The sequence below is a fragment of the Ambystoma mexicanum genome, chromosome 1p, assembly GCF_040938575.1.
Source record: "Ambystoma mexicanum isolate Mex_15411 chromosome 1p, UKY_AmexF1_1, whole genome shotgun sequence".
NCBI classification, from domain to species: Eukaryota; Metazoa; Chordata; class Amphibia; order Caudata; family Ambystomatidae; genus Ambystoma; species Ambystoma mexicanum.
The window spans coordinates 1,474,448,198-1,475,365,956 of NC_090921.1; the positions used below are offsets into that span (position 1 = coordinate 1,474,448,198).

Below are 917,759 nucleotides of genomic sequence, written 5' to 3' on the forward strand. Positions count from 1 at the left end.
CAGCTGTGCATACATAGTCACGGGTCAGTACTGCTGCGGACATAACCAATGTTGTTGTGAGGATAAGGGTTGTATTTGTGAATGAGTTAGGCATTTTCTTTCAAGGGAAGAAAACTCCCCCCTGCAACTGGCCTCCCTCCTATGCTCCAGTCAGAAGGCATACTTTTTCTGACTGAGCATGGTGCTAATCACGCCAAGTTAGCGAATTTGATCCCAGTATTGGCCACTTTGTCAATTTGGGAAATATTTCTGCAGAAGCATGAGATTGATGCAGAATTCCCACCCACAGCTTTAGATTTACTATGACTAGTTTGCTGTTTTGTTGGAAGCAGCAGTCCATAAATGGTCACAGGTCAGTACTGCTGTGGGAAATGACCAATGAGATGCATTTAACCTTCTTTGTCCCAGTTCTACTTAAATGTGATGCAGGCTACAAGTCAGTTTGAAGATAATTGTCATATTCATGAATTTCCTTCAGATCACATGTAGTTTTTCTTTAGGTTGTTGTAAGGATAAGGGTTTTATGTGTGAATGAGTTAGGCATTTTTTTTCCAAGGGAAAAAGACTCTCAGCTGGCCGGTTAGCTCAGTTGGTTAGAGCGTGTTGCTAATAACGCCAAGGTCACGGGTTCGATCCCCGTATTGGCCACTTTGTCATTTTGGGAAATATTTCTGCAGAAGCATGAGATTGATGCAGAATTGGCACTCACAGCTTTAGAGTTACTAACACAAGATTGCTGTTTTGTTGGTAGCAGCTGCTCGATCTCTCCTCTGCCTTTGACACTGTCAACCATGCCATCCTGCTCAACCGTCTCCGGGAAAACCTGGGTATCACTGGTCAGGCTCTGGCGTGGCTGACCTCTTTCCTTACAAATCGACCCTCCCAGGTCCAACTGGGGTCCTTCCTCTCCGACATCTTTTTCTCCACCTGTGGTGTCCCCCAGGGATCTAATCTATCTCCCTGGCTGTTCAACCAGTATCTGGCACTCCTTGCCCACCGCATCGCCGCTCTCTGCCCTAATTTCCAGTGCTATGCGGACGATACCCAGCTCATTTTCAGGCTACCCTCAGCCTCCCCCTCTCCTTCCCTCATCTCGGACTGTCTGTCTGCTATCCAAGAATGGTGTGCCGCCAATGACCTCTGCCTTAATGCCAGTAAGACTGAGATTCTACTCATCGGTACTCCCACTCCCTCCTTCCCTGCAGCTCTCTGGCCTGCCTCCCTTGGCCCCCTCCCTGCTCCTACCGGCAAGGCAAAAAACCTTGGGGTCATCTTCGACTCCACACTCTCCTTCTCTCCTCATATTTCTGACGTCGCCAAGAGGTCACACTACCAGCTGCACCTCCTCAGAGGTATTCTTCCCTTCCTCTCCTTCCCCCAGAAGCTCACTGTCTCCCGAGCCCTGGTTCTCTCGAAGCTGGACTACTGTAACAGCCTCTATCTTAACCTGCCTGCCTCCACTCTCCGCCCTCTGCAACTCATCCAGAACAGAACTGCGAGACTTGTCCTTGGCCTCAAGCCCAGGGACCGTATCTCTCCAGGACTGAAATCTCTACACTGGCTCCCAGTGGCTGCGAGGATAAAGTTCAAAACCCTCTGCATTGTCCACAAGGCCTTCTGGGGCCTGGGTCCTAAATACCTTCAACTCTCTCTTCCCAAATATCTTCCTTCCCGAGCCCTTCGCTCATCCGCCTCCAATTCCCTCAGGGTTAGCCGCTTCTCGAAGCATCGAGCTGGGGGTAGATCTCTCTCCGCGGCAGGGGCCTCCCTCTGGAACAGCCTTCCTGCCTCCCTGAACTTGAGGAGAACCATCTCTGGTTCCGGAAGCACCTCAAAACCTTCCTCTTTGCTTCTGCTTTCTCTCTCCCTCTCCCCTGCTGAACAGCTAATTAATTGTTCACTGAAACTGCACTGATCCTGCAACCGGACCACTCTAAACAGCCTCGGTCCTGGGCCCAGCCACTCTCCACTTGCACTGATGCCCTGGAACCCCTTTGCACTGCGGGACTGTCTCTGTATCCCTACAGCCCCCCCTTCCCCAGCACTTGCTCTGCACTTACCTCGCACTTGCCACCAGCTGGCCCTATTTATTTATTTATTACTTTACGCCACTTACCTTGTACTGCACTTCCCCCCTCCCCTTCCCCTTGCACTTTTCCCCCTCCCCCACCCCTGCACTTGCGCGATCTGAATGACACCTGGCCTAGTAGGATCGTTGTCTGTCTCCCCTTGTCCCTCCCCTCCCTGCCTCGTCGCGCCTTGAAACACCTGTGTATAGGCGCGTTGCAAATACCATATCATATCATATCATATCATAGCTGTGCATACATGGTCACGGGTCAGTACTGCTGCGGGACATAACCAATGTTGTTGTGAGGATAAGGGTTGTATTTGTGAATGAGTTAGGCATTTTCTTTCAAGGGAAGAAAACTCCCCCCTGCAACTGGCCTCCCTCCTATGCTCCAGTCAGAAGGCATACTTTTTCTGACTGAGCATGGTGCTAATCACGCCAAGTTAGCGAATTTGATCCCAGTATTGGCCACTTTGTCAATTTGGGAAATATTTCTGCAGAAGGATGAGATTGATGCAGAATTGGCACTCACAGCTTTAGAGTTACTAACACAAGATTGCTGTTTTGTTGGAAGCAGCTGTGCATACATAGTCACGGGTCAGTACTACTGCAGACATAACCAATGTTGTTGTGAGGATAAGGGTTGTATTTGTGAATGAGTTAGGCATTTTCTTTCAAGGGAAGAAAACTCCCCCCTGCAACTGGCCTCCCTCCTATGCTCCAGTCAGAAGGCATACTTTTTCTGACTGAGCATGGTGCTAATCACGCCAAGTTAGCGAATTTGATCCCAGTATTGGCCACTTTGTCAATTTGGGAAATATTTCTGCAGAAGCATGAGATTGATGCAGAATTCCCACCCACAGCTTTAGATTTACTATGACTAGTTTCCTGTTTTGTTGGAAGCAGCAGTCCATAAATGGTCACAGGTCAGTACTGCTGTGGGAAATGACCAATGAGATGCATTTAACCTTCTTTGTCCCAGTTCTACTTAAATGTGATGCAGGCTACAAGTCAGTTTGAAGATAATTGTCATATTCGTGAATTTCCTTCAGATCACATGTAGTTTTTCTTTAGGTTGTTGTGAGGATAAGGGTTTTATGTGTGAATGAGTTAGGCATTTTTTTTCCAAGGGAAGAAAAAATCCCCCTGCAACTGGCCTCCCTCTTATGCTCCAGTTAGAAATATGCCTCTCAGCTGGCCGGTTAGCTCAGTTGGTTAGAGCGTGGTGTTAATAATGCCAAGGTCACGAGTTCGATCCCCGTATTGGCCACTTTGTCATTTTGGGAAATATTTCTGCAGAAGGATGAGATTGATGCAGAATTGGCACTCACAGCTTTAGAGTTACTAACACAAGATTGCTGTTTTGTTGGAAGCAGCTGTGCATACATAGTCACGGGTCAGTACTGCTGCGGACATAACCAATGTTGTTGTGAGGATAAGGGTTGTATTTGTGAATGAGTTAGGCATTTTCTTTCAAGGGAAGAAAACTCCCCCCTGCAACTGGCCTCCCTCCTATGCTCCAGTCAGAAGGCTTACTTTTTCTGACTGAGCATGTTGCTAATAACGCCAAGTTAGCGAATTTGATCCCAGTATTGGCCACTTTGTCAATTTGGGAAATATTTCTGCAGAAGGATGAGATTGATGCAGAATTGGCACTCACAGCTTTAGAGTTACTAACACAAGATTGCTGTTTTGTTGGAAGCAGCTGTGCATACATAGTCACGGGTCAGTACTACTGCGGACATAACCAATGTTGTTGTGAGGATAAGGGTTGTATTTGTGAATGAGTTAGGCATTTTCTTTCAAGGGAAGAAAACTCCCCCCTGCAACTTGTCTCCCTCCTATGCTCCAGTCAGAAGGCATACTTTCTCTGACTGAGCATGGTGCTAATCACGCCAAGTTAGCGAATTTGATCCCAGTACTGGCCACTTTGTCAATTTGGGAAATATTTCTGCAGAAGCATGAGATTGATGCAGAATTCCCACCCACAGCTTTAGATTTACTATGACTAGTTTCCTGTTTTGTTGGAAGCAGCAGTCCATAAATGGTCACAGGTCAGTACTGCTGTGGGAAATGACCAATGAGATGCATTTAACCTTCTTTGTCCCAGTTCTACTTAAATGTGATGCAGGCTACAAGTCAGTTTGAAGATAATTGTCATATTCGTGAATTTCCTTCAGATCACATGTAGTTTTTCTTTAGGTTGTTGTGAGGATAAGGGTTTTATGTGTGAATGAGTTAGGCATTTTTTTTCCAAGGGAAGAAAACATCCCAGTGCAACTGGCCTCCCTCTTATGCTCCAGTCAGAAATATGCCTCTCAGCTGGCCGGTTAGCTCAGTTGGTTAGAGCGTGGTGCTAATAACGCCAAGGTCACGGGTTCGATCCCCGTATTGGCCACTTTGTCATTTTGGGAAATATTTCTGCAGAAGGATGAGATTGATGCAGAATTGGCACTCACAGCTTTAGAGTTACTAACACAAGATTGCTGTTTTGTTGGAAGCAGCTGTGCATACATAGTCACGGGTCAGTACTGCTGCGGACATAACCAATGTTGTTGTGAGGATAAGGGTTGTATTTGTGAATGAGTTAGGCATTTTCTTTCAAGGGAAGAAAACTCCCCCCTGCAACTGGCCTCCCTCCTATGCTCCAGTCAGAAGGCTTACTTTTTCTGACTGAGCATGGTGCTAATCACGCCAAGTTAGCGAATTTGATCCCAGTATTGGCCACTTTGTCAATTTGGGAAATATTTCTGCAGAAGGATGAGATTGATGCAGAATTGGCACTCACAGCTTTAGAGTTACTAACACAAGATTGCTGTTTTGTTGGAAGCAGCTGTGCATACATAGTCACGGGTCAGTACTACTGCGGACATAACCAATGTTGTTGTGAGGATAAGGGTTGTATTTGTGAATGAGTTAGGCATTTTCTTTCAAGGGAAGAAAACTCCCCCCTGCAACTGGCCTCCCTCCTATGCTCCAGTCAGAAGGCATACTTTTTCTGACTGAGCATGGTGCTAATCACGCCAAGTTAGCGAATTTGATCCCAGTATTGGCCACTTTGTCAATTTGGGAAATATTTCTGCAGAAGCATGAGATTGATGCAGAATTCCCACCCACAGCTTTAGATTTACTATGACTAGTTTGCTGTTTTGTTGGAAGCAGCAGTCCATAAATGGTCACAGGTCAGTACTGCTGTGGGAAATGACCAATGAGATGCATTTAACCTTCTTTGTCCCAGTTCTACTTAAATGTGATGCAGGCTACAAGTCAGTTTGAAGATAATTGTCATATTCATGAATTTCCTTCAGATCACATGTAGTTTTTCTTTAGGTTGTTGTGAGGATAAGGGTTTTATGTGTGAATGAGTTAGGCATTTTTTTTCCAAGGGAAGAAAAAATCCCCCTGCAACTGGCCTCCCTCCTATGCTCCAGTCAGAAGGCTTACTTTTTCTGACTGAGCATGGTGCTAATCACGCCAAGTTAGCGAATTTGATCCCAGTATTGGCCACTTTGTCACTTTGGGAAATATTTCTGCAGAAGGATGAGATTGATGCAGAATTGGCACTCACAGCTTTAGAGTTACTAACACAAGATTGCTGTTTTGTTGGAAGCAGCTGTGCATACATAGTCACGGGTCAGTACTACTGCGGACATAACCAATGTTGTTGTGAGGATAAGGGTTGTATTTGTGAATGAGTTAGGCATTTTCTTTCAAGGGAAGAAAACTCCCCCCTGCAACTGGCCTCCCTCCTATGCTCCAGTCAGAAGGCATACTTTTTCTGACTGAGCATGGTGCTAATCACGCCAAGTTAGCGAATTTGATCCCAGTATTGGCCACTTTGTCAATTTGGGAAATATTTCTGCAGAAGCATGAGATTGATGCAGAATTCCCACGCACAGCTTTAGATTTACTATGACAAGTTTGCTGTTTTGTTGGAAGCAGCAGTCCATAAATGGTCACAGGTCAGTACTGCTGTGGGAAATGACCAATTAGATGCATTTAACCTTCTTTGTCCCAGTTCTACTTAAATGTGATGCAGGCTACAAGTCAGTTTGAAGATAATTGTCATATTCATGAATTTCCTTCAGATCACATGTAGTTTTTCTTTAGGTTGTTGTGAGGATAAGGGTTTTATGTGTGAATGAGTTAGGCATTTTTTTTCCAAGGGAAGAAAAAACCCCCCTGCAACTGGCCTCCCTCTTATGGTCCAGTCATTAATATGCTTCTCAGCTGGCCGGTTAGCTCAGTTGGTTAGAGTGTGGTGCTAATAACGCCAAGGTCACGGGTTCGATCCCCGTATTGGCCACTTTGTCATTTTGGGAAATATTTCTGCAGAAGGATGAGATTGATGCAGAATTGGCACTCACAGCTTTAGAGTTACTAACACAAGATTGCTGTTTTGTTGGAAGCAGCTGTGCATACATAGTCACGGGTCAGTACTGCTGCGGACATAACCAATGTTGTGGTGAGGATAAGGGTTGTATTTGTGAATGAGTTAGGCATTTTCTTTCAAGGAAAGAAAACTCCCCCCTGCAACTGGCCTCCCTCCTATGCTCCAGTCAGAAGCATACTTTTTGTGACTGAGCATGGTGCTAATCACGCCAAGTTAGTGAATTTGATCCCAGTATTGGCCACTTTGTCAATTTGGGAAAAATGTCTTCAGAAGCATTAGATTGATGCAGAATTCCCACCCACAGCTTTAGATTTACTATGACAAGTTTGCTGTTTTGTTGGAAGCAGCAGTCCATAAATGGTCACAGGTCAGTACTGCTGTGGGAAATGACCAATGAGATGCATTTAACCTTCTTTGTCGCAGTACTACCTAAATGTGATGCAGGCCACAAGTCAGTTTGAAGATAATTGTAATATTCATGAATTTCCTTCAGATCACATGGAGTTTTTCTTTAGGTTGTTGGGAGGATAAGGGTTGTCTGTGTGAATGAGTTAGGCATTTTTTTTCCAAGGGAAGAAAACATCCCCCTACAACTGGCCTCCTGCTTATGCTTGAGTCAGAAACAAAACTCTCAGCTGGCTGTTTAGCTCATTTGGTTAGAGCGTGGTGCTAATAATGGCAAGGTCACGGGTCCCCGTATTGGCCTCCTTGTCATTTTGGGAAATATTTCTGCAGAAGCATGAGATTGATGCAGAATTGGCACTCACAGCTTTAGAGTTACTAACACAAGATTGCTGTTTTGTTGGAAGCAGCTGTGCATACATGGTCACGGGTCAGTACTGCTGCGGGACATAACCAATGTTGTTGTGAGGATAAGGGTTGTATTTGTGAATGAGTTAGGCATTTTCTTTCAAGGGAAGAAAACTCCCCCCTGCAACTGGCCTCCCTCCTATGCTCCAGTCAGAAGGCATACTTTTTCTGACTGAGCATGGTGCTAATCACGCCAAGTTAGCGGATTTGATCCCAGTATTGGCCACTTTGTCAATTTGGAAAATATTTCTGCAGAAGCATGAGATTGATGCAGAATTCCCACCCACAGCTTTAGATTTACTATGACTAGTTTGCTGTTTTGTTGGAAGCAGCAGTCCATAAATGGTCACAGGTCAGTACTGCTGTGGGAAATGACCAATGAGATGCATTTAACCTTCTTTGTCCCAGTTCTACTTAAATGTGATGCAGGCTACAAGTCAGTTTGAAGATAATTGTCATATTCATGAATTTCCTTCAGATCACATGTAGTTTTTCTTTAGGTTGTTGTGAGGATAAGGGTTTTATGTGTGAATGACTTAGGCATTTTTTTTCCAAGGGAAGAAAAAATCGCCCTGCAACTGGCCTCCCTCTTATGCTCCAGTCAAAAACAGGACTCTCAGCTGGACGGTTAGCTCAGTTGGTTAGAGCGTAGTACTTATAACGCCAAGTTCAGGGGTTCGATGCCCGTATTGGCCACTTTGTCATTTTGGGAAATATTTCTGCAGAAGCATGAGATTGATGCAGAATTGGCACTCACAGCTTTAGAGTTACTAACACAAGATTGCTGTTTTGTTGGAAGCAGCTGTGCATACATGATCACGGGTCAGTACTGCTGCGGGACATAACCAATGTTGTTGTGAGGATAAGGGTTGTATTTGTGAATGAGTTAGGCATTTTCTTTCAAGGGAAGAAAACTCCCCCCTGCAACTGGCCTCCCTCCTATGCTCCAGTCAGAAGGCATACTTTTTCTGACTGAGCATGGTGCTAATCACGCCAAGTTAGCGAATTTGATCCCAGTATTGGCCACTTTGTCAATTTGGGAAATATTTCTGCAGAAGCATGAGATTGATGCAGAATTCCCACCCACAGCTTTAGATTTGCTATGACTAGTTTGCTGTTTTGTTGGAAGCAGCAGTCCATAAATGGTCACAGGTCAGTACTGCTGTGGGAAATGACCAATGAGATGCATTTAACCTTCTTTGTCCCAGTTCTACTTAAATGTGATGCAGGCTACAAGTCAGTTTGAAGATAATTGTCATATTCATGAATTTCCTTCAGATCACATGTAGTTTTTCTTTAGGTTGTTGTGAGGATAAGGGTTTTATGTGTGAATGAGTTAGGCATTTTTTTTCCAAGGGAAGAAAAAATCCCCCTGCAACTGGCCTCCCTCCTATGCTCCAGTCAGAAGGCTTACTTTTTCTGACTGAGCATGGTGCTAATCACGCCAAGTTAGCGAATTTGATCCCAGTATTGGCCACTTTGTCAATTTGGGAAATATTTCTGCAGAAGGATGAGATTGATGCAGAATTGGCACTCACAGCTTTAGAGTTACTAACACAAGATTGCTGTTTTGTTGGAAGCAGCTGTGCATACATAGTCACGGGTCAGTACTACTGCGGACATAACCAATGTTGTTGTGAGGATAAGGGTTGTATTTGTGAATGAGTTAGGCATTTTCTTTCAAGGGAAGAAAACTCCCCCCTGCAACTGGCCTCCCTCCTATGCTCCAGTCAGAAGGCATACTTTTTCTGACTGAGCATGGTGCTAATCACGCCAAGTTAGCGAATTTGATCCCAGTATTGGCCACTTTGTCAATTTGGGAAATATTTCTGCAGAAGCATGAGATTGATGCAGAATTCCCACGCACAGCTTTAGATTTACTATGACAAGTTTGCTGTTTTGTTGGAAGCAGCAGTCCATAAATGGTCACAGGTCAGTACTGCTGTGGGAAATGACCAATGAGATGCATTTAACCTTCTTTGTCCCAGTTCTACTTAAATGTGATGCAGGCTACAAGTCAGTTTGAAGATAATTGTCATATTCATGAATTTCCTTCAGATCACATGTAGTTTTTCTTTAGGTTGTTGTGAGGATAAGGGTTTTATGTGTGAATGAGTTAGGCATTTTTTTTCCAAGGGAAGAAAAAACCCCCCTGCAACTGGCCTCCCTCTTATGGTCCAGTCATTAATATGCCTCTCAGCTGGCCGGTTAGCTCAGTTGGTTAGAGTGTGGTGCTAATAACGCCAAGGTCACGGGTTCGATTCCCGTATTGGCCACTTTGTCATTTTGGGAAACATTTCTGCAGAAGGATGAGATTGATGCAGAATTGGCACTCACAGCTTTAGAGTTACTAACACAAGATTGCTGTTTTGTTGGAAGCAGCTGTGCATACATAGTCACGGGTCAGTACTGCTGCGGACATAACCAATGTTGTGGTGAGGATAAGGGTTGTATTTGTGAATGAGTTGGGCATTTTCTTTCAAGGAAAGAAAACTCCCCCCTGCAACTGGCCTCCCTCCTATGCTCCAGTCAGAAGCATACTTTTTCTGACTGAGCATGGTGCTAATCACGCCAAGTTAGTGAATTTGATCCCAGTATTGGCCACTTTGTCAATTTGGGAAAAATGTCTGCAGAAGCATTAGATTGATGCAGAATTCCCACCCACAGCTTTAGATTTACTATGACAAGTTTGCTGTTTTGTTGGAAGCAGCAGTCCATAAATGGTCACAGGTCAGTACTGCTGTGGGAAATGACCAATGAGATGCATTTAACCTTCTTTGTCGCAGTACTACCTAAATGTGATGCAGGCCACAAGTCAGTTTGAAGATAATTGTAATATTCATGAATTTCCTTCAGATCACATGGAGTTTTTCTTTAGGTTGTTGTGAGGATAAGGGTTGTCTGTGTGAATGAGTTAGGCATTTTTTTTCCAAGGGAAGAAAACATCCCCCTACAACTGGCCTCCTGCTTATGCTTGAGTCAGAAACAAAACTCTCAGCTGGTCGGTTAGCTCAGTTGGTTAGAGCGTGGTGCTAATAATGGCAAGGTCACGGGTCCCCGTATTGGCCTCCTTCTCATTTTGGGAAATATTTCTGCAGAAGCATGAGATTGATGCAGAATTGGCACTCACAGCTTTAGAGTTACTAACACAAGATTGCTGTTTTGTTGGAAGCAGCTGTGCATACATGATCACGGGTCAGTACTGCTGCGGGACATAACCAATGTTGTTGTGAGGATAAGGGTTGTATTTGTGAATGAGTTAGGCATTTTCTTTCAAGGGAAGAAAGCTCCCCCCTGCAACTGTCCTCCCTCCTATGCTCCAGTCAGAAGGCATACTTTTTCTGACTGAGCATGGTGCTAATCACGCCAAGTTAGCGAATGTGATCCCAGTATTGGCCACTTTGTCAATTTGGGAAATATTTCTGCAGAAGCATGAGATTGATGCAGAATTCCCACCCACAGCTTTAGATTTACTATGACTAGTTTCCTGTTTTGTTGGAAGCAGCAGTCCATAAATGGTCACAGGTCAGTACTGCTGTGGGAAATGACCAATGAGATGCATTTAACCTTCTTTGTCCCAGTTCTACTTAAATGTGATGCAGGCTACAAGTCAGTTTGAAGATAATTGTCATATTCGTGAATTTCCTTCAGATCACATGTAGTTTTTCTTTAGGTTGTTGTGAGGATAAGGGTTTTATGTGTGAATGAGTTAGGCATTTTTTTTCCAAGGGAAGAAAAAATCCCCCTGCAACTGGCCTCCCTCTTATGCTCCAGTTAGAAATAGCCTCTCAGCTGGACGGTTAGCTCAGTTGGTTAGAGTGTGGTGCTAATAACGCCAAGGTCACGGGTTCGATCCCCGTATTGGCCACTTTGTCTTTTTGGGAAATATTTCTGCAGAAGGATGAGATTGATGCAGAATTGGCACTCACAGCTTTAGAGTTACTAACACAAGATTGCTGTTTTGTTGGAAGCAGCTGTGCATACATAGTCACGGGTCAGTACTGCTGCGGACATAACCAATGTTGTTGTGAGGATAAGGGTTGTATTTGTGAATGAGTTAGGCATTTTCTTTCAAGGGAAGAAAACTCCCCCCTGCAACTGGCCTCCCTCCTATGCTCCAGTCAGAAGGCATACTTTTTCTGACTGAGCATGGTGCTAATCACGCCAAGTTAGCGTATTTGATCCCAGTATTGGCCACTTTGTCAATTTGGGAAATATTTCTGCAGAAGCATGAGATTGATGCAGAATTCCCACCCACAGCTTTAGATTTACTATGACTAGTTTGCTGTTTTGTTGGAAGCAGCAGTCCATAAATGGTCACAGGTCAGTACTGCTGTGGGAAATGACCAATGAGATGCATTTAACCTTCTTTGTCCCAGTTCTACTTAAATGTGATGCAGGCTACAAGTCAGTTTGAAGATAATTGTCATATTCATGAATTTCCTTCAGATCACATGTAGTTTTTCTTTAGGTTGTTGTGAGGATAAGGGTTTTATGTGTGAATGAGTTAGGCATTTTTTTTCCAAGGGAAAAAGACTTTCAGCTGGCCGGTTAGCTCAGTTGGTTAGAGCGTGGTGCTAATAACGCCATGGTCACGGGTTGGATCCCCGTATTGGGCACTTTGTCATTTTGGGAAATATTTCTGCAGAAGCATGAGATTGATGCAGAATTGGCACTCACAGCTTTAGAGTTACTAACACAAGATTGCTGTTTTGTTGGTAGCAGCTGTGCATACATGGTCACGGGTCAGTACTGCTGCGGGACATAACCAATGTTGTTGTGAGGATAAGGGTTGTATTTGTGAATGAGTTAGGCATTTTCTTTCAAGGGAAGAAAACTACCCCCAGCAACTGGCCTCCCTCCTATGCTCCAGTCAGAAGGCATACTTTTTCTGACTGAGCATGGTGCTAATCACGCCAAGTCAGCGAATTTGATCCCAGTATTGGCCACTTTGTCAATTTGGGAAATATTTCTGCAGAAGCATGAGATTGATGCAGAATTCCCACCCACAGCTTTAGATTTACTATGACTAGTTTGCTGTTTTGTTGGAAGCAGCAGTCCATAAATGGTCACAGGTCAGTACTGCTGTGGGAAATGACCAATGAGATGCATTTAACCTTCTTTGTCCCAGTTCTACTTAAATGTGATACAGGCTACAAGTCAGTTTGAAGATAATTGTCATATTCGTGAATTTCCTTCAGATCACATGTAGTTTTTCTTTAGGTTGTTGTGAGGATAAAGGTTTTATGTGTGAATGAGTTAGGCATTTTTTTCCAAGGGAAGAAAAAATCCCCATGCAACTGGCCTCCCTCTTATGCTCCAGTCAGAAATATGCCTCTCAGCTGGCCGGTTAGCGCAGTTGGTTAGAGCGTGGTGCTAATAACGCCAAGGTCACAGGTTTGATCCCCGTATTGGCCACTTTGTCATTTTGGGAAATATTTCTGCAGAAGGATGAGATTGATGCAGAATTGGCACTCACAGCTTTAGAGTTACTAACACAAGATTGCTGTTTTGTTGGAAGCAGCTGTGCATACATAGTCACGGGTCAGTACTGCTGCGGACATAACCAATGTTGTGGTGAGGATAAGGGTTGTATTTGTGAATGAGTTAGGCATTTTCTTTCAAGGAAAGAAAACTCCCCCCTGCAACTGGCCTCCCTCCTATGCTCCAGTCAGAAGCATACTTTTTGTGACTGAGCATGGTGCTAATCACGCCAAGTTAGTGAATTTGATCCCAGTATTGGCCACTTTGTCAATTTGGGAAAAATGTCTTCAGAAGCATTAGATTGATGCAGAATTCCCACCCACAGCTTTAGATTTACTATGACAAGTTTGCTGTTTTGTTGGAAGCAGCAGTCCATAAATGGTCACAGGTCAGTACTGCTGTGGGAAATGACCAATGAGATGCATTTAACCTTCTTTGTCGCAGTACTACCTAAATGTGATGCAGGCCACAAGTCAGTTTGAAGATAATTGTAATATTCATGAATTTCCTTCAGATCACATGGAGTTTTTCTTTAGGTTGTTGTGAGGATAAGGGTTGTCTGTGTGAATGAGTTAGGCATTTTTTTTCCAAGGGAAGAAAACATCCCCCTACAACTGGCCTCCTGCTTATGCTTGAGTCAGAAACAAAAGTCTCAGCTGGCTGTTTAGCTCATTTGGTTAGAGCGTGGTGCTAATAATGGCAAGGTCACGGGTCCCCGTATTGGCCTCCTTGTCATTTTGGGAAATATTTCTGCAGAAGCATGAGATTGATGCAGAATTGGCACTCACAGCTTTAGAGTTACTAACACAAGATTGCTGTTTTGTTGGAAGCAGCTGTGCATACATAGTCACGGGTCAGTACTGCTGCGGACATAACCAATGTTGTTGTGAGGATAAGGGTTGTATTTGTGAATGAGTTAGGCATTTTCTTTCAAGGGAAGAAAACTCCCCCCTGCAACTGGCCTCCCTCCTATGCTCCAGTCAGAAGGCATACTTTTTCTGACTGAGCATGGTGCTAATCACGCCAAGTTAGCGAATTTGATCCCAGTATTGGCCACTTTGTCAATTTGGGAAATATTTCTGCAGAAGCATGAGATTGATGCAGAATTCCCACCCACAGCTTTAGATTTACTATGACTAGTTTGCTGTTTTGTTGGAAGCAGCAGTCCATAAATGGTCACAGGTCAGTACTGCTGTGGGAAATGACCAATGAGATGCATTTAACCTTCTTTGTCCCAGTTCTACTTAAATGTGATGCAGGCTACAAGTCAGTTTGAAGATAATTGTCATATTCGTGAATTTCCTTCAGATCACATGTAGTTTTTCTTTAGGTTGTTGTGAGGATAAGGGTTTTATGTGTGAATGAGTTAGGCATTTTTTTTCCAAGGGAAGAAAAAATCCCCCTGCAACTGGCCTCCCTCTTATGCTCCAGTTAGAAATATGCCTCTCAGCTGGCCGGTTAGCTCAGTTGGTTAGAGCGTGGTGTTAATAATGCCAAGGTCACGAGTTCGATCCCCGTATTGGCCACTTTGTCATTTTGGGAAATATTTCTGCAGAAGGATGAGATTGATGCAGAATTGGCACTCACAGCTTTAGAGTTACTAACACAAGATTGCTGTTTTGTTGGAAGCAGCTGTGCATACATAGTCACGGGTCAGTACTGCTGCGGACATAACCAATGTTGTGGTGAGGATAAGGGTTGTATTTGTGAATGAGTTAGGCATTTTCTTTCAAGGAAAGAAAACTCCCCCCTGCAACTGGCCTCCCTCCTATGCTCCAGTCAGAAGCATACTTTTTGTGACTGAGCATGGTGCTAATCACGCCAAGTTAGTGAATTTGATCCCAGTATTGGCCACTTTGTCAATTTGGGAAAAATGTCTTCAGAAGCATTAGATTGATGCAGAATTCCCACCCACAGCTTTAGATTTACTATGACAAGTTTGCTGTTTTGTTGGAAGCAGCAGTCCATAAATGGTCACAGGTCAGTACTGCTGTGGGAAATGACCAATGAGATGCATTTAACCTTCTTTGTCGCAGTACTACCTAAATGTGATGCAGGCCACAAGTCAGTTTGAAGATAATTGTAATATTCATGAATTTCCTTCAGATCACATGGAGTTTTTCTTTAGGTTGTTGTGAGGATAAGGGTTGTCTGTGTGAATGAGTTAGGCATTTTTTTTCCAAGGGAAGAAAACATCCCCCTACAACTGGCCTCCTGCTTATGCTTGAGTCAGAAACAAAAGTCTCAGCTGGCTGTTTAGCTCATTTGGTTAGAGCGTGGTGCTAATAATGGCAAGGTCACGGGTCCCCGTATTGGCCTCCTTGTCATTTTGGGAAATATTTCTGCAGAAGCATGAGATTGATGCAGAATTGGCACTCACAGCTTTAGAGTTACTAACACAAGATTGCTGTTTTGTTGGAAGCAGCTGTGCATACATGGTCACGGGTCAGTACTGCTGCGGGACATAACCAATGTTGTTGTGAGGATAAGGGTTGTATTTGTGAATGAGTTAGGCATTTTCTTTCAAGGGAAGAAAACTCCCCCCTGCAACTGGCCTCCCTCCTATGCTCCAGTCAGAAGGCATACTTTTTCTGACTGAGCATGGTGCTAATCACGCCAAGTTAGCGGATTTGATCCCAGTATTGGCCACTTTGTCAATTTGGAAAATATTTCTGCAGAAGCATGAGATTGATGCAGAATTCCCACCCACAGCTTTAGATTTACTATGACTAGTTTGCTGTTTTGTTGGAAGCAGCAGTCCATAAATGGTCACAGGTCAGTACTGCTGTGGGAAATGACCAATGAGATGCATTTAACCTTCTTTGTCCCAGTTCTACTTAAATGTGATGCAGGCTACAAGTCAGTTTGAAGATAATTGTCATATTCATGAATTTCCTTCAGATCACATGTAGTTTTTCTTTAGGTTGTTGTGAGGATAAGGGTTTTATGTGTGAATGACTTAGGCATTTTTTTTCCAAGGGAAGAAAAAATCGCCCTGCAACTGGCCTCCCTCTTATGCTCCAGTCAAAAACAGGACTCTCAGCTGGACGGTTAGCTCAGTTGGTTAGAGCGTCGTACTTATAACGCCAAGTTCAGGGGTTCGATGCCCGTATTGGCCACTTTGTCATTTTGGGAAATATTTCTGCAGAAGCATGAGATTGATGCAGAATTGGCACTCACAGCTTTAGAGTTACTAACACAAGATTGCTGTTTTGTTGGAAGCAGCTGTGCATACATGATCACGGGTCAGTACTGCTGCGGGACATAACCAATGTTGTTGTGAGGATAAGGGTTGTATTTGTGAATGAGTTAGGCATTTTCTTTCAAGGGAAGAAAACTCCCCCCTGCAACTGGCCTCCCTCCTATGCTCCAGTCAGAAGGCATACTTTTTCTGACTGAGCATGGTGCTAATCACGCCAAGTTAGCGAATTTGATCCCAGTATTGGCCACTTTGTCAATTTGGGAAATATTTCTGCAGAAGCATGAGATTGATGCAGAATTCCCACCCACAGCTTTAGATTTGCTATGACTAGTTTGCTGTTTTGTTGGAAGCAGCAGTCCATAAATGGTCACAGGTCAGTACTGCTGTGGGAAATGACCAATGAGATGCATTTAACCTTCTTTGTCCCAGTTCTACTTAAATGTGATGCAGGCTACAAGTCAGTTTGAAGATAATTGTCATATTCATGAATTTCCTTCAGATCACATGTAGTTTTTCTTTAGGTTGTTGTGAGGATAAGGGTTTTATGTGTGAATGAGTTAGGCATTTTTTTTCCAAGGGAAGAAAAAATCCCCCTGCAACTGGCCTCCCTCCTATGCTCCAGTCAGAAGGCTTACTTTTTCTGACTGAGCATGGTGCTAATCACGCCAAGTTAGCGAATTTGATCCCAGTATTGGCCACTTTGTCAATTTGGGAAATATTTCTGCAGAAGGATGAGATTGATGCAGAATTGGCACTCACAGCTTTAGAGTTACTAACACAAGATTGCTGTTTTGTTGGAAGCAGCTGTGCATACATAGTCACGGGTCAGTACTACTGCGGACATAACCAATGTTGTTGTGAGGATAAGGGTTGTATTTGTGAATGAGTTAGGCATTTTCTTTCAAGGGAAGAAAACTCCCCCCTGCAACTGGCCTCCCTCCTATGCTCCAGTCAGAAGGCATACTTTTTCTGACTGAGCATGGTGCTAATCACGCCAAGTTAGCGAATTTGATCCCAGTATTGGCCACTTTGTCAATTTGGGAAATATTTCTGCAGAAGCATGAGATTGATGCAGAATTCCCACGCACAGCTTTAGATTTACTATGACAAGTTTGCTGTTTTGTTGGAAGCAGCAGTCCATAAATGGTCACAGGTCAGTACTGCTGTGGGAAATGACCAATGAGATGCATTTCACCTTCTTTGTCCCAGTTCTACTTAAATGTGATGCAGGCTACAAGTCAGTTTGAAGATAATTGTCATATTCATGAATTTCCTTCAGATCACATGTAGTTTTTCTTTAGGTTGTTGTGAGGATAAGGGTTTTATGTGTGAATGAGTTAGGCATTTTTTTTCCAAGGGAAGAAAAAACCCCCCTGCAACTGGCCTCCCTCTTATGGTCCAGTCATTAATATGCTTCTCAGCTGGCCGGTTAGCTCAGTTGGTTAGAGTGTGGTGCTAATAACGCCAAGGTCACGGGTTCGATCCCCGTATTGGCCACTTTGTCATTTTGGGAAACATTTCTGCAGAAGGATGAGATTGATGCAGAATTGGCACTCACAGCTTTAGAGTTACTAACACAAGATTGCTGTTTTGTTGGAAGCAGCTGTGCATACATAGTCACGGGTCAGTACTGCTGCGGACATAACCAATGTTGTGGTGAGGATAAGGGTTGTATTTGTGAATGAGTTGGGCATTTTCTTTCAAGGAAAGAAAACTCCCCCCTGCAACTGGCCTCCCTCCTATGCTCCAGTCAGAAGCATACTTTTTCTGACTGAGCATGGTGCTAATCACGCCAAGTTAGTGAATTTGATCCCAGTATTGGCCACTTTGTCAATTTGGGAAAAATGTCTGCAGAAGCATTAGATTGATGCAGAATTCCCACCCACAGCTTTAGATTTACTATGACAAGTTTGCTGTTTTGTTGGAAGCAGCAGTCCATAAATGGTCACAGGTCAGTACTGCTGTGGGAAATGACCAATGAGATGCATTTAACCTTCTTTGTCGCAGTACTACCTAAATGTGATGCAGGCCACAAGTCAGTTTGAAGATAATTGTAATATTCATGAATTTCCTTCAGATCACATGGAGTTTTTCTTTAGGTTGTTGTGAGGATAAGGGTTGTCTGTGTGAATGAGTTAGGCATTTTTTTTCCAAGGGAAGAAAACATCCCCCTACAACTGGCCTCCTGCTTATGCTTGAGTCAGAAACAAAACTCTCAGCTGGTCGGTTAGCTCAGTTGGTTAGAGCGTGGTGCTAATAATGGCAAGGTCACGGGTCCCCGTATTGGCCTCCTTGTCATTTTGGGAAATATTTCTGCAGAAGCATGAGATTGATGCAGAATTGGCACTCACAGCTTTAGAGTTACTAACACAAGATTGCTGTTTTGTTGGAAGCAGCTGTGCATACATGATCACGGGTCAGTACTGCTGCGGACATAACCAATGTTGTTGTGAGGATAAGGGTTGTATTTGTGAATGAGTTAGGCATTTTCTTTCAAGGGAAGAAAACTCCCCCTTGCAACTGGCCTCCCTCCTATGCTCCAGTCAGAAGGCTTACTTTTTCTGACTGAGCATGTTGCTAATAACGCCAAGTTAGCGAATTTGATCCCAGTATTGGCCACTTTGTCAATTTGGGAAATATTTCTGCAGAAGGATGAGATTGATGCAGAATTGGCACTCACAGCTTTAGAGTTACTAACACAAGATTGCTGTTTTGTTGGAAGCAGCTGTGCATACATAGTCACGGGTCAGTACTGCTGCGGACATAACCAATGTTGTTGTGAGGATAAGGGTTGTATTTGTGAATGAGTTAGGCATTTTCTTTCAAGGGAAGAAAACTCCCCCCTGCAACTGGCCTCCCTCCTATGCTCCAGTCAGAAGGCTTACTTTTTCTGACTGAGCATGTTGCTAATAACGCCAAGTTAGCGAATTTGATCCCAGTATTGGCCACTTTGTCAATTTGGGAAATATTTCTGCAGAAGGATGAGATTGATGCAGAATTGGCACTCACAGCTTTAGAGTTACTAACACAAGATTGCTGTTTTGTTGGAAGCAGCTGTGCATACATAGTCACGGGTCAGTACTACTGCGGACATAACCAATGTTGTTGTGAGGATAAGGGTTGTATTTGTGAATGAGTTAGGCATTTTCTTTCAAGGGAAGAAAACTCCCCCCTGCAACTTGTCTCCCTCCTATGCTCCAGTCAGAAGGCATACTTTCTCTGACTGAGCATGGTGCTAATCACGCCAAGTTAGCGAATTTGATCCCAGTACTGGCCACTTTGTCAATTTGGGAAATATTTCTGCAGAAGCATGAGATTGATGCAGAATTCCCACCCACAGCTTTAGATTTACTATGACTAGTTTCTTGTTTTGTTGGAAGCAGCAGTCCATAAATGGTCACAGGTCAGTACTGCTGTGGGAAATGACCAATGAGATGCATTTAACCTTCTTTGTCCCAGTTCTACTTAAATGTGATGCAGGCTACAAGTCAGTTTGAAGATAATTGTCATATTCGTGAATTTCCTTCAGATCACATGTAGTTTTTCTTTAGGTTGTTGTGAGGATAAGGGTTTTATGTGTGAATGAGTTAGGCATTTTTTTTCCAAGGGAAGAAAACATCCCAGTGCAACTGGCCTCCCTCTTATGCTCCAGTCAGAAATATGCCTCTCAGCTGGCCGGTTAGCTCAGTTGGTTAGAGCGTGGTGCTAATAACGCCAAGGTCACGGGTTCGATCCCCGTATTGGCCACTTTGTCATTTTGGGAAATATTTCTGCAGAAGGATGAGATTGATGCAGAATTGGCACTCAGAGCTTTAGAGTTACTAACACAAGATTGCTGTTTTGTTGGAAGCAGCTGTGCATACATAGTCACGGGTCAGTACTGCTGCGGACATAACCAATGTTGTTGTGAGGATAAGGGTTTTATGTGTGAATGAGTTAGGCATTTTTTTTCCAAGGGAAGAAAAAATCCCCCTGCAACTTGCCTCCCTCCTATGCTCCAGTCAGAAACAGGACTCTCAGCTGGCCGGTTAGAGCGTGGTGCTAATAACGCCAAGGTCACGGGTTCGATCCCCGTATTGGCCACTTTGTCATTTTGGGAAATATTTCTGCAGAAGCATGAGATTGATGCAGAATTGGCACTCACAGCTTTAGAGTTACTAACACAAGATTGCTGTTTTGTTGGAAGCAGCTGTGCATACATAGTCACGGGTCAGTACTGCTGCGGACATAACCAATGTTGTTGTGAGGATAAGGGTTGTATTTGTGAATGAGTTAGGCATTTTCTTTCAAGGGAAGAAAACTCCCCCCTGCAACTGGCCTCCCTCCTATGCTCCAGTCAGAAGGCATACTTTTTCTGACTGAGCATGGTGCTAATCACGCCAAGTTAGCGAATTTGATCCCAGTATTGGCCACTTTGTCAATTTGGGAAATATTTCTGCAGAAGCATGAGATTGATGCAGAATTCCCACCCACAGCTTTAGATTTACTATGACTAGTTTGCTGTTTTGTTGGAAGCAGCAGTCCATAAATGGTCACAGGTCAGTACTGCTGTGGGAAATGACCAATGAGATGCATTTAACCTTCTTTGTCCCAGTTCTACTTAAATGTGATGCAGGCTACAAGTCAGTTTGAAGATAATTGTCATATTCATGAATTTCCTTCAGATCACATGTAGTTTTTCTTTAGGTTGTTGTAAGGATAAGGGTTTTATGTGTGAATGAGTTAGGCATTTTTTTTCCAAGGGAAAAAGACTCTCAGCTGGCCGGTTAGCTCAGTTGGTTAGAGCGTGTTGCTAATAACGCCAAGGTCACGGGTTCGATCCCCGTATTGGCCACTTTGTCATTTTGGGAAATATTTCTGCAGAAGCATGAGATTGATGCAGAATTGGCACTCACAGCTTTAGAGTTACTAACACAAGATTGCTGTTTTGTTGGTAGCAGCTGCTCGATCTCTCCTCTGCCTTTGACACTGTCAACCATGCCATCCTGCTCAACCGTCTCCGGGAAAACCTGGGTATCACTGGTCAGGCTCTGGCGTGGCTGACCTCTTTCCTTACAAATCGACCCTCCCAGGTCCAACTGGGGTCCTTCCTCTCCGACATCTTTTTCTCCACCTGTGGTGTCCCCCAGGGATCTAATCTATCTCCCTGGCTGTTCAACCAGTATCTGGCACTCCTTGCCCACCGCATCGCCGCTCTCTGCCCTAATTTCCAGTGCTATGCGGACGATACCCAGCTCATTTTCAGGCTACCCTCAGCCTCCCCCTCTCCTTCCCTCATCTCGGACTGTCTGTCTGCTATCCAAGAATGGTGTGCCGCCAATGACCTCTGCCTTAATGCCAGTAAGACTGAGATTCTACTCATCGGTACTCCCACTCCCTCCTTCCCTGCAGCTCTCTGGCCTGCCTCCCTTGGCCCCCTCCCTGCTCCTACCGGCAAGGCAAAAAACCTTGGGGTCATCTTCGACTCCACACTCTCCTTCTCTCCTCATATTTCTGACGTCGCCAAGAGGTCACACTACCAGCTGCACCTCCTCAGAGGTATTCTTCCCTTCCTCTCCTTCCCCCAGAAGCTCACTGTCTCCCGAGCCCTGGTTCTCTCGAAGCTGGACTACTGTAACAGCCTCTATCTTAACCTGCCTGCCTCCACTCTCCGCCCTCTGCAACTCATCCAGAACAGAACTGCGAGACTTGTCCTTGGCCTCAAGCCCAGGGACCGTATCTCTCCAGGACTGAAATCTCTACACTGGCTCCCAGTGGCTGCGAGGATAAAGTTCAAAACCCTCTGCATTGTCCACAAGGCCTTCTGGGGCCTGGGTCCTAAATACCTTCAACTCTCTCTTCCCAAATATCTTCCTTCCCGAGCCCTTCGCTCATCCGCCTCCAATTCCCTCAGGGTTAGCCGCTTCTCGAAGCATCGAGCTGGGGGTAGATCTCTCTCCGCGGCAGGGGCCTCCCTCTGGAACAGCCTTCCTGCCTCCCTGAACTTGAGGAGAACCATCTCTGGTTCCGGAAGCACCTCAAAACCTTCCTCTTTGCTTCTGCTTTCTCTCTCCCTCTCCCCTGCTGAACAGCTAATTAATTGTTCACTGAAACTGCACTGATCCTGCAACCGGACCACTCTAAACAGCCTCGGTCCTGGGCCCAGCCACTCTCCACTTGCACTGATGCCCTGGAACCCCTTTGCACTGCGGGACTGTCTCTGTATCCCTACAGCCCCCCCTTCCCCAGCACTTGCTCTGCACTTACCTCGCACTTGCCACCAGCTGGCCCTATTTATTTATTTATTACTTTACGCCACTTACCTTGTACTGCACTTCCCCCCTCCCCTTCCCCTTGCACTTTTCCCCCTCCCCCACCCCTGCACTTGCGCGATCTGAATGACACCTGGCCTAGTAGGATCGTTGTCTGTCTCCCCTTGTCCCTCCCCTCCCTGCCTCGTCGCGCCTTGAAACACCTGTGTATAGGCGCGTTGCAAATACCATATCATATCATATCATATCATAGCTGTGCATACATGGTCACGGGTCAGTACTGCTGCGGGACATAACCAATGTTGTTGTGAGGATAAGGGTTGTATTTGTGAATGAGTTAGGCATTTTCTTTCAAGGGAAGAAAACTCCCCCCTGCAACTGGCCTCCCTCCTATGCTCCAGTCAGAAGGCATACTTTTTCTGACTGAGCATGGTGCTAATCACGCCAAGTTAGCGAATTTGATCCCAGTATTGGCCACTTTGTCAATTTGGGAAATATTTCTGCAGAAGGATGAGATTGATGCAGAATTGGCACTCACAGCTTTAGAGTTACTAACACAAGATTGCTGTTTTGTTGGAAGCAGCTGTGCATACATAGTCACGGGTCAGTACTACTGCAGACATAACCAATGTTGTTGTGAGGATAAGGGTTGTATTTGTGAATGAGTTAGGCATTTTCTTTCAAGGGAAGAAAACTCCCCCCTGCAACTGGCCTCCCTCCTATGCTCCAGTCAGAAGGCATACTTTTTCTGACTGAGCATGGTGCTAATCACGCCAAGTTAGCGAATTTGATCCCAGTATTGGCCACTTTGTCAATTTGGGAAATATTTCTGCAGAAGCATGAGATTGATGCAGAATTCCCACCCACAGCTTTAGATTTACTATGACTAGTTTCCTGTTTTGTTGGAAGCAGCAGTCCATAAATGGTCACAGGTCAGTACTGCTGTGGGAAATGACCAATGAGATGCATTTAACCTTCTTTGTCCCAGTTCTACTTAAATGTGATGCAGGCTACAAGTCAGTTTGAAGATAATTGTCATATTCGTGAATTTCCTTCAGATCACATGTAGTTTTTCTTTAGGTTGTTGTGAGGATAAGGGTTTTATGTGTGAATGAGTTAGGCATTTTTTTTCCAAGGGAAGAAAAAATCCCCCTGCAACTGGCCTCCCTCTTATGCTCCAGTTAGAAATATGCCTCTCAGCTGGCCGGTTAGCTCAGTTGGTTAGAGCGTGGTGTTAATAATGCCAAGGTCACGAGTTCGATCCCCGTATTGGCCACTTTGTCATTTTGGGAAATATTTCTGCAGAAGGATGAGATTGATGCAGAATTGGCACTCACAGCTTTAGAGTTACTAACACAAGATTGCTGTTTTGTTGGAAGCAGCTGTGCATACATAGTCACGGGTCAGTACTGCTGCGGACATAACCAATGTTGTTGTGAGGATAAGGGTTGTATTTGTGAATGAGTTAGGCATTTTCTTTCAAGGGAAGAAAACTCCCCCCTGCAACTGGCCTCCCTCCTATGCTCCAGTCAGAAGGCTTACTTTTTCTGACTGAGCATGTTGCTAATAACGCCAAGTTAGCGAATTTGATCCCAGTATTGGCCACTTTGTCAATTTGGGAAATATTTCTGCAGAAGGATGAGATTGATGCAGAATTGGCACTCACAGCTTTAGAGTTACTAACACAAGATTGCTGTTTTGTTGGAAGCAGCTGTGCATACATAGTCACGGGTCAGTACTACTGCGGACATAACCAATGTTGTTGTGAGGATAAGGGTTGTATTTGTGAATGAGTTAGGCATTTTCTTTCAAGGGAAGAAAACTCCCCCCTGCAACTTGTCTCCCTCCTATGCTCCAGTCAGAAGGCATACTTTCTCTGACTGAGCATGGTGCTAATCACGCCAAGTTAGCGAATTTGATCCCAGTACTGGCCACTTTGTCAATTTGGGAAATATTTCTGCAGAAGCATGAGATTGATGCAGAATTCCCACCCACAGCTTTAGATTTACTATGACTAGTTTCCTGTTTTGTTGGAAGCAGCAGTCCATAAATGGTCACAGGTCAGTACTGCTGTGGGAAATGACCAATGAGATGCATTTAACCTTCTTTGTCCCAGTTCTACTTAAATGTGATGCAGGCTACAAGTCAGTTTGAAGATAATTGTCATATTCGTGAATTTCCTTCAGATCACATGTAGTTTTTCTTTAGGTTGTTGTGAGGATAAGGGTTTTATGTGTGAATGAGTTAGGCATTTTTTTTCCAAGGGAAGAAAACATCCCAGTGCAACTGGCCTCCCTCTTATGCTCCAGTCAGAAATATGCCTCTCAGCTGGCCGGTTAGCTCAGTTGGTTAGAGCGTGGTGCTAATAACGCCAAGGTCACGGGTTCGATCCCCGTATTGGCCACTTTGTCATTTTGGGAAATATTTCTGCAGAAGGATGAGATTGATGCAGAATTGGCACTCACAGCTTTAGAGTTACTAACACAAGATTGCTGTTTTGTTGGAAGCAGCTGTGCATACATAGTCACGGGTCAGTACTGCTGCGGACATAACCAATGTTGTTGTGAGGATAAGGGTTGTATTTGTGAATGAGTTAGGCATTTTCTTTCAAGGGAAGAAAACTCCCCCCTGCAACTGGCCTCCCTCCTATGCTCCAGTCAGAAGGCTTACTTTTTCTGACTGAGCATGGTGCTAATCACGCCAAGTTAGCGAATTTGATCCCAGTATTGGCCACTTTGTCAATTTGGGAAATATTTCTGCAGAAGGATGAGATTGATGCAGAATTGGCACTCACAGCTTTAGAGTTACTAACACAAGATTGCTGTTTTGTTGGAAGCAGCTGTGCATACATAGTCACGGGTCAGTACTACTGCGGACATAACCAATGTTGTTGTGAGGATAAGGGTTGTATTTGTGAATGAGTTAGGCATTTTCTTTCAAGGGAAGAAAACTCCCCCCTGCAACTGGCCTCCCTCCTATGCTCCAGTCAGAAGGCATACTTTTTCTGACTGAGCATGGTGCTAATCACGCCAAGTTAGCGAATTTGATCCCAGTATTGGCCACTTTGTCAATTTGGGAAATATTTCTGCAGAAGCATGAGATTGATGCAGAATTCCCACCCACAGCTTTAGATTTACTATGACTAGTTTGCTGTTTTGTTGGAAGCAGCAGTCCATAAATGGTCACAGGTCAGTACTGCTGTGGGAAATGACCAATGAGATGCATTTAACCTTCTTTGTCCCAGTTCTACTTAAATGTGATGCAGGCTACAAGTCAGTTTGAAGATAATTGTCATATTCATGAATTTCCTTCAGATCACATGTAGTTTTTCTTTAGGTTGTTGTGAGGATAAGGGTTTTATGTGTGAATGAGTTAGGCATTTTTTTCCAAGGGAAGAAAAAATCCCCCTGCAACTGGCCTCCCTCCTATGCTCCAGTCAGAAGGCTTACTTTTTCTGACTGAGCATGGTGCTAATCACGCCAAGTTAGCGAATTTGATCCCAGTATTGGCCACTTTGTCACTTTGGGAAATATTTCTGCAGAAGGATGAGATTGATGCAGAATTGGCACTCACAGCTTTAGAGTTACTAACACAAGATTGCTGTTTTGTTGGAAGCAGCTGTGCATACATAGTCACGGGTCAGTACTACTGCGGACATAACCAATGTTGTTGTGAGGATAAGGGTTGTATTTGTGAATGAGTTAGGCATTTTCTTTCAAGGGAAGAAAACTCCCCCCTGCAACTGGCCTCCCTCCTATGCTCCAGTCAGAAGGCATACTTTTTCTGACTGAGCATGGTGCTAATCACGCCAAGTTAGCGAATTTGATCCCAGTATTGGCCACTTTGTCAATTTGGGAAATATTTCTGCAGAAGCATGAGATTGATGCAGAATTCCCACGCACAGCTTTAGATTTACTATGACAAGTTTGCTGTTTTGTTGGAAGCAGCAGTCCATAAATGGTCACAGGTCAGTACTGCTGTGGGAAATGACCAATTAGATGCATTTAACCTTCTTTGTCCCAGTTCTACTTAAATGTGATGCAGGCTACAAGTCAGTTTGAAGATAATTGTCATATTCATGAATTTCCTTCAGATCACATGTAGTTTTTCTTTAGGTTGTTGTGAGGATAAGGGTTTTATGTGTGAATGAGTTAGGCATTTTTTTTCCAAGGGAAGAAAAAACCCCCCTGCAACTGGCCTCCCTCTTATGGTCCAGTCATTAATATGCTTCTCAGCTGGCCGGTTAGCTCAGTTGGTTAGAGTGTGGTGCTAATAACGCCAAGGTCACGGGTTCGATCCCCGTATTGGCCACTTTGTCATTTTGGGAAATATTTCTGCAGAAGGATGAGATTGATGCAGAATTGGCACTCACAGCTTTAGAGTTACTAACACAAGATTGCTGTTTTGTTGGAAGCAGCTGTGCATACATAGTCACGGGTCAGTACTGCTGCGGACATAACCAATGTTGTGGTGAGGATAAGGGTTGTATTTGTGAATGAGTTAGGCATTTTCTTTCAAGGAAAGAAAACTCCCCCCTGCAACTGGCCTCCCTCCTATGCTCCAGTCAGAAGCATACTTTTTGTGACTGAGCATGGTGCTAATCACGCCAAGTTAGTGAATTTGATCCCAGTATTGGCCACTTTGTCAATTTGGGAAAAATGTCTTCAGAAGCATTAGATTGATGCAGAATTCCCACCCACAGCTTTAGATTTACTATGACAAGTTTGCTGTTTTGTTGGAAGCAGCAGTCCATAAATGGTCACAGGTCAGTACTGCTGTGGGAAATGACCAATGAGATGCATTTAACCTTCTTTGTCGCAGTACTACCTAAATGTGATGCAGGCCACAAGTCAGTTTGAAGATAATTGTAATATTCATGAATTTCCTTCAGATCACATGGAGTTTTTCTTTAGGTTGTTGGGAGGATAAGGGTTGTCTGTGTGAATGAGTTAGGCATTTTTTTTCCAAGGGAAGAAAACATCCCCCTACAACTGGCCTCCTGCTTATGCTTGAGTCAGAAACAAAACTCTCAGCTGGCTGTTTAGCTCATTTGGTTAGAGCGTGGTGCTAATAATGGCAAGGTCACGGGTCCCCGTATTGGCCTCCTTGTCATTTTGGGAAATATTTCTGCAGAAGCATGAGATTGATGCAGAATTGGCACTCACAGCTTTAGAGTTACTAACACAAGATTGCTGTTTTGTTGGAAGCAGCTGTGCATACATGGTCACGGGTCAGTACTGCTGCGGGACATAACCAATGTTGTTGTGAGGATAAGGGTTGTATTTGTGAATGAGTTAGGCATTTTCTTTCAAGGGAAGAAAACTCCCCCCTGCAACTGGCCTCCCTCCTATGCTCCAGTCAGAAGGCATACTTTTTCTGACTGAGCATGGTGCTAATCACGCCAAGTTAGCGGATTTGATCCCAGTATTGGCCACTTTGTCAATTTGGAAAATATTTCTGCAGAAGCATGAGATTGATGCAGAATTCCCACCCACAGCTTTAGATTTACTATGACTAGTTTGCTGTTTTGTTGGAAGCAGCAGTCCATAAATGGTCACAGGTCAGTACTGCTGTGGGAAATGACCAATGAGATGCATTTAACCTTCTTTGTCCCAGTTCTACTTAAATGTGATGCAGGCTACAAGTCAGTTTGAAGATAATTGTCATATTCATGAATTTCCTTCAGATCACATGTAGTTTTTCTTTAGGTTGTTGTGAGGATAAGGGTTTTATGTGTGAATGACTTAGGCATTTTTTTTCCAAGGGAAGAAAAAATCGCCCTGCAACTGGCCTCCCTCTTATGCTCCAGTCAAAAACAGGACTCTCAGCTGGACGGTTAGCTCAGTTGGTTAGAGCGTAGTACTTATAACGCCAAGTTCAGGGGTTCGATGCCCGTATTGGCCACTTTGTCATTTTGGGAAATATTTCTGCAGAAGCATGAGATTGATGCAGAATTGGCACTCACAGCTTTAGAGTTACTAACACAAGATTGCTGTTTTGTTGGAAGCAGCTGTGCATACATGATCACGGGTCAGTACTGCTGCGGGACATAACCAATGTTGTTGTGAGGATAAGGGTTGTATTTGTGAATGAGTTAGGCATTTTCTTTCAAGGGAAGAAAACTCCCCCCTGCAACTGGCCTCCCTCCTATGCTCCAGTCAGAAGGCATACTTTTTCTGACTGAGCATGGTGCTAATCACGCCAAGTTAGCGAATTTGATCCCAGTATTGGCCACTTTGTCAATTTGGGAAATATTTCTGCAGAAGCATGAGATTGATGCAGAATTCCCACCCACAGCTTTAGATTTGCTATGACTAGTTTGCTGTTTTGTTGGAAGCAGCAGTCCATAAATGGTCACAGGTCAGTACTGCTGTGGGAAATGACCAATGAGATGCATTTAACCTTCTTTGTCCCAGTTCTACTTAAATGTGATGCAGGCTACAAGTCAGTTTGAAGATAATTGTCATATTCATGAATTTCCTTCAGATCACATGTAGTTTTTCTTTAGGTTGTTGTGAGGATAAGGGTTTTATGTGTGAATGAGTTAGGCATTTTTTTTCCAAGGGAAGAAAAAATCCCCCTGCAACTGGCCTCCCTCCTATGCTCCAGTCAGAAGGCTTACTTTTTCTGACTGAGCATGGTGCTAATCACGCCAAGTTAGCGAATTTGATCCCAGTATTGGCCACTTTGTCAATTTGGGAAATATTTCTGCAGAAGGATGAGATTGATGCAGAATTGGCACTCACAGCTTTAGAGTTACTAACACAAGATTGCTGTTTTGTTGGAAGCAGCTGTGCATACATAGTCACGGGTCAGTACTACTGCGGACATAACCAATGTTGTTGTGAGGATAAGGGTTGTATTTGTGAATGAGTTAGGCATTTTCTTTCAAGGGAAGAAAACTCCCCCCTGCAACTGGCCTCCCTCCTATGCTCCAGTCAGAAGGCATACTTTTTCTGACTGAGCATGGTGCTAATCACGCCAAGTTAGCGAATTTGATCCCAGTATTGGCCACTTTGTCAATTTGGGAAATATTTCTGCAGAAGCATGAGATTGATGCAGAATTCCCACGCACAGCTTTAGATTTACTATGACAAGTTTGCTGTTTTGTTGGAAGCAGCAGTCCATAAATGGTCACAGGTCAGTACTGCTGTGGGAAATGACCAATGAGATGCATTTAACCTTCTTTGTCCCAGTTCTACTTAAATGTGATGCAGGCTACAAGTCAGTTTGAAGATAATTGTCATATTCATGAATTTCCTTCAGATCACATGTAGTTTTTCTTTAGGTTGTTGTGAGGATAAGGGTTTTATGTGTGAATGAGTTAGGCATTTTTTTTCCAAGGGAAGAAAAAACCCCCCTGCAACTGGCCTCCCTCTTATGGTCCAGTCATTAATATGCCTCTCAGCTGGCCGGTTAGCTCAGTTGGTTAGAGTGTGGTGCTAATAACGCCAAGGTCACGGGTTCGATTCCCGTATTGGCCACTTTGTCATTTTGGGAAACATTTCTGCAGAAGGATGAGATTGATGCAGAATTGGCACTCACAGCTTTAGAGTTACTAACACAAGATTGCTGTTTTGTTGGAAGCAGCTGTGCATACATAGTCACGGGTCAGTACTGCTGCGGACATAACCAATGTTGTGGTGAGGATAAGGGTTGTATTTGTGAATGAGTTGGGCATTTTCTTTCAAGGAAAGAAAACTCCCCCCTGCAACTGGCCTCCCTCCTATGCTCCAGTCAGAAGCATACTTTTTCTGACTGAGCATGGTGCTAATCACGCCAAGTTAGTGAATTTGATCCCAGTATTGGCCACTTTGTCAATTTGGGAAAAATGTCTGCAGAAGCATTAGATTGATGCAGAATTCCCACCCACAGCTTTAGATTTACTATGACAAGTTTGCTGTTTTGTTGGAAGCAGCAGTCCATAAATGGTCACAGGTCAGTACTGCTGTGGGAAATGACCAATGAGATGCATTTAACCTTCTTTGTCGCAGTACTACCTAAATGTGATGCAGGCCACAAGTCAGTTTGAAGATAATTGTAATATTCATGAATTTCCTTCAGATCACATGGAGTTTTTCTTTAGGTTGTTGTGAGGATAAGGGTTGTCTGTGTGAATGAGTTAGGCATTTTTTTTCCAAGGGAAGAAAACATCCCCCTACAACTGGCCTCCTGCTTATGCTTGAGTCAGAAACAAAACTCTCAGCTGGTCGGTTAGCTCAGTTGGTTAGAGCGTGGTGCTAATAATGGCAAGGTCACGGGTCCCCGTATTGGCCTCCTTGTCATTTTGGGAAATATTTCTGCAGAAGCATGAGATTGATGCAGAATTGGCACTCACAGCTTTAGAGTTACTAACACAAGATTGCTGTTTTGTTGGAAGCAGCTGTGCATACATGATCACGGGTCAGTACTGCTGCGGGACATAACCAATGTTGTTGTGAGGATAAGGGTTGTATTTGTGAATGAGTTAGGCATTTTCTTTCAAGGGAAGAAAGCTCCCCCCTGCAACTGTCCTCCCTCCTATGCTCCAGTCAGAAGGCATACTTTTTCTGACTGAGCATGGTGCTAATCACGCCAAGTTAGCGAATGTGATCCCAGTATTGGCCACTTTGTCAATTTGGGAAATATTTCTGCAGAAGCATGAGATTGATGCAGAATTCCCACCCACAGCTTTAGATTTACTATGACTAGTTTCCTGTTTTGTTGGAAGCAGCAGTCCATAAATGGTCACAGGTCAGTACTGCTGTGGGAAATGACCAATGAGATGCATTTAACCTTCTTTGTCCCAGTTCTACTTAAATGTGATGCAGGCTACAAGTCAGTTTGAAGATAATTGTCATATTCGTGAATTTCCTTCAGATCACATGTAGTTTTTCTTTAGGTTGTTGTGAGGATAAGGGTTTTATGTGTGAATGAGTTAGGCATTTTTTTTCCAAGGGAAGAAAAAATCCCCCTGCAACTGGCCTCCCTCTTATGCTCCAGTTAGAAATAGCCTCTCAGCTGGACGGTTAGCTCAGTTGGTTAGAGTGTGGTGCTAATAACGCCAAGGTCACGGGTTCGATCCCCGTATTGGCCACTTTGTCTTTTTGGGAAATATTTCTGCAGAAGGATGAGATTGATGCAGAATTGGCACTCACAGCTTTAGAGTTACTAACACAAGATTGCTGTTTTGTTGGAAGCAGCTGTGCATACATAGTCACGGGTCAGTACTGCTGCGGACATAACCAATGTTGTTGTGAGGATAAGGGTTGTATTTGTGAATGAGTTAGGCATTTTCTTTCAAGGGAAGAAAACTCCCCCCTGCAACTGGCCTCCCTCCTATGCTCCAGTCAGAAGGCATACTTTTTCTGACTGAGCATGGTGCTAATCACGCCAAGTTAGCGTATTTGATCCCAGTATTGGCCACTTTGTCAATTTGGGAAATATTTCTGCAGAAGCATGAGATTGATGCAGAATTCCCACCCACAGCTTTAGATTTACTATGACTAGTTTGCTGTTTTGTTGGAAGCAGCAGTCCATAAATGGTCACAGGTCAGTACTGCTGTGGGAAATGACCAATGAGATGCATTTAACCTTCTTTGTCCCAGTTCTACTTAAATGTGATGCAGGCTACAAGTCAGTTTGAAGATAATTGTCATATTCATGAATTTCCTTCAGATCACATGTAGTTTTTCTTTAGGTTGTTGTGAGGATAAGGGTTTTATGTGTGAATGAGTTAGGCATTTTTTTTCCAAGGGAAAAAGACTTTCAGCTGGCCGGTTAGCTCAGTTGGTTAGAGCGTGGTGCTAATAACGCCATGGTCACGGGTTGGATCCCCGTATTGGGCACTTTGTCATTTTGGGAAATATTTCTGCAGAAGCATGAGATTGATGCAGAATTGGCACTCACAGCTTTAGAGTTACTAACACAAGATTGCTGTTTTGTTGGTAGCAGCTGTGCATACATGGTCACGGGTCAGTACTGCTGCGGGACATAACCAATGTTGTTGTGAGGATAAGGGTTGTATTTGTGAATGAGTTAGGCATTTTCTTTCAAGGGAAGAAAACTACCCCCAGCAACTGGCCTCCCTCCTATGCTCCAGTCAGAAGGCATACTTTTTCTGACTGAGCATGGTGCTAATCACGCCAAGTCAGCGAATTTGATCCCAGTATTGGCCACTTTGTCAATTTGGGAAATATTTCTGCAGAAGCATGAGATTGATGCAGAATTCCCACCCACAGCTTTAGATTTACTATGACTAGTTTGCTGTTTTGTTGGAAGCAGCAGTCCATAAATGGTCACAGGTCAGTACTGCTGTGGGAAATGACCAATGAGATGCATTTAACCTTCTTTGTCCCAGTTCTACTTAAATGTGATACAGGCTACAAGTCAGTTTGAAGATAATTGTCATATTCGTGAATTTCCTTCAGATCACATGTAGTTTTTCTTTAGGTTGTTGTGAGGATAAAGGTTTTATGTGTGAATGAGTTAGGCATTTTTTTCCAAGGGAAGAAAAAATCCCCATGCAACTGGCCTCCCTCTTATGCTCCAGTCAGAAATATGCCTCTCAGCTGGCCGGTTAGCGCAGTTGGTTAGAGCGTGGTGCTAATAACGCCAAGGTCACAGGTTTGATCCCCGTATTGGCCACTTTGTCATTTTGGGAAATATTTCTGCAGAAGGATGAGATTGATGCAGAATTGGCACTCACAGCTTTAGAGTTACTAACACAAGATTGCTGTTTTGTTGGAAGCAGCTGTGCATACATAGTCACGGGTCAGTACTGCTGCGGACATAACCAATGTTGTTGTGAGGATAAGGGTTGTATTTGTGAATGAGTTAGGCATTTTCTTTCAAGGGAAGAAAACTCCCCCCTGCAACTGGCCTCCCTCCTATGCTCCAGTCAGAAGGCTTACTTTTTCTGACTGAGCATGGTGCTAATCACGCCAAGTTAGCGAATTTGATCCCAGTATTGGCCACTTTGTCAATTTGGGAAATATTTCTGCAGAAGCATGAGATTGATGCAGAATTCCCACCCACAGCTTTAGATTTGCTATGACTAGTTTGCTGTTTTGTTGGAAGCAGCAGTCCATAAATGGTCACAGGTCAGTACTGCTGTGGGAAATGACCAATGAGATGCATTTAACCTTCTTTGTCCCAGTTCTACTTAAATGTGATGCAGGCTACAAGTCAGTTTGAAGATAATTGTCATATTCATGAATTTCCTTCAGATCACATGTAGTTTTTCTTTAGGTTGTTGTGAGGATAAGGGTTTTATGTGTGAATGAGTTAGGCATTTTTTTTCCAAGGGAAGAAAAAATCCCCCTGCAACTTGCCTCCCTCCTATGCTCCAGTCAGAAACAGGACTCTCAGCCGGCCGGTTAGAGCGTGGTGCTAATAACGCCAAGGTCACGGGTTCGATCCCCGTATTGGCCACTTTGTCATTTTGGGAAATATTTCTGCAGAAGCATGAGATTGATGCAGAATTGGCACTCACAGCTTTAGAGTTACTAACACAAGATTGCTGTTTTGTTGGAAGCAGCTGTGCATACATAGTCACGGGTCAGTACTGCTGCGGACATAACCAATGTTGTTGTGAGGATAAGGGTTGTATTTGTGAATGAGTTAGGCATTTTCTTTCAAGGGAAGAAAACTCCCCCCTGCAACTGGCCTCCCTCCTATGCTCCAGTCAGAAGGCATACTTTTTCTGACTGAGCATGGTGCTAATCACGCCAAGTTAGCGAATTTGATCCCAGTATTGGCCACTTTGTCAATTTGGGAAATATTTCTGCAGAAGCATGAGATTGATGCAGAATTCCCACCCACAGCTTTAGATTTACTATGACTAGTTTGCTGTTTTGTTGGAAGCAGCAGTCCATAAATGGTCACAGGTCAGTACTGCTGTGGGAAATGACCAATGAGATGCATTTAACCTTCTTTGTCCCAGTTCTACTTAAATGTGATGCAGGCTACAAGTCAGTTTGAAGATAATTGTCATATTCATGAATTTCCTTCAGATCACATGTAGTTTTTCTTTAGGTTGTTGTAAGGATAAGGGTTTTATGTGTGAATGAGTTAGGCATTTTTTTTCCAAGGGAAAAAGACTCTCAGCTGGCCGGTTAGCTCAGTTGGTTAGAGCGTGTTGCTAATAACGCCAAGGTCACGGGTTCGATCCCCGTATTGGCCACTTTGTCATTTTGGGAAATATTTCTGCAGAAGCATGAGATTGATGCAGAATTGGCACTCACAGCTTTAGAGTTACTAACACAAGATTGCTGTTTTGTTGGTAGCAGCTGCTCGATCTCTCCTCTGCCTTTGACACTGTCAACCATGCCATCCTGCTCAACCGTCTCCGGGAAAACCTGGGTATCACTGGTCAGGCTCTGGCGTGGCTGACCTCTTTCCTTACAAATCGACCCTCCCAGGTCCAACTGGGGTCCTTCCTCTCCGACATCTTTTTCTCCACCTGTGGTGTCCCCCAGGGATCTAATCTATCTCCCTGGCTGTTCAACCAGTATCTGGCACTCCTTGCCCACCGCATCGCCGCTCTCTGCCCTAATTTCCAGTGCTATGCGGACGATACCCAGCTCATTTTCAGGCTACCCTCAGCCTCCCCCTCTCCTTCCCTCATCTCGGACTGTCTGTCTGCTATCCAAGAATGGTGTGCCGCCAATGACCTCTGCCTTAATGCCAGTAAGACTGAGATTCTACTCATCGGTACTCCCACTCCCTCCTTCCCTGCAGCTCTCTGGCCTGCCTCCCTTGGCCCCCTCCCTGCTCCTACCGGCAAGGCAAAAAACCTTGGGGTCATCTTCGACTCCACACTCTCCTTCTCTCCTCATATTTCTGACGTCGCCAAGAGGTCACACTACCAGCTGCACCTCCTCAGAGGTATTCTTCCCTTCCTCTCCTTCCCCCAGAAGCTCACTGTCTCCCGAGCCCTGGTTCTCTCGAAGCTGGACTACTGTAACAGCCTCTATCTTAACCTGCCTGCCTCCACTCTCCGCCCTCTGCAACTCATCCAGAACAGAACTGCGAGACTTGTCCTTGGCCTCAAGCCCAGGGACCGTATCTCTCCAGGACTGAAATCTCTACACTGGCTCCCAGTGGCTGCGAGGATAAAGTTCAAAACCCTCTGCATTGTCCACAAGGCCTTCTGGGGCCTGGGTCCTAAATACCTTCAACTCTCTCTTCCCAAATATCTTCCTTCCCGAGCCCTTCGCTCATCCGCCTCCAATTCCCTCAGGGTTAGCCGCTTCTCGAAGCATCGAGCTGGGGGTAGATCTCTCTCCGCGGCAGGGGCCTCCCTCTGGAACAGCCTTCCTGCCTCCCTGAACTTGAGGAGAACCATCTCTGGTTCCGGAAGCACCTCAAAACCTTCCTCTTTGCTTCTGCTTTCTCTCTCCCTCTCCCCTGCTGAACAGCTAATTAATTGTTCACTGAAACTGCACTGATCCTGCAACCGGACCACTCTAAACAGCCTCGGTCCTGGGCCCAGCCACTCTCCACTTGCACTGATGCCCTGGAACCCCTTTGCACTGCGGGACTGTCTCTGTATCCCTACAGCCCCCCCTTCCCCAGCACTTGCTCTGCACTTACCTCGCACTTGCCACCAGCTGGCCCTATTTATTTATTTATTACTTTACGCCACTTACCTTGTACTGCACTTCCCCCCTCCCCTTCCCCTTGCACTTTTCCCCCTCCCCCACCCCTGCACTTGCGCGATCTGAATGACACCTGGCCTAGTAGGATCGTTGTCTGTCTCCCCTTGTCCCTCCCCTCCCTGCCTCGTCGCGCCTTGAAACACCTGTGTATAGGCGCGTTGCAAATACCATATCATATCATATCATATCATAGCTGTGCATACATGGTCACGGGTCAGTACTGCTGCGGGACATAACCAATGTTGTTGTGAGGATAAGGGTTGTATTTGTGAATGAGTTAGGCATTTTCTTTCAAGGGAAGAAAACTCCCCCCTGCAACTGGCCTCCCTCCTATGCTCCAGTCAGAAGGCATACTTTTTCTGACTGAGCATGGTGCTAATCACGCCAAGTTAGCGAATTTGATCCCAGTATTGGCCACTTTGTCAATTTGGGAAATATTTCTGCAGAAGGATGAGATTGATGCAGAATTGGCACTCACAGCTTTAGAGTTACTAACACAAGATTGCTGTTTTGTTGGAAGCAGCTGTGCATACATAGTCACGGGTCAGTACTACTGCAGACATAACCAATGTTGTTGTGAGGATAAGGGTTGTATTTGTGAATGAGTTAGGCATTTTCTTTCAAGGGAAGAAAACTCCCCCCTGCAACTGGCCTCCCTCCTATGCTCCAGTCAGAAGGCATACTTTTTCTGACTGAGCATGGTGCTAATCACGCCAAGTTAGCGAATTTGATCCCAGTATTGGCCACTTTGTCAATTTGGGAAATATTTCTGCAGAAGCATGAGATTGATGCAGAATTCCCACCCACAGCTTTAGATTTACTATGACTAGTTTCCTGTTTTGTTGGAAGCAGCAGTCCATAAATGGTCACAGGTCAGTACTGCTGTGGGAAATGACCAATGAGATGCATTTAACCTTCTTTGTCCCAGTTCTACTTAAATGTGATGCAGGCTACAAGTCAGTTTGAAGATAATTGTCATATTCGTGAATTTCCTTCAGATCACATGTAGTTTTTCTTTAGGTTGTTGTGAGGATAAGGGTTTTATGTGTGAATGAGTTAGGCATTTTTTTTCCAAGGGAAGAAAAAATCCCCCTGCAACTGGCCTCCCTCTTATGCTCCAGTTAGAAATATGCCTCTCAGCTGGCCGGTTAGCTCAGTTGGTTAGAGCGTGGTGTTAATAATGCCAAGGTCACGAGTTCGATCCCCGTATTGGCCACTTTGTCATTTTGGGAAATATTTCTGCAGAAGGATGAGATTGATGCAGAATTGGCACTCACAGCTTTAGAGTTACTAACACAAGATTGCTGTTTTGTTGGAAGCAGCTGTGCATACATAGTCACGGGTCAGTACTGCTGCGGACATAACCAATGTTGTTGTGAGGATAAGGGTTGTATTTGTGAATGAGTTAGGCATTTTCTTTCAAGGGAAGAAAACTCCCCCCTGCAACTGGCCTCCCTCCTATGCTCCAGTCAGAAGGCTTACTTTTTCTGACTGAGCATGTTGCTAATAACGCCAAGTTAGCGAATTTGATCCCAGTATTGGCCACTTTGTCAATTTGGGAAATATTTCTGCAGAAGGATGAGATTGATGCAGAATTGGCACTCACAGCTTTAGAGTTACTAACACAAGATTGCTGTTTTGTTGGAAGCAGCTGTGCATACATAGTCACGGGTCAGTACTACTGCGGACATAACCAATGTTGTTGTGAGGATAAGGGTTGTATTTGTGAATGAGTTAGGCATTTTCTTTCAAGGGAAGAAAACTCCCCCCTGCAACTTGTCTCCCTCCTATGCTCCAGTCAGAAGGCATACTTTCTCTGACTGAGCATGGTGCTAATCACGCCAAGTTAGCGAATTTGATCCCAGTACTGGCCACTTTGTCAATTTGGGAAATATTTCTGCAGAAGCATGAGATTGATGCAGAATTCCCACCCACAGCTTTAGATTTACTATGACTAGTTTCCTGTTTTGTTGGAAGCAGCAGTCCATAAATGGTCACAGGTCAGTACTGCTGTGGGAAATGACCAATGAGATGCATTTAACCTTCTTTGTCCCAGTTCTACTTAAATGTGATGCAGGCTACAAGTCAGTTTGAAGATAATTGTCATATTCGTGAATTTCCTTCAGATCACATGTAGTTTTTCTTTAGGTTGTTGTGAGGATAAGGGTTTTATGTGTGAATGAGTTAGGCATTTTTTTTCCAAGGAAAGAAAACATCCCAGTGCAACTGGCCTCCCTCTTATGCTCCAGTCAGAAATATGCCTCTCAGCTGGCCGGTTAGCTCAGTTGGTTAGAGCGTGGTGCTAATAACGCCAAGGTCACGGGTTCGATCCCCGTATTGGCCACTTTGTCATTTTGGGAAATATTTCTGCAGAAGGATGAGATTGATGCAGAATTGGCACTCACAGCTTTAGAGTTACTAACACAAGATTGCTGTTTTGTTGGAAGCAGCTGTGCATACATAGTCACGGGTCAGTACTGCTGCGGACATAACCAATGTTGTTGTGAGGATAAGGGTTGTATTTGTGAATGAGTTAGGCATTTTCTTTCAAGGGAAGAAAACTCCCCCCTGCAACTGGCCTCCCTCCTATGCTCCAGTCAGAAGGCTTACTTTTTCTGACTGAGCATGGTGCTAATCACGCCAAGTTAGCGAATTTGATCCCAGTATTGGCCACTTTGTCAATTTGGGAAATATTTCTGCAGAAGGATGAGATTGATGCAGAATTGGCACTCACAGCTTTAGAGTTACTAACACAAGATTGCTGTTTTGTTGGAAGCAGCTGTGCATACATAGTCACGGGTCAGTACTACTGCGGACATAACCAATGTTGTTGTGAGGATAAGGGTTGTATTTGTGAATGAGTTAGGCATTTTCTTTCAAGGGAAGAAAACTCCCCCCTGCAACTGGCCTCCCTCCTATGCTCCAGTCAGAAGGCATACTTTTTCTGACTGAGCATGGTGCTAATCACGCCAAGTTAGCGAATTTGATCCCAGTATTGGCCACTTTGTCAATTTGGGAAATATTTCTGCAGAAGCATGAGATTGATGCAGAATTCCCACGCACAGCTTTAGATTTACTATGACAAGTTTGCTGTTTTGTTGGAAGCAGCAGTCCATAAATGGTCACAGGTCAGTACTGCTGTGGGAAATGACCAATTAGATGCATTTAACCTTCTTTGTCCCAGTTCTACTTAAATGTGATGCAGGCTACAAGTCAGTTTGAAGATAATTGTCATATTCATGAATTTCCTTCAGATCACATGTAGTTTTTCTTTAGGTTGTTGTGAGGATAAGGGTTTTATGTGTGAATGAGTTAGGCATTTTTTTTCCAAGGGAAGAAAAAACCCCCCTGCAACTGGCCTCCCTCTTATGGTCCAGTCATTAATATGCTTCTCAGCTGGCCGGTTAGCTCAGTTGGTTAGAGTGTGGTGCTAATAACGCCAAGGTCACGGGTTCGATCCCCGTATTGGCCACTTTGTCATTTTGGGAAATATTTCTGCAGAAGGATGAGATTGATGCAGAATTGGCACTCACAGCTTTAGAGTTACTAACACAAGATTGCTGTTTTGTTGGAAGCAGCTGTGCATACATAGTCACGGGTCAGTACTGCTGCGGACATAACCAATGTTGTGGTGAGGATAAGGGTTGTATTTGTGAATGAGTTAGGCATTTTCTTTCAAGGAAAGAAAACTCCCCCCTGCAACTGGCCTCCCTCCTATGCTCCAGTCAGAAGCATACTTTTTGTGACTGAGCATGGTGCTAATCACGCCAAGTTAGTGAATTTGATCCCAGTATTGGCCACTTTGTCAATTTGGGAAAAATGTCTTCAGAAGCATTAGATTGATGCAGAATTCCCACCCACAGCTTTAGATTTACTATGACAAGTTTGCTGTTTTGTTGGAAGCAGCAGTCCATAAATGGTCACAGGTCAGTACTGCTGTGGGAAATGACCAATGAGATGCATTTAACCTTCTTTGTCGCAGTACTACCTAAATGTGATGCAGGCCACAAGTCAGTTTGAAGATAATTGTAATATTCATGAATTTCCTTCAGATCACATGGAGTTTTTCTTTAGGTTGTTGTGAGGATAAGGGTTGTCTGTGTGAATGAGTTAGGCATTTTTTTTCCAAGGGAAGAAAACATCCCCCTACAACTGGCCTCCTGCTTATGCTTGAGTCAGAAACAAAACTCTCAGCTGGCTGTTTAGCTCATTTGGTTAGAGCGTGGTGCTAATAATGGCAAGGTCACGGGTCCCCGTATTGGCCTCCTTGTCATTTTGGGAAATATTTCTGCAGAAGCATGAGATTGATGCAGAATTGGCACTCACAGCTTTAGAGTTACTAACACAAGATTGCTGTTTTGTTGGAAGCAGCTGTGCATACATGGTCACGGGTCAGTACTGCTGCGGGACATAACCAATGTTGTTGTGAGGATAAGGGTTGTATTTGTGAACGAGTTAGGCATTTTCTTTCAAGGGAAGAAAACTCCCCCCTGCAACTGGCCTCCCTCCTATGCTCCAGTCAGAAGGCATACTTTTTCTGACTGAGCATGGTGCTAATCACGCCAAGTTAGCGGATTTGATCCCAGTATTGGCCACTTTGTCAATTTGGAAAATATTTCTGCAGAAGCATGAGATTGATGCAGAATTCCCACCCACAGCTTTAGATTTACTATGACTAGGTTGCTGTTTTGTTGGAAGCAGCAGTCCATAAATGGTCACAGGTCAGTACTGCTGTGGGAAATGACCAATGAGATGCATTTAACCTTCTTTGTCCCAGTTCTACTTAAATGTGATGCAGGCTACAAGTCAGTTTGAAGATAATTGTCATATTCATGAATTTCCTTCAGATCACATGTAGTTTTTCTTTAGGTTGTTGTGAGGATAAGGGTTTTATGTGTGAATGACTTAGGCATTTTTTTTCCAAGGGAAGAAAAAATCGCCCTGCAACTGGCCTCCCTCTTATGCTCCAGTCAAAAACAGGACTCTCAGCTGGACGGTTAGCTCAGTTGGTTAGAGCATCGTACTTATAACGCCAAGTTCAGGGGTTCGATGCCCGTATTGGCCACTTTGTCATTTTGGGAAATATTTCTGCAGAAGCATGAGATTGATGCAGAATTGGCACTCACAGCTTTAGAGTTACTAACACAAGATTGCTGTTTTGTTGGAAGCAGCTGTGCATACATGATCACGGGTCAGTACTGCTGCGGGACATAACCAATGTTGTTGTGAGGATAAGGGTTGTATTTGTGAATGAGTTAGGCATTTTCTTTCAAGGGAAGAAAACTCCCCCCTGCAACTGGCCTCCCTCCTATGCTCCAGTCAGAAGGCATACTTTTTCTGACTGAGCATGGTGCTAATCACGCCAAGTTAGCGAATTTGATCCCAGTATTGGCCACTTTGTCAATTTGGGAAATATTTCTGCAGAAGCATGAGATTGATGCAGAATTCCCACCCACAGCTTTAGATTTGCTATGACTAGTTTGCTGTTTTGTTGGAAGCAGCAGTCCATAAATGGTCACAGGTCAGTACTGCTGTGGGAAATGACCAATGAGATGCATTTAACCTTCTTTGTCCCAGTTCTACTTAAATGTGATGCAGGCTACAAGTCAGTTTGAAGATAATTGTCATATTCATGAATTTCCTTCAGATCACATGTAGTTTTTCTTTAGGTTGTTGTGAGGATAAGGGTTTTATGTGTGAATGAGTTAGGCATTTTTTTTCCAAGGGAAGAAAAAATCCCCCTGCAACTGGCCTCCCTCCTATGCTCCAGTCAGAAGGCTTACTTTTTCTGACTGAGCATGGTGCTAATCACGCCAAGTTAGCGAATTTGATCCCAGTATTGGCCACTTTGTCAATTTGGGAAATATTTCTGCAGAAGGATGAGATTGATGCAGAATTGGCACTCACAGCTTTAGAGTTACTAACACAAGATTGCTGTTTTGTTGGAAGCAGCTGTGCATACATAGTCACGGGTCAGTACTACTGCGGACATAACCAATGTTGTTGTGAGGATAAGGGTTGTATTTGTGAATGAGTTAGGCATTTTCTTTCAAGGGAAGAAAACTCCCCCCTGCAACTGGCCTCCCTCCTATGCTCCAGTCAGAAGGCATACTTTTTCTGACTGAGCATGGTGCTAATCACGCCAAGTTAGCGAATTTGATCCCAGTATTGGCCACTTTGTCAATTTGGGAAATATTTCTGCAGAAGCATGAGATTGATGCAGAATTCCCACGCACAGCTTTAGATTTACTATGACAAGTTTGCTGTTTTGTTGGAAGCAGCAGTCCATAAATGGTCACAGGTCAGTACTGCTGTGGGAAATGACCAATGAGATGCATTTAACCTTCTTTGTCCCAGTTCTACTTAAATGTGATGCAGGCTACAAGTCAGTTTGAAGATAATTGTCATATTCATGAATTTCCTTCAGATCACATGTAGTTTTTCTTTAGGTTGTTGTGAGGATAAGGGTTTTATGTGTGAATGAGTTAGGCATTTTTTTTCCAAGGGAAGAAAAAACCCCCCTGCAACTGGCCTCCCTCTTATGGTCCAGTCATTAATATGCCTCTCAGCTGGCCGGTTAGCTCAGTTGGTTAGAGTGTGGTGCTAATAACGCCAAGGTCACGGGTTCGATCCCCGTATTGGCCACTTTGTCATTTTGGGAAACATTTCTGCAGAAGGATGAGATTGATGCAGAATTGGCACTCACAGCTTTAGAGTTACTAACACAAGATTGCTGTTTTGTTGGAAGCAGCTGTGCATACATAGTCACGGGTCAGTACTGCTGCGGACATAACCAATGTTGTGGTGAGGATAAGGGTTGTATTTGTGAATGAGTTGGGCATTTTCTTTCAAGGAAAGAAAACTCCCCCCTGCAACTGGCCTCCCTCCTATGCTCCAGTCAGAAGCATACTTTTTCTGACTGAGCATGGTGCTAATCACGCCAAGTTAGTGAATTTGATCCCAGTATTGGCCACTTTGTCAATTTGGGAAAAATGTCTGCAGAAGCATTAGATTGATGCAGAATTCCCACCCACAGCTTTAGATTTACTATGACAAGTTTGCTGTTTTGTTGGAAGCAGCAGTCCATAAATGGTCACAGGTCAGTACTGCTGTGGGAAATGACCAATGAGATGCATTTAACCTTCTTTGTCGCAGTACTACCTAAATGTGATGCAGGCCACAAGTCAGTTTGAAGATAATTGTAATATTCATGAATTTCCTTCAGATCACATGGAGTTTTTCTTTAGGTTGTTGTGAGGATAAGGGTTGTCTGTGTGAATGAGTTAGGCATTTTCTTTCCAAGGGAAGAAAACATCCCCCTACAACTGGCCTCCTGCTTATGCTTGAGTCAGAAACAAAACTCTCAGCTGGTCGGTTAGCTCAGTTGGTTAGAGCGTGGTGCTAATAATGGCAAGGTCACGGGTCCCCGTATTGGCCTCCTTGTCATTTTGGGAAATATTTCTGCAGAAGCATGAGATTGATGCAGAATTGGCACTCACAGCTTTAGAGTTACTAACACAAGATTGCTGTTTTGTTGGAAGCAGCTGTGCATACATGATCACGGGTCAGTACTGCTGCGGGACATAACCAATGTTGTTGTGAGGATAAGGGTTGTATTTGTGAATGAGTTAGGCATTTTCTTTCAAGGGAAGAAAGCTCCCCCCTGCAACTGTCCTCCCTCCTATGCTCCAGTCAGAAGACATACTTTTTCTGACTGAGCATGGTGCTAATCACGCCAAGTTAGCGAATGTGATCCCAGTATTGGCCACTTTGTCAATTTGGGAAATATTTCTGCAGAAGCATGAGATTGATGCAGAATTCCCACCCACAGCTTTAGATTTACTATGACTAGTTTCCTGTTTTGTTGGAAGCAGCAGTCCATAAATGGTCACAGGTCAGTACTGCTGTGGGAAATGACCAATGAGATGCATTTAACCTTCTTTGTCCCAGTTCTACTTAAATGTGATGCAGGCTACAAGTCAGTTTGAAGATAATTGTCATATTCGTGAATTTCCTTCAGATCACATGTAGTTTTTCTTTAGGTTGTTGTGAGGATAAGGGTTTTATGTGTGAATGAGTTAGGCATTTTTTTTCCAAGGGAAGAAAAAATCCCCCTGCAACTGGCCTCCCTCTTATGCTCCAGTTAGAAATAGCCTCTCAGCTGGACGGTTAGCTCAGTTGGTTAGAGTGTGGTGCTAATAACGCCAAGGTCACGGGTTCGATCCCCGTATTGGCCACTTTGTCTTTTTGGGAAATATTTCTGCAGAAGGATGAGATTGATGCAGAATTGGCACTCACAGCTTTAGAGTTACTAACACAAGATTGCTGTTTTGTTGGAAGCAGCTGTGCATACATAGTCACGGGTCAGTACTGCTGCGGACATAACCAATGTTGTTGTGAGGATAAGGGTTGTATTTGTGAATGAGTTAGGCATTTTCTTTCAAGGGAAGAAAACTCCCCCCTGCAACTGGCCTCCCTCCTATGCTCCAGTCAGAAGGCATACTTTTTCTGACTGAGCATGGTGCTAATCACGCCAAGTTAGCGTATTTGATCCCAGTATTGGCCACTTTGTCAATTTGGGAAATATTTCTGCAGAAGCATGAGATTGATGCAGAATTCCCACCCACAGCTTTAGATTTACTATGACTAGTTTGCTGTTTTGTTGGAAGCAGCAGTCCATAAATGGTCACAGGTCAGTACTGCTGTGGGAAATGACCAATGAGATGCATTTAACCTTCTTTGTCCCAGTTCTACTTAAATGTGATGCAGGCTACAAGTCAGTTTGAAGATAATTGTCATATTCATGAATTTCCTTCAGATCACATGTAGTTTTTCTTTAGGTTGTTGTGAGGATAAGGGTTTTATGTGTGAATGAGTTAGGCATTTTTTTTCCAAGGGAAAAAGACTTTCAGCTGGCCGGTTAGCTCAGTTGGTTAGAGCGTGGTGCTAATAACGCCATGGTCACGGGTTGGATCCCCGTATTGGGCACTTTGTCATTTTGGGAAATATTTCTGCAGAAGCATGAGATTGATGCAGAATTGGCACTCACAGCTTTAGAGTTACTAACACAAGATTGCTGTTTTGTTGGTAGCAGCTGTGCATACATGGTCACGGGTCAGTACTGCTGCGGGACATAACCAATGTTGTTGTGAGGATAAGGGTTGTATTTGTGAATGAGTTAGGCATTTTCTTTCAAGGGAAGAAAACTACCCCCAGCAACTGGCCTCCCTCCTATGCTCCAGTCAGAAGGCATACTTTTTCTGACTGAGCATGGTGCTAATCACGCCAAGTCAGCGAATTTGATCCCAGTATTGGCCACTTTGTCAATTTGGGAAATATTTCTGCAGAAGCATGAGATTGATGCAGAATTCCCACCCACAGCTTTAGATTTACTATGACTAGTTTGCTGTTTTGTTGGAAGCAGCAGTCCATAAATGGTCACAGGTCAGTACTGCTGTGGGAAATGACCAATGAGATGCATTTAACCTTCTTTGTCCCAGTTCTACTTAAATGTGATACAGGCTACAAGTCAGTTTGAAGATAATTGTCATATTCGTGAATTTCCTTCAGATCACATGTAGTTTTTCTTTAGGTTGTTGTGAGGATAAAGGTTTTATGTGTGAATGAGTTAGGCATTTTTTTCCAAGGGAAGAAAAAATCCCCATGCAACTGGCCTCCCTCTTATGCTCCAGTCAGAAATATGCCTCTCAGCTGGCCGGTTAGCTCAGTTGGTTAGAGCGTGGTGCTAATAACGCCAAGGTCACAGGTTTGATCCCCGTATTGGTCACTTTGTCATTTTGGGAAATATTTCTGCAGAAGCATGAGATTGATGCAGAATTGGCACTCACAGCTTTAGAGTTACTAACACAAGATTGCTGTTTTGTTGGAAGCAGCTGTGCATACATAGTCAAGGGTTAGTACTGCTGCGGACATAACCAATGTTGTTGTGAGGATAAGGGTTGCATTTGTGAATGAGTTAGGCATTTTCTTTCAAGGGAAGAAAACTCCCCCCTGCAACTGGCCTCCCTCCTATGCTCCAGTCAGAAGGCATACTTTTTCTGACTGAGCATGGTGCTAATCACGCCAAGTTAGCGAATTTGATCCCAGTATTGGCCACTTTGTCAATTTGGGAAATATTTCTGCAGAAGCATGAGATTGATGCAGAATTCCCACCCCCAACTTTAGATTTACTATGACCAGTTTGCTGTTTTGTTGGAAGCAGCAGTCCATAAATGGTCACAGGTCAGTACTGCTGTGGGAAATGACCAATGAGATGCATTTAACCTTCTTTGTCCCAGTTCTACTTAAATGTGATGCAGGCTACAAGTCAGTTTGAAGATAATTGTCATATTCATGAATTTCCTTCAGATCACATGTAGTTTTTCTTTAGGTTGTTGTGAGGATAAGGGTTTTATGTGTGAATGAGTTAGGCATTTTTTTTCCAAGGGAAGAAAAAACCCCCCTGCAACTGGCCTCCCTCTTATGGTCCAGTCATTAATATGCCTCTCAGCTGGCCGGTTAGCTCAGTTGGTTAGAGTGTGGTGCTAATAACGCCAAGGTCACGGGTTCGATCCCCGTATTGGCCACTTTGTCATTTTGGGAAACATTTCTGCAGAAGGATGAGATTGATGCAGAATTGGCACTCACAGCTTTAGAGTTACTAACACAAGATTGCTGTTTTGTTGGAAGCAGCTGTGCATACATAGTCACGGGTCAGTACTGCTGCGGACATAACCAATGTTGTGGTGAGGATAAGGGTTGTATTTGTGAATGAGTTGGGCATTTTCTTTCAAGGAAAGAAAACTCCCCCCTGCAACTGGCCTCCCTCCTATGCTCCAGTCAGAAGCATACTTTTTCTGACTGAGCATGGTGCTAATCACGCCAAGTTAGTGAATTTGATCCCAGTATTGGCCACTTTGTCAATTTGGGAAAAATGTCTGCAGAAGCATTAGATTGATGCAGAATTCCCACCCACAGCTTTAGATTTACTATGACAAGTTTGCTGTTTTGTTGGAAGCAGCAGTCCATAAATGGTCACAGGTCAGTACTGCTGTGGGAAATGACCAATGAGATGCATTTAACCTTCTTTGTCGCAGTACTACCTAAATGTGATGCAGGCCACAAGTCAGTTTGAAGATAATTGTAATATTCATGAATTTCCTTCAGATCACATGGAGTTTTTCTTTAGGTTGTTGTGAGGATAAGGGTTGTCTGTGTGAATGAGTTAGGCATTTTTTTTCCAAGGGAAGAAAACATCCCCCTACAACTGGCCTCCTGCTTATGCTTGAGTCAGAAACAAAACTCTCAGCTGGTCGGTTAGCTCAGTTGGTTAGAGCGTGGTGCTAATAATGGCAAGGTCACGGGTCCCCGTATTGGCCTCCTTGTCATTTTGGGAAATATTTCTGCAGAAGCATGAGATTGATGCAGAATTGGCACTCACAGCTTTAGAGTTACTAACACAAGATTGCTGTTTTGTTGGAAGCAGCTGTGCATACATGATCACGGGTCAGTACTGCTGCGGGACATAACCAATGTTGTTGTGAGGATAAGGGTTGTATTTGTGAATGAGTTAGGCATTTTCTTTCAAGGGAAGAAAGCTCCCCCCTGCAACTGTCCTCCCTCCTATGCTCCAGTCAGAAGGCATACTTTTTCTGACTGAGCATGGTGCTAATCACGCCAAGTTAGCGAATGTGATCCCAGTATTGGCCACTTTGTCAATTTGGGAAATATTTCTGCAGAAGCATGAGATTGATGCAGAATTCCCACCCACAGCTTTAGATTTACTATGACTAGTTTCCTGTTTTGTTGGAAGCAGCAGTCCATAAATGGTCACAGGTCAGTACTGCTGTGGGAAATGACCAATGAGATGCATTTAACCTTCTTTGTCCCAGTTCTACTTAAATGTGATGCAGGCTACAAGTCAGTTTGAAGATAATTGTCATATTCATGAATTTCCTTCAGATCACATGTAGTTTTTCTTTAGGTTGTTGTGAGGATAAGGGTTTTATGTGTGAATGAGTTAGGCATTTTTTTTCCAAGGGAAAAAGACTTTCAGCTGGCCGGTTAGCTCAGTTGGTTAGAGCGTGGTGCTAATAACGCCATGGTCACGGGTTGGATCCCCGTATTGGGCACTTTGTCATTTTGGGAAATATTTCTGCAGAAGCATGAGATTGATGCAGAATTGGCACTCACAGCTTTAGAGTTACTAACACAAGATTGCTGTTTTGTTGGTAGCAGCTGTGCATACATGGTCACGGGTCAGTACTGCTGCGGGACATAACCAATGTTGTTGTGAGGATAAGGGTTGTATTTGTGAATGAGTTAGGCATTTTCTTTCAAGGGAAGAAAACTACCCCCAGCAACTGGCCTCCCTCCTATGCTCCAGTCAGAAGGCATACTTTTTCTGACTGAGCATGGTGCTAATCACGCCAAGTCAGCGAATTTGATCCCAGTATTGGCCACTTTGTCAATTTGGGAAATATTTCTGCAGAAGCATGAGATTGATGCAGAATTCCCACCCACAGCTTTAGATTTACTATGACTAGTTTGCTGTTTTGTTGGAAGCAGCAGTCCATAAATGGTCACAGGTCAGTACTGCTGTGGGAAATGACCAATGAGATGCATTTAACCTTCTTTGTCCCAGTTCTACTTAAATGTGATACAGGCTACAAGTCAGTTTGAAGATAATTGTCATATTCGTGAATTTCCTTCAGATCACATGTAGTTTTTCTTTAGGTTGTTGTGAGGATAAAGGTTTTATGTGTGAATGAGTTAGGCATTTTTTTCCAAGGGAAGAAAAAATCCCCATGCAACTGGCCTCCCTCTTATGCTCCAGTCAGAAATATGCCTCTCAGCTGGCCGGTTAGCTCAGTTGGTTAGAGCGTGGTGCTAATAACGCCAAGGTCACAGGTTTGATCCCCGTATTGGTCACTTTGTCATTTTGGGAAATATTTCTGCAGAAGCATGAGATTGATGCAGAATTGGCACTCACAGCTCTAGAGTTACTAACACAAGATTGCTGTTTTGTTGGAAGCAGCTGTGCATACATAGTCACGGGTTAGTACTGCTGCGGACATAACCAATGTTGTTGTGAGGATAAGGGTTGCATTTGTGAATGAGTTAGGCATTTTCTTTCAAGGGAAGAAAACTCCCCCCTGCAACTGGCCTCCCTCCTATGCTCCAGTCAGAAGGCATACTTTTTCTGACTGAGCATGGTGCTAATCACGCCAAGTTAGCGAATTTGATCCCAGTATTGGCCACTTTGTCAATTTGGGAAATATTTCTGCAGAAGCATGAGATTGATGCAGAATTCCCACCCCCAACTTTAGATTTACTATGACCAGTTTGCTGTTTTGTTGGAAGCAGCAGTCCATAAATGGTCACAGGTCAGTACTGCTGTGGGAAATGACCAATGAGATGCATTTAACCTTCTTTGTCCCAGTTCTACTTAAATGTGATGCAGGCTACAAGTCAGTTTGAAGATAATTGTCATATTCATGAATTTCCTTCAGATCACATGTAGTTTTTCTTTAGGTTGTTGTGAGGATAAGGGTTTTATGTGTGAATGAGTTAGGCATTTTTTTTCCAAGGGAAGAAAAAATCCCTCTGCAACTGGCCTTCCTCTTATGCTCCAGTCAGAAACAGGACTCTCAGCTGGCCCGTTAGAGAGTGGTGCTAATAACGCCAAGGTCACGGGTTCGATCCCCGTATTGGCCACTTTGTCATTTTGGGAAATATTTCTGCAGAAGCATGAGATTGATGCAGAATTGGCACTCACAGCTTTAGAGTTACTAACACAAGAATGCTGTTTTGTTGGAAGCAGCTGTGCATACATAGTCACGGGTCAGTACTGCTGCGGACATAACCAATGTTGTTGTGAGGATAAGGGTTGTATTTGTGAATGAGTTAGGCATTTTCTTTCAAGGGAAGAAAACTCCCCCCTGCAACTGGCCTCCCTCCTATGCTCCAGTCAGAAGGCATACTTTTTCTGACTGAGCATGGTGCTAATCACGCCAAGTTAGCGAATTTGATCCCAGTATTGGCCACTTTGTCAATTTGGGAAATATTTCTGCAGAAGCATGAGATTGATGCAGAATTCCCACCCACAACTTTAGATTTACTATGACTAGTTTGCTGTTTTGTTGGAAGCAGCAGTCCATAAATGGTCACAGGTCAGTACTGCTGTGGGAAATGACCAATGAGATGCATTTAACCTTCTTTGTCCCAGTTCTACTTAAATGTGATGCAGGCTACAAGTCAGTTTGAAGATAATTGTCATATTCATGAATTTCATTCAGATCACATGTAGTTTTTCTTTAGGTTGTTGTGAGGATAAGGGTTTTATGTGTGAATGAGTTAGGCATTTTTTTTCCAAGGGAAGAAAAAATCCCCCTGCAACTGGCCTTCCTCTTATGCTCCAGTCAGAAACAGGACTCTCAGCTGGCCCGTTAGAGCGTGGTGTTAATAACGCCAAGGTCACGGGTTCGATCCCCGTATTGGCCACTTTGTCATTTTGGGAAATATTTCTGCAGAAGCATGAGATTGATGCAGAATTGGCACTCACAGCTTTAGAGTTACTAACACAAGATTGCTGTTTTGTTGGAAGCAGCTGTGCATACATAGTCACGGGTCAGTACTGCTGCGGACATAACCAATGTTGTTGTGAGGATAAGGGTTGTATTTGTGAATGAGTTAGGCATTTTCTTTCAAGGGAAGAAAACTCCCCCCTGCAACTGGCCTCCCTCCTATGCTCCAGTCAGAAGGCATACTTTTTCTGACTGAGCATGGTGCTAATCACGCCAAGTTAGCGAATTTGATCCCAGTATTGGCCACTTGGTCAATTTGGGAAATATTTCTGCAGAAGCATGAGATTGATGCAGAATTCCCACCCACAGCTTTAGATTTACTATGACTAGTTTGCTGTTTTGTTGGAAGCAGCAGTCCATAAATGGTCACAGGTCAGTACTGCTGTGGGAAATGACCAATGAGATGCATTTAACCTTCTTTGTCCCATTTCTACTTAAATGTGATGCAGGCTACAAGTCAGTTTGAAGATAATTGTCATATTCATGAATTTCCTTCAGATCACATGTAGTTTTTCTTTAGGTTGTTGTGAGGATAAGGGTTTTATGTGTGAATGAGTTAGGCATTTTTTTTCCAAGGGAAAAAGACTCTCAGCTGGCCGGTTAGCTCAGTAGGTTAGAGCGTGGTGCTAATAACGCCAAGGTCACGGGTTCGATCCCCGTATTGGCCACTTTGTCATTTTGGGAAATATTTCTGCAGAAGCATCAGACTGATGCAGAATTGGCACTCACAGCTTTAGAGGTACTAACACAAGATTGCTGTTTTGTTGGTAGCAGCTGTGCATACATGGTCACGGGTCAGTACTGCTGCGGGACATAACCAATGTTGTTGTGAGGATAAGGGTTGTATTTGTGAATGAGTTAGGCATTTTCTTTCAAGGGAAGAAAACTACCCCCTGCAACTGGCCTCCCTCCTATGCTCCAGTCAGAAGGCATACTTTTTCTGGCTGAGCATGGTGCTAATCACGCCAAGTCAGCGAATTTGATCCCAGTATTGGCCACTTTGTCAATTTGGGAAATATTTCTGCAGAAGCATGAGATTGATGCAGAATTCCCACCCACAGCTTTATATTTACTATGACTAGTTTGCTGTTTTGTTCGAAGCAGCAGTCCATAAATTGTCACAGGTCAGTACTGCTGTGGGAAATGACCAATGAGATGCATTTAACCTTCTTTGTCCCAGTTCTACTTAAATGTGATGCAGGCTACAAGTCAGTTTGAAGATAATTGTCATATTCGTGAATTTCCTTCAGATCACATGTAGTTTTTCTTTAGGTTGTTGTGAGGATAAGGGTTTTATGTGTGAATGAGTTAGGCATTTTTTTCCAAGGGAAGAAAAAATCCCCCTGCAACTGGCCTCCCTCTTATGCTCCAGTTAGAAATATGCCTCTCAGCTGGCCGGTTAGCTCAGTTGGTTAGAGCGTGGTGCTAATAACGCCAAGGTCACAGGTTCGATCCCCGTATTGGCCACTTTGTCATTTTGGGAAATATTTCTGCAGAAGCATGAGATTGATGCAGAATTGGCACTCACAGCTTTAGAGTTACTAACACAAGATTGCTGTTTTGTTGGAAGCAGTTGTGCATACATAGTCACGGGTCAGTACTGTTGCGGACATAACCAATGTTGTTGTGAGGATAAGGGTTGTATTTGTGAATGAGTTAGGCATTTTCTTTCAAGGGAAGAAAACTCCCCTCTGCAACTGGCCTCCCTCCTATGCTCCAGTCAGAAGGCATACTTTTTCTGACTGAGCATGGTGCTAATCACGCCAAGTTAGCGAATTTGATCCCAGTATTGGCCACTTTGTCAATTTGGGAAATATTTCTGCAGAAGCATGAGATTGATGCAGAATTGCCACCCACAACTTTAGATTTACTATGACTAGTTTACTGTTTTGTTGGAAGCAGCAGTCCATAAATGGTCACAGGTCAGTACTGCTGTGGGAAATGACCAATGAGATGCATTTAACCTTCTTTGTCCCAGTTCTACTTAAATGTGATGCAGGCTACAAGTCAGTTTGAAGATAATTGTCATATTCATGAATTTCCTTCAGATCACATGTAGTTTTTCTTTAGGTTGTTGTGAGGATAAGGGTTTTATGTGTGAATGACTTAGGCATTTTTTTTCCAAGGGAAGAAAAAATCCCCCTGCAACTGGCCTCCCTCTTATGCTCCAGTCAGAAACAGGACTCTCAGCTGGCCGGTTAGAGCGTGGTGCTAATAACGCCAAGGTCACGGGTTAGATCCTCGTATTGGCCACTTTGTCATTTTGGGAAATATTTCTGCAGAAGCATGAGATTGATGCAGAATTGGCACTCACAGCTTTAGAGTTACTAACACAAGATTGCTGTTTTGTTGGAAGCAGCTGTGCATACATAGTCACGGGTCAGTACTGCTGCGGACATAACCAATGTTGTTGTGAGGATAAGGGTTGTATTTGTGAACGAGTTAGGCATTTTCTTTCAAGGGAAGAAAACTCCCCCCTGCAACTGGCCTCCCTCCTATGCTCCAGTCAGAAGGCATACTTTTTCTGACTGAGCATGGTGCTAATCACGCCAAGTTAGCGAATTTGATCCCAGTATTGGCCACTTTGTCAATTTGGGAAATATTTCTGCAGAAGCATGAGATTGATGCAGAATTCCCACCCACAGCTTTAGATTTACTATGACTAGTTTGCTGTTTTGTTGGAAGCAGCAGTCCATAAATGGTCACAGGTCAGTACTGCTGTGGGAAATGACCAATGAGATGCATTTAACCTTCTTTGTCCCAGTTCTACTTAAATGTGATGCAGGCTACAAGTCAGTTTGAAGATAATTGTCATATTCATGAATTTCCTTCAGATCACATGTAGTTTTTCTTTAGGTTGTTGTGAGGATAAGGGTTTTATGTGTGAATGAGTTAGGCATTTTTTTTCCAAGGGAAAAAGACTTTCAGCTGGCCGGTTAGCTCAGTTGGTTAGAGCGTGGTGCTAATAACGCCAAGGTCACGGGTTGGATCCCCGTATTGGCCACTTTGTCATTTTGGGAAATATTTCTGCAGAAGCATGAGATTGATGCAGAATTGGCACTCACAGCTTTAGAGTTACTAACACAAGATTGCTGTTTTGTTGGTAGCAGCTGTGCATACATGGTCACGGGTCAGTACTGCTGCGGGACATAACCAATGTTGTTGTGAGGATAAGGGTTGTATTTGTGAATGAGTTAGGCATTTTCTTTCAAGGGAAGAAAACTACCCCCAGCAACTGGCCTCCCTCCTATGCTCCAGTCAGAAGGCATACTTTTTCTGACTGAGCATGGTGCTAATCACGCCAAGTCAGCAAATTTGATCCCAGTATTGGCCACTTTGTCAATTTGGGAAATATTTCTGCAGAAGCATGAGATTGATGCAGCATTCCCACCCACAGCTTTAGATTTACTATGACTAGTTTGCTGTTTTGTTGGAAGCAGCAGTCCATAAATGGTCACAGGTCAGTACTGCTGTGGGAAATGACCAATGAGATGCATTTAACCTTCTTTGTCCCAGTTCTACTTAAATGTGATGCAGGCTACAAGTCAGTTTGAAGATAATTGTCATATTCGTGAATTTCCTTCAGATCACATGTAGTTTTTCTTTAGGTTGTTGTGAGGATAAGGGTTTTATGTGTTAATGAGTTAGGCATTTTTTTCCAAGGGAAGAAAAAATCCCCCTGCAACTGGCCTCCCTCTTATGCTCCAGTCAGAAATATGCCTCTCAGCTGGCCGGTTAACTCAGTTGGTTAGAGCGTGGTGATAATCACGCCAAGTTCACAGGTTTGATCCCCGTATTGGCCACTTTGTCATTTTGGGAAATATTTCTGCAGAAGCATGAGATTGATGCAGAATTGGCACTCACAGCTTTAGAGTTACTAACACAAGATTGCTGTTTTGTTGGTAGCAGCTGTGCATACATGGTCACGGGTCAGTACTGCTGCGGGACATAACCAATGTTGTTGTGAGGATAAGGGTTGTATTTGTGAATGAGTTAGGCATTTTCTTTCAAGGGAAGAAAACTCCCCCCTGCAACTGGCCTCCCTCCTATGCTCCAGTCAGAAGGCATACTTTTTCTGACTGAGCATGGTGCTAATCACGCCAAGTTAGCGAATTTGATCCCAGTATTGGCCACTTTGTCAATTTGGGAAATATTTCTGCAGAAGCATGAGATTGATGCAGAATTCCCACCCACAACTTTAGATTTACTATGACCAGTTTGCTGTTTTGTTGGAAGCAGCAGTCCATAAATGGTCACAGGTCAGTACTGCTGTGGGAAATGACCAATGAGATGCATTTAACCTTCTTTGTCCCAGTTCTACTTAAATGTGATGCAGGCTACAAGTCAGTTTGAAGATAATTGTCATATTCATGAATTTCCTTCAGATCACATGTAGTTTTTCTTTAGGTTGTTGTGAGGATAAGGGTTTTATGTGTGAATGAGTTAGGCATTTTTTTTCCAAGGGAAGAAAAAATCCCCCTGCAACTGGCCTTCCTCTTATGCTCCAGTCAGAAACAGGACTCTCAGCTGGCCCGTTAGAGCGTGGTGCTAATAACGCCAAGGTCACGGGTTCGATCCCCGTATTGGCCACTTTGTCATTTTGGGAAATATTTCTGCAGAAGCATGAGATTGATGCAGAATTGGCACTCACAGCTTTAGAGTTACTAACACAAGATTGCTGTTTTGTTGGAAGCAGCTGTGCATACATAGTCACAGGTCAGTACTGCTGCGGACATAACCAATGTTGTTGTGAGGATAAGGGTTGTATTTGTGAATGAGTTAGGCATTTTCTTTCAAGGGAAGAAAACTCCCCCCTGCAACTGGCCTCCCTCCTATGCTCCAGTCAGAAGGCATACTTTTTCTGACTGAGCATGGTGCTAATCACGCCAAGTTAGCGAATTTGATCCCAGTATTGGCCACTTTGTCAATTTGGGAAATATTTCTGCAGAAGCATGAGATTGATGCAGAATTCCCACCCACAGCTTTAGATTTACTATGACTAGTTTGCTGTTTTGTTGGAAGCAGCAGTCCATAAATGGTCACAGGTCAGTACTGCTGTGGGAAATGACCAATGAGATGCATTTAACCTTCTTTGTCCCAGTTCTACTTAAATGTGATGCAGGCTACAAGTCAGTTTGAAGATAATTGTCATATTCATGAATTTCCTTCAGATCACATGTAGTTTTTCTTTAGGTTGTTGTGAGGATAAGGGTTTTATGTGTGAATGAGTTAGGCATTTTTTTTCCAAGGGAAAAAGACTCTCAGCTGGCCGGTTAGCTCAGTAGGTTAGAGCGTGGTGCTAATAACGCCAAGGTCACGGGTTCGATCCCCGTATTGGCCACTTTGTCATTTTGGGAAATATTTCTGCAGAAGCATCAGATTGATGCAGAATTGGCACTCACAGCTTTAGAGGTACTAACACAAGATTGCTGTTTTGTTGGTAGCAGCTGTGCATACATGGTCACGGGTCAGTACTGCTGCGGGACATAACCAATGTTGTTGTGAGGATAAGGGTTGTATTTGTGAATGAGTTAGGCATTTTCTTTCAAGGGAAGAAAACTACCCCCTGCAACTGGCCTCCCTCCTATGCTCCAGTCAGAAGGCATACTTTTTCTGACTGAGCATGGTGCTAATCACGCCAAGTCAGCGAATTTGATCCCAGTATTGGCCACTTTGTCAATTTGGGAAATATTTCTGCAGAAGCATGAGATTGATGCAGAATTCCCACCCACAGCTTTAGATTTACTATGACTAGTTTGCTGTTTTGTTGGAAGCAGCAGTCCATAAATGGTCACAGGTCAGTACTGCTGTGGGAAATGACCAATGAGATGCATTTAACCTTCTTTGTCCCAGTTCTACTTAAATGTGATGCAGGCTACAAGTCAGTTTGAAGATAATTGTCATATTCGTGAATTTCCTTCAGATCACATGTAGTTTTTCTTTAGGTTGTTGTGAGGATAAGGGTTTTATGTGTGAATGAGTTAGGCATTTTTTTCCAAGGGAAGAAAAAATCCCCCTGCAACTGGCCTCCCTCTTATGCTCCAGTCAGAAATATGCCTCTCAGCTGGCCGGTTAGCTCAGTTGGTTAGAGCGTGGTGCTAATAACGCCAAGGTCACAGGTTCGATCCCCGTATTGGCCACTTTGTCATTTTGGGAAATATTTCTGCAGAAGCATGAGATTGATGCAGAATTGGCACTCACAGCTTTAGAGTTACTAACACAAGATTGCTGTTTTGTTGGAAGCAGTTGTGCATACATAGTCACGGGTCAGTACTGTTGCGGACATAACCAATGTTGTTGTGAGGATAAGGGTTGTATTTGTGAATGAGTTAGGCATTTTCTTTCAAGGGAAGAAAACTCCCCTCTGCAACTGGCCTCCCTCCTATGCTCCAGTCAGAAGGCATACTTTTTCTGACTGAGCATGGTGCTAATCACGCCAAGTTAGCGAATTTGATCCCAGTATTGGCCACTTTGTCAATTTGGGAAATATTTCTGCAGAAGCATGAGATTGATGCAGAATTGCCACCCACAACTTTAGATTTACTATGACTAGTTTACTGTTTTGTTGGAAGCAGCAGTCCATAAATGGTCACAGGTCAGTACTGCTGTGGGAAATGACCAATGAGATGCATTTAACCTTCTTTGTCCCAGTTCTACTTAAATGTGATGCAGGCTACAAGTCAGTTTGAAGATAATTGTCATATTCATGAATTTCCTTCAGATCACATGTAGTTTTTCTTTAGGTTGTTGTGAGGATAAGGGCTTTATGTGTGAATGACTTAGGCATTTTTTTTCCAAGGGAAGAAAAAATCCCCCTGCAACTGGCCTCCCTCTTATGCTCCAGTCAGAAACAGGACTCTCAGCTGGCCGGTTAGAGCGTGGTGCTAATAACGCCAAGGTCACGGGTTGGATCCCCGTATTGGCCACTTTGTCATTTTGGGAAATATTTCTGCAGAAGCATGAGATTGATGCAGAATTGGCACTCACAGCTTTAGAGTTACTAACACAAGATTGCTGTTTTGTTGGTAGCAGCTGTGCATACATGGTCACGGGTCAGTACTGCTGCGGGACATAACCAATGTTGTTGTGAGGATAAGGGTTGTATTTGTGAATGAGTTAGGCATTTTCTTTCAAGGGAAGAAAACTACCCCCAGCAACTGGCCTCCCTCCTATGCTCCAGTCAGAAGGCATACTTTTTCTGACTGAGCATGGTGCTAATCACGCCAAGTCAGCGAATTTGATCCCAGTATTGGCCACTTTGTCAATTTGGGAAATATTTCTGCAGAAGCATGAGATTGATGCAGCATTCCCACCCACAGCTTTAGATTTACTATGACTAGTTTGCTGTTTTGTTGGAAGCAGCAGTCCATAAATGGTCACAGGTCAGTACTGCTGTGGGAAATGACCAATGAGATGCATTTAACCTTCTTTGTCCCAGTTCTACTTAAATGTGATGCAGGCTACAAGTCAGTTTGAAGATAATTGTCATATTCATGAATTTCCTTCAGATCACATGTAGTTTTTCTTTAGGTTGTTGTGAGGATAAGGGTTTTATGTGTGAATGAGTTAGGCATTTTTTTTCCAAGGGAAAAAGACTCTCAGCTGGCCGGTTAGCTCAGTAGGTTAGAGCGTGGTGCTAATAACGCCAAGGTCACGGGTTCGATCCCCGTATTGGCCACTTTGTCTTTTTGGGAAATATTTCTGCAGAAGGATGAGATTGATGCAGAATTGGCACTCACAGCTTTAGAGTTACTAACACAAGATTGCTGTTTTGTTGGAAGCAGCTGTGCATACATAGTCACGGGTCAGTACTGCTGCGGACATAACCAATGTTGTTGTGAGGATAAGGGTTGTATTTGTGAATGAGTTAGGCATTTTCTTTCAAGGGAAGAAAACTCCCCCCTGCAACTGGCCTCCCTCCTATGCTCCAGTCAGAAGGCATACTTTTTCTGACTGAGCATGGTGCTAATCACGCCAAGTTAGCGAATTTGATCCCAGTATTGGCCACTTTGTCAATTTGGGAAATATTTCTGCAGAAGCATGAGATTGATGCAGAATTCCCACCCACAGCTTTAGATTTACTATGACTAGTTTGCTGTTTTGTTGGAAGCAGCAGTCCATAAATGGTCACAGGTCAGTACTGCTGTGGGAAATGACCAATGAGATGCATTTAACCTTCTTTGTCCCAGTTCTACTTAAATGTGATGCAGGCTACAAGTCAGTTTGAAGATAATTGTCATATTCATGAATTTCCTTCAGATCACATGTAGTTTTTCTTTAGGTTGTTGTGAGGATAAGGGTTTTATGTGTGAATGAGTTAGGCATTTTTTTTCCAAGGGAAAAAGACTTTCAGCTGGCCGGTTAGCTCAGTTGGTTAGAGCGTGGTGCTAATAACGCCAAGGTCACAGGTTCGATCCCCGTATTGGCCACTTTGTCATTTTGGGAAATATTTCTGCAGAAGCATGAGATTGATGCAGAATTGGCACTCACAGCTTTAGAGTTACTAACACAAGATTGCTGTTTTGTTGGAAGCAGTTGTGCATACATAGTCACGGGTCAGTACTGTTGCGGACATAACCAATGTTGTTGTGAGGATAAGGGTTGTATTTGTGAATGAGTTAGGCATTTTCTTTCAAGGGAAGAAAACTCCCCTCTGCAACTGGCCTCCCTCCTATGCTCCAGTCAGAAGGCATACTTTTTCTGACTGAGCATGGTGCTAATCACGCCAAGTTAGCGAATTTGATCCCAGTATTGGCCACTTTGTCAATTTGGGAAATATTTCTGCAGAAGCATGAGATTGATGCAGAATTGCCACCCACAACTTTAGATTTACTATGACTAGTTTACTGTTTTGTTGGAAGCAGCAGTCCATAAATGGTCACAGGTCAGTACTGCTGTGGGAAATGACCAATGAGATGCATTTAACCTTCTTTGTCCCAGTTCTACTTAAATGTGATGCAGGCTACAAGTCAGTTTGAAGATAATTGTCATATTCATGAATTTCCTTCAGATCACATGTAGTTTTTCTTTAGGTTGTTGTGAGGATAAGGGCTTTATGTGTGAATGACTTAGGCATTTTTTTTCCAAGGGAAGAAAAAATCCCCCTGCAACTGGCCTCCCTCTTATGCTCCAGTCAGAAACAGGACTCTCAGCTGGCCGGTTAGAGCGTGGTGCTAATAACGCCAAGGTCACGGGTTGGATCCCCGTATTGGCCACTTTGTCATTTTGGGAAATATTTCTGCAGAAGCATGAGATTGATGCAGAATTGGCACTCACAGCTTTAGAGTTACTAACACAAGATTGCTGTTTTGTTGGTAGCAGCTGTGCATACATGGTCACGGGTCAGTACTGCTGCGGGACATAACCAATGTTGTTGTGAGGATAAGGGTTGTATTTGTGAATGAGTTAGGCATTTTCTTTCAAGGGAAGAAAACTATCCCCAGCAACTGGCCTCCCTCCTATGCTCCAGTCAGAAGGCATACTTTTTCTGACTGAGCATGGTGCTAATCACGCCAAGTCAGCGAATTTGATCCCAGTATTGGCCACTTTGTCAATTTGGGAAATATTTCTGCAGAAGCATGAGATTGATGCAGCATTCCCACCCACAGCTTTAGATTTACTATGACTAGTTTGCTGTTTTGTTGGAAGCAGCAGTCCATAAATGGTCACAGGTCAGTACTGCTGTGGGAAATGACCAATGAGATGCATTTAACCTTCTTTGTCCCAGTTCTACTTAAATGTGATGCAGGCTACAAGTCAGTTTGAAGATAATTGTCATATTCATGAATTTCCTTCAGATCACATGTAGTTTTTCTTTAGGTTGTTGTGAGGATAAGGGTTTTATGTGTGAATGAGTTAGGCATTTTTTTTCCAAGGGAAAAAGACTCTCAGCTGGCCGGTTAGCTCAGTAGGTTAGAGCGTGGTGCTAATAACGCCAAGGTCACGGGTTCGATCCCCGTATTGGCCACTTTGTCTTTTTGGGAAATATTTCTGCAGAAGGATGAGATTGATGCAGAATTGGCACTCACAGCTTTAGAGTTACTAACACAAGATTGCTGTTTTGTTGGAAGCAGCTGTGCATACATAGTCACGGGTCAGTACTGCTGCGGACATAACCAATGTTGTTGTGAGGATAAGGGTTGTATTTGTGAATGAGTTAGGCATTTTCTTTCAAGGGAAGAAAACTCCCCCCTGCAACTGGCCTCCCTCCTATGCTCCAGTCAGAAGGCATACTTTTTCTGACTGAGCATGGTGCTAATCACGCCAAGTTAGCGAATTTGATCCCAGTATTGGCCACTTTGTCAATTTGGGAAATATTTCTGCAGAAGCATGAGATTGATGCAGAATTCCCACCCACAGCTTTAGATTTACTATGACTAGTTTGCTGTTTTGTTGGAAGCAGCAGTCCATAAATGGTCACAGGTCAGTACTGCTGTGGGAAATGACCAATGAGATGCATTTAACCTTCTTTGTCCCAGTTCTACTTAAATGTGATGCAGGCTACAAGTCAGTTTGAAGATAATTGTCATATTCATGAATTTCCTTCAGATCACATGTAGTTTTTCTTTAGGTTGTTGTGAGGATAAGGGTTTTATGTGTGAATGAGTTAGGCATTTTTTTTCCAAGGGAAAAAGACTTTCAGCTGGCTGGTTAGCTCAGTTGGTTAGAGCGTGGTGCTAATAACGCCAAGGTCACAGGTTCGATCCCCGTATTGGCCACTTTGTCATTTTGGGAAATATTTCTGCAGAAGCATGAGATTGATGCAGAATTGGCACTCACAGCTTTAGAGTTACTAACACAAGATTGCTGTTTTGTTGGAAGCAGTTGTGCATACATAGTCACGGGTCAGTACTGTTGCGGACATAACCAATGTTGTTGTGAGGATAAGGGTTGTATTTGTGAATGAGTTAGGCATTTTCTTTCAAGGGAAGAAAACTCCCCTCTGCAACTGGCCTCCCTCCTATGCTCCAGTCAGAAGGCATACTTTTTCTGACTGAGCATGGTGCTAATCACGCCAAGTTAGCGAATTTGATCCCAGTATTGGCCACTTTGTCAATTTGGGAAATATTTCTGCAGAAGCATGAGATTGATGCAGAATTGCCACCCACAACTTAAGATTTACTATGACTAGTTTACTGTTTTGTTGGAAGCAGCAGTCCATAAATGGTCACAGGTCAGTACTGCTGTGGGAAATGACCAATGAGATGCATTTAACCTTCTTTGTCCCAGTTCTACTTAAATGTGATGCAGGCTACAAGTCAGTTTGAAGATAATTGTCATATTCATGAATTTCCTTCAGATCACATGTAGTTTTTCTTTAGGTTGTTGTGAGGATAAGGGTTTTATGTGTGAATGACTTAGGCATTTTTTTTCCAAGGGAAGAAAAAATCCCCCTGCAACTGGCCTCCCTCTTATGCTCCAGTCAGAAACAGGACTCTCAGCTGGCCGGTTAGAGCGTGGTGCTAATAACGCCAAGGTCACGGGTTGGATCCCCGTATTGGCCACTTTGTCATTTTGGGAAATATTTCTGCAGAAGCATGAGATTGATGCAGAATTGGCACTCACAGCTTTAGAGTTACTAACACAAGATTGCTGTTTTGTTGGTAGCAGCTGTGCATACATGGTCACGGGTCAGTACTGCTGCGGGACATAACCAATGTTGTTGTGAGGATAAGGGTTGTATTTGTGAATGAGTTAGGCATTTTCTTTCAAGGGAAGAAAACTACCCCCAGCAACTGGCCTCCCTCCTATGCTCCAGTCAGAAGGCATACCTTTTCTGACTGAGCATGGTGCTAATCACGCCAAGTCAGCGAATTTGATCCCAGTATTGGCCACTTTGTCAATGTGGGAAATATTTCTGCAGAAGCATGAGATTGATGCAGCATTCCCACCCACAGCTTTAGATTTACTATGACTAGTTTGCTGTTTTGTTGGAAGCAGCAGTCCATAAATGGTCACAGGTCAGTACTGCTGTGGGAAATGACCAATGAGATGCATTTAACCTTCTTTGTCCCAGTTCTACTTAAATGTGATGCAGGCTACAAGTCAGTTTGAAGATAATTGTCATATTCATGAATTTCCTTCAGATCACATGTAGTTTTTCTTTAGGTTGTTGTGAGGATAAGGGTTTTATGTGTGAATGAGTTAGGCATTTTTTTTCCAAGGGAAAAAGACTCTCAGCTGGCCGGTTAGCTCAGTTGGTTAGAGTGTGGTGCTAATAACGCCAAGGTCACGGGTTCGATCCCCGTATTGGCCACTTTGTCTTTTTGGGAAATATTTCTGCAGAAGGATGAGATTGATGCAGAATTGGCACTCACAGCTTTAGAGTTACTAACACAAGATTGCTGTTTTGTTGGAAGCAGCTGTGCATACATAGTCACGGGTCAGTACTGCTGCGGACATAACCAATGTTGTTGTGAGGATAAGGGTTGTATTTGTGAATGAGTTAGGCATTTTCTTTCAAGGGAAGAAAACTCCCCCCTGCAACTGGCCTCCCTCCTATGCTCCAGTCAGAAGGCATACTTTTTCTGACTGAGCATGGTGCTAATCACGCCAAGTTAGCGAATTTGATCCCAGTATTGGCCACTTTGTCAATTTGGGAAATATTTCTGCAGAAGCATGAGATTGATGCAGAATTCCCACCCACAGCTTTAGATTTACTATGACTAGTTTGCTGTTTTGTTGGAAGCAGCAGTCCATAAATGGTCACAGGTCAGTACTGCTGTGGGAAATGACCAATGAGATGCATTTAACCTTCTTTGTCCCAGTTCTACTTAAATGTGATGCAGGCTACAAGTCAGTTTGAAGATAATTGTCATATTCATGAATTTCCTTCAGATCACATGTAGTTTTTCTTTAGGTTGTTGTGAGGATAAGGGTTTTATGTGTGAATGAGTTAGGCATTTTTTTTCCAAGGGAAAAAGACTTTCAGCTGGCCGGTTAGCTCAGTTGGTTAGAGCGTGGTGCTAATAACGCCAAGGTCACAGGTTCGATCCCCGTATTGGCCACTTTGTCATTTTGGGAAATATTTCTGCAGAAGCATGAGATTGATGCAGAATTGGCACTCACAGCTTTAGAGTTACTAACACAAGATTGCTGTTTTGTTGGAAGCAGTTGTGCATACATAGTCACGGGTCAGTACTGTTGCGGACATAACCAATGTTGTTGTGAGGATAAGGGTTGTATTTGTGAATGAGTTAGGCATTTTCTTTCAAGGGAAGAAAACTCCCCTCTGCAACTGGCCTCCCTCCTATGCTCCAGTCAGAAGGCATACTTTTTCTGACTGAGCATGGTGCTAATCACGCCAAGTTAGCGAATTTGATCCCAGTATTGGCCACTTTGTCAATTTGGGAAATATTTCTGCAGAAGCATGAGATTGATGCAGAATTGCCACCCACAACTTTAGATTTACTATGACCAGTTTACTGTTTTGTTGGAAGCAGCAGTCCATAAATGGTCACAGGTCAGTACTGCTGTGGGAAATGACCAATGAGATGCATTTAACCTTCTTTGTCCCAGTTCTACTTAAATGTGATGCAGGCTACAAGTCAGTTTGAAGATAATTGTCATATTCATGAATTTCCTTCAGATCACATGTAGTTTTTCTTTAGGTTGTTGTGAGGATAAGGGTTTTATGTGTGAATGAGTTAGGCGTTTTTTTTCCAAGGGAAAAAGACTCTCAGCTGGCCGGTTAGCTCAGTAGGTTAGAGCATGGTGCTAATAACGCCAAGGTCACGGGTTCGATCCCCGTATTGGCCACTTTGTCTTTTTGGGAAATATTTCTGCAGAAGGATGAGATTGATGCAGAATTGGCACTCACAGCTTTAGAGTTACTAACACAAGATTGCTGTTTTGTTGGAAGCAGCTGTGCATACATAGTCACGGGTCAGTACTGCTGCGGACATAACCAATGTTGTTGTGAGGATAAGGGTTGTATTTGTGAATGAGTTAGGCATTTTCTTTCAAGGGAAGAAAACTCCCCCCTGCAACTGGCCTCCCTCCTATGCTCCAGTCAGAAGGCATACTTTTTCTGACTGAGCATGGTGCTAATCACGCCAAGTTAGCGAATTTGATCCCAGTATTGGCCACTTTGTCAATTTGGGAAATATTTCTGCAGAAGCATGAGATTGATGCAGAATTCCCACCCACAGCTTTAGATTTACTATGACTAGTTTGCTGTTTTGTTGGAAGCAGCAGTCCATAAATGGTCACAGGTCAGTACTGCTGTGGGAAATGACCAATGAGATGCATTTAACCTTCTTTGTCCCAGTTCTACTTAAATGTGATGCAGGCTACAAGTCAGTTTGAAGATAATTGTCATATTCATGAATTTCCTTCAGATCACATGTAGTTTTTCTTTAGGTTGTTGTGAGGATAAGGGTTTTATGTGTGAATGAGTTAGGCATTTTTTTTCCAAGGGAAAAAGACTTTCAGCTGGCCGGTTAGCTCAGTTGGTTAGAGCATGGTGCTAATAACGCCAAGGTCACGGGTTGGATCCCCGTATTGGCCACTTTGTCATTTTGGGAAATATTTCTGCAGAAGCATGAGATTGATGCAGAATTGGCACTCACAGCTTTAGAGTTACTAACACAAGATTGCTGTTTTGTTGGTAGCAGCTGTGCATACATGGTCACGGGTCAGTACTGCTGCGGGACATAACCAATGTTGTTGTGAGGATAAGGGTTGTATTTGTGAATGAGTTAGGCATTTTCTTTCAAGGGAAGAAAACTACCCCCAGCAACTGGCCTCCCTCCTATGCTCCAGTCAGAAGGCATACTTTTTCTGACTGAGCATGGTGCTAATCACGCCAAGTCAGCGAATTTGATCCCAGTATTGGCCACTTTGTCAATTTGGGAAATATTTCTGCAGAAGCATGAGATTGATGCAGAATTCCCACCCACAGCTTTAGATTTACTATGACTAGTTTGCTGTTTTGTTGGAAGCAGCAGTCCATAAATGGTCACAGGTCAGTACTGCTGTGGGAAATGACCAATGAGATGCATTTAACCTTCTTTGTCCCAGTTCTACTTAAATGTGATACAGGCTACAAGTCAGTTTGAAGATAATTGTCATATTCGTGAATTTCCTTCAGATCACATGTAGTTTTTCTTTAGGTTGTTGTGAGGATAAAGGTTTTATGTGTGAATGAGTTAGGCATTTTTTTCCAAGGGAAGAAAAAATCCCCATGCAACTGGCCTCCCTCTTATGCTCCAGTCAGAAATATGCCTCTCAGCTGGCCGGTTAACTCAGTTGGTTAGAGCGTGGTGCTAATAACGCCAAGGTCACAGGTTTGATCCCCGTATTGGTCACTTTGTCATTTTGGGAAATATTTCTGCAGAAGCATGAGATTGATGCAGAATTGGCACTCACAGCTTTAGAGTTACTAACACAAGATTGCTGTTTTGTTGGAAGCAGCTGTGCATACATAGTCACGGGTCAGTACTGCTGCGGACATAACCAATGTTGTTGTGAGGATAAGGGTTGTATTTGTGAATGAGTTAGGCATTTTCTTTCAAGGGAAGAAAACTCCCCCCTGCAACTGGCCTCCCTCCTATGCTCCAGTCAGAAGGCATACTTTTTCTGACTGAGCATGGTGCTAATCACGCCAAGTTAGCGAATTTGATCCCAGTATTGGCCACTTTGTCAATTTGGGAAATATTTCTGCAGAAGCATGAGATTGATGCAGAATTCCCACCCACAACTTTAGATTTACTATGACTAGTTTGCTGTTTTGTTGGAAGCAGCAGTCCATAAATGGTCACAGGTCAGTACTGCTGTGGGAAATGACCAATGAGATGCATTTAACCTTCTTTGTCCCAGTTCTACTTAAATGTGATGCAGGCTACAAGTCAGTTTGAAGATAATTGTCATATTCATGAATTTCCTTCAGATCACATGTAGTTTTTCTTTAGGTTGTTGTGAGGATAAGGGTTTTATGTGTGAATGAGTTAGGCATTTTTTTTCCAAGGGAAGAAAAAATCCCTCTGCAACTGGCCTTCCTCTTATGCTCCAGTCAGAAACAGGACTCTCAGCTGGCCCGTTAGAGCGTGGTGCTAATAACGCCAAGGTCACGGGTTCGATCCCCGTATTGGCCACTTTGTCATTTTGGGAAATATTTCTGCAGAAGCATGAGATTGATGCAGAATTGGCACTCACAGCTTTAGAGTTACTAACACAAGATTGCTGTTTTGTTGGAAGCAGCTGTGCATACATAGTCACGGGTCAGTACTGCTGCGGACATAACCAATGTTGTTGTGAGGATAAGGGTTGTATTTGTGAATGAGTTAGGCATTTTCTTTCAAGGGAAGAAAACTCCCCCCTGCAACTGGCCTCCCTCCTATGCTCCAGTCAGAAGGCATACTTTTTCTGACTGAGCATGGTGCTAATCACGCCAAGTTAGCGAATTTGATCCCAGTATTGGCCACTTTGTCAATTTGGGAAATATTTCTGCAGAAGCATGAGATTGATGCAGAATTCCCACCCACAACTTTAGATTTACTATGACTACTTTGCTGTTTTGTTGGAAGCAGCAGTCCATAAATGGTCACAGGTCAGTACTGCTGTGGGAAATGACCAATGAGATGCATTTAACCTTCTTTGTCCCAGTTCTACTTAAATGTGATGCAGGCTACAAGTCAGTTTGAAGATAATTGTCATATTCATGAATTTCCTTCAGATCAAATGTAGTTTTTCTTTAGGTTGTTGTGAGGATAAGGGTTTTATGTGTGAATGGGTTAGGCATTTTTTTTCCAAGGGAAGAAAAAATCCCCCTGCAACTGGCCTTCCTCTTATGCTCCAGTCAGAAACAGGACTCTCAGCTGGCCCGTTAGAGCGTGGTGCTAATAACGCCAAGGTCACGGGTTCGATCCCCGTATTGGCAACTTTGTCATTTTGGGAAATATTTCTGCAGAAGCATGAGATTGATGCAGAATTGGCACTCACAGCTTTAGAGTTACTAACACAAGATTGCTGTTTTGTTGGAAGCAGCTGTGCATACATAGTCACGGGTCAGTACTGCTGCGGACATAACCAATGTTGTTGTGAGGATAAGGGTTGTATTTGTGAATGAGTTAGGCATTTTCTTTCAAGGGAAGAAAACTCCCCCCTGCAACTGGCCTCCCTCCTATGCTCCAGTCAGAAGGCATACTTTTTCTGACTGAGCATGGTGCTAATCACGCCAAGTTAGCGAATTTGTTCCCAGTATTGGCCACTTTGTCAATTTGGGAAATATTTCTGCAGAAGCATGAGATTGATGCAGAATTCCCACCCACAGCTTTAGATTTACTATGACTAGTTTGCTGTTTTGTTGGAAGCAGCAGTCCATAAATGGTCACAGGTCAGTACTGCTGTGGGAAATGACCAATGAGATGCATTTAACCTTCTTTGTCCCAGTTCTACTTAAATGTGATGCAGGCTACAAGTCAGTTTGAAGATAATTGTCATATTCATGAATTTCCTTCAGATCACATGTAGTTTTTCTTTAGGTTGTTGTGAGGATAAGGGTTTTATGTGTGAATGAGTTAGGCATTTTTTTTCCAAGGGAAAAAGACTCTCAGCTGACCGGTTAGCTCAGTAGGTTAGAGCGTGGTGCTAATAACGCCAAGGTCACGGGTTCGATCCCCGTATTGGCCACTTTGTCATTTTGGGAAATATTTCTGCAGAAGCATCAGATTGATGCAGAATTGGCACTCACAGCTTTAGAGGTACTAACACAAGATTGCTGTTTTGTTGGTAGCAGCTGTGCATACATGGTCACGGGTCAGTACTGCTGCGGGACATAACCAATGTTGTTGTGAGGATAAGGGTTGTATTTGTGAATGAGTTAGGCATTTTCTTTCAAGGGAAGAAAACTACCCCCTGCAACTGGCCTCCCTCCTATGCTCCAGTCAGAAGGCATACTTTTTCTGACTGAGCATGGTGCTAATCACGCAAAGTCAGCGAATTTGATCCCAGTATTGGCCACTTTGTCAATTTGGGAAATATTTCTGCAGAAGCATGAGATTGATGCAGAATTCCCACCCACAGCTTTAGATTTACTATGACTAGTTTGCTGTTTTGTTGGAAGCAGCAGTCCATAAATGGTCACAGGTCAGTACTGCTGTGGGAAATGACCAATGAGATGCATTTAACCTTCTTTGTCCCAGTTCTACTTAAATGTGATGCAGGCTACAAGTCAGTTTGAAGATAATTGTCATATTCGTGAATTTCCTTCAGATCACATGTAGTTTTTCTTTAGGTTGTTGTGAGGATAAGGGTTTTATGTGTGAATGAGTTAGGCATTTTTTTCCAAGGGAAGAAAAAATCCCCCTGCAACTGGCCTCCCTCTTATGCTCCAGTCAGAAATATGCCTCTCAGCTGGCCGGTTAGCTCAGTTGGTTAGAGCGTGGTGCTAATACGATCCCCGTATTGGCCACTTTGTCATTTTGGGAAATATTTCTGCAGAAGCATGAGATTGATGCAGAATTGGCACTCACAGCTTTAGAGTTACTAACACAAGATTGCTGTTTTGTTGGAAGCAGTTGTGCATACATAGTCACGGGTCAGTACTGTTGCGGACATAACCAATGTTGTTGTGAGGATAAGGGTTGTATTTGTGAATGAGTTAGGCATTTTCTTTCAAGGGAAGAAAACTCCCCTCTGCAACTGGCCTCCCTCCTATGCTCCAGTCAGAAGGCATACTTTTTCTGACTGAGCATGGTGCTAATCACGCCAAGTTAGCAAATTTGATCCCAGTATTGGCCACTTTGTCAATTTGGGAAATATTTCTGCAGAAGCATGAGATTGATGCAGAATTGCCACCCACAACTTTAGATTTACTATGACTAGTTTACTGTTTTGTTGGAAGCAGCAGTCCATAAAGGGTCACAGGTCAGTACTGCTGTGGGAAATGACCAATGAGATGCATTTAACCTTCTTTGTCCCAGTTCTACTTAAATGTGATCCAGGCTACAAGTCAGTTTGAAGATAATTGTCATATTCATGAATTTCCTTCAGATCACATGTAGTTTTTCTTTAGGTTGTTGTGAGGATAAGGGTTTTATGTGTGAATGACTTAGGCATTTTTTTTCCAAGGGAAGAAAAAATCCCCCTGCAACTGGCCTCCCTCTTATGCTCCAGTCAGAAACAGGGCTCTCAGCTGGCCGGTTAGAGCGTGGTGCTAATAACGCCAAGGTCACGGGTTGGATCCCCGTATTGGCCACTTTGTCATTTTGGGAAATATTTCTGCAGAAGCATGAGATTGATGCAGAATTGGCACTCACAGCTTTAGAGTTACTAACACAAGATTGCTGTTTTGTTGGTAGCAGCTGTGCATACATGGTCACGGGTCAGTACTGCTGCGGGACATAACCAATGTTGTTGTGAGGATAAGGGTTGTATTTGTGAATGAGTTAGGCATTTTCTTTCAAGGGAAGAAAACTACCCCCAGCAACTGGCCTCCCTCCTATGCTCCAGTCAGAAGGCATACTTTTTCTGACTGAGCATGGTGCTAATCACGCCAAGTCAGCGAATTTGATCCCAGTATTGGCCACTTTGTCAATTTGGGAAATATTTCTGCAGAAGCATGAGATTGATGCAGCATTCCCACCCACAGCTTTAGATTTACTATGACTAGTTTGCTGTTTTGTTGGAAGCAGCAGTCCATAAATGGTCACAGGTCAGTACTGCTGTGGGAAATGACCAATGAGATGCATTTAACCTTCTTTGTCCCAGTTCTACTTAAATGTGATGCAGGCTACAAGTCAGTTTGAAGATAATTGTCATATTCGTGAATTTCCTTCAGATCACATGTAGTTTTTCTTTAGGTTGTTGTGAGGATAAGGGTTTTATGTGTGAATGAGTTAGGCATTTTTTTCCAAGGGAAGAAAAAATCCCCCTGCAACTGGCCTCCCTCTTATGCTCCAGTCAGAAATATGCCTTTCAGCTGGCCGGTTAACTCAGTTGGTTAGAGCATGGTGCTAATCACGCCAAGGTCACAGGTTTGATCCCCGTATTGGCCACTTTGTCATTTTGGGAAATATTTCTGCAGAAGCATGAGATTGATGCAGAATTGGCACTCACAGCTTTAGAGTTACTAACACAAGATTGCTGTTTTGTTGGAAGCAGCTGTGCATACATAGTCACGGGTCAGTACTGCTGCGGACATAACCAATGTTGTTGTGAGGATAAGGGTTGTATTTGTGAATGAGTTAGGCATTTTCTTTCAAGGGAAGAAAACTCCCCCCTGCAACTGGCCTCCCTCCTATGCTCCAGTCAGAAGGCATACTTTTTCTGACTGAGCATGGTGCTAATCACGCCAAGTTAGCGAATTTGATCCCAGTATTGGCCACTTTGTCAATTTGGGAAATATTTCTGCAGAAGCATGAGATTGATGCAGAATTCCCACCCACAACTTTAGATTTACTATGACCAGTTTGCTGTTTTGTTGGAAGCAGCAGTCCATAAATGGTCACAGGTCAGTACTGCTGTGGGAAATGACCAATGAGATGCATTTAACCTTCTTTGTCCCAGTTCTACTTAAATGTGATGCAGGCTACAAGTCAGTTTGAAGATAATTGTCATATTCATGAATTTCCTTCAGATCACATGTAGTTTTTCTTTAGGTTGTTGTGAGGATAAGGGTTTTATGTGTGAATGAGTTAGGCATTTTTTTTCCAAGGGAAGAAAAAATCCCCCTGCAACTGGCCTTCCTCTTATGCTCCAGTCAGAAACAGGACTCTCAGCTGGCCCGTTAGAGCGTGGTGCTAATAACGCCAATGTCACGGGTTCGATCCCCGTATTGGCCACTTTGTCATTTTGGGAAATATTTCTGCAGAAGCATGAGATTGATGCAGAATTGGCACTCACAGCTTTAGAGTTACTAACACAAGATTGCTGTTTTGTTGGAAGCAGCTGTGCATACATAGTCACGGGTCAGTACTGCTGCGGACATAACCAATGTTGTTGTGAGGATAAGGGTTGTATTTGTGAATGAGTTAGGCATTTTCTTTCAAGGGAAGAAAACTCCCCCCTGCAACTGGCCTCCCTCCTATGCTCCAGTCAGAAGGCATACTTTTTCTGACTGAGCATGGTGCTAATCACGCCAAGTTAGCGAATTTGATCCCAGTATTGGCCACTTTGTCAATTTGGGAAATATTTCTGCAGAAGCATGAGATTGATGCAGAATTCCCACCCACAGCTTTAGATTTACTATGACTAGTTTGCTGTTTTGTTGGAAGCAGCAGTCCATAAATGGTCACAGGTCAGTACTGCTGTGGGAAATGACCAATGAGATGCATTTAACCTTCTTTGTCCCAGTTCTACTTAAATGTGATGCAGGCTACAAGTCAGTTTGAAGATAATTGTCATATTCATGAATTTCCTTCAGATCACATGTAGTTTTTCTTTAGGTTGTTGTGAGGATAAGGGTTTTATGTGTGAATGAGTTAGGCATTTTTTTTCCAAGGGAAAAAGACTCTCAGCTGGCCGGTTAGCTCAGTAGGTTAGAGCGAGGTGCTAATAACGCCAAGGTCACGGGTTCGATCCTCGTATTGGCCACTTTGTCATTTTGGGAAATATTTCTGCAGAAGCATCAGATTGATGCAGAATTGGCACTCACAGCTTTAGAGGTACTAACACAAGATTGCTGTTTTGTTGGTAGCAGCTGTGCATACATGGTCACGGGTCAGTACTGCTGCGGGACATAACCAATGTTGTTGTGAGGATAAGGGTTGTATTTGTGAATGAGTTAGGCATTTTCTTTCAAGGGAAGAAAACTACCCCCTGCAACTGGCCTCCCTCCTATGCTCCAGTCGGAAGGCATACTTTTTCTGACTGAGCATGGTGCTAATCACGCCAAGTCAGCGAATTTGATCCCAGTATTGGCCACTTTGTCAATTTGGGAAATATTTCTGCAGAAGCATGAGATTGATGCAGAATTCCCACCCACAGCTTTAGATTTACTATGACTAGTTTGCTGTTTTGTTGGAAGCAGCAGTCCATAAATGGTCACAGGTCAGTACTGCTGTGGGAAATGACCAATGAGATGCATTTAACCTTCTTTGTCCCAGTTCTACTTAAATGTGATGCAGGCTACAAGTCAGTTTGAAGATAATTGTCATATTCGTGAATTTCCTTCAGATCACATGTAGTTTTTCTTTAGGTTGTTGTGAGGATAAGGGTTTTATGTGTGAATGAGTTAGGCATTTTTTTCCAAGGGTAGAAAAAATCCCCCTGCAACTGGCCTCCCTCTTATGCTCCAGTCAGAAATATGCCTCTCAGCTGGCCGGTTAGCTCCGTTGGTTAGAGCGTGGTGCTAATAACGCCAAGGTCACAGGTTCGATCCCCGTATTGGCCACTTTGTCATTTTGGGAAATATTTCTGCAGAAGCATGAGATTGATGCAGAATTGGCACTCACAGCTTTAGAGTTACTAACACAAGATTGCTGTTTTGTTGGAAGCAGTTGTGCATACATAGTCACGGGTCAGTACTGTTGCGGACATAACCAATGTTGTTGTGAGGATAAGGGTTGTATTTGTGAATGAGTTAGGCATTTTCTTTCAAGGGAAGAAAACTCCCCTCTGCAACTGGCCTCCCTCCTATGCTCCAGTCAGAAGGCATACTTTTTCTGACTGAGCATGGTGCTAATCACGCCAAGTTAGCGAATTTGATCCCAGTATTGGCCACTTTGTCAATTTGGGAAATATTTCTGCAGAAGCATGAGATTGATGCAGAATTGCCACCCACAACTTTAGATTTACTATGACTAGTTTACTGTTTTGTTGGAAGCAGCAGTCCATAAATGGTCACAGGTCAGTACTGCTGTGGGAAATGACCAATGAGATGCATTTAACCTTCTTTGTCCCAGTTCTACTTAAATGTGATGCAGGCTACAAGTCAGTTTGAAGATAATTGTCATATTCATGAATTTCCTTCAGATCACATGTAGTTTTTCTTTAGGTTGTTGTGAGGATAAGGGTTTTATGTGTGAATGACTTAGGCATTTTTTTTCCAAGGGAAGAAAAAATCCCCCTGCAACTGGCCTCCCTCTTATGCTCCAGTCAGAAACAGGACTCTCAGCTGGCCGGTTAGAGCGTGGTGCTAATAACGCCAAGGTCACGGGTTCGATCCTTGTATTGGCCACTTTGTCATTTTGGGAAATATTTCTGCAGAAGCATGAGATTGATGCAGAATTGGCACTCACAGCTTTAGAGTTACTAACACAAGATTGCTGTTTTGTTGGAAGCAGCTGTGCATACATAGTCACGGGTCAGTACTGCTGCGGACATAACCAATGTTGTTGTGAGGATAAGGGTTGTATTTGTGAATGAGTTAGGCATTTTCTTTCAAGGGAAGAAAACTCCCCCCTACAACTGGCCTCCCTCCTATGCTCCAGTCAGAAGGCATACTTTTTCTGACTGAGCATGGTGCTAATCACGCCAAGTTAGCGAATTTGATCCCAGTATTGGCCACTTTGTCAATTTGGGAAATATTTCTGCAGAAGCATGAGATTGATGCAGAATTCCCACCCACAGCTTTAGATTTACTATGACTAGTTTGCTGTTTTGTTGGAAGCAGCAGTCCATAAATGGTCACAGGTCAGTACTGCTGTGGGAAATGACCAATGAGATGAATTTAACCTTCTTTGTCCCAGTTCTACTTAAATGTGATGCAGGCTACAAGTCAGTTTGAAGATAATTGTCATATTCATGAATTTCCTTCAGATCACATGTAGTTTTTCTTTAGGTTGTTGTGAGGATAAGGGTTTTATGTGTGAATGAGTTAGGCATTTTTTTTCCAAGGGAAAAAGACTTTCAGCTGGCCGGTTAGCTCAGTTGGTTAGAACGTGGTGCTAATAACGCCAAGGTCATGGGTTGGATCCCCGTATTGGCCACTTTGTCATTTTGGGAAATATTTCTGCAGAAGCATGAGATTGATGCAGAATTGGCACTCACAGCTTTAGAGTTACTAACACAAGATTGCTGTTTTGTTGGTAGCAGCTGTGCATACATGGTCACGGGTCAGTACTGCTGCGGGACATAACCAATGTTGTTGTGAGAATAAGGGTTGTATTTGTGAATGAGTTAGGCATTTTCTTTCAAGGGAAGAAAACTACCCCCAGCAAGTGGCCTCCCTCCTATGCTCCAGTCAGAAGGCATACTTTTTCTGACTGAGCATGGTGCTAATCACGCCAAGTCAGCGAATTTGATCCCAGTATTGGCCACTTTGTCAATTTGGGAAATATTTCTGCAGAAGCATGAGATTGATGCAGCATTCCCACCCACAGCTTTAGATTTACTATGACTAGTTTGCTGTTTTGTTGGAAGCAGCAGTCCATAAATGGTCACAGGTCAGTACTGCTGTGGGAAATGACCAATGAGATGCATTTAACCTTCTTTGTCCCAGTTCTACTTAAATGTGATGCAGGCTACAAGTCAGTTTGAAGATAATTGTCATATTCGTGAATTTCCTTCAGATCACATGTAGTTTTTCTTTAGGTTGTTGTGAGGATAAGGGTTTTATGTGTGAATGAGTTAGGCATTTTTTTCCAAGGGAAGAAAAAATCCCCCTGCAACTGGCCTCCCTCTTATGCTCCAGTCAGAAATATGCCTCTCAGCTGGACGGTTAGCTCAGTTGGTTAGAGCGTGGTGCTAATCACGCCAAGGTCACAGGTTTGATCCCCGTATTGGCCACTTTGTCATTTTGGGAAATATTTCTGCAGAAGCATGAGATTGATGCAGAATTGGCACTCACAGCTTTAGAGTTACTAACACAAGATTGCTGTTTTGTTGGAAGCAGCTGTGCATACATAGTCACGGGTCAGTACTGCTGCGGACATAACCAATGTTGTTGTGAGGATAAGGGTTGTATTTGTGAATGAGTTAGGCATTTTCTTTCAAGGGAAGAAAACTCCCCCCTGCAACTGGCCTCCCTCCTATGCTCCAGTCAGAAGGCATACTTTTTCTGACTGAGCATGGTGCTAATCACGCCAAGTTAGCGAATTTGATCCCAGTATTGGCCACTTTGTCAATTTGGGAAATATTTCTGCAGAAGCATGAGATTGATGTAGAATTCCCACCCACAACTTTAGATTTACTATGACCAGTTTGCTGTTTTGTTGGAAGCAGCAGTCCATAAATGGTCACAGGTCAGTACTGCTGTGGGAAATGACCAATGAGATGCATTTAACCTTCTTTGTCCCAGTTCTACTTAAATGTGATGCAGGCTACAAGTCAGTTTGAAGATAATTTTCATATTCATGAATTTCCTTCAGATCACATGTAGTTTTTCTTTAGGTTGTTGTGAGGATAAGGGTTTTATGTGTGAATGAGTTAGGCATTTTTTTTCCAAGGGAAGAAAAAATCCCCCTGCAACTGGCCTCCCTCTTATGCTCCAGTCAGAAAAAGGACTCTCAGCTGGCCGGTTAGAGCGTGGTGCTAATAACGCCAAGGTCACGGGTTCGATCCCCGTATTGGCCACTTTGTCATTTTGGGAAATATTTCTGCAGAAGCATGAGATTGATGCAGAATTGGCACTCACAGCTTTAGAGTTACTAACACAAGATTGCTGTTTTGTTGGAAGCAGCTGTGCATACATGGTCACGGGTCAGTACTGCTGCGGGACATAACCAATGTTGTTGTGAGGATAAGGGTTGTATTTGTGAATGAGTTAGGCATTTTCTTTCAAGGGAAGAAAACTCCCCCCTGCAACTGGCCTCCCTCCTATGCTCCAGTCAGAAGGCATACTTTTTCTGACTGAGCATGGTGCTAATCACGCCAAGTTAGCGAATTTGATCCCAGTATTGGCCATTTTGTCAATTTGGGAAATATTTCTGCAGAAGCATGAGATTGATGCAGAATTCCCACCCACAACTTTAGATTTACTATGACTAGTTTGCTGTTTTGTTGGAAGCAGCAGTCCATAAATGGTCACAGGTCAGTACTGCTGTGGGAAATGACCAATGAGATGCATTTAACCTTCTTTGTCCCAGTTCTACTTAAATGTGATGCAGGCTACAAGTCAGTTTGAAGATAATTGTCATATTCATGAATTTCCTTCAGATCACATGTAGTTTTTCTTTAGGTTGTTGTGAGGATAAGGGTTTTATGTGTGAATGAGTTAGGCATTTTTTTTCCAAGGGAAGAAAAAATCCCCCTGCAACTGGCCTTCCTCTTATGCTCCAGTCAGACACAGGACTCTCAGCTGGCCCGTTAGAGCGTGGTGCTAATAACGCCAATGTCACGGGTTCGATCCCCGTATTGGCCACTTTGTCATTTTGGGAAATATTTCTGCAGAAGCATGAGATTGATGCAGAATTGGCACTCACAGCTTTAGAGTTACTAACACAAGATTGCTGTTTTGTTGGAAGCAGCTGTGCATACATAGTCACGGGTCAGTACTGCTGCGGACATAACCAATGTTGTTGTGAGGATAAGGGTTGTATTTGTGAATGAGTTAGGCATTTTCTTTCAAGGGAAGAAAACTCCCCCCTGCAACTGGCCTCCCTCCTATGCTCCAGTCAGAAGGCATACTTTTTCTGACTGAGCATGGTGCTAATCACGCCAAGTTAGCGAATTTGATCCCAGTATTGGCCACTTTGTCAATTTGGGAAATATTTCTGCAGAAGCATGAGATTGATGCAGAATTCCCACCCACAGCTTTAGATTTACTATGACTAGTTTGCTGTTTTGTTGGAAGCAGCAGTCCATAAATGGTCACAGGTCAGTACTGCTGTGGGAAATGACCAATGAGATGCATTTAACCTTCTTTGTCCCAGTTCTACTTAAATGTGATGCAGGCTACAAGTCAGTTTGAAGATAATTGTCATATTCATGAATTTCCTTCAGATCACATGTAGTTTTTCTTTAGGTTGTTGTGAGGATAAGGGTTTTATGTGTGAATGAGTTAGGCATTTTTTTTCCAAGGGAAAAAGACTCTCAGCTGGCCGGTTAGCTCAGTAGGTTAGAGCGTGGTGCTAATAACGCCAAGGTCACGGGTTCGATCCCCGTATTGGCCACTTTGTCATTTTGGGAAATATTTCTGCAGAAGCATCAGATTGATGCAGAATTGGCACTCACAGCTTTAGAGGTACTAACACAAGATTGCTGTTTTGTTGGTAGCAGCTGTGTATACATGGTCACGGGTCAGTACTGCTGCGGGACATAACCAATGTTGTTGTGAGGATAAGGGTTGTATTTGTGAATGAGTTAGGCATTTTCTTTCAAGGGAAGAAAACTACCCCCTGCAACTGGCCTCCCTCCTATGCTCCAGTCAGAAGGCATACTTTTTCTGACTGAGCATGGTGCTAATCACGCCAAGTCAGCGAATTTGATCCCAGTATTGGCCACTTTGTCAGTTTGGGAAATATTTCTGCAGAAGCATGAGATTGATGCAGAATTCCCACCCACAGCTTTAGATTTACTATGACTAGTTTGCTGTTTTGTTGGAAGCAGCAGTCTATAAATGGTCACAGGTCAGTACTGCTGTGGGAAATGACCAATGAGATGCATTTAACCTTCTTTGTCCCAGTTCTACTTAAATGTGATGCAGGCTACAAGTCAGTTTGAAGATAATTGTCATATTCGTGAATTTCCTTCAGATCACATGTAGTTTTTCTTTAGGTGGTTGTGAGGATAAGGGTTTTATGTGTGAATGAGTTAGGCATGTTTTTCCAAGGGAAGAAAAAATCCCCCTGCAACTGGCCTCCCTCTTATGCTCCAGTCAGAAATATGCCTCTCAGCTGGCCGGTTAGCTCCGTTGGTTAGAGCGTGGTGCTAATAACGCCAAGGTCACAGGTTCGATCCCCGTATTGGCCACTCTGTCATTTTGGGAAATATTTCTGCAGAAGCTTGAGATTGATGCAGAATTGGCACTCACAGCTTTAGAGTTACTAACACAAGATTGCTGTTTTGTTGGAAGCAGTTGTGCATACATAGTCACGGGACAGTACTGCTGCGGACATAACCAATGTTGTTGTGAGGATAAGGGTTGTATTTGTGAATGAGTTAGGCATTTTCTTTCAAGGGAAGAAAACTCCCCCCTGCAACTGGCCTCCCTCCTATGCTCCAGTCAGAAGGCATACTTTTTCTGACTGAGCATGGTGCTAATCACGCCAAGTTAGCGAATTTGATCCCAGTATTGGCCACTTTGTCAATTTGGGAAATATTTCTGCAGAAGCATGAGATTGATGCAGAATTCCCACCCACAACTTTAGATTTACTATGACTAGTTTGCTGTTTTGTTGGAAGCAGCAGTCCATAAATGGTCACAGGTCAGTACTGCTGTGGGAAATGACCAATGAGATGCATTTAACCTTCTTTGTCCCAGTTCTACTTAAATGTGATGCAGGCTACAAGTCAGTTTGAAGATAATTGTCATATTCATGAATTTCCTTCAGATCACATGTAGTTTTTCTTTAGGTTGTTGTGAGGATAAGGGTTTTATGTGTGAATGACTTAGGCATTTTTTTTCCAAGGGAAGAAAAAATCCCCCTGCAACTGGCCTCCCTCTTATGCTCCAGTCAGAAACAGGACTCTCAGCTGGCCGGTTAGAGCGTGGTGTTAATAACGCAAAGGTCACGGGTTCGATCCTCGTATTGGCCACTTTCTCATTTTGGGAAATATTTCTGCAGAAGCATGAGATTGATGCAGAATTGGCACTCACAGCTTTAGAGTTACTAACACAAGATTGCTGTTTTGTTGGAAGCAGCTGTGCATACATAGTCACGGGTCAGTACTGCTGCGGACATAACCAATGTTGTTGTGAGGATAAGGGTTGTATTTGTGAATGAGTTAGGCATTTTCTTTCAAGGGAAGAAAACTCCCCCCTGCAACTGGCCTCCCTCCTATGCTCCAGTCAGAAGGCATACTTTTTCTGACTGAGCATGGTGCTAATCACGCCAAGTTAGCGAATTTGATCCCAGTATTGGCCACTTTGTCAATTTGGGAAATATTTCTGCAGAAGCATGAGATTGATGCAGAATTCCCACCCACAGCTTTAGATTTACTATGACTAGTTTGCTGTTTTGTTGGAAGCAGCAGTCCATAAATGGTCACAGGTCAGTACTGCTGTGGGAAATGACCAATGAGATGCATTTAACCTTCTTTGTCCCAGTTCTACTTAAATGTGATGCAGGCTACAAGTCAGTTTGAAGATAATTGTCATATTCATGAATTTCCTTCAGATCACATGTAGTTTTTCTTTAGGTTGTTGTGAGGATAAGGGTTTTATGTGTGAATGAGTTAGGCATTTTTTTTCCAAGGGAAAAAGACTCTCAGCTGGCCGGTTAGCTCAGTTGGTTAGAGCGTGTTGCTAATAACGCCAAGGTCACCGTTCGATCCCCGTATTGGCCACTTTGTCATTTTGGGAAATATTTCTGCAGAAGCATGAGATTGATGCAGAATTGGCACTCACAGCTTTAGAGTTACTAACACAAGATTGCTGTTTTTTTGGTAGCAGCTGCTCGATCTCTCCTCTGCCTTTGACACTGTCAACCATGCCATCCTGCTCAACCGTCTCCAGGAAAACCTGGGTATCACTGGTCAGGCTCTGGCGTGGCTGACCTCTTTCCTTACAAATCGACCCTCCCAGGTCCAACTGGGGTCCTTCCTCTCCGACATCTTTTTCTCCACCTGTGGTGTCCCCCAGGGATCTAATCTCTCTCCCTGGCTGTTCAACCAGTATCTGGCACTCCTTGCCCACGCATCGCCGCTCTCTGCCCTAATTTCCAGTGCTATGCGGACGACACCCAGCTCATTTTCAGGCTACCCTCAGCCTCCCCCTCTCCTTCCCTCATCTCGGACTGTCTGTCTGCTATCCAAGAATGGTGTGCCGCCAATGACCTCTGCCTTAATGCCAGTAAGACTGAGATTCTACTCATCGGTACTCCCACTCCCTCCTTCCCTGCAGCTCTCTGGCCTGCCTCCCTTGGCCCCCTCCCTGCTCCTACCGGCAAGGCAAAAAACCTTGGGGTCATCTTCGACTCCACACTCTCCTTCTCTCCTCATATTTCTGACGTCGCCAAGAGGTCACACTGCCAGCTGCACCTCCTCAGAGGTATTCTTCCCTTCCTCTCCTTCCCCCAGAAGCTCACTGTCTCCCGAGCCCTGGTTCTCTCGAAGCTGGACTACTGTAACAGCCTCTATCTTAACCTGCCTGCCTCCACTCTCCGCCCTCTGCAACTCATCCAGAACAGAACTGCGAGACTTGTCCTTGGCCTCAAGCCCAGGGACCGTATCTCTCCAGGACTGAAATCTCTACACTGGCTCCCAGTGGCTGCGAGGATAAAGTTCAAAACCCTCTGCATTGTCCACAAGGCCTTCTGGGGCCTGGGTCCTAAATACCTTCAACTCTCTCTTCCCAAATATCTTCCTTCCCGAGCCCTTCGCTCATCCGCCTCCAATTCCCTCAGGGTTAGCCGCTTCTCGAAGCATCGAGCTGGGGGTAGATCTCTCTCCGCGGCAGGGGCCTCCCTCTGGAACAGCCTTCCTGCCTCCCTGAACTTGAGGAGAACCATCTCCGGTTCCGGAAGCACCTCAAAACTTTCCTCTTTGCTTCTGCTTTCTCTCTCCCTCTCCCCTGCTGAACAGCTAATTAATTGTTCACTGAAACTGCACTGATCCTGCAACTGGACCACTCTAAACGGCCTCGGTCCTGGGCCCAGCCACTCTCCACTTGCACTGATGCCCTGGAACCCCTTTGCACTGCGGGACTGTCTCTGTATCCCTACAGCCCCCCCCCTTCCCCAGCACTTGCTCTGCACTTACCTCGCACTTGCCACCAGCTGGCCCTATTTATTTATTTATTACTTTACGCCACTTACCTTGTACTGCACTTCCCCCCCTCCCCTTCCCCTTGCACTTTTCCCCCTCCCCCACCCCTGCACTTGCGCGATCTGAATGACACCTGGCCTAGTAGGATCGTTGTCTGTCTCCCCTTGTCCCTCCCCTCCCTGCCTCGTCGCGCCTTGAAACACCTGTGTATAGGCGCGTTACAAATACCATATCATATCATATCATATCATAGCTGTGCATACATGGTCACGGGTCAGTACTGCTGCGGGACATAACCAATGTTGTTGTGAGGATAAGGGTTGTATTTGTGAATGAGTTAGGCATTTTCTTTCAAGGGAAGAAAACTACCCCCTGCAACTGGCCTCCCTCCTATGCTCCAGTCAGAAGGCATACTTTTTCTGACTGAGCATGGTGCTAATCACGCCAAGTCAGCGAATTTGATCCCAGTATTGGCCACTTTGTCAATTTGGGAAATATTTCTGCAGAAGCATGAGATTGATGCAGAATTCCCACCCACAGCTTTAGATTTACTATGACTAGTTTGCTGTTTTGTTGGAAGCAGCAGTCCATAAATGGTCACAGGTCAGTACTGCTGTGGGAAATGACCAATGAGATGCATTTAACCTTCTTTGTCCCAGTTCTACTTAAATGTGATGCAGGCTACAAGTCAGTTTGAAGATAATTGTCATATTCGTGAATTTTCTTCAGATCACATGTAGTTTTTCTTTAGGTTGTTGTGAGGATAAGGGTTTTATGTGTGAATGAGTTAGGCATTTTTTTCCAAGGGATGAAAAAATCCCCCTGCAACTGGCCTCCCTCTTATGCTCCAGTCAGAAATATGCCTCTCAGCTGGCCAGTTAGCTCAGTTGGTTAGAACGTGGTGCTAATAACGCCAAGGTCATAGGTTCGATCCCCGTATTGGCCACTTTGTCATTTTGGGAAATATTTCTGCAGAAGCATGAGATTGATGCAGAATTGGCACTCACAGCTTTAGAGTTACTAACACAAGATTGCTGTTTTGTTGGAAGCAGTTGTGCATACATAGTCACGGGTCAGTACTGCTGCGGACATAACCAATGTTGTTGTGAGGATAAGGGTTGTATTTGTGAATGAGTTAGGCATTTTCTTTCAAGGGAAGAAAACTCCCCCCTGCAACTGGCCTCCCTCCTATGCCCCAGTCAGAAGGCATACTTTTTCTGACTGAGCATGGTGCTAATCACGCCAAGTTAGCGAATTTGATCCCAGTATTGGCCACTTTGTCAATTTGGGAAATATTTCTGCAGAAGCATGAGATTGATGCAGAATTCCCACCCACAGCTTTAGATTTACTATGACTAGTTTGCTGTCTTGTTGGAAGCAGCAGTCCATAAATGGTCACAGGTCAGTACCGCTGTGGGAAATGACCAATGAGATGCATTTAACCTTCTTTGTCCCAGTTCTACTTAAATGTGATGCAGGCTACAAGTCAGTTTGAAGATAATTGTCATATTCATGAATTTCCTTCAGATCACATGTAGTTTTTCTTTAGGTTGTTGTGAGGATAAGGGTTTTATGTGTGAATGAGTTCGGCATTTTTTTTCCAAGGAAAGAAAAAATCCCCCTGCAACTGGCCTCCCTCTTATGCTCCAGTCAGAAACAGGACTCTCAGCTGGCAGGTTAGAGCGTGGTGCTAATAACGCCAAGGTCACCGGTTCGATCCCTGTATTGGCCACTTTGTCATTTTGGGAAATATTTCTGCAGAAGCATGAGATTGATGCAGAATTGGCACTCTCAGCTTTAGAGTTACTAACACAAGATTGCTGTTTTGTTGGAAGCAGCTGTGCATACATGGTCACGGGTCAGTACTGCTGCGGGACATAACCAATGTTGTTGTGAGGATAAGGGTTGTATTTGTGAATGAGTTAGGCATTTTCTTTCAAGGGAAGAAAACTCCCCCCTGCAACTGGCCTCCCTCCTGTGCTCCAGTCAGAAGGCATACTTTTTCTGACTGAGCATGGTGCTAATCATGCCAAGTTAGCGGATTTGATCCCAGTATTGGCCACTTTGTCAATTTGGGAAATATTTCTGCAGAAGCATGAGATTGATGCAGAATTCCCACCCACAGCTTTAGATTTACTATGACTAGTTTGCTGTTTTGTTGGAAGCAGCAGTCCATAAATGGTCACAGGTCAGTACTGCTGTGGGAAATGACCAATGAGATGCATTTAACCTTCTTTGTCCCAGTTCTACTTAAATGTGATGCAGGCTACAAGTCAGTTTGAAGATAATTGTCATATTCATCAATTTCCTTCAGATCACATGTAGTTTTTCTTTAGGTTGTTGTGAGGATAAGGGTTTTATGTGTGAATGAGTTAGGCATTTTTTTTCCAAGGGAAGAAAAAATCCCCCTGCAACTGGCCTCCCTCTTATGGTCCAGTCAGAAATATGCCTCTCAGCTGGCAGGTTAGCTCAGTTGGTTAGAGCGTGGTGCTAATAACACCAAGGTCACGGGTTCGATCCCCGTATTGGCCACTTTGTCATTTTGGGAAATATTTCTGCAGAAGGATGAGATTGATGCAGAATTGGCACTCACAGCTTTAGAGTTACTAACACAAGATTGCTGTTTTGTTGGAAGCAGTTGTGCATACATAGTCACGGGTCAGTACTGCTGCGGACATAACCAATGTTGTTGTGAGGATAAGGGTTGTATTTGTGAATGAGTTAGGCATTTTCTTTCAAGGGAAGAAAACTCCCCCCTGCAACTGGCCTCCCTCCTATGCCCCAGTCAGAAGGCATACTTTTTCTGACTGAGCATGGTGCTAATCACGCCAAGTCAGCGAATTTGATCCCAGTATTGGCCACTTTGTCAATTTGGGAAATATTTCTGCAGAAGCATGAGATTGATGCAGAATTCCCACCCACAGCTTTAGATTTACTATGACTAGTTTGCTGTTTTGTTGGAAGCAGCAGTCCATAAATGGTCACAGGTCAGTACTGCTGTGGGAAATGACCAATGAGATGCATTTAACCTTCTTTGTCCCAGTTCTACTTAAATGTGATGCAGGCTACAAGTCAGTTTGAAGATAATTGTCATATTCGTGAATTTTCTTCAGATCACATGTAGTTTTTCTTTAGGTTGTTGTGAGGATAAGGGTTTTATGTGTGAATGAGTTAGGCATTTTTTTCCAAGGGATGAAAAAATCCCCCTGCAACTGGCCTCCCTCTTATGCTCCAGTCAGAAATATGCCTCTCAGCTGGCCAGTTAGCTCAGTTGGTTAGAACGTGGTGCTAATAACGCCAAGGTCACAGGTTCGATCCCCGTATTGGCCACTTTGTCATTTTGGGAAATATTTCTGCAGAAGCATGAGATTGATGCAGAATTGGCACTCACAGCTTTAGAGTTACTAACACAAGATTGCTGTTTTGTTGGAAGCAGTTGTGCATACATAGTCACGGGTCAGTACTGCTGCGGACATAACCAATGTTGTTGTGAGGATAAGGGTTGTATTTGTGAATGAGTTAGGCATTTTCTTTCAAGGGAAGAAAACTCCCCCCTGCAACTGGCCTCCCTCCTATGCCCCAGTCAGAAGGCATACTTTTTCTGACTGAGCATGGTGCTAATCACGCCAAGTTAGCGAATTTGATCCCAGTATTGGCCACTTTGTCAATTTGGGAAATATTTCTGCAGAAGCATGAGATTGATGCAGAATTCCCACCCACAGCTTTAGATTTACTATGACTAGTTTGCTGTCTTGTTGGAAGCAGCAGTCCATAAATGGTCACAGGTCAGTACCGCTGTGGGAAATGACCAATGAGATGCATTTAACCTTCTTTGTCCCAGTTCTACTTAAATGTGATGCAGGCTACAAGTCAGTTTGAAGATAATTGTCATATTCATGAATTTCCTTCAGATCACATGTAGTTTTTCTTTAGGTTGTTGTGAGGATAAGGGTTTTATGTGTGAATGAGTTCGGCATTTTTTTTCCAAGGGAAGAAAAAATCCCCCTGCAACTGGCCTCCCTCTTATGCTCCAGTCAGAAACAGGACTCTCAGCTGGCAGGTTAGAGCGTGGTGCTAATAACGCCAAGGTCACCGGTTCGATCCCTGTATTGGCCACTTTGTCATTTTGGGAAATATTTCTGCAGAAGCATGAGATTGATGCAGAATTGGCACTCTCAGCTTTAGAGTTACTAACACAAGATTGCTGTTTTGTTGGAAGCAGCTGTGCATACATGGTCACGGGTCAGTACTGCTGCGGGACATAACCAATGTTGTTGTGAGGATAAGGGTTGTATTTGTGAATGAGTTAGGCATTTTCTTTCAAGGGAAGAAAACTCCCCCCTGCAACTGGCCTCCCTCCTGTGCTCCAGTCAGAAGGCATACTTTTTCTGACTGAGCATGGTGCTAATCATGCCAAGTTAGCGGATTTGATCCCAGTATTGGCCACTTTGTCAATTTGGGAAATATTTCTGCAGAAGCATGAGATTGATGCAGAATTCCCACCCACAGCTTTAGATTTACTATGACTAGTTTGCTGTTTTGTTGGAAGCAGCAGTCCATAAATGGTCACAGGTCAGTACTGCTGTGGGAAATGACCAATGAGATGCATTTAACCTTCTTTGTCCCAGTTCTACTTAAATGTGATGCAGGCTACAAGTCAGTTTGAAGATAATTGTCATATTCATCAATTTCCTTCAGCTCACATGTAGTTTTTCTTTAGGTTGTTGTGAGGATAAGGGTTTTATGTGTGAATGAGTTAGGCATTTTTTTTCCAAGGGAAGAAAAAATCCCCCTGCAACTGGCCTCCCTCTTATGGTCCAGTCAGAAATATGCCTCTCAGCTGGCAGGTTAGCTCAGTTGGTTAGAGCGTGGTGCTAATAACACCAAGGTCACGGGTTCGATCCCCGTATTGGCCACTTTGTCATTTTGGGAAATATTTCTGCAGAAGGATGAGATTGATGCAGAATTGGCACTCACAGCTTTAGAGTTACTAACACAAGATTGCTGTTTTGTTGGAAGCAGCTGTGCATACATAGTCACGGGTCAGTACTGCTGCGGACATAACCAATGTTGTTGTGAGGATAAGGGTTGTATTTGTGAATGAGTTAGGCATTTTCTTTCAAGGAAAGAAAATCCCCCCTGCAACTGGCCTCCCTCCTATGCTCCCATCAGAAGCATACTTTTTCTGACTGAGCATGGTGCTAATCACGCCAAGTTAGAGAATTTGATCCCAGTATTGGCCACTTTGTCAATTTGGGAAAAAATGTCTGCAGAAGCATTAGATTGATGCAGAATTCCCACCCACAGCTTTAGATTTACTATGACAAGTTTGCTGTTTTGTTGGAAGCAGCAGTCCGTAAATGGTCACAGGTCAGTACTGCTGTGGGAAACGACCAATGAGATGCATTTAACCTTCTTTGTCGCAGTACTACCTAAATGTGATGCAGGCCACAAGTCAGTTTGAAGATAATTGTAATATTCATGAATTTCCTTCAGATCACATGGAGTTTTTCTTTAGGTTGTTGTGAGGATAAGGGTTGTCTGTGTGAATGAGTTAGGCATTTTTTTCCAAGGGAAGAAAACATCCCCCTACAACTGGCCTCCTGCTTATGCTCCAGTCAGAAATATACCTCTCAGCTGGCCGGTTAGCTCAGTTGGTTAGAGCGTGGTGCTAATAACGCCAAGGTCACGGGTTCGATGCCCGTATTGGCCACTTTGTCATTTTGGGAAATATTTCTGCAGAAGCATGAGATTGATGCAGAATTGGCACTCACAGCTTTAGAGTTACTAACACAAGATTGCTGTTTTGTTGGAAACAGCTGTGCATACATGGTCACGGGTCAGTACTGCTGCGGGACATAACCAATGTTGTTGTGAGGATAAGGGTTGTATTTGTGAATGAGTTAGGCATTTTCTTTCAAGGGAAGAAAACTCCCCCCTGCAACTGGCCTCCCTCCTGTACTCCAGTCAGAAGGCATACTTTTTTTGACTGAGCATGGTGTTAATCACGCCAAGTTAGCGAATTTGATCCCAGTATTGGCCACTTTGTCAATTTGGGAAATATTTCTGCAGAAGCATGAGATTGATGCAGAATTCCGACCCACAGCTTTAGATTTACTATGACTAGTTTCCTGTTTTGTTGGAAGCAGCAGTCCATAAATGGTCACAGGTCAGTACTGCTGTGGGAAATGACCAATGAGATGCATTTAACCTTCTTTGTCCCAGTTCTACTTAAATGTGATGCAGGCTACAAGTCAGTTTGAAGATAATTGTCATATTCGTGAATTTCCTTCAGATCACATGTAGTTTTTCTTTAGGTTGCTGTGAGGATAAGGGTTTTATGTGTGAATGAGTTAGGCATTTTTTTTCCAAGGGAAGAAAAAATCCCCCTGCAACTGGCCTCCCTCCTATGCTCCAGTCAGAAGGCTTACTTTTTCTGACTGAGCATGGTGCTAATCACGCCAAGTTAGCGAATTTGATCCCAGTATTGGCCACTTTGTCAATTTGGGAAATATTTCTGCAGAAGGATGAGATTGATGCAGAATTGGCACTCACAGCTTTAGAGTTACTAACACAAGATTGCTGTTTTGTTGGAAGCAGCTGTGCATACATAGTCATGGGTCAGTACTACTGCGGACATAACCAATGTTGTTGTGAGGATAAGGGTTGTATTTGTGAATGAGTTAGGCATTTTCTTTCAAGGGAAGAAAACTCCCCCCTGCAACTGGCCTCCCTCCTATGCTCCAGTCAGAAGGCATACTTTTTCTGACTGAGCATGGTGCTAATCACGCCAAGTTAGCGAATTTGATCCCAGTATTGGCCACTTTGTCAATTTGGGAAATATTTCTGCAGAAGCATGAGATTGATGCAGAATTCCCACCCACAGCTTTAGATTTACTATGACAAGTTTGCTGTTTTGTTGGAAGCAGCAGTCCATAAATGGTCACAGGTCAGTACTGCTGTGGGAAATGACCAATGAGATGCATTTAACCTTCTTTGTCCCAGTTCTACTTAAATGTGATGCAGGCTACAAGTCAGTTTGAAGATAATTGTCATATTCGTGAATTTCCTTCAGATCACATGTAGTTTTTCTTTAGGTTGTTGTGAGGATAAGGGTTTTATGTGTGAATGGGTTAGGCATTTTTTTTCCAAGGGAAGAAAAAATCCCCCTGCAACTGGCCTCCCTCTTATGCTCCAGTTAGAAATAGCCTCTCAGCTGGCCGGTTAGCTCAGTTGGTTAGAGCGTGGTGCTAATAACGCCAAGGTCACGGGTTCGATCCCCGTATTGGCCACTTTGTCATTTTGGGAAATATTTCTGCAGAAGGATGAGATTGATGCAGAATTGGCACTCATAGCTTTAGAGTTACTAACACAAGATTGCTGTTTTGTTGGAAGCAGCTGTGCATACATAGTCACGGGTCAGTACTGCTGCGGACATAACCAATGTTGTGAGGATAAGGGTTGTATTTGTGAATGAGTTAGGCATTTTCTTTCAAGGGAAGAAAACTCCCCCCTGCAACTGGCCTCCCTCCTATGCTCCAGTCAGAAGGCATACTTTTTCTGACTGAGCATGGTGCTAATCACGCCAAGTTAGCGAATTTGATCCCAGTATTGGCCACTTTGTCAATTTGGGAAATATTTCTGCAGAAGCATGAGATTGATGCAGAATTCCCACCCACAGCTTTAGATTTACTATGACTAGTTTGCTGTTTTGTTGGAAGCAGCAGTCCATAAATGGTCACAGGTCAGTACTGCTGTGGGAAATGACCAATGAGATGCATTTAACCTTCTTTGTCCCAGTTCTACTTAAATGTGATGCAGGCTACAAGTCAGTTTGAAGATAATTGTCATATTCATGAATTTCCTTCAGATCACATGTAGTTTTTCTTTAGGTTGTTGTGAGGATAAGGGTTTTATGTGTGAATGAGTTAGGCATTTTTTTTCCAAGGGAAAAGACTTTCAGCTGGCCGGTTAGCTCAGTTGGTTAGAGCGTGGTGCTAATAACGCCAAGGTCACAGGTTCGATCCCCGTATTGGCCACTTTCTCATTTTGGGAAATATTTCTGCAGAAGCTTGAGATTGATGCAGAATTGGCACTCACAGCTTTAGAGTTACTAACACAAGATTGCTGTTTTGTTGGAAGCAGTTGTGCATACATAGTCACGGGACAGTACTGCTGCGGACATAACCAATGTTGTTGTGAGGATAAGGGTTGTATTTGTGAATGAGTTAGGCATTTTCTTTCAAGGGAAGAAAACTCCCCCCTGCAACTGGCCTCCCTCCTATGCTCCAGTCAGAAGGCATACTTTTTCTGACTGAGCATGGTGCTAATCACGCCAAGTTAGCGAATTTGATCCCAGTATTGGCCACTTTGTCAATTTGGGAAATATTTCTGCAGAAGCATGAGATTGATGCAGAATTCCCACTCACAACTTTAGATTTACTATGACTAGTTTGCTGTTTTGTTGGAAGCAGCAGTCCATAAATGGTCACAGGTCAGTACTGCTGTGGGAAATGACCAATGAGATGCATTTAACCTTCTTTGTCCCAGTTCTACTTAAATGTGATGCAGGCTACAAGTCAGTTTGAAGATAATTGTCATATTCATGAATTTCCTTCAGATCACATGTAGTTTTTCTTTAGGTTGTTGTGAGGATAAGGGTTTTATGTGTGAATGAGTTAGGCATTTTTTTTCCAAGGGAAAAGACTTTCAGCTGGCCGGTTAGCTCAGTTGGTTAGAGCGTGGTGCTAATAACGCCAAGGTCACAGGTTCGATCCCCGTATTGGCCACTTTCTCATTTTGGGAAATATTTCTGCAGAAGCTTGAGATTGATGCAGAATTGGCACTCACAGCTTTAGAGTTACTAACACAAGATTGCTGTTTTGTTGGAAGCAGTTGTGCATACATAGTCACGGGACAGTACTGCTGCGGACATAACCAATGTTGTTGTGAGGATAAGGGTTGTATTTGTGAATGAGTTAGGCATTTTCTTTCAAGGGAAGAAAACTCCCCCCTGCAACTGGCCTCCCTCCTATGCTCCAGTCAGAAGGCATACTTTTTCTGACTGAGCATGGTGCTAATCACGCCAAGTTAGCGAATTTGATCCCAGTATTGGCCACTTTGTCAATTTGGGAAATATTTCTGCAGAAGCATGAGATTGATGCAGAATTCCCACTCACAACTTTAGATTTACTATGACTAGTTTGCTGTTTTGTTGGAAGCAGCAGTCCATAAATGGTCACAGGTCAGTACTGCTGTGGGAAATGACCAATGAGATGCATTTAACCTTCTTTGTCCCAGTTCTACTTAAATGTGATGCAGGCTACAAGTCAGTTTGAAGATAATTGTCATATTCATGAATTTCCTTCAGATCACATGTAGTTTTTCTTTAGGTTGTTGTGAGGATAAGGGTTTTATGTGTGAATGACTTAGGCATTTTTTTTCCAAGGGAAGAAAAAATCCCCCTGCAACTGGCCTCCCTCTTATGCTCCAGTCAGAAACAGGACTCTCAGCTGGCCGGTTAAAGCATGGTGCTAATAACGCAAAGGTCACGGGTTCGATCCTCGTATTGGCCACTTTCTCATTTTGGGAAATATTTCTGCAGAAGCATGAGATTGATGCAGAATTGGCACTCACAGCTTTAGAGTTACTAACACAAGATTGCTGTTTTGTTGGAAGCAGCTGTGCATACATAGTCACGGGTCAGTACTGCTGCGGACATAACCAATGTTGTTGTGAGGATAAGGGTTGTATTTGTGAATGAGTTAGGCATTTTCTTTCAAGGGAAGAAAACTCCCCCCTGCAACTGGCCTCCCTCCTATGCTCCAGTCAGAAGGCATACTTTTTCTGACTGAGCATGGTGCTAATCACGCCAAGTTAGCGAATTTGATCCCAGTATTGGCCACTTTGTCAATTTGGGAAATATTTCTGCAGAAGCATGAGATTGATGCAGAATTCCCACCCACAGCTTTAGATTTACTATGACTAGTTTGCTGTTTTGTTGGAAGCAGCAGTCCATAAATGGTCACAGGTCAGTACTGCTGTGGGAAATGACCAATGAGATGCATTTAACCTTCTTTGTCCCAGTTCTACTTAAATGTGATGCAGGCTACAAGTCAGTTTGAAGATAATTGTCATATTCATGAATTTCCTTCAGATCACATGTAGTTTTTCTTTAGGTTGTTGTGAGGATAAGGGTTTTATGTGTGAATGAGTTAGGCATTTTTTTTCCAAGGGAAAAAGACTCTCAGCTGGCCGGTTAGCTCAGTTGGTTAGAGCGTGTTGCTAATAACGCCAAGGTCACCGTTCGATCCCCGTATTGGCCACTTTGTCATTTTGGGAAATATTTCTGCAGAAGCATGAGATTGATGCAGAATTGGCACTCACAGCTTTAGAGTTACTAACACAAGATTGCTGTTTTTTTGGTAGCAGCTGCTCGATCTCTCCTCTGCCTTTGACACTGTCAACCATGCCATCCTGCTCAACCGTCTCCGGGAAAACCTGGGTATCACTGGTCAGGCTCTGGCGTGGCTGACCTCTTTCCTTACAAATCGACCCTCCCAGGTCCAACTGGGGTCCTTCCTCTCCGACATCTTTTTCTCCACCTGTGGTGTCCCCCAGGGATCTAATCTCTCTCCCTGGCTGTTCAACCAGTATCTGGCACTCCTTGCCCACGCATCGCCGCTCTCTGCCCTAATTTCCAGTGCTATGCGGACGACACCCAGCTCATTTTCAGGCTACCCTCAGCCTCCCCCTCTCCTTCCCTCATCTCGGACTGTCTGTCTGCTATCCAAGAATGGTGTGCCGCCAATGACCTCTGCCTTAATGCCAGTAAGACTGAGATTCTACTCATCGGTACTCCCACTCCCTCCTTCCCTGCAGCTCTCTGGCCTGCCTCCCTTGGCCCCCTCCCTGCTCCTACCGGCAAGGCAAAAAACCTTGGGGTCATCTTCGACTCCACACTCTCCTTCTCTCCTCATATTTCTGACGTCGCCAAGAGGTCACACTGCCAGCTGCACCTCCTCAGAGGTATTCTTCCCTTCCTCTCCTTCCCCCAGAAGCTCACTGTCTCCCGAGCCCTGGTTCTCTCGAAGCTGGACTACTGTAACAGCCTCTATCTTAACCTGCCTGCCTCCACTCTCCGCCCTCTGCAACTCATCCAGAACAGAACTGCGAGACTTGTCCTTGGCCTCAAGCCCAGGGACCGTATCTCTCCAGGACTGAAATCTCTACACTGGCTCCCAGTGGCTGCGAGGATAAAGTTCAAAACCCTCTGCATTGTCCACAAGGCCTTCTGGGGCCTGGGTCCTAAATACCTTCAACTCTCTCTTCCCAAATATCTTCCTTCCCGAGCCCTTCGCTCATCCGCCTCCAATTCCCTCAGGGTTAGCCGCTTCTCGAAGCATCGAGCTGGGGGTAGATCTCTCTCCGCGGCAGGGGCCTCCCTCTGGAACAGCCTTCCTGCCTCCCTGAACTTGAGGAGAACCATCTCCGGTTCCGGAAGCACCTCAAAACCTTCCTCTTTGCTTCTGCTTTCTCTCTCCCTCTCCCCTGCTGAACAGCTAATTAATTGTTCACTGAAACTGCACTGATCCTGCAACTGGACCACTCTAAACGGCCTCGGTCCTGGGCCCAGCCACTCTCCACTTGCACTGATGCCCTGGAACCCCTTTGCACTGCGGGACTGTCTCTGTATCCCTACAGCCCCCCCCCTTCCCCAGCACTTGCTCTGCACTTACCTCGCACTTGCCACCAGCTGGCCCTATTTATTTATTTATTACTTTACGCCACTTACCTTGTACTGCACTTCCCCCCCTCCCCTTCCCCTTGCACTTTTCCCCCTCCCCCACCCCTGCACTTGCGCGATCTGAATGACACCTGGCCTAGTAGGATCGTTGTCTGTCTCCCCTTGTCCCTCCCCTCCCTGCCTCGTCGCGCCTTGAAACACCTGTGTATAGGCGCGTTACAAATACCATATCATATCATATCATATCATAGCTGTGCATACATGGTCACGGGTCAGTACTGCTGCGGGACATAACCAATGTTGTTGTGAGGATAAGGGTTGTATTTGTGAATGAGTTAGGCATTTTCTTTCAAGGGAAGAAAACTACCCCCTGCAACTGGCCTCCCTCCTATGCTCCAGTCAGAAGGCATACTTTTTCTGACTGAGCATGGTGCTAATCACGCCAAGTCAGCGAATTTGATCCCAGTATTGGCCACTTTGTCAATTTGGGAAATATTTCTGCAGAAGCATGAGATTGATGCAGAATTCCCACCCACAGCTTTAGATTTACTATGACTAGTTTGCTGTTTTGTTGGAAGCAGCAGTCCATAAATGGTCACAGGTCAGTACTGCTGTGGGAAATGACCAATGAGATGCATTTAACCTTCTTTGTCCCAGTTCTACTTAAATGTGATGCAGGCTACAAGTCAGTTTGAAGATAATTGTCATATTCGTGAATTTTCTTCAGATCACATGTAGTTTTTCTTTAGGTTGTTGTGAGGATAAGGGTTTTATGTGTGAATGAGTTAGGCATTTTTTTCCAAGGGATGAAAAAATCCCCCTGCAACTGGCCTCCCTCTTATGCTCCAGTCAGAAATATGCCTCTCAGCTGGCCAGTTAGCTCAGTTGGTTAGAACGTGGTGCTAATAACGCCAAGGTCACAGGTTCGATCCCCGTATTGGCCACTTTGTCATTTTGGGAAATATTTCTGCAGAAGCATGAGATTGATGCAGAATTGGCACTCACAGCTTTAGAGTTACTAACACAAGATTGCTGTTTTGTTGGAAGCAGTTGTGCATACATAGTCACGGGTCAGTACTGCTGCGGACATAACCAATGTTGTTGTGAGGATAAGGGTTGTATTTGTGAATGAGTTAGGCATTTTCTTTCAAGGGAAGAAAACTCCCCCCTGCAACTGGCCTCCCTCCTATGCCCCAGTCAGAAGGCATACTTTTTCTGACTGAGCATGGTGCTAATCACGCCAAGTTAGCGAATTTGATCCCAGTATTGGCCACTTTGTCAATTTGGGAAATATTTCTGCAGAAGCATGAGATTGATGCAGAATTCCCACCCACAGCTTTAGATTTACTATGACTAGTTTGCTGTCTTGTTGGAAGCAGCAGTCCATAAATGGTCACAGGTCAGTACCGCTGTGGGAAATGACCAATGAGATGCATTTAACCTTCTTTGTCCCAGTTCTACTTAAATGTGATGCAGGCTACAAGTCAGTTTGAAGATAATTGTCATATTCATGAATTTCCTTCAGATCACATGTAGTTTTTCTTTAGGTTGTTGTGAGGATAAGGGTTTTATGTGTGAATGAGTTCGGCATTTTTTTTCCAAGGGAAGAAAAAATCCCCCTGCAACTGGCCTCCCTCTTATGCTCCAGTCAGAAACAGGACTCTCAGCTGGCAGGTTAGAGCGTGGTGCTAATAACGCCAAGGTCACTGGTTCGATCCCTGTATTGGCCACTTTGTCATTTTGGGAAATATTTCTGCAGAAGCATGAGATTGATGCAGAATTGGCACTCTCAGCTTTAGAGTTACTAACACAAGATTGCTGTTTTGTTGGAAGCAGCTGTGCATACATGGTCACGGGTCAGTACTGCTGCGGGACATAACCAATGTTGTTGTGAGGATAAGGGTTGTATTTGTGAATGAGTTAGGCATTTTCTTTCAAGGGAAGAAAACTCCCCCCTGCAACTGGCCTCCCTCCTGTGCTCCAGTCAGAAGGCATACTTTTTCTGACTGAGCATGGTGCTAATCATGCCAAGTTAGCGGATTTGATCCCAGTATTGGCCACTTTGTCAATTTGGGAAATATTTCTGCAGAAGCATGAGATTGATGCAGAATTCCCACCCACAGCTTTAGATTTACTATGACTAGTTTGCTGTTTTGTTGGAAGCAGCAGTCCATAAATGGTCACAGGTCAGTACTGCTGTGGGAAATGACCAATGAGATGCATTTAACCTTCTTTGTCCCAGTTCTACTTAAATGTGATGCAGGCTACAAGTCAGTTTGAAGATAATTGTCATATTCATCAATTTCCTTCAGATCACATGTAGTTTTTCTTTAGGTTGTTGTGAGGATAAGGGTTTTATGTGTGAATGAGTTAGGCATTTTTTTTCCAAGGGAAGAAAAAATCCCCCTGCAACTGGCCTCCCTCTTATGGTCCAGTCAGAAATATGCCTCTCAGCTGGCAGGTTAGCTCAGTTGGTTAGAGCGTGGTGCTAATAACACCAAGGTCACGGGTTCCATCCCCGTATTGGCCACTTTGTCATTTTGGGAAATATTTCTGCAGAAGGATGAGATTGATGCAGAATTGGCACTCACAGCTTTAGAGTTACTAACACAAGATTGCTGTTTTGTTGGAAGCAGCTGTGCATACATAGTCACGGGTCAGTACTGCTGCGGACATAACCAATGTTGTTGTGAGGATAAGGGTTGTATTTGTGAATGAGTTAGGCATTTTCTTTCAAGGAAAGAAAATCCCCCCTGCAACTGGCCTCCCTCCTATGCTCCCGTCAGAAGCATACTTTTTCTGACTGAGCATGGTGCTAATCACGCCAAGTTAGAGAATTTGATCCCAGTATTGGCCACTTTGTCAATTTGGGAAAAAATGTCTGCAGAAGCATTAGATTGATGCAGAATTCCCACCCACAGCTTTAGATTTACTATGACAAGTTTGCTGTTTTGTTGGAAGCAGCAGTCCGTAAATGGTCACAGGTCAGTACTGCTGTGGGAAACGACCAATGAGATGCATTTAACCTTCTTTGTCGCAGTACTACCTAAATGTGATGCAGGCCACAAGTCAGTTTGAAGATAATTGTAATATTCATGAATTTCCTTCAGATCACATGGAGTTTTTCTTTAGGTTGTTGTGAGGATAAGGGTTGTCTGTGTGAATGAGTTAGGCATTTTTTTTCCAAGGGAAGAAAACATCCCCCTACAACTGGCCTCCTGCTTATGCTCCAGTCAGAAATATACCTCTCAGCTGGCCGGTTAGCTCAGTTGGTTAGAGCGTGGTGCTAATAACGCCAAGGTCACGGGTTCGATGCCCGTATTGGCCACTTTGTCATTTTGGGAAATATTTCTGCAGAAGCATGAGATTGATGCAGAATTGGCACTCACAGCTTTAGAGTTACTAACACAAGATTGCTGTTTTGTTGGAAACAGCTGTGCATACATGGTCACGGGTCAGTACTGCTGCGGGACATAACCAATGTTGTTGTGAGGATAAGGGTTGTATTTGTGAATGAGTTAGGCATTTTCTTTCAAGGGAAGAAAACTCCCCCCTGCAACTGGCCTCCCTCCTGTACTCCAGTCAGAAGGCATACTTTTTTTGACTGAGCATGGTGTTAATCACGCCAAGTTAGCGAATTTGATCCCAGTATTGGCCACTTTGTCAATTTGGGAAATATTTCTGCAGAAGCATGAGATTGATGCAGAATTCCGACCCACAGCTTTAGATTTACTATGACTAGTTTCCTGTTTTGTTGGAAGCAGCAGTCCATAAATGGTCACAGGTCAGTACTGCTGTGGGAAATGACCAATGAGATGCATTTAACCTTCTTTGTCCCAGTTCTACTTAAATGTGATGCAGGCTACAAGTCAGTTTGAAGATAATTGTCATATTCGTGAATTTCCTTCAGATCACATGTAGTTTTTCTTTAGGTTGCTGTGAGGATAAGGGTTTTATGTGTGAATGAGTTAGGCATTTTTTTTCCAAGGGAAGAAAAAATCCCCCTGCAACTGGCCTCCCTCCTATGCTCCAGTCAGAAGGCTTACTTTTTCTGACTGAGCATGGTGCTAATCACGCCAAGTTAGCGAATTTGATCCCAGTATTGGCCACTTTGTCAATTTGGGAAATATTTCTGCAGAAGGATGAGATTGATGCAGAATTGGCACTCACAGCTTTAGAGTTACTAACACAAGATTGCTGTTTTGTTGGAAGCAGCTGTGCATACATAGTCACGGGTCAGTACTACTGCGGACATAACCAATGTTGTTGTGAGGATAAGGGTTGTATTTGTGAATGAGTTAGGCATTTTCTTTCAAGGGAAGAAAACTCCCCCCTGCAACTGGCCTCCCTCCTATGCTCCAGTCAGAAGGCATACTTTTTCTGACTGAGCATGGTGCTAATCACGCCAAGTTAGCGAATTTGATCCCAGTATTGGCCACTTTGTCAATTTGGGAAATATTTCTGCAGAAGCATGAGATTGATGCAGAATTCCCACCCACAGCTTTAGATTTACTATGACAAGTTTGCTGTTTTGTTGGAAGCAGCAGTCCATAAATGGTCACAGGTCAGTACTGCTGTGGGAAATGACCAATGAGATGCATTTAACCTTCTTTGTCCCAGTTCTACTTAAATGTGATGCAGGCTACAAGTCAGTTTGAAGATAATTGTCATATTCGTGAATTTCCTTCAGATCACATGTAGTTTTTCTTTAGGTTGTTGTGAGGATAAGGGTTTTATGTGTGAATGGGTTAGGCATTTTTTTTCCAAGGGAAGAAAAAATCCCCCTGCAACTGGCCTCCCTCTTATGCTCCAGTTAGAAATAGCCTATCAGCTGGCCGGTTAGCTCAGTTGGTTAGAGCGTGGTGCTAATAACGCCAAGGTCACGGGTTCGATCCCCGTATTGGCCACTTTGTCGTTTTGGGAAATATTTCTGCAGAAGGATGAGATTGATGCAGAATTGGCACTCATAGCTTTAGAGTTACTAACACAAGATTGCTGTTTTGTTGGAAGCAGCTGTGCATACATAGTCACGGGTCAGTACTGCTGCGGACATAACCAATGTTGTGAGGATAAGGGTTGTATTTGTGAATGAGTTAGGCATTTTCTTTCAAGGGAAGAAAACTCCCCCCTGCAACTGGCCTCCCTCCTATGCTCCAGTCAGAAGGCATACTTTTTCTGACTGAGCATGGTGCTAATCACGCCAAGTTAGCGAATTTGATCCCAGTATTGGCCACTTTGTCAATTTGGGAAATATTTCTGCAGAAGCATGAGATTGATGCAGAATTCCCACCCACAGCTTTAGATTTACTATGACTAGTTTGCTGTTTTGTTGGAAGCAGCAGTCCATAAATGGTCACAGGTCAGTACTGCTGTGGGAAATGACCAATGAGATGCATTTAACCTTCTTTGTCCCAGTTCTACTTAAATGTGATGCAGGCTACAAGTCAGTTTGAAGATAATTGTCATATTCATGAATTTCCTTCAGATCACATGTAGTTTTTCTTTAGGTTGTTGTGAGGATAAGGGTTTTATGTGTGAATGAGTTAGGCATTTTTTTTCCAAGGGAAAATACTTTCAGCTGGCCGGTTAGCTCAGTTGGTTAGAGCGTGGTGCTAATAACGCCAAGGTCACAGGTTTGATCCCCGTAATTTTGGGAAATATTTTTGCAGAAGCATGAGATTGATGCAGAATTGGCACTCACAGCTTTAGAGTTACTAACACAAGATTGCTGTTTTGTTGGAAGCAGCTGTGCATACATAGTCACGGGTCAGTACTGCTGCGGACATAACCAATGTTGTTGTGAGGATAAGGGTTGTATTTGTGAATGAGTTAGGCATTTTCTTTCAAGGGAAGAAAACTCCCCCCTGCAACTGGCCTCCCTCCTATGCTCCAGTCAGAAGGCATACTTTTTCTGACTGAGCATGGTGCTAATCACGCCAAGTTAGCGAATTTGATCCCAGTATTGGCCACTTTGTCAATTTGGGAAATATTTCTGCAGAAGCATGAGATTGATGCAGAATTCCCACCCACAACTTTAGATTTACTATGACCAGTTTGCTGTTTTGTTGGAAGCAGCAGTCCATAAATGGTCACAGGTCAGTACTGCTGTGGGAAATGACCAATGAGATGCATTTAACCTTCTTTGTCCCAGTTCTACTTAAATGTGATGCAGGCTACAAGTCAGTTTGAAGATAATTGTCATATTCATGAATTTCCTTCAGATCACATGTAGTTTTTCTTTAGGTTGTTGTGAGGATAAGGGTTTTATGTGTGAATGAGTTAGGCATTTTTTTTCCAAGGGAAGAAAAAATCCCCCTGCAACTGGCCTCCCTCTTATGCTCCAGTCAGAAAAAGGACTCTCAGCTGGCCGGTTAGAGCGTGGTGCTAATAACGCCAAGGTCACGGGTTCGATCCCCATATTGGCCACTTTGTCATTTTGGGAAATATTTCTGCAGAAGCATGAGATTGATGCAGAATTGGCACTCACAGCTTTAGAGTTACTAACACAAGATTGCTGTTTTGTTGGAAGCAGCTGTGCATACATGGTCACGGGTCAGTACTGCTGCGGGACATAACCAATGTTGTTGTGAGGATAAGGGTTGTATTTGTGAATGAGTTAGGCATTTTCTTTCAAGGGAAGAAACCTCCCCCCTGCAACTGGCCTCCCTCCTATGCTCCAGTCAGAAGGCATACTTTTTCTGACTGAGCATGTTGCTAATCACGCCAAGTTAGCAAATTTGATCCCAGTATTGGCCACTTTGTCAATTTGGGAAATATTTCTGCAGAAACATGAGATTGATGCAGAATTCCCACCCACAACTTTAGATTTACTATGACTAGTTTGCTGTTTTGTTGGAAGCAGCAGTCCATAAATGGTCACAGGTCAGTACTGCTGTGGGAAATGACCAATGAGATGTATTTAACCTGCTTTGTCCCAGTTCTACTTAAATGTGATGCAGGCTACAAGTCAGTTTGAAGATAATTGTCATATTCATGAATTTCCTTCAGATCACATGTAGTTTTTCTTTAGGTTGTTGTGAGGATAAGGGTTTTATGTGTGAATGAGTTAGGCATTTTTTTTCCAAGGGAAGAAAAAATCCCCATGCAACTGGCCTTCCTCTTATGCTCCAGTCAGAAACAGGACTCTCAGCTGGCCCGTTAGAGCGTGGTGCTAATAACGCCAAGGTCACGGGTTCGATCCCCGTATTGGCCACTTTGTCATTTTGGGAAATATTTCTGCAGAAGGATGAGATTGATGCAGAATTGGCACTCACAGCTTTAGAGTTACTAAAACAAGATTGCTGTTTTGTTGGAAGCAGCTGTGCATACATAGTCACGGGTCAGTACTGCTGCGGACATAACCAATGTTGTTGTGAGGATAAGGGTTGTATTTGTAAATGAGTTAGGCATTTTCTTTCAAGGGCAGAAAACTCCCCCCTGCAACTGGCCTCCCTCCTATGCTCCAGTCAGAAGGCATACTTTTTCTGACTGAGCATGGTGCTAATCACGCCAAGTTAGCGAATTTGATCCCAGTATTGGCCACTTTGTCAATTTGGGAAATATTTCTGCAGAAGGATGAGATTGATGCAGAATTGGCACTCACAGCTTTAGAGTTACTAACACAAGTTGCTGTTTTGTTGGAAGCAGCTGTGCATACATAGTCACGGGTCAGTACTACTGCGGACATAACCAATGTTGTTGTGAGGATAAGGGTTGTATTTGTGAATGAGTTAGGCATTTTCTTTCAAGGGAAGAAAACTCCCCCCTGCAACTGGCCTCCCTCCTATGCTCCAGTCAGAAGGCATACTTTTTCTGACTGAGCATGGTGCTAATCACGCCAAGTTAGCGAATTTGATCCCAGTATTGGCCACTTTGTCAATTTGGGAAATATTTCTGCAGAAGCATGAGTTTGATGCAGAATTCCCACCCACAGCTTTAGATTTACTATGACAAGTTTGCTGTTTTGTTGGAAGCAGCAGTCCATAAATGGTCACAGGTCAGTACTGCTGTGGGAAATGACCAATGAGATGCATTTAACCTTCTTTGTCCCAGTTCTACTTAAATGTGATGCAGGCTACAAGTCAGTTTGAAGATAATTGTCATATTCATGAATTTCCTTCAGATCACATGTAGTTTTTCTTTAGGTTGTTGTGAGGATAAGGGTTTTATGTGTGAATGAGTTAGGCATTTTTTTCCAAGGGAAAAAGACTCTCAGATGGCTGGTTTGCTCAGTTGGTTAGAGCGTGGTGCTAATAACGCCAAGGTCACGGGTTCGATCCCCGTATTGGCCACTTTGTCATTTTGGGAAATATTTCTGCAGAAGGATGAGATTGATGCAGAATTGGCACTCACAGCTTTAGAGTTACTAAAACAAGATTGCTGTTTTGTTGGAAGCAGCTGTGCATACATAGTCACGGGTCAGTACTGCTGCGGACATAACCAATGTTGTTGTGAGGATAAGGGTTGTATTTGTGAATGAGTTAGGCATTTTCTTTCAAAGGAAGAAAACTCCCCCCTGCAACTGGCCTCCCTCCTATGCTCCAGTCAGAAGGCATACTTTTTCTGACTGAGCATGGTGCTAATAAAGCCAAGTTAGCGAATTTGATCCCAGTATTGGCCACTTTGTCAATTTGGGAAATATTTCTGCAGAAGCATGAGATTGATGCAGAATTCCCACCCACAGCTTTAGATTTACTATGACTAGTTTGCTGTTTTGTTGGAAGCAGCAGTCCATAAATGGTCACAGGTCAGTACTGCTGTGGGAAATGACCAATGAGATGCATTTAACCTTCTTTGTCCCAGTTCTACTTAAATGTGATGCAGGCTACAAGTCAGTTTGAAGATAATTGTCATATTCATGAATTTCCTTCAGATCACATGTAGTTTTTCTTTAGGTTGTTGTGAGGATAAGGGTTTTATGTGTGAATGAGTTAGGCATTTTTTTTCCAAGGGAAGAAAAAATCCCCCTGTACCTGGCCTCCCTCTTATGGTCCAGTCAGAAATATGCTTCTCAGCTGGTCGGTTAGCTCAGTTGGTTAGAGCGTTGTGCTAATAACGCCAAGGTCACGGGTTCGATCCCCGTATTGGCCACTTTGTCATTTTGGGAAATATTTCTGCAGAAGGATGAGATTGATGCAGAATTGGCACTCACAGCTTTAGAGTTACTAACACAAGATTGCTGTTTTGTTGGAAGCAGCTGTGCATACATAGTCACGGGTCATTTCTGCTGCGGACATAACCAATGTTGTTGTGAGGATAAGGGTTGTATTTGTGAATGAGTTAGGCATTTTCTTTCAAGGAAAGAAAACTCCCCCCTGCAACTGACCTCCCTCCTATGCTCCAGTCAGAAGCATACTTTTTCTGACTGAGCATGGTGCTAATCACGCCAAGTTAGCGAATTTGATCCCAGTATTGGCCACTTTGTCAATTTGGGAAAAATGTCTGCAGAAGCATTAGATTGATGCAGAATTCCCACCCACAGCTTTAGATTTACTATGACAAGTTTGCTGTTTTGTTGGAAGCAGCAGTCCATAAATGGTCACAGGTCAGTACTTCTGTGGGAAATGACCAATGAGATGCATATAGCCTTCTTTGTCGCAGTACTACTTAAATGTGATGCAGGCCACAAGTCAGTTTGAAGATAATTGTAATATTCATGAATTTCCTTCAGATCACATGGAGTTTTTCTTTAGGTTGTTGTGAGGATAAGGGTTGTCTGTGTGAATGAGTTAGGCATTTTTTTTCCGAGGGAAGAAAACATCCCCCTACAACTGGCCTCATGCTTATGCTTGAGTCAGAAACGAAACTCTCAGCTGGCTGTTTACCTCATTTGGTTAGAGCGTGGTGCTAATAATGGCAAGGTCACGGGTTCGATCCCCGTATTGGCCCCCTTGTCATTTTGGGAAATATTTCTGCAGAAGCATGAGATTGATGCAGAATTGGCACTCACAGCTTTAGAGTTACTAACACAAGATTGCTGTTTTGTTGGAAGCAGCTGTGCATACATAGTCACGGGTCAGTACTGCTGCGGACATAACCAATGTTGTTGTGACGATAAGGGTTGTATTTGTGAATGAGTTAGGCATTTTCTTTCAAGGGAAGAAAACTCCCCCCTGCAACTGGCCTCCCTCCTATGCTCCAGTCAGAAGGCATACTTTTTCTGACTGAGCATGGTGCTAATCACGCCAAGTTAGCGAATTTGATCCCAGTATTGGCCACTTTGTCAATTTGGGAAATATTTCTGCAGAAGCATGAGATTGATGCAGAATTCCCACCCACAGCTTTAGATTTACTATGACTAGTTTCCTGTTTTGTTGGAAGCAGCAGTCCATAAATGGTCACAGGTCAGTACTGCTGTGGGAAATGACCAATGAGATGCATTTAACCTTCTTTGTCCCAGTTCTACTTAAATGTGATGCAGGCTACAAGTCAGTTTGAAGATAATTGTCATATTCATGAATTTCCTTCAGATCACATGTAGTTTTTCTTTAGGTTGTTGTGAGGATAAGGGTTTTATGTGTGAATGAGTTAGGCATTTTTTTTCCAAGGGAAGAAAAAATCCCCCTGTACCTGGCCTCCCTCTTATGGTCCAGTCAGAAATATGCCTCTCAGCTGGTCGGTTAGCTCAGTTGGTTAGAGCGTTGTGCTAATAACGTATTGGCCACTTTGTCATTTTGGGAAATATTTCTGCAGAAGGATGAGATTGATGCAGAATTGGCACTCACAGCTTTAGAGTTTCTAACACAAGATTGCTGTTTTGTTGGAAGCAGCTGTGCATACATAGTCACGGGTCCGTACTGCTGCGGACATAACCAATGTTGTTGTGAGGATAAGGGTTGTATTTGTGAATGAGTTAGGCATTTTCTTTCAAGGGAAGAAAACTCCCCCCTGCAACTGGCCTCCCTCCTATGCTCCAGTCAGAAGGCATACTTTTTCTGACTGAGCATGGTGCTAATCACGCCAAGTTAGCGAATTTGATCCCAGTATTGGCCACTTTGTCAATTTGGGAAATATTTCTGCAGAAGGATGAGATTGATGCAGAATTGGCACTCACAGCTTTAGAGTTACTAACACAAGATTGCTGTTTTGTTGGAAGCAGCTGTGCATACATAGTCACGGGTCAGTACTACTGCGGACATAACCAATGTTGTTGTGAGGATAAGGGTTGTATTTGTGAATGAGTTAGGCATTTTCTTTCAAGGGAAGAAAACACCCCCCTGCAACTGGCCTCCCTCCTATGCTCCAGTCAGAAGGCATACTTTTTCTGACTGAGCATGGTGCTAATCACGCCAAGTTAGCGAATTTGATCCCAGTATTGGCCACTTTGTCAATTTGGGAAATATTTCTGCAGAAGCATGAGTTTGATGCAGAATTCCCACCCACAGCTTTAGATTTACTATGACAAGTTTGCTGTTTTGTTGGAAGCAGCAGTCCATAAATGGTCACAGGTCAGTACTGCTGTGGGAAATGACCAATGCGATGCATTTAACCTTCTTTGTCCCAGTTCTACTTAAATGTGATGCAGGCTACAAGTCAGTTTGAAGATAATTGTCATATTCATGAATTTCCTTCAGATCACATGTAGTTTTTCTTTAGGTTGTTGTGAGGATAAGGGTTTTATGTGTGAATGAGTTAGGCATTTTTTTCCAAGGGAAAAAGACTCTCAGATGGCTGGTTAGCTCAGTTGGTTAGAGCGTGGTGCTAATAACGCCAAGGTCACGGGTTCGATCCCCATATTGGCCACTTTGTCATTTTGGGAAATATTTCTGCAGAAGGATGGGATTGATGCAGAATTGGCACTCACAGCTTTAGAGTTACTAACACAAGATTGCTGTTTTGTTGGAAGCAGTTGTGCATACATAGTCACGGGACAGTACTGCTGCGGACATAACCAATGTTGTTGTGAGGATAAGGGTTGTATTTGTGAATGAGTTAGGCATTTTCTTTCAAGGGAAGAAAAAATCCCCCTGCAACTGGCCTCCCTCTTATGCTCCAGTCAGAAATATGCCTCTCAGCTGGCCGGTTAGCTCCGTTGGTTAGAGCGTGGTGCTAATGACGCCAAGGTCACAGGTTCGATCCCCGTATTGGCCACTTTCTCATTTTGGGAAATATTTCTGCAGAAGCTTGAGATTGATGCAGAATTGGCACTCACAGCTTTAGAGTTACTAACACAAGATTGCTGTTTTGTTGGAAGCAGTTGTGCATACATAGTCACGTGACAGTACTGCTGCGGACATAACCAATGTTGTTGTGAGGATAAGGGTTGTATTTGTGAATGAGTTAGGCATTTTCTTTCAAGGGAAGAAAACTCCCCCCTGCAACTGGCCTCCCTCCTATGCTCCAGTCAGAAGGCATACTTTTTCTGACTGAGCATGGTGCTAATCACGCCAAGTTAGCGAATTTGATCCCAGTATTGGCCACTTTGTCAATTTGGGAAATATTTCTGCAGAAGCATGAGATTGATGCAGAATTCCCACCCACAACTTTAGATTTACTATGACTAGTTTGCTGTTTTGTTGGAAGCAGCAGTCCATAAATGGTCACAGGTCAGTACTGCTGTGGGAAATGACCAATGAGATGCATTTAACCTTCTTTGTCCCAGTTCTACTTAAATGTGATGCAGGCTACAAGTCAGTTTGAAGATAATTGTCATATTCATGAATTTCCTTCAGTTCACATGTAGTTTTTCTTTAGGTTGTTGTGAGGATAAGGGTTTTATGTGTGAATGACTTAGGCATTTTTTTTCCAAGGGAAGAAAAAATCCCCCTGCAACTGGCCTCCCTCTTATGCTCCAGTCAGAAACAGGACTCTCAGCTGGCCGGTTAGAGCGTGGTGCTAATAACGCAAAGGTCACGGGTTCGATCCTCGTATTGGCCACTTTCTCATTTTGGGAAATATTTCTGCAGAAGCATGAGATTGATGCAGAATTGGCACTCACAGCTTTAGAGTTACTAACACAAGATTGCTGTTTTGTTGGAAGCAGCTGTGCATACATAGTCACGGGTCAGTACTGCTGCGGACATAACCAATGTTGTTGTGAGGATAAGGGTTGTATTTGTGAATGAGTTAGGCATTTTCTTTCAAGGGAAGAAAACTCCCCCCTGCAACTGGCCTCCCTCCTATGCTCCAGTCAGAAGGCATACTTTTTCTGACTGAGCATGGTGCTAATCACGCCAAGTTAGCGAATTTGATCCCAGTATTGGCCACTTTGTCAATTTGGGAAATATTTCTGCAGAAGCATGAGATTGATGCAGAATTCCCACCCACAGCTTTAGATTTACTATGACTAGTTTGCTGTTTTGTTGGAAGCAGCAGTCCATAAATGGTCACAGGTCAGTACTGCTGTGGGAAATGACCAATGAGATGCATTTAACCTTCTTTGTCCCAGTTCTACTTAAATGTGATGCAGGCTACAAGTCAGTTTGAAGATAATTGTCATATTCATGAATTTCCTTCAGATCACATGTAGTTTTTCTTTAGGTTGTTGTGAGGATAAGGGTTTTATGTGTGAATGAGTTAGGCATTTTTTTTCCAAGGGAAAAAGACTCTCAGCTGGCCGGTTAGCTCAGTTGGTTAGAGCGTGTTGCTAATAACGCCAAGGTCACCGTTCGATCCCCGTATTGGCCACTTTGTCATTTTGGGAAATATTTCTGCAGAAGCATGAGATTGATGCAGAATTGGCACTCACAGCTTTAGAGTTACTAACACAAGATTGCTGTTTTTTTGGTAGCAGCTGCTCGATCTCTCCTCTGCCTTTGACACTGTCAACCATGCCATCCTGCTCAACCGTCTCCGGGAAAACCTGGGTATCACTGGTCAGGCTCTGGCGTGGCTGACCTCTTTCCTTACAAATCGACCCTCCCAGGTCCAACTGGGGTCCTTCCTCTCCGACATCTTTTTCTCCACCTGTGGTGTCCCCCAGGGATCTAATCTCTCTCCCTGGCTGATCAACCAGTATCTCGCACTCCTTGCCCACGCATCGCCGCTCTCTGCCCTAATTTCCAGTGCTATGCGGACGACACCCAGCTCATTTTCAGGCTACCCTCAGCCTCCCCCTCTCCTTCCCTCATCTCGGACTGTCTGTCTGCTATCCAAGAATGGTGTGCCGCCAATGACCTCTGCCTTAATGCCAGTAAGACTGAGATTCTACTCATCGGTACTCCCACTCCCTCCTTTCCTGCAGCTCTCTGGCCTGCCTCCCTTGGCCCCCTCCCTGCTCCTACCGGCAAGGCAAAAAACCTTGGGGTCATCTTCGACTCCACACTCTCCTTCTCTCCTCATATTTCTGACGTCGCCAAGAGGTCACACTGCCAGCTGCACCTCCTCAGAGGTATTCTTCCCTTCCTCTCCTTCCCCCAGAAGCTCACTGTCTCCCGAGCCCTGGTTCTCTCGAAGCTGGACTACTGTAACAGCCTCTATCTTAACCTGCCTGCCTCCACTCTCCGCCCTCTGCAACTCATCCAGAACAGAACTGCGAGACTTGTCCTTGGCCTCAAGCCCAGGGACCGTATCTCTCCAGGACTGAAATCTCTACACTGGCTCCCAGTGGCTGCGAGGATAAAGTTCAAAACCCTCTGCATTGTCCACATGGCCTTCTGGGGCCTGGGTCCTAAATACCTTCAACTCTCTCTTCCCAAATATCTTCCTTCCCGAGCCCTTCGCTCATCCGCCTCCAATTCCCTCAGGGTTAGCCGCTTCTCGAAGCATCGAGCTGGGGGTAGATCTCTCTCCGCGGCAGGGGCCTCCCTCTGGAACAGCCTTCCTGCCTCCCTGAACTTGAGGAGAACCATCTCCGGTTCCGGAAGCACCTCAAAACCTTCCTCTTTGCTTCTGCTTTCTCTCTCCCTCTCCCCTGCTGAACAGCTAATTAATTGTTCACTGAAACTGCACTGATCCTGCAACTGGACCACTCTAAACGGCCTCGGTCCTGGGCCCAGCCACTCTCCACTTGCACTGATGCCCTGGAACCCCTTTGCACTGCGGGACTGTCTCTGTATCCCTACAGCCCCCCCCCTTCCCCAGCACTTGCTCTGCACTTACCTCGCACTTGCCACCAGCTGGCCCTATTTATTTATTTATTACTTTATGCCACTTACCTTGTACTGCACTTCCCCCCCTCCCCTTCCCCTTGCACTTTTCCCCCTCCCCCACCCCTGCACTTGCGCGATCTGAATGACACCTGGCCTAGTAGGATCGTTGTCTGTCTCCCCTTGTCCCTCCCCTCCCTGCCTCGTCGCGCCTTGAAACACCTGTGTATAGGCGCGTTACAAATACCATATCATATCATATCATATCATAGCTGTGCATACATGGTCACGGGTCAGTACTGCTGCGGGACATAACCAATGTTGTTGTGAGGATAAGGGTTGTATTTGTGAATGAGTTAGGCATTTTCTTTCAAGGGAAGAAAACTACCCCCTGCAACTGGCCTCCCTCCTATGCTCCAGTCAGAAGGCATACTTTTTCTGACTGAGCATGGTGCTAATCACGCCAAGTCAGCGAATTTGATCCCAGTATTGGCCACTTTGTCAATTTGGGAAATATTTCTGCAGAAGCATGAGATTGATGCAGAATTCCCACCCACAGCTTTAGATTTACTATGACTAGTTTGCTGTCTTGTTGGAAGCAGCAGTCCATAAATGGTCACAGGTCAGTACCGCTGTGGGAAATGACCAATGAGATGCATTTAACCTTCTTTGTCCCAGTTCTACTTAAATGTGATGCAGGCTACAAGTCAGTTTGAAGATAATTGTCATATTCATGAATTTCCTTCAGATCACATGTAGTTTTTCTTTAGGTTGTTGTGAGGATAAGGGTTTTATGTGTGAATGAGTTCGGCATTTTTTTTCCAAGGGAAGAAAAAATCCCCCTGCAACTGGCCTCCCTCTTATGCTCCAGTCAGAAACAGGACTCTCAGCTGGCAGGTTAGAGCGTGGTGCTAATAACGCCAAGGTCACCGGTTCGATCCCTGTATTGGCCACTTTGTCATTTTGGGAAATATTTCTGCAGAAGCATGAGATTGATGCAGAATTGGCACTCTCAGCTTTAGAGTTACTAACACAAGATTGCTGTTTTGTTGGAAACAGCTGTGCATACATGGTCACGGGTCAGTACTGCTGCGGGACATAACCAATGTTGTTGTGAGGATAAGGGTTGTATTTGTGAATGAGTTAGGCATTTTCTTTCAAGGGAAGAAAACTCCCCCCTGCAACTGGCCTCCCTCCTGTACTCCAGTCAGAAGGCATACTTTTTTTGACTGAGCATGGTGTTAATCACGCCAAGTTAGCGAATTTGATCCCAGTATTGGCCACTTTGTCAATTTGGGAAATATTTCTGCAGAAGCATGAGATTGATGCAGAATTCCGACCCACAGCTTTAGATTTACTATGACTAGTTTCCTGTTTTGTTGGAAGCAGCAGTCCATAAATGGTCACAGGTCAGTACTGCTGTGGGAAATGACCAATGAGATGCATTTAACCTTCTTTGTCCCAGTTCTACTTAAATGTGATGCAGGCTACAAGTCAGTTTGAAGATAATTGTCATATTCGTGAATTTCCTTCAGATCACATGTAGTTTTTCTTTAGGTTGCTGTGAGGATAAGGGTTTTATGTGTGAATGAGTTAGGCATTTTTTTTCCAAGGGAAGAAAAAATCCCCCTGCAACTGGCCTCCCTCCTATGCTCCAGTCAGAAGGCTTACTTTTTCTGACTGAGCATGGTGCTAATCACACCAAGTTAGCGAATTTGATCCCAGTATTGGCCACTTTGTCAATTTGGGAAATATTTCTGCAGAAGGATGAGATTGATGCAGAATTGGCACTCACAGCTTTAGAGTTACTAACACAAGATTGCTGTTTTGTTGGAAGCAGCTGTGCATACATAGTCACGGGTCAGTACTACTGCGGACATAACCAATGTTGTTGTGAGGATAAGGGTTGTATTTGTGAATGAGTTAGGCATTTTCTTTCAAGGGAAGAAAACTCCCCCCTGCAACTGGCCTCCCTCCTATGCTCCAGTCAGAAGGCATACTTTTTCTGACTGAGCATGGTGCTAATCACGCCAAGTTAGCGAATTTGATCCCAGTATTGGCCACTTTGTCAATTTGGGAAATATTTCTGCAGAAGCATGAGATTGATGCAGAATTCCCACCCACAGCTTTAGATTTACTATGACAAGTTTGCTGTTTTGTTGGAAGCAGCAGTCCATAAATGGTCACAGGTCAGTACTGCTGTGGGAAATGACCAATGAGATGCATTTAACCTTCTTTGTCCCAGTTCTACTTAAATGTGATGCAGGCTACAAGTCAGTTTGAAGATAATTGTCATATTCGTGAATTTCCTTCAGATCACATGTAGTTTTTCTTTAGGTTGTTGTGAGGATAAGGGTTTTATGTGTGAATGGGTTAGGCATTTTTTTTCCAAGGGAAGAAAAAATCCCCCTGCAACTGGCCTCCCTCTTATGCTCCAGTTAGAAATAGCCTCTCAGCTGGCCGGTTAGCTCAGTTGGTTAGAGCGTGGTGCTAATAACGCCAAGGTCACGGGTTCGATCCCCGTATTGGCCACTTTGTCATTTTGGGAAATATTTCTGCAGAAGGATGAGATTGATGCAGAATTGGCACTCATAGCTTTAGAGTTACTAACACAGGATTGCTGTTTTGTTGGAAGCAGCTGTGCATACATAGTCACGGGTCAGTACTGCTGCGGACATAACCAATGTTGTGAGGATAAGGGTTGTATTTGTGAATGAGTTAGGCATTTTCTTTCAAGGGAAGAAAACTCCCCCCTGCAACTGGCCTCCCTCCTATGCTCCAGTCAGAAGGCATACTTTTTCTGACTGAGCATGGTGCTAATCACGCCAAGTTAGCGAATTTGATCCCAGTATTGGCCACTTTGTCAATTTGGGAAATATTTCTGCAGAAGCATGAGATTGATGCAGAATTCCCACCCACAGCTTTAGATTTACTATGACTAGTTTGCTGTTTTGTTGGAAGCAGCAGTCCATAAATGGTCACAGGTCAGTACTGCTGTGGGAAATGACCAATGAGATGCATTTAACCTTCTTTGTCCCAGTTCTACTTAAATGTGATGCAGGCTACAAGTCAGTTTGAAGATAATTGTCATATTCATGAATTTCCTTCAGATCACATGTAGTTTTTCTTTAGGTTGTTGTGAGGATAAGGGTTTTATGTGTGAATGAGTTAGGCATTTTTTTTCCAAGGGAAAAGACTTTCAGCTGGCCGGTTAGCTCAGTTGGTTAGAGCGTGGTGCTAATAACGCCAAGGTCACAGGTTCGATCCCCGTATTGGCCACTTTCTCATTTTGGGAAATATTTCTGCAGAAGCTTGAGATTGATGCAGAATTGGCACTCACAGCTTTAGAGTTACTAACACAAGATTGCTGTTTTGTTGGAAGCAGTTGTGCATACATAGTCACGGGACAGTACTGCTGCGGACATAACCAATGTTGTTGTGAGGATAAGGGTTGTATTTGTGAATGAGTTAGGCATTTTCTTTCAAGGGAAGAAAACTCCCCCCTGCAACTGGCCTCCCTCCTATGCTCCAGTCAGAAGGCATACTTTTTCTGACTGAGCATGGTGCTAATCACGCCAAGTTAGCGAATTTGATCCCAGTATTGGCCACTTTGTCAATTTGGGAAATATTTCTGCAGAAGCATGAGATTGATGCAGAATTCCCACCCACAACTTTAGATTTACTATGACTAGTTTGCTGTTTTGTTGGAAGCAGCAGTCCATAAATGGTCACAGGTCAGTACTGCTGTGGGAAATGACCAATGAGATGCATTTAACCTTCTTTGTCCCAGTTCTACTTAAATGTGATGCAGGCTACAAGTCAGTTTGAAGATAATTGTCATATTCATGAATTTCCTTCAGATCACATGTAGTTTTTCTTTAGGTTGTTGTGAGGATAAGGGTTTTATGTGTGAATGACTTAGGCATTTTTTTTCCAAGGGAAGAAAAAATCCCCCTGCAACTGGCCTCCCTCTTAGGCTCCAGTCAGAAACAGGACTCTCAGCTGGCCGGTTAGAGCGTGGTGCTAATAACGCAAAGGTCACGGGTTCGATCCTCGTATTGGCCACTTTCTCATTTTGGGAAATATTTCTGCAGAAGCATGAGATTGATGCAGAATTGGCACTCACAGCTTTAGAGTTACTAACACAAGATTGCTGTTTTGTTGGAAGCAGCTGTGCATACATAGTCACGGGTCAGTACTGCTGCGGACATAACCAATGTTGTTGTGAGGATAAGGGTTGTATTTGTGAATGAGTTAGGCATTTTCTTTCAAGGGAAGAAAACTCCCCCCTGCAACTGGCCTCCCTCCTATGCTCCAGTCAGAAGGCATACTTTTTCTGACTGAGCATGGTGCTAATCACGCCAAGTTAGCGAATTTGATCCCAGTATTGGCCACTTTGTCAATTTGGGAAATATTTCTGCAGAAGCATGAGATTGATGCAGAATTCCCACCCACAGCTTTAGATTTACTATGACTAGTTTGCTGTTTTGTTGGAAGCAGCAGTCCATAAATGGTCACAGGTCAGTACTGCTGTGGGAAATGACCAATGAGATGCATTTAACCTTCTTTGTCCCAGTTCTACTTAAATGTGATGCAGGCTACAAGTCAGTTTGAAGATAATTGTCATATTCATGAATTTCCTTCAGATCACATGTAGTTTTTCTTTAGGTTGTTGTGAGGATAAGGGTTTTATGTGTGAATGAGTTAGGCATTTTTTTTCCAAGGGAAAAAGACTCTCAGCTGGCCGGTTAGCTCAGTTGGTTAGAGCGTGTTGCTAATAACGCCAAGGTCACCGTTCGATCCCCATATTGGCCACTTTGTCATTTTGGGAAATATTTCTGCAGAAGCATGAGATTGATGCAGAATTGGCACTCACAGCTTTAGAGTTACTAACACAAGATTGCTGTTTTGTTGGAAGCAGTTGTGCATACATAGTCACGGGTCAGTACTGCTGCGGACATAACCAATGTTGTTATGAGGATAAGGGTTGTATTTGTGAATGAGTTAGGCATTTTCTTTCAAGGGAAGAAAACTCCCCCCTGCAACTGGCCTCCCTCCTATGCCCCAGTCAGAAGGCATACTTTTTCTGACTGAGCATGGTGCTACTCACGCCAAGTTAGCGAATTTGATCCCAGTATTGGCCACTTTGTCAATTTGGGAAATATTTCTGCAGAAGCATGAGATTGATGCAGAATTCCCACCCACAGCTTTAGATTTACTATGACTAGTTTGCTGTCTTGTTGGAAGCAGCAGTCCATAAATGGTCACAGGTCAGTACCGCTGTGGGAAATGACCAATGAGATGCATTTAACCTTCTTTGTCCCAGTTCTACTTAAATGTGATGCAGGCTACAAGTCAGTTTGAAGATAATTGTCATATTCATGAATTTCCTTCAGATCACATGTAGTTTTTCTTTAGGTTGTTGTGAGGATAAGGGTTTTATGTGTGAATGAGTTCGGCATTTTTTTTCCAAGGGAAGAAAAAATCCCCCTGCAACTGGCCTCCCTCTTATGCTCCAGTCAGAAACAGGACTCTCAGCTGGCAGGTTAGAGCGTGGTGCTAATAACGCCAAGGTCACCGGTTCGATCCCTGTATTGGCCACTTTGTCATTTTGGGAAATATTTCTGCAGAAGCATGAGATTGATGCAGAATTGGCACTCTCAGCTTTAGAGTTACTAACACAAGATTGCTGTTTTGTTGGAAGCAGCTGTGCATACATGGTCACGGGTCAGTACTGCTGCGGGACATAACCAATGTTGTTGTGAGGATAAGGGTTGTATTTGTAAATGAGTTAGGCATTTTCTTTCAAGGGCAGAAAACTCCCCCCTGCAACTGGCCTCCCTCCTATGCTCCAGTCAGAAGGCATACTTTTTCTGACTGAGCATGGTGCTAATCACGCCAAGTTAGCGAATTTGATCCCAGTATTGGCCACTTTGTCAATTTGGGAAATATTTCTGCAGAAGGATGAGATTGATGCAGAATTGGCACTCACAGCTTTAGAGTTACTAACACAAGATTGCTGTTTTGTTGGAAGCAGCTGTGCATACATAGTCACGGGTCAGTACTACTGCGGACATAACCAATGTTGTTGTGAGGATAAGGGTTGTATTTGTGAATGAGTTAGGCATTTTCTTTCAAGGGAAGAAAACTCCCCCCTGCAACTGGCCTCCCTCCTATGCTCCAGTCAGAAGGCATACTTTTTCTGACTGAGCATGGTGCTAATCACGCCAAGTTAGCGAATTTGATCCCAGTATTGGCCACTTTGTCAATTTGGGAAATATTTCTGCAGAAGCATGAGTTTGATGCAGAATTCCCACCCACAGCTTTAGATTTACTATGACAAGTTTGCTGTTTTGTTGGAAGCAGCAGTCCATAAATGGTCACAGGTCAGTACTGCTGTGGGAAATGACCAATGAGATGCATTTAACCTTCTTTGTCCCAGTTCTACTTAAATGTGATGCAGGCTACAAGTCAGTTTGAAGATAATTGTCATATTCATGAATTTCCTTCAGATCACATGTAGTTTTTCTTTAGGTTGTTGTGAGGATAAGGGTTTTATGTGTGAATGAGTTAGGCATTTTTTTCCAAGGGAAAAAGACTCTCAGATGGCTGGTTAGCTCAGTTGGTTAGAGCGTGGTGCTAATAACGCCAAGGTCACGGGTTCGATCCCCGTATTGGCCACTTTGTCATTTTGGGAAATATTTCTGCAGAAGGATGAGATTGATGCAGAATTGGCACTCACAGCTTTAGAGTTACTAAAACAAGATTGCTGTTTTGTTGGAAGCAGCTGTGCATACATAGTCACGGGTCAGTACTGCTGCGGACATAACCAATGTTGTTGTGAGGATAAGGGTTGTATTTGTGAATGAGTTAGGCATTTTCTTTCAAAGGAAGAAAACTCCCCCCTGCAACTGGCCTCCCTCCTATGCTCCAGTCAGAAGGCATACTTTTTCTGACTGAGCATGGTGCTAATAAAGCCAAGTTAGCGAATTTGATCCCAGTATTGGCCACTTTGTCAATTTGGGAAATATTTCTGCAGAAGCATGAGATTGATGCAGAATTCCCACCCACAGCTTTAGATTTACTATGACTAGTTTGCTGTTTTGTTGGAAGCAGCAGTCCATAAATGGTCACAGGTCAGTACTGCTGTGGGAAATGACCAATGAGATGCATTTAACCTTCTTTGTCCCAGTTCTACTTAAATGTGATGCAGGCTACAAGTCAGTTTGAAGATAATTGTCATATTCATGAATTTCCTTCAGATCACATGTAGTTTTTCTTTAGGTTGTTGTGAGGATAAGGGTTTTATGTGTGAATGAGTTAGGCATTTTTTTTCCAAGGGAAGAAAAAATCCCCCTGTACCTGGCCTCCCTCTTATGGTCCAGTCAGAAATATGCCTCTCAGCTGGTCGGTTAGCTCAGTTGGTTAGAGCGTTGTGCTAATAACGCCAAGGTCACGGGTTCGATCCCCGTATTGGCCACTTTGTCATTTTGGGAAATATTTCTGCAGAAGGATGAGATTGATGCAGAATTGGCACTCACAGCTTTAGAGTTACTAACACAAGATTGCTGTTTTGTTGGAAGCAGCTGTGCATACATAGTCACGGGTCATTTCTGCTGCGGACATAACCAATGTTGTTGTGAGGATAAGGGTTGTATTTGTGAATGAGTTAGGCATTTTCTTTCAAGGAAAGAAAACTCCCCCCTGCAACTGACCTCCCTCCTATGCTCCAGTCAGAAGCATACTTTTTCTGACTGAGCATGGTGCTAATCACGCCAAGTTAGCGAATTTGATCCCAGTATTGGCCACTTTGTCAATTTGGGAAAAATGTCTGCAGAAGCATTAGATTGATGCAGAATTCCCACCCACAGCTTTAGATTTACTATGACAAGTTTGCTGTTTTGTTGGAAGCAGCAGTCCATAAATGGTCACAGGTCAGTACTTCTGTGGGAAATGACCAATGAGATGCTTATAGCCTTCTTTGTCGCAGTACTACTTAAATGTGATGCAGGCCACAAGTCAGTTTGAAGATAATTGTAATATTCATGAATTTCCTTCAGATCACATGGAGTTTTTCTTTAGGTTGTTGTGAGGATAAGGGTTGTCTGTGTGAATGAGTTAGGCATTTTTTTTCCGAGGGAAGAAAACATCCCCCTACAACTGGCCTCATGCTTATGCTTGAGTCAGAAACGAAACTCTCAGCTGGCTGTTTACCTCATTTGGTTAGAGCGTGGTGCTAATAATGGCAAGGTCACGGGTTCGATCCCCGTATTGGCCTCCTTGTCATTTTGGGAAATATTTCTGCAGAAGCATGAGATTGATGCAGAATTGGCACTCACAGCTTTAGAGTTACTAACACAAGATTGCTGTTTTGTTGGAAGCAGCTGTGCATACATAGTCACGGGTCAGTACTGCTGCGGACATAACCAATGTTGTTGTGACGATAAGGGTTGTATTTGTGAATGAGTTAGGCATTTTCTTTCAAGGGAAGAAAACTCCCCCCTGCAACTGGCCTCCCTCCTATGCTCCAGTCAGAAGGCATACTTTTTCTGACTGAGCATGGTGCTAATCACGCCAAGTTAGCGAATTTGATCCCAGTATTGGCCACTTTGTCAATTTGGGAAATATTTCTGCAGAAGCATGAGATTGATGCAGAATTCCCACCCACAGCTTTAGATTTACTATGACTAGTTTCCTGTTTTGTTGGAAGCAGCAGTCCATAAATGGTCACAGGTCAGTACTGCTGTGGGAAATGACCAATGAGATGCATTTAACCTTCTTTGTCCCAGTTCTACTTAAATGTGATGCAGGCTACAAGTCAGTTTGAAGATAATTGTCATATTCATGAATTTCCTTCAGATCACATGTAGTTTTTCTTTAGGTTGTTGTGAGGATAAGGGTTTTATGTGTGAATGAGTTAGGCATTTTTTTTCCAAGGGAAGAAAAAATCCCCCTGTACCTGGCCTCCCTCTTATGGTCCAGTCAGAAATATGCCTCTCAGCTGGTCGGTTAGCTCAGTTGGTTAGAGCGTTGTGCTAATAACGTATTGGCCACTTTGTCATTTTGGGAAATATTTCTGCAGAAGGATGAGATTGATGCAGAATTGGCACTCACAGCTTTAGAGTTTCTAACACAAGATTGCTGTTTTGTTGGAAGCAGCTGTGCATACATAGTCACGGGTCAGTACTGCTGCGGACATAACCAATGTTGTTGTGAGGATAAGGGTTGTATTTGTGAATGAGTTAGGCATTTTCTTTCAAGGGAAGAAAACTCCCCCCTGCAACTGGCCTCCCTCCTATGCTCCAGTCAGAAGGCATACTTTTTCTGACTGAGCATGGTGCTAATCACGCCAAGTTAGCGAATTTGATCCCAGTATTGGCCACTTTGTCAATTTGGGAAATATTTCTGCAGAAGGATGAGATTGATGCAGAATTGGCACTCACAGCTTTAGAGTTACTAACACAAGATTGCTGTTTTGTTGGAAGCAGCTGTGCATACATAGTCACGGGTCAGTACTACTGCGGACATAACCAATGTTGTTGTGAGGATAAGGGTTGTATTTGTGAATGAGTTAGGCATTTTCTTTCAAGGGAAGAAAACTCCCCCCTGCAACTGGCCTCCCTCCTATGCTCCAGTCAGAAGGCATACTTTTTCTGACTGAGCATGGTGCTAATCACGCCAAGTTAGCGAATTTGATCCCAGTATTGGCCACTTTGTCAATTTGGGAAATATTTCTGCAGAAGCATGAGTTTGATGCAGAATTCCCACCCACAGCTTTAGATTTACTATGACAAGTTTGCTGTTTTGTTGGAAGCAGCAGTCCATAAATGGTCACAGGTCAGTACTGCTGTGGGAAATGACCAATGAGATGCATTTAACCTTCTTTGTCCCAGTTCTACTTAAATGTGATGCAGGCTACAAGTCAGTTTGAAGATAATTGTCATATTCATGAATTTCCTTCAGATCACATGTAGTTTTTCTTTAGGTTGTTGTGAGGATAAAGGTTTTATGTGTGAATGAGTTAGGCATTTTTTTCCAAGGGAAAAAGACTCTCAGATGGCTGGTTAGCTCAGTTGGTTAGAGCGTGGTGCTAATAACGCCAAGGTCACGGGTTCGATCCCCGTATTGGCCACTTTGTCATTTTGGGAAATATTTCTGCAGAAGGATGAGATTGATGCAGAATTGGCACTCACAGCTTTAGAGTTACTAACACAAGATTGCTGTTTTGTTGGAAGCAGCTGTGCATACATAGTCACGGGTCAGTACTGCTGCGGACATAACCAATGTTGTTGTGAGGATAAGGGTTGTATTTGTGAATGAGTTAGGCATTTTCTTTCAAAGGAAGAAAACTCCCCCCTGCAACTGGCCTCCCTCCTATGCTCCAGTCAGAAGGCATACTTTTTCTGACTGAGCATGGTGCTAATAAAGCCAAGTTAGCGAATTTGATCCCAGTATTGGCCACTTTGTCAATTTGGGAAATATTTCTGCAGAAGCATGAGATTGATGCAGAATTCCCACCCACAGCTTTAGATTTACTATGACTAGTTTGCTGTTTTGTTGGAAGCAGCAGTCCATAAATGGTCACAGGTCAGTACTGCTGTTGGAAATGACCAATGAGATGCATTTAACCTTCTTTGTCCCAGTTCTACTTAAATGTGATGCAGGCTACAAGTCAGTTTGAAGATAATTGTCAAATTCATGAATTTCCTTCAGATCACATGTAGTTTTTCTTTAGGTTGTTGTGAGGATAAGGGTTTTATGTGTGAATGAGTTAGGCATTTTTTTTTCCAAGGGAAGAAAAAATCCCCCTGCAACTGGCCTCCCTCTTATGGTCCAGTCAGAAATATGCCTCTCAGCTGGCCGGTTAGCTCAGTTGGTTAGAGCGTTGTGCTAATAACGCCAAGGTCACGGGTTCGATCCCCGTATTGGCCACTTTGTCATTTTGGGAAATATTTCTGCAGAAGGATGAGATTGATGCAGAATTGGCACTCACAGCTTTAGAGTTACTAACACAAGATTGCTGTTTTGTTGGAAGCAGCTGTGCATACATAGTCACGGGTCAGTACTGCTGCGGACATAACCAATGTTGTTGTGAGGATAAGGGTTGTATTTGTGAATGAGTTAGGCATTTTCTTTCAAGGAAAGAAAACTCCCCCCTGCAACTGACCTCCCTCCTATGCTCCAGTCAGAAGCATACTTTTTCTGACTGAGCATGGTGCTAATCACGCCAAGTTAGCGAATTTGATCCCAGTATTGGCCACTTTGTCAATTTGGGAAATATTTCTGCAGAAGGATGAGATTGATGCAGAATTGGCACTCACAGCTTTAGAGTTACTAACACAAGATTGCTGTTTTGTTGGAAGCAGCTGTGCATACATAGTCACGGGTCAGTACTACTGCGGACATAACCAATGTTGTTGTGAGGATAAGGGTTGTATTTGTGAATGAGTTAGGCATTTTCTTTCAAGGGAAGAAAACTCCCCCCTGCAACTGGCCTCCCTCCTATGCTCCAGTCAGAAGGCATACTTTTTCTGACTGAGCATGGTGCTAATCACGCCAAGTTAGCGAATTTGATCCCAGTATTGGCCACTTTGTCAATTTGGGAAATATTTCTGCAGAAGCATGAGTTTGATGCAGAATTCCCACCCACAGCTTTAGATTTACTATGAGAAGTTTGCTGTTTTGTTGGAAGCAGCAGTCCATAAATGGTCACAGGTCAGTACTGCTGTGGGAAATGACCAATGAGATGCATTTAACCTTCTTTGTCCCAGTTCTACTTAAATGTGATGCAGGCTACAAGTCAGTTTGAAGATAATTGTCATATTCATGAATTTCCTTCAGATCACATGTAGTTTTTCTTTAGGTTGTTGTGAGGATAAGGGTTTTATGTGTGAATGAGTTAGGCATTTTTTCCAAGGGAAAAAGACTCTCAGCTGGCTGGTTAGCTCAGTTGGTTAGAGCGTGGTGCTAATAACGCCAAGGTCACGGGTTCTATCCCCGTATTGGCCACTTTGTCATTTTGGGAAATATTTCTGCAGAAGGATGAGATTGATGCAGAATTGGCACTCACAGCTTTAGAGTTACTAACACAAGATTGCTGTTTTGTTGGAAGCAGCTGTGCATACATAGTCACGGGTCAGTACTGCTGCGGACATAACCAATGTTGTTGTGAGGATAAGGGTTGTATTTGTGAATGAGTTAGGCATTTTCTTTCAAAGGAAGAAAACTCCCCCCTGCAACTGGCCTCCCTCCTATGCTCCAGTCAGAAGGCATACTTTTTCTGACTGAGCATGGTGCTAATAAAGCCAAGTTAGCGAATTTGATCCCAGTATTGGCCACTTTGTCAATTTGGGAAATATTTCTGCAGAAGCATGAGATTGATGCAGAATTCCCACCCACAGCTTGAGATTTACTATGACTAGTTTGCTGTTTTGTTGGAAGCAGCAGTCCATAAATGGTCACAGGTCAGTACTGCTGTGGGAAATGACCAATGAGATGCATTTAACCTTCTTTGTCCCAGTTCTACTTAAATGTGATGCAGGCTACAAGTCAGTTTGAAGATAATTGTCATATTCATGAATTTCCTTCAGATCACATGTAGTTTTTCTTTAGGTTGTTGTGAGGATAAGGGTTTTATGTGTGAATGAGTTAGGCATTTTTTTTCCAAGGGAAGAAAAAATCCCCCTGCAACTGGCCTCCCTCTTATGGTCCAGTCAGAAATATGCCTCTCAGCTGGCCGGTTAGCTCAGTTGGTTAGTTGTGCTAATAACGCCAAGGTCACGGGTTCGATCCCCGTATTGGCCACTTTGTCATTTTGGGAAATATTTCTGCAGAAGGATGAGATTGATGCAGAATTGGCACTCACAGCTTTAGAGTTACTAACACAAGATTGCTGTTTTGTTGGAAGCAGCTGTGCATACATAGTCACGGGTCAGTACTGCTGCGGACATAACCAATGTTGTTGTGAGGATAAGGGTTGTATTTGTGAATGAGTTAGGCATTTTCTTTCAAGGAAAGAAACCTCCCCCCTGCAACTGACCTCCCTCCTATGCTCCAGTCAGAAGCATACTTTTTCTGACTGAGCATGGTGCTAATCACGCCAAGTTAGCGAATTTGATCCCAGTATTGGCCACTTTGTCAATTTGGGAAAAATGTCTGCAGAAGCATTAGATTGATGCAGAATTCCCACCCACAGCTTTAGATTTACTATGACAAGTTTGCTGTTTTGTTGGAAGCAGCAGTCCATAAATGGTCACAGGTCAGTACTGCTGTGGGAAATGACCAATGAGATGCATATAGCCTTCTTTGTCGCAGTACTACTTAAATGTGATGCAGGCCACAAGTCAGTTTGAAGATAATTGTAATATTCATGAATTTCCTTCAGATCACATGGAGTTTTTCTTTAGGTTGTTGTGAGGATAAGGGTTGTCTGTGTGAATGAGTTAGGCATTTTTTTTCCAAGGGAAGAAAACATCCCCCTACAACTGGCCTCCTGCTTATGCTTGAGTCAGAAACAAAACTCTCAGCTGGCTGTTTAGCTCATTTGGTTAGAGCGTGGTGCTAATAATGGCAAGGTCACGGGTTCGATCCCCGTATTGGCCTCCTTGTCATTTTGGGAAATATTTCTGCAGAAGCATGAGATTGATGCAGAATTGGCACTCACAGCTTTAGAGTTACTAACACAAGATTGCTGTTTTGTTGGTAGCAGCTGTGCATACATGGTCACGGGTCAGTACTGCTGCGGGACATAACCAATGTTGTTGTGAGGATAAGGGTTGTATTTGTGAATGAGTTAGGCATTTTCTTTCAAGGGAAGAAAACTACCCCCAGCAACTGGCCTCCCTCCTATGCTCCAGTCAGAAGGCATACTTTTTCTGACTGAGCATGGTGCTAATCACGCCAAGTCAGCGAATTTGATCCCAGTATTGGCCACTTTGTCAATTTGGGAAATATTTCTGCAGAAGCATGAGATTGATGCAGAATTCCCACCCACAGCTTTAGATTTACTATGACTAGTTTGCTGTTTTGTTGGAAGCAGCAGTCCATAAATGGTCACAGGTCAGTACTGCTGTGGGAAATGACCAATGAGATGCATTTAACCTTCTTTGTCCCAGTTCTACTTAAATGTGATACAGGCTACAAGTCAGTTTGAAGATAATTGTCATATTCGTGAATTTCCTTCAGATCACATGTAGTTTTTCTTTAGGTTGTTGTGAGGATAAGGGTTTCATGTGTGAATGAGTTAGGCATTTTCTTTCAAGGGAAGAAAACTCCCCCCTGCAACTGGCCTCCCTCCTATGCTCCAGTCAGAAGGCATACTTTTTCTGACTGAGCATGGTGCTAATCACGCCAAGTTAGCAAATTTGATCCCAGTATTGGCCACTTTGTCAATTTGGGAAATATTTCTGCAGAAGCATGAGTTTGATGCAGAATTCCCACCCACAGCTTTAGATTTACTATGACAAGTTTGCTGTTTTGTTGGAAGCAGCAGTCCATAAATGGTCACAGGTCAGTACTGCTGTGGGAAATGACCAATGAGATGCATTTAACCTTCTTTGTCCCAGTTCTACTTAAATGTGATGCAGGCTACAAGTCAGTTTGAAGATAATTGTCATATTCGTGAATTTCCTTCAGATCACATGTAGTTTTTCTTTAGGTTGTTGTGAGGATAAGGGTTTTATGTGTGAATGAGTTAGGTATTTTTTTTCCAAGGGAAGAAATAATCCCCCTGCAACTGGCCTCCCTCTTATGCTCCAGTCAGAAATATGCCTCTCAGCTGGCCGGTTAGCTCAGTTGGTTAGAGCGTGGTGCTAATAACGCCAAGGTCACAGGTTTGATCCCCGTAATTTTGGGAAATATTTTTGCAGAAGCATGAGATTGATGCAGAATTGGCACTCACAGCTTTAGAGTTACTAACACAAGATTGCTGTTTTGTTGGAAGCAGCTGTGCATACATAGCCACGGGTCAGTACTGCTGCGGACATAACCAATGTTGTTGTGAGGATAAGGGTTGTATTTGTGAATGAGTTAGGCATTTTCTTTCAAGGGAAGAAAACTCCCCCCTGCAACTGGCCTCCCTCCTATGCTCCAGTCAGAAGGCATACTTTTTCTGACTGAGCATGGTGCTAATCACGCCAAGTTAGCGAATTTGATCCCAGTATTGGCCACTTTGTCAATTTGGGAAATATTTCTGCAGAAGCATGAGATTGATGCAGAATTCCCACCCACAACTTTAGATTTACTATGACCAGTTTGCTGTTTTGTTGGAAGCAGCAGTCCATAAATGGTCACAGGTCAGTACTGCTGTGGGAAATGACCAATGAGATGCATTTAACCTTCTTTGTCCCAGTTCTACTTAAATGTGATGCAGGCTACAAGTCAGTTTGAAGATAATTGTCATATTCATGAATTTCCTTCAGATCACATGTAGTTTTTCTTTAGGTTGTTGTGAGGATAAGGGTTTTATGTGTGAATGAGTTAGGCATTTTTTTTCCAAGGGAAGAAAAAATCCCCCTGCAACTGGCCTCCCTCTTATGCTCCAGTCAGAAAAAGGACTCTCAGCTGGCCGGTTAGAGCGTGGTGCTAATAATGCCAAGGTCACGGGTTCGATCCCCATATTGGCCACTTTGTCATTTTGGGAAATATTTCTGCAGAAGCATGAGATTGATGCAGAATTGGCACTCACAGCTTTAGAGTTACTAACACAAGATTGCTGTTTTGTTGGAAGCAGCTGTGCATACATGGTCACGGGTCAGTACTGCTGCGGGACATAACCAATGTTGTTGTGAGGATAAGGGTTGTATTTGTGAATGAGTTAGGCATTTTCTTTCAAGGGAAGAAACCTCCCCCCTGCAACTGGCCTCCCTCCTATGCTCCAGTCAGAAGGCATACTTTTTCTGACTGAGCATGTTGCTAATCACGCCAAGTTAGCAAATTTGATCCCAGTATTGGCCACTTTGTCAATTTGGGAAATATTTCTGCAGAAACATGAGATTGATGCAGAATTCCCACCCACAACTTTAGATTTACTATGACTAGTTTGCTGTTTTGTTGGAAGCAGCAGTCCATAAATGGTCACAGGTCAGTACTGCTGTGGGAAATGACCAATGAGATGTATTTAACCTTCTTTGTCCCAGTTCTACTTAAATGTGATGCAGGCTACAAGTCAGTTTGAAGATAATTGTCATATTCATGAATTTCCTTCAGATCACATGTAGTTTTTCTTTAGGTTGTTGTGAGGATAAGGGTTTTATGTGTGAATGAGTTAGGCATTTTTTTTCCAAGGGAAGAAAAAATCCCCCTGCAACTGGCCTTCCTCTTATGCTCCAGTCAGAAACAGGACTCTCAGCTGGCCCGTTAGAGCGTGGTGCTAATAACGCCAAGGTCACGGGTTCGATCCCCGTATTGGCCACTTTGTCATTTTGGGAAATATTTCTGCAGAAGCATGAGATTGATGCAGAATTGGCACTCACAGCTTTAGAGTTACTAACACAAGATTGCTGTTTTGTTGGAAGCAGCTGTGCATACATAGTCACGGGTCAGTACTGCTGCGGACATAACCAATGTTGTTGTGAGGATAAGGGTTGTATTTGTGAATGAGTTAGGCATTTTCTTTCAAGGGAAGAAAACTCCCCCCTGCAACTGGCCTCCCTCCTATGCTCCAGTCAGAAGGCATACTTTTTCTGACTGAGCATGGTGCTAATCACGCCAATTTAGCGAATTTGATCCCAGTATTGGCCACTTTGTCAATTTGGGAAATATTTCTGCAGAAGCATGAGATTGATGCAGAATTCCCACCCACAGCTTTAGATTTACTATGACTAGTTTGCTGTTTTGTTGGAAGCAGCAGTCCATAAATGGTCACAGGTCAGTACTGCTGTGGGAAATGACCAATGAGATGCATTTAACCTTCTTTGTCCCAGTTCTACTTAAATGTGATGCAGGCTACAAGTCAGTTTGAAGATAATTGTCATATTCATGAATTTCCTTCAGATCACATGTAGTTTTTCTTTAGGTTGTTGTGAGGATAAGGGTTTTATGTGTGAATGAGTTAGGCATTTTTTTTCCAAGGGAAGAAAAAATCCCCCTGCAACTGGCCTCCCTCTTATACTCCAGTTAGAAATATGCATCTCAGCTGGTCGGTTAGCTCAGTTGGTTAGAGCATGGTGCTAATAACGCCAAGGTTGGCCACTTTGTCATTTTGGGAAATATTTCTGCAGAAGGATGAGATTGATGCAGAATTGGCACTCACAGCTTTAGAGTTTCTAACACAAGATTGCTGTTTTGTTGGAAGCAGCTGTGCATACATAGTCACGGGTCAGTACTGCTGCGGACATAACCAATGTTGTTGTGAGGATAAGGGTTGTATTTGTAAATGAGTTAGGCATTTTCTTTCAAGGGCAGAAAACTCCCCCCTGCAACTGGCCTCCCTCCTATGCTCCAGTCAGAAGGCATACTTTTTCTGACTGAGCATGGTGCTAATCACGCCAAGTTAGCGAATTTGATCCCAGTATTGGCCACTTTGTCAATTTGGGAAATATTTCTGCAGAAGGATGAGATTGATGCAGAATTGGCACTCACAGCTTTAGAGTTACTAACACAAGATTGCTGTTTTGTTGGAAGCAGCTGTGCATACATAGTCACGGGTCAGTACTACTGCGGACATAACCAATGTTGTTGTGAGGATAAGGGTTGTATTTGTGAATGAGTTAGGCATTTTCTTTCAAGGGAAGAAAACTCCCCCCTGCAACTGGCCTCCCTCCTATGCTCCAGTCAGAAGGCATACTTTTTCTGACTGAGCATGGTGCTAATCACGCCAAGTTAGCGAATTTGATCCCAGTATTGGCCACTTTGTCAATTTGGGAAATATTTCTGCAGAAGCATGAGTTTGATGCAGAATTCCCACCCACAGCTTTAGATTTACTATGACAAGTTTGCTGTTTTGTTGGAAGCAGCAGTCCATAAATGGTCACAGGTCAGTACTGCTGTGGGAAATGACCAATGAGATGCATTTAACCTTCTTTGTCCCAGTTCTACTTAAATGTGATGCAGGCTACAAGTCAGTTTGAAGATAATTGTCATATTCATGAATTTCCTTCAGATCACATGTAGTTTTTCTTTAGGTTGTTGTGAGGATAAGGGTTTTATGTGTGAATGAGTTAGGCATTTTTTTCCAAGGGAAAAAGACTCTCAGATGGCTGGTTAGCTCAGTTGGTTAGAGCGTGGTGCTAATAACGCCAAGGTCACGGGTTCGATCCCCGTATTGGCCACTTTGTCATTTTGGGAAATATTTCTGCAGAAGGATGAGATTGATGCAGAATTGGCACTCACAGCTTTAGAGTTACTAAAACAAGATTGCTGTTTTGTTGGAAGCAGCTGTGCATACATAGTCACGGGTCAGTACTGCTGCGGACATAACCAATGTTGTTGTGAGGATAAGGGTTGTATTTGTGAATGAGTTAGGCATTTTCTTTCAAAGGAAGAAAACTCCCCCCTGCAACTGGCCTCCCTCCTATGCTCCAGTCAGAAGGCATACTTTTTCTGACTGAGCATGGTGCTAATAAAGCCAAGTTAGCGAATTTGATCCCAGTATTGGCCACTTTGTCAATTTGGGAAATATTTCTGCAGAAGCATGAGATTGATGCAGAATTCCCACCCACAGCTTTAGATTTACTATGACTAGTTTGCTGTTTTGTTGGAAGCAGCAGTCCATAAATGGTCACAGGTCAGTACTGCTGTGGGAAATGACCAATGAGATGCATTTAACCTTCTTTGTCCCAGTTCTACTTAAATGTGATGCAGGCTACAAGTCAGTTTGAAGATAATTGTCATATTCATGAATTTCCTTCAGATCACATGTAGTTTTTCTTTAGGTTGTTGTGAGGATAAGGGTTTTATGTGTGAATGAGTTAGGCATTTTTTTTCCAAGGGAAGAAAAAATCCCCCTGTACCTGGCCTCCCTCTTATGGTCCAGTCAGAAATATGCCTCTCAGCTGGTCGGTTAGCTCAGTTGGTTAGAGCGTTGTGCTAATAACGCCAAGGTCACGGGTTCGATCCCCGTATTGGCCACTTTGTCATTTTGGGAAATATTTCTGCAGAAGGATGAGATTGATGCAGAATTGGCACTCACAGCTTTAGAGTTACTAACACAAGATTGCTGTTTTGTTGGAAGCAGCTGTGCATACATAGTCACGGGTCATTTCTGCTGCGGACATAACCAATGTTGTTGTGAGGATAAGGGTTGTATTTGTGAATGAGTTAGGCATTTTCTTTCAAGGAAAGAAAACTCCCCCCTGCAACTGACCTCCCTCCTATGCTCCAGTCAGAAGCATACTTTTTCTGACTGAGCATGGTGCTAATCACGCCAAGTTAGCGAATTTGATCCCAGTATTGGCCACTTTGTCAATTTGGGAAAAATGTCTGCAGAAGCATTAGATTGATGCAGAATTCCCACCCACAGCTTTAGATTTACTATGACAAGTTTGCTGTTTTGTTGGAAGCAGCAGTCCATAAATGGTCACAGGTCAGTACTTCTGTGGGAAATGACCAATGAGATGCATATAGCCTTCTTTGTCGCAGTACTACTTAAATGTGATGCAGGCCACAAGTCAGTTTGAAGATAATTGTAATATTCATGAATTTCCTTCAGATCACATGGAGTTTTTCTTTAGGTTGTTGTGAGGATAAGGGTTGTCTGTGTGAATGAGTTAGGCATTTTTTTTCCGAGGGAAGAAAACATCCCCCTACAACTGGCCTCATGCTTATGCTTGAGTCAGAAACGAAACTCTCAGCTGGCTGTTTACCTCATTTGGTTAGAGCGTGGTGCTAATAATGGCAAGGTCACGGGTTCGATCCCCGTATTGGCCTCCTTGTCATTTTGGGAAATATTTCTGCAGAAGCATGAGATTGATGCAGAATTGGCACTCACAGCTTTAGAGTTACTAACACAAGATTGCTGTTTTGTTGGTAGCAGCTGTGCATACATGGTCACGGGTCAGTACTGCTGCGGGACATAACCAATGTTGTTGTGAGGATAAGGGTTGTATTTGTGAATGAGTTAGGCATTTTCTTTCAAGGGAAGAAAACTACCCCCAGCAACTGGCCTCCCTCCTATGCTCCAGTCAGAAGGCATACTTTTTCTGACTGAGCATGGTGCTAATCACGCCAAGTCAGCGAATTTGATCCCAGTATTGGCCACTTTGTCAATTTGGGAAATATTTCTGCAGAAGCATGAGATTGATGCAGAATTCCCACCCACAGCTTTAGATTTACTATGACTAGTTTGCTGTTTTGTTGGAAGCAGCAGTCCATAAATGGTCACAGGTCAGTACTGCTGTGGGAAATGACCAATGAGATGCATTTAACCTTCTTTGTCCCAGTTCTACTTAAATGTGATACAGGCTACAAGTCAGTTTGAAGATAATTGTCATATTCGTGAATTTCCTTCAGATCACATGTAGTTTTTCTTTAGGTTGTTGTGAGGATAAGGGTTTCATGTGTGAATGAGTTAGGCATTTTCTTTCAAGGGAAGAAAACTCCCCCCTGCAACTGGCCTCCCTCCTATGCTCCAGTCAGAAGGCATACTTTTTCTGACTGAGCATGGTGCTAATCACGCCAAGTTAGCAAATTTGATCCCAGTATTGGCCACTTTGTCAATTTGGGAAATATTTCTGCAGAAGCATGAGTTTGATGCAGAATTCCCACCCACAGCTTTAGATTTACTATGACAAGTTTGCTGTTTTGTTGGAAGCAGCAGTCCATAAATGGTCACAGGTCAGTACTGCTGTGGGAAATGACCAATGAGATGCATTTAACCTTCTTTGTCCCAGTTCTACTTAAATGTGATGCAGGCTACAAGTCAGTTTGAAGATAATTGTCATATTCGTGAATTTCCTTCAGATCACATGTAGTTTTTCTTTAGGTTGTTGTGAGGATAAGGGTTTTATGTGTGAATGAGTTAGGTATTTTTTTTCCAAGGGAAGAAATAATCCCCCTGCAACTGGCCTCCCTCTTATGCTCCAGTCAGAAATATGCCTCTCAGCTGGCCGGTTAGCTCAGTTGGTTAGAGCGTGGTGCTAATAACGCCAAGGTCACAGGTTTGATCCCCGTAATTTTGGGAAATATTTTTGCAGAAGCATGAGATTGATGCAGAATTGGCACTCACAGCTTTAGAGTTACTAACACAAGATTGCTGTTTTGTTGGAAGCAGCTGTGCATACATAGCCACGGGTCAGTACTGCTGCGGACATAACCAATGTTGTTGTGAGGATAAGGGTTGTATTTGTGAATGAGTTAGGCATTTTCTTTCAAGGGAAGAAAACTCCCCCCTGCAACTGGCCTCCCTCCTATGCTCCAGTCAGAAGGCATACTTTTTCTGACTGAGCATGGTGCTAATCACGCCAAGTTAGCGAATTTGATCCCAGTATTGGCCACTTTGTCAATTTGGGAAATATTTCTGCAGAAGCATGAGATTGATGCAGAATTCCCACCCACAACTTTAGATTTACTATGACCAGTTTGCTGTTTTGTTGGAAGCAGCAGTCCATAAATGGTCACAGGTCAGTACTGCTGTGGGAAATGACCAATGAGATGCATTTAACCTTCTTTGTCCCAGTTCTACTTAAATGTGATGCAGGCTACAAGTCAGTTTGAAGATAATTGTCATATTCATGAATTTCCTTCAGATCACATGTAGTTTTTCTTTAGGTTGTTGTGAGGATAAGGGTTTTATGTGTGAATGAGTTAGGCATTTTTTTTCCAAGGGAAGAAAAAATCCCCCTGCAACTGGCCTCCCTCTTATGCTCCAGTCAGAAAAAGGACTCTCAGCTGGCCGGTTAGAGCGTGGTGCTAATAATGCCAAGGTCACGGGTTCGATCCCCATATTGGCCACTTTGTCATTTTGGGAAATATTTCTGCAGAAGCATGAGATTGATGCAGAATTGGCACTCACAGCTTTAGAGTTACTAACACAAGATTGCTGTTTTGTTGGAAGCAGCTGTGCATACATGGTCACGGGTCAGTACTGCTGCGGGACATAACCAATGTTGTTGTGAGGATAAGGGTTGTATTTGTGAATGAGTTAGGCATTTTCTTTCAAGGGAAGAAACCTCCCCCCTGCAACTGGCCTCCCTCCTATGCTCCAGTCAGAAGGCATACTTTTTCTGACTGAGCATGTTGCTAATCACGCCAAGTTAGCAAATTTGATCCCAGTATTGGCCACTTTGTCAATTTGGGAAATATTTCTGCAGAAACATGAGATTGATGCAGAATTCCCACCCACAACTTTAGATTTACTATGACTAGTTTGCTGTTTTGTTGGAAGCAGCAGTCCATAAATGGTCACAGGTCAGTACTGCTGTGGGAAATGACCAATGAGATGTATTTAACCTTCTTTGTCCCAGTTCTACTTAAATGTGATGCAGGCTACAAGTCAGTTTGAAGATAATTGTCATATTCATGAATTTCCTTCAGATCACATGTAGTTTTTCTTTAGGTTGTTGTGAGGATAAGGGTTTTATGTGTGAATGAGTTAGGCATTTTTTTTCCAAGGGAAGAAAAAATCCCCCTGCAACTGGCCTTCCTCTTATGCTCCAGTCAGAAACAGGACTCTCAGCTGGCCCGTTAGAGCGTGGTGCTAATAACGCCAAGGTCACGGGTTCGATCCCCGTATTGGCCACTTTGTCATTTTGGGAAATATTTCTGCAGAAGCATGAGATTGATGCAGAATTGGCACTCACAGCTTTAGAGTTACTAACACAAGATTGCTGTTTTGTTGGAAGCAGCTGTGCATACATAGTCACGGGTCAGTACTGCTGCGGACATAACCAATGTTGTTGTGAGGATAAGGGTTGTATTTGTGAATGAGTTAGGCATTTTCTTTCAAGGGAAGAAAACTCCCCCCTGCAACTGGCCTCCCTCCTATGCTCCAGTCAGAAGGCATACTTTTTCTGACTGAGCATGGTGCTAATCACGCCAATTTAGCGAATTTGATCCCAGTATTGGCCACTTTGTCAATTTGGGAAATATTTCTGCAGAAGCATGAGATTGATGCAGAATTCCCACCCACAGCTTTAGATTTACTATGACTAGTTTGCTGTTTTGTTGGAAGCAGCAGTCCATAAATGGTCACAGGTCAGTACTGCTGTGGGAAATGACCAATGAGATGCATTTAACCTTCTTTGTCCCAGTTCTACTTAAATGTGATGCAGGCTACAAGTCAGTTTGAAGATAATTGTCATATTCATGAATTTCCTTCAGATCACATGTAGTTTTTCTTTAGGTTGTTGTGAGGATAAGGGTTTTATGTGTGAATGAGTTAGGCATTTTTTTTCCAAGGGAAGAAAAAATCCCCCTGCAACTGGCCTCCCTCTTATACTCCAGTTAGAAATATGCATCTCAGCTGGTCGGTTAGCTCAGTTGGTTAGAGCATGGTGCTAATAACGCCAAGGTTGGCCACTTTGTCATTTTGGGAAATATTTCTGCAGAAGGATGAGATTGATGCAGAATTGGCACTCACAGCTTTAGAGTTTCTAACACAAGATTGCTGTTTTGTTGGAAGCAGCTGTGCATACATAGTCACGGGTCAGTACTGCTGCGGACATAACCAATGTTGTTGTGAGGATAAGGGTTGTATTTGTAAATGAGTTAGGCATTTTCTTTCAAGGGCAGAAAACTCCCCCCTGCAACTGGCCTCCCTCCTATGCTCCAGTCAGAAGGCATACTTTTTCTGACTGAGCATGGTGCTAATCACGCCAAGTTAGCGAATTTGATCCCAGTATTGGCCACTTTGTCAATTTGGGAAATATTTCTGCAGAAGGATGAGATTGATGCAGAATTGGCACTCACAGCTTTAGAGTTACTAACACAAGATTGCTGTTTTGTTGGAAGCAGCTGTGCATACATAGTCACGGGTCAGTACTACTGCGGACATAACCAATGTTGTTGTGAGGATAAGGGTTGTATTTGTGAATGAGTTAGGCATTTTCTTTCAAGGGAAGAAAACTCCCCCCTGCAACTGGCCTCCCTCCTATGCTCCAGTCAGAAGGCATACTTTTTCTGACTGAGCATGGTGCTAATCACGCCAAGTTAGCGAATTTGATCCCAGTATTGGCCACTTTGTCAATTTGGGAAATATTTCTGCAGAAGCATGAGTTTGATGCAGAATTCCCACCCACAGCTTTAGATTTACTATGACAAGTTTGCTGTTTTGTTGGAAGCAGCAGTCCATAAATGGTCACAGGTCAGTACTGCTGTGGGAAATGACCAATGAGATGCATTTAACCTTCTTTGTCCCAGTTCTACTTAAATGTGATGCAGGCTACAAGTCAGTTTGAAGATAATTGTCATATTCATGAATTTCCTTCAGATCACATGTAGTTTTTCTTTAGGTTGTTGTGAGGATAAGGGTTTTATGTGTGAATGAGTTAGGCATTTTTTTCCAAGGGAAAAAGACTCTCAGATGGCTGGTTAGCTCAGTTGGTTAGAGCGTGGTGCTAATAACGCCAAGGTCACGGGTTCGATCCCCGTATTGGCCACTTTGTCATTTTGGGAAATATTTCTGCAGAAGGATGAGATTGATGCAGAATTGGCACTCACAGCTTTAGAGTTACTAAAACAAGATTGCTGTTTTGTTGGAAGCAGCTGTGCATACATAGTCACGGGTCAGTACTGCTGCGGACATAACCAATGTTGTTGTGAGGATAAGGGTTGTATTTGTGAATGAGTTAGGCATTTTCTTTCAAAGGAAGAAAACTCCCCCCTGCAACTGGCCTCCCTCCTATGCTCCAGTCAGAAGGCATACTTTTTCTGACTGAGCATGGTGCTAATAAAGCCAAGTTAGCGAATTTGATCCCAGTATTGGCCACTTTGTCAATTTGGGAAATATTTCTGCAGAAGCATGAGATTGATGCAGAATTCCCACCCACAGCTTTAGATTTACTATGACTAGTTTGCTGTTTTGTTGGAAGCAGCAGTCCATAAATGGTCACAGGTCAGTACTGCTGTGGGAAATGACCAATGAGATGCATTTAACCTTCTTTGTCCCAGTTCTACTTAAATGTGATGCAGGCTACAAGTCAGTTTGAAGATAATTGTCATATTCATGAATTTCCTTCAGATCACATGTAGTTTTTCTTTAGGTTGTTGTGAGGATAAGGGTTTTATGTGTGAATGAGTTAGGCATTTTTTTTCCAAGGGAAGAAAAAATCCCCCTGTACCTGGCCTCCCTCTTATGGTCCAGTCAGAAATATGCCTCTCAGCTGGTCGGTTAGCTCAGTTGGTTAGAGCGTTGTGCTAATAACGCCAAGGTCACGGGTTCGATCCCCGTATTGGCCACTTTGTCATTTTGGGAAATATTTCTGCAGAAGGATGAGATTGATGCAGAATTGGCACTCACAGCTTTAGAGTTACTAACACAAGATTGCTGTTTTGTTGGAAGCAGCTGTGCATACATAGTCACGGGTCATTTCTGCTGCGGACATAACCAATGTTGTTGTGAGGATAAGGGTTGTATTTGTGAATGAGTTAGGCATTTTCTTTCAAGGAAAGAAAACTCCCCCCTGCAACTGACCTCCCTCCTATGCTCCAGTCAGAAGCATACTTTTTCTGACTGAGCATGGTGCTAATCACGCCAAGTTAGCGAATTTGATCCCAGTATTGGCCACTTTGTCAATTTGGGAAAAATGTCTGCAGAAGCATTAGATTGATGCAGAATTCCCACCCACAGCTTTAGATTTACTATGACAAGTTTGCTGTTTTGTTGGAAGCAGCAGTCCATAAATGGTCACAGGTCAGTACTTCTGTGGGAAATGACCAATGAGATGCATATAGCCTTCTTTGTCGCAGTACTACTTAAATGTGATGCAGGCCACAAGTCAGTTTGAAGATAATTGTAATATTCATGAATTTCCTTCAGATCACATGGAGTTTTTCTTTAGGTTGTTGTGAGGATAAGGGTTGTCTGTGTGAATGAGTTAGGCATTTTTTTTCCGAGGGAAGAAAACATCCCCCTACAACTGGCCTCATGCTTATGCTTGAGTCAGAAACGAAACTCTCAGCTGGCTGTTTACCTCATTTGGTTAGAGCGTGGTGCTAATAATGGCAAGGTCACGGGTTCGATCCCCGTATTGGCCTCCTTGTCATTTTGGGAAATATTTCTGCAGAAGCATGAGATTGATGCAGAATTGGCACTCACAGCTTTAGAGTTACTAACACAAGATTGCTGTTTTGTTGGAAGCAGCTGTGCATACATAGTCACGGGTCAGTACTGCTGCGGACATAACCAATGTTGTTGTGACGATAAGGGTTGTATTTGTGAATGAGTTAGGCATTTTCTTTCAAGGGAAGAAAACTCCCCCCTGCAACTGGCCTCCCTCCTATGCTCCAGTCAGAAGGCATACTTTTTCTGACTGAGCATGGTGCTAATCACGCCAAGTTAGCGAATTTGATCCCAGTATTGGCCACTTTGTCAATTTGGGAAATATTTCTGCAGAAGCATGAGATTGATGCAGAATTCCCACCCACAGCTTTAGATTTACTATGACTAGTTTCCTGTTTTGTTGGAAGCAGCAGTCCATAAATGGTCACAGGTCAGTACTGCTGTGGGAAATGACCAATGAGATGCATTTAACCTTCTTTGTCCCAGTTCTACTTAAATGTGATGCAGGCTACAAGTCAGTTTGAAGATAATTGTCATATTCATGAATTTCCTTCAGATCACATGTAGTTTTTCTTTAGGTTGTTGTGAGGATAAGGGTTTTATGTGTGAATGAGTTAGGCATTTTTTTTCCAAGGGAAGAAAAAATCCCCCTGTACCTGGCCTCCCTCTTATGGTCCAGTCAGAAATATGCCTCTCAGCTGGTCGGTTAGCTCAGTTGGTTAGAGCGTTGTGCTAATAACGTATTGGCCACTTTGTCATTTTGGGAAATATTTCTGCAGAAGGATGAGATTGATGCAGAATTGGCACTCACAGCTTTAGAGTTTCTAACACAAGATTGCTGTTTTGTTGGAAGCAGCTGTGCATACATAGTCACGGGTCAGTACTGCTGCGGACATAACCAATGTTGTTGTGAGGATAAGGGTTGTATTTGTGAATGAGTTAGGCATTTTCTTTCAAGGGAAGAAAACTCCCCCCTGCAACTGGCCTCCCTCCTATGCTCCAGTCAGAAGGCATACTTTTTCTGACTGAGCATGGTGCTAATCACGCCAAGTTAGCGAATTTGATCCCAGTATTGGCCACTTTGTCAATTTGGGAAATATTTCTGCAGAAGGATGAGATTGATGCAGAATTGGCACTCACAGCTTTAGAGTTACTAACACAAGATTGCTGTTTTGTTGGAAGCAGCTGTGCATACATAGTCACGGGTCAGTACTACTGCGGACATAACCAATGTTGTTGTGAGGATAAGGGTTGTATTTGTGAATGAGTTAGGCATTTTCTTTCAAGGGAAGAAAACTCCCCCCTGCAACTGGCCTCCCTCCTATGCTCCAGTCAGAAGGCATACTTTTTCTGACTGAGCATGGTGCTAATCACGCCAAGTTAGCGAATTTGATCCCAGTATTGGCCACTTTGTCAATTTGGGAAATATTTCTGCAGAAGCATGAGTTTGATGCAGAATTCCCACCCACAGCTTTAGATTTACTATGACAAGTTTGCTGTTTTGTTGGAAGCAGCAGTCCATAAATGGTCACAGGTCAGTACTGCTGTGGGAAATGACCAATGAGATGCATTTAACCTTCTTTGTCCCAGTTCTACTTAAATGTGATGCAGGCTACAAGTCAGTTTGAAGATAATTGTCATATTCATGAATTTCCTTCAGATCACATGTAGTTTTTCTTTAGGTTGTTGTGAGGATAAAGGTTTTATGTGTGAATGAGTTAGGCATTTTTTTCCAAGGGAAAAAGACTCTCAGATGGCTGGTTAGCTCAGTTGGTTAGAGCGTGGTGCTAATAACGCCAAGGTCACGGGTTCGATCCCCGTATTGGCCACTTTGTCATTTTGGGAAATATTTCTGCAGAAGGATGAGATTGATGCAGAATTGGCACTCACAGCTTTAGAGTTACTAACACAAGATTGCTGTTTTGTTGGAAGCAGCTGTGCATACATAGTCACGGGTCAGTACTGCTGCGGACATAACCAATGTTGTTGTGAGGATAAGGGTTGTATTTGTGAATGAGTTAGGCATTTTCTTTCAAAGGAAGAAAACTCCCCCCTGCAACTGGCCTCCCTCCTATGCTCCAGTCAGAAGGCATACTTTTTCTGACTGAGCATGGTGCTAATAAAGCCAAGTTAGCGAATTTGATCCCAGTATTGGCCACTTTGTCAATTTGGGAAATATTTCTGCAGAAGCATGAGATTGATGCAGAATTCCCACCCACAGCTTTAGATTTACTATGACTAGTTTGCTGTTTTGTTGGAAGCAGCAGTCCATAAATGGTCACAGGTCAGTACTGCTGTTGGAAATGACCAATGAGATGCATTTAACCTTCTTTGTCCCAGTTCTACTTAAATGTGATGCAGGCTACAAGTCAGTTTGAAGATAATTGTCAAATTCATGAATTTCCTTCAGATCACATGTAGTTTTTCTTTAGGTTGTTGTGAGGATAAGGGTTTTATGTGTGAATGAGTTAGGCATTTTTTTTTCCAAGGGAAGAAAAAATCCCCCTGCAACTGGCCTCCCTCTTATGGTCCAGTCAGAAATATGCCTCTCAGCTAGCCGGTTAGCTCAGTTGGTTAGAGCGTTGTGCTAATAACGCCAAGGTCACGGGTTCGATCCCCGTATTGGCCACTTTGTCATTTTGGGAAATATTTCTGCAGAAGGATGAGATTGATGCAGAATTGGCACTCACAGCTTTAGAGTTACTAACACAAGATTGCTGTTTTGTTGGAAGCAGCTGTGCATACATAGTCACGGGTCAGTACTGCTGCGGACATAACCAATGTTGTTGTGAGGATAAGGGTTGTATTTGTGAATGAGTTAGGCATTTTCTTTCAAGGAAAGAAAACTCCCCCCTGCAACTGACCTCCCTCCTATGCTCCAGTCAGAAGCATACTTTTTCTGACTGAGCATGGTGCTAATCACGCCAAGTTAGCGAATTTGATCCCAGTATTGGCCACTTTGTCAATTTGGGAAATATTTCTGCAGAAGGATGAGATTGATGCAGAATTGGCACTCACAGCTTTAGAGTTACTAACACAAGATTGCTGTTTTGTTGGAAGCAGCTGTGCATACATAGTCACGGGTCAGTACTACTGCGGACATAACCAATGTTGTTGTGAGGATAAGGGTTGTATTTGTGAATGAGTTAGGCATTTTCTTTCAAGGGAAGAAAACTCCCCCCTGCAACTGGCCTCCCTCCTATGCTCCAGTCAGAAGGCATACTTTTTCTGACTGAGCATGGTGCTAATCACGCCAAGTTAGCGAATTTGATCCCAGTATTGGCCACTTTGTCAATTTGGGAAATATTTCTGCAGAAGCATGAGTTTGATGCAGAATTCCCACCCACAGCTTTAGATTTACTATGAGAAGTTTGCTGTTTTGTTGGAAGCAGCAGTCCATAAATGGTCACAGGTCAGTACTGCTGTGGGAAATGACCAATGAGATGCATTTAACCTTCTTTGTCCCAGTTCTACTTAAATGTGATGCAGGCTACAAGTCAGTTTGAAGATAATTGTCATATTCATGAATTTCCTTCAGATCACATGTAGTTTTTCTTTAGGTTGTTGTGAGGATAAGGGTTTTATGTGTGAATGAGTTAGGCATTTTTTCCAAGGGAAAAAGACTCTCAGCTGGCTGGTTAGCTCAGTTGGTTAGAGCGTGGTGCTAATAACGCCAAGGTCACGGGTTCGATCCCCGTATTGGCCACTTTGTCATTTTGGGAAATATTTCTGCAGAAGGATGAGATTGATGCAGAATTGGCACTCACAGCTTTAGAGTTACTAACACAAGATTGCTGTTTTGTTGGAAGCAGCTGTGCATACATAGTCACGGGTCAGTACTGCTGCGGACATAACCAATGTTGTTGTGAGGATAAGGGTTGTATTTGTGAATGAGTTAGGCATTTTCTTTCAAAGGAAGAAAACTCCCCCCTGCAACTGGCCTCCCTCCTATGCTCCAGTCAGAAGGCATACTTTTTCTGACTGAGCATGGTGCTAATAAAGCCAAGTTAGCGAATTTGATCCCAGTATTGGCCACTTTGTCAATTTGGGAAATATTTCTGCAGAAGCATGAGATTGATGCAGAATTCCCACCCACAGCTTGAGATTTACTATGACTAGTTTGCTGTTTTGTTGGAAGCAGCAGTCCATAAATGGTCACAGGTCAGTACTGCTGTGGGAAATGACCAATGAGATGCATTTAACCTTCTTTGTCCCAGTTCTACTTAAATGTGATGCAGGCTACAAGTCAGTTTGAAGATAATTGTCATATTCATGAATTTCCTTCAGATCACATGTAGTTTTTCTTTAGGTTGTTGTGAGGATAAGGGTTTTATGTGTGAATGAGTTAGGCATTTTTTTTCCAAGGGAAGAAAAAATCCCCCTGCAACTGGCCTCCCTCTTATGGTCCAGTCAGAAATATGCCTCTCAGCTGGCCGGTTAGCTCAGTTGGTTAGTTGTGCTAATAACGCCAAGGTCACGGGTTCGATCCCCGTATTGGCCACTTTGTCATTTTGGGAAATATTTCTGCAGAAGGATGAGATTGATGCAGAATTGGCACTCACAGCTTTAGAGTTACTAACACAAGATTGCTGTTTTGTTGGAAGCAGCTGTGCATACATAGTCACGGGTCAGTACTGCTGCGGACATAACCAATGTTGTTGTGAGGATAAGGGTTGTATTTGTGAATGAGTTAGGCATTTTCTTTCAAGGAAAGAAACCTCCCCCCTGCAACTGACCTCCCTCCTATGCTCCAGTCAGAAGCATACTTTTTCTGACTGAGCATGGTGCTAATCACGCCAAGTTAGCGAATTTGATCCCAGTATTGGCCACTTTGTCAATTTGGGAAAAATGTCTGCAGAAGCATTAGATTGATGCAGAATTCCCACCCACAGCTTTAGATTTACTATGACAAGTTTGCTGTTTTGTTGGAAGCAGCAGTCCATAAATGGTCACAGGTCAGTACTGCTGTGGGAAATGACCAATGAGATGCATATAGCCTTCTTTGTCGCAGTACTACTTAAATGTGATGCAGGCCACAAGTCAGTTTGAAGATAATTGTAATATTCATGAATTTCCTTCAGATCACATGGAGTTTTTCTTTAGGTTGTTGTGAGGATAAGGGTTGTCTGTGTGAATGAGTTAGGCATTTTTTTTCCAAGGGAAGAAAACATCCCCCTACAACTGGCCTCCTGCTTATGCTTGAGTCAGAAACAAAACTCTCAGCTGGCTGTTTAGCTCATTTGGTTAGAGCGTGGTGCTAATAATGGCAAGGTCACGGGTTCGATCCCCGTATTGGCCTCCTTGTCATTTTGGGAAATATTTCTGCAGAAGCATGAGATTGATGCAGAATTGGCACTCACAGCTTTAGAGTTACTAACACAAGATTGCTGTTTTGTTGGAAGCAGCTGTGCATACATGGTCACGGGTCAGTACTGCTGCGGGACATAACCAATGTTGTTGTGAGGATAAGGGTTGTATTTGTGAATGAGTTAGGCATTTTCTTTCAAGGGAAGAAAACTCCCCCCTGCAACTGGCCTCCCTCCTATGCTCCAGTCAGAAGGCATACTTTTTCTGACTGAGCATGGTGCTAATCACGCCAAGTTAGCGAATTTGATCCCAGTATTGGCCACTTTGTCAATTTGGGAAATATTTCTGCAGAAGCATGAGATTGATGCAGTATTCCCACCCACAGCTTTAGATTTACTATGACTAGTTTGCTGTTTTGTTGGAAGCAGCAGTCCATAAATGGTCACAGGTCAGTACTGCTGTGGGAAATGACCAATGAGATGCATTTAACCTTCTTTGTCGCAGTACTACTTAAATGTGATGCAGGCCACAAGTCAGTTTGAAGATAATTGTAATATTCATGAATTTCCTTCAGATCACATGGAGTTTTTCTTTAGGTTGTTGTGAGGATAAGGGTTGTCTGTGTGAATGAGTTAGGCATTTGTTTTCCAAGGGAAGAAAACATCCCCCTACAACTGGCCTCCTGCTTATGCTTGAGTCAGAAACAAAACTCTCAGCTGGCTGTTTAGCTCATTTGGTTAGAGCGCGGTGCTAATAATGGCAAGGTCACGGGTCCCCGTATTGGCCTCCTTGTCATTTTGGGAAATATTTCTGCAGAAGCATGAGATTGATGCAGAATTGGCACTCACAGCTTTAGAGTTACTAACACAAGATTGCTGTTTTGTTGGAAGCAGCTGTGCATACATGGTCACGGGTCAGTACTGCTGCGGGACATAACCAATGTTGTTGTGAGGATAAGGGTTGTATTTGTGAATGAGTTAGGCATTTTCTTTCAAGGGAAGAAAACTCCCCCCTGCAACTGGCCTCCCTCCTATGCTCCAGTCAGAAGGCATAGTTTTTCTGACTGAGCATGGTGCTAATCACGCCAAGTTAGCGGATTTGATCCCAGTATTGGCCACTTTGTAAATTTGGGAAATATTTCTGCAGAAGCATGAGATTGATGCAGAATTCCCACCCACAGCTTTATATTTACTATGACTAGTTTGCTGTTTTGTTGGAAGCAGCAGTCCATAAATGGTCACAGGTCAGTACTGCTGTGGGAAATGACCAATGAGATGCATTTAACCTTCTTTGTCCCAGTTCTACTTAAATGTGATGCAGGCTACAAGTCAGTTTGAAGATAATTGTCATATTCGTGAATTTCCTTCAGATCACATGTAGTTTTTCTTTAGGTTGTTGTGAGGATAAGGGTTTTATGTGTGAATGAGTTAGGTATTTTTTTTTCAAGGGAAGAAAAAGTCCCCCTGCAACTGGCCTCCCTCTTATGCTCCAGTCAGAAATATGCCTCTCAGCTGGCCGGTTAGCTCAGTTGGTTAGAGCGTGGTGCTAATAACGCCAAGGTCACGGGTTCGATCCCCGTATTGGCCACTTTGTAATTTTGGGAAATATTTCTGCAGAAGGATGAGATTGATGCACAATTGGCACTCACAGCTTTAGAGTTACTAACACAAGATTGCTGTTTTGTTGGGAGCAGCTGTGCATACATAGTCACGGGTCAGTACTGCTGCGGACATAACTAATGTTGTTGTGAGGATAAGGGTTGTATTTGTGAATGAGTTAGGCATTTTCTTTCAAGGGAAGAAAACTCCCCCCTGCAACTGGCCTCCCTCCTATGCTCCAGTCAGAAGGCATAATTTTTCTGACTGAGCATGGTGCTAATCACGCCAAGTTAGCGAATTTGATCCCAGTATTGGCCACTTTGTCAATTTGGGAAATATTTCTGCAGAAGCATGAGATTGATGCAGAATTCCCACCCACAGCTTTAGATTTACTATGACTAGTTTCCTGTTTTGTTGGAAGCAGCAGTCCATAAATGGTCACAGGTCAGTACTGCTGTGGGAAATGGCCAATGAGATGCATTTAACCTTCTTTGTCCCAGTTCTACTTAAATGTGATGCAGGCTACATGTCAGTTTGAAGATAATTGTCATATTCGTGAATTTCCTTCAGATCACATGTAGTTTTTCTTTAGGTTGTTGTGAGGATAAGGGTTTTATGTGTGAATGAGTTAGGCATTTTTTTTCCAAGGGAAGAAAAAATCCCCCTGCAACTGGCCTCCCTCTTATGCTCCATTTAGAAATATGCATCTCAGCTGGCCGGTTAGCTCAGTTGGTTAGAGCGTGGTGCTAATAACGCCAAGGTCACGGGTTCGATCCCCGTATTGGCCACTTTGTCATTTTGGGAAATATTTCTGCAGAAGGATGAGATTGATGCAGAATTGGCACTCACAGCTTTAGAGTTTCTAACACAAGATTGCTGTTTTGTTGGAAGCAGCTGTGCATACATAGTCACGGGTCAGTACTGCTGCGGACATAACCAATGTTGTTGTGAGGATAAGGGTTGTATTTGTGAATGAGTTAGGCATTTTCTTTCAAGGGAAGTAAACTCCACCGCAACTGGCCTCCCTCCTATGCTCCAGTCAGAAGGCGTTCTTTTTCTGACTGAGCATTGTGCTAATCACGCCAAGTTAGCGAATTTGATCCCAGTATTGGCCACTTTGTCAATTTGGGAAATATTTCTGCAGAAGCATGAGATTGATGCAGAATTCCCACCCACAGCTTTAGATTTACTATGACAAGTTTGCTGTTTTGTTGGAAGCAGCAGTCCATAAATGGTCACAGGTCAGTACTGCTGTGGGAAATGACCAATGAGATGCATTTAACCTTCTTTGTCCCAGTTCTACTTAAATGTGATGCAGGCTACAAGTCAGTTTGAAGATAATTGTCATATTCATGAATTTCCTTCAGATCACATGTAGTTTTTCTTTAGGTTGTTGTGAGGATAAGGGTTTTATGTGTGAATGAGTTAGGCATTTTTTTCCAAGGGAAAAAGACTCTCAGCTGGCCGGTTAGCTCAGTTGGTTAGAGCGTGGTGCTAATAACGCCAAGGTCACGGGTTCGATCCCCGTACTGGCCACTTTGTCATTTTGGGAAATATTTCTGCAGAAGGATGAGATTGATGCAGAATTGGCACTCACAGCTTTAGAGTTACTAACACAAGATTGCTGTTTTGTTGCAAGCAGCTGTGCATACATAGTCACGGGTCAGTACTGCTGCGGACATAATCAATGTTGTTGTGAGGATAAGGGTTGTATTTGTGAATGAGTTAGGCATTTTCTTTCAAAGGAAGAAAACTCCCCCCTGCAACTGGCCTCCCTCCTATGCTCCAGTCAGAAGGCATACTTTTTCTGACTGAGCATGGTGCTAATAAAGCCAAGTTAGCGAATTTGATCCCAGTATTGGCCACTTTGTCAATTTGGGAAATATTTCTGCAGAAGCATGAGATTGATGCAGAATTCCCACCCACAGCTTTAGATTTACTATGACTAGTTTGCTGTTTTGTTGGAAGCAGCAGTCCATAAATGGTCACAGGTCAGTACTGCTGTGGGAAATGACCAATGAGATGCATTTAACCTTCTTTGTCCCAGTTCTACTTAAATGTGATGCAGGCTACAAGTCAGTTTGAAGATAATTGTCATATTCATGAATTTCCTTCAGATCACATGTAGTTTTTCTTTAGGTTGTTGTGAGGATAAGGGTTTTATGTGTGAATGAGTTAGGCATTTTTTTTCCAAGGGAAGAAAAAATCCCCCTGCAACTGGCCTCCCTCTTATGGTCCAGTCAGAAATATGCCTCTCAGCTGGCCGGTTAGCTCAGTTGGTTAGTTGTGCTAATAACGCCAAGGTCACGGGTTCGATCCCCGTATTGGCCACTTTGTCATTTTGGGAAATATTTCTGCAGAAGGATGAGATTGATGCAGAATTGGCACTCACAGCTTTAGAGTTACTAACACAAGATTGCTGTTTTGTTGGAAGCAGCTGTGCATACATAGTCACGGGTCAGTACTGCTGCGGACATAACCAATGTTGTTGTGAGGATAAGGGTTGTATTTGTGAATGAGTTAGGCATTTTCTTTCAAGGAAAGAAAACTCCCCCCTGCAACTGACCTCCCTCCTATGCTCCAGTCAGAAGCATACTTTTTCTGACTGAGCATGGTGCTAATCACGCCAAGTTAGCGAATTTGATCCCAGTATTGGCCACTTTGTCAATTTGGGAAAAATGTCTGCAGAAGCATTAGATTGATGCAGAATTCCCACCCACAGCTTTAGATTTACTATGACAAGTTTGCTGTTTTGTTGGAAGCAGCAGTCCATAAATGGTCACAGGTCAGTACTGCTGTGGGAAATGACCAATGAGATGCATATAGCCTTCTTTGTCGCAGTACTACTTAAATGTGATGCAGGCCACAAGTCAGTTTGAAGATAATTGTAATATTCATGAATTTCCTTCAGATCACATGGAGTTTTTCTTTAGGTTGTTGTGAGGATAAGGGTTGTCTGTGTGAATGAGTTAGGCATTTTTTTTCCAAGGGAAGAAAACATCCCCCTACAACTGGCCTCCTGCTTATGCTTGAGTCAGAAACAAAACTCTCAGCTGGCTGTTTAGCTCATTTGGTTAGAGCGTGGTGCTAATAATGGCAAGGTCACGGGTTCGATCCCCGTATAGGCCTCCTTGTCATTTTGGGAAATATTTCTGCAGAAGCATGAGATTGATGCAGAATTGGCACTCACAGCTTTAGAGTTACTAACACAAGATTGCTGTTTTGTTGGAAGCAGCTGTGCATACATGGTCACGGGTCAGTACTGCTGCGGGACATAACCAATGTTGTTGTGAGGATAAGGGTTGTATTTGTGAATGAGTTAGGCATTTTCTTTCAAGGGAAGTAAACTCCCCCCTGCAACTGGCCTCCCTCCTATGCTCCAGTCAGAAGGCATACTTTTTCTGACTGAGCATGGTGCTAATCACGCCAAGTTAGCGAATTTGATCCCAGTATTGGCCACTTTGTCAATTTGGGAAATATTTCTGCAGAAGCATGAGATTGATGCAGTATTCCCACCCACAGCTTTAGATTTACTATGACTAGTTTGCTGTTTTGTTGGAAGCAGCAGTCCATAAATGGTCACAGGTCAGTACTGCTGTGGGAAATGACCAATGAGATGCATTTAACCTTCTTTGTCGCAGTACTACTTAAATGTGATGCAGGCCACAAGTCAGTTTGAAGATAATTGTAATATTCATGAATTTCCTTCAGATCACATGGAGTTTTTCTTTAGGTTGTTGTGAGGATAAGGGTTGTCTGTGTGAATGAGTTAGGCATTTGTTTTCCAAGGGAAGAAAACATCCCCCTACAACTGGCCTCCTGCTTATGCTTGAGTCAGAAACAAAACTCTCAGCTGGCTGTTTAGCTCATTTGGTTAGAGCGTGGTGCTAATAATGGCAAGGTCACGGGTCCCCGTATTGGCCTCCTTGTCATTTTGGGAAATATTTCTGCAGAAGCATGAGATTGATGCAGAATTGGCACTCACAGCTTTAGAGTTACTAACACAAGATTGCTGTTTTGTTGGAAGCAGCTGTGCATACATGGTCACGGGTCAGTACTGCTGCGGGACATAACCAATGTTGTTGTGAGGATAAGGGTTGTATTTGTGAATGAGTTAGGCATTTTCTTTCAAGGGAAGAAAACTCCCCCCTGCAACTGGCCTCCCTCCTATGCTCCAGTCAGAAGGCATACTTTTTCTGACTGAGCATGGTGCTAATCACGCCAAGTTAGCGGATTTGATCCCAGTATTGGCAACTTTGTCAATTTGGGAAATATTTCTGCAGAAGCATGAGATTGATGCAGAATTCCCACCCACAGCTTTATATTTACTATGACTAGTTTGCTGTTTTGTTGGAAGCAGCAGTCCATAAATGGTCACAGGTCAGTACTGCTGTGGGAAATGACCAATGAGATGCATTTAACCTTCTTTGTCCCAGTTCTACTTAAATGTGATGCAGGCTACAAGTCAGTTTGAAGATAATTGTCATATTCGTGAATTTCCTTCAGATCACATGTAGTTTTTCTTTAGGTTGTTGTGAGGATAAGGGTTTTATGTGTGAATGAGTTAGGCATTTTTTTTCCAAGGGAAGAAAAAATCCCCCTGCAACTGGCCTCCCTCTTATACTCCAGTCAGAAATATGCATCTCAGCTGGTCGGTTAGCTCAGTTGGTTAGAGCATGTTGCTAATAACGTATTGGCCACTTTGTCATTTTGGGAAATATTTCTGCAGAAGGATGAGATTGATGCAGAATTGGCACTCACAGCTTTAGAGTTTCTAACACAAGATTGCTGTTTTGTTGGAAGCAGCTGTGCATACATAGTCACGGGTCAGTACTGCTGCGGACATAACCAATGTTGTTGTGAGGATAAGGGTTGTATTTGTGAATGAGTTAGGCATTTTCTTTCAAGGGAAGAAAACTCCCCCCTGCAACTGGCCTCCCTCCTATGCTCCAGTCAGAAGGCATACTTTTTCTGACTGAGCATGGTGCTAATCACGCCAAGTTAGCGAATTTGATCCCAGTATTGGCCACTTTGTCAATTTGGGAAATATTTCTGCAGAAGGATGAGATTGATGCAGAATTGGCACTCACAGCTTTAGAGTTACTAACACAAGATTGCTGTTTTGTTGGAAGCAGCTGTGCATACATAGTCACGGGTCAGTACTACTGCGGACATAACCAATGTTGTTGTGAGGATAAGGGTTGTATTTGTGAATGAGTTAGGCATTTTCTTTCAAGGGAAGAAAACTCCCCCCTGCAACTGGCCTCCCTCCTATGCTCCAGTCAGAAGGCATACTTTTTCTGACTGAGCATGGTGCTAATCACGCCAAGTTAGCGAATTTGATCCCAGTATTGGCCACTTTGTCAATTTGGGAAATATTTCTGCAGAAGCATGAGTTTGATGCCGAATTCCCACCCACAGCTTTAGATTTACTATGACAAGTTTGCTGTTTTGTTGGAAGCAGCAGTCCATAAATGGTCACAGGTCAGTACTGCTGTGGGAAATGACCAATGAGATGCATTTAACCTTCTTTGTCCCAGTTCTACTTAAATGTGATGCAGGCTACAAGTCAGTTTGAAGATAATTGTCATATTCATGAATTTCCTTCAGATCACATGGAGTTTTTCTTTAGGTTGTTGTGAGGATAAGGGTTTTATGTGTGAATGAGTTAGGCATTTTTTTTTCCAAGGGAAGAAAAAATCCCCCTGCAACTGGCCTCCCTCTTATGGTCCAGTCAGAAATATGCCTCTCAGCTGGCCGGTTAGCTCAGTTGGTTAGAGCGTTGTGCTAATAACGCCAAGGTCACGGGTTCGATCCCCGTATTGGCCACTTTGTCATTTTGGGAAATATTTCTGCAGAAGGATGAGATTGATGCAGAATTGGCACTCACAGCTTTAGAGTTACTAACACAAGATTGCTGTTTTGTTGGAAGCAGCTGTGCATACATAGTCACGGGTCAGTACTGCTGCGGACATAACCAATGTTGTTGTGAGGATAAGGGTTGTATTTGTGAATAAGTTAGGCATTTTCTTTCAAGGAAAGAAAACTCCCCCCTGCAACTGACCTCCCTCCTATGCTCCAGTCAGAAGCATACTTTTTCTGACTGAGCATGGTGCTAATCACGCCAAGTTAGCGAATTTGATCCCAGTATTGGCCACTTTGTCAATTTGGGAAATATTTCTGCAGAAGGATGAGATTGATGCAGAATTGGCACTCACAGCTTTAGAGTTACTAACACAAGATTGCTGTTTTGTTGGAAGCAGCTGTGCATACATAGTCACGGGTCAGTACTACTGCGGACATAACCAATGTTGTTGTGAGGATAAGGGTTGTATTTGTGAATGAGTTAGGCATTTTCTTTCAAGGGAAGAAAACTCCCCCCTGCAACTGGCCTCCCTCCTATGCTCCAGTCAGAAGGCATACTTTTTCTGACTGAGCATGGTGCTAATCACGCCAAGTTAGCGAATTTGATCCCAGTATTGGCCACTTTGTCAATTTGGGAAATATTTCTGCAGAAGCATGAGTTTGATGCAGAATTCCCACCCACAGCTTTAGATTTACTATGAGAAGTTTGCTGTTTTGTTGGAAGCAGCAGTCCATAAATGGTCACAGGTCAGTACTGCTGTGGGAAATGACCAATGAGATGCATTTAACCTTCTTTGTCCCAGTTCTACTTAAATGTGATGCAGGCTACAAGTCAGTTTGAAGATAATTGTCATATTCATGAATTTCCTTCAGATCACATGTAGTTTTTCTTTAGGTTGTTGTGAGGATAAGGGTTTTATGTGTGAATGAGTTAGGCATTTTTTCCAAGGGAAAAAGACTCTCAGCTGGCTGGTTAGCTCAGTTGGTAACGCCAAGGTCACGGGTTCGATCCCCGTATTGGCCACTTTGTCATTTTGGGAAATATTTCTGCAGAAGGATGAGATTGATGCAGAATTGGCACTCACAGCTTTAGAGTTACTAACACAAGATTGCTGTTTTGTTGGAAGCAGCTGTGCATACATAGTCACGGGTCAGTACTGCTGCGGACATAACCAATGTTGTTGTGAGGATAAGGGTTGTATTTGTGAATGAGTTAGGCATTTTCTTTCAAAGGAAGAAAACTCCCCCCTGCAACTGGCCTCCCTCCTATGCTCCAGTCAGAAGGCATACTTTTTCTGACTGAGCATGGTGCTAATAAAGCCAAGTTAGCGAATTTGATCCCAGTATTGGCCACTTTGTCAATTTGGGAAATATTTCTGCAGAAGCATGAGATTGATGCAGAATTCCCACCCACAGCTTGAGATTTACTATGACTAGTTTGCTGTTTTGTTGGAAGCAGCAGTCCATAAATGGTCACAGGTCAGTACTGCTGTGGGAAATGACCAATGAGATGCATTTAACCTTCTTTGTCCCAGTTCTACTTAAATGTGATGCAGGCTACAAGTCAGTTTGAAGATAATTGTCATATTCATGAATTTCCTTCAGATCACATGTAGTTTTTCTTTAGGTTGTTGTGAGGATAAGGGTTTTATGTGTGAATGAGTTAGGCATTTTTTTTCCAAGGGAAGAAAAAATCCCCCTGCAACTGGCCTCCCTCTTATGGTCCAGTCAGAAATATGCCTCTCAGCTGGCTGTTTAGCTCATTTGGTTAGAGCGTGGTGCTAATAATGGCAAGGTCACGGGTTCGATCCCCGTATTGGCCTCCTTGTCATTTTGGGAAATATTTCTGCAGAAGCATGAGATTGATGCAGAATTGGCACTCACAGCTTTAGAGTTACTAACACAAGATTGCTGTTTTGTTGGAAGCAGCTGTGCATACATGGTCACGGGTCAGTACTGCTGCGGGACATAACCAATGTTGTTGTGAGGATAAGGGATGTATTTGTGAATGAGTTAGGCATTTTCTTTCAAGGGAAGAAAACTCCCCCCTGCAACTGGCCTCCCTCCTATGCTCCAGTCAGAAGGCATACTTTTTCTGACTGAGCATGGTGCTAATCACGCCAAGTTAGCGAATTTGATCCCAGTATTGGCCACTTTGTCAATTTGGGAAATATTTCTGCAGAAGCATGAGATTGATGCAGTATTCCCACCCACAGCTTTAGATTTACTATGACTAGTTTGCTGTTTTGTTGGAAGCAGCAGTCCATAAATGGTCACAGGTCAGTACTGCTGTGGGAAATGACCAATGAGATGCATTTAACCTTCTTTGTCGCAGTACTACTTAAATGTGATGAAGGCCACAAGTCAGTTTGAAGATAATTGTAATATTCATGAATTTCCTTCAGATCACATGGAGTTTTTCTTTAGGTTGTTGTGAGGATAAGGGTTGTCTGTGTGAATGAGTTAGGCATTTGTTTTCCAAGGGAAGAAAACATCCCCCTACAACTGGCCTCCTGCTTATGCTTGAGTCAGAAACAAAACTCTCAGCTGGCTGTTTAACTCATTTGGTTAGAGCGTGGTGCTAATAATGGCAAGGTCACGGGTCCCCGTATTGGCCTCCTTGTCATTTTGGGAAATATTTCTGCAGAAGCATGAGATTGATGCAGAATTGGCACTCACAGCTTTAGAGTTACTAACACAAGATTGCTGTTTTGTTGGAAGCAGCTGTGCATAAATGGTCACGGGTCAGTACTGCTGTGGGACATAACCAATGTTGTTGTGAGGATAAGGGTTGTATTTGTGAATGAGTTAGGCATTTTCTTTCAAGGGAAGAAAACTCCCCCCTGCAACTGGCCTCCCTCCTATGCTCCAGTCAGAAGGCATACTTTTTCTGACTGAGCATGGTGCTAATCACGCCAAGTTAGCGGATTTGATCCCAGTATTGGCCACTTTGTCAATTTGGGAAATATTTCTGCAGAAGCAAGAGATTGATGCAGAATTCCCACCCACAGCTTTATATTTACTATGACTAGTTTGCTGTTTTGTTGGAAGCAGCAGTCCATAAATGGTCACAGGTCAGTACTGCTGTGGGAAATGACCAATGAGATGCATTTAACCTTCTTTGTCCCAGTTCTACTTAAATGTGATGCAGGCTACAAGTCAGTTTGAAGATAATTGTCATATTCGTGAATTTCCTTCAGATCACATGTAGTTTTTCTTTAGGTTGTTGTGAGGATAAGGGTTTTATGTGTGAATGAGTTAGGTATTTTTTTTCCAAGGGAAGAAAAAGTCCCCCTGCAACTGGCCTCCCTCTTATGCTCCAGTCAGAAATATGCCTCTCAGCTGGCCGGTTAGCTCAGTTGGTTAGAGCGTGGTGCTAATAACGCCAAGGTCACGGGTTCGATCCCCGTATTGGCCACTTTGTAATTTTGGGAAATATTTCTGCAGAAGGATGAGATTGATGCACAATTGGCACTCACAGCTTTAGAGTTACTAACACAAGATTGCTGTTTTGTTGGGAGCAGCTGTGCATACATGGTCACGGGTCAGTACTGCTGCGGGACATAACCAATGTTGTTGTGAGGATAAGGGATGTATTTGTGAATGAGTTAGGCATTTTCTTTCAAGGGAAGAAAACTCCCCCCTGCAACTGGCCTCCCTCCTATGCTCCAGTCAGAAGGCATACTTTTTCTGACTGAGCATGGTGCTAATCACGCCAAGTTAGCGAATTTGATCCCAGTATTGGCCACTTTGTCAATTTGGGAAATATTTCTGCAGAAGCATGAGATTGATGCAGTATTCCCACCCACAGCTTTAGATTTACTATGACTAGTTTGCTGTTTTGTTGGAAGCAGCAGTCCATAAATGGTCACAGGTCAGTACTGCTGTGGGAAATGACCAATGAGATGCATTTAACCTTCTTTGTCGCAGTACTACTTAAATGTGATGCAGGCCACAAGTCAGTTTGAAGATAATTGTAATATTCATGAATTTCCTTCAGATCACATGGAGTTTTTCTTTAGGTTGTTGTGAGGATAAGGGTTGTCTGTGTGAATGAGTTAGGCATTTGTTTTCCAAGGGAAGAAAACATCCCCCTACAACTGGCCTCCTGCTTATGCTTGAGTCAGAAACAAAACTCTCAGCTGGCTGTTTAGCTCATTTGGTTAGAGCGTGGTGCTAATAATGGCAAGGTCACGGGTCCCCGTATTGGCCTCCTTGTCATTTTGGGAAATATTTCTGCAGAAGCATGAGATTGATGCAGAATTGGCACTCACAGCTTTAGAGTTACTAACACAAGATTGCTGTTTTGTTGGAAGCAGCTGTGCATAAATGGTCACGGGTCAGTACTGCTGTGGGACATAACCAATGTTGTTGTGAGGATAAGGGTTGTATTTGTGAATGAGTTAGGCATTTTCTTTCAAGGGAAGAAAACTCCCCCCTGCAACTGGCCTCCCTCCTATGCTCCAGTCAGAAGGCATACTTTTTCTGACTGAGCATGGTGCTAATCACGCCAAGTTAGCGGATTTGATCCCAGTATTGGCCACTTTGTCAATTTGGGAAATATTTCTGCAGAAGCATGAGATTGATGCAGAATTCCCACCCACAGCTTTATATTTACTATGACTAGTTTGCTGTTTTGTTGGAAGCAGCAGTCCATAAATGGTCACAGGTCAGTACTGCTGTGGGAAATGACCAATGAGATGCATTTAACCTTCTTTGTCCCAGTTCTACTTAAATGTGATGCAGGCTACAAGTCAGTTTGAAGATAATTGTCATATTCGTGAATTTCCTTCAGATCACATGTAGTTTTTCTTTAGGTTGTTGTGAGGATAAGGGTTTTATGTGTGAATGAGTTAGGTATTTTTTTTCCAAGGGAAGAAAAAGTCCCCCTGCAACTGGCCTCCCTCTTATGCTCCAGTCAGAAATATGCCTCTCAGCTGGCCGGTTAGCTCAGTTGGTTAGAGCGTGGTGCTAATAACGCCAAGGTCACGGGTTCGATCCCCGTATTGGCCACTTTGTAATTTTGGGAAATATTTCTGCAGAAGGATGAGATTGATGCACAATTGGCACTCACAGCTTTAGAGTTACTAACACAAGATTGCTGTTTTGTTGGGAGCAGCTGTGCATACATAGTCACGGGTCAGTACTGCTGCGGACATAACTAAAGTTGTTGTGAGGATAAGGGTTGTATTTGTGAATGAGTTAGGCATTTTCTTTCAAGGGAAGAAAACTCCCCCCTGCAACTGGCCTCCCTCCTATGCTCCAGTCAGAAGGCATACTTTTTCTGACTGAGCATGGTGCTAATCACGCCAAGTTAGCGAATTTGATCCCAGTATTGGCCACTTTGTCAATTTGGGAAATATTTCTGCAGAAGCATGAGATTGATGCAGAATTCCCACCCACAGCTTTAGATTTACTATGACTAGTTTCCTGTTTTGTTGGAAGCAGCAGTCCATAAATGGTCACAGGTCAGTACTGCTGTGGGAAATGGCCAATGAGATGCATTTAACCTTCTTTGTCCCAGTTCTACTTAAATGTGATGCAGGCTACAAGTCAGTTTGAAGATAATTGTCATATTCGTGAATTTCCTTCAGATCACATGTAGTTTTTCTTTAGGTTGTTGTGAGGATAAGGGTTTTATGTGTGAATGAGTTAGGCATTTTTTTTCCAAGGGAAGAAAAAATCCCCCTGCAACTGGCCTCCCTCTTATGCTCCAGTTAGAAATATGCATCTCAGCTGGCCGGTTAGCTCAGTTGGTTATAGCGTGGTGCTAATAACGCCAAGGTCACGGGTTCGATCCCCGTATTGGCCACTTTGTCATTTTGGGAAATATTTCTGCAGAAGGATGAGATTGATGCAGAATTGGCACTCACAGCTTTAGAGTTTCTAACACAAGATTGCTGTTTTGTTGGAAGCAGCTGTGCATACATAGTCACGGGTCAGTACTGCTGCGGACATAACCAATGTTGTTGTGAGGATAAGGGTTGTATTTGTGAATGAGTTAGGCATTTTCTTTCAAGGGAAGTAAACTCCCCCCGCAACTGGCCTCCCTCCTATGCTCCAGTCAGAAGGCGTTCTTTTTCTGACTGAGCATTGTGCTAATCACGCCAAGTTAGCGAATTTGATCCCAGTATTGGCCACTTTGTCAATTTGGGAAATATTTCTGCAGAAGCATGAGATTGATGCAGAATTCCCACCCACAGCTTTAGATTTACTATGACAAGTTTGCTGTTTTGTTGGAAGCAGCAGTCCATAAATGGTCACAGGTCAGTACTGCTGTGGGAAATGACCAATGAGATGCATTTAACCTTCTTTGTCCCAGTTCTACTTAAATGTGATGCAGGCTACAAGTCAGTTTGAAGATAATTGTCATATTCATGAATTTCCTTCAGATCACATGTAGTTTTTCTTTAGGTTGTTCTGAGGATAAGGGTTTTATGTGTGAATGAGTTAGGCATTTTTTTCCAAGGGAAAAAGACTCTCAGCTGGCCGGTTAGCTCAGTTGGTTAGAGCGTGGTGCTAATAACGCCAAGGTCACGGGTTCGATCCCCGTATTGGCCACTTTGTCATTTTGGGAAATATTTCTGCAGAAGGATGAGATTGATGCAGAATTGGCACTCACAGCTTTAGAGTTACTAACACAAGATTGCTGTTTTGTTGGAAGCAACTGTGCATACATAGTCACGGGTCAGTACTACTGCGGACATAACCAATGTTGTTGTGAGGATAAGGGTTGTATTTGTGAATGAGTTAGGCATTTTCTTTCAAAGGAAGAAAACTCCCCCCTGCAACTGGCCTCCCTCCTATGCTCCAGTCAGAAGGCATACTTTTTCTGACTGAGCATGGTGCTAATAAAGCCAAGTTAGCGAATTTGATCCCAGTATTGGCCACTTTGTCAATTTGGGAAATATTTCTGCAGAAGCATGAGATTGATGCAGAATTCCCACCCACAGCTTGAGATTTACTATGACTAGTTTGCTGTTTTGTTGGAAGCAGCAGTCCATAAATGACCAATGAGATGCATTTAACCTTCTTTGTCGCAGTACTACTTAAATGTGATGCAGGCCACAAGTCAGTTTGAAGATAATTGTAATATTCATGAATTTCCTTCAGATCACATGGAGTTTTTCTTTAGGTTGTTGTGAGGATAAGGGTTGTCTGTGTGAATGAGTTAGGCATTTGTTTTCCAAGGGAAGAAAACATCCCCCTACAACTGGCCTCCTGCTTATGCTTGAGTCAGAAACAAAACTCTCAGCTGGCTGTTTAGCTCATTTGGTTAGAGCGTGGTGCTAATAATGGCAAGGTCACGGGTCCCCGTATTGGCCTCCTTGTCATTTTGGGAAATATTTCTGCAGAAGCATGAGATTGATGCAGAATTGGCACTCACAGCTTTAGAGTTACTAACACAAGATTGCTGTTTTGTTGGAAGCAGCTGTGCATACATGGTCACGGGTCAGTACTGCTGCGGGACATAACCAATGTTGTTGTGAGGATAAGGGTTGTATTTGTGAATGAGATAGGGATTTTCTTTCAAGGGAAGAAAACTCCCCCCTGCAACTGGCCTCCCTCCTATGCTCCAGTCAGAAGGCATACTTTTTCTGACTGAGCATGGTGCTAATCACGCCAAGTTAGCGAATTTGATCCCAGTATTGGCCACTTTGTCAATTTGGGAAATATTTCTGCAGAAGCATGAGATTGATGCAGTATTCCCACCCACAGCTTTAGATTTACTATGACTAGTTTGCTGTTTTGTTGGAAGCAGCAGTCCATAAATGGTCACAGGTCAGTACTGCTGTGGGAAATGACCAATGAGATGCATTTAACCTTCTTTGTCGCAGTACTACTTAAATGTGATGCAGGCCACAAGTCAGTTTGAAGATAATTGTAATATTCATGAATTTCCTTCAGATCACATGGAGTTTTTCTTTAGGTTGTTGTGAGGATAAGGGTTGTCTGTGTGAATGAGTTAGGCATTTGTTTTCCAAGGGAAGAAAACATCCCCCTACAACTGGCCTCCTGCTTATGCTTGAGTCAGAAACAAAACTCTCAGCTGGCTGTTTAGCTCATTTGGTTAGAGCGTGGTGCTAATAATGGCAAGTTCACGGGTCCCCGTATTGGCCTCCTTGTCATTTTGGGAAATATTTCTGCAGAAGCATGAGATTGATGCAGAATTGGCACTCACAGCTTTAGAGTTACTAACACAAGATTGCTGTTTTGTTGGAAGCAGCTGTGCATACATGGTCACGGGTCAGTACTGCTGCGGGACATAACCAATGTTGTTGTGAGGATAAGGGTTGTATTTGTGAATGAGTTAGGCATTTTCTTTCAAGGGAAGAAAACTCCCCCCTGCAACTGGCCTCCCTCCTATGCTCCAGTCAGAAGGCATACTTTTTCTGACTGAGCATGGTGCTAATCACGCCAAGTTAGCGGATTTGATCCCAGTATTGGCCACTTTGTCAATTTGGGAAATATTTCTGCAGAAGCATGAGATTGATGCAGAATTCCCACCCACAGCTTTATATTTACTATGACTAGTTTGCTGTTTTGTTGGAAGCAGCAGTCCATAAATGGTCACAGGTCAGTACTGCTGTGGGAAATGACCAATGAGATGCATTTAACCTTCTTTGTCCCAGTTCTACTTAAATGTGATGCAGGCTACAAGTCAGTTTGAAGATAATTGTCATATTCGTGAATTTCCTTCAGATCACATGTAGTTTTTCTTTAGGTTGTTGTGAGGATAAGGGTTTTATGTGTGAATGAGTTAGGCATTTTTTTTCCAAGGGAAGAAAAAATCCCCCTGCAACTGGCCTCCCTCTTATACTCCAGTCAGAAATATGCATCTCAGCTGGTCGGTTAGCTCAGTTGGTTAGAGCATGTTGCTAATAACGTATTGGCCACTTTGTCATTTTGGGAAATATTTCTGCAGAAGGATGAGATTGATGCAGAATTGGCACTCACAGCTTTAGAGTTTCTAACACAAGATTGCTGTTTTGTTGGAAGCAGCTGTGCATACATAGTCACGGGTCAGTACTGCTGCGGACATAACCAATGTTGTTGTGAGGATAAGGGTTGTATTTGTGAATGAGTTAGGCATTTTCTTTCAAGGGAAGAAAACTCCCCCCTGCAACTGGCCTCCCTCCTATGCTCCAGTCAGAAGGCATACTTTTTCTGACTGAGCATGGTGCTAATCACGCCAAGTTAGCGAATTTGATCCCAGTATTGGCCACTTTGTCAATTTGGGAAATATTTCTGCAGAAGGATGAGATTGATGCAGAATTGGCACTCACAGCTTTAGAGTTACTAACACAAGATTGCTGTTTTGTTGGAAGCAGCTGTGCATACATAGTCACGGGTCAGTACTACTGCGGACATAACCAATGTTGTTGTGAGGATAAGGGTTGTATTTGTGAATGAGTTAGGCATTTTCTTTCAAGGGAAGAAAACTCCCCCCTGCAACTGGCCTCCCTCCTATGCTCCAGTCAGAAGGCATACTTTTTCTGACTGAGCATGGTGCTAATCACGCCAAGTTAGCGAATTTGATCCCAGTATTGGCCACTTTGTCAATTTGGGAAATATTTCTGCAGAAGCATGAGTTTGATGCCGAATTCCCACCCACAGCTTTAGATTTACTATGACAAGTTTGCTGTTTTGTTGGAAGCAGCAGTCCATAAATGGTCACAGGTCAGTACTGCTGTGGGAAATGACCAATGAGATGCATTTAACCTTCTTTGTCCCAGTTCTACTTAAATGTGATGCAGGCTACAAGTCAGTTTGAAGATAATTGTCATATTCATGAATTTCCTTCAGATCACATGTAGTTTTTCTTTAGGTTGTTGTGAGGATAAGGGTTTTATGTGTGAATGAGTTAGGCATTTTTTTCCAAGGGAAAAAGACTCTCAGATGGCTGGTTAGCTCAGTTGGTTAGAGCGTGGTGCTAATAACGCCAAGGTCACGGGTTCGATCCCCGTATTGGCCACTTTGTCATTTTGGGAAATATTTCTGCAGAAGGATGAGATTGATGCAGAATTGGCACTCACAGCTTTAGAGTTACTAACACAAGATTGCTGTTTTGTTGGAAGCAGCTGTGCATACATAGTCACGGGTCAGTACTGCTGCGGACATAACCAATGTTGTTGTGAGGATAAGGGTTGTATTTGTGAATGAGTTAGGCATTTTCTTTCAAAGGAAGAAAACTCCCCCCTGCAACTGGCCTCCCTCCTATGCTCCAGTCAGAAGGCATACTTTTTCTGACTGAGCATGGTGCTAATAAAGCCAAGTTAGCGAATTTGATCACAGTATTGGCCACTTTGTCAATTTGGGAAATATTTCTGCAGAAGCATGAGATTGATGCAGAATTCCCACCCACAGCTTTAGATTTACTATGACTAGTTTGCTGTTTTGTTGGAAGCAGCAGTCCATAAATGGTCACAGGTCAGTACTGCTGTTGGAAATGACCAATGAGATGCATTTAACCTTCTTTGTCCCAGTTCTACTTAAATGTGATGCAGGCTACAAGTCAGTTTGAAGATAATTGTCAAATTCATGAATTTCCTTCAGATCACATGTAGTTTTTCTTTAGGTTGTTGTGAGGATAAGGGTTTTATGTGTGAATGAGTTAGGCATTTTTTTTTCCAAGGGAAGAAAAAATCCCCCTGCAACTGGCCTCCCTCTTATGGTCCAGTCAGAAATATGCCTCTCAGCTGGCTGGTTAGAGCATTGTGCTAATAACGCCAAGGTCACGGGTTCGATCCCCGTATTGGCCACTTTGTCATTTTGGGAAATATTTCTGCAGAAGGATGAGATTGATGCAGAATTGGCACTCACAGCTTTAGAGTTACTAACACAAGATTGCTGTTTTGTTGGAAGCAGCTGTGCATACATAGTCACGGGTCAGTACTGCTGCGGACATAACCAATGTTGTTGTGAGGATAAGGGTTGTATTTGTGAATGAGTTAGGCATTTTCTTTCAAGGAAAGAAAACTCCCCCCTGCAACTGACCTCCCTCCTATGCTCCAGTCAGAAGCATACTTTTTCTGACTGAGCATGGTGCTAATCACGCCAAGTTAGCGAATTTGATCCCAGTATTGGCCACTTTGTCAATTTGGGAAATATTTCTGCAGAAGGATGAGATTGATGCAGAATTGGCACTCACAGCTTTAGAGTTACTAACACAAGATTGCTGTTTTGTTGGAAGCAGCTGTGCATACATAGTCACGGGTCAGTACTACTGCGGACATAACCAATGTTGTTGTGAGGATAAGGGTTGTATTTGTGAATGAGTTAGGCATTTTCTTTCAAGGGAAGAAAACTCCCCCCTGCAACTGGCCTCCCTCCTATGCTCCAGTCAGAAGGCATACTTTTTCTGACTGAGCATGGTGCTAATCACGCCAAGTTAGCGAATTTGATCCCAGTATTGGCCACTTTGTCAATTTGGGAAATATTTCTGCAGAAGCATGAGTTTGATGCAGAATTCCCACCCACAGCTTTAGATTTACTATGAGAAGTTTGCTGTTTTGTTGGAAGCAGCAGTCCATAAATGGTCACAGGTCAGTACTGCTGTGGGAAATGACCAATGAGATGCATTTAACCTTCTTTGTCCCAGTTCTACTTAAATGTGATGCAGGCTACAAGTCAGTTTGAAGATAATTGTCATATTCATGAATTTCCTTCAGATCACATGTAGTTTTTCTTTAGGTTGTTGTGAGGATAAGGGTTTTATGTGTGAATGAGTTAGGCATTTTTTCCAAGGGAAAAAGACTCTCAGCTGGCTGGTTAGCTCAGTTGGTAACGCCAAGGTCACGGGTTCGATCCCCGTATTGGCCACTTTGTCATTTTGGGAAATATTTCTGCAGAAGGATGAGATTGATGCAGAATTGGCACTCACAGCTTTAGAGTTACTAACACAAGATTGCTGTTTTGTTGGAAGCAGCTGTGCATACATAGTCACGGGTCAGTACTGCTGCGGACATAACCAATGTTGTTGTGAGGATAAGGGTTGTATTTGTGAATGAGTTAGGCATTTTCTTTCAAAGGAAGAAAACTCCCCCCTGCAACTGGCCTCCCTCCTATGCTCCAGTCAGAAGGCATACTTTTTCTGACTGAGCATGGTGCTAATAAAGCCAAGTTAGCGAATTTGATCCCAGTATTGGCCACTTTGTCAATTTGGGAAATATTTCTGCAGAAGCATGAGATTGATGCAGAATTCCCACCCACAGCTTGAGATTTACTATGACTAGTTTGCTGTTTTGTTGGAAGCAGCAGTCCATAAATGGTCACAGGTCAGTACTGCTGTGGGAAATGACCAATGAGATGCATTTAACCTTCTTTGTCCCAGTTCTACTTAAATGTGATGCAGGCTGCAAGTCAGTTTGAAGATAATTGTCATATTCATGAATTTCCTTCAGATCACATGTAGTTTTTCTTTAGGTTGTTGTGAGGATAAGGGTTTTATGTGTGAATGAGTTAGGCATTTTTTTTCCAAGGGAAGAAAAAATCCCCCTGCAACTGGCCTCCCTCTTATGGTCCAGTCAGAAATATGCCTCTCAGCTGGCTGTTTAGCTCATTTGGTTAGAGCGTGGTGCTAATAATGGCAAGGTCACGGGTTCGATCCCCGTATTGGCCTCCTTGTCATTTTGGGAAATATTTCTGCAGAAGCATGAGATTGATGCAGAATTGGCACTCACAGCTTTAGAGTTACTAACACAAGATTGCTGTTTTGTTGGAAGCAGCTGTGCATACATGGTCACGGGTCAGTACTGCTGCGGGACATAACCAATGTTGTTGTGAGGATAAGGGATGTATTTGTGAATGAGTTAGGCATTTTCTTTCAAGGGAAGAAAACTCCCCCCTGCAACTGGCCTCCCTCCTATGCTCCAGTCAGAAGGCATACTTTTTCTGACTGAGCATGGTGCTAATCACGCCAAGTTAGCGAATTTGATCCCAGTATTGGCCACTTTGTCAATTTGGGAAATATTTCTGCAGAAGCATGAGATTGATGCAGTATTCCCACCCACAGCTTTAGATTTACTATGACTAGTTTGCTGTTTTGTTGGAAGCAGCAGTCCATAAATGGTCACAGGTCAGTACTGCTGTGGGAAATGACCAATGAGATGCATTTAACCTTCTTTGTCGCAGTACTACTTAAATGTGATGCAGGCCACAAGTCAGTTTGAAGATAATTGTAATATTCATGAATTTCCTTCAGATCACATGGAGTTTTTCTTTAGGTTGTTGTGAGGATAAGGGTTGTCTGTGTGAATGAGTTAGGCATTTGTTTTCCAAGGGAAGAAAACATCCCCCTACAACTGGCCTCCTGCTTATGCTTGAGTCAGAAACAAAACTCTCAGCTGGCTGTTTAGCTCATTTGGTTAGAGCGTGGTGCTAATAATGGCAAGGTCACGGGTCCCCGTATTGGCCTCCTTGTCATTTTGGGAAATATTTCTGCAGAAGCATGAGATTGATGCAGAATTGGCACTCACAGCTTTAGAGTTACTAACACAAGATTGCTGTTTTGTTGGAAGCAGCTGTGCATAAATGGTCACGGGTCAGTACTGCTGCGGGACATAACCAATGTTGTTGTGAGGATAAGGGTTGTATTTGTGAATGAGTTAGGCATTTTCTTTCAAGGGAAGAAAACTCCCCCCTGCAACTGGCCTCCCTCCTATGCTCCAGTCAGAAGGCATACTTTTTCTGACTGAGCATGGTGCTAATCACGCCAAGTTAGCGAATTTGATCCCAGTATTGGCCACTTTGTCAATTTGGGAAATATTTCTGCAGAAGCATGAGATTGATGCAGTATTCCCACCCACAGCTTTAGATTTACTATGACTAGTTTGCTGTTTTGTTGGAAGCAGCAGTCCATAAATGGTCACAGGTCAGTACTGCTGTGGGAAATGACCAATGAGATGCATTTAACCTTCTTTGTCGCAGTACTACTTAAATGTGATGCAGGCCACAAGTCAGTTTGAAGATAATTGTAATATTCATGAATTTCCTTCAGATCACATGGAGTTTTTCTTTAGGTTGTTGTGAGGATAAGGGTTGTCTGTGTGAATGAGTTAGGCATTTGTTTTCCAAGGGAAGAAAACATCCCCCTACAACTGGCCTCCTGCTTATGCTTGAGTCAGAAACAAAACTCTCAGCTGGCTGTTTAGCTCATTTGGTTAGAGCGTGGTGCTAATAATGGCAAGGTCACGGGTCCCCGTATTGGCCTCCTTGTCATTTTGGGAAATATTTCTGCAGAAGCATGAGATTGATGCAGAATTGGCACTCACAGCTTTAGAGTTACTAACACAAGATTGCTGTTTTGTTGGAAGCAGCTGTGCATAAATGGTCACGGGTCAGTACTGCTGCGGGACATAACCAATGTTGTTGTGAGGATAAGGGTTGTATTTGTGAATGAGTTAGGCATTTTCTTTCAAGGGAAGAAAACTCCCCCCTGCAACTGGCCTCCCTCCTATGCTCCAGTCAGAAGGCATACTTTTTCTGACTGAGCATGGTGCTAATCACGCCAAGTTAGCGGATTTGATCCCAGTATTGGCCACTTTGTCAATTTGGGAAATATTTCTGCAGAAGCATGAGATTGATGCAGAATTCCCACCCACAGCTTTATATTTACTATGACTAGTTTGCTGTTTTGTTGGAAGCAGCAGTCCATAAATGGTCACAGGTCAGTACTGCTGTGGGAAATGACCAATGAGATGCATTTAACCTTCTTTGTCCCAGTTCTACTTAAATGTGATGCAGGCTACAAGTCAGTTTGAAGATAATTGTCATATTCGTGAATTTCCTTCAGATCACATGTAGTTTTTCTTTAGGTTGTTGTGAGGATAAGGGTTTTATGTGTGAATGAGTTAGGTATTTTTTTTCCAAGGGAAGAAAAAGTCCCCCTGCAACTGGCCTCCCTCTTATGCTCCAGTCAGAAATATGCCTCTCAGCTGGCCGGTTAGCTCAGTTGGTTAGAGCGTGGTGCTAATAACGCCAAGGTCACGGGTTCGATCCCCGTATTGGCCACTTTGTAATTTTGGGAAATATTTCTGCAGAAGGATGAGATTGATGCACAATTGGCACTCACAGCTTTAGAGTTACTAACACAAGATTGCTGTTTTGTTGGGAGCAGCTGTGCATACATAGTCACGGGTCAGTACTGCTGCGGACATAACTAATGTTGTTGTGAGGATAAGGGTTGTATTTGTGAATGAGTTAGGCATTTTCTTTCAAGGGAAGAAAACTCCCCCCTGCAACTGGCCTCCCTCCTATGCTCCAGTCAGAAGGCATACTTTTTCTGACTGAGCATGGTGCTAATCACGCCAAGTTAGCGAATTTGATCCCAGTATTGGCCACTTTGTCAATTTGGGAAATATTTCTGCAGAAGCATGAGATTGATGCAGAATTCCCACCCACAGCTTTAGATTTACTATGACTAGTTTCCTGTTTTGTTGGAAGCAGCAGTCCATAAATGGTTACAGGTCAGTACTGCTGTGGGAAATGGCCAATGAGATGCATTTAACCTTCTTTGTCCCAGTTCTACTTAAATGTGATGCAGGCTACAAGTCAGTTTGAAGATAATTGTCATATTCGTGAATTTCCTTCAGATCACATGTAGTTTTTCTTTAGGTTGTTGTGAGGATAAGGGTTTTATGTGTGAATGAGTTAGGCATTTTTTTTCCAAGGGAAGAAAAAATCCCCCTGCAACTGGCCTCCCTCTTATGCTCCAGTTAGAAATATGCATCTCAGCTGGCCGGTTAGCTCAGTTGGTTAGAGCGTGGTGCTAATAACGCCAAGGCCAAGGTCACGGGTTCGATCCCCGTACTGGCCACTTTGTCATTTTGGGAAATATTTCTGCAGAAGGATGAGATTGATGCACAATTGGCACTCACAGCTTAAGAGTTACTAACACAAGATTGCTGTTTTGTTGGGAGCAGCTGTGCATACATAGTCACGGGTCAGTACTGCTGCGGACATAACTAATGTTGTTGTGAGGATAAGGGTTGTATTTGTGAATGAGTTAGGCATTTTCTTTCAAGGGAAGAAAACTCCCCCCTGCAACTGGCCTCCCTCCTATGCTCCAGTCAGAAGGCGTTCTTTTTCTGACTGAGCATTGTGCTAATCACGCCAAGTTAGCGAATTTGATCCCAGTATTGGCCACTTTGTCAATTTGGGAAATATTTCTGCAGAAGCATGAGATTGATGCAGAATTCCCACCCACAGCTTTAGATTTACTATGACAAGTTTGCTGTTTTGTTGGAAGCAGCAGTCCATAAATGGTCACAGGTCAGTACTGCTGTGGGAAATGACCAATGAGATGCATTTAACCTTCTTTGTCCCAGTTCTACTTAAATGTGATGCAGGCTACAAGTCAGTTTGAAGATAATTGTCATATTCATGAATTTCCTTCAGATCACATGTAGTTTTTCTTTAGGTTGTTGTGAGGATAAGGGTTTTATGTGTGAATGAGTTAGGCATTTTTTTCCAAGGGAAAAAAGACTCTCAGCTGGCCGGTTAGCTCAGTTGGTTAGAGCGTGGTGCTAATAACGCCAAGGTCACGGGTTCGATCCCCGTACTGGCCACTTTGTCATTTTGGGAAATATGTCTGCAGAAGGATGAGATTGATGCAGAATTGGCACTCACAGCTTTAGAGTTACTAAAACAAGATTGCTGTTTTGTTGCAAGCAGCTGTGCATACATAGTCACGGGTCAGTACTGCTGCGGACATAATCAATGTTGTTGTGAGGATAAGGGTTGTATTTGTGAATGAGTTAGGCATTTTCTTTCAAAGGAAGAAAACTCCCCCCTGCAACTGGCCTCCCTCCTATGCTCCAGTCAGAAGGCATACTTTTTCTGACTGAGCATGGTGCTAATAAAGCCAAGTTAGCGAATTTGATCCCAGTATTGGCCACTTTGTCAATTTGGGAAATATTTCTGCAGAAGCATGAGATTGATGCAGAATTCCCACCCACAGCTTTAGATTTACTATGACTAGTTTGCTGTTTTGTTGGAAGCAGCAGTCCATAAATGGTCACAGGTCAGTACTGCTGTGGGAAATGACCAATGAGATGCATTTAACCTTCTTTGTCCCAGTTCTACTTAAATGTGATGCAGGCTACAAGTCAGTTTGAAGATAATTGTCATATTCATGAATTTCCTTCAGATCACATGTAGTTTTTCTTTAGGTTGTTGTGAGGATAAGGGTTTTATGTGTGAATGAGTTAGGCATTTTTTTTCCAAGGGAAGAAAAAATCCCCCTGCAACTGGCCTCCCTCTTATGGTCCAGTCAGAAATATGCCTCTCAGCTGGCCGGTTAGCTCAGTTGGTTAGTTGTGCTAATAACGCCAAGGTCACGGGTTCGATCCCCGTATTGGCCACTTTGTCATTTTGGGAAATATTTCTGCAGAAGGATGAGATTGATGCAGAATTGGCACTCACAGCTTTAGAGTTACTAACACAAGATTGCTGTTTTGTTGGAAGCAGCTGTGCATACATAGTCACGGGTCAGTACTGCTGCGGACATAACCAATGTTGTTGTGAGGATAAGGGTTGTATTTGTGAATGAGTTAGGCATTTTCTTTCAAGGAAAGAAAACTCCCCCCTGCAACTGACCTCCCTCCTATGCTCCAGTCAGAAGCATACTTTTTCTGACTGAGCATGGTGCTAATCACGCCAAGTTAGCGAATTTGATCCCAGTATTGGCCACTTTGTCAATTTGGGAAAAATGTCTGCAGAAGCATTAGATTGATGCAGAATTCCCACCCACAGCTTTAGATTTACTATGACAAGTTTGCTGTTTTGTTGGAAGCAGCAGTCCATAAATGGTCACAGGTCAGTACTGCTGTGGGAAATGACCAATGAGATGCATATAGCCTTCTTTGTCTTAGTACTACTTAAATGTGATGCAGGCCACAAGTCAGTTTGAAGATAATTGTAATATTCATGAATTTCCTTCAGATCACATGGAGTTTTTCTTTAGGTTGTTGTGAGGATAAGGGTTGTCTGTGTGAATGAGTTAGGCATTTTTTTTCCAAGGGAAGAAAACATCCCCCTACAACTGGCCTCATGCTTATGCTTGAGTCAGAAACAAAACTCTCAGCTGGCTGTTTAGCTCATTTGGTTAGAGCGTGGTGCTAATAATGGCAAGGTCACGGGTTCGATCCCCGTATTGGCCTCCTTGTCATTTTGGGAAATATTTCTGCAGAAGCATGAGATTGATGCAGAATTGGCACTCACAGCTTTAGAGTTACTAACACAAGATTGCTGTTTTGTTGGAAGCAGCCGTGCATACATGGTCACGGGTCAGTACTGCTGCGGGACATAACCAATGTTGTTGTGAGGATAAGGGTTGTATTTGTGAATGAGTTAGGCATTTTCTTTCAAGGGAAGAAAACTCCCCCCTGCAACTGGCCTCCCTCCTATGCTCCAGTCAGAAGGCATACTTTTTCTGACTGAGCATGGTGCTAATCACGCCAAGTTAGCGAATTTGATCCCAGTATTGGCCACTTTGTCAATTTGGGAAATATTTCTGCAGAAGCATGAGATTGATGCAGTATTCCCACCCACAGCTTTAGATTTACTATGACTAGTTTGCTGTTTTGTTGGAAGCAGCAGTCCATAAATGGTCACAGGTCAGTACTGCTGTTGGAAATGACCAATGAGATGCATTTAACCTTCTTTGTCGCAGTACTACTTAAATGTGATGCAGGCCACAAGTCAGTTTGAAGATAATTGTAATATTCATGAATTTCCTTCAGATCACATGGAGTTTTTCTTTAGGTTGTTGTGAGGATAAGGGTTGTCTGTGTGAATGAGTTAGGCATTTGTTTTCCAAGGGAAGAAAACATCCCCCTACAACTGGCCTCCTGCTTATGCTTGAGTCAGAAACAAAACTCTCAGCTGGCTGTTTAGCTCATTTGGTTAGAGCGTGGTGCTAATAATGGCAAGGTCACGGGTCCCCGTATTGGCCTCCTTGTCATTTTGGGAAATATTTCTGCAGAAGCATGAGATTGATGCAGAATTGGCACTCACAGCTTTAGAGTTACTAACACAAGATTGCTGTTTTGTTGGAAGCAGCTGTGCATACATGGTCACGGGTCAGTACTGCTGCGGGACATAACCAATGTTGTTGTGAGGATAAGGGTTGTATTTGTGAATGAGTTAGGCATTTTCTTTCAAGGGAAGAAAACTCCCCCCTGCAACTGGCCTCCCTCCTATGCTCCAGTCAATAGGCATACTTTTTCTGACTGAGCATGGTGCTAATCACGCCAAGTTAGCGGATTTGATCCCAGTATTGGCCACTTTGTCAATTTGGGAAATATTTCTGCAGAAGCATGAGATTGATGCAGAATTCCCACCCACAGCTTTATATTTACTATGACTAGTTTGCTGTTTTGTTGGAAGCAGCAGTCCATAAATGGTCACAGGTCAGTACTGCTGTGGGAAATGACCAATGAGATGCATTTAACCTTCTTTGTCCCAGTTCTACTTAAATGTGATGCAGGCTACAAGTCAGTTTGAAGATAATTGTCATATTCGTGAATTTCCTTCAGATCACATGTAGTTTTTCTTTAGGTTGTTGTGAGGATAAGGGTTTTATGTGTGAATGAGTTAGGTATTTTTTTTCCAAGGGAAGAAAAAGTCCCCCTGCAACTGGCCTCCCTCTTATGCTCCAGTCAGAAATATGCCTCTCAGCTGGCCGGTTAGCTCAGTTGGTTAGAGCGTGGTGCTATATTGACCACTTTGTAATTTTGGGAAATATTTCTGCAGAAGGATGAGATTGATGCACAATTGGCACTCACAGCTTTAGAGTTACTAACACAAGATTGCTGTTTTGTTGGGAGCAGCTGTGCATACATAGTCACGGGTCAGTACTGCTGCGGACATAACTAATGTTGTTGTGAGGATAAGGGTTGTATTTGTGAATGAGTTAGGCATTTTCTTTCAAGGGAAGAAAACTCCCCCCTGCAACTGGCCTCCCTCCTATGCTCCAGTCAGAAGGCATACTTTTTCTGACTGAGCATGGTGCTAATCACGCCAAGTTAGCGAATTTGATCCCAGTATTGGCCACTTTGTCAATTTGGGAAATATTTCTGCAGAAGCATGAGATTGATGCAGAATTCCCACCCACAGCTTTAGATTTACTATGACTAGTTTCCTGTTTTGTTGGAAGCAGCAGTCCATAAATGGTCACAGGTCAGTACTGCTGTGGGAAATGGCCAATGAGATGCATTTAACCTTCTTTGTCCCAGTTCTACTTAAATGTGATGCAGGCTACAAGTCAGTTTGAAGATAATTGTCATATTCGTGAATTTCCTTCAGATCACATGTAGTTTTTCTTTAGGTTGTTGTGAGGATAAGGGTTTTATGTGTGAATGAGTTAGGCATTTTTTTTCCAAGGGAAGAAAAAATCCCCCTGCAACTGGCCTCCCTCTTATGCTCCAGTTAGAAATATGCATCTCAGCTGGCCGGTTAGCTCAGTTGGTTATAGCGTGGTGCTAATAACGCCAACGCCAAGGTCACGGGTTCGATCCCCGTATTGGCCACTTTGTCATTTTGGGAAATATTTCTGCAGAAGGATGAGATTGATGCAGAATTGGCACTCACAGCTTTAGAGTTTCTAACACAAGATTGCTGTTTTGTTGGAAGCAGCTGTGCATACATAGTCACGGGTCAGTACTGCTGCGGACATAACCAATGTTGTTGTGAGGATAAGGGTTGTATTTGTGAATGAGTTAGGCATTTTCTTTCAAGGGAAGTAAACTCCCCCCGCAACTGGCCTCCCTCCTATGCTCCAGTCAGAAGGCGTTCTTTTTCTGACTGAGCATTGTGCTAATCACGCCAAGTTAGCGAATTTGATCCCAGTATTGGCCACTTTGTCAATTTGGGAAATATTTCTGCAGAAGCATGAGATTGATGCAGAATTCCCACCCACAGCTTTAGATTTACTATGACAAGTTTGCTGTTTTGTTGGAAGCAGCAGTCCATAAATGGTCACAGGTCAGTACTGCTGTGGGAAATGACCAATGAGATGCATTTAACCTTCTTTGTCCCAGTTCTACTTAAATGTGATGCAGGCTACAAGTCAGTTTGAAGATAATTGTCATATTCATGAATTTCCTTCAGATCACATGTAGTTTTTCTTTAGGTTGTTGTGAGGATAAGGGTTTTATGTGTGAATGAGTTAGGCATTTTTTTCCAAGGGAAAAAGACTCTCAGCTGGCCGGTTAGCTCAGTTGGTTAGAGCGTGATGCTAATAACGCCAAGGTCACGGGTTCGATCCCCGTATTGGCCACTTTGTCATTTTGGGAAATATTTCTGCAGAAGGATGAGATTGATGCAGAATTGGCACTCACAGCTTTAGAGTTACTAACACAAGATTGCTGTTTTGTTGGAAGCAACTGTGCATACATAGTCACGGGTCAGTACTACTGCGGACATAACCAATGTTGTTGTGAGGATAAGGGTTGTATTTGTGAATGAGTTAGGCATTTTCTTTCAAAGGAAGAAAACTCCCCCCTGCAACTGGCCTCCCTCCTATGCTCCAGTCAGAAGGCATACTTTTTCTGACTGAGCATGGTGCTAATAAAGCCAAGTTAGCGAATTTGATCCCAGTATTGGCCACTTTGTCAATTTGGGAAATATTTCTGCAGAAGCATGAGATTGATGCAGAATTCCCACCCACAGCTTTAGATTTACTATGACTAGTTTGCTGTTTTGTTGGAAGCAGCAGTCCATAAATGGTCACAGGTCAGTACTGCTGTGGGAAATGACCAATGAGATGCATTTAACCTTCTTTGTCCCAGTTCTACTTAAATGTGATGCAGGCTACAAGTCAGTTTGAAGATAATTGTCATATTTATGAATTTCCTTCAGATCACATGTAGTTTTTCTTTAGGTTGTTGTGAGGATAAGGGTTTTATGTGTGAATGAGTTAGGCATTTTTTTTCCAAGGGAAGAAAAAATCCCCCTGCAACTGGCCTCCCTCTTATGGTCCAGTCATAAATATGCATCTCAGCTGACCGGTTAGCTCAGTTGGTTAGAGCGTTGTGCTAATAACGCCAAGGTCACGGGTGGCCACTTTGTCATTTTGGGAAATATTTCTGCAGAAGGATGAGATTGATGCAGAATTGGCACTCACAGCTTTAGAGTTACTAACACAAGTTTGCTGTTTTGTTGGAAGCAGCTGTGCATACATAGTCACGGGTCAGTACTGCTGCGGACATAACCAATGTTGTTGTGAGGATAAGGGTTGTATTTGTGAATGAGTTAGGCATTTTCTTTCAAGGAAAGAAAACTCCCCCCTGCAACTGACCTCCCTCCTATGCTCCAGTCAGAAGCATACTTTTTCTGACTGAGCATGGTGCTAATCACGCCAAGTTAGCGAATTTGATCCCAGTATTGGCCACTTTGTCAATTTGGGAAAAATGTCTGCAGAAGCATTAGATTGATGCAGAATTCCCACCCACAGCTTTAGATTTACTATGACAAGTTTGCTGTTTTGTTGGAAGCAGCAGTCCATAAATGGTCACAGGTCAGTACTGCTGTGGGAAATGACCAATGAGATGCATTTAACCTTCTTTGTCGCAGTACTACTTAAATGTGATGCAGGCCACAAGTCAGTTTGAAGATAATTGTAATATTCATGAATTTCCTTCAGATCACATGGAGTTTTTCTTTAGGTTGTTGTGAGGATAAGGGTTGTCTGTGTGAATGAGTTAGGCATTTTTTTTCCAAGGGAAGAAAACATCCCCCTACAACTGGCCTCCTGCTTATGCTTGAGTCAGAAACAAAACTCTCAGCTGGCTGTTTAGCTCATTTGGTTAGAGCGTGGTGCTAATAATGGCAAGGTCACTGGTCCCCGTATTGGCCTCCTTGTCATTTTGGGAAATATTTCTGCAGAAGCATGAGATTGATGCAGAATTGGCACTCACAGCTTTAGAGTTACTAACACAAGATTGCTGTTTTGTTGGAAGCAGCTGTGCATACATGGTCACGGGTCAGTACTGCTGCGGGACATAACCAATGTTGTTGTGAGGATAAGGGTTGTATTTGTGAATGAGTTAGGCATTTTCTTTCAAGGGAAGAAAACTCCCCCCTGCAACTGGCCTCCCTCCTATGCTCCAGTCAGAAGGCATACTTTTTCTGACTGAGCATGGCGCTAATAAAGCCAAGTTAGCGAATTTGATCCCAGTATTGGCCACTTTGTCAATTTGGGAAATATTTCTGCAGAAGCATGAGATTGATGCAGAATTCCCCCCCACAGCTTTAGATTTACTATGACTAGTTTGCTGTTTTGTTGGAAGCAGCAGTCCATAAATGGTCACAGGTCAGTACTGCTGTGGGAAATGACCAATGAGATGCATTTAACCTTCTTTGTCCCAGTTCTACTTAAATGTGATGCAGGCTACAAGTCAGTTTGAAGATAATTGTCATATTCATGAATTTCCTTCAGATCACATGTAGTTTTTCTTTAGGTTGTTGTGAGGATAAGGGTTTTATGTGTGAATGAGTTAGGCATTTTTTTTCCAAGGGAAGAAAAAATCCCCCTGCAACTGGCCTCCCTCTTATGGTCCAGTCAGAAATATGCCTCTCAGCTGGCTGGTTAGCTCAGTTGGTTAGTTGTGCTAATAACGCCAAGGTCACGGGTTCGATCCCCGTATTGGCCACTTTGTCATTTTGGGAAATATTTCTGCAGAAGGATGAGATTGATGCAGAATTGGCACTCACAGCTTTAGAGTTACTAACACAAGATTGCTGTTTTGTTGGAAGCAGCTGTGCATACATAGTCACGGGTCAGTACTGCTGCGGACATAACCAATGTTGTTGTGAGGATAAGGGTTGTATTTGTGAATGAGTTAGGCATTTTCTTTCAAGGAAAGAAAACTCCCCCCTGCAACTGACCTCCCTCCTATGCTCCAGTCAGAAGCATACTTTTTCTGACTGAGCATGGTGCTAATCACGCCAAGTTAGCGAATTTGATCCCAGTATTGGCCACTTTGTCAATTTGGGAAAAATGTCTGCAGAAGCATTAGATTGATGCAGAATTCCCACCCACAGCTTTAGATTTACTATGACAAGTTTGCTGTTTTGTTGGAAGCAGCAGTCCATAAATGGTCACAGGTCAGTACTGCTGTGGGAAATGACCAATGAGATGCATATAGCCTTCTTTGTCGCAGTACTACTTAAATGTGATGCAGGCCACAAGTCAGTTTGAAGATAATTGTAATATTCATGAATTTCCTTCAGATCACATGGAGTTTTTCTTTAGGTTGTTGTGAGGATAAGGGTTGTCTGTGTGAATGAGTTAGGCATTTTTTTTCCAAGGGAAGAAAACATCCCCCTACAACTGGCCTCCTGCTTATGCTTGAGTCAGAAACAAAACTCTCAGCTGGCTGTTTAGCTCATTTGGTTAGAGCATGGTGCTAATAATGGCAAGGTCACGGGTTCGATCCCCGTATTGGCCTCCTTGTCATTTTGGGAAATATTTCTGCAGAAGCATGAGATTGATGCAGAATTGGCACTCACAGCTTTAGAGTTACTAACACAAGATTGCTGTTTTGTTGGAAGCAGCTGTGCATACATGGTCACGGGTCAGTACTGCTGCGGGACATAACCAATGTTGTTGTGAGGATAAGGGTTGTATTTGTGAATGAGTTAGGCATTTTCTTTCAAGGGAAGAAAACTCCCCCCTGCAACTGGCCTCCCTCCTATGCTCCAGTCAGAAGGCATACTTTTTCTGACTGAGCATGGTGCTAATCACGCCAAGTTAGCGAATTTGATCCCAGTATTGGCCACTTTGTCAATTTGGGAAATATTTCCGCAGAAGCATGAGATTGATGCAGTATTCCCACCCACAGCTTTAGATTTACTATGACTAGTTTGCTGTTTTGTTGGAAGCAGCAGTCCATAAATGGTCACAGGTCAGTACTGCTGTGGGAAATGACCAATGAGATGCATTTAACCTTCTTTGTCGCAGTACTACTTAAATGTGATGCAGGCCACAAGTCAGTTTGAAGATAATTGTAATATTCATGAATTTCCTTCAGATCACATGGAGTTTTTCTTTAGGTTGTTGTGAGGATAAGGGTTGTCTGTGTGAATGAGTTAGGCATTTGTTTTCCAAGGGAAGAAAACATCCCCCTACAACTGGCCTCCTGCTTATGCTTGAGTCAGAAACAAAACTCTCAGCTGGCTGTTTAGCTCATTTGGTTAGAGCGTGGTGCTAATAATGGCAAGGTCACGGGTCCCCGTATTGGCCTCCTTGTCATTTTGGGAAATATTTCTGCAGAAGCATGAGATTGATGCAGAATTGGCACTCACAGCTTTAGAGTTACTAACACAAGATTGCTGTTTTGTTGGAAGCAGCTGTGCATACATGGTCACGGGTCAGTACTGCTGCGGGACATAACCAATGTTGTTGTGAGGATAAGGGTTGTATTTGTGAATGAGTTAGGCATTTTCTTTCAAGGGAAGAAAACTCCCCCCTGCAACTGGCCTCCCTCCTATGCTCCAGTCAGAAGGCATACTTTTTCTGACTGAGCATGGTGCTAATCACGCCAAGTTAGCGGATTTGATCCCAGTATTGGCCACTTTGTCAATTTGGGAAATATTTCTGCAGAAGCATGAGATTGATGCAGAATTCCCACCCACAGCTTTATATTTACTATGACTAGTTTGCTGTTTTGTTGGAAGCAGCAGTCCATAAATGGTCACAGGTCAGTACTGCTGTGGGAAATGACCAATGAGATGCATTTAACCTTCTTTGTCCCAGTTCTACTTAAATGTGATGCAGGCTACAAGTCAGTTTGAAGATAATTGTCATATTCGTGAATTTCCTTCAGATCATATGTAGTTTTTCTTTAGGTTGTTGTGAGGATAAGGGTTTTATGTGTGAATGAGTTAGGTATTTTTTTTCCAAGGGAAGAAAAAGTCCCCCTGCAACTGGCCTCCCTCTTATGCTCCAGTCAGAAATATGCCTCTCAGCTGGCCGGTTAGCTCAGTTGGTTAGAGCGTGGTGCTAATAACGCCAAGGTCACGGGTTCGATCCCCGTATTGGCCACTTTGTAATTTTGGGAAATATTTCTGCAGAAGGATGAGATTGATGCACAATTGGCACTCACAGCTTTAGAGTTACTAACACAAGATTGCTGTTTTGTTGGGAGCAGCTGTGCATACATAGTCACGGGTCAGTACTGCTGCGGACATAACTAATGTTGTTGTGAGGATAAGGGTTGTATTTGTGAATGAGTTAGGCATTTTCTTTCAAGGGAAGAAAACTCCGCCCTGCAACTGGCCTCCCTCCTATGCTCCAGTCAGAAGGCATACTTTTTCTGACTGAGCATGGTGCTAATCACGCCAAGTTAGCGAATTTGATCCCAGTATTGGCCACTTTGTCAATTTGGGAAATATTTCTGCAGAAGCATGAGATTGATGCAGAATTCCCACCCACAGCTTTAGATTTACTATGACTAGTTTCCTGTTTTGTTGGAAGCAGCAGTCCATAAATGGTCACAGGTCAGTACTGCTGTGGGAAATGGCCAATGAGATGCATTTAACCTTCTTTGTCCCAGTTCTACTTAAATGTGATGCAGGCTACAAGTCAGTTTGAAGATAATTGTCATATTCCTGAATTTCCTTCAGATCACATGTAGTTTTTCTTTAGGTTGTTGTGAGGATAAGGGTTTTATGTGTGAATGAGTTAGGCATTTTTTTTCCAAGGGAAGAAAAAATCCCCCTGCAACTGGCCTCCCTCTTATGCTCCAGTTAGAAATATGCATCTCAGCTGGCCGGTTAGCTCAGTTGGTTAGAGCGTGGTGCTAATAACGCCAAGGTCACGGGTTCGATCCCCGTATTGGCCACTTTGTCATTTTGGGAAATATTTCTGCAGAAGGATGAGATTGATGCAGAATTGGCACTCACAGCTTTAGAGTTTCTAACACAAGATTGCTGTTTTGTTGGAAGCAGCTGTGCATACATAGTCACGGGTCAGTACTGCTGCGGACATAACCAATGTTGTTGTGAGGATAAGGGTTGTATTTGTGAATGAGTTAGGCATTTTCTTTCAAGGAAAGAAAACTCCCCCCTGCAACTGACCTCCCTCCTATGCTCCAGTCAGAAGCATACTTTTTCTGACTGAGCATGGTGCTAATCACGCCAAGTTAGCGAATTTGATCCCAGTATTGGCCACTTTGTCAATTTGGGAAAAATGTCTGCAGAAGCATTAGATTGATGCAGAATTCCCACCCACAGCTTTAGATTTACTATGACAAGTTTGCTGTTTTGTTGGAAGCAGCAGTCCATAAATGGTCACAGGTCAGTACTGCTGTGGGAAATGACCAATGAGATGCATATAGCCTTCTTTGTCGCAGTACTACTTAAATGTGATGCAGGCCACAAGTCAGTTTGAAGATAATTGTAATATTCATGAATTTCCTTCAGATCACATGGAGTTTTTCTTTAGGTTGTTGTGAGGATAAGGGTTGTCTGTGTGAATGAGTTAGGCATTTTTTTTCCAAGGGAAGAAAACATCCCCCTACAACTGGCCTCCTGCTTATGCTTGAGTCAGAAACAAAACTCTCAGCTGGCTGTTTAGCTCATTTGGTTAGAGCGTGGTGCTAATAATGGCAAGGTCACGGGTTCGATCCCCGTATTGGCCTCCTTGTCATTTTGGGAAATATTTCTGCAGAAGCATGAGATTGATGCAGAATTGGCACTCACAGCTTTAGAGTTACTAACACAAGATTGCTGTTTTGTTGGAAGCAGCTGTGCATACATGGTCACGGGTCAGTACTGCTGCGGGACATAACCAATGTTGTTGTGAGGATAAGGGTTGTATTTGTGAATGAGTTAGGCATTTTCTTTCAAGGGAAGAAAACTCCCCCCTGCAACTGGCCTCCCTCCTATGCTCCAGTCAGAAGGCATACTTTTTCTGACTGAGCATGGTGCTAATCACGCCAAGTTAGCGAATTTGATCCCAGTATTGGCCACTTTGTCAATTTGGGAAATATTTCTGCAGAAGCATGAGATTGATGCAGAATTCCCACCCACAGCTTTATATTTACTATGACTAGTTTCCTGTTTTGTTGGAAGCAGCAGTCCATAAATGGTCACAGGTCAGTACTGCTGTGGGAAATGGCCAATGAGATGCATTTAACCTTCTTTGTCCCAGTTCTACTTAAATGTGATGCAGGCTACAAGTCAGTTTGAAGATAATTGTCATATTCGTGAATTTCCTTCAGATCACATGTAGTTTTTCTTTAGGTTGTTGTGAGGATAAGGGTTTTATGTGTGAATGAGTTAGGCATTTTTTTTCCAAGGGAAGAAAAAATCCCCCTGCAACTGGCCTCCCTCTTATGCTCCAGTTAGAAATATGCATCTCAGCTGGCCGGTTAGCTCAGTTGGTTATAGCGTGGTGCTAATAACGCCAAGGTCACGGGTTCGATCCCCGTATTGGCCACTTTGTCATTTTGGGAAATATTTCTGCAGAAGGATGAGATTGATGCAGAATTGGCACTCACAGCTTTAGAGTTTCTAACACAAGATTGCTGTTTTGTTGGAAGCAGCTGTGCATACATAGTCACGGGTCAGTACTGCTGCGGACATAACCAATGTTGTTGTGAGGATAAGGGTTGTATTTGTGAATGAGTTAGGCATTTTCTTTCAAGGGAAGTAAACTCCCCCCGCAACTGGCCTCCCTCCTATGCTCCAGTCAGAAGGCGTTCTTTTTCTGACTGAGCATTGTGCTAATCACGCCAAGTTAGCGAATTTGATCCCAGTATTGGCCACTTTGTCAATTTGGGAAATATTTCTGCAGAAGCATGAGATTGATGCAGAATTCCCACCCACAGCTTTAGATTTACTATGACAAGTTTGCTGTTTTGTTGGAAGCAGCAGTCCATAAATGGTCACAGGTCAGTACTGCTGTGGGAAATGACCAATGAGATGCATTTAACCTTCTTTGTCCCAGTTCTACTTAAATGTGATGCAGGCTACAAGTCAGTTTGAAGATAATTGTCATATTTATGAATTTCCTTCAGATCACATGTAGTTTTTCTTTAGGTTGTTGTGAGGATAAGGGTTTTATGTGTGAATGAGTTAGGCATTTTTTTTCCAAGGGAAGAAAAAATCCCCCTGCAACTGGCCTCCCTCCTATGGTCCAGTCAGAAATATGCCTCTCAGCTGACCGGTTAGCTCAGTTGGTTAGAGCGTTGTGCTAATAACGCCAAGGTCACGGGTGGCCACTTTGTCATTTTGGGAAATATTTCTGCAGAAGGATGAGATTGATGCAGAATTGGCACTCACAGCTTTAGAGTTACTAACACAAGTTTGCTGTTTTGTTGGAAGCAGCTGTGCATACATAGTCACGGGTCAGTACTGCTGCGGACATAACCAATGTTGTTGTGAGGATAAGGGTTGTATTTGTGAATGAGTTAGGCATTTTCTTTCAAGGAAAGAAAACTCCCTCCTGCAACTGACCTCCCTCCTATGCTCCAGTCAGAAGCATACTTTTTCTGACTGAGCATGGTGCTAATCACGCCAAGTTAGCGAATTTGATCCCAGTATTGGCCACTTTGTCAATTTGGGAAAAATGTCTGCAGAAGCATTAGATTGATGCAGAATTCCCACCCACAGCTTTAGATTTACTATGACAAGTTTGCTGTTTTGTTGGAAGCAGCAGTCCATAAATGGTCACAGGTCAGTACTGCTGTGGGAAATGACCAATGAGATGCATTTAACCTTCTTTGTCGCAGTACTACTTAAATGTGATGCAGGCCACAAGTCAGTTTGAAGATAATTGTAATATTCATGAATTTCCTTCAGATCACATGGAGTTTTTCTTTAGGTTGTTGTGAGGATAAGGGTTGTCTGTGTGAATGAGTTAGGCATTTTTTTTCCAAGGGAAGAAAACATCCCCCTACAACTGGCCTCCTGCTTATGCTTGAGTCAGAAACAAAACTCTCAGCTGGCTGTTTAGCTCATTTGGTTAGAGCGTGGTGCTAATAATGGCAAGGGCACTGGTCCCCGTATTGGCCTCCTTGTCATTTTGGGAAATATTTCTGCAGAAGCATGAGATTGATGCAGAATTGGCACTCACAGCTTTAGAGTTACTAACACAAGATTGCTGTTTTGTTGGAAGCAGCTGTGCATACATGGTCACGGGTCAGTACTGCTGCGGGACATAACCAATGTTGTTGTGAGGATAAGGGTTGTATTTGTGAATGAGTTAGGCATTTTCTTTCACGGGAAGAAAACTCCCCCCTGCAACTGGCCTCCCTCCTATGCTCCAGTCAGAAGGCATACTTTTTCTGACTGAGCATGGCGCTAATAAAGCCAAGTTAGCGAATTTGATCCCAGTATTGGCCACTTTGTCAATTTGGGAAATATTTCTGCAGAAGCATGAGATTGTTGCAGAATTCCCACCCACAGCTTTAGATTTACTATGACTAGTTTGCTGTTTTGTTGGAAGCAGCAGTCCATAAATGGTCACAGGTCAGTACTGCTGTGGGAAATGACCAATGAGATGCATTTAACCTTCTTTGTCCCAGTTCTACTTAAATGTGATGCAGGCTACAAGTCAGTTTGAAGATAATTGTCATATTCATGAATTTCCTTCAGATCACATGTAGTTTTTCTTTAGGTTGTTGTGAGGATAAGGGTTTTATGTGTGAATGAGTTAGGCATTTTTTTCCAAGGGAAGAAAAAATCCCCCTGCAACTGGCCTCCCTCTTATGGTCCAGTCAGAAATATGCCTCTCAGCTGGCTGGTTAGCTCAGTTGGTTAGTTGTGCTAATAACGCCAAGGTCACGGGTTCGATCCCCGTATTGGCCACTTTGTCATTTTGGGAAATATTTCTGCAGAAGGATGAGATTGATGCAGAATTGGCACTCACAGCTTTAGAGTTACTAACACAAGATTGCTGTTTTGTTGGAAGCAGCTGTGCATACATAGTCACGGGTCAGTACTGCTGCGGACATAACCAATGTTGTTGTGAGGATAAGGGTTGTATTTGTGAATGAGTTAGGCATTTTCTTTCAAGGAAAGAAAACTCCCCCCTGCAACTGACCTCCCTCCTATGCTCCAGTCAGAAGCATACTTTTTCTGACTGAGCATGGTGCTAATCACGCCAAGTTAGCGAATTTGATCCCAGTATTGGCCACTTTGTCAATTTGGGAAAAATGTCTGCAGAAGCATTAGATTGATGCAGAATTCCCACCCACAGCTTTACATTTACTATGACAAGTTTGCTGTTTTGTTGGAAGCAGCAGTCCATAAATGGTCACAGGTCAGTACTGCTGTGGGAAATGACCAATGAGATGCATATAGCCTTCTTTGTCGCAGTACTACTTAAATGTGATGCAGGCCACAAGTCAGTTTGAAGATAATTGTAATATTCATGAATTTCCTTCAGATCACATGGAGTTTTTCTTTAGGTTGTTGTGAGGATAAGGGTTGTCTGTGTGAATGAGTTAGGCATTTTTTTTCCAAGGGAAGAAAACATCCCCCTACAACTGGCCTCCTGCTTATGCTTGAGTCAGAAACAAAACTCTCAGCTGGCTGTTTAGCTCATTTGGTTAGAGCGTGGTGCTAATAATGGCAAGGTCACGGGTTCGATCCCCGTATTGGCCTCCTTGTCATTTTGGGAAATATTTCTGCAGAAGCATGAGATTGATGCAGAATTGGCACTCACAGCTTTAGAGTTACTAACACAAGATTGCTGTTTTGTTGGAAGCAGCTGTGCATACATGGTCACGGGTCAGTACTGCTGCGGGACATAACCAATGTTGTTGTGAGGATAAGGGTTGTATTTGTGAATGAGTTAGGCAATTTCTTTCAAGGGAAGAAAACTCCCCCCTGCAACTGGCCTCCCCCCTATGCTCCAGTCAGAAGGCATACTTTTTCTGACTGAGCATGGCGCTAATAAAGCCAAGTTAGCGAATTTGATCCCAGTATTGGCCACTTTGTCAATTTGGGAAATATTTCTGCAGAAGCATGAGATTGATGCAGAATTCCCACCCACAGCTTTCGATTTACTATGACTAGTTTGCTGTTTTGTTGGAAGCAGCAGTCCATAAATGGTCACAGGTCAGTACTGCTGTGGGAAATGACCAATGAGATGCATTTAACCTTCTTTGTCCCAGTTCTACTTAAATGTGATGCAGGCTACAAGTCATATTCATGAATTTCCTTCAGATCACATGTAGTTTTTCTTTAGGTTGTTGTGAGGATAAGGGTTTTATGTGTGAATGAGTTAGGCATTTTTTTTCCAAGGGAAGAAAAAATCCCCCTGCAACTGGCCTCCCTCTTATGGTCCAGTCAGAAATATGCCTCTCAGCTGGCTGGTTAGCTCAGTTGGTTAGTTGTGCTAATAACGCCAAGGTCACGGGTTCGATCCCCGTATTGGCCACTTTGTCATTTTGGGAAATATTTCTGCAGAAGGATGAGATTGATGCAGAATTGGCACTCACAGCTTTAGAGTTACTAACACAAGATTGCTGTTTTGTTGGAAGCAGCTGTGCATACATAGTCACGGGTCAGTACTGCTGCGGACATAACCAATGTTGTTGTGAGGATAAGGGTTGTATTTGTGAATGAGTTAGGCATTTTCTTTCAAGGAAAGAAAACTCCCCCCTGCAACTGACCTCCCTCCTATGCTCCAGTCAGAAGCATACTTTTTCTGACTGAGCATGGTGCTAATCACGCCAAGTTAGCGAATTTGATCCCAGTATTGGCCACTTTGTCAATTTGGGAAAAATGTCTGCAGAAGCATTAGATTGATGCAGAATTCCCACCCACAGCTTTAGATTTACTATGACAAGTTTGCTGTTTTGTTGGAAGCAGCAGTCCATAAATGGTCACAGGTCAGTACTGCTGTGGGAAATGACCAATGAGATGCATATAGCCTTCTTTGTCGCAGTACTACTTAAATGTGATGCAGGCCACAAGTCAGTTTGAAGATAATTGTAATATTCATGAATTTCCTTCAGATCACATGGAGTTTTTCTTTAGGTTGTTGTGAGGATAAGGGTTGTCTGTGTGAATGAGTTAGGCATCTTTTTTCCAAGGGAAGAAAACATCCCCCTACAACTGGCCTCCTGCTTATGCTTGAGTCAGAAACAAAACTCTCAGCTGGCTGTTTAGCTCATTTGGTTAGAGCGTGGTGCTAATAATGGCAAGGTCACGGGTTCGATCCCCGTATTGGCCTCCTTGTCATTTTGGGAAATATTTCTGCAGAAGCATGAGATTGATGCAGAATTGGCACTCACAGCTTTAGAGTTACTAACACAAGATTGCTGTTTTGTTGGAAGCAGCTGTGCATACATGGTCACGGGTCAGTACTGCTGCGGGACATAACCAATGTTGTTGTGAGGATAAGGGTTGTATTTGTGAATGAGTTAGGCATTTTCTTTCAAGGGAAGAAAACTCCCCCCTGCAACTGGCCTCCCTCCTATGCTCCAGTCAGAAGGCATACTTTTTCTGACTGAGCATGGTGCTAATCACGCCAAGTTAGCGAATTTGATCCCAGTATTGGCCACTTTGTCAATTTGGGAAATATTTCTGCAGAAGCATGAGATTGATGCAGTATTCCCACCCACAGCTTTAGATTTACTATGACTAGTTTGCTGTTTTGTTGGAAGCAGCAGTCCATAAATGGTCACAGGTCAGTACTGCTGTGGGAAATGACCAATGAGATGCATTTAACCTTCTTTGTCGCAGTACTACTCAAATGTGATGCAGGCCACAAGTCAGTTTGAAGATAATTGTAATATTCATGAATTTCCTTCAGATCACATGGAGTTTTTCTTTAGGTTGTTGTGAGGATAAGGGTTGTCTGTGTGAATGAGTTAGGCATTTGTTTTCCAAGGGAAGAAAACATCCCCCTACAACTGGCCTCCTGCTTATGCTTGAGTCAGAAACAAAACTCTCAGCTGGCTGTTTAGCTCATTTGGTTAGAACGTGGTGCTAATAATGGCAAGGTCACGGGTCCCCGTATTGGCCTCCTTGTCATTTTGGGAAATATTTCTGCAGAAGCATGAGATTGATGCAGAATTGGCACTCACAGCTTTAGAGTTACTAACACAAGATTGCTGTTTTGTTGGAAGCAGCTGTGCATACATGGTCACGGGTCAGTACTGCTGCGGGACATAACCAATGTTGTTGTGAGGATAAGGGTTGTATTTGTGAATGAGTTAGGCATTTTCTTTCAAGGGAAGAAAACTCCCCCCTGCAACTGGCCTCCCTCCTATGCTCCAGTCAGAAGGCATACTTTTTCTGACTGAGCATGGTGCTAATCACGCCAAGTTAGCGGATTTGATCCCAGTATTGGCCACTTTGTCAATTTGGGAAATATTTCTGCAGAAGCATGAGATTGATGCAGAATTCCCACCCACAGCTTTATATTTACTATGACTAGTTTGCTGTTTTGTTGGAAGCAGCAGTCCATAAATGGTCACAGGTCAGTACTGCTGTGGGAAATGACCAATGAGATGCATTTAACCTTCTTTGTCCCAGTTCTACTTAAATGTGATGCAGGCTACAAGTCAGTTTGAAGATAATTGTCATATTCGTGAATTTCCTTCAGATCATATGTAGTTTTTCTTTAGGTTGTTGTGAGGATAAGGGTTTTATGTGTGAATGAGTTAGGTATTTTTTTTCCAAGGGAAGAAAAAGTCCCCCTGCAACTGGCCTCCCTCTTATGCTCCAGTCAGAAATATGCCTCTCAGCTGGCCGGTTAGCTCAGTTGGTTAGAGCGTGGTGCTAATAACGCCAAGGTCACGGGTTCGATCCCCGTATTGGCCACTTTGTAATTTTGGGAAATATTTCTGCAGAAGGATGAGATTGATGCACAATTGGCACTCACAGCTTTAGAGTTACTAACACAAGATTGCTGTTTTGTTGGGAGCAGCTGTGCATACATAGTCACGGGTCAGTACTGCTGCGGACATAACTAATGTTGTTGTGAGGATAAGGGTTGTATTTGTGAATGAGTTAGGCATTTTCTTTCAAGGGAAGAAAACTCCCCCCTGCAACTGGCCTCCCTCCTATGCTCCAGTCAGAAGGCATACTTTTTCTGACTGAGCATGGTGCTAATCACGCCAAGTTAGCGAATTTGATCCCAGTATTGGCCACTTTGTCAATTTGGGAAATATTTCTGCAGAAGCATGATATTGATGCAGAATTCCCACCCACAGCTTTAGATTTACTATGACTAGTTTCCTGTTTTGTTGGAAGCAGCAGTCCATAAATGGTCACAGGTCAGTACTGCTGTGGGAAATGGCCAATGAGATGCATTTAACCTTCTTTGTCCCAGTTCTACTTAAATGTGATGCAGGCTACAAGTCAGTTTGAAGATAATTGTCATATTCCTGAATTTCCTTCAGATCACATGTAGTTTTTCTTTAGGTTGTTGTGAGGATAAGGGTTTTATGTGTGAATGAGTTAGGCATTTTTTTTCCAAGGGAAGAAAAAATCCCCCTGCAACTGGCCTCCCTCTTATGCTCCAGTTAGAAATATGCATCTCAGCTGGCCGGTTAGCTCAGTTGGTTAGAGCGTGGTGCTAATAACGCCAAGGTCACGGGTTCGATCCCCGTATTGGCCACTTTGTCATTTTGGGAAATATTTCTGCAGAAGGATGAGATTGATGCAGAATTGGCACTCACAGCTTTAGAGTTTCTAACACAAGATTGCTGTTTTGTTGGAAGCAGCTGTGCATACATAGTCACGGGTCAGTACTGCTGCGGACATAACCAATGTTGTTGTGAGGATAAGGGTTGTATTTGTGAATGACTTAGGCATTTTCTTTCAAGGAAAGAAAACTCCCCCCTGCAACTGACCTCCCTCCTATGCTCCAGTCAGAAGCATACTTTTTCTGACTGAGCATGGTGCTAATCACGCCAAGTTAGCGAATTTGATCCCAGTATTGGCCACTTTGTCAATTTGGGAAAAATGTCTGCAGAAGCATTAGATTGATGCAGAATTCCCACCCACAGCTTTAGATTTACTATGACAAGTTTGCTGTTTTGTTGGAAGCAGCAGTCCATAAATGGTCACAGGTCAGTACTGCTGTGGGAAATGACCAATGAGATGCATATAGCCTTCTTTGTCGCAGTACTACTTAAATGTGATGCAGGCCACAAGTCAGTTTGAAGATAATTGTAATATTCATGAATTTCCTTCAGATCACATGGAGTTTTTCTTTAGGTTGTTGTGAGGATAAGGGTTGTCTGTGTGAATGAGTTAGGCATTTTTTTTCCAAGGGAAGAAAACATCCCCCTACAACTGGCCTCCTGCTTATGCTTGAGTCAGAAACAAAACTCTCAGCTGGCTGTTTAGCTCATTTGGTTAGAGCGTGGTGCTAATAATGGCAAGGTCACGGGTTCGATCCCCGTATTGGCCTCCTTGTCATTTTGGGAAATATTTCTGCAGAAGCATGAGATTGATGCAGAATTGGCACTCACAGCTTTAGAGTTACTAACACAAGATTGCTGTTTTGTTGGAAGCAGCTGTGCATACATGGTCACGGGTCAGTACTGCTGCGGGACATAACCAATGTTGTTGTGAGGATAAGGGTTGTATTTGTGAATGAGTTAGGCATTTTCTTTCAAGGGAAGAAAACTCCCCCCTGCAACTGGCCTCCCTCCTATGCTCCAGTCAGAAGGCATACTTTTTCTGACTGAGCATGGTGCTAATCACGCCAAGTTAGCGAATTTGATCCCAGTATTGGCCACTTTGTCAATTTGGGAAATATTTCTGCAGAAGCATGAGATTGATGCAGAATTCCCACCCACAGCTTTATATTTACTATGACTAGTTTCCTGTTTTGTTGGAAGCAGCAGTCCATAAATGGTCACAGGTCAGTACTGCTGTGGGAAATGGCCAATGAGATGCATTTAACCTTCTTTGTCCCAGTTCTACTTAAATGTGATGCAGGCTACAAGTCAGTTTGAAGATAATTGTCATATTCGTGAATTTCCTTCAGATCACATGTAGTTTTTCTTTAGGTTGTTGTGAGGATAAGGGTTTTATGTGTGAATGAGTTAGGCATTTTTTTTCCAAGGGAAGAAAAAATCCCCCTGCAACTGGCCTCCCTCTTATGCTCCAGTTAGAAATATGCATCTCAGCTGGCCGGTTAGCTCAGTTGGTTATAGCGTGGTGCTAATAACGCCAAGGTCACGGGTTCGATCCCCGTATTGGCCACTTTGTCATTTTGGGAAATATTTCTGCAGAAGGATGAGATTGATGCAGAATTGGCACTCACAGCTTTAGAGTTTCTAACACAAGATTGCTGTTTTGTTGGAAGCAGCTGTGCATACATAGTCACGGGTCAGTACTGCTGCGGACATAACCAATGTTGTTGTGAGGATAAGGGTTGTATTTGTGAATGAGTTAGGCATTTTCTTTCAAGGGAAGTAAACTCCCCCCGCAACTGGCCTCCCTCCTATGCTCCAGTCAGAAGGCGTTCTTTTTCTGACTGAGCATTGTGCTAATCACGCCAAGTTAGCGAATTTGATCCCAGTATTGGCCACTTTGTCAATTTGGGAAATATTTCTGCAGAAGCATGAGATTGATGCAGAATTCCCACCCACAGCTTTAGATTTACTATGACAAGTTTGCTGTTTTGTTGGAAGCAGCAGTCCATAAATGGTCACAGGTCAGTACTGCTGTGGGAAATGACCAATGAGATGCATTTAACCTTCTTTGTCCCAGTTCTACTTAAATGTGATGCAGGCTACAAGTCAGTTTGAAGATAATTGTCATATTTATGAATTTCCTTCAGATCACATGTAGTTTTTCTTTAGGTTGTTGTGAGGATAAGGGTTTTATGTGTGAATGAGTTAGGCATTTTTTTTCCAAGGGAAGAAAAAATCCCCCTGCAACTGGCCTCCCTCCTATGGTCCAGTCAGAAATATGCCTCTCAGCTGACCGGTTAGCTCAGTTGGTTAGAGCGTTGTGCTAATAACGCCAAGGTCACGGGTGGCCACTTTGTCATTTTGGGAAATATTTCTGCAGAAGGATGAGATTGATGCAGAATTGGCACTCACAGCTTTAGAGTTACTAACACAAGTTTGCTGTTTTGTTGGAAGCAGCTGTGCATACATAGTCACGGGTCAGTACTGCTGCGGACATAACCAATGTTGTTGTGAGGATAAGGGTTGTATTTGTGAATGAGTTAGGCATTTTCTTTCAAGGAAAGAAAACTCCCTCCTGCAACTGACCTCCCTCCTATGCTCCAGTCAGAAGCATACTTTTTCTGACTGAGCATGGTGCTAATCACGCCAAGTTAGCGAATTTGATCCCAGTATTGGCCACTTTGTCAATTTGGGAAAAATGTCTGCAGAAGCATTAGATTGATGCAGAATTCCCACCCACAGCTTTAGATTTACTATGACAAGTTTGCTGTTTTGTTGGAAGCAGCAGTCCATAAATGGTCACAGGTCAGTACTGCTGTGGGAAATGACCAATGAGATGCATTTAACCTTCTTTGTCGCAGTACTACTTAAATGTGATGCAGGCCACAAGTCAGTTTGAAGATAATTGTAATATTCATGAATTTCCTTCAGATCACATGGAGTTTTTCTTTAGGTTGTTGTGAGGATAAGGGTTGTCTGTGTGAATGAGTTAGGCATTTTTTTTCCAAGGGAAGAAAACATCCCCCTACAACTGGCCTCCTGCTTATGCTTGAGTCAGAAACAAAACTCTCAGCTGGCTGTTTAGCTCATTTGGTTAGAGCGTGGTGCTAATAATGGCAAGGGCACTGGTCCCCGTATTGGCCTCCTTGTCATTTTGGGAAATATTTCTGCAGAAGCATGAGATTGATGCAGAATTGGCACTCACAGCTTTAGAGTTACTAACACAAGATTGCTGTTTTGTTGGAAGCAGCTGTGCATACATGGTCACGGGTCAGTACTGCTGCGGGACATAACCAATGTTGTTGTGAGGATAAGGGTTGTATTTGTGAATGAGTTAGGCATTTTCTTTCACGGGAAGAAAACTCCCCCCTGCAACTGGCCTCCCTCCTATGCTCCAGTCAGAAGGCATACTTTTTCTGACTGAGCATGGCGCTAATAAAGCCAAGTTAGCGAATTTGATCCCAGTATTGGCCACTTTGTCAATTTGGGAAATATTTCTGCAGAAGCATGAGATTGTTGCAGAATTCCCACCCACAGCTTTAGATTTACTATGACTAGTTTGCTGTTTTGTTGGAAGCAGCAGTCCATAAATGGTCACAGGTCAGTACTGCTGTGGGAAATGACCAATGAGATGCATTTAACCTTCTTTGTCCCAGTTCTACTTAAATGTGATGCAGGCTACAAGTCAGTTTGAAGATAATTGTCATATTCATGAATTTCCTTCAGATCACATGTAGTTTTTCTTTAGGTTGTTGTGAGGATAAGGGTTTTATGTGTGAATGAGTTAGGCATTTTTTTCCAAGGGAAGAAAAAATCCCCCTGCAACTGGCCTCCCTCTTATGGTCCAGTCAGAAATATGCCTCTCAGCTGGCTGGTTAGCTCAGTTGGTTAGTTGTGCTAATAACGCCAAGGTCACGGGTTCGATCCCCGTATTGGCCACTTTGTCATTTTGGGAAATATTTCTGCAGAAGGATGAGATTGATGCAGAATTGGCACTCACAGCTTTAGAGTTACTAACACAAGATTGCTGTTTTGTTGGAAGCAGCTGTGCATACATAGTCACGGGTCAGTACTGCTGCGGACATAACCAATGTTGTTGTGAGGATAAGGGTTGTATTTGTGAATGAGTTAGGCATTTTCTTTCAAGGAAAGAAAACTCCCCCCTGCAACTGACCTCCCTCCTATGCTCCAGTCAGAAGCATACTTTTTCTGACTGAGCATGGTGCTAATCACGCCAAGTTAGCGAATTTGATCCCAGTATTGGCCACTTTGTCAATTTGGGAAAAATGTCTGCAGAAGCATTAGATTGATGCAGAATTCCCACCCACAGCTTTACATTTACTATGACAAGTTTGCTGTTTTGTTGGAAGCAGCAGTCCATAAATGGTCACAGGTCAGTACTGCTGTGGGAAATGACCAATGAGATGCATATAGCCTTCTTTGTCGCAGTACTACTTAAATGTGATGCAGGCCACAAGTCAGTTTGAAGATAATTGTAATATTCATGAATTTCCTTCAGATCACATGGAGTTTTTCTTTAGGTTGTTGTGAGGATAAGGGTTGTCTGTGTGAATGAGTTAGGCATTTTTGTTCCAAGGGAAGAAAACATCCCCCTACAACTGGCCTCCTGCTTATGCTTGAGTCAGAAACAAAACTCTCAGCTGGCTGTTTAGCTCATTTGGTTAGAGCGTGGTGCTAATAATGGCAAGGTCACGGGTTCGATCCCCGTATTGGCCTCCTTGTCATTTTGGGAAATATTTCTGCAGAAGCATGAGATTGATGCAGAATTGGCACTCACAGCTTTAGAGTTACTAACACAAGATTGCTGTTTTGTTGGAAGCAGCTGTGCATACATGGTCACGGGTCAGTACTGCTGCGGGACATAACCAATGTTGTTGTGAGGATAAGGGTTGTATTTGTGAATGAGTTAGGCAATTTCTTTCAAGGGAAGAAAACTCCCCCCTGCAACTGGCCTCCCCCCTATGCTCCAGTCAGAAGGCATACTTTTTCTGACTGAGCATGGCGCTAATAAAGCCAAGTTAGCGAATTTGATCCCAGTATTGGCCACTTTGTCAATTTGGGAAATATTTCTGCAGAAGCATGAGATTGATGCAGAATTCCCACCCACAGCTTTCGATTTACTATGACTAGTTTGCTGTTTTGTTGGAAGCAGCAGTCCATAAATGGTCACAGGTCAGTACTGCTGTGGGAAATGACCAATGAGATGCATTTAACCTTCTTTGTCCCAGTTCTACTTAAATGTGATGCAGGCTACAAGTCAGTTTGAAGATAATTGTCATATTCATGAATTTCCTTCAGATCACATGTAGTTTTTCTTTAGGTTGTTGTGAGGATAAGGGTTTTATGTGTGAATGAGTTAGGCATTTTTTTTCCAAGGGAAGAAAAAATCCCCCTGCAACTGGCCTCCCTCTTATGGTCCAGTCAGAAATATGCCTCTCAGCTGGCTGGTTGGCTCAGTTGGTTAGTTGTGCTAATAACGCCAAGGTCACGGGTTCGATCCCCGTATTGGCCACTTTGTCATTTTGGGAAATATTTCTGCAGAAGGATGAGATTGATGCAGAATTGGCACTCACAGCTTTAGAGTTACTAACACAAGATTGCTGTTTTGTTGGAAGCAGCTGTGCATACATAGTCACGGGTCAGTACTGCTGCGGACATAACCAATGTTGTTGTGAGGATAAGGGTTGTATTTGTGAATGAGTTAGGCATTTTCTTTCAAGGAAAGAAAACTCCACCCTGCAACTGACCTCCCTCCTATGCTCCAGTCAGAAGCATACTTTTTCTGACTGAGCATGGTGCTAATCACGCCAAGTTAGCGAATTTGATCCCAGTATTGGCCACTTTGTCAATTTGGGAAAAATGTCTGCAGAAGCATTAGATTGATGCAGAATTCCCACCCACAGCTTTAGATTTACTATGACAAGTTTGCTGTTTTGTTGGAAGCAGCAGTCCATAAATGGTCACAGGTCAGTACTGCTGTGGGAAATGACCAATGAGATGCATATAGCCTTCTTTGTCGCAGTACTACTTAAATGTGATGCAGGCCACAAGTCAGTTTGAAGATAATTGTAATATTCATGAATTTCCTTCAGATCACATGGAGTTTTTCTTTAGGTTGTTGTGAGGATAAGGGTTGTCTGTGTGAATGAGTTAGGCATTTTTTTTCCAAGGGAAGAAAACATCCCCCTACAACTGGCCTCCTGCTTATGCTTGAGTCAGAAACAAAACTCTCAGCTGGCTGTTTAGCTCATTCGGTTAGAGCGTGGTGCTAATAATGGCAAGGTCACGGGTTCGATCCCCGTATTGGCCTCCTTGTCATTTTGGGAAATATTTCTGCAGAAGCATGAGATTGATGCAGAATTGGCACTCACAGCTTTAGAGTTACTAACACAAGATTGCTGTTTTGTTGGAAGCAGCTGTGCATACATGGTCACGGGTCAGTACTGCTGCGGGACATAACCAATGTTGTTGTGAGGATAAGGGTTGTATTTGTGAATGAGTTAGGCATTTTCTTTCAAGGGAAGAAAACTCCCCCCTGCAACTGGCCTCCCTCCTATGCTCCAGTCAGAAGGCATACTTTTTCTGACTGAGCATGGTGCTAATCACGCCAAGTTAGCGAATTTGATCCCAGTATTGGCCACTTTGTCAATTTGGGAAATATTTCTGCAGAAGCATGAGATTGATGCAGTATTCCCACCCACAGCTTTAGATTTACTATGACTAGTTTGCTGTTTTGTTGGAAGCAGCAGTCCATAAATGGTCACAGGTCAGTACTGCTGTGGGGAAATGACCAATGAGATGCATTTAACCTTCTTTGTCGCAGTACTACTTAAATGTGATGCAGGCCACAAGTCAGTTTGAAGATAATTGTAATATTCATGAATTTCCTTCAGATCACATGGAGTTTTTCTTTAGGTTGTTGTGAGGATAAGGGTTGTCTGTGTGAATGAGTTAGGCATTTGTTTTCCAAGGGAAGAAAACATCCCCCTACAACTGGCCTCCTGCTTATGCTTGAGTCAGAAACAAAACTCTCAGCTGGCTGTTTAGCTCATTTGGTTAGAGCGTGGTGCTAATAATGGCAAGGTCACGGGTCCCCGTATTGGCCTCCTTGTCATTTTGGGAAATATTTCTGCAGAAGCATGAGATTGATGCAGAATTGGCACTCACAGCTTTAGAGTTACTAACACAAGATTGCTGTTTTGTTGGAAGCAGCTGTGCATACATGGTCACGGGTCAGTACTGCTGCGGGACATAACCAATGTTGTTGTGAGGATAAGGGTTGTATTTGTGAATGAGTTAGGCATTTTCTTTCAAGGGAAGAAAACTCCCCCCTGCAACTGGCCTCCCTCCTATGCTCCAGTCAGAAGGCATACTTTTTCTGACTGAGCATGGTGCTAATCACGCCAAGTTAGCGGATTTGATCCCAGTATTGGCCACTTTGTCAATTTGGGAAATATTTCTGCAGAAGCATGAGATTGATGCAGAATTCCCACCCACAGCTTTATATTTACTATGACTAGTTTGCTGTTTTGTTGGAAGCAGCAGTCCATAAATGGTCACAGGTCAGTACTGCTGTGGGAAATGACCAATGAGATGCATTTAACCTTCTTTGTCCCAGTTCTACTTAAATGTGATGCAGGCTACAAGTCAGTTTGAAGATAATTGTCATATTCGTGAATTTCCTTCAGATCATATGTAGTTTTTCTTTAGGTTGTTGTGAGGATAAGGGTTTTATGTGTGAATGAGTTAGGTATTTTTTTTCCAAGGGAAGAAAAAGTCCCCCTGCAACTGGCCTCCCTCTTATGCTCCAGTCAGAAATATGCCTCTCAGCTGGCCGGTTAGCTCAGTTGGTTAGAGCGTGGTGCTAATAACGCCAAGGTCACGGGTTCGATCCCCGTATTGGCCACTTTGTAATTTTGGGAAATATTTCTGCAGAAGGATGAGATTGATGCACAATTGGCACTCACAGCTTTAGAGTTACTAACACAAGATTGCTGTTTTGTTGGGAGCAGCTGTGCATACATAGTCACGGGTCAGTACTGCTGCGGACATAACTAATGTTGTTGTGAGGATAAGGGTTGTATTTGTGAATGAGTTAGGCATTTTCTTTCAAGGGAAGAAAACTCCCCCCTGCAACTGGCCTCCCTCCTATGCTCCAGTCAGAAGGCATACTTTTTCTGACTGAGCATGGTGCTAATCACGCCAAGTTAGCGAATTTGATCCCAGTATTGGCCACTTTGTCAATTTGGGAAATATTTCTGCAGAAGCATGAGATTGATGCAGAATTCCCACCCACAGCTTTAGATTTACTATGACTAGTTTCCTGTTTTGTTGGAAGCAGCAGTCCATAAATGGTCACAGGTCAGTACTGCTGTGGGAAATGGCCAATGAGATGCATTTAACCTTCTTTGTCCCAGTTCTACTTAAATGTGATGCAGGCTACAAGTCAGTTTGAAGATAATTGTCATATTCCTGAATTTCCTTCAGATCACATGTAGTTTTTCTTTAGGTTGTTGTGAGGATAAGGGTTTTATGTGTGAATGAGTTAGGCATTTTTTTTCCAAGGGAAGAAAAAATCCCCCTGCAACTGGCCTCCCTCTTATGCTCCAGTTAGAAATATGCATCTCAGCTGGCCGGTTAGCTCAGTTGGTTAGAGCGTGGTGCTAATAACGCCAAGGTCACGGGTTCGATCCCCGTATTGGCCACTTTGTCATTTTGGGAAATATTTCTGCAGAAGGATGAGATTGATGCAGAATTGGCACTCACAGCTTTAGAGTTTCTAACACAAGATTGCTGTTTTGTTGGAAGCAGCTGTGCATACATAGTCACGGGTCAGTACTGCTGCGGACATAACCAATGTTGTTGTGAGGATAAGGGTTGTATTTGTGAATGAGTTAGGCATTTTCTTTCAAGGAAAGAAAACTCCCCCCTGCAACTGACCTCCCTCCTATGCTCCAGTCAGAAGCATACTTTTTCTGACTGAGCATGGTGCTAATCACGCCAAGTTAGCGAATTTGATCCCAGTATTGGCCACTTTGTCAATTTGGGAAAAATGTCTGCAGAAGCATTAGATTGATGCAGAATTCCCACCCACAGCTTTAGATTTACTATGACAAGTTTGCTGTTTTGTTGGAAGCAGCAGTCCATAAATGGTCACAGGTCAGTACTGCCGTGGGAAATGACCAATGAGATGCATATAGCCTTCTTTGTCGCAGTACTACTTAAATGTGATGCAGGCCACAAGTCAGTTTGAAGATAATTGTAATATTCATGAATTTCCTTCAGATCACATGGAGTTTTTCTTTAGGTTGTTGTGAGGATAAGGGTTGTCTGTGTGAATGAGTTAGGCATTTTTTTTCCAAGGGAAGAAAACATCCCCCTACAACTGGCCTCCTGCTTATGCTTGAGTCAGAAACAAAACTCTCAGCTGGCTGTTTAGCTCATTTGGTTAGAGCGTGGTGCTAATAATGGCAAGGTCACGGGTTCGATCCCCGTATTGGCCTCCTTGTCATTTTGGGAAATATTTCTGCAGAAGCATGAGATTGATGCAGAATTGGCACTCACAGCTTTAGAGTTACTAACACAAGATTGCTGTTTTGTTGGAAGCAGCTGTGCATACATGGTCACGGGTCAGTACTGCTGCGGGACATAACCAATGTTGTTGTGAGGATAAGGGTTGTATTTGTGAATGAGTTAGGCATTTTCTTTCAAGGGAAGAAAACTCCCCCCTGCAACTGGCCTCCCTCCTATGCTCCAGTCAGAAGGCATACTTTTTCTGACTGAGCATGGTGCTAATCACGCCAAGTTAGCGAATTTGATCCCAGTATTGGCCACTTTGTCAATTTGGGAAATATTTCTGCAGAAGCATGAGATTGATGCAGAATTCCCACCCACAGCTTTATATTTACTATGACTAGTTTCCTGTTTTGTTGGAAGCAGCAGTCCATAAATGGTCACAGGTCAGTACTGCTGTGGGAAATGGCCAATGAGATGCATTTAACCTTCTTTGTCCCAGTTCTACTTAAATGTGATGCAGGCTACAAGTCAGTTTGAAGATAATTGTCATATTCGTGAATTTCCTTCAGATCACATGTAGTTTTTCTTTAGGTTGTTGTGAGGATAAGGGTTTTATGTGTGAATGAGTTAGGCATTTTTTTTCCAAGGGAAGAAAAAATCCCCCTGCAACTGGCCTCCCTCTTATGCTCCAGTTAGAAATATGCATCTCAGCTGGCCGGTTAGCTCAGTTGGTTATAGCGTGGTGCTAATAACGCCAAGGTCACGGGTTCGATCCCCGTATTGGCCACTTTGTCATTTTGGGAAATATTTCTGCAGAAGGATGAGATTGATGCAGAATTGGCACTCACAGCTTTAGAGTTTCTAACACAAGATTGCTGTTTTGTTGGAAGCAGCTGTGCATACATAGTCACGGGTCAGTACTGCTGCGGACATAACCAATGTTGTTGTGAGGATAAGGGTTGTATTTGTGAATGAGTTAGGCATTTTCTTTCAAGGGAAGTAAACTCCCCCCGCAACTGGCCTCCCTCCTATGCTCCAGTCAGAAGGCGTTCTTTTTCTGACTGAGCATTGTGCTAATCACGCCAAGTTAGCGAATTTGATCCCAGTATTGGCCACTTTGTCAATTTGGGAAATATTTCTGCAGAAGCATGAGATTGATGCAGAATTCCCACCCACAGCTTTAGATTTACTATGACAAGTTTGCTGTTTTGTTGGAAGCAGCAGTCCATAAATGGTCACAGGTCAGTACTGCTGTGGGAAATGACCAATGAGATGCATTTAACCTTCTTTGTCCCAGTTCTACTTAAATGTGATGCAGGCTACAAGTCAGTTTGAAGATAATTGTCATATTTATGAATTTCCTTCAGATCACATGTAGTTTTTCTTTAGGTTGTTGTGAGGATAAGGGTTTTATGTGTGAATGAGTTAGGCATTTTTTTTCCAAGGGAAGAAAAAATCCCCCTGCAACTGGCCTCCCTCCTATGGTCCAGTCAGAAATATGCCTCTCAGCTGACCGGTTAGCTCAGTTGGTTAGAGCGTTGTGCTAATAACGCCAAGGTCACGGGTGGCCACTTTGTCATTTTGGGAAATATTTCTGCAGAAGGATGAGATTGATGCAGAATTGGCACTCACAGCTTTAGAGTTACTAACACAAGTTTGCTGTTTTGTTGGAAGCAGCTGTGCATACATAGTCACGGGTCAGTACTGCTGCGGACATAACCAATGTTGTTGTGAGGATAAGGGTTGTATTTGTGAATGAGTTAGGCATTTTCTTTCAAGGAAAGAAAACTCCCTCCTGCAACTGACCTCCCTCCTATGCTCCAGTCAGAAGCATACTTTTTCTGACTGAGCATGGTGCTAATCACGCCAAGTTAGCGAATTTGATCCCAGTATTGGCCACTTTGTCAATTTGGGAAAAATGTCTGCAGAAGCATTAGATTGATGCAGAATTCCCACCCACAGCTTTAGATTTACTATGACAAGTTTGCTGTTTTGTTGGAAGCAGCAGTCCATAAATGGTCACAGGTCAGTACTGCTGTGGGAAATGACCAATGAGATGCATTTAACCTTCTTTGTCGCAGTACTACTTAAATGTGATGCAGGCCACAAGTCAGTTTGAAGATAATTGTAATATTCATGAATTTCCTTCAGATCACATGGAGTTTTTCTTTAGGTTGTTGTGAGGATAAGGGTTGTCTGTGTGAATGAGTTAGGCATTTTTTTTCCAAGGGAAGAAAACATCCCCCTACAACTGGCCTCCTGCTTATGCTTGAGTCAGAAACAAAACTCTCAGCTGGCTGTTTAGCTCATTTGGTTAGAGCGTGGTGCTAATAATGGCAAGGGCACTGGTCCCCGTATTGGCCTCCTTGTCATTTTGGGAAATATTTCTGCAGAAGCATGAGATTGATGCAGAATTGGCACTCACAGCTTTAGAGTTACTAACACAAGATTGCTGTTTTGTTGGAAGCAGCTGTGCATACATAGTCACGGGTCAGTACTGCTGCGGACATAACCAATGTTGTTGTGAGGATAAGGGTTGTATTTGTGAATGAGTTAGGCATTTTCTTTCAAGGAAAGAAAACTCCCCCCTGCAACTGACCTCCCTCCTATGCTCCAGTCAGAAGCATACTTTTTCTGACTGAGCATGGTGCTAATCACGCCAAGTTAGCGAATTTGATCCCAGTATTGGCCACTTTGTCAATTTGCGAAAAATGTCTGCAGAAGCATTAGATTGATGCAGAATTCCCACCCACAGCTTTACATTTACTATGACAAGTTTGCTGTTTTGTTGGAAGCAGCAGTCCATAAATGGTCACAGGTCAGTACTGCTGTGGGAAATGACCAATGAGATGCATATAGCCTTCTTTGTCGCAGTACTACTTAAATGTGATGCAGGCCACAAGTCAGTTTGAAGATAATTGTAATATTCATGAATTTCCTTCAGATCACATGGAGTTTTTCTTTAGGTTGTTGTGAGGATAAGGGTTGTCTGTGTGAATGAGTTAGGCATTTTTTTTCCAAGGGAAGAAAACATCCCCCTACAACTGGCCTCCTGCTTATGCTTGAGTCAGAAACAAAACTCTCAGCTGGCTGTTTAGCTCATTTGGTTAGAGCGTGATGCTAATAATGGCAAGGTCACGGGTTCGATCCCCGTATTGGCCTCCTTGTCATTTTGGGAAATATTTCTGCAGAAGCATGAGATTGATGCAGAATTGGCACTCACAGCTTTAGAGTTACTAACACAAGATTGCTGTTTTGTTGGAAGCAGCTGTGCATACATGGTCACGGGTCAGTACTGCTGCGGGACATAACCAATGTTGTTGTGAGGATAAGGGTTGTATTTGTGAATGAGTTAGGCAATTTCTTTCAAGGGAAGAAAACTCCCCCCTGCAACTGGCCTCCCCCCTATGCTCCAGTCAGAAGGCATACTTTTTCTGACTGAGCATGGCGCTAATAAAGCCAAGTTAGCGAATTTGATCCCAGTATTGGCCACTTTGTCAATTTGGGAAATATTTCTGCAGAAGCATGAGATTGATGCAGAATTCCCACCCACAGCTTTCGATTTACTATGACTAGTTTGCTGTTTTGTTGGAAGCAGCAGTCCATAAATGGTCACAGGTCAGTACTGCTGTGGGAAATGACCAATGAGATGCATTTAACCTTCTTTGTCCCAGTTCTACTTAAATGTGATGCAGGCTACAAGTCAGTTTGAAGATAATTGTCATATTCATGAATTTCCTTCAGATCACATGTAGTTTTTCTTTAGGTTGTTGTGAGGATAAGGGTTTTATGTGTGAATGAGTTAGGCATTTTTTTTCCAAGGGAAGAAAAAATCCCCCTGCAACTGGCCTCCCTCTTATGGTCCAGTCAGAAATATGCCTCTCAGCTGGCTGGTTAGCTCAGTTGGTTAGTTGTGCTAATAACGCCAAGGTCACGGGTTCGATCCCCGTATTGGCCACTTTGTCATTTTGGGAAATATTTCTGCAGAAGGATGAGATTGATGCAGAATTGGCACTCACAGCTTTAGAGTTACTAACACAAGATTGCTGTTTTGTTGGAAGCAGCTGTGCATACATAGTCACGGGTCAGTACTGCTGCGGACATAACCAATGTTGTTGTGAGGATAAGGGTTGTATTTGTGAATGAGTTAGGCATTTTCTTTCAAGGAAAGAAAACTCCCCCCTGCAACTGACCTCCCTCCTATGCTCCAGTCAGAAGCATACTTTTTCTGACTGAGCATGGTGCTAATCACGCCAAGTTAGCGAATTTGATCCCAGTATTGGCCACTTTGTCAATTTGGGAAAAATGTCTGCAGAAGCATTAGATTGATGCAGAATTCCCACCCACAGCTTTAGATTTACTATGACAAGTTTGCTGTTTTGTTGGAAGCAGCAGTCCATAAATGGTCACAGGTCAGTACTGCTGTGGGAAATGACCAATGAGATGCATATAGCCTTCTTTGTCGCAGTACTACTTAAATGTGATGCAGGCCACAAGTCAGTTTGAAGATAATTGTAATATTCATGAATTTCCTTCAGATCACATGGAGTTTTTCTTTAGGTTGTTGTGAGGATAAGGGTTGTCTGTGTGAATGAGTTAGGCATTTTTTTTCCAAGGGAAGAAAACATCCCCCTACAACTGGCCTCCTGCTTATGCTTGAGTCAGAAACAAAACTCTCAGCTGGCTGTTTAGCTCATTTGGTTAGAGCGTGGTGCTAATAATGGCAAGGTCACGGGTTCGATCCCCGTATTGGCCTCCTTGTCATTTTGGGAAATATTTCTGCAGAAGCATGAGATTGATGCAGAATTGGCACTCACAGCTTTAGAGTTACTAACACAAGATTGCTGTTTTGTTGGAAGCAGCTGTGCATACATGGTCACGGGTCAGTACTGCTGCGGGACATAACCAATGTTGTTGTGAGGATAAGGGTTGTATTTGTGAATGAGTTAGGCATTTTCTTTCAAGGGAAGAAAACTCCCCCCTGCAACTGGCCTCCCTCCTATGCTCCAGTCAGAAGGCATACTTTTTCTGACTGAGCATGGTGCTAATCACGCCAAGTTAGCGAATTTGATCCCAGTATTGGCCACTTTGTCAATTTGGGAAATATTTCTGCAGAAGCATGAGATTGATGCAGAATTCTCACCCACAGCTTTAGATTTACTATGACTAGTTTCCTGTTTTGTTGGAAGCAGCAGTCCATAAATGGTCACAGGTCAGTACTGCTGTGGGAAATGGCCAATGAGATGCATTTAACCTTCTTTGTCCCAGTTCTACTTAAATGTGATGCAGGCTACAAGTCAGTTTGAAGATAATTGTCATATTCGTGAATTTCCTTCAGATCACATGTAGTTTTTCTTTAGGTTGTTGTGAGGATAAGGGTTTTATGTGTGAATGAGTTAGGCATTTTTTTTCCAAGGGAAGAAAAAATCCCCCTGCAACTGGCCTCTCTCTTATGCTCCAGTTAGAAATATGCATCTCAGCTGGCCGGTTAGCTCAGTTGGTTATAGCGTGGTGCTAATAACGCCAAGGTCACGGGTTCAATCCCTGTATTGGCCACTTTGTCATTTTGGGAAATATTTCTGCAGAAGGATGAGATTGATGCAGAATTGGCACTCACAGCTTTAGAGTTTCTAACACAAGATTGCTGTTTTGTTGGAAGCAGCTGTGCATACATAGTCACGGGTCAGTACTGCTGCGGACATAACCAATGTTGTTGTGAGGATAAGGGTTGTATTTGTGAATGAGTTAGGCATTTTCTTTCAAGGGAAGTAAACTCCCCCCGCAACTGGCCTCCCTCCTATGCTCCAGTCAGAAGGCGTTCTTTTTCTGACTGAGCATTGTGCTAATCACGCCAAGTTAGCGAATTTGATCCCAGTATTGGCCACTTTGTCAATTTGGGAAATATTTCTGCAGAAGCATGAGATTGATGCAGAATTCCCACCCACAGCTTTAGATTTACTATGACAAGTTTGCTGTTTTGTTGGAAGCAGCAGTCCATAAATGGTCACAGGTCAGTACTGCTGTGGGAAATGACCAATGAGATGCATTTAACCTTCTTTGTCCCAGTTCTACTTAAATGTGATGCAGGCTACAAGTCAGTTTGAAGATAATTGTCATATTCATGAATTTCCTTCAGATCACATGTAGTTTTTCTTTAGGTTGTTGTGAGGATAAGGGTTTTATGTGTGAATGAGTTAGGCATTTTTTTCCAAGGGAAGAAAAAATCCCCCTGCAACTGGCCTCCCTCTTATGGTCCAGTCAGAAATATGCCTCTCAGCTGGCTGGTTAGCTCAGTTGGTTAGTTGTGCTAATAACGCCAAGGTCACGGGTTCGATCCCCGTATTGGCCACTTTGTCATTTTGGGAAATATTTCTGCAGAAGGATGAGATTGATGCAGAATTGGCACTCACAGCTTTAGAGTTACTAACACAAGATTGCTGTTTTGTTGGAAGCAGCTGTGCATACATAGTCACGGGTCAGTACTGCTGCGGACATAACCAATGTTGTTGTGAGGATAAGGGTTGTATTTGTGAATGAGTTAGGCATTTTCTTTCAAGGAAAGAAAACTCCCCCCTGCAACTGACCTCCCTCCTATGCTCCAGTCAGAAGCATACTTTTTCTGACTGAGCATGGTGCTAATCACGCCAAGTTAGCGAATTTGATCCCAGTATTGGCCACTTTGTCAATTTGGGAAAAATGTCTGCAGAAGCATTAGATTGATGCAGAATTCCCACCCACAGCTTTAGATTTACTATGACAAGTTTGCTGTTTTGTTGGAAGCAGCAGTCCATAAATGGTCACAGGTCAGTACTGCTGTGGGAAATGACCAATGAGATGCATATAGCCTTCTTTGTCGCAGTACTACTTAAATGTGATGCAGGCCACAAGTCAGTTTGAAGATAATTGTAATATTCATGAATTTCCTTCAGATCACATGGAGTTTTTCTTTAGGTTGTTGTGAGGATAAGGGTTGTCTGTGTGAATGAGTTAGGCATTTTTTTTCCAAGGGAAGAAAACATCCCCCTACAACTGGCCTCCTGCTTATGCTTGAGTCAGAAACAAAACTCTCAGCTGGCTGTTTAGCTCATTTGGTTAGAGCGTGGTGCTAATAATGGCAAGGTCACGGGTTCGATCCCCGTATTGGCCTCCTTGTCATTTTGGGAAATATTTCTGCAGAAGCATGAGATTGATGCAGAATTGGCACTCACAGCTTTAGAGTTACTAACACAAGATTGCTGTTTTGTTGGAAGCAGCTGTGCATACATGGTCACGGGTCAGTACTGCTGCGGGACATAACCAATGTTGTTGTGAGGATAAGGGTTGTATTTGTGAATGAGTTAGGCATTTTCTTTCAAGGGAAGAAAACTCCCCCCTGCAACTGGCCTCCCTCCTATGCTCCAGTCAGAAGGCATACTTTTTCTGACTGAGCATGGTGCTAATCACGCCAAGTTAGCGAATTTGATCCCAGTATTGGCCACTTTGTCAATTTGGGAAATATTTCTGCAGAAGCATGAGATTGATGCAGAATTCCCACCCACAGCTTTAGATTTACTATGACTAGTTTCCTGTTTTGTTGGAAGCAGCAGTCCATAAATGGTCACAGGTCAGTACTGCTGTGGGAAATGGCCAATGAGATGCATTTAACCTTCTTTGTCCCAGTTCTACTTAAATGTGATGCAGGCTACAAGTCAGTTTGAAGATAATTGTCATATTCGTGAATTTCCTTCAGATCACATGTAGTTTTTCTTTAGGTTGTTGTGAGGATAAGGGTTTTATGTGTGAATGAGTTAGGCATTTTTTTTCCAAGGGAAGAAAAAATCCCCCTGCAACTGGCCTCCCTCTTATGCTCCAGTTAGAAATATGCATCTCAGCTGGCCGGTTAGCTCAGTTGGTTATAGCGTGGTGCTAATAACGCCAAGGTCACGGGTTCAATCCCTGTATTGGCCACTTTGTCATTTTGGGAAATATTTCTGCAGAAGGATGAGATTGATGCAGAATTGGCACTCACAGCTTTAGAGTTTCTAACACAAGATTGCTGTTTTGTTGGAAGCAGCTGTGCATACATAGTCACGGGTCAGTACTGCTGCGGACATAACCAATGTTGTTGTGAGGATAAGGGTTGTATTTGTGAATGAGTTAGGCATTTTCTTTCAAGGGAAGTAAACTCCCCCCGCAACTGGCCTCCCTCCTATGCTCCAGTCAGAAGGCGTTCTTTTTCTGACTGAGCATTGTGCTAATCACGCCAAGTTAGCGAATTTGATCCCAGTATTGGCCACTTTGTCAATTTGGGAAATATTTCTGCAGAAGCATGAGATTGATGCAGAATTCCCACCCACAGCTTTAGATTTACTATGACAAGTTTGCTGTTTTGTTGGAAGCAGCAGTCCATAAATGGTCACAGGTCAGTACTGCTGTGGGAAATGACCAATGAGATGCATTTAACCTTCTTTGTCCCAGTTCTACTTAAATGTGATGCAGGCTACAAGTCAGTTTGAAGATAATTGTCATATTCATGAATTTCCTTCAGATCACATGTAGTTTTTCTTTAGGTTGTTGTGAGGATAAGGGTTTTATGTGTGAATGAGTTAGGCATTTTTTTCCAAGGGAAAAAGACTCTCAGCTGGCCGGTTAGCTCAGTTGGTTAGAGCGTGGTGCTAATAACGCCAAGGTCACGGGTTCGATCCCCGTATTGGCCACTTTGTCATTTTGGGAAATATTTCTGCAGAAGGATGAGATTGATGCAGAATTGGCACTCACAGCTTTAGAGTTACTAACACAAGATTGCTGTTTTGTTGGAAGCAACTGTGCATACATAGTCACGGGTCAGTACTACTGCGGACATAACCAATGTTGTTGTGAGGATAAGGGTTGTATTTGTGAATGAGTTAGGCATTTTCTTTCAAAGGAAGAAAACTCCCCCCTGCAACTGGCCTCCCTCCTATGCTCCAGTCAGAAGGCATACTTTTTCTGACTGAGCATGGTGCTAATAAAGCCAAGTTAGCGAATTTGATCCCAGTATTGGCCACTTTGTCAATTTGGGAAATATTTCGGCAGAAGCATGAGATTGATGCAGAATTCCCACCCACAGCTTTAGATTTACTATGACTAGTTTGCTGTTTTGTTGGAAGCAGCAGTCCATAAATGGTCACAGGTCAGTACTGCTGTGGGAAATGACCAATGAGATGCATTTAACCTTCTTTGTCCCAGTTCTACTTAAATGTGATGCAGGCTACAAGTCAGTTTGAAGATAATTGTCATATTTATGAATTTCCTTCAGATCACATGTAGTTTTTCTTTAGGTTGTTGTGAGGATAAGGGTTTTATGTGTGAATGAGTTAGGCATTTTTTTTCCAAGGGAAGAAAAAATCCCCCTGCAACTGGCCTCCCTCCTATGGTCCAGTCAGAAATATGCCTCTCAGCTGACCGGTTAGCTCAGTTGGTTAGAGCGTTGTGCTAATAACGCCAAGGTCACGGGTGGCCACTTTGTCATTTTGGGAAATATTTCTGCAGAAGGATGAGATTGATGCAGAATTGGCACTCACAGCTTTAGAGTTACTAACACAAGTTTGCTGTTTTGTTGGAAGCAGCTGTGCATACATAGTCACGGGTCAGTACTGCTGCGGACATAACCAATGTTGTTGTGAGGATAAGGGTTGTATTTGTGAATGAGTTAGGCATTTTCTTTCAAGGAAAGAAAACTCCCCCCTGCAACTGACCTCCCTCCTATGCTCCAGTCAGAAGCATACTTTTTCTGACTGAGCATGGTGCTAATCACGGCAAGTTAGCGAATTTGATCCCAGTATTGGCCACTTTGTCAATTTGGGAAAAATGTCTGCAGAAGCATTAGATTGATGCAGAATTCCCACCCACAGCTTTAGATTTACTATGACAAGTTTGCTGTTTTGTTGGAAGCAGCAGTCCATAAATGGTCACAGGTCAGTACTGCTGTGGGAAATGACCAATGAGATGCATTTAACCTTCTTTGTCGCAGTACTACTTAAATGTGATGCAGGCCACAAGTCAGTTTGAAGATAATTGTAATATTCATGAATTTCCTTCAGATCACATGGAGTTTTTCTTTAGGTTGTTGTGAGGATAAGGGTTGTCTGTGTGAATGAGTTAGGCATTTTTTTTCCAAGGGAAGAAAACATCCCCCTACAACTGGCCTCCTGCTTATGCTTGAGTCAGAAACAAAACTCTCAGCTGGCTGTTTAGCTCATTTGGTTAGAGCGTGGTGCTAATAATGGCAAGGTCACTGGTCCCCGTATTGGCCTCCTTGTCATTTTGGGAAATATTTCTGCAGAAGCATGAGATTGATGCAGAATTGGCACTCACAGCTTTAGAGTTACTAACACAAGATTGCTGTTTTGTTGGAAGCAGCTGTGCATACATGGTCACGGGTCAGTACTGCTGCGGGACATAACCAATGTTGTTGTGAGGATAAGGGTTGTATTTGTGAATGAGTTAGGCATTTTCTTTCAAGGGAAGAAAACTCCCCCCTGCAACTGGCCTCCCTCCTATGCTCCAGTCAGAAGGCATACTTTTTCTGACTGAGCATGGCGCTAATAAAGCCAAGTTAGCGAATTTGATCCCAGTATTGGCCACTTTGTCAATTTGGGAAATATTTCTGCAGAAGCATGAGATTGATGCAGAATTCCCACCCACAGCTTTAGATTTACTATGACTAGTTTGCTGTTTTGTTGGAAGCAGCAGTCCATAAATGGTCACAGGTCAGTACTGCTGTGGGAAATGACCAATGAGATGCATTTGACCTTCTTTGTCCCAGTTCTACTTAAATGTGATGCAGGCTACAAGTCAGTTTGAAGATAATTGTCATATTCATGAATTTCCTTCAGATCACATGTAGTTTTTCTTTAGGTTGTTGTGAGGATAAGGGTTTTATGTGTGAATGAGTTAGGCATTTTTTTCCAAGGGAAGAAAAAATCCCCCTGCAACTGGCCTCCCTCTTATGGTCCAGTCAGAAATATGCCTCTCAGCTGGCTGGTTAGCTCAGTTGGTTAGTTGTGCTAATAACGCCAAGGTCACGGGTTCGATCCCCGTATTGGCCACTTTGTCATTTTGGGAAATATTTCTGCAGAAGGATGAGATTGATGCAGAATTGGCACTCACAGCTTTAGAGTTACTAACACAAGATTGCTGTTTTGTTGGAAGCAGCTGTGCATACATAGTCACGGGTCAGTACTGCTGCGGACATAACCAATGTTGTTGTGAGGATAAGGGTTGTATTTGTGAATGAGTTAGGCATTTTCTTTCAAGGAAAGAAAACTCCCCCCTGCAACTGACCTCCCTCCTATGCTCCAGTCAGAAGCATACTTTTTCTGACTGAGCATGGTGCTAATCACGCCAAGTTAGCGAATTTGATCCCAGTATTGGCCACTTTGTCAATTTGGGAAAAATGTCTGCAGAAGCATTAGATTGATGCAGAATTCCCACCCACAGCTTTACATTTACTATGACAAGTTTGCTGTTTTGTTGGAAGCAGCAGTCCATAAATGGTCACAGGTCAGTACTGCTGTGGGAAATGACCAATGAGATGCATATAGCCTTCTTTGTCGCAGTACTACTTAAATGTGATGCAGGCCACAAGTCAGTTTGAAGATAATTGTAATATTCATGAATTTCCTTCAGATCACATGGAGTTTTTCTTTAGGTTGTTGTGAGGATAAGGGTTGTCTGTGTGAATGAGTTAGGCATTTTTTTTCCAAGGGAAGAAAACATCCCCCTACAACTGGCCTCCTGCTTATGCTTGAGTCAGAAACAAAACTCTCAGCTGGCTGATTAGCTCATTTGGTTAGAGCGTGGTGCTAATAATGGCAAGGTCACGGGTTCGATCCCCGTATTGGCCTCCTTGTCATTTTGGGAAATATTTCTGCAGAAGCATGAGATTGATGCAGAATTGGCACTCACAGCTTTAGAGTTACTAACACAAGATTGCTGTTTTGTTGGAAGCAGCTGTGCATACATGGTCACGGGTCAGTACTGCTGCGGGACATAACCAATGTTGTTGTGAGGATAAGGGTTGTATTTGTGAATGAGTTAGGCATTTTCTTTCAAGGGAAGAAAACTCCCCCCTGCAACTGGCCTCCCTCCTATGCTCCAGTCAGAAGGCATACTTTTTCTGACTGAGCATGGTGCTAATCACGCCAAGTTAGCGAATTTGATCCCAGTATTGGCCACTTTGTCAATTTGGGAAATATTTCTGCAGAAGCATGAGATTGATGCAGTATTCCCACCCACAGCTTTAGATTTACTATGACTAGTTTGCTGTTTTGTTGGAAGCAGCAGTCCATAAATGGTCACAGGTCAGTACTGCTGTGGGAAATGACCAATGAGATGCATTTAACCTTCTTTGTCGCAGTACTACTTAAATGTGATGCAGGCCACAAGTCAGTTTGAAGATAATTGTAATATTCATGAATTTCCTTCAGATCACATGGAGTTTTTCTTTAGGTTGTTGTGAGGATAAGGGTTGTCTGTGTGAATGAGTTAGGCATTTGTTTTCCAAGGGAAGAAAACATCCCCCTACAACTGGCCTCCTGCTTATGCTTGAGTCAGAAACAAAACTCTCAGCTGGCTGTTTAGCTCATTTGGTTAGAGCGTGGTGCTAATAATGGCAAGGTCACGGGTCCCCGTATTGGCCTCCTTGTCATTTTGGGAAATATTTCTGCAGAAGCATGAGATTGATGCAGAATTGGCACTCACAGCTTTAGAGTTACTAACACAAGATTGCTGTTTTGTTGGAAGCAGCTGTGCATACATGGTCACGGGTCAGTACTGCTGCGGGACATAACCAATGTTGTTGTGAGGATAAGGGTTGTATTTGTGAATGAGTTAGGCATTTTCTTTCAAGGGAAGAAAACTCCCCCCTGCAACTGGCCTCCCTCCTATGCTCCAGTCAGAAGGCATACTTTTTCTGACTGAGCATGGTGCTAATCACGCCAAGTTAGCGGATTTGATCCCAGTATTGGCCACTTTGTCAATTTGGGAAATATTTCTGCAGAAGCATGAGATTGATGCAGAATTCCCACCCACAGCTTTATATTTACTATGACTAGTTTGCTGTTTTGTTGGAAGCAGCAGTCCATAAATGGTCACAGGTCAGTACTGCTGTGGGAAATGACCAATGAGATGCATTTAACCTTCTTTGTCCCAGTTCTACTTAAATGTGATGCAGGCTACAAGTCAGTTTGAAGATAATTGTCATATTCGTGAATTTCCTTCAGATCATATGTAGTTTTTCTTTAGGTTGTTGTGAGGATAAGGGTTTTATGTGTGAATGAGTTAGGTATTTTTTTTCCAAGGGAAGAAAAAGTCCCCCTGCACCTGGCCTCCCTCTTATGCTCCAGTCAGAAATATGCCTCTCAGCTGGCCGGTTAGCTCAGTTGGTTAGAGCGTGGTGCTAATAACGCCAAGGTCACGGGTTCGATCCCCGTATTGGCCACTTTGTAATTTTGGGAAATATTTCTGCAGAAGGATGAGATTGATGCACAATAGGCACTCACAGCTTTAGAGTTACTAACACAAGATTGCTGTTTTGTTGGGAGCAGCTGTGCATACATAGTCACGGGTCAGTACTGCTGCGGACATAACTAATGTTGTTGTGAGGATAAGGGTTGTATTTGTGAATGAGTTAGGCATTTTCTTTCAAGGGAAGAAAACTCCCCCCTGCAACTGGCCTCCCTCCTATGCTCCAGTCAGAAGGCATACTTTTTCTGACTGAGCATGGTGCTAATCACGCCAAGTTAGCGAATTTGATCCCAGTATTGGCCACTTTGTCAATTTGGGAAATATTTCTGCAGAAGCATGAGATTGATGCAGAATTCCCACCCACAGCTTTAGATTTACTATGACTAGTTTCCTGTTTTGTTGGAAGCAGCAGTCCATAAATGGTCACAGGTCAGTACTGCTGTGGGAAATGGCCAATGAGATGCATTTAACCTTCTTTGTCCCAGTTCTACTTAAATGTGATGCAGGCTACAAGTCAGTTTGAAGATAATTGTCATATTCGTGAATTTCCTTCAGATCACATGTAGTTTTTCTTTAGGTTGTTGTGAGGATAAGGGTTTTATGTGTGAATGAGTTAGGCATTTTTTTTCCAAGGGAAGAAAAAATCCCCCTGCAACTGGCCTCCCTCTTATGCTCCAGTTAGAAATATGCATCTCAGCTGGCCGGTTAGCTCAGTTGGTTAGAGTGTGGTGCTAATAACGCCAAGGTCACGGGTTCGATCCCCGTATTGGCCACTTTGTCATTTTGGGAAGTATTTCTGCAGAAGGATGAGATTGATGCAGAATTGGCACTCACAGCTTTAGAGTTTCTAACACAAGATTGCTGTTTTGTTGGAAGCAGCTGTGCATACATAGTCACGGGTCAGTACTGCTGCGGACATAACCAATGTTGTTGTGAGGATAAGGGTTGTATTTGTGAATGAGTTAGGCATGTTCTTTCAAGGGAAGTAAACTCCCCCCGCAACTGGCCTCCCTCCTATGCTCCAGTCAGAAGGCGTTCTTTTTCTGACTGAGCATTGTGCTAATCACGCCAAGTTAGCGAATTTGATCCCAGTATTGGCCTCTTTGTCAATTTGGGAAATATTTCTGCAGAAGCATGAGATTGATGCAGAATTCCCACCCACAGCTTTAGACTTACTATGACTAGTTTCCTGTTTTGTTGGAAGCAGCAGTCCATAAATGGTCACAGGTCAGTACTGCTGTGGGAAATGACCAATGAGATGCATTTAACCTTCTTTGTCCCAGTTCTACTTAAATGTGATGCAGGCTACAAGTCAGTTTGAAGATAATTGTCATATTTATGAATTTCCTTCAGATCACATGTAGTTTTTCTTTAGGTTGTTGTGAGGATAAGGGTTTTATGTGTGAATGAGTTAGGCATTTTTTTTCCAAGGGAAGAAAAAATCCCCCTGCAACTGGCCTCCCTCTTATGGTCCAGTCAGAAATATGCCTCTCAGCTGGCCGGTTAGCTCAGTTGGTTAGAGCGTTGTGCTAATAACGCCAAGGTCACGGGTGGCCACTTTGTCATTTTGGGAAATATTTCTGCAGAAGGATGAGATTGATGCAGAATTGGCACTCACAGCTTTAGAGTTACTAACACAAGTTTGCTGTTTTGTTGGAAGCAGCTGTGCATACATAGTCACGGGTCAGTACTGCTGCGGACATAACCAATGTTGTTGTGAGGATAAGGGTTGTATTTGTGAATGAGTTAGGCATTTTCTTTCAAGGAAAGAAAACTCCCCCCTGCAACTGACCTCCCTCCTATGCTCCAGTCAGAAGCATACTTTTTCTGACTGAGCATGGTGCTAATCACGCCAAGTTAGCGAATTTGATCCCAGTATTGGCCACTTTGTCAATTTGGGAAAAATGTCTGCAGAAGCATTAGATTGATGCAGAATTCCCACCCACAGCTTTAGATTTACTATGACAAGTTTGCTGTTTTGTTGGAAGCAGCAGTCCATAAATGGTCACAGGTCAGTACTGCTGTGGGAAATGACCAATGAGATGCATTTAACCTTCTTTGTCGCAGTACTACTTAAATGTGATGCAGGCCACAAGTCAGTTTGAAGATAATTGTAATATTCATGAATTTCCTTCAGATCACATGGAGTTTTTCTTTAGGTTGTTGTGAGGATAAGGGTTGTCTGTGTGAATGAGTTAGGCATTTTTTTTCCAAGGGAAGAAAACATCCCCCTACAACTGGCCTCCTGCTTATGCTTGAGTAAGAAACAAAACTTTCAGCTGGCTGTTTCTGCAGAAGCATGAGATTGATGCAGAATTCCCACCCACAGCTTTAGATTTACTATGACAAGTTTGCTGTTTTGTTGGAAGCAGCAGTCCATAAATGGTCACAGGTCAGTACTGCTGTGGGAAATGACCAATGAGATGCATTTAACCTTCTTTGTCCCAGTTCTACTTAAATGTGATGCAGGCTACAAGTCAGTTTGAAGATAATTGTCATATTCATGAATTTCCTTCAGATCACATGTAGTTTTTCTTTAGGTTGTTGTGAGGATAAGGGTTTTATGTGTGAATGAGTTAGGCATTTTTTTCCCAAGGGAAAAAGACTCTCAGCTGGCCGGTTAGCTCAGTTGGTTTGAGCGTGGTGCTAATAATGCCAAGGTCACGGGTTTGATCCCCGTATTGGCCACTTTGTCATTTTGGGAAATATTTCTGCAGAAGGATGAGATTGATGCAGAATTGGCACTCACAGCTTTAGATTTACTAACACAAGATTGCTGTTTTGTTGGAAGCAGCTATGCATACATGGTCACGGGTCAGTACTGCTGTGGGACATAACCAATGTTGTTGTGAGGATAAGTGTTGTATTTGTGAATGAGTTAGGCATTTTCTTTCAAGGGAAGAAAGCTCCCCCCTGCAACTGGCCTCCCTCCTATGCTCCAGTCAGAAGGCTTACTTTTTCTGACTGAGCATGGTGCTAATCACGCCAAGTTAGCGAATTTGATCCCAGTATTGGCCACTTTGTCAATTTGGGAAATATTTCTGCAGAAGCATGAGATTGATGCAGAATTCCCACCCACAGCTTTATATTTACTATGACTAGTTTGCTGTTTTGTTGGAAGCAGCAGTCCATAAATGGTCACAGGTCAGTACTGCTGTGGGAAATGACCAATGAGATGCATTTAACCTTCTTTGTCCCAGTTCTACTTAAATGTGATGCAGGCTACAAGTCAGTTTGAAGATAATTGTCATATTCATGAATTTCCTTCAGATCACATGTAGTTTTTCTTTAGGTTGTTGTGAGGATAAGGGTTTTATGTGTGAATGAGTTAGGCATTTTTTTCCAAGGGAAAAAGACTCTCAGCTGGCCGGTTAGCTCAGTTGGTTAGAGCGTGGTGCTAATAACCCCAAGGTCACGGGTTCGATCCCCGTATTCCCCACTTTGTCATTTTGGGAAATATTTCTGCAGAAGGATGAGATTGATGCAGAATTGGCACTCACAGCTTTAGAGTTACTAACACAAGATTGCTGTTTTGTTGGAAGCAGCTGTGCATACATAGTCACGGGTCAGTACTGCTGCGGACATAACCAATGTTGTTGTGAGGATAAGGGTTGTATTTGTGAATGAGTTAGGCATTTTCTTTCAAAGGAAGAAAACTCCCCCCTGCAACTGGCCTCCCTCCTATGCTCCAGTCAGAAGGCATACTTTTTCTGACTGAGCATGGTGCTAATAAAGCCAAGTTAGCGAATTTGATCCCAGTATTGGCCACTTTGTCAATTTGGGAAATATTTCTGCAGAAGCATGAGATTGATGCAGAATTCCCACCCACAGCTTCAGATTTACTATGACTAGTTTGCTGTTTTGTTGGAAGCAGCAGTCCATAAATGGTCACAGGTCAGTACTGCTGTGGGAAATGACCAATGAGATGCATTTAACCTTCTTTGTCCCAGTTCTACTTAAATGTGATGCAGGCTACAAGTCAGTTTGAAGATAATTGTCATATTCATGAATTTCCTTCAGATCACATGTAGTTTTTCTTTAGGTTGTTGTGAGGATAAGGGTTTTATGTGTGAATGAGTTAGGCATTTTTTTCCAAGGGAAAAAGACTCTCAGCTGGCCAGTTAGCTCAGTTGGTTAGAGCGTGGTGCTAATAACCCCAAGGTCACGGGTTCGATCCCCGTATTCCCCACTTTGTCATTTTGGGAAATATTTCTGCAGAAGGATGAGATTGATGCAGAATTGGCACTCACAGCTTTAGAGTTACTAACACAAGATTGCTGTTTTGTTGGAAGCAGCTGTGCATACATAGTCACGGGTCAGTACTGCTGCGGACATAACCAATGTTGTTGTGAGGATAAGGGTTGTATTTGTGAATGAGTTAGGCATTTTCTTTCAAAGGAAGAAAACTCCCCCCTGCAACTGGCCTCCCTCCTATGCTCCAGTCAGAAGGCATACTTTTTCTGACTGAGCATGGTGCTAATAAAGCCAAGTTAGCGAATTTGATCCCAGTATTGGCCACTTTGTCAATTTGGGAAATATTTCTGCAGAAGCATGAGATTGATGCAGAATTCCCACCCACAGCTTCAGATTTACTATGACTAGTTTGCTGTTTTGTTGGAAGCAGCAGTCCATAAATGGTCACAGGTCAGTACTGCTGTGGGAAATGACCAATGAGATGCATTTAACCTTCTTTGTCCCAGTTCTACTTAAATGTGATGCAGGCTACAAGTCAGTTTGAAGATAATTGTCATATTCATGAATTTCCTTCAGATCACATGTAGTTTTTCTTTAGGTTGTTGTGAGGATAAGGGTTTTAAGTGTGAATGAGTTAGGCATTTTTTTTCCAAGGGAAGAAAAAATCCCCCTGCAACTGGCCTCCCTCTTATGGTCCAGTCAGAAATATGCCTCTCAGCTGGCCGGTTAGCTCAGTTGGTTAGAGCGATGTGCTAATAACGCCAAGGTCACTGGTTCGATCCCCGTATTGGCCACTTTGTCATTTTGGGAAATATTTCTGCAGAAGGATGAGATTGATGCAGAATTGGCACTCACAGCTTTAGAGTTACTAACACAAGTTTGCTGTTTTGTTGGAAGCAGCTGTGCATACATAGTCACGGGTCAGTACTGCTGCGGACATAACCAATGTTGTTGTGAGGATAAGGGTTGTATTTGTGAATGAGTTAGGCATTTTCTTTCAAGGAAAGAAAACTCCCCCCTGCAACTGACCTCCCTCCTATGCTCCAGTCAGAAGCATACTTTTTCTGACTGAGCATGGTGCTAATCACGCCATTAGCGAATTTGATCCCAGTATTGGCCACTTTGTCAATTTGGGAAAAATGTCTGCAGAAGCATTAGATTGATGCAGACTTCCCACCCACAGCTTTAGATTTACTATGACAAGTTTGCTGTTTTGTTGGAAGCAGCAGTCCATAAATGGTCACAGGTCAGTACTGCTGTGGGAAATGACCAATGAGATGCATTTAACCTTCTTTGTCGCAGTACTACTTAAATGTGATGCAGGCCACAAGTCAGTTTGAAGATAATTGTAATATTCATGAATTTCCTTCAGATCACATGGAGTTTTTCTTTAGGTTGTTGTGAGGATAAGGGTTGTCTGTGTGAATGAGTTAGGCATTTTTTTTCCAAGGGAAGAAAACATCCCCCTACAACTGGCCTCCTGCTTATGCTTGAGTAAGAAACAAAACTTTCAGCTGGCTGTTTCTGCAGAAGCATGAGATTGATGCAGAATTCCCACCCACAGCTTTAGATTTACTATGACAAGTTTGCTGTTTTGTTGGAAGCAGCAGTCCATAAATGGTCACAGGTCAGTACTGCTGTGGGAAATGACCAATGAGATGCATTTAACCTTCTTTGTCCCAGTTCTACTTAAATGTGATGCAGGCTACAAGTCAGTTTGAAGATAATTGTCATATTCATGAATTTCCTTCAGATCACATGTAGTTTTTCTTTAGGTTGTTGTGAGGATAAGGGTTTTATGTGTGAATGAGTTAGGCATTTTTTTCCCAAGGGAAAAAGACTCTCAGCTGGCCGGTTAGCTCAGTTGGTTTGAGCGTGGTGCTAATAATGCCAAGGTCACGGGTTTGATCCCCGTATTGGCCACTTTGTCATTTTGGGAAATATTTCTGCAGAAGGATGAGATTGATGCAGAATTGGCACTCACAGCTTTAGAGTTACTAACACAAGATTGCTGTTTTGTTGGAAGCAGCTGTGCATACATAGTCACGGGTCAGTACTGCTGCGGACATAACCAATGTTGTTGTGAGGATAAGGGTTGTATTTGTGAATGAGTTAGGCATTTTCTTTCAAAGGAAGAAAACTCCCCCCTGCAACTGGCCTCCCTCCTATGCTCCAGTCAGAAGGCATACTTTTTCTGACTGAGCATGGTGCTAATAAAGCCAAGTTAGCGAATTTGATCCCAGTATTGGCCACTTTGTCAATTTGGGAAATATTTCTGCAGAAGCATGAGATTGATGCAGAATTCCCACCCACAGCTTCAGATTTACTATGACTAGTTTGCTGTTTTGTTGGAAGCAGCAGTCCATAAATGGTCACAGGTCAGTACTGCTGTGGGAAATGACCAATGAGATGCATTTAACCTTCTTTGTCCCAGTTCTACTTAAATGTGATGCAGGCTACAAGTCAGTTTGAAGATAATTGTCATATTCATGAATTTCCTTCAGATCACATGTAGTTTTTCTTTAGGTTGTTGTGAGGATAAGGGTTTTAAGTGTGAATGAGTTAGGCATTTTTTTTCCAAGGGAAGAAAAAATCCCCCTGCAACTGGCCTCCCTCTTATGGTCCAGTCAGAAATATGCCTCTCAGCTGGCCGGTTAGCTCAGTTGGTTAGAGCGATGTGCTAATAACGCCAAGGTCACTGGTTCGATCCCCGTATTGGCCACTTTGTCATTTTGGGAAATATTTCTGCAGAAGGATGAGATTGATGCAGAATTGGCACTCACAGCTTTAGAGTTACTAACACAAGTTTGCTGTTTTGTTGGAAGCAGCTGTGCATACATAGTCACGGGTCAGTACTGCTGCGGACATAACCAATGTTGTTGTGAGGATAAGGGTTGTATTTGTGAATGAGTTAGGCATTTTCTTTCAAGGAAAGAAAACTCCCCCCTGCAACTGACCTCCCTCCTATGCTCCAGTCAGAAGCATACTTTTTCTGACTGAGCATGGTGCTAATCACGCCATTAGCGAATTTGATCCCAGTATTGGCCACTTTGTCAATTTGGGAAAAATGTCTGCAGAAGCATTAGATTGATGCAGAATTCCCACCCACAGCTTTAGATTTACTATGACAAGTTTGCTGTTTTGTTGGAAGCAGCAGTCCATAAATGGTCACAGGTCAGTACTGCTGTGGGAAATGACCAATGAGATGCATTTAACCTTCTTTGTCGCAGTACTACTTAAATGTGATGCAGGCCACAAGTCAGTTTGAAGATAATTGTAATATTCATGAATTTCCTTCAGATCACATGGAGTTTTTCTTTAGGTTGTTGTGAGGATAAGGGTTGTCTGTGTGAATGAGTTAGGCATTTTTTTTCCAAGGGAAGAAAACATCCCCCTACAACTGGCCTCCTGCTTATGCTTGAGTAAGAAACAAAACTTTCAGCTGGCTGTTTCTGCAGAAGCATGAGATTGATGCAGAATTCCCACCCACAGCTTTAGATTTACTATGACAAGTTTGCTGTTTTGTTGGAAGCAGCAGTCCATAAATGGTCACAGGTCAGTACTGCTGTGGGAAATGACCAATGAGATGCATTTAACCTTCTTTGTCCCAGTTCTACTTAAATGTGATGCAGGCTACAAGTCAGTTTGAAGATAATTGTCATATTCATGAATTTCCTTCAGATCACATGTAGTTTTTCTTTAGGTTGTTGTGAGGATAAGGGTTTTATGTGTGAATGAGTTAGGCATTTTTTTCCCAAGGGAAAAAGACTCTCAGCTGGCCGGTTAGCTCAGTTGGTTTGAGCGTGGTGCTAATAATGCCAAGGTCACGGGTTTGATCCCCGTATTGGCCACTTTGTCATTTTGGGAAATATTTCTGCAGAAGGATGAGATTGATGCAGAATTGGCACTCACAGCTTTAGATTTACTAACACAAGATTGCTGTTTTGTTGGAAGCAGCTATGCATACATGGTCACGGGTCAGTACTGCTGCAGGACATAACCAATGTTGTTGTGAGGATAAGGGTTGTATTTGTGAATGAGTTAGGCATTTTCTTTCAAGGGAAGAAAACTCCCCCCTGCAACTGGCCTCCCTCCTATGCTCCAGTCAGAAGGCATACTTTTTCTGACTGAGCATGGTGCTAATCACGCCAAGTTAGCGGATTTGATCCCAGTATTGGCCACTTTGTCAATTTGGGAAATATTTCTGCAGAAGCATGAGATTGATGCAGAATTCCCACCCACAGCTTTAGATTTACTATGACTAGTTTGCTGTTTTGTTGGAAGCAGCAGTCCATAAATGGTCACAGGTCACTATTGCTGTGGGAAATGACCAATGAGATGCATTTAACCTTCTTTGTCCCAGTTCTACTTAAATGTGATGCAGGCTACACGTCAGTTTGAAGATAATTGTCATATTCATGAATTTCCTTCAGATCACATGTAGTTTTTCTTTAGGTTGTTGTGAGGATAAGGGTTTTATGTGTGAATGGCTTAGGCATTTTTTTTCCAAGGGAAGAAAAAATCCCCCTGCAACTGGCCTCCCTCTTATGCTCCAGTCAGAAACAGGACTCTCCGCTGGTCGGTTAGCTCAGTTGGTTAGATCGTGGTGCTAATAACGCCGTATTGGCCACTTTGTCATTTTGGGAAATATTTCTGCAGAAGGATGAGATTGATGCAGAATTGGCACTCACAGCTTTAGAGTTTCTAACACAAGATTGCTGTTTTGTTGGAAGCAGCTGTGCATACATAGTCACGGGTCAGTACTACTGCGGACATAACCAATGTTGTTGTGAGGATAAGGGTTGTATTTGTGAATGAGTTAGGCATTTTCTTTCAAGGGAAGAAAACTCCCCCCTGCAACTGGCCTCCCTCCTATGCTCCAGTCAGAAGGCATACCTTTTCTGACTGAGCATGGTGCTAATCACGCCAAGTTAGCAAATTTGATCCCAGTATTGGCCACTTTGTCAATTTGGGAAATATTTCTGCAGAAGCATGAGTTTGATGCAGAATTCCCACCCACAGCTTTAGATTTACTATGACAAGTTGCCTGTTTTGTTGGAAGCAGCAGTCCATAAATGGTCACAGGTCAGTACTGCTGTGGGAAATGACCAATGAGATGCATTTAACCTTCTTTGTCCCAGTTCTACTTAAATGTGATGCAGGCTACAAGTCAGTTTGAAGATAATTGTCATATTCATGAATTTCCTTCAGATCACATGTAGTTTTTCTTTAGGTTGTTGTGAGGATAAGGGTTTTATGTGTGAATGAGTTAGGCATTTTTTTTCAAGGGAAAAAGACTCTCAGCTGGCCGGTTAGCTCAGTTGGTTAGAGCTTGGTGCTAATAATGCCAAGGTCACGGGTTCGATCCCCGTATTGGCCACTTTGTCATTTTGGGAAATATTTCTGCAGAAGGATGAGATTGATGCAGAATTGGCACTCACAACTTTAGAGTTACTAACACAAGATTGCTGTTTTGTTGGAAGCAGCTGTGCATACATAGTCACGGGTCAGTACTGCTGCGGACATAACCAATGTTGTTGTGAGGATAAGGGTTGTATTTGTGAATGAGTTAGGCATTTTTTTTCCAAGGGAAGAAAACATCCCCCTACAACTGGCCTCCTGCTTATGCTTGAGTCAGAAACAAAACTCTCAGCTGGCTGTTTAGCTCATTTGGTTAGAGCGTGGTGCTAATAATGGCAAGGTCACGGTCCCCGTATTGGCCTCCTTGTCATTTTGGGAAATATTTCCTCAGAAGCATGAGATTGATGCAGAATTGGCACTCACAGCTCTAGAGTTACTAACACAAGATTGCTGTTTTGTTGGAAGCAGCTGTGCATACATGATCGCGGGTCAGTACTGCTGCGGGACATAACCAATGTTGTTGTGAGGATAAGGGTTGTATTTGTGAATGAGTTAGGCATTTTCTTTCAAGGGAAGAAAACTCCCCCTTGCAACTGGCCTCCCTCCTATGCTCCAGTCAGAAGGCATACTTTTTCTGACTGAGCATGGTGCTAATCACGCCAAGTTAGCGGATTTGATCCCAGTATTGGCCACTTTGTCAATTTGGGAAATATTTCTGCAGAAGCATGAGATTGATGCAGAATTCCCACCCACAGCTTTATATTTACTATGACTAGTTTGCCGTTTTGTTGGAAGCAGCAGTCGATAAATGGTCACAGGTCAGTACTGCTGTGGGAAATGACCAATGAGATGCATTTAACCTACTTTGTCCCAGTTCTACTTAAATGTGATGCAGGCTACAAGTCAGTTTGAAGATAATTGTCATATTCGTGAATTTCCTTCAGATCACATGTAGTTGTTCTCTAGGTTGTTGTGAGGATAAGGGTTTTATGTGTGAATGAGTTAGGTATTTTTTTTCCAAGGGAAGAAAAAGTCCCCCTGCACCTGGCCTCCCTCTTATGCTCCAGTCAGAAATATGCCTGTCAGCTGACTGGTTAGCTCAGTTGGTTAGAGCGTGGTGCTAATAACGCCAAGGTCACGGGTTCGATCCCCGTATTGGCCACTTTGTCATTTTGGGAAATATTTCTGCAGAAGGATGAGATTGATGCACAATTGGCACTCACAGCTTTAGAGTTACTAACACAAGATTGCTGTTTTGTTGGAAGCAGCTGTGCATACATAGTCACGGGTCAGTACTGCTGCGGACATAACTAATGTTGTTGTGAGGATAAGGGTTGTATTTGTGAATGAGTTAGGCATTTTCTTTCAAGGGAAGAAAACTCCCCCCTGCAACTGGCCTCCCTCCTATGCTCCAGTCAGAAGGCTTACTTTTTCTGACTGAGCATGGTGCTAATCACGCCAAGTTAGCGAATTTGATCCCAGTATTGGCCACTTTGTCAATTTGGGAAATATTTCTGCAGAAGCATGAGATTGATGCAGAATTCCCACCCACAGCTTTAGATTTACTATGACTAGTTTCCTGTTTTGTTGGAAGCAGCAGTCCATAAATGGTCACAGGTCAGTACTGCTGTGGGAAATGGCGAATGAGATGCATTTAACCTTCTTTGTCCCAGTTCTACTTAAATGTGATGCAGGCTACAAGTCAGTTTGAAGATAATTGTAATATTCATGAATTTCCTTCAGATCACATGGAGTTTTTCTTTAGGTTGTTGTGAGGATAAGGGTTTTATGTGTGAATGAGTTAGGCATTTTTTTTCCAAGGGAAGAAAAAATCCCCCTGCAACTGGCCTCCCTCTTATGCTCCAGTTAGAAATATGCATCTCAGCTGGCTGGTTAGCTCAGTTGGTTAGAGCGTGGTAAGGTCACGGGTTCAATCCCCGTATTGGCCACTTTGTCATTTTGGGAAATATTTCTGCAGAAGGATGAGATTGATGCAGAATTGGCACTCACAGCTTTAGAGTTACTAACACAAGATTGCTGTTTTGTTGGAAGCAGCTGTGCATACATAGTCACGGGTCAGTACTGCTGCGGACATAACCAATGTTGTTGTGAGGATAAGGGTTGTATTTGTGAATGAGTTAGGCATTTTTTTTCCAAGGGAAGAAAACATCCCCCTACAACTGGCCTCCTGCTTATGCTTGAGTCAGAAACAAAATTCTCAGCTTGCTGTTTAGCTCATTTGGTTAGAGCGTGGTGCTAATAATGGCAAGGTCACGGTCCCCGTATTGGCCTCCTTGTCATTTTGGGAAATATTTCCTCAGAAGCATGTGATTGATGCAGAATTGGCACTCACAGCTCTAGAGTTACTAACACAAGATTGCTGTTTTGTTGGAAGCAGCTGTGCATACATGGTCACGGGTCAGTACTGCTGCGGGACATAACCAATGTTGTTGTGAGGATAAGGGTTGTATTTGTGAATGAGTTAGGCATTTTCTTTCAAGGGAAGAAAACTCCCACTTGCAACTGGCCTCCCTCCTATGCTCCAGTCAGAAGGCATACTTTTTCTGACTGAGCATGGTGCTAATCACGCCAAGTTAGCGGATTTGATCCCAGTATTGGCCACTTTGTCAATTTGGGAAATATTTCTGCAGAAGCATTAGATTGATGCAGAATTCCCACCCACAGCTTTAGATTTACTATGACAAGTTTGCTGTTTTGTTGGAAGCAGCAGTCCATAAATGGTCACAGGTCAGTACTGCTGTGGGAAATGACCAATGAGATGCATATAGCCTTCTTTGTCGCAGTACTACTTAAATGTGATGCAGGCCACAAGTCAGTTTGAAGATAATTGTAATATTCATGAATTTTCTTCAGATCACATGGAGTTTTTCTTTAGGTTGTTGTGAGGATAAGGGTTGTCTGTGTGAATGAGTTAGGCATTTTTTTTCCAAGGGAAGAAAACATCCCCCTACAACTGGCCTCCTGCTTATGCTTGAGTCAGAAACAAAACTCTCAGCTGGCTGTTTAGCTCATTTGGTTAGAGCGTGGTGCTAATAATGGCAAGGTCACGGGTTCGATCCCCGTATTGGCCTCCTTGTCATTTTGGGAAATATTTCTGCAGAAGCATGAGATTGATGCAGAATTGGCACTCACAGCTTTAGAGTTACTAACACAAGATTGCTGTTTTGTTGGAAGCAGCTGTGCATACATGGTCACGGGTCAGTACTGCTGCGGGACATAACCAATGTTGTTGTGAGGATAAGGGTTGTATTTGTGAATGAGTTAGGCAATTTCTTTCAAGGGAAGAAAACTCCCCCCTGCAACTGGCCTCCCTCCTATGCTCCAGTCAGAAGGCATACTTTTTCTGACTGAGCATGGCGCTAATAAAGCCAAGTTAGCGAATTTGATCCCAGTATTGGCCACTTTGTCAATTTGGGAAATATTTCTGCAGAAGCATGAGATTGATGCAGAATTCCCACCCACAGCTTTAGATTTACTATGACTAGTTTGCTGTTTTGTTGGAAGCAGCAGTCCATAAATGGTCACAGGTCAGTACTGCTGTGGGAAATGACCAATGAGATGCATTTAACCTTCTTTGTCCCAGTTCTACTTAAATGTGATGCAGGCTACAAGTCAGTTTGAAGATAATTGTCATATTCATGAATTTCATTCAGATCACATGTAGTTTTTCTTTAGGTTGTTGTGAGGATAAGGGTTTTATGTGTGAATGAGTTAGGCATTTTTTTTCCAAGGGAAGAAAAAATCCCCCTGCAACTGGCCTCCCTCTTATGGTCCAGTCAGAAATATGCCTCTCAGCTGGCTGGTTAGCTCAGTTGGTTAGTTGTGCTAATAACGCCAAGGTCACGGGTTCGATCCCCGTATTGGCCACTTTGTCATTTTGGGAAATATTTCTGCAGAAGGATGAGATTGATGCAGAATTGGCACTCACAGCTTTAGAGTTACTAACACAAGATTGCTGTTTTGTTGGAAGCAGCTGTGCATACATAGTCACGGGTCAGTACTGCTGCGGACATAACCAATGTTGTTGTGAGGATAAGGGTTGTATTTGTGAATGAGTTAGGCATTTTCTTTCAAGGAAAGAAAACTCCCCCCTGCAACTGACCTCCCTCCTATGCTCCAGTCAGAAGCATACTTTTTCTGACTGAGCATGGTGCTAATCACGCCAAGTTAGCGAATTTGATCCCAGTATTGGCCACTTTGTCAATTTGGGAAAAATGTCTGCAGAAGCATTAGATTGATGCAGAATTCCCACCCACAGCTTTAGATTTACTATGACAAGTTTGCTGTTTTGTTGGAAGCAGCAGTCCATAAATGGTCACAGGTCAGTACTGCTGTGGGAAATGACCAATGAGATGCATATAGCCTTCTTTGTCGCAGTACTACTTAAATGTGATGCAGGCCACAAGTCAGTTTGAAGATAATTGTAATATTCATGAATTTCCTTCAGATCACATGGAGTTTTTCTTTAGGTTGTTGTGAGGATAAGGGTTGTCTGTGTGAATGAGTTAGGCATTTTTTTTCCAGGGGAAGAAAACATCCCCCTACAACTGGCCTCCTGCTTATGCTTGAGTCAGAAACAAAACTCTCAGCTGGCTGTTTAGCTAATTTGGTTAGAGCGTGGTGCTAATAATGGCAAGGTCACGGGTTCGATCCCCGTATTGGCCTCCTTGTCATTTTGGGAAATATTTCTGCAGAAGCATGAGATTGATGCAGAATTGGCACTCACAGCTTTAGAGTTACTAACACAAGATTGCTGTTTTGTTGGAAGCAGCTGTGCATACATGGTCACGGGTCAGTACTGCTGCGGGACATAACCAATGTTGTTGTGAGGATAAGGGTTGTATTTGTGAATGAGTTAGGCATTTTCTTTCAAGGGAAGAAAACTCCCCCCTGCAACTGGCCTCCCTCCTATGCTCCAGTCAGAAGGCATACTTTTTCTGACTGAGCATGGTGCTAATCACGCCAAGTTAGCGAATTTGATCCCAGTATTGGCCACTTTGTCAATTTGGGAAATATTTCTGCAGAAGCATGAGATTGATGCAGTATTCCCACCCACAGCTTTAGATTTACTATGACTAGTTTGCTGTTTTGTTGGAAGCAGCAGTCCATAAATGGTCACAGGTCAGTACTGCTGTGGGAAATGACCAATGAGATGCATTTAACCTTCTTTGTCGCAGTACTACTTAAATGTGATGCAGGCCACAAGTCAGTTTGAAGATAATTGTAATATTCATGAATTTCCTTCAGATCACATGGAGTTTTTCTTTAGGTTGTTGTGAGGATAAGGGTTGTCTGTGTGAATGAGTTAGGCATTTGTTTTCCAAGGGAAGAAAACATCCCCCTACAACTGGCCTCCTGCTTATGCTTGAGTCAGAAACAAAACTCTCAGCTGGCTGTTTAGCTCATTTGGTTAGAGCGTGGTGCTAATAATGGCAAGGTCACGGGTCCCCGTATTGGCCTCCTTGTCATTTTGGGAAATATTTCTGCAGAAGCATGAGATTGATGCAGAATTGGCACTCACAGCTTTAGAGTTACTAACACAAGATTGCTGTTTTGTTGGAAGCAGCTGTGCATACATGGTCACGGGTCAGTACTGCTGCGGGACATAACCAATGTTGTTGTGAGGATAAGGGTTGTATTTGTGAATGAGTTAGGCATTTTCTTTCAAGGGAAGAAAACTCCCCCCTGCAACTGGCCTCCCTCCTATGCTCCAGTCAGAAGGCATACTTTTTCTGACTGAGCATGGTGCTAATCACGCCAAGTTAGCGGATTTGATCCCAGTATTGGCCACTTTGTCAATTTGGGAAATATTTCTGCAGAAGCATGAGATTGATGCAGAATTCCCACCCACAGCTTTATATTTACTATGACTAGTTTGCTGTTTTGTTGGAAGCAGCAGTCCATAAATGGTCACAGGTCAGTACTGCTGTGGGAAATGACCAATGAGATGCATTTAACCTTCTTTGTCCCAGTTCTACTTAAATGTGATGCAGGCTACAAGTCAGTTTGAAGATAATTGTCATATTCGTGAATTTCCTTCAGATCATATGTAGTTTTTCTTTAGGTTGTTGTGAGGATAAGGGTTTTATGTGTGAATGAGTTAGGTATTTTTTTTCCAAGGGAAGAAAAAGTCCCCCTGCAACTGGCCTCCCTCTTATGCTCCAGTCAGAAATATGCCTCTCAGCTGGCCGGTTAGCTCAGTTGGTTAGAGCATGGTGCTAATAACGCCAAGGTCACGGGTTCGATCCCCGTATTGGCCACTTTGTAATTTTGGGAAATATTTCTGCAGAAGGATGAGATTGATGCACAATTGGCACTCACAGCTTTAGAGTTACTAACACAAGATTGCTGTTTTGTTGGGAGCAGCTGTGCATACATAGTCACGGGTCAGTACTGCTGCGGACATAACTAATGTTGTTGTGAGGATAAGGGTTGTATTTGTGAATGAGTTAGGCATTTTCTTTCAAGGGAAGAAAACTCCCCCCTGCAACTGGCCTCCCTCCTATGCTCCAGTCAGAAGGCATACTTTTTCTGACTGAGCATGGTGCTAATCACGCCAAGTTAGCGAATTTGATCCCAGTATTGGCCACTTTGTCAATTTGGGAAATATTTCTGCAGAAGCATGAGATTGATGCAGAATTCCCACCCACAGCTTTAGATTTACTATGACTAGTTTCCTGTTTTGTTGGAAGCAGCAGTCCATAAATGGTCACAGGTCAGTACTGCTGTGGGAAATGGCCAATGAGATGCATTTAACCTTCTTTGTCCCAGTTCTACTTAAATGTGATGCAGGCTACAAGTCAGTTTGAAGATAATTGTCATATTCGTGAATTTCCTTCAGATCACATGTAGTTTTTCTTTAGGTTGTTGTGAGGATAAGGGTTTTATGTGTGAATGAGTTAGGCATTTTTTTTCCAAGGGAAGAAAAAATCCCCCTGCAACTGGCCTCCCTCTTATGCTCCAGTTAGAAATATGCATCTCAGCTGGCCGGTTAGCTCAGTTGGTTAGAGCGTGGTGCTAATAACGCCAAGGTCACGGGTTCGATCCCCGTATTGGCCACTTTGTCATTTTGGGAAATATTTCTGCAGAAGGATGAGATTGATGCAGAATTGGCACTCACAGCTTTAGAGTTTCTAACACAAGATTGCTGTTTTGTTGGAAGCAGCTGTGCATACATAGTCACGGGTCAGTACTGCTGCGGACATAACCAATGTTGTTGTGAGGATAAGGGTTGTATTTGTGAATGAGTTAGGCATTTTCTTTCAAGGGAAGTAAACTCCCCCCGCAACTGGCCTCCCTCCTATGCTCCAGTCAGAAGGCGTTCTTTTTCTGACTGAGCATTGTGCTAATCACGCCAAGTTAGCGAATTTGATCCCAGTATTGGCCACTTTGTCAATTTGGGAAATATTTCTGCAGAAGCATGAGATTGATGCAGAATTCCCACCCACAGCTTTAGATTTACTATGACAAGTTTGCTGTTTTGTTGGAAGCAGCAGTCCATAAATGGTCACAGGTCAGTACTGCTGTGGGAAATGACCAATGAGATGCATTTAGCCTTCTTTGTCCCAGTTCTACTTAAATGTGATGCAGGCTACAAGTCAGTTTGAAGATAATTGTCATATTCATGAATTTCCTTCAGATCACATGTAGTTTTTCTTTAGGTTGTTGTGAGGATAGGGGTTTTATGTGTGAATGAGTTAGGCATTTTTTTCCAAGGGAAAAAGACTCTCAGCTGGCCGGTTAGCTCAGTTGGTTAGAGTGTGGTGCTAATAACGCCAAGGTCACGGGTTCGATCCCCGTATTGGCCACTTTGTCATTTTGGGAAATATTTCTGCAGAAGGATGAGATTGATGCAGAATTGGCACTCACAGCTTTAGAGTTACTAACACAAGATTGCTGTTTTGTTGGAAGCAGCTGTGCATACATAGTCACGGGTCAGTACTACTGCGGACATAACCAATGTTGTTGTGAGGATAAGGGTTGTATTTGTGAATGAGTTAGGCATTTTCTTTCAAAGGAAGAAAACTCCCCCCTGCAACTGGCCTCCCTCCTATGCTCCAGTCAGAAGGCATACTTTTTCTGACTGAGCATGGTGCTAATAAAGCCAAGTTAGCGAATTTGATCCCAGTATTGGCCACTTTGTCAATTTGGGAAATATTTCTGCAGAAGCATGAGATTGATGCAGAATTCCCACCCACAGCTTTAGATTTACTATGACTAGTTTGCTGTTTTGTTGGAAGCAGCAGTCCATAAATGGTCACAGGTCAGTACTGCTGTGGGAAATGACCAATGAGATGCATTTAACCTTCTTTGTCCCAGTTCTACTTAAATGTGATGCAGGCTACAAGTCAGTTTGAAGATAATTGTCATATTTATGAATTTCCTTCAGATCACATGTAGTTTTTCTTTAGGTTGTTGTGAGGATAAGGGTTTTATGTGTGAATGAGTTAGGCATTTTTTTTCCAAGGGAAGAAAAAATCCCCCTGCAACTGGCCTCCCTCTTATGGTCCAGTCAGAAATATGCCTCTCAGCTGGCCGGTTAGCTCAGTTGGTTAGAGCGTTGTGCTAATAACGCCAAGGTCACGGGTGGCCACTTTGTCATTTTGGGAAATATTTCTGCAGAAGGATGAGATTGATGCAGAATTGGCACTCACAGCTTTAGAGTTACTAACACAAGTTTGCTGTTTTGTTGGAAGCAGCTGTGCATACATAGTCACGGGTCAGTACTGCTGCGGACATAACCAATGTTGTTGTGAGGATAAGGGTTGTATTTGTGAATGAGTTAGGCATTTTCTTTCAAGGAAAGAAAACTCCCCCCTGCAACTGACCTCCCTCCTATGCTCCAGTCAGAAGCATTCTTTTTCTGACTGAGCATGGTGCTAATCACGCCAAGTTAGCGAATTTGATCCCAGTATTGGCCACTTTGTCAATTTGGGAAAAATGTCTGCAGAAGCATTAGATTGATGCAGAATTCCCACCCACAGCTTTAGATTTACTATGACAAGTTTGCTGTTTTGTTGGAAGCAGCAGTCCATAAATGGTCACAGGTCAGTACTGCTGTGGGAAATGACCAATGAGATGCATTTAACCTTCTTTGTCGCAGTACTACTTAAATGTGATGCAGGCCACAAGTCAGTTTGAAGATAATTGTAATATTCATGAATTTCCTTCAGATCACATGGAGTTTTTCTTTAGGTTGTTGTGAGGATAAGGGTTGTCTGTGTGAATGAGTTAGGCATTTTTTTTCCAAGGGAAGAAAACATCCCCCTACAACTGGCCTCCTGCTTATGCTTGAGTCAGAAACAAAACTCTCAGCTGGCTGTTTAGCTCATTTGGTTAGAGCGTGGTGCTAATAATGGCAAGGTCACTGGTCCCCGTATTGGCCTCCTTGTCATTTTGGGAAATATTTCTGCAGAAGCATGAGATTGATGCAGAATTGGCACTCACAGCTTTAGAGTTACTAACACAAGATTGCTGTTTTGTTGGAAGCAGCTGTGCATACATGGTCACGGGTCAGTACTGCTGCGGGACATAACCAATGTTGTTGTGAGGATAAGGGTTGTATTTGTGAATGAGTTAGGCATTTTCTTTCAAGGGAAGAAAACTCCCCCCTGCAACTGGCCTCCCTCCTATGCTCCAGCCAGAAGGCATACTTTTTCTGACTGAGCATGGTGCTAATCACGCCAAGTTAGCGAATTTGATCCCAGTATTGGCCACTTTGTCAATTTGGGAAATATTTCTGCAGAAGCATGAGATTGATGCAGTATTCCCACCCACAGCTTTAGATTTACTATGACTAGTTTGCTGTTTTGTTGGAAGCAGCAGTCCATAAATGGTCACAGGTCAGTACTGCTGTGGGAAATGACCAATGAGATGCATTTAACCTTCTTTGTCGCAGTACTACTTAAATGTGATGCAGGCCACAAGTCAGTTTGAAGATAATTGTAATATTCATGAATTTCCTTCAGATCACATGGAGTTTTTCTTTAGGTTGTTGTGAGGATAAGGGTTGTCTGTGTGAATGAGTTAGGCATTTGTTTTCCAAGGGAAGAAAACATCCCCCTACAACTGGCCTCCTGCTTATGCTTGAGTCAGAAACAAAACTCTCAGCTGGCTGTTTAGCTCATTTGGTTAGAGCGTGGTGCTAATAATGGCAAGGTCACGGGTCCCCGTATTGGCCTCCTTGTCATTTTGGGAAATATTTCTGCAGAAGCATGAGATTGATGCAGAATTGGCACTCACAGCTTTAGAGTTACTAACACAAGATTGCTGTTTTGTTGGAAGCAGCTGTGCATACATGGTCACGGGTCAGTACTGCTGCGGGACATAACCAATGTTGTTGTGAGGATAAGGGTTGTATTTGTGAATGAGTTAGGCATTTTCTTTCAAGGGAAGAAAACTCCCCCCTGCAACTGGCCTCCCTCCTATGCTCCAGTCAGAAGGCATACTTTTTCTGACTGAGCATGGTGCTAATCACGCCAAGTTAGCGGATTTGATCCCAGTATTGGCCACTTTGTCAATTTGGGAAATATTTCTGCAGAAGCATGAGATTGATGCAGAATTCCCACCCACAGCTTTAGATTTACTATGACTAGTTTGCTGTTTTGTTGGAAGCAGCAGTCCATAAATGGTCACAGGTCAGTACTGCTGTGGGAAATGACCAATGAGATGCATTTAACCTTCTTTGTCCCAGTTCTACTTAAATGTGATGCAGGCTACAAGTCAGTTTGAAGATAATTGTCATATTTATGAATTTCCTTCAGATCACATGTAGTTTTTCTTTAGGTTGTTGTGAGGATAAGGGTTTTATGTGTGAATGAGTTAGGCATTTTTTTCCCAAGGGAAGAAAAAATCCCCCTGCAACTGGCCTCCCTCTTATGGTCCAGTCAGAAATATGCCTCTCAGCTGGCCGGTTAGCTCAGTTGGTTAGAGCGTTGTGCTAATAACGCCAAGGTCACGGGTGGCCACTTTGTCATTTTGGGAAATATTTCTGCAGAAGGATGAGATTGATGCAGAATTGGCACTCACAGCTTTAGAGTTACTAACACAAGTTTGCTGTTTTGTTGGAAGCAGCTGTGCATACATAGTCACGGGTCAGTACTGCTGCGGACATAACCAATGTTGTTGTGAGGATAAGGGTTGTATTTGTGAATGAGTTAGGCATTTTCTTTCAAGGAAAGAAAACTCCCCCCTGCAACTGACCTCCCTCCTATGCTCCAGTCAGAAGCATACTTTTTCTGACTGAGCATGGTGCTAATCACGCCAAGTTAGCGAATTTGATCCCAGTATTGGCCACTTTGTCAATTTGGGAAAAATGTCTGCAGAAGCATTAGATTGATGCAGAATTCCCACCCACAGCTTTAGATTTACTATGACAAGTTTGCTGTTTTGTTGGAAGCAGCAGTCCATAAATGGTCACAGGTCAGTACTGCTGTGGGAAATGACCAATGAGATGCATTTAACCTTCTTTGTCGCAGTACTACTTAAATGTGATGCAGGCCACAAGTCAGTTTGAAGATAATTGTAATATTCATGAATTTCCTTCAGATCACATGGAGTTTTTCTTTAGGTTGTTGTGAGGATAAGGGTTGTCTGTGTGAATGAGTTAGGCATTTTTTTTCCAAGGGAAGAAAACATCCCCCTACAACTGGCCTCCTGCTTATGCTTGAGTCAGAAACAAAACTCTCAGCTGGCTGTTTAGCTCATTTGGTTAGAGCGTGGTGCTAATAATGGCAAGGTCACTGGTCCCCGTATTGGCCTCCTTGTCATTTTGGGAAATATTTCTGCAGAAGCATGAGATTGATGCAGAATTGGCACTCACAGCTTTAGAGTTACTAACACAAGATTGCTGTTTTGTTGGAAGCAGCTGTGCATACATGGTCACGGGTCAGTACTGCTGCGGGACATAACCAATGTTGTTGTGAGGATAAGGGTTGTATTTGTGAATGAGTTAGGCATTTTCTTTCAAGGGAAGAAAACTCCCCCCTGCAACTGGCCTCCCTCCTATGCTCCAGCCAGAAGGCATACTTTTTCTGACTGAGCATGGTGCTAATCACGCCAAGTTAGCGAATTTGATCCCAGTATTGGCCACTTTGTCAATTTGGGAAATATTTCTGCAGAAGCATGAGATTGATGCAGTATTCCCACCCACAGCTTTAGATTTACTATGACTAGTTTGCTGTTTTGTTGGAAGCAGCAGTCCATAAATGGTCACAGGTCAGTACTGCTGTGGGAAATGACCAATGAGATGCATTTAACCTTCTTTGTCGCAGTACTACTTAAATGTGATGCAGGCCACAAGTCAGTTTGAAGATAATTGTAATATTCATGAATTTCCTTCAGATCACATGGAGTTTTTCTTTAGGTTGTTGTGAGGATAAGGGTTGTCTGTGTGAATGAGTTAGGCATTTTTTTTCCAAGGGAAGAAAACATCCCCCTACAACTGGCCTCCTGCTTATGCTTGAGTCAGAAACAAAACTCTCAGCTGGCTGTTTAGCTCATTTGGTTAGAGCGTGGTGCTAATAATGGCAAGGTCACGGGTCCCCGTATTGGCCTCCTTGTCATTTTGGGAAATATTTCTGCAGAAGCATGAGATTGATGCAGAATTGGCACTCACAGCTTTAGAGTTACTAACACAAGATTGCTGTTTTGTTGGAAGCAGCTGTGCATACATGGTCACGGGTCAGTACTGCTGCGGGACATAACCAATGTTGTTGTGAGGATAAGGGTTGTATTTGTGAATGAGTTAGGCATTTTCTTTCAAGGGAAGAAAACTCCCCCCTGCAACTGGCCTCCCTTCTATGCTCCAGTCAGAAGGCATACTTTTTCTGACTGAGCATGGTGCTAATCACGCCAAGTTAGCGGATTTGATCCCAGTATTGGCCACTTTGTCAATTTGGGAAATATTTCTGCAGAAGTATGAGATTGATGCAGAATTCCCACCCACAGCTTTATATTTACTATGACTAGTTTGCTGTTTTGTTGGAAGCAGCAGTCCATAAATGGTCACAGGTCAGTACTGCTGTGGGAAATGACCAATGAGATGCATTTAACCTTCTTTGTCCCAGTTCTACTTAAATGTGATGCAGGCTACAAGTCAGTTTGAAGATAATTGTCATATTCGTGAATTTCCTTCAGATCACATGTAGTTTTTCTTTAGGTTGTTGTGAGGATAAGGGTTTTATGTGTGAATGAGTTAGGTATTTTTTTTCCAAGGGAAGAAAAAGTCCCCCTGCAACTGGCCTCCCTCTTATGCTCCAGTCAGAAATATGCCTCTCAGCTGGCCGGTTAGCTCAGTTGGTTAGAGCGTGGTGCTAATAACGCCAAGGTCACGGGTTCGATCCCCGTATTGGCCACTTTGTCATTTTGGGAAATATTTCTGCAGAAGGATGAGATTGATGCAGAATTGGCACTCACAGCTTTAGAGTTACTAACACAAGATTGCTGTTTTGTTGGAAGCAGCTGTGCATACATAGTCACGGGTCAGTACTACTGCGGACATAACCAATGTTGTTGTGAGGATAAGGGTTGTATTTGTGAATGAGTTAGGCATTTTCTTTCAAAGGAAGAAAACTCCCCCCTGCAACTGGCCTCCCTCCTATGCTCCAGTCAGAAGGCATACTTTTTCTGACTGAGCATGGTGCTAATAAAGCCAAGTTAGCGAATTTGATCCCAGTATTGGCCACTTTGTCAATTTGGGAAATATTTCTGCAGAAGCATGAGATTGATGCAGAATTCCCACCCACAGCTTTAGACTTACTATGACTAGTTTGCTGTTTTGTTGGAAGCAGCAGTCCATAAATGGTCACAGGTCAGTACTGCTGTGGGAAATGACCAATGAGATGCATTTAACCTTCTTTGTCCCAGTTCTACTTAAATGTGATGCAGGCTACAAGTCAGTTTGAAGATAATTGTCATATTTATGAATTTCCTTCAGATCACATGTAGTTTTTCTTTAGGTTGTTGTGAGGATAAGGGTTTTATGTGTGAATGAGTTAGGCATTTTTTTTCCAAGGGAAGAAAAAATCCCCCTGCAACTGGCCTCCCTCTTATGGTCCAGTCAGAAATATGCCTCTCAGCTGGCCGGTTAGCTCAGTTGGTTAGAGCGTTGTGCTAATAACGCCAAGGTCACGGGTGGCCACTTTGTCATTTTGGGAAATATTTCTGCAGAAGGATGAGATTGATGCAGAATTGGCACTCACAGCTTTAGAGTTACTAACACAAGTTTGCTGTTTTGTTGGAAGCAGCTGTGCATACATAGTCACGGGTCAGTACTGCTGCGGACATATCCAATGTTGTTGTGAGGATAAGGGTTGTATTTGTGAATGAGTTAGGCATTTTCTTTCAAGGAAAGAAAACTCCCCCCTGCAACTGACCTCCCTCCTATGCTCCAGTCAGAAGCATACTTTTTCTGACTGAGCATGGTGCTAATCACGCCAAGTTAGCGAATTTGATCCCAGTATTGGCCACTTTGTCAATTTGGGAAAAATGTCTGCAGAAGCATTAGATTGATGCAGAATTCCCACCCACAGCTTTAGATTTACTATGACAAGTTTGCTGTTTTGTTGGAAGCAGCAGTCCATAAATGGTCACAGGTCAGTACTGCTGTGGGAAATGACCAATGAGATGCATTTAACCTTCTTTGTCGCAGTACTACTTAAATGTGATGCAGGCCACAAGTCAGTTTGAAGATAATTGTAATATTCATGAATTTCCTTCAGATCACATGGAGTTTTTCTTTAGGTTGTTGTGAGGATAAGGGTTGTCTGTGTGAATGAGTTAGGCATTTTTTTTCCAAGGGAAGAAAACATCCCCCTACAACTGGCCTCCTGCTTATGCTTGAGTCAGAAACAAAACTCTCAGCTGGCTGTTTAGCTCATTTGGTTAGAGCGTGGTGCTAATAATGGCAAGGTCACTGGTCCCCGTATTGGCCTCCTTGTCATTTTGGGAAATATTTCTGCAGAAGCATGAGATTGATGCAGAATTGGCACTCACAGCTTTAGAGTTACTAACACAAGATTGCTGTTTTGTTGGAAGCAGCTGTGCATACATGGTCACGGGTCAGTACTGCTGCGGGACATAACCAATGTTGTTGTGAGGATAAGGGTTGTATTTGTGAATGAGTTAGGCATTTTCTTTCAAGGGAAGAAAACTCCCCCCTGCAACTGGCCTCCCTCCTATGCTCCAGTCAGAAGGCATACTTTTTCTGACTGAGCATGGTGCTAATCACGCCAAGTTAGCGGATTTGATCCCAGTATTGGCCACTTTGTCAATTTGGGAAATATTTCTGCAGAAGCATGAGATTGATGCAGAATTCCCACCCACAGCTTTAGATTTACTATGACTAGTTTGCTGTTTTGTTGGAAGCAGCAGTCCATAAATGGTCACAGGTCAGTACTGCTGTGGGAAATGACCAATGAGATGCATTTAACCTTCTTTGTCCCAGTTCTACTTAAATGTCATGCAGGCTACAAGTCAGTTTGAAGATAATTGTCATATTCATGAATTTCCTTCAGATCACATGTAGTTTTTCTTTAGGTTGTTGTGAGGATAAGGGTTTTATGTGTGAATGAGTTAGGCATTTTTTTTCCAAGGGAAAAAGACTCTCAGCTGGCCGGTTAGCTCAGTTGGTTTGAGCGTGGTGCTAATAACGCCAAGGTCACGGGTTCGATCCCCGTATTGGCCACTTTGTCATTTTGGGAAATATTTCTGCAGAAGGATGAGATTGATGCAGAATTGGCACTCACAGCTTTAGATTTACTAACACAAGATTGCTGTTTTGTTGGAAGCAGCTGTGCATACATGGTCACGGGTCAGTACTGCTGCAGGACATAACCAATGTTGTTGTGAGGATAAGGGTTGTATTTGTGAATGAGTTAGGCATTTTCTTTCAAGGGAAGAAAACTCCCCCCTGCAACTGGCCTCCCTCCTATGCTCCAGTCAGAAGGCATACTTTTTCTGACTGAGCATGGTGCTAATCACGCCAAGTTAGCGGATTTGATCCCAGTATTGGCCACTTTGTCAATTTGGGAAATATTTCTGCAGAAGCATGAGATTGATGCAGAATTCCCACCCACAGCTTTAGATTTACTATGACTAGTTTGCTGTTTTGTTGGAAGCAGCAGTCCATAAATGGTCACAGGTCAGTACTGCTGTGGGAAATGACCAATGAGATGCATTTAACCTTCTTTGTCCCAGTTCTACTTAAATGTGATGCAGGCTACAAGTCAGTTTGAAGATAATTGTCATATTCATGAATTTCCTTCAGATCACATGTAGTTTTTCTTTAGGTTGTTGTGAGGATAAGGGTTTTATGTGTGAATGAGTTAGGCATTTTTTTTCCAAGGGAAAAAGACTCTCAGCTGGCCGGTTAGCTCAGTTGGTTTGAGCGTGGTGCTAATAACGCCAAGGTCACGGGTTCGATCCCCGTATTGGCCACTTTGTCATTTTGGGAAATATTTCTGCAGAAGGATGAGATTGATGCAGAATTGGCACTCACAGCTTTAGATTTACTAACACAAGATTGCTGTTTTGTTGGAAGCAGCTGTGCATACATGGTCACGGGTCAGTACTGCTGCAGGACATAACCAATGTTGTTGTGAGGATAAGGGTTGTATTTGTGAATGAGTTAGGCATTTTCTTTCAAGGGAAGAAAACTCCCCCCTGCAACTGGCCTTCCTCCTATGCTCCAGTCAGAAGGCATACTTTTTCTGACTGAGCATGGTGCTAATCACGCCAAGTTAGCGGATTTGATCCCAGTATTGGCCACTTTGTCAATTTGGGAAATATTTCTGCAGAAGCATGAGATTGATGCAGAATTCCCACCCACAGCTTTAGATTTACTATGACTAGTTTGCTGTTTTGTTGGAAGCAGCAGTCCATAAATGGTCACAGGTCACTATTGCTGTGGGAAATGACCAATGAGATGCATTTAACCTTCTTTGTCCCAGTTCTACTTAAATGTGATGCAGGCTACACGTCAGTTTGAAGATAATTGTCATATTCATGAATTTCCTTCAGATCACATGTAGTTTTTCTTTAGGTTGTTGTGAGGATAAGGGTTTTATTTGTGAATGACTTAGGCATTTTTTTTCCAAGGGAAGAAAAAATCCCCCTGCAACTGGCCTCCCTCTTATGCTCCAGTCAGAAACAGGACTCTCAGCTGGTCGATTAGCTCAGTTGGTTAGATCGTGGTGCTAATAATGCCAAGGTCACGGGTTCGATCCCCGTATTGGCCACTTTGTCATTTTGGGAAATATTTCTGCAGAAGCATGAGATTGATGCAGAATTGGCACTCACAGCTTTAGAGTTACTAACAAAAGATTGCTGTTTTGTTGGAAGCAGCTGTGCATACATGGTCACGGGTCAGTACTGCTGTGGGACATAACCAATGTTGTTGTGAGGATAAGGGTTGTATTTGTGAATGAGTTAGGCATTTTCTTTCAAGGGAAGAAAGCTCCCCCCTGCAACTGGCCTCCCTCCTATGCTCCAGTCAGAAGGCTTACTTTTTCTGACTGAGCATGGTGCTAATCACGCCAAGTTAGCGAATTTGATCCCAGTATTGGCCACTTTGTCAATTTGGGAAATATTTCTGCAGAAGCATGAGATTGATGCAGAATTCCCACCCACAGCTTTATATTTACTATGACTAGTTTGCTGTTTTGTTGGAAGCAGCAGTCCATAAATGGTCACAGGTCAGTACTGCTGTGGTAAATGACCAATGAGATGCATTTAACCTTCTTTGTCCCAGTTCTACTTAAATGTGATGCAGGCTACAAGTCAGTTTGAAGATAATTGTCATATTCATGAATTTCCTTCAGATCACATGTAGTTTTTCTTTAGGTTGTTGTGAGGATAAGGGTTTTATGTGTGAATGAGTTAGCCATTTTTTTCCAAGGGAAAAAGACTCTCAGCTGGCCGGTTAGCTCAGTTGGTTAGAGCGTGGTGCTAATAACCCCAAGGTCACGGGTTCGATCCCCGTATTGCCCACTTTGTCATTTTGGGAAATATTTCTGCAGAAGGATGAGATTGATGCAGAATTGGCACTCACAGCTTTAGAGTTACTAACACAAGATTGCTGTTTTGTTGGAAGCAGCTGTGCATACATAGTCACGGGTCAGTACTGCTGCGGACATAACCAATGTTGTTGTGAGGATAAGGGTTGTATTTGTGAATGAGTTAGGCATTTTCTTTCAAAGGAAGAAAACTCCCCCCTGCAACTGGCCTCCCTCCTATGCTCCAGTCAGAAGGCATACTTTTTCTGACTGAGCATGGTGCTAATAAAGCCAAGTTAGCGAATTTGATCCCAGTATTGGCCACTTTGTCAATTTGGGAAATATTTCTGCAGAAGCATGAGATTGATGCAGAATTCCCACCCACAGCTTCAGATTTACTATGACTAGTTTGCTGTTTTGTTGGAAGCAGCAGTCCATAAATGGTCACAGGTCAGTACTGCTGTGGGAAATGACCAATGAGATGCATTTAACCTTCTTTGTCCCAGTTCTACTTAAATGTGATGCAGGCTACAAGTCAGTTTGAAGATAATTGTCATATTCATGAATTTCCTTCAGATCACATGTAGTTTTTCTTTAGGTTGTTGTGAGGATAAGGGTTTTAAGTGTGAATGAGTTAGGCATTTTTTTTCCAAGGGAAGAAAAAATCCCCCTGCAACTGGCCTCCCTCTTATGGTCCAGTCAGAAATATGCCTCTGAGCTTGCCGGTTAGCTCAGTTGGTTAGAGCGATGTGCTAATAACGCCAAGGTCACGGGTTCGATCCCCGTATTGGCCACTTTGTCATTTTGGGAAATATTTCTGCAGAAGGATGAGATTGATGCAGAATTGGCACTCACAGCTTTAGATTTACTAACACAAGATTGCTGTTTTGTTGGAAGCAGCTGTGCATACATGGTCACGGGTCAGTACTGCTGCAGGACATAACCAATGTTGTTGTGAGGATAAGGGTTGTATTTGTGAATGAGTTAGGCATTTTCTTTCAAGGGAAGAAAACTCCCCCCTGCAACTGGCCTCCCTCCTATGCTCCAGTCAGAAGGCATACTTTTTCTGACTGAGCATGGTGCTAATCACGCCAAGTTAGCGGATTTGATCCCAGTATTGGCCACTTTGTCAATTTGGGAAAAATGTCTGCAGTTGCATTAGATTGATGCAGAATTCCCACCCACAGCTTTAGATTTACTATGACTAGTTTGCTGTTTTGTTGGAAGCAGCAGTCCATAAATGGTCACAGGTCAGTACTGCTGTGTGAAATGACCAATGAGATGCATTTAACCTTCTTTGTCCCAGTTCTACTTAAATGTGATGCAGGCTACAAGTCAGTTTGAGGATAATTGTCATATTCATGAATTTCCTTCAGATCACATGTAGTTTTTCTTTAGGTTGTTGTGAGGATAAGGGTTTTATGTGTGAATGAGTTAGGCATTTTTTTTCCAAGGGAAGAAAAAATCCCCCTGCAACTGGCCTCCCTCTTATGCTCCAGTCAGAAACAGGACTCTCAGCTGGTCGATTAGCTCAGTTGGTTAGATCGTGGTGCTAATAATGCCAAGGTCACGGGTTCGATCCCCGTATTGGCCACTTTGTCATTTTGGGAAATATTTCTGCAGAAGCATGAGATTGATGCAGAATTGGCACTCACAGCTTTAGAGTTACTAACAAAAGATTGCTGTTTTGTTGGAAGCAGCTGTGCATACATGGTCACGGGTCAGTACTGCTGTGGGACATAACCAATGTTGTTGTGAGGATAAGGGTTGTATTTGTGAATGAGTTAGGCATTTTCTTTCAAGGGAAGAAAGCTCCCCCCTGCAACTGGCCTCCCTCCTATGCTCCAGTCAGAAGGCTTACTTTTTCTGACTGAGCATGGTGCTAATCACGCCAAGTTAGCGAATTTGATCCCAGTATTGGCCACTTTGTCAATTTGGGAAATATTTCTGCAGAAGCATGAGATTGATGCAGAATTCCCACCCACAGCTTTATATTTACTATGACTAGTTTGCTGTTTTGTTGGAAGCAGCAGTCCATAAATGGTCACAGGTCAGTACTGCTGTGGTAAATGACCAATGAGATGCATTTAACCTTCTTTGTCCCAGTTCTACTTAAATGTGATGCAGGCTACAAGTCAGTTTGAAGATAATTGTCATATTCATGAATTTCCTTCAGATCACATGTAGTTTTTCTTTAGGTTGTTGTGAGGATAAGGGTTTTATGTGTGAATGAGTTAGCCATTTTTTTCCAAGGGAAAAAGACTCTCAGCTGGCCGGTTAGCTCAGTTGGTTAGAGCGTGGTGCTAATAACCCCAAGGTCACGGGTTCGATCCCCGTATTGCCCACTTTGTCATTTTGGGAAATATTTCTGCAGAAGGATGAGATTGATGCAGAATTGGCACTCACAGCTTTAGAGTTACTAACACAAGATTGCTGTTTTGTTGGAAGCAGCTGTGCATACATAGTCACGGGTCAGTACTGCTGCGGACATAACCAATGTTGTTGTGAGGATAAGGGTTGTATTTGTGAATGAGTTAGGCATTTTCTTTCAAAGGAAGAAAACTCCCCCCTGCAACTGGCCTCCCTCCTATGCTCCAGTCAGAAGGCATACTTTTTCTGACTGAGCATGGTGCTAATAAAGCCAAGTTAGCGAATTTGATCCCAGTATTGGCCACTTTGTCAATTTGGGAAATATTTCTGCAGAAGCATGAGATTGATGCAGAATTCCCACCCACAGCTTCAGATTTACTATGACTAGTTTGCTGTTTTGTTGGAAGCAGCAGTCCATAAATGGTCACAGGTCAGTACTGCTGTGGGAAATGACCAATGAGATGCATTTAACCTTCTTTGTCCCAGTTCTACTTAAATGTGATGCAGGCTACAAGTCAGTTTGAAGATAATTGTCATATTCATGAATTTCCTTCAGATCACATGTAGTTTTTCTTTAGGTTGTTGTGAGGATAAGGGTTTTAAGTGTGAATGAGTTAGGCATTTTTTTTCCAAGGGAAGAAAAAATCCCCCTGCAACTGGCCTCCCTCTTATGGTCCAGTCAGAAATATGCCTCTGAGCTTGCCGGTTAGCTCAGTTGGTTAGAGCGATGTGCTAATAACGCCAAGGTCACGGGTTCGATCCCCGTATTGGCCACTTTGTCATTTTGGGAAATATTTCTGCAGAAGGATGAGATTGATGCAGAATTGGCACTCACAGCTTTAGATTTACTAACACAAGATTGCTGTTTTGTTGGAAGCAGCTGTGCATACATGGTCACGGGTCAGTACTGCTGCAGGACATAACCAATGTTGTTGTGAGGATAAGGGTTGTATTTGTGAATGAGTTAGGCATTTTCTTTCAAGGGAAGAAAACTCCCCCCTGCAACTGGCCTCCCTCCTATGCTCCAGTCAGAAGGCATACTTTTTCTGACTGAGCATGGTGCTAATCACGCCAAGTTAGCGGATTTGATCCCAGTATTGGCCACTTTGTCAATTTGGGAAATATTTCTGCAGAAGCATGAGATTGATGCAGAATTCCCACCCACAGCTTTAGATTTACTATGACTAGTTTGCTGTTTTGTTGGAAGCAGCAGTCCATAAATGGTCACAGGTCACTATTGCTGTGGGAAATGACCAATGAGATGCATTTAACCTTCTTTGTCCCAGTTCTACTTAAATGTGATGCAGGCTACACGTCAATTTGAAGATAATTGTCATATTCATGAATTTCCTTCAGATCACATGTAGTTTTTCTTTAGGTTGTTGTGAGGATAAGGGTTTTATTTGTGAATGACTTAGGCATTTTTTTTCCAAGGGAAGAAAAAATCCCCCTGCAACTGGCCTCCCTCTTATGCTCCAGTCAGAAACAGGACTCTCAGCTGGTTGGTTAGCTCAGTTGGTTAGATCGTGGTGCTAATAATGCCAAGGTCACGGGTTCGATCCCCGTATTGGCCACTTTGTCATTTTGGGAAATATTTCTGCAGAAGCATGAGATTGATGCAGAATTGGCACTCACAGCTTTAGAGTTACTAACAAAAGATTGCTGTTTTGTTGGAAGCAGCTGTGCATACATGGTCACGGGTCAGTACTGCTGTGGGACATAACCAATGTTGTTGTGAGGATAAGGGTTGTATTTGTGAATGAGTTAGGCATTTTCTTTCAAGGGAAGAAAGCTCCCCCCTGCAACTGGCCTCCCTCCTATGCTCCAGTCAGAAGGCTTACTTTTTCTGACTGAGCATGGTGCTAATCACGCCAAGTTAGCGAATTTGATCCCAGTATTGGCCACTTTGTCAATTTGGGAAATATTTCTGCAGAAGCATGAGATTGATGCAGAATTCCCACCCACAACTTTATATTTACTATGACTAGTTTGCTGTTTTGTTGGAAGCAGCAGTCCATAAATGGTCACAGGTCAGTACTGCTGTGGGAAATGACCAATGAGATGCATTTAACCTTCTTTGTCCCAGTTCTACTTAAATGTGATGCAGGCTACAAGTCAGTTTGAAGATAATTGTCATATTCATGAATTTCCTTCAGATCACATGTAGTTTTTCTTTAGGTTGTTGTGAGGATAAGGGTTTTATGTGTGAATGAGTTAGCCATTTTTTTCCAAGGGAAAAAGACTCTCAGCTGGCCGGTTAGCTCAGTTGGTTAGAGCGTGGTGCTAATAACCCCAAGGTCACGGGTTCGATCCCCGTATTGCCCACTTTGTCATTTTGGGAAATATTTCTGCAGAAGGATGAGATTGATGCAGAATTGGCACTCACAGCTTTAGAGTTACTAACACAAGATTGCTGTTTTGTTGGAAGCAGCTGTGCATACATAGTCACGGGTCAGTACTGCTGCGGACATAACCAATGTTGTTGTGAGGATAAGGGTTGTATTTGTGAATGAGTTAGGCATTTTCTTTCAAAGGAAGAAAACTCCCCCCTGCAACTGGCCTCCCTCCTATGCTCCAGTCAGAAGGCATACTTTTTCTGACTGAGCATGGTGCTAATAAAGCCAAGTTAGCGAATTTGATCCCAGTATTGGCCACTTTGTCAATTTGGGAAATATTTCTGCAGAAGCATGAGATTGATGCAGAATTCCCACCCACAGCTTTAGATTTACTATGACAAGTTTGCTGTTTTGTTGGAAGCAGCAGTCCATAAATGGTCACAGGTCAGTACTGCTGTGGGAAATGACCAATGAGATGCATATAGCCTTCTTTGTCGCAGTACTACTTAAATGTGATGCAGGCCACAAGTCAGTTTGAAGATAATTGTAATATTCATGAATTTCCTTCAGATCACATGGAGTTTTTCTATAGGTTGTTGTGAGGATAAGGGTTGTCTGTGTGAATGAGTTAGGCATTTTTTTTCCAAGGGAAGAAAACATCCCCCTACAACTGGCCTCCTGCTTATGCTTGAGTCAGAAACAAAACTCTCAGCTGGCTGTTTAGCTCATTTGGTTAGAGCGTGGTGCTAATAATGGCAATGTCACGGGTTCGATCCCCGTATTGGCTTCCTTGTCATTTTGGGAAATATTTCTGCAGAAGCATGAGATTGATGCAGAATTGGCACTCACAGCTTTAGAGTTACTAACACAAGATTGCTGTTTTGTTGGAAGCAGCTGTGCATACATGGTCACGGGTCAGTACTGCTGCGGGACATAACCAATGTTGTTGTGAGGATAAGGGTTGTATTTGTGAATGAGTTAGGCAATTTCTTTCAAGGGAAGAAAACTCCCCCCTGCAACTGGCCTCCCTCCTATGCTCCAGTCAGAAGGCATACTTTTTCTGACTGAGCATGGCGCTAATAAAGCCAAGTTAGCGAATTTGATCCCAGTATTGGCCACTTTGTCAATTTGGGAAATATTTCTGCAGAAGCATGAGATTGATGCAGAATTCCCACCCACAGCTTTAGATTTACTATGACTAGTTTGCTGTTTTGTTGGAAGCAGCAGTCCATAAATGGTCACAGGTCAGTACTGCTGTGGGAAATGACCAATGAGATGCATTTAACCTTCTTTGTCCCAGTTCTACTTAAATGTGATGCAGGCTACAAGTCAGTTTGAAGATAATTGTCATATTCATGAATTTCCTTCAGATCACATGTAGTTTTTCTTTAGGTTGTTGTGAGGATAAGGGTTTTATGTGTGAATGAGTTAGGCATTTTTTTTCCAAGGGAAGAAAAAATCCCCCTGCAACTGGCCTCCCTCTTATGGTCCAGTCAGAAATATGCCTCTCAGCTGGCTGGTTAGCTCAGTTGGTTAGTTGTGCTAATAACGCCAAGGTCACGGGTTCGATCCCCGTATTGGCCACTTTGTCATTTTGGGAAATATTTCTGCAGAAGGATGAGATTGATGCAGAATTGGCACTCACAGCTTTAGAGTTACTAACACAAGATTGCTGTTTTGTTGGAAGCAGCTGTGCATACATAGTCACGGGTCAGTACTGCTGCGGACATAACCAATGTTGTTGTGAGGATAAGGGTTGTATTTGTGAATGAGTTAGGCATTTTCTTTCAAGGAAAGAAAACTCCCCCCTGCAACTGACCTCCCTCCTATGCTCCAGTCAGAAGCATACTTTTTCTGACTGAGCATGGTGCTAATCACGCCAAGTTAGCGAATTTGATCCCAGTATTGGCCACTTTGTCAATTTGGGAAAAATGTCTGCAGAAGCATTAGATTGATGCAGAATTCCCACCCACAGCTTTAGATTTACTATGACAAGTTTGCTGTTTTGTTGGAAGCAGCAGTCCAGAAATGGTCACAGGTCAGTACTGCTGTGGGAAATGACCAATGAGATGCATATAGCCTTCTTTGTCGCAGTACTACTTAAATGTGATGCAGGCCACAAGTCAGTTTGAAGATAATTGTAATATTCATGAATTTCCTTCAGATCACATGGAGTTTTTCTTTAGGTTGTTGTGAGGATAAGGGTTGTCTGTGTGAATGAGTTAGGCATTTTTTTTCCAAGGGAAGAAAACATCCCCCTACAACTGGCCTCCTGCTTATGCTTGAGTCAGAAACAAAACTCTCAGCTGGCTGTTTAGCTCATTTGGTTAGAGCGTGGTGCTAATAATGGCAAGGTCACGGGTTCGATCCCCGTATTGGCCTCCTTGTCATTTTGGGAAATATTTCTGCAGAAGCATGAGATTGATGCAGAATTGGCACTCACAGCTTTAGAGTTACTAACACAAGATTGCTGTTTTGTTGGAAGCAGCTGTGCATACATGGTCACGGGTCAGTACTGCTGCGGGACATAACCAATGTTGTTGTGAGGATAAGGGTTGTATTTGTGAATGAGTTAGGCATTTTCTTTCAAGGGAAGAAAACTCCCCCCTGCAACTGGCCTCCCTCCTATGCTCCAGTCAGAAGGCATACTTTTTCTGACTGAGCATGGTGCTAATCACGGCAAGTTAGCGAATTTGATCCCAGTATTGGCCACTTTGTCAATTTGGGAAATATTTCTGCAGAAGCATGAGATTGATGCAGTATTCCCACCCACAGCTTTAGATTTACTATGACTAGTTTGCTGTTTTGTTGGAAGCAGCAGTCCATAAATGGTCACAGGTCAGTACTGCTGTGGGAAATGACCAATGAGATGCATTTAACCTTCTTTGTCGCAGTACTACTTAAATGTGATGCAGGCCACAAGTCAGTTTGAAGATAATTGTAATATTCATGAATTTCCTTCAGATCACATGGAGTTTTTCTTTAGGTTGTTGTGAGGATAAGGGTTGTCTGTGTGAATGAGTTAGGCATTTGTTTTCCAAGGGAAGAAAACATCCCCCTACAACTGGCCTCCTGCTTATGCTTGAGTCAGAAACAAAACTCTCAGCTGGCTGTTTAGCTCATTTGGTTAGAGCGTGGTGCTAATAATGGCAAGGTCACGGGTCCCCGTATTGGCCTCCTTGTCATTTTGGGAAATATTTCTGCAGAAGCATGAGATTGATGCAGAATTGGCACTCACAGCTTTAGAGTTACTAACACAAGATTGCTGTTTTGTTGGAAGCAGCTGTGCATACATGGTCACGGGTCAGTACTGCTGCGGGACATAACCAATGTTGTTGTGAGGATAAGGGTTGTATTTGTGAATGAGTTAGGCATTTTCTTTCAAGGGAAGAAAACTCCCCCCTGCAACTGGCCTCCCTCCTATGCTCCAGTCAGAAGGCATACTTTTTCTGACTGAGCATGGTGCTAATCCCGCCAAGTTAGCGGATTTGATCCCAGTATTGGCCACTTTGTCAATTTGGGAAATATTTCTGCAGAAGCATGAGATTGATGCAGAATTCCCACCCACAGCTTTATATTTACTATGACTAGTTTGCTGTTTTGTTGGAAGCAGCAGTCCATAAATGGTCACAGGTCAGTACTGCTGTGGGAAATGACCAATGAGATGCATTTAACCTTCTTTGTCCCAGTTCTACTTAAATGTGATGCAGGCTACAAGTCAGTTTGAAGATAATTGTCATATTCGTGAATTTCCTTCAGATCATATGTAGTTTTTCTTTAGGTTGTTGTGAGGATAAGGGTTTTATGTGTGAATGAGTTAGGTATTTTTTTTCCAAGGGAAGAAAAAGTCCCCCTGCAACTGGCCTCCCTCTTATGCTCCAGTCAGAAATATGCCTCTCAGCTGGCCGGTTAGCTCAGTTGGTTAGAGCGTGGTGCTAATAACGCCAAGGTCACGGGTTCGATCCCCGTATTGGCCACTTTGTAATTTTGGGAAATATTTCTGCAGAAGGATGAGATTGATGCACAATTGGCACTCACAGCTTTAGAGTTACTAACACAAGATTGCTGTTTTGTTGGGAGCAGCTGTGCATACATAGTCACGGGTCAGTACTGCTGCGGACATAACTAATGTTGTTGTGAGGATAAGGGTTGTATTTGTGAATGAGTTAGGCATTTTCTTTCAAGGGAAGAAAACTCCCCCCTGCAACTGGCCTCCCTCCTATGCTCCAGTCAGAAGGCATACTTTTTCTGACTGAGCATGGTGCTAATCACGCCAAGTTAGCGAATTTGATCCCAGTATTGGCCACTTTGTCAATTTGGGAAATATTTCTGCAGAAGCATGAGATTGATGCAGAATTCCCACCCACAGCTTTAGATTTACTATGACTAGTTTCCTGTTTTGTTGGAAGCAGCAGTCCATAAATGGTCACAGGTCAGTACTGCTGTGGGAAATGGCCAATGAGATGCATTTAACCTTCTTTGTCCCAGTTCTACTTAAATGTGATGCAGGCTACAAGTCAGTTTGAAGATAATTGTCATATTCGTGAATTTCCTTCAGATCACATGTAGTTTTTCTTTAGGTTGTTGTGAGGATAAGGGTTTTATGTGTGAATGAGTTAGGCATTTTTTTTCCAAGGGAAGAAAAAATCCCCCTGCAACTGGCCTCCCTCTTATGCTCCAGTTAGAAATATGCGTCTCAGCTGGCCGGTTAGCTCAGTTGGTTAGAGCGTGGTGCTAATAACGCCAAGGTCACGGGTTCGATCCCCGTATTGGCCACTTTGTCATTTTGGGAAATATTTCTGCAGAAGGATGAGATTGATGCAGAATTGGCACTCACAGCTTTAGAGTTTCTAACACAAGATTGCTGTTTTGTTGGAAGCAGCTGTGCATACATAGTCACGGGTCAGTACTGCTGCGGACATAACCAATGTTGTTGTGAGGATAAGGGTTGTATTTGTGAATGAGTTAGGCATTTTCTTTCAAGGGAAGTAAACTCCCCCCGCAACTGGCCTCCCTCCTATGCTCCAGTCAGAAGGCGTTCTTTTTCTGACTGAGCATTGTGCTAATCACGCCAAGTTAGCGAATTTGATCCCAGTATTGGCCACTTTGTCAATTTGGGAAATATTTCTGCAGAAGCATGAGATTGATGCAGAATTCCCACCCACAGCTTTAGATTTACTATGACAAGTTTGCTGTTTTGTTGGAAGCAGCAGTCCATAAATGGTCACAGGTCAGTACTGCTGTGGGAAATGACCAATGAGATGCATTTAACCTTCTTTGTCCCAGTTCTACTTAAATGTGATGCAGGCTACAAGTCAGTTTGAAGATAATTGTCATATTCATGAATTTCCTTCAGATCACATGTAGTTTTTCTTTAGGTTGTTGTGAGGATAAGGGTTTTATGTGTGAATGAGTTAGGCATTTTTTTTCCAAGGGAAGAAAAAATCCCCCTGCAACTGGCCTCCCTCTTATGGTCCAGTCAGAAATATGCCTCTCAGCTGGCCGGTTAGCTCAGTTGGTTAGAGCGTTGTGCTAATAACGCCAAGGTCACGGGTGGCCACTTTGTCATTTTGGGAAATATTTCTGCAGAAGGATGAGATTGATGCAGAATTGGCACTCACAGCTTTAGAGTTACTAACACAAGTTTGCTGTTTTGTTGGAAGCAGCTGTGCATACATAGTCACGGGTCAGTACTGCTGCGGACATAACCAATGTTGTTGTGAGGATAAGGGTTGTATTTGTGAATGAGTTAGGCATTTTCTTTCAAGGAAAGAAAACTCCCCCCTGCAACTGACCTCCCTCCTATGCTCCAGTCAGAAGCATACTTTTTCTGACTGAGCATGGTGCTAATCACGCCAAGTTAGCGAATTTGATCCCAGTATTGGCCACTTTGTCAATTTGGGAAAAATGTCTGCAGAAGCATTAGATTGATGCAGAATTCCCACCCACAGCTTTAGATTTACTATGACAAGTTTGCTGTTTTGTTGGAAGCAGCAGTCCATAAATGGTCACAGGTCAGTACTGCTGTGGGAAATGACCAATGAGATGCATTTAACCTTCTTTGTCGCAGTACTACTTAAATGTGATGCAGGCCACAAGTCAGTTTGAAGATAATTGTAATATTCATGAATTTCCTTCAGATCACATGGAGTTTTTCTTTAGGTTGTTGTGAGGATAAGGGTTGTCTGTGTGAATGAGTTAGGCATTTTTTTTCCAAGGGAAGAAAACATCCCCCTACAACTGGCCTCCTGCTTATGCTTGAGTCAGAAACAAAACTCTCAGCTGGCTGTTTAGCTCATTTGGTTAGAGCGTGGTGCTAATAATGGCAAGGTCACTGGTCCCCGTATTGGCCTCCTTGTCATTTTGGGAAATATTTCTGCAGAAGCATGAGATTGATGCAGAATTGGCACTCACAGCTTTAGAGTTACTAACACAAGATTGCTGTTTTGTTGGAAGCAGCTGTGCATACATGGTCACGGGTCAGTACTGCTGCGGGACATAACCAATGTTGTTGTGAGGATAAGGGTTGTATTTGTGAATGAGTTAGGCATTTTCTTTCAAGGGAAGAAAACTCCCCCCTGCAACTGGCCTCCCTCCTATGCTCCAGCCAGAAGGCATACTTTTTCTGACTGAGCATGGTGCTAATCACGCCAAGTTAGCGAATTTGATCCCAGTATTGGCCACTTTGTCAATTTGGGAAATATTTCTGCAGAAGCATGAGATTGATGCAGTATTCCCACCCACAGCTTTAGATTTACTATGACTAGTTTGCTGTTTTGTTGGAAGCAGCAGTCCATAAATGGTCACAGGTCAGTACTGCTGTGGGAAATGACCAATGAGATGCATTTAACCTTCTTTGTCGCAGTACTACTTAAATGTGATGCAGGCCACAAGTCAGTTTGAAGATAATTGTAATATTCATGAATTTCCTTCAGATCACATAGAGTTTTTCTTTAGGTTGTTGTGAGGATAAGGGTTGTCTGTGTGAATGAGTTAGGCATTTGTTTTCCAAGGGAAGAAAACATCCCCCTACAACTGGCCTCCTGCTTATGCTTGAGTGAGAAACAAAACTCTCAGCTGGCTGTTTAGCTCATTTGGTTAGAGCGTGGTGCTAATAATGGCAAGGTCACGGGTCCCCGTATTGGCCTCCTTGTCATTTTGGGAAATATTTCTGCAGAAGCATGAGATTGATGCAGAATTGGCACTCACAGCTTTAGAGTTACTAACACAAGATTGCTGTTTTGTTGGAAGCAGCTGTGCATACATGGTCACGGGTCAGTACTGCTGCGGGACATAACCAATGTTGTTGTGAGGATAAGGGTTGTATTTGTGAATGAGTTAGGCATTTTCTTTCAAGGGAAGAAAACTCCCCCCTGCAACTGGCCTCCCTCCTATGCTCCAGTCAGAAGGCATACTTTTTCTGACTGAGCATGGTGCTAATCACGCCAAGTTAGCGGATTTGATCCCAGTATTGGCCACTTTGTCAATTTGGGAAATATTTCTGCAGAAGCATGAGATTGATGCAGAATTCCCACCCACAGCTTTAGATTTACTATGACTAGTTTGCTGTTTTGTTGGAAGCAGCAGTCCATAAATGGTCACAGGTCAGTACTGCTGTGGGAAATGACCAATGAGATGCATTTAACCTTCTTTGTCCCAGTTCTACTTAAATGTGATGCAGGCTACAAGTCAGTTTGAAGATAATTGTCATATTTATGAATTTCCTTCAGATCACATGTAGTTTTTCTTTAGGTTGTTGTGAGGATAAGGGTTTTATGTGTGAATGAGTTAGGCATTTTTTTTCCAAGGGAAGAAAAAATCCCCCTGCAACTGGCCTCCCTCTTATGGTCCAGTCAGAAATATGCCTCTCAGCTGGCCGGTTAGCTCAGTTGGTTAGAGCGTTGTGCTAATAACGCCAAGGTCACGGGTGGCCACTTTGTCATTTTGGGAAATATTTCTGCAGAAGGATGAGATTGATGCAGAATTGGCACTCACAGCTTTAGAGTTACTAACACAAGTTTGCTGTTTTGTTGGAAGCAGCTGTGCATACATAGTCACGGGTCAGTACTGCTGCGGACATAACCAATGTTGTTGTGAGGATAAGGGTTGTATTTGTGAATGAGTTAGGCATTTTCTTTCAAGGAAAGAAAACTCCCCCCTGCAACTGACCTCCCTCCTATGCTCCAGTCAGAAGCATACTTTTTCTGACTGAGCATGGTGCTAATCACGCCAAGTTAGCGAATTTGATCCCAGTATTGGCCACTTTGTCAATTTGGGAAAAATGTCTGCAGAAGCATTAGATTGATGCAGAATTCTCACCCACAGCTTTAGATTTACTATGACAAGTTTGCTGTTTTGTTGGAAGCAGCAGTCCATAAATGGTCACAGGTCAGTACTGCTGTGGGAAATGACCAATGAGATGCATTTAACCTTCTTTGTCGCAGTACTACTTAAATGTGATGCAGGCCACAAGTCAGTTTGAAGATAATTGTAATATTCATGAATTTCCTTCAGATCACATGGAGTTTTTCTTTAGGTTGTTGTGAGGATAAGGGTTGTCTGTGTGAATGAGTTAGGCATTTTTTTTTCCAAGGGAAGAAAACATCCCCCTACAACTGGCCTCCTGCTTATGCTTGAGTCAGAAACAAAACTCTCAGCTGGCTGTTTAGCTCATTTGGTTAGAGCGTGGTGCTAATAATGGCAAGGTCACTGGTCCCCGTATTGGCCTCCTTGTCATTTTGGGAAATATTTCTGCAGAAGCATGAGATTGATGCAGAATTGGCACTCACAGCTTTAGAGTTACTAACACAAGATTGCTGTTTTGTTGGAAGCAGCTGTGCATACATGGTCACGGGTCAGTACTGCTGCGGGACATAACCAATGTTGTTGTGAGGATAAGGGTTGTATTTGTGAATGAGTTAGGCATTTTCTTTCAAGGGAAGAAAACTCCCCCCTGCAACTGGCCTCCCTCCTATGCTCCAGCCAGAAGGCATACTTTTTCTGACTGAGCATGGTGCTAATCACGCCAAGTTAGCGAATTTGATCCCAGTATTGGCCACTTTGTCAATTTGGGAAATATTTCTGCAGAAGCATGAGATTGATGCAGTATTCCCACCCACAGCTTTAGATTTACTATGACTAGTTTGCTGTTTTGTTGGAAGCAGCAGTCCATAAATGGTCACAGGTCAGTACTGCTGTGGGAAATGACCAATGAGATGCATTTAACCTTCTTTGTCGCAGTACTACTTAAATGTGATGCAGGCCACAAGTCAGTTTGAAGATAATTGTAATATTCATGAATTTCCTTCAGATCACATGGAGTTTTTCTTTAGGTTGTTGTGAGGATAAGGGTTGTCTGTGTGAATGAGTTAGGCATTTGTTTTCCAAGGGAAGAAAACATCCCCCTACAACTGGCCTCCTGCTTATGCTTGAGTCCGAAACAAAACTCTCAGCTGGCTGTTTAGCTCATTTGGTTAGAGCGTGGTGCTAATAATGGCAAGGTCACAGGTCCCCGTATTGGCCTCCTTGTCATTTTGGGAAATATTTCTGCAGAAGCATGAGATTGATGCAGAATTGGCACTCACAGCTTTAGAGTTACTAACACAAGATTGCTGTTTTGTTGGAAGCAGCTGTGCATACATGGTCACGGGTCAGTACTGCTGCGGGACATAACCAATGTTGTTGTGAGGATAAGGGTTGTATTTGTGAATGAGTTAGGCATTTTCTTTCAAGGGAAGAAAACTCCCCCCTGCAACTGGCCTCCCTTCTATGCTCCAGTCAGAAGGCATACTTTTTCTGACTGAGCATGGTGCTAATCACGCCAAGTTAGCGGATTTGATCCCAGTATTGGCCACTTTGTCAATTTGGGAAATATTTCTGCAGAAGCATGAGATTGATGCAGAATTCCCACCCACAGCTTTATATTTACTATGACTAGTTTGCTGTTTTGTTGGAAGCAGCAGTCCATAAATGGTCACAGGTCAGTACTGCTGTGGGAAATGACCAATGAGATGCATTTAACCTTCTTTGTCCCAGTTCTACTTAAATGTGATGCAGGCTACAAGTCAGTTTGAAGATAATTGTCATATTCGTGAATTTCCTTCAGATCACATGTAGTTTTTCTTTAGGTTGTTGTGAGGATAAGGGTTTTATGTGTGAATGAGTTAGGTATTTTTTTTCCAAGGGAAGAAAAAGTCCCCCTGCAACTGGCCTCCCTCTTATGCTCCAGTCAGAAATATGCCGGTTAGCTCAGTTGGTTAGAGCGTGGTGCTGATAACGCCAAGGTCACGGGTTCGATCCCCGTATTGGCCACTTTGTAATTTTGGGAAATATTTCTGCAGAAGGATGAGATTGATGCACAATTGGCACTCACAGCTTTAGAGTTACTAACACAAGATTGCTGTTTTGTTGGGAGCAGCTGTGCATACATAGTCACGGGTCAGTACTGCTGCGGACATAACTAATGTTGTTGTGAGGATAAGGGTTGTATTTGTGAATGAGTTAGGCATTTTCTTTCAAGGGAAGAAAACTCCCCCCTGCAACTGGCCTCCCTCCTATGCTCCAGTCAGAAGGCATACTTTTTCTGACTGAGCATGGTGCTAATCACGCCAAGTTAGCGAATTTGATCCCAGTATTGGCCACTTTGTCAATTTGGGAAATATTTCTGCAGAAGCATGAGATTGATGCAGAATTCCCACCCACAGCTTTAGATTTACTATGACAAGTTTGCTGTTTTGTTGGAAGCAGCAGTCCATAAATGGTCACAGGTCAGTACTGCTGTGGGAAATGACCAATGAGATGCATTTAACCTTCTTTGTCCCAGTTCTACTTAAATGTGATGCAGGCTACAAGTCAGTTTGAAGATAATTGTCATATTCATGAATTTCCTTCAGATCACATGTAGTTTTTCTTTAGGTTGTTGTGAGGATAAGGGTTTTATGTGTGAATGAGTTAGGCATTTTTTTCCAAGGGAAAAAGACTCTCAGCTGGCCGGTTAGCTCAGTTGGTTAGAGCGTGGTGCTAATAACGCCAAGGTCACGGGTTCGATCCCCGTATTGGCCACTTTGTCATTTTGGGAAATATTTCTGCAGAAGGATGAGATTGATGCAGAATTGGCACTCACAGCTTTAGAGTTACTAACACAAGATTGCTGTTTTGTTGGAAGCAGCTGTGCATACATAGTCACGGGTCAGTACTACTGCGGACATAACCAATGTTGTTGTGAGGATAAGGGTTGTATTTGTGAATGAGTTAGGCATTTTCTTTCAAAGGAAGAAAACTCCCCCCTGCAACTGGCCTCCCTCCTATGCTCCAGTCAGAAGGCATACTTTTTCTGACTGAGCATGGTGCTAATAAAGCCAAGTTAGCGAATTTGATCCCAGTATTGGCCACTTTGTCAATTTGGGAAATATTTCTGCAGAAGCATGAGATTGATGCAGAATTCCCACCCACAGCTTTAGACTTACTATGACTAGTTTGCTGTTTTGTTGGAAGCAGCAGTCCATAAATGGTCACAGGTCAGTACTGCTGTGGGAAATGACCAATGAGATGCATTTAACCTTCTTTGTCCCAGTTCTACTTAAATGTGATGCAGGCTACAAGTCAGTTTGAAGATAATTGTCATATTTATGAATTTCCTTCAGATCACATGTAGTTTTTCTTTAGGTTGTTGTGAGGATAAGGGTTTTATGTGTGAATGAGTTAGGCATTTTTTTTCCAAGGGAAGAAAAAATCCCCCTGCAACTGGCCTCCCTCTTATGGTCCAGTCAGAAATATGCCTCTCAGCTGGCCGGTTAGCTCAGTTGGTTAGAGCGTTGTGCTAATAACGCCAAGGTCACGGGTGGCCACTTTGTCATTTTGGGAAATATTTCTGCAGAAGGATGAGATTGATGCAGAATTGGCACTCACAGCTTTAGAGTTACTAACACAAGTTTGCTGTTTTGTTGGAAGCAGCTGTGCATACATAGTCACGGGTCAGTACTGCTGCGGACATAACCAATGTTGTTGTGAGGATAAGGGTTGTATTTGTGAATGAGTTAGGCATTTTCTTTCAAGGAAAGAAAACTCCCCCCTGCAACTGACCTCCCTCCTATGCTCCAGTCAGAAGCATACTTTTTCTGACTGAGCATGGTGCTAATCACGCCAAGTTAGCGAATTTGATCCCAGTATTGGCCACTTTGTCAATTTGGGAAAAATGTCTGCAGAAGCATTAGATTGATGCAGAATTCCCACCCACAGCTTTAGATTTACTATGACAAGTTTGCTGTTTTGTTGGAAGCAGCAGTCCATAAATGGTCACAGGTCAGTACTGCTGTGGGAAATGACCAATGAGATGCATTTAACCTTCTTTGTCGCAGTACTACTTAAATGTGATGCAGGCCACAAGTCAGTTTGAAGATAATTGTAATATTCATGAATTTCCTTCAGATCACATGGAGTTTTTCTTTAGGTTGTTGTGAGGATAAGGGTTGTCTGTGTGAATGAGTTAGGCATTTTTTTTCCAAGGGAAGAAAACATCCCCCTACAACTGGCCTCCTGCTTATGCTTGAGTCAGAAACAAAACTCTCAGCTGGCTGTTTAGCTCATTTGGTTAGAGCGTGGTGCTAATAATGGCAAGGTCACTGGTCCCCGTATTGGCCTCCTTGTCATTTTGGGAAATATTTCTGCAGAAGCATGAGATTGATGCAGAATTGGCACTCACAGCTTTAGAGTTACTAACACAAGATTGCTGTTTTGTTGGAAGCAGCTGTGCATACATGGTCACGGGTCAGTACTGCTGCGGGACATAACCAATGTTGTTGTGAGGATAAGGGTTGTATTTGTGAATGAGTTAGGCATTTTCTTTCAAGGGAAGAAAACTCCCCCCTGCAACTGGCCTCCCTCCTATGCTCCAGTCAGAAGGCATACTTTTTCTGACTGAGCATGGTGCTAATCACGCCAAGTTAGCGGATTTGATCCCAGTATTGGCCACTTTGTCAATTTGGGAAATATTTCTGCAGAAGCATGAGATTGATGCAGAATTCCCACCCACAGCTTTAGATTTACTATGACTAGTTTGCTGTTTTGTTGGAAGCAGCAGTCCATAAATGGTCACAGGTCAGTACTGCTGTGGGAAATGACCAATGAGATGCATTTAACCTTCTTTGTCCCAGTTCTACTTAAATGTCATGCAGGCTACAAGTCAGTTTGAAGATAATTGTCATATTCATGAATTTCCTTCAGATCACATGTAGTTTTTCTTTAGGTTGTTGTGAGGATAAGGGTTTTATGTGTGAATGAGTTAGGCATTTTTTTTCCAAGGGAAAAAGACTCTCAGCTGGCCGGTTAGCTCAGTTGGTTTGAGCGTGGTGCTAATAACGCCAAGGTCACGGGTTCGATCCCCGTATTGGCCACTTTGTCATTTTGGGAAATATTTCTGCAGAAGGATGAGATTGATGCAGAATTGGCACTCACAGCTTTAGATTTACTAACACAAGATTGCTGTTTTGTTGGAAGCAGCTGTGCATACATGGTCACGGGTCAGTACTGCTGCAGGACATAACCAATGTTGTTGTGAGGATAAGGGTTGTATTTGTGAATGAGTTAGGCATTTTCTTTCAAGGGAAGAAAACTCCCCCCTGCAACTGGCCTCCCTCCTATGCTCCAGTCAGAAGGCATACTTTTTCTGACTGAGCATGGTGCTAATCACGCCAAGTTAGCGGATTTGATCCCAGTATTGGCCACTTTGTCAATTTGGGAAATATTTCTGCAGAAGCATGAGATTGATGCAGAATTCCCACCCACAGCTTTAGATTTACTATGACTAGTTTGCTGTTTTGTTGGAAGCAGCAGTCCATAAATGGTCACAGGTCAGTACTGCTGTGGGAAATGACCAATGAGATGCATTTAACCTTCTGTGTCCCAGTTCTACTTAAATGTGATGCAGGCTACAAGTCAGTTTGAAGATAATTGTCATATTCATGAATTTCCTTCAGATCACATGTAGTTTTTCTTTAGGTTGTTGTGAGGATAAGGGTTTTATGTGTGAATGAGTTAGGCATTTTTTTTCCAAGGGAAAAAGACTCTCAGCTGGCCGGTTAGCTCAGTTGGTTTGAGCGTGGTGCTAATAACGCCAAGGTCACGGGTTCGATCCCCGTATTGGCCACTTTGTCATTTTGGGAAATATTTCTGCAGAAGGATGAGATTGATGCAGAATTGGCACTCACAGCTTTAGATTTACTAACACAAGATTGCTGTTTTGATGGAAGCAGCTGTGCATACATGGTCACGGGTCAGTACTGCTGCAGGACATAACCAATGTTGTTGTGAGGATAAGGGTTGTATTTGTGAATGAGTTAGGCATTTTCTTTCAAGGGAAGAAAACTCCCCCCTGCAACTGGCCTCCCTCCTATGCTCCAGTCAGAAGGCATACTTTTTCTGACTGAGCATGGTGCTAATCACGCCAAGTTAGCGGATTTGATCCCCGTATTGGCCACTTTGTCAATTTGGGAAATATTTCTGCAGAAGCATGAGATTGATGCAGAATTCCCACCCACAGCTTTAGATTTACTATGACTAGTTTGCTGTTTTGTTGGAAGCAGCAGTCCATAAATGGTCACAGGTCACTATTGCTGTGGGAAATGACCAATGAGATGCATTTAACCTTCTTTGTCCCAGTTCTACTTAAATGTGATGCAGGCTACACGTCAGTTTGAAGATAATTGTCATATTCATGAATTTCCTTCAGATCACATGTAGTTTTTCTTTAGGTTGTTGTGAGGATAAGGGTTTTATTTGTGAATGACTTAGGCATTTTTTTTCCAAGGGAAGAAAAAATCCCCCTGCAACTGGCCTCCCTCTTATGCTCCAGTCAGAAACAGGACCCTCAGCTGGTCGGTTAGCTCAGTTGGTTAGATCGTGGTGCTAATAATGCCAAGGTCACGGGTTCGATCCCCGTATTGGCCACTTTGTCATTTTGGGAAATATTTCTGCAGAAGCATGAGATTGATGCAGAATTGGCACTCACAGCTTTAGAGTTACTAACAAAAGATTGCTGTTTTGTTGGAAGCAGCTGTGCATACATGGTCACGGGTCAGTACTGCTGTGGGACATAACCAATGTTGTTGTGAGGATAAGGGTTGTATTTGTGAATGAGTTAGGCATTTTCTTTCAAGGGAAGAAAGCTCCCCCCTGCAACTGGCCTCCCTCCTATGCTCCAGTCAGAAGGCTTACTTTTTCTGACTGAGCATGGTGCTAATCACGCCAAGTTAGCGAATTTGATCCCAGTATTGGCCACTTTGTCAATTTGGGAAATATTTCTGCAGAAGCATGAGATTGATGCAGAATTCCCACCCACAGCTTTATATTTACTATGACTAGTTTGCTGTTTTGTTGGAAGCAGCAGTCCATAAATGGTCACAGGTCAGTACTGCTGTGGGAAATGACCAATGAGATGCATTTAACCTTCTTTGTCCCAGTTCTACTTAAATGTGATGCAGGCTACAAGTCAGTTTGAAGATAATTGTCATATTCATGAATTTCCTTCAGATCACATGTAGTTTTTCTTTAGGTTGTTGTGAGGATAAGGGTTTTATGTGTGAATGAGTTAGCCATTTTTTTCCAAGGGAAAAAGACTCTCAGCTGGCCGGTTAGCTCAGTTGGTTAGAGCGTGGTGCTAATAACCCCAAGGTCACGGGTTCGATCCCCGTATTGGCCACTTTGTCATTTTGGGAAATATTTCTGCAGAAGGATGAGATTGATGCAGAATTGGCACTCACAGCTTTAGAGTTTCTAACACAAGATTGCTGTTTTGTTGGAAGCAGCTGTGCATACATAGTCACGGGTCAGTACTACTGCGGACATAACCAATGTTGTTGTGAGGATAAGGGTTGTATTTGTGAATGAGTTAGGCATTTTCTTTCAAGGGAAGAAAACTCCCCCCTGCAACTGGCCTCCCTCCTATGCTCCAGTCAGAAGGCATACCTTTTCTGACTGAGCATGGTGCTAATCACGCCAAGTTAGCAAATTTGATCCCAGTATTGGCCACTTTGTCAATTTGGGAAATATTTCTGCAGAAGCATGAGTTTGATGCAGAATTCCCACCCACAGCTTTAGATTTACTATGACAAGTTTCCTGTTTTGTTGGAAGCAGCAGTCCATAAATGGTCACAGGTCAGTACTGCTGTGGGAAATGACCAATGAGATGCATTTAACCTTCTTTGTCCCAGTTCTACTTAAATGTGATGCAGGCTACAAGTCAGTTTGAAGATAATTGTCATATTCATGAATTTCCTTCAGATCACATGTAGTTTTTCTTTAGGTTGTTGTGAGGATAAGGGTTTTATGTGGGAATGAGTTAGGCATTTTTTTTCAAGGGAAAAAGACTCTCAGCTGGCCGGTTAGCTCAGTTGGTTAGAGCTTGGTGCTAATAACGCCAAGGTCACGGGTTCGATCCCCGTATTGGCCACTTTGTCATTTTGGGAAATATTTCTGCAGAAGGATGAGATTGATGCAGAATTGGCACTCACAACTTTAGAGTTACTAACACAAGATTGCTGTTTTGTTGGAAGCAGCTGTGCATACATAGTCACGGGTCAGTACTGCTGCGGACATAACCAATGTTGTTGTGAGGATAAGGATTGTATTTGTGAATGAGTTAGGCATTTTTTTTCCAAGGGAAGAAAACATCCCCCTACAACTGGCCTCCTGCTTATGCTTGAGTCAGAAACAAAACTCTCAGCTGGCTGTTTAGCTCATTTGGTTAGAGCGTGGTGCTAATAATGGCAAGGTCACGGTCCCCGTATTGGCCTCCTTGTCATTTTGGGAAATATTTCCTCAGAAGCATGAGATTGATGCAGAATTGGCACTCACAGCTCTAGAGTTACTAACACAAGATTGCTGTTTTGTTGGAAGCAGCTGTGCATACATGGTCGCGGGTCAGTACTGCTGCGGGACATAACCAATGTTGTTGTGAGGATAAGGGTTGTATTTGTGAATGAGTTAGGCATTTTCTTTCAAGGGAAGAAAACTCCCCCTTGCAACTGGCCTCCCTCCTATGCTCCAGTCAGAAGGCATACTTTTTCTGACTGAGCATGGTGCTAATCACGCCAAGTTAGCGGATTTGATCCCAGTATTGGCCACTTTGTCAATTTGGGAAATATTTCTGCAGAAGCATGAGATTGATGCAGAATTCCCACCCACAGCTTTATATTTACTATGACTAGTTTGCCGTTTTGTTGGAAGCAGCAGTCGATAAATGGTCACAGGTCAGTACTGCTGTGGGAAATGACCAATGAGATGCATTTAACCTACTTTGTCCCAGTTCTACTTAAATGTGATGCAGGCTACAAGTCAGTTTGAAGATAATTGTCATATTCGTGAATTTCCTTCAGATCACATGTAGTTGTTCTCTAGGTTGTTGTGAGGATAAGGGTTTTATGTGTGAATGAGTTAGGTATTTTTTTTCCAAGGGAAGAAAAAGTCCCCCTGCACCTGGCCTCCCTCTTATGCTCCAGTCAGAATTATGCCTGTCAGCTGACTGGTTAGCTCAGTTGGTTAGAGTGTGGTGCTAATAACGCCAAGGTCACGGGTTCGATCCCCGTATTGGCCCCTTTGTCATTTTGGGAAATATTTCTGCAGAAGGATGAGATTGATGCACAATTGGCACTCACAGCTTTAGAGTTACTAACACAAGATTGCTGTTTTGTTGGAAGCAGCTGTGCATACATAGTCACGGGTCAGTACTGCTGCGGACATAACTAATGTTGTTGTGAGGATAAGGGTTGTATTTGTGAATGAGTTAGGCATTTTCTTTCAAGGGAAGAAAACTCCCCCCTGCAACTGGCCTCCCTCCTATGCTCCAGTCAGAAGGCATACTTTTTCTGACTGAGCATGGTGCTAATCACGCCAAGTTAGCGAATTTGATCCCAGTATTGGCCACTTTGTCAATTTGGGAAATATTTCTGCAGAAGCATGAGATTGATGCAGAATTCCCACCCACAGCTTTAGATTTACTATGACTAGTTTCCTGTTTTGTTGGAAGCAGCAGTCCATAAATGGTCACAGGTCAGTACTGCTGTGGGAAATGGCGAATGAGATGCATTTAACCTTCTTTGTCCCAGTTCTACTTAAATGTGATGCAGGCTACAAGTCAGTTTGAAGATAATTGTAATATTCATGAATTTCCTTCAGATCACATGGAGTTTTTCTTTAGGTTGTTGTGAGGATAAGGGTTTTATGTGTGAATGAGTTAGGCATTTTTTTTCCAAGGGAAGAAAAAATCCCCCTGCAACTGGCCTCCCTCTTATGCTCCAGTTAGAAATATGCATCTCAGCTGGCTGGTTAGCTCAGTTGGTTAGAGCGTGGTAAGGTCACGGGTTCAATCCCCGTATTGGCCACTTTGTCATTTTGGGAAATATTTCTGAAGAAGGATGAGATTGATGCAGAATTGGCACTCACAGCTTTAGAGTTACTAACACAAGATTGCTGTTTTGTTGGAAGCAGCTGTGCATACATAGTCACGGGTCAGTACTGCTGCGGACATAACCAATGTTGTTGTGAGGATAAGGGTTGTATTTGTGAATGAGTTAGGCATTTTTTTTCCAAGGGAAGAAAACATCCCCCTACAACTGGCCTCCTGCTTATGCTTGAGTCAGAAACAAAATTCTCAGCTTGCTGTTTAGCTCATTTGGTTAGAGCGTGGTGCTAATAATGGCAAGGTCACGGTCCCCGTATTGGCCTCCTTGTCATTTTGGGAAATATTTCCTCAGAAGCATGTGATTGATGCAGAATTGGCACTCACAGCTCTAGAGTTACTAACACAAGATTGCTGTTTTGTTGGAAGCAGCTGTGCATACATGGTCACGGGTCAGTACTGCTGCGGGACATAACCAATGTTGTTGTGAGGATAAGGGTTGTATTTGTGAATGAGTTAGGCATTTTCTTTCAAGGGAAGAAAACTCCCCCTTGCAACTGGCCTCCCTCCTATGCTCCAGTCAGAAGGCATACTTTTTCTGACTGAGCATGGTGCTAATCACGCCAAGTTAGCGGATTTGATCCCAGTATTGGCCACTTTGTCAATTTGGGAAATATTTCTGCAGAAGCATTAGATTGATGCAGAATTCCCACCCACAGCTTTAGATTTACTATGACAAGTTTGCTGTTTTGTTGGAAGCAGCAGTCCATAAATGGTCACAGGTCAGTACTGCTGTGGGAAATGACCAATGAGATGCATATAGCCTTCTTTGTCGCAGTACTACTTAAATGTGATGCAGGCCACAAGTCAGTTTGAAGATAATTGTAATATTCATGAATTTCCTTCAGATCACATGGAGTTTTTCTTTAGGTTGTTGTGAGGATAAGGGTTGTCTGTGTGAATGAGTTAGGCATTTTTTTTCCAAGGGAAGAAAACATCCCCCTACAACTGGCCTCCTGCTTATGCTTGAGTCAGAAACAAAACTCTCAGCTGGCTGTTTAGCTCATTTGGTTAGAGCGTGGTGCTAATAATGGCAAGGTCACGGGTTCGATCCCCGTATTGGCCTCCTTGTCATTTTGGGAAATATTTCTGCAGAAGCATGAGATTGATGCAGAATTGGCACTCACAGCTTTAGAGTTACTAACACAAGATTGCTGTTTTGTTGGAAGCAGCTGTGCATACATGGTCACGGGTCAGTACTGCTGCGGGACATAACCAATGTTGTTGTGAGGATAAGGGTTGTATTTGTGAATGAGTCAGGCAATTTCTTTCAAGGGAAGAAAACTCCCCCCTGCAACTGGCCTCCCTCCTATGCTCCAGTCAGAAGGCATACTTTTTCTGACTGAGCATGGCGCTAATAAAGCCAAGTTAGCGAATTTGATCCCAGTATTGGCCACTTTGTCAATTTGGGAAATATTTCTGCAGAAGCATGAGATTGATGCAGAATTCCCACCCACAGCTTTAGATTTACTATGACTAGTTTCCTGTTTTGTTGGAAGCAGCAGTCCATAAATGGTCACAGGTCAGTACTGCTGTGGGAAATGGCCAATGAGATGCATTTAACCTTCTTTGTCCCAGTTCTACTTAAATGTGATGCAGGCTACAAGTCAGTTTGAAGATAATTGTCATATTCGTGAATTTCCTTCAGATCACATGTAGTTTTTCTTTAGGTTGTTGTGAGGATAAGGGTTTTATGTGTGAATGAGTTAGGCATTTTTTTTCCAAGGGAAGAAAAAATCCCCCTGCAACTGGCCTCCCTCTTATGCTCCAGTTAGAAATATGCATCTCAGCTGGCCGGTTAGCTCAGTTGGTTAGAGCGTGGTGCTAATAACACCAAGGTCACGGGTTCGATCCCCGTATTGGCCACTTTGTCATTTTGGGAAATATTTCTGCAGAAGGATGAGATTGATGCAGAATTGGCACTCACAGCTTTAGAGTTTCTAACACAAGATTGCTGTTTTGTTGGAAGCAGCTGTGCATACATAGTCACGGGTCAGTACTGCTGCGGACATAACCAATGTTGTTGTGAGGATAAGGGTTGTATTTGTGAATGAGTTAGGCATTTTTTTTCCAAGGGAAGAAAAAATCCCCCTGCAACTGGCCTCCCTCTTATGGTCCAGTCAGAAATATGCCTCTCAGCTGGCCGGTTAGCTCAGTTGGTTAGAGCGTTGTGCTAATAACGCCAAGGTCACGGGTGGCCACTTTGTCATTTTGGGAAATATTTCTGCAGAAGGATGAGATTGATGCAGAATTGGCACTCACAGCTTTAGAGTTACTAACACAAGTTTGCTGTTTTGTTGGAAGCAGCTGTGCATACATAGTCACGGGTCAGTACTGCTGCGGACATAACCAATGTTGTTGTGAGGATAAGGGTTGTATTTGTGAATGAGTTAGGCATTTTCTTTCAAGGAAAGAAAACTCCCCCCTGCAACTGACCTCCCTCCTATGCTCCAGTCAGAAGCATACTTTTTCTGACTGAGCATGGTGCTAATCACGCCAAGTTAGCGAATTTGATCCCAGTATTGGCCACTTTGTCAATTTGGGAAAAATGTCTGCAGAAGCATTAGATTGATGCAGAATTCCCACCCACAGCTTTAGATTTACTATGACAAGTTTGCTGTTTTGTTGGAAGCAGCAGTCCATAAATGGTCACAGGTCAGTACTGCTGTGGGAAATGACCAATGAGATGCATTTAACCTTCTTTGTCGCAGTTCTACTTAAATGTGATGCAGGCCACAAGTCAGTTTGAAGATAATTGTAATATTCATGAATTTCCTTCAGATCACATGGAGTTTTTCTTTAGGTTGTTGTGAGGATAAGGGTTGTCTGTGTGAATGAGTTAGGCATTTTTTTTCCAAGGGAAGAAAACATCCCCCTACAACTGGCCTCCTGCTTATGCTTGAGTCAGAAACAAAACTCTCAGCTGGCTGTTTAGCTCATTTGGTTAGAGCGTGGTGCTAATAATGGCAAGGTCACTGGTCCCCGTATTGGCCTCCTTCTCATTTTGGGAAATATTTCTGCAGAAGCATGAGATTGATGCAGAATTGGCACTCACAGCTTTAGAGTTACTAACACAAGATTGCTGTTTTGTTGGAAGCAGCTGTGCATACATGGTCACGGGTCAGTACTGCTGCGGGACATAACCAATGTTGTTGTGAGGATAAGGGTTGTATTTGTGAATGAGTTAGGCATTTTCTTTCAAGGGAAGAAAACTCCCCCCTGCAACTGGCCTCCCTCCTATGCTCCAGCCAGAAGGCATACTTTTTCTGACTGAGCATGGTGCTAATCACGCCAAGTTAGCGAATTTGATCCCAGTATTGGCCACTTTGTCAATTTGGGAAATATTTCTGCAGAAGCATGAGATTGATGCAGTATTCCCACCCACAGCTTTAGATTTACTATGACTAGTTTGCTGTTTTGTTGGAAGCAGCAGTCCATAAATGGTCACAGGTCAGTACTGCTGTGGGAAATGACCAATGAGATGCATTTAACCTTCTTTGTCGCAGTACTACTTAAATGTGATGCAGGCCACAAGTCAGTTTGAAGATAATTGTAATATTCATGAATTTCCTTCAGATCACATGGAGTTTTTCTTTAGGTTGTTGTGAGGATAAGGGTTGTCTGTGTGAATGAGTTAGGCATTTGTTTTCCAAGGGAAGAAAACATCCCCCTACAACTGGCCTCCTGCTTATGCTTGAGTCAGAAACAAAACTCTCAGCTGGCTGTTTAGCTCATTTGGTTAGAGCGTGGTGCTAATAATGGCAAGGTCACGGGTCCCCGTATTGGCCTCCTTGTCATTTTGGGAAATATTTCTGCAGAAGCATGAGATTGATGCAGAATTGGCACTCACAGCTTTAGAGTTACTAACACAAGATTGCTGTTTTGTTGGAAGCAGCTGTGCATACATGGTCACGGGTCAGTACTGCTGCGGGACATAACCAATGTTGTTGTGAGGATAAGGGTTGTATTTGTGAATGAGTTAGGCATTTTCTTTCAAGGGAAGAAAACTCCCCCCTGCAACTGGCCTCCCTCCTATGCTCCAGTCAGAAGGCATACTTTTTCTGACTGAGCATGGTGCTAATCACGCCAAGTTAGCGGATTTGATCCCAGTATTGGCCACTTTGTCAATTTGGGAAATATTTCTGCAGAAGCATGAGATTGATGCAGAATTCCCACCCACAGCTTTAGATTTACTATGACTAGTTTGCTGTTTTGTTGGAAGCAGCAGTCCATAAATGGTCACAGGTCAGTACTGCTGTGGGAAATGACCAATGAGATGCATTTAACCTTCTTTGTCCCAGTTCTACTTAAATGTGATGCAGGCTACAAGTCAGTTTGAAGATAATTGTCATATTTATGAATTTCCTTCAGATCACATGTAGTTTTTCTTTAGGTTGTTGTGAGGATAAGGGTTTTATGTGTGAATGAGTTAGGCATTTTTTTTCCAAGGGAAGAAAAAATCCCCCTGCAACTGGCCTCCCTCTTATGGTCCAGTCAGAAATATGCCTCTCAGCTGGCCGGTTAGCTCAGTTGGTTAGAGCGTTGTGCTAATAACGCCAAGGTCACGGGTGGCCACTTTGTCATTTTGGGAAATATTTCTGCAGAAGGATGAGATTGATGCAGAATTGGCACTCACAGCTTTAGAGTTACTAACACAAGTTTGCTGTTTTGTTGGAAGCAGCTGTGCATACATAGTCACGGGTCAGTACTGCTGCGGATATAACCAATGTTGTTGTGAGGATAAGGGTTGTATTTGTGAATGAGTTAGGCATTTTCTTTCAAGGAAAGAAAACTCCCCCCTGCAACTGACCTCCCTCCTATGCTCCAGTCAGAAGCATACTTTTTCTGACTGAGCATGGTGCTAATCACGCCAAGTTAGCGAATTTGATCCCAGTATTGGCCACTTTGTCAATTTGGGAAAAATGTCTGCAGAAGCATTAGATTGATGCAGAATTCCCACCCACAGCTTTAGATTTACTATGACAAGTTTGCTGTTTTGTTGGAAGCAGCAGTCCATAAATGGTCACAGGTCAGTACTGCTGTGGGAAATGACCAATGAGATGCATTTAACCTTCTTTGTCGCAGTACTACTTAAATGTGATGCAGGCCACAAGTCAGTTTGAAGATAATTGTAATATTCATGAATTTCCTTCAGATCACATGGAGTTTTTCTTTAGGTTGTTGTGAGGATAAGGGTTGTCTGTGTGAATGAGTTAGGCATTTTTTTTCCAAGGGAAGAAAACATCCCCCTACAACTGGCCTCCTGCTTATGCTTGAGTCAGAAACAAAACTCTCAGCTGGCTGTTTAGCTCATTTGGTTAGAGCGTGGTGCTAATAATGGCAAGGTCACTGGTCCCCGTATTGGCCTCCTTGTCATTTTGGGAAATATTTCTGCAGAAGCATGAGATTGATGCAGAATTGGCACTCACAGCTTTAGAGTTACTAACACAAGATTGCTGTTTTGTTGGAAGCAGCTGTGCATACATGGTCACGGGTCAGTACTGCTGCGGGACATAACCAATGTTGTTGTGAGGATAAGGGTTGTATTTGTGAATGAGTTAGGCATTTTCTTTCAAGGGAAGAAAACTCCCCCCTGCAACTGGCCTCCCTCCTATGCTCCAGCCAGAAGGCATACTTTTTCTGACTGAGCATGGTGCTAATCACGCCAAGTTAGCGAATTTGATCCCAGTATTGGCCACTTTGTCAATTTGGGAAATATTTCTGCAGAAGCATGAGATTGATGCAGTATTCCCACCCACAGCTTTAGATTTACTATGACTAGTTTGCTGTTTTGTTGGAAGCAGCAGTCCATAAATGGTCACAGGTCAGTACTGCTGTGGGAAATGACCAATGAGATGCATTTAACCTTCTTTGTCGCAGTACTACTTAAATGTGATGCAGGCCACAAGTCAGTTTGAAGATAATTGTAATATTCATGAATTTCCTTCAGATCACATGGAGTTTTTCTTTAGGTTGTTGTGAGGATAAGGGTTGTCTGTGTGAATGAGTTAGGCATTTGTTTTCCAAGGGAAGAAAACATCCCCCTACAACTGGCCTCCTGCTTATGCTTGAGTCAGAAACAAAACTCTCAGCTGGCTGTTTAGCTCATTTGGTTAGAGCGTGGTGCTTATAATGGCAAGGTCACGGGTCCCCGTATTGGCCTCCTTGTCATTTTGGGAAATATTTCTGCAGAAGCATGAGATTGATGCAGAATTGGCACTCACAGCTTTAGAGTTACTAACACAAGATTGCTGTTTTGTTGGAAGCAGCTGTGCATACATGGTCACGGGTCAGTACTGCTGCGGGACATAACCAATGTTGTTGTGAGGATAAGGGTTGTATTTGTGAATGAGTTAGGCATTTTCTTTCAAGGGAAGAAAACTCCCCCCTGCAACTGGCCTCCCTTCTATGCTCCAGTCAGAAGGCATACTTTTTCTGACTGAGCATGGTGCTAATCACGCCAAGTTAGCGGATTTGATCCCAGTATTGGCCACTTTGTCAATTTGGGAAATATTTCTGCAGAAGCATGAGATTGATGCAGAATTCCCACCCACAGCTTTATATTTACTATGACTAGTTTGCTGTTTTGTAGGAAGCAACAGTCCATAAATGGTCACAGGTCAGTACTGCTGTGGGAAATGACCAATGAGATGCATTTAACCTTCTTTGTCCCAGTTCTACTTAAATGTGATGCAGGCTACAAGTCAGTTTGAAGATAATTGTCATATTCGTGAATTTCCTTCAGATCACATGTAGTTTTTCTTTAGGTTGTTGTGAGGATAAGGGTTTTATGTGTGAATGAGTTAGGTATTTTTTTTTCCAAGGGAAGAAAAAGTCCCCCTGCAACTGGCCTCCCTCTTATGCTCCAGTCAGAAATATGCCTCTCAGCTGGCCGGTTAGCTCAGTTGGTTAGAGCGTGGTGCTAATAACGCCAAGGTCACGGGTTCGATCCCCGTATTGGCCACTTTGTAATTTTGGGAAATATTTCTGCAGAAGGATGAGATTGATGCACAATTGGCACTCACAGCTTTAGAGTTACTAACACAAGATTGCTGTTTTGTTGGGAGCAGCTGTGCATACATAGTCACGGGTCAGTACTGCTGCGGACATAACTAATGTTGTTGTGAGGATAAGGGTTGTATTTGTGAATGAGTTAGGCATTTTCTTTCAAGGGAAGAAAACTCCCCCCTGCAACTGGCCTCCCTCCTATGCTCCAGTCAGAAGGCATACTTTTTCTGACTGAGCATGGTGCTAATCACGCCAAGTTAGCGAATTTGATCCCAGTATTGGCCACTTTGTCAATTTGGGAAATATTTCTGCAGAAGCATGAGATTGATGCAGAATTCCCACCCACAGCTTTAGATTTACTATGACTAGTTTCCTGTTTTGTTGGAAGCAGCAGTCCATAAATGGTCACAGGTCAGTACTGCTGTGGGAAATGGCCAATGAGATGCATTTAACCTTCTTTGTCCCAGTTCTACTTAAATGTGATGCAGGCTACAAGTCAGTTTGAAGATAATTGTCATATTCGTGAATTTCCTTCAGATCACATGTAGTTTTTCTTTAGGTTGTTGTGAGGATAAGGGTTTTATGTGTGAATGAGTTAGGCATTTTTTTTCCAAGGGAAGAAAAAATCCCCCTGCAACTGGCCTCCCTCTTATGCTCCAGTTAGAAATATGCATCTCAGCTGGCCGGTTAGCTCAGTTGGTTAGAGTGTGGTGCTAATAACGCCAAGGTCACGGGTTCGATCCCCGTATTGGCCACTTTGTCATTTTGGGAAGTATTTCTGCAGAAGGATGAGATTGATGCAGAATTGGCACTCACAGCTTTAGAGTTTCTAACACAAGATTGCTGTTTTGTTGGAAGCAGCTGTGCATACATAGTCATGGGTCAGTACTGCTGCGGACATAACCAATGTTGTTGTGAGGATAAGGGTTGTATTTGTGAATGAGTTAGGCATGTTCTTTCAAGGGAAGTAAACTCCCCCCGCAACTGGCCTCCCTCCTATGCTCCAGTCAGAAGGCGTTCTTTTTCTGACTGAGCATTGTGCTAATCACGCCAAGTTAGCGAATTTGATCCCAGTATTGGCCACTTTGTCAATTTGGGAAATATTTCTGCAGAAGCATGAGATTGATGCAGAATTCCCACCCACAGCTTTAGATTTACTATGACAAGTTTGCTGTTTTGTTGGAAGCAGCAGTCCATAAATGGTCACAGGTCAGTACTGCTGTGGGAAATGACCAATGAGATGCATTTAACCTTCTTTGTCCCAGTTCTACTTAAATGTGATGCAGGCTACAAGTCAGTTTGAAGATAATTGTCATATTCATGAATTTCCTTCAGATCACATGTAGTTTTTCTTTAGGTTGTTGTGAGGATAAGGGTTTTATGTGTGAATGAGTTAGGCATTTTTTTCCAAGGGAAAAAGACTCTCAGCTGGCCGGTTAGCTCAGTTGGTTAGAGCGTGGTGCTAATAACGCCAAGGTCACGGGTTCGATCCCCGTATTGGCCACTTTGTCATTTTGGGAAATATTTCTGCTGAAGGATGAGATTGATGCAGAATTGGCACTCACAGCTTTAGAGTTACTAACACAAGATTGCTGTTTTGTTGGAAGCAGCTGTGCATACATGGTCACGGGTCAGTACTGCTGCGGGACATAACCAATGTTGTTGTGAGGATAAGGGTTGTATTTGTGAATGAGTTAGGCATTTTCTTTCAAGGGAAGAAAACTCCCCCCTGCAACTGGCCTCCCTCCTATGCTCCAGTCAGAAGGCATACTTTTTCTGACTGAGCATGGTGCTAATCACGCCAAGTTAGCGGATTTGATCCCAGTATTGGCCACTTTGTCAATTTGGGAAATATTTCTGCTGAAGCATGAGATTGATGCAGAATTCCCACCCACAGCTTTAGATTTACTATGACTAGTTTGCTGTTTTGTTGGAAGCAGCAGTCCATAAATGGTCACAGGTCAGTACTGCTGTGGGAAATGACCAATGAGATGCATTTAACCTTCTTTGTCCCAGTTCTACTTAAATGTGATGCAGGCTACAAGTCAGTTTGAAGATAATTGTGATATTTATGAATTTCCTTCAGATCACATGTAGTTTTTCTTTAGGTTGTTGTGAGGATAAGGGTTTTATGTGTGAATGAGTTAGGCATTTTTTTTCCAAGGGAAGAAAAAATCCCCCTGCAACTGGCCTCCCTCTTATGGTCCAGTCAGAAATATGCCTCTCAGCTGGCCGGTTAGCTCAGTTGGTTAGAGCGTGGTGCTAATAACGCCAAGGTCACGGGTTCGATCCCCGTATTGGCCACTTTGTCATTTTGGGAAGTATTTCTGCAGAAGGATGAGATTGATGCAGAATTGGCACTCACAGCTTTAGAGTTTCTAACACAAGATTGCTGTTTTGTTGGAAGCAGCTGTGCATACATAGTCATGGGTCAGTACTGCTGCGGACATAACCAATGTTGTTGTGAGGATAAGGGTTGTATTTGTGAATGAGTTAGGCATGTTCTTTCAAGGGAAGTAAACTCCCCCCGCAACTGGCCTCCCTCCTATGCTCCAGTCAGAAGGCGTTCTTTTTCTGACTGAGCATTGTGCTAATCACGCCAAGTTAGCGAATTTGATCCCAGTATTGGCCACTTTGTCAATTTGGGAAATATTTCTGCAGAAGCATGAGATTGATGCAGAATTCCCACCCACAGCTTTAGATTTACTATGACAAGTTTGCTGTTTTGTTGGAAGCAGCAGTCCATAAATGGTCACAGGTCAGTACTGCTGTGGGAAATGACCAATGAGATGCATTTAACCTTCTTTGTCCCAGTTCTACTTAAATGTGATGCAGGCTACAAGTCAGTTTGAAGATAATTGTCATATTCATGAATTTCCTTCAGATCACATGTAGTTTTTCTTTAGGTTGTTGTGAGGATAAGGGTTTTATGTGTGAATGAGTTAGGCATTTTTTTCCAAGGGAAAAAGACTCTCAGCTGGCCGGTTAGCTCAGTTGGTTAGAGCGTGGTGCTAATAACGCCAAGGTCACGGGTTCGATCCCCGTATTGGCCACTTTGTCATTTTGGGAAATATTTCTGCAGAAGGATGAGATTGATGCAGAATTGGCACTCACAGCTTTAGAGTTACTAACACAAGATTGCTGTTTTGTTGGAAGCAGCTGTGCATACATAGTCACGGGTCAGTACTACTGCGGACATAACCAATGTTGTTGTGAGGATAAGGGTTGTATTTGTGAATGAGTTAGGCATTTTCTTTCAAAGGAAGAAAACTCCCCCCTGCAACTGGCCTCCCTCCTATGCTCCAGTCAGAAGGCATACTTTTTCTGACTGAGCATGGTGCTAATAAAGCCAAGTTAGCGAATTTGATCCCAGTATTGGCCACTTTGTCAATTTGGGAAATATTTCTGCAGAAGCATGAGATTGATGCAGAATTCCCATCCACAGCTTTAGACTTACTATGACTAGTTTGCTGTTTTGTTGGAAGCAGCAGTCCATAAATGGTCACAGGTCAGTACTGCTGTGGGAAATGACCAATGAGATGCATTTAACCTTCTTTGTCCCAGTTCTACTTAAATGTGATGCAGGCTACAAGTCAGTTTGAAGATAATTGTGATATTTATGAATTTCCTTCAGATCACATGTAGTTTTTCTTTAGGTTGTTGTGAGGATAAGGGTTTTATGTGTGAATGAGTTAGGCATTTTTTTTCCAAGGGAAGAAAAAATCCCCCTGCAACTGGCCTCCCTCTTATGGTCCAGTCAGAAATATGCCTCTCAGCTGGCCGGTTAGCTCAGTTGGTTAGAGCGTTGTGCTAATAACGCCAAGGTCACGGGTGGCCACTTTGTCATTTTGGGAAATATTTCTGCAGAAGGATGAGATTGATGCAGAATTGGCACTCACAGCTTTAGAGTTACTAACACAAGTTTGCTGTTTTGTTGGAAGCAGCTGTGCATACATAGTCACGGGTCAGTACTGCTGCGGACATAACCAATGTTGTTGTGAGGATAAGGGTTGTATTTGTGAATGAGTTAGGCATTTTCTTTCAAGGAAAGAAAACTCCCCCCTGCAACTGACCTCCCTCCTATGCTCCAGTCAGAAGCATACTTTTTCTGACTGAGCATGGTGCTAATTCCGCCAAGTTAGCGAATTTGATCCCAGTATTGGCCACTTTGTCAATTTGGGAAAAATGTCTGCAGAAGCATTAGATTGATGCAGAATTCCCACCCACAGCTTTAGATTTACTATGACAAGTTTGCTGTTTTGTTGGAAGCAGCAGTCCATAAATGGTCACAGGTCAGTACTGCTGTGGGAAATGACCAATGAGATGCATTTAACCTTCTTTGTCGCAGTACTACTTAAATGTGATGCAGGCCACAAGTCAGTTTGAAGATAATTGTAATATTCATGAATTTCCTTCAGATCACATGGAGTTTTTCTTTAGGTTGTTGTGAGGATAAGGGTTGTCTGTGTGAATGAGTTAGGCATTTTTTTTCCAAGGGAAGAAAACATCCCCCTACAACTGGCCTCCTGCTTATGCTTGAGTCAGAAACAAAACTCTCAGCTGGCTGTTTAGCTCATTTGGTTAGAGCGTGGTGCTAATAATGGCAAGGTCACTGGTCCCCGTATTGGCCTCCTTGTCATTTTGGGAAATATTTCTGCAGAAGCATGAGATTGATGCAGAATTGGCACTCACAGCTTTAGAGTTACTAACACAAGATTGCTGTTTTGTTGGAAGCAGCTGTGCATACATGGTCACGGGTCAGTACTGCTGTGGGACATAACCAATGTTGTTGTGAGGATAAGGGTTGTATTTGTGAATGAGTTAGGCATTTTCTTTCAAGGGAAGAAAACTCCCCCCTGCAACTGGCCTCCCTCCTATGCTCCAGTCAGAAGGCATACTTTTTCTGACTGAGCATGGTGCTAATCACGCCAAGTTAGCGGATTTGATCCCAGTATTGGCCACTTTGTCAATTTGGGAAATATTTCTGCAGAAGCATGAGATTGATGCAGAATTCCCACCCACAGCTTTAGATTTACTATGACTAGTTTGCTGTTTTGTTGGAAGCAGCAGTCCATAAATGGTCACAGGTCAGTACTGCTGTGGGAAATGACCAATGAGATGCATTTAACCTTCTTTGTCCCAGTTCTACTTAAATGTCATGCAGGCTACAAGTCAGTTTGAAGATAATTGTCATATTCATGAATTTCCTTCAGATCACATGTAGTTTTTCTTTAGGTTGTTGTGAGGATAAGGGTTTTATGTGTGAATGAGTTAGGCATTTTTTTTCCAAGGGAAAAAGACTCTCAGCTGGCCGGTTAGCTCAGTTGGTTTGAGCGTGGTGCTAATAACGCCAAGGTCACGGGTTCGATCCCCGTATTGGCCACTTTGTCATTTTGGGAAATATTTCTGCAGAAGGATGAGATTGATGCAGAATTGGCACTCACAGCTTTAGATTTACTAACACAAGATTGCTGTTTTGTTGGAAGCAGCTGTGCATACATGGTCACGGGTCAGTACTGCTGCAGGACATAACCAATGTTGTTGTGAGGATAAGGGTTGTATTTGTGAATGAGTTAGGCATTTTCTTTCAAGGGAAGAAAACTCCCCCCTGCAACTGGCCTCCCTCCTATGCTCCAGTCAGAAGGCATACTTTTTCTGACTGAGCATGGTGCTAATCACGCCAAGTTAGCGGATTTGATCCCAGTATTGGCCACTTTGTCAATTTGGGAAATATTTCTGCAGAAGCATGAGATTGATGCAGAATTCCCACCCACAGCTTTAGATTTACTATGACTAGTTTGCTGTTTTGTTGGAAGCAGCAGTCCATAAATGGTCACAGGTCACTATTGCTGTGGGAAATGACCAATGAGATGCATTTAACCTTCTTTGTCCCAGTTCTACTTAAATGTGATGCAGGCTACACGTCAGTTTGAAGATAATTGTCATATTCATGAATTTCCTTCAGATCACATGTAGTTTTTCTTTAGGTTGTTGTGAGGATAAGGGTTTTATTTGTGAATGACTTAGGCATTTTTTTCCAAGGGAAGAAAAAATCCCCCTGCAACTGGCCTCCCTCTTATGCTCCAGTCAGAAACAGGACTCTCAGCTGGTCGGTTAGCTCAGTTGGTTAGATCGTGGTGCTAATAATGCCAAGGTCACGGGTTCGATCCCCGTATTGGCCACTTTGTCATTTTGGGAAATATTTCTGCAGAAGCATGAGATTGATGCAGAATTGGCACTCACAGCTTTAGAGTTACTAACAAAAGATTGCTGTTTTGTTGGAAGCAGCTGTGCATACATGGTCAGGGGTCAGTACTGCTGTGGGACATAACCAATGTTGTTGTGAGGATAAGGGTTGTATTTGTGAATGAGTTAGGCATTTTCTTTCAAGGGAAGAAAGCTCCCCCCTGCAACTGGCCTCCCTCCTATGCTCCAGTCAGAAGGCTTACTTTTTCTGACTGAGCATGGTGCTAATCACGCCAAGTTAGCGAATTTGATCCCAGTATTGGCCACTTTGTCAATTTGGGAAATATTTCTGCAGAAGCATGAGATTGATGCAGAATTCCCACCCACAGCTTTATATTTACTATGACTAGTTTGCTGTTTTGTTGGAAGCAGCAGTCCATAAATGGTCACAGGTCAGTACTGCTGTGGTAAATGACCAATGAGATGCATTTAACCTTCTTTGTCCCAGTTCTACTTAAATGTGATGCAGGCTACAAGTCAGTTTGAAGATAATTGTCATATTCATGAATTTCCTTCAGATCACATGTAGTTTTTCTTTAGGTTGTTGTGAGGATAAGGGTTTTATGTGTGAATGAGTTAGCCATTTTTTTCCAAGGGAAAAAGACTCTCAGCTGGCCGGTTAGCTCAGTTGGTTAGAGCGTTGTGCTAATAACCCCAAGGTCACGGGTTCGATCCCCGTATTGCCCACTTTGTCATTTTGGGAAATATTTCTGCAGAAGGATGAGATTGATGCAGAATTGGCACTCACAGCTTTAGAGTTACTAACACAAGATTGCTGTTTTGTTGGAAGCAGCTGTGCATACATAGTCACGGGTCAGTACTGCTGCGGACATAACCAATGTTGTTGTGAGGATAAGGGTTGTATTTGTGAATGAGTTAGGCATTTTCTTTCAAAGGAAGAAAACTCCCCCCTGCAACTGGCCTCCCTCCTATGCTCCAGTCAGAAGGCATACTTTTTCTGACTGAGCATGGTGCTAATAAAGCCAAGTTAGCGAATTTGATCCCAGTATTGGCCACTTTGTCAATTTGGGAAATATTTCTGCAGAAGCATGAGATTGATGCAGAATTCCCACCCACAGCTTCAGATTTACTATGACTAGTTTGCTGTTTTGTTGGAAGCAGCAGTCCATAAATGGTCACAGGTCAGTACTGCTGTGGGAAATGACCAATGAGATGCATTTAACCTTCTTTGTCCCAGTTCTACTTAAATGTGATGCAGGCTACAAGTCAGTTTGAAGATAATTGTCATATTCATGAATTTCCTTCAGATCACATGTAGTTTTTCTTTAGGTTGTTGTGAGGATAAGGGTTTTAAGTGTGAATGAGTTAGGCATTTTTTTTCCAAGGGAAGAAAAAATCCCCCTGCAACTGGCCTCCCTCTTATGGTCCAGTCAGAAATATGCCTCTCAGCTGGCCGGTTAGCTCAGTTGGTTAGAGCGATGTGCTAATAACGCCAAGGTCATGGGTTCGATCCCCGTATTGGCCACTTTGTCATTTTGGGAAATATTTCTGCAGAAGGATGAGATTGATGCAGAATTGGCACTCACAGCTTTAGATTTACTAACACAAGATTGCTGTTTTGTTGGAAGCAGCTGTGCATACATGGTCACGGGTCAGTACTGCTGCAGGACATAACCAATGTTGTTGTGAGGATAAGGGTTGTATTTGTGAATGAGTTAGGCATTTTCTTTCAAGGGAAGAAAACTCCCCCCTGCAACTGGCCTCCCTCCTATGCTCCAGTCAGAAGGCATACTTTTTCTGACTGAGCATGGTGCTAATCACGCCAAGTTAGCGGATTTGATCCCAGTATTGGCCACTTTGTCAATTTGGGAAATATTTCTGCAGAAGCATGAGATTGATGCAGAATTCCCACCCACAGCTTTAGATTTACTATGACTAGTTTGCTGTTTTGTTGGAAGCAGCAGTCCATAAATGGTCACAGGTCACTATTGCTGTGGGAAATGACCAATGAGATGCATTTAACCTTCTTTGTCCCAGTTCTACTTAAATGTGATGCAGGCTACACGTCAATTTGAAGATAATTGTCATATTCATGAATTTCCTTCAGATCACATGTAGTTTTTCTTTAGGTTGTTGTGAGGATAAGGGTTTTATTTGTGAATGACTTAGGCATTTTTTTTCCAAGGGAAGAAAAAATCCCCCTGCAACTGGCCTCCCTCTTATGCTCCAGTCAGAAACAGGACTCTCAGCTGGTTGGTTAGCTCAGTTGGTTAGATCGTGGTGCTAATAATGCCAAGGTCACGGGTTCGATCCCCGTATTGGCCACTTTGTCATTTTGGGAAATATTTCTGCAGAAGCATGAGATTGATGCAGAATTGGCACTCACAGCTTTAGAGTTACTAACAAAAGATTGCTGTTTTGTTGGAAGCAGCTGTGCATACATGGTCACGGGTCAGTACTGCTGTGGGACATAACCAATGTTGTTGTGAGGATAAGGGTTGTATTTGTGAATGAGTTAGGCATTTTCTTTCAAGGGAAGAAAGCTCCCCCCTGCAACTGGCCTCCCTCCTATGCTCCAGTCAGAAGGCTTACTTTTTCTGACTGAGCATGGTGCTAATCACGCCAAGTTAGCGAATTTGATCCCAGTATTGGCCACTTTGTCAATTTGGGAAATATTTCTGCAGAAGCATGAGATTGATGCAGAATTCCCACCCACAGCTTTATATTTACTATGACTAGTTTGCTGTTTTGTTGGAAGCAGCAGTCCATAAATGGTCACAGGTCAGTACTGCTGTGGGAAATGACCAATGAGATGCATTTAACCTTCTTTGTCCCAGTTCTACTTAAATGTGGTGCAGGCTACAAGTCAGTTTGAAGATAATTGTCATATTCATGAATTTCCTTCAGATCACATGTAGTTTTTCTTTAGGTTGTTGTGAGGATAAGGGTTTTATGTGTGAATGAGTTAGCCATTTTTTTCCAAGGGAAAAAGACTCTCAGCTGGCCGGTTAGCTCAGTTGGTTAGAGCGTGGTGCTAATAACCCCAAGGTCACGGGTTCGATCCCCGTATTGCCCACTTTGTCATTTTGGGAAATATTTCTGCAGAAGGATGAGATTGATGCAGAATTGGCACTCACAGCTTTAGAGTTACTAACACAAGATTGCTGTTTTGTTGGAAGCAGCTGTGCATACATAGTCACGGGTCAGTACTGCTGCGGACATAACCAATGTTGTTGTGAGGATAAGGGTTGTATTTGTGAATGAGTTAGGCATTTTCTTTCAAAGGAAGAAAACTCCCCCCTGCAACTGGCCTCCCTCCTATGCTCCAGTCAGAAGGCATACTTTTTCTGACTGAGCATGGTGCTAATAAAGCCAAGTTAGCGAATTTGATCCCAGTATTGGCCACTTTGTCAATTTGGGAAATATTTCTGCAGAAGCATGAGATTGATGCAGAATTCCCACCCACAGCTTCAGATTTACTATGACTAGTTTGCTGTTTTGTTGGAAGCAGCAGTCCATAAATGGTCACAGGTCAGTACTGCTGTGGGAAATGACCAATGAGATGCATTTAACCTTCTTTGTCCCAGTTCTACTTAAATGTGATGCAGGCTACAAGTCAGTTTGAAGATAATTGTCATATTCATGAATTTCCTTCAGATCACATGTAGTTTTTCTTTAGGTTGTTGTGAGGATAAGGGTTTTAAGTGTGAATGAGTTAGGCATTTTTTTTCCAAGGGAAGAAAAAATCCCCCTGCAACTGGCCTCCCTCTTATGGTCCAGTCAGAAATATGCCTCTCAGCTGGCCGGTTAGCTCAGTTGGTTAGAGTGATGTGCTAATAACGCCAAGGTCACTGGTTCGATCCCCGTATTGGCCACTTTGTCATTTTGGGAAATATTTCTGCAGAAGGATGAGATTGATGCAGAATTGGCACTCACAGCTTTAGAGTTACTAACACAAGATTGCTGTTTTGTTGGAAGCAGCTGTGCATACATAGTCACGGGTCAGTACTACTGCGGACATAACCAATGTTGTTGTGAGGATAAGGGTTGTATTTGTGAATGAGTTAGGCATTTTCTTTCAAAGGAAGAAAACTCCCCCCTGCAACTGGCCTCCCTCCTATGCTCCAGTCAGAAGGCATACTTTTTCTGACTGAGCATGGTGCTAATAAAGCCAAGTTAGCGAATTTGATCCCAGTATTGGCCACTTTGTCAATTTGGGAAATATTTCTGCAGAAGCATGAGATTGATGCAGAATTCCCATCCACAGCTTTAGACTTACTATGACTAGTTTGCTGTTTTGTTGGAAGCAGCAGTCCATAAATGGTCACAGGTCAGTACTGCTGTGGGAAATGACCAATGAGATGCATTTAACCTTCTTTGTCCCAGTTCTACTTAAATGTGATGCAGGCTACAAGTCAGTTTGAAGATAATTGTGATATTTATGAATTTCCTTCAGATCACATGTAGTTTTTCTTTAGGTTGTTGTGAGGATAAGGGTTTTATGTGTGAATGAGTTAGGCATTTTTTTTCCAAGGGAAGAAAAAATCCCCCTGCAACTGGCCTCCCTCTTATGGTCCAGTCAGAAATATGCCTCTCAGCTGGCCGGTTAGCTCAGTTGGTTAGAGCGTTGTGCTAATAACGCCAAGGTCACGGGTGGCCACTTTGTCATTTTGGGAAATATTTCTGCAGAAGGATGAGATTGATGCAGAATTGGCACTCACAGCTTTAGAGTTACTAACACAAGTTTGCTGTTTTGTTGGAAGCAGCTGTGCATACATAGTCACGGGTCAGTACTGCTGCGGACATAACCAATGTTGTTGTGAGGATAAGGGTTGTATTTGTGAATGAGTTAGGCATTTTCTTTCAAGGAAAGAAAACTCCCCCCTGCAACTGACCTCCCTCCTATGCTCCAGTCAGAAGCATACTTTTTCTGACTGAGCATGGTGCTAATTCCGCCAAGTTAGCGAATTTGATCCCAGTATTGGCCACTTTGTCAATTTGGGAAAAATGTCTGCAGAAGCATTAGATTGATGCAGAATTCCCACCCACAGCTTTAGATTTACTATGACAAGTTTGCTGTTTTGTTGGAAGCAGCAGTCCATAAATGGTCACAGGTCAGTACTGCTGTGGGAAATGACCAATGAGATGCATTTAACCTTCTTTGTCGCAGTACTACTTAAATGTGATGCAGGCCACAAGTCAGTTTGAAGATAATTGTAATATTCATGAATTTCCTTCAGATCACATGGAGTTTTTCTTTAGGTTGTTGTGAGGATAAGGGTTGTCTGTGTGAATGAGTTAGGCATTTTTTTTCCAAGGGAAGAAAACATCCCCCTACAACTGGCCTCCTGCTTATGCTTGAGTCAGAAACAAAACTCTCAGCTGGCTGTTTAGCTCATTTGGTTAGAGCGTGGTGCTAATAATGGCAAGGTCACTGGTCCCCGTATTGGCCTCCTTGTCATTTTGGGAAATATTTCTGCAGAAGCATGAGATTGATGCAGAATTGGCACTCACAGCTTTAGAGTTACTAACACAAGATTGCTGTTTTGTTGGAAGCAGCTGTGCATACATGGTCACGGGTCAGTACTGCTGTGGGACATAACCAATGTTGTTGTGAGGATAAGGGTTGTATTTGTGAATGAGTTAGGCATTTTCTTTCAAGGGAAGAAAACTCCCCCCTGCAACTGGCCTCCCTCCTATGCTCCAGTCAGAAGGCATACTTTTTCTGACTGAGCATGGTGCTAATCACGCCAAGTTAGCGGATTTGATCCCAGTATTGGCCACTTTGTCAATTTGGGAAATATTTCTGCAGAAGCATGAGATTGATGCAGAATTCCCACCCACAGCTTTAGATTTACTATGACTAGTTTGCTGTTTTGTTGGAAGCAGCAGTCCATAAATGGTCACAGGTCAGTACTGCTGTGGGAAATGACCAATGAGATGCATTTAACCTTCTTTGTCCCAGTTCTACTTAAATGTCATGCAGGCTACAAGTCAGTTTGAAGATAATTGTCATATTCATGAATTTCCTTCAGATCACATGTAGTTTTTCTTTAGGTTGTTGTGAGGATAAGGGTTTTATGTGTGAATGAGTTAGGCATTTTTTTTCCAAGGGAAAAAGACTCTCAGCTGGCCGGTTAGCTCAGTTGGTTTGAGCGTGGTGCTAATAACGCCAAGGTCACGGGTTCGATCCCCGTATTGGCCACTTTGTCATTTTGGGAAATATTTCTGCAGAAGGATGAGATTGATGCAGAATTGGCACTCACAGCTTTAGATTTACTAACACAAGATTGCTGTTTTGTTGGAAGCAGCTGTGCATACATGGTCACGGGTCAGTACTGCTGCAGGACATAACCAATGTTGTTGTGAGGATAAGGGTTGTATTTGTGAATGAGTTAGGCATTTTCTTTCAAGGGAAGAAAACTCCCCCCTGCAACTGGCCTCCCTCCTATGCTCCAGTCAGAAGGCATACTTTTTCTGACTGAGCATGGTGCTAATCACGCCAAGTTAGCGGATTTGATCCCAGTATTGGCCACTTTGTCAATTTGGGAAATATTTCTGCAGAAGCATGAGATTGATGCAGAATTCCCACCCACAGCTTTAGATTTACTATGACTAGTTTGCTGTTTTGTTGGAAGCAGCAGTCCATAAATGGTCACAGGTCACTATTGCTGTGGGAAATGACCAATGAGATGCATTTAACCTTCTTTGTCCCAGTTCTACTTAAATGTGATGCAGGCTACACGTCAGTTTGAAGATAATTGTCATATTCATGAATTTCCTTCAGATCACATGTAGTTTTTCTTTAGGTTGTTGTGAGGATAAGGGTTTTATTTGTGAATGACTTAGGCATTTTTTTCCAAGGGAAGAAAAAATCCCCCTGCAACTGGCCTCCCTCTTATGCTCCAGTCAGAAACAGGACTCTCAGCTGGTCGGTTAGCTCAGTTGGTTAGATCGTGGTGCTAATAATGCCAAGGTCACGGGTTCGATCCCCGTATTGGCCACTTTGTCATTTTGGGAAATATTTCTGCAGAAGCATGAGATTGATGCAGAATTGGCACTCACAGCTTTAGAGTTACTAACAAAAGATTGCTGTTTTGTTGGAAGCAGCTGTGCATACATGGTCAGGGGTCAGTACTGCTGTGGGACATAACCAATGTTGTTGTGAGGATAAGGGTTGTATTTGTGAATGAGTTAGGCATTTTCTTTCAAGGGAAGAAAGCTCCCCCCTGCAACTGGCCTCCCTCCTATGCTCCAGTCAGAAGGCTTACTTTTTCTGACTGAGCATGGTGCTAATCACGCCAAGTTAGCGAATTTGATCCCAGTATTGGCCACTTTGTCAATTTGGGAAATATTTCTGCAGAAGCATGAGATTGATGCAGAATTCCCACCCACAGCTTTATATTTACTATGACTAGTTTGCTGTTTTGTTGGAAGCAGCAGTCCATAAATGGTCACAGGTCAGTACTGCTGTGGTAAATGACCAATGAGATGCATTTAACCTTCTTTGTCCCAGTTCTACTTAAATGTGATGCAGGCTACAAGTCAGTTTGAAGATAATTGTCATATTCATGAATTTCCTTCAGATCACATGTAGTTTTTCTTTAGGTTGTTGTGAGGATAAGGGTTTTATGTGTGAATGAGTTAGCCATTTTTTTCCAAGGGAAAAAGACTCTCAGCTGGCCGGTTAGCTCAGTTGGTTAGAGCGTTGTGCTAATAACCCCAAGGTCACGGGTTCGATCCCCGTATTGCCCACTTTGTCATTTTGGGAAATATTTCTGCAGAAGGATGAGATTGATGCAGAATTGGCACTCACAGCTTTAGAGTTACTAACACAAGATTGCTGTTTTGTTGGAAGCAGCTGTGCATACATAGTCACGGGTCAGTACTGCTGCGGACATAACCAATGTTGTTGTGAGGATAAGGGTTGTATTTGTGAATGAGTTAGGCATTTTCTTTCAAAGGAAGAAAACTCCCCCCTGCAACTGGCCTCCCTCCTATGCTCCAGTCAGAAGGCATACTTTTTCTGACTGAGCATGGTGCTAATAAAGCCAAGTTAGCGAATTTGATCCCAGTATTGGCCACTTTGTCAATTTGGGAAATATTTCTGCAGAAGCATGAGATTGATGCAGAATTCCCACCCACAGCTTCAGATTTACTATGACTAGTTTGCTGTTTTGTTGGAAGCAGCAGTCCATAAATGGTCACAGGTCAGTACTGCTGTGGGAAATGACCAATGAGATGCATTTAACCTTCTTTGTCCCAGTTCTACTTAAATGTGATGCAGGCTACAAGTCAGTTTGAAGATAATTGTCATATTCATGAATTTCCTTCAGATCACATGTAGTTTTTCTTTAGGTTGTTGTGAGGATAAGGGTTTTAAGTGTGAATGAGTTAGGCATTTTTTTTCCAAGGGAAGAAAAAATCCCCCTGCAACTGGCCTCCCTCTTATGGTCCAGTCAGAAATATGCCTCTCAGCTGGCCGGTTAGCTCAGTTGGTTAGAGCGATGTGCTAATAACGCCAAGGTCATGGGTTCGATCCCCGTATTGGCCACTTTGTCATTTTGGGAAATATTTCTGCAGAAGGATGAGATTGATGCAGAATTGGCACTCACAGCTTTAGATTTACTAACACAAGATTGCTGTTTTGTTGGAAGCAGCTGTGCATACATGGTCACGGGTCAGTACTGCTGCAGGACATAACCAATGTTGTTGTGAGGATAAGGGTTGTATTTGTGAATGAGTTAGGCATTTTCTTTCAAGGGAAGAAAACTCCCCCCTGCAACTGGCCTCCCTCCTATGCTCCAGTCAGAAGGCATACTTTTTCTGACTGAGCATGGTGCTAATCACGCCAAGTTAGCGGATTTGATCCCAGTATTGGCCACTTTGTCAATTTGGGAAATATTTCTGCAGAAGCATGAGATTGATGCAGAATTCCCACCCACAGCTTTAGATTTACTATGACTAGTTTGCTGTTTTGTTGGAAGCAGCAGTCCATAAATGGTCACAGGTCACTATTGCTGTGGGAAATGACCAATGAGATGCATTTAACCTTCTTTGTCCCAGTTCTACTTAAATGTGATGCAGGCTACACGTCAATTTGAAGATAATTGTCATATTCATGAATTTCCTTCAGATCACATGTAGTTTTTCTTTAGGTTGTTGTGAGGATAAGGGTTTTATTTGTGAATGACTTAGGCATTTTTTTTCCAAGGGAAGAAAAAATCCCCCTGCAACTGGCCTCCCTCTTATGCTCCAGTCAGAAACAGGACTCTCAGCTGGTTGGTTAGCTCAGTTGGTTAGATCGTGGTGCTAATAATGCCAAGGTCACGGGTTCGATCCCCGTATTGGCCACTTTGTCATTTTGGGAAATATTTCTGCAGAAGCATGAGATTGATGCAGAATTGGCACTCACAGCTTTAGAGTTACTAACAAAAGATTGCTGTTTTGTTGGAAGCAGCTGTGCATACATGGTCACGGGTCAGTACTGCTGTGGGACATAACCAATGTTGTTGTGAGGATAAGGGTTGTATTTGTGAATGAGTTAGGCATTTTCTTTCAAGGGAAGAAAGCTCCCCCCTGCAACTGGCCTCCCTCCTATGCTCCAGTCAGAAGGCTTACTTTTTCTGACTGAGCATGGTGCTAATCACGCCAAGTTAGCGAATTTGATCCCAGTATTGGCCACTTTGTCAATTTGGGAAATATTTCTGCAGAAGCATGAGATTGATGCAGAATTCCCACCCACAGCTTTATATTTACTATGACTAGTTTGCTGTTTTGTTGGAAGCAGCAGTCCATAAATGGTCACAGGTCAGTACTGCTGTGGGAAATGACCAATGAGATGCATTTAACCTTCTTTGTCCCAGTTCTACTTAAATGTGGTGCAGGCTACAAGTCAGTTTGAAGATAATTGTCATATTCATGAATTTCCTTCAGATCACATGTAGTTTTTCTTTAGGTTGTTGTGAGGATAAGGGTTTTATGTGTGAATGAGTTAGCCATTTTTTTCCAAGGGAAAAAGACTCTCAGCTGGCCGGTTAGCTCAGTTGGTTAGAGCGTGGTGCTAATAACCCCAAGGTCACGGGTTCGATCCCCGTATTGCCCACTTTGTCATTTTGGGAAATATTTCTGCAGAAGGATGAGATTGATGCAGAATTGGCACTCACAGCTTTAGAGTTACTAACACAAGATTGCTGTTTTGTTGGAAGCAGCTGTGCATACATAGTCACGGGTCAGTACTGCTGCGGACATAACCAATGTTGTTGTGAGGATAAGGGTTGTATTTGTGAATGAGTTAGGCATTTTCTTTCAAAGGAAGAAAACTCCCCCCTGCAACTGGCCTCCCTCCTATGCTCCAGTCAGAAGGCATACTTTTTCTGACTGAGCATGGTGCTAATAAAGCCAAGTTAGCGAATTTGATCCCAGTATTGGCCACTTTGTCAATTTGGGAAATATTTCTGCAGAAGCATGAGATTGATGCAGAATTCCCACCCACAGCTTCAGATTTACTATGACTAGTTTGCTGTTTTGTTGGAAGCAGCAGTCCATAAATGGTCACAGGTCAGTACTGCTGTGGGAAATGACCAATGAGATGCATTTAACCTTCTTTGTCCCAGTTCTACTTAAATGTGATGCAGGCTACAAGTCAGTTTGAAGATAATTGTCATATTCATGAATTTCCTTCAGATCACATGTAGTTTTTCTTTAGGTTGTTGTGAGGATAAGGGTTTTAAGTGTGAATGAGTTAGGCATTTTTTTTCCAAGGGAAGAAAAAATCCCCCTGCAACTGGCCTCCCTCTTATGGTCCAGTCAGAAATATGCCTCTCAGCTGGCCGGTTAGCTCAGTTGGTTAGAGTGATGTGCTAATAACGCCAAGGTCACTGGTTCGATCCCCGTATTGGCCACTTTGTCATTTTGGGAAATATTTCTGCAGAAGGATGAGATTGATGCAGAATTGGCACTCACAGCTTTAGAGTTACTAACACAAGTTTGCTGTTTTGTTGGAAGCAGCTGTGCATACATAGTCACGGGTCAGTACTGCTGCGGACATAACCAATGTTGTTGTGAGGATAAGGGTTGTATTTGTGAATGAGTTAGGCATTTTCTTTCAAGGAAAGAAAACTCCCCCCTGCAACTGACCTCCCTCCTATGCTCCAGTCAGAAGCATACTTTTTCTGACTGAGCATGGTGCTAATCACGCCATTAGCGAATTTGATCCCAGTATTGGCCACTTTGTCAATTTGGGAAAAATGTCTGCAGAAGCATTAGATTGATGCAGAATTCCCACCCACAGCTTTAGATTTACTATGACAAGTTTGCTGTTTTGTTGGAAGCAGCAGTCCATAAATGGTCAAAGGTCAGTACTGCTGTGGGAAATGACCAATGAGATGCATTTAACCTTCTTTGTCGCAGTACTACTTAAATGTGATGCAGGCCACAAGTCAGTTTGAAGATAATTGTAATATTCATGAATTTCCTTCAGATCACATGGAGTTTTTCTTTAGGTTGTTGTGAGGATAAGGGTTGTCTGTGTGAATGAGTTAGGCATTTTTTTTCCAAGGGAAGAAAACATCCCCCTACAACTGGCCTCCTGCTTATGCTTGAGTAAGAAACAAAACTTTCAGCTGGCTGTTTCTGCAGAAGCATGAGATTGATGCAGAATTCCCACCCACAGCTTTAGATTTACTATGACTAGTTTGCTGTTTTGTTGGAAGCAGCAGTCCATAAATGGTCACAGGTCAGTACTGCTGTGGGAAATGACCAATGAGATGCATTTAACCTTCTTTGTCCCAGTTCTACTTAAATGTGAAGCAGGCTACAAGTCAGTTTGAAGATAATTGTCATATTCATGAATTTCCTTCAGATCACATGTAGTTTTTCTTTAGGTTGTTGTGAGGATAAGGGTTTTATGTGTGAATGAGTTAGGCATTTTTTTCCCAAGGGAAAAAGACTCTCAGCTGGCCGGTTAGCTCAGTTGGTTAGAGCTTGGTGCTAATAACGCCAAGGTCACGGGTTCGATCCCCGTATTGGCCACTTTGTCATTTTGGGAAATATTTCTGCAGAAGGATGAGATTGATGCAGAATTGGCACTCACAACTTTAGAGTTACTAACACAAGATTGCTGTTTTGTTGGAAGCAGCTGTGCATACATAGTCACGGGTCAGTACTGCTGCGGACATAACCAATGTTGTTGTGAGGATAAGGGTTGTATTTGTGAATGAGTTAGGCATTTTTTTTCCAAGGGAAGAAAACATCCCCCTACAACTGGCCTCCTGCTTATGCTTGAGTCAGAAACAAAACTCTCAGCTGGCTGTTTAGCTCATTTGGTTAGAGCGTGGTGCTAATAATGGCAAGGTCACGGTCCCCGTATTGGCCTCCTTGTCATTTTGGGAAATATTTCCTCAGAAGCATGAGATTGATGCAGAATTGGCACTCACAGCTCTAGAGTTACTAACACAAGATTGCTGTTTTGTTGGAAGCAGCTGTGCATACATGGTCGCGGGTCAGTACTGCTGCGGGACATAACCAATGTTGTTGTGAGGATAAGGGTTGTATTTGTGAATGAGTTAGGCATTTTCTTTCAAGGGAAGAAAACTCCCCCTTGCAACTGGCCTCCCTCCTATGCTCCAGTCAGAAGGCATACTTTTTCTGACTGAGCATGGTGCTAATCACGCCAAGTTAGCGGATTTGATCCCAGTATTGGCCACTTTGTCAATTTGGGAAATATTTCTGCAGAAGCATGAGATTGATGCAGAATTCCCACCCACAGCTTTATATTTACTATGACTAGTTTGCCGTTTTGTTGGAAGCAGCAGTCGATAAATGGTCACAGGTCAGTACTGCTGTGGGAAATGACCAATGAGATGCATTTAACCTACTTTGTCCCAGTTCTACTTAAATGTGATGCAGGCTACAAGTCAGTTTGAAGATAATTGTCATATTCGTGAATTTCCTTCAGATCACATGTAGTTGTTCTCTAGGTTGTTGTGAGGATAAGGGTTTTATGTGTGAATGAGTTAGGTATTTTTTTTCCAAGGGAAGAAAAAGTCCCCCTGCACCTGGCCTCCCTCTTATGCTCCAGTCAGAAATATGCCTGTCAGCTGACCGGTTAGCTCAGTTGGTTAGAGCGTGGTGCTAATAACGCCAAGGTCACGGGTTCGATCCCTGTATTGGCCACTTTGTCATTTTGGGAAATATTTCTGCAGAAGTATGAGATTGATGCACAATTGGCACTCACAGCTTTAGAGTTACTAACACAAGATTGCTGTTTTGTTGGAAGCAGCTGTGCATACATAGTCACGGGTCAGTACTGCTGCGGACATAACTAATGTTGTTGTGAGGATAAGGGTTGTATTTGTGAATGAGTTAGGCATTTTCTTTCAAGGGAAGAAAACTCCCCCCTGCAACTGGCCTCCCTCCTATGCTCCAGTCAGAAGGCATACTTTTTCTGACTGAGCATGGTGCTAATCACGCCAAGTTAGCGAATTTGATCCCAGTATTGGCCACTTTGTCAATTTGGGAAATATTTCTGCAGAAGCATGAGATTGATGCAGAATTCCCACCCACAGCTTTAGATTTACTATGACTAGTTTCCTGTTTTGTTGGAAGCAGCAGTCCATAAATGGTCACAGGTCAGTACTGCTGTGGGAAATGGCGAATGAGATGCATTTAACCTTCTTTGTCCCAGTTCTACTTAAATGTGATGCAGGCTACAAGTCAGTTTGAAGATAATTGTAATATTCATGAATTTCCTTCAGATCACATGGAGTTTTTCTTTAGGTTGTTGTGAGGATAAGGGTTTTATGTGTGAATGAGTTAGGCATTTTTTTTTCAAGGGAAGAAAAAATCCCCCTGCAACTGGCCTCCCTCTTATGCTCCAGTTAGAAATATGCATCTCAGCTGGCTGGTTAGCTCAGTTGGTTAGAGCGTGGTAAGGTCACGGGTTCAATCCCCGTATTGGCCACTTTGTCATTTTGGGAAATATTTCTGCAGAAGGATGAGATTGATGCAGAATTGGCACTCACAGCTTTAGAGTTACTAACACAAGATTGCTGTTTTGTTGGAAGCAGCTGTGCATACATAGTCACGGGTCAGTACTGCTGCGGACATAACCAATGTTGTTGTGAGGATAAGGGTTGTATTTGTGAATGAGTTAGGCATTTTTTTTCCAAGGGAAGAAAACATCCCCCTACAACTGGCCTCCTGCTTATGCTTGAGTCAGAAACAAAATTCTCAGCTTGCTGTTTAGCTCATTTGGTTAGAGCGTGGTGCTAATAATGGCAAGGTCACGGTCCCCGTATTGGCCTCCTTGTCATTTTGGGAAATATTTCCTCAGAAGCATGTGATTGATGCAGAATTGGCACTCACAGCTCTAGAGTTACTAACACAAGATTGCTGTTTTGTTGGAAGCAGCTGTGCATACATGGTCACGGGTCAGTACTGCTGCGGGACATAACCAATGTTGTTGTGAGGATAAGGGTTGTATTTGTGAATGAGTTAGGCATTTTCTTTCAAGGGAAGAAAACTCCCCCTTGCAACTGGCCTCCCTCCTATGCTCCAGTCAGAAGGCATACTTTTTCTGACTGAGCATGGTGCTAATCACGCCAAGTTAGCGGATTTGATCCCAGTATTGGCCACTTTGTCAATTTGGGAAATATTTCTGCAGAAGCATGAGGTTGATGCAGAATTCCCACCCACAGCTTTATATTTACTATGACTAGTTTGCTGTTTTGTTGGAAGCAGCAGTCCATAAATGGTCACAGGTCAGTACTGCTGTGGGAAATGACCAATGAGATGCATTTAACCTTCTTTGTCCCAGTTCTACTTAAATGTGATGCAGGCTACAAGTCAGTTTGAAGATAATTGTCATATTCGTGAATTTCCTTCAGATCACATGTAGTTTTTCTTTAGGTTGTTGTGAGGATAAGGGTTTTATGTGTGAATGAGTTAGGTATTTTTTTTCCAAGGGAAGAAAAAGTCCCCCTGCACCTGGCCTCCCTCTTATGCTCCAGTCAGAATTTTGCCTCTCAGCTGGCCGGTTAGCTATGTGGGTTAGAGCGTGGTGCTAATAACGCCAAGGTCACGGGTTCGATCCCCGTATTGGCCACTTTGTCATTTTGGGAAATATTTCTGCAGAAGGATGAGATTGATGCACAATTGGCACTCACAGCTTTAGAGTTACTAACACAAGATTGCTGTTTTGTTGGAAGCAGCTGTGCATACATGGTCACGGGTCAGTACTGCTGCGGGACATAACCAATGTTGTTGTGAGGATAAGGGTTGTATTTGTGAATGAGTTAGGCATTTTCTTTCAAGGGAAGAAAACTCCCCCCTGCAACTGGCCTCCCTCCTATGCTCCAGTCAGAAGGCATACTTTTTCTGACTGAGCATGGTGCTAATCACGCCAAGTTAGCGAATTTGATCCCAGTATTGGCCACTTTGTCAATTTGGGAAATATTTCTGCAGGAGCATGAGATTGATGCAGAATTCCCACCCACAGCTTTAGATTTACTATGACTAGTTTCCTGTTTTGTTGGAAGCAGCAGTCCATAAATGGTCACAGGTCAGTACTGCTGTGGGAAATGGCCAATGAGATGCATTTAACCTTCTTTGTCCCAGTTCTACTTAAATGTGATGCAGGCTACAAGTCAGTTTGAAGATAATTGTCATATTCGTGAATTTCCTTCAGATCACATGTAGTTTTTCTTTAGGTTGTTGTGAGGATAAGGGTTTTATGTGTGAATGAGTTAGGTATTTTTTTTCCAAGGGAAGAAAAAGTCCCCCTGCAACTGGCCTCCCTCTTATGCTCCAGTCAGAAATATGCCTCTCAGCTGGCCGGTTAGCTCAGTTGGTTAGAGCGTGGTGCTAATAACGCCAAGGTCACGGGGGTATTGGCCACTTTGTCATTTTGGGAAATATTTCTGCAGAAGGATGAGATTGATGCACAATTGGCACTCACAGCTTTAGAGTTACTAACACAAGATTGCTGTTTTGTTGGAAGCAGCTGTGCATACATAGTCACGGGTCAGTACTGCTGCGGACATAACTAATGTTGTTGTGAGGATAAGGGTTGTATTTGTGAATGAGTTAGGCATTTTCTTTCAAGGGAAGAAAACTCCCCCCTGCAACTGGCCTCCCTCCTATGCTCCAGTCAGAAGGCATACTTTTTCTGACTGAGCATGGTGCTAATCATGCCAAGTTAGCAAATTTGATCCCAGTATTGGCCACTTTGTCAATTTGGGAAATATTTCTGCAGAAGCATGAGATTGATGCAGAATTCCCACCTAGAGCTTTAGATTTACTATGACTAGTTTCCTGTTTTGTTGGAAGCAGCAGTCCATAAATGGTCACAGGTCAGTACTGCTGTGGGAAATGACCAATGAGATGCATTTAACCTTCTTTGTCCCAGTTCTACTTAAATGTGATGCAGGCTACAAGTCAGTTTGAAGATAATTGTCATATTCGTGAATTTCCTTCAGATCACATGTAGTTTTTCTTTAGGTTGTTGTGAGGATAAGGGTTTTATGTGTGAATGAGTTAGGCATTTTTTTTCAAGGGAACAAGATTCTCAGCTGGCCGGGTAGCTCAGTTGGTTAGAGCGTGGTGCTAATAACGCCAAGGTCACGGGTTCGATCCCCGTATTGGCCACTTTGTCATTTTGGGAAATATTTCTGCAGAAGGATGAGATTGATGCAGAATTGGCACTCACAGCTTTAGAGTTACTAACACAAGATTGCTGTTTTGTTGGAAGCAGCTGTGCATACCTAGTCACGGGTCAGTACTGCTGCGGACATAACCAATGTTGTTGTGAGGATAAGGGTTGTATTTGTGAATGAGTTAGGCATTTTCTTTCAAGGGAAGAAAACTCCCCCCTGCAACTGGCCTCCCTCCTATGCTCCAGTCAGAAGGCATACTTTTTCTGACTGAGCATGGTGCTAATCACGCCAAGTTAGCGGATTTGATCCCAGTATTGGCCACTTTGTCAATTTGGGAAATATTTCTGCAGAAGCATGAGATTGATGCAGAATTCCCACCCACAGCTTTATATTTACTATGACTAGTTTGCTGTTTTGTTGGAAGCAGCAGTCCATAAATGGTCACAGGTCAGTACTGCTGTGGGAAATGACCAATGAGATGCATTTAACCTTCTTTGTCCCAGTTCTACTTAAATGTGATGCAGGCTACAAGTCAGTTTGAAGATAATTGTCATATTCGTGAATTTCCTTCAGATCACATGTAGTTTTTCTTTAGGTTGTTGTGAGGATAAGGGTTTTATGTGTGAATGAGTTAGGTATTTTTTTTCCAAGGGAAGAAAAAGTCCCCCTGCACCTGGCCTCCCTCTTATGCTCCAGTCAGAAATATGCCTCTCAGCTGGCCGGTTAGCTCAGTTGGTTAGAGCGTGGTGTTAATAACGCCAAGGTCACGGGTTCGATCCCCGTATTGGCCACTTTGTCATTTTGGGAAATATTTCTGCAGAAGGATGAGATTGATGCACAATTGGCACTCACAGCTTTAGAGTTACTAACACAAGATTGCTGTTTTGTTGGAAGCAGCTGTGCATACATAGTCACGGGTCAGTACTGCTGCGGACATAACTAATGTTGTTGTGAGGATAAGGGTTGTATTTGTGAATGAGTTAGGCATTTTCTTTCAAGGGAAGAAAACTCCCCCCTGCAACTGGCCTCCCTCCTATGCTCCAGTCAGAAGGCATACTTTTTCTGACTGAGCATGGTGCTAATCACGCCAAGTTAGCGAATTTGATCCCAGTATTGGCCACTTTGTCAATTTGGGAAATATTTCTGCAGAAGCATGAGATTGATGCAGAATTCCCACCCACAGCTTTAGATTTACTATGACAAGTTTCCTGTTTTGTTGGAAGCAGCAGTCCATAAATGGTCACAGGTCAGTAATGCTGTGGGAAATGGCCAATGAGATGCATTTAACCTTCTTTGTCCCAGTTCTACTTAAATGTGATGCAGGCCACAAGTCAGTTTGAAGATAATTGTAATATTCATGAATTTCCTTCAGATCACATGTAGTTTTTCTTTAGGTTGTTGTGAGGATAAGGGTTTTATGTGTGAATGAGTTAGGCATTTTTTTTCCAAGGGAAGAAAAAATCCCCCTGCAACTGGCCTCCCTCTTATGCTCCAGTTAGAAATATGCATCTCAGCTGGCCGGTTAGCTCAGTTGGTTAGAGCGTGGTGCTAATAACGCCAAGGTCACGGGTTCGATCCCCGTATTGGCCACTTTGTCATTTTGGGAAATATTTCTGCAGAAGGATGAGATTGATGCAGAATTGGCACTCACAGCTTTAGAGTTTCTAACACAAGATTGCTGTTTTGTTGGAAGCAGCTGTGCATACATAGTCACGGGTCAGTACTGCTGCGGACATAACCAATGTTGTTGTGAGGATAAGGGTTGTATTTGTGAATGAGTTAGGCATTTTCTTTCAAGGGAAGAAAACTCCCCCCTGCAACTGGCCTCCCTCCTATGCTCCAGTCAGAAGGCATACTTTTTCTGACTGAGCATGGTGCTAATCACGCCAAGTTAGCAAATTTGATCCCAGTATTGGCCACTTTGTCAATTTGGGAAATATTTCTGCAGAAGCATGAGTTTGATGCAGAATTCCCACCCACAGCTTTAGATTTACTATGACAAGTTTGCTGTTTTGTTGGAAGCAGCAGTCCATAAATGGTCACAGGTCAGTACTGCTGTGGGAAATGACCAATGAGATGCATTTAACCTTCTTTGTCCCAGTTCTACTTAAATGTGATGCAGGCTACAAGTCAGTTTGAAGATAATTGTCATATTCATGAATTTCCTTCAGATCACATGTAGTTTTTCTTTAGGTTGTTGTGAGGATAAGGGTTTTATGTGTGAATGAGTTAGGCATTTTTTTTCAAGGGAAAAAGACTCTCTGCTGGCCGGTTAGCTCAGTTGGTTAGAGCGTGGTGCTAATAACACCAAGGTCATGGGTTCGATCCCCGTATTGGCCACTTTGTCATTTTGGGAAATATTTCTGCAGAAGGATGAGATTGATGCAGAATTGGCACTCACAGCTTTAGAGTTACTAACACAAGATTGCTGTTTTGTTGGAAGCAGCTGTGCATACATAGTCACGGGTCAGTACTGCTGCAGACATAACCAATGTTGTTGTGAGGATAAGGGTTGTATTTGTGAATGAGTTAGGCATTTTTTTTCCAAGGGAAGAAAACATCCCCCTACAATTGGCCTCCTGCTTATGCTTGAGTCAGAAACAAAACTCTCAGCTGGCTGTTTAGCTCATTTGGTTAGAGCGTGGTGCTAATAATGGCAAGGTCACGGGTCCCCGTATTGGCCTCCTTGTCATTTTGGGAAATATTTCCTCAGAAGCATGAGATTGATGAAGAATTGGCACTCACAGCTCTAGAGTTACTAACACAAGATTGCTGTTTTGTTGGAAGCAGCTGTGCATACATGGTCACGGGTCAGTTCTGCTGCGGGACATAACCAATGTTGTTGTGAGGATAAGGGTTGTATTTGTGAATGAGTTAGGCATTTTCTTTCAAGGGAAGAAAACTCCCCCCTGCAACTGGCCTCCCTCCTATGCTCCAGTCAGAAGGCATACTTTTTCTGACTGAGCATGGTGCTAATCATGCCAAGTTAGCGGATTTGATCCCAGTATTGGCCACTTTGTCAATTTGGGAAATATTTCTGCAGAAGCATGAGATTGATGCAGAATTCCCACCCACAGCTTTATATTTACTATGACTAGTTTGCTGTTTTGTTGGAAGCAGCAGTCCATAAATGGTCACAGGTCAGTACTGCTGTGGGAAATGACCAATGAGATGCATTTAACCTTCTTTGTCCCAGTTCTACTTAAATGTGATGCAGGCTACAAGTCAGTTTGAAGATAATTGTCATATTCGTGAATTTCCTTCAGATCACATGTAGTTTTTCTTTAGGTTGTTGTGAGGATAAGGGTTTTATGTGTGAATGAGTTAGGTATTATTTTTTTTCCAAGGGAAGAAAAAGTCCCCCTGCACCTGGCCTCCCTCTTATGCTCCAGTCAGAAACATGCCTCTCAGCTGGCCGGTTAGCTCAGTTGGTTAGAGCGTGGTGCTAATAACGCCAAGGTCACGGGTTCGATCCCCGTATTGGCCACTTTGTCATTTTGGGAAATATTTCTGCAGAAGGATGAGATTGATGCACAATTGGCACTCAGAAGCTTTAGAGTTACTAACACAAGATTGCTGTTTTGTTGGAAGCAGCTGTGCATACATAGTCACGGGTCAGTACTGCTGCGGACATAACTAATGTTGTTGTGAGGATAAGGGTTGTATTTGTGAATGAGTTAGGCATTTTCTTTCAAGGGAAGAAAACTCCACCCTGCAACTGGCCTCCCTCCTATGCTCCAGTCAGAAGGCATACTTTTTCTGACTGAGCATGGTGCTAATCACGCCAAGTTAGCAAATTTGATCCCAGTATTGGCCACTTTGTCAATTTGGGAAATATTTCTGCAGAAGCATGAGTTTGATGCAGAATTCCCACCCACAGCTTTAGATTTACTATGACAAGTTTGCTGTTTTGTTGGAAGCAGCAGTCCATAAATGGTCACAGGTCAGTACTGCTGTGGGAAATGACCAATGAGATGCATTTAACCTTCTTTGTCCCAGTTCTACTTAAATGTGATACAGGCTACAAGTCAGTTTGAAGATAATTGTCATATTCATGAATTTCCTTCAGATCACATGTAGTTTTTCTTTAGGTTGTTGTGAGGATAAGGGTTTTATGTGTGAATGAGTTAGGCATTTTTTTTCAAGGGAAAAAGACTCTCAGCTGGCCGGTTAGCTCAGTTGGTTAGAGCGTGGTGCTAATAACGCCAAGGTCATGGGTTCGATCCCCGTATTGGCCACTTTGTCATTTTGGGAAATATTTCTGCAGAAGGATGAGATTGATGCAGAATTGGCACTCACAGCTTTAGAGTTACTAACACAAGATTGCTGTTTTGTTGGAAGCAGCTGTGCATACATAGTCACGGGTCAGTACTGCTGCGGACATAACCAATGTTGTTGTGAGGATAAGGGTTGTATTTGTGAATGAGTTAGGCATTTTTTTTCCAAGGGAAGAAAACATCCCCCTACAACTGGCCTCCTGCTTATGCTTGATTCAGAAACAAAACTCTCAGCTGGCTGTTTAGCTCATTTGGTTAGAGCGTGGTGCTAATAATGGCAAGGTCACGGGTCCCCGTATTGGCCTCCTTGTCATTTTGGGAAATATTTCCTCAGAAGCATGAGATTGATGAAGAATTGGCACTCACAGCTCTAGAGTTACTAACACAAGATTGCTGTTTTGTTGGAAGCAGCTGTGCATACATGGTCACGGGTCAGTTCTGCTGCGGGACATAACCAATGTTGTTGTGAGGATAAGGGTTGTATTTGTGAATGAGTTAGGCATTTTCTTTCAAGGGAAGAAAACTCCCCCCTGCAACTGGCCTCCCTCCTATGCTCCAGTCAGAAGGCATACTTTTTCTGACTGAGCATGGTGCTAATCATGCCAAGTTAGCGGATTTGATCCCAGTATTGGCCACTTTGTCAATTTGGGAAATATTTCTGCAGAAGCATGAGATTGATGCAGAATTCCCACCCACAGCTTTAGATTTACTATGACAAGTTTGCTGTTTTGTTGGAAGCAGCAGTCCATAAATGGTCACAGGTCAGTACTGCTGTGGGAAATGACCAATGAGATGCATTTAACCTTCTTTGTCCCAGTTCTACTTAAATGTGATGCAGGCTACAAGTCAGTTTGAAGATAATTGTCATATTCGTGAATTTCCTTCAGATCACATGTAGTTTTTCTTTAGGTTGTTGTGAGGATAAGGGTTTTATGTGTGAATGAGTTAGGTATTATTTTTTTTCCAAGGGAAGAAAAAGTCCCCCTGCACCTGGCCTCCCTCTTATGCTCCAGTCAGAAACATGCCTCTCAGCTGGCCGGTTAGCTCAGTTGGTTAGAGCGTGGTGCTAATAACGCCAAGGTCACGGGTTTGATCCCCGTATTGGCCACTTTGTCATTTTGGGAAATATTTCTGCAGAAGGATGAGATTGATGCACAATTGGCACTCACAGCTTTAGAGTTACTAACACAAGATTGCTGTTTTGTTGGAAGCAGCTGTGCATACATAGTCACGGGTCAGTACTGCTGCGGACATAACTAATGTTGTTGTGAGGATAAGGGTTGTATTTGTGAATGAGTTAGGCATTTTCTTTCAAGGGAAGAAAACTCCCCCCTGCAACTGGCCTCCCTCCTATGCTCCAGTCAGAAGGCATACTTTTTCTGACTGAGCATGGTGCTAATCATGCCAAGTTAGCAAATTTGATCCCAGTATTGGCCACTTTGTCAATTTGGGAAATATTTCTGCAGAAGCATGAGATTGATGCAGAATTCCCACCTAGAGCTTTAGATTTACTATGACTAGTTTCCTGTTTTGTTGGAAGCAGCAGTCCATAAATGGTCACAGGTCAGTACTGCTGTGGAAAATGACCAATGAGATGCATTTAACCTTCTTTGTCCCAGTTCTACTTAAATGTGATGCAGGCTACAAGTCAGTTTGAAGATAATTGTCATATTCGTGAATTTCCTTCAGATCACATGTAGTTTTTCTTTAGGTTGTTGTGAGGATAAGGGTTTTATGTGTGAATGAGTTAGGCATTTTTTTTCAAGGGAAAAAGATTCTCAGCTGGCCGGGTAGCTCAGTTGGTTAGAGCGTGGTGCTAATAACGCCAAGGTCACGGGTTCGATCCCCGTATTGGCCACTTTGTCATTTTGGGAAATATTTCTGCAGAAGGATGAGATTGATGCAGAATTGGCACTCACAGCTTTAGAGTTACTAACACAAGATTGCTGTTTTGTTGGAAGCAGCTGTGCATACCTAGTCACGGGTCAGTACTGCTGCGGACATAACCAATGTTGTTGTGAGGATAAGGGTTGTATTTGTGAATGAGTTAGGCATTTTTTTTCCAAGGGAAGAAAACATCCCCCTACAACTGGCCTCCTGCTTATGCTTGAGTCAGAAACAAAACTCTCAGCTGGCTGTTTAGCTCATTTGGTTAGAGCGTGGTGCTAATGATGGCAAGGTCACGGGTCCCCGTATTGGCCTCCTTGTCATTTTGGGAAATATTTCCTCAGAAGCATGAGATTGATGCAGAATTGGCACTCACAGCTCTAGAGTTACTAACACAAGATTACTGTTTTGTTGGAAGCAGCTGTGCATACATGGTCACGGGTCAGTACTGCTGCGGGACATAACCAATGTTGTTGTGAGGATAAGGGTTGTATTTGTGAATGAGTTAGGCATTTTCTTTCAAGGGAAGAAAACTCCCCCTTGCAACTGGCCTCCCTCCTATGCTCCAGTCAGAAGGCATACTTTTTCTGACTGAGCATGGTGCTAATCACGCCAAGTTAGCGGATTTGATCCCAGTATTGGCCACTTTGTCAATTTGGGAAATATTTCTGCAGAAGCATGAGATTGATGCAGAATTCCCACCCACAGCTTTATATTTACTATGACTAGTTTGCTGTTTTGTTGGAAGCAGCAGTCCATAAATGGTCACAGGTCAGTACTGCTGTGGGAAATGACCAATGAGATGCATTTAACCTTCTTTGTCCCAGTTCTACTTAAATGTGATGCAGGCTACAAGTCAGTTTGAAGATAATTGTCATATTCGTGAATTTCCTTCAGATCACATGTAGTTTTTCTTTAGGTTGTTGTGAGGATAAGGGTTTTATGTGTGAATGAGTTAGGTATTTTTTTTCCAAGGGAAGAAAAAGTCCCCCTGCACCTGGCCTCCCTCTTATGCTCCAGTCAGAAATATGCCTCTCAGCTGGCCGGTTAGCTCAGTTGGTTAGAGCGTGGTTTTAATAATGCCAAGGTCACGGGTTCGATCCCCGTATTGGCCACTTTGTCATTTTGGGAAATATTTCTGCAGAAGGATGAGATTGATGCACAATTGGCACTCACAGCTTTAGAGTTACTAACACAAGATTGCTGTTTTGTTGGAAGCAGCTGTGCATACATAGTCACGGGTCAGTACTGCTGCGGACATAACTAATGTTGTTGTGAGGATAAGGGTTGTATTTGTGAATGAGTTAGGCATTTTCTTTCAAGGGAAGAAAACTCCCCCCTGCAACTGGCCTCCCTCCTATGCTCCAGTCAGAAGGCATACTTTTTCTGACTGAGCATGGTGCTAATCACGCCAAGTTAGCGAATTTGATCCCAGTATTGGCCACTTTGTCAATTTGGGAAATATTTCTGCAGAAGCATGAGATTGATGCAGAATTCCCACCCACAGCTTTAGATTTACTATGACAAGTTTCCTGTTTTGTTGGAAGCAGCAGTCCATAAATGGTCACAGGTCAGTACTGCTGTGGGAAATGGCCAATGAGATGCATTTAACCTTCTTTGTCCCAGTTCTACTTAAATGTGATGCAGGCCACAAGTCAGTTTGAAGATAATTGTAATATTCATGAATTTCCTTCAGATCACATGTAGTTTTTCTTTAGGTTGTTGTGAGGATAAGGGTTTTATGTGTGAATGAGTTAGGCATTTTTTTTCCAAGGGAAGAAAATATCCCCCTGCAACTGGCCTCCCTCTTATGCTCCAGTTAGAAATATGCATCTCAGCTGGCCGGTTAGCTCAGTTGGTTAGAGCGTGGTGCTAATAACGCCAAGGTCACGGGTTCGATCCCCGTATTGGCCACTTTGTCATTTTGGGAAATATTTCTTCAGAAGGATGAGATTGATGCAGAATTGGCACTCACAGCTTTAGAGTTTCTAACACAAGATTGCTGTTTTGTTGGAAGCAGCTGTGCATACATAGTCACAGGTCAGTACTACTGCGGACATAACCAATGTTGTTGTGAGGATAAGGGTTGTATTTGTGAATGAGTTAGGCATTTTCTTTCAAGGGAAGAAAACTCCCCCCTGCAACTGGCCTCCCTCCTATGCTCCAGTCAGAAGGCATACTTTTTCTGACTGAGCATGGTGCTAATCACGCCAAGTTAGCAAATTTGATCCCAGTATTGGCCACTTTGTCAATTTGGGAAATATTTCTGCAGAAGCATGAGTTTGATGCAGAATTCCCACCCACAGCTTTAGATTTACTATGACAAGTTTGCTGTTTTGTTGGAAGCAGCAGTCCATAAATGGTCACAGGTCAGTACTGCTGTGGGAAATGACCAATGAGATGCATTTAACCTTCTTTGTCCCAGTTCTACTTAAATGTGATGCAGGCTACAAGTCAGTTTGAAGATAATTGTCATATTCATGAATTTCCTTCAGATCACATGTAGTTTTTCTTTAGGTTGTTGTGAGGATAAGGGTTTTATGTGTGAATGAGTTAGGCATTTTTTTTCAAGGGAAAAAGACTCTCAGCTGGCCGGTTAGCTCAGTTGGTTAGAGCGTGGTGCTAATAACGCCAAGGTCACGGGTTCAATCCCCGTATTGGCCACTTTGTCATTTTGGGAAATATTTCTGCAGAAGGATGAGATTGATGCAGAATTGGCACTCACAGCTTTAGAGTTACTAACACAAGATTGCTGTTTTGTTGGAAGCAGCTGCGCATACATAGTCACGGGTCAGTACTGCTGCGGACATAACCAATGTTGTTGTGAGGATAAGGGTTGTATTTGTGAATGAGTTAGGCATTTTTTTTCCAAGGGAAGAAAACATCCCCCTACAACTGGCCTCCTGCTTATGCTTGAGTCAGAAACGAAACTCTCAGCTGGCTGTTTAGCTCATTTGGTTAGAGCGTGGTGCTAATAATGGCAAGGTCACGGTCCCCGTATTGGCCTCCTTGTCATTTTGGGAAATATTTCCTCAGAAGCATGAGATTGATGCAGAATTGGCACTCACAGCTCTAGAGTTACTAACACAAGATTGCTGTTTTGTTGGAAGCAGCTGTGCATACATGGTCACGGGTCAGTACTGCTGCGGGACATAACCAATGTTGTTGTGAGGATAAGAGTTGTATTTGTGAATGAGTTAGGCATTTTCTTTCAAGGGAAGAAAACTCCCCCTTGCAACTGGCCTCCCTCCTATGCTCCAGTCAGAAGGCATACTTTTTCTGACTGAGCATGGTGCTAATCACGCCAAGTTAGCGGATTTGATCCCAGTATTGGCCACTTTGTCAATTTGGGAAATATTTCTGCAGAAGCATGAGATTGATGCAGAATTCCCACCCACAGCTTTAGATTTACTATGACTAGTTTGCTGTTTTGTTGGAAGCAGCAGTCCATAAATGGTCACAGGTCAGTACTGCTGTGGGAAATGACCAATGAGATGCATTTAACCTTCTTTGTCCCAGTTCTACTTAAATGTGATGCAGGCTACAAGTCAGTTTGAAGATAATTGTCATATTCGTGAATTTCCTTCAGATCACATGTAGTTTTTCTTTAGGTTGTTGTGAGGATAAGGGTTTTATGTGTGAATGAGTTAGGTATTTTTTTTCCAAGGGAAGAAAAAGTCCCCCTGCACCTGGCCTCCCTCTTATGCTCCAGTCAGAAATATGCCTCTCAGCTGGCCGGTTAGCTCAGTTGGTTAGAGCATGGTGCTAATTTGGCCACTTTGTCATTTTGGGAAATATTTCTGCAGAAGGATGAGATTGATGCACAATTGGCACTCACAGCTTTAGAGTTACTAACACAAGATTGCTGTTTTGTTGGAAGCAGCTGTGCATACATAGTCACGGGTCAGTACTGCTGCGGACATAACTAATGTTGTTGTGAGGATAAGGGTTGTATTTGTGAATGAGTTAGGCATTTTCTTTCAAGGGAAGAAAACTCCCCCCTGCAACTGGCCTCCCTCCTATGCTCCAGTCAGAAGGCATACTTTTTCTGACTGAGCATGGTGCTAATCACGCCAAGTTAGCGAATTTGATCCCAGTATTGGCCACTTTGTCAATTTGGGAAATATTTCTGCAGAAGCTCAGTTGGTTAGAGCGTGGTGCTAATAACGCCAAGGTCACGGGTTCGATCCCCGTATTGGCCACTTTGTCATTTTGGGAAATATTTCTTCAGAAGGATGAGATTGATGCAGAATTGGCACTCACAGCTTTAGAGTTTCTAACACAAGATTGCTGTTTTGTTGGAAGCAGCTGTGCATACATAGTCACAGGTCAGTACTACTGCGGACATAACCAATGTTGTTGTGAGGATAAGGGTTGTATTTGTGAATGAGTTAGGCATTTTCTTTCAAGGGAAGAAAACTCCCCCCTGCAACTGGCCTCCCTCCTATGCTCCAGTCAGAAGGCATACTTTTTCTGACTGAGCATGGTGCTAATCACGCCAAGTTAGCAAATTTGATCCCAGTATTGGCCACTTTGTCAATTTGGGAAATATTTCTGCAGAAGCATGAGTTTGATGCAGAATTCCCACCCACAGCTTTAGATTTACTATGACAAGTTTGCTGTTTTGTTGGAAGCAGCAGTCCATAAATGGTCACAGGTCAGTACTGCTGTGGGAAATGACCAATGAGATGCATTTAACCTTCTTTGTCCCAGTTCTACTTAAATGTGATGCAGGCTACAAGTCAGTTTGAAGATAATTGTCATATTCATGAATTTCCTTCAGATCACATGTAGTTTTTCTTTAGGTTGTTGTGAGGATAAGGGTTTTATGTGTGAATGAGTTAGGCATTTTTTTTCAAGGGAAAAAGACTCTCAGCTGGCCGGTTAGCTCAGTTGGTTAGAGCGTGGTGCTAATAACGCCAAGGTCACGGGTTCAATCCCCGTATTGGCCACTTTGTCATTTTGGGAAATATTTCTGCAGAAGGATGAGATTGATGCAGAATTGGCACTCACAGCTTTAGAGTTACTAACACAAGATTGCTGTTTTGTTGGAAGCAGCTGCGCATACATAGTCACGGGTCAGTACTGCTGCGGACATAACCAATGTTGTTGTGAGGATAAGGGTTGTATTTGTGAATGAGTTAGGCATTTTTTTTCCAAGGGAAGAAAACATCCCCCTACAACTGGCCTCCTGCTTATGCTTGAGTCAGAAACAAAACTCTCAGCTGGCTGTTTAGCTCATTTGGTTAGAGCGTGGTGCTAATAATGGCAAGGTCACGGTCCCCGTATTGGCCTCCTTGTCATTTTGGGAAATATTTCCTCAGAAGCATGAGATTGATGCAGAATTGGCACTCACAGCTCTAGAGTTACTAACACAAGATTGCTGTTTTGTTGGAAGCAGCTGTGCATACATGGTCACGGGTCAGTACTGCTGCGGGACATAACCAATGTTGTTGTGAGGATAAGAGTTGTATTTGTGAATGAGTTAGGCATTTTCTTTCAAGGGAAGAAAACTCCCCCTTGCAACTGGCCTCCCTCCTATGCTCCAGTCAGAAGGCATACTTTTTCTGACTGAGCATGGTGCTAATCACGCCAAGTTAGCGGATTTGATCCCAGTATTGGCCACTTTGTCAATTTGGGAAATATTTCTGCAGAAGCATGAGATTGATGCAGAATTCCCACCCACAGCTTTAGATTTACTATGACTAGTTTGCTGTTTTGTTGGAAGCAGCAGTCCATAAATGGTCACAGGTCAGTACTGCTGTGGGAAATGACCAATGAGATGCATTTAACCTTCTTTGTCCCAGTTCTACTTAAATGTGATGCAGGCTACAAGTCAGTTTGAAGATAATTGTCATATTCGTGAATTTCCTTCAGATCACATGTAGTTTTTCTTTAGGTTGTTGTGAGGATAAGGGTTTTATGTGTGAATGAGTTAGGTATTTTTTTTCCAAGGGAAGAAAAAGTCCCCCTGCACCTGGCCTCCCTCTTATGCTCCAGTCAGAAATATGCCTCTCAGCTGGCCGGTTAGCTCAGTTGGTTAGAGCATGGTGCTAATTTGGCCACTTTGTCAATTTGGGAAATATTTCTGCAGAAGGATGAGATTGATGCAGAATTGGCACTCACAGCTTTAGAGTTACTAACACAAGATTGCTGTTTTGTTGGAAGCAGCTGTGCATACATAGTCACGGGTCAGTACTGCTGCGGACATAACCAATGTTGTTGTGAGGATAAGGGTTGTATTTGTGAATGAGTTAGGCATTTTCTTTCAAGGGAAGAAAACTCCCCCCTGCAACTGGCCTCCCTCCTATGCTCCAGTCAGAAGGCATACTGTTTCTGACTGAGCATGGTGCTAATCACGCCAAGTTAGCGAATTTGATCCCAGTATTGGCCACTTTGTCAATTTGGGAAATATTTCTGCAGAAGCATGAGATTGATGAGGAATTCCCACCCACAGCTTTAGATTTACTATGACTAGTTTCCTGTTTTGTTGGAAACAGCAGTCCATAAATGGTCACAGGTCAGTACTGCTGTGGGAAATGGCCAATGAGATGCATTTAACCTTCTTTGTCCCAGGTCTACTTAAATGTGATGCAGGCTACAAGTCAGTTTGAAGATAATTATCATATTCGTGATTTCCTTCAGATCACATGTAGTTTTTCTTTAGGTTGTTGTGAGGATAAGGGTTTTATGTGTGAATGAGTTAGGCATTTTTTTTTCCAAGGGAAGAAAAAATCCCCCTGCAACTGGCCTCCCTCTTATGCTCCAGTTAGAAATATGCATCTCAGCTGGCCGGTTAGCTCAGTTGGTTAGAGCGTGGTGCTAATAACGCCAAGGTCACGGGTTCAATCCCTGTATTGGCCACTTTGTCATTTTGGGAAATATTTCTGCAGAAGGATGAGATTGATGCAGAATTGGCACTCACAGCTTTAGAGTTTCTAACACAAGATTGCTGTTTTGTTGGAAGCAGCTGTGCATACATAGTCACGGGTCAGTACTACTGCGGACATAACCAATGTTGTTGTGAGGATAAGGGTTGTATTTGTGAATGAGTTAGGCATTTTCTTTCAAGGGAAGAAAACTCCCCCCTGCAACTGGCCTCCCTCCTATGCTCCAGTCAGAAGGCATACTTTTTCTGACTGAGCATGGTGCTAATCACGCCAAGTTAGCAAATTTGATCCCAGTATTGGCCACTTTGTCAATTTGGGAAATATTTCTGCAGAAGCATGAGTTTGATGCAGAATTCCCACCCACAGCTTTAGATTTACTATGACAAGTTTGCTGTTTTGTTGGAAGCAGCAGTCCATAAATGGTCACAGGTCAGTACTGCTGTGGGAAATGACCAATGAGATGCATTTAACCTTCTTTGTCCCAGTTCTACTTAAATGTGATGCAGGCTACAAGTCAGTTTGAAGATAATTGTCATATTCGTGAATTTCCTTCAGATCACATGTAGTTTTTCTTTAGGTTGTTGTGAGGATAAGGGTTTTATGTGTGAATGAGTTAGGTATTATTTTTTTTCCAAGGGAAGAAAAAGTCCCCCTGCACCTGGCCTCCCTCTTATGCTCCAGTCAGAAACATGCCTCTCAGCTGGCCGGTTAGCTCAGTTGGTTAGAGCGTGGTGCTAATAATATTGGCCACTTTGTCATTTTGGGAAATATTTCTGCAGAAGGATGAGATTGATGCACAATTGGCACTCACAGCTTTAGAGTTACTAACACAAGATTGCTGTTTTGTTGGAAGCAGCTGTGCATACATAGTCACGGGTCAGTACTGCTGCGGACATAACTAATGTTGTTGTGAGGATAAGGGTTGTATTTGTGAATGAGTTAGGCATTTTCTTTCAAGGGAAGAAAACTCCCCCCTGCAACTGGCCTCCCTCCTATGCTCCAGTCAGAAGGCATACTTTTTCTGACTGAGCATGGTGCTAATCACGCCAAGTTAGCAAATTTGATCCCAGTATTGGCCACTTTGTCAATTTGGGAAATATTTCTGCAGAAGCATGAGTTTGATGCAGAATTCCGACCCACAGCTTTAGATTTACTATGACAAGTTTCCTGTTTTGTTGGAAGCAGCAGTCCATAAATGGTCACAGGTCAGTACTGCTGTGGGAAATGACCAATGAGATGCATTTAACCTTCTTTGTCCCAGTTCTACTTAAATGTGATGCAGGCTACAAGTCAGTTTGAAGATAATTGTCATATTCATGAATTTCCTTCAGATCACATGTAGTTTTTCTTTAGGTTGTTGTGAGGATAAGGGTTTTATGTGTGAATGAGTTAGGCATTTTTTTTCAAGGGAAAAAGACTCTCAGCTGGCCGGTTAGCTCAGTTGGTTAGAGCGTGGTGCTAATAACGCCAAGGTCACGGGTTCGGTCCCCGTATTGGCCACTTTGTCATTTTGGGAAATATTTCTGCAGAAGGATGAGATTGATGCAGAATTGGCACTCACAACTTTAGAGTTACTAACACAAGATTGCTGTTTTGTTGGAAGCAGCTGTGCATACATAGTCACGGGTCAGTACTGCTGCGGACATAACCAATGTTGTTGTGAGGATAAGGGTTGTATTTGTGAATGAGTTAGGCATTTTTTTTCCAAGGGAAGAAAACATCCCCCTACAACTGGCCTCCTGCTTATGCTTGAGTCAGAAACAAAACTCTCAGCTGGCTGTTTAGCTCATTTGGTTAGAGCGTGGTGCTAATAATGGCAAGGTCACGGTCCCCGTATTGGCCTCCTTGTCATTTTGGGAAATATTTCCTCAGAAGCATGAGATTGATGCAGAATTGGCACTCACAGCTCTAGAGTTACTAACACAAGATTGCTGTTTTGTTGGAAGCAGCTGTGCATACATGGTCACGGGTCAGTACTGCTGCGGGACATAACCAATGTTGTTGTGAGGATAAGGGTTGTATTTGTGAATGAGTTAGGCATTTTCTTTCAAGGGAAGAAAACTCCCCCTTGCAACTGGCCTCCCTCCTATGCTCCAGTCAGAAGGCATACTTTTTCTGACTGAGCATGGTGCTAATCACGCCAAGTTAGCGGATTTGATCCCAGTATTGGCCACTTTGTCAATTTGGGAAATATTTCTGCAGAAGCATGAGATTGATGCAGAATTCCCACCCACAGCTTTATATTTACTATGACTAGTTTGCCGTTTTGTTGGAAGCAGCAGTCCATAAATGGTCACAGGTCAGTACTGCTGTGGGAAATGACCAATGAGATGCATTTAACCTACTTTGTCCCAGTTCTACTTAAATGTGATGCAGGCTACAAGTCAGTTTGAAGATAATTGTCATATTCGTGAATTTCCTTCAGATCACATGTAGTTGTTCTCTAGGTTGTTGTGAGGATAAGGGTTTTATGTGTGAATGAGTTAGGTATTTTTTTTCCAAGGGAAGAAAAAGTCCCCCTGCACCTGGCCTCCCTCTTATGCTCCAGTCAGAAACATGCCTGTCAGCTGACCGGTTAGCTCAGTTGGTTAGAGCGTGATGCTAATAACGCCAAGGTCACGGGTTCGATCCCCGTATTGGCCACTTTGTCATTTTGGGAAATATTTCTGCAGAAGGATGAGATTGATGCACAATTGGCACTCACAGCTTTAGAGTTACTAACACAAGATTGCTGTTTTGTTGGAAGCAGCTGTGCATACATAGTCACGGGTCAGTACTGCTGCGGACATAACTAATGTTGTTGTGAGGATAAGGGTTGTATTTGTGAATGAGTTAGGCATTTTCTTTCAAGGGAAGAAAACTCCCCCCTGCAACTGGCCTCCCTCCTATGCTCCAGTCAGAAGGCATACTTTTTCTGACTGAGCATGGTGCTAATCACGCCAAGTTAGCGAATTTGATCCCAGTATTGGCCACTTTGTCAATTTGGGAAATATTTCTGCAGAAGCATGAGATTGATGCAGAATTCCCACCCACAGCTTTAGATTTACTATGACTAGTTTCCTGTTTTGTTGGAAGCAGCAGTCCATAAATGGTCACAGGTCAGTACTGCTGTGGGAAATGGCGAATGAGATGCATTTAACCTTCTTTGTCCCAGTTCTACTTAAATGTGATGCAGGCTACAAGTCAGTTTGAAGATAATTGTAATATTCATGAATTTCCTTCAGATCACATGGAGTTTTTCTTTAGGTTGTTGTGAGGATAAGGGTTTTATGTGTGAATGAGTTAGGCATTTTTTTTCCAAGGGAAGAAAAAATCCCCCTGCAACTGGCCTCCCTCTTATGCTCCAGTTAGAAATATGCATCTCAGCTGGCCGGTTAACTCAGTTGGTTAGAGCGTGGTAAGGTCACGGGTTCAATCCCCGTATTGGCCACTTTGTCATTTTGGGAAATATTTCTGCAGAAGGATGAGATTGATGCAGAATTGGCACTCACAGCTTTAGAGTTACTAACACAAGATTGCTGTTTTGTTGGAAGCAGCTCTGCATACATAGTCACGGGTCAGTACTGCTGCGGACATAACCAATGTTGTTGTGAGGATAAGGGTTGTATTTGTGAATGAGTTAGGCATTTTTTTTCCAAGGGAAGAAAACATCCCCCTACAACTGGCCTCCTGCTTATGCTTGAGTCAGAAACAAAATTCTCAGCTGGCTGTTTAGCTCATTTGGTTAGAGCGTGGTGCTAATAATGGCAAGGTCACGGTCCCCGTATTGGCCTCCTTGTCATTTTGGGAAATATTTCCTCAGAAGCATGTGATTGATGCAGAATTGGCACTCACAGCTCTAGAGTTACTAACACAAGATTGCTGTTTTGTTGGAAGCAGCTGTGCATACATGGTCACGGGTCAGTACTGCTGCGGGACATAACCAATGTTGTTGTGAGGATAAGGGTTGTATTTGTGAATGAGTTAGGCATTTTCTTTCAAGGGAAGAAAACTCCCCCTTGCAACTGGCCTCCCTCCTATGCTCCAGTCAGAAGGCATACTTTTTTCTGACTGAGCATGGTGCTAATCACGCCAAGTTAGCGGATTTGATCCCAGTATTGGCCACTTTGTCAATTTGGGAAATATTTCTGCAGAAGCATGAGATTGATGCAGAATTCCCACCCACAGCTTTATATTTACTATGACTAGTTTGCTGTTTTGTTGGAAGCAGCAGTCCATAAATGGTCACAGGTCAGTACTGCTGTGGGAAATGACCAATGAGATGCATTTAACCTTCTTTGTCCCAGTTCTACTTAAATGTGATGCAGGCTACAAGTCAGTTTGAAGATAATTGTCATATTCGTGAATTTCCTTCAGATCACATGTAGTTTTTCTTTAGGTTGTTGTGAGGATAAGGGTTTTATGTGTGAATGAGTTAGGTATTTTTTTTCCAAGGGAAGAAAAAGTCCCCCTGCACCTGGCCTCCCTCTTATGCTCCAGTCAGAATTTTGCCTCTCAGCTGGCCGGTTAGCTCAGTTGGTCAGAGCGTGGTGCTAATAACGCCAAGGTCACGGGTTCGATCCCCGTATTGGCCACTTTGTCATTTTGGGAAATATTTCTGCAGAAGGATGAGATTGATGCACAATTGGCACTCACAGCTTTAGAGTTACTAACACAAGATTGCTGTTTTGTTGGAAGCAGCTGTGCATACATGGTCACGGGTCAGTACTGCTGCGGGACATAACCAATGTTGTTGTGAGGATAAGGGTTGTATTTGTGAATGAGTTAGGCATTTTCTTTCAAGGGAAGAAAACTCCCCCCTGCAACTGGCCTCCCTCCTATGCTCCAGTCAGAAGGCATACTTTTTCTGACTGAGCATGGTGCTAATCACGCCAAGTTAGCGAATTTGATCCCAGTATTGGCCACTTTGTCAATTTGGGAAATATTTCTGCAGGAGCATGAGATTGATGCAGAATTCCCACCCACAGCTTTAGATTTACTATGACTAGTTTCCTGTTTTGTTGGAAGCAGCAGTCCATAAATGGTCACAGGTCAGTACTGCTGTGGGAAATGGCCAATGAGATGCATTTAACCTTCTTTGTCCCAGTTCTACTTAAATGTGATGCAGGCTACAAGTCAGTTTGAAGATAATTGTCATATTCGTGAATTTCCTTCAGATCACATGTAGTTTTTCTTTAGGTTGTTGTGAGGATAAGGGTTTTATGTGTGAATGAGTTAGGTATTTTTTTTCCAAGGGAAGAAAAAGTCCCCCTGCAACTGGCCTCCCTCTTATGCTCCAGTCAGAAATATGCCTCTCAGCTGGCCGGTTAGCTCAGTTGGTTAGAGCGTGGTGCTAATAACGCCAAGGTCACGGGGGTATTGGCCACTTTGTCATTTTGGGAAATATTTCTGCAGAAGGATGAGATTGATGCACAATTGGCACTCACAGCTTTAGAGTTACTAACACAAGATTGCTGTTTTGTTGGAAGCAGCTGTGCATACATAGTCACGGGTCAGTACTGCTGCGGACATAACTAATGTTGTTGTGAGGATAAGGGTTGTATTTGTGAATGAGTTAGGCATTTTCTTTCAAGGGAAGAAAACTCCCCCCTGCAACTGGGCTCCCTCCTATGCTCCAGTCAGAAGGCATACCTTTTCTGACTGAGCATGGTGCTAATCATGCCAAGTTAGCAAATTTGATCCCAGTATTGGCCACTTTGTCAATTTGGGAAATATTTCTGCAGAAGCATGAGATTGATGCAGAATTCCCACCTAGAGCTTTAGATTTACTATGACTAGTTTCCTGTTTTGTTGGAAGCAGCAGTCCATAAATGGTCACAGGTCAGTACTGCTGTGGGAAATGACCAATGAGATGCATTTAACCTTCTTTGTCCCAGTTCTACTTAAATGTGATGCAGGCTACAAGTCAGTTTGAAGATAATTGTCATATTCGTGAATTTCCTTCAGATCACATGTAGTTTTTCTTTAGGTTGTTGTGAGGATAAGGGTTTTATGTGTGAATGAGTTAGGCATTTTTTTTCAAGGGAAAAAGACTCTCAGCTGGCCGGCTAGCTCAGTTGGTTAGAGCGTGGTGCTAATAACGCCAAGGTCACGGGTTCGATCCCCGTATTGGCCACTTTGTCATTTTGGGAAATATTTCTGCAGAAGGATGAGATTGATGCAGAATTGGCACTCACAGCTTTAGAGTTACTAACACAAGATTGCTGTTTTGTTGGAAGCAGCTGTGCATACATAGTCACGGGTCAGTACTGCTGCGGACATAACCAATGTTGTTGTGAGGATAAGGGTTGTATTTGTGAATGAGTTAGGCATTTTTTTCCAAGGGAAGAAAACATCCCCCTACAACTGGCCTCCTGCTTATGCTTGAGTCAGAAACAAAACTCTCGGCTGGCTGTTTAGCTCATTTGGTTAGAGCGTGGTGCTAATAATGGCAAGGTCACGGGTCCCCGTATTGGCCTCCTTGTCATTTTGGGAAATATTTCCTCAGAAGCATGAGATTGATGCAGAATTGGCACTCACAGCTCTAGAGTTACTAACACAAGATTGCTGTTTTGTTGGAAGCAGCTGTGCATACATGGTCACGGGTCAGTACTGCTGCGGGACATAACCAATGTTATTGTGAGGATAAGGGTTGTATTTGTGAATGAGTTAGGCATTTTCTTTCAAGGGAAGAAAACTCCCCCTTGCAACTGGCCTCCCTCCTATGCTCCAGTCAGAAGGCATACTTTTTCTGACTGAGCATGGTGCTAATCACGCCAAGTTAGCGAATTTGATCCCAGTATTGGCCACTTTGTCAATTTGGGAAATATTTCTGCAGAAGCATGAGATTGATGCAGAATTCCCACCCACAGCTTTAGATTTACTATGACTAGTTTCCTGTTTTGTTGGAAGCAGCAGTCCATAAATGGTCACAGGTCAGTTCTGCTGTGGGAAATGGCCAATGAGATGCATTTAACCTTCTTTGTCCCAGTTCTACTTAAATGTGATGCAGGCTACAAGTCAGTTTGAAGATAATTATCATATTCGTGAATTTCCTTCAGATCACATGTAGTTTTTCTTTAGGTTGTTGTGAGGATAAGGGTTTTATGTGTGAATGAGTTAGGCATTTTTTTTCCAAGGGAAGAAAAAATCCCCCTGCAACTGGCCTCCCTCTTATGCTCCAGTTAGAAATATGCATCTCAGCTGGCCGGTTAGCTCAGTTGGTTAGAGCGTGGTGCTAATAACGCCAAGGTCACGGGTTCGATCCCCGTATTGGCCACTTTGTCATTTTGGGAAATATTTCTGCAGAAGGATGAGATTGATGCAGAATTGGCACTCACAGCTTTAGAGTTTCTAACACAAGATTGCTGTTTTGTTGGAAGCAGCTGTGCATACATAGTCACGGGTCAGTACTACTGCGGACATAACCAATGTTGTTGTGAGGATAAGGGTTGTATTTGTGAATGAGTTAGGCATTTTCTTTCAACGGAAGAAAACTCCCCCCTGCAACTGGCCTCCCTCCTATGCTCCAGTCAGAAGGCATACTTTTTCTGACTGAGCATGGTGCTAATCACGCCAAGTTAGCAAATTTGATCCCAGTATTGGCCACTTTGTCAATTTGGGAAATATTTCTGCAGAAGCATGAGTTTGATGCAGAATTCCCACCCACAGCTTTAGATTTACTATGACAAGTTTGCTGTTTTGTTGGAAGCAGCAGTCCATAAATGGTCACAGGTCAGTACTGCTGTGGGAAATGACCAATTAGATGCATTTAACCTTCTTTGTCCCAGTTCTACTTAAATGTGATGCAGGCTACAAGTCAGTTTGAAGATAATTGTCATATTCGTGAATTTCCTTCAGATCACATGTAGTTTTTCTTTAGGTTGTTGTGAGGATAAGGGTTTTATGTGTGAATGAGTTAGGTATTATTTTTTTCCAAGGGAAGAAAAAGTCCCCCTGCACCTGGCCTCCCTCTTATGCTCCAGTCAGAAACATGCCTCTCAGCTGGCCGGTTAGCTCAGTTGGTTAGAGCGTGGTGCTAATAACGCCAAGGTCACGGGTTCGATCCCCGTATTGGCCACTTTGTCATTTTGGGAAATATTTCTGCAGAAGGATGAGATTGATGCACAATTGGCACTCACAGCTTTAGAGTTACTAACACAAGATTGCTGTTTTGTTGGAAGCAGCTGTGCATACATAGTCACGGGTCAGTACTGCTGCGGACATAACTAATGTTGTTGTGAGGATAAGGGTTGTATTTGTGAATGAGTTAGGCATTTTCTTTCAAGGGAAGAAAACTCCCCCCTGCAACTGGCCTCCCTCCTATGCTCCAGTCAGAAGGCATACTTTTTCTGACTGAGCATGGTGCTAATCATGCCAAGTTAGCAAATTTGATCCCAGTATTGGCCACTTTGTCAATTTGGGAAATATTTCTGCAGAAGCATGAGATTGATGCAGAATTCCCACCTAGAGCTTTAGATTTACTATGACTAGTTTCCTGTTTTGTTGGAAGCAGCAGTCCATAAATGGTCACAGGTCAGTACTGCTGTGGGAAATGACAAATGAGATGCATTTAACCTTCTTTGTCCCAGTTCTACTTAAATGTGATGCAGGCTACAAGTCAGTTTGAAGATAATTGTCATATTTGTGAATTTCCTTCAGATCACATGTAGTTTTTCTTTAGGTTGTTGTGAGGATAAGGGTTTTATGTGTGAATGAGTTAGGCATTTTTTTTTAAGGGAAAAAGATTCTCAGCTGGCCGGGTAGCTCAGTTGGTTAGAGCGTGGTGCTAATAACGCCAAGGTCACGGGTTCGATCCCCATATTGGCCACTTTGTCATTTTGGGAAATATTTCTGCAGAAGGATGAGATTGATGCAGAATTGGCACTCACAGCTTTAGAGTTACTAACACAAGATTGCTGTTTTGTTGGAAGCAGCTGTGCATACCTAGTCACGGGTCAGTACTGCTGCGGACATAACCAATGTTGTTGTGAGGATAAGGGTTGTATTTGTGAATGAGATAGGCATTTTTTTTCCAAGGGAAGAAAACATCCCCCTACAACTGGCCTCCTGCTTATGCTTGAGTCAGAAACAAAACTCTCAGCTGGCTGTTTAGCTCATTTGGTTAGAGCGTGGTGCTAATGATGGCAAGGTCACGGGTCCCCGTATTGGCCTCCTTGTCATTTTGGGAAATATTTCCTCAGAAGCATGAGATTGATGCAGAATTGGCACTCACAGCTCTAGAGTTACTAACACAAGATTACTGTTTTGTTGGAAGCAGCTGTGCATACATGGTCACGGGTCAGTACTGCTGCGGGACATAACCAATGTTGTTGTGAGGATAAGGGTTGTATTTGTGAATGAGTGAGGCATTTTCTTTCAAGGGAAGAAAACTCCCCCTTGCAACTGGCCTCCCTCCTATGCTCCAGTCAGAAGGCATACTTTTTCTGACTGAGCATGGTGCTAATCACGCCAAGTTAGCGGATTTGATCCCAGTATTGGCCACTTTGTCAATTTGGGAAATATTTCTGCAGAAGCATGAGATTGATGCAGAATTCCCACCCACAGCTTTATATTTACTATGACTAGTTTGCTGTTTTGTTGGAAGCAGCAGTCCATAAATGGTCACAGGTCAGTACTGCTGTGGGAAATGACCAATGAGATGCATTTAACCTTCTTTGTCCCAGTTCTACTTAAATGTGATGCAGGCTACAAGTCAGTTTGAAGATAATTGTCATATTCGTGAATTTCCTTCAGATCACATGTAGTTTTTCTTTAGGTTGTTGTGAGGATAAGGGTTTTATGTGTGAATGAGTTAGGTATTTTTTTTCCAAGGGAAGAAAAAGTCCCCCTGCACCTGGCCTCCCTCTTATGCTCCAGTCAGAAATATGCCTCTTAGCTGGCTGGTTAGCTCAGTTGGTAAAAGCGTGGTGTTAATAACGCCAAGGTCACGGGTTCGATCCCCGTATTGGCCACTTTGTCATTTTGGGAAATATTTCTGCAGAAGGATGAGATTGATGCACAATTGGCACTCACAGCTTTAGAGTTACTAACACAAGATTGCTGTTTTGTTGGAAGCAGCTGTGCATACATAGTCACGGGTCAGTACTGCTGCGGACATAACTAATGTTGTTGTGAGGATAAGGGTTGTATTTGTGAATGAGTTAGGCATTTTCTTTCAAGGGAAGAAAACTCCCCCCTGCAACTGGCCTCCCTCCTATGCTCCAGTCAGAAGGCATACTTTTTCTGACTGAGCATGGTGCTAATCACGCCAAGTTAGCGAATTTGATCCCAGTATTGGCCACTTTGTCAATTTGGGAAATATTTCTGCAGAAGCATGAGATTGATGCAGAATTCCCACCCACAGCTTTAGATTTATTATGACAAGTTTCCTGTTTTGTTGGAAGCAGCAGTCCATAAATGGTCACAGGTCAGTACTGCTGTGGGAAATGGCCAATGAGATGCATTTAACCTTCTTTGTCCCAGTTCTACTTAAATGTGATGCAGGCCACAAGTCAGTTTGAAGATAATTGTAATATTCATGAATTTCCTTCAGATCACATGTAGTTTTTCTTTAGGTTGTTGTGAGGATAAGGGTTTTATGTGTGAATGAGTTAGGCATTTTTTTTCCAAGGGAAGAAAAAATCCCCCTGCAACTGGCCTCCCTCTTATGCTCCAGTTAGAAATATGCATCTCAGCTGGCCGGTTAGCTCAGTTGGTTAGAGAGTGGTGCTAATAATGCCAAGGTCATGGGTTCGATCCCCGTATTGGCCACTTTGTCATTTTGGGAAATATTTCTTCAGAAGGATGAGATTGATGCAGAATTGGCACTCACAGCTTTAGAGTTTCTAACACAAGATTGCTGTTTTGTTGGAAGCAGCTGTGCATACATAGTCACAGGTCAGTACTACTGCGGACATAACCAATGTTGTTGTGAGGATAAGGGTTGTATTTGTGAATGAGTTAGGCATTTTCTTTCAAGGGAAGAAAACTCCCCCCTGCAACTGGCCTCCCTCCTATGCTCCAGTCAGAAGGCATACTTTTTCTGACTGAGCATGGTGCTAATCACGCCAAGTTAGCAAATTTGATCCCAGTATTGGCCACTTTGTCAATTTGGGAAATATTTCTGCAGAAGCATGAGTTTGATGCAGAATTCCCACCCACAGCTTTAGATTTACTATGACAAGTTTGCTGTTTTGTTGGAAGCAGCAGTCCATAAATGGTCACAGGTCAGTACTGCTGTGGGAAATGACCAATGAGATGCATTTAACCTTCTTTGTCCCAGTTCTACTTAAATGTGATGCAGGCTACAAGTCAGTTTGAAGATAATTGTCATATTCATGAATTTCCTTCAGATCACATGTAGTTTTTCTTTAGGTTGTTGTGAGGATAAGGGTTTTATGTGTGAATGAGTTAGGCATTTTTTTTCAAGGGAAAATGACTCTCAGCTGGCCGGTTAGCTCAGTTGGTTAGAGTGTGGTGCTAATAACGCCAAGGTCACGGGTTCAATCCCCGTATTGGCCACTTTGTCATTTTGGGAAATATTTCTGCAGAAGGATGAGATTAATGCAGAATTGGCACTCACAGCTTTAGAGTTACTAACACAAGATTGCTGTTTTGTTGGAAGCAGCTGCGCATACATAGTCACGGGTCAGTACTGCTGCGGACATAACCAATGTTGTTGTGAGGATAAGGGTTGTATTTGTGAATGAGTTAGGCATTTTTTTTCCAAGGGAAGAAAACATCCCCCTACAACTGGCCTCCTGCTTATGCTTGAGTCAGAAACAAAACTCTCAGCTGGCTGTTTAGCTCATTTGGTTAGAGCGTGGTGCTAATAATGGCAAGGTCACGGTCCCCGTATTGGCCTCCTTGTCATTTTGGGAAATATTTCCTCAGAAGCATGAGATTGATGCAGAATTGGCACTCACAGCTCTAGAGTTACTAACACAAGATTGCTGTTTTGTTGGAAGCAGCTGTGCATACATGGTCACGGGTCAGTACTGCTGCGGGACATAACCAATGTTGTTGTGAGGATAAGAGTTGTATTTGTGAATGAGTTAGGCATTTTCTTTCAAGGGAAGAAAACTCCCCCTTGCAACTGGCCTCCCTCCTATGCTCCAGTCAGAAGGCATACTTTTTCTGACTGAGCATGGTGCTAATCACGCCAAGTTAGCGGATTTGATCCCAGTATTGGCCACTTTGTCAATTTGGGAAATATTTCTGCAGAAGCATGAGATTGATGCAGAATTCCCACCCACAGCTTTAGATTTACTATGACTAGTTTGCTGTTTTGTTGGAAGCAGCAGTCCATAAATGGTCACAGGTCAGTACTGCTGTGGGAAATGACCAATGAGATGCATTTAACCTTCTTTGTCCCAGTTCTACTTAAATGTGATGCAGGCTACAAGTCAGTTTGAAGATAATTGTCATATTCGTGAATTTCCTTCAGATCACATGTAGTTTTTCTTTAGGTTGTTGTGAGGATAAGGGTTTTATGTGTGAATGAGTTAGGTATTTTTTTTCCAAGGGAAGAAAAAGTCCCCCTGCACCTGGCCTCCCTCTTATGCTCCAGTCAGAAATATGCCTCTCAGCTGGCCGGTTAGCTCAGTTGGTTAGAGCATGGTGCTAATTTGGCCACTTTGTCATTTTGGGAAATATTTCTGCAGAAGGATGAGATTGATGCACAATTGGCACTCACAGCTTTAGAGTTACTAACACAAGATTGCTGTTTTGTTGGAAGCAGCTGTGCATACATAGTCACGGGTCAGTACTGCTGCGGACATAACTAATGTTGTTGTGAGGATAAGGGTTGTATTTGTGAATGAGTTAGGCATTTTCTTTCAAGGGAAGAAAACTCCCCCCTGCAACTGGCCTCCCTCCTATGCTCCAGTCAGAAGGCATACTTTTTCTGACTGAGCATGGTGCTAATCACGCCAAGTTAGCGAATTTGATCCCAGTATTGGCCACTTTGTCAATTTGGGAAATATTTCTGCAGAAGCATGAGATTGATGAGGAATTCCCACCCACAGCTTTAGATTTACTATGACTAGTTTCCTGTTTTGTTGGAAGCAGCAGTCCATAAATGGTCACAGGTCAGTACTGCTGTGGGAAATGGCCAATGAGATGCATTTAACCTTCTTTGTCCCAGTTCTACTTAAATGTGATGCAGGCTACAAGTCAGTTTGAAGATAATTATCATATTCGTGATTTCCTTCAGATCACATGTAGTTTTTCTTTAGGTTGTTGTGAGGATAAGGGTTTTATGTGTGAATGAGTTAGGCATTTTTTTTTCCAAGGGAAGAAAAAATCCCCCTGCAACTGGCCTCCCTCTTATGCTCCAGTTAGAAATATGCATCTCAGCTGGCCGGTTAGCTCAGTTGGTTAGAGCGTGGTGCTAATAACGCCAAGGTCACGGGTTCGATCCCCGTATTGGCCACTTTGTCATTTTGGGAAATATTTCTGCAGAAGGATGAGATTGATGCAGAATTGGCACTCACAGCTTTAGAGTTTCTAACACAAGATTGCTGTTTTGTTGGAAGCAGCTGTGCATACATAGTCACGGGTCAGTACTGCTGCGGACATAACCAATGTTGTTGTGAGGATAAGGGTTGTATTTGTGAATGAGTTAGGCATTTTCTTTCAAGGGAAGAAAACTCCCCCCTGCAACTGGCCTCCCTCCTATGCTCCAGTCAGAAGGCATACTTTTTCTGACTGAGCATGGTGCTAATCACGCCAAGTTAGCAAATTTGATCCCAGTATTGGCCACTTTGTCAATTTGGGAAATATTTCTGCAGAAGCATGAGTTTGATGCAGAATTCCCACCCACAGCTTTAGATTTACTATGACAAGTTTGCTGTTTTGTTGGAAGCAGCAGTCCATAAATGGTCACAGGTCAGTACTGCTGTGGGAAATGACCAATGAGATGCATTTAACCTTCTTTGTCCCAGTTCTACTTAAATGTGATGCAGGCTACAAGTCAGTTTGAAGATAATTGTCATATTCATGAATTTCCTTCAGATCACATGTAGTTTTTCTTTAGGTTGTTGTGAGGATAAGGGTTTCATGTGTGAATGAGTTAGGCATTTTTTTTCAAGGGAAAAACACTCTCAGCTGGCCGGTTAGCTCGGTTGGTTAGAGCGTGGTGCTAATAACGCCAAGGTCATGGGTTCGATCCCCGTATTGGCCACTTTGTCATTTTGGGAAATATTTCTGCAGAAGGATGAGATTGATGCAGAATTGGCACTCACAGCTTTAGAGTTACTAACACAAGATTGCTGTTTTGTTGGAAGCAGCTGTGCATACATAGTCACGGGTCAGTACTGCTGCGGACATAATCAATGTTGTTGTGAGGATAAGGGTTGTATTTGTGAATGAGTTAGGCATTTTTTTTCCAAGGGAAGAAAACATCCCCCTACAACTGGCCTCCTGCTTATGCTTGAGTCAGAAACAAAACTCTCAGCTGGCTGTTTAGCTCATTTGGTTAGAGTGTGGTGCTAATAATGGCAAGGTCACGGGTCCCCGTATTGGCCTCCTTGTCATTTTGGGAAATATTTCCTCAGAAGCATGAGATTGATGAAGAATTGGCACTCACAGCTCTAGAGTTACTAACACAAGATTGCTGTTTTGTTGGAAGCAGCTGTGCATACATGGTCACGGGTCAGTTCTGCTGCGGGACATAACCAATGTTGTTGTGAGGATAAGGGTTGTATTTGTGAATGAGTTAGGCATTTTCTTTCAAGGGAAGAAAACTCCCCCCTGCAACTGGCCTCCCTCCTATGCTCCAGTCAGAAGGCATACTTTTTCTGACTGAGCATGGTGCTAATCACGCCAAGTTAGCAAATTTGATCCCAGTATTGGCCACTTTGTCAATTTGGGAAATATTTCTGCAGAAGCATGAGTTTGATGCAGAATTCCCACCCACAGCTTTAGATTTACTATGACAAGTTTGCTGTTTTGTTGGAAGCAGCAGTCCATAAATGGTCACAGGTCAGTACTGCTGTGGGAAATGACCAATGAGATGCATTTAACCTTCTTTGTCCCAGTTCTACTTAAATGTGATGCAGGCTACAAGTCAGTTTGAAGATAATTGTCATATTCATGAATTTCCTTCAGATCACATGTAGTTTTTCTTTAGGTTGTTGTGAGGATAAGGGTTTCATGTGTGAATGAGTTAGGCATTTTTTTTCAAGGGAAAAAGACTCTCAGCTGGCCGGTTAGCTCAGTTGGTTAGAGCGTGGTGCTAATAACGCCAAGGTCATGGGTTCGATCCCCGTATTGGCCACTTTGTCATTTTGGGAAATATTTCTGCAGAAGGATGAGATTGATGCAGAATTGGCACTCACAGCTTTAGAGTTACTAACACAAGATTGCTGTTTTGTTGGAAGCAGCTGTGCATACATAGTCACGGGTCAGTACTGCTGCGGACATAACCAATGTTGTTGTGAGGATAAGGGTTGTATTTGTGAATGAGTTAGGCATTTTTTTTCCAAGGGAAGAAAACATCCCCCTACAACTGGCCTCCTGCTTATGCTTGAGTCAGAAACAAAACTCTCAGCTGGCTGTTTAGCTCATTTGGTTAGAGCGTGGTGCTAATAATGGCAAGGTCACGGGTCCCCGTATTGGCCTCCTTGTCATTTTGGGAAATATTTCCTCAGAAGCATGAGATTGATGAAGAATTGGCACTCACAGCTCTAGAGTTACTAACACAAGATTGCTGTTTTGTTGGAAGCAGCTGTGCATACATGGTCACGGGTCAGTTCTGCTGCGGGACATAACCAATGTTGTTGTGAGGATAAGGGTTGTATTTGTGAATGAGTTAGGCATTTTCTTTCAAGGGAAGAAAACTCCCGCCTGCAACTGGCCTCCCTCCTATGCTCCAGTCAGAAGGCATACTTTTTCTGACTGAGCATGGTGCTAATCATGCCAAGTTAGCGGATTTGATCCCAGTATTGGCCACTTTGTCAATTTGGGAAATATTTCTGCAGAAGCATGAGATTGATGCAGAATTCCCACCCACAGCTTTATATTTACTATGACTAGTTTGCTGTTTTGTTGGAAGCAGCAGTCCATAAATGGTCACAGGTCAGTACTGCTGTGGGAAATGACCAATGAGATGCATTTAACCTTCTTTGTCCCAGTTCTACTTAAATGTGATGCAGGCTACAAGTCAGTTTGAAGATAATTGTCATATTCGTGAATTTCCTTCAGATCGCATGTAGTTTTTCTTTAGGTTGTTGTGAGGATAAGGGTTTTATGTGTGAATGAGTTAGGTATTTTTTTTCCAAGGGAAGAAAAAGTCCCCCTGCAACTGGCCTCCCTCTTATGCTCCAGTCAGAAATATGCCTCTCAGCTGGCCGGTTAGCTCAGTTGGTTAGAGCGTAACGCCAAGGTCACGGGTTCGATCCCCGTGTTGGCCACTTTGTCATTTTGGGAAATATTTCTGCAGAAGGATGAGATTGATGCAGAATTGGCACTCACAGCTTTAGAGTTACTAACACAAGATTGCTGTTTTGTTGGAAGCAGCTGTGCATACATAGTCACGGGTCAGTACTGCTGCGGACATAACTAATGTTGTTGTGAGGATAAGGGTTGTATTTGTGAATGAGTTAGGCATTTTCTTTCAAGGGAAGAAAACTCCCCCCTGCAACTGGCCTCCCTCCTATGCTCCAGTCAGAAGGCATACTTTTTCTGACTGAGCATGGTGCTAATCACGCCAAGTTAGCGAATTTGATCCCAGTATTGGCCACTTTGTCAATTTGGGAAATATTTCTGCAGAAGCATGAGATTGATGCAGAATTCCCACCCACAGCTTTAGATTTACTATGACTAGTTTCCTGTTTTGTTGGAAGCAGCAGTCCATAAATGGTCACAGGTCAGTACTGCTGTGGGAAATGACCAATGAGATGCATTTAACCTTCTTTGTCCCAGTTCTACTTAAATGTGATGCAGGCTACAAGTCAGTTTGAAGATAATTGTCATATTCGTGAATTTCCTTCAGATCACATGTAGTTTTTCTTTAGGTTGTTGTGAGGATAAGGGTTTTATGTGTGAATGAGTTAGGCATTTTTTTTCAAGGGAAAAAGACTCTCAGGTGGCTGGTTAGCTCAGTTGGTTAGAGCGTGGTGCTAATAACGCCAAGGTCACGGGTTCGATCCCTGTATTGGCCACTTTGTCATTTTGGGAAATATTTCTGCAGAAGGATGAGATTGATGCAGAATTGGCACTGACAGCTTTAGAGTTACTAACACAAGATTGCTGTTTTGTTGGAAGCAGCTGTGCATACATAGTCACGGGTCAGTACTGCTGCGGACATAACCAATGTTGTTGTGAGGATAAGGGTTGTATTTGTGAATGAGTTAGGCATTTTCTTTCAAGGGAAGAAAACTCCCCCCTGCAACTGGCCTCCCTCCTATGCTCCAGTCAGAAGGCTTACTTTTTCTGACTGAGCATGGTGCTATTCACGCCAAGTTAGCGAATTTGATCCCAGTATTGGCCACTTTGTCAATTTGGGAAATATTTCTGCAGAAGGATGAGATTGATGCAGAATTGGCACTCACAGCTTTAGAGTTACTAACACAAGATTGCTGTTTTGTTGGAAGCAGCTCTGCATACATAGTCACGGGTCAGTACTACTGCGGACATAACCAATGTTGTTGTGAGGATAAGTGTTGTATTTGTGAATGAGTTAGGCATTGTCTTTCAAGGGAAGAAAACTCCCCCCTGCAACTGGCCTCCCTCCTATGCTCCAGTCAGAAGGCATACTTTTTCTGACTGAGCATGGTGCTAATCACGCCAAGTTAGCGAATTTGATCCCAGTATTGGCCACTTTGTCAATTTGGGAAATATTTCTGCAGAAGCATGAGATTGATGCAGAATTCCCACCCACAGCTTTAGATTTACTATGACAAGTTTGCTGTTTTGTTGGAAGCAGCAGTCCATAAATGGTCACAGGTCAGTACTGCTGTGGGAAATGACCAATGAGATGCATTTAACCTTCTTTGTCCCAGTTCTACTTAAATGTGATGCAGGCTACAAGTCAGTTTGAAGATAATTGTCATATTCATGAATTTCCTTCAGATCACATGTAGTTTTTCTTTAGGTTGTTGTGAGGATAAGGGTTTTATGTGTGAATGAGTTAGGCATTTTTTTTCCAAGGGAAGAAAAAATCCCCCTGCAACTGGCCTCCCTCTTATGGTCCAGTCAGAAACATGCCTCTCAGCTGGCCGGTTAGCTCCGTGGTTAGAGCGTGGTGCTAATAACGCCAAGGTCACGGGTTCGATCCCCGTATTGGCCACTCTGTCATTTTGGGAAATATTTCTGCAGAAGGATGAGATTGATGCAGAATTGGCACTCACAGCTTTAGAGTTACTAACACAAGATTGCTGTTTTGTTGGAAGCAGCTGTGCATACATAGTCACGGGTCAGTACTGCTGCGGACATAACCAATGTTGTTGTGAGGATAAGGGTTGTATTTGTGAATGAGTTAGGCATTTTCTTTCAAGGAAAGAAAACTCCCCCCTGCAACTGGCCTCCCTCCTATGCTCCAGTCAGAAGCATACTTTTTCTGACTGAGCATGGTGCTAATCACGCCAAGTTAGCGAATTTGATCCCAGTATTGGCCACTTTGTCAATTTGGGAAAAATGTCTGCAGAAGCATTAGATTGATGCAGAATTCCCACCCACAGCTTTAGATTTACTATGACAAGTTTGCTGTTTTGTTGGAAGCAGCAGTCCATAAATGGTCACAGGTCAGTACTGCTGTGGGAAATGACCAATGAGATGCATTTAACCTTCTTTGTCGCAGTACTACTTAAATGTGATGCAGGCCACAAGTCAGTTTGAAGATAATTGTAATATTCATGAATTTCCTTCAGATCACATGGAGTTTTTCTTTAGGTTGTTGTGAGGATAAGGGTTGTCTGTGTGAATGAGTTAGGCATTTTTTTCCAAGGGGAAAATAGACTCTCAGCTGGCCGGTTAGCTCAGTTGGTTAGAGCGTGGTGCTAATAACGCCAAGGTCACGGGTTCGATCCCCGTATTGGCCACTTTGTCATTTTGGGAAATATTTCTGCAGAAGGATGAGATTGATGCAGAATTGGCACTCACAGCTTTAGAGTTACTAACACAAGATTGCTGTTTTGTTGGAAGCAGCTGTGCATACATAGTCACGGGTCAGTACTGCTGCGGACATAACCAATGTTGTTGTGAGGATAAGGGTTGTATTTGTGAATGAGTTAGGCATTTTCTTAAATGTGATGCAGGATACAAGTCAGTTTGAAGATAATTGTCATATTCATGAATTTCCTTCAGATCACATGTAGTTTTTCTTTAGGTTGTTGTGAGGATAAGGGTTTTATGTGTGAATGAGTTAGGCATTTTCTTTCAAAGGAAGAAAACTCCCCCCTGCAACTGGCCTCCCTCCTATGCTCCAGTCAGAAGGCATACTTTTTCTGACTGAGCATGGTGCTAATCAAGCCAAGTTAGCGAATTTGATCCCAGTATTGGCCACTTTGTCAATTTGGGAAATATTTCTGCAGAAGCATGTGATTGATGCAGAATTCCCACCCACAGCTTTAGATTTACTATGACTAGTTTGCTGTTTTGTTGGAAGCAGCAGTCCATAAATGGTCACAGGTCAGTACTGCTGTGGGAAATGACCAATGAGATGCATTTAACCTTCTTTGTCCCAGTTCTACTTAAATGTGATGCAGGCTACAAGTCAGTTTGAAGATAATTGTCATATTCATGAATTTCCTTCAGATCACATGTAGTTTTTCTTTAGGTTGTTGTGAGGATAAGGGTTTTATGTGTGAATGAGTTAGGCATTTTTTTTCCAAGGGAAGAAAAAATCCCCCTGCAACTGGCCTCCCTCTTATGGTCCAGTCAGAAATATGCCTCTCAGCTGGCCGGTTAGCTCAGTTGGTTAGAGTGTGGTGCTAATAACGCCAAGGTCACGGGTTCGATCCCCGTATTGGCCACTTTGTCATTTTGGGAAATATTTCTGCAGAAGGATGAGATTGATGCAGAATTGGCACTCACAGCTTTAGAGTTACTAACACAAGATTGCTGTTTTGTTGGAAGCAGCTGTGCATATATAGTCACGGGTCAGTACTGCTGCGGACATAACCAATGTTGTTGTGAGGATAAGGGTTGTATTTGTGAATGAGTTAGGCATTTTCTTTCAAGGAAAGAAAACTGCCCCCTGCAACTGGCCTCCCTCCTATGCTCCAGTCAGAAACATACTTTTTCTGACTGAGCATGGTGCTAATCACGCCAAGTTAGCGAATTTGATCCCAGTATTGGCCACTTTGTCAATTTGGGAAAAATGTCTGCAGAAGCATTAGATTGATGCAGAATTCCCACCCACAGCTTTAGATTTACTATGACAAGTTTGCTGTTTTGTTGGAAGCAGCAGTCCATAAATGGTCACAGGTCAGTACTGCTGTGGGAAATGACCAATGAGATGCATTTAACCTTCTTTGTCGCAGTACTACTTAAATGTGATGCAGGCCACAAGTCAGTTTGAAGATAATTGTAATATTCATGAATTTCCTTCAGATCACATGGAGTTTTTCTTTAGGTTGTTGTGAGGATAAGGGTTGTCTGTGTGAATGAGTTAGGCATTTTTTTTCCAAGGGAAGAAAAACTCCCCCTGCAACTGGCCTCCCTCTTATGCTCCAGTTAGAAATATGCCTCTCAGCTGGCCGGTCAGCTCAGTTGGTTAGAGCGTGGTGCTAATAACGCCAAGGTCACGGGTTGGCCACTTTGTCATCTTGGGAAATATTTCTGCAGAAGCATGAGATTGATGCAGAATTGGCACTCACAGCTTTAGAGTTACTAACACAAGATTGCTGTTTTGTTGGAAGCAGCTGTGCATACATAGTCACGGGTCAGTACTGCTGCGGACATAACCAATGTTGTTGTGAGGATAAGGGTTGTATTTGTGAATGAGTTAGGCATTTTCTTTCAAGGGAAGAAAACTCCCCCCTGCAACTGGCCTCCCTCCTATGCTCCAGTCAGAAGGCTTACTTTTTCTGACTGAGCATGGTGCTAATCACGCCAAGTTAGCGAATTTGATCCCAGTATTGGCCACTTTGTCAATTTGGGAAATATTTCTGCAGAAGGATGAGATTGATGCAGAATTGGCACTCACAGCTTTAGAGTTACTAACACAAGATTGCTGTTTTGTTGGAAGCAGCTGTGCATACATAGTCACGGGTCAGTACTGCTGCGGACATAACCAATGTTGTTGTGAGGATAAGGGTTGTATTTGTGAATGAGTTAGGCATTTTCTTTCAAAGGAAGAAAACTCCCCCCTGCAACTGGCCTCCCTCCTATGCTCCAGTCAGAAGGCATACTTTTTCTGACTGAGCATGGTTCTAATCAAGCCAAATTAGCGAATTTGATATCAGTATTGGCCACTTTGTCAATTTGGGAAATATTTCTGCAGAAGCATGAGATTGATGCAGAATTCCCACCCACAGCTTTAGATTTACTATGACTAGTTTGCTGTTTTGTTGGAAGCAGCAGTCCATAAATGGTCACAGGTCAGTACTGCTGTGGGAAATGACCAATGAGATGCATTTAACCTTCTTTGTCCCAGTTCTACTTAAATGTGATGCAGGCTACAAGTCAGTTTGAAGATAATTGTCATATTCATGAATTTCCTTCAGATCACATGTAGTTTTTCTTTAGGTTGTTGTGAGGATAAGGGTTTTATGTGTGAATGAGTTAGGCATTTTTTTTCCAAGGGAAGAAAAAATCCCCCTGCAACTGGCCTCCCTCTTATGGTCCAGTCAGAAATATTCCTCTCAGCTGGCCGGTTAGCTCAGTTGGTTAGAGCGTGGTGCTAATAACGCCAAGGTCACGGGTTCGATCCCCGTATTGGCCACTTTGTCATTTTGGGAAATATTTCTGCAGAAGGATGAGATTGATGCAGAATTGGCACTCACAGCTTTAGAGTTACTAACACAAGATTGCTGTTTTGTTGGAAGCAGCTGTGCATACATAGTCACGGGTCAGTACTGCTGCGGACATAACCAATGTTGTTGTGAGGATAAGGGTTGTATTTGTGAATGAGTTAGGCATTTTCTTTCAAGGAAAGAAAACTCCCCCCTGCAACTGGCCTCCCTCCTATGCTCCAGTCAGAAGCATACTTTTTCTGACTGAGCATGGTGCTAATCACGCCAAGTTAGCGAATTTGATCCCAGTATTGGCCACTTTGTCAATTTGGGAAAAATGTCTGCAGAAGCATTAGATTGATGCAGAATTCCCACCCACAGCTTTAGATTTACTATGACTAGTTTCCTGTTTTGTTGGAAGCAGCAGTCCATAAATGGTCACAGGTCAGTACTGCTGTGGGAAATGACCAATGAGATGCATTTAACCTTCTTTGTCCCAGTTCTACTTAAATGTGATGCAGGCTACAAGTCAGTTTGAAGATAATTGTCATATTCGTGAATTTCCTTCAGATCACATGTAGTTTTTCTTTAGGTTGTTGTGAGGATAAGGGTTTTATGTGTGAATGAGTTAGGCATTTTTTTTCAAGGGAAAAAGACTCTCAGCTGGCTGGCTAGCTCAGTTGGTTAGAGCGTGGTGCTAATAACGCCAAGGTCACGGGTTCGATCCCCGTATTGGCCACTTTGTCATTTTGGGAAATATTTCTGCAGAAGGATGAGATTGATGCAGAATTGGCACTCACAGCTTTAGAGTTACTAACACAAGATTGCTGTTTTGTTGGAAGCAGCTGTGCATACATAGTCACGGGTCAGTACTGCTGCGGACATAACCAATGTTGTTGTGAGGATAAGGGTTGTATTTGTGAATGAGTTAGGCATTTTTTTCCAAGGGAAGAAAACATCCCCCTACAACTGGCCTCCTGCTTATGCTTGAGTCAGAAACAAAACTCTCGGCTGGCTGTTTAGCTCATTTGGTTAGAGCGTGGTGCTAATAATGGCAAGGTCACGGGTCCCCGTATTGGCCTCCTTGTCATTTTGGGAAATATTTCCTCAGAAGCATGAGATTGATGCAGAATTGGCACTCACAGCTCTAGAGTTACTAACACAAGATTGCTGTTTTGTTGGAAGCAGCTGTGCATACATGGTCACGGGTCAGTACTGCTGCGGGACATAACCAATGTTATTGTGAGGATAAGGGTTGTATTTGTGAATGAGTTAGGCATTTTCTTTCAAGGGAAGAAAACTCCCCCTTGCAACTGGCCTCCCTCCTATGCTCCAGTCAGAAGGCATACTTTTTCTGACTGAGCATGGTGCTAATCACGCCAAGTTAGCGAATTTGATCCCAGTATTGGCCACTTTGTCAATTTGGGAAATATTTCTGCAGAAGCATGAGATTGATGCAGAATTCCCACCCACAGCTTTAGATTTACTATGACTAGTTTCCTGTTTTGTTGGAAGCAGCAGTCCATAAATGGTCACAGGTCAGTTCTGCTGTGGGAAATGGCCAATGAGATGCATTTAACCTTCTTTGTCCCAGTTCTACTTAAATGTGATGCAGGCTACAAGTCAGTTTGAAGATAATTATCATATTCGTGAATTTCCTTCAGATCACATGTAGTTTTTCTTTAGGTTGTTGTGAGGATAAGGGTTTTATGTGTGAATGAGTTAGGCATTTTTTTTCCAAGGGAAGAAAAAATCCCCCTGCAACTGGCCTCCCTCTTATGCTCCAGTTAGAAATATGCATCTCAGCTGGCCGGTTAGCTCAGTTGGTTAGAGCGTGGTGCTAATAACGCCAAGGTCACGGGTTCGATCCCCGTATTGGCCACTTTGTCATTTTGGGAAATATTTCTGCAGAAGGATGAGATTGATGCAGAATTGGCACTCACAGCTTTAGAGTTTCTAACACAAGATTGCTGTTTTGTTGGAAGCAGCTGTGCATACATAGTCACGGGTCAGTACTACTGCGGACATAACCAATGTTGTTGTGAGGATAAGGGTTGTATTTGTGAATGAGTTAGGCATTTTCTTTCAACGGAAGAAAACTCCCCCCTGCAACTGGCCTCCGTCCTATGCTCCAGTCAGAAGGCATACTTTTTCTGACTGAGCATGGTGCTAATCACGCCAAGTTAGCAAATTTGATCCCAGTATTGGCCACTTTGTCAATTTGGGAAATATTTCTGCAGAAGCATGAGTTTGATGCAGAATTCCCACCCACAGCTTTAGATTTACTATGACAAGTTTGCTGTTTTGTTGGAAGCAGCAGTCCATAAATGGTCACAGGTCAGTACTGCTGTGGGAAATGACCAATGAGATGCATTTAACCTTCTTTGTCCCAGTTCTACTTAAATGTGATGCAGGCTACAAGTCAGTTTGAAGATAATTGTCATATTCGTGAATTTCCTTCAGATCACATGTAGTTTTTCTTTAGGTTGTTGTGAGGATAAGGGTTTTATGTGTGAATGAGTTAGGTATTATTTTTTTCCAAGGGAAGAAAAAGTCCCCCTGCACCTGGCCTCCCTCTTATGCTCCAGTCAGAAACATGCCTCTCAGCTGGCCGGTTAGCTCAGTTGGTTAGAGCGTGGTGCTAATAACGCCAAGGTCACGGGTTCGATCCCCGTATTGGCCACTTTGTCATTTTGGGAAATATTTCTGCAGAAGGATGAGATTGATGCACAATTGGCACTCACAGCTTTAGAGTTACTAACACAAGATTGCTGTTTTGTTGGAAGCAGCTGTGCATACATAGTCACGGGTCAGTACTGCTGCGGACATAACTAATGTTGTTGTGAGGATAAGGGTTGTATTTGTGAATGAGTTAGGCATTTTCTTTCAAGGGAAGAAAACTCCCCCCTGCAACTGGCCTCCCTCCTATGCTCCAGTCAGAAGGCATACTTTTTCTGACTGAGCATGGTGCTAATCATGCCAAGTTAGCAAATTTGATCCCAGTATTGGCCACTTTGTCAATTTGGGAAATATTTCTGCAGAAGCATGAGATTGATGCAGAATTCCCACCTAGAGCTTTAGATTTACTATGACTAGTTTCCTGTTTTGTTGGAAGCAGCAGTCCATAAATGGTCACAGGTCAGTACTGCTGTGGGAAATGACCAATGAGATGCATTTAACCTTCTTTGTCCCAGTTCTACTTAAATGTGATGCAGGCTACAAGTCAGTTTGAAGATAATTGTCATATTTGTGAATTTCCTTCAGATCACATGTAGTTTTTCTTTAGGTTGTTGTGAGGATAAGGGTTTTATGTGTGAATGAGTTAGGCATTTTTTTTTAAGGGAAAAAGATTCTCAGCTGGCCGGGTAGCTCAGTTGGTTAGAGCGTGGTGCTAATAACGCCAAGGTCACGGGTTCGATCCCCGTATTGGCCACTTTGTCATTTTGGGAAATATTTCTGCAGAAGGATGAGATTGATGCAGAATTGGCACTCACAGCTTTAGAGTTACTAACACAAGATTGCTGTTTTGTTGGAAGCAGCTGTGCATACCTAGTCACGGGTCAGTACTGCTGCGGACATAACCAATGTTGTTGTGAGGATAAGGGTTGTATTTGTGAATGAGTTAGGCATTTTTTTTCCAAGGGAAGAAAACATCCCCCTACAACTGGCCTCCTGCTTATGCTTGAGTCAGAAACAAAACTCTCAGCTGGCTGTTTAGCTCATTTGGTTAGAGCGTGGTGCTAATGATGGCAAGGTCACGGGTCCCCGTATTGGCCTCCTTGTCATTTTGGGAAATATTTCCTCAGAAGCATGAGATTGATGCAGAATTGGCACTCACAGCTCTAGAGTTACTAACACAAGATTACTGTTTTGTTGGAAGCAGCTGTGCATACATGGTCACGGGTCAGTACTGCTGCGGGACATAACCAATGTTGTTGTGAGGATAAGGGTTGTATTTGTGAATGAGTTAGGCATTTTCTTTCAAGGGAAGAAAACTCCCCCTTGCAACTGGCCTCCCTCCTATGCTCCAGTCAGAAGGCATACTTTTTCTGACTGAGCATGGTGCTAATCACGCCAAGTTAGCGGATTTGATCCCAGTATTGGCCACTTTGTCAATTTGGGAAATATTTCTGCAGAAGCATGAGATTGATGCAGAATTCCCACCCACAGCTTTATATTTACTATGACTAGTTTGCTGTTTTGTTGGAAGCAGCAGTCCATAAATGGTCACAGGTCAGTACTGCTGTGGGAAATGACCAATGAGATGCATTTAACCTTCTTTGTCCCAGTTCTACTTAAATGTGATGCAGGCTACAAGTCAGTTTGAAGATAATTGTCATATTCGTGAATTTCCTTCAGATCACATGTAGTTTTTCTTTAGGTTGTTGTGAGGATAAGGGTTTTATGTGTGAATGAGTTAGGTATTTTTTTTCCAAGGGAAGAAAAAGTCCCCCTGCACCTGGCCTCCCTCTTATGCTCCAGTCAGAAATATGCCTCTCAGCTGGCTGGTTAGCTCAGTTGGTAAAAGCGTGGTGTTAATAACGCCAAGGTCACGGGTTCGATCCCCGTATTGGCCACTTTGTCATTTTGGGAAATATTTCTGCAGAAGGATGAGATTGATGCACAATTGGCACTCACAGCTTTAGAGTTACTAACACAAGATTGCTGTTTTGTTGGAAGCAGCTGTGCATACATAGTCACGGGTCAGTACTGCTGCGGACATAACTAATGTTGTTGTGAGGATAAGGGTTGTATTTGTGAATGAGTTAGGCATTTTCTTTCAAGGGAAGAAAACTCCCCCCTGCAACTGGCCTCCCTCCTATGCTCCAGTCAGAAGGCATACTTTTTCTGACTGAGCATGGTGCTAATCACGCCAAGTTAGCGAATTTGATCCCAGTATTGGCCACTTTGTCAATTTGGGAAATATTTCTGCAGAAGCATGAGATTGATGCAGAATTCCCACCCACAGCTTTAGATTTATTATGACAAGTTTCCTGTTTTGTTGGAAGCAGCAGTCCATAAATGGTCACAGGTCAGTACTGCTGTGGGAAATGGCCAATGAGATGCATTTAACCTTCTTTGTCCCAGTTCTACTTAAATGTGATGCAGGCCACAAGTCAGTTTGAAGATAATTGTAATATTCATGAATTTCCTTCAGATCACATGTAGTTTTTCTTTAGGTTGTTGTGAGGATAAGGGTTTTATGTGTGAATGAGTTAGGCATTTTTTTTCCAAGGGAAGAAAAAATCCCCCTGCAACTGGCCTCCCTCTTATGCTCCAGTTAGAAATATGCATCTCAGCTGTCCGGTTAGCTCAGTTGGTTAGAGAGTGGTGCTAATAATGCCAAGGTCATGGGTTCGATCCCCGTATTGGCCACTTTGTCATTTTGGGAAATATTTCTTCAGAAGGATGAGATTGATGCAGAATTGGCACTCACAGCTTTAGAGTTTCTAACACAAGATTGCTGTTTTGTTGGAAGCAGCTGTGCATACATAGTCACAGGTCAGTACTACTGCGGACATAACCAATGTTGTTGTGAGGATAAGGGTTGTATTTGTGAATGAGTTAGGCATTTTCTTTCAAGGGAAGAAAACTCCCCCCTGCAACTGGCCTCCCTCCTATGCTCCAGTCAGAAGGCATACTTTTTCTGACTGAGCATGGTGCTAATCACGCCAAGTTAGCAAATTTGATCCCAGTATTGGCCACTTTGTCAATTTGGGAAATATTTCTGCAGAAGCATGAGTTTGATGCAGAATTCCCACCCACAGCTTTAGATTTACTATGACAAGTTTGCTGTTTTGTTGGAAGCAGCAGTCCATAAATGGTCACAGGTCAGTACTGCTGTGGGAAATGACCAATGAGATGCATTTAACCTTCTTTGTCCCAGTTCTACTTAAATGTGATGCAGGCTACAAGTCAGTTTGAAGATAATTGTCATATTCATGAATTTCCTTCAGATCACATGTAGTTTTTCTTTAGGTTGTTGTGAGGATAAGGGTTTTATGTGTGAATGAGTTAGGCATTTTTTTTCAAGGGAAAAAGACTCTCAGCTGGCCGGTTAGCTCAGTTGGTTAGAGTGTGGTGCTAATAACGCCAAGGTCACGGGTTCAATCCCCGTATTGGCCACTTTGTCATTTTGGGAAATATTTCTGCAGAAGGATGAGATTAATGCAGAATTGGCACTCACAGCTTTAGAGTTACTAACACAAGATTGCTGTTTTGTTGGAAGCAGCTGCGCATACATAGTCACGGGTCAGTACTGCTGCGGACATAACCAATGTTGTTGTGAGGATAAGGGTTGTATTTGTGAATGAGTTAGGCATTTTTTTTCCAAGGGAAGAAAACATCCCCCTACAACTGGCCTCCTGCTTATGCTTGAGTCAGAAACAAAACTCTCAGCTGGCTGTTTAGCTCATTTGGTTAGAGCGTGGTGCTAATAATGGCAAGGTCACGGTCCCCGTATTGGCCTCCTTGTCATTTTGGGAAATATTTCCTCAGAAGCATGAGATTGATGCAGAATTGGCACTCACAGCTCTAGAGTTACTAACACAAGATTGCTGTTTTGTTGGAAGCAGCTGTGCATACATGGTCACGGGTCAGTACTGCTGCGGGACATAACCAATGTTGTTGTGAGGATAAGAGTTGTATTTGTGAATGAGTTAGGCATTTTCTTTCAAGGGAAGAAAACTCCCCCTTGCAACTGGCCTCCCTCCTATGCTCCAGTCAGAAGGCATACTTTTTCTGACTGAGCATGGTGCTAATCACGCCAAGTTAGCGGATTTGATCCCAGTATTGGCCACTTTGTCAATTTGGGAAATATTTCTGCAGAAGCATGAGATTGATGCAGAATTCCCACCCACAGCTTTAGATTTACTATGACTAGTTTGCTGTTTTGTTGGAAGCAGCAGTCCATAAATGGTCACAGGTCAGTACTGCTGTGGGAAATGACCAATGAGATGCATTTAACCTTCTTTGTCCCAGTTCTACTTAAATGTGATGCAGGCTACAAGTCAGTTTGAAGATAATTGTCATATTCGTGAATTTCCTTCAGATCACATGTAGTTTTTCTTTAGGTTGTTGTGAGGATAAGGGTTTTATGTGTGAATGAGTTAGGTATTTTTTTTCCAAGGGAAGAAAAAGTCCCCCTGCACCTGGCCTCCCTCTTATGCTCCAGTCAGAAATATGCCTCTCAGCTGGCCGGTTAGCTCAGTTGGTTAGAGCATGGTGCTAATTTGGCCACTTTGTCATTTTGGGAAATATTTCTGCAGAAGGATGAGATTGATGCACAATTGGCACTCACAGCTTTAGAGTTACTAACACAAGATTGCTGTTTTGTTGGAAGCAGCTGTGCATACATAGTCACGGGTCAGTACTGCTGCGGACATAACTAATGTTGTTGTGAGGATAAGGGTTGTATTTGTGAATGAGTTAGGCATTTTCTTTCAAGGGAAGAAAACTCCCCCCTGCAACTGGCCTCCCTCCTATGCTCCAGTCAGAAGGCATACTTTTTCTGACTGAGCATGGTGCTAATCACGCCAAGTTAGCGAATTTGATCCCAGTATTGGCCACTTTGTCAATTTGGGAAATATTTCTGCAGAAGCATGAGATTGATGAGGAATTCCCACCCACAGCTTTAGATTTACTATGACTAGTTTCCTGTTTTGTTGGAAGCAGCAGTCCATAAATGGTCACAGGTCAGTACTGCTGTGGGAAATGGCCAATGAGATGCATTTAACCTTCTTTGTCCCAGTTCTACTTAAATGTGATGCAGGCTACAAGTCAGTTTGAAGATAATTATCATATTCGTGATTTCCTTCAGATCACATGTAGTTTTTCTTTAGGTTGTTGTGAGGATAAGGGTTTTATGTGTGAATGAGTTAGGCATTTTTTTTTCCAAGGGAAGAAAAAATCCCCCTGCAACTGGCCTCCCTCTTATGCTCCAGTTAGAAATATGCATCTCAGCTGGCCGGTTAGCTCAGTTGGTTAGAGCGTGGTGCTAATAACGCCAAGGTCACGGGTTCGATCCCCGTATTGGCCACTTTGTCATTTTGGGAAATATTTCTGCAGAAGGATGAGATTGATGCAGAATTGGCACTCACAGCTTTAGAGTTTCTAACACAAGATTGCTGTTTTGTTGGAAGCAGCTGTGCATACATAGTCACGGGTCAGTACTGCTGCGGACATAACCAATGTTGTTGTGAGGATAAGGGTTGTATTTGTGAATGAGTTAGGCATTTTCTTTCAAGGGAAGAAAACTCCCCCCTGCAACTGGCCTCCCTCCTATGCTCCAGTCAGAAGGCATACTTTTTCTGACTGAGCATGGTGCTAATCACGCCAAGTTAGCAAATTTGATCCCAGTATTGGCCACTTTGTCAATTTGGGAAATATTTCTGCAGAAGCATGAGTTTGATGCAGAATTCCCACCCACAGCTTTAGATTTACTATGACAAGTTTGCTGTTTTGTTGGAAGCAGCAGTCCATAAATGGTCACAGGTCAGTACTGCTGTGGGAAATGACCAATGAGATGCATTTAACCTTCTTTGTCCCAGTTCTACTTAAATGTGATGCAGGCTACAAGTCAGTTTGAAGATAATTGTCATATTCATGAATTTCCTTCAGATCACATGTAGTTTTTCTTTAGGTTGTTGTGAGGATAAGGGTTTCATGTGTGAATGAGTTAGGCATTTTTTTTCAAGGGAAAAAGACTCTCAGCTGGCCGGTTAGCTCAGTTGGTTAGAGCGCGGTGCTAATAACGCCAAGGTCATGGGTTCGATCCCCGTATTGGCCACTTTGTCATTTTGGGAAATATTTCTGCAGAAGGATGAGATTGATGCAGAATTGGCACTCACAGCTTTAGAGTTACTAACACAAGATTGCTGTTTTGTTGGAAGCAGCTGTGCATACATAGTCACGGGTCAGTACTGCTGCGGACATAACCAATGTTGTTGTGAGGATAAGGGTTGTATTTGTGAATGAGTTAGGCATTTTTTTTCCAAGGGAAGAAAACATCCCCCTACAACTGGCCTCCTGCTTATGCTTGAGTCAGAAACAAAACTCTCAGCTGGCTGTTTAGCTCATTTGGTTAGAGCGTGGTGCTAATAATGGCAAGGTCACGGGTCCCCGTATTGGCCTCCTTGTCATTTTGGGAAATATTTCCTCAGAAGCATGAGATTGATGAAGAATTGGCACTCACAGCTCTAGAGTTACTAACACAAGATTGCTGTTTTGTTGGAAGCAGCTGTGCATACATGGTCACGGGTCAGTTCTGCTGCGGGACATAACCAATGTTGTTGTGAGGATAAGGGTTGTATTTGTGAATGAGTTAGGCATTTTCTTTCAAGGGAAGAAAACTCCCGCCTGCAACTGGCCTCCCTCCTATGCTCCAGTCAGAAGGCATACTTTTTCTGACTGAGCATGGTGCTAATCATGCCAAGTTAGCGGATTTGATCCCAGTATTGGCCACTTTGTCAATTTGGGAAATATTTCTGCAGAAGCATGAGATTGATGCAGAATTCCCACCCACAGCTTTATATTTACTATGACTAGTTTGCTGTTTTGTTGGAAGCAGCAGTCCATAAATGGTCACAGGTCAGTACTGCTGTGGGAAATGACCAATGAGATGCATTTAACCTTCTTTGTCCCAGTTCTACTTAAATGTGATGCAGGCTACAAGTCAGTTTGAAGATAATTGTCATATTCGTGAATTTCCTTCAGATCGCATGTAGTTTTTCTTTAGGTTGTTGTGAGGATAAGGGTTTTATGTGTGAATGAGTTAGGTATTTTTTTTCCAAGGGAAGAAAAAGTCCCCCTGCACCTGGCCTCCCTCTTATGCTCCAGTCAGAAATATGCCTCTCAGCTGGCTGGTTAGCTCAGTTGGTAAAAGCGTGGTGTTAATAACGCCAAGGTCACGGGTTCGATCCCCGTATTGGCCACTTTGTCATTTTGGGAAATATTTCTGCAGAAGGATGAGATTGATGCACAATTGGCACTCACAGCTTTAGAGTTACTAACACAAGATTGCTGTTTTGTTGGAAGCAGCTGTGCATACATAGTCACGGGTCAGTACTGCTGCGGACATAACTAATGTTGTTGTGAGGATAAGGGTTGTATTTGTGAATGAGTTAGGCATTTTCTTTCAAGGGAAGAAAACTCCCCCCTGCAACTGGCCTCCCTCCTATGCTCCAGTCAGAAGGCATACTTTTTCTGACTGAGCATGGTGCTAATCACGCCAAGTTAGCGAATTTGATCCCAGTATTGGCCACTTTGTCAATTTGGGAAATATTTCTGCAGAAGCATGAGATTGATGCAGAATTCCCACCCACAGCTTTAGATTTATTATGACAAGTTTCCTGTTTTGTTGGAAGCAGCAGTCCATAAATGGTCACAGGTCAGTACTGCTGTGGGAAATGGCCAATGAGATGCATTTAACCTTCTTTGTCCCAGTTCTACTTAAATGTGATGCAGGCCACAAGTCAGTTTGAAGATAATTGTAATATTCATGAATTTCCTTCAGATCACATGTAGTTTTTCTTTAGGTTGTTGTGAGGATAAGGGTTTTATGTGTGAATGAGTTAGGCATTTTTTTTCCAAGGGAAGAAAAAATCCCCCTGCAACTGGCCTCCCTCTTATGCTCCAGTTAGAAATATGCATCTCAGCTGTCCGGTTAGCTCAGTTGGTTAGAGAGTGGTGCTAATAATGCCAAGGTCATGGGTTCGATCCCCGTATTGGCCACTTTGTCATTTTGGGAAATATTTCTTCAGAAGGATGAGATTGATGCAGAATTGGCACTCACAGCTTTAGAGTTTCTAACACAAGATTGCTGTTTTGTTGGAAGCAGCTGTGCATACATAGTCACAGGTCAGTACTACTGCGGACATAACCAATGTTGTTGTGAGGATAAGGGTTGTATTTGTGAATGAGTTAGGCATTTTCTTTCAAGGGAAGAAAACTCCCCCCTGCAACTGGCCTCCCTCCTATGCTCCAGTCAGAAGGCATACTTTTTCTGACTGAGCATGGTGCTAATCACGCCAAGTTAGCAAATTTGATCCCAGTATTGGCCACTTTGTCAATTTGGGAAATATTTCTGCAGAAGCATGAGTTTGATGCAGAATTCCCACCCACAGCTTTAGATTTACTATGACAAGTTTGCTGTTTTGTTGGAAGCAGCAGTCCATAAATGGTCACAGGTCAGTACTGCTGTGGGAAATGACCAATGAGATGCATTTAACCTTCTTTGTCCCAGTTCTACTTAAATGTGATGCAGGCTACAAGTCAGTTTGAAGATAATTGTCATATTCATGAATTTCCTTCAGATCACATGTAGTTTTTCTTTAGGTTGTTGTGAGGATAAGGGTTTTATGTGTGAATGAGTTAGGCATTTTTTTTCAAGGGAAAAAGACTCTCAGCTGGCCGGTTAGCTCAGTTGGTTAGAGTGTGGTGCTAATAACGCCAAGGTCACGGGTTCAATCCCCGTATTGGCCACTTTGTCATTTTGGGAAATATTTCTGCAGAAGGATGAGATTAATGCAGAATTGGCACTCACAGCTTTAGAGTTACTAACACAAGATTGCTGTTTTGTTGGAAGCAGCTGCGCATACATAGTCACGGGTCAGTACTGCTGCGGACATAACCAATGTTGTTGTGAGGATAAGGGTTGTATTTGTGAATGAGTTAGGCATTTTTTTTCCAAGGGAAGAAAACATCCCCCTACAACTGGCCTCCTGCTTATGCTTGAGTCAGAAACAAAACTCTCAGCTGGCTGTTTAGCTCATTTGGTTAGAGCGTGGTGCTAATAATGGCAAGGTCACGGTCCCCGTATTGGCCTCCTTGTCATTTTGGGAAATATTTCCTCAGAAGCATGAGATTGATGCAGAATTGGCACTCACAGCTCTAGAGTTACTAACACAAGATTGCTGTTTTGTTGGAAGCAGCTGTGCATACATGGTCACGGGTCAGTACTGCTGCGGGACATAACCAATGTTGTTGTGAGGATAAGAGTTGTATTTGTGAATGAGTTAGGCATTTTCTTTCAAGGGAAGAAAACTCCCCCTTGCAACTGGCCTCCCTCCTATGCTCCAGTCAGAAGGCATACTTTTTCTGACTGAGCATGGTGCTAATCACGCCAAGTTAGCGGATTTGATCCCAGTATTGGCCACTTTGTCAATTTGGGAAATATTTCTGCAGAAGCATGAGATTGATGCAGAATTCCCACCCACAGCTTTAGATTTACTATGACTAGTTTGCTGTTTTGTTGGAAGCAGCAGTCCATAAATGGTCACAGGTCAGTACTGCTGTGGGAAATGACCAATGAGATGCATTTAACCTTCTTTGTCCCAGTTCTACTTAAATGTGATGCAGGCTACAAGTCAGTTTGAAGATAATTGTCATATTCGTGAATTTCCTTCAGATCACATGTAGTTTTTCTTTAGGTTGTTGTGAGGATAAGGGTTTTATGTGTGAATGAGTTAGGTATTTTTTTTCCAAGGGAAGAAAAAGTCCCCCTGCACCTGGCCTCCCTCTTATGCTCCAGTCAGAAATATGCCTCTCAGCTGGCCGGTTAGCTCAGTTGGTTAGAGCATGGTGCTAATTTGGCCACTTTGTCATTTTGGGAAATATTTCTGCAGAAGGATGAGATTGATGCACAATTGGCACTCACAGCTTTAGAGTTACTAACACAAGATTGCTGTTTTGTTGGAAGCAGCTGTGCATACATAGTCACGGGTCAGTACTGCTGCGGACATAACTAATGTTGTTGTGAGGATAAGGGTTGTATTTGTGAATGAGTTAGGCATTTTCTTTCAAGGGAAGAAAACTCCCCCCTGCAACTGGCCTCCCTCCTATGCTTCAGTCAGAAGGCATACTTTTTCTGACTGAGCATGGTGCTAATCACGCCAAGTTAGCGAATTTGATCCCAGTATTGGCCACTTTGTCAATTTGGGAAATATTTCTGCAGAAGCATGAGATTGATGAGGAATTCCCACCCACAGCTTTAGATTTACTATGACTAGTTTCCTGTTTTGTTGGAAGCAGCAGTCCATAAATGGTCACAGGTCAGTACTGCTGTGGGAAATGGCCAATGAGATGCATTTAACCTTCTTTGTCCCAGTTCTACTTAAATGTGATGCAGGCTACAAGTCAGTTTGAAGATAATTATCATATTCGTGATTTCCTTCAGATCACATGTAGTTTTTCTTTAGGTTGTTGTGAGGATAAGGGTTTTATGTGTGAATGAGTTAGGCATTTTTTTTTCCAAGGGAAGAAAAAATCCCCCTGCAACTGGCCTCCCTCTTATGCTCCAGTTAGAAATATGCATCTCAGCTGGCCGGTTAGCTCAGTTGGTTAGAGCGTGGTGCTAATAACGCCAAGGTCACGGGTTCGATCCCCGTATTGGCCACTTTGTCATTTTGGGAAATATTTCTGCAGAAGGATGAGATTGATGCAGAATTGGCACTCACAGCTTTAGAGTTTCTAACACAAGATTGCTGTTTTGTTGGAAGCAGCTGTGCATACATAGTCACGGGTCAGTACTGCTGCGGACATAACCAATGTTGTTGTGAGGATAAGGGTTGTATTTGTGAATGAGTTAGGCATTTTCTTTCAAGGGAAGAAAACTCCCCCCTGCAACTGGCCTCCCTCCTATGCTCCAGTCAGAAGGCATACTTTTTCTGACTGAGCATGGTGCTAATCACGCCAAGTTAGCAAATTTGATCCCAGTATTGGCCACTTTGTCAATTTGGGAAATATTTCTGCAGAAGCATGAGTTTGATGCAGAATTCCCACCCACAGCTTTAGATTTACTATGACAAGTTTGCTGTTTTGTTGGAAGCAGCAGTCCATAAATGGTCACAGGTCAGTACTGCTGTGGGAAATGACCAATGAGATGCATTTAACCTTCTTTGTCCCAGTTCTACTTAAATGTGATGCAGGCTACAAGTCAGTTTGAAGATAATTGTCATATTCATGAATTTCCTTCAGATCACATGTAGTTTTTCTTTAGGTTGTTGTGAGGATAAGGGTTTCATGTGTGAATGAGTTAGGCATTTTTTTTCAAGGGAAAAAGACTCTCAGCTGGCCGGTTAGCTCAGTTGGTTAGAGCGCGGTGCTAATAACGCCAAGGTCATGGGTTCGATCCCCGTATTGGCCACTTTGTCATTTTGGGAAATATTTCTGCAGAAGGATGAGATTGATGCAGAATTGGCACTCACAGCTTTAGAGTTACTAACACAAGATTGCTGTTTTGTTGGAAGCAGCTGTGCATACATAGTCACGGGTCAGTACTGCTGCGGACATAACCAATGTTGTTGTGAGGATAAGGGTTGTATTTGTGAATGAGTTAGGCATTTTTTTTCCAAGGGAAGAAAACATCCCCCTACAACTGGCCTCCTGCTTATGCTTGAGTCAGAAACAAAACTCTCAGCTGGCTGTTTAGCTCATTTGGTTAGAGCGTGGTGCTAATAATGGCAAGGTCACGGGTCCCCGTATTGGCCTCCTTGTCATTTTGGGAAATATTTCCTCAGAAGCATGAGATTGATGAAGAATTGGCACTCACAGCTCTAGAGTTACTAACACAAGATTGCTGTTTTGTTGGAAGCAGCTGTGCATACATGGTCACGGGTCAGTTCTGCTGCGGGACATAACCAATGTTGTTGTGAGGATAAGGGTTGTATTTGTGAATGAGTTAGGCATTTTCTTTCAAGGGAAGAAAACTCCCGCCTGCAACTGGCCTCCCTCCTATGCTCCAGTCAGAAGGCATACTTTTTCTGACTGAGCATGGTGCTAATCATGCCAAGTTAGCGGATTTGATCCCAGTATTGGCCACTTTGTCAATTTGGGAAATATTTCTGCAGAAGCATGAGATTGATGCAGAATTCCCACCCACAGCTTTATATTTACTATGACTAGTTTGCTGTTTTGTTGGAAGCAGCAGTCCATAAATGGTCACAGGTCAGTACTGCTGTGGGAAATGACCAATGAGATGCATTTAACCTTCTTTGTCCCAGTTCTACTTAAATGTGATGCAGGCTACAAGTCAGTTTGAAGATAATTGTCATATTCGTGAATTTCCTTCAGATCGCATGTAGTTTTTCTTTAGGTTGTTGTGAGGATAAGGGTTTTATGTGTGAATGAGTTAGGTATTTTTTTTCCAAGGGAAGAAAAAGTCCCCCTGCAACTGGCCTCCCTCTTATGCTCCAGTCAGAAATATGCCTCTCAGCTGGCCGGTTAGCTCAGTTGGTTAGAGCGTGGTGCTAATAACGCCAAGGTCACGGGTTCGATCCCCGTATTGGCCACTTTGTCATTTTGGGAAATATTTCTGCAGAAGGATGAGATTGATGCAGAATTGGCACTCACAGCTTTAGAGTTACTAACACAAGATTGCTGTTTTGTTGGAAGCAGCTGTGCATACATAGTCACGGGTCAGTACTGCTGCGGACATAACTAATGTTGTTGTGAGGATAAGGGTTGTATTTGTGAATGAGTTAGGCATTTTCTTTCAAGGGAAGAAAACTCCCCCCTGCAACTGGCCTCCCTCCTATGCTCCAGTCAGAAGGCATACTTTTTCTGACTGAGCATGGTGCTAATCACGCCAAGTTAGCGAATTTGATCCCAGTATTGGCCACTTTGTCAATTTGGGAAATATTTCTGCAGAAGCATGAGATTGATGCAGAATTCCCACCCACAGCTTTAGATTTACTATGACTAGTTTCCTGTTTTGTTGGAAGCAGCAGTCCATAAATGGTCACAGGTCAGTACTGCTGTGGGAAATGACCAATGAGATGCATTTAACCTTCTTTGTCCCAGTTCTACTTAAATGTGATGCAGGCTACAAGTCAGTTTGAAGATAATTGTCATATTCGTGAATTTCCTTCAGATCACATGTAGTTTTTCTTTAGGTTGTTGTGAGGATAAGGGTTTTATGTGTGAATGAGTTAGGCATTTTCTTTCAAGGGAAGAAAACTCCCCCCTGCAACTGGCCTCCCTCCTATGCTCCAGTCAGAAGGCTTACTTTTTCTGACTGAGCATGGTGCTAATCACGCCAAGTTAGCGAATTTGATCCCAGTATTGGCCACTTTGTCAATTTGGGAAATATTTCTGCAGAAGGATGAGATTGATGCAGAATTGGCACTCACAGCTTTAGAGTTACTAACACAAGATTGCTGTTTTGTTGGAAGCAGCTCTGCATACATAGTCACGGGTCAGTACTACTGCGGACATAACCAATGTTGTTGTGAGGATAAGTGTTGTATTTGTGAATGAGTTAGGCATTGTCTTTCAAGGGAAGAAAACTCCCCCCTGCAACTGGCCTCCCTCCTATGCTCCAGTCAGAAGGCATACTTTTTCTGACTGAGCATGGTGCTAATCACGCCAAGTTAGCGAATTTGATCCCAGTATTGGCCACTTTGTCAATTTGGGAAATATTTCTGCAGAAGCATGAGATTGATGCAGAATTCCCACCCACAGCTTTAGATTTACTATGACAAGTTTGCTGTTTTGTTGGAAGCAGCAGTCCATAAATGGTCACAGGTCAGTACTGCTGTGGGAAATGACCAATGAGATGCATTTAACCTTCTTTGTCCCAGTTCTACTTAAATGTGATGCAGGCTACAAGTCAGTTTGAAGATAATTGTCATATTCATGAATTTCCTTCAGATCACATGTAGTTTTTCTTTAGGTTGTTGTGAGGATAAGGGTTTTATGTGTGAATGAGTTAGGCATTTTTTTTCCAAGGGAAGAAAAAATCCCCCTGCAACTGGCCTCCCTCTTATGGTCCAGTCAGAAATATGCCTCTCAGCTGGCCGGTTAGCTCCGTGGTTAGAGCGTGGTGCTAATAACGCCAAGGTCACGGGTTCGATCCCCGTATTGGCCACTTTGTCATTTTGGGAAATATTTCTGCAGAAGGATGAGATTGATGCAGAATTGGCACTCACAGCTTTAGAGTTACTAACACAAGATTGCTGTTTTGTTGGAAGCAGCTGTGCATACATAGTCACGGGTCAGTACTGCTGCGGACATAACCAATGTTGTTGTGAGGATAAGGGTTGTATTTGTGAATGAGTTAGGCATTTTCTTTCAAGGAAAGAAAACTCCCCCCTGCAACTGGCCTCCCTCCTATGCTCCAGTCAGAAGCATACTTTTTCTGACTGAGCATGGTGCTAATCACGCCAAGTTAGCGAATTTGATCCCAGTATTGGCCACTTTGTCAATTTGGGAAAAATGTCTGCAGAAGCATTAGATTGATGCAGAATTCCCACCCACAGCTTTAGATTTACTATGACAAGTTTGCTGTTTTGTTGGAAGCAGCAGTCCATAAATGGTCACAGGTCAGTACTGCTGTGGGAAATGACCAATGAGATGCATTTAACCTTCTTTGTCGCAGTACTACTTAAATGTGATGCAGGCCACAAGTCAGTTTGAAGATAATTGTAATATTCATGAATTTCCTTCAGATCACATGGAGTTTTTCTTTAGGTTGTTGTGAGGATAAGGGTTGTCTGTGTGAATGAGTTAGGCATTTTTTTCCAAGGGGAAAATAGACTCTCAGCTGGCCGGTTAGCTCAGTTGGTTAGAGCGTGGTGCTAATAACGCCAAGGTCACGGGTTCGATCCCCGTATTGGCCACTTTGTCATTTTGGGAAATATTTCTGCAGAAGGATGAGATTGATGCAGAATTGGCACTCACAGCTTTAGAGTTACTAACACAAGATTGCTGTTTTGTTGGAAGCAGCTGTGCATACATAGTCACGGGTCAGTACTGCTGCGGACATAACCAATGTTGTTGTGAGGATAAGGGTTGTATTTGTGAATGAGTTAGGCATTTTCTTAAATGTGATGCAGGATACAAGTCAGTTTGAAGATAATTGTCATATTCATGAATTTCCTTCAGATCACATGTAGTTTTTCTTTAGGTTGTTGTGAGGATAAGGGTTTTATGTGTGAATGAGTTAGGCATTTTCTTTCAAAGGAAGAAAACTCCCCCCTGCAACTGGCCTCCCTCCTATGCTCCAGTCAGAAGGCATACTTTTTCTGACTGAGCATGGTGCTAATCAAGCCAAGTTAGCGAATTTGATCCCAGTATTGGCCACTTTGTCAATTTGGGAAATATTTCTGCAGAAGCATGTGATTGATGCAGAATTCCCACCCACAGCTTTAGATTTACTATGACTAGTTTGCTGTTTTGTTGGAAGCAGCAGTCCATAAATGGTCACAGGTCAGTACTGCTGTGGGAAATGACCAATGAGATGCATTTAACCTTCTTTGTCCCAGTTCTACTTAAATGTGATGCAGGCTACAAGTCAGTTTGAAGATAATTGTCATATTCATGAATTTCCTTCAGATCACATGTAGTTTTTCTTTAGGTTGTTGTGAGGATAAGGGTTTTATGTGTGAATGAGTTAGGCATTTTTTTTCCAAGGGAAGAAAAAATCCCCCTGCAACTGGCCTCCCTCTTATGGTCCAGTCAGAAATATGCCTCTCAGCTGGCCGGTTAGCTCAGTTGGTTAGAGTGTGGTGCTAATAACGCCAAGGTCACGGGTTCGATCCCCGTATTGGCCACTTTGTCATTTTGGGAAATATTTCTGCAGAAGGATGAGATTGATGCAGAATTGGCACTCACAGCTTTAGAGTTACTAACACAAGATTGCTGTTTTGTTGGAAGCAGCTGTGCATATATAGTCACGGGTCAGTACTGCTGCGGACATAACCAATGTTGTTGTGAGGATAAGGGTAGTATTTGTGAATGAGTTAGGCATTTTCTTTCAAGGAAAGAAAACTGCCCCCTGCAACTGGCCTCCCTCCTATGCTCCAGTCAGAAACATACTTTTTCTGACTGAGCATGGTGCTAATCACGCCAAGTTAGCGAATTTGATCCCAGTATTGGCCACTTTGTCAATTTGGGAAAAATGTCTGCAGAAGCATTAGATTGATGCAGAATTCCCACCCACAGCTTTAGATTTACTATGACAAGTTTGCTGTTTTGTTGGAAGCAGCAGTCCATAAATGGTCACAGGTCAGTACTGCTGTGGGAAATGACCAATGAGATGCATTTAACCTTCTTTGTCGCAGTACTACTTAAATGTGATGCAGGCCACAAGTCAGTTTGAAGATAATTGTAATATTCATGAATTTCCTTCAGATCACATGGAGTTTTTCTTTAGGTTGTTGTGAGGATAAGGGTTGTCTGTGTGAATGAGTTAGGCATTTTTTTTCCAAGGGAAGAAAAACTCCCCCTGCAACTGGCCTCCCTCTTATGCTCCAGTTAGAAATATGGCTCTCAGCTGGCCGGTCAGCTCAGTTGGTTAGAGCGTGGTGCTAATAACGCCAAGGTCACGGGTTGGCCACTTTGTCATCTTGGGAAATATTTCTGCAGAAGCATGAGATTGATGCAGAATTGGCACTCACAGCTTTAGAGTTACTAACACAAGATTGCTGTTTTGTTGGAAGCAGCTGTGCATACATAGTCACGGGTCAGTACTGCTGCGGACATAACCAATGTTGTTGTGAGGATAAGGGTTGTATTTGTGAATGAGTTAGGCATTTTCTTTCAAGGGAAGAAAACTCCCCCCTGCAACTGGCCTCCCTCCTATGCTCCAGTCAGAAGGCTTACTTTTTCTGACTGAGCATGGTGCTAATCACGCCAAGTTAGCGAATTTGATCCCAGTATTGGCCACTTTGTCAATTTGGGAAATATTTCTGCAGAAGGATGAGATTGATGCAGAATTGGCACTCACAGCTTTAGAGTTACTAACACAAGATTGCTGTTTTGTTGGAAGCAGCTGTGCATACATAGTCACGGGTCAGTACTGCTGCGGACATAACCAATGTTGTTGTGAGGATAAGGGTTGTATTTGTGAATGAGTTAGGCATTTTCTTTCAAAGGAAGAAAACTCCCCCCTGCAACTGGCCTCCCTCCTATGCTCCAGTCAGAAGGCATACTTTTTCTGACTGAGCATGGTTCTAATCAAGCCAAATTAGCGAATTTGATATCAGTATTGGCCACTTTGTCAATTTGGGAAATATTTCTGCAGAAGCATGAGATTGATGCAGAATTCCCACCCACAGCTTTAGATTTACTATGACTAGTTTGCTGTTTTGTTGGAAGCAGCAGTCCATAAATGGTCACAGGTCAGTACTGCTGTGGGAAATGACCAATGAGATGCATTTAACCTTCTTTGTCCCAGTTCTACTTAAATGTGATGCAGGCTACAAGTCAGTTTGAAGATAATTGTCATATTCATGAATTTCCTTCAGATCACATGTAGTTTTTCTTTAGGTTGTTGTGAGGATAAGGGTTTTATGTGTGAATGAGTTAGGCATTTTTTTTCCAAGGGAAGAAAAAATCCCCCTGCAACTGGCCTCCCTCTTATGGTCCAGTCAGAAATATTCCTCTCAGCTGGCCGGTTAGCTCAGTTGGTTAGAGCGTGGTGCTAATAACGCCAAGGTCACGGGTTCGATCCCCGTATTGGCCACTTTGTCATTTTGGGAAATATTTCTGCAGAAGGATGAGATTGATGCAGAATTGGCACTCACAGCTTTAGAGTTACTAACACAAGATTGCTGTTTTGTTGGAAGCAGCTGTGCATACATAGTCACGGGTCAGTACTGCTGCGGACATAACCAATGTTGTTGTGAGGATAAGGGTTGTATTTGTGAATGAGTTAGGCATTTTCTTTCAAGGAAAGAAAACTCCCCCCTGCAACTGGCCTCCCTCCTATGCTCCAGTCAGAAGCATACTTTTTCTGACTGAGCATGGTGCTAATCACGCCAAGTTAGCGAATTTGATCCCAGTATTGGCCAATTTGTCAATTTGGGAAAAATGTCTGCAGAAGCATTAGATTGATGCAGAATTCCCACCCACAGCTTTAGATTTACTATGACAAGTTTGCTGTTTTGTTGGAAGCAGCAGTCCATAAATGGTCACAGGTCAGTACTGCTGTGGGAAATGACCAATGAGATGCATTTAACCTTCTTTGTCCCAGTTCTACTTAAATGTGATGCAGGCTACAAGTCAGTTTGAAGATAATTGTCATATTCATGAATTTCCTTCAGATCACATGTAGTTTTTCTTTAGTTTGTTGTGAGGATAAGGGTTTTATGTGTGAATGAGTTAGGCATTTTTTTTCCAAGGGAAGAAAAAATCCCCCTGCAACTGGCCTCCCTCTTATGCTCCAGTTAGAAATATGCCTCTCAGCTGGCCGGTTAGCTCAGTTGGTTAGAGCGTGGTGCTAATAACACCAAGGTCACGGGTTCGATCCCCGTATTGGCCACTTTGTCATTTTGGGAAATATTTCTGCAGAAGGATGAGATTGATGCAGAATTGGCACTCACAGCTTTAGAGTTACTAACACAAGATTGCTGTTTTGTTGGAAGCAGCTGTGCATACATAGTCACAGGTCAGTACTGCTGCGGACATAACCAATGTTGTTGTGAGGATAAGGGTTGTATTTGTGAATGAGTTAGGCATTTTCTTTCAAGGGAAGGAAACTCCCCCCTGCAACTGGCCTCCCTCCTATGCTCCAGTCAGAAGGCTTACTTTTTCTGACTGAGCATGGTGCTAATCACGCCAAGTTAGCGAATTTGATCCCAGTATTGGCCACTTTGTCAATTTGGGAAATATTTCTGCAGAAGGATGAGATTGATGCAGAATTGGCACTCACAGCTTTAGAGTTACTAACACAAGATTGCTGTTTTGTTGGAAGCAGCTGTGCATACATAGTCACGGATCAGTACTACTGCGGACATAACCAATGTTGTTGTGAGGATAAGGGTTGTATTTGTGAATGAGTTAGGCATTTTCTTTCAAGGGAAGAAAACTCCCCCCTGCAACTGGCCTCCCTCCTATGCTCCAGTCAGAAGGCATACTTTTTCTGACTGAGCATGGTGCTAATCACGCCAAGTTAGCGAATTTGATCCCAGTATTGGCCACTTTGTCAATTTGGGAAATATTTCTGAAGAAGCATGAGATTGATGCAGAATTCCCACCCACAGCTTTAGATGTACTATGACAAGTTTGCTGTTTTGTTGGAAGCAGCAGTCCATAAATGGTCACAGGTCAGTACTGCTGTGGGAAATGACCAATGAGATGCATTTAACCTTCTTTGTCCCAGTTCTACTTAAATGTGATGCAGGATACAAGTCAGTTTGAAGATAATTGTCATATTCATGAATTTCCTTCAGATCACATGTAGTTTTTCTTTAGGTTGTTGTGAGGATAAGGGTTTTATGTGTGAATGAGTTAGGCATTTTTTTCCAAGGGAAAAAGACTCTCAGCTGGCCGGTTAGCTCAGTTGGTTAGAGCGTGGTGCTAATAATGCCAAGGTCACTGGTTCGATCCCCGTATTGGCCACTTTGTCATTTTGGGAAATATTTCTGCAGAAGGATGAGATTGATGCAGAATTGGCACTCACAGCTTTAGAGTTACTAACACAAGATTGCTGTTTTGTTGGAAGCAGCTGTGCATACATAGTCACGGGTCAGTACTGCTGCGGACATAACCAATGTTGTTGTGAGGATAAGGGTTGTATTTGTGAATGAGTTAGGCATTTTCTTTCAAAGGAAGAAAACTCCCCCCTGCAACTGGCCTCCCTCCTATGCTCCAGTCAGAAGGCATACTTTTTCTGACTGAGCATGGTGCTAATCAAGCCAAGTTAGCGAATTTGATCCCAGTATTGGCCACTTTGTCAATTTGGGAAATATTTCTGTAGAAGCATGTGATTGATGCAGAATTCCCACCCACAGCTTTAGATTTACTATGACTAGTTTGCTGTTTTGTTGGAAGCAGCAGTCCATAAATGGTCACAGGTCACTACTGCTGTGGGAAATGACCAATGAGATGCATTTAACCTTCTTTGTCCCAGTTCTACTTAAATGTGATGCAGGCTACAAGTCAGTTTGAAGATAATTGTCATATTCATGAATTTCCTTCAGATCACATGTAGTTTTTCTTTAGGTTGTTGTGAGGATAAGGGTTTTATGTGTGAATGAGTTAGGCATTTTTTTTCCAAGGGAAGAAAAAATCCCCCTGCAACTGGCCTCCCTCTTATGGTCCAGTCAGAAATATGCCTCGCAGCTGGCCGGTTAACTCAGTTGGTTAGAGCGTGGTGCTAATAACGCCAAGGTCACGGGGATCGTATTGGCCACTTTGTCATTTTGGGAAATATTTCTGCAGAAGGATGAGATTGATGCAGAATTGGCACTCACAGCTTTAGAGTTACTAACACAAGATTGCTGTTTTGTTGGAAGCAGCTGTGCATACATAGTCACGGGTCAGTACTGCTGCGGACATAACCAATGTTGTGAGGATAAGGGTTGTATTTGTGAATGAGTTAGGCATTTTCTTTCAAGGAAAGAAAACTCCCCCCTGCAACTGGCCTCCCTCCTATGCTCCAGTCAGAAGCATACTTTTTCTGACTGAGCATGGTGCTAATCACGCCAAGTTAGCGAATTTGATCCCAGTATTGGCCACTTTGTCAATTTGGGAAAAATGTCTGCAGAAGCATTAGATTGATGCAGAATTCCCACCCACAGCTTTAGATTTACTATGACAAGTTTGCTGTTTTGTTGGAAGCAGCAGTCCATAAATGGTCACAGGTCAGTACTGCTGTGGGAAATGACCAATGAGATGCATTTAACCTTCTTTGTCGCAGTACTACTTAAATGTGATGCAGGCCACAAGTCAGTTTGAAGATAATTGTAATATTCATGAATTTCCTTCAGATCACATGGAGTTTTTCTTTAGGTTGTTGTGAGGATAAGGGTTGTCTGTGTGAATGAGTTAGGCATTTTTTTTCCAAGGGAAGAAAAAATCCCCCTGCAACTGGCCTCCCTCTTATGCTCCAGTTAGAAATATGCCTGTTAGCTCAGTTGGTTAGAGCGTGGTGCTAATAACGCCAAGGTCACGGGTTCGATCCCCGTATTGGCCACTTTGTCATTTTGGGAAATATTTCTGCAGAAGCATGAGATTGATGCAGAATTGGCACTCACAGCTTTAGAGTTACTAACACAAGATTGCTGTTTTGTTGGAAGCAGCTGTGCATACATAGTCACGGGTCAGTACTGCTGCGGACATAACCAATGTTGTTGTGAGGATAAGGGTTGTATTTGTGAATGAGTTAGGCATTTTCTTTCAAGGGAAGAAAACTCCCCCCTGCAACTGGCCTCCCTCCTATGCTCCAGTCAGAAGGCTTACTTTTTCTGACTGAGCATGGTGCTAATCACGCCAAGTCAGGCTACAAGTCAGTTTGAAGATAATTGTCATATTCATGAATTTCCTTCAGATCACATGTAGTTTTTCTTTAGGTTGTTGTGAGGATAAGGGTTTTATGTGTGAATGAGTTAGGCATTTTTTTTCCAAGGGAAGAAGAAATCCCCCTGCAACTGGCCTCCCTCTTATGGTCCAGTCAGAAATATTCCTCTCAGCTGGCCGGTTAGCTCAGTTGGTTAGAGCGTGGTGCTAATAATGCCAAGGTCACGGGTTCGATCCCCGTATTGGCCACTTTGTCATTTTGGGAAATATTTCTGCAGAAGGATGAGATTGATGCAGAATTGGCACTCACAGCTTTAGAGTTACTAACACAAGATTGCTGTTTTGTTGGAAGCAGCTGTGCATACATAGTCACGGGTCAATACTGCTGCGGACATAACCAATGTTGTTGTGAGGATAAGGGTTGTATTTGTGAATGAGTTAGGCATTTTCTTTCAAGAAAAGAAAACTCCCCCCTGCAACTGGCCTCCCTCCTATGCTCCAGTCAGAAGCATACTTTTTCTGACTGAGCATGGTGCTAATCACGCCAAGTTAGCGAATTTGATCCCAGTATTGGCCACTTTGTCAATTTGGGAAAAATGTCTGCAGAAGCATTAGATTGATGCAGAATTCCCACCCACAGCTTTAGATTTACTATGACAAGTTTGCTGTTTTGTTGGAAGCAGCAGTCCATAAATGGTCACAGGTCAGTACTGCTGTGGGAAATGACCAATGAGATGCATTTAACCTTCTTTGTCGCAGTACTACTTAAATGTGATGCAGGCCACAAGTCAGTTTGAAGATAATTGTAATATTCATGAATTTCCTTCAGATCACATGGAGTTTTTCTTTAGGTTGTTGTGAGGATAAGGGTTGTCTGTGTGAATGAGTTAGGCATTTTTTTTCCAAGGGAAGAAAAAATCCCCCTGCAACTGGCCTCCCTCTTATGCTCCAGTTAGAAATATATCTCTCAGCTGGCAGGTTAGCTCAGTTGGTTAGAGTGTGGTGCTAATAACGTCAAGGTCACGGGTTCAATCCCCGTATTGGCCACTTTGTCATTTTGGGAAATATTTCTGCAGAAGCATGAGATTGATGCAGAATTGGCACTCACAGCTTTAGAGTTACTAACACAAGATTGCTGTTTTGTTGGAAGCAGCTGTGCATACATAGTCACGGGTCAGTACTGCTGCGGACATAACCAATGTTGTTGTGAGGATAAGGGTTGTATTTGTGAATGAGTTAGGCATTTTCTTTCAAGGGAAGAAAACTCCCCCCTGCAACTGGCCTCCCTCCTATGCTCCAGTCAGAAGGCTTACTTTTTCTGACTGAGCATGGTGCTAATCACGCCAAGTTAGCGAATTTGATCCCAGTATTGGCCACTTTGTCAATTTGGGAAATATTTCTGCAGAAGGATGAGATTGATGCAGAATTGGCACTCACAGCTTTAGAGTTACTAACACAAGATTGCTGTTTTGTTGGAAGCAGCTCTGCATACATAGTCACGGGTCAGTACTACTGCGGACATAACCAATGTTGTTGTGAGGATAAGGGTTGTATTTGTGAATGAGTTAGGCATTTTCTTTCAAGGGAAGAAAACTCCCCCCTGCAACTGGCCTCCCTCCTATGCTCCAGTCAGAAGGCATACTTTTTCTGACTGAGCATGGTGCTAATCACGCCAAGTTAGCGAATTTGATCCCAGTATTGGCCACTTTGTCAATTTGGGAAATATTTCTGCAGAAGCATGAGATTGATGCAGAATTCCCACCCACAGCTTTAGATTTACTATGACAAGTTTGCTGTTTTGTTGGAAGCAGCAGTCCATAAATGGTCACAGGTCAGTACTGCTGTGGGAAATGACCAATGAGATGCATTTAACCTTCTTTGTCCCAGTTCTACTTAAATGTGATGCAGGATACAAGTCAGTTTGAAGATAATTGTCATATTCATGAATTTCCTTCAGATCACATGTAGTTTTTCTTTAGGTTGTTGTGAGGATAAGGGTTTTATGTGTGAATGAGTTAGGCATTTTTTTCCAAGGGAAAAAGACTCTCAGCTGGCCGGTTAGCTCAGTTGATTAGAGCGTGGTGCTAATAATGCCAAGGTCACGGGTTCGATCCCCATATTGGCCACTTTGTCATTTTGGGAAATATTTCTGCAGAAGGATGAGATTGATGCAGAATTGGCACTCACAGCTTTAGAGTTACTAACACAAGATTGCTGTTTTGTTGGAAGCAGCTGTGCATACATAGTCACGGGTCAGTACTGCTGCGGACATAACCAATGTTGTTGTGAGGATAAGGGTTGTATTTGTGAATGAGTTAGGCATTTTCTTTCAAAGGAAGAAAACTCCCCCCTGCAACTGGCCTCCCTCCTATGCTCCAGTCAGAAGGCATACTTTTTCTGACTGAGCATGGTTCTAATCAAGCCAAGTTAGCGAATTTGATCCCAGTATTGGCCACTTTGTCAATTTGGGAAATATTTCTGCAGAAGCATGAGATTGATGCAGAATTCCCACCCACAGCTTTAGATTTACTATGACTAGTTTGCTGTTTTGTTGGAAGCAGCAGTCCATAAATGGTCACAGGTCAGTACTGCTGTGGGAAATGACCAATGAGATGCATTTAACCTTCTTTGTCCCAGTTCTACTTAAATGTGATGCAGGCTACAAGTCAGTTTGAAGATAATTGTCATATTCATGAATTTCCTTCAGATCACATGTAGTTTTTCTTTAGGTTGTTGTGAGGATAAGGGTTTTATGTGTGAATGAGTTAGGCATTTTTTTTCCAAGGGAAGAAAAAATCCCCCTGCAACTGGCCTCCCTCTTATGGTCCAGTCAGAAATATTCCTCTCAGCTGGCCGGTTAGCTCAGTTGGTTAGAGCGTTGTGCTAAAAACGCCAAGGTCACGGGTTCGATCCCCGTATTGGCCACTTTGTCATTTTGGGAAATATTTCTGCAGAAGGATGAGATTGATGCAGAATTGGCACTCACAGCTTTAGAGTTACTAACACAAGATTGCTGTTTTGTTGGAAGCAGCTCTGCATACATAGTCACGGGTCAGTACTACTGCGGACATAACCAATGTTGTTGTGAGGATAAGGGTTGTATTTGTGAATGAGTTAGGCATTTTCTTTCAAGGGAAGAAAACTCCCCCCTGCAACTGGCCTCCCTCCTATGCTCCAGTCAGAAGGCATACTTTTTCTGACTGAGCATGGTGCTAATCACGCCAAGTTAGCGAATTTGATCCCAGTATTGGCCACTTTGTCAATTTGGGAAATATTTCTGCAGAAGCATGAGATTGATGCAGAATTCCCACCCACAGCTTTAGATTTACTATGACAAGTTTGCTGTTTTGTTGGAAGCAGCAGTCCATAAATGGTCACAGGTCAGTACTGCTCTGGGAAATGACCAATGAGATGCATTTAACCTTCTTTGTCCCAGTTCTACTTAAATGTGATGCAGGATACAAGTCAGTTTGAAGATAATTGTCATATTCATGAATTTCCTTCAGATCACATGTAGTTTTTCTTTAGGTTGTTGTGAGGATAAGGGTTTTATGTGTGAATGAGTTAGGCATTTTTTTCCAAGGGAAAAAGACTCTCAGCTGGCCAGTTAGCTCAGTTGGTTAGAGCGTGGTGCTAATAACGCCAAGGTCACGGGTTCGATCCCCGTATTGGCCACTTTGTCATTTTGGGAAATATTTCTGCAGAAGGATGAGATTGATGCAGAATTGGCACTCACAGCTTTAGAGTTACTAACACAAGATTGCTGTTTTGTTGGAAGCAGCTGTGCATACATAGTCACGGGTCAGTACTGCTGCGGACATAACCAATGTTGTTGTGAGGATAAGGGTTGTATTTGTGAATGAGTTAGGCATTTTCTTTCAAAGGAAGAAAACTCCCCCCTGCAACTGGCCTCCCTCCTATGCTCCAGTCAGAAGGCATACTTTTTCTGACTGAGCATGGTTCTAATCAAGCCAAGTTAGCGAATTTGATCCCAGTATTGGCCACTTTGTCAATTTGGGAAATATTTCTGCAGAAGCATGAGATTGATGCAGAATTCCCACCCACAGCTTTAGATTTACTATGACTAGTTTGCTGTTTTGTTGGAAGCAGCAGTCCATAAATGGTCACAGGTCAGTACTGCTGTGGGAAATGACCAATGAGATGCATTTAACCTTCTTTGTCCCAGTTCTACTTAAATGTGATGCAGGCTACAAGTCAGTTTGAAGATAATTGTCATATTCATGAATTTCCTTCAGATCACATGTAGTTTTTCTTTAGGTTGTTGTGAGGATAAGGGTTTTATGTGTGAATGAGTTAGGCATTTTCTTTCAAAGGAAGAAAACTCCCCCCTGCAACTGGCCTCCCTCCTATGCTCCAGTCAGAAGGCATACTTTTTCTGACTGAGCATGGTGCTAATCAAGCCAAGTTAGCGAATTTGATCCCAGTATTGGCCACTTTGTCAATTTGGGAAATATTTCTGCAGAAGCATGTGATTGATGCAGAATTCCCACCCACAGCTTTAGATTTACTATGACTAGTTTGCTGTTTTGTTGGAAGCAGCAGTCCATAAATGGTCACAGGTCAGTACTGCTGTGGGAAATGACCAATGAGATGCATTTAACCTTCTTTGTCCCAGTTCTACTTAAATGTGATGCAGGCTACAAGTCAGTTTGAAGATAATTGTCATATTCATGAATTTCCTTCAGATCACATGTAGTTTTTCTTTAGGTTGTTGTGAGGATAAGGGTTTTATGTGTGAATGAGTTAGGCATTTTTTTTCCAAGGGAAGAAAAAATCCCCCTGCAACTGGCCTCCCTCTTATGGTCCAGTCAGAAATATGCCTCTCAGCTGGCCGGTTAGCCCAGTTGGTTAGAGTGTGGTGCTAATAACGCCAAGGTCACGGGTTCGATCCCCGTATTGGCCACTTTGTCATTTTGGGAAATATTTCTGCAGAAGGATGAGATTGATGCAGAATTGGCACTCACAGCTTTAGAGTTACTAACACAAGATTGCTGTTTTGTTGGAAGCAGCTGTGCATATATAGTCACGGGTCAGTACTGCTGCGGACATAACCAATGTTGTTGTGAGGATAAGGGTTGTATTTGTGAATGAGTTAGGCATTTTCTTTCAAGGAAAGAAAACTCCCCCCTGCAACTGGCCTCCCTCCTATGCTCCAGTCAGAAACATACTTTTTCTGACTGAGCATGGTGCTAATCACGCCAAGTTAGCGAATTTGATCCCAGTATTGGCCACTTTGTCAATTTGGGAAAAATGTCTGCAGAAGCATTAGATTGATGCAGAATTCCCACCCACAGCTTTAGATTTACTATGACAAGTTTGCTGTTTTGTTGGAAGCAGCAGTCCATAAATGGTCACAGGTCAGTACTGCTGTGGGAAATGACCAATGAGATGCATTTAACCTTCTTTGTCGCAGTACTACTTAAATGTGATGCAGGCCACAAGTCAGTTTGAAGATAATTGTAATATTCATGAATTTCCTTCAGATCACATGGAGTTTTTCTTTAGGTTGTTGTGAAGATAAGGGTTGTCTGTGTGATTGAGTTAGGCATTTTTTTTCCAAGGGAAGAAAAACTCCCCCTGCAACTGGCCTCCCTCTTATGCTCCAGTTAGAAATATGCCTCTCAGCTGGCCGGTTAGCTCAGTTGGTTAGAGCGTGGTGCTAATAACGCCAAGGTCACGGCTTGGCCACTTTGTCATTTTGGGAAATATTTCTGCAGAAGCATGAGATTGATGCAGAATTGGCACTCACAGCTTTAGAGTTACTAACACAAGATTGCTGTTTTGTTGGAAGCAGCTGTGCATACATAGTCACGGGTCAGTACTGCTGCGGACATAACCAATGTTGTTGTGAGGATAAGGGTTGTATTTGTGAATGAGTTAGGCATTTTCTTTCAAGGGAAGAAAACTCCCCCCTGCAACTGGCCTCCCTCCTATGCTCCAGTCAGAAGGCTTACTTTTTCTGACTGAGCATGGTGCTAATCACGCCAAGTTAGCGAATTTGATCCCAGTATTGGCCACTTTGTCAATTTGGGAAATATTTCTGCAGAAGGATGAGATTGATGCAGAATTGGCACTCACAGCTTTAGAGTTACTAACACAAGATTGCTGTTTTGTTGGAAGCAGCTCTGCATACATAGTCACGGGTCAGTACTACTGCGGACATAACCAATGTTGTTGTGAGGATAAGGGTTGTATTTGTGAATGAGTTAGGCATTTTCTTTCAAGGGAAGAAAACTCCCCCCTGCAACTGGCCTCCCTCCTATGCTCCAGTCAGAAGGCATACTTTTTCTGACTGAGCATGGTGCTAATCACGCCAAGTTAGCGAATTTGATCCCAGTATTGGCCACTTTGTCAATTTGGGAAATATTTCTGCAGAAGCATGAGATTGATGCAGAATTCCCACCCACAGCTTTAGATTTACTATGACAAGTTTGCTGTTTTGTTGGAAGCAGCAGTCCATAAATGGTCACAGGTCAGTACTGCTGTGGGAAATGACCAATGAGATGCATTTAACCTTCTTTGTCCCAGTTCTACTTAAATGTGATGCAGGATACAAGTCAGTTTGAAGATAATTGTCATATTCATGAATTTCCTTCAGATCACATGTAGTTTTTCTTTAGGTTGTTGTGAGGATAAGGGTTTTATGTGTGAATGAGTTAGGCATTTTTTTCCAAGGGAAAAAGGCTCTCAGCTGGCCGGTTAGCTCAGTTGGTTAGAGCGTGGTGCTAATAACGCCAAGGTCACGGGTTCGATCCCCGTATTGGCCACTTTGTCATTTTGGGAAATATTTCTGCAGAAGGATGAGATTGATGCAGAATTGGCACTCACAGCTTTAGAGTTACTAACACAAGATTGCTGTTTTGTTGGAAGCAGCTGTGCATACATAGTCACGGGTCAGTACTGCTGCGGACATAACCAATGTTGTTGTGAGGATAAGGGTTGTATTTGTGAATGAGTTAGGCATTTTCTTTCAAAGGAAGAAAACTCCCCCCTGCAACTGGCCTCCCTCCTATGCTCCAGTCAGAAGGCATACTTTTTCTGACTGAGCATGGTTCTAATCAAGCCAAGTTAGCGAATTTGATCCCAGTATTGGCCACTTTGTCAATTTGGGAAATATTTCTGCAGAAGCATGTGATTGATGCAGAATTCCCACCCACAGCTTTAGATTTACTATGACTAGTTTGCTGTTTTGTTGGAAGCAGCAGTCCATAAATGGTCACAGGTCAGTACTGCTGTGGGAAATGACCAATGAGATGCATTTAACCTTCTTTGTCCCAGTTCTACTTAAATGTGATGCAGGCTACAAGTCAGTTTGAAGATAATTGTCATATTCATGAATTTCCTTCAGATCACATGTAGTTTTTCTTTAGGTTGTTGTGAGGATAAGGGTTTTATGTGTGAATGAGTTAGGCATTTTTTTTCCAAGGGAAGAAAAAATCCCCCTGCAACTGGCCTCCCTCTTATGGTCCAGTCAGAAATATGCCTCTCAGCTGGCCGGTTAGCTCAGTTGGTTAGAGTGTGGTGCTAATAACGCCAAGGTCACGGGTTCGATCCCCGTATTGGCCACTTTGTCATTTTGGGAAATATTTCTGCAGAAGGATGAGATTGATGCAGAATTGGCACTCACAGCTTTAGAGTTACTAACACAAGATTGCTGTTTTGTTGGAAGCAGCTGTGCATATATAGTCACGGGTCAGTACTGCTGCGGACATAACCAATGTTGTTGTGAGGATAAGGGTTGTATTTGTGAATGAGTTAGGCATTTTCTTTCAAGGAAAGAAAACTGCCCCCTGCAACTGGCCTCCCTCCTATGCTCCAGTCAGAAACATACTTTTTCTGACTGAGCATGGTGCTAATCACGCCAAGTTAGCGAATTTGATCCCAGTATTGGCCACTTTGTCAATTTGGGAAAAATGTCTGCAGAAGCATTAGATTGATGCAGAATTCCCACCCACAGCTTTAGATTTACTATGACAAGTTTGCTGTTTTGTTGGAAGCAGCAGTCCATAAATGGTCACAGGTCAGTACTGCTGTGGGAAATGACCAATGAGATGCATTTAACCTTCTTTGTCGCAGTACTACTTAAATGTGATGCAGGCCACAAGTCAGTTTGAAGATAATTGTAATATTCATGAATTTCCTTCAGATCACATGGAGTTTTTCTTTAGGTTGTTGTGAGGATAAGGGTTGTCTGTGTGAATGAGTTAGGCATTTTTTTTCCAAGGGAAGAAAAACTCCCCCTGCAACTGGCCTCCCTCTTATGCTCCAGTTAGAAATATGGCTCTCAGCTGGCCGGTCAGCTCAGTTGGTTAGAGCGTGGTGCTAATAACGCCAAGGTCACGGGTTGGCCACTTTGTCATCTTGGGAAATATTTCTGCAGAAGCATGAGATTGATGCAGAATTGGCACTCACAGCTTTAGAGTTACTAACACAAGATTGCTGTTTTGTTGGAAGCAGCTGTGCATACATAGTCACGGGTCAGTACTGCTGCGGACATAACCAATGTTGTTGTGAGGATAAGGGTTGTATTTGTGAATGAGTTAGGCATTTTCTTTCAAGGGAAGAAAACTCCCCCCTGCAACTGGCCTCCCTCCTATGCTCCAGTCAGAAGGCTTACTTTTTCTGACTGAGCATGGTGCTAATCACGCCAAGTTAGCGAATTTGATCCCAGTATTGGCCACTTTGTCAATTTGGGAAATATTTCTGCAGAAGGATGAGATTGATGCAGAATTGGCACTCACAGCTTTAGAGTTACTAACACAAGATTGCTGTTTTGTTGGAAGCAGCTGTGCATACATAGTCACGGGTCAGTACTGCTGCGGACATAACCAATGTTGTTGTGAGGATAAGGGTTGTATTTGTGAATGAGTTAGGCATTTTCTTTCAAAGGAAGAAAACTCCCCCCTGCAACTGGCCTCCCTCCTATGCTCCAGTCAGAAGGCATACTTTTTCTGACTGAGCATGGTTCTAATCAAGCCAAATTAGCGAATTTGATATCAGTATTGGCCACTTTGTCAATTTGGGAAATATTTCTGCAGAAGCATGAGATTGATGCAGAATTCCCACCCACAGCTTTAGATTTACTATGACTAGTTTGCTGTTTTGTTGGAAGCAGCAGTCCATAAATGGTCACAGGTCAGTACTGCTGTGGGAAATGACCAATGAGATGCATTTAACCTTCTTTGTCCCAGTTCTACTTAAATGTGATGCAGGCTACAAGTCAGTTTGAAGATAATTGTCATATTCATGAATTTCCTTCAGATCACATGTAGTTTTTCTTTAGGTTGTTGTGAGGATAAGGGTTTTATGTGTGAATGAGTTAGGCATTTTTTTTCCAAGGGAAGAAAAAATCCCCCTGCAACTGGCCTCCCTCTTATGGTCCAGTCAGAAATATTCCTCTCAGCTGGCCGGTTAGCTCAGTTGGTTAGAGCGTGGTGCTAATAACGCCAAGGTCACGGGTTCGATCCCCGTATTGGCCACTTTGTCATTTTGGGAAATATTTCTGCAGAAGGATGAGATTGATGCAGAATTGGCACTCACAGCTTTAGAGTTACTAACACAAGATTGCTGTTTTGTTGGAAGCAGCTGTGCATACATAGTCACGGGTCAGTACTGCTGCGGACATAACCAATGTTGTTGTGAGGATAAGGGTTGTATTTGTGAATGAGTTAGGCATTTTCTTTCAAGGAAAGAAAACTCCCCCCTGCAACTGGCCTCCCTCCTATGCTCCAGTCAGAAGCATACTTTTTCTGACTGAGCATGGTGCTAATCACGCCAAGTTAGCGAATTTGATCCCAGTATTGGCCAATTTGTCAATTTGGGAAAAATGTCTGCAGAAGCATTAGATTGATGCAGAATTCCCACCCACAGCTTTAGATTTACTATGACAAGTTTGCTGTTTTGTTGGAAGCAGCAGTCCATAAATGGTCACAGGTCAGTACTGCTGTGGGAAATGACCAATGAGATGCATTTAACCTTCTTTGTCCCAGTTCTACTTAAATGTGATGCAGGCTACAAGTCAGTTTGAAGATAATTGTCATATTCATGAATTTCCTTCAGATCACATGTAGTTTTTCTTTAGTTTGTTGTGAGGATAAGGGTTTTATGTGTGAATGAGTTAGGCATTTTTTTTCCAAGGGAAGAAAAAATCCCCCTGCAACTGGCCTCCCTCTTATGCTCCAGTTAGAAATATGCCTCTCAGCTGGCCGGTTAGCTCAGTTGGTTAGAGCGTGGTGCTAATAACACCAAGGTCACGGGTTCGATCCCCGTATTGGCCACTTTGTCATTTTGGGAAATATTTCTGCAGAAGGATGAGATTGATGCAGAATTGGCACTCACAGCTTTAGAGTTACTAACACAAGATTGCTGTTTTGTTGGAAGCAGCTGTGCATACATAGTCACAGGTCAGTACTGCTGCGGACATAACCAATGTTGTTGTGAGGATAAGGGTTGTATTTGTGAATGAGTTAGGCATTTTCTTTCAAGGGAAGGAAACTCCCCCCTGCAACTGGCCTCCCTCCTATGCTCCAGTCAGAAGGCTTACTTTTTCTGACTGAGCATGGTGCTAATCACGCCAAGTTAGCGAATTTGATCCCAGTATTGGCCACTTTGTCAATTTGGGAAATATTTCTGCAGAAGGATGAGATTGATGCAGAATTGGCACTCACAGCTTTAGAGTTACTAACACAAGATTGCTGTTTTGTTGGAAGCAGCTGTGCATACATAGTCACGGATCAGTACTACTGCGGACATAACCAATGTTGTTGTGAGGATAAGGGTTGTATTTGTGAATGAGTTAGGCATTTTCTTTCAAGGGAAGAAAACTCCCCCCTGCAACTGGCCTCCCTCCTATGCTCCAGTCAGAAGGCATACTTTTTCTGACTGAGCATGGTGCTAATCACGCCAAGTTAGCGAATTTGATCCCAGTATTGGCCACTTTGTCAATTTGGGAAATATTTCTGAAGAAGCATGAGATTGATGCAGAATTCCCACCCACAGCTTTAGATGTACTATGACAAGTTTGCTGTTTTGTTGGAAGCAGCAGTCCATAAATGGTCACAGGTCAGTACTGCTGTGGGAAATGACCAATGAGATGCATTTAACCTTCTTTGTCCCAGTTCTACTTAAATGTGATGCAGGATACAAGTCAGTTTGAAGATAATTGTCATATTCATGAATTTCCTTCAGATCACATGTAGTTTTTCTTTAGGTTGTTGTGAGGATAAGGGTTTTATGTGTGAATGAGTTAGGCATTTTTTTCCAAGGGAAAAAGACTCTCAGCTGGCCGGTTAGCTCAGTTGGTTAGAGCGTGGTGCTAATAATGCCAAGGTCACTGGTTCGATCCCCGTATTGGCCACTTTGTCATTTTGGGAAATATTTCTGCAGAAGGATGAGATTGATGCAGAATTGGCACTCACAGCTTTAGAGTTACTAACACAAGATTGCTGTTTTGTTGGAAGCAGCTGTGCATACATAGTCACGGGTCAGTACTGCTGCGGACATAACCAATGTTGTTGTGAGGATAAGGGTTGTATTTGTGAATGAGTTAGGCATTTTCTTTCAAAGGAAGAAAACTCCCCCCTGCAACTGGCCTCCCTCCTATGCTCCAGTCAGAAGGCATACTTTTTCTGACTGAGCATGGTGCTAATCAAGCCAAGTTAGCGAATTTGATCCCAGTATTGGCCACTTTGTCAATTTGGGAAATATTTCTGTAGAAGCATGTGATTGATGCAGAATTCCCACCCACAGCTTTAGATTTACTATGACTAGTTTGCTGTTTTGTTGGAAGCAGCAGTCCATAAATGGTCACAGGTCACTACTGCTGTGGGAAATGACCAATGAGATGCATTTAACCTTCTTTGTCCCAGTTCTACTTAAATGTGATGCAGGCTACAAGTCAGTTTGAAGATAATTGTCATATTCATGAATTTCCTTCAGATCACATGTAGTTTTTCTTTAGGTTGTTGTGAGGATAAGGGTTTTATGTGTGAATGAGTTAGGCATTTTTTTTCCAAGGGAAGAAAAAATCCCCCTGCAACTGGCCTCCCTCTTATGGTCCAGTCAGAAATATGCCTCGCAGCTGGCCGGTTAACTCAGTTGGTTAGAGCGTGGTGCTAATAACGCCAAGGTCACGGGGATCGTATTGGCCACTTTGTCATTTTGGGAAATATTTCTGCAGAAGGATGAGATTGATGCAGAATTGGCACTCACAGCTTTAGAGTTACTAACACAAGATTGCTGTTTTGTTGGAAGCAGCTGTGCATACATAGTCACGGGTCAGTACTGCTGCGGACATAACCAATGTTGTGAGGATAAGGGTTGTATTTGTGAATGAGTTAGGCATTTTCTTTCAAGGAAAGAAAACTCCCCCCTGCAACTGGCCTCCCTCCTATGCTCCAGTCAGAAGCATACTTTTTCTGACTGAGCATGGTGCTAATCACGCCAAGTTAGCGAATTTGATCCCAGTATTGGCCACTTTGTCAATTTGGGAAAAATGTCTGCAGAAGCATTAGATTGATGCAGAATTCCCACCCACAGCTTTAGATTTACTATGACAAGTTTGCTGTTTTGTTGGAAGCAGCAGTCCATAAATGGTCACAGGTCAGTACTGCTGTGGGAAATGACCAATGAGATGCATTTAACCTTCTTTGTCGCAGTACTACTTAAATGTGATGCAGGCCACAAGTCAGTTTGAAGATAATTGTAATATTCATGAATTTCCTTCAGATCACATGGAGTTTTTCTTTAGGTTGTTGTGAGGATAAGGGTTGTCTGTGTGAATGAGTTAGGCATTTTTTTTCCAAGGGAAGAAAAAATCCCCCTGCAACTGGCCTCCCTCTTATGCTCCAGTTAGAAATATGCCTGTTAGCTCAGTTGGTTAGAGCGTGGTGCTAATAACGCCAAGGTCACGGGTTCGATCCCCGTATTGGCCACTTTGTCATTTTGGGAAATATTTCTGCAGAAGCATGAGATTGATGCAGAATTGGCACTCACAGCTTTAGAGTTACTAACACAAGATTGCTGTTTTGTTGGAAGCAGCTGTGCATACATAGTCACGGGTCAGTACTGCTGCGGACATAACCAATGTTGTTGTGAGGATAAGGGTTGTATTTGTGAATGAGTTAGGCATTTTCTTTCAAGGGAAGAAAACTCCCCCCTGCAACTGGCCTCCCTCCTATGCTCCAGTCAGAAGGCTTACTTTTTCTGACTGAGCATGGTGCTAATCACGCCAAGTCAGGCTACAAGTCAGTTTGAAGATAATTGTCATATTCATGAATTTCCTTCAGATCACATGTAGTTTTTCTTTAGGTTGTTGTGAGGATAAGGGTTTTATGTGTGAATGAGTTAGGCATTTTTTTTCCAAGGGAAGAAGAAATCCCCCTGCAACTGGCCTCCCTCTTATGGTCCAGTCAGAAATATTCCTCTCAGCTGGCCGGTTAGCTCAGTTGGTTAGAGCGTGGTGCTAATAATGCCAAGGTCACGGGTTCGATCCCCGTATTGGCCACTTTGTCATTTTGGGAAATATTTCTGCAGAAGGATGAGATTGATGCAGAATTGGCACTCACAGCTTTAGAGTTACTAACACAAGATTGCTGTTTTGTTGGAAGCAGCTGTGCATACATAGTCACGGGTCAATACTGCTGCGGACATAACCAATGTTGTTGTGAGGATAAGGGTTGTATTTGTGAATGAGTTAGGCATTTTCTTTCAAGAAAAGAAAACTCCCCCCTGCAACTGGCCTCCCTCCTATGCTCCAGTCAGAAGCATACTTTTTCTGACTGAGCATGGTGCTAATCACGCCAAGTTAGCGAATTTGATCCCAGTATTGGCCACTTTGTCAATTTGGGAAAAATGTCTGCAGAAGCATTAGATTGATGCAGAATTCCCACCCACAGCTTTAGATTTACTATGACAAGTTTGCTGTTTTGTTGGAAGCAGCAGTCCATAAATGGTCACAGGTCAGTACTGCTGTGGGAAATGACCAATGAGATGCATTTAACCTTCTTTGTCGCAGTACTACTTAAATGTGATGCAGGCCACAAGTCAGTTTGAAGATAATTGTAATATTCATGAATTTCCTTCAGATCACATGGAGTTTTTCTTTAGGTTGTTGTGAGGATAAGGGTTGTCTGTGTGAATGAGTTAGGCATTTTTTTTCCAAGGGAAGAAAAAATCCCCCTGCAACTGGCCTCCCTCTTATGCTCCAGTTAGAAATATATCTCTCAGCTGGCAGGTTAGCTCAGTTGGTTAGAGTGTGGTGCTAATAACGTCAAGGTCACGGGTTCAATCCCCGTATTGGCCACTTTGTCATTTTGGGAAATATTTCTGCAGAAGCATGAGATTGATGCAGAATTGGCACTCACAGCTTTAGAGTTACTAACACAAGATTGCTGTTTTGTTGGAAGCAGCTGTGCATACATAGTCACGGGTCAGTACTGCTGCGGACATAACCAATGTTGTTGTGAGGATAAGGGTTGTATTTGTGAATGAGTTAGGCATTTTCTTTCAAGGGAAGAAAACTCCCCCCTGCAACTGGCCTCCCTCCTATGCTCCAGTCAGAAGGCTTACTTTTTCTGACTGAGCATGGTGCTAATCACGCCAAGTTAGCGAATTTGATCCCAGTATTGGCCACTTTGTCAATTTGGGAAATATTTCTGCAGAAGGATGAGATTGATGCAGAATTGGCACTCACAGCTTTAGAGTTACTAACACAAGATTGCTGTTTTGTTGGAAGCAGCTCTGCATACATAGTCACGGGTCAGTACTACTGCGGACATAACCAATGTTGTTGTGAGGATAAGGGTTGTATTTGTGAATGAGTTAGGCATTTTCTTTCAAGGGAAGAAAACTCCCCCCTGCAACTGGCCTCCCTCCTATGCTCCAGTCAGAAGGCATACTTTTTCTGACTGAGCATGGTGCTAATCACGCCAAGTTAGCGAATTTGATCCCAGTATTGGCCACTTTGTCAATTTGGGAAATATTTCTGCAGAAGCATGAGATTGATGCAGAATTCCCACCCACAGCTTTAGATTTACTATGACAAGTTTGCTGTTTTGTTGGAAGCAGCAGTCCATAAATGGTCACAGGTCAGTACTGCTGTGGGAAATGACCAATGAGATGCATTTAACCTTCTTTGTCCCAGTTCTACTTAAATGTGATGCAGGATACAAGTCAGTTTGAAGATAATTGTCATATTCATGAATTTCCTTCAGATCACATGTAGTTTTTCTTTAGGTTGTTGTGAGGATAAGGGTTTTATGTGTGAATGAGTTAGGCATTTTTTTTCCAAGGGAAGAAAAAATCCCCCTGCAACTGGCCTCCCTCTTATGGTCCAGTCAGAAATATTCCTCTCAGCTGGCCGGTTAGCTCAGTTGGTTAGAGCGTTGTGCTAAAAACGCCAAGGTCACGGGTTCGATCCCCGTATTGGCCACTTTGTCATTTTGGGAAATATTTCTGCAGAAGGATGAGATTGATGCAGAATTGGCACTCACAGCTTTAGAGTTACTAACACAAGATTGCTGTTTTGTTGGAAGCAGCTCTGCATACATAGTCACGGGTCAGTACTACTGCGGACATAACCAATGTTGTTGTGAGGATAAGGGTTGTATTTGTGAATGAGTTAGGCATTTTCTTTCAAGGGAAGAAAACTCCCCCCTGCAACTGGCCTCCCTCCTATGCTCCAGTCAGAAGGCATACTTTTTCTGACTGAGCATGGTGCTAATCACGCCAAGTTAGCGAATTTGATCCCAGTATTGGCCACTTTGTCAATTTGGGAAATATTTCTGCAGAAGCATGAGATTGATGCAGAATTCCCACCCACAGCTTTAGATTTACTATGACAAGTTTGCTGTTTTGTTGGAAGCAGCAGTCCATAAATGGTCACAGGTCAGTACTGCTCTGGGAAATGACCAATGAGATGCATTTAACCTTCTTTGTCCCAGTTCTACTTAAATGTGATGCAGGATACAAGTCAGTTTGAAGATAATTGTCATATTCATGAATTTCCTTCAGATCACATGTAGTTTTTCTTTAGGTTGTTGTGAGGATAAGGGTTTTATGTGTGAATGAGTTAGGCATTTTTTTCCAAGGGAAAAAGACTCTCAGCTGGCCAGTTAGCTCAGTTGGTTAGAGCGTGGTGCTAATAACGCCAAGGTCACGGGTTCGATCCCCGTATTGGCCACTTTGTCATTTTGGGAAATATTTCTGCAGAAGGATGAGATTGATGCAGAATTGGCACTCACAGCTTTAGAGTTACTAACACAAGATTGCTGTTTTGTTGGAAGCAGCTGTGCATACATAGTCACGGGTCAGTACTGCTGCGGACATAACCAATGTTGTTGTGAGGATAAGGGTTGTATTTGTGAATGAGTTAGGCATTTTCTTTCAAAGGAAGAAAACTCCCCCCTGCAACTGGCCTCCCTCCTATGCTCCAGTCAGAAGGCATACTTTTTCTGACTGAGCATGGTTCTAATCAAGCCAAGTTAGCGAATTTGATCCCAGTATTGGCCACTTTGTCAATTTGGGAAATATTTCTGCAGAAGCATGAGATTGATGCAGAATTCCCACCCACAGCTTTAGATTTACTATGACTAGTTTGCTGTTTTGTTGGAAGCAGCAGTCCATAAATGGTCACAGGTCAGTACTGCTGTGGGAAATGACCAATGAGATGCATTTAACCTTCTTTGTCCCAGTTCTACTTAAATGTGATGCAGGCTACAAGTCAGTTTGAAGATAATTGTCATATTCATGAATTTCCTTCAGATCACATGTAGTTTTTCTTTAGGTTGTTGTGAGGATAAGGGTTTTATGTGTGAATGAGTTAGGCATTTTCTTTCAAAGGAAGAAAACTCCCCCCTGCAACTGGCCTCCCTCCTATGCTCCAGTCAGAAGGCATACTTTTTCTGACTGAGCATGGTGCTAATCAAGCCAAGTTAGCGAATTTGATCCCAGTATTGGCCACTTTGTCAATTTGGGAAATATTTCTGCAGAAGCATGTGATTGATGCAGAATTCCCACCCACAGCTTTAGATTTACTATGACTAGTTTGCTGTTTTGTTGGAAGCAGCAGTCCATAAATGGTCACAGGTCAGTACTGCTGTGGGAAATGACCAATGAGATGCATTTAACCTTCTTTGTCCCAGTTCTACTTAAATGTGATGCAGGCTACAAGTCAGTTTGAAGATAATTGTCATATTCATGAATTTCCTTCAGATCACATGTAGTTTTTCTTTAGGTTGTTGTGAGGATAAGGGTTTTATGTGTGAATGAGTTAGGCATTTTTTTTCCAAGGGAAGAAAAAATCCCCCTGCAACTGGCCTCCCTCTTATGGTCCAGTCAGAAATATGCCTCTCAGCTGGCCGGTTAGCCCAGTTGGTTAGAGTGTGGTGCTAATAACGCCAAGGTCACGGGTTCGATCCCCGTATTGGCCACTTTGTCATTTTGGGAAATATTTCTGCAGAAGGATGAGATTGATGCAGAATTGGCACTCACAGCTTTAGAGTTACTAACACAAGATTGCTGTTTTGTTGGAAGCAGCTGTGCATATATAGTCACGGGTCAGTACTGCTGCGGACATAACCAATGTTGTTGTGAGGATAAGGGTTGTATTTGTGAATGAGTTAGGCATTTTCTTTCAAGGAAAGAAAACTCCCCCCTGCAACTGGCCTCCCTCCTATGCTCCAGTCAGAAACATACTTTTTCTGACTGAGCATGGTGCTAATCACGCCAAGTTAGCGAATTTGATCCCAGTATTGGCCACTTTGTCAATTTGGGAAAAATGTCTGCAGAAGCATTAGATTGATGCAGAATTCCCACCCACAGCTTTAGATTTACTATGACAAGTTTGCTGTTTTGTTGGAAGCAGCAGTCCATAAATGGTCACAGGTCAGTACTGCTGTGGGAAATGACCAATGAGATGCATTTAACCTTCTTTGTCGCAGTACTACTTAAATGTGATGCAGGCCACAAGTCAGTTTGAAGATAATTGTAATATTCATGAATTTCCTTCAGATCACATGGAGTTTTTCTTTAGGTTGTTGTGAAGATAAGGGTTGTCTGTGTGAATGAGTTAGGCATTTTTTTTCCAAGGGAAGAAAAACTCCCCCTGCAACTGGCCTCCCTCTTATGCTCCAGTTAGAAATATGCCTCTCAGCTGGCCGGTTAGCTCAGTTGGTTAGAGCGTGGTGCTAATAACGCCAAGGTCACGGCTTGGCCACTTTGTCATTTTGGGAAATATTTCTGCAGAAGCATGAGATTGATGCAGAATTGGCACTCACAGCTTTAGAGTTACTAACACAAGATTGCTGTTTTGTTGGAAGCAGCTGTGCATACATAGTCACGGGTCAGTACTGCTGCGGACATAACCAATGTTGTTGTGAGGATAAGGGTTGTATTTGTGAATGAGTTAGGCATTTTCTTTCAAGGGAAGAAAACTCCCCCCTGCAACTGGCCTCCCTCCTATGCTCCAGTCAGAAGGCTTACTTTTTCTGACTGAGCATGGTGCTAATCACGCCAAGTTAGCGAATTTGATCCCAGTATTGGCCACTTTGTCAATTTGGGAAATATTTCTGCAGAAGGATGAGATTGATGCAGAATTGGCACTCACAGCTTTAGAGTTACTAACACAAGATTGCTGTTTTGTTGGAAGCAGCTCTGCATACATAGTCACGGGTCAGTACTACTGCGGACATAACCAATGTTGTTGTGAGGATAAGGGTTGTATTTGTGAATGAGTTAGGCATTTTCTTTCAAGGGAAGAAAACTCCCCCCTGCAACTGGCCTCCCTCCTATGCTCCAGTCAGAAGGCATACTTTTTCTGACTGAGCATGGTGCTAATCACGCCAAGTTAGCGAATTTGATCCCAGTATTGGCCACTTTGTCAATTTGGGAAATATTTCTGCAGAAGCATGAGATTGATGCAGAATTCCCACCCACAGCTTTAGATTTACTATGACAAGTTTGCTGTTTTGTTGGAAGCAGCAGTCCATAAATGGTCACAGGTCAGTACTGCTGTGGGAAATGACCAATGAGATGCATTTAACCTTCTTTGTCCCAGTTCTACTTAAATGTGATGCAGGATACAAGTCAGTTTGAAGATAATTGTCATATTCATGAATTTCCTTCAGATCACATGTAGTTTTTCTTTAGGTTGTTGTGAGGATAAGGGTTTTATGTGTGAATGAGATAGGCATTTTTTTCCAAGGGAAAAAGGCTCTCAGCTGGCCGGTTAGCTCAGTTGGTTAGAGCGTGGTGCTAATAACGCCAAGGTCACGGGTTCGATCCCCGTATTGGCCACTTTGTCATTTTGGGAAATATTTCTGCAGAAGGATGAGATTGATGCAGAATTGGCACTCACAGCTTTAGAGTTACTAACACAAGATTGCTGTTTTGTTGGAAGCAGCTGTGCATACATAGTCACGGGTCAGTACTGCTGCGGACATAACCAATGTTGTTGTGAGGATAAGGGTTGTATTTGTGAATGAGTTAGGCATTTTCTTTCAAAGGAAGAAAACTCCCCCCTGCAACTGGCCTCCCTCCTATGCTCCAGTCAGAAGGCATACTTTTTCTGACTGAGCATGGTTCTAATCAAGCCAAGTTAGCGAATTTGATCCCAGTATTGGCCACTTTGTCAATGTGGGAAATATTTCTGCAGAAGCATGAGATTGATGCAGAATTCCCACCCACAGCTTTAGATTTACTATGACAAGTTTGCTGTTTTGTTGGAAGCAGCAGTCCATAAATGGTCACAGGTCAGTACTGCTGTGGGAAATGACCAATGAGATGCATTTAACCTTCTTTGTCCCAGTTCTACTTAAATGTGATGCAGGCTACAAGTCAGTTTGAAGATAATTGTCATATTCATGAATTTCCTTCAGATCACATGTAGTTTTTCTTTAGGTTGTTGTGAGGATAAGGGTTTTATGTGTGAATGAGTTAGGCATTTTTTTTCCAAGGGAAGAAAAAATCCCCCTGCAACTGGCCTCCCTCTTATGCTCCAGTTAGAAATATGCCTCTCAGCTGGCCGGTTAGCTCAGTTGGTTAGAGCGTGGTGCTAATAACACCAAGGTCACGGGTTCGATCCCCGTATTGGCCACTTTGTCATTTTGGGAAATATTTCTGCAGAAGGATGAGATTGATGCAGAATTGGCACTCACAGCTTTAGAGTTACTAACACAAGATTGCTGTTTTGTTGGAAGCAGCTGTGCATACATAGTCACGGGTCAGTACTGCTGCGGACATAACCAATGTTGTTGTGAGGATAAGGGTTGTATTTGTGAATGAGTTAGGCATTTTCTTTCAAGGGAAGGAAACTCCCCCCTGCAACTGGCCTCCCTCCTATGCTCCAGTCAGAAGGCTTACTTTTTCTGACTGAGCATGGTGCTAATCACGCCAAGTTAGCGAATTTGATCCCAGTATTGGCCACTTTGTCAATTTGGGAAATATTTCTGCAGAAGGATGAGATTGATGCAGAATTGGCACTCACAGCTTTAGAGTTACTAACACAAGATTGCTGTTTTGTTGGAAGCAGCTGTGCATACATAGTCACGGATCAGTACTACTGCGGACATAACCAATGTTGTTGTGAGGATAAGGGTTGTATTTGTGAATGAGTTAGGCATTTTCTTTCAAGGGAAGAAAACTCCCCCCTGCAACTGGCCTCCCTCCTATGCTCCAGTCAGAAGGCATACTTTTTCTGACTGAGCATGGTGCTAATCACGCCAAGTTAGCGAATTTGATCCCAGTATTGGCCACTTTGTCAATTTGGGAAATATTTCTGAAGAAGCATGAGATTGATGCAGAATTCCCACCCACAGCTTTAGATTTACTATGACAAGTTTGCTGTTTTGTTGGAAGCAGCAGTCCATAAATGGTCACAGGTCAGTACTGCTGTGGGAAATGACCAATGAGATGCATTTAACCTTCTTTGTCCCAGTTCTACTTAAATGTGATGCAGGATACAAGTCAGTTTGAAGATAATTGTCATATTCATGAATTTCCTTCAGATCACATGTAGTTTTTCTTTAGGTTGTTGTGAGGATAAGGGTTTTATGTGTGAATGAGTTAGGCATTTTTTTCCAAGGGAAAAAGACTCTCAGCTGGCCGGTTAGCTCAGTTGGTTAGAGCGTGGTGCTAATAACGCCAAGGTCACGGGTTCGATCCCCGTATTGGCCACTTTGTCATTTTGGGAAATATTTCTGCAGAAGGATGAGATTGATGCAGAATTGGCACTCACAGCTTTAGAGTTACTAACACAAGATTGCTGTTTTGTTGGAAGCAGCTGTGCATACATAGTCACGGGTCAGTACTGCTGCGGACATAACCAATGTTGTTGTGAGGATAAGGGTTGTATTTGTGAATGAGTTAGGCATTTTCTTTCAAAGGAAGAAAACTCCCCCCTGCAACTGGCCTCCCTCCTATGCTCCAGTCAGAAGGCATACTTTTTCTGACTGAGCATGGTGCTAATCAAGCCAAGTTAGCGAATTTGATCCCAGTATTGGCCACTTTGTCAATTTGGGAAATATTTCTGTAGAAGCATGTGATTGATGCAGAATTCCCACCCACAGCTTTAGATTTACTATGACTAGTTTGCTGTTTTGTTGGAAGCAGCAGTCCATAAATGGTCACAGGTCAGTACTGCTGTGGGAAATGACCAATGAGATGCATTTAACCTTCTTTGTCCCAGTTCTACTTAAATGTGATGCAGGCTACAAGTCAGTTTGAAGATAATTGTCATATTCATGAATTTCCTTCAGATCACATGTAGTTTTTCTTTAGGTTGTTGTGAGGATAAGGGTTTTATGTGTGAATGAGTTAGGCATTTTTTTTCCAAGGGAAGAAAAAATCCCCCTGCAACTGGCCTCCCTCTTATGGTCCAGTCAGAAATATGTCTCTCAGTTGGCCGGTTAGCTCAGTTGGTTAGAGCGTGGTGCTAATAACGCCAAGGTCACGGGTTCGATCCCCGTATTGGCCACTTTGTCATTTTGGGAAATATTTCTGCAGAAGGATGAGATTGATGCAGAATTGGCACTCACAGCTTTAGAGTTACTAACACAAGATTGCTGTTTTGTTGGAAGCAGCTGTGCATACATAGTCACGGGTCAGTACTGCTGCGGACATAACCAATGTTGTGAGGATAAGGGTTGTATTTGTGAATGAGTTAGGCATTTTCTTTCAAGGAAAGAAAACTCCCCCCTGCAACTGGCCTCCCTCCTATGCTCCAGTCAGAAGCATACTTTTTCTGACTGAGCATGGTGCTAATCACGCCAAGTTAGCGAATTTGATCCCAGTATTGGCCACTTTGTCAATTTGGGAAAAATGTCTGCAGAAGCATTAGATTGATGCAGAATTCCCACCCACAGCTTTAGATTTACTATGACAAGTTTGCTGTTTTGTTGGAAGCAGCAGTCCATAAATGGTCACAGGTCAGTACTGCTGTGGGAAATGACCAATGAGATGCATTTAACCTTCTTTGTCGCAGTACTACTTAAATGTGATGCAGGCCACAAGTCAGTTTGAAGATAATTGTAATATTCATGAATTTCCTTCAGATCACATGGAGTTTTTCTTTAGGTTGTTGTGAGGATAAGGGTTGTCTGTGTGAATGAGTTAGGCATTTTTTTTCCAAGGGAAGAAAAAATCCCCCTGCAACTGGCCTCCCTCTTATGCTCCAGTTAGAAATATGCCTGTTAGCTCAGTTGGTTAGAGCGTGGTGCTAATAACGCCAAGGTCACGGGTTCGATCCCCGTATTGGCCACTTTGTCATTTTGGGAAATATTTCTGCAGAAGCATGAGATTGATGCAGTATTGGCACTCACAGCTTTAGAGTTACTAACACAAGATTGCTGTTTTGTTGGAAGCAGCTGTGCATACATAGTCACGGGTCAGTACTGCTGCGGACATAACCAATGTTGTTGTGAGGATAAGGGTTGTATTTGTGAATGAGTTAGGCATTTTCTTTCAAGGGAAGAAAACTCCCCCCTGCAACTGGCCTCCCTCCTATGCTCCAGTCAGAAGGCTTACTTTTTCTGACTGAGCATGGTGCTAATCACGCCAAGTCAGGCTACAAGTCAGTTTGAAGATAATTGTCATATTCATGAATTTCCTTCAGATCACATGTAGTTTTTCTTTAGGTTGTTGTGAGGATAAGGGTTTTATGTGTGAATGAGTTAGGCATTTTTTTTCCAAGGGAAGAAGAAATCCCCCTGCAACTGGCCTCCCTCTTATGGTCCAGTCAGAAATATTCCTCTCAGCTGGCCGGTTAGCTCAGTTGGTTAGAGCGTGGTGCTAATAACGCCCAGGTCACGGGTTCGATCCCCGTATTGGCCACTTTGTCATTTTGGGAAATATTTCTGCAGAAGGATGAGATTGATGCAGAATTGGCACTCACAGCTTTAGAGTTACTAACACAAGATTGCTGTTTTGTTGGAAGCAGCTGTGCATACATAGTCACGGGTCAATACTGCTGCGGACATAACCAATGTTGTTGTGAGGATAAGGGTGGTATTTGTGAATGAGTTAGGCATTTTCTTTCAAGGAAAGAAAACTCCCCCCTGCAACTGGCCTCCCTCCTATGCTCCAGTCAGAAGCATACTTTTTCTGACTGAGCATGGTGCTAATCACGCCAAGTTAGCGAATTTGATCCCAGTATTGGCCACTTTGTCAATTTGGGAAAAATGTCTGCAGAAGCATTAGATTGATGCAGAATTCCCACCCACAGCTTTAGATTTACTATGACAAGTTTGCTGTTTTGTTGGAAGCAGCAGTCCATAAATGGTCACAGGTCAGTACTGCTGTGGGAAATGACCAATGAGATGCATTTAACCTTCTTTGTCGCAGTACTACTTAAATGTGATGCAGGCCACAAGTCAGTTTGAAGATAATTGTAATATTCATGAATTTCCTTCAGATCACATGGAGTTTTTCTTTAGGTTGTTGTGAGGATAAGGGTTATCTGTGTGAATGAGTTAGGCATTTTTTTTCCAAGGGAAGAAAAAATCCCCCTGCAACTGGCCTCCCTCTTATGCTCCAGTTAGAAATATATCTCTCAGCTGGCAGGTTAGCTCAGTTGGTTAGAGCGTGGTGCTAATAACGCCAAGGTCACGGGTTTGATCCCCGTATTGGCCACTTTGTCATTTTGGGAAATATTTCTGCAGAAGCATGAGATTGATGCAGAATTGGCACTCACAGCTTTAGAGTTACTAACACAAGATTGCTGTTTTGTTGGAAGCAGCTGTGCATACATAGTCACGGGTCAGTACTGCTGCGGACATAACCAATGTTGTTGTGAGGATAAGGGTTGTATTTGTGAATGAGTTAGGCATTTTCTTTCAAGGGAAGAAAACTCCCCCCTGCAACTGGCCTCCCTCCTATGCTCCAGTCAGAAGGCTTACTTTTTCTGACTGAGCATGGTGCTAATCACGCCAAGTTAGCGAATTTGATCCCAGTATTGGCCACTTTGTCAATTTGGGAAATATTTCTGCAGAAGGATGAGATTGATGCAGAATTGGCACTCACAGCTTTAGAGTTACTAACACAAGATTGCTGTTTTGTTGGAAGCAGCTCTGCATACATAGTCACGGGTCAGTACTACTGCGGACATAACCAATGTTGTTGTGAGGATAAGGGTTGTATTTGTGAATGAGTTAGGCATTTTCTTTCAAGGGAAGAAAACTCCCCCCTGCAACTGGCCTCCCTCCTATGCTCCAGTCAGAAGGCATACTTTTTCTGACTGAGCATGGTGCTAATCACGCCAAGTTAGCGAATTTGATCCCAGTATTGGCCACTTTGTCAATTTGGGAAATATTTCTGCAGAAGCATGAGATTGATGCAGAATTCCCACCCACAGCTTTAGATTTACTATGACAAGTTTGCTGTTTTGTTGGAAGCAGCAGTCCATAAATGGTCACAGGTCAGTACTGCTGTGGGAAATGACCAATGAGATGCATTTAACCTTCTTTGTCCCAGTTCTACTTAAATGTGATGCAGGATACAAGTCAGTTTGAAGATAATTGTCATATTCATGAATTTCCTTCAGATCACATGTAGTTTTTCTTTAGGTTGTTGTGAGGATAAGGGTTTTATGTGTGAATGAGTTAGGCATTTTTTTCCAAGGGAAAAAGACTCTCAGCTGGCCGGTTAGCTCAGTTGGTTAGAGCGTGGTGCTAATAACGCCAAGGTCACGGGTTCGATCCCAGTATTGGCCACTTTGTCAATTTGGGAAATATTTCTGCAGAAGGATGACATTGATGCAGAATTGGCACTCACAGCTTTAGAGTTACTAACACAAGATTGCTGTTTTGTTGGAAGCAGCTCTGCATACATAGTCACGGGTCAGTACTACTGCGGACATAACCAATGTTGTTGTGAGGATAAGGGTTGTATTTGTGAATGAGTTAGGCATTTTCTTTCAAGGGAAGAAAACTCCCCCCTGCAACTGGCCTCCCTCCTATGCTCCAGTCAGAAGGCATACTTTTTCTGACTGAGCATGGTGCTAATCACGCCAAGTTAGCGAATTTGATCCCAGTATTGGCCACTTTGTCAATTTGGGAAATATTTCTGCAGAAGCATGAGATTGATGCAGAATTCCCACCCACAGCTTTAGATTTACTATGACAAGTTTGCTGTTTTGTTGGAAGCAGCAGTCCATAAATGGTCACAGGTCAGTACTGCTGTGGGAAATGACCAATGAGATGCATTTAACCTTCTTTGTCCCAGTTCTACTTAAATGTGATGCAGGATACAAGTCAGTTTGAAGATAATTGTCATATTCATGAATTTCCTTCAGATCACATGTAGTTTTTCTTTAGGTTGTTGTGAGGATAAGGGTTTTATGTGTGAATGAGTTAGGCATTTTTTTCCAAGGGAAAAAGACTCTCAGCTGGCCGGTTAGCTCAGTTGGTTAGAGCGTGGTGCTAATAACGCCAAGGTCACGGGTTCGATCCCCGTATTGGCCACTTTGTCATTTTGGGAAATATTTCTGCAGAAGGATGAGATTGATGCAGAATTGGCACTCACAGCTTTAGAGTTACTAACACAAGATTGCTGTTTTGTTGGAAGCAGCTGTGCATACATAGTCACGGGTCAGTACTGCTGTGGACATAACCAATGTTGTTGTGAGGATAAGGGTTGTATTTGTGAATGAGTTAGGCATTTTCTTTCAAAGGAAGAAAACTCCCCCCTGCAACTGGCCTCCCTCCTATGCTCCAGTCAGAAGGCATACTTTTTCTGACTGAGCATGGTTCTAATCAAGCCAAGTTAGCGAATTTGATCCCAGTATTGGCCACTTTGTCAATTTGGGAAATATTTCTGCAGAAGCATGAGATTGATGCAGAATTCCCACCCACAGCTTTAGATTTACTATGACTAGTTTGCTGTTTTGTTGGAAGCAGCAGTCCATAAATGGTCACAGGTCAGTACTGCTGTGGGAAATGACCAATGAGATGCATTTAACCTTCTTTGTCCCAGTTCTACTTAAATGTGATGCAGGCTACAAGTCAGTTTGAAGATAATTGTCATATTCATGAATTTCCTTCAGATCACATGTAGTTTTTCTTTAGGTTGTTGTGAGGATAAGGGTTTTATGTGTGAATGAGTTAGGCATTTTCTTTCAAAGGAAGAAAACTCCCCCCTGCAACTGGCCTCCCTCCTATGCTCCAGTCAGAAGGCATACTTTTTCTGACTGAGCATCGTTCTAATCAAGCCAAGTTAGCGAATTTGATCCCAGTATTGGCCACTTTGTCAATTTGGGAAATATTTCTGCAGAAGCATGAGATTGATGCAGAATTCCCACCCACAGCTTTAGATTTACTATGACAAGTTTGCTGTTTTGTTGGAAGCAGCAGTCCATAAATGGTCACAGGTCAGTACTGCTGTGGGAAATGACCAATGAGATGCATTTAACCTTCTTTGTCCCAGTTCTACTTAAATGTGATGCAGGCTACAAGTCAGTTTGAAGATAATTGTCATATTCATGAATTTCCTTCAGATCACATGTAGTTTTTCTTTAGGTTGTTGTGAGGATAAGGGTTTTATGTGTGAATGAGTTAGGCATTTTTTTTCCAAGGGAAGAAAAAATCCCCCTGCAACTGGCCTCCCTCTTATGGTCCAGTCAGAAATATGCCTCTCAGCTGGCCGGTTAGCTCAGTTGGTTAGAGCGTGGTGCTAATAACACCAAGGTCACGGGTTCGATCCCCGTATTGGCCACTTTGTCATTTTGGGAAATATTTCTGCAGAAGGATGAGATTGATGCAGAATTGGCACTCACAGCTTTAGAGTTACTAACACAAGATTGCTGTTTTGTTGGAAGCAGCTGTGCATATATAGTCACGGGTCAGTACTGCTGCGGACATAACCAATGTTGTTGTGAGGATAAGGGTTGTATTTGTGAATGAGTTAGGCATTTTCTTTCAAGGAAAGAAAACTCCCCCCTGCAACTGGCCTCCCTCCTATGCTCCAGTCAGAAACATACTTTTTCTGACTGAGCATGGTGCTAATCACGCCAAGTTAGCGAATTTGATCCCAGTATTGGCCACTTTGTCAATTTGGGAAAAATGTCTGCAGAAGCATTAGATTGATGCAGAATTCCCACCCACAGCTTTAGATTTACTATGACAAGTTTGCTGTTTTGTTGGAAGCAGCAGTCCATAAATGGTCACAGGTCAGTACTGCTGTGGGAAATGACCAATGAGATGCATTTAACCTTCTTTGTCGCAGTACTACTTAAATGTGATGCAGGCCACAAGTCAGTTTGAAGATAATTGTAATATTCATGAATTTCCTTCAGATCACATGGAGTTTTTCTTTAGGTTGTTGTGAGGATAAGGGTTGTCTGTGTGAATGAGTTAGGCATTTTTTTTCCAAGGGAAGAAAAACTCCCCCTGCAACTGGCCTCCCTCTTATGCTCCAGTTAGAAATATGCCTCTCAGCTGGCCGGTTAGCTCAGTTGGTTAGAGCGTGGTGCTAATAACGCCAAGGTCACGGGTTGGCCACTTTGTCATTTTGGGAAATATTTCTGCAGAAGCATGAGATTGATGCAGAATTGGCACTCACAGCTTTAGAGTTACTAACACAAGATTGCTGTTTTGTTGGAAGCAGCTGTGCATACATAGTCACGGGTCAGTACTGCTGCGGACATAACCAATGTTGTTGTGAGGATAAGGGTTGTATTTGTGAATGAGTTAGGCATTTTCTTTCAAGGGAAGAAAACTCCCCCCTGCAACTGGCCTCCCTCCTATGCTCCAGTCAGAAGGCTTACTTTTTCTGACTGAGCATGGTGCTAATCACGCCAAGTTAGCAAATTTGATCCCAGTATTGGCCACTTTGTCAATTTGGGAAATATTTCTGCAGAAGGATGAGATTGATGCAGAATTGGCACTCACAGCTTTAGAGTTTACTAACACAAGATTGCTGTTTTGTTGGAAGCAGCTCTGCATACATAGTCACGGTTCAGTACTACTGCGGACATAACCAATGTTGTTGTGAGGATAAGGGTTGTATTTGTGAATGAGTTAGGCATTTTCTTTCAAGGGAAGAAAACTCCCCCCTGCAACTGGCCTCCCTCCTATGCTCCAGTCAGAAGGCATACTTTTTCTGACTGAGCATGGTGCTAATCACGCCAAGTTAGCGAATTTGATCCCAGTATTGGCCACTTTGTCAATTTGGGAAATATTTCTGCAGAAGCATGAGATTGATGCAGAATTCCCACCCACAGCTTTAGATTTACTATGACAAGTTTGCTGTTTTGTTGGAAGCAGCAGTCCATAAATGGTCACAGGTCAGTACTGCTGTGGGAAATGACCAATGAGATGCATTTAACCTTCTTTGTCCCAGTTCTACTTAAATGTGATGCAGGATACAAGTCAGTTTGAAGATAATTGTCATATTCATGAATTTCCTTCAGATCACATGTAGTTTTTCTTTAGGTTGTTGTGAGGATAAGGGTTTTATGTGTGAATGAGTTAGGCATTTTTTTCCAAGGGAAAAAGACTCTCAGCTGGCCGGTTAGCTCAGTTGGTTAGAGCGTGGTGCTAATAACGCCAAGGTCACGGGTTCGATCCCCGTATTGGCCACTTTGTCATTTTGGGAAATATTTCTGCAGAAGGATGAGAATGATGCAGAATTGGCACTCACAGCTTTAGAGTTACTAACACAAGATTGCTGTTTTGTTGGAAGCAGCTGTGCATACATAGTCACGGGTCAGTACTGCTGCGGACATAACCAATGTTGTTGTGAGGATAAGGGTTGTATTTGTGAATGAGTTAGGCATTTTCTTTCAAAGGAAGAAAACTCCCCCCTGCAACTGGCCTCCCTCCTATGCTCCAGTCAGAAGGCATACTTTTTCTGACTGAGCATGGTTCTAATCAAGCCAAGTTAGCGAATTTGATCCCAGTATTGGCCACTTTGTCAATTTGGGAAATATTTCTGCAGAAGCATGAGATTGATGCAGAATTCCCACCCACAGCTTTAGATTTACTATGACAAGTTTGCTGTTTTGTTGGAAGCAGCAGTCCATAAATGGTCACAGGTCAGTACTGCTGTGGGAAATGACCAATGAGATGCATTTAACCTTCTTTGTCCCAGTTCTACTTAAATGTGATGCAGGCTACAAGTCAGTTTGAAGATAATTGTCATATTCATGAATTTCCTTCAGATCACATGTAGTTTTTCTTTAGGTTGTTGTGAGGATAAGGGTTTTATGTGTGAATGAGTTAGGCATTTTTTTTCCAAGGGAAGAAAAAATCCCCCTGCAACTGGCCTCCCTCTTATGCTCCAGTTAGAAATATGCCTCTCAGCTGGCCGGTTAGCTCAGTTGGTTAGTGCGTGGTGCTAATAACACCAAGGTCACGGGTTCGATCCCCGTATTGGCCACTTTGTCATTTTGGGAAATATTTCTGCAGAAGGATGAGATTGATGCAGAATTGGCACTCACAGCTTTAGAGTTACTAACACAAGATTGCTGTTTTGTTGGAAGCAGCTGTGCATACATAGTCACGGGTCAGTACTGCTGCGGACATAACCAATGTTGTTGTGAGGATAAGGGTTGTATTTGTGAATGAGTTAGGCATTTTCTTTCAAGGGAAGGAAACTCCCCCCTGCAACTGGCCTCCCTCCTATGCTCCAGTCAGAAGGCTTACTTTTTCTGACTGAGCATGGTGCTAATCACGCCAAGTTAGCGAATTTGATCCCAGTATTGGCCACTTTGTCAATTTGGGAAATATTTCTGCAGAAGGATGAGATTGATGCAGAATTGGCACTCACAGCTTTAGAGTTACTAACACAAGATTGCTGTTTTGTTGGAAGCAGCTGTGCATACATAGTCACGGATCAGTACTACTGCGGACATAACCAATGTTGTTGTGAGGATAAGGGTTGTATTTGTGAATGAGTTAGGCATTTTCTTTCAAGGGAAGAAAATCCCCCCTGCAACTGGCCTCCCTCCTATGCTCCAGTCAGAAGGCATACTTTTTCTGACTGAGCATGGTGCTAATCACGCCAAGTTAGCGAATTTGATCCCAGTATTGGCCACTTTGTCAATTTGGGAAATATTTCTGAAGAAGCATGAGATTGATGCAGAATTCCCACCCACAGCTTTAGATTTACTATGACAAGTTTGCTGTTTTGTTGGAAGCAGCAGTCCATAAATGGTCACAGGTCAGCACTGCTGTGGGAAATGACCAATGAGATGCATTTAACCTTCTTTGTCCCAGTTCTACTTAAATGTGATGCAGGATACAAGTCAGTTTGAAGATAATTGTCATATTCATGAATTTCCTTCAGATCACATGTAGTTTTTCTTTAGGTTGTTGTGAGGATAAGGGTTTTATGTGTGAATGAGTTAGGCATTTTTTTCCAAGGGAAAAAGACTCTCAGCTGGCCGGTTAGCTCAGTTGGTTAGAGCGTGGTGCTAATAACGCCAAGGTCACGGGTTCGATCCCCGTATTGGCCACTTTGTCATTTTGGGAAATATTTCTGCAGAAGGATGAGATTGATGCAGAATTGGCACTCACAGCTTTAGAGTTACTAACACAAGATTGCTGTTTTGTTGGAAGCAGCTGTGCATACATAGTCACGGGTCAGTACTGCTGCGGACATAACCAATGTTGTTGTGAGGATAAGGGTTGTATTTGTGAATGAGTTAGGCATTTTCTTTCAAAGGAAGAAAACTCCCCCCTGCAACTGGCCTCCCTCCTATGCTCCAGTCAGAAGGCATACTTTTTCTGACTGAGCATGGTGCTAATCAAGCCAAGTTAGCGAATTTGATCCCAGTATTGGCCACTTTGTCAATTTGGGAAATATTTCTGTAGAAGCATGTGATTGATGCAGAATTCCCACCCACAGCTTTAGATTTACTATGACTAGTTTGCTGTTTTGTTGGAAGCAGCAGTCCATAAATGGTCACAGGTCAGTACTGCTGTGGGAAATGACCAATGAGATGCATTTAACCTTCTTTGTCCCAGTTCTACTTAAATGTGATGCAGGCTACAAGTCAGTTTGAAGATAATTGTCATATTCATGAATTTCCTTCAGATCACATGTAGTTTTTCTTTAGGTTGTTGTGAGGATAAGGGTTTTATGTGTGAATGAGTTAGGCATTTTTTTTCCAAGGGAAGAAAAAATCCCCCTGCAACTGGCCTCCCTCTTATGGTCCAGTCAGAAATATTCCTCTCAGCTGGCCGGTTAGCTCAGTTGGTTAGAGCGTGGTGCTAATAACACCAAGGTCACGGGTTCGATCCCCGTATTGGCCACTTTGTCATTTTGGGAAATATTTCTGCAGAAGGATGAGATTGATGCAGAATTGGCACTCACAGCTTTAGAGTTACTAACACAAGATTGCTGTTTTGTTGGAAGCAGCTGTGCATATATAGTCACGGGTCAGTACTGCTGCGGACATAACCAATGTTGTTGTGAGGATAAGGGTTGTATTTGTGAATGAGTTAGGCATTTTCTTTCAAGGAAAGAAAACTCCCCCCTGCAACTGGCCTCCCTCCTATGCTCCAGTCAGAAACATACTTTTTCTGACTGAGCATGGTGCTAATCACGCCAAGTTAGCGAATTTGATCCCAGTATTGGCCACTTTGTCAATTTGGGAAAAATGTCTGCAGAAGCATTAGATTGATGCAGAATTCCCACCCACAGCTTTAGATTTACTATGACAAGTTTGCTGTTTTGTTGGAAGCAGCAGTCCATAAATGGTCACAGGTCAGTACTGCTGTGGGAAATGACCAATGAGATGCATTTAACCTTCTTTGTCGCAGTACTACTTAAATGTGATGCAGGCCACAAGTCAGTTTGAAGATAATTGTAATATTCATGAATTTCCTTCAGATCACATGGAGTTTTTCTTTAGGTTGTTGTGAGGATAAGGGTTGTCTGTGTGAATGAGTTAGGCATTTTTTTTCCAAGGGAAGAAAAACTCCCCCTGCAACTGGCCTCCCTCTTATGCTCCAGTTAGAAATATGCCTCTCAGCTGGCTGGTTAGCTCAGTTGGTTAGAGCGTGGTGCTAATAACGCCAAGGTCACGGGTTGGCCACTTTGTCATTTTGGGAAATATTTCTGCAGAAGCATGAGATTGATGCAGAATTGGCACTCACAGCTTTAGAGTTACTAACACAAGATTGCTGTTTTGTTGGAAGCAGCTGTGCATACATAGTCACGGGTCAGTACTGCTGCGGACATAACCAATGTTGTTGTGAGGATAAGGGTTGTATTTGTGAATGAGTTAGGCATTTTCTTTCAAGGGAAGAAAACTCCCCCCTGCAACTGGCCTCCCTCCTATGCTCCAGTCAGAAGGCTTACTTTTTCTGACTGAGCATGGTGCTAATCACGCCAAGTTAGCAAATTTGATCCCAGTATTGGCCACTTTGTCAATTTGGGAAATATTTCTGCAGAAGGATGAGATTGATGCAGAATTGGCACTCACAGCTTTAGAGTTTACTAACACAAGATTGCTGTTTTGTTGGAAGCAGCTCTGCATACATAGTCACGGTTCAGTACTACTGCGGACATAACCAATGTTGTTGTGAGGATAAGGGTTGTATTTGTGAATGAGTTAGGCATTTTCTTTCAAGGGAAGAAAACTCCCCCCTGCAACTGGCCTCCCTCCTATGCTCCAGTCAGAAGGCATACTTTTTCTGACTGAGCATGGTGCTAATCACGCCAAGTTAGCGAATTTGATCCCAGTATTGGCCACTTTGTCAATTTGGGAAATATTTCTGCAGAAGCATGAGATTGATGCAGAATTCCCACCCACAGCTTTAGATTTACTATGACAAGTTTGCTGTTTTGTTGGAAGCAGCAGTCCATAAATGGTCACAGGTCAGTACTGCTGTGGGAAATGACCAATGAGATGCATTTAACCTTCTTTGTCCCAGTTCTACTTAAATGTGATGCAGGATACAAGTCAGTTTGAAGATAATTGTCATATTCATGAATTTCCTTCAGATCACATGTAGTTTTTCTTTAGGTTGTTGTGAGGATAAGGGTTTTATGTGTGAATGAGTTAGGCATTTTTTTCCAAGGGAAAAAGACTCTCAGCTGGCCGGTTAGCTCAGTTGGTTAGAGCGTGGTGCTAATAACGCCAAGGTCACGGGTTCGATCCCCGTATTGGCCACTTTGTCATTTTGGGAAATATTTCTGCAGAAGGATGAGATTGATGCAGAATTGGCACTCACAGCTTTAGAGTTACTAACACAAGATTGCTGTTTTGTTGGAAGCAGCTGTGCATACATAGTCACGGGTCAGTACTGCTGCGGACATAACCAATGTTGTTGTGAGGATAAGGGTTGTATTTGTGAATGAGTTAGGCATTTTCTTTCAAAGGAAGAAAACTCCCCCCTGCAACTGGCCTCCCTCCTATGCTCCAGTCAGAAGGCATACTTTTTCTGACTGAGCATGGTTCTAATCAAGCCAAGTTAGCGAATTTGATCCCAGTATTGGCCACTTTGTCAATTTGGGAAATATTTCTGCAGAAGCATGAGATTGATGCAGAATTCCCACCCACAGCTTTAGATTTACTATGACAAGTTTGCTGTTTTGTTGGAAGCAGCAGTCCATAAATGGTCACAGGTCAGTACTGCTGTGGGAAATGACCAATGAGATGCATTTAACCTTCTTTGTCCCAGTTCTACTTAAACGTGATGCAGGCTACAAGTCAGTTTGAAGATAATTGTCATATTCATGAATTTCCTTCAGATCACATGTAGTTTTTCTTTAGGTTGTTGTGAGGATAAGGGTTGTCTTTGTGAATGAGTTAGGCATTTTTTTTCCAAGGGAAGAAAAAATCCCCCTGCAACTGGCCTCCCTCTTATGGTCCAGTCAGAAATATGACTCTCAGCTGGCCGGTTAGCTCAGTTGGTTAGAGCGTGGTGCTAATAACGCCAAGGTCACGGGTTCGATCCCCATATTGGCCACTTTGTCATTTTGGGAAATATTTCTGCAGAAGGATGAGATTGATGCAGAATTGGCACTCACAGCTTTAGAGTTACTAACACAAGATTGCTGTTTTGTTGGAAGCAGCTGTGCATACATAGTCACGGGTCAGTACTGCTGCGGACATAACCAATGTTGTTGTGAGGATAAGGGTTGTATTTGTGAATGAGTTAGGCATTTTCTTTCAAGGAAAGAAAACTCCCCCCTGCAACTGGCCTCCCTCCTATGCTCCAGTCAGAAGCATACTTTTTCTGACTGAGCATGGTGCTAATCACGCCAAGTTAGCGAATTTGATCCCAGTATTGGCCACTTTGTCAATTTGGGAAATATTTCTGTAGAAGCATGTGATTGATGCAGAATTCCCACCCACAGCTTTAGATTTACTATGACTAGTTTGCTGTTTTGTTGGAAGCAGCAGTCCATAAATGGTCACAGGTCAGTACTGCTGTGGGAAATGACCAATGAGATGCATTTAACCTTCTTTGTCCCAGTTCTACTTAAATGTGATGCAGGCTACAAGTCAGTTTGAAGATAATTGTCATATTCATGAATTTCCTTCAGATCACATGTAGTTTTTCTTTAGGTTGTTGTGAGGATAAGGGTTTTATGTGTGAATGAGTTAGGCATTTTTTTTCCAAGGGAAGAAAAAATCCCCCTGCAACTGGCCTCCCTCTTATGGTCCAGTCAGAAATATGACTCTCAGCTGGCCGGTTAGCTCAGTTGGTTAGAGCGTGGTGCTAATAACGCCAAGGTCACGGGTTCGATCCCCATATTGGCCACTTTGTCATTTTGGGAAATATTTCTGCAGAAGGATGAGATTGATGCAGAATTGGCACTCACAGCTTTAGAGTTACTAACACAAGATTGCTGTTTTGTTGGAAGCAGCTGTGCATACATAGTCACGGGTCAGTACTGCTGCGGACATAACCAATGTTGTGAGGATAAGGGTTGTATTTGTGAATGAGTTAGGCATTTTCTTTCAAGGAAAGAAAACTCCCCCCTGCAACTGGCCTCCCTCTTATGGTCCAGTCAGAAATATGCCTCTCAGCTGGCCGGTTAGCTCAGTTGGTTAGAGCGTGGCGCCAAGGTCACGGGTTCGATCCCCGTATTGGCCACTTTGTCATTTTGGGAAATATTTCTGCAGAAGGATGAGATTGATGCAGAATTGGCACTCACAGCTTTAGAGTTACTAACTGTAGGGTATTTTGTGGAGATTTGGGGCCTGACGGTATTTTATTACCGCTGAGAAATAACTTAGCAATAATCACTCTTTGTATTCAGATTTGGCCATGTGCAACAATAATACAATGGACATGCATTATTTCAGCACCCAGACCTGCATATTTGGTATACGTGGTTGGTGGTATTTTGGTGAGCATAATTCCCTTGTTTTATTTGTGGCCCCAATGTCCAGAATCCCTTATCTTCGCTTAGATTTTTCGTGTGATCACTAGAGAGACCTCAGACCTGCATTCTAGGGAAACCACAATTTCCAGGGATAGTGTTGGTGCGCCACCATGGGCAAACTCACTGACTTATTTACGACAGAGAGCTATATGTGGTAGTCTTGTGGTAATTTCCACTACCTTATATACGGTAGGGAGCTATGTTCAGAGAGTCTCTCTTCCCGTTGGCTCATGTACCTCCAACAAGTTATACTACAGTCACTCACAATTATTCATACTGATTCTGACATACACACATCTGTCTTAAAATGACCATTGCACTGTTTAAAAATCTCCCCACATCATTGGCATTGTAATGGTAAATAGAAAATAAACCACCCGTCTGTTTTCAAATATTTTCTGTATTATAAAATTTGCATTTAGACATAATCTCATTCTTTACAGCAATAAAAGGGAACAATCAAAGCATTTTCAATGACACACTGCAATTATAGTGGCGGAGAACAGAACTTAAATTGCAACATTAGCACTTGATTAAGACACGCACGGGACTTTCATTTTTCTACCCTGACTGCATACTTTCGTGCACACACACAGCTCCCCCAGTTAGGTAATTACCCTATCTGTTTAGAGAATTCTCTCTGTGAATGTGGCTCTCTTGGCTTAACTCCAACGAAAAGGGACGCTTGCCTTCTCAAGCCGGGGTCATTGCCTGGAATTCTCAGCTTTTTCAGATAGGACAGCCTCTGCCAGTGGAAATGTAATTCTTTCAGCTTTCCCCAGTCTCGACTGCAGCAGGACACCCCCACAGCCAGGTCTTCTCCCCAGTAGTGCAGAAAGATGTCTGCCTGTCTTTTTCCCTGCTACTGCCCACTAAAACTTTCCTCTCAGCCCTCTTTATGACGTGTTCCAATGAAATCCATCATCTCTCATCCTCCTACTTTTAAACAATAGCTTCGCTTATACATTTGCAATTGTTGCAAATCTGACTTCCTTCCTCCTGCAGTTACTGTGCACAACAACACGGATAATCATGCAGAGAAGAGAGGAAAAATCTGCACACTCATTTAACTGGTTTTCAAAATATGCCTAATTCTGCAGTAGAGAACACATTTTATTAGTGAGTTATAATAAAATAAGGTTTTATTAGTCAGGTTAATGGTTAATATGTTAGCTGTTAATTTTCAAATGTGTCTCTAGCAATATAGGCATTTCAGGTGAAAAATAGTGTGCATATTTTTAAATGAACACGTGTGCTTTTAACTGTAAAAATAGCTTTGCATCTTATATGTTAAAATCGTTTTTTGACTGAATAGTCTGTCTTTCCTTGTTAATCTGTTAACCCATATAGCAATGCACCGCACCCTTGTGGTGGTGCTGCAAAAAAAAAAATGCTACTTGTGCAGTAGTGCTGTAATGCTACTTGTGCAGTAGCGCTGTAATGCTACTTGTGCAGTAACATGCCAAATATCCTTACATATACCCTCCTTTTGTTTTTAGAACTTGGCTATAATCCAAGCCAATCTCTAAAAACAACTTGTTTTTAGAACTTGGCTATAACCCAAGCCAATCTCCAAAAACAACTTGTACTTTCTTTTTCTCTTAAAATGCATGTGTATTGGGATATCTTTCTCTTCCTGACGTAGTCAGTAAAATCAGTAACATTTTCATTTTTACTGATATCACAATCAACCATCCACCCATGATTAGCACCAGGATAGCCAAACCCACTATTGAGCGTTCCCCCCAGGTTCCCCAATTAAATCTTTCCACTTCTATTATGCCCAGATTACTAATTGTAATATTGTTTTTTCGCAAATTCATTTTCATAACATGTCTTTCTTTGTGATTCAATAAATATTCCACATCTGGATCTATTGGAAAAGTATCCCTTTGAAAAAAATCGATATTTTCCACTTGGCTTTCCCAAACATCATTTGTTACATGGAACAATGTTAATCCCCCAATTGACACAATTGCATCCTTTGGAACCTGTAAATAAAAAACATTATATTTTACCTGTTTAACCACGTATGTTCCATGGTTTAAATGTACTACCGTCATGTTCTTTAAACAGGTACTGACCAACCATTTACCTCTGACCATCTTAGCCTGTGCCATTTCTTCACTCCCCATATTACTAATAATCACTTCACATCCCTCTGATATACTTGGGTCAGATTTCAATCCACAAATAGCATCTGTGGCATCAGGAACAAACGGTTTACCTGGACACATATAATTTTGTTCTTTAAATGTTACACATGTTTCCAGGTTTGGTATTAAATAAACTTCAGGTTCCCATGACTGAAATGCCACCACTTCTGGAGTCTTAATCTTAATGAATTTGTCCTCTTGCCAAAATCCCACGTTGTGTACCCACTTCGTTTGATAAATAAGTTCAGGGGCTACAAATGGGATGCATAGCAAAAATCCGATCTCTAGTCTTTCCAAGTCCACATATAACGGCATTGCATTCCCCATTTCGAATGCAATTCTTATCTGTATAAGGTCAATTTCCCTCCTGGTCAATCTTTCTATCATTTGCCGAATGATATCCTGCGAAACAAAATACAAGGGAATATGTCCTTGAATCAATTGTGAAACTGCAGTTTGAACTTCTCTCATATAATTCGTTAATAGTCTATCAACAGGACTCATTATGTTCAATATTTCATTTAAAGTTCTGTCATGCTTAAGTATTATTTTAGTCGCCCGTTGCATCACATCCGCTTGTTCATTTAGAATGATTGCAGTTTCATTTATGAATCTTACTTGTTCATCCAGTCCCCCTCTAATTCCATCTAATGTCTTTTGTATTATTTCTAGGTCAATACTCAGTTGTTGTGCTTTAGTACTCAGTGTTCCTACCGAAATAGAATTGGCTGTTGATATTGTAGTACCTATTATTGCCCCAATTATAGACATTACCATTGATATCGCGAGCATCACCGCACCTCTCTTTCCTCTCTTCTTCTTAATGTCTGCTGAATTCACGAATGTTTTTTCCAATTGCATTAATATATCTCTTATTGACTGCTTAGCGTCCTCTTTTCTTATTTCCAGCCACTCTTTAGTCTGTTCAATCTTAATTCCGGTATTGTTCAAATGTTTTTCAATCAAAATCTCAGGATTCAATGGTATGTAGATATTTTGGAAAATCATCCTTCTATCACTCATGATGAATCCTGGTGCTTCTTCTACCGCGATACCAGATGCTGGTCCAGGTTCAATGACAACCTGTGCTTCTGAATTCTTGAAGATCCCTCCAAATATCACTATCGTTAAACATGTCATCGGTATCATCTTCAATGCTGATCGCTTTGTAGCCTTGGTCTTCACCCCTCTTTGGGGCTTTCCCGGAATCCGTCCTCGAGGTCTCCAGGACTCCATCGTCTCCCGTGGCCTCTGGTCCCGGAACCTCCGATCAAATAATGTTAATCGTCTAAATCAAAATAGAAAATAAACAGATTAAGTACATAGCACAATACTAACTTCATCCTTTTGCCAAAAATAAAACATACTTGGTAAAAATACTTCGTTTTTTTTTTTTTTTTTTCTGAAATTAAACACAAGTTAAAAGAAAACAAACACATATAAAACAGCATTCAATATTTAATACACTTTCTCTCTGCACACCAACCACGAGCTTCCGTTATATGTGCATTTATTTATTTATTTATTTATTTATTTATTTATTTATTTATTTATATTATATATTTTCACATATATTACAGTGTTTATGTGCCATCCTAACAATCAACTTTTTTTTAACTTCTTTGTCACTGCCTCCTGATCACACCCATTTATTTTCTCAAGGGACTCTATCCGTTTCCACATGCTCAAGCTGCCTGATCTCATGTCTGGGATGGCATGGTTTGATTTGATTTACATGGACAAACTGCTCTATTGCTGTTTCACCTTCATTTTTCAAAATTTTATACACTACAGGAGAGACTTTATCTATAATTCGAAATGGCCCCTGCCAGGCTGCCAGAAATTTAGAATTTTTCTGTTTACTTTTTCCAAAATGAAACTTGTACACCTGATCCCCTACATTGTATTCCTTTACTGATGTCTTTTTGTCATAATATGACTTAGCACTGTCAGCAGCTCTTTCCAGATTTCTCTGCACAAAAGCAAATGCATGTTGCAAATGCCTCCTCAGTTCATCAATATATTCATGAACTGTGGATGCACTCACTAGAGTTTGCTCATGTGTTCTGTATAGTAGGTGTTGTGGTAACACCATTTTCCTACCTGTTAAGACCTCATGGGGGCTAACACCTGTTGCTTTGGCAGGAGTCGACCTGATTGCCATCAAAACCAATGGTAAACGCAAATCCCAGCTGGAACCTGCTTCTGCCACAAATTTCTTTAAAATGTCCACAACAGACCTATTGCTTCTTTCAACTGTACCTGAAGACGCCGCCCGATATGCGATATGTAGTTTCCTTTTTACACCTAGTATTTGCCATACCTTACTCATTAGAGTACTTGTGAAATGACTTCCTCTGTCTGACTCAATTCTTTGTGGCAACCCAAACCTTGAGAACACATGGTTCACCAGCAATGTGGCTGCTGTTTGCGCACTACAATCTGGTGCGGGAATGCACTCAATCCATTTTGACATCAAACATACCACACTCAAAATATAGCGGTGTCCCCTGCTCGACCTTTTTAAAGGACCTACATAGTCTATTTGCAAATCTGACCATGGGAGAGTTAGGCCTCTTTTCATCAATGGTGCTCTATGCATTGGTGAAGCAGGTTTAAATTGGGCGCATACTAGACATCCTCTAGTATATAATTCCACATCTTGGGACATATGTGGCCAGTAAGCATAATCTTTTAGTATTTCTAATGTCTTTTGTGAACCTCTATGGCCTGCAGTTATGGCATCGTGTGCATGGTGTAGCATTAGTCCTCTGAATGAAAGGGGTACTACCCACTGTATTTGCCCTGTTATGGACTCTCTAATCATGAGCCCATCCTGTAATCTAATTCGTGTTTTGTTCTTTAATAACACCCTCAACTCTTCTTTTCCCATACAATCATTTTCTGTTAAAGGATTTTTTTCAGGATCTATCAAATGATTATAATAGATTCCCAAAATTTGATCATTCTTTTGTGCCTCAATCAAATCTTGGTCTGGCGTGTCATGACTCCACTGCACCACCGGTTGATCTACCTCCTTTGGTGCTTTAGAACGTGTGACTGCATCAATTTGTATTTCACCCATTAAATAATCAATAGGTAGCAATTCTCCCATCACAGCCCCAATCTTAGCCAGATGGTCTGCCTTATCATTTCCCTCCTTATCCTCTCCTGGTGTTTTTAAATGCCCACGAATTTTTCTCCAGTATATTGTTAAATTATTTTCTGACACCAATTTGTCTATGGCTTGTATCATTTTTCCATGTTTAAGTGGCTTTTTGTTGTATGTAACCATGCCTCTTGCTTTCCAACCAGGCAAATACTCCACAAAGCCATTCCGTGCATAGTCAGAATCAGTCACCAGGACAATTTCACTGAACTTTTTATCAACTGCAGTAGCAATTGCTTTATAGATGGCTGCCAATTCCGCTACCTGACTGCTCCTATCTCCAATCCTCATCCCTATACTAGGAACGCCTTCACATTTCAACCAGACATTTCCTATTCCTGCCACTAATTGTTTATTACTGTCATTTTCAATGTGAAAAGCACAACCATCCACATATACAGTTGGCAAATCCTTGCATGTTTTTTCATCAAAAGCTTTGTGTGGTGATTGTTCAAACTCCTGCAAACTAGCTTCCACACCCATTTCATTTGTTATTTGTTCAGCTGCACAGTCATGTAAGTCAGCTAACCCTTGAGCAATTGGGCTCTTTTTATTTTGTCCATATCTTACTTCTACGGGAAAACCTTGTAATGCCAGCGTCCATGAAGTGATTCTGGATTGCGCTAGATTGCCTGATCTAATTCTTTTACTCTCTAAAAATTGCAAAGGTTGATGATTTGTTTCAATAATCACCTTTTCTCCCTGAACAATGGGGCGGAAATGTTGTAGCGCCCACACAGTGGTTAATAGGGCCTTTTCGCATTCATTAAATTTCATTTCAACTTGGGAAAATGCCTTACTTGCATATGCAATGGTTTTGTGATTCAAATCGTGTTTTTGTGATAACACTGCTGACATACAATGTTCAGAAAAGCCTATTTCTATAAAGAAATCCCTGTCCTTTATGGGGTATGCTAAACATGGTGCCTTTACAAGACATTCCTTCAATCTAGCCACTGCATCAGACTGCTCTCTTCCCCATTTCCAGGGAGTATTTAGTTTAAGCAGTTTAGTCAATGGTTGAGTGATTTCTGCATAATTCTCAATGAACTTTCTGTTATAGCCTGTCATCCCTAATAAACTTTTTACTCCTTTCACATTTTTAGGATCTTTTAATCTTTGTATGGCCTCTATTTTCTTCCTTTGTGGATTTAGCCCATGTTCAGTCACTTCATGCCCTAGAAAGTTCACTTTTTTCTTGCACCATTGTGCTTTTTGCAAAGATACTTTGGCGCCTGCTTTCTGCAATTGGCCAAGCACATGTCTTATTTCATCAAAATGGCTTTTAAGGTTTTCATTTTTTATCAAGACATCATCCACATAAACTATTGTCCCTCTTTCCGCTGCATCCGGCATGGCCTTTCTCAAAAATATGCCAAATTCACTCCCACTATTGATGTACCCGAACGGAGCTCTAAGCCAGGCATATTGAGTCCTGTCAAATGTAAAGGAAAATAGGTGTTGTATCTCCTCTGCCAATGGCACACACCAATATCCAGATGTGAGATCTAACGTGGTAAATACATTTGAACCATGTATCTGAGCTAGGCCCTGATCAATGAATGGTAGTGGCCATCTAGATACTGGTACTCTTTTATTTAACTCTCTTAAGTCTGCACACAGCCGCCATTGACCATTTGGCTTTAACACACCTAAAATAGGCGTATTGGATGTGCTATGAATGGGCCTAATTATTCCCCGTGATTCCAAATTTTTAATAATCTCTGCCAATGATTCTAAACATGCCAGCGGTAGTCTATACTGGCGTACAAACACTGGATTTCTGCTACAACCTTCTGGTAGTGTGGCCACATGTAAATCAGTTAAACCACAATCATAAGCATCTTTTGCAAATACATCCTTAAACTCCATAAATATTTCCCTCAGATTGCGTCGATCCTCATCGCTGTTACATGCATCCGCTAAGGAGATCTGCTCTTCTACCATTCTGGAAAATTCTGGAAACTCTTCTGGTAAAGGAATCTCAGCGCTTTCCTCTAACTGTGTGGCTGTGTCTTTTTGTAGAGCTGCCACTTTCAAATATTTTGGCAGATCAGCTTCCACTTCAATGGGCTGATTTCCTGTTTCATTTTCATTTAAATTAAATATTATGCAATCCTCTTGATGGCAGCACACTGTCTCATTTGCATCATAAGGATACACAGAATGAATTTTAAATATTCCTTTGGGCTGAGAGTCCAGGTGTTCTGGTAACTCGCCCCTGGCATCTACATATTTTTCAGGAATATTCCCAATCACCATGTTATTTAAATCTGCCGTATAATGTGATTTTTGTATGGCCATTCCTAATGGGGAGTTTTCCTCTAAATGAACGTCCTGACAACCTTTATTATTTACCATGATTTTTACAGATCCCTCACCAATGTCTACCAATGGAATGTATTCATAATCCAGGCCTTGCTGTTTTATGGATTCATTCAGGCATACAAATGCATCAGAGCCTTTCATCTGCTGTCCATTTTTGCATTTCAGTGTTATTGCAAACTGTTTTGTAAATGCAGGAACAATAGTATTTTTCCTCATCTGTAATTCGACTGCATAAGGAACTAGTTGTGCACAATGATAAGCCCTTCTTTTGTCTCCAAATTCAGGCGCCGGCCCACCTAGGCGTGACCATATTTTTTGATTAAGGAAATCTAACACCATACACATTCTGTGCATGATGTCATTGCCCATGTAAAATTCATTTTGTGCTCCACTCACTATCCATACATTATGGTAAATTGCTTTCTGCCCAATGCTAATTTTAAGCATGCATCTGCCTGTAATTCGGTTTTCAAAGTCTGGACTGTCCAACCCAGAAACATATTGGTTTTTAATCCTAAATTTTGGGATTTCTTCCCTCTCCATAATTTTTTGCAACAATTTCTCATTAATGAAACTCCTTTCATGTTCAAGCGCTAAAGTGGCTTTTATTGTTTTAAGATAATCATTTATACCAGCGTGAACCCATGGTTGCTCATCTTCCATGTGTATCTCTGCCAGAGTGGTAATGTGTTTTTCTGAATCTGTTTTAGGAACAATATTCTGTTTGCATGTATTCTCTTTTAAATAGAAACGTAATGTGTGTTCGTCTATGGCAGTCTGCCAATCTTTCCTTGGGTCCAAGTATATTTGTACAGGTAGTTTTTCATTGTCGCTCTGATCTTTGTCTTGACACCTTAATATAACAGTGACACTAGGTATGCAGCTATTCTGGAGATATACCTCCACAGCATCATTTGTTTTGGCAATGGTGTGACATTCTTTTATATTGCTGTTTTGTGATTTTAGTTTCTTAGGCCTCAATGGTTTTTTGGTTAAGGACCACAGCACTCCATTCACCCCATCTATGAGAGGAGACAATCTTTTCAGGCAATCTGTCCCCATCAGAAATGGAATTTCACAAATAGATGTGATCAATACCTCTTGTTTCATTCTGTGCTTTCCTATTTTTATGTCAACCTCAGTTACACCTATGATGGGCACCTCCTCCCCATTAAAGTTATGCACTGGGCCTTGATTTGCCTTCACTGTGATCTGACTCTGTGGAGGCCTCCCTTCATTGATACTCTTTACCAGCTCCTTGGACATAATTGTGGCCTGTGCGCCAGTGTCAATCATAGCAAAGGTGTGGCATTTTTCTTCTACAGTGATGGGTGCATAATATCTGTCCTCAACTTCCTCTAATACACATAAGAAATGTGAATTCTTACTGATTTCAGGGCTCACCTTTCTCAGGTCTTTTTCACTTTTGGCTAAGCACATTGGTAAATGAAAAGACATTTTTCCCTCCTTTTTACCCATTTCTGTGCGAGATATTTTATTCATTTCTCCATGTTCAGAGGTTTTTTGGAGTGTGGCCACCGTTCGCCCATCCATCTGGGTAACATCAGAGACCACATTACAACCTTCCAACTGAACATGTGTCACAACATCATTCAGCAATTTGTCATTTTTTAATTCTGTGCATTTGTGATCATTTAGTGTAATACCAGCCCTTTCAGCCTCTTCAAAAATATGTGGCTCAAAGAATTTTTCAGGTGATTGACTTGTACCCTCCTTGTGAGTATTTCCTTTTTCTGTCTGTGTTTGGTAATTGTTTTGCTTGCCCAGGGAAGGAGCTATGGCATCCCCACTTACTCCCTGTTCACTGGTATTCCCCATGCATGAGTCATTTTTCTTAAATCTGTCCCTTTGTTCTTTTGGAATTCCTAATGTTTCTTTTTCATTTGTGCAAATCCTTACTGTTTTATTTAGCTCTAAGTTAAACCGTACCTCTTTTTTAGAAGTATTTGCACTTTCTGTCACAATTTCATTTACTGGTACTTTCATTTTTAATCCATTAGACATCTCAGAGTCGTTATGCAAAATTATATCAGAGCTATCTGTCATTTTGGCACTGCAGTTATCATGAGTACTTAGTCACTTTTCGGAAGCCCCCCGGTCATTGCTATGGCCATCAGCCCCCTCTTTGGAAGGTTGTTTTTGCGCTGTATAGAGCTTTCCTATTTGCTCAGCTAACATTTTCACTTGGGCCTCAAGGCATTGGAACCTTTCCACCTCTCTAGGATCCTCTTTCTGTGGCCTAGGTCGATATTGGTTGTTTTCCCCCTGATTGGATCTATTCTGATACCTCTCAGGTGATTGATACCGGTTGGGATGGTTTCTGAACTCTTGATTCATTTGTGGAGGGGAGCGGGTTGCACCCATCCTTTGATTATAGTCCCCTGGTGGGGAATCATTGTACTGGCGTGGACTGTAGTTCACGTTTTGCTTCATGTCCTGTTTCTCAGATTGTGGGTACTGGCCCCTATATTGATTTCCATTATCAGTAAATCGATCCACATATCGGGGCCTATCCTGATTACCATATATCATGGTGCTGGGATCAAATCTGCTCTGTGTCCCCAATGACTGGTAGGGACCATCATTTCTTTGATCTTGATTTTGTCTCTGATTATTGTTCATACCTGCCATATCAGACCGGTATCTTACCCGGGGTCTATCTCCTAAATATCTAGGGCTGATGTAGCTCTCCCTATTACTAGGATCATGTGATTGGAATATTGGTACAGTAAATGGCGATCTTTGTTGATTACCCCTTTGTTCAGGTGTCACATTATTTTTACCTTGGCTTTGAGCAGACTCAAGGGACATTTTGGCTGACCTGATTTCCATTACTGTGGCTGAGGGTTCTTTAGATTTAGGCCTAGTATCTTTCATTTTATCACTTTCTCTACCCTGACAATAGAGTACCTCATATAGCTTGGTGCTTTGATGTACAATCCATTCAAGGGACTTGTCACGGTCAAATTCACGGACCAATTGGGATATAATGTCTTTCTGTAGCCCATAGAAGTATGCGGTTTTAAACTCATTGGAATTTGAGTCAAAAGATACATCAAAGCGAGAGAATGCTCTTTTTAAGTCTTGTAAAAATTGGCGAGGTGATGTATTAGGTCCAGCAGTAATAGTGTACGCAACTTTCTTTGCCTCCTGCAATGACTGAAAAGGAGAAAAATGGCGCCTAATTTCTTTTTCAAACTCCAGCCATGTCATATTCTGCTGTTCATTTAATCCCCTTATGATGCTGGCCGTCGGGGCATCTAAAGTTAAATGAAAATATTGTCTGTACTGTTCCTTAGGTATCTGGAGCGCTTTAAAAATGTCATGCACCGCTTCTAAGTGATCCTCAATGCAGCATTCACCTCCCTTTTTAAATGGTTTGATCAGGGCTTTAATGGATTTCATTATTTTTATGGGGCTACTTGTTGCAATGCATGGAATTGCACTATTTTGTGATTCAATCCTGTTTTCAGGTGTATGAGATTGGTGGCTGCCCCCAATGGGAGTATCAAATCCCCCAAGGGCGCTGCAACCAAGTTCAGTCACCGGCCCAGTCACTGGGGCACTAGCTCTTTGGGCAGAGCTAGAATTCACCTCCACTCCATTGAATGTGGTGCCCTGCCGCCTCTCCTGGGACCTGGGAATGCACATTTGCTGTTCTAAGTCCTTACACTTTTTAAGGAGTCTGTTGGCTTCATCATGCAAATAATTATTTTCATCACTCATTTTATTAATTGCCTCCTGCATATCGCACATTTGCATTTGGCATTCATTGAACTCTTTACTTCTCTTGTCTCTTTCTTGGATCATTTTAATCATTTCTTGTTCTACACTCTGGAGATCACCTTCTTTTTCGCAATGTTCTTTTTGTAAAATCTGCATTTCTGAAACAACCTCATCTTTATCCTGCCTAATGTGATCCACTAAGGCTTTTAAGTGTGTCAATTCTTGCTCACTATCTTCAAATTGTTTCTTGTTTTTGGATAACTGAGTATCAAAGTCTCTGCATTTTAATTGCATGTCTTTTTGGCATACATCCAATTCTGCTCTCAACATTTCCTGATTTTTACTTGCCCCATCTAATTCAGTCTTTAACCTGTTAATTAGCTGAGTATCATTCTCTTGCATTCGCAGTGACTTGTTTAAAATAAACCATATTTTGCCGCATAGCCGTATTAAACAGTCTTTCTCTGCACTTTTATCGGCTGCATTCAATAATCTTGTAAGGCAGACCTGAATTATGCTGCCTTCTGCAAAAATATTGTCTAGTTTTTCTTTCTGCACCTCACCCTGAATGCGGTTACTCCATTCTAAGGTACTGTTCGAAGACCAATTCCCATGTGCAAATAACTTTGCCTCTAAATATTGCACTAGATCTGAGAATGTGGTTTCCCTTTGTGACATTCTGAAATTCGTTTCTAGTGGCACACTGCTATTATAAAATGGGTTCCCTTTAATGTGCAAATGGCAGTGTGAGACACGCTTGCCACGCCCAGTAGGTACTCTATGATCACTTTCCCGGCCAACGCACCATAAATATGTAGGGTATTTTGTGGAGATTTGGGGCCTGACGGTATTTTATTACCGCTGAGAAATAACTTAGCAATAATCACTCTTTGTATTCAGATTTGGCCATGTGCAACAATAATACAATGGACATGCATTATTTCAGCACCCAGACCTGCATATTTGGTATACGTGGTTGGTGGTATTTTGGTGAGCATAATTCCCTTGTTTTATTTGTGGCCCCAATGTCCAGAATCCCTTATCTTCGCTTAGATTTTTCGTGTGATCACTAGAGAGACCTCAGACCTGCATTCTAGGGAAACCACAATTTCCAGGGATAGTGTTGGTGCGCCACCATGGGCAAACTCACTGACTTATTTACGACAGAGAGCTATATGTGGTAGTCTTGTGGTAATTTCCACTACCTTATATACGGTAGGGAGCTATGTTCAGAGAGTCTCTCTTCCCGTTGGCTCATGTACCTCCAACAAGTTATACTACAGTCACTCACAATTATTCATACTGATTCTGACATACACACATCTGTCTTAAAATGACCATTGCACTGTTTAAAAATCTCCCCACATCATTGGCATTGTAATGGTAAATAGAAAATAAACCACCCGTCTGTTTTCAAATATTTTCTGTATTATAAAATTTGCATTTAGACATAATCTCATTCTTTACAGCAATAAAAGGGAACAATCAAAGCATTTTCAATGACACACTGCAATTATAGTGGCGGAGAACAGAACTTAAATTGCAACATTAGCACTTGATTAAGACACGCACGGGACTTTCATTTTTCTACCCTGACTGCATACTTTCGTGCACACACACAGCTCCCCCAGTTAGGTAATTACCCTATCTGTTTAGAGAATTCTCTCTGTGAATGTGGCTCTCTTGGCTTAACTCCAACGAAAAGGGACGCTTGCCTTCTCAAGCCGGGGTCATTGCCTGGAATTCTCAGCTTTTTCAGATAGGACAGCCTCTGCCAGTGGAAATGTAATTCTTTCAGCTTTCCCCAGTCTCGACTGCAGCAGGACACCCCCACAGCCAGGTCTTCTCCCCAGTAGTGCAGAAAGATGTCTGCCTGTCTTTTTCCCTGCTACTGCCCACTAAAACTTTCCTCTCAGCCCTCTTTATGACGTGTTCCAATGAAATCCATCATCTCTCATCCTCCTACTTTTAAACAATAGCTTCGCTTATACATTTGCAATTGTTGCAAATCTGACTTCCTTCCTCCTGCAGTTACTGTGCACAACAACACGGATAATCATGCAGAGAAGAGAGGAAAAATCTGCACACTCATTTAACTGGTTTTCAAAATATGCCTAATTCTGCAGTAGAGAACACATTTTATTAGTGAGTTATAATAAAATAAGGTTTTATTAGTCAGGTTAATGGTTAATATGTTAGCTGTTAATTTTCAAATGTGTCTCTAGCAATATAGGCATTTCAGGTGAAAAATAGTGTGCATATTTTTAAATGAACACGTGTGCTTTTAACTGTAAAAATAGCTTTGCATCTTATATGTTAAAATCGTTTTTTGACTGAATAGTCTGTCTTTCCTTGTTAATCTGTTAACCCATATAGCAATGCACCGCACCCTTGTGGTGGTGCTGCAAAAAAAAAAATGCTACTTGTGCAGTAGTGCTGTAATGCTACTTGTGCAGTAGCGCTGTAATGCTACTTGTGCAGTAACATGCCAAATATCCTTACATAACACAAGATTGCTGTTTTGTTGGAAGCAGCTGTGCATACATAGTCACGGGTCAGTACTGCTGCGGACATAACCAATGTTGTGAGGATAAGGGTTGTATTTGTGAATGAGTTAGGCATTTTCTTTCAAGGAAAGAAAACTCCCCCCTGCAACTGGCCTCCCTCCTATGCTCCAGTCAGAAGCATACTTTTTCTGACTGAGCATGGTGCTAATCACGCCAAGTTAGCGAATTTGATCCCAGTATTGGCCACTTTGTCAATTTGGGAAAAATGTCTGCAGAAGCATTAGATTGATGCAGAATTCCCACCCACAGCTTTAGATTTACTATGACAAGTTTGCTGTTTTGTTGGAAGCAGCAGTCCATAAATGGTCACAGGTCAGTACTGCTGTGGGAAATGACCAATGAGATGCATTTAACCTTCTTTGTCGCAGTACTACTTAAATGTGATGCAGGCCACAATTCAGTTTGAAGATAATTGTAATATTCATGAATTTCCTTCAGATCACATGGAGTTTTTCTTTAGGTTGTTGTGAGGATAAGGGTTGTCTGTGTGAATGAGTTAGGCATTTCTTTTCCAAGGGAAGAAAAAATCCCCCTGCAACTGGCCTCCCTCTTATGCTCCAGTTAGAAATATGCCTGTTAGCTCAGTTGGTTAGAGCGTGGTGCTAATAACGCCAAGGTCACGGGTTCGATCCCCGTATTGGCCACTTTGTCATTTTGGGAAATATTTCTGCAGAAGCATGAGATTGATGCAGAATTGGCACTCACAGCTTTAGAGTTACTAACACAAGATTGCTGTTTTGTTGGAAGCAGCTGTGCATACATAGTCACGGGTCAGTACTGCTGCGGACATAACCAATGTTGTTGTGAGGATAAGGGTTGTATTTGTGAATGAGTTAGGCATTTTCTTTCAAGGGAAGAAAACTCCCCCCTGCAACTGGCCTCCCTCCTATGCTCCAGTCAGAAGGCTTACTTTTTCTGACTGAGCATGGTGCTAATCACGCCAAGTTAGCAAATTTGATCCCAGTATTGGCCACTTTGTCAATTTGGGAAATATTTCTGCAGAAGGATGAGATTGATGCAGAATTGGCACTCACAGCTTTAGAGTTACTAACACAAGATTGCTGTTTTGTTGGAAGCAGCTCTGCATACATAGTCACGGGTCAGTACTACTGCGGACATAACCAATGTTGTTGTGAGGATAAGGGTTGTATTTGTGAATGAGTTAGGCATTTTCTTTCAAGGGAAGAAAACTCCCCCCTGCAACTGGCCTCCCTCCTATGCTCCAGTCAGAAGGCATACTTTTTCTGACTGAGCATGGTGCTAATCACGCCAAGTTAGCGAATTTGATCCCAGTATTGGCCACTTTGTCAATTTGGGAAATATTTCTGCAGAAGCATGAGATTGATGCAGAATTCCCACCCACAGCTTTAGATTTACTATGACAAGTTTGCTGTTTTGTTGGAAGCAGCAGTCCATAAATGGTCACAGGTCAGTACTGCTGTGGGAAATGACCAATGAGATGCATTTAACCTTCTTTGTCCCAGTTCTACTTAAATGTGATGCAGGATACAAGTCAGTTTGAAGATAATTGTCATATTCATGAATTTCCTTCAGATCACATGTAGTTTTTCTTTAGGTTGTTGTGAGGATAAGGGTTTTATGTGTGAATGAGTTAGGCATTTTTTTCCAAGGGAAAAGGACTCTCAGCTGGCCGGTTAGCTCAGTTGGTTAGAGCGTGGTGCTAATAACGCCAAGGTCACGGGTTCGATCCCCGTATTGGCCACTTTGTCATTTTGGGAAATATTTCTGCAGAAGGATGAGATTGATGCAGAATTGGCACTCACAGCTTTAGAGTTACTAACACAAGATTGCTGTTTTGTTGGAAGCAGCTGTGCATACATAGTCACGGGTCAGTACTGCTGCGGACATAACCAATGTTGTTGTGAGGATAAGGGTTGTATTTGTGAATGAGTTAGGCATTTTCTTTCAAGGGAAGGAAACTCCCCCCTGCAACTGGCCTCCCTCCTATGCTCCAGTCAGAAGGCTTACTTTTTCTGACTGAGCATGGTGCTAATCACGCCAAGTTAGCGAATTTGATCCCAGTATTGGCCACTTTGTCAATTTGGGAAATATTTCTGCAGAAGGATGAGATTGATGCAGAATTGGCACTCACAGCTTTAGAGTTACTAACACAAGATTGCTGTTTTGTTGGAAGCAGCTGTGCATACATAGTCACGGATCAGTACTACTGCGGACATAACCAATGTTGTTGTGAGGATAAGGGTTGTATTTGTGAATGAGTTAGGCATTTTCTTTCAAGGGAAGAAAATCCCCCCTGCAACTGGCCTCCCTCCTATGCTCCAGTCAGAAGGCATACTTTTTCTGACTGAGCATGGTGCTAATCACGCCAAGTTAGCGAATTTGATCCCAGTATTGGCCACTTTGTCAATTTGGGAAATATTTCTGAAGAAGCATGAGATTGATGCAGAATTCCCACCCACAGCTTTAGATTTACTATGACAAGTTTGCTGTTTTGTTGGAAGCAGCAGTCCATAAATGGTCACAGGTCAGTACTGCTGTGGGAAATGACCAATGAGATGCATTTAACCTTCTTTGTCCCAGTTCTACTTAAATGTGATGCAGGATACAAGTCAGTTTGAAGATAATTGTCATATTCATGAATTTCCTTCAGATCACATGTAGTTTTTCTTTAGGTTGTTGTGAGGATAAGGGTTTTATGTGTGAATGAGTTAGGCATTTTTTTCCAAGGGAAAAAGACTCTCAGCTGGCCGGTTAGCTCAGTTGGTTAGAGCGTGGTGCTAATAACGCCAAGGTCACGGGTTCGATCCCCGTATTGGCCACTTTGTCATTTTGGGAAATATTTCTGCAGAAGGATGAGATTGATGCAGAATTGGCACTCACAGCTTTAGAGTTACTAACACAAGATTGCTGTTTTGTTGGAAGCAGCTGTGCATACATAGTCACGGGTCAGTACTGCTGCGGACATAACCAATGTTGTTGTGAGGATAAGGGTTGTATTTGTGAATGAGTTAGGCATTTTCTTTCAAAGGAAGAAAACTCCCCCCTGCAACTGGCCTCCCTCCTATGCTCCAGTCAGAAGGCATACTTTTTCTGACTGAGCATGGTGCTAATCAAGCCAAGTTAGCGAATTTGATCCCAGTATTGGCCACTTTGTCAATTTGGGAAATATTTCTGTAGAAGCATGTGATTGATGCAGAATTCCCACCCACAGCTTTAGATTTACTATGACTAGTTTGCTGTTTTGTTGGAAGCAGCAGTCCATAAATGGTCACAGGTCAGTACTGCTGTGGGAAATGACCAATGAGATGCATTTAACCTTCTTTGTCCCAGTTCTACTTAAATGTGATGCAGGCTACAAGTCAGTTTGAAGATAATTGTCATATTCATGAATTTCCTTCAGATCACATGTAGTTTTTCTTTAGGTTGTTGTGAGGATAAGGGTTTTATGTGTGAATGAGTTAGGCATTTTTTTTCCAAGGGAAGAAAAAATCCCCCTGCAACTGGCCTCCCTCTTATGGTCCAGTCAGAAATATTCCTCTCAGCTGGCCGGTTAGCTCAGTTGGTTAGAGCGTGGTGCTAATAACACCAAGGTCACGGGTTCGATCCCCGTATTGGCCACTTTGTCATTTTGGGAAATATTTCTGCAGAAGGATGAGATTGATGCAGAATTGGCACTCACAGCTTTAGAGTTACTAACACAAGATTGCTGTTTTGTTGGAAGCAGCTGTGCATATATAGTCACGGGTCAGTACTGCTGCGGACATAACCAATGTTGTTGTGAGGATAAGGGTTGTATTTGTGAATGAGTTAGGCATTTTCTTTCAAGGAAAGAAAACTCCCCCCTGCAACTGGCCTCCCTCCTATGCTCCAGTCAGAAACATACTTTTTCTGACTGAGCATGGTGCTAATCACGCCAAGTTAGCGAATTTGATCCCAGTATTGGCCACTTTGTCAATTTGGGAAAAATGTCTGCAGAAGCATTAGATTGATGCAGAATTCCCACCCACAGCTTTAGATTTACTATGACAAGTTTGCTGTTTTGTTGGAAGCAGCAGTCCATAAATGGTCACAGGTCAGTACTGCTGTGGGAAATGACCAATGAGATGCATTTAACCTTCTTTGTCGCAGTACTACTTAAATGTGATGCAGGCCACAAGTCAGTTTGAAGATAATTGTAATATTCATGAATTTCCTTCAGATCACATGGAGTTTTTCTTTAGGTTGTTGTGAGGATAAGGGTTGTCTGTGTGAATGAGTTAGGCATTTTTTTTCCAAGGGAAGAAAAACTCCCCCTGCAACTGGCCTCCCTCTTATGCTCCAGTTAGAAATATGCCTCTCAGCTGGCTGGTTAGCTCAGTTGGTTAGAGCGTGGTGCTAATAACGCCAAGGTCACGGGTTGGCCACTTTGTCATTTTGGGAAATATTTCTGCAGAAGCATGAGATTGATGCAGAATTGGCACTCACAGCTTTAGAGTTACTAACACAAGATTGCTGTTTTGTTGGAAGCAGCTGTGCATACATAGTCACGGGTCAGTACTGCTGCGGACATAACCAATGTTGTTGTGAGGATAAGGGTTGTATTTGTGAATGAGTTAGGCATTTTCTTTCAAGGGAAGAAAACTCCCCCCTGCAACTGGCCTCCCTCCTATGCTCCAGTCAGAAGGCTTACTTTTTCTGACTGAGCATGGTGCTAATCACGCCAAGTTAGCAAATTTGATCCCAGTATTGGCCACTTTGTCAATTTGGGAAATATTTCTGCAGAAGGATGAGATTGATGCAGAATTGGCACTCACAGCTTTAGAGTTTACTAACACAAGATTGCTGTTTTGTTGGAAGCAGCTCTGCATACATAGTCACGGTTCAGTACTACTGCGGACATAACCAATGTTGTTGTGAGGATAAGGGTTGTATTTGTGAATGAGTTAGGCATTTTCTTTCAAGGGAAGAAAACTCCCCCCTGCAACTGGCCTCCCTCCTATGCTCCAGTCAGAAGGCATACTTTTTCTGACTGAGCATGGTGCTAATCACGCCAAGTTAGCGAATTTGATCCCAGTATTGGCCACTTTGTCAATTTGGGAAATATTTCTGCAGAAGCATGAGATTGATGCAGAATTCCCACCCACAGCTTTAGATTTACTATGACAAGTTTGCTGTTTTGTTGGAAGCAGCAGTCCATAAATGGTCACAGGTCAGTACTGCTGTGGGAAATGACCAATGAGATGCATTTAACCTTCTTTGTCCCAGTTCTACTTAAATGTGATGCAGGATACAAGTCAGTTTGAAGATAATTGTCATATTCATGAATTTCCTTCAGATCACATGTAGTTTTTCTTTAGGTTGTTGTGAGGATAAGGGTTTTATGTGTGAATGAGTTAGGCATTTTTTTCCAAGGGAAAAAGACTCTCAGCTGGCCGGTTAGCTCAGTTGGTTAGAGCGTGGTGCTAATAACGCCAAGGTCACGGGTTCGATCCCCGTATTGGCCACTTTGTCATTTTGGGAAATATTTCTGCAGAAGGATGAGATTGATGCAGAATTGGCACTCACAGCTTTAGAGTTACTAACACAAGATTGCTGTTTTGTTGGAAGCAGCTGTGCATACATAGTCACGGGTCAGTACTGCTGCGGACATAACCAATGTTGTTGTGAGGATAAGGGTTGTATTTGTGAATGAGTTAGGCATTTTCTTTCAAAGGAAGAAAACTCCCCCCTGCAACTGGCCTCCCTCCTATGCTCCAGTCAGAAGGCATACTTTTTCTGACTGAGCATGGTTCTAATCAAGCCAAGTTAGCGAATTTGATCCCAGTATTGGCCACTTTGTCAATTTGGGAAATATTTCTGCAGAAGCATGAGATTGATGCAGAATTCCCACCCACAGCTTTAGATTTACTATGACAAGTTTGCTGTTTTGTTGGAAGCAGCAGTCCATAAATGGTCACAGGTCAGTACTGCTGTGGGAAATGACCAATGAGATGCATTTAACCTTCTTTGTCCCAGTTCTACTTAAACGTGATGCAGGCTACAAGTCAGTTTGAAGATAAATGTCATATTCATGAATTTCCTTCAGATCACATGTAGTTTTTCTTTAGGTTGTTGTGAGGATAAGGGTTGTCTTTGTGAATGAGTTAGGCATTTTTTTTCCAAGGGAAGAAAAAATCCCCCTGCAACTGGCCTCCCTCTTATGCTCCAGTTAGAAATATATCTCTCAGCTGGCAGGTTAGCTCAGTTGGTTAGAGCGTGGTGCTAATAACGCCAAGGTCACGGGTTCGATCCCTGTATTGGCCACTTTGTCATTTTGGGAAATATTTCTGCAGAAGGATGAGATTGATGCAGAATTGGCACTCACAGCTTTAGAGTTACTAACACAAGATTGCTGTTTTGTTGGAAGCAGCTGTGCATACATAGTCACGGGTCAGTACTGCTGCGGACATAACCAATGTTGTTGTGAGGATAAGGGTTGTATTTGTGAATGAGTTAGGCATTTTCTTTCAAGGAAAGAAAACTCCCCCCTGCAACTGGCCTCCCTCCTATGCTCCAGTCAGAAGCATACTTTTTCTGACTGAGCATGGTGCTAATCACGCCAAGTTAGCGAATTTGATCCCAGTATTGGCCACTTTGTCAATTTGGGAAATATTTCTGTAGAAGCATGTGATTGATGCAGAATTCCCACCCACAGCTTTAGATTTACTATGACTAGTTTGCTGTTTTGTTGGAAGCAGCAGTCCATAAATGGTCACAGGTCAGTACTGCTGTGGGAAATGACCAATGAGATGCATTTAACCTTCTTTGTCCCAGTTCTACTTAAATGTGATGCAGGCTACAAGTCAGTTTGAAGATAATTGTCATATTCATGAATTTCCTTCAGATCACATGTAGTTTTTCTTTAGGTTGTTGTGAGGATAAGGGTTTTATGTGTGAATGAGTTAGGCATTTTTTTTCCAAGGGAAGAAAAAATCCCCCTGCAACTGGCCTCCCTCTTATGGTCCAGTCAGAAATATGACTCTCAGCTGGCCGGTTAGCTCAGTTGGTTAGAGCGTGGTGCTAATAACGCCAAGGTCACGGGTTCGATCCCCATATTGGCCACTTTGTCATTTTGGGAAATATTTCTGCAGAAGGATGAGATTGATGCAGAATTGGCACTCACAGCTTTAGAGTTACTAACACAAGATTGCTGTTTTGTTGGAAGCAGCTGTGCATACATAGTCACGGGTCAGTACTGCTGCGGACATAACCAATGTTGTGAGGATAAGGGTTGTATTTGTGAATGAGTTAGGCATTTTCTTTCAAGGAAAGAAAACTCCCCCCTGCAACTGGCCTCCCTCTTATGGTCCAGTCAGAAATATGCCTCTCAGCTGGCCGGTTAGCTCAGTTGGTTAGAGCGTGGCGCCAAGGTCACGGGTTCGATCCCCGTATTGGCCACTTTGTCATTTTGGGAAATATTTCTGCAGAAGGATGAGATTGATGCAGAATTGGCACTCACAGCTTTAGAGTTACTAACACAAGATTGCTGTTTTGTTGGAAGCAGCTGTGCATACATAGTCACGGGTCAGTACTGCTGCGGACATAACCAATGTTGTGAGGATAAGGGTTGTATTTGTGAATGAGTTAGGCATTTTCTTTCAAGGAAAGAAAACTCCCCCCTGCAACTGGCCTCCCTCCTATGCTCCAGTCAGAAGCATACTTTTTCTGACTGAGCATGGTGCTAATCACGCCAAGTTAGCGAATTTGATCCCAGTATTGGCCACTTTGTCAATTTGGGAAAAATGTCTGCAGAAGCATTAGATTGATGCAGAATTCCCACCCACAGCTTTAGATTTACTATGACAAGTTTGCTGTTTTGTTGGAAGCAGCAGTCCATAAATGGTCACAGGTCAGTACTGCTGTGGGAAATGACCAATGAGATGCATTTAACCTTCTTTGTCGCAGTACTACTTAAATGTGATGCAGGCCACAATTCAGTTTGAAGATAATTGTAATATTCATGAATTTCCTTCAGATCACATGGAGTTTTTCTTTAGGTTGTTGTGAGGATAAGGGTTGTCTGTGTGAATGAGTTAGGCATTTCTTTTCCAAGGGAAGAAAAAATCCCCCTGCAACTGGCCTCCCTCTTATGCTCCAGTTAGAAATATGCCTGTTAGCTCAGTTGGTTAGAGCGTGGTGCTAATAACGCCAAGGTCACGGGTTCGATCCCCGTATTGGCCACTTTGTCATTTTGGGAAATATTTCTGCAGAAGCATGAGATTGATGCAGAATTGGCACTCACAGCTTTAGAGTTACTAACACAAGATTGCTGTTTTGTTGGAAGCAGCTGTGCATACATAGTCACGGGTCAGTACTGCTGCGGACATAACCAATGTTGTTGTGAGGATAAGGGTTGTATTTGTGAATGAGTTAGGCATTTTCTTTCAAGGGAAGAAAACTCCCCCCTGCAACTGGCCTCCCTCCTATGCTCCAGTCAGAAGGCTTACTTTTTCTGACTGAGCATGGTGCTAATCACGCCAAGTTAGCAAATTTGATCCCAGTATTGGCCACTTTGTCAATTTGGGAAATATTTCTGCAGAAGGATGAGATTGATGCAGAATTGGCACTCACAGCTTTAGAGTTACTAACACAAGATTGCTGTTTTGTTGGAAGCAGCTCTGCATACATAGTCACGGGTCAGTACTACTGCGGACATAACCAATGTTGTTGTGAGGATAAGGGTTGTATTTGTGAATGAGTTAGGCATTTTCTTTCAAGGGAAGAAAACTCCCCCCTGCAACTGGCCTCCCTCCTATGCTCCAGTCAGAAGGCATACTTTTTCTGACTGAGCATGGTGCTAATCACGCCAAGTTAGCGAATTTGATCCCAGTATTGGCCACTTTGTCAATTTGGGAAATATTTCTGCAGAAGCATGAGATTGATGCAGAATTCCCACCCACAGCTTTAGATTTACTATGACAAGTTTGCTGTTTTGTTGGAAGCAGCAGTCCATAAATGGTCACAGGTCAGTACTGCTGTGGGAAATGACCAATGAGATGCATTTAACCTTCTTTGTCCCAGTTCTACTTAAATGTGATGCAGGATACAAGTCAGTTTGAAGATAATTGTCATATTCATGAATTTCCTTCAGATCACATGTAGTTTTTCTTTAGGTTGTTGTGAGGATAAGGGTTTTATGTGTGAATGAGTTAGGCATTTTTTTCCAAGGGAAAAGGACTCTCAGCTGGCCGGTTAGCTCAGTTGGTTAGAGCGTGGTGCTAATAACGCCAAGGTCACGGGTTCGATCCCCGTATTGGCCACTTTGTCATTTTGGGAAATATTTCTGCAGAAGGATGAGATTGATGCAGAATTGGCACTCACAGCTTTAGAGTTACTAACACAAGATTGCTGTTTTGTTGGAAGCAGCTGTGCATACATAGTCACGGGTCAGTACTGCTGCGGACATAACCAATGTTGTTGTGAGGATAAGGGTTGTATTTGTGAATGAGTTAGGCATTTTCTTTCAAAGGAAGAAAACTCCCCCCTGCAACTGGCCTCCCTCCTATGCTCCCGTCAGAATGCATACTTTTTCTGACTGAGCATGGTTCTAATCAAGCCAAGTTAGCGAATTTGATCCCAGTATTGGCCACTTTGTCAATTTGGGAAATATTTCTGCAGAAGCATGAGATTGATGCAGAATTCCCACCCACAGCTTTAGATTTACTATGACTAGTTTGCTGTTTTGTTGGAAGCAGCAGTCCATAAATGGTCACAGGTCAGTACTGCTGTGGGAAATGACCAATGAGATGCATTTAACCTTCTTTGTCCCAGTTCTACTTAAATGTGATGCAGGCTACAAGTCAGTTTGAAGATAATTGTCATATTCATGAATTTCCTTCAGATCACATGTAGTTTTTCTTTAGGTTGTTGTGAGGATAAGGGTTTTATGTGTGAATGAGTTAGGCATTTTTTTTCCAAGGGAAGAAAAAATCCCCCTGCAACTGGCCTCCCTCTTATGGTCCAGTCAGAAATATTCCTCTCAGCTGGCCGGTTAGCTCAGTTGGTTAGAGCGTGGTGCTAATAACGCCAAGGTCATGGGTTCGATCCCCTTATTGGCCACTTTGTCATTTTGGGAAATATTTCTGCAGAAGGATGAGATTGATGCAGAATTGGCACTCACAGCTTTAGAGTTACTAACACAAGATTGCTGTTTTGTTGGAAGCAGCTGTGCATACATAGTCACGGGTCAGTAATGCTGTGGACATAACCAATGTTGTTGTGAGGATAAGGGTTGTATTTGTGAATGAGTTAGGCATTTTCTTTCAAGGAAAGAAAACTCCCCCCTGCAACTGGCCTCCCTCCTATGCTCCAGTCAGAAGCATACTTTTTCTGACTGAGCATGGTGCTAATCACGCCAAGTTAGCGAATTTGATCCCAGTATTGGCCACTTTGTCAATTTGGGAAAAATGTCTGCAGAAGCATTAGAACCTTCTTTGTCCCAGTTCTACTTAAATGTGATGCAGGATACAAGTCAGTTTGAAGATAATTGTCATATTCATGAATTTCCTTCAGATCACATGTAGTTTTTCTTTAGGTTGTTGTGAGGATAAGGGTTTTATGTGTGAATGAGTTAGGCATTTTTTTCCAAGGGAAAAAGACTCTCAGCTGGCCGGTTAGCTCAGTTGGTTAGAGCATGGTGCTAATAACGCCACGGTCACGGGTTCGATCCCCGTATTGGCCACTTTGTCATTTTGGGAAATATTTCTGCAGAAGCATGAGATTGATGCAGAATTGGCACTCACAGCTTTAGAGTTACTAACACAAGATTGCTGTTTTGTTGGAAGCAGCTGTGCATACATAGTCACGGGTCAGTACTGCTGCGGACATAACCAATGTTGTTGTGAGGATAAGGGTTGTATTTGTGAATGAGTTAGGCATTTTCTTTCAAGGGAAGGAAACTCCCCCCTGCAACTGGCCTCCCTCCTATGCTCCAGTCAGAAGGCTTACTTTTTCTGACTGAGCATGGTGCTAATCACGCCAAGTTAGCGAATTTGATCCCAGTATTGGCCACTTTGTCAATTTGGGAAATATTTCTGCAGAAGGATGAGATTGATGCTGAATTGGCACTCACAGCTTTAGAGTTACTAACACAAGATTGCTGTTTTGTTGGAAGCAGCTGTGCATACATAGTCACGGGTCAGTACTGCTGCGGACATAACCAATGTTGTTGTGAGGATAAGGGTTGTATTTGTGAATGAGTTAGGCATTTTCTTTCAAAGGAAGAAAACTCCCCCCTGCAACTGGCTTCCCTCCTATGCTCCAATCAGAAGGCATACTTTTTCTGACTGAGCATGGTGCTAATCAAGCCAAGTTAGCGAATTTGATCCCAGTATTGGCCACTTTGTCAATTTGGGAAATATTTCTGCAGAAGCATGTGATTGATGCAGAATTCCCACCCACAGCTTTAGATTTACTATGACTAGTTTGCTGTTTTGTTGGAAGCAGCAGTCCATAAATGGTCACAGGTCAGTACTGCTGTGGGAAATGACCAATGAGATGCATTTAACCTTCTTTGTCCCAGTTCTACTTAAATGTGATGCAGGCTACAAGTCAGTTTGAAGATAATTGTCATATTCATGAATTTCCTTCAGATCACATGTCGTTTTTCTTTAGGTTGTTGTGAGGATAAGGGTTTTATGTGTGAATGAGTTAGGCATTTTTTTTCCAGGGGAAGAAAAAACCCCCCTGCAACTGGCCTCCCTCTTATGGTCCAGTCAGAAATATGCCTCTCAGCTGGCCGGTTAGCTCAGTTGGTTAGAGCGTGGTGCTAATAACGCCAAGGTCACGGGTTCGATCCCCGTATTGGCCACTTTGTCATTTTGGGAAATATTTCTGCAGAAGGATGAGATTGATGCAGAATTGGCACTCACAGCTTTAGAGTTACTAACACAAGATTGCTGTTTTGTTGGAAGCAGCTGTGCATACATAGTCACGGGTCAGTACTGCTGCGGACATACCCAATGTTGTGAGGATAAGGGTTGTATTTGTGAATGAGTTAGGCATTTTCTTTCAAGGAAAGAAAACTCCCCCCTGCAACTGGCCTCCCTCCTATGCTCCAGTCAGAAGCATACTTTTTCTGACTGAGCATGGTGCTAATCACGCCAAGTTAGCGAATTTGATCCCAGTATTGGCCACTTTGTCAATTTGGGAAAAATGTCTGCAGAAGCATTAGATTGATGCAGAATTCCCACCCACAGCTTTAGATTTACTATGACAAGTTTGCTGTTTTGTTGGAAGCAGCAGTCCATAAATGGTCACAGGTCAGTACTGCTGTGGGAAATGACCAATGAGATGCATTTAACCTTCTTTGTCGCAGTACTACTTAAATGTGATGCAGGCCACAAGTCAGTTTGAAGATAATTGTAATATTCATGAATTTCCTTCAGATCACATGGAGTTTTTCTTTAGGTTTTTGTGAGGATAAGGGTTGTCTGTGTGAATGAGTTAGGCATTTTTTTTCCAAGGGAAGAAAAAATCCCCCTGCAACTGGCCTCCCTCTTATGCTCCAGTTAGAAATATGCCTGTTAGCTCAGTTGGTTAGAGCGTGGTGCTAATAACGCCAAGGTCACGGGTTCGATCCCCGTATTGGCCACTTTGTCATTTTGGGAAATATTTCTGCAGAAGCATGAGATTGATGCAGAATTGGCACTCACAGCTTTAGAGTTACTAACACAAGATTGCTGTTTTGTTGGAAGCAGCTGTGCATACATAGTCACGGGTCAGTACTGCTGCGGACATAACCAATGTTGTTGTGAGGATAAGGGTTGTATTTGTGAATGAGTTAGGCATTTTCTTTCAAGGGAAGAAAACTCCCCCCTGCAACTGGCCTCCCTCCTATGCTCCAGTCAGAAGGCTTACTTTTTCTGACTGAGCATGGTGCTAATCACGCCAAGTTAGCGAATTTGATCCCAGTATTGGCCACTTTGTCAATTTGGGAAATATTTCTGCAGAAGGATGAGATTGATGCAGAATTGGCACTCACAGCTTTAGAGTTACTAACACAAGATTGCTGTTTTGTTGGAAGCAGCTCTGCATACATAGTCACGGGTCAGTACTACTGCGGACATAACCAATGTTGTTGTGAGGATAAGGGTTGTATTTGTGAATGAGTTAGGCATTTTCTTTCAAGGGAAGAAAACTCCCCCCTGCAACTGGCCTCCCTCCTATGCTCCAGTCAGAAGGCATACTTTTTCTGACTGAGCATGGTGCTAATCACGCCAAGTTAGCGAATTTGATCCCAGTATTGGCCACTTTGTCAATTTGGGAAATATTTCTGCAGAAGCATGAGATTGATGCAGAATTCCCACCCACAGCTTTAGATTTACTATGACAAGTTTGCTGTTTTGTTGGAAGCAGCAGTCCATAAATGGTCACAGGTCAGTACTGCTGTGGGAAATGACCAATGAGATGCATTTAACCTTCTTTGTCCCAGTTCTACTTAAATGTGATGCAGGATACAAGTCAGTTTGAAGATAATTGTCATATTCATGAATTTCCTTCAGATCACATGTAGTTTTTCTTTAGGTTGTTGTGAGGATAAGGGTTTTATGTGTAAATGAGTTAGGCATTTTTTTCCAAGGGAAAAAGACTCTCAGCTGGCCGGTTAGCTCAGTTGGTTAGAACGTGGTGCTAATAACGCCAAGGTCACGGGTTCGATCCCCGTATTGGCCACTTTGTCATTTTGGGAAATATTTCTGCAGAAGGATGAGATTGATGCAGAATTGGCACTCACAGCTTTAGAGTTACTAACACAAGATTGCTGTTTTGTTGGAAGCAGCTGTGCATACATAGTCACGGGTCAGTACTGCTGCGGACATAACCAATGTTGTTGTGAGGATAAGGGTTGTATTTGTGAATGAGTTAGGCATTTTCTTTCAAAGGAAGAAAACTCCCCCCTGCAACTGGCCTCCCTCCTATGCTCCAGTCAGAAGGCATACTTTTTCTGACTGAGCATGGTTCTAATCAAGCCAAGTTAGCGAATTTGATCCCAGTATTGGCCACTTTGTCAATTTGGGAAATATTTCTGCAGAAGCATGAGATTGATGCAGAATTCCCACCCACAGCTTTAGATTTACTATGACTAGTTTGCTGTTTTGTTGGAAGCAGCAGTCCATAAATGGTCACAGGTCAGTACTGCTGTGGGAAATGACCAATGAGATGCATTTAACCTTCTTTGTCCCAGTTCTACTTAAATGTGATGCAGGCTACAAGTCAGTTTGAAGATAATTGTCATATTCATGAATTTCCTTCAGATCACATGTAGTTTTTCTTTAGGTTGTTGTGAGGATAAGGGTTTTATGTGTGAATGAGTTAGGCATTTTTTTTCCAAGGGAAGAAAAAATCCCCCTGCAACTGGCCTCCCTCTTATGGTCCAGTCAGAAATATTCCTCTCAGCTGGCCGGTTAGCTCAGTTGGTTAGAGCGTGGTGCTAATAACGCCAAGGTCACGGGTTCGATCCCCGTATTGGCCACTTTGTCATTTTGGGAAATATTTCTGCAGAAGGATGAGATTGATGCAGAATTGGCACTCACAGCTTTAGAGTTACTAACACAAGATTGCTGTTTTGTTGGAAGCAGCTGTGCATACATAGTCACGGGTCAGTAATGCTGTGGACATAACCAATGTTGTTGTGAGGATAAGGGTTGTATTTGTGAATGAGTTAGGCATTTTCTTTCAAGGAAAGAAAACTCCCCCCTGCAACTGGCCTCCCTCCTATGCTCCAGTCAGAAGCATACTTTTTCTGACTGAGCATGGTGCTAATCACGCCAAGTTAGCGAATTTGATCCCAGTATTGGCCACTTTGTCAATTTGGGAAAAATGTCTGCAGAAGCATTAGAACCTTCTTTGTCCCAGTTCTACTTAAATGTGATGCAGGATACAAGTCAGTTTGAAGATAATTGTCATATTCATGAATTTCCTTCAGATCACATGTAGTTTTTCTTTAGGTTGTTGTGAGGATAAGGGTTTTATGTGTGAATGAGTTAGGCATTTTTTTCCAAGGGAAAAAGACTCTCAGCTGGCCGGTTAGCTCAGTTGGTTAGAGGGTGGTGCTAATAACGCCAAGGTCACGGGTTCGATCCCCGTATTGGCCACTTTGTCATTTTGGGAAATATTTCTGCAGAAGGATGAGATTGATGCAGAATTGGCACTCACAGCTTTAGAGTTACTAACACAAGATTGCTGTTTTGTTGGAAGCAGCTCTGCATACATAGTCACGGGTCAGTACTACTGCGGACATAACCAATGTTGTTGTGAGGATAAGGGTTGTATTTGTGAATGAGTTAGGCATTTTCTTTCAAGGGAAGAAAACTCCCCCCTGCAACTGGCCTCCCTCCTATGCTCCAGTCAGAAGGCATACTTTTTCTGACTGAGCATGGTGCTAATCACGCCAAGTTAGCGAATTTGATCCCAGTATTGGCCACTTTGTCAATTTGGGAAATATTTCTGCAGAAGCATGAGATTGATGCAGAATTCCCACCCACAGCTTTAGATTTACTATGACAAGTTTGCTGTTTTGTTGGAAGCAGCAGTCCATAAATGGTCACAGGTCAGTACTGCTGTGGGAAATGACCAATGAGATGCATTTAACCTTCTTTGTCCCAGTTCTACTTAAATGTGATGCAGGATACAAGTCAGTTTGAAGATAATTGTCATATTCATGAATTTCCTTCAGATCACATGTAGTTTTTCTTTAGGTTGTTGTGAGGATAAGGGTTTTATGTGTGAATGAGTTAGGCATTTTTTTCCAAGGGAAAAAGACTCTCAGCTGGCCGGTTAGCTCAGTTGGTTAGAGCGTGGTGCTAATAACGCCAAGGTCACGGGTTCGATCCCCGTATTGGCCACTTTGTCATTTTGGGAAATATTTCTGCAGAAGGATGAGATTGATGCAGAATTGGCACTCACAGCTTTAGAGTTACTAACACAAGATTGCTGTTTTGTTGGAAGCAGCTGTGCATACATAGTCACGGGTCAGTAATGCTGTGGACATAACCAATGTTGTTGTGAGGATAAGGGTTGTATTTGTGAATGAGTTAGGCATTTTCTTTCAAGGAAAGAAAACTCCCCCCTGCAACTGGCCTCCCTCCTATGCTCCAGTCAGAAGCATACTTTTTCTGACTGAGCATGGTGCTAATCACGCCAAGTTAGCGAATTTGATCCCAGTATTGGCCACTTTGTCAATTTGGGAAAAATGTCTGCAGAAGCATTAGAACCTTCTTTGTCCCAGTTCTACTTAAATGTGATGCAGGATACAAGTCAGTTTGAAGATAATTGTCATATTCATGAATTTCCTTCAGATCACATGTAGTTTTTCTTTAGGTTGTTGTGAGGATAAGGGTTTTATGTGTGAATGAGTTAGGCATTTTTTTCCAAGGGAAAAAGACTCTCAGCTGGCCGGTTAGCTCAGTTGGTTAGAGCATGGTGCTAATAACACCAAGGTCACGGGTTCGATCCCCGTATTGGCCACTTTGTCATTTTGGGAAATATTTCTGCAGAAGCATGAGATTGATGCAGAATTGGCACTCACAGCTTTAGAGTTACTAACACAAGATTGCTGTTTTGTTGGAAGCAGCTGTGCATACATAGTCACGGGTCAGTACTGCTGCGGACATAACCAATGTTGTTGTGAGGATAAGGGTTGTATTTGTGAATGAGTTAGGCATTTTCTTTCAAGGGAAGGAAACTCCCCCCTGCAACTGGCCTCCCTCCTATGCTCCAGTCAGAAGGCTTACTTTTTCTGACTGAGCATGGTGCTAATCACGCCAAGTTAGCGAATTTGATCCCAGTATTGGCCACTTTGTCAATTTGGGAAATATTTCTGCAGAAGGATGAGATTGATGCTGAATTGGCACTCACAGCTTTAGAGTTACTAACACAAGATTGCTGTTTTGTTGGAAGCAGCTGTGCATACATAGTCACGGGTCAGTACTGCTGTGGACATAACCAATGTTGTTGTGAGGATAAGGGTTGTATTTGTGAATGAGTTAGGCATTTTCTTTCAAAGGAAGAAAACTCCCCCCTGCAACTGGCCTCCCTCCTATGCTCCAATCAGAAGGCATACTTTTTCTGACTGAGCATGGTGCTAATCAAGCCAAGTTAGCGAATTTGATCCCAGTATTGGCCACTTTGTCAATTTGGGAAATATTTCTGCAGAAGCATGTGATTGATGCAGAATTCCCACCCACAGCTTTAGATTTACTATGACTAGTTTGCTGTTTTGTTGGAAGCAGCAGTCCATAAATGGTCACAGGTCAGTACTGCTGTGGGAAATGACCAATGAGATGCATTTAACCTTCTTTGTCCCAGTTCTACTTAAATGTGATGCAGGCTACAAGTCAGTTTGAAGATAATTGTCATATTCATGAATTTCCTTCAGATCACATGTAGTTTTTCTTTAGGTTGTTGTGAGGATAAGGGTTTTATGTGTGAATGAGTTAGGCATTTTTTTTCCAAGGGAAGAAAAAACCCCCCTGCAACTGGCCTCCCTCTTATGGTCCAGTCAGAAATATGCCTCTCAGCTGGCCGGTTAGCTCAGTTGGTTAGAGCGTGGTGCTAATAATGCCAAGGTCACGGGTTCGATCCCCGTATTGGCCACTTTGTCATTTTGGGAAATATTTCTGCAGAAGGATGAGATTGATGCAGAATTGGCACTCACAGCTTTAGAGTTACTAACACAAGATTGCTGTTTTGTTGGAAGCAGCTGTGCATACATAGTCACGGGTCAGTACTGCTGCGGACATACCCAATGTTGTGAGGATAAGGGTTGTATTTGTGAATGAGTTAGGCATTTTCTTTCAAGGAAAGAAAACTCCCCCCTGCAACTGGCCTCCCTCCTATGCTCCAGTCAGAAGCATACTTTTTCTGACTGAGCATGGTGCTAATCACGCCAAGTTAGCGAATTTGATCCCAGTATTGGCCACTTTGTCAATTTGGGAAAAATGTCTGCAGAAGCATTAGATTGATGCAGAATTCCCACCCACAGTTCGATCCCCGTATTGGCCACTTTGTCATTTTGGGAAATATTTCTGCAGAAGGATGAGATTGATGCAGAATTGGCACTCACAGCTTTAGAGTTACTAACACAAGATTGCTGTTTTGTTGGAAGCAGCTGTGCATACATAGTCACGGGTCAGTAATGCTGTGGACATAACCAATGTTGTTGTGAGGATAAGGGTTGTATTTGTGAATGAGTTAGGCATTTTCTTTCAAGGAAAGAAAACTCCCCCCTGCAACTGGCCTCCCTCCTATGCTCCAGTCAGAAGCATACTTTTTCTGACTGAGCATGGTGCTAATCACGCCAAGTTAGCGAATTTGATCCCAGTATTGGCCACTTTGTCAATTTGGGAAAAATGTCTGCAGAAGCATTAGAACCTTCTTTGTCCCAGTTCTACTTAAATGTGATGCAGGATACAAGTCAGTTTGAAGATAATTGTCATATTCATGAATTTCCTTCAGATCACATGTAGTTTTTCTTTAGGTTGTTGTGAGGATAAGGGTTTTATGTGTGAATGAGTTAGGCATTTTTTTCCAAGGGAAAAAGACTCTTAGCTGGCCGGTTAGCTCAGTTGGTTAGAGCGTGGTATTAATAACGCCAAGGTCACGGGTTCGATCCCCGTATTGGCCACTTTGTCATTTTGGGAAATATTTCTGCAGAAGGATGAGATTGATGCAGAATTGGCACTCACAGCTTTAGAGTTACTAACACAAGATTGCTGTTTTGTTGGAAGCAGCTCTGCATACATAGTCACGGGTCAGTACTACTGCGGACATAACCAATGTTGTTGTGAGGATAAGGGTTGTATTTGTGAATGAGTTAGGCATTTTCTTTCAAGGGAAGAAAACTCCCCCCTGCAACTGGCCTCCCTCCTATGCTCCAGTCAGAAGGCATACTTTTTCTGACTGAGCATGGTGCTAATCACGCCAAGTTAGCGAATTTGATCCCAGTATTGGCCACTTTGTCAATTTGGGAAATATTTCTGCAGAAGCATGAGATTGATGCAGAATTCCCACCCACAGCTTTAGATTTACTATGACAAGTTTGCTGTTTTGTTGGAAGCAGCAGTCCATAAATGGTCACAGGTCAGTACTGCTGTGGGAAATGACCAATGAGATGCATTTAACCTTCTTTGTCCCAGTTCTACTTAAATGTGATGCAGGATACAAGTCAGTTTGAAGATAATTGTCATATTCATGAATTTCCTTCAGATCACATGTAGTTTTTCTTTAGGTTGTTGTGAGGATAAGGGTTTTATGTGTGAATGAGTTAGGCATTTTTTTCCAAGGGAAAAAGACTCTCAGCTGGCCGGTTAGCTCAGTTGGTTAGAGCGTGGTGCTAATAACGCCAAGGTCACGGGTTCGATCCCCGTATTGGCCACTTTGTCATTTTGGGAAATATTTCTGCAGAAGGATGAGATTGATGCAGAATTGGCACTCACAGCTTTAGAGTTACTAACACAAGATTGCTGTTTTGTTGGAAGCAGCTCTGCATACATAGTCACGGGTCAGTACTACTGCGGACATAACCAATGTTGTTGTGAGGATAAGGGTTGTATTTGTGAATGAGTTAGGCATTTTCTTTCAAGGGAAGAAAACTCCCCCCTGCAACTGGCCTCCCTCCTATGCTCCAGTCAGAAGGCATACTTTTTCTGACTGAGCATGGTGCTAATCACGCCAAGTTAGCGAATTTGATCCCAGTATTGGCCACTTTGTCAATTTGGGAAATATTTCTGCAGAAGCATGAGATTGATGCAGAATTCCCACCCACAGCTTTAGATTTACTATGACAAGTTTGCTGTTTTGTTGGAAGCAGCAGTCCATAAATGGTCACAGGTCAGTACTGCTGTGGGAAATGACCAATGAGATGCATTTAACCTTCTTTGTCCCAGTTCTACTTAAATGTGATGCAGGATACAAGTCAGTTTGAAGATAATTGTCATATTCATGAATTTCCTTCAGATCACATGTAGTTTTTCTTTAGGTTGTTGTGAGGATAAGGGTTTTATGTGTGAATGAGTTAGGCATTTTTTTCCAAGGGAAAAAGACTCTCAGCTGGCCGGTTAGCTCAGTTGGTTAGAGCGTGGTGCTAATCACGCCAAGGTCACGGGTTCGATCCCTGTATTGGCCACTTTGTCATTTTGGGAAATATTTCTGCAGAAGGATGAGATTGATGCAGAATTGGCACTCACAGCTTTAGAGTTACTAACACAAGATTGCTGTTTTGTTGGAAACAGCTGTGCATACATAGTCACGGGTCAGTACTGCTGCGGACATAACCAATGTTGTTGTGAGGATAAGGGTTGTATTTGTGAATGAGTTAGGCATTTTCTTTCAAGGAAAGAAAACTCCCCCCTGCAACTGGCCTCCCGCCTATGCTCCAGTCAGAAGCATACTTTTTCTGACTGAGCATGGTGCTAATCACGCCAAGTTAGCGAATTTGATCCCAGTATTGGCCACTTTGTCAATTTGGGAAAAATGTCTGCAGAAGCATTAGATTGATGCAGAATTCCCACCCACAGCTTTAGATTTACTATGACAAGTTTGCTGTTTTGTTGGAAGCAGCAGTCCATAAATGGTCACAGGTCAGTACTGCTGTGGGAAATGACCAATGAGATGCATTTAACCTTCTTTGTCCCAGTTCTACTTAAATGTGATGCAGGCTCCAAGTCAGTTTGAAGATAATTGTCATATTCATGAATTTCCTTCAGATCACATGTAGTTTTTCTTTAGGTTGTTGTGAGGATAAGGGTTTTATGTGTGAATGACTTAGGCATTTTTTTTCCAAGGGAAGAATAAATCCCCCTGCAACTGGCCTCCCTCTTATGCTCCAGTCAGAAGGCATACTTTTTCTGACTGAGCATGGTGCTAATCACGCCAAGTTAGCGAATTTGATCCCAGTATTGGCCACTTTGTCAATTTGGGAAATATTTCTGCAGAAGCATGAGATTGATGCAGAATTCCCACCCACAGTTTTAGATTTACTATGACTAGTTTGCTGTTTTGTTGGAAGCAGCAGTCCATAAATGGTCACAGGTCAGTACTGCTGTGGGAAATGACCAATGAGATGCATTTAACCTTCTTTGTCCCAGTTCTACTTAAATGTGATGCAGGCTACAAGTCAGTTTGAAGATAATTGTCATATTCACGAATTTCCTTCAGATCACATGTAGTTTTTCTTTAGGTTGTTGTGAGGATAAGGGTTTTATGTGTGAATGACTTAGGCATTTTTTTTCCAAGGGAAGAAAGCTCCCCCCTGCAACTGGCCTCCCTCCTATGCTCCAGTCAGAAGGCATACTTTTTCTGACTGAGCATGGTGCTAATCACGCCAAGTTAGCGAATTTGATCCCAGTATTGGCCACTTTGTCAATTTGGGAAATATTTCTGCAGAAGCATGAGATTGATGCAGAATTCCCACCCACAGCTTTAGATTTACTATGACTAGTTTGCTGTTTTGTTGGAAGCAGCAGTCCATAAATGGTCACAGGTCAGTACTGCTGTGGGAAATGACCAATGAGATGCATTTAACCTTCTTTGTCCCAGTTCTACTTAAATGTGATGCAGGCTACAAGTCAGTTTGAAGATAATTGTCATATTCATGAATTTCCTTCAGATCACATGTAGTTTTTCTTTAGGTTGTTGTGAGGATAAGGGTTTTATGTGTGAATGAGTTAGGCATTTTTTTTCCAAGGGAAGGAAAAATCCCCCTGCAACTGGCCTCCCTCTTATGCTCCAGTTAGAAACATGCCTCTCAGCTGGCCGGTTAGCTCAGTTGGTTAGAGCATGGTGCTAATAACGCCAAGGTCACGGGTTCGATCCCCGTATTGGCCACTTTGTCATTTTGGGAAATATTTCTGCAGAAGCATGAGATTGATGCAGAATTGGCACTCACAGCTTTAGAGTTACTAACACAATATTGCTGTTTTGTTGGAAGCAGCTGTGCATACATAGTCACGGGTCAGTACTGCTGCGGACATAACCAATGTTGTTGTGAGGATAAGGGTTGTATTTGTGAATGAGTTAGGCATTTTCTTTCAAGGGAAGGAAACTCCCCCCTGCAACTGGCCTCCCTCCTATGCTCCAGTCAGAAGCATACTTTTTCTGACTGAGCATGGTGCTAATCACGCCAAGTTAGCGAATTTGATCCCAGTATTGGCCACTTTGTCAATTTGGGAAATATTTCTGCAGAAGGATGAGATTGATGCAGAATTGGCACTCACAGCTTTAGAGTTACTAACACAAGATTGCTGTTTTGTTGGAAGCAGCTGTGCATACATAGTCACGGGTCAGTACTGCTGCGGACATAACCAATGTTGTTGTGAGGATAAGGGTTGTATTTGTGAATGAGTTAGGCATTTTCTTTCAAAGGAAGAAAACTCCCCCCTGCAACTGGCCTCCCTCCTATGCTCCAATCAGAAGGCATACTTTTTCTGACTGAGCATGGTGCTAATCAAGCCAAGTTAGCGAATTTGATCCCAGTATTGGCCACTTTGTCAATTTGGGAAATATTTCTGCAGAAGCATGTGATTGATGCAGAATTCCCACCCACAGCTTTAGATTTACTATGACTAGTTTGCTGTTTTGTTGGAAGCAGCAGTCCATAAATGGTCACAGGTCAGTACTGCTGTGGGAAATGACCAATGAGATGCATTTAACCTTCTTTGTCCCAGTTCTACTTAAATGTGATGCAGGCTACAAGTCAGTTTGAAGATAATTGTCATATTCATGAATTTCCTTCAGTCACATGTAGTTTTTCTTTAGGTTGTTGTGAGGATAAGGGTTTTATGTGTGAATGAGTTAGGCATTTTTTTTCCAAGGGAAGAAAAAATCCCCCTGCAACTGGCCTCCCTCTTATGGTCCAGTCAGAAATATTCCTCTCAGCTGGCCGGTTAGCTCAGTTGGTTAGAGCGTGGTGCTAATAACGCCAAGGTCACGGGTTCGATCCCCGTATTGGCCACTTTGTCATTTTGGGAAATATTTCTGCAGAAGGATGAGATTGATGCAGAATTGGCACTCACAGCTTTAGAGTTACTAACACAAGATTGCTGTTTTGTTGGAAGCAGCTGTGCATACATAGTCACGGGTCAGTAATGCTGTGGACATAACCAATGTTGTTGTGAGGATAAGGGTTGTATTTGTGAATGAGTTAGGCATTTTCTTTCAAGGAAAGAAAACTCCCCCCTGCAACTGGCCTCCCTCCTATGCTCCAGTCAGAAGCATACTTTTTCTGACTGAGCATGGTGCTAATCACGCCAAGTTAGCGAATTTGATCCCAGTATTGGCCACTTTGTCAATTTGGGAAATATTTCTGCAGAAGCATGAGATTGATGCAGAATTCCCACCCACAGCTTTAGATTTACTATGACAAGTTTGCTGTTTTGTTGGAAGCAGCAGTCCATAAATGGTCACAGGTCAGTACTGCTGTGGGAAATGACCAATGAGATGCTTTTAACCTTCTTTGTCCCAGTTCTACTTAAATGTGATGCAGGATACAAGTCAGTTTGAAGATAATTGTCATATTCATGAATTTCCTTCAGATCACATGTAGTTTTTCTTTAGGTTGTTGTGAGGATAAGGGTTTTATGTGTGAATGAGTTAGGCATTTTTTTCCAAGGGAAAAAGACTCTCAGCTGGCCGGTTAGCTCAGTTGGTTAGAGCGTGGTGCTAATAATGCCAAGGTCACGGGTTCGATCCCCGTATTGGCCACTTTGTCATTTTGGGAAATATTTCTGCAGAAGGATGAGATTGATGCAGAATTGGCACTCACAGCTTTAGAGTTACTAACACAAGATTGCTGTTTTGTTGGAAGCAGCTGTGCATACATAGTCATGGGTCAGTACTGCTGCGGACATAACCAATGTTGTTGTGAGGATAAGGGTTGTATTTGTGAATGAGTTAGGCATTTTCTTTCAAAGGAAGAAAAATCCCCCCTGCAACTGGCCTCCCTCCTATGCTCCAGTCAGAAGGCATACTTTTTCTGACTGAGCATGGTTCTAATCAAGCCAAGTTAGCGAATATGATCCCAGTATTGGCCACTTTGTCAATTTGGGAAATATTTCTGCAGAAGCATGAGATTGATGCAGAATTCCCACCCACAGCTTTAGATTTACTATGACTAGTTTGCTGTTTTGTTGGAAGCAGCAGTCCATAAATGGTCACAGGTCAGTACTGCTGTGGGAAATGACCAATGAGATGCATTTAACCTTCTTTGTCCCAGTTCTACTTAAATGTGATGCAGGCTACAAGTCAGTTTGAAGATAATTGTCATATTCATGAATTTCCTTCAGATCACATGTAGTTTTTCTTTAGGTTGTTGTGAGGATAAGGGTTTTATGTGTGAATGAGTTAGGCATTTTTTTTCCAAGGGAAGGAAAAATCCCCCTGCAACTGGCCTCCCTCTTATGCTCCAGTTAGAAACATGCCTCTCAGCTGGCCGGTTAGCTCAGTTGGTTAGAGCATGGTGCTAATAACGCCAAGGTCACGGGTTCGATCCCCGTATTGGCCACTTTGTCATTTTGGGAAATATTTCTGCAGAAGCATGAGATTGATGCAGAATTGGCACTCACAGCTTTAGAGTTACTAACACAAGATTGCTGTTTTGTTGGAAGCAGCTGTGCATACATAGTCACGGGTCAGTACTGCTGCGGACATAACCAATGTTGTTGTGAGGATAAGGGTTGTATTTGTGAATGAGTTAGGCATTTTCTTTCAAGGGAAGGAAACTCCCCCCTGCAACTGGCCTCCCTCCTATGCTCCAGTCAGAAGCATACTTTTTCTGACTGAGCATGGTGCTAATCACGCCAAGTTAGCGAATTTGATCCCAGTATTGGCCACTTTGTCAATTTGGGAAAAATGTCTGCAGAAGCATTAGATTGATGCAGAATTCCCACCCACAGCTTTAGATTTACTATGACAAGTTTGCTGTTTTGTTGGAAGCAGCAGTCCATAAATGGTCACAGGTCAGTACTGCTGTGGGAAATGACCAATGAGATGCATTTAACCTTCTTTGTCCCAGTTCTACTTAAATGTGATGCAGGCTACAAGTCAGTTTGAAGATAATTGTCATATTCATGAATTTCCTTCAGATCACATGTAGTTTTTCTTTAGGTTGTTGTGAGGATAAGGGTTTTATTTGTGAATGAGTTAGGCATTTTTTTTCCAAGGGAAGGAAAAATCCCCCTGCAACTGGCCTCCCTCTTATGCTCCAGTTAGAAACATGCCTCTCAGCTGGCCGGTTAGCTCAGTTGGTTAGAGCATGGTGCTAATAACGCCAAGGTCACGGGTTCGATCCCCGTATTGGCCACTTTGTCATTTTGGGAAATATTTCTGCAGAAGCATGAGATTGATGCAGAATTGGCACTCACAGCTTTAGAGTTACTAACACAAGATTGCTGTTTTGTTGGAAGCAGCTGTGCATACATAGTCACGGGTCAGTACTGCTGCGGACATAACCAATGTTGTTGTGAGGATAAGGGTTGTATTTGTGAATGAGTTAGGCATTTTCTTTCAAGGGAAGGAAACTCCCCCCTGCAACTGGCCTCCCTCCTATGCTCCAGTCAGAAGGCTTACTTTTTCTGACTGAGCATGGTGCTAATCACGCCAAGTTAGCGAATTTGATCCCAGTATTGGCCACTTTGTCAATTTGGGAAATATTTCTGCAGAAGGATGAGATTGATGCAGAATTGTCACTCACAGCTTTAGAGTTACTAACACAAGAGTGCTGTTTTGTTGGAAGCAGCTGTGCATACATAGTCACGGGTCAGTACTGCTGCGGACATAACCAATGTTGTTGTGAGGATAAGGGTTGTATTTGTGAATGAGTTCGGCATTTTCTTTCAAAGGAAGAAAACTCCCCCCTGCAACTGGCCTCCCTCCTATGCTCCAATCAGAAGGCTTACTTTTTCTGACTGAGCATGGTGCTAATCACGCCAAGTTAGCGAATTTGATCCCAGTATTGGCCACTTTGTCAATTTGGGAAATATTTCTGCAGAAGGATGAGATTGATGCAGAATTGGCACTCACAGCTTTAGAGTTACTAACACAAGATTGCTGTTTTGTTGGAAGCAGCTGTGCATACATAGTCACGGGTCAGTACTGCTGCGGACATAACCAATGTTGTTGTGAGGATAAGGGTTGTATTTGTGAATGAGTTAGGCATTTTCTTTCAAAGGAAGAAAACTCCCCCCTGCAACTGGCCTCCCTCCTATGCTCCAATCAGAAGGCATACTTTTTCTGACTGAGCATGGTGCTAATCAAGCCAAGTTAGCGAATTTGATCCCAGTATTGGCCACTTTGTCAATTTGGGAAATATTTCTGCAGAAGCATGTGATTGATGCAGAATTCCCACCCACAGCTTTAGATTTACTATGACTAGTTTGCTGTTTTGTTGGAAGCAGCAGTCCATAAATGGTCACAGGTCAGTACTGCTGTGGGAAATGACCAATGAGATGCATTTAACCTTCTTTGTCCCAGTTCTACTTAAATGTGATGCAGGCTACAAGTCAGTTTGAAGATAATTGTCATATTCATGAATTTCCTTCAGATCACATGTAGTTTTTCTTTAGGTTGTTGTGAGGATAAGGGTTTTATGTGTGAATGAGTTAGGCATTTTTTTTCCAAGGGAAGAAAAAACCCCCCTGCAACTGGCCTCCCTCTTATGGTCCAGTCAGAAATATGCCTCTCAGCTGGCCGGTTAGCTCAGTTGGTTAGAGCGTGGTGCTAATAACGCCAAGGTCACGGGTTCGATCCCCGTATTGGCCACTTTGTCATTTTGGGAAATATTTCTGCAGAAGGATGAGATTGATGCAGAATTGGCACTCACAGCTTTAGAGTTACTAACACAAGATTGCTGTTTTGTTGGAAGCAGCTGTGCATACATAGTCACGGGTCAGTACTGCTGCGGACATAACCAATGTTGTGAGGATAAGGGTTGTATTTGTGAATGAGTTAGGCATTTTCTTTCAAGGAAAGAAAACTCCCCCCTGCAACTGGCCTCCCTCCTATGCTCCAGTCAGAAGCATACTTTTTCTGACTGAGCATGGTGCTAATCACACCAAGTTAGCGAATTTGATCCCAGTATTGGCCACTTTGTCAATTTGGGAAAAATGTCTGCAGAAGCATTAGATTGATGCAGAATTCCCACCCACAGCTTTAGATTTACTATGACAAGTTTGCTGTTTTGTTGGAAGCAGCAGTCCATAAATGGTCACAGGTCAGTACTGCTGTGGGAAATGACCAATGAGATGCATTTAACCTTCTTTGTCGCAGTACTACTTAAATGTGATGCAGGCCACAAGTCAGTTTGAAGATAATTGTAATATTCATGAATTTCCTTCAGATCACATGGAGTTTTTCTTTAGGTTGTTGTGAGGATAAGGGTTGTCTGTGTGAATGAGTTAGGCATTTTTTTTCCAAGGGAAGAAAAAATCCCCCTGCAACTGGCCTCCCTCTTATGCTCCAATTAGAAATATGCCTGTTAGCTCAGTTGGTTAGAGCGTGGTGCTAATAACGCCAAGGTCACGGGTTCGATCCCCGTATTGGCCACTTTGTCATTTTGGGAAATATTTCTGCAGAAGCATGAGATTGATGCAGAATTGGCACTCACAGCTTTAGAGTTACTAACACAAGATTGCTGTTTTGTTGGAAGCAGCTGTGCATACATAGTCACGGGTCAGTACTGCTGCGGACATAACCAATGTTGTTGTGAGGATAAGGGTTGTATTTGTGAATGAGTTAGGCATTTTCTTTCAAGGGAAGAAAACTCCCCCCTGCAACTGGCCTCCCTCCTATGCTCCAGTCAGAAGGCTTACTTTTTCTGACTGAGCATGGTGCTAATCACGCCAAGTTAGCGAATTTGATCCCAGTATTGGCCACTTTGTCAATTTGGGAAATATTTCTGCAGAAGGATGAGATTGATGCAGAATTGGCACTCACAGCTTTAGAGTTACTAACACAAGATTGCTGTTTTGTTGGAAGCAGCTCTGCATACATAGTCACGGGTCAGTACTACTGCGGACATAACCAATGTTGTTGTGAGGATAAGGGTTGTATTTGTGAATGAGTTAGGCATTTTCTTTCAAGGGAAGAAAACTCCCCCCTGCAACTGGCCTCCCTCCTATGCTCCAGTCAGAAGGCATACTTTTTCTGACTGAGCATGGTGCTAATCACGCCAAGTTAGCGAATTTGATCCCAGTATTGGCCACTTTGTCAATTTGGGAAATATTTCTGCAGAAGCATGAGATTGATGCAGAATTCCCACCCACAGCTTTAGATTTACTATGACAAGTTTGCTGTTTTGTTGGAAGCAGCAGTCCATAAATGGTCACAGGTCAGTACTGCTGTGGGAAATGACCAATGAGATGCATTTAACCTTCTTTGTCCCAGTTCTACTTAAATGTGATGCAGGATACAAGTCAGTTTGAAGATAATTGTCATATTCATGAATTTCCTTCAGATCACATGTAGTTTTTCTTTAGGTTGTTGTGAGGATAAGGGTTTTATGTGTGAATGAGTTAGGCATTTTTTTCCAAGGGAAAAAGACTCTCAGCTGGCCGGTTAGCTCAGTTGGTTAGAGCGTGGTGCTAATAACGCCAAGGTCACGGGTTCGATCCCCGTATTGGCCACTTTGTCATTTTGGGAAATATTTCTGCAGAAGGATGAGATTGATGCAGAATTGGCACTCACAGCTTTAGAGTTACTAACACAAGATTGCTGTTTTGTTGGAAGCAGCTGTGCATACATAGTCACGGGTCAATACTGCTGCGGACATAACCAATGTTGTTGTGAGGATAAGGGTTGTATTTGTGAATGAGTTAGGCATTTTCTTTCAAAGGAAGAAAACTCCCCCCTGCAACTGGCCTCCCTCCTATGCTCCAGTCAGAAGGCATACTTTTTCTGACTGAGCATGGTTCTAATCAAGCCAAGTTAGCGAATTTGATCCCAGTATTGGCCACTTTGTCAATTTGGGAAATATTTCTGCAGAAGCATGAGATTGATGCAGAATTCCCACCCACAGCTTTAGATTTACTATGACTAGTTTGCTGTTTTGTTGGAAGCAGCAGTCCATAAATGGTCACAGGTCAGTACTGCTGTGGGAAATGACCAATGAGATGCATTTAACCTTCTTTGTCCCAGTTCTACTTAAATGTGATGCAGGCTACAAGTCAGTTTGAAGATAATTGTCATATTCATGAATTTCCTTCAGATCACATGTAGTTTTTCTTTAGGTTGTTGTGAGGATAAGGGTTTTATGTGTGAATGAGTTAGGCATTTTTTTTCCAAGGGAAGAAAAAATCCCCCTGCAACTGGCCTCCCTCTTATGGTCCAGTCAGAAATATTCCTCTCTGCTGGCCGGTTAGCTCAGTTGGTTAGAGCGTGGTGCTAATAACGCCAAGGTCACGGGTTCGATCCCCGTATTGGCCACTTTGTCATTTTGGGAAATATTTCTGCAGAAGGATGAGATTGATGCAGAATTGGCACTCACAGCTTTAGAGTTACTAACACAAGATTGCTGTTTTGTTGGAAGCAGCTGTGCATACATAGTCACGGGTCAGTACTGCTGTGGACATAACCAATGTTGTTGTGAGGATAAGGGTTGTATTTGTGAATGAGTTAGGCATTTTCTTTCAAGGAAAGAAAACTCCCCCCTGCAACTGGCCTCCCTCCTATGCTCCAGTCAGAAGCATACTTTTTCTGACTGAGCATGGTGCTAATCACGGCAAGTTAGCGAATTTGATCCCAGTATTGGCCACTTTGTCAATTTGGGAAAAATGTCTGCAGAAGCATTAGAACCTTCTTTGTCCCAGTTCTACTTAAATGTGATGCAGGATACAAGTCAGTTTGAAGATAATTGTCATATTCATGAATTTCCTTCAGATCACATGTAGTTTTTCTTTAGGTTGTTGTGAGGATAAGGGTTTTATGTGTGAATGAGTTAGGCATTTTTTTCCAAGGGAAAAAGACTCTCAGCTGGCTGGTTAGCTCAGTTGGTTAGAGCGTGGTGCTAATAACGCCAAGGTCACGGGTTCGATCCCCGTATTGGCCACTTTGTCATTTTGGGAAATATTTCTGCAGAAGGATGAGATTGATGCAGAATTGGCACTCACAGCTTTAGAGTTACTAACACAAGATTGCTGTTTTGTTGGAAGCAGCTGTGCATACATAGTCACGAGTCAGTACTGCTGCGGACATAACCAATGTTGTTGTGAGGATAAGGGTTGTATTTGTGAATGAGTTAGGCATTTTCTTTCAAAGGAAGAAAACTCCCCCCTGCAACTGGCCTCCCTCCTATGCTCCAGTCAGAAGGCATACTTTTTCTGACTGAGCATGGTGCTAATCAAGCCAAGTTAGCGAATTTGATCCCAGTATTGGCCACTTTGTCAATGTGGGAAATATTTCTGCAGAAGCATGTGATTGATGCAGAATTCCCACCCACAGCTTTAGATTTACTATGACTAGTTTGCTGTTTTGTTGGAAGCAGCAGTCCATAAATGGTCACAGGTCAGTACTGCTGTGGGAAATGACCAATGAGATGCATTTAACCTTCTTTGTCCCAGTTCTACTTAAATGTGATGCAGGCTACAAGTCAGTTTGAAGATAATTGTCATATTCATGAATTTCCTTCAGATCACATGTAGTTTTTCTTTAGGTTGTTGTGAGGATAAGGGTTTTATGTGTGAATGAGTTAGGCATTTTTTTTCCAAGGGAAGAAAAAATCCCCCTGCAACTGGCCTCACTCTTATGGTCCAGTCAGAAATATGCCTCTCAGCTGGCCCGTTTAGCTCAGTTGGTTAGAGCGTGGTGCTAATAACGCCAAGGTCACGGGTTCGATCCCCGTATTGGCCACTTTGTCATTTTGGGAAATATTTCTGCAGAAGGATGAGATTGATGCAGAATTGGCACTCACAGCTTTAGAGTTACTAACACAAGATTGCTGTTTTGTTGGAAGCAGTTGTGCATACATAGTCACGGGTCAGTACTGCTGCGGACATAACCAATGTTGTTGTGAGGATAAGGGTTGTATTTGTGAATGAGTTAGGCATTTTCTTTCAAGGAAAGAAAACTCCCCCCTGCAACTGGCCTCCCTCCTATGCTCCAGTCAGAAGCATACTTTTTCTGACTGAGCATGGTGCTAATCACGCCAAGTTAGCGAATTTGATCCCAGTATTGACCACTTTGTCAATTTGGGAAAAATGTCTGCAGAAGCATTAGAACCTTCATTGTCCCAGTTCTACTTAAATGTGATGCAGGATACAAGTCAGTTTGAAGATAATTGTCATATTCATGAATTTCCTTCAGATCACATGTAGTTTTTCTTTAGGTTGTTGTGAGGATAAGGGTTTTATGTGTGAATGAGTTAGGCATTTTTTTCCAAGGGAAACAGACTCTCAGCTGGCCGGTTAGCTCAGTTGGTTAGAGCGTGGTGCTAATAACGCCAAGGTCACGGGTTCGATCCCCGTATTGGCCACTTTGTCATTTTGGGAAATATTTCTGCAGAAGGATGAGATTGATGCAGAATTGGCACTCACAGCTTTAGAGTTACTAACACAAGATTGCTGTTTTGTTGGAAGCAGCTGTGCATACATAGTCACGGGTCAGTACTGCTGCGGACATAACCAATGTTGTTGTGAGGATAAGGGTTGTATTTGTGAATGAGTTAGGCATTTTCTTTCAAAGGAAGAAAACTCCCCCCTGCAACTGGCCTCCCTCCTATGCTCCAGTCAGAAGGCATACTTTTTCTGACTGAGCATGGTGCTAATCAAGCCAAGTTAGCGAATTTGATCCCAGTATTGGCCACTTTGTCAATTTGGGAAATATTTCTGCAGAAGCATGTGATTGATGCAGAATTCCCACCGACAGCTTTAGATTTACTATGACTAGTTTGCTGTTTTGTTGGAAGCAGCAGTCCATAAATGGTCACAGGTCAGTACTGCTGTGGGAAATGACCAATGAGATGCATTTAACCTTCTTTGTCCCAGTTCTACTTAAATGTGATGCAGGCTACAAGTCAGTTTGAAGATAATTGTCATATTCATGAATTTCCTTCAGATCACATGTAGTTTTTCTTTAGGTTGTTGTGAGGATAAGGGTTTTATGTGTGAATGAGTTAGGCATTTTTTTTCCAAGGAAAGAAAAAATCCCCCTGCAACTGGCCTCCCTCTTATGGTCCAGTCAGAAATATGCCTCTCAGCTGGCCGGTTAGCTCAGTTGGTTAGAGCGTGGTGCTAATAACGCCAAGGTCACGGGTTCGATCCCCGTATTGGCCACTTTGTCAGTTTGGGAAATATTTCTGCAGAAGGATGAGATTGATGCAGAATTGGCACTCACAGCTTTAGAGTTACTAACACAAGATTGCTGTTTTGTTGGAAGCAGTTGTGCATACATAGTCACGGGTCAGTACTGCTGCGGACATAACCAATGTTGTTGTGAGGATAAGGGTTGTATTTGTGAATGAGCTAGGCATTTTCTTTCAAGGAAAGAAAACTCCCCCCTGCAACTGGCCTCCCTCCTATGCTCCAGTCAGAAGCATACTTTTTCTGACTGAGCATGGTGCTAATCACTCCAAGTTAGCGAATTTGATCCCAGTATTGGCCACTTTGTCAATTTGGGAAAAATGTCTGCAGAAGCATTAGATTGATGCAGAATTCCCACCCACAGCTTTAGATTTACTATGACAAGTTTGCTGTTTTGTTGGAAGCAGCAGTCCATAAATGGTCACAGGTCAGTACTGCTGTGGGAAATGACCAATGAGATGCATTTAACCTTCTTTGTCGCAGTACTACTTAAATGTGATGCAGGCCACAAGTCAGTTTGAAGATAATTGTAATATTCATGAATTTCCTTCAGATCACATGGAGTTTTTCTTTAGGTTGTTGTGAGGATAAGGGTTGTCTGTGTGAATGAGTTAGGCATTTTTTTTCCAAGGGAAGAAAAAATCCCCCTGCAACTGGCCTCCCTCTTATGCTCCAGTTAGAAATATGCCTCTCAGCTGGCCGGTTAGCTCACTTGGTTAGAGCGTGGTGCTAATAACGCCAAGGTCACGTGTTCGATCCCCGTATTGGCCACTTTGTCATTTTGGGAAATATTTCTGCAGAAGCATGAGATTGATGCAGAATTGGCACTCACAGCTTTAGAGTTACTAACACAAGATTGCTGTTTTGTTGGAAGCAGCTGTGCATACATAGTCACGGGTCAGTACTGCTGCGGACATAACCAATGTTGTTGTGAGGATAAGGGTTGTATTTGTGAATGAGTTAGGCATTTTCTTTCAAGGGAAGGAAACTCCCCCCTGCAACTGGCCTCCCTCCTATGCTCCAGTCAGAAGCATACTTTTTCTGACTGAGCATGGTGCTAATCACGCCAAGTTAGCGAATTTGATCCCAGTATTGGCCACTTTGTCAATTTGGGAAATATTTCTGCAGAAGGATGAGATTGATGCAGAATTGGCACTCACAGCTTTAGAGTTACTAACACAAGATTGCTGTTTTGTTGGAAGCAGCTGTGCATACATAGTCACGGGTCAGTACTGCTGCGGACATAACCAATGTTGTTGTGAGGATAAGGGTTGTATTTGTGAATGAGTTAGGCATTTTCTTTCAAAGGAAGAAAACTCCCCCCTGCAACTGGCCTCCCTCCTATGCTCCAATCAGAAGGCATACTTTTTCTGACTGAGCATGGTGCTAATCAAGCCAAGTTAGCGAATTTGATCCCAGTATTGGCCACTTTGTCAATTTGGGAAATATTTCTGCAGAAGCATGTGATTGATGCAGAATTCCCACCCACAGCTTTAGATTTACTATGACTAGTTTGCTGTTTTGTTGGAAGCAGCAGTCCATAAATGGTCACAGGTCAGTACTGCTGTGGGAAATGACCAATGAGATGCATTTAACCTTCTTTGTCCCAGTTCTACTTAAATGTGATGCAGGCTACAAGTCAGTTTGAAGATAATTGTCATATTCATGAATTTCCTTCAGATCACATGTAGTTTTTCTTTAGGTTGTTGTGAGGATAAGGGTTTTATGTGTGAATGAGTTAGGCATTTTTTTCCAAGGGAAAAAGACTCTTAGCTGGCCGGTTAGCTCAGTTGGTTAGAGCGTGATGCTAATAACGCCAAGGTCACGGTTTCGATCCCCGTATTGGCCACTTTGTCATTTTGGGAAATATTTCTGCAGAAGGATGAGATTGATGCAGAATTGGCACTCACAGCTTTAGAGTTACTAACACAAGATTGCTGTTTTGTTGGAAGCAGCTGTGCATACATAGTCACGGGTCAGTACTGCTGCGGACATAACCAATGTTGTTGTGAGGATAAGGGTTGTATTTGTGAATGAGTTAGGCATTTTCTTTCAAAGGAAGAAAACTCCCCCCTGCAACTGGCCTCCCTCCTATGCTCCAGTCAGAAGGCATACTTTTTCTGACTGAGCATGGTTCTAATCAAGCCAAGTTAGCGAATTTGATCCCAGTATTGGCCACTTTGTCAATTTGGGAAATATTTCTGCAGAAGCATGAGATTGATGCAGAATTCCCACCCACAGCTTTAGATTTACTATGACTAGTTTGCTGTTTTGTTGGAAGCAGCAGTCCATAAATGGTCACAGGTCAGTACTGCTGTGGGAAATGACCAATAAGATGCATTTAACCTTCTTTGTCCCAGTTCTACTTAAATGTGATGCAGGCTACAAGTCAGTTTGAAGATAATTGTCATATTCATGAATTTCCTTCAGATCACATGTAGTTTTTCTTTAGGTTGTTGTGAGGATAAGGGTTTTATGTGTGAATGAGTTAGGCATTTTTTTTCCAAGGGAAGAAAAAATCCCCCTGCAACTGGCCTCCCTCTTATGGTCCAGTCAGAAATATTCCTCTCAGCTGGCCGGTTAGCTCAGTTGGTTAGAGCGTGGTGCTAATAACGCCAAGGTCACGGGTTCGATCCCCGTATTGGCCACTTTGTCATTTTGGGAAATATTTCTGCAGAAGGATGAGATTGATGCAGAATTGGCACTCACAGCTTTAGAGTTACTAACACAAGATTGCTGTTTTGTTGGAAGCAGCTGTGCATACATAGTCACGGGTCAGTACTGCTGCGGACATAACCAATGTTGTTGTGAGGATAAGGGTTGTATTTGTGAATGAGTTAGGCATTTTCTTTCAAGGAAAGAAAACTCCCCCCTGCAACTGGCCTCCCTCCTATGCTCCAGTCAGAAGCATACTTTTTCTGACTGAGCATGGTGCTAATCACGCCAAGTTAGCGAATTTGATCCCAGTATTGGCCACTTTGTCAATTTGGGAAAAATGTCTGCAGAAGCATTAGAACCTTCTTTGTCCCAGTTCTACTTAAATGTGATGCAGGATACAAGTCAGTTTGAAGATAATTGTCATATTAATGAATTTCCTTCAGATCACATGTAGTATTTCTTTAGGTTGTTGTGAGGATAAGGGTTTTATGTGTGAATGAGTTAGGCATTTTTTTCCAAGGGAAAAAGACTCTCAGCTGGCCGGTTAGCTCAGTTGGTTAGAGCGTGGTGCTAATAACGCCAAGGTCACGGGTTCGATCCCCGTATTGGTCATTTTGGGAAATATTTCTGCAGAAGGATGAGATTGATGCAGAATTGGCACTCACAGCTTTAGAGTTACTAACACAAGATTGCTGTTTTGTTGGAAGCAGCTGTGCATACATAGTCACGGGTCAGTACTGCTGCGGACATAACCAATGTTGTTGTGGGGATAAGGGTTGTATTTGTGAATGAGTTAGGCATTTTCTTTCAAAGGAAGAAAACTCCCCCCTGCAACTGGCCTCCCTCCTCTGCTCCAGTCAGAAGGCATACTTTTTCTGACTGAGCATGGTGCTAATCAAGCCAAGTTAGCGAATTTGATCCCAGTATTGGCCACTTTGTCAATTTGGGAAATATTTCTGCAGAAGCATGTGATTGATGCAGAATTCCCACCCACAGCTTTAGATTTACTATGACAAGTTTGCTGTTTTGTTGGAAGCAGCAGTCCATAAATGGTCACAGGTCAGTACTGCTGTGGGAAATGACCAATGAGATGCATTTAACCTTCTTTGTCGCAGTACTACTTAAATGTGATGCAGGCCACAAGTCAGTTTGAAGATAATTGTAATATTCATGAATTTCCTTCAGATCACATGGAGTTTTTCTTTAGGTTGTTTTGAGGATAAGGGTTGTCTGTGTGAATGAGTTAGGCATTTTTTTCCAAGGGAAGAAAAAATCCCCCTGCAACTGGCCTCCCTCTTATGCTCCAGTTAGAAATATATTTCTCAGCTGGCCGGTTAGCTCAGTTGGTTAGAGCGTGGTGCTAATAACGCCAAGGTCACGGGTTCGATCCCCGTATTGGCCATTTTGTCCTTTTGGGAAATAATGCTGCAGAAGCATGAGATTGATGCAGAATTGGCACTCACAGCTTTAGAGTTACTAACACAAAATTGCTGTTTTGTTGGAAGCAGCTGTGCATACATAGTCACGGGTCAGTACTGCTGCGGACATAACCAATGTTGTTGTGAGGATAAGGGTTGTATTTGTGAATGAGTTAGGCATTTTCTTTCAAGGGAAGAAAACTCCCCCCTGCAACTGGCCTCCCTCCTATGCTCCAGTCAGAAGGCTTACTTTTTCTGACTGAGCATGGTGCTAATCACGCCAAGTTAGCGAATTTGATCCCAGTATTGGCCACTTTGTCAATTTGGGAAATATTTCTGCAGAAGCATGTGATTGATGCAGAATTCCCACCCACAGCTTTAGATTTACTAACACAAGATTGCTGTTTTGTTGGAAGCAGCTGTGCATACATAGTCACGGGTCAGTACTGCTGCGGACATAACCAATGTTGTTGTGAGGATAAGGGTTGTATTTGTGAATGAGTTAGGCATTTTCTTTCAAAGGAAGAAAACTCCCCCCTGCAACTGGCCTCCCTCCTATGCTCCAATCAGAAGGCATACTTTTTCTGACTGAGCATGGTGCTAATCAAGCCAAGTTAGCGAATTTGATCCCAGTATTGGCCACTTTGTCAATTTGGGAAATATTTCTGCAGAAGCATGTGATTGATGCAGAATTCCCACCCACAGCTTTAGATTTACTATGACTAGTTTGCTGTTTTGTTGGAAGCAGCAGTCCATAAATGATCACAGGTCAGTACTGCTGTGGGAAATGACCAATGAGATGCATTTAACCTTCTTTGTCCCAGTTCTACTTAAATGTGATGCAGGCTACAAGTCAGTTTGAAGATAATTGTCATATTCATGAATTTCCTTCAGATCACATGTAGTTTTTCTTTAGGTTGTTGTGAGGATAAGGGTTTTATGTGTGAATGAGTTAGGCATTTTTTTCCAAGGGAAAAAGACTCTTAGCTGGCCGGTTAGCTCAGTTGGTTAGAGCGTGGTGCTAATAACGCCAAGGTCACGGGTTCGATCCCGTATTGGCCACTTTGTCATTTTGGGAAATATTTCTGCAGAAGGATGAGATTGATGCAGAATTGGCACTCACAGCTTTAGAGTTACTAACACAAGATTGCTGTTTTGTTGGAAGCAGCTGTGCATACATAGTCACGGGTCAGTACTGCTGCGGACATAACCAATGTTGTTGTGAGGATAAGGGTTGTATTTGTGAATGAGTTAGGCATTTTCTTTCAAAGGAAGAAAACTCCCCCCTGCAACTGGCCTCCCTCCTATGCTCCAGTCAGAAGGCATTCTTTTTCTGACTGAGCATGGTTCTAATCAAGCCAAGTTAGCGAATTTGATCCCAATATTGGCCACTTTGTCAATTTGGGAAATATTTCTGCAGAAGCATGAGATTGATGCAGAATTCCCACCCACAGCTTTAGATTTACTATGACTAGTTTGCTGTTTTGTTGGAAGCAGCAGTCCATAAATGGTCACAGGTCAGTACTGCTGTGGGAAATGACCAATAAGATGCATTTAACCTTCTTTGTCCCAGTTCTACTTAAATGTGATGCAGGCTACAAGTCAGTTTGAAGATAATTGTCATATTCATGAATTTCCTTCAGATCACATGTAGTTTTTCTTTAGGTTGTTGTGAGGATAAGGGTTTTATGTGTGAATGAGTTAGGCATTTTTTTTCCAAGGGAAGAAAAAATCCCCCTGCAACTGGCCTCCCTCTTATGGTCCAGTCAGAAATATTCCTCTCAGCTGGCCGGTTAGCTCAGTTGGTTAGAGCGTGGTGCTAATAACGCCAAGGTCACGGGTTCGATCCCCGTATTGGCCACTTTGTCATTTTGGGAAATATTTCTGCAGAAGGATGAGATTGATGCAGAATTGGCACTCACAGCTTTAGAGTTACTAACACAAGATTGCTGTTTTGTTGGAAGCAGCTGTGCATACATAGTCACGGGTCAGTACTGCTGCGGACATAACCAATGTTGTTGTGAGGATAAGGGTTGTATTTGTGAATGAGTTAGGCATTTTCTTTCAAGGAAAGAAAACTCCCCCCTGCAACTGGCCTCCCTCCTATGCTCCAGTCAGAAGCATACTTTTTCTGACTGAGCATGGTGCTAATCACGCCAAGTTAGCGAATTTGATCCCAGTATTGGCCACTTTGTCAATTTGGGAAAAATGTCTGCAGAAGCATTAGAACCTTCTTTGTCCCAGTTCTACTTAAATGTGATGCAGGATACAAGTCAGTTTGAAGATAATTGTCATATTAATGAATTTCCTTCAGATCACATGTAGTATTTCTTTAGGTTGTTGTGAGGATAAGGGTTTTATGTGTGAATGAGTTAGGCATTTTTTTCCAAGGGAAAAAGACTCTCAGCTGGCCGGTTAGCTCAGTTGGTTAGAGCGTGGTGCTAATAACGCCAAGGTCACGGGTTCGATCCCCGTATTGGTCATTTTGGGAAATATTTCTGCAGAAGGATGAGATTGATGCAGAATTGGCACTCACAGCTTTAGAGTTACTAACACAAGATTGCTGTTTTGTTGGAAGCAGCTGTGCATACATAGTCACGGGTCAGTACTGCTGCGGACATAACCAATGTTGTTGTGGGGATAAGGGTTGTATTTGTGAATGAGTTAGGCATTTTCTTTCAAAGGAAGAAAACTCCCCCCTGCAACTGGCCTCCCTCCTCTGCTCCAGTCAGAAGGCATACTTTTTCTGACTGAGCATGGTGCTAATCAAGCCAAGTTAGCGAATTTGATCCCAGTATTGGCCACTTTGTCAATTTGGGAAATATTTCTGCAGAAGCATGTGATTGATGCAGAATTCCCACCCACAGCTTTAGATTTACTATGACAAGTTTGCTGTTTTGTTGGAAGCAGCAGTCCATAAATGGTCACAGGTCAGTACTGCTGTGGGAAATGACCAATGAGATGCATTTAACCTTCTTTGTCGCAGTACTACTTAAATGTGATGCAGGCCACAAGTCAGTTTGAAGATAATTGTAATATTCATGAATTTCCTTCAGATCACATGGAGTTTTTCTTTAGGTTGTTTTGAGGATAAGGGTTGTCTGTGTGAATGAGTTAGGCATTTTTTTCCAAGGGAAGAAAAAATCCCCCTGCAACTGGCCTCCCTCTTATGCTCCAGTTAGAAATATATTTCTCAGCTGGCCGGTTAGCTCAGTTGGTTAGAGCGTGGTGCTAATAACGCCAAGGTCACGGGTTCGATCCCCGTATTGGCCACTTTGTCCTTTTGGGAAATATTTCTGCAGAAGCATGAGATTGATGCAGAATTGGCACTCACAGCTTTAGAGTTACTAACACAAGATTGCTGTTTTGTTGGAAGCAGCTGTGCATACATAGTCACGGGTCAGTACTGCTGCGGACATAACCAATGTTGTTGTGAGGATAAGGGTTGTATTTGTGAATGAGTTAGGCATTTTCTTTCAAGGGAAGAAAACTCCCCCCTGCAACTGGCCTCCCTCCTATGCTCCAGTCAGAAGGCTTACTTTTTCTGACTGAGCATGGTGCTAATCACGCCAAGTTAGCGAATTTGATCCCAGTATTGGCCACTTTGTCAATTTGGGAAATATTTCTGCAGAAGGATGAGATTGATGCAGAATTGGCACTCACAGCTTTAGAGTTACTAACACAAGATTGCTGTTTTGTTGGAAGCAGCTCTGCATACATAGTCACGGGTCAGTACTACTGCGGACATAACCAATGTTGTTGTGAGGATAAGGGTTGTATTTGTGAATGAGTTAGGCATTTTCTTTCAAGGGAAGAAAACTCCCCCCTGCAACTGGCCTCCCTCCTATGCTCCAGTCAGAAGGCATACTTTTTCTGACTGAGCATGGTGCTAATCACGCCAAGTTAGCGAATTTGATCCCAGTATTGGCCACTTTGTCAATTTGGGAAATATTTCTGCAGAAGCATGAGATTGATGCAGAATTCCCACCCACAGCTTTAGATTTACTATGACAAGTTTGCTGTTTTGTTGGAATCAGCAGTCCATAAATGGTCACAGGTCAGTACTGCTGTGGGAAATGACCAATGAGATGCATTTAACCTTCTTTGTCCCAGTTCTACTTAAATGTGATGCAGGATACAAGTCAGTTTGAAGATAATTGTCATATTCATGAATTTCCTTCAGATCACATGTAGTTTTTCTTTAGGTTGTTGTGAGGATAAGGGTTTTATGTGTGAATGAGTTAGGCATTTTTTTCCAAGGGTAAAAGACTCTCAGCTGGCCGGTTAGCTCAGTTGGTTAGAGCGTGGTGCTAATAACGCCAAGGTCACGGGTTCGATCCCCGTATTGGCCACTTTGTCATTTTGGGAAATATTTCTGCAGAAGGATGAGATTGATGCAGAATTGGCACTCACAGCTTTAGAGTTACTAACACAAGATTGCTGTTTTGTTGGAAGCAGCTGTGCATACATAGTCATGGGTCAGTACTGCTGCGGACATAACCAATGTTGTTGTGAGGATAAGGGTTGTATTTGTGAATGAGTTAGGCATTTTCTTTCAAAGGAAGAAAACTCCCCCCTGCAACTGGCCTCCCTCCTATGCTCCAGTCAGAAGGCATACTTTTTCTGACTGAGCATGGTTCTAATCAAGCCAAGTTAGCGAATTTGATCCCAGTATTGGCCACTTTGTCAATTTGGGAAATATTTCTGCAGAAGCATGAGATTGATGCAGAATTCCCACCCACAGCTTTAGATTTACTATGACTAGTTTGCTGTTTTGTTGGAAGCAGCAGTCCATAAATGGTCACAGGTCAGTACTGCTGTGGGAAATGACCAATGAGATGCATTTAACCTTCTTTGTCCCAGTTCTACTTAAATGTGATGCAGGCTACAAGTCAGTTTGAAGATAATTGTCATATTCATGAATTTCCTTCAGATCACATGTAGTTTTTCTTTAGGTTGTTGTGAGGATAAGGGTTTTATGTGTGAATGAGTTAGGCATTTTTTTTCCAAGGGAAGAAAAAATCCCCCTGCAACTGGCCTCCCTCTTATGGTCCAGTCAGAAATATTCCTCTCAGCTGGCCGGTTAGCTCAGTTGGTTAGAGCGTGGTGCTAATAACGCCAAGGTCACGGGTTCGATCCCCGTATTGGCCACTTTGTCATTTTGGGAAATATTTCTGCAGAAGGATGAGATTGATGCAGAATTGGCACTCACAGCTTTAGAGTTACTAACACAAGATTGCTGTTTTGTTGGAAGCAGCTGTGCATACATAGTCACGGGTCAGTACTGCTGTGGACATAACCAATGTTGTTGTGAGGATAAGGGTTGTATTTGTGAATGAGTTAGGCATTTTCTTTCAAGGAAAGAAAACTCCCCCCTGCAACTGGCCTCCCTCCTATGCTCCAGTCAGAAGCATACTTTTTCTGACTGAGCATGGTGCTAATCACGGCAAGTTAGCGAATTTGATCCCAGTATTGGCCACTTTGTCAATTTGGGAAAAATGTCTGCAGAAGCATTAGAACCTTCTTTGTCCCAGTTCTACTTAAATGTGATGCAGGATACAAGTCAGTTTGAAGATAATTGTCATATTCATGAATTTCCTTCAGATCACATGTAGTTTTTCTTTAGGTTGTTGTGAGGATAAGGGTTTTATGTGTGAATGAGTTAGGCATTTTTTTCCAAGGGAAAAAGACTCTCAGCTGGCCGGTTAGCTCAGTTGGTTAGAGCGTGGTGCTAATAACGCCAAGGTCACGGGTTCGATCCCCGTATTGGCCACTTTGTCATTTTGGGAAATATTTCTGCAGAAGGATGAGATTGATGCAGAATTGGCACTCACAGCTTTAGAGTTACTAACACAAGATTGCTGTTTTGTTGGAAGCAGCTGTGCATACATAGTCACGGGTCAGTACTGCTGCGGACATAACCAATGTTGTTGTGAGGATAAGGGTTGTATTTGTGAATGAGTTAGGCATTTTCTTTCAAAGGAAGAAAACTCCCCCCTGCAACTGGCCTCCCTCCTATGCTCCAGTCAGAAGGCATACTTTTTCTGACTGAGCATGGTGCTAATCAAGCCAAGTTAGCGAATTTGATCCCAGTATTGGCCACTTTGTCAATGTGGGAAATATTTCTGCAGAAGCATGTGATTGATGCAGAATTCCCACCCACAGCTTTAGATTTACTATGACTAGTTTGCTGTTTTGTTGGAAGCAGCAGTCCATAAATGGTCACAGGTCAGTACTGCTGTGGGAAATGACCAATGAGATGCATTTAACCTTCTTTGTCCCAGTTCTACTTAAATGTGATGCAGGCTACAAGTCAGTTTGAAGATAATTGTCATATTCATGAATTTCCTTCAGATCACATGTAGTTTTTCTTTAGGTTGTTGTGAGGATAAGGGTTTTATGTGTGAATGAGTTAGGCATTTTTTTCCAAGGGTAAAAGACTCTCAGCTGGCCGGTTAGCTCAGTTGGTTAGAGCGTGGTGCTAATAACGCCAAGGTCACGGGTTCGATCCCCGTATTGGCCACTTTGTCATTTTGGGAAATATTTCTGCAGAAGGATGAGATTGATGCAGAATTGGCACTCACAGCTTTAGAGTTACTAACACAAGATTGCTGTTTTGTTGGAAGCAGCTGTGCATACATAGTCACGGGTCAGTACTGCTGCGGACATAACCAATGTTGTTGTGAGGATAAGGGTTGTATTTGTGAATGAGTTAGGCATTTTCTTTCAAAGGAAGAAAACTCCCCCCTGCAACTGGCCTCCCTCCTATGCTCCAGTCAGAAGGCATACTTTTTCTGACTGAGCATGGTTCTAATCAAGCCAAGTTAGCGAATTTGATCCCAGTATTGGCCACTTTGTCAATTTGGGAAATATTTCTGCAGAAGCATGAGATTGATGCAGAATTCCCACCCACAGCTTTAGATTTACTATGACTAGTTTGCTGTTTTGTTGGAAGCAGCAGTCCATAAATGGTCACAGGTCAGTACTGCTGTGGGAAATGACCAATGAGATGCATTTAACCTTCTTTGTCCCAGTTCTACTTAAATGTGATGCAGGCTACAAGTCAGTTTGAAGATAATTGTCATATTCATGAATTTCCTTCAGATCACATGTAGTTTTTCTTTAGGTTGTTGTGAGGATAAGGGTTTTATGTGTGAATGAGTTAGGCATTTTTTTTCCAAGGGAAGAAAAAATCCCCCTGCAACTGGCCTCCCTCTTATGGTCCAGTCAGAAATATTCCTCTCAGCTGGCCGGTTAGCTCAGTTGGTTAGAGCGTGGTGCTAATAACGCCAAGGTCACGGGTTCGATCCCCGTATTGGCCACTTTGTCATTTTGGGAAATATTTCTGCAGAAGGATGAGATTGATGCAGAATTGGCACTCACAGCTTTAGAGTTACTAACACAAGATTGCTGTTTTGTTGGAAGCAGCTGTGCATACATAGTCACGGGTCAGTACTGCTGTGGACATAACCAATGTTGTTGTGAGGATAAGGGTTGTATTTGTGAATGAGTTAGGCATTTTCTTTCAAGGAAAGAAAACTCCCCCCTGCAACTGGCCTCCCTCCTATGCTCCAGTCAGAAGCATACTTTTTCTGACTGAGCATGGTGCTAATCACGGCAAGTTAGCGAATTTGATCCCAGTATTGGCCACTTTGTCAATTTGGGAAAAATGTCTGCAGAAGCATTAGAACCTTCTTTGTCCCAGTTCTACTTAAATGTGATGCAGGATACAAGTCAGTTTGAAGATAATTGTCATATTCATGAATTTCCTTCAGATCACATGTAGTTTTTCTTTAGGTTGTTGTGAGGATAAGGGTTTTATGTGTGAATGAGTTAGGCATTTTTTTCCAAGGGAAAAAGACTCTCAGCTGGCCGGTTAGCTCAGTTGGTTAGAGCGTGGTGCTAATAACGCCAAGGTCACGGGTTCGATCCCCGTATTGGCCACTTTGTCATTTTGGGAAATATTTCTGCAGAAGGATGAGATTGATGCAGAATTGGCACTCACAGCTTTAGAGTTACTAACACAAGATTGCTGTTTTGTTGGAAGCAGCTGTGCATACATAGTCACGGGTCAGTACTGCTGCGGACATAACCAATGTTGTTGTGAGGATAAGGGTTGTATTTGTGAATGAGTTAGGCATTTTCTTTCAAAGGAAGAAAACTCCCCCCTGCAACTGGCCTCCCTCCTATGCTCCAGTCAGAAGGCATACTTTTTCTGACTGAGCATGGTGCTAATCAAGCCAAGTTAGCGAATTTGATCCCAGTATTGGCCACTTTGTCAATGTGGGAAATATTTCTGCAGAAGCATGTGATTGATGCAGAATTCCCACCCACAGCTTTAGATTTACTATGACTAGTTTGCTGTTTTGTTGGAAGCAGCAGTCCATAAATGGTCACAGGTCAGTACTGCTGTGGGAAATGACCAATGAGATGCATTTAACCTTCTTTGTCCCAGTTCTACTTAAATGTGATGCAGGCTACAAGTCAGTTTGAAGATAATTGTCATATTCATGAATTTCCTTCAGATCACATGTAGTTTTTCTTTAGGTTGTTGTGAGGATAAGGGTTTTATGTGTGAATGAGTTAGGCATTTTTTTTCCAAGGGAAGAAAAAATCCCCCTGCAACTGGCCTCCCTCTTATGGTCCAGTCAGAAATATGCCTCTCAACTGGCCCGTTTAGCTCAGTTGGTTAGAGCGTGGTGCTAATAACGCCAAGGTCACGGGTTCAATCCCCGTATTGGCCACTTTGTCATTTTGGGAAATATTTCTGCAGAAGGATGAGATTGATGCAGAATTGGCACTCACAGCTTTAGAGTTACTAACACAAGATTGCTGTTTTGTTGGAAGCAGTTGTGCATACATAGTCACGGGTCAGTACTGCTGCGGACATAACCAATGTTGTTGTGAGGATAAGGGTTGTATTTGTGAATGAGTTAGGCATTTTCTTTCAAGGAAAGAAAACTCCCCCCTGCAACTGGCCTCCCTCCTATGCTCCAGTCAGAAGCATACTTTTTCTGACTGAGCATGGTGCTAATCACGCCAAGTTAGCGAATTTGATCCCAGTATTGACCACTTTGTCAATTTGGGAAAAATGTCTGCAGAAGCATTAGAACCTTCATTGTCCCAGTTCTACTTAAATGTGATGCAGGATACAAGTCAGTTTGAAGATAATTGTCATATTCATGAATTTCCTTCAGATCACATGTAGTTTTTCTTTAGGTTGTTGTGAGGATAAGGGTTTTATGTGTGAATGAGTTAGGCATTTTTTTCCAAGGGAAACAGACTCTCAGCTGGCCGGTTAGCTCAGTTGGTTAGAGCGTGGTGCTAATAACGCCAAGGTCACGGGTTCGATCCCCGTACTGGCCACTTTGTCATTTTGGGAAATATTTCTGCAGAAGGATGAGATTGATGCAGAATTGGCACTCACAGCTTTAGAGTTACTAACACAAGATTGCTGTTTTGTTGGAAGCAGCTGTGCATACATAGTCACGGGTCAGTACTGCTGCGGACATAACCAATGTTGTTGTGAGGATAAGGGTTGTATTTGTGAATGAGTTAGGCATTTTCTTTCAAAGGAAGAAAACTCCCCCCTGCAACTGGCCTCCCTCCTATGCTCCAGTCAGAAGGCATACTTTTTCTGACTGAGCATGGTGCTAATCAAGCCAAGTTAGCGAATTTGATCCCAGTATTGGCCACTTTGTCAATTTGGGAAATATTTCTGCAGAAGCATGTGATTGATGCAGAATTCCCACCGACAGCTTTAGATTTACTATGACTAGTTTGCTGTTTTGTTGGAAGCAGCAGTCCATAAATGGTCACAGGTCAGTACTGCTGTGGGAAATGACCAATGAGATGCATTTAACCTTCTTTGTCCCAGTTCTACTTAAATGTGATGCAGGCTACAAGTCAGTTTGAAGATAATTGTCATATTCATGAATTTCCTTCAGATCACATGTAGTTTTTCTTTAGGTTGTTGTGAGGATAAGGGTTTTATGTGTGAATGAGTTAGGCATTTTTTTTCCAAGGAAAGAAAAAATCCCCCTGCAACTGGCCTCCCTCTTATGGTCCAGTCAGAAATATGCCTCTCAGCTGGCCGGTTAGCTCAGTTGGTTAGAGCGTGGTGCTAATAACGCCAAGGTCACGGGTTCGATCCCCGTATTGGCCACTTTGTCAGTTTGGGAAATATTTCTGCAGAAGGATCAGATTGATGCAGAATTGGCACTCACAGCTTTAGAGTTACTAACACAAGATTGCTGTTTTGTTGGAAGCAGTTGTGCATACATAGTCACGGGTCAGTACTGCTGCGGACATAACCAATGTTGTTGTGAGGATAAGGGTTGTATTTGTGAATGAGCTAGGCATTTTCTTTCAAGGAAAGAAAACTCCCCCCTGCAACTGGCCTCCCTCCTATGCTCCAGTCAGAAGCATACTTTTTCTGACTGAGCATGGTGCTAATCACTCCAAGTTAGCGAATTTGATCCCAGTATTGGCCACTTTGTCAATTTGGGAAAAATGTCTGCAGAAGCATTAGATTGATGCAGAATTCCCACCCACAGCTTTAGATTTACTATGACAAGTTTGCTGTTTTGTTGGAAGCAGCAGTCCATAAATGGTCACAGGTCAGTACTGCTGTGGGAAATGACCAATGAGATGCATTTAACCTTCTTTGTCGCAGTACTACTTAAATGTGATGCAGGCCACAAGTCAGTTTGAAGATAATTGTAATATTCATGAATTTCCTTCAGATCACATGGAGTTTTTCTTTAGGTTGTTGTGAGGATAAGGGTTGTCTGTGTGAATGAGTTAGGCATTTTTTTTCCAAGGGAAGAAAAAATCCCCCTGCAACTGGCCTCCATCTTATGCTCCAGTTAGAAATATGCCTCTCAGCTGGCTGGTTAGCTCAGTTGGTTAGAGCGTGGTGCTAATAACGCCAAGGTCACGTGTTCGATCCCCGTATTGGCCACTTTGTCATTTTGGGAAATATTTCTGCAGAAGCATGAGATTGATGCAGAATTGGCACTCACAGCTTTAGAGTTACTAACACAAGATTGCTGTTTTGTTGGAAGCAGCTGTGCATACATAGTCACGGGTCAGTACTGCTGCGGACATAACCAATGTTGTTGTGAGGATAAGGGTTGTATTTGTGAATGAGTTAGGCATTTTCTTTCAAGGGAAGAAAACTCCCCCCTGCAACTGGCCTCCCTCCTATGCTCCAGTCAGAAGGCTTACTTTTTCTGACTGAGCATGGTGCTAATCACGCCAAGTTAGCGAATTTGATCCCAGTATTGGCCACTTTGTCAATTTGGGAAATATTTCTGCAGAAGCATGTGATTGATGCAGAATTCCCACCCACAGCTTTAGATTTACTAACACAAGATTGCTGTTTTGTTGGAAGCAGCTGTGCATACATAGTCACGGGTCAGTACTGCTGCGGACATAACCAATGTTGTTGTGAGGATAAGGGTTGTATTTGTGAATGAGTTAGGCATTTTCTTTCAAAGGAAGAAAACTCCCCCCTGCAACTGGCCTCCCTCCTATGCTCCAATCAGAAGGCATACTTTTTCTGACTGAGCATGGTGCTAATCAAGCCAAGTTAGCGAATTTGATCCCAGTATTGGCCACTTTGTCAATTTGGGAAATATTTCTGCAGAAGCATGTGATTGATGCAGAATTCCCACCCACAGCTTTAGATTTACTATGACTAGTTTGCTGTTTTGTTGGAAGCAGCAGTCCATAAATGATCACAGGTCAGTACTGCTGTGGGAAATGACCAATGAGATGCATTTAACCTTCTTTGTCCCAGTTCTACTTAAATGTGATGCAGGCTACAAGTCAGTTTGAAGATAATTGTCATATTCATGAATTTCCTTCAGATCACATGTAGTTTTTCTTTAGGTTGTTGTGAGGATAAGGGTTTTATGTGTGAATGAGTTAGGCATTTTTTTCCAAGGGAAAAAGACTCTTAGCTGGCCGGTTAGCTCAGTTGGTTAGAGCGTGGTGCTAATAACGCCAAGGTCACGGGTTCGATCCCCGTATTGGCCACTTTGTCATTTTGGGAAATATTTCTGCAGAAGGATGAGATTGATGCAGAATTGGCACTCACAGCTTTAGAGTTACTAACACAAGATTGCTGTTTTGTTGGAAGCAGCTGTGCATACATAGTCACGGGTCAGTACTGCTGCGGACATAACCAATGTTGTTGTGAGGATAAGGGTTGTATTTGTGAATGAGTTAGGCATTTTCTTTCAAAGGAAGAAAACTCCCCCCTGCAACTGGCCTCCCTCCTATGCTCCAGTCAGAAGGCATACTTTTTCTGACTGAGCATGGTTCTAATCAAGCCAAGTTAGCGAATTTGATCCCAATATTGGCCACTTTGTCAATTTGGGAAATATTTCTGCAGAAGCATGAGATTGATGCAGAATTCCCAGCCACAGCTTTAGATTTACTATGACTAGTTTGCTGTTTTGTTGGAAGCAGCAGTCCATAAATGGTCACAGGTCAGTACTGCTGTGGGAAATGACCAATAAGATGCATTTAACCTTCTTTGTCCCAGTTCTACTTAAATGTGATGCAGGCTACAAGTCAGTTTGAAGATAATTGTCATATTCATGAATTTCCTTCAGATCACATGTAGTTTTTCTTTAGGTTGTTGTGAGGATAAGGGTTTTATGTGTGAATGAGTTAGGCATTTTATTTCCAAGGGAAGAAAAAATCCCCCTGCAACTGGCCTCCCTCTTATGGTCCAGTCAGAAATATTCCTCTCAGCTGGCCGGTTAGCTCAGTTGGTTAGAGCGTGGTGCTAATAACGCCAAGGTCACGGGTTCGATCCCCGTATTGGCCACTTTGTCATTTTGGGAAATATTTCTGCAGAAGGATGAGATTGATGCAGAATTGGCACTCACAGCTTTAGAGTTACTAACACAAGATTGCTGTTTTGTTGGAAGCAGCTGTGCATACATAGTCACGGGTCAGTACTGCTGCGGACATAACCAATGTTGTTGTGAGGATAAGGGTTGTATTTGTGAATGAGTTAGGCATTTTCTTTCAAGGAAAGAAAACTCCCCCCTGCAACTGGCCTCCCTCCTATGCTCCAGTCAGAAGCATACTTTTTCTGACTGAGCATGGTGCTAATCACGCCAAGTTAGCGAATTTGATCCCAGTATTGGCCACTTTGTCAATTTGGGAAAAATGTCTGCAGAAGCATTAGAACCTTCTTTGTCCCAGTTCTACTTAAATGTGATGCAGGATACAAGTCAGTTTGAAGATAATTGTCATATTAATGAATTTCCTTCAGATCACATGTAGTATTTCTTTAGGTTGTTGTGAGGATAAGGGTTTTATGTGTGAATGAGTTAGGCATTTTTTTCCAAGGGAAAAAGACTCTCAGCTGGCCGGTTAGCTCAGTTGGTTAGAGCGTGGTGCTAATAACGCCAAGGTCACGGGTTCGATCCCCGTATTGGTCATTTTGGGAAATATTTCTGCAGAAGGATGAGATTGATGCAGAATTGGCACTCACAGCTTTAGAGTTACTAACACAAGATTGCTGTTTTGTTGGAAGCAGCTGTGCATACATAGTCACGGGTCAGTACTGCTGCGGACATAACCAATGTTGTTGTGGGGATAAGGGTTGTATTTGTGAATGAGTTAGGCATTTTCTTTCAAAGGAAGAAAACTCCCCCCTGCAACTGGCCTCCCTCCTCTGCTCCAGTCAGAAGGCATACTTTTTCTGACTGAGCATGGTGCTAATCAAGCCAAGTTAGCGAATTTGATCCCAGTATTGGCCACTTTGTCAATTTGGGAAATATTTCTGCAGAAGCATGTGATTGATGCAGAATTCCCACCCACAGCTTTAGATTTACTATGACAAGTTTGCTGTTTTGTTGGAAGCAGCAGTCCATAAATGGTCACAGGTCAGTACTGCTGTGGGAAATGACCAATGAGATGCATTTAACCTTCTTTGTCGCAGTACTACTTAAATGTGATGCAGGCCACAAGTCAGTTTGAAGATAATTGTAATATTCATGAATTTCCTTCAGATCACATGGAGTTTTTCTTTAGGTTGTTTTGAGGATAAGGGTTGTCTGTGTGAATGAGTTAGGCATTTTTTTCCAAGGGAAGAAAAAATCCCCCTGCAACTGGCCTCCCTCTTATGCTCCAGTTAGAAATATATTTCTCAGCTGGCCGGTTAGCTCAGTTGGTTAGAGCGTGGTGCTAATAACGCCAAGGTCACGGGTTCGATCCCCGTATTGGCCACTTTGTCCTTTTGGGAAATATTTCTGCAGAAGCATGAGATTGATGCAGAATTGGCACTCACAGCTTTAGAGTTACTAACACAAGATTGCTGTTTTGTTGGAAGCAGCTGTGCATACATAGTCACGGGTCAGTACTGCTGCGGACATAACCAATGTTGTTGTGAGGATAAGGGTTGTATTTGTGAATGAGTTAGGCATTTTCTTTCAAGGGAAGAAAACTCCCCCCTGCAACTGGCCTCCCTCCTATGCTCCAGTCAGAAGGCTTACTTTTTCTGACTGAGCATGGTGCTAATCACGCCAAGTTAGCGAATTTGATCCCAGTATTGGCCACTTTGTCAATTTGGGAAATATTTCTGCAGAAGGATGAGATTGATGCAGAATTGGCACTCACAGCTTTAGAGTTACTAACACAAGATTGCTGTTTTGTTGGAAGCAGCTCTGCATACATAGTCACGGGTCAGTACTACTGCGGACATAACCAATGTTGTTGTGAGGATAAGGGTTGTATTTGTGAATGAGTTAGGCATTTTCTTTCAAGGGAAGAAAACTCCCCCCTGCAACTGGCCTCCCTCCTATGCTCCAGTCAGAAGGCATACTTTTTCTGACTGAGCATGGTGCTAATCACGCCAAGTTAGCGAATTTGATCCCAGTATTGGCCACTTTGTCAATTTGGGAAATATTTCTGCAGAAGCATGAGATTGATGCAGAATTCCCACCCACAGCTTTAGATTTACTATGACAAGTTTGCTGTTTTGTTGGAATCAGCAGTCCATAAATGGTCACAGGTCAGTACTGCTGTGGGAAATGACCAATGAGATGCATTTAACCTTCCTTGTCCCAGTTCTACTTAAATGTGATGCAGGATACAAGTCAGTTTGAAGATAATTGTCATATTCATGAATTTCCTTCAGATCACATGTAGTTTTTCTTTAGGTTGTTGTGAGGATAAGGGTTTTATGTGTGAATGAGTTAGGCATTTTTTTCCAAGGGTAAAAGACTCTCAGCTGGCCGGTTAGCTCAGTTGGTTAGAGCGTGGTGCTAATAACGCCAAGGTCACGGGTTCGATCCCCGTATTGGCCACTTTGTCATTTTGGGAAATATTTCTGCAGAAGGATGAGATTGATGCAGAATTGGCACTCACAGCTTTAGAGTTACTAACACAAGATTGCTGTTTTGTTGGAAGCAGCTGTGCATACATAGTCACGGGTCAGTACTGCTGCGGACATAACCAATGTTGTTGTGAGGATAAGGGTTGTATTTGTGAATGAGTTAGGCATTTTCTTTCAAAGGAAGAAAACTCCCCCCTGCAACTGGCCTCCCTCCTATGCTCCAGTCAGAAGGCATACTTTTTCTGACTGAGCATGGTTCTAATCAAGCCAAGTTAGCGAATTTGATCCCAGTATTGGCCACTTTGTCAATTTGGGAAATATTTCTGCAGAAGCATGAGATTGATGCAGAATTCCCACCCACAGCTTTAGATTTACTATGACTAGTTTGCTGTTTTGTTGGAAGCAGCAGTCCATAAATGGTCACAGGTCAGTACTGCTGTGGGAAATGACCAATGAGATGCATTTAACCTTCTTTGTCCCAGTTCTACTTAAATGTGATGCAGGCTACAAGTCAGTTTGAAGATAATTGTCATATTCATGAATTTCCTTCAGATCACATGTAGTTTTTCTTTAGGTTGTTGTGAGGATAAGGGTTTTATGTGTGAATGAGTTAGGCATTTTTTTTCCAAGGGAAGAAAAAATCCCCCTGCAACTGGCCTCCCTCTTATGGTCCAGTCAGAAATATTCCTCTCAGCTGGCCGGTTAGCTCAGTTGGTTAGAGCGTGGTGCTAATAACGCCAAGGTCACGGGTTCGATCCCCGTATTGGCCACTTTGTCATTTTGGGAAATATTTCTGCAGAAGGATGAGATTGATGCAGAATTGGCACTCACAGCTTTAGAGTTACTAACACAAGATTGCTGTTTTGTTGGAAGCAGCTGTGCATACATAGTCACGGGTCAGTACTGCTGTGGACATAACCAATGTTGTTGTGAGGATAAGGGTTGTATTTGTGAATGAGTTAGGCATTTTCTTTCAAGGAAAGAAAACTCCCCCCTGCAACTGGCCTCCCTCCTATGCTCCAGTCAGAAGCATACTTTTTCTGACTGAGCATGGTGCTAATCACGGCAAGTTAGCGAATTTGATCCCAGTATTGGCCACTTTGTCAATTTGGGAAAAATGTCTGCAGAAGCATTAGAACCTTCTTTGTCCCAGTTCTACTTAAATGTGATGCAGGATACAAGTCAGTTTGAAGATAATTGTCATATTCATGAATTTCCTTCAGATCACATGTAGTTTTTCTTTAGGTTGTTGTGAGGATAAGGGTTTTATGTGTGAATGAGTTAGGCATTTTTTTCCAAGGGAAAAAGACTCTCAGCTGGCCGGTTAGCTCAGTTGGTTAGAGCGTGGTGCTAATAACGCCAAGGTCACGGGTTCGATCCCCGTATTGGCCACTTTGTCATTTTGGGAAATATTTCTGCAGAAGGATGAGATTGATGCAGAATTGGCACTCACAGCTTTAGAGTTACTAACACAAGATTGCTGTTTTGTTGGAAGCAGCTGTGCATACATAGTCACGGGTCAGTACTGCTGCGGACATAACCAATGTTGTTGTGAGGATAAGGGTTGTATTTGTGAATGAGTTAGGCATTTTCTTTCAAAGGAAGAAAACTCCCCCCTGCAACTGGCCTCCCTCCTATGCTCCAGTCAGAAGGCATACTTTTTCTGACTGAGCATGGTGCTAATCAAGCCAAGTTAGCGAATTTGATCCCAGTATTGGCCACTTTGTCAATGTGGGAAATATTTCTGCAGAAGCATGTGATTGATGCAGAATTCCCACCCACAGCTTTAGATTTACTATGACTAGTTTGCTGTTTTGTTGGAAGCAGCAGTCCATAAATGGTCACAGGTCAGTACTGCTGTGGGAAATGACCAATGAGATGCATTTAACCTTCTTTGTCCCAGTTCTACTTAAATGTGATGCAGGCTACAAGTCAGTTTGAAGATAATTGTCATATTCATGAATTTCCTTCAGATCACATGTAGTTTTTCTTTAGGTTGTTGTGAGGATAAGGGTTTTATGTGTGAATGAGTTAGGCATTTTTTTTCCAAGGGAAGAAAAAATCCCCCTGCAACTGGCCTCCCTCTTATGGTCCAGTCAGAAATATGCCTCTCAACTGGCCCGTTTAGCTCAGTTGGTTAGAGCGTGGTGCTAATAACGCCAAGGTCACGGGTTCGATCCCCGTATTGGCCACTTTGTCATTTTGGGAAATATTTCTGCAGAAGGATGAGATTGATGCAGAATTGGCACTCACAGCTTTAGAGTTACTAACACAAGATTGCTGTTTTGTTGGAAGCAGTTGTGCATACATAGTCACGGGTCAGTACTGCTGCGGACATAACCAATGTTGTTGTGAGGATAAGGGTTGTATTTGTGAATGAGTTAGGCATTTTCTTTCAAGGAAAGAAAACTCCCCCCTGCAACTGGCCTCCCTCCTATGCTCCAGTCAGAAGCATACTTTTTCTGACTGAGCATGGTGCTAATCACGCCAAGTTAGCGAATTTGATCCCAGTATTGACCACTTTGTCAATTTGGGAAAAATGTCTGCAGAAGCATTAGAACCTTCATTGTCCCAGTTCTACTTAAATGTGATGCAGGATACAAGTCAGTTTGAAGATAATTGTCATATTCATGAATTTCCTTCAGATCACATGTAGTTTTTCTTTAGGTTGTTGTGAGGATAAGGGTTTTATGTGTGAATGAGTTAGGCATTTTTTTCCAAGGGAAACAGACTCTCAGCTGGCCGGTTAGCTCAGTTGGTTAGAGCGTGGTGCTAATAACGCCAAGGTCACGGGTTCGATCCCCGTATTGGCCACTTTGTCATTTTGGGAAATATTTCTGCAGAAGGATGAGATTGATGCAGAATTGGCACTCACAGCTTTAGAGTTACTAACACAAGATTGCTGTTTTGTTGGAAGCAGTTGTGCATACATAGTCACGGGTCAGTACTGCTGCGGACATAACCAATGTTGTTGTGAGGATAAGGGTTGTATTTGTGAATGAGTTAGGCATTTTCTTTCAAGGAAAGAAAACTCCCCCCTGCAACTGGCCTCCCTCCTATGCTCCAGTCAGAAGCATACTTTTTCTGACTGAGCATGGTGCTAATCACGCCAAGTTAGCGAATTTGATCCCAGTATTGACCACTTTGTCAATTTGGGAAAAATGTCTGCAGAAGCATTAGAACCTTCATTGTCCCAGTTCTACTTAAATGTGATGCAGGATACAAGTCAGTTTGAAGATAATTGTCATATTCATGAATTTCCTTCAGATCACATGTAGTTTTTCTTTAGGTTGTTGTGAGGATAAGGGTTTTATGTGTGAATGAGTTAGGCATTTTTTTCCAAGGGAAACAGACTCTCAGCTGGCCGGTTAGCTCAGTTGGTTAGAGCGTGGTGCTAATAACGCCAAGGTCACGGGTTCGATCCCCGTATTGGCCACTTTGTCATTTTGGGAAATATTTCTGCAGAAGGATGAGATTGATGCAGAATTGGCACTCACAGCTTTAGAGTTACTAACACAAGATTGCTGTTTTGTTGGAAGCAGCTGTGCATACATAGTCACGGGTCAGTACTGCTGCGGACATAACCAATGTTGTTGTGAGGATAAGGGTTGTATTTGTGAATGAGTTAGGCATTTTCTTTCAAAGGAAGAAAACTCCCCCCTGCAACTGGCCTCCCTCCTATGCTCCAGTCAGAAGGCATACTTTTTCTGACTGAGCATGGTGCTAATCAAGCCAAGTTAGCGAATTTGATCCCAGTATTGGCCACTTTGTCAATTTGGGAAATATTTCTGCAGAAGCATGTGATTGATGCAGAATTCCCACCGACAGCTTTAGATTTACTATGACTAGTTTGCTGTTTTGTTGGAAGCAGCAGTCCATAAATGGTCACAGGTCAGTACTGCTGTGGGAAATGACCAATGAGATGCATTTAACCTTCTTTGTCCCAGTTCTACTTAAATGTGATGCAGGCTACAAGTCAGTTTGAAGATAATTGTCATATTCATGAATTTCCTTCAGATCACATGTAGTTTTTCTTTAGGTTGTTGTGAGGATAAGGGTTTTATGTGTGAATGAGTTAGGCATTTTTTTTCCAAGGAAAGAAAAAATCCCCCTGCAACTGGCCTCCCTCTTATGGTCCAGTCAGAAATATGCCTCTCAGCTGGCCGGTTAGCTCAGTTGGTTAGAGCGTGGTGCTAATAACGCCAAGGTCAGGGGTTCGATCCCCGTATTGGCCACTTTGTCAGTTTGGGAAATATTTCTGCAGAAGGATCAGATTGATGCAGAATTGGCACTCACAGCTTTAGAGTTACTAACACAAGATTGCTGTTTTGTTGGAAGCAGTTGTGCATACATAGTCACGGGTCAGTACTGCTGCGGACATAACCAATGTTGTTGTGAGGATAAGGGTTGTATTTGTGAATGAGCTAGGCATTTTCTTTCAAGGAAAGAAAACTCCCCCCTGCAACTGGCCTCCCTCCTATGCTCCAGTCAGAAGCATACTTTTTCTGACTGAGCATGGTGCTAATCACTCCAAGTTAGCGAATTTGATCCCAGTATTGGCCACTTTGTCAATTTGGGAAAAATGTCTGCAGAAGCATTAGATTGATGCAGAATTCCCACCCACAGCTTTAGATTTACTATGACAAGTTTGCTGTTTTGTTGGAAGCAGCAGTCCATAAATGGTCACAGGTCAGTACTGCTGTGGGAAATGACCAATGAGATGCATTTAACCTTCTTTGTCGCAGTACTACTTAAATGTGATGCAGGCCACAAGTCAGTTTGAAGATAATTGTAATATTCATGAATTTCCTTCAGATCACATGGAGTTTTTCTTTAGGTTGTTGTGAGGATAAGGGTTGTCTGTGTGAATGAGTTAGGCATTTTTTTTCCAAGGGAAGAAAAAATCCCCCTGCAACTGGCCTCCATCTTATGCTCCAGTTAGAAATATGCCTCTCAGCTGGCCGGTTAGCTCAGTTGGTTAGAGCGTGGTGCTAATAACGCCAAGGTCACGTGTTCGATCCCCGTATTGGCCACTTTGTCATTTTGGGAAATATTTCTGCAGAAGCATGAGATTGATGCAGAATTGGCACTCAGAGCTTTAGAGTTACTAACACAAGATTGCTGTTTTGTTGGAAGCAGCTGTGCATACATAGTCACGGGTCAGTACTGCTGCGGACATAACCAATGTTGTTGTGAGGATAAGGGTTGTATTTGTGAATGAGTTAGGCATTTTCTTTCAAGGGAAGGAAACTCCCCCCTGCAACTGGCCTCCCTCCTATGCTCCAGTCAGAAGCATACTTTTTCTGACTGAGCATGGTGCTAATCACGCCAAGTTAGCGAATTTGATCCCAGTATTGGCCACTTTGTCAATTTGGGAAATATTTCTGCAGAAGGATGAGATTGATGCAGAATTGGCACTCACAGCTTTAGAGTTACTAACACAAGATTGCTGTTTTGTTGGAAGCAGCTGTGCATACATAGTCACGGGTCAGTACTGCTGCGGACATAACCAATGTTGTTGTGAGGATAAGGGTTGTATTTGTGAATGAGTTAGGCATTTTCTTTCAAAGGAAGAAAACTCCCCCCTGCAACTGGCCTCCCTCCTATGCTCCAATCAGAAGGCATACTTTTTCTGACTGAGCATGGTGCTAATCAAGCCAAGTTAGCGAATTTGATCCCAGTATTGGCCACTTTGTCAATTTGGGAAATATTTCTGCAGAAGCATGTGATTGATGCAGAATTCCCACCCACAGCTTTAGATTTACTATGACCAGTTTGCTGTTTTGTTGGAAGCAGCAGTCCATAAATGGTCACAGGTCAGTACTGCTGTGGGAAATGACCAATGAGATGCATTTAACCTTCTTTGTCCCAGTTCTACTTAAATGTGATGCAGGCTACAAGTCAGTTTGAAGATAATTGTCATATTCATGAATTTCCTTCAGATCACATGTAGTTTTTCTTTAGGTTGTTGTGAGGATAAGGGTTTTATGTGTGAATGAGTTAGGCATTTTTTTCCAAGGGAAAAAGACTCTTAGCTGGCCGGTTAGCTCAGTTGGTTAGAGCGTGGTGCTAATAACGCCAAGGTCACGGGTTCGATCCCCGTATTGGCCACTTTGTCATTTTGGGAAATATTTCTGCAGAAGGATGAGATTGATGCAGAATTGGCACTCACAGCTTTAGAGTTACTAACACAAGATTGCTGTTTTGTTGGAAGCAGCTGTGCATACATAGTCACGGGTCAGTACTGCTGCGGACATAACCAATGTTGTTGTGAGGATAAGGGTTGTATTTGTGAATGAGTTAGGCATTTTCTTTCAAAGGAAGAAAACTCCCCCCTGCAACTGGCCTCCCTCCTATGCTCCAGTCAGAAGGCATACTTTTTCTGACTGAGCATGGTTCTAATCAAGCCAAGTTAGCGAATTTGATCCCAGTATTGGCCACTTTGTCAATTTGGGAAATATTTCTGCAGAAGCATGAGATTGATGCAGAATTCCCACCCACAGCTTTAGATTTACTATGACTAGTTTGCTGTTTTGTTGGAAGCAGCAGTCCATAAATGGTCACAGGTCAGTACTGCTGTGGGAAATGACCAATAAGATGCATTTAACCTTCTTTGTCCCAGTTCTACTTAAATGTGATGCAGGCTACAAGTCAGTTTGAAGATAATTGTCATATTCATGAATTTCCTTCAGATCACATGTAGTTTTTCTTTAGGTTGTTGTGAGGATAAGGGTTTTATGTGTGAATGAGTTAGGCATTTTTTTTCCAAGGGAAGAAAAAATCCCCCTGCAACTGGCCTCCCTCTTATGGTCCAGTCAGAAATATTCCTCTCAGCTGGCCGGTTAGCTCAGTTAGTTAGAGCGTGGTGCTAATAACGCCAAGGTCATGGGTTCGATCCCCGTATTGGCCACTTTGTCATTTTGGGAAATATTTCTGCAGAAGGATGAGATTGATGCAGAATTGGCACTCACAGCTTTAGAGTTACTAACACAAGATTGCTGTTTTGTTGGAAGCAGCTGTGCATACATAGTCACGGGTCAGTACTGCTGCGGACATAACCAATGTTGTTGTGAGGATAAGGGTTGTATTTGTGAATGAGTTAGGCATTTTCTTTCAAGGAAAGAAAACTCCCCCCTGCAACTGGCCTCCCTCCTATGCTCCAGTCAGAAGCATACTTTTTCTGACTGAGCATGGTGCTAATCACGCCAAGTTAGCGAATTTGATCCCAGTATTGGCCACTTTGTCAATTTGGGAAAAATGTCTGCAGAAGCATTAGAACCTTCTTTGTCCCAGTTCTACTTAAATGTGATGCAGGATACAAGTCAGTTTGAAGATAATTGTCATATTAATGAATTTCCTTCAGATCACATGTAGTATTTCTTTAGGTTGTTGTGAGGATAAGGGTTTTATGTGTGAATGAGTTAGGCATTTTTTTCCAAGGGAAAAAGACTCTCAGCTGGCCGGTTAGCTCAGTTGGTTAGAGCGTGGTGCTAATAACGCCAAGGTCACGGGTTCGATCCCCGTATTGGTCATTTTGGGAAATATTTCTGCAGAAGGATGAGATTGATGCAGAATTGGCACTCACAGCTTTAGAGTTACTAACACAAGATTGCTGTTTTGTTGGAAGCAGCTGTGCATACATAGTCACGGGTCAGTACTGCTGCGGACATAACCAATGTTGTTGTGGGGATAAGGGTTGTATTTGTGAATGAGTTAGGCATTTTCTTTCAAAGGAAGAAAACTCCCCCCTGCAACTGGCCTCCCTCCTCTGCTCCAGTCAGAAGGCATACTTTTTCTGACTGAGCATGGTGCTAATCAAGCCAAGTTAGCGAATTTGATCCCAGTATTGGCCACTTTGTCAATTTGGGAAATATTTCTGCAGAAGCATGTGATTGATGCAGAATTCCCACCCACAGCTTTAGATTTACTATGACAAGTTTGCTGTTTTGTTGGAAGCAGCAGTCCATAAATGGTCACAGGTCAGTACTGCTGTGGGAAATGACCAATGAGATGCATTTAACCTTCTTTGTCGCAGTACTACTTAAATGTGATGCAGGCCACAAGTCAGTTTGAAGATAATTGTAATATTCATGAATTTCCTTCAGATCACATGGAGTTTTTCTTTAGGTTGTTTTGAGGATAAGGGTTGTCTGTGTGAATGAGTTAGGCATTTTTTTCCAAGGGAAGAAAAAATCCCCCTGCAACTGGCCTCCCTCTTATGCTCCAGTTAGAAATATATTTCTCAGCTGGCCGGTTAGCTCAGTTGGTTAGAGCGTGGTGCTAATAACGCCAAGGTCACGGGTTCGATCCCCGTATTGGCCACTTTGTCCTTTTGGGAAATATTTCTGCAGAAGCATGAGATTGATGCAGAATTGGCACTCACAGCTTTAGAGTTACTAACACAAGATTGCTGTTTTGTTGGAAGCAGCTGTGCATACATAGTCACGGGTCAGTACTGCTGCGGACATAACCAATGTTGTTGTGAGGATAAGGGTTGTATTTGTGAATGAGTTAGGCATTTTCTTTCAAGGGAAGAAAACTCCCCCCTGCAACTGGCCTCCCTCCTATGCTCCAGTCAGAAGGCTTACTTTTTCTGACTGAGCATGGTGCTAATCACGCCAAGTTAGCGAATTTGATCCCAGTATTGGCCACTTTGTCAATTTGGGAAATATTTCTGCAGAAGGATGAGATTGATGCAGAATTGGCACTCACAGCTTTAGAGTTACTAACACAAGATTGCTGTTTTGTTGGAAGCAGCTCTGCATACATAGTCACGGGTCAGTACTACTGCGGACATAACCAATGTTGTTGTGAGGATAAGGGTTGTATTTGTGAATGAGTTAGGCATTTTCTTTCAAGGGAAGAAAACTCCCCCCTGCAACTGGCCTCCCTCCTATGCTCCAGTCAGAAGGCATACTTTTTCTGACTGAGCATGGTGCTAATCACGCCAAGTTAGCGAATTTGATCCCAGTATTGGCCACTTTGTCAATTTGGGAAATATTTCTGCAGAAGCATGAGATTGATGCAGAATTCCCACCCACAGCTTTAGATTTACTATGACAAGTTTGCTGTTTTGTTGGAATCAGCAGTCCATAAATGGTCACAGGTCAGTACTGCTGTGGGAAATGACCAATGAGATGCATTTAACCTTCTTTGTCCCAGTTCTACTTAAATGTGATGCAGGATACAAGTCAGTTTGAAGATAATTGTCATATTCATGAATTTCCTTCAGATCACATGTAGTTTTTCTTTAGGTTGTTGTGAGGATAAGGGTTTTATGTGTGAATGAGTTAGGCATTTTTTTCCAAGGGTAAAAGACTCTCAGCTGGCCGGTTAGCTCAGTTGGTTAGAGCGTGGTGCTAATAACGCCAAGGTCACGGGTTCGATCCCCGTATTGGCCACTTTGTCATTTTGGGAAATATTTCTGCAGAAGAATGAGATTGATGCAGAATTGGCACTCACAGCTTTAGAGTTACTAACACAAGATTGCTGTTTTGTTGGAAGCAGCTGTGCATACATAGTCACGGGTCAGTACTGCTGCGGACATAACCAATGTTGTTGTGAGGATAAGGGTTGTATTTGTGAATGAGTTAGGCATTTTCTTTCAAAGGAAGAAAACTCCCCCCTGCAACTGGCCTCCCTCCTATGCTCCAGTCAGAAGGCATACTTTTTCTGACTGAGCATGGTTCTAATCAAGCCAAGTTAGCGAATTTGATCCCAGTATTGGCCACTTTGTCAATTTGGGAAATATTTCTGCAGAAGCATGAGATTGATGCAGAATTCCCACCCACAGCTTTAGATTTACTATGACTAGTTTGCTGTTTTGTTGGAAGCAGCAGTCCATAAATGGTCACAGGTCAGTACTGCTGTGGGAAATGACCAATGAGATGCATTTAACCTTCTTTGTCCCAGTTCTACTTAAATGTGATGCAGGCTACAAGTCAGTTTGAAGATAATTGTCATATTCATGAATTTCCTTCAGATCACATGTAGTTTTTCTTTAGGTTGTTGTGAGGATAAGGGTTTTATGTGTGAATGAGTTAGGCATTTTTTTTCCAAGGGAAGAAAAAATCCCCCTGCAACTGGCCTCCCTCTTATGGTCCAGTCAGAAATATTCCTCTCAGCTGGCCGGTTAGCTCAGTTGGTTAGAGCGTGGTGCTAATAATGCCAAGGTCACGGGTTCGATCCCCGTATTGGCCACTTTGTCATTTTGGGAAATATTTCTGCAGAAGGATGAGATTGATGCAGAATTGGCACTCACAGCTTTAGAGTTACTAACACAAGATTGCTGTTTTGTTGGAAGCAGCTGTGCATACATAGTCACGGGTCAGTACTGCTGCGGACATAACCAATGTTGTTGTGAGGATAAGGGTTGTATTTGTGAATGAGTTAGGCATTTTCTTTCAAGGGAAGAAAACTCCCCCCTGCAACTGGCCTCCCTCCTATGCTCCAGTCAGAAGGCTTACTTTTTCTGACTGAGCATGGTGCTAATCACGCCAAGTTAGCGAATTTGATCCCAGTATTGGCCACTTTGTCAATTTGGGAAATATTTCTGCAGAAGGATGAGATTGATGCAGAATTGGCACTCACAGCTTTAGAGTTACTAACACAAGATTGCTGTTTTGTTGGAAGCAGCTCTGCATACATAGTCACGGGTCAGTACTACTGCGGACATAACCAATGTTGTTGTGAGGATAAGGGTTGTATTTGTGAATGAGTTAGGCATTTTCTTTCAAGGGAAGAAAACTCCCCCCTGCAACTGGCCTCCCTCCTATGCTCCAGTCAGAAGGCATACTTTTTCTGACTGAGCATGGTGCTAATCACGCCAAGTTAGCGAATTTGATCCCAGTATTGGCCACTTTGTCAATTTGGGAAATATTTCTGCAGAAGCATGAGATTGATGCAGAATTCCCACCCACAGCTTTAGATTTACTATGACAAGTTTGCTGTTTTGTTGGAATCAGCAGTCCATAAATGGTCACAGGTCAGTACTGCTGTGGGAAATGACCAATGAGATGCATTTAACCTTCTTTGTCCCAGTTCTACTTAAATGTGATGCAGGATACAAGTCAGTTTGAAGATAATTGTCATATTCATGAATTTCCTTCAGATCACATGTAGGTTTTCTTTAGGTTGTTGTGAGGATAAGGGTTTTATGTGTGAATGAGTTAGGCATTTTTTTCTAAGGGAAAAAGACTCTCAGCTGGCCGGTTAGCTCAGTTGGTTAGAGCGTGGTGCTAATAACGCCAAGGTCACGGGTTCGATCCCCGTATTGGCCACTTTGTCATTTTGGGAAATATTTCTGCAGAAGGATGAGATTGATGCAGAATTGGCAGTCACAGCTTTAGAGTTACTAACACAAGATTGCTGTTTTGTTGGAAGCAGCTGTGCATACATAGTCACGGGTCAGTACTGCTGCGGACATAACCAATGTTGTTGTGAGGATAAGGGTTGTATTTGTGAATGAGTTAGGCATTTTCTTTCAAAGGAAGAAAACTCCCCCCTGCAACTGGCCTCCCTCCTATGCTCCAGTCAGAAGGCATACTTTTTCTGACTGAGCATGGTTCTAATCAAGCCAAGTTAGCGAATTTGATCCCAGTATTGGCCACTTTGTCAATTTGGGAAATATTTCTGCAGAAGCATGAGATTGATGCAGAATTCCCACCCACAGCTTTAGATTTACTATGACTAGTTTGCTGTTTTGTTGGAAGCAGCAGTCCATAAATGGTCACAGGTCAGTACTGCTGTGGGAAATGACCAATGAGATGCATTTAACCTTCTTTGTCCCAGTTCTACTTAAATGTGATGCAGGCTACAAGTCAGTTTGAAGATAATTGTCATATTCATGAATTTCCTTCAGATCACATGTAGTTTTTCTTTAGGTTGTTGTGAGGATAAGGGTTTTATGTGTGAATGAGTTAGGCATTTTTTTTCCAAGGGAAGAAAAAATCCCCCTGCAACTGGCCTCCCTCTTATGGTCCAGTCAGAAATATTCCTCTCAGCTGGCCGGTTAGCTCAGTTGGTTAGAGCGTGGTGCTAATAACGCCAAGGTCACGGGTTCGATCCCCGTATTGGCCACTTTGTCATTTTGGGAAATATTTCTGCAGAAGGATGAGATTGATGCAGAATTGGCACTCACAGCTTTAGAGTTACTAACACAAGATTGCTGTTTTGTTGGAAGCAGCTGTGCATACATAGTCACGGGTCAGTACTGCTGCGGACATAACCAATGTTGTTGTGAGGATAAGGGTTGTATTTGTGAATTAGTTAGGCATTTTCTTTCAAGGAAAGAAAACTCCCCCCTGCAACTGGCCTCCCTCCTATGCTCCAGTCAGAAGCATACTTTTTCTGACTGAGCATGGTGCTAATCACGCCAAGTTAGCGAATTTGATCCCAGTATTGGCCACTTTGTCAATTTGGGAAAAATGTCTGCAGAAGCATTAGAACCTTCTTTGTCCCAGTTCTACTTAAATGTGATGCAGGATATAAGTCAGTTTGAAGATAATTGTCATATTAATGAATTTCCTTCAGATCACATGTAGTTTTTCTTTAGGTTGTTGTGAGGATAAGGGTTTTATGTGTGAATGAGTTAGGCATTTTTTTCCAAGGGAAAAAGACTCTCAGCTGGCCGGTTAGCTCAGTTGGTTAGAGCGTGGTGCTAATAACGCCAAGGTCACGGGTTCGATCCCCGTATTGGCCACTTTGTCATTTTGGGAAATATTTCTGCAGAAGGATGAGATTGATGCAGAATTGGCACTCACAGCTTTAGAGTTACTAACACAAGATTGCTGTTTTGTTGGAAGCAGCTGTGCATACATAGTCACGGGTCAGTACTGCTGCGGACATAACCAATGTTGTTGTGGGGATAAGGGTTGTATTTGTGAATGAGTTAGGCATTTTCTTTCAAAGGAAGAAAACTCCCCCCTGCAACTGGCCTCCCTCCTATGCTCCAGTCAGAAGGCATACTTTTTCTGACTGAGCATGGTGCTAATCAAGCCAAGTTAGCGAATTTGATCCCAGTATTGGCCACTTTGTCAATTTGGGAAATATTTCTGCAGAAGCATGTGATTGATGCAGAATTCCCACCCACAGCTTTAGATTTACTATGACAAGTTTGCTGTTTTGTTGGAAGCAGCAGTCCATAAATGGTCACAGGTCAGTACTGCTGTGGGAAATGACCAATGAGATGCATTTAACCTTCTTTGACGCAGTACTACTTAAATGTGATGCAGGCCACAAGTCAGTTTGAAGATAATTGTAATATTCATGAATTTCCTTCAGATCACATGGAGTTTTTCTTTAGGTTGTTGTGAGGATAAGGGTTGTCTGTGTGAATGAGTTAGGCATTTTTTTCCAAGGGAAGAAAAAAAAACCCTGCAACTGGCCTCCCTCTTATGCTCCAGTTAGAAATATATCTCTCAGCTGGCCGGTTAGCTCAGTTGGTTAGAGCGTGGTGCTAATAACGCCAAGGTCACGGGTTCGATCCCCGTATTGGCCACTTTGTCATTTTGGGAAATATTTCTGCAGAAGCATGAGATTGATGCAGAATTGGCACTCACAGCTTTAGAGTTACTAACACAAGATTGCTGTTTTGTTGGAAGCAGCTGTGCATACATAGTCACGGGTCAGTACTGCTGCGGACATAACCAATGTTGTTGTGAGGATAAGGGTTGTATTTGTGAATGAGTTAGGCATTTTCTTTCAAGGGAAGAAAACTCCCCCCTGCAACTGGCCTCCCTCCTATGCTCCAGTCAGAAGGCTTACTTTTTCTGACTGAGCATGGTGCTAATCACGCCAAGTTAGCGAATTTGATCCCAGTATTGGCCACTTTGTCAATTTGGGAAATATTTCTGCAGAAGCATGAGATTGATGCAGAATTCCCACCCACAGCTTTAGATTTACTATGACAAGTTTGCTGTTTTGTTGGAAGCAGCAGTCCATAAATGGTCACAGGTCAGTACTGCTGTGGGAAATGACCAATGAGATGCATTTAACCTTCTTTGTCCCAGTTCTACTTAAATGTGATGCAGGATACAAGTCAGTTTGAAGATAATTGTCATATTCATGAATTTCCTTCAGATCACATGTAGTTTTTCTTTAGGTTGTTGTGAGGATAAGGGTTTTATGTGTGAATGAGTTAGGCATTTTTTTCCAAGGGAAAAAGACTCTCAGCTGGCCGGTTAGCTCAGTTGGTTAGAGCGTGGTGCTAATAACGCCAAGGTCACGGGTTCGATCCCCGTATTGGCCACTTTGTCATTTTGGGAAATATTTCTGCAGAAGGATGAGATTGATGCAGAATTGGCACTCACAGCTTTAGAGTTACTAACACAAGATTGCTGTTTTGTTGGAAGCAGCTGTGCATACATAGTCACGGGTCAGTACTGCTGCGGACATAACCAATGTTGTTGTGAGGATAAGGGTTGTATTTGTGAATGAGTTAGGCATTTTCTTTCAAAGGAAGAAAACTCCCCCCTGCAACTGGCCTCCCTCCTATGCTCCAGTCAGAAGGCATACTTTTTCTGACTGAGCATGGTTCTAATCAAGCCAAGTTAGCGAATTTGATCCCAGTATTGGCCACTTTGTCAATTTGGGAAATATTTCTGCAGAAGCATGAGATTGATGCAGAATTCCCACCCACAGCTTTAGATTTACTATGACTAGTTTGCTGTTTTGTTGGAAGCAGCAGTCCATAAATGGTCACAGGTCAGTACTGCTGTGGGAAATGACCAATGAGATGCATTTAACCTTCTTTGTCCCAGTTCTACTTAAATGTGATGCAGGCTACAAGTCAGTTTGAAGATAATTATCATATTCATGAATTTCCTTCAGATCACATGTAGTTTTTCTTTAGGTTGTTGTGAGGATAAGGGTTTTATGTGTGAATGAGTTAGGCATTTTTTTTCCAAGGGAAGAAAAAATCCCCCTGCAACTGGCCTCCCTCTTATGGTCCAGTCAGAAATATTCCTCTCAGCTGGTCGGTTAGCTCAGTTGGTTAGAGCGTGGTGCTAATAACGCCAAGGTCACGGGTTCGATCCCCGTATTGGCCACTTTGTCATTTTGGGAAATATTTCTGCAGAAGGATGAGATTGATGCAGAATTGGCACTCACAGCTTTAGAGTTACTAACACAAGATTGCTGTTTTGTTGGAAGCAGCTCTGCATACATAGTCACGGGTCAGGACTACTGCGGACATAACCAATGTTGTTGTGAGGATAAGGGTTGTATTTGTGAATGAGTTAGGCATTTTCTTTCAAGGGAAGAAAACTCCCCCCTGCAACTGGCCTCCCTCCTATGCTCCAGTCAGAAGGCATACTTTTTCTGACTGAGCATGGTGCTAATCACGCCAAGTTAGCGAATTTGATCCCAGTATTGGCCACTTTGTCAATTTGGGAAATATTTCTGCAGAAGCATGAGATTGATGCAGAATTCCCACCCACAGCTTTAGATTTACTATGACAAGTTTGCTGTTTTGTTGGAAGCAGCAGTCCATAAATGGTCACAGGTCAGTACTGCTGTGGGAAATGACCAATGAGATGCATTTAACCTTCTTTGTCCCAGTTCTACTTAAATGTGATGCAGGATACAAGTCAGTTTGAAGATAATTGTCATATTCATGAATTTCCTTCAGATCACATGTAGTTTTTCTTTAGGTTGTTGTGAGGATAAGGGTTTTATGTGTGAATGAGTTAGGCATTTTTTTCCAAGGGAAAAAGACTCTCAGCTGGCCGGTTAGCTCAGTTGGTTAGAGCGTGGTGCTAATAACGCCAAGGTCACGGGTTCGATCCCCGTATTGGCCACTTTGTCATTTTGGGAAATATTTCTGCAGAAGGATGAGATTGATGCAGAATTGGCACTCACAGCTTTAGAGTTACTAACACAAGATTGCTGTTTTGTTGGAAGCAGCTGTGCATACATAGTCACGGGTCAGTAATGCTGTGGACATAACCAATGTTGTTGTGAGGATAAGGGTTGTATTTGTGAATGAGTTAGGCATTTTCTTTCAAGGAAAGAAAACTCCCCCCTGCAACTGGCCTCCCTCCTATGCTCCAGTCAGAAGCATACTTTTTCTGACTGAGCATGGTGCTAATCACGCCAAGTTAGCGAATTTGATCCCAGTATTGGCCACTTTGTCAATTTGGGAAAAATGTCTGCAGAAGCATTAGAACCTTCTTTGTCCCAGTTCTACTTAAATGTGATGCAGGATACAAGTCAGTTTGAAGATAATTGTCATATTCATGAATTTCCTTCAGATCACATGTAGTTTTTCTTTAGGTTGTTGTGAGGATAAGGGTTTTATGTGTGAATGAGTTAGGCATTTTTTTCCAAGGGAAAAAGACTCTCAGCTGGCCGGTTAGCTCAGTTGGTTAGAGCGTGGTGCTAATAACGCCAAGGTCACGGGTTCGATCCCCGTATTGGCCACTTTGTCATTTTGGGAAATATTTCTGCAGAAGGATGAGATTGATGCAGAATTGGCACTCACAGCTTTAGAGTTACTAACACAAGATTGCTGTTTTGTTGGAAGCAGCTCTGCATACATAGTCACGGGTCAGTACTACTGCGGACATAACCAATGTTGTTGTGAGGATAAGGGTTGTATTTGTGAATGAGTTAGGCATTTTCTTTCAAGGGAAGAAAACTCCCCCCTGCAACTGGCCTCCCTCCTATGCTCCAGTCAGAAGGCATACTTTTTCTGACTGAGCATGGTGCTAATCACGCCAAGTTAGCGAATTTGATCCCAGTATTGGCCACTTTGTCAATTTGGGAAATATTTCTGCAGAAGCATGAGATTGATGCAGAATTCCCACCCACAGCTTTAGATTTACTATGACAAGTTTGCTGTTTTGTTGGAAGCAGCAGTCCATAAATGGTCACAGGTCAGTACTGCTGTGGGAAATGACCAATGAGATGCATTTACCTTCTTTGTCCCAGTTCTACTTAAATGTGATGCAGGATACAAGTCAGTTTGAAGATAATTGTCATATTCATGAATTTCCTTCAGATCACATGTAGTTTTTCTTTAGGTTGTTGTGAGGATAAGGGTTTTATGTGTGAATGAGTTAGGCATTTTTTTCCAAGGGAAAAAGACTCTCAGCTGGCCGGTTAGCTCAGTTGGTTAGAGCGTGGTGCTAATAACGCCAAGGTCACGGGTTCGATCCCCGTATTGGCCACTTTGTCATTTTGGGAAATATTTCTGCAGAAGGATGAGATTGATGCAGAATTGGCACTCACAGCTTTAGAGTTACTAACACAAGATTGCTGTTTTGTTGGAAGCAGCTGTGCATACATAGTCACGGGTCAGTACTGCTGCGGACATAACCAATGTTGTTGTGAGGATAAGGGTTGTATTTGTGAATGAGTTAGGCATTTTCTTTCAAAGGAAGAAAACTCCCCCCTGCAACTGGCCTCCCTCCTATGCTCCAGTCAGAGGGCATACTTTTTCTGACTGAGCATGGTTCTAATCAAGCCAAGTTAGCGAATTTGATCCCAGTATTGGCCACTTTGTCAATTTGGGAAATATTTCTGCAGAAGCATGAGATTGATGCAGAATTCCCACCCACAGCTTTAGATTTACTATGACTAGTTTGCTGTTTTGTTGGAAGCAGCAGTCCATAAATGGTCACAGGTCAGTACTGCTGTGGGAAATGACCAATGAGATGCATTTAACCTTCTTTGTCCCAGTTCTACTTAAATGTGATGCAGGCTACAAGTCAGTTTGAAGATAATTGTCATATTCATGAATTTCCTTCAGATCACATGTAGTTTTTCTTTAGGTTGTTGTGAGGATAAGGGTTTTATGTGTGAATGAGTTAGGCATTTTTTTTCCAAGGGAAGAAACAATCCCCCTGCAACTGGCCTCCCTCTTATGGTCCAGTCAGAAATATTCCTCTCAGCTGGCCGGTTAGCTCAGTTGGTTAGAGCGTGGTGCTAATAACGCCAAGGTCACGGGTTCGATCCCCGTATTGGCCACTTTGTCATTTTGGGAAATATTTCTGCAGAAGGATGAGATTGATGCAGAATTGGCACTCACAGCTTTAGAGTTACTAACACAAGATTGCTGTTTTGTTGGAAGCAGCTGTGCATACATAGTCACGGGTCAGTAATGCTGTGGACATAACCAATGTTGTTGTGAGGATAAGGGTTGTATTTGTGAATGAGTTAGGCATTTTCTTTCAAGGAAAGAAAACTCCCCCCTGCAACTGGCCTCCCTCCTATGCTCGAGTCAGAAGCATACTTTTTCTGACTGAGCATGGTGCTAATCACGCCAAGTTAGCGAATTTGATCCCAGTATTGGCCACTTTGTCAATTTGGGAAAAATGTCTGCAGAAGCATTAGAACCTTCTTTGTCCCAGTTCTACTTAAATGTGATGCAGGATACAAGTCAGTTTGAAGATAATTGTCATATTCATGAATTTCCTTCAGATCACATGTAGTTTTTCTTTAGGTTGTTGTGAGGATAAGGGTTTTATGTGTGAATGAGTTAGGCATTTTTTTCCAAGGGAAAAAGACTCTCAGCTGGCCGGTTAGCTCAGTTGGTTAGAGCGTGGTGCTAATAACGCCAAGGTCACGGGTTCGATCCCCGTATTGGCCACTTTGTCATTTTGGGAAATATTTCTGCAGAAGGATGAGATTGATGCAGAATTGGCACTCACAGCTTTAGAGTTACTAACACAAGATTGCTGTTTTGTTGGAAGCAGCTCTGCATACATAGTCACGGGTCAGTACTACTGCGGACATAACCAATGTTGTTGTGAGGATAAGGGTTGTATTTGTGAATGAGTTAGGCATTTTCTTTCAAGGGAAGAAAACTCCCCCCTGCAACTGGCCTCCCTCCTATGCTCCAGTCAGAAGGCATACTTTTTCTGACTGAGCATGGTGCTAATCACGCCAAGTTAGCGAATTTGATCCCAGTATTGGCCACTTTGTCAATTTGGGAAATATTTCTGCAGAAGCATGAGATTGATGCAGAATTCCCACCCACAGCTTTAGATTTACTATGACAAGTTTGCTGTTTTGTTGGAAGCAGCAGTCCATAAATGGTCACAGGTCAGTACTGCTGTGGGAAATGACCAATGAGATGCATTTAACCTTCTTAGTCCCAGTTCTACTTAAATGTGATGCAGGATACAAGTCAGTTTGAAGATAATTGTCATATTCATGAATTTCCTTCAGATCACATGTAGTTTTTCTTTAGGTTGTTGTGAGGATAAGGGTTTTATGTGTGAATGAGTTAGGCATTTTTTTCCAAGGGAAAAAGACTCTCAGCTGGCCGGTTAGCTCAGTTGGTTAGAGCGTGGTGCTAATAACGCCAAGGTCACGGGTTCGATCCCCGTATTGGCCACTTTGTCATTTTGGGAAATATTTCTGCAGAAGGATGAGATTGATGCAGAATTGGCACTCACAGCTTTAGAGTTACTAACACAAGATTGCTGTTTTGTTGGAAGCAGCTGTGCATACATAGTCACGGGTCAGTACTGCTGCGGACATAACCAATGTTGTTGTGAGGATAAGGGTTGTATTTGTGAATGAGTTAGGCATTTTCTTTCAAAGGAAGAAAACTCCCCCCTGCAACTGGCCTCCCTCCTATGCTCCAGTCAGAAGGCATACTTTTTCTGACTGAGCATGGTTCTAATCAAGCCAAGTTAGCGAATTTGATCCCAGTATTGGCCACTTTGTCAATTTGGGAAATATTTCTGCAGAAGCATGTGATTGATGCAGAATTCCCACCCACAGCTTTAGATTTACTATGACTAGTTTGCTGTTTTGTTGGAAGCAGCAGTCCATAAATGGTCACAGGTCAGTACTGCTGTGGGAAATGACCAATGAGATGCATTTAACCTTCTTTGTCCCAGTTCTACTTAAATGTGATGCAGGCTACAAGTCAGTTTGAAGATAATTATCATATTCATGAATTTCCTTCAGATCACATGTAGTTTTTCTTTAGGTTGTTGTGAGGATAAGGGTTTTATGTGTGAATGAGTTAGGCATTTTTTTTCCAAGGGAAGAAAAAATCCCCCTGCAACTGGCCTCCCTCTTATGGTCCAGTCAGAAATATTCCTCTCAGCTGGTCGGTTAGCTCAGTTGGTTAGAGCGTGGTGCTAATAACGCCAAGGTCACGGGTTCGATCCCCGTATTGGCCACTTTGTCATTTTGGGAAATATTTCTGCAGAAGGATGAGATTGATGCAGAATTGGCACTCACAGCTTTAGAGTTACTAACACAAGATTGCTGTTTTGTTGGAAGCAGCTCTGCATACATAGTCACGGGTCAGTACTACTGCGGACATAACCAATGTTGTTGTCAGGATAAGGGTTGTATTTGTGAATGAGTTAGGCATTTTCTTTCAAGGGAAGAAAACTCCCCCCTGCAACTGGCCTCCCTCCTATGCTCCAGTCAGAAGGCATACTTTTTCTGACTGAGCATGGTGCTAATCACGCCAAGTTAGCGAATTTGATCCCAGTATTGGCCACTTTGTCAATTTGGGAAATATTTCTGCAGAAGCATGAGATTGATGCAGAATTCCCACCCACAGCTTTAGATTTACTATGACAAGTTTGCTGTTTTGTTGGAAGCAGCAGTCCATAAATGGTCACAGGTCAGTACTGCTGTGGGAAATGACCAATGAGATGCATTTAACCTTCTTTGTCCCAGTTCTACTTAAATGTGATGCAGGATACAAGTCAGTTTGAAGATAATTGTCATATTCATGAATTTCCTTCAGATCACATGTAGTTTTTCTTTGGGTTGTTGTGAGGATAAGGGTTTTATGTGTGAATGAGTTAGGCATTTTTTTTCCAAGGGAAAAAGACTCTCAGCTGGCCGGTTAGCTCAGTTGGTTAGAGCGTGGTGCTAATAACGCCAAGGTCACGGGTTCGATCCCCGTATTGGCCACTTTGTCATTTTGGGAAATATTTCTGCAGAAGGATGAGATTGATGCAGAATTGGCACTCACAGCTTTAGAGTTACTAACACAAGATTGCTGTTTTGTTGGAAGCAGCTGTGCATACATAGTCACGGGTCAGTACTGCTGCGGACATAACCAATGTTGTTGTGAGGATAAGGGTTGTATTTGTGAATGAGTTAGGCATTTTCTTTCAAGGAAAGAAAACTCCCCCCTGCAACTGGCCTCCCTCCTATGCTCCAGTCAGAAGCATACTTTTTCTGACTGAGCATGGTGCTAATCACGCCAAGTTAGCGAATTTGATCCCAGTATTGGCCACTTTGTCAATTTGGGAAAAATGTCTGCAGAAGCATTAGATTGATGCAGAATTCCCACCCACAGCTTTAGATTTACTATGACAAGTTTGCTGTTTTGTTGGAAGCAGCAGTCCATAAATGGTCACAGGTCAGTACTGCTGTGGGAAATGACCAATGAGATGCATTTAACCTTCTTTGTCCCAGTTCTACTTAAATGTGATGCAGGCTACAAGTCAGTTTGAAGATAATTGTCATATTCATGAATTTCCTTCAGATCACATGTAGTTTTTCTTTAGGTTGTTGTGAGGATAAGGGTTTTATGTGTGAATGAGTTAGGCATTTTTTTTCCAAGGGAAGGAAAAATCCCCCTGCAACTGGCCTCCCTCTTATGCTCCAGTTAGAAACATGCCTCTCAGCTGGCCGGTTAGCTCAGTTGGTTAGAGCATGGTGCTAATAACGCCAAGGTCACGGGTTCGATCCCCGTATTGGCCACTTTGTCATTTTGGGAAATATTTCTGCAGAAGGATGAGATTGATGCAGAATTGGCACTCACAGCTTTAGAGTTACTAACACAAGATTGCTGTTTTGTTGGAAGCAGCTCTGCATACATAGTCACGGGTCAGTACTACTGCGGACATAACCAATGTTGTTGTGAGGATAAGGGTTGTATTTGTGAATGAGTTAGGCATTTTCTTTCAAGGGAAGAAAACTCCCCCCTGCAACTGGCCTCCCTCCTATGCTCCAGTCAGAAGGCATACTTTTTCTGACTGAGCATGGTGCTAATCACGCCAAGTTAGCGAATTTGATCCCAGTATTGGCCACTTTGTCAATTTGGGAAATATTTCTGCAGAAGCATGAGATTGATGCAGAATTCCCACCCACAGCTTTAGATTTACAATGACAAGTTTGCTGTTTTGTTGGAAGCAGCAGTCCATAAATGGTCACAGGTCAGTACTGCTGTGGGAAATGACCAATGAGATGCATTTAACCTTCTTTGTCCCAGTTCTACTTAAATGTGATGCAGGATACAAGTCAGTTTGAAGATAATTGTCATATTCATGAATTTCCTTCAGATCACATGTAGTTTTTCTTTAGGTTGTTGTGAGGATAAGGGTTTTATGTGTGAATGAGTTAGGCATTTTTTTCCAAGGGAAAAAGACTCTCAGCTGGCCGGTTAGCTCAGTTGGTTAGAGCGTGGTGCTAATAACGCCAAGGTCACGGGTTCGATCCCCGTATTGGCCACTTTGTCATTTTGGGAAATATTTCTGCAGAAGGATGAGATTGATGCAGAATTGGCACTCACAGCTTTAGAGTTACTAACACAAGATTGCTGTTTTGTTGGAAGCAGCTGTGCATACATAGTCACGGGTCAGTACTGCTGCGGACATAACCAATGTTGTTGTGAGGATAAGGGTTGTATTTGTGAATGAGTTAGGCATTTTCTTTCAAAGGAAGAAAACTCCCCCCTGCAACTGGCCTCCCTCCTATGCTCCAGTCAGAAGGCATACTTTTTCTGACTGAGCATGGTTCTAATCAAGCCAAGTTAGCAAATTTGATCCCAGTATTGGCCACTTTGTCAATTTGGGAAATATTTCTGCAGAAGCATGAGATTGATGCAGAATTCCCACCCACAGCTTTAGATTTACTATGACTAGTTTGCTGTTTTGTTGGAAGCAGCAGTCCATAAATGGTCACAGGTCAGTACTGCTGTGGGAAATGACCAATGAGATGCATTTAACCTTCTTTGTCCCAGTTCTACTTAAATGTGATGCAGGCTACAAGTCAGTTTGAAGATAATTATCATATTCATGAATTTCCTTCAGATCACATGGAGTTTTTCTTTAGGTTGTTGTGAGGATAAGGGTTTTATGTGTGAATGAGTTAGGCATTTTTTTTCCAAGGGAAGAAAAAATCCCCCTGCAACTGGCCTCCCTCTTATGATCCAGTCAGAAATATTCGTCTCAGCTGGTCGGTTAGCTCAGTTGGTTAGAGCGTGGTGCTAATAACGCCAAGGTCACGGGTTCGATCCCCGTATTGGCCACTTTGTCATTTTGGGAAATATTTCTGCAGAAGGATGAGATTGATGCAGAATTGGCACTCACAGCTTTAGAGTTACTAACACAAGATTGCTGTTTTGTTGGAAGCAGCTCTGCATACATAGTCAAGGGTCAGTACTACTGCGGACATAACCAATGTTGTTGTGAGGATAAGGGTTGTATTTGTGAATGAGTTAGGCATTTTTTTTCAAGGGAAGAAAACTCCCCCCTGCAACTGGCCTCCCTCCTATGCTCCAGTCAGAAGGCATACTTTTTCTGACTGAGCATGGTGCTAATCACGCCAAGTTAGCGAATTTGATCCCAGTATTGGCCACTTTGTCAATTTGGGAAATATTTCTGCAGAAGCATGAGATTGATGCAGAATTCCCACCCACAGCTTTATATTTACTATGACAAGTTTGCTGTTTTGTTGGAAGCAGCAGTCCATAAATGGTCACAGGTCAGTACTGCTGTGGGAAATGACCAATGAGATGCATTTAACCTTCTTTGTCCCAGTTCTACTTAAATGTGATGCAGGATACAAGTCAGTTTGAAGATAATTGTCATATTCATGAATTTCCTTCAGATCACATGTAGTTTTTCTTTAGGTTGTTGTGAGGATAAGGGTTTTATGTGTGAATGAGTTAGGCATATTTTTCCAAGGGAAAAAGACTCTCAGCTGGCCGGTTAGCTCAGTTGGTTAGAGCGTGGTGCTAATCACGCCAAGGTCACGGGTTCGATCCCCGTATTGGCCACTTTGTCATTTTGGGAAATATTTCTGCAGAAGGATGAGATTGATGCAGAATTGGCACTCACAGCTTTAGAGTTACTAACACAAGATTGCTGTTTTGTTGGAAGCAGCTGTGCATACATAGTCACGGGTCAGTACTGCTGCGGACATAACCAATGTTGTTGTGAGGATAAGGGTTGTATTTGTGAATGAGTTAGGCATTTTCTTTCAAGGAAAGAAAACTCCCCCCTGCAACTGGCCTCCCTCCTATGCTCCAGTCAGAAGCATACTTTTTCTGACTGAGCATGGTGCTAATCACGCCAAGTTAGCGAATTTGATCCCAGTATTGGCCACTTTGTCAATTTGGGAAAAATGTCTGCAGAAGCATTAGATTGATGCAGAATTCCCACCCACAGCTTTAGATTTACTATGACAAGTTTGCTGTTTTGTTGGAAGCAGCAGTCCATAAATGGTCACAGGTCAGTACTGCTGTGGGAAATGACCAATGAGATGCATTTAACCTTCTTTGTCCCAGTTCTACTTAAATGTGATGCAGGCTACAAGTCAGTTTGAAGATAATTGTCATATTCATGAATTTCCTTCAGATCACATGTAGTTTTTCTTTAGGTTGTTGTGAGGATAAGGGTTTTATGTGTGAATGAGTTAGGCATTTTTTTTCCAAGGGAAGGAAAAATCCCCCTGCAACTGGCCTCCCTCTTATGCTCCAGTTAGAAACATGCCTCTTAGCTGGCCGGTTAGCTCAGTTGGTTAGAGCATGGTGCTAATAACGCCAAGGTCACGGGTTCGATCCCCGTATTGGCCACTTTGTCATTTTGGGAAATATTTCTGCAGAAGCATGAGATTGATGCAGAATTGGCACTCACAGCTTTAGAGTTACTAACACAAGATTGCTGTTTTGTTGGAAGCAGCTGTGCATACATAGTCACGGGTCAGTACTGCTGCGGACATAACCAATGTTGTTGTGAGGATAAGGGTTGTATTTGTGAATGAGTTAGGCATTTTCTTTCAAGGGAAGGAAACTCCCCCCTGCAACTGGCCTCCCTCCTATGCTCCAGTCAGAAGCATACTTTTTCTGACTGAGCATGGTGCTAATCACGCCAAGTTAGCGAATTTGATCCCAGTATTGGCCACTTTGTCAATTTGGGAAATATTTCTGCAGAAGGATGAGATTGATGCAGAATTGGCACTCACAGCTTTAGAGTTACTAACACAAGATTGCTGTTTTGTTGGAAGCAGCTGTGCATACATAGTCACGGGTCAGTACTGCTGCGGACATAACCAATGTTGTTGTGAGGATAAGGGTTGTATTTGTGAATGAGTTAGGCATTTTCTTTCAAAGGAAGAAAACTCCCCCCTGCAACTGGCCTCCCTCCTATGCTCCAATCAGAAAGCATACTTTTTCTGACTGAGCATGGTGCTAATCAAGCCAAGTTAGCGAATTTGATCCCAGTATTGGCCACTTTGTCAATTTGGGAAATATTTCTGCAGAAGCATGTGATTGATGCAGAATTCCCACCCACAGCTTTAGATTTACTATGACTAGTTTGCTGTTTTGTTGGAAGCAGCAGTCCATAAATGGTCACAGGTCAGTACTGCTGTGGGAAATGACCAATGAGATGCATTTAACCTTCTTTGTCCCAGTTCTACTTAAATGTGATGCAGGCTACAAGTCAGTTTGAAGATAATTGTCATATTCATGAATTTCCTTCAGATCACATGTAGTTTTTCTTTAGGTTGTTGTGAGGATAAGGGTTTTATGTGTGAATGAGTTAGGCATTTTTTTTCCAAGGGAAGAAAAAATCCCCCTGCAACTGGCCTCCCTCTTATGGTCCAGTCAGAAATATTCCTCTCAGCTAGCCGGTTAGCTCAGTTGGTTAGAGCGTGGTGCTAATAACGCCAAGGTCACGGGTTCGATCCCAGTATTGGCCACTTTGTCATTTTGGGAAATATTTCTGCAGAAGGATGAGATTGATGCAGAATTGGCACTCACAGCTTTAGAGTTACTAACACAAGATTGCTGTTTTGTTGGAAGCAGCTGTGCATACATAGTCACGGGTCAGTAATGCTGTGGACATAACCAATGTTGTTGTGAGGATAAGGGTTGTATTTGTGAATGAGTTAGGCATTTTCTTTCAAGGAAAGAAAACTCCCCCCTGCAACTGGCCTCCCTCCTATGCTCCAGTCAGAAGCATACTTTTTCTGACTGAGCATGGTGCTAATCACGCCAAGTTAGCGAATTTGATCCCAGTATTGGCCACTTTGTCAATTTGGGAAATATTTCTGCAGAAGCATGAGATTGATGCAGAATTCCCACCCACAGCTTTAGATTTACTATGACAAGTTTGCTGTTTTGTTGGAAGCAGCAGTCCATAAATGGTCACAGGTCAGTACTGCTGTGGGAAATGACCAATGAGATGCTTTTAACCTTCTTTGTCCCAGTTCTACTTAAATGTGATGCAGGATACAAGTCAGTTTGAAGATAATTGTCATATTCATGAATTTCCTTCAGATCACATGTAGTTTTTCTTTAGGTTGTTGTGAGGATAAGGGTTTTATGTGTGAATGAGTTAGGCATTTTTTTCCAAGGGAAAAAGACTCTCAGCTGGCCGGTTAGCTCAGTTGGTTAGAGCGTGGTGCTAATAACGCCAAGGTCACGGGTTCGATCCCCGTATTGGCCACTTTGTCATTTTGGGAAATATTTCTGCAGAAGGATGAGATTGATGCAGAATTGGCACTCACAGCTTTAGAGTTACTAACACAAGATTGCTGTTTTGTTGGATGCAGCTGTGCATACATAGTCATGGGTCAGTACTGCTGCGGACATAACCAATGTTGTTGTGAGGATAAGGGTTGTATTTGTGAATGAGTTAGGCATTTTCTTTCAAAGGAAGAAAAATCCCCCCTGCAACTGGCCTCCCTCCTATGCTCCAGTCAGAAGGCATACTTTTTCTGACTGAGCATGGTTCTAATCAAGCCAAGTTAGCGAATTTGATCCCAGTATTGGCCACTTTGTCAATTTGGGAAATATTTCTGCAGAAGCATGAGATTGATGCAGAATTCCCACCCACAGCTTTAGATTTACTATGACTAGTTTGCTGTTTTGTTGGAAGCAGCAGTCCATAAATGGTCACAGGTCAGTACTGCTGTGGGAAATGACCAATGAGATGCATTTAACCTTCTTTGTCCCAGTTCTACTTAAATGTGATGCAGGCTACAAGTCAGTTTGAAGATAATTGTCATATTCATGAATTTCCTTCAGATCACATGTAGTTTTTCTTTAGGTTGTTGTGAGGATAAGGGTTTTATGTGTGAATGAGTTAGGCATTTTTTTTCCAAGGGAAGGAAAAATCCCCCTGCAACTGGCCTCCCTCTTATGCTCCAGTTAGAAACATGCCTCTCAGCTGGCGAGTTAGCTCAGTTGGTTAGAGCATGGTGCTAATAACGCCAAGGTCACGGGTTCGATCCCCGTATTGGCCACTTTGTCATTTTGGGAAATATTTCTGCAGAAGCATGAGATTGATGCAGAATTGGCACTCACAGCTTTAGAGTTACTAACACAAGATTGCTGTTTTGTTGGAAGCAGCTGTGCATACATAGTCACGGGTCAGTACTGCTGCGGACATAACCAATGTTGTTGTGAGGATAAGGGTTGTATTTGTGAATGAGTTAGGCATTTTCTTTCAAGGGAAGGAAACTCCCCCCTGCAACTGGCCTCCCTCCTATGCTCCAGTCAGAAGCATACTTTTTCTGACTGAGCATGGTGCTAATCACGCCAAGTTAGCGAATTTGATCCCAGTATTGGCCACTTTGTCAATTTGGGAAATATTTCTGCAGAAGGATGAGATTGATGCAGAATTGGCACTCACAGCTTTAGAGTTACTAACACAAGATTGCTGTTTTGTTGGAAGCAGCTGTGCATACATAGTCACGGGTCAGTACTGCTGCGGACATAACCAATGTTGTTGTGAGGATAAGGGTTGTATTTGTGAATGAGTTAGGCATTTTCTTTCAAAGGAAGAAAACTCCCCCCTGCAACTGGCCTCCCTCCTATGCTCCAATCAGAAGGCATACTTTTTCTGACTGAGCATGGTGCTAATCAAGCCAAGTTAGCGAATTTGATCCCAGTATTGGCCACTTTGTCAATTTGGGAAATATTTCTGCAGAAGCATGTGATTGATGCAGAATTCCCACCCACAGCTTTAGATTTACTATGACTAGTTTGCTGTTTTGTTGGAAGCAGCAGTCCATAAATGGTCACAGGTCAGTACTGCTGTGGGAAATGACCAATGAGATGCATTTAACCTTCTTTGTCCCAGTTCTACTTAAATGTGATGCAGGCTACAAGTCAGTTTGAAGATAATTGTCATATTCATGAATTTCCTTCAGATCACATGTAGTTTTTCTTTAGGTTGTTGTGAGGATAAGGGTTTTATGTGTGAATGAGTTAGGCATTTTTTTTCCAAGGGAAGAAAAAACCCCCCTGCAACTGGCCTCCCTCTTATGGTCCAGTCAGAAATATGCCTCTCAGCTGGCCGGTTAGCTCAGTTGGTTAGAGCGTGGTGCTAATAACGCCAAGGTCACGGGTTCGATCCCCGTATTGGCCACTTTGTCATTTTGGGAAATATTTCTGCAGAAGGATGAGATTGATGCAGAATTGGCACTCACAGCTTTAGAGTTACTAACACAAGATTGCTGTTTTGTTGGAAGCAGCTGTGCATACATAGTCACGGGTCAGTACTGCTGCGGACATAACCAATGTTGTGAGGATAAGGGTTGTATTTGTGAATGAGTTAGGCATTTTCTTTCAAGGAAAGAAAACTCCCCCCTGCAACTGGCCTCCCTCCTATGCTCCAGTCAGAAGCATACTTTTTCTGACTGAGCATGGTGCTAATCACACCAAGTTAGCGAATTTGATCCCAGTATTGGCCACTTTGTCAATTTGGGAAAAATGTCTGCAGAAGCATTAGATTGATGCAGAATTCCCACCCACAGCTTTAGATTTACTATGACAAGTTTGCTGTTTTGTTGGAAGCAGCAGTCCATAAATGGTCACAGGTCAGTACTGCTGTGGGAAATGACCAATGAGATGCATTTAACCTTCTTTGTCGCAGTACTACTTAAATGTGATGCAGGCCACAAGTCAGTTTGAAGATAATTGTAATATTCATGAATTTCCTTCAGATCACATGGAGTTTTTCTTTAGGTTGTTGTGAGGATAAGGGTTGTCTGTGTGAATGAGTTAGGCATTTTTTTTCCAAGGGAAGAAAAAATCCCCCTGCAACTGGCCTCCCTCTTATACTCCAGTTAGAAATATGCCTGTTAGCTCAGTTGGTTAGAGCGTGGTGCTAATAACGCCAAGGTCACGGGTTCGATCCCCGTATTGGCAACTTTGTCATTTTGGGAAATATTTCTGCAGAAGCATGAGATTGATGCAGAATTGGCACTCACAGCTTTAGAGTTACTAACACAAGATTGCTGTTTTGTTGGAAGCAGCTGTGCATACATAGTCACGGGTCAGTACTGCTGCGGACATAACCAATGTTGTTGTGAGGATAAGGGTTGTATTTGTGAATGAGTTAGGCATTTTCTTTCAAGGGAAGAAAACTCCCCCCTGCAACTGGCCTCCCTCCTATGCTCCAGTCAGAAGGCTTACTTTTTCTGACTGAGCATGGTGCTAATCACGCCAAGTTAGCGAATTTGATCCCAGTATTGGCCACTTTGTCAATTTGGGAAATATTTCTGCAGAAGGATGAGATTGATGCAGAATTGGCACTCACAGCTTTAGAGTTACTAACACAAGATTGCTGTTTTGTTGGAAGCAGCTCTGCATACATAGTCACGGGTCAGTACTACTGCGGACATAACCAATGTTGTTGTGAGGATAAGGGTTGTATTTGTGAATGAGTTAGGCATTTTCTTTCAAGGGAAGAAAACTCCCCCCTGCAACTGGCCTCCCTCCTATGCTCCAGTCAGAAGGCATACTTTTTCTGACTGAGCATGGTGCTAATCACGCCAAGTTAGCGAATTTGATCCCAGTATTGGCCACTTTGTCAATTTGGGAAATATTTCTGCAGAAGCATGAGATTGATGCAGAATTCCCACCGACAGCTTTAGATTTACTATGACAAGTTTGCTGTTTTGTTGGAAGCAGCAGTCCATAAATGGTCACAGGTCAGTACTGCTGTGGGAAATGACCAATGAGATGCATTTAACCTTCTTTGTCCCAGTTCTACTTAAATGTGATGCAGGATACAAGTCAGTTTGAAGATAATTGTCATATTCATGAATTTCCTTCAGATCACATGTAGTTTTTCTTTAGGTTGTTGTGAGGATAAGGGTTTTATGTGTGAATGAGTTAGGCATTTTTTTCCAAGGGAAAAAGACTGTCAGCTGGCCGGTTAGCTCAGTTGGTTAGAGCGTGGTGCTAATAACGCCAAGGTCACGGGTTCGATCCCCGTATTGGCCACTTTGTCATTTTGGGAAATATTTCTGCAGAAGGATGAGATTGATGCAGAATTGGCACTCACAGCTTTAGAGTTACTAACACAAGATTGCTGTTTTGTTGGAAGCAGCTGTGCATACATAGTCACGGGTCAGTACTGCTGCGGACATAACCAATGTTGTTGTGAGGATAAGGGTTGTATTTGTGAATGAGTTAGGCATTTTCTTTCAAAGGAAGAAAACTCCCCCCTGCAACTGGCCTCCCTCCTATGCTCCAGTCAGAAGGCATACTTTTTCTGACTGAGCATGGTTCTAATCAAGCCAAGTTAGCGAATTTGATCCCAGTATTGGCCACTTTGTCAATTTGGGAAATATTTCTGCAGAAGCATGAGATTGATGCAGAATTCCCACCCACAGCTTTAGATTTACTATGACTAGTTTGCTGTTTTGTTGGAAGCAGCAGTCCATAAATGGTCACAGGTCAGTACTGCTGTGGGAAATGACCAATGAGATGCATTTAACCTTCTTTGTCCCAGTTCTACTTAAATGTGATGCAGGCTACAAGTCAGTTTGAAGATAATTGTCATATTCATGAATTTCCTTCAGATCACATGTAGTTTTTCTTTAGGTTGTTGTGAGGATAAGGGTTTTATGTGTGAATGAGTTAGGCATTTTTTTTCCAAGGGAAGAAAAAATCCCCCTGCAACTGGCCTCCCTCTTATGGTCCAGTCAGAAATATTCCTCTCTGCTGGCCGGTTAGCTCAGTTGGTTAGAGCGTGGTGCTAATAACGCCAAGGTCACGGGTTCGATCCCCGTATTGGCCACTTTGTCATTTTGGGAAATATTTCTGCAGAAGGATGAGATTGATGCAGAATTGGCACTCACAGCTTTAGAGTTACTAACACAAGATTGCTGTTTTGTTGGAAGCAGCTGTGCATACATAGTCACGGGTCAGTACTGCTGTGGACATAACCAATGTTGTTGTGAGGATAAGGGTTGTATTTGTGAATGAGTTAGGCATTTTCTTTCAAGGAAAGAAAACTCCCCCCTGCAACTGGCCTCCCTCCTATGCTCCAGTCAGAAGCATACTTTTTCTGACTGAGCATGGTGCTAATCACGCCAAGTTAGCGAATTTGATCCCAGTATTGGCCACTTTGTCAATTTGGGAAAAATGTCTGCAGAAGCATTAGAACCTTCTTTTTCCCAGTTCTACTTAAATGTGATGCAGGATACAAGTCAGTTTGAAGATAATTGTCATATTCATGAATTTCCTTCAGATCACATGTAGTTTTTCTTTAGGTTGTTGTGAGGATAAGGGTTTTATGTGTGAATGAGTTAGGCATTTTTTTCCAAGGGAAAAAGACTCTCAGCTGGCCGGTTAGCTCAGTTGGTTAGAGCGTGGTGCTAATAACGCCAAGGTCACGGGTTCGATCCCCGTATTGGCCACTTTGTCATTTTGGGAAATATTTCTGCAGAAGGATGAGATTGATGCAGAATTGGCACTCACAGCTTTAGAGTTACTAACACAAGATTGCTGTTTTGTTGGAAGCAGCTGTGCATACATAGTCACGGGTCAGTACTGCTGCGGACATAACCAATGTTGTTGTGAGGATAAGGGTTGTATTTGTGAATGAGTTAGGCATTTTCTTTCAAAGGAAGAAAACTCCCCCCTGCAACTGGCCTCCCTCCTATGCTCCAGTCAGAAGGCATACTTTTTCTGACTGAGCATGGTGCTAATCAAGCCAAGTTAGCGAATTTGATCCCAGTATTGGCCACTTTGTCAATGTGGGAAATATTTCTGCAGAAGCATGTGATTGATGCAGAATTCCCACCCACAGCTTTAGATTTACTATGACTAGTTTGCTGTTTTGTTGGAAGCAGCAGTCCATAAATGGTCACAGGTCAGTACTGCTGTGGGAAATGACCAATGAGATGCATTTAACCTTCTTTGTCCCAGTTCTACTTAAATGTGATGCAGGCTACAAGTCAGTTTGAAGATAATTGTCATATTCATGAATTTCCTTCAGATCACATGTAGTTTTTCTTTAGGTTGTTGTGAGGATAAGGGTTTTATGTGTGAATGAGTTAGGCATTTTTTTTCCAAGGGAAGAAAAAATCCCCCTGCAACTGGCCTCCCTCTTATGGTCCAGTCAGAAATATGCCTCTCAGCTGGCCCGTTTAGCTCAGTTGGTTAGAGCGTGGTGCTAATAACGCCAAGGTCACGGGTTCGATCCCCGTATTGGCCACATTGTCATTTTGGGAAATATTTCTGCAGAAGGATGAGATTGATGCAGAATTGGCACTCACAGCTTTAGAGTTACTAACACAAGATTGCTGTTTTGTTGGAAGCAGTTGTGCATACATAGTCACGGGTCAGTACTGCTGCGGACATAACCAATATTGTTGTGAGGATAAGGGTTGTATTTGTGAATGAGTTAGGCATTTTCTTTCAAGGAAAGAAAACTCCCCCCTGCAACTGGCCTCCCTCCTATGCTCCAGTCAGAAGCATACTTTTTCTGACTGAGCATGGTGCTAATCACGCCAAGTTAGCGAATTTGATCCCAGTATTGACCACTTTGTCAATTTGGGAAAAATGTCTGCAGAAGCATTAGAACCTTCATTGTCCCAGTTCTACTTAAATGTGATGCAGGATACAAGTCAGTTTGAAGATAATTGTCATATTCATGAATTTCCTTCAGATCACATGTAGTTTTTCTTTAGGTTGTTGTGAGGATAAGGGTTTTATGTGTGAATGAGTTAGGCATTTTTTTCCAAGGGAAACAGACTCTCAGCTGGCCGGTTAGCTCAGTTGGTTAGAGCGTGGTGCTAATAACGCCAAGGTCACGGGTTCGATCCCCGTATTGGCCACTTTGTCATTTTGGGAAATATTTCTGCAGAAGGATGAGATTGATGCAGAATTGGCACTCACAGCTTTAGAGTTACTAACACAAGATTGCTGTTTTGTTGGAAGCAGCTGTGCATACATAGTCACGGGTCAGTACTGCTGCGGACATAACCAATGTTGTTGTGAGGATAAGGGTTGTATTTGTGAATGAGTTAGGCATTTTCTTTCAAAGGAAGAAAACTCCCCCCTGCAACTGGCCTCCCTCCTATGCTCCAGTCAGAAGGCATACTTTTTCTGACTGAGCATGGTGCTAATCAAGCCAAGTTAGCGAATTTGATCCCAGTATTGGCCACTTTGTCAATTTGGGAAATATTTCTGCAGAAGCATGTGATTGATGCAGAATTCCCACCGACAGCTTTAGATTTACTATGACTAGTTTGCTGTTTTGTTGGAAGCAGCAGTCCATAAATGGTCACAGGTCAGTACTGCTGTGGGAAATGACCAATGAGATGCATTTAACCTTCTTTGTCCCAGTTCTACTTAAATGTGATGCAGGCTACAAGTCAGTTTGAAGATAATTGTCATATTCATGAATTTCCTTCAGATCACATGTAGTTTCTCTTTAGGTTGTTGTGAGGATAAGGGTTTTATGTGTGAATGAGTTAGGCATTTTTTTTCCAAGGAAAGAAAAAATCCCCCTGCAACTGGCCTCCCTCTTATGGTCCAGTCAGAAATATGCCTCTCAGCTGGCTGGTTAGCTCAGTTGGTTAGAGCGTGGTGCTAATAACGCCAAGATCACGGGTTTGATCCCCGTATTGGCCACTTTGTCAGTTTGGGAAATATTTCTGCAGAAGGATGAGATTGATGCAGAATTGGCACTCACAGCTTTAGAGTTACTAACACAAGATTGCTGTTTTGTTGGAAGCAGTTGTGCATACATAGTCACGGGTCAGTACTGCTGCGGACATAACCAATGTTGTTGTGAGGATAAGGGTTGTATTTGTGAATGAGCTAGGCATTTTCTTTCAAGGAAAGAAAACTCCCCCCTGCAACTGGCCTCCCTCCTATGCTCCAGTCAGAAGCATACTTTTTCTGACTGAGCATGGTGCTAATCACGCCAAGTTAGCGAATTTGATCCCAGTATTGGCCACTTTGTCAATTTGGGAAAAATGTCTGCAGAAGCATTAGATTGATGCAGAATTCCCACCCACAGCTTTAGATTTACTATGACAAGTTTGCTGTTTTGTTGGAAGCAGCAGTCCATAAATGGTCACAGGTCAGTACTGCTGTGGGAAATGACCAATGAGATGCATTTAACCTTCTTTGTCGCAGTACTACTTAAATGTGATGCAGGCCACAAGTCAGTTTGAAGATAATTGTAATATTCATGAATTTCCTTCAGATCACATGGAGTTTTTCTTTAGGTTGTTGTGAGGATAAGGGTTGTCTGTGTGAATGAGTTAGGCATTTTTTTTCCAAGGGAAGAAAAAATCCCCCTGCAACTGGCCTCCCTCTTATGCTCCAGTTAGAAATATGCCTCTCAGCTGGCTGGTTAGCTCAGTTGGTTAGAGCGTGGTGCTAATAACGCCAAGGTCACGTGTTCGATCCCCGTATTGGCCACTTTGTCATTTTGGGAAATATTTCTGCAGAAGCATGAGATTGATGCAGAATTGGCACTCACAGCTTTAGAGTTACTAACACAAGATTGCTGTTTTGTTGGAAGCAGCTGTGCATACATAGTCACGGGTCAGTACTGCTGCGGACATAACCAATGTTGTTGTGAGGATAAGGGTTGTATTTGTGAATGAGTTAGGCATTTTCTTTCAAGGGAAGATAACTCCCCCCTGCAACTGGCCTCCCTCCTATGCTCCAGTCAGAAGGCTTACTTTTTCTGACTGAGCATGGTGCTAATCACGCCAAGTTAGCGAATTTGATCCCAGTATTGGCCACTTTGTCAATTTGGGAAATATTTCTGCAGAAGGATGAGATTGATGCAGAATTGGCACTCACAGCTTTAGAGTTACTAACACAAGATTGCTGTTTTGTTGGAAGCAGCTCTGCATACATAGTCACGGGTCAGTACTACTGCGGACATAACCAATGTTGTTGTGAGGATAAGGGTTGTATTTATGAATGAGTTAGGCATTTTCTTTCAAGGGAAGAAAACCCCCCCCTGCAACTGGCCTCCCTCCTATGCTCCAGTCAGAAGGCATACTTTTTCTGACTGAGCATGGTGCTAATCACGCCAAGTTAGCGAATTTGATCCCAGTATTGGCCACTTTGTCAATTTGGGAAATATTTCTGCAGAAGCATGAGATTGATGCAGAATTCCCACCCACAGCTTTAGATTTACTATGACAAGTTTGCTGTTTTGTTGGAAGCAGCAGTCCATAAATGGTCACAGGTCAGTACTGCTGTGGGAAATGACCAATGAGATGCATTTAACCTTCTTTGTCCCAGTTCTACTTAAATGTGATGCAGGATACAAGTCAGTTTGAAGATAATTGTCATATTCATGAATTTCCTTCAGATCACATGTAGTTTTTCTTTAGGTTGTTGTGAGGATAAGGGTTTTATGTGTAAATGAGTTAGGCATTTTTTTCCAAGGGAAAAAGACTCTTAGCTGGCCGGTTAGCTCAGTTGGTTAGAGCGTGGTGCTAATAACGCCAAGGTCACGGGTTCGATCCCCGTATTGGCCACTTTGTCATTTTGGGAAATATTTCTGCAGAAGGATGAGATTGATGCAGAATTGGCACTCACAGCTTTAGAGTTACTAACACAAGATTGCTGTTTTGTTGGAAGCAGCTGTGCATACATAGTCACGGGTCAGTACTGCTGCGGACATAACCAATGTTGTTGTGAGGATAAGGGTTGTATTTGTGAATGAGTTAGGCATTTTCTTTCAAAGGAAGAAAACTCCCCCCTGCAACTGGCCTCCCTCCTATGCTCCAGTCAGAAGGCATACTTTTTCTGACTGAGCATGGTTCTAATCAAGCCAAGTTAGCGAATTTGATCCCAGTATTGGCCACTTTGTCAATTTGGGAAATATTTCTGCAGAAGCATGAGATTGATGCAGAATTCCCACCCACAGCTTTAGATTTACTATGACTAGTTTGCTGTTTTGTTGGAAGCAGCAGTCCATAAATGGTCACAGGTCAGTACTGCTGTGGGAAATGACCAATAAGATGCATTTAACCTTCTTTGTCCCAGTTCTACTTAAATGTGATGCAGGCTACAAGTCAGTTTGAAGATAATTGTCATATTCATGAATTTCCTTCAGATCACATGTAGTTTTTCTTTAGGTTGTTGTGAGGATAAGGGTTTTATGTGTGAATGAGTTAGGCATTTTTTTTCCAAGGAAAGAAAAAATCCCCCTGCAACTGGCCTCCCTCTTATGGTCCAGTCAGAAATATGCCTCTCAGCTGGCTGGTTAGCTCAGTTGGTTAGAGCGTGGTGCTAATAACGCCAAGGTCACGGGTTCGATCCCCGTATTGGCCACTTTGTCAGTTTGGGAAATATTTCTGCAGAAGGATGAGATTGATGCAGAATTGGCACTCACAGCTTTAGAGTTACTAACACAAGATTGCTGTTTTGTTGGAAGCAGTTGTGCATACATAGTCACGGGTCAGTACTGCTGCGGACATAACCAATGTTGTTGTGAGGATAAGGGTTGTATTTGTGAATGAGCTAGGCATTTTCTTTCAAGGAAAGAAAACTCCCCCCTGCAACTGGCCTCCCTCCTATGCTCCAGTCAGAAGCATACTTTTTCTGACTGAGCATGGTGCTAATCACGCCAAGTTAGCGAATTTGATCCCAGTATTGGCCACTTTGTCAATTTGGGAAAAATGTCTGCAGAAGCATTAGATTGATGCAGAATTCCCACCCACAGCTTTAGATTTACTATGACAAGTTTGCTGTTTTGTTGGAAGCAGCAGTCCATAAATGGTCACAGGTCAGTACTGCTGTGGGAAATGACCAATGAGATGCATTTAACCTTCTTTGTCGCAGTACTACTTAAATGTGATGCAGGCCACAAGTCAGTTTGAAGATAATTGTAATATTCATGAATTTCCTTCAGATCACATGGAGTTTTTCTTTAGGTTGTTGTGAGGATAAGGGTTGTCTGTGTGAATGAGTTAGGCATTTTTTTTCCAAGGGAAGAAAAAATCCCCCTGCAACTGGCCTCCCTCTTATGCTCCAGTTAGAAATATGCCTCTCAGCTGGCTGGTTAGCTCAGTTGGTTAGAGCGTGGTGCTAATAACGCCAAGGTCACGTGTTCGATCCCCGTATTGGCCACTTTGTCATTTTGGGAAATATTTCTGCAGAAGCATGAGATTGATGCAGAATTGGCACTCACAGCTTTAGAGTTACTAACACAAGATTGCTGTTTTGTTGGAAGCAGCTGTGCATACATAGTCACGGGTCAGTACTGCTGCGGACATAACCAATGTTGTTGTGAGGATAAGGGTTGTATTTGTGAATGAGTTAGGCATTTTCTTTCAAGGGAAGATAACTCCCCCCTGCAACTGGCCTCCCTCCTATGCTCCAGTCAGAAGGCTTACTTTTTCTGACTGAGCATGGTGCTAATCACGCCAAGTTAGCGAATTTGATCCCAGTATTGGCCACTTTGTCAATTTGGGAAATATTTCTGCAGAAGGATGAGATTGATGCAGAATTGGCACTCACAGCTTTAGAGTTACTAACACAAGATTGCTGTTTTGTTGGAAGCAGCTCTGCATACATAGTCACGGGTCAGTACTACTGCGGACATAACCAATGTTGTTGTGAGGATAAGGGTTGTATTTGTGAATGAGTTAGGCATTTTCTTTCAAGGGAAGAAACCCCCCCCCTGCAACTGGCCTCCCTCCTATGCTCCAGTCAGAAGGCATACTTTTTCTGACTGAGCATGGTGCTAATCACGCCAAGTTAGCGAATTTGATCCCAGTATTGGCCACTTTGTCAATTTGGGAAATATTTCTGCAGAAGCATGAGATTGATGCAGAATTCCCACCCACAGCTTTAGATTTACTATGACAAGTTTGCTGTTTTGTTGGAAGCAGCAGTCCATAAATGGTCACAGGTCAGTACTGCTGTGGGAAATGACCAATGAGATGCATTTAACCTTCTTTGTCCCAGTTCTACTTAAATGTGATGCAGGATACAAGTCAGTTTGAAGATAATTGTCATATTCATGAATTTCCTTCAGATCACATGTAGTTTTTCTTTAGGTTGTTGTGAGGATAAGGGTTTTATGTGTAAATGAGTTAGGCATTTTTTTCCAAGGGAAAAAGACTCTTAGCTGGCCGGTTAGCTCAGTTGGTTAGAGCGTGGTGCTAATAACGCCAAGGTCACGGGTTCGATCCCCGTATTGGCCACTTTGTCATTTTGGGAAATATTTCTGCAGAAGGATGAGATTGATGCAGAATTGGCACTCACAGCTTTAGAGTTACTAACACAAGATTGCTGTTTTGTTGGAAGCAGCTGTGCATACATAGTCACGGGTCAGTACTGCTGCGGACATAACCAATGTTGTTGTGAGGATAAGGGTTGTATTTGTGAATGAGTTAGGCATTTTCTTTCAAAGGAAGAAAACTCCCCCCTGCAACTGGCCTCCCTCCTATGCTCCAGTCAGAAGGCATACTTTTTCTGACTGAGCATGGTTCTAATCAAGCCAAGTTAGCGAATTTGATCCCAGTATTGGCCACTTTGTCAATTTGGGAAATATTTCTGCAGAAGCATGAGATTGATGCAGAATTCCCACCCACAGCTTTAGATTTACTATGACTAGTTTGCTGTTTTGTTGGAAGCAGCAGTCCATAAATGGTCACAGGTCAGTACTGCTGTGGGAAATGACCAATAAGATGCATTTAACCTTCTTTGTCGCAGTACTACTTAAATGTGATGCAGGCCACAAGTCAGTTTGAAGATAATTGTAATATTCATGAATTTCCTTCAGATCACATGGAGTTTTTCTTTAGGTTGTTGTGAGGATAAGGGTTGTCTGTGTGAATGAGTTAGGCATTTTTTTTCCAAGGGAAGAAAAAATCCCCCTGCAACTGGCCTCCCTCTTATGCTCCAGTTAGAAATATGCCTCTCAGCTGGCCGGTTAGCTCAGTTGGTTAGAGCGTGGTGCTAATAACGCCAAGGTCACGTGTTCGATCCCCGTATTGGCCACTTTGTCATTTTGGGAAATATTTCTGCAGAAGCATGAGATTGATGCAGAATTGGCACTCACAGCTTTAGAGTTACTAACACAAGATTGCTGTTTTGTTGGAAGCAGCTGTGCATACATAGTCACGGGTCAGTACTGCTGCGGACATAACCAATGTTGTTGTGAGGATAAGGGTTGTATTTGTGAATGAGTTAGGCATTTTCTTTCAAGGAAAGAAAACTCCCCCCTGCAACTGGCCTCCCTCCTATGCTCCAGTCAGAAGCATACTTTTTCTGACTGAGCATGGTGCTAATCACGCCAAGTTAGCGAATTTGATCCCAGTATTGGCCACTTTGTCAATTTGGGAAAAATGTCTGCAGAAGCATTAGAACCTTCTTTGTCCCAGTTCTACTTAAATGTGATGCAGGATACAAGTCAGTTTGAAGATAATTGTCATATTAATGAATTTCCTTCAGATCACATGTAGTATTTCTTTAGGTTGTTGTGAGGATAAGGGTTTTATGTGTGAATGAGTTAGGCATTTTTTTCCAAGGGAAAAAGACTCTCAGCTGGCCGGTTAGCTCAGTTGGTTAGAGCGTGGTGCTAATAACGCCAAGGTCACGGGTTCGATACCCGTATTGGTCATTTTGGGAAATATTTCTGCAGAAGGATGAGATTGATGCAGAATTGGCACTCACAGCTTTAGAGTTACTAACACAAGATTGCTGTTTTGTTGGAAGCAGCTGTGCATACATAGTCACGGGTCAGTACTGCTGCGGACATAACCAATGTTGTTGTGGGGATAAGGGTTGTATTTGTGAATGAGTTAGGCATTTTCTTTCAAAGGAAGAAAACTCCCCCCTGCAACTGGCCTCCCTCCTCTGCTCCAGTCAGAAGGCATACTTTTTCTGACTGAGCATGGTGCTAATCAAGCCAAGTTAGCGAATTTGATCCCAGTATTGGCCACTTTGTCAATTTGGGAAATATTTCTGCAGAAGCATGTGATTGATGCAGAATTCCCACCCACAGCTTTAGATTTACTATGACAAGTTTGCTGTTTTGTTGGAAGCAGCAGTCCATAAATGGTCACAGGTCAGTACTGCTGTGGGAAATGACCAATGAGATGCATTTAACCTTCTTTGTCGCAGTACTACTTAAATGTGATGCAGGCCACAAGTCAGTTTGAAGATAATTGTAATATTCATGAATTTCCTTCAGATCACATGGAGTTTTTCTTTAGGTTGTTTTAAGGATAAGGGTTGTCTGTGTGAATGAGTTAGGCATTTTTTTCCAAGGGAAGAAAAAATCCCCCTGCAACTGGCCTCCCTCTTATGCTCCAGTTAGAAATATATTTCTCAGCTGGCCGGTTAGCTCAGTTGGTTAGAGCGTGGTGCTAATAACGCCAAGGTCACGGGTTCGATCCCCGTATTGGCCACTTTGTCCTTTTGGGAAATATTTCTGCAGAAGCATGAGATTGATGCAGAATTGGCACTCACAGCTTTAGAGTTACTAACACAAGATTGCTGTTTTGTTGGAAGCAGCTGTGCATACATAGTCACGGGTCAGTACTGCTGCGGACATAACCAATGTTGTTGTGAGGATAAGGGTTGTATTTGTGAATGAGTTAGGCATTTTCTTTCAAGGGAAGAAAACTCCCCCCTGCAACTGGCCTCCCTCCTATGCTCCAGTCAGAAGGCTTACTTTTTCTGACTGAGCATGGTGCTAATCACGCCAAGTTAGCGAATTTGATCCCAGTATTGGCCACTTTGTCAATTTGGGAAATATTTCTGCAGAAGGATGAGATTGATGCAGAATTGGCACTCACAGCTTTAGAGTTACTAACACAAGATTGCTGTTTTGTTGGAAGCAGCTCTGCATACATAGTCACGGGTCAGTACTACTGCGGACATAACCAATGTTGTTGTGAGGATAAGGGTTGTATTTGTGAATGAGTTAGGCATTTTCTTTCAAGGGAAGAAAACTCCCCCCTGCAACTGGCCTCCCTCCTATGCTCCAGTCAGAAGGCATACTTTTTCTGACTGAGCATGGTGCTAATCACGCCAAGTTAGCGAATTTGATCCCAGTATTGGCCACTTTGTCAATTTGGGAAATATTTCTGCAGAAGCATGAGATTGATGCAGAATTCCCACCCACAGCTTTAGATTTACTATGACAAGTTTGCTGTTTTGTTGGAATCAGCAGTCCATAAATGGTCACAGGTCAGTACTGCTGTGGGAAATGACCAATGAGATGCATTTAACCTTCTTTGTCCCAGTTCTACTTAAATGTGATGCAGGATACAAGTCAGTTTGAAGATAATTGTCATATTCATGAATTTCCTTCAGATCACATGTAGTTTTTCTTTAGGTTGTTGTGAGGATAAGGGTTTTATGTGTGAATGAGTTAGGCATTTTTTTCCAAGGGTAAAAGACTCTCAGCTGGCCGGTTAGCTCAGTTGGTTAGAGCGTGGTGCTAATAACGCCAAGGTCACGGGTTCGATCCCCGTATTGGCCACTTTGTCATTTTGGGAAATATTTCTGCAGAAGGATGAGATTGATGCAGAATTCCCACCCACAGCTTTAGATTTACTATGACTAGTTTGCTGTTTTGTTGGAAGCAGCAGTCCATAAATGGTCACAGGTCAGTACTGCTGTGGGAAATGACCAATGAGATGCATTTAACCTTCTTTGTCCCAGTTCTACTTAAATGTGATGCAGGCTACAAGTCAGTTTGAAGATAATTGTCATATTCATGAATTTCCTTCAGATCACATGTAGTTTTTCTTTAGGTTGTTGTGAGGATAAGGGTTTTATGTGTGAATGAGTTAGGCATTTTTTTTCCAAGGGAAGAAAAAATCCCCCTGCAACTGGCCTCCCTCTTATGGTCCAGTCAGAAATATTCCTCTCAGCTGGCCGGTTAGCTCAGTTTGTTAGAGCGTGGTGCTAATAACGCCAAGGTCACGGGTTCGATCCCCGTATTGGCCACTTTGTCATTTTGGGAAATATTTCTGCAGAAGGATGAGATTGATGCAGAATTGGCACTCACAGCTTTAGAGTTACTAACACAAGATTGCTGTTTTGTTGGAAGCAGCTCTGCATACATAGTCACGGGTCAGTACTACTGCGGACATAACCAATGTTGTTGTGAGGATAAGGGTTGTATTTGTGAATGAGTTAGGCATTTTCTTTCAAGGGAAGAAAACTCCCCCCTGCAACTGGCCTCCCTCCTATGCTCCAGTCAGAAGGCATACTTTTTCTGACTGAGCATGGTGCTAATCACGCCAAGTTAGCGAATTTGATCCCAGTATTGGCCACTTTGTCAATTTGGGAAATATTTCTGCAGAAGCATGAGATTGATGCAGAATTCCCACCCACAGCTTTAGATTTACTATGACAAGTTTGCTGTTTTGTTGGAAGCAGCAGTCCATAAAGTCAGTTTGAAGATAATTGTAATATTCATGAATTTCCTTCAGATCACATGGAGTTTTTCTTTAGGTTGTTGTGAGGATAAGGGTTGTCTGTGTGAATGAGTTAGGCATTTTTTTTCCAAGGGAAGAAAAAATCCCCCTGCAACTGGCCTCCCTCTTATGCTCCAGTTAGAAATATATCTCTCAGCTGGCCGGTTAGCTCAGTTGGTTAGAGCGTGGTGCTAATAACGCCAAGGTCACGGGTTCGATCCCCGTATTGGCCACTTTGTCATTTTGGGAAATATTTCTGCAGAAGCATGAGATTGATGCGGAATTGGCACTCACAGCTTTAGAGTTACTAACACAAGATTGCTGTTTTGTTGGAAGCAGCTGTGCATACATAGTCACGGGTCAGTACTGCTGCGGAGATAACCAATGTTGTTGTGAGGATAAGGGTTGTATTTGTGAATGAGTTAGGCATTTTCTTTCAAGGGAAGAAAACTCCCCCCTGCAACTGGCCTCCCTCCTATGCTCCAGTCAGAAGGCATACTTTTTCTGACTGAGCATGGTGCTAATCACGCCAAGTTAGCGAATTTGATCCCAGTATTGGCCACTTTGTCAATTTGGGAAATATTTCTGCAGAAGCATGAGATTGATGCAGAATTCCCACCCACAGCTTTAGATTTACTATGACAAGTTTGCTGTTTTGTTGGAAGCAGCAGTCCATAAATGGTCACAGGTCAGTACTGCTGTGGGAAATGACCAATGAGATGCATTTAACCTTCTTTGTCGCAGTACTACTTAAATGTGATGCAGGCCACAAGTCAGTTTGAAGATAATTGTAATATTCATGAATTTCCTTCAGATCACATGGAGTTTTTCTTTAGGTTGTTTTAAGGATAAGGGTTGTCTGTGTGAATGAGTTAGGCATTTTTTTCCAAGGGAAGAAAAAATCCCCCTGCAACTGGCCTCCCTCTTATGCTCCAGTTAGAAATATATTTCTCAGCTGGCCGGTTAGCTCAGTTGGTTAGAGCGTGGTGCTAATAACGCCAAGGTCACGGGTTCGATCCCCGTATTGGCCACTTTGTCCTTTTGGGAAATATTTCTGCAGAAGCATGAGATTGATGCAGAATTGGCACTCACAGCTTTAGAGTTACTAACACAAGATTGCTGTTTTGTTGGAAGCAGCTGTGCATACATAGTCACGGGTCAGTACTGCTGCGGACATAACCAATGTTGTTGTGAGGATAAGGGTTGTATTTGTGAATGAGTTAGGCATTTTCTTTCAAGGGAAGAAAACTCCCCCCTGCAACTGGCCTCCCTCCTATGCTCCAGTCAGAAGGCTTACTTTTTCTGACTGAGCATGGTGCTAATCACGCCAAGTTAGCGAATTTGATCCCAGTATTGGCCACTTTGTCAATTTGGGAAATATTTCTGCAGAAGGATGAGATTGATGCAGAATTGGCACTCACAGCTTTAGAGTTACTAACACAAGATTGCTGTTTTGTTGGAAGCAGCTCTGCATACATAGTCACGGGTCAGTACTACTGCGGACATAACCAATGTTGTTGTGAGGATAAGGGTTGTATTTGTGAATGAGTTAGGCATTTTCTTTCAAGGGAAGAAAACTCCCCCCTGCAACTGGCCTCCCTCCTATGCTCCAGTCAGAAGGCATACTTTTTCTGACTGAGCATGGTGCTAATCACGCCAAGTTAGCGAATTTGATCCCAGTATTGGCCACTTTGTCAATTTGGGAAATATTTCTGCAGAAGCATGAGATTGATGCAGAATTCCCACCCACAGCTTTAGATTTACTATGACAAGTTTGCTGTTTTGTTGGAATCAGCAGTCCATAAATGGTCACAGGTCAGTACTGCTGTGGGAAATGACCAATGAGATGCATTTAACCTTCTTTGTCCCAGTTCTACTTAAATGTGATGCAGGATACAAGTCAGTTTGAAGATAATTGTCATATTCATGAATTTCCTTCAGATCACATGTAGTTTTTCTTTAGGTTGTTGTGAGGATAAGGGTTTTATGTGTGAATGAGTTAGGCATTTTTTTCCAAGGGTAAAAGACTCTCAGCTGGCCGGTTAGCTCAGTTGGTTAGAGCGTGGTGCTAATAACGCCAAGGTCACGGGTTCGATCCCCGTATTGGCCACTTTGTCATTTTGGGAAATATTTCTGCAGAAGGATGAGATTGATGCAGAATTGGCACTCACAGCTTTAGAGTTACTAACACAAGATTGCTGTTTTGTTGGAAGCAGCTGTGCATACATAGTCACGGGTCAGTACTGCTGCGGACATAACCAATGTTGTTGTGAGGATAAGGGTTGTATTTGTGAATGAGTTAGGCATTTTCTTTCAAAGGAAGAAAACTCCCCCCTGCAACTGGCCTCCCTCCTATGCTCCAGTCAGAAGGCATACTTTTTCTGACTGAGCATGGTTCTAATCAAGCCAAGTTAGCGAATTTGATCCCAGTATTGGCCACTTTGTCAATTTGGGAAATATTTCTGCAGAAGCATGAGATTGATGCAGAATTCCCACCCACAGCTTTAGATTTACTATGACTAGTTTGCTGTTTTGTTGGAAGCAGCAGTCCATAAATGGTCACAGGTCAGTACTGCTGTGGGAAATGACCAATGAGATGCATTTAACCTTCTTTGTCCCAGTTCTACTTAAATGTGATGCAGGCTACAAGTCAGTTTGAAGATAATTGTCATATTCATGAATTTCCTTCAGATCACATGTAGTTTTTCTTTAGGTTGTTGTGAGGATAAGGGTTTTATGTGTGAATGAGTTAGGCATTTTTTTTCCAAGGGAAGAAAAAATCCCCCTGCAACTGGCCTCCCTCTTATGGTCCAGTCAGAAATATTCCTCTCAGCTGGCCGGTTAGCTCAGTTTGTTAGAGCGTGGTGCTAATAACGCCAAGGTCACGGGTTCGATCCCCGTATTGGCCACTTTGTCATTTTGGGAAATATTTCTGCAGAAGGATGAGATTGATGCAGAATTGGCACTCACAGCTTTAGAGTTACTAACACAAGATTGCTGTTTTGTTGGAAGCAGCTCTGCATACATAGTCACGGGTCAGTACTACTGCGGACATAACCAATGTTGTTGTGAGGATAAGGGTTGTATTTGTGAATGAGTTAGGCATTTTCTTTCAAGGGAAGAAAACTCCCCCCTGCAACTGGCCTCCCTCCTATGCTCCAGTCAGAAGGCATACTTTTTCTGACTGAGCATGGTGCTAATCACGCCAAGTTAGCGAATTTGATCCCAGTATTGGCCACTTTGTCAATTTGGGAAATATTTCTGCAGAAGCATGAGATTGATGCAGAATTCCCACCCACAGCTTTAGATTTACTATGACAAGTTTGCTGTTTTGTTGGAAGCAGCAGTCCATAAAGTCAGTTTGAAGATAATTGTAATATTCATGAATTTCCTTCAGATCACATGGAGTTTTTCTTTAGGTTGTTGTGAGGATAAGGGTTGTCTGTGTGAATGAGTTAGGCATTTTTTTTCCAAGGGAAGAAAAAATCCCCCTGCAACTGGCCTCCCTCTTATGCTCCAGTTAGAAATATATCTCTCAGCTGGCCGGTTAGCTCAGTTGGTTAGAGCGTGGTGCTAATAACGCCAAGGTCACGGGTTCGATCCCCGTATTGGCCACTTTGTCATTTTGGGAAATATTTCTGCAGAAGCATGAGATTGATGCGGAATTGGCACTCACAGCTTTAGAGTTACTAACACAAGATTGCTGTTTTGTTGGAAGCAGCTGTGCATACATAGTCACGGGTCAGTACTGCTGCGGAGATAACCAATGTTGTTGTGAGGATAAGGGTTGTATTTGTGAATGAGTTAGGCATTTTCTTTCAAGGGAAGAAAACTCCCCCCTGCAACTGGCCTCCCTCCTATGCTCCAGTCAGAAGGCATACTTTTTCTGACTGAGCATGGTGCTAATCACGCCAAGTTAGCGAATTTGATCCCAGTATTGGCCACTTTGTCAATTTGGGAAATATTTCTGCAGAAGCATGAGATTGATGCAGAATTCCCACCCACAGCTTTAGATTTACTATGACAAGTTTGCTGTTTTGTTGGAATCAGCAGTCCATAAATGGTCACAGGTCAGTACTGCTGTGGGAAATGACCAATGAGATGCATTTAACCTTCTTTGTCCCAGTTCTACTTAAATGTGATGCAGGATACAAGTCAGTTTGAAGATAATTGTCATATTCATGAATTTCCTTCAGATCACATGTAGTTTTTCTTTAGGTTGTTGTGAGGATAAGGGTTTTATGTGTGAATGAGTTAGGCATTTTTTTCCAAGGGAAAAAGACTCTCAGCTGGCCGGTTAGCTCAGTTGGTTAGAGCGTGGTGCTAATAACGCCAAGGTCACGGGTTCGATCCCCGTATTGGCCACTTTGTCATTTTGGGAAATATTTCTGCAGAAGGATGAGATTGATGCAGAATTGGCACTCACAGCTTTAGAGTTACTAACACAAGATTGCTGTTTTGTTGGAAGCAGCTGTGCATACATAGTCACGGGTCAGTACTGCTGCGGACATAACCAATGTTGTTGTGAGGATAAGGGTTGTATTTGTGAATGAGTTAGGCATTTTCTTTCAAAGGAAGAAAACTCCCCCCTGCAACTGGCCCCCCTCCTATGCTCCAGTCAGAAGGCATACTTTTTCTGACTGAGCATGGTTCTAATCAAGCCAAGTTAGCGAATTTGATCCCAGTATTGGCCACTTTGTCAATTTGGGAAATATTTCTGCAGAAGCATGAGATTGATGCAGAATTCCCACCCACAGCTTTAGATTTACTATGACTAGTTTGCTGTTTTGTTGGAAGCAGCAGTCCATAAATGGTCACAGGTCAGTACTGCTGTGGGAAATGACCAATGAGATGCATTTAACCTTCTTTGTCCCAGTTCTACTTAAATGTGATGCAGGCTACAAGTCAGTTTGAAGATAATTGTCATATTCATGAATTTCCTTCAGATCACATGTAGTTTTTCTTTAGGTTGTTGTGAGGATAAGGGTTTTATGTGTGAATGAGTTAGGCATTTTTTTTCCAAGGGAAGAAAAAATCCCCCTGCAACTGGCCTCCCTCTTATGGTCCAGTCAGAAATATTCCTCTCAGCTGGCTGGTTAGCTCAGTTGGTTAGAGCGTGGTGCTAATAACGCCAAGGTCACGGGTTCGATCCCCGTATTGGCCACTTTGTCATTTTGGGAAATATTTCTGCAGAAGGATGAGATTGATGCAGAATTGGCACTCACAGCTTTAGAGTTACTAACACAAGATTGCTGTTTTGTTGGAAGCAGCTCTGCATACATAGTCACGGGTCAGTACTACTGCGGACATAACCAATGTTGTTGTGAGGATAAGGGTTGTATTTGTGAATGAGTTAGGCATTTTCTTTCAAGGGAAGAAAACTCCCCCCTGCAACTGGCCTCCCTCCTATGCTCCAGTCAGAAGGCATACTTTTTCTGACTGAGCATGGTGCTAATCACGCCAAGTTAGCGAATTTGATCCCAGTATTGGCCACTTTGTCAATTTGGGAAATATTTCTGCAGAAGCATGAGATTGATGCAGAATTCCCACCCACAGCTTTAGATTTACTATGACAAGTTTGCTGTTTTGTTGGAATCAGCAGTCCATAAATGGTCACAGGTCAGTACTGCTGTGGGAAATGACCAATGAGATGCATTTAACCTTCTTTGTCCCAGTTCTACTTAAATGTGATGCAGGATACAAGTCAGTTTGAAGATAATTGTCATATTCATGAATTTCCTTCAGATCACATGTAGTTTTTCTTTAGGTTGTTGTGAGGATAAGGGTTTTATGTGTGAATGAGTTAGGCATTTTTTTCCAAGGGAAAAAGACTCTCAGCTGGCCGGTTAGCTCAGTTGGTTAGAGCGTGGTGCTAATAACGCCAAGGTCACGGGTTCGATCCCCGTATTGGCCACTTTGTCATTTTGGGAAATATTTCTGCAGAAGGATGAGATTGATGCAGAATTGGCACTCACAGCTTTAGAGTTACTAACACAAGATTGCTGTTTTGTTGGAAGCAGCTGTGCATACATAGTCACGGGTCAGTACTGCTGCGGACATAACCAATGTTGTTGTGAGGATAAGGGTTGTATTTGTGAATGAGTTAGGCATTTTCTTTCAAGGAAAGAAAACTCCCCCCTGCAACTGGCCTCCCTCCTATGCTCCAGTCAGAAGCATACTTTTTCTGACTGAGCATGGTGCTAATCACGCCAAGTTAGCGAATTTGATCCCAGTATTGGCCACTTTGTCAATTTGGGAAAAATGTCTGCAGAAGCATTAGATTGATGCAGAATTCCCACCCACAGCTTTAGATTTACTATGACAAGTTTGCTGTTTTGTTGGAAGCAGCAGTCCATAAATGGTCACAGGTCAGTACTGCTGTGGGAAATGACCAATGAGATGCATTTAACCTTCTTTGTCGCAGTACTACTTAAATGTGATGCAGGCCACAAGTCAGTTTGAAGATAATTGTAATATTCATGTATTTCCTTCAGATCACATGGAGTTTTTCTTTAGGTTGTTGTGAGGATAAGGGTTGTCTGTGTGAATGAGTTAGGCATTTTTTTTCCAAGGGAAGAAAAAATCCCCCTGCAACTGGCCTCCCTCTTATGCTCCAGTTAGAAATATGCCTCTCAGCTGGCCGGTTAGCTCAGTTGGTTAGAGCGTGGTGCTAATAACGCCAAGGTCACGGGTTCGATCCCCGTATTGGCCACTTTGTCATTTTGGGAAATATTTCTGCAGAAGCATGAGATTGATGCAGAATTGGCACTCACAGCTTTAGAGTTACTAACACAAGATTGCTGTTTTGTTGGAAGCAGCTGTGCATACATAGTCACGGGTCAGTACTGCTGCGGACATAACCAATGTTGTTGTGAGGATAAGGGTTGTATTTGTGAATGAGTTAGGCATTTTCTTTCAAGGGAAGAAAACTCCCCCCTGCAACTGGCCTCCCTCCTATGCTCCAGTCAGAAGGCTTACTTTTTCTGACTGAGCATGGTGCTAATCACGCCAAGTTAGCGAATTTGATCCCAGTATTGGCCACTTTGTCAATTTGGGAAATATTTCTGCAGAAGGATGAGATTGATGCAGAATTGGCACTCACAGCTTTAGAGTTACTAACACAAGATTGCTGTTTTGTTGGAAGCAGCTCTGCATACATAGTCACGGGTCAGTACTACTGCGGACATAACCAATGTTGTTGTGAGGATAAGGGTTGTATTTGTGAATGAGTTAGGCATTTTCTTTCAAGGGAAGAAAACTCCCCCCTGCAACTGGCCTCCCTCCTATGCTCCAGTCAGAAGGCATACTTTTTCTGACTGAGCATGGTGCTAATCACGCCAAGTTAGCGAATTTGATCCCAGTATTGGCCACTTTGTCAATTTGGGAAATATTTCTGCAGAAGCATGAGATTGATGCAGAATTCCCACCCACAGCTTTAGATTTACTATGACAAGTTTGCTGTTTTGTTGGAATCAGCAGTCCATAAATGGTCACAGGTCAGTACTGCTGTGGGAAATGACCAATGAGATGCATTTAACCTTCTTTGTCCCAGTTCTACTTAAATGTGATGCAGGATACAAGTCAGTTTGAAGATAATTGTCATATTCATGAATTTCCTTCAGATCACATGTAGTTTTTCTTTAGGTTGTTGTGAGGATAAGGGTTTTATGTGTGAATGAGTTAGGCATTTTTTTCCAAGGGAAAAAGACTCTCAGCTGGCCGGTTAGCTCAGTTGGTTAGAGCGTGGTGCTAATAACGCCAAGGTCACGGGTTCGATCCCCGTATTGGCCACTTTGTCATTTTGGGAAATATTTCTGCAGAAGGATGAGATTGATGCAGAATTGGCACTCACAGCTTTAGAGTTACTAACACAAGATTGCTGTTTTGTTGGAAGCAGCTGTGCATACATAGTCACGGGTCAGTACTGCTGCGGACATAACCAATGTTGTTGTGAGGATAAGGGTTGTATTTGTGAATGAGTTAGGCATTTTCTTTCAAGGGAAGAAAACTCCCCCCTGCAACTGGCCTCCCTCCTATGCTCCAGTCAGAAGGCATACTTTTTCTGACTGAGCATGGTGCTAATCACGCCAAGTTAGCGAATTTGATCCCAGTATTGGCCACTCTGTCAATTTGGGAAATATTTCTGCAGAAGCATGAGATTGATGCAGAATTCCCACCCACAGCTTTAGATTTACTATGACTAGTTTGCTGTTTTGTTGGAAGCAGCAGTCCATAAATGGTCACAGGTCAGTACTGCTGTGGGAAATGACCAATGAGATGCATTTAACCTTCTTTGTCCCAGTTCTACTTAAATGTGATGCAGGATACAAGTCAGTTTGAAGATAATTGTCATATTCATGAATTTCCTTCAGATCACATGTAGTTTTTCTTTAGGTTGTTGTGAGGATAAGGGTTTTATGTGTGAATGAGTTAGGCATTTTTTTCCAAGGGAAAAAGACTCTCAGCTGGCCGGTTAGCTCAGTTGGTTAGAGCGTGGTGCTAATAACGCCAAGGTCACGGGTTCGATCCCCGTATTGGCCACTTTGTCATTTTGGGAAATATTTCTGCAGAAGGATGAGATTGATGCAGAATTGGCACTCACAGCTTTAGAGTTACTAACACAAGATTGCTGTTTTGTTGGAAGCAGCTGTGCATACATAGTCACGGGTCAGTACTGCTGCGGACATAACCAATGTTGTGAGGATAAGGGTTGTATTTGTGAATGAGTTAGGCATTTTCTTTCAAGGAAAGAAAACTCCCAACTGCAACTGGCCTCCCTCCTATGCTCCAGTCAGAAGCATACTTTTTCTGACTGAGCATGGTGCTAATCACGCCAAGTTAGCGAATTTGATCCCAGTATTGGCCACTTTGTCAATTTGGGAAAAATGTCTGCAGAAGCATTAGATTGATGCAGAATTCCCACCCACAGCTTTAGATTTACTATGACAAGTTTGCTGTTTTGTTGGAAGCAGCAGTCCATAAATGGTCACAGGTCAGTACTGCTGTGGGAAATGACCAATGAGATGCATTTAACCTTCTTTGTCGCAGTACTACTTAAATGTGATGCAGGCCACAAGTCAGTTTGAAGATAATTGTAATATTCATGTATTTCCTTCAGATCACATGGAGTTTTTCTTTAGGTTGTTGTGAGGATAAGGGTTGTCTGTGTGAATGAGTTAGGCATTTTTTTTCCAAGGGAAGAAAAAATCCCCCTGCAACTGGCCTCCCTCTTATGCTCCAGTTAGAAATATGCCTCTCAGCTGGCCGGTTAGCTCAGTTGGTTAGAGCGTGGTGCTAATAACGCCAAGGTCACGGGTTCGATCCCCGTATTGGCCACTTTGTCATTTTGGGAAATATTTCTGCAGAAGCATGAGATTGATGCAGAATTGGCACTCACAGCTTTAGAGTTACTAACACAAGATTGCTGTTTTGTTGGAAGCAGCTGTGCATACATAGTCACGGGTCAGTACTGCTGCGGACATAACCAATGTTGTTGTGAGGATAAGGGTTGTATTTGTGAATGAGTTAGGCATTTTCTTTCAAGGGAAGATAACTCCCCCCTGCAACTGGCCTCCCTCCTATGCTCCAGTCAGAAGGCTTACTTTTTCTGACTGAGCATGGTGCTAATCACGCCAAGTTAGCGAATTTGATCCCAGTATTGGCCACTTTGTCAATTTGGGAAATATTTCTGCAGAAGGATGAGATTGATGCAGAATTGGCACTCACAGCTTTAGAGTTACTAACACAAGATTGCTGTTTTGTTGGAAGCAGCTCTGCATACATAGTCACGGGTCAGTACTACTGCGGACATAACCAATGTTGTTGTGAGGATAAGGGTTGTATTTGTGAATGAGTTAGGCATTTTCTTTCAAGGGAAGAAAACCCCCCCCTGCAACTGGCCTCCCTCCTATGCTCCAGTCAGAAGGCATACTTTTTCTGACTGAGCATGGTGCTAATCACGCCAAGTTAGCGAATTTGATCCCAGTATTGGCCACTTTGTCAATTTGGGAAATATTTCTGCAGAAGCATGAGATTGATGCAGAATTCCCACCCACAGCTTTAGATTTACTATGACAAGTTTGCTGTTTTGTTGGAAGCAGCAGTCCATAAATGGTCACAGGTCAGTACTGCTGTGGGAAATGACCAATGAGATGCATTTAACCTTCTTTGTCCCAGTTCTACTTAAATGTGATGCAGGATACAAGTCAGTTTGAAGATAATTGTCATATTCATGAATTTCCTTCAGATCACATGAAGTTTTTCTTTAGGTTGTTGTGAGGATAAGGGTTTTATGTGTAAATGAGTTAGGCATTTTTTTCCAAGGGAAAAAGACTCTCAGCTGGCCGGTTAGCTCAGTTGGTTAGAGCGTGGTGCTAATAACGCCAAGGTCACGGGTTCGATCCCCGTATTGGCCACTTTGTCATTTTGGGAAATATTTCTGCAGAAGGATGAGATTGATGCAGAATTGGCACTCACAGCTTTAGAGTTACTAACACAAGATTGCTGTTTTGTTGGAAGCAGCTGTGCATACATAGTCACGGGTCAGTACTGCTGCGGACATAACCAATGTTGTTGTGAGGATAAGGGTTGTATTTGTGAATGAGTTAGGCATTTTCTTTCAAAGGAAGAAAACTCCCCCCTGCAACTGGCCTCCCTCCTATGCTCCAGTCAGAAGGCATACTTTTTCTGACTGAGCATGGTTCTAATCAAGCCAAGTTAGCGAATTTGATCCCAGTATTGGCCACTTTGTCAATTTGGGAAATATTTCTGCAGAAGCATGAGATTGATGCAGAATTCCCACCCACAGCTTTAGATTTACTATGACTAGTTTGCTGTTTTGTTGGAAGCAGCAGTCCATAAATGGTCACAGGTCAGTACTGCTGTGGGAAATGACCAATGAGATGCATTTAACCTTCTTTGTCCCAGTTCTACTTAAATGTGATGCAGGCTACAAGTCAGTTTGAAGATAATTGTCATATTCATGAATTTCCTTCAGATCACATGTAGTTTTTCTTTAGGTTGTTGTGAGGATAAGGGTTTTATGTGTGAATGAGTTAGGCATTTTTTTTCCAAGGGAAGAAAAAATCCCCCTGCAACTGGCCTCCCTCTTATGGTCCAGTCAGAAATATTCCTCTCAGCTGGCCGGTTAGCTCAGTTGGTTAGAGCGTGGTGCTAATAACGCCAAGGTCACGGGTTCGATCCCCGTATTGGCCACTTTGTCATTTTGGGAAATATTTCTGCAGAAGGATGAGATTGATGCAGAATTGGCACTCACAGCTTTAGAGTTACTAACACAAGATTGCTGTTTTGTTGGAAGCAGCTGTGCATACATAGTCACGGGTCAGTACTGCTGCGGACATAACCAATGTTGTTGTGAGGATAAGGGTTGTATTTGTGAATGAGTTAGGCATTTTCTTTCAAGGAAAGAAAACTCCCCCCTGCAACTGGCCTCCCTCCTATGCTCCAGTCAGAAGCATACTTTTTCTGACTGAGCATGGTGCTAATCACGCCAAGTTAGCGAATTTGATCCCAGTATTGGCCACTTTGTCAATTTGGGAAAAATGTCTGCAGAAGCATTAGAACCTTCTTTGTCCCAGTTCTACTTAAATGTGATGCAGGATACAAGTCAGTTTGAAGATAATTGTCATATTAATGAATTTCCTTCAGATCTCATGTAGTTTTTCTTTAGGTTGTTGTGAGGATAAGGGTTTTATGTGTGAATGAGTTAGGCATTTTTTTCCAAGGGAAAAAGACTCTCAGCTGGCCGGTTAGCTCAGTTGGTTAGAGCGTGGTGCTAATAACGCCAAGGTCACGGGTTCGATCCCCGTATTGGCCACTTTGTCATTTTGGGAAATATTTCTGCAGAAGGATGAGATTGATGCAGAATTGGCACTCACAGCTTTAGAGTTACTAACACAAGATTGCTGTTTTGTTGGAAGCAGCTGTGCATACATAGTCACGGGTCAGTACTGCTGCGGACATAACCAATGTTGTTGTGGGGATAAGGGTTGTATTTGTGAATGAGTTAGGCATTTTCTTTCAAAGGAAGAAAACTCCCCCCTGCAACTGGCCTCCCTCCTATGCTCCAGTCAGAAGGCATACTTTTTCTGACTGAGCATGGTGCTAATCAAGCCAAGTTAGCGAATTTGATCCCAGTATTGGCCACTTTGTCAATTTGGGAAATATTTCTGCAGAAGCATGTGATTGATGCAGAATTCCCACCCACAGCTTTAGATTTACTATGACAAGTTTGCTGTTTTGTTGGAAGCAGCAGTCCATAAATGGTCACAGGTCAGTACTGCTGTGGGAAATGACCAATGAGATGCATTTAACCTTCTTTGTCGCAGTACTACTTAAATGTGATGCAGGCCACAAGTCAGTTTGAAGATAATTGTAATATTCATGAATTTCCTTCAGATCACATGGAGTTTTTCTTTAGGTTGTTGTGAGGATAAGGGTTGTCTGTGTGAATGAGTTAGGCATTTTTTTCCAAGGGAAGAAAAAAAAACCCTGCAACTGGCCTCCCTCTTATGCTCCAGTTAGAAATATATCTCTCAGCTGGCCGGTTAGCTCAGTTGGTTAGAGCGTGGTGCTAATAACGCCAAGGTCACGGGTTCGATCCCCGTATTGGCCACTTTGTCATTTTGGGAAATATTTCTGCAGAAGGATGAGATTGATGCAGAATTGGCACTCACAGCTTTAGAGTTACTAACACAAGATTGCTGTTTTGTTGGAAGCAGCTGTGCATACATAGTCACGGGTCAGTACTGCTGCGGACATAACCAATGTTGTTGTGAGGATAAGGGTTGTATTTGTGAATGAGTTAGGCATTTTCTTTCAAAGGAAGAAAACTCCCCCCTGCAACTGGCCTCCCTCCTATGCTCCAGTCAGAAGGCATACTTTTTCTGACTGAGCATGGTTCTAATCAAGCCAAGTTAGCGAATTTGATCCCAGTATTGGCCACTTTGTCAATTTGGGAAATATTTCTGCAGAAGCATGTGATTGATGCAGAATTCCCACCCACAGCTTTAGATTTACTATGACAAGTTTGCTGTTTTGTTGGAAGCAGCAGTCCATAAATGGTCACAGGTCAGTACTGCTGTGGGAAATGACCAATGAGATGCATTTAACCTTCTTTGTCGCAGTACTACTTAAATGTGATGCAGGCCACAAGTCAGTTTGAAGATAATTGTAATATTCATGAATTTCCTTCAGATCACATGGAGTTTTTCTTTAGGTTGTTGTGAGGATAAGGGTTGTCTGTGTGAATGAGTTAGGCATTTTTTTTCCAAGGGAAGAAAAAATCCCCCTGCAACTGGCCTCCCTCTTATGCTCCAGTTAGAAATATGCCTCTCAGCTGGCCGGTTAGCTCAGTTGGTTAGAGCGTGGTGCTAATAACGCCAAGGTCACGGGTTCGATCCCCGTATTGGCCACTTTGTCATTTTGGGAAATATTTCTGCAGAAGCATGAGATTGATGCAGAATTGGCACTCACAGCTTTAGAGTTACTAACACAAGATTGCTGTTTTGTTGGAAGCAGCTGTGCATACATAGTCACGGGTCAGTACTGCTGCGGACATAACCAATGTTGTTGTGAGGATAAGGGTTGTATTTGTGAATGAGTTAGGCATTTTCTTTCAAGGGAAGAAAACTCCCCCCTGCAACTGGCCTCCCTCCTATGCTCCAGTCAGAAGGCTTACTTTTTCTGACTGAGCATGGTGCTAATCACGCCAAGTTAGCGAATTTGATCCCAGTATTGGCCACTTTGTCAATTTGGGAAATATTTCTGCAGAAGGATGAGATTGATGCAGAATTGGCACTCACAGCTTTAGAGTTACTAACACAAGATTGCTGTTTTGTTGGAAGCAGCTCTGCATACATAGTCACGGGTCAGTACTACTGCGGACATAACCAATGTTGTTGTGAGGATAAGGGTTGTATTTGTGAATGAGTTAGGCATTTTCTTTCAAGGGAAGAAAACTCCCCCCTGCAACTGGCCTCCCTCCTATGCTCCAGTCAGAAGGCATACTTTTTCTGACTGAGCATGGTGCTAATCACGCCAAGTTAGCGAATTTGATCCCAGTATTGGCCACTTTGTCAATTTGGGAAATATTTCTGCAGAAGCATGAGATTGATGCAGAATTCCCACCCACAGCTTTAGATTTACTATGACAAGTTTGCTGTTTTGTTGGAATCAGCAGTCCATAAATGGTCACAGGTCAGTACTGCTGTGGGAAATGACCAATGAGATGCATTTAACCTTCTTTGTCCCAGTTCTACTTAAATGTGATGCAGGATACAAGTCAGTTTGAAGATAATTGTCATATTCATGAATTTCCTTCAGATCACATGTAGTTTTTCTTTAGGTTGTTGTGAGGATAAGGGTTTTATGTGTGAATGAGTTAGGCATTTTTTTCCAAGGGAAAAAGACTCTCAGCTGGCCGGTTAGCTCAGTTGGTTAGAGCGTGGTGCTAATAACGCCAAGGTCACGGGTTCGATCCCCGTATTGGCCACTTTGTCATTTTGGGAAATATTTCTGCAGAAGGATGAGATTGATGCAGAATTGGCACTCACAGCTTTAGAGTTACTAACACAAGATTGCTGTTTTGTTGGAAGCAGCTGTGCATACATAGTCACGGGTCAGTACTGCTGCGGACATAACCAATGTTGTTGTGAGGATAAGGGTTGTATTTGTGAATGAGTTAGGCATTTTCTTTCAAAGGAAGAAAACTCCCCCCTGCAACTGGCCTCCCTCCTATGCTCCAGTCAGAAGGCATACTTTTTCTGACTGAGCATGGTTCTAATCAAGCCAAGTTAGCGAATTTGATCCCAGTATTGGCCACTTTGTCAATTTGGGAAATATTTCTGCAGAAGCATGAGATTGATGTAGAATTCCCACCCACAGCTTTAGATTTACTATGACTAGTTTGCTGTTTTGTTGGAAGCAGCAGTCCATAAATGGTCACAGGTCAGTACTGCTGTGGGAAATGACCAATGAGATGCATTTAACCTTCTTTGTCCCAGTTCTACTTAAATGTGATGCAGGCTACAAGTCAGTTTGAAGATAATTGTCATATTCATGAATTTCCTTCAGATCACATGTAGTTTTTCTTTAGGTTGTTGTGAGGATAAGGGTTTTATGTGTGAATGAGTTAGGCATTTTTTTTCCGAGGGAAGAAAAAATCCCCCTGCAACTGGCCTCCCTCTTATGGTCCAGTCAGAAATATTCCTCTCAGCTGGCCGGTTAGCTCAGTTGGTTAGAGCGTGGTGCTAATAACCCCAAGGTCACGGGTTCGATCCCCGTATTGGCCACTTTGTCATTTTGGGAAATATTTCTGCAGAAGGATGAGATTGATGCAGAATTGGCACTCACAGCTTTAGAGTTACTAACACAAGATTGCTGTTTTGTTGGAAGCAGCTCTGCATACATAGTCACGGGTCAGTACTACTGCGGACATAACCAATGTTGTTGTGAGGATAAGGGTTGTATTTGTGAATGAGTTAGGCATTTTCTTTCAAGGGAAGAAAACTCCCCCCTGCAACTGGCCTCCCTTATATGCTCCAGTCAGAAGGCATACTTTTTCTGACTGAGCATGGTGCTAATCACGCCAAGTTAGCGAATTTGATCCCAGTATTGGCCACTTTGTCAATTTGGGAAATATTTCTGCAGAAGCATGAGATTGATGCAGAATTCCCACCCACAGCTTTAGATTTACTATGACAAGTTTGCTGTTTTGTTGGAAGCAGCAGTCCATAAAGTCAGTTTGAAGATAATTGTAATATTCATGAATTTCCTTCAGATCACATGGAGTTTTTCTTTAGGTTGTTGTGAGGATAAGGGTTGTCTGTATGAATGAGTTAGGCATTTTTTTTCCAAGGGAAGAAAAAATCCCCCTGCAACTGGCCTCCCTCTTATGCTCCAGTTAGAAATATATCTCTCAGCTGGCCGGTTAGCTCAGTTGGTTAGAGCGTGGTGCTAATAACGCCAAGGTCACGGGTTCGATCCCCGTATTGGCCACTTTGTCATTTTGGGAAATATTTCTGCAGAAGCATGAGATTGATGCAGAATTGGCACTCACAGCTTTAGAGTTACTAACACAAGATTGCTGTTTTGTTGGAAGCAGCTGTGCATACATAGTCACGGGTCAGTACTGCTGCGGACATAACCAATGTTGTTGTGAGGATAAGGGTTGTATTTGTGAATGAGTTAGGCATTTTCTTTCAAGGGAAGAAAACTCCCCCCTGCAACTGGCCTCCCTCCTATGCTCCAGTCAGAAGGCATACTTTTTCTGACTGAGCATGGTGCTAATCACGCCAAGTTAGCGAATTTGATCCCAGTATTGGCCACTCTGTCAATTTGGGAAATATTTCTGCAGAAGCATGAGATTGATGCAGAATTCCCACCCACAGCTTTAGATTTACTATGACTAGTTTGCTGTTTTGTTGGAAGCAGCAGTCCATAAATGGTCACAGGTCAGTACTGCTGTGGGAAATGACCAATGAGATGCATTTAACCTTCTTTGTCCCAGTTCTACTTAAATGTGATGCAGGATACAAGTCAGTTTGAAGATAATTGTCATATTCATGAATTTCCTTCAGATCACATGTAGTTTTTCTTTAGGTTGTTGTGAGGATAAGGGTTTTATGTGTGAATGAGTTAGGCATTTTTTTCCAAGAGAAAAAGACTCTCAGCTGGCCGGTTAGCTCAGTTGGTTAGAGCGTGGTGCTAATAACGCCAAGGTCACGGGTTCGATCCCCGTATTGGCCACTTTGTCATTTTGGGAAATATTTCTGCAGAAGGATGAGATTGATGCAGAATTGGCACTCACAGCTTTAGAGTTACTAACACAAGATTGCTGTTTTGTTGGAAGCAGCTGTGCATACATAGTTACGGGTCAGTACTGCTGCGGACATAACCAATGTTGTTGTGAGGATAAGGGTTGTATTTGTGAATGAGTTAGGCATTTTCTTTCAAGGAAAGAAAACTCCCAACTGCAACTGGCCTCCCTCCTATGCTCCAGTCAGAAGCATACTTTTTCTGACTGAGCATGGTGCTAATCACGCCAAGTTAGCGAATTTGATCCCAGTATTGGCCACTTTGTCAATTTGGGAAAAATGTCTGCAGAAGCATTAGATTGATGCAGAATTCCCACCCACAGCTTTAGATTTACTATGACAAGTTTGCTGTTTTGTTGGAAGCAGCAGTCCATAAATGGTCACAGGTCAGTACTGCTGTGGGAAATGACCAATGAGATGCATTTAACCTTCTTTGTCGCAGTACTACTTAAATGTGATGCAGGCCACAAGTCAGTTTGAAGATAATTGTAATATTCATGTATTTCCTTCAGATCACATGGAGTTTTTCTTTAGGTTGTTGTGAGGATAAGGGTTGTCTGTGTGAATGAGTTAGGCATTTTTTTTCCAAGGGAAGAAAAAATCCCCCTGCAACTGGCCTCCCTCTTATGCTCCAGTTAGAAATATGCCTCTCAGCTGGCCGGTTAGCTCAGTTGGTTAGAGCGTGGTGCTAATAACGCCAAGGTCACGGGTTCGATCCCCGTATTGGCCACTTTGTCATTTTGGGAAATATTTCTGCAGAAGCATGAGATTGATGCAGAATTGGCACTCACAGCTTTAGAGTTACTAACACAAGATTGCTGTTTTGTTGGAAGCAGCTGTGCATACATAGTCACGGGTCAGTACTGCTGCGGACATAACCAATGTTGTTGTGAGGATAAGGGTTGTATTTGTGAATGAGTTAGGCATTTTCTTTCAAGGGAAGATAACTCCCCCCTGCAACTGGCCTCCCTCCTATGCTCCAGTCAGAAGGCTTACTTTTTCTGACTGAGCATGGTGCTAATCACGCCAAGTTAGCGAATTTGATCCCAGTATTGGCCACTTTGTCAATTTGGGAAATATTTCTGCAGAAGGATGAGATTGATGCAGAATTGGCACTCACAGCTTTAGAGTTACTAACACAAGATTGCTGTTTTGTTGGAAGCAGCTCTGCATACATAGTCACGGGTCAGTACTACTGCGGACATAACCAATGTTGTTGTGAGGATAAGGGTTGTATTTGTGAATGAGTTAGGCATTTTCTTTCAAGGGAAGAAAACCCCCCCCTGCAACTGGCCTCCCTCCTATGCTCCAGTCAGAAGGCATACTTTTTCTGACTGAGCATGGTGCTAATCACGCCAAGTTAGCGAATTTGATCCCAGTATTGGCCACTTTGTCAATTTGGGAAATATTTCTGCAGAAGCATGAGATTGATGCAGAATTCCCACCCACAGCTTTAGATTTACTATGACAAGTTTGCTGTTTTGTTGGAAGCAGCAGTCCATAAATGGTCACAGGTCAGTACTGCTGTGGGAAATGACCAATGAGATGCATTTAACCTTCTTTGTCCCAGTTCTACTTAAATGTGATGCAGGATACAAGTCAGTTTGAAGATAATTGTCATATTCATGAATTTCCTTCAGATCACATGAAGTTTTTCTTTAGGTTGTTGTGAGGATAAGGGTTTTATGTGTAAATGAGTTAGGCATTTTTTTCCAAGGGAAAAAGACTCTCAGCTGGCCGGTTAGCTCAGTTGGTTAGAGCGTGGTGCTAATAACGCCAAGGTCACGGGTTCGATCCCCGTATTGGCCACTTTGTCATTTTGGGAAATATTTCTGCAGAAGGATGAGATTGATGCAGAATTGGCACTCACAGCTTTAGAGTTACTAACACAAGATTGCTGTTTTGTTGGAAGCAGCTGTGCATACATAGTCACGGGTCAGTACTGCTGCGGACATAACCAATGTTGTTGTGAGGATAAGGGTTGTATTTGTGAATGAGTTAGGCATTTTCTTTCAAAGGAAGAAAACTCCCCCCTGCAACTGGCCTCCCTCCTATGCTCCAGTCAGAAGGCATACTTTTTCTGACTGAGCATGGTTCTAATCAAGCCAAGTTAGCGAATTTGATCCCAGTATTGGCCACTTTGTCAATTTGGGAAATATTTCTGCAGAAGCATGAGATTGATGCAGAATTCCCACCCACAGCTTTAGATTTACTATGACTAGTTTGCTGTTTTGTTGGAAGCAGCAGTCCATAAATGGTCACAGGTCAGTACTGCTGTGGGAAATGACCAATGAGATGCATTTAACCTTCTTTGTCCCAGTTCTACTTAAATGTGATGCAGGCTACAAGTCAGTTTGAAGATAATTGTCATATTCATGAATTTCCTTCAGATCACATGTAGTTTTTCTTTAGGTTGTTGTGAGGATAAGGGTTTTATGTGTGAATGAGTTAGGCATTTTTTTTCCAAGGGAAGAAAAAATCCCCCTGCAACTGGCCTCCCTCTTATGGTCCAGTCAGAAATATTCCTCTCAGCTGGCCGGTTAGCTCAGTTGGTTAGAGCGTGGTGCTAATAACGCCAAGGTCACGGGTTCGATCCCCGTATTGGCCACTTTGTCATTTTGGGAAATATTTCTGCAGAAGGATGAGATTGATGCAGAATTGGCACTCACAGCTTTAGAGTTACTAACACAAGATTGCTGTTTTGTTGGAAGCAGCTGTGCATACATAGTCACGGGTCAGTACTGCTGCGGACATAACCAATGTTGTTGTGAGGATAAGGGTTGTATTTGTGAATGAGTTAGGCATTTTCTTTCAAGGAAAGAAAACTCCCCCCTGCAACTGGCCTCCCTCCTATGCTCCAGTCAGAAGCATACTTTTTCTCACTGAGCATGGTGCTAATCACGCCAAGTTAGCGAATTTGATCCCAGTATTGGCCACTTTGTCAATTTGGGAAAAATGTCTGCAGAAGCATTAGAACCTTCTTTGTCCCAGTTCTACTTAAATGTGATGCAGGATACAAGTCAGTTTGAAGATAATTGTCATATTAATGAATTTCCTTCAGATCTCATGTAGTTTTTCTTTAGGTTGTTGTGAGGATAAGGGTTTTATGTGTGAATGAGTTAGGCATTTTTTTCCAAGGGAAAAAGACTCTCAGCTGGCCGGTTAGCTCAGTTGGTTAGAGCGTGGTGCTAATAACGCCAAGGTCACGGGTTCGATCCCCGTATTGGCCACTTTGTCATTTTGGGAAATATTTCTGCAGAAGGATGAGATTGATGCAGAATTGGCACTCACAGCTTTAGAGTTACTAACACAAGATTGCTGTTTTGTTGGAAGCAGCTGTGCATACATAGTCACGGGTCAGTACTGCTGCGGACATAACCAATGTTGTTGTGGGGATAAGGGTTGTATTTGTGAATGAGTTAGGCATTTTCTTTCAAAGGAAGAAAACTCCCCCCTGCAACTGGCCTCCCTCCTATGCTCCAGTCAGAAGGCATACTTTTTCTGACTGAGCATGGTGCTAATCAAGCCAAGTTAGCGAATTTGATCCCAGTATTGGCCACTTTGTCAATTTGGGAAATATTTCTGCAGAAGCATGTGATTGATGCAGAATTCCCACCCACAGCTTTAGATTTACTATGACAAGTTTGCTGTTTTGTTGGAAGCAGCAGTCCATAAATGGTCACAGGTCAGTACTGCTGTGGGAAATGACCAATGAGATGCATTTAACCTTCTTTGTCGCAGTACTACTTAAATGTGATGCAGGCCACAAGTCAGTTTGAAGATAATTGTAATATTCATGAATTTCCTTCAGATCACATGGAGTTTTTCTTTAGGTTGTTGTGAGGATAAGGGTTGTCTGTGTGAATGAGTTAGGCATTTTTTTCCAAGGGAAGAAAAAAAAACCCTGCAACTGGCCTCCCTCTTATGCTCCAGTTAGAAATATATCTCTCAGCTGGCCGGTTAGCTCAGTTGGTTAGAGCGTGGTGCTAATAACGCCAAGGTCACGGGTTCGATCCCCGTATTGGCCACTTTGTCATTTTGGGAAATATTTCTGCAGAAGGATGAGATTGATGCAGAATTGGCACTCACAGCTTTAGAGTTACTAACACAAGATTGCTGTTTTGTTGGAAGCAGCTGTGCATACATAGTCACGGGTCAGTACTGCTGCGGACATAACCAATGTTGTTGTGAGGATAAGGGTTGTATTTGTGAATGAGTTAGGCATTTTCTTTCAAAGGAAGAAAACTCCCCCCTGCAACTGGCCTCCCTCCTATGCTCCAGTCAGAAGGCATACTTTTTCTGACTGAGCATGGTTCTAATCAAGCCAAGTTAGCGAATTTGATCCCAGTATTGGCCACTTTGTCAATTTGGGAAATATTTCTGCAGAAGCATGAGATTGATGCAGAATTCCCACCCACAGCTTTAGATTTACTATGACTAGTTTGCTGTTTTGTTGGAAGCAGCAGTCCATAAATGGTCACAGGTCAGTACTGCTGTGGGAAATGACCAATGAGATGCATTTAACCTTCTTTGTCCCAGTTCTACTTAAATGTGATGCAGGCTACAAGTCAGTTTGAAGATAATTGTCATATTCATGAATTTCCTTCAGATCACATGTAGTTTTTCTTTAGGTTGTTGTGAGGATAAGGGTTTTATGTGTGAATGAGTTAGGCATTTTTTTTCCAAGGGAAGAAAAAATCCCCCTGCAACTGGCCTCCCTCTTATGGTCCAGTCAGAAATATTCCTCTCAGCTGGCCGGTTAGCTCAGTTGGTTAGAGCGTGGTGCTAATAACCCCAAGGTCACGGGTTCGATCCCCGTATTGGCCACTTTGTCATTTTGGGAAATATTTCTGCAGAAGGATGAGATTGATGCAGAATTGGCACTCACAGCTTTAGAGTTACTAACACAAGATTGCTGTTTTGTTGGAAGCAGCTCTGCATACATAGTCACGGGTCAGTACTACTGCGGACATAACCAATGTTGTTGTGAGGATAAGGGTTGTATTTGTGAATGAGTTAGGCATTTTCTTTCAAGGGAAGAAAACTCCCCCCTGCAACTGGCCTCCCTCCTATGCTCCAGTCAGAAGGCATACTTTTTCTGACTGAGCATGGTGCTAATCACGCCAAGTTAGCGAATTTGATCCCAGTATTGGCCACTTTGTCAATTTGGGAAATATTTCTGCAGAAGCATGAGATTGATGCAGAATTCCCACCCACAGCTTTAGATTTACTATGACAAGTTTGCTGTTTTGTTGGAAGCAGCAGTCCATAAAGTCAGTTTGAAGATAATTGTAATATTCATGAATTTCCTTCAGATCACATGGAGTTTTTCTTTAGGTTGTTGTGAGGATAAGGGTTGTCTGTGTGAATGAGTTAGGCATTTTTTTTCCAAGGGAAGAAAAAATCCCCCTGCAACTGGCCTCCCTCTTATGCTCCAGTTAGAAATATATCTCTCAGCTGGCCGGTTAGCTCAGTTGGTTAGAGTGTGGTGCTAATAACGCCAAGGTCACGGGTTCGATCCCCGTATTGGCCACTTTGTCATTTTGGGAAATATTTCTGCAGAAGCATGAGATTGATGCAGAATTGGCACTCACAGCTTTAGAGTTACTAACACAAGATTGCTGTTTTGTTGGAAGCAGCTGTGCATACATAGTCACGGGTCAGTACTGCTGCGGACATAACCAATGTTGTTGTGAGGATAAGGGTTGTATTTGTGAATGAGTTAGGCATTTTCTTTCAAGGGAAGAAAACTCCCCCCTGCAACTGGCCTCCCTCCTATGCTCCAGTCAGAAGGCATACTTTTTCTGACTGAGCATGGTGCTAATCACGCCAAGTTAGCGAATTTGATCCCAGTATTGGCCACTTTGTCAATTTGGGAAATATTTCTGCAGAAGCATGAGATTGATGCAGAATTCCCACCCACAGCTTTAGATTTACTATGACAAGTTTGCTGTTTTGTTGGAATCAGCAGTCCATAAATGGTCACAGGTCAGTACTGCTGTGGGAAATGACCAATGAGATGCATTTAACCTTCTTTGTCCCAGTTCTACTTAAATGTGATGCAGGATACAAGTCAGTTTGAAGATAATTGTCATATTCATGAATTTCCTTCAGATCACATGTAGTTTTTCTTTAGGTTGTTGTGAGGATAAGGGTTTTATGTGTGAATGAGTTAGGCATTTTTTTCCAAGGGAAAAAGACTCTCAGCTGGCCGGTTAGCTCAGTTGGTTAGAGCGTGGTGCTAATAACGCCAAGGTCACGGGTTCGATCCCCGTATTGGCCACTTTGTCATTTTGGGAAATATTTCTGCAGAAGGATGAGATTGATGCAGAATTGGCACTCACAGCTTTAGAGTTACTAACACAAGATTGCTGTTTTGTTGGAAGCAGCTGTGCATACATAGTCACGGGTCAGTACTGCTGCGGACATAACCAATGTTGTTGTGAGGATAAGGGTTGTATTTGTGAATGAGTTAGGCATTTTCTTTCAAAGGAAGAAAACTCCCCCCTGCAACTGGCCTCCCTCCTATGCTCCAGTCAGAAGGCATACTTTTTCTGACTGAGCATGGTTCTAATCAAGCCAAGTTAGCGAATTTGATCCCAGTATTGGCCACTTTGTCAATTTGGGAAATATTTCTGCAGAAGCATGAGATTGATGCAGAATTCCCACCCACAGCTTTAGATTTACTATGACTAGTTTGCTGTTTTGTTGGAAGCAGCAGTCCATAAATGGTCACAGGTCAGTACTGCTGTGGGAAATGACCAATGAGATGCATTTAACCTTCTTTGTCCCAGTTCTACTTAAATGTGATGCAGGCTACAAGTCAGTTTGAAGATAATTGTCATATTCATGAATTTCCTTCAGATCACATGTAGTTTTTCTTTAGGTTGTTGTGAGGATAAGGGTTTTATGTGTGAATGAGTTAGGCATTTTTTTTCCAAGGGAAGAAAAAATCCCCCTGCAACTGGCCTCCCTCTTATGGTCCAGTCAGAAATATTCCTCTCAGCTGGCCGGTTAGCGCAGTTGGTTAGAGCGTGGTGCTAATAACGCCAAGGTCACGGGTTCGATCCCCGTATTGGTCATTTTGGGAAATATTTCTGCAGAAGGATGAGATTGATGCAGAATTGGCACTCACAGCTTTAGAGTTACTAACACAAGATTGCTGTTTTGTTGGAAGCAGCTGTGCATACATAGTCACGGGTCAGTACTGCTGCGGACATAACCAATGTTGTTGTGAGGATAAGGGTTGTATTTGTGAATGAGTTAGGCATTTTCTTTCAAGGAAAGAAAACTCCCCCCTGCAACTGGCCTCCCTCCTATGCTCCAGTCAGAAGCATACTTTTTCTGACTGAGCATGGTGCTAATCACGCCAAGTTAGCGAATTTGATCCCAGTATTGGCCACTTTGTCAATTTGGGAAAAATGTCTGCAGAAGCATTAGAACCTTCTTTGTCCCAGTTCTACTTAAATGTGATGCAGGATACAAGTCAGTTTGAAGATAATTGTCATATTCATGAATTTCCTTCAGATCACATGTAGTTTTTCTTTAGGTTGTTGTGAGGATAAGGGTTTTATGTGTGAATGAGTTAGGCATTTTTTTCCAAGGGAAAAAGACTCTGAGCTGGCCGGTTAGCTCAGTTGGTTAGAGCGTGGTGCTAATAACGCCAAGGTCACGGGTTCGATCCCCGTTTTGGCCACTTTGTCATTTTGGGAAATATTTCTGCAGAAGGATGAGATTGATGCAGAATTGGCACTCACAGCTTTAGAGTTACTAACACAAGATTGCTGTTTTGTTGGAAGCAGCAGTCCATAAATGGTCACAGGTCAGTACTGCTGTGGGAAATGACCAATGAGATGCATTTAACCTTCTTTGTCGCAGTACTACTTAAATGTGATGCAGGCCACAAGTCAGTTTGAAGATAATTGTAATATTCATGTATTTCCTTCAGATCACATGGAGTTTTTCTTTAGGTTGTTGTGAGGATAAGGGTTGTCTGTGTGAATGAGTTAGGCATTTTTTTTCCAAGGGAAGAAAAAATCCCCCTGCAACTGGCCTTCCTCTTATGCTCCAGTTAGAAATATGCCTCTCAGCTGGCCGGTTAGCTCAGTTGGTTAGAGCGTGGTGCTAATAACGCCAAGGTCACGGGTTCGATCCCCGTATTGGCCACTTTGTCATTTTGGGAAATATTTCTGCAGAAGCATGAGATTGATGCAGAATTGGCACTCACAGCTTTAGAGTTACTAACACAAGATTGCTGTTTTGTTGGAAGCAGCTGTGCATACATAGTCACGGGTCAGTACTGCTGCGGACATAACCAATGTTGTTGTGAGGATAAGGGTTGTATTTGTGAATGAGTTAGGCATTTTCTTTCAAGGGAAGATAACTCCCCCCTGCAACTGGCCTCCCTCCTATGCTCCAGTCAGAAGGCTTACTTTTTCTGACTGAGCATGGTGCTAATCACGCCAAGTTAGCGAATTTGATCCCAGTATTGGCCACTTTGTCAATTTGGGAAATATTTCTGCAGAAGGATGAGATTGATGCAGAATTGGCACTCACAGCTTTAGAGTTACTAACACAAGATTGCTGTTTTGTTGGAAGCAGCTCTGCATACATAGTCACGGGTCAGTACTACTGCGGACATAACCAATGTTGTTGTGAGGATAAGGGTTGTATTTGTGAATGAGTTAGGCATTTTCTTTCAAGGGAAGAAAACCCCCCCCTGCAACTGGCCTCCCTCCTATGCTCCAGTCAGAAGGCATACTTTTTCTGACTGAGCATGGTGCTAATCACGCCAAGTTAGCGAATTTGATCCCAGTATTGGCCACTTTGTCAATTTGGGAAATATTTCTGCAGAAGCATGAGATTGATGCAGAATTCCCACCCACAGCTTTAGATTTACTATGACAAGTTTGCTGTTTTGTTGGAAGCAGCAGTCCATAAATGGTCACAGGTCAGTACTGCTGTGGGAAATGACCAATGAGATGCATTTAACCTTCTTTGTCCCAGTTCTACTTAAATGTGATGCAGGATACAAGTCAGTTTGAAGATAATTGTCATATTCATGAATTTCCTTCAGATCACATGAAGTTTTTCTTTAGGTTGTTGTGAGGATAAGGGTTTTATGTGTAAATGAGTTAGGCATTCTTTTCCAAGGGAAAAAGACTCTCAGCTGGCCGGTTAGCTCAGTTGGTTAGAGCGTGGTGCTAATAACGCCAAGGTCACGGGTTCGATCCCCGTATTGGCCACTTTGTCATTTTGGGAAATATTTCTGCAGAAGGATGAGATTGATGCAGAATTGGCACTCACAGCTTTAGAGTTACTAACACAAGATTGCTGTTTTGTTGGAAGCAGCTGTGCATACATAGTCACGGGTCAGTACTGCTGCGGACATAACCAATGTTGTTGTGAGGATAAGGGTTGTATTTGTGAATGAGTTAGGCATTTTCTTTCAAAGGAAGAAAACTCCCCCCTGCAACTGGCCTCCCTCCTATGCTCCAGTCAGAAGGCATACTTTTTCTGACTGAGCATGGTTCTAATCAAGCCAAGTTAGCGAATTTGATCCCAGTATTGGCCACTTTGTCAATTTGGGAAATATTTCTGCAGAAGCATGAGATTGATGCAGAATTCCCACCCACAGCTTTAGATTTACTATGACTAGTTTGCTGTTTTGTTGGAAGCAGCAGTCCATAAATGGTCACAGGTCAGTACTGCTGTGGGAAATGACCAATGAGATGCATTTAACCTTCTTTGTCCCAGTTCTACTTAAATGTGATGCAGGCTACAAGTCAGTTTGAAGATAATTGTCATATTCATGAATTTCCTTCAGATCACATGTAGTTTTTCTTTAGGTTGTTGTGAGGATAAGGGTTTTATGTGTGAATGAGTTAGGCATTTTTTTTCCAAGGGAAGAAAAAATCCCCCTGCAACTGGCCTCCCTCTTATGGTCCAGTCAGAAATATTCCTCTCAGCTGGCCGGTTAGCTCAGTTGGTTAGAGCGTGGTGCTAATAACGCCAAGGCCACGGGTTCGATCCCCGTATTGGCCACTTTGTCATTTTGGGAAATATTTCTGCAGAAGGATGAGATTGATGCAGAATTGGCACTCACAGCTTTAGAGTTACTAACACAAGATTGCTGTTTTGTTGGAAGCAGCTGTGCATACATAGTCACGGGTCAGTACTGCTGCGGACATAACCAATGTTGTTGTGAGGATAAGGGTTGTATTTGTGAATGAGTTAGGCATTTTCTTTCAAGGAAAGAAAACTCCCCCCTGCAACTGGCCTCCCTCCTATGCTCCAGTCAGAAGCATACTTTTTCTGACTGAGCATGGTGCTAATCACGCCAAGTTAGCGAATTTGATCCCAGTATTGGCCACTTTGTCAATTTGGGAAAAATGTCTGCAGAAGCATTAGAACCTTCTTTGTCCCAGTTCTACTTAAATGTGATGCAGGATACAAGTCAGTTTGAAGATAATTGTCATATTAATGAATTTCCTTCAGATCACATGTAGTTTTTCTTTAGGTTGTTGTGAGGATAAGGGTTTTATGTGTGAATGAGTTAGGCATTTTTTTCCAAGGGAAAAAGACTCTCAGCTGGCCGGTTAGCTCAGTTGGTTAGAGCGTGGTGCTAATAACGCCAAGGTCACGGGTTCGATCCCCGTATTGGCCACTTTGTCATTTTGGGAAATATTTCTGCAGAAGGATGAGATTGATGCAGAATTGGCACTCACAGCTTTAGAGTTACTAACACAAGATTGCTGTTTTGTTGGAAGCAGCTGTGCATACATAGTCACGGGTCAGTACTGCTGCGGACATAACCAATGTTGTTGTGGGGATAAGGGTTGTATTTGTGAATGAGTTAGGCATTTTCTTTCAAAGGAAGAAAGCTCCCCCCTGCAACTGGCCTCCCTCCTATGCTCCAGTCAGAAGGCATACTTTTTCTGACTGAGCATGGTGCTAATCAAGCCAAGTTAGCGAATTTGATCCCAGTATTGGCCACTTTGTCAATTTGGGAAATATTTCTGCAGAAGCATGTGATTGATGCAGAATTCCCACCCACAGCTTTAGATTTACTATGACAAGTTTGCTGTTTTGTTGGAAGCAGCAGTCCATAAATGGTCACAGGTCAGTACTGCTGTGGGAAATGACCAATGAGATGCATTTAACCTTCTTTGTCGCAGTACTACTTAAATGTGATGCAGGCCACAAGTCAGTTTGAAGATAATTGTAATATTCATGAATTTCCTTCAGATCACATGGAGTTTTTCTTTAGGTTGTTGTGAGGATAAGGGTTGTCTGTGTGAATGAGTTAGGCATTTTTTTCCAAGGGAAGAAAAAAACCCCCTGCAACTGGCCTCCCTCTTATGCTCCAGTTAGAAATATATCTCTCAGCTGGCCGGTTAGCTCAGTTGGTTAGAGCGTGGTGCTAATAACGCCAAGGTCACGGGTTCGATCCCCGTATTGGCCACTTTGTCATTTTGGGAAATATTTCTGCAGAAGCATGAGATTGATGCAGAATTGGCACTCACAGCTTTAGAGTTACTAACACAAGATTGCTGTTTTGTTGGAAGCAGCTGTGCATACATAGTCACGGGTCAGTACTGCTGCGGACATAACCAATGTTGTTGTGAGGATAAGGGTTGTATTTGTGAATGAGTTAGGCATTTTCTTTCAAGGGAAGAAAACTCCCCCCTGCAACTGGCCTCCCTCCTATGCTCCAGTCAGAAGGCTTACTTTTTCTGACTGAGCATGGTGCTAATCACGCCAAGTTAGCGAATTTGATCCCAGTATTGGCCACTTTGTCAATTTGGGAAATATTTCTGCAGAAGGATGAGATTGATGCAGAATTGGCACTCACAGCTTTAGAGTTACTAACACAAGATTGCTGTTTTGTTGGAAGCAGCTCTGCATACATAGTCACGGGTCAGTACTACTGCGGACATAACCAATGTTGTTGTGAGGATAAGGGTTGTATTTGTGAATGAGTTAGGCATTTTCTTTCAAGGGAAGAAAACTCCCCCCTGCAACTGGCCTCCCTCCTATGCTCCAGTCAGAAGGCATACTTTTTCTGACTGAGCATGGTGCTAATCACGCCAAGTTAGCGAATTTGATCCCAGTATTGGCCACTTTGTCAATTTGGGAAATATTTCTGCAGAAGCATGAGATTGATGCAGAATTCCCACCCACAGCTTTAGATTTACTATGACAAGTTTGCTGTTTTGTTGGAATCAGCAGTCCATAAATGGTCACAGGTCAGTACTGCTGTGGGAAATGACCAATGAGATGCATTTAACCTTCTTTGTCCCAGTTCTACTTAAATGTGATGCAGGATACAAGTCAGTTTGAAGATAATTGTCATATTCATGAATTTCCTTCAGATCACATGTAGTTTTTCTTTAGGTTGTTGTGAGGATAAGGGTTTTATGTGTGAATGAGTTAGGCATTTTTTTCCAAGGGAAAAAGACTCTCAGCTGGCCGGTTAGCTCAGTTGGTTAGAGCGTGGTGCTAATAACGCCAAGGTCACGGGTTCGATCCCCGTATTGGCCACTTTGTCATTTTGGGAAATATTTCTGCAGAAGGATGAGATTGATGCAGAATTGGCACTCACAGCTTTAGAGTTACTAACACAAGATTGCTGTTTTGTTGGAAGCAGCTGTGCATACATAGTCACGGGTCAGTACTGCTGCGGACATAACCAATGTTGTTCTGAGGATAAGGGTTGTATTTGTGAATGAGTTAGGCATTTTCTTTCAAAGGAAGAAAACTCCCCCCTGCAACTGGCCTCCCTCCTATGCTCCAGTCAGAAGGCATACTTTTTCTGACTGAGCATGGTTCTAATCAAGCCAAGTTAGCGAATTTGATCCCAGTATTGGCCACTTTGTCAATTTGGGAAATATTTCTGCAGAAGCATGAGATTGATGCAGAATTCCCACCCACAGCTTTAGATTTACTATGACTAGTTTGCTGTTTTGTTGGAAGCAGCAGTCCATAAATGGTCACAGGTCAGTACTGCTGTGGGAAATGACCAATGAGATGCATTTAACCTTCTTTGTCCCAGTTCTACTTAAATGTGATGCAGGCTACAAGTCAGTTTGAAGATAATTGTCATATTCATGAATTTCCTTCAGATCACATGTAGTTTTTCTTTAGGTTGTTGTGAGGATAAGGGTTTTATGTGTGAATGAGTTAGGCATTTTTTTTCCAAGGAAAGAAAAAATCCCCCTGCAACTGGCCTCCCTCTTATGGTCCAGTCAGAAATATTCCTCTCAGCTGGCTGGTTAGCTCAGTTGGTTAGAGCGTGGTGCTAATAACGCCAAGGTCACGGGTTCGATCCCCGTATTGGCCACTTTGTCATTTTGGGAAATATTTCTGCAGAAGGATGAGATTGATGCAGAATTGGCACTCACAGCTTTAGAGTTACTAACACAAGATTGCTGTTTTGTTGGAAGCAGCTCTGCATACATAGTCACGGGTCAGTACTACTGCGGACATAACCAATGTTGTTGTGAGGATAAGGGTTGTATTTGTGAATGAGTTAGGCATTTTCTTTCAAGGGAAGAAAACTCCCCCCTGCAACTGGCCTCCCTCCTATGCTCCAGTCAGAAGGCATACTTTTTCTGACTGAGCATGGTGCTAATCACGCCAAGTTAGCGAATTTGATCCCAGTATTGGCCACTTTGTCAATTTGGGAAATATTTCTGCAGAAGGATGAGATTGATGCAGAATTGGCACTCACAGCTTTAGAGTTACTAACACAAGATTGCTGTTTTGTTGGAAGCAGCTCTGCATACATAGTCACGGGTCAGTACTACTGCGGACATAACCAATGTTGTTGTGAGGATAAGGGTTGTATTTGTGAATGAGTTAGGCATTTTCTTTCAAGGGAAGAAAACTCCCCCCTGCAACTGGCCTCCCTCCTATGCTCCAGTCAGAAGGCATACTTTTTCTGACTGAGCATGGTGCTAATCACGCCAAGTTAGCGAATTTGATCCCAGTATTGGCCACTTTGTCAATTTGGGAAATATTTCTGCAGAAGCATGAGATTGATGCAGAATTCCCACCCACAGCTTTAGATTTACTATGACAAGTTTGCTGTTTTGTTGGAAGCAGCAGTCCATAAATGGTCACAGGTCAGTACTGCTGTGGGAAATGACCAATGAGATGCATTTAACCTTCTTTGTCCCAGTTCTACTTAAATGTGATGCAGGATACAAGTCAGTTTGAAGATAATTGTCATATTCATGAATTTCCTTCAGATCACATGAAGTTTTTCTTTAGGTTGTTGTGAGGATAAGGGTTTTATGTGTGAATGAGTTAGGCATTTTTTTCCAAGGGAAAAAGACTCTCAGCTGGCCGGTTAGCTCAGTTGGTTAGAGCGTGGTGCTAATAACGCCAAGGTCACGGGTTCGATCCCCGTATTGGCCACTTTGTCATTTTGGGAAATATTTCTGCAGAAGGATGAGATTGATGCAGAATTGGCACTCACAGCTTTAGAGTTACTAACACAAGATTGCTGTTTTGTTGGAAGCAGCTGTGCATACATAGTCACGGGTCAGTACTGCTGCGGACATAACCAATGTTGTTGTGAGGATAAGGGTTGTATTTGTGAATGAGTTAGGCATTTTCTTTCAAAGGAAGAAAACTCCCCCCTGCAACTGGCCTCCCTCCTATGCTCCAGTCAGAAGGCATACTTTTTCTGACTGAGCATGGTGCTAATCAAGCCAAGTTAGCGAATTTGATCCCAGTATTGGCCACTTTGTCAATTTGGGAAATATTTCTGCAGAAGCATGTGATTGATGCAGAATTCCCACCCACAGCTTTAGATTTACTATGACAAGTTTGCTGTTTTGTTGGAAGCAGCAGTCCATAAATGGTCACAGGTCAGTACTGCTGTGGGAAATGACCAATGAGATGCATTTAACCTTCTTTGTCGCAGTACTACTTAAATGTGATGCAGGCCACAAGTCAGTTTGAAGATAATTGTAATATTCATGAATTTCCTTCAGATCACATGGAGTTTTTCTTTAGGTTGTTGTGAGGATAAGGGTTGTCTGTGTGAATGAGTTAGGCATTTTTTTCCAAGGGAAGAAAAAAACCCCCTGCAACTGGCCTCCCTCTTATGCTCCAGTTAGAAATATATCTCTCAGCTGGCCGGTTAGCTCAGTTGGTTAGAGCGTGGTGCTAATAACGCCAAGGTCACGGGTTCGATCCCCGTATTGGCCACTTTGTCATTTTGGGAAATATTTCTGCAGAAGCATGAGATTGATGCAGAATTGGCACTCACAGCTTTAGAGTTACTAACACAAGATTGCTGTTTTGTTGGAAGCAGCTGTGCATACATAGTCACGGGTCAGTACTGCTGCGGACATAACCAATGTTGTTGTGAGGATAAGGGTTGTATTTGTGAATGAGTTAGGCATTTTCTTTCAAGGGAAGAAAACTCCCCCCTGCAACTGGCCTCCCTCCTATGCTCCAGTCAGAAGGCTTACTTTTTCTGACTGAGCATGGTGCTAATCACGCCAAGTTAGCGAATTTGATCCCAGTATTGGCCACTTTGTCAATTTGGGAAATATTTCTGCAGAAGGATGAGATTGATGCAGAATTGGCACTCACAGCTTTAGAGTTACTAACACAAGATTGCTGTTTTGTTGGAAGCAGCTCTGCATACATAGTCACGGGTCAGTACTACTGCGGACATAACCAATGTTGTTGTGAGGATAAGGGTTGTATTTGTGAATGAGTTAGGCATTTTCTTTCAAGGGAAGAAAACTCCCCCCTGCAACTGGCCTCCCTCCTATGCTCCAGTCAGAAGGCATACTTTTTCTGACTGAGCATGGTGCTAATCACGCCAAGTTAGCGAATTTGATCCCAGTATTGGCCACTTTGTCAATTTGGGAAATATTTCTGCAGAAGCATGAGATTGATGCAGAATTCCCACCCACAGCTTTAGATTTACTATGACAAGTTTGCTGTTTTGTTGGAATCAGCAGTCCATAAATGGTCACAGGTCAGTACTGCTGTGGGAAATGACCAATGAGATGCATTTAACCTTCTTTGTCCCAGTTCTACTTAAATGTGATGCAGGATACAAGTCAGTTTGAAGATAATTGTCATATTCATGAATTTCCTTCAGATCACATGTAGTTTTTCTTTAGGTTGTTGTGAGGATAAGGGTTTTATGTGTGAATGAGTTAGGCATTTTTTTCCAAGGGAAAAAGACTCTCAGCTGGCCGGTTAGCTCAGTTGGTTAGAGCGTGGTGCTAATAACGCCAAGGTCACGGGTTCGATCCCCGTATTGGCCACTTTGTCATTTTGGGAAATATTTCTGCAGAAGGATGAGATTGATGCAGAATTGGCACTCACAGCTTTAGAGTTACTAACACAAGATTGCTGTTTTTTTGGAAGCAGCTGTGCATACATAGTCACGGGTCAGTACTGCTGCGGACATAACCAATGTTGTTGTGAGGATAAGGGTTGTATTTGTGAATGAGTTAGGCATTTTCTTTCAAAGGAAGAAAACTCCCCCCTGCAACTGGCCTCCCTCCTATGCTCCAGTCAGAAGGCATACTTTTTCTGACTGAGCATGGTTCTAATCAAGCCAAGTTAGCGAATTTGATCCCAGTATTGGCCACTTTGTCAATTTGGGAAATATTTCTGCAGAAGCATGAGATTGATGCAGAATTCCCACCCACAGCTTTAGATTTACTATGACTAGTTTGCTGTTTTGTTGGAAGCAGCAGTCCATAAATGGTCACAGGTCAGTACTGCTGTGGGAAATGACCAATGAGATGCATTTAACCTTCTTTGTCCCAGTTCTACTTAAATGTGATGCAGGCTACAAGTCAGTTTGAAGATAATTGTCATATTCATGAATTTCCTTCAGATCACATGTAGTTTTTCTTTAGGTTGTTGTGAGGATAAGGGTTTTATGTGTGAATGAGTTAGGCATTTTTTTTCCAAGGAAAGAAAAAATCCCCCTGCAACTGGCCTCCCTCTTATGGTCCAGTCAGAAATATTCCTCTCAGCTGGCCGGTTAGCTCAGTTGGTTAGAGCGTGGTGCTAATAACGCCAAGGTCACGGGTTCGATCCCCGTATTGGCCACTTTGTCATTTTGGGAAATATTTCTGCAGAAGGATGAGATTGATGCAGAATTGGCACTCACAGCTTTAGAGTTACTAACACAAGATTGCTGTTTTGTTGGAAGCAGCTCTGCATACATAGTCACGGGTCAGTACTACTGCGGACATAACCAATGTTGTTGTGAGGATAAGGGTTGTATTTGTGAATGAGTTAGGCATTTTCTTTCAAGGGAAGAAAACTCCCCCCTGCAACTGGCCTCCCTCCTATGCTCCAGTCAGAAGGCATACTTTTTCTGACTGAGCATGGTGCTAATCACGCCAAGTTAGCGAATTTGATCCCAGTATTGGCCACTTTGTCAATTTGGGAAATATTTCTGCAGAAGGATGAGATTGATGCAGAATTGGCACTCACAGCTTTAGAGTTACTAACACAAGATTGCTGTTTTGTTGGAAGCAGCTCTGCATACATAGTCACGGGTCAGTACTACTGCGGACATAACCAATGTTGTTGTGAGGATAAGGGTTGTATTTGTGAATGAGTTAGGCATTTTCTTTCAAGGGAAGAAAACTCCCCCCTGCAACTGGCCTCCCTCCTATGCTCCAGTCAGAAGGCATACTTTTTCTGACTGAGCATGGTGCTAATCACGCCAAGTTAGCGAATTTGATCCCAGTATTGGCCACTTTGTCAATTTGGGAAATATTTCTGCAGAAGCATGAGATTGATGCAGAATTCCCACCCACAGCTTTAGATTTACTATGACAAGTTTGCTGTTTTGTTGGAATCAGCAGTCCATAAATGGTCACAGGTCAGTACTGCTGTGGGAAATGACCAATGAGATGCATTTAACCTTCTTTGTCCCAGTTCTACTTAAATGTGATGCAGGATACAAGTCAGTTTGAAGATAATTGTCATATTCATGAATTTCCTTCAGATCACATGTAGTTTTTCTTTAGGTTGTTGTGAGGATAAGGGTTTTATGTGTGAATGAGTTAGGCATTTTTTTCCAAGGGAAAAAGACTCTCAGCTGGCCGGTTAGCTCAGTTGGTTAGAGCGTGGTGCTAATAACGCCAAGGTCACGGGTTCGATCCCCGTATTGGCCACTTTGTCATTTTGGGAAATATTTCTGCAGAAGGATGAGATTGATGCAGAATTGGCACTCACAGCTTTAGAGTTACTAACACAAGATTGCTGTTTTGTTGGAAGCAGCTGTGCATACATAGTCACGGGTCAGTACTGCTGCGGACATAACCAATGTTGTTGTGAGGATAAGGGTTGTATTTGTGAATGAGTTAGGCATTTTCTTTCAAAGGAAGAAAACTCCCCCCTGCAACTGGCCTCCCTCCTATGCTCCAGTCAGAAGGCATCCTTTTTCTGACTGAGCATGGTGCTAATCAAGCCAAGTTTGCGAATTTGATCCCAGTATTGGCCACTTTGTCAATTTGGGAAATATTTCTGCAGAAGCATGTGATTGATGCAGAAGTCCCACCCACAGCTTTAGATTTACTATGACTAGTTTGCTGTTTTGTTGGAAGCAGCAGTCCATAAATGGTCACAGGTCAGTACTGCTGTGGGAAATGACCAATGAGATGCATTTAACCTTCTTTGTCCCAGTTCTACTTAAATGTGATGCAGGCTACAAGTCAGTTTGAAGATAATTGTCATATTCATGAATTTCCTTCAGATCACATGTAGTTTTTCTTTAGGTTGTTGTGAGGATAAGGGTTTTATGTGTGAATGAGTTAGGCATTTTTTTTCCAAGGGAAGAAAAAATCCCCCTGCAACTGGCCTCCCTCTTATGGTCCAGTCAGAAATATGCCTCTCAGCAGGCCGGTTAGCTCAGTTGGTTAGAGCGTGGTGCTAATAACGCCAAGGTCACGGGTTCGATCCCCGTATTGGCCACTTTGTCATTTTGGGAAATATTTCTGCAGAAGGATGAGATTGATGCAGAATTGGCACTCACAGCTTTAGAGTTACTAACACAAGATTGCTGTTTTGTTGGAAGCAGCTGTGCATACATAGTCACGGGTCAGTACTGCTGCGGACATAACCAATGTTGTTGTGAGGATAAGGGTTGTATTTGTGAATGAGTTAGGCATTTTCTTTCAAGGAAAGAAAACTCCCCCCTGCAACTGGCCTCCCTCCTATGCTCCAGTCAGAAGCATACTTTTTCTGACTGAGCATGGTGCTAATCACGCCAAGTTAGCGAATTTGATCCCAGTATTGGCCACTTTGTCAATTTGGGAAAAATGTCTGCAGAAGCATTAGATTGATGCAGAATTCCCACCCACAGCTTTAGATTTACTATGACAAGTTTGCTGTTTTGTTGGAAGCAGCAGTCCATAAATGGTCACAGGTCAGTACTGCTGTGGGAAATGACCAATGAGATGCATTTAACCTTCTTTGTCGCAGTACTACTTAAATGTGATGCAGGCCACAAGTCAGTTTGAAGATAATTGTAATATTCATGTATTTCCTTCAGATCACATGGAGTTTTTCTTTAGGTTGTTGTGAGGATAAGGGTTGTCTGTGTGAATGAGTTAGGCCTTTTTTTTCCAAGGGAAGAAAAAATCCCCCTGCAACTGGCCTCCCTCTTATGCTCCAGTTAGAAATATGCCTCTCAGCTGGCCGGTTAGCTCAGTTGGTTAGAGCGTGGTGCTAATAACGCCAAGGTCACGGGTTCGATCCCCGTATTGGCCACTTTGTCATTTTGGGAAATATTTCTGCAGAAGCATGAGATTGATGCAGAATTGGCAGTCACAGCTTTAGAGTTACTAACACAAGATTGCTGTTTTGTTGGAAGCAGCTGTGCATACATAGTCACGGGTCAGTACTGCTGCGGACATAACCAATGTTGTTGTGAGGATAAGGGTTGTATTTGTGAATGAGTTAGGCATTTTCTTTCAAGGGAAGATAACTCCCCCCTGCAACTGGCCTCCCTCCTATGCTCCAGTCAGAAGGCTTACTTTTTCTGACTGAGCATGGTGCTAATCACGTCAAGTTAGCGAATTTGATCCCAGTATTGGCCACTTTGTCAATTTGGGAAATATTTCTGCAGAAGGATGAGATTGATGCAGAATTGGCACTCACAGCTTTAGAGTTACTAACACAAGATTGCTGTTTTGTTGGAAGCAGCTCTGCATACATAGTCACGGGTCAGTACTACTGCGGACATAACCAATGTTGTTGTGAGGATAAGGGTTGTATTTGTGAATGAGTTAGGCATTTTCTTTCAAGGGAAGAAACCCCCCCCCTGCAACTGGCCTCCCTCCTATGCTCCAGTCAGAAGGCATACTTTTTCTGACTGAGCATGGTGCTAATCACGCCAAGTTAGCGAATTTGATCCCAGTATTGGCCACTTTGTCAATTTGGGAAATATTTCTGCAGAAGCATGAGATTGATGCAGAATTCCCACCCACAGCTTTAGATTTACTATGACAAGTTTGCTGTTTTGTTGGAAGCAGCAGTCCATAAATGGTCACAGGTCAGTACTGCTGTGGGAAATGACCAATGAGATGCATTTAACCTTCTTTGTCCCAGTTCTACTTAAATGTGATGCAGGATACAAGTCAGTTTGAAGATAATTGTCATATTCATGAATTTCCTTCAGATCACATGTAGTTTTTCTTTAGGTTGTTGTGAGGATAAGGGTTTTATGTGTAAATGAGTTAGGCATTTTTTCCAAGGGAAAAAGACTCTTAGCTGGCCGGTTAGCTCAGTTGGTTAGAGCATGGTGCTAATAACGCCAAGGTCACGGGTTCGATCCCCGTATTGGCCACTTTGTCATTTTGGGAAATATTTCTGCAGAAGGATGAGATTGATGCAGAATTGGCACTCACAGCTTTAGAGTTACTAACACAAGATTGCTGTTTTGTTGGAAGCAGCTGTGCATACATAGTCACGGGTCAGTACTGCTGCGGACATAACCAATGTTGTTGTGAGGATAAGGGTTGTATTTGTGAATGAGTTAGGCATTTTCTTTCAAAGGAAGAAAACTCCCCCCTGCAACTGGCCTCCCTCCTATGCTCCAGTCAGAAGGCATACTTTTTCTGACTGAGCATGGTTCTAATCAAGCCAAGTTAGCGAATTTGATCCCAGTATTGGCCACTTTGTCAATTTGGGAAATATTTCTGCAGAAGCATGAGATTGATGCAGAATTCCCACCCACAGCTTTAGATTTACTATGACTAGTTTGCTGTTTTGTTGGAAGCAGCAGTCCATAAATGGTCACAGGTCAGTACTGCTGTGGGAAATGACCAATGAGTTGCATTTAACCTTCTTTGTCCCAGTTCTACTTAAATGTGATGCAGGCTACAAGTCAGTTTGAAGATAATTGTCATATTCATGAATTTCCTTCAGATCACATGTAGTTTTTCTTTAGGTTGTTGTGAGGATAAGGGTTTTATGTGTGAATGAGTTAGGCATTTTTTTTCCAAGGGAAGAAAAAATCCCCCTGCAACTGGCCTCCCTCTTATGGTCCAGTCAGAAATATTCCTCTCAGCTGGCCGGTTAGCTCAGTTGGTTAGAGCGTGGTGCTAATAACGCCAAGGTCACGGGTTGATCCCCGTATTGGCCACTTTGTCATTTTGGGAAATATTTCTGCAGAAGGATGAGATTGATGCAGAATTGGCACTCACAGCTTTAGAGTTACTAACACAAGATTGCTGTTTTGTTGGAAGCAGCTGTGCATACATAGTCACGGGTCAGTACTGCTGCGGACATAACCAATGTTGTTGTGAGGATAAGGGTTGTATTTGTGAATGAGTTAGGCATTTTCTTTCAAAGGAAGAAAACTCCCCCCTGCAACTGGCCTCCCTCCTATGCTCCAGTCAGAAGGCATCCTTTTTCTGACTGAGCATGGTGCTAATCAAGCCAAGTTTGCGAATTTGATCCCAGTATTGGCCACTTTGTCAATTTGGGAAATATTTCTGCAGAAGCATGTGATTGATGCAGAATTCCCACCCACAGCTTTAGATTTACTATGACTAGTTTGCTGTTTTGTTGGAAGCAGCAGTCCATAAATGGTCACAGGTCAGTACTGCTGTGGGAAATGACCAATGAGATGCATTTAACCTTCTTTGTCCCAGTTCTACTTAAATGTGATGCAGGCTACAAGTCAGTTTCAAGATAATTGTCATATTCATGAATTTCCTTCAGATCACATGTAGTTTTTCTTTAGGTTGTTGTGAGGATAAGGGTTTTATGTGTGAATGAGTTAGGCATTTTTTTTCCAAGGGAAGAAAAAATCCCCCTGCAACTGGCCTCCCTCTTATGGTCCAGTCAGAAATATGCCTCTCAGCTGGCCGGTTAGCTCAGTTGGTTAGAGCGTGGTGCTAATAACGCCAAGGTCACGGGTTCGCTCCCCGTATTGGCCACTTTGTCATTTTGGGAAATATTTCTGCAGAAGGATGAGATTGATGCAGAATTGGCACTCACAGCTTTAGAGTTACTAACACAAGATTGCTGTTTTGTTGGAAGCAGCTGTGCATACATAGTCACGGGTCAGTACTGCTGCGGACATAACCAATGTTGTTGTGAGGATAAGGGTTGTATTTGTGAATGAGTTAGGCATTTTCTTTCAAGGAAAGAAAACTCCCCCCTGCAACTGGCCTCCCTCCTATGCTCCAGTCAGAAGCATACTTTTTCTGACTGAGCATGGTGCTAATCACGCCAAGTTAGCGAATTTGATCCCAGTATTGGCCACTTTGTCAATTTGGGAAAAATGTCTGCAGAAGCATTAGATTGATGCAGAATTCCCACCCACAGCTTTAGATTTACTATGACAAGTTTGCTGTTTTGTTGGAAGCAGCAGTCCATAAATGGTCACAGGTCAGTACTGCTGTGGGAAATGACCAATGAGATGCATTTAACCTTCTTTGTCGCAGTACTACTTAAATGTGATGCAGGCCACAAGTCAGTTTGAAGATAATTGTAATATTCATGTATTTCCTTCAGATCACATGGAGTTTTTCTTTAGGTTGTTGTGAGGATAAGGGTTGTCTGTGTGAATGAGTTAGGCATTTTTTTTCCAAGGGAAGAAAAAATCCCCCTGCAACTGGCCTCCCTCTTATGCTCCAGTTAGAAACATGCCTCTCAGCTGGCCGGTTAGCTCAGTTGGTTAGAGCGTGGTGCTAATAACGCCAAGGTCACGGGTTCGATCCCCGTATTGGCCACTTTGTCATTTTGGGAAATATTTCTGCAGAAGCATGAGATTGATGCAGAATTGGCACTCACAGCTTTAGAGTTACTAACACAAGATTGCTGTTTTGTTGGAAGCAGCTGTGCATACATAGTCACGGGTCAGTACTGCTGCGGACATAACCAATGTTGTTGTGAGGATAAGGGTTGTATTTGTGAATGAGTTAGGCATTTTCTTTCAAGGGAAGAAAACTCCCCCCTGCAACTGGCCTCCCTCCTATGCTCCAGTCAGAAGGCTTACTTTTTCTGACTGAGCATGGTGCTAATCACGCCAAGTTAGCGAATTTGATCCCAGTATTGGCCACTTTGTCAATTTGGGAAATATTTCTGCAGAAGGATGAGATTGATGCAGAATTGGCACTCACAGCTTTAGAGTTACTAACACAAGATTGCTGTTTTGTTGGAAGCAGCTCTGCATACATAGTCACGGGTCAGTACTACTGCGGACATAACCAATGTTGTTGTGAGGATAAGGGTTGTATTTGTGAATGAGTTAGGCATTTTCTTTCAAGGGAAGAAAACTCCCCCCTGCAACTGGCCTCCCTCCTATGCTCCAGTCAGAAGGCATACTTTTTCTGACTGAGCATGGTGCTAATCACGCCAAGTTAGCGAATTTGATCCCAGTATTGGCCACTTTGTCAATTTGGGAAATATTTCTGCAGAAGCATGAGATTGATGCAGAATTCCCACCCACAGCTTTAGATTTACTATGACAAGTTTGCTGTTTTGTTGGAATCAGCAGTCCATAAATGGTCACAGGTCAGTACTGCTGTGGGAAATGACCAATGAGATGCATTTAACCTTCTTTGTCCCAGTTCTACTTAAATGTGATGCAGGATACAAGTCAGTTTGAAGATAATTGTCATATTCATGAATTTCCTTCAGATCACATGTAGTTTTTCTTTAGGTTGTTGTGAGGATAAGGGTTTTATGTGTGAATGAGTTAGGCATTTTTTTCCAAGGGAAAAAGACTCTCAGCTGGCCGGTTAGCTCAGTTGGTTAGAGCGTGGTGCTAATAACGCCAAGGTCACGGGTTCGATCCCCGTATTGGCCACTTTGTCATTTTGGGAAATATTTCTGCAGAAGGATGAGATTGATGCAGAATTGGCACTCACAGCTTTAGAGTTACTAACACAAGATTGCTGTTTTTTTGGAAGCAGCTGTGCATACATAGTCACGGGTCAGTACTGCTGCGGACATAACCAATGTTGTTGTGAGGATAAGGGTTGTATTTGTGAATGAGTTAGGCATTTTCTTTCAAAGGAAGAAAACTCCCCCCTGCAACTGGCCTCCCTCCTATGCTCCAGTCAGAAGGCATACTTTTTCTGACTGAGCATGGTTCTAATCAAGCCAAGTTAGCGAATTTGATCCCAGTATTGGCCACTTTGTCAATTTGGGAAATATTTCTGCAGAAGCATGAGATTGATGCAGAATTCCCACCCACAGCTTTAGATTTACTATGACTAGTTTGCTGTTTTGTTGGAAGCAGCAGTCCATAAATGGTCACAGGTCAGTACTGCTGTGGGAAATGACCAATGAGATGCATTTAACCTTCTTTGTCCCAGTTCTACTTAAATGTGATGCAGGCTACAAGTCAGTTTGAAGATAATTGTCATATTCATGAATTTCCTTCAGATCACATGTAGTTTTTCTTTAGGTTGTTGTGAGGATAAGGGTTTTATGTGTGAATGAGTTAGGCATTTTTTTTCCAAGGAAAGAAAAAATCCCCCTGCAACTGGCCTCCCTCTTATGGTCCAGTCAGAAATATTCCTCTCAGCTGGCCGGTTAGCTCAGTTGGTTAGAGCGTGGTGCTAATAACGCCAAGGTCACGGGTTCGATCCCCGTATTGGCCACTTTGTCATTTTGGGAAATATTTCTGCAGAAGGATGAGATTGATGCAGAATTGGCACTCACAGCTTTAGAGTTACTAACACAAGATTGCTGTTTTGTTGGAAGCAGCTCTGCATACATAGTCACGGGTCAGTACTACTGCGGACATAACCAATGTTGTTGTGAGGATAAGGGTTGTATTTGTGAATGAGTTAGGCATTTTCTTTCAAGGGAAGAAAACTCCCCCCTGCAACTGGCCTCCCTCCTATGCTCCAGTCAGAAGGCATACTTTTTCTGACTGAGCATGGTGCTAATCACGCCAAGTTAGCGAATTTGATCCCAGTATTGGCCACTTTGTCAATTTGGGAAATATTTCTGCAGAAGGATGAGATTGATGCAGAATTGGCACTCACAGCTTTAGAGTTACTAACACAAGATTGCTGTTTTGTTGGAAGCAGCTCTGCATACATAGTCACGGGTCAGTACTACTGCGGACATAACCAATGTTGTTGTGAGGATAAGGGTTGTATTTGTGAATGAGTTAGGCATTTTCTTTCAAGGGAAGAAAACTCCCCCCTGCAACTGGCCTCCCTCCTATGCTCCAGTCAGAAGGCATACTTTTTCTGACTGAGCATGGTGCTAATCACGCCAAGTTAGCGAATTTGATCCCAGTATTGGCCACTTTGTCAATTTGGGAAATATTTCTGCAGAAGCATGAGATTGATGCAGAATTCCCACCCACAGCTTTAGATTTACTATGACAAGTTTGCTGTTATGTTGGAATCAGCAGTCCATAAATGGTCACAGGTCAGTACTGCTGTGGGAAATGACCAATGAGATGCATTTAACCTTCTTTGTCCCAGTTCTACTTAAATGTGATGCAGGATACAAGTCAGTTTGAAGATAATTGTCATATTCATGAATTTCCTTCAGATCACATGTAGTTTTTCTTTAGGTTGTTGTGAGGATAAGGGTTTTATGTGTGAATGAGTTAGGCATTTTTTTCCAAGGGAAAAAGACTCTCAGCTGGCCGGTTAGCTCAGTTGGTTAGAGCGTGGTGCTAATAACGCCAAGGTCACGGGTTCGATCCCCGTATTGGCCACTTTGTCATTTTGGGAAATATTTCTGCAGAAGGATGAGATTGATGCAGAATTGGCACTCACAGCTTTAGAGTTACTAACACAAGATTGCTGTTTTGTTGGAAGCAGCTGTGCATACATAGTCACGGGTCAGTACTGCTGCGGACATAACCAATGTTGTTGTGAGGATAAGGGTTGTATTTGTGAATGAGTTAGGCATTTTCTTTCAAAGGAAGAAAACTCCCCCCTGCAACTGGCCTCCCTCCTATGCTCCAGTCAGAAGGCATCCTTTTTCTGACTGAGCATGGTGCTAATCAAGCCAAGTTTGCGAATTTGATCCCAGTATTGGCCACTTTGTCAATTTGGGAAATATTTCTGCAGAAGCATGTGATTGATGCAGAAGTCCCACCCACAGCTTTAGATTTACTATGACTAGTTTGCTGTTTTGTTGGAAGCAGCAGTCCATAAATGGTCACAGGTCAGTACTGCTGTGGGAAATGACCAATGAGATGCATTTAACCTTCTTTGTCCCAGTTCTACTTAAATGTGATGCAGGCTACAAGTCAGTTTGAAGATAATTGTCATATTCATGAATTTCCTTCAGATCACATGTAGTTTTTCTTTAGGTTGTTGTGAGGATAAGGGTTTTATGTGTGAATGAGTTAGGCATTTTTTTTCCAAGGGAAGAAAAAATCCCCCTGCAACTGGCCTCCCTCTTATGGTCCAGTCAGAAATATGCCTCTCAGCAGGCCGGTTAGCTCAGTTGGTTAGAGCGTGGTGCTAATAACGCCAAGGTCACGGGTTCGATCCCCGTATTGGCCACTTTGTCATTTTGGGAAATATTTCTGCAGAAGGATGAGATTGATGCAGAATTGGCACTCACAGCTTTAGAGTTACTAACACAAGATTGCTGTTTTGTTGGAAGCAGCTGTGCATACATAGTCACGGGTCAGTACTGCTGCGGACATAACCAATGTTGTTGTGAGGATAAGGGTTGTATTTGTGAATGAGTTAGACATTTTCTTTCAAGGAAAGAAAACTCCCCCCTGCAACTGGCCTCCCTCCTATGCTCCAGTCAGAAGCATACTTTTTCTGACTGAGCATGGTGCTAATCACGCCAAGTTAGCGAATTTGATCCCAGTATTGGCCACTTTGTCAATTTGGGAAAAATGTCTGCAGAAGCATTAGATTGATGCAGAATTCCCACCCACAGCTTTAGATTTACTATGACAAGTTTGCTGTTTTGTTGGAAGCAGCAGTCCATAAATGGTCACAGGTCAGTACTGCTGTGGGAAATGACCAATGAGATGCATTTAACCTTCTTTGTCGCAGTACTACTTAAATGTGATGCAGGCCACAAGTCAGTTTGAAGATAATTGTAATATTCATGTATTTCCTTCAGATCACATGGAGTTTTTCTTTAGGTTGTTGTGAGGATAAGGGTTGTCTGTGTGAATGAGTTAGGCCTTTTTTTTCCAAGGGAAGAAAAAATCCCCCTGCAACTGGCCTCCCTCTTATGCTCCAGTTAGAAATATGCCTCTCAGCTGGCCGGTTAGCTCAGTTGGTTAGAGCGTGGTGCTAATAACGCCAAGGTCACGGGTTCGATCCCCGTATTGGCCACTTTGTCATTTTGGGAAATATTTCTGCAGAAGCATGAGATTGATGCAGAATTGGCAGTCACAGCTTTAGAGTTACTAACACAAGATTGCTGTTTTGTTGGAAGCAGCTGTGCATACATAGTCACGGGTCAGTACTGCTGCGGACATAACCAATGTTGTTGTGAGGATAAGGGTTGTATTTGTGAATGAGTTAGGCATTTTCTTTCAAGGGAAGATAACTCCCCCCTGCAACTGGCCTCCCTCCTATGCTCCAGTCAGAAGGCTTACTTTTTCTGACTGAGCATGGTGCTAATCACGCCAAGTTAGCGAATTTGATCCCAGTATTGGCCACTTTGTCAATTTGGGAAATATTTCTGCAGAAGGATGAGATTGATGCAGAATTGGCACTCACAGCTTTAGAGTTACTAACACAAGATTGCTGTTTTGTTGGAAGCAGCTCTGCATACATAGTCACGGGTCAGTACTACTGCGGACATAACCAATGTTGTTGTGAGGATAAGGGTTGTATTTGTGAATGAGTTAGGCATTTTCTTTCAAGGGAAGAAACCCCCCCCCTGCAACTGGCCTCCCTCCTATGCTCCAGTCAGAAGGCATACTTTTTCTGACTGAGCATGGTGCTAATCACGCCAAGTTAGCGAATTTGATCCCAGTATTGGCCACTTTGTCAATTTGGGAAATATTTCTGCAGAAGCATGAGATTGATGCAGAATTCCCACCCACAGCTTTAGATTTACTATGACAAGTTTGCTGTTTTGTTGGAAGCAGCAGTCCATAAATGGTCACAGGTCAGTACTGCTGTGGGAAATGACCAATGAGATGCATTTAACCTTCTTTGTCCCAGTTCTACTTAAATGTGATGCAGGATACAAGTCAGTTTGAAGATAATTGTCATATTCATGAATTTCCTTCAGATCACATGTAGTTTTTCTTTAGGTTGTTGTGAGGATAAGGGTTTTATGTGTAAATGAGTTAGGCATTTTTTTCCAAGGGAAAAAGACTCTTAGCTGGCCGGTTAGCTCAGTTGGTTAGAGCATGGTGCTAATAACGCCAAGGTCACGGGTTCGATCCCCGTATTGGCCACTTTGTCATTTTGGGAAATATTTCTGCAGAAGGATGAGATTGATGCAGAATTGGCACTCACAGCTTTAGAGTTACTAACACAAGATTGCTGTTTTGTTGGAAGCAGCTGTGCATACATAGTCACGGGTCAGTACTGCTGCGGACATAACCAATGTTGTTGTGAGGATAAGGGTTGTATTTGTGAATGAGTTAGGCATTTTCTTTCAAAGGAAGAAAACTCCCCCCTGCAACTGGCCTCCCTCCTATGCTCCAGTCAGAAGGCATACTTTTTCTGACTGAGCATGGTTCTAATCAAGCCAAGTTAGCGAATTTGATCCCAGTATTGGCCACTTTGTCAATTTGGGAAATATTTCTGCAGAAGCATGAGATTGATGCAGAATTCCCACCCACAGCTTTAGATTTACTATGACTAGTTTGCTGTTTTGTTGGAAGCAGCAGTCCATAAATGGTCACAGGTCAGTACTGCTGTGGGAAATGACCAATGAGTTGCATTTAACCTTCTTTGTCCCAGTTCTACTTAAATGTGATGCAGGCTACAAGTCAGTTTGAAGATAATTGTCATATTCATGAATTTCCTTCAGATCACATGTAGTTTTTCTTTAGGTTGTTGTGAGGATAAGGGTTTTATGTGTGAATGAGTTAGGCATTTTTTTTCCAAGGGAAGAAAAAATCCCCCTGCAACTGGCCTCCCTCTTATGGTCCAGTCAGAAATATTCCTCTCAGCTGGCCGGTTAGCTCAGTTGGTTAGAGCGTGGTGCTAATAACGCCAAGGTCACGGGTTGATCCCCGTATTGGCCACTTTGTCATTTTGGGAAATATTTCTGCAGAAGGATGAGATTGATGCAGAATTGGCACTCACAGCTTTAGAGTTACTAACACAAGATTGCTGTTTTGTTGGAAGCAGCTGTGCATACATAGTCACGGGTCAGTACTGCTGCGGACATAACCAATGTTGTTGTGAGGATAAGGGTTGTATTTGTGAATGAGTTAGGCATTTTCTTTCAAAGGAAGAAAACTCCCCCCTGCAACTGGCCTCCCTCCTATGCTCCAGTCAGAAGGCATCCTTTTTCTGACTGAGCATGGTGCTAATCAAGCCAAGTTTGCGAATTTGATCCCAGTATTGGCCACTTTGTCAATTTGGGAAATATTTCTGCAGAAGCATGTGATTGATGCAGAATTCCCACCCACAGCTTTAGATTTACTATGACTAGTTTGCTGTTTTGTTGGAAGCAGCAGTCCATAAATGGTCACAGGTCAGTACTGCTGTGGGAAATGACCAATGAGATGCATTTAACCTTCTTTGTCCCAGTTCTACTTAAATGTGATGCAGGCTACAAGTCAGTTTCAAGATAATTGTCATATTCATGAATTTCCTTCAGATCACATGTAGTTTTTCTTTAGGTTGTTGTGAGGATAAGGGTTTTATGTGTGAATGAGTTAGGCATTTTTTTTCCAAGGGAAGAAAAAATCCCCCTGCAACTGGCCTCCCTCTTATGGTCCAGTCAGAAATATGCCTCTCAGCTGGCCGGTTAGCTCAGTTGGTTAGAGCGTGGTGCTAATAACGCCAAGGTCACGGGTTCGCTCCCCGTATTGGCCACTTTGTCATTTTGGGAAATATTTCTGCAGAAGGATGAGATTGATGCAGAATTGGCACTCACAGCTTTAGAGTTACTAACACAAGATTGCTGTTTTGTTGGAAGCAGCTGTGCATACATAGTCACGGGTCAGTACTGCTGCGGACATAACCAATGTTGTTGTGAGGATAAGGGTTGTATTTGTGAATGAGTTAGGCATTTTCTTTCAAGGAAAGAAAACTCCCCCCTGCAACTGGCCTCCCTCCTATGCTCCAGTCAGAAGCATACTTTTTCTGACTGAGCATGGTGCTAATCACGCCAAGTTAGCGAATTTGATCCCAGTATTGGCCACTTTGTCAATTTGGGAAAAATGTCTGCAGAAGCATTAGATTGATGCAGAATTCCCACCCACAGCTTTAGATTTACTATGACAAGTTTGCTGTTTTGTTGGAAGCAGCAGTCCATAAATGGTCACAGGTCAGTACTGCTGTGGGAAATGACCAATGAGATGCATTTAACCTTCTTTGTCGCAGTACTACTTAAATGTGATGCAGGCCACAAGTCAGTTTGAAGATAATTGTAATATTCATGTATTTCCTTCAGATCACATGGAGTTTTTCTTTAGGTTGTTGTGAGGATAAGGGTTGTCTGTGTGAATGAGTTAGGCATTTTTTTTCCAAGGGAAGAAAAAATCCCCCTGCAACTGGCCTCCCTCTTATGCTCCAGTTAGAAACATGCCTCTCAGCTGGCCGGTTAGCTCAGTTGGTTAGAGCGTGGTGCTAATAACGCCAAGGTCACGGGTTCGATCCCCGTATTGGCCACTTTGTCATTTTGGGAAATATTTCTGCAGAAGCATGAGATTGATGCAGAATTGGCACTCACAGCTTTAGAGTTACTAACACAAGATTGCTGTTTTGTTGGAAGCAGCTGTGCATACATAGTCACGGGTCAGTACTGCTGCGGACATAACCAATGTTGTTGTGAGGATAAGGGTTGTATTTGTGAATGAGTTAGGCATTTTCTATCAAGGGAAGATAACTCCCCCCTGCAACTGGCCTCCCTCCTATGCTCCAGTCAGAAGGCTTACTTTTTCTGACTGAGCATGGTGCTAATCACGCCAAGTTAGCGAATTTGATCCCAGTATTGGCCACTTTGTCAATTTGGGAAATATTTCTGCAGAAGGATGAGATTGATGCAGAATTGGCACTCACAGCTTTAGAATTACTAACACAAGATTGCTGTTTTGTTGGAAGCAGCTCTGCATACATAGTCACGGGTCAGTACTACTGCGGACATAACCAATGTTGTTGTGAGGATAAGGGTTGTATTTGTGAATGAGTTAGGCATTTTCTTTCAAGGGAAGAAAACCCCCCCCTGCAACTGGCCTCCCTCCTATGCTCCAGTCAGAAGGCATACTTTTTCTGACTGAGCATGGTGCTAATCACGCCAAGTTAGCGAATTTGATCCCAGTATTGGCCACTTTGTCAATTTGGGAAATATTTCTGCAGAAGCATGAGATTGATGCAGAATTCCCACCCACAGCTTTAGATTTACTATGACAAGTTTGCTGTTTTGTTGGAAGCAGCAGTCCATAAATGGTCACAGGTCAGTACTGCTGTGGGAAATGACCAATGAGATGCATTTAACCTTCTTTGTCCCAGTTCTACTTAAATGTGATGCAGGATACAAGTCAGTTTGAAGATAATTGTCATATTCATGAATTTCCTTCAGATCACATGTAGTTTTTCTTTAGGTTGTTGTGAGGATAAGGGTTTTATGTGTAAATGAGTTAGGCATTTTTTTCCAAGGGAAAAAGACTCTCAGCTGGCTGGTTAGCTCAGTTGGTTAGAGCGTGGTGCTAATAACGCCAAGGTCACGGGTTCGATCCCCGTATTGGCCACTTTGTCATTTTGGGAAATATTTCTGCAGAAGGATGAGATTGATGCAGAATTGGCACTCACAGCTTTAGAGTTACTAACACAAGATTGCTGTTTTGTTGGAAGCAGCTGTGCATACATAGTCACGGGTCAGTACTGCTGCGGACATAACCAATGTTGTTGTGAGGATAAGGGTTGTATTTGTGAATGAGTTAGGCATTTTCTTTCAAAGGAAGAAAACTCCCCCCTGCAACTGGCCTCCCTCCTATGCTCCAGTCAGAAGGCATACTTTTTCTGACTGAGCATGGTTCTAATCAAGCCAAGTTAGCGAATTTGATCCCAGTATTGGCCACTTTGTCAATTTGGGAAATATTTCTGCAGAAGCATGAGATTGATGCAGAATTCCCACCCACAGCTTTAGATTTACTATGACTAGTTTGCTGTTTTGTTGGAAGCAGCAGTCCATAAATGGTCACAGGTCAGTACTGCTGTGGGAAATGACTCAGTTGGTTAGAGCGTGGTGCTAATAACGCCAAGGTCACGGGTTCGATCCCCCGTATTGGCCACTTTGTCATTTTGGGAAATATTTCTGCAGAAGCATGAGATTGATGCAGAATTGGCACTCACAGCTTTAGAGTTACTAACACAAGATTGCTGTTTTGTTGGAAGCAGCTGTGCATACATAGTCACGGGTCAGTACTGCTGCGGACATAACCAATGTTGTTGTGAGGATAAGGGTTGTATTTGTGAATGAGTTAGGCATTTTCTTTCAAGGGAAGAAAACTCCCCCCTGCAACTGGCCTCCCTCCTATGCTCCAGTCAGAAGGCATACTTTTTCTGACTGAGCATGGTGCTAATCACGCCAAGTTAGCGAATTTGATCCCAGTATTGGCCACTTTGTCAATTTGGGAAATATTTCTGCAGAAGCATGAGATTGATGCAGAATTCCCACCCACAGCTTTAGATTTACTATGACAAGTTTGCTGTTTTGTTGGAATCAGCAGTCCATAAATGGTCACAGGTCAGTACTGCTGTGGGAAATGACCAATGAGATGCATTTAACCTTCTTTGTCCCAGTTCTACTTAAATGTGATGCAGGATACAAGTCAGTTTGAAGATAATTGTCATATTCATGAATTTCCTTCAGATCACATGTAGTTTTTCTTTAGGTTGTTGTGAGGATAAGGGTTTTATGTGTGAATGAGTTAGGCATTTTTTTCCAAGGGAAAAAGACTCTCAGCTGGCCGGTTAGCTCAGTTGGTTAGAGCGTGGTGCTAATAACGCCAAGGTCACGGGTTCGATCCCCGTATTGGCCACTTTGTCATTTTGGGAAATATTTCTGCAGAAGGATGAGATTGATGCAGAATTGGCACTCACAGCTTTAGAGTTACTAACACAAGATTGCTGTTTTGTTGGAAGCAGCTGTGCATACATAGTCACGGGTCAGTACTGCTGCGGACATAACCAATGTTGTTGTGAGGATAAGGGTTGTATTTGTGAATGAGATAGGCATTTTCTTTCAAGGAAAGAAAACTCCCCCCTGCAACTGGCCTCCCTCCTATGCTCCAGTCAGAAGGCATACTTTTTCTGACTGAGCATGGTGCTAATCAAGCCAAGTTAGCGAATTTGATCCCAGTATTGGCCACTTTGTCAATTTGGGAAATATTTCTGCAGAAGGATGAGATTGATGCAGAATTGGCACTCACAGCTTTAGAGTTACTAAAACAAGATTGCTGTTTTGTTGGAAGCAGCTCTGCATACATAGTCACGGGTCAGTACTACTGCGGACATAACCAATGTTGTTGTGAGGATAAGGGTTGTATTTGTGAATGAGTTAGGCATTTTCTTTCAAGGGAAGAAAACTCCCCCCTGCAACTGGCCTCCCTCCTATGCTCCAGACAGAAGGCATACTTTTTCTGACTGAGCATGGTGCTAATCACGCCAAGTTAGCGAATTTGATCCCAGTATTGGCCACTTTGTCAATTTGGGAAACATTTCTGCAGAAGCATGAGATTGATGCAGAATTCCCACCCACAGCTTTAGATTTACTATGACAAGTTTGCTGTTTTGTTGGAAGCAGCAGTCCATAAATGGTCACAGGTCAGTACTGCTGTGGGAAATGACCAATGAGATGCATTTAACCTTCTTTGTCCCAGTTCTACTTAAATGTGATGCAGGATACAAGTCAGTTTGAAGATAATTGTCATATTCATGAATTTCCTTCAGATCACATGTAGTTTTTCTTTAGGTTGTTGTGAGGATAAGGGTTTTATGTGTGAATGAGTTAGGCATTTTTTTCCAAGGGAAAAAGACTCTCAGCTGGCCGGTTAGCTCAGTTGGTTAGAGCGTGGTGCTAATAACGCCAAGGTCACGGGTTCGATCCCCGTATTGGCCACTTTGTCATTTTGGGAAATATTTCTGCAGAAGGATGAGATTGATGCAGAATTGGCACTCACAGCTTTAGAGTTACTAACACAAGATTGCTGTTTTGTTGGAAGCAGCTGTGCATACATAGTCACGGGTCAGTACTGCTGCGGACATAACCAATGTTGTTGTGAGGATAAGGGTTGTATTTGTGAATGAGTTAGGCATTTTCTTTCAAAGGAAGAAAACTCCCCCCTGCAACTGGCCTCCCTCCTATGCTCCAGTCAGAAGGCATACTTTTTCTGACTGAGCATGGTTCTAATCAAGCCAAGTTAGCGAATTTGATCCCAGTATTGGCCACTTTGTCAATTTGGGAAATATTTCTGCAAAAGCATGAGATTGATGCAGAATTCCCACCCACAGCTTTAGATTTACTATGACTAGTTTGCTGTTTTGTTGGAAGCAGCAGTCCATAAATGGTCACAGGTCAGTACTGCTGTGGGAAATGACCAATGAGATGCATTTAACCTTCTTTGTCCCAGTTCTACTTAAATGTGATGCAGGCTACAAGTCAGTTTGAAGATAATTGTCATATTCATGAATTTCCTTCAGATCACATGTAGTTTTTCTTTAGGTTGTTGTGAGGATAAGGGTTTTATGTGTGAATGAGTTAGGCATTTTTTTTCCAAGGGAAGAAAAAATCCCCCTGCAACTGGCCTCCCTCTTATGGTCCAGTCAGAAATATTCCTCTCAGCTGGCCGGTTAGCTCAGTTGGCTAGAGCGTGGTGCTAATAACGCCAAGGTCACGGGTTCGATCCCCGTATTGGCCACTTTGTCATTTTGGGAAATATTTCTGCAGAAGGATGAGATTGATGCAGAATTGGCACTCACAGCTTTAGAGTTACTAACACAAGATTGCTGTTTTGTTGGAAGCAGCTGTGCATACATAGTCACGGGTCAGTACTGCTGTGGACATAACCAATGTTGTTGTGAGGATAAGGGTTGTATTTGTGAATGAGTTAGGCATTTTCTTTCAAGGAAAGAAAACTCCCCCCTGCAACTGGCCTCCCTCCTATGCTCCAGTCAGAAGCATACTTTTTCTGACTGAGCATGGTGCTAATCACGCCAAGTTAGCGAATTTGATCCCAGTATTGGCCACTTTGTCAATTTGGGAAAAATGTCTGCAGAAGCATTAGAACCTTCTTTGTCCCAGTTCTACTTAAATGTGATGCAGGATACAAGTCAGTTTGAAGATAATTGTCATATTCATGAATTTCCTTCAGATCACATGTAGTTTTTCTTTAGGTTGTTGTGAGGATAAGGGTTTTATGTGTGAATGAGTTAGGCATTTTTTTCCAAGGCAAACAGACTCTCAGCTGGCCGGTTAGCTCAGTTGGTTAGAGCGTGGTGCTAATAACGCCATGGTCACGGGTTCGATCCCCGTATTGGCCACTTTGTCATTTTGGGAAATATTTCTGCAGAAGGATGAGATTGATGCAGAATTGGCACTCACAGCTTTAGAGTTACTAACACAAGATTGCTGTTTTGTTGGAAGCAGCTGTGCATACATAGTCACGGGTCAGTACTGCTGCGGACATAACCAATGTTGTGAGGATAAGGGTTGTATTTGTGAATGAGTTAGGCATTTTCTTTCAAAGGAAGAAAACTCCCCCCTGCAACTGGCCTCCCTCCTATGCTCCAGTCAGAAGGCATACTTTTTCTGACTGAGCATGGTGCTAATCAAGCCAAGTTAGCGAATTTGATCCCAGTATTGGCCACTTTGTCAATTTGGGAAATATTTCTGCAGAAGCATGTGATTGATGCAGAATTCCCACCCACAGCTTTAGATTTACTATGACTAGTTTGCTGTTTTGTTGGAAGCAGCAGTCCATAAATGGTCACAGGTCAGTACTGCTGTGGGAAATGACCAATGAGATGCATTTAACCTTCTTTGTCCCAGTTCTACTTAAATGTGATGCAGGCTACAAGTCAGTTTGAAGATAATTGTCATATTCATGAATTTCCTTCAGATCACATGTAGTTTTTCTTTAGGTTGTTGTGAGGATAAGGGTTTTATGTGTGAATGAGTTAGGCATTTTTTTTCCAAGGGAAAAAGATTCTCAGCTGGCCGGTTAGCTCAGTTGGTTAGAGCGTGGTGCTAATAACGCCAAGGTCACGGGTTCGATCCCCGTATTGGCCACTTTGTCATTTTGGGAAATATTTCTGCAGAAGCATGAGATTGATGCAGAATTGGCACTCACAGCTTTAGAGTTACTAACACAAGATTGCTGTTTTGTTGGAAGCAGCTGTGCATACATAGTCACGGGTCAGTACTGCTGCGGACATAACCAATGTTGTTGTGAGGATAAGGGTTGTATTTGTGAATGAGTTAGGCATTTTCTTTCAAAGGAAGAAAACTCCCCCCTGCAACTGGCCTCCCTCCTATGCTCCAGTCAGAAGGCATACTTTTCTGACTGAGCATGGTGCTAATCACGCCAAGTTAGCGAATTTGATCCCAGTATTGGCCACTTTGTCAATTTGGGAAATATTTCTGCAGAAGGATGAGATTGATGCAGAATTGGCACTCACAGCTTTAGAGTTACTAAAACAAGATTGCTGTTTTGTTGGAAGCAGCTCTGCATACATAGTCACGGGTCAGTACTACTGCGGACATAACCAATGTTGTTGTGAGGATAAGGGTTGTATATGTGAATGAGTTAGGCATTTTCTTTCAAGGGAAGAAAACTCCCCCCTGCAACTGGCCTCCCTCCTATGCTCCAGACAGAAGGCATACTTTTTCTGACTGAGCATGGTGCTAATCACGCCAAGTTAGCGAATTTGATCCCAGTATTGGCCACTTTGTCAATTTGGGAAATATTTCTGCAGAAGCATGAGATTGATGCAGAATTCCCACCCACAGCTTTAGATTTACTATGACAAGTTTGCTGTTTTGTTGGAAGCAGCAGTCCATAAATGGTCACAGGTCAGTACTTCTGTGGGAAATGACCAATGAGATGCATTTAACCTTCTTTGTCCCAGTTCTACTTAAATGTGATGCAGGATACAAGTCAGTTTGAAGATAATTGTCATATTCATGAATTTCCTTCAGATCACATGTAGTTTTTCTTTAGGTTGTTGTGAGGATAAGGGTTTTATGTGTGAATGAGTTAGGCATTTTTTTCCAAGGGAAAAAGACTCTCAGCTGGCTGGTTAGCTCAGTTGGTTAGAGCGTGGTGCTAATAACGCCAAGGTCACGGGTTCGATCCCCGTATTGGCCACTTTGTCATTTTGGGAAATATTTCTGCAGAAGGATGAGATTGATGCAGAATTGGCACTCACAGCTTTAGAGTTACTAACACAAGATTGCTGTTTTGTTGGAAGCAGCTGTGCATACATAGTCACGGGTCAGTACTGCTGCGGACATAACCAATGTTGTTGTGAGGATAAGGGTTGTATTTGTGAATGAGTTAGGCATTTTCTTTCAAAGGAAGAAAACTCCCCCCTGCAACTGGCCTCCCTCCTATGCTCCAGTCAGAAGGCATACTTTTTCTGACTGAGCATGGTTCTAATCAAGCCAAGTTAGCGAATTTGATCCCAGTATTGGCCACTTTGTCAATTTGGGAAATATTTCTGCAAAAGCATGAGATTGATGCAGAATTCCCACCCACAGCTTTAGATTTACTATGACTAGTTTGCTGTTTTGTTGGAAGCAGCAGTCCATAAATGGTCACAGGTCAGTACTGCTGTGGGAAATGACCAATGAGATGCATTTAACCTTCTTTGTCCCAGTTCTACTTAAATGTGATGCAGGCTACAAGTCAGTTTGAAGATAATTGTCATATTCATGAATTTCCTTCAGATCACATGTAGTTTTTCTTTAGGTTGTTGTGAGGATAAGGGTTTTATGTGTGAATGAGTTAGGCATTTTTTTTCCAAGGGAAGAAAAAATCCCCCTGCAACTGGCCTCCCTCTTATGGTCCAGTCAGAAATATTCCTCTCAGCAGGCCGGTTAGCTCAGTTGGTTAGAGCGTGGTGCTAATAACGCCAAGGTCACGGGTTCGATCCCCGTATTGGCCACTTTGTCATTTTGGGAAATATTTCTGCAGAAGGATGAGATTGATGCAGAATTGGCACTCACAGCTTTAGAGTTACTAACACAAGATTGCTGTTTTGTTGGAAGCAGCTGTGCATACATAGTCACGGGTCAGTACTGCTGTGGACATAACCAATGTTGTTGTGAGGATAAGGGTTGTATTTGTGAATGAGTTAGGCATTTTCTTTCAAGGAAAGAAAACTGCCCCCTGCAACTGGCCTCCCTCCTATGCTCCAGTCAGAAGCATACTTTTTCTGACTGAGCATGGTGCTAATCACGCCAAGTTAGCGAATTTGATCCCAGTATTGGCCACTTTGTCAATTTGGGAAAAATGTCTGCAGAAGCATTAGAACCTTCTTTGTCCCAGTTCTACTTAAATGTGATGCAGGATACAAGTCAGTTTGAAGATAATTGTCATATTCATGAATTTCCTTCAGATCACATGTAGTTTTTCTTTAGGTTGTTGTGAGGATAAGGGTTTTATGTGTGAATGAGTTAGGCATTTTTTTCCAAGGGAAACAGACTCTCAGCTGGCCGGTTAGCTCAGTTGGTTAGAGCGTGATGCTAATAACGCCAAGGTCACGGGTTCGATCCCCGTATTGGCCACTTTGTCATTTTGGGAAATATTTCTGCAGAAGGATGAGATTGATGCAGAATTGGCACTCACAGCTTTAGAGTTACTAACACAAGATTGCTGTTTTGTTGGAAGCAGCTGTGCATACATAGTCACGGGTCAGTACTGCTGCGGACATAACCAATGTTGTGAGGATAAGGGTTGTATTTGTGAATGAGTTAGGCATTTTCTTTCAAAGGAAGAAAACTCCCCCCTGCAACTGGCCTCCCTCCTATGCTCCAGTCAGAAGGCATACTTTTTCTGACTGAGCATGGTGCTAATCAAGCCAAGTTAGCGAATTTGATCCCAGTATTGGCCACTTTGTCAATTTGGGAAATATTTCTGCAGAAGCATGTGATTGATGCAGAATTCCCACCCACAGCTTTAGATTTACTATGACTAGTTTGCTGTTTTGTTGGAAGCAGCAGTCCATAAATGGTCACAGGTCAGTACTGCTGTGGGAAATGACTCAGTTGGTTAGAGCGTGGTGCTAATAACGCCAAGGTCACGGGTTCGATCCCCCGTATTGGCCACTTTGTCATTTTGGGAAATATTTCTGCAGAAGCATGAGATTGATGCAGAATTGGCACTCACAGCTTTAGAGTTACTAACACAAGATTGCTGTTTTGTTGGAAGCAGCTGTGCATACATAGTCACGGGTCAGTACTGCTGCGGACATAACCAATGTTGTTGTGAGGATAAGGGTTGTATTTGTGAATGAGTTAGGCATTTTCTTTCAAGGGAAGAAAACTCCCCCCTGCAACTGGCCTCCCTCCTATGCTCCAGTCAGAAGGCATACTTTTTCTGACTGAGCATGGTGCTAATCACGCCAAGTTAGCGAATTTGATCCCAGTATTGGCCACTTTGTCAATTTGGGAAATATTTCTGCAGAAGCATGAGATTGATGCAGAATTCCCACCCACAGCTTTAGATTTACTATGACAAGTTTGCTGTTTTGTTGGAATCAGCAGTCCATAAATGGTCACAGGTCAGTACTGCTGTGGGAAATGACCAATGAGATGCATTTAACCTTCTTTGTCCCAGTTCTACTTAAATGTGATGCAGGATACAAGTCAGTTTGAAGATAATTGTCATATTCATGAATTTCCTTCAGATCACATGTAGTTTTTCTTTAGGTTGTTGTGAGGATAAGGGTTTTATGTGTGAATGAGTTAGGCATTTTCTTCCAAGGGAAAAAGACTCTCAGCTGGCCGGTTAGCTCAGTTGGTTAGAGCGTGGTGCTAATAACGCCAAGGTCACGGGTTCGATCCCCGTATTGGCCACTTTGTCATTTTGGGAAATATTTCTGCAGAAGGATGAGATTGATGCAGAATTGGCACTCACAGCTTTAGAGTTACTAACACAAGATTGCTGTTTTGTTGGAAGCAGCTGTGCATACATAGTCACGGGTCAGTACTGCTGCGGACATAACCAATGTTGTTGTGAGGATAAGGGTTGTATTTGTGAATGAGATAGGCATTTTCTTTCAAGGAAAGAAAACTCCCCCCTGCAACTGGCCTCCCTCCTATGCTCCAGTCAGAAGGCATACTTTTTCTGACTGAGCATGGTGCTAATCAAGCCAAGTTAGCGAATTTGATCCCAGTATTGGCCACTTTGTCAATTTGGGAAATATTTCTGCAGAAGGATGAGATTGATGCAGAATTGGCACTCACAGCTTTAGAGTTACTAAAACAAGATTGCTGTTTTGTTGGAAGCAGCTCTGCATACATAGTCACGGGTCAGTACTACTGCGGACATAACCAATGTTGTTGTGAGGATAAGGGTTGTATTTGTGAATGAGTTAGGCATTTTCTTTCAAGGGAAGAAAACTCCCCCCTGCAACTGGCCTCCCTCCTATGCTCCAGACAGAAGGCATACTTTTTCTGACTGAGCATGGTGCTAATCACGCCAAGTTAGCGAATTTGATCCCAGTATTGGCCACTTTGTCAATTTGGGAAACATTTCTGCAGAAGCATGAGATTGATGCAGAATTCCCACCCACAGCTTTAGATTTACTATGACAAGTTTGCTGTTTTGTTGGAAGCAGCAGTCCATAAATGGTCACAGGTCAGTACTGCTGTGGGAAATGACCAATGAGATGCATTTAACCTTCTTTGTCCCAGTTCTACTTAAATGTGATGCAGGATACAAGTCAGTTTGAAGATAATTGTCATATTCATGAATTTCCTTCAGATCACATGTAGTTTTTCTTGAGGTTGTTGTGAGGATAAGGGTTTTATGTGTGAATGAGTTAGGCATTTTTTTCCAAGGGAAAAAGACTCTCAGCTGGCCGGTTAGCTCAGTTGGTTAGAGCGTGGTGCTAATAACGCCAAGGTCACGGGTTCGATCCCCGTATTGGCCACTTTGTCATTTTGGGAAATATTTCTGCAGAAGGATGAGATTGATGCAGAATTGGCACTCACAGCTTTAGAGTTACTAACACAAGATTGCTGTTTTGTTGGAAGCAGCTGTGCATACATAGTCACGGGTCAGTACTGCTGCGGACATAACCAATGTTGTTGTGAGGATAAGGGTTGTATTTGTGAATGAGTTAGGCATTTTCTTTCAAAGGAAGAAAACTCCCCCCTGCAACTGGCCTCCCTCCTATGCTCCAGTCAGAAGGCATACTTTTTCTGACTGAGCATGGTTCTAATCAAGCCAAGTTAGCGAATTTGATCCCAGTATTGGCCACTTTGTCAATTTGGGAAATATTTCTGCAAAAGCATGAGATTGATGCAGAATTCCCACCCACAGCTTTAGATTTACTATGACTAGTTTGCTGTTTTGTTGGAAGCAGCAGTCCATAAATGGTCACAGGTCAGTACTGCTGTGGGAAATGACCAATGAGATGCATTTAACCTTCTTTGTCCCAGTTCTACTTAAATGTGATGCAGGCTACAAGTCAGTTTGAAGATAATTGTCATATTCATGAATTTCCTTCAGATCACATGTAGTTTTTCTTTAGGTTGTTGTGAGGATAAGGGTTTTATGTGTGAATGAGTTAGGCATTTTTTTTCCAAGGGAAGAAAAAATCCCCCTGCAACTGGCCTCCCTCTTATGGTCCAGTCAGAAATATTCCTCTCAGCTGGCCGGTTAGCTCAGTTGGCTAGAGCGTGGTGCTAATAACGCCAAGGTCACGGGTTCGATCCCCGTATTGGCCACTTTGTCATTTTGGGAAATATTTCTGCAGAAGGATGAGATTGATGCAGAATTGGCACTCACAGCTTTAGAGTTACTAACACAAGATTGCTGTTTTGTTGGAAGCAGCTGTGCATACATAGTCACGGGTCAGTACTGCTGTGGACATAACCAATGTTGTTGTGAGGATAAGGGTTGTATTTGTGAATGAGTTAGGCATTTTCTTTCAAGGAAAGAAAACTCCCCCCTGCAACTGGCCTCCCTCCTATGCTCCAGTCAGAAGCATACTTTTTCTGACTGAGCATGGTGCTAATCACGCCAAGTTAGCGAATTTGATCCCAGTATTGGCCACTTTGTCAATTTGGGAAAAATGTCTGCAGAAGCATTAGAACCTTCTTTGTCCCAGTTCTACTTAAATGTGATGCAGGATACAAGTCAGTTTGAAGATAATTGTCATATTCATGAATTTCCTTCAGATCACATGTAGTTTTTCTTTAGGTTGTTGTGAGGATAAGGGTTTTATGTGTGAATGAGTTAGGCATTTTTTTCCAAGGCAAACAGACTCTCAGCTGGCCGGTTAGCTCAGTTGGTTAGAGCGTGGTGCTAATAACGCCAAGGTCACGGGTTCGATCCCCGTATTGGCCACTTTGTCATTTTGGGAAATATTTCTGCAGAAGGATGAGATTGATGCAGAATTGGCACTCACAGCTTTAGAGTTACTAACACAAGATTGCTGTTTTGTTGGAAGCAGCTGTGCATACATAGTCACGGGTCAGTACTGCTGCGGACATAACCAATGTTGTGAGGATAAGGGTTGTATTTGTGAATGAGTTAGGCATTTTCTTTCAAAGGAAGAAAACTCCCCCCTGCAACTGGCCTCCCTCCTATGCTCCAGTCAGAAGGCATACTTTTTCTGACTGAGCATGGTGCTAATCAAGCCAAGTTAGCGAATTTGATCCCAGTATTGGCCACTTTGTCAATTTGGGAAATATTTCTGCAGAAGCATGTGATTGATGCAGAATTCCCACCCACAGCTTTAGATTTACTATGACTAGTTTGCTGTTTTGTTGGAAGCAGCAGTCCATAAATGGTCACAGGTCAGTACTGCTGTGGGAAATGACCAATGAGATGCATTTAACCTTCTTTGTCCCAGTTCTACTTAAATGTGATGCAGGCTACAAGTCAGTTTGAAGATAATTGTCATATTCATGAATTTCCTTCAGATCACATGTAGTTTTTCTTTAGGTTGTTGTGAGGATAAGGGTTTTATGTGTGAATGAGTTAGGCATTTTTTTTCCAAGGGAAAAAGACTCTCAGCTGGCCGGTTAGCTCAGTTGGTTAGAGCGTGGTGCTAATAACGCCAAGGTCACGGGTTCGATCCCCGTATTGGCCACTTTGTCATTTTGGGAAATATTTCTGCAGAAGCATGAGATTGATGCAGAATTGGCACTCACAGCTTTAGAGTTACTAACACAAGATTGCTGTTTTGTTGGAAGCAGCTGTGCATACATAGTCACGGGTCAGTACTGCTGCGGACATAACCAATGTTGTTGTGAGGATAAGGGTTGTATTTGTGAATGAGTTAGGCATTTTCTTTCAAAGGAAGAAAACTCCCCCCTGCAACTGGCCTCCCTCCTATGCTCCAGTCAGAAGGCATACTTTTCTGACTGAGCATGGTGCTAATCACGCCAAGTTAGCGAATTTGATCCCAGTATTGGCCACTTTGTCAATTTGGGAAATATTTCTGCAGAAGGATGAGATTGATGCAGAATTGGCACTCACAGCTTTAGAGTTACTAAAACAAGATTGCTGTTTTGTTGGAAGCAGCTCTGCATACATAGTCACGGGTCAGTACTACTGCGGACATAACCAATGTTGTTGTGAGGATAAGGGTTGTATATGTGAATGAGTTAGGCATTTTCTTTCAAGGGAAGAAAACTCCCCCCTGCAACTGGCCTCCCTCCTATGCTCCAGACAGAAGGCATACTTTTTCTGACTGAGCATGGTGCTAATCACGCCAAGTTAGCGAATTTGATCCCAGTATTGGCCACTTTGTCAATTTGGGAAATATTTCTGCAGAAGCATGAGATTGATGCAGAATTCCCACCCACAGCTTTAGATTTACTATGACAAGTTTGCTGTTTTGTTGGAAGCAGCAGTCCATAAATGGTCACAGGTCAGTACTGCTGTGGGAAATGACCAATGAGATGCATTTAACCTTCTTTGTCCCAGTTCTACTTAAATGTGATGCAGGATACAAGTCAGTTTGAAGATAATTGTCATATTCATGAATTTCCTTCAGATCACATGTAGTTTTTCTTTAGGTTGTTGTGAGGATAAGGGTTTTATGTGTGAATGAGTTAGGCATTTTTTTCCAAGGGAAAAAGACTCTCAGCTGGCTGGTTAGCTCAGTTGGTTAGAGCGTGGTGCTAATAACGCCAAGGTCACGGGTTCGATCCCCGTATTGGCCACTTTGTCATTTTGGGAAATATTTCTGCAGAAGGATGAGATTGATGCAGAATTGGCACTCACAGCTTTAGAGTTACTAACACAAGATTGCTGTTTTGTTGGAAGCAGCTGTGCATACATAGTCACGGGTCAGTACTGCTGCGGACATAACCAATGTTGTTGTGAGGATAAGGGTTGTATTTGTGAATGAGTTAGGCATTTTCTTTCAAAGGAAGAAAACTCCCCCCTGCAACTGGCCTCCCTCCTATGCTCCAGTCAGAAGGCATACTTTTTCTGACTGAGCATGGTTCTAATCAAGCCAAGTTAGCGAATTTGATCCCAGTTTTGGCCACTTTGTCAATTTGGGAAATATTTCTGCAAAAGCATGAGATTGATGCAGAATTCCCACCCACAGCTTTAGATTTACTATGACTAGTTTGCTGTTTTGTTGGAAGCAGCAGTCCATAAATGGTCACAGGTCAGTACTGCTGTGGGAAATGACCAATGAGATGCATTTAACCTTCTTTGTCCCAGTTCTACTTAAATGTGATGCAGGCTACAAGTCAGTTTGAAGATAATTGTCATATTCATGAATTTCCTTCAGATCACATGTAGTTTTTCTTTAGGTTGTTGTGAGGATAAGGGTTTTATGTGTGAATGAGTTAGGCATTTTTTTTCCAAGGGAAGAAAAAATCCCCCTGCAACTGGCCTCCCTCTTATGGTCCAGTCAGAAATATTCCTCTCAGCAGGCCGGTTAGCTCAGTTGGTTAGAGCGTGGTGCTAATAACGCCAAGGTCACGGGTTCGATCCCCGTATTGGCCACTTTGTCATTTTGGGAAATATTTCTGCAGAAGGATGAGATTGATGCAGAATTGGCACTCACAGCTTTAGAGTTACTAACACAAGATTGCTGTTTTGTTGGAAGCAGCTGTGCATACATAGTCACGGGTCAGTACTGCTGTGGACATAACCAATGTTGTTGTGAGGATAAGGGTTGTATTTGTGAATGAGTTAGGCATTTTCTTTCAAGGAAAGAAAACTGCCCCCTGCAACTGGCCTCCCTCCTATGCTCCAGTCAGAAGCATACTTTTTCTGACTGAGCATGGTGCTAATCACGCCAAGTTAGCGAATTTGATCCCAGTATTGGCCACTTTGTCAATTTGGGAAAAATGTCTGCAGAAGCATTAGAACCTTCTTTGTCCCAGTTCTACTTAAATGTGATGCAGGATACAAGTCAGTTTGAAGATAATTGTCATATTCATGAATTTCCTTCAGATCACATGTAGTTTTTCTTTAGGTTGTTGTGAGGATAAGGGTTTTATGTGTGAATGAGTTAGGCATTTTTTTCCAAGGGAAACAGACTCTCAGCTGGCCGGTTAGCTCAGTTGGTTAGAGCGTGATGCTAATAACGCCAAGGTCACGGGTTCGATCCCCGTATTGGCCACTTTGTCATTTTGGGAAATATTTCTGCAGAAGGATGAGATTGATGCAGAATTGGCACTCACAGCTTTAGAGTTACTAACACAAGATTGCTGTTTTGTTGGAAGCAGCTGTGCATACATAGTCACGGGTCAGTACTGCTGCGGACATAACCAATGTTGTGAGGATAAGGGTTGTATTTGTGAATGAGTTAGGCATTTTCTTTCAAAGGAAGAAAACTCCCCCCTGCAACTGGCCTCCCTCCTATGCTCCAGTCAGAAGGCATACTTTTTCTGACTGAGCATGGTGCTAATCAAGCCAAGTTAGCGAATTTGATCCCAGTATTGGCCACTTTGTCAATTTGGGAAATATTTCTGCAGAAGCATGTGATTGATGCAGAATTCCCACCCACAGCTTTAGATTTACTATGACTAGTTTGCTGTTTTGTTGGAAGCAGCAGTCCATAAATGGTCACAGGTCAGTACTGCTGTGGGAAATGACCAATGAGATGCATTTAACCTTCTTTGTCCCAGTTCTACTTAAATGTGATGCAGGCTACAAGTCAGTTTGAAGATAATTGTCATATTCATGAATTTCCTTCAGATCACATGTAGTTTTTCTTTAGGTTGTTGTGAGGATAAGGGTTTTATGTGTGAATGAGTTAGGCATTTTTTTTTTCCAAGGATAGAAAAAATCCCCCTGCAACTGGCCTCCCTCTTATGGTCCAGTCAGAAATATGCCTTTCAGCTGGCCGGTTAGCTCAGTTGGTTAGAGCGTGGTGCTAATAACGCCAAGGTCACGGGTTCGATCCCCGTATTGGCCACTTTGTCATTTTGGGAAATATTTCTGCAGAAGGATGAGATTGATGCAGAATTGGCACTCACAGCTTTAGAGTTACTAACACAAGATTGCTGTTTTGTTGGAAGCAGTTGTGCATACATAGTCACGGGTCAGTACTGCTGCGGACATAACCAATGTTGTTGTGAGGATAAGGGTTGTATTTGTGAATGAGTTAGGCATTTTCTTTCAAGGAAAGAAAACTCCCCCCTGCAACTGGCCTCCCTCCTATGCTCCAGTCAGAAGCATACTTTTTCTGACTGAGCATGGTGCTAATCACGCCAAGTTAGCGAATTTGATCCCAGTATTGGCCACTTTGTCAATTTGGGAAAAATGTCTGCAGAAGCATTAGATTGATGCAGAATTCCCACCCACAGCTTTAGATTTACTATGACAAGTTTGCTGTTTTGTTGGAAGCAGCAGTCCATAAATGGTCACAGGTCAGTACTGCTGTGGGAAATGACCAATGAGATGCATTTAACCTTCTTTGTCGCAGTACTACTTAAATGTGATGCAGGCCACAAGTCAGTTTGAAGATAATTGTAATATTCATGAATTTCCTTCAGATCACATGGAGTTTTTCTTTAGGTTGTTGTGAGGATAAGGGTTGTCTGTGTGAATGAGTTAGGCATTTTTTTTCCAAGGGAAGAAAAAATCCCCCTGCAACTGGCCTCCCTCTTATGCTCCAGTTAGAAATATATCTCTCAGCTGGCCGGTTAGCTCAGTTGGTTAGAGCGTGGTGCTAATAACGCCAAGGTCATGGGGTCGATCTCCGTATTGGCCACTTTGTCATTTTGGGAAATATTTCTGCAGAAGCATGAGATTGATGCAGAATTGGCACTCACAGCTTTAGAGTTACTAACACAAGATTGCTGTTTTGTTGGAAGCAGCTGTGCATACATAGTCACGGGTCAGTACTACTGCGGACATAACCAATGTTGTTGTGAGGATAAGGGTTGTATTTGTGAATGAGTTAGGCATTTTCTTTCAAGGGAAGAAAACTCCCCCCTGCAACTGGCCTCCCTCCTATGCTCCAGTCAGAAGGCATACTTTTTCTGACTGAGCATGGTGCTAATCACGCCAAGTTAGCGAATTTGATCCCAGTATTGGCCACTTTGTCAATTTGGGAAATATTTCTGAAGAAGCATGAGATTGATGCAGAATTCCCACCCACAGCTTTAGATTTACTATGACTAGTTTGCTGTTTTGTTGGAAGCAGCAGTCCATAAATGGTCACAGGTCAGGACTGCTGTGGGAAATGACCAATGAGATGCATTTAACCTTCTTTGTCCCAGTTCTACTTAAATGTGATGCAGGCTACAAGTCAGTTTGAAGATAATTGTCATATTCATGAATTTCCTTCAGATCACATGTAGTTTTTCTTTAGGTTGTTGTGAGGATAAGGGTTTTATGTGTGAATGAGTTAGGCATTTTTTTTCCAAGGGAAAAAGACTCTCAGCTGGCCGGTTAGCTCAGTTGGTTAGAGCGTGGTGCTAATAACGCCAAGGTCACGGGTTCGATCCCCGTATTGGCCACTTTGTCATTTTGGGAAATATTTCTGCAGAAGCATGAGATTGATGCAGAATTGGCACTCACAGCTTTAGAGTTACTAACACAAGATTGCTGTTTTGTTGGAAGCAGCTGTGCATACATAGTCACGGGTCAGTACTGCTGCGGACATAACCAATGTTGTTGTGAGGATAAGGGTTGTATTTGTGAATGAGTTAGGCATTTTCTTTCAAAGGAAGAAAACTCCCCCCTGCAACTGGCCTCCCTCCTATGCTCCAGTCAGAAGGCATACTTTTTCTGACTGAGCATGGTGCTAATCACGCCAAGTTAGCGAATTTGATCCCAGTATTGGCCACTTTGTCAATTTGGGAAATATTTCTGCAGAAGGATGAGATTGATGCAGAATTGGCACTCACAGCTTTAGAGTTACTAACACAAGATTGCTGTTTTGTTGGAAGCAGCTCTGCATACATAGTCACGGGTCAGTACTACTGCGGACATAACCAATGTTGTTGTGAGGATAAGGGTTGTATTTGTGAATGAGTTAGGCATTTTCTTTCAAGGGAAGAAAACTCCCCCCTGCAACTGGCCTCCCTCCTATGCTCCAGTCAGAAGGCATACTTTTTCTGACTGAGCATGGTGCTAATCACGCCAAGTTAGCGAATTTGATCCCAGTATTGGCCACTTTGTCAATTTGGGAAATATTTCTGCAGAAGCATGAGATTGATGCAGAATTCCCACCCACAGCTTTAGATTTACTATGACAAGTTTGCTGTTTTGTTGGAATCAGCAGTCCATAAATGGTCACAGGTCAGTACTGCTGTGGGAAATGACCAATGAGATGCATTTAACCTTCTTTGTCCCAGTTCTACTTAAATGTGATGCAGGATACAAGTCAGTTTGAAGATAATTGTCATATTCATGAATTTCCTTCAGATCACATGTAGTTTTTCTTTAGGTTGTTGTGAGGATAAGGGTTTTATGTGTGAATGAGTTAGGCATTTTTTTCCAAGGGAAAAAGACTCTCAGCTGGCCGGTTAGCTCAGTTGGTTAGAGCGTGGTGCTAATAACGCCAAGGTCACGGGTTCGATCCCCGTATTGGCCACTTTGTCATTTTGGGAAATATTTCTGCAGAAGGATGAGATTGATGCAGAATTGGCACTCACAGCTTTAGAGTTACTAACACAAGATTGCTGTTTTGTTGGAAGCAGCTGTGCATACATAGTCACGGGTCAGTACTGCTGCGGACATAACCAATGTTGTTGTGAGGATAAGGGTTGTATTTGTGAATGAGTTAGGCATTTTCTTTCAAAGGAAGAAAACTCCCCCCTGCAACTGGCCTCCCTCCTATGCTCCAGTCAGAAGGCATCCTTTTTCTGACTGAGCATGGTGCTAATCAAGCCAAGTTTGCGAATTTGATCCCAGTATTGGCCACTTTGTCAATTTGGGAAATATTTCTGCAGAAGCATGTGATTGATGCAGAATTCCCACCCACAGCTTTAGATTTACTATGACTAGTTTGCTGTTTTGTTGGAAGCAGCACTCCATAAATGGTCACAGGTCAGTACTGCTGTGGGAAATGACCAATGAGATGCATTTAACCTTCTTTGTCCCAGTTCTACTTAAATGTGATGCAGGCTACAAGTCAGTTTGAAGATAATTGTCATATTCATGAATTTCCTTCAGATCACATGTAGTTTTTCTTTAGGTTGTTGTGAGGATAAGGGTTTTATGTGTGAATGAGTTAGGCATTTTTTTTCCAAGGGAAGAAAAAATCCCCCTGCAACTGGCCTCCCTCTTATGGTCCAGTCAGAAATATGCCTCTCAGCTGGCCGGTTAGCTCAGTTGGTTAGAGCGTGGTGCTAATAACGCCAAGGTCACGGGTTCGATCCCCGTATTGGCCACTTTGTCATTTTGGGAAATATTTCTGCAGAAGGATGAGATTGATGCAGAATTGGCACTCACAGCTTTAGAGTTACTAACACAAGATTGCTGTTTTGTTGGAAGCAGCTGTGCATACATAGTCACGGGTCAGTACTGCTGCGGACATAACCAATGTTGTTGTGAGGATAAGGGTTGTATTTGTGAATGAGTTAGGCATTTTCTTTCAAGGAAAGAAAACTCCCCCCTGCAACTGGCCTCCCTCCTATGCTCCAGTCAGAAGCATACTTTTTCTGACTGAGCATGGTGCTAATCACGCCAAGTTAGCGAATTTGATCCCAGTATTGGCCACTTTGTCAATTTGGGAAAAATGTCTGCAGAAGCATTAGATTGATGCAGAATTCCCACCCACAGCTTTAGATTTACTATGACAAGTTGTCTGTTTTGTTGGAAGCAGCAGTCCATAAATGGTCACAGGTCAGTACTGCTGTGGGAAATGACCAATGAGATGCATTTAACCTTCTTTGTCGCAGTACTACTTAAATGTGATGCAGGCCACAAGTCAGTTTGAAGATAATTGTAATATTCATGTATTTCCTTCAGATCACATGGAGTTTTTCTTTAGGTTGTTGTGAGGATAAGGGTTGTCTGTGTGAATGAGTTAGGCATTTTTTTTCCAAGGGAAGAAAAAATCCCCCTGCAACTGGCCTCCCTCCTATGCTCCAGTCAGAAGGCATACTTTTTCTGACTGAGCATGGTGCTAATCACGCCAAGTTAGCGAATTTGATCCCAGTATTGGCCACTTTGTCAATTTGGGAAATATTTCTGCAGAAGGATGAGATTGATGCAGAATTGGCACTCACAGCTTTAGAGTTACTAACACAAGATTGCTGTTTTGTTGGAAGCAGCTCTGCATACATAGTCACGGGTCAGTACTACTGCGGACATAACCAATGTTGTTGTGAGGATAAGGGTTGTATTTGTGAATGAGTTAGGCATTTTCTTTCAAGGGAAGAAAACTCCCCCCTGCAACTGGCCTCCCTCCTATGCTCCAGTCAGAAGGCATACTTTTTCTGACTGAGCATGGTGCTAATCACGCCAAGTTAGCGAATTTGATCCCAGTATTGGCCACTTTGTCAATTTGGGAAATATTTCTGCAGAAGCATGAGATTGATGCAGAATTCCCACCCACAGCTTTAGATTTACTATGACAAGTTTGCTGTTTTGTTGGAATCAGCAGTCCATAAATGGTCACAGGTCAGTACTGCTGTGGGAAATGACCAATGAGATGCATTTAACCTTCTTTGTCCCAGTTCTACTTAAATGTGATGCAGGATACAAGTCAGTTTGAAGATAATTGTCATATTCATGAATTTCCTTCAGATCACATGTAGTTTTTCTTTAGGTTGTTGTGAGGATAAGGGTTTTATGTGTGAATGAGTTAGGCATTTTTTTCCAAGGGAAAAAGACTCTCAGCTGGCCGGTTAGCTCAGTTGGTTAGAGCGTGGTGCTAATAACGCCAAGGTCACGGGTTCGATCCCCGTATTGGCCACTTTGTCATTTTGGGAAATATTTCTGCAGAAGGATGAGATTGATGCAGAATTGGCACTCACAGCTTTAGAGTTACTAACACAAGATTGCTGTTTTGTTGGAAGCAGCTGTGCATACATAGTCACGGGTCAGTACTGCTGCGGACATAACCAATGTTGTTGTGAGGATAAGGGTTGTATTTGTGAATGAGTTAGGCATTTTCTTTCAAAGGAAGAAAACTCCCCCCTGCAACTGGCCTCCCTCCTATGCTCCAGTCAGAAGGCATCCTTTTTCTGACTGAGCATGGTGTTAATCAAGCCAAGTTTGCGAATTTGATCCCAGTATTGGCCACTTTGTCAATTTGGGAAATATTTCTGCAGAAGCATGTGATTGATGCAGAATTCCCACCCACAGCTTTAGATTTACTATGACTAGTTTGCTGTTTTGTTGGAAGCAGCACTCCATAAATGGTCACAGGTCAGTACTGCTGTGGGAAATGACCAATGAGATGCATTTAACCTTCTTTGTCCCAGTTCTACTTAAATGTGATGCAGGCTACAAGTCAGTTTGAAGATAATTGTCATATTCATGAATTTCCTTCAGATCACATGTAGTTTTTCTTTAGGTTGTTGTGAGGATAAGGGTTTTATGTGTGAATGAGTTAGGCATTTTTTTTCCAAGGGAAGAAAAAATCCCCCTGCAACTGGCCTCCCTCTTATGGTCCAGTCAGAAATATGCCTCTCAGCTGGCCGGTTAGCTCAGTTGGTTAGAGCGTGGTGCTAATAACGCCAAGGTCACGGGTTCGATCCCCGTATTGGCCACTTTGTCATTTTGGGAAATATTTCTGCAGAAGGATGAGATTGATGCAGAATTGGCACTCACAGCTTTAGAGTTACTAACACAAGATTGCTGTTTTGTTGGAAGCAGCTGTGCATACATAGTCACGGGTCAGTACTGCTGCGGACATAACCAATGTTGTTGTGAGGATAAGGGTTGTATTTGTGAATGAGTTAGGCATTTTCTTTCAAGGAAAGAAAACTCCCCCCTGCAACTGGCCTCCCTCCTATGCTCCAGTCAGAAGCATACTTTTTCTGACTGAGCATGGTGCTAATCACGCCAAGTTAGCGAATTTGATCCCAGTATTGGCCACTTTGTCAATATGGGAAAAATGTCTGCAGAAGCATTAGATTGATGCAGAATTCCCACCCACAGCTTTAGATTTACTATGACAAGTTGTCTGTTTTGTTGGAAGCAGCAGTCCATAAATGGTCACAGGTCAGTACTGCTGTGGGAAATGACCAATGAGATGCATTTAACCTTCTTTGTCGCAGTACTACTTAAATGTGATGCAGGCCACAAGTCAGTTTGAAGATAATTGTAATATTCATGTATTTCCTTCAGATCACATGGAGTTTTTCTTTAGGTTGTTGTGAGGATAAGGGTTGTCTGTGTGAATGAGTTAGGCATTTTTTTTCCAAGGGAAGAAAAAATCCCCCTGCAACCGGCCTCCCTCTTATGCTCCAGTTAGAAATATGCCTTTCAGCTGGCTGGTTAGCTCAGTTGGTTAGAGCGTGGTGCTAATAACGCCAAGGTCACGGGTTCGATCCCCGTATTGGCCACTTTGTCATTTTGGGAAATATTTCTGCAGAAGCATGAGATTGATGCAGAATTGGCACTCACAGCTTTAGAGTTACTAACACAAGATTGCTGTTTTGTTGGAAGCAGCTGTGCATACATAGTCACGGGTCAGTACTGCTGCGGACATAACCAATGTTGTTGTGAGGATAAGGGTTGTATTTGTGAATGAGTTAGGCATTTTCTTTCAAGGGAAGATAACTCCCCCCTGCAACTGGCCTCCCTCCTATGCTCCAGTCAGAAGGCTTACTTTTTCTGACTGAGCATGGTGCTAATCACGCCAAGTTAGCGAATTTGATCCCAGTATTGGCCACTTTGTCAATTTGGGAAATATTTCTGCAGAAGGATGAGATTGATGCAGAATTGGCACTCACAGCTTTAGAGTTACTAACACAAGATTGCTGTTTTGTTGGAAGCAGCTCTGCATACATAGTCACGGGTCAGTACTACTGCGGACATAACCAATGTTGTTGTGAGGATAAGGGTTGTATTTGTGAATGAGTTAGGCATTTTCTTTCAAGGGAAGAAAACCCCCCCCTGCAACTGGCCTCCCTCCTATGCTCCAGTCAGAAGGCATACTTTTTCTGACTGAGCATGGTGCTAATCACGCCAAGTTAGCGAATTTGATCCCAGTATTGGCCACTTTGTCAATTTGGGAAATATTTCTGCAGAAGCATGAGATTGATGCAGAATTCCCACCCACAGCTTTAGATTTACTATGACAAGTTGTCTGTTTTGTTGGAAGCAGCAGTCCATAAATGGTCACAGGTCAGTACTGCTGTGGGAAATGACCAATGAGATGCATTTAACCTTCTTTGTCCCAGTTCTACTTAAATGTGATGCAGGATACAAGTCAGTTTGAAGATAATTGTCATATTCATGAATTTCCTTCAGATCACATGTAGTTTTTCTTTAGGTTGTTGTGAGGATAAGGGTTTTATGTGTAAATGAGTTAGGCATTTTTTTCCAAGGGAAAAAGACTCTCAGCTGGCCGGTTAGCTCAGTTGGTTAGAGCGTGGTGCTAATAACGCCAAGGTCACGGGTTCGATCCCCGTATTGGCCACTTTGTCATTTTGGGAAATATTTCTGCAGAAGGATGAGATTGATGCAGAATTGGCACTCACAGCTTTAGAGTTACTAACACAAGATTGCTGTTTTGTTGGAAGCAGCTGTGCATACATAGTCACGGGTCAGTACTGCTGCGGACATAACCAATGTTGTTGTGAGGATAAGGGTTGTATTTGTGAATGAGTTAGGCATTTTCTTTCAAAGGAAGAAAACTCCCCCCTGCAATTGGCCTCCCTCCTATGCTCCAGTCAGAAGGCATACTTTTTCTGACTGAGCATGGTTCTAATCAAGCCAAGTTAGCGAATTTGATCCCAGTATTGGCCACTTTGTCAATTTGGGAAATATTTCTGCAGAAGCATGAGATTGATGCAGAATTCCCACCCACAGCTTTAGATTTACTATGACTAGTTTGCTGTTTTGTTGGCAGCAGCAGTCCATAAATGGTCACAGGTCAGTACTGCTGTGGGAAATGACCAATGAGATGCATTTAACCTTCTTTGTCCCAGTTCTACTTAAATGTGATGCAGGCTACAAGTCAGTTTGAAGATAATTGTCATATTCATGAATTTCCTTCAGATCACATGTAGTTTTTCTTTAGGTTGTTGTGAGGATAAGGGTTGTCTGTGTGAATGAGTTAGGCATTTTTTTTCCAAGGGAAGAAAAAATCCCCCTGCAACCGGCCTCCCTCTTATGCTCCAGTTAGAAATATGCCTCTCAGCTGGCCGGTTAGCTCAGTTGGTTAGAGCGTGGTGCTAATAACGCCAAGGTCACGGGTTCGATCCCCGTATTGGCCACTTTGTCATTTTGGGAAATATTTCTGCAGAAGCATGAGATTGATGCAGAATTGGCACTCACAGCTTTAGAGTTACTAACACAAGATTGCTGTTTTGTTGGAAGCAGCTGTGCATACATAGTCACGGGTCAGTACTGCTGCGGACATAACCAATGTTGTTGTGAGGATAAGGGTTGTATTTGTGAATGAGTTAGGCATTTTCTTTCAAGGGAAGATAACTCCCCCCTGCAACTGGCCTCCCTCCTATGCTCCAGTCAGAAGGCTTACTTTTTCTGACTGAGCATGGTGCTAATCACGCCAAGTTAGCGAATTTGATCCCAGTATTGGCCACTTTGTCAATTTGGGAAATATTTCTGCAGAAGGATGAGATTGATGCAGAATTGGCACTCACAGCTTTAGAGTTACTAACACAAGATTGCTGTTTTGTTGGAAGCAGCTCTGCATACATAGTCACGGGTCAGTACTACTGCGGACATAACCAATGTTGTTGTGAGGATAAGGGTTGTATTTGTGAATGAGTTAGGCATTTTCTTTCAAGGGAAGAAAACCCCCCCCTGCAACTGGCCTCCCTCCTATGCTCCAGTCAGAAGGCATACTTTTTCTGACTGAGCATGGTGCTAATCACGCCAAGTTAGCGAATTTGATCCCAGTATTGGCCACTTTGTCAATTTGGGAAATATTTCTGCAGAAGCATGAGATTGATGCAGAATTCCCACCCACAGCTTTAGATTTACTATGACAAGTTGTCTGTTTTGTTGGAAGCAGCAGTCCATAAATGGTCACAGGTCAGTACTGCTGTGGGAAATGACCAATGAGATGCATTTAACCTTCTTTGTCCCAGTTCTACTTAAATGTGATGCAGGATACAAGTCAGTTTGAAGATAATTGTCATATTCATGAATTTCCTTCAGATCACATGTAGTTTTTCTTTAGGTTGTTGTGAGGATAAGGGTTTTATGTGTAAATGAGTTAGGCATTTTTTTCCAAGGGAAAAAGACTCTCAGCTGGCCGGTTAGCTCAGTTGGTTAGAGCGTGGTGCTAATAACGCCAAGGTCACGGGTTCGATCCCCGTATTGGCCACTTTGTCATTTTGGGAAATATTTCTGCAGAAGGATGAGATTGATGCAGAATTGGCACTCACAGCTTTAGAGTTACTAACACAAGATTGCTGTTTTGTTGGAAGCAGCTGTGCATACATAGTCACGGGTCAGTACTGCTGCGGACATAACCAATGTTGTTGTGAGGATAAGGGTTGTATTTGTGAATGAGTTAGGCATTTTCTTTCAAAGGAAGAAAACTCCCCCCTGCAACTGGCCTCCCTCCTATGCTCCAGTCAGAAGGCATACTTTTTCTGACTGAGCATGGTTCTAATCAAGCCAAGTTAGCGAATTTGATCCCAGTATTGGCCACTTTGTCAATTTGGGAAATATTTCTGCAGAAGCATGAGATTGATGCAGAATTCCCACCCACAGCTTTAGATTTACTATGACTAGTTTGCTGTTTTGTTGGAAGCAGCAGTCCATAAATGGTCACAGGTCAGTACTGCTGTGGGAAATGACCAATGAGATGCATTTAACCTTCTTTGTCCCAGTTCTACTTAAATGTGATGCAGGCTACAAGTCAGTTTGAAGATAATTGTCATATTCATGAATTTCCTTCAGATCACATGTAGTTTTTCTTTAGGTTGTTGTGAGGATAAGGGTTTTATGTGTGAATGAGTTAGGCATTTTTTTTCCAAGGGAAGAAAAAATCCCCCTGCAGCTGGCCTCCCTCTTATGGTCCAGTCAGAAATATTCCTCTCAGCTGGCCGGTTAGCTCAGTTGGTTAGAGCGTGGTGCTAATAACGCCAAGGTCACGGGTTCGATCCCCGTATTGGCCACTTTGTCATTTTGGGAAATATTTCTGCAGAAGGATGAGATTGATGCAGAATTGGCACTCACAGCTTTAGAGTTACTAACACAAGATTGCTGTTTTGTTGGAAGCAGCTGTGCATACATAGTCACGGGTCAGTACTGCTGCGGACATAACCAATGTTGTTGTGAGGATAAGGGTTGTATTTGTGAATGAGTTAGGCATTTTCTTTCAAGGAAAGAAAACTCCGCCCTGCAACTGGCCTCCCTCCTATGCTCCAGTCAGAAGCATACTTTTTCTGACTGAGCATGGTGCTAATCACGCCAAGTTAGCGAATTTGATCCCAGTATTGGCCACTTTGTCAATATGGGAAAAATGTCTGCAGAAGCATTAGATTGATGCAGAATTCCCACCCACAGCTTTAGATTTACTATGACAAGTTGTCTGTTTTGTTGGAAGCAGCAGTCCATAAATGGTCACAGGTCAGTACTGCTGTGGGAAATGACCAATGAGATGCATTTAACCTTCTTTGTCGCAGTACTACTTAAATGTGATGCAGGCCACAAGTCAGTTTGAAGATAATTGTAATATTCATGTATTTCCTTCAGATCACATGGAGTTTTTCTTTAGGTTGTTGTGAGGATAAGGGTTGTCTGTGTGAATGAGTTAGGCATTTTTTTTCCAAGGGAAGAAAAAATCCCCCTGCAACCGGCCTCCCTCTTATGCTCCAGTTAGAAATATGCCTCTCAGCTGGCCGGTTAGCTCAGTTGGTTAGAGCGTGGTGCTAATAACGCCAAGGTCACGGGTTCGATCCCCGTATTGGCCACTTTGTCATTTTGGGAAATATTTCTGCAGAAGCATGAGATTGATGCAGAATTGGCACTCACAGCTTTAGAGTTACTAACACAAGATTGCTGTTTTGTTGGAAGCAGCTGTGCATACATAGTCACGGGTCAGTACTGCTGCGGACATAACCAATGTTGTTGTGAGGATAAGGGTTGTATTTGTGAATGAGTTAGGCATTTTCTTTCAAGGGAAGATAACTCCCCCCTGCAACTGGCCTCCCTCCTATGCTCCAGTCAGAAGGCTTACTTTTTCTGACTGAGCATGGTGCTAATCACGCCAAGTTAGCGAATTTGATCCCAGTATTGGCCACTTTGTCAATTTGGGAAATATTTCTGCAGAAGGATGAGATTGATGCAGAATTGGCACTCACAGCTTTAGAGTTACTAACACAAGATTGCTGTTTTGTTGGAAGCAGCTCTGCATACATAGTCACGGGTCAGTACTACTGCGGACATAACCAATGTTGTTGTGAGGATAAGGGTTGTATTTGTGAATGAGTTAGGCATTTTCTTTCAAGGGAAGAAAACCCCCCCCTGCAACTGGCCTCCCTCCTATGCTCCAGTCAGAAGGCATACTTTTTCTGACTGAGCATGGTGCTAATCACGCCAAGTTAGCGAATTTGATCCCAGTATTGGCCACTTTGTCAATTTGGGAAATATTTCTGCAGAAGCATGAGATTGATGCAGAATTCCCACCCACAGCTTTAGATTTACTATGACAAGTTGTCTGTTTTGTTGGAAGCAGCAGTCCATAAATGGTCACAGGTCAGTACTGCTGTGGGAAATGACCAATGAGATGCATTTAACCTTCTTTGTCCCAGTTCTACTTAAATGTGATGCAGGATACAAGTCAGTTTGAAGATAATTGTCATATTCATGAATTTCCTTCAGATCACATGTAGTTTTTCTTTAGGTTGTTGTGAGGATAAGGGTTTTATGTGTAAATGAGTTAGGCATTTTTTTCCAAGGGAAAAAGACTCTCAGCTGGCCGGTTAGCTCAGTTGGTTAGAGCGTGGTGCTAATAACGCCAAGGTCACGGGTTCGATCCCCGTATTGGCCACTTTGTCATTTTGGGAAATATTTCTGCAGAAGGATGAGATTGATGCAGAATTGGCACTCACAGCTTTAGAGTTACTAACACAAGATTGCTGTTTTGTTGGAAGCAGCTGTGCATACATAGTCACGGGTCAGTACTGCTGCGGACATAACCAATGTTGTTGTGAGGATAAGGGTTGTATTTGTGAATGAGTTAGGCATTTTCTTTCAAAGGAAGAAAACTCCCCCCTGCAACTGGCCTCCCTCCTATGCTCCAGTCAGAAGGCATACTTTTTCTGACTGAGCATGGTTCTAATCAAGCCAAGTTAGCGAATTTGATCCCAGTATTGGCCACTTTGTCAATTTGGGAAATATTTCTGCAGAAGCATGAGATTGATGCAGAATTCCCACCCACAGCTTTAGATTTACTATGACTAGTTTGCTGTTTTGTTGGAAGCAGCAGTCCATAAATGGTCACAGGTCAGTACTGCTGTGGGAAATGACCAATGAGATGCATTTAACCTTCTTTGTCCCAGTTCTACTTAAATGTGATGCAGGCTACAAGTCAGTTTGAAGATAATTGTCATATTCATGAATTTCCTTCAGATCACATGTAGTTTTTCTTTAGGTTGTTGTGAGGATAAGGGTTTTATGTGTGAATGAGTTAGGCATTTTTTTTCCAAGGGAAGAAAAAATCCCCCTGCAGCTGGCCTCCCTCTTATGGTCCAGTCAGAAATATTCCTCTCAGCTGGCCGGTTAGCTCAGTTGGTTAGAGCGTGGTGCTAATAACGCCAAGGTCACGGGTTCGATCCCCGTATTGGCCACTTTGTCATTTTGGGAAATATTTCTGCAGAAGGATGAGATTGATGCAGAATTGGCACTCACAGCTTTAGAGTTACTAACACAAGATTGCTGTTTTGTTGGAAGCAGCTGTGCATACATAGTCACGGGTCAGTACTGCTGCGGACATAACCAATGTTGTTGTGAGGATAAGGGTTGTATTTGTGAATGAGTTAGGCATTTTCTTTCAAGGAAAGAAAACTCCCCCCTGCAACTGGCCTCCCTCCTATGCTCCAGTCAGAAGCATACTTTTTCTGACTGAGCATGGTGCTAATCACGCCAAGTTAGCGAATTTGATCCCAGTATTGGCCACTTTGTCAATTTGGGAAAAATGTCTGCAGAAGCATTAGAACCTTCTTTGTCCCAGTTCTACTTAAATGTGATGCAGGATACAAGTCAGTTTGAAGATAATTGTCATATTCATGAATTTCCTTCAGATCACATGTAGTTTTTCTTTAGGTTGTTGTGAGGATAAGGGTTTTATGTGTGAATGAGTTAGGCATTTTTTTCCAAGGGAAAAAGACTCTCAGCTGGCCGGTTAGCTCAGTTGGTTAGAGCGTGGTGCTAATAACGCCAAGGTCACGGGTTCGATCCCCGTATTGGCCACTTTGTCATTTTGGGAAATATTTCTGCAGAAGCATGAGATTGATGCAGAATTGGCACTCACAGCTTTAGAGTTACTAACACAAGATTGCTGTTTTGTTGGAAGCAGCTGTGCATACATAGTCACGGGTCAGTACTGCTGCGGACATAACCAATGTTGTTGTGAGGATAAGGGTTGTATTTGTGAATGAGTTAGGCATTTTCTTTCAAGGGAAGATAACTCCCCCCTGCAACTGGCCTCCCTCCTATGCTCCAGTCAGAAGGCTTACTTTTTCTGACTGAGCATGGTGCTAATCACGCCAAGTTAGCGAATTTGATCCCAGTATTGGCCACTTTGTCAATTTGGGAAATATTTCTGCAGAAGGATGAGATTGATGCAGAATTGGCACTCACAGCTTTAGAGTTACTAACACAAGATTGCTGTTTTGTTGGAAGCAGCTCTGCATACATAGTCACGGGTCAGTACTACTGCGGACATAACCAATGTTGTTGTGAGGATAAGGGTTGTATTTGTGAATGAGTTAGGCATTTTCTTTCAAGGGAAGAAAACCCCCCCCTGCAACTGGCCTCCCTCCTATGCTCCAGTCAGAAGGCATACTTTTTCTGACTGAGCATGGTGCTAATCACGCCAAGTTAGCGAATTTGATCCCAGTATTGGCCACTTTGTCAATTTGGGAAATATTTCTGCAGAAGCATGAGATTGATGCAGAATTCCCACCCACAGCTTTAGATTTACTATGACAAGTTGTCTGTTTTGTTGGAAGCAGCAGTCCATAAATGGTCACAGGTCAGTACTGCTGTGGGAAATGACCAATGAGATGCATTTAACCTTCTTTGTCCCAGTTCTACTTAAATGTGATGCAGGATACAAGTCAGTTTGAAGATAATTGTCATATTCATGAATTTCCTTCAGATCACATGTAGTTTTTCTTTAGGTTGTTGTGAGGATAAGGGTTTTATGTGTAAATGAGTTAGGCATTTTTTTCCAAGGGAAAAAGACTCTCAGCTGGCCGGTTAGCTCAGTTGGTTAGAGCGTGGTGCTAATAACGCCAAGGTCACGGGTTCGATCCCCGTATTGGCCACTTTGTCATTTTGGGAAATATTTCTGCAGAAGGATGAGATTGATGCAGAATTGGCACTCACAGCTTTAGAGTTACTAACACAAGATTGCTGTTTTGTTGGAAGCAGCTGTGCATACATAGTCACGGGTCAGTACTGCTGCGGACATAACCAATGTTGTTGTGAGGATAAGGGTTGTATTTGTGAATGAGTTAGGCATTTTCTTTCAAAGGAAGAAAACTCCCCCCTGCAACTGGCCTCCCTCCTATGCTCCAGTCAGAAGGCATACTTTTTCTGACTGAGCATGGTTCTAATCAAGCCAAGTTAGCGAATTTGATCCCAGTATTGGCCACTTTGTCAATTTGGGAAATATTTCTGCAGAAGCATGAGATTGATGCAGAATTCCCACCCACAGCTTTAGATTTACTATGACTAGTTTGCTGTTTTGTTGGAAGCAGCAGTCCATAAATGGTCACAGGTCAGTACTGCTGTGGGAAATGACCAATGAGATGCATTTAACCTTCTTTGTCCCAGTTCTACTTAAATGTGATGCAGGCTACAAGTCAGTTTGAAGATAATTGTCATATTCATGAATTTCCTTCAGATCACATGTAGTTTTTCTTTAGGTTGTTGTGAGGATAAGGGTTTTATGTGTGAATGAGTTAGGCATTTTTTTTCCAAGGGAAGAAAAAATCCCCCTGCAGCTGGCCTCCCTCTTATGGTCCAGTCAGAAATATTCCTCTCAGCTGGCCGGTTAGCTCAGTTGGTTAGAGCGTGGTGCTAATAACGCCAAGGTCACGGGTTCGATCCCCGTATTGGCCACTTTGTCATTTTGGGAAATATTTCTGCATAAGGATGAGATTGATGCAGAATTGGCACTCACAGCTTTAGAGTTACTAACACAAGATTGCTGTTTTGTTGGAAGCAGCTGTGCATACATAGTCACGGGTCAGTACTGCTGCGGACATAACCAATGTTGTTGTGAGGATAAGGGTTGTATTTGTGAATGAGTTAGGCATTTTCTTTCAAGGAAAGAAAACTCCCCCCTGCAACTGGCCTCCCTCCTATGCTCCAGTCAGAAGCATACTTTTTCTGACTGAGCATGGTGCTAATCACGCCAAGTTAGCGAATTTGATCCCAGTATTGGCCACTTTGTCAATTTGGGAAAAATGTCTGCAGAAGCATTAGAACCTTCTTTGTCCCAGTTCTACTTAAATGTGATGCAGGATACAAGTCAGTTTGAAGATAATTGTCATATTCATGAATTTCCTTCAGATCACATGTAGTTTTTCTTTAGGTTGTTGTGAGGATAAGGGTTTTATGTGTGAATGAGTTAGGCATTTTTTTCCAAGGGAAAAAGACTCTCAGCTGGCCGGTTAGCTCAGTTGGTTAGAGCGTGGTGCTAATAACGCCAAGGTCACGGGTTCGATCCCCGTATTGGCCACTTTGTCATTTTGGGAAATATTTCTGCAGAAGGATGAGATTGATGCAGAATTGGCACTCACAGCTTTAGAGTTACTAACACAAGATTGCTGTTTTGTTGGAAGCAGCTGTGCATACATAGTCACGGGTCAGTACTGCTGCGGACATAACCAATGTTGTTGTGGGGATAAGGGTTGTATTTGTGAATGAGTTAGGCATTTTCTTTCAAAGGAAGAAAACTCCCCCCTGCAACTGGCCTCCCTCCTATGCTCCAGTCAGAAGGCATACTTTTTCTGACTGAGCATGGTGCTAATCAAGCCAAGTTAGCGAATTTGATCCCAGTATTGGCCACTTTGTCAATTTGGGAAATATTTCTGCAGAAGCATGTGATTGATGCAGAATTCCCACCCACAGCTTTAGATTTACTATGACAAGTTTGCTGTTTTGTTGGAAGCAGCATTCCATAAATGGTCACAGGTCAGTACTGCTGTGGGAAATGACCAATGAGATGCATTTAACCTTCTTTGTCGCAGTACTACTTAAATGTGATGCAGGCCACAAGTCAGTTTGAAGATAATTGTAATATTCATGAATTTCCTTCAGATCACATGGAGTTTTTCTTTAGGTTGTTGTGAGGATAAGGGTTGTCTGTGTGAATGAGTTAGGCATTTTTTTCCAAGGGAAGAAAAAATCCCCCTGCAACTGGCCTCCCTCTTATGCTCCAGTTAGAAATATATCTCTCAGCTGGCCGGTTAGCTCAGTTGGTTAGAGCGTGGTGCTAATAACGCCAAGGTCACGGGTTCGATCCCCGTATTGGCCACTTTGTCATTTTGGGAAATATTTCTGCAGAAGCATGAGATTGATGCAGAATTGGCACTCACAGCTTTAGAGTTACTAACACAAGATTGCTGTTTTGTTGGAAGCAGCTGTGCATACATAGTCACGGGTCAGTACTGCTGCGGACATAACCAATGTTGTTGTGAGGATAAGGGTTGTATTTGTGAATGAGTTAGGCATTTTCTTTCAAGGGAAGAAAACTCCCCCCTGCAACTGGCCTCCCTCCTATGCTCCAGTCAGAAGGCTTACTTTTTCTGACTGAGCATGGTGCTAATCACGCCAAGTTAGCGAATTTGATCCCAGTATTGGCCACTTTGTCAATTTGGGAAATATTTCTGCAGAAGGATGAGATTGATGCAGAATTGGCACTCACAGCTTTAGAGTTACTAACACAAGATTGCTGTTTTGTTGGAAGCATCTCTGCATACATAGTCACGGGTCAGTACTACTGCGGACATAACCAATGTTGTTGTGAGGATAAGGGTTGTATTTGTGAATGAGTTAGGCATTTTCTTTCAAGGGAAGAAAACTCCCCCCTGCAACTGGCCTCCCTCCTATGCTCCAGTCAGAAGGCATACTTTTTCTGACTGAGCATGGTGCTAATCACGCCAAGTTAGCGAATTTGATCCCAGTATTGGCCACTTTGTCAATTTGGGAAATATTTCTGCAGAAGCATGAGATTGATGCAGAATTCCCACCCACAGCTTTAGATTTACTATGACAAGTTTGCTGTTTTGTTGGAATCAGCAGTCCATAAATGGTCACAGGTCAGTACTGCTGTGGGAAATGACCAATGAGATGCATTTAACCTTCTTTGTCCCAGTTCTACTTAAATGTGATGCAGGATACAAGTCAGTTTGAAGATAATTGTCATATTCATGAATTTCCTTCAGATCACATGTAGTTTTTCTTTAGGTTGTTGTGAGGATAAGGGTTTTATGTGTGAATGAGTTAGGCATTTTTTTCCAAGGGAAAAAGACTCTCAGCTGGCCGGTTAGCTCAGTTGGTTAGAGCGTGGTGCTAATAACGCCAAGGTCACGGGTTCGATCCCTGTATTGGCCACTTTGTCATTTTGGGAAATATTTCTGCAGAAGGATGAGATTGATGCAGAATTGGCACTCACAGCTTTAGAGTTACTAACACAAGATTGCTGTTTTGTTGGAAGCAGCTGTGCATACATAGTCACGGGTCAGTACTGCTGCGGACATAACCAATGTTGTTGTGAGGATAAGGGTTGTATTTGTGAATGAGTTAGGCATTTTCTTTCAAAGGAAGAAAACTCCCCCCTGCAACTGGCCTCCCTCCTATGCTCCAGTCAGAAGGCATACTTTTTCTGACTGAGCATGGTTCTAATCAAGCCAAGTTAGCGAATTTGATCCCAGTATTGGCCACTTTGTCAATTTGGGAAATATTTCTGCAGACGCATGAGATTGATGCAGAATTCCCACCCACAGCTTTAGATTTACTATGACTAGTTTGCTGTTTTGTTGGAAGCAGCAGTCCATAAATGGTCACAGGTCAGTACTGCTGTGGGAAATGACTCAGTTGGTTAGAGCGTGGTGCTAATAACGTCAAGGTCACGGGTTCGATCCCCCGTATTGGCCACTTTGTCATTTTGGGAAATATTTCTGCAGAAGCATGAGATTGATGCAGAATTGGCACTCACAGCTTTAGAGTTACTAACACAAGATTGCTGTTTTGTTGGAAGCAGCTGTGCATACATAGTCACGGGTCAGTACTGCTGCGGACATAACCAATGTTGTTGTGAGGATAAGGGTTGTATTTGTGAATGAGTTAGGCATTTTCTTTCAAGGGAAGAAAACTCCCCCCTGCAACTGGCCTCCCTCCTATGCTCCAGTCAGAAGGCATACTTTTTCTGACTGAGCATGGTGCTAATCACGCCAAGTTAGCGAATTTGATCCCAGTATTGGCCACTTTGTCAATTTGGGAAATATTTCTGCAGAAGCATGAGATTGATGCAGAATTCCCACCCACAGCTTTAGATTTACTATGACAAGTTTGCTGTTTTGTTGGAATCAGCAGTCCATAAATGGTCACAGGTCAGTACTGCTGTGGGAAATGACCAATGAGATGCATTTAACCTTCTTTGTCCCAGTTCTACTTAAATGTGATGCAGGATACAAGTCAGTTTGAAGATAATTGTCATATTCATGAATTTCCTTCAGATCACATGTAGTTTTTCTTTAGGTTGTTGTGAGGATAAGGGTTTTATGTGTGAATGAGTTAGGCATTTTTTTCCAAGGGAAAAAGACTCTCAGCTGGCCGGTTAGCTCAGTTGGTTAGAGCGTGGTGCTAATAACGCCAAGGTTACGGGTTCGATCCCCGTATTGGCCACTTTGTCATTTTGGGAAATATTTCTGCAGAAGGATGAGATTAATGCAGAATTGGCACTCACAGCTTTAGAGTTACTAACACAAGATTGCTGTTTTGTTGGAAGCAGCTGTGCATACATAGTCACGGGTCAGTACTGCTGCGGACATAACCAATGTTGTTGTGAGGATAAGGGTTGTATTTGTGAATGAGTTAGGCATTTTCTTTCAAAGGAAGAAAACTCCCCCCTGCAACTGGCCTCCCTCCTATGCTCCAGTCAGAAGGCATACTTTTTCTGACTGAGCATGGTTCTAATCAAGCCAAGTTAGCGAATTTGATCCCAGTATTGGCCACTTTGTCAATTTGGGAAATATTTCTGCAGAAGCATGAGATTGATGCAGAATTCCCACCCACAGCTTTAGATTTACTATGACTAGTTTGCTGTTTTGTTGGAAGCAGCAGTCCATAAATGGTCACAGGTCAGTACTGCTGTGGGAAATGACCAATGAGATGCATTTAACCTTCTTTGTCCCAGTTCTACTTAAATGTGATGCAGGCTACAAGTCAGTTTGAAGATAATTGTCATATTCATGAATTTCCTTCAGATCACATGTAGTTTTTCTTTAGGTTGTTGTGAGGATAAGGGTTTTATGTGTGAATGAGTTAGGCATTTTTTTTCCAAGGGAAGAAAAAATCCCCCTGCAACTGGCCTCCCTCTTATGGTCCAGTCAGAAATATTCCTCTCAGCTGGCCGGTTAGCTCAGTTGGTTAGAGCGTGGTGCTAATAACGCCAAGGTCAGGGGTTCGATCCCCGTATTGGCCACTTTGTCATTTTGGGAAATATTTCTGCAGAAGGATGAGATTGATGCAGAATTGGCACTCACAGCTTTAGAGTTACTAACACAAGATTGCTGTTTTGTTGGAAGCAGCTGTGCATACATAGTCACGGGTCAGTACTGCTGCGGACATAACCAATGTTGTTGTGAGGATAAGGGTTGTATTTGTGAATGAGTTAGGCATTTTCTTTCAAGGAAAGAAAACTCCCCCCTGCAACTGGCCTCCCTCCTATGCTCCAGTCAGAAGCATACTTTTTCTGACTGAGCATGGTGCTAATCACGCCAAGTTAGCGAATTTGATCCCAGTATTGGCCACTTTGTCAATTTGGGAAATATTTCTGCAGAAGGATAAGATTGATGCAGAATTGGCACTCACAGCTTTAGAGTTACTAACACAAGATTGCTGTTTTGTTGGAAGCAGCTGTGCATACATAGTCACGGGTCAGTACTGCTGCGGACATAACCAATGTTGTTGTGAGGATAAGGGTTGTATTTGTGAATGAGTTAGGCATTTTCTTTCAAAGGAAGAAAACTCCCCCCTGCAACTGGCCTCCCTCCTATGCTCCAGTCAGAAGGCATACTTTTTCTGACTGAGCATGGTTCTAATCAAGCCAAGTTAGCGAATTTGATCCCAGTATTGGCCACTTTGTCAATTTGGGAAATATTTCTGCAGAAGCATGAGATTGATGCAGAATTCCCACCCACAGCTTTAGATTTACTATGACTAGTTTGCTGTTTTGTTGGAAGCAGCAGTCCATAAATGGTCACAGGTCAGTACTGCTGTGGGAAATGACCAATGAGATGCATTTAACCTTCTTTGTCCCAGTTCTACTTAAATGTGATGCAGGCTACAAGTCAGTTTGAAGATAATTGTCATATTCATGAATTTCCTTCAGATCACATGTAGTTTTTCTTTAGGTTGTTGTGAGGATAAGGGTTGTCTGTGTGAATGAGTTAGGCATTTTTTTTCCAAGGGAAGAAAAAATCCCCCTGCAACTGGCCTCCCTCTTATGCTCCAGTTAGAAATATATTTCTCAGCTGGCCGGTTAGCTCAGTTGGTTAGAGCGTGGTGCTAATAACGCCAAGGTCACGGGTTCGATCCCCGTATTGGCCACTTTGTCATTTTGGGAAATATTTCTGCAGAAGCATGAGATTGATGCAGAATTGGCACTCACAGCTTTAGAGTTACTAACACAAGATTGCTGTTTTGTTGGAAGCAGCTGTGCATACATAGTCACGGGTCAGTACTGCTGCGGACATAACCAATGTTGTTGTGAGGATAAGGGTTGTATTTGTGAATGAGTTAGGCATTTTCTTTCAAGGGAAGAAAACTCCCCCTTGCAACTGGCCTCCCTCCTATGCTCCAGTCAGAAGGCTTACTTTTTCTGACTGAGCATGGTGCTAATCACGCCAAGTTAGCGAATTTGATCCCAGTATTGGCCACTTTGTCAATTTGGGAAATATTTCTGCAGAAGGATGAGATTGATGCAGAATTGGCACTCACAGCTTTAGAGTTACTAACACAAGATTGCTGTTTTGTTGGAAGCAGCTCTGCATACATAGTCACGGGTCAGTACTACTGCGGACATAACCAATGTTGTTGTGAGGATAAGGGTTGTATTTGTGAATGAGTTAGGCATTTTCTTTCAAGGGAAGAAAACTCCCCCCTGCAACTGGCCTCCCTCCTATGCTCCAGTCAGAAGGCATACTTTTTCTGACTGAGCATGGTGCTAATCACGCCAAGTTAGCGAATTTGATCCCAGTATTGGCCACTTTGTCAATTTGGGAAATATTTCTGCAGAAGCATGAGATTGATGCAGAATTGGCACTCACAGCTTTAGAGTTACTAACACAAGATTGCTGTTTTGTTGGAAGCAGCTGTGCATACATAGTCACGGGTCAGTACTGCTGCGGACATAACCAATGTTGTTGTGAGGATAAGGGTTGTATTTGTGAATGAGTTAGGCATTTTCTATCAAGGGAAGATAACTCCCCCCTGCAACTGGCCTCCCTCCTATGCTCCAGTCAGAAGGCTTACTTTTTCTGACTGAGCATGGTGCTAATCACGCCAAGTTAGCGAATTTGATCCCAGTATTGGCCACTTTGTCAATTTGGGAAATATTTCTGCAGAAGGATGAGATTGATGCAGAATTGGCACTCACAGCTTTAGAGTTACTAACACAAGATTGCTGTTTTGTTGGAAGCAGCTCTGCATACATAGTCACGGGTCAGTACTACTGCGGACATAACCAATGTTGTTGTGAGGATAAGGGTTGTATTTGTGAATGAGTTAGGCATTTTCTTTCAAGGGAAGAAAACCCCCCCCTGCAACTGGCCTCCCTCCTATGCTCCAGTCAGAAGGCATACTTTTTCTGACTGAGCATGGTGCTAATCACGCCAAGTTAGCGAATTTGATCCCAGTATTGGCCACTTTGTCAATTTGGGAAATATTTCTGCAGAAGCATGAGATTGATGCAGAATTCCCACCCACAGCTTTAGATTTACTATGACAAGTTTGCTGTTTTGTTGGAAGCAGCAGTCCATAAATGGTCACAGGTCAGTACTGCTGTGGGAAATGACCAATGAGATGCATTTAACCTTCTTTGTCCCAGTTCTACTTAAATGTGATGCAGGATACAAGTCAGTTTGAAGATAATTGTCATATTCATGAATTTCCTTCAGATCACATGTAGTTTTTCTTTAGGTTGTTGTGAGGATAAGGGTTTTATGTGTAAATGAGTTAGGCATTTTTTTCCAAGGGAAAAAGACTCTCAGCTGGCTGGTTAGCTCAGTTGGTTAGAGCGTGGTGCTAATAACGCCAAGGTCACGGGTTCGATCCCCGTATTGGCCACTTTGTCATTTTGGGAAATATTTCTGCAGAAGGATGAGATTGATGCAGAATTGGCACTCACAGCTTTAGAGTTACTAACACAAGATTGCTGTTTTGTTGGAAGCAGCTGTGCATACATAGTCACGGGTCAGTACTGCTGCGGACATAACCAATGTTGTTGTGAGGATAAGGGTTGTATTTGTGAATGAGTTAGGCATTTTCTTTCAAAGGAAGAAAACTCCCCCCTGCAACTGGCCTCCCTCCTATGCTCCAGTCAGAAGGCATACTTTTTCTGACTGAGCATGGTTCTAATCAAGCCAAGTTAGCGAATTTGATCCCAGTATTGGCCACTTTGTCAATTTGGGAAATATTTCTGCAGAAGCATGAGATTGATGCAGAATTCCCACCCACAGCTTTAGATTTACTATGACTAGTTTGCTGTTTTGTTGGAAGCAGCAGTCCATAAATGGTCACAGGTCAGTACTGCTGTGGGAAATGACTCAGTTGGTTAGAGCGTGGTGCTAATAACGCCAAGGTCACGGGTTCGATCCCTGTATTGGCCACTTTGTCATTTTGGGAAATATTTCTGCAGAAGGATGAGATTGATGCAGAATTGGCACTCACAGCTTTAGAGTTACTAACACAAGATTGCTGTTTTGTTGGAAGCAGCTGTGCATACATAGTCACGGGTCAGTACTGCTGTGGACATAACCAATGTTGTTGTGAGGATAAGGGTTGTATTTGTGAATGAGTTAGGCATTTTCTTTCAAGGAAAGAAAACTCCCCCCTGCAACTGGCCTCCCTCCTATGCTCCAGTCAGAAGCATACTTTTTCTGACTGAGCATGGTGCTAATCACGCCAAGTTAGCGAATTTGATCCCAGTATTGGCCACTTTGTCAATTTGGGAAAAATGTCTGCAGAAGCATTAGAACCTTCTTTGTCCCAGTTCTACTTAAATGTGATGCAGGATACAAGTCAGTTTGAAGATAATTGTCATATTCATGAATTTCCTTCAGATCACATGTAGTTTTTCTTTAGGTTGTTGTGAGGATAAGGGTTTTATGTGTGAATGAGTTAGGCATTTTTTTCCAAGGCAAACAGACTCTCAGCTGGCCGGTTAGCTCAGTTGGTTAGAGCGTGGTGCTAATAACGCCAAGGTCACGGGTTCGATCCCCGTATTGGCCACTTTGTCATTTTGGGAAATATTTCTGCAGAAGGATGAGATTGATGCAGAATTGGCACTCACAGCTTTAGAGTTACTAACACAAGATTGCTGTTTTGTTGGAAGCAGCTGTGCATACATAGTCACGGGTCAGTACTGCTGCGGACATAACCAATGTTGTGAGGATAAGGGTTGTATTTGTGAATGAGTTAGGCATTTTCTTTCAAAGGAAGAAAACTCCCCCCTGCAACTGGCCTCCCTCCTATGCTCCAGTCAGAAGGCATACTTTTTCTGACTGAGCATGGTGCTAATCAAGCCAAGTTAGCGAATTTGATCCCAGTATTGGCCACTTTGTCAATTTGGGAAATATTTCTGCAGAAGCATGTGATTGATGCAGAATTCCCACCCACAGCTTTAGATTTACTATGACTAGTTTGCTGTTTTGTTGGAAGCAGCAGTCCATAAATGGTCACAGGTCAGTACTGCTGTGGGAAATGACCAATGAGATGCATTTAACCTTCTTTGTCCCAGTTCTACTTAAATGTGATGCAGGGTACAAGTCAGTTTGAAGATAATTGTCATATTCATGAATTTCCTTCAGATCACATGTAGTTTTTCTTTAGGTTGTTGTGAGGATGAGGGTTTTATGTGTGAATGAGTTAGGCATTTTTTTTCCAAGGGAAAAAGACTCTCAGCTGGCCGGTTAGCTCAGTTGGTTAGAGCGTGGTGCTAATAACGCCAAGGTCACGGGTTCGATCCCCGTATTGGCCACTTTGTCATTTTGGGAAATATTTCTGCAGAAGCATGAGATTGATGCAGAATTGGCACTCACAGCTTTAGAGTTACTAACACAAGATTGCTGTTTTGTTGGAAGCAGCTGTGCATACATAGTCACGGGTCAGTACTGCTGCGGACATAACCAATGTTGTTGTGAGGATAAGGGTTGTATTTGTGAATGAGTTAGGCATTTTCTTTCAAAGGAAGAAAACTCCCCCCTGCAACTGGCCTCCCTCCTATGCTCCAGTCAGAAGGCATACTTTTCTGACTGAGCATGGTGCTAATCACGCCAAGTTAGCGAATTTGATCCCAGTATTGGCCACTTTGTCAATTTGGGAAATATTTCTGCAGAAGGATGAGATTGATGCAGAATTGGCACTCACAGCTTTAGAGTTACTAAAACAAGATTGCTGTTTTGTTGGAAGCAGCTCTGCATACATAGTCACGGGTCAGTACTACTGCGGACATAACCAATGTTGTTGTGAGGATAAGGGTTGTATATGTGAATGAGTTAGGCATTTTCTTTCAAGGGAAGAAAACTCCCCCCTGCAACTGGCCTCCCTCCTATGCTCCAGACAGAAGGCATACTTTTTCTGACTGAGCATGGTGCTAATCACGCCAAGTTAGCTAATTTGATCCCAGTATTGGCCACTTTGTCAATTTGGGAAATATTTCTGCAGAAGCATGAGATTGATGCAGAATTCCCACCCACAGCTTTAGATTTACTATGACAAGTTTGCTGTTTTGTTGGAAGCAGCAGTCTATAAATGGTCACAGGTCAGTACTGCTGTGGGAAATGACCAATGAGATGCATTTAACCTTCTTTGTCCCAGTTCTACTTAAATGTGATGCAGGATACAAGTCAGTTTGAAGATAATTGTCATATTCATGAATTTCCTTCAGATCACATGTAGTTTTTCTTTAGGTTGTTGTGAGGATAAGGGTTTTATGTGTGAATGAGTTAGGCATTTTTTTCCAAGGGAAAAAGACTCTCAGCTGGCTGGTTAGAGCGTGGTGCTAATAACGCCAAGGTCACGGGTTCGATCCCCGTATTGGCCACTTTGTCATTTTGGGAAATATTTCTGCAGAAGGATGAGATTGATGCAGAATTGGCACTCACAGCTTTAGAGTTACTAACACAAGATTGCTGTTTTGTTGGAAGCAGCTCTGCATACATAGTCACGGGTCAGTACTGCTGCGGACATAACCAATGTTGTTGTGAGGATAAGGGTTGTATTTGTGAATGAGTTAGGCATTTTCTTTCAAAGGAAGAAAACTCCCCCCTGCAACTGGCCTCCCTCCTATGCTCCAGTCAGAAGGCATACTTTTTCTGACTGAGCATGGTTCTAATCAAGCCAAGTTAGCGAATTTGATCCCAGTTTTGGCCACTTTGTCAATTTGGGAAATATTTCTGCAAAAGCATGAGATTGATGCAGAATTCCCACCCACAGCTTTAGATTTACTATGACTAGTTTGCTGTTTTGTTGGAAGCAGCAGTCCATAAATGGTCACAGGTCAGTACTGCTGTGGGAAATGACCAATGAGATGCATTTAACCTTCTTTGTCCCAGTTCTACTTAAATGTGATGCAGGCTACAAGTCAGTTTGAAGATAATTGTCATATTCATGAATTTCCTTCAGATCACATGTAGTTTTTCTTTAGGTTGTTGTGAGGATAAGGGTTTTATGTGTGAATGAGTTAGGCATTTTTTTTCCAAGGGAAGAAAAAATCCCCCTGCAACTGGCCTCCCTCTTATGGTCCAGTCAGAAATATTCCTCTCAGCTGGCCGGTTAGCTCAGTTGGTTAGAGCGTGGTGCTAATAACGCCAAGGTCACGGGTTCGATCCCCGTATTGGCCACTTTGTCATTTTGGGAAATATTTCTGCAGAAGGATGAGATTGATGCAGAATTGGCACTCACAGCTTTAGAGTTACTAACACAAGATTGCTGTTTTGTTGGAAGCAGCTGTGCATACATAGTCACGGGTCAGTACTGCTGTGGACATAACCAATGTTGTTGTGAGGATAAGGGTTGTATTTGTGAATGAGTTAGGCATTTTCTTTCAAGGAAAGAAAACTCCCCCCTGCAACTGGCCTCCCTCCTATGCTCCAGTCAGAAGCATACTTTTTCTGACTGAGCATGGTGCTAATCACGCCAAGTTAGCGAATTTGATCCCAGTATTGGCCACTTTGTCAATTTGGGAAAAATGTCTGCAGAAGCATTAGAACCTTCTTTGTCCCAGTTCTACTTAAATGTGATGCAGGATACAAGTCAGTTTGAAGATAATTGTCATATTCATGAATTTCCTTCAGATCACATGTAGTTTTTCTTTAGGTTGTTGTGAGGATAAGGGTTTTATGTGTGAATGAGTTAGGCATTTTTTTCCAAGGGAAACAGACTCTCAGCTGGCCGGTTAGCTCAGTTGGTTAGAGCGTGATGCTAATAACGCCAAGGTCACGGGTTCGATCCCCGTATTGGCCACTTTGTCATTTTGGGAAATATTTCTGCAGAAGGATGAGATTGATGCAGAATTGGCACTCACAGCTTTAGAGTTACTAACACAAGATTGCTGTTTTGTTGGAAGCAGCTGTGCATACATAGTCACGGGTCAGTACTGCTGCGGACATAACCAATGTTGTGAGGATAAGGGTTGTATTTGTGAATGAGTTAGGCATTTTCTTTCAAAGGAAGAAAACTCCCCCCTGCAACTGGCCTCCCTCCTATGCTCCAGTCAGAAGGCATACTTTTTCTGACTGAGCATGGTGCTAATCAAGCCAAGTTAGCGAATTTGATCCCAGTATTGGCCACTTTGTCAATTTGGGAAATATTTCTGCAGAAGCATGTGATTGATGCAGAATTCCCACCCACAGCTTTAGATTTACTATGACTAGTTTGCTGTTTTGTTGGAAGCAGCAGTCCATAAATGGTCACAGGTCAGTACTGCTGTGGGAAATGACCAATGAGATGCATTTAACCTTCTTTGTCCCAGTTCTACTTAAATGTGATGCAGGCTACAAGTCAGTTTGAAGATAATTGTCATATTCATGAATTTCCTTCAGATCACATGTAGTTTTTCTTTAGGTTGTTGTGAGGATAAGGGTTTTATGTGTGAATGAGTTAGGCATTTTTTTTTTCCAAGGAAAGAAAAAATCCCCCTGCAACTGGCCTCCCTCTTATGGTCCAGTCAGAAATATGCCTCTCAGCTGGCCGGTTAGCTCAGTTGGTTAGAGCGTGGTGCTAATAACGCCAAGGTCACGGGTTCGATCCCCGTATTGGCCACTTTGTCATTTTGGGAAATATTTCTGCAGAAGGATGAGATTGATGCAGAATTGGCACTCACAGCTTTAGAGTTACTAACACAAGATTGCTGTTTTGTTGGAAGCAGTTGTGCATACATAGTCACGGGTCAGTACTGCTGCGGACATAACCAATGTTGTTGTGAGGATAAGGGTTGTATTTGTGAATGAGTTAGGCATTTTCTTTCAAGGAAAGAAAACTCCCCCCTGCAACTGGCCTCCCTCCTATGCTCCAGTCAGAAGCATACTTTTTCTGACTGAGCATGGTGCTAATCACGCCAAGTTAGCGAATTTGATCCCAGTATTGGCCACTTTGTCAATTTGGGAAAAATGTCTGCAGAAGCATTAGATTGATGCAGAATTCCCACCCACAGCTTTAGATTTACTATGACAAGTTTGCTGTTTTGTTGGAAGCAGCAGTCCATAAATGGTCACAGGTCAGTACTGCTGTGGGAAATGACCAATGAGATGCATTTAACCTTCTTTGTCGCAGTACTACTTAAATGTGATGCAGGCCACAAGTCAGTTTGAAGATAATTGTAATATTCATGAATTTCCTTCATATCACATGGAGTTTTTCTTTAGGTTGTTGTGAGGATAAGGGTTGTCTGTGTGAATGAGTTAGGCATTTTTTTTTCCAAGGGAAGAAAAAATCCCCCTGCAACTGGCCTCCCTCTTATGCTCCAGTTAGAAATATATCTCTCAGCTGGCCGGTTAGCTCAGTTGGTTAGAGCGTGGTGCTAATAACGCCAAGGTCATGGGGTCGATCTCCGTATTGGCCACTTTGTCATTTTGGGAAATATTTCTGCAGAAGCATGAGATTGATGCAGAATTGGCACTCACAGCTTTAGAGTTACTAACACAAGATTGCTGTTTTGTTGGAAGCAGCTGTGCATACATAGTCACGGGTCAGTACTACTGCGGACATAACCAATGTTGTTGTGAGGATAAGGGTTGTATTTGTGAATGAGTTAGGCATTTTCTTTCAAGGGAAGAAAACTCCCCCCTGCAACTGGCCTCCCTCCTATGCTCCAGTCAGAAGGCATACTTTTTCTGACTGAGCATGGTGCTAATCACGCCAAGTTAGCGAATTTGATCCCAGTATTGGCCACTTTGTCAATTTGGGAAATATTTCTGAAGAAGCATGAGATTGATGCAGAATTCCCACCCACAGCTTTAGATTTACTATGACTAGTTTGCTGTTTTGTTGGAAGCAGCAGTCCATAAATGGTCACAGGTCAGTACTGCTGTGGGAAATGACCAATGAGATGCATTTAACCTTCTTTGTCCCAGTTCTACTTAAATGTGATGCAGGCTACAAGTCAGTTTGAAGATAATTGTCATATTCATGAATTTACTTCAGATCACATGTAGTTTTTCTTTAGGTTGTTGTGAGGATAAGGGTTTTATGTGTGAATGAGTTAGGCATTTTTTTTCCAAGGGAAATAGACTCTCAGCTGGCCGGTTAGCTCAGTTGGTTAGAGCGTGGTGCTAATAACGCCAAGGTCACGGGTTCGATCCCCGTATTGGCCACTTTGTCATTTTGGGAAATATTTCTGCAGAAGCATGAGATTGATGCAGAATTGGCACTCACAGCTTTAGAGTTACTAACACAAGATTGCTGTTTTGTTGGAAGCAGCTGTGCATACATAGTCACGGGTCAGTACTGCTGCGGACATAACCAATGTTGTTGTGAGGATAAGGGTTGTATTTGTGAATGAGTTAGGCATTTTCTTTCAAAGGAAGAAAACTCCCCCCTGCAACTGGCCTCCCTCCTATGCTCCAGTCAGAAGGCATACTTTTTCTGACTGAGCATGGTGCTAATCACGCCAAGTTAGCGAATTTGATCCCAGTATTGGCCACTTTGTCAATTTGGGAAATATTTCTGCAGAAGGATGAGATTGATGCAGAATTGGCACTCACAGCTTTAGAGTTACTAACACAAGATTGCTGTTTTGTTGGAAGCAGCTCTGCATACATAGTCACGGGTCAGTACTACTGCGGACATAACCAATGTTGTTGTGAGGATAAGGGTTGTATTTGTGAATGAGTTAGGCATTTTCTTTCAAGGGAAGAAAACTCCCCCCTGCAACTGGCCTCCCTCCTATGCTCCAGTCAGAAGGCATACTTTTTCTGACTGAGCATGGTGCTAATCACGCCAAGTTAGCGAATTTGATCCCAGTATTGGCCACTTTGTCAATTTGGGAAATATTTCTGCAGAAGCATGAGATTGATGCAGAATTCCCACCCACAGCTTTAGATTTACTATGACAAGTTTGCTGTTTTGTTGGAATCAGCAGTCCATAAATGGTCACAGGTCAGTACTGCTGTGGGAAATGACCAATGAGATGCATTTAACCTTCTTTGTCCCAGTTCTACTTAAATGTGATGCAGGATACAAGTCAGTTTGAAGATAATTGTCATATTCATGAATTTCATTCAGATCACATGTAGTTTTTCTTTAGGTTGTTGTGAGGATAAGGGTTTTATGTGTGAATGAGTTAGGCATTTTTTTCCAAGGGAAAAAGACTCTCAGGTGGCCGGTTAGCTCAGTTGGTTAGAGCGTGGTGCTAATAACGCCAAGGTCACGGGTTCGATCCCCGTATTGGCCACTTTGTCATTTTGGGAAATATTTCTGCAGAAGGATGAGATTGATGCAGAATTGGCACTCACAGCTTTAGAGTTACTAACACAAGATTGCTGTTTTGTTGGAAGCAGCTGTGCATACATAGTCACGGGTCAGTACTGCTGCGGACATAACCAATGTTGTTGTGAGGATAAGGGTTGTATTTGTGAATGAGTTAGGCATTTTCTTTCAAAGGAAGAAAACTCCCCCCTGCAACTGGCCTCCCTCCTATGCTCCAGTCAGAAGGCATCCTTTTTCTGACTGAGCATGGTGCTAATCAAGCCAAGTTTGCGAATTTGATCCCAGTATTGGCCACTTTGTCAATTTGGGAAATATTTCTGCAGAAGCATGTGATTGATGCAGAATTCCCACCCACAGCTTTAGATTTACTATGACTAGTTTGCTGTTTTGTTGGAAGCAGCACTCCATAAATGGTCACAGGTCAGTACTGCTGTGGGAAATGACCAATGAGATGCATTTAACCTTCTTTGTCCCAGTTCTACTTAAATGTGATGCAGGCTACAAGTCAGTTTGAAGATAATTGTCATATTCATGAATTTCCTTCAGATCACATGTAGTTTTTCTTTAGGTTGTTGTGAGGATAAGGGTTTTATGTGTGAATGAGTTAGGCATTTTTTTTCCAAGGGAAGAAAAAATCCCCCTGCAACTGGCCTCCCTCTTATGGTCCAGTCAGAAATATGCCTCTCAGCTGGCCGGTTAGCTCAGTTGGTTAGAGCGTGGTGCTAATAACGCCAAGGTCACGGGTTCGATCCCCGTATTGGCCACTTTGTCATTTTGGGAAATATTTCTGCAGAAGGATGAGATTGATGCAGAATTGGCACTCACAGCTTTAGAGTTACTAACACAAGATTGCTGTTTTGTTGGAAGCAGCTGTGCATACATAGTCACGGGTCAGTACTGCTGCGGACATAACCAATGTTGTTGTGAGGATAAGGGTTGTATTTGTGAATGAGTTAGGCATTTTCTTTCAAGGAAAGAAAACTCCCCCCTGCAACTGGCCTCCCTCCTATGCTCCAGTCAGAAGCATACTTTTTCTGACTGAGCATGGTGCTAATCACGCCAAGTTAGCGAATTTGATCCCAGTATTGGCCACTTTGTCAATTTGGGAAAAATGTCTGCAGAAGCATTAGATTGATGCAGAATTCCCACCCACAGCTTTAGATTTACTATGACAAGTTGTCTGTTTTGTTGGAAGCAGCAGTCCATAAATGGTCACAGGTCAGTACTGCTGTGGGAAATGACCAATGAGATGCATTTAACCTTCTTTGTCGCAGTACTACTTAAATGTGATGCAGGCCACAAGTCAGTTTGAAGATAATTGTAATATTCATGTATTTCCTTCAGATCACATGGAGTTTTTCTTTAGGTTGTTGTGAGGATAAGGGTTGTCTGTGTGAATGAGTTAGGCATTTTTTTTCCAAGGGAAGAAAAAATCCCCCTGCAACTGGCCTCCCTCCTATGCTCCAGTCAGAAGGCATACTTTTTCTGACTGAGCATGGTGCTAATCACGCCAAGTTAGCGAATTTGATCCCAGTATTGGCCACTTTGTCAATTTGGGAAATATTTCTGCAGAAGGATGAGATTGATGCAGAATTGGCACTCACAGCTTTAGAGTTACTAACACAAGATTGCTGTTTTGTTGGAAGCAGCTCTGCATACATAGTCACGGGTCAGTACTACTGCGGACATAACCAATGTTGTTGTGAGGATAAGGGTTGTATTTGTGAATGAGTTAGGCATTTTCTTTCAAGGGAAGAAAACTCCCCCCTGCAACTGGCCTCCCTCCTATGCTCCAGTCAGAAGGCATACTTTTTCTGACTGAGCATGGTGCTAATCACGCCAAGTTAGCGAATTTGATCCCAGTATTGGCCACTTTGTCAATTTGGGAAATATTTCTGCAGAAGCATGAGATTGATGCAGAATTCCCACCCACAGCTTTAGATTTACTATGACAAGTTTGCTGTTTTGTTGGAATCAGCAGTCCATAAATGGTCACAGGTCAGTACTGCTGTGGGAAATGACCAATGAGATGCATTTAACCTTCTTTGTCCCAGTTCTACTTAAATGTGATGCAGGATACAAGTCAGTTTGAAGATAATTGTCATATTCATGAATTTCCTTCAGATCACATGTAGTTTTTCTTTAGGTTGTTGTGAGGATAAGGGTTTTATGTGTGAATGAGTTAGGCATTTTTTTCCAAGGGAAAAAGACTCTCAGCTGGCCGGTTAGCTCAGTTGGTTAGAGCGTGGTGCTAATAACGCCAAGGTCACGGGTTCGATCCCCGTATTGGCCACTTTGTCATTTTGGGAAATATTTCTGCAGAAGCATGAGATTGATGCAGAATTGGCACTCACAGCTTTAGAGTTACTAACACAAGATTGCTGTTTTGTTGGAAGCAGCTGTGCATACATAGTCACGGGTCAGTACTGCTGCGGACATAACCAATGTTGTTGTGAGGATAAGGGTTGTATTTGTGAATGAGTTAGGCATTTTCTTTCAAAGGAAGAAAACTCCCCCCTGCAACTGGCCTCCCTCCTATGCTCCAGTCAGAAGGCATACTTTTTCTGACTGAGCATGGTGCTAATCACGCCAAGTTAGCGAATTTGATCCCAGTATTGGCCACTTTGTCAATTTGGGAAATATTTCTGCAGAAGGATGAGATTGATGCAGAATTGGCACTCACAGCTTTAGAGTTACTAACACAAGATTGCTGTTTTGTTGGAAGCAGCTCTGCATACATAGTCACGGGTCAGTACTACTGCGGACATAACCAATGTTGTTGTGAGGATAAGGGTTGTATTTGTGAATGAGTTAGGCATTTTCTTTCAAGGGAAGAAAACTCCCCCCTGCAACTGGCCTCCCTCCTATGCTCCAGTCAGAAGGCATACTTTTTCTGACTGAGCATGGTGCTAATCACGCCAAGTTAGCGAATTTGATCCCAGTATTGGCCACTTTGTCAATTTGGGAAATATTTCTGCAGAAGCATGAGATTGATGCAGAATTCCCACCCACAGCTTTAGATTTACTATGACAAGTTTGCTGTTTTGTTGGAATCAGCAGTCCATAAATGGTCACAGGTCAGTACTGCTGTGGGAAATGACCAATGAGATGCATTTAACCTTCTTTGTCCCAGTTCTACTTAAATGTGATGCAGGATACAAGTCAGTTTGAAGATAATTGTCATATTCATGAATTTCCTTCAGATCACATGTAGTTTTTCTTTAGGTTGTTGTGAGGATAAGGGTTTTATGTGTGAATGAGTTAGGCATTTTTTTCCAAGGGAAAAAGACTCTCAGCTGGCCGGTTAGCTCAGTTGGTTAGAGCGTGGTGCTAATAACGCCAAGGTCACGGGTTCGATCCCCGTATTGGCCACTTTGTCATTTTGGGAAATATTTCTGCAGAAGGATGAGATTGATGCAGAATTGGCACTCACAGCTTTAGAGTTACTAACACAAGATTGCTGTTTTGTTGGAAGCAGCTGTGCATACATAGTCACGGGTCAGTACTGCTGCGGACATAACCAATGTTGTTGTGAGGATAAGGGTTGTATTTGTGAATGAGTTAGGCATTTTCTTTCAAAGGAAGAAAACTCCCCCCTGCAACTGGCCTCCCTCCTATGCTCCAGTCAGAAGGCATCCTTTTTCTGACTGAGCATGGTGTTAATCAAGCCAAGTTTGCGAATTTGATCCCAGTATTGGCCACTTTGTCAATTTGGGAAATATTTCTGCAGAAGCATGTGATTGATGCAGAATTCCCACCCACAGCTTTAGATTTACTATGACTAGTTTGCTGTTTTGTTGGAAGCAGCACTCCATAAATGGTCACAGGTCAGTACTGCTGTGGGAAATGACCAATGAGATGCATTTAACCTTCTTTGTCCCAGTTCTACTTAAATGTGATGCAGGCTACAAGTCAGTTTGAAGATAATTGTCATATTCATGAATTTCCTTCAGATCACATGTAGTTTTTCTTTAGGTTGTTGTGAGGATAAGGGTTTTATGTGTGAATGAGTTAGGCATTTTTTTTCCAAGGGAAGAAAAAATCCCCCTGCAACTGGCCTCCCTCTTATGGTCCAGTCAGAAATATGCCTCTCAGCTGGCCGGTTAGCTCAGTTGGTTAGAGCGTGGTGCTAATAACGCCAAGGTCACGGGTTCGATCCCCGTATTGGCCACTTTGTCATTTTGGGAAATATTTCTGCAGAAGGATGAGATTGATGCAGAATTGGCACTCACAGCTTTAGAGTTACTAACACAAGATTGCTGTTTTGTTGGAAGCAGCTGTGCATACATAGTCACGGGTCAGTACTGCTGCGGACATAACCAATGTTGTTGTGAGGATAAGGGTTGTATTTGTGAATGAGTTAGGCATTTTCTTTCAAGGAAAGAAAACTCCCCCCTGCAACTGGCCTCCCTCCTATGCTCCAGTCAGAAGCATACTTTTTCTGACTGAGCATGGTGCTAATCACGCCAAGTTAGCGAATTTGATCCCAGTATTGGCCACTTTGTCAATATGGGAAAAATGTCTGCAGAAGCATTAGATTGATGCAGAATTCCCACCCACAGCTTTAGATTTACTATGACAAGTTGTCTGTTTTGTTGGAAGCAGCAGTCCATAAATGGTCACAGGTCAGTACTGCTGTGGGAAATGACCAATGAGATGCATTTAACCTTCTTTGTCGCAGTACTACTTAAATGTGATGCAGGCCACAAGTCAGTTTGAAGATAATTGTAATATTCATGTATTTCCTTCAGATCACATGGAGTTTTTCTTTAGGTTGTTGTGAGGATAAGGGTTGTCTGTGTGAATGAGTTAGGCATTTTTTTTCCAAGGGAAGAAAAAATCCCCCTGCAACTGGCCTCCCTCTTATGGTCCAGTCAGAAATATGCCTCTCAGCTGGCCGGTTAGCTCAGTTGGTTAGAGCGTGGTGCTAATAACGCCAAGGTCACGGGTTCGATCCCCGTATTGGCCACTTTGTCATTTTGGGAAATATTTCTGCAGAAGGATGAGATTGATGCAGAATTGGCACTCACAGCTTTAGAGTTACTAACACAAGATTGCTGTTTTGTTGGAAGCAGCTGTGCATACATAGTCACGGGTCAGTACTGCTGCGGACATAACCAATGTTGTTGTGAGGATAAGGGTTGTATTTGTGAATGAGTTAGGCATTTTCTTTCAAGGAAAGAAAACTCCCCCCTGCAACTGGCCTCCCTCCTATGCTCCAGTCAGAAGCATACTTTTTCTGACTGAGCATGGTGCTAATCACGCCAAGTTAGCGAATTTGATCCCAGTATTGGCCACTTTGTCAATTTGGGAAAAATGTCTGCAGAAGCAATAGAACCTTCTTTGTCCCAGTTCTACTTAAATGTGATGCAGGATACAAGTCAGTTTGAAGATAATTGTCATATTCATGAATTTCCTTCAGATCACATGTAGTTTTTCTTTAGGTTGTTGTGAGGATAAGGGTTTTATGTGTGAATGAGTTAGGCATTTTTTTCCAAGGAAAAAAGACTCTCAGCTGGCCGGTTAGCTCAGTTGGTTAGAGCGTGGTGCTAATAACGCCAAGGTCACGGGTTCGATCCCCGTATTGGCCACTTTGTCATTTTGGGAAATATTTCTGCAGAAGGATGAGATTGATGCAGAATTGGCACTCACAGCTTTAGAGTTACTAACACAAGATTGCTGTTTTGTTGGAAGCAGCTGTGCATACATAGTCACGGGTCAGTACTGCTGCGGACATAACCAATGTTGTTGTGGGGATAAGGGTTGTATTTGTGAATGAGTTAGACATTTTCTTTCAAAGGAAGAAAACTCCCCCCTGCAACTGGCCTCCCTCCTATGCTCCAGTCAGAAGGCATACTTTTTCTGACTGAGCATGGTGCTAATCAAGCCAAGTTAGCGAATTTGATCCCAGTATTGGCCACTTTGTCAATTTGGGAAATATTTCTGCAGAAGCATGTGATTGATGCAGAATTCCCACCCACAGCTTTAGATTTACTATGACAAGTTTGCTGTTTTGTTGGAAGCAGCAGTCCATAAATGGTCACAGGTCAGTACTGCTGTGGGAAATGACCAATGAGATGCATTTAACCTTCTTTGTCGCAGTACTACTTAAATGTGATGCAGGCCACAAGTCAGTTTGAAGATAATTGTAATATTCATGAATTTCCTTCAGATCACATGGAGTTTTTCTTTAGGTTGTTGTGAGGATAAGGGTTGTCTGTGTGAATGAGTTAGGCATTTTTTTCCAAGGGAAGAAAAAATCCCCCTGCAACTGGCCTCCCTCTTATGCTCCAGTTAGAAATATATCTCTCAGCTGGCCGGTTAGCTCAGTTGGTTAGAGCGTGGTGCTAATAACGCCAAGGTCACGGGTTCGATCCCCGTATTGGCCACTTTGTCATTTTGGGAAATATTTCTGCAGAAGCATGAGATTGATGCAGAATTGGCACTCACAGCTTTAGAGTTACTAACACAAGATTGCTGTTTTGTTGGAAGCAGCTGTGCATACATAGTCACGGGTCAGTACTGCTGCGGACATAACCAATGTTGTTGTGAGGATAAGGGTTGTATTTGTGAATGAGTTAGGCATTTTCTTTCAAGGGAAGAAAACTCCCCCCTGCAACTGGCCTCCCTCCTATGCTCCAGTCAGAAGGCTTACTTTTTCTGACTGAGCATGGTGCTAATCACGCCAAGTTAGCGAATTTGATCCCAGTATTGGCCACTTTGTCAATTTGGGAAATATTTCTGCAGAAGGATGAGATTGATGCAGAATTGGCACTCACAGCTTTAGAGTTACTAACACAAGATTGCTGTTTTGTTGGAAGCATCTCTGCATACATAGTCACAGGTCAGTACTACTGCGGACATAACCAATGTTGTTGTGAGGATAAGGGTTGTATTTGTGAATGAGTTAGGCATTTTCTTTCAAGGGAAGAAAACTCCCCCCTGCAACTGGCCTCCCTCCTATGCTCCAGTCAGAAGGCATACTTTTTCTGACTGAGCATGGTGCTAATCACGCCAAGTTAGCGAATTTGATCCCAGTATTGGCCACTTTGTCAATTTGGGAAATATTTCTGCAGAAGCATGAGATTGATGCAGAATTCCCACCCACAGCTTTAGATTTACTATGACAAGTTTGCTGTTTTGTTGGAATCAGCAGTCCATAAATGGTCACAGGTCAGTACTGCTGTGGGAAATGACCAATGAGATGCATTTAACCTTCTTTGTCCCAGTTCTACTTAAATGTGATGCAGGATACAAGTCAGTTTGAAGATAATTGTCATATTCATGAATTTCCTTCAGATCACATGTAGTTTTTCTTTAGGTTGTTGTGAGGATAAGGGTTTTATGTGTGAATGAGTTAGGCATTTTTTTCCAAGGGAAAAAGACTCTCAGCTGGCCGGTTAGCTCAGTTGGTTAGAGCGTGGTGCTAATAACGCCAAGGTCACGGGTTCGATCCCCGTATTGGCCACTTTGTCATTTTGGGAAATATTTCTGCAGAAGGATGAGATTGATGCAGAATTGGCACTCACAGCTTTAGAGTTACTAACACAAGATTGCTGTTTTGTTGGAAGCAGCTGTGCATACATAGTCACGGGTCAGTACTGCTGCGGACATAACCAATGTTGTTGTGAGGATAAGGGTTGTATTTGTGAATGAGTTAGGCATTTTCTTTCAAAGGAAGAAAACTCCCCCCTGCAACTGGCCTCCCTCCTATGCTCCAGTCAGAAGGCATACTTTTTCTGACTGAGCATGGTTCTAATCAAGCCAAGTTAGCGAATTTGATCCCAGTATTGGCCACTTTGTCAATTTGGGAAATATTTCTGCAGACGCATGAGATTGATGCAGAATTCCCACCCACAGCTTTAGATTTACTATGACTAGTTTGCTGTTTTGTTGGAAGCAGCAGTCCATAAATGGTCACAGGTCAGTACTGCTGTGGGAAATGACTCAGTTGGTTAGAGCGTGGTGCTAATAACGTCAAGGTCACGGGTTCGATCCCCCGTATTGGCCACTTTGTCATTTTGGGAAATATTTCTGCAGAAGCATGAGATTGATGCAGAATTGGCACTCACAGCTTTAGAGTTACTAACACAAGATTGCTGTTTTGTTGGAAGCAGCTCTGCATACATAGTCACGGGTCAGTACTACTGCGGACATAACCAATGTTGTTGTGAGGATAAGGGTTGTATTTGTGAATGAGTTAGGCATTTTCTTTCAAGGGAAGAAAACCCCCCCCTGCAACTGGCCTCCCTCCTATGCTCCAGTCAGAAGGCATACTTTTTCTGACTGAGCATGGTGCTAATCACGCCAAGTTAGCGAATTTGATCCCAGTATTGGCCACTTTGTCAATTTGGGAAATATTTCTGCAGAAGCATGAGATTGATGCAGAATTCCCACCCACAGCTTTAGATTTACTATGACAAGTTGTCTGTTTTGTTGGAAGCAGCAGTCCATAAATGGTCACAGGTCAGTACTGCTGTGGGAAATGACCAATGAGATGCATTTAACCTTCTTTGTCCCAGTTCTACTTAAATGTGATGCAGGATACAAGTCAGTTTGAAGATAATTGTCATATTCATGAATTTCCTTCAGATCACATGTAGTTTTTCTTTAGGTTGTTGTGAGGATAAGGGTTTTATGTGTAAATGAGTTAGGCATTTTTTTCCAAGGGAAAAAGACTCTCAGCTGGCCGGTTAGCTCAGTTGGTTAGAGCGTGGTGCTAATAACGCCAAGGTCACGGGTTCGATCCCCGTATTGGCCACTTTGTCATTTTGGGAAATATTTCTGCAGAAGGATGAGATTGATGCAGAATTGGCACTCACAGCTTTAGAGTTACTAACACAAGATTGCTGTTTTGTTGGAAGCAGCTGTGCATACATAGTCACGGGTCAGTACTGCTGCGGACATAACCAATGTTGTTGTGAGGATAAGGGTTGTATTTGTGAATGAGTTAGGCATTTTCTTTCAAAGGAAGAAAACTCCCCCCTGCAACTGGCCTCCCTCCTATGCTCCAGTCAGAAGGCATACTTTTTCTGACTGAGCATGGTTCTAATCAAGCCAAGTTAGCGAATTTGATCCCAGTATTGGCCACTTTGTCAATTTGGGAAATATTTCTGCAGAAGCATGAGATTGATGCAGAATTCCCACCCACAGCTTTAGATTTACTATGACTAGTTTGCTGTTTTGTTGGAAGCAGCAGTCCATAAATGGTCACAGGTCAGTACTGCTGTGGGAAATGACCAATGAGATGCATTTAACCTTCTTTGTCCCAGTTCTACTTAAATGTGATGCAGGCTACAAGTCAGTTTGAAGATAATTGTCATCTTCATGAATTTCCTTCAGATCACATGTAGTTTTTCTTTAGGTTGTTGTGAGGATAAGGGTTTTATGTGTGAATGAGTTAGGCATTTTTTTTCCAAGGGAAGAAAAAATCCCCCTGCAGCTGGCCTCCCTCTTATGGTCCAGTCAGAAATATTCCTCTCAGCTGGCCGGTTAGCTCAGTTGGTTAGAGCGTGGTGCTAATAACGCCAAGGTCACGGGTTCGATCCCCGTATTGGCCACTTTGTCATTTTGGGAAATATTTCTGCAGAAGGATGAGATTGATGCAGAATTGGCACTCACAGCTTTAGAGTTACTAACACAAGATTGCTGTTTTGTTGGAAGCAGCTGTGCATACATAGTCACGGGTCAGTACTGCTGCGGACATAACCAATGTTGTTGTGAGGATAAGGGTTGTATTTGTGAATGAGTTAGGCATTTTCTTTCAAGGAAAGAAAACTCCCCCCTGCAACTGGCCTCCCTCCTATGCTCCAGTCAGAAGCATACTTTTTCTGACTGAGCATGGTGCTAATCACGCCAAGTTAGCGAATTTGATCCCAGTATTGGCCACTTTGTCAAAATGTCTGCAGAAGCATTAGAACCTTCTTTGTCCCAGTTCTACTTAAATGTGATGCAGGATACAAGTCAGTTTGAAGATAATTGTCATATTCATGAATTTCCTTCAGATCACATGTAGTTTTTCTTTAGGTTGTTGTGAGGATAAGGGTTTTATGTGTGAATGAGTTAGGCATTTTTTTCCAAGGAAAAAAGACTCTCAGCTGGCCGGTTAGCTCAGTTGGTTAGAGCGTGGTGCTAATAACGCCAAGGTCACGGGTTCGATCCCCGTATTGGCCACTTTGTCATTTTGGGAAATATTTCTGCAGAAGGATGAGATTGATGCAGAATTGGCACTCACAGCTTTAGAGTTACTAACACAAGATTGCTGTTTTGTTGGAAGCAGCTGTGCATACATAGTCACGGGTCAGTACTGCTGCGGACATAACCAATGTTGTTGTGGGGATAAGGGTTGTATTTGTGAATGAGTTAGGCATTTTCTTTCAAAGGAAGAAAACTCCCCCCTGCAACTGGCCTCCCTCCTATGCTCCAGTCAGAAGGCATACTTTTTCTGACTGAGCATGGTGCTAATCAAGCCAAGTTAGCGAATTTGATCCCAGTATTGGCCACTTTGTCAATTTGGGAAATATTTCTGCAGAAGCATGTGATTGATGCAGAATTCCCACCCACAGCTTTAGATTTACTATGACAAGTTTGCTGTTTTGTTGGAAGCAGCAGTCCATAAATGGTCACAGGTCAGTACTGCTGTGGGAAATGACCAATGAGATGCATTTAACCTTCTTTGTCGCAGTACTACTTAAAAGTGATGCAGGCCACAAGTCAGTTTGAAGATAATTGTAATATTCATGAATTTCCTTCAGATCACATGGAGTTTTTCTTTAGGTTGTTGTGAGGATAAGGGTTGTCTGTGTGAATGAGTTAGGCATTTTTTTCCAAGGGAAGAAAAAATCCCCCTGCAACTGGCCTCCCTCTTATGCTCCAGTTAGAAATATATCTCTCAGCTGGCCGGTTAGCTCAGTTGGTTAGAGCGTGGTGCTAATAACGCCAAGGTCACGGGTTCGATCCCCGTATTGGCCACTTTGTCATTTTGGGAAATATTTCTGCAGAAGCATGAGATTGATGCAGAATTGGCACTCACAGCTTTAGAGTTACTAACACAAGATTGCTGTTTTGTTGGAAGCAGCTGTGCATACATAGTCACGGGTCAGTACTGCTGCGGACATAACCAATGTTGTTGTGAGGATAAGGGTTGTATTTGTGAATGAGTTAGGCATTTTCTTTCAAGGGAAGAAAACTCCCCCCTGCAACTGGCCTCCCTCCTATGCTCCAGTCAGAAGGCTTACTTTTTCTGACTGAGCATGGTGCTAATCACGCCAAGTTAGCGAATTTGATCCCAGTATTGGCCACTTTGTCAATTTGGGAAATATTTCTGCAGAAGGATGAGATTGATGCAGAATTGGCACTCACAGCTTTAGAGTTACTAACACAAGATTGCTGTTTTGTTGGAAGCATCTCTGCATACATAGTCACGGGTCAGTACTACTGCGGACATAACCAATGTTGTTGTGAGGATAAGGGTTGTATTTGTGAATGAGTTAGGCATTTTCTTTCAAGGGAAGAAAACTCCCCCCTGCAACTGGCCTCCCTCCTATGCTCCAGTCAGAAGGCATACTTTTTCTGACTGAGCATGGTGCTAATCACGCCAAGTTAGCGAATTTGATCCCAGTATTGGCCACTTTGTCAATTTGGGAAATATTTCTGCAGAAGCATGAGATTGATGCAGAATTCCCACCCACAGCTTTAGATTTACTATGACAAGTTTGCTATTTTGTTGGAATCAGCAGTCCATAAATGGTCACAGGTCAGTACTGCTGTGGGAAATGACCAATGAGATGCATTTAACCTTCTTTGTCCCAGTTCTACTTAAATGTGATGCAGGATACAAGTCAGTTTGAAGATAATTGTCATATTCATGAATTTCCTTCAGATCACATGTAGTTTTTCTTTAGGTTGTTGTGAGGATAAGGGTTTTATGTGTGAATGAGTTAGGCATTTTTTTCCAAGGGAAAAAGACTCTCAGCTGGCCGGTTAGCTCAGTTGGTTAGAGCGTGGTGCTAATAACGCCAAGGTCACGGGTTCGATCCCCGTATTGGCCACTTTGTCATTTTGGGAAATATTTCTGCAGAAGGATGAGATTGATGCAGAATTGGCACTCACAGCTTTAGAGTTACTAACACAAGATTGCTGTTTTGTTGGAAGCAGCTGTGCATACATAGTCACGGGTCAGTACTGCTGCGGACATAACCAATGTTGTTGTGAGGATAAGGGTTGTATTTGTGAATGAGTTAGGCATTTTCTTTCAAAGGAAGAAAACTCCCCCCTGCAACTGGCCTCCCTCCTATGCTCCAGTCAGAAGGCATACTTTTTCTGACTGAGCATGGTTCTAATCAAGCCAAGTTAGCGAATTTGATCCCAGTATTGGCCACTTTGTCAATTTGGGAAATATTTCTGCAGACGCATGAGATTGATGCAGAATTCCCACCCACAGCTTTAGATTTACTATGACTAGTTTGCTGTTTTGTTGGAAGCAGCAGTCCATAAATGGTCACAGGTCAGTACTGCTGTGGGAAATGACTCAGTTGGTTAGAGCGTGGTGCTAATAACGTCAAGGTCACGGGTTCGATCCCCCGTATTGGCCACTTTGTCATTTTGGGAAATATTTCTGCAGAAGCATGAGATTGATGCAGAATTGGCACTCACAGCTTTAGAGTTACTAACACAAGATTGCTGTTTTGTTGGAAGCAGCTGTGCATACATAGTCACGGGTCAGTACTGCTGCGGACATAACCAATGTTGTTGTGAGGATAAGGGTTGTATTTGTGAATGAGTTAGGCATTTTCTTTCAAGGGAAGAAAACTCCCCCCTGCAACTGGCCTCCCTCCTATGCTCCAGTCAGAAGGCATACTTTTTCTGACTGAGCATGGTGCTAATCACGCCAAGTTAGCGAATTTGATCCCAGTATTGGCCACTTTGTCAATTTGGGAAATATTTCTGCAGAAGCATGAGATTGATGCAGAATTCCCACCCACAGCTTTAGATTTACTATGACAAGTTTGCTGTTTTGTTGGAATCAGCAGTCCATAAATGGTCACAGGTCAGTACTGCTGTGGGAAATGACCAATGAGATGCATTTAACCTTCTTTGTCCCAGTTCTACTTAAATGTGATGCAGGATACAAGTCAGTTTGAAGATAATTGTCATATTCATGAATTTCCTTCAGATCACATGTAGTTTTTCTTTAGGTTGTTGTGAGGATAAGGGTTTTATGTGTGAATGAGTTAGGCATTTTTTTCCAAGGGAAAAAGACTCTCAGCTGGCCGGTTAGCTCAGTTGGTTAGAGCGTGGTGCTAATAACGCCAAGGTTACGGGTTCGATCCCCGTATTGGCCACTTTGTCATTTTGGGAAATATTTCTGCAGAAGGATGAGATTGATGCAGAATTGGCACTCACAGCTTTAGAGCTACTAACACAAGATTGCTGTTTTGTTGGAAGCAGCTGTGCATACATAGTCACGGGTCAGTACTGCTGCGGACATAACCAATGTTGTTGTGAGGATAAGGGTTGTATTTGTGAATGAGTTAGGCATTTTCTTTCAAAGGAAGAAAACTCCCCCCTGCAACTGGCCTCCCTCCTATGCTCCAGTCAGAAGGCATACTTTTTCTGACTGAGCATGGTTCTAATCAAGCCAAGTTAGCGAATTTGATCCCAGTATTGGCCACTTTGTCAATTTGGGAAATATTTCTGCAGAAGCATGAGATTGATGCAGAATTCCCACCCACAGCTTTAGATTTACTATGACTAGTTTGCTGTTTTGTTGGAAGCAGCAGTCCATAAATGGTCACAGGTCAGTACTGCTGTGGGAAATGACCAATGAGATGCATTTAACCTTCTTTGTCCCAGTTCTACTTAAATGTGATGCAGGCTACAAGTCAGTTTGAAGATAATTGTCATATTCATGAATTTCCTTCAGATCACATGTAGTTTTTCTTTAGGTTGTTGTGAGGATAAGGGTTTTATGTGTGAATGAGTTAGGCATTTTTTTTCCAAGGGAAGAAAAAATCCCCCTGCAACTGGTCTCCCTCTTATGGTCCAGTCAGAAATATTCCTCTCAGCTGGCCGGTTAGCTCAGTTGGTTAGAGCGTGGTGCTAATAACGCCAAGGTCAGGGGTTCGATCACCGTATTGGCCACTTTGTCATTTTGGGAAATATTTCTGCAGAAGGATGAGATTGATGCAGAATTGGCACTCACAGCTTTAGAGTTACTAACACAAGATTGCTGTTTTGTTGGAAGCATCTGTGCATACATAGTCACGGGTCAGTACTGCTGCGGACATAACCAATGTTGTTGTGAGGATAAGGGTTGTATTTGTGAATGAGTTAGGCATTTTCTTTCAAGGAAAGAAAACTCCCCCCTGCAACTGGCCTCCCTCCTATGCTCCAGTCAGAAGCATACTTTTTCTGACTGAGCATGGTGCTAATCACGCCAAGTTAGCGAATTTGATCCCAGTATTGGCCACTTTGTCAATTTGGGAAAAATGTCTGCAGAAGCATGAGAACCTTCTTTGTCCCAGTTCTACTTAAATGTGATGCAGGATACAAGTCAGTTTGAAGATAATTGTCATATTCATGAATTTCCTTCAGATCACATGTAGTTTTTCTTTAGGTTGTTGTGAGGATAAGGGTTTTATGTGTGAATGAGTTAGGCATTTTTTTCCAAGGGAAAAAGACTCTCAGCTGGCCGGTTAGCTCAGTTGGTTAGAGCGTGGTGCTAATAACGCCAAGGTCACGGGTTCGATCCCCGTATTGGCCACTTTGTCATTTTGGGAAATATTTCTGCAGAAGGATGAGATTGATGCAGAATTGGCACTCACAGCTTTAGAGTTACTAACACAAGATTGCTGTTTTGTTGGAAGCAGCTGTGCATACATAGTCACGGGTCAGTACTGCTGCGGACATAACCAATGTTGTTGTGAGGATAAGGGTTGTATTTGTGAATGAGTTAGGCATTTTCTTTCAAAGGAAGAAAACTCCCCCCTGCAACTGGCCTCCCTCCTATGCTCCAGTCAGAAGGCATACTTTTTCTGACTGAGCATGGTGCTAATCAAGCCAAGTTAGCGAATTTGATCCCAGTATTGGCCACTTTGTCAATTTGGGAAATATTTCTGCAGAAGCATGTGATTGATGCAGAATTCCCACCCACAGCTTTAGATTTACTATGACAAGTTTGCTGTTTTGTTGGAAGCAGCAGTCCATAAATGGTCACAGGTCAGTACTGCTGTGGGAAATGACCAATGAGATGCATTTAACCTTCTTTGTCGCAGTACTACTTAAATGTGATGCAGGCCACAAGTCAGTTTGAAGATAATTGTAATATTCATGAATTTCCTTCAGATCACATGGAGTTTTTCTTTAGGTTGTTGTGAGGATAAGGGTTGTCTGTGTGAATGAGTTAGGCATTTTTTTCCAAGGGAAGAAAAAATCCCCCTGCAACTGGCCTCCCTCTTATGCTCCAGTTAGAAATATATCTCTCAGCTGGCCGGTTAGCTCAGTTGGTTAGAGCGTGGTGCTAATAACGCCAAGGTCACGGGTTCGATCCCCGTATTGGCCACTTTGTCATTTTGGGAAATATTTCTGCAGAAGCATGAGATTGATGCAGAATTGGCACTCACAGCTTTAGAGTTACTAACACAAGATTGCTGTTTTGTTGGAAGCAGCTGTGCATACATAGTCACGGGTCAGTACTGCTGCGGACATAACCAATGTTGTTGTGAGGATAAGGGTTGTATTTGTGAATGAGTTAGGCATTTTCTTTCAAGGGAAGAAAACTCCCCCCTGCAACTGGCCTCCCTCCTATGCTCCAGTCAGAAGGCTTACTTTTTCTGACTGAGCATGGTGCTAATCACGCCAAGTTAGCGAATTTGATCCCAGTATTGGCCACTTTGTCAATTTGGGAAATATTTCTGCAGAAGGATGAGATTGATGCAGAATTGGCACTCACAGCTTTAGAGTTACTAACACAAGATTGCTGTTTTGTTGGAAGCATCTCTGCATACATAGTCACGGGTCAGTACTACTGCGGACATAACCAATGTTGTTGTGAGGATAAGGGTTGTATTTGTGAATGAGTTAGGCATTTTCTTTCAAGGGAAGAAAACTCCCCCCTGCAACTGGCCTCCCTCCTATGCTCCAGTCAGAAGGCATACTTTTTCTGACTGAGCATGGTGCTAATCACGCCAAGTTAGCGAATTTGATCCCAGTATTGGCCACTTTGTCAATTTGGGAAATATTTCTGCAGAAGCATGAGATTGATGCAGAATTCCCACCCACAGCTTTAGATTTACTATGACAAGTTTGCTGTTTTGTTGGAATCAGCAGTCCATAAATGGTCACAGGTCAGTACTGCTGTGGGAAATGACCAATGAGATGCATTTAACCTTCTTTGTCCCAGTTCTACTTAAATGTGATGCAGGATACAAGTCAGTTTGAAGATAATTGTCATATTCATGAATTTCCTTCAGATCACATGTAGTTTTTCTTTAGGTTGTTGTGAGGATAGGGTTTTATGTGTGAATGAGTTAGGCATTTTTTTCCAAGGGAAAAAGACTCTCAGCTGGCCGGTTAGCTCAGTTGGTTAGAGCGTGGTGCTAATAACGCCAAGGTTACGGGTTCGATCCCCGTATTGGCCACTTTGTCATTTTGGGAAATATTTCTGCAGAAGGATGAGATTGATGCAGAATTGGCACTCACAGCTTTAGAGCTACTAACACAAGATTGCTGTTTTGTTGGAAGCAGCTGTGCATACATAGTCACGGGTCAGTACTGCTGCGGACATAACCAATGTTGTTGTGAGGATAAGGGTTGTATTTGTGAATGAGTTAGGCATTTTCTTTCAAAGGAAGAAAACTCCCCCCTGCAACTGGCCTCCCTCCTATGCTCCAGTCAGAAGGCATACTTTTTCTGACTGAGCATGGTTCTAATCAAGCCAAGTTAGCGAATTTGATCCCAGTATTGGCCACTTTGTCAATTTGGGAAATATTTCTGCAGAAGCATGAGATTGATGCAGAATTCCCACCCACAGCTTTAGATTTACTATGACTAGTTTGCTGTTTTGTTGGAAGCAGCAGTCCATAAATGGTCACAGGTCAGTACTGCTGTGGGAAATGACCAATGAGATGCATTTAACCTTCTTTGTCCCAGTTCTACTTAAATGTGATGCAGGCTACAAGTCAGTTTGAAGATAATTGTCATATTCATGAATTTCCTTCAGATCACATGTAGTTTTTCTTTAGGTTGTTGTGAGGATAAGGGTTTTATGTGTGAATGAGTTAGGCATTTTTTTTCCAAGGGAAGAAAAAATCCCCCTGCAACTGGTCTCCCTCTTATGGTCCAGTCAGAAATATTCCTCTCAGCTGGCCGGTTAGGGTTCGATCCCCGTATTGGCCACTTTGTCATTTTGGGAAATATTTCTGCAGAAGGATGAGATTGATGCAGAATTGGCACTCACAGCTTTAGAGTTACTAACACAAGATTGCTGTTTTGTTGGAAGCATCTGTGCATACATAGTCACGGGTCAGTACTGCTGCGGACATAACCAATGTTGTTGTGAGGATAAGGGTTGTATTTGTGAATGAGTTAGGCATTTTCTTTCAAGGAAAGAAAACTCCCCCCTGCAACTGGCCTCCCTCCTATGCTCCAGTCAGAAGCATACTTTTTCTGACTGAGCATGGTGCTAATCACGCCAAGTTAGCGAATTTGATCCCAGTATTGGCCACTTTGTCAATTTGGGAAAAATGTCTGCAGAAGCATGAGAACCTTCTTTGTCCCAGTTCTACTTAAATGTGATGCAGGATACAAGTCAGTTTGAAGATAATTGTCATATTCATGAATTTCCTTCAGATCACATGTAGTTTTTCTTTAGGTTGTTGTGAGGATAAGGGTTTTATGTGTGAATGAGTTAGGCATTTTTTTCCAAGGGAAAAAGACTCTCAGCTGGCCGGTTAGCTCAGTTGGTTAGAGCGTGGTGCTAATAACGCCAAGGTCACGGGTTCGATCCCCGTATTGGCCACTTTGTCATTTTGGGAAATATTTCTGCAGAAGGATGAGATTGATGCAGAATTGGCACTCACAGCTTTAGAGTTACTAACACAAGATTGCTGTTTTGTTGGAAGCAGCTGTGCATACATAGTCACGGGTCAGTACTGCTGCGGACATAACCAATGTTGTTGTGAGGATAAGGGTTGTATTTGTGAATGAGTTAGGCATTTTCTTTCAAAGGAAGAAAACTCCCCCCTGCAACTGGCCTCCCTCCTATGCTCCAGTCAGAAGGCATACTTTTTCTGACTGAGCATGGTGCTAATCAAGCCAAGTTAGCGAATTTGATCCCAGTATTGGCCACTTTGTCAATTTGGGAAATATTTCTGCAGAAGCATGTGATTGATGCAGAATTCCCACCCACAGCTTTAGATTTACTATGACAAGTTTGCTGTTTTGTTGGAAGCAGCAGTCCATAAATGGTCACAGGTCAGTACTGCTGTGGGAAATGACCAATGAGATGCATTTAACCTTCTTTGTCGCAGTACTACTTAAATGTGATGCAGGCCACAAGTCAGTTTGAAGATAATTGTAATATTCATGAATTTCCTTCAGATCACATGGAGTTTTTCTTTAGGTTGTTGTGAGGATAAGGGTTGTCTGTGTGAATGAGTTAGGCATTTTTTTCCAAGGGAAGAAAAAATCCCCCTGCAACTGGCCTCCCTCTTATGCTCCAGTTAGAAATATATCTCTCAGCTGGCCGGTTAGCTCAGTTGGTTAGAGCGTGGTGCTAATAACGCCAAGGTCACGGGTTCGATCCCCGTATTGGCCACTTTGTCATTTTGGGAAATATTTCTGCAGAAGCATGAGATTGATGCAGAATTGGCACTCACAGCTTTAGAGTTACTAACACAAGATTGCTGTTTTGTTGGAAGCAGCTGTGCATACATAGTCACGGGTCAGTACTGCTGCGGACATAACCAATGTTGTTGTGAGGATAAGGGTTGTATTTGTGAATGAGTTAGGCATTTTCTTTCAAGGGAAGAAAACTCCCCCCTGCAACTGGCCTCCCTCCTATGCTCCAGTCAGAAGGCTTACTTTTTCTGACTGAGCATGGTGCTAATCACGCCAAGTTAGCGAATTTGATCCCAGTATTGGCCACTTTGTCAATTTGGGAAATATTTCTGCAGAAGGATGAGATTGATGCAGAATTGGCACTCACAGCTTTAGAGTTACTAACACAAGATTGCTGTTTTGTTGGAAGCATCTCTGCATACATAGTCACGGGTCAGTACTACTGCGGACATAACCAATGTTGTTGTGAGGATAAGGGTTGTATTTGTGAATGAGTTAGGCATTTTCTTTCAAGGGAAGAAAACTCCCCCCTGCAACTGGCCTCCCTCCTATGCTCCAGTCAGAAGGCATACTTTTTCTGACTGAGCATGGTGCTAATCACGCCAAGTTAGCGAATTTGATCCCAGTATTGGCCACTTTGTCAATTTGGGAAATATTTCTGCAGAAGCATGAGATTGATGCAGAATTCCCACCCACAGCTTTAGATTTACTATGACAAGTTTGCTGTTTTGTTGGAATCAGCAGTCCATAAATGGTCACAGGTCAGTACTGCTGTGGGAAATGACCAATGAGATGCATTTAACCTTCTTTGTCCCAGTTCTACTTAAATGTGATGCAGGATACAAGTCAGTTTGAAGATAATTGTCATATTCATGAATTTCCTTCAGATCACATGTAGTTTTTCTTTAGGTTGTTGTGAGGATAAGGGTTTTATGTGTGAATGAGTTAGGCATTTTTTTCCAAGGGAAAAAGACTCTCAGCTGGCCGGTTAGCTCAGTTGGTTAGAGCGTGGTGCTAATAACGCCAAGGTCACGGGTTCGATCCCCGTATTGGCCACTTTGTCATTTTGGGAAATATTTCTGCAGAAGGATGAGATTGATGCAGAATTGGCACTCACAGCTTTAGAGTTACTAACACAAGATTGCTGTTTTGTTGGAAGCAGCTGTGCATACATAGTCACGGGTCAGTACTGCTGCGGACATAACCAATGTTGTTGTGAGGATAAGGGTTGTATTTGTGAATGAGTTAGGCATTTTCTTTCAAAGGAAGAAAACTCCCCCCTGCAACTGGCCTCCCTCCTATGCTCCAGTCAGAAGGCATACTTTTTCTGACTGAGCATGGTTCTAATCAAGCCAAGTTAGCGAATTTGATCCCAGTATTGGCCACTTTGTCAATTTGGGAAATATTTCTGCAGACGCATGAGATTGATGCAGAATTCCCACCCACAGCTTTAGATTTACTATGACTAGTTTGCTGTTTTGTTGGAAGCAGCAGTCCATAAATGGTCACAGGTCAGTACTGCTGTGAGAAATGACTCAGTTGGTTAGAGCGTGGTGCTAATAACGTCAAGGTCACGGGTTCGATCCCCCGTATTGGCCACTTTGTCATTTTGGGAAATATTTCTGCAGAAGCATGAGATTGATGCAGAATTGGCACTCACAGCTTTAGAGTTACTAACACAAGATTGCTGTTTTGTTGGAAGCAGCTGTGCATACATAGTCACGGGTCAGTACTGCTGCGGACATAACCAATGTTGTTGTGAGGATAAGGGTTGTATTTGTGAATGAGTTAGGCATTTTCTTTCAAGGGAAGAAAACTCCCCCCTGCAACTGGCCTCCCTCCTATGCTCCAGTCAGAAGGCATACTTTTTCTGACTGAGCATGGTGCTAATCACGCCAAGTTAGCGAATTTGATCCCAGTATTGGCCACTTTGTCAATTTGGGAAATATTTCTGCAGAAGCATGAGATTGATGCAGAATTCCCACCCACAGCTTTAGATTTACTATGACAAGTTTGCTGTTTTGTTGGAATCAGCAGTCCATAAATGGTCACAGGTCAGTACTGCTGTGGGAAATGACCAATGAGATGCATTTAACCTTCTTTGTCCCAGTTCTACTTAAATGTGATGCAGGATACAAGTCAGTTTGAAGATAATTGTCATATTCATGAATTTCCTTCAGATCACATGTAGTTTTTCTTTAGGTTGTTGTGAGGATAAGGGTTTTATGTGTGAATGAGTTAGGCATTTTTTTCCAAGGGAAAAAGACTCTCAGCTGGCCGGTTAGCTCAGTTGGTTAGAGCGTGGTGCTAATAACGCCAAGGTTACGGGTTCGATCCCCGTATTGGCCACTTTGTCATTTTGGGAAATATTTCTGCAGAAGGATGAGATTGATGCAGAATTGGCACTCACAGCTTTAGAGCTACTAACACAAGATTGCTGTTTTGTTGGAAGCAGCTGTGCATACATAGTCACGGGTCAGTACTGCTGCGGACATAACCAATGTTGTTGTGAGGATAAGGGTTGTATTTGTGAATGAGTTAGGCATTTTCTTTCAAAGGAAGAAAACTCCCCCCTGCAACTGGCCTCCCTCCTATGCTCCAGTCAGAAGGCATACTTTTTCTGACTGAGCATGGTTCTAATCAAGCCAAGTTAGCGAATTTGATCCCAGTATTGGCCACTTTGTCAATTTGGGAAATATTTCTGCAGAAGCATGAGATTGATGCAGAATTCCCACCCACAGCTTTAGATTTACTATGACTAGTTTGCTGTTTTGTTGGAAGCAGCAGTCCATAAATGGTCACAGGTCAGTACTGCTGTGGGAAATGACCAATGAGATGCATTTAACCTTCTTTGTCCCAGTTCTACTTAAATGTGATGCAGGCTACAAGTCAGTTTGAAGATAATTGTCATATTCATGAATTTCCTTCAGATCACATGTAGTTTTTCTTTAGGTTGTTGTGAGGATAAGGGTTTTATGTGTGAATGAGTTAGGCATTTTTTTTCCAAGGGAAGAAAAAATCCCCCTGCAACTGGCCTCCCTCTTATGGTCCAGTCAGAAATATTCCTCTCAGCTGGCCGGTTAGCTCAGTTGGTTAGAGCGTGGTGCTAATAATGCCAAGGTCAGGGGTTCGATCCCCGTATTGGCCACTTTGTCATTTTGGGAAATATTTCTGCAGAAGGATGAGATTGATGCAGAATTGGCACTCACAGCTTTAGAGTTACTAACACAAGATTGCTGTTTTGTTGGAAGCAGCTGTGCATACATAGTCACGGGTCAGTACTGCTGCGGACATAACCAATGTTGTTGTGAGGATAAGGGTTGTATTTGTGAATGAGTTAGGCATTTTCTTTCAAGGAAAGAAAACTCCCCCCTGCAACTGGCCTCCCTCCTATGCTCCAGTCAGAAGCATACTTTTTCTGACTGAGCATGGTGCTAATCACGCCAAGTTAGCGAATTTGATCCCAGTATTGGCCACTTTGTCAATTTGGGAAAAATGTCTGCAGAAGCATGAGAACCTTCTTTGTCCCAGTTCTACTTAAATGTGATGCAGGATACAAGTCAGTTTGAAGATAATTGTCATATTCATGAATTTCCTTCAGATCACATGTAGTTTTTCTTTAGGTTGTTGTGAGGATAAGGGTTTTATGTGTGAATGAGTTAGGCATTTTTTTCCAAGGGAAAAAGACTCTCAGCTGGCCGGTTAGCTCAGTTGGTTAGAGCGTGGTGCTAATAACGCCAAGGTCACGGGTTCGATCCCCGTATTGGCCACTTTGTCATTTTGGGAAATATTTCTGCAGAAGGATGAGATTGATGCAGAATTGGCACTCACAGCTTTAGAGTTACTAACACAAGATTGCTGTTTTGTTGGAAGCAGCTGTGCATACATAGTCACGGGTCAGTACTGCTGCGGACATAACCAATGTTGTTGTGAGGATAAGGGTTGTATTTGTGAATGAGTTAGGCATTTTCTTTCAAAGGAAGAAAACTCCCCCCTGCAACTGGCCTCCCTCCTATGCTCCAGTCAGAAGGCATACTTTTTCTGACTGAGCATGGTGCTAATCAAGCCAAGTTAGCGAATTTGATCCCAGTATTGGCCACTTTGTCAATTTGGGAAATATTTCTGCAGAAGCATGTGATTGATGCAGAATTCCCACCCACAGCTTTAGATTTACTATGACTAGTTTGCTGTTTTGTTGGAAGCAGCAGTCCATAAATGGTCACAGGTCAGTACTGCTGTGGGAAATGACCAATGAGATGCATTTAACCTTCTTTGTCCCAGTTCTACTTAAATGTGATGCAGGCTACAAGTCAGTTTGAAGATAATTGTCACATTCATGAATTTCCTTCAGATCACATGTAGTTTTTCTTTAGGTTGTTGTGAGGATAAGGGTTTTATGTGTGAATGAGTTAGGCATTTTTTTTCCAAGGGAAGAAAAAAACCCCTGCAACTGGCCTCCCTCTTATGGTCCAGTCAGAAATATGCCTCTCAGCTGGCCGGTTAGCTCAGTTGGTTAGAGCGTGGTGCTAATAACGCCAAGGTCACGGGTTCGATCCCCGTATTGGCCACTTTGTCATTTTGGGAAATATTTCTGCAGAAGGATGAGATTGATGCAGAATTGGCACTCACAGCTGTAGAGTTACTAACACAAGATTGCTGTTTTGTTGGAAGCAGCTGTGCATACATAGTCACGGGTCAGTACTGCTGCGGACATAACCAATGTTGTTGTGAGGATAAGGGTTGTATTTGTGAATGAGTTAGGCATTTTCTTTCAAAGGAAGAAAACTCCCCCCTGCAACTGGCCTCCCTCCTATGCTCCAGTCAGAAGGCATACTTTTTCTGACTGAGCATGGTGCTAATCAAGCCAAGTTAGCGAATTTGATCCCAGTATTGGCCACTTTGTCAATTTGGGAAATATTTCTGCAGAAGCATGTGATTGATGCAGAATTCCCACCCACAGCTTTAGATTTACTATGACAAGTTTGCTGTTTTGTTGGAAGCAGCAGTCCATAAATGGTCACAGGTCAGTACTGCTGTGGGAAATGACCAATGAGATGCATTTAACCTTCTTTGTCGCAGTACTACTTAAATGTGATGCAGGCCACAAGTCAGTTTGAAGATAATTGTAATATTCATGAATTTCCTTCAGATCACATGGAGTTTTTCTTTAGGTTGTTGTGAGGATAAGGGTTGTCTGTGTGAATGAGTTAGGCATTTTTTTTCCAAGGGAAGAAAAAATCCCCCTGCAACTGGCCTTCCTCTTATGCTCCAGTTAGAAATATATCTCTCAGCTGGCCGGTTAGCTCACTTGGTTAGAGCGTGGTGCTAATAACGCCAAGGTCACGGGTTCGATCCCCGTATTGGCCACTTTGTCATTTTGGGAAATATTTCTGCAGAAGCATGAGATTGATGCAGAATTGGCACTCACAGCTTTAGAGTTACTAACACAAGATTGCTGTTTTGTTGGAAGCAGCTGTGCATACATAGTCACGGGTCAGTACTGCTGCGGACATAACCAATGTTGTTGTGAGGATAAGGGTTGTATTTGTGAATGAGTTAGGCATTTTCTTTCAAGGGAAGAAAACTCCCCCTTGCAACTGGCCTCCCTCCTATGCTCCAGTCAGAAGGCTTACTTTTTCTGACTGAGCATGGTGCTAATCACGCCAAGTTAGCGAATTTGATCCCAGTATTGGCCACTTTGTCAATTTGGGAAATATTTCTGCAGAAGGATGAGATTGATGCAGAATTGGCACTCACAGCTTTAGAGTTACTAACACAAGATTGCTGTTTTGTTGGAAGCAGCTCTGCATACATAGTCACGGGTCAGTACTACTGCGGACATAACCAATGTTGTTGTGAGGATAAGGGTTGTATTTGTGAATGAGTTAGGCATTTTCTTTCAAGGGAAGAAAACTCCCCCTGCAACTGGCCTCCCTCCTATGCTCCAGTCAGAAGGCATACTTTTTCTGACTGAGCATGGTGCTAATCACGCCAAGTTAGCGAATTTGATCCCAGTATTGGCCACTTTGTCAATTTGGGAAATATTTCTGCAGAAGCATGAGATTGATGCAGAATTCCCACCCACAGCTTTAGATTTACTATGACTAGTTTGCTGTTTTGTTGGAAGCAGCAGTCCATAAATGGTCACAGGTCAGTACTGCTGTGGGAAATGACCAATGAGATGCATTTAACCTTCTTTGTCCCAGTTCTACTTAAATGTGATGCAGGCTACAAGTCAGTTTGAAGATAATTGTCATATTCATGAATTTCCTTCAGATCACATGTAGTTTTTCTTTAGGTTGTTGTGAGGATAAGGGTTTTATGTGTGAATGAGTTAGGCATTTTTTTTCCAAGGGAAGAAAAAATCCCCCTGCAACTGGCCTCCCTCTTATGGTCCAGTCAGAAATATTCCTCTCAGCTGGCCGGTTAGCTCAGTTGGTTAGAGCGTGGTGCTAATAACGCCAAGGTCACGGGTTCGATCCCCGTATTGGCCACTTTGTCATTTTGGGAAATATTTCTGCAGAAGGATGAGATTGATGCAGAATTGGCACTCACAGCTTTAGAGTTACTAACACAAGATTGCTGTTTTGTTGGAAGCAGCTGTGCATACATAGTCACGGGTCAGTACTGCTGCGGACATAACCAATGTTGTTGTGAGGATAAGGGTTGTATTTGTGAATGAGTTAGGCATTTTCTTTCAAGGAAAGAAAACTCCCCCCTGCAACTGGCCTCCCTCCTATGCTCCAGTCAGAAGCATACTTTTTCTGACTGAGCATGGTGCTAATCACGCCAAGTTAGCGAATTTGATCCCAGTATTGGCCACTTTGTCAATTTGGGAAATATTTCTGCAGAAGGATGAGATTGATGCAGAATTGGCACTCACAGCTTTAGAGTTACTAACACAAGATTGCTGTTTTGTTGGAAGCAGCTGTGCATACATAGTCACGGGTCAGTACTGCTGCGGACATAACCAATGTTGTTGTGAGGATAAGGGTTGTATTTGTGAATGAGTTAGGCATTTTCTTTCAAAGGAAGAAAACTCCCCCCTGCAACTGGCCTCCCTCCTATGCTCCAGTCAGAAGGCATACTTTTTCTGACTGAGCATGGTTCTAATCAAGCCAAGTTAGCGAATTTGATCCCAGTATTGGCCACTTTGTCAATTTGGGAAATATTTCTGCAGAAGCATGAGATTGATGCAGAATTCCCACCCACAGCTTTAGATTTACTATGACTAGTTTGCTGTTTTGTTGGAAGCAGCAGTCCATAAATGGTCACAGGTCAGTACTGCTGTGGGAAATGACCAATGAGATGCATTTAACCTTCTTTGTCCCAGTTCTACTTAAATGTGATGCAGGCTACAAGTCAGTTTGAAGATAATTGTCATATTCATGAATTTCCTTCAGATCACATGTAGTTTTTCTTTAGGTTGTTGTGAGGATAAGGGTTGTCTGTGTGAATGAGTTAGGCATTTTTTTTCCAAGGGAAGAAAAAATCCCCCTGCAACTGGCCTCCCTCTTATGCTCCAGTTAGAAATATATCTCTCAGCTGGCCGGTTAGCTCAGTTGGTTAGAGCGAGGTGCTAATAACGCCAAGGTCACGGGTTCGATCCCCGTATTGGCCACTTTGTCATTTTGGGAAATATTTCTGCAGAAGCATGAGATTGATGCAGAATTGGCACTCACAGCTTTAGAGTTACTAACACAAGATTGCTGTTTTGTTGGAAGCAGCTGTGCATACATAGTCACGGGTCAGTACTGCTGCGGACATAACCAATGTTGTTGTGAGGATAAGGGTTGTATTTGTGAATGAGTTAGGCATTTTCTTTCAAGGGAAGAAAACTCCCCCTTGCAACTGGCCTCCCTCCTATGCTCCAGTCAGAAGGCTTACTTTTTCTGACTGAGCATGGTGCTAATCACGCCAAGTTAGCGAATTTGATCCCAGTATTGGCCACTTTGTCAATTTGGGAAATATTTCTGCAGAAGGATGAGATTGATGCAGAATTGGCACTCACAGCTTTAGAGTTACTAACACAAGATTGCTGTTTTGTTGGAAGCAGCTCTGCATACATAGTCACGGGTCAGTACTACTGCGGACATAACCAATGTTGTTGTGAGGATAAGGGTTGTATTTGTGAATGAGTTAGGCATTTTCTTTCAAGGGAAGAAAACTCCCCCCTGCAACTGGCCTCCCTCCTATGCTCCAGTCAGAAGGCATACTTTTTCTGACTGAGCATGGTGCTAATCACGCCAAGTTAGCAAATTTGATCCCAGTATTGGCCACTTTGTCAATTTGGGAAATATTTCTGCAGAAGCATGAGATTGATGCAGAATTCCCACCCACAGCTTTAGATTTACTATGACTAGTTTGCTGTTTTGTTGGAAGCAGCAGTCCATAAATGGTCACAGGTCAGTACTGCTGTGGGAAAGGACCAATGAGATGCATTTAACCTTCTTTGTCCCAGTTCTACTTAAATGTGATGCAGGCTACAAGTCAGTTTGAAGATAATTGTCATATTCATGAATTTCCTTCAGATCACATGTAGTTTTTCTTTAGGTTGTTGTGAGGATAAGGGTTTTATGTGTGAATGAGTTAGGCATTTTTTTTCCAAGGGAAGAAAATATCCCCCTGCAACTGGCCTCCCTCTTATGGTCCAGTCAGAAATATTCCTCTCAGCTGGCCGGTTAGCTCAGTTGGTTAGAGCGTGGTGCTAATAACGCCAAGGTCACGGGTTCGATCCCCGTATTGGCCACTTTGTCATTTTGGGAAATATTTCTGCAGAAGGATGAGATTGATGCAGAATTGGCACTCACAGCTTTAGAGTTACTAACACAAGATTGCTGTTTTGTTGGAAGCAGCTGTGCATACATAGTCACGGGTCAGTACTGCTGCGGACATAACCAATGTTGTTGTGAGGATAAGGGTTGTATTTGTGAATGAGTTAGGCATTTTCTTTCAAGGAAAGAAAACTCCCCCCTGCAACTGGCCTCCCTCCTATGCTCCAGTCAGAAGCATACTTTTTCTGACTGAGCATGGTGCTAATCACGCCAAGTTAGCGAATTTGATCCCAGTATTGGCCACTTTGTCAATTTGGGAAAAATGTCTGCAGAAGCATTAGATTGATGCAGAATTCCCACCCACAGCTTTAGATTTACTATGACAAGTTTGCTGTTTTGTTGGAAGCAGCAGTCCATAAATGGTCACAGGTCAGTACTGCTGTGGGAAATGACCAATGAGATGCATTTAACCTTCTTTGTCCCAGTTCTACTTAAATGTGATGCAGGCTACAAGTCAGTTTGAAGATAATTGTCATATTCATGAATTTCCTTCAGATCACATGTAGTTTTTCTTTAGGTTGTTGTGAGGATAAGGGTTTTATGTGTGAATGAGTTAGGCATTTTTTTTCCAAGGGAAGAAAAAATCCCCCTGCAACTGGCCTCCCTCTTATGCTCCAGTTAGAAACATGCCTCTCAGCTGGCCGGTTAGCTCAGTTGGTTAGAGCATGGTGCTAATAACGCCAAGGTCACGGGTTCGATCCCCGTATTGGCCACTTTGTCGTTTTGGGAAATATTTCTGCAGAAGCATGAGATTGATGCAGAATTGGCACTCACAGCTTTAGAGTTACTAACACAAGATTGCTGTTTTGTTGGAAGCAGCTGTGCATACATAGTCACGGGTCAGTACTGCTGCGGACATAACCAATGTTGTTGTGAGGATAAGGGTTGTATTTGTGAATGAGTTAGGCATTTTCTTTCAAGGGAAGGAAACTCCCCCCTGCAACTGGCCTCCCTCCTATGCTCCAGTCAGAAGGCTTACTTTTTCTGACTGAGCATGGTGCTAATCACGCCAAGTTAGCGAATTTGATCCCAGTATTGGCCACTTTGTCAATTTGGGAAATATTTCTGCAGAAGGATGAGATTGATGCAGAATTGGCACTCACAGCTTTAGAGTTACTAACACAAGATTGCTGTTTTGTTGGAAGCAGCTGTGCATACATAGTCACGGGTCAGTACTGCTGCGGACATAACCAATGTTGTTGTGAGGATAAGGGTTGTATTTGTGAATGAGTTAGGCATTTTCTTTCAAAGGAAGAAAACTCCCCCCTGCAACTGGCCTCCCTCCTATGCTCCAGTCAGAAGGCATACTTTTTCTGACTGAGCATGGTTCTAATCAAGCCAAGTTAGCGAATTTGATCCCAGTATTGGCCACTTTGTCAATTTGGGAAATATTTCTGCAGAAGCATGAGATTGATGCAGAATTCCCACCCACAGCTTTAGATTTACTATGACTAGTTTGCTGTTTTGTTGGAAGCAGCAGTCCATAAATGGTCACAGGTCAGTACTGCTGTGGGAAATGACCAATGAGATGCATTTAACCTTCTTTGTCCCAGTTCTACTTAAATGTGATGCAGGCTACAAGTCAGTTTGAAGATAATTGTCATATTCATGAATTTCCTTCAGATCACATGTAGTTTTTCTTTAGGTTGTTGTGAGGATAAGGGTTTTATGTGTGAATGAGTTAGGCATTTTTTTTCCAAGGGAAGAAAAAATCCCCCTGCAACTGGCCTCCCTCTTATGGTCCAGTCAGAAATATTCCTCTCAGCTGGCCGGTTAGCTCAGTTGGTTAGAGCGTGGTGCTAATAACGGCAAGGTCACGGGTTCGATCCCCGTATTGGCCACTTTGTCATTTTGGGAAATATTTCTGCAGAAGGATGAGATTGATGCAGAATTGGCACTCACAGCTTTAGAGTTACTAACACAAGATTGCTGTTTTGTTGGAAGCAGCTGTGCATACATAGTCACGGGTCAGTACTGCTGCGGACATAACCAATGTTGTTGTGAGGATAAGGGTTGTATTTGTGAATGAGTTAGGCATTTTCTTTCAAGGGAAGGAAACTCCCCCCTGCAACTGGCCTCCCTCCTATGCTCCAGTCAGAAGGCTTACTTTTTCTGACTGAGCATGGTGCTAATCACGCCAAGTTAGCGAATTTGATCCCAGTATTGGCCACTTTGTCAATTTGGGAAAAATGTCTGCAGAAGCATTAGAACCTTCTTTGTCCCAGTTCTACTTAAATGTGATGCAGGATACAAGTCAGTTTGAAGATAATTGTCATATTCATGAATTTCCTTCAGATCACATGTAGTTTTTCTTTAGGTTGTTGTGAGGATAAGGGTTTTATGTGTGAATGAGTTAGGCATTTTTTTCCAAGGGAAAAAGACTCTCAGCTGGCCGGTTAGCTCAGTTGGTTAGAGCGTGGTGCTAATAACGCCAAGGTCACGGGTTCGATCCCCGTATTGGCCACTTTGTCATTTTGGGAAATATTTCTGCAGAAGGATGAGATTGATGCAGAATTGGCACTCACAGCTTTAGAGTTACTAACACAAGATTGCTGTTTTGTTGGAAGCAGCTGTGCATACATAGTCACGGGTCAGTACTGCTGCGGACATAACCAATGTTGTTGTGGGGATAAGGGTTGTATTTGTGAATGAGTTAGGCATTTTCTTTCAAAGGAAGAAAACTCCCCCCTGCAACTGGCCTCCCTCCTATGCTCCAGTCAGAAGGCATACTTTTTCTGACTGAGCATGGTGCTAATCAAGCCAAGTTAGCGAATTTGATCCCAGTATTGGCCACTTTGTCAATTTGGGAAATATTTCTGCAGAAGCATGTGATTGATGCAGAATTCCCACCCACAGCTTTAGATTTACTATGACAAGTTTGCTGTTTTGTTGGAAGCAGCAGTCCATAAATGGTCACAGGTCAGTACTGCTGTGGGAAATGACCAATGAGATGCATTTAACCTTCTTTGTCGCAGTACTACTTAAATGTGATGCAGGCCACAAGTCAGTTTGAAGATAATTGTAATATTCATGAATTTCCTTCAGATCACATGGAGTTTTTCTTTAGGTTGTTGTGAGGATAAGGGTTGTCTGTGTGAATGAGTTAGGCATTTTTTTCCAAGGGAAGAAAAAATCCCCCTGCAACTGGCCTCCCTCTTATGCTCCAGTTAGAAATATATCTCTCAGCTGGCCGGTTAGCTCAGTTGGTTAGAGCGTGGTGCTAATAAAGCCAAGGTCACGGGTTCGATCCCCGTATTGGCCACTTTGTCATTTTGGGAAATATTTCTGCAGAAGCATGAGATTGATGCAGAATTGGCACTCACAGCTTTAGAGTTACTAACACAAGATTGCTGTTTTGTTGGAAGCAGCTGTGCATACATAGTCACGGGTCAGTACTGCTGCGGACATAACCAATGTTGTTGTGAGGATAAGGGTTGTATTTGTGAATGAGTTAGGCATTTTCTTTCAAGGGAAGAAAACTCCCCCTGCAAATGGCCTCCCTCCTATGCTCCAGTCAGAAGGCTTACTTTTTCTGACTGAGCATGGTGCTAATCACGCCAAGTTAGCGAATTTGATCCCAGTATTGGCCACTTTGTCAATTTGGGAAATATTTCTGCAGAAGGATGAGATTGATGCAGAATTGGCACTCACAGCTTTAGAGTTACTAACACAAGATTGCTGTTTTGTTGGAAGCAGCTGTGCATACATAGTCACGGGTCAGTACTGCTGCGGACATAACCAATGTTGTTGTGAGGATAAGGGTTGTATTTGTGAATGAGTTAGGCATTTTCTTTCAAGGGAAGAAAACTCCCCCCTGCAACTGGCCTCCCTCCTATGCTCCAGTCAGAAGGCATACTTTTTCTGACTGAGCATGGTTCTAATCAAGCCAAGTTAGCGAATTTGATCCCAGTATTGGCCACTTTGTCAATTTGGGAAATATTTCTGCAGAAGCATGAGATTGATGCAGAATTCCCACCCACAGCTTTAGATTTACTATGACAAGTTTGCTGTTTTGTTGGAATCAGCAGTCCATAAATGGTCACAGGTCAGTACTGCTGTGGGAAATGACCAATGAGATGCATTTAACCTTCTTTGTCCCAGTTCTACTTAAATGTGATGCAGGCTACAAGTCAGTTTGAAGATAATTGTCATATTCATGAATTTCCTTCAGATCACATGTAGTTTTTCTTTAGGTTGTTGTGAGGATAAGGGTTTTATGTGTGAATGAGTTAGGCATTTTTTTTCCAAGGGAAGAAAAAATCCCCCTGCAACTGGCCTCCCTCTCATGGTCCAGTCAGAAATATTCCTCTCAGCTGGCGGGTTAGCTCAGTTGGTTAGAGCGTGGTGCTAATAACGCCAAGGTCACGGGTTCGATCCCCGTATTGGCCACTTTGTCATTTTGGGAAATATTTCTGCAGAAGGATGAGATTGATGCAGAATTGGCACTCACAGCTTTAGAGTTACTAACACAAGATTGCTGTTTTGTTGGAAGCAGCTGTGCATAAATAGTCACGGGTCAGTACTGCTGCGGACATAACCAATGTTGTTGTGAGGATAAGGGTTGTATTTGTGAATGAGTTAGGCATTTTCTTTCAAGGAAAGAAAACTCCCCCCTGCAACTGGCCTCCCTCCTATGCTCCAGTCAGAAGCATACTTTTTCTGACTGAGCATGGTGCTAATCACGCCAAGTTAGCGAATTTGATCCCAGTATTGGCCACTTTGTCAATTTGGGAAAAATGTCTGCAGAAGCATTAGATTGATGCAGAATTCCCACCCACAGCTTTAGATTTACTATGACAAGTTTGCTGTTTTGTTGGAAGCAGCAGTCCATAAATGGTCACAGGTCAGTACTGCTGTGGGAAATGACCAATGAGATGCATTTAACCTTCTTTGTCCCAGTTCTACTTAAATGTGATGCAGGCTACAAGTCAGTTTGAAGATAATTGTCATATTCATGAATTTCCTTCAGATCACATGTAGTTTTTCTTTAGGTTGTTGTGAGGATAAGGGTTTTATGTGTGAATGAGTTAGGCATTTTTTTTCCAAGGGAAGAAAAAATCTCCCTGCAACTGGCCTCCCTCTTATGCTCCAGTTAGAAACATGCCTCTCAGCTGGCCGGTTAGCTCAGTTGGTTAGAGCATGGTGCTAATAACGCCAAGGTCACGGGTTCGATCCCCGTATTGGCCACTTTGTCATTTTGGGAAATATTTCTGCAGAAGCATGAGATTGATGCAGAATTGGCACTCACAGCTTTAGAGTTACTAACACGAGATTGCTGTTTTGTTGGAAGCAGCTGTGCATACATAGTCACGGGTCAGTACTGCTGCGGACATAACCAATGTTGTTGTGAGGATAAGGGTTGTATTTGTGAATGAGTTAGGCATTTTCTTTCAAGGGAAGAAAACTCCCCCCTGCAACTGGCCTCCCTCCTATGCTCCAGTCAGAAGGCTTACTTTTTCTGACTGAGCATGGTGCTAATCACGCCAAGTTAGCAAATTTGATCCCAGTATTGGCCACTTTGTCAATTTGGGAAATATTTCTGCAGAAGGATGAGATTGATGCAGAATTGCCACTCACAGCTTTAGAGTTACTAACACAAGATTGCTGTTTTGTTGGAAGCAGCTCTGCATACATAGTCACGGGTCAATACTACTGCGGACATAACCAATGTTGTTGTGAGGATAAGGGTTGTATTTGTGAATGAGTTAGGCATTTTCTTTCAAGGGAAGAAAACTCCCCCCTGCAACTGGCCTCCCTCCTATGCTCCAGTCAGAAGGCATACTTTTTCTGACTGAGCATGGTGCTAATCACGCCAAGTTAGCGAATTTGATCCCAGTATTGGCCACTTTGTCAATTTGGAAAATATTTCTGCAGAAGCATGAGATTGATGCAGAATTCCCACCCACAGCTTTAGATTTACTATGACAAGTTTACTGTTTTGTTGGAATCAGCAGTCCATAAATGGTCACAGGTCAGTACTGCTGTGGGAAATGACCAATGAGATGCATTTAACCTTCTTTGTCCCAGTTCTACTTAAATGTGATGCAGGATACAAGTCAGTTTGAAGATAATTGTCATATTCATGAATTTCCTTCAGATCACATGTAGTTTTTCTTTAGGTTGTTGTGAGGATAAGGGTTTTATGTGTGAATGAGTTAGGCATTTTTTTCCAAGGGAAAAAGATTCTCAGCTGGCCGGTTAGCTCAGTTGGTTAGAGCGTGGTGCTAATAACGCCAAGGTCACGGGTTCGATCCCCGTATTGGCCACTTTGTCATTTTGGGAAATATTTCTGCAGAAGGATGAGATTGATGCAGAATTGCACTCACAGCTTTAGAGTTACTAACACAAGATTGCTGTTTTGTTGGAATCAGCAGTCCATAAATGGTCACAGGTCAGTACTGCTGTGGGAAATGACCAATGAGATGCATTTAACCTTCTTTGTCCCAGTTCTACTTAAATGTGATGCAGGCTACAAGTCAGTTTGAAGATAATTGTCATATTCATGAATTTCCTTCAGATCACATGTAGTTTTTCTTTAGGTTGTTGTGAGGATAAGGGTTTTATGTGTGAATGAGTTAGGCATTTTTTTTCCAAGGGAAGAAAAAATCCCCCTGCAACTGGCCTCCCTCTTATGGTCCAGTCAGAAATATTCCTCTCAGCTGGCCGGTTAGCTCAGTTGGTTAGAGCGTGGTGCTAATAACGCCAAGGTCACGGGTTCGATCCCCGTATTGGCCACTTTGTCATTTTGGGAAATATTTCTGCAGAAGGATGAGATTGATGCAGAATTGGCACTCACAGCTTTAGAGTTACTAACACAAGATTGCTGTTTTGTTGGAAGCAGCTGTGCATACATAGTCACGGGTCAGTACTGCTGCGGACATAACCAATGTTGTTGTGAGGAAAAGGGTTGTATTTGTGAATGAGTTAGGCATTTTCTTTCAAGGAAAGAAAACTCCCCCCTGCAACTGGCCTACCTCCTATGCTCCAGTCAGAAGCATACTTTTTCTGACTGAGCATGGTGCTAATCACGCCAAGTTAGCGAATTTGATCCCAGTATTGGCCACTTTGTCAATTTGGGAAAAATGTCTGCAGAAGCATTAGATTGATGCAGAATTCCCACCCACAGCTTTAGATTTACTATGACAAGTTTGCTGTTTTGTTGGAAGCAGCAGTCCATAAATGGTCACAGGTCAGTACTGCTGTGGGAAATGACCAATGAGATGCATTTAACCTTCTTTGTCCCAGTTCTACTTAAATGTGATGCAGGCTACAAGTCAGTTTGAAGATAATTGTCATATTCATGAATTTCCTTCAGATCACATGTAGTTTTTCTTTAGGTTGTTGTGAGGATAAGGGATTTATGTGTGAATGAGTTAGGCATTTTTTTTCCAAGGGAAGAAAAAATCCCCCTGCAACTGGCCTCCCTCTTATGCTCCAGTTAGAAACATGCCTCTCAGCTGGCCGGTTAGCTCAGTTGGTTAGAGCATGGTGCTAATAACGCCAAGGTCACGGGTTCGATCCCCGTATTGGCCACTTTGTCGTTTTGGGAAATATTTCTGCAGAAGCATGAGATTGATGCAGAATTGGCACTCACAGCTTTAGAGTTACTAACACAAGATTGCTGTTTTGTTGGAAGCAGCTGTGCATACATAGTCACGGGTCAGTACTGCTGCGGACATAACCAATGTTGTTGTGAGGATAAGGGTTGTATTTGTGAATGAGTTAGGCATTTTCTTTCAAGGGAAGGAAACTCCCCCCTGCAACTGGCCTCCCTCCTATGCTCCAGTCAGAAGGCTTACTTTTTCTGACTGAGCATGGTGCTAATCACGCCAAGTTAGCGAATTTGATCCCAGTATTGGCCACTTTGTCAATTTGGGAAATATTTCTGCAGAAGGATGAGATTGATGCAGAATTGGCACTCACAGCTTTAGAGTTACTAACACAAGATTGCTGTTTTGTTGGAAGCAGCTGTGCATACATAGTCACGGGTCAGTACTGCTGCGGACATAACCAATGTTGTTGTGAGGATAAGGGTTGTATTTGTGAATGAGTTAGGCATTTTCTTTCAAAGGAAGAAAACTCCCCCCTGCAACTGGCCTCCCTCCTATGCTCCAGTCAGAAGGCATACTTTTTCTGACTGAGCATGGTTCTAATCAAGCCAAGTTAGCGAATTTGATCCCAGTATTGGCCACTTTGTCAATTTGGGAAATATTTCTGCAGAAGCATGAGATTGATGCAGAATTCCCACCCACAGCTTTAGATTTACTATGACTAGTTTGCTGTTTTGTTGGAAGCAGCAGTCCATAAATGGTCACAGGTCAGTACTGCTGTGGGAAATGACCAATGAGATGCATTTAACCTTCTTTGTCCCAGTTCTACTTAAATGTGATGCAGGCTACAAGTCAGTTTGAAGATAATTGTCATATTCATGAATTTCCTTCAGATCACATGTAGTTTTTCTTTAGGTTGTTGTGAGGATAAGGGTTTTATGTGTGAATGAGTTAGGCATTTTTTTTCCAAGGGAAGAAAAAATCCCCCTGCAACTGGCCTCCCTCTTATGGTCCAGTCAGAAATATTCCTCTCAGCTGGCCGGTTAGCTCAGTTGGTTAGAGCGTGGTGCTAATAACGCCAAGGTCACGGGTTCGATCCCCGTATTGGCCACTTTGTCATTTTGGGAAATATTTCTGCAGAAGGATGAGATTGATGCAGAATTGCACTCACAGCTTTAGAGTTACTAACACAAGATTGCTGTTTTGTTGGAATCAGCAGTCCATAAATGGTCACAGGTCAGTACTGCTGTGGGAAATGACCAATGAGATGCATTTAACCTTCTTTGTCCCAGTTCTACTTAAATGTGATGCAGGCTACAAGTCAGTTTGAAGATAATTGTCATATTCATGAATTTCCTTCAGATCACATGTAGTTTTTCTTTAGGTTGTTGTGAGGATAAGGGTTTTATGTGTGAATGAGTTAGGCATTTTTTTTCCAAGGGAAGAAAAAATCCCCCTGCAACTGGCCTCCCTCTTATGGTCCAGTCAGAAATATTCCTCTCAGCTGGCCGGTTAGCTCAGTTGGTTAGAGCGTGGTGCTAATAACGCCAAGGTCACGGGTTCGATCCCCGTATTGGCCACTTTGTCATTTTGGGAAATATTTCTGCAGAAGGATGAGATTGATGCAGAATTGGCACTCACAGCTTTAGAGTTACTAACACAAGATTGCTGTTTTGTTGGAAGCAGCTGTGCATACATAGTCACGGGTCAGTACTGCTGCGGACATAACCAATGTTGTTGTGAGGAAAAGGGTTGTATTTGTGAATGAGTTAGGCATTTTCTTTCAAGGAAAGAAAACTCCCCCCTGCAACTGGCCTACCTCCTATGCTCCAGTCAGAAGCATACTTTTTCTGACTGAGCATGGTGCTAATCACGCCAAGTTAGCGAATTTGATCCCAGTATTGGCCACTTTGTCAATTTGGGAAAAATGTCTGCAGAAGCATTAGATTGATGCAGAATTCCCACCCACAGCTTTAGATTTACTATGACAAGTTTGCTGTTTTGTTGGAAGCAGCAGTCCATAAATGGTCACAGGTCAGTACTGCTGTGGGAAATGACCAATGAGATGCATTTAACCTTCTTTGTCCCAGTTCTACTTAAATGTGATGCAGGCTACAAGTCAGTTTGAAGATAATTGTCATATTCATGAATTTCCTTCAGATCACATGTAGTTTTTCTTTAGGTTGTTGTGAGGATAAGGGATTTATGTGTGAATGAGTTAGGCATTTTTTTTCCAAGGGAAGAAAAAATCCCCCTGCAACTGGCCTCCCTCTTATGCTCCAGTTAGAAACATGCCTCTCAGCTGGCCGGTTAGCTCAGTTGGTTAGAGCATGGTGCTAATAACGCCAAGGTCACGGGTTCGATCCCCGTATTGGCCACTTTGTCGTTTTGGGAAATATTTCTGCAGAAGCATGAGATTGATGCAGAATTGGCACTCACAGCTTTAGAGTTACTAACACAAGATTGCTGTTTTGTTGGAAGCAGCTGTGCATACATAGTCACGGGTCAGTACTGCTGCGGACATAACCAATGTTGTTGTGAGGATAAGGGTTGTATTTGTGAATGAGTTAGGCATTTTCTTTCAAGGGAAGGAAACTCCCCCCTGCAACTGGCCTCCCTCCTATGCTCCAGTCAGAAGGCTTACTTTTTCTGACTGAGCATGGTGCTAATCACGCCAAGTTAGCGAATTTGATCCCAGTATTGGCCACTTTGTCAATTTGGGAAATATTTCTGCAGAAGGATGAGATTGATGCAGAATTGGCACTCACAGCTTTAGAGTTACTAACACAAGATTGCTGTTTTGTTGGAAGCAGCTGTGCATACATAGTCACGGGTCAGTACTGCTGCGGACATAACCAATGTTGTTGTGAGGATAAGGGTTGTATTTGTGAATGAGTTAGGCATTTTCTTTCAAAGGAAGAAAACTCCCCCCTGCAACTGGCCTCCCTCCTATGCTCCAGTCAGAAGGCATACTTTTTCTGACTGAGCATGGTTCTAATCAAGCCAAGTTAGCGAATTTGATCCCAGTATTGGCCACTTTGTCAATTTGGGAAATATTTCTGCAGAAGCATGAGATTGATGCAGAATTCCCACCCACAGCTTTAGATTTACTATGACTAGTTTGCTGTTTTGTTGGAAGCAGCAGTCCATAAATGGTCACAGGTCAGTACTGCTGTGGGAAATGACCAATGAGATGCATTTAACCTTCTTTGTCCCAGTTCTACTTAAATGTGATGCAGGCTACAAGTCAGTTTGAAGATAATTGTCATATTCATGAATTTCCTTCAGATCACATGTAGTTTTTCTTTAGGTTGTTGTGAGGATAAGGGTTTTATGTGTGAATGAGTTAGGCATTTTTTTTCCAAGGGAAGAAAAAATCCCCCTGCAACTGGCCTCCCTCTTATGGTCCAGTCAGAAATATTCCTCTCAGCTGGCCGGTTAGCTCAGTTGGTTAGAGCGTGGTGCTAATAACGCCAAGGTCACGGGTTCGATCCCCGTATTGGCCACTTTGTCATTTTGGGAAATATTTCTGCAGAAGGATGAGATTGATGCAGAATTGGCACTCACAGCTTTAGAGTTACTAACACAAGATTGCTGTTTTGTTGGAAGCAGCTGTGCATACATAGTCACGGGTCAGTACTGCTGCGGACATAACCAATGTTGTTGTGAGGATAAGGGTTGTATTTGTGAATGAGTTAGGCATTTTCTTTCAAGGAAAGAAAACTCCCCCCTGCAACTGGCCTCACTCCTATGCTCCAGTCAGAAGCATACTTTTTCTGACTGAGCATGGTGCTAATCACGCCAAGTTAGCGAATTTGATCCCAGTATTGGCCACTTTGTCAATTTGGGAAAAATGTCTGCAGAAGCATTAGAACCTTCTTTGTCCCAGTTCTACTTAAATGTGATGCAGGATACAAGTCAGTTTGAAGATAATTGTCATATTCATGAATTTCCTTCAGATCACATGTAGTTTTTCTTTAGGTTGTTGTGAGGATAAGGGTTTTATGTGTGAATGAGTTAGGCATTTTTTTCCAAGGGAAAAAGACTCTCAGCTGGCCGGTTAGCTCAGTTGGTTAGAGCGTGGTGCTAATAACGCCAAGGTCACGGGTTCGATCCCCGTATTGGCCACTTTGTCATTTTGGGAAATATTTCTGCAGAAGGATGAGATTGATGCAGAATTGGCACTCACAGCTTTAGAGTTACTAACACAAGATTGCTGTTTTGTTGGAAGCAGCTGTGCATACATAGTCACGGGTCAGTACTGCTGCGGACATAACCAATGTTGTTGTGGGGATAAGGGTTGTATTTGTGAATGAGTTAGGCATTTTCTTTCAAAGGAAGAAAACTCCCCCCTGCAACTGGCCTCCCTCCTATGCTCCAGTCAGAAGGCATACTTTTTCTGACTGAGCATGGTGCTAATCAAGCCAAGTTAGCGAATTTGATCCCAGTATTGGCCACTTTGTCAATTTGGGAAATATTTCTGCAGAAGCATGTGATTGATGCAGAATTCCCACCCACAGCTTTAGATTTACTATGACAAGTTTGCTGTTTTGTTGGAAGCAGCAGTCCATAAATGGTCACAGGTCAGTACTGCTGTGGGAAATGACCAATGAGATGCATTTAACCTTCTTTGTCGCAGTACTACTTAAATGTGATGCAGGCCACAAGTCAGTTTGAAGATAATTGTAATATTCATGAATTTCCTTCAGATCACATGGAGTTTTTCTTTAGGTTGTTGTGAGGATAAGGGTTGTCTGTGTGAATGAGTTAGGCATTTTTTTCCAAGGGAAGAAAAAATCCCCCTGCAACTGGCCTCCCTCTTATGCTCCAGTTAGAAATATATCTCTCAGCTGGCCGGTTAGCTCAGTTGGTTAGAGTGTGGTGCTAATAAAGCCAAGGTCACGGGTTCGATCCCCGTATTGGCCACTTTGTCATTTTGGGAAATATTTCTGCAGAAGCATGAGATTGATGCAGAATTGGCACTCACAGCTTTAGAGTTACTAACACAAGATTGCTGTTTTGTTGGAAGCAGCTGTGCATACATAGTCACGGGTCAGTACTGCTGCGGACATAACCAATGTTGTTGTGAGGATAAGGGTTGTATTTGTGAATGAGTTAGGCATTTTCTTTCAAGGGAAGAAAACTCCCCCCTGCAAATGGCCTCCCTCCTATGCTCCAGTCAGAAGGCTTACTTTTTCTGACTGAGCATGGTGCTAATCACGCCAAGTTAGCGAATTTGATCCCAGTATTGGCCACTTTGTCAATTTGGGAAATATTTCTGCAGAAGGATGAGATTGATGCAGAATTGGCACTCACAGCTTTAGAGTTACTAACACAAGATTGCTGTTTTGTTGGAAGCAGCTCTGCATACATAGTCACGGGTCAGTACTACTGCGGACATAACCAATGTTGTTGTGAGGATAAGGGTTGTATTTGTGAATGAGTTAGGCATTTTCTTTCAAGGGAAGAAAACTCCCCCCTGCAACTGGCCTCCCTCCTATGCTCCAGTCAGAAGGCATACTTTTTCTGACTGAGCATGGTTCTAATCAAGCCAAGTTAGCGAATTTGATCCCAGTATTGGCCACTTTGTCAATTTGGGAAATATTTCTGCAGAAGCATGAGATTGATGCAGAATTCCCACCCACAGCTTTAGATTTACTATGACAAGTTTGCTGTTTTGTTGGAATCAGCAGTCCATAAATGGTCACAGGTCAGTACTGCTGTGGGAAATGACCAATGAGATGCATTTAACCTTCTTTGTCCCAGTTCTACTTAAATGTGATGCAGGCTACAAGTCAGTTTGAAGATAATTGTCATATTCATGAATTTCCTTCAGATCACATGTAGTTTTTCTTTAGGTTGTTGTGAGGATAAGGGTTTTATGTGTGAATGAGTTAGGCATTTTTTTTCCAAGGGAAGAAAAAATCCCCCTGCAACTGGCCTCCCTCTCATGGTCCAGTCAGAAATATTCCTCTCAGCTGGCCGGTTAGCTCAGTTGGTTAGAGCGTGGTGCTAATAACGCCAAGGTCACGGGTTCGATCCCCGTATTGGCCACTTTGTCATTTTGGGAAATATTTCTGCAGAAGGATGAGATTGATGCAGAATTGGCACTCACAGCTTTAGAGTTACTAACACAAGATTGCTGTTTTGTTGGAAGCAGCTGTGCATACATAGTCACGGGTCAGTACTGCTGCGGACATAACCAATGTTGTTGTGAGGATAAGGGTTGTATTTGTGAATGAGTTAGGCATTTTCTTTCAAGGAAAGAAAACTCCCCCCTGCAACTGGCCTCCCTCCTATGCTCCAGTCAGAAGCATACTTTTTCTGACTGAGCATGGTGCTAATCACGCCAAGTTAGCGAATTTGATCCCAGTATTGGCCACTTTGTCAATTTGTGGAAATATTTCTGCAGAAGGATGAGATTGATGCAGAATTGCCACTCACAGCTTTAGAGTTACTAACACAAGATTGCTGTTTTGTTGGAAGCAGCTCTGCATACATAGTCACGGGTCAGTACTACTGCGGACATAACCAATGTTGTTGTGAGGATAAGGGTTGTATTTGTGAATGAGTTAGGCATTTTCTTTCAAGGGAAGAAAACTCCCCCCTGCAACTGGCCTCCCTCCTATGCTCCAGTCAGAAGGCATACTTTTTCTGACTGAGCATGGTGCTAATCACGCCAAGTTAGCGAATTTGATCCCAGTATTGGCCACTTTGTCAATTTGGGAAATATTTCTGCAGAAGCATGAGATTGATGCAGAATTCCCACCCACAGCTTTAGATTTACTATGACAAGTTTGCTGTTTTGTTGGAATCAGCAGTCCATAAATGGTCACAGGTCAGTACTGCTGTGGGAAATGACCAATGAGATGCATTTAACCTTCTTTGTCCCAGTTCTACTTAAATGTGATGCAGGATACAAGTCAGTTTGAAGATAATTGTCATATTCATGAATTTCCTTCAGATCACATGTAGTTTTTCTTTAGGTTGTTGTGAGGATAAGGGTTTTATGTGTGAATGAGTTAGGCATTTTTTTCCAAGGGAAAAAGATTCTCAGCTGGCCGGTTAGCTCAGTTGGTTAGAGCGTGGTGCTAATAACGCCAAGGTCACGGGTTCGATCCCCGTATTGGCCACTTTGTCATTTTGGGAAATATTTCTGCAGAAGGATGAGATTGATGCAGAATTGCACTCACAGCTTTAGAGTTACTAACACAAGATTGCTGTTTTGTTGGAATCAGCAGTCCATAAATGGTCACAGGTCAGTACTGCTGTGGGAAATGACCAATGAGATGCATTTAACCTTCTTTGTCCCAGTTCTACTTAAATGTGATGCAGGCTACAAGTCAGTTTGAAGATAATTGTCATATTCATGAATTTCCTTCAGATCACATGTAGTTTTTCTTTAGGTTGTTGTGAGGATAAGGGTTTTATGTGTGAATGAGTTAGGCATTTTTTTTCCAAGGGAAGAAAAAATCCCCCTGCAACTGGCCTCCCTCTTATGGTCCAGTCAGAAATATTCCTCTCAGCTGGCCGGTTAGCTCAGTTGGTTAGAGCGTGGTGCTAATAACGCCAAGGTCACGGGTTCGATCCCCGTATTGGCCACTTTGTCATTTTGGGAAATATTTCTGCAGAAGGATGAGATTGATGCAGAATTGGCACTCACAGCTTTAGAGTTACTAACACAAGATTGCTGTTTTGTTGGAAGCAGCTGTGCATACATAGTCACGGGTCAGTACTGCTGCGGACATAACCAATGTTGTTGTGAGGATAAGGGTTGTATTTGTGAATGAGTTAGGCATTTTCTTTCAAGGAAAGAAAACTCCCCCCTGCAACTGGCCTCCCTCCTATGCTCCAGTCAGAAGCATACTTTTTCTGACTGAGCATGGTGCTAATCACGCCAAGTTAGCGAATTTGATCCCAGTATTGGCCACTTTGTCAATTTGGGAAAAATGTCTGCAGAAGCATTAGATTGATGCAGAATTCCCACCCACAGCTTTAGATTTACTATGACAAGTTTGCTGTTTTGTTGGAAGCAGCAGTCCATAAATGGTCACAGGTCAGTACTGCTGTGGGAAATGACCAATGAGATGCATTTAACCTTCTTTGTCCCAGTTCTACTTAAATGTGATGCAGGCTACAAGTCAGTTTGAAGATAATTGTCATATTCATGAATTTCCTTCAGATCACATGTAGTTTTTCTTTAGGTTGTTGTGAGGATAAGGGTTTTATGTGTGAATGAGTTAGGCATTTTTTTTCCAAGGGAAGAAAAAATCCCCCTGCAACTGGCCTCCCTCTTATGCTCCAGTTAGAAACATGCCTCTCAGCTGGCCGGTTAGCTCAGTTGGTTAGAGCATGGTGCTAATAACGCCAAGGTCACGGGTTCGATCCCCGTATTGGCCACTTTGTCGTTTTGGGAAATATTTCTGCAGAAGCATGAGATTGATGCAGAATTGGCACTCACAGCTTTAGAGTTACTAACACAAGATTGCTGTTTTGTTGGAAGCAGCTGTGCATACATAGTCACGGGTCAGTACTGCTGCGGACATAACCAATGTTGTTGTGAGGATAAGGGTTGTATTTGTGAATGAGTTAGGCATTTTCTTTCAAGGGAAGGAAACCCCCCCCTGCAACTGGCCTCCCTCCTATGCTCCAGTCAGAAGGCTTACTTTTTCTGACTGAGCATGGTGCTAATCACGCCAAGTTAGCGAATTTGATCCCAGTATTGGCCACTTTGTCAATTTGGGAAATATTTCTGCAGAAGGATGAGATTGATGCAGAATTGGCACTCACAGCTTTAGAGTTACTAACACAAGATTGCTGTTTTGTTGGAAGCAGCTGTGCATACATAGTCACGGATCAGTACTACTGCGGACATAACCAATGTTGTTGTGAGGATAAGGGTTGTATTTGTGAATGAGTTAGGCATTTTCTTTCAAGGGAAGAAAACTCCCCCCTGCAACTGGCCTCCCTCCTATGCTCCAGTCAGAAGGCATACTTTTTCTGACTGAGCATGGTGCTAATCACGCCAAGTTAGCGAATTTGATCCCAGTATTGGCCACTTTGTCAATTTGGGAAATATTTCTGCAGAAGCATGAGATTGATGCAGAATTCCCACCCACAGCTTTAGATTTACTATGACAAGTTTGCTGTTTTGTTGGAAGCAGCAGTCCATAAATGGTCACAGGTCAGTACTGCTGTGGGAAATGACCAATGAGATGCATTTAACCTTCTTTGTCCCAGTTCTACTTAAATGTGATGCAGGATACAAGTCAGTTTGAAGATAATTGTCATATTCATGAATTTCCTTCAGATCACATGTAGTTTTTCTTTAGGTTGTTGTGAGGATAAGGGTTTTATGTGTGAATGAGTTAGGCATTTTTTTCCAAGGGAAAAAAACTCTCAGCTGGCCGGTTAGCTCAGTTGGTTAGAGAGTGGTGCTAATAATGCCAAGGTCACAGGTTCGATCCCCGTATTGGCCACTTTGTCATTTTGCGAAATATTTCTGCAGAAGGATGAGATTGATGCAGAATTGGCACTCACAGCTTTAGAGTTACTAACACAAGATTGCTGTTTTGTTGGAAGCAGCTGTGCATACATAGTCACGGGTCAGTACTGCTGCGGACATAACCAATGTTGTTGTGAGGATAAGGGTTGTATTTGTGAATGAGTTAGGCATTTTCTTTCAAGGAAAGAAAACTCCCCCCTGCAACTGGCCTCCCTCCTATGCTCCAGTCAGAAGCATACTTTTTCTGACTGAGCATGGTGCTAATCACGCCAAGTTAGCGAATTTGATCCCAGTATTGGCCACTTTGTCAATTTGGGAAAAATGTCTGCAGAAGCATTAGATTGATGCAGAATTCCCACCCACAGCTTTAGATTTACTATGACAAGTTTGCTGTTTTGTTGGAAGCAGCAGTCAATAAATGGTCACAGGTCAGTACTGCTGTGGGAAATGACCAATGAGATGCATTTAACCTTCTTTGTCCCAGTTCTACTTAAATGTGATGCAGGCTACAAGTCAGTTTGAAGATAATTGTCATATTCATGAATTTCCTTCAGATCACATGTAGTTTTTCTTTAGGTTGTTGTGAGGATAAGGGTTTTATGTGTGAATGAGTTAGGCATTTTTTTTCCAAGGGAAGAAAAAATCCCCCTGCAACTGGCCTCCCTCTTATGCTCCAGTTAGAAACATGCCTCTCAGCTGGCCGGTTAGCTCAGTTGGTTAGAGCATGGTGCTAATAATGCCAAGGTCACGGGTTCGATCCCCGTATTGGCCACTTTGTCATTTTGGGAAATATTTCTGCAGAAGCATGAGATTGATGCAGAATTGGCACTCACAGCTTTAGAGTTACTAACACAAGATTGCTGTTTTGTTGGAAGCAGCTGTGCATACATAGTCACGGGTCAGTACTGCTGCGGACATAACCAATGTTGTTGTGAGGATAAGGGTTGTATTTGTGAATGAGTTAGGCATTTTCTTTCAAGGGAAGGAAACTCCCCCCTGCAACTGGCCTCCCTCCTATGCTCCAGTCAGAAGGCTTACTTTTTCTGACTGAGCATGGTGCTAATCACGCCAAGTTAGCGAATTTGATCCCAGTATTGGCCACTTTGTCAATTTGGGAAATATTACTGCAGAAGGATGAGATTGATGCAGAATTGGCACTCACAGCTTTAGAGTTACTAACACAAGATTGCTGTTTTGTTGGAAGCAGCTGTGCATACATAGTCACGGATCAGTACTACTGCGGACATAACCAATGTTGTTGTGAGGATAAGGGTTGTATTTGTGAATGAGTTAGGCATTTTCTTTCAAGGGAAGAAAACTCCCCCCTGCAACTGGCCTCCCTCCTATGCTCCAGTCAGAAGGCATACTTTTTCTGACTGAGCATGGTGCTAATCACGCCAAGTTAGCGAATTTGATCCCAGTATTGGCCACTTTGTCAATTTGGGAAATATTTCTGCAGAAGCATGTGATTGATGCAGAATTCCCACCCACAGCTTTAGATTTACTATGACAAGTTTGCTGTTTTGTTGGAAGCAGCAGTCCATAAATGGTCACAGGTCAGTACTGCTGTGGGAAATGACCAATGAGATGCATTTAACCTTCTTTGTCGCAGTACTACTTAAATGTGATGCAGGCCACAAGTCAGTTTGAAGATAATTGTAATATTCATGAATTTCCTTCAGATCACATGGAGTTTTTCTTTAGGTTGTTGTGAGGATAAGGGTTGTCTGTGTGAATGAGTTAGGCATTTTTTTCCAAGGGAAGAAAAAATCCCCCTGCAACTGGCCTCCCTCTTATGCTCCAGTTAGAAATATATCTCTCAGCTGGCCGGTTAGCTCAGTTGGTTAGAGCGTGGTGCTAATAAAGCCAAGGTCACGGGTTCGATCCCCGTATTGGCCACTTTGTCATTTTGGGAAATATTTCTGCAGAAGCATGAGATTGATGCAGAATTGGCACTCACAGCTTTAGAGTTACTAACACAAGATTGCTGTTTTGTTGGAAGCAGCTGTGCATACATAGTCACGGGTCAGTACTGCTGCGGACATAACCAATGTTGTTGTGAGGATAAGGGTTGTATTTGTGAATGAGTTAGGCATTTTCTTTCAAGGGAAGAAAACTCCCCCCTGCAAATGGCCTCCCTCCTATGCTCCAGTCAGAAGGCTTACTTTTTCTGACTGAGCATGGTGCTAATCACGCCAAGTTAGCGAATTTGATCCCAGTATTGGCCACTTTGTCAATTTGGGAAATATTTCTGCAGAAGGATGAGATTGATGCAGAATTTGCACTCACAGCTTTAGAGTTACTAACACAAGATTGCTGTTTTGTTGGAAGCAGCTGTGCATACATAGTCACGGATCAGTACTACTGCGCACATAACCAATGTTGTTGTGAGGATAAGGGTTGTATTTGTGAATGAGTTAGGCATTTTCTTTCAAGGGAAGAAAACTCCCCCCTGCAACTGGCCTCCCTCCTATGCTCCAGTCAGAAGGCATACTTTTTCTGACTGAGCATGGTGCTAATCACGCCAAGTTAGCGAATTTGATCCCAGTATTGGCCACTTTGTCAATTTGGGAAATATTTCTGCAGAAGCATGTGATTGATGCAGAATTCCCACCCACAGCTTTAGATTTACTATGACAAGTTTGCTGTTTTGTTGGAAGCAGCAGTCCATAAATGGTCACAGGTCAGTACTGCTGTGGGAAATGACCAATGAGATGCATTTAACCTTCTTTGTCGCAGTACTACTTAAATGTGATGCAGGCCACAAGTCAGTTTGAAGATAATTGTAATATTCATGAATTTCCTTCAGATCACATGGAGTTTTTCTTTAGGTTGTTGTGAGGATAAGGGTTGTCTGTGTGAATGAGTTAGGCATTTTTTTCCAAGGGAAGAAAAAATCCCCCTGCAACTGGCCTCCCTCTTATGCTCCAGTTAGAAATATATCTCTCAGCTGGCCGGTTAGCTCAGTTGGTTAGAGCGTGGTGCTAATAAAGCCAAGGTCACGGGTTCGATCCCCGTATTGGCCACTTTGTCATTTTGGGAAATATTTCTGCAGAAGCATGAGATTGATGCAGAATTGGCACTCACAGCTTTAGAGTTACTAACACAAGATTGCTGTTTTGTTGGAAGCAGCTGTGCATACATAGTCACGGGTCAGTACTGCTGCGGACATAACCAATGTTGTTGTGAGGATAAGGGTTGTATTTGTGAATGAGTTAGGCATTTTCTTTCAAGGGAAGAAAACTCCCCCCTGCAAATGGCCTCCCTCCTATGCTCCAGTCAGAAGGCTTACTTTTTCTGACTGAGCATGGTGCTAATCACGCCAAGTTAGCGAATTTGATCCCAGTATTGGCCACTTTGTCAATTTGGGAAATATTTCTGCAGAAGGATGAGATTGATGCAGAATTTGCACTCACAGCTTTAGAGTTACTAACACAAGATTGCTGTTTTGTTGGAAGCAGCTCTGCATACATAGTCACGGGTCAGTACTACTGCGGACATAACCAATGTTGTTGTGAGGATAAGGGTTGTATTTGTGAATGAGTTAGGCATTTTCTTTCAAGGGAAGAAAACTCCCCCCTGCAACTGGCCTCCCTCCTATGCTCCAGTCAGAAGGCATACTTTTTCTGACTGAGCATGGTTCTAATCAAGCCAAGTTAGCGAATTTGATCCCAGTATTGGCCACTTTGTCAATTTGGGAAATATTTCTGCAGAAGCATGAGATTGATGCAGAATTCCCACCCACAGCTTTAGATTTACTATGACAAGTTTGCTGTTTTGTTGGAATCAGCAGTCCATAAATGGTCACAGGTCAGTACTGCTGTGGGAAATGAACAATGAGATGCATTTAACCTTCTTTGTCCCAGTTCTACTTAAATGTGATGCAGGCTACAAGTCAGTTTGAAGATAATTGTCATATTCATGAATTTCCTTCAGATCACATGTAGTTTTTCTTTAGGTTGTTGTGAGGATAAGGGTTTTATGTGTGAATGAGTTAGGCATTTTTTTTCCAAGGGAAGAAAAAATCCCCCTGCAACTGGCCTCCCTCTCATGGTCCAGTCAGAAATATTCCTTTCAGCTGGCCGGTTAGCTCAGTTGGTTAGAGCGTGGTGCTAATAACGCCAAGGTCACGGGTTCGATCCCCGTATTGGCCACTTTGTCATTTTGGGAAATATTTCTGCAGAAGCATGAGATTGATGCAGAATTGGCACTCACAGCTTTAGAGTTACTAACACAAGATTGCTGTTTTGTTGGAAGCAGCTGTGCATACATAGTCACGGGTCAGTACTGCTGCGGACATAACCAATGTTGTTGTGAGGATAAGGGTTGTATTTGTGAATGAGTTAGGCATTTTCTTTCAAGGAAAGAAAACTTCCCCCTGCAACTGGCCTCCCTCCTATGCTCCAGTCAGAAGCATACTTTTTCTGACTGAGCATGGTGCTAATCACGCCAAGTTAGCGAATTTGATCCCAGTATTGGCCACTTTGTCAATTTGGGAAAAATGTCTGCAGAAGCATTAGAACCTTCTTTGTCCCAGTTCTACTTAAATGTGATGCAGGATACAAGTCAGTTTGAAGATAATTGTCATATTCATGAATTTCCTTCAGATCACATGTAGTTTTTCTTTAGGTTGTTGTGAGGATAAGGGTTTTATGTGTGAATGAGTTAGGCATTTTTTTCCAAGGGAAAAAGACTTTCAGCTGGCCGGTTAGCTCAGTTGGTTAGAGCGTGGTGCTAATAACGCCAAGGTCACGGGTTCGATCCCCGTATTGGCCACTTTGTCATTTTGGGAAATATTTCTGCAGAAGGATGAGATTGATGCAGAATTGGCACTCACAGCTTTAGAGTTACTAACACAAGATTGCTGTTTTGTTGGAAGCAGCTGTGCATACATAGTCACGGGTCAGTACTGCTGCGGACATAACCAATGTTGTTGTGGGGATAAGGGTTGTATTTGTGAATGAGTTAGGCATTTTCTTTCAAAGGAAGAAAACTCCCCCCTGCAACTGGCCTCCCTCCTATGCTCCAGTCAGAAGGCATACTTTTTCTGACTGAGCATGGTGCTAATCAAGCCAAGTTAGCGAATTTGATCCCAGTATTGGCCACTTTGTCAATTTGGGAAATATTTCTGCAGAAGCATGTGATTGATGCAGAATTCCCACCCACAGCTTTAGATTTACTATGACAAGTTTGCTGTTTTGTTGGAAGCAGCAGTCCATAAATGGTCACAGGTCAGTACTGCTGTGGGAAATGACCAATGAGATGCATTTAACCTTCTTTGTCGCAGTACTACTTAAATGTGATGCAGGCCACAAGTCAGTTTGAAGATAATTGTAATATTCATGAATTTCCTTCAGATCACATGGAGTTTTTCTTTAGGTTGTTGTGAGGATAAGGGTTGTCTGTGTGAATGAGTTAGGCATTTTTTTCCAAGGGAAGAAAAAATCCCCCTGCAACTGGCCTCCCTCTTATGCTCCAGTTAGAAATATATCTCTCAGCTGGCCGGTTAGCTCAGTTGGTTAGAGCGTGGTGCTAATAAAGCCAAGGTCACGGGTTCGATCCCCGTATTGGCCACTTTGTCATTTTGGGAAATATTTCTGCAGAAGCATGAGATTGATGCAGAATTGGCACTCACAGCTTTAGAGTTACTAACACAAGATTGCTGTTTTGTTGGAAGCAGCTGTGCATACATAGTCACGGGTCAGTACTGCTGCGGACATAACCAATGTTGTTGTGAGGATAAGGGTTGTATTTGTGAATGAGTTAGGCATTTTCTTTCAAGGGAAGAAAACTCCCCCCTGCAAATGGCCTCCCTCCTATGCTCCAGTCAGAAGGCTTACTTTTTCTGACTGAGCATGGTGCTAATCACGCCAAGTTAGCGAATTTGATCCCAGTATTGGCCACTTTGTCAATTTGGGAAATATTTCTGCAGAAGGATGAGATTGATGCAGAATTGGCACTCACAGCTTTAGAGTTACTAACACAAGATTGCTGTTTTGTTGGAAGCAGCTCTGCATACATAGTCACGGGTCAGTACTACTGCGGACATAACCAATGTTGTTGTGAGGATAAGGGTTGTATTTGTGAATGAGTTAGGCATTTTCTTTCAAGGAAAGAAAACTCCCCCCTGCAACTGGCCTCCCTCCTATGCTCCAGTCAGAAGCATACTTTTTCTGACTGAGCATGGTGCTAATCACGCCAAGTTAGCGAATTTGATCCCAGTATTGGCCACTTTGTCAATTTGGGAAAAATGTCTGCAGAAGCATTAGATTGATGCAGAATTCCCACCCACAGCTTTAGATTTACTATGACAAGTTTGCTGTTTTGTTGGAAGCAGCAGTCCATAAATGGTCACAGGTCAGTACTGCTGTGGGAAATGACCAATGAGATGCATTTAACCTTCTTTGTCCCAGTTCTACTTAAATGTGATGCAGGCTACAAGTCAGTTTGAAGATAATTGTCATATTCATGAATTTCCTTCAGATCACATGTAGTTTTTCTTTAGGTTGTTGTGAGGATAAGGGTTTTATGTGTGAATGAGTTAGGCATTTTTTTTCCAAGGGAAGAAAAAATCCCCCTGCAACTGGCCTCCCTCTTATGCTCCAGTTAGAAACATGCCTCTCAGCTGGCCGGTTAGCTCAGTTGGTTAGAGCATGGTGCTAATAACGCCAAGGTCACGGGTTCGATCCCCGTATTGGCCACTTTGTCGTTTTGGGAAATATTTCTGCAGAAGCATGAGATTGATGCAGAATTGGCACTCACAGCTTTAGAGTTACTAACACAAGATTGCTGTTTTGTTGGAAGCAGCTGTGCATACATAGTCACGGGTCAGTACTGCTGCGGACAAAACCAATGTTGTTGTGAGGATAAGGGTTGTATTTGTGAATGAGTTAGGCATTTTCTTTCAAGGGAAGGAAACTCCCCCCTGCAACTGGCCTCCCTCCTATGCTCCAGTCAGAAGGCTTACTTTTTCTGACTGAGCATGGTGCTAATCACGCCAAGTTAGCGAATTTGATCCCAGTATTGGCCACTTTGTCAATTTGGGAAATATTTCTGCAGAAGGATGAGATTGATGCAGAATTGGCACTCACAGCTTTAGAGTTACTAACACAAGATTGCTGTTTTGTTGGAAGCAGCTGTGCATACATAGTCACGGGTCAGTACTGCTGCGGACATAACCAATGTTGTTGTGAGGATAAGGGTTGTATTTGTGAATGAGTTAGGCATTTTCTTTCAAAGGAAGAAAACTCCCCCCTGCAACTGGCCTCCCTCCTATGCTCCAGTCAGAAGGCATACTTTTTCTGACTGAGCATGGTTCTAATCAAGCCAAGTTAGCGAATTTTATCCCAGTATTGGCCACTTTGTCAATTTGGGAAATATTTCTGCAGAAGCATGAGATTGATGCAGAATTCCCACCCACAGCTTTAGATTTACTATGACTAGTTTGCTGTTTTGTTGGAAGCAGCAGTCCATAAATGGTCACAGGTCAGTACTGCTGTGGGAAATGACCAATGAGATGCATTTAACCTTCTTTGTCCCAGTTCTACTTAAATGTGATGCAGGCTACAAGTCAGTTTGAAGATAATTGTCATATTCATGAATTTCCTTCAGATCACATGTAGTTTTTCTTTAGGTTGTTGTGAGGATAAGGGTTTTATGTGTGAATGAGTTAGGCATTTTTTTTCCAAGGGAAGAAAAAATCCCCCTGCAACTGGCCTCCCTCTTATGGTCCAGTCAGAAATATTCTTCTCAGCTGGCCGGTTAGCTCAGTTGGTTAGAGCGTGGTGCTAATAACGCCAAGGTCACGGGTTCGATCCCCGTATTGGCCACTTTGTCATTTTGGGAAATATTTCTGCAGAAGGATGAGATTGATGCAGAATTGGCACTCACAGCTTTAGAGTTACTAACACAAGATTGCTGTTTTGTTGGAAGCAGCTGTGCATACATAGTCACGGGTCAGTACTGCTGCGGACATAACCAATGTTGTTGTGAGGATAAGGGTTGTATTTGTGAATGAGTTAGGCATTTTCTTTCAAGGAAAGAAAACTCCCCCCTGCAACTGGCCTCCCTCCTATGCTCCAGTCAGAAGCATACTTTTTCTGACTGAGCATGGTGCTAATCACGCCAAGTTAGCGAATTTGATCCCAGTATTGGCCACTTTGTCAATTTGGGAAAAATGTCTGCAGAAGCATTAGATTGATGCAGAATTCCCACCCACAGCTTTAGATTTACTATGACAAGTTTGCTGTTTTGTTGGAAGCAGCAGTCCATAAATGGTCACAGGTCAGTACTGCTGTGGGAAATGACCAATGAGATGCATTTAACCTTCTTTGTCCCAGTTCTACTTAAATGTGATGCAGGCCACAAGTCAGTTTGAAGATAATTGTAATATTCATGAATTTCCTTCAGATCACATGTAGTTTTTCTTTAGGTTGTTGTGAGGATAAGGGTTTTATGTGTGAATGAGTTAGGCATTTTTTTTCCAAGGGAAGAAAAAATCCCCCTGCAACTGGCCTCCCTCTTATGCTCCAGTTAGAAACATGCCTCTCAGCTGGCCGGTTAGCTCAGTTGGTTAGAGCATGGTGCTAATAACGCCAAGGTCACGGGTTCGATCCCCGTTTTGGGAAATATTTCTGCAGAAGCATGAGATTGATGCAGAATTGGCACTCACAGCTTTAGAGTTACTAACACAAGATTGCTGTTTTGTTGGAAGCAGCTGTGCATACATAGTCACGGGTCAGTACTGCTGCGGACATAACCAATGTTGTTGTGAGGATAAGGGTTGTATTTGTGAATGAGTTAGGCATTTTCTTTCAAGGGAAGGAAACTCCCCCCTGCAACTGGCCTCCCTCCTATGCTCCAGTCAGAAGGCTTACTTTTTCTGACTGAGCATGGTGCTAATCACGCCAAGTTAGCGAATTTGATCCCAGTATTGGCCACTTTGTCAATTTGGGAAATATTTCTGCAGAAGGATGAGATTGATGCAGAATTGGCACTCACAGCTTTAGAGTTACTAACACAAGATTGCTGTTTTGTTGGAAGCAGCTGTGCATACATAGTCACGGGTCAGTACTGCTGCGGACATAACCAATGTTGTTGTGAGGATAAGGGTTGTATTTGTGAATGAGTTAGGCATTTTCTTTCAAAGGAAGAAAACTCCCCCCTGCAACTGGCCTCCCTCCTATGCTCCAGTCAGAAGGCATACTTTTTCTGACTGAGCATGGTTCTAATCAAGCCAAGTTAGCGAATTTGATCCCAGTATTGGCCACTTTGTCAATTTGGGAAATATTTCTGCAGAAGCATGAGATTGATGCAGAATTCCCACCCACAGCTTTAGATTTACTATGACTAGTTTGCTGTTTTGTTGGAAGCAGCAGTCCATAAATGGTCACAGGTCAGTACTGCTGTGGGAAATGACCAATGAGATGCATTTAACCTTCTTTGTCCCAGTTCTACTTAAATGTGATGCAGGCTACAAGTCAGTTTGAAGATAATTGTCATATTCATGAATTTCCTTCAGATCACATGTAGTTTTTCTTTAGGTTGTTGTGAGGATAAGGGTTTTATGTGTGAATGAGTTAGGCATTTTTTTTCCAAGGGAAGAAAAAATCCCCCTGCAACTGGCCTCCCTCTTATGGTCCAGTCAGAAATATTCCTCTCAGCTGGCCGGTTAGCTCAGTTGGTTAGAGCGTGGTGCTAATAACGCCAAGGTCACGGGTTCGATCCCCGTATTGGCCACTTTGTCATTTTGGGAAATATTTCTGCAGAAGGATGAGATTGATGCAGAATTGGCACTCACAGCTTTAGAGTTACTAACACAAGATTGCTGTTTTGTTGGAAGCAGCTGTGCATACATAGTCACGGGTCAGTACTGCTGCGGACATAACCAATGTTGTTGTGAGGATAAGGGTTGTATTTGTGAATGAGTTAGGCATTTTCTTTCAAGGAAAGAAAACTCCCCCCTGCAACTGGCCTCCCTCCTATGCTCCAGTCAGAAGCATACTTTTTCTGACTGAGCATGGTGCTAATCACGCCAAGTTAGCGAATTTGATCCCAGTATTGGCCACTTTGTCAATTTGGGAAAAATGTCTGCAGAAGCATTAGAACCTTCTTTGTCCCAGTTCTACTTAAATGTGATGCAGGATACAAGTCAGTTTGAAGATAATTGTCATATTCATGAATTTCCTTCAGATCACATGTAGTTTTTCTTTAGGTTGTTGTGAGGATAAGGGTTTTATGTGTGAATGAGTTAGGCATTTTTTTCCAAGGGAAAAAGACTTTCAGCTGGCCGGTTAGCTCAGTTGGTTAGAGCGTGGTGCTAATAACGCCAAGGTCACGGGTTCGATCCCCGTATTGGCCACTTTGTCATTTTGGGAAATATTTCTGCAGAAGGATGAGATTGATGCAGAATTGGCACTCACAGCTTTAGAGTTACTAACACAAGATTGCTGTTTTGTTGGAAGCAGCTGTGCATACATAGTCACGGGTCAGTACTGCTGCGGACATAACCAATGTTGTTGTGGGGATAAGGGTTGTATTTGTGAATGAGTTAGGCATTTTCTTTCAAAGGAAGAAAACTCCCCCCTGCAACTGGCCTCCCTCCTATGCTCCAGTCAGAAGGCATACTTTTTCTGACTGAGCATGGTGCTAATCAAGCCAAGTTAGCGAATTTGATCCCAGTATTGGCCACTTTGTCAATTTGGGAAATATTTCTGCAGAAGCATGTGATTGATGCAGAATTCCCACCCACAGCTTTAGATTTACTATGACAAGTTTGCTGTTTTGTTGGAAGCAGCAGTCCATAAATGGTCACAGGTCAGTACTGCTGTGGGAAATGACCAATGAGATGCATTTAACCTTCTTTGTCGCAGTACTACTTAAATGTGATGCAGGCCACAAGTCAGTTTGAAGATAATTGTAATATTCATGAATTTCCTTCAGATCACATGGAGTTTTTCTTTAGGTTGTTGTGAGGATAAGGGTTGTCTGTGTGAATGAGTTAGGCATTTTTTTCCAAGGGAAGAAAAAATCCCCCTGCAACTGGCCTCCCTCTTATGCTCCAGTTAGAAATATATCTCTCAGCTGGCCGGTTAGCTCAGTTGGTTAGAGCGTGGTGCTAATAAAGCCAAGGTCACGGGTTCGATCCCCGTATTGGCCACTTTGTCATTTTGGGAAATATTTCTGCAGAAGCATGAGATTGATGCAGAATTGGCACTCACAGCTTTAGAGTTACTAACACAAGATTGCTGTTTTGTTGGAAGCAGCTGTGCATACATAGTCACGGGTCAGTACTGCTGCGGACATAACCAATGTTGTTGTGAGGATAAGGGTTGTATTTGTGAATGAGTTAGGCATTTTCTTTCAAGGGAAGAAAACTCCCCCCTGCAAATGGCCTCCCTCCTATGCTCCAGTCAGAAGGCTTACTTTTTCTGACTGAGCATGGTGCTAATCACGCCAAGTTAGCGAATTTGATCCCAGTATTGGCCACTTTGTCAATTTGGGAAATATTTCTGCAGAAGGATGAGATTGATGCAGAATTGGCACTCACAGCTTTAGAGTTACTAACACAAGATTGCTGTTTTGTTGGAAGCAGCTCTGCATACATAGTCACGGGTCAGTACTACTGCGGACATAACCAATGTTGTTGTGAGGATAAGGGTTGTATTTGTGAATGAGTTAGGCATTTTCTTTCAAGGAAAGAAAACTCCCCCCTGCAACTGGCCTCCCTCCTATGCTCCAGTCAGAAGCATACTTTTTCTGACTGAGCATGGTGCTAATCACGCCAAGTTAGCGAATTTGATCCCAGTATTGGCCACTTTGTCAATTTGGGAAAAATGTCTGCAGAAGCATTAGATTGATGCAGAATTCCCACCCACAGCTTTAGATTTACTATGACAAGTTTGCTGTTTTGTTGGAAGCAGCAGTCCATAAATGGTCACAGGTCAGTACTGCTGTGGGAAATGACCAATGAGATGCATTTAACCTTCTTTGTCCCAGTTCTACTTAAATGTGATGCAGGCTACAAGTCAGTTTGAAGATAATTGTCATATTCATGAATTTCCTTCAGATCACATGTAGTTTTTCTTTAGGTTGTTGTGAGGATAAGGGTTTTATGTGTGAATGAGTTAGGCATTTTTTTTCCAAGGGAAGAAAAAATCCCCCTGCAACTGGCATCCCTCTTATGCTCCAGTTAGAAACATGCCTCTCAGCTGGCCGGTTAGCTCAGTTGGTTAGAGCATGGTGCTAATAACGCCAAGGTCACGGGTTCGATCCCCGTATTGGCCACTTTGTCGTTTTGGGAAATATTTCTGCAGAAGCATGAGATTGATGCAGAATTGGCACTCACAGCTTTAGAGTTACTAACACAAGATTGCTGTTTTGTTGGAAGCAGCTGTGCATACATAGTCACGGGTCAGTACTGCTGCGGACAAAACCAATGTTGTTGTGAGGATAAGGGTTGTATTTGTGAATGAGTTAGGCATTTTCTTTCAAGGGAAGGAAACTCCCCCCTGCAACTGGCCTCCCTCCTATGCTCCAGTCAGAAGGCTTACTTTTTCTGACTGAGCATGGTGCTAATCACGCCAAGTTAGCGAATTTGATCCCAGTATTGGCCACTTTGTCAATTTGGGAAATATTTCTGCAGAAGGATGAGATTGATGCAGAATTGGCACTCACAGCTTTAGAGTTACTAACACAAGATTGCTGTTTTGTTGGAAGCAGCTGTGCATACATAGTCACGGGTCAGTACTGCTGCGGACATAACCAATGTTGTTGTGAGGATAAGGGTTGTATTTGTGAATGAGTTAGGCATTTTCTTTCAAAGGAAGAAAACTCCCCCCTGCAACTGGCCTCCCTCCTATGCTCCAGTCAGAAGGCATACTTTTTCTGACTGAGCATGGTTCTAATCAAGCCAAGTTAGCGAATTTTATCCCAGTATTGGCCACTTTGTCAATTTGGGAAATATTTCTGCAGAAGCATGAGATTGATGCAGAATTCCCACCCACAGCTTTAGATTTACTATGACTAGTTTGCTGTTTTGTTGGAAGCAGCAGTCCATAAATGGTCACAGGTCAGTACTGCTGTGGGAAATGACCAATGAGATGCATTTAACCTTCTTTGTCCCAGTTCTACTTAAATGTGATGCAGGCTACAAGTCAGTTTGAAGATAATTGTCATATTCATGAATTTCCTTCAGATCACATGTAGTTTTTCTTTAGGTTGTTGTGAGGATAAGGGTTTTATGTGTGAATGAGTTAGGCATTTTTTTTCCAAGGGAAGAAAAAATCCCCCTGCAACTGGCCTCCTTCTTATGGTCCAGTCAGAAATATTCCTCTCAGCTGGCCGGTTAGCTCAGTTGGTTAGAGCGTGGTGCTAATAACGCCAAGGTCACGGGTTCGATCCCCGTATTGGCCACTTTGTCATTTTGGGAAATATTTCTGCAGAAGGATGAGATTGATGCAGAATTGGCACTCACAGCTTTAGAGTTACTAACACAAGATTGCTGTTTTGTTGGAAGCAGCTGTGCATACATAGTCACGGGTCAGTACTGCTGCGGACATAACCAATGTTGTTGTGAGGATAAGGGTTGTATTTGTGAATGAGTTAGGCATTTTCTTTCAAGGAAAGAAAACTCCCCCCTGCAACTGGCCTCCCTCCTATGCTCCAGTCAGAAGCATACTTTTTCTGACTGAGCATGGTGCTAATCACGCCAAGTTAGCGAATTTGATCCCAGTATTGGCCACTTTGTCAATTTGGGAAAAATGTCTGCAGAAGCATTAGAACCTTCTTTGTCCCAGTTCTACTTAAATGTGATGCAGGATACAAGTCAGTTTGAAGATAATTGTCATATTCATGAATTTCCTTCAGATCACATGTAGTTTTTCTTTAGGTTGTTGTGAGGATAAGGGTTTTATGTGTGAATGAGTTAGGCATTTTTTTCCAAGGGAAAAAGACTCTCAGCTGGCCGGTTAGCTCAGTTGGTTAGAGCGTGGTGCTAATAACGCCAAGGTCACGGGTTCGATCCCCGTATTGGCCACTTTGTCATTTTGGGAAATATTTCTGCAGAAGGATGAGATTGATGCAGAATTGGCACTCACAGCTTTAGAGTTACTAACACAAGATTGCTGTTTTGTTGGAAGCAGCTGTGCATACATAGTCACGGGTCAGTACTGCTGCGGACATAACCAATGTTGTTGTGGGGATAAGGGTTGTATTTGTGAATGAGTTAGGCATTTTCTTTCAAAGGAAGAAAACTCCCCCCTGCAACTGGCCTCCCTCCTATGCTCCAGTCAGAAGGCATACTTTTTCTGACTGAGCATGGTGCTAATCAAGCCAAGTTAGCGAATTTGATCCCAGTATTGGCCACTTTGTCAATTTGGGAAATATTTCTGCAGAAGCATGTGATTGATGCAGAATTCCCACCCACAGCTTTAGATTTACTATGACAAGTTTGCTGTTTTGTTGGAAGCAGCAGTCCATAAATGGTCACAGGTCAGTACTGCTGTGGGAAATGACCAATGAGATGCATTTAACCTTCTTTGTCGCAGTACTACTTAAATGTGATGCAGGCCACAAGTCAGTTTGAAGATAATTGTAATATTCATGAATTTCCTTCAGATCACATGGAGTTTTTCTTTAGGTTGTTGTGAGGATAAGGGTTGTCTGTGTGAATGAGTTAGGCATTTTTTTCCAAGGGAAGAAAAAATCCCCCTGCAACTGGCCTCCCTCTTATGCTCCAGTTAGAAATATATCTCTCAGCTGGCCGGTTAGCTCAGTTGGTTAGAGCGTGGTGCTAATAAAGCCAAGGTCACGGGTTCGATCCCCGTATTGGCCACTTTGTCATTTTGGGAAAGATTGATGCAGAATTGGCACTCACAGCTTTAGAGTTACTAACACAAGATTGCTGTTTTGTTGGAAGCAGCTGTGCATACATAGTCACGGGTCAGTACTGCTGCGGACATAACCAATGTTGTTGTGAGGATAAGGGTTGTATTTGTGAATGAGTTAGGCATTTTCTTTCAAGGGAAGAAAACTCCCCCCTGCAAATGGCCTCCCTCCTATGCTCCAGTCAGAAGGCTTACTTTTTCTGACTGAGCATGGTGCTAATCACGCCAAGTTAGCGAATTTGATCCCAGTATTGGCCACTTTGTCAATTTGGGAAATATTTCTGCAGAAGGATGAGATTGATGCAGAATTGGCACTCACAGCTTTAGAGTTACTAACACAAGATTGCTGTTTTGTTGGAAGCAGCTCTGCATACATAGTCACGGGTCAGTACTACTGCGGACATAACCAATGTTGTTGTGAGGATAAGGGTTGTATTTGTGAATGAGTTAGGCATTTTCTTTCAAGGGAAGAAAACTCCCCCCTGCAACTGGCCTCCCTCCTATGCTCCAGTCAGAAGGCATACTTTTTCTGACTGAGCATGGTTCTAATCAAGCCAAGTTAGCGAATTTGATCCCAGTATTGGCCACTTTGTCAATTTGGGAAATATTTCTGCAGAAGCATGAGATTGATGCAGAATTCCCACCCACAGCTTTAGATTTACTATGACAAGTTTGCTGTTTTGTTGGAATCAGCAGTCCATAAATGGTCACAGGTCAGTACTGCTGTGGGAAATGACCAATGAGATGCATTTAACCTTCTTTGTCCCAGTTCTACTTAAATGTGATGCAGGCTACAAGTCAGTTTGAAGATAATTGTCATATTCATGAATTTCCTTCAGATCACATGTAGTTTTTCTTTAGGTTGTTGTGAGGATAAGGGTTTTATGTGTGAATGAGTTAGGCATTTTTTTTCCAAGGGAAGAAAAAATCCCCCTGCAACTGGCCTCCCTCTCATGGTCCAGTCAGAAATATTCCTCTCAGCTAGCCGGTTAGCTCAGTTGGTTAGAGCGTGGTGCTAATAATGCCAAGGTCACGGGTTCGATCCCCGTATTGGCCACTTTGTCATTTTGGGAAATATTTCTGCAGAAGGATGAGATTGATGCAGAATTGGCACTCACAGCTTTAGAGTTACTAACACAAGATTGCTGTTTTGTTGGAAGCAGCTGTGCATACATAGTCACGGGTCAGTACTGCTGCGGACATAACCAATGTTGTTGTGAGGATAAGGGTTGTATTTGTGAATGAGTTAGGCATTTTCTTTCAAGGAAAGAAAACTCCCCCCTGCAACTGGCCTCCCTCCTATGCTCCAGTCAGAAGCATACTTTTTCTGACTGAGCATGGTGCTAATCACGCCAAGTTAGCGAATTTGATCCCAGTATTGGCCACTTTGTCAATTTGGGAAAAATGTCTGCAGAAGCATTAGATTGATGCAGAATTCCCACCCACAGCTTTAGATTTACTATGACAAGTTTGCTGTTTTGTTGGAAGCAGCAGTCCATAAATGGTCACAGGTCAGTACTGCTGTGGGAAATGACCAATGAGATGCATTTAACCTTCTTTGTCCCAGTTCTACTTAAATGTGATGCAGGCTACAAGTCAGTTTGAAGATAATTGTCATATTCATGAATTTCCTTCAGATCACATGTAGTTTTTCTTTAGGTTGTTGTGAGGATAAGGGTTTTATGTGTGAATGAGTTAGGCATTTTTTTTCCAAGGGAAGAAAAAATCCCCCTGCAACTGGCCTCCCTCTTATGCTCCAGTTAGAAACTTGCCTCTCAGCTGGCCGGTTAGCTCAGTTGGTTAGAGCATGGTGCTAATAACGCCAACGCCAAGGTCACGGGTTCGATCCCCATATTGGCCACTTTGTCATTTTGGGAAATATTTCTGCAGAAGCATGAGATTGATGCAGAATTGGCACTCACAGCTTTAGAGTTACTAACACAAGATTGCTGTTTTGTTGGAAGCAGCTGTGCATACATAGTCACGGGTCAGTACTGCTGCGGACATAACCAATGTTGTTGTGAGGATAAGGGTTGTATTTGTGAATGAGTTAGGCATTTTCTTTCAAGGGAAGAAAACTCCCCCCTGCAACTGGCCTCCCTCCTATGCTCCAGTCAGAAGGCTTACTTTTTCTGACTGAGCATGGTGCTAATCACGCCAAGTTAGCGAATTTGATCCCAGTATTGGCCACTTTGTCAATTTGGGAAATATTTCTGCAGAAGGATGAGATTGATGCAGAATTGCCACTCACAGCTTTAGAGTTACTAACACAAGATTGCTGTTTTGTTGGAAGCAGCTCTGCATACATAGTCACGGGTCAGTACTACTGCGGACATAACCAATGTTGTTGTGAGGATAAGGGTTGTATTTGTGAATGAGTTAGGCATTTTCTTTCAAGGGAAGAAAACTCCCCCCTGCAACTGGCCTCCCTCCTATGCTCCAGTCAGAAGGCTTACTTTTTCTGACTGAGCATGGTGCTAATCACGCCAAGTTAGCGAATTTGATCCCAGTATTGGCCACTTTGTCAATTTGGGAAAAATGTCTGCAGAAGCATTAGATTGATGCAGAATTCCCACCCACAGCTTTAGATTTACTATGACAAGTTTGCTGTTTTGTTGGAAGCAGCAGTCCATAAATGGTCACAGGTCAGTACTGCTGTGGGAAATGACCAATGAGATGCATTTAACCTTCTTTGTCCCAGTTCTACTTAAATGTGATGCAGGCTACAAGTCAGTTTGAAGATAATTGTCATATTCATGAATTTCCTTCAGATCACATGTAGTTTTTCTTTAGGTTGTTGTGAGGATAAGGGTTTTATGTGTGAATGAGTTAGGCATTTTTTTTCCAAGGGAAGAAAAAATCCCCCTGCAACTGGCCTCCCTCTTATGCTCCAGTTAGAAACATGCCTCTCAGCTGGCCGGTTAGCTCAGTTGGTTAGAGCATGGTGCTAATAACGCCAAGGTCACGGGTTCGATCCCTGTATTGGCCACTTTGTCATTTTGGGAAATATTTCTGCAGAAGCATGAGATTGATGCAGAATTGGCACTCACAGCTTTAGAGTTACTAACACAAGATTGCTGTTTTGTTGGAAGCAGCTGTGCATACATAGTCACGGGTCAGTACTGCTGCGGACATAACCAATGTTGTTGTGAGGATAAGGGTTGTATTTGTGAATGAGTTAGGCATTTTCTTTCAAGGGAAGAAAACTCCCCCCTGCAACTGGCCTCCCTCCTATGCTCCAGTCAGAAGGCTTACTTTTTCTGACTGAGCATGGTGCTAATCACGCCAAGTTAGCGAATTTGATCCCAGTATTGGCCACTTTGTCAATTTCGGAAATATTTCTGCAGAAGCATGAGATTGATGCAGAATTCCCACCCACAGCTTTAGATTTACTATGACAAGTTTGCTGTTTTGTTGGAATCAGCAGTCCATAAATGGTCACAGGTCAGTACTGCTGTGGGAAATGACCAATGAGATGCATTTAACCTTCTTTGTCCCAGTTCTACTTAAATGTGATGCAGGATACAAGTCAGTTTGAAGATAATTGTCATATTCATGAATTTCCTTCAGATCACATGTAGTTTTTCTTTAGGTTGTTGTGAGGATAAGGGTTTTATGTGTGAATGAGTTAGGCATTTTTTTTCCAAGGGAAGAAAAAATCCCCCTGCAACTGGCCTCCCTCTTATGCTCCAGTTAGAAACATGCCTCTCAGCTGGCCGGTTAGCTCAGTTGGTTAGAGCATGGTGCTAATAACGCCAAGGTCACGGGTTCGATCCCCATATTGGCCACTTTGTCATTTTGGGAAATATTTCTGCAGAAGCATGAGATTGATGCAGAATTGGCACTCACAGCTTTAGAGTTACTAACACAAGATTGCTGTTTTGTTGGAAGCAGCTGTGCATACATAGTCACGGGTCAGTACTGCTGCGGACATAACCAATGTTGTTGTGAGGATAAGGGTTGTATTTGTGAATGAGTTAGGCATTTTCTTTCAAGGGAAGAAAACTCCCCCCTGCAACTGGCCTCCCTCCTCTGCTCCAGTCAGAAGGCTTACTTTTTCTGACTGAGCATGGTGCTAATCACGCCAAGTTAGCGAATTTGATCCCAGTATTGGCCACTTTGTCAATTTGGGAAATATTTCTGCAGAAGGATGAGATTGATGCAGAATTGCCACTCACAGCTTTAGAGTTACTAACACAAGATTGCTGTTTTGTTGGAAGCAGCTCTGCATACATAGTCACGGGTCAGTACTACTGCGGACATAACCAATGTTGTTGTGAGGATAAGGGTTGTATTTGTGAATGAGTTAGGCATTTTCTTTCAAGGGAAGAAAACTCCCCCCTGCAACTGGCCTCCCTCCTATGCTCCAGTCAGAAGGCTTACTTTTTCTGACTGAGCATGGTGCTAATCACGCCAAGTTAGCGAATTTGATCCCAGTATTGGCCACTTTGTCAATTTGGGAAAAATGTCTGCAGAAGCATTAGATTGATGCAGAATTCCCACCCACAGCTTTAGATTTACTATGACAAGTTTGCTGTTTTGTTGGAAGCAGCAGTCCATAAATGGTCACAGGTCAGTACTGCTGTGGGAAATGACCAATGAGATGCATTTAACCTTCTTTGTCCCAGTTCTACTTAAATGTGATGCAGGCTACAAGTCAGTTTGAAGATAATTGTCATATTCATGAATTTCCTTCAGATCACATGTAGTTTTTCTTTAGGTTGTTGTGAGGATAAGGGTTTTATGTGTGAATGAGTTAGGCATTTTTTTTCCAAGGGAAGAAAAAATCCCCCTGCAACTGGCCTCCCTCTTATGCTCCAGTTAGAAACATGCCTCTCAGCTGGCCGGTTAGCTCAGTTGGTTAGAGCATGGTGCTAATAACGCCAAGGTCACGGGTTCGATCCCCGTATTGGCCACTTTGTCATTTTGGGAAATATTTCTGCAGAAGCATGAGATTGATGCAGAATTGGCACTCACAGCTTTAGAGTTACTAACACAAGATTGCTGTTTTGTTGGAAGCAGCTGTGCATACATAGTCACGGGTCAGTACTGCTGCGGACATAACCAATGTTGTTGTGAGGATAAGGGTTGTATTTGTGAATGAGTTAGGCATTTTCTTTCAAGGGAAGAAAACTCCCCCCTGCAACTGGCCTCCCTCCTATGCTCCAGTCAGAAGGCTTACTTTTTCTGACTGAGCATGGTGCTAATCACGCCAAGTTAGCGAATTTGATCCCAGTATTGGCCACTTTGTCAATTTGGGAAATATTTCTGCAGAAGCATGAGATTGATGCAGAATTCCCACCCACAGCTTTAGATTTACTATGACAAGTTTGCTGTTTTGTTGGAATCAGCAGTCCATAAATGGTCACAGGTCAGTACTGCTGTGGGAAATGACCAATGAGATGCATTTAACCTTCTTTGTCCCAGTTCTACTTAAATGTGATGCAGGATACAAGTCAGTTTGAAGATAATTGTCATATTCATGAATTTCCTTCAGATCACATGTAGTTTTTCTTTAGGTTGTTGTGAGGATAAGGGTTTTATGTGTGAATGAGTTAGGCATTTTTTTCCAAGGGAAAAAGATTCTCAGCTGGCCGGTTAGCTCAGTTGGTTAGAGCGTGGTGCTAATAACGACAAGGTCACGGGTTCGATCCCCGTATTGGCCACTTTGTCATTTTGGGAAATATTTCTGCAGAAGGATGAGATTGATGCAGAATTGCACTCACAGCTTTAGAGTTACTAACACAAGATTGCTGTTTTGTTGGAATCAGCAGTCCATAAATGGTCACAGGTCAGTACTGCTGTGGGAAATGAACAATGAGATGCATTTAACCTTCTTTGTCCCAGTTCTACTTAAATGTGATGCAGGCTACAAGTCAGTTTGAAGATAATTGTCATATTCATGAATTTCCTTCAGATCACATGTAGTTTTTCTTTAGGTTGTTGTGAGGATAAGGGTTTTATGTGTGAATGAGTTAGGCATTTTTTTTCCAAGGGAAGAAAAAATCCCCCTGCAACTGGCCTCCCTCTCATGGTCCAGTCAGAAATATTCCTCTCAGCTGGCCGGTTAGCTCAGTTGGTTAGAGCGTGGTGCTAATAACGCCAAGGTCACGGGTTCGATCCCCGTATTGGCCACTTTGTCATTTTGGGAAATATTTCTGCAGAAGGATGAGATTGATGCAGAATTGGCACTCACAGCTTTAGAGTTACTAACACAAGATTGCTGTTTTGTTGGAAGCAGCTGTGCATACATAGTCACGGGTCAGTACTGCTGCGGACATAACCAATGTTGTTGTGAGGATAAGGGTTGTATTTGTGAATGAGTTAGGCATTTTCTTTCAAGGAAAGAAAACTCCCCCCTGCAACTGGCCTCCCTCCTATGCTCCAGTCAGAAGCATACTTTTTCTGACTGAGCATGGTGCTAATCACGCCAAGTTAGCGAATTTGATCCCAGTATTGGCCACTTTGTCAATTTGGGAAAAATGTCTGCAGAAGCATTAGATTGATGCAGAATTCCCACCCACAGCTTTAGATTTACTATGACAAGTTTGCTGTTTTGTTGGAAGCAGCAGTCCATAAATGGTCACAGGTCAGTACTGCTGTGGGAAATGACCAATGAGATGCATTTAACCTTCTTTGTCCCAGTTCTACTTAAATGTGATGCAGGCTACAAGTCAGTTTGAAGATAATTGTCATATTCATGAATTTCCTTCAGATCACATGTAGTTTTTCTTTAGGTTGTTGTGAGGATAAGGGTTTTATGTGTGAATGAGTTAGGCATTTTTTTTCCAAGGGAAGAAAAAATCCCCCTGCAACTGGCCTCCCTCTTATGCTCCAGTTAGAAACATGCCTCTCAGCTGGCCGGTTAGCTCAGGTCACGGGTTCGATCCCCGTATTGGCCACTTTGTCATTTTGGGAAATATTTCTGCAGAAGCATGAGATTGATGCAGAATTGGCACTCACAGCTTTAGAGTTACTAACACAAGATTGCTGTTTTGTTGGAAGCAGCTGTGCATACATAGTCACGGGTCAGTACTGCTGCGGACATAACCAATGTTGTTGTGAGGATAAGGGTTGTATTTGTGAATGAGTTAGGCATTTTCTTTCAAGGGAAGAAAACTCCCCCCTGCAACTGGCCTCCCTCCTATGCTCCAGTCAGAAGGCTTACTTTTTCTGACTGAGCATGGTGCTAATCACGCCAAGTTAGCGAATTTGATCCCAGTATTGGCCACTTTGTCAATTTGGGAAATATTTCTGCAGAAGGATGAGATTGATGCAGAATTGCCACTCACAGCTTTAGAGTTACTAACACAAGATTGCTGTTTTGTTGGAAGCAGCTCTGCATACATAGTCACGGGTCAGTACTACTGCGGACATAACCAATGTTGTTGTGAGGATAAGGGTTGTATTTGTGAATGAGTTAGGCATTTTCTTTCAAGGGAAGAAAACTCCCCCCTGCAACTGGCCTCCCTCCTATGCTCCAGTCAGAAGGCATACTTTTTCTGACTGAGCATGGTGCTAATCACGCCAAGTTAGCGAATTTGATCCCAGTATTGGCCACTTTGTCAATTTGGGAAATATTTCTGCAGAAGCATGAGATTGATGCAGAATTCCCACCCACAGCTTTAGATTTACTATGACAAGTTTGCTGTTTTGTTGGAATCAGCAGTCCATAAATGGTCACAGGTCAGTACTGCTGTGGGAAATGACCAATGAGATGCATTTAACCTTCTTTGTCCCAGTTCTACTTAAATGTGATGCAGGATACAAGTCAGTTTGAAGATAATTGTCATATTCATGAATTTCCTTCAGATCACATGTAGTTTTTCTTTAGGTTGTTGTGAGGATAAGGGTTTTATGTGTGAATGAGTTAGGCATTTTTTTCCAAGGGAAAAAGATTCTCAGCTGGCCGGTTAGCTCAGTTGGTTAGAGTGTGGTGCTAATAACGCCAAGGTCACGGGTTCGATCCCCGTATTGGCCACTTTGTCATTTTGGGAAATATTTCTGCAGAAGGATGAGATTGATGCAGAATTGCACTCACAGCTTTAGAGTTACTAACACAAGATTGCTGTTTTGTTGGAATCAGCAGTCCATAAATGGTCACAGGTCAGTACTGCTGTGGGAAATGACCAATGAGATGCATTTAACCTTCTTTGTCCCAGTTCTACTTAAATGTGATGCAGGCTACAAGTCAGTTTGAAGATAATTGTCATATTCATGAATTTCCTTCAGATCACATGTAGTTTTTCTTTAGGTTGTTGTGAGGATAAGGGTTTTATGTGTGAATGAGTTAGGCATTTTTTTTCCAAGGGAAGAAAAAATCCCCCTGCAACTGGCCTCCCTCTTATGGTCCAGTCAGAAATATTCCTCTCAGCTGGCCGGTTAGCTCAGTTGGTTAGAGCGTGGTGCTAATAACGCCAAGGTCACGGGTTCGATCCCCGTATTGGCCACTTTGTCATTTTGGGAAATATTTCTGCAGAAGGATGAGATTGATGCAGAATTGGCACTCACAGCTTTAGAGTTACTAACACAAGATTGCTGTTTTGTTGGAAGCAGCTGTGCATACATAGTCACGGGTCAGTACTGCTGCGGACATAACCAATGTTGTTGTGAGGATAAGGGTTGTATTTGTGAATGAGTTAGGCATTTTCTTTCAAGGAAAGAAAACTCCCCCCTGCAACTGGCCTCCCTCCTATGCTCCAGTCAGAAGCATACTTTTTCTGACTGAGCATGGTGCTAATCACGCCAAGTTAGCGAATTTGATCCCAGTATTGGCCACTTTGTCAATTTGGGAAAAATGTCTGCAGAAGCATTAGATTGATGCAGAATTCCCACCCACAGCTTTAGATTTACTATGACAAGTTTGCTGTTTTGTTGGAAGCAGCAGTCCATAAATGGTCACAGGTCAGTACTGCTGTGGGAAATGACCAATGAGATGCATTTAACCTTCTTTGTCCCAGTTCTACTTAAATGTGATGCAGGCTACAAGTCAGTTTGAAGATAATTGTCATATTCATGAATTTCCTTCAGATCACATGTAGTTTTTCTTTAGGTTGTTGTGAGGATAAGGGTTTTATGTGTGAATGAGTTAGGCATTTCTTTTCCAAGGGAAGAAAAAATCCCCCTGCAACTGGCCTCCCTCTTATGCTCCAGTTAGAAACATGCTTCTCAGCTGGCCGGTTAGCTCAGTTGGTTAGAGCATGGTGCTAATAACGCCAAGGTCACGGGTTCGATCCCCATTTTGGGAAATATTTCTGCAGAAGCATGAGATTGATGCAGAATTGGCACTCACAGCTTTAGAGTTACTAACACAAGATTGCTGTTTTGTTGGAAGCAGCTGTGCATACATAGTCACGGGTCAGTACTGCTGCGGACATAACCAATGTTGTTGTGAGGATAAGGGTTGTATTTGTGAATGAGTTAGGCATTTTCTTTCAAGGGAAGGAAACTCCCCCCTGCAACTGGCCTCCCTCCTATGCTCCAGTCAGAAGGCTTACTTTTTCTGACTGAGCATGGTGCTAATCACGCCAAGTTAGCGAATTTGATCCCAGTATTGGCCACTTTGTCAATTTGGGAAATATTTCTGCAGAAGGATGAGATTGATGCAGAATTGGCACTCACAGCTTTAGAGTTACTAACACAAGATTGCTGTTTTGTTGGAAGCAGCTGTGCATACATAGTCACGGGTCAGTACTGCTGCGGACATAACCAATGTTGTTGTGAGGATAAGGGTTGTATTTGTGAATGAGTTAGGCATTTTCTTTCAAAGGAAGAAAACTCCCCCCTGCAACTGGCCTCCCTCCTATGCTCCAGTCAGAAGGCATACTTTTTCTGACTGAGCATGGTTCTAATCAAGCCAAGTTAGCGAATTTGATCCCAGTATTGGCCACTTTGTCAATTTGGGAAATATTTCTGCAGAAGCATGAGATTGATGCAGAATTCCCACCCACAGCTTTAGATTTACTATGACTAGTTTGCTGTTTTGTTGGAAGCAGCAGTCCATAAATGGTCACAGGTCAGTACTGCTGTGGGAAATGACCAATGAGATGCATTTAACCTTCTTTGTCCCAGTTCTACTTAAATGTGATGCAGGCTACAAGTCAGTTTGAAGATAATTGTCATATTCATGAATTTCCTTCAGATCACATGTAGTTTTTCTTTAGGTTGTTGTGAGGATAAGGGTTTTATGTGTGAATGAGTTAGGCATTTTTTTTCCAAGGGAAGAAAAAATCCCCCTGCAACTGGCCTCCCTCTTATGGTCCAGTCAGAAATATTCCTCTCAGCTGGCCGGTTAGCTCAGTTGGTTAGAGCGTGGTGCTAATAACGCCAAGGTCACGGGTTCGATCCCCGTATTGGCCACTTTGTCATTTTGGGAAATATTTCTGCAGAAGGATGAGATTGATGCAGAATTGGCACTCACAGCTTTAGAGTTACTAACACAAGATTGCTGTTTTGTTGGAAGCAGCTGTGCATACATAGTCACGGGTCAGTACTGCTGCGGACATAACCAATGTTGTTGTGAGGATAAGGGTTGTATTTGTGAATGAGTTAGGCATTTTCTTTCAAGGAAAGAAAACTCCCCCCTGCAACTGGCCTCCCTCCTATGCTCCAGTCAGAAGGCTTACTTTTTCTGACTGAGCATGGTGCTAATCACGCCAAGTTAGCGAATTTGATCCCAGTATTGGCCACTTTGTCAATTTGGGAAATATTTCTGCAGAAGGATGAGATTGATGCAGAATTGGCACTCACAGCTTTAGAGTTACTAACACAAGATTGCTGTTTTGTTGGAAGCAGCTGTGCATACATAGTCACGGATCAGTACTACTGCGGACATAACCAATGTTGTTGTGAGGATAAGGGTTGTATTTGTGAATGAGTTAGGCATTTTCTTTCAAGGGAAGAAAACTCCCCCCTGCAACTGGCCTCCCTCCTATGCTCCAGTCAGAAGGCATACTTTTTCTGACTGAGCATGGTGCTAATCACGCCAAGTTAGCGAATTTGATCCCAGTATTGGCCACTTTGTCAATTTGGGAAATATTTCTGCAGAAGCATGAGATTGATGCAGAATTCCCACCCACAGCTTTAGATTTACTATGACAAGTTTGCTGTTTTGTTGGAAGCAGCAGTCCATAAATGGTCACAGGTCAGTACTGCTGTGGGAAATGACCAATGAGATGCATTTAACCTTCTTTGTCCCAGTTCTACTTAAATGTGATGCAGGATACAAGTCAGTTTGAAGATAATTGTCATATTCATGAATTTCCTTCAGATCACATGTAGTTTTTCTTTAGGTTGTTGTGAGGATAAGGGTTTTATGTGTGAATGAGTTAGGCATTTTTTTCCAAGGGAAAAAAATTCTCAGCTGGCCGGTTAGCTCAGTTGGTTAGAGAGTGGTGCTAATAATGCCAAGGTCACAGGTTCGATCCCCGTATTGGCCACTTTGTCATTTTGGGAAATATTTCTGCAGAAGGATGAGATTGATGCAGAATTGGCACTCACAGCTTTAGAGTTACTAACACAAGATTGCTGTTTTGTTGGAAGCAGCTGTGCATACATAGTCACGGGTCAGTACTGCTGCGGACATAACCAATGTTGTTGTGAGGATAAGGGTTGTATTTGTGAATGAGTTAGGCATTTTCTTTCAAGGAAAGAAAACTCCCCCCTGCAACTGGCCTCCCTCCTATGCTCCAGTCAGAAGCATACTTTTTCTGACTGAGCATGGTGCTAATCACGCCAAGTTAGCGAATTTGATCCCAGTATTGGCCACTTTGTCAATTTGGGAAAAATGTCTGCAGAAGCATTAGATTGATGCAGAATTCCCACCCACAGCTTTAGATTTACTATGACAAGTTTGCTGTTTTGTTGGAAGCAGCAGTCCATAAATGGTCACAGGTCAGTACTGCTGTGGGAAATGACCAATGAGATGCATTTAACCTTCTTTGTCCCAGTTCTACTTAAATGTGATGCAGGCTACAAGTCAGTTTGAAGATAATTGTCATATTCATGAATTTCCTTCAGATCACATGTAGTTTTTCTTTAGGTTGTTGTGAGGATAAGGGTTTTATGTGTGAATGAGTTAGGCATTTTTTTTCCAAGGGAAGAAAAAATCCCCCTGCAACTGGCCTCCCTCTTATGCTCCAGTTAGAAACATGCCTCTCAGCTGGCCGGTTAGCTCAGTTGGTTAGAGCATGGTGCTAATAACGCCAAGGTCACGGGTTCGATCCCCGTATTGGCCACTTTGTCGTTTTGGTAAATATTTCTGCAGAAGCATGAGATTGATGCAGAATTGGCACTCACAGCTTTAGAGTTACTAACACAAGATTGCTGTTTTGTTGGAAGCAGCTGTGCATACATAGTCACGGGTCAGTACTGCTGCGGACATAACCAATGTTGTTGTGAGGATAAGGGTTGTATTTGTGAATGAGTTAGGCATTTTCTTTCAAGGGAAGGAAACTCCCCCCTGCAACTGGCCTCCCTCCTATGCTCCAGTCAGAAGGCTTACTTTTTCTGACTGAGCATGGTGCTAATCACGCCAAGTTAGCGAATTTGATCCCAGTATTGGCCACTTTGTCAATTTGGGAAATATTTCTGCAGAAGGATGAGATTGATGCAGAATTGGCACTCACAGCTTTAGAGTTACTAACACAAGATTGCTGTTTTGTTGGAAGCAGCTGTGCATACATAGTCACGGATCAGTACTACTGCGGACATAACCAATGTTGTTGTGAGGATAAGGGTTGTATTTGTGAATGAGTTAGGCATTTTCTTTCAAGGGAAGAAAACTCCCCCCTGCAACTGGCCTCCCTCCTATGCTCCAGTCAGAAGGCATACTTTTTCTGACTGAGCATGGTGCTAATCACGCCAAGTTAGCGAATTTGATCCCAGTATTGGCCACTTTGTCAATTTGGGAAATATTTCTGCAGAAGCATGAGATTGATGCAGAATTCCCACCCACAGCTTTAGATTTACTATGACAAGTTTGCTGTTTTGTTGGAAGCAGCAGTCCATAAATGGTCACAGGTCAGTACTGCTGTGGGAAATGACCAATGAGATGCATTTAACCTTCTTTGTCCCAGTTCTACTTAAATGTGATGCAGGATACAAGTCAGTTTGAAGATAATTGTCATATTCATGAATTTCCTTCAGATCACATGTAGTTTTTCTTTAGGTTGTTGTGAGGATAAGGGTTTTATGTGTGAATGAGTTAGGCATTTTTTTCCAAGGGAAAAAAACTCTCAGCTGGCCGGTTAGCTCAGTTGGTTAGAGCGTGGTGCTAATAACGCCAAGGTCACGGGTTCGATCCCCGTATTGGCCACTTTGTCATTTTGGGAAATATTTCTGCTGAAGGATGAGATTGATGCAGAATTGGCACTCACAGCTTTAGAGTTACTAACACAAGATTGCTGTTTTGTTGGAAGCAGCTGTGCATACATAGTCACAGGTCAGTACTGCTGCGGACATAACCAATGTTGTTGTGAGGATAAGGGTTGTATTTGTGAATGAGTTAGGCATTTTCTTTCAAAGGAAGAAAACTCCCCCCTGCAACTGGCCTCCCTCCTATGCTCCAGTCAGAAGGCATACTTTTTCTGACTGAGCATGGTGCTAATCAAGCCAAGTTAGCGAATTTGATCCCAGTATTGGCCACTTTGTCAATTTGGGAAATATTTCTGCAGAAGCATGTGATTGATGCAGAATTCCCACCCACAGCTTTAGATTTACTATGACTAGTTTGCTGTTTTGTTGGAAGCAGCAGTCCATAAATGGTCACAGGTCAGTACTGCTGTGGGAAATGACCAATGAGATGCATTTAACCTTCTTTGTCCCAGTTCTACTTAAATGTGATGCAGGCTACAAGTCAGTTTGAAGATAATTGTCATATTCATGAATTTCCTTCAGATCACATGTAGTTTTTCTTTAGGTTGTTGTGAGGATAAGGGTTTTATGTGTGAATGAGTTAGGCATTTTTTTTCCAAGGGAAGAAAAAATCCCCCTGCAACTGGCCTCCCTCTTATGGTCCAGTCAAAAATATGCCTTTCAGCTGGCCGGTTAGCTCAGTTGGTTAGAGCGTGGTGCTAATAACGCCAAGGTCACGGGTTCGATCCCCGTATTGGCCACTTTGTCATTTTGGGAAATATTTCTGCAGAAGGATGAGATTGATGCAGAATTGGCACTCACAGCTTTAGAGTTACTAACACAAGATTGCTGTTTTGTTGGAAGCAGCTGTGCATACATAGTCACGGGTCAGTACTGCTGCGGACATAACCAATGTTGTTGTGAGGATAAGGGTTGTATTTGTGAATGAGTTAGGCATTTTCTTTCAAGGAAAGAAAACTCCCCCCTGCAACTGGCCTCCCTCCTATGCTCCAGTCAGAAGCATACTTTTTCTGACTGAGCATGGTGCTAATCACGCCAAGTTAGCGAATTTGATCCCAGTATTGGCCACTTTGTCAATTTGGGAAAAATGTCTGCAGAAGCATTAGATTGATGCATAATTCCCACCCACAGCTTTAGATTTACTATGACAAGTTTGCTGTTTTGTTGGAAGCAGCAGTCCATAAATGGTCACAGGTCAGTACTGCTGTGGGAAATGACCAATGAGATGCATTTAACCTTCTTTGTCGCAGTACTACTTAAATGTGATGCAGGCCACAAGTCAGTTTGAAGATAATTGTAATATTCATGAATTTCCTTCAGATCACATGGAGTTTTTCTTTAGGTTGTTGTGAGGATAAGGGTTGTCTGTGTGAATGAGTTAGGCATTTTTTTTCCAAGGGAAGAAAAAATCCCCCTGCAACTGGCCTCCCTCTTATGCTCCAGTTAGAAATATGCCTCTCAGCTGGCCGGTTAGCTCAGTTGGTTAGAGCGTGGTGCTAATAACGCCAAGGTCACGGGTTCGATCCCCGTATTGGCCACTTTATCATTTTGGGAAATATTTCTGCAGAAGCATGAGATTGATGCAGAATTGGCACTCACAGCTTTAGAGTTACTAACACAAGATTGCTGTTTTGTTGGAAGCAGCTGTGCATACATAGTCACGGGTCAGTACTGCTGCGGACATAACCAATGTTGTTGTGAGGATAAGGGTTGTATTTGTGAATGAGTTAGGCATTTTCTTTCAAGGGAAGAAAACTCCCCCCTGCAACTGGCCTCCCTCCTATGCTCCAGTCAGAAGGCTTACTTTTTCTGACTGAGCATGGTGCTAATCACGCCAAGTTAGCGAATTTGATCCCAGTATTGGCCCCTTTGTCAATTTGGGAAATATTTCTGCAGAAGGATGAGATTGATGCAGAATTGGCACTCACAGCTTTAGAGTTACTAACACAAGATTGCTGTTTTGTTGGAAGCAGCTCTGCATACATAGTCACGGGTCAGTACTGCTGCGGACATAACCAATGTTGTTGTGAGGATAAGGGTTGTATTTGTGAATGAGTTAGGCATTTTTTTTCCAAGGGAAGAAAACATCCCCCTACAACTGGCCTCCTGCTTATGCTTGAGTCAGAAACAAAACTCTCAGCTGGCTGTTTAGCTCATTTGGTTAGAGCGTGGTGCTAATAATGGCAAGGTCACGGGTCCCCGTATTGGCCTCCTTGTCATTTTGGGAAATATTTCTGCAGAAGCATGAGATTGATGCAGAATTGGCACTCACAGCTTTAGAGTTACTAACACAAGATTGCTGTTTTGTTGGAAGCAGCTGTGCATACATGGTCACGGGTCAGTACTGCTGCGGGACATAACCAATGTTGTTGTGAGGATAAGGGTTGTATTTGTGAATGAGTTAGGCATTTTCTTTCAAGGGAAGAAAACTCCCCCCTTCAACTGGCCTCCCTCCTATGCTCCAGTCAGAAGGCATACTTTTTCTGACTGAGCATCGTGCTAATCACGCCAAGTTAGCGGATTTGATCCCAGTATTGGCCACTTTGTCAATTTGGGAAATATTTCTGCAGAAGCATGAGATTGATGCAGAATTCCCACCCACAGCTTTAGATTTACTATGACTAGTTTGCTGTTTTGTTGGAAGCAGCAGTCCATAAATGGTCACAGGTCAGTACTGCTGTGGGAAATGACCAATGAGATGCATTTAACCTTCTTTGTCCCAGTTCTACTTAAATGTGATGCAGGCTACAAGTCAGTTTGAAGATAATTGTCATATTCATGAATTTCCTTCAGATCACATGTAGTTTTTCTTTAGGTTGTTGTGAGGATAAGGGTTTTATGTGTGAATGAGTTAGGCATTTTTTTTCCAAGGGAAGAAAAAATCCCCCTGCAACTGGCCTCCCTCTTATGGTCCAGTCAGAAATATTCCTCTCAGCTGGCCGGTTAGCTCAGTTGGTTAGAGCTTGGTGCTAATAACGCCAAGGTCACAGGTTCGATCCCCGTATTGGCCACTTTGTCATTTTGGGAAATATTTCTGCAGAAGGATGAGATTGATGCAGAATTGGCACTCACAGCTTTAGAGTTACTAACACAAGATTGCTGTTTTGTTGGAAGCAGCTGTGCATACATAGTCACGGGTCAGTACTGCTGCGGACATAACCAATGTTGTTGTGAGGATAAGGGTTGTATTTGTGAATGAGTTAGGCATTTTCTTTCAAGGAAAGAAAACTCCCCCCTGCAACTGGCCTCCCTCCTATGCTCCAGTCAGAAGCATACTTTTTCTGACTGAGCATGGTGCTAATCACGCCAAGTTAGCGAATTTGATCCCAGTATTGGCCACTTTGTCAATTTGGGAAAAATGTCTGCAGAAGCATTAGAACCTTCTTTGTCCCAGTTCTACTTAAATGTGATGCAGGATACAAGTCAGTTTGAAGATAATTGTCATATTCATGAATTTCCTTCAGATCACATGTAGTTTTTCTTTAGGTTGTTGTGAGGATAAGGGTTTTATGTGTGAATGAGTTAGGCATTTTTTTCCAAGGGAAAAAGACTCTCAGCTGGCCGGTTAGCTCAGTTGGTTAGAGCGTGGTGCTAATAACGCCAAGGTCACGGGTTCGATCCCCGTATTGGCCACTTTGTCATTTTGGGAAATATTTCTGCAGAAGGATGAGATTGATGCAGAATTGGCACTCACAGCTTTAGAGTTACTAACACAAGATTGCTGTTTTGTTGGAAGCAGCTGTGCATACATAGTCACGGGTCAGTACTGCTGCGGACATAACCAATGTTGTTGTGGGGATAAGGGTTGTATTTGTGAATGAGTTAGGCATTTTCTTTCAAAGGAAGAAAACTCCCCCCTGCAACTGGCCTCCCTCCTATGCTCCAGTCAGAAGGCATACTTTTTCTGACTGAGCATGGTGCTAATCAAGCCAAGTTAGCGAATTTGATCCCAGTATTGGCCACTTTGTCAATTTGGGAAATATTTCTGCAGAAGCATGTGATTGATGCAGAATTCCCACCCACAGCTTTAGATTTACTATGACAAGTTTGCTGTTTTGTTGGAAGCAGCAGTCCATAAATGGTCACAGGTCAGTACTGCTGTGGGAAATGACCAATGAGATGCATTTAACCTTCTTTGTCGCAGTACTACTTAAATGTGATGCAGGCCACAAGTCAGTTTGAAGATAATTGTAATATTCATGAATTTCCTTCAGATCACATGGAGTTTTTCTTTAGGTTGTTGTGAGGATAAGGGTTGTCTGTGTGAATGAGTTAGGCATTTTTTTCCAAGGGAAGAAAAAATCCCCCTGCAACTGGCCTCCCTCTTATGCTCCAGTTAGAAATATATCTCTCAGCTGGCCGGTTAGCTCAGTTGGTTAGAGCGTGGTGCTAATAAAGCCAAGGTCACGGGTTCGATCCCCGTATTGGCCACTTTGTCATTTTGGGAAATATTTCTGCAGAAGCATGAGATTGATGCAGAATTGGCACTCACAGCTTTAGAGTTACTAACACAAGATTGCTGTTTTGTTGGAAGCAGCTGTGCATACATAGTCACGGGTCAGTACTGCTGCGGACATAACCAATGTTGTTGTGAGGATAAGGGTTGTATTTGTGAATGAGTTAGGCATTTTCTTTCAAGGGAAGAAAACTCCCCCCTGCAAATGGCCTCCCTCCTATGCTCCAGTCAGAAGGCTTACTTTTTCTGACTGAGCATGGTGCTAATCACGCCAAGTTAGCGAATTTGATCCCAGTATTGGCCACTTTGTCAATTTGGGAAATATTTCTGCAGAAGGATGAGATTGATGCAGAATTGGCACTCACAGCTTTAGAGTTACTAACACAAGATTGCTGTTTTGTTGGAAGCAGCTCTGCATACATAGTCACGGGTCAGTACTACTGCGGACATAACCAATGTTGTTGTGAGGATAAGGGTTGTATTTGTGAATGAGTTAGGCATTTTCTTTCAAGGGAAGAAAACTCCCCCCTGCAACTGGCCTCCCTCCTATGCTCCAGTCAGAAGGCATACTTTTTCTGACTGAGCATGGTTCTAATCAAGCCAAGTTAGCGAATTTGATCCCAGTATTGGCCACTTTGTCAATTTGGGAAATATTTCTGCAGAAGCATGAGATTGATGCAGAATTCCCACCCACAGCTTTAGATTTACTATGACAAGTTTGCTGTTTTGTTGGAATCAGCAGTCCATAAATGGTCACAGGTCAGTACTGCTGTGGGAAATGACCAATGAGATGCATTTAACCTTCTTTGTCCCAGTTCTACTTAAATGTGATGCAGGCTACAAGTCAGTTTGAAGATAATTGTCATATTCATGAATTTCCTTCAGATCACATGTAGTTTTTCTTTAGGTTGTTGTGAGGATAAGGGTTTTATGTGTGAATGAGTTAGGCATTTTTTTTCCAAGGGAAGAAAAAATCCCCCTGCAACTGGCCTCCCTCTCATGGTCCAGTCAGAAATATTCCTCTCAGCTGGCCGGTTAGCTCAGTTGGTTAGAGCGTGGTGCTAATAACGCCAAGGTCACGGGTTCGATCCCCGTGTTGGCCACTTTGTCATTTTGGGAAATATTTCTGCAGAAGGATGAGATTGATGCAGAATTGGCACTCACAGCTTTAGAGTTACTAACACAAGATTGCTGTTTTGTTGGAAGCAGCTGTGCATACATAGTCACGGGTCAGTACTGCTGCGGACATAACCAATGTTGTTGTGAGGATAAGGGTTGTATTTGTGAATGAGTTAGGCATTTTCTTTCAAGGAAAGAAAACTCCCCCCTGCAACTGGCCTCCCTCCTATGCTCCAGTCAGAAGCATACTTTTTCTGACTGAGCATGGTGCTAATCACGCCAAGTTAGCGAATTTGATCCCAGTATTGGCCACTTTGTCAATTTGGGAAAAATGTCTGCAGAAGCATTAGATTGATGCAGAATTCCCACCCACAGCTTTAGATTTACTATGACAAGTTTGCTGTTTTGTTGGAAGCAGCAGTCCATAAATGGTCACAGGTCAGTACTGCTGTGGGAAATGACCAATGAGATGCATTTAACCTTCTTTGTCCCAGTTCTACTTAAATGTGATGCAGGCTACAAGTCAGTTTGAAGATAATTGTCATATTCATGAATTTCCTTCAGATCACATGTAGTTTTTCTTTAGGTTGTTGTGAGGATAAGGGTTTTATGTGTGAATGAGTTAGGCATTTTTTTTCCAAGGGAAGAAAAAATCCCCCTGCAACTGGCCTCCCTCTTATGCTCCAGTTAGAAACATGCCTCTCAGCTGGCCGGTTAGCTCAGTTGGTTAGAGCATGGTGCTAATAACGCCAAGGTCACGGGTTCGATCCCCGTATTGGCCACTTTGTCATTTTGGGAAATATTTCTGCAGAAGCATGAGATTGATGCAGAATTGGCACTCACAGCTTTAGAGTTACTAACACAAGATTGCTGTTTTGTTGGAAGCAGCTGTGCATACATAGTCACGGGTCAGTACTGCTGCGGACATAACCAATGTTGTTGTGAGGATAAGGGTTGTATTTGTGAATGAGTTAGGCATTTTCTTTCAAGGGAAGAAAACTCCCCCCTGCAACTGGCCTCCCTCCTATGCTCCAGTCAGAAGGCTTACTTTTTCTGACTGAGCATGGTGCTAATCACGCCAAGTTAGCGAATTTGATCCCAGTATTGGCCACTTTGTCAATTTGGGAAATATTTCTGCAGAAGGATGAGATTGATGCAGAATTGCCACTCACAGCTTTAGAGTTACTAACACAAGATTGCTGTTTTGTTGGAAGCAGCTCTGCATACATAGTCACGGGTCAGTACTACTGCGGACATAACCAATGTTGTTGTGAGGATAAGGGTTGTATTTGTGAATGAGTTAGGCATTTTCTTTCAAGGGAAGAAAACTCCCCCCTGCAACTGGCCTCCCTCCTATGCTCCAGTCAGAAGGCATACTTTTTCTGACTGAGCATGGTGCTAATCACGCCAAGTTAGCGAATTTGATCCCAGTATTGGCCACTTTGTCAATTTGGGAAATATTTCTGCAGAAGCATGAGATTGATGCAGAATTCCCACCCACAGCTTTAGATTTACTATGACAAGTTTGCTGTTTTGTTGGAATCAGCAGTCCATAAATGGTCACAGGTCAGTACTGCTGTGGGAAATGACCAATGAGATGCATTTAACCTTCTTTGTCCCAGTTCTACTTAAATGTGATGCAGGATACAAGTCAGTTTGAAGATAATTGTCATATTCATGAATTTCCTTCAGATCACATGTAGTTTTTCTTTAGGTTGTTGTGAGGATAAGGGTTTTATGTGTGAATGAGTTAGGCATTTTTTTCCAAGGGAAAAAGATTCTCAGCTGGCCGGTTAGCTCAGTTGGTTAGAGCGTGGTGCTAATAACGCCAAGGTCACGGGTTCGATCCCCGTATTGGCCACTTTGTCATTTTGGGAAATATTTCTGCAGAAGCATGAGATTGATGCAGAATTGCACTCACAGCTTTAGAGTTACTAACACAAGATTGCTGTTTTGTTGGAATCAGCAGTCCATAAATGGTCACAGGTCAGTACTGCTGTGGGAAATGACCAATGAGATGCATTTAACCTTCTTTGTCCCAGTTCTACTTAAATGTGATGCAGGCTACAAGTCAGTTTGAAGATAATTGTCATATTCATGAATTTCCTTCAGATCACATGTAGTTTTTCTTTAGGTTGTTGTGAGGATAAGGGTTTTATGTGTGAATGAGTTAGGCATTTTTTTTCCAAGGGAAGAAAAAATTCCCCTGCAACTGGCCTCCCTCTTATGGTCCAGTCAGAAATATTCCTCTCAGCTGGCCGGTTAGCTCAGTTGGTTAGAGCGTGGTGCTAATAACGCCAAGGTCACGGGTTCGATCCCCGTATTGGCCACTTTGTCATTTTGGGAAATATTTCTGCAGAAGGATGAGATTGATGCAGAATTGGCACTCACAGCTTTAGAGTTACTAACACAAGATTGCTGTTTTGTTGGAAGCAGCTGTGCATACATAGTCACGGGTCAGTACTGCTGCGGACATAACCAATGTTGTTGTGAGGATAAGGGTTGTATTTGTGAATGAGTTAGGCATTTTCTTTCAAGGAAAGAAAACTCCCCCCTGCAACTGGCCTCCCTCCTATGCTCCAGTCAGAAGCATACTTTTCTGACTGAGCATGGTGCTAATCACGCCAAGTTAGCGAATTTGATCCCAGTATTGGCCACTTTGTCAATTTGGGAAAAATGTCTGCAGAAGCATTAGATTGATGCAGAATTCCCACCCACAGCTTTAGATTTACTATGACAAGTTTGCTGTTTTGTTGGAAGCAGCAGTCCATAAATGGTCACAGGTCAGTACTGCTGTGGGAAATGACCAATGAGATGCATTTAACCTTCTTTGTCCCAGTTCTACTTAAATGTGATGCAGGCTACAAGTCAGTTTGAAGATAATTGTCATATTCATGAATTTCCTTCAGATCACATGTAGTTTTTCTTTAGGTTGTTGTGAGGATAAGGGTTGTCTGTGTGAATGAGTTAGGCATTTTTTTCCAAGGGAAGAAAAAATCCCCCTGCAACTGGCCTCCCTCTTATGCTCCAGTTAGAAATATACCTCTCAGCTGGCCGGTTAGCTCAGTTGGTTAGAGCGTGGTGCTAATAAAGCCAAGGTCACGGGTTCGATCCCCGTATTGGCCACTTTGTCATTTTGGGAAATATTTCTGCAGAAGCATGAGATTGATGCAGAATTGGCACTCACAGCTTTAGAGTTACTAACACAAGATTGCTGTTTTGTTGGAAGCAGCTGTGCATACATAGTCACGGGTCAGTACTGCTGCGGACATAACCAATGTTGTTGTGAGGATAAGGGTTGTATTTGTGAATGAGTTAGGCATTTTCTTTCAAGGGAAGAAAACTCCCCCCTGCAAATGGCCTCCCTCCTATGCTCCAGTCAGAAGGCTTACTTTTTCTGACTGAGCATGGTGCTAATCACGCCAAGTTAGCGAATTTGATCCCAGTATTGGCCACTTTGTCAATTTGGGAAATATTTCTGCAGAAGGATGAGATTGATGCAGAATTGGCACTCACAGCTTTAGAGTTACTAACACAAGATTGCTGTTTTGTTGGAAGCAGCTCTGCATACATAGTCACGGGTCAGTACTACTGCGGACATAACCAATGTTGTTGTGAGGATAAGGGTTGTATTTGTGAATGAGTTAGGCATTTTCTTTCAAGGGAAGAAAACTCCCCCCTGCAACTGGCCTCCCTCCTATGCTCCAGTCAGAAGGCATACTTTTTCTGACTGAGCATGGTTCTAATCAAGCCAAGTTAGCGAATTTGATCCCAGTATTGGCCACTTTGTCAATTTGGGAAATATTTCTGCAGAAGCATGAGATTGATGCAGAATTCCCACCCACAGCTTTAGATTTACTATGACAAGTTTGCTGTTTTGTTGGAATCAGCAGTCCATAAATGGTCACAGGTCAGTACTGCTGTGGGAAATGACCAATGAGATGCATTTAACCTTCTTTGTCCCAGTTCTACTTAAATGTGATGCAGGCTACAAGTCAGTTTGAAGATAATTGTCATATTCATGAATTTCCTTCAGATCACATGTAGTTTTTCTTTAGGTTGTTGTGAGGATAAGGGTTTTATGTGTGAATGAGTTAGGCATTTTTTTTCCAAGGGAAGAAAAAATCCCCCTGCAACTGGCCTCCCTCTTATGGTCCAGTCAGAAATATTCCTCTCAGCTGGCCGGTTAGCTCAGTTGGTTAGAGCGTGGTGCTAATAACGCCAAGGTCACGGGTTCGATCCCCGTATTGGCCACTTTGTCATTTTGGGAAATATTTCTGCAGAAGGATGAGATTGATGCAGAATTGGCACTCACAGCTTTAGAGTTACTAACACAAGATTGCTGTTTTGTTGGAAGCAGCTGTGCATACATAGTCACGGGTCAGTACTGCTGCGGACATAACCAATGTTGTTGTGAGGATAAGGGTTGTATTTGTGAATGAGTTAGGCATTTTCTTTCAAGGAAAGAAAACTCCCCCCTGCAACTGGCCTCCCTCCTATGCTCCAGTCAGAAGCATACTTTTTCTGACTGAGCATGGTGCTAATCACGCCAAGTTAGCGAATTTGATCCCAGTATTGGCCACTTTGTCAATTTGGGAAAAATGTCTGCAGAAGCATTAGATTGATGCAGAATTCCCACCCACAGCTTTAGATTTACTATGACAAGTTTGCTGTTTTGTTGGAAGCAGCAGTCCATAAATGGCCACAGGTCAGTACTGCTGTGGGAAATGACCAATGAGATGCATTTAACCTTCTTTGTCCCAGTTCTACTTAAATGTGATGCAGGCTACAAGTCAGTTTGAAGATAATTGTCATATTCATGAATTTCCTTCAGATCACATGTAGTTTTTCTTTAGGTTGTTGTGAGGATAAGGGTTTTATGTGTGAATGAGTTAGGCATTTTTTTTCCAAGGGAAGAAAAAATCCCCCTGCAACTGGCCTCCCTCTTATGCTCCAGTTAGAAACATGCCTCTCAGCTGGCCGGTTAGCTCAGTTGGTTAGAGCATGGTGCTAATAACGCCAAGGTCACGGGTTCGATCCCCGTATTGGCCACTTTGTCGTTTTGGGAAATATTTCTGCAGAAGCATGAGATTGATGCAGAATTGGCACTCACAGCTTTAGAGTTACTAACACAAGATTGCTGTTTTGTTGGAAGCAGCTGTGCATACATAGTCACGGGTCAGTACTGCTGCGGACATAACCAATGTTGTTGTGAGGATAAGGGTTGTATTTGTGAATGAGTTAGGCATTTTCTTTCAAGGGAAGGAAACTCCCCCCTGCAACTGGCCTCCCTCCTATGCTCCAGTCAGAAGGCTTACTTTTTCTGACTGAGCATGGTGCTAATCACGCCAAGTTAGCGAATTTGATCCCAGTATTGGCCACTTTGTCAATTTGGGAAATATTTCTGCAGAAGGATGAGATTGATGCAGAATTGGCACTCACAGCTTTAGAGTTACTAACACAAGATTGCTGTTTTGTTGGAAGCAGCTGTGCATACATAGTCACGGGTCAGTACTGCTGCGGACATAACCAATGTTGTTGTGAGGATAAGGGTTGTATTTGTGAATGAGTTAGGCATTTTCTTTCAAAGGAAGAAAACTCCCCCCTGCAACTGGCCTCCCTCCTATGCTCCAGTCAGAAGGCATACTTTTTCTGACTGAGCATGGTTCTAATCAAGCCAAGTTAGCGAATTTGATCCCAGTATTGGCCACTTTGTCAATTTGGGAAATATTTCTGCAGAAGCATGAGATTGATGCAGAATTCCCACCCACAGCTTTAGATTTACTATGACTAGTTTGCTGTTTTGTTGGAAGCAGCAGTCCATAAATGGTCACAGGTCAGTACTGCTGTGGGAAATGACCAATGAGATGCATTTAACCTTCTTTGTCCCAGTTCTACTTAAATGTGATGCAGGCTACAAGTCAGTTTGAAGATAATTGTCATATTCATGAATTTCCTTCATATCACATGTAGTTTTTCTTTAGGTTGTTGTGAGGATAAGGGTTTTATGTGTGAATGAGTTAGGCATTTTTTTTCCAAGGGAAGAAAAAATCCCCCTGCAACTGGCCTCCCTCTTATGGTCCAGTCAGAAATATTCCTCTCAGCTGGCCGGTTAGCTCAGTTGGTTAGAGCGTGGTGCTAATAACGCCAAGGTCACGGGTTCGATCCCTGTATTGGCCACTTTGTCATTTTGGGAAATATTTCTGCAGAAGGATGAGATTGATGCAGAATTGGCACTCACAGCTTTAGAGTTACTAACACAAGATTGCTGTTTTGTTGGAAGCAGCTGTGCATACATAGTCACGGGTCAGTACTGCTGCGGACATAACCAATGTTGTTGTGAGGATAAGGGTTGTATTTGTGAATGAGTTAGGCATTTTCTTTCAAGGAAAGAAAACTCCCCCCTGCAACTGGCCTCCCTCCTATGCTCCAGTCAGAAGCATACTTTTTCTGACTGAGCATGGTGCTAATCACGCCAAGTTAGCGAATTTGATCCCAGTATTGGCCACTTTGTCAATTTGGGAAAAATGTCTGCAGAAGCATTAGAACCTTCTTTGTCCCAGTTCTACTTAAATGTGATGCAGGATACAAGTCAGTTTGAAGATAATTGTCATATTCATGAATTTCCTTCAGATCACATGTAGTTTTTCTTTAGGTTGTTGTGAGGATAAGGGTTTTATGTGTGAATGAGTTAGGCATTTTTTTCCAAGGGAAAAAGACTCTCAGCTGGCCGGTTAGCTCAGTTGGTTAGAGCGTGGTGCTAATAACGCCAAGGTCACGGGTTCGATCCCCGTATTGGCCACTTTGTCATTTTGGGAAATATTTCTGCAGAAGGATGAGATTGATGCAGAATTGGCACTCACAGCTTTAGAGTTACTAACACAAGATTGCTGTTTTGTTGGAAGCAGCTGTGCATACATAGTCACGGGTCAGTACTGCTGCGGACATAACCAATGTTGTTGTGGGGATAAGGGTTGTATTTGTGAATGAGTTAGGCATTTTCTTTCAAAGGAAGAGCTCAGTTGGTTAGAGCGTGGTGCTAATAACGCCAAGGTCACGGGTTCGATCCCCGTATTGGCCACTTTGTCATTTTGGGAAATATTTCTGCAGAAGGATGAGATTGATGCAGAATTGGCACTCACAGCTTTAGAGTTACTAACACAAGATTGCTGTTTTGTTGGAAGCAGCTGTGCATACATAGTCATGGGTCAGTACTGCTGCGGACATAACCAATGTTGTTGTGAGGATAAGGGTTGTATTTGTGAATGAGTTAGGCATTTTCTTTCAAGGAAAGAAAACTCCCCCCTGCAACTGGCCTCCCTCCTATGCTCCAGTCAGAAGCATACTTTTTCTGACTGAGCATGGTGCTAATCACGCCAAGTTAGCGAATTTGATCCCAGTATTGGCCACTTTGTCAATTTGGGAAAAATGTCTGCAGAAGCATTAGAACCTTCTTTTTCCCAGTTCTACTTAAATGTGATGCAGGATACAAGTCAGTTTGAAGATAATTGTCATATTCATGAATTTCCTTCAGATCACATGTAGTTTTTCTTTAGGTTGTTGTGAGGATAAGGGTTTTATGTGTGAATGAGTTAGGCATTTTTTTCCAAGGGAAAAGGACTATCAGCTGGCCGGTTAGCTCAGTTGGTTAGAGCGTGGTGCTAATAACGCCAAGGTCACGGGTTCGATCCCCGTATTGGCCACTTTGTCATTTTGGGAAATATTTCTGCAGAAGGATGAGATTGATGCAGAATTGGCACTCACAGCTTTAGAGTTACTAACACAAGATTGCTGTTTTGTTGGAAGCAGCTGTGCATACATAGTCACGGGTCAGTACTGCTGCGGACATAACCAATGTTGTTGTGGGGATAAGGGTTGTATTTGTGAATGAGTTAGGCATTTTCTTTCAAAGGAAGAAAACTCCCCCCTGCAACTGGCCTCCCTCCTATGCTCCAGTCAGAAGGCATACTTTTTCTGACTGAGCATGGTGCTAATCAAGCCAAGTTAGCGAATTTGATCCCAGTATTGGCCACTTTGTCAATTTGGGAAATATTTCTGCAGAAGCATGTGATTGATGCAGAATTCCCACCCACAGCTTTAGATTTACTATGACAAGTTTGCTGTTTTGTTGGAAGCAGCAGTCCATGAATGGTCACAGGTCAGTACTGCTGTGGGAAATGACCAATGAGATGCATTTAACCTTCTTTGTCGCAGTACTACTTAAATGTGATGCAGGCCACAAGTCAGTTTGAAGATAATTGTAATATTCATGAATTTCCTTCAGATCACATGGAGTTTTTCTTTAGGTTGTTGTGAGGATAAGGGTTGTCTGTGTGAATGAGTTAGGCATTTTTTTCCAAGGGAAGAAAAAATCCCCCTGCAACTGGCCTCCCTCTTATGCTCCAGTTAGAAATATATCTCTCAGCTGGCCGGTTAGCTCAGTTGGTTAGAGCGTGGTGCTAATAAAGCCAAGGTCACGGGTTCGATCCCCGTATTGGCCACTTTGTCATTTTGGGAAATATTTCTGCAGAAGCATGAGATTGATGCAGAATTGGCACTCACAGCTTTAGAGTTACTAACACAAGATTGCTGTTTTGTTGGAAGCAGCTGTGCATACATAGTCACGGGTCAGTACTGCTGCGGACATAACCAATGTTGTTGTGAGGATAAGGGTTGTATTTGTGAATGAGTTAGGCATTTTCTTTCAAGGGAAGAAAACTCCCCCCTGCAAATGGCCTCCCTCCTATGCTCCAGTCAGAAGGCTTACTTTTTCTGACTGAGCATGGTGCTAATCACGCCAAGTTAGCGAATTTGATCCCAGTATTGGCCACTTTGTCAATTTGGGAAATATTTCTGCAGAAGGATGAGATTGATGCAGAATTGGCACTCACAGCTTTAGAGTTACTAACACAAGATTGCTGTTTTGTTGGAAGCAGCTCTGCATACATAGTCACGGGTCAGTACTACTGCGGACATAACCAATGTTGTTGTGAGGATAAGGGTTGTATTTGTGAATGAGTTAGGCATTTTCTTTCAAGGGAAGAAAACTCCCCCCTGCAACTGGCCTCCCTCCTATGCTCCAGTCAGAAGGCATACTTTTTCTGACTGAGCATGGTTCTAATCAAGCCAAGTTAGCGAATTTGATCCCAGTATTGGCCACTTTGTCAATTTGGGAAATATTTCTGCAGAAGCATGAGATTGATGCAGAATTCCCACCCACAGCTTTAGATTTACTATGACAAGTTTGCTGTTTTGTTGGAATCAGCAGTCCATAAATGGTCACAGGTCAGTACTGCTGTGGGAAATGACCAATGAGATGCATTTAACCTTCTTTGTCCCAGTTCTACTTAAATGTGATGCAGGCTACAAGTCAGTTTGAAGATAATTGTCATATTCATGAATTTCCTTCAGATCACATGTAGTTTTTCTTTAGGTTGTTGTGAGGATAAGGGTTTTATGTGTGAATGAGTTAGGCATTTTTTTTCCAAGGGAAGAAAAAATCCCCCTGCAACTGGCCTCCCTCTCATGGTCCAGTCAGAAATATTCCTCTCAGCTGGCCAGTTAGCTCAGTTGGTTAGAGCGTGGTGCTAATAACGCGAAGGTCACGGGTTCGATCCCCGTATTGGCCACTTTGTCATTTTGGGAAATATTTCTGCAGAAGGATGAGATTGATGCAGAATTGGCACTCACAGCTTTAGAGTTACTAACACAAGATTGCTGTTTTGTTGGAAGCAGCTGTGCATACATAGTCACGGGTCAGTACTGCTGCGGACATAACCAATGTTGTTGTGAGGATAAGGGTTGTATTTGTGAATGAGTTAGGCATTTTCTTTCAAGGAAAGAAAACTCCCCCCTGCAACTGGCCTCCCTCCTATGCTCCAGTCAGAAGCATACTTTTTCTGACTGAGGATGGTGCTAATCACGCCAAGTTAGCGAATTTGATCCCAGTATTGGCCACTTTGTCAATTTGGGAAAAATGTCTGCAGAAGCATTAGATTGATGCAGAATTCCCACCCACAGCTTTAGATTTACTATGACAAGTTTGCTGTTTTGTTGGAAGCAGCAGTCCATAAATGGTCACAGGTCAGTACTGCTGTGGGAAATGACCAATGAGATGCATTTAACCTTCTTTGTCCCAGTTCTACTTAAATGTGATGCAGGCTACAAGTCAGTTTGAAGATAATTGTCATATTCATGAATTTCCTTCAGATCACATGTAGTTTTTCTTTAGGTTGTTGTGAGGATAAGGGTTTTATGTGTGAATGAGTTAGGCATTTTTTTTCCAAGGGAAGAAAAAATCCCCCTGCAACTGGCCTCCCTCTTATGCTCCAGTTAGAAACATGCCTCTCAGCTGGCCGGTTAGCTCAGTTGGTTAGAGCATGGTGCTAATAACGCCAAGGTCACGGGTTCGATCCCCGTATTGGCCACTTTGTCATTTTGGGAAATATTTCTGCAGAAGCATGAGATTGATGCAGAATTGGCACTCACAGCTTTAGAGTTACTAACACAAGATTGCTGTTTTGTTGGAAGCAGCTGTGCATACATAGTCACGGGTCAGTACTGCTGCGGACATAACCAATGTTGTTGTGAGGATAAGGGTTGTATTTGTGAATGAGTTAGGCATTTTCTTTCAAGGGAAGAAAACTCCCCCCTGCAACTGGCCTCCCTCCTATGCTCCAGTCAGAAGGCTTACTTTTTCTGACTGAGCATGGTGCTAATCACGCCAAGTTAGCGAATTTGATCCCAGTATTGGCCACTTTGTCAATTTGGGAAATATTTCTGCAGAAGGATGAGATTGATGCAGAATTGCCACTCACAGCTTTAGAGTTACTAACACAAGATTGCTGTTTTGTTGGAAGCAGCTCTGCATACATAGTCACGGGTCAGTACTACTGCGGACATAACCAATGTTGTTGTGAGGATAAGGGTTGTATTTGTGAATGAGTTAGGCATTTTCTTTCAAGGGAAGAAAACTCCCCCCTGCAACTGGCCTCCCTCCTATGCTCCAGTCAGAAGGCATACTTTTTCTGACTGAGCATGGTGCTAATCACGCCAAGTTAGCGAATTTGATCCCAGTATTGGCCACTTTGTCAATTTGGGAAATATTTCTGCAGAAGCATGAGATTGATGCAGAATTCCCACCCACAGCTTTAGATTTACTATGACAAGTTTGCTGTTTTGTTGGAATCAGCAGTCCATAAATGGTCACAGGTCAGTACTGCTGTGGGAAATGACCAATGAGATGCATTTAACCTTCTTTGTCCCAGTTCTACTTAAATGTGATGCAGGATACAAGTCAGTTTGAAGATAATTGTCATATTCATGAATTTCCTTCAGATCACATGTAGTTTTTCTTTAGGTTGTTGTGAGGATAAGGGTTTTATGTGTGAATGAGTTAGGCATTTTTTTCCAAGGGAAAAAGATTCTCAGCTGGCCGGTTAGCTCAGTTGGTTAGAGCGTGATGCTAATAACGCCAAGGTCACGGGTTCGATCCCCGTATTGGCCACTTTGTCATTTTGGGAAATATTTCTGCAGAAGGATGAGATTGATGCAGAATTGCACTCACAGCTTTAGAGTTACTAACACAAGATTGCTGTTTTGTTGGAATCAGCAGTCCATAAATGGTCACAGGTCAGTACTGCTGTGGGAAATGACCAATGAGATGCATTTAACCTTCTTTGTCCCAGTTCTACTTAAATGTGATGCAGGCTACAAGTCAGTTTGAAGATAATTGTCATATTCATGAATTTCCTTCAGATCACATGTAGTTTTTCTTTAGGTTGTTGTGAGGATAAGGGTTTTATGTGTGAATGAGTTAGGCATTTTTTTTCCAAGGGAAGAAAAAATCCCCCTGCAACTGGCCTCCCTCTTATGGTCCAGTCAGAAATATTCCTCTCAGCTGGCCGGTTAGCTCAGTTGGTTAGAGCGTGGTGCTAATAACGCCAAGGTCACGGGTTCGATCCCCGTATTGGCCACTTTGTCATTTTGGGAAATATTTCTGCAGAAGGATGAGATTGATGCAGAATTGGCACTCACAGCTTTAGAGTTACTAACACAAGATTGCTGTTTTGTTGGAAGCAGCTGTGCATACATAGTCACGGGTCAGTACTGCTGCGGACATAACCAATGTTGTTGTGAGGATAAGGGTTGTATTTGTGAATGAGTTAGGCATTTTCTTTCAAGGAAAGAAAACTCCCCCCTGCAACTGGCCTCCCTCCTATGCTCCAGTCAGAAGCATACTTTTTCTGACTGAGCATGGTGCTAATCACGCCAAGTTAGCGAATTTGATCCCAGTATTGGCCACTTTGTCAATTTGGGAAAAATGTCTGCAGAAGCATTAGATTGATGCAGAATTCCCACCCACAGCTTTAGATTTACTATGACAAGTTTGCTGTTTTGTTGGAAGCAGCAGTCCATAAATGGTCACAGGTCAGTACTGCTGTGGGAAATGACCAATGAGATGCATTTAACCTTCTTTGTCCCAGTTCTACTTAAATGTGATGCAGGCTACAAGTCAGTTTGAAGATAATTGTCATATTCATGAATTTCCTTCAGATCACATGTAGTTTTTCTTTAGGTTGTTGTGAGGATAAGGGTTTTATGTGTGAATGAGTTAGGCATTTTTTTTCCAAGGGAAGAAAAAATCCCCCTGCAACTGGCCTCCCTCTTATGCTCCAGTTAGAAACATGCCTCTCAGCTGGCCGGTTAGCTCAGTTGGTTAGAGCATGGTGCTAATAACGCCAAGGTCACGGGTTCGATCCCCGTATTGGCCACTTTGTCGTTTTGGGAAATATTTCTGCAGAAGCATGAGATTGATGCAGAATTGGCACTCACAGCTTTAGAGTTACTAACACAAGATTGCTGTTTTGTTGGAAGCAGCTGTGCATACATAGTCACGGGTCAGTACTGCTGCGGACATAACCAATGTTGTTGTGAGGATAAGGGTTGTATTTGTGAATGAGTTAGGCATTTTCTTTCAAGGAAAGAAAACTCCCCCCTGCAACTGGCCTCCCTCCTATGCTCCAGTCAGAAGCATACTTTTTCTGACTGAGCATGGTGCTAATCACGCCAAGTTAGCGAATTTGATCCCAGTATTGGCCACTTTGTCAATTTGGGAAAAATGTCTGCAGAAGCATTAGATTGATGCAGAATTCCCACCCACAGCTTTAGATTTACTATGACAAGTTTGCTGTTTTGTTGGAAGCAGCAGTCCATAAATGGTCACAGGTCAGTACTGCTGTGGGAAATGACCAATGAGATGCATTTAACCTTCTTTGTCCCAGTTCTACTTAAATGTGATGCAGGCTACAAGTCAGTTTGAAGATAATTGTCATATTCATGAATTTCCTTCAGATCACATGTAGTTTTTCTTTAGGTTGTTGTGAGGATAAGGGTTTTATGTGTGAATGAGTTAGGCATTTTTTTTCCAAGGGAAGAAAAAATCCCCCTGCAACTGGCCTCCCTCTTATGCTCCAGTTAGAAACATGCCTCTCAGCTGGCCGGTTAGCTCAGTTGGTTAGAGCATGGTGCTAATAACGCCAAGGTCACGGGTTCGATCCCCTTATTGGCCACTTTGTCGTTTTGGGAAATATTTCTGCAGAAGCATGAGATTGATGCAGAATTGGCACTCACAGCTTTAGAGTTACTAACACAAGATTGCTGTTTTGTTGGAAGCAGCTGTGCATACATAGTCACGGGTCAGTACTGCTGCGGACATAACCAATGTTGTTGTGAGGATAAGGGTTGTATTTGTGAATGAGTTAGGCATTTTCTTTCAAGGGAAGAAAACTCCCCCCTGCAACTGGCCTCCCTCCTATGCTCCAGTCAGAAGGCTTACTTTTTCTGACTGAGCATGGTGCTAATCACGCCAAGTTAGCGAATTTGATCCCAGTATTGGCCACTTTGTCAATTTGGGAAATATTTCTGCAGAAGGATGAGATTGATGCAGAATTGCCACTCACAGCTTTAGAGTTACTAACACAAGATTGCTGTTTTGTTGGAAGCAGCTCTGCATACATAGTCACGGGTCAGTACTACTGCGGACATAACCAATGTTGTTGTGAGGATAAGGGTTGTATTTGTGAATGAGTTAGGCATTTTCTTTCAAGGGAAGAAAACTCCCCCCTGCAACTGGCCTCCCTCCTATGCTCCAGTCAGAAGGCATACTTTTTCTGACTGAGCATGGTGCTAATCACGCCAAGTTAGCGAATTTGATCCCAGTATTGGCCACTTTGTCAATTTGGGAAATATTTCTGCAGAAGCATGAGATTGATGCAGAATTCCCACCCACAGCTTTAGATTTACTATGACAAGTTTGCTGTTTTGTTGGAATCAGCAGTCCATAAATGGTCACAGGTCAGTACTGCTGTGGGAAATGACCAATGAGATGCATTTAACCTTCTTTGTCCCAGTTCTACTTAAATGTGATGCAGGATACAAGTCAGTTTGAAGATAATTGTCATATTCATGAATTTCCTTCAGATCACATGTAGTTTTTCTTTAGGTTGTTGTGAGGATAAGGGTTTTATGTGTGAATGAGTTAGGCATTTTTTTCCAAGGGAAAAAGATTCTCAGCTGGCCGGTTAGCTCAGTTGGTTAGAGCGTGATGCTAATAACGCCAAGGTCACGGGTTCGATCCCCGTATTGGCCACTTTGTCATTTTGGGAAATATTTCTGCAGAAGGATGAGATTGATGCAGAATTGCACTCACAGCTTTAGAGTTACTAACACAAGATTGCTGTTTTGTTGGAATCAGCAGTCCATAAATGGTCACAGGTCAGTACTGCTGTGGGAAATGACCAATGAGATGCATTTAACCTTCTTTGTCCCAGTTCTACTTAAATGTGATGCAGGCTACAAGTCAGTTTGAAGATAATTGTCATATTCATGAATTTCCTTCAGATCACATGTAGTTTTTCTTTAGGTTGTTGTGAGGATAAGGGTTTTATGTGTGAATGAGTTAGGCATTTTTTTTCCAAGGGAAGAAAAAATCCCCCTGCAACTGGCCTCCCTCTTATGGTCCAGTCAGAAATATTCCTCTCAGCTGGCCGGTTAGCTCAGTTGGTTAGAGCGTGGTGCTAATAACGCCAAGGTCACGGGTTCGATCCCCGTATTGGCCACTTTGTCATTTTGGGAAATATTTCTGCAGAAGGATGAGATTGATGCAGAATTGGCACTCACAGCTTTAGAGTTACTAACACAAGATTGCTGTTTTGTTGGAAGCAGCTGTGCATACATAGTCACGGGTCAGTACTGCTGCGGACATAACCAATGTTGTTGTGAGGATAAGGGTTGTATTTGTGAATGAGTTAGGCATTTTCTTTCAAGGAAAGAAAACTCCCCCCTGCAACTGGCCTCCCTCCTATGCTCCAGTCAGAAGCATACTTTTTCTGACTGAGCATGGTGCTAATCACGCCAAGTTAGCGAATTTGATCCCAGTATTGGCCACTTTGTCAATTTGGGAAAAATGTCTGCAGAAGCATTAGATTGATGCAGAATTCCCACCCACAGCTTTAGATTTACTATGACAAGTTTGCTGTTTTGTTGGAAGCAGCAGTCCATAAATGGTCACAGGTCAGTACTGCTGTGGGAAATGACCAATGAGATGCATTTAACCTTCTTTGTCCCAGTTCTACTTAAATGTGATGCAGGCTACAAGTCAGTTTGAAGATAATTGTCATATTCATGAATTTCCTTCAGATCACATGTAGTTTTTCTTTAGGTTGTTGTGAGGATAAGGGTTTTATGTGTGAATGAGTTAGGCATTTTTTTTCCAAGGGAAGAAAAAATCCCCCTGCAACTGGCCTCCCTCTTATGCTCCAGTTAGAAACATGCCTCTCAGCTGGCCGGTTAGCTCAGTTGGTTAGAGCATGGTGCTAATAACGCCAAGGTCACGGGTTCGATCCCCGTATTGGCCACTTTGTCGTTTTGGGAAATATTTCTGCAGAAGCATGAGATTGATGCAGAATTGGCACTCACAGCTTTAGAGTTACTAACACAAGATTGCTGTTTTGTTGGAAGCAGCTGTGCATACATAGTCACGGGTCAGTACTGCTGCGGACATAACCAATGTTGTTGTGAGGATAAGGGTTGTATTTGTGAATGAGTTAGGCATTTTCTTTCAAGGAAAGAAAACTCCCCCCTGCAACTGGCCTCCCTCCTATGCTCCAGTCAGAAGCATACTTTTTCTGACTGAGCATGGTGCTAATCACGCCAAGTTAGCGAATTTGATCCCAGTATTGGCCACTTTGTCAATTTGGGAAAAATGTCTGCAGAAGCATTAGATTGATGCAGAATTCCCACCCACAGCTTTAGATTTACTATGACAAGTTTGCTGTTTTGTTGGAAGCAGCAGTCCATAAATGGTCACAGGTCAGTACTGCTGTGGGAAATGACCAATGAGATGCATTTAACCTTCTTTGTCCCAGTTCTACTTAAATGTGATGCAGGCTACAAGTCAGTTTGAAGATAATTGTCATATTCATGAATTTCCTTCAGATCACATGTAGTTTTTCTTTAGGTTGTTGTGAGGATAAGGGTTTTATGTGTGAATGAGTTAGGCATTTTTTTTCCAAGGGAAGAAAAAATCCCCCTGCAACTGGCCTCCCTCTTATGCTCCAGTTAGAAACATGCCTCTCAGCTGGCCGGTTAGCTCAGTTGGTTAGAGCATGGTGCTAATAACGCCAAGGTCACGGGTTCGATCCCCTTATTGGCCACTTTGTCGTTTTGGGAAATATTTCTGCAGAAGCATGAGATTGATGCAGAATTGGCACTCACAGCTTTAGAGTTACTAACACAAGATTGCTGTTTTGTTGGAAGCAGCTGTGCATACATAGTCACGGGTCAGTACTGCTGCGGACATAACCAATGTTGTTGTGAGGATAAGGGTTGTATTTGTGAATGAGTTAGGCATTTTCTTTCAAGGGAAGGAAACTCCCCCCTGCAACTGGCCTCCCTCCTATGCTCCAGTCAGAAGGCTTACTTTTTCTGACTGAGCATGGTGCTAATCACGCCAAGTTAGCGAATTTGATCCCAGTATTGGCCACTTTGTCAATTTGGGAAATATTTCTGCAGAAGGATGAGATTGATGCAGAATTGGCACTCACAGCTTTAGAGTTACTAACACAAGATTGCTGTTTTGTTGGAAGCAGCTGTGCATACATAGTCACGGGTCAGTACTGCTGCGGACATAACCAATGTTGTTGTGAGGATAAGGGTTGTATTTGTGAATGAGTTAGGCATTTTCTTTCAAAGGAAGAAAACTCCCCCCTGCAACTGGCCTCCCTCCTATGCTCCAGTCAGAAGGCATACTTTTTCTGACTGAGCATGGTTCTAATCAAGCCAAGTTAGCGAATTTGATCCCAGTATTGGCCACTTTGTCAATTTGGGAAATATTTCTGCAGAAGCATGAGATTGATGCAGAATTCCCACCCACAGCTTTAGATTTACTATGACTAGTTTGCTGTTTTGTTGGAAGCAGCAGTCCATAAATGGTCACAGGTCAGTACTGCTGTGGGAAATGACCAATGAGATGCATTTAACCTTCTTTGTCCCAGTTCTACTTAAATGTGATGCAGGCTACAAGTCAGTTTGAAGATAATTGTCATATTCATGAATTTCCTTCAGATCACATGTAGTTTTTCTTTAGGTTGTTGTGAGGATAAGGGTTTTATGTGTGAATGAGTTAGGCATTTTTTTTCCAAGGGAAGAAAAAATCCCCCTGCAACTGGCCTCCCTCTTATGGTCCAGTCAGAAATATTCTTCTCAGCTGGCCGGTTAGCTCAGTTGGTTAGAGCGTGGTGCTAATAACGCCAAGGTCACGGGTTCGATCCCCGTATTGGCCACTTTGTCATTTTGGGAAATATTTCTGCAGAAGGATGAGATTGATGCAGAATTGGCACTCACAGCTTTAGAGTTACTAACACAAGATTGCTGTTTTGTTGGAAGCAGCTGTGCATACATAGTCACGGGTCAGTACTGCTGCGGACATAACCAATGTTGTTGTGAGGATAAGGGTTGTATTTGTGAATGAGTTAGGCATTTTCTTTCAAGGAAAGAAAACTCCCCCCTGCAACTGGCCTCCCTCCTATGCTCCAGTCAGAAGCATACTTTTTCTGACTGAGCATGGTGCTAATCACGCCAAGTTAGCGAATTTGATCCCAGTATTGGCCACTTTGTCAATTTGGGAAAAATGTCTGCAGAAGCATTAGAACCTTCTTTGTCCCAGTTCTACTTAAATGTGATGCAGGATACAAGTCAGTTTGAAGATAATTGTCATATTCATGAATTTCCTTCAGATCACATGTAGTTTTTCTTTAGGTTGTTGTGAGGATAAGGGTTTTATGTGTGAATGAGTTAGGCATTTTTTTCCAAGGGAAAAAGACTCTCAGCTGGCCGGTTAGCTCAGTTGGTTAGAGCGTGGTGCTAATAACGCCAAGGTCACGGGTTCGATCCCCGTATTGGCCACTTTGTCATTTTGGGAAATATTTCTGCAGAAGGATGAGATTGATGCAGAATTGGCACTCACAGCTTTAGAGTTACTAACACAAGATTGCTGTTTTGTTGGAAGCAGCTGTGCATACATAGTCACGGGTCAGTACTGCTGCGGACATAACCAATGTTGTTGTGGGGATAAGGGTTGTATTTGTGAATGAGTTAGGCATTTTCTTTCAAAGGAAGAAAACTCCCCCCTGCAACTGGCCTCCCTCCTATGCTCCAGTCAGAAGGCATACTTTTTCTGACTGAGCATGGTGCTAATCAAGCCAAGTTAGCGAATTTGATCCCAGTATTGGCCACTTTGTCAATTTGGGAAATATTTCTGCAGAAGCATGTGATTGATGCAGAATTCCCACCCACAGCTTTAGATTTACTATGACAAGTTTGCTGTTTTGTTGGAAGCAGCAGTCCATAAATGGTCACAGGTCAGTACTGCTGTGGGAAATGACCAATGAGATGCATTTAACCTTCTTTGTCGCAGTACTACTTAAATGTGATGCAGGCCACAAGTCAGTTTGAAGATAATTGTAATATTCATGAATTTCCTTCAGATCACATGGAGTTTTTCTTTAGGTTGTTGTGAGGATAAGGGTTGTCTGTGTGAATGAGTTAGGCATTTTTTTCCAAGGGAAGAAAAAATCCCCCTGCAACCGGCCTCCCTCTTATGCTCCAGTTAGAAATATATCTCTCAGCTGGCCGGTTAGCTCAGTTGGTTAGAGCGTGGTGCTAATAAAGCCAAGGTCACGGGTTCGATCCCCGTATTGGCCACTTTGTCGTTTTGGGAAATATTTCTGCAGAAGCATGAGATTGATGCAGAATTGGCACTCACAGCTTTAGAGTTACTAACACAAGATTGCTGTTTTGTTGGAAGCAGCTGTGCATACATAGTCACGGGTCAGTACTGCTGCGGACATAACCAATGTTGTTGTGAGGATAAGGGTTGTATTTGTGAATGAGTTAGGCATTTTCTTTCAAGGGAAGGAAACCCCCCCCTGCAACTGGCCTCCCTCCTATGCTCCAGTCAGAAGGCTTACTTTTTCTGACTGAGCATGGTGCTAATCACGCCAAGTTAGCGAATTTGATCCCAGTATTGGCCACTTTGTCAATTTGGGAAATATTTCTGCAGAAGGATGAGATTGATGCAGAATTGGCACTCACAGCTTTAGAGTTACTAACACAAGATTGCTGTTTTGTTGGAAGCAGCTGTGCATACATAGTCACGGATCAGTACTACTGCGGACATAACCAATGTTGTTGTGAGGATAAGGGTTGTATTTGTGAATGAGTTAGGCATTTTCTTTCAAGGGAAGAAAACTCCCCCCTGCAACTGGCCTCCCTCCTATGCTCCAGTCAGAAGGCATACTTTTTCTGACTGAGCATGGTGCTAATCACGCCAAGTTAGCGAATTTGATCCCAGTATTGGCCACTTTGTCAATTTGGGAAATATTTCTGCAGAAGCATGAGATTGATGCAGAATTCCCACCCACAGCTTTAGATTTACTATGACAAGTTTGCTGTTTTGTTGGAAGCAGCAGTCCATAAATGGTCACAGGTCAGTACTGCTGTGGGAAATGACCAATGAGATGCATTTAACCTTCTTTGTCCCAGTTCTACTTAAATGTGATGCAGGATACAAGTCAGTTTGAAGATAATTGTCATATTCATGAATTTCCTTCAGATCACATGTAGTTTTTCTTTAGGTTGTTGTGAGGATAAGGGTTTTATGTGTGAATGAGTTAGGCATTTTTTTCCAAGGGAAAAAAACTCTCAGCTGGCCGGTTAGCTCAGTTGGTTAGAGAGTGGTGCTAATAACGCCAAGGTCACAGGTTCGATCCCCGTATTGGCCACTTTGTCATTTTGGGAAATATTTCTGCAGAAGGATGAGATTGATGCAGAATTGGCACTCACAGCTTTAGAGTTACTAACACAAGATTGCTGTTTTGTTGGAAGCAGCTGTGCATACATAGTCACGGGTCAGTACTGCTGCGGACATAACCAATGTTGTTGTGAGGATAAGGGTTGTATTTGTGAATGAGTTAGGCATTTTCTTTCAAGGAAAGAAAACTCCCCCCTGCAACTGGCCTCCCTCCTATGCTCCAGTCAGAAGCATACTTTTTCTGACTGAGCATGGTGCTAATCACGCCAAGTTAGCGAATTTGATCCCAGTATTGGCCACTTTGTCAATTTGGGAAAAATGTCTGCAGAAGCATTAGATTGATGCAGAATTCCCACCCACAGCTTTAGATTTACTATGACAAGTTTGCTGTTTTGTTGGAAGCAGCAGTCCATAAATGGTCACAGGTCAGTACTGCTGTGGGAAATGACCAATGAGATGCATTTAACCTTCTTTGTCCCAGTTCTACTTAAATGTGATGCAGGCTACAAGTCAGTTTGAAGATAATTGTCATATTCATGAATTTCCTTCAGATCACATGTAGTTTTTCTTTAGGTTGTTGTGAGGATAAGGGTTTTATGTGTGAATGAGTTAGGCATTTTTTTTCCAAGGGAAGAAAAAATCCCCCTGCAACTGGCCTCCCTCTTATGCTCCAGTTAGAAACATGCCTCTCAGCTGGCTGGTTAGCTCAGTTGGTTAGAGCATGGTGCTAATAACGCCAAGGTCACGGGTTCGATCCCCGTATTGGCCACTTTGTCGTTTTGGGAAATATTTCTGCAGAAGCATGAGATTGATGCAGAATTGGCACTCACAGCTTTAGAGTTACTAACACAAGATTGCTGTTTTGTTGGAAGCAGCTGTGCATACATAGTCACGGGTCAGTACTGCTGCGGACATAACCAATGTTGTTGTGAGGATAAGGGTTGTATTTGTGAATGAGTTAGGCATTTTCTTTCAAGGGAAGGAAACTCCCCCCTGCAACTGGCCTCCCTCCTATGCTCCAGTCAGAAGGCTTACTTTTTCTGACTGAGCATGGTGCTAATCACGCCAAGTTAGCGAATTTGATCCCAGTATTGGCCACTTTGTCAATTTGGGAAATATTTCTGCAGAAGGATGAGATTGATGCAGAATTGGCACTCACAGCTTTAGAGTTACTAACACAAGATTGCTGTTTTGTTGGAAGCAGCTGTGCATACATAGTCACGGATCAGTACTACTGCGGACATAACCAATGTTGTTGTGAGGATAAGGGTTGTATTTGTGAATGAGTTAGGCATTTTCTTTCAAGGGAAGAAAACTCCCCCCTGCAACTGGCCTCCCTCCTATGCTCCAGTCAGAAGGCATACTTTTTCTGACTGAGCATGGTGCTAATCACGCCAAGTTAGCGAATTTGATCCCAGTATTGGCCACTTTGTCAATTTGGGAAATATTTCTGCAGAAGCATGAGATTGATGCAGAATTCCCACCCACAGCTTTAGATTTACTATGACAAGTTTGCTGTTTTGTTGGAAGCAGCAGTCCATAAATGGTCACAGGTCAGTACTGCTGTGGGAAATGACCAATGAGATGCATTTAACCTTCTTTGTCCCAGTTCTACTTAAATGTGATGCAGGATACAAGTCAGTTTGAAGATAATTGTCATATTCATGAATTTCCTTCAGATCACATGTAGTTTTTCTTTAGGTTGTTGTGAGGATAAGGGTTTTATGTGTGAATGAGTTAGGCATTTTTTTCCAAGGGAAAAGAACTCTCAGCTGGCCGGTTAGCTCTGTTGGTTAGAGCGTGGTGCTAATAACGCCAAGGTCACGGGTTCGATCCCCGTATTGGCCACTTTGTCATTTTGGGAAATATTTCTGCTGAAGGATGAGATTGATGCAGAATTGGCACTCACAGCTTTAGAGTTACTAACACAAGATTGCTGTTTTGTTGGAAGCAGCTGTGCATACATAGTCACGGGTCAGTACTGCTGCGGACATAACCAATGTTGTTGTGAGGATAAGGGTTGTATTTGTGAATGAGTTAGGCATTTTCTTTCAAAGGAAGAAAACTCCCCCCTGCAACTGGCCTCCCTCCTATGCTCCAGTCAGAAGGCATACTTTTTCTGACTGAGCATGGTGCTAATCAAGCCAAGTTAGCGAATTTGATCCCAGTATTGGCCACTTTGTCAATTTGGGAAATATTTCTGCAGAAGCATGTGATTGATGCAGAATTCCCACCCACAGCTTTAGATTTACTATGACTAGTTTGCTGTTTTGTTGGAAGCAGCAGTCCATAAATGGTCACAGGTCAGTACTGCTGTGGGAAATGACCAATGAGATGCATTTAACCTTCTTTGTCCCAGTTCTACTTAAATGTGATGCAGGCTACAAGTCAGTTTGAAGATAATTGTCATATTCATGAATTTCCTTCAGATCACATGTAGTTTTTCTTTAGGTTGTTGTGAGGATAAGGGTTTTATGTGTGAATGAGTTAGGCATTTTTTTTCCAAGGGAAGAAAAAATCCCTCTGCAACTGGCCTCCCTCTTATGGTCCAGTCAAAAATATGCCTTTCAGCTGGCCGGTTAGCTCAGTTGGTTAGAGCGTGGTGCTAATAACGCCAAGGTCACGGGTTCGATCCCCGTATTGGCCACTTTGTCATTTTGGGATATATTTCTGCAGAAGGATGAGATTGATGCAGAATTGGCACTCACAGCTTTAGAGTTACTAACACAAGATTGCTGTTTTGTTGGAAGCAGCTGTGCATACATAGTCACGGGTCAGTACTGCTGCGGACATAACCAATGTTGTTGTGAGGATAAGGGTTGTATTTGTGAATGAGTTATGCATTTTCTTTCAAGGAAAGAAAACTCCCCCCTGCAACTGGCCTCCCTCCTATGCTCCAGTCAGAAGCATACTTTTTCTGACTGAGCATGGTGCTAATCACGCCAAGTTAGCGAATTTGATCCCAGTATTGGCCACTTTGTCAATTTGGGAAAAATGTCTGCAGAAGCATTAGATTGATGCATAATTCCCACCCACAGCTTTAGATTTACTATGACAAGTTTGCTGTTTTGTTGGAAGCAGCAGTCCATAAATGGTCACAGGTCAGTACTGCTGTGGGAAATGACCAATGAGATGCATTTAACCTTCTTTGTCGCAGTACTACTTAAATGTGATGCAGGCCACAAGTCAGTTTGAAGATAATTGTAATATTCATGAATTTCCTTCAGATCACATGGAGTTTTTCTTTAGGTTGTTGTGAGGATAATGGTTGTCTGTGTGAATGAGTTAGGCATTTTTTTTCCAAGGGAAGAAAAAATCCCCCTGCAACTGGCCTCCCTCTTATGCTCCAGTTAGAAATATGCCTCTCAGCTGGCCGGTTAGCTCAGTTGGTTAGAGCGTGGTGCTAATAACGCCAAGGTCACGGGTTCGATCCCCGTATTGGCCACTTTGTCATTTTGGGAAATATTTCTGCAGAAGCATGAGATTGATGCAGAATTGGCACTCACAGCTTTAGAGTTACTAACACAAGATTGCTGTTTTGTTGGAAGCAGCTGTGCATACATAGTCACGGGTCAGTACTGCTGCGGACATAACCAATGTTGTTGTGAGGATAAGGGTTGTATTTGTGAATGAGTTAGGCATTTTCTTTCAAGGGAAGAAAACTCCCCCCTGCAACTGGCCTCCCTCCTATGCTCCAGTCAGAAGGCTTACTTTTTCTGACTGAGCATGGTGCTAATCACGCCAAGTTAGCGAATTTGATCCCAGTATTGGCCACTTTGTCAATTTGGGAAATATTTCTGCAGAAGGATGAGATTGATGCAGAATTGGCACTCACAGCTTTAGAGTTACTAACACAAGATTGCTGTTTTGTTGGAAGCAGCTCTGCATACATAGTCACGGGTCAGTACTGCTGCGGACATAACCAATGTTGTTGTGAGGATAAGGGTTGTATTTGTGAATGAGTTAGGCATTTTTTTTCCAAGGGAAGAAAACATCCCCCTACAACTGGCCTCCTGCTTATGCTTGAGTCAGAAACAAAACTCTCAGCTGGCTGTTTAGCTCATTTGGTTAGAGCGTGGTGCTAATAATGGCAAGGTCACGGGTCCCCGTATTGGCCTCCTTGTCATTTTGGGAAATATTTCTGCAGAAGCATGAGATTGATGCAGAATTGGCACTCACAGCTTTAGAGTTACTAACACAAGATTGCTGTTTTGTTGGAAGCAGCTGTGCATACATGGTCACGGGTCAGTACTGCTGCGGGACATAACCAATGTTGTTGTGAGGATAAGGGTTGTATTTGTGAATGAGTTAGGCATTTTCTTTCAAGGGAAGAAAACTCCCCCCTTCAACTGGCCTCCCTCCTATGCTCCAGTCAGAAGGCATACTTTTTCTGACTGAGCATGGTGCTAATCACGCCAAGTTAGCGGATTTGATCCCAGTATTGGCCACTTTGTCAATTTGGGAAATATTTCTGCAGAAACATGAGATTGATGCAGAATTCCCACCCACAGCTTTAGATTTACTATGACTAGTTTGCTGTTTTGTTGGAAGCAGCAGTCCATAAATGGTCACAGGTCAGTACTGCTGTGGGAAATGACCAATGAGATGCATTTAACCTTCTTTGTCCCAGTTCTACTTAAATGTGATGCAGGCTACAAGTCAGTTTGAAGATAATTGTCATATTCATGAATTTCCTTTAGATCACATGTAGTTTTTCTTTAGGTTGTTGTGAGGATAAGGGTTTTATGTGTGAATGACTTAGGCATTTTTTTTCCAAGGGAAGAAAAAATCCCCCTGCAACTGGCCTCCCTCTAATGCTCCAGTCAGAAACAGGACGCTCAGTTGGTTAGAGCGTGGTGCTAATAACGCCAAGGTCACGGGTTCGATCCCCGTATTGGCCACTTTGTCATTTTCTGGAAATATTTCTGCAGAAGCATGAGATTGATGCAGAATTGGCACTCACAGCTTTAGAGTTACTAACACAAGATTGCTGTTTTGTTGGAAGCAGCTGTGCATACATAGTCACGGGTCAGTACTGCTGCGGACATAACCAATGTTGTTGTGAGGATAAGGGTTGTATTTGTGAATGAGTTAGGCATTTTTTTTCCAAGGGAAGAAAACATCCCCCTACAACTGGCCTCCTGCTTATGCTTGAATCAGAAACAAACCTCTCAGCTGGCTGTTTAGCTCATTTGGTTAGAGCGTGGTGCTAATAATGGCAAGGTCACGGGTCCCTGTATTGGCCTCCTTGTCATTTTGGGAAATATTTCTGCAGAAGCATGAGATTGATGCAGAATTGGCACTCACAGCTTTAGAGTTACTAACACAAGATTGCTGTTTTGTTGGAAGCAGCTGTGCATACATAGTCACGGGTCAGTACTGCTGCGGACATAACCAATGTTGTTGTGAGGATAAGGGTTGTATTTGTGAATGAGTTAGGCATTTTCTTTCAAGGGAAGAAAACTCCCCCCTGCAACTGGCCTCCCTCCTATGCACCAGTCAGAAGGCTTACTTTTTCTGACTGAGCATGGTGCTAATCACGCCAAGTTAGCGAATTTGATCCCAGTATTGGCCACTTTGTCAATTTGGGAAATATTTCTGCAGAAGGATGAGATTGATGCAGAATTGGCACTCACAGCTTTAGAGTTACTAACACAAGATTGCTGTTTTGTTGGAAGCAGCTCTGCATACATAGTCACGGGTCAGTACTACTGCGGACATAACCAATGTTGTTGTGAGGATAAGGGTTGTATTTGTGAATGAGTTAGGCATTTTCTTTCAAGGGAAGAAAACTCCCCCCTGCAACTGGCCTCCCTCCTATGCTCCCGTCAGAAGGCACACTTTTTCTGACTGAGCATGGTGCTAATCACGCCAAGTTAGCGAATTTGATCCCAGTATTGGCCACTTTGTCAATTTGGGAAATATTTCTGCAGAAGCATGAGATTGATGCAGAATTCCCACCCACAGCTTTAGATTTACTATGACAAGTTTGCTGTTTTGTTGGAAGCAGCAGTCCATAAATGGTCACAGGTCAGTACTGCTGTGGGAAATGACCAATGAGATGCATTTAACCTTCTTTGTCCCAGTTCTACTTAAATGTGATGCAGGATACAAGTCAGTTTGAAGATAATTGTCATATTCATGAATTTCCTTCAGATCACATGTAGTTTTTCTTTAGGTTGTTGTGAGGATAAGGGTTTTATGTGTGAATGAGTTAGGCATTTTTTTCCAAGGGAAAAAGACTCTCAGCTGGCCGGTTAGCTCAGTTGGTTAGAGCGTGGTGCTAATAACGCCAAGGTCACGGGTTCGATCTCCGTATTGGCCACTTTGTCATTTTGGGAAATATTTCTGCAGAAGGATGAGATTGATGCAGAATTGGCACTCACAGCTTTAGAGTTACTAACACAAGATTGCTGTTTTGTTGGAAGCAGCTGTGCATACATAGTCACGGGTCAGTACTGCTGCGGACATAACCAATGTTGTTGTGAGGATAAGGGTTGTATTTGTGAATGAGTTAGGCATTTTCTTTCAAAGGAAGAAAACTCCCCCCTGCAACTGGCCTCCCTCCTATGCTCCAGTCAGAAGGCATACTTTTTCTGACTGAGCATGGTTCTAATCAAGCCAAGTTAGCGAATTTGATCCCAGTATTGGCCACTTTGTCAATTTGGGAAATATTTCTGCAGAAGCATGAGATTGATGCAGAATTCCCACCCACAGCTTTAGATTTACTATGACTAGTTTGCTGTTTTGTTGGAAGCAGCAGTCCATAAATGGTCACAGGTCAGTACTGCTGTGGGAAATGACCAATGAGATGCATTTAACCTTCTTTGTCCCAGTTCTACTTAAATGTGATGCAGGCTACAAGTCAGTTTGAAGATAATTGTCATATTCATGAATTTCCTTCAGATCACATGTAGTTTTTCTTTAGGTTGTTGTGAGGATAAGGGTTTTATGTGTGAATGAGTTAGGCATTTTTTTTCCAAGGGAAGAAAAAATCCCCCTGCAACTGGCCTCCCTCTTATGGTCCAGTCAGAAATATTCCTCTCAGCTGGCTGGTTAGCTCAGTTGGTTAGAGCGTGATGCTAATAACGCCAAGGTCACGGGTTTGATCCCCGTATTGGCCACTTTGTCATTTTGGGAAATATTTCTGCAGAAGGATGAGATTGATGCAGAATTGGCACTCACAGCTTTAGAGTTACTAACACAAGATTGCTGTTTTGTTGGAAGCAGCTGTGCATACATAGTCACGGGTCAGTACTGCTGCGGACATAACCAATGTTGTTGTGAGGATAAGGGTTGTATTTGTGAATGAGTTAGGCATTTTCTTTCAAGGAAAGAAAACTCCCCCCTGCAACTGGCCTCCCTCCTATGCTCCAGTCAGAAGCATACTTTTTCTGACTGAGCATGGTTTGATCCCAGTATTGGCCACTTTGTCAATTTGGGAAAAATGTCTGCAGAAGCATTAGATTGATGCAGAATTCCCACCCACAGCTTTAGATTTACTATGACAAGTTTGCTGTTTTGTTGGAAGCAGCAGTCCATAAATGGTCACAGGTCAGTACTGCTGTGGGAAATGACCAATGAGATGCATTTAACCTTCTTTGTCCCAGTTCTACTTAAATGTGATGCAGGCTACAAGTCAGTTTGAAGATAATTGTCATATTCATGAATTTCCTTCAGATCACATGTAGTTTTTCTTTAGGTTGTTGTGAGGATAATGGTTTTATGTGTGAATGAGTTAGGCATTTTTTTCCAAGGGAAAAAGACTTTCAGCTGGTCGGTTAGCTCAGTTGGTTAGAGCGTGGTGCTAATAATGCCAAGGTCACGGGTTCGATCCCCGTATTGGCCACTTTGTCATTTTGGGAAATATTTCTGCAGAAGCATGAGATTGATGCAGAATTGGCACTCACAGCTTTAGAGTTACTAACACAAGATTGCTGTTTTGTTGGAAGCAGCTGTGCATACATAGTCACGGGTCAGTACTGCTGCGGACATAACCAATGTTGTTGTGAGGATAAGGGTTGTATATGTGAATGAGTTAGGCATTTTTTTTCCAAGGGAAGAAAACATCCCCCTACAACTGGCCTCCTGCTTATGCTTGAGTCAGAAACAAAACTCTCAGCTGGCTGTTTAGCTCATTTGGTTAGAGCGTGGTGCTAATAATGGCAAGGTCACGGGTCCCCGTATTGGCCTCCTTGTCATTTTGGGAAATATTTCTGAAGAAGCATGAGATTGATGCAGAATTGGCACTCACAGCTTTAGAGTTACTAACACAAGATTGCTGTTTTGTTGGAAGCAGCTGTGCATACATGGTCACGGGTCAGTACTGCTGCGGGACATAACCAATGTTGTTGTGAGGATAAGGGTTGTATTTGTGAATGAGTTAGGCATTTTCTTTCAAGGGAAGAAAACTCCCCCCTGCAACTGGCCTCCCTCCTATGCTCCAGTCAGAAGGCATACTTTTTCTGACTGAGCATGGTGCTAATCACGCCAAGTTAGCGGATTTGATCCCAGTATTGGCCACTTTGTCAATTTGGGAAATATTTCTGCAGAAGCATGAGATTGATGCAGAATTCCCACCCACAGCTTTAGATTTACTATGACTAGTTTGCTGTTTTGTTGGAAGCAGCAGTCCATAAATGGTCACAGGTCAGTACTGCTGTGGGAAATGACCAATGAGATGCATTTAACCTTCTTTGTCCCAGTTCTACTTAAATGTGATGCAGGCTACAAGTCAGTTTGAAGATAATTGTCATATTCATGAATTTCCTTTAGATCACATGTAGTTTTTCTTTAGGTTGTTGTGAGGATAAGGGTTTTATGTGTGAATGACTTAGGCATTTTTTTTCCAAGGGAAGAAAAAATCCCCCTGCAACTGGCCTCACTCTAATGCTCCAGTCAGAAACAGGACTCTCAGCTGGTCGGTTAGCTCAGTTGGTTAGAGCGTGGTGCTAATAACGCCAAGGTCACGGGTTCGATCCCCGTATTGGCCACTTTGTCATTTTGGGAAATATTTCTGCAGAAGCATGAGATTGATGCAGAATTGGCACTCACAGCTTTAGAGTTACTAACACAAGATTGCTGTTTTGTTGGAAGCAGCTGTGCATACATAGTCACGGGTCAGTACTGCTGCGGACATAACCAATGTTGTTGTGAGGATAAGGGTTGTATTTGTGAATGAGTTAGGCATTTTCTTTCAAGGGAAGAAAACTCCCCCCTGCAACTGGCCTCCCTCCTATGCTCCAGTCAGAAGCATACTTTTTCTGACTGAGCATGGTGCTAATCACGCCAAGTTAGCGAATTTGATCCCAGTATTGGCCACTTTGTCAATTTGGGAAATATTTCTGCAGAAGCATGAGATTGATGCAGAATTCCCACCCACAGCTTTAGATTTAATATGACTAGTTTGCTGTTTTGTTGGAAGCAGCAGTCCATAAATGGTCACAGGTCAGTACTGCTGTGGGAAATGACCAATGAGATGCATTTAACCTTCTTTGTCCCAGTTCTACTTAAATGTGATGCAGGCTACAAGTCAGTTTGAAGATAATTGTCATATTCATGAATTTCCTTCAGATCACATATAGTTTTTCTTTAGGTTGTTGTGAGGATAAGGGTTTTATGTGTGAATGAGTTAGGCATTTTTTTCCAAGGGAAAAAGACTCTCAGCTGGCCGGTTAGCTCAGTTGGTTAGAGCGTGGTGCTAATAACGCCAAGGTCACGGTTAGAGCGTGGTGCTAATAACGCCAAGGTCACGGGTTCGATCCCCGTATTGGCCACTTTGTCATTTTCTGGAAATATTTCTGCTGAAGCATGAGATTGATGCAGAATTGGCACTCACAGCTTTAGAGTTACTAACACAAGATTGTAGTTTTGTTGGAAGCAGCTGTGCATACATAGTCACGGGTCAGTACTGCTGCGGACATAACCAATGTTGTTGTGAGGATAAGGGTTGTATTTGTGAATGAGTTAGGCATTTTTTTTCCAAGGGAAGAAAACATCCCCCTACAACTGGCCTCCTGCTTATGCTTGAGTCAGAAACAAACCTCTCAGCTGGCTGTTTAGCTCATTTGGTTAGAGCGTGGTGCTAATAATGGCAAGGTCACGGGTCCCCGTATTGGCCTCCTTGTCATTTTGGGAAATATTTCTGCAGAAGCATGAGATTGATGCAGAATTGGCACTCACAGCTTTAGAGTTACTAACACAAGATTGCTGTTTTGTTGGAAGCAGCTGTGCATACATGGTCACCGGTCAGTACTGCTGCGGGACATAACCAATGTTGTTGTGAGGATAAGGGTTGTATTTGTGAATGAGTTAGGCATTTTCTTTCAAGGGAAGAAAACTCCCCGCTGCAACTGGCCTCCCTCCTATGCTCCAGTCAGAAGGCATACTTTTTCTGACTGAGCATGGTGCTAATCACGCCAAGTTAGCGGATTTGATCCCAGTATTGGCCACTTTGTCAATTTGGGAAATATTTCTGCAGAAGCATGAGATTGATGCAGAATTCCCACCCACAGCTTTAGATTTACTATGACAAGTTTGCTGTTTTGTTGGAAGCAGCAGTCCATAAATGGTCACAGGTCAGTACTGCTGTGGGAAATGACCAATGAGATGCATTTAACCTTCTTTGTCCCAGTTCTACTTAAATGTGATGCAGGATACAAGTCAGTTTGAAGATAATTGTCATATTCATGAATTTCCTTCAGATCACATGTAGTTTTTCTTTAGGTTGTTGTGAGGATAAGGGTTTTATGTGTGAATGAGTTAGGCATTTTTTTCCAAGGGAAAAAAGACTCTCAGCTGGCCGGTTAGCTCAGTTGGTTAGAGCGTGGTGCTAATAACGCCAAGGTCACGGGTTCGATCCCCGTATTGGCCACTTTGTCATTTTGGGAAATATTTCTGCAGAAGGATGAGATTGATGCAGAATTGGCACTCATAGCTTTAGAGTTACTAACACAAGATTGCTGTTTTGTTGGAAGCAGCTGTGCATACATAGTCACGGGTCAGTACTGCTGCGGACATAACCAATGTTGTTGTGAGGATAAGGGTTGTATTTGTGAATGAGTTAGGCATTTTCTTTCAAAGGAAGAAAACTCCCCCCTGCAACTGGCCTCCCTCCTATGCTCCAGTCAGAAGGCATAATTTTTCTGACTGAGCATGGTGCTAATCAAGCCAAGTTAGCGAATTTGATCCCAGTATTGGCCACTTTGTCAATTTGGGAAATATTTCTGCAGAAGCATGTGATTGATGCAGAATTCCCACCCACAGCTTTAGATTTACTATGACTAGTTTGCTGTTTTGTTGGAAGCAGCAGTCCATAAATGGTCACAGGTCAGTACTGCTGTGGGAAATGACCAATGAGATGCATTTAACCTTCTTTGTCCCAGTTCTACTTAAATGTGATGCAGGCTACAAGTCAGTTTGAAGATAATTGTCATATTCATGAATTTCCTTCAGATCACATGTAGTTTTTCTTTAGGTTGTTGTGAGGATAAGGGTTTTATGTGTGAATGAGTTAGGCATTTTTTTTCCAAGGGAAGAAAAAATCCCCCTGCAACTGGCCTCCCTCTTATGGTCCAGTCAGAAATATGCATCTCAGCTGGCCGGTTAGCTCAGTTGGTTAGAGCGTGGTGCTAATAACGCCAAGGTCATGGGTTCGATCCCCGTATTGGCCACTTTGTCATTTTGGGAAATATTTCTGCAGAAGGATGAGATTGATGCAGAATTGGCACTCACAGCTTTAGAGTTACTAACACAAGATTGCTGTTTTGTTGGAAGCAGCTGTGCATACATAGTCACGGGTCAGTACTGCTGCGGACATAACCAATGTTGTTGTGAGGATAAGGGTTGTATTTGTGAATGAGTTAGGCATTTTCTTTCAAGGAAAGAAAACTCCCCCCTGCAACTGGCCTCCCTCCTATGCTCCAGTCAGAAGCATACTTTTTCTGACTGAGCATGGTGCTAATCACGCCAAGTTAGCAAATTTGATCCCAGTATTGGCCACTTTGTCAATTTGGGAAAAATGTCTGCAGAAGCATTAGATTGATGCAGAATTCCCACCCACAGCTTTAGATTTACTATGACAAGTTTGCTGTTTTGTTGGAAGCAGCAGTCCATAAATGGTCACAGGTCAGTACTGCTGTGGGAAATGACCAATGAGATGCATTTAACCTTCTTTGTCGCAGTACTACTTAAATGTGATGCAGGCCACAAGTCAGTTTGAAGATAATTGTAATATTCATGAATTTCCTTCAGATCACATGGAGTTTTTCTTTAGGTTGTTGTGAGGATAAGGGTTGTCTGTGTGAATGAGTTAGGCATTTTTTTTCCAAGGGAAGAAAAAATCCCCCTGCAACTGGCCTCCCTCTTATGCTCCAGTTAGAAATATGTCTCTCAGCTGGCCGGTTAGCTCAGTTGGTTAGAGCGTGGTGCTAATAACGCCAAGGTCACGGGTTCGATCCCTGTATTGGCCACTTTGTCATTTTGGGAAATATTTCTGCAGAAGCATGAGATTGATGCAGAATTGGCACTCACAGCTTTAGAGTTACTAACACAAGATTGCTGTTTTGTTGGAAGCAGCTGTGCATACATAGTCACGGGTCAGTACTGCTGCGGACATAACCAATGTTGTTGTGAGGATAAGGGTTGTATTTGTGAATGAGTTAGGCATTTTCTTTCAAGGGAAGAAAACTCCCCCCTGCAACTGGCCTCCCTCCTATGCTCCAGTCAGAAGGCTTACTTTTTCTGACTGAGCATGGTGCTAATCACGCCAAGTTAGCGAATTTGATCCCAGTATTGGCCACTTTGTCAATTTGGGAAATATTTCTGCAGAAGGATGAGATTGATGCAGAATTGGCACTCACAGCTTTAGAGTTACTAACACAAGATTGCTGTTTTGTTGGAAGCAGCTCTGCATACATAGTCACGGGTCAGTACTACTGCGGACATAACCAATGTTGTTGTGAGGATAAGGGTTGTATTTGTGAATGAGTTAGGCATTTTCTTTCAAGGGAAGAAAACTCCCCCCTGCAACTGGCCTCCCTCCTATGCTCCAGTCAGAAGGCATACTTTTTCTGACTGAGCATGGTGCTAATCACGCCAAGTTAGCGAATTTGATCCCAGTATTGGCCACTTTGTCAATTTGGGAAATATTTCTGCAGAAGCATGAGATTGATGCAGAATTCCCACCCACAGCATTAGATTTACTATGACAAGTTTGCTGTTTTGTTGGAAGCAGCAGTCCATAAATGGTCACAGGTCAGTACTGCTGTGGGAAATGACCAATGAGATGCATTTAACCTTCTTTGTCCCAGTTCTACTTAAATGTGATGCAGGATACAAGTCAGTTTGAAGATAATTGTCATATTCATGAATTTCCTTCAGATCACATGTAGTTTTTCTTTAGGTTGTTGTGAGGATAAGGGTTTTATGTGTGAATGAGTTAGGCATTTTTTTCCAAGGGAAAAAGACTCTCAGCTGGCCGGTTAGCTCAGTTGGTTAGAGCGTGGTGCTAATAACGCCAAGGTCATGGGTTCGATCCCCGTATTGGCCACTTTGTCATTTTGGGAAATATTTCTGCAGAAGGATGAGATTGATGCAGAATTGGCACTCACAGCTTTAGAGTTACTAACACAAGATTGCTGTTTTGTTGGAAGCAGCTGTGCATACATAGTCACGGGTCAGTACTGCTGCGGACATAACCAATGTTGTTGTGAGGATAAGGGTTGTATTTGTGAATGAGTTAGGCATTTTCTTTCAAGGAAAGAAAACTCCCCCCTGCAACTGGCCTCCCTCCTATGCTCCAGTCAGAAGCATACTTTTTCTGACTGAGCATGGTGCTAATCACGCCAAGTTAGCAAATTTGATCCCAGTATTGGCCACTTTGTCAATTTGGGAAAAATGTCTGCAGAAGCATTAGATTGATGCAGAATTCCCACCCACAGCTTTAGATTTACTATGACAAGTTTGCTGTTTTGTTGGAAGCAGCAGTCCATAAATGGTCACAGGTCAGTACTGCTGTGGGAAATGACCAATGAGATGCATTTAACCTTCTTTGTCGCAGTACTACTTAAATGTGATGCAGGCCACAAGTCAGTTTGAAGATAATTGTAATATTCATGAATTTCCTTCAGATCACATGGAGTTTTTCTTTAGGTTGTTGTGAGGATAAGGGTTGTCTGTGTGAATGAGTTAGGCATTTTTTTTCCAAGGGAAGAAAAAATCCCCCTGCAACTGGCCTCCCTCTTATGCTCCAGTTAGAAATATGTCTCTCAGCTGGCCGGTTAGCTCAGTTGGTTAGAGCGTGGTGCTAATAACGCCAAGGTCACGGGTTCGATCCCTGTATTGGCCACTTTGTCATTTTGGGAAATATTTCTGCAGAAGCATGAGATTGATGCAGAATTGGCACTCACAGCTTTAGAGTTACTAACACAAGATTGCTGTTTTGTTGGAAGCAGCTGTGCATACATAGTCACGGGTCAGTACTGCTGCGGACATAACCAATGTTGTTGTGAGGATAAGGGTTGTATTTGTGAATGAGTTAGGCATTTTCTTTCAAGAAAAGAAAACTCCCCCCTGCAACTGGCCTCCCTCCTATGCTCCAGTCAGAAGCATACTTTTTCTGACTGAGCATGGTGCTAATCACGCCAAGTTAGCGAATTTGATCCCAGTATTGGCCACTTTGTCAATTTGGGAAAAATGTCTGCAGAAGCATTAGATTGATGCAGAATTCCCACCCACAGCTTTAGATTTACTATGACAAGTTTGCTGTTTTGTTGGAAGCAGCAGTCCATAAATGGTCACAGGTCAGTACTGCTGTGGGAAATGACCAATGAGATGCATTTAACCTTCTTTGTCGCAGTACTACTTAAATGTGATGCAGGCCACAAGTCAGTTTGAAGATAATTGTAATATTCATGAATTTCCTTCAGATCACATGGAGTTTTTCTTTAGGTTGTTGTGAGGATAAGGGTTGACTGTGTGAATGAGTTAGGCATTTTTTTTCCAAGGGAAGAAAAAATCCCCCTGCAACTGGCCTCCCTCTTATGCTCCAGTTAGATATATGCCTCTCAGCTGGCCGGTTAGCTCAGTTGGTTAGAGCGTGGTGCTAATAACGCCAAGGTCACGGGTTCGATCCCCGTATTGGCCACTTTGTCATTTTGGGAAATATTTCGGCAGAAGCATGAGATTGATGCAGAATTGGCACTCACAGCTTTAGAGTTACTAACACAAGATTGCTGTTTTGTTGGAAGCAGCTGTGCATACATAGTCACGGGTCAGTACTGCTGCGGACATAACCAATGTTGTTGTGAGGATAAGAGTTGTATTTGTGAATGAGTTAGGCATTTTCTTTCAAGGGAAGAAAACTCCCCCCTGCAACTGGCCTCCCTCCTATGCTCCAGTCAGAAGGCTTACTTTTTCTGACTGAGCATGGTGCTAATCACGCCAAGTTAGCGAATTTGATCCCAGTATTGGCCACTTTGTCAATTTGGGAAATATTTCTGCAGAAGGATGAGATTGATGCAGAATTGGCACTCACAGCTTTAGAGTTACTAACACAAGATTGCTGTTTTGTTGGAAGCAGCTCTGCATACATAGTCACGGGTCAGTACTACTGCGGACATAACCAATGTTGTTGTGAGGATAAGGGTTCTATTTGTGAATGAGTTAGGCATTTTCTTTCAAGGGAAGAAAACTCCCCCCTGCAACTGGCCTCCCTCCTATGCTCCAGTCAGAAGGCATACTTTTTCTGACTGAGCATGGTGCTAATCACGCCAAGTTAGCGAATTTGATCCCAGTATTGGCCACTTTGTCAATTTGGGAAATATTTCTGCAGAAGCATGAGATTGATGCAGAATTCCCACCCACAGCTTCAGATTTACTATGACAAGTTTGCTGTTTTGTTGGAAGCAGCAGTCCATAAATGGTCACAGGTCAGTACTGCTGTGGGAAATGACCAATGAGATGCATTTAACCTTCTTTGTCCCAGTTCTACTTAAATGTGATGCAGGATACAAGTCAGTTTGAAGATAATTGTCATATTCATGAATTTCCTTCAGATCACATGTAGTTTTTCTTTAGGTTGTTGTGAGGATAAGGGTTTTATGTGTGAATGAGTTAGGCATTTTTTTCCAAGGGAAAAAGACTCTCAGCTGGCCGGTTAGCTCAGTTGGTTAGAGCGTGGTGCTAATAACGCCAAGGTCACGGGTTCGATCCCTGTATTGGCCACTTTGTCATTTTGGGAAATATTTCTGCAGAAGGATGAGATTGATGCAGAATTGGCACTCACAGCTTTAGAGTTACTAACACAAGATTGCTGTTTTGTTGGAAGCAGCTGTGCATACATAGTCACGGGTCAGTACTGCTGCGGACATAACCAATGTTGTTGTGAGGATAAGGGTTGTATTTGTGAATGAGTTAGGCATTTTCTTTCAAAGGAAGAAAACTCCCCCCTGCAACTGGCCTCCCTCCTATGCTCCAGTCAGAAGGCATACTTTTTCTGACTGAGCATGGTTCTAATCAAGCCAAGTTAGCGAATTTGATCCCAGTATTGGCCACTTTGTCAATTTGGGAAATATTTCTGCAGAAGCATGAGATTGATGCAGAATTCCCACCCACAGCTTTAGATTTACTATGACTAGTTTGCTGTTTTGTTGGAAGCAGCAGTCCATAAATGGTCACAGGTCAGTACTGCTGTGGGAAATGACCAATGAGATGCATTTAACCTTCTTTGTCCCAGTTCTACTTAAATGTGATGCAGGCTACAAGTCAGTTTGAAGATAATTGTCATATTCATGAATTTCCTTCAGATCACATGTAGTTTTTCTTTAGGTTGTTGTGAGGATAAGGGTTTTATGTGTGAATGAGTTAGGCATTTTTTTCCAAGGGAAAAAGACTCTCAGCTGGCCGGTTAGCTCAGTTGGTTAGAGCGTGGTGCTAATAACGCCAAGGTCACGGGTTCGATCCCCGTATTGGCCACTTTGTCATTTTGGGAAATATTTCTGCAGAAGGATGAGATTGATGCAGAATTGGCACTCACAGCTTTAGAGTTACTAACACAAGATTGCTGTTTTGTTGGAAGCAGCTGTGCATACATAGTCACGGGTCAGTACTGCTGCGGACATAACCAATGTTGTTGTGAGGATAAGGGTTGTATTTGTGAATGAGTTAGGCATTTTCTTTCAAGGAAAGAAAACTCCCCCCTGCAACTGGCCTCCCTCCTATGCTCCAGTCAGAAGCATACTTTTTCTGACTGAGCATGGTGCTAATCACGCCAAGTTAGCGAATTTGATCCCAGTATTGCCCACTTTGTCAATTTGGGAAAAATGTCTGCAGAAGCATTAGATTGATGCAGAATTCCCACCCACAGCTTTAGATTTACTATGACAAGTTTGCTGTTTTGTTGGAAGCAGCAGTCCATAAATGGTCACAGGTCAGTACTGCTGTGGGAAATGACCAATGAGATGCATTTAACCTTCTTTGTCCCAGTTCTACTTAAATGTGATGCAGGCTACAAGTCAGTTTGAAGATAATTGTCATATTCATGAATTTCCTTCAGATCACATGTAGTTTTTCTTTAGGTTGTTGTGAGGATAAGGGTTTTATGTGTGAATGAGTTAGGCATTTTTTTCCAAGGGAAAAAGACTCTCCGCTGGCCGGTTAGCTCAGTTGGTTAGAACGCCAAGGTCACGGGTTCGATCCCCGTATTGGCCACTTTGTCATTTTGGGAAATATTTCTGCAGAAGCATGAGATTGATGCAGAATTGGCACTCACAGCTTTAGAGTTACTAACACAAGATTGCTGTTTTGTTGGAAGCAGCTGTGCATACATAGTCACGGGTCAGTACTGCTGCGGACATAACCAATGTTGTTGTGAGGATAAGGGTTGTATTTGTGAATGAGTTAGGCATTTTTTTTCCAAGGGAAGAAAACATCTCCCTACAACTGGCCTCCTGCTTATGCTTGAGTCAGAAACAAAACTCTCAGCTGGCTGTTTAGCTCATTTGGTTAGAGCGTGGTGCTAATAATGGCAAGGTCACGGGTCCCCGTATTGGCCTCCTTGTCATTTTGGGAAATATTTCTGCAGAAGCATGAGATTGATGCAGAATTGGCACTCACAGCTTTAGAGTTACTAACACAAGATTGCTGTTTTGTTGGAAGCAGCTGTGCATACATGGTCACGGGTCAGTACTGCTGCGGGACATAACCAATGTTGTTGTGAGGATAAGGGTTGTATTTGTGAATGAGTTAGGCATTTTCTTTCAAGGGAAGAAAACTCCCCCCTGCAACTGGCCTCCCTCCTATGCTCCAGTCAGAAGGCTTACTTTTTCTGACTGAGCATGGTGCTAATCACGCCAAGTTAGCGGATTTGATCCCAGTATTGGCCACTTTGTCAATTTGGGAAATATTTCTGCAGAAGCATGAGATTGATGCAGAATTCCCACCCACAGCTTTAGATTTACTATGACTAGTTTGCTGTTTTGTTGGAAGCAGCAGTCCATAAATGGTCACAGGTCAGTACTGCTGTGGGAAATGACCAATGAGATGCATTTAACCTTCTTTGTCCCAGTTCTACTTAAATGTGATGCAGGCTACAAGTCAGTTTGAAGATAATTGTCATATTCATGAATTTCCTTCAGATCACATGTAGTTTTTCTTTAGGTTGTTGTGAGGATAAGGGTTTTATGTGTGAATGAGTTAGGCATTTTTTTCCAAGGGAAAAAGACTCTCCGCTGGCCGGTTAGCTCAGTTGGTTAGAACGCCAAGGTCACGGGTTCGATCCCCGTATTGGCCACTTTGTCATTTTGGGAAATATTTCTGCAGAAGCATGAGATTGATGCAGAATTGGCACTCACAGCTTTAGAGTTACTAACACAAGATTGCTGTTTTGTTGGAAGCAGCTGTGCATACATAGTCACGGGTCAGTACTGCTGCGGACATAACCAATGTTGTTGTGAGGATAAGGGTTGTATTTGTGAATGAGTTAGGCATTTTTTTTCCAAGGGAAGAAAACATCTCCCTACAACTGGCCTCCTGCTTATGCTTGAGTCAGAAACAAAACTCTCAGCTGGCTGTTTAGCTCATTTGGTTAGAGCGTGGTGCTAATAATGGCAAGGTCACGGGTCCCCGTATTGGCCTCCTTGTCATTTTGGGAAATATTTCTGCAGAAGCATGAGATTGATGCAGAATTGGCACTCACAGCTTTAGAGTTACTAACACAAGATTGCTGTTTTGTTGGAAGCAGCTGTGCATACATGGTCACGGGTCAGTACTGCTGCGGGACATAACCAATGTTGTTGTGAGGATAAGGGTTGTATTTGTGAATGAGTTAGGCATTTTCTTTCAAGGGAAGAAAACTCCCCCCTGCAACTGGCCTCCCTCCTATGCTCCAGTCAGAAGGCATACTTTTTCTGACTGAGCATGGTGCTAATCACGCCAAGTTAGCGGATTTGATCCCAGTATTGGCCACTTTGTCAATTTGGGAAATATTTCTGCAGAAGCATGAGATTGATGCAGAATTCCCACCCACAGCTTTAGATTTACTATGACTAGTTTGCTGTTTTGTTGGAAGCAGCAGTCCATAAATGGTCACAGGTCAGTACTGCTGTGGGAAATGACCAATGAGATGCATTTAACCTTCTTTGTCCCAGTTCTACTTAAATGTGATGCAGGCTACAAGTCAGTTTGAAGATAATTGTCATATTCATGAATTTCCTTTAGATCACATGTAGTTTTTCTTTAGGTTGTTGTGAGGATAAGGGTTTTATGTGTGAATGACTTAGGCATTTTTTTTCCAAGGGAAGAAAAAATCCCCCTGCAACTGGCCTCCCTCTAATGCTCCAGTCAGAAACAGGACTCTCAGCTGGTCGGTTAGCTCAGTTGGTTAGAGCGTGGTGCTAATAACGCCAAGGTCACGGGTTCGATCCCCGTATTGGCCACTTTGTCATTTTGGGAAATATTTCTGCAGAAGCATGAGATTGATGCAGAATTGGCACTCACAGCTTTAGAGTTACTAACACAAGATTGCTGTTTTGTTGGAAGCAGCTGTGCATACATAGTCACGGGTCAGTACTGCTGCGGACATAACCAATGTTGTTGTGAGGATAAGGGTTGTATTTGTGAATGAGTTAGGCATTTTCTTTCAAGGGAAGAAAACTCCCCTCTGCAACTGGCCTCCCTCCTATGCTCCAGTCAGAAGGCATACTTTTTCTGACTGAGCATGGTGCTAATCACGCCAAGTTAGCGAATTTGATCCCAGTATTGGCCACTTTGTCAATTTGGGAAATATTTCTGCAGAAGCATGAGATTGATGCAGAATTCCCACCCACAGCTTTAGATTTAATATGACTAGTTTGCTGTTTTGTTGGAAGCAGCAGTCCATAAATGGTCACAGGTCAGTACTGCTGTGGGAAATGACCAATGAGATGCATTTAACCTTCTTTGTCCCAGTTCTACTTAAATGTGATGCAGGCTACAAGTCAGTTTGAAGATAATTGTCATATTCATGAATTTCCTTCAGATCACATGTAGTTTTTCTTTAGGTTGTTGTGAGGATAAGGGTTTTATGTGTGAATGAGTTAGGCATTTTTTTCCAAGGGAAAAAGACTCTCAGCTGGCCGGTTAGCTCAGTTGGTTAGAGCGTGGTGCTAATAACGCCAAGGTCACGGTTAGAGCGTGGTGCAAATAACGCCAAGGTCACGGGTTCGATCCCCGTATTGGCCACTTTGTCATTTTCTGGAAATATTTCTGCAGAAGCATGAGATTGATGCAGAATTGGCACTCACAGCTTTAGAGTTACTAACACAAGATTGTAGTTTTGTTGGAAGCAGCTGTGCATACATAGTCACGGGTCAGTACTGCTGCGGACATAACCAATGTTGTTGTGAGGATAAGGGTTGTATTTGTGAATGAGTTAGGCATTTTTTTTCCAAGGGAAGAAAACATCCCCCTACAACTGGCCTCCTGCTTATGCTTGAGTCAGAAACAAACCTCTCAGCTGGCTGTTTAGCTCATTTGGTTAGAGCGTGGTGCTAATAATGGCAAGGTCACGGGTCCCCGTATTGGCCTCCTTGTCATTTTGGGAAATATTTCTGCAGAAGCATGAGATTGATGCAGAATTGGCACTCACAGCTTTAGAGTTACTAACACAAGATTGCTGTTTTGTTGGAAGCAGCTGTGCATACATAGTCACGGGTCAGTACTGCTGCGGGACATAACCAATGTTGTTGTGAGGATAAGGGTTGTATTTGTGAATGAGTTAGGCATTTTCTTTCAAGGGAAGAAAACTCCCCCCTGCAACTGGCCTCCCTCCTATGCTCCAGTCAGAAGGCATACTTTTTCTGACTGAGCATGGTGCTAATCACGCCAAGTTAGCGGATTTGATCCCAGTATTGGCCACTTTGTCAATTTGGGAAATATTTCTGCAGAAGCATGAGATTGATGCAGAATCCCCACCCACAGCTTTAGATTTACTATGACAAGTTTGCTGTTTTGTTGGAAGCAGCAGTCCATAAATGGTCACAGGTCAGTACTGCTGTGGGAAATGACCAATGAGATGCATTTAACCTTCTTTGTCCCAGTTCTACTTAAATGTGATGCAGGATACAAGTCAGTTTGAAGATAATTGTCATATTCATGAATTTCCTTCAGATCACATGTAGTTTTTCTTTAGGTTGTTGTGAGGATAAGGGTTTTATGTGTGAATGAGTTAGGCATTTTTTTCCAAGGGAAAAAAGACTCTCAGCTGGCCGGTTAGCTCAGTTGGTTAGAGCGTGGTGCTAATAACGCCAAGGTCACGGGTTCGATCCCCGTATTGGCCACTTTGTCATTTTGGGAAATATTTCTGCAGAAGGATGAGATTGATGCAGAATTGGCACTCACAGCTTTAGAGTTACTAACACAAGATTGCTGTTTTGTTGGAAGCAGCTGTGCATACATAGTCACGGGTCAGTACTGCTGCGGACATAACCAATGTTGTTGTGAGGATAAGGGTTGTATTTGTGAATGAGTTAGGCATTTTCTTTCAAAGGAAGAAAACTCCCCCCTGCAACTGGCCTCCCTCCTATGCTCCAGTCAGAAGGCATACTTTTTCTGACTGAGCATGGTGCTAATCAAGCCAAGTTAGCGAATTTGATCCCAGTATTGGCCACTTTGTCAATTTGGGAAATATTTCTGCAGAAGCATGTGATTGATGCAGAATTCCCACCCACAGCTTTAGATTTACTATGACTAGTTTGCTGTTTTGTTGGAAGCAGCAGTCCATAAATGGTCACAGGTCAGTACTGCTGTGGGAAATGACCAATGAGATGCATTTAACCTTCTTTGTCCCAGTTCTACTTAAATGTGATGCAGGCTACAAGTCAGTTTGAAGATAATTGTCATATTCATGAATTTCCTTCAGATCACATGTAGTTTTTCTTTAGGTTGTTGTGAGGATAAGGGTTTTATGTGTGAATGAGTTAGGCATTTTTTTTCCAAGGGAAGAAAAAATCCCCCTGCAACTGGCCTCCCTCTTATGGTCCAGTCAGAAATATGCATCTCAGCTGGCCGGTTAGCTCAGTTGGTTAGAACGCCAAGGTCATGGGTTCGATCCCCGTATTGGCCACTTTGTCATTTTGGGAAATATTTCTGCAGAAGGATGAGATTGATGCAGAATTGGCACTCACAGCTTTAGAGTTACTAACACAAGATTGCTGTTTTGTTGGAAGCAGCTGTGCATACATAGTCACGGGTCAGTACTGCTGCGGACATAACCAATGTTGTTGTGAGGATAAGGGTTGTATTTGTGAATGAGTTAGGCATTTTCTTTCAAGGAAAGAAAACTCCCCCCTGCAACTGGCCTCCCTCCTATGCTCCAGTCAGAAGCATACTTTTTCTGACTGAGCATGGTGCTAATCACGCCAAGTTAGCAAATTTGATCCCAGTATTGGCCACTTTGTCAATTTGGGAAAAATGTCTGCAGAAGCATTAGATTGATGCAGAATTCCCACCCACAGCTTTAGATTTATTATGATAAGTTTGCTGTTTTGTTGGAAGCAGCAGTCCATAAATGGTCACAGGTCAGTACTGCTGTGGGAAATGACCAATGAGATGCATTTAACCTTCTTTGTCGCAGTACTACTTAAATGTGATGCAGGCCACAAGTCAGTTTGAAGATAATTGTAATATTCATGAATTTCCTTCAGATCACATGGAGTTTTTCTTTAGGTTGTTGTGAGGATAAGGGTTGTCTGTGTGAATGAGTTAGGCATTTTTTTTGCAAGGGAAGAAAAAATCCCCCTGCAACTGGCCTCCCTCTTATGCTCCAGTTAGAAATATGTCTCTCAGCTGGCCGGTTAGCTCAGTTGGTTAGAGCGTGGTGCTAATAACGCCAAGGTCACGGGTTCGATCCCTGTATTGGCCACTTTGTCATTTTGGGAAATATTTCTGCAGAAGCATGAGATTGATGCAGAATTGGCACTCACAGCTTTAGAGTTACTAACACAAGATTGCTGTTTTGTTGGAAGCAGCTGTGCATACATAGTCACGGGTCAGTACTGCTGCGGACATAACCAATGTTGTTGTGAGGATAAGGGTTGTATTTGTGAATGAGTTAGGCATTTTCTTTCAAGGGAAGAAAACTCCCCCCTGCAACTGGCCTCCCTCCTATGCTCCAGTCAGAAGGCTTACTTTTTCTGACTGAGCATGGTGCTAATCACGCCAAGTTAGCGAATTTGATCCCAGTATTGGCCACTTTGTCAATTTGGGAAATATTTCTGCAGAAGGATGAGATTGATGCAGAATTGGCACTCACAGCTTTAGAGTTACTAACACAAGATTGCTGTTTTGTTGGAAGCAGCTCTGCATACATAGTCACGGGTCAGTACTACTGCGGACATAACCAATGTTGTTGTGAGGATAAGGGTTGTATTTGTGAATGAGTTAGGCATTTTCTTTCAAGGGAAGAAAACTCCCCCCTGCAACTGGCCTCCCTCCTATGCTCCAGTCAGAAGGCATACTTTTTCTGACTGAGCATGGTGCTAATCACGCCAAGTTAGCGAATTTGATCCCAGTATTGGCCACTTTGTCAATTTGGGAAATATTTCTGCAGAAGCATGAGATTGATGCAGAATTCCCACCCACAGCATTAGATTTACTATGACAAGTTTGCTGTTTTGTTGGAAGCAGCAGTCCATAAATGGTCACAGGTCAGTACTGCTGTGGGAAATGACCAATGAGATGCATTTAACCTTCTTTGTCCCAGTTCTACTTAAATGTGATGCAGGATACAAGTCAGTTTGAAGATAATTGTCATATTCATGAATTTCCTTCAGATCACATGTAGTTTTTCTTTAGGTTGTTGTGAGGATAAGGGTTTTATGTGTGAATGAGTTAGGCATTTTTTTCCAAGGGAAAAAGACTCTCAGCTGGCCGGTTAGCTCAGTTGGTTAGAGCGTGGTGCTAATAACGCCAAGGTCATGGGTTCAATCCCCGTATTGGCCACTTTGTCATTTTGGGAAATATTTCTGCAGAAGGATGAGATTGATGCAGAATTGGCACTCACAGCTTTAGAGTTACTAACACAAGATTGCTGTTTTGTTGGAAGCAGCTGTGCATACATAGTCACGGGTCAGTACTGCTGCGGACATAACCAATGTTGTTGTGAGGATAAGGGTTGTATTTGTGAATGAGTTAGGCATTTTCTTTCAAGGAAAGAAAACTCCCCCCTGCAACTGGCCTCCCTCCTATGCTCCAGTCAGAAGCATACTTTTTCTGACTGAGCATGGTGCTAATCACGCCAAGTTAGCAAATTTGATCCCAGTATTGGCCACTTTGTCAATTTGGGAAAAATGTCTGCAGAAGCATTAGATTGATGCAGAATTCCCACCCACAGCTTTAGATTTACTATGACAAGTTTGCTGTTTTGTTGGAAGCAGCAGTCCATAAATGGTCACAGGTCAGTACTGCTGTGGGAAATGACCAATGAGATGCATTTAACCTTCTTTGTCGCAGTACTACTTAAATGTGATGCAGGCCACAAGTCAGTTTGAAGATAATTGTAATATTCATGAATTTCCTTCAGATCACATGGAGTTTTTCTTTAGGTTGTTGTGAGGATAAGGGTTGTCTGTGTGAATGAGTTAGGCATTTTTTTTCCAAGGGAAGAAAAAATCCCCCTGCAACTGGCCTCCCTCTTATGCTCCAGTTAGAAATATGTCTCTCAGCTGGCCGGTTAGCTCAGTTGGTTAGAGCGTGGTGCTAATAACGCCAAGGTCACGGGTTCGATCCCTGTATTGGCCACTTTGTCATTTTGGGAAATATTTCTGCAGAAGCATGAGATTGATGCAGAATTGGCACTCACAGCTTTAGAGTTACTAACACAAGATTGCTGTTTTGTTGGAAGCAGCTGTGCATACATAGTCACGGGTCAGTACTGCTGCGGACATAACCAATGTTGTTGTGAGGATAAGGGTTGTATTTGTGAATGAGTTAGGCATTTTTTTTCCAAGGGAAGAAAACATCTCCCTACAACTGGCCTCCTGCTTATGCTTGAGTCAGAAACAAAACTCTCAGCTGGCTGTTTAGCTCATTTGGTTAGAGCGTGGTGCTAATAATGGCAAGGTCACGGGTCCCCGTATTGGCCTCCTTGTCATTTTGGGAAATATTTCTGCAGAAGCATGAGATTGATGCAGAATTGGCACTCACAGCTTTAGAGTTACTAACACAAGATTGCTGTTTTGTTGGAAGCAGCTGTGCATACATGGTCACGGGTCAGTACTGCTGCGGGACATAACCAATGTTGTTGTGAGGATAAGGGTTGTATTTGTGAATGAGTTAGGCATTTTCTTTCAAGGGAAGAAAACTCCCCCCTGCAACTGGCCTCCCTCCTATGCTCCAGTCAGAAGGCATACTTTTTCTGACTGAGCATGGTGCTAATCACGCCAAGTTAGCGGATTTGATCCCAGTATTGGCCACTTTGTCAATTTGGGAAATATTTCTGCAGAAGCATGAGATTGATGCAGAATTCCCACCCACAGCTTTAGATTTACTATGACTAGTTTGCTGTTTTGTTGGAAGCAGCAGTCCATAAATGGTCACAGGTCAGTACTGCTGTGGGAAATGACCAATGAGATGCATTTAACCTTCTTTGTCCCAGTTCTACTTAAATGTGATGCAGGCTACAAGTCAGTTTGAAGATAATTGTCATATTCATGAATTTCCTTTAGATCACATGTAGTTTTTCTTTAGGTTGTTGTGAGGATAAGGGTTTTATGTGTGAATGACTTAGGCATTTTTTTTCCAAGGGAAGAAAAAATCCCCCTGCAACTGGCCTCCCTCTAATGCTCCAGTCAGAAACAGGACTCTCAGCTGGTCGGTTAGCTCAGTTGGTTAGAGCGTGGTGCTAATAACGGCAAGGTCACGGGTTCGATCCCCGTATTGGCCACTTTGTCATTTTGGGAAATATTTCTGCAGAAGCATGAGATTGATGCAGAATTGGCACTCACAGCTTTAGAGTTACTAACACAAGATTGCTGTTTTGTTGGAAGCAGCTGTGCATACATAGTCACGGGTCAGTACTGCTGCGGACATAACCAATGTTGTTGTGAGGATAAGGGTTGTATTTGTGAATGAGTTAGGCATTTTCTTTCAAGGGAAGAAAACTCCCCTCTGCAACTGGCCTCCCTCCTATGCTCCAGTCAGAAGGCATACTTTTTCTGACTGAGCATGGTGCTAATCACGCCAAGTTAGCGAATTTGATCCCAGTATTGGCCACTTTGTCAATTTGGGAAATATTTCTGCAGAAGCATGAGATTGATGCAGAATTCCCACCCACAGCTTTAGATTTAATATGACTAGTTTGCTGTTTTGTTGGAAGCAGCAGTCCATAAATGGTCACAGGTCAGTACTGCTGTGGGAAATGACCAATGAGATGCATTTAACCTTCTTTGTCCCAGTTCTACTTAAATGTGATGCAGGCTACAAGTCAGTTTGAAGATAATTGTCATATTCATGAATTTCCTTCAGATCACATGTAGTTTTTCTTTAGGTTGTTGTGAGGATAAGGGTTTTATGTGTGAATGAGTTAGGCATTTTTTTCCAAGGGAAAAAGACTCTCAGCTGGCCGGTTAGCTCAGTTGGTTAGAGCGTGGTGCTAATAACGCCAAGGTCACGGGTTCGATCCCCGTATTGGCCACTTTGTCATTTTGGGAAATATTTCTGAAGAAGCATGAGATTGATGCAGAATTGGCACTCACAGCTTTAGAGTTACTAACACAAGATTGCTGTTTTGTTGGTAGCAGCTGTGCATACATGGTCACGGGTCAGTACTGCTGCGGGACATAACCAATGTTGTTGTGAGGATAAGGGTTGTATTTGTGAATGAGTTAGGCATTTTCTTTCAAGGGAAGAAAGCTCCCCCCTGCAACTGGCCTCCCTCCTATGCTCCAGTCAGAAGGCATACTTTTTCTGACTGAGCATGGTGCTAATCACGCCAAGTTAGCGGATTTGATCCCAGTATTGGCCACTTTGTCAATTTGGGAAATATTTCTGCAGAAGCATGAGATTGATGCAGAATTCCCACCCACAGCTTTAGATTTACTATGACTAGTTTGCTGTTTTGTTGGAAGCAGCAGTCCATAAATGGTCACAGGTCAGTACTGCTGTGGGAAATGACCAATGAGATGCATTTAACCTTCTTTGTCCCAGTTCTACTTAAATGTGATGCAGGCTACAAGTCAGTTTGAAGATAATTGTCATATTCATGAATTTCCTTCAGATCACATGTAGTTTTACTTTAGGTTGTTGTGAGGATAAGGGTTTTATGTGTGAATGAGTTAGGCATTTTTTTCCAAGGGAAAAAGACTCTCAGCTGGCCGGTTAGCTCAGTTGGTTAGAGCGTGGTGCTAATAACGCCAAGGTCACGGGTTCGATCCCCGTATTGGCCACTTTGTCATTTTGGGAAATATTTCTGCAGAAGGATGAGATTGATGCAGAATTGGCACTCACAGCTTTAGAGTTACTAACACAAGATTGCTGTTTTGTTGGAAGCAGCTGTGCATACATAGTCACGGGTCAGTACTGCTGCGGACATAACCAATGTTGTTGTGAGGATAAGGGTTGTATTTGTGAATGAGTTAGGCATTTTCTTTCAAGGAAAGAAAACTCCCCCCTGCAACTGGCCTCCCTCCTATGCTCCAGTCAGAAGCATACTTTTTCTGACTGAGCATGGTGCTAATCACGCCAAGTTAGCGAATTTGATCCCAGTATTGCCCACTTTGTCAATTTGGGAAAAATGTCTGCAGAAGCATTAGATTGATGCAGAATTCCCACCCACAGCTTTAGATTTACTATGACAAGTTTGCTGTTTTGTTGGAAGCAGCAGTCCATAAATGGTCACAGGTCAGTACTGCTGTGGGAAATGACCAATGAGATGCATTTAACCTTCTTTGTCCCAGTTCTACTTAAATGTGATGCAGGCTACAAGTCAGTTTGAAGATAATTGTCATATTCATGAATTTCCTTCAGATCACATGTAGTTTTTCTTTAGGTTGTTGTGAGGATAAGGGTTTTATGTGTGAATGAGTTAGGCATTTTTTTCCAAGGGAAAAAGACTCTCCGCTGGCCGGTTAGCTCAGTTGGTTAGAACGCCAAGGTCACGGGTTCGATCCCCGTATTGGCCACTTTGTCATTTTGGGAAATATTTCTGCAGAAGCATGAGATTGATGCAGAATTGGCACTCACAGCTTTAGAGTTACTAACACAAGATTGCTGTTTTGTTGGAAGCAGCTGTGCATACATAGTCACGGGTCAGTACTGCTGCGGACATAACCAATGTTGTTGTGAGGATAAGGGTTGTATTTGTGAATGAGTTAGGCATTTTTTTTCCAAGGGAAGAAAACATCTCCCTACAACTGGCCTCCTGCTTATGCTTGAGTCAGAAACAAAACTCTCAGCTGGCTGTTTAGCTCATTTGGTTAGAGCGTGGTGCTAATAATGGCAAGGTCACGGGTCCCCGTATTGGCCTCCTTGTCATTTTGGGAAATATTTCTGCAGAAGCATGAGATTGATGCAGAATTGGCACTCACAGCTTTAGAGTTACTAACACAAGATTGCTGTTTTGTTGGAAGCAGCTGTGCATACATGGTCACGGGTCAGTACTGCTGCGGGACATAACCAATGTTGTTGTGAGGATAAGGGTTGTATTTGTGAATGAGTTAGGCATTTTCTTTCAAGGGAAGAAAACTCCCCCCTGCAACTGGCCTCCCTCCTATGCTCCAGTCAGAAGGCATACTTTTTCTGACTGAGCATGGTGCTAATCACGCCAAGTTAGCGGATTTGATCCCAGTATTGGCCACTTTGTCAATTTGGGAAATATTTCTGCAGAAGCATGAGATTGATGCAGAATTCCCACCCACAGCTTTAGATTTACTATGACTAGTTTGCTGTTTTGTTGGAAGCAGCAGTCCATAAATGGTCACAGGTCAGTACTGCTGTGGGAAATGACCAATGAGATGCATTTAACCTTCTTTGTCCCAGTTCTACTTAAATGTGATGCAGGCTACAAGTCAGTTTGAAGATAATTGTCATATTCATGAATTTCCTTTAGATCACATGTAGTTTTTCTTTAGGTTGTTGTGAGGATAAGGGTTTTATGTGTGAATGACTTAGGCATTTTTTTTCCAAGGGAAGAAAAAATCCCCCTGCAACTGGCCTCCCTCTAATGCTCCAGTCAGAAACAGGACTCTCAGCTGGTCGGTTAGCTCAGTTGGTTAGAGCGTGGTGCTAATAACGCCAAGGTCACGGGTTCGATCCCCGTATTGGCCACTTTGTCATTTTGGGAAATATTTCTGCAGAAGCATGAGATTGATGCAGAATTGGCACTCACAGCTTTAGAGTTACTAACACAAGATTGCTGTTTTGTTGGAAGCAGCTGTGCATACATAGTCACGGGTCAGTACTGCTGCGGACATAACCAATGTTGTTGTGAGGATAAGGGTTGTATTTGTGAATGAGTTAGGCATTTTCTTTCAAGGGAAGAAAACTCCCCTCTGCAACTGGCCTCCCTCCTATGCTCCAGTCAGAAGGCATACTTTTTCTGACTGAGCATGGTGCTAATCACGCCAAGTTAGCGAATTTGATCCCAGTATTGGCCACTTTGTCAATTTGGGAAATATTTCTGCAGAAGCATGAGACTGATGCAGAATTCCCACCCACAGCTTTAGATTTAATATGACTAGTTTGCTGTTTTGTTGGAAGCAGCAGTCCATAAATGGTCACAGGTCAGTACTGCTGTGGGAAATGACCAATGAGATGCATTTAACCTTCTTTGTCCCAGTTCTACTTAAATGTGATGCAGGCTACAAGTCAGTTTGAAGATAATTGTCATATTCATGAATTTCCTTCAGATCACATGTAGTTTTTCTTTAGGTTGTTGTGAGGATAAGGGTTTTATGTGTGAATGAGTTAGGCATTTTTTTCCAAGGGAAAAAGACTCTCAGCTGGCCGGTTAGCTCAGTTGGTTAGAGCGTGGTGCTAATAACGCCAAGGTCACGGGTTCGATCCCCGTATTGGCCACTTTGTCATTTTGGGAAATATTTCTGAAGAAGCATGAGATTGATGCAGAATTGGCACTCACAGCTTTAGAGTTACTAACACAAGATTGCTGTTTTGTTGGTAGCAGCTGTGCATACATGGTCACGGGTCAGTACTGCTGCGGGACATAACCAATGTTGTTGTGAGGATAAGGGTTGTATTTGTGAATGAGTTAGGCATTTTCTTTCAAGGGAAGAAAGCTCCCCCCTGCAACTGGCCTCCCTCCTATGCTCCAGTCAGAAGGCATACTTTTTCTGACTGAGCATGGTGCTAATCACGCCAAGTTAGCGGATTTGATCCCAGTATTGGCCACTTTGTCAATTTGGGAAATATTTCTGCAGAAGCATGAGATTGATGCAGAATTCCCACCCACAGCTTTAGATTTACTATGACTAGTTTGCTGTTTTGTTGGAAGCAGCAGTCCATAAATGGTCACAGGTCAGTACTGCTGTGGGAAATGACCAATGAGATGCATTTAACCTTCTTTGTCCCAGTTCTACTTAAATGTGATGCAGGCTACACGTCAGTTTGAAGGTAATTGTCAAATTCATGAATTTCCTTCAGATCACATGTAGTTTTTCTTTAGGTTGTTGTGAGGATAAGGGTTTTATGTGTGAATGACTTAGGCATTTTTTTTGCAAGGGAAGAAAAAATCCCCCTGCAACTGGCCTCCCTCTTATGCTCCAGTCAGAAACAGGACTCTCAGCTGGTTGGTTAGCTAAGTTGGTTAGAGCGTGGTGCTAATAACGCCAAGGTCACGGGTTCGATCCCTGTATTGGCCACTTTGTCATTTTGGGAAATATTTCTGCAGAAGCATGAGATTGTTGCAGAATTGGCACTCACAGCTTTAGAGTTACTAACACAAGATTGCTGTTTTGTTGGAAGCAGCTGTGCATACATGGTCACGGGTCAGTACTGCTGCGGGACATAACCAATGTTGTTGTGAGGATAAGGGTTGTATTTGTGAATGAGTTAGGCATTTTCTTTCAAGGGAAGAAAACTCCCCCCTGCAACTGGCCTCCCTCCTATGCTCCAGTCAGAAGGCATACTTTTTCTGACTGAGCATGGTGCTAATCACGCCAAGTTAGCGGATTTGATCCCAGTATTGGCCACTTTGTCAATTTGGGAAATATTTCTGCAGAAGCATGAGATTGATGCAGAATTGGCACTCACAGCTTTAGAGTTACTAACACAAGATTGCTGTTGTGTTGGAAGCAGCTGTGCATACATAGTCACGGGTCAGTACTGCTGCGGACATAACCAATGTTGTTGTGAGGATAAGGGTTGTATTTGTGAATGAGTTAGGCATTTTCTTTCAAGGGAAGAAAACTCCCCTCTGCAACTGGCCTCCCTCCTATGCTCCAGTCAGAAGGCATACTTTTTCTGACTGAGCATGGTGCTAATCACGCCAAGTTAGCGAATTTGATCCCAGTATTGGCCACTTTGTCAATTTGGGAAATATTTCTGCAGAAGCATGAGATTGATGCAGAATTCCCACCCACAGCTTTAGATTTAATATGACTAGTTTGCTGTTTTGTTGGAAGCAGCAGTCCATAAATGGTCACAGGTCAGTACTGCTGTGGGAAATGACCAATGAGATGCATTTAACCTTCTTTGTCCCAGTTCTACTTAAATGTGATGCAGGCTACAAGTCAGTTTGAAGATAATTGTCATATTCATGAATTTCCTTCAGATCACATGTAGTTTTTCTTTAGGTTGTTGTGAGGATAAGGGTTTTATGTGTGAATGAGTTAGGCATTTTTTTCCAAGGGAAAAAGACTCTCAGCTGGCCGGTTAGCTCAGTTGGTTAGAGCGTGGTGCTAATAACGCCAAGGTCACGGGTTCGATCCCCGTATTGGCCACTTTGTCATTTTGGGAAATATTTCTGAAGAAGCATGAGATTGATGCAGAATTGGCACTCACAGCTTTAGAGTTACTAACACAAGATTGCTGTTTTGTTGGTAGCAGCTGTGCATACATGGTCACGGGTCAGTACTGCTGCGGGACATAACCAATGTTGTTGTGAGGATAAGGGTTGTATTTGTGAATGAGTTAGGCATTTTCTTTCAAGGGAAGAAAGCTCCCCCCTGCAACTGGCCTCCCTCCTATGCTCCAGTCAGAAGGCATACTTTTTCTGACTGAGCATGGTGCTAATCACGCCAAGTTAGCGGATTTGATCCCAGTATTGGCCACTTTGTCAATTTGGGAAATATTTCTGCAGAAGCATGAGATTGATGCAGAATTCCCACCCACAGCTTTAGATTTACTATGACTAGTTTGCTGTTTTGTTGGAAGCAGCAGTCCATAAATGGTCACAGGTCAGTACTGCTGTGGGAAATGACCAATGAGATGCATTTAACCTTCTTTGTCCCAGTTCTACTTAAATGTGATGCAGGCTACACGTCAGTTTGAAGGTAATTGTCAAATTCATGAATTTCCTTCAGATCACATGTAGTTTTTCTTTAGGTTGTTGTGAGGATAAGGGTTTTATGTGTGAATGACTTAGGCATTTTTTTTGCAAGGGAAGAAAAAATCCCCCTGCAACTGGCCTCCCTCTTATGCTCCAGTCAGAAACAGGACTCTCAGCTGGTCGGTTAGCTCAGTTGGTTAGAGCGTGGTGCTAATAATGCCAAGGTCACGGGTTCGATCCCAGTATTGGCCAATTTGTCATTTTGGGAAATATTTCTGCAGAAGCATGAGATTGATGCAGAATTGGCACTCACAGCTTTAGAGTTACTAACACAAGATTGCTGTTTTGTTGGTAGCAGCTGTGCATACATGGTCACGGGTCAGTACTGCTGCGGGACATAACCAATGTTGTTGTGAGGATAAGGGTTGTATTTGTGAATGAGTTAGGCATTTTCTTTCAAGGGAAGAAAACTCCCCCCTGCAACTGGCCTCCCTCCTATGCTCCAGTCAGAAGGCATACTTTTTCTGACTGAGCATGGTGCTAATCACGCCAAGTTAGCGAATTTGATCCCAGTATTGGCCACTTTGTCAATTTGGGAAATATTTCTGCAGAAGCATGAGATTGATGCAGAATTCCCACCCACAGCTTTAGATTTAATATGACTAGTTTGCTGTTTTGTTGGAAGCAGCAGTCCATAAATGGTCACAGGTCAGTACTGCTGTGGGAAATGACCAATGAGATGCATTTAACCTTCTTTGTCCCAGTTCTACTTAAATGTGATGCAGGCTACAAGTCAGTTTGAAGATAATTGTCATATTCATGAATTTCCTTCAGATCACATGTAGTTTTTCTTTAGGTTGTTGTGAGGATAAGGGTTTTATGTGTGAATGAGTTAGGCATTTTTTTCCAAGGGAAAAAGACTCTCAGCTGGCCGGTTAGCTCAGTTGGTTAGAGCGTGGTGCTAATAACGCCAAGGTCACGGTTAGAGCGTGGTGCTAATAACGCCAAGGTCACGGGTTCGATCCCCGTATTGGCCACTTTGTCATTTTGGGAAATATTTCTGCAGAAGCATGAGATTGATGCAGAATTGGCACTCACAGCTTTAGAGTTACTAACACAAGATTGCTGTTTTGTTGGAAGCAGCTGTGCATACATAGTCATGGGTCAGTACTGCTGCGGACATAACCAATGTTGTTGTGAGGATAAGGGTTGTATTTGTGAATGAGTTAGGCATTTTTTTTCCAAGGGAAGAAAACATCCCCCTACAACTGGCCTCCTGCTTATGCTTGAGTCAGAAACAAACCTCTCAGCTGGCTGTTTAGCTCATTTGGTTAGAGCATGGTGCTAATAATGGCAAGGTCACGGGTCCCCGTATTGGCCTCCTTGTCATTTTGGGAAATATTTCTGCAGAAGCATGAGATTGATGCAGAATTGGCACTCACAGCTTTAGAGTTACTAACACAAGATTGCTGTTTTGTTGGAAGCAGCTGTGCATACATGGTCACGGGTCAGTACTGCTGCGGGACATAACCAATGTTGTTGTGAGGATAAGGGTTGTATTTGTGAATGAGTTAGGCATTTTCTTTCAAGGGAAGAAAACTCCCCCCTGCAACTGGCCTCCCTCCTATGCTCCAGTCAGAAGGCATACTTTTTCTGACTGAGCATGGTGCTAATCACGCCAAGTTAGCGGATTTGATCCCAGTATTGGCCACTTTGTCAATTTGGGAAATATTTCTGCAGAAGCATGAGATTGATGCAGAATTCTCACCCACAGCTTTAGATTTACTATGACTAGTTTGCTGTTTTGTTGGAAGCAGCAGTCCATAAATGGTCACAGGTCAGTACTGCTGTGGGAAATGACCAATGAGATGCATTTAACCTTCTTTGTCCCAGTTCTACTTAAATGTGATGCAGGCTACACTTCAGTTTGAAGGTAATTGTCAAATTCATGAATTTCCTTCAGATCACATGTAGTTTTTCTTTAGGTTGTTGTGAGGATAAGGGTTTTATGTGTGAATGACTTAGGCATTTTTTTTGCAAGGGAAGAAAAAATCCCCCTGCAACTGGCCTCCCTCTTATGCTCCAGTCAGAAACAGGACTCGCAGCTGGTCGGTTAGCTAAGTTGGTTAGAGCGTGGTGCTAATAACGCCAAGGTCACGGGTTCGATCCCTGTATTGGCCACTTTGTCATTTTGGGAAATATTTCTGCAGAAGCATGAGATTGATGCAGAATTGGCACTCACAGCTTTAGAGTTACTAACACAAGATTGCTGTTTTGTTGGAGGCAGCTGTGCATACATGGTCACGGGTCAGTACTGCTGCGGGACATAACCAATGTTGTTGTGAGGATAAGGGTTGAATTTGTGAATGAGTTAGGCATTTTCTTTCAAGGGAAGAAAACTCCCCCCTGCAACTGGCCTCCCTCCTATGCTCCAGTCAGAAGGCATACTTTTTCTGACTGACCATGGTGCTAATCACGCCAAGTTAGCCGATTTGATCCCAGTATTGGCCACTTTGTCAATTTGGGAAATATTTCTGCAGAAGCATGAGATTGATGCAGAATTCCCACCCACAGCTTTAGATTTACTATGACTAGTTTGCTGTTTTGTTGGAAGCAGCAGTCCATAAATGGTCACAGGTCAGTACTGCTGTGGGAAATGACCAATGAGATGCATTTAACCTTCTTTGTCCCAGTTCTACTTAAATGTGATGCAGGCTACACGTCAGTTTGAAGGTAATTGTCAAATTCATTAATTTCCTTCAGATCACATGTAGTTTTTCTTTAGGTTGTTGTGAGGATAAGGGTTTTATGTGTGAATGATTTAGGCATTTTTTTGCAAGGGGAGAAAAAATCCCCCTGCAACTGGCCTCCCTCTTATGCTCCAGTCAGAAACTTGACTCTCAGCTGGTCGGTTAGCTAAGTTGGTTAGAGCGTGGTGCTAATAACGCCAAGGTCACGGGTTCGATCCCTGTATTGGCCACTTTGTCATTTTGGGAAATATTTCTGCAGAAGCATGAGATTGATGCAGAATTGGCACTCACAGCTTTAGAGTTACTAACACAAGATTGCTGTTTTGTTGGAAGCAGCTGTGCATACATGGTCACGGGTCAGTACTGCTGCGGGACATAACCAATGTTGTTGTGAGGATAAGGGTTGTATTTGTGAATGAGTTAGGCATTTTCTTTCAAGGGAAGAAAACTCCACCCCTGCAACTGGCCTCCCTCCTATGCTCCAGTCAGAAGGCATACTTTTTCTGACTGAGCATGGTGCTAATCACGCCAAGTTAGCGGATTTGATCCCAGTATTGGCCACTTTGTCAATTTGGGAAATATTTCTGCAGAAGCATGAGATTGATGCAGAATTCCCACCCACAGCTTTAGATTTACTATGACTAGTTTGCTGTTTTGTTGGAAGCAGCAGTCCATAAATGGTCACAGGTCAGTACTGCTGTGGGAAATGACCAATGAGATGCATTTAACCTTCTTTGTCCCAGTTCTACTTAAATGTGATGCAGGCTACACGTCAGTTTGAAGGTAATTGTCAAATTCATGAATTTCCTTCAGATCACATGTAGTTTTTCTTTAGGTTGTTGTGAGGATAAGGGTTTTATGTGTGAATGACTTAGGCATTTTTTTTGCAAGGGAAGAAAAAATCCCCCTGCAACTGGCCTCCCTCTTATGCTCCAGTCAGAAACAGGACTCTCAGCTGGTCGGTTAGCTCAGTTGGTTAGAGCGTGGTGCTAATAATGCCAAGGTCACGGGTTCGATCCCAGTATTGGCCACTTTGTCATTTTGGGAAATATTTCTGCAGAAGCATGAGATTGATGCAGAATTGGCACTCACAGCTTTAGAGTTACTAACACAAGATTGCTGTTTTGTTGGTAGCAGCTGTGCATACATGGTCACGGGTCAGTACTGCTGCGGGACATAACCAATGTTGTTGTGAGGATAAGGGTTGTATTTGTGAATGAGTTAGGCATTTTCTTTCAAGGGAAGAAAACTCCCCCCTGCAACTGGCCTCCCTCCTATGCTCCAGTCAGAAGGCATACTTTTTCTGACTGAGCATGGTGCTAATCACGCCAAGTTAGCGAATTTGATCCCAGTATTGGCCACTTTGTCAATTTGGGAAATATTTCTGCAGAAGCATGAGATTGATGCAGAATTCCCACCCACAGCTTTAGATTTAATATGACTAGTTTGCTGTTTTGTTGGAAGCAGCAGTCCATAAATGGTCACAGGTCAGTACTGCTGTGGGAAATGACCAATGAGATGCATTTAACCTTCTTTGTCCCAGTTCTACTTAAATGTGATGCAGGCTACAAGTCAGTTTGAAGATAATTGTCATATTCATGAATTTCCTTCAGATCACATGTAGTTTTTCTTTAGGTTGTTGTGAGGATAAGGGTTTTATGTGTGAATGAGTTAGGCATTTTTTTCCAAGGGAAAAAGACTCTCAGCTGGCCGGTTAGCTCAGTTGGTTAGAGCGTGGTGCTAATAACGCCAAGGTCACGGGTTCGATCCCCGTATTGGGCACTTTGTCATTTTGGGAAATATTTCTGCAGAAGCATGAGATTGATGCAGAATTGGCACTCACAGCTTTAGAGTTACTAACACAAGATTGCTGTTTTGTTGGAAGCAGCTGTGCATACATAGTCACGGGTCAGTACTGCTGCGGACATAACCAATGTTGTTGTGAGGATAAGGGTTGTATTTGTGAATGAGTTAGGCATTTTTTTCCAAGGGAAGAAAACATCCCCCTACAACTGGCCTCCTGCTTATGCTTGAGTCAGAAACAAACCTGTCAGCTGGCTGTTTAGCTCATTTGGTTAGAGCGTGGTGCTAATAATGGCAAGGTCACGGGTCCCCGTATTGGCCTCCTTGTCATTTTGGGAAATATTTCTGCAGAAGCATGAGATTGATGCAGAATTGGCACTCACAGCTTTAGAGTTACTAACACAAGATTGCTGTTTTGTTGGAAGCAGCTGTGCATACATGGTCACGGGTCAGTACTGCTGCGGGACATAACCAATGTTGTTGTGAGGATAAGGGTTGTATTTGTGAATGAGTTAGGCTTTTTCTTTCAAGGGAAGTAAACTCCCCCCTGCAACTGGCCTCCCTCCTATGCTCCAGTCAGAAGGCATACTTTTTCTGACTGAGCATGGTGCTAATCACGCCAAGTTAGCGGATTTGATCCCAGTATTGGCCACTTTGTCAATTTGGGAAATATTTCTGCAGAAGCATGAGATTGATGCAGAATTCCCACCCACAGCTTTAGATTTACTATGACTAGTTTGCTGTTTTGTTGGAAGCAGCAGTCCATAAATGGTCACAGGTCAGTACTGCTGTGGGAAATGACCAATGAGATGCATTTAACCTTCTTTGTCCCAGTTCTACTTAAATGTGATGCAGGCTACAAGTCAGTTCGAAGATAATTGTCATATTCATGAATTTCCTTTAGATCACATGTAGTTTTTCTTTAGGTTGTTGTGAGGATAAGGGTTTTATGTGTGAATGACTTAGGCATTTTTTTTCCAAGGGAAGAAAAAATCCCCCTGCAACTGGCCACCCTCTAATGCTCCAGTCAGAAACAGGACTCTCAGCTGGTCGGTTAGCTCAGTTGGTTAGAGCGTGGTGCTAATAACGCCAAGGTCACGGGTTCGATCCCCGTATTGGCCACTTTGTCATTTTGGGAAATATTTCTGCAGAAGCATGAGATTGATGCAGAATTGGCACTCACAGCTTTAGAGTTACTAACACAAGATTGCTGTTTTGTTGGAAGCAGCTGTGCATACATAGTCATGGGTAAGTACTGCTGCGGACATAACCAATGTTGTTGTGAGGATAAGGGTTGTATTTGTGAATGAGTTAGGCATTTTCTTTCAAGGGAAGAAAACTCCCCCCTGCAACTGGCCTCCCTCCTATGCTCCAGTCAGAAGGCATACTTTTTCTGACTGAGCATGGTGCTAATCACGCCAAGTTAGCGAATTTGATCCCAGTATTGGCCACTTTGTCAATTTGGGAAATATTTCTGCAGAAGCATGAGATTGATGCAGAATTCCCACCCACAGCTTTAGATTTACTATGACTAGTTTGCTGTTTTGTTGGAAGCAGCAGTCCATAAATGGTCACAGGTCAGTACTGCTGTGGGAAATGACCAATGAGATGCATTTAACCTTCTTTGTCCCAGTTCTACTTAAATGTGATGCAGGCTACAAGTCAGTTTGAAGATAATTGTCATATTCATGAATTTCCTTCAGATCACATGTAGTTTTTCTTTAGGTTGTTGTGAGGATAAGGGTTTCATGTGTGAATGAGTTAGGCATTTTTTTCCAAGGGAAAAAGATTCTCAGCTGGCCGGTTAGCTCAGTTGGTTAGAGCGTGGTGCTAATAACGCCAAGGTCACGGGTTCGATCCCCGTATTGGCCACTTTGTCATTTTGGGAAATATTTCTGCAGAAGCATGAGATTGATGCAGAATTGGCACTCACAGCTTTAGAGTTACTAACACAAGATTGCTGTTTTGTTGGTAGCAGCTGTGCATACATGGTCACGGGTCAGTACTGCTGCGGGACATAACCAATGTTGTTGTGAGGATAAGGGTTGTATTTGTGAATGAGTTAGGCATTTTCTTTCAAGGGAAGAAAACTCGCCCCTGCAACTGGCCTCCCTCCTATGCTCCAGTCAGAAGGCATACTTTTTCTGACTGAGCATGGTGCTAATCACGCCAAGTTAGCGGATTTGATCCCAGTATTGGCCACTTTGTCAATTTGGGAAATATTTCTGCAGAAGCATGAGATTGATGCAGAATTCCCACCCACAGCTTTAGATTTACTATGACTAGTTTGCTGTTTTGTTGGAAGCAGCAGTCCATAAATGGTCACAGGTCAGTACTGCTGTGGGAAATGACCAATGAGATGCATTTAACCTTCTTTGTCCCAGTTCTACTTAAATGTGATGCAGGCTACACGTCAATTTGAAGGTAATTGTCAAATTCATGAATTTCCTTCAGATCACATGTAGTTTTTCTTTAGGTTGTTGTGAGGATAAGGGTTTTATGTGTGAATGACTTAGGCATTTTTTTTGCAAGGGAAGAAAAAATCCCCCTGCAACTGGCCTCCCTCTTATGCTCCAGTCAGAAACAGGACTCTCAGCTGGTCGGTTAGCTAAGTTGGTTAGAGCGTGGTGCTAATAACGCCAAGGTCACGGTTTCGATCCCTGTATTGGCCACTTTGTCATTTTGGGAAATATTTCTGCAGAAGCATGAGATTGATGCAGAATTGGCACTCACAGCTTTAGAGTTACTAACACAAGATTGCTGTTTTGTTGGAAGCAGCTGTGCATACATGGTCACGGGTCAGTACTGCTGCGGGACATAACCAATGTTGTTGTGAGGATAAGGGTTGTATTTGTGAATGAGTTAGGCATTTTCTTTCAAGGGAAGAAAACTCCACCCCTGCAACTGGCCTCCCTCCTATGCTCCAGTCAGAAGGCATACTTTTTCTGACTGAGCATGGTGCTAATCACGCCAAGTTAGCGGATTTGATCCCAGTATTGGCCACTTTGTCAATTTGGGAAATATTTCTGCAGAAGCATGAGATTGATGCAGAATTCCCACCCACAGCTTTAGATTTACTATGACTAGTTTGCTGTTTTGTTGGAAGCAGCAGTCCATAAATGGTCACAGGTCAGTACTGCTGTGGGAAATGACCAATGAGATGCATTTAACCTTCTTTGTCCCAGTTCTACTTAAATGTGATGCAGGCTACACGTCAGTTTGAAGGTAATTGTCAAATTCATGAATTTCCTTCAGATCACATGTAGTTTTTCTTTAGGTTGTTGTGAGGATAAGGGTTTTATGTGTGAATGACTTAGGCATTTTTTTTGCAAGGGAAGAAAAAATCCCCCTGCAACTGGCCTCCCTCTTATGCTCCAGTCAGAAACAGGACTCTCAGCTGGTCGGTTAGCTCAGTTGGTTAGAGCGTGGTGCTAATAATGCCAAGGTCACGGGTTCGATCCCAGTATTGGCCACTTTGTCATTTTGGGAAATATTTCTGCAGAAGCATGAGATTGATGCAGAATTGGCACTCACAGCTTTAGAGTTACTAACACAAGATTGCTGTTTTGTTGGTAGCAGCTGTGCATACATGGTCACGGGTCAGTACTGCTGCGGGACATAACCAATGTTGTTGTGAGGATAAGGGTTGTATTTGTGAATGAGTTAGGCATTTTCTTTCAAGGGAAGAAAACTCCCCCCTGCAACTGGCCTCCCTCCTATGCTCCAGTCAGAAGGCATACTTTTTCTGACTGAGCATGGTGCTAATCACGCCAAGTTAGCGAATTTGATCCCAGTATTGGCCACTTTGTCAATTTGGGAAATATTTCTGCAGAAGCATGAGATTGATGCAGAATTCCCACCCACAGCTTTAGATTTAATATGACTAGTTTGCTGTTTTGTTGGAAGCAGCAGTCCATAAATGGTCACAGGTCAGTACTGCTGTGGGAAATGACCAATGAGATGCATTTAACCTTCTTTGTCCCAGTTCTACTTAAATGTGATGCAGGCTACAAGTCAGTTTGAAGATAATTGTCATATTCATGAATTTCCTTCAGATCACATGTAGTTTTTCTTTAGGTTGTTGTGAGGATAAGGGTTTTATGTGTGAATGAGTTAGGCATTTTTTTCCAAGGGAAAAAGACTCTCAGCTGGCCGGTTAGCTCAGTTGGTTAGAGCGTGGTGCTAATAACGCCAAGGTCACGGTTAGAGCGTGGTGCTAATAACGCCAAGGTCACGGGTTCGATCCCCGTATTGGCCACTTTGTCATTTTGGGAAATATTTCTGCAGAAGCATGAGATTGATGCAGAATTGGCACTCACAGCTTTAGAGTTACTAACACAAGATTGCTGTTTTGTTGGAAGCAGCTGTGCATACATAGTCATGGGTCAGTACTGCTGCGGACATAACCAATGTTGTTGTGAGGATAAGGGTTGTATTTGTGAATGAGTTAGGCATTTTTTTTCCAAGGGAAGAAAACATCCCCCTACAACTGGCCTCCTGCTTATGCTTGAGTCACAAACAAACCTCTCAGATGGCTGTTTAGCTCATTTGGTTAGAGCATGGTGCTAATAATGGCAAGGTCACGGGTCCCCGTATTGGCCTCCTTGTCATTTTGGGAAATATTTCTGCAGAAGCATGAGATTGATGCAGAATTGGCACTCACAGCTTTAGAGTTACTAACACAAGATTGCTGTTTTGTTGGAAGCAGCTGTGCATACATGGTCACGGGTCAGTACTGCTGCGGGACATAACCAATGTTGTTGTGAGGATAAGGGTTGTATTTGTGAATGAGTTAGGCATTTTCTTTCAAGGGAAGAAAACTCCCCCCTGCAACTGGCCTCCCTCCTATGCTCCAGTCAGAAGGCATACTTTTTCTGACTGAGCATGGTGCTAATCACGCCAAGTTAGCGGATTTGATCCCAGTATTGGCCACTTTGTCAATTTGGGAAATATTTCTGCAGAAGCATGAGATTGATGCAGAATTCTCACCCACAGCTTTAGATTTACTATGACTAGTTTGCTGTTTTGTTGGAAGCAGCAGTCCATAAATGGTCACAGGTCAGTACTGCTGTGGGAAATGACCAATGAGATGCATTTAACCTTCTTTGTCCCAGTTCTACTTAAATGTGATGCAGGCTACACGTCAGTTTGAAGGTAATTGTCAAATTCATTAATTTCCTTCAGATCACATGTAGTTTTTCTTTAGGTTGTTGTGAGGATAAGGGTTTTATGTGTGAATGATTTAGGCATTTTTTTGCAAGGGGAGAAAAAATCCCCCTGCAACTGGCCTCCCTCTTATGCACCAGTCAGAAACAGGACTCTCAGCTGGTCGGTTAGCTCAGTTGGTTAGACCGTGGTGCTAATAATGCCAAGGTCACGGGTTCGATCCCCGTATTGGCCACTTTGTCATTTTGGGAAATATTTCTGCAGAAGCATGAGATTGATGCAGAATTGGCACTCACAGCTTTAGAGTTACTAACACAAGATTGCTGTTTTGTTGGTAGCAGCTGTGCATACATGGTCACGGGTCAGTACTGCTGCGGGACATAACCAATGTTGTTGTGAGGATAAGGGTTGTATTTGTGAATGAGTTAGGCATTTTCTTTCAAGGGAAGAAAACTCCCCCCTGCAACTGGCCTCCCTCCTATGCTCCAGTCAGAAGGCATACTTTTTCTGACTGAGCATGGTGCTAATCACGCCAAGTTAGCGAATTTGATCCCAGTATTGGCCACTTTGTCAATTTGGGAAATATTTCTGCAGAAGCATGAGATTGATGCAGAATTCCCACCCACAGCTTTAGATTTAATATGACTAGTTTGCTGTTTTGTTGGAAGCAGCAGTCCATAAATGGTCACAGGTCAGTACTGCTGTGGGAAATGACCAATGAGATGCATTTAACCTTCTTTGTCCCAGTTCTACTTAAATGTGATGCAGGCTACAAGTCAGTTTGAAGATAATTGTCATATTCATGAATTTCCTTCAGATCACATGTAGTTTTTCTTTAGGTTGTTGTGAGGATAAGGGTTTTATGTGTGAATGAGTTAGGCATTTTTTTCCAAGGGAAAAAGACTCTCAGCTGGCCGGTTAGCTCAGTTGGTTAGAGCGTGGTGCTAATAACGCCAAGGTCACGGGTTCGATCCCCGTATTGGGCACTTTGTCATTTTGGGAAATATTTCTGCAGAAGCATGAGATTGATGCAGAATTGGCACTCACAGCTTTAGAGTTACTAACACAAGATTGCTGTTTTGTTGGAAGCAGCTGTGCATACATAGTCACGGGTCAGTACTGCTGCGGACATAACCAATGTTGTTGTGAGGATAAGGGTTGTATTTGTGAATGAGTTAGGCATTTTTTTCCAAGGGAAGAAAACATCCCCCTACAACTGGCCTCCTGCTTATGCTTGAGTCAGAAACAAACCTGTCAGCTGGCTGTTTAGCTCATTTGGTTAGAGCGTGGTGCTAATAATGGCAAGGTCACGGGTCCCCGTATTGGCCTCCTTGTCATTTTGGGAAATATTTCTGCAGAAGCATGAGATTGATGCAGAATTGGCACTCACAGCTTTAGAGTTACTAACACAAGATTGCTGTTTTGTTGGAAGCAGCTGTGCATACATGGTCACGGGTCAGTACTGCTGCGGGACATAACCAATGTTGTTGTGAGGATAAGGGTTGTATTTGTGAATGAGTTAGGCTTTTTCTTTCAAGGGAAGTAAACTCCCCCCTGCAACTGGCCTCCCTCCTATGCTCCAGTCAGAAGGCATACTTTTTCTGACTGAGCATGGTGCTAATCACGCCAAGTTAGCGGATTTGATCCCAGTATTGGCCACTTTGTCAATTTGGGAAATATTTCTGCAGAAGCATGAGATTGATGCAGAATTCCCACCCACAGCTTTAGATTTACTATGACTAGTTTGCTGTTTTGTTGGAAGCAGCAGTCCATAAATGGTCACAGGTCAGTACTGCTGTGGGAAATGACCAATGAGATGCATTTAACCTTCTTTGTCCCAGTTCTACTTAAATGTGATGCAGGCTACAAGTCAGTTCGAAGATAATTGTCATATTCATGAATTTCCTTTAGATCACATGTAGTTTTTCTTTAGGTTGTTGTGAGGATAAGGGTTTTATGTGTGAATGACTTAGGCATTTTTTTTCCAAGGGAAGAAAAAATCCCCCTGCAACTGGCCACCCTCTAATGCTCCAGTCAGAAACAGGACTCTCAGCTGGTCGGTTAGCTCAGTTGGTTAGAGCGTGGTGCTAATAACGCCAAGGTCACGGGTTCGATCCCCGTATTGGCCACTTTGTCATTTTGGGAAATATTTCTGCAGAAGCATGAGATTGATGCAGAATTGGCACTCACAGCTTTAGAGTTACTAACACAAGATTGCTGTTTTGTTGGAAGCAGCTGTGCATACATAGTCATGGGTAAGTACTGCTGCGGACATAACCAATGTTGTTGTGAGGATAAGGGTTGTATTTGTGAATGAGTTAGGCATTTTCTTTCAAGGGAAGAAAACTCCCCCCTGCAACTGGCCTCCCTCCTATGCTCCAGTCAGAAGGCATACTTTTTCTGACTGAGCATGGTGCTAATCACGCCAAGTTAGCGAATTTGATCCCAGTATTGGCCACTTTGTCAATTTGGGAAATATTTCTGCAGAAGCATGAGATTGATGCAGAATTCCCACCCACAGCTTTAGATTTACTATGACTAGTTTGCTGTTTTGTTGGAAGCAGCAGTCCATAAATGGTCACAGGTCAGTACTGCTGTGGGAAATGACCAATGAGATGCATTTAACCTTCTTTGTCCCAGTTCTACTTAAATGTGATGCAGGCTACAAGTCAGTTTGAAGATAATTGTCATATTCATGAATTTCCTTCAGATCACATGTAGTTTTTCTTTAGGTTGTTGTGAGGATAAGGGTTTCATGTGTGAATGAGTTAGGCATTTTTTTCCAAGGGAAAAAGATTCTCAGCTGGCCGGTTAGCTCAGTTGGTTAGAGCGTGGTGCTAATAACGCCAAGGTCACGGGTTCGATCCCCGTATTGGCCACTTTGTCATTTTGGGAAATATTTCTGCAGAAGCATGAGATTGATGCAGAATTGGCACTCACAGCTTTAGAGTTACTAACACAAGATTGCTGTTTTGTTGGTAGCAGCTGTGCATACATGGTCACGGGTCAGTACTGCTGCGGGACATAACCAATGTTGTTGTGAGGATAAGGGTTGTATTTGTGAATGAGTTAGGCATTTTCTTTCAAGGGAAGAAAACTCGCCCCTGCAACTGGCCTCCCTCCTATGCTCCAGTCAGAAGGCATACTTTTTCTGACTGAGCATGGTGCTAATCAGGCCAAGTTAGCGGATTTGATCCCAGTATTGGCCACTTTGTCAATTTGGGAAATATTTCTGCAGAAGCATGAAATTGATGCAGAATTCCCACCCACAGCTTTAGATTTACTATGACTAGTTTGCTGTTTTGTTGGAAGCAGCAGTCCATAAATGGTCACAGGTCAGTACTGCTGTGGGAAATGACCAATGAGATGCATTTAACCTTCTTTGTCCCAGTTCTACTTAAATGTGATGCAGGCTACAAGTCAGTTTGAAGATAATTGTCATATTCATGAATTTCCTTCAGATCACATGTAGTTTTTCTTTAGGTTGTTGTGAGGATAAGGGTTTTATGTGTGAATGAGTTAGGCATTTTTTTCCAAGGGAAAAAGACTCTCAGCTGGCCGGTTAGCTCAGTTGGTTAGAGCGTGGTGCTAATAACGCCAAGGTCACGGTTAGAGCGTGGTGCTAATAACGCCAAGGTCACGGGTTCGATCCCCGTATTGGCCACTTTGTCATTTTGGGAAATATTTCTGCAGAAGCATGAGATTGATGCAGAATTGGCACTCACAGCTTTAGAGTTACTAACACAAGATTGCTGTTTTGTTGGAAGCAGCTGTGCATACATAGTCATGGGTCAGTACTGCTGCGGACATAACCAATGTTGTTGTGAGGATAAGGGTTGTATTTGTGAATGAGTTAGGCATTTTTTTTCCAAGGGAAGAAAACATCCCCCTACAACTGGCCTCCTGCTTATGCTTGAGTCAGAAACAAACCTCTCAGCTGGCTGTTTAGCTCATTTGGTTAGAGCATGGTGCTAATAATGGCAAGGTCACGGGTCCCCGTATTGGCCTCCTTGTCATTTTGGGAAATATTTCTGCAGAAGCATGAGATTGATGCAGAATTGGCACTCACAGCTTTAGAGTTACTAACACAAGATTGCTGTTTTGTTGGAAGCAGCTGTGCATACATGGTCACGGGTCAGTACTGCTGCGGGACATAACCAATGTTGTTGTGAGGATAAGGGTTGTATTTGTGAATGAGTTAGGCATTTTCTTTCAAGGGAAGAAAACTCCCCCCTGCAACTGGCCTCCCTCCTATGCTCCAGTCAGAAGGCATACTTTTTCTGACTGAGCATGGTGCTAATCACGCCAAGTTAGCGGATTTGATCCCAGTATTGGCCACTTTGTCAATTTGGGAAATATTTCTGCAGAAGCATGAGATTGATGCAGAATTCTCACCCACAGCTTTAGATTTACTATGACTAGTTTGCTGTTTTGTTGGAAGCAGCAGTCCATAAATGGTCACAGGTCAGTACTGCTGTGGGAAATGACCAATGAGATGCATTTAACCTTCTTTGTCCCAGTTCTACTTAAATGTGATGCAGGCTACACTTCAGTTTGAAGGTAATTGTCAAATTCATGAATTTCCTTCAGATCACATGTAGTTTTTCTTTAGGTTGTTGTGAGGATAAGGGTTTTATGTGTGAATGACTTAGGCATTTTTTTTGCAAGGGAAGAAAAAATCCCCCTGCAACTGGCCTCCCTCTTATGCTCCAGTCAGAAACAGGACTCGCAGCTGGTCGGTTAGCTAAGTTGGTTAGAGCGTGGTGCTAATAACGCCAAGGTCACGGGTTCGATCCCTGTATTGGCCACTTTGTCATTTTGGGAAATATTTCTGCAGAAGCATGAGATTGATGCAGAATTGGCACTCACAGCTTTAGAGTTACTAACACAAGATTGCTGTTTTGTTGGAGGCAGCTGTGCATACATGGTCACGGGTCAGTACTGCTGCGGGACATAACCAATGTTGTTGTGAGGATAAGGGTTGAATTTGTGAATGAGTTAGGCATTTTCTTTCAAGGGAAGAAAACTCCCCCCTGCAACTGGCCTCCCTCCTATGCTCCAGTCAGAAGGCATACTTTTTCTGACTGACCATGGTGCTAATCACGCCAAGTTAGCCGATTTGATCCCAGTATTGGCCACTTTGTCAATTTGGGAAATATTTCTGCAGAAGCATGAGATTGATGCAGAATTCCCACCCACAGCTTTAGATTTACTATGACTAGTTTGCTGTTTTGTTGGAAGCAGCAGTCCATAAATGGTCACAGGTCAGTACTGCTGTGGGAAATGACCAATGAGATGCATTTAACCTTCTTTGTCCCAGTTCTACTTAAATGTGATGCAGGCTACACGTCAGTTTGAAGGTAATTGTCAAATTCATTAATTTCCTTCAGATCACATGTAGTTTTTCTTTAGGTTGTTGTGAGGATAAGGGTTTTATGTGTGAATGATTTAGGCATTTTTTTGCAAGGGGAGAAAAAATCCCCCTGCAACTGGCCTCCCTCTTATGCACCAGTCAGAAACAGGACTCTCAGCTGGTCGGTTAGCTCAGTTGGTTAGACCGTGGTGCTAATAATGCCAAGGTCACGGGTTCGATCCCCGTATTGGCCACTTTGTCATTTTGGGAAATATTTCTGCAGAAGCATGAGATTGATGCAGAATTGGCACTCACAGCTTTAGAGTTACTAACACAAGATTGCTGTTTTGTTGGTAGCAGCTGTGCATACATGGTCACGGGTCAGTACTGCTGCGGGACATAACCAATGTTGTTGTGAGGATAAGGGTTGTATTTGTGAATGAGTTAGGCATTTTCTTTCAAGGGAAGAAAACTCCCCCCTGCAACTGGCCTCCCTCCTATGCTCCAGTCAGAAGGCATACTTTTTCTGACTGAGCATGGTGCTAATCACGCCAAGTTAGCGAATTTGATCCCAGTATTGGCCACTTTGTCAATTTGGGAAATATTTCTGCAGAAGCATGAGATTGATGCAGAATTCCCACCCACAGCTTTAGATTTAATATGACTAGTTTGCTGTTTTGTTGGAAGCAGCAGTCCATAAATGGTCACAGGTCAGTACTGCTGTGGGAAATGACCAATGAGATGCATTTAACCTTCTTTGTCCCAGTTCTACTTAAATGTGATGCAGGCTACAAGTCAGTTTGAAGATAATTGTCATATTCATGAATTTCCTTCAGATCACATGTAGTTTTTCTTTAGGTTGTTGTGAGGATAAGGGTTTTATGTGTGAATGAGTTAGGCATTTTTTTCCAAGGGAAAAAGACACTCAGCTGGCCGGTTAGCTCAGTTGGTTAGAGCGTGGTGCTAATAACGCCAAGGTCACGGGTTCGATCCCCGTATTGGGCACTTTGTCATTTTGGGAAATATTTCTGCAGAAGCATGAGATTGATGCAGAATTGGCACTCACAGCTTTAGAGTTACTAACACAAGATTGCTGTTTTGTTGGAAGCAGCTGTGCATACATAGTCACGGGTCAGTACTGCTGCGGACATAACCAATGTTGTTGTGAGGATAAGGGTTGTATTTGTGAATGAGTTAGGCATTTTTTTCCAAGGGAAGAAAACATCCCCCTACAACTGGCCTCCTGCTTATGCTTGAGTCAGAAACAAACCTGTCAGCTGGCTGTTTAGCTCATTTGGTTAGAGCGTGGTGCTAATAATGGCAAGGTCACGGGTCCCCGTATTGGCCTCCTTGTCATTTTGGGAAATATTTCTGCAGAAGCATGAGATTGATGCAGAATTGGCACTCACAGCTTTAGAGTTACTAACACAAGATTGCTGTTTTGTTGGAAGCAGCTGTGCATACATGGTCACGGGTCAGTACTGCTGCGGGACATAACCAATGTTGTTGTGAGGATAAGGGTTGTATTTGTGAATGAGTTAGGCTTTTTCTTTCAAGGGAAGTAAACTCCCCCCTGCAACTGGCCTCCCTCCTATGCTCCAGTCAGAAGGCATACTTTTTCTGACTGAGCATGGTGCTAATCACGCCAAGTTAGCGGATTTGATCCCAGTATTGGCCACTTTGTCAATTTGGGAAATATTTCTGCAGAAGCATGAGATTGATGCAGAATTCCCACCCACAGCTTTAGATTGACTATGACTAGTTTGCTGTTTTGTTGGAAGCAGCAGTCCATAAATGGTCACAGGTCAGTACTGCTGTGGGAAATGACCAATGAGATGCATTTAACCTTCTTTGTCCCAGTTCTACTTAAATGTGATGCAGGCTACAAGTCAGTTCGAAGATAATTGTCATATTCATGAATTTCCTTTAGATCACATGTAGTTTTTCTTTAGGTTGTTGTGAGGATAAGGGTTTTATGTGTGAATGACTTAGGCATTTTTTTTCCAAGGGAAGAAAAAATCCCCCTGCAACTGGCCACCCTCTAATGCTCCAGTCAGAAACAGGACTCTCAGCTGGTCGGTTAGCTCAGTTGGTTAGAGCGTGGTGCTAATAACGCCAAGGTCACGGGTTCGATCCCCGTATTGGCCACTTTGTCATTTTGGGAAATATTTCTGCAGAAGCATGAGATTGATGCAGAATTGGCACTCACAGCTTTAGAGTTACTAACACAAGATTGCTGTTTTGTTGGAAGCAGCTGTGCATACATAGTCATGGGTAAGTACTGCTGCGGACATAACCAATGTTGTTGTGAGGATAAGGGTTGTATTTGTGAATGAGTTAGGCATTTTCTTTCAAGGGAAGAAAACTCCCCCCTGCAACTGGCCTCCCTCCTATGCTCCAGTCAGAAGGCATACTTTTTCTGACTGAGCATGGTGCTAATCACGCCAAGTTAGCGAATTTGATCCCAGTATTGGCCACTTTGTCAATTTGGGAAATATTTCTGCAGAAGCATGAGATTGATGCAGAATTCCCACCCACAGCTTTAGATTTACTATGACTAGTTTGCTGTTTTGTTGGAAGCAGCAGTCCATAAATGGTCACAGGTCAGTACTGCTGTGGGAAATGACCAATGAGATGCATTTAACCTTCTTTGTCCCAGTTCTACTTAAATGTGATGCAGGCTACAAGTCAGTTTGAAGATAATTGTCATATTCATGAATTTCCTTCAGATCACATGTAGTTTTTCTTTAGGTTGTTGTGAGGATAAGGGTTTCATGTGTGAATGAGTTAGGCATTTTTTTCCAAGGGAAAAAGATTCTCAGCTGGCCGGTTAGCTCAGTTGGTTAGAGCGTGGTGCTAATAACGCCAAGGTCACGGGTTCGATCCCCGTATTGGCCACTTTGTCATTTTGGGAAATATTTCTGCAGAAGCATGAGATTGATGCAGAATTGGCACTCACAGCTTTAGAGTTACTAACACAAGATTGCTGTTTTGTTGGTAGCAGCTGTGCATACATGGTCACGGGTCAGTACTGCTGCGGGACATAACCAATGTTGTTGTGAGGATAAGGGTTGTATTTGTGAATGAGTTAGGCATTTTCTTTCAAGGGAAGAAAACTCGCCCCTGCAACTGGCCTCCCTCCTATGCTCCAGTCAGAAGGCATACTTTTTCTGACTGAGCATGGTGCTAATCACGCCAAGTTAGCGGATTTGATCCCAGTATTGGCCACTTTGTCAATTTGGGAAATATTTCTGCAGAAGCATGAGATTGATGCAGAATTCCCACCCACAGCTTTAGATTTACTATGACTAGTTTGCTGTTTTGTTGGAAGCAGCAGTCCATAAATGGTCACAGGTCAGTACTGCTGTGGGAAATGACCAATGAGATGCATTTAACCTTCTTTGTCCCAGTTCTACTTAAATGTGATGCAGGCTACACGTCAATTTGAAGGTAATTGTCAAATTCATGAATTTCCTTCAGATCACATGTAGTTTTTCTTTAGGTTGTTGTGAGGATAAGGGTTTTATGTGTGAATGACTTAGGCATTTTTTTTGCAAGGGAAGAAAAAATCCCCCTGCAACTGGCCTCCCTCTTATGCTCCAGTCAGAAACAGGACTCTCAGCTGGTCGGTTAGCTAAGTTGGTTAGAGCGTGGTGCTAATAACGCCAAGGTCACGGTTTCGATCCCTGTATTGGCCACTTTGTCATTTTGGGAAATATTTCTGCAGAAGCATGAGATTGATGCAGAATTGGCACTCACAGCTTTAGAGTTACTAACACAAGATTGCTGTTTTGTTGGAAGCAGCTGTGCATACATGGTCACGGGTCAGTACTGCTGCGGGACATAACCAATGTTGTTGTGAGGATAAGGGTTGTATTTGTGAATGAGTTAGGCATTTTCTTTCAAGGGAAGAAAACTCCACCCCTGCAACTGGCCTCCCTCCTATGCTCCAGTCAGAAGGCATACTTTTTCTGACTGAGCATGGTGCTAATCACGCCAAGTTAGCGGATTTGATCCCAGTATTGGCCACTTTGTCAATTTGGGAAATATTTCTGCAGAAGCATGAGATTGATGCAGAATTCCCACCCACAGCTTTAGATTTACTATGACTAGTTTGCTGTTTTGTTGGAAGCAGCAGTCCATAAATGGTCACAGGTCAGTACTGCTGTGGGAAATGACCAATGAGATGCATTTAACCTTCTTTGTCCCAGTTCTACTTAAATGTGATGCAGGCTACACGTCAGTTTGAAGGTAATTGTCAAATTCATGAATTTCCTTCAGATCACATGTAGTTTTTCTTTAGGTTGTTGTGAGGATAAGGGTTTTATGTGTGAATGACTTAGGCATTTTTTTTGCAAGGGAAGAAAAAATCCCCCTGCAACTGGCCTCCCTCTTATGCTCCAGTCAGAAACAGGACTCTCAGCTGGTCGGTTAGCTCAGTTGGTTAGAGCGTGGTGCTAATAATGCCAAGGTCACGGGTTCGATCCCAGTATTGGCCACTTTGTCATTTTGGGAAATATTTCTGCAGAAGCATGAGATTGATGCAGAATTGGCACTCACAGCTTTAGAGTTACTAACACAAGATTGCTGTTTTGTTGGTAGCAGCTGTGCATACATGGTCACGGGTCAGTACTGCTGCGGGACATAACCAATGTTGTTGTGAGGATAAGGGTTGTATTTGTGAATGAGTTAGGCATTTTCTTTCAAGGGAAGAAAACTCCCCCCTGCAACTGGCCTCCCTCCTATGCTCCAGTCAGAAGGCATACTTTTTCTGACTGAGCATGGTGCTAATCACGCCAAGTTAGCGAATTTGATCCCAGTATTGGCCACTTTGTCAATTTGGGAAATATTTCTGCAGAAGCATGAGATTGATGCAGAATTCCCACCCACAGCTTTAGATTTAATATGACTAGTTTGCTGTTTTGTTGGAAGCAGCAGTCCATAAATGGTCACAGGTCAGTACTGCTGTGGGAAATGACCAATGAGATGCATTTAACCTTCTTTGTCCCAGTTCTACTTAAATGTGATGCAGGCTACAAGTCAGTTTGAAGATAATTGTCATATTCATGAATTTCCTTCAGATCACATGTAGTTTTTCTTTAGGTTGTTGTGAGGATAAGGGTTTTATGTGTGAATGAGTTAGGCATTTTTTTCCAAGGGAAAAAGACTCTCAGCTGGCCGGTTAGCTCAGTTGGTTAGAGCGTGGTGCTAATAACGCCAAGGTCACGGTTAGAGCGTGGTGCTAATAACGCCAAGGTCACGGGTTCGATCCCCGTATTGGCCACTTTGTCATTTTGGGAAATATTTCTGCAGAAGCATGAGATTGATGCAGAATTGGCACTCACAGCTTTAGAGTTACTAACACAAGATTGCTGTTTTGTTGGAAGCAGCTGTGCATACATAGTCATGGGTCAGTACTGCTGCGGACATAACCAATGTTGTTGTGAGGATAAGGGTTGTATTTGTGAATGAGTTAGGCATTTTTTTTCCAAGGGAAGAAAACATCCCCCTACAACTGGCCTCCTGCTTATGCTTGAGTCACAAACAAACCTCTCAGATGGCTGTTTAGCTCATTTGGTTAGAGCATGGTGCTAATAATGGCAAGGTCACGGGTCCCCGTATTGGCCTCCTTGTCATTTTGGGAAATATTTCTGCAGAAGCATGAGATTGATGCAGAATTGGCACTCACAGCTTTAGAGTTACTAACACAAGATTGCTGTTTTGTTGGAAGCAGCTGTGCATACATGGTCACGGGTCAGTACTGCTGCGGGACATAACCAATGTTGTTGTGAGGATAAGGGTTGTATTTGTGAATGAGTTAGGCATTTTCTTTCAAGGGAAGAAAACTCCCCCCTGCAACTGGCCTCCCTCCTATGCTCCAGTCAGAAGGCATACTTTTTCTGACTGAGCATGGTGCTAATCACGCCAAGTTAGCGGATTTGATCCCAGTATTGGCCACTTTGTCAATTTGGGAAATATTTCTGCAGAAGCATGAGATTGATGCAGAATTCTCACCCACAGCTTTAGATTTACTATGACTAGTTTGCTGTTTTGTTGGAAGCAGCAGTCCATAAATGGTCACAGGTCAGTACTGCTGTGGGAAATGACCAATGAGATGCATTTAACCTTCTTTGTCCCAGTTCTACTTAAATGTGATGCAGGCTACACGTCAGTTTGAAGGTAATTGTCAAATTCATGAATTTCCTTCAGATCACATGTAGTTTTTCTTTAGGTTGTTGTGAGGATAAGGTTTTTATGTGTGAATGACTTAGGCATTTTTTTTGCAAGGGAAGAAAAAATCCCCCTGCAACTGGCCTCCCTCTTATGCTCCAGTCAGAAACAGGACTCGCAGCTGGTCGGTTAGCTAAGTTGGTTAGAGCGTGGTGCTAATAACGCCAAGGTCACGGGTTCGATCCCTGTATTGGCCACTTTGTCATTTTGGGAAATATTTCTGCAGAAGCATGAGATTGATGCAGAATTGGCACTCACAGCTTTAGAGTTACTAACACAAGATTGCTGTTTTGTTGGAGGCAGCTGTGCATACATGGTCACGGGTCAGTACTGCTGCGGGACATAACCAATGTTGTTGTGAGGATAAGGGTTGTATTTGTGAATGAGTTAGGCATTTTCTTTCAAGGGAAGAAAACTCCCCCCTGCAACTGGCCTCCCTCCTATGCTCCAGTCAGAAGGCATACTTTTTCTGACTGACCATGGTGCTAATCACGCTAAGTTAGCCGATTTGATCCCAGTATTGGCCACTTTGTCAATTTGGGAAATATTTCTGCAGAAGCATGAGATTGATGCAGAATTCCCACCCACAGCTTTAGATTTACTATGACTAGTTTGCTGTTTTGTTGGAAGCAGCAGTCCATAAATGGTCACAGGTCAGTACTGCTGTGGGAAATGACCAATGAGATGCATTTAACCTTCTTTGTCCCAGTTCTACTTAAATGTGATGCAGGCTACACGTCAGTTTTAAGGTAATTGTCAAATTCATGAATTTCCTTCAGATCACATGTAGTTTTTCTTTAGGTTGTTGTGAGGATAAGGGTTTTATGTGTGAATGATTTAGGCATTTTTTTGCAAGGGGAGAAAAAATCCCCCTGCAACTGGCCTCCCTCTTATGCACCAGTCAGAAACAGGACTCTCAGCTGGTCGGTTAGCTCAGTTGGTTAGACCGTGGTGCTAATAATGCCAAGGTCAAGGGTTCGATCCCCGTATTGGCCACTTTGTCATTTTGGGAAATATTTCTGCAGAAGCATGAGATTGATGCAGAATTGGCACTCACAGCTTTAGAGTTACTAACACAAGATTGCTGTTTTGTTGGTAGCAGCTGTGCATACATGGTCACGGGTCAGTACTGCTGCGGGACATAACCAATGTTGTTGTGAGGATAAGGGTTGTATTTGTGAATGAGTTAGGCATTTTCTTTCAAGGGAAGAAAACTCCCCCCTGCAACTGGCCTCCCTCCTATGCTCCAGTCAGAAGGCATACTTTTTCTGACTGAGCATGGTGCTAATCACGCCAAGTTAGCGAATTTGATCCCAGTATTGGCCACTTTGTCAATTTGGGAAATATTTCTGCAGAAGCATGAGATTGATGCAGAATTCCCACCCACAGCTTTAGATTTAATATGACTAGTTTGCTGTTTTGTTGGAAGCAGCAGTCCATAAATGGTCACAGGTCAGTAATGCTGTGGGAAATGACCAATGAGATGCATTTAACCTTCTTTGTCCCAGTTCTACTTAAATGTGATGCAGGCTACAAGTCAGTTTGAAGATAATTGTCATATTCATGAATTTCCTTCAGATCACATGTAGTTTTTCTTTAGGTTGTTGTGAGGATAAGGGTTTTATGTGTGAATGAGTTAGGCATTTTTTTCCAAGGGAAAAAGACTCTCAGCTGGCCGGTTAGCTCAGTTGGTTAGAGCGTGGTGCTAATAACGCCAAGGTCACGGGTTCGATCCCCGTATTGGCCACTTTGTCATTTTGGGAAATATTTCTTTAGAAGCATGAGATTGATGCAGAATTGGCACTCACAGCTTTAGAGTTACTAACACAAGATTGCTGTTTTGTTGGAAGCAGCTGTGCATACATAGTCACGGGTCAGTACTGCTGCGGACATAACCAATGTTGTTGTGAGGATAAGGGTTGTATTTGTGAATGAGTTAGGCATTTTTTTCCAAGGGAAGAAAACATCCCCCTACAACTGGCCTCCTGCTTATGCTTGAGTCAGAAACAAACCTGTCAGCTGGCTGTTTAGCTCATTTGGTTAGAGCGTGGTGCTAATAATGGCAAGGTCACGGGTCCCCGTATTGGCCTCCTTGTCATTTTGGGAAATATTTCTGCAGAAGCATGAGATTGATGCAGAATTGGCACTCACAGCTTTAGAGTTACTAACACAAGATTGCTGTTTTGTTGGAAGCAGCTGTGCATACATGGTCACGGGTCAGTACTGCTGCGGGACATAACCAATGTTGTTGTGAGGATAAGGGTTGTATTTGTGAATGAGTTAGGCTTTTTCTTTCAAGGGAAGAAAACTCCCCCATGCAACTGGCCTCCCTCCTATGCTCCAGTCAGAAGGCATACTTTTTCTGACTGAGCATGGTGCTAATCACGCCAAGTTAGCGGATTTGATCCCAGTATTGGCCACTTTGTCAATTTGGGAAATATTTCTGCAGAAGCATGAGATTGATGCAGAATTCCCACCCACAGCTTTAGATTTACTATGACTAGTTTGCTGTTTTGTTGGAAGCAGCAGTCCATAAATGGTCACAGGTCAGTACTGCTGTGGGAAATGACCAATGAGATGCATTTAACCTTCTTTGTCCCAGTTCTACTTAAATGTGATGCAGGCTACAAGTCAGTTTGAAGATAATTGTCATATTCATGAATTTCCTTTAGATCACATGTAGTTTTTCTTTAGGTTGTTGTGAGGATAAGGGTTTTATGTGTGAATGACTTAGGCATTCTTTTTCCAAGGGAAGAAAAAATCCCCCTGCAACTGGCCACCCTCTAATGCTCCAGTCAGAAACAGGACTCTCAGCTGGTCGGTTAGCTCAGTTGGTTAGAGCGTGGTGCTAATAACGCCAAGGTCACGGGTTCGATCCCCGTATTGGCCACTTTGTCATTTTGGGAAATATTTCTGCAGAAGCATGAGATTGATGCAGAATTGGCACTCACAGCTTTAGAGTTACTAACACAAGATTGCTGTTTTGTTGGAAGCAGCTGTGCATACATAGTCATGGGTAAGTACTGCTGCGGACATAACCAATGTTGTTGTGAGGATAAGGGTTGTATTTGTGAATGAGTTAGGCATTTTCTTTCAAGGGAAGAAAACTCCCCCCTGCAACTGGCCTCCCTCCTATGCTCCAGTCAGAAGGCATACTTTTTCTGACTGAGCATGGTGCTAATCACGCCAAGTTAGCGAATTTGATCCCAGTATTGGCCACTTTGTCAATTTGGGAAATATTTCTGCAGAAGCATGAGATTGATGCAGAATTCCCACCCACAGCTTTAGATTTAATATGACTAGTTTGCTGTTTTGTTGGAAGCAGCAGTCCATAAATGGTCACAGGTCAGTACTGCTGTGGGAAATGACCAATGAGATGCATTTAACCTTCTTTGTCCCAGTTCTACTTAAATGTGATGCAGGCTACAAGTCAGTTTGAAGATAATTGTCATATTCATGAATTTCCTTCAGATCACATGTAGTTTTTCTTTAGGTTGTTGTGAGGATAAGGGTTTTATGTGTGAATGAGTTAGGCATTTTTTTCCAAGGGAAAAAGACACTCAGCTGGCCGGTTAGCTCAGTTGGTTAGAGCGTGGTGCTAATAACGCCAAGGTCACGGGTTCGATCCCCGTATTGGGCACTTTGTCATTTTGGGAAATATTTCTGCAGAAGCATGAGATTGATGCAGAATTGGCACTCACAGCTTTAGAGTTACTAACACAAGATTGCTGTTTTGTTGGAAGCAGCTGTGCATACATAGTCACGGGTCAGTACTGCTGCGGACATAACCAATGTTGTTGTGAGGATAAGGGTTGTATTTGTGAATGAGTTAGGCATTTTTTTCCAAGGGAAGAAAACATCCCCCTACAACTGGCCTCCTGCTTATGCTTGAGTCAGAAACAAACCTGTCAGCTGGCTGTTTAGCTCATTTGGTTAGAGCGTGGTGCTAATAATGGCAAGGTCACGGGTCCCCGTATTGGCCTCCTTGTCATTTTGGGAAATATTTCTGCAGAAGCATGAGATTGATGCAGAATTGGCACTCACAGCTTTAGAGTTACTAACACAAGATTGCTGTTTTGTTGGAAGCAGCTGTGCATACATGGTCACGGGTCAGTACTGCTGCGGGACATAACCAATGTTGTTGTGAGGATAAGGGTTGTATTTGTGAATGAGTTAGGCTTTTTCTTTCAAGGGAAGTAAACTCCCCCCTGCAACTGGCCTCCCTCCTATGCTCCAGTCAGAAGGCATACTTTTTCTGACTGAGCATGGTGCTAATCACGCCAAGTTAGCGGATTTGATCCCAGTATTGGCCACTTTGTCAATTTGGGAAATATTTCTGCAGAAGCATGAGATTGATGCAGAATTCCCACCCACAGCTTTAGATTGACTATGACTAGTTTGCTGTTTTGTTGGAAGCAGCAGTCCATAAATGGTCACAGGTCAGTACTGCTGTGGGAAATGACCAATGAGATGCATTTAACCTTCTTTGTCCCAGTTCTACTTAAATGTGATGCAGGCTACAAGTCAGTTCGAAGATAATTGTCATATTCATGAATTTCCTTTAGATCACATGTAGTTTTTCTTTAGGTTGTTGTGAGGATAAGGGTTTTATGTGTGAATGACTTAGGCATTTTTTTTCCAAGGGAAGAAAAAATCCCCCTGCAACTGGCCACCCTCTAATGCTCCAGTCAGAAACAGGACTCTCAGCTGGTCGGTTAGCTCAGTTGGTTAGAGCGTGGTGCTAATAACGCCAAGGTCACGGGTTCGATCCCCGTATTGGCCACTTTGTCATTTTGGGAAATATTTCTGCAGAAGCATGAGATTGATGCAGAATTGGCACTCACAGCTTTAGAGTTACTAACACAAGATTGCTGTTTTGTTGGAAGCAGCTGTGCATACATAGTCATGGGTAAGTACTGCTGCGGACATAACCAATGTTGTTGTGAGGATAAGGGTTGTATTTGTGAATGAGTTAGGCATTTTCTTTCAAGGGAAGAAAACTCCCCCCTGCAACTGGCCTCCCTCCTATGCTCCAGTCAGAAGGCATACTTTTTCTGACTGAGCATGGTGCTAATCACGCCAAGTTAGCGAATTTGATCCCAGTATTGGCCACTTTGTCAATTTGGGAAATATTTCTGCAGAAGCATGAGATTGATGCAGAATTCCCACCCACAGCTTTAGATTTACTATGACTAGTTTGCTGTTTTGTTGGAAGCAGCAGTCCATAAATGGTCACAGGTCAGTACTGCTGTGGGAAATGACCAATGAGATGCATTTAACCTTCTTTGTCCCAGTTCTACTTAAATGTGATGCAGGCTACAAGTCAGTTTGAAGATAATTGTCATATTCATGAATTTCCTTCAGATCACATGTAGTTTTTCTTTAGGTTGTTGTGAGGATAAGGGTTTCATGTGTGAATGAGTTAGGCATTTTTTTCCAAGGGAAAAAGATTCTCAGCTGGCCGGTTAGCTCAGTTGGTTAGAGCGTGGTGCTAATAACGCCAAGGTCACGGGTTCGATCCCCGTATTGGCCACTTTGTCATTTTGGGAAATATTTCTGCAGAAGCATGAGATTGATGCAGAATTGGCACTCACAGCTTTAGAGTTACTAACACAAGATTGCTGTTTTGTTGGTAGCAGCTGTGCATACATGGTCACGGGTCAGTACTGCTGCGGGACATAACCAATGTTGTTGTGAGGATAAGGGTTGTATTTGTGAATGAGTTAGGCATTTTCTTTCAAGGGAAGAAAACTCGCCCCTGCAACTGGCCTCCCTCCTATGCTCCAGTCAGAAGGCATACTTTTTCTGACTGAGCATGGTGCTAATCACGCCAAGTTAGCGGATTTGATCCCAGTATTGGCCACTTTGTCAATTTGGGAAATATTTCTGCAGAAGCATGAGATTGATGCAGAATTCCCACCCACAGCTTTAGATTTACTATGACTAGTTTGCTGTTTTGTTGGAAGCAGCAGTCCATAAATGGTCACAGGTCAGTACTGCTGTGGGAAATGACCAATGAGATGCATTTAACCTTCTTTGTCCCAGTTCTACTTAAATGTGATGCAGGCTACACGTCAATTTGAAGGTAATTGTCAAATTCATGAATTTCCTTCAGATCACATGTAGTTTTTCTTTAGGTTGTTGTGAGGATAAGGGTTTTATGTGTGAATGACTTAGGCATTTTTTTTGCAAGGGAAGAAAAAATCCCCCTGCAACTGGCCTCCCTCTTATGCTCCAGTCAGAAACAGGACTCTCAGCTGGTCGGTTAGCTAAGTTGGTTAGAGCGTGGTGCTAATAACGCCAAGGTCACGGTTTCGATCCCTGTATTGGCCACTTTGTCATTTTGGGAAATATTTCTGCAGAAGCATGAGATTGATGCAGAATTGGCACTCACAGCTTTAGAGTTACTAACACAAGATTGCTGTTTTGTTGGAAGCAGCTGTGCATACATGGTCACGGGTCAGTACTGCTGCGGGACATAACCAATGTTGTTGTGAGGATAAGGGTTGTATTTGTGAATGAGTTAGGCATTTTCTTTCAAGGGAAGAAAACTCCACCCCTGCAACTGGCCTCCCTCCTATGCTCCAGTCAGAAGGCATACTTTTTCTGACTGAGCATGGTGCTAATCACGCCAAGTTAGCGGATTTGATCCCAGTATTGGCCACTTTGTCAATTTGGGAAATATTTCTGCAGAAGCATGAGATTGATGCAGAATTCCCACCCACAGCTTTAGATTTACTATGACTAGTTTGCTGTTTTGTTGGAAGCAGCAGTCCATAAATGGTCACAGGTCAGTACTGCTGTGGGAAATGACCAATGAGATGCATTTAACCTTCTTTGTCCCAGTTCTACTTAAATGTGATGCAGGCTACACGTCAGTTTGAAGGTAATTGTCAAATTCATGAATTTCCTTCAGATCACATGTAGTTTTTCTTTAGGTTGTTGTGAGGATAAGGGTTTTATGTGTGAATGACTTAGGCATTTTTTTTGCAAGGGAAGAAAAAATCCCCCTGCAACTGGCCTCCCTCTTATGCTCCAGTCAGAAACAGGACTCTCAGCTGGTCGGTTAGCTCAGTTGGTTAGAGCGTGGTGCTAATAATGCCAAGGTCACGGGTTCGATCCCAGTATTGGCCACTTTGTCATTTTGGGAAATATTTCTGCAGAAGCATGAGATTGATGCAGAATTGGCACTCACAGCTTTAGAGTTACTAACACAAGATTGCTGTTTTGTTGGTAGCAGCTGTGCATACATGGTCACGGGTCAGTACTGCTGCGGGACATAACCAATGTTGTTGTGAGGATAAGGGTTGTATTTGTGAATGAGTTAGGCATTTTCTTTCAAGGGAAGAAAACTCCCCCCTGCAACTGGCCTCCCTCCTATGCTCCAGTCAGAAGGCATACTTTTTCTGACTGAGCATGGTGCTAATCACGCCAAGTTAGCGAATTTGATCCCAGTATTGGCCACTTTGTCAATTTGGGAAATATTTCTGCAGAAGCATGAGATTGATGCAGAATTCCCACCCACAGCTTTAGATTTAATATGACTAGTTTGCTGTTTTGTTGGAAGCAGCAGTCCATAAATGGTCACAGGTCAGTACTGCTGTGGGAAATGACCAATGAGATGCATTTAACCTTCTTTGTCCCAGTTCTACTTAAATGTGATGCAGGCTACAAGTCAGTTTGAAGATAATTGTCATATTCATGAATTTCCTTCAGATCACATGTAGTTTTTCTTTAGGTTGTTGTGAGGATAAGGGTTTTATGTGTGAATGAGTTAGGCATTTTTTTCCAAGGGAAAAAGACTCTCAGCTGGCCGGTTAGCTCAGTTGGTTAGAGCGTGGTGCTAATAACGCCAAGGTCACGGTTAGAGCGTGGTGCTAATAACGCCAAGGTCACGGGTTCGATCCCCGTATTGGCCACTTTGTCATTTTGGGAAATATTTCTGCAGAAGCATGAGATTGATGCAGAATTGGCACTCACAGCTTTAGAGTTACTAACACAAGATTGCTGTTTTGTTGGAAGCAGCTGTGCATACATAGTCATGGGTCAGTACTGCTGCGGACATAACCAATGTTGTTGTGAGGATAAGGGTTGTATTTGTGAATGAGTTAGGCATTTTTTTTCCAAGGGAAGAAAACATCCCCCTACAACTGGCCTCCTGCTTATGCTTGAGTCACAAACAAACCTCTCAGATGGCTGTTTAGCTCATTTGGTTAGAGCATGGTGCTAATAATGGCAAGGTCACGGGTCCCCGTATTGGCCTCCTTGTCATTTTGGGAAATATTTCTGCAGAAGCATGAGATTGATGCAGAATTGGCACTCACAGCTTTAGAGTTACTAACACAAGATTGCTGTTTTGTTGGAAGCAGCTGTGCATACATGGTCACGGGTCAGTACTGCTGCGGGACATAACCAATGTTGTTGTGAGGATAAGGGTTGTATTTGTGAATGAGTTAGGCATTTTCTTTCAAGGGAAGAAAACTCCCCCCTGCAACTGGCCTCCCTCCTATGCTCCAGTCAGAAGGCATACTTTTTCTGACTGAGCATGGTGCTAATCACGCCAAGTTAGCGGATTTGATCCCAGTATTGGCCACTTTGTCAATTTGGGAAATATTTCTGCAGAAGCATGAGATTGATGCAGAATTCTCACCCACAGCTTTAGATTTACTATGACTAGTTTGCTGTTTTGTTGGAAGCAGCAGTCCATAAATGGTCACAGGTCAGTACTGCTGTGGGAAATGACCAATGAGATGCATTTAACCTTCTTTGTCCCAGTTCTACTTAAATGTGATGCAGGCTACACGTCAGTTTGAAGGTAATTGTCAAATTCATGAATTTCCTTCAGATCACATGTAGTTTTTCTTTAGGTTGTTGTGAGGATAAGGTTTTTATGTGTGAATGACTTAGGCATTTTTTTTGCAAGGGAAGAAAAAATCCCCCTGCAACTGGCCTCCCTCTTATGCTCCAGTCAGAAACAGGACTCGCAGCTGGTCGGTTAGCTAAGTTGGTTAGAGCGTGGTGCTAATAACGCCAAGGTCACGGGTTCGATCCCTGTATTGGCCACTTTGTCATTTTGGGAAATATTTCTGCAGAAGCATGAGATTGATGCAGAATTGGCACTCACAGCTTTAGAGTTACTAACACAAGATTGCTGTTTTGTTGGAGGCAGCTGTGCATACATGGTCACGGGTCAGTACTGCTGCGGGACATAACCAATGTTGTTGTGAGGATAAGGGTTGTATTTGTGAATGAGTTAGGCATTTTCTTTCAAGGGAAGAAAACTCCCCCCTGCAACTGGCCTCCCTCCTATGCTCCAGTCAGAAGGCATACTTTTTCTGACTGACCATGGTGCTAATCACGCTAAGTTAGCCGATTTGATCCCAGTATTGGCCACTTTGTCAATTTGGGAAATATTTCTGCAGAAGCATGAGATTGATGCAGAATTCCCACCCACAGCTTTAGATTTACTATGACTAGTTTGCTGTTTTGTTGGAAGCAGCAGTCCATAAATGGTCACAGGTCAGTACTGCTGTGGGAAATGACCAATGAGATGCATTTAACCTTCTTTGTCCCAGTTCTACTTAAATGTGATGCAGGCTACACGTCAGTTTTAAGGTAATTGTCAAATTCATGAATTTCCTTCAGATCACATGTAGTTTTTCTTTAGGTTGTTGTGAGGATAAGGGTTTTATGTGTGAATGATTTAGCCATTTTTTTGCAAGGGGAGAAAAAATCCCCCTGCAACTGGCCTCCCTCTTATGCACCAGTCAGAAACAGGACTCTCAGCTGGTCGGTTAGCTCAGTTGGTTAGACCGTGGTGCTAATAATGCCAAGGTCAAGGGTTCGATCCCCGTATTGGCCACTTTGTCATTTTGGGAAATATTTCTGCAGAAGCATGAGATTGATGCAGAATTGGCACTCACAGCTTTAGAGTTACTAACACAAGATTGCTGTTTTGTTGGTAGCAGCTGTGCATACATGGTCACGGGTCAGTACTGCTGCGGGACATAACCAATGTTGTTGTGAGGATAAGGGTTGTATTTGTGAATGAGTTAGGCATTTTCTTTCAAGGGAAGAAAACTCCCCCCTGCAACTGGCCTCCCTCCTATGCTCCAGTCAGAAGGCATACTTTTTCTGACTGAGCATGGTGCTAATCACGCCAAGTTAGCGAATTTGATCCCAGTATTGGCCACTTTGTCAATTTGGGAAATATTTCTGCAGAAGCATGAGATTGATGCAGAATTCCCACCCACAGCTTTAGATTTAATATGACTAGTTTGCTGTTTTGTTGGAAGCAGCAGTCCATAAATGGTCACAGGTCAGTAATGCTGTGGGAAATGACCAATGAGATGCATTTAACCTTCTTTGTCCCAGTTCTACTTAAATGTGATGCAGGCTACAAGTCAGTTTGAAGATAATTGTCATATTCATGAATTTCCTTCAGATCACATGTAGTTTTTCTTTAGGTTGTTGTGAGGATAAGGGTTTTATGTGTGAATGAGTTAGGCATTTTTTTCCAAGGGAAAAAGACTCTCAGCTGGCCGGTTAGCTCAGTTGGTTAGAGCGTGGTGCTAATAACGCCAAGGTCACGGGTTCGATCCCCGTATTGGCCACTTTGTCATTTTGGGAAATATTTCTTTAGAAGCATGAGATTGATGCAGAATTGGCACTCACAGCTTTAGAGTTACTAACACAAGATTGCTGTTTTGTTGGAAGCAGCTGTGCATACATAGTCACGGGTCAGTACTGCTGCGGACATAACCAATGTTGTTGTGAGGATAAGGGTTGTATTTGTGAATGAGTTAGGCATTTTTTTCCAAGGGAAGAAAACATCCCCCTACAACTGGCCTCCTGCTTATGCTTGAGTCAGAAACAAACCTGTCAGCTGGCTGTTTAGCTCATTTGGTTAGAGCGTGGTGCTAATAATGGCAAGGTCACGGGTCCCCGTATTGGCCTCCTTGTCATTTTGGGAAATATTTCTGCAGAAGCATGAGATTGATGCAGAATTGGCACTCACAGCTTTAGAGTTACTAACACAAGATTGCTGTTTTGTTGGAAGCAGCTGTGCATACATGGTCACGGGTCAGTACTGCTGCGGGACATAACCAATGTTGTTGTGAGGATAAGGGTTGTATTTGTGAATGAGTTAGGCTTTTTCTTTCAAGGGAAGAAAACTCCCCCATGCAACTGGCCTCCCTCCTATGCTCCAGTCAGAAGGCATACTTTTTCTGACTGAGCATGGTGCTAATCACGCCAAGTTAGCGGATTTGATCCCAGTATTGGCCACTTTGTCAATTTGGGAAATATTTCTGCAGAAGCATGAGATTGATGCAGAATTCCCACCCACAGCTTTAGATTTACTATGACTAGTTTGCTGTTTTGTTGGAAGCAGCAGTCCATAAATGGTCACAGGTCAGTACTGCTGTGGGAAATGACCAATGAGATGCATTTAACCTTCTTTGTCCCAGTTCTACTTAAATGTGATGCAGGCTACAAGTCAGTTTGAAGATAATTGTCATATTCATGAATTTCCTTTAGATCACATGTAGTTTTTCTTTAGGTTGTTGTGAGGATAAGGGTTTTATGTGTGAATGACTTAGGCATTCTTTTTCCAAGGGAAGAAAAAATCCCCCTGCAACTGGCCACCCTCTAATGCTCCAGTCAGAAACAGGACTCTCAGCTGGTCGGTTAGCTCAGTTGGTTAGAGCGTGGTGCTAATAACGCCAAGGTCACGGGTTCGATCCCCGTATTGGCCACTTTGTCATTTTGGGAAATATTTCTGCAGAAGCATGAGATTGATGCAGAATTGGCACTCACAGCTTTAGAGTTACTAACACAAGATTGCTGTTTTGTTGGAAGCAGCTGTGCATACATAGTCATGGGTAAGTACTGCTGCGGACATAACCAATGTTGTTGTGAGGATAAGGGTTGTATTTGTGAATGAGTTAGGCATTTTCTTTCAAGGGAAGAAAACTCCCCCCTGCAACTGGCCTCCCTCCTATGCTCCAGTCAGAAGGCATACTTTTTCTGACTGAGCATGGTGCTAATCACGCCAAGTTAGCGAATTTGATCCCAGTATTGGCCACTTTGTCAATTTGGGAAATATTTCTGCAGAAGCATGAGATTGATGCAGAATTCCCACCCACAGCTTTAGATTTACTATGACTAGTTTGCTGTTTTGTTGGAAGCAGCAGTCCATAAATGGTCACAGGTCAGTACTGCTGTGGGAAATGACCAATGAGATGCATTTAACCTTCTTTGTCCCAGTTCTACTTAAATGTGATGCAGGCTACACTTCAGTTTGAAGGTAATTGTCAAATTCATGAATTTCCTTCAGATCACATGTAGTTTTTCTTTAGGTTGTTGTGAGGATAAGGGTTTTATGTGTGAATGACTTAGGCATTTTTTTTGCAAGGGAAGAAAAAATCCCCCTGCAACTGGCCTCCCTCTTATGCTCCAGTCAGAAACAGGACTCGCAGCTGGTCGGTTAGCTAAGTTGGTTAGAGCGTGGTGCTAATAACGCCAAGGTCACGGGTTCGATCCCTGTATTGGCCACTTTGTCATTTTGGGAAATATTTCTGCAGAAGCATGAGATTGATGCAGAATTGGCACTCACAGCTTTAGAGTTACTAACACAAGATTGCTGTTTTGTTGGAGGCAGCTGTGCATACATGGTCACGGGTCAGTACTGCTGCGGGACATAACCAATGTTGTTGTGAGGATAAGGGTTGTATTTGTGAATGAGTTAGGCATTTTCTTTCAAGGGAAGAAAACTCCCCCCTGCAACTGGCCTCCCTCCTATGCTCCAGTCAGAAGGCATACTTTTTCTGACTGACCATGGTGCTAATCACGCTAAGTTAGCCGATTTGATCCCAGTATTGGCCACTTTGTCAATTTGGGAAATATTTCTGCAGAAGCATGAGATTGATGCAGAATTCCCACCCACAGCTTTAGATTTACTATGACTAGTTTGCTGTTTTGTTGGAAGCAGCAGTCCATAAATGGTCACAGGTCAGTACTGCTGTGGGAAATGACCAATGAGATGCATTTAACCTTCTTTGTCCCAGTTCTACTTAAATGTGATGCAGGCTACACGTCAGTTTTAAGGTAATTGTCAAATTCATGAATTTCCTTCAGATCACATGTAGTTTTTCTTTAGGTTGTTGTGAGGATAAGGGTTTTATGTGTGAATGATTTAGCCATTTTTTTGCAAGGGGAGAAAAAATCCCCCTGCAACTGGCCTCCCTCTTATGCACCAGTCAGAAACAGGACTCTCAGCTGGTCGGTTAGCTCAGTTGGTTAGACCGTGGTGCTAATAATGCCAAGGTCAAGGGTTCGATCCCCGTATTGGCCACTTTGTCATTTTGGGAAATATTTCTGCAGAAGCATGAGATTGATGCAGAATTGGCACTCACAGCTTTAGAGTTACTAACACAAGATTGCTGTTTTGTTGGTAGCAGCTGTGCATACATGGTCACGGGTCAGTACTGCTGCGGGACATAACCAATGTTGTTGTGAGGATAAGGGTTGTATTTGTGAATGAGTTAGGCATTTTCTTTCAAGGGAAGAAAACTCCCCCCTGCAACTGGCCTCCCTCCTATGCTCCAGTCAGAAGGCATACTTTTTCTGACTGAGCATGGTGCTAATCACGCCAAGTTAGCGAATTTGATCCCAGTATTGGCCACTTTGTCAATTTGGGAAATATTTCTGCAGAAGCATGAGATTGATGCAGAATTCCCACCCACAGCTTTAGATTTAATATGACTAGTTTGCTGTTTTGTTGGAAGCAGCAGTCCATAAATGGTCACAGGTCAGTAATGCTGTGGGAAATGACCAATGAGATGCATTTAACCTTCTTTGTCCCAGTTCTACTTAAATGTGATGCAGGCTACAAGTCAGTTTGAAGATAATTGTCATATTCATGAATTTCCTTCAGATCACATGTAGTTTTTCTTTAGGTTGTTGTGAGGATAAGGGTTTTATGTGTGAATGAGTTAGGCATTTTTTTCCAAGGGAAAAAGACTCTCAGCTGGCCGGTTAGCTCAGTTGGTTAGAGCGTGGTGCTAATAACGCCAAGGTCACGGGTTCGATCCCCGTATTGGCCACTTTGTCATTTTGGGAAATATTTCTTTAGAAGCATGAGATTGATGCAGAATTGGCACTCACAGCTTTAGAGTTACTAACACAAGATTGCTGTTTTGTTGGAAGCAGCTGTGCATACATAGTCACGGGTCAGTACTGCTGCGGACATAACCAATGTTGTTGTGAGGATAAGGGTTGTATTTGTGAATGAGTTAGGCATTTTTTTCCAAGGGAAGAAAACATCCCCCTACAACTGGCCTCCTGCTTATGCTTGAGTCAGAAACAAACCTGTCAGCTGGCTGTTTAGCTCATTTGGTTAGAGCGTGGTGCTAATAATGGCAAGGTCACGGGTCCCCGTATTGGCCTCCTTGTCATTTTGGGAAATATTTCTGCAGAAGCATGAGATTGATGCAGAATTGGCACTCACAGCTTTAGAGTTACTAACACAAGATTGCTGTTTTGTTGGAAGCAGCTGTGCATACATGGTCACGGGTCAGTACTGCTGCGGGACATAACCAATGTTGTTGTGAGGATAAGGGTTGTATTTGTGAATGAGTTAGGCTTTTTCTTTCAAGGGAAGAAAACTCCCCCATGCAACTGGCCTCCCTCCTATGCTCCAGTCAGAAGGCATACTTTTTCTGACTGAGCATGGTGCTAATCACGCCAAGTTAGCGGATTTGATCCCAGTATTGGCCACTTTGTCAATTTGGGAAATATTTCTGCAGAAGCATGAGATTGATGCAGAATTCCCACCCACAGCTTTAGATTTACTATGACTAGTTTGCTGTTTTGTTGGAAGCAGCAGTCCATAAATGGTCACAGGTCAGTACTGCTGTGGGAAATGACCAATGAGATGCATTTAACCTTCTTTGTCCCAGTTCTACTTAAATGTGATGCAGGCTACAAGTCAGTTTGAAGATAATTGTCATATTCATGAATTTCCTTTAGATCACATGTAGTTTTTCTTTAGGTTGTTGTGAGGATAAGGGTTTTATGTGTGAATGACTTAGGCATTCTTTTTCCAAGGGAAGAAAAAATCCCCCTGCAACTGGCCACCCTCTAATGCTCCAGTCAGAAACAGGACTCTCAGCTGGTCGGTTAGCTCAGTTGGTTAGAGCGTGGTGCTAATAACGCCAAGGTCACGGGTTCGATCCCCGTATTGGCCACTTTGTCATTTTGGGAAATATTTCTGCAGAAGCATGAGATTGATGCAGAATTGGCACTCACAGCTTTAGAGTTACTAACACAAGATTGCTGTTTTGTTGGAAGCAGCTGTGCATACATAGTCATGGGTAAGTACTGCTGCGGACATAACCAATGTTGTTGTGAGGATAAGGGTTGTATTTGTGAATGAGTTAGGCATTTTCTTTCAAGGGAAGAAAACTCCCCCCTGCAACTGGCCTCCCTCCTATGCTCCAGTCAGAAGGCATACTTTTTCTGACTGAGCATGGTGCTAATCACGCCAAGTTAGCGAATTTGATCCCAGTATTGGCCACTTTGTCAATTTGGGAAATATTTCTGCAGAAGCATGAGATTGATGCAGAATTCCCACCCACAGCTTTAGATTTACTATGACTAGTTTGCTGTTTTGTTGGAAGCAGCAGTCCATAAATGGTCACAGGTCAGTACTGCTGTGGGAAATGACCAATGAGATGCATTTAACCTTCTTTGTCCCAGTTCTACTTAAATGTGATGCAGGCTACAAGTCAGTTTGAAGATAATTGTCATATTCATGAATTTCCTTCAGATCACATGTAGTTTTTCTTTAGGTTGTTGTGAGGATAAGGGTTTTATGTGTGAATGAGTTAGGCATTTTTTTCCAAGGGAAAAAGACTCTCAGCTGGCCGGTTAGCTCAGTTGGTTAGAGCGTGGGAACGCCAAGGTCACGGGTTCGATCCCCGTATTGGCCACTTTGTCATTTTGGGAAATATTTCTGCAGAAGCATGAGATTGATGCAGAATTGGCACTCACAGCTTTAGAGTTACTAACACAAGATTGCTGTTTTGTTGGTAGCAGCTGTGCATACATGGTCACGGGTCAGTACTGCTGCGGGACATAACCAATGTTGTTGTGAGGATAAGGGTTGTATTTGTGAATGAGTTAGGCATTTTCTTTCAAGGGAAGAAAACTCGCCCCTGCAACTGGCCTCCCTCCTATGCTCCAGTCAGAAGGCATACTTTTTCTGACTGAGCATGGTGCTAATCACGCCAAGTTAGCGGATTTGATCCCAGTATTGGCCACTTTGTCAATTTGGGAAATATTTCTGCAGAAGCATGAGATTGATGCAGAATTCCCACCCACAGCTTTAGATTTACTATGACTAGTTTGCTGTTTTGTTGGAAGCAGCAGTCCATAAATGGTCACAGGTCAGTACTGCTGTGGGAAATGACCAATGAGATGCATTTAACCTTCTTTGTCCCAGTTCTACTTAAATGTGATGCAGGCTACACGTCAGTTTGAAGGTAATTGTCAAATTCATGAATTTCCTTCAGATCACATGTAGTTTTTCTTTAGGTTGTTGTGAGGATAAGGGTTTTATGTGTGAATGACTTAGGCATTTTTTTTGCAAGGGAAGAAAAAATCCCCCTGCAACTGGCCTCCCTCTTATGCTCCAGTCAGAAACAGGACTCTCAGCTGGTCGGTTAGCTAAGTTGGTTAGAGCGTGGTGCTAATAACGCCAAGGTCACGGGTTCGATCCCTGTATTGGCCACTTTGTCATTTTGGGAAATATTTCTGCAGAAGCATGAGATTGATGCAGAATTGGCACTCACAGCTTTAGAGTTACTAACACAAGATTGCTGTTTTGTTGGAAGCAGCTGTGCATACATGGTCACGGGTCAGTACTGCTGCGGGACATAACCAATGTTGTTGTGAGGATAAGGGTTGTATTTGTGAATGAGTTAGGCATTTTCTTTCAAGGGAAGAAAACTCCACCCCTGCAACTGGCCTCCCTCCTATGCTCCAGTCAGAAGGCATACTTTTTCTGACTGAGCATGGTGCTAATCACGCCAAGTTAGCGGATTTGATCCCAGTATTGGCCACTTTGTCAATTTGGGAAATATTTCTGCAGAAGCATGAGATTGATGCAGAATTCCCACCCACAGCTTTAGATTTACTATGACTAGTTTGCTGTTTTGTTGGAAGCAGCAGTCCATAAATGGTCACAGGTCAGTACTGCTGTGGGAAATGACCAATGAGATGCATTTAACCTTCTTTGTCCCAGTTCTACTTAAATGTGATGCAGGCTACACGTCAGTTTGAAGGTAATTGTCAAATTCATGAATTTCCTTCAGATCACATGTAGTTTTTCTTTAGGTTGTTGTGAGGATAAGGGTTTTATGTGTGAATGACTTAGGCATTTTTTTTGCAAGGGAAGAAAAAATCCCCCTGCAACTGGCCTCCCTCTTATGCTCCAGTCAGAAACTTGACTCTCAGCTGGTCGGTTAGCTAAGTTGGTTAGAGCGTGGTGCTAATAACGCCAAGGTCACGGGTTCGATCCCTGTATTGGCCACTTTGTCATTTTGGGAAATATTTCTGCAGAAGCATGAGATTGATGCAGAATTGGCACTCACAGCTTTAGAGTTACTAACACAAGATTGCTGTTTTGTTGGAAGCAGCTGTGCATACATGGACACGGGTCAGTACTGCTGCGGGACATAACCAATGTTGTTGTGAGGATAAGGGTTGTATTTGTGAATGAGTTAGGCATTTTCTTTCAAGGGAAGAAAACTCCACCCCTGCAACTGGCCTCCCTCCTATGCTCCAGTCAGAAGGCATACTTTTTCTGACTGAGCATGGTGCTAATCACGCCAAGTTAGCGGATTTGATCCCAGTATTGGCCACTTTGTCAATTTGGGAAATATTTCTGCAGAAGCATGAGATTGATGCAGAATTCCCACCCACAGCTTTAGATTTACTATGACTAGTTTGCTGTTTTGTTGGAAGCAGCAGTCCATAAATGGTCACAGGTCAGTACTGCTGTGGGAAATGACCAATGAGATGCATTTAACCTTCTTTGTCCCAGTTCTACTTAAATGTGATGCAGGCTACACGTCAGTTTGAAGGTAATTGTCAAATTCATGAATTTCCTTCAGATCACATGTAGTTTTTCTTTAGGTTGTTGTGAGGATAAGGGTTTTATGTGTGAATGACTTAGGCATTTTTTTTGCAAGGGAAGAAAAAATCCCCCTGCAACTGGCCTCCCTCTTATGCTCCAGTCAGAAACAGGACTCTCAGCTGGTCGGTTAGCTCAGTTGGTTAGAGCGTGGTGCTAATAATGCCAAGGTCACGGGTTCGATCCCCATATTGGCCACTTTGTCATTTTGGGAAATATTTCTGCAGAAGCATGAGATTGATGCAGAATTGGCACTCACAGCTTTAGAGTTACTAACACAAGATTGCTGTTTTGTTGGTAGCAGCTGTGCATACATGGTCACGGGTCAGTACTGCTGCGGGACATAACCAATGTTGTTGTGAGGATAAGGGTTGTATTTGTGAATGAGTTAGGCATTTTCTTTCAAGGGAAGAAAGCTCCCCCCTGCAACTGGCCTCCCTCCTATGCTCCAGTCAGAAGGCTTACTTTTTCTGACTGAGCATGGTGCTAATCACGCCAAGTTAGCGAATTTGATCCCAGTATTGGCCACTTTGTCAATTTGGGAAATATTTCTGCAGAAGCATGAGATTGATGCAGAATTCCCACCCACAGCTTTATATTTACTATGACTAGTTTGCTGTTTTGTTGGAAACAGCAGTCCATAAATGGTCACAGGTCAGTACTGCTGTGGGAAATGACCAATGAGATGCATTTAACCTTCTTTGTCCCAGTTCTACTTAAATGTGATGCAGGCTACAAGTCAGTTTGAAGATAATTGTCATATTCGTGAATTTCCTTCAGATCACATGTAGTTTTTCTTTAGGTTGTTGTGAGGATAAGGGTTTTATGTGTGAATGACTTAGGCATTTTTTTTCCAAGGGAAGAAAAAATCCCCCTGCAACTGGCCTCCCTCTAATGCTCCAGTCAGAAACAGGACTCTCAGCTGGTCGGTTAGCTCAGTTGGTTAGAGCGTGGTGCTAATAACGCCAAGGTCACGGGTTCGATCCCCGTATTGGCCACTTTGTCATTTTGGGAAATATTTCTGCTGAAGCATGAGATTGATGCAGAATTGGCACTCACAGCTTTAGAGTTACTAACACAAGATTGCTGTTTTGTTGGAAGCAGCTGTGCATACATAGTCACGGGTCAGTACTGCTGCGGACATAACCAATGTTGTTGTGAGGATAAGGGTTGTATTTGTGAATGAGTTAGGCATTTTCTTTCAAGGGAAGAAAACTCCCCCCTGCAACTGGCCTCCCTCCTATGCTCCAGTCAGAAGGCATACTTTTTCTGACTGAGCATGGTGCTAATCACGCCAAGTTAGCGAATTTGATCCCAGTATTGGCCACTTTGTCAATTTGGGAAATATTTCTGCAGAAGCATGAGATTGATGCAGAATTCCCACCCACAGCTTTAGATTTAATATGACTAGTTTGCTGTTTTGTTGGAAGCAGCAGTCCATAAATGGTCACAGGTCAGTACTGCTGTGGGAAATGACCAATGAGATGCATTTAACCTTCTTTGTCCCAGTTCTACTTAAATGTGATGCAGGCTACAAGTCAGTTTGAAGATAATTGTCATATTCATGAATTTCCTTCAGATCACATGTAGTTTTTCTTTAGGTTGTTGTGAGGATAAGGGTTTTATGTGTGAATGAGTTAGGCATTTTTTTCCAAGGGAAAAAGACTCTCAGCTGGCCGGTTAGCTCAGTTGGTTAGAGCGTGGTGCTAATAACGCCAAGGTCACGGTTAGAGCGTGGTGCTAATAACGCCAAGGTCACGGGTTTGATCCCCGTGTTGGCCACTTTGTCATTTTGGGAAATATTTCTGCAGAAGCATGAGATTGATGCAGAATTGGCACTCACAGCTTTAGAGTTACTAACACAAGATTGCTGTTTTGTTGGAAGCAGCTGTGCATACATAGTCATGGGTCAGTACTGCTGCGGACATAACCAATGTTTTTGTGAGGATAAGGGTTGTATTTGTGAATGAGTTAGGCATTTTTTTTCCAAGGGAAGAAAACATCCCCCTACAACTGGCCTCCTGCTTATGCTTGAGTCAGAAACAAACCTCTCAGCTGGCTGTTTAGCTCATTTGGTTAGAGCGTGGTGCTAATAATGGCAAGGTCACGGGTCCCCGTATTGGCCTCCTTGTCATTTTGGGAAATATTTCTGCAGAAGCATGAGATTGATGCAGAATTGGCACTCACAGCTTTAGAGTTACTAACACAAGATTGCTGTTTTGTTGGAAGCAGCTGTGCATACATGGTCACAGGTCAGTACTGCTGCGGGACATAACCAATGTTGTTGTGAGGATAAGGGTTGTATTTGTGAATGAGTTAGGCATTTTCTTTCAAGGGAAGAAAACTCCCCCCTGCAACTGGCCTCCCTCCTATGCTCCAGTCAGAAGGCATACTTTTTCTGACTGAGCATGGTGCTAATCACGCCAAGTTAGCGGATTTGATCCCAGTATTGGCCACTTTGTCAATTTGGGAAATATTTCTGCAGAAGCATGAGATTGATGCAGAATTCTCACCCACAGCTTTAGATTTACTATGACTAGTTTGCTGTTTTGTTGGAAGCAGCAGTCCATGAATGGTCACAGGTCAGTACTGCTGTGGGAAATGACCAATGAGATGCATTTAACCTTCTTTGTCCCAGTTCTACTTAAATGTGATGCAGGCTACAAGTCAGTTTGAAGATAATTGTCATATTCATGAATTTCCTTTAGATCACATGTAGTTTTTCTTTAGGTTGTTGTGAGGATAAGGGTTTTATGTGTGAATGACTTAGGCATTTTTTTTCCAAGGGAAGAAAAAATCCCCCTGCAACTGGCCACCCTCTAATGCTCCAGTCAGAAACAGGACTCTCAGCTGGTCGGTTAGCTCAGTTGGTTAGAGCGTGGTGCTAATAACGCCAAGGTCACGGGTTCTATCCCCGTATTGGCCACTTTGTCATTTTGGGAAATATTTCTGCAGAAGCATGAGATTGATGCAGAATTGGCACTCACAGCTTTAGAGTTACTAACACAAGATTGCTGTTTTGTTGGAAGCAGCTGTGCATACATAGTCACGGGTCAGTACTGCTGCGGACATAACCAATGTTGTTGTGAGGATAAGGGTTGTATTTGTGAATGAGTTAGGCATTTTCTTTCAAGGGAAGAAAACTCCCCCCTGCAACTGGCCTCCCTCCTATGCTCCAGTCAGAAGGCATACTTTTTCTGACTGAGCATGGTGCTAATCACGCCAAGTTAGCGAATTTGATCCCAGTATTGGCCACTTTGTCAATTTGGGAAATATTTCTGCAGAAGCATGAGATTGATGCAGAATTCCCACCCACAGCTTTAGATTTACTATGACTAGTTTGCTGTTTTGTTGGAAGCAGCAGTCCATAAATGGTCACAGGTCAGTACTGCTGTGGGAAATGACCAATGAGATGCATTTAACCTTCTTTGTCCCAGTTCTACTTAAATGTGATGCAGGCTACACGTCAGTTTGATGGTAATTGTCAAATTCATGAATTTCCTTCAGATCACATGTAGTTTTTCTTTAGGTTGTTGTGAGGATAAGGGTTTTATGTGTGAATGATTTAGGCATTTTTTTTGCAAGGGGAGAAAAAATCCCCCTGCAACTGGCCTCCCTCTTATGCTCCAGTCAGAAACTGGACTCTCAGCTGGTCGGTTAGCTCAGTTGGTTAGAGCGTGGTGCTAATAATGCCAAGGTCACGGGTTCGATCCCCGTATTGGCCACTTTGTCATTTTGGGAAATATTTCTGCAGAAGCATGAGATTGATGCAGAATTGGCACTCACAGCTTTAGAGTTACTAACACAAGATTGCTGTTTTGTTGGTAGCAGCTGTGCATACATGGTCACGGGTCAGTACTGCTGCGGGACATAACCAATGTTGTTGTGAGGATAAGGGTTGTATTTGTGAATGAGTTAGGCATTTTCTTTCAAGGGAAGAAAGCTCCCCCCTGCAACTGGCCTCCCTCCTATGCTCCAGTCAGAAGGCTTACTTTTTCTGACTGAGCATGGTGCTAATCACGCCAAGTTAGCGAATTTGATCCCAGTATTGGCCACTTTGTCAATTTGGGAAATATTTCTGCAGAAGCATGAGATTGATGCAGAATTCCCACCCACAGCTTTATATTTACTATGACTAGTTTGCTGTTTTGTTGGAAACAGCAGTCCATAAATGGTCACAGGTCAGTACTGCTGTGGGAAATGACCAATGAGATGCATTTAACCTTCTTTGTCCCAGTTCTACTTAAATGTGATGCAGGCTACAAGTCAGTTTGAAGATAATTGTCATATTCGTGAATTTCCTTCAGATCACATGTAGTTTTTCTTTAGGTTGTTGTGAGGATAAGGGTTTTATGTGTGAATGAGTTAGGTATTTTTTTTCCAAGGGAAGAAAAAGTCCCCCTGCAACTGGCCTCCCTCTTATGCTCCAGTCAGAAATATTCCTCACAGCTGGCCGGTTAGCTCAGTTGGTTAGAGCGTGGTGTTAATAATGCCAAGGTCACGGGTTCAATCCCCGTATTGGCCACTTTGTCATTTTGGGAAATATTTCTGCAGAAGGATGAGATTGATGCACAATTGGCACTCACAGCTTTAGAGTTACTAACACAAGATTGCTGTTTTGTTGGAAGCAGCTGTGCATACATAGTCACGGGTCAGTACTGCTGCGGACATAACTAATGTTGTGAGGATAAGGGTTGTATTTGTGAATGAGTTAGGCATTTTCTTTCAAGGGAAGAAAACTCCCCCCTGCAACTGGCCTCCCTCCTATGCTCCAGTCAGAAGGCATACTTTTTCTGACTGAGCATGGTGCTAATCACGCCAAGTTAGCGAATTTGATCCCAGTATTGGCCACTTTGTCAATTTGGGAAATATTTCTGCAGAAGCATGAGATTGATGCAGAATTCCCACCCACAGCTTTAGATTTACTATGACTAGTTTCCTGTTTTGTTGGAAGCAGCAGTCCATAAATGGTCACAGGTCAGTACTGCTGTGGGAAATGACCAATGAGATGCATTTAACCTTCTTTGTCCCAGTTCTACTTAAATGTGATGCAGGCTACAAGTCAGTTTGAAGATAATTGTCATATTCGTGAATTTCCTTCAGATCACATGTAGTTTTTCTTTAGGTTGTTGTGAGGATAAGGGTTTTATGTGTGAATGAGTTAGGCATTTTTTTTCCAAGGGAAGAAAAAATCCCCCTGCAACTGGCCTCCCTCTTATGCTCCAGTTAGAAATTTGTTTCTCAGCTGGCCGGTTAGCTCAGTTGGTTAGAGCGTGGTGCTAATAACGCCAAGGTCACGGGTTCGATCCCCGTATTGGCCACTTTGTCATTTTGGGAAATATTTCTGCAGAAGGATGAGATTGATGCAGAATTGGCACTCACAGCTTTAGAGTTACTAACACAAGATTGCTGTTTTGTTGGAAGCAACTGTGCATACATAGTCACGGGTCAGTACTGCTGCGGACATAACTAATGTTGTTGTGAGGATAAGGGTTGTATTTGTGAATGAGTTAGTCATTTTCTTTCAAGGGAAGAAAACTCCCCCCTGCAACTGGCCTCCCTCCTATGCTCCAGTCAGAAGGCATACTTTTTCTGACTGAGCATGGTGCTAATCACGCCAAGTTAGCGAATTTGATCCCAGTATTGGCCACTTTGTCAATTTGGGAAATATTTCTGCAGAAGCATGAGATTGATGCAGAATTCCCACCCACAGCTTTAGATTTACTATGACTAGTTTCCTGTTTTGTTGGAAGCAGCAGTCCATAAATGGTCACAGGTCATTACTGCTGTGGGAAATGACCAATGAGATGCATTTAACCTTCTTTGTCCCAGTTCTACTTAAATGTGATGCAGGCTACACGTCAGTTTGAAGATAATTGTCATATTCATGAATTTCCTTCAGATCACATGTAGTTTTTCTTTAGGTTGTTGTGAGGATAAGGGTTTTATGTGTGAATGACTTAGGCATTTTTTTTTGAAAGGGAAGAAAAAATCCCCCTGCAACTGGCCTCCCTCTTATGCTCCAGTCAGAAACAGGACTCTCAGCTGGTCGGTTAGCTCAGTTGGTTAGAGTGTGGTGCGAATAATGCCAAGGTCACGGGTTCGATCCCCGTATTGGCCACTTTGTCATTTTGGGAAATATTTCTGCAGAAGCATGAGATTGATGCAGAATTGGCACTCACAGCTTTAGAGTTACTAACACAAGATTGCTGTTTTGTTGGAAGCAGCTGTGCATACATGGTCACGGGTCAGTACTGCTGCGGGACATAACCAATGTTGTTGTGAGGATAAGGGTTGTATTTGTGAATGAGTTAGGCATTTTCTTTCAAGGGAAGAAAGCTCCCCCCTGCAACTGGCCTCCCTCCTATGCTCCAGTCAGAAGGCTTACTTTTTCTGACTGAGCATGGTGCTAATCACGCCAAGTTAGCGAATTTGATCCCAGTATTGGCCACTTTGTCAATTTGGGAAATATTTCTGCAGAAGCATGAGATTGATGCAGAATTCCCACCCACAGCTTTATATTTACTATGACTAGTTTGCTGTTTTGTTGGAAGCAGCAGTCCATAAATGGTCACAGGTCAGTACTGCTGTGGGAAATGACCAATGAGATGCATTTAACCTTCTTTGTCGCAGTACTACTTAAATGTGATGCAGGCCACAAGTCAGTTTGAAGATAATTGTAATATTCATGAATTTCCTTCAGATCACATGTAGTTTTTCTTTAGGTTGTTGTGAGGATAAGGGTTTTATGTGTGAATGAGTTAGGCATTTTTTTCCAAGGGAACAAGACTCTCAGCTGGCCGGTTAGCTCAGTTGGTTAGAGCGTGGTGTTAATAATGCCAAGGTCACGGGTTTGATCCCCGTATTGGCCACTTTGTCATTTTGGGAAATATTTCTGCAGAAGGATGAGATTGATGCAGAATTGGCACTCACAGCTTTAGAGTTACTAACACAAGATTGCTGTTTTGTTGGAAGCAGCTGTGCATACATAGTCACGGGTCAGTACTGCTGCGGACATAACCAATGTTGTTGTGAGGATAAGGGTTGTATTTGTGAATGAGTTAGGCATTTTCTTTCAAAGGAAGAAAACTCCCCCCTGCAACTGGCCTCCCTCCTATGCTCCAGTCAGAAGGCATACTTTTTCTGACTGAGCATGGTGCTAATCAAGCCAAGTTAGCGAATTTGATCCCAGTATTGGCCACTTTGTCAATTTGGGAAATATTTCTGCAGAAGCATGTGATTGATGCAGAATTCCCACCCACAGCTTTAGATTTACTATGACTAGTTTGCTGTTTTGTTGGAAGCAGCAGTCCATAAATGGTCACAGGTCAGTACTGCTGTGGGAAATGACCAATGAGATGCATTTAACCTTCTTTGTCCCAGTTCTACTTAAATGTGATGCAGGCTACAAGTCAGTTTGAAGATAATTGTCATATTCATGAATTTCCTTCAGATCACATGTAGTTTTTCTTTAGGTTGTTGTGAGGATAAGGGTTTTATGTGTGAATGAGTTAGGCATTTTTTTTCCAAGGGAAGAAAAAATCCCCCTGCAACTGGCCTCCCTCTTATGGTCCAGTCAGATATATGCCTCTCAGCTGGCCGGTTAGCTCAGTTGGTTAGAGCGTGGTGCTAATAACGCCAAGGTCACGGTTTCGATCCCCGTATTGGCCACTTTGTCATTTTGGGAAATATTTCTGCAGAAGCATGAGATTGATGCAGAATTGGCACTCACAGCTTTAGAGTTACTAACACAAGATTGCTGTTTTGTTGGAAGCAGCTGTGCATACCTGGTCACGGGTCAGTACCGCTGCGGGACATAACCAATGTTGTTGTGAGGATAAGGGCTGTATTTGTGAATGAGTTAGGCATTTTCTTTCAAGGGAAGAAAACTCCGCCCTGCAACTGGCCTCCCTCCTATGCTCCAGTCAGAAGGCATACTTTTTCTGACTGAGCATGGTGCTAATAACGCCAAGTTAGCGTATTTGATCCCTGTATTGGCCACTTTGTCAATTTGGGAAAAATGTCTGCAGAAGGATGAGATTGATGCACAATTGGCACTCACAGCTTTAGAGTTACTAACACAAGATTGCTGTTTTGTTGGAAGCCGCTGTGCATACATAGTCACGGGTCAGTACTGCTGCGGACATAACCAATGTTGTTGTGAGGATAAGGGTTGTATTTGTGAATGAGTTAGGCATTTTCTTTCAAGGAAAGAAAACTCCCCCCTGCAACTGGCCTCCCTCCTATGCTCCAGTCAGAAGCATACTTTTTCTGACTGAGCATCTTGCTAATCACGCCAAGTTAGCGAGTTTGATCCCAGTATTGGCCACTTTGTCAATTTGGGAAAAATGTCTGCAGAAGCATTAGATTGATGCAGAATTCCCAACCACAGCTTTAGATTTACTATGACTAGTTTGCTGTTTTGTTGGAAGCAGCAGTCCATAAATGGTCACAGGTCAGTACTGCTGTGGGAAATGACCAATGAGATGCATTTAACCTTCTTTGTCCCAGTTCTACTTAAATGTGATGCAGGCTACAAGTCAGTTTGAAGATAATTGTCATATTCATGAATTTCCTTCAGATCACATGTAGTTTTTCTTTAGGTTGTTGTGAGGATAAGGGTTTTATGTGTGAATGAGTTAGGCATTTTTTTTCCAAGGGAAGAAAAAATCCCCCTGCAACTGGCCTCCCTCTTATGGTCCAGTCAGAAATATTCCTCTCAGCTGGCCGGTTAGCTCAGTTGGTTAGAGCGTGGTGCTAATAACGCCAAGGTCACGGGTTCGATCCCCGTATTGGCCACTTTGTCATTTTGGGAAATATTTCTGCAGAAGGATGAGATTGATGCAGAATTGGCACTCACAGCTTTAGAGTTACTAACACAAGATTGCTGTTTTGTTGGAAGCAGCTGTGCATACATAGTCACGGGTCAGTACTGCTGCGGACATAACCAATGTTGTTGTGAGGATAAGGGTTGTATTTGTGAATGAGTTAGGCATTTTCTTTCACGGAAAGAAAACTCCCCCCTGCAACTGGCCTGCCTCCTATGCTCCAGTCAGAAGCATACTTTTTCTGACTGAGCATGGTGCTAATAACGCCAAGTTAGCGTATTTGATCCCTGTATTGGCCACTTTGTCAATTTGGGAAAAATGTCTGCAGAAGGATGAGATTGATGCACAATTGGCACTCACAGCTTTAGAGTTACTAACACAAGATTGCTGTTTTGTTGGAAGCCGCTGTGCATACATAGTCACGGGTCAGTACTGCTGCGGACATAACCAATGTTGTTGTGAGGATAAGGGTTGTATTTGTGAATGAGTTAGGCATTTTCTTTCAAGGAAAGAAAACTCCCCCCTGCAACTGGCCTCCCTCCTATGCTCCAGTCAGAAGCATACTTTTTCTGACTGAGCATCTTGCTAATCACGCCAAGTTAGCGAGTTTGATCCCAGTATTGGCCACTTTGTCAATTTGGGAAAAATGTCTGCAGAAGCATTAGATTGATGCAGAATTCCCAACCACAGCTTTAGATTTACTATGACTAGTTTGCTGTTTTGTTGGAAGCAGCAGTCCATAAATGGTCACAGGTCAGTACTGCTGTGGGAAATGACCAATGAGATGCATTTAACCTTCTTTGTCCCAGTTCTACTTAAATGTGATGCAGGCTACAAGTCAGTTTGAAGATAATTGTCATATTCATGAATTTCCTTCAGATCACATGTAGTTTTTCTTTAGGTTGTTGTGAGGATAAGGGTTTTATGTGTGAATGAGTTAGGCATTTTTTTTCCAAGGGAAGAAAAAATCCCCCTGCAACTGGCCTCCCTCTTATGGTCCAGTCAGAAATATTCCTCTCAGCTGGCCGGTTAGCTCAGTTGGTTAGAGCGTGGTGCTAATAACGCCAAGGTCACGGGTTCGATCCCCGTATTGGCCACTTTGTCATTTTGGGAAATATTTCTGCAGAAGGATGAGATTGATGCAGAATTGGCACTCACAGCTTTAGAGTTACTAACACAAGATTGCTGTTTTGTTGGAAGCAGCTGTGCATACATAGTCACGGGTCAGTACTGCTGCGGACATAACCAATGTTGTTGTGAGGATAAGGGTTGTATTTGTGAATGAGTTAGGCATTTTCTTTCACGGAAAGAAAACTCCCCCCTGCAACTGGCCTGCCTCCTATGCTCCAGTCAGAAGCATACTTTTTCTGACTGAGCATGGTGCTAATCACGCCAAGTTAGCGAATTTGATCCCAGTATTGGCCACTTTGTCAATTTGGGAAAAATGTCTGCAGAAGCATTAGATTGATGCAGAATTCCCACCCACAGCTTTAGATTTACTATGACAAGTTTGCTGTTTTGTTGGAAGCAGCAGTCCATAAATGGTCACAGGTCAGTACTGCTGTGGGAAATGACCAATGAGATGCATTTAACCTTCTTTGTCCCAGTTCTACTTAAATGTGATGCAGGCTACAAGTCAGTTTGAAGATAATTGTCATATTCATGAATTTCCTTCAGATCACATGTAGTTTTTCTTTAGGTTGTTGTGAGGATAAGGGTTTTATGTGTGAATGAGTTAGGCATTTTTTTCCAAGGGAATAAGACTCTCAGCTGGCCGGTTAGCTCAGTTCTTTAGAGCTTGGTGCTAATAATGCCAAGGTCACGGGTTCGATCCCCATATTGGCCACTTTGTCATTTTGGGAAATATTTCTGCAGAAGCATGAGATTGATGCAGAATTGGCACTCACAGCTTTAGAGTTACTAACACAAGATTGCTGTTTTGTTGGAAGCAGCTGTGCATACATAGTCACGGGTCAGTACTGCTGCGGACATAACCAATGTTGTTGTGAGGATAAGGGTTGTATTTGTGAATGAGTTAGGCATTTTTTTTCCAAGGGAAGAAAACATCCCCCTACAACTGGCCTCCTGCTTATGCTTGAGTCAGAAACAAAACTCTCAGCTGGCTGTTTAGCTCATTTGGTTAGAGCGTGGTGCTAATAATGGCAAGGTCATGGGTCCCCGTATTGGCCTCCTTGTCATTTTGGGAAATATTTCTGCAGAAGCATGAGATTGATGCAGAATTGGCACTCACAGCTTTAGAGTTACTAACACAAGATTGCTGTTTTGTTGGAAGCAGCTGTGCATACATGGTCACGGGTCAGTACTGCTGCGGGACATAACCAATGTTGTTGTGAGGATAAGGGTTGTATTTGTGAATGAGTTAGGCATTTTCTTTCAAGGGAAGAAAACTCCCCCCTGCAACTGGCCTCCCTCCTATGCTCCAGTCAGAAGGCATACTTTTTCTGACTGAGCATGGTGCTAATCACGCCAAGTTAGCGGATTTGATCCCAGTATTGGCCACTTTGTCAATTTGGGAAATATTTCTGCAGAAGCATGAGATTGATGCAGAATTGCCACCCACAGCTTTAGATTTACTATGACTAGTTTGCTGTTTTGTTGGAAGCAGCAGTCCATAAATGGTCACAGGTCAGTACTGCTGTGGGAAATGACCAATGAGATGCATTTAACCTTCTTTGTCCCAGTTCTACTTAAATGTGATGCAGGCTACAAGTCAGTTTGAAGATAATTGTCATATTCATGAATTTCCTTTAGATCACATGTAGTTTTTCTTTAGGTTGTTGTGAGGATAAGGGTTTTATGTGTGAATGACTTAGGCATTTTATTTCCAAGGGAAGAAAAAATCCCCCTGCAACTGGCCTCCCTCTAATGCTCCAGTCAGAAACAGGACTCTCAGCTGGTCGGTTAGCTCAGTTGGTTAGAGCATGGTGCTAATAACGCCAAGGTCACGGGTTCGATCCCGTATTGGCCACTTTGTCATTTTGGGAAATATTTCTGCAGAAGCATGAGATTGATGCAGAATTGGCACTCACAGCTTTAGAGTTACTAACACAATATTGCTGTTTTGTTGGAAGCAGCTGTGCATACATAGTCACGGGTCAGTACTGCTGCGGACATAACCAATGTTGTTGTGAGGATAAGGGTTGTATTTGTGAATGAGTTAGGCATTTTCTTTCAAGGGAAGAAAACTCCCCCCTGCAACTGGCCTCCCTCCTATGCTCCAGTCAGAAGGCATACTTTTTCTGACTGAGCATGGTGCTAATCACGCCAAGTTAGCGAATTTGATCCCAGTATTGGCCACTTTGTCAATTTGGGAAATATTTCTGCAGAAGCATGAGATTGATGCAGAATTCCCACCCACAGCTTTAGATTTAATATGACTAGTTTGCTGTTTTGTTGGAAGCAGCAGTCCATAAATGGTCACAGGTCAGTACTGCTGTGGGAAATGACCAATGAGATGCATTTAACCTTCTTTGTCCCAGTTCTACTTAAATGTGATGCAGGCTACAAGTCAGTTTGAAGATAATTGTCATATTCATGAATTTCCTTCAGATCACATGTAGTTTTTCTTTAGGTTGTTGTGAGGATAAGGGTTTTATGTGTGAATGAGTTAGGCATTTTTTTCCAAGGGAAAAAGACTCTCAGCTGGCCGGTTAGCTCAGTTGGTTAGAGCGTGGTGCTAATAACGCCAACGTCATGGGTTCGATCCCCGTATTGGCCACTTTGTCATTTTGGGAAATATTTCTGCAGAAGCATGAGATTGATGCAGAATTGGCACTCACAGCTTTAGAGTTACTAACACAAGATTGCTGTTTTGTTGGAAGCAGCTGTGCATACATAGTCACGGGTCAGTACTGCTGCAGACATAACCAATGTTGTTGTGAGGATAAGGGTTGTATTTGTGAATGAGTTAGGCATTTTTTTCCAAGGGAAGAAAACATCCCCCTACAACTGGCCTCCTGCTTATGCTTGAGTCAGAAACAAAACTCTCAGCTGGCTGTTTAGCTCATTTGGTTAGAGCGTGGTGCTAATAATGGCAAGGTCACGGGTCCCCGTATTGGCCTCCTTGTCATTTTGGGAAATATTTCTGCAGAAGCATGAGATTGATGCAGAATTGGCACTCACAGCTTTAGAGTTACTAACACAAGATTGCTGTTTTGTTGGAAGCAGCTGTGCATACATGGTCACGGGTCAGTACTGCTGCGGGACATAACCAATGTTGTTGTGAGGATAAGGGATGTATTTGTGAATGAGTTAGGCCTTTTCTTTCAAGGGAAGAAAACTCCCCCCTGCAACTGGCCTCCCTCCTATGCTCCAGTCAGAAGGCATACTTTTTCTGACTGAGCATGGTGCTAATCACGCCAAGTTAGCGGATTTGATCCCAGTATTGGCCACTTTGTCAATTTGGGAAATATTTCTGCAGAAGCATGAGATTGATGCAGAATTCTCACCCACAGCTTTAGATTTACTATGACTAGTTTGCTGTTTTGTTGGAAGCAGCAGTCCATAAATGGTCACAGGTCAGTACTGCTGCGGGAAATGACCATTGAGATGCATTTAACCTTCTTTGTCCCAGTTCTACTTAAATGTGATGCAGGCTACAAGTCAGTTTGAAGATAATTGTCATATTCATGAATTTCCTTCAGATCACATGTAGTTTTTCTTTAGGTTGTTGTGAGGATAAGGGTTTTATGTGTGAATGAGTTAGGCATTTTTTTCCAAGGGAAAAAGACTCTCAGCTGGCCGGTTAGCTCAGTTGGTTAGAGCGTGGTGCTAATAACGCCAAGGTCACGGTTTCGATCCCCGTATTGGCCACTTTGTCATTTTGGGAAATATTTCTGCAGAAGCATGAGATTGATGCAGAATTGGCACTCACAGCTTTAGAGTTACTAACACAAGATTGCTGTTTTGTTGGAAGCAGCTGTGCATACCTGGTCACGGGTCAGTACCGCTGCGGGACATAACCAATGTTGTTGTGAGGATAAGGGCTGTATTTGTGAATGAGTTAGGCATTTTCTTTCAAGGGAAGAAAACTCCGCCCTGCAACTGGCCTCCCTCCTATGCTCCAGTCAGAAGGCATACTTTTTCTGACTGAGCATGGTGCTAATAACGCCAAGTTAGCGTATTTGATCCCTGTATTGGCCACTTTGTCAATTTGGGAAAAATGTCTGCAGAAGCATTAGATTGATGCAGAATTCCCACCCACAGCTTTAGATTTACTATGACAAGTTTACTGTTTTGTTGGAAGCAGCAGTCCATAAATGGTCACAGGTCAGTACTGCTATGGGAAATGACCAATGAGATGCATTTAACCTTCTTTGTCCCAGTTCTACTTAAATGTGATGCAGGCTACAAGTCAGTTTGAAGATAATTGTCATATTCATGAATTTCCTTCAGATCTCATGTAGTTTTTCTTTAGGTTGTTGTGAGGATAAGGGTTTTATGTGTGAATGACTTAGGCATTTTTTTTCCAAGGGAAGAAAAAATCCCCCTGCAACTGGCCTCCTTCTTATGCTCCAGTCAGAAACAGGACTCTCAGCTGGTCGGTTAGCTCAGTTGGTTAGAGCGTGGCGCTAATAACGCCAAGGTCACGGGTTCGATCCCCGTATTGTCCACTTTGTCTTTTTACGAAATATTTCTGCAGAAGCATGAGATTGTTGCAGAATTGGCACTCACAGCTTTAGAGTTACTAACACAAGATTGCTGTTTTGTTGGAAGCAGCTGTGCATACATAGTCACGGGTCAGTACTGCTGCGGACATAACCAATGTTGTTGTGAGGATAAGGGTTGTATTTGTGAATGAGTTAAGCATTTTCCTTCAAGGGAAGAAAACTCCCCCCTGCAACTGGCCTCCCTCCCTTGCTCCAGTCAGAAGGCATACTTTTTCTGACTGAGCATGGTGCTAATCACGCCAAGTTAGCGAATTTGATCCCAGTATTCGCCACTTTGTCAATTTGGGAAATATTTCTGCAGAAGCATGAGATTGATGCAGAACTCCCACCCACAGCTTTAGATTTACTATGACTAGTTGGCTATTTTGTTGGAAGCAGCAGTCCATAAATGGTCACAGGTCAGTACTGCTGTGGGAAATGACCAATGAGATGCATTTAACCTTCTTTGTCCCAGTTCTACTTAAATGTGATGCAGGCTACACGTCAGTTTGAAGGTAATTGTCAAATTCATGAATTTCCTTCAGATCACATGTAGTTTTTCTTTAGGTTGTTGTGAGGATAAGGGTTTTATGTGTGAATGACTTAGGCATTTTTTTTGCAAGGGAAGAAAAAATCCCCCTGCAACTGGCCTCCCTCTTATGCTCCAGTCAGAAACAGGACTCTCAGCTGGTCGGTTAGCTCAGTTGGTTAGAGCGTGGTGCTAATAATGCCAAGGTCACGGGTTCGATCCCAGTATTGGCCACTTTGTCATTTTGGGAAATATTTCTGCAGAAGCATGAGATTGATGCAGAATTGGCACTCACAGCTTTAGAGTTACTAACACAAGATTGCTGTTTTGTTGGTAGCAGCTGTGCATACATGGTCACGGGTCAGTACTGCTGCGGGACATAACCAATGTTGTTGTGAGGATAAGGGTTGTATTTGTGAATGAGTTAGGCATTTTCTTTCAAGGGAAGAAAACTCCCCCCTGCAACTGGCCTCCCTCCTATGCTCCAGTCAGAAGGCATACTTTTTCTGACTGAGCATGGTGCTAATCACGCCAAGTTAGCGAATTTGATCCCAGTATTGGCCACTTTGTCAATTTGGGAAATATTTCTGCAGAAGCATGAGATTGATGCAGAATTCCCACCCACAGCTTTAGATTTAATATGACTAGTTTGCTGTTTTGTTGGAAGCAGCAGTCCATAAATGGTCACAGGTCAGTACTGCTGTGGGAAATGACCAATGAGATGCATTTAACCTTCTTTGTCCCAGTTCTACTTAAATGTGATGCAGGCTACAAGTCAGTTTGAAGATAATTGTCATATTCATGAATTTCCTTCAGATCACATGTAGTTTTTCTTTAGGTTGTTGTGAGGATAAGGGTTTTATGTGTGAATGAGTTAGGCATTTTTTTCCAAGGGAAAAAGACTCTCAGCTGGCCGGTTAGCTCAGTTGGTTAGAGCGTGGTGCTAATAACGCCAAGGTCACGGTTAGAGCGTGGTGCTAATAACGCCAAGGTCACGGGTTCGATCCCCGTATTGGCCACTTTGTCATTTTGGGAAATATTTCTGCAGAAGCATGAGATTGATGCAGAATTGGCACTCACAGCTTTAGAGTTACTAACACAAGATTGCTGTTTTGTTGGAAGCAGCTGTGCATACATAGTCATGGGTCAGTACTGCTGCGGACATAACCAATGTTGTTGTGAGGATAAGGGTTGTATTTGTGAATGAGTTAGGCATTTTTTTTCCAAGGGAAGAAAACATCCCCCTACAACTGGCCTCCTGCTTATGCTTGAGTCAGAAACAAACCTCTCAGCTGGCTGTTTAGCTCATTTGGTTAGAGCATGGTGCTAATAATGGCAAGGTCACGGGTCCCCGTATTGGCCTCCTTGTCATTTTGGGAAATATTTCTGCAGAAGCATGAGATTGATGCAGAATTGGCACTCACAGCTTTAGAGTTACTAACACAAGATTGCTGTTTTGTTGGAAGCAGCTGTGCATACATGGTCACGGGTCAGTACTGCTGCGGGACATAACCAATGTTGTTGTGAGGATAAGGGTTGTATTTGTGAATGAGTTAGGCATTTTCTTTCAAGGGAAGAAAACTCCCCCCTGCAACTGGCCTCCCTCCTATGCTCCAGTCAGAAGGCATACTTTTTCTGACTGAGCATGGTGCTAATCACGCCAAGTTAGCGGATTTGATCCCAGTATTGGCCACTTTGTCAATTTGGGAAATATTTCTGCAGAAGCATGAGATTGATGCAGAATTCTCACCCACAGCTTTAGATTTACTATGACTAGTTTGCTGTTTTGTTGGAAGCAGCAGTCCATAAATGGTCACAGGTCAGTACTGCTGTGGGAAATGACCAATGAGATGCATTTAACCTTCTTTGTCCCAGTTCTACTTAAATGTGATGCAGGCTACACTTCAGTTTGAAGGTAATTGTCAAATTCATGAATTTCCTTCAGATCACATGTAGTTTTTCTTTAGGTTGTTGTGAGGATAAGGGTTTTATGTGTGAATGACTTAGGCATTTTTTTTGCAAGGGAAGAAAAAATCCCCCTGCAACTGGCCTCCCTCTTATGCTCCAGTCAGAAACAGGACTCGCAGCTGGTCGGTTAGCTAAGTTGGTTAGAGCGTGGTGCTAATAACGCCAAGGTCACGGGTTCGATCCCTGTATTGGCCACTTTGTCATTTTGGGAAATATTTCTGCAGAAGCATGAGATTGATGCAGAATTGGCACTCACAGCTTTAGAGTTACTAACACAAGATTGCTGTTTTGTTGGAGGCAGCTGTGCATACATGGTCACGGGTCAGTACTGCTGCGGGACATAACCAATGTTGTTGTGAGGATAAGGGTTGAATTTGTGAATGAGTTAGGCATTTTCTTTCAAGGGAAGAAAACTCCCCCCTGCAACTGGCCTCCCTCCTATGCTCCAGTCAGAAGGCATACTTTTTCTGACTGACCATGGTGCTAATCACGCCAAGTTAGCCGATTTGATCCCAGTATTGGCCACTTTGTCAATTTGGGAAATATTTCTGCAGAAGCATGAGATTGATGCAGAATTCCCACCCACAGCTTTAGATTTACTATGACTAGTTTGCTGTTTTGTTGGAAGCAGCAGTCCATAAATGGTCACAGGTCAGTACTGCTGTGGGAAATGACCAATGAGATGCATTTAACCTTCTTTGTCCCAGTTCTACTTAAATGTGATGCAGGCTACACGTCAGTTTGAAGGTAATTGTCAAATTCATTAATTTCCTTCAGATCACATGTAGTTTTTCTTTAGGTTGTTGTGAGGATAAGGGTTTTATGTGTGAATGATTTAGGCATTTTTTTGCAAGGGGAGAAAAAATCCCCCTGCAACTGGCCTCCCTCTTATGCACCAGTCAGAAACAGGACTCTCAGCTGGTCGGTTAGCTCAGTTGGTTAGACCGTGGTGCTAATAATGCCAAGGTCACGGGTTCGATCCCCGTATTGGCCACTTTGTCATTTTGGGAAATATTTCTGCAGAAGCATGAGATTGATGCAGAATTGGCACTCACAGCTTTAGAGTTACTAACACAAGATTGCTGTTTTGTTGGTAGCAGCTGTGCATACATGGTCACGGGTCAGTACTGCTGCGGGACATAACCAATGTTGTTGTGAGGATAAGGGTTGTATTTGTGAATGAGTTAGGCATTTTCTTTCAAGGGAAGAAAACTCCCCCCTGCAACTGGCCTCCCTCCTATGCTCCAGTCAGAAGGCATACTTTTTCTGACTGAGCATGGTGCTAATCACGCCAAGTTAGCGAATTTGATCCCAGTATTGGCCACTTTGTCAATTTGGGAAATATTTCTGCAGAAGCATGAGATTGATGCAGAATTCCCACCCACAGCTTTAGATTTAATATGACTAGTTTGCTGTTTTGTTGGAAGCAGCAGTCCATAAATGGTCACAGGTCAGTACTGCTGTGGGAAATGACCAATGAGATGCATTTAACCTTCTTTGTCCCAGTTCTACTTAAATGTGATGCAGGCTACAAGTCAGTTTGAAGATAATTGTCATATTCATGAATTTCCTTCAGATCACATGTAGTTTTTCTTTAGGTTGTTGTGAGGATAAGGGTTTTATGTGTGAATGAGTTAGGCATTTTTTTCCAAGGGAAAAAGACTCTCAGCTGGCCGGTTAGCTCAGTTGGTTAGAGCGTGGTGCTAATAACGCCAAGGTCACGGGTTCGATCCCCGTATTGGGCACTTTGTCATTTTGGGAAATATTTCTGCAGAAGCATGAGATTGATGCAGAATTGGCACTCACAGCTTTAGAGTTACTAACACAAGATTGCTGTTTTGTTGGTAGCAGCTGTGCATACATGGTCACGGGTCAGTACTGCTGCGGGACATAACCAATGTTGTTGTGAGGATAAGGGTTGTATTTGTGAATGAGTTAGGCATTTTCTTTCAAGGGAAGAAAACTCGCCCCTGCAACTGGCCTCCCTCCTATGCTCCAGTCAGAAGGCATACTTTTTCTGACTGAGCATGGTGCTAATCACGCCAAGTTAGCGGATTTGATCCCAGTATTGGCCACTTTGTCAATTTGGGAAATATTTCTGCAGAAGCATGAGATTGATGCAGAATTCCCACCCACAGCTTTAGATTTACTATGACTAGTTTGCTGTTTTGTTGGAAGCAGCAGTCCATAAATGGTCACAGGTCAGTACTGCTGTGGGAAATGACCAATGAGATGCATTTAACCTTCTTTGTCCCAGTTCTACTTAAATGTGATGCAGGCTACACGTCAATTTGAAGGTAATTGTCAAATTCATGAATTTCCTTCAGATCACATGTAGTTTTTCTTTAGGTTGTTGTGAGGATAAGGGTTTTATGTGTGAATGACTTAGGCATTTTTTTTGCAAGGGAAGAAAAAATCCCCCTGCAACTGGCCTCCCTCTTATGCTCCAGTCAGAAACAGGACTCTCAGCTGGTCGGTTAGCTAAGTTGGTTAGAGCGTGGTGCTAATAACGCCAAGGTCACGGTTTCGATCCCTGTATTGGCCACTTTGTCATTTTGGGAAATATTTCTGCAGAAGCATGAGATTGATGCAGAATTGGCACTCACAGCTTTAGAGTTACTAACACAAGATTGCTGTTTTGTTGGAAGCAGCTGTGCATACATGGTCACGGGTCAGTACTGCTGCGGGACATAACCAATGTTGTTGTGAGGATAAGGGTTGTATTTGTGAATGAGTTAGGCATTTTCTTTCAAGGGAAGAAAACTCCACCCCTGCAACTGGCCTCCCTCCTATGCTCCAGTCAGAAGGCATACTTTTTCTGACTGAGCATGGTGCTAATCACGCCAAGTTAGCGGATTTGATCCCAGTATTGGCCACTTTGTCAATTTGGGAAATATTTCTGCAGAAGCATGAGATTGATGCAGAATTCCCACCCACAGCTTTAGATTTACTATGACTAGTTTGCTGTTTTGTTGGAAGCAGCAGTCCATAAATGGTCACAGGTCAGTACTGCTGTGGGAAATGACCAATGAGATGCATTTAACCTTATTTGTCCCAGTTCTACTTAAATGTGATGCAGGCTACACGTCAGTTTGAAGGTAATTGTCAAATTCATGAATTTCCTTCAGATCACATGTAGTTTTTCTTTAGGTTGTTGTGAGGATAAGGGTTTTATGTGTGAATGACTTAGGCATTTTTTTTGCAAGGGAAGAAAAAATCCCCCTGCAACTGGCCTCCCTCTTATGCTCCAGTCAGAAACAGGACTCTCAGCTGGTCGGTTAGCTCAGTTGGTTAGAGCGTGGTGCTAATAATGCCAAGGTCACGGGTTCGATCCCAGTATTGGCCACTTTGTCATTTTGGGAAATATTTCTGCAGAAGCATGAGATTGATGCAGAATTGGCACTCACAGCTTTAGAGTTACTAACACAAGATTGCTGTTTTGTTGGTAGCAGCTGTGCATACATGGTCACGGGTCAGTACTGCTGCGGGACATAACCAATGTTGTTGTGAGGATAAGGGTTGTATTTGTGAATGAGTTAGGCATTTTCTTTCAAGGGAAGAAAACTCCCCCCTGCAACTGGCCTCCCTCCTATGCTCCAGTCAGAAGGCATACTTTTTCTGACTGAGCATGGTGCTAATCACGCCAAGTTAGCGAATTTGATCCCAGTATTGGCCACTTTGTCAATTTGGGAAATATTTCTGCAGAAGCATGAGATTGATGCAGAATTCCCACCCACAGCTTTAGATTTAATATGACTAGTTTGCTGTTTTGTTGGAAGCAGCAGTCCATAAATGGTCACAGGTCAGTACTGCTGTGGGAAATGACCAATGAGATGCATTTAACCTTCTTTGTCCCAGTTCTACTTAAATGTGATGCAGGCTACAAGTCAGTTTGAAGATAATTGTCATATTCATGAATTTCCTTCAGATCACATGTAGTTTTTCTTTAGGTTGTTGTGAGGATAAGGGTTTTATGTGTGAATGAGTTAGGCATTTTTTTCCAAGGGAAAAAGACTCTCAGCTGGCCGGTTAGCTCAGTTGGTTAGAGCGTGGTGCTAATAACGCCAAGGTCACGGTTAGAGCGTGGTGCTAATAACGCCAAGGTCACGGGTTCGATCCCCGTATTGGCCACTTTGTCATTTTGGGAAATATTTCTGCAGAAGCATGAGATTGATGCAGAATTGGCACTCACAGCTTTAGAGTTACTAACACAAGATTGCTGTTTTGTTGGAAGCAGCTGTGCATACATAGTCATGGGTCAGTACTGCTGCGGACATAACCAATGTTGTTGTGAGGATAAGGGTTGTATTTGTGAATGAGTTAGGCATTTTTTTTCCAAGGGAAGAAAACATCCCCCTACAACTGGCCTCCTGCTTATGCTTGAGTCACAAACAAACCTCTCAGATGGCTGTTTAGCTCATTTGGTTAGAGCATGGTGCTAATAATGGCAAGGTCACGGGTCCCCGTATTGGCCTCCTTGTCATTTTGGGAAATATTTCTGCAGAAGCATGAGATTGATGCAGAATTGGCACTCACAGCTTTAGAGTTACTAACACAAGATTGCTGTTTTGTTGGAAGCAGCTGTGCATACATGGTCACGGGTCAGTACTGCTGCGGGACATAACCAATGTTGTTGTGAGGATAAGGGTTGTATTTGTGAATGAGTTAGGCATTTTCTTTCAAGGGAAGAAAACTCCCCCCTGCAACTGGCCTCCCTCCTATGCTCCAGTCAGAAGGCATACTTTTTCTGACTGAGCATGGTGCTAATCACGCCAAGTTAGCGGATTTGATCCCAGTATTGGCCACTTTGTCAATTTGGGAAATATTTCTGCAGAAGCATGAGATTGATGCAGAATTCTCACCCACAGCTTTAGATTTACTATGACTAGTTTGCTGTTTTGTTGGAAGCAGCAGTCCATAAATGGTCACAGGTCAGTACTGCTGTGGGAAATGACCAATGAGATGCATTTAACCTTCTTTGTCCCAGTTCTACTTAAATGTGATGCAGGCTACACGTCAGTTTGAAGGTAATTGTCAAATTCATTAATTTCCTTCAGATCACATGTAGTTTTTCTTTAGGTTGTTGTGAGGATAAGGGTTTTATGTGTGAATGATTTAGGCATTTTTTTGCAAGGGGAGAAAAAATCCCCCTGCAACTGGCCTCCCTCTTATGCACCAGTCAGAAACAGGACTCTCAGCTGGTCGGTTAGCTCAGTTGGTTAGACCGTGGTGCTAATAATGCCAAGGTCACGGGTTCGATCCCCGTATTGGCCACTTTGTCATTTTGGGAAATATTTCTGCAGAAGCATGAGATTGATGCAGAATTGGCACTCACAGCTTTAGAGTTACTAACACAAGATTGCTGTTTTGTTGGTAGCAGCTGTGCATACATGGTCACGGGTCAGTTCTGCTGCGGGACATAACCAATGTTGTTGTGAGGATAAGGGTTGTATTTGTGAATGAGTTAGGCATTTTCTTTCAAGGGAAGAAAACTCCCCCCTGCAACTGGCCTCCCTCCTATGCTCCAGTCAGAAGGCATACTTTTTCTGACTGAGCATGGTGCTAATCACGCCAAGTTAGCGAATTTGATCCCAGTATTGGCCACTTTGTCAATTTGGGAAATATTTCTGCAGAAGCATGAGATTGATGCAGAATTCCCACCCACAGCTTTAGATTTAATATGACTAGTTTGCTGTTTTGTTGGAAGCAGCAGTCCATAAATGGTCACAGGTCAGTACTGCTGTGGGAAATGACCAATGAGATGCATTTAACCTTCTTTGTCCCAGTTCTACTTAAATGTGATGCAGGCTACAAGTCAGTTTGAAGATAATTGTCATATTCATGAATTTCCTTCAGATCACATGTAGTTTTTCTTTAGGTTGTTGTGAGGATAAGGGTTTTATGTGTGAATGAGTTAGGCATTTTTTTCCAAGGGAAAAAGACTCTCAGCTGGCCGGTTAGCTCAGTTGGTTAGAGCGTGGTGCTAATAACGCCAAGGTCACGGGTTCGATCCCCGTATTGGGCACTTTGTCATTTTGGGAAATATTTCTGCAGAAGCATGAGATTGATGCAGAATTGGCACTCACAGCTTTAGAGTTACTAACACAAGATTGCTGTTTTGTTGGAAGCAGCTGTGCATACATAGTCACGGGTCAGTACTGCTGCGGACATAACCAATGTTGTTGTGAGGATAAGGGTTGTATTTGTGAATGAGTTAGGCATTTTTTTCCAAGGGAAGAAAACATCCCCCTACAACTGGCCTCCTGCTTATGCTTGAGTCAGAAACAAACCTGTCAGCTGGCTGTTTAGCTCATTTGGTTAGAGCGTGGTGCTAATAATGGCAAGGTCACGGGTCCCCGTATTGGCCTCCTTGTCATTTTGGGAAATATTTCTGCAGAAGCATGAGATTGATGCAGAATTGGCACTCACAGCTTTAGAGTTACTAACACAAGATTGCTGTTTTGTTGGAAGCAGCTGTGCATACATGGTCACGGGTCAGTACTGCTGCGGGACATAACCAATGTTGTTGTGAGGATAAGGGTTGTATTTGTGAATGAGTTAGGCTTTTTCTTTCAAGGGAAGTAAACTCCCCCCTGCAACTGGCCTCCCTCCTATGCTCCAGTCAGAAGGCATACTTTTTCTGACTGAGCATGGTGCTAATCACGCCAAGTTAGCGGATTTGATCCCAGTATTGGCCACTTTGTCAATTTGGGAAATATTTCTGCAGAAGCATGAGATTGATGCAGAATTCCCACCCACAGCTTTAGATTTACTATGACTAGTTTGCTGTTTTGTTGGAAGCAGCAGTCCATAAATGGTCACAGGTCAGTACTGCTGTGGGAAATGACCAATGAGATGCATTTAACCTTCTTTGTCCCAGTTCTACTTAAATGTGATGCAGGCTACAAGTCAGTTCGAAGATAATTGTCATATTCATGAATTTCCTTTAGATCACATGTAGTTTTTCTTTAGGTTGTTGTGAGGATAAGGGTTTTATGTGTGAATGACTTAGGCATTTTTTTTCCAAGGGAAGAAAAAATCCCCCTGCAACTGGCCACCCTCTAATGCTCCAGTCAGAAACAGGACTCTCAGCTGGTCGGTTAGCTCAGTTGGTTAGAGCGTGGTGCTAATAACGCCAAGGTCACGGGTTCGATCCCCGTATTGGCCACTTTGTCATTTTGGGAAATATTTCTGCAGAAGCATGAGATTGATGCAGAATTGGCACTCACAGCTTTAGAGTTACTAACACAAGATTGCTGTTTTGTTGGAAGCAGCTGTGCATACATAGTCATGGGTAAGTACTGCTGCGGACATAACCAATGTTGTTGTGAGGATAAGGGTTGTATTTGTGAATGAGTTAGGCATTTTCTTTCAAGGGAAGAAAACTCCCCCCTGCAACTGGCCTCCCTCCTATGCTCCAGTCAGAAGGCATACTTTTTCTGACTGAGCATGGTGCTAATCACGCCAAGTTAGCGAATTTGATCCCAGTATTGGCCACTTTGTCAATTTGGGAAATATTTCTGCAGAAGCATGAGATTGATGCAGAATTCCCACCCACAGCTTTAGATTTACTATGACTAGTTTGCTGTTTTGTTGGAAGCAGCAGTCCATAAATGGTCACAGGTCAGTACTGCTGTGGGAAATGACCAATGAGATGCATTTAACCTTCTTTGTCCCAGTTCTACTTAAATGTGATGCAGGCTACAAGTCAGTTTGAAGATAATTGTCATATTCATGAATTTCCTTCAGATCACATGTAGTTTTTCTTTAGGTTGTTGTGAGGATAAGGGTTTCATGTGTGAATGAGTTAGGCATTTTTTTCCAAGGGAAAAAGATTCTCAGCTGGCCGGTTAGCTCAGTTGGTTAGAGCGTGGTGCTAATAACGCCAAGGTCACGGGTTCGATCCCCGTATTGGCCACTTTGTCATTTTGGGAAATATTTCTGCAGAAGCATGAGATTGATGCAGAATTGGCACTCACAGCTTTAGAGTTACTAACACAAGATTGCTGTTTTGTTGGTAGCAGCTGTGCATACATGGTCACGGGTCAGTACTGCTGCGGGACATAACCAATGTTGTTGTGAGGATAAGGGTTGTATTTGTGAATGAGTTAGGCATTTTCTTTCAAGGGAAGAAAACTCGCCCCTGCAACTGGCCTCCCTCCTATGCTCCAGTCAGAAGGCATACTTTTTCTGACTGAGCATGGTGCTAATCACGCCAAGTTAGCGGATTTGATCCCAGTATTGGCCACTTTGTCAATTTGGGAAATATTTCTGCAGAAGCATGAGATTGATGCAGAATTCCCACCCACAGCTTTAGATTTACTATGACTAGTTTGCTGTTTTGTTGGAAGCAGCAGTCCATAAATGGTCACAGGTCAGTACTGCTGTGGGAAATGACCAATGAGATGCATTTAACCTTCTTTGTCCCAGTTCTACTTAAATGTGATGCAGGCTACAAGTCAGTTTGAAGATAATTGTCATATTCATGAATTTCCTTCAGATCACATGTAGTTTTTCTTTAGGTTGTTGTGAGGATAAGGGTTTTATGTGTGAATGAGTTAGGCATTTTTTTCCAAGGGAAAAAGACTCTCAGCTGGCCGGTTAGCTCAGTTGGTTAGAGCGTGGTGCTAATAACGCCAAGGTCACGGTTAGAGCGTGGTGCTAATAACGCCAAGGTCACGGGTTCGATCCCCGTATTGGCCACTTTGTCATTTTGGGAAATATTTCTGCAGAAGCATGAGATTGATGCAGAATTGGCACTCACAGCTTTAGAGTTACTAACACAAGATTGCTGTTTTGTTGGAAGCAGCTGTGCATACATAGTCATGGGTCAGTACTGCTGCGGACATAACCAATGTTGTTGTGAGGATAAGGGTTGTATTTGTGAATGAGTTAGGCATTTTTTTTCCAAGGGAAGAAAACATCCCCCTACAACTGGCCTCCTGCTTATGCTTGAGTCAGAAACAAACCTCTCAGCTGGCTGTTTAGCTCATTTGGTTAGAGCATGGTGCTAATAATGGCAAGGTCACGGGTCCCCGTATTGGCCTCCTTGTCATTTTGGGAAATATTTCTGCAGAAGCATGAGATTGATGCAGAATTGGCACTCACAGCTTTAGAGTTACTAACACAAGATTGCTGTTTTGTTGGAAGCAGCTGTGCATACATGGTCACGGGTCAGTACTGCTGCGGGACATAACCAATGTTGTTGTGAGGATAAGGGTTGTATTTGTGAATGAGTTAGGCATTTTCTTTCAAGGGAAGAAAACTCCCCCCTGCAACTGGCCTCCCTCCTATGCTCCAGTCAGAAGGCATACTTTTTCTGACTGAGCATGGTGCTAATCACGCCAAGTTAGCGGATTTGATCCCAGTATTGGCCACTTTGTCAATTTGGGAAATATTTCTGCAGAAGCATGAGATTGATGCAGAATTCTCACCCACAGCTTTAGATTTACTATGACTAGTTTGCTGTTTTGTTGGAAGCAGCAGTCCATAAATGGTCACAGGTCAGTACTGCTGTGGGAAATGACCAATGAGATGCATTTAACCTTCTTTGTCCCAGTTCTACTTAAATGTGATGCAGGCTACACTTCAGTTTGAAGGTAATTGTCAAATTCATGAATTTCCTTCAGATCACATGTAGTTTTTCTTTAGGTTGTTGTGAGGATAAGGGTTTTATGTGTGAATGACTTAGGCATTTTTTTTGCAAGGGAAGAAAAAATCCCCCTGCAACTGGCCTCCCTCTTATGCTCCAGTCAGAAACAGGACTCGCAGCTGGTCGGTTAGCTAAGTTGGTTAGAGCGTGGTGCTAATAACGCCAAGGTCACGGGTTCGATCCCTGTATTGGCCACTTTGTCATTTTGGGAAATATTTCTGCAGAAGCATGAGATTGATGCAGAATTGGCACTCACAGCTTTAGAGTTACTAACACAAGATTGCTGTTTTGTTGGAGGCAGCTGTGCATACATGGTCACGGGTCAGTACTGCTGCGGGACATAACCAATGTTGTTGTGAGGATAAGGGTTGAATTTGTGAATGAGTTAGGCATTTTCTTTCAAGGGAAGAAAACTCCCCCCTGCAACTGGCCTCCCTCCTATGCTCCAGTCAGAAGGCATACTTTTTCTGACTGACCATGGTGCTAATCACGCCAAGTTAGCCGATTTGATCCCAGTATTGGCCACTTTGTCAATTTGGGAAATAGTTCTGCAGAAGCATGAGATTGATGCAGAATTCCCACCCACAGCTTTAGATTTACTATGACTAGTTTGCTGTTTTGTTGGAAGCAGCAGTCCATAAATGGTCACAGGTCAGTACTGCTGTGGGAAATGACCAATGAGATGCATTTAACCTTCTTTGTCCCAGTTCTACTTAAATGTGATGCAGGCTACACGTCAGTTTGAAGGTAATTGTCAAATTCATTAATTTCCTTCAGATCACATGTAGTTTTTCTTTAGGTTGTTGTGAGGATAAGGGTTTTATGTGTGAATGATTTAGGCATTTTTTTGCAAGGGGAGAAAAAATCCCCCTGCAACTGGCCTCCCTCTTATGCACCAGTCAGAAACAGGACTCTCAGCTGGTCGGTTAGCTCAGTTGGTTAGACCGTGGTGCTAATAATGCCAAGGTCACGGGTTCGATCCCCGTATTGGCCACTTTGTCATTTTGGGAAATATTTCTGCAGAAGCATGAGATTGATGCAGAATTGGCACTCACAGCTTTAGAGTTACTAACACAAGATTGCTGTTTTGTTGGTAGCAGCTGTGCATACATGGTCACGGGTCAGTACTGCTGCGGGACATAACCAATGTTGTTGTGAGGATAAGGGTTGTATTTGTGAATGAGTTAGGCATTTTCTTTCAAGGGAAGAAAACTCCCCCCTGCAACTGGCCTCCCTCCTATGCTCCAGTCAGAAGGCATACTTTTTCTGACTGAGCATGGTGCTAATCACGCCAAGTTAGCGAATTTGATCCCAGTATTGGCCACTTTGTCAATTTGGGAAATATTTCTGCAGAAGCATGAGATTGATGCAGAATTCCCACCCACAGCTTTAGATTTAATATGACTAGTTTGCTGTTTTGTTGGAAGCAGCAGTCCATAAATGGTCACAGGTCAGTACTGCTGTGGGAAATGACCAATGAGATGCATTTAACCTTCTTTGTCCCAGTTCTACTTAAATGTGATGCAGGCTACAAGTCAGTTTGAAGATAATTGTCATATTCATGAATTTCCTTCAGATCACATGTAGTTTTTCTTTAGGTTGTTGTGAGGATAAGGGTTTTATGTGTGAATGAGTTAGGCATTTTTTTCCAAGGGAAAAAGACACTCAGCTGGCCGGTTAGCTCAGTTGGTTAGAGCGTGGTGCTAATAACGCCAAGGTCACGGGTTCGATCCCCGTATTGGGCACTTTGTCATTTTGGGAAATATTTCTGCAGAAGCATGAGATTGATGCAGAATTGGCACTCACAGCTTTAGAGTTACTAACACAAGATTGCTGTTTTGTTGGAAGCAGCTGTGCATACATAGTCACGGGTCAGTACTGCTGCGGACATAACCAATGTTGTTGTGAGGATAAGGGTTGTATTTGTGAATGAGTTAGGCATTTTTTTCCAAGGGAAGAAAACATCCCCCTACAACTGGCCTCCTGCTTATGCTTGAGTCAGAAACAAACCTGTCAGCTGGCTGTTTAGCTCATTTGGTTAGAGCGTGGTGCTAATAATGGCAAGGTCACGGGTCCCCGTATTGGCCTCCTTGTCATTTTGGGAAATATTTCTGCAGAAGCATGAGATTGATGCAGAATTGGCACTCACAGCTTTAGAGTTACTAACACAAGATTGCTGTTTTGTTGGAAGCAGCTGTGCATACATGGTCACGGGTCAGTACTGCTGCGGGACATAACCAATGTTGTTGTGAGGATAAGGGTTGTATTTGTGAATGAGTTAGGCTTTTTCTTTCAAGGGAAGTAAACTCCCCCCTGCAACTGGCCTCCCTCCTATGCTCCAGTCAGAAGGCATACTTTTTCTGACTGAGCATGGTGCTAATCACGCCAAGTTAGCGGATTTGATCCCAGTATTGGCCACTTTGTCAATTTGGGAAATATTTCTGCAGAAGCATGAGATTGATGCAGAATTCCCACCCACAGCTTTAGATTTACTATGACTAGTTTGCTGTTTTGTTGGAAGCAGCAGTCCATAAATGGTCACAGGTCAGTACTGCTGTGGGAAATGACCAATGAGATGCATTTAACCTTCTTTGTCCCAGTTCTACTTAAATGTGATGCAGGCTACAAGTCAGTTCGAAGATAATTGTCATATTCATGAATTTCCTTTAGATCACATGTAGTTTTTCTTTAGGTTGTTGTGAGGATAAGGGTTTTATGTGTGAATGACTTAGGCATTTTTTTTCCAAGGGAAGAAAAAATCCCCCTGCAACTGGCCACCCTCTAATGCTCCAGTCAGAAACAGGACTCTCAGCTGGTCGGTTAGCTCAGTTGGTTAGAGCGTGGTGCTAATAACGCCAAGGTCACGGGTTCGATCCCCGTATTGGCCACTTTGTCATTTTGGGAAATATTTCTGCAGAAGCATGAGATTGATGCAGAATTGGCACTCACAGCTTTAGAGTTACTAACACAAGATTGCTGTTTTGTTGGAAGCAGCTGTGCATACATAGTCATGGGTAAGTACTGCTGCGGACATAACCAATGTTGTTGTGAGGATAAGGGTTGTATTTGTGAATGAGTTAGGCATTTTCTTTCAAGGGAAGAAAACTCCCCCCTGCAACTGGCCTCCCTCCTATGCTCCAGTCAGAAGGCATACTTTTTCTGACTGAGCATGGTGCTAATCACGCCAAGTTAGCGAATTTGATCCCAGTATTGGCCACTTTGTCAATTTGGGAAATATTTCTGCAGAAGCATGAGATTGATGCAGAATTCCCACCCACAGCTTTAGATTTACTATGACTAGTTTGCTGTTTTGTTGGAAGCAGCAGTCCATAAATGGTCACAGGTCAGTACTGCTGTGGGAAATGACCAATGAGATGCATTTAACCTTCTTTGTCCCAGTTCTACTTAAATGTGATGCAGGCTACAAGTCAGTTTGAAGATAATTGTCATATTCATGAATTTCCTTCAGATCACATGTAGTTTTTCTTTAGGTTGTTGTGAGGATAAGGGTTTCATGTGTGAATGAGTTAGGCATTTTTTTCCAAGGGAAAAAGATTCTCAGCTGGCCGGTTAGCTCAGTTGGTTAGAGCGTGGTGCTAATAACGCCAAGGTCACGGGTTCGATCCCCGTATTGGCCACTTTGTCATTTTGGGAAATATTTCTGCAGAAGCATGAGATTGATGCAGAATTGGCACTCACAGCTTTAGAGTTACTAACACAAGATTGCTGTTTTGTTGGAAGCAGCTGTGCATACATGGTCACGGGTCAGTACTGCTGCGGGACATAACCAATGTTGTTGTGAGGATAAGGGTTGTATTTGTGAATGAGTTAGGCATTTTCTTTCAAGGGAAGAAAACTCCACCCCTGCAACTGGCCTCCCTCCTATGCTCCAGTCAGAAGGCATACTTTTTCTGACTGAGCATGGTGCTAATCACGCCAAGTTAGCGGATTTGATCCCAGTATTGGCCACTTTGTCAATTTGGGAAATATTTCTGCAGAAGCATGAGATTGATGCAGAATTCCCACCCACAGCTTTAGATTTACTATGACTAGTTTGCTGTTTTGTTGGAAGCAGCAGTCCATAAATGGTCACAGGTCAGTACTGCTGTGGGAAATGACCAATGAGATGCATTTAACCTTCTTTGTCCCAGTTCTACTTAAATGTGATGCAGGCTACACGTCAGTTTGAAGGTAATTGTCAAATTCATGAATTTCCTTCAGATCACATGTAGTTTTTCTTTAGGTTGTTGTGAGGATAAGGGTTTTATGTGTGAATGACTTAGGCATTTTTTTTGCAAGGGAAGAAAAAATCCCCCTGCAACTGGCCTCCCTCTTATGCTCCAGTCAGAAACAGGACTCTCAGCTGGTCGGTTAGCTCAGTTGGTTAGAGCGTGGTGCTAATAATGCCAAGGTCACGGGTTCGATCCCAGTATTGGCCACTTTGTCATTTTGGGAAATATTTCTGCAGAAGCATGAGATTGATGCAGAATTGGCACTCACAGCTTTAGAGTTACTAACACAAGATTGCTGTTTTGTTGGTAGCAGCTGTGCATACATGGTCACGGGTCAGTACTGCTGCGGGACATAACCAATGTTGTTGTGAGGATAAGGGTTGTATTTGTGAATGAGTTAGGCATTTTCTTTCAAGGGAAGAAAACTCCCCCCTGCAACTGGCCTCCCTCCTATGCTCCAGTCAGAAGGCATACTTTTTCTGACTGAGCATGGTGCTAATCACGCCAAGTTAGCGAATTTGATCCCAGTATTGGCCACTTTGTCAATTTGGGAAATATTTCTGCAGAAGCATGAGATTGATGCAGAATTCCCACCCACAGCTTTAGATTTAATATGACTAGTTTGCTGTTTTGTTGGAAGCAGCAGTCCATAAATGGTCACAGGTCAGTACTGCTGTGGGAAATGACCAATGAGATGCATTTAACCTTCTTTGTCCCAGTTCTACTTAAATGTGATGCAGGCTACAAGTCAGTTTGAAGATAATTGTCATATTCATGAATTTCCTTCAGATCACATGTAGTTTTTCTTTAGGTTGTTGTGAGGATAAGGGTTTTATGTGTGAATGAGTTAGGCATTTTTTTCCAAGGGAAAAAGACTCTCAGCTGGCCGGTTAGCTCAGTTGGTTAGAGCGTGGTGCTAATAACGCCAAGGTCACGGTTAGAGCGTGGTGCTAATAACGCCAAGGTCACGGGTTCGATCCCCGTATTGGCCACTTTGTCATTTTGGGAAATATTTCTGCAGAAGCATGAGATTGATGCAGAATTGGCACTCACAGCTTTAGAGTTACTAACACAAGATTGCTGTTTTGTTGGAAGCAGCTGTGCATACATAGTCATGGGTCAGTACTGCTGCGGACATAACCAATGTTGTTGTGAGGATAAGGGTTGTATTTGTGAATGAGTTAGGCATTTTTTTTCCAAGGGAAGAAAACATCCCCCTACAACTGGCCTCCTGCTTATGCTTGAGTCACAAACAAACCTCTCAGATGGCTGTTTAGCTCATTTGGTTAGAGCATGGTGCTAATAATGGCAAGGTCACGGGTCCCCGTATTGGCCTCCTTGTCATTTTGGGAAATATTTCTGCAGAAGCATGAGATTGATGCAGAATTGGCACTCACAGCTTTAGAGTTACTAACACAAGATTGCTGTTTTGTTGGAAGCAGCTGTGCATACATGGTCACGGGTCAGTACTGCTGCGGGACATAACCAATGTTGTTGTGAGGATAAGGGTTGTATTTGTGAATGAGTTAGGCATTTTCTTTCAAGGGAAGAAAACTCCCCCCTGCAACTGGCCTCCCTCCTATGCTCCAGTCAGAAGGCATACTTTTTCTGACTGAGCATGGTGCTAATCACGCCAAGTTAGCGGATTTGATCCCAGTATTGGCCACTTTGTCAATTTGGGAAATATTTCTGCAGAAGCATGAGATTGATGCAGAATTCTCACCCACAGCTTTAGATTTACTATGACTAGTTTGCTGTTTTGTTGGAAGCAGCAGTCCATAAATGGTCACAGGTCAGTACTGCTGTGGGAAATGACCAATGAGATGCATTTAACCTTCTTTGTCCCAGTTCTACTTAAATGTGATGCAGGCTACACGTCAGTTTGAAGGTAATTGTCAAATTCATGAATTTCCTTCAGATCACATGTAGTTTTTCTTTAGGTTGTTGTGAGGATAAGGTTTTTATGTGTGAATGACTTAGGCATTTTTTTTGCAAGGGAAGAAAAAATCCCCCTGCAACTGGCCTCCCTCTTATGCTCCAGTCAGAAACAGGACTCGCAGCTGGTCGGTTAGCTAAGTTGGTTAGAGCGTGGTGCTAATAACGCCAAGGTCACGGGTTCGATCCCTGTATTGGCCACTTTGTCATTTTGGGAAATATTTCTGCAGAAGCATGAGATTGATGCAGAATTGGCACTCACAGCTTTAGAGTTACTAACACAAGATTGCTGTTTTGTTGGAGGCAGCTGTGCATACATGGTCACGGGTCAGTACTGCTGCGGGACATAACCAATGTTGTTGTGAGGATAAGGGTTGTATTTGTGAATGAGTTAGGCATTTTCTTTCAAGGGAAGAAAACTCCCCCCTGCAACTGGCCTCCCTCCTATGCTCCAGTCAGAAGGCATACTTTTTCTGACTGACCATGGTGCTAATCACGCTAAGTTAGCCGATTTGATCCCAGTATTGGCCACTTTGTCAATTTGGGAAATATTTCTGCAGAAGCATGAGATTGATGCAGAATTCCCACCCACAGCTTTAGATTTACTATGACTAGTTTGCTGTTTTGTTGGAAGCAGCAGTCCATAAATGGTCACAGGTCAGTACTGCTGTGGGAAATGACCAATGAGATGCATTTAACCTTCTTTGTCCCAGTTCTACTTAAATGTGATGCAGGCTACACGTCAGTTTGAAGGTAATTGTCAAATTCATGAATTTCCTTCAGATCACATGTAGTTTTTCTTTAGGTTGTTGTGAGGATAAGGGTTTTATGTGTGAATGATTTAGGCATTTTTTTGCAAGGGGAGAAAAAATCCCCCTGCAACTGGCCTCCCTCTTATGCACCAGTCAGAAACAGGACTCTCAGCTGGTCGGTTAGCTCAGTTGGTTAGACCGTGGTGCTAATAATGCCAAGGTCAAGGGTTCGATCCCCGTATTGGCCACTTTGTCATTTTGGGAAATATTTCTGCAGAAGCATGAGATTGATGCAGAATTGGCACTCACAGCTTTAGAGTTACTAACACAAGATTGCTGTTTTGTTGGTAGCAGCTGTGCATACATGGTCACGGGTCAGTACTGCTGCGGGACATAACCAATGTTGTTGTGAGGATAAGGGTTGTATTTGTGAATGAGTTAGGCATTTTCTTTCAAGGGAAGAAAACTCCCCCCTGCAACTGGCCTCCCTCCTATGCTCCAGTCAGAAGGCATACTTTTTCTGACTGAGCATGGTGCTAATCACGCCAAGTTAGCGAATTTGATCCCAGTATTGGCCACTTTGTCAATTTGGGAAATATTTCTGCAGAAGCATGAGATTGATGCAGAATTCCCACCCACAGCTTTAGATTTAATATGACTAGTTTGCTGTTTTGTTGGAAGCAGCAGTCCATAAATGGTCACAGGTCAGTAATGCTGTGGGAAATGACCAATGAGATGCATTTAACCTTCTTTGTCCCAGTTCTACTTAAATGTGATGCAGGCTACAAGTCAGTTTGAAGATAATTGTCATATTCATGAATTTCCTTCAGATCACATGTAGTTTTTCTTTAGGTTGTTGTGAGGATAAGGGTTTTATGTGTGAATGAGTTAGGCATTTTTTTCCAAGGGAAAAAGACTCTCAGCTGGCCGGTTAGCTCAGTTGGTTAGAGCGTGGTGCTAATAACGCCAAGGTCACGGGTTCGATCCCCGTATTGGCCACTTTGTCATTTTGGGAAATATTTCTGCAGAAGCATGAGATTGATGCAGAATTGGCACTCACAGCTTTAGAGTTACTAACACAAGATTGCTGTTTTGTTGGTAGCAGCTGTGCATACATGGTCACGGGTCAGTACTGCTGCGGGACATAACCAATGTTGTTGTGAGGATAAGGGTTGTATTTGTGAATGAGTTAGGCATTTTCTTTCAAGGGAAGAAAACTCCCCCCTGCAACTGGCCTCCCTCCTATGCTCCAGTCAGAAGGCATACTTTTTCTGACTGAGCATGGTGCTAATCACGCCAAGTTAGCGAATTTGATCCCAGTATTGGCCACTTTGTCAATTTGGGAAATATTTCTGCAGAAGCATGAGATTGATGCAGAATTCCCACCCACAGCTTTAGATTTAATATGACTAGTTTGCTGTTTTGTTGGAAGCAGCAGTCCATAAATGGTCACAGGTCAGTAATGCTGTGGGAAATGACCAATGAGATGCATTTAACCTTCTTTGTCCCAGTTCTACTTAAATGTGATGCAGGCTACAAGTCAGTTTGAAGATAATTGTCATATTCATGAATTTCCTTCAGATCACATGTAGTTTTTCTTTAGGTTGTTGTGAGGATAAGGGTTTTATGTGTGAATGAGTTAGGCATTTTTTTCCAAGGGAAAAAGACTCTCAGCTGGCCGGTTAGCTCAGTTGGTTAGAGCGTGGTGCTAATAACGCCAAGGTCACGGGTTCGATCCCCGTATTGGCCACTTTGTCATTTTGGGAAATATTTCTTTAGAAGCATGAGATTGATGCAGAATTGGCACTCACAGCTTTAGAGTTACTAACACAAGATTGCTGTTTTGTTGGAAGCAGCTGTGCATACATAGTCACGGGTCAGTACTGCTGCGGACATAACCAATGTTGTTGTGAGGATAAGGGTTGTATTTGTGAATGAGTTAGGCATTTTTTTCCAAGGGAAGAAAACATCCCCCTACAACTGGCCTCCTGCTTATGCTTGAGTCAGAAACAAACCTGTCAGCTGGCTGTTTAGCTCATTTGGTTAGAGCGTGGTGCTAATAATGGCAAGGTCACGGGTCCCCGTATTGGCCTCCTTGTCATTTTGGGAAATATTTCTGCAGAAGCATGAGATTGATGCAGAATTGGCACTCACAGCTTTAGAGTTACTAACACAAGATTGCTGTTTTGTTGGAAGCAGCTGTGCATACATGGTCACGGGTCAGTACTGCTGCGGGACATAACCAATGTTGTTGTGAGGATAAGGGTTGTATTTGTGAATGAGTTAGGCTTTTTCTTTCAAGGGAAGAAAACTCCCCCATGCAACTGGCCTCCCTCCTATGCTCCAGTCAGAAGGCATACTTTTTCTGACTGAGCATGGTGCTAATCACGCCAAGTTAGCGGATTTGATCCCAGTATTGGCCACTTTGTCAATTTGGGAAATATTTCTGCAGAAGCATGAGATTGATGCAGAATTCCCACCCACAGCTTTAGATTTACTATGACTAGTTTGCTGTTTTGTTGGAAGCAGCAGTCCATAAATGGTCACAGGTCAGTACTGCTGTGGGAAATGACCAATGAGATGCATTTAACCTTCTTTGTCCCAGTTCTACTTAAATGTGATGCAGGCTACAAGTCAGTTTGAAGATAATTGTCATATTCATGAATTTCCTTCAGATCACATGTAGTTTTTCTTTAGGTTGTTGTGAGGATAAGGGTTTTATGTGTGAATGAGTTAGGCATTTTTTTCCAAGGGAAAAAGACTCTCAGCTGGCCGGTTAGCTCAGTTGGTTAGAGCGTGGGAACGCCAAGGTCACGGGTTCGATCCCCGTATTGGCCACTTTGTCATTTTGGGAAATATTTCTGCAGAAGCATGAGATTGATGCAGAATTGGCACTCACAGCTTTAGAGTTACTAACACAAGATTGCTGTTTTGTTGGTAGCAGCTGTGCATACATGGTCACGGGTCAGTACTGCTGCGGGACATAACCAATGTTGTTGTGAGGATAAGGGTTGTATTTGTGAATGAGTTAGGCATTTTCTTTCAAGGGAAGAAAACTCGCCCCTGCAACTGGCCTCCCTCCTATGCTCCAGTCAGAAGGCATACTTTTTCTGACTGAGCATGGTGCTAATCACGCCAAGTTAGCGGATTTGATCCCAGTATTGGCCACTTTGTCAATTTGGGAAATATTTCTGCAGAAGCATGAGATTGATGCAGAATTCCCACCCACAGCTTTAGATTTACTATGACTAGTTTGCTGTTTTGTTGGAAGCAGCAGTCCATAAATGGTCACAGGTCAGTACTGCTGTGGGAAATGACCAATGAGATGCATTTAACCTTCTTTGTCCCAGTTCTACTTAAATGTGATGCAGGCTACACGTCAGTTTGAAGGTAATTGTCAAATTCATGAATTTCCTTCAGATCACATGTAGTTTTTCTTTAGGTTGTTGTGAGGATAAGGGTTTTATGTGTGAATGACTTAGGCATTTTTTTTGCAAGGGAAGAAAAAATCCCCCTGCAACTGGCCTCCCTCTTATGCTCCAGTCAGAAACAGGACTCTCAGCTGGTCGGTTAGCTAAGTTGGTTAGAGCGTGGTGCTAATAACGCCAAGGTCACGGGTTCGATCCCTGTATTGGCCACTTTGTCATTTTGGGAAATATTTCTGCAGAAGCATGAGATTGATGCAGAATTGGCACTCACAGCTTTAGAGTTACTAACACAAGATTGCTGTTTTGTTGGAAGCAGCTGTGCATACATGGACACGGGTCAGTACTGCTGCGGGACATAACCAATGTTGTTGTGAGGATAAGGGTTGTATTTGTGAATGAGTTAGGCATTTTCTTTCAAGGGAAGAAAACTCCACCCCTGCAACTGGCCTCCCTCCTATGCTCCAGTCAGAAGGCATACTTTTTCTGACTGAGCATGGTGCTAATCACGCCAAGTTAGCGGATTTGATCCCAGTATTGGCCACTTTGTCAATTTGGGAAATATTTCTGCAGAAGCATGAGATTGATGCAGAATTCCCACCCACAGCTTTAGATTTACTATGACTAGTTTGCTGTTTTGTTGGAAGCAGCAGTCCATAAATGGTCACAGGTCAGTACTGCTGTGGGAAATGACCAATGAGATGCATTTAACCTTCTTTGTCCCAGTTCTACTTAAATGTGATGCAGGCTACACGTCAGTTTGAAGGTAATTGTCAAATTCATGAATTTCCTTCAGATCACATGTAGTTTTTCTTTAGGTTGTTGTGAGGATAAGGGTTTTATGTGTGAATGACTTAGGCATTTTTTTTGCAAGGGAAGAAAAAATCCCCCTGCAACTGGCCTCCCTCTTATGCTCCAGTCAGAAACAGGACTCTCAGCTGGTCGGTTAGCTCAGTTGGTTAGAGCGTGGTGCTAATAATGCCAAGGTCACGGGTTCGATCCCCATATTGGCCACTTTGTCATTTTGGGAAATATTTCTGCAGAAGCATGAGATTGATGCAGAATTGGCACTCACAGCTTTAGAGTTACTAACACAAGATTGCTGTTTTGTTGGTAGCAGCTGTGCATACATGGTCACGGGTCAGTACTGCTGCGGGACATAACCAATGTTGTTGTGAGGATAAGGGTTGTATTTGTGAATGAGTTAGGCATTTTCTTTCAAGGGAAGAAAGCTCCCCCCTGCAACTGGCCTCCCTCCTATGCTCCAGTCAGAAGGCTTACTTTTTCTGACTGAGCATGGTGCTAATCACGCCAAGTTAGCGAATTTGATCCCAGTATTGGCCACTTTGTCAATTTGGGAAATATTTCTGCAGAAGCATGAGATTGATGCAGAATTCCCACCCACAGCTTTATATTTACTATGACTAGTTTGCTGTTTTGTTGGAAACAGCAGTCCATAAATGGTCACAGGTCAGTACTGCTGTGGGAAATGACCAATGAGATGCATTTAACCTTCTTTGTCCCAGTTCTACTTAAATGTGATGCAGGCTACAAGTCAGTTTGAAGATAATTGTCATATTCGTGAATTTCCTTCAGATCACATGTAGTTTTTCTTTAGGTTGTTGTGAGGATAAGGGTTTTATGTGTGAATGACTTAGGCATTTTTTTTCCAAGGGAAGAAAAAATCCCCCTGCAACTGGCCTCCCTCTAATGCTCCAGTCAGAAACAGGACTCTCAGCTGGTCGGTTAGCTCAGTTGGTTAGAGCGTGGTGCTAATAACGCCAAGGTCACGGGTTCGATCCCCGTATTGGCCACTTTGTCATTTTGGGAAATATTTCTGCTGAAGCATGAGATTGATGCAGAATTGGCACTCACAGCTTTAGAGTTACTAACACAAGATTGCTGTTTTGTTGGAAGCAGCTGTGCATACATAGTCACGGGTCAGTACTGCTGCGGACATAACCAATGTTGTTGTGAGGATAAGGGTTGTATTTGTGAATGAGTTAGGCATTTTCTTTCAAGGGAAGAAAACTCCCCCCTGCAACTGGCCTCCCTCCTATGCTCCAGTCAGAAGGCATACTTTTTCTGACTGAGCATGGTGCTAATCACGCCAAGTTAGCGAATTTGATCCCAGTATTGGCCACTTTGTCAATTTGGGAAATATTTCTGCAGAAGCATGAGATTGATGCAGAATTCCCACCCACAGCTTTAGATTTAATATGACTAGTTTGCTGTTTTGTTGGAAGCAGCAGTCCATAAATGGTCACAGGTCAGTACTGCTGTGGGAAATGACCAATGAGATGCATTTAACCTTCTTTGTCCCAGTTCTACTTAAATGTGATGCAGGCTACAAGTCAGTTTGAAGATAATTGTCATATTCATGAATTTCCTTCAGATCACATGTAGTTTTTCTTTAGGTTGTTGTGAGGATAAGGGTTTTATGTGTGAATGAGTTAGGCATTTTTTTCCAAGGGAAAAAGACTCTCAGCTGGCCGGTTAGCTCAGTTGGTTAGAGCGTGGTGCTAATAACGCCAAGGTCACGGTTAGAGCGTGGTGCTAATAACGCCAAGGTCACGGGTTTGATCCCCGTGTTGGCCACTTTGTCATTTTGGGAAATATTTCTGCAGAAGCATGAGATTGATGCAGAATTGGCACTCACAGCTTTAGAGTTACTAACACAAGATTGCTGTTTTGTTGGAAGCAGCTGTGCATACATAGTCATGGGTCAGTACTGCTGCGGACATAACCAATGTTTTTGTGAGGATAAGGGTTGTATTTGTGAATGAGTTAGGCATTTTTTTTCCAAGGGAAGAAAACATCCCCCTACAACTGGCCTCCTGCTTATGCTTGAGTCAGAAACAAACCTCTCAGCTGGCTGTTTAGCTCATTTGGTTAGAGCGTGGTGCTAATAATGGCAAGGTCACGGGTCCCCGTATTGGCCTCCTTGTCATTTTGGGAAATATTTCTGCAGAAGCATGAGATTGATGCAGAATTGGCACTCACAGCTTTAGAGTTACTAACACAAGATTGCTGTTTTGTTGGAAGCAGCTGTGCATACATGGTCACAGGTCAGTACTGCTGCGGGACATAACCAATGTTGTTGTGAGGATAAGGGTTGTATTTGTGAATGAGTTAGGCATTTTCTTTCAAGGGAAGAAAACTCCCCCCTGCAACTGGCCTCCCTCCTATGCTCCAGTCAGAAGGCATACTTTTTCTGACTGAGCATGGTGCTAATCACGCCAAGTTAGCGGATTTGATCCCAGTATTGGCCACTTTGTCAATTTGGGAAATATTTCTGCAGAAGCATGAGATTGATGCAGAATTCTCACCCACAGCTTTAGATTTACTATGACTAGTTTGCTGTTTTGTTGGAAGCAGCAGTCCATGAATGGTCACAGGTCAGTACTGCTGTGGGAAATGACCAATGAGATGCATTTAACCTTCTTTGTCCCAGTTCTACTTAAATGTGATGCAGGCTACAAGTCAGTTTGAAGATAATTGTCATATTCATGAATTTCCTTTAGATCACATGTAGTTTTTCTTTAGGTTGTTGTGAGGATAAGGGTTTTATGTGTGAATGACTTAGGCATTTTTTTTCCAAGGGAAGAAAAAATCCCCCTGCAACTGGCCACCCTCTAATGCTCCAGTCAGAAACAGGACTCTCAGCTGGTCGGTTAGCTCAGTTGGTTAGAGCGTGGTGCTAATAACGCCAAGGTCACGGGTTCTATCCCTGTATTGGCCACTTTGTCATTTTGGGAAATATTTCTGCAGAAGCATGAGATTGATGCAGAATTGGCACTCACAGCTTTAGAGTTACTAACACAAGATTGCTGTTTTGTTGGAAGCAGCTGTGCATACATAGTCACGGGTCAGTACTGCTGCGGACATAACCAATGTTGTTGTGAGGATAAGGGTTGTATTTGTGAATGAGTTAGGCATTTTCTTTCAAGGGAAGAAAACTCCCCCCTGCAACTGGCCTCCCTCCTATGCTCCAGTCAGAAGGCATACTTTTTCTGACTGAGCATGGTGCTAATCACGCCAAGTTAGCGAATTTGATCCCAGTATTGGCCACTTTGTCAATTTGGGAAATATTTCTGCAGAAGCATGAGATTGATGCAGAATTCCCACCCACAGCTTTAGATTTACTATGACTAGTTTGCTGTTTTGTTGGAAGCAGCAGTCCATAAATGGTCACAGGTCAGTACTGCTGTGGGAAATGACCAATGAGATGCATTTAACCTTCTTTGTCCCAGTTCTACTTAAATGTGATGCAGGCTACACGTCAGTTTGATGGTAATTGTCAAATTCATGAATTTCCTTCAGATCACATGTAGTTTTTCTTTAGGTTGTTGTGAGGATAAGGGTTTTATGTGTGAATGATTTAGGCATTTTTTTTGCAAGGGGAGAAAAAATCCCCCTGCAACTGGCCTCCCTCTTATGCTCCAGTCAGAAACTGGACTCTCAGCTGGTCGGTTAGCTCAGTTGGTTAGAGCGTGGTGCTAATAATGCCAAGGTCACGGGTTCGATCCCCGTATTGGCCACTTTGTCATTTTGGGAAATATTTCTGCAGAAGCATGAGATTGATGCAGAATTGGCACTCACAGCTTTAGAGTTACTAACACAAGATTGCTGTTTTGTTGGTAGCAGCTGTGCATACATGGTCACGGGTCAGTACTGCTGCGGGACATAACCAATGTTGTTGTGAGGATAAGGGTTGTATTTGTGAATGAGTTAGGCATTTTCTTTCAAGGGAAGAAAGCTCCCCCCTGCAACTGGCCTCCCTCCTATGCTCCAGTCAGAAGGCTTACTTTTTCTGACTGAGCATGGTGCTAATCACGCCAAGTTAGCGAATTTGATCCCAGTATTGGCCACTTTGTCAATTTGGGAAATATTTCTGCAGAAGCATGAGATTGATGCAGAATTCCCACCCACAGCTTTATATTTACTATGACTAGTTTGCTGTTTTGTTGGAAACAGCAGTCCATAAATGGTCACAGGTCAGTACTGCTGTGGGAAATGACCAATGAGATGCATTTAACCTTCTTTGTCCCAGTTCTACTTAAATGTGATGCAGGCTACAAGTCAGTTTGAAGATAATTGTCATATTCGTGAATTTCCTTCAGATCACATGTAGTTTTTCTTTAGGTTGTTGTGAGGATAAGGGTTTTATGTGTGAATGAGTTAGGTATTTTTTTTCCAAGGGAAGAAAAAGTCCCCCTGCAACTGGCCTCCCTCTTATGCTCCAGTCAGAAATATTCCTCACAGCTGGCCGGTTAGCTCAGTTGGTTAGAGCGTGGTGTTAATAATGCCAAGGTCACGGGTTCAATCCCCGTATTGGCCACTTTGTCATTTTGGGAAATATTTCTGCAGAAGGATGAGATTGATGCACAATTGGCACTCACAGCTTTAGAGTTACTAACACAAGATTGCTGTTTTGTTGGAAGCAGCTGTGCATACATAGTCACGGGTCAGTACTGCTGCGGACATAACTAATGTTGTGAGGATAAGGGTTGTATTTGTGAATGAGTTAGGCATTTTCTTTCAAGGGAAGAAAACTCCCCCCTGCAACTGGCCTCCCTCCTATGCTCCAGTCAGAAGGCATACTTTTTCTGACTGAGCATGGTGCTAATCACGCCAAGTTAGCGAATTTGATCCCAGTATTGGCCACTTTGTCAATTTGGGAAATATTTCTGCAGAAGCATGAGATTGATGCAGAATTCCCACCCACAGCTTTAGATTTACTATGACTAGTTTCCTGTTTTGTTGGAAGCAGCAGTCCATAAATGGTCACAGGTCAGTACTGCTGTGGGAAATGACCAATGAGATGCATTTAACCTTCTTTGTCCCAGTTCTACTTAAATGTGATGCAGGCTACAAGTCAGTTTGAAGATAATTGTCATATTCGTGAATTTCCTTCAGATCACATGTAGTTTTTCTTTAGGTTGTTGTGAGGATAAGGGTTTTATGTGTGAATGAGTTAGGCATTTTTTTTCCAAGGGAAGAAAAAATCCCCCTGCAACTGGCCTCCCTCTTATGCTCCAGTTAGAAATTTGTTTCTCAGCTGGCCGGTTAGCTCAGTTGGTTAGAGCGTGGTGCTAATAACGCCAAGGTCACGGGTTCGATCCCCGTATTGGCCACTTTGTCATTTTGGGAAATATTTCTGCAGAAGGATGAGATTGATGCAGAATTGGCACTCACAGCTTTAGAGTTACTAACACAAGATTGCTGTTTTGTTGGAAGCAACTGTGCATACATAGTCACGGGTCAGTACTGCTGCGGACATAACTAATGTTGTTGTGAGGATAAGGGTTGTATTTGTGAATGAGTTAGTCATTTTCTTTCAAGGGAAGAAAACTCCCCCCTGCAACTGGCCTCCCTCCTATGCTCCAGTCAGAAGGCATACTTTTTCTGACTGAGCATGGTGCTAATCACGCCAAGTTAGCGAATTTGATCCCAGTATTGGCCACTTTGTCAATTTGGGAAATATTTCTGCAGAAGCATGAGATTGATGCAGAATTCCCACCCACAGCTTTAGATTTACTATGACTAGTTTCCTGTTTTGTTGGAAGCAGCAGTCCATAAATGGTCACAGGTCATTACTGCTGTGGGAAATGACCAATGAGATGCATTTAACCTTCTTTGTCCCAGTTCTACTTAAATGTGATGCAGGCTACACGTCAGTTTGAAGATAATTGTCATATTCATGAATTTCCTTCAGATCACATGTAGTTTTTCTTTAGGTTGTTGTGAGGATAAGGGTTTTATGTGTGAATGACTTAGGCATTTTTTTTGAAAGGGAAGAAAAAATCCCCCTGCAACTGGCCTCCCTCTTATGCTCCAGTCAGAAACAGGACTCTCAGCTGGTCGGTTAGCTCAGTTGGTTAGAGTGTGGTGCGAATAATGCCAAGGTCACGGGTTCGATCCCCGTATTGGCCACTTTGTCATTTTGGGAAATATTTCTGCAGAAGCATGAGATTGATGCAGAATTGGCACTCACAGCTTTAGAGTTACTAACACAAGATTGCTGTTTTGTTGGAAGCAGCTGTGCATACATGGTCACGGGTCAGTACTGCTGCGGGACATAACCAATGTTGTTGTGAGGATAAGGGTTGTATTTGTGAATGAGTTAGGCATTTTCTTTCAAGGGAAGAAAGCTCCCCCCTGCAACTGGCCTCCCTCCTATGCTCCAGTCAGAAGGCTTACTTTTTCTGACTGAGCATGGTGCTAATCACGCCAAGTTAGCGAATTTGATCCCAGTATTGGCCACTTTGTCAATTTGGGAAATATTTCTGCAGAAGCATGAGATTGATGCAGAATTCCCACCCACAGCTTTATATTTACTATGACTAGTTTGCTGTTTTGTTGGAAGCAGCAGTCCATAAATGGTCACAGGTCAGTACTGCTGTGGGAAATGACCAATGAGATGCATTTAACCTTCTTTGTCGCAGTACTACTTAAATGTGATGCAGGCCACAAGTCAGTTTGAAGATAATTGTAATATTCATGAATTTCCTTCAGATCACATGTAGTTTTTCTTTAGGTTGTTGTGAGGATAAGGGTTTTATGTGTGAATGAGTTAGGCATTTTTTTCCAAGGGAACAAGACTCTCAGCTGGCCGGTTAGCTCAGTTGGTTAGAGCGTGGTGCTAATAACGCCAAGGTCACGGGTTTGATCCCCGTATTGGCCACTTTGTCATTTTGGGAAATATTTCTGCAGAAGGATGAGATTGATGCAGAATTGGCACTCACAGCTTTAGAGTTACTAACACAAGATTGCTGTTTTGTTGGAAGCAGCTGTGCATACATAGTCACGGGTCAGTACTGCTGCGGACATAACCAATGTTGTTGTGAGGATAAGGGTTGTATTTGTGAATGAGTTAGGCATTTTCTTTCAAAGGAAGAAAACTCCCCCCTGCAACTGGCCTCCCTCCTATGCTCCAGTCAGAAGGCATACTTTTTCTGACTGAGCATGGTGCTAATCAAGCCAAGTTAGCGAATTTGATCCCAGTATTGGCCACTTTGTCAATTTGGGAAATATTTCTGCAGAAGCATGTGATTGATGCAGAATTCCCACCCACAGCTTTAGATTTACTATGACTAGTTTGCTGTTTTGTTGGAAGCAGCAGTCCATAAATGGTCACAGGTCAGTACTGCTGTGGGAAATGACCAATGAGATGCATTTAACCTTCTTTGTCCCAGTTCTACTTAAATGTGATGCAGGCTACAAGTCAGTTTGAAGATAATTGTCATATTCATGAATTTCCTTCAGATCACATGTAGTTTTTCTTTAGGTTGTTGTGAGGATAAGGGTTTTATGTGTGAATGAGTTAGGCATTTTTTTTCCAAGGGAAGAAAAAATCCCCCTGCAACTGGCCTCCCTCTTATGGTCCAGTCAGATATATGCCTCTCAGCTGGCCGGTTAGCTCAGTTGGTTAGAGCGTGGTGCTAATAACGCCAAGGTCACGGTTTCGATCCCCGTATTGGCCACTTTGTCATTTTGGGAAATATTTCTGCAGAAGCATGAGATTGATGCAGAATTGGCACTCACAGCTTTAGAGTTACTAACACAAGATTGCTGTTTTGTTGGAAGCAGCTGTGCATACCTGGTCACGGGTCAGTACCGCTGCGGGACATAACCAATGTTGTTGTGAGGATAAGGGCTGTATTTGTGAATGAGTTAGGCATTTTCTTTCAAGGGAAGAAAACTCCGCCCTGCAACTGGCCTCCCTCCTATGCTCCAGTCAGAAGGCATACTTTTTCTGACTGAGCATGGTGCTAATAACGCCAAGTTAGCGTATTTGATCCCTGTATTGGCCACTTTGTCAATTTGGGAAAAATGTCTGCAGAAGGATGAGATTGATGCACAATTGGCACTCACAGCTTTAGAGTTACTAACACAAGATTGCTGTTTTGTTGGAAGCCGCTGTGCATACATAGTCACGGGTCAGTACTGCTGCGGACATAACCAATGTTGTTGTGAGGATAAGGGTTGTATTTGTGAATGAGTTAGGCATTTTCTTTCAAGGAAAGAAAACTCCCCCCTGCAACTGGCCTCCCTCCTATGCTCCAGTCAGAAGCATACTTTTTCTGACTGAGCATCTTGCTAATCACGCCAAGTTAGCGAGTTTGATCCCAGTATTGGCCACTTTGTCAATTTGGGAAAAATGTCTGCAGAAGCATTAGATTGATGCAGAATTCCCAACCACAGCTTTAGATTTACTATGACTAGTTTGCTGTTTTGTTGGAAGCAGCAGTCCATAAATGGTCACAGGTCAGTACTGCTGTGGGAAATGACCAATGAGATGCATTTAACCTTCTTTGTCCCAGTTCTACTTAAATGTGATGCAGGCTACAAGTCAGTTTGAAGATAATTGTCATATTCATGAATTTCCTTCAGATCACATGTAGTTTTTCTTTAGGTTGTTGTGAGGATAAGGGTTTTATGTGTGAATGAGTTAGGCATTTTTTTTCCAAGGGAAGAAAAAATCCCCCTGCAACTGGCCTCCCTCTTATGGTCCAGTCAGAAATATTCCTCTCAGCTGGCCGGTTAGCTCAGTTGGTTAGAGCGTGGTGCTAATAACGCCAAGGTCACGGGTTCGATCCCCGTATTGGCCACTTTGTCATTTTGGGAAATATTTCTGCAGAAGGATGAGATTGATGCAGAATTGGCACTCACAGCTTTAGAGTTACTAACACAAGATTGCTGTTTTGTTGGAAGCAGCTGTGCATACATAGTCACGGGTCAGTACTGCTGCGGACATAACCAATGTTGTTGTGAGGATAAGGGTTGTATTTGTGAATGAGTTAGGCATTTTCTTTCACGGAAAGAAAACTCCCCCCTGCAACTGGCCTGCCTCCTATGCTCCAGTCAGAAGCATACTTTTTCTGACTGAGCATGGTGCTAATAACGCCAAGTTAGCGTATTTGATCCCTGTATTGGCCACTTTGTCAATTTGGGAAAAATGTCTGCAGAAGGATGAGATTGATGCACAATTGGCACTCACAGCTTTAGAGTTACTAACATAAGATTGCTGTTTTGTTGGAAGCCGCTGTGCATACATAGTCACGGGTCAGTACTGCTGCGGACATAACCAATGTTGTTGTGAGGATAAGGGTTGTATTTGTGAATGAGTTAGGCATTTTCTTTCAAGGAAAGAAAACTCCCCCCTGCAACTGGCCTCCCTCCTATGCTCCAGTCAGAAGCATACTTTTTCTGACTGAGCATCTTGCTAATCACGCCAAGTTAGCGAGTTTGATCCCAGTATTGGCCACTTTGTCAATTTGGGAAAAATGTCTGCAGAAGCATTAGATTGATGCAGAATTCCCAACCACAGCTTTAGATTTACTATGACTAGTTTGCTGTTTTGTTGGAAGCAGCAGTCCATAAATGGTCACAGGTCAGTACTGCTGTGGGAAATGACCAATGAGATGCATTTAACCTTCTTTGTCCCAGTTCTACTTAAATGTGATGCAGGCTACAAGTCAGTTTGAAGATAATTGTCATATTCATGAATTTCCTTCAGATCACATGTAGTTTTTCTTTAGGTTGTTGTGAGGATAAGGGTTTTATGTGTGAATGAGTTAGGCATTTTTTTTCCAAGGGAAGAAAAAATCCCCCTGCAACTGGCCTCCCTCTTATGGTCCAGTCAGAAATATTCCTCTCAGCTGGCCGGTTAGCTCAGTTGGTTAGAGCGTGGTGCTAATAACGCCAAGGTCACGGGTTCGATCCCCGTATTGGCCACTTTGTCATTTTGGGAAATATTTCTGCAGAAGGATGAGATTGATGCAGAATTGGCACTCACAGCTTTAGAGTTACTAACACAAGATTGCTGTTTTGTTGGAAGCAGCTGTGCATACATAGTCACGGGTCAGTACTGCTGCGGACATAACCAATGTTGTTGTGAGGATAAGGGTTGTATTTGTGAATGAGTTAGGCATTTTCTTTCACGGAAAGAAAACTCCCCCCTGCAACTGGCCTGCCTCCTATGCTCCAGTCAGAAGCATACTTTTTCTGACTGAGCATGGTGCTAATCACGCCAAGTTAGCGAATTTGATCCCAGTATTGGCCACTTTGTCAATTTGGGAAAAATGTCTGCAGAAGCATTAGATTGATGCAGAATTCCCACCCACAGCTTTAGATTTACTATGACAAGTTTGCTGTTTTGTTGGAAGCAGCAGTCCATAAATGGTCACAGGTCAGTACTGCTGTGGGAAATGACCAATGAGATGCATTTAACCTTCTTTGTCCCAGTTCTACTTAAATGTGATGCAGGCTACAAGTCAGTTTGAAGATAATTGTCATATTCATGAATTTCCTTCAGATCACATGTAGTTTTTCTTTAGGTTGTTGTGAGGATAAGGGTTTTATGTGTGAATGAGTTAGGCATTTTTTTCCAAGGGAATAAGACTCTCAGCTGGCCGGTTAGCTCAGTTCTTTAGAGCTTGGTGCTAATAATGCCAAGGTCACGGGTTCGATCCCCATATTGGCCACTTTGTAATTTTGGGAAATATTTCTGCAGAAGCATGAGATTGATGCAGAATTGGCACTCACAGCTTTAGAGTTACTAACACAAGATTGCTGTTTTGTTGGAAGCAGCTGTGCATACATAGTCACGGGTCAGTACTGCTGCGGACATAACCAATGTTGTTGTGAGGATAAGGGTTGTATTTGTGAATGAGTTAGGCATTTTTTTTCCAAGGGAAGAAAACATCCCCCTACAACTGGCCTCCTGCTTATGCTTGAGTCAGAAACAAAACTCTCAGCTGGCTGTTTAGCTCATTTGGTTAGAGCGTGGTGCTAATAATGGCAAGGTCATGGGTCCCCGTATTGGCCTCCTTGTCATTTTGGGAAATATTTCTGCAGAAGCATGAGATTGATGCAGAATTGGCACTCACAGCTTTAGAGTTACTAACACAAGATTGCTGTTTTGTTGGAAGCAGCTGTGCATACATGGTCACGGGTCAGTACTGCTGCGGGACATAACCAATGTTGTTGTGAGGATAAGGGTTGTATTTGTGAATGAGTTAGGCATTTTCTTTCAAGGGAAGAAAACTCCCCCCTGCAACTGGCCTCCCTCCTATGCTCCAGTCAGAAGGCATACTTTTTCTGACTGAGCATGGTGCTAATCACGCCAAGTTAGCGGATTTGATCCCAGTATTGGCCACTTTGTCAATTTGGGAAATATTTCTGCAGAAGCATGAGATTGATGCAGAATTGCCACCCACAGCTTTAGATTTACTATGACTAGTTTGCTGTTTTGTTGGAAGCAGCAGTCCATAAATGGTCACAGGTCAGTACTGCTGTGGGAAATGACCAATGAGATGCATTTAACCTTCTTTGTCCCAGTTCTACTTAAATGTGATGCAGGCTACAAGTCAGTTTGAAGATAATTGTCATATTCATGAATTTCCTTTAGATCACATGTAGTTTTTCTTTAGGTTGTTGTGAGGATAAGGGTTTTATGTGTGAATGACTTAGGCATTTTATTTCCAAGGGAAGAAAAAATCCCCCTGCAACTGGCCTCCCTCTAATGCTCCAGTCAGAAACAGGACTCTCAGCTGGTCGGTTAGCTCAGTTGGTTAGAGCATGGTGCTAATAACGCCAAGGTCACGGGTTCGATCCCGTATTGGCCACTTTGTCATTTTGGGAAATATTTCTGCAGAAGCATGAGATTGATGCAGAATTGGCACTCACAGCTTTAGAGTTACTAACACAATATTGCTGTTTTGTTGGAAGCAGCTGTGCATACATAGTCACGGGTCAGTACTGCTGCGGACATAACCAATGTTGTTGTGAGGATAAGGGTTGTATTTGTGAATGAGTTAGGCATTTTCTTTCAAGGGAAGAAAACTCCCCCCTGCAACTGGCCTCCCTCCTATGCTCCAGTCAGAAGGCATACTTTTTCTGACTGAGCATGGTGCTAATCACGCCAAGTTAGCGAATTTGATCCCAGTATTGGCCACTTTGTCAATTTGGGAAATATTTCTGCAGAAGCATGAGATTGATGCAGAATTCCCACCCACAGCTTTAGATTTAATATGACTAGTTTGCTGTTTTGTTGGAAGCAGCAGTCCATAAATGGTCACAGGTCAGTACTGCTGTGGGAAATGACCAATGAGATGCATTTAACCTTCTTTGTCCCAGTTCTACTTAAATGTGATGCAGGCTACAAGTCAGTTTGAAGATAATTGTCATATTCATGAATTTCCTTCAGATCACATGTAGTTTTTCTTTAGGTTGTTGTGAGGATAAGGGTTTTATGTGTGAATGAGTTAGGCATTTTTTTCCAAGGGAAAAAGACTCTCAGCTGGCCGGTTAGCTCAGTTGGTTAGAGCGTGGTGCTAATAACGCCAACGTCATGGGTTCGATCCCCGTATTGGCCACTTTGTCATTTTGGGAAATATTTCTGCAGAAGCATGAGATTGATGCAGAATTGGCACTCACAGCTTTAGAGTTACTAACACAAGATTGCTGTTTTGTTGGAAGCAGCTGTGCATACATAGTCACGGGTCAGTACTGCTGCAGACATAACCAATGTTGTTGTGAGGATGAGGATAAGGGTTGTATTTGTGAATGAGTTAGGCATTTTTTTCCAAGGGAAGAAAACATCCCCCTACAACTGGCCTCCTGCTTATGCTTGAGTCAGAAACAAAACTCTCAGCTGGCTGTTTAGCTCATTTGGTTAGAGCGTGGTGCTAATAATGGCAAGGTCACGGGTCCCCGTATTGGCCTCCTTGTCATTTTGGGAAATATTTCTGCAGAAGCATGAGATTGATGCAGAATTGGCACTCACAGCTTTAGAGTTACTAACACAAGATTGCTGTTTTGTTGGAAGCAGCTGTGCATACATGGTCACGGGTCAGTACTGCTGCGGGACATAACCAATGTTGTTGTGAGGATAAGGGATGTATTTGTGAATGAGTTAGGCCTTTTCTTTCAAGGGAAGAAAACTCCCCCCTGCAACTGGCCTCCCTCCTATGCTCCAGTCAGAAGGCATACTTTTTCTGACTGAGCATGGTGCTAATCACGCCAAGTTAGCGGATTTGATCCCAGTATTGGCCACTTTGTCAATTTGGGAAATATTTCTGCAGAAGCATGAGATTGATGCAGAATTCCCACCCACAGCTTTAGATTTACTATGACTAGTTTGCTGTTTTGTTGGAAGCAGCAGTCCATAAATGGTCACAGGTCAGTACTGCTGCGGGAAATGACCATTGAGATGCATTTAACCTTCTTTGTCCCAGTTCTACTTAAATGTGATGCAGGCTACAAGTCAGTTTGAAGATAATTGTCATATTCATGAATTTCCTTCAGATCACATGTAGTTTTTCTTTAGGTTGTTGTGAGGATAAGGGTTTTATGTGTGAATGAGTTAGGCATTTTTTTCCAAGGGAAAAAGACTCTCAGCTGGCCGGTTAGCTCAGTTGGTTAGAGCGTGGTGCTAATAACGGCAAGGTCACGGTTTCGATCCCCGTATTGGCCACTTTGTCATTTTGGGAAATATTTCTGCAGAAGCATGAGATTGATGCAGAATTGGCACTCACAGCTTTAGAGTTACTAACACAAGATTGCTGTTTTGTTGGAAGCAGCTGTGCATGCCTGGTCACGGGTCAGTACCGCTGCGGGACATAACCAATGTTGTTGTGAGGATAAGGGCTGTATTTGTGAATGAGTTAGGCATTTTCTTTCAAGGGAAGAAAACTCCGCCCTGCAACTGGCCTCCCTCCTATGCTCCAGTCAGAAGGCATACTTTTTCTGACTGAGCATGGTGCTAATAACGCCAAGTTAGCGTATTTGATCCCTGTATTGGCCACTTTGTCAATTTGGGAAAAATGTCTGCAGAAGCATTAGATTGATGCAGAATTCCCACCCACAGCTTTAGATTTACTATGACAAGTTTACTGTTTTGTTGGAAGCAGCAGTCCATAAATGGTCACAGGTCAGTACTGCTATGGGAAATGACCAATGAGATGCATTTAACCTTCTTTGTCCCAGTTCTACTTAAATGTGATGCAGGCTACAAGTCAGTTTGAAGATAATTGTCATATTCATGAATTTCCTTCAGATCTCATGTAGTTTTTCTTTAGGTTGTTGTGAGGATAAGGGTTTTATGTGTGAATGACTTAGGCATTTTTTTTCCAAGGGAAGAAAAAATCCCCCTGCAACTGGCCTCCTTCTTATGCTCCAGTCAGAAACAGGACTCTCAGCTGGTCGGTTAGCTCAGTTGGTTAGAGCGTGGCGCTAATAACGCCAAGGTCACGGGTTCGATCCCCGTATTGTCCACTTTGTCTTTTTACGAAATATTTCTGCAGAAGCATGAGATTGTTGCAGAATTGGCACTCACAGCTTTAGAGTTACTAACACAAGATTGCTGTTTTGTTGGAAGCAGCTGTGCATACATAGTCACGGGTCAGTACTGCTGCGGACATAACCAATGTTGTTGTGAGGATAAGGGTTGTATTTGTGAATGAGTTAAGCATTTTCTTTCAAGGGAAGAAAACTCCCCCCTGCAACTGGCCTCCCTCCCTTGCTCCAGTCAGAAGGCATACTTTTTCTGACTGAGCATGGTGCTAATCACGCCAAGTTAGCGAATTTGATCCCAGTATTCGCCACTTTGTCAATTTGGGAAATATTTCTGCAGAAGCATGAGATTGATGCAGAACTCCCACCCACAGCTTTAGATTTACTATGACTAGTTGGCTATTTTGTTGGAAGCAGCAGTCCATAAATGGTCACAGGTCAGTACTGCTGTGGGAAATGACCAATGAGATGCATTTAACCTTCTTTGTCCCAGTTCTACTTAAATGTGATGCAGGCTACAAGTCAGTTTGAAGATAATTGTCATATTCATGAATTTCCTTCAGATCGCATGTAGTTTTTCTTTAGGTTGTTGTGGGGATAAGGGTTTTATGTGTGAATGAGTTAGGCATTTTTTTTCCAAGGGAAAAAGATCCTCAGTTGGCCAGTTAGCTCAGTTGGTTAGAGCGTGGTGCTAATAACGCCAAGGTCACGGGTTCGATCCCCGTATTGGCCACTTTGTCATTTTGGGAAATATTTCTGCAGAAGCATGAGATTGATGCAGAATTGGCACTCACAGCTTTAGAGTTACTAACACAAGATTGCTGTTTTGTTGGAAGCAGCTGTGCATACATAGTCACGGGTCAGTACTGCTGCGGACATAACCAATGTTGTTGTGAGGATAAGGGTTGTATTTGTGAATGAGTTAGGCATTTTCTTTCAAGGGAAGAAAACTCCCCCCTGCAACTGGCCTCCCTCCTATGCTCCAGTCAGAAGGCATACTTTTTCTGACTGAGCATGGTGCTAATCACGCCAAGTTAGCGAATTTGATCCCAGTATTGGCCACTTTGTCAATTTGGGAAATATTTCTGCAGAAGCATGAGATTGATGCAGAATTCCCACCCACAGCTTTAGATTTAATATGACTAGTTTGCTGTTTTGTTGGAAGCAGCAGTCCATAAATGGTCACAGGTCAGTACTGCTGTGGGAAATGACCAATGAGATGCATTTAACCTTCTTTGTCCCAGTTCTACTTAAATGTGATGCAGGCTACAAGTCAGTTTGAAGATAATTGTCATATTCATGAATTTCCTTCAGATCACATGTAGTTTTTCTTTAGGTTGTTGTGAGGATAAGGGTTTTATGTGTGAATGAGTTAGGCATTTTTTTCCAAGGGAAAAAGACTCTCAGCTGGCCGGTTAGCTCAGTTGGTTAGAGCGTGGTGCTAATAACGCCAAGGTCACGGGTTCGATCCCCGTATTGGCCACTTTGTCATTTTGGGAAATATTTCTGCAGAAGCATGAGATTGATGCAGAATTGGCACTCACAGCTTTAGAGTTACTAACACAAGATTGCTGTTTTGTTGGAAGCAGCTGTGCATACATAGTCACGGGTCAGTACTGCTGCGGACATAACCAATGTTGTTGTGAGGATAAGGGTTGTATTTGTGAATGAGTTAGGCATTTTCTTTCAAGGGAAGAAAACTCCCCCCTGCAACTGGCCTCCCTCCTATGCTCCAGTCAGAAGGCATACTTTTTCTGACTGAGCATGGTGCTAATCACGCCAAGTTAGCGAATTTGATCCCAGTATTGGCCACTTTGTCAATTTGGGAAATATTTCTGCAGAAGCATGAGATTGATGCAGAATTCCCACCCACAGCTTTAGATTTACTATGACTAGTTTGCTGTTTTGTTGGAAGCAGCAGTCCATAAATGGTCACAGGTCAGTACTGCTGTGGGAAATGACCAATGAGATGCATTTAACCTTCTTTGTCCCAGTTCTACTTAAATGTGATGCAGGCTACACGTCAGTTTGATGGTAATTGTCAAATTCATGAATTTCCTTCAGATCACATGTAGTTTTTCTTTAGGTTGTTGTGAGGATAAGGGTTTTATGTGTGAATGATTTAGGCATTTTTTTTGCAAGGGGAGAAAAAATCCCCCTGCAACTGGCCTCCCTCTTATGCTCCAGTCAGAAACTGGACTCTCAGCTGGTCGGTTAGCTCAGTTGGTTAGAGCGTGGTGCTAATAATGCCAAGGTCACGGGTTCGATCCCCGTATTGGCCACTTTGTCTTTTTACGAAATATTTCTGCAGAAGCATGAGATTGTTGCAGAATTGGCACTCACAGCTTTAGAGTTACTAACACAAGATTGCTGTTTTGTTGGAAGCAGCTGTGCATACATAGTCACGGGTCAGTACTGCTGCGGACATAACCAATGTTGTTGTGAGGATAAGGGTTGTATTTGTGAATGAGTTAAGCATTTTCTTTCAAGGGAAGAAAACTCCCCCCTGCAACTGGCCTCCCTCCCTTGCTCCAGTCAGAAGGCATACTTTTTCTGACTGAGCATGGTGCTAATCACGCCAAGTTAGCGAATTTGATCCCAGTATTCGCCACTTTGTCAATTTGGGAAATATTTCTGCAGAAGCATGAGATTGATGCAGAACTCCCACCCACAGCTTTAGATTTACTATGACTAGTTGGCTATTTTGTTGGAAGCAGCAGTCCATAAATGGTCACAGGTCAGTACTGCTGTGGGAAATGACCAATGAGATGCATTTAACCTTCTTTGTCCCAGTTCTACTTAAATGTGATGCAGGCTACAAGTCAGTTTGAAGATAATTGTCATATTCATGAATTTCCTTCAGATCGCATGTAGTTTTTGTTTAGGTTGTTGTGGGGATAAGGGTTTTATGTGTGAATGAGTTAGGCATTTTTTTTCCAAGGGAAAAAGATTCTCAGCTGGCCAGTTAGCTCAGTTGGTTAGAGCGTGGTGCTAATAACGCCAAGGTCACGGGTTCGATCCCCGTATTGGCCACTTTGTCATTTTGGGAAATATTTCTGCAGAAGCATGAGATTGATGCAGAATTGGCACTCACAGCTTTAGAGTTACTAACACAAGATTGCTGTTTTGTTGGAAGCAGCTGTGCATACATAGTCACGGGTCAGTACTGCTGCGGACATAACCAATGTTGTTGTGAGGATAAGGGTTGTATTTGTGAATGAGTTAGGCATTTTCTTTCAAGGGAAGAAAACTCCCCCCTGCAACTGGCCTCCCTCCTATGCTCCAGTCAGAAGGCATACTTTTTCTGACTGAGCATGGTGCTAATCACGCCAAGTTAGCGAATTTGATCCCAGTATTGGCCACTTTGTCAATTTGGGAAATATTTCTGCAGAAGCATGAGATTGATGCAGAATTCCCACCCACAGCTTTAGATTTAATATGACTAGTTTGCTGTTTTGTTGGAAGCAGCAGTCCATAAATGGTCACAGGTCAGTACTGCTGTGGGAAATGACCAATGAGATGCATTTAACCTTCTTTGTCCCAGTTCTACTTAAATGTGATGCAGGCTACAAGTCAGTTTGAAGATAATTGTCATATTCATGAATTTCCTTCAGATCACATGTAGTTTTTCTTTAGGTTGTTGTGAGGATAAGGGTTTTATGTGTGAATGAGTTAGGCATTTTTTTCCAAGGGAAAAAGACTCTCAGCTGGCCGGTTAGCTCAGTTGGTTAGAGCGTGGTGCTAATAACGCCAAGGTCACGGGTTCGATCCCCGTATTGGCCACTTTGTCATTTTGGGAAATATTTCTGCAGAAGCATGAGATTGATGCAGAATTGGCACTCACAGCTTTAGAGTTACTAACACAAGATTGCTGTTTTGTTGGAAGCAGCTGTGCATACATAGTCACGGGTCAGTACTGCTGCGGACATAACCAATGTTGTTGTGAGGATAACGGTTGTATTTGTGAATGAGTTAGGCATTTTCTTTCAAGGGAAGAAAACTCCCCCCTGCAACTGGCCTCCCTCCTATGCTCCAGTCAGAAGGCATACTTTTTCTGACTGAGCATGGTGCTAATCACGCCAAGTTAGCGAATTTGATCCCAGTATTGGCCACTTTGTCAATTTGGGAAATATTTCTGCAGAAGCATGAGATTGATGCAGAATTCCCACCCACAGCTTTAGATTTACTATGACTAGTTTGCTGTTTTGTTGGAAGCAGCAGTCCATAAATGGTCACAGGTCAGTACTGCTGTGGGAAATGACCAATGAGATGCATTTAACCTTCTTTGTCCCAGTTCTACTTAAATGTGATGCAGGCTACACGTCAGTTTGATGGTAATTGTCAAATTCATGAATTTCCTTCAGATCACATGTAGTTTTTCTTTAGGTTGTTGTGAGGATAAGGGTTTTATGTGTGAATGATTTAGGCATTTTTTTTGCAAGGGGAGAAAAAATCCCCCTGCAACTGGCCTCCCTCTTATGCTCCAGTCAGAAACTGGACTCTCAGCTGGTCGGTTAGCTCAGTTGGTTAGAGCGTGGTGCTAATAATGCCAAGGTCACGGGTTCGATCCCCGTATTGGCCACTTTGTCATTTTGGGAAATATTTCTGCAGAAGCATGAGATTGATGCAGAATTGGCACTCACAGCTTTAGAGTTACTAACACAAGATTGCTGTTTTGTTGGTAGCAGCTGTGCATACATGGTCACGGGTCAGTACTGCTGCGGGACATAACCAATGTTGTTGTGAGGATAAGGGTTGTATTTGTGAATGAGTTAGGCATTTTCTTTCAAGGGAAGAAAGCTCCCCCCTGCAACTGGCCTCCCTCCTATGCTCCAGTCAGAAGGCTTACTTTTTCTGACTGAGCATGGTGCTAATCACGCCAAGTTAGCGAATTTGATCCCAGTATTGGCCACTTTGTCAATTTGGGAAATATTTCTGCAGAAGCATGAGATTGATGCAGAATTCCCACCCACAGCTTTATATTTACTATGACTAGTTTGCTGTTTTGTTGGAAACAGCAGTCCATAAATGGTCACAGGTCAGTACTGCTGTGGGAAATGACCAATGAGATGCATTTAACCTTCTTTGTCCCAGTTCTACTTAAATGTGATGCAGGCTACAAGTCAGTTTGAAGATAATTGTCATATTCGTGAATTTCCTTCAGATCACATGTAGTTTTTCTTTAGGTTGTTGTGAGGATAAGGGTTTTATGTGTGAATGAGTTAGGTATTTTTTTTCCAAGGGAAGAAAAAGTCCCCCTGCAACTGGCCTCCCTCTTATGCTCCAGTCAGAAATATTCCTCACATCTGGCCGGTTAGCTCAGTTGGTTAGAGCGTGGTGTTAATAATGCCAAGGTCACGGGTTCGATCCCCGTATTGGCCACTTTGTCATTTTGGGAAATATTTCTGCAGAAGGATGAGATTGATGCACAATTGGCACTCACAGCTTTAGAGTTACTAACACAAGATTGCTGTTTTGTTGGAAGCAGCTGTGCATACATAGTCACGGGTCAGTACTGCTGCGGACATAACTAATGTTGTGAGGATAAGGGTTGTATTTGTGAATGAGTTAGGCATTTTCTTTCAAGGGAAGAAAACTCCCCCCTGCAACTGGCCTCCCTCCTATGCTCCAGTCAGAAGGCATACTTTTTCTGACTGAGCATGGTGCTAATCACGCCAAGTTAGCGAATTTGATCCCAGTATTGGCCACTTTGTCAATTTGGGAAATATTTCTGCAGAAGCATGAGATTGATGCAGAATTCCCACCCACAGCTTTAGATTTACTATGACTAGTTTCCTGTTTTGTTGGAAGCAGCAGTCCATAAATGGTCACAGGTCAGTACTGCTGTGGGAAATGACCAATGAGATGCATTTAACCTTCTTTGTCCCAGTTCTACTTAAATGTGATGCAGGCTACAAGTCAGTTTGAAGATAATTGTCATATTCGTGAATTTCCTTCAGATCACATGTAGTTTTTCTTTAGGTTGTTGTGAGGATAAGGGTTTTATGTGTGAATGAGTTAGGCATTTTTTTTCCAAGGGAAGAAAAAATCCCCCTGCAACTGGCCTCCCTCTTATGCTCCAGTTAGAAATTTGTTTCTCAGCTGGCCGGTTAGCTCAGTTGGTTAGAGCGTGGTGCTAATAACGCCAAGGTCACGGGTTCGATCCCCGTATTGGCCACTTTGTCATTTTGGGAAATATTTCTGCAGAAGGATGAGATTGATGCAGAATTGGCACTCACAGCTTTAGAGTTACTAACACAAGATTGCTGTTTTGTTGGAAGCAACTGTGCATACATAGTCACGGGTCAGTACTGCTGCGGACATAACTAATGTTGTTGTGAGGATAAGGGTTGTATTTGTGAATGAGTTAGTCATTTTCTTTCAAGGGAAGAAAACTCCCCCCTGCAACTGGCCTCCCTCCTATGCTCCAGTCAGAAGGCATACTTTTTCTGACTGAGCATGGTGCTAATCACGCCAAGTTAGCGAATTTGATCCCAGTATTGGCCACTTTGTCAATTTGGGAAATATTTCTGCAGAAGCATGAGATTGATGCAGAATTCCCACCCACAGCTTTAGATTTACTATGACTAGTTTCCTGTTTTGTTGGAAGCAGCAGTCCATAAATGGTCACAGGTCATTACTGCTGTGGGAAATGACCAATGAGATGCATTTAACCTTCTTTGTCCCAGTTCTACTTAAATGTGATGCATGCTACACGTCAGTTTGAAGATAATTGTCATATTCATGAATTTCCTTCAGATCACATGTAGTTTTTCTTTAGGTTGTTGTGAGGATAAGGGTTTTATGTGTGAATGACTTAGGCATTTTTTTTGAAAGGGAAGAAAAAATCCCCCTGCAACTGGCCTCCCTCTTATGCTCCAGTCAGAAACAGGACTCTCAGCTGGTCGGTTAGCTCAGTTGGTTAGAGTGTGGTGCGAATAATGCCAAGGTCACGGGTTCGATCCCCGTATTGGCCACTTTGTCATTTTGGGAAATATTTCTGCAGAAGCATGAGATTGATGCAGAATTGGCACTCACAGCTTTAGAGTTACTAACACAAGATTGCTGTTTTGTTGGAAGCAGCTGTGCATACATGGTCACGGGTCAGTACTGCTGCGGGACATAACCAATGTTGTTGTGAGGATAAGGGTTGTATTTGTGAATGAGTTAGGCATTTTCTTTCAAGGGAAGAAAGCTCCCCCCTGCAACTGGCCTCCCTCCTATGCTCCAGTCAGAAGGCTTACTTTTTCTGACTGAGCATGGTGCTAATCACGCCAAGTTAGCGAATTTGATCCCAGTATTGGCCACTTTGTCAATTTGGGAAATATTTCTGCAGAAGCATGAGATTGATGCAGAATTCCCACCCACAGCTTTATATTTACTATGACTAGTTTGCTGTTTTGTTGGAAGCAGCAGTCCATAAATGGTCACAGGTCAGTACTGCTGTGGGAAATGACCAATGAGATGCATTTAACCTTCTTTGTCGCAGTACTACTTAAATGTGATGCAGGCCACAAGTCAGTTTGAAGATAATTGTAATATTCATGAATTTCCTTCAGATCACATGTAGTTTTTCTTTAGGTTGTTGTGAGGATAAGGGTTTTATGTGTGAATGAGTTAGGCATTTTTTTCCAAGGGAACAAGACTCTCAGCTGGCCGGTTAGCTCAGTTGGTTAGAGCGTGGTGCTAATAACGCCAAGGTCACGGGTTTGATCCCCGTATTGGCCACTTTGTCATTTTGGGAAATATTTCTGCAGAAGGATGAGATTGATGCAGAATTGGCACTCACAGCTTTAGAGTTACTAACACAAGATTGAGCTGTGCATACATAGTCACGGGTCAGTACTGCTGCGGACATAACCAATGTTGTTGTGAGGATAAGGGTTGTATTTGTGAATGAGTTAGGCATTTTCTTTCAAAGGAAGAAAACTCCCCCCTGCAACTGGCCTCCCTCCTATGCTCCAGTCAGAAGGCATACTTTTTCTGACTGAGCATGGTGCTAATCAAGCCAAGTTAGCGAATTTGATCCCAGTATTGGCCACTTTGTCAATTTGGGAAATATTTCTGCAGAAGCATGTGATTGATGCAGAATTCCCACCCACAGCTTTAGATTTACTATGACTAGTTTGCTGTTTTGTTGGAAGCAGCAGTCCATAAATGGTCACAGGTCAGTACTGCTGTGGGAAATGACCAATGAGATGCATTTAACCTTCTTTGTCCCAGTTCTACTTAAATGTGATGCAGGCTACAAGTCAGTTTGAAGATAATTGTCATATTCATGAATTTCCTTCAGATCACATGTAGTTTTTCTTTAGGTTGTTGTGAGGATAAGGGTTTTATGTGTGAATGAGTTAGGCATTTTTTTTCCAAGGGAAGAAAAAATCCCCCTGCAACTGGCCTCCCTCTTATGGTCCAGTCAGATATATGCCTCTCAGCTGGCCGGTTAGCTCAGTTGGTTAGAGCGTGGTGCTAATAACGCCAAGGTCACGGTTTCGATCCCCGTATTGGCCACTTTGTCATTTTGGGAAATATTTCTGCAGAAGCATGAGATTGATGCAGAATTGGCACTCACAGCTTTAGAGTTACTAACACAAGATTGCTGTTTTGTTGGAAGCAGCTGTGCATACCTGGTCACGGGTCAGTACCGCTGCGGGACATAACCAATGTTGTTGTGAGGATAAGGGCTGTATTTGTGAATGAGTTAGGCATTTTCTTTCAAGGGAAGAAAACTCCGCCCTGCAACTGGCCTCCCTCCTATGCTCCAGTCAGAAGGCATACTTTTTCTGACTGAGCATGGTGCTAATAACGCCAAGTTAGCGTATTTGATCCCTGTATTGGCCACTTTGTCAATTTGGGAAAAATGTCTGCAGAAGGATGAGATTGATGCACAATTGGCACTCACAGCTTTAGAGTTACTAACACAAGATTGCTGTTTTGTTGGAAGCCGCTGTGCATACATAGTCACGGGTCAGTACTGCTGCGGACATAACCAATGTTGTTGTGAGGATAAGGGTTGTATTTGTGAATGAGTTAGGCATTTTCTTTCAAGGAAAGAAAACTCCCCCCTGCAACTGGCCTCCCTCCTATGCTCCAGTCAGAAGCATACTTTTTCTGACTGAGCATCTTGCTAATCACGCCAAGTTAGCGAATTTGATCCCAGTATTGGCCACTTTGTCAATTTGGGAAAAATGTCTGCAGAAGCATTAGATTGATGCAGAATTCCCACCCACAGCTTTAGATTTACTATGACTAGTTTGCTGTTTTGTTGGAAGCAGCAGTCCATAAATGGTCACAGGTCAGTACTGCTGTGGGAAATGACCAATGAGATGCATTTAACCTTCTTTGTCCCAGTTCTACTTAAATGTGATGCAGGCTACAAGTCAGTTTGAAGATAATTGTCATATTCATGAATTTCCTTCAGATCACATGTAGTTTTTCTTTAGGTTGTTGTGAGGATAAGGGTTTTATGTGTGAATGAGTTAGGCATTTTTTTTCCAAGGGAAGAAAAAATCCCCCTGCAACTGGCCTCCCTCTTATGGTCCAGTCAGAAATATTCCTCTCAGCTGGCCGGTTAGCTCAGTTGGTTAGAGCGTGGTGCTAATAACGCCAAGGTCACGGGTTCGATCCCCGTATTGGCCACTTAGTCATTTTGGGAAATATTTCTGCAGAAGGATGAGATTGATGCAGAATTGGCACTCACAGCTTTAGAGTTACTAACACAAGATTGCTGTTTTGTTGGAAGCAGCTGTGCATACATAGTCACGGGTCAGTACTGCTGCGGACATAACCAATGTTGTTGTGAGGATAAGGGTTGTATTTGTGAATGAGTTAGGCATTTTCTTTCACGGAAAGAAAACTCCCCCCTGCAACTGGCCTGCCTCCTATGCTCCAGTCAGAAGCATACTTTTTCTGACTGAGCATGGTGCTAATCACGCCAAGTTAGCGAATTTGATCCCAGTATTGGCCACTTTGTCAATTTGGGAAAAATGTCTGCAGAAGCATTAGATTGATGCAGAATTCCCACCCACAGCTTTAGATTTACTATGACAAGTTTGCTGTTTTGTTGGAAGCAGCAGTCCATAAATGGTCACAGGTCAGTACTGCTGTGGGAAATGACCAATGAGATTCATTTAACCTTCTTTGTCCCAGTTCTACTTAAATGTGATGCAGGCTACAAGTCAGTTTGAAGATAATTGTCATATTCATGAATTTCCTTCAGATCACATGTAGTTTTTCTTTAGGTTGTTGTGAGGATAAGGGTTTTATGTGTGAATGAGTTAGGCATTTTTTTCCAAGGGAATAAGACTCTCAGCTGGCCGGTTAGCTCAGTTCTTTAGAGCTTGGTGCTAATAATGCCAAGGTCACGGGTTCGATCCCCGTATTGGCCACTTTGTCATTTTGGGAAATATTTCTGCAGAAGCATGAGATTGATGCAGAATTGGCACTCACAGCTTTAGAGTTACTAACACAAGATTGCTGTTTTGTTGGAAGCAGCTGTGCATACATAGTCACGGGTCAGTACTGCTGCGGACATAACCAATGTTGTTGTGAGGATAAGGGTTGTATTTGTGAATGAGTTAGGCATTTTTTTTCCAAGGGAAGAAAACATCCCCCTACAACTGGCCTCCTGCTTATGCTTGAGTCAGAAACAAAACTCTCAGCTGGCTGTTTAGCTCATTTGGTTAGAGCGTGGTGCTAATAATGGCAAGGTCATGGGTCCCCGTATTGGCCTCCTTGTCATTTTGGGAAATATTTCTGCAGAAGCATGAGATTGATGCAGAATTGGCACTCACAGCTTTAGAGTTACTAACACAAGATTGCTGTTTTGTTGGAAGCAGCTGTGCATACATGGTCACGGGTGAGTACTGCTGCGGGACATAACCAATGTTGTTGTGAGGATAAGGGTTGTATTTGTGAATGAGTTAGGCATTTTCTTTCAAGGGAAGAAAACTCCCCCCTGCAACTGGCCTCCCTCCTATGCTCCAGTCAGAAGGCATACTTTTTCTGACTGAGCATGGTGCTAATCACGCCAAGTTAGCGGATTTGATCCCAGTATTGGCCACTTTGTCAATTTGGGAAATATTTCTGCAGAAGCATGAGATTGATGCAGAATTCCCACCCACAGCTTTAGATTTACTATGACTAGTTTGCTGTTTTGTTGGAAGCAGCAGTCCATAAATGGTCACAGGTCAGTACTGCTGTGGGAAATGACCAATGAGATGCATTTAACCTTCTTTGTCCCAGTTCTACTTAAATGTGATGCAGGCTACAAGTCAGTTTGAAGATAATTGTCATATTCATGAATTTCCTTTAGATCACATGTAGTTTTTCTTTAGGTTGTTGTGAGGATAAGGGTTTTATGTGTGAATGACTTAGGCATTTTATTTCCAAGGGAAGAAAAAATCCCCCTGCAACTGGCCTCCCTCTAATGCTCCAGTCAGAAACAGGACTCTCAGCTGGTCGGTTAGCTCAGTTGGTTAGAGCATGGTGCTAATAACGCCAAGGTCACGGGTTCGATCCCGTATTGGCCACTTTGTCATTTTGGGAAATATTTCTGCAGAAGCATGAGATTGATGCAGAATTGGCACTCACAGCTTTAGAGTTACTAACACAATATTGCTGTTTTGTTGGAAGCAGCTGTGCATACATAGTCACGGGTCAGTACTGCTGCGGACATAACCAATGTTGTTGTGAGGATAAGGGTTGTATTTGTGAATGAGTTAGGCATTTTCTTTCAAGGGAAGAAAACTCCCCCCTGCAACTGGCCTCCCTCCTATGCTCCAGTCAGAAGGCATACTTTTTCTGACTGAGCATGGTGCTAATCACGCCAAGTTAGCGAATTTGATCCCAGTATTGGCCACTTTGTCAATTTGGGAAATATTTCTGCAGAAGCATGAGATTGATGCAGAATTCCCACCCACAGCTTTAGATTTAATATGACTAGTTTGCTGTTTTGTTGGAAGCAGCAGTCCATAAATGGTCACAGGTCAGTACTGCTGTGGGAAATGACCAATGAGATGCATTTAACCTTCTTTGTCCCAGTTCTACTTAAATGTGATGCAGGCTACACGTCAGTTTGATGGTAATTGTCAAATTCATGAATTTCCTTCAGATCACATGTAGTTTTTCTTTAGGTTGTTGTGAGGATAAGGGTTTTATGTGTGAATGATTTAGGCATTTTTTTTGCAAGGGGAGAAAAAATCCCCCTGCAACTGGCCTCCCTCTTATGCTCCAGTCAGAAACTGGACTCTCAGCTGGTCGGTTAGCTCAGTTGGTTAGAGCGTGGTGCTAATAATGCCAAGGTCACGGGTTCGATCCCCGTATTGGCCACTTTGTCATTTTGGGAAATATTTCTGCAGAAGCATGAGATTGATGCAGAATTGGCACTCACAGCTTTAGAGTTACTAACACAAGATTGCTGTTTTGTTGGTAGCAGCTGTGCATACATGGTCACGGGTCAGTACTGCTGCGGGACATAACCAATGTTGTTGTGAGGATAAGGGTTGTATTTGTGAATGAGTTAGGCATTTTCTTTCAAGGGAAGAAAGCTCCCCCCTGCAACTGGCCTCCCTCCTATGCTCCAGTCAGAAGGCTTACTTTTTCTGACTGAGCATGGTGCTAATCACGCCAAGTTAGCGAATTTGATCCCAGTATTGGCCACTTTGTCAATTTGGGAAATATTTCTGCAGAAGCATGAGATTGATGCAGAATTCCCAACCACAGCTTTATATTTACTATGACTAGTTTGCTGTTTTGTTGGAAACAGCAGTCCATAAATGGTCACAGGTCAGTACTGCTGTGGGAAATGACCAATGAGATGCATTTAACCTTCTTTGTCCCAGTTCTACTTAAATGTGATGCAGGCTACAAGTCAGTTTGAAGATAATTGTCATATTCGTGAATTTCCTTCAGATCACATGTAGTTTTTCTTTAGGTTGTTGTGAGGATAAGGGTTTTATGTGTGAATGAGTTAGGTATTTTTTTTCCAAGGGAAGAAAAAGTCCCCCTGCAACTGGCCTCCCTCTTATGCTCCAGTCAGAAATATTCCTCACAGCTGGCCGGTTAGCTCAGTTGGTTAGAGCGTGGTGTTAATAATGCCAAGGTCACGGGTTCGATCCCCGTATTGGCCACTTTGTCATTTTGGGAAATATTTCTGCAGAAGGATGAGATTGATGCACAATTGGCACTCACAGCTTTAGAGTTACTAACACAAGATTGCTGTTTTGTTGGAAGCAGCTGTGCATACATAGTCACGGGTCAGTACTGCTGCGGACATAACCAATGTTGTTGTGAGGATAAGGGTTGTATTTGTGAATGAGTTAGGCATTTTCTTTCAAGGGAAGAAAACTCCCCCCTGCAACTGGCCTCCCTCCTATGCTCCAGTCAGAAGGCATACTTTTTCTGACTGAGCATGGTGCTAATCACGCCAAGTTAGCGAATTTGATCCCAGTATTGGCCACTTTGTCAATTTGGGAAATATTTCTGCAGAAGCATGAGATTGATGCAGAATTCCCACCCACAGCTTTAGATTTAATATGACTAGTTTGCTGTTTTGTTGGAAGCAGCAGTCCATAAATGGTCACAGGTCAGTACTGCTGTGGGAAATGACCAATGAGATGCATTTAACCTTCTTTGTCCGAGTTCTACTTAAATGTGATGCAGGCTACAAGTCAGTTTGAAGATAATTGTCATATTCATGAATTTCCTTGAGATCACATGTAGTTTTTCTTTAGGTTGTTGTGAGGATAAGGGTTTTATGTGTGAATGAGTTAGGCATTTTTTTCCAAGGGAAAAAGACTCTCAGCTGGCCGGTTAGCTCAGTTGGTTAGAGCGTGGTGCTAATAACGCCAACGTCATGGGTTCGATCCCCGTATTGGCCACTTTGTCATTTTGGGAAATATTTCTGCAGAAGCATGAGATTGATGCAGAATTGGCACTCACAGCTTTAGAGTTACTAACACAAGATTGCTGTTTTGTTGGAAGCAGCTGTGCATACATAGTCACGGGTCAGTACTGCTGCGGACATAACCAATGTTGTTGTGAGGATAAGGGTTGTATTTGTGAATGAGTTAGGCATTTTCTTTCACGGAAAGAAAACTCCCCCCTGCAACTGGCCTGCCTCCTATGCTCCAGTCAGAAGCATACTTTTTCTGACTGAGCATGGTGCTAATCACGCCAAGTTAGCGAATTTGATCCCAGTATTGGCCACTTTGTCAATTTGGGAAAAATGTCTGCAGAAGCATTAGATTGATGCAGAATTCCCACCCACAGCTTTAGATTTACTATGACAAGTTTGCTGTTTTGTTGGAAGCAGCAGTCCATAAATGGTCACAGGTCAGTACTGCTGTGGGAAATGACCAATGAGATTCATTTAACCTTCTTTGTCCCAGTTCTACTTAAATGTGATGCAGGCTACAAGTCAGTTTGAAGATAATTGTCATATTCATGAATTTCCTTCAGATCACATGTAGTTTTTCTTTAGGTTGTTGTGAGGATAAGGGTTTTATGTGTGAATGAGTTAGGCATTTTTTTCCAAGGGAATAAGACTCTCAGCTGGCCGGTTAGCTCAGTTCTTTAGAGCTTGGTGCTAATAATGCCAAGGTCACGGGTTCGATCCCCGTATTGGCCACTTTGTCATTTTGGGAAATATTTCTGCAGAAGCATGAGATTGATGCAGAATTGGCACTCACAACTTTAGAGTTACTAACACAAGATTGCTGTTTTGTTGGAAGCAGCTGTGCATACATAGTCACGGGTCAGTACTGCTGCGGACATAACCAATGTTGTTGTGAGGATAAGGGTTGTATTTGTGAATGAGTTAGGCATTTTTTTTCCAAGGGAAGAAAACATCCCCCTACAACTGGCCTCCTGCTTATGCTTGAGTCAGAAACAAAACTCTCAGCTGGCTGTTTAGCTCATTTGGTTAGAGCGTGGTGCTAATAATGGCAAGGTCATGGGTCCCCGTATTGGCCTCCTTGTCATTTTGGGAAATATTTCTGCAGAAGCATGAGATTGATGCAGAATTGGCACTCACAGCTTTAGAGTTACTAACACAAGATTGCTGTTTTGTTGGAAGCAGCTGTGCATACATTGTCACGGGTGAGTACTGCTGCGGGACATAACCAATGTTGTTGTGAGGATAAGGGTTGTATTTGTGAATGAGTTAGGCATTTTCTTTCAAGGGAAGAAAACTCCCCCCTGCAACTGGCCTCCCTCCTATGCTCCAGTCAGAAGGCATACTTTTTCTGACTGAGCATGGTGCTAATCACGCCAAGTTAGCGGATTTGATCCCAGTATTGGCCACTTTGTCAATTTGGGAAATATTTCTGCAGAAGCATGAGATTGATGCAGAATTCCCACCCACAGCTTTAGATTTACTATGACTAGTTTGCTGTTTTGTTGGAAGCAGCAGTCCATAAATGGTCACAGGTCAGTACTGCTGTGGGAAATGACCAATGAGATGCATTTAACCTTCTTTGTCCCAGTTCTACTTAAATGTGATGCAGGCTACAAGTCAGTTTGAAGATAATTGTCATATTCATGAATTTCCTTTAGATCACATGTAGTTTTTCTTTAGGTTGTTGTGAGGATAAGGGTTTTATGTGTGAATGACTTAGGCATTTTATTTCCAAGGGAAGAAAAAATCCCCCTGCAACTGGCCTCCCTCTAATGCTCCAGTCAGAAACAGGACTCTCAGCTGGTCGGTTAGCTCAGTTGGTTAGAGCATGGTGCTAATAACGCCAAGGTCACGGGTTCGATCCCGTATTGGCCACTTTGTCATTTTGGGAAATATTTCTGCAGAAGCATGAGATTGATGCAGAATTGGCACTCACAGCTTTAGAGTTACTAACACAATATTGCTGTTTTGTTGGAAGCAGCTGTGCATACATAGTCACGGGTCAGTACTGCTGCGGACATAACCAATGTTGTTGTGAGGATAAGGGTTGTATTTGTGAATGAGTTAGGCATTTTCTTTCAAGGGAAGAAAACTCCCCCCTGCAACTGGCCTCCCTCCTATGCTCCAGTCAGAAGGCATACTTTTTCTGACTGAGCATGGTGCTAATCACGCCAAGTTAGCGAATTTGATCCCAGTATTGGCCACTTTGTCAATTTGGGAAATATTTCTGCAGAAGCATGAGATTGATGCAGAATTCCCACCCACAGCTTTAGATTTAATATGACTAGTTTGCTGTTTTGTTGGAAGCAGCAGTCCATAAATGGTCACAGGTCAGTACTGCTGTGGGAAATGACCAATGAGATGCATTTAACCTTCTTTGTCCCAGTTCTACTTAAATGTGATGCAGGCTACACGTCAGTTTGATGGTAATTGTCAAATTCATGAATTTCCTTCAGATCACATGTAGTTTTTCTTTAGGTTGTTGTGAGGATAAGGGTTTTATGTGTGAATGATTTAGGCATTTTTTTTGCAAGGGGAGAAAAAATCCCCCTGCAACTGGCCTCCCTCTTATGCTCCAGTCAGAAACTGGACTCTCAGCTGGTCGGTTAGCTCAGTTGGTTAGAGCGTGGTGCTAATAATGCCAAGGTCACGGGTTCGATCCCCGTATTGGCCACTTTGTCATTTTGGGAAATATTTCTGCAGAAGCATGAGATTGATGCAGAATTGGCACTCACAGCTTTAGAGTTACTAACACAAGATTGCTGTTTTGTTGGTAGCAGCTGTGCATACATGGTCACGGGTCAGTACTGCTGCGGACATAACCAATGTTGTTGTGAGGATAAGGGTTGTATTTGTGAATGAGTTAGGCATTTTCTTTCAAGGGAAGAAAGCTCCCCCCTGCAACTGGCCTCCCTCCTATGCTCCAGTCAGAAGGCTTACTTTTTCTGACTGAGCATGGTGCTAATCACGCCAAGTTAGCGAATTTGATCCCAGTATTGGCCACTTTGTCAATTTGGGAAATATTTCTGCAGAAGCATGAGATTGATGCAGAATTCCCAACCACAGCTTTATATTTACTATGACTAGTTTGCTGTTTTGTTGGAAACAGCAGTCCATAAATGGTCACAGGTCAGTACTGCTGTGGGAAATGACCAATGAGATGCATTTAACCTTCTTTGTCCCAGTTCTACTTAAATGTGATGCAGGCTACAAGTCAGTTTGAAGATAATTGTCATATTCGTGAATTTCCTTCAGATCACATGTAGTTTTTCTTTAGGTTGTTGTGAGGATAAGGGTTTTATGTGTGAATGAGTTAGGTATTTTTTTTCCAAGGGAAGAAAAAGTCCCCCTGCAACTGGCCTCCCTCTTATGCTCCAGTCAGAAATATTCCTCACAGCTGGCCGGTTAGCTCAGTTGGTTAGAGCGTGGTGTTAATAATGCCAAGGTCACGGGTTCGATCCCCGTATTGGCCACTTTGTCATTTTGGGAAATATTTCTGCAGAAGGATGAGATTGATGCACAATTGGCACTCACAGCTTTAGAGTTACTAACACAAGATTGCTGTTTTGTTGGAAGCAGCTGTGCATACATAGTCACGGGTCAGTACTGCTGCGGACATAACCAATGTTGTTGTGAGGATAAGGGTTGTATTTGTGAATGAGTTAGGCATTTTCTTTCAAGGGAAGAAAACTCCCCCCTGCAACTGGCCTCCCTCCTATGCTCCAGTCAGAAGGCATACTTTTTCTGACTGAGCATGGTGCTAATCACGCCAAGTTAGCGAATTTGATCCCAGTATTGGCCACTTTGTCAATTTGGGAAATATTTCTGCAGAAGCATGAGATTGATGCAGAATTCCCACCCACAGCTTTAGATTTAATATGACTAGTTTGCTGTTTTGTTGGAAGCAGCAGTCCATAAATGGTCACAGGTCAGTACTGCTGTGGGAAATGACCAATGAGATGCATTTAACCTTCTTTGTCCGAGTTCTACTTAAATGTGATGCAGGCTACAAGTCAGTTTGAAGATAATTGTCATATTCATGAATTTCCTTGAGATCACATGTAGTTTTTCTTTAGGTTGTTGTGAGGATAAGGGTTTTATGTGTGAATGAGTTAGGCATTTTTTTCCAAGGGAAAAAGACTCTCAGCTGGCCGGTTAGCTCAGTTGGTTAGAGCGTGGTGCTAATAACGCCAACGTCATGGGTTCGATCCCCGTATTGGCCACTTTGTCATTTTGGGAAATATTTCTGCAGAAGCATGAGATTGATGCAGAATTGGCACTCACAGCTTTAGAGTTACTAACACAAGATTGCTGTTTTGTTGGAAGCAGCTGTGCATACATAGTCACGGGTCAGTACTGCTGCGGACATAACCAATGTTGTTGTGAGGATAAGGGTTGTATTTGTGAATGAGTTAGGCATTTTTTTCCAAGGGAAGAAAACATCCCCCTACAACTGGCCTCCTGCTTATGCTTGAGTCAGAAACAAAACTCTCAGCTGGCTGTTTAGCTCATTTGGTTAGAGCGTGGTGCTAATAATGGCAAGGTCACGGGTCCCCGTATTGGCCTCCTTGTCATTTTGGGAAATATTTCTGCAGAAGCATGAGATTGATGCAGAATTGGCACTCACAGCTTTAGAGTTACTAACACAAGATTGCTGTTTTGTTGGAAGCAGCTGTGCATACATGGTCACGGGTCAGTACTGCTGCGGGACATAACCAATGTTGTTGTGAGGATAAGGGATGTATTTGTGAATGAGTTAGGCCTTTTCTTTCAAGGGAAGAAAACTCCCCCCTGCAACTGGCCTCCCTCCTATGCTCCAGTCAGAAGGCATACTTTTTCTGACTGAGCATGGTGCTAATCACGCCAAGTTAGCGGATTTGATCCCAGTATTGGCCACTTTGTCAATTTGGGAAATATTTCTGCAGAAGCATGAGATTGATGCAGAATTCCCACCCACAGCTTTAGATTTACTATGACTAGTTTGCTGTTTTGTTGGAAGCAGCAGTCCATAAATGGTCACAGGTCAGTACTGCTGTGGGAAATGACCAATGAGATGCATTTAACCTTCTTTGTCCCAGTTCTACTTAAATGTGATGCAGGCTACAAGTCAGTTTGAAGATAATTGTCATATTCATGAATTTCCTTCAGATCACATGTAGTTTTTCTTTAGGTTGTTGTGAGGATAAGGGTTTTATGTGTGAATGAGTTAGGCATTTTTTTCCAAGGGAAAAAGACTCTCAGCTGGCCGGTTAGCTCAGTTGGTTAGAGCGTGGTGCTAATAACGCCAAGGTCACGGTTTCGATCCCCGTATTGGCCACTTTGTCATTTTGGGAAATATTTCTGCAGAAGCATGAGATTGATGCAGAATTGGCACTCACAGCTTTAGAGTTACTAACACAAGATTGCTGTTTTGTTGGAAGCAGCTGTGCATACCTGGTCACGGGTCAGTACCGCTGCGGGACATAACCAATGTTGTTGTGAGGATAAGGGCTGTATTTGTGAATGAGTTAGGCATTTTCTTTCAAGGGAAGAAAACTCCGCCCTGCAACTGGCCTCCCTCCTATGCTCCAGTCAGAAGGCATACTTTTTCTGACTGAGCATGGTGCTAATAACGCCAAGTTAGCGTATTTGATCCCTGTATTGGCCACTTTGTCAATTTGGGAAAAATGTCTGCAGAAGCATTAGATTGATGCAGAATTCCCACCCACAGCTTTAGATTTACTATGACAAGTTTACTGTTTTGTTGGAAGCAGCAGTCCATAAATGGTCACAGGTCAGTACTGCTGTGGGAAATGACCAATGAGATGCATTTAACCTTCTTTGTCCCAGTTCTACTTAAATGTGATGCAGGCTACAAGTCAGTTTGAAGATAATTGTCATATTCATGAATTTCCTTCAGATCTCATGTAGTTTTTCTTTAGGTTGTTGTGAGGATAAGGGTTTTATGTGTGAATGACTTAGGCATTTTTTTTCCAAGGGAAGAAAAAATCCCCCTGCAACTGGCCTCCTTCTTATGCTCCAGTCAGAAACAGGACTCTCAGCTGGTCGGTTAGCTCAGTTGGTTAGAGCGTGGCGCTAATAACGCCAAGGTCACGGGTTCGATCCCCGTATTGTCCACTTTGTCTTTTTACGAAATATTTCTGCAGAAGCATGAGATTGTTGCAGAATTGGCACTCACAGCTTTAGAGTTACTAACACAAGATTGCTGTTTTGTTGGAAGCAGCTGTGCATACATAGTCACGGGTCAGTACTGCTGCGGACATAACCAATGTTGTTGTGAGGATAAGGGTTGTATTTGTGAATGAGTTAAGCATTTTCTTTCAAGGGAAGAAAACTCCCCCCTGCAACTGGCCTCCCTCCCTTGCTCCAGTCAGAAGGCATACTTTTTCTGACTGAGCATGGTGCTAATCACGCCAAGTTAGCGAATTTGATCCCAGTATTCGCCACTTTGTCAATTTGGGAAATATTTCTGCAGAAGCATGAGATTGATGCAGAACTCCCACCCACAGCTTTAGATTTACTATGACTAGTTGGCTATTTTGTTGGAAGCAGCAGTCCATAAATGGTCACAGGTCAGTACTGCTGTGGGAAATGACCAATGAGATGCATTTAACCTTCTTTGTCCCAGTTCTACTTAAATGTGATGCAGGCTACAAGTCAGTTTGAAGATAATTGTCATATTCATGAATTTCCTTCAGATCGCATGTAGTTTTTCTTTAGGTTGTTGTGGGGATAAGGGTTTTATGTGTGAATGAGTTAGGCATTTTTTTTCCAAGGGAAAAAGATTCTCAGCTGGCCAGTTAGCTCAGTTGGTTAGAGCGTGGTGCTAATAACGCCAAGGTCACGGGTTCGATCCCCGTATTGGCCACTTTGTCATTTTGGGAAATATTTCTGCAGAAGCATGAGATTGATGCAGAATTGGCACTCACAGCTTTAGAGTTACTAACACAAGATTGCTGTTTTGTTGGAAGCAGCTGTGCATACATAGTCACGGGTCAGTACTGCTGCGGACATAACCAATGTTGTTGTGAGGATAAGGGTTGTATTTGTGAATGAGTTAGGCATTTTCTTTCAAGGGAAGAAAACTCCCCCCTGCAACTGGCCTCCCTCCTATGCTCCAGTCAGAAGGCATACTTTTTCTGACTGAGCATGGTGCTAATCACGCCAAGTTAGCGAATTTGATCCCAGTATTGGCCACTTTGTCAATTTGGGAAATATTTCTGCAGAAGCATGAGATTGATGCAGAATTCCCACCCACAGCTTTAGATTTAATATGACTAGTTTGCTGTTTTGTTGGAAGCAGCAGTCCATAAATGGTCACAGGTCAGTACTGCTGTGGGAAATGACCAATGAGATGCATTTAACCTTCTTTGTCCCAGTTCTACTTAAATGTGATGCAGGCTACAAGTCAGTTTGAAGATAATTGTCATATTCATGAATTTCCTTCAGATCACATGTAGTTTTTCTTTAGGTTGTTGTGAGGATAAGGGTTTTATGTGTGAATGAGTTAGGCATTTTTTTCCAAGGGAAAAAGACTCTCAGCTGGCCGGTTAGCTCAGTTGGTTAGAGCGTGGTGCTAATAACGCCAAGGTCACGGGTTCGATCCCCGTATTGGCCACTTTGTCATTTTGGGAAATATTTCTGCAGAAGCATGAGATTGATGCAGAATTGGCACTCACAGCTTTAGAGTTACTAACACAAGATTGCTGTTTTGTTGGAAGCAGCTGTGCATACATAGTCACGGGTCAGTACTGCTGCGGACATAACCAATGTTGTTGTGAGGATAAGGGTTGTATTTGTGAATGAGTTAGGCATTTTTTTTCCAAGGGAAGAAAACATCCCCCTACAACTGGCCTCCTGCTTATGCTTGAGTCAGAAACAAAACTCTCAGCTGGCTGTTTAGCTCATTTGGTTAGAGCGTGGTGCTAATAATGGCAAGGTCACGGGTCCCCGTATTGGCCTCCTTGTCATTTTGGGAAATATTTCTGCAGAAGCATGAGATTGATGCAGAATTGGCACTCACAGCTTTAGAGTTACTAACACAAGATTGCTGTTTTGTTGGAAGCAGCTGTGCATACATAGTCACGGGTCAGTACTGCTGCGGGACATAACCAATGTTGTTGTGAGGATAAGGGATGTATTTGTGAATGAGTTAGGCATTTTCTTTCAAGGGAAGAAAACTCCCCCCTGCAACTGGCCTCCCTCCTATGCTCCAGTCAGAAGGCATACTTTTTCTGACTGAGCATGGTGCTAATCACGCCAAGTTAGCGGATTTGATCCCAGTATTGGCCACTTTGTCAATTTGGGAAATATTTCTGCAGAAGCATGAGATTGATGCAGAATTCCCACCCACAGCTTTAGATTTACTATGACTAGTTTGCTGTTTTGTTGGAAGCAGCAGTCCATAAATGGTCACAGGTCAGTACTGCTGTGGGAAATGACCAATGAGATGCATTTAACCTTCTTTGTCCCAGTTCTACTTAAATGTGATGCAGGCTACAAGTCAGTTTGAAGATAATTGTCATATTCATGAATTTCCTTCAGATCACATGTAGTTTTTCTTTAGGTTGTTGTGAGGATAAGGGTTTTATGTGTGAATGAGTTAGGCATTTTTTTCCAAGGGAAAAAGACTCTCAGCTGGCCGGTTAGCTCAGTTGGTTAGAGCGTGGTGCTAATAACGCCAAGGTCACGGTTTCGATCCCCGTATTGGCCACTTAGTCATTTTGGGAAATATTTCTGCAGAAGCATGAGATTGATGCAGAATTGGCACTCACAGCTTTAGAGTTACTAACACAAGATTGCTGTTTTGTTGGAAGCAGCTGTGCATACCTGGTCACGGGTCAGTACCGCTGCGGGACATAACCAATGTTGTTGTGAGGATAAGGGCTGTATTTGTGAATGAGTTAGGCATTTTCTTTCAAGGGAAGAAAACTCCGCCCTGCAACTGGCCTCCCTCCTATGCTCCAGTCAGAAGGCATACTTTTTCTGACTGAGCATGGTGCTAATAACGCCAAGTTAGCGTATTTGATCCCTGTATTGGCCACTTTGTCAATTTGGGAAAAATGTCTGCAGAAGCATTAGATTGATGCAGAATTCCCACCCACAGCTTTAGATTTACTATGACAAGTTTACTGTTTTGTTGGAAGCAGCAGTCCATAAATGGTCACAGGTCAGTACTGCTGTGGGAAATGACCAATGAGATGCATTTAACCTTCTTTGTCCCAGTTCTACTTAAATGTGATGCAGGCTACAAGTCAGTTTGAAGATAATTGTCATATTCATGAATTTCCTTCAGATCACATGTAGTTTTTCTTTAGGTTGTTGTGAGGATAAGGGTTTTATGTGTGAATGACTTAGGCATTTTTTTTCCAAGGGAAGAAAAAATCCCCCTGCAACTGGCCTCCTTCTTATGCTCCAGTCAGAAACAAGACTCTCAGCTGGTCGGTTAGCTCAGTTGGTTAGAGCGTGGCACTAATAACGCCAAGGTCACGGGTTCGATCCCCGTATTGTCCACTTTGTCTTTTTACGAAATATTTCTGCAGAAGCATGAGATTGATGCAGAATTGGCACTCACAGCTTTAGAGTTACTAACACAAGATTGCTGTTTTGTTGGTAGCAGCTGTGCATACATGGTCACGGGTCAGTACTGCTGCGGGACATAACCAATGTTGTTGTGAGGATAAGGGTTGTATTTGTGAATGAGTTAGGCATTTTCTTTCAAGGGAAGAAAACTCCCCCCTGCAACTGGCCTCCCTCCTATGCTCCAGTCAGAAGGCATACTTTTTCTGACTGAGCATGGTGCTAATCACGCCAAGTTAGCTAATTTGATCCCAGTATTGGCCACTTTGTCAATTTGGGAAATATTTCTGCAGAAGCATGAGATTGATGCAGAATTCCCACCCACAGCTTTAGATTTAATATGACTAGTTTGCTGTTTTGTTGGAAGCAGCAGTCCATAAATGGTCACAGGTCAGTACTGCTGTGGGAAATGACCAATGAGATGCATTTAACCTTCTTTGTCCCAGTTCTACTTAAATGTGATGCAGGCTACAAGTCAGTTTGAAGATAATTGTCATATTCATGAATTTCCTTCAGATCACATGTAGTTTTTCTTTAGGTTGTTGTGAGGATAAGGGTTTTATGTGTGAATGAGTTAGGCATTTTTTTCCAAGGGAAAAAGACTCTCAGCTGGCCGGTTAGCTCAGTTGGTTAGAGCGTGGTGCTAATAACGCCAAGGTCACGGTTAGAGCGTGGTGCTAATAACGCCAAGGTCACGGGTTCGATCCCCGTATTGGCCACTTTGTCATTTTGGGAAATATTTCTGCAGAAGCATGAGATTGATGCAGAATTGGCACTCACAGCTTTAGAGTTACTAACACAAGATTGCTGTTTTGTTGGAAGCAGCTGTGCATAAATAGTCACGGGTCAGTACTGCTGCGGACATAACCAATGTTGTTGTGAGGATAAGGGTTGTATTTGTGAATGAGTTAGGCATTTTTTTTCCAAGGGAAGAAAACATCCCCCTACAACTGGCCTCCTGCTTATGCTTGAGTCAGAAACAAACCTCTCAGCTGGCTGTTTAGCTCATTTGGTTAGAGCGTGGTGCTAATAATGGCAAGGTCACGGGTCCCCGTATTGGCCTCCTTGTCATTTTGGGAAATATTTCTGCAGAAGCATGAGATTGATGCAGAATTGGCACTCACAGCTTTAGAGTTACTAACACAAGATTGCTGTTTTGTTGGAAGCAGCTGTGCATACATGGTCACGGGTCAGTACTGCTGCGGGACATAACCAATGTTGTTGTGAGGAAAAGGGTTGTATTTGTGAATGAGTTAGGCATTTTCTTTCAAGGGAAGAAAACTCCCCCCTGCAACTGGCCTCCCTCCTATGCTCCAGTCAGAAGGCATACTTTTTCTGACTGAGCATGGTGCTAATCACGCCAAGTTAGCGGATTTGATCCCAGTATTGGCCACTTTGTCAATTTGGGAAATATTTCTGCAGAAGCATGAGATTGATGCAGAATTCCCACCCACAGCTTTAGATTTACTATGACTAGTTTGCTGTTTTGTTGGAAGCAGCAGTCCATAAATGGTCACAGGTCAGTACTGCTGTGGGAAATGACCAATGAGATGCATTTAACCTTCTTTGTCCCAGTTCTACTTAAATGTGATGCAGGCTACAAGTCAGTTTGAAGATAATTGTCATATTCATGAATTTCCTTTAGATCACATGTAGTTTTTCTTTAGGTTGTTGTGAGGATAAGGGTTTTATGTGTGAATGACTTAGGCATTTTTTTTCCAAGGGAAGAAAAAATCCCCCTGCAACTGGCCACCCTCTAATGCTCCAGTCAGAAACATGACTCTCAGCTGGTCGGTTAGCTCAGTTGGTTAGAGCGTGTTGCTAATAACGCCAAGGTCACGGGTTCGATCCCCGTATTGGCCACTTTGTCATTTTGGGAAATATTTCTGCAGAAGCATGAGATTGATGCAGAATTGGCACTCACAGCTTTAGAGTTACTAACACAAGATTGCTGTTTTGTTGGAAGCAGCTGTGCATACATAGTCACGGGTCAGTACTGCTGCGGACATAACCAATGTTGTTGGGAGGATAAGGGTTGTATTTGTGAATGAGTTAGGCGTTTTCTTTCAAGGGAAGAAAACTCCCCCCTGCAACTGGCCTCCCTCCTATGCTCCAGTCAGAAGGCATACTTTTTCTGACTGAGCATGGTGCTAATCACGCCAAGTTAGCGAATTTGATCCCAGTATTGGCCACTTTGTCAATTTGGGAAATATTTCTGCAGAAGCATGAGATTGATGCAGAATTCCCACCCACAGCTTTAGATTTACTATGACTAGTTTGCTGTTTTGTTGGAAGCAGCAGTCCATAAATGGTCACAGGTCAGTACTGCTGTGGGAAATGACCAATGAGATGCATTTAACCTTCTTTGTCCCAGTTCTACTTAAATGTGATGCAGGCTACAAGTCAGTTTGAAGATAATTGTCATATTCATGAATTTCCTTCAGATCACATGTAGTTTTTCTTTAGGTTGTTGTGAGGATAAGGGTTTTATGTGTGAATGAGTTAGGCATTTTTTTCCAAGGGAAAAAGACTGTTAGCTCAGTTGGTTAGAGCGTGGTGCTAATAACGCCAAGGTCACGGGTTCGATCCCCGTATTGGCAACTTTGTCATTTTGGGAAATATTTCAGCAGAAGCATGAGATTGATGCAGAATTGGCACTCACAGCTTTAGAGTTACTAACACAAGATTGCTGTTTTGTTGGTAGCAGCTGTGCATACATGGTCACGGGTCAGTACTGCTGCGGGACATAACCAATGTTGTTGTGAGGATAAGGGTTGTATTTGTGAATGAGTTAGGCATTTTCTTTCAAGGGAAGAAAACTCCCCCCTGCAACTGGCCTCCCTCCTATGCTCCAGTCAGAAGGCATACTTTTTCTGACTGAGCATGGTGCTAATCACGCCAAGTTAGCGGATTTGATCCCAGTATTGGCCACTTTGTCAATTTGGGAAATATTTCTGCAGAAGCATGAGATTGATGCAGAATTCCCACCCACAGCTTTAGATTTACTATGACTAGTTTGCTGTTTTGTTGGAAGCAGCAGTCCATAAATGGTCACAGGTCAGTACTGCTGTGGGAAATGACCAATGAGATGCATTTAACCTTCTTTGTCCCAGTTCTACTTAAATGTGATGCAGGCTACACGTCAGTTTGAAGGTAATTGTCAAATTCATGAATTTCCTTCAGATCACATGTAGTTTTTCTTTAGGTTGTTGTGAGGATAAGGGTTTTATGTGTGAATGACTTAGGCATTTTTTTTGCAAGGGAAGAAAAAATCCCCCTGCAACTGGCCTCCCTCTTATGCTCCAGTCAGAAACAGGACTCGCAGCTGGTCGGTTAGCTAAGTTGGTTAGAGCGTGGTGCTAATAACGCCAAGGTCACGGGTTCGATCCCTGTATTGGCCACTTTGTCATTTTGGGAAACATTTCTGCAGAAGCATGAGATTGATGCAGAATTGGCACTCACAGCTTTAGAGTTACTAACACAAGATTGCTGTTTTGTTGGAAGCAGCTGTGCATACATGGTCACGGGTCAGTACTGCTGCGGGACATAACCAATGTTGTTGTGAGGATAAGGGTTGTATTTGTGAATGAGTTAGGCATTTTCTTTCAAGGGAAGAAAACTCCACCCCTGCAACTGGCCTCCCTCCTATGCTCCAGTCAGAAGGCATACTTTTTCTGACTGAGCATGGTGCTAATCACGCCAAGTTAGCGGATTTGATCCCAGTATTGGCCACTTTGTCAATTTGGGAAATATTTCTGCAGAAGCATGAGATTGATGCAGAATTCCCACCCACAGCTTTAGATTTACTATGACTAGTTTGCTGTTTTGTTGGAAGCAGCAGTCCATAAATGGTCACAGGTCAATACTGCTGTGGGAAATGACCAATGAGATGCATTTAACCTTCTTTGTCCCAGTTCTACTTAAATGTGATGCAGGCTACACGTCAGTTTGAAGGTAATTGTCAAATTCATGAATTTCCTTCAGATCACATGTAGTTTTTCTTTAGGTTGTTGTGAGGATAAGGGTTTTATGTGTGAATGACTTAGGCATTTTTTTTGCAAGGGAAGAAAAAATCCCCCTGCAACTGGCCTCCCTCTTATGCTCCAGTCAGAAACAGGACTCTCAGCTGGTCGGTTAGCTCAGTTGGTTAGAGCGTGGTACTAATAATGCCAAGGTCACGGGTTCGATCCCCGTATTGGCCACTTTGTCATTTTGGGAAATATTTCTGCAGAAGCATGAGATTGATGCAGAATTGGCACTCACAGCTTTAGAGTTACTAACACAAGATTGCAGTTTTGTTGGTAGCAGCTGTGCATACATGGTCACGGGTCAGTACTGCTGCGGGACATAACCAATGTTGTTGTGAGGATAAGGGTTGTATTTGTGAATGAGTTAGGCATTTTCTTTCAAGGGAAGAAAGCTCCCCCCTGCAACTGGCCTCCCTCCTATGCTCCAGTCAGAAGGCTTACTTTTTCTGACTGAGCATGGTGCTAATCACGCCAAGTTAGCGAATTTGATCCCAGTATTGGCCACTTTGTCAATTTGGGAAATATTTCTGCAGAAGCATGAGATTGATGCAGAATTCCCACCCACAGCTTTATATTTACTATGACTAGTTTGCTGTTTTGTTGGAAACAGCAGTCCATAAATGGTCACAGGTCAGTACTGCTGTGGGAAATGACCAATGAGATGCATTTAACCTTCTTTGTCCCAGTTCTACTTAAATGTGATGCAGGCTACAAGTCAGTTTGAAGATAATTGTCATATTCGTGAATTTCCTTCAGATCACATGTAGTTTTTCTTTAGGTTGTTGTGAGGATAAGGGTTTTATGTGTGAATGACTTAGGCATTTTTTTTCCAAGGGAAGAAAAAATCCCCCTGCAACTGGCCTCCCTCTAATGCTCCAGTCAGAAACAGGACTCTCAGCTGGTCGGTTAGCTCAGTTGGTTAGAGCGTGGTGCTAATAACGCCAAGGTCACGGGTTCGATCCCCGTATTGGCCACTTTGTCATTTTGGGAAATATTTCTGCAGAAGCATGAGATTGATGCAGAATTGGCACTCACAGCTTTAGAGTTACTAACACAAGATTGCTGTTTTGTTGGAAGCAGCTGTGCATACATAGTCACGGGTCAGTACTGCTGCGGACATAACCAATGTTGTTGTGAGGATAAGGGTTGTATTTGTGAATGAGTTAGGCATTTTCTTTCAAGGGAAGAAAACTCCCCCCTGCAACTGGCCTCCCTCCTATGCTCCAGTCAGAAGGCATACTTTTTCTGACTGAGCATGGTGCTAATCACGCCAAGTTAGCGAATTTGATCCCAGTATTGGCCACTTTGTCAATTTGGGAAATATTTCTGCAGAAGCATGAGATTGATGCAGAATTCCCACCCACAGCTTTAGATTTAATATGACTAGTTTGCTGTTTTGTTGGAAGCAGCAGTCCATAAATGGTCACAGGTCAGTACTGCTGTGGGAAATGACCAATGAGATGCATTTAACCTTCTTTGTCCCAGTTCTACTTAAATGTGATGCAGGCTACAAGTCAGTTTGAAGATAATTGTCATATTCATGAATTTCCTTCAGATCACATGTAGTTTTTCTTTAGGTTGTTGTGAGGATAAGGGTTTTATGTGTGAATGAGTTAGGTATTTTTTTTCCAAGGGAAGAAAAAGTCCCCCTGCAACTGGCCTCCCTCTTATGCTCCAGTCAGAAATATTCCTCACAGCTGGCCGGTTAGCTCAGTTGGTTAGAGCGTGGTGTTAATAATGCCAAGGTCACGGGCTCGATCCCCGTATTGGCCACTTTGTCATTTTGGGAAATATTTCTGCAGAAGGATGAGATTGATGCACAATTGGCACTCACAGCTTTAGAGTTACTAACACAAGATTGCTCTTTTGTTGGAAGCAGCTGTGCATACATAGTCACGGGTCAGTACTGCTGCGGACATAACTAATGTTGTGAGGATAAGGGTTGTATTTGTGAATGAGTTAGGCATTTTCTTTCAAGGGAAGAAAACTCCCCCCTGCAACTGGCCTCCCTCCTATGCTCCAGTCAGAAGGCATACTTTTTCTGACTGAGCATGGTGCTAATCACGCCAAGTTAGCGAATTTGATCCCAGTATTGGTTTGTGGGCAGAATTCCCACCCACAGCTTTAGATTTACTATGACTAGTTTGCTGTTTTGTTGGAAGCAGCAGTCCATAAATGGTCACAGGTCAGTACTGCTGTGGGAAATGACCAATGAGATGCATTTAACCTTCTTTGTCCCAGTTCTACTTAAATGTGATGCAGGCTACACGTCAGTTTGAAGGTAATTCTCAAATTCATGAATTTCCTTCAGATCACATGTAGTTTTTCTTTAGGTTGTTGTGAGGATAAGGGTTTTATGTGTGAATGACTTAGGCATTTTTTTTGCAAGGGAAGAAAAAATATTTCTGCAGAAGCATGAGATTGATGCAGAATTGGCACTCACAGCTTTAGAGTTACTAACACAAGATTGCTGTTTTGTTGGTAGCAGCTGTGCATACATGGTCACGGGTCAGTACTGCTGCGGGACATAACCAATGTTGTTGTGAGGATAAGGGTTGTATTTGTGAATGAGTTAGGCATTTTCTTTCAAGGGAAGAAAGCTCCCCCCTGCAACTGGCCTCCCTCCTATGCTGTTAGGCTGTTAGGAATGAGTTAGGCATTTCAATTCCCACAGCAGTACTGCAGTGGGAAATGACCAATGAGATGCATTTAACCTTCTTTGTCCCAGTTCTACTTAAATGTGATGCAGGCTACACGTCAGTTTGAAGGTAATTGTCAAATTCATGAATTTCCTTCAGATCACATGTAGTTTTTCTTTAGGTTGTTGTGAGGATAAGGGTTTTATGTGTGAATGATTTAGGCATTTTTTTTGCAAGGGGAGAAAAAATCCCCCTGCAACTGGCCTCCCTCTTATGCTCCAGTCAGAAACCGGACTCTCAGCTGGCCGGTTAGCTCAGTTGGTTAGAGCGTGGTGCTAATAACGCCAAGGTCACGGGTTTGATCCCCGTATTGGCCACTTTGTCATTTTGGGAAATATTTCTGCAGAAGGATGAGATTGATGCAGAATTGGCACTCACAGCTTTAGAGTTACTAACACAAGATTGCTGTTTTGTTGGAAGCAGCTGTGCATACATAGTCACGGGTCAGTACTGCTGCGGACATAACCAATGTTGTTGTGAGGATAAGGGTTGTATTTGTGAATGAGTTAGGCATTTTCTTTCAAGGGAAGAAAACTCCCCCCTGCAACTGGCCTCCCTCCTATGCTCCAGTCAGAAGGCATACTTTTTCTGACTGAGCATGGTGCTAATCACGCCAAGTTAGCGAATTTGATCCCAGTATTGGCCACTTTGTCAATTTGGGAAATATTTCTGCAGAAGCATGAGATTGATGCAGAATTCCCACCCACAGCTTTAGATTTAATATGACTAGTTTGCTGTTTTGTTGGAAGCAGCAGTCCATAAATGGTCACAGGTCAGTACTGCTGTGGGAAATGACCAATGAGATGCATTTAACCTTCTTTGTCCCAGTTCTACTTAAATGTGATGCAGGCTACAAGTCAGTTTGAAGATAATTGTCATATTCATGAATTTCCTTCAGATCACATGTAGTTTTTCTTTAGGTTGTTGTGAGGATAAGGGTTTTATGTGTGAATGAGTTAGGCATTTTTTTCCAAGGGAAAAAGACTCTCAGCTGGCCGGTTAGCTCAGTTGGTTAGAGCGTGGTGCTAATAACGCCAAGGTCACGGGTTCGATCCCCGTATTGGCCACTTTGTCATTTTGGGAAATATTTCTGCAGAAGCATGAGATTGATGCAGAATTGGCACTCACAGCTTTAGAGTTACTAACACAAGATTGCTGTTTTGTTCGAAGCAGCTGTGCATACATAGTCACGGGTCAGTACTGCTGCGGACATAACCAATGTTGTTGTGAGGATAAGGGTTGTATTTGTGAATGAGTTAGGCATTTTTTTTCCAAGGGAAGAAAACATCTCCCTACAACTGGCCTCCTGCTTATGCTTGAGTCAGAAACAAAACTCTGAGCTGGCTGTTTAGCTCATTTGGTTAGAGCGTGGTGCTAATAATGGCAAGGTCACGGGTCCCCGTATTGGCCTCCTTGTCATTTTGGGAAATATTTCTGCAGAAGCATGAGATTGATGCAGAATTGGCACTCACAGCTTTAGAGTTACTAACACAAGATTGCTGTTTTGTTGGAAGCAGCTGTGCATACATGGTCACGGGTCAGTACTGCTGCGGGACATAACCAATGTTGTTGTGAGGATAAGGGATGTATTTGTGAATGAGTTAGGCATTTTCTTTCAAGGGAAGAAAACTCCCCCCTGCAACTGGCCTCCCTCCTATGCTCCAGTCAGAAGGCATACTTTTTCTGACTGAGCATGGTGCTAATCACGCCAAGTTAGCGGATTTGATCCCAGTATTGGCCACTTTGTCAATTTGGGAAATATTTCTGCAGAAGCATGAGATTGATGCAGAATTCCCACCCACAGCTTTAGATTTACTATGACTAGTTTGCTGTTTTGTTGGAAGCAGCAGTCCATAAATGGTCACAGGTCAGTACTGCTGTGGGAAATGACCAATGAGATGCATTTAACCTTCTTTGTCCCAGTTCTACTTAAATGTGATGCAGGCTACAAGTCAGTTTGAAGATAATTGTCATATTCATGAATTTCCTTCAGATCACATGTAGTTTTTCTCTAGGTTGTTGTGAGGATAAGGGTTTTATGTGTGAATGAGTTAGGCATTTTTTTCCAAGGGAAAAAGACTCTCAGCTGGCCGGTTAGCTCAGTTGGTTAGAGCGTGGTGCTAATAACGCCAAGGGCACGGTTTCGATCCCCGTATTGGCCACTTTGTCATTTTGGGAAATATTTCTGCAGAAGCATGAGATTGATGCAGAATTGGCACTCACAGCTTTAGAGTTACTAACACAAGATTGCTGTTTTGTTGGAAGCAGCTGTGCATACCTGGTCACGGGTCAGTACCGCTGCGGGACATAACCAATGTTGTTGTGAGGATAAGGGCTGTATTTGTGAATGAGTTAGGCATTTTCTTTCAAGGGAAGAAAACTCCGTCCTGCAACTGGCCTCCCTCCTATGCTCCAGTCAGAAGGCATACTTTTTCTGACTGAGCATGGTGCTAATAACGCCAAGTTAGCGTATTTGATCCCTGTATTGGCCACTTTGTCAATTTGGGAAAAATGTCTGCAGAAGCATTAGATTGATGCAGAATTCCCACCCACAGCTTTAGATTTACTATGACAAGTTTACTGTTTTGTTGGAAGCAGCAGTCCATAAATGGTCACAGGTCAGTACTGCTGTGGGAAATGACCAATGAGATGCATTTAACCTTCTTTGTCCCAGTTCTACTTAAATGTGATGCAGGCTACAAGTCAGTTTGAAGATAATTGTCATATTCATGAATTTCCTTCAGATCACATGTAGTTTTTCTTTAGGTTGTTGTGAGGATAAGGGTTTTATGTGTGAATGACTTAGGCATTTTTTTTCCAAGGGAAGAAAAAATCCCCCTGCAACTGGCCTCCTTCTTATGCTCCAGTCAGAAACAGGACTCTCAGCTGGTCGGTTAGCTCAGTTGGTTAGAGCGTGGCGCTAATAACGCCAAGGTCACGGGTTCGATCCCCGTATTGTCCACTTTGTCTTTTTACGAAATATTTCTGCAGAAGCATGAGATTGTTGCAGAATTGGCACTCACAGCTTTAGAGTTACTAACACAAGATTGCTGTTTTGTTGGAAGCAGCTGTGCATACATAGTCACGGGTCAGTACTGCTGCGGACATAACCAATGTTGTTGTGAGGATAAGGGTTGTATTTGTGAATGAGTTAGGCATTTTCTTTCAAGGGAAGAAAACTCCCCCCTGCAACTGGCCTCCCTCCCTTGCTCCAGTCAGAAGGCATACTTTTTCTGACTGAGCATGGTGCTAATCACGCCAAGTTAGCGAATTTGATCTCAGTATTCGCCACTTTGTCAATTTGGGAAATATTTCTGCAGAAGCATGAGATTGATGCAGAACTCCCACCCACAGCTTTAGATTTACTATGACTAGTTGGCTATTTTGTTGGAAGCAGCAGTCCATAAATGGTCACAGGTCAGTACTGCTGTGGGAAATGACCAATGAGATGCATTTAACCTTCTTTGTCCCAGTTCTACTTAAATGTGATGCAGGCTACAAGTCAGTTTGAAGATAATTGTCATATTCATGAATTTCCTTCAGATCGCATGTAGTTTTTCTTTAGGTTGTTGTGAGGATAAGGGTTTTATGTGTGAATGAGTTAGGCATTTTTTTTCCAAGGGAAAAAGATTCTCAGCTGGCCAGTTAGCTCAGTTGGTTAGAGCGTGGTGCTAATAACGCCAAGGTCACGGGTTCGATCCCCGTATTGGCCACTTTGTCATTTTGGGAAATATTTCTGCAGAAGCATGAGATTGATGAAGAATTGGCACTCACAGCTTTAGAGTTACTAACACAAGATTGCTGTTTTGTTGGAAGCAGCTGTGCATACATAGTCACGGGTCAGTACTGCTGCGGACATAACCAATGTTGTTGTGAGGATAAGGGTTGTATTTGTGAATGAGTTAGGCATTTTCTTTCAAGGGAAGAAAACTCCCCCCTGCAACTGGCCTCCCTCCTATGCTCCAGTCAGAAGGCTTACTTTTTCTGACTGAGCATGGTGCTAATCACGCCAAGTTAGCGAATTTGATCCCAGTATTGGCCACTTTGTCAATTTGGGAAATATTTCTGCAGAAGGATGAGATTGATGCAGAATTGGCACTCACAGCTTTAGAGTTACTAACACAAGATTGCTGTTTTGTTGGAAGCAGCTCTGCATACATAGTCACGGGTCAGTACTACTGCGGACATAACCAATGTTGTTGTGAGGATAAGGGTTGTATTTGTGAATGAGTTAGGCATTTTCTTTCAAGGGAAGAAAACTCCCCCCTGCAACTGGCCTCCCTCCTATGCTCCAGTCAGAAGGCATACTTTTTCTGACTGAGCATGGTGCTAATCACGCCAAGTTAGCGAATTTGATCCCAGTATTGGCCACTTTGTCAATTTGGGAAATATTTCTGCAGAAGCATGAGATTGATGCAGAATTCCCACCCACAGCTTTAGATTTACTATGACAAGTTTGCTGTTTTGTTGGAAGCAGCAGTCCATAAATGGTCACAGGTCAGTACTGCTGTGGGAAATGACCAATGAGATGCATTTAACCTTCTTTGTCCCAGTTCTACTTAAATGTGATGCAGGATACAAGTCAGTTTGAAGATAATTGTCATATTCATGAATTTCCTTCAGATCACATGTAGTTTTTCTTTAGGTTGTTGTGAGGATAAGGGTTTTATGTGTGAATGAGTTAGGCATTTTTTTCCAAGGGAAAAAGACTCTCAGCTGGCCGGTTAGCTCAGTTGGTTAGAGCGTGGTGCTAATAACGCCAAGGTCACGGGTTCGATCCCCGTATTGGCCACTTTGTCATTTTGGGAAATATTTCTGCAGAAGGATGAGATTGATGCAGAATTGGCACTCACAGCTTTAGAGTTACTAACACAAGATTGCTGTTTTGTTGGAAGCAGCTGTGCATACATAGTCACGGGTCAGTACTGCTGCGGACATAACCAATGTTGTTGTGAGGATAAGGGTTGTATTTGTGAATGAGTTAGGCATTTTCTTTCAAAGGAAGAAAACTCCCCCCTGCAACTGGCCTCCCTCCTATGCTCCAGTCAGAAGGCATACTTTTTCTGACTGAGCATGGTTCTAATCAAGCCAAGTTAGCGAATTTGATCCCAGTATTGGCCACTTTGTCAATTTGGGAAATATTTCTGCAGAAGCATGAGATTGATGCAGAATTCCCACCCACAGCTTTAGATTTCCTATGACTAGTTTGCTGTTTTGTTGGAAGCAGCAGTCCATAAATGGTCACAGGTCAGTACTGCTGTGGGAAATGACCAATGAGATGCATTTAACCTTCTTTGTCCCAGTTCTACTTAAATGTGATGCAGGCTACAAGTCAGTTTGAAGATAATTGTCATATTCATGAATTTCCTTCAGATCACATGTAGTTTTTCTTTAGGTTGTTGTGAGGATAAGGGTTTTATGTGTGAATGAGTTAGGCATTTTTTTTCCAAGGGAAGAAAAAATCCCCCTGCAACTGGCCTCCCTCTTATGGTCCAGTCAGAAATATTCCTCTCAGCTGGCTGGTTAGCTCAGTTGGTTAGAGCGTGGTGCTAATAACGCCAAGGTCACGGGTTCGATCCCCGTATTGGCCACTTTGTCATTTTGGGAAATATTTCTGCAGAAGGATGAGATTGATGCAGAATTGGCACTCACAGCTTTAGAGTTACTAACACAAGATTGCTGTTTTGTTGGAAGCAGCTGTGCATACATAGTCACGGGTCAGTACTGCTGCGGACATAACCAATGTTGTTGTGAGGATAAGGGTTGTATTTGTGAATGAGTTAGGCATTTTCTTTCAAGGAAAGAAAACTCCCCCCTGCAACTGGCCTCCCTCCTATGCTCCAGTCAGAAGCATACTTTTTCTGACTGAGCATGGTGCTAATCATGCCAAGTTAGCAAATTTGATCCCAGTATTGGCCACTTTGTCAATTTGGGAAGAATGTCTGCAGAAGCATTAGATTGATGCAGAATTCCCACCCACAGCTTTAGATTTACTATGACAAGTTTGCTGTTTTGTTGGAAGCAGCAGTCCATAAATGGTCACAGGTCAGTACTGCTGTGGGAAATGACCAATGAGATGCATTTAACCTTCTTTGTCCCAGTTCTACTTAAATGTGATGCAGGCTACAAGTCAGTTTGAAGATAATTGTCATATTCATGAATTTCCTTCAGATCACATGTAGTTTTTCTTTAGGTTGTTGTGAGGATAAGGGTTTTATGTGTGAATGAGTTAGGCATTTTTTTCCAAGGGAAAAAGACTCTCAGCTGGTCGGTTAGCTCAGTTGGTTAGAGCGTGGTGCTAATAACGCCAAGGTCACGGGTTCGATCCCCGTATTGGCCACTTTGTCATTTTGGGAAATATTTCTGCAGAAGCATGAGATTGATGCAGAATTGGCACTCACAGCTTTAGAGTTACTAACACAAGATTGCTGTTTTGTTGGAAGCAGCTGTGCATACATAGTCACGGGTCAGTACTGCTGCGGACATAACCAATGTTGTTGTGAGGATAAGGGTTGTATTTGTGAATGAGTTAGGCATTTTTTTTCCAAGGGAAGAAAACATCCCCCTACAACTGGCCTCCTGCTTATGCTTGAGTCAGAAACAAAACTCTCAGCTGGCTGTTTAGCTCGTTTGGTTAGAGCGTGGTGCTAATAATGGCAAGGTCACGGGTCCCCGTATTGGCCTCCTTGTCATTTTGGGAAATAATTCTGCAGAAGCATGAGATTGATGCAGAATTGGCACTCACAGCTTTAGAGTTACTAACACAAGATTGCTGTTTTGTTGGAAGCAGCTGTGCATACATGGTCACGGGTCAGTACTGCTGCGGGACATAACCAATGTTGTTGTGAGGATAAGGGTTGTATTTGTGAATGAGTTAGGCATTTTCTTTCAAGGGAAGAAAACTCCCCCCTGCAACTGGCCTCCCTCCTATGCTCCAGTCAGAAGGCATACTTTTTCTGACTGAGCATGGTGCTAATCACGCCAAGTTAGCGGATTTGATCCCAGTATTGGCCACTTTGTCAATTTGGGAAATATTTCTGCAGAAGCATGAGATTGATGCAGAATTCCCACCCACAGCTTTAGATTTACTATGACTAGTTTGCTGTTTTGTTGGAAGCAGCAGTCCATAAATGGTCACAGGTCAGTACTGCTGTGGGAAATGACCAATGAGATGCATTTAACCTTCTTTGTCCCAGTTCTACTTAAATGTGATGCAGGCTACAAGTCAGTTTGAAGATAATTGTCATATTCATGAATTTCCTTCAGATCACATGTAGTTTTTCTTTAGGTTGTTGTGAGGATAAGGGTTTTATGTGTGAATGAGTTAGGCATTTTTTTCCAAGGGAAAAAGTCTCTCAGCTGGCCGGTTAGCTCAGTTGGTTAGAGCGTGGTGCTAATAACGCCAAGGTCACGGGTTCGATCCCCGTATTGGCCACTTTGTCATTTTGGGAAATATTTCTGCAGAAGGATGAGATTGATGCAGAATTGGCACTCACAGCTTTAGAGTTACTAACACAAGATTGCTGTTTTGTTGGAAGCAGCTGTGCATACATAGTCATGGGTCAGTACTGCTGCGGACATAACCAATGTTGTTGTGAGGATAAGGGTTGTATTTGTGAATGAGTTAGGCATTTTCTTTCAAAGGAAGAAAACTCCCCCCTGCAACTGGCCTCCCTCCTATGCTCCAGTCAGAAGGCATACTTTTTCTGACTGAGCATGGTTCTAATCAAGCCAAGTTAGCGAATTTGATCCCAGTATTGGCCACTTTGTCAATTTGGGAAATATTTCTGCAGAAGCATGAGATTGATGCAGAATTCCCACCCACAGCTTTAGATTTACTATGACTAGTTTGCTGTTTTGTTGGAAGCAGCAGTCCATAAATGGTCACAGGTCAGTACTGCTGTGGGAAATGACCAATGAGATGCATTTAACCTTCTTTGTCCCAGTTCTACTTAAATGTGATGCAGGCTACAAGTCAGTTTGAAGATAATTGTCATATTCATGAATTTCCTTCAGATCACATGTAGTTTTTCTTTAGGTTGTTGTGAGGATAAGGGTTTTATGTGTGAATGAGTTAGGCATTTTTTTCCAAAGGAAAAAGACTCTCAGCTGGCCGGTTAGCTCAGTTGGTTAGAGCGTGGTGCTAATAACGCCAAGGTCACGGGTTCGATCCCCGTATTGGCCACTTTGTCATTTTGGGAAATATTTCTGCAGAAGGATGAGATTGATGCAGAATTGGCACTCACAGCTTTAGAGTTACTAACACAAGATTGCTGTTTTGTTGGAATCAGCTGTGCATACATAGTCACGGGTCAGTACTGCTGCGGACATAACCAATGTTGTTGTGAGGATAAGGGTTGTATTTGTGAATGAGTTAGGCATTTTCTTTCAATGAAAGAAAACTCCCCCCTGCAACTGGCCTCCCTCCAATGCTCCAGTCAGAAGCATACTTTTTCTGACTGAGCACGGTGCTAATCACGCCAAGTTAGCGAATTTGATCCCAGTATTGGCCACTTTGTCAATTTGGGAAAAATGTCTGCAGAAGCATTAGATTGATGCAGAATTCCCACCCACAGCTTTAGATTTACTATGACAAGTTTGCTGTTTTGTTGGAAGCAGCAGTCCATAAATGGTCACAGGTCAGTACTGCTGTGGGAAATGACCAATGAGATGCATTTAACCTTCTTTGTCCCAGTTCTACTTAAATGTGATGCAGGCTACAAGTCAGTTTGAAGATAATTGTCATATTCATGAATTTCCTTCAGATCACATGTAGTTTTTCTTTAGGTTGTTGTGAGGATAAGGTTTTATGTGTGAATGAGTTAGGCATTTTTTTCCAAGGGAAAAAGACTCTCAGCTGGCCGGTTAGCTCAGTTGGTTAGAGCGTGGTGCTAATAACGCCAAGGTCACGGGTTCGATCCCCGTATTGGCCACTTTGTCATTTTGGGAAATATTTCTGCAGAAGCATGAGATTGATGCAGAATTGGCACTCACAGCTTTAGAGATACTAACACAAGATTGCTGTTTTGTTGGAAGCAACTGTGCATACATAGTCACGGGTCAGTACTGCTGCGGACATAACCAATGTTGTTGTGAGGATAAGGGTTGTATTTGTGAATGAGTTAGGCATTTTTTTTCCAAGGGAAGAAAACATCCCCCTACAACTGGCCTCCTGCTTATGCTTGAGTCAGAAACAAAACTCTCAGCTGGCTGTTTAGCTCAGTTGGTTAGAGCGTGGTGCTAATAACGCCAAGGTCACGGGTTCGATCCCCGTATTGGCCACTTTGTCATTTTGGGAAATATTTCTGCAGAAGCATGAGATTGATGCAGAATTGGCACTCACAGCTTTAGAGTTACTAACCCAAGATTGCTGTTTTGTTGGAAGCAGCTGTGCATACATGGTCACGGGTCAGTACTGCTGCGGGACATAACCAATGTTGTTGTGAGGATAAGGGTTGTATTTGTGAATGAGTTAGGCATTTTCTTTCAAGGGAAGAAAACTCCCCCCTGCAACTGGCCTCCCTCCTATGCTCCAGTCAGAAGGCATACTTTTTCTGACTGAGCATGGTGCTAATCACGCCAAGTTAGCGGATTTGATCCCAGTATTGGCCACTTTGTCAATTTGGGAAATATTTCTGCAGAAGCATGAGATTGATGCAGAATTCCCACCCACAGCTTTAGATTTACTATGACTAGTTTGCTGTTTTGTTGGAAGCAGCAGTCCATAAATGGTCACAGGTCAGTACTGCTGTGGGAAATGACCAATGAGATGCATTTAACCTTCTTTGTCCCAGTTCTACTTAAATGTGATGCAGGCTACAAGTCAGTTTGAAGATAATTGTCATATTCATGAATTTCCTTTAGATCACATGTAGTTTTTCTTTAGGTTGTTGTGAGGATAAGGGTTTTATGTGTGAATGACTTAGGCATTTTTTTTCCAAGGGAAGAAAAAATCCCCCTGCAACTGGCCTCCCTCTAATGCTCCAGTCAGAAACAGGACTCTCAGCTGGTCGGTTAGCTCAGTTGGTTAGAGCGTGGTGCTAATAACACCAAGATCACGGGTTCGATCCCCGTATTGGCCACTTTGTCATTTTGGGAAATATTTCTGCAGAAGCATGAGATTGATGCAGAATTGGCACTCACAGCTTTAGAGTTACTAACACAAGATTGCTGTTTTGTTGGAAGCAGCTGTGCATACATAGTCACGGGTCAGTACTGCTGCGGACATAACCAATGTTGTTGTGAGGATAAGGGTTGTATTTGTGAATGAGTTAGGCATTTTCTTTCAAGGGAAGAAAACTCCCCCCTGCAACTGGCCTCCCTCCTATGCTCCAGTCAGAAGGCATACTTTTTCTGACTGAGCATGGTGCTAATCACGCCAAGTTAGCGAATTTGATCCCAGTATTGGCCACTTTGTCAATTTGGGAAATATTTCTGCAGAAGCATGAGATTGATGCAGAATTCCCACCCACAGCTTTAGATTTAATATGACTAGTTTGCTGTTTTGTTGGAAGCAGCAGTCCATAAATGGTCACAGGTCAGTACTGCTGTGGGAAATGACCAATGAGATGCATTTAACCTTCTTTGTCCCAGTTCTACTTAAATGCGATGCAGGCTACAAGTCAGTTTGAAGATAATTGTCATATTCATGAATTTCCTTCAGATCACATGTAGTTTTTCTTTAGGTTGTTGTGAGGATAAGGGTTTTATGTGTGAATGAGTTAGGCATTTTTTTCCAAGGGAAAAAGACTCTCAGCTGGCCGGTTAGCTCAGTTGGTTAGAGCGTGGTGCTAATAACGCCAAGGTCATGGTTAGAGCGTGGTGCTAATAACGCCAAGGTCACGGGTTCGATCCCCGTATTGGCCACTTTGTCATTTTGGGAAATATTTCTGCAGAAGCATGAGATTGATGCAGAATTGGCACTCACAGCTTTAGAGTTACTAACACAAGATTGCTGTTTTGTTGGAAGAAGCTGTGCATACATAGTCACGGGTCAGTACTGCTGCGGACATAACCAATGTTGTTGTGAGATTAAGGGTTGTATTTGTGAATGAGTTAGGCATTTTTTTTCCAAGGGAAGAAAACATCCCCCTACAACTGGCCTCCTGCTTATGCTTGAGTCAGAAACAAACCTCTCAGCTGGCTGTTTAGCTCATTTGGTTAGAGCGTGGTGCTAATAATGGCAAGGTCACGGGTTCCCGTATTGGCCTCCTTGTCATTTTGGGAAATATTTCTGCAGAAGCATGAGATTGATGCAGAATTGGCACTCACAGCTTTAGAGTTACTAACACAAGATTGCTGTTTTGTTGGAAGCAGCTGTGCATACATGGTCACGGGTCAGTACTGCTGCGGGACATAACCAATGTTGTTGTGAAGATAAGGGTTGTATTTGTGAATGAGTTAGGCATTTTTTTTCAAGGGAAGAAAACTCCCCCCTGCAACTGGCCTCCCTCCTATGCTCCAGTCAGAAGGCATACTTTTTCTGACTGAGCATGGTGCTAATCACGCCAAGTTAGCGGATTTGATCCCAGTATTGGCCACTTTGTCAATTTGGGAAATATTTCTGCAGAAGCATGAGATTGATGCAGAATTCCCACCCACAGCTTTAGATTTACAATGACTAGTTTGCTGTTTTGTTGGAAGCAGCAGTCCATAAAAGGTCACAGGTCAGTACTGCTGTGGGAAATGACCAATGAGATGCATTTAACCTTCTTTGTCCCAGTTCTACTTAAATGTGATGCAGGCTACAAGTCAGTTTGAAGATAATTGTCATATTCATGAATTTCCTTTAGATCACATGTAGTTTTTCTTTAGGTTGTTGTGAGGATAAGGGTTTTATGTGTGAATGACTTAGGCATTTTTTTTCCAAGGGAAGAAAAAATCCCCCTGCAACTGGCCACCCTCTAATGCTCCAGTCAGAAACAGGACAGACCAGCTGGTCGGTTAGCTCAGTTGGTTAGAGCGTGGTGCTAATAACGCCAAGGTCACGGGTTCGATCCCCGTATTGGCCACTTTGTCATTTTGGGAAATATTTCTGCAGAAGCATGAGATTGATGCAGAATTGGCACTCACAGCTTTAGAGTTACTAACACAAGATTGCTGTTTTGTTGGAAGCAGCTGTGCATACATAGTCACGGGTCAGTACTGCTGCGGACATAACCAATGTTGTTGTGAGGATAAGGGTTGTATTTGTGAATGAGTTAGGCATTTTCTTTCAAGGGAAGAAAACTCCCCCCTGCAACTGGCCTCCCTCCTATGCTCCAGTCAGAAGGCATACTTTTTCTGACTGAGCATGGTGCTAATCACGCCAAGTTAGCGAATTCGATCCCAGTATTGGCCACTTTGTCAATTTGGGAAATATTTCTGCAGAAGCATGAGATTGATGCAGAATTCCCACCCACAGCTTTAGATTTCCTATGACTAGTTTGCTGTTTTGTTGGAAGCAGCAGTCCATAAATGGTCACAGGTCAGTACTGCTGTGGGAAATGACCAATGAGATGCATTTAACCTTCTTTGTCCCAGTTCTACTTAAATGTGATGCAGGCTACAAGTCAGTTTGAAGATAATTGTCATATTCATGAATTTCCTTCAGATCACATGTAGTTTTTCTTTAGGTTGTTGTGAGGATAAGGGTTTTATGTGTGAATGAGTTAGGCATTTTTTTCCAAGGGAAAAAGACTCTCAGCTGGCCGGTTAGATCAGTTGGTTAGAGCGTGGTGCTAATAACGCCAAGGTCACGGGTTCGATCCCCGTATTGGCCACTTTGTCATTTTGGGAAATATTTCTGCAGAAGCATGAGATTGATGCAGAATTGGCACTCACAGCTTTAGAGTTACTAACACAAGATTGCTGTTTTGTTGGAAGCAGCTGTGCATACATAGTCACGGGTCAGTACTGCTGCGGACATAACCAATGTTGTTGTGAGGATAAGGGTTGTATTTGTGAATGAGTTAGGCATTTTTTTTCCAAGGGAAGAAAACATCCCCCTACAACTGGCCTCCTGCTTATACTTGAGTCAGAAACAAACCTCTCAGCTGGCTGTTTAGCTCATTTGGTTAGAGCGTGGTGCTAATAATGGCAAGGTCACGGGTCCCCGTATTGGCCTCCTTGTCATTTTGGGAAATATTTCTGCAGAAGCATGAGATTGATGCAGAATTGGCACTCACAGCTTTAGAGTTACTAACACAAGATTGCTGTTTTGTTGGAAGCAGCTGTGCATACATGGTCACGGGTCAGTACTGCTGCGGGACATAGCCAATGTTGTTGTGAGGATAAGGGTTGTATTTGTGAATGAGTTAGGCATTTTCTTTCAAGGGAAGAAAACTCCCCCCTGCAACTGGCCTCCCTCCTATGCTCCAGTCAGAAGGCATACTTTTTCTGACTGAGCATGGTGCTAATCACGCCAAGTTAGCGGATTTGATCCCAGTATTGGCCACTTTGTCAATTTGGGAAATATTTCTGCAGAAGCATGAGATTGATGCAGAATTCCCACCCACAGCTTTAGATTTACTATGACTAGTTTGCTGTTTTGTTGGAAGCAGCAGTCCATAAATGGTCACAGGTCAGTACTGCTGTGGGAAATGACCAATGAGATGCATTTAACCTTCTTTGTCCCAGTTCTACTTAAATGTGATGCAGGCTACAAGTCAGTTTGAAGATAATTGTCATATTCATGAATTTCCTTTAGATCACATGTAGTTTTTCTTTAGGTTGTTGTGAGGATAAGGGTTTTATGTGTGAATGACTTAGGCATTTTTTTTCAAAGGAAGAAAAAATCCCCCTGCAACTGGCCACCCTCTAATGCTCCAGTCAGAAACAGGACTCTCAGCTGATCGGTTAGCTCAGTTGGTTAGAGCGTGGTGCTAATAACGCCAAGGTCACGGGTTCGATCCCCGTATTGGCCACTTTGTCAATTTGGGAAATATTTCTGCAGAAGCATGAGATTGATGCAGAATTGGCACTCACAGCTTTAGAGTTACTAACACAAGATTGCTGTTTTGTTGGAAGCAGCTGTGCATACATAGTCACGGGTCAGTACTGCTGCGGACATAACCAATGTTGTTGTGAGGATAAGGGTTGTATTTGTGAATGAGTTAGGCATTTTCTTTCAAGGGAAGAAAACTCCCCCCTGCAACTGGCCTCCCTCCTATGCTCCAGTCAGAAGGCATACTTTTTCTGACTGAGCATGGTGCTAATCACGCCAAGTTAGCGAATTTGATCCCAGTATTGGCCACTTTGTCAATTTGGGAAATATTTCTGCAGAAGCATGAGATTGATGCAGAATTCCCACCCACAGCTTTAGATTTACTATGACTAGTTTGCTGTTTTGTTGGAAGCAGCAGTCCATAAATGGTCACAGGTCAGTACTGCTGTGGGAAATGACCAATGAGATGCATTTAACCTTCTTTGTCCCAGTTCTACTTAAATGTGATGCAGGCTACAAGTCAGTTTGAAGATAATTGTCATATTCATGAATTTCCTTCAGATCACATGTAGTTTTTCTTTAGGTTGTTGTGAGGATAAGGGTTTTATGTGTGAATGAGTTAGGCATTTTTTTCCAAGGGAAAAAGACTCTCAGCTGGCCGGTTAGCTCAGTTGGTTAGAGCGTGGTGCTAATAACGCCAAGGTCACGGGTTCGATCCCCGTATTGGCCACTTTGTCATTTTGGGAAATATTTCTGCAGAAGCATGAGATTGATGCAGAATTGGCACTCACAGCTTTAGAGTTACTAACACAAGATTGCTGTTTTGTTGGTAGCAGCTGTGCATACATGGTCACGGGTCAGTACTGCTGCGGGACATAACCAATGTTGTTGTGAGGATAAGGGTTGTATTTGTGAATGAGTTAGGCATTTTCTTTCAAGGGAAGAAAACTCCCCTCTGCAACTGGCCTCCCTCCTATGCTCCAGTCAGAAGGCATACTTTTTCTGACTGAGCATGGTGCTAATCACGCCAAGTTAGCGGATTTGATCCCAGTATTGGCCACTTTGTCAATTTGGGAAATATTTCTGCAGAAGCATGAGATTGATGCAGAATTCCCACCCACAGCTTTAGATTTACTATGACTAGTTTGCTGTTTTGTTGGAAGCAGCAGTCCATAAATGGTCACAGGTCAGTACTGCTGTGGGAAATGACCAATGAGATGCATTTAACCTTCTTTGTCCCAGTTCTACTTAAATGTGATGCAGGCTACACGTCAGTTTGAAGGTAATTGTCAAATTCATGAATTTCCTTCAGATCACATGTAGTTTTTCTTTAGGTTGTTGTGAGGATAAGGGTTTTATGTGTGAATGACTTAGGCATTTTTTTTGCAAGGGAAGAAAAAATCCCCCTGCAACTGGCCTCCCTCTTATGCTCCAGTCAGAAACAGGACTCTCAGCTGGTCGGTTAGCTAAGTTTGTTAGAGCGTGGTGCTAATAACGCCAAGGTCACGGGTGCGATCCCTGTATTGGTCGGTTAGCTAAGTTGGTTAGAGCGTGGTGCTAATAACGCCAAGGTCACGGGTTCGATCCCTGTATTGGCCACTTTGTCATTTTCGGAAATATTTCTGCAGAAGCATGAGATTGATGCAGAATTGGCACTCACAGCTTTAGAGTTACTAACACAAGATTGCTGTTTTGTTGGAAGCAGCTGTGCATACATGGTCACGGGTCAGTACTGCTGCGGGACATAACCAATGTTGTTGTGAGGATAAGGGTTGTATTTGTGAATGAGTTAGGCATTTTCTTTCAAGGGAAGAAAACTCCCCCCTGCAACTGGCCTCCCTCCTATGCTCCAGTCAGAAGCCATACTTTTTCTGACTGAGCATGGTGCTAATCACGCCAAGTTAGCGGATTTGATCCCAGTATTGGCCATTTTGTCAATTTGGGAAATATTTCTGCAGAAGCATGAGATTGATGCAGAATTCCCACCCACAGCTTTAGATTTACTATGACTAGTTTGCTGTTTTGTTGGAAGCAGCAGTCCATAAATGGTCACAGGTCAGTACTGCTGTGGGAAATGACCAATGAGATGCATTTAACCTTCTTTGTCCCAGTTCTACTTAAATGTGATGCAGGCTACACGTCAGTTTGAAGGTAATTGTCAAATTCATGAATTTCCTTCAGATCACATGTAGTTTTTCTTTAGGTTGTTGTGAGGATAAGGGTTTTATGTGTGAATGACTTAGGCATTTTTTTTGCAAGGGGAGAAAAAATCCCCCTGCAACTGGCCTCCCTCTTATGCTCCAGTCAGAAACAGGACTCTCAGCTGGTCAGTTAGCTCAGTTGGTTAGAGCGTGGTGCTAATAATGCCAAGGTCACGGGTTCAATCCCTGTATTGGCCACTTTGTCATTTTGGGAAATATTTCTGCAGAAGCATGAGATTGATGCAGAATTGGCACTCACAGCTTTAGAGTTACTAACACAAGATTGCTGTTTTGTTGGTAGCAGCTGTGCATACATGGTCACGGGTCAGTACTGCTGCGGGACATAACCAATGTTGTTGTGAGGATAAGGGTTGTATTTGTGAATGAGTTAGGCATTTTCTTTCAAGGGAAGAAAGCTCCCCCCTGCAACTGGCCTCCCTCCTATGCTCCAGTCAGAAGGCTTACTTTTTCTGACTGAGCATGGTGCTAATCACGCCAAGTTAGCGAATTTGATCCCAGTATTGGCCACTTTGTCAATTTGGGAAATATTTCTGCAGAAGCATGAGATTGATGCAGAATTCCCACCCACAGCTTTAGATTTAATATGACTAGTTTGCTGTTTTGTTGGAAGCAGCAGTCCATAAATGGTCACAGGTCAGTACTGCTGTGGGAAATGACCAATGAGATGCATTTAACCTTCTTTGTCCCAGTTCTACTTAAATGTGATGCAGGCTACAAGTCAGTTTGAAGATAATTGTCATATTCATGAATTTCCTTCAGATCACATGTAGTTTTTCTTTAGGTTGTTGTGAGGATAAGGGTTTTATGTGTGAATGAGTTAGGCATTTTTTTCCAAGGGAAAAAGACTCTCAGCTGGCCGGTTAGCTCAGTTGGTTAGAGCGTGGTGCTAATAACGCCAAGGTCATGGTTAGAGCGTGGTGCTAATAACGCCAAGGTCACGGGTTCGATCCCCGTATTGGCCACTTTGTCATTTTGGGAAATATTTCTGCAGAAGCATGAGATTGATGCAGAATTGGCACTCACAGCTTTAGAGTTACTAACACAAGATTGCTGTTTTGTTGGAAGAAGCTGTGCATACATAGTCACGGGTCAGTACTGCTGCGGACATAACCAATGTTGTTGTGAGATTAAGGGTTGTATTTGTGAATGAGTTAGGCATTTTTTTCCAAGGGAAGAAAACATCCCCCTACAACTGGCCTCCTGCTTATGCTTGAGTCAGAAACAAACCTCTCAGCTGGCTGTTTAGCTCATTTGGTTAGAGCGTGGTGCTAATAATGGCAAGGTCACGGGTTCCCGTATTGGCCTCCTTGTCATTTTGGGAAATATTTCTGCAGAAGCATGAGATTGATGCAGAATTGGCACTCACAGCTTTAGAGTTACTAACACAAGATTGCTGTTTTGTTGGAAGCAGCTGTGCATACATGGTCACGGGTCAGTACTGCTGCGGGACATAACCAATGTTGTTGTGAGGATAAGGGTTGTATTTGTGAATGAGTTAGGCATTTTCTTTCAAGGGAAGAAAACTCCCCCCTGCAACTGGCCTCCCTCCTATGCTCCAGTCAGAAGGCATACTTTTTCTGACTGAGCATGGTGCTAATCACGCCAAGTTAGCGGATTTGATCCCAGTATTGGCCACTTTGTCAATTTGGGAAATATTTCTGCAGAAGCATGAGATTGATGCAGAATTCCCACCCACAGCTTTAGATTTACTATGACTAGTTTGCTGTTTTGTTGGAAGCAGCAGTCCATAAAAGGTCACAGGTCAGTACTGCTGTGGGAAATGACCAATGAGATGCATTTAACCTTCTTTGCCCCAGTTCTACTTAAATGTGATGCAGGCTACAAGTCAGTTTGAAGATAATTGTCATATTCATGAATTTCCTTTAGATCACATGTAGTTTTTCTTTAGGTTGTTGTGAGGATAAGGGTTTTATGTGTGAATGACTTAGGCATTTTTTTTCCAAGGGAAGAAAAAATCCCCCTGCAACTGGCCACCCTCTAATGCTCCAGTCAGAAACAGGATAGACCAGCTGGTCGGTTAGCTCAGTTGGTTAGAGCGTGGTGCTAATAACGCCAAGGTCACGGGTTCGATCCCCGTATTGGCCACTTTGTCATTTTGGGAAATATTTCTGCAGAAGCATGAGATTGATGCAGAATTGGCACTCACAGCTTTAGAGTTACTAACACAAGATTGCTGTTTTGTTGGAAGCAGCTGTGCATACATAGTCACGGGTCAGTACTGCTGCGGACATAACCAATGTTGTTGTGAGGATAAGGGTTGTATTTGTGAATGAGTTAGGCATTTTCTTTCAAAGGAAGAAAACTCCCCCCTGCAACTGGCCTCCCTCCTATGCTCCAGTCAGAAGGCATACTTTTTCTGACTGAGCATGGTGCTAATCACGCCAAGTTAGCGAATTCGATCCCAGTATTGGCCACTTTGTCAATTTGGGAAATATTTCTGCAGAAGCATGAGATTGATGCAGAATTCTCACCCACAGCTTTAGATTTACTATGACTAGTTTGCTGTTTTGTTGGAAGCAGCAGTCCATAAATGGTCACAGGTCAGTACTGCTGTGGGAAATGACCAATGAGATGCATTTAACCTTCTTTGTCCCAGTTCTACTTAAATGTGATGCAGGCTACAAGTCAGTTTGAAGATAATTGTCATATTCATGAATTTCCTTCAGATCACATGTAGTTTTTCTTTAGGTTGTTGTGAGGATAAGGGTTTTATGTGTGAATGAGTTAGGCATTTTTTTCCAAGGGAAAAAGACTCTCAGCTGGCCGGTTAGATCAGTTGGTTAGAGCGTGGTGCTAATCACGCCAAGGTCACGGTTAGAGCGTGGTGCTAATAACGCCAAGGTCACAGGTTCGATCCCCGTATTGGCCACTTTGTCATTTTGGGAAATATTTCTGCAGAAGCATGAGATTGATGCAGAATTGGCACTCACAGCTTTAGAGTTACTAACACAAGATTGCTGTTTTGTTGGAAGCAGCTGTGCATACATAGTCACAGGTCAGTACTGCTGCGGACATAACCAATGTTGTTGTGAGGATAAGGGTTGTATTTGTGAATGAGTTAGGCATTTTTTTTCCAAGGGAAGAAAACATCCCCCTACAACTGGCCTCCTGCTTATACTTGAGTCAGAAACAAACCTCTCAGCTGGCTGTTTAGCTCATTTGGTTAGAGCGTGGTGCTAATAATGGCAAGGTCACGGGTCCCCGTATTGGCCCCCTTGTCATTTTGGGAAATATTTCTGCAGAAGCATGAGATTGATGCAGAATTGGCACTCACAGCTTTAGAGTTACTAACACAAGATTGCTGTTTTGTTGGAAGCAGCTGTGCATACATGGTCACGGGTCAGTACTGCTGCGGGACATAGCCAATGTTGTTGTGAGGATAAGGGTTGTATTTGTGAATGAGTTAGGCATTTTCTTTCAAGGGAAGAAAACTCCCCCCTGCAACTGGCCTCCCTCCTATGCTCCAGTCAGAAGGCATACTTTTTCTGACTGAGCATGGTGCTAATCACGCCAAGTTAGCGGATTTGATCCCAGTATTGGCCACTTTGTCAATTTGGGAAATATTTCTGCAGAAGCATGAGATTGATGCAGAATTCCCACCCACAGCTTTAGATTTACTATGACTAGTTTGCTGTTTTGTTGGAAGCAGCAGTCCATAAATGGTCACAGGTCAGTACTGCTGTGGGAAATGACCAATGAGATGCATTTAACCTTCTTTGTCCCAGTTCTACTTAAATGTGATGCAGGCTACAAGTCAGTTTGAAGATAATTGTCATATTCATGAATTTCCTTTAGATCACATGTAGTTTTTCTTTAGGTTGTTGTGAGGATAAGGGTTTTATGTGTGAATGACTTAGGCATTTTTTTTCCAAGGGAAGAAAAAATCCCCCTGCAACTGGCCACCCTCTAATGCTCCAGTCAGAAACAGGACTCTCAGCTGATCGGTTAGCTCAGTTGGTTAGAGCGTGGTGCTAATAACGCCAAGGTCACTGGTTCGATCCCCGTATTGGCCACTTTGTCAATTTGGGAAATATTTCTGCAGAAGCATGAGATTGATGCAGAATTGGCACTCACAGCTTTAGAGTTACTAACACAAGATTGCTGTTTTGTTGGAAGCAGCTGTGCATACATAGTCACGGGTCAGTACTGCTGCGGACATAACCAATGTTGTTGTGAGGATAAGGGTTGTATTTGTGAATGAGTTAGGCATTTTCTTTCAAGGGAAGAAAACTCCCCCCTGCAACTGGCCTCCCTCCTATGCTCCAGTCAGAAGGCATACTTTTTCTGACTGAGCATGGTGCTAATCACGCCAAGTTAGCGAATTTGATCCCAGTATTGGCCACTTTGTCAATTTGGGAAATATTTCTGCAGAAGCATGAGATTGATGCAGAATTCCCACCCACAGCTTTAGATTTACTATGACTAGTTTGCTGTTTTGTTGGAAGCAGCAGTCCATAAATGGTCACAGGTCAGTACTGCTGTGGGAAATGACCAATGAGATGCATTTAACCTTCTTTGTCCCAGTTCTACTTAAATGTGATGCAGGCTACAAGTCAGTTTGAAGATAATTGTCATATTCATGAATTTCCTTCAGATCACATGTAGTTTTTCTTTAGGTTGTTGTGAGGATAAGGGTTTTATGTGTGAATGAGTTAGGCATTTTTTTCCAAGGGAAAAAGACTCTCAGCTGGCCGGTTAGCTCAGTTGGTTAGAGCGTGGTGCTAATAACGCCAAGGTCACGGGTTCGATCCCCGTATTGGCCACTTTGTCATTTTGGGAAATATTTCTGCAGAAGCATGAGATTGATGCAGAATTGGCACTCACAGCTTTAGAGTTACTAACACAAGATTGCTGTTTTGTTGGTAGCAGCTGTGCATACATGGTCACGGGTCAGTACTGCTGCGGGACATAACCAATGTTGTTGTGAGGATAAGGGTTGTATTTGTGAATGAGTTAGGCATTTTCTTTCAAGGGAAGAAAACTCCCCTCTGCAACTGGCCTCCTTCCTATGCTCCAGTCAGAAGGCATACTTTTTCTGACTGAGCATGGTGCTAATCACGCCAAGTTAGCGGATTTGATCCCAGTATTGGCCACTTTGTCAATTTGGGAAATATTTCTGCAGAAGCATGAGATTGATGCAGAATTCCCACCCACAGCTTTAGATTTACTATGACTAGTTTGCTGTTTTGTTGGAAGCAGCAGTCCATAAATGGTCACAGGTCAGTACTGCTGTGGGAAATGACCAATGAGATGCATTTAACCTTCTTTGTCCCAGTTCTACTTAAATGTGATGCAGGCTACACGTCAGTTTGAAGGTAATTGTCAAATTCATGAATTTCCTTCAGATCACATGTAGTTTTTCTTTAGGTTGTTGTGAGGATAAGGGTTTTATGTGTGAATGACTTAGGCATTTTTTTTGCAAGGGAAGAAAAAATCCCCCTGCAACTGGCCTCCCTCTTATGCTCCAGTCAGAAACAGGACTCTCAGCTGGTCGGTTAGCTAAGTTGGTTAGAGCGTGGTGCTAATAACGCCAAGGTCACGGGTGCGATCCCTGTATTGGTCGGTTAGCTAAGTTGGTTAGAGCGTGGTGCTAATAACGCCAAGGTCACGGGTTCGATCCCTGTATTGGCCACTTTGTCATTTTGGGAAATATTTCTGCAGAAGCATGAGATTGATGCAGAATTGGCACTCACAGCTTTAGAGTTACTAACACAAGATTGCTGTTTTGTTGGAAGCAGCTGTGCATACATGGTCACGGGTCAGTACTGCTGCGGGACATAACCAATGTTGTTGTGAGGATAAGTGTTGTATTTGTGAATGAGTTAGGCATTTTCTTTCAAGGGAAGAAAACTCCCCCCTGCAACTGGCCTCCCTCCTATGCTCCAGTCAGAAGGCATACTTTTTCTGACTGAGCATGGTGCTAATCACGCCAAGTTAGGGGATTTGATCCCAGTATTGGGCATTTTGTCAATTTGGGAAATATTTCTGCAGAAGCATGAGATTGATGCAGAATTCCCACCCACAGCTTTAGATTTACTATGACTAGTTTGCTGTTTTGTTGGAAGCAGCAGTCCATAAATGGTCACAGGTCAGTACTGCTGTGGGAAATGACCAATGAGATGCATTTAACCTTCTTTGTCCCAGTTCTACTTAAATGTGATGCAGGCTACAAGTCAGTTTGAAGATAATTGTCATATTCATGAATTTCCTTCAGATCACATGTAGTTTTTCTTTAGGTTGTTGTGAGGATAAGGGTTTTATGTGTGAATGACTTAGGCATTTTTTTTGCAAGGGGAGAAAAAATCCCCCTGCAACTGGCCTCCCTCTTATGCTCCAGTCAGAAACAGGACTCTCAGCTGGTCAGTTAGCTCAGTTGGTTAGAGCGTGATGCTAATAATGCCAAGGTCACGGGTTCGATCCCCGTATTGGCCACTTTGTCATTTTGGGAAATATTTCTGCAGAAGCATGAGATTGATGCAGAATTGGCACTCACAGCTTTAGAGTTACTAACACAAGATTGCTGTTTTGTTGGTAGCAGCTGTGCATACATGGTCACGGGTCAGTACTGCTGCGGGACATAACCAATGTTGTTGTGAGGATAAGGGTTGTATTTGTGAATGAGTTAGGCATTTTCTTTCAAGGGAAGAAAGCTCCCCCCTGCAACTGGCCTCCCTCCTATGCTCCAGTCAGAAGGCTTACTTTTTCTGACTGAGCATGGTGCTAATCACGCCAAGTTAGCGAATTTGATCCCAGTATTGGCCACTTTGTCAATTTGGGAAATATTTCTGCAGAAGCATGAGATTGATGCAGAATTCCCACTCACAGCTTTATATTTACTATGACTAGTTTGCTGTTTTGTTGGAAACAGCAGTCCATAAATGGTCACAGGTCAGTACTGCTGTGGGAAATGACCAATGAGATGCATTTAACCTTCTTTGTCCCAGTTCTACTTAAATGTGATGCAGGCTACAAGTCAGTTTGAAGATAATTGTCATATTCGTGAATTTCCTTCAGATCACATGTAGTTTTTCTTTAGGTTGTTGTGAGGATAAGGGTTTTATGTGTGAATGAGTTAGGTATTTTTTTTCCAAGGGAAGAAAAAGTCCCCCTGCAACTGGCCTCCCTCTTATGCTCCAGTCAGAAAAATTCCTCACAGCTGGTTGGTTAGCTCAGTTGGTTAGAGCGTGGTGTTAATAATGCCAAGGTCACGGGTTCGATCCCCTTATTGGCCACTTTGTCATTTTGGGAAATATTTCTGCAGAAGGATGAGATTGATGCACAATTGGCACTCACAGCTTTAGAGTTACTAACACAAGATTGCTGTTTTGTTGGAAGCAGCTGTGCATACATAGTCACGGGTCAGTACTGCTGCGGACATAACTAATGTTGTGAGGATAAGGGTTGTATTTGTGAATGAGTTAGGCATTTTCTTTCAAGGGAAGAAAACTCCCCCCTGCAACTGGCCTCCCTCCTATGCTCCAGTCAGAAGGCATACTTTTTCTGACTGAGCATGGTGCTAATCACGCCAAGTTAGCGAATTTGATCCCAGTATTGGCCACTTTGTCAATTTGGGAAATATTTCTGCAGAAGCATGAGATTGATGCAGAATTCCCACCCACAGCTTTAGATTTACTATGACTAGTTTCCTGTTTTGTTGGAAGCAGCAGTCCATAAATGGTCACAGGTCAGTACTGCTGTGGGAAATGACCAATGAGATGCATTTAACCTTCTTTGTCCCAGTTCTACTTAAATGTGATGCAGGCTACAAGTCAGTTTGAAGATAATTGTCATATTCGTGAATTTCCTTCAGATCACATGTAGTTTTTCTTTAGGTTGTTGTGAGGATAAGGGTTTTATGTGTGAATGAGTTAGGCATTTTTTTTCCAAGGGAAGAAAAAATCCCCCTGCAACTGGCCTCCCTCTTATGCTCCAGTTAGAAAGTTGCCTCTCAGCTGGCCGGTTAGCTCAGTTGGTTAGAGCGTGGTGCTAATAACGCCAAGGTCACGGGTTCGATTCCCGTATTGGCCACTTTGTCATTTTGGGAAATATTTCTGCAGAAGGATGAGATTGATGCAGAATTGGCACTCACAGCTTTAGAGTTACTAACACAAGATTGCTGTTTTGTTGGAAGCAACTGTGCATACATAGTCACGGGTCAGTACTGCTGCGGACATAACTAATGTTGTTGTGAGGATAAGGGTTGTATTTGTGAATGAGTTAGGCATTTTCTTTCAAGGGAAGAAAACTCCCCCCTGCAACTGGCCTCCCTCCTATGCTCCAGTCAGAAGGCATACTTTTTCTGACTGAGCATGGTGCTAATCACGCCAAGTTAGCGAATTTGATCCCAGTATTGGCCACTTTGTCAATTTGGGAAATATTTCTGCAGAAGCATGAGATTGATGCAGAATTCCCACCCACAGCTTTAGATTTACTATGACTAGTTTCCTGTTTTGTTGGAAGCAGCAGTCCATAAATGGTCACAGGTCAGTACTGCTGTGGGAAATGACCAATGAGATGCATTTAACCTTCTTTGTCCCAGTTCTACTTAAATGTGATGCAGGCTACAAGTCAGTTTGAAGATAATTGTCATATTCGTGAATTTCCTTCAGATCACATGTAGTTTTTCTTTAGGTTGTTGTGAGGATAAGGGTTTTATGTGTGAATGAGTTAGGCATTTTTTTTCCAAGGGAAGAAAAAATCCCCCTGCAACTGGCCTCCCTCTTATGCTCCAGTTATAAATTTGCCTCTCAGCTGGCCGGTTAGCTCAGTTGGTTAGAGCGTGGTGCTAATAACGCCAAGGTCACGGGTTCGATCCCCGTATTGGCCACTTTGTCATTTTGGGAAATATTTCTGCAGAAGGATGAGATTGATGCAGAATTGGCACTCACAGCTTTAGAGTTACTAACACAAGATTGCTGTTTTGTTGGAAGCAACTGTGCATACATAGTCACGGGTCAGTACTGCTGCGGACATAACTAATGTTGTTGTGAGGATAAGGGTTGTATTTGTGAATGAGTTAGGCATTTTCTTTCAAGGGAAGAAAACTCCCCCCTGCAACTGGCCTCCCTCCTATGCTCCAGTCAGAAGGCATACTTTTTCTGACTGAGCATGGTGCTAATCACGCCAAGTTAGCGAATTTGATCCCAGTATTGGCCACTTTGTCAATTTGGGAAATATTTCTGCAGAAGCATGAGATTGATGCAGAATTCTCACCCACAGCTTTAGATTTACTATGACTAGTTTGCTGTTTTGTTGGAAGCAGCAGTCCATAAATGGTCACAGGTCAGTACTGCTGTGGGAAATGACCAATGAGATGCATTTAACCTTCTTTGTCCCAGTTCTACTTAAATGTGATGCAGGCTACAAGTCAGTTTGAAGATAATTGTCATATTCATGAATTTAGTTCAGATCACATGTAGTTTTTCTTTAGGTTGTTGTGAGGATAAGGGTTTTATGTGTGAATGAGTTAGGCATTTTTTTTCCAAGGGAAGAAAAAATCCCCCTGCAACTGGCCTCCCTCTTATGCTCCAGTTATAAATTTGCCTCTCAGCTGGCCGGTTAGCTCAGTTGGTTAGAGCGTGGTGCTAATAACGCCAAGGTCACGGGTTCGATCCCCGTATTGGCCACTTTGTCATTTTGGGAAATATTTCTGCAGAAGGATGAGATTGATGCAGAATTGGCACTCACAGCTTTAGAGTTACTAACACAAGATTGCTGTTTTGTTGGAAGCAACTGTGCATACATAGTCACGGGTCAGTACTGCTGCGGACATAACTAATGTTGTTGTGAGGATAAGGGTTGTATTTGTGAATGAGTTAGGCATTTTCTTTCAAGGGAAGAAAACTCCCCCCTGCAACTGGCCTCCCTCCTATGCTCCAGTCAGAAGGCATACTTTTTCTGACTGAGCATGGTGCTAATCACGCCAAGTTAGCGAATTTGATCCCAGTATTGGCCACTTTGTCAATTTGGGAAATATTTCTGCAGAAGCATGAGATTGATGCAGAATTCCCACCCACAGCTTTAGATTTACTATGACTAGTTTCCTGTTTTGTTGGAAGCAGCAGTCCATAAATGGTCACAGGTCATTACTGCTGTGGGAAATGACCAATGAGATGCATTTAACCTTCTTTGTCCCAGTTCTACTTAAATGTGATGCAGGCTACACGTCAGTTTGAAGATAATTGTCATATTCATGAATTTCCTTCAGATCACATGTAGTTTTTCTTTAGGTTGTTGTGAGGATAAGGGTTTTATGTGTGAATGATTAGGGATTTTTTTTGCAAGGGAAGAAAAAATCCCCCTGCAACTGGCCTCCCTCTTATGCTCCAGTCAGAAACAGGACTCTCAGCTGGTCGGTTAGCTCAGTTGGTTAGAGCGTGGTGCTAATAACGCCAAGGTCACGGGTGCGATCCCTGTATTGGTCGGTTAGCTAAGTTGGTTAGAGCGTGGTGCTAATAACGCCTAGGTCACGGGTTCGATCCCTGTATTGGCCACTTTGTCATTTTGGGAAATATTTCTGCAGAAGCATGAGATTGATGCAGAATTGGCACTCACAGCTTTAGAGTTACTAACACAAGATTGCTGTTTTGTTGGAAGCAGCTGTGCATACATGGTCACGGGTCAGTACTGCTGCGGGACATAACCAATGTTGTTGTGAGGATAAGGGTTGTATTTGTGAATGAGTTAGGCATTTTCTTTCAAGGGAAGAAAACTCCCCCCTGCAACTGGCCTCCCTCCTATGCTCCAGTCAGAAGGCATACTTTTTCTGACTGAGCATGGTGCTAATCACGCCAAGTTAGCGGATTTGATCCCAGTATTGGCCATTTTGTCAATTTGGGAAATATTTCTGCAGAAGCATGAGATTGATGCAGAATTCCCACCCACAGCTTTAGATTTACTATGACTAGTTTGCTGTTTTGTTGGAAGCAGCAGTCCATAAATGGTCACAGGTCAGTACTGCTGTGGGAAATGACCAATGAGATGCATTTAACCTTCTTTGTCCCAGTTCTACTTAAATGTGATGCAGGCTACACGTCAGTTTGAAGGTAATTGTCAAATTCATGAATTTCCTTCAGATCACATGTAGTTTTTCTTTAGGTTGTTGTGAGGATAAGGGTTTTATGTGTGAATGACTTAGGCATTTTTTTTGCAAGGGAAGAAAAAATCCCCCTGCAACTGGCCTCCCTCTTATGCTCCAGTCAGAAACAGGACTCTCAGCTGGTCGGTTAGCTAAGTTGGTTAGAGCGTGGTGCTAATAACACCAAGGTCACGGGTGCGATCCCTGTATTGGTCGGTTAGCTAAGTTGGTTAGAGCGTGGTGCTAATAACGCCAAGGTCACGGGTTCGATCCCTGTATTGGCCACTTTGTCATTTTGGGAAATATTTCTGCAGAAGCATGAGATTGATGCAGAATTGGCACTCACAGCTTTAGAGTTACTAACACAAGATTGCTGTTTTGTTGGAAGCAGCTGTGCATACATGGTCACGGGTCAGTACTGCTGCGGGACATAACCAATGTTGTTGTGAGGATAAGGGTTGTATTTGTGAATGAGTTAGGCATTTTCTTTCAAGGGAAGAAAACTCCCCCCTGCAACTGGCCTCCCTCCTATGCTCCAGTCAGAAGGCATACTTTTTCTGACTGAGCATGGTGCTAATCACGCCAAGTTAGCGGATTTGATCCCAGTATTGGCCATTTTGTCAATTTGGGAAATATTTCTGCAGAAGCATGAGATTGATGCAGAATTCCCACCCACAGCTTTAGATTTACTATGACTAGTTTGCTGTTTTGTTGGAAGCAGCAGTCCATAAATGGTCACAGGTCAGTACTGCTGTGGGAAATGACCAATGAGATGCATTTAACCTTCTTTGTCCCAGTTCTACTTAAATGTGATGCAGGCTACACGTCAGTTTGAATGTAATTGTCAAATTCATGAATTTCCTTCAGATCACATGTAGTTTTTCTTTAGGTTGTTGTGAGGATAAGGGTTTTATGTGTGAATGAGTTAGGCATTTTTTTCCAAGGGAAAAAGACTCTCAGCTGGCCGGTTAGATCAGTTGGTTAGAGCGTGGTGCTAATCACGCCAAGGTCACGGTTAGAGCGTGGTGCTAATAACGCCAAGGTCACGGGTTCGATCCCTGTATTGGCCACTTTGTCATTTTGGGAAATATTTCTGCAGAAGCATGAGATTGATGCAGAATTGGCACTCACAGCTTTAGAGTTACTAACACAAGATTGCTGTTTTGTTGGAAGCAGCTGTGCATACATGGTCACGGGTCAGTACTGCTGCGGGACATAACCAATGTTGTTGTGAGGATAAGGGTTGTATTTGTGAATGAGTTAGGCATTTTCTTTCAAGGGAAGAAAACTCCCCCCTGCAACTGGCCTCCCTCCTATGCTCCAGTCAGAAGGCATACTTTTTCTGACTGAGCATGGTGCTAATCACGCCAAGTTAGGGGATTTGATCCCAGTATTGGCCATTTTGTCAATTTGGGAAATATTTCTGCAGAAGCATGAGATTGATGCAGAATTCCCACCCACAGCTTTAGATTTACTATGACTAGTTTGCTGTTTTGTTGGAAGCAGCAGTCCATAAATGGTCACAGGTCAGTACTGCTGTGGGAAATGACCAATGAGATGCATTTAACCTTCTTTGTCCCAGTTCTACTTAAATGTGATGCAGGCTACAAGTCAGTTTGAAGATAATTGTCATATTCATGAATTTCCTTCAGATCACATGTAGTTTTTCTTTAGGTTGTTGTGAGGATAAGGGTTTTATGTGTGAATGAGTTAGGCATTTTTTTCCAAGGGAAAAAGACTCTCAGCTGGCCGGTTAGCTCAGTTGGTTAGAGCGTGGTGCTAATAACGCCAAGGTCACGGGTTCGATCCCCGTATTGGCCACTTTGTCATTTTGGGAAATATTTCTGCAGAAGCATGAGATTGATGCAGAATTGGCACTCACAGCTTTAGAGTTACTAACACAAGATTGCTGTTTTGTTGGTAGCAGCTGTGCATACATGGTCACGGGTCAGTACTGCTGCGGGACATAACCAATGTTGTTGTGAGGATAAGGGTTGTATTTGTGAATGAGTTAGGCATTTTCTTTCAAGGGAAGAAAGCTCCCCCCTGCAACTGGCCTCCCTCCTATGCTCCAGTCAGAAGGCTTACTTTTTCTGACTGAGCATGGTGCTAATCACGCCAAGTTAGCGAATTTGATCCCAGTATTGGCCACTTTGTCAATTTGGGAAATATTTCTGCAGAAGCATGAGATTGATGCAGAATTCCCACCCACAGCTTTAGATTTAATATGACTAGTTTGCTGTTTTGTTGGAAGCAGCAGTCCATAAATGGTCACAGGTCAGTACTGCTGTGGGAAATGACCAATGAGATGCATTTAACCTTCTTTGTCCCAGTTCTACTTAAATGTGATGCAGGCTACAAGTCAGTTTGAAGATAATTGTCATATTCATGAATTTCCTTCAGATCACATGTAGTTTTTCTTTAGGTTGTTGTGAGGATAAGGGTTTTATGTGTGAATGAGTTAGGCATTTTTTTCCAAGGGAAACAGACTCTCAGCTGGCCGGTTAGCTCAGTTGGTTAGAGCGTGGTGCTAATAACGCCAAGGTCATGGTTAGAGCGTGGTGCTAATAACGCCAAGGTCACGGGTTCGATCCCCGTATTGGCCACTTTGTCATTTTGGGAAATATTTCTGCAGAAGCATGAGATTGATGCAGAATTGGCACTCACAGCTTTAGAGTTACTAACACAAGATTGCTGTTTTGTTGGAAGAAGCTGTGCATACATAGTCACGGGTCAGTACTGCTGCGGACATAACCAATGTTGTTGTGAGATTAAGGGTTGTATTTGTGAATGAGTTAGGCATTTTTTTCCAAGGGAAGAAAACATCCCCCTACAACTGGCCTCCTGCTTATGCTTGAGTCAGAAACAAACCTCTCAGCTGGCTGTTTAGCTCATTTGGTTAGAGCGTGGTGCTAATAATGGCAAGGTCACGGGTTCCCGTATTGGCCTCCTTGTCATTTTGGGAAATATTTCTGCAGAAGCATGAGATTGATGCAGAATTGGCACTCACAGCTTTAGAGTTACTAACACAAGATTGCTGTTTTGTTGGAAGCAGCTGTGCATACATGGTCACGGGTCAGTACTGCTGCGGGACATAACCAATGTTGTTGTGAGGATAAGGGTTGTATTTGTGAATGAGTTAGGCATTTTCTTTCAAGGGAAGAAAACTCCCCCCTGCAACTGGCCTCCCTCCTATGCTCCAGTCAGAAGGCATACTTTTTCTGACTGAGCATGGTGCTAATCACGCCAAGTTAGCGGATTTGATCCCAGTATTGGCCACTTTGTCAATTTGGGAAATATTTCTGCAGAAGCATGAGATTGATGCAGAATTCCCACCCACAGCTTTAGATTTACTATGACTAGTTTGCTGTTTTGTTGGAAGCAGCAGTCCATAAAAGGTCACAGGTCAGTACTGCTGTGGGAAATGACCAATGAGATGCATTTAACCTTCTTTGTCCCAGTTCTACTTAAATGTGATGCAGGCTACAAGTCAGTTTGAAGATAATTGTCATATTCATGAATTTCCTTTAGATCACATGTAGTTTTTCTTTAGGTTGTTGTGAGGATAAGGGTTTTATGTGTGAATGACTTAGGCATTTTTTTTCCAAGGGAAGAAAAAATCCCCCTGCAACTGGCCACCCTCTAATGCTCCAGTCAGAAACAGGATAGACCAGCTGGTCGGTTAGCTCAGTTGGTTAGAGCGTGGTGCTAATAACGCCAAGGTCACGGGTTCGATCCCCGTATTGGCCACTTTGTCATTTTGGGAAATATTTCTGCAGAAGCATGAGATTGATGCAGAATTGGCACTCACAGCTTTAGAGTTACTAACACAAGATTGCTGTTTTGTTGGAAGCAGCTGTGCATACATAGTCACGGGTCAGTACTGCTGCGGACATAACCAATGTTGTTGTGAGGATAAGGGTTGTATTTGTGAATGAGTTAGGCATTTTCTTTCAAAGGAAGAAAACTCCCCCCTGCAACTGGCCTCCCTCCTATGCTCCAGTCAGAAGGCATACTTTTTCTGACTGAGCATGGTGCTAATCACGCCAAGTTAGCGAATTCGATCCCAGTATTGGCCACTTTGTCAATTTGGGAAATATTTCTGCAGAAGCATGAGATTGATGCAGAATTCTCACCCACAGCTTTAGATTTACTATGACTAGTTTGCTGTTTTGTTGGAAGCAGCAGTCCATAAATGGTCACAGGTCAGTACTGCTGTGGGAAATGACCAATGAGATGCATTTAACCTTCTTTGTCCCAGTTCTACTTAAATGTGATGCAGGCTACAAGTCAGTTTGAAGATAATTGTCATATTCATGAATTTCCTTCAGATCACATGTAGTTTTTCTTTAGGTTGTTGTGAGGATAAGGGTTTTATGTGTGAATGAGTTAGGCATTTTTTTCCAAGGGAAAAAGACTCTCAGCTGGCCGGTTAGATCAGTTGGTTAGAGCGTGGTGCTAATCACGCCAAGGTCACGGTTAGAGCGTGGTGCTAATAACGCCAAGGTCACGGGTTCGATCCCCGTATTGGCCACTTTGTCATTTTGGGAAATATTTCTGCAGAAGCATGAGATTGATGCAGAATTGGCACTCACAGCTTTAGAGTTACTAACACAAGATTGCTGTTTTGTTGGAAGCAGCTGTGCATACATAGTCACAGGTCAGTACTGCTGCGGACATAACCAATGTTGTTGTGAGGATAAGGGTTGTATTTGTGAATGAGTTAGGCATTTTTTTTCCAAGGGAAGAAAACATCCCCCTACAACTGGCCTCCTGCTTATACTTGAGTCAGAAACAAACCTCTCAGCTGGCTGTTTAGCTCATTTGGTTAGAGCGTGGTGCTAATAATGGCAAGGTCACGGGTCCCCGTATTGGCCTCCTTGTCATTTTGGGAAATATTTCTGCAGAAGCATGAGATTGATGCAGAATTGGCACTCACAGCTTTAGAGTTACTAACACAAGATTGCTGTTTTGTTGGAAGCAGCTGTGCATACATGGTCACGGGTCAGTACTGCTGCGGGACATAGCCAATGTTGTTGTGAGGATAAGGGTTGTATTTGTGAATGAGTTAGGCATTTTCTTTCAAGGGAAGAAAACTCCCCCCTGCAACTGGCCTCCCTCCTATGCTCCAGTCAGAAGGCATACTTTTTCTGACTGAGCATGGTGCTAATCACGCCAAGTTAGCGGATTTGATCCCAGTATTGGCCACTTTGTCAATTTGGGAAATATTTCTGCAGAAGCATGAGATTGATGCAGAATTCCCACCCACAGCTTTAGATTTACTATGACTAGTTTGCTGTTTTGTTGGAAGCAGCAGTCCATAAATGGTCACAGGTCAGTACTGCTGTGGGAAATGACCAATGAGATGCATTTAACCTTCTTTGTCCCAGTTCTACTTAAATGTGATGCAGGCTACAAGTCAGTTTGAAGATAATTGTCATATTCATGAATTTCCTTCAGATCACATGTAGTTTTTCTTTAGGTTGTTGTGAGGATAAGGGTTTTATGTGTGAATGAGTTAGGCATTTTTTTCCAAGGGAAAAAGACTCTCAGCTGGCCGGTTAGATCAGTTGGTTAGAGCGTGGTGCTAATCACGCCAAGGTCACGGTTAGAGCGTGGTGCTAATAACGCCAAGGTCACGGGTTCGATCCCCGTATTGGCCACTTTGTCATTTTGGGAAATATTTCTGCAGAAGCATGAGATTGATGCAGAATTGGCACTCACAGCTTTAGAGTTACTAACACAAGATTGCTGTTTTGTTGGAAGCAGCTGTGCATACATAGTCACAGGTCAGTACTGCTGCGGACATAACCAATGTTGTTGTGAGGATAAGGGTTGTATTTGTGAATGAGTTAGGCATTTTTTTTCCAAGGGAAGAAAACATCCCCCTACAACTGGCCTCCTGCTTATACTTGAGTCAGAAACAAACCTCTCAGCTGGCTGTTTAGCTCATTTGGTTAGAGCGTGGTGCTAATAATGGCAAGGTCACGGGTCCCCGTATTGGCCTCCTTGTCATTTTGGGAAATATTTCTGCAGAAGCATGAGATTGATGCAGAATTGGCACTCACAGCTTTAGAGTTACTAACACAAGATTGCTGTTTTGTTGGAAGCAGCTGTGCATACATGGTCACGGGTCAGTACTGCTGCGGGACATAGCCAATGTTGTTGTGAGGATAAGGGTTGTATTTGTGAATGAGTTAGGCATTTTCTTTCAAGGGAAGAAAACTCCCCCCTGCAACTGGCCTCCCTCCTATGCTCCAGTCAGAAGGCATACTTTTTCTGACTGAGCATGGTGCTAATCACGCCAAGTTAGCGGATTTGATCCCAGTATTGGCCACTTTGTCAATTTGGGAAATATTTCTGCAGAAGCATGAGATTGATGCAGAATTCCCACCCACAGCTTTAGATTTACTATGACTAGTTTGCTGTTTTGTTGGAAGCAGCAGTCCATAAATGGTCACAGGTCAGTACTGCTGTGGGAAATGACCAATGAGATGCATTTAACCTTCTTTGTCCCAGTTCTACTTAAATGTGATGCAGGCTACAAGTCAGTTTGAAGATAATTGTCATATTCATGAATTTCCTTTAGATCACATGTAGTTTTTCTTTAGGTTGTTGTGAGGATAAGGGTTTTATGTGTGAATGACTTAGGCATTTTTTTTCCAAGGGAAGAAAAAATCCCCCTGCAACTGGCCACCCTCTAATGCTCCAGTCAGAAACAGGACTCTCAGCTGATCGGTTAGCTCAGTTGGTTAGAGCGTGGTGCTAATAACGCCAAGGTCACTGGTTCGATCCCCGTATTGGCCACTTTGTCAATTTGGGAAATATTTCTGCAGAAGCATGAGATTGATGCAGAATTGGCACTCACAGCTTTAGAGTTACTAACACAAGATTGCTGTTTTGTTGGAAGCAGCTGTGCATACATAGTCACGGGTCAGTACTGCTGCGGACATAACCAATGTTGTTGTGAGGATAAGGGTTGTATTTGTGAATGAGTTAGGCATTTTCTTTCAAGGGAAGAAAACTCCCCCCTGCAACTGGCCTCCCTCCTATGCTCCAGTCAGAAGGCATACTTTTTCTGACTGAGCATGGTGCTAATCACGCCAAGTTAGCGAATTTGATCCCAGTATTGGCCACTTTGTCAATTTGGGAAATATTTCTGCAGAAGCATGAGATTGATGCAGAATTCCCACCCACAGCTTTAGATTTACTATGACTAGTTTGCTGTTTTGTTGGAAGCAGCAGTCCATAAATGGTCACAGGTCAGTACTGCTGTGGGAAATGACCAATGAGATGCATTTAACCTTCTTTGTCCCAGTTCTACTTAAATGTGATGCAGGCTACAAGTCAGTTTGAAGATAATTGTCATATTCATGAATTTCCTTCAGATCACATGTAGTTTTTCTTTAGGTTGTTGTGAGGATAAGGGTTTTATGTGTGAATGAGTTAGGCATTTTTTTCCAGGGGAAAAAGACTCTCAGCTGGCCGGTTAGCTCAGTTGGTTAGAGCGTGGTGCTAATAACGCCAAGGTCACGGGTTCGATCCCCGCATTGGCCACTTTGTCATTTTGGGAAATATTTCTGCAGAAGCATGAGATTGATGCAGAATTGGCACTCACAGCTTTAGAGTTACTAACACAAGATTGCTGTTTTGTTGGTAGCAGCTGTGCATACATGGTCACGGGTCAGTACTGCTGCGGGACATAACCAATGTTGTTGTGAGGATAAGGGTTGTATTTGTGAATGAGTTAGGCATTTTCTTTCAAGGGAAGAAAACTCCCCTCTGCAACTGGCCTCCCTCCTATGCTCCAGTCAGAAGGCATACTTTTTCTGACTGAGCATGGTGCTAATCACGCCAAGTTAGCGGATTTGATCCCAGTATTGGCCACTTTGTCAATTTGGGAAATATTTCTGCAGAAGCATGAGATTGATGCAGAATTCCCACCCACAGCTTTAGATTTACTATGACTAGTTTGCTGTTTTGTTGGAAGCAGCAGTCCATAAATGGTCACAGGTCAGTACTGCTGTGGGAAATGACCAATGAGATGCATTTAACCTTCTTTGTCCCAGTTCTACTTAAATGTGATGCAGGCTACACGTCAGTTTGAAGGTAATTGTCAAATTCATGAATTTCCTTCAGATCACATGTAGTTTTTCTTTAGGTTGTTGTGAGGATAAGGGTTTTATGTGTGAATGACTTAGGCATTTTTTTTGCAAGGGAAGAAAAAATCCCCCTGCAACTGGCCTCCCTCTTATGCTCCAGTCAGAAACAGGACTCTCAGCTGGTCGGTTAGCTAAGTTGGTTAGAGCGTGGTGCTAATAACGCCAAGGTCACGGGTGCGATCCCTGTATTGGTCGGTTAGCTAAGTTGGTTAGAGCGTGGTGCTAATAACGCCAAGGTCACGGGTTCGATCCCTGTATTGGCCACTTTGTCATTTTGGGAAATATTTCTGCAGAAGCATGAGATTGATGCAGAATTGGCACTCACAGCTTTAGAGTTACTAACACAAGATTGCTGTTTTGTTGGAAGCAGCTGTGCATACATGGTCACGGGTCAGTACTGCTGCGGGACATAACCAATGTTGTTGTGAGGATAAGGGTTGTATTTGTGAATGAGTTAGGCATTTTCTTTCAAGGGAAGAAAACTCCCCCCTGCAACTGGCCTCCCTCCTATGCTCCAGTCAGAAGGCATACTTTTTCTGACTGAGCATGGTGCTAATCACGCCAAGTTAGGGGATTTGATCCCAGTATTGGCCATTTTGTCAATTTGGGAAATATTTCTGCAGAAGCATGAGATTGATGCAGAATTCCCACCCACAGCTTTAGATTTACTATGACTAGTTTGCTGTTTTGTTGGAAGCAGCAGTCCATAAATGGTCACAGGTCAGTACTGCTGTGGGAAATGACCAATGAGATGCATTTAACCTTCTTTGTCCCAGTTCTACTTAAATGTGATGCAGGCTACAAGTCAGTTTGAAGATAATTGTCATATTCATGAATTTCCTTCAGATCACATATAGTTTTTCTTTAGGTTGTTGTGAGGATAAGGGTTTTATGTGTGAATGAGTTAGGCATTTTTTTCCAAGGGAAAAAGACTCTCAGCTGGCCGGTTAGCTCAGTTGGTTAGAGCGTGGTGCTAATAACGCCAAGGTCACGGGTTCGATCCCCGTATTGGCCACTTTGTCATTTTGGGAAATATTTCTGCAGAAGCATGAGATTGATGCAGAATTGGCACTCACAGCTTTAGAGTTACTAACACAAGATTGCTGTTTTGTTGGTAGCAGCTGTGCATACATGGTCACGGGTCAGTACTGCTGCGGGACATAACCAATGTTGTTGTGAGGATAAGGGTTGTATTTGTGAATGAGTTAGGCATTTTCTTTCAAGGGAAGAAAACTCCCCTCTGCAACTGGCCTCCCTCCTATGCTCCAGTCAGAAGGCATACTTTTTCTGACTGAGCATGGTGCTAATCACGCCAAGTTAGCGGATTTGATCCCAGTATTGGCCACTTTGTCAATTTGGGAAATATTTCTGCAGAAGCATGAGATTGATGCAGAATTCCCACCCACAGCTTTAGATTTACTATGACTAGTTTGCTGTTTTGTTGGAAGCAGCAGTCCATAAATGGTCACAGGTCAGTACTGCTGTGGGAAATGACCAATGAGATGCATTTAACCTTCTTTGTCCCAGTTCTACTTAAATGTGATGCAGGCTACACGTCAGTTTGAAGGTAATTGTCAAATTCATGAATTTCCTTCAGATCACATGTAGTTTTTCTTTAGGTTGTTGTGAGGATAAGGGTTTTATGTGTGAATGACTTAGGCATTTTTTTTGCAAGGGAAGAAAAAATCCCCCTGCAACTGGCCTCCCTCTTATGCTCCAGTCAGAAACAGGACTCTCAGCTGGTCGGTTAGCTAAGTTGGTTAGAGCGTGGTGCTAATAACGCCAAGGTCACGGGTGCGATCCCTGTATTGGTCGGTTAGCTAAGTTGGTTAGAGCGTGGTGCTAATAACGCCAAGGTCACGGGTTCGATCCCTGTATTGGCCACTTTGTCATTTTGGGAAATATTTCTGCAGAAGCATGAGATTGATGCAGAATTGGCACTCACAGCTTTAGAGTTACTAACACAAGATTGCTGTTTTGTTGGAAGCAGCTGTGCATACATGGTCACGGGTCAGTACTGCTGCGGGACATAACCAATGTTGTTGTGAGGATAAGGGTGGTATTTGTGAATGAGTTAGGCATTTTCTTTCAAGGGAAGAAAACTCCCCCCTGCAACTGGCCTCCCTCCTATGCTCCAGTCAGAAGGCATACTTTTTCTGACTGAGCATGGTGCTAATCACGCCAAGTTAGCGGATTTGATCCCAGTATTGGCCATTTTGTCAATTTGGGAAATATTTCTGCAGAAGCATGAGATTGATGCAGAATTCCCACCCACAGCTTTAGATTTACTATGACTAGTTTGCTGTTTTGTTGGAAGCAGCAGTCCATAAATGGTCACAGGTCAGTACTGCTGTGGGAAATGACCAATGAGATGCATTTAACCTTCTTTGTCCCAGTTCTACTTAAATGTGATGCAGGCTACACGTCAGTTTGAATGTAATTGTCAAATTCATGAATTTCCTTCAGATCACATGTAGTTTTTCTTTAGGTTGTTGTGAGGATAAGGGTTTTATGTGTGAATGACTTAGGCATTTTTTTTGCAAGGGGAGAAAAAATCCCCCTGCAACTGGCCTCCCTCTTATGCTCCAGTCAGAAACAGGACTCTCAGCTGGTCAGTTAGCTCAGTTGGTTAGAGCGTGATGCTAATAATGCCAAGGTCACGGGTTCGATCCCCGTATTGGCCACTTTGTCATTTTGGGAAATATTTCTGCAGAAGCATGAGATTGATGCAGAATTGGCACTCACAGCTTTAGAGTTACTAACACAAGATTGCTGTTTTGTTGGTAGCAGCTGTGCATACATGGTCACGGGTCAGTACTGCTGCGGGACATAACCAATGTTGTTGTGAGGATAAGGGTTGTATTTGTGAATGAGTTAGGCATTTTCTTTCAAGGGAAGAAAACTCCCCCCTGCAACTGGCCTCCCTCCTATGCTCCAGTCAGAAGGCATACTTTTTCTGACTGAGCATGGTGCTAATCACGCCAAGTTAGCGAATTTGATCCCAGTATTGGCCACTTTGTCAATTTGGGAAATATTTCTGCAGAAGCATGAGATTGATGCAGAATTCCCACTCACAGCTTTAGATTTACTATGACTAGTTTCCTGTTTTGTTGGAAGCAGCAGTCCATAAATGGTCACAGGTCAGTACTGCTGTGGGAAATGACCAATGAGATGCATTTAACCTTCTTTGTCCCAGTTCTACTTAAATGTGATGCAGGCTACAAGTCAGTTTGAAGATAATTGTCATATTCGTGAATTTCCTTCAGATCACATGTAGTTTTTCTTTAGGTTGTTGTGAGGATAAGGGTTTTATGTGTGAATGAGTTAGGTATTTTTTTTCCAAGGGAAGAAAAAGTCCCCCTGCAACTGGCCTCCCTCTTATGCTCCAGTCAGAAAAATTCCTCACAGCTGGTTGGTTAGCTCAGTTGGTTAGAGCGTGGTGTTAATAATGCCAAGGTCACGGGTTCGATCCCCTTATTGGCCACTTTGTCATTTTGGGAAATATTTCTGCAGAAGGATGAGATTGATGCACAATTGGCACTCACAGCTTTAGAGTTACTAACACAAGATTGCTGTTTTGTTGGAAGCAGCTGTGCATACATAGTCACGGGTCAGTACTGCTGCGGACATAACTAATGTTGTGAGGATAAGGGTTGTATTTGTGAATGAGTTAGGCATTTTCTTTCAAGGGAAGAAAACTCCCCCCTGCAACTGGCCTCCCTCCTATGCTCCAGTCAGAAGGCATACTTTTTCTGACTGAGCATGGTGCTAATCACGCCAAGTTAGCGAATTTGATCCCAGTATTGGCCACTTTGTCAATTTGGGAAATATTTCTGCAGAAGCATGAGATTGATGCAGAATTCCCACCCACAGCTTTAGATTTACTATGACTAGTTTCCTGTTTTGTTGGAAGCAGCAGTCCATAAATGGTCACAGGTCAGTACTGCTGTGGGAAATGACCAATGAGATGCATTTAACCTTCTTTGTCCCAGTTCTACTTAAATGTGATGCAGGCTACAAGTCAGTTTGAAGATAATTGTCATATTCGTGAATTTCCTTCAGATCACATGTAGTTTTTCTTTAGGTTGTTGTGAGGATAAGGGTTTTATGTGTGAATGAGTTAGGCATTTTTTTTCCAAGGGAAGAAAAAATCCCCCTGCAACTGGCCTCCCTCTTATGCTCCAGTTAGAAATTTGCCTCTCAGCTGGCCGGTTAGCTCAGTTGGTTAGAGCGTGGTGCTAATAACGCCAAGGTCACGGGTTCGATTCCCGTATTGGCCACTTTGTCATTTTGGGAAATATTTCTGCAGAAGGATGAGATTGATGCAGAATTGGCACTCACAGCTTTAGAGTTACTAACACAAGATTGCTGTTTTGTTGGAAGCAACTGTGCATACATAGTCACGGGTCAGTACTGCTGCGGACATAACTAATGTTGTTGTGAGGATAAGGGTTGTATTTGTGAATGAGTTAGGCATTTTCTTTCAAGGGAAGAAAACTCCCCCCTGCAACTGGCCTCCCTCCTATGCTCCAGTCAGAAGGCATACTTTTTCTGACTGAGCATGGTGCTAATCACGCCAAGTTAGCGAATTTGATCCCAGTATTGGCCACTTTGTCAATTTGGGAAATATTTCTGCAGAAGCATGAGATTGATGCAGAATTCCCACCCACAGCTTTAGATTTACTATGACTAGTTTCCTGTTTTGTTGGAAGCAGCAGTCCATAAATGGTCACAGGTCAGTACTGCTGTGGGAAATGACCAATGAGATGCATTTAACCTTCTTTGTCCCAGTTCTACTTAAATGTGATGCAGGCTACAAGTCAGTTTGAAGATAATTGTCATATTCATGAATTTAGTTCAGATCACATGTAGTTTTTCTTTAGGTTGTTGTGAGGATAAGGGTTTTATGTGTGAATGAGTTAGGCATTTTTTTTCCAAGGGAAGAAAAAATCCCCCTGCAACTGGCCTCCCTCTTATGCTCCAGTTATAAATTTGCCTCTCAGCTGGCCGGTTAGCTCAGTTGGTTAGAGCGTGGTGCTAATAACGCCAAGGTCACGGGTTCGATCCCCGTATTGGCCGCTTTGTCATTTTGGGAAATATTTCTGCAGAAGGATGAGATTGATGCAGAATTGGCACTCACAGCTTTAGAGTTACTAACACAAGATTGCTGTTTTGTTGGAAGCAACTGTGCATACATAGTCACGGGTCAGTACTGCTGCGGACATAACTAATGTTGTTGTGAGGATAAGGGTTGTATTTGTGAATGAGTTAGGCATTTTCTTTCAAGGGAAGAAAACTCCCCCCTGCAACTGGCCTCCCTCCTATGCTCCAGTCAGAAGGCATACTTTTTCTGACTGAGCATGGTGCTAATCACGCCAAGTTAGCGAATTTGATCCCAGTATTGGCCACTTTGTCAATTTGGGAAATATTTCTGCAGAAGCATGAGATTGATGCAGAATTCCCACCCACAGCTTTAGATTTACTATGACTAGTTTCCTGTTTTGTTGGAAGCAGCAGTCCATAAATGGTCACAGGTCATTACTGCTGTGGGAAATGACCAATGAGATGCATTTAACCTTCTTTGTCCCAGTTCTACTTAAATGTGATGCAGGCTACACGTCAGTGTGAAGATAATTGTCATATTCATGAATTTCCTTCAGATCACATGTAGTTTTTCTTTAGGTTGTTGTGAGGATAAGGGTTTTATGTGTGAATGATTAGGGATTTTTTTTGCAAGGGAAGAAAAAATCCCCCTGCAACTGGCCTCCCTCTTATGCTCCAGTCAGAAACAGGACTCTCAGCTGGTCGGTTAGCTCAGTTGGTTAGAGCGTGGTGCTAATAACGCCAAGGTCACGGGTGCGATCCCTGTATTGGTCGGTTAGCTAAGTTGGTTAGAGCGTGGTGCTAATAACGCCTAGGTCACGGGTTCGATCCCTGTATTGGCCACTTTGTCATTTTGGGAAATATTTCTGCAGAAGCATGAGATTGATGCAGAATTGGCACTCACAGCTTTAGAGTTACTAACACAAGATTGCTGTTTTGTTGGAAGCAGCTGTGCATACACGGTCACGGGTCAGTACTGCTGCGGGACATAACCAATGTTGTTGTGAGGATAAGGGTTGTATTTGTGAATGAGTTAGGCATTTTCTTTCAAGGGAAGAAAACTCCCCCCTGCAACTGGCCTCCCTCCTATGCTCCAGTCAGAAGGCATACTTTTTCTGACTGAGCATGGTGCTAATCACGCCAAGTTAGCGGATTTGATCCCAGTATTGGCCATTTTGTCAATTTGGGAAATATTTCTGCAGAAGCATGAGATTGATGCAGAATTCCCACCCACAGCTTTAGATTTACTATGACTAGTTTGCTGTTTTGTTGGAAGCAGCAGTCCATAAATGGTCACAGGTCAGTACTGCTGTGGGAAATGACCAATGAGATGCATTTAACCTTCTTTGTCCCAGTTCTACTTAAATGTGATGCAGGCTACACGTCAGTTTGAAGGTAATTGTCAAATTCATGAATTTCCTTCAGATCACATGTAGTTTTTCTTTAGGTTGTTGTGAGGATAAGGGTTTTATGTGTGAATGACTTAGGCATTTTTTTTGCAAGGGAAGAAAAAATCCCCCTGCAACTGGCCTCCCTCTTATGCTCCAGTCAGAAACAGGACTCTCAGCTGGTCGGTTAGCTAAGTTGGTTAGAGCGTGGTGCTAATAACGCCAAGGTCACGGGTGCGATCCCTGTATTGGTCGGTTAGCTAAGTTGGTTAGAGCGTGGTGCTAATAACGCCAAGGTCACGGGTTCGATCCCTATATTGGCCACTTTGTCATTTTGGGAAATATTTCTGCAGAAGCATGAGATTGATGCAGAATTGGCACTCACAGCTTTAGAGTTACTAACACAAGATTGCTGTTTTGTTGGAAGCAGCTGTGCATACATGGTCACGGGTCAGTACTGCTGCGGGACATAACCAATGTTGTTGTGAGGATAAGGGTTGTATTTGTGAATGAGTTAGGCATTTTCTTTCAAGGGAAGAAAACTCCCCCCTGCAACTGGCCTCCCTCCTATGCTCCAGTCAGAAGGCATACTTTTTCTGACTGAGCATGGTGCTAATCACGCCAAGTTAGCGGATTTGATCCCAGTATTGGCCATTTTGTCAATTTGGGAAATATTTCTGCAGAAGCATGAGATTGATGCAGAATTCCCACCCACAGCTTTAGATTTACTATGACTAGTTTGCTGTTTTGTTGGAAGCAGCAGTCCATAAATGGTCACAGGTCAGTACTGCTGTGGGAAATGACCAATGAGATGCATTTAACCTTCTTTGTCCCAGTTCTACTTAAATGTGATGCAGGCTACACGTCAGTTTGAATGTAATTGTCAAATTCATGAATTTCCTTCAGATCACATGTAGTTTTTCTTTAGGTTGTTGTGAGGATAAGGGTTTTATGTGTGAATGAGTTAGGCATTTTTTTCCAAGGGAAAAAGACTCTCAGCTGGCCGGTTAGATCAGTTGGTTAGAGCGTGGTGCTAATCACGCCAAGGTCACGGTTAGAGCGTGGTGCTAATAACGCCAAGGTCACGGGTTCGATCCCTGTATTGGCCACTTTGTCATTTTGGGAAATATTTCTGCAGAAGCATGAGATTGATGCAGAATTGGCACTCACAGCTTTAGAGTTACTAACACAAGATTGCTGTTTTGTTGGAAGCAGCTGTGCATACATGGTCACGGGTCAGTACTGCTGCGGGACATAACCAATGTTGTTGTGAGGATAAGGGTTGTATTTGTGAATGAGTTAGGCATTTTCTTTCAAGGGAAGAAAACTCCCCCCTGCAACTGGCCTCCCTCCTATGCTCCAGTCAGAAGGCATACTTTTTCTGACTGAGCATGGTGCTAATCACGCCAAGTTAGGGGATTTGATCCCAGTATTGGCCATTTTGTCAATTTGGGAAATATTTCTGCAGAAGCATGAGATTGATGCAGAATTCCCACCCACAGCTTTAGATTTACTATGACTAGTTTGCTGTTTTTTTGGAAGCAGCAGTCCATAAATGGTCACAGGTCAGTACTGCTGTGGGAAATGACCAATGAGATGCATTTAACCTTCTTTGTCCCAGTTCTACTTAAATGTGATGCAGGCTACAAGTCAGTTTGAAGATAATTGTCATATTCATGAATTTCCTTCAGATCACATGTAGTTTTTCTTTAGGTTGTTGTGAGGATAAGGGTTTTATGTGTGAATGAGTTAGGCATTTTTTTCCAAGGGAAAAAGACTCTCAGCTGGCCGGTTAGCTCAGTTGGTTAGAGCGTGGTGCTAATAACGCCAAGGTCACGGGTTCGATCCCCGTATTGGCCACTTTGTCATTTTGGGAAATATTTCTGCAGAAGCATGAGATTGATGCAGAATTGGCACTCACAGCTTTAGAGTTACTAACACAAGATTGCTGTTTTGTTGGTAGCAGCTGTGCATACATGGTCACGGGTCAGTACTGCTGCGGGACATAACCAATGTTGTTGTGAGGATAAGGGTTGTATTTGTGAATGAGTTAGGCATTTTCTTTCAAGGGAAGAAAGCTCCCCCCTGCAACTGGCCTCCCTCCTATGCTCCAGTCAGAAGGCTTACTTTTTCTGACTGAGCATGGTGCTAATCACGCCAAGTTAGCGAATTTGATCCCAGTATTGGCCACTTTGTCAATTTGGGAAATATTTCTGCAGAAGCATGAGATTGATGCAGAATTCCCACCCACAGCTTTAGATTTAATATGACTAGTTTGCTGTTTTGTTGGAAGCAGCAGTCCATAAATGGTCACAGGTCAGTACTGCTGTGGGAAATGACCAATGAGATGCATTTAACCTTCTTTGTCCCAGTTCTACTTAAATGTGATGCAGGCTACAAGTCAGTTTGAAGATAATTGTCATATTCATGAATTTCCTTCAGATCACATGTAGTTTTTCTTTAGGTTGTTGTGAGGATAAGGGTTTTATGTGTGAATGAGTTAGGCATTTTTTTCCAAGGGAAAAAGACTCTCAGCTGGCCGGTTAGCTCAGTTGGTTAGAGCGTGGTGCTAATAACGCCAAGGTCATGGTTAGAGCGTGGTGCTAATAACGCCAAGGTCACGGGTTCGATCCCCGTATTGGCCACTTTGTCATTTTGGGAAATATTTCTGCAGAAGCATGAGATTGATGCAGAATTGGCACTCACAGCTTTAGAGTTACTAACACAAGATTGCTGTTTTGTTGGAAGAAGCTGTGCATACATAGTCACGGGTCAGTACTGCTGCGGACATAACCAATGTTGTTGTGAGATTAAGGGTTGTATTTGTGAATGAGTTAGGCATTTTTTTCCAAGGGAAGAAAACATCCCCCTACAACTGGCCTCCTGCTTATGCTTGAGTCAGAAACAAACCTCTCAGCTGGCTGTTTAGCTCATTTGGTTAGAGCGTGGTGCTAATAATGGCAAGGTCACGGGTTCCCGTATTGGCCTCCTTGTCATTTTGGGAAATATTTCTGCAGAAGCATGAGATTGATGCAGAATTGGCACTCACAGCTTTAGAGTTACTAACACAAGATTGCTGTTTTGTTGGAAGCAGCTGTGCATACATGGTCACGGGTCAGTACTGCTGCGGGACATAACCAATGTTGTTGTGAGGATAAGGGTTGTATTTGTGAATGAGTTAGGCATTTTCTTTCAAGGGAAGAAAACTCCCCCCTGCAACTGGCCTCCCTCCTATGCTCCAGTCAGAAGGCATACTTTTTCTGACTGAGCATGGTGCTAATCACGCCAAGTTAGCGGATTTGATCCCAGTATTGGCCACTTTGTCAATTTGGGAAATATTTCTGCAGAAGCATGAGATTGATGCAGAATTCCCACCCACAGCTTTAGATTTACTATGACTAGTTTGCTGTTTTGTTGGAAGCAGCAGTCCATAAAAGGTCACAGGTCAGTACTGCTGTGGGAAATGACCAATGAGATGCATTTAACCTTCTTTGTCCCAGTTCTACTTAAATGTGATGCAGGCTACAAGTCAGTTTGAAGATAATTGTCATATTCATGAATTTCCTTTAGATCACATGTAGTTTTTCTTTAGGTTGTTGTGAGGATAAGGGTTTTATGTGTGAATGACTTAGGCATTTTTTTTCCAAGGGAAGAAAAAATCCCCCTGCAACTGGCCACCCTCTAATGCTCCAGTCAGAAACAGGATAGACCAGCTGGTCGGTTAGCTCAGTTGGTTAGAGCGTGGTGCTAATAACGCCAAGGTCACGGGTTCGATCCCCGTATTGGCCACTTTGTCATTTTGGGAAATATTTCTGCAGAAGCATGAGATTGATGCAGAATTGGCACTCACAGCTTTAGAGTTACTAACACAAGATTGCTGTTTTGTTGGAAGCAGCTGTGCATACATAGTCACGGGTCAGTACTGCTGCGGACATAACCAATGTTGTTGTGAGGATAAGGGTTGTATTTGTGAATGAGTTAGGCATTTTCTTTCAAAGGAAGAAAACTCCCCCCTGCAACTGGCCTCCCTCCTATGCTCCAGTCAGAAGGCATACTTTTTCTGACTGAGCATGGTGCTAATCACGCCAAGTTAGCGAATTCGATCCCAGTATTGGCCACTTTGTCAATTTGGGAAATATTTCTGCAGAAGCATGAGATTGATGCAGAATTCTCACCCACAGCTTTAGATTTACTATGACTAGTTTGCTGTTTTGTTGGAAGCAGCAGTCCATAAATGGTCACAGGTCAGTACTGCTGTGGGAAATGACCAATGAGATGCATTTAACCTTCTTTGTCCCAGTTCTACTTAAATGTGATGCAGGCTACAAGTCAGTTTGAAGATAATTGTCATATTCATGAATTTCCTTCAGATCACATGTAGTTTTTCTTTAGGTTGTTGTGAGGATAAGGGTTTTATGTGTGAATGAGTTAGGCATTTTTTTCCAAGGGAAAAAGACTCTCAGCTGGCCGGTTAGATCAGTTGGTTAGAGCGTGGTGCTAATCACGCCAAGGTCACGGTTAGAGCGTGGTGCTAATAACGCCAAGGTCACGGGTTCGATCCCCGTATTGGCCACTTTGTCATTTTGGGAAATATTTCTGCAGAAGCATGAGATTGATGCAGAATTGGCACTCACAGCTTTAGAGTTACTAACACAAGATTGCTGTTTTGTTGGAAGCAGCTGTGCATACATAGTCACAGGTCAGTACTGCTGCGGACATAACCAATGTTGTTGTGAGGATAAGGGTTGTATTTGTGAATGAGTTAGGCATTTTTTTTCCAAGGGAAGAAAACATCCCCCTACAACTGGCCTCCTGCTTATACTTGAGTCAGAAACAAACCTCTCAGCTGGCTGTTTAGCTCATTTGGTTAGAGCGTGGTGCTAATAATGGCAAGGTCACGGGTCCCCGTATTGGCCTCCTTGTCATTTTGGGAAATATTTCTGCAGAAGCATGAGATTGATGCAGAATTGGCACTCACAGCTTTAGAGTTACTAACACAAGATTGCTGTTTTGTTGGAAGCAGCTGTGCATACATGGTCACGGGTCAGTACTGCTGCGGGACATAGCCAATGTTGTTGTGAGGATAAGGGTTGTATTTGTGAATGAGTTAGGCATTTTCTTTCAAGGGAAGAAAACTCCCCCCTGCAACTGGCCTCCCTCCTATGCTCCAGTCAGAAGGCATACTTTTTCTGACTGAGCATGGTGCTAATCACGCCAAGTTAGCGGATTTGATCCCAGTATTGGCCACTTTGTCAATTTGGGAAATATTTCTGCAGAAGCATGAGATTGATGCAGAATTCCCACCCACAGCTTTAGATTTACTATGACTAGTTTGCTGTTTTGTTGGAAGCAGCAGTCCATAAATGGTCACAGGTCAGTACTGCTGTGGGAAATGACCAATGAGATGCATTTAACCTTCTTTGTCCCAGTTCTACTTAAATGTGATGCAGGCTACAAGTCAGTTTGAAGATAATTGTCATATTCATGAATTTCCTTCAGATCACATGTAGTTTTTCTTTAGGTTGTTGTGAGGATAAGGGTTTTATGTGTGAATGAGTTAGGCATTTTTTTCCAAGGGAAAAAGACTCTCAGCTGGCCGGTTAGATCAGTTGGTTAGAGCGTGGTGCTAATCACGCCAAGGTCACGGTTAGAGCGTGGTGCTAATAACGCCAAGGTCACGGGTTCGATCCCCGTATTGGCCACTTTGTCATTTTGGGAAATATTTCTGCAGAAGCATGAGATTGATGCAGAATTGGCACTCACAGCTTTAGAGTTACTAACACAAGATTGCTGTTTTGTTGGAAGCAGCTGTGCATACATAGTCACAGGTCAGTACTGCTGCGGACATAACCAATGTTGTTGTGAGGATAAGGGTTGTATTTGTGAATGAGTTAGGCATTTTTTTTCCAAGGGAAGAAAACATCCCCCTACAACTGGCCTCCTGCTTATACTTGAGTCAGAAACAAACCTCTCAGCTGGCTGTTTAGCTCATTTGGTTAGAGCGTGGTGCTAATAATGGCAAGGTCACGGGTCCCCGTATTGGCCTCCTTGTCATTTTGGGAAATATTTCTGCAGAAGCATGAGATTGATGCAGAATTGGCACTCACAGCTTTAGAGTTACTAACACAAGATTGCTGTTTTGTTGGAAGCAGCTGTGCATACATGGTCACGGGTCAGTACTGCTGCGGGACATAGCCAATGTTGTTGTGAGGATAAGGGTTGTATTTGTGAATGAGTTAGGCATTTTCTTTCAAGGGAAGAAAACTCCCCCCTGCAACTGGCCTCCCTCCTATGCTCCAGTCAGAAGGCATACTTTTTCTGACTGAGCATGGTGCTAATCACGCCAAGTTAGCGGATTTGATCCCAGTATTGGCCACTTTGTCAATTTGGGAAATATTTCTGCAGAAGCATGAGATTGATGCAGAATTCCCACCCACAGCTTTAGATTTACTATGACTAGTTTGCTGTTTTGTTGGAAGCAGCAGTCCATAAATGGTCACAGGTCAGTACTGCTGTGGGAAATGACCAATGAGATGCATTTAACCTTCTTTGTCCCAGTTCTACTTAAATGTGATGCAGGCTACAAGTCAGTTTGAAGATAATTGTCATATTCATGAATTTCCTTTAGATCACATGTAGTTTTTCTTTAGGTTGTTGTGAGGATAAGGGTTTTATGTGTGAATGACTTAGGCATTTTTTTTCCAAGGGAAGAAAAAATCCCCCTGCAACTGGCCACCCTCTAATGCTCCAGTCAGAAACAGGACTCTCAGCTGATCGGTTAGCTCAGTTGGTTAGAGCGTGGTGCTAATAACGCCAAGGTCACTGGTTCGATCCCCGTATTGGCCACTTTGTCAATTTGGGAAATATTTCTGCAGAAGCATGAGATTGATGCAGAATTGGCACTCACAGCTTTAGAGTTACTAACACAAGATTGCTGTTTTGTTGGAAGCAGCTGTGCATACATAGTCACGGGTCAGTACTGCTGCGGACATAACCAATGTTGTTGTGAGGATAAGGGTTGTATTTGTGAATGAGTTAGGCATTTTCTTTCAAGGGAAGAAAACTCCCCCCTGCAACTGGCCTCCCTCCTATGCTCCAGTCAGAAGGCATACTTTTTCTGACTGAGCATGGTGCTAATCACGCCAAGTTAGCGAATTTGATCCCAGTATTGGCCACTTTGTCAATTTGGGAAATATTTCTGCAGAAGCATGAGATTGATGCAGAATTCCCACCCACAGCTTTAGATTTACTATGACTAGTTTGCTGTTTTGTTGGAAGCAGCAGTCCATAAATGGTCACAGGTCAGTACTGCTGTGGGAAATGACCAATGAGATGCATTTAACCTTCTTTGTCCCAGTTCTACTTAAATGTGATGCAGGCTACAAGTCAGTTTGAAGATAATTGTCATATTCATGAATTTCCTTCAGATCACATGTAGTTTTTCTTTAGGTTGTTGTGAGGATAAGGGTTTTATGTGTGAATGAGTTAGGCATTTTTTTCCAAGGGAAAAAGACTCTCAGCTGGCCGGTTAGCTCAGTTGGTTAGAGCGTGGTGCTAATAACGCCAAGGTCACGGGTTCGATCCCCGCATTGGCCACTTTGTCATTTTGGGAAATATTTCTGCAGAAGCATGAGATTGATGCAGAATTGGCACTCACAGCTTTAGAGTTACTAACACAAGATTGCTGTTTTGTTGGTAGCAGCTGTGCATACATGGTCACGGGTCAGTACTGCTGCGGGACATAACCAATGTTGTTGTGAGGATAAGGGTTGTATTTGTGAATGAGTTAGGCATTTTCTTTCAAGGGAAGAAAACTCCCCTCTGCAACTGGCCTCCCTCCTATGCTCCAGTCAGAAGGCATACTTTTTCTGACTGAGCATGGTGCTAATCACGCCAAGTTAGCGGATTTGATCCCAGTATTGGCCACTTTGTCAATTTGGGAAATATTTCTGCAGAAGCATGAGATTGATGCAGAATTCCCACCCACAGCTTTAGATTTACTATGACTAGTTTGCTGTTTTGTTGGAAGCAGCAGTCCATAAATGGTCACAGGTCAGTACTGCTGTGGGAAATGACCAATGAGATGCATTTAACCTTCTTTGTCCCAGTTCTACTTAAATGTGATGCAGGCTACACGTCAGTTTGAAGGTAATTGTCAAATTCATGAATTTCCTTCAGATCACATGTAGTTTTTCTTTAGGTTGTTGTGAGGATAAGGGTTTTATGTGTGAATGACTTAGGCATTTTTTTTGCAAGGGAAGAAAAAATCCCCCTGCAACTGGCCTCCCTCTTATGCTCCAGTCAGAAACAGGACTCTCAGCTGGTCGGTTAGCTAAGTTGGTTAGAGCGTGGTGCTAATAACGCCAAGGTCACGGGTGCGATCCCTGTATTGGTCGGTTAGCTAAGTTGGTTAGAGCGTGGTGCTAATAACGCCAAGGTCACGGGTTCGATCCCTGTATTGGCCACTTTGTCATTTTGGGAAATATTTCTGCAGAAGCATGAGATTGATGCAGAATTGGCACTCACAGCTTTAGAGTTACTAACACAAGATTGCTGTTTTGTTGGAAGCAGCTGTGCATACATGGTCACGGGTCAGTACTGCTGCGGGACATAACCAATGTTGTTGTGAGGATAAGGGTTGTATTTGTGAATGAGTTAGGCATTTTCTTTCAAGGGAAGAAAACTCCCCCCTGCAACTGGCCTCCCTCCTATGCTCCAGTCAGAAGGCATACTTTTTCTGACTGAGCATGGTGCTAATCATGCCAAGTTAGGGGATTTGATCCCAGTATTGGCCATTTTGTCAATTTGGGAAATATTTCTGCAGAAGCATGAGATTGATGCAGAATTCCCACCCACAGCTTTAGATTTACTATGACTAGTTTGCTGTTTTGTTGGAAGCAGCAGTCCATAAATGGTCACAGGTCAGTACTGCTGTGGGAAATGACCAATGAGATGCATTTAACCTTCTTTGTCCCAGTTCTACTTAAATGTGATGCAGGCTACACGTCAGTTTGAAGGTAATTGTCAAATTCATGAATTTCCTTCAGATCACATGTAGTTTTTCTTTAGGTTGTTGTGAGGATAAGGGTTTTATGTGTGAATGACTTAGGCATTTTTTTTGCAAGGGAAGAAAAAATCCCCCTGCAACTGGCCTCCCTCTTATGCTCCAGTCAGAAACAGGACTCTCAGCTGGTCGGTTAGCTAAGTTGGTTAGAGCGTGGTGCTAATAACGCCAAGGTCACGGGTGCGATCCCTGTATTGGTCGGTTAGCTAAGTTGGTTAGAGCGTGGTGCTAATAACGCCAAGGTCACGGGTTCGATCCCTGTATTGGCCACTTTGTCATTTTGGGAAATATTTCTGCAGAAGCATGAGATTGATGCAGAATTGGCACTCACAGCTTTAGAGTTACTAACACAAGATTGCTGTTTTGTTGGAAGCAGCTGTGCATACATGGTCACGGGTCAGTACTGCTGCGGGACATAACCAATGTTGTTGTGAGGATAAGGGTTGTATTTGTGAATGAGTTAGGCATTTTCTTTCAAGGGAAGAAAACTCCCCCCTGCAACTGGCCTCCCTCCTATGCTCCAGTCAGAAGGCATACTTTTTCTGACTGAGCATGGTGCTAATCACGGCAAGTTAGCGGATTTGATCCCAGTATTGGCCATTTTGTCAATTTGGGAAATATTTCTGCAGAAGCATGAGATTGATGCAGAATTCCCACCCACAGCTTTAGATTTACTATGACTAGTTTGCTGTTTTGTTGGAAGCAGCAGTCCATAAATGGTCACAGGTCAGTACTGCTGTGGGAAATGACCAATGAGATGCATTTAACCTTCTTTGTCCCAGTTCTACTTAAATGTGATGCAGGCTACACGTCAGTTTGAATGTAATTGTCAAATTCATGAATTTCCTTCAGATCACATGTAGTTTTTCTTTAGGTTGTTGTGAGGATAAGGGTTTTATGTGTGAATGACTTAGGCATTTTTTTTGCAAGGGGAGAAAAAATCCCCCTGCAACTGGCCTCCCTCTTATGCTCCAGTCAGAAACAGGACTCTCAGCTGGTCAGTTAGCTCAGTTGGTTAGAGCGTGATGCTAATAATGCCAAGGTCACGGGTTCGATCCCCGTATTGGCCACTTTGTCATTTTGGGAAATATTTCTGCAGAAGCATGAGATTGATGCAGAATTGGCACTCACAGCTTTAGAGTTACTAACACAAGATTGCTGTTTTGTTGGTAGCAGCTGTGCATACATGGTCACGGGTCAGTACTGCTGCGGGACATAACCAATGTTGTTGTGAGGATAAGGGTTGTATTTGTGAATGAGTTAGGCATTTTCTTTCAAGGGAAGAAAACTCCCCCCTGCAACTGGCCTCCCTCCTATGCTCCAGTCAGAAGGCATACTTTTTCTGACTGAGCATGGTGCTAATCACGCCAAGTTAGCGAATTTGATCCCAGTATTGGCCATTTTGTCAATTTGGGAAATATTTCTGCAGAAGCATGAGATTGATGCAGAATTCCCACTCACAGCTTTAGATTTACTATGACTAGTTTCCTGTTTTGTTGGAAGCAGCAGTCCATAAATGGTCACAGGTCAGTACTGCTGTGGGAAATGACCAATGAGATGCATTTAACCTTCTTTGTCCCAGTTCTACTTAAATGTGATGCAGGCTACAAGTCAGTTTGAAGATAATTGTCATATTCGTGAATTTCCTTCAGATCACATGTAGTTTTTCTTTAGGTTGTTGTGAGGATAAGGGTTTTATGTGTGAATGAGTTAGGTATTTTTTTTCCAAGGGAAGAAAAAGTCCCCCTGCAACTGGCCTCCCTCTTATGCTCCAGTCAGAAAAATTCCTCACAGCTGGTTGGTTAGCTCAGTTGGTTAGAGCGTGGTGTTAATAATGCCAAGGTCACGGGTTCGATCCCCTTATTGGCCACTTTGTCATTTTGGGAAATATTTCTGCAGAAGGATGAGATTGATGCACAATTGGCACTCACAGCTTTAGAGTTACTAACACAAGATTGCTGTTTTGTTGGAAGCAGCTGTGCATACATAGTCACGGGTCAGTACTGCTGCGGACATAACTAATGTTGTGAGGATAAGGGTTGTATTTGTGAATGAGTTAGGCATTTTCTTTCAAGGGAAGAAAACTCCCCCCTGCAACTGGCCTCCCTCCTATGCTCCAGTCAGAAGGCATACTTTTTCTGACTGAGCATGGTGCTAATCACGCCAAGTTAGCGAATTTGATCCCAGTATTGGCCACTTTGTCAATTTGGGAAATATTTCTGCAGAAGCATGAGATTGATGCAGAATTCCCACCCACAGCTTTAGATTTACTATGACTAGTTTCCTGTTTTGTTGGAAGCAGCAGTCCATAAATGGTCACAGGTCAGTACTGCTGTGGGAAATGACCAATGAGATGCATTTAACCTTCTTTGTCCCAGTTCTACTTAAATGTGATGCAGGCTACAAGTCAGTTTGAAGATAATTGTCATATTCGTGAATTTCCTTCAGATCACATGTAGTTTTTCTTTAGGTTGTTGTGAGGATAAGGGTTTTATGTGTGAATGAGTTAGGCATTTTTTTTCCAAGGGAAGAAAAAATCCCCCTGCAACTGGCCTCCCTCTTATGCTCCAGTTAGAAATTTGCCTCTCAGCTGGCCGGTTAGCTCAGTTGGTTAGAGCGTGGTGCTAATAACGCCAAGGTCACGGGTTCGATTCCCGTATTGGCCACTTTGTCATTTTGGGAAATATTTCTGCAGAAGGATGAGATTGATGCAGAATTGGCACTCACAGCTTTAGAGTTACTAACACAAGATTGCTGTTTTGTTGGAAGCAACTGTGCATACATAGTCACGGGTCAGTACTGCTGCGGACATAACTAATGTTGTTGTGAGGATAAGGGTTGTATTTGTGAATGAGTTAGGCATTTTCTTTCAAGGGAAGAAAACTCCCCCCTGCAACTGGCCTCCCTCCTATGCTCCAGTCAGAAGGCATACTTTTTCTGACTGAGCATGGTGCTAATCACGCCAAGTTAGCGAATTTGATCCCAGTATTGGCCACTTTGTCAATTTGGGAAATATTTCTGCAGAAGCATGAGATTGATGCAGAATTCCCACCCACAGCTTTAGATTTACTATGACTAGTTTCCTGTTTTGTTGGAAGCAGCAGTCCATAAATGGTCACAGGTCAGTACTGCTGTGGGAAATGACCAATGAGATGCATTTAACCTTCTTTGTCCCAGTTCTACTTAAATGTGATGCAGGCTACAAGTCAGTTTGAAGATAATTGTCATATTCGTGAATTTCCTTCAGATCACATGTAGTTTTTCTTTAGGTTGTTGTGAGGATAAGGGTTTTATGTGTGAATGAGTTAGGCATTTTTTTTCCAAGGGAAGAAAAAATCCCCCTGCAACTGGCCTCCCTCTTATGCTCCAGTTATAAATTTGCCTCTCAGCTGGCCGGTTAGCTCAGTTGGTTAGAGCGTGGTGCTAATAACGCCAAGGTCACGGGTTCGATCCCCGTATTGGCCACTTTGTCATTTTGGGAAATATTTCTGCAGAAGGATGAGATTGATGCAGAATTGGCACTCACAGCTTTAGAGTTACTAACACAAGATTGCTGTTTTGTTGGAAGCAACTGTGCATACATAGTCACGGGTCAGTACTGCTGCGGACATAACTAATGTTGTTGTGAGGATAAGGGTTGTATTTGTGAATGAGTTAGGCATTTTCTTTCAAGGGAAGAAAACTCCCCCCTGCAACTGGCCTCCCTCCTATGCTCCAGTCAGAAGGCATACTTTTTCTGACTGAGCATGGTGCTAATCACGCCAAGTTAGCGAATTTGATCCCAGTATTGGCCACTTTGTCAATTTGGGAAATATTTCTGCAGAAGCATGAGATTGATGCAGAATTCTCACCCACAGCTTTAGATTTACTATGACTAGTTTGCTGTTTTGTTGGAAGCAGCAGTCCATAAATGGTCACAGGTCAGTACTGCTGTGGGAAATGACCAATGAGATGCATTTAACCTTCTTTGTCCCAGTTCTACTTAAATGTGATGCAGGCTACAAGTCAGTTTGAAGATAATTGTCATATTCATGAATTTAGTTCAGATCACATGTAGTTTTTCTTTAGGTTGTTGTGAGGATAAGGGTTTTATGTGTGAATGAGTTAGGCATTTTTTTTCCAAGGGAAGAAAAAATCCCCCTGCAACTGGCCTCCCTCTTATGCTCCAGTTATAAATTTGCCTCTCAGCTGGCCGGTTAGCTCAGTTGGTTAGAGCGTGGTGCTAATAACGCCAAGGTCACGGGTTCGATCCCCGTATTGGCCACTTTGTCATTTTGGGAAATATTTCTGCAGAAGGATGAGATTGATGCAGAATTGGCACTCACAGCTTTAGAGTTACTAACACAAGATTGCTGTTTTGTTGGAAGCAACTGTGCATACATAGTCACGGGTCAGTACTGCTGCGGACATAACTAATGTTGTTGTGAGGATAAGGGTTGTATTTGTGAATGAGTTAGGCATTTTCTTTCAAGGGAAGAAAACTCCCCCCTGCAACTGGCCTCCCTCCTATGCTCCAGTCAGAAGGCATACTTTTTCTGACTGAGCATGGTGCTAATCACGCCAAGTTAGCGAATTTGATCCCAGTATTGGCCACTTTGTCAATTTGGGAAATATTTCTGCAGAAGCATGAGATTGATGCAGAATTCCCACCCACAGCTTTAGATTTACTATGACTAGTTTCCTGTTTTGTTGGAAGCAGCAGTCCATAAATGGTCACAGGTCATTACTGCTGTGGGAAATGACCAATGAGATGCATTTAACCTTCTTTGTCCCAGTTCTACTTAAATGTGATGCAGGCTACACGTCAGTTTGAAGATAATTGTCATATTCATGAATTTCCTTCAGATCACATGTAGTTTTTCTTTAGGTTGTTGTGAGGATAAGGGTTTTATGTGTGAATGAATTAGGGATTTTTTTTGCAAGGGAAGAAAAAATCCCCCTGCAACTGGCCTCCCTCTTATGCTCCAGTCAGAAACAGGACTCTCAGCTGGTCGGTTAGCTCAGTTGGTTAGAGCGTGGTGCTAATAACGCCAAGGTCACGGGTGCGATCCCTGTATTGGTCGGTTAGCTAAATTGGTTAGAGCGTGGTGCTAATAACGCCTAGGTCACGGGTTCGATCCCTGTATTGGCCACTTTGTCATTTTGGGAAATATTTCTGCAGAAGCATGAGATTGATGCAGAATTGGCACTCACAGCTTTAGAGTTACTAACACAAGATTGCTGTTTTGTTGGAAGCAGCTGTGCATACATGGTCACGGGTCAGTACTGCTGCGGGACATAACCAATGTTGTTGTGAGGATAAGGGTTGTATTTGTGAATGAGTTAGGCATTTTCTTTCAAGGGAAGAAAACTCCCCCCTGCAACTGGCCTCCCTCCTATGCTCCAGTCAGAAGGCATACTTTTTCTGACTGAGCATGGTGCTAATCACGCCAAGTTAGCGGATTTGATCCCAGTATTGGCCATTTTGTCAATTTGGGAAATATTTCTGCAGAAGCATGAGATTGATGCAGAATTCCCACCCACAGCTTTAGATTTACTATGACTAGTTTGCTGTTTTGTTGGAAGCAGCAGTCCATAAATGGTCACAGGTCAGTACTGCTGTGGGAAATGACCAATGAGATGCATTTAACCTTCTTTGTCCCAGTTCTACTTAAATGTGATGCAGGCTACACGTCAGTTTGAAGGTAATTGTCAAATTCATGAATTTCCTTCAGATCACATGTAGTTTTTCTTTAGGTTGTTGTGAGGATAAGGGTTTTATGTGTGAATGACTTAGGCATTTTTTTTTCAAGGGGAGAAAAAATCCCCCTGCAACTGGCCTCCCTCTTATGCTCCAGTCAGAAACAGGACTCTCAGCTGGTCAGTTAGCTCAGTTGGTTAGAGCGTGGTGCTAATAATGCCAAGGTCACGGGTTCGATCCCCGTATTGGCCACTTTGTCATTTTGGGAAATATTTCTGCAGAAGCATGAGATTGATGCAGAATTGGCACTCACAGCTTTAGAGTTACTAACACAAGATTGCTGTTTTGTTGGTAGCAGCTGTGCATACATAGTCACGGGTCAGTACTGCTGCGGACATAACTAATGTTGTTGTGAGGATAAGGGTTGTATTTGTGAATGAGTTAGGCATTTTCTTTCAAGGGAAGAAAACTCCCCCCTGCAACTGGCCTCCCTCCTATGCTCCAGTCAGAAGGCATACTTTTTCTGACTGAGCATGGTGCTAATCACGCCAAGTTAGCGAATTTGATCCCAGTATTGGCCACTTTGTCAATTTGGGAAATATTTCTGCAGAAGCATGAGATTGATGCAGAATTCCCACCCACAGCTTTAGATTTACTATGACTAGTTTCCTGTTTTGTTGGAAGCAGCAGTCCATAAATGGTCACAGGTCAGTACTGCTGTGGGAAATGACCAATGAGATGCATTTAACCTTCTTTGTCCCAGTTCTACTTAAATGTGATGCAGGCTACAAGTCAGTTTGAAGATAATTGTCATATTCGTGAATTTCCTTCAGATCACATGTAGTTTTTCTTTAGGTTGTTGTGAGGATAAGGGTTTTATGTGTGAATGAGTTAGGCATTTTTTTTCCAAGGGAAGAAAAAATCCCCCTGCAACTGGCCTCCCTTTTATGCTCCAGTTAGAAATTTGCCTCTCAGCTGGCCGGTTAGCTCAGTTGGTTAGCGCGTGGTGCTAATAACGCCAAGGTCACTGGTTTGATCCCCGTATTGGCCACTTTGTCATTTTGGGAAATATTTCTGCAGAAGGATGAGATTGATGCAGAATTGGCACTCACAGCTTTAGAGTTACTAACACAAGATTGCTGTTTTGTTGGATGCAACTGTGCATACATAGTCACGGGTCAGTACTGCTGCGGACATAACTAATGTTGTTGTGAGGATAAGGGTTGTATTTGTGAATGAGTTAGGCATTTTCTTTCAAGGGAAGAAAACTCCCCCCTGCAACTGGCCTCCCTCCTATGCTCCAGTCAGAAGGCATACTTTTTCTGACTGAGCATGGTGCTAATCACGCCAAGTTAGCGAATTTGATCCCAGTATTGGCCACTTTGTCAATTTGGGAAATATTTCTGCAGAAGCATGAGATTGATGCAGAATTCCCACCCACAGCTTTAGATTTACTATGACTAGTTTGTTGTTTTGTTGGAAGCAGCAGTCCATAAATGGTCACAGGTCAGTACTGCTGTGGGAAATGACCAATGAGATGCATTTAACCTTCTTTGTCCCAGTTCTACTTAAATGTGATGCAGGCTACACGTCAGTTTGAAGATAATTGTCATATTCATGAATTTCCTTCAGATCACATGTAGTTTTTCTTTAGGTTGTTGTGAGGATAAGGGTTTTATGTGTGAATGACTTAGGCATTTTTTTTGCAAGGGAAGAAAAAATCCCCCTGCAACTGGCCTCCCTCTTATGCTCCAGTCAGAAACAGGACTCTCAGCTGGTCGATTAGCTCAGTTGGTTAGCGCGTGGTGCTAATAACGCCAAGGTCACAGGTTCGATCCCCGTATTGGCCACTTTGTCATTTTGGGAAATATTTCAGCAGAAGCATGAGATTGATGCAGAATTGGCACTCACAGCTTTAGAGTTACTAACACAAGATTGCTGTTTTGTTGGTAGCAGCTGTGCATACATGGTCACGGGTCAGTACTGCTGCGGGACATAACCAATGTTGTTGTGAGGATAAGGGTTGTATTTGTGAATGAGTTAGGCATTTTCTTTCAAGGGAAGAAAGCTCCCCCCTGCAACTGGCCTCCCTCCTATGCTCCAGTCAGAAGGCATACTTTTTCTGACTGAGCATGGTGCTAATCACGCCAAGTTAGCGGATTTGATCCCAGTATTGGCCACTTTGTCAATTTGGGAAATATTTCTGCAGAAGCATGAGATTGATGCAGAATTCCCACCCACAGCTTTAGATTTACTATGACTAGTTTGCTGTTTTGTTGGAAGCAGCAGTCCATAAATGGTCACAGGTCAGTACTGCTGTGGGAAATGACCAATGAGATGCATTTAACCTTCTTTGTCCCAGTTCTACTTAAATGTGATGAAGGCTACAAGTCAGTTTGAAGATAACTGTCATATTCGTGAATTTCCTTCAGATCACATGTAGTTTTTCATTAGGTTGTTGTGAGGATAAGGGTTTTATGTGTGAATGAGTTAGGTATTTTTTTTCCAAGGGAAGAAAAAGTCCCCCTGCAACTGGCCTCCCTCTTATGCTCCAGTCAGAAATATGCCTCTCAGCTGGCCGGTTAGCTCAGTTGGTTAGAGCATGGTGCTAATAACGCCAAGGTCACGGGTTCGATCCCCGTATTGGCCACTTTGTCATTTTGGGAAATATTTCTACAGAAGGATGAGATTGATGCACAATTGGCACTCCCAGCTTTAGAGTTACTAACACAAGATTGCTGTTTTGTTGGAAGCAGCTGTGCATACATAGTCACGGGTCAGTACTGCTGCGGACATAACTAATGTTGTTGTGAGGATAAGGGTTGTATTTGTGAATGAGTTAGGCATTTTCTTTCAAGGGAAGAAAACTCCCCCCTGCAACTGGCCTCCCTCCTATGCTCCAGTCAGAAGGCATACTTTTTCTGACTGAGCATGGTGCTAATCACGCCAAGTTAGCGAATTTGATCCCAGTATTGGCCACTTTGTCAATTTGGGAAATATTTCTGCAGAAGCATGAGATTGATGCAGAATTCCCACCCACAGCTTTAGATTTACTATGACTAGTTTGCTGTTTTGTTGGAAGCAGCAGTCCATAAATGGTCACAGGTCAGTACTGCTGTGGGAAATGACCAATGAGATGCATTTAACCTTCTTTGTCCCAGTTCTACTTAAATGTGATGCAGGCTACAAGTCAGTTTGAAGATAATTGTCATATTCGTGAATTTCCTTCAGATCACATGTAGTTTTTCTTTAGGTTGTTGTGAGGATAAGGGTTTTATGTGTGAATGAGTTAGGCATTTTTTTTCCAAGGGAAGAAAAAATCCCCCTGCAACTGGCCTCCCTCTTATGCTCCAGTTAGAAATATGCCTCTCAGCTGGCCGGTTAGCTCAGTTGGTTAGAGCGTAACGCCAAGGTCACGGGTTCGTTCCCTGTATTGGCCACTTTGTCATTTTGGGAAATATTTCTGCAGAAGGATGAGATTGATGCAGAATTGGCACTCACAGCTTTAGAGTTACTAACACAAGATTGCTGTTTTGTTGGAAGCAGCTGTGCATACATAGTCACGGGTCAGTACTGCTGCGGACATAACCAATGTTGTTGTGAGGATAAGGGTTGTATTTGTGAATGAGTTAGGCATTTTCTTTCAAGGGAAGAAAACTCCCCCCTGCAACTGGCCTCCCTACTATGCTCCAGTCAGAAGGCTTACTTTTTCTGACTGAGCATGGTGCTAATCACGCCAAGTTAGCGAATTTGATCCCAGTATTGGCCACTTTGTCAATTTGGGAAATATTTCTGCAGAAGGATGAGATTGATGCAGAATTGGCACTCACAGCTTTAGAGTTACTAACACAAGATTGCTGTTTTGTTGGAAGCAGCTGTGCATACATAGTCACGGGACAGTACTACTGCGGACATAACCAATGTTGTTGTGAGGATAAGGGTTGTTTTTGTGAATGAGTTAGGCATTTTCTTTCAAGGGAAGAAAACTCCCCCCTGCAACTGGCCTCCCTCCTATGCTCCAGTCAGAAGGCATACTTTTTCTGACTGAGCATGGTGCTAATCACGCCAAGTTAGCGAATTTGATCCCAGTATTGGCCACTTTGTCAATTTGGGAAATAGTTCTGCAGAAGCATGAGATTGATGCAGAATTCCCACCCACAGCTTTAGATTTACGATGACAAGTTTGCTGTTTTGTTGGAAGCAGCAGTCCATAAATGGTCACAGGTCAGTACTGCTGTGGGAAATGACCAATGAGATGCATTTAACCTTCTTTGTCCCAGTTCTACTTAAATGTGATGCAGGCTACAAGTCAGTTTGAAGATAATTGTCATATTCATGAATTTCCTTCAGATCACATGTAGTTTTTCTTTAGGTTGTTGTGAGGATAAGGGTTTTATGTGTGAATGAGTTAGGCATTTTTTTCCAATGGAAGAAAAAATCCCGCTGCAACTGGCCTCCCTCTTATGCTCCAGTCAGAAACAGGACTCTCAGCTGGCCGGTTAGAGCGTCGTGCTAATAACGCCAAGGTCACGGGTTCGATCCCCGTATTGGCCACTTTGTCATTTTGGGAAATATTTCTGCAGAAGCATGAGATTGATGCAGAATTGGCACTCACAGCTTTAGAGTTACTAACACAAGATTGCTGTTTTGTTGGAAGCAGCTGTGCATACATGGTCATGGGTCAGTACTGCTGCGGGACATAACCAATGTTGTTGTGAGGATAAGGGCTGTATTTGTGAATGAGTTAGGCATTTTCTTTCAAGGGAAGAAAACTCCCCCCTGCAACTGGCCTCCCTCCTATGCTCCAGTCAGAAGGCATACTTTTTCTGACTGAGCATGGTGCTAATAACGCCAAGTTAGCGTATTTGATCCCTGTATTGGCCACTTTGTCAATTTGGGAAAAATGTATGCAGAAGCATTAGATTGATGCAGAATTCCCACCCACAGCTTTAGATTTAATATGACAAGTTTACTGTTTTGTTGGAAGCAGCAGTCCATAAATGGTCACAGGTCAGTACTGCTGTGGGAAATGACCAATGAGATGCATTTAACCTTCTTTGTCTCAGTACTACTTAAATGTGACGCAGGCCACACGTCAGTTTGAAGATAATTGTAATATTCATGAATTTCCTTCAGATCACATGCAGTTTTTCTTTAGGTTGTTGTGAGGATAAGGGTTGTATGTGTGAATGAGTTAGGCATTTTTTTTCCAAGGGAAGAAAAAATCCCCCTGCAACTGGCCTCCCTCTTATGCTCCAGTCACTTTATCTGACTGAGCATGGTGCTAATCACGCCAAGTTAGCGAATTTGATCCCAGTATTGGCCACTTTGTCAATTTGGGAAATATTTCTGCAGAAGCATGAGACTGATGCAGAATTCCCACCCACAGCTTTAGATTTACTATGACTAGTTTGCTGTTTTGTTTCAAGCAGCAGTCCATAAATGGTCACGGGTCAGTACTGCTGCGGGACGTCCAATGAGATGCATTTAACCTTCTTTGTCCCAGTTCTACTTAAATGTGATTCAGGCCACAAGTCAGTTTGAAGATAATTGTAATATTCATGAATTTCCTTCAGATCACATGTAGTTTTCCTTTAGGTTGTTGTGAGGATAAGGGTTGTATTTGTGAATGAGTTAGGCATTTTTTTTCCAAGGGAAGAAAAAATCCCCCTGCAACTGGCCTCCCTCTTATGCTCCAGTCAGAAACTCGGCTCTCAGCTTGCCGGTTAGCTCAGTTGGTTAGAGCGTGGTGCTAATAACGCCAAGGTCATGGGTTAGATCCCTGTATTGGCCACTTTGTCATTTTGGGAAATATTTCTGCAGAAGCATGAGATTGATGCAGAATTGGCACCCACAGCATTAGAATTACTAACACAAGATTGCTGTTTTGTTGGAAGCAGCTGTGCATACATGGTCACGGGTCAGTACTGCTGCGGGACATAACCAATGTTGTTGTGAGGATAAGGGTTGTATTTGTGAATGAGTTAGGCATTTTCTTTCAAGGGAAGTAAACTCCCCCCCGCAACTGGCCTCCCTCCTATGCTCCAGTCAGAAGGCGTACTTTTTCTGACTGAGCATGGTGCTAATCACGCCAAGTTAGCTAATTTGATCCCAGCATTGGCCACTTTGTCAATTTGGGAAATATTTCTGCAGAAGCATGAGATTGATGCAGAATTCCCACCCACAGCTTTAGATTTACTATGACTAGTTTGCTGTTTTGTTTCAAGCAGCAGTCCATAAATGGTCACGGGTCAGTACTGCTGCGGCACTTCCAATGAGATGCATTTAACCTTCTTTGTCCCAGTTCTACTTAAATGTGATGCAGGCCACAAGTCAGTTTGAAGATAATTGTCATATTCATGAATTTCCTTCAGATCAAATGTAGTTTTTCTTTAGGTTGTTGTGAGGATAAGGGTTTTATGTGTGAATGAGTTAGGCATTTTTTTTCCAAGGGAAAAAGACTCTCAGTTGGCCGGTTAGCTCAGTTGGTTAGAGAGTGGTGCTAATAACGCCAAGGTCACGGGTTTGATCCCCGTATTGGCCACTTTGTCATTTTGGGAAATATTTCTGCAGAAGCATGAGATTGATGCAGAATTGGCACTCACAGCTTTAGAGTTACTAACACAAGATTGCTGTTTTGTTGGAAGCAGCTGTGCATACATGGTCATGGGTCAGTACTGCTGCGGGACATAACCAATGTTGTTGTGAGGATAAGGGCTGTATTTGTGAATGAGTTAGGCATTTTCTTTCAAGGGAAGAAAACTCCCCCCTGCAACTGGCCTCCCTCCTATGCTCCAGTCAGAAGGCATACTTTTTCTGACTGAGCATGGTGCTAATAACGCCAAGTTAGCGTATTTGATCCCTGTATTGGCCACTTTGTCAATTTGGGAAAAATGTATGCAGAAGCATTAGATTGATGCAGAATTCCCACCCACAGCTTTAGATTTACTATGACAAGTTTACTGTTTTGTTGGAAGCAGCAGTCCATAAATGGTCACAGGTCAGTACTGCTGTGGGAAATGACCAATGAGATGCATTTAACCTTCTTTGTCTCAGTACTACTTAAATGTGACGCAGGCCACACGTCAGTTTGAAGATAATTGTAATATTCATGAATTTCCTTCAGATCACATGCAGTTTTTCTTTAGGTTGTTGTGAGGATAAGGGTTGTATGTGTGAATGAGTTAGGCATTTTTTTTCCAAGGGAAGAAAAAATCCCCCTGCAACTGGCCTCCCTCTTATGCTCCAGTCACTTTATCTGACTGAGCATGGTGCTAATCACGCCAAGTTAGCGAATTTGATCCCAGTATTGGCCACTTTGTCAATTTGGGAAATATTTCTGCAGAAGCATGAGACTGATGCAGAATTCCCACCCACAGCTTTAGATTTACTATGACTAGTTTGCTGTTTTGTTTCAAGCAGCAGTCCATAAATGGTCACGGGTCAGTACTGCTGCGGGACGTCCAATGAGATGCATTTAACCTTCTTTGTCCCAGTTCTACTTAAATGTGATTCAGGCCACAAGTCAGTTTGAAGATAATTGTAATATTCATGAATTTCCTTCAGATCACATGTAGTTTTCCTTTAGGTTGTTGTGAGGATAAGGGTTGTATTTGTGAATGAGTTAGGCATTTTTTTTCCAAGGGAAGAAAAAATCCCCCTGCAACTGGCCTCCCTCTTATGCTCCAGTCAGAAACACGGCTCTCAGCTGGCCGGTTAGCTCAGTTGGTTAGAGCGTGGTGCTAATAACGCCAAGGTCATGGGTTAGATCCCTGTATTGTCCACTTTGTCATTTTGGGAAATATTTCTGCAGAAGCATGAGATTGATGCAGAATTGGCACCCACAGCATTAGAATTACTAACACAAGATTGCTGTTTTGTTGGAAGCAGCTGTGCATACATGGTCACGGGTCAGTACTGCTGCGGGACATAACCAATGTTGTTGTGAGGATAAGGGTTGTATTTGTGAATGAGTTAGGCATTTTCTTTCAAGGGAAGTAAACTCCCCCCCGCAACTGGCCTCCCTCCTATGCTCCAGTCAGAAGGCGTACTTTTTCTGACTGAGCATGGTGCTAATCACGCCAAGTTAGCTAATTTGATCCCAGCATTGGCCACTTTGTCAATTTGGGAAATATTTCTGCAGAAGCATGAGATTGATGCAGAATTCCCACCCACAGCTTTAGATTTACTATGACTAGTTTGCTGTTTTGTTTCAAGCAGCAGTCCATAAATGGTCACGGGTCAGTACTGCTGCGGCACTTCCAATGAGATGCATTTAACCTTCTTTGTCCCAGTTCTACTTAAATGTGATGCAGGCCACAAGTCAGTTTGAAGATAATTGTCATATTCATGAATTTCCTTCAGATCAAATGTAGTTTTTCTTTAGGTTGTTGTGAGGATAAGGGTTTTATGTGTGAATGAGTTAGGCATTTTTTTTCCAAGGGAAAAAGACTCTCAGTTGGCCGGTTAGCTCAGTTGGTTAGAGAGTGGTGCTAATAACGCCAAGGTCACGGGTTTGATCCCCGTATTGGCCACTTTGTCATTTTGGGAAATATTTCTGCAGAAGCATGAGATTGATGCAGAATTGGCACTCACAGCTTTAGAGTTACTAACACAAGATTGCTGTTTTGTTGGAAGCAGTTGTGCATACATGGTCACGGGTCAGTACTGCTGCGGGACATAACCAATGTTGTTGTGAGGATAAGGGCTGTATTTGTGAATGAGTTAGGCATTTTCTTTCAAGGGAAGAAAGCTCCCCCCTGCAACTGGCCTCCCTCATATGCTCCAGTCAGAAGGCATACTTTTTCTGACTGAGCATGTCGCTAATAACGCCAAGTTAGCGTATTTGATCCCTGTATTGGCCACTTTGTCAATTTGGGAAAAATGTCTGCAGAAGCATTAGATTGATGCAGAATTCCCACCCACAGCTTTAGATTTACTATGACAAGTTTACTGTTTTGTTGGAAGCAGCAGTCCATAAATGGTCACAGGTCAGTACTGCTGTGGGAAATGACCAATGAGATGCATTTAACCTTCTTTGTCCCAGTTCTACTTAAATGTGATGCAGGCTACAAGTCAGTTTGAAGATAATTGTCATATTCATGAATTTCCTTCAGATCACATGTAGTTTTTCTTTAGGTTGTTGTGAGGATAAGGGTTTTATGTGTGAATGAGTTAGGCATTTTTTTTCCAAGGGAAAAAGACTCTTAGTTGGCCGGTTAGCTCAGTTGGTTAGAGAGTGGTGCTAATAACGCCAAGGTCACGGGTTTGATCCCCGTATTGGCCACTTTGTCATTTTGGGAAATATTTCTGCAGAAGCATGAGATTGATGCAGAATTGGCACTCACAGCTTTAGAGTTACTAACACAAGATTGCTGTTTTGTTGGTAGCAGCTGTGCATACATGGTCACGGGTCAGTACTGCTGCGGGACATAACCAATGTTGTTGTGAGGATAAGGGTTGTATTTGTGAATGAGTTAGGCATTTTCTTTCAAGGGAAGAAAACTACCCCCTGCAACTGGCCTCCCTCCTATGCTCCAGTCAGAAGGCATACTTTTTCTGACTGAGCATGGTGCTAATCACGCCAAGTTAGCGAATTTGATCCCAGTATTGGTCACTTTGTCAATTTGGGAAATATTTCTGCAGAAGCATGAGATTGATGCAGAATTCCCACCCACAGCTTGAGATTTACTATGACTAGTTTGCAGTTTTGTTGGAAGCAGCAGTCCATAAATGGTCACAGGTCAGTACTGCTGTGGGAAATGACCAATGAGATGCATTTAACCTGCTTTGTCCCAGTGCTACTTAAATGTGGTGCAGGCTACAAGTCAGTTTGAAGATAATTGTCATAATCGTGAATTTCCTTCAGATCACATTTAGTTTTTCTTTAGGTTGTTGTGAGGATAAGGGTTTTATGTGTGAATGAGTTAGGCATTTTTTTCCAAGGGAAGAAAAAATCCCTCTGCAACTGGCCTCCCTCTTATGCTCCACTCAGAAATATGCCTCTCAGCTGGCCGGTTAGAGCGTGGTGCTAATAACGCCAAGGTCACGGGTTCGATCCCCGTATTGGCCACTTTGTCATTTTGGGAAATATTTCTGCAGATGCATGAGATTGATGCAGAATTGGCACTCACAGCTTTAGAGTTACTAACACAAGATTGCCGTTTTGTTGGAAGCAGCTGTGCATACATGGTCACGGGTCAGTACTGCTGTGGGAAATGACCAATGAGATGCATTTAACCTTCTTTGTCCCAGTGCTACTTAAATGTGATGCAGGCTACAAGTCAGTTTGAAGAAAATTGTCATAATCATGAATTTCCTTCAGATCACATTTAGTTTTTCTTTAGGTTGTTGTGAGGATAAGGGTTTTATGTGTGAATGAGTTAGGCATTTTTTTTCCAATGGAAGAAAAAATCCCCCTGCAACTGGCCTCCCTCTTATGCTCCAGTCAGAAACAGGACTCTCAGCTGGCCGGTTAGAGCGTGGTGCTAATAACGCCAAGGTCACGGGTTCGATCCCTGTATTGGCCACTTTGTCATTTTGGGAAATATTTCTGCAGAAGCATGAGATTGATGCAGAATTGGCACTCACAGCTTTAGAGTTACTAACACAAGATTGCTGTTTTGTTGGAAGCAGTTGTGCATACATGGTCATGGGTCAGTACTGCTGCGGGTCATAACCAATGTTGTTGTGAGGATAAGGGCTGTATTTGTGAATGAGTTAGGCATTTTCTTTCAAGGGAAGAAAGCTCCCCCCTGCAACTGGCCTCCCTCATATGCTCCAGTCAGAAGGCATACTTTTTCTGACTGAGCATGTCGCTAATAACGCCAAGTTAGCGTATTTGATCCCTGTATTGGCCACTTTGTCAATTTGGGAAAAATGTCTGCAGAAGCATTAGATTGATGCAGAATTCCCACCCACAGCTTTAGATTTACTATGACAAGTTTACTGTTTTGTTGGAAGCAGCAGTCCATAAATGGTCACAGGTCAGTACTGCTGTGGGAAATGACCAATGAGATGCATTTAACCTTCTTTGTCCCAGTTCTACTTAAATGTGATGCAGGCTACAAGTCAGTTTGAAGATAATTGTCATATTCATGAATTTCCTTCAGATCACATGTAGTTTTTCTTTAGGTTGTTGTGAGGATAAGGGTTTTATGTGTGAATGAGTTAGGCATTTTTTTTCCAATGGAAGAAAAAATCCCCCTGCAACTGGCCTCCCTCTTATGCTCCAGTCAGAAACAGGACTCTCAGCTGGCTGGTTAGAGCGTGGTGCTAATAACGCCAAGGTCATGGGTTCGATCCCCGTATTGGCCACTTTGTCATTTTGGGAAATATTTCTGCAGAAGCATGAGATTGATGCAGAATTGGCACTCACAGCTTTAGAGTTACTAACACAAGATTGCTGTTTTGTTGGAAGCAGCTGTGCATACATGGTCACGGGTCAGTACTGCTGCGGGACATAACCAATGTTGTTGTGAGGATAAGGGCTGTATTTGTGAATGAGTTAGGCATTTTCTTTCAAGGGAAGAAAACTCCCCCCTGCAACTGGCCTCCCTCCTATGCTCCAGTCAGAAGGCATACTTTTTCTGACTGAGCATGGTGCTAATAACGCCAAGTTAGCGTTTTGATCCCTGTATTGGCCACTTTGTCAATTTGGGAAAAATGTATGCAGAAGCATTAGATTGATGCAGAATTCCCACCCACAGCTTTAGATTTACTATGACAAGTTTACTGTTTTGTTGGAAGCAGCAGTCCATAAATGGTCACAGGTCAGTACTGCTGTGGGAAATGACCAATGAGATGCATTTAACCTTCTTTGTCTCAGTACTACTTAAATGTGACGCAGGCCACACGTCAGTTTGAAGATAATTGTAATATTCATGAATTTCCTTCAGATCACATGGAGTTTTTCTTTAGGTTGTTGTGAGGATAAGGGTTGTATGTGTGAATGAGTTAGGCATTTTTTTTCCAAGGGAAGAAAAAATCCCCCTGCAACTGGCCTCCCTCTTATGCTCCAGTCACTTTATCTGACTGAGCATGGTGCTAATCACGCCAAGTTAGCGAATGTGATCCCAGTATTGGCCACTTTGTCAATTTGGGAAATATTTCTGCAGAAGCATGAGACTGATGCAGAATTCCCACCCAGAGCTTTAGATTTACTATGACTAGTTTGCTGTTTTGTTTCAAGCAGCAGTCCATAAATGGTCACGGGTCAGTACTGCTGCCTGACGTCCAATGAGATGCATTTAACCTTCTTTGTCCCAGTTCTACTTAAATGTGATTCAGGCCACAAGTCAGTTTGAAGATAATTGTAATATTCATGAATTTCCTTCAGATCACATGTAGTTTTCCTTTAGGTTGTTGTGAGGATAAGGGTTGTATTTGTGAATGAGTTAGGCATTTTTTTTCCAAGGGAAGAAAAAATCCCCCTGCAACTGGCCTCCCTCTTATGCTCCAGTCAGAAACACGGCTCTCAGCTGGCCGGTGAGCTCAGTTGGTTAGAGCGTGGTGCTAATAATGCCAAGGTCATGGGTTCGATCCCTGTATTGGCCACTTTGTCATTTTGGGAAATATTTCTGCAGAAGCATGAGATTGATGCAGAATTGGCACCCACAGCATTAGAATTACTAACACAAGATTGCTGTTTTGTTGGAAGCAGCTGTGCATACATAGTCACGGGTCAGTACTGCTGCGGGACATAACCAATGTTGTTGTGAGGATAAGGGTTGTATTTGTGAATGAGTTAGGCATTTTCTTTCAAGGGAAGTAAACTCCCCCCTGCAACTGGCCTCCCTCCTATGCTCCAGTCAGAAGGCGTACTTTTTGTGACTGAGCATGGTGCTAATCACGCCAAGTTAGCGAATTTGATCCCAGCATTGGCCACTTTGTCAATTTGGGAAATATTTCTGCAGAAGCATGAGATTGATGCAGAATTCCCACCCACAGCTTTAGATTTACTATGACTAGTTTGCTGTTTTGTTTCAAGCAGCAGTCCATAAATGGTCACGGGTCAGTACTGCTGCGGCACTTCCAATGAGATGCATTTAACCTTCTTTGTCCCAGTTCTACTTAAATGTGATGCAGGCCACAGTCAGTTTGAAGATAATTGTAATATTCATGAATTTCCTTCAGATCACATGTAGTTTTTCTTTAGGTTGTTGTGAGGATAAGGGTTGTATGTGTGAATGAGTTAGGCATTTTTTTTCCAAGGTTAGAAAAAATCCCCCTGCAACTGGCCTCCCTCCTATGCTCCAGTCAGAAGGCATACTTTTTCTGACTGAGCATGGTGCTAATCACGACAAGTTAGCGAATTTGATCCCAGTATTGGCCACTTTGTCAATTTGGGAAATATTTCTGCAGAAGCATGAGATTGATGCAGAATTCCCACCCACAGCTTTAGATTTACTATGACTAGTTTGCTGTTTTGTTGGAAGCAGCAGTCCATAAATGGTCACAGGTCAGTACTGCTGTGGGAAATGACCAATGAGATGCATTTAACCTTCTTTGTCCCAGTTCTACTTAAATGTGATGCAGGCTACAAGTCAGTTTGAAGATAATTGTCATATTCATGAATTTCCTTCAGATCACATGTAGTTTTTCTTTAGGTTGTTGTGAGGATAAGGGTTTTATGTGTGAATGAATTAGGCATTTTTTTTCCAATGGAATAAAAAATCCCCCTGCAACTGGCCTCCCTCTTATGGTCCAGTCAGAAATATTCCTCTCAGCTGGCCGGTTAGCTCAGTTGGTTAGAGCGTGGTGCTAATAATGCCAAGGTCACGGGTTTGATCCCCGTATTGGCCACTTTGTCATTTTGGGAAATATTTCTGCAGAAGGATGAGATTGATGCAGAATTGGCACTCACAGCTTTAGAGTTACTAACACAAGATTGCTGTTTTGTTGGAAGCAGCTGTGCATACATAGTCACGGGTCAGTACTGCTGCGGACATAACCAATGTTGTTGTGAGGATAAGGGTTGTATTTGTGAATGAGTTAGGCATTTTCTTTCAAGGAAAGAAAACTCCCCCCTGCAACTGGCCTCCCTCCTATGCTCCAGTCAGAAGCATACTTTTTCTGACTGAGCATGGTGCTAATCACGCCAAGTTAGCGAATTTGATCCCAGTATTGGCCACTTTGTCAATTTGGGAAAAATGTCTGCAGAAGCATTAGATTGATGCAGAATTCCCACCCACAGCTTTAGATTTACTATGACAAGTTTGCTGTTTTGTTGGAAGCAGCAGTCCATAAATGGTCACAGGTCAGTACTGCTGTGGGAAATGACCAATGAGATGCATTTAACCTTCTTTGTCCCAGTTCTACTTAAATGTGATGTAGGCTACAAGTCAGTTTGAAGATAATTGTCATATTCATGAATTTCCTTCAGATCACATGTAGTTTTTCTTTAGGTTGTTGTGAGGATAAGGGTTTTATGTGTGAATGAGTTAGGCATTTTTTTTCCAATGGAAGAAAAAATCCCCCTGCAACTGGCCTCCCTCTTATGGTCCAGTCAGAAATATTCCTCTCAGCTGGCCGGTTAGCTCAGTTGGTTAGAGCGTGGTGCTAATAATGCCAAGGTGACCAGTTCGATCCCTGTATTGGCCACATTGTCATTTTGGGAAATATTTCTGCAGAAGCATGAGATTGATGCAGAATTGGCACTCAAAGCTTTAGAGTTACTAACACAAGATTGCTGTTTTGTTGGAAGCAGCTGTGCATACATAGTCACGGGTCAGTACTGCTGCGGACATAACCAATGTTGTTGTGAGGATAAGGGTTGTATTTGTGAATGAGTTAGGCATTTTCTTTCAAGGGAAGAAAACTCCCCCCTGCAACTAGCCTCCCTCCTATGCTCCAGTCAGAAGGCATACTTTTTCTGACTGAGCATGGTGCTAATCACGCCAAGTTAGCGAATTTGATCCTAGTATTGGCCACTTTGTCAATTTGGGAAATATTTCTGCAGAAGGATGAGATTGATGCAGAATTGGCACTCACAGCTTTAGATTTACTATGACTAGTTTCCTGTTTTGTTGGAAGCAGCTGTGCATACATAGTCACGGGTCAGTACTACTGCGGACATAACCAATGTTGTTGTGAGGATAAGGGTTGTATTTGTGAATGAGTTAGGCATTTTCTTTCAAGGGAAGAAAACTCCCCCCTGCAACTGGCCTCCCTCCTATGCTCCAGTCAGAAGGCATACTTTTTCTGACTGAGCATGGTGCTAATCACGCCAAGTTAGCGAATTTGATCCCAGTATTGGCCACTTTGTCAATTTGGGAAATATTTCTGCAGAAGCATGAGATTGATGCAGAATTCCCACCCACAGCTTTAGATTTACGATGACAAGTTTGCTGTTTTGTTGGAAGCAGCAGTCCATAAATGGTCACAGGTCAGTACTGCTGTGGGAAATGACCAATGAGATGCATTTAACCTTCTTTGTCCCAGTTCTACTTAAATGTGATGCAGGCTACAAGTCAGTTTGAAGATAATTGTCATATTCATGAATTTCCTTCAGATCACATGTAGTTTTTCTTTAGGTTGTTGTGAGGATAAGGGTTTTATGTGTGAATGAGTTAGGCATTTTTTTTCCAATGGAAGAAAAAATCCCGCTGCAACTGGCCTCCCTCTTATGCTCCAGTCAGAAACAGGACTCTCAGCTGGCCGGTTAGAGCGTCGTGCTAATAACGCCAAGGTCACGGGTTCGATCCCCGTATTGGCCACTTTGTCATTTTGGGAAATATTTCTGCAGAAGCATGAGATTGATGCAGAATTGGCACTCACAGCTTTAGAGTTACTAACACAAGATTGCTGTTTTGTTGGAAGCAGCTGTGCATACATGGTCATGGGTCAGTACTGCTGCGGGACATAACCAATGTTGTTGTGAGGATAAGGGCTGTATTTGTGAATGAGTTAGGCATTTTCTTTCAAGGGAAGAAAACTCCCCCCTGCAACTGGCCTCCCTCCTATGCTCCAGTCAGAAGGCATACTTTTTCTGACTGAGCATGGTGCTAATAACGCCAAGTTAGCGTATTTGATCCCTGTATTGGCCACTTTGTCAATTTGGGAAAAATGTATGCAGAAGCATTAGATTGATGCAGAATTCCCACCCACAGCTTTAGATTTACTATGACAAGTTTACTGTTTTGTTGGAAGCAGCAGTCCATAAATGGTCACAGGTCAGTACTGCTGTGGGAAATGACCAATGAGATGCATTTAACCTTCTTTGTCTCAGTACTACTTAAATGTGACGCAGGCCACACGTCAGTTTGAAGATAATTGTAATATTCATGAATTTCCTTCAGATCACATGCAGTTTTTCTTTAGGTTGTTGTGAGGATAAGGGTTGTATGTGTGAATGAGTTAGGCATTTTTTTTCCAAGGGAAGAAAAAATCCCCCTGCAACTGGCCTCCCTCTTATGCTCCAGTCACTTTATCTGACTGAGCATGGTGCTAATCACGCCAAGTTAGCGAATTTGATCCCAGTATTGGCCACTTTGTCAATTTGGGAAATATTTCTGCAGAAGCATGAGACTGATGCAGAATTCCCACCCACAGCTTTAGATTTACTATGACTAGTTTGCTGTTTTGTTTCAAGCAGCAGTCCATAAATGGTCATGGGTCAGTACTGCTGCGGGACGTCCAATGAGATGCATTTAACCTTCTTTGTCCCAGTTCTACTTAAATGTGATTCAGGCCACAAGTCAGTTTGAAGATAATTGTAATATTCATGAATTTCCTTCAGATCACATGTAGTTTTCCTTTAGGTTGTTGTGAGGATAAGGGTTGTATTTGTGAATGAGTTAGGCATTTTTTTTCCAAGGGAAGAAAAAATCCCCCTGCAACTGGCCTCCCTCTTATGCTCCAGTCAGAAACACGGCTCTCAGCTGGCCAGTTAGCTCAGTTGGTTAGAGCGTGGTGCTAATAACGCCAAGGTCATGGGTTAGATCCCTGTATTGGCCACTTTGTCATTTTGGGAAATATTTCTGCAGAAGCATGAGATTGATGCAGAATTGGCACCCACAGCATTAGAATTACTAACACAAGATTGCTGTTTTGTTGGAAGCAGCTGTGCATACATGGTCACGGGTCAGTACTGCTGCGGGACATAACCAATGTTGTTGTGAGGATAAGGGTTGTATTTGTGAATGAGTTAGGCATTTTCTTTCAAGGGAAGTAAACTCCCCCCCGCAACTGGCCTCCCTCCTATGCTCCAGTCAGAAGGCGTACTTTTTCTGACTGAGCATGGTGCTAATCACGCCAAGTTAGCTAATTTGATCCCAGCATTGGCCACTTTGTCAATTTGGGAAATATTTCTGCAGAAGCATGAGATTGATGCAGAATTCCCACCCACAGCTTTAGATTTACTATGACTAGTTTGCTGTTTTGTTTCAAGCAGCAGTCCATAAATGGTCACGGGTCAGTACTGCTGCGGCACTTCCAATGAGATGCATTTAACCTTCTTTGTCCCAGTTCTACTTAAATGTGATGCAGGCCACAAGTCAGTTTGAAGATAATTGTCATATTCATGAATTTCCTTCAGATCAAATGTAGTTTTTCTTTAGGTTGTTGTGAGGATAAGGGTTTTATGTGTGAATGAGTTAGGCATTTTTTTTCCAAGGGAAAAAGACTCTCAGTTGGCCGGTTAGCTCAGTTGGTTAGAGAGTGGTGCTAATAACGCCAAGGTCACGGGTTTGATCCCCGTATTGGCCACTTTGTCATTTTGGGAAATATTTCTGCAGAAGCATGAGATTGATGCAGAATTGGCACTCACAGCTTTAGAGTTACTAACACAAGATTGCTGTTTTGTTGGAAGCAGTTGTGCATAAATGGTCACGGGTCAGTACTGCTGCGGGACATAACCAATGTTGTTGTGAGGATAAGGGCTGTATTTGTGAATGAGTTAGGCATTTTCTTTCAAGGGAAGAAAGCTCCCCCCTGCAACTGGCCTCCCTCATATGCTCCAGTCAGAAGGCATACTTTTTCTGACTGAGCATGTCGCTAATAACGCCAAGTTAGCGTATTTGATCCCTGTATTGGCCACTTTGTCAATTTGGGAAAAATGTCTGCAGAAGCATTAGATTGATGCAGAATTCCCACCCACAGCTTTAGATTTACTATGACAAGTTTACTGTTTTGTTGGAAGCAGCAGTCCATAAATGGTCACAGGTCAGTACTGCTGTGGGAAATGACCAATGAGATGCATTTAACCTTCTTTGTCCCAGTTCTACTTAAATGTGATGCAGGCTACAAGTCAGTTTGAAGATAATTGTCATATTCATGAATTTCCTTCAGATCACATGTAGTTTTTCTTTAGGTTGTTGTGAGGATAAGGGTTTTATGTGTGAATGAGTTAGGCATTTTTTTTCCAAGGGAAAAAGACTCTCAGTTGGCCGGTTAGCTCAGTTGGTTAGAGAGTGGTGCTAATAACGCCAAGGTCACGGGTTTGATCCCCGTATTGGCCACTTTGTCATTTTGGGAAATATTTCTGCAGAAGCATGAGATTGATGCAGAATTGGCACTCACAGCTTTAGAGTTACTAACACAAGATTGCTGTTTTGTTGGTAGCAGCTGTGCATACATGGTCACGGGTCAGTACTGCTGCGGGACATAACCAATGTTGTTGTGAGGATAAGGGTTGTATTTGTGAATGAGTTAGGCATTTTCTTTCAAGGGAAGAAAACTACCCCCTGCAACTGGCCTCCCTCCTATGCTCCAGTCAGCAGGCATACTTTTTCTGACTGAGCATGGTGCTAATCACGCCAAGTTAGCGAATTTGATCCCAGTATTGGTCACTTTGTCAATTTGGGAAATATTTCTGCAGAAGCATGAGATTGATGCAGAATTCCCACCCACAGCTTGAGATTTACTATGACTAGTTTGCAGTTTTGTTGGAAGCAGCAGTCCATAAATGGTCACAGGTCAGTACTGCTGTGGGAAATGACCAATGAGATGCATTTAACCTGCTTTGTCCCAGTGCTACTTAAATGTGGTGCAGGCTACAAGTCAGTTTGAAGATAATTGTCATAATCGTGAATTTCCTTCAGATCACATTTAGTTTTTCTTTAGGTTGTTGTGAGGATAAGGGTTTTATGTGTGAATGAGTTAGGCATTTTTTTCCAAGGGAAGAAAAAATCCCTCTGCAACTGGCCTCCCTCTTATGCTCCACTCAGAAATATGCCTCTCAGCTGGCCGGTTAGAGCGTGGTGCTAATAACGCCAAGGTCACGGGTTCGATCCCCGTATTGGCCACTTTGTCATTTTGGGAAATATTTCTGCAGATGCATGAGATTGATGCAGAATTGGCACTCACAGCTTTAGAGTTACTAACACAAGATTGCCGTTTTGTTGGAAGCAGCTGTGCAAACATGGTCACGGGTCAGTACTGCTGTGGGAAATGACCAATGAGATGCATTTAACCTTCTTTGTCCCAGTGCTACTTAAATGTGATGCAGGCTACAAGTCAGTTTGAAGATAATTGTCATAATCATGAATTTCCTTCAGATCACATTTAGTTTTTCTTTAGGTTGTTGTGAGGATAAGGGTTTTATGTGTGAATGAGTTAGGCATTTTTTTTCCAATGGAAGAAAAAATCCCCCTGCAACTGGCCTCCCTCTTATGCTCCAATCAGAAACAGGACTCTCAGCTGGCCGGTTAGAGCGTGGTGCTAATAACGCCAAGGTCACGGGTTCGATCCCTGTATTGGCCACTTTGTCATTTTGGGAAATATTTCTGCAGAAGCATGAGATTGATGCAGAATTGGCACTCACAGCTTTAGAGTTACTAACACAAGATTGCTGTTTTGTTGGAAGCAGTTGTGCATACATGGTCACGGGTCAGTACTGCTGCGGGACATAACCAATGTTGTTGTGAGGATAAGGGCTGTATTTGTGAATGAGTTAGGCATTTTCTTTCAAGGGAAGAAAGCTCCCCCCTGCAACTGGCCTCCCTCATATGCTCCAGTCAGAAGGCATACTTTTTCTGACTGAGCATGTCGCTAATAACGCCAAGTTAGCGTATTTGATCCCTGTATTGGCCACTTTGTCAATTTGGGAAAAATGTCTGCAGAAGCATTAGATTGATGCAGAATTCCCACCCACAGCTTTAGATTTACTATGACAAGTTTACTGTTTTGTTGGAAGCAGCAGTCCATAAATGGTCACAGGTCAGTACTGCTGTGGGAAATGACCAATGAGATGCATTTAACCTTCTTTGTCCCAGTTCTACTTAAATGTGATGCAGGCTACAAGTCAGTTTGAAGATAATTGTCATATTCATGAATTTCCTTCAGATCACATGTAGTTTTTCTTTAGGTTGTTGTGAGGATAAGGGTTTTATGTGTGAATGAGTTAGGCATTTTTTTTCCAATGGAAGAAAAAATCCCCCTGCAACTGGCCTCCCTCTTATGCTCCAGTCAGAAACAGGACTCTCAGCTGGCTGGTTAGAGCGTGGTGCTAATAACGCCAAGGTCATGGGTTCGATCCCCGTATTGGCCACTTTGTCATTTTGGGAAATATTTCTGCAGAAGCATGAGATTGATGCAGAATTGGCACTCACAGCTTTAGAGTTACTAACACAAGATTGCTGTTTTGTTGGAAGCAGCTGTGCATACATGGTCACGGGTCAGTACTGCTGCGGGACATAACCAATGTTGTTGTGAGGATAAGGGCTGTATTTGTGAATGAGTTAGGCATTTTCTTTCAAGGGAAGAAAACTCCCCCCTGCAACTGGCCTCCCTCCTATGCTCCAGTCAGAAGGCATACTTTTTCTGACTGAGCATGGTGCTAATAACGCCAAGTTAGCGTTTTGATCCCTGTATTGGCCACTTTGTCAATTTGGGAAAAATGTATGCAGAAGCATTAGATTGATGCAGAATTCCCACCCACAGCTTTAGATTTACTATGACAAGTTTACTGTTTTGTTGGAAGCAGCAGTCCATAAATGGTCACAGGTCAGTACTGCTGTGGGAAATGACCAATGAGATGCATTTAACCTTCTTTGTCTCAGTACTACTTAAATGTGACGCAGGCCACACGTCAGTTTGAAGATAATTGTAATATTCATGAATTTCCTTCAGATCACATGGAGTTTTTCTTTAGGTTGTTGTGAGGATAAGGGTTGTATGTGTGAATGAGTTAGGCATTTTTTTTCCAAGGGAAGAAAAAATCCCCCTGCAACTGGCCTCCCTCTTATGCTCCAGTCACTTTATCTGACTGAGCATGGTGCTAATCACGCCAAGTTAGCGAATGTGATCCCAGTATTGGCCACTTTGTCAATTTGGGAAATATTTCTGCAGAAGCATGAGACTGATGCAGAATTCCCACCCAGAGCTTTAGATTTACTATGACTAGTTTGCTGTTTTGTTTCAAGCAGCAGTCCATAAATGGTCACGGGTCAGTACTGCTGCCTGACGTCCAATGAGATGCATTTAACCTTCTTTGTCCCAGTTCTACTTAAATGTGATTCAGGCCACAAGTCAGTTTGAAGATAATTGTAATATTCATGAATTTCCTTCAGATCACATGTGGTTTTCCTTTAGGTTGTTGTGAGGATAAGGGTTGTATTTGTGAATGAGTTAGGCATTTTTTTTCCAAGGGAAGAAAAAATCCCCCTGCAACTGGCCTCCCTCTTATGGTCCAGTCAGAAACACGGCTCTCAGCTGGCCGGTGAGCTCAGTTGGTTAGAGCGTGGTGCTAATAATGCCAAGGTCATGGGTTCGATCCCTGTATTGGCCACTTTGTCATTTTGGGAAATATTTCTGCAGAAGCATGAGATTGATGCAGAATTGGCACCCACAGCATTAGAATTACTAACACAAGATTGCTGTTTTGTTGGAAGCAGCTGTGCATACATGGTCACGGGTCAGTACTGCTGCGGGACATAACCAATGTTGTTGTGAGGATAAGGGTTGTATTTGTGAATGAGTTAGGCATTTTCTTTCAAGGGAAGTAAACTCCCCCCTGCAACTGGCCTCCCTCCTATGCTCCAGTCAGAAGGCGTACTTTTTGTGACTGAGCATGGTGCTAATCACGCCAAGTTAGCGAATTTGATCCCAGCATTGGCCGCTTTGTCAATTTGGGAAATATTTCTGCAGAAGCATGAGATTGATGCAGAATTCCCACCCACAGCTTTAGATTTACTATGACTAGTTTGCTGTTTTGTTTCAAGCAGCAGTCCATAAATGGTCACGGGTCAGTACTGCTGCGGCACTTCCAATGAGATGCATTTAACCTTCTTTGTCCCAGTTCTACTTAAATGTGATGCAGGCCACAGTCAGTTTGAAGATAATTGTAATATTCATGAATTTCCTTCAGATCACATGTAGTTTTTCTTTAGGTTGTTGTGAGGATAAGGGTTGTATGTGTGAATGAGTTAGGCATTTTTTTTCCAAGGTTAGAAAAAATCCCCCTGCAACTGGCCTCCCTCCTATGCTCCAGTCAGAAGGCATACTTTTTCTGACTGAGCATGGTGCTAATCACGCCAAGTTAGCGAATTTGATCCCAGTATTGGCCACTTTGTCAATTTGGGAAATATTTCTGCAGAAGCATGAGATTGATGCAGAATTCCCACCCACAGCTTTAGATTTACTATGACTAGTTTGCTGTTTTGTTGGAAGCAGCAGTCCATAAATGGTCACAGGTCAGTACTGCTGTGGGAAAT

The 917,759-nt window shown here is 42.8% G+C and overlaps 641 non-coding genes across 641 annotated transcripts; all 641 read left to right on the forward strand.

Annotated features, from left to right (window-relative positions):
* The first annotated feature begins 574 nt into the window (after positions 1-574).
* On the forward strand, positions 575-648 carry TRNAI-AAU (transfer RNA isoleucine (anticodon AAU)). The gene has a single exon. It is a non-coding gene; the product is annotated as a tRNA-Ile (tRNA).
* A 3,747-nt stretch (positions 649-4,395) lies between these two features.
* TRNAI-AAU (transfer RNA isoleucine (anticodon AAU)) lies at positions 4,396-4,469 on the forward strand. The gene has a single exon. It is a non-coding gene; the product is annotated as a tRNA-Ile (tRNA).
* A 1,834-nt stretch (positions 4,470-6,303) lies between these two features.
* Positions 6,304-6,377, forward strand: TRNAI-AAU (transfer RNA isoleucine (anticodon AAU)). The gene has a single exon. It is a non-coding gene; the product is annotated as a tRNA-Ile (tRNA).
* Positions 6,378-9,476: 3,099 nt separating this feature from the next.
* TRNAI-AAU (transfer RNA isoleucine (anticodon AAU)) lies at positions 9,477-9,550 on the forward strand. Its single transcript has one exon. It is a non-coding gene; the product is annotated as a tRNA-Ile (tRNA).
* Positions 9,551-11,068: 1,518 nt separating this feature from the next.
* TRNAI-AAU (transfer RNA isoleucine (anticodon AAU)) lies at positions 11,069-11,142 on the forward strand. The gene has a single exon. It is a non-coding gene; the product is annotated as a tRNA-Ile (tRNA).
* Positions 11,143-17,383: 6,241 nt separating this feature from the next.
* Positions 17,384-17,457, forward strand: TRNAI-AAU (transfer RNA isoleucine (anticodon AAU)). The gene has a single exon. It is a non-coding gene; the product is annotated as a tRNA-Ile (tRNA).
* A 2,176-nt stretch (positions 17,458-19,633) lies between these two features.
* TRNAI-AAU (transfer RNA isoleucine (anticodon AAU)) lies at positions 19,634-19,707 on the forward strand. Its single transcript has one exon. It is a non-coding gene; the product is annotated as a tRNA-Ile (tRNA).
* Positions 19,708-20,720: 1,013 nt separating this feature from the next.
* Positions 20,721-20,794, forward strand: TRNAI-AAU (transfer RNA isoleucine (anticodon AAU)). The gene has a single exon. It is a non-coding gene; the product is annotated as a tRNA-Ile (tRNA).
* Positions 20,795-24,541: 3,747 nt separating this feature from the next.
* TRNAI-AAU (transfer RNA isoleucine (anticodon AAU)) lies at positions 24,542-24,615 on the forward strand. The gene has a single exon. It is a non-coding gene; the product is annotated as a tRNA-Ile (tRNA).
* A 1,833-nt stretch (positions 24,616-26,448) lies between these two features.
* TRNAI-AAU (transfer RNA isoleucine (anticodon AAU)) lies at positions 26,449-26,522 on the forward strand. Its single transcript has one exon. It is a non-coding gene; the product is annotated as a tRNA-Ile (tRNA).
* Positions 26,523-29,621: 3,099 nt separating this feature from the next.
* On the forward strand, positions 29,622-29,695 carry TRNAI-AAU (transfer RNA isoleucine (anticodon AAU)). The gene has a single exon. It is a non-coding gene; the product is annotated as a tRNA-Ile (tRNA).
* Positions 29,696-31,213: 1,518 nt separating this feature from the next.
* On the forward strand, positions 31,214-31,287 carry TRNAI-AAU (transfer RNA isoleucine (anticodon AAU)). Its single transcript has one exon. It is a non-coding gene; the product is annotated as a tRNA-Ile (tRNA).
* Positions 31,288-34,300: 3,013 nt separating this feature from the next.
* Positions 34,301-34,374, forward strand: TRNAI-AAU (transfer RNA isoleucine (anticodon AAU)). Its single transcript has one exon. It is a non-coding gene; the product is annotated as a tRNA-Ile (tRNA).
* Positions 34,375-38,121: 3,747 nt separating this feature from the next.
* Positions 38,122-38,195, forward strand: TRNAI-AAU (transfer RNA isoleucine (anticodon AAU)). The gene has a single exon. It is a non-coding gene; the product is annotated as a tRNA-Ile (tRNA).
* Positions 38,196-39,249: 1,054 nt separating this feature from the next.
* TRNAI-AAU (transfer RNA isoleucine (anticodon AAU)) lies at positions 39,250-39,323 on the forward strand. Its single transcript has one exon. It is a non-coding gene; the product is annotated as a tRNA-Ile (tRNA).
* Positions 39,324-42,422: 3,099 nt separating this feature from the next.
* On the forward strand, positions 42,423-42,496 carry TRNAI-AAU (transfer RNA isoleucine (anticodon AAU)). The gene has a single exon. It is a non-coding gene; the product is annotated as a tRNA-Ile (tRNA).
* A 1,518-nt stretch (positions 42,497-44,014) lies between these two features.
* On the forward strand, positions 44,015-44,088 carry TRNAI-AAU (transfer RNA isoleucine (anticodon AAU)). The gene has a single exon. It is a non-coding gene; the product is annotated as a tRNA-Ile (tRNA).
* Positions 44,089-46,363: 2,275 nt separating this feature from the next.
* TRNAI-AAU (transfer RNA isoleucine (anticodon AAU)) lies at positions 46,364-46,437 on the forward strand. Its single transcript has one exon. It is a non-coding gene; the product is annotated as a tRNA-Ile (tRNA).
* A 4,593-nt stretch (positions 46,438-51,030) lies between these two features.
* On the forward strand, positions 51,031-51,104 carry TRNAI-AAU (transfer RNA isoleucine (anticodon AAU)). Its single transcript has one exon. It is a non-coding gene; the product is annotated as a tRNA-Ile (tRNA).
* Positions 51,105-51,829: 725 nt separating this feature from the next.
* TRNAI-AAU (transfer RNA isoleucine (anticodon AAU)) lies at positions 51,830-51,903 on the forward strand. Its single transcript has one exon. It is a non-coding gene; the product is annotated as a tRNA-Ile (tRNA).
* A 1,463-nt stretch (positions 51,904-53,366) lies between these two features.
* TRNAI-AAU (transfer RNA isoleucine (anticodon AAU)) lies at positions 53,367-53,440 on the forward strand. Its single transcript has one exon. It is a non-coding gene; the product is annotated as a tRNA-Ile (tRNA).
* Positions 53,441-55,703: 2,263 nt separating this feature from the next.
* On the forward strand, positions 55,704-55,777 carry TRNAI-AAU (transfer RNA isoleucine (anticodon AAU)). Its single transcript has one exon. It is a non-coding gene; the product is annotated as a tRNA-Ile (tRNA).
* Positions 55,778-56,502: 725 nt separating this feature from the next.
* Positions 56,503-56,576, forward strand: TRNAI-AAU (transfer RNA isoleucine (anticodon AAU)). The gene has a single exon. It is a non-coding gene; the product is annotated as a tRNA-Ile (tRNA).
* Positions 56,577-58,040: 1,464 nt separating this feature from the next.
* On the forward strand, positions 58,041-58,114 carry TRNAI-AAU (transfer RNA isoleucine (anticodon AAU)). The gene has a single exon. It is a non-coding gene; the product is annotated as a tRNA-Ile (tRNA).
* Positions 58,115-58,791: 677 nt separating this feature from the next.
* On the forward strand, positions 58,792-58,865 carry TRNAI-AAU (transfer RNA isoleucine (anticodon AAU)). Its single transcript has one exon. It is a non-coding gene; the product is annotated as a tRNA-Ile (tRNA).
* Positions 58,866-60,329: 1,464 nt separating this feature from the next.
* Positions 60,330-60,403, forward strand: TRNAI-AAU (transfer RNA isoleucine (anticodon AAU)). Its single transcript has one exon. It is a non-coding gene; the product is annotated as a tRNA-Ile (tRNA).
* A 677-nt stretch (positions 60,404-61,080) lies between these two features.
* Positions 61,081-61,154, forward strand: TRNAI-AAU (transfer RNA isoleucine (anticodon AAU)). Its single transcript has one exon. It is a non-coding gene; the product is annotated as a tRNA-Ile (tRNA).
* A 1,464-nt stretch (positions 61,155-62,618) lies between these two features.
* TRNAI-AAU (transfer RNA isoleucine (anticodon AAU)) lies at positions 62,619-62,692 on the forward strand. Its single transcript has one exon. It is a non-coding gene; the product is annotated as a tRNA-Ile (tRNA).
* Positions 62,693-63,369: 677 nt separating this feature from the next.
* On the forward strand, positions 63,370-63,443 carry TRNAI-AAU (transfer RNA isoleucine (anticodon AAU)). The gene has a single exon. It is a non-coding gene; the product is annotated as a tRNA-Ile (tRNA).
* A 677-nt stretch (positions 63,444-64,120) lies between these two features.
* On the forward strand, positions 64,121-64,194 carry TRNAI-AAU (transfer RNA isoleucine (anticodon AAU)). Its single transcript has one exon. It is a non-coding gene; the product is annotated as a tRNA-Ile (tRNA).
* A 677-nt stretch (positions 64,195-64,871) lies between these two features.
* TRNAI-AAU (transfer RNA isoleucine (anticodon AAU)) lies at positions 64,872-64,945 on the forward strand. The gene has a single exon. It is a non-coding gene; the product is annotated as a tRNA-Ile (tRNA).
* Positions 64,946-77,355: 12,410 nt separating this feature from the next.
* TRNAI-AAU (transfer RNA isoleucine (anticodon AAU)) lies at positions 77,356-77,429 on the forward strand. Its single transcript has one exon. It is a non-coding gene; the product is annotated as a tRNA-Ile (tRNA).
* Positions 77,430-86,822: 9,393 nt separating this feature from the next.
* On the forward strand, positions 86,823-86,896 carry TRNAI-AAU (transfer RNA isoleucine (anticodon AAU)). Its single transcript has one exon. It is a non-coding gene; the product is annotated as a tRNA-Ile (tRNA).
* A 1,505-nt stretch (positions 86,897-88,401) lies between these two features.
* TRNAI-AAU (transfer RNA isoleucine (anticodon AAU)) lies at positions 88,402-88,475 on the forward strand. The gene has a single exon. It is a non-coding gene; the product is annotated as a tRNA-Ile (tRNA).
* Positions 88,476-89,148: 673 nt separating this feature from the next.
* On the forward strand, positions 89,149-89,222 carry TRNAI-AAU (transfer RNA isoleucine (anticodon AAU)). The gene has a single exon. It is a non-coding gene; the product is annotated as a tRNA-Ile (tRNA).
* A 676-nt stretch (positions 89,223-89,898) lies between these two features.
* Positions 89,899-89,972, forward strand: TRNAI-AAU (transfer RNA isoleucine (anticodon AAU)). The gene has a single exon. It is a non-coding gene; the product is annotated as a tRNA-Ile (tRNA).
* Positions 89,973-96,183: 6,211 nt separating this feature from the next.
* Positions 96,184-96,257, forward strand: TRNAI-AAU (transfer RNA isoleucine (anticodon AAU)). The gene has a single exon. It is a non-coding gene; the product is annotated as a tRNA-Ile (tRNA).
* A 1,505-nt stretch (positions 96,258-97,762) lies between these two features.
* TRNAI-AAU (transfer RNA isoleucine (anticodon AAU)) lies at positions 97,763-97,836 on the forward strand. Its single transcript has one exon. It is a non-coding gene; the product is annotated as a tRNA-Ile (tRNA).
* Positions 97,837-101,146: 3,310 nt separating this feature from the next.
* TRNAI-AAU (transfer RNA isoleucine (anticodon AAU)) lies at positions 101,147-101,220 on the forward strand. The gene has a single exon. It is a non-coding gene; the product is annotated as a tRNA-Ile (tRNA).
* Positions 101,221-101,945: 725 nt separating this feature from the next.
* Positions 101,946-102,019, forward strand: TRNAI-AAU (transfer RNA isoleucine (anticodon AAU)). The gene has a single exon. It is a non-coding gene; the product is annotated as a tRNA-Ile (tRNA).
* A 2,578-nt stretch (positions 102,020-104,597) lies between these two features.
* Positions 104,598-104,671, forward strand: TRNAI-AAU (transfer RNA isoleucine (anticodon AAU)). The gene has a single exon. It is a non-coding gene; the product is annotated as a tRNA-Ile (tRNA).
* A 5,742-nt stretch (positions 104,672-110,413) lies between these two features.
* TRNAI-AAU (transfer RNA isoleucine (anticodon AAU)) lies at positions 110,414-110,487 on the forward strand. Its single transcript has one exon. It is a non-coding gene; the product is annotated as a tRNA-Ile (tRNA).
* A 673-nt stretch (positions 110,488-111,160) lies between these two features.
* TRNAI-AAU (transfer RNA isoleucine (anticodon AAU)) lies at positions 111,161-111,234 on the forward strand. Its single transcript has one exon. It is a non-coding gene; the product is annotated as a tRNA-Ile (tRNA).
* Positions 111,235-114,562: 3,328 nt separating this feature from the next.
* Positions 114,563-114,636, forward strand: TRNAI-AAU (transfer RNA isoleucine (anticodon AAU)). The gene has a single exon. It is a non-coding gene; the product is annotated as a tRNA-Ile (tRNA).
* A 725-nt stretch (positions 114,637-115,361) lies between these two features.
* TRNAI-AAU (transfer RNA isoleucine (anticodon AAU)) lies at positions 115,362-115,435 on the forward strand. Its single transcript has one exon. It is a non-coding gene; the product is annotated as a tRNA-Ile (tRNA).
* A 2,578-nt stretch (positions 115,436-118,013) lies between these two features.
* Positions 118,014-118,087, forward strand: TRNAI-AAU (transfer RNA isoleucine (anticodon AAU)). Its single transcript has one exon. It is a non-coding gene; the product is annotated as a tRNA-Ile (tRNA).
* Positions 118,088-118,813: 726 nt separating this feature from the next.
* TRNAI-AAU (transfer RNA isoleucine (anticodon AAU)) lies at positions 118,814-118,887 on the forward strand. The gene has a single exon. It is a non-coding gene; the product is annotated as a tRNA-Ile (tRNA).
* Positions 118,888-119,890: 1,003 nt separating this feature from the next.
* On the forward strand, positions 119,891-119,964 carry TRNAI-AAU (transfer RNA isoleucine (anticodon AAU)). The gene has a single exon. It is a non-coding gene; the product is annotated as a tRNA-Ile (tRNA).
* A 6,186-nt stretch (positions 119,965-126,150) lies between these two features.
* TRNAI-AAU (transfer RNA isoleucine (anticodon AAU)) lies at positions 126,151-126,224 on the forward strand. The gene has a single exon. It is a non-coding gene; the product is annotated as a tRNA-Ile (tRNA).
* Positions 126,225-126,949: 725 nt separating this feature from the next.
* On the forward strand, positions 126,950-127,023 carry TRNAI-AAU (transfer RNA isoleucine (anticodon AAU)). The gene has a single exon. It is a non-coding gene; the product is annotated as a tRNA-Ile (tRNA).
* A 5,391-nt stretch (positions 127,024-132,414) lies between these two features.
* TRNAI-AAU (transfer RNA isoleucine (anticodon AAU)) lies at positions 132,415-132,488 on the forward strand. Its single transcript has one exon. It is a non-coding gene; the product is annotated as a tRNA-Ile (tRNA).
* Positions 132,489-133,213: 725 nt separating this feature from the next.
* On the forward strand, positions 133,214-133,287 carry TRNAI-AAU (transfer RNA isoleucine (anticodon AAU)). The gene has a single exon. It is a non-coding gene; the product is annotated as a tRNA-Ile (tRNA).
* Positions 133,288-135,865: 2,578 nt separating this feature from the next.
* TRNAI-AAU (transfer RNA isoleucine (anticodon AAU)) lies at positions 135,866-135,939 on the forward strand. Its single transcript has one exon. It is a non-coding gene; the product is annotated as a tRNA-Ile (tRNA).
* A 726-nt stretch (positions 135,940-136,665) lies between these two features.
* TRNAI-AAU (transfer RNA isoleucine (anticodon AAU)) lies at positions 136,666-136,739 on the forward strand. The gene has a single exon. It is a non-coding gene; the product is annotated as a tRNA-Ile (tRNA).
* A 1,003-nt stretch (positions 136,740-137,742) lies between these two features.
* On the forward strand, positions 137,743-137,816 carry TRNAI-AAU (transfer RNA isoleucine (anticodon AAU)). The gene has a single exon. It is a non-coding gene; the product is annotated as a tRNA-Ile (tRNA).
* A 3,114-nt stretch (positions 137,817-140,930) lies between these two features.
* On the forward strand, positions 140,931-141,004 carry TRNAI-AAU (transfer RNA isoleucine (anticodon AAU)). Its single transcript has one exon. It is a non-coding gene; the product is annotated as a tRNA-Ile (tRNA).
* A 725-nt stretch (positions 141,005-141,729) lies between these two features.
* On the forward strand, positions 141,730-141,803 carry TRNAI-AAU (transfer RNA isoleucine (anticodon AAU)). Its single transcript has one exon. It is a non-coding gene; the product is annotated as a tRNA-Ile (tRNA).
* A 674-nt stretch (positions 141,804-142,477) lies between these two features.
* Positions 142,478-142,551, forward strand: TRNAI-AAU (transfer RNA isoleucine (anticodon AAU)). Its single transcript has one exon. It is a non-coding gene; the product is annotated as a tRNA-Ile (tRNA).
* A 4,219-nt stretch (positions 142,552-146,770) lies between these two features.
* TRNAI-AAU (transfer RNA isoleucine (anticodon AAU)) lies at positions 146,771-146,844 on the forward strand. The gene has a single exon. It is a non-coding gene; the product is annotated as a tRNA-Ile (tRNA).
* Positions 146,845-150,224: 3,380 nt separating this feature from the next.
* TRNAI-AAU (transfer RNA isoleucine (anticodon AAU)) lies at positions 150,225-150,298 on the forward strand. Its single transcript has one exon. It is a non-coding gene; the product is annotated as a tRNA-Ile (tRNA).
* A 1,521-nt stretch (positions 150,299-151,819) lies between these two features.
* On the forward strand, positions 151,820-151,893 carry TRNAI-AAU (transfer RNA isoleucine (anticodon AAU)). The gene has a single exon. It is a non-coding gene; the product is annotated as a tRNA-Ile (tRNA).
* A 725-nt stretch (positions 151,894-152,618) lies between these two features.
* Positions 152,619-152,692, forward strand: TRNAI-AAU (transfer RNA isoleucine (anticodon AAU)). Its single transcript has one exon. It is a non-coding gene; the product is annotated as a tRNA-Ile (tRNA).
* A 675-nt stretch (positions 152,693-153,367) lies between these two features.
* TRNAI-AAU (transfer RNA isoleucine (anticodon AAU)) lies at positions 153,368-153,441 on the forward strand. The gene has a single exon. It is a non-coding gene; the product is annotated as a tRNA-Ile (tRNA).
* Positions 153,442-156,782: 3,341 nt separating this feature from the next.
* TRNAI-AAU (transfer RNA isoleucine (anticodon AAU)) lies at positions 156,783-156,856 on the forward strand. The gene has a single exon. It is a non-coding gene; the product is annotated as a tRNA-Ile (tRNA).
* Positions 156,857-161,818: 4,962 nt separating this feature from the next.
* Positions 161,819-161,892, forward strand: TRNAI-AAU (transfer RNA isoleucine (anticodon AAU)). The gene has a single exon. It is a non-coding gene; the product is annotated as a tRNA-Ile (tRNA).
* Positions 161,893-162,617: 725 nt separating this feature from the next.
* TRNAI-AAU (transfer RNA isoleucine (anticodon AAU)) lies at positions 162,618-162,697 on the forward strand. Its single transcript has one exon. It is a non-coding gene; the product is annotated as a tRNA-Ile (tRNA).
* Positions 162,698-163,374: 677 nt separating this feature from the next.
* TRNAI-AAU (transfer RNA isoleucine (anticodon AAU)) lies at positions 163,375-163,448 on the forward strand. Its single transcript has one exon. It is a non-coding gene; the product is annotated as a tRNA-Ile (tRNA).
* Positions 163,449-168,086: 4,638 nt separating this feature from the next.
* Positions 168,087-168,160, forward strand: TRNAI-AAU (transfer RNA isoleucine (anticodon AAU)). Its single transcript has one exon. It is a non-coding gene; the product is annotated as a tRNA-Ile (tRNA).
* Positions 168,161-172,853: 4,693 nt separating this feature from the next.
* TRNAI-AAU (transfer RNA isoleucine (anticodon AAU)) lies at positions 172,854-172,927 on the forward strand. The gene has a single exon. It is a non-coding gene; the product is annotated as a tRNA-Ile (tRNA).
* Positions 172,928-173,652: 725 nt separating this feature from the next.
* Positions 173,653-173,726, forward strand: TRNAI-AAU (transfer RNA isoleucine (anticodon AAU)). The gene has a single exon. It is a non-coding gene; the product is annotated as a tRNA-Ile (tRNA).
* Positions 173,727-175,250: 1,524 nt separating this feature from the next.
* On the forward strand, positions 175,251-175,324 carry TRNAI-AAU (transfer RNA isoleucine (anticodon AAU)). The gene has a single exon. It is a non-coding gene; the product is annotated as a tRNA-Ile (tRNA).
* A 6,267-nt stretch (positions 175,325-181,591) lies between these two features.
* On the forward strand, positions 181,592-181,665 carry TRNAI-AAU (transfer RNA isoleucine (anticodon AAU)). Its single transcript has one exon. It is a non-coding gene; the product is annotated as a tRNA-Ile (tRNA).
* Positions 181,666-182,390: 725 nt separating this feature from the next.
* TRNAI-AAU (transfer RNA isoleucine (anticodon AAU)) lies at positions 182,391-182,464 on the forward strand. The gene has a single exon. It is a non-coding gene; the product is annotated as a tRNA-Ile (tRNA).
* A 1,524-nt stretch (positions 182,465-183,988) lies between these two features.
* Positions 183,989-184,062, forward strand: TRNAI-AAU (transfer RNA isoleucine (anticodon AAU)). The gene has a single exon. It is a non-coding gene; the product is annotated as a tRNA-Ile (tRNA).
* A 6,286-nt stretch (positions 184,063-190,348) lies between these two features.
* Positions 190,349-190,422, forward strand: TRNAI-AAU (transfer RNA isoleucine (anticodon AAU)). The gene has a single exon. It is a non-coding gene; the product is annotated as a tRNA-Ile (tRNA).
* Positions 190,423-191,147: 725 nt separating this feature from the next.
* Positions 191,148-191,221, forward strand: TRNAI-AAU (transfer RNA isoleucine (anticodon AAU)). The gene has a single exon. It is a non-coding gene; the product is annotated as a tRNA-Ile (tRNA).
* A 1,524-nt stretch (positions 191,222-192,745) lies between these two features.
* On the forward strand, positions 192,746-192,819 carry TRNAI-AAU (transfer RNA isoleucine (anticodon AAU)). The gene has a single exon. It is a non-coding gene; the product is annotated as a tRNA-Ile (tRNA).
* A 7,835-nt stretch (positions 192,820-200,654) lies between these two features.
* Positions 200,655-200,728, forward strand: TRNAI-AAU (transfer RNA isoleucine (anticodon AAU)). Its single transcript has one exon. It is a non-coding gene; the product is annotated as a tRNA-Ile (tRNA).
* Positions 200,729-205,420: 4,692 nt separating this feature from the next.
* On the forward strand, positions 205,421-205,494 carry TRNAI-AAU (transfer RNA isoleucine (anticodon AAU)). Its single transcript has one exon. It is a non-coding gene; the product is annotated as a tRNA-Ile (tRNA).
* Positions 205,495-206,219: 725 nt separating this feature from the next.
* Positions 206,220-206,293, forward strand: TRNAI-AAU (transfer RNA isoleucine (anticodon AAU)). Its single transcript has one exon. It is a non-coding gene; the product is annotated as a tRNA-Ile (tRNA).
* An 8,727-nt stretch (positions 206,294-215,020) lies between these two features.
* Positions 215,021-215,094, forward strand: TRNAI-AAU (transfer RNA isoleucine (anticodon AAU)). Its single transcript has one exon. It is a non-coding gene; the product is annotated as a tRNA-Ile (tRNA).
* Positions 215,095-216,163: 1,069 nt separating this feature from the next.
* On the forward strand, positions 216,164-216,237 carry TRNAI-AAU (transfer RNA isoleucine (anticodon AAU)). The gene has a single exon. It is a non-coding gene; the product is annotated as a tRNA-Ile (tRNA).
* A 5,045-nt stretch (positions 216,238-221,282) lies between these two features.
* Positions 221,283-221,356, forward strand: TRNAI-AAU (transfer RNA isoleucine (anticodon AAU)). Its single transcript has one exon. It is a non-coding gene; the product is annotated as a tRNA-Ile (tRNA).
* Positions 221,357-222,081: 725 nt separating this feature from the next.
* On the forward strand, positions 222,082-222,155 carry TRNAI-AAU (transfer RNA isoleucine (anticodon AAU)). Its single transcript has one exon. It is a non-coding gene; the product is annotated as a tRNA-Ile (tRNA).
* Positions 222,156-222,830: 675 nt separating this feature from the next.
* On the forward strand, positions 222,831-222,904 carry TRNAI-AAU (transfer RNA isoleucine (anticodon AAU)). The gene has a single exon. It is a non-coding gene; the product is annotated as a tRNA-Ile (tRNA).
* Positions 222,905-228,377: 5,473 nt separating this feature from the next.
* On the forward strand, positions 228,378-228,451 carry TRNAI-AAU (transfer RNA isoleucine (anticodon AAU)). The gene has a single exon. It is a non-coding gene; the product is annotated as a tRNA-Ile (tRNA).
* Positions 228,452-230,707: 2,256 nt separating this feature from the next.
* TRNAI-AAU (transfer RNA isoleucine (anticodon AAU)) lies at positions 230,708-230,781 on the forward strand. The gene has a single exon. It is a non-coding gene; the product is annotated as a tRNA-Ile (tRNA).
* A 678-nt stretch (positions 230,782-231,459) lies between these two features.
* On the forward strand, positions 231,460-231,533 carry TRNAI-AAU (transfer RNA isoleucine (anticodon AAU)). The gene has a single exon. It is a non-coding gene; the product is annotated as a tRNA-Ile (tRNA).
* A 10,165-nt stretch (positions 231,534-241,698) lies between these two features.
* On the forward strand, positions 241,699-241,772 carry TRNAI-AAU (transfer RNA isoleucine (anticodon AAU)). The gene has a single exon. It is a non-coding gene; the product is annotated as a tRNA-Ile (tRNA).
* A 725-nt stretch (positions 241,773-242,497) lies between these two features.
* On the forward strand, positions 242,498-242,571 carry TRNAI-AAU (transfer RNA isoleucine (anticodon AAU)). The gene has a single exon. It is a non-coding gene; the product is annotated as a tRNA-Ile (tRNA).
* Positions 242,572-248,032: 5,461 nt separating this feature from the next.
* TRNAI-GAU (transfer RNA isoleucine (anticodon GAU)) lies at positions 248,033-248,106 on the forward strand. The gene has a single exon. It is a non-coding gene; the product is annotated as a tRNA-Ile (tRNA).
* A 676-nt stretch (positions 248,107-248,782) lies between these two features.
* TRNAI-AAU (transfer RNA isoleucine (anticodon AAU)) lies at positions 248,783-248,856 on the forward strand. The gene has a single exon. It is a non-coding gene; the product is annotated as a tRNA-Ile (tRNA).
* A 2,256-nt stretch (positions 248,857-251,112) lies between these two features.
* TRNAI-AAU (transfer RNA isoleucine (anticodon AAU)) lies at positions 251,113-251,186 on the forward strand. The gene has a single exon. It is a non-coding gene; the product is annotated as a tRNA-Ile (tRNA).
* A 678-nt stretch (positions 251,187-251,864) lies between these two features.
* TRNAI-AAU (transfer RNA isoleucine (anticodon AAU)) lies at positions 251,865-251,938 on the forward strand. The gene has a single exon. It is a non-coding gene; the product is annotated as a tRNA-Ile (tRNA).
* A 1,477-nt stretch (positions 251,939-253,415) lies between these two features.
* On the forward strand, positions 253,416-253,489 carry TRNAI-AAU (transfer RNA isoleucine (anticodon AAU)). Its single transcript has one exon. It is a non-coding gene; the product is annotated as a tRNA-Ile (tRNA).
* Positions 253,490-254,165: 676 nt separating this feature from the next.
* TRNAI-AAU (transfer RNA isoleucine (anticodon AAU)) lies at positions 254,166-254,239 on the forward strand. The gene has a single exon. It is a non-coding gene; the product is annotated as a tRNA-Ile (tRNA).
* A 3,799-nt stretch (positions 254,240-258,038) lies between these two features.
* TRNAI-AAU (transfer RNA isoleucine (anticodon AAU)) lies at positions 258,039-258,112 on the forward strand. The gene has a single exon. It is a non-coding gene; the product is annotated as a tRNA-Ile (tRNA).
* A 5,024-nt stretch (positions 258,113-263,136) lies between these two features.
* On the forward strand, positions 263,137-263,210 carry TRNAI-AAU (transfer RNA isoleucine (anticodon AAU)). Its single transcript has one exon. It is a non-coding gene; the product is annotated as a tRNA-Ile (tRNA).
* Positions 263,211-263,935: 725 nt separating this feature from the next.
* Positions 263,936-264,009, forward strand: TRNAI-AAU (transfer RNA isoleucine (anticodon AAU)). Its single transcript has one exon. It is a non-coding gene; the product is annotated as a tRNA-Ile (tRNA).
* A 675-nt stretch (positions 264,010-264,684) lies between these two features.
* Positions 264,685-264,758, forward strand: TRNAI-AAU (transfer RNA isoleucine (anticodon AAU)). Its single transcript has one exon. It is a non-coding gene; the product is annotated as a tRNA-Ile (tRNA).
* A 726-nt stretch (positions 264,759-265,484) lies between these two features.
* Positions 265,485-265,558, forward strand: TRNAI-AAU (transfer RNA isoleucine (anticodon AAU)). The gene has a single exon. It is a non-coding gene; the product is annotated as a tRNA-Ile (tRNA).
* Positions 265,559-266,233: 675 nt separating this feature from the next.
* On the forward strand, positions 266,234-266,307 carry TRNAI-AAU (transfer RNA isoleucine (anticodon AAU)). The gene has a single exon. It is a non-coding gene; the product is annotated as a tRNA-Ile (tRNA).
* A 2,256-nt stretch (positions 266,308-268,563) lies between these two features.
* Positions 268,564-268,637, forward strand: TRNAI-AAU (transfer RNA isoleucine (anticodon AAU)). The gene has a single exon. It is a non-coding gene; the product is annotated as a tRNA-Ile (tRNA).
* Positions 268,638-275,592: 6,955 nt separating this feature from the next.
* Positions 275,593-275,666, forward strand: TRNAI-AAU (transfer RNA isoleucine (anticodon AAU)). The gene has a single exon. It is a non-coding gene; the product is annotated as a tRNA-Ile (tRNA).
* Positions 275,667-281,420: 5,754 nt separating this feature from the next.
* Positions 281,421-281,494, forward strand: TRNAI-AAU (transfer RNA isoleucine (anticodon AAU)). The gene has a single exon. It is a non-coding gene; the product is annotated as a tRNA-Ile (tRNA).
* Positions 281,495-286,034: 4,540 nt separating this feature from the next.
* On the forward strand, positions 286,035-286,108 carry TRNAI-AAU (transfer RNA isoleucine (anticodon AAU)). The gene has a single exon. It is a non-coding gene; the product is annotated as a tRNA-Ile (tRNA).
* Positions 286,109-286,833: 725 nt separating this feature from the next.
* Positions 286,834-286,907, forward strand: TRNAI-AAU (transfer RNA isoleucine (anticodon AAU)). The gene has a single exon. It is a non-coding gene; the product is annotated as a tRNA-Ile (tRNA).
* Positions 286,908-287,632: 725 nt separating this feature from the next.
* TRNAI-AAU (transfer RNA isoleucine (anticodon AAU)) lies at positions 287,633-287,706 on the forward strand. Its single transcript has one exon. It is a non-coding gene; the product is annotated as a tRNA-Ile (tRNA).
* Positions 287,707-288,382: 676 nt separating this feature from the next.
* On the forward strand, positions 288,383-288,456 carry TRNAI-AAU (transfer RNA isoleucine (anticodon AAU)). The gene has a single exon. It is a non-coding gene; the product is annotated as a tRNA-Ile (tRNA).
* Positions 288,457-289,529: 1,073 nt separating this feature from the next.
* TRNAI-AAU (transfer RNA isoleucine (anticodon AAU)) lies at positions 289,530-289,603 on the forward strand. Its single transcript has one exon. It is a non-coding gene; the product is annotated as a tRNA-Ile (tRNA).
* Positions 289,604-290,280: 677 nt separating this feature from the next.
* Positions 290,281-290,354, forward strand: TRNAI-AAU (transfer RNA isoleucine (anticodon AAU)). Its single transcript has one exon. It is a non-coding gene; the product is annotated as a tRNA-Ile (tRNA).
* Positions 290,355-291,427: 1,073 nt separating this feature from the next.
* On the forward strand, positions 291,428-291,501 carry TRNAI-AAU (transfer RNA isoleucine (anticodon AAU)). The gene has a single exon. It is a non-coding gene; the product is annotated as a tRNA-Ile (tRNA).
* A 676-nt stretch (positions 291,502-292,177) lies between these two features.
* TRNAI-AAU (transfer RNA isoleucine (anticodon AAU)) lies at positions 292,178-292,251 on the forward strand. The gene has a single exon. It is a non-coding gene; the product is annotated as a tRNA-Ile (tRNA).
* A 1,070-nt stretch (positions 292,252-293,321) lies between these two features.
* TRNAI-AAU (transfer RNA isoleucine (anticodon AAU)) lies at positions 293,322-293,395 on the forward strand. The gene has a single exon. It is a non-coding gene; the product is annotated as a tRNA-Ile (tRNA).
* Positions 293,396-294,120: 725 nt separating this feature from the next.
* TRNAI-AAU (transfer RNA isoleucine (anticodon AAU)) lies at positions 294,121-294,194 on the forward strand. The gene has a single exon. It is a non-coding gene; the product is annotated as a tRNA-Ile (tRNA).
* A 676-nt stretch (positions 294,195-294,870) lies between these two features.
* On the forward strand, positions 294,871-294,944 carry TRNAI-AAU (transfer RNA isoleucine (anticodon AAU)). Its single transcript has one exon. It is a non-coding gene; the product is annotated as a tRNA-Ile (tRNA).
* Positions 294,945-297,158: 2,214 nt separating this feature from the next.
* On the forward strand, positions 297,159-297,232 carry TRNAI-AAU (transfer RNA isoleucine (anticodon AAU)). The gene has a single exon. It is a non-coding gene; the product is annotated as a tRNA-Ile (tRNA).
* Positions 297,233-299,070: 1,838 nt separating this feature from the next.
* On the forward strand, positions 299,071-299,144 carry TRNAI-AAU (transfer RNA isoleucine (anticodon AAU)). Its single transcript has one exon. It is a non-coding gene; the product is annotated as a tRNA-Ile (tRNA).
* A 1,452-nt stretch (positions 299,145-300,596) lies between these two features.
* Positions 300,597-300,670, forward strand: TRNAI-AAU (transfer RNA isoleucine (anticodon AAU)). Its single transcript has one exon. It is a non-coding gene; the product is annotated as a tRNA-Ile (tRNA).
* A 3,000-nt stretch (positions 300,671-303,670) lies between these two features.
* TRNAI-AAU (transfer RNA isoleucine (anticodon AAU)) lies at positions 303,671-303,744 on the forward strand. The gene has a single exon. It is a non-coding gene; the product is annotated as a tRNA-Ile (tRNA).
* Positions 303,745-305,211: 1,467 nt separating this feature from the next.
* On the forward strand, positions 305,212-305,285 carry TRNAI-AAU (transfer RNA isoleucine (anticodon AAU)). The gene has a single exon. It is a non-coding gene; the product is annotated as a tRNA-Ile (tRNA).
* Positions 305,286-306,354: 1,069 nt separating this feature from the next.
* TRNAI-AAU (transfer RNA isoleucine (anticodon AAU)) lies at positions 306,355-306,428 on the forward strand. Its single transcript has one exon. It is a non-coding gene; the product is annotated as a tRNA-Ile (tRNA).
* Positions 306,429-307,155: 727 nt separating this feature from the next.
* Positions 307,156-307,229, forward strand: TRNAI-AAU (transfer RNA isoleucine (anticodon AAU)). The gene has a single exon. It is a non-coding gene; the product is annotated as a tRNA-Ile (tRNA).
* Positions 307,230-309,049: 1,820 nt separating this feature from the next.
* TRNAI-AAU (transfer RNA isoleucine (anticodon AAU)) lies at positions 309,050-309,123 on the forward strand. The gene has a single exon. It is a non-coding gene; the product is annotated as a tRNA-Ile (tRNA).
* A 1,475-nt stretch (positions 309,124-310,598) lies between these two features.
* TRNAI-AAU (transfer RNA isoleucine (anticodon AAU)) lies at positions 310,599-310,672 on the forward strand. Its single transcript has one exon. It is a non-coding gene; the product is annotated as a tRNA-Ile (tRNA).
* Positions 310,673-312,510: 1,838 nt separating this feature from the next.
* TRNAI-AAU (transfer RNA isoleucine (anticodon AAU)) lies at positions 312,511-312,584 on the forward strand. The gene has a single exon. It is a non-coding gene; the product is annotated as a tRNA-Ile (tRNA).
* A 676-nt stretch (positions 312,585-313,260) lies between these two features.
* On the forward strand, positions 313,261-313,334 carry TRNAI-AAU (transfer RNA isoleucine (anticodon AAU)). Its single transcript has one exon. It is a non-coding gene; the product is annotated as a tRNA-Ile (tRNA).
* A 1,021-nt stretch (positions 313,335-314,355) lies between these two features.
* Positions 314,356-314,429, forward strand: TRNAI-AAU (transfer RNA isoleucine (anticodon AAU)). Its single transcript has one exon. It is a non-coding gene; the product is annotated as a tRNA-Ile (tRNA).
* Positions 314,430-316,240: 1,811 nt separating this feature from the next.
* TRNAI-AAU (transfer RNA isoleucine (anticodon AAU)) lies at positions 316,241-316,314 on the forward strand. Its single transcript has one exon. It is a non-coding gene; the product is annotated as a tRNA-Ile (tRNA).
* A 1,054-nt stretch (positions 316,315-317,368) lies between these two features.
* Positions 317,369-317,441, forward strand: TRNAI-AAU (transfer RNA isoleucine (anticodon AAU)). The gene has a single exon. It is a non-coding gene; the product is annotated as a tRNA-Ile (tRNA).
* Positions 317,442-318,118: 677 nt separating this feature from the next.
* On the forward strand, positions 318,119-318,192 carry TRNAI-AAU (transfer RNA isoleucine (anticodon AAU)). Its single transcript has one exon. It is a non-coding gene; the product is annotated as a tRNA-Ile (tRNA).
* An 859-nt stretch (positions 318,193-319,051) lies between these two features.
* On the forward strand, positions 319,052-319,125 carry TRNAI-AAU (transfer RNA isoleucine (anticodon AAU)). The gene has a single exon. It is a non-coding gene; the product is annotated as a tRNA-Ile (tRNA).
* Positions 319,126-320,964: 1,839 nt separating this feature from the next.
* TRNAI-AAU (transfer RNA isoleucine (anticodon AAU)) lies at positions 320,965-321,038 on the forward strand. The gene has a single exon. It is a non-coding gene; the product is annotated as a tRNA-Ile (tRNA).
* A 675-nt stretch (positions 321,039-321,713) lies between these two features.
* Positions 321,714-321,787, forward strand: TRNAI-AAU (transfer RNA isoleucine (anticodon AAU)). Its single transcript has one exon. It is a non-coding gene; the product is annotated as a tRNA-Ile (tRNA).
* A 1,069-nt stretch (positions 321,788-322,856) lies between these two features.
* On the forward strand, positions 322,857-322,930 carry TRNAI-AAU (transfer RNA isoleucine (anticodon AAU)). Its single transcript has one exon. It is a non-coding gene; the product is annotated as a tRNA-Ile (tRNA).
* A 727-nt stretch (positions 322,931-323,657) lies between these two features.
* On the forward strand, positions 323,658-323,731 carry TRNAI-AAU (transfer RNA isoleucine (anticodon AAU)). Its single transcript has one exon. It is a non-coding gene; the product is annotated as a tRNA-Ile (tRNA).
* A 676-nt stretch (positions 323,732-324,407) lies between these two features.
* On the forward strand, positions 324,408-324,481 carry TRNAI-AAU (transfer RNA isoleucine (anticodon AAU)). The gene has a single exon. It is a non-coding gene; the product is annotated as a tRNA-Ile (tRNA).
* Positions 324,482-325,551: 1,070 nt separating this feature from the next.
* On the forward strand, positions 325,552-325,625 carry TRNAI-AAU (transfer RNA isoleucine (anticodon AAU)). Its single transcript has one exon. It is a non-coding gene; the product is annotated as a tRNA-Ile (tRNA).
* A 1,475-nt stretch (positions 325,626-327,100) lies between these two features.
* TRNAI-AAU (transfer RNA isoleucine (anticodon AAU)) lies at positions 327,101-327,174 on the forward strand. The gene has a single exon. It is a non-coding gene; the product is annotated as a tRNA-Ile (tRNA).
* Positions 327,175-329,012: 1,838 nt separating this feature from the next.
* TRNAI-AAU (transfer RNA isoleucine (anticodon AAU)) lies at positions 329,013-329,086 on the forward strand. The gene has a single exon. It is a non-coding gene; the product is annotated as a tRNA-Ile (tRNA).
* A 676-nt stretch (positions 329,087-329,762) lies between these two features.
* Positions 329,763-329,836, forward strand: TRNAI-AAU (transfer RNA isoleucine (anticodon AAU)). The gene has a single exon. It is a non-coding gene; the product is annotated as a tRNA-Ile (tRNA).
* A 1,070-nt stretch (positions 329,837-330,906) lies between these two features.
* Positions 330,907-330,980, forward strand: TRNAI-AAU (transfer RNA isoleucine (anticodon AAU)). Its single transcript has one exon. It is a non-coding gene; the product is annotated as a tRNA-Ile (tRNA).
* A 1,475-nt stretch (positions 330,981-332,455) lies between these two features.
* TRNAI-AAU (transfer RNA isoleucine (anticodon AAU)) lies at positions 332,456-332,529 on the forward strand. The gene has a single exon. It is a non-coding gene; the product is annotated as a tRNA-Ile (tRNA).
* Positions 332,530-334,367: 1,838 nt separating this feature from the next.
* TRNAI-AAU (transfer RNA isoleucine (anticodon AAU)) lies at positions 334,368-334,441 on the forward strand. Its single transcript has one exon. It is a non-coding gene; the product is annotated as a tRNA-Ile (tRNA).
* A 676-nt stretch (positions 334,442-335,117) lies between these two features.
* TRNAI-AAU (transfer RNA isoleucine (anticodon AAU)) lies at positions 335,118-335,191 on the forward strand. The gene has a single exon. It is a non-coding gene; the product is annotated as a tRNA-Ile (tRNA).
* Positions 335,192-336,261: 1,070 nt separating this feature from the next.
* Positions 336,262-336,335, forward strand: TRNAI-AAU (transfer RNA isoleucine (anticodon AAU)). The gene has a single exon. It is a non-coding gene; the product is annotated as a tRNA-Ile (tRNA).
* Positions 336,336-337,839: 1,504 nt separating this feature from the next.
* TRNAI-AAU (transfer RNA isoleucine (anticodon AAU)) lies at positions 337,840-337,912 on the forward strand. The gene has a single exon. It is a non-coding gene; the product is annotated as a tRNA-Ile (tRNA).
* A 677-nt stretch (positions 337,913-338,589) lies between these two features.
* On the forward strand, positions 338,590-338,663 carry TRNAI-AAU (transfer RNA isoleucine (anticodon AAU)). Its single transcript has one exon. It is a non-coding gene; the product is annotated as a tRNA-Ile (tRNA).
* An 859-nt stretch (positions 338,664-339,522) lies between these two features.
* Positions 339,523-339,596, forward strand: TRNAI-AAU (transfer RNA isoleucine (anticodon AAU)). The gene has a single exon. It is a non-coding gene; the product is annotated as a tRNA-Ile (tRNA).
* A 1,839-nt stretch (positions 339,597-341,435) lies between these two features.
* TRNAI-AAU (transfer RNA isoleucine (anticodon AAU)) lies at positions 341,436-341,509 on the forward strand. The gene has a single exon. It is a non-coding gene; the product is annotated as a tRNA-Ile (tRNA).
* Positions 341,510-342,233: 724 nt separating this feature from the next.
* TRNAI-AAU (transfer RNA isoleucine (anticodon AAU)) lies at positions 342,234-342,307 on the forward strand. Its single transcript has one exon. It is a non-coding gene; the product is annotated as a tRNA-Ile (tRNA).
* Positions 342,308-344,888: 2,581 nt separating this feature from the next.
* On the forward strand, positions 344,889-344,962 carry TRNAI-AAU (transfer RNA isoleucine (anticodon AAU)). The gene has a single exon. It is a non-coding gene; the product is annotated as a tRNA-Ile (tRNA).
* Positions 344,963-345,460: 498 nt separating this feature from the next.
* Positions 345,461-345,534, forward strand: TRNAI-AAU (transfer RNA isoleucine (anticodon AAU)). Its single transcript has one exon. It is a non-coding gene; the product is annotated as a tRNA-Ile (tRNA).
* A 2,602-nt stretch (positions 345,535-348,136) lies between these two features.
* On the forward strand, positions 348,137-348,210 carry TRNAF-AAA (transfer RNA phenylalanine (anticodon AAA)). Its single transcript has one exon. It is a non-coding gene; the product is annotated as a tRNA-Phe (tRNA).
* Positions 348,211-348,886: 676 nt separating this feature from the next.
* Positions 348,887-348,960, forward strand: TRNAI-AAU (transfer RNA isoleucine (anticodon AAU)). The gene has a single exon. It is a non-coding gene; the product is annotated as a tRNA-Ile (tRNA).
* A 1,175-nt stretch (positions 348,961-350,135) lies between these two features.
* On the forward strand, positions 350,136-350,209 carry TRNAI-AAU (transfer RNA isoleucine (anticodon AAU)). The gene has a single exon. It is a non-coding gene; the product is annotated as a tRNA-Ile (tRNA).
* Positions 350,210-351,999: 1,790 nt separating this feature from the next.
* Positions 352,000-352,073, forward strand: TRNAI-AAU (transfer RNA isoleucine (anticodon AAU)). Its single transcript has one exon. It is a non-coding gene; the product is annotated as a tRNA-Ile (tRNA).
* Positions 352,074-352,798: 725 nt separating this feature from the next.
* On the forward strand, positions 352,799-352,872 carry TRNAI-AAU (transfer RNA isoleucine (anticodon AAU)). Its single transcript has one exon. It is a non-coding gene; the product is annotated as a tRNA-Ile (tRNA).
* Positions 352,873-354,711: 1,839 nt separating this feature from the next.
* Positions 354,712-354,785, forward strand: TRNAI-AAU (transfer RNA isoleucine (anticodon AAU)). Its single transcript has one exon. It is a non-coding gene; the product is annotated as a tRNA-Ile (tRNA).
* A 724-nt stretch (positions 354,786-355,509) lies between these two features.
* On the forward strand, positions 355,510-355,583 carry TRNAI-AAU (transfer RNA isoleucine (anticodon AAU)). Its single transcript has one exon. It is a non-coding gene; the product is annotated as a tRNA-Ile (tRNA).
* A 2,581-nt stretch (positions 355,584-358,164) lies between these two features.
* TRNAI-AAU (transfer RNA isoleucine (anticodon AAU)) lies at positions 358,165-358,238 on the forward strand. Its single transcript has one exon. It is a non-coding gene; the product is annotated as a tRNA-Ile (tRNA).
* Positions 358,239-358,736: 498 nt separating this feature from the next.
* TRNAI-AAU (transfer RNA isoleucine (anticodon AAU)) lies at positions 358,737-358,810 on the forward strand. Its single transcript has one exon. It is a non-coding gene; the product is annotated as a tRNA-Ile (tRNA).
* A 1,852-nt stretch (positions 358,811-360,662) lies between these two features.
* On the forward strand, positions 360,663-360,736 carry TRNAF-AAA (transfer RNA phenylalanine (anticodon AAA)). Its single transcript has one exon. It is a non-coding gene; the product is annotated as a tRNA-Phe (tRNA).
* Positions 360,737-361,412: 676 nt separating this feature from the next.
* TRNAI-AAU (transfer RNA isoleucine (anticodon AAU)) lies at positions 361,413-361,486 on the forward strand. Its single transcript has one exon. It is a non-coding gene; the product is annotated as a tRNA-Ile (tRNA).
* Positions 361,487-362,661: 1,175 nt separating this feature from the next.
* Positions 362,662-362,735, forward strand: TRNAI-AAU (transfer RNA isoleucine (anticodon AAU)). The gene has a single exon. It is a non-coding gene; the product is annotated as a tRNA-Ile (tRNA).
* Positions 362,736-364,525: 1,790 nt separating this feature from the next.
* Positions 364,526-364,599, forward strand: TRNAI-AAU (transfer RNA isoleucine (anticodon AAU)). Its single transcript has one exon. It is a non-coding gene; the product is annotated as a tRNA-Ile (tRNA).
* Positions 364,600-365,324: 725 nt separating this feature from the next.
* On the forward strand, positions 365,325-365,398 carry TRNAI-AAU (transfer RNA isoleucine (anticodon AAU)). Its single transcript has one exon. It is a non-coding gene; the product is annotated as a tRNA-Ile (tRNA).
* A 1,005-nt stretch (positions 365,399-366,403) lies between these two features.
* Positions 366,404-366,477, forward strand: TRNAI-AAU (transfer RNA isoleucine (anticodon AAU)). Its single transcript has one exon. It is a non-coding gene; the product is annotated as a tRNA-Ile (tRNA).
* Positions 366,478-367,202: 725 nt separating this feature from the next.
* TRNAI-AAU (transfer RNA isoleucine (anticodon AAU)) lies at positions 367,203-367,276 on the forward strand. Its single transcript has one exon. It is a non-coding gene; the product is annotated as a tRNA-Ile (tRNA).
* Positions 367,277-367,985: 709 nt separating this feature from the next.
* Positions 367,986-368,059, forward strand: TRNAI-AAU (transfer RNA isoleucine (anticodon AAU)). The gene has a single exon. It is a non-coding gene; the product is annotated as a tRNA-Ile (tRNA).
* Positions 368,060-368,557: 498 nt separating this feature from the next.
* On the forward strand, positions 368,558-368,631 carry TRNAI-AAU (transfer RNA isoleucine (anticodon AAU)). Its single transcript has one exon. It is a non-coding gene; the product is annotated as a tRNA-Ile (tRNA).
* A 1,803-nt stretch (positions 368,632-370,434) lies between these two features.
* On the forward strand, positions 370,435-370,508 carry TRNAI-AAU (transfer RNA isoleucine (anticodon AAU)). Its single transcript has one exon. It is a non-coding gene; the product is annotated as a tRNA-Ile (tRNA).
* Positions 370,509-371,184: 676 nt separating this feature from the next.
* TRNAI-AAU (transfer RNA isoleucine (anticodon AAU)) lies at positions 371,185-371,258 on the forward strand. The gene has a single exon. It is a non-coding gene; the product is annotated as a tRNA-Ile (tRNA).
* Positions 371,259-372,433: 1,175 nt separating this feature from the next.
* On the forward strand, positions 372,434-372,507 carry TRNAI-AAU (transfer RNA isoleucine (anticodon AAU)). The gene has a single exon. It is a non-coding gene; the product is annotated as a tRNA-Ile (tRNA).
* Positions 372,508-374,298: 1,791 nt separating this feature from the next.
* TRNAI-AAU (transfer RNA isoleucine (anticodon AAU)) lies at positions 374,299-374,372 on the forward strand. The gene has a single exon. It is a non-coding gene; the product is annotated as a tRNA-Ile (tRNA).
* A 1,803-nt stretch (positions 374,373-376,175) lies between these two features.
* On the forward strand, positions 376,176-376,249 carry TRNAI-AAU (transfer RNA isoleucine (anticodon AAU)). The gene has a single exon. It is a non-coding gene; the product is annotated as a tRNA-Ile (tRNA).
* A 725-nt stretch (positions 376,250-376,974) lies between these two features.
* Positions 376,975-377,048, forward strand: TRNAI-AAU (transfer RNA isoleucine (anticodon AAU)). Its single transcript has one exon. It is a non-coding gene; the product is annotated as a tRNA-Ile (tRNA).
* A 1,791-nt stretch (positions 377,049-378,839) lies between these two features.
* TRNAI-AAU (transfer RNA isoleucine (anticodon AAU)) lies at positions 378,840-378,913 on the forward strand. The gene has a single exon. It is a non-coding gene; the product is annotated as a tRNA-Ile (tRNA).
* A 725-nt stretch (positions 378,914-379,638) lies between these two features.
* Positions 379,639-379,712, forward strand: TRNAI-AAU (transfer RNA isoleucine (anticodon AAU)). The gene has a single exon. It is a non-coding gene; the product is annotated as a tRNA-Ile (tRNA).
* A 724-nt stretch (positions 379,713-380,436) lies between these two features.
* Positions 380,437-380,510, forward strand: TRNAI-AAU (transfer RNA isoleucine (anticodon AAU)). The gene has a single exon. It is a non-coding gene; the product is annotated as a tRNA-Ile (tRNA).
* A 15,165-nt stretch (positions 380,511-395,675) lies between these two features.
* On the forward strand, positions 395,676-395,749 carry TRNAI-AAU (transfer RNA isoleucine (anticodon AAU)). Its single transcript has one exon. It is a non-coding gene; the product is annotated as a tRNA-Ile (tRNA).
* A 1,005-nt stretch (positions 395,750-396,754) lies between these two features.
* On the forward strand, positions 396,755-396,828 carry TRNAI-AAU (transfer RNA isoleucine (anticodon AAU)). The gene has a single exon. It is a non-coding gene; the product is annotated as a tRNA-Ile (tRNA).
* Positions 396,829-397,832: 1,004 nt separating this feature from the next.
* TRNAI-AAU (transfer RNA isoleucine (anticodon AAU)) lies at positions 397,833-397,906 on the forward strand. Its single transcript has one exon. It is a non-coding gene; the product is annotated as a tRNA-Ile (tRNA).
* Positions 397,907-398,631: 725 nt separating this feature from the next.
* TRNAI-AAU (transfer RNA isoleucine (anticodon AAU)) lies at positions 398,632-398,705 on the forward strand. Its single transcript has one exon. It is a non-coding gene; the product is annotated as a tRNA-Ile (tRNA).
* A 1,791-nt stretch (positions 398,706-400,496) lies between these two features.
* TRNAI-AAU (transfer RNA isoleucine (anticodon AAU)) lies at positions 400,497-400,570 on the forward strand. Its single transcript has one exon. It is a non-coding gene; the product is annotated as a tRNA-Ile (tRNA).
* Positions 400,571-402,093: 1,523 nt separating this feature from the next.
* TRNAI-AAU (transfer RNA isoleucine (anticodon AAU)) lies at positions 402,094-402,167 on the forward strand. The gene has a single exon. It is a non-coding gene; the product is annotated as a tRNA-Ile (tRNA).
* Positions 402,168-403,212: 1,045 nt separating this feature from the next.
* On the forward strand, positions 403,213-403,286 carry TRNAI-AAU (transfer RNA isoleucine (anticodon AAU)). The gene has a single exon. It is a non-coding gene; the product is annotated as a tRNA-Ile (tRNA).
* Positions 403,287-404,291: 1,005 nt separating this feature from the next.
* TRNAI-AAU (transfer RNA isoleucine (anticodon AAU)) lies at positions 404,292-404,365 on the forward strand. Its single transcript has one exon. It is a non-coding gene; the product is annotated as a tRNA-Ile (tRNA).
* A 725-nt stretch (positions 404,366-405,090) lies between these two features.
* On the forward strand, positions 405,091-405,164 carry TRNAI-AAU (transfer RNA isoleucine (anticodon AAU)). The gene has a single exon. It is a non-coding gene; the product is annotated as a tRNA-Ile (tRNA).
* A 548-nt stretch (positions 405,165-405,712) lies between these two features.
* TRNAI-AAU (transfer RNA isoleucine (anticodon AAU)) lies at positions 405,713-405,786 on the forward strand. The gene has a single exon. It is a non-coding gene; the product is annotated as a tRNA-Ile (tRNA).
* Positions 405,787-406,840: 1,054 nt separating this feature from the next.
* TRNAI-AAU (transfer RNA isoleucine (anticodon AAU)) lies at positions 406,841-406,914 on the forward strand. Its single transcript has one exon. It is a non-coding gene; the product is annotated as a tRNA-Ile (tRNA).
* A 709-nt stretch (positions 406,915-407,623) lies between these two features.
* Positions 407,624-407,697, forward strand: TRNAI-AAU (transfer RNA isoleucine (anticodon AAU)). Its single transcript has one exon. It is a non-coding gene; the product is annotated as a tRNA-Ile (tRNA).
* A 1,005-nt stretch (positions 407,698-408,702) lies between these two features.
* On the forward strand, positions 408,703-408,776 carry TRNAI-AAU (transfer RNA isoleucine (anticodon AAU)). The gene has a single exon. It is a non-coding gene; the product is annotated as a tRNA-Ile (tRNA).
* Positions 408,777-409,501: 725 nt separating this feature from the next.
* On the forward strand, positions 409,502-409,575 carry TRNAI-AAU (transfer RNA isoleucine (anticodon AAU)). Its single transcript has one exon. It is a non-coding gene; the product is annotated as a tRNA-Ile (tRNA).
* Positions 409,576-410,123: 548 nt separating this feature from the next.
* On the forward strand, positions 410,124-410,197 carry TRNAI-AAU (transfer RNA isoleucine (anticodon AAU)). Its single transcript has one exon. It is a non-coding gene; the product is annotated as a tRNA-Ile (tRNA).
* Positions 410,198-410,873: 676 nt separating this feature from the next.
* Positions 410,874-410,947, forward strand: TRNAI-AAU (transfer RNA isoleucine (anticodon AAU)). The gene has a single exon. It is a non-coding gene; the product is annotated as a tRNA-Ile (tRNA).
* A 548-nt stretch (positions 410,948-411,495) lies between these two features.
* On the forward strand, positions 411,496-411,569 carry TRNAI-AAU (transfer RNA isoleucine (anticodon AAU)). Its single transcript has one exon. It is a non-coding gene; the product is annotated as a tRNA-Ile (tRNA).
* A 1,054-nt stretch (positions 411,570-412,623) lies between these two features.
* On the forward strand, positions 412,624-412,697 carry TRNAI-AAU (transfer RNA isoleucine (anticodon AAU)). The gene has a single exon. It is a non-coding gene; the product is annotated as a tRNA-Ile (tRNA).
* Positions 412,698-413,653: 956 nt separating this feature from the next.
* Positions 413,654-413,727, forward strand: TRNAI-AAU (transfer RNA isoleucine (anticodon AAU)). The gene has a single exon. It is a non-coding gene; the product is annotated as a tRNA-Ile (tRNA).
* Positions 413,728-414,403: 676 nt separating this feature from the next.
* Positions 414,404-414,477, forward strand: TRNAI-AAU (transfer RNA isoleucine (anticodon AAU)). Its single transcript has one exon. It is a non-coding gene; the product is annotated as a tRNA-Ile (tRNA).
* Positions 414,478-415,153: 676 nt separating this feature from the next.
* TRNAI-AAU (transfer RNA isoleucine (anticodon AAU)) lies at positions 415,154-415,227 on the forward strand. The gene has a single exon. It is a non-coding gene; the product is annotated as a tRNA-Ile (tRNA).
* A 1,626-nt stretch (positions 415,228-416,853) lies between these two features.
* TRNAI-AAU (transfer RNA isoleucine (anticodon AAU)) lies at positions 416,854-416,927 on the forward strand. Its single transcript has one exon. It is a non-coding gene; the product is annotated as a tRNA-Ile (tRNA).
* A 1,052-nt stretch (positions 416,928-417,979) lies between these two features.
* On the forward strand, positions 417,980-418,053 carry TRNAI-AAU (transfer RNA isoleucine (anticodon AAU)). The gene has a single exon. It is a non-coding gene; the product is annotated as a tRNA-Ile (tRNA).
* A 675-nt stretch (positions 418,054-418,728) lies between these two features.
* On the forward strand, positions 418,729-418,802 carry TRNAI-AAU (transfer RNA isoleucine (anticodon AAU)). Its single transcript has one exon. It is a non-coding gene; the product is annotated as a tRNA-Ile (tRNA).
* Positions 418,803-419,527: 725 nt separating this feature from the next.
* Positions 419,528-419,601, forward strand: TRNAI-AAU (transfer RNA isoleucine (anticodon AAU)). The gene has a single exon. It is a non-coding gene; the product is annotated as a tRNA-Ile (tRNA).
* A 724-nt stretch (positions 419,602-420,325) lies between these two features.
* On the forward strand, positions 420,326-420,399 carry TRNAI-AAU (transfer RNA isoleucine (anticodon AAU)). Its single transcript has one exon. It is a non-coding gene; the product is annotated as a tRNA-Ile (tRNA).
* Positions 420,400-421,782: 1,383 nt separating this feature from the next.
* TRNAI-AAU (transfer RNA isoleucine (anticodon AAU)) lies at positions 421,783-421,856 on the forward strand. Its single transcript has one exon. It is a non-coding gene; the product is annotated as a tRNA-Ile (tRNA).
* Positions 421,857-422,565: 709 nt separating this feature from the next.
* Positions 422,566-422,639, forward strand: TRNAI-AAU (transfer RNA isoleucine (anticodon AAU)). Its single transcript has one exon. It is a non-coding gene; the product is annotated as a tRNA-Ile (tRNA).
* A 1,005-nt stretch (positions 422,640-423,644) lies between these two features.
* On the forward strand, positions 423,645-423,718 carry TRNAI-AAU (transfer RNA isoleucine (anticodon AAU)). The gene has a single exon. It is a non-coding gene; the product is annotated as a tRNA-Ile (tRNA).
* Positions 423,719-424,443: 725 nt separating this feature from the next.
* TRNAI-AAU (transfer RNA isoleucine (anticodon AAU)) lies at positions 424,444-424,517 on the forward strand. The gene has a single exon. It is a non-coding gene; the product is annotated as a tRNA-Ile (tRNA).
* Positions 424,518-425,065: 548 nt separating this feature from the next.
* Positions 425,066-425,139, forward strand: TRNAI-AAU (transfer RNA isoleucine (anticodon AAU)). Its single transcript has one exon. It is a non-coding gene; the product is annotated as a tRNA-Ile (tRNA).
* A 725-nt stretch (positions 425,140-425,864) lies between these two features.
* TRNAI-AAU (transfer RNA isoleucine (anticodon AAU)) lies at positions 425,865-425,939 on the forward strand. The gene has a single exon. It is a non-coding gene; the product is annotated as a tRNA-Ile (tRNA).
* Positions 425,940-426,487: 548 nt separating this feature from the next.
* TRNAI-AAU (transfer RNA isoleucine (anticodon AAU)) lies at positions 426,488-426,561 on the forward strand. The gene has a single exon. It is a non-coding gene; the product is annotated as a tRNA-Ile (tRNA).
* A 725-nt stretch (positions 426,562-427,286) lies between these two features.
* On the forward strand, positions 427,287-427,360 carry TRNAI-AAU (transfer RNA isoleucine (anticodon AAU)). Its single transcript has one exon. It is a non-coding gene; the product is annotated as a tRNA-Ile (tRNA).
* Positions 427,361-429,961: 2,601 nt separating this feature from the next.
* On the forward strand, positions 429,962-430,035 carry TRNAI-AAU (transfer RNA isoleucine (anticodon AAU)). Its single transcript has one exon. It is a non-coding gene; the product is annotated as a tRNA-Ile (tRNA).
* Positions 430,036-430,583: 548 nt separating this feature from the next.
* On the forward strand, positions 430,584-430,657 carry TRNAI-AAU (transfer RNA isoleucine (anticodon AAU)). Its single transcript has one exon. It is a non-coding gene; the product is annotated as a tRNA-Ile (tRNA).
* A 716-nt stretch (positions 430,658-431,373) lies between these two features.
* Positions 431,374-431,447, forward strand: TRNAI-AAU (transfer RNA isoleucine (anticodon AAU)). Its single transcript has one exon. It is a non-coding gene; the product is annotated as a tRNA-Ile (tRNA).
* Positions 431,448-432,452: 1,005 nt separating this feature from the next.
* Positions 432,453-432,525, forward strand: TRNAI-AAU (transfer RNA isoleucine (anticodon AAU)). Its single transcript has one exon. It is a non-coding gene; the product is annotated as a tRNA-Ile (tRNA).
* A 725-nt stretch (positions 432,526-433,250) lies between these two features.
* Positions 433,251-433,324, forward strand: TRNAI-AAU (transfer RNA isoleucine (anticodon AAU)). Its single transcript has one exon. It is a non-coding gene; the product is annotated as a tRNA-Ile (tRNA).
* A 548-nt stretch (positions 433,325-433,872) lies between these two features.
* Positions 433,873-433,946, forward strand: TRNAI-AAU (transfer RNA isoleucine (anticodon AAU)). The gene has a single exon. It is a non-coding gene; the product is annotated as a tRNA-Ile (tRNA).
* Positions 433,947-434,662: 716 nt separating this feature from the next.
* Positions 434,663-434,736, forward strand: TRNAI-AAU (transfer RNA isoleucine (anticodon AAU)). Its single transcript has one exon. It is a non-coding gene; the product is annotated as a tRNA-Ile (tRNA).
* Positions 434,737-435,741: 1,005 nt separating this feature from the next.
* On the forward strand, positions 435,742-435,815 carry TRNAI-AAU (transfer RNA isoleucine (anticodon AAU)). The gene has a single exon. It is a non-coding gene; the product is annotated as a tRNA-Ile (tRNA).
* A 725-nt stretch (positions 435,816-436,540) lies between these two features.
* TRNAI-AAU (transfer RNA isoleucine (anticodon AAU)) lies at positions 436,541-436,614 on the forward strand. Its single transcript has one exon. It is a non-coding gene; the product is annotated as a tRNA-Ile (tRNA).
* A 548-nt stretch (positions 436,615-437,162) lies between these two features.
* TRNAI-AAU (transfer RNA isoleucine (anticodon AAU)) lies at positions 437,163-437,236 on the forward strand. Its single transcript has one exon. It is a non-coding gene; the product is annotated as a tRNA-Ile (tRNA).
* Positions 437,237-437,912: 676 nt separating this feature from the next.
* Positions 437,913-437,986, forward strand: TRNAI-AAU (transfer RNA isoleucine (anticodon AAU)). Its single transcript has one exon. It is a non-coding gene; the product is annotated as a tRNA-Ile (tRNA).
* Positions 437,987-438,711: 725 nt separating this feature from the next.
* On the forward strand, positions 438,712-438,785 carry TRNAI-AAU (transfer RNA isoleucine (anticodon AAU)). Its single transcript has one exon. It is a non-coding gene; the product is annotated as a tRNA-Ile (tRNA).
* Positions 438,786-439,333: 548 nt separating this feature from the next.
* On the forward strand, positions 439,334-439,407 carry TRNAI-AAU (transfer RNA isoleucine (anticodon AAU)). Its single transcript has one exon. It is a non-coding gene; the product is annotated as a tRNA-Ile (tRNA).
* Positions 439,408-440,132: 725 nt separating this feature from the next.
* On the forward strand, positions 440,133-440,207 carry TRNAI-AAU (transfer RNA isoleucine (anticodon AAU)). The gene has a single exon. It is a non-coding gene; the product is annotated as a tRNA-Ile (tRNA).
* Positions 440,208-440,755: 548 nt separating this feature from the next.
* TRNAI-AAU (transfer RNA isoleucine (anticodon AAU)) lies at positions 440,756-440,829 on the forward strand. The gene has a single exon. It is a non-coding gene; the product is annotated as a tRNA-Ile (tRNA).
* A 725-nt stretch (positions 440,830-441,554) lies between these two features.
* Positions 441,555-441,628, forward strand: TRNAI-AAU (transfer RNA isoleucine (anticodon AAU)). The gene has a single exon. It is a non-coding gene; the product is annotated as a tRNA-Ile (tRNA).
* Positions 441,629-442,352: 724 nt separating this feature from the next.
* TRNAI-AAU (transfer RNA isoleucine (anticodon AAU)) lies at positions 442,353-442,426 on the forward strand. Its single transcript has one exon. It is a non-coding gene; the product is annotated as a tRNA-Ile (tRNA).
* Positions 442,427-443,431: 1,005 nt separating this feature from the next.
* On the forward strand, positions 443,432-443,505 carry TRNAI-AAU (transfer RNA isoleucine (anticodon AAU)). The gene has a single exon. It is a non-coding gene; the product is annotated as a tRNA-Ile (tRNA).
* A 725-nt stretch (positions 443,506-444,230) lies between these two features.
* TRNAI-AAU (transfer RNA isoleucine (anticodon AAU)) lies at positions 444,231-444,304 on the forward strand. The gene has a single exon. It is a non-coding gene; the product is annotated as a tRNA-Ile (tRNA).
* A 548-nt stretch (positions 444,305-444,852) lies between these two features.
* Positions 444,853-444,926, forward strand: TRNAI-AAU (transfer RNA isoleucine (anticodon AAU)). Its single transcript has one exon. It is a non-coding gene; the product is annotated as a tRNA-Ile (tRNA).
* A 716-nt stretch (positions 444,927-445,642) lies between these two features.
* TRNAI-AAU (transfer RNA isoleucine (anticodon AAU)) lies at positions 445,643-445,716 on the forward strand. The gene has a single exon. It is a non-coding gene; the product is annotated as a tRNA-Ile (tRNA).
* Positions 445,717-446,721: 1,005 nt separating this feature from the next.
* On the forward strand, positions 446,722-446,795 carry TRNAI-AAU (transfer RNA isoleucine (anticodon AAU)). The gene has a single exon. It is a non-coding gene; the product is annotated as a tRNA-Ile (tRNA).
* A 725-nt stretch (positions 446,796-447,520) lies between these two features.
* On the forward strand, positions 447,521-447,594 carry TRNAI-AAU (transfer RNA isoleucine (anticodon AAU)). Its single transcript has one exon. It is a non-coding gene; the product is annotated as a tRNA-Ile (tRNA).
* Positions 447,595-448,142: 548 nt separating this feature from the next.
* TRNAI-AAU (transfer RNA isoleucine (anticodon AAU)) lies at positions 448,143-448,216 on the forward strand. The gene has a single exon. It is a non-coding gene; the product is annotated as a tRNA-Ile (tRNA).
* A 725-nt stretch (positions 448,217-448,941) lies between these two features.
* On the forward strand, positions 448,942-449,016 carry TRNAI-AAU (transfer RNA isoleucine (anticodon AAU)). The gene has a single exon. It is a non-coding gene; the product is annotated as a tRNA-Ile (tRNA).
* A 548-nt stretch (positions 449,017-449,564) lies between these two features.
* Positions 449,565-449,638, forward strand: TRNAI-AAU (transfer RNA isoleucine (anticodon AAU)). Its single transcript has one exon. It is a non-coding gene; the product is annotated as a tRNA-Ile (tRNA).
* A 548-nt stretch (positions 449,639-450,186) lies between these two features.
* On the forward strand, positions 450,187-450,260 carry TRNAI-AAU (transfer RNA isoleucine (anticodon AAU)). The gene has a single exon. It is a non-coding gene; the product is annotated as a tRNA-Ile (tRNA).
* A 725-nt stretch (positions 450,261-450,985) lies between these two features.
* TRNAI-AAU (transfer RNA isoleucine (anticodon AAU)) lies at positions 450,986-451,059 on the forward strand. Its single transcript has one exon. It is a non-coding gene; the product is annotated as a tRNA-Ile (tRNA).
* Positions 451,060-451,783: 724 nt separating this feature from the next.
* Positions 451,784-451,857, forward strand: TRNAI-AAU (transfer RNA isoleucine (anticodon AAU)). The gene has a single exon. It is a non-coding gene; the product is annotated as a tRNA-Ile (tRNA).
* Positions 451,858-452,861: 1,004 nt separating this feature from the next.
* TRNAI-AAU (transfer RNA isoleucine (anticodon AAU)) lies at positions 452,862-452,935 on the forward strand. Its single transcript has one exon. It is a non-coding gene; the product is annotated as a tRNA-Ile (tRNA).
* Positions 452,936-453,660: 725 nt separating this feature from the next.
* Positions 453,661-453,734, forward strand: TRNAI-AAU (transfer RNA isoleucine (anticodon AAU)). Its single transcript has one exon. It is a non-coding gene; the product is annotated as a tRNA-Ile (tRNA).
* A 548-nt stretch (positions 453,735-454,282) lies between these two features.
* TRNAI-AAU (transfer RNA isoleucine (anticodon AAU)) lies at positions 454,283-454,356 on the forward strand. Its single transcript has one exon. It is a non-coding gene; the product is annotated as a tRNA-Ile (tRNA).
* A 716-nt stretch (positions 454,357-455,072) lies between these two features.
* TRNAI-AAU (transfer RNA isoleucine (anticodon AAU)) lies at positions 455,073-455,146 on the forward strand. Its single transcript has one exon. It is a non-coding gene; the product is annotated as a tRNA-Ile (tRNA).
* A 1,005-nt stretch (positions 455,147-456,151) lies between these two features.
* Positions 456,152-456,225, forward strand: TRNAI-AAU (transfer RNA isoleucine (anticodon AAU)). The gene has a single exon. It is a non-coding gene; the product is annotated as a tRNA-Ile (tRNA).
* A 725-nt stretch (positions 456,226-456,950) lies between these two features.
* TRNAI-AAU (transfer RNA isoleucine (anticodon AAU)) lies at positions 456,951-457,024 on the forward strand. The gene has a single exon. It is a non-coding gene; the product is annotated as a tRNA-Ile (tRNA).
* A 1,005-nt stretch (positions 457,025-458,029) lies between these two features.
* On the forward strand, positions 458,030-458,103 carry TRNAI-AAU (transfer RNA isoleucine (anticodon AAU)). The gene has a single exon. It is a non-coding gene; the product is annotated as a tRNA-Ile (tRNA).
* Positions 458,104-458,828: 725 nt separating this feature from the next.
* TRNAI-AAU (transfer RNA isoleucine (anticodon AAU)) lies at positions 458,829-458,902 on the forward strand. Its single transcript has one exon. It is a non-coding gene; the product is annotated as a tRNA-Ile (tRNA).
* A 548-nt stretch (positions 458,903-459,450) lies between these two features.
* TRNAI-AAU (transfer RNA isoleucine (anticodon AAU)) lies at positions 459,451-459,524 on the forward strand. Its single transcript has one exon. It is a non-coding gene; the product is annotated as a tRNA-Ile (tRNA).
* A 724-nt stretch (positions 459,525-460,248) lies between these two features.
* TRNAI-AAU (transfer RNA isoleucine (anticodon AAU)) lies at positions 460,249-460,322 on the forward strand. The gene has a single exon. It is a non-coding gene; the product is annotated as a tRNA-Ile (tRNA).
* A 676-nt stretch (positions 460,323-460,998) lies between these two features.
* TRNAI-AAU (transfer RNA isoleucine (anticodon AAU)) lies at positions 460,999-461,072 on the forward strand. The gene has a single exon. It is a non-coding gene; the product is annotated as a tRNA-Ile (tRNA).
* Positions 461,073-461,797: 725 nt separating this feature from the next.
* Positions 461,798-461,871, forward strand: TRNAI-AAU (transfer RNA isoleucine (anticodon AAU)). The gene has a single exon. It is a non-coding gene; the product is annotated as a tRNA-Ile (tRNA).
* Positions 461,872-462,547: 676 nt separating this feature from the next.
* Positions 462,548-462,621, forward strand: TRNAI-AAU (transfer RNA isoleucine (anticodon AAU)). The gene has a single exon. It is a non-coding gene; the product is annotated as a tRNA-Ile (tRNA).
* Positions 462,622-463,169: 548 nt separating this feature from the next.
* On the forward strand, positions 463,170-463,243 carry TRNAI-AAU (transfer RNA isoleucine (anticodon AAU)). The gene has a single exon. It is a non-coding gene; the product is annotated as a tRNA-Ile (tRNA).
* Positions 463,244-463,918: 675 nt separating this feature from the next.
* Positions 463,919-463,992, forward strand: TRNAI-AAU (transfer RNA isoleucine (anticodon AAU)). Its single transcript has one exon. It is a non-coding gene; the product is annotated as a tRNA-Ile (tRNA).
* Positions 463,993-464,717: 725 nt separating this feature from the next.
* On the forward strand, positions 464,718-464,791 carry TRNAI-AAU (transfer RNA isoleucine (anticodon AAU)). The gene has a single exon. It is a non-coding gene; the product is annotated as a tRNA-Ile (tRNA).
* A 548-nt stretch (positions 464,792-465,339) lies between these two features.
* Positions 465,340-465,413, forward strand: TRNAI-AAU (transfer RNA isoleucine (anticodon AAU)). Its single transcript has one exon. It is a non-coding gene; the product is annotated as a tRNA-Ile (tRNA).
* Positions 465,414-466,089: 676 nt separating this feature from the next.
* Positions 466,090-466,163, forward strand: TRNAI-AAU (transfer RNA isoleucine (anticodon AAU)). The gene has a single exon. It is a non-coding gene; the product is annotated as a tRNA-Ile (tRNA).
* Positions 466,164-466,888: 725 nt separating this feature from the next.
* TRNAI-AAU (transfer RNA isoleucine (anticodon AAU)) lies at positions 466,889-466,962 on the forward strand. Its single transcript has one exon. It is a non-coding gene; the product is annotated as a tRNA-Ile (tRNA).
* Positions 466,963-467,639: 677 nt separating this feature from the next.
* TRNAI-AAU (transfer RNA isoleucine (anticodon AAU)) lies at positions 467,640-467,713 on the forward strand. The gene has a single exon. It is a non-coding gene; the product is annotated as a tRNA-Ile (tRNA).
* A 724-nt stretch (positions 467,714-468,437) lies between these two features.
* On the forward strand, positions 468,438-468,511 carry TRNAI-AAU (transfer RNA isoleucine (anticodon AAU)). Its single transcript has one exon. It is a non-coding gene; the product is annotated as a tRNA-Ile (tRNA).
* A 676-nt stretch (positions 468,512-469,187) lies between these two features.
* Positions 469,188-469,261, forward strand: TRNAI-AAU (transfer RNA isoleucine (anticodon AAU)). The gene has a single exon. It is a non-coding gene; the product is annotated as a tRNA-Ile (tRNA).
* Positions 469,262-469,986: 725 nt separating this feature from the next.
* Positions 469,987-470,060, forward strand: TRNAI-AAU (transfer RNA isoleucine (anticodon AAU)). Its single transcript has one exon. It is a non-coding gene; the product is annotated as a tRNA-Ile (tRNA).
* Positions 470,061-470,736: 676 nt separating this feature from the next.
* Positions 470,737-470,810, forward strand: TRNAI-AAU (transfer RNA isoleucine (anticodon AAU)). Its single transcript has one exon. It is a non-coding gene; the product is annotated as a tRNA-Ile (tRNA).
* A 724-nt stretch (positions 470,811-471,534) lies between these two features.
* On the forward strand, positions 471,535-471,608 carry TRNAI-AAU (transfer RNA isoleucine (anticodon AAU)). The gene has a single exon. It is a non-coding gene; the product is annotated as a tRNA-Ile (tRNA).
* A 1,802-nt stretch (positions 471,609-473,410) lies between these two features.
* On the forward strand, positions 473,411-473,484 carry TRNAI-AAU (transfer RNA isoleucine (anticodon AAU)). The gene has a single exon. It is a non-coding gene; the product is annotated as a tRNA-Ile (tRNA).
* Positions 473,485-474,209: 725 nt separating this feature from the next.
* On the forward strand, positions 474,210-474,283 carry TRNAI-AAU (transfer RNA isoleucine (anticodon AAU)). The gene has a single exon. It is a non-coding gene; the product is annotated as a tRNA-Ile (tRNA).
* A 1,053-nt stretch (positions 474,284-475,336) lies between these two features.
* TRNAI-AAU (transfer RNA isoleucine (anticodon AAU)) lies at positions 475,337-475,410 on the forward strand. Its single transcript has one exon. It is a non-coding gene; the product is annotated as a tRNA-Ile (tRNA).
* Positions 475,411-476,119: 709 nt separating this feature from the next.
* Positions 476,120-476,193, forward strand: TRNAI-AAU (transfer RNA isoleucine (anticodon AAU)). The gene has a single exon. It is a non-coding gene; the product is annotated as a tRNA-Ile (tRNA).
* A 1,005-nt stretch (positions 476,194-477,198) lies between these two features.
* TRNAI-AAU (transfer RNA isoleucine (anticodon AAU)) lies at positions 477,199-477,272 on the forward strand. Its single transcript has one exon. It is a non-coding gene; the product is annotated as a tRNA-Ile (tRNA).
* A 725-nt stretch (positions 477,273-477,997) lies between these two features.
* Positions 477,998-478,071, forward strand: TRNAI-AAU (transfer RNA isoleucine (anticodon AAU)). Its single transcript has one exon. It is a non-coding gene; the product is annotated as a tRNA-Ile (tRNA).
* A 548-nt stretch (positions 478,072-478,619) lies between these two features.
* Positions 478,620-478,693, forward strand: TRNAI-AAU (transfer RNA isoleucine (anticodon AAU)). Its single transcript has one exon. It is a non-coding gene; the product is annotated as a tRNA-Ile (tRNA).
* Positions 478,694-479,418: 725 nt separating this feature from the next.
* Positions 479,419-479,493, forward strand: TRNAI-AAU (transfer RNA isoleucine (anticodon AAU)). The gene has a single exon. It is a non-coding gene; the product is annotated as a tRNA-Ile (tRNA).
* Positions 479,494-480,041: 548 nt separating this feature from the next.
* TRNAI-AAU (transfer RNA isoleucine (anticodon AAU)) lies at positions 480,042-480,115 on the forward strand. Its single transcript has one exon. It is a non-coding gene; the product is annotated as a tRNA-Ile (tRNA).
* A 725-nt stretch (positions 480,116-480,840) lies between these two features.
* Positions 480,841-480,914, forward strand: TRNAI-AAU (transfer RNA isoleucine (anticodon AAU)). The gene has a single exon. It is a non-coding gene; the product is annotated as a tRNA-Ile (tRNA).
* Positions 480,915-481,638: 724 nt separating this feature from the next.
* TRNAI-AAU (transfer RNA isoleucine (anticodon AAU)) lies at positions 481,639-481,712 on the forward strand. The gene has a single exon. It is a non-coding gene; the product is annotated as a tRNA-Ile (tRNA).
* A 1,005-nt stretch (positions 481,713-482,717) lies between these two features.
* TRNAI-AAU (transfer RNA isoleucine (anticodon AAU)) lies at positions 482,718-482,791 on the forward strand. Its single transcript has one exon. It is a non-coding gene; the product is annotated as a tRNA-Ile (tRNA).
* Positions 482,792-483,516: 725 nt separating this feature from the next.
* Positions 483,517-483,590, forward strand: TRNAI-AAU (transfer RNA isoleucine (anticodon AAU)). The gene has a single exon. It is a non-coding gene; the product is annotated as a tRNA-Ile (tRNA).
* Positions 483,591-484,314: 724 nt separating this feature from the next.
* On the forward strand, positions 484,315-484,388 carry TRNAI-AAU (transfer RNA isoleucine (anticodon AAU)). Its single transcript has one exon. It is a non-coding gene; the product is annotated as a tRNA-Ile (tRNA).
* A 1,005-nt stretch (positions 484,389-485,393) lies between these two features.
* Positions 485,394-485,467, forward strand: TRNAI-AAU (transfer RNA isoleucine (anticodon AAU)). Its single transcript has one exon. It is a non-coding gene; the product is annotated as a tRNA-Ile (tRNA).
* Positions 485,468-486,192: 725 nt separating this feature from the next.
* On the forward strand, positions 486,193-486,266 carry TRNAI-AAU (transfer RNA isoleucine (anticodon AAU)). The gene has a single exon. It is a non-coding gene; the product is annotated as a tRNA-Ile (tRNA).
* Positions 486,267-486,814: 548 nt separating this feature from the next.
* TRNAI-AAU (transfer RNA isoleucine (anticodon AAU)) lies at positions 486,815-486,888 on the forward strand. The gene has a single exon. It is a non-coding gene; the product is annotated as a tRNA-Ile (tRNA).
* A 716-nt stretch (positions 486,889-487,604) lies between these two features.
* TRNAI-AAU (transfer RNA isoleucine (anticodon AAU)) lies at positions 487,605-487,678 on the forward strand. The gene has a single exon. It is a non-coding gene; the product is annotated as a tRNA-Ile (tRNA).
* Positions 487,679-488,683: 1,005 nt separating this feature from the next.
* Positions 488,684-488,757, forward strand: TRNAI-AAU (transfer RNA isoleucine (anticodon AAU)). Its single transcript has one exon. It is a non-coding gene; the product is annotated as a tRNA-Ile (tRNA).
* Positions 488,758-489,153: 396 nt separating this feature from the next.
* On the forward strand, positions 489,154-489,227 carry TRNAI-AAU (transfer RNA isoleucine (anticodon AAU)). The gene has a single exon. It is a non-coding gene; the product is annotated as a tRNA-Ile (tRNA).
* A 632-nt stretch (positions 489,228-489,859) lies between these two features.
* TRNAI-AAU (transfer RNA isoleucine (anticodon AAU)) lies at positions 489,860-489,933 on the forward strand. Its single transcript has one exon. It is a non-coding gene; the product is annotated as a tRNA-Ile (tRNA).
* A 724-nt stretch (positions 489,934-490,657) lies between these two features.
* Positions 490,658-490,731, forward strand: TRNAI-AAU (transfer RNA isoleucine (anticodon AAU)). Its single transcript has one exon. It is a non-coding gene; the product is annotated as a tRNA-Ile (tRNA).
* A 1,005-nt stretch (positions 490,732-491,736) lies between these two features.
* On the forward strand, positions 491,737-491,810 carry TRNAI-AAU (transfer RNA isoleucine (anticodon AAU)). Its single transcript has one exon. It is a non-coding gene; the product is annotated as a tRNA-Ile (tRNA).
* A 725-nt stretch (positions 491,811-492,535) lies between these two features.
* On the forward strand, positions 492,536-492,609 carry TRNAI-AAU (transfer RNA isoleucine (anticodon AAU)). The gene has a single exon. It is a non-coding gene; the product is annotated as a tRNA-Ile (tRNA).
* A 632-nt stretch (positions 492,610-493,241) lies between these two features.
* Positions 493,242-493,315, forward strand: TRNAI-AAU (transfer RNA isoleucine (anticodon AAU)). Its single transcript has one exon. It is a non-coding gene; the product is annotated as a tRNA-Ile (tRNA).
* Positions 493,316-493,991: 676 nt separating this feature from the next.
* TRNAI-AAU (transfer RNA isoleucine (anticodon AAU)) lies at positions 493,992-494,065 on the forward strand. The gene has a single exon. It is a non-coding gene; the product is annotated as a tRNA-Ile (tRNA).
* A 725-nt stretch (positions 494,066-494,790) lies between these two features.
* On the forward strand, positions 494,791-494,864 carry TRNAI-AAU (transfer RNA isoleucine (anticodon AAU)). The gene has a single exon. It is a non-coding gene; the product is annotated as a tRNA-Ile (tRNA).
* Positions 494,865-495,540: 676 nt separating this feature from the next.
* TRNAI-AAU (transfer RNA isoleucine (anticodon AAU)) lies at positions 495,541-495,614 on the forward strand. Its single transcript has one exon. It is a non-coding gene; the product is annotated as a tRNA-Ile (tRNA).
* A 724-nt stretch (positions 495,615-496,338) lies between these two features.
* Positions 496,339-496,412, forward strand: TRNAI-AAU (transfer RNA isoleucine (anticodon AAU)). Its single transcript has one exon. It is a non-coding gene; the product is annotated as a tRNA-Ile (tRNA).
* Positions 496,413-497,417: 1,005 nt separating this feature from the next.
* TRNAI-AAU (transfer RNA isoleucine (anticodon AAU)) lies at positions 497,418-497,491 on the forward strand. Its single transcript has one exon. It is a non-coding gene; the product is annotated as a tRNA-Ile (tRNA).
* A 676-nt stretch (positions 497,492-498,167) lies between these two features.
* TRNAI-AAU (transfer RNA isoleucine (anticodon AAU)) lies at positions 498,168-498,241 on the forward strand. Its single transcript has one exon. It is a non-coding gene; the product is annotated as a tRNA-Ile (tRNA).
* Positions 498,242-498,962: 721 nt separating this feature from the next.
* Positions 498,963-499,036, forward strand: TRNAI-AAU (transfer RNA isoleucine (anticodon AAU)). The gene has a single exon. It is a non-coding gene; the product is annotated as a tRNA-Ile (tRNA).
* Positions 499,037-500,041: 1,005 nt separating this feature from the next.
* On the forward strand, positions 500,042-500,115 carry TRNAI-AAU (transfer RNA isoleucine (anticodon AAU)). The gene has a single exon. It is a non-coding gene; the product is annotated as a tRNA-Ile (tRNA).
* Positions 500,116-500,840: 725 nt separating this feature from the next.
* On the forward strand, positions 500,841-500,914 carry TRNAI-AAU (transfer RNA isoleucine (anticodon AAU)). The gene has a single exon. It is a non-coding gene; the product is annotated as a tRNA-Ile (tRNA).
* Positions 500,915-501,462: 548 nt separating this feature from the next.
* TRNAI-AAU (transfer RNA isoleucine (anticodon AAU)) lies at positions 501,463-501,536 on the forward strand. The gene has a single exon. It is a non-coding gene; the product is annotated as a tRNA-Ile (tRNA).
* Positions 501,537-502,260: 724 nt separating this feature from the next.
* On the forward strand, positions 502,261-502,334 carry TRNAI-AAU (transfer RNA isoleucine (anticodon AAU)). Its single transcript has one exon. It is a non-coding gene; the product is annotated as a tRNA-Ile (tRNA).
* A 725-nt stretch (positions 502,335-503,059) lies between these two features.
* Positions 503,060-503,133, forward strand: TRNAI-AAU (transfer RNA isoleucine (anticodon AAU)). The gene has a single exon. It is a non-coding gene; the product is annotated as a tRNA-Ile (tRNA).
* Positions 503,134-504,138: 1,005 nt separating this feature from the next.
* On the forward strand, positions 504,139-504,212 carry TRNAI-AAU (transfer RNA isoleucine (anticodon AAU)). Its single transcript has one exon. It is a non-coding gene; the product is annotated as a tRNA-Ile (tRNA).
* A 725-nt stretch (positions 504,213-504,937) lies between these two features.
* On the forward strand, positions 504,938-505,011 carry TRNAI-AAU (transfer RNA isoleucine (anticodon AAU)). The gene has a single exon. It is a non-coding gene; the product is annotated as a tRNA-Ile (tRNA).
* Positions 505,012-505,643: 632 nt separating this feature from the next.
* On the forward strand, positions 505,644-505,717 carry TRNAI-AAU (transfer RNA isoleucine (anticodon AAU)). The gene has a single exon. It is a non-coding gene; the product is annotated as a tRNA-Ile (tRNA).
* A 676-nt stretch (positions 505,718-506,393) lies between these two features.
* TRNAI-AAU (transfer RNA isoleucine (anticodon AAU)) lies at positions 506,394-506,467 on the forward strand. Its single transcript has one exon. It is a non-coding gene; the product is annotated as a tRNA-Ile (tRNA).
* A 724-nt stretch (positions 506,468-507,191) lies between these two features.
* Positions 507,192-507,265, forward strand: TRNAI-AAU (transfer RNA isoleucine (anticodon AAU)). Its single transcript has one exon. It is a non-coding gene; the product is annotated as a tRNA-Ile (tRNA).
* A 1,005-nt stretch (positions 507,266-508,270) lies between these two features.
* TRNAI-AAU (transfer RNA isoleucine (anticodon AAU)) lies at positions 508,271-508,344 on the forward strand. Its single transcript has one exon. It is a non-coding gene; the product is annotated as a tRNA-Ile (tRNA).
* Positions 508,345-509,069: 725 nt separating this feature from the next.
* On the forward strand, positions 509,070-509,143 carry TRNAI-AAU (transfer RNA isoleucine (anticodon AAU)). Its single transcript has one exon. It is a non-coding gene; the product is annotated as a tRNA-Ile (tRNA).
* Positions 509,144-509,691: 548 nt separating this feature from the next.
* TRNAI-AAU (transfer RNA isoleucine (anticodon AAU)) lies at positions 509,692-509,765 on the forward strand. The gene has a single exon. It is a non-coding gene; the product is annotated as a tRNA-Ile (tRNA).
* Positions 509,766-510,489: 724 nt separating this feature from the next.
* Positions 510,490-510,563, forward strand: TRNAI-AAU (transfer RNA isoleucine (anticodon AAU)). Its single transcript has one exon. It is a non-coding gene; the product is annotated as a tRNA-Ile (tRNA).
* Positions 510,564-511,288: 725 nt separating this feature from the next.
* On the forward strand, positions 511,289-511,362 carry TRNAI-AAU (transfer RNA isoleucine (anticodon AAU)). The gene has a single exon. It is a non-coding gene; the product is annotated as a tRNA-Ile (tRNA).
* A 632-nt stretch (positions 511,363-511,994) lies between these two features.
* Positions 511,995-512,068, forward strand: TRNAI-AAU (transfer RNA isoleucine (anticodon AAU)). Its single transcript has one exon. It is a non-coding gene; the product is annotated as a tRNA-Ile (tRNA).
* A 676-nt stretch (positions 512,069-512,744) lies between these two features.
* On the forward strand, positions 512,745-512,818 carry TRNAI-AAU (transfer RNA isoleucine (anticodon AAU)). Its single transcript has one exon. It is a non-coding gene; the product is annotated as a tRNA-Ile (tRNA).
* A 1,339-nt stretch (positions 512,819-514,157) lies between these two features.
* TRNAI-AAU (transfer RNA isoleucine (anticodon AAU)) lies at positions 514,158-514,231 on the forward strand. Its single transcript has one exon. It is a non-coding gene; the product is annotated as a tRNA-Ile (tRNA).
* A 396-nt stretch (positions 514,232-514,627) lies between these two features.
* Positions 514,628-514,701, forward strand: TRNAI-AAU (transfer RNA isoleucine (anticodon AAU)). The gene has a single exon. It is a non-coding gene; the product is annotated as a tRNA-Ile (tRNA).
* Positions 514,702-515,706: 1,005 nt separating this feature from the next.
* On the forward strand, positions 515,707-515,780 carry TRNAI-AAU (transfer RNA isoleucine (anticodon AAU)). The gene has a single exon. It is a non-coding gene; the product is annotated as a tRNA-Ile (tRNA).
* Positions 515,781-516,505: 725 nt separating this feature from the next.
* On the forward strand, positions 516,506-516,579 carry TRNAI-AAU (transfer RNA isoleucine (anticodon AAU)). Its single transcript has one exon. It is a non-coding gene; the product is annotated as a tRNA-Ile (tRNA).
* Positions 516,580-517,127: 548 nt separating this feature from the next.
* TRNAI-AAU (transfer RNA isoleucine (anticodon AAU)) lies at positions 517,128-517,201 on the forward strand. The gene has a single exon. It is a non-coding gene; the product is annotated as a tRNA-Ile (tRNA).
* A 724-nt stretch (positions 517,202-517,925) lies between these two features.
* Positions 517,926-517,999, forward strand: TRNAI-AAU (transfer RNA isoleucine (anticodon AAU)). The gene has a single exon. It is a non-coding gene; the product is annotated as a tRNA-Ile (tRNA).
* Positions 518,000-519,004: 1,005 nt separating this feature from the next.
* Positions 519,005-519,078, forward strand: TRNAI-AAU (transfer RNA isoleucine (anticodon AAU)). Its single transcript has one exon. It is a non-coding gene; the product is annotated as a tRNA-Ile (tRNA).
* Positions 519,079-519,803: 725 nt separating this feature from the next.
* TRNAI-AAU (transfer RNA isoleucine (anticodon AAU)) lies at positions 519,804-519,877 on the forward strand. The gene has a single exon. It is a non-coding gene; the product is annotated as a tRNA-Ile (tRNA).
* A 1,005-nt stretch (positions 519,878-520,882) lies between these two features.
* On the forward strand, positions 520,883-520,956 carry TRNAI-AAU (transfer RNA isoleucine (anticodon AAU)). The gene has a single exon. It is a non-coding gene; the product is annotated as a tRNA-Ile (tRNA).
* A 724-nt stretch (positions 520,957-521,680) lies between these two features.
* Positions 521,681-521,754, forward strand: TRNAI-AAU (transfer RNA isoleucine (anticodon AAU)). The gene has a single exon. It is a non-coding gene; the product is annotated as a tRNA-Ile (tRNA).
* A 1,005-nt stretch (positions 521,755-522,759) lies between these two features.
* On the forward strand, positions 522,760-522,833 carry TRNAI-AAU (transfer RNA isoleucine (anticodon AAU)). The gene has a single exon. It is a non-coding gene; the product is annotated as a tRNA-Ile (tRNA).
* A 725-nt stretch (positions 522,834-523,558) lies between these two features.
* Positions 523,559-523,632, forward strand: TRNAI-AAU (transfer RNA isoleucine (anticodon AAU)). Its single transcript has one exon. It is a non-coding gene; the product is annotated as a tRNA-Ile (tRNA).
* Positions 523,633-524,637: 1,005 nt separating this feature from the next.
* Positions 524,638-524,711, forward strand: TRNAI-AAU (transfer RNA isoleucine (anticodon AAU)). Its single transcript has one exon. It is a non-coding gene; the product is annotated as a tRNA-Ile (tRNA).
* Positions 524,712-525,436: 725 nt separating this feature from the next.
* TRNAI-AAU (transfer RNA isoleucine (anticodon AAU)) lies at positions 525,437-525,510 on the forward strand. The gene has a single exon. It is a non-coding gene; the product is annotated as a tRNA-Ile (tRNA).
* Positions 525,511-526,234: 724 nt separating this feature from the next.
* TRNAI-AAU (transfer RNA isoleucine (anticodon AAU)) lies at positions 526,235-526,308 on the forward strand. Its single transcript has one exon. It is a non-coding gene; the product is annotated as a tRNA-Ile (tRNA).
* Positions 526,309-527,312: 1,004 nt separating this feature from the next.
* On the forward strand, positions 527,313-527,386 carry TRNAI-AAU (transfer RNA isoleucine (anticodon AAU)). Its single transcript has one exon. It is a non-coding gene; the product is annotated as a tRNA-Ile (tRNA).
* Positions 527,387-528,909: 1,523 nt separating this feature from the next.
* On the forward strand, positions 528,910-528,983 carry TRNAI-AAU (transfer RNA isoleucine (anticodon AAU)). The gene has a single exon. It is a non-coding gene; the product is annotated as a tRNA-Ile (tRNA).
* A 724-nt stretch (positions 528,984-529,707) lies between these two features.
* Positions 529,708-529,781, forward strand: TRNAI-AAU (transfer RNA isoleucine (anticodon AAU)). The gene has a single exon. It is a non-coding gene; the product is annotated as a tRNA-Ile (tRNA).
* A 1,005-nt stretch (positions 529,782-530,786) lies between these two features.
* On the forward strand, positions 530,787-530,860 carry TRNAI-AAU (transfer RNA isoleucine (anticodon AAU)). Its single transcript has one exon. It is a non-coding gene; the product is annotated as a tRNA-Ile (tRNA).
* A 725-nt stretch (positions 530,861-531,585) lies between these two features.
* TRNAI-AAU (transfer RNA isoleucine (anticodon AAU)) lies at positions 531,586-531,659 on the forward strand. The gene has a single exon. It is a non-coding gene; the product is annotated as a tRNA-Ile (tRNA).
* Positions 531,660-532,664: 1,005 nt separating this feature from the next.
* On the forward strand, positions 532,665-532,738 carry TRNAI-AAU (transfer RNA isoleucine (anticodon AAU)). Its single transcript has one exon. It is a non-coding gene; the product is annotated as a tRNA-Ile (tRNA).
* Positions 532,739-533,463: 725 nt separating this feature from the next.
* On the forward strand, positions 533,464-533,537 carry TRNAI-AAU (transfer RNA isoleucine (anticodon AAU)). Its single transcript has one exon. It is a non-coding gene; the product is annotated as a tRNA-Ile (tRNA).
* A 724-nt stretch (positions 533,538-534,261) lies between these two features.
* TRNAI-AAU (transfer RNA isoleucine (anticodon AAU)) lies at positions 534,262-534,335 on the forward strand. Its single transcript has one exon. It is a non-coding gene; the product is annotated as a tRNA-Ile (tRNA).
* A 1,005-nt stretch (positions 534,336-535,340) lies between these two features.
* Positions 535,341-535,414, forward strand: TRNAI-AAU (transfer RNA isoleucine (anticodon AAU)). The gene has a single exon. It is a non-coding gene; the product is annotated as a tRNA-Ile (tRNA).
* A 1,523-nt stretch (positions 535,415-536,937) lies between these two features.
* TRNAI-AAU (transfer RNA isoleucine (anticodon AAU)) lies at positions 536,938-537,011 on the forward strand. The gene has a single exon. It is a non-coding gene; the product is annotated as a tRNA-Ile (tRNA).
* Positions 537,012-537,735: 724 nt separating this feature from the next.
* TRNAI-AAU (transfer RNA isoleucine (anticodon AAU)) lies at positions 537,736-537,809 on the forward strand. The gene has a single exon. It is a non-coding gene; the product is annotated as a tRNA-Ile (tRNA).
* Positions 537,810-538,814: 1,005 nt separating this feature from the next.
* On the forward strand, positions 538,815-538,888 carry TRNAI-AAU (transfer RNA isoleucine (anticodon AAU)). The gene has a single exon. It is a non-coding gene; the product is annotated as a tRNA-Ile (tRNA).
* A 1,219-nt stretch (positions 538,889-540,107) lies between these two features.
* On the forward strand, positions 540,108-540,181 carry TRNAI-AAU (transfer RNA isoleucine (anticodon AAU)). The gene has a single exon. It is a non-coding gene; the product is annotated as a tRNA-Ile (tRNA).
* A 1,005-nt stretch (positions 540,182-541,186) lies between these two features.
* Positions 541,187-541,260, forward strand: TRNAI-AAU (transfer RNA isoleucine (anticodon AAU)). Its single transcript has one exon. It is a non-coding gene; the product is annotated as a tRNA-Ile (tRNA).
* A 725-nt stretch (positions 541,261-541,985) lies between these two features.
* Positions 541,986-542,059, forward strand: TRNAI-AAU (transfer RNA isoleucine (anticodon AAU)). Its single transcript has one exon. It is a non-coding gene; the product is annotated as a tRNA-Ile (tRNA).
* A 548-nt stretch (positions 542,060-542,607) lies between these two features.
* Positions 542,608-542,681, forward strand: TRNAI-AAU (transfer RNA isoleucine (anticodon AAU)). The gene has a single exon. It is a non-coding gene; the product is annotated as a tRNA-Ile (tRNA).
* A 674-nt stretch (positions 542,682-543,355) lies between these two features.
* Positions 543,356-543,429, forward strand: TRNAI-AAU (transfer RNA isoleucine (anticodon AAU)). Its single transcript has one exon. It is a non-coding gene; the product is annotated as a tRNA-Ile (tRNA).
* A 1,004-nt stretch (positions 543,430-544,433) lies between these two features.
* Positions 544,434-544,507, forward strand: TRNAI-AAU (transfer RNA isoleucine (anticodon AAU)). Its single transcript has one exon. It is a non-coding gene; the product is annotated as a tRNA-Ile (tRNA).
* A 725-nt stretch (positions 544,508-545,232) lies between these two features.
* TRNAI-AAU (transfer RNA isoleucine (anticodon AAU)) lies at positions 545,233-545,306 on the forward strand. The gene has a single exon. It is a non-coding gene; the product is annotated as a tRNA-Ile (tRNA).
* Positions 545,307-545,854: 548 nt separating this feature from the next.
* Positions 545,855-545,928, forward strand: TRNAI-AAU (transfer RNA isoleucine (anticodon AAU)). The gene has a single exon. It is a non-coding gene; the product is annotated as a tRNA-Ile (tRNA).
* Positions 545,929-547,144: 1,216 nt separating this feature from the next.
* TRNAI-AAU (transfer RNA isoleucine (anticodon AAU)) lies at positions 547,145-547,218 on the forward strand. The gene has a single exon. It is a non-coding gene; the product is annotated as a tRNA-Ile (tRNA).
* A 1,005-nt stretch (positions 547,219-548,223) lies between these two features.
* Positions 548,224-548,297, forward strand: TRNAI-AAU (transfer RNA isoleucine (anticodon AAU)). The gene has a single exon. It is a non-coding gene; the product is annotated as a tRNA-Ile (tRNA).
* Positions 548,298-549,022: 725 nt separating this feature from the next.
* On the forward strand, positions 549,023-549,096 carry TRNAI-AAU (transfer RNA isoleucine (anticodon AAU)). Its single transcript has one exon. It is a non-coding gene; the product is annotated as a tRNA-Ile (tRNA).
* Positions 549,097-549,644: 548 nt separating this feature from the next.
* On the forward strand, positions 549,645-549,718 carry TRNAI-AAU (transfer RNA isoleucine (anticodon AAU)). The gene has a single exon. It is a non-coding gene; the product is annotated as a tRNA-Ile (tRNA).
* A 674-nt stretch (positions 549,719-550,392) lies between these two features.
* TRNAI-AAU (transfer RNA isoleucine (anticodon AAU)) lies at positions 550,393-550,466 on the forward strand. The gene has a single exon. It is a non-coding gene; the product is annotated as a tRNA-Ile (tRNA).
* Positions 550,467-551,470: 1,004 nt separating this feature from the next.
* On the forward strand, positions 551,471-551,544 carry TRNAI-AAU (transfer RNA isoleucine (anticodon AAU)). Its single transcript has one exon. It is a non-coding gene; the product is annotated as a tRNA-Ile (tRNA).
* A 725-nt stretch (positions 551,545-552,269) lies between these two features.
* TRNAI-AAU (transfer RNA isoleucine (anticodon AAU)) lies at positions 552,270-552,343 on the forward strand. Its single transcript has one exon. It is a non-coding gene; the product is annotated as a tRNA-Ile (tRNA).
* A 548-nt stretch (positions 552,344-552,891) lies between these two features.
* On the forward strand, positions 552,892-552,965 carry TRNAI-AAU (transfer RNA isoleucine (anticodon AAU)). Its single transcript has one exon. It is a non-coding gene; the product is annotated as a tRNA-Ile (tRNA).
* Positions 552,966-553,689: 724 nt separating this feature from the next.
* Positions 553,690-553,763, forward strand: TRNAI-AAU (transfer RNA isoleucine (anticodon AAU)). Its single transcript has one exon. It is a non-coding gene; the product is annotated as a tRNA-Ile (tRNA).
* Positions 553,764-555,238: 1,475 nt separating this feature from the next.
* Positions 555,239-555,312, forward strand: TRNAI-AAU (transfer RNA isoleucine (anticodon AAU)). The gene has a single exon. It is a non-coding gene; the product is annotated as a tRNA-Ile (tRNA).
* A 1,005-nt stretch (positions 555,313-556,317) lies between these two features.
* Positions 556,318-556,391, forward strand: TRNAI-AAU (transfer RNA isoleucine (anticodon AAU)). Its single transcript has one exon. It is a non-coding gene; the product is annotated as a tRNA-Ile (tRNA).
* A 725-nt stretch (positions 556,392-557,116) lies between these two features.
* Positions 557,117-557,190, forward strand: TRNAI-AAU (transfer RNA isoleucine (anticodon AAU)). Its single transcript has one exon. It is a non-coding gene; the product is annotated as a tRNA-Ile (tRNA).
* Positions 557,191-558,645: 1,455 nt separating this feature from the next.
* TRNAI-AAU (transfer RNA isoleucine (anticodon AAU)) lies at positions 558,646-558,719 on the forward strand. Its single transcript has one exon. It is a non-coding gene; the product is annotated as a tRNA-Ile (tRNA).
* Positions 558,720-559,444: 725 nt separating this feature from the next.
* On the forward strand, positions 559,445-559,518 carry TRNAI-AAU (transfer RNA isoleucine (anticodon AAU)). Its single transcript has one exon. It is a non-coding gene; the product is annotated as a tRNA-Ile (tRNA).
* Positions 559,519-560,242: 724 nt separating this feature from the next.
* TRNAI-AAU (transfer RNA isoleucine (anticodon AAU)) lies at positions 560,243-560,316 on the forward strand. The gene has a single exon. It is a non-coding gene; the product is annotated as a tRNA-Ile (tRNA).
* Positions 560,317-561,321: 1,005 nt separating this feature from the next.
* TRNAI-AAU (transfer RNA isoleucine (anticodon AAU)) lies at positions 561,322-561,395 on the forward strand. Its single transcript has one exon. It is a non-coding gene; the product is annotated as a tRNA-Ile (tRNA).
* A 725-nt stretch (positions 561,396-562,120) lies between these two features.
* Positions 562,121-562,194, forward strand: TRNAI-AAU (transfer RNA isoleucine (anticodon AAU)). Its single transcript has one exon. It is a non-coding gene; the product is annotated as a tRNA-Ile (tRNA).
* A 1,005-nt stretch (positions 562,195-563,199) lies between these two features.
* TRNAI-AAU (transfer RNA isoleucine (anticodon AAU)) lies at positions 563,200-563,273 on the forward strand. Its single transcript has one exon. It is a non-coding gene; the product is annotated as a tRNA-Ile (tRNA).
* Positions 563,274-563,998: 725 nt separating this feature from the next.
* Positions 563,999-564,072, forward strand: TRNAI-AAU (transfer RNA isoleucine (anticodon AAU)). Its single transcript has one exon. It is a non-coding gene; the product is annotated as a tRNA-Ile (tRNA).
* A 724-nt stretch (positions 564,073-564,796) lies between these two features.
* TRNAI-AAU (transfer RNA isoleucine (anticodon AAU)) lies at positions 564,797-564,870 on the forward strand. The gene has a single exon. It is a non-coding gene; the product is annotated as a tRNA-Ile (tRNA).
* Positions 564,871-565,875: 1,005 nt separating this feature from the next.
* Positions 565,876-565,949, forward strand: TRNAI-AAU (transfer RNA isoleucine (anticodon AAU)). Its single transcript has one exon. It is a non-coding gene; the product is annotated as a tRNA-Ile (tRNA).
* A 725-nt stretch (positions 565,950-566,674) lies between these two features.
* TRNAI-AAU (transfer RNA isoleucine (anticodon AAU)) lies at positions 566,675-566,748 on the forward strand. The gene has a single exon. It is a non-coding gene; the product is annotated as a tRNA-Ile (tRNA).
* Positions 566,749-567,296: 548 nt separating this feature from the next.
* On the forward strand, positions 567,297-567,370 carry TRNAI-AAU (transfer RNA isoleucine (anticodon AAU)). Its single transcript has one exon. It is a non-coding gene; the product is annotated as a tRNA-Ile (tRNA).
* A 1,005-nt stretch (positions 567,371-568,375) lies between these two features.
* Positions 568,376-568,449, forward strand: TRNAI-AAU (transfer RNA isoleucine (anticodon AAU)). Its single transcript has one exon. It is a non-coding gene; the product is annotated as a tRNA-Ile (tRNA).
* A 725-nt stretch (positions 568,450-569,174) lies between these two features.
* Positions 569,175-569,248, forward strand: TRNAI-AAU (transfer RNA isoleucine (anticodon AAU)). The gene has a single exon. It is a non-coding gene; the product is annotated as a tRNA-Ile (tRNA).
* Positions 569,249-569,796: 548 nt separating this feature from the next.
* TRNAI-AAU (transfer RNA isoleucine (anticodon AAU)) lies at positions 569,797-569,870 on the forward strand. The gene has a single exon. It is a non-coding gene; the product is annotated as a tRNA-Ile (tRNA).
* Positions 569,871-570,594: 724 nt separating this feature from the next.
* TRNAI-AAU (transfer RNA isoleucine (anticodon AAU)) lies at positions 570,595-570,668 on the forward strand. Its single transcript has one exon. It is a non-coding gene; the product is annotated as a tRNA-Ile (tRNA).
* A 1,005-nt stretch (positions 570,669-571,673) lies between these two features.
* On the forward strand, positions 571,674-571,747 carry TRNAI-AAU (transfer RNA isoleucine (anticodon AAU)). The gene has a single exon. It is a non-coding gene; the product is annotated as a tRNA-Ile (tRNA).
* Positions 571,748-572,966: 1,219 nt separating this feature from the next.
* On the forward strand, positions 572,967-573,040 carry TRNAI-AAU (transfer RNA isoleucine (anticodon AAU)). Its single transcript has one exon. It is a non-coding gene; the product is annotated as a tRNA-Ile (tRNA).
* A 725-nt stretch (positions 573,041-573,765) lies between these two features.
* On the forward strand, positions 573,766-573,839 carry TRNAI-AAU (transfer RNA isoleucine (anticodon AAU)). Its single transcript has one exon. It is a non-coding gene; the product is annotated as a tRNA-Ile (tRNA).
* A 1,053-nt stretch (positions 573,840-574,892) lies between these two features.
* On the forward strand, positions 574,893-574,966 carry TRNAI-AAU (transfer RNA isoleucine (anticodon AAU)). Its single transcript has one exon. It is a non-coding gene; the product is annotated as a tRNA-Ile (tRNA).
* A 1,663-nt stretch (positions 574,967-576,629) lies between these two features.
* TRNAI-AAU (transfer RNA isoleucine (anticodon AAU)) lies at positions 576,630-576,703 on the forward strand. Its single transcript has one exon. It is a non-coding gene; the product is annotated as a tRNA-Ile (tRNA).
* Positions 576,704-577,793: 1,090 nt separating this feature from the next.
* On the forward strand, positions 577,794-577,867 carry TRNAI-AAU (transfer RNA isoleucine (anticodon AAU)). The gene has a single exon. It is a non-coding gene; the product is annotated as a tRNA-Ile (tRNA).
* Positions 577,868-578,541: 674 nt separating this feature from the next.
* Positions 578,542-578,615, forward strand: TRNAI-AAU (transfer RNA isoleucine (anticodon AAU)). The gene has a single exon. It is a non-coding gene; the product is annotated as a tRNA-Ile (tRNA).
* Positions 578,616-580,405: 1,790 nt separating this feature from the next.
* On the forward strand, positions 580,406-580,479 carry TRNAI-AAU (transfer RNA isoleucine (anticodon AAU)). The gene has a single exon. It is a non-coding gene; the product is annotated as a tRNA-Ile (tRNA).
* A 548-nt stretch (positions 580,480-581,027) lies between these two features.
* On the forward strand, positions 581,028-581,101 carry TRNAI-AAU (transfer RNA isoleucine (anticodon AAU)). Its single transcript has one exon. It is a non-coding gene; the product is annotated as a tRNA-Ile (tRNA).
* A 724-nt stretch (positions 581,102-581,825) lies between these two features.
* Positions 581,826-581,899, forward strand: TRNAI-AAU (transfer RNA isoleucine (anticodon AAU)). The gene has a single exon. It is a non-coding gene; the product is annotated as a tRNA-Ile (tRNA).
* A 1,476-nt stretch (positions 581,900-583,375) lies between these two features.
* Positions 583,376-583,449, forward strand: TRNAI-AAU (transfer RNA isoleucine (anticodon AAU)). Its single transcript has one exon. It is a non-coding gene; the product is annotated as a tRNA-Ile (tRNA).
* A 1,005-nt stretch (positions 583,450-584,454) lies between these two features.
* Positions 584,455-584,528, forward strand: TRNAI-AAU (transfer RNA isoleucine (anticodon AAU)). The gene has a single exon. It is a non-coding gene; the product is annotated as a tRNA-Ile (tRNA).
* Positions 584,529-585,253: 725 nt separating this feature from the next.
* On the forward strand, positions 585,254-585,327 carry TRNAI-AAU (transfer RNA isoleucine (anticodon AAU)). Its single transcript has one exon. It is a non-coding gene; the product is annotated as a tRNA-Ile (tRNA).
* A 1,455-nt stretch (positions 585,328-586,782) lies between these two features.
* Positions 586,783-586,856, forward strand: TRNAI-AAU (transfer RNA isoleucine (anticodon AAU)). Its single transcript has one exon. It is a non-coding gene; the product is annotated as a tRNA-Ile (tRNA).
* Positions 586,857-587,861: 1,005 nt separating this feature from the next.
* Positions 587,862-587,935, forward strand: TRNAI-AAU (transfer RNA isoleucine (anticodon AAU)). The gene has a single exon. It is a non-coding gene; the product is annotated as a tRNA-Ile (tRNA).
* Positions 587,936-588,660: 725 nt separating this feature from the next.
* Positions 588,661-588,734, forward strand: TRNAI-AAU (transfer RNA isoleucine (anticodon AAU)). The gene has a single exon. It is a non-coding gene; the product is annotated as a tRNA-Ile (tRNA).
* A 724-nt stretch (positions 588,735-589,458) lies between these two features.
* TRNAI-AAU (transfer RNA isoleucine (anticodon AAU)) lies at positions 589,459-589,532 on the forward strand. The gene has a single exon. It is a non-coding gene; the product is annotated as a tRNA-Ile (tRNA).
* A 548-nt stretch (positions 589,533-590,080) lies between these two features.
* TRNAI-AAU (transfer RNA isoleucine (anticodon AAU)) lies at positions 590,081-590,154 on the forward strand. Its single transcript has one exon. It is a non-coding gene; the product is annotated as a tRNA-Ile (tRNA).
* A 724-nt stretch (positions 590,155-590,878) lies between these two features.
* Positions 590,879-590,952, forward strand: TRNAI-AAU (transfer RNA isoleucine (anticodon AAU)). The gene has a single exon. It is a non-coding gene; the product is annotated as a tRNA-Ile (tRNA).
* A 1,005-nt stretch (positions 590,953-591,957) lies between these two features.
* On the forward strand, positions 591,958-592,031 carry TRNAI-AAU (transfer RNA isoleucine (anticodon AAU)). The gene has a single exon. It is a non-coding gene; the product is annotated as a tRNA-Ile (tRNA).
* Positions 592,032-593,250: 1,219 nt separating this feature from the next.
* TRNAI-AAU (transfer RNA isoleucine (anticodon AAU)) lies at positions 593,251-593,324 on the forward strand. The gene has a single exon. It is a non-coding gene; the product is annotated as a tRNA-Ile (tRNA).
* Positions 593,325-594,049: 725 nt separating this feature from the next.
* On the forward strand, positions 594,050-594,123 carry TRNAI-AAU (transfer RNA isoleucine (anticodon AAU)). The gene has a single exon. It is a non-coding gene; the product is annotated as a tRNA-Ile (tRNA).
* A 539-nt stretch (positions 594,124-594,662) lies between these two features.
* TRNAI-AAU (transfer RNA isoleucine (anticodon AAU)) lies at positions 594,663-594,736 on the forward strand. Its single transcript has one exon. It is a non-coding gene; the product is annotated as a tRNA-Ile (tRNA).
* Positions 594,737-595,460: 724 nt separating this feature from the next.
* Positions 595,461-595,534, forward strand: TRNAI-AAU (transfer RNA isoleucine (anticodon AAU)). The gene has a single exon. It is a non-coding gene; the product is annotated as a tRNA-Ile (tRNA).
* A 1,005-nt stretch (positions 595,535-596,539) lies between these two features.
* On the forward strand, positions 596,540-596,613 carry TRNAI-AAU (transfer RNA isoleucine (anticodon AAU)). Its single transcript has one exon. It is a non-coding gene; the product is annotated as a tRNA-Ile (tRNA).
* Positions 596,614-597,832: 1,219 nt separating this feature from the next.
* On the forward strand, positions 597,833-597,906 carry TRNAI-AAU (transfer RNA isoleucine (anticodon AAU)). The gene has a single exon. It is a non-coding gene; the product is annotated as a tRNA-Ile (tRNA).
* A 1,347-nt stretch (positions 597,907-599,253) lies between these two features.
* On the forward strand, positions 599,254-599,327 carry TRNAI-AAU (transfer RNA isoleucine (anticodon AAU)). The gene has a single exon. It is a non-coding gene; the product is annotated as a tRNA-Ile (tRNA).
* A 724-nt stretch (positions 599,328-600,051) lies between these two features.
* Positions 600,052-600,125, forward strand: TRNAI-AAU (transfer RNA isoleucine (anticodon AAU)). Its single transcript has one exon. It is a non-coding gene; the product is annotated as a tRNA-Ile (tRNA).
* A 1,004-nt stretch (positions 600,126-601,129) lies between these two features.
* On the forward strand, positions 601,130-601,203 carry TRNAI-AAU (transfer RNA isoleucine (anticodon AAU)). Its single transcript has one exon. It is a non-coding gene; the product is annotated as a tRNA-Ile (tRNA).
* Positions 601,204-602,508: 1,305 nt separating this feature from the next.
* On the forward strand, positions 602,509-602,582 carry TRNAI-AAU (transfer RNA isoleucine (anticodon AAU)). The gene has a single exon. It is a non-coding gene; the product is annotated as a tRNA-Ile (tRNA).
* Positions 602,583-603,306: 724 nt separating this feature from the next.
* TRNAI-AAU (transfer RNA isoleucine (anticodon AAU)) lies at positions 603,307-603,380 on the forward strand. Its single transcript has one exon. It is a non-coding gene; the product is annotated as a tRNA-Ile (tRNA).
* Positions 603,381-604,385: 1,005 nt separating this feature from the next.
* Positions 604,386-604,459, forward strand: TRNAI-AAU (transfer RNA isoleucine (anticodon AAU)). The gene has a single exon. It is a non-coding gene; the product is annotated as a tRNA-Ile (tRNA).
* A 1,219-nt stretch (positions 604,460-605,678) lies between these two features.
* TRNAI-AAU (transfer RNA isoleucine (anticodon AAU)) lies at positions 605,679-605,752 on the forward strand. The gene has a single exon. It is a non-coding gene; the product is annotated as a tRNA-Ile (tRNA).
* Positions 605,753-607,099: 1,347 nt separating this feature from the next.
* TRNAI-AAU (transfer RNA isoleucine (anticodon AAU)) lies at positions 607,100-607,173 on the forward strand. The gene has a single exon. It is a non-coding gene; the product is annotated as a tRNA-Ile (tRNA).
* Positions 607,174-607,897: 724 nt separating this feature from the next.
* Positions 607,898-607,971, forward strand: TRNAI-AAU (transfer RNA isoleucine (anticodon AAU)). Its single transcript has one exon. It is a non-coding gene; the product is annotated as a tRNA-Ile (tRNA).
* A 725-nt stretch (positions 607,972-608,696) lies between these two features.
* On the forward strand, positions 608,697-608,770 carry TRNAI-AAU (transfer RNA isoleucine (anticodon AAU)). The gene has a single exon. It is a non-coding gene; the product is annotated as a tRNA-Ile (tRNA).
* Positions 608,771-609,823: 1,053 nt separating this feature from the next.
* Positions 609,824-609,897, forward strand: TRNAI-AAU (transfer RNA isoleucine (anticodon AAU)). Its single transcript has one exon. It is a non-coding gene; the product is annotated as a tRNA-Ile (tRNA).
* A 1,053-nt stretch (positions 609,898-610,950) lies between these two features.
* TRNAI-AAU (transfer RNA isoleucine (anticodon AAU)) lies at positions 610,951-611,024 on the forward strand. The gene has a single exon. It is a non-coding gene; the product is annotated as a tRNA-Ile (tRNA).
* Positions 611,025-612,078: 1,054 nt separating this feature from the next.
* Positions 612,079-612,152, forward strand: TRNAI-AAU (transfer RNA isoleucine (anticodon AAU)). Its single transcript has one exon. It is a non-coding gene; the product is annotated as a tRNA-Ile (tRNA).
* Positions 612,153-612,876: 724 nt separating this feature from the next.
* Positions 612,877-612,950, forward strand: TRNAI-AAU (transfer RNA isoleucine (anticodon AAU)). Its single transcript has one exon. It is a non-coding gene; the product is annotated as a tRNA-Ile (tRNA).
* A 1,054-nt stretch (positions 612,951-614,004) lies between these two features.
* On the forward strand, positions 614,005-614,078 carry TRNAI-AAU (transfer RNA isoleucine (anticodon AAU)). The gene has a single exon. It is a non-coding gene; the product is annotated as a tRNA-Ile (tRNA).
* A 549-nt stretch (positions 614,079-614,627) lies between these two features.
* Positions 614,628-614,701, forward strand: TRNAI-AAU (transfer RNA isoleucine (anticodon AAU)). The gene has a single exon. It is a non-coding gene; the product is annotated as a tRNA-Ile (tRNA).
* A 724-nt stretch (positions 614,702-615,425) lies between these two features.
* On the forward strand, positions 615,426-615,499 carry TRNAI-AAU (transfer RNA isoleucine (anticodon AAU)). The gene has a single exon. It is a non-coding gene; the product is annotated as a tRNA-Ile (tRNA).
* A 1,053-nt stretch (positions 615,500-616,552) lies between these two features.
* On the forward strand, positions 616,553-616,626 carry TRNAI-AAU (transfer RNA isoleucine (anticodon AAU)). Its single transcript has one exon. It is a non-coding gene; the product is annotated as a tRNA-Ile (tRNA).
* A 724-nt stretch (positions 616,627-617,350) lies between these two features.
* TRNAI-AAU (transfer RNA isoleucine (anticodon AAU)) lies at positions 617,351-617,424 on the forward strand. The gene has a single exon. It is a non-coding gene; the product is annotated as a tRNA-Ile (tRNA).
* A 1,005-nt stretch (positions 617,425-618,429) lies between these two features.
* Positions 618,430-618,503, forward strand: TRNAI-AAU (transfer RNA isoleucine (anticodon AAU)). The gene has a single exon. It is a non-coding gene; the product is annotated as a tRNA-Ile (tRNA).
* A 395-nt stretch (positions 618,504-618,898) lies between these two features.
* On the forward strand, positions 618,899-618,972 carry TRNAI-AAU (transfer RNA isoleucine (anticodon AAU)). The gene has a single exon. It is a non-coding gene; the product is annotated as a tRNA-Ile (tRNA).
* Positions 618,973-619,696: 724 nt separating this feature from the next.
* Positions 619,697-619,770, forward strand: TRNAI-AAU (transfer RNA isoleucine (anticodon AAU)). The gene has a single exon. It is a non-coding gene; the product is annotated as a tRNA-Ile (tRNA).
* Positions 619,771-620,824: 1,054 nt separating this feature from the next.
* On the forward strand, positions 620,825-620,898 carry TRNAI-AAU (transfer RNA isoleucine (anticodon AAU)). Its single transcript has one exon. It is a non-coding gene; the product is annotated as a tRNA-Ile (tRNA).
* Positions 620,899-621,293: 395 nt separating this feature from the next.
* Positions 621,294-621,367, forward strand: TRNAI-AAU (transfer RNA isoleucine (anticodon AAU)). The gene has a single exon. It is a non-coding gene; the product is annotated as a tRNA-Ile (tRNA).
* Positions 621,368-622,091: 724 nt separating this feature from the next.
* TRNAI-AAU (transfer RNA isoleucine (anticodon AAU)) lies at positions 622,092-622,165 on the forward strand. Its single transcript has one exon. It is a non-coding gene; the product is annotated as a tRNA-Ile (tRNA).
* Positions 622,166-623,219: 1,054 nt separating this feature from the next.
* On the forward strand, positions 623,220-623,293 carry TRNAI-AAU (transfer RNA isoleucine (anticodon AAU)). The gene has a single exon. It is a non-coding gene; the product is annotated as a tRNA-Ile (tRNA).
* A 548-nt stretch (positions 623,294-623,841) lies between these two features.
* Positions 623,842-623,915, forward strand: TRNAI-AAU (transfer RNA isoleucine (anticodon AAU)). The gene has a single exon. It is a non-coding gene; the product is annotated as a tRNA-Ile (tRNA).
* Positions 623,916-625,767: 1,852 nt separating this feature from the next.
* Positions 625,768-625,841, forward strand: TRNAI-AAU (transfer RNA isoleucine (anticodon AAU)). Its single transcript has one exon. It is a non-coding gene; the product is annotated as a tRNA-Ile (tRNA).
* Positions 625,842-626,846: 1,005 nt separating this feature from the next.
* Positions 626,847-626,920, forward strand: TRNAI-AAU (transfer RNA isoleucine (anticodon AAU)). Its single transcript has one exon. It is a non-coding gene; the product is annotated as a tRNA-Ile (tRNA).
* Positions 626,921-627,315: 395 nt separating this feature from the next.
* On the forward strand, positions 627,316-627,389 carry TRNAI-AAU (transfer RNA isoleucine (anticodon AAU)). Its single transcript has one exon. It is a non-coding gene; the product is annotated as a tRNA-Ile (tRNA).
* A 724-nt stretch (positions 627,390-628,113) lies between these two features.
* Positions 628,114-628,187, forward strand: TRNAI-AAU (transfer RNA isoleucine (anticodon AAU)). The gene has a single exon. It is a non-coding gene; the product is annotated as a tRNA-Ile (tRNA).
* A 1,803-nt stretch (positions 628,188-629,990) lies between these two features.
* TRNAI-AAU (transfer RNA isoleucine (anticodon AAU)) lies at positions 629,991-630,064 on the forward strand. The gene has a single exon. It is a non-coding gene; the product is annotated as a tRNA-Ile (tRNA).
* A 1,053-nt stretch (positions 630,065-631,117) lies between these two features.
* On the forward strand, positions 631,118-631,191 carry TRNAI-AAU (transfer RNA isoleucine (anticodon AAU)). Its single transcript has one exon. It is a non-coding gene; the product is annotated as a tRNA-Ile (tRNA).
* A 1,053-nt stretch (positions 631,192-632,244) lies between these two features.
* On the forward strand, positions 632,245-632,318 carry TRNAI-AAU (transfer RNA isoleucine (anticodon AAU)). Its single transcript has one exon. It is a non-coding gene; the product is annotated as a tRNA-Ile (tRNA).
* Positions 632,319-633,372: 1,054 nt separating this feature from the next.
* Positions 633,373-633,446, forward strand: TRNAI-AAU (transfer RNA isoleucine (anticodon AAU)). The gene has a single exon. It is a non-coding gene; the product is annotated as a tRNA-Ile (tRNA).
* Positions 633,447-633,994: 548 nt separating this feature from the next.
* Positions 633,995-634,068, forward strand: TRNAI-AAU (transfer RNA isoleucine (anticodon AAU)). Its single transcript has one exon. It is a non-coding gene; the product is annotated as a tRNA-Ile (tRNA).
* Positions 634,069-634,792: 724 nt separating this feature from the next.
* Positions 634,793-634,866, forward strand: TRNAI-AAU (transfer RNA isoleucine (anticodon AAU)). Its single transcript has one exon. It is a non-coding gene; the product is annotated as a tRNA-Ile (tRNA).
* A 1,053-nt stretch (positions 634,867-635,919) lies between these two features.
* On the forward strand, positions 635,920-635,993 carry TRNAI-AAU (transfer RNA isoleucine (anticodon AAU)). Its single transcript has one exon. It is a non-coding gene; the product is annotated as a tRNA-Ile (tRNA).
* A 1,054-nt stretch (positions 635,994-637,047) lies between these two features.
* TRNAI-AAU (transfer RNA isoleucine (anticodon AAU)) lies at positions 637,048-637,121 on the forward strand. The gene has a single exon. It is a non-coding gene; the product is annotated as a tRNA-Ile (tRNA).
* A 1,835-nt stretch (positions 637,122-638,956) lies between these two features.
* Positions 638,957-639,030, forward strand: TRNAI-AAU (transfer RNA isoleucine (anticodon AAU)). The gene has a single exon. It is a non-coding gene; the product is annotated as a tRNA-Ile (tRNA).
* Positions 639,031-639,578: 548 nt separating this feature from the next.
* On the forward strand, positions 639,579-639,652 carry TRNAI-AAU (transfer RNA isoleucine (anticodon AAU)). Its single transcript has one exon. It is a non-coding gene; the product is annotated as a tRNA-Ile (tRNA).
* A 724-nt stretch (positions 639,653-640,376) lies between these two features.
* Positions 640,377-640,450, forward strand: TRNAI-AAU (transfer RNA isoleucine (anticodon AAU)). Its single transcript has one exon. It is a non-coding gene; the product is annotated as a tRNA-Ile (tRNA).
* A 1,053-nt stretch (positions 640,451-641,503) lies between these two features.
* On the forward strand, positions 641,504-641,577 carry TRNAI-AAU (transfer RNA isoleucine (anticodon AAU)). Its single transcript has one exon. It is a non-coding gene; the product is annotated as a tRNA-Ile (tRNA).
* A 1,054-nt stretch (positions 641,578-642,631) lies between these two features.
* TRNAI-AAU (transfer RNA isoleucine (anticodon AAU)) lies at positions 642,632-642,705 on the forward strand. The gene has a single exon. It is a non-coding gene; the product is annotated as a tRNA-Ile (tRNA).
* Positions 642,706-643,253: 548 nt separating this feature from the next.
* Positions 643,254-643,327, forward strand: TRNAI-AAU (transfer RNA isoleucine (anticodon AAU)). The gene has a single exon. It is a non-coding gene; the product is annotated as a tRNA-Ile (tRNA).
* Positions 643,328-644,051: 724 nt separating this feature from the next.
* On the forward strand, positions 644,052-644,125 carry TRNAI-AAU (transfer RNA isoleucine (anticodon AAU)). Its single transcript has one exon. It is a non-coding gene; the product is annotated as a tRNA-Ile (tRNA).
* Positions 644,126-645,160: 1,035 nt separating this feature from the next.
* Positions 645,161-645,234, forward strand: TRNAI-AAU (transfer RNA isoleucine (anticodon AAU)). The gene has a single exon. It is a non-coding gene; the product is annotated as a tRNA-Ile (tRNA).
* A 1,858-nt stretch (positions 645,235-647,092) lies between these two features.
* Positions 647,093-647,166, forward strand: TRNAI-AAU (transfer RNA isoleucine (anticodon AAU)). The gene has a single exon. It is a non-coding gene; the product is annotated as a tRNA-Ile (tRNA).
* A 725-nt stretch (positions 647,167-647,891) lies between these two features.
* On the forward strand, positions 647,892-647,965 carry TRNAI-AAU (transfer RNA isoleucine (anticodon AAU)). Its single transcript has one exon. It is a non-coding gene; the product is annotated as a tRNA-Ile (tRNA).
* A 1,054-nt stretch (positions 647,966-649,019) lies between these two features.
* On the forward strand, positions 649,020-649,093 carry TRNAI-AAU (transfer RNA isoleucine (anticodon AAU)). Its single transcript has one exon. It is a non-coding gene; the product is annotated as a tRNA-Ile (tRNA).
* A 676-nt stretch (positions 649,094-649,769) lies between these two features.
* On the forward strand, positions 649,770-649,843 carry TRNAI-AAU (transfer RNA isoleucine (anticodon AAU)). The gene has a single exon. It is a non-coding gene; the product is annotated as a tRNA-Ile (tRNA).
* A 395-nt stretch (positions 649,844-650,238) lies between these two features.
* Positions 650,239-650,312, forward strand: TRNAI-AAU (transfer RNA isoleucine (anticodon AAU)). The gene has a single exon. It is a non-coding gene; the product is annotated as a tRNA-Ile (tRNA).
* Positions 650,313-652,084: 1,772 nt separating this feature from the next.
* TRNAI-AAU (transfer RNA isoleucine (anticodon AAU)) lies at positions 652,085-652,158 on the forward strand. The gene has a single exon. It is a non-coding gene; the product is annotated as a tRNA-Ile (tRNA).
* Positions 652,159-652,553: 395 nt separating this feature from the next.
* Positions 652,554-652,627, forward strand: TRNAI-AAU (transfer RNA isoleucine (anticodon AAU)). The gene has a single exon. It is a non-coding gene; the product is annotated as a tRNA-Ile (tRNA).
* Positions 652,628-654,462: 1,835 nt separating this feature from the next.
* On the forward strand, positions 654,463-654,536 carry TRNAI-AAU (transfer RNA isoleucine (anticodon AAU)). Its single transcript has one exon. It is a non-coding gene; the product is annotated as a tRNA-Ile (tRNA).
* A 1,803-nt stretch (positions 654,537-656,339) lies between these two features.
* TRNAI-AAU (transfer RNA isoleucine (anticodon AAU)) lies at positions 656,340-656,413 on the forward strand. The gene has a single exon. It is a non-coding gene; the product is annotated as a tRNA-Ile (tRNA).
* A 1,005-nt stretch (positions 656,414-657,418) lies between these two features.
* TRNAI-AAU (transfer RNA isoleucine (anticodon AAU)) lies at positions 657,419-657,492 on the forward strand. The gene has a single exon. It is a non-coding gene; the product is annotated as a tRNA-Ile (tRNA).
* Positions 657,493-658,217: 725 nt separating this feature from the next.
* TRNAI-AAU (transfer RNA isoleucine (anticodon AAU)) lies at positions 658,218-658,291 on the forward strand. The gene has a single exon. It is a non-coding gene; the product is annotated as a tRNA-Ile (tRNA).
* Positions 658,292-659,015: 724 nt separating this feature from the next.
* Positions 659,016-659,089, forward strand: TRNAI-AAU (transfer RNA isoleucine (anticodon AAU)). The gene has a single exon. It is a non-coding gene; the product is annotated as a tRNA-Ile (tRNA).
* Positions 659,090-660,488: 1,399 nt separating this feature from the next.
* Positions 660,489-660,562, forward strand: TRNAI-AAU (transfer RNA isoleucine (anticodon AAU)). Its single transcript has one exon. It is a non-coding gene; the product is annotated as a tRNA-Ile (tRNA).
* Positions 660,563-661,110: 548 nt separating this feature from the next.
* On the forward strand, positions 661,111-661,184 carry TRNAI-AAU (transfer RNA isoleucine (anticodon AAU)). The gene has a single exon. It is a non-coding gene; the product is annotated as a tRNA-Ile (tRNA).
* Positions 661,185-661,908: 724 nt separating this feature from the next.
* TRNAI-AAU (transfer RNA isoleucine (anticodon AAU)) lies at positions 661,909-661,982 on the forward strand. The gene has a single exon. It is a non-coding gene; the product is annotated as a tRNA-Ile (tRNA).
* Positions 661,983-663,036: 1,054 nt separating this feature from the next.
* Positions 663,037-663,110, forward strand: TRNAI-AAU (transfer RNA isoleucine (anticodon AAU)). Its single transcript has one exon. It is a non-coding gene; the product is annotated as a tRNA-Ile (tRNA).
* A 724-nt stretch (positions 663,111-663,834) lies between these two features.
* Positions 663,835-663,908, forward strand: TRNAI-AAU (transfer RNA isoleucine (anticodon AAU)). Its single transcript has one exon. It is a non-coding gene; the product is annotated as a tRNA-Ile (tRNA).
* A 1,005-nt stretch (positions 663,909-664,913) lies between these two features.
* On the forward strand, positions 664,914-664,987 carry TRNAI-AAU (transfer RNA isoleucine (anticodon AAU)). Its single transcript has one exon. It is a non-coding gene; the product is annotated as a tRNA-Ile (tRNA).
* A 395-nt stretch (positions 664,988-665,382) lies between these two features.
* Positions 665,383-665,456, forward strand: TRNAI-AAU (transfer RNA isoleucine (anticodon AAU)). The gene has a single exon. It is a non-coding gene; the product is annotated as a tRNA-Ile (tRNA).
* Positions 665,457-666,178: 722 nt separating this feature from the next.
* On the forward strand, positions 666,179-666,252 carry TRNAI-AAU (transfer RNA isoleucine (anticodon AAU)). Its single transcript has one exon. It is a non-coding gene; the product is annotated as a tRNA-Ile (tRNA).
* A 1,054-nt stretch (positions 666,253-667,306) lies between these two features.
* Positions 667,307-667,380, forward strand: TRNAI-AAU (transfer RNA isoleucine (anticodon AAU)). The gene has a single exon. It is a non-coding gene; the product is annotated as a tRNA-Ile (tRNA).
* A 724-nt stretch (positions 667,381-668,104) lies between these two features.
* Positions 668,105-668,178, forward strand: TRNAI-AAU (transfer RNA isoleucine (anticodon AAU)). The gene has a single exon. It is a non-coding gene; the product is annotated as a tRNA-Ile (tRNA).
* A 1,054-nt stretch (positions 668,179-669,232) lies between these two features.
* TRNAI-AAU (transfer RNA isoleucine (anticodon AAU)) lies at positions 669,233-669,306 on the forward strand. The gene has a single exon. It is a non-coding gene; the product is annotated as a tRNA-Ile (tRNA).
* A 548-nt stretch (positions 669,307-669,854) lies between these two features.
* Positions 669,855-669,928, forward strand: TRNAI-AAU (transfer RNA isoleucine (anticodon AAU)). Its single transcript has one exon. It is a non-coding gene; the product is annotated as a tRNA-Ile (tRNA).
* Positions 669,929-670,755: 827 nt separating this feature from the next.
* Positions 670,756-670,829, forward strand: TRNAI-AAU (transfer RNA isoleucine (anticodon AAU)). Its single transcript has one exon. It is a non-coding gene; the product is annotated as a tRNA-Ile (tRNA).
* A 724-nt stretch (positions 670,830-671,553) lies between these two features.
* TRNAI-AAU (transfer RNA isoleucine (anticodon AAU)) lies at positions 671,554-671,627 on the forward strand. Its single transcript has one exon. It is a non-coding gene; the product is annotated as a tRNA-Ile (tRNA).
* A 1,054-nt stretch (positions 671,628-672,681) lies between these two features.
* Positions 672,682-672,755, forward strand: TRNAI-AAU (transfer RNA isoleucine (anticodon AAU)). The gene has a single exon. It is a non-coding gene; the product is annotated as a tRNA-Ile (tRNA).
* A 724-nt stretch (positions 672,756-673,479) lies between these two features.
* On the forward strand, positions 673,480-673,553 carry TRNAI-AAU (transfer RNA isoleucine (anticodon AAU)). The gene has a single exon. It is a non-coding gene; the product is annotated as a tRNA-Ile (tRNA).
* Positions 673,554-674,558: 1,005 nt separating this feature from the next.
* TRNAI-AAU (transfer RNA isoleucine (anticodon AAU)) lies at positions 674,559-674,632 on the forward strand. The gene has a single exon. It is a non-coding gene; the product is annotated as a tRNA-Ile (tRNA).
* Positions 674,633-675,027: 395 nt separating this feature from the next.
* Positions 675,028-675,101, forward strand: TRNAI-AAU (transfer RNA isoleucine (anticodon AAU)). Its single transcript has one exon. It is a non-coding gene; the product is annotated as a tRNA-Ile (tRNA).
* Positions 675,102-675,825: 724 nt separating this feature from the next.
* TRNAI-AAU (transfer RNA isoleucine (anticodon AAU)) lies at positions 675,826-675,899 on the forward strand. The gene has a single exon. It is a non-coding gene; the product is annotated as a tRNA-Ile (tRNA).
* Positions 675,900-676,623: 724 nt separating this feature from the next.
* TRNAI-AAU (transfer RNA isoleucine (anticodon AAU)) lies at positions 676,624-676,697 on the forward strand. The gene has a single exon. It is a non-coding gene; the product is annotated as a tRNA-Ile (tRNA).
* A 1,005-nt stretch (positions 676,698-677,702) lies between these two features.
* Positions 677,703-677,776, forward strand: TRNAI-AAU (transfer RNA isoleucine (anticodon AAU)). The gene has a single exon. It is a non-coding gene; the product is annotated as a tRNA-Ile (tRNA).
* A 395-nt stretch (positions 677,777-678,171) lies between these two features.
* On the forward strand, positions 678,172-678,245 carry TRNAI-AAU (transfer RNA isoleucine (anticodon AAU)). Its single transcript has one exon. It is a non-coding gene; the product is annotated as a tRNA-Ile (tRNA).
* Positions 678,246-678,969: 724 nt separating this feature from the next.
* On the forward strand, positions 678,970-679,043 carry TRNAI-AAU (transfer RNA isoleucine (anticodon AAU)). Its single transcript has one exon. It is a non-coding gene; the product is annotated as a tRNA-Ile (tRNA).
* A 724-nt stretch (positions 679,044-679,767) lies between these two features.
* On the forward strand, positions 679,768-679,841 carry TRNAI-AAU (transfer RNA isoleucine (anticodon AAU)). The gene has a single exon. It is a non-coding gene; the product is annotated as a tRNA-Ile (tRNA).
* Positions 679,842-680,895: 1,054 nt separating this feature from the next.
* TRNAI-AAU (transfer RNA isoleucine (anticodon AAU)) lies at positions 680,896-680,969 on the forward strand. The gene has a single exon. It is a non-coding gene; the product is annotated as a tRNA-Ile (tRNA).
* Positions 680,970-681,517: 548 nt separating this feature from the next.
* Positions 681,518-681,591, forward strand: TRNAI-AAU (transfer RNA isoleucine (anticodon AAU)). The gene has a single exon. It is a non-coding gene; the product is annotated as a tRNA-Ile (tRNA).
* Positions 681,592-682,315: 724 nt separating this feature from the next.
* TRNAI-AAU (transfer RNA isoleucine (anticodon AAU)) lies at positions 682,316-682,389 on the forward strand. Its single transcript has one exon. It is a non-coding gene; the product is annotated as a tRNA-Ile (tRNA).
* A 1,803-nt stretch (positions 682,390-684,192) lies between these two features.
* Positions 684,193-684,266, forward strand: TRNAI-AAU (transfer RNA isoleucine (anticodon AAU)). Its single transcript has one exon. It is a non-coding gene; the product is annotated as a tRNA-Ile (tRNA).
* A 1,005-nt stretch (positions 684,267-685,271) lies between these two features.
* On the forward strand, positions 685,272-685,345 carry TRNAI-AAU (transfer RNA isoleucine (anticodon AAU)). Its single transcript has one exon. It is a non-coding gene; the product is annotated as a tRNA-Ile (tRNA).
* A 725-nt stretch (positions 685,346-686,070) lies between these two features.
* On the forward strand, positions 686,071-686,144 carry TRNAI-AAU (transfer RNA isoleucine (anticodon AAU)). Its single transcript has one exon. It is a non-coding gene; the product is annotated as a tRNA-Ile (tRNA).
* A 724-nt stretch (positions 686,145-686,868) lies between these two features.
* TRNAI-AAU (transfer RNA isoleucine (anticodon AAU)) lies at positions 686,869-686,942 on the forward strand. Its single transcript has one exon. It is a non-coding gene; the product is annotated as a tRNA-Ile (tRNA).
* Positions 686,943-689,748: 2,806 nt separating this feature from the next.
* On the forward strand, positions 689,749-689,822 carry TRNAI-AAU (transfer RNA isoleucine (anticodon AAU)). Its single transcript has one exon. It is a non-coding gene; the product is annotated as a tRNA-Ile (tRNA).
* A 1,450-nt stretch (positions 689,823-691,272) lies between these two features.
* TRNAI-AAU (transfer RNA isoleucine (anticodon AAU)) lies at positions 691,273-691,346 on the forward strand. Its single transcript has one exon. It is a non-coding gene; the product is annotated as a tRNA-Ile (tRNA).
* A 1,070-nt stretch (positions 691,347-692,416) lies between these two features.
* TRNAI-AAU (transfer RNA isoleucine (anticodon AAU)) lies at positions 692,417-692,490 on the forward strand. The gene has a single exon. It is a non-coding gene; the product is annotated as a tRNA-Ile (tRNA).
* A 675-nt stretch (positions 692,491-693,165) lies between these two features.
* On the forward strand, positions 693,166-693,273 carry TRNAI-AAU (transfer RNA isoleucine (anticodon AAU)). Its single transcript has 2 exons — positions 693,166-693,203; positions 693,238-693,273. It is a non-coding gene; the product is annotated as a tRNA-Ile (tRNA).
* A 1,023-nt stretch (positions 693,274-694,296) lies between these two features.
* On the forward strand, positions 694,297-694,370 carry TRNAI-AAU (transfer RNA isoleucine (anticodon AAU)). The gene has a single exon. It is a non-coding gene; the product is annotated as a tRNA-Ile (tRNA).
* A 725-nt stretch (positions 694,371-695,095) lies between these two features.
* On the forward strand, positions 695,096-695,169 carry TRNAI-AAU (transfer RNA isoleucine (anticodon AAU)). Its single transcript has one exon. It is a non-coding gene; the product is annotated as a tRNA-Ile (tRNA).
* Positions 695,170-695,893: 724 nt separating this feature from the next.
* Positions 695,894-695,967, forward strand: TRNAI-AAU (transfer RNA isoleucine (anticodon AAU)). Its single transcript has one exon. It is a non-coding gene; the product is annotated as a tRNA-Ile (tRNA).
* Positions 695,968-696,972: 1,005 nt separating this feature from the next.
* TRNAI-AAU (transfer RNA isoleucine (anticodon AAU)) lies at positions 696,973-697,046 on the forward strand. The gene has a single exon. It is a non-coding gene; the product is annotated as a tRNA-Ile (tRNA).
* Positions 697,047-697,770: 724 nt separating this feature from the next.
* Positions 697,771-697,844, forward strand: TRNAI-AAU (transfer RNA isoleucine (anticodon AAU)). The gene has a single exon. It is a non-coding gene; the product is annotated as a tRNA-Ile (tRNA).
* Positions 697,845-698,568: 724 nt separating this feature from the next.
* TRNAI-AAU (transfer RNA isoleucine (anticodon AAU)) lies at positions 698,569-698,642 on the forward strand. Its single transcript has one exon. It is a non-coding gene; the product is annotated as a tRNA-Ile (tRNA).
* Positions 698,643-699,647: 1,005 nt separating this feature from the next.
* Positions 699,648-699,721, forward strand: TRNAI-AAU (transfer RNA isoleucine (anticodon AAU)). Its single transcript has one exon. It is a non-coding gene; the product is annotated as a tRNA-Ile (tRNA).
* A 676-nt stretch (positions 699,722-700,397) lies between these two features.
* TRNAI-AAU (transfer RNA isoleucine (anticodon AAU)) lies at positions 700,398-700,471 on the forward strand. The gene has a single exon. It is a non-coding gene; the product is annotated as a tRNA-Ile (tRNA).
* A 2,886-nt stretch (positions 700,472-703,357) lies between these two features.
* Positions 703,358-703,431, forward strand: TRNAI-AAU (transfer RNA isoleucine (anticodon AAU)). The gene has a single exon. It is a non-coding gene; the product is annotated as a tRNA-Ile (tRNA).
* A 676-nt stretch (positions 703,432-704,107) lies between these two features.
* Positions 704,108-704,215, forward strand: TRNAI-AAU (transfer RNA isoleucine (anticodon AAU)). The gene is made up of 2 exons: positions 704,108-704,145; positions 704,180-704,215. It is a non-coding gene; the product is annotated as a tRNA-Ile (tRNA).
* A 1,023-nt stretch (positions 704,216-705,238) lies between these two features.
* TRNAI-AAU (transfer RNA isoleucine (anticodon AAU)) lies at positions 705,239-705,312 on the forward strand. Its single transcript has one exon. It is a non-coding gene; the product is annotated as a tRNA-Ile (tRNA).
* Positions 705,313-706,821: 1,509 nt separating this feature from the next.
* Positions 706,822-706,895, forward strand: TRNAI-AAU (transfer RNA isoleucine (anticodon AAU)). The gene has a single exon. It is a non-coding gene; the product is annotated as a tRNA-Ile (tRNA).
* A 1,005-nt stretch (positions 706,896-707,900) lies between these two features.
* On the forward strand, positions 707,901-707,974 carry TRNAI-AAU (transfer RNA isoleucine (anticodon AAU)). The gene has a single exon. It is a non-coding gene; the product is annotated as a tRNA-Ile (tRNA).
* A 724-nt stretch (positions 707,975-708,698) lies between these two features.
* TRNAI-AAU (transfer RNA isoleucine (anticodon AAU)) lies at positions 708,699-708,772 on the forward strand. The gene has a single exon. It is a non-coding gene; the product is annotated as a tRNA-Ile (tRNA).
* A 1,070-nt stretch (positions 708,773-709,842) lies between these two features.
* On the forward strand, positions 709,843-709,916 carry TRNAI-AAU (transfer RNA isoleucine (anticodon AAU)). Its single transcript has one exon. It is a non-coding gene; the product is annotated as a tRNA-Ile (tRNA).
* A 676-nt stretch (positions 709,917-710,592) lies between these two features.
* On the forward strand, positions 710,593-710,666 carry TRNAI-AAU (transfer RNA isoleucine (anticodon AAU)). Its single transcript has one exon. It is a non-coding gene; the product is annotated as a tRNA-Ile (tRNA).
* A 677-nt stretch (positions 710,667-711,343) lies between these two features.
* On the forward strand, positions 711,344-711,417 carry TRNAI-AAU (transfer RNA isoleucine (anticodon AAU)). Its single transcript has one exon. It is a non-coding gene; the product is annotated as a tRNA-Ile (tRNA).
* Positions 711,418-713,222: 1,805 nt separating this feature from the next.
* On the forward strand, positions 713,223-713,296 carry TRNAI-AAU (transfer RNA isoleucine (anticodon AAU)). The gene has a single exon. It is a non-coding gene; the product is annotated as a tRNA-Ile (tRNA).
* A 676-nt stretch (positions 713,297-713,972) lies between these two features.
* On the forward strand, positions 713,973-714,046 carry TRNAI-AAU (transfer RNA isoleucine (anticodon AAU)). The gene has a single exon. It is a non-coding gene; the product is annotated as a tRNA-Ile (tRNA).
* Positions 714,047-715,852: 1,806 nt separating this feature from the next.
* Positions 715,853-715,926, forward strand: TRNAI-AAU (transfer RNA isoleucine (anticodon AAU)). Its single transcript has one exon. It is a non-coding gene; the product is annotated as a tRNA-Ile (tRNA).
* Positions 715,927-717,403: 1,477 nt separating this feature from the next.
* TRNAI-AAU (transfer RNA isoleucine (anticodon AAU)) lies at positions 717,404-717,511 on the forward strand. Its single transcript has 2 exons — positions 717,404-717,441; positions 717,476-717,511. It is a non-coding gene; the product is annotated as a tRNA-Ile (tRNA).
* A 3,421-nt stretch (positions 717,512-720,932) lies between these two features.
* TRNAI-AAU (transfer RNA isoleucine (anticodon AAU)) lies at positions 720,933-721,006 on the forward strand. Its single transcript has one exon. It is a non-coding gene; the product is annotated as a tRNA-Ile (tRNA).
* A 1,069-nt stretch (positions 721,007-722,075) lies between these two features.
* On the forward strand, positions 722,076-722,149 carry TRNAI-AAU (transfer RNA isoleucine (anticodon AAU)). The gene has a single exon. It is a non-coding gene; the product is annotated as a tRNA-Ile (tRNA).
* A 676-nt stretch (positions 722,150-722,825) lies between these two features.
* On the forward strand, positions 722,826-722,899 carry TRNAI-AAU (transfer RNA isoleucine (anticodon AAU)). Its single transcript has one exon. It is a non-coding gene; the product is annotated as a tRNA-Ile (tRNA).
* A 2,278-nt stretch (positions 722,900-725,177) lies between these two features.
* Positions 725,178-725,285, forward strand: TRNAI-AAU (transfer RNA isoleucine (anticodon AAU)). The gene is made up of 2 exons: positions 725,178-725,215; positions 725,250-725,285. It is a non-coding gene; the product is annotated as a tRNA-Ile (tRNA).
* Positions 725,286-727,105: 1,820 nt separating this feature from the next.
* Positions 727,106-727,179, forward strand: TRNAI-AAU (transfer RNA isoleucine (anticodon AAU)). Its single transcript has one exon. It is a non-coding gene; the product is annotated as a tRNA-Ile (tRNA).
* A 1,069-nt stretch (positions 727,180-728,248) lies between these two features.
* On the forward strand, positions 728,249-728,322 carry TRNAI-AAU (transfer RNA isoleucine (anticodon AAU)). The gene has a single exon. It is a non-coding gene; the product is annotated as a tRNA-Ile (tRNA).
* Positions 728,323-728,998: 676 nt separating this feature from the next.
* On the forward strand, positions 728,999-729,072 carry TRNAI-AAU (transfer RNA isoleucine (anticodon AAU)). The gene has a single exon. It is a non-coding gene; the product is annotated as a tRNA-Ile (tRNA).
* A 677-nt stretch (positions 729,073-729,749) lies between these two features.
* TRNAI-AAU (transfer RNA isoleucine (anticodon AAU)) lies at positions 729,750-729,857 on the forward strand. Its single transcript has 2 exons — positions 729,750-729,787; positions 729,822-729,857. It is a non-coding gene; the product is annotated as a tRNA-Ile (tRNA).
* Positions 729,858-732,477: 2,620 nt separating this feature from the next.
* Positions 732,478-732,551, forward strand: TRNAI-AAU (transfer RNA isoleucine (anticodon AAU)). The gene has a single exon. It is a non-coding gene; the product is annotated as a tRNA-Ile (tRNA).
* A 1,069-nt stretch (positions 732,552-733,620) lies between these two features.
* On the forward strand, positions 733,621-733,694 carry TRNAI-AAU (transfer RNA isoleucine (anticodon AAU)). The gene has a single exon. It is a non-coding gene; the product is annotated as a tRNA-Ile (tRNA).
* Positions 733,695-734,370: 676 nt separating this feature from the next.
* TRNAI-AAU (transfer RNA isoleucine (anticodon AAU)) lies at positions 734,371-734,444 on the forward strand. The gene has a single exon. It is a non-coding gene; the product is annotated as a tRNA-Ile (tRNA).
* Positions 734,445-736,722: 2,278 nt separating this feature from the next.
* On the forward strand, positions 736,723-736,830 carry TRNAI-AAU (transfer RNA isoleucine (anticodon AAU)). Its single transcript has 2 exons — positions 736,723-736,760; positions 736,795-736,830. It is a non-coding gene; the product is annotated as a tRNA-Ile (tRNA).
* Positions 736,831-739,450: 2,620 nt separating this feature from the next.
* TRNAI-AAU (transfer RNA isoleucine (anticodon AAU)) lies at positions 739,451-739,524 on the forward strand. The gene has a single exon. It is a non-coding gene; the product is annotated as a tRNA-Ile (tRNA).
* Positions 739,525-740,593: 1,069 nt separating this feature from the next.
* On the forward strand, positions 740,594-740,667 carry TRNAI-AAU (transfer RNA isoleucine (anticodon AAU)). Its single transcript has one exon. It is a non-coding gene; the product is annotated as a tRNA-Ile (tRNA).
* Positions 740,668-741,343: 676 nt separating this feature from the next.
* On the forward strand, positions 741,344-741,417 carry TRNAI-AAU (transfer RNA isoleucine (anticodon AAU)). The gene has a single exon. It is a non-coding gene; the product is annotated as a tRNA-Ile (tRNA).
* Positions 741,418-742,486: 1,069 nt separating this feature from the next.
* TRNAI-AAU (transfer RNA isoleucine (anticodon AAU)) lies at positions 742,487-742,560 on the forward strand. Its single transcript has one exon. It is a non-coding gene; the product is annotated as a tRNA-Ile (tRNA).
* Positions 742,561-743,236: 676 nt separating this feature from the next.
* On the forward strand, positions 743,237-743,310 carry TRNAI-AAU (transfer RNA isoleucine (anticodon AAU)). Its single transcript has one exon. It is a non-coding gene; the product is annotated as a tRNA-Ile (tRNA).
* A 2,278-nt stretch (positions 743,311-745,588) lies between these two features.
* Positions 745,589-745,696, forward strand: TRNAI-AAU (transfer RNA isoleucine (anticodon AAU)). The gene is made up of 2 exons: positions 745,589-745,626; positions 745,661-745,696. It is a non-coding gene; the product is annotated as a tRNA-Ile (tRNA).
* A 2,620-nt stretch (positions 745,697-748,316) lies between these two features.
* On the forward strand, positions 748,317-748,390 carry TRNAI-AAU (transfer RNA isoleucine (anticodon AAU)). The gene has a single exon. It is a non-coding gene; the product is annotated as a tRNA-Ile (tRNA).
* Positions 748,391-749,459: 1,069 nt separating this feature from the next.
* Positions 749,460-749,533, forward strand: TRNAI-AAU (transfer RNA isoleucine (anticodon AAU)). The gene has a single exon. It is a non-coding gene; the product is annotated as a tRNA-Ile (tRNA).
* A 2,275-nt stretch (positions 749,534-751,808) lies between these two features.
* Positions 751,809-751,882, forward strand: TRNAI-AAU (transfer RNA isoleucine (anticodon AAU)). The gene has a single exon. It is a non-coding gene; the product is annotated as a tRNA-Ile (tRNA).
* A 1,069-nt stretch (positions 751,883-752,951) lies between these two features.
* Positions 752,952-753,025, forward strand: TRNAI-AAU (transfer RNA isoleucine (anticodon AAU)). The gene has a single exon. It is a non-coding gene; the product is annotated as a tRNA-Ile (tRNA).
* A 3,872-nt stretch (positions 753,026-756,897) lies between these two features.
* On the forward strand, positions 756,898-756,971 carry TRNAI-AAU (transfer RNA isoleucine (anticodon AAU)). The gene has a single exon. It is a non-coding gene; the product is annotated as a tRNA-Ile (tRNA).
* A 2,653-nt stretch (positions 756,972-759,624) lies between these two features.
* TRNAI-AAU (transfer RNA isoleucine (anticodon AAU)) lies at positions 759,625-759,698 on the forward strand. The gene has a single exon. It is a non-coding gene; the product is annotated as a tRNA-Ile (tRNA).
* Positions 759,699-760,424: 726 nt separating this feature from the next.
* Positions 760,425-760,498, forward strand: TRNAI-AAU (transfer RNA isoleucine (anticodon AAU)). The gene has a single exon. It is a non-coding gene; the product is annotated as a tRNA-Ile (tRNA).
* Positions 760,499-761,220: 722 nt separating this feature from the next.
* On the forward strand, positions 761,221-761,294 carry TRNAI-AAU (transfer RNA isoleucine (anticodon AAU)). The gene has a single exon. It is a non-coding gene; the product is annotated as a tRNA-Ile (tRNA).
* A 1,477-nt stretch (positions 761,295-762,771) lies between these two features.
* TRNAI-AAU (transfer RNA isoleucine (anticodon AAU)) lies at positions 762,772-762,845 on the forward strand. Its single transcript has one exon. It is a non-coding gene; the product is annotated as a tRNA-Ile (tRNA).
* A 725-nt stretch (positions 762,846-763,570) lies between these two features.
* TRNAI-AAU (transfer RNA isoleucine (anticodon AAU)) lies at positions 763,571-763,644 on the forward strand. The gene has a single exon. It is a non-coding gene; the product is annotated as a tRNA-Ile (tRNA).
* A 1,054-nt stretch (positions 763,645-764,698) lies between these two features.
* On the forward strand, positions 764,699-764,772 carry TRNAI-AAU (transfer RNA isoleucine (anticodon AAU)). Its single transcript has one exon. It is a non-coding gene; the product is annotated as a tRNA-Ile (tRNA).
* Positions 764,773-765,824: 1,052 nt separating this feature from the next.
* TRNAI-AAU (transfer RNA isoleucine (anticodon AAU)) lies at positions 765,825-765,898 on the forward strand. Its single transcript has one exon. It is a non-coding gene; the product is annotated as a tRNA-Ile (tRNA).
* A 2,568-nt stretch (positions 765,899-768,466) lies between these two features.
* On the forward strand, positions 768,467-768,540 carry TRNAI-AAU (transfer RNA isoleucine (anticodon AAU)). The gene has a single exon. It is a non-coding gene; the product is annotated as a tRNA-Ile (tRNA).
* Positions 768,541-769,560: 1,020 nt separating this feature from the next.
* TRNAI-AAU (transfer RNA isoleucine (anticodon AAU)) lies at positions 769,561-769,634 on the forward strand. Its single transcript has one exon. It is a non-coding gene; the product is annotated as a tRNA-Ile (tRNA).
* A 726-nt stretch (positions 769,635-770,360) lies between these two features.
* TRNAI-AAU (transfer RNA isoleucine (anticodon AAU)) lies at positions 770,361-770,434 on the forward strand. Its single transcript has one exon. It is a non-coding gene; the product is annotated as a tRNA-Ile (tRNA).
* Positions 770,435-771,910: 1,476 nt separating this feature from the next.
* TRNAI-AAU (transfer RNA isoleucine (anticodon AAU)) lies at positions 771,911-772,018 on the forward strand. The gene is made up of 2 exons: positions 771,911-771,948; positions 771,983-772,018. It is a non-coding gene; the product is annotated as a tRNA-Ile (tRNA).
* Positions 772,019-774,638: 2,620 nt separating this feature from the next.
* Positions 774,639-774,712, forward strand: TRNAI-AAU (transfer RNA isoleucine (anticodon AAU)). The gene has a single exon. It is a non-coding gene; the product is annotated as a tRNA-Ile (tRNA).
* Positions 774,713-776,990: 2,278 nt separating this feature from the next.
* TRNAI-AAU (transfer RNA isoleucine (anticodon AAU)) lies at positions 776,991-777,098 on the forward strand. The gene is made up of 2 exons: positions 776,991-777,028; positions 777,063-777,098. It is a non-coding gene; the product is annotated as a tRNA-Ile (tRNA).
* A 1,820-nt stretch (positions 777,099-778,918) lies between these two features.
* On the forward strand, positions 778,919-778,992 carry TRNAI-AAU (transfer RNA isoleucine (anticodon AAU)). Its single transcript has one exon. It is a non-coding gene; the product is annotated as a tRNA-Ile (tRNA).
* A 1,069-nt stretch (positions 778,993-780,061) lies between these two features.
* On the forward strand, positions 780,062-780,135 carry TRNAI-AAU (transfer RNA isoleucine (anticodon AAU)). The gene has a single exon. It is a non-coding gene; the product is annotated as a tRNA-Ile (tRNA).
* Positions 780,136-780,811: 676 nt separating this feature from the next.
* On the forward strand, positions 780,812-780,885 carry TRNAI-AAU (transfer RNA isoleucine (anticodon AAU)). Its single transcript has one exon. It is a non-coding gene; the product is annotated as a tRNA-Ile (tRNA).
* Positions 780,886-781,562: 677 nt separating this feature from the next.
* On the forward strand, positions 781,563-781,670 carry TRNAI-AAU (transfer RNA isoleucine (anticodon AAU)). The gene is made up of 2 exons: positions 781,563-781,600; positions 781,635-781,670. It is a non-coding gene; the product is annotated as a tRNA-Ile (tRNA).
* Positions 781,671-784,290: 2,620 nt separating this feature from the next.
* On the forward strand, positions 784,291-784,364 carry TRNAI-AAU (transfer RNA isoleucine (anticodon AAU)). The gene has a single exon. It is a non-coding gene; the product is annotated as a tRNA-Ile (tRNA).
* A 1,069-nt stretch (positions 784,365-785,433) lies between these two features.
* On the forward strand, positions 785,434-785,507 carry TRNAI-AAU (transfer RNA isoleucine (anticodon AAU)). The gene has a single exon. It is a non-coding gene; the product is annotated as a tRNA-Ile (tRNA).
* Positions 785,508-786,183: 676 nt separating this feature from the next.
* Positions 786,184-786,257, forward strand: TRNAI-AAU (transfer RNA isoleucine (anticodon AAU)). The gene has a single exon. It is a non-coding gene; the product is annotated as a tRNA-Ile (tRNA).
* A 1,478-nt stretch (positions 786,258-787,735) lies between these two features.
* TRNAI-AAU (transfer RNA isoleucine (anticodon AAU)) lies at positions 787,736-787,843 on the forward strand. The gene is made up of 2 exons: positions 787,736-787,773; positions 787,808-787,843. It is a non-coding gene; the product is annotated as a tRNA-Ile (tRNA).
* A 2,620-nt stretch (positions 787,844-790,463) lies between these two features.
* Positions 790,464-790,537, forward strand: TRNAI-AAU (transfer RNA isoleucine (anticodon AAU)). Its single transcript has one exon. It is a non-coding gene; the product is annotated as a tRNA-Ile (tRNA).
* Positions 790,538-791,214: 677 nt separating this feature from the next.
* TRNAI-AAU (transfer RNA isoleucine (anticodon AAU)) lies at positions 791,215-791,288 on the forward strand. The gene has a single exon. It is a non-coding gene; the product is annotated as a tRNA-Ile (tRNA).
* Positions 791,289-794,703: 3,415 nt separating this feature from the next.
* Positions 794,704-794,777, forward strand: TRNAI-AAU (transfer RNA isoleucine (anticodon AAU)). Its single transcript has one exon. It is a non-coding gene; the product is annotated as a tRNA-Ile (tRNA).
* A 2,653-nt stretch (positions 794,778-797,430) lies between these two features.
* TRNAI-AAU (transfer RNA isoleucine (anticodon AAU)) lies at positions 797,431-797,504 on the forward strand. Its single transcript has one exon. It is a non-coding gene; the product is annotated as a tRNA-Ile (tRNA).
* Positions 797,505-798,230: 726 nt separating this feature from the next.
* Positions 798,231-798,304, forward strand: TRNAI-AAU (transfer RNA isoleucine (anticodon AAU)). Its single transcript has one exon. It is a non-coding gene; the product is annotated as a tRNA-Ile (tRNA).
* Positions 798,305-799,026: 722 nt separating this feature from the next.
* TRNAI-AAU (transfer RNA isoleucine (anticodon AAU)) lies at positions 799,027-799,100 on the forward strand. The gene has a single exon. It is a non-coding gene; the product is annotated as a tRNA-Ile (tRNA).
* Positions 799,101-800,576: 1,476 nt separating this feature from the next.
* On the forward strand, positions 800,577-800,650 carry TRNAI-AAU (transfer RNA isoleucine (anticodon AAU)). Its single transcript has one exon. It is a non-coding gene; the product is annotated as a tRNA-Ile (tRNA).
* A 725-nt stretch (positions 800,651-801,375) lies between these two features.
* TRNAI-AAU (transfer RNA isoleucine (anticodon AAU)) lies at positions 801,376-801,449 on the forward strand. The gene has a single exon. It is a non-coding gene; the product is annotated as a tRNA-Ile (tRNA).
* A 1,054-nt stretch (positions 801,450-802,503) lies between these two features.
* On the forward strand, positions 802,504-802,577 carry TRNAI-AAU (transfer RNA isoleucine (anticodon AAU)). Its single transcript has one exon. It is a non-coding gene; the product is annotated as a tRNA-Ile (tRNA).
* A 1,052-nt stretch (positions 802,578-803,629) lies between these two features.
* TRNAI-AAU (transfer RNA isoleucine (anticodon AAU)) lies at positions 803,630-803,703 on the forward strand. The gene has a single exon. It is a non-coding gene; the product is annotated as a tRNA-Ile (tRNA).
* A 2,568-nt stretch (positions 803,704-806,271) lies between these two features.
* Positions 806,272-806,345, forward strand: TRNAI-AAU (transfer RNA isoleucine (anticodon AAU)). The gene has a single exon. It is a non-coding gene; the product is annotated as a tRNA-Ile (tRNA).
* Positions 806,346-808,171: 1,826 nt separating this feature from the next.
* On the forward strand, positions 808,172-808,245 carry TRNAI-AAU (transfer RNA isoleucine (anticodon AAU)). The gene has a single exon. It is a non-coding gene; the product is annotated as a tRNA-Ile (tRNA).
* Positions 808,246-808,922: 677 nt separating this feature from the next.
* TRNAI-AAU (transfer RNA isoleucine (anticodon AAU)) lies at positions 808,923-808,996 on the forward strand. The gene has a single exon. It is a non-coding gene; the product is annotated as a tRNA-Ile (tRNA).
* Positions 808,997-809,672: 676 nt separating this feature from the next.
* On the forward strand, positions 809,673-809,746 carry TRNAI-AAU (transfer RNA isoleucine (anticodon AAU)). Its single transcript has one exon. It is a non-coding gene; the product is annotated as a tRNA-Ile (tRNA).
* Positions 809,747-810,471: 725 nt separating this feature from the next.
* On the forward strand, positions 810,472-810,545 carry TRNAI-AAU (transfer RNA isoleucine (anticodon AAU)). Its single transcript has one exon. It is a non-coding gene; the product is annotated as a tRNA-Ile (tRNA).
* A 677-nt stretch (positions 810,546-811,222) lies between these two features.
* Positions 811,223-811,296, forward strand: TRNAI-AAU (transfer RNA isoleucine (anticodon AAU)). The gene has a single exon. It is a non-coding gene; the product is annotated as a tRNA-Ile (tRNA).
* A 676-nt stretch (positions 811,297-811,972) lies between these two features.
* On the forward strand, positions 811,973-812,046 carry TRNAI-AAU (transfer RNA isoleucine (anticodon AAU)). Its single transcript has one exon. It is a non-coding gene; the product is annotated as a tRNA-Ile (tRNA).
* A 725-nt stretch (positions 812,047-812,771) lies between these two features.
* Positions 812,772-812,845, forward strand: TRNAI-AAU (transfer RNA isoleucine (anticodon AAU)). The gene has a single exon. It is a non-coding gene; the product is annotated as a tRNA-Ile (tRNA).
* A 726-nt stretch (positions 812,846-813,571) lies between these two features.
* On the forward strand, positions 813,572-813,645 carry TRNAI-AAU (transfer RNA isoleucine (anticodon AAU)). Its single transcript has one exon. It is a non-coding gene; the product is annotated as a tRNA-Ile (tRNA).
* A 722-nt stretch (positions 813,646-814,367) lies between these two features.
* On the forward strand, positions 814,368-814,441 carry TRNAI-AAU (transfer RNA isoleucine (anticodon AAU)). Its single transcript has one exon. It is a non-coding gene; the product is annotated as a tRNA-Ile (tRNA).
* A 1,476-nt stretch (positions 814,442-815,917) lies between these two features.
* On the forward strand, positions 815,918-815,991 carry TRNAI-AAU (transfer RNA isoleucine (anticodon AAU)). The gene has a single exon. It is a non-coding gene; the product is annotated as a tRNA-Ile (tRNA).
* A 709-nt stretch (positions 815,992-816,700) lies between these two features.
* On the forward strand, positions 816,701-816,774 carry TRNAI-AAU (transfer RNA isoleucine (anticodon AAU)). Its single transcript has one exon. It is a non-coding gene; the product is annotated as a tRNA-Ile (tRNA).
* A 1,054-nt stretch (positions 816,775-817,828) lies between these two features.
* Positions 817,829-817,902, forward strand: TRNAI-AAU (transfer RNA isoleucine (anticodon AAU)). Its single transcript has one exon. It is a non-coding gene; the product is annotated as a tRNA-Ile (tRNA).
* A 2,617-nt stretch (positions 817,903-820,519) lies between these two features.
* On the forward strand, positions 820,520-820,593 carry TRNAI-AAU (transfer RNA isoleucine (anticodon AAU)). Its single transcript has one exon. It is a non-coding gene; the product is annotated as a tRNA-Ile (tRNA).
* A 726-nt stretch (positions 820,594-821,319) lies between these two features.
* On the forward strand, positions 821,320-821,393 carry TRNAI-AAU (transfer RNA isoleucine (anticodon AAU)). Its single transcript has one exon. It is a non-coding gene; the product is annotated as a tRNA-Ile (tRNA).
* A 676-nt stretch (positions 821,394-822,069) lies between these two features.
* Positions 822,070-822,143, forward strand: TRNAI-AAU (transfer RNA isoleucine (anticodon AAU)). The gene has a single exon. It is a non-coding gene; the product is annotated as a tRNA-Ile (tRNA).
* Positions 822,144-824,760: 2,617 nt separating this feature from the next.
* TRNAI-AAU (transfer RNA isoleucine (anticodon AAU)) lies at positions 824,761-824,834 on the forward strand. The gene has a single exon. It is a non-coding gene; the product is annotated as a tRNA-Ile (tRNA).
* A 725-nt stretch (positions 824,835-825,559) lies between these two features.
* Positions 825,560-825,633, forward strand: TRNAI-AAU (transfer RNA isoleucine (anticodon AAU)). The gene has a single exon. It is a non-coding gene; the product is annotated as a tRNA-Ile (tRNA).
* Positions 825,634-826,309: 676 nt separating this feature from the next.
* TRNAI-AAU (transfer RNA isoleucine (anticodon AAU)) lies at positions 826,310-826,383 on the forward strand. The gene has a single exon. It is a non-coding gene; the product is annotated as a tRNA-Ile (tRNA).
* A 1,020-nt stretch (positions 826,384-827,403) lies between these two features.
* Positions 827,404-827,477, forward strand: TRNAI-AAU (transfer RNA isoleucine (anticodon AAU)). Its single transcript has one exon. It is a non-coding gene; the product is annotated as a tRNA-Ile (tRNA).
* A 726-nt stretch (positions 827,478-828,203) lies between these two features.
* On the forward strand, positions 828,204-828,277 carry TRNAI-AAU (transfer RNA isoleucine (anticodon AAU)). Its single transcript has one exon. It is a non-coding gene; the product is annotated as a tRNA-Ile (tRNA).
* Positions 828,278-828,954: 677 nt separating this feature from the next.
* Positions 828,955-829,028, forward strand: TRNAI-AAU (transfer RNA isoleucine (anticodon AAU)). Its single transcript has one exon. It is a non-coding gene; the product is annotated as a tRNA-Ile (tRNA).
* Positions 829,029-829,704: 676 nt separating this feature from the next.
* Positions 829,705-829,778, forward strand: TRNAI-AAU (transfer RNA isoleucine (anticodon AAU)). Its single transcript has one exon. It is a non-coding gene; the product is annotated as a tRNA-Ile (tRNA).
* Positions 829,779-830,799: 1,021 nt separating this feature from the next.
* TRNAI-AAU (transfer RNA isoleucine (anticodon AAU)) lies at positions 830,800-830,873 on the forward strand. The gene has a single exon. It is a non-coding gene; the product is annotated as a tRNA-Ile (tRNA).
* Positions 830,874-832,350: 1,477 nt separating this feature from the next.
* On the forward strand, positions 832,351-832,458 carry TRNAI-AAU (transfer RNA isoleucine (anticodon AAU)). Its single transcript has 2 exons — positions 832,351-832,388; positions 832,423-832,458. It is a non-coding gene; the product is annotated as a tRNA-Ile (tRNA).
* A 3,409-nt stretch (positions 832,459-835,867) lies between these two features.
* Positions 835,868-835,941, forward strand: TRNAI-AAU (transfer RNA isoleucine (anticodon AAU)). The gene has a single exon. It is a non-coding gene; the product is annotated as a tRNA-Ile (tRNA).
* A 726-nt stretch (positions 835,942-836,667) lies between these two features.
* TRNAI-AAU (transfer RNA isoleucine (anticodon AAU)) lies at positions 836,668-836,741 on the forward strand. Its single transcript has one exon. It is a non-coding gene; the product is annotated as a tRNA-Ile (tRNA).
* Positions 836,742-838,709: 1,968 nt separating this feature from the next.
* On the forward strand, positions 838,710-838,783 carry TRNAI-AAU (transfer RNA isoleucine (anticodon AAU)). Its single transcript has one exon. It is a non-coding gene; the product is annotated as a tRNA-Ile (tRNA).
* A 676-nt stretch (positions 838,784-839,459) lies between these two features.
* Positions 839,460-839,533, forward strand: TRNAI-AAU (transfer RNA isoleucine (anticodon AAU)). Its single transcript has one exon. It is a non-coding gene; the product is annotated as a tRNA-Ile (tRNA).
* A 1,021-nt stretch (positions 839,534-840,554) lies between these two features.
* Positions 840,555-840,628, forward strand: TRNAI-AAU (transfer RNA isoleucine (anticodon AAU)). Its single transcript has one exon. It is a non-coding gene; the product is annotated as a tRNA-Ile (tRNA).
* Positions 840,629-841,354: 726 nt separating this feature from the next.
* Positions 841,355-841,428, forward strand: TRNAI-AAU (transfer RNA isoleucine (anticodon AAU)). The gene has a single exon. It is a non-coding gene; the product is annotated as a tRNA-Ile (tRNA).
* A 677-nt stretch (positions 841,429-842,105) lies between these two features.
* TRNAI-AAU (transfer RNA isoleucine (anticodon AAU)) lies at positions 842,106-842,179 on the forward strand. Its single transcript has one exon. It is a non-coding gene; the product is annotated as a tRNA-Ile (tRNA).
* A 1,005-nt stretch (positions 842,180-843,184) lies between these two features.
* Positions 843,185-843,258, forward strand: TRNAI-AAU (transfer RNA isoleucine (anticodon AAU)). Its single transcript has one exon. It is a non-coding gene; the product is annotated as a tRNA-Ile (tRNA).
* A 725-nt stretch (positions 843,259-843,983) lies between these two features.
* TRNAI-AAU (transfer RNA isoleucine (anticodon AAU)) lies at positions 843,984-844,057 on the forward strand. Its single transcript has one exon. It is a non-coding gene; the product is annotated as a tRNA-Ile (tRNA).
* A 675-nt stretch (positions 844,058-844,732) lies between these two features.
* TRNAI-AAU (transfer RNA isoleucine (anticodon AAU)) lies at positions 844,733-844,806 on the forward strand. The gene has a single exon. It is a non-coding gene; the product is annotated as a tRNA-Ile (tRNA).
* A 1,021-nt stretch (positions 844,807-845,827) lies between these two features.
* On the forward strand, positions 845,828-845,901 carry TRNAI-AAU (transfer RNA isoleucine (anticodon AAU)). Its single transcript has one exon. It is a non-coding gene; the product is annotated as a tRNA-Ile (tRNA).
* Positions 845,902-846,577: 676 nt separating this feature from the next.
* On the forward strand, positions 846,578-846,651 carry TRNAI-AAU (transfer RNA isoleucine (anticodon AAU)). Its single transcript has one exon. It is a non-coding gene; the product is annotated as a tRNA-Ile (tRNA).
* A 674-nt stretch (positions 846,652-847,325) lies between these two features.
* TRNAI-AAU (transfer RNA isoleucine (anticodon AAU)) lies at positions 847,326-847,399 on the forward strand. Its single transcript has one exon. It is a non-coding gene; the product is annotated as a tRNA-Ile (tRNA).
* A 275-nt stretch (positions 847,400-847,674) lies between these two features.
* Positions 847,675-847,748, forward strand: TRNAI-AAU (transfer RNA isoleucine (anticodon AAU)). The gene has a single exon. It is a non-coding gene; the product is annotated as a tRNA-Ile (tRNA).
* Positions 847,749-848,474: 726 nt separating this feature from the next.
* On the forward strand, positions 848,475-848,548 carry TRNAI-AAU (transfer RNA isoleucine (anticodon AAU)). The gene has a single exon. It is a non-coding gene; the product is annotated as a tRNA-Ile (tRNA).
* Positions 848,549-849,224: 676 nt separating this feature from the next.
* Positions 849,225-849,332, forward strand: TRNAI-AAU (transfer RNA isoleucine (anticodon AAU)). Its single transcript has 2 exons — positions 849,225-849,262; positions 849,297-849,332. It is a non-coding gene; the product is annotated as a tRNA-Ile (tRNA).
* A 1,071-nt stretch (positions 849,333-850,403) lies between these two features.
* TRNAI-AAU (transfer RNA isoleucine (anticodon AAU)) lies at positions 850,404-850,477 on the forward strand. The gene has a single exon. It is a non-coding gene; the product is annotated as a tRNA-Ile (tRNA).
* A 676-nt stretch (positions 850,478-851,153) lies between these two features.
* On the forward strand, positions 851,154-851,227 carry TRNAI-AAU (transfer RNA isoleucine (anticodon AAU)). The gene has a single exon. It is a non-coding gene; the product is annotated as a tRNA-Ile (tRNA).
* A 1,819-nt stretch (positions 851,228-853,046) lies between these two features.
* Positions 853,047-853,120, forward strand: TRNAI-AAU (transfer RNA isoleucine (anticodon AAU)). Its single transcript has one exon. It is a non-coding gene; the product is annotated as a tRNA-Ile (tRNA).
* Positions 853,121-855,466: 2,346 nt separating this feature from the next.
* On the forward strand, positions 855,467-855,574 carry TRNAI-AAU (transfer RNA isoleucine (anticodon AAU)). The gene is made up of 2 exons: positions 855,467-855,504; positions 855,539-855,574. It is a non-coding gene; the product is annotated as a tRNA-Ile (tRNA).
* A 1,070-nt stretch (positions 855,575-856,644) lies between these two features.
* On the forward strand, positions 856,645-856,718 carry TRNAI-AAU (transfer RNA isoleucine (anticodon AAU)). Its single transcript has one exon. It is a non-coding gene; the product is annotated as a tRNA-Ile (tRNA).
* Positions 856,719-859,322: 2,604 nt separating this feature from the next.
* TRNAI-AAU (transfer RNA isoleucine (anticodon AAU)) lies at positions 859,323-859,396 on the forward strand. Its single transcript has one exon. It is a non-coding gene; the product is annotated as a tRNA-Ile (tRNA).
* Positions 859,397-862,587: 3,191 nt separating this feature from the next.
* Positions 862,588-862,661, forward strand: TRNAI-AAU (transfer RNA isoleucine (anticodon AAU)). Its single transcript has one exon. It is a non-coding gene; the product is annotated as a tRNA-Ile (tRNA).
* Positions 862,662-863,386: 725 nt separating this feature from the next.
* On the forward strand, positions 863,387-863,460 carry TRNAI-AAU (transfer RNA isoleucine (anticodon AAU)). The gene has a single exon. It is a non-coding gene; the product is annotated as a tRNA-Ile (tRNA).
* A 725-nt stretch (positions 863,461-864,185) lies between these two features.
* TRNAI-AAU (transfer RNA isoleucine (anticodon AAU)) lies at positions 864,186-864,259 on the forward strand. The gene has a single exon. It is a non-coding gene; the product is annotated as a tRNA-Ile (tRNA).
* A 3,198-nt stretch (positions 864,260-867,457) lies between these two features.
* On the forward strand, positions 867,458-867,531 carry TRNAI-AAU (transfer RNA isoleucine (anticodon AAU)). Its single transcript has one exon. It is a non-coding gene; the product is annotated as a tRNA-Ile (tRNA).
* A 677-nt stretch (positions 867,532-868,208) lies between these two features.
* Positions 868,209-868,316, forward strand: TRNAI-AAU (transfer RNA isoleucine (anticodon AAU)). The gene is made up of 2 exons: positions 868,209-868,246; positions 868,281-868,316. It is a non-coding gene; the product is annotated as a tRNA-Ile (tRNA).
* Positions 868,317-869,386: 1,070 nt separating this feature from the next.
* On the forward strand, positions 869,387-869,460 carry TRNAI-AAU (transfer RNA isoleucine (anticodon AAU)). The gene has a single exon. It is a non-coding gene; the product is annotated as a tRNA-Ile (tRNA).
* A 3,733-nt stretch (positions 869,461-873,193) lies between these two features.
* On the forward strand, positions 873,194-873,267 carry TRNAI-AAU (transfer RNA isoleucine (anticodon AAU)). The gene has a single exon. It is a non-coding gene; the product is annotated as a tRNA-Ile (tRNA).
* Positions 873,268-874,813: 1,546 nt separating this feature from the next.
* On the forward strand, positions 874,814-874,887 carry TRNAI-AAU (transfer RNA isoleucine (anticodon AAU)). The gene has a single exon. It is a non-coding gene; the product is annotated as a tRNA-Ile (tRNA).
* A 3,191-nt stretch (positions 874,888-878,078) lies between these two features.
* Positions 878,079-878,152, forward strand: TRNAI-AAU (transfer RNA isoleucine (anticodon AAU)). Its single transcript has one exon. It is a non-coding gene; the product is annotated as a tRNA-Ile (tRNA).
* A 725-nt stretch (positions 878,153-878,877) lies between these two features.
* TRNAI-AAU (transfer RNA isoleucine (anticodon AAU)) lies at positions 878,878-878,951 on the forward strand. The gene has a single exon. It is a non-coding gene; the product is annotated as a tRNA-Ile (tRNA).
* Positions 878,952-882,149: 3,198 nt separating this feature from the next.
* TRNAI-AAU (transfer RNA isoleucine (anticodon AAU)) lies at positions 882,150-882,223 on the forward strand. Its single transcript has one exon. It is a non-coding gene; the product is annotated as a tRNA-Ile (tRNA).
* Positions 882,224-882,900: 677 nt separating this feature from the next.
* TRNAI-AAU (transfer RNA isoleucine (anticodon AAU)) lies at positions 882,901-883,008 on the forward strand. Its single transcript has 2 exons — positions 882,901-882,938; positions 882,973-883,008. It is a non-coding gene; the product is annotated as a tRNA-Ile (tRNA).
* A 1,070-nt stretch (positions 883,009-884,078) lies between these two features.
* On the forward strand, positions 884,079-884,152 carry TRNAI-AAU (transfer RNA isoleucine (anticodon AAU)). The gene has a single exon. It is a non-coding gene; the product is annotated as a tRNA-Ile (tRNA).
* A 3,733-nt stretch (positions 884,153-887,885) lies between these two features.
* Positions 887,886-887,959, forward strand: TRNAI-AAU (transfer RNA isoleucine (anticodon AAU)). The gene has a single exon. It is a non-coding gene; the product is annotated as a tRNA-Ile (tRNA).
* Positions 887,960-892,019: 4,060 nt separating this feature from the next.
* On the forward strand, positions 892,020-892,093 carry TRNAI-AAU (transfer RNA isoleucine (anticodon AAU)). Its single transcript has one exon. It is a non-coding gene; the product is annotated as a tRNA-Ile (tRNA).
* A 725-nt stretch (positions 892,094-892,818) lies between these two features.
* TRNAI-AAU (transfer RNA isoleucine (anticodon AAU)) lies at positions 892,819-892,892 on the forward strand. Its single transcript has one exon. It is a non-coding gene; the product is annotated as a tRNA-Ile (tRNA).
* Positions 892,893-893,617: 725 nt separating this feature from the next.
* TRNAI-AAU (transfer RNA isoleucine (anticodon AAU)) lies at positions 893,618-893,691 on the forward strand. Its single transcript has one exon. It is a non-coding gene; the product is annotated as a tRNA-Ile (tRNA).
* A 1,594-nt stretch (positions 893,692-895,285) lies between these two features.
* TRNAI-AAU (transfer RNA isoleucine (anticodon AAU)) lies at positions 895,286-895,359 on the forward strand. Its single transcript has one exon. It is a non-coding gene; the product is annotated as a tRNA-Ile (tRNA).
* Positions 895,360-897,683: 2,324 nt separating this feature from the next.
* On the forward strand, positions 897,684-897,757 carry TRNAI-AAU (transfer RNA isoleucine (anticodon AAU)). Its single transcript has one exon. It is a non-coding gene; the product is annotated as a tRNA-Ile (tRNA).
* An 11,079-nt stretch (positions 897,758-908,836) lies between these two features.
* On the forward strand, positions 908,837-908,910 carry TRNAI-AAU (transfer RNA isoleucine (anticodon AAU)). The gene has a single exon. It is a non-coding gene; the product is annotated as a tRNA-Ile (tRNA).
* The last annotated feature ends 8,849 nt before the right edge of the window (positions 908,911-917,759 follow it).